Below are 1,153,433 nucleotides of genomic sequence, written 5' to 3' on the forward strand. Positions count from 1 at the left end.
GTGGCTCAGTTGGTTGAGTGCCCGCTTCCCATATACAAGGCCCCAGTTCAATCCTCCCCCAAAAAATTTTTTTTCATAAAATCAATTAACCTCTACTCAGACTGGTAAGGAAAACAAAGGAAGAAATAAATGATCAATTTCAGGATAAATGATGGGTAATTAACACAGAGTTTAGATTACAAGGAAATAAGGGAATAATATAAAAACATTATGCAATAAATTTTTATAACTTACATGGAACAGACAAGTTTTTTGAAGGACACAAAAATGTTCTCTTACAAAGTGTATCTGAATAAAACAATATCTATAACAGAGAAATTTTATAGTTCAAACTTCTCCACAAAGAAGTCTCTATGACCCGACGGCTTCATAGGCAAATTCTACAAAATATGTAAAGGAAAAATAGTATCAGTTTAACATATACACTTTCTGAAAATAGAATTAGGGAAGAATATTGCCCAATTTCTTTTATGAGGTTGCAAATGACCTTGACACCAAAACCAGATAAAGCTATAAAGAAAGAAAACTATAGATAAATATATCCCAAGAAAATAAATATAACTAACTACTGGGTAATAAACTCAGCAATATTTTAAAAAGACAGTACACTATGACTAATTTTGATTTATCATGGAAATGTAAGTCTATTATAACATTTCAAAAATGATCAAATAATTTTACCATATAGCATACTAGAAAAGAAAAAAAAAGATAGATGCAGAAAGAGCTATTTACAGAATTCAACTTCCATTAATGATTTAAAAAAAAAACAACCAAAAATAAAAACCTCTCAGCACAGCACACAAGAATACATGGCAACATCATTAACTTGGTAAAGAACTTAAAAAATAATCAACACCTATTTCTATACTTAATGGCACAAAACCAAATAATTCTTTCTGTACAGTAGAACAAGAAAGAAATAACTCATTTTTCTGCCTCCAAAGAGTATGTTTTGGGTCAGTTGATTTGCTTCTCGTGGGATCAATTTGGTATAAAGGATTGCTATTTTGCTTGGCAATGAGTTCCAAAAGCATCTCTCCCATTTCCTCCTTCCCTAAGCAGGATGGAATTGTGATAGAAGACTAAACAAACAGAGAATATGAAAACATGAGATTTAGGAATATTACCTTAACAGCTTTGACCTAAGCTCTGGTGTGTCACTTCTCATTTCCATAACACTTAAGCACATGTTGAAACTGTTCAGAAGCATTGTAAACCTGATTTAAAAAGGGATTCATTCTCCAAATGCACTTGGATAGAGCATTTAATCCTGGCTCTTAAGTGCTTGGTGATCCTTTTTATTTGATTCCATTTTATCCAGGATATCTGGGTTTATGTCATCCCTGCATCCCTGCCTTGCCAGGTGTCTGGAGCACAGTCATGCACACTTTTGATCGTCGTCTTCTCTTCTGCACATGTTTAGGTCATGTACAAAAACTGAATGCAGCCAGGCCCCATTAGCTTTCGGAAAACTTCCAAGTGAAACTGGGATAGTCAGGCTTTTCAGCTCTTTACTGAGCTGGGAGAAAGTGCGAATGCAATTTATCGTCACATAAGTAAACTGTGGAAATCTAAATAAAGTTAAAAGAAACATATTGCACAAATTAAATGCTATCTACAAAAAACGTTCCCAGTTTCCTCCTATTTTCCCTTTGTAGTCTTGCATATGGTTTCTTTAGACTGATTGTATGGAGAGGAATTATGACTGTCACATCACATGGCTGCATTGCAATAGAAATACCCAGGAAACACAGACACTCCCAGTCTTCATGCCCACAAATAAAAACTTCGCCCATACACTTTCATATACTAGAAATTTGCTAAATGTGTAAATTTTAAGTCCCATCCCTCACAGGTAGAGGAAAAGAAGTAGAAGGGATCCCCTATTATAGAAAGACCCTATCCTTTAGAATCTGGAAAAATTGAAAGGACAAAGGAAGAATGAGCATTTATTGACTATCTACCAGGAGCTCAGCACAATCCCAGGAGCTTTATTGGGCAATATTATTGATTTCACACAGAAATGCTTTCAGATGTTTCTTTTTACCCCTGTGGTTCAAATAAAATATAGATAGATTATGCATGCCTGTTATATAACCAAATTGGCTTCAATAAGAAAACTGATGTACAGGAAGAAAAGGAGAAGGAATATCACAATTATTTAGGGAAGCTTTGCCTTGCCAAGCAGTTTCCTACAGACACAGTGAGGTCAGCATCATCATACTAATGTAGTAGAGGAGAAAACTTTGGCTTCAAGAGGCTATCTTGCCCCTTAAGATGCAAAATGAATACCTGTCTGTGGTGTGGGAGAAGGAGAGTTCTTCAATATTATTGCCTGAGGAGTTTCTTTTCCTTATCGGCTTCATCTGACATTTTTATAGTAATGATGAAGAGAATATTTGTTTATCATTCTTGTTTTTTGGGTCCTCTTTCAAGCGTATAGAAGATCAGGGTTTTGTTTTAATGAGTTGCATTACATAGGCAAATTTCTCGATTTTACTGTAACTGAGTGTCTTTATTTCCACCGAATATAAGAGAGAGAGTTTTAAAATGAGAAGGAAATGAGACGGGGAAGGTTTTAAATAGCATGAGAACTTTAATCAGATCAAAATGAAGTATGTATATCCCTTCTCTTCAAAATATTCTTGTAGAGAAAATATCAAACACATTCACTGTGTTCATTACTTCAGAAATCAGTATTAGCAAAAAAACCTACCTTTTTATTTTAAAAGTTTAAACTGCAAGCCTATCCATGTTCCAAAATACAATAAATAATAAAATGTATGTATATGTTTATGTATTTTTTACTCCCAGAATATCATGTTTTTTTTTTTAAGATTTATTTATTTCTCTCCCCTTCCCCCCATTCCTACCCTGGTTGTCTGTTTTCTGTGTCTATTTGCTGCGTCTTCTTTGTCCACTTCTGTTGTGAGTGGCATGGGAATCTGTTTCTTTTTGTTGCATCATCTTGTTGTGTCAGCTCTCCGTGTGTGTGGCACCATTCCTGGGCAGGCTGCACTTCCTTTTGCACTGGGCGGCTTTCCTTTATGGGGCTCATTCCTTGTGAGTGGGGCTCCCCTGCAAGGGGGACACCCCTGCGTGGCAGGGCACTCCTTGTGTTCATCAGCACTGCACATGGACCAGCTCCACATGGGTCAAGGTGCCCGGGGTTTGAACCGCAGACCTCCCATGTGGTAGACGGACATCCTACCCACTTGGCCACTGGGCCAAGTCCACCGCCATGATGTTTTTAATTCTTATATGAATTTGATTAAAACACCTCAGTGCAACATACTAAGCTTTAAGCAAAGATCCCCCCCAAAATTGGCATTTTTTTATTTTTTTGAAAGTAAAACTTTTGGCAATGTTCTTTGGCAATAGTATCAAATACTTTCTTATTCCATCAAGATTTGTGATATTTAAATATTTAAGAATATATTCAGTTAACTGTTAGAAATACTACAAGGCCATAAGTTCTAAGTTAATTGTATTCTGTGATTACCCAAAGCAGATCAGTTGTTAGTGGAGTTCCACACCTCCCACTCACCACATTTGGGGTCAATGTTCCAGGCCAGCACATCTTGAATTTTAATGTGAATAGGAATCATCTGTGGATATTGCTATAATGCAGATTTCGACTCATTGTAGGAGAGATATATAAGAATATGACCGAATAAAAATCCCAGATAGGGAAGGTTTTGTTTAAGTGGTTTCGCAATTTCTCATTTTAGCGATGTTAGAGGTTTCCAATAATTAAGAAGCTGTAGCTCAGTTTCCCCTGATATGCATTGGGGAAAGGCTAACCCCATCCCCCATAAGCCTACCTGTCCAAGGTTATCCCCCACAGGTTAAATAAAGCAATCACATAGAGACAGAAATAAAGGGAAATGGAAACCTTCCATGCCTACATATCGAAGGGAGATAGAATTCCTACAGAACAAAGAAACATCTGCTCCTGCAGCATTCCAAGAAACCATAACTCCCTAACTCACTATCTTCTAGTTACTATCAGGAAAAAGTTACACCTCCAGGGCTTCCTATTGGCCCCTGCATTTCCCTTGGATCCTCAACCCCCTCCCAACTTTCATTACCCTGCCTGGAAAAGTTCTGTATAAAATCAAGTTTCCTCTTCCAAGGGGGCGCTGAAGTCTGTTCTTCAGACCCCCTACATTGGGAAAGCTTCTCGATAAATCTTTCTTTGTCTATAGTCATTTCAGTCTCTATGTCCCAGTAAGTGTCATATTTTCTCCAACAAGTGGACTCTATTTATTTTGCATTGAAGATATCTTGTAATTTTAAGCTGATTATTTTTACTACTGTTTTCCCTCTGTGAAATAATCTGTAGAGCTACACAAAACACAGGATTTGAGAGGGAACATTTATCATAACTTATCAATTTGAAGGCATAACTATTTTTATGTTTAAATATCTCTGAAATTATGCTGTCTTAAAAATGATGGCATTTAATAATTTAATTGGTATGCATTATTTTTCTTTATTTAGTTTTACATGAATCATAGTGCTTGTTAGAATCCATGGGATCTCAGTTCCCAAGAAGTATAGTTGCTGGTGACTATGTCCTGTATGTCATAGAAAGTTTCCTACTCTGCAGAGATGCAGTAGGGTCTCCCTTAGCTTACTGTGGCAAGTGCTGCCATAGATTCTGCTATAAGCAGTAGTTGAGTAGGACTAAACTCATGCAGGGTATAAAATGGCGAAAGGACAGAGATCTCACCTGGCATTCTGCTCACACTTCTCTTCTGGGGCCATAAGGAACAATCCTGGGAATGTAAAACCAGAGAAATTTTCCTTCTGCTGATCCTGCTTGAGGCCCCAAAGGCAACGTGTGCTCTGTGGAGAAGTGAATCAATGGCCAACATTTCTCTCTGGGAGTGACTGATGGTTATTCCTCTTCTGAACACATATTTGCTAAATGTTTAAGGATGTTATTGGACTCCTATACTAAGGGCCTCTTTGTTAGGATGGGAGGCTGAACGGCTGTAGGTGGAAAAGAACAACAGTAACACATCTTTATTTTCTTCTTCAAAAACAAACTGAAAACAAAGAATATTTTTAAAAAAAATTCCTATGCATAGTACGAGACAAGTATCTAGACATAAGATCAGTAGTTTTAGAAGATATTTATTATTCTTACATCACAGTTGCCATTTTTATCTCTGTTTATTGAGCATATTTCTGTACTACGAGTAATCACCCCAACTTCAACCACCATTCTCCTGACCATCTATGGGGATATTTTAGTCTTTTTGTTTTGTACAAAAATGAAAGCATAAGCCTTGAATGACAAATTATATGTTCCTTGCCTCCCAAGAGCATATAAATAGATGATCTGAAGGCTCTGAATGACTTTGTTTCCTGAGAAGGGCAAACTAGGTGGTTACTTATCTGTAATTTTCAAACTCTTTCAAAGTATCTGTCATTATTGGTCAAAATAATATTTCAGCCCACTCTAAATTAAGAAACACTAAGAGCTTAGTAACCCTGGCACCAAAAAGTGATATTGCAAATTAGAAAGATAAAAAATTTTGGAATGATAAGCTAGAATTTTATATCCCAAAATATAAAGAGCTATGGACTCATATTTTAAAATGACAGCCAGTAATAAGGGAAAGTAATCAGTAATTCACAGTCAAATACAAATGGTACTTGGAAATAGCTGAAGTTAGATTTAAAACAATCTGAGCCAACAATTAGAAGTGGGTGATTCATTTTTCAGATTTTCCCTTACTAAACAGGATTTTATGCAATGCCATATATAGGCTATTTTATTACGTGTTTCTCTTACATTATTATTCATATCACAGTCCCTTAAATTTACATGCAGGACCCCCTCTTGCTGGGGGATGTACTCTCTTACTTTCCTCTGGGTAAAAAGTGATTGCCCACAAACACCAATTGCTAAAATATTAAGGAATCTAGTGGTAATTCAGAAACTCAATTTCCAGTTTTGTTTTAAGTATGGAGTATTGCAAATGATTAATGCTTTTGCATTTTCCTTGCTGAAACTCATAATCAGATTCATTAAGACACTGCTAGTGCTAATTGAGAAACTATCATTCACTTCTTCAAATTTCCCTAATGTAGGCTTCTACTTATCTGTTGATAGGAACACACTGGTATCTGGATTAGCAGCTCATGGCAGTTAATGTGATTTTTTGGCAAATAATGTTTCTTTAAACCTAAAAATTCCTTTTAAAATTTTAAAAAATACAAAATTCTATGTTTCAAGGATAGGACATCAACACGTAGATACATGCCTGTGTGTATGTGTTTATGCATATCTAATTGTTCAACTATTTCCATATTTATTATCAGAGTCTAATTGTGATGAGCCCTAGTCAGAAATAAAAGCCCAATATAAGAAAAAAGTTTTCATATCTTGTTCTTAAAATCAGCATGAAAGTTTTGAGATACATAACTACCACTCATTTATAAAGAATATTTGATAGTGGAAATAGCCTTTTCTCTTAGCTTCAAATCATCAGGATTTCTAGAATGCTAGTGAGTCAAGGTTGGAAAATTTTCTGCTAAATGCTGGCAAAAGATCCTGATCAGTGTTCCTTCCTGTCAAACATGGAACAATACCAAATGAAGTTGCCAGAAAACTGTGATAAATATATCTGTGATGGTTAATTTCATGTGTGAATGTGATCAAGTTATGGTGTCCAGTTTTTGGTCAAGCAAGCAGTATCCTGATTGTAACTGTGAGGTTATTTTGTAGATGGATTTGTATCTACAATCAGTTGACTACATCTACAATCAACATAGTGGATTGATCTCAGCAATTTTGTCAATCTCTTCATCAGAGTAGTTGGAGACAAAACTGTGGGTTTCAGAGGTCAGAAGAATTTCCTCCTCAAATTTAGTGAGCCAGTTTTCCCTGGGGACTTTAAACTCAACTTCAATATTATACTTATAGGAGTTTCCAGTTTGGGGCCTGGCCTATGGAGCTGACTTGCCAGACTTTAGACTTACTATATCAGAGTTTTCAGCTTGTGGACTGCCCAGTGGAACTTCCTGGATACACACACATACATACACAAACACACACACTGTTGGTTCTGTTTCTCTGAAGAATCCTGAAAAATGCAATATCCTTATCTTATGCAGTTAGGTATGTGTCATAGATGGATTGATTTGAAAATTTACTCTCTTAACAAATTAAACATCTGGACTATCTCTGATTGCTTAAAAGTTTGATTTCTTTCTCACATTTAATTATTTGCAAAATATATTTATCACTTTATTTTTCCTATATTTGCTCACTTTCTTTATTCCTGTACCACCTTCACCCCTTTGTCAAGTAGATAAATATCAGGAAGCTAATACGATATGTCCTGAACTTATGTATTATTCAATTCTTACAATTATCTTGACATTTATATCCTAATACATTAGGGAATTTATCTCTTTGTCCTTCAAGAATATTCTAAAATTTGGAAAAACATGAAAAATGACTAATTGTTTAAGTCATTTATGCCATTGACACATTGCTCTTTCCAGATTTTGAAATATTATTCCAGATGCTATGAAAATTCATAAACTTAGGACTGAGTGAGTGATTGAGAACATCTGTGATACATCTGGATAGTGTTTCATTAAGCTAAGGTAGGGGAGGTGGGGCAAGATGGAGTCACAGTAAGTACACCGTTGTCATCTCTCCTGCAAAGACCGGCTGAGTGGTGATGGAATTCTGCCAGAGTAGGCTGTTTTGGGAACCTACAAAGCTGGAAGTGTCTGGATGTCAATCTGGAGAGACCGTGACAAAATTAGTGTTTGTTCAAGGTAAAACTGTGTGTTTCTAATACTGAACTTGGAAGCTATGAGAAGGTAAATCCCTTTCCCCTAGGGCTAAGGGCTGCAGCATTTCCTGAGAACTGCCAGTGGGGTTGCATGGCAGAGTTCCTCAGCCCCGTGTTCCCAAATACGTGAACTCCAAGCCCATGTTCCCTGAACCCCCGCAACCCACATTTCACACATGCACATACGACAAGTCTACATTCTCCTAGGCCTCTGTTCCCCAAACGCATTCTCAGAAATCCTGTACTGCCCCTAGCCCTCCAGTCTTGGACTAACTCCTGGAGTGGGAGAGTTTAGGTGGGAGTTGCAGAGGGGCCCAAGGAGTGCAGGTTCAATTTTCTGGTCCCTCACTTTTATTGAGCTTGGAGGAGCATATCAGCTGACTTGGGGAGAGCCTAGGAAGAGAGGAGAGGTGAACCTGCTAAGAGAGCATGATTTACCTAAACACCCTGGGATAGGAAACTTGATCTGGGAGAAAGTGGAGTCAGAAAATTAACTAACCCCTCTGTAGCACACCTAATGGAGAAGGACAGTAGGATGTGCTTTGCAGGTTTCCAACAGCATATTTAGGGTTCCTGGCAAGGGGTGAGTGCTCTATCTCAAGAAATTAAGAGACATTGTTTTCTGAGTGATTTGGTTCATCAGGGATCCATTTGAATCTCCTATGGGAGCCCTCACACAGCCTTCCTACTGCCCTGGGAGAGAGGGAAGTGAGGAAGGGAGAAAGGAGAAAGGTCAGACTCCTAAGCAGTTTATCAATTGCAAAGAGGATTCTTTGCATGAGGGTTTGTCTGGTCTTTTTTGTTGGTTTGTTTTCTTGTTTTTCCTTCCTCTTTATCCACCCCCCCCCCCCATGGCTCTTTTTTGCTTTCTCTTTTTCTTGCTTGCATTTTTTTGTCCTTTTTCTATTTTTTTCTTCTTTATTCTTTTTTTATATTAGGTGCTGCAGGCAACATTTCTTGTTTGCTGTGCTTCCCCATCCTCAATTTCCTCTTCCCTATGTGTACTTATATTGGCTACCAACACTATCCCCTTTCCTTTACATCTTTCTATCCTCCATCATTTATTGTTTCTCTTACATTCCACCTCTCTTTGTTTGCCCCCAATAGTTCTGACTTTTCATCTCTAATACCTTTATTCTGTTTTCTATCTTTTACTCACTCTTTATATTATTGTCCTTTTTTTTCTCTTTCCTTCTCTCCTGACCACACTGGTCTTTTAATTCATACTATATTCCTTTCCATATTCAGTTTACTATCTTATTATAGATACTACTCTTTTTTACTGTTATAACTCCACACAGCTTACATGAGTTCAACATCAATTCTCCTAGATCTCACCTAGTTCATCTGTTAACATTCACTATCAGTACTATTATTATATTTTTCTTTTCTTACCCCTTTTGCTTTCTCTGGCCCTAATATTTTCCTTAAAGAGAACTTAGCCAACAACAAGGAAATAGAATAAGAAGAACAAAGTGACAAAGAGAAGACTTAAAACACACACAAAACAACAACTAATTAAACCCTGAGACTAAGAAGCTAATCAACTGAATAAACCCAGCAAGATAAAATGCTGACCAGACAGCAACAAAAAACTACAAACCATACCAATAATCAGGAAAACATGACCCAATCCAATGAACATACTAAAAACCAGGAAGAGGAGTGGAACATCAAACAACTAATTAAAGTTCTCAAAACATATATCATGGACCAATTTAATGAAATGAAGGGAGAGATAAAGGATATTAAGAAAACACTTGGAGAGCATACAGAAGAAATTGTAATCATATGGAAAAAGATAATGGATATGATGGGGATGAACAGCACAATCCAAGAAATCAAAAATACACTCTCAGCAGATAACAGTAGATTTGAAGAGGCACAGGAAGACAGTATATCTGAAATCAAACAGATAGTAGAATTGATTGATAAAAAGATAGAAAAAATCAAGCAGGGATTTAGGGACCTGAATGACAATGCAAAACACGAAAACATATGCGTTATAGGCATCCCAGAAGAAGAAGAGAAGGGAAAGGGGACAGAAGGGGTGTTGGAGGAAATAATGGCTGAAAACTTCCCAAAACTATGAAGGAGATGCATGTACATGTCCAGGAAGGACAACATAAATCCCAACAGGCCTACCCCAAGACATATACTTGTCAAATTATCCAATGTTCAAGACAAAGAGAAAATACTAAAAGCAGCAAGAGAAAAGAGAACCATCACATACAAAGGAGGCTTCATAAGATTAAGTGCTGATTTCTCATCTGAAACCATGGAGGCAAGAAGGCAGTGGTATGACATAGTCAAGGTACTAAAAGAAAATAATTTCCAACCAAGAATACTCTATCGAGCAAAGCTAACATTCAAAAATGATGGAGAGTTCAAAATATTCACAGATAAATGGAAACCAAGAGAGTACAACAACAAGAGTCCTGCCCTTCAAGAAATATTAAAAGGAGTTCTGCAGGAGGGAAGAAAAAAACGGGAGAGAAAGAGTTGGAGGAGAGTGTAAGAACAACTAAAATGATAAAAAGAGAAAAATAAATCAAACAACATATGACAAACACAAATCCAAAGAAAATATGGCTAATATAAATAATTCCTTGAAAGTAATAACACTGAATGTCAATGGATTAAACTCACCTGTTAAGAGGCACAGATTGGAAGACTGGATAAGGAAATAGGACCCATCTATACACTCTGTACAAAAAACATATCTTAGACCCAGGGATTCAAGGAGATTGAAAGTGAATGACTGGAAAACATTCTTATAAGCAAACAATAACCAAAAAAGGGCAGGAGTAGCTATATTAATATCAGACAAGATAGATTTAAATGCAAAATTATTCTGAGAGACAAGATGGACACTACATATTAGTGAAAGGGATACTCTTTCAAAAAGAAAGAACAATCATAAACATTTGTGCCCCTAACAAGGGCACCTCAAAATATGTGAGGCAAACATTGGAAAAACTAAGCAAAGGAATGCATGCCTCTACATTATAGTGGAGGATTTTAACACACCACTATCACCATTGGATAGAACATCTCAAAAGAGAATCAATAAAGAAACAAAGACTTTGAACAATATATTAGAGGATCTGGACATCATAGGCATATGCAGAACATTACACCCAAATACAGAGGGATATACATTCTTCTCAAGTGCACATGGATCATTCTCCAAGATAGACCACATGCTAGGCCACATGAAACTCTCAAGGAATTCAGAACGATTGAAATCATACAAAATAATCTCTCTGACCACAGTGGAATGAAGCAGGAAATCTGCAAGGGCCAGCTACCCAGATTTGGCAACAAGCTATGGAAGTTAAACAACACACTCTTAGAAAAACAGTGGTCAAGGAAGAAAACTCAACAGAATTCAATAACCACCTTGAAACTAATGAAAGTGATAACACAACATATAAAAACTTATGGGATGCAGAAAAAGTTGTACTGAGAGGGAAATTCACAGCCATAAATTCATACATCAGAAAAGAAGAAAGAGCTAAAATTGAAGAACTAAATGCACAATTGGAGGAATTAGTAAAAAAACAGCAAACTAACCCCAAAGAAAGAAGAAAGAAAGAAATAACAAAGATCAGAGAAGAACTAAATGAAATAGAAAATAAGAAAGCGCTTGAAAAATAAACAAAACAAAGAGCTGGTTCTTTGAGAAGATCAATAAAATTGACAAATTCTTAGACTAAAAAAGAAAAAAGAGACTATGCAAATACACAAAATAAAAAATGAGAAAGGGGATGCCACCACTAACCCCACTGAAAAAAAAGACTATCATAGGAGGATACTTTGACAAATTATATTCCAACAAGAAAGACAATTTAGAGGAAGTGGACAAATTCCTAGAAACACAAAAGCAGCCTACATTGACAAAAGAAGAAATTGGCGATCTCAACAAACCAATCACAAGTAAAGAGATAGAATCAGTCATTAAAAACCTCCCAAATAAGAAGAGCCCTGGGCCAGATGGCTTCATAGGTGAATTCTACCAAACGTTCCAGAAAGAATTAACACCAATCTTGTTTAAACTATTCCAAAAAAATGGAAATGGAAGGAACATTGCCTAACTCATTTTATGATGCCAACATTACCCTAATACCAAAGTCAAATGAAGACATCACAAGAAAGGAAAATTACAGACCAATCTTTCTAATGAACCTAGATGCAAAAATCCTCAACAAAATACTTGCTAATCATATTCAACAACACATTAAACAAATTTACACCATGGCCAAGTGGGTTTCATTCCTGGTATGCACGGATGGTTCAACATAAGAAAATCAATTAATGTAATACACTACATAAACAGATTGAAGGGAAAAAATCATATGATCATATCTGTAGATGCAGAAAAAGCATTTTACAAAATACAGCATCCTTCCTTGATGAAAACACTGCAAAATACAGGAACAGAAGGAAACTTTCTGAACATGATAAAGGGTATATATGAAAAACCCACACCTAACATCATTTACAATGATGAAATCCTAAAATCTTTCCTTCTAAGATCAGGAACAAGACAAGGATGCCCACTATCACACCTTCTATTTAATATTGCACTAGAAGTACTTCCTCGAGCACTGAGGCAAGACCCAGACATTAAAGGGATCCAAATAGGAAAGGGAGAAGTCAAATTTCTCACTATTTGCAGATGACATGATCCTATACATAGAAAGCCATGAGAAGGCTACAACAAAGCTTCTAGAATTTATAAATGAGTTCAGTAAATTCATGGGTTATAAGATCAATGCACAGAAATCAGTAGCATTTCTGCACACTGACGATGAGCAATCTGAGGAAGAAATTAAGAAACAAATACCATTTACAATAGTAAATTAAAAAATCAAATAACTAGGAATAAATTTAACTAAAGATGTAAAAGACTTATACACAGAAAATGACACAACACAGTTCAAGGAAATCAAAGAAGACCTAAATAAATGGATGAATAATCCCTATTCATGGATAGGCAGACTAAATATTATCAAGATGCCTATCCTACCAAAACTGATCTACAGATTCAACGTAATCCCAGTAAAAATCAACACAGTATTTTTTAATGAACTAGAAAAACTAACTATGCAATTTATTTGGAAAGGAAAGAGGCCCCAAATAGCCAAAGAGATATTGAAAAAGAAAAATGAAATTGGAGGAATCACACTACCTCACTTCAAAACATACTACAAAGCTACAGTAGTGAAAATGGCTTGGTATTTGCACAAAGACAGACACACTAACCAATGGAACTGAATTGAGAGTTCTGAGATAAGACCTCATATATGCAGTCCCCTGATATTCAACAAGGACACCAAGTCCACTCAACTAGGAAAGAATGGCCTCTTCAACAAATGGTGCCAAGAGAATTGGATATCCATATGCAAAAGAATGAAAGAGGATTACCATCTCACACCAAATCAACTCAAGATGGATCAAAGACCTAAATACAAGAGCCAAAGACCATAAAGACCTTGGAAAACAATGTAGGGAAGTATCTACAGGACCTTGTCATAGGAAATGGTTCCATGAACTTCACACCCACGAGCAGCAAAAGAATAAATAAATAGGATTTCCTAAAAATTAAAGCCCTTCACACCTCAAAGGAGTTTGTCAAGAAAGTGAAAAGAGAGCCTACCCAATGGGAGAAAATATTTTGTAACTATATATCTGATAGGAGATTAATATCCTGCCTATACAAAGAACTCCTATATCTCAAAAATAGAAAGACAACCCATTTTAAAAATGGGCCAAAGATCTGAACAGACACTCCTCCAAAGAAGAAATACAAATGGCTAAAAAGCACATGAAAAAATGCTCAAAATTACTAGCTATTATGGAAATGCAAATCAGAACTACAATGAGATACCATCTTACTCCCATAAGACTTGCAGCTGTCAAAAAAACAGAAGACTACAAGTGCTGGAGAGGATGTGGAGGAATGGGGACACTCATCCACTGCTGGTGGGACTGCAGAAGGATCCAGCCATTCTGGAGGACAGTTTGGCAGTTTCTCTAAAAGTTAGCTATAGATGTGCCATATGACCCCGCAATTCCACTGCTGGGTATATACCCAGAAGAACTGAAAATAAGGACACAAACCAATATATGCACACCAATGTTCACAGCAGCATTATTCACTATTGCCAAAAGTTGGAATCAACCCAAATGCCCATCAACAGATGAATGGATAAATAAAATATGGTATATACATACAATGGAATACTACTCAGCTATAAAAAGGAATACAGTACAACCACATATGATAATATGGATGAACCTTGAGGACTTTATGTTGAGTGAAGCAAGCCAGGCATTGGAGGAAAAATACTACATGACCTCTCTTATATGAAATAAGCAAACCAAGCTGTCTCAGAGAGCTAGAGATGGGAAAATAGGCTTAAAGGAATTTGGTGGGGAGAGGAAGGTTGTGAGCTGATGCCTACATGAGTGAAGTCTATGATAAGCCAGAGGTAAGTATTTGTACAGGGAAGGGACAAGATGGGGGCATACAGATAACTTTGGGTGAAACTTTGCAGGCTGAGGGGGTTAGTGTTGGGAGGATGGATCAGATGGCCCAAAGAATTGGGGGGAAGGTTGGGGGGAACAGTTGAATATGGGATACTGTCAGGTGTATGGTTAAAACTATAATGTTGAGAAAACTCTTTAGAAAATAAGGAAGGATTATGTGTTTAAGGTGCTTATCGCAAGGCATTTAGCACAGGAGCAGGCTTGTAAAAAGTGTTTGAGTGATCATTTTGGCATAGTGTGTTGCATCAGTGAGTAGAGATCATATAATGAGTGTGAAGGTGTACCCACATCCTGGGGAGACCTGATGTTCTCAAACAGAGGGAATGGTGTCCCTCAAGAGAATCGGTGACTCCCAATGGGTTAGGGCAGTCTGGTATGTCGATCCCTCAGCATTGCTGCAACTATCTGTAAATCTGGTCCCGCAAGTAGTGAAGACTGAGTGTCATTGTGTGCCCTGAGGGGAGGGGGAGAGAGGTATAGAATAGATGGAAGCAGGGTAACTGGGGGGCAATGGAAATGCTCCACAAGATCATGTAATGATGGATATAGGACATGTTAACTTACACCAAAAATGTGTAAAAGTCTATAAGCTAAAATGTAAACCATGATGTAAAACAAAAGAAAACTGAAAATTTAGAAATTTGTACAGTCTAAAATATAAACCATAAATGTAAACCAAAATGGAACCATGTTTGATAGCTATGTTTCAAAATCTGTAAATCAGCTGAAGCAAATATAACATGAACATGTAAAAAGACTATTGTTGGAGGAGGGGGTTTGATGTTGGATATATGGGAGTCCCCTATATTGTATATGTGAATTTTTGTGAACTAAAACTTTTTTGAAGACAAAATAAAAAATTCGAAAAAAAAAGAAAGGATGTAGACACTGAGGAAGAAATGAAAGAAAGTGCCTTGCCACTGTACATATAGGGCAATACCTATTACAGTGATGAAAAGCAAAACATTAAAAACAAAGCTTAATAATATTTTTCATTTTTTAATACACCAATTTATTTTTACTTTATTTTATTATTTCTAAATTAATAGGTATATTTCTCATCTTTAAATCATCTATATATTTCATTTTCCTATTAATTGAATTTAGCATATATTAGGTTTCATTGCTGAAGAAGTTTTGGACCACAGAGAGGTTCAGCTATGGCAGGGGAGGAACACTGGTGTGGGGTGCACGTGGTTGGGAGGGAGTTCTCCAGGGCATGTATATAGGGGACATAAAAAATGTTCTGATATATGTTGGGTATTTTCGTAGTAGTTACAGTTACAAACAACAACTGAGGAAGTGCTGAGTTCCTACTCAGGGGAGCTCTGTCACATTCACTAATGGAATAGCAATAATCCCCAAGGGCAATGGCAAAGACCAACAAGGAAGGATGGCCCAATAATGAGCCCTTGATACTGATGACTATTTTTGTGAGCCTGTGTGCCTGAAATATGAACTAGGCCTAGAGCTTCGGGGTACCTAAGAGTTCCCTCCTGAGAGCCTCCATGTTGCTCAAATATGGCAACTCTCTAAGCCAAATTAAGCATATAAATGCATTACCTTCCCTGTAGCATGGGACATTACTCCCAGGGATGAGCCTCCCTGGTGCCGAGGGATTACCAATCACTAACTGGTGATGCAACTAGAAAGAGACCTCAAATAAAAGGGTCAACTCAGACCAGCAGAATATCTCAGCCTACATGTAGGATCATGTGTAAAAAACTGCTTTTTGACCTTGAATAAAAGGGAAATTGCAAAGACAAATGAGTTTATATGGCTATCCTGAAGGCTGTGTTATATAGTTCCACAGGGTATACAGTCCTGACAGATGGTTTTGGAGTTCTGTGCCATGTCAGTGGGTCCTACTTTAGAATCTGTGCTTCTGAGCATGATGGAGCTGAACTCAGATGTGACCTTTCTACATATGTCTCTTCTGTCACTTTTACTGAACTTGTGATTGGCACTAGGGATGGTGTATACTCAGGGGACTTGAATCTCTGGACTGCCCATGTGCCAGCTGGGCCCTGAGCCTCAGCAGAGTTGCAACTCCTACTCTCTGGTTCATTGGACTTACCCAGGTCAGCTAACAGGGAGGTGAAGATGGTGAACCACCACACCAGGGAACCAAGAGTGCCTAAAACCGCAAGCAGAAGAATTGCATTCATCATCCATGTGGAACCTAAGCTCCATCTTGATATAGAGGTGGAGTAGACATGACCATCCCAGGGTCCACATAATGGAGGAATAAATATGGATTAAAGTAGACTTACTGATACTCTACCATAAACTATTGTGTCTAGTAATAGAAGAAAATATAGCACTGATGTGAAGAAAGTGGCTATGGTAGTTGCTGGAGGCAGAGAGAGGGAAGAAGAAATGTGATGTGTGGGCATTTTCTGGACTTGGAGTTGTCCTAAATGATATTGCAGGGTCAAATGCTGGACATTATATATCCTGCAAAAACCCATTGAATGTACTGGGGGAGAGTGTGAACTATTGGGTAAACTATTATCTATGTGGTGCAGCAGTGCTCTAAAATGTGTTCGCCAAGTGCGATGAGTGTGCCACAATGATGGGGGAGGTTGTTTGTTGGTGTGGGAGGAGTGGGCTGGGGGGTGGGGGTATACGGGAACCTCTTATTTTTTTTTAATGTAACATTTTTTGTGATGTGTGTATCTTCAAAAAAATACAATTTGCAAAAGTGAGAGGGGTGAGGGGTGGGGGGTGGGGAGTGGGTTATATGGGACTCTCGTGTTTTTTTAATGTAATGTTCTGTGTGATCTATTAACTTTAATTTTTAAAAATGTGTTAAAAAAAAGATAAGACAAAACAACAACAACAACAACAACAACCAGAAGACATTAATAAGTGGCAAAACAGGACAGTTACAGTGTGGTGGTTTGAAAATATATGTACCCCTAGAAAATTATGTTCTTAAAGCTGGTCAGTTCCTGTGGGTATGAACCTACTATGAGTGGAATATTTTGATTAGGTTACTTCAAGGAGTAGCCCAGGATGGGTCTTAATCCTCTTATGGGAGTCCTTTGTAAGTGGGATGAATACAGAGAGAGAAATGGAGAGAAAGCCATAGAGGCTGAGAGAAAAAGCCACAGAACCAAGAAACTGAAAACAATGAAACTTAGAAGAGAAGGGAGAGACTAGCAGATGCTACCATGTGCCTTGCCATATGACAGAGGAGTCCAGAAACTGGTCTTTGTGGAGGAAACATCACCTAAGTACCTTGATTTGAACATTTTTCATGACTACAGAACTGTAAACTTGTAAGCTAATAATTCCCCGCTGTAAAAGTCAACTCATTTCTGGTATATTCATTTCAGCAGCCTACCAAACTAAAACAGATTTTGTTACCAGGGGAGTGGGTGCTGCTATTGCAAATACCAAAAATGTTAAAAAGGTTTTTAAATTGGCTAATGAGTAGAGGCATAACTATAAAGACAGTAAAAAGATCCGTGAAGTCCAGTCGTTCAGGGAGAGTGGGGAGAGGAATAAATAGGTGGAGAGCAAGGCATTTTAAGGCAGTGGAATTATTCTGAATGATACCTTAATGGTGGATTTGTGACATGTAGTTGTCAAAACACATAGGACCATACAACACAAAGTGTTATTATAATGTAAACTATGGGCTTCAGTTAATAATAATAAAGTATCGGCGGAGGACTTGGCCCAGTGGTTAGGGCATCCGTCTATCACATGGGAGGTCCACGGTTCAAACCCCAGGCCTTCTTGAAGTGCGCCCCATAAGGAGAGCCTCCCAGCAGGAAAGAAAGTGCAGCCTGCCTAGGAATGGCACCACACACACGGAGAGCTGACGCAGCAAGATGACGCAACTAAAAGAAACACAGATTCCCGTGCCGCTGAGAACAGAAGCGGACAAAGAAGACGCAGAAAATAGACTCAGAGAACAGACAACTGGGGCAGGGGGGAAGGGGAGAGAAATAAATAAAAAATAAATCTTAAAAAAAAAAAGTATCAAAACTGGTTCAGTAACTGTAATGAATATACCACAGTAATACAAGATGTTAATAATAGGGTAGACTGTGAGTAGGGGAGGGCGGGGGAGAGGGAGTATATAGGATTTTTCTGTATGTACAATTTTTCTTTAAACTTAAAACTGCTCTAAAAATAATGCCCTTTAAAATATGCAAGTATATATTTTTATATTTTCACTTAAAACAGTTTTAAATTTTAAATAGATTATGTACTCGTTTTATTCAGTTTCAGTGTTTTTTTTCTTCTACCAATCTCCAACTGCCACCCCTACACCTTTGTTCTCTCTTTTTTCCCCAGACAGACACACACACACACAGACACACACACACACACACACATACCCCTACATACACACAAATACATACACATATACATACACATAAACTTCTATTTCCTGGAAAAAAATAGGTGTTCTCTTGCGTATGTCTGAGTTTTTTTCAACCATTAACTAAAATCTGAAGCAGTTTTTAGCCACTCACCTCGTTCAGTGACTTTACCCATGTCTTCTGAGATATGTTGTTCTACGAACTTTAACTGGACTCTCACTTAAATTTCAGTATTTTCAATTTCTTACTTATGTTTTGTGAATTCATTAGTACATTGAACCTAGCACAATGCCTAAAATACAATGCAACCACAGTAAATGATATGTTATTATATTTTATCTCCCATTCCATCCTTCTATATCTTATTTTTTTAACTTTTAATTTTGAAATACTTTCAAATTTACATGAAAGTTGCAAAAATATTACAGAGAACTCCAAATACCCTTACCTAGATGCCCAGATTGACTAAATTTTACCATCTGCTACATTTGTTATAGCATTCTTTTTTTCTCGCTCATCTATCTACATGATTTTCTAAACATTTGAGAGTAAGTTGCATACATCATGCTCCCTTACCACTTAATACTTCCTAATGTTTTCTAAGAACAGGGATATTCATTTATGTGACCACCTAGGTATAATTGTCAATATCTAGAAATTTTTAACATTGATATAAAATATACAATGCCTAGTTTCTGTTTATCATTTCATCTTATGCTTTATTCAGCTGTCTTTTTTCCTTTACTTTGTATTCATAAGCTCTTTAAATATCCCACTTTCTATTCCTCCATGTGCACAGATAGACACATACGTGCTCACACTATGAAATTCAGTTTAGCTCAGTAAATTTGCCCACTTTTAAAAATTAATAATTATGCAGAACTATTCAAGTCATCCAAAAGTTTAGAAATCTTATTACTTTCTTATATCAAAACCTAAAACATTACTGTAGTTTTGATTTTATAGATTAATTCCTTTTCCTACACCTTCTTTGTGTATATTTTATATCTTTTGGAGATTTTAGAATAAGATAATTTGCCTTCCTGTCATTATAGCAATCATTCTATTAACTGAAAGATAAAGGATATTTTCTAAGCCCATCCACATTTTGGGGTTCTTTGTTAATTATTCTTGATATGAAACACATCTGTGCTTTCTTAAGTGAGTCAGATCCCAAAAGGCATTGGTTGGGCTGAGCCCTTTTTTATAGTGACTTTACCTTGCACAGAAAATTACTTAATCAGCCTGCAGTCTGTTCTTAATATGTATACCTCCTCCCTCATAGGTGTCCATTCAGTCTTGATTCCAGAATTTTCTGTCTCCATTTACTTTTACTTTATTATCCCTTATTAGGTTTTCATTGTAGGTAGAAGTACCATCATCCTTTATCTCATGAGGAACTGTGGAATCAGCTGCTCTCTCAGGACGTTTGCTTAATCCCTCAACTTTCAATCTGATATCAAAGGTAACCATTAGTTCTGACTAATGTTCACTAATTTTGGTATAGTTCCCACTTCTACAGCTTCTTCTTGTTTATTCTCACTATTCCTTATGCCCACCCTTCCTGATCTATTATGGCAGAGACTAAGACAGCTCAACAATGCACACATCCTTTTCTGCATTTCCCAGCTCCCCTTGCTGCTGGTAGACCACATGATCAGTTCTCATCAATGGCAAGTGAGTGTAAGTGACATGGTACTATGTGAATTGAAGCACAGTACTCTGAGAGAGGCAAGATGGAAGTGCCTAAAAAAGAGGAACATGGAGAAGAGCTGCCCAGAGAGTGACTGACCCATGTCAGAGTGTGTTTGAGTGAAACATGAGTTTTTATTTTGTTAAACCATTGGTATTTGGGAATTGTTAGAGTGGCTATTGTCAATTATCCTGATAAATATATGTCAAATTCATTCTAAAAACTTAATTAATAGAAAAATGGTAAAGAACTTCTATATTTTAAACATTACTTTTATATATTAAGCTGATATAAAATAAAGAATTTCCTATTATAGTCACTTCATCTTTTGCCTTACAACTACTTTCATGAAAAACTTTGTAGCATTTTTTTCTTTTTATTATAATTAGGATTCATGGATTTCAAGACATAATTTGCTTCAAATAACAGTAATTATTATTCACATTTGTAAACTCAAATTGACACAGTTTTGCCAGTGAAATCCCTTTAAGTTGACTCCTTTGAACTTTGAATAACACCACCAAACATTTCTTAAACTAATCTTACTCTCTGGCAACAATGAGGAGTTACTGGCTCATTTTATCATTAACATGTATTTAGTCATTCTCTAAGAAATAGATTCTTGTTTTAAATAAAATTTTATTGAAGTATATCATTATACTTGGACAAACATAAACAATAAGTGTATAGTTAAAGTTAGACTCCTCTTAGTGGAGAAGTATATATGATATTACACTCTAACCTACATGGCAGTTCATCAGTTGTTCCCAGTGAGTACTAGAGTTGAGTAGGGTGACATCAGTATTTTTTTCTTTCAAGTGTTGTCCCAATAACATAAAAGCTATTTTCTCTAGAGCAAAATTAAATTATTTAATTTTATGTCCTTTCAAAAGTATAGTACGCCTCATTTTCTTTTGTGATTCTTATGTATTTCACCAATAGTAATTTTATAATCACTCTATTGAAAAATTAGTTTATCACAACAGCCTGAATAATAAAAGGATAGTTATTTCTCATCTAAGTCCTATATTTCTTAGAAATCTTCTTTTGGAGGACTTCAACCTTCCTATTCTGAAGAAGAAATAATTACTCAAAGATTCTATATATCACTATTATGATCAAGGGAGTTCTTCACAAAAGAATCCAGTGTGTAGAGGGAAATAGACTGAGGCAGAATAAATGAAAGCATTTTTTTCTGGATCTAAAATTCGAACATACAGTCTGATAAATACATATTTATGAATGCAAATACATTAAAAATCTCACAAAGCGATATACATAAATTATATTAAATTATTCAACTAAAGAACTGATTTTATTGGAAAAAAATATGGAATTGGACTCCAGGAAACAATATTTCTTGATGTTTTTAGGACAGAGAAAAAAAATAAGAAGGAAAAATTTTCTGATACATTGAGGGTCTCTAAAGGGGAATTAAAAACAAAATGCAGGAGTAGAAGTGGCTCAAGCAGTTGAGCACCCACTTCCTACATCGGAGGCTCCAAGTTTGGTTCCTAGTACCTCTTAATAAAGAAACAATCACCAAGCAGACCACAACCAAAGAACAACAAACAAAACTAGCAGACTAAAAGCACAAACAACAAACAAACAAGGGAGCCATTTCAGGGTTTCAGGGGGGTGGGAAACATTATATAGGAGGGATATCAGAAACATGATGATGTGATGTAAGACATCCATTGGAAAAGTCTCCCCTCAGAATCAGCTAATAAAGGAAAAATTCTACTTGCTTGGAATTCAAGAGGACAAAAGAGACTCTACAAATACTGAATTGAAGAAAAGGTAAGGTACCATGATAAGGTAAGAGATATTCTTCCCAGACATGCCATTCCAGATACAAGCCCCCCCGCCCCCTGCCTCCCCATCTTCTCAGTTCTGGGCAGTTTGAGAGTTGCACAGGCAGAATGGCTGAGGATGCAGACTATAGAGCCACTCACATTAGTGAGTTAGAGCCCCCTGTATGTCCAGGTACAGGGACCCAAATCCACAGAGAACCAGGGTGGAACACAAGAAGCTGAATAGTGCAGCAAACAGCAGGACTCAAAGGGGGGAATAAAGAGATAGATCACAGCAGAACAGTCAATCCAGTTTCTGTTGGCTAAACAACCCAAACACCAATGGGCTCTTTAGGATTGATTTACCTTTTTGGATTGACCCCAGTTTGGGTCCCGAGGTATGATTCCTTAATGGGGAAGAAACAGAGGCAGAAAGCCACACACAAAAAAGGTGGGGGTGGGAGGAGTGGGGAGTATGGACCTACTTTAAGATAGGATGTGTTCCAGAAATGAAAAGCATAAGGAAAAGTGTACACTGAGTGAGGGATAGAATTTCAACAATTAATAGGAGGTGGAGAGAAATTTCTTCGCAAAGATCAAGATTCTTAGAGAAGGAACAGAATAAAGGAAGCTTTCTCATGGAAGTGAACAATTGCACAAAAAGTGCAATCTTAAAAACTGTACCACACATCCAGGGCAAGAATCAGTTGAAGAAGAGCTGAGAAACTCTGAATAGTTAAGTGCAGGCTACTCTGCAAGTCCAGAATAAGTTAGATTAAGTATCAAAAAAGACCCTCAATACAAAGCTAATCAATAATAAAACCCTAGACAAAACGGATAGACTAACCTTCAGAGTTAAAACATCAAGATAATCAGATGCACAGAAGCCAGAAAAAATTACAAGCCATACTAAGAAAAGGAAAATAGACTCAGTCAAGGGAACAAATTAAAACTACAGAGAAGACACAAAATTTGAAACTAACTAATGAAGTTCAAACACATCTCCTAAATTAATTCAAGGAGATGGAAGAAAATGTGGGTAAAGGATATTAAGAAGAAAATGTGTGAGCATAAAGGATAATTTTAAAGTTTATAAAGGAACATCGAAATTTTTGGGATGAAAGGCACGATAATGGAGATATAAGAATACAGTAGAGGCATACAAAAACAGATTTGAACAAGCAGGAGAAAGAATCAAAAGAATCAACAAATAGGAAGACAGAACAATAGAAAATATGTTAAAAAAAGAAGAAATAGCTAAAATCAAAGAACTAAGTGCACACCTGATGAAACTAGTAAAAGAACAGCAAACTATACCCAAAGCAAGCTGAGAGAAATAAATAACAAAGATTAGACCACAAATAGAATAGAGAATAAAAAAGAATGAAAGCAATTAACAAAGCCAAAATTTGGTTCTTTGAAGAAAAAAAAATCTGAAAAACACTAGATATATTGATAAAGTAAAAAAGAGAGAAGATACAAACAAATACAGAAATGAGAGGCAGGGCATGTCTACTGTCCCCACAGATAAAAAGGATCATAAGAGCATACAACGAAAAACTGTATGCCAACAAATGAGACAACCAAAATGAAATGGACAAATTCCTAAAAACACACAAACAACCTGCACTGACTCTAGAAGTAGAAAATCCCAACAAACCAATACAAGAGACTGAATCAATCATCATAAACCTCCCAAAAAAGAAATGTCCAGAACCAGATAGTTTCACAGGTGAATTCTACCCAAAATTCCAAGAAGTATTATTACTAATCCTGCTCAAAGTCTTCTGAAATATTGAACAGGAAGCAACACAATCTAACTCATTCTATGGGGTCTACATCATCCTAAAGCCAAAGCTACATAAAGATACAAAAAGAAAAGAAAATTGCAGACAAATTTCTATTACAAATATAGATGCACGTATCCTCAACAAAATACTTTCAAATTGAACCCAACAGATTGTTAAAAGAATTATGAACCATGAGCAAGTTTTACAGCTTTTGATTAGTGACTCTGGATCACTGAGGGCCCAACTCTGAGGGCAGTTATTGTTTCACTCTCCCAGACAAAGGAGTTGTCAGTCAGGATTTCAACCCTCCCCGAAAGGAACTGCAGCGGCAGGGATGGAAACTTACAGATGCTGCACTCTTCAGGACTGCGGGAGACTTAGTCAAAGGGCTGCATTTGCTTGGCATGCCAGGAAAACTCAGCTTTGGGGAGAAGTTGGAGAAGTCCTTGACTACATTTCTGATCCCCTCTCAGGGACACTTTGGAGCTAGTCTGTGCATCTTTCATAGGTTCCCATCTCTATTTTAATTGGAAAAGATTGACTTGGGAAAGTCCTTTCCAGTATGTCCTTCTTCTCAGAATTTGCCCTCTTGACAAAAGCAGCTAGAACCAATGAAATTAGTGTAGAGGCAGTAGAGGCAGATAGTCTGGGGTAAAGTCCTGATGGATTGAAAGACCTGGGAGAGAGAGGTCTGTCTCCTAAGAAACAGAGGGGACAACCAAACTCTTATAGACAGAGGAATTCCAAAAAAACTAACAAGCAATAGCACAGGACAAGACAGAGGCACAGAAAGACAGGGTAAGCCCTGAATATTGCATTCACCTCTGGCAGACCTTCTTGGTAGGAGGGCTGAAACACAAGGAAAACTCTGTCTAATCACCAGCTTCTTACAAAATCAAGAAACAGACATAGGAAATAAATCTCAGGGTTAACATTTTAAAATATTGCAACATACAGTTTGCAACAAAAGAGTACAAGACAAAGAAACAGGAAACAATGGCCTATCCACAGGAAGAGGAAATAATTTCAGAAAACACCACAAAAGAAGACAAGGATATGGACATATGAACAAAGCCCTTTGAAAAATAATTTTAAAAAGCTCATGGAGAAACAGGAAAACACCAAGAAAGAACTAAAATCTGGAAAACAATGAATGAGAAATATGAGAGTATTAATAAGAATTTAGAAATTTTCAAATAGAACAATGCAGAATTATTGGGGTTGAAGACCACAATAACTAAAACAAAAACTTCCCAGGAGGATTTCAAGAGCTGATTGGAGCTGGCAGAAGAAAGAACCAGTGACCTGGAAAACAAGACACTTAAAAGAGTCAGGATGAGGAGCAAAAAGAAATAGAATTGTAAAAAGTGAAAGTAACTGAAAACAACTCTGGAACACAATCAGGCACACCAATACATGTGTTATGGGTGTGCCAGAAGGAGAAGAGAGAAAGAAGAAGAAAGAATATCCAAATAAGGTATGAGAGAGAACTTCCTAGATTTAGCAAAAGACATGAACATGCATATCCAAGGATCCTAGTGAACAAACACAAAAAACATAAAGAAAAATACATCTTGATAAATACTGATCTCACTATCAAATGCAAAGGACAAGGGAGAAGTTCTGAAAGCAACAAGAGATAAACAATGTGTTATGTACAAGGAAGTCCCGAATAGATTGAATGCTTATTTCCCATCAGAAACTTTCACAGAGGCAAGAAGACATTGGGCTGAAATATTCAAGTGCTGAAGGAAAACAACTGCTAGCCAAGAATTTTATGTCAGGTGAGATTCTCTTTCCAAAATAAGGGAGCGATTAAGGCATTCTCAGATAAACAAAAGCTGAGGGAGTTCATCACTACTAGATGGGCAACAGGGATGGATCTTGAAGACATCACGTGGAGTGAAATAAGCCAAATACAAAAGGATAGCATATGCTCACACTGATATGAAATAATTAGAACATGCAATCTCATAGAGTTAGAATCTAGAATATAGGTTGCTGGGTTGGGGTTAGGGAATGGAGAGTTAATGTTTAATTAGGTTGGTTTTAAAGTTTTGGAAATGTATGGTAGTAATGCCAGCACAACATTGTACATATAATTAACAGTAATCAATTATATATGAGAGCGTGGTTAAAAGGAGAAAATGTAGGTCACATGTATATTACTAGAATAAAAATTAAAAGGTAAAATATAGGACTGTATAACACAGCTAATGCTATTGTGAACAATGGGGCTATAGTTAAAACACAATTATAAAAACTTTTTTTCATGAATTATAACAAATGTAACATGCTAATGCAAGGTGTAAATTATAGGATGGTATATGGAAAAATATACATCTAACTATAGTTACTTGTGAAATTTTAATATTCTTTTATCAGTTGTAACAAAGGTACCATATTAATGAAAAGTGTTAACAGTAGGCCAAATGGAAACACTATATTTTTATACAATTTTTTTTGTAAACCTACAACTCTTCTAAAAAAATTTAAAAAGACATAATGGTAGATACTGGTAAGTCTAAAGTGAATAAACAAATAATTAAATATTGAATGATTAATGGATTTATGATTGATTAGGGGAAGAGACTTAATACAAAAGCACCACATGAGTTGTAAAGTGCTTATTTTGAAGGTTAATTAAAACAAATAGGATGCAGTATTTTCAAACATGATCATAATGACTACTTTTGCTGGTAGCTCTGTTCATCAGCTTTTATATTAAAATTTTACCTCAAGAAAGTAAAACACCTTTTTAATGAATTATGGGCAAAGGATCAAAGGTCTCAGATTATGACAAAGACTCACGTGGTCATGATCATTTTTATTGCTATCAGAGAAGTTCTAAGTTTACAAAACAGGCATGCATAACATACAGGATTCCCATATATCAGCCCCCACCAACACCTAGCATTGTTGTGGAACTTGTGTTACAAATATTGAACTATCATAATCAAAATATTAATGCTAACTACAGTCCACAGTTTATATTTGGTGTCTTTTTCCATAAGCCACCCTAGTATTAAGACCATGTATTAGTATTGTATATTTGTTATAGTTCATGAGAGAATGTTCTCAAATTTATACTGTTAACTCCAGTTCATCATCCACCATGGGGTTCACTGTGTTATACAGACCCATGCTTTGTACTATCCATCCAAAGTGTACAATCATTGGCTTTCAATTTCATCCCAGAATTGTGCTATCATCCCCTCAATTTTAGGATTTTTCATTATTCAAAAAGGAAAAACCCCATACTTCTTTAATACCTCTATTATTGTACCTTGGCATTGGTACAGTACCTACTTAGCCTTTGTTGAAAAAAAATTACAATATTACAGTTAACTATAGACCATAAGTTACATTGTATTTTTCCCATGTATTACCATATTCTTAACTCCTTGTGACAGTGATGCGCATTTGCTGCAGTTCATAAATTATTGAATTTGTACTATTAACAATTGTCATCCACCACCAAGTTCACTATTTTACACAGCCCCTAGATTATACTCTAGCTTTCTTTCAAATGACATTTCTGTCCCTAGACTACCCCTTTTGGCAACAATCACATTTATAAATGAGCAGTGTTATTAAAAAGTTATACTCACTATATTGTGTCACCATGAATTCTATCAATTTCTATACATGTACGGTCAATCTTATTAAAAATTCTATATACATTAAGCATCAGCTCCCCTTTCTTAACCCTCACTCCATCTCCTAGTAACCTATACTCTAGAGTTTAACTCCATGAATTGACTTATCATATTTAGTTCATATTAGTGACATGATACAATATTTGTTCTTTTGGGTCTGGTTTATTTCACTCAATATGACATCCTCAAGTTTAATCTATGTTATCATATGCATCCTGACTTCATTTCTTCTTGACTCTGAATAGCAGCCCATCATATGTATATAACACTTTTCTTTATCCATTCATTGGTTGATGGACAATTGGGTTGTTTCCATATTTTCACAGGTGTCAATAATGCAGCTATGAACATCAGTGTGCAAAGGTCTGTTTGCACCCCTGCTTTCAGTTCTTATGAATATATTTCTAGTATCAGAATTACCATATCAAATTTAGCTTCTTGAGGGATCACCAACCTGTCTTCCATAATGGCTGGACCATTCTGTGTTCCCACAAACAGTGAAGGAGTGTTCCTACTTCTCCACATCTTCTCAAGTACTTGTAGTTTTCTATTTTTCTTTTTAAAAAATTTTTTGTAATAGAGTTTGGCTATTTGGAGCCCCTTACCCTTCCATATAAATTTGATAATTGACTGTTGCTGTTTTCCCGGGCTTGCTCCTTTCCTCTGGGCCTTGCTGGGCGGGGCTAGCGGGTTTGCTCTCTCAACATACCGTTGCTGCCTACTTCCTGTTCAGCCACTTATGACACCGCTCAACCCCGTTGGAGCAGGGGAGACAGAGGGCGCGTGGAGAGGGTCAGGGTCGGTAAGAGCCGGACCGGAGAGCGTGAACCGCTGTGCCGAGGTTACTGTGGCCGAGGAGGGCCCAGAAGAGGAGCCGAGCAGGTAAGGACACACAAAGACTTTCACACACAGCGACCGCTCTGGAGAGGCAGGCCCGTGGCGCAGGTCTGGTTTATTGAGGAAGTGCTACAGCTTATATGGGCAAGGAGAGGGGGTTGGTGTGGTGTGGCGAATCTTTATAGGCTGCGGCACAGTGGCGATGTTGATAGGCTGTTGGATTCTTGTTACCAGGGGAAGAGGAAGACTTCAGTGTGGCGCACACGGGAAAGGCAGCAGGAGCCACGCCATTTGGCATTATGGGCCATTTTAGGAAGAGCTGTTGCTGTGTGCCTATAATTGACTTTTCCAATTCTGCAAAAAAGGCTGTTGGAATTTTAATTGGGATTACATTGACTCTGAAATGAACTTGGGCAGAATTGATATATTAATGATATTTAGTCTTCTAATCCATGAAAAGGAAATGAGTATCCTTTTATTTAGGTCTTCAGTTCTTTTTAGCAATGTTTTGTAATTTTTTGATACAGGTCTTTTACACCTTTGATTACGTTTATTCCTAAATATTTTATTCTTTTAGTCACTATTGTAGATGAATTTTTCCCTGACTTACATCTTAGATTGCTCATTAGTAGTGTATAGAAACACTACCAATTTTTGCATATTGATCTTGTATCCCAACAGTTTGCTAAACTAATTCATTAGCTCCAGTAGCTATTTCATGTATTTTCCAGGATTTTCTAAGTATGTGATCATATCCTCAGTGTTGTGGTGCCTTTTATTACTTTTACTTGCCTGATTGCTTTAGCTAAAACTTCTAGCACATTATTGAATAATAGTTGTCACAGTGGGCGTCTTTGTCTTGTTCCCAATCTCAGCAGGAAAACTTTCAACATTAAGTATGTTTTTCATATATGCACTTTATCATGTTGAGAAACTTTCCTTATAATCCTATCTTTCATAGTGCTTTTATCAAGCAATGATGATGTATTTTGTCAAATGTTTCTGAGTCAATTGAGATAATCATGTGATTTTTCTTCTTTGATGTTAATTTCATGTATTATACTGATTGATTTGCTTTTGCTGAACCTAACTTGCATATCTGGGATAAAATCCACTTGATTATAGTGTATAATTCTTTTAATGTGCTTTTGGATTTGATTAGCAGGTAACTTTTGAGGACTTTTGCATCTATATATATGTATCTATATTCATTTAAGAAATTGGGTCTGTAATTTTCTTTTTTCATAGCATCTTTATCTGACTTTGTTATTAGGGTGATGTAGCCTCCATAAAATGATTTTGGTAGCATTCTCTCCTGTTCAATTTTTTGAAATATTTGAGCAATATTTAGTATTGACCTTATTTGAATGCTTGGTAAGATTCATCTGTGAAGCCACTTTTTCCTGTGTTTTTTATATTGGAGAGGCTTTTGATGACCGATTCAATCTCTTTATTTGTGGTTGTCTTGTTTAGGTATTCTATTTCTTCTCGGGTCATTGTAGGTTGTACACGTATTTCTAGGAATTTGTCCATTTCATCTAAATTGTCAAGTTTGTTGGCATAAAATTTCTTCACAGTATCCTCTTACAATCTCTGTTATTTCTTTGGGGTCAATAGTAATGTCTCCCTTCTCATTCTGATTTTATTTTTTTTTGTAACTTTGCTCTTTTTTTCTTTGTCACTCTAGCTAAATGTTTGTTAATTTTGTTGATTTTCTCAAAGAAGCAACTCTTGTTGTCATTGCTTTTAAATTCTCTATTGCATTTTTGTGTTCTCAATTTCATTTATTTCTGCTGTAATCTCTGTTTCTTTCCTTCTGCTTGCTTTGGGATTAGTTTGCTATTCTTTCTCTAGTCCCTTTAGATATGCATTTAAGTCTTTGATTTTAGCTTTTTCTTCTTTTTACTGTAAGCATTAAGAGCTATAAAGTTTCTTCTTAGCATTGCCTTCACTGCATCCCATAGATTTGATATGTTGAGCTCTCATCTTCATTCATCTTAAGATATTTACTGATTTATCCTGTTATTCTTCATTGAGCCACTGATTGTTTAAAAATGTGTTGTTTAGGAAACGGACTTTGGCCCAGTGGTTAGGGCGTCCGTCTACCATATGGGAGGTCCGCGGTTCAAACCCCGGGCCTCCTTGACCTGTGTGGAGCTGGCCATGCGCAGTGCTGATGCACGCAAGGAGTGCCGTGCCACGCAAGGGTGTCCCCCGCGTGGGGGGAGCCCTGCGTGCAAGGAGTGCGCCCGTGAGGAAAGCCGCCCAATGTGAAAAGAAAGTGCAGCCTGCCCAGGAATGGCGCCGCCCACACTTCCCGTGCTGCTGACGACAACAGAAGCGGACAAAGAAACAAGATGCAGCAAATAGACACCAAGAACAGACAACCGGGGGGGGGGGGGGGAATTAAAATAAATAAATAAATCTTTAAAAAAAAAATGTGTTGTTTAATCTCCATATACTTGTGAATTTTTTACTTTTCTTCCATTATTGATTTCCAGCTCCATTCCATTATCATCAGAGAAAGAGCATTGTACCATTTCAATCTTTATAGATTTATAGAGACCTGTTTGTGACCCAACATATAGTCTGTCCTGGAGAAACATGCATGAGAACTTAAAAAGAATGTATATACTGCTGTTTCGGGGTGCAATGTCTATATATATCTGCTAGGTCTCGTTTATCATATTATTCAAGTTCTGTTTTCTAATTGATCCTTCTGTAGATATTCTATCCAATCATGTGATGGTGTACCTAATACTCCAAGTATTATTGTAAAGACTTCTATTTCTTCCTTCACTTTTGCCAGTATGCCTCATGTATTTTGGGGTTCCCAGGATAGGTGCATAAATATATATGATTGTTACTTCTTCTTCATGAATTGTCCCTTTTATTACTATATAATGACATTCATCTCCTCTTATAACAGTTTTGCATTTAAAATCTATTCTGTCCTATACTAGGATAGCTACTCCAGCTCTTTTTTGGTTTATGTTCACATGGAATATCTTTTTCCTACCTCTCACTTTCAGTCTCTTTGTTCATTCCATCTAAATTGAGTCTCCTATATACAGCATATAGATTGCTCTTTTAAAAAAAATCCATTCTGCCAATCTGTGTCTTTTGATTGGGGAGTTCAATCTCTTAACATTCAGTGTTATTACTGTAAAAGCATTATTTACTTCATTCAATTTATCCTTTGGCTTTCTGTTCTCATATCTTAGAATTGTCTATCTTCTTACTCTGTTAGTTACCCTTCCCAATAATCTTCATTTCTACGCTATTTTTCCAAGCCTCTCTGTCCTGCTTTTTCCCTTCAGGCTGCAGCACTCCCTTTAGGATTAGTTGCAGGTTTGGAGTCTTATTGACAAACTCTCACAGTTTCTGTTTATATGTGAATACTTTATCTCACCCTCATTTTTGAAGGAACAGTTTCTCCAGATACCTGGCAGTTGTTTTTTTTTTCCTTTCAGTATCTTAAATATGTCATACCACTACCTTTTCACCACCGTGGTTTCTAATGAGAAATTGGCACTTAATCTAATTGGCATTCCTTGTATGTGATCACTTGCTTTTCCCTTTCTGTTTTAAAATTTTCTCATCTCTAGCATTTGATATTTGGGATAGTAGGTATCTCATTGCAGGTCTATTTGGATTTACTTTGTTTGCATTACATTGTCCTCCTTGGACATAGATATTGGTGTCTTTCATAATGGTTGAAAATAGTTTGACCATTATTTCCTCAGATATTCTTTCTGCACTGTTTCCATTCTCTTTTCCTTCTGGAGCACACATAATGTACATGTTCATGTCTTTCATACTGTCATTGAATTCCCTGAAGTCCTGTTCAATTTTTTCTATTCTTTTCTCTGTATATTCTGTTTTTTTCCAGGTCTGATGCTCTGGAATTCACTTCTTTGTTCCTCTGCCATTGCAAATCTGCTGTTATATGCCTCTGTGTTTTTTAATGTATTTTTTAAATTAGAGAGCTTGTAAACTTATAAAACAATCATGCCCATGTGTGGAATTCCCATACAACACGCTTTCACCAACTAATGTATTTTTTATTAAACAAATCCATTTTACTGGTACACATTAATAAAGAATACAATTCATACAACATGTACAATCAGTGGCATTTAGTATAATCACACAGTTGTGTGTCCACCACTTCAATAATTATTAGAGCATTTTTATTATTTCAATAATAATAAACAAAAAGCAGACAAACAGACAAGGAAATTCCTTAACTCTCAATCTCTGTTTCCCCTGTGGTACATAGCTACTATTTCTGGCTATTCTTCCATAATTATTTATTTGTTTATTAAGCAGTTTTATTGCAATATATTCAGATACCTTATGATCTATCCAAAAGGTAAACTATCCATGTGGTGCAGCAGTGCTCCAAAATGTATTCACCAAATGCAATGAATGTGCCATGATAATGAAAGAGGTTGTTGATGTGGGAGGAGTGGGGTGAGGGGGTTGGGGGCTATATGGGGACCTCATATTTTTATTAAAAAAATAAAGACAAAAAATAAAAAATAAAAACTATGTGATGGGAAAATAAAACCAAGAATATAATCAATGGCTTTTAGTATATTCACAGTATTGTATATTCATCATCTCAAAAATTTTGGAAAAATTTCATTACTCCAAATGAAAGACTCCACGTCCCTTAGCATTCCTTAATCAGTTCTACCACTAATCTAATTTGGCATTTATAAACTGATTTATATCTACTTTTAAAATACATTTTTTGTTTTGTAAAAAGATACTTAGATTGCACAAAAAGTTACACACACAAAATAAGAGATTGCCATATGCCCCACTCCTCACACCTCCCACCCTTCCCCACATTAATAACTTCTTTCATTAGTGTGGTACATTCATTGCAATTGATGAACACATTTGGATCATTACCACTAAGCATGGATTATAGTTTACATTGTAGTTTGCACTGTCTCCCCTTCAATTCTGTAGGTTATCGCAGGATATATAATGGCCTGTATTTGTCACTGCAATGTCATTCAGGACAATTCCACTCCTGAAAATGCCCCCATATTACACCTGAGGGCACTGAAGACACCTAGGTCCTATGGTCTTGGCAGATAGCTCTTGAGTTCTGTGTCTTGCCAGTGGGCCCAACTTTGGAGTTTGTGCTCCCAAATGTGACAGGGTTGGATTCAGTTGTGACTTCTGTACATGTGCCTCTTCTGTCCCTTCTTTTTGAACACAGAGTTGGTGCTGGAGTTGGTAGGTGTATGGCCAAAAGACTTGAATCTTTGACTTGTCCATGTGCCAGCTGGGCCCTAGGCCTCAGCAGAGTGCAATATCTACTCTCCAGGTCATTGGACTCATCCAAGACAAATGACAAGGAGATGAGGATGGACAATAACCATACCATTGAACCAAGAGAGTCTACAACTGTAAGCAAGAGAGTCCCATCCATTAGCCATATGGGATTGAGGCTCCTTCTCAATTAGAGGTGGAGTGAGCATCAGAGCATCACCATCCCAGAATTCCCAGGATTGGGGAATAACATATGGACTCATGTGGACTTACTGGTACTCTATTACAGACTTATTGTGATTCTAGAAATCAGAGAAATTACATCATGGATGTGGAGACAGTGGCCACTGGAGGTACTGAAGGCAGGGAGAGGGTAAAAGAGGTGTAGTATGTAGGCTATATTTACTTTTTATATAAATGTAATCATACAATATGTAGTACTCTGTGTCTGGTCTCTTTCACTTAGTATACTATTTTTTGTATGTGTATGATATTAGTATTTTTTAGTATTATGTGACATTTGTTCAGCTTCAAGAAAAATGGTCTTATATATGCAATTCTAGCTATATTCATATTTCACATAATATATTTATATTTCACATAATATATATTTAGTTCATAATGGACAATGATGCAATGTTTGTCCTTTTGTGTCTGACTTGCTTCACTCAGTATAATGTCCTCCAGGTTTATCTATGTTGTCATATGTTTCAGGACTTCATTTCTTCTTACTGCTGTATAATATTCCATCATATGTATACTCAACAATTTGTTTATCCATTCATCAGTTGATGGACACCTGGGTTGATCTCAGCTTTTGGCAATAGTTATATAATGCTGTTATGAATATTGGTGTGCAGATGTTTATTCGTGCCACTGCTCTCAGTTCTTCTGACTATATATTTAGCAATGGTATTGCCAGGTCCCATGACAAGTCTATATTTAACTTCCTTAGGAACTGCTGTTGTGACCCGCGTAGTGTAGTCGCAATCGAACAGGGTCTGTGCAATCCTGAGGAGGGGGAGGGGAAGGGATGGAGAAATGAATGACACAAAAAAGCAGGGATCAAGTGGGCTGTGAGTAGCTGCAGGAGTGCAACAGCTACCAACACGCACCCAGCTTAATTATGCAATTTATTTTATACCCTTAATACAAACAGTGCATATAGCTGTTCTCACAGGAAGCTTTTGTTACTAGGTCATTACAAATAAATACACACGTTATTCTTTGTTTTTATTAGCCTTCTGATAACACAGTTTTCCTAGACTTCATTATCCATAATCAACATAGCTTTGATCAACACATAACTTTGCCCAGGGCTGCCTCCTTCTTTGTCTCCAGTCTATCCAGGTGCATTTTCTTCTTTATCCCCATTCTTTCTGTGATCCTTGGAGCCTGCTTTGCAGGCCTCTGGGAGTCTTGCTTTGCAGGGCTCCCCACAAACTGCCAAACAGTCCTCCATGGTAGCTGTACCATTCTACATTCCCACCAACACTGAATAAGCATTCCTATCTCTCCACATCCTCTCCAACATTTACAGTTTTCTGACTTTTAGTAGCAGCCAGTCTAATAGATGTGTTTTGATTTGCATTTCCCTAATTGCTAGTGATGTTGAACATTTTTTCAGGTTTCTTCACTGTTTATAGTTCTTCTTTGGATAGTTGTCTTTTCAAGCCTTTTGCCCATTTAAAAAATTATATATACATGTATCTGTATGAAATACATAATACAAGATAGCCCACACACACATTTTCCCACAACCATAACTTTTTGGAATTCCAAAGGGTTGCTTCTCTAATTAAAATGTTATTTGGGTGATTTGGGTATATGGAACTGTCCATCCATTCTTTCATTAGTTGTAAACCATAATAAAAACCACAGACCATGGTTAGAAGCAATGCTTCAACATGTGTCCATCAACTCCAACAAACGTACCTTACCAATGAGAGATATCGCTGAAGGGAGAAAGTATGGATAGGGGAGAGGTTAGTGTACACAGAATCCCCCACATCTTTTTTGTTTGCTTGTTTGTTTCAAAGCTGATCTTTTTATTTTCTTCCCTTTTTTTATCTTTTTAAAAAAAGATATATAAATCACACAAAATGTTACATTAAAATATATAAGGGGTTCCCAAATACCTCACTCCCCATACCCCACTCCTCCCACATTGACAAGTTCCATCATTAGTGTGGCACATTCACCTCACCAGATGAGTATATTTTGGAGCATTGCCACACAGCATGGACCATAGTTTATGTTGTGTCTACACTCTCTCTCAGTCCATTGAGTGAGTTATAGCAAGATATATAATGTCCTGCATCTGTCCTTGCAATTCATTGAGGACAACTCTAAGTCCTGAAAATGCCCCAATATCACCCCTCTTTTTCCCTCTCCCTGCCTTCAGCAACTCCCACAGCCCCTGTCTACACATCGATGATACAATTTCTTCCATTGCTTGATTCACAATAATTATATAGTAGAATACCTTTAAGTCCACTGTAATCCATATTTTATTCCTCCATCCTGAGGACCCTGGGATGGCGATGTACTCTCCACCTTTAAATCGAGAGGGGCCTTAGATTCCACATGGCTAATGGATGGAATTCTCCTGCTTGCAGTGGTGGACTCTCTTGATTCCCTGGTGTGGTGGTTGACCACCCTCACCTCCCTGTTAGCTGACCTGAGTAAGTCCAACGAACTGGAGAGTAGGTGTTGCAATTCTGCTGAAGCTTTGGGCGCAGCTGGTACATAGACAGTCCAGAAATTCAAGTCTCCTGAGCATATACCAACCCCAGTGTCAACCACAGGTTTAGTAAAAGTGACAGAAGAGGCATGCATAGAGAGGTCTCATCTGAGTCCAACTCCATCACACTCAGGAACACAAATTCCAAAGTAGGGCTCACTGACAAGGCACTGAACTCCAGAGCCATCTGTCATGCCTGTAGGAACTGGATGTCTCTGTAACCCTCAGGAGCACCACTACCTGGGGTTGTATCTACTTTGTATCTGTTGAGATGTGCATAAGTGTGACCCCTCTAATGACCTCCCAACTCATTTTGAAGTCTCTTAGCCATATAAAATCATTTGTCTTTACCATTTCCCCCTTCTATTCAAGGTCTTTTTCTAGTTGCAACACCAGCTGGTGCTTGGTAGTAATCCCTTGGTGGCAGAGAGTCTCATCCCTGGGAGTCATGTCCCATGCTGGGGGGAAGGTAATGCATTTACATGCTGAATTTGGCTTAGAGAGTAGTCACATTTGAGCAACACAGAGGCTCTCAAGAGGTAACTCTCAGGCACCCTGCAGCTCTAGGCTTATTTGAAATTTCAAGCACACAGGGTCATAAGTATTTTTGCCCATTTTAAAATCGAATTGTTTTTCTTTTTATTGTTGAGTTGTATTATCTCCTTATATATCATGGATATTAAATCCTCATCAGATAGGTGATTGCCAAATATTTTCTCCCATTGAATCAGCTGCCTTTTCACCCTTTTGACAAAGTCCTTTGAGGTGCAAAAGTGTTGAATTTTGAGGAGGTTCCATTTATCTATTTTTTTCTTTTGTTCCTTGTGTTTTGGTTGTAAGGCTTAAGAAACTACTATTTACTACAAGGTCTTGGGGATATTTTTCTACATTTTCTTCTAGGAGTTTAATGGTTGTTGTTTTTTATATTTAGGGCCCTGATCCACTTTCAGTTACTTTTTATATAAGGTATGAGATAGGAGTCTTCTTTCTTTCTTTTGGAAATGGCTATCCAGTTTGCCCAGCACCATTAGATAAATAGACTGTTCTGGCACAGCTTTGTGAGCTTAACAGCCTTGTCAAAAATCACTTGACTGTAGATGTGAGAACCAATTTCTGAGTTCTTTGTTAGCCTCCATTTGTCAATCGTCTGTCCTCATGCAAGCACCATGCCATTTTTACCTCTGTAGCTAGGTACTATGCTTTAAAGTCAGGAAGTGAGAGTCTTCCAACTTCGTTATTCTTTTTAAAGATAGTTTTGGCTCTTCAAGGCCCCTTACACTTCCAAATAAATTTGATTATTGGCTTTATGATTTCTATAGAAAAGGTTGTTGGGATTTTTATTGGGATTGCATTGTATCTGTAAATCAGTTTGGTTAGAGTGACATCTCAAATATATTGCCTTCCAATCCATGAACACTGAATGCTCTTCCATTTACATATGTCTTCTTCAGTTTTCTCTAGCAATGTTTTGTAGTCTTCTGAATAAAAGTCCTTTATGTCCTTGGTTAAATTTATTTCTAAAAAATTGATTGTTTTAGTCACTATTATAAGTGGAATTTTTTTTCTGATTTTCTCAGATTGCACATCAGTAGTGTATAGAAATGCTGTTTATTTTCGCATATTAATCTTGTATCTTACCACTTTGCTGAGCTTTTTATTCTAGTAGCTTTGTTGAGGATTTTGGGGGATTTTCTAGATATAAGATCACATCATCTATGAATAGTGAAAGTTTTACTTCTTCCTTTCCTACCTGGGTGCCTTTTATTTCATTATCTAGCCTAATTGCTCTAGCAAGAATTTCTAGCACAATATTGAATAATAATGGTGACATTGGGCATGCTCCTCATGTTCCTGATCTCAGTGGGAAAAGCTTTCATTCTTTCACCATTGAGTATAATGTTAGCTGTAAGTTTTTCATATATGCACTTGGCCGTATTGAGAAAGCTTTCTTCTATTCCTATCTTTTTGAGTGTTTCTATCAAGAAAGGGTGTTGTATTTTGTCAAATGCCTTTTTTGCATCAATCAAGAGGATTGTGTGATTTTTCTTCTTCAATTTGGATTCCATTTGAAAGTATTTTTTGAAGATTTTTGCGTCTATATTCATTAGATATATTGGTCTGTAATTTTATTTTTTCATAGTATCTTCATCTGGTTTTGGTATTAGGGTGATGTTGGCTTCATAGAATGATTTTGGTAGCATTCTTTCCAGTTTAATTTTTTGGAAGAGCTTTAGCAAGATTGGTATTACATTTTTGAGTGTTGGTACAATTCACATATCAAGCCATCTGGTCCCGGGATTTTATCTTTGGGAGGTTTTTGATGATTGTGTCAATCTCTTCATTTGTGATTGGTTTGCTGAGGTCTTCTCTTTCTTCTGGGGTCAGTGTAACTGGTTTGTGTGTTTCTAGGAATATGTCCATCTCATCTATATTGTCTAGATTTTTTGACATACATGGTATCTTCTTAAGATCTGCCTTATTTCTGTGGGGTCAGTGGTAATGCCCTCCTTTTCATTTCTGATTTATTTATTTACATCTCTCTTTTTCTCTTGGTCAGTCTAGCTAAGGATTTGTTGATTTTGTTGATCTTTTCAAAGAAACAACTTTTGGTTTTGTTGAGTCAATTGCTTTTTGTTCTCAAATTAATTTATTTCTGTTCTGATTTTTACAAATTCTTTCTTCAGTTTGGGATTAGTTTGCTGCTCTTTTTCTATTTCCTCTAGGTGTGCAATTAGGTCTTTAATTTTCACTTTCTTCTTTTTAAATGTAAGCATTGAGGACTGTAAATTTCCCTCTCAGCACTGCCTTTGTGGTGTGCCAGAGAGGTTTTGATACATTGTGTTCTCATTTTCATTAATTTCAAGATAATTGCTGAATTATCTTGCAATTTCTTCTTTGATCCACTGACTATAAATCTGTTGTTTAACTCCATATATTTATGAATTTTAATTTTTTATGTAATTATTTACTTCTAGCTTCATTCCATTATGGATAAAGTGTTTTGTAAAATTTAAATATGTTTAAATTTATTGAGACTTGTCTTGTAACCCAACAACATATGGTCGATCTTCAAGAAGGATCCAGTAGCACATGAAAAGATTGTATATATTGCTTTTTTGAGATCTAGTGTTTATATTAGTCAGTCAAAGGGGTGCTCGTGAAAAGTACCAGAACTCTATTGACTTTTGTAAAGGGTATTTATTTGGGTTAGAATCTTGCAGTTACCAAACTCTAAAGAGTCCACCTCCAGGTACCATAAGAGGTACTTTCTCACCCAAAATCTGTTACCAAGTGTTGATGCAAGATGTCTGGGAGACTTCAGCCTTCCTCCTTCCTCTTAAGTCTTCATGATCCTAGCTTCTTCTGATCTTAGCTGTTGGCTGGCTTAAGGCTACATCTCTTCCCAGGGCTCTCCCCAGGGCTCATTTCTTTCCTGTCTCAGCTGCTCTGTTCTCTGCACAAGGTTAGTTGTAGACTATCAGGCTCATTTTTTTTTTTTTCCCCAGGGCTTTATCTATGGAACACTCTCTCTTCCTGTGTATCTGCTTCTGTATGTCTACTTCTATGTGAGAATCTATTTTATCAGCCCAAGCGGACTGGTACAAGTTGCACTCTAATGACGTGGTCAGATCAAAGTCCTAATCTTAACATAACTTAATCAGACATTGCCAATGAATTTAATACAATCAAAGGGTTATCATACTAGAGGAACAGACCAGTTTATAAATATAATCTATATTTCTTTTTGGAATTCATAAATAATATCAAACTGCCACAATTCTCTCTAGATATGTTAGGTCTAGTTCATTTGTCATATTATTCAAGCTGTCTGTTTCTTTATTTATCCTCTGTCCAGATGTTCTATCCAATACTGAGAGTAATGTATTGAAGTCACCAGCTATTATTGTAGAGACATCTATTTTTCTCTTCAGCTTTGCCAATGTGTGCCTTATGTATCTTGGGGCACTGAGGGTAGGTGCATAAATATTTAGTATAATTATTTCTTCTTGCTGACTTGCCCCTTTAATAATATATAATGACCTTCTTCATCCCTTATAACAGTTTTGCATTTAAAATCTATTTTTGTCCAATATTAGTAGCATTACTCCAGTTCTTTTTCTGGTTACTATTTGTGCAGAATATTTTTTCTCAAACTTTTGCTTTTAACATGGTTGTGTCCTTACATCTGAGGTGAGTCTCTTGTAGACAGCATATAAATAGCTTATATATTTTCATCCATTCAATCAGTCTATGCCTTTTGATTGGAGAGTTCAATCCATTAACATTCAACATTATTATAAAGACATTACTTACTTCATCCATTTTGACCTTTGGCTTTCTATTGTCATATCAGACTATTGTCTATCTTTTTACCCTTTAATTTATCCTTTCTAATAATCTTCATTTCTACACGCTTCTCCAAGTCTCTTGCCCTAGTTTTTCTTCTTTCAGGATGCAGTGCTCCCTTTAGTATCTCTTGTAATTCTGGTATTTTAGTAACACATTTTATCAGTTTTTATTTGTCTGTGAAGACTTTGAACTCCCTTTCATTTTGAAGGACAGCTTTGCCAGATATAGAATTCTTGGATGGCAGTTTTTTCTCATTCAGTACCTTAAATACATCCTACCACTTTCTTCTGTCCTCCATTGTTTTTGATGAAAGGTTGACACTTCATCTTATCAAGGTTCCCTTGTATATGATGTTTTGCTTTTCTCTTGCTGCTTTCAGAATATTCTCTTTATCTCTAATATTTGTCATTTTGAATAGTAGGTGTCTTGGAGTAGGTCTATTCAAATTTATTCTGTTTGGGGTGTGTTGTCCTTCTTCAATATTGATATTTATGTCTTTCATAGGGGTAGGGAAGTTTTCAACCATTATTTCTTCAAATGTTCTTTCTGCCCCTTTTCCGTTTTCTTCTCCTTCTGGGACACTGATAATGCATTTGTTTGGGGGTTTCATGTTGTCATTCAATTCACTGAGACCTTGTTTCATTTTTTCCATTCTTTCCTCTTTCTGTTCTCCTGTCTTTTCCAGTTCAGATATTCTGTCTTCAAAAAATCCTTAATTTTGTCTTCAAGCAACTCAAATCTGCTCTTATGTGCCTCTAATATATTTTAATCCCCTCCATTGTGTCTTACATTCCTATAAGGTCTGTTTCTTTTCTTTGAATGCTTTCAAATTTTTCTTTATGCTCACCCAGTGTCTTCTTAATATCCTTTATTTCTTTAGTCATATTTTCTTTCAGTTTGTTAAAATGATTTAGGAGAGTTGTGTGATTATCATTAATTGTCTTAAATCCTATATCTCTTCAGTATATTTGGTTTATTTGTTTGACTGGGCCATCTCTTTCTATTTCCTAGTACAGCTTGTAATTTTTTGCTGATGTCCAGGCATCAGAATATGTTGGTGAATTTATTCTGATGGCTAATTTCTCTCTCTTGCTTATTGTTATTATTTTTTCACAAATCTTCTTTGATATTTATCTCCATTTATCTTAAGTCTTTGAAGTTGCCCAGGTTAAGTTATCCAAATCATGCCAGGGACTCACTAAAGGGCACAGATTTTGCCCAAGAAGTTAGAGAACAGAGAGACCCAATTGCAGTTTTTGTCCATGCAGTTTGCGTGCCAGCTGCAGATGATGTTCATTGGCACAGCTTTCCATGGAGGTGTATCTCTCTCAGTTTTCCTTTGATTTGGTCTGACTGGAGTTGAGATTCCAAGCAGGCTCTGCTGACTGAATTTACTGAAGAAAAGCCCCCAACTTCACCATTTTTCCTTTTAACGCTGACAGGAAGGAAGATGTCTGCTTCCCTCTCACTCAGCTGGAATGACTTATGGATTTTACCCCAGCTTAATGATTTGGGCACTGGGGAGGGAAGTCCTTCCTGGTGCCAGGAGGTTTAATAACTCACAGCTTTTTGTTTCATGTTCTTTGCCTTTCTGTCCCTCACCCTCCTAGGAATTGTGTAGCACTGTCCTGGTCTGCTGACCCCCAAAGCAGATCCCTCAGGGAACTTTTGGTTCTTTCTCTGTCATTTTTAGGAGAGAGCTGAGACTTGTCTACCTAATCTGATGCCATCTTCCTACAATTCTCCCTTATGAGTTTTTTACCTTTTCCATTGTGTCTTTCATTCTCAAAAGATCTGTTTCTTTTCTTTGCAAGCTTTCAAATTCTTCTTTATGCTTACCCACTGTCTTCTTAATATCCTTTACCTCTTTAGTCATATTTTCTTTCAACTCCTTGAATTGATTTAGGAGATTTGTGTGATCATTTATTGGTTGTTTTAAATCTTGTGTCTCATCAGGATTTTTTTTTTCCATTGGCTGGGCCATATCTTGCTTTATCTTAGTGTAGCTTGTAAATTTTTTGCAGATGTCTAGTCATCTGATTATTTAGGTGAGTTTACTCTGATGGTCATTTTTTCTCTCTTTCCTCATGATTTCGATTCACAGCTCTTCATTGATTTTTTATTCAACTTATTCTAAACGTTTAAAATTGTACTGTTTAAGTTATCAAAACAGGTCCAGGGACCCACTAGTGAGGCACAGATCAGATCCAAGCAGTCCTGGGCATAGGAACATGAGAGGCTCCAAAAAGCTTTTTCCTTCCTTCACTTTCCGGGACTGCCAGCAAATGACACTCTTCAGCCAATCTTTCCAAGGAGGTGGCTTGTCAAACCTCTACTGACTGATATTCCTGGCCAGTTAGTGCTACAATTTGAAGCAGAGTCCTGCTATTTAAACTTTCTTTGAGAAGCCACACTTAGCCTTCCACCATACCCTCCATCTTCTCAGGGAGACAGACATCCTTTCTCCTGTGTTTGCTGCCAACAACCACAGTTTTACTGAGGCTGTTTGCTTTAAAGGTAGTGGATGGGAGCTGTTCCCAGCCATGGGGGCAAGCATCTCATGGTTTTCTTTTTGACCTCATCATCTTTCTGTCACCCACTCCCTCCTGGATGATATATGTAGCAGTCTCCTGGTCTGCAGAGTCCCAAAGCTGCTTCTTTGGACTGTTTCTGTCCTTTTTCTGCATTTTTTAAGAAAGAGTTAAGCCCCAATGACCTACAATGCCATCTTCCTGGAACCATGTTCATGATCTTTTTTTGTGTGTTTTTTTGTTTTTATTTTAAAGCAATATATTGAGAAATTTGAGATTGCTGCCATGGACAAATTAAAACAAAAGAATCTCATAAATAAAGGAATCACATGAACAAGAAAAAAGGATAAGCAATGTGAACCATTTTATGAAAACCCTGTCTGGCAACTGGGCAGGTGAGGGTATGAGAAACAAACAAAAAAAAATAAACAAATCAAAAATTGTATATTTATTGTTAAGTAAAATTATCATATGTATGATGTCTTCTTTTTCAGAAGAATTTACTCTTACCTTTTTTTGGCATCTGACCCAGGAACAGGTAGGCTCTTAAGACCATATTGTTCATTTCTTACTCAAATTCTCCCACCCCTTAATGACTTCCAATAAACTAAAAGTCTTTTGGGGATTTCAGTTCCTTTATTCAGGACCCAGAGGATTATTTTATAAAGAAATCTCATCTCTAAAATCAATGAACAAACATGATCTAACATGTCTTGGACAGAACCAAACTTGGTATTATGAGGTAGAATCACACATTCATACAAAATGGAATTGAGTTAAGATAATTAAAATTAACATAAATATATAGGGAATTACAATAAGCAAGTGTTATTAACTTCAAGATGGTGAGCCACTGCTTCTCACGTACTGTTTTACCCCTAGAGTCATACAGAAGCTCTTTTAAAAAGCATACGGACAAAATTGCTTGCAATTTCATTACAATTTGAGACCAAAGGTCTCAAAATGACTTGCAAGTTAATTAAATAACCCCTGGCAAGACTAGCAAAATATTATGGAGGAAATCCATAAAAGGCCATTTTGCATAAGTCAATTTATTTCCTTTAATAAAATTATTCAAACCATGATTCAAGCTTATATGTGTCTGTTCAAAATAGAAATGATTTATCTTTGTGAAGTAAAGCTGGGTCAAATCACAACCTACCACTCACTGCATCTTCTATGCAAATTCATATTTTATGCTATAACATTCTTGGTTTTTTTTAAACAACCAAGCTTTTCAAAATTAACTTTTTTCTATATATATTAGTTTCATATTGATATTTGTAGAAAACATTGAAAGTGTACATTAAATGATCTAAAAAATCTAAAATGAAAATGAAATAAGTTAATTTTTAATCTTTGACCAATGAATCATGTTGAAGTAATTGCTTTTAATATAAAATTTCCAGAGTAAAACTATTTCCTCTAAATTGTTAGGAGAATTGTTTATCTCCCTAAATGTAATATAAGATAGACATATCCACATTGGAAGAGGACATATTTCAGTAGACACTTTGGCACTTCAAGGTGATATTTGTTTCTCTCTTCTTTCCTCTGACTGCCTGGCCCATTCTCACCCTCAGCTTCCAAAAGTCCACTTGTTCTTCATTTCCTTCTGGCTCAGTTCATCACTTGATTACAATTCTTCTAACATGACCACTACAGCTTCAGAAACTTTGGCCAAGTTCATCACTTGATTTTACACACACACAAAGCTCCCTTCCTTCAGTTGACCTTCTGTGGGCTAATCTTGTCTAGATGCTAAGAATGAATCTCCCCATGCTTACATAGATGTGTCAGGATATGGCTTTTGAATTGCTTTCATGTGTATTATTCCTGTTCATTTGCATGATCTATGAGTTAAGAACCACAAGGAAATATAAATATATATATATAACTATTTCACAGATCAGTAAAACTGAGTTTCTATATAAATGAATTTTCAAGATCACTTGTTTAGGTTAACAAAGGCCAGGTAGCTAAGAATTAAAACACAATTATTCTTCTCTCCTAATTGAGAGCTCTTTTCATGACAAATAATTATGATTGTTTAATAGACAACCATCCAAGAGGCTAAAGAGTTATTTTCAAAAATTAAATTTCTTTTTTTTTATGGTAGCCCATTGATTTTTCCATTAATTCAAACAAATTAATAGCTTCTCATTGAAAACCTACTTTGTTCTACGTGCTGTACTAAAGTGTTCAGAATCCACAAATGCATTAAAAAAGAACTTCCATTTAGGAGCTCAAAATTTGGTAGGGTAAATATATGTATAAAAGGATTACAACATAGTGGAATGAATTTTATGATAAAATAATGTATACAGTGCTTTAATAGCATTAAAAGAGAGGGACTAACTTGAAGAGGGAGGCACTGATAGGTGTAACTTTACAATAGATTTATATTATGTCCTGAAAATAAATAGGAATTCAAGAGGCAGAAAAGAATAAAGACATTTCGGTTATAAAAATAGAACTTTAAAGGCATGGAGAGTTGAAAGTGTTAGTTAGATTCATTTAATAAGTTTGGATTACTTTCCATATTGGTGGATAAAGAAAGGGAAGGGGATAGAATGATTTGGGAACAGTTTTTGAAGCTGTATTTGTCATGTGAGAGGAATTAGAAAGCAGCAATTAGGAAACGTGGTAGGTGACCATTGAACATTTAAAAAAAAAGAGTGGAAATCTGATCCAATTCATATTGGAAAGTCACCTCTGGGGCAGAATGGATGAATGGCAGGAGGTAGACCCGATTGGATGCTGAAAAACCTAGATAGGAGAAAAGTGAGGGAAAAGATATGGAAGAGGATACTTTGTACTGGAGCCTATTTTAAGTTACCTCTGAGCCCCATTCAATGCTCCTTTTCACGAGTCTTGGTTTCTAATTTTGAAAGATTTCTGTACATATGTGTTTTTTGTTTTCAGTGTGATTAGTTTATTTCTCAATATTTTCTATTATTTTTCTATTTAGGTGATTTTTTTCCCTATGCACTTATCTCTGTCTTTTTAAAATGCATGCTGTAATACCACCTTTACTGGTTTTGGTGATGATTTTAAGTAAATATTGTGAATACAGAGAAGTTTATATGTTACTGAGGAAACTCTACACTCTCTTTAGGGATGATTTTATTGATTCAATAAGACAGTTGGTAGGGAAGAATGGTGATAAGTCAGACTGCTTGGTTTGGAAGCTTTTGATGGGCCTCTTATTGATTACACTAGGGGAAGTTAATTAACTTCTTAAAATCACTGTTTTCTTATCTTAAGAAAGTGCCTACCAGTTTCTCCTCTATAGAGTTGGTGAGAATTAAATGAAAGTTACCTAAAAAATCTTAAAACTTTTGAGTATTGTATATCCTTAATAAATTATAACTGCCATCATTGTCATTACCATCATCTTCAGCTCTTGGATAAAAGGGTTTCATTCTAAAGAGAGTTCAGATAACATATATTTATGACAGAAAAAATACACATTTCATTAAATTTCTCATTTATTTGGTAACATAAATTCCAAATCACAAAAGTCTGACCTAATATACCAGTCATTCTGTGTTATATTGCCTTATAACTATACATTAGTTTATATGTCTTAAAGTACCTCTTGTTAGATCAGTCTATAACTACAGTGAGTACTCCTAATTCTAACATTCACCACATAAATATCTATTATTTTTAACAGAAAATTGCATGTGTGTAAATTATTTGAATTTTTATGATATCTAAATTTGGATTATAAGTATTTACATATAAATAGGGCCGTTTCCATATTGTCAGGAGCGAAAGAATAAGTGTACCTTCCTCAGTTGTCATTTTCCTTGACTTTTCTATAATGTCTCCTTCAATATCTTTGCTAGCCTTTTGTATTCTTCATGCTTTCTTAGTCTAACCCATTTCCCACTTCATTTTTTTTACCTATATTCTTTTTCTGTATGTTTTTTCCATTAGAGATTCTAATCACTCATGTGACTTCAATTAAAATCCGTTAATTTTAAGATTTCTACATACCAATTTGCAGCCATGACTTCTGTCTCTCCAAACTATAATTTTAGCAACAATTTTCTACTGAAATGATATGCAGTTACCTCAATGTCGGCATATCTAAAAAGAAATTTACCATATTTACCACACACATTCATTCTTTCATTCTTTTCTTTTCATATTCTGAATTCTCTAGGGCCAAAAGTGCGGGAAACAATGTGGTATCCTATGTAAGAGAAGGGCTTTGGGCTCACATACACCACAACTTTTTCTGGCTCCATCTTTGATAGCTTTGTGACCTCTTCTGGCCTAACTTCTCTAAACCTTAGTATCGACATGGATGAAAAGTAAAATAATTAAGTTGAGATGTTTAACTAAGTACCTGGCACAAAGTAAGAGCTCAATGAATGTTTAGCTGCCATTATTAATGCTGTTTACAGAGGGAGTCTCTGCATTGTAGATGCTCCCAAATATCTTTGTGTATTTATAGAATACTTCCTCCACTCTGACATTAGTACATAACACACATGTTGGCCATGACTTCTTGTTTTTTTTAAATTAATTAATTTATTTTTAATGTTGCATTAGAAAAATATGAGGTCCCCATATACCCCCACCTCCTCACCCCACTCCTCCCATAACCACAACCTCCGCCATCATCATGGGACATTCATTGCACTTGGTGAATACATCTCTGAGCACCACTGCACCACATGGTCAATGGTCCACATTACACTTTACATTCTCCCCCAGTCCACCCAGTGGGCCATGGCAGGACATACAATGTCCAGGAACTGTCCCTGAAATACCACCCAGGACACCTCCAAGTCCTGAAAATGCCCCAACATCACATCTCCTCTTCCCATTCCCACCCTCAACAGCTACCATGTCCACTTTCTCCATTTCAGTGTTACATTTACTTCCACTGTTAATCACATTATTTCCAGAATAGAGTATCAGTAAGTCCACTCTAATCCATACTCTTTTCCTCCATTCTGTGGACCCTGGGATGACTATGTCCATTCCACCCCTCTATCAAGAGGGTGCCTCAACTCCACTTGGACAATACAATGGATGCAATTCTCCTGTTTGCAGTTGTAGGCACTCTTGACTCCCTGGTGTGGTGGTTGACCTTCTTCACCTCCCTGTTAGCTGGCTGGGGTAAGTCCAATAACCTGGAGGGTAGGAGTTGCAAATCTGTTGAGGCTCAGGGCCTGGCTATCACATGGACAGTCCAGAGATTCAGGTCCCCCAAGTATACACTAAACCTCAGCACCAACCACGGGTCTGGTAAAAGTGACAGGAAAGGTTTGTGAACAAAGATCACACCTGAGTCCAACTCCATAACACTCAGGACCACAAACTCCAAACTAGGGCCAACTGACATGGCACTGAAGTCCATCTGCCATGACCATAGAACCTGTGGGTCTCTGTAGCCCTCAGAAGAACCAATACCTGGGGTTGTATCTACTTTAGCTGTCTCTGGGACTCTGCTGAGGTGTGCATAAGGGTGACCCCTCTGATGATCTCCCAGCTTTTTTTTGGAGACTCATAGACATATAAACTCATTTGTCCTTTCCATTTCCCCCTTTTATTCAGGGCCAAAAAGCATTTTTAACCCCTGATATTACATGTAGGTTGAGATATTCTGTTGATCTGAGTTGACCCTTTTATTCAAGGCTGTTCTCCAGCCACATTATCAGCTGGTACTTGGTAGTAATCCCTCGGTGCCAGGGAGGCTTATCCCTGGGAATCATGTCCCATGCTGGGGGGAATTTACATGCTGAGTTTGGCTTCAAGACTGGCCACATTTGAGCAACATGGAGGCTCTCAGGAAGTAACTCTTAGGAACCCTGCAGCTCTAGGCCTAGCTCTTATTTCAGGCCCACAAGCCCACAAGCATAGTCATTAGCATCAAAGGTTCATTGTTGGACCATCCTTCCTTATTGGTCTTAGCCATTGCACTGGGAGGATTGTTGCTGTTCCATTGGGGAATGCGACAGAGTTCCCCCAGCCAGGAACTCAGCACTTCCTCAGCCATCATTCCCAACTGTAACCATTATGAAAATATCCAAGCATTTTTATGCACCCCACACATATGCCCTGGAGAACTCCCTCCCAACCATGCGCTCCCCACCAATAACACCCCACACCAGTATTCCTCCCCAACCACCATTGAACCCCCTGAAAGGGGGGTCCAAAACCTCCCTGAAAATGAAACCCAGTATATTACCAGGTTCCATTAATAGTAAAATGGGATATAATGATGGGTTTAGAGGTTAGATATAGAATACATACTATTTTAGAAAAAATAAATTGGGGTATCAAAAAATTAAATAATTAAAAAGCTTTGGTTTTGGTGTTTTGCCTTCCATCACTGCAATAAGTTTTGTCCTGTATGCACATTGGCAAGGCAACTTTTTCCATCTCTTCCTCAGGATCTACGTCCTTTCTTTTTCTTCTTTTCTTTTTTTCTAATTATTAAACTTGTCTTCACAAAAGTTTTAGACCACACTAATTCATATATACAATATACAGTACTTCCACATATTCAACATCAGACCCTTTGTCCCCTCCCCAGCAATACTCTTTTTACATGTTCCTACTATATTTACTGCAAATGATGTACAGATATTGAGACAACAGCTTTCAAACAAGGTTACACTTGGGTTTGCATTGTGATTTATATTTTAGACTATACAATTTTCTAAATTTTTAGTTATCTTAATGTTTTACATTATGATTTACATTTTAGCCTTTAGGCCTCTATACATTTTTGGGTGTAATTTAACATGTCCTATATCCATCCTTGCATAATCTTGTGGAACACTTCCATTGCCCCACAGTTACACTGACTCCACCTATTCAATATCTCTTTCCTCCTCCCCTCAGGGCCCACAGTGACAATCAATCTTCATTGCTTGAAGGGCCATGTTCAGAGATACTTGCAACAATGTTGAGGGCTTCACATGCTCAACTGCCCTAATGCATTGGGAGTCACCATTTCTCCCGAGAGATACAATTCCCTCTATTTGAGAACATCAGTCCTCCCCAGGATGTGGGTATACCTTCACTCTCATTGTATGGGTTTCCATCCAATGATATAACCCACTACGACAAAATGAGTAACTCACACACTCCCTAGAAGCCTGTCCTGTGTCAGATTCTCCCCTTTAAGGATCTTAAACAGGTAACCTTCCTTATTATATTTTTGAAAAAGTTTTCTCAATAATATACTCTCAACCACATACCTGACAATCGCCTATGTTCATATGTTCCCCCATCCCCACCCCCAATTTCTTGGGACATATTACCCATCCTCCCATCCCTAGCCCCCTCAAGACCACAAAGCCCCATGACCTCTTTTATACTGACTTTGCTTTCTTTGTCTGCCCGCAGCTGTATCATTAAGCATATTATGTATGCATATAGAACCAGGCTCTCTTATGTTCCTGAGCTGAAGATGATAGCACCAGGAAGTACACTTGCAATCTCATTACATCCTGAGTTTGCAGTGTCCTACTGTGATGGTTAATTTTGTATGTCAACATGACAAGGCTTTAGTGTTCAGTTGTTTGGTTAAACACTGGCCTCAGTGTTGTTGTGGAAGTATTTTGTACATGTAATTAGTATCTACAAATAGTATCTCCCTTAAGTAAAGGAGATTACCCAAAATCAAATTGGTTGAATGCTTTAAAAAGCAAAGAACCGAAGGTTCCAGAACATTGCCTCAAGACTACACCATCCATGCCTCCTTTACCTCCCTTACAGACTCAGAATGAAGACTTCAGCATCACTTCTCCTGGAATTTCCAGCCTCAGACCTGCCCTAAAAATTCATACTTGACACCCCCTACTATCAACTTGGTCAATTGCCTTTAATAATAAATTTCTTTACACATGCACACGCGCATGCACACACACACACATATACACTGTTGATTCTGTTTCTTTGAAAAACCCTGACTAATACACCTTATGATGCCCTCTCTTGAATTGCTGACTGCCTTTGCCATGACCATAATCTGAATATGAACCACAGTTTTCCCAGCATCCCATGTCCAGTCTGTTACCCCTTCCTGCTATTCCTATTGGCTTCATGTTTCCAGAATCCTTGCATCTGGACAACTAGCAAATATATCAATATTAATACTTATAAATTCCTTTCCACTTGTATTTTCCCTACCTAGTTCAAGTACTTGTCACCACATGTCTGAATTACAGCCCAGGACAAAACAATGCAAAATCTATATGATATTTTGTGTTATTTTGCATTGTGCCATTTTAAATCCTTTTCCATTTTTTTCTGAATATATTTTTCATTTATTTTCTTTGTGATTAACACGGGGCTAAAATGTGACATCCTAAACTTATAATAATCACATTTGATTTTATACCAAATTAATTTAAATAGCATATACATACACTGTCCCTAGACCCATCCATATCCCCACATTTTTTTGTATTTGTTACAAATTATACCTTTATACATTGTATATCCAAAACCAAAGACTTATCATTATATTTTATATATTTGCTTTTTAGAATCTTCTGCCTTATATGAGTGTGGCTTTGATGCTTGCTTTATCTCTTTATCTCTTTAAACCATATTTTTGCCTTTAGCATGACTTGTAATTTTTGTTGTATGCTGGACTTGATGTATCAGGTAAAAGGTACTGAGGTAAACAGGACTTTAGTGTTAGGTTTTATCTTTCTCTGGCTAGGACTATGCTGTGCTTTCTGTTTGCTATAGCTGTAGGTGTCAGAAGCTAAATTTGCTTCAGTCCTTGCCTTTGCTTTCCTTAGAGATTCCTTCTTAAATGGAGTCTCATCTTGCAGTTCTTTTAATTATCATTATAATTCTGTTTTATTTTACAGGAGCACTTCTGATGTGGTGTTAAGGTGTGGAGTGAATGGAAGAATTCTGCTGCTATGACTAGCTCTCAGTCTTTTAGTGGGCCTATGTCCCTAGGTTGTGATCTTGACAAGTGTTTTCAATTTTGCTCCCTTCTGTCAGACAAGGTTAAAGAGGTTGAAGTTGGGTATTTTCCTTCCCATAGTCAGTTTGTTAGGCTGTGATTAAAAATTTTCCTTTGAGGGAAGCCCTTTGTTAATGAGAATAGAATGCTCTGGATATACTTCAAAATAGTTACTTTTCTTCTCCAATGCCAGAAGCATGGGGGGATTTTTCTCCAATCTTCATCCTGGTAAACTGATGGGGATCCTGAAGGTAAAAATCCCCACCTAAGTTTCTGTAGGGAAACAGAATCAACAGGAGATATCTGTCAATAGTATGTGATTTTATAAGAGTCTCTCACATGAACATGGGGATGCACAAGTCCCGGTTCCATAGGCAGGCTGCAATCAGGGGCTCCAAAGAAAGTCCAATGAAGGTCATTGATGACTATTCATGAGACGTTGGCTGTCCAAAGACGAGCTGGGAAATTCTCTCTGAATTGCAAAATCACATCCCCTTTTTAGGCATTCAAATGATTTTAAAAACATCACTCACTGCTGACAGCAATTTCCTTGGCTGACGTAGAAGTAATCAGCCACCTATGCAGTAAACCCATTGATGACTAAAGCCCATAAATGTCCTTATATTACCATTAGCCCAGTGCTTGCTTGACCAGACCAAAAACTGGGCACAATTACCTGGCCAAGTTGACACATGAATCTAACCATCACAGATTTCAATTTTTTTTCCTTTCAAGTGGAAACAGTAGATTTTTGTCATTTCTCTTTCCCTAACATTGGAAACCATAAGGTTTTCCCCAAAAAGTTTGAAGAAAATGTTATGGCGGTGATAGCAATACACATTTTTTATTTCTTCCAATGCAGCAAAACTGACTTTCTTGCTTTCTGTTTTCTGTTTTTCTAGTTCCTTCCTTAGTTAGATGGGAAGATTCTTTTGACATAGTTTACACATATGATCAAGAAAGAGCAGGGAGAAATAGGAACAAAGCAAGCATGGTGCATCAGCAGAAATAGACAATAAGTGTGCAGCAAACCTGAACCCGATCCATGAAAGCCATTTAGATTTCCTGGTATGATTACCTCCTCTTGCCCTACGTTACCTGCTGTTTCTGCTCTTATGAAGTGGAATCATCACTGGTAAGCAAACACTGGCAGCAAGAGAGTATATCCTAAGATTTGGTCTGAATTCTGACAATATCCTTTTGACACATTCTAGTGTAAAATATTCCTATTAGTACTCCATGTATATTTTGGCTACTTTGTATAGGCAAAGGCAGGAGCCAAGAGGAACTTCCCTGTTGAGGAAACACTGCAGGAAATAGAGAACAGATGAGCACAGCAAGGGATGGACCATTTGTTGATTCCCAAAAGCAGGTTAATTTGCAGAAATTCCTTATCTACTATGGCCTGCCTTGAGGAAAAAATAATTGAAAATGAAAAAAGAAGAAAGTTAAAAGCACAAAATGGGGACAACTATATTAATGTATGTCACAAAATTTGCCCTCTTAAAATAAGGAAAAAAAATGTAATTCCTAGACTCTTAAAATTGGGATAAGCCATAGAACTTTTAAGTGAAAATTTACTTCTCCAAGTTAGTTTAATTTTAGAAGCTACTCTAGCCTTTCCGAAAGTATATTCTGTTAGTTGTTATTTTGTTCCATAGTGAAAAAAGTCTTAGAAATGTTGACTTAAAGGATAATGGACTTTCTATATTGATGTAAAAATATTTAAAAATATGCTGATAGCAAAAATACAAAATTCCAATATATTTCACATTTTTGACCACTAAATTCCTCCAACACACTTAGTTTTAAAAAGAGAATTTTACAGGACTATACAAGGAAAAACATAATCTATCAAAATAATGGATCCTGGACAATTTTAGATCAATTAAGAGTTCGAAGGTGCTATAAATTAGCCCTACTATTTCTTCTATAATATCCCAGAACTGAAACTGCAATAGGATACTAACTGGTTAATATTTTGGACCATACAACTCATTTAGTTGTGTTGGAATTATTCCAACTAAATGATTCTAATTTTTCCATGACTTCTCCCTTCCTATTTTAGTCCACATTTATTCTTTAAATGTTATTTACTTCTAAAAGCATTATTTAAATCACACATTGGTAAATTGTGTCTAAATCATCTATCATGCCATTAAGAAAATATTGTAGTGTTACATTAAAAAATGCCCTCTGAATCACACCCCTCAGTACTCATGCCCTATAAAAATCCTCTCCCCCTAAATCTCTACTGGCAGGCTTTTACCAATAAAATGGAAGAAATGATAGAATTCAGTTCCTGACTTGAACATTAAGAAGATCTAGAAGAATGACATTATCAACATGGTGACATAAGACATTGCCTGAAAGAATTTCCCAAGAGATTCAGTGAACAAAAGAACAAATTTCACTTGCTTTGACTTTGGGAGATAATAGAGACTAAAGAAGGATTCCACAAATGCTGAATTAAAGAAAAAGAAAATTCTTAGGTTGGAAAAATCTGTCCTGGACCCTCTGGTGAACTTCACTCTCCCTCACTTAGTGCTGTATAACTAGGGAGTTGCTGAGAGGCAGCGGCCCAGATCCATCCCACTCTTCACTGGGACACAGAACCAACTCACAGCAGTGATAGAACCCTATCATATCCAGGAATTGGGAACCAAGTCCACAGAGACCCAGTACAGAACACAAGCTGCTTAAGAGTACTGCAAATAAAGGGCCATCAGGGAAAAACAAAACCAGAGGCCATGGTAAAAGAGTAGCAGGTAAGTGCTGTGTTTACTCAATCTAGCTTCTGTTGTCTGGACCACCTAAATACAAAATAGACTTTTTGGGAGTGACATGCCTTTCTGAATTGACCTCATCTGGCTACCCAGATGGTGGTATACACTAACAGAGAAGAAACCAGAGACAGAAAATCTCACAGAGGGAAAAGGGGGGGGGGGCACTTAAACTGAACTGTTGTAAGATAGGAGGTTTGCAGAACTGAAAGAGTAAGGGAAGTGGGACACTGAGTGAGGGAGAGAATTTAACAGCTCATAGGACCTAGGGAGAAAATTCTGTACAAGAAAAAAGAAAAGATCAAGGTTCTTAGAGAAGGAACAGAGGAAAGGAACTTTTATTATACAAAAAGTACATTTTAAAAAAATTGTACCACATATCCAGGGTAATAATCAGATGAAGAATAGCTGAGAAAATATCAGTTAAACATGGGCTATTCCAAAGGTCTAGAAGAAGTTGGACCAAGTGTCAAAGAAGAGCCTTAACACAAAGCCACTCAACAATAAAACTCTAGGCAAGAGGAAGAAGCTGAAATCAAGATAATCAAATGCCTAGATATCAACAAAAAATATTACAAACCATAATAAGAAATAGGAAGATGTGGCTTAGTCAAGTAAACAAATTAAAACTTAAGAGAAGACACAGAATTTGGAACAACTAATGAAAATTTTCAAAAGATCTCCTATGTCAATCCAAGGAGATGAAGGAAAATGTGCATAAAGAAATAAAGGATATTAAGAATAAACATGTGAGCATAAGGAATAATATGAAAGTATATAAAGAAACTAACAGAATTTATGGAGATAAAAGGGAAAACAGGGATTAAAATACACTAGAGGAATACAACAGGATATTTGAACAGGCAGAAGAAAGAATCAGTGAATTAGAAGGCAGGGCAATCAAAATCATACATTCAGAAGACTAGCTAGAGAAAAGAATAGAAAACTTGAGCAGTATTTCAGGAATTTGAGAGACAGCTGAAGCACCTAAACACATGCATCATGGGTGTTCAAGAAAGAGAAGAGAAGGGAAAAGAGGTAGAAAGATTATTTGAGGTGATAATGATTGCAAATTTCGCAACTCCAATGAAAGGCAAAGTCCAAGAAGTGCAATGTACTTTAAATAGAATAAATCTTAATAGATCTACTCTGAGACAATACTAATCAGAATATCAAATGTAAAAAATAGAGAATTCTGAAAGCAGCAATAGAAAAGCAATTCATCATATAGAAGGAATCCTTAATAATTATAAGGGATGATTTCTTATTAGAGTCCATGGAGGTGAGAAGACAGTTGTATGATGTATTTAAGATAGTAAAAGAGGAAAAAATGCCAGCCCAAAAATATTATCCAGCAAAACAGTCCTTCAAAAATGAAGGAGACTTTAAATTATTTAGAGATAAACATAAAGGCAGAGAGCTGATCAACAAAAGACCTGCCCTACAAAGATTACTAAAGTGAGTTCTTCAAGTTGAAAGTAAAATATGGTGACTTGGTATAGTGTAAAAAAATGAAAATTACCAGTAAGGGTATCTAAAACACTAAATACAAAACTCAACAGTACTGTATCCTCAGTATGAAACTGTACTCTTTAATTCTTATAAGAATCAGAATGCAGTTGGACAATGAAAGGCATATTTCCTGATAATAGAACATGCAAAGTATAATGTAGGAAAGTGGGACAGAAATACCATAAAGAGAGGAAACAGTGGGATATAGGAAGAGAACATGTGTATCCTATTGAAAGTAAGTTGGTATCTTTTCAATTTAGTAGGTTGTAGATGTAAGTTATGTAACATAAACCCAAAGGTAGCCACAAATAAAGCATTTAAAAATATACAGAAACAGAAATGAATAAAGGGTAAGAAATGTTACAAAAGATCAACTATACAGAAAGGGATGTTTCAATAAAGACAGACCAAAAAAGAGATATGTCATAAAAAATCAAAGAAAAAATGGCTGAAGTAAGTACTGCCTTTACAGTAATAACAATGTATGTTAATGGTTAAACTACCCAATCAAAAGACACATATTGGCTAAATGGATTTAAAAGCATGATCCAACTATATGTTCTTTACAAGAGAATTACCTTAGAACCACAGACACAAATGGGTTGAAAGTGAAAGGTTGAAGAAAGATATTCCATGCAAAGAGTAACCAAAAATAGATTTGTGGTAGCTAAGTAAATATCAGGTAAAGTAGGCTTTAAATCTAAAGGTGTTATAAGAGACCAGTAGTACATTATATTTTAATAAAAGGAGCAATCCGCCAAGAAGAAATAACAATCATAAATATTTATGCTTTATGCACCTAAACATGGTACCACAAAATACATGAGGCAAACACTGGCAAATCTGAAGGGAGAAATAGATGTTTCTACAATAATATTTGGATATTTCAATACACCACTTTTTTCTACAGAATGAACATCTAGAAAGAAAATCAATATGGGATCAGAGAACTTGAGTAACAGAATAAATGAATCAGACCTTACATTCTCCTCAGATGCACACAGATCATTCTCTACAAAAGACCATATTTTGGGTCACAAAACAAGTCTCAATAAATTTTAAAAGATTGCAATTATATGAAGTATTAATATCTTCTCTGACCCTAAAGGAACTAAGCTGGAAATCAATAACAGGTGTGAAACTGTTATTTCCACAAATACAGGGACATTAAATAACATAATCTTAAATAATTCATTGATTACAGAAGCAATTGCATGGAAATTATTAAATATCTTGAGGCAAATGAAAATGAGAAAACAACAAATCAAAACTTATGAGATGCCATGAAGGTAGTGCTGAAAGGGTAATTTATAGCCCTAAATGCTTATTTTAAAGAGGAAGGAAGAGCTAACTTCAAAGACCTCACTGCACACTGCACACCTGGAGGAACTAGAAAAAGAACAGCAAACTAATAACAATGCAAGCAGAAGGAAGAAATAACAAAGTTTATAGCAGAATTAAGTGAAATTGAGAATAAAAGTACAAGAGAGAAAGTTAACGAAACCAAAAGTTGATTCTTCGAAATGATCAATAAAATTGACAAACCTTTAGCTAGACTGAAAAAGACAAAAGAGATAAGGTCCAAATAAATAAAATCAGAAATGAGAGGGGGACATTACTACTGACCCAATAGAAATAAAAAAGATTTTAAGAAGATACTATGAGAAACTGTATTAGACAAGTTATACCAATTAGGCATCCTTAAAGAAATGGACAAATCCCTAGAAACACAAGAACAACCAACACTGACTCTAGAAAAATATAAGGTGTCAAAGTCCAGTTACAAATAAGGATATTGATTAAGTCATCAAAAGCTTCCCAAAATAGAAAAGCCCAAGAGTGAATGGCTTCACAAATAAATTCTACATATCATTCCAAGAAAAATTAAAACCAATCCTGCTAAAACTCTTCCAAAAATTAAAGAGGTAACATTACCTAACTCATTCTATGAAGCCAACATCACTCTAATACTAAAGCTGGATAAAGATATCACAAAAAAAGAAAATTACAGAAAAATTTCTCTAAAGAATATAGACACAAAAATCCTCGATAAAATACTTGTTAATCAGTCCAAAAGCACATTAAAAAAATTATACACAATGATCAATTGGGTTTTATCTGAGATATGCAAGTGTGGTTCAAGAAAAGAAGGTCAATTAGTGTAATTCAGCACATTAACAAATCAAATAAGAGAATCACATTATCATCTAGATTTTGACAATGTCCACCATCTTTTCTTCATAGAAACTCTCTGAAAGATAAGAATAGAAGGAAATTTTCTCAACATGATAAAGTTGATATAATATGAACATGATATGACAACCCCATTTACTCATTGGTGAAAGTCTGAAATCTTTCCCTCTAAAATTAAGGATAAGACCAGGATGTTCACTGTCTCTACTCTTATTCGGTCAAGGGGGTGCTGATGCAAAGTACCAGCAATCTCTTGGCTTTTATAAAGTGTATTTATTTGGGATAGAAGCTTACAGTCACTAAGCTCTAAAGAATCCAATGCAGGTACAGTTAAGAGGTACTTTCTCACCCAAAATCTGTTGCCACTTGCTGACACAAGATGTCAGGTGGTGCCTGCAAAAAGCCTTCTTCCTTGCTTTTAAGGCTCTATGGTCCCAGGTTCTGATTTCAGCTGTTTGTTTGCCTAAGGCTCTGTTACTATCCCCGAGTTCATTTCTTTCCAGGCTCAGATGCTCTGGTCTCCCCATTAGGTCAGCTGCAGACTATCAGGCTTATCTCTTTTTCCAGGACTTCTGCTGTGTCTAAAGAAATCAAAGAAAATCTAAATAAATAGAAGGACATACTTTGCTTATGGATTACAAGACTAAATATCCTTAATATGTCAATTCTACCTAAAATCATCTAAAGATTCAACGCAACCTCAATAAAAATTCCAACAGCCTTCTTTGAAGAAATGGAAAAGCCAATCATCAAAGATATTTGGAAGATAAGGAGTCCCAAATAACCAAAAACATTTTGATAAAGTAGAAGAAAATTGGAGGACTCACACTTCCTAACTTAAAGCATATTACAAAACTATACTCGTTAAAACAGCATGGTATTGGCACAAGGCTGTTGGAATTTTTATTGATCAATGGACTTAAATCTAGAGTAGAGAAATGGACTCTCACTTCTATGGCCAATTTATTTTTGACAAGGCTGCCAAGTCCACTCAATTGGGAAAGAATAGTCTCTTCAACAAATGGTTTAGGGAGAATTGCAAAAGAATGAAGAGGAACCCTAACTCACACCACATACAAAATTTAATTCAAAATAGATCAAAGATTTAAATACAAGAACTAGGACTAGAGAACTCCTAGAAGAAAATGTGGGATCTTGTGTTAGGCAATAGTGTTTTAGACTTTATACCCAAAGCACAAGCAACAAAAGAAAGAATAGATTAATGGGAACTCCTCAAATGTAAAAAGCTTTTGCACTTAAAAAGACATTGTTAGGAAAATGAAAAGACAACCTACTTAATTGGAGAAAATATTTAGAAACCATATATCCAGTATGTGTGCTTTTATTGTTGAGTTGAAGAAATCCTTCAACTCAACAATGCAGAAATAAACCACCCAATTTAAAAATGGGCAAAATGCTTGAATTGATATTTCTCTAAAGAGGATATACAAATTGCTAAAAAGCAGATAAAAGTATGCTCATTATTATTTGGGAAATGCAAAACAGAACTACAATTATAAGTTATTTCACACCAACTAGAATGGCTGCTATTTAAAAAACAGAAAACTACAAGTGTTGGAAACGATTATAGAAATAATAGTAAACTCATTCACTGCTAGTGGGAATGTAAAATGGTACAGTTGCTACGGAAGAGAGTTTGGCTGTTTCTCAGGAACCTAAGTATCAAATTCAAGTTCCCATATAACCCAGCAATTCTGCTACTGGGCATATACCCAGAAGAATTTAACACAGGGACTTGAACAAATATTTACATGATGATGTTTACAGCAGCATTATTCACATTTGCCAAAGGATGAAAACAACCAAAGTGTCCATCAACAAATGAAAGGGTAATCAAAATGTGGTGTGTAAAATGGAATATTATTTAGCCATAAAAGGGAAGGAAATCTTGATGCCTGTGAAACACGGATGGACCCCCAGGATATTATGTTGAATGAAATAAGTTAGACATAAAAGTACAAAATTCGTATGATCTCATGGATATTATATAAGTATATGAAGCAAATTCAGAGACTTGGAATCTAGAATATAGGTTACCAGGGGATTAACTGAGGTTAGAGCATGGAGAGATGATACTTAATTCATACAGAATTTCTATTTAGGTTGATTGTAAAGGTTTTGGAAATGGATGGTGGTTATGGTAGTACATTATTGTGAGTGTAATTAACAGCCCTAAATTATATAGGTGAGTATGGCTAAAAGAGGAAACTTTAGGTTACATGATTCTAGAATAGAAATTAAAAGACAAAACATTTGAATTTAGAATGCAGTGAACTCTATTATAGAGGATGAACTGTAGTTAAAATATATATAAGAATGTTCTCTCATGAATTATAACACATGGACACTAATACAAAGTGTCAATAAATGGGTGTTCTATGGGAAAATACACCTACTGTAAAATATAAATGATAGTAAATAGTACTATTTTAATAATATTTCCTCAAATGCACAAATGTTCCACACAAATGCAAGGTTTTTGTTGTAGGGTAGTATATGAGAATCCTGTTTTTTATGTATGAGTGGTCTGTACATTCACAATTTCTCTAATAATTTATTTTTATTTTAAAAGAAGCTTTAGATTCCAAAAATATTTCATAAAAAATATAGGGGGATTCCCATATACCCAATCCCTCTCCCTCCCACACTTTTCCCCATAACATCTTTCATTAGTGTGGTACATTTGTTGTAATTGATGAATGTATATTGAAGCATTGCTACTAGCCATGGTCTATAGTTTACATTATAGTTTAAACTTTGCACTGCACAATTTTATAGGTTTTGACAAATGTATAATGGCCTGTATCCATCATTGCAATGTAATGCAGGAAAATTCCAATATCCCCAGAATGCCCCATGTTATATTTTTTCTTCCCTTTCCTTCCCCTCAGAACCTCTGGTGACCACTGCCTTTATATCAATGTTACAAGTTCTTCCATTGCTAGAATAATAAGTCTACCTTCATAATAGTTGCATTCCTCCTTTATGATTGTTCATTCCTCAATCATGAGGATTTGGATATGGTGATGCCCACTGTTTCTGACTGAGAGGGGGCACTTAGATCCCATTAGGCAGATGGATGGAACTGTCTTCCTTGCCATTGTGGATACCCTTTGTTTTTTGGGATGGACATTGTCCATCATCATTATTTTGTTAGTTGTCCTGGGAGATTCCAATAAACTGGAAAGTAGGTGTTGCAACCCTGCTGAGATTCAGGGCTCAACCCGCATATGAACAGACTGAAGTTTTAAGTCTCTGAGACTTATCTTTAATGAGTATAGTGTTCATTATAGGTTCAAATAAAAGGGGTAGAAGAGCATACTTAGGGAAATTATAAATGAGTCTAACTCTGTTACATTGGGGAGCATATATTCCACAGGAAGGCCCACTGACAGGGTGCTAAATTCCTGAGATTGTCTGCCTTGCCTATATTATCTAGATGTCTCTAGAGCCCTCAGGAACCCTGCTGTTTACTGTGGCAGTCAATGAGATCCTGCTGAGACAGGCATAAGTGTAACCTCCAGAATGATCTCCCAACTCACTTTGAAATCTCTTAGCCATAAAAACTCATTTGAATTTAATATTTCCCACTTTTGGTCAAGGTCTTTTTCCAAATGCATCACTAGTTTGTGCTTGGTAATGATCCTTCTGTGCCAGGGAGACTCATCCCTGGGAGTCATGTCCCACACCGGTGGGAAGGTATTAAGTTTTTATGCTGAGTTTGTCTAAGAGAGATGCCACATTTAGCAACAAGGAAACTTTCAAGAGGTAATTCTTAGGCAATATATAATAACTAAGCTAAGTTTCAACTTCATAATAACAAGGTTTATAATTACAAGCATCAATATCATGGGCCTGGTGCCCATGTACTCAGGGATTCTTGCTGCTCTATTAGAGAATGCAGCAGGACTTCCAAGGATGAGAATTCAATATTCTTTCATTTACTGTGTGGGTCTCCACCCACCAAGACAATGCCCCATTACCACTTGAACATATTCACATGCCATAGAGGCATGCCATAGTTGTACCCCTCCCTACACATCACCCCATCATCAGCCCCCACACCAGGGATCCTCCCCTGCTATAGTTGTGACCCTTCTGTGATCCAAAACCTCCCCCAAAACAAAGCAAAAAAATAAACAAACATAATAGGAACATAATAATGATAATAAATAACAAATAAAAAATAATTTTTTCATTGCCTTTCATCACCCTAAGATCTGTTATCTTTTCTGTACAGTGACAATTTCTTCTGTATGTTCCCCCAGTGTCTTATTTTTTCACTTTATTTTCAAAGAAACCTTGCATTACAGGAAAATCATACAGAAAATATAGGGAATTTCCATAAGCCCAACCCCCATTCACTCTCTCACTCTCCTGTATTAATAACATCCTTCATGTGTATGGTACATTTGTTACAATTGATGTACAAATATTGAAGCATTGCTACTAACCATGGTCAATGGTTTACAATATGGTTTACATTTTGCACCATGCACTTTTATAGGTTTTGACAAAATTTAAAATAGCCTGCATCTATCACTGCAAGATCATGCAGAACAATTTCAATGTCCAAAAAATGACCTATGTTTCATCTATTCTGTTCTTCCCTCCCCCTCTCCTCCGAACCTATGGTAACCACTAAATTTTAATTTTGAAGAATAAAGTTCATAGTTACATGCAATATTGAGGGCTTGACATATTTGTCTGTTTTCTTTTATTAGGCACTGCCTACATTCTTGAGATTCTTGCCCCTCTAATTGAGAACATAGCAGTACTGGAACTTAATATTTTCTTGTTTATTGTATGGGTCTCCACCCACAGGTATAACATGCTAAAAAAAGATGAGCACTTTAATATTCCATAGAAGCATGCCCCAGGTGTGCCCTATCCCTCATATACTCCCACCCCAACACCCTGCACGTGTAAGGATGCCCTGCCATATCTGCCAAAAGAATATTCCCACCATTGTAGTTTTAACCACAGGCGTACAAATTCCCAGAGTTCACCTGTTTTTTCCTCAAGCGCTTCCCCTATTTCCATGGATAGTCAACCCAAGCCCTCTACCCTACTCCACCTCACATTCCAGCCCCGTCTAAACCCAGTCACATCTCTGTACCACTATCACCCCCATCCACTGCCCAACCACTGCTTCTACCTTATCATAGGTTTTGCCCATATTCATCATTGGCTGATCACACTCTACTTCCTTTCTGTCTCCTAATACCTATATCCCAGACTCCAGTTCTGGGAGTTTGCTCAATTTGCTTAAGTCATAATATTGAGGTCATGTAATATTTGTCCTTCAGTGACTGACTTACTACTATAAAATTTTTTAAAAGAAGGCCTGGAAGTTCCTGACTTTCCATTTTATAAGTCTGGCTTATTTAACAAGGCACCGTGCTCTATGGCTTTCAATAATAAGCTAATGGAGAGGAGATGCGTGAATAGTCCCTGATGGCTTAAGACAATATTTGGAAAGAGACCATGTGTATGAGAAATCACGTGCCCCAGCTCACAGCACCAATGCTTCAACACATGAGAGAGACCTTCTTAGGCCTCCAACAACTGAATGCAGCCACATAGAACCCATGTTCAAACTCATCAACACCAAATCTTAAGAAGGGCAGACCTGCCTGAACCCCTAACCAACATAAATGTAGACAATTAAGAAAGGTATTGCTTTATGCCACTAGGTTTTCAGATGTTTTTTTACACAGCAATGGATAATCAAAATAGTTGTTGCTGCTCTATAGCCTGTAATAGTTAGGAAAGTAGCATAACATCACAATACAGATGAAAAGAAAGCAATGTAATTAGGTGCCAGTATGAGGAGAAGGAGTTCAGATATTAGGAAACCAGAGTGTGTAATAATATCACAGGATTAAGAAATGACTTCTGGAGGAAACTGGGATTTTACTGGACTTCCAAGTTCGCGGAGAATTGGTGTAAGAAGGGTAGAATGAACAAAGAAGAGAGGATGGCCCATAAATTAAATAAATAGTTTATGTTTTTGTTTATTTAGAGAATATGATAGATGTGTACAAGATACAGACACACACATACAGACATACACATAGGAATCCTGAATATGTTTCTGGATTTATACCAGGAAACATTTACAGTTTTCTAACTTAATTGTCTCAGAGTCTTATGAAATAGGCATTATACTCCCCAACTTATAGAAGAGAAAATTGAGATTCAAAGTGTTTATGTACCTGACTCAAAATGATGAAGAATTTGACTCAGGACTATGTAATTCAATTGACTTTGGTTTCAATATTCAAATCTGCCTCCTTTCAGTCAAAATAACAGAAAAAATAGTTTAATTGATGTTATTCAGCTCACATGAAAAGAGGCAGCAAATTTCTAACTTCCCATCTGAATTTTCCCTGTCACTCTTTGTGAGCTGTGGCCGTCTGTATCATCCAACCATACTGAAATTAGCATACCATGGAGCCTCAAAACTTACTACTATTCAACTCCAACAGAGCAGATCTAGATCCAAACTACATCATCTTGCAAATCAGCACTTCTCAGATCTTAATGTTCATATGAATTTGATACTTTATTTGAATACAAATTAGGATTCAGTAAATCTTGAATGAGGAATGTGATTCTGCATTTCCAACAAGTTCATAGATAATGCTAACCTTGGACCACTCTCTGATTATCAAAGATCTGGATGATTTGGTTCTCCCTGACTTCTCACTGCATCCTCCTTCTGCGTGATTGTCTATCAATAAGTCACCACACTGACAGTATTACAAGAATGCCTGGCCAACAGAAGCCCTGTAAACATGTTACTTCATTTGATATTCAGATATTTTCCCCTGATCTCTACTCTTTATTAAATTTTGTTAGTTTTGTGCTCTAGTTTCCCAAACATTTATGTTTGGAACATTATGTAGTAAACTAACTTGAATCAATGAAAACAGTCCTGTAATTAATTAATCCAACTCTTCCAGAAAACATAATTCATTGTAAAACAGATTTTCCATACCTCTATCTAAGAATTATAAATAATTATGAAAAAATCTGTTCCTGGGATAGGCCACTGGAAAACAGTTTTGTTTTGTTTTCCCCTCAGGGGAGTATTTTGCTAGCTATCAAATGACATTTATTAGAGACATGGAGGAGTGGATTTTGTACCCCAATTTAAATGTGTTCTTGGTCTTGATCTGTATTCCTGTGGGTGTGAATCCATTTTAAATAAGATCTCCTGAAGATTTAGTTAGGTGTGGCCCAACTGAATGAAAATGGGTCTGAATCTAGATTACTGGAGCCCTTGATTAGCAGAGGAAATTCAGATAGAGTGAAAAAGCTATGAAGAGGAGTCAAAAGCTGGAAGTCAATAGAAACAGGAGAAGGAAGGAGAGGACTTGCCAAGTGATTCAAAGCCAGGAATCCCAAGGATTGTAGCAAGCCAGCACTGAAAGCTTACTGACTCCCTGGAAGCTTTCTAGCCTCGAAATCGTGAGCCAAAAAATTTCTGTTGTTTAAGACGGGTTTTGTTTCTATGGTCAAATATAGGTCTAGCCTTGCATCTACTTTAAAAAATGCTAGTCAGGGCAGGTAATGCATATTATTTTTAAAATCATTTTTCCCTCAACCTCTTCTTGAACTTATAGGGTCTTATATTTGAGAGATATAAAGGAATTAGTTGTACAGTATATCTTCCATTAAGTCCTGTATTAGGAGTAAGAGGTTTAAACTCTGATTACATTCAAAATGTATGGTGGACTTCGTTGTACTTGAGTTAGTCTCGTTCTATTTATTGCAAAATTATAGAAATAGTTTCAAGGAGTAATTATAGTGAATCTACTTCCAAAACAATATCTATACCTTTTGCTGGATAAGCCTTGACATGATAATAAAGTGAACTTAGTATAGTCTATTCAAAGAATATGTACTATCTTAATTAGATCATTTTGGTGATGAAAATGGCCTGACATTCAAGAAAAAGAGACTGGCTTGCAATTTTCAGAAAGGTTTACTGTTGGTGAAGCTATCAGTATATAGGATTTTATAGGTATTTACAAAGAGATCATCATATTCAATTTAGTCATGTAAATAGCCTACCTCTGTTCTTTGATACAATTGTGTATACTTAATTGCTTATTTAATACTTGTTTTTCAGCTGCATGCAATTTCACATCTGTTTCAGCTTGTGCCTAGACTAATCGCAAAGTGATTATCAAGTAGCTACGTCCAAACGTTACTCAACATAGCTGATAAAACAAATAACTTTCCTAGTCACTGGTTCCAGAAAAATGTAAAAGTATTTATCAAAAAATTCGAGGAAAAATAATAAAAAACAAATATGATATTAACCATATGCTTAAATATTTGGGAGGATGGGAAGAGAGAGTTGGTTATGAGGAATAGAGAAAATTGGGTCTGGAAGAATTACATGGACCTTTCTTCAGACATTTGTTTTCTTAAAAAAAATAGTTTCCTGCCTGTGGGTAAAGAAAAGCGGAAATCTGATTTTGACATTAACATGCTATCTGGTTGTTTTCATAGAGATTTCTAGGTATTGAAACATATTTTGTGAAAACAATTGGATCACTGTAACAGTCACAACACATTCCTGTTACGAACAGTGACCCTAACATTCACATGAAAAATGGAGACCTCTGGTCAATGTTCTAAATAGAATAGATGAAATAACACTTGAGGTCACCAAGCAGTGCTATTTACAAACTATGATAAGCATTTGAAGCACATAAGAAGATTATAGAGAAAAGATCCATCTGGGCCCACTAAGCTTCTTAGGTTATCTCTTCTTTGGCAGGGGGAGAGGAAGAACTTGGGAGAGGGTGCATCAAAGGTGAAGATAAAAGGCAGGGGCCACGACTGCTGAAGAATCCAAGTGAGTGGAAAGAAATCTGAAACAAGAAGTGTCAGATTTTTAGTTTCTTTTCTCCTGGAAGGACTACATCAGAAACACCTTAGCATTAAATATAACACTGTAATTCAGCTCTTCAGCAGGACATATTGACCCAACCGAAGTTTGAGTTATTTGTCTCACAAATACAGCTGGGCACCCATTAGGCAGTCTCTTTTTCTGTATTTGGTCACCATATTTTCCATTTTTTTCCTACCTTGGGTTACTGTGGAAAGGCCTGACCATGTTTAACACAATTCATAGTAGGTTTTCATGCATTTATTAGAGGAAAGTATTTTAAAATACTGTAAAATAGATGTCATCTAGTTATACTTGGGATTACACTAGAAATTTGGTAAAATTCAGATCTCTTCTAGTATGCAGCAGCAAACTTGGTGTGGGTGATCCTTTTTTCTTTGATATTAATTCATGAACTTACCAAGTTCAACTTGCTCTCATGAAGCTCACATGCATGTATCAAGGGGAATTCCAAAAGCCCTGCCTCTGTGTATCTTACCTTGATTGGGACTGACAATTCTGTAAACTTTTCTGTGAATGCAGATGGATTTTTTCCCCCCAGAATTTTCTGGTGCCTAGAGGGAAAACACAATTTCTTTCTCAGAGAAGGAAGGCAACAAGAAAATCAAAGAATGGTATTTCACTGCAAGTAAGCCCACCTTCTCTCTCCCCCGACCTTTAATGTGGCTTCCTAATGGAGAAACATGATCAAAATAACATCCATTTTTTCTCTAAAAAAAAAAAAGTGATTGTACTTGCTGTAGAAGCACTATTCCAAGGCTCTGGCTATGCTGATTGAACTAGAACTGTCTTGATAATATAATGGACTCAATTATATATGATAATGTTAATTGTTTGATTTTAATTACTTGCAATTAATGGCACATGTCTGATTCTTTCCTGATGCCATATTGAACATTTTAATTTGGACATGAAATGTCTTTCAGGAATAAAAAGGATTCATATTCTCTTCATAATTAAAATTTCTATACTCTCATTATTATATTTTATTATTTAACAAATCCCTTATATATTTTATCATTCAACTACCCCATTATATAAAAATTAGAAAATAAACTATTTTACTTAAATAAAAATATTGGATTTACAATTTAATTAGCATCTATTAAAATGCAAAAACAGGACTAAAATTTTCTAATGGCTATTACAATCCAAATTGTAACCTAAGCATTTAGTTGTAAAAATTCCTTACTGCAGAACTATATCTCAGCAAGAAGATAATAATATTTAGAGAAATACCTATGTTAAAATTGTATTAAATACAAATCAAATAGTCTCCCATTTGTCATTCATCACTCATATTGTTAACTGTAATTCAAGATCAGAATTTAGGATTCTTTTCACTTTTTAAAATGTATATTAGCTCAACAATAATATATTACAATTAGGTACATTGTCTATGACCTTATGACCTTAGAGGGAAGCTTTCTTCTAAAACAGTAGGAAATTGAGAGCCAAATAATTATAATTTTCTATTTCCATATATTCAAATGTACATGTAAACTGTATTAATACATTTAAATATTTTTCTATTACAATGACTTTACATAGTGTGTGTGTATATATGTAGAAATAAAAAGAAAATACATTGGCACAATGAGATACTCCATTCAATAATATTTATCAATTACTTTTTATATAATGGGTTCTTACTCCAGAGTTCAGTAGAATATATATATATATTTTTGTAATTAATCCTGAATCTTTTGGTGGACACACTCTTTTAAAATGTGCATAAATAATTCTTCATCTAAACAAAGATCCTTGTAGGTAGAGACTCTCTTAATAGTCCAATCCTGGTGCTTCCAAATGTATTATCCTCCATCAAATTTCTTAAACAATCTTAATCCAGGCAATCAAGAAGACCACTACTCAAATAATAAAATCCCACTGTTGAGTGCCCAGTATTTGCACTTAGAACACTAATTGTCCTCCTTCACGGACTCTATTCACTGACCATCTTCTCTCATGTCATTTCCTGCTCTTCATTTATGCTTTTACCTGGCCCTTTCATGCTGACTTCACAGTCTTCTTTTTTTTTTTAAAGATTTATTTTTTATTTATTTCTCTCTCCTTCCTCACCCTGGTTGTCTGTTCTCTTTGTCCATTTGCTATGTGTTCTTCTGTGTATGCTTGCATTCTTGTCAGTGGCACCAGGAATCTGTGTCTCTTTTTGTTGCGTCATCCTGCTGCGTCAGCTCTCCATGTATGTGGCACCACTCCTGGGCAGGCTGCCCTTTTTTTGTGGGGCAGCTCTTCTTACGGGGCGCACTCCTTGCCCATGGGGTGTCCCCTGCATAGGGGGCATGGCACTCCTTGCGTGCATCAGCATTGTGTATGGGCTAGTTCATCACATGGGTCAGCAGGCCCTGGGTTTGAACCCTGGACCTTCCATTTTTTTTGGTGGATATTCTATCCATTGGGTCAAATCTGCTTCCCTCACAGTCTTCTGATTCAAATATTGTTTCTAAGTTAATGGTATCATCTGTCAGCACTGGTGGGGTAGCATTCATTACTCAGCTTACACATCATCTTCTTGTGGTAAGAGGTAGAGTAGGTGAAGGGTCTTCATGAGCAGTATCTAGCCCAACAGTAGAGGCTTAGATTAGAATTATCAACCATACCAAAACCTAGTGCTGCCACTTCTGTTGGATTACTGTGCTTCCTGGGAGATTCTTCTGCTGGTCCCCTCTTACCAGAAGATATCTGCTCGGTTGGATATAAATGACAAGCAAAACAGCCTGAGTTTCTTTTGGCCCCCATTAATTTGAACTGCTGACAGTTCTTCCTATAGTGCTCCCTTCTTGATCAGAGGCCAAAACTTCAGGGCTCTAGGAGTGCCTATTCCTGCCTTTTCTCTCTCCCCATCACCGTCTACTAGACACAAGCTTCGTTCCAGCCTCAGCCCACTCCTGTCCAATCAATCACTCAGCATTTCCTTAATCACTTCTAGTAATGAAGAATTCACCTCTTTATGTCCAATTCTTGAATAACAGTATGTTCTCCATCATCACTCACACCTTGCCTCTTTTGATTTCCATGTATTGGTCCTTTGTCTGCCAGACTGAAGAAAATGAATATAGAAGATTCCTCAAAATATAACACTAACAGAAGAACATAACTTCTCAGATATGGCCTTATGTACTTATGATGAAATCTATTTTCTATCAGATACATTATCTCACTAAAATATAAAATTTAATAAGTTATACACACACATTCTTTTAACTAGTGCCTTGCTGATGACTTTATGGTCTGTCTTAGTTAGCTAAAGGTTACTATGCAAAAATACCAGAAATGGCTTGGATTTTGTAAAGAGGATTTATTGATATTTGTAGTAAAAGCTTATAGTTCCAAATCTGCTAGCTGTGAAAATGTCCAAATCAAGGCATCATCAGAGATACTTTCTCACCAACAGCCGGCTGCTAGCAGGTCCTGGAGTCCTGCTACATGGTGAGGCAAGATGATAGGATTGATGATCTTGTTCTACTTTCTCCTGGAGCTCAGCTGTGGGCAATCAGGCATTTCTCCCTGGGCATTGTTCCTTTGAACCTCTTGGGCTACTCTGTCCTTCTGCAGCTGTAGTCAAACCTTCAGTGCTTTCTCTCTCACATGACCAGGTCAAAATGGCAGAACTCCTTTCATTTGTGAGTGTTCACAATATACATCAGACCCAGCAAGATGGTGGAGACCTAACCTGAGTCACACCTCACTGACATAGTTCAATGGAAAGCTTTCTAATCGAGTGATCTATTCAAAGGCCCTTTTGCTGAATTTAATGTGAAGTATCCCATACCCACAATAGTGGATTAGTTCAATAGTAATCTTTTATGGGATTCACAAAATTCAAACTGCCACATGGCCAAACAAAGATTTTCAAATACATGGCAGTATATATAGTATTTTATTTAAGACTGAGTTTTGAGCCAGAATGCTTGGAAATGAATACAAGGTCTGTCACTTACTAGTTGTATGACAATAGGCAAGTAACTTAGCCTTTCTTGTCTTCAATATTCTCATCTGTAAAATGAGGTTACATCATAAGAAGTTCGTTAAGTTAAGGAAATTAATTTATGTAAAGCAATTAGAAGAGTTCCTGACACACAGTGAGTGCCTTAAACATGGTAGGACTGCTTTCTTTTGTTTCATAACGTTATTCCTCTACTGATTTAAATTAATCTAATTATACTTTTCTATATTAGGGAATGTGCTTTACCATTAAATTCAATTTTTAAAAAGTTGCAATTTAATTGATAGCATGTTTAAAGTTAAATAAAACACCTAGGTTTTATTTACTTTACTCAAGTGTCCTTTTATTTGATATGATTCGTTTGTTTTCTTGCTTTTTAGTTCCTTTGTTTAATTTTTGATAGGGCTAAAAATTTATCCTTGTGAAAAAATATCTGGTACAGTATTCACCCACTATATCAGTTAGTGTATTTGTCTCTATTTTTTCATCTGTGAATTTTGCAAGCACACTTTCTCCGTTTTAATATCTCCTTTATAAAAAAAAACTGAATAATTTAAATTTAATATCAGAATGCCAGTGTAGAAGCCATCCAGTCAGGATTGAGTTGATTTATTTAGCAAAGATTTTTGTAACTCATATATATCTACCCATCATTCTAGTCACATCTGTTTGGTGCATAAAGATATCACAAGAGGAATCACTAAATTCCTCCACAACCAAAACTACTTCTTAACTCTCTAGCTATATCCTCTTCATACTCTCAACTATGTCATTGGTAGTCTTCTTGCTGGTTTGTTTGCATCCCTAACTGTCAGTCTATTCTCAACAGAACAGACAGACTGTTTAAAACCCAAGTCTAATCATGTCACTCCTCTGTCTACAAACTTCGAATTGCTCCCATTTTCTTTCAGAGAAGGAGGCATGTTGTTTACTATACCCTATAATGTTTCCACAGTACTAGGATATTCTTGTAACAAGTAAACATAGTGTAAACTTCTACTTTGTTTCTATAAATTGGAAAATCTTTCCTTGACTCATTCTGAGGACATTTTCCAGGTAGTTCTGGCTTTTTCTCCATTTCAGGAGAAAGGAATTAAAAAGTTTAATTATAGAATATAAATATAAGATGGCATTTCTCACTAAGAATCACTTACCAAAGTAATATCTATTAGCTTCCATGCAGAATGAAAACTCACAGAATTGACCTAATTGTCAATATACTAAGGGAAGTATCAAGCAGAGAGAATGTGATGTTCAGTTTTTAGAAAATATATTTTATAAATGATCATGGTGATCCAGAAACTAGAAGCAGAGATCAACAAGAAATTAATTTCAAGCTACCAAAATGGAGTTATATATAAGCATTATAACTAGATCAGTTCTGAGCATTGCTGCCAATCTGCAATTTTGGCTTTAACACATCTATGCTGTGAAAACCAATTGGGTGGTTTTGCAAGTGTGGCCTAAAATATTAGGGCTTTCTCTGTGTATGCTTTTATGATTATCCGAATGAAATATGATAGTGCCATTTTTAGCTTGCCATTATCTCTGATGGATGTCATCGTAACACAATTGCTTGTACAGCATATGTCAGAAATAAGTCACACTTGTCTAAAACAGCTATTTCACTAGGTAAATCTAGCTTTCATGGCTATATCCTGAATATGGATTTCAAAATCCTTTAATAATAGAAAGTGAGGAGCTAAAATAATGTAAGTAAAAAACTGATTATCAAAAACAATTGCTATAAGTAGACATAAAACTCAATGCCATTTAATGCAGACTATAATAAAAATAGTCATCCATACTTATTCCTACATATGAAAAGATAAGAAAATGTATTTTTTATTTTTTTGTTTTGCCACCCCCTACCACCACTGCATGAGTTTTTATATGTCTTCTAGCTCATTTACTGAAAGCACTCATTTACAAATCAGGAGAATCCTGCTATGCCTAGCTGTTACCTATTTTCCAGGGGCAAAATATAGTAGAAATTTTCCAAAATCAAACTAGTTCCTTCTGCATTGCAGTTAGTGATGTTCTTATTTTGAAAACTGACTTGTTTAAAATTTTAAACATTGAGTGCAGAGAGTATTTGGTTTTCAATGATTTTCCAGTATTCTTTTTCTGAAATAACTGGAAGAGAAAAACATGAGAAATTTTTAGTTCCATAGAACCTTAACTCAGTTCTTACTGCATAAGAGAGGATCTGTAATTGTTGTGTAGCTAACTGAAGAAACAGGCAATTGCCTAATATTTTCCAGTCTACTTTGGATATAGCAGTTCTGGTGCTCTTACAAAAAAAGGAATAGTGTCTTAAGACCCTTCTGTAGCTTCCTGTTGTACATAACCTAAGAACACATTCTTCCTTTACCAAGGCTGTGAGATCTTCCTGAACACACTCCTGCCCCCCTGTCTCAACCTCGACTAGGTTATCACAGACTAAGCTCCAGAACTAAGGGACACTTTTCAATTATTCGCCCATCCAAACACTTTCCCAGCTCAGATATTTTGTGTTTTCTTTGCCTAGAACACTCTATCTCTTGGTCTCTCTGTCTTTCTCTTTTCAATGACCAAACACTTCTCAGATCTTAGTGTAATGTCATCTGAGCCTGGCAATCCTGCCCCACATGTCTGCCTTTTATAAGATAGCCTTACCTATTAGTCTCTATTTCAGAGTGCTGCTTATTTCATTCCTGGCACATATCACTTAAAATCTTTTATTGGTGTTCCTTATAAAGTAAATCTTTTATTGGTGTTCCTTATAAAGTAAAAAGTAAGCTCTATGTCTGCTTAACCTATGTCTGAAAAGTCAACATGCACTCTTTAGGCCTGGCACAAAGAAGTTGCCTAATGAATATTTTGTTAAATAAAATAACTGTGGAAGTGGTTATTATCTTTTTGATCTATTTAATTCTGATAATTTTCAAAAATATACAAATTTAGGGAGAATAGTGCAGTGTGCACTTCATCATATTTTAAAACTTTCAAGTTTTTGCCAAATTTGCTTTATTTATTTATTATACTTTGTTTTCCTTTGACAAGATAGTTTAAAGAAAAATTCAAATACCTTTTCATGTCAATATATATTTCTAAAACACAGTTCAGTAATCTAAAAAAAGTACATTTGTTTATATCATCACAATGCCATTATCACAACTAATATAATTAATAGTACTCCTTTGGTAGCATCTAATACCTAGAGCAGAATTAGATATCCTTGACTGTCTCATAAATATATCTATGCAATTGATTTGTTCAAATACATATTAAAAGAAGTTCCAAAGTTTGAATTTTGTGAGTATGTGTGTGTATGTGTTTATCTTAAGTTTCATTTAACTTAAATCAATTATGTCTTCTTTGATGTTGACTTCTTACAGTAAAGGTAATGCATTCTATACCTGTTTTCCATATTATGGTGTCATTTACCTGTTTTCCATTTTATGGTGTCATTTAACTTGTTTTCCTACCCATTATATATTACAAGAATGGATATTATCTCTTTGAGTTGGTTAGATTCATCTTCAAATTTTGAGAAGGCTGTGTCATAGAATATGCTGTGTGTTTCAAATTGCATCACATCAAAAAAAGCACAAGATGTTTAGTTATTCCAACTTGAATGAAGATAAAGTGAAAGGTGGATCCAGGTTTTGGCAGTCTGATTACTCTATTTTGATTTCCCCATCAAACTTTTCACTAATGTTTTGATTTTTGGTGATTATTACCAGAATTGATTGCTTCCTTAGGGTGTCAAAATGGAGATTTTTCTCATCTTTTCCTGCACTTTTTTTTAATACCTGGGATTTTTCTGGTTGAGCTGTTGGTGGTGGCCTTGTTTTACTTGTGCATATTATGATGTCTGGGGCAGGGAGGGGGATGGTTGTTACTGTTACCTAGATATGGAGAAGATACCATCTATTATTTGTTGTTGTTTCATTTCTCTGTCCTAAATGAGCAGTTTGATTTTCAGGAGGAATTTTGAGGAGACTTAAAAAAAGATCCACTGCATTGCTGCAGTGAAACATCCATGTCACCTTCATATTTTCAAGTCTTCTGCCAATATTCTTTTCTATGTGCATTCTCCAACCTACTATTTCTGTTCTCTTTTTTCCCTTTCAAAACATTTCCAGTCCAATTAGCTATTTTCTTTTTCAATATTAAAGTGGAAGGGGGAGCTGATTTTGCATATATAAACTCTCATTAATTACACAGCTGTGTGCCAGTTATACAGAATCTTCTTTGTCAAAAAGTGAAACTTCTCCACATTAGAAAACTGTCACTAAAGCTATTTGAATTTATGAAAGGACTCAAAATAAGTTTTGGCCTCTGTCTGCTCTGCCCCACTCCAACCCCCACCCCCGTTTGTTTTTTTTTCACTTTCACTAGAAATAGCACTGACAGTCTTTGGAAGTATAAGAATACCATCTAAAATTCCTTGCAATTTAGTTGAATTCTCACAAGAAATATTAACCAATATGATTTTTATTCATGGAATTTGACTTATAGTTCAGTTCTGCCTGCATTGTGATTGTTTGTATTGTTCTAGTATCATCCTTTAATCTTGTTAAAATTTGCACAGCCCCTCTGCCCCTGCCCCACAGTGTGTTATTTATCTTCAATGAGAAGACTAGTGACTTTATAGCAGAGAGTCTCACACCCTTCAAATTGTCTTCTCCTGTTGGGAATGAGCACTACCTTCTGTGCTACCCATGCCTAAACCAACCTAAACACCCAATATGTAAAGCCTAAACCTGGACATGTTGAAAACAACTGAAAACAACCTATATTTGCCTCTCCATTCATATTACTAATGGAATAACTAAATGTTATTAAAAGAGGCCTTCATCATGAAAGACATTCACCTGTTTACTTTGGGTTTCAGGATTACATAATACTCAGAACCACATCAAGTGCCTTTCTTCCTACCATCATATATACATTGCTGGGCTATATACTGGGTTTTGCAAGTATAGATAAAGTTTACCAAATTAACCTAAAGGTTATATGAAAAAGTCAATAAAGTTCATAAAAAAATAAAGTGGAGTTTTAGTTTATAGTGTCTGTTTTCAGTGCAGAAAATGTTGAAGATAACTGAAAGCCAAGTGGGCTTCCATCAACAAAGTGTGATTTGATATATATACCAAACCCAAATTCATCAATTTATCTCTCCCTTAGCCTACCATTCATCCTTTCCTGAACTGAAATTCTTATCATCAGACTTTATTATGATCTATCTTCCCCACTGCTGCTTAGCTCCATAAATATTGAGATTTTTCACTTGCAAGTTTAGTCAGGTCATGCTCCTAAGTTGTAATTGGTCAATATTAAAAAAATACTATAGGCATGGTATTATCCAACTGATTAGATTTGATGTTGCTATATTTCAGTGAGGCCATAAATTGTTATAGTTCATATATATATAGACAGTAACTTAACCACATGGAGGAGAAATATTTTTTTATTTCTCTTTATTTTTAAAGAAACTTTAGATTATATAATGTTACACCAAAAATATAGGGGATTCCCATATGCCCCACCCCCACCCCTTATACATTATAGTTTACACTTTGCTCCACACAATTTTATAGGTTTTGACAAAATTTATAATAACCTGTATCTGTCATTGCAATGTCATGCAGGACAATTCCAGAGTCCCAAAAATGCCCCCAAGTACCTATCCTTCCCTCTCCCTCCCCTCAGATCTTTTGGTGGCCACTGCCTTTATATCAATGATACAAATTCTATTCCATCTTAGAATAGTCATAAGTCTACTTTAGTCCATACTAGCTTTCCCTCCTTATGTTTATTCATTCCTAAAAGAAATATTTTAATAAACTTTCAAAATAAACTTTTATTTTCATAAAGTTTTAGATTTACAGAAAAAAGTGGTCAGATAATACAGAGAGTTCCCACATCCTCCACATCAGTGTTTTAACATCTCATATTAGTGTGGTATATTTGTTATAGTTAATGAACTCCTATTGATACATTGTTATTAATTGAAGTCCATAATTTACTCGAATTTCCTTAGCTTTTAACATATGTCATTTTTCTGTTCCAGGATGTCATCCAGGATACCATATTACATTTAATAGTCATGATAACTTTAAAAAATTTTATTGTGTTGACATATATACAACATAAAATTACTTACACATTTTAACCACTTTCAAGTTTGCAGTTCAGTGATATTAATTACATTTATGTTGTTGTATGGTCATCGCTTTGACAGTTTGAATTTCTTTGTGAATTCCAGAAAACATCATGTTCTTAGTACTAATCCATTGTAGACCAGGGACTACTTATAGGACTGAATTCATTTGGGGGCTTTGATGGAGTACTTTAGGGAGGCATGAACCAGGGTGGGTCTTGGTCCTCTTGCTGGACTCCTTTATAAACTAGAGAAATATGCAGACAGAGTCAGAGAAAGAGAGCTGCTGTTTTACCCTGCCATGTGAGAAAAGACTCTACAATTGCCTGCAGCTGTAGAAAGAGAGAAACCTGAGTGGCTGAGAGAGAAACCAGAGGCTGGAATCAGCAGACAACTCAGAGAGGAGATATGAGCCATGTGCCTGGTCCCACTTAGCTGAGCATGGGGAGAAGGTGATCCTGAAGGGGAGGGTAGGATGGAGTGGGAGCAGAGACCAGCCATCTTTTGCCTTGCCATGTGGTATGAGTTCAGGATCACCAGTGGTTGACCTTTGGTGAGACAGCATGTCTGATGAAACCTTGATATGGACATTTTTGTTTTTAAGATTTATTTATTTATTTATTTCTCCTCCCTGCCCCATTGTCTGTTCTCTGTGTCTATTTGCTGCATCTTCTTCTTTGTCCACTTCTTTTGTCAGCGGCACCAAAATTTGTGTTTCTTTTTTTGTGGCAGCCTCTTGTGTCAGGTCTCCGTGTGGGCAGCGCCATTCCTGGGCAGGCTGCACTTTCTTTTGCACTGGGCAGCTCTCCTTACAGGGCACACTCCTTGCGCGTGGGCTCCCCTATGCGGGGGACACCCCTGCGTGGCAGGGCACTCCTTGCATGCATCAGCACTGCACATGGTCCAGTTCCACACAGGTCAAGGAGGTCCGAGTTTTGAACTGCAGACCTCCCATTTTGGTAGACGGATGCCCTAACCACTGGGCCAAGTCCACTTCCCAGATATGGATATTTTAACAGCCTCGGAACCATAAGATGTTACCTTAACAAATTCCCATTATAAAAGCCAACCCATTTCTGCCATTTCACATTGTTAGCCTGTAGCACACTAAAACATTCACCATCATCCATTAACAAAAAATTAATACCCCATACAGAAACTCTGAACCTATTATACAATAACTCCCCATTCTCACTGTAAACTGTCCCTATCCCATCAGACCCGTGGTAATTTATAATCTAATTTCTGTCTCTATGAATTTGCATATTTTAGGTCCTTCATATAAGTGGAATCATATTTGTGCTTTTGTGACTGAATTATTTCATTCAATATGATGTCTTCAAAGTTCATTCATGTGGTAGCATGTGTCAGAACTTCATTCCTTATTACAGCTGAATAAAATTTCTTTGTATACATATACCACATTTTCTTTATCCATTCATCTGGGTGGACACTTGTGTTGCTTCCACCTTTTAGCTATTGTGAACAATGTTGCTATGAACATTTGTGTATAAATTTCTGTTCAAATCCCTGTTTTCAATTTGTGATTATACCTTTAAATCTATTGTAGGTTATATGGTAATTCTGTATGTAACCTTCTGTGGAACTGCCAAACTGTTTTTTACAATGGCTACACCATTTTACATTTCAACGAACAATGTGCAAGTGACCTTTCCTCCACATTCTCACAACCACTTATTTCTTTTCTTTTCTTCTTCTTTTTTAATGATAAAAGTCACCCTAGTGGGTGTAAGAAAGTATCTCATTGTGGTTTTGATTTGTATTTCCCTATTGGCTGGTGATGTTGAACATCTTTTCATGTGTTTCTTGGGCATTGGTAGATCTTCTTTGGAGAAATGTCTATTCAAATACTTTGCTTGCTTTTTAATTTCTATTGTTTTGAGTTGTCGGAGTTCTCTATATATTCTGGATATGAAACCCTTTTTGGATATATGGATTCTAAATATTTACTCCCATTCTGTAGATTGTCTTTTCAACTTTTGATAATGTTTTTTAATATACAAAATATTTTAATTAAGTGAAGTTCAGTTTATTTTTTGTTGTTACTCATGTTTTTAGTGTATAATAGAAGAATTCATTACCTAAGCAAATTCTAAAGGCATTCCCCAAGTTTTCTTTAGATTTTTATGGCTTAAGTCTCTTATTTAAGTCTTTGATCTATTTTGAGTTATTTATATATGGAGTGAGGTAGGGGTCCACTTTCATTCTTCTGCATGTGGATATTCAGTTTTCCAAGCACCATTTGTTAAAGAGAGTAGGTTTTTTAACCCATTGAGTGGGTTTGTAACTGTTGTCAAGATCACCTGGCCATAGATATAAGGTTTATTTCTGAACTTTCTTTGGCTAAATTATGTGTTAAGATTAGGGCTTTGTTTTGATCATGTCAGTAAGGTGTGACTCTGGTTGAGTCCCTGCCCCCTTTTTGGGTCAATGTAAATGGACACCCACTCTTGAAAACACATGGGAAGAGAGAGAGCTCTGCCATTTTTGATCCTGGGGCTCCAGGAAGAGAGATGAGCCATTCACATGAAAGTTTGCTCCTGATCTTGGGAAGATCTGAAAGACAAGCCCTATGCCAGCCTGCAGCTGTAAAAGCAGAAACTCAGTTGGGAAGACTGAACTCTTGCAGAGATGAGCAACCATCTTGCTTCAAAACGTGGCAATTGACTTTGGTGAGAAAGTAACCTTGAGTTGGACTCTGTAGGGCCTTGTAATTGTAAGCTTTTACCCCAAATAAATAGTGGATTTCGGGAACTTTGTATCAGCATCCCTTTTGAAAACTAATACATGTGGGGATGTCTTAATTTCTAGGTTTTAAAAGACTGAGTTGCTGGATATAGAATTGGTGGCTTGTATTTTTTCATTTTAACACTTTAAATAAAGCATCTTTTTATCTTATTGCTTATGGTTTCTGTTGTGAAATTGGAAGTTAATCTTATTGAGGATCTCTTGTATGTGACATTTTGTTTCATTCTTGTGGCTTTCAAAATTCTACCTCATTCTCTCTTTTTCTTCTGGGACTCCCACAATGAGTTTGTTGGTATGCTTGATGGTGTACCAAAGTTCCTCAGGCTCTGTTCACTTTTCTTCCTTTTTTGCCTTTCTGTTTCTCAGACTGAATGATTTTAATTGTCTTATATTCAAGTTCTCTTATTATTTCTTTTTCCATCTCCACTTTATTATTGGACCCCTCTAGGGAATTTTAAATTTTTATTAATGTGGTCTCTAACTCTGTTTGTTTCCTTTTCATAATTTCCATCTCTCTTGATATTCTTTTGTGTTCATCTTTAGTTTTCCTGACTTCTTTTAGCTCTTTGTATTTTTCTTTAGGTTTTTGAACATATTTAAAACCACTTTTCAAAAGTTTTTGTCTTGTATGTTCCATGGTTGGTGCTTCCCCAGGAAGGTCTATTATTTAATCTTCTTTGCCTGGGCCATCATTTCCTGTTTCCTTTAATACTTTGTAATCCTTCATTGAAACCTGACATTTTGATATTTTAGAATGTTGTCATTAGAATTTAGACTCTGAGGTTTCTGTTCTTTAAGCTTGTGTACAGCTATTGTTATGACAGAGATTTCCTTGATTGATAGGACCTAACAAATACAAAAAAAAAAGAAGTAAAAAAAAACCACAAACCCATATTTTTAAGTCTTTAAAGATTGGTCTGTGCATGTGCTCTCCTTCAGAACCTGGCCATAAAACGAGCTTAGAGTAGAGCTGTAGGTCAAAGCATAGGGCCTTCCTGATCATTTCATTGTCTATGTCTTATCTTGGTATATACATGTGGCCCTAGAAATTTCCCCATTTACATGTTCTGAATGTCTCCTTTTCACTCAAAAATAGTTTCCTCCTAGTCTTGGGCACTGCACTGTATATCCTACAGCCAGCATTCCCTTGCCCCAGGTAGCATGACTTGATTCTTCTCCCATAGTGTTCTATGGGAAAGTGCCATGAGTTGCTTTCTGCATCTAGGGCAAGTTCTGGGACAGTGAGTCTCTCAGACCAACACGAAACATGTTGTGCCAGACATATGCTCCCAGCATATGTACAAAAATTACTCTGCTCCCTCCAGAATTGGGCCAGGGATCTGCACTGGGAGCATGGGCTAGCTCTGCAGAACCAGTGAGGGGTGATGGAGGGTCCAGCCTAGAGGACCATGAGATCCTGCTGCCTTCAAATAGTAGCTGTTTTCTTTTTTCATCACTCACCGTGTTACAGCAATCCTCTAACTATTTTCTGCAGCTTTGAGAAAGATGTTTCTGTCAGTTCTTGATGGTTGTTCCAAGTTTCTGTAAGGGGATGAAACCCTGAAACATATTACTCCACCATTTTGATTGGAGTGGGAGCCAGGAAATCTTTTTTTAAAATTAAACACTGGTAAATAGGGGTAAAGAATAAAATATTTATCCTGCAAGTTTTATATACCAACTATCCTTCAAGGTAATAAAATAGTATATGGACAGCTGGTCTTGAAAAAGAATTCCTACTTAAGAATTACCATTTCTCTTAACATAATCAAATAGTGGTGATGGGGACGTAAGTTGGGGATATAAATTAATCACATTTGACCATGTGCTGACAAATTAGCTTAATTTGTATGGTAGGTGTATGTGAGTTTTATTATACTTTTCTGTCATTTTTATGTATATTTGAACATTTCCTTAATGCAAAATTTAAAAATGCCAATGAAACTAGATATAAGATATAAAGGAAAAGAAGGAGTGCAAAAGAGTTTTTGGTAATGCCTGTCTGGATGGTATAAGTGTGGAGCCCCAGTGCGTTCTCTGAGCAGTACAGACAGTATAAATGTACTGGATTATGGAGGGAAAGAGAGAAGTAACATCAAGAGGTATCATCATTGTGTCTGTCACATGGGTATAGCTCTAAGATATTAATGAAAATTAAATGGGTTAAACATAGTGTGGGGCAGATATCTTTAGAGGTTTTGACTTCACAGTCATTGAAGGTTTTGAGAAACAAATGTACTTATTTCAATCTGGGTTTTAGAAATATATTCCTTATGGTAAAGTGAAAAATTTGGAATAATAGATAAAATTTACTGATGGAGAAATTATATAGTAAATTAATATATTATTCCAAGTAGCAGAATATGAGTGAATAATTTAAAGTCAGAGTAAAGATGAGGCAATGAATATGAGAAATTGAATAACAATAAATGACCAGTTGAATGGGAGAAGAAAGGGAATTAGTGAAATGAACATTTATGTGCTTATTGAAACTACTTAAGAAAAAAGTGATAATTATTACTTTATTAAGAAGAGAACTTTCCCCTTGTTGGGTTTATTCAGGGGTTTATATGTCCATCAGTTTGTATATGTATGTATGTATGTATGTACATATGTATGTATGTAATTTATCCTACTCATCCATTGTTATGCTGAAAATAGCCCAAGAATGAGGTCAATACAACACTTGCTCTTGCTCAAAGCTATCTCCAGCAAATTAATTCTTCTCCCAAATCTGAAGAGAAGCAAATCAATTATCCTTGCCGAAGGGTGCCTATCTTAAATGAGTTTAGGGAAAACTAAGGTCAATTTAAAGAGATATCTGAAATAACTTCAAAAATTAAGAACAAGATAGGCACTAATTTACAATATCTTTCATCCTTTTTATGATGTTCTTGATAGAGCACAAAATATATCATCAGTATTTTAGGGTCAAACTGATGTTTCAGTGTCTCTATGAATAAATGTACTTTGTTGCACTGTCTGATTTGTAAGGTGTTTTTGTAAGACAGGTTTAGAACAAAAACTTTATCACTCTCACTGAAAAATTAGCTATCTCCATGTTAGCCTTGAGATTGTTGCCCATTGTACCCTTTATCTTCCTGAACTATTTTCATGGCAGATACTATCTTTCCTAAGTGAGAAACTAATAGAGGGACACTAGACTATGAGGTGGTTATGAACAGAAATACTTTAAATTTTATTTTTGGTAATCTGAGCATCTCCTTATGACTAGTAAATGTCCAAGAAAGGAAAGAAGGAAGCAAACAGTTAAGTTAATTCAACAAAGGAAAAGGTGAATAGAGCAGAAAACATAAAGATGAAAGAAGAGATAAATTAAATAAATATACATAGTAAACTATTGTTTTAGTTTTCTGGCTGCTAAACAAATATCAACAATGGGTTGGCTTAAACAATAGGAATTTATTGGGTCATGGTTTTGAAGCTAGAAGAAATCCAAAATCAAGGAGTCCACAAGGTGACAATTTCTCCTAGCAGACTGTGGCATTCCTGGGCTGGCTGCTGGTGATTCTTGATCCCCATGGAAATGCACATGGCAGCCTCTCAGGGCTTCTACTTTCTCATCCTTGTTCCATTGACTTCCAGCTTCTGGTTGCTTCCTCTGGTAATCTCTCTCTCTGTGGCCTTCAGTATAAGACCTACAGTAATAGGATTAGACACATTTTGAGTCAGGTGGACCACACACTAATTGGAGTAACATCATCAAAAGGTTCTATTTACAATGGATTTATACCCACAGGAATGGATTAAGGTTAAGAACATGTTTTCCTGGGGTACATAGCTCAAAGCCACTACAACTACAGAAGGAGAAAGAAGGAATTTAAACATGTGCCTGAATGGAGGGTATGTAGGATAGAGATACTTTACAATGGACTAGAAAAATTCTAGTCTTAAAAATAAGGATGCCTGGATGTCTGGTTTTAATTACTGGCCAAGTTAAGTACAATGGGTTTTAAGATGTACTGTTTTAAAATCTGAAACCTTTGACTACCAGGAACAGTTTCCTTACTGATGTTTTAATCCTGACATTTTGGCTTGACTAAGTGACAGAAGGAGCATAAAGTTAGCACTAGGAATGTCTACCTAGAACTTCCCTAAAGCCAGGATGTATCTCATAAATTCTGGTAATTTAATCTAGATAAAAAACAGGTCCACGTGAGTAAGCACCCTGAGGAGTTTGTGCACAAGATATCTCTTGGAACGCCAATGCTTGCTTTTGCTCTTTATCTTGCTGCACCATATATTTTGCTTTTAAATAAAAGCTTTTTATGAGTATATCTGCAAAATCTCATGAGTGTCTTCAAATAATGAAACTTGTGAAATGTTTTCAATGAGTATTCTTGGAAAAAGGACATGAGGCAAGATGATAAAAGAGAAACTGGAGGAAGTAGTGAATCGAACAGGGGTGTATGAGAAGACTGCTTTTGTTTAGGTTATTGTAGCATCTGTTTTGAATGGATCATTGGTGCATATCAGGTAAGCTCATACCTGAGTAAGAGCAGTTACTGAAGATACAAGTTAAGTTCTCACTTATGATTTACAGTTTTAATTGATGTCTTCTGTGTGCTATAAGTATAAGTTAACCAAGCCCTGCATATTGGTAAAGTGTTCTGGCTGGCAATTATTCTGAAAGAGGAGCAGCATATGAAGGATATTTTGAAAAACAAACAAAACCAAGAATTGTATAGTCCAGCATCAATAAAGGGGATGTTGAGTTAACTGCATTTCATGAACCCTGATTTAGATTGACAGATTGATTTATTATGGCCCCATATTTCATTCTTTATGTCTTGGGCTGTACATGATTCTATATTTGAGCTTAATTAGACATTGCTCATCATTATTTGTAGTTGAGGAGTCATCTTTTTCACACTTTCAACTAAATCAAAACAAAGCCTATCATTTACAAATGGTCTACTGATAACTTAGAAAGAATTAGGATTCTACTTTTGATCCTCTGATATTATTACCCAACTGGACAAAAAGATGATGAAAAGAAATCAAATAACAATACTTCTAAGGTTAGATGACATGTAGGCAGAAGGAAAAAAAAATTAAAAATATTTCACTCATTCACATTCCAGGAAAGTCACAAGTCTCCTGAGGCCTAGGCTGGGACTAGCACATCATTACATCTACTGCATTCTATTGACCAAATGAGTCACAGGGTCAGCTAAGACTCAAGGAGAGGGGATAGCATACTCTGTTTCTTTTTGTTTTTTTTTTTTCTTGTCCAATATAGTATTTATTTTTTAATGCATAAAGTATAATTCTTTAAAAACAATCCCCAGTCCAGGTTTAGACAACTTTTTTTTTATTTTTTATTTTTTATTGACTTTGTAATAATATTACATTAAAAATATATATGTGAGGTCCCATTCAACCCCACCCCCCTACCCCCCCTTTCCCCCCCCCCCAACAACACTCGTTCCCATCATCATGACACATCCATTGGATTTGGTAAGTACATCTTTGGGCACCTCTGCACCTCATAGACAATGGTCCACATCATGGCCCATACTCTCCTCCATTCCATCCAGTGGGCCCTGTGAGGATTTACAATGTCCGGTGATTACCTCTGATGCACCATCCAGGGCAGCTCCATGTCCTAAAGACGACTCCACCTCTCATCTCTTCCTGCCTTTCCCCATACCCATCGTCCACCATGTCCACTTTTCCCAATCCAGTGCCACCTCTTCAATGTGGACATTGGATTGGTTGTGTCCATTGCACCTCTATGTCAAGAGGAGGCTCAGATTCCACATGGATGCTGGATGCAATCCTCTCATTTTCAGTTGTAATCACTCTAGGCTCCATGGTGTGGTGGTTGTCCTTCTTCAACTCCATCTTAGCTGAGTGTGGTAAGTCCAATAGATCAGATTGTAGGTGCTGGAGTCTGTTGAGGCTCAGGACCTGGCTATCACATTGTCAGTCCAGAGATTCAAATCCCCTAAATATATCTTAAACCCCAACGTTAACTGCACCTCCAGCACATTAGCATGAAAGTCTTATGAAGGGAGATCCCATCTGAGTCCAGATTCATCACACATAAACACCATTTCCAAAGAGGGGCCATCTGCCCTGGTAGTTAACCCCATCGGCCATGACCATAACTCCCATGGGTCTCTTTAGCCCTCAAAGGAACCAATATCTGGGGGTTGTATCTGCTTTATCTGTCTCTCTGACTCTGCTCAGTTGTGCATGAGGGTAATCCTTCTGCCAGCCTCCAGACTCTTTTTTAGAAACTCGTAGCCATATAAACTCATTTCTCCTTTCCATTTCCCCCTTACTTTAGGTCAAACAGCATTTTAAAGTCATGTTATTTTATGTAGACATGGATATTCTGCTGATCTGCATTGAACCTTCCGTATAAGGTCATTTTCCAGTTGCATCATCAGTTGGTAGTTGATAGTGGTCCATACTCTGTTTCTTGATGTGAGAAATCTCAAAGTCACATTGCAAAGGGAATGGCAGCAGGAATGAGTGAAAAATTGTAGACATTTTTGCCGTCTACCACATAAGAGAAAATTCTAATAAAAATACAATGATATGGGAATTATAGTAAATTAATAATTTAAGATCAATTTCAATTTTCTACTCTTTATATAAGGTAAAACTTCTCTTGTTCATTTTTTACTGAAGAGGTAATAAATATTCAACTTGCAAAAATAAGTATCTTCTAAAGGAAATTTGTTAGGATATTGGTTAAAATATTTTAATATGAATGAAATAAATTCTTACAGACATTTAGAATGATTGTATATGTAAATATATGTTTTAATTTGCCTTACATGCATTATTTAGGAGTATAATGATAATTCTCTTTTGAATTTTCTAATATAATCCTATAAAATGTTTAAATACTTAATTATTTCATATTCACTCCAAATTTTCTGCTCCTTTGAGAGGCTAAAGAGTCACAATTTTTGTTCTGGGAAATACCATCCTTGTGTGAATAATTTACCTTCATGTTTGTGTGTGTGGGTATATGTCTGTTTATGCATATTAATTGCAGTTAGCCAAAAAATAACAAAGATGCATAAAAGAGCTTTATAAAGGTTAAGCTAGATGTGTAAGTTAAGAAGTCTATGTGTTCAGACAATTTAAGAATAGACAAAATTGACAGGTTAATAGATATTCACTCATTTGATAATTGGAGAGCCAATGTCAATTCTGGTAGATAATGAACAATCAATAGTAACACTTCTGTATTCTTAAGATAGCTTTGGCAAGCATAGAAGTAGGCAATTCCTCCTGAGGTAGAGAAAGTGACCTAGAGCAGTACCTAGGAGACAAAGATGTCAAAGATCACAAGGAAGTAGATTAAGCAAGGAAAAGACTGAACAACTGGGGATTGGGTATGGTATAAGGCAGATATGGCAGCCCTCTTTGATCACAGTCAGCCTCCCTTCCTGTCTCAACAATAGAAATGCAGTGCAGGACTAACTCCTGGAAATCTTGGGATGGAATCTGCCAGTGTCTGCAAGTAAAACCATAAGTGAAAGGTGAGGTTATATCATGACAGCATATCTAGGGGACATGGTTCATATCTTTTCTCCTTTTGGATGTCTTTAGTAATTATGGACTATATGACTTGTGGACACATACTTATTATTTATTAGTTGTGTGGCCTCCTTGTTTTTTCAGTTTCCCTTTGACTGAAATGAGAATATTACTAGCTCAAATGGTTTTGTGAAAATTTAATGAACTAGCATAGGTTCCTTTCTTTGATTATCTATTACTGAATAATAACCCCAAAATGTAGTGGTTTAAAATATAGCTCATAAATATGAAATTTGGGCAGGGAAATCTCATTTCTCTTTCACTGGGCATCAGTCTCAAAGGCTGGTAGCAAGTACTTTCTGAAACCTCTCTCTTTCACATGTATGACTGTTAATGCAGGATGTCAGTTGAGACATTAGTTAATATTGTACCTAGAATGCCTCTATGTGGCCTTTCTGTTACTTCGATTCCTCACAACATGGCAGCTGGGTTCCAAGGTGAGCATCCTAAGGCAGAGTGAATGAGACAGAGGCTGTACTACCTTTTATGACTTCAGAAATCAGGAAGCATCATTTCCACATTCTATTCATTGAGGCAGTCAAAAAAGGCCTACCCAATTATAAACAGAGAAGGATAGGCTCAGGTTTTGATGAAAATGTAGCAAATTTCTGGAAGGGTATGTGGGAATGGGGATATTGCCATGTCTATTTTTGGAAAATACAATCTGCCACAATTATTTATCCAGGACTGTCCTAGGCAGTATGAAGAATACAAAGAGTTGTAAGTAAATCCGTGAGAGTGAAGAATTCCTGGCAATATCAGGTGCTCAATAAATATTAGTTTTTAGTTTTTTTCTTTATAAATTGATTTATATTTACATTTTATATAAATGGAATCATACAATGTATTACAAAATATATTTAGCTTATAGTAATGCAATCATATAGTATTTGTCCTTTTGTGTCTGGCTTGCTTCACTCAACATAATGACCTCCAAGTTCATGTTGTCATATGCTTTACAACTTCATTTCTTCTTATAGCTGCATAATATTCCATTGTGTGAATACACCACAGTTTATCTATTCATTGGTTGATAGACACCTGGGTTGTTTCCATCTTTTGGCAATCATGAATAATGCCACTATGAACATAGGTGTGCAGATGTTTATTTGTGTTACTGCTATCAGTTCTTCTGGGTATATATCCAGTAGTAGTATTGCAGGATCACATGGCAAATCTATGTTCAACTTCTTTAGGAACTGCCAAACAGTACTCGACAATGTTTGTACCATTCTACATTCCCACCAGTAGAGAATAAACGTTCCTATCTTCTATGTCTTCTCCAACACTTGTAGTTCTCTGTCTTTTAATAGTGGTCATTCTAATAGGTATAAAATGATATCTCATTGTACTTTTGATTTGCATTTCCCTAATCATTAGTGATGTTGAACATTTTTTCATGTGTTTCTTCACAATTCGTATTTTTTCTTTGGGCAATTGTCCTTTCAAGCCTTCTACCTATTTTTAAACTGGGTCATTTGTCTTTTTATTTTTGAGTTGTAACATCTCTTTATGTATCATGGATATTAAACACATATCAGACATGTGATTTCTAAATATTTTCTTCCATTGAGTTGGCTGCACCCTTTTGACAAATTCCTGTGAGGTGCAGAAGTGTTTAATTTTGAGGAGATCTCATTTATCTTTTTTTTCTTTTGTTGTGCTTGCTTTAGGTATAAGATGCAAGAAACCACCACCTACCACAAGGTCTTTAAGATGTTTCCCTACGTTTTCTTCTAGTAGCCTTATGGTCCTAGCTTTTATATTTAGGTCTTCGATCCATTTTTTTGATTATTTTATAGGGAGTGAGATAGGGGTTCTTTTTCATTCTTTTTCATTCTTTTGGTTAGAGATATTCAGTTCTCCCAGCACCGTTTGTTGAAGAGACTGCTTTGTCCCATTAACATGGATTGGTAGGTCTGTCAAAAACCAGTTGGCCTTGGAGTTGAGGGGTAATTTCTTGACTCTCAATTATATTTCCCTCATTGATGTATCTATCTTTATGCCAGTACCATGCTGTTTTGACCACTGTAGCTTTGTAATATACTTCAAGGTTTGGCAGTGAAATTCTTCCTAATGTCACTCTTCCTTTTTGGAATGCTTTGGCTATTTGGGTACACTTTCCCTTCCAAATGAATTTGGTAATTGCCTTTTCTATCTCTGTTATGTAGGCTGTTGGAATTTTGACTGCTCTTGCATCGAATCTATAAATCAATTTGGGTAAGATCATTATCTTCACAATATTTAGTTTTCCAATCCCTTTGTTTAGGTCTTCATTGATTTCTTTTAGTATTGTTTTGTAATTTCTCCATATGGGTCCTGTACTTCTTTGGTTAAATTGATTCCTATGTATTTGAGTTTTTTTGTTGATATTGCAAATGGAATTTTTCTCCTGATTTCTTCCTCAGATTGTTCAATACTGGTATACAAAAACATTCCTGATGTTTACTTTTGAGCTTGTATCCTGTCGCTTTGCTTAACTCATTTATTAGCTCAAGTAGCTTTGGCATGGACATTTAAGAATTTTCTAAATATGAGATCATGTCATCCTCAAATAGTGAGAGTTTTATTTCCTCTTTTCCTATTTGGATGCCTTTAATTTTTTTTCTTGTCTAATTGTTCTAGCTAGACCTTCTAGTACAATGCTGAATAACAATGATGACAGTGGGCATCCTTGTCTGGTTCCAATCTTAGAGGAAACACTTTCAGTTTTTCCCCAAGGAGTACAATGTTGGCTGTGGGTTTTTCATATATGCCTTTTATTATATTGAGGAATTTTCCTCCTATTCCTATCTTTTATAAAGAAATGATGCTGGATTTTGTCAAATGCCTTTTATGTGTTTATTGAGATGATCATGTGGTTTATTTTCTTCAATTTGTTAATGTATTACACTAATTGATTTTCTTTTTTTTTTAATTATTTATTTATTATTATTTTTAAAATTACATTAAAAAAAATATGAGGTCCCATTCAACCCCACCGCCCCCGCCCCCCACTCCCCCCACAGCAACACTCTCTCCCATCATCATGACACATCCATTGCACCTGGTAAGTTCATCTCTGAGCATCACTGCACCCCATAGTCAATGGTCCACATCATAGCCCAGACTCTCTCAAGTTCCATCCAGTGGGCCCTGGGGGGATCTACAATGTCCTGTAATTGTCCGTGAAGCACTATCCAGGACAACTCCACGTCCTGAAAACGCCTCCACATCTCATCTCTTCCTCCCGTTCCCCACACCCAGCAGCCACCATGGCTACCGTTCCCACACCCATTCCACATTTTCTCTGTGGACATTGGATTGGTTGTGTCCATTGCACACCTATGTCAAGTGAGGGCTTAGATTCCACATGGGTACTGGATGCACTCCTCCTGCTTCCAGTTGTAGACACTCTAGTCTCCATGTTGTGGTGGTTGACCTTCAACTCCATGTTAGCTGAGTGGAGTAAGTCCAATAAATCAAAGTGTAGGAGCTGAAGTCTGTTGAGGCTCTGGGCCTGGGTGTCATATTATCAGTCCAGAGATTCAAATCCCCTACATATATCTTAAACCCAGCACCAACTACAATTCCAATAAAGTAGCATGCAAGTCTTGTGAAAAGAGATCCCCTCTGAGTCCAATTCCATCACGCAGAAACACCAGCTCCAAAGAAGGGCCATCTGTCATGGCAGTGAACCCCTTCTGCCATGACCATAGAACCTGTGGGTCTCTTTATCCCTCAAAAGAACCAATACCTGGGGTTGTATCTACCTTATCTGTCTCTTAGACTCTGTTCAGTTGTACATAGGGGTATTCCTTCTGACAACCTCCAGACTCTTTTTTAGAGACTCACAGCCTTATAATCTCATTTCTCCTTTCCATTTCCCCCTTACATTAGGTCAAACAGCTTCCCGAAGTCATGTTATTATACTAATTGATTTTCTTTTATTGAACCAGTCTCACATACCAGGATTAAATCCCACTAGGTTATGGTGTATAAGTCTTTTGATATGCTATTGGATTGGATTTACAAGTATTTTGTTGAAAAAGTTTGCATTTATGTCCTTTAGAGAGATTTGTCTGTAATTTTCTTTTCTTGTAGTGTCTTTATTTGTCATTGGTATTAGGGTAATGTTGACTTTATAAAATGTGTTAGGTAATTTTCCCTCCTCTTCAATTTTTGGAAGAGTTTCAATAGTATTAGTGTTAACTCTTTTCAAAATGCTTGGTAAAATTCACCTGTGAATCCAACTGCTCCTGAACATTCCTTTATTGGGAGATTATTGTTGACAGATTCAATCTCTTAAAATGTGATTGGTTTGTTAAATTCTTTTATTTCTTGTAGCATCAGTGTATGTTTCTTGTGCTTTTCTAGGAATTTGTCCATTTCATCTAGGTTGTCTAGTTTGTTGACATACAGTATTTTTCATAATATCCTCTTGTCATCCTTTTTATTTCTGTGGGGTCAGTTATAACTTCATTTTTTTCATTTTTGATTGTTTTTGTTTGCATTTTCTCTCTTCTTTGTTAATCTAGCTAGGGGTTTGTCAATTTTATTGATCTCAAAGAATCAGTTTTCATTTTGTTGATTTTCTCTGTTGCTGTTTTGTTATCAATTTCTTTTATTTCTGATCAAATCTTCATTACTTCTTTCCTTCTACTTGTTTTGGGATTGGTTTAGTGTTCTTTTTCTAATTTCTCTAGTTGTTCAGTTAAATCACTAGTTTAGCTCTTTCTTCTTTTTTAATATAATCATTTAGGGCTATAGATTTCCCTCTCAAGATGTCCTTTGTTATATACCATACATGTTGATAAGTTGTTTTCTCATTTTCATTTGTCGCAATATATTTACTGATTTCACTTGCAATTTCTTCTTTGACCCATTGATTATTTAGTAGTGTGCTGTTTAGTCTCCACACATTTGCAGATTTACCTATTTCCAGCTTATTATTGATTTCCATTTAATTTCATTATGATCTGAGAAGGTGCTTTGTGTAATTTCAATCTTTTTATATTTATTGAGAGCTGCATTGTGCCCTATCATGTGGTCTATCCTGGAGAAAGATCCATGGGCACTTGAGAAGAATGTATAACCCATTGAATTTGGTGCAACATTCTGTATGTCTGTTAGGTCTAACTCATTTATCATATTGTTCAAGTTCTCTGTTTCCTTCTTGGTCTTCAGTCTAGTTGTTCTAACTAATGATGTGAGTAGTGTGTTGAAGTCTCCAACTATTATTATAGTGATGTCTATTTCTCCCTTCAGTTTTGCCAGAGTTTGTCTCATGTATTTTGGGACACCTTGGTTACGTGCATAGATATCTATGACTGTTGTATCTTCCTGGTAGATTTTATATATTATTAATATATTAAGGCCTTCTGTATTGCTTATAACTCTTTTGCATTTAAAGTCTGTTTTGCCCAATATTAGTGTAGATACCCCTGCTTTAATTTGGTTAATATTGCATGGAGTATCTTTTTCCAACCTTTCGCTTTCAGCTGGTTTGTATCTCTGGGTCTAAGGTGAGTCTCTTGTGAGCAGCATATGGATGGCTTATTTTTCTTATCCATTCTGTCAGCCTACATCTTTTGATTGGAGAGTTTAATGCATTCACAATCACTATTACTGTAAATGTATTATTTATTTTCACCATTTTATTCTTTTGTTTTCATATGTCATATCATATTTTTGTCTGTCTTTTTACTCTTTTGGTTATCCTTTCTGCTATTCTTTCTTCTATACTCTCCTCCAAGCCTCTCTCTCCTTTTTTTTCTTTTTCAGGTTTTAAGGCTTCCTTTAAATATTTCCTGAAGAGGTGGATTCTTTTTTATGAACTCTTTAGTTCATATTTGTTTGTTAATATTTTATACTCATTTTCATATTTGAAGGACAATATTTCTGGATAAAGAATCCTCAGCTGACAGTTTTCCCTTTTAGTATCCCAATTGTATTATACCACTGTCTTCTCACCTCCATGGTTTCTGATGAGAAAACTATTTTAAGTCTCACTAGGCATCCCTTGTATGTGATGGTGTAGCAGTTTGATATGGTTATGAATTCCAAAAATAGATACTGGATTATGTTTGCAATCTAGTCTGTACCTGGGCATGATTAAGTTATGATTAGGGGCTTTGATTGGGCCACCTCATTAAGGCATTGAGTCACCACCCATGGGCACTCACAGATAAAAGACATGGCAAAGGACAAAGTTTGAAGGTTTTTGATGCTGGAGTTTGATGGTGAAGCCTAAAGCTGGAGGCCTGGAAAGTAAGCTCAGAGAGGAAATAGAAGTAAGCCCCAAGAAGAGAGGAACCCTAAGCCCAGAAAAAAGGAAGCCCCGAGAAGAGAGGAACCCTAAACCCAGAGAGAAGCAAGACCCTGGAAGAAAGGTACCCAGGAAGCCTGAACCCTCCCAGACATTGGAAGCCATCTTGCTCCAACAAATGAAAATAGACTTTGGTGAGGGAAGTAACTTATGCTTTATGGCCTGATATCTGTCACCTCCTACCCCAAATAAATAGCCTTTATAAAAGCAACCAATTTCTGGTATTTTGCATAGGCACCCCTTTGGCTGACTAATACAGGTGGTTTGCTTTTCCGTTATTGCGCTCAATATTTTCTCTTTAGCTTTGACATTTGACGTTCTGATTAGTATGTCTATTTGGAGTTATTCTGATTGGGGTATCATGCACTTCTTGGACATGTAATTTCATTTCTTTCATGAGAGTTGGGAAATTTTTCTGCTATTATTTCCTCAAATATTCTTTCTGTTCCTTTTCCCTTCTCTTCTACTTCTGGAGCTCCCATGACATGTGTTGTTGCATTTTGTGTTGTCATTCAACTCCCTGAGCCACTGCTCAGTTTTTTCCATTCTCTTCTCTCTGTTCTTTTTTCTCTTCAATTTCAGCTGCTATGTCTTTGATATTACTTATTCTTTCTTCTATCATTTTGAGTCTGCTCCTGAGTGCCTCTAATGTGTTTCTGATCTCATATATTGTCACTTTCATTCCCATAAACCCTGTTACTTTCTATTATGGATTTCAAATTCTTCTTTGTGCTTACTCATTTATACCGTTAGCCATATTGCCTTTCAACTTACTGATTTGATTTTGGAAATTTGTGTGCATCTCTCTAATTAGGTCTGAAATCCTGTGTCTCCTCTAGAATTTTGATATATACCTTTCCTTGGGCCATGTCTTCCATTTTCTTAGTAGAGACTAATTTTTTGCTGATGTCTAGTCATTTGAATAGGATAGTAGTTCAATTTATTTCTTTTTCATAGGGAATTAGTGGGGGGAGGCTATGTGTTACTGCTGCTCTTTGATTCTTGGTTCCTCCTGGATTGTTAGGATTGTCACTGTTAGTTGCTCAAAACTGGGCTCTGGACCCAGTAATGGGTTGCAGACCCACTTCTGAGGGCCTTGGGGAGGGAGGTTACAAAGGCTGAAAAAAGCCTCCCTTTTTTATTTTTAATTTTCTCATGTGTACTTGCTTGGTCTGCCAGAAGATGGCACTCTTTGGCAGCCCTCTCTGTTCAATGCCTGGTCAGATTGTGTTTGAGTTTTGCTGTTGTGATTCCCCTCCTTGGCCCCTTTCTCTTCTAGGTGGTGTCCAACCTTCACCTGTTGTCTTAAACCCTAGAAGATCTTTTTCCAAGGCCATTTTAGCCTGTCCTCTAGCTATTTTTCTGGGATAGAAGAAAGTCCCAAGTCTTTCTAGTCTTCCATCTTCTCAGAAGTCTCTCGTTGTTATTTTTATTAACAGTTTAACAATATTATTTTTACATAGAAACCCATAGTATTGGTTAATGTTTATAGTCCCTGTCAAAACATGGAATGTAACTAATGACAATAATAATAACAGAAATAACTTAATAATCATGATCTCCTTGAGCGTAAAGTTAAAGACCCATTTTAATAGGCTCAGTAAATGTTCACTGAGCGTGTACTAGACACAGTGAATTTTTCTATTTTGTGAAGTTTAGCTGGATTTTTAAGACCTTAAATTTTTTCCCACATGTGCTTGTAATTAAGTTAAATCTCTCACAAATCCTATATAAATGTTATTTGAAGTTTTTCAAGTGAAAAAGCAGAAAGTAAAGAGGGAACGTAATAGGCTATATAACACTTGAATATATGTTCCAAGAAGAACTCATATTTTTATATGATTTGCCCACCATTCTAACACCAGAACCTGGTACTTTACTCAGAAGATGACAATAGGCAACCCATAAATATTTGTGATTGATAGTACCTCACATCTATTAATAGATTTGGAGATAATGTATTGTAGACTATTTGATTTGTGGTCTTTGTTATGCTAACCGAGTATCAGAATCATCCAGATTGAAAAACAACAACAAAAAACCCAGACTGAGGATGTTTATGTAAGCAGATCTTCAGGTATGCCTAGAAACTAGTATTAGGCAAATATAAAGGGACGCCTGGGAAATGGCCTTTAATGTTTCTGACTTTAAAGTTATGTGTGATTTACCACTAGACTAGACATTTTTTATTTTTTATTTTTAAACAAATCAATTAAAAATTTTTTTGTCTTTATTTGATTTTTTAATGTTACATTCAAAAAATATGAGGCCAAAGTGTACAATCAATGATATTTGCTATAATCACAGTTGAGCATTTATCACTTCAATCACTATTATAACATTTTTTATTTCAATAATAATAACAAATAAAAAACAGACATACAAACAAGAAAATTCCTCACCTCTCTATCACTCTATTCTTCCCCACTGTACATAGCTGCTGTTTCTGGCTATTTTATCCAAAGTGTATAATCAGGACCACAGACAGGTTCAACTAAGGCAGGGGAGGAACACTGGTGTGGGGTGTTATTGATGGGGAGCACATGGTTGGGAGAGAGTTCTCCAGGGCATGTATATAGTGTACATAAAAATGTTCAGATATATGTTGGGTATTTTCATAGTAGTTACAGTTACAAATGACAACTGAGGGAGTGCTGAGTTCCTACCCAGGGGAGCTCTGTCACATCCCCAATGGAATAGCAACAATCCCCCAAGTGCAATGGCAAAGACCAATGAAGGATGGTCCAGTGATGAGCCCTTGATACTGATGACTATGCTAATGAGCCTGTGTGCCTGAAATATGAACTAGGCCTAGAACTGCAGGGTGCCTAACAATTACCTCATGACAGCCTCCATGTTGCTCAAATGTGGCCACTCTCTAAGCCAAACTCAGCATATAATGCATTACTTTGCCCCCAGCATGGGAAATGACTCCCAGGGATGAGCCTCCCTGGCACCAACGGATTACTACCAAGCACCAGTTGGTGATGCAACTAGAAAGAGCCCTTGAATAGAAGGGTCAACTCAGACCAGCAGAATATCTCAGCCTACATGTAGGAACATGTATTAAAAACTGCTTTTTGACCTTGAATAAAAGGGGGAAATGGCAAAGACAAATGAGCTTATATGGCTAAGAGTCTTCAAAAAACAGTCAGGAGGTCATCAGAGGGGTCGTGCTTACACACACCTCAGCAGGACCCCAGAGACAGGCAAAGTAGATACAACCCCACTGGGGTTCTCCTGAGGGCAACAGAGACCCACAGGTTCTATGGTCATGGCAGATGGCTCTGTAGTTCAGTGTCATGTCAGTGGGCCCTACTTTGGAAGTTGTGTTCCTGAGTGTGATGGAGTTGGACTCAGATGTGACCTTTCTACACATGCCTCTACTGTCACTTTTACTGAACCTGTGGTTGGTGCTAGAGTTGGTGTATACTCAGGAGACTTGAATCTTTGGACTGTCCATGTGCCAGCTGAGCCCTGAGCCTCAGTAGAGTTGCAACTCCTACTCTCCGGTTTGTTGGACTTACCCAGGTCAGCTAACAGGGAAGTGGAGATGGTCAACCACCATACCAGGGAACCGAGAGTGCCTACAACTGCAAGTAGGAGAATTGCATCCATCATTCATGTGGACTCTAAGCACCCTCTTGATATAGAGATGGAGCGGACATCACCAACCCAGGGTCCACAGGAAGGAGGAATAAAATATGGATTAGAGTGGATTAACTGATATTCTACTATAGAACTATTGTGACTAGTAATGGAAGAAATTGTAGCATTGACATGGAGAAAGTGGCCATGGTTGTAGCTGAGGGCAGGGAGAGGGAAGAAGAGATGTGATGTAGGGGCATTTTCAGGACTTAGAGTTGTCCTAAGTGATATTGCAGGGACAGATTCTGGACATTATATATCCTGCAATAACCCATTGAATGTACTGGGGGAGAGTTTAAGCTACAATGTAAACTATTATTTAGGTGGTGCAGCTGTGCTCCAAAATGTATTCACCAAATGCAATGAATGTGCCACAATGATGAAAGAGGTTGTTGATGTGGGAGAAGTGGGGTGGAGGGCGTGGGGGGGTATATGGGGACCTGTTATATTTTTTAATGTTACACTTTTTGTGATCTATGTATCATCAAAAAATACAATTAAAAATGATGGGGGTGGGGGGTGGGAAGTGGGATATAAGGGAACCTCTTATGTTTTTTAATGTAATGGTTTGTGTGATCTATAAACTTTAAAAAAAGATAAAAAAGAAAAGAAAAAAATGTATAATCAATGGCTTTTAGTATATTCACAATGTTGTACATTCATCATCTCAAAAATTTAGAAAAATTTCATTATTCCAAAAAGAAAGACTCCACACCCCTTAGCATTCCTTCCTCAGACCTACATAACCACTAATCTCAGTTCATCTTTATAAAATGATTTATATTTGCATTTTATATAAATGGAATCACACTATGTAGTATACTATATCTGGTCTCCTTCACTTAGTATAAAGTTTTTGTTTTTTACCCCCGATATTAACATTGTATAGTATTAACTTACATTTGTTCAGTTGCAAAGAAAAAGTCTTATATATGCAATTCCATCCATATTCATATTTCACATAATATATTTAGTTCATAATAGCGCAATCATATAGTATTTGTCCCTTTGGTCAGGTTTGCTTCACTCAACTTAATGACCTTCAGGGAAAAGGACTTGGCCTAATGGTTAGGGCATCTGTCTACCACATGGGAGGTCTGTGGTTCAAACCCCCGGCCTCCTTGACCCTTGTGGAGCTGGCACATGCGCAGTGCTGATGCGCGCAAGGAGTGCGGCACCACGCAGGGGTGTCCCCCGCGTAGGGGAGCCCCATGCGCAAGGAGTGCACCAGTAAGGAGAGCCGCTCAGCAGGAAAGAAAGTGCAGCCTGCTCAGGAATGGCACCGCCCACACTTCCAGTGCCGATGACGACAACAGAAGCGGACAAAGAAACAAGACGCAGCAAATGAACACAGAACAGACAACCAGGGGAGGGGGGGAATTAAATAAATAAATAAATCTTTAAAAACCAAAACAAAAAACTATAATGTCCTTCAGTTTCGTCCATGTTGTCATATGTTTCACAATTTCATTTCTTCTTACCACTGCATAATATTCCATTGTTTGTATACTCCACAATTTGTTTATCCATTCATCAGTTGATGGATACCTGGGTTGTTTCCAATTTTTGACTGTCATGAAAAATGCTACTATGAACATCAGTGTACAAATGTCTATTCATGTCACTGCTCTCAGTTCTTCTGCATATATAACTAGCAATGGTATTGCCAGGTCCCAAGGCAATTATATATTCAATTCCCTTAGGAAATGCCAAACCATCCTCCTCCGTGGCTGTACTATTCTACATTCCCACCAACACTGACTAAGCATTCCTATATCTCCACATCCTCTCTAACATTCACAGTTGTCCAATTTTTAAATAGCAGTCAGTCTAATAAGTATGAAATGATACTTCGTAGTTTTGATTTGCTTTTCCCTAATTGCTAGTGATGTTAAACATTTTTTCATGAGTTTCTTTGCCATTTGTTTTTCTTCTTTGGACAGTTAGACTTGATTTTTATATTTGTATCTGGCTTGCTGGTAGGCGTAAGTTATAGTTGGAATTTGCTAAGAAGTTTTAAAAAGAAACAAAGACTAAAACAAAAATTTTAAAAATCTGAAAAAAATAAAGGGGATAAATCTTATCTATGGCAGTTATTTTCAGATATCCATACCTTTAATTTAGATTGTGTTGCATTTAACATATTTCTTAGTATTTAAAATACTGTATATTGTTTTGAGGTTCAGGAAAATTTATGTCCCATTCTGATTGTATCTCCCAAATCTGATTCTTTCTGCAGCATCTTCAGGAGATGGGGGTTGGGATATTTGTTTTACTGCTTTTTGCCAATCATTTCTAAATCTAGTCTCATAAACTAGAAAATCTAGTGATGAACCAGTGTTTATCCTTTTATTCATTCTAGGTTACACAGTTCAGTTATAGGAAAAATAAGAAGTTTATTTTAAAAATCTTGCTGTAAGCCTACAAATTAAGACAATCTCTTACTTGGGTGAGAATAAAATATGAATTTCAAATTACTAGAAATCTCCTACTTATTATAAGTTTTATTCCAACTCTCCAATTTGCTTTTCTACAAAGAATAAAAGCATTTTCATTTTGCTCTTTGGATATGTACGTTAAGTCAACTTCTTCTTCCTCATTTAAGTCAACTTCTTTCCTCCATCAGAATCTGCATTTTCCATTTCTCCAGTGCAGGTGAAAACAAGTTGGATTAGATTCTGAGTCCTTCTTTAAATGTATTGGTAGAGCCCAATTCCCAAGAAGATACAGTGAGTGAGACATTTTTACCAGAAAGTGTTCCTTGTATTCCAACAACATTTTGTTCTAGACTAAAATCCAATATAAAGTTATATATTAATAGATCTTTTAACGTTGTTCTTTTCCAAGATTATCTTAGCTATACATAGTCATTTTCATTTCTATATAAATTTTAGAATTTTGTTTATTTTGACAAAAACATATGCTAAGATTCTGATTGTGTTTGCTCATAATGTTTTGCAGTTTTTGATGTAGCAGTTCTAACATTCTTTTATTAAATTCATTGCTAGATATTCTTGGATGCTATCATAAATTCTATCATTTTAAAAATTCACTTTCCTAGTAATTGTTGCTAGAGAATGTCTATAAAAATCATACTGATCCTATACCTAGTGATTTTGCTGAATTCACTTATTTACAACACTTTGTGATTTTTTTCAATCTTCTTTATATACAATAATATCAGTTATAGAAGGAATACGGTTTACTTTCTTCTTTATCAACCCTATAACTTTCATATCTTTCTGTTTATCTTACTGTTCTGGCTAAGACCTTGGTAGAAAGTGGTTGATGACTTATGACAGCAGATATTCTACACAGGTTACCTTCAAATTACATAGAGTAAATATCATAATTAAAACAGAAATATTGAAAGTGTTCCCACAAATGTCAACAATGAAAGTAAATATGTTGAAAGTAAATATTTAGGGTATTATATATCAAGTGATAATATTCTTGGGCAAGAATACTCAAAAATCTTCCAAGAGCAAGCAAAAAATTTCAGGCAACCAGTAGTCAAAATCTAGATGTAGACAATAAAATTTTCCTAGCTCCACAGAGGGAATATTCTGCCACAACTATACTTAATTTACATCACTGCACAAAATATTTAATTTCTTACTCTGAAACATCTGCACTTGGCTTTTTCCATTACTTTGAATACTCTTTCCGAAATAATAAAAAAACATAAAGTAGCTCCCTCCAGAACAAAATAATGGTCTACCCCAAAGCAAAATTTATTTTCCATCCTAGAAAGCAGAAACTACTTGAAGCTTTAAAAAATGATAGTTTTTTTCTAGCTTTAAAAGTTTAACCTTGCAATAAGTGACATCCAATCTACTTAGGTTATGCATTTTCAGTGAAGCTTTCTGTCATATTACTTCAAAATAAATTGATTAAAAAATTTCCTAAAGGATTTGAGACAACATTTCAAGTTATTCTCCACCTTAGTCACATGTTAATAAATTCCATTAGTATTTTAAATTTATCTTGTCTAAGCTGCTAAGAAAAAGAGAAAAAAAAACATTTAAAGATATATTTTCATTTTTCTTGAACATAGAGAGGTCTACATTCTTTAGATGAAGACACATACTCCCCCTTGAGCTTCATTATACTTAATCATCCATAAAAAGAGAACTCTACCAGCCACCACATTTTCCTAATTTCAGAATTGAGTTTTAGAAAACAGGCATGAGAATAGAAGCTTCATTCTTTAATGCCCACACACAAGGAATATTCGGAGATATAGTCCCTTCCATCATAGGAAAACATGGGAAGAAATAAGTTTTAAAATGTTAAATTCTAAGAAAATAAAATTAGATTCAATAAGTAAACATTTATTTTTCTGACATAGAAGTAATAGAGATTTCTAAAATTAATTTATTATTATTTTTTATTTAGGAGGTACCAGGGATTGAACCAAGTAATGTGTATGGGAAACAGGCTCTCAACCACTGAGCTATATACACTCCCTGAGATCATTTAATTCTAATATTTGTTTAAATAAATTTAGAGTCTATAATAATACTCAAACTTGAAATGAGCTATTTCATAAATGCTGTTATAAAACATTTAGCACACAAGTTCATTGTCTAGAACATTGTATGTTTTTGATAGTGCTTTGATTTAAGGAGAATAGTTGGGGAGAATTCCTTAATCACTTCTGGATTAGGAAGAGTACTGGGCAGGTTTGGGTGGCACTGGGCTGGGGATTTGGTGACTATATGGTATCAAAAACTAGGCCAAAAACAATCAGAGTGGAATATTTGTTTATATTAAATATCTATGTATCAAATTTTTATAAACTAATAATGCATATTAGAAATACCTGGACATTTTTGTTTTTGTTTTCATTTTCTTAATATGTTCCTAAGTTCTGTCCTCCAGAAATTCTGATTTTATAGGCAAGGTAATTCCTTTGTATGCACACTTTTAAAAGTTCTACAAAGGTTTACAATGGCTACCCCTGGTTAGACACCACTGATTTAGAAAATTATATATAATTAGTCATAGCAGCAAACGTCAAAATAACAAAAACAACACACAAATCACATTTCACTAAACATTCAAACTGTGACAAGTCTTGTAAGGTTTGTGTTAATCAAGAAAAGGTGTCAAGAATATTCAATGACTATAAATTTTAATCTGATGCTCAGATGGGAAAGCTGTGAGAAAATTATATGGTTTGTGCTTCATAAAACCAGTCCTATTGGAAGCAAGTCTAATTGCCCAGCCACCACTGCCCACTGGCAAATGCTTTCCATTTCTGAGTGTTATAGCCTAGGAAGAGAGAGTTTCAGGATTTTGAGCTGAAATAGCAATAACTAAAAATACCCACAACAGTGGGTCAATAGAAATATTAAAAAATTATTTATTTCATAAATTTTTGTTGCCAATGATCTCTAAAAATGAAGAAGAGCTATTATTGTATGAGCAGAAGGATCTCATCTCTCTTGACCTATGTTGGCCATTAGAACTCAGGGCCACAAAACAGAATCAGTACTTGGGCTTTAAACTTGTAATAATGTCACAGGTAAGTTGGACAAAGCATTGTTCTTTCTCTTGTTGAGCTTGCAAGTGTTTTCAACCTTATTTCAAATGATGGATCTTAGAATTGAAAGATCCTTTTTTGGTAGAATAGTTTATTTTTTACCACTTCCAAGCTTTCCAAAACTGTTCATCACTCATACTACTCAGGCTCAGTGTCTTCATTCACAAAAAAGGATATTTTTGCTTGCATACATTACAGAGATCATGTAACAGCAAATAAATAGCATATGTGAAGGTTATTTCAAACTGCAATTGTATTAACACAAATACACAGTTTTAAGAAAAATATAACATTTTAATATTGTAATGAAATAAAAAAAGGATTCAAAATTTACCTAGTATGTGTGTTCTATACTAAGAGCAATTATCTCTATATCATTAGGCAATTTTACTTTAATCACTTTAATTTACATTACTCCACACAGTCTAATCATTTGTACATATTTTCTCATTTGATACCTGGTGGTTGTTTTTGAATAACAAAGCTGTTACGTTCTCTGTATTTTAGAACTATGGTAAAAGGAAAGACAAAGGTTAAGTGACATTAGGAAAGAAACTTAATTAGAGTGAGAGACAACAACTTGCAAACAATTGCCACCTCACAATTGGATATATGTGTTGAATTTATTCCGTTTTGGGGGAAGGAAAATAAGAAAATCACAATCCCACAGAGCTGGTCTAATCTCAAACTATGATGACAGCCTTTTCTAGACAAAAGAATTCCCATATATTAATGTATTATAAATCCTCTTTTGAGGTTTTTAACTTCAATGTCAGCTTTTTTATTTTTTAATCTGTGTACCAATCAGAATTGTCAGGGAAGGAGATCCACTATGAATGTTAAGGGATTAAGGGATTTATTATAGGAAATACACTTTATACAAATCTGGAAATGTGAAAGTCCTCAGAAATTAAATGGAGTTGGAAAATCAGAGAAACTGTTACACTAACCAGTTTTATTGAAGAAGTGGCTTGGATGCACAACTTTGAGCTTACAGGAGTGGACTGAGAAGCCAAAGACTTTCAGTCCTGAAGTGGAATAATGGAGGGGAACTTGTGGAGAGTTCTATGGAAAGCTGTTACTTCTGTGTGGCTACTGTCCCCATGGGTCCATTGTCAAGCATCTGGGCAAGGGCACATACAGTGTAAGGCAAGGCCAAAGCCTGACTAATAGGTGTATATCTGGTAAAGATATAATTAGCCAGATTTAGTTTCAGTTTATTACTTATGTAAGCAATGTAAGAAAGAATAGCCAAAAGTGCTATGTCCACACACACCAAAAATTATGATACTGAAACAAAAGGGGTCAAATGATAATGATTGCTGCATGAGTTGTGGGATATCCCATTGCTGAGACAGCCAATTTGAAACTTGAGCTATGAGGCTTTATTATTCTGCAGCTCTATTCCAAGGGGGACTGTGCAGAAAGTCCTCTCCCTCATCGGATTCTGAAGATGATGAGACACTATCTCCTGACAGTCTATCAGGGGAAATAGGGATGCCATTAGGAGATAATTTCAGAGCAGCTATTTGCAGGTTTCCCATCCTTTTGTGTTCAGGAAGAATCACAGGCATTCTTTTAAGGATCAAATAAGTTATGGTTCAAGACTTTGTTTGACCTTCTTCATAACTTCATAGACTGTGCTACTCAGTTTGCCTACCATTCCAAACTCTCCTGGATTCACGCCTCTATCTTATGGAGAAGGGTCTTTAGTGAACAAGTGCAAGCACTATTCCCACTGATTCTCTATAAGTGAGTGCACACAGCAAACGTACTTTGTGAAGCTTTCATAAAATAAAAGACGGTATTCCATAAAGCCAGCATCAGGAGTGGAATGATAGAAAGCAGCCAGAAAGAATGTATTTACCCTAAAGTTACAAACTGGAGACATTCTCAACTAGTTTGGAAAATGTTGTTAAAGCCCCCATCAACTGTCCTGGTGAGAAAAAAAGAATAGTGTTGTATTGCTGTTATTTTTCTGAAAGAATAGATTAGGATTTAGAGTCATTGAATATTGTACATAGCACTTGAAAGCTTAAGTACAAATTTTTATTCAAAGTTTACATTATCCATTTAAATTTATTATCATTAATGAGTGAATAAAAGTAAAGGGCATCACTGGTGAGCACTGGTACAACATATAAATACATGTTTGTGGGCAAGTAGATGCCAACATGTAGCTTTAATTTGAACAAGAACCTGTGAGAAGTAACTATGCATATAGTTTACTGTGCAAATCAAAGTCTCAAACTTAACTAGTTTGAATTTTACCAGAGAGCTCAACTTTAAAAGAATTTCAGGCATCAGCAGGTTGACTTTGTAGTTACAACTCTATCACCTCATAACCAGATATGCAACCATTTCTATTTAAGAATGGCTTTATGTACTCCAACAACTATCCTTCCCTATTATGCTTAAATATACTAAGTAAATTCAGACTAGTGAGTGATTTCTAAGACTAGATCCCTTCTTTGGAAGTGGATGGATTTAGAAAAATAAAAGTAAAACCTATGAAACATCAGATAATAATTATAGGCTACAATTGATGACATGATGACCATATTCTGTGCTGGATTCACATGTGCTGGATGCATCCTAGGTTTATCTGCATTTAATCATTGCAACACTTCTAAATTTAGGTATTACAGATGAAGAAATGGAGGCACAGAAAGGTTAATTAACTTGTACAAAGCTGGTAATTTGTGGAAATGGATTTCAAACCCAATTATATCAGTATTCCAGGACCAGTCCTTTTCTTCTATACTATAGTAATTTCAAAGTTCTGAGCCTAGACATACATATATTTGAGAAAATATGCTGAGTTTTTCAATTATCACTGTCTGTATGAGATGATAATATTGATTGGTTATTGAACTGTTACTGCAGTTCACAACCCTAGAAAAGAGTCAACGAAGGTAAAAGTGACCCTGTCTTTGCCCTTAAGGGTTGATAGGGTAAGAGAAGTAAAAAATGAAGCAAAACATGTAACAAAGTATTTGCTTGAAGGACTACAATGTATTAAATCAATAAGTTCCAAGTTTTGTAGGTAAAATTGTAATTTCTAACAATAGTAAGGGTGAATGAGTGAGGCTCATGGTATGAACTCAGATGATAAATATAAAATTGAGAAAGCTCATTCCTGACCCAGTAAGTGCAATCGCCAAAAGCATTGGCAAGTATATCAAAATGTGATGTTTTCTACTGTGGCACCTATCTTAAAAGTCACTGGCATTGATTTTTCTAATATACAAGTCCTCACATAAATATTGGCTTGGTGGGGTTCTCAACCCAATATCCTCTTTACTAAGAATTGTATAGAAAGTATATTAGGCAGTGTCTTAGTCTTCTGGGGTTACAATGACAAGTACCACACAGTTGTTGGCTTAACAAAAGGAATTTATCATCTCATCAGCTTAGGGACTGGTAGTCCAAAATGAAGGTGTCCACAAGGCCAAGCTTTTTCCTGAAATCAGTAGAATTCTGGTTCTGGCTTGCCATAATCCTTAGGCTTCCTTGGTGTATTTGTCAGCATTCCTAGGGAAACAGATGAAGCAGGAGTTTTCTGTAAATATCATGAGATTTTGTGAAAATTGTCTCATGTGACTGTGGGGATATGCAAGTTCAAATTCCATAGAGCAGCTAACAAGCTAGGAACCCTGATGAAGATGTTGATGAATTCCCCAGGAGAAGCTGGTTGTTTGAAGTAGAGAAGCAAATTCTCTCTACTGACTGCTGAAATCATAACTTCTCCTTTTAAAACCTTCAACTGATTGGGTGAGATAGCTCTCATTGAAAGCAATCCCTTTAGTTGATCATGGATGTAATCAGCCATAGATGCAATCAACATATGGATGATTTAAGTCCACAAAATGTGCCACAGTAACAATCAGTTCAGTGCTTGCCTAATAAAACAACAGAACCTATCACCTGGTCAAGTGGATACATGAAACTAACCATCACACTCCACCCTTTGTCAAACTGACACCTATATACATCATCCTAAACCATACTTATTGTCTAAATTAGAACAATAGCAGTAATATTGTCCTGCATACAAGTAGAAACACACTAAATCTCTCAAGAATAGAGTGCAAGTCCTTGGGTAATATTCACATTTAAGTTTGATATCATGTTATCACTACATTCTTCCACTACAAATTCCAGCAAACAACCTTAGCAAACACCTCAGCAAACACCTCAGCAAACACCTCAACTGGCTATGGTTCTTTGCCTGGTGGAGTGACTCAAACCTTCATTCCTGAAGTTTCTGGATCATTGGTATTCCTTCCTGGGTTGAGTTGTTGCAGTTTTACATTGACTTTTATCACAGGGCATGGAAGTACTAAGAGACATGTTAGAGGATCTCCTGGATTCCAGGCAAACTCTTCTTTACCTCCATCGTGTAGGTACAGTCCTTTGTCCCCTTGATAGTATCAAACAACCCAGTCTCTACAGCAATTCTCTTCTTTGCCTCTTGATTCCAGTCGTGAGGAACCCAAGTGGCCAGGTGGAAGTCTTAACTTCCATTTCAATGAAGCTATTGTTGTGTCTCCTGGTGGAACTAAGACCTGGAGAGCTTAAGTTTGCAGGGACAGGAAGCAAAAACTTTTCTAGTAGCTCAGTAGGGGTAATAGTGCATGGTGTTCTTGATTCCTGTATCTGTGAATCCTGGGTATGGGGGAAACAGCACCACAGAATGGACTCTGATTTAGAGCATTCATATTCTTCTGAAGAACACTGCCCCATTTGTGCAAGGTATTGCCATTTATTTGACATCACAACTGAGTCTTCAAAAGGCTATTCAACCATTCTATCAATGTAGTTGCTTCAGAATGATGGGGACCAGTAAATTCCATGAGAATGTGCCCATTCCTGCACATCATTTGCTGTAAAGTGGGTTCGTTGATCAGAAACAATGCTGCATGGCATACCATGATGGTGGATAAAGCATTTTGTAAGCCCACGGATATAGTTTTGGTAGGAGCATTGTATGCAGGGAAGGTAAACTCATAACCAGAGTATATGTTTATCCCAGTTAGATTATATCACTGCCCCTTCCATAATGAAAGTAGTCCACTATAATCAACTTGCCACTAGGTAGCAGGCTGGTCATCTCGGGAAATGGTACCATATCAGAGACTGAGTATTATTCCCTGCTGCTGACATATTGGGCACTTAACAGTGGCTGTAGACAAATTGGCCTTTGTAAATGGAAGTCCATGTTGCTGAGCCCATGCATAACCTCCATCCCACCATCAGGGACACTTTGTTCATGAGGCCATAGGGCAATGATAGGAGGGACTTGGGAAAGAAACTGACTGATATCAAAGGAATATTCATCTTTTCCACTTGATTATTAAAATCTTCCTCAGCTGAAGTCACCATCTGGTGAGCACTCACTTGGGACACAAATAGCATCATGTTTTTTTGCCCACTCAGAAAGGTCTATCCACATACCTCTTCTCCAGTTCTCTTGGTCCTCAGTTTTACAATCAAGTTCATTCTAAGTACCTGATCATCCAGTCAAACTGTGGGTAATAGTGTATGAGTCAGTATAAAAATGCACTGCTGGCCATTTCTCCATCCCAACAAATGAACAGCCAGGTGTACTGCTTGTAGTTCTGCCACTGGGAGGATTTCCTTTCACCACTGTCCTTTGGAGATATCCCAGAAAGTGGCTATAATGCTGCAGCCGTCCATTTTCAGATGGTACCTGCATATTGTGAAAACCATCTGAAAATCCAGGCCTGGGTTTTCTTTTCCTTAGTCAATTGATGGTAAGAAACTTCCCAAGAGGCCATGCTGTGGGTTGGGGGAGAAGACAATGTGGTAGGAGTGGTGACCATGGGCATTTTGGCCACTTCCTCATGTAATTTACTCTTGCCTTCAGGACCCACTCAAGCCCTATTTCATATATACCAACTCCATTTTATGATGGAATGCTGCTGTGTATGCCCAACATTTTTATGGCTTGGCATATCAGACAACACCCAACTCATATGGGCAAGTCCTGTCTCATGGTAACTTGGTGACCCATAGTTAAGCATTCAGTCTCTACCAAGGCTCAGTAAGTAGCAGGCCAAAAGGAGACTAGTTATATACAGAGGATGTCAAGGCTTTCCCCTAATATCCTAAGGGTCTGCCCCATGGTTCTCCTATAGAAGCCTTCCAAAGGCTCCAGGCAGCATCTGTATTTGCTGTTGACACCTCCAGCACCACTGGATATACTGTGTCATGTAGCCCAGTGGCAGAGCAGCCTGCACAGTAGTCTGGTCCTTTCATAGAGCTTCCTTTTATTCTGGTCCTCACTCAAAACTAGCAGGTTTTCTGGTCACTAGATTAATGGGTTGGAGTAGCATGCCCAAATGAGATACATATTGTCTCCAAAATCCACTGAAGAGGAATGCCCCTGTATTTTTTGGTTTTGTCTTCAAACATCTGACAAACAAATGTCTCACAAAGAACTCTAGAGTAGTTGCTACTTCTTGCTTTCTAGGTCCAATCAACGTGAAATCATCAACATAATGAACCAGTGTGATGTCCTGTGGGAGGGAGAGACAATCCAGGTCCCTGCAGACTAGTTTATGACATAGTACTGGAGAGTTGAAATATCCCTGAGGTAGAAGAGTGAAAGTATATTGCTAGCCTTCCCAGATGAAAGAAAACTGTTTCTGGTGTTCCTTACTAATGGCAATTGCAAAAAAAAGGGTAAACTCTAGGGCAAGTTCATGACCAGAATCCATGGCCATCTCAAAGACAGAAGGTTCAGGTCCCTGTTTTTTGTTTGTTTGTTTTCTGATAGGGAAGAGTATTTAAATTTCTTCATAAATGTTTTCCTCCAGCTTTCTGTTGACAATTGCATCATCATCATCATTATTATTATTCCTTATTTTTACCTAGCAGAGGGAAGAATTGCCTCTACTATTTACAATTTGTGTATGGAGGGGATGAGGAGAATGGGAAATAGGCCAGAAAAATGTGAACACAGTAGTAAGATTAAGAATGAATCTTTCCCCAATTCTCACCACTGTATTTGCACACTTGAAGTAAGAATTCAAGCACTCTTTTTGCAGAAAAAGCTTTTTTTCCCATTGAAAGTAAGTAAACTATTATTCACCTTAGCACAGCCCTGGTATTTCTTTGCAGATAAGAGTTTCCCTATGAAGAATTTGTACTGTTCTTTAAAAGCATTCATGAGAACCAAATTAGACTTTGGGATTACAGTTATATGCCACATAAAGAAATTTCTGTATTGGCAGAGGCTAACTTTTGAGTTCCAATCAACAGTTTTCCCTGTCTTTCTGCTAATTATTAGCTGTGTATGTTTTACAATTATTTCATTTGCACCTACTTTACATTTTATATGGAATTGTTCAGAGATTCTATCTTCCCAAATGTCTCTTTCTCTAACCCTGATTTTCCAAAAATATTTTTTTTTCTTTCCTTTAATTGTCTCCTAGGCAGATTTGGTTCATTCTGAGAACAACCTTTGGATGTAGGAAAAATTAAACACCTGCTTCCAGCTGGCTTTGTGAAGCAAAGCATTTAATACAAATTACCTCAGTAACAAGATGTATACCTGAAATAGAAAGTGATGTTTGCCATCTAAATGAAACTGAATGGCTTGTTGTTGTCATGTTTGAGGAAACCCCCTCTGTGGTTCTTATTTTTCTTCCACAGTCTAATAATGGAGTGGGAAATATATAAAATCTTAATAAATAACATCTTTCAGGCATTTAATGACTACAGGGCATTGTGTTGCTTTATTTAATACTTATATCCATGCCATGAAATTACTATGAGTACCACTGCTATTCTCATTTTACAGATGAGAAACTGAGGTTCACATGACTTGATCAGTTTCACAGGTTCCATACTTGTAGATTTCTAGTGACCAGATGTGTGTAGGGGTTCTTAAACTTGGGTTCCAGAACTTCCAAGTGATCCACAGACAGAACAATACTTAAATACATTTGGTTTTGTTTATGATCTTTCATATATATGTTAGCATATACATATTATTATTGTGTATTATTGTATACACTTATAAATATTCACATTAGGCTGAAAAGGTGATCTCAGGCTATACTAGACTACCACAGTACTCCAAGGCACCAAAGTTAAGAATGGTTGATGATTATCTGATTTTCATCAATGTCTCCTTCCTGGGGAATATCATTTCTTAAGCTTGGGAAATTCTTTATCTTCTGTAGCATCGATGTGAATTGCTTAAGTGTAGGGACTATCATCTACTCTATGGGGACTCAAATATTATTTATGACTGACAATATTTAAAGGTCAATGTGATTTTTGTGTCTGATATTAATAGTCACCTAAAGTCATGATTTAATATGTTTAACAATGTACATTCAATTACAAATAGCAATAAATCCACTTAATCTGAAATTCACCAAAGAAAAAATTCTCACAATTTCCATTATTTAGTCTTCCAAGAACAAGAAGATAATATGTTCAATATCTCCCCATTGGTTATCTGTATGTGATAATATATTTTGAAGGCCAGGAATGTTTCTGTAAGTTTCTGCTAAATATTTTATGGTCAGGATGACAGGTTCATGATGTAGCATCTAAATTATTCAAGGATCATTTCAATTCTATTTTGTACATCAAGCCGTTTCTGGTTCTTCTACTTCGAAATTTACTCTTCAAGTTTTGTGACTATTTTGCATTTGTTTGACACATTATCTCTTACTAACCTGTGCTATATTTACTTTATTAAATTTTATCTTCTTTGAAAGCAGCTTATCTTTTTAACTTCTGATCACTAGGGCAGTGTCTGGAATTTTGTAGATATTTAGTCAATTTTTGTTCATGCATGACTAGGATCTCTTTGGAACTAAAAGACAAACCAGTCATGAAAGCTCATTTTATGATGCTGTTAACTAACACCAATTCCAGAGAGAGAGTTCATTCGAATGTAATGTAATCATATGTCATATTTTAAACTAATGGGATACATTAATGGACAAAACATATCTAATCCCTGCTCTCAGAAATCTTACATTCTAAGGAGGGAGTCAGATATAAGCCTAAAACAAAAATATCTTAAGCACAAGCACAAGGGAATTAATTAAACAGTGCCAGAGGAAAGAGAGTAATAGAGAGTAACAGGGCAGGAGAATGATTTCTCTTTTAGATTTCATGATGAGAAAAGGCCTCACTGGCAAGATGACATTTGAGCACAGATCTCATGGAATGGAAAACAATTCATCCTGATATCTGGGAGAGAGTTTCATGCAGACAGAGAAGACTATGCACCGACTCTAAGGTAGAAACATGCCTGGTAAATTTTAGGAGTAACAAGGAGATTGGTGCTAGAGGAAATGAAAGAAAATGTGGTAGGCAAGTGCAATACTGTCAGGAAGTATCCTGAGACCAGATCTTGTAGAGATGTTAAGTATGTGAAGATGGTGAATATTATTTTGAGATGGGTAGGTAGTGTGGAAGGATTCTGAACAGAGGATAAAAAGATAGTTTTGAAAGGAAACTGGCTTTTTTATGAAGCAAGGACATTATCAAGGCCAGGTAGGAAGCAGAAAAGCCAGTTAAGAGGTGATTATCCAGGTTTAGGCAAGAGATCATGGTGGCTTGAATGAGATTTTTGTGAAGGTGGAAAGAAGGTTTTGTATGTGGAATGCGTATTAACTGAAACATTAAGAATGCTAGAAAAGCACCAAGGAGGGAGAAACTAATTCTATTACATGTTAAGTAGCATTTACCTTATCAGATACCCTAAATTTTCCAAATACCCCTCAATTTTCACTTTATTAGATAGCCTTTTAACAAGTTCACTAGACTGCACTGACTGGCTGCTATGGAAATAAATCATATAAAGTAGGATATTTAAAACTACTTATTAAGCTTTTCATTTTAAATAAATATTTATTAAGCTCATCTTAGAAGCAAAAAGGTACTTTGAAGATTTCAGGTGTCTTCTGAGTGAAAATTTACATATGTAATGGATAACTAAATAAGATAGTGTGTGATAAATGAGGCAATAGTGCCAGAGTTTAAATATTTTAGAATCAGTAATTGAAGGTATTTCTTTTTATTTGAGGGTCATATTTACAGTACTTATATAATTTATTGTCCAAGCTGGAGTACTTTTGTAACTGAAGTGTGATACCATTAGCAATCACATGAGACAGCAGGGAAACTGAGTATTGTCCTGGGCAAACCAAGTTGTGTATTCAGCCTATTCTTTGAGAAATTGACATTGGATGTGATCCTTAAGGGTTGGGAAAGACTTGAATTTTAGGAGATCTATAGGTAAAGGGGATAGATAGTATGGAGATTGCATTCCAGGCAGAGGAATCCATACAAGCAAAACATGAAGAAGGAAAGTATAAGGACTATTCAAGTAATAGAATTATTCTGAGGCAAGTTTGTGGGGTACATCAAGAGTAGTGAAATATAAGACAAGATAGATTAAACCAAAATATCCAAGATTTATAATGCCTGGAGAAAATACGAAAGCCACTGAAGTATGTTGACAAAAAACACTCTATATCTCAGGAAGATTAATTGGCATATATTATGGACTAGAGGTATCAGGATTCCAGGCACAAGGACTTTCTAAGTGGGTTATTGAATTATCTCAGGCAGGAAGAAACATTGAGTTGGGGAGGCAGATAAGATTTTTGTATGAAGATGTTGAACAGTGGAAAATGTTATCGAGAAAAAAAAGAAAAAGCACAGGTAACAGAATTGGATTCTTTGCACCTATGGCAATTTGAGGTTATTTATGAATTCCAAAAAGAGAGATTATGTTTGTAAACTGGTCTGTTCCTCTGAGTGGGATCTCCTTTGATTGTATTAGATTCACCTGAGATATATTTGAATAAATTATATTAAAATAAATATTCTCCACTTGGGTAAGAAAGTACCTCTTATGGCATTTTGAGTTGTACTCTTCAGGGCCTTGTAACTGTAAACTTTTACACCAAATAAATACCCTTTATAAAAACCAACAGATTTCTGGTACTTTACATCAGAACCTCTTTGACTGACTAATACAGCACCTATCAGAAACCATGAGCCATGGCATTAGATAAGACTGTCAAAGGAGAGAATACAAGGAGGCGAGAGAAGAGGAAGGAAGACAGAATCTGAATATCTCCACCTAGGATGTAGAACTGAAAAGGTAAATAAGAAAGAAACAGGAGGAGTGATCAGAAGCTTTGCAGGAATTCAGAGTGTTGCAAATTTCAAAGTAGAATTGTGATCAACTGATTTGAATGCTAACCATTCAATGGTCGTTGCTTTAAATTTCAAAGAAGTTATTGGTGATCTCTGATAAACATCCAGTAAAGAATATTTATCAGTGAAGAATATTGAGAAAATATAAAATTTCTTTTGAAGAATGTTGGAATTTATAAAGAAAGTATTGTTCATTACAACATTTGAAAATTTGTTGTCAGGAAAAAAAAATTTCCTCCCAACATAGCTATATGGAGAGAGACACACGGCACTGGCTTTCTTTATAACATCAAGCAAACTCTAGATTAGAGTCCTTATATTTTAGGTCCCTTGCCCTTGGGTATCCACATGTCCTGTCCCCCATACCAAGTTCAGGCTTTTACTCAGAAGACACCTTGTCAGAGACAACTTAACTGACTGCTCCATAAAAATGGCATTCCATCAGTCTCCATTGCTTTACGTTGTTTATTTTTTAAAAACTGGAACTTATTGCTACTTGGCATTGCATGGCATAGCTATTCATTTTGTTGTTTTCTTTCATTTTCTTTCTCCCCTACTGAATAATTACCTATTGAAGGACATATCGTTTTAGTTTTTATTGTCATCTCTCTAGTACCTAAACTAGTTACTGGCTTATAGCTTGATGAATATTTTGATTCCATGAGTGAATGGATTAAGATGACTACTTTTCAATACCTACTATGGTCATATGTACATCAACGGTCTAAAAATCATTTTTATAGTTATGTAATGTGATAGTGATATTTAAAGACATCTTTTTCCTGTTCTTTTAGAAATATGTTTAGTTTTCTTCAAAAGAAGGGGGAATGTATCTATGATCTTGATTTCATTCATTCATTTATCATGGCATAAATTATAACCTGGTTTCCTCCTATAGGAATTATTTTTGTCTGTATGACAAAGAAAAATTCCTATAAATATTTAGTACTTACACTCCAATGTGCTATTTTTAGGAAAACAATAAAATAGATATAGATCTTAAGTATTACATTAAGTGTAATACTGTATTAGTTTTGATATATTATAAACCTTTCAGTGAGTGGGGCATTTGTTTTCCTGGAAGAATGAACATTAGTATTTTAGGTCTGTCATCTTTAACCACTCTCTCAATCAATCATATGTCAGCTTTTTAATTCTGCTTACTGACAAATTTTCTTAAGTAAGGGAAAATGAAGTTCCTATCTTCCAAAAATTAAAATGAATCACAGCTTTATATTTTGACTGAGAAAATATCCACACTCAATTTACTTTATGTATATTTTTTATACATTGCACCTGGGAAAGATCCCTTTTTGCAATGTGTTCAACAGAGAGTAGCAAACTAAAACCCTAGTCCAACATTTCATGAGGAACTGAATCCTGACGACAACCACTTGGCTTTGGAAGTAGATGCTTATTTAATCAAGTCTTAAAATGATTATAGCCCAATTGACAATTTGATTGCAGCCTGTGAAAGACCCTAAAATAGAGGACCCAGTTATAAATAAATGCTCAGATTTACCATCAACAGAAACTGAGATTATAAATGTGCTTTTTCAAAGGTCATTAAATTTTGGAAGAATTTGGTATGCAGAAATAGATGACTAATAAAAGATACCTGCCTTCTCCCTATATAGGAATAAACCTCAACCTGGCCTCTTGGAAGAAACTAGTATTTGCTTTAGTGAGAATAACAAACAGACCGTAACTTTATATATTGGTACATTACTCTGCTTCTCCAAATTTGATCTTTAAAAAGCCAAAATGGATAGACACCTACTGTGGAAAAGACTTAGTGACAGATTAAATGACATCTTTGGCCAGGAATATTTATATCTTTCCCCTAACGCAGTTGTCTTAATCAATGATTTTGACATTTTATCTGTCCTTTCCTTAACTTGTAATCCAGATTGAGGAAGAATAAAGTCAACTTTATAGAATTTTACAAATTCTGAGCATTTCCAGGTCCCTTATTATAGGGGTTAGGGGGCCATTCAATAAAATCTACAATAAAACAAAGAAGTGTATATAGGACTGTTTGTGACTTGGCTAGACACAAGAGAGATAATAGAAGACAAACTTTGGCAGATGGGTAAATTACTGGTTGACCTTAAGGAAAATCAATCCCATCATGCTTGTCCTGGGTCTGAGTCCCTGCTATTGAATAATAACCTAAGATGCTCTGCCAGCAGATAAACAAAAGCAAACAACAACAAAACCAAAAACAAAAAAACATTGAAATTACCTGTGATATAGGTTATCAGAAGATAGAATGAGGTTAGAGAACGGGGAGCTAATGTAAATTTGCACAGAATTTTCAAAAAGGTTTTGATTGTAAATGCCTGGAAATGGCTAGAAGTGACAGTAGCACATTGTTGTGAGTGTAATTAACAACACTGAATTGTGTGTGTGACTGTGGTCGAAAAGGGAAGTTTAGGGTTGTGAAGGACCCTAAGCTTGAAGGAAAGTTAGAAGATGAAACATGGGGCTTATAACATGGTAAACTCTGTTGCGGATGATGTCTGTGATTAATACTACAAACATAAGAATGTTCTTCCATGAACTAGAACAAATGTACTGATGTATTACAAGGTATCATTAATGGGGTAGTTTATGGGAGAATACGGCTAATGCAAATTGTGGACTATAGTTAACAGAAATATCTATATACCTATTTCTAGGAGATATCAGAGATTAAACCAGGATCTCGTACATGGGAAGCAGGCACTCAACCACTGAGCCACATCTACTCCCCAAAAAGAGTTGTTATTTTCATTTGTTTGTTTGTTTGTTTTAGGTGGTTCTGGGAATCAAGTGAAGGACCTTGTTCATGGGAAGCAGGTGCTCAACCACTTTAGCTGCATCTGCTATCCAACAGTAGTATTTTAATATTCTTTCATCAGTTGTAACAAAGTTACCACATTGATGCTATGTGTCAATAACAGAGGTGTGGAGTGTTTCTTGGGAGCAATGAAAATGTTCTAAAATTGTGATGAATGCACAACTCTCTGATTATACTGTAAGCCATTGATTGTAAACTTTGGATAGACTGTGTGGTATGTGAATAAAACAGATGATGATGATAGACAGATAGATAATCCGTGCAGAGATGGGGTCTGTAAGGGTGGTCTGACATGAAAATAGTAGAATAAGAAACTTATTATGTTATACTAGGTGATTTGAAAAGGAGCCAGAGATGATTCTCTGCCAAACTAGTACCTGCTTTGTTCCTCCTTCCACTATTATGAGTGCCTGATCATGAATTTCTCAGCCTTTTTAAGCAATTTCCTATTAAAATGCAAGTGTCCCAATATTCCTCGTTATCAATTAAAAACAAAGTAGAATAACAGGAATGGATCATCAGAGAGTTTTCTGGGGGAGATTATCCCAAGCAGCAGATAAATAAATCTTACCTTTTTAAGTCATGGCCACAAACAAAGAAAGGACTGTCATCAATGTGTAAAGTCACAAAAAGTAATGAGATCTAGCACCTTACAATTCTGCTGTTGCAAGCATCTTTCTAAATTCACATTAAAACCACATTTGAGGGAAACAGATATGGCTCAACCAATTGGGCTCCCATCTACCATATAGGAGGTCCAGAGTTTGATGCCCAGGGCCTCCTGGTGAGGGCAAGCTGGCCCATGCAGATTGCCAGCCCATGCAGGGAATGCTGCCCTGTGCAGGAGTGCCGCCCTGTGTGGGAATGCCACCCAGCACAGGAAAGCCACTCCGTGCAGGAGTGCCGGCTGTCAGGGGTAGCTGGCACAGCAACATGAAGCAACAAGATACACAGAGGAGAGAAAAATAAGAAGACATAGCAGAACAGGGAGCTGAGGTAGCCCAAGAGGCTAATCTCCTCTCTCCCACTCCAGAAGGTCCCAGGATTGGTTCCCGGAGCTGCCTAATGAGAATACAAGCAGACATAGAAGAACACACAGAGAAGGGACACAGAGAGCGGATGACAGGGGAGAAGTGGGAAGGGGGGCAAAAATAAATTTTAAAAAATCTTAAAAAAAAAACCACCCACATTTGAATGCTTAAGGACTATCCTTTCTGGTTGGCTCATTATTCCTGTGAACCCATTCCCTGTCCCAGTGCAGAGCAAGAGAGTTCCTTAAAGGAATGAGAGAAACTGAAAAAATGGCGACATTGATTGTTGTAGCCAGAATCAACTCCTATGGACTTCCATGAGAGTAAAAGTACACATTGCCCCACTTTCATGTTCTCAGTTCTCAGTTCATCATGGGATTAAATAATAATTAAAGCATTGTTAAGTACCACCTCTTATGGCTGGAAAGAGTTTTGTGGCTATAAAATATAAAAATACTAATTTTAGAAAATATTTCACTGATTAAAAGGCAAGCCATCATTTTCCAACCCTTCAAAGTATCTATTATTTATAAAATGAATTAAGATAGTTGTTACAGACTTATGGCTCAATTAAGAAAATGCCACTGTGTAAGACCTGTTACACAAAAGCTATGTCCATAAATGAATTCCTATGGTTTGTTTTTGTTTTGCTGAATTAAACAACACAATACTTTACTCCCCATAAACAATGATCAATTTATACATTTTTTTTTTCAGCCTTGGAAACAAGGTCTGAGTTAGAATTTAGAATTTCTGTCTTTGCCCTGTGGCTTTCTACCCTGTATACAGTACAACTTCCAGGGATTTTGATCCATTCAGGAAGCCATTAACATCTTTATGAAGGGATGTTTCAATACAAAAGAAACATTTATACTTTTAAAAAAATTTTAAATAGAATTTACAAATTTTTATAAACAAAGGCATCTTAAATTACTATGCTGGGTAGTATAGGAGAGACAATATAAAACACAAATTATCACAGCACTGATGGCAATAAATCTGTAGAGGCAAAATGGAGTTAAAGTGACAATCTTGGAAACTAATGTCAAATTTAGTTAATTCTCTGAGGCTTTCTGCTGCCCTCCAGACTAGTATTTTTATAACTGCTTGGGGTGCAGAGGAAAAAAAGTAAAATCTATGACTCTCTCCAAATGAGCAAACTATAGAAGAGCTGTTCATTATTTTGAGGTCCCATAGGGTTATACCTCCCACCCCAAGGACAGCCAAATGTCCAAAACAGAGAAAAAATAAAAAAACAAACATCAAAACACGATATATTAATGTGGAAGAGATTAGGAAGGGATTTTGCTTATCTATAACTTGGTGTTAAGTGGAAGGAAAAATTTACTTCCCCTGAGAACCTGTAACAAGCTGGAACTTGAGTTTCTACTCATGAGATAAAATTATATCAAATGGAGAATTTATTTTAAGTCCGAATTCATTCTGCCCTCCAGATCCAAAAAAAATATTTCAAATGGGGTATTTAATGTAAAATGGCCTCAGACTATGATTTGTCCCTGGTGACTAGCAGAGGCAATATGGGTTTTCCAGAGAAGAATTCAAGTTTAATCCAAGCCTCAAAGCAAATCTACAGATAAAATTCCAAGAAAAATTACCTGTCTATAGTAAAAACAAATAATAATTAGCAAACAAACATAGAGAAGGAAAACACCCATGAGGAATAGTACAACATTTTTGAGAGCTAGCTGAAAAACCGAAGTAGCAGAATACCTTGAGAAATTGAAATAATTAGCCACAGAATATAAGATAACCCCTTTATCATTCTTAAATAGAGAAAAGAGAAGCATAAAAATATACCAAGAAACAAGAGAATCTCAAGTATCAACACACATACATTGAAAAATAATATTGCTTATAGAATGAAATAAATCTCCTTGTTAAACAGCCATGCACATTACCTGTTAGATATATAACCAAGGTGGCAATATTGTGCAATGAGAAAATGATGTTTTCTTCCAATAAATGTTAGTAAGGATAATTGGCTATCCATATGGAAAAAAATATATACCTGTATTCCTTCCAGACATTATAACAAAGAGCAGATTCAGATATTTTGTAGATCTAACTGTGAAAGACAGAACAATAAAACTTCCGGAATATAACATAGAATAAATAAGTTGCATTTATTTTTAAACAAGACACTCAAAATTCTAACTATAATGAAAAAGAGGATAAATTACTACATTAAAGTTAAGTACTTATATTCATCAAAAGACACTATTAAGGAAGTTAAGAGGCAAGCTAGAGCCTGGAAGAAGATATTCACAACATATATATCCAACAAAGTAGTTGTATAAACAGAATATATAATTAATTCCTACAAATCAAGAAAAAACAATAACAAAATCAATATAAGAAATGGGCTAAAAATTTGAAAAGGGATTCCAAAGAAGAGTATATCTAAATGGATAAAAATATATGGAAAGAATTTCAATGTTATTACTTATCAATGAAATGCAAGTTAAATTCATCATGAGATTCAACTGCCTACCCAACAGAATGACTACGATTATAGAGAGTAACCTCATCAATATACAGAGGCTGGGGAACAGTTTACAATCTCACAAACTGTGAATTTGTACAACAGCTTTGGGAAAGTGTTTGGCTGTATATTCTTCTTAAAGCTAAATATTCACGTACATAATGACCCAGAAATTTATCTAACACAATCATGGATACATGTATACCAAAAGAGATGTACAGGAATATTATTTGTGGTAAAAAAAATAAAATAAAACAGGAAAGAACCCAAATCTTCATTTGTAGTAAAATGAATAAATTATGGTTTATTTACTCTACTAAATACAGAAATAAGAAATAACTGGTTACTGCTACAAACAACAACATGGACAAAACTAAAAAATATAATATTGAGCAAACTAAGTCAGGTCCATTGAGTATGATTCCATTCATACCTAGTATAATAATAGGGAAAAATAAAATATTGGAAGTAGTACAACAGATAGCCTTTGGGGGTACTAGTCTGGCTCGATTTTTAACAAAGGTTTTTGTTCTATTTCTTGATCAGGGTAATGATTTCAAGAAATTACTCTGTGCAAATTTTTTGGGGTATAAATTTAGGATTTACATATTTTTGAAATATATGATGCACTTGAGTAAAAATTCTACTCAAAATTATAATAAATGCATACAAATTTCCTCTCATTATACCATTCATAACCATCTGAATGATTCTTCCAGTTCTGCCAGATTTCTTTTTAGCTTTTGCCGCTCTGATAACCAGATGATCAATAGCCCAATGCACAGCTGTTTTGGTAGCCTTGCTTAGAGCAGGGCATGAAAATTGTGATATTTAGAGTCCCTTAAGCCTGAGAATTCTAAGAGTAGGAGGTTGCTTACCTTGATTAGCAGACTCTTTTCATCTCTTCTACCTTGTAGCAAGTTTGATATTATTGATGAATTCCAAAAAGAAATATTGTATTATGTTTGTAAACTGATCTTTTCCTCTGGGCATATTAGATTATATTGGATTCATAAGTTTCCTTGATGGAGTAATCATGTAAATCTCTTGTGCCAGTAGGGTGTTGAGTCCCTATTGTTTGGTGGGTAGGGACTCACAGATTAATGGCATGGCAAAGGACAGAGTTGAGGGCTTTTAATGTTGGAGTTTTGATTTTGGGAGTTCGATGCTGAAGCTGGAACCCCAAGGATAGAGATATACAGCAATTGGCCTGATAATCTACAGCTGACCTTGTGGAGAGAAGCAAAGCCTAGAGAGCCTCATAGTCTATAGCTGACCTTGTGGAGAAAACAGAGTAGCTGAGCTCAGAGGAACCCAGGAAGGCTGAACCCTCGCAGACATCAGCAGTCATTTTGATCCAACATGTGAAAATAGCCTTTGGTGAGGGAAGTAACTTATGCTTTATGGCCTGGTATGTATAAGCTCCTACCCCAAATAAATATCCTTTATAAAAACCAACCAATTTCTGGTATTTTACCTTAGCATGCCTTTAGCTATTACACACCTCATGACCCCTAAATACAACATCTTTACAACAGACTTGTGTACAATCCTTTATCATTTGTAAAATAAATTTCTGCAAGGTTCTTTAGAAACCATGTAAAGAATAGTCATTTAAACTTCATTCTATAAACAAGAAAACAAGTTCAGCATAATCAAATTAATTCTTCAGCTCTTATGTGGTAGAGAACTTGAGAAAATAAAATTTCTCAAGTTTGATCTACATATACCCATATTTTCTTTGTTGAAATGTAACATTCTTAAAAATAAGGTTCATGTATATTTCTTTAGTGTCTCTCTGCAATGTATCCTACAGTTGTCAGCATGCAGCAGATAATCAATAAGTGTGTGTGGAAAGATGGTAACCTACTATGGTTTTGTTAATATTTGAGCACCTAAAAGCACATCAGTCTGAGAAAAGACCTGGATGATTAAACACATCTCAATTCCATGGGATAAGTCATGAGCATTTTGCCTTCTTTGTAAAATAAGCTTTTAACTTATTGAAAAGCCAGACTTGTGAGAAGATAGTTGACATATAATCAGATATTAGAATAAATAGACTAATATTTCATTGTGTTAAATGCTACTGCTTAAAATAATAATATAAATTCTAATCTGGTTTTCAAATTATTTAAAAAACATATAGTTTTTAGTTTCAGTGCTTGCAGAGAGAACCAACCATAGTTAACATAAAGGCTCAAAAGATAACCAGAATCTGTGTTCTCCTTATCTTAATCAGATTCAACATCTTTCAATATGCTGCTGTAAAAGACGAGATCGAAGCACAAGCAGTGCCAGTCAGCATTTAAATTACACTTTTCCAAAGGAAAATTCAAGAGCTCAAAACTCTGAAAAGAAATGACAATATTTGCCTTATTGAATCTTCTTCCCCTTGATTATAAAGAGATTCATAAGTGCCCTGACAGTTGCTGCAGTGAGAGATACTTTATCTAAGGTGAAATATAAAAGGAATAACCCAGACATCCTGATGATGAAATTTCATATGGTGGCTTTCTAAAGGGCATTAAATTAAAAGCTCACTATCATTCTCACAAATATAGTTTATCTTACTCTAAGACTAAGTACAAATAACCTCCCTCAATTCTGAGATAGTAGACACCAGTGGAAAGTATTCCAGATCCTTATCTTAAAGTATCATGATTCAAATTCAAACTTCAGGTATGTCAGGAGTATATCATGTATCTCCATCTAACTATCTTGTGGCTTTTATTTAGAAAAGTTGTAGGTTTACAGAAAAATCATGCAGAAAGTATTGCATTCCAAAATAATCCCTTCACACATACAGTTTTCTCTATTATTAACACTTTGTATTAATGTAATACTTTAGTTAAAACTTATGAAGGAATACTATTATAGTTATACTATTAACTATAGTCCATAAGTCACAATAGGGTCATTGTGTTGTACAGTTCTATATTGTTTTTCTTAATTTTTATTATGGTAACATATATACAATCTAAAATTTCTCCTTTTAACCACATTCAAAATACAACATGGTGATGTTAATTACATATACAATGTAACTAACATACACAATTACATAAACAATGTAGTGTTAGCATCATGGCCACCAATACCAAAACTTTTTTCCATTACCCCAAATACAAACTCTCTACAAATTAACATTAACTCCCCATTACTACACCCACTCCAGGCAGTGGTAACCTGAGTTCTAGTTTCTGACTCTATACATTTGCTTATTCTAATTATTTCACATAAGGGAGTTCATACAATATTTGTCTTCAACATGATGTCTTCAAGGTTCACCCATGTTTTTGAATATATCAGAACTTCATTCCTTTCACAGCTGGATATTAATTTTTTATATACCATATTTTGTTTATCCATTTATTTGTTCATGGATACTTGGGTCACTTCCATCTTTTGGTAATTGTGAATAATGCCCCTATGAACATTGGTGTGCAAATATCTGTTTGAGTCCCTGTTTTCAAATATTTTGGATATATATCTAGAAGAGGTAATTCTATATTTAATTTTCTGAAGACCAACCAAATTGTTTTCCACAGTGGCTGTACCATTCGATATTACCATTAACACTGTATAAAAGTTCCTCTTTATCCACATCCTTGCCAACCCTTGTTATGGTTCATCTTCTGTTTTTGTTTTAATAATAGCCATCCTAGAGGTGTGAAGTGGTTTCTTATTGTAATTTTGAAAAATATTTCTCTAATGGCTATTGAGCATATTTTCATGTACTTATTGGCCATTTATATATCTTCTTTGGAAAAAAATCTTTTCCCACTTATTAAATGGGTTGTTTATCTTTTTGTTGTTGACTGTAGGAGTTCTTTATATTCTGGATAAAATATTTTCTCCCATTCTATAGATTTTCATTTCATTTTCTTGGTAATGGCCCTTAAATGCACCAATGCTTTTAAAAATCAGAATCCTACTTATCTATTTTTTCTTTTGTTCCTTGTGCTTTGGGTGTAAAATCTAAGACTCCATCTTCTAATAGAAAGTCCTGAAGATATTTCCCTAAGTTTTCTTCTAAGAGTTTTATTTTATTAACTTTAATATTTAGGTCATTGATCCATTTTGAATTATTATTCAAATTATAAATTGTATGGTGAATGGTAGGTGTCCAACTTCAATTCTTTTACACATGGATATCTGGTTTTGCCAGCATTTGTTGAAGAGACTATTCTTTCCCCATTGAGTGGACCTATTAAAAAATCAACCAGCTGTAGATGTGTGGATTTATTTTTGGACTCTTAATTCTATTCCATTGTTCTACCTTTATGATAGTACCACACCATTTTAATTAGTGTACCATTATAGTAAGTTTTGAAATTGGGAAGTGTGAGTCTTCTAACTTTATTTTTCTTTTTCAAAATTGTTTTGGCTATCTGAAACCCCTTACAATTCCATTTGAGGGTCAGCTTTTCCATGTCTGCAAAAAAAGGCTGCTTTAATTTTTATTGGGATTACATTCAATCTGTAGACCACTTTAGGTAATAATAACATATAAACAATAATATTTCTTATAAACTATGAACACAGGATGCCTTTCCATTTATTTAGGTCTTTAATTTCTCTCAGCAATGTTTTATAATTTTCAGAAGTTCTCACCTCAGACTATATCTTTATATATTGCATCTTTATATATTATATGCACATAATCAAAGATTTTAATTATTGTTTTACACATTTGCCATTAAGTTACAGAGGGGGAAAAGTTACAAACCAAAAAAATTACAATAATATAGTATTTTATATTTGCCTATGTATTTAGTTTTACTGATGTTCTTTATTTCTTCTTATGTCTTCTAATTAACTGTCTAGTGGCCTTTTATTTTCACCTGAAAGACTCCCCTAGCATTTCTTTTAATCTGCTGATGAACTTCTTCATAATTGTTTTTCTAAAATGTCTTAAGTTCTCATTCACTCTTGAGGGATAATTTTGCCAAACATAGAAGTCTTTGATTGACAGTGTTGTGCTTTAATTACTTTAAAATATGTCATCCTCTGCCTTATGGGCTCTAGGATTTCTGATAAGAAATAGGCTGTTAAGCTTTTTGAGTATCCCAACTATGTGACACATTGCTTCTCTCTTGATCCTTTCAAAATTCTCTATTTGTCTTTGGCTTTTTACAATTTTACTGTAATGTGTCTTGGTGCAGATCTCTTTGAGCTTATCCTGTTTGTAGTTCATTGAGCTTCTTTGATGTGTATATTTGTCTTTAATAAGATGTGGAAAGTTTTCAACCATTATTTCTTCAAATATTTTCACTCTTCCTTTTTTCTTCTGGGATTTCTGTGATAAATTTTTGGCATGTTTAATGGGTCCCACAAGTCCCTCAGGTCTGTTTATTTTTCTTCATTTTCTTTCTGCTCCTCAACATTGGATGATTTCAGTTATCTTTTATTCAAGTTCATGGATCCTTTATTTCTATTGCTCAAATCTGATGTTGAATTCCTCAAGTGAGGTTTTCATTTCAGTTGTATTTTTAAGCTCCAGAATTTCTGTTTCCATCTAATAAATTCTACCTCTTTATTTTGCTCAGACAATGTTTTCCTAATTTTCTTTAGTTTTTGTGTGTGTGTGTGTGTGCAGTTTCCTCTAGCTTTTTGAACATGTTTAAGACAGTTGGTTTAACATCTTTGACTAATAGTTCCAGTGAATGAGCTTCCTCAGGGATGGTTTTTATCAAATTCTCTTTCATCTTGAGAATAGCCCATACTTTCCTCTTTGTGTGTTTTGTAAATTTTTTGTTGAGAACTGGGTATTCAGAGTATTATGTTGTTTTAACCCTGTAAGTCTAATTCTCCACACCTCTGGGATTTCTAGGGCTTTTGTTGTTGTTGCTGTTATTGAGGACTAAGGCTATCCATTTTTTGTTTTTGTTTTTGTTTTTTTTTTATTTTTTTAAATTCATTTTGTAAAAATATTACATTAAAAAAATATGAGGTCCCATTCAACCCCACCACTCCCACTCCACCACTCCCCCACCCAGCAACACTCTCTCCCATCATCATGACATATCCATTGCATTTGGTAAGTACATCTCTGGGCATTGCTGTACCTCATGGTCAATGGTCCACATCATAGCCCATACTCTCCCACGTTCCATCCAGTGGGCCCTAGGAGGATCTACAATGTCCGGTAATTGTCCCTGAAGCACCACCCAGGACAACTCCAAGTCCCAAAAATGCCTCCACATCTCATCTCTTCCTCCCATTCCCTGCACCCAGCAGACACCATGGCCACCCTTCCCACACCAATGCCACATTTTCTCTGTGGACCTTGGATTGGTTGTGTCCATTGCACATCTATGTCAAGAGGAGGCCCAGATTCCACATGGATACTGGATGCAATCCTCCTGCTTTCAGCTGTAGGCACTCTAGGCTCCATGGTGTGGTGGTTGACATTCTTCAACTCCATGTCAGCTGAGTGGGGTAAGTCCAAAAAATCAGAGTGTAGAAGCTGAAGTCTGTTGAGGCTCAGGGCCTGGCTATCATATTGTCAGTCCAGAGATTCAAATCCCCTAGATATATCTTAAACCCCAGCACCAACTACAATTCCAGTAAAGTAGCATGAAAGCCTTGTGAAAAGAGATCCCATCTGTGTCCAGCTCCATCACGCAGAAACACCAAGGGCTATCCATTTGTGACTCTCCCAAACAAACTTTGCTTCCACACAGGAAAAGGAAAGAAACAAGGTATTGTCTCTTTAAGACTTACATGTCACCTTTGCCTGTGTTATTGAAATGATGACTGCCCACCATACATGCCCCCAGTGAGTTAAAGCAATGATCAGCAGTCAGGCTACCCCAATGTTATTGGTCATTCTAGCATCAGCAAACCTCAAAAGGAATGTGGTCTGCAGGCCTCACAGCTGCCTACTATGTGATTAGGGGATGTCGGATGGTAACTACTACAAAGAAGGTGAAATTCACCAGTATTTACTGAAATTTAGCACCCTCTTCATCTAGCTCTTCCCTGGATTTTCCAAGTGTTCCACTAGACTCCACAGTTCCAAAATAATTGATTTATATAGTACCTGCCAGTTCAATAGTTGTTTTTGTGGACAAAATGATTTTTTGAGCTTTTTATTCTACTATCTTTGCCAGCCTCCTGTAAACAGGCAAATATTTAAAACAGTGTTTTATGAGACACTTTACAAAGGATTTCAAAAGGTTTGGGTGTACTTTAATAAGGTAATCAATGTGTTACCAACTCTTCTTTGCTTGAAAATTTTTAGTTAATATTTTATTTTTAAAGAAGCTTTAGATTACATAAATGTTACATAAAAAACATAGGAGATTCCCATATACCCCACTCAATTCCTTCCATACTTTTTCCCATTAACATCTTTCATTAGTGTGGTACATTTGTTACAATTGATGAACACATATTGAAGCATTGCGACTAACCATGGGACCGTAGTTTATGTTATAATTTACATTTTGCCCTGCACAATTGTATAGGTTTTGACAAAATACATAATGGCCTGTATTCATCATTTCTTGCTTGACTTTAATGTTGTAATTATACATTGCTGAAGGGTAAATTGCTCTATCTGTAAGTAACAGCAAGTGCTTAAACTTCAAGAACAGAAATAAATTGGGCATATTTTTTTAAAAATTGATTTTCAATCTGTACAGATTTCACCAAGGTCTAATCACAGCCTCTTGCTTCCAGTTTATGCTGGTGTACTCTTTGGTGGGGTGGTGGTGGAAGTAGAAGGGGTGATTCAGGGAAGGGAAAAGATTATTTGTAATAAACATTGTACCTCTATTTATTAAGACAGCATTTTTATGGTTACAAAAAGTATACAGTACTATTATTGCATGAAAAACATTATTTTTAAATTGTCACCTTAGAATACCTCTAATTCAAATTTATGCATTATTTCTTTTTCATTTATATATGTTTAACATTAAATTCCCTTATGCATATTTTTAAAGTAAACTCTACCCTTTTGAGGTGTACAATTCTATGAATTTTAACAAACATGTAGAGTCATGTAAATTGGATTACTAAATTCATATTTAATTAAATATTACATAGGAATATTAATGTTGGTTTAAATTGATTTAAAAACTCTGGTTAGTAAGGAAAATTAGAAGTGGTAGAAAGGAGATACAGTTTCCTTACAAATATACTATCCAGATCAGGTGGTATTTTCTCTAAGAGGCAGCCTAGGATATACAGTCCTAGGTCTTATACCTAGGTTCCAATTCTACCTCTATTAACTGTGACTTTGAACAGATTCCTAAATCTCTTTGGATTTACTTTCTCCTTCTGTGATAGGGAGATAATAGTATAAATCTCACAAGATTGCTGGGAAGAGAGAATAAATGTAACAATGTACTATTAATGTGTCTGTATTATAGAAAATGCTCAATAAATAGCTATTGTTATTTATTTTATACTATGTGTGTGTTTGTGTATGTACACATTTGCATTTATGTATTTTATAAACATATATATTTATATGATAGGTAGATAAATAGATGGAGCCCCCTCTTTGATATAAGAAGCATAATTTAACATTTCCCTAGCCCCAAGGATACCTTCAGAATTGAGAAATCTTAGAACATTTGCAGTGTCGTGGCACAGGCAATTTTGAGAACTGATTGTTGTAGGTTTGACTTTCATTATAGAATAATTTGTCAAGGCAGTGAGAGAAGAGCTGGAAGGAAAGTTAGACCTTTCTGGTGAACTCCAAATCTCTTAAGACTTATGGTAAGAAAAGGGTATAGACTTTTAGCCAGCAGTCAAAATATATATTTGTTTCTAAATTATTTCTTTTGATGCCCTGGACAACAAAATTCAGTATCTAACAGCAAAACTCAGGCTCTGAATTTTAAAGTGATATATCTAAAACCAAGTGAAACAAGGAATATATAGCTAAATAGCTCTACAGACTGATAAAATCATTATGAAAGTGATTTTCCTATATTTATCAAAAGTTTAATAATTGGTGAATATTTACATAAATTATATGTAAATTTTATATGTATACATTCTTCCATTGCATAGGAGTATTAAGTTTTGCAATAAAATAAGCTGTTAGAGTGTATTTTCAAAGAAAATAGGGAAAAATGTATATTGCCTAATATAAATAAAGATTTTTTTCACCTACAATATATAAATTTGCCTTTAGAATGATAGTAGAAATAGATATTATTTCCTGTTTAGAGATTATTAATCTGAGGCTTGGGTAGGCTTTGACACTTGATGACTATCACCAAATTTGTGGGAATCAGTTGAGTTCGAACCAGGGACTCCAAAGCTAATTTAGGAAATATTTAAAGGAGTTCTACATTTTAGAGAATAAAGAAAGATACACTTTAGTTCAAATGAATTCTCCTTTATAAGTAAGACTCTAACATGATGATCCTTGCTCCGTAGATATCAGGACTGGAGCAGAACTGCCATATTATGGTCAGCCCCACTCTGAGAAAAAACAATGAAAATAAACTCTTCCTGAGTTCCTGCTGAGTACCTTGAAATTGTTAAACAAAGAATAGCTGACATTTTATATTAAACTGGTAAATTAACACAAAATGGCTCAAAGAAAATTGTTGGAGGTAAATATCATATAAAGAATCACTTTGAAATAATGTCAGGGTCTTGTGGATGAGCAGGTGTTTTACACTTTGTTGTGGATTGGAGCTATGTACCCATAAAAATGTCCTTAAACTTAATCCATACCTGTGTGTGTGTGTGAACCCCTGGTAAATAGGGCATTTGATGAGGTTACCTTAGTGAAATTGTGGTCCAACACAATCAGAATGGGTCTTAGTTCTACCACTGGAGTCCTTTATAAGCAGAATGAAATTCAGACAGATAAAGAAAAAGCCACAAGGGGCATCCAGAAGCTGGAAGTCAATGGGACCTGGAAAGGAAAAGAGAAGCCAGAAGCCGGGAGAGTCTGCTATGTGACAAAAAGAAATTTAATTTTACTCCTCCCAGCCTCTAAACCATGAGCCAATAAATTCCTCTTATTTAAGTGAACCCATTGCATGGTATTTGCTTTAGCAATAAGGAAACTAAAACACATCTATTGGTATTTTTTTGCATGAAAGACTTTCATTGTTTTAATTTGAAAAATGTAATGTTGGACAAATTGTTGATTGATGCTAAGTCCCAATAAAAAAGTAACATAAACAGAGACATTTAACAGCTGAGATTGGTTATGAGTGCTAGAAAGTATAAGAAACTGTCTCTATTTGCAAAATTTTCAGATTGATCAGATAAATGCTACTTCTGTCATTTTCCTGAAAAACTTATATTACCAAATCTTGCATTACTTCAGCAGAAGAGATTGTGTTTTTCCTAAATGGCAAAAAGTACCAATAATTAAATTATCACCATTCTGAACAGTTGGGTGTGTATTCTGTTAAGTTTAAAGATGTCTTCTTATTTCCTCACCTGAATCACAGACAAGGTAGAAATTATTCCTATTTTATAGATGAAGAAAGAGAGATTTAGTAACTTTATCAAAATGTGCAATTTGTAGGGAAATCATTTAAAAACAGATCTCAAAATTTGGGGCTCTGGTCTTCTTTTCTTTCTAAACAATTATTTAATAACCTTGTGAGTCTCAAAAAGGTACATCCCTGTTCCAAATGTCTCAAGCACAGATATTCCTCTCCCACATCTCTGCCAGCTTTGTGCCTGGGCTACAATTTGACAGCTATCTACTAACATCATGAACACATTTACCAAATGTGGTAATCTATTATTTATTTGTTGTAGTCAGAATTTACGATACATGCAGGAGAACAGATAAGCATACACATATAAATCCCTGACATTAGAATGCAATATAAGTTTAAATTTTGCTTTTTTGTTTTTGTTGTGATGTTTTCTAAAACTGGAATGCTTGTACATACAGAACAACTCAGTTGTTCATAAGACAATGAATAGATAAGTGATCTGGAGGCAATAAAACATTGTACTAGGAAAAATCATCTGTATTGAAATCACTTGTTGGTTATGTTAACAGTACAGTTTCTTGGTCAATATCCCAAAACTGAATTTTTCAGCATTGTTTTTGCAGCAAGCAACCTTGAAGTCTGAGATAATGTCTTCTTCAGAACAAGAGATGCTCATTGCTGAAGAAACAGTCAATTCCTGAATCTGGGCTGTGATGCTAATTTATTTCATGTGTAGCATTCAACTAGGTCCTTCCCTAGCATCCCCGTGGGACTAAATGGCATGCTAGCTGTGCTATAAATAATAAATTCCTTTGTCTCTGATGTGGGATCTTGTGTCATCTGCCAGAGTCTAGGAAGCTGTATAAGCCAGATAGCCAAATGAATAAGTAGAGTAAAATACCAGGCCTTCTTTTCAAACACTGCATCACTGAAATATTGTAATGACCAAACCTGGTTTCTAAAAGAACAGTTAACTGAAATCCAGAGTGAATCCCATGTATTTTCTATTAGAAGCATGTATGAGACTGTCTGCAGGAGACTCCAATCTCCTAACTATAGCTCATTTTATAGCTCTATAAAGATAGAAAAACTTACCTATAATTAGATATTCTCTGTTATTGATAAGAACCAGGGAAATGCCCAAAGAAACAGAGAAAGAAATAGAAGTTTGAATACAAACTGCAAAGCAAAGGATTTCTTATGGATCATGATTAGTTTTGGGAATTCATCCACTGATTGTTGGAACAAGGAAGAGCTCAGGTAGTCTTATTACCCACAGTGATAAACTAATACCAGATTATTAGGTAGCACAAGAATGTCTGCCATACCTACTAGCATGGTAATCTCAATACGTTTGAGCTTACAGGTAGAATGTAGCTGCCATGCAGGGAATCTTATTAGCAATTATTCTTAATAGTCCATATACCTGTTTTTTGGGGGGGGTTAGAATTAATAGTAGTCCTTCAGGAAAGGTTCAGTGGTAGAGGGGTAATGAATGCCAGTCCAAAATGAGGAACAGGATCCAAGGCAGGAAGATCATGATGGGAAGAGGAGTGAGGAACAAGGAAATTTATGGACAGAAAGAATATAGTCACCCATATCCAGAAGGTACCAGGTTACTTGGTGGATCAAACAGTAGCTTTGCAGTAGGCTAGACTACTCTGTCCCAGATCATGCTGGGTGACTTGATTCTTTGACTTGGTTGAAGATGGGGCTGAAGTTGGAGTCATAATCTGTGTCTGTCTGAAGATGGTAAGAGAGCCAGATTATAAAAACTATGAGTGGCAGGGATTGGAGGGGAGATGACACTAAGTAAAGACTATCAAATCAAAGTAGTAGGTAAAAGGCCCAATAAAATTTTGCTGTCATCTAAATGTTTTCTATTTTCCTGCAAGAATTTCTTACCAGCCTCCGTAATTGAAAAGGTTCAGACATTTCTTTACCACAGTATGCAGAGCAGTTTAGCCATCTAACCAAATGTTTTTTGTTTGGCACCTCAATTTACACCCTGTTACCCTCTACTAAATCTACTAGCAAATTTTTCAGGCAGATGCTGCTTTTTAAAATTTCTTTTTCTTTTTCTGTAAGAAAAAAGGTCTGCTACATAACTCACCTTTAATTACCATTTATACTTAAAAATAAAGTTTATTGTTTAAAAGCCATTACTTCTATAAAAAAGGCAACGGAGGATCTTCTCAGTTAATTTTTTAAAGTTATTTTTCCTTGATGAAAAATGTACCAATAAAAGAAAATTAGAATAACATATTTTACTCACAATGTTATTTAAATATGGATGGCAAACTTTATTTTTGAACTGTTTTCCTAGATATGAACTTCCTAGAATGAAGTGTTCCTGCAGTTTTATTTTTAAATGCCACTTCTTCACATTCAGCTACTCTACTTCACCTAATTAGAGCTCTGATGCAGAGGGAAAATGTGAGAACCACTAGGGAGGGATAAATCATGAAGATTAGAATTAAAGCAAAGACAGGACGATTTTTTCAACTCATTTTCCACAAGCAAACAGGCCTCTTTTCTTGTGGATAGAGCAAAAATCAAATTAGGATATTGCAGATGAAGAACTGTGGGCATGCCACACAAACAGTACAGGAATTTCAATTATCTAAGCACATATCAATCCTGAGATTTCAATGTAAGACTTAAAGGAATTAAAAAATAATAATAAATCTGCCAGAATGATTTTACATGGGCTAAGTCTAAAATCCTTTATCATTGCCAAGTATACCCTTCTCCCCATATTGGAAGGCATGCATTTGTGTATGCTAATGTAATCTTTAAAACCTCTACACTTAGAAAAAGGGATGATCTAGGCTGCTGGAAGAAATTAGACAGTGTCTTAATAGTTAAAGACTATCTTTGTGTCCCTGACTATGTGACATGTAAAGTGGGCAATGGAAAAGAAATTGAGAATACAGCACCTAGTTTCATGTAACTTTTAACTTTAGAAGATAATAATTTTATAGACAGGATATCATTGCCATCTTCATTGCCTTCTTCATCTTCTTCTTTATCATCATCATTATCCTCACCATTACCATCATCATCTTAAGGTAAGATAGTCTACATTCCTTGCTGAATAAACTATACTTACAACAGCGTAGGAAAGAAATTGAGTGTTATAAGTCATGATAGTGGGGGCTACTTAATGTTAGAGCAGCTGGGAAGTGCTTTGAGGTAAATGTCTTAGATAGAAAGAAAGAAAATATTGCAGGACATTACAGATAGGGGAACAGAACATGTAAACTGATAGAAATCAGAATAAATTGGCAGAACATGTTGGATGTAAAGAACACAGGGATAACTGTAATGTTAACCTTGTATTATGACATGAAAGGAAATAAGTTTGGCTAGAAATGAGAACGATGAAAATGAAAGGAGGTGCCTGTAGTGTATGCAGGGTTGCAAGCATGGTAGCAGTGAGGAAGCATGAGCTCTGAATTAATGGGAGACACAAAACAGAATAGAAAAGTCCTGATGTATTAAAGTACACCAAGGAAAAAAATGGCACTAGATATTTCAACAGAGTGGATTCAATATTGGGTATCAGGGACCTTAGATTTGGAGGAAAGGAGGTGATTGCTAAAGGAGCAAAAAGGGAACAACGATGTATCCAAAGGACATAACTGTAGAAATTATCTAATATTCTGTGGCTAGGGAAACTAAAGGGTAGGTGGTGGATTATCAGAAGCTAGGGGAGGCCGTGAAAGATGGGATCTAGTCTGCTGAAGAGAGAGCGTTTTCTAATTCTTTCTGGACCTGCTGAAAATATGTTGCTGTGCTGGTTCTAGGAGTGGTAAAAGCAGCTAAAGCCTGGGACTAACTTCTGGTATTGGGATGAGGTGGCACCAGTCATTGGTCATGATACTAGAAACTGCAAGAAAGCAGGAAGTTAATCTCTTTCCCACTCCTGGTTTAAAGTCTCCCACTAAAGCCTACTATTATCAGTGCCTCAAAAAACTAGGTGGCAAAAAAGGTTGCAAAATTCAGTTTCTCAGCTCGTAGCTCCAGCCTCAGAGAGCAGAGTGTAAAATGTTGGCCTTGGCTGAAAGACTGTAAATAAATATCAGGCATACTTGATTCCTTTCCTTACTTCATTATGATTAGATGTCTGTTGACAAATTGTAGAACACATTGAAAATGAAATGCATTATCTTGAATTGATATTCATGCTACCACTGAGAACTCAGGAAATGGCTATTGCTTCCTGGCCTAGCTGAAGTTTCTAATTTGTATTCAAGGGTTATTTCAAAACAGCAAAACGGCTGTGAAGGAGACAATTAAAAACTCTCCTTAACTTACGGATTTTCACTTGCTTCTCTCCTTTACAGTATTACCTTCCTTGGTTTGGGAGTGTTTCTTTGTCTCCCTGACCTCCTTCCCTGTCCAGCAATATAAATGATTGAAGATGTTCTATGGATTCCCATTTAAAAACCGGCAACAGGATTGATGGCTACATTAGTGGTATGTGCCTGAGAGGAAAGGAACAGCATTGGGCAAATGTAGTTAAGAAGAAATAGGTTATTGCTCTCTCTATATTAGTTTTGCTTGTAGTAGAAAAACAAAGGATTATTATATGAGGATGTTAAACCCTTAGACCTAGGTATAAGGGTCCAGGAAAACATATAGTTTCCTCACTTCCCTCCCGCCCCCCTTTCATATTCTCCTTTTCCCTCCCTCCCTTCTTCCTTCCTTTCCTCCTGTTTCCTTCCTTCCTGTCAGTCTTCCTGCCTTCCTTTATTCAAAGAATAAGAAACAAAAATGACTTTTACGGTATTATTTTGTTAAAAGGCTTAACCAATACAGATGTTATTGGGGAAAAAAAAGATATCCATGCTCATTTCTACAACGTTATATACTATGAGAGGTCATGTCTGAAAAACAGGAGTAAGGTGCGGGGGTAATTAGTGAAAACTGAAGCAGAAAGATTAACAGATATCTCTTATGTTGAATGAGATTTTATTGTAAGACCACAGGTAGTCATTGAACCTTCTCAAACAAAAGAGTGACAGGATGAGATTTGCATTAGAGGACAGCTCTAGTTGGAGGAAGAATGGACCAGGAGGGGCAGAGATGCCAGTGAAAAGACTATTGTAAAAATTCAGGCAAGAATTTCAGTGTAGTGGTCCCCAAAGGGCCTCCAGCAGGAGAGGAAATGTGTAGCCACCATCGTCTAGGATATGTATACCTGTGTGATATGTGTGGGGAGGAAGAATGGCTGGGAAGGTGAAATTTCCTGCAAATATACGGGTGATGAATCAAGAGGCAGGGAACTGATTAGGACAGCAGTGCTTTTGCTTCCCATTTCATGCAGATAAGTGTTCACACATTCTGCATTTTTAACCACCTACCTAAATGATTCTTAGGTACATTAGAGTTTGAGGACCATTACCCTGGACTTTTTCTTTCCATGCTGAAACATTTATTCTTCGTTTGCTAGTACCTGTCATGCCTGCTATGTTACAAAAGTTCAACAGTTTATAGACTTTCCTGCTGTCTAATGTCCTAATTTTGCTGACTCTTAATCATTCGTTTGTGAATGAAGAGGTGTTGTGGGAAACTGGCTTACCTGTTCTTATTTTAAATGTTACACCTGTTCTATTGTAGATGTTGCAGTTGTTAGATGGTGCAGTTGTTTCCTATTATTGTAAATGATGTTGCAGTTCTAATAGCAAACAGCTGCTTGGTAGTTTCCAATAAACAGGTGGAAACTAGGGTTGAGGCTCTCAGTTCAGAAGCTGCGAGTTCCCTGGTCCCATCTTTATTTCCTCTCTTGTGTCTCTCTCGCTGTCCCTTTATTTTGTAAAGTTCCGTGTTGCTTTTCCTTCGTGCCAACCTATCGCTGAGCTGATCACAGCAAAGAGGTAACAATATCAGATTTAGAACAAGGCAGTCTCCAGGGAATATTTGAAATACACTTACCCTTATATCACCTTAACCTACAGATCCCCAGCCATATTTCCTTTCCTGGCTTATTTATATTTTTAATGTATTTTTTGAAGAATTTAGGTTTACAGAAAAATCATGCAGAAAATAAGAATTCTCCTCACACATGCAATTTCCGTATTATTAATATTTTAAATTCATGTGATTACAGAAGAAACAATATTATTAAAACTATACTAATAACTGTAGTCCATATTTTACAGTATAATTCACTATGTCATACACTCCTAGGGTTTGCAAAATTTTTATTCTAGTAGCATGCATACAACCTAAAATTGTCTCTTTTACCCACATTCAGATATATATATTCAAAGGAATTAATTATATTCACAAGGTTGTGCTACCATCACCACCATTACAAACATTTTTCTGTCACCCCAGACAGAAACTATACCAAGTGAGCTTTAACACCCCATTCCCTACCCCCACCCTGGCCCCTAGTAACCTGTATTCTAGTTTCTGACTCTAGCAATTTGCTTGTTCTTACTATTTCATATCTTTGAGTTCATCTAATATTTGTCCTTTTGTGTTTGGTATACTTCAGCCAAGATTAAGTCTTTAAAATGTATTCATATGGTCACTTGTATCAGAACTTCATTCCTTTTTTATGGCTGAATAATATTCCATTGTATGTATGTACCATGTTTTGTTTATCCATTCATCAGTTGATGGACACTTGATTTGCTTCTATCTTTTCCCAATATGAATAATGTCTCTGAATATCTGTGTGCAAATATCTGTTTAAATCCCTGTTTTCAGCATTTCTGGGTATATAAATAGACATTGGATTACTAGAACATATGGTAATTATATACATAAATTTCGGAGGAACCACCAAACTCTCTTCCACAGCAGATGTACCATTTAACATTCCCACTAACAATGAATGAGTATTTGTGTTTCTCCACTGCTCTCCAACACATGCTGTTTGCCATTTTTTAAATAGTAACCATTTTTTTATTGAGTGTGAAATGGTATCTCATTGTGGTTTTGGTTTGTATTTCCCTGCTGGCTAATGATATTCTGCATCTTTTCATGTGGTTTTTGGTCATTTGTATATCTTTGGAGAAATGTCTACTCAAGTCTTTGCTAAATTTTAATTGGGCTGTTTGTCTTTTTGTTGTTGAGTTGTAAGATTTCTTTATATATTGTGAATACTATACCCTTAAGGTATGTGTGGTTCCAAATAAATTCTTCCATTCTGTAAGTTGTCTTTTACATTCCTGATAAAATCATTTGAAGCACAATATTTTAAAAATTTTGATGAGGTCCCATTTAGTATTTTTTTCTTTTGTTGCTCATGCTTTCAGTATAAAGTCTAAGAAATCACTGCCTAACACAATGTCCTAAAGATGCTTTCCTATATTTTTTCTAGGATTTTTTTATAATTCTGATTAGTATATTTAGGGCTTTGATTCATTTTGAGTTAATATTTATATGGTATGAGGTAGGGATCCACCTCATTTTGTTTGCATGTGGACATGCATATGGACATGTTTGGGACACCTTCCCAAACAGCATTTTGTGGAAGAAACTATTCTTTCCCAATTCCATGAACTTGGCATCCTTGTCAAAAATCTGTTGGCTATAAATATAAGGATTGATTTCTGAACTCTCAGCTTGATCCCATTGGTCTGTGTATTTATCCTTGTGTCAGTGCAATACTGTTTTGATTACTGCACTTTAAAATTAGTTTTAAGTTTGGTAAGTATGAATCCTCTAACTTTGTTCTTTCTTTACAAGATAATGTTGACTATTCAGGGCCCCTTGTTTCCATATATATTTTATGATTGTCTTTCCTATTTATGCAAAGAAGGCTTGGGAAAATTTTATTAGGTTGTATTGGATCTGTAAATTTCTTTGCGTAGAATTGACATTTTAAAAATATTTAGCTTTCCAATCCATGAACACAGAATTTCCTTCCCTTTATTTAGTTCTTTTTTGATTTCCTTCAGCATTGATTTGTAGTTTTCTACATACAAGTCCTATATATCCTTGATAAGATACATTCCTAGATATTTGATTCTTTTAGTTCCTAGTGTAAATGGAGTTTTTATTGGTTTCTTCTTCAGATTGTTCATTGTAGTATATAGAAAAGATCAATTTTTGCATGTTGAACTTGTACCCTACCACTTTGTTGAATTTATTAGTTCTAATAATTTTGTTGTAGATTTTTCATTGCTTTCTGTATATAGGATCATGGTATCTGCAAATCATGAAAGTTTTCCTTCTTTCTGATTTGGATGTCTTTTACTTCTTTCTTTTGCCTAATTGCTCTGGCTAGAACTTCCAATACAATGCTGAATAACAGTGTTGACAGTGGACATCCTTGTTCTGTTCCCAATCTTGGAGAGAAAGCTTTCAGTCTTTTACCACTAAGTGTGATGTTAGGAGTGGATTTTTTCATATACACTCTTTATCATGCTGAGTAAGTTTCCTTCTCTCACTAATTTCTTAAATGTTTTTATCAAAATGGGGTCTGGATTTTGTCAAATGCATTTTCTATCTCAAATTGTGATGATCATAGTTTCCTACTTTTATGTAGTACCATCTATTTTCCTTTCAGATTTCAATAATCGCTTCATATATTTTGGGACTCCGCCATTATGCTCATATATATTTTTAATTGTTAAGTCTCTTGTTGAGCTATATATAATTACCTCTTTCTATTGTAACAGTTTTGACATAACTCCTACTTTTTTTCTCATATTAATATAGCTAACTCAGCTCTCTTTCTGTTGCTGTTTGCATGGTATATATGTTTTCTGTCCTGTTATTTTTAACTTATTTATTTGATTTTATGATCACTCTTTTCTAAACAGTTTATTGTTTGTTCATAGTTTTTTAAAAATGCATTGTGCCAACCTCTATTTTTTGACTGTAGAGTTGAAACCATTTATATTTAAAGTAATTTCTGATAATATAAGACTTCCCTCTGTTATTTTGCTATTCTATCTTTGTAAGCCTTATAACTTTTTTTGACCCCCGAATTTTCCATTAATGCCTAATTTCATATTTACTTGATTTTTTGTATTATACCATTTTGAATCCCTTCTGATTTCTTTCTGTTTTAAGATTTATTTTTTATTTATTTCTCTCCCTTCCTCCCCCCACCTCCCCATTGTTTGCTCCTTGTGTCCATTTGCTGCATGTTCTTCTGTGACCGCTTCTATCCTTATCAGTGGCACCGGGAATCTACGTTTCTTTTTGTTACATCATTTTGTTGTATCAGCTCTCCAGGTGTGTGGTGCCATTCTTGGGCAGGCTGTACTTTCTTTTGCGCTGGGCAGCTCTCCTTATGGGATGCACTCCTTGTGTGTGGGGCTCCCCTACGTGGGGGACACCCCTGCATGGCAGGGCACTCCTTGCGCGCATCAGCACTGCGCATGGGTCAGCTCCACACGGGTCAAGGAGGCCTTGGGTTTAAACCGCAGACTTCCCATGTGGTAGGCAGACGCTCTATCCATTGGGCCACATCTGAATATATTTTTCTATATTTTCCTTGTGGCTGCCATAGAGTTAAAATGTAATATTAAGTTTAAAATAGACATATTTGATTTGATATCAACAACTTCAGTAGCATATGCATACACTGTTCCCATAACCCTCTCTCCCCCACCATTTTTGTGCTTGCTACAGATTATATCTTTGTACATTGTAGGTCCAAAATTATAGATTTATCATTAGTGTTTATGCATTTGAATTTTAGAATCTGTAAGAATTAAGAAGTAAAGTTACATACAAAAAAAAAATACAATATTACTGACATTTATAATTACCCATATGGTTACTTTATCAGAGGTCTTTATTTCATTATGCTGCTTTGATAAACTGTTGAGTGTCCTTTCCTTTTACTCTAAAGAACTGCATTTAGCATTGTTTACAGGGCAGGTCTAGTGGTGATTAACTCCTTCAAGTTTTGTTGATCTGGAAATGTCTTAATCTTTCTCACCAGATATAACATGCTGGGCTGCAATTGTTTTCTTTCAGCACTTTAAATATTTCATACCATTGCCTTTTTGCCTCCATGATTTCTGATGAGAAATTTTCACTTAATTTGTTGCTTTTGTCTTGCAACTTTCAAAACTCATCTTTGACATTGGCATTGGACTATTTGATTACTGTGTGTTTAGAAATGGTTCTCTTTGAGTTTATCCTGTTTGGGGTTTTCTTGGCTTTTGAATATGCATATACATGTCCTTCATTAAATTTAGTAAGTATTCTGCAATTATTTCTTTGAATATTTCTTCTTTTCTTTCTTTTGTCTCCTTTTGGGATGCCCATTTCCTTTTGGGATGTATATGGGTATGCTTGATGTTGTACTACAAGTATCTTAGGCTCTGCTCATTCTTTTTTATTCTTTTAATTCCTCAATCTATATCATTTAATTGTCTTGCCTTCAACATCAATGATTCTTTCTTCTGCCAGCTTTAAACTGCTATCAAAACCCTCTAGTGAACTTTTCAGCTATTGTAGTCTTTAGCTCCAGTATTTCTGATTGTTTCCTATTGCAAATCTCAAAGAGTTTCCCATATTGTGCATTAATTGTTTTCCTAGCATCCTTTAGTTATTTCTCCTTGTTTTCATTATTTCCTTGAGCCTACTGAAGATCATTTTTTTCAGTCTTTGTCTGCTAAGTCAAAGTCTTCACACTGCCTGAACACACACCTTCCTCAGCTTATGGAAGCACAGCCCAAGCTCTGCTTTCTGTCTGCACCTGTATTTATTATTTTTGCTGTTGTTATTATTATTGTCATCATTAACTGTGCGTTTTGATGCATGATAGACTGGTTTAGGGTTGTTTATGCCGTTTCCTGCCATGTTGATTCTGATTTCTCTCATCTTCATCAAAGCTTCCTTTCTGTGGCACTCTAAAATTAGTCCATCAGTGGTGGGGTTGGGCATTGCATTAGGCCCTTCCCTTGCTGTAATCCACTGCACTGACCATCAGTATAAAGGCCTGTGGCCTGTCAGTAAGCTAGCTCTGCCTTACCCAGCGTGTGGTTGTGAAGCAGAAGTGGGGCTGGGGTGGCAGGCAGGACTCGGCTACCTGGTGGCACTGGTTTGGGGGTTGGGGACCACTTGAACCTGAGAAGGCCTTGAGATAGATTTAATTCCTATTGGGAAGAGAAAAAGCCACCAGAACACTGTTTTTTTGTCCTGGACCATAGCACTGACAACTCACCAGCATCTGGGAAAAGCTAGAGGAGGGGATGCAAGGGGATGCAGGGCATGGGGGCCTGACTCCATGTGGACCAGAGGTGGGTTGTCCTCTGCAGGACTGGCTCTGGGGAGGAGAGACTCTCTTATTTGTTCCATGCATAGAGCTTAGAATTCTGCCCCAGGTAACTGTAGTAGCTCGATCACAACCTGAAAAACTGTTGAAAGCAACCATTCCTAACTTGATTTGTTTTTTACTGTCTTGCACACAAGAGGAAACCATCCTTGATTTTGTTTGTTTTTTTATTAAATCTTGTGAAAAAACACATACCATTGGCTGCCTGTTTGGGGCTGGGGGCTGCTTGGAGCTGAGCAGGATTTTTGTTGCTGATTTCCAGAACTTTATCTTGTTCCTTTGGGTGAGCCATCATTTCCAGTTTCTTTGTCTTGTAATATTTTCTGGCACATAGGAAAAATGGTTGCCCTGAGAGTTGGCCCCAATAATCTGAAATAACTGAACCAAAGCAGTGATCAGTGATTAGGTCTCATACTCCTAAAGTTTGGAGGACTTGGTCTTTATTTCCACCCTTGCACCAGCAAGCTGCACAGGAGTCTTGAGTTGCAGTCCCCATTACTATCTGCCATGAGGCTGGGGCATGGGGGATAATAGCCACTGCAAGGGGTGAAATTCATGGGTATTTACCACAGTTTAAGAACTTTTTCCTCTAGCTCTTCTTGGATGTTGCATAGTGCTCTACTATACTCTGGAGCTTTAAAGCCATTGATTAAAAATAATAATAAGTTAAACAATTTTAAAAATAAAAATAAATAATCAGTTCAGTTAATTTATTTCAGTACAATAGCTGCTTTGGTGAATGGACTGATTCCTAGATCTTCCTACTGTGCCATCTTCCCATAATCCTCTCCTACTCTTTTAAAAGTTGTATTTTCTTGATTTGCACTTGCCCAGTACTGCAAACTTTAGTTTTCTGGACTGTTGAAGAATAGGGATCTGCCAGTTTTTGCTGGTTGTTTCCAAATTATGTTGGGGAACGGCACCCTAGAGCATCTTACACTACATTCTTGCTTGACTAGACTCCCGACATATTGCATGGCTTATTTCTTGAAGCCTCAAAGTCTGGATCCTAATATCTATATCCCAGTAGCATATGATGATGCATTACGGGACCACAGATACTCTGTCAAGGCAGATCCAGGACCTACAATTGTATTCCTATTGTTACAATCATGTTTTTCATCCAAAGTAATACATCTCAGTTTTGAAAAGGAGTACAGTAATATATTTTATCTCTTCTGTTTTAACTGGCAAGTATAGGAAATTTCTTCCTTGTTTTGGAAAACCCATAGATGAAAACTCAACTCACATAGCCAAGAGAAAATGGCATAGGTGGAATGCTTAAAACAATAATAAATTCTTTAGCAGCTGGCAGGAGTTAGGACAGGGAGCTCACACTTCGAGATTCTTCTGTATTCATGGCTCAATGCAAAAAGCAAAGTAGAAAAGAGTTATGAGAAGAAAGCAGTGTTCAAAGATATCAAAAGTTGTGGCAAGTTGTGGATAAAGCCTGAAAAATGTCTATTTTATTCAGGAAATGGGAAGTCATTATTGACCTGGAATATATGAGTTTCTATGAATGAAACGAATAGCAAAGAAAAGGCAGAGATTCAAGAATGTGATGGGAAATGTGAAAATAGAAACCGTGATTATTTTAGCTATTATGGTGCTTATTTAATAATAATAGATAATAATCAATAGTGTCTGTGTTGCTCCATACCTTCTTTAATCCTCGCCACAATCTTAGGACCAGTGTGCTATTATTATCTCTGTTTTAAAATGAGGGACAGGAGAATTACAGTTAGCTATATTCCTTATGTTCACAAATTAATCATTTAACCCAAGTGTATCAGAGTTTTATTCATCATTCCATAAACATTATAAAACTCTGGATTTACCCAGAGTTTGGCACATACTTGGAAATTTATTTGTGCTTCCTTGTTGTGAGAGATGTTGATTTTAATTATTGCTCTCCCTAAGAAAATAACAGTTAAAAAATGAGGAAGATTTCCTAAGTCTTGTATATAAAAACATATGGGATAATAAAAATACTGCAGCAACTAGAAAAAAAATACATTTCCCCCTCCCAGTCAATCTTTTTTTCTGATACGAGCTTCAATTTGAAAGGAGCTTGTGTATTTATTATCCCATTCATCATGTGCCATCTTCATATTAAAAAGCTGCTCCACACTCATGAGAAAGTCTTTTTTGAAGAGGGTACCACAGAAATCATGTTAACAAGGGATAGAAAGGTTTCTGACAAGGCGGGCATTTATAATTGTTCTATGAAATATTAATTCCCAGACCAGAACACCTCTGAACAAAATCACTTCTTACAAAGGAAAAAAAAAAGTGATTTTTCAGAAGCAGAAGTAAAGTCAGTCCTCAGGCAGAAAGAAAATCATTGAATTTCTCATTAATTTATACTAAGAAATGGGTAAAAGTTTTTGGTATTTCCCCTGTCTTATGTGAAAGTTTTTCAATTTCTCCCAAAGGAATGAGCTTCAGAAAACATCGATGGTTTTGTTCTCTCCAAAATTTAAGTCCGTGGAAAAGTGGAACTGATTTAGCTTTAGGAAAGCCTACTGGCAATCCAGGAGATAAGAATATTATGGTTTTTCAAAACTGCCTATTTTCAGTGACTGAGAGTGTACACACAAATCCTTACAAATATTATCAATTAATGCAAAACAGAGGCAAAATTTTCCAAATAAAAATCAACTAAAGATTACCTAAAGCATCATGAACATGGGAGGTATGTGAGGTGGGGCAGTGCATCCTGAAGACAAAACAAGAAAAGAAAATAACAACAAACAAAAAATTATGATTACCTTGTGGTACTTATGATACTACTTCTGATATAAATTTGAATCTAGGAGAAACTATAAATGGAAGCAGGAGGTCATCAGATTGTTTAATCAAACTATCAGACTACCTCAAATATCCAGAGGAGAGAAAAATTAGGTTTCAAAAAACATCCAAAAATTTTATCTCATACTGAAGTTAATTCTTAAGTTTGGTACATCTAGTAAAGCAGGAGCAATTTTAAAAAATCACCCAAAATGCTTTAAGAACTGTCTTACAATGTCCATGTTCCTTATTGTTTTCAAACCGCCTGAAAAAGAAAGAATTTGATTTTGTTATACTTATAAAACAATAACAAAGAATAACTGAAAAACAGTAATGTCTGCCAAGAAATCCATAAATACATGGCTCTGTTGTCAAATACGTGTTGTGAAGCTTCAGTTTCACATCATTAGACTATATTAATATTGTATAAAGTCTACTTTATATTGGATAAAAGCAGCCTTTAAAAACATTTTGACTTAAAAACCCTACCTCTTATTGAATCTTGATCTAAATTAGATTGCTAGTATTGCTGAATGCTGATGAAACAACTTTGGGTCAATATGAATTATTTTATGAGTGCACCTCATAAAGTCACCAGTGGTGAGATGAATTTCATCTTTGCTTCCTTTGACCAAGTTGATCCTGTGATTCATCAATTTTAAAATTACTTATGTTTAGTACTATTCAGATGTCAGTCTCAAAAAATCATATACCTTAATAATGTCACAATGATTGATCATCCCACATAACACTGAGAATTATCTGGGTAAACGATAAATTGGAGATAGGTTTGAGAGATGATTCTGATTATTTTTACAATGCATGACAGAGGAACATGAAGCAGTCTAGGATATTAAGGTAACACAAGAATCAACTTTTATATGATCAGATCCTATTTCCTTTTTGTTTGCTTTTTTTAAATTTTTGTAATAGGGGAGTTGGGAGATTTGTCTTTTTTTTCTTTCTTTTCCTTTGTCTCCCATATAACACCTTTGAAAGAATCATTAAGATAAGATATTTACAATTATTTTTGAAGGGATGGAATAGAGGAATTCCAACCCATCAGAGAAGCAGAGTTTTTTGGGATCTACAACAGGGAACTGATGTACTATTCCGTACTAGTATGTCACATTAATAATTACAATCATAACCAAATGCATGTGCAGTTTTTGTTCTTACTTTAATATGTGATTGTGAATAAGCCCATACTCACTTGCCCTTTATTTTAAATACTTCCAATAATATATCCATCTCCCATCTTAATGATCATATACATGTAGCACCACAAAAATACACCATTATTTTTTTAATTCAAACTTTATTTCATATCATCATTGCTTTTTATTTACAAACATGAACCTTTTTTTGTTGCTGTTTTTCCAAACTCAGTTAACTTTTAACTACTATATGCAGGGTACTTCCGCAAACTAATTATATTCTAACTCAGTTCCTACAGAATTTAATAGGTCTCCAACCTTGGGCTCAGAGTACTCATGTAACTTTTTAAAGGATTCCCTAAACCAAACTGTGCTCTGAGAATTTGAACTTGGGTACAGCCTTTATCCACCTACCCCATCTATTTCTGTCAATGTCCTGGAAGCTGTTCTTGTTATACTGAACATCATTCAGTACTCACGTATACTCTTTTTTTCTCCCAAACTTATTGGCTTCCTTGGTGAATAGCCTCTTGAAGGACTAATGTAATAGAAGAAACTCTGAACAAACCAGAGAGGAAATACAGTCCTGAAGAGGATAACCCATTAATTCTTTTGACATGGGTGTTGTTAACATTAAAGCTAGATGACTTCTTTCCTTTTATACACATTCACATACACAAACACATTCATACTAGCACTTCTGTGCTCATATGTCTGTCTTCTTTTCTTCCTTCAAAATTGTTTCCTTAAACTACACTTATCAAGACAAACTTTCAAAATCTGACCCCTTATCTGCATATCTCCAACTCTTTTCTTATAGAGAGTATGAGTTCAAGTACACAGAAATCCTAGTTTAAATCCCAACTCTGCCACTAACCAAGCAGTTGGACAAATTATATAGTACACATAACACATAATGTTATCTGTCAGTATATTAATTTTCTCTCCCACTGCCCCTCCCCCAACTCTCTCTCTCTCCCTTTTCTAATCAAGAGATCTGTTAAATGTTTCTCCCAAACAGAAAATTATTCTAGACTTTTATTACATCAGTCTTCTTCTTTTTGGATTCTCCACTCTCTTTTCCACTTGCGTTTATCAAAGTAATCCTTCGGGACTGAGAATAATCCCTGCCTCCTCCATGAAGTCGTACTAGCTCTGTGGGCCTGTAGGACATTTGCTTTTACTTTCCATATTCTTTATACTTAGTATATTTCTCATTTGGCACTAACTGCATACCACTTTCTATTTTAAAATGTTCTCCCTCCCCACTCTCCAGTTATAAACTCCTCAGGTGCACGATTGTGATTTCCAATTTTTAATATCTCCAGCACTGCCTATCACAGGCTTTTCTATACATGGTGACTTTAAAATATGTTTGCTGATGATTATATCCTATATATCTTGTTAGGGTTCTAAGATGCAGCAAGTATAAACAGAATATAGGACTAGGACAAAATAGTGATGAATCAGATTTTATGGCAATAATTTTGATAGATACAAACTATATATTCAGAGGAAAAAAGTAGAAATTAAAATATTTAATCAGTGATATGACTGGCTATTTGAAAATATAGATGATTTTAGTTTCATATATTTATATATATAAACATCTCAATGTATAATTTTTAAATTTTCAATTTTCTGATGGGGGCTGGCTACTGCTTCCAAAATTCTAATAATTTCATCTTTAGAATTGAACACCTTTGACACTTGAAAGTGTCTTCAGTTTATAGCACTTTTCTACTAAAATACAAAAATATTACGAGGGTGACACCAAAGGCAGCAATGAAATCTTAAGGCATGAGTTATGGTCTTTATATAAAGCAACAAGTTGCTATGAGATCTTCTTAGGAATCCAGAGTATATTTAACTGGGACTTGTTACAATCCTCTCTTTTTTTGCAATTAATTTTTTCTCTCTTAGAAGAAAATCCCACTTTGCATCCTATTTCTATGTCAAGAGATCGGGGTTACAATTCTGGCCCATTGTGCTCCTTTATTTCATCTTCTCTTGATGAATTCCCACGATAACTTTGGTAGCAAAAATTGACGTGCAGATAAAATCCTTTCCCCCTTTTCTTCCCCCAGAAGCCAGCAAAGACTTCTGGTCAACTCAGAAAAGAGGAAAGAGTTCTGGTCTCCTCAGCATTGTCTTGCAGTGCTATAAATTTTACAGAAGTACCCCGACCTGGGGAGGCCTGAGGTTTTCCATTGATACCTGCATCTCGTTCATTATTTTCATACAGTGAACTTTCGAATTAGGACACATATCAAGGCTTCTTTGCTTAAGCTGGAGTTGGTAATCTGAGTATGAGGGAGCTCATTGTTTAATCTCCTCCTGCCTGACTCCTGGTCCACCTTTTAATTCAGAGCTGAGGAAAACATGTAAGTTCTGTATATATGACATCCCCTGAACTCCAATACCCATCACTACCCAAAACTTTATTTGTCCTTTTACTTATTCACATTCTTCACATACTCATTTTTCCATTGTCAAGTTCCACATCCTTTTGTTTTCACAGAAAAAGGTATTTAAGAATTCATTTTCAGGGTTTCATTTTGGGGGGGGATGGGTAGTAGAGTGGGGTGGTTGGTCAATTGTAGAGCAGAACAAACATCCCCTTAGTCAAATCGCAAAGGATAAATGAAGTTTTAAAAATATACCACAGAATAGAATTTTTAGTAAATTTTTGTATATCCTAATTTTGAATTTACCTGCATGACTTCAGGCAAGAATAGGGGCAATTGTAAATACACTTGATTATGCGGCAACCAAACAAAGAAACAGACCAAAAAAGAAAATTTTCAATAGAAGTCATGGTGTCTTTTGAGAGGTCATAACTATTTACAAATGAGTTTGTTGTAAGAATAGTCTGAAAGAAGTTATTTAGAGTCTTATCATTTAATGTCATATACCTTTTAATTTGGATTACATTGAGCCACATATTCACAGAGCCCAAATCACGTCTTGAAGTTTTTATTCCAAATGAAATAAAGGACTATTTGTTTTCTATGACTCAGAGGCATTTTTGAAGGGAACAAGTACTTATAAAAAGGACAGTTTGCAGTCCCAGCAGCAAGTTTTCTCAAAGCCCTTACTGTGTTGCATAATCCATCATCATCATCATCATCATCATCATCATCATCTCCACAAAAAACAGAAATAAGCTGCCTTGGAATTTACAGGATGACATTACGTTCATCATCTTATTTATTATTAAAATATGTTTCTAAGATATTCATTTTAGCATGCTTTCTTCAGATGAGGAAGTAAAGTCCTATAGAAAGTAACTTTACAAAGGTCATAAATAAGAAAATTGTAGAACCTGGATTCTATCCACGTGCAGTCCTTGTTTAGCCAGTCTTAGCAAATCAATAAAGATTTGGGAAAACATCCAATGAGAATGAGGTCGAACCAAATCAAATCAACTAAACACACGTATTTTAATAAAATGAACAAGTAAACAAACATGAATCTGTTGTATTCATTAAGTTATTAAGAGTGGCACTGGGTGGTAGAGCACCACCAGACATGAAAGTCCAATAGGAAACGTGGTTGGGTATTCATTAAGAAGACAGGCTTTTATTTCAACAGCACTTTGTTAAAACCTTGATTTGTTTCCCTACCTTTGACATTTGGCATTTATTAGCTGGGAAACTTAGACCAATTGTTTAATCTCCCTGAGATTCAGTACTTCATTACTAAAATGGACATAAGAATACATGCCTCACAAGTTTTCTCAAGTAGTAAGTGAATAATATATAAAGTTCATATTGTGGACCAGAGAAAACAAACTCAAAATATGGTGATTATAAAGATCCACTCTTTCTCCCTTAAAATGTGGAGTGATTCATGGAAGAAGACAGTATCAGACAAGTGGGAAACAAAGAGGTAGAAACGTAACAAAGGACTGAGTTTGGTTGACAGATTTGCCAGCATTGACAGGGGTGTTATAGCATGTTTGGAGCAGCTGAACTGTTTGAAAAGTGAACAAGAAAGAAAGGTGAGATAGGATTAATTGCTCTTTGAGGTCTCCATAGTTTTGCCATGTTCAGGGGTTTGACAAAAGAAGTAGTTATTATTTTCAAATTACTTTTCAACTTCTGGCCCATGTTTCTTTGAGCAGAACACAATTCTGAGCAGGCATCAGGAGCGTCACAGACGCACGTGGGTATGCTATTATTGAAGAGTTATGGAAACACAATGACTGTGTATATTTTTTTCTGCCCATGGGAAAGATCCTTTAGAGAGAGGAAAGCACAAGATGAACTAAATTCCATGTTGGTGCTTTAATTTTATTATCTCATTCATTCTTTGCTTTATTCACTTATGAGATGAATATTATCTCCTATACCAATAACAGTCAAACTGACGCTCAGGGCGTTTAAAGGACTTACTTGAAGTTGTACAGTGAACAAATGAAGGGACTAGAATTGTATCCAATAGATGTGTGTCTCTGTGTCATCTTTGGTAATTAAAAAACCAATTTCCAATCCCCTTTAAATGTGGGATTCTAGAGGGTAGATATATTCAAATAATCTTCTTGGAAAATCACAATAACCATAAAAGAAACACTATCAATCTTTTTATTGTTGAAGAAATTTAATATGAGACATTATACACATCAGATAAATACATAGAAAATCAAAGCCTGTGCTCCTCCTCTCATTCTCAAAAGGCATGAATTTGACTTATTGACACTATGTTCCCTGTACGTACGTCCTATATCCAGCACATTAGAAGTTCAGTAAATTTTAGTAAGTCAATGAGTGAATGAACAAATGATTTAGGATTCATGCAGGTAGAAAGCTCCCATGTCTGTGCATGTGTTTTATACCTTCAGACAATGCTATCATTTGCACTTCAGTCTTCTAAACTCCTAAGCCTGGTGTGTATGCTAAGTTTGGGAACCTATGGGAGTATCTCTTCTTCCTTCGAACAAGAGGCATTAAACTAGAATGGCACTTTGGTGAATCATTCCAATATTTAATAAAACATAATTATTATAAATAAATTGTTACTCAAAAATATTTGGAGACATCAAGGACCTAGGTTAATGAGGAGTATATAATTCATTATGTCTTAGATGTGGAAAGGATTTCCCAGACTATTTTATTCAAAACTGAAGTCAAATGCTGAAGGGTTCCAAAGAAGGATCTATCCATGGCCTAACTCAGAGTCAATGATTAAGTCAGGCAGGAACAAAGAATTGCTGACTCCCAACCTAGCTCCTTTATTAAATCCAGCCCTGGATGCCAGGAAATTCCTTGCACTATGAGTTATCTTCCAGATGTATTCCCTGCCTTGGTCAGTCTCTCTACTTGTTTAAGTACAAGAAAAGAGAAGATCATTGTAGACAAAGACTCTATCATGCTCATCCGGAATCCCCAGATATGTGGAGATGTGGAGATCTGGAGATGGTATCTTGTAAATATTAGGTGATTAACAGATATTATTGAACAGGTAGGAATAAAGGGTTTTCCCTGAAAGAAACAATTACATGTAAATCTTATAAGGGGGAACAATTGTACTTCGGGTTACATTTCCATGGAGAGGGAAGCGGACTTGGCCCAGCAGGTAGGGCTGTCTACCACACGGGAGGTCTACGGTTCAAGCCCCAGGACTCCTTGACCTGTGTGGAGCTTGCCCACGTGCAGTACTGAGGCGCACAAGGAGTGCCGTGCCACGCAGGGGTGTCCCCCGCATAAGGGAGCCCCACGCGCAAGGAGTGCGCTCCATAAGGAGAGCCGCCCAGCACGAAAGAAAGTGCAGCCTGCCCAGGAATGGTGCTGCTCACACAGAGAGCTCACACAACAAGATGACACAACAAAAAGAAACACAGATTCCTGTGCCGTGACAACAAAGAAGTGGACAAAGAAGAAGACATAACAGATAGACACAGAGAACAGACAACCGGGGCGGGGCAAGGGGGGAGGGGAGAGAAATAAATAAATAAATCTTTAAAAAAAAAGTCCATGGAGAAACTGAAGTCTATGTTTGTTTCACTTCATTGAATTGACTGGAAAAAACAAAATAAAATAAAACAAACTACTTCTTCACTACTTGTCTTACTAGTGGCGGGGGTGGGGGGGGGTGACGAGAAACAAAGAAAAAAAATACAGATACCAAAAGTAAAACAGTAACAACTCAGGATTCTAAATTCACTTCAAGTCAATTCTCAGTTACTCAAAACATAAATTATCAACTCCATGTAGCTCCATGGGACCCTCTGTTCCACAGCACATGTGTACTGCAGTATTTGAGTTCCTAGCTGAATTGGAATTGTGGGCCTGGCCAACTATTATGGAATTGTAGATTACTTGAGTAGCAAGAGACCAAGTGTGCTTCAGTATTAGTATTTTTTTAGAAAATATAAAATAGAAACTTTATAAACAATAAGCAAATTAAGCATATTCAAAGAAAAAAACAAAGATCCAAGATTCACATCATGATAATAAAATGTATGAAATAGTCTTCTCTTGATAAAATTTTAGCTTTTTGCATTTGTTTCTTTTTAAGTTACCTCACTATCATTTTCCCTATGCTTTTCTACTTCTTTCCTTCCATCTTTTCTTGTCTATGGTTATACTGACAGATTTCCCCCTCCCACTCTGTGATTATAGAAAATTTACTCCTAGACAACCTATGGTGGTTACCTTTACATTTCTTAATATAACTTTAATTTTACCAACATCTAATACCTATAACCTTCCTCTCCCCTCATTCCCATGTATGCTGTAAGCTGTCCATCTACACCTCTTGGGTAGAGATGGGTGTTTTATTTTCCAGTTTTACTTGCTGATTTTGGTTGCATGAGAATATTGGGAGGGAAGGATATTATACATACATGTCTGTAGTCACATTGGGTTGCTAGTAATTCTTTTTAAAGAAGGTGTACAAGAAATAGATTTCCTGAATTCTTCAATATCCAAAAATATCTTTGGTTTACCCTCAAAATCAAATGTCAGTTTGGCTGGGTATAGGATTCTAGGTTTAAAATCGGTTTTCTGCAGAATTTTCAAAAAATGCAAAATGCTTCACAAATTTGCATGTCATCTTTGCACAAGGGTCATACTAATCTTCTCTGTATCACTCCAATTTTAGTATATGTGCTGCTGAAGAAAGCACAGTGTGCTTCATTTGAAGGAGGCACATCAGATCCTTGGTCAGGATATCACTTCAAACATTGAACTAGGGGCCTCTGGAATGGTCAAAGATCCATACTCAGATGACATTGGTTTAGTTTTCTTATCTATAAATGAAGTTTAATGATTAAAATATTTTCTCTGTCTATTGCAGAGTTTATTTTGAGGATAAATAAGGCAAAATATATGGTATGCATGAATTTCCTTTGTGAACTGTAAAGCACTGTAATAAAAGACAATGAGTTAACGATTATAGCAAAACATAAGGATCAGTGTTTGGGATTCTGGAAACACAATTTTGTCAAGTTCTGGCACTAGTTGCAGTGTAATTAGATGTCATTTAAGTTAATTGGACCTCTGTTTTCTTACCTACTAAATGAACAAATTATTTTGTCAATCTCTTCTAGTTGTAGCATTGTAGCTATGGTTATGTTTTCATACATAAGACCCACTTCTCTTTACAGTGTTATATTCTACTGAGCTGACCAGTATCACCTTAAAACTTCCTTTTAATTAAATCTCCTCCAAACCTTTTATATTACCTTACTGCTTTTTCTCACAGAAACAGGATAATTGTATGATTTTCACTTATGAAGAAAAACCTGTGAACTGGGAAATTCTGCTGATGAAACAGGATTATAGAGACAGTTTTGGGTTTTTTTTTTTAAAGGGCCAGTTATTGATAACTTTTCAACTTTTATCTTATCTGAATAACCCACCTGCAGCACTACTCAGGTATCAGAAATTAAAACCATAAGCATAGGAGCAGTTTCTCATCAGGAATACCAAAAGAAAGGTAAGGTTTACTAACAAAATGAAGCAGGACAACTCTGTTTTATAGGAACTACTTTAATTTTCTGAGTTATTAAAAACCCAGATGTAAAAGGATAAAAATGACAGACTTCTATTACCTTAAATATATCAAGGAATAGTACTCAGATGGTAGGGAGGTTTGTATCTCAAAAAAGATCTGTGATATTAACACTGTCTTATATGGTTTTAAAGCAAGTCTAGCAAATGTGGAATTGCTACTAATGCATGCTTTAGAATTTTAATTCTCATAACTTGACATAAAGCTTATTCATGGTAATCAAGAATTTTCTGGTTCCAAAGAATACCTGCTCCTTTACTTTTTCTAAAAAAAGTTTTTTCTAAAAACTAAGTATCATAGGATAACCAGCAAGATGGCAGCAGAGTAAGGAACACCTAGAATCGGCTCCTGCTACAGGGCAGTTAATAAACACCCAGAGCTCTCTGGAGCTAGCTGAAGCACATGTTTGGGGGCTCCAGGAGCCCAGAAAAGCATCCTGAAACACCTTGAAGGAATGGAAGGAAGAGACTGCCCATCTGCAGAGAAGATTCATAAGTAAAGCACTCCACACCCCGGAGGCCAGTGCCCATATTCCACTGGAGGCACAAGCTATCTTGGGAGCTGTTCCATGGCTAGAATTGAAAACTCCACTTCCCAAAAATGGGGGAGGAAGAGATGGTTAGGCATCAACTTCAGTTACTCATGAGTAAATTCAGTGGGCTAAAGTTTAATACTGAGAACAGCTAACGTCTGAGCCTGTCCATGTCAGAAAGAGGCTGGGAGCTGCCATCTTACCTCTGTGCCTGATATAAGGGAAGCAGGGCAGACCAAAAAATCCTAGTGCTGGTGGGGACCAGCTTCTTTCCATCCAGGTCCGATTGCAGCTCTAGCCTAAGCCCCAGCACCACCTTTGGCAGGGAGAAGGCTGCAGGGACCTGCAACAGCTTCTCCAGGAAATTACCAGCCAACCAATGAAGGCTGGTGATTGTCCTACTCTGGCAGTGCAAGCTACCCCAGAAGCTGTTCTGTGGATGGAATTGGAGGCTCCATTTCCCAAAAACAGGGGACAAGGAGAGGGTTGGCTTCCAATTTCAGCTACTGATTGGTAGACTCAGATGGTTAAGATATAACCCTGGAAATAGCTGGGGTGTGAATCTGTCCAAGTCAGAAAGAGGCTGGTGGCCACCATTTTGACTCCAAACCCAGCGTGAGGGGAAGCCAGGACTGAAAATCACAGTGACGGTAGGAATCAGTTTCTTTCATCCAGTTGGGCCTGCAGCCCAAGCCTAAGCTTCAGCCTCACCTCTGGCAGGGAGGAGGCTGGTGAGCCCTGCACCAGCCTATCCAGGTAACTGTGGGTACATTTGGCTGGCACAAACTGAATAATCAGAAGTCTAGTGGGGCAACTTCAGTTATCTTGGACTCGTACTGCAAAGATTGTTGCCCACTCCTGCAGCTCCATCCTCACCCCAGGCAGAGGAGAGAGGGGCATGAAGCTTCATTAGTCTTTCTGGGGAGCTACTGCCCAACTTGGATTATTCCACACAGCTGTGATTCGGTCCCTATCCCTGGCAAAGGAGAAAGTAGGGAGAAGATTCATCAGTCCCTGGGATAATGAGGGCAACTCGAGTCTCCACAGTTTATAGCACCAATTACATCCTTGGCTCCTACTGCAAAACCAGCAAGGGACAAAGGGCAGGAAGCCCTAAACTAAAGAGAAAAACTGCACCCAGATTAAATACTCTAGTAAGCCAGATGCCAAGACACCAACCGAAAATTACAATCCACACCAAGAAACAGGAAGCCATGGCCCAGTTAAAGGAACAAGATAAGCCTCCAAATGGCATAAAGGAGTCGAGACAACTAATCATAGATATTCAAACAAATCTTAATAAATTCAATGAGATGGCTAAGGAGATAAAGGATATTAAGAAGTTATTGGATGAGCACAGAGAAGAATTTGAATGTACACATAGAAAAATAGCAGATCTCTTGGGAATGAAAGGTACAATAAATGAAATTTTAAAAACATTGGAATCATATAATAGCAGATTTGAGGAAGCAGAAGAAAGGATTGGTGAACTTGAAGAAATGGCCTCTGAAAGTGAACATACAAAAGAACAGATGAAGAAAAGAATGGAAAAAATTGAACAAGGTCTCAGGGAACTAAATGACAGCAAAAGGTGTGCAAACATACATGATATGGGTGTCCCAGGAGGAGAAAAGAAGGGAAAGGGGGCAGAAGGAATATTAGAAGAAATAATGGTAGAAATGGTAGAAATGGTAGAAAATTTCCCAACCCTACTGGACACAGACATCCATGTCCAAGAAGCACAACATAATCCCATCCAAAAAAATCCAAATAGACCTGCTCTGAGACATATACTCATCAGAATGTCAAATGCCAAGACAAAGCAAGAATTCTGAGAACAGCAAGAGAAAAGCAGTGCATAACATACAAGGAATATTCAATAAATGAAGTGCTGATTTTTCACCAGAAACCATGGAGGCAAGAAGACAGTGGTCTGATGTATTTAAGATACTAGAAGAGAAAAACTTCCTTCCAGCCAAGAATTTTATATCCATCAAAACTGTCTTTCAAAAGTGAGGGTGAGATTAGAATATTCACAGATTAAACTGAAAGAATCTCTAACCAAGAGACAAGACTTTCAGGAAATACTAAAGGGTGTGCTAGAGCCTGAAAAGATAAGACAGGAGAGAGAAGCCTGGAAGGGAGTCTAGAAATGAAAATTTTATCAATAAAAGTAACAAACTGTCAAAAAAAGTGGCAAAAATAAAATATGACAGATAAAACAAATAGTCAGGAATTAACTTAACCAACAATGTAGTGCTCTTGTATTCAGAAAACTGCAACCCAATATTAAAAGAAATTCCAAAAGGCCCAAATAATTGCAATAATATTCCATGCTAATGGATTGGAAGACTAAATACCATTAAAATGTCAATTCTAGGGAAGCGGACTTGGCCCAGTGGATAGGGCATCTGTCTACCACATGGGAGGTCCGCGGTTCAACCCTGGGCCTCCTTGACCCATGTGCAGCTGGTCCACGTGCAGTGCTGATGCACACAAGGAGTGCCATGCCACACAGGGGTGTCCCTGCATAGGGGAGTCCCACGTGCAAGGAGTGTGTCCCATAAGGAGAGACGCCCAGCAGAAAACAAAGTTCATCCTGCTCAGGAATGGTGCTGCACACACGGAGAGCTGACAAAGCAAGATGATGCAACAAAAAGAAACACAGATTCCCATGCAGCTGACAACAACAGAAGTGGACAAAGAAGAACACACAGCAAATGGACACAGACAGCAGAAAACAGGGGGGTTGGGGGGGGGGAAGGAGAGAGAAATAAAAAAAAATCTAAAAAAAATGTCAATTCTGCTTAAATTGATATACAGATTTAATGCAACCCTGATAAAAATTCCATCAACATTTTTAAGAAATTGAAAACATGATTATCACATTTATTTGGAAGGCTAAGCAGTCCTAAATAGCCAAAAATATCATAAAAAGGAAAAGCGAATCCTCATCTCTGTACTTTGGATCATATTAGTTAGATATAGTAGTAGGAACAGCAAGGTACTGGCATTAAGACAGGCACATAGACCACTGAAACCAAATTTATGGTTCAGAAACCAACCATCACATGTAAGGTCCAGAGAGTTGAAGGAACTGGATACCATAGCCAAAACAAGGAAAAAGGACCCTTGTCTCACACTGTATCTAAAATTACTCAAAATGGATCAAAAACCTAAAACCATAAAACTTCTAGAAAAAATTTTAGGAAAATATCTTCAATACAGGTGGTAAGTGATGGATTCTTAAAGGAGATAAGAAAATGGCCTTTTGAAGATTCAACTATGGTACCAACTAGAAGGCAACACCTTGCAGTGTTGGGGCAATATTCTCTAGAAGGCTATGTATGCTCTAAATCAGTGTCCACTCTATGATGCTGTTTCTCCCACAGCCAGGATTCACAGGTCCAGGAATCAAGGGGTGGAAATGGGAGTGACACCATTCACTCATCACCTCATGATCCACTAGAAAAAAATTTTGCTTCCATCCCCTGCAACCTTCAGCTCTGCTGGCCTTCTGGTCTTAGTTCCAAAAGTAGGAGTTCTTCCACCAGGGAACACAACAATGATTCCACTGAACTGGATGTTAAGACTGCGACCTGGCTTCTTTGGGCTCCTCATGCCTCTGAGTCAGCAGGCAAAGGAGGGTATTACTGTGCTCACTGGGATGATTGAGTATGACTATCAAGGGGAAATAGGGCTGCAATACTACACATTGGATTTATGGAAGAGTTTGTCTAGAATACAGCAGATGCCCAAGGGTGTGTCTTAGTACTTCCATGCTCTGTGATTAAAGTCAATGCAAACCCTGCAACAAACCAATCCAGGGATGGACTACCAGTGGCCTAGAAATTTCAGAAATGAAAGTTTGTGTCACCCCACCAAGCAAAGAACCATGGCTACCTGAAGGTAAATGGAACATGAAATGCTAATGGAGAAGGTAATGATAAACACTGACTACGACCACATAACCAGTTACAAAAACAAGGACTGAAACTCTTGTGATTATTTCTTCCTTTTTATAAGTATAATTGCATATTTAAATAAAGCTAAATATCTTTGTTTTCTTCCTTATCTTATCCCCCTATCATATGACATAATTTACATTAGTTTCATGCCATAGTTTTTAAGTTATAAGATATCAAATTTAAGAGTGAATATTACCCAAGGACTTGTAGCCTATTCTAGAGAGATTTACTGTTTTTCCAGTTGTATGCAGGACAGTTGAGTATTGTTAGGCAAAAAAAAAAAAAAAAAGTCTGTTATTGCTTTTATTTAGAGTTTAATTATGGTTTAATGTGATGCATATGGCTGCCTAGTTGGCAAGGAGTAGAATGTGATGGCTCGGCTCATGTCAATTGTCTAGGTACTGGTGCTCAGTTGTTTGGGCAAGCAAGCACTGGCCTGATCGTTAACTTTGAGAACATTTTCTGGACTTAAATCATTTGTACTTGATTGCATCTATGGCTGATTACATCTACATTTAACTGAGATTGCCTTCAGCAATGAGAAATGTCTCATCCAATCAGTGGAAGGCCTTAAAAGAAGTGAGGATTTTAGCAGTTAGAAGAGAGAATTTTAATCTCTACTTCAGCCATGCAATTCCTCCTGGGGAATTCATAGGAGACCTTTATTGGAGTACCTGAATTGCAGCCTACCCTATGTAATTTGGACTTCTGTACCCCCATGTCATGTGAGACAATTTTATAAAATCTCATAATGTTTACATATCTCTTCTGCCTGTTCACTTTCCCTAGAGAACCTTGACTAATACAGTGGGAAAGAATAATACATGTTTATATGCCACATTTGAATCGAATTAATTTACATCTCTGTCTCATTGCTACTCCCAAATCTCTTGGTGCAGTTGTAAATTTATCAGTCAGAGTCTGGGTACTAGGAGTCAATAGCAGATACTATATCTCCATATGTTATTTGATTAATGTGGTGATTAACTGGGAATTCCTAGAACTGGCTTTGAGCATTCAACCCCATCTTTAGGTCTAGAATCTTTTGGCTCAAAAGATCTGAAGTTCTGCCAATTGTAAGTAGTACACATCATAATCACTTGAACTCGCAGGTTCAGCAGCCAGAACCAGGATGATGGAATTACTTGTGCAGTCTGTAATTCTAAGTTCATTTAGAAGGCTAAATCCTTTGGTGTTCAAGCTCTAGATACTTCTGGAATTTAGCTTTCTCTATCATTTACCCTTAGAACATATCCTCTAGACCCACAATTTCAGTCAAAATTGAAAGGCATTTTATTTTAGGGAAAATGAAAGAGAAGAATGACCTATACAATAATACACTTACCAAAGTAGAAGAAATGTACATTTTGTTCATTGTGTTTGAAAGATAAAAGAATAGGCTACATCAAACATATGTAGAAAAGCAAGACCTTCAGCTGCACACCCCTGACATACCCTGGTTCAAATCCATAACCTTGTGACTTAGTAACTCATACCAGATTTCATAACCCACAATTTGATTCAGGAATTGAATTTTGAAATCAGGAAGCATTTTTAAATTGTTTGTTTTATAACTATATTTGGCAACATATTTTTTCTTTCTTAGAATTCTCTTAAGTCTAGTATAGTCCATAGTTCATTCCCCAATCCTGAGGATTCTGGGATGGTTATGCCCACTCCACTTCTAATTGAGAGGGGGCTTTGATTGCATAGGGCAGATGGATGGGACTCTCTTGCTTGCAGTTGTAGACTCAGTTCCTTAGGATGGTTGTTGTCTGTCATCCTTGATAGTTGCCCTGGGTGAGTCCAATGTACTGGACAGTAGGTGTTGCAACTCCGTAGAGATTCAGGGTCCAGCTGGTACAAGGACAGCCCAAAGATTTAAGTCTCTTGGACATACACCTATCAACTCTAGTAGTAATTATAGGTTCAAATAGAAGGGTCAGAGAGTCATGTGCAGGGAAACCACAAAATAAATAGTGTTCTTAGATTCAGAGAAATATAATACTTTGGAAAAAAATCTCAGTAATTTTTATATTGCCTATTGAATTCATAATGTTTGGAGTATATGGAGTTAAATAACATCTTACAAAAATTAATTTCAAGATACACAAGATGGCAGCAGAGTAAGGAGCTCCAAGAGTCAGCTCATCCTACAGGGCAGTTAATAATCATGCAGAGTTATCTATAGCACCTGTTTGGGGGCCCTAGGAGACCAGGAGAGCATCCTGCAACATCCTTTAAAGTATGGAAGATGGAGACTGCCCATCTTCAGAGAGGATTCATGAGTAGAGCACCACACACTATGGAGGCCAGTGCCCACAGCACAAGCTGTCTCAGGAGTTATTCTGTGGCTGGAGTTGGAAACTCTATTTCCCAAAAATGGGGTAGGAAGACATGATGTGGAACCGACTTCAGCTACTGATTAGTAAATTTGATGGGCTAAAGTTTAATCCTAAGAACAGCTAAAATTTGAACCTATCCAAGTCAGAGAAAGAGACTGGTAGCTGACATTTTAACTTCACCCCTGGCATGAGGGGAAGTGGGGCAGATTAAAAATCACAGTGGTGACTGGTAGGGACCAGCTTCTTTCCACCAAGATGAAATTGCAGATCTAGCCAGTCCCAACTTCAACAGGAAGGAAGAGAGGGGGTCCTGCACCACCTATCTGGGCAACTCCAAGCCACACTGCAGAGTCCTGTGCCCATCCTACTTTAGTGGTGCAAGCAACCTCAGAGTTATTTCATGGCTGGAGTTAGAAGCTCTACTTCCCATAAACAGGGAATGAAGAGATGGTTTTCCACTGACTCCAGCTACTGATCGAAGGACTTGGTTGGCTGAAGTATAATCCTAGGAACAGTTAGAGTTTGAACCTATCCAAGTTGGAAAGAGGCTAGTAGCCACCATTTTGACTCTGCTGCCAGCAGGAGGGGAAGCTAGGCTGGCTGAAAATCACAGTGAAGTCAAGAACTAGCTTCTTTCCACTAAGATTGTATTGCAGCAGTAGCCTAGGCTCCAGCCCTACCTCCAGCAGATAGGAAGCTGGTGGTCCTGCACCAGGCTCTCCAGGTAAATGCAGGTGCTTTTGGCTGGCAAAGACTGAACAGTCAGACACCTGGAGCTGTATCTTTGCACCCCAACAGAATAGGAGAGGATATGGGTTTCCTCAACCTCTCTGGACAACTGCAGGTGTTTTCAGTCCACATAAACTGGTTTACTGAGACCCTTCAAGTCCATCTCCACCTCTGTCCCCACATAGGGGGCTGGTGTTTCCTCATCCTCTCTGGGCAATGGCAGGTACTTTCAGCCTACGGGGACTGAACTGTTGGATGTGAGTGGTTCCATTCCCACCCCCCAGAGGGCAGAAGAGACAGTACTCCCTCAGCCTCTAAGGACAAATACAAGCACATTTGGCCCACACAGATTAGATTGTTGGGCACACCAGAGGGTCCATTCCTAGCCACAGGAGGGAAGGGGGGGGCACTGCTACATCAGTTTACCTGGGCAACTGTGGTCATTTTGGACCCAAATGGCATAGATGTCTGCTCACAACTGCAACTCCATCCCTGCCCCAGGTAGGGAAGGAAGGGGTATGATGCTTCATCAGTCTCTCCAGGCAACTACAGACAGTCTTGTCATGCACAACTTGGATCATTACACAAGGCTGCAGTCTCTCCCTACCCCTGGCAGAGAAGAAAGCTTGGGAGAAGCTTCACTTCCTGGGGCAATGTGGGAAGATTCAGCCACCATAGCTTACAGTACCTACTACATCTTTGGCCCCTACTGCACACCCAAAAAGGGAGAAAAGACTAAGAAAACCCCTAACTAAAGGAAGAAACTGCACCCAGAATAATTACATCTAATAAATCAGATGCAAAGAAACCAATAAAAAATTACAATCCATACCAAGAAACAGGAAAATATGGCTCAGTTAAAGGCATAAGATAAGCCTGCAGTCTACATAAATGAACTGTGAAAACTAATCATATATGTTCAAGGAAATCTCCTTAATAAATTCAGTGAAATGGCTAAAGAGATTTACGATATTAAGAAGACACTGGTAGAACAAAAAGAAGAATTTGAAGGCATACATAGAAAAACAACACATGTATTCAATAGTTTATGGGAATGAAAGGTGCAATAAATGAAATTAAAAATTCACTGGAGGCATGTAACAGCATATTTGAGGAGGCAGAAGAAAGGATCAGTGAGCTTGAAGACATGGCCTCTGAAAGTAAATATTCAAAAGAACAGATGAAGAAAAGCATGGAAAAAATTGAACATGGTCTCAGGGAGCTAAATAACAGCAAGAGACATACAAACATATGTGTCACGGGTATCCCAGAAAGAGAAGAGAAGGGAAAAGAGGCAGAAGGAATATTTGAAGAAATAATGGTAGAAAATTTCCCATCTCTATCAGAGTACATAGATATTGGAGTCCAAGAAGCGCATTGTACTCCTGTCTGAATAAATCTGAATAGACCAACTCTGAGATACATACTAATCAGAATATCAAATGCCAAAGACAAAGAGAGAATTCTGAGGAGCAAAGGAAAAGCAGAACATCACATATGAGGGGTGCCCAATAAGATTAAGTGCTGATTTCTTATCAGGAACCATAGATAAAAGAAAGCAGTGTTATAATATATTTAAGATACTGCAAGAGAAAAACTGCCAGACAAGAATTTTATATCCGGCAAGATTATCTTTCAAAATTGAGTTCAGAGTATTCATAGATAAAGAGGAACTGAGAGGGTTTATAACAAAAAGACCAGATTTTCAGGAAATACCAAAGGGAGTACTATAGTCCAAAAAGAGAAGATGAGCAAGAGCCTGGGAAGAGAGTCTAGAAGTGATGATTGTATCAGTAACAATAACTAAAAGTGTCAAAAGAGTGGTGAAATGACAGATAAAATCCAAAGGCCAAAATAGATGAAATAAGAACTTCTTTTACAATAATAACACTGAATGTTAATGGATTAAACTCCCCAATCAAAAGACACAGACTGGAAGAATGGATCAGAAAATATGAGCCATCTATATGCTGCCTGCAAGAGACTCACCTTAGACCTAAGGATACCAAAAGATTAAAAGTGAAAGGTTGAAGAAAGATACTCCATGCATACAGTAACAACAACAACAAAAAAACAACAACACAACAACAGGGGTATCTATACTTATATCAGATGAAATAGAGTTTAAAAGCAAAACTGTTACTAGAGACAAGGAAGAACATTACATATTAATAAAAAGGATTATTATCACCAGGAAGAGAGAACAATCATAAATGTATATACACCTAACCTGGATGCCCCAAGATACAAGACGCAAACACTTGCAAAACTGAAGGGAGAAATAGACATCTCTACAGTGCTAGTTGGAGACGTCAATACAATACTCTCAGCATTGGATAGAACATCTGGACAGAGGATCAATAAGGAAACAGAAAGCATGAATAATATGATAAATGTTCTACAGCTAATGGATGGATATATACAGAACATTGCACCCCAAATCAGCAGGGTATACATTCTTTTCAAGTGTTCATGGATCTTTCTCCAAGATAGATGATATGTTGGGTCACACAGCAGATCTCAATAAATTCAACAAGATTAAAATTATACAAAGCACTTTCACTGATCATAATGGAATAAAGTTGTAAATCAACAAGTGACAGAAAAAGGGAAAATTCACATATATATGGAGATTAAACAACACACTCTTAATCAGTGGGTCAAAGAAGAAATTTCAAGAGAAATCAATAACTATCTTGAGACTAATGACAATGAGAAAACAACACATCAGAACCTATGGGATTTCCCTGAGAGGGAAACTTACAGCTCTCAATGAATATATTAAAAAAGAAAAAAGTGCTAGAAATCAATGACCTACATCATAGCTGGGGGGACTAGAAAAAGAACAGCAAATGAATCCCAGAGCAAGTAGAAGGAATTAAATAATAAATATCAGTGTAGAAATAAATGAAATTGAGAACAACAACAAAAAAAACAATAGGATTTTAAAAAACCAAAAGTTGGTTCTTTGAGAAGATTAACAAAATTGTCAAACCTTAGCTAGATTGACTAAGAAAAAAGAGAGAAGATGCAAATGAATGAAATAAAAAATGAAAATGGGAACATTACTGCTAACTCAACAGAAATAAGAAAGATCATAAGAGGAAACTATGAACGTTATGCCAAAAATCTAGATAATGTAGATGAACTGGAAAAATTCCTAGGAATGTACAAACAACTTATACTGAACCTAGAAGAAATAGAAGACTTCAACAAATCAATCACAAGTAAAGAGATTGAAACAGCTCCACAAAATGAAAAATCCAGAGCCAAATGGTTTCACAGGTGAATTCTACTAAGCATTCAAAGAAGATTTAATACCAGTCTTACTCAAGCTCTTCCAAAAATCAAACAGGAAGGAATCCTGCCAAACTCATTCTATGAAACTGATATCACCCTAATACTAAAGCCAGATAAAGATATTACAAAAAAAAAAAAAAAGAAAATTACAGGGCAGTTTCGCTAATGAATATTGATACAAAAATCCTCAATAAAATATTTGCTAATTGAATCCAACAACACATTAAAAGAATTATTCATCATGATCAAGTGGGTTTTATACCAAGATGCAAGTGTGGTTCAACACAAGAATATCAAGCAGCATAATAAACCACATCAATAAATCAATGAAGAAAAATCACATGATCTTATCAATTGATGCACAAAAGCCATTTGAAAAAAATAGCATCCTTTCTTGAGAAGAATTCTACAGAAGAGAGGAATTGAAGAAACTTTCTCAACATGATAAAGGCCATATATGAAAAACCCACAGCTAACATTGTACTCAATATTGAAAGACTGAAAGTGTTCCCATTGAGATCAGGGAAAGTCAAGGAGGCCCAGTGTCACCACTGTTGTTTTCAATATAGTGCTAGAGGTTCTAGCTGGAGCAAACTTTCATAAATTTGCAGATGATATGATCCTGTATCTAGAAAGTCCCAAAAAATCTGCAACAAAACTCCTAGACCTAAAAAATAATTTCAGTAGAGTGTCAGGGTACATAATCAATATGCCAAAATCCATGGTTCTTCCATACAATAGTAATGCACAATCTGAGGAGGAAGTCAGGGAAAGAATTCCATTTATAATAGCAAATAAAAGAATGAAATATTTAGGAATAAACTTACCAAGGATGTAAAGCATTTGTATTCAGAGAACTATAAAGCATTGCTAAAAAAATTTAAAAATACTTAAATAATTGGAAGAACATTCCATGCTCATGGATTGGAAAACTAAACATCATTAAATGACGATTTTACCCAAATTGATATACAGATTCAATGCAATCCCAATAAAAATTCCACCAGCATTTTTTTAAACAAATGGAAAACACAATTATCAAATTTATCTGGAAGGGTAAGAGTCCCTGTATAGCAAGAAACATCTTAAAATGGATAAGTGAAGTTGGGAGACTCTCACTTACAGACTTTAAGTAATATTATAATATCTTGCTACATTGGTAATACAACAGCATGGTATTGGCATAAAGATAGACACATAGACCAAAGAAACTGAATTTATAGTTCAGAAACAGACCCTGACATCTATGGCCAAGTGATTTTTGACAAGCCTGCCAAACCCACCCCCCCCCCCCCACCTCGGGCAGAACAATCTATTCAACAAATGGTGCTGGGGAAACTGGATATCCATACAAAAGAAAGAAAGAAGATCCCTCTCTCACACCTTATACAAAATTTAACTCATATGGATCAAAAACCTAAACATAAAAGCAAGAACCAGAAAGCTCCTAGAAGAAAATGTAAGGAAACATCTTCAAGACCTGGTGGTAGGTGGTAGATCCTTAAACCTAACACTGAAAGCATGAGCAATGAAAGAAAACATGGATAAATGGGAGGTCTCATTCATCAAAACTTAAATACTTCTGTGATTCAAAAGACTACTTCATCAAGAAGGTGAAAAGGCAGCCCACTCAATGGGAGAAAATATTTGAAAACCACACATCTAATAAGACTTTAATTACCATTCTATATAAAGAAAGATCATACAACTCAAAAATAAAAGAGCAAGAACTCCAATTTAAAAATGGGCAAAATATTTAAATAGACATTTCTCCAAAGAAGAAATACAAATGACCAAAAAGCACAGGGAAAAAAATGTTCCTTATCACTAGCTATTAGGGAAATGCAAATTGAAGTGACAATGAAATATCATCTAACACTGTATAGGATGGCCATTATTAAAAAAAAAAAAAAACAATAATTGCTGGAGAGGATGTGAAGAAATAGGAACACTCCTTCACTGTTGATGGGATTATAAAATGATATAGCCTCTGTGGAAGACAATTTGGCAATTCCTCAGGAAGCTAAATACAGAACTGCCAAATGAGCTAGTAATTTCTCTGCTAGGAATATATCTAGAAGAACAAAAAACTATGACACAAACATACATCTGCACACCGATGTTCATAGTGGCATTATTCATAATATTGACAAAAGATGAAACAACCCAAGTGTCTATCATCCAATGAATAAATAAACAAAATTCAGTATATACACACAATGGGATACTATGCTGAAGCAAGAAGAAATGAAATTGGGACCCACATGATAACATGAATGAATCTTGAAGACATTATGCTAAGTCAAGTAAGCCAGACACAAAAGGAAAATATTGCATGGTCTCATTAATTTGAACTAAATATGAAGCATAAACATATGGAGTTAAAACCTAGAGTATAGGTTATTAGGAGATAAGGGGAGGGTTGAAAAGAACTTCTGATACATAATGTACGTAGAATTTTTAATTAACTTGACTGTAAAAAGTGTGAGAATGGGTAGAGTTAATGGTAACACATTATAGTGAATAGCAGCTGGTTTATAAATGGGATTGTGACTGAAAACGGTAGTCTGGCGAAGCAAATGTTGACTGAAAGAAAGCCAGAGAATTATATAGGGACTGAATAACACAGTGAATCCAGAGGTGGATGAGAACTGTGGTTGATGGTACAGATGTAAGAGTGTTCTTCTGTGAGCTAGAGTGGATGTACATCACTATTCAGGGTGGTGGGAATGCAGAGAAACACGGGAAAAGTACAATTGGTGTGATCTATGGACTGTGCTTAATGGCAATACTATAATATTCTTGCATCAATGCCAGAGATGTACTATGTTGCTAATTGGAGGTTTTGGAAAAAATGTGCCAAATGTATGTTATGAACCATGGTTGGTGGTAATAATCTGATGATATTATCTCATAATCTGTAACAAATATTTCACCACTGTGTGGTGTGTTGGTGATGGGGTGTTGTATGAGAATTCTGCACATGTGCAAGATTGTTTTGTAAGTTTACGACCTCTGTTATAAAAGTATGTTTTTAAAAAATAGGGTGGATTGGGGGAAAATATACCAAATTTAAATAGGGACTATAGTTAATAACATTTTGATGATGCTCTTGCATAGTTTATAACAAATGTTTTTCAACAATGCAAGGTGTTGGTGGAGGAGTGATGTATGGGATCCCTGTATGATGTTATGCATGTTTATTTTGTAAGTTCATAACCTTTACTATACACTTTTTGTTTATGCAGGTTCATTTATGAATGATATACTTCAAAAAAAGATATATTTTAAAAATATAATATTTTTGAAAAGTAAAAAAAAAGAAAAAATTCACTTGAGCAAAAAAAAAAAGTGTGCCTGTTCTATTTTGGTAAAGGAATGATAAAACTTTTTCTCTTAATCATAAATCATTTAATCTTTTTGTTTCTGTTACCACGAATTTCCAACAATGCTTTCTTCAAATACCTCCCATCATTGGTGGAAAGGTACTTCTCCAATCACCACCCACTCTGGGTAGAGAAAGAAAGTCTAGGATTCAATTTGTCAATGCCCTAGCAGAATTATATTTCTAGCCCTATTAATAAGGAACAATTTCTTTATTAAACAGCCAATATGTTATATCTCAAAATCCCACAATCTATCTGCAGCTGGCCAGCTGTTAACAATAGTTCTTACATAGTTGTATATCTCATTCACTGACCAATTTTCAAATTGATTGATGAACACTCAATCAGCGCATTCTGAGTTCTGTTATTCAATTGCATTGAAATTAGAAATGAATCCATATGAAGAGACATTGCATGCTTCACAAATCTGAAAGGAGTTCATAATGGCATAATTAGCTGAAAGTTCTTGCCAGTCAATCCTATTCCTTGGATAATCATTTTATCATATAATAAGAATAAGGAGTTTTAAAAAATACTAAAACAGTATCTGACAGTTTGCAGAGGATGGTTAGTTATTAAAGAACTAGATTTATTTCTGTGCTATTGAGGACTTAAAAGCCTGTTAAGCCTAATCTTAGGTAAATTGCAAGTTAGTATTTTTTATACTGTGTGTCTTCTAGAAATTCACTGTAATAGATTAATGCATTCCAGAACTATTTACTGAGTATAGACCGTGTGTTGGGCTTTAGAGGCACAATATTGAACAAGACAGCTGACCTTTTCCCTTGCATCTCATAATCTAACAAAGAAGGCAGACAATGAAAATGGAACATTTTCACAATTATGATGCTTGCTCTGAAAAGCAAATAACAGGATGTTGTGGTAGCATACATAGCTAATTATGCATGTATGAATTCTCACCCCAGATAAGAGGAAGAAAAGATTTAGAGCTATACTTGATATGAGGTTGACAAGCACTAAGGCTGTATGTACAGGGTAGAATAAAATAGAAGGCACTAGCGAATTCTATATTTCGACAATATAGCAGTGCCAAGAGATGATGTTTTGTTTTATTGCATCAAGGATGAAATTGCACACACTTTAAAGTTATAAAATTTTAAGTTATGTTTTGAGGATGGCCTTGCCTACTTAATCCTTAAAGAAGAGGACCTTGTGAATTAATGCAAACTCATCCTTTCTCACTCCCTCATTACACTCTGCTTTACCCATTATTTTAGTGGGGTCCTCCAAGAAGCAGGTGCTGAGATTGATTTGAATGTAGAATTCATTTATTGGTCAGGAAGACCTATTGAAACTAGAGGAGAAAGTATACAGGATTTAGCAGGAAGCGCTTCAGACCCAAATGCATATCAAAGTCTCAAAAAATCAGTAGAGATTAAGAGGAAGTCCTGAGAAGAACATATCTTACTACTCTTACTGTGGTGACTTAGAGCTATGCAACCTAGAAAAACATGTGCTTAAACTTAATTGACCACTGTGGGTGTGAATCCACTATAAATAAGATCTCTTCAAGATGTTCCTTGAGTTAAAGTGTGGTCCAAATGAATCAGATTAGGCTTTAGTCCATATTACTGGAATTCTTTACAAACAGAATGAAGTCAAACAGGAAAAAAAGAAAAGAGGGAGAAGCCATAAACTTAAAATCAATGAAACCCAGAAGAGAAAGGAGAAGCTAGGAGAGACTGCATATATATTGCCTTCTGACAGAAAAGCCATGAACCCAGGACCACAGGAGCCACTCCCAGAATGTCAGTGTTCTGATAGAAGACATCACTTTGATGCCATCTTGATTTTGGACTTCTCCTCTTCTCAAAACCATAAGCCAATAAATTCTCATTGGTCAAGTCAACCAATTGCATTGCATTTGCTTTGGAAGCTAGGAAACTAAAACACCCACTGTGGTCAGTCATTGGCAGTGGGGTGCCTGGGATTCCATGGCCTTGGATTAAAAAGCTTCAATGGATTCTAAAAGTGCCCAAACTGTTGGTTGACAGATAAGTGTGCTCCTTGAATGTGAACTGTATTTTCTGGAAGGGAGATCCTAGCCATGCAACTTGATTACTGTTCCAGTCACTCTAAACTATTTGCAGGCCTCAAACTTAACATGGCCTCTCTCAGCTCTTACCTTCTGCCTGAAATGTCTAACACCTTTTCACTTAAATATCAGTGGCTGAGGAATTTTCCTCAACTCTCCCAAATTTTCATTCCAGATGTCTTTCATATACATTTTCTATTTTGATACTCACAGTAATAAAATAAGGCTGGTAGGTTAAACAGTTGTACATAGCTAGTTAGTAATAGAACAAGAGAAAATTCCAATTTCAAGTCTAATGCCATTGCCATTGTGTGACTTTGAGTCATTGCCAAGAGGTTATTACGTTTGCATATAAATGAAGGTCAAAAATGAGCACATCTATTGGTTTTCTACATTTCCATAGCATTTGTTCCTGGTTGCTTTTGGATCTTTATAACATTGGTTATAATGATGCTGATTATGATAATTATGAAGACTACAAAAGCAAAGATTTGGTGATCATGGGGAAATGTTTGCTTAGACATGAGACTACTTAAGTTTTGGGGCAAAATAATTTTTTATATTTTTCTTTACTAGAGAAATTGTGGACTTACAAGACAATCATGCATTAAATCAGAATTCCCATAAATCACACTCTTATTAACACCTCACATTTGATAGGAACATTTGCTACAATTGATGATAGCACATTTTTGTAATTATACTATTAACAATAATCCATAGTTAACTTTAAGGATTCATTGAATAAGCAGTTTCATGGATTTTTAAATTTTAATTGTTATTGTATATACAACCTAACATTTCCCCCTTTTTTTTTTAAATTAGAGAAGTTGTAAGTTTAAAAAACAATCATGCATACCATAAAGGATTCCCATACATTGCCCTGTTGGAAACTGAGGCATAGTGGTCTTGCAAGGAGAGACATGCTGTTTCCATGGCTACGCTTGCAACTTAAAGAATGCACAATTAAGAGTTTTGAGCAGACAGGATGAAGCTGTTAAAAGCTGAAAGAAAAGATGAGGACAGACACTTTATAGTTAGATAGAACACTTAGACTTTGTACCTTGAGATAAGATTTTTTAAGTTCCTTAGATGACGAATAATGCTAATAGTTAACTGCATGTTGCTGCTTATTCTCATGTAGACTGAGGTATATAAAGAGCCCCTTGTAAACAATAAAGTAGTCTGAGGAGTCTCTACTCACAGACCCCCTGATCCCAGATCTCTCTCTTTCTTTCTCTTTGTTTCATTTTCTTTCTTTCTTTCTCTTTCTTTCATTCCCAGTACCCTTTGGGCCCAAATCTCCAACATGCCCCACTACTAACATTGTCATGGAGCATTTATTACAAATGATGAAAGAACATCATCAAAATATGACTTCTAATTATAGTTCCTAGCTTACAATTGATGTACTTTCTCACAAACTACCCTATTAACACCATGTATTAGTACTGTATATTTGTTATAGTTTATGAGAAAACATTCTCATATTTTTACTGTTAACCACATTCCAACATCCACCACAGGGCTCACTGTGTTATACAGTCCTAGGTCATGTACAATGCATCCAAAGCATCAAAAGTGTATATTCAGTGGCTGTCAGGTTCATTACAGAGTTGTGCTGTCATTATCACAGCCAATTTTAGAACATTTTCACTACTCCAAAAGGAAAAATCCCATACCTCCTTATATCCCCATTCTCAACCCTTAGACTAGATATGATATCATCTTTGCCATTGCTACAAAAATATAATGATATGACTGTTAACTATAATACATAAGTTACATTAGTTACATTTTTCCCATGTATCACCATATTCTTAACACCTCATAAGAGAACATTCTTCTATTTGTACTATTTTCCAGAATCACCATTCACCACCAAAATCACTAAACTATACAGTTTTTAGATTATCCTCTAGCTTCCTTTCAACTAGCATTTACAATCCTAGACTGCCCCTTTCAGCCATAATCACATTTGTAAGCCACAAGTGTTAGTTATACTCACCATACTGTGTTAACATCAACTCTATTCATTTCCACCCATGTATAGTCAATCTTATTAAAATTTCTACATATATTTAGCATCAGTTCCCTTTCTCACCCCACGTTCTATCTCCTAGTAACTTACCTTCATTAGTTTACTCATCATATTTAGTTCATATTAGTGAGACCATGTACAATCTTATTAAAAATTTTACATTCATTAAGCATTAGTTCTCCCTTCTCAACCCACATTCCACTTCCTAGAAACTCGTACTCTATAGTTTAATTCCATAAGTTTAACCATCATATTTAGTTCATATTAGTGAGACCATACAATATTTGTCCTTTTGTATCTGATTTATTTCACTCAACATGGTGTCCCCAAGATTCATCTATGCAGTCATATGTATCGTGGCTTCATTTCTTCTTACAGCTGAATAGAATTCCATAGTAAGTGTATATGCATTTTGTTTACCCATTCATTTGATGGACACTTGGGTTGTTTACATCTTTAGCAATTGTGAATAATGCCCTATGAACATTGGGGTCCAATGTCTGTTCATGTCCCTACTGTCAGTTCTTTTGAATATATTCCTAGTAGCAGAATTTCAGGATTATACAACAGATCTATATTTAGTATCCTGAAGAACCATGGAGCTGTCTTCCACAGACATTGCACCATTCTATATTCCCACCAACAGAGAAGTACTCCTATTTCTCCACATCTTCTCTAGCACTTGATTTTTTCTGTTTTCTTAACAATGGCCATTCTGCAAGGTGTCAAATAACTCAATGACGTATTGATCTGCATTGCCCTAATAACTAGTGATTTTGAGCATCTTATCATGTGGAATTTGACCATTTGTATTTCCTCTTTGGAAACAATGTGTATTCAAGTCCTTTGCTGATTTTCTAATTGGGTGCTTGTCTTTTGTCATTGAGTTTATGATCTGTTTATATAACATGGAAATCAAATGCTTATTGGATATGTGGTTTCCAAATATTTTCTCCCATTGTGTAGTGTAGGCTGTTTGTCATTTCACTTTCACTATAAACCCCTTCGAGGCACAAAAGTTTTAATTTTGATGCAGTTCCGTTTATCTCTTTTTATTTTATTGCTTGTGTTTTTGATGTAAAGTCTAAGAAACCATTGCCTAACAGAAGTTTCTGAATATATCTCCCTATGTTGTTTTCTAGGTGGTTGATAATTTTGGCTCTTATATTTAGGTCTTTGACATTTCTGGTTGATTTTCATATATAGTATGAGGTAGGATTCCAAAATCAGTTGGTCATAAATGTCAGGGTTGATTTCTGAGCTCTCAATATGATTGCACTGGTCTATGTATCTGTCCTTGGGCCACTACCATGCTGGTTTTATTATTATAGATTTGTGATATGTTTTAAGATCATCAGGAAGTGTGAGTATTCCAACTTCACTTTTTTTTTTTTTTTTTATGATGGCTTTGGTTATTCAGGACCTCTTATTCCTCTATAAAAATTTGATGATTGACTTTTCCATTTCTGCAAAGAAAGTTTGGAATTTTGCTTAGGATTGCAGTGAATCTTTAAATAGCTTTGGGTAGGACTGACATCTTAACAATATTTAGTCTTTTAACCCATAAACATGGAAGACCCTGACATTTATTTAGTTTTTTTTTTTTTTTTATTTCATTTAGCAAAAATTTGTAGTTTTTTTGTACAGGTGTATAAGTTCTTTTATTTCTTGGTTAAATTTATACCTAGATATTTGATTGTTTTAGTTGCTATTGTAAATGGATTTTTTCCCTGGATTTCTTTCTCAGATTTTTCATTGCTGGTGTATAGAAACACAACTGATTTTTCAATGTTGATATTGTACCCTGCCATTTTCCTAAATTCTTTTATTAGTTCTAGGAATTTTATTATAGATTTTTCAGAATTTTCTGCATATAGGATCTTGTCATCAGCAAATGTGAAAAGTTTTACTTCATTCTTTCCAATTTGGATGCCTTTTATTTCTTTTTCTTGCCTAATTGCTCTAGCAAGAATTTCCAGTAGAATGTTGAATAACAGTGGTGGCAGTGGGCATCCTTGTCTTGTTCTTGATCTTAGAGGGAAAGTTTTCAGTCTTTCACCATAATGTATAATGTTGGCTGTGGGCTTTTTATAAATGCCTATTATCATGTTGAGGAAATTTCCTTGTATTCTTAGTTTTCTAAATGTTTTTATCAAGAAGCAGTGCTATATTTTATTAAATGCTTTTTCTGCAACAAATGACATGATCATTTAGTTTTTTCTTTCTTTATTGTGTTAATGTGGTAGACTGCATTAATTTATTTTCTTATGTTGAACCACTCTTGCATACAATGGTTAATCCCCTTTATCCAGCACTGGATTATGGTGTATGTTGGATTTGGTTTGCTACTATTTGGATGAAAAAAAATTTGCATCTATATTCATACAAGATTTTGGTAGGGAGTTTTCTTTTCTTGTGATATCTTTATCTGGCTTTGGTTTGAGGGTGATGTTGACCTTGTAGAATGAATTAGAGGATATTCCTTCTTCCTTAATTTTTTAGAAGAGATTGAGCAGAATTGGAGTTAAGTCTTCTTGGAATATTGGTAGAATTCCCTAGTGAAGCTATCTGGTCCTGGGCTTATCTTTTTGGGGAGGTTTTTGAGGACTGATTCACTATCCTTACTAGTAATTGGTTTTTTGAGATCTTCTATTTCTTCTTGAGTCACAGAAGGTAATTTTTGAGTTTCTAATAATTTTTCCATTTCATTGAAGTTATCTAATTATTTGGTGTACAACTGGTCATAGTATACTCTTATATTTCTTTTAATTTCAGGAGGGTTGGTTGTAATGTCACCCTTTTCATATCTGATTTTCACCATTTGTACCCTGCCTCTTTTTTCCTTTGTCAGTCTAGCTATATCTTTGCCAGTTTTGTTGCTCTTTTCAAAGAACCAAATTTTCATTGTTGAGTCTATTGTTTGTTTGTTTTTTTCCTTTATTTCATTTTTCTCCACTCCAATCTTCGTTATTCCAGTCCTTCTGCTCTCTTTGGGTTTAGTTTGCTCTTGTTTTTCTAATTCTTCCAGGTTCTGAAGTTAGGACTCTGATTTGAAGTTTTTCATCTTTTTTAACGTAAGAATTTAGAGCTCTAAGTTTTCCTCTTAGCACTACCTTAATAGACTTGTATCAGATTTGTTATGCTGTATTTTCACTTTCAATTGCCCCAAGGTATATCCTAATTTTGTTTCTGGTTTCCTCCTCTTGCTATATGTTGCTTAAAAGCATGTTAATTCCACATATTGGTGATTTTTCCATTTTTACCTCTTTTATTGATGTTTAGCTTCATTCTATTGTGGTCAGAGAATATAGATTCTATGATTTCAATAGTTTTGAATTTCTTGGAAACATTTTGGACATATTGTCTATCTAACAGAATGTTCCATGTGCATTCAAGAGTTCTTTGTGTTCTGTTGTTGTTGGGAGGAGTGTTTCATAAATTCCTGATATTAGTATAGCTATCCAGCTTTTCTTCATTTATTATTGCATGGTATATATTTTCCCCATCTGCTGTGGCTTGCTCTGTCGGTGGCAGTGGGGTCTGGCTGCGGACGAGGGGTCGGTCCAGCTTGGGACGAGGGGTCGGTCCGGCTTGGGATGAGAGATCGGTCCGGCTTGGGACGAGGGATCGGTCCGGCAGCAGACGAGGGGTCAGTCTCACAGGGGTTGCGCGGTTCGGCTGACGGGGTCGCCCAGAGAAGCAGGCGACCAACTGGGGACAAGGGAGGCCAGGCCCTTGTTGGGGGCTCTCAGGACTGGAGGGCACACGGCAGAAGAACTACCGCGGAGACGAGGTAAACACACAGGTCCAGTTTTATTGAGGAAGTGGCTACAGTCTTATAGGGGCTGGGGAAGGCTGATTGGTCGAAGCTTATGCCATGTTCTGATTGGTTGCCACAAGCAGTTACTGGGGAGAAAGGTCAGTGGGAGGTACTGGAAGGGGGAGGGGTGGTGGTTAGGGATTGGCTGTTGCTGTTGCTGGGGGAAGTGGCAGGGTTTAGGGATTGGGGGCTGCTGTTGCTGGGGTAGAGGGCAGACTTGAGTTTCCCACCTTGCACCTGGCTGTTGCTGCTGTCGGGAGGGGGGGGCGGAAGAGGCAGACTGGAATTTTCCGCCCTGTGCCTGCACAGGGAGAAAGAAGAAGAAGGGTGTTGCCTCATAAGGCATCGTGTGGCGCTATCCGGGAGGAGGGGCGGCCACGGAAGCATGGCTGCCGAGAAGGGGAGACCCGAGGGCACTCTGCGCCCATGCCGAGCTCCCTTCAGGGGTGGCGGTGAGTCCGACCAGCCACCCTATTATGGGGGCAGCGGCTTGGAATTAGGCCTACCGCGGCCACTCCCCCGCCAGGCCAGCAAACCACACTTCAGCCCGAGGGGTGACCGCACCCATCCAATCATTTTCAACAAAATTGTATCTTTAAACTTAAGGATGAGTCTCTTACAGACAGCTTATTAGTTGGGTCAGACTTTTTTTAATCCATTCTGTCAAACTTTGCATTTTGCCTATAGAGTTTAATCAATTTACATTTAAAGTCAGTACTGCAAGAATCCCCTAAGTACAGGCATAGTGATTAATGAAGGAGGATGGGCCATTGACAGGCCCTTGATATTGATGACTGTACTTACGAACCGTCACTTTTGAAATTGAAACTTAGTACAGTATTATAAGGTTCCTAAGAGTACCTCCCGAAAGCCTTCTTATTGCTCAAATGTGGCCTCTCTCTAAGCCTAACACAGCATATAAATGCATTACCTTCCCCCCAGTGTGGGACATGACTCCATGGGATAAGCCTCTCTGGCACTGAGGGATTATTACCAAGTACCAACTAGTAATACAGTTGGAAAAAGACCTTGACCAAAAGGGGAAAGGGGAAAGACAAATGAGTTTATATGTCTAAAAGACTTCAAAGTGACTCAGAAGTCATTCAAGAGGTTACACTTATGCACATCTCAGCAGGATCTCATTGACTGCCAATGTAAATATTGCCTCAAATAGCAGGGTTTGTGAGGGCTCTGGAGACATCCAGACACTATAGGCATGACAGACAGTTCAGGAGTTTGGCACCCTCCCAGTGGGCCCTACTTTGGAATTTATGATCCCCAGTGTGACAGAGTTGGACTCATTTGTGGTTTCTCTACACATGACTCTTCTGCCTCTTCTATTTGAACCTATAGTTAGTACTGGAGTTGATAGGTATATGTCCAAGAGACTTAAATCTTTGGACTTCAGCCAGGTCAACCAACAAGAACATGATGTTGGACAATGATCATCTCAAGGAACAGAAAGAGTCTGCAACTGCAAGCAAAATTGTCCCATCCATCTGCCCCATGGGATCAAGCCCCTTCTCAATTAGAGGTGGAGTAGGCATCACCATCCCAGAGTCCTTAGGATTGGAGAATGAATGATGGATGAGAGCAGATTTACTGTTATTCTACTAAAGACTATTGTGATTCTAGCAATGGAAGAACTTTTATCATTGATGTGGAGGCAATGGCCACTGGAGGTTCTGAGAGAGAGGGAAAAATAGGTGAAATCTGGGGGTATTTTTGGGATTTGGGAATTGTCCTGAATGACATTGCAATGGCAGATACAGGCCATTATATAGCTTGTAATAACTTACAAAAATGTGTGAGAGTGTAAACTACAATGTAAAAGATAATCCACACTTAGTGGCAATGCTCCAAAATGTGTTCATCAGTTGTAACAAATGTACCACACTAATTAATGATGCTGTTAATGTGGGAAAATGTGGGAGGGGTAGGGAGCATGGCATATGGAAATTCCCTTAACTTTTTATGTAACATTTATGTAATCTAAGTATCTTTAAAAAGCAATTTAAAAAGAATATAAAAGAGAATGAGCAGCTGAGCCCAGAGAGAGGCAAGCCCCAGGAAGAGAGAAACCTAGGAAGCCTGAACTCATGCAGATGTTGGCAGCCATCTCACTCCAACACATGGCAGTAGACGGGTTAGGGAAGTAACTCATGCTTTATGGCCTGGTAACTGCAAGCTTCTATCCCAAATAAATACCCTTTATAAAAGCCATTAGATTTCTGGTATTTTTCATCAGTGCCCTTTTGGCTGACTAATACAGAATTTGGTACCAAGCAGTGGGGAAGTGCTTTTGTAATTACCAAAATGCTGGAATGGTTTTATAAATGGGTATGGGGTATTTTTTGTTGGAATTGTGAGATGCTTGATAGAAAAGGCTGAGGTTGCTTTTGCAGAGACTATTGGTAGGAATATGGACACTAAAGAGAGTTTTTATGATATCATAGAAGTAAATGATGAATGGAATGTAGAATTTGAAAGTGGCAAGTTTGGGAATTTAGCTGAAGAACTTGCCAAAATAAAATCAGAGAATGTGGCTTGGCTTCTCCTAGCAGCTTATAGCAAAATGCTAGATGAGAAAGATAAGCTGGGGACTGAACTCTTGGACAAAAATAAAAGAGAAACTGATTCTGGAAATTCCAAGCCTCTGGAAATCAAGCTCCCAGATAATAGTGTCCCGTTTTAGGACTTAACTAAACTTGGAAATTGTAAATCAGGATTGAAAATGCAATTATCTAGGAAAGACTTGTGGAAAATCTTACTGTCTGGTGGCTTTGGACCCCTGCTTCATGCATGATAAACCAACAAGCTTTTTGAGAGTGCTTTATGAAAAAAACCACTGTCAGCTTGGACTAAAAGGGACATGGAAAGGAGAGACTGAAGGAGAAACAGCTTTAAGAGGAAAACCACAGAAGATAAGATCTGGAATTAAGATATGGCCTTGGGCCAAGAGAGGAACCACACCCATATGTATGGAGAAGGTGAGTTTGCCCTGGCAGTTGAAGAAGGTGGATGTTCCCACCCAATGTTCAAGGAGAGTTTTGCCATCCAAGGGTACAGAGAGGGTGGAGCACATTCCTCAGGATTAGGGAGGTGGAGGTCACCCCATAGGACTGAGAAGGATGGACCTGTCCCTAATGGATTAGGGAAGGCCAGGTGATCAATTCATTGCTCTGAGAGGATTGAGCCTATATGCCAAAGGTTAGGGAGGATGTTGCCTTCATCTCACTGTACTGGGGAGGGTTAAGTCTCTAACCCAAAGATTGGGTAAGGTTTGGCAATCATCCCAATGCTCTTTGAGGATGAGGTCTGGAGCTTGGTCACCACCCAGATGCTTGATGAGGGTAGAACCAAGAATATGGCCATTGGGCAAGCCTGTGGAAATGGTGTGCCCCTAAGGAGAAGAAACTATCATCTTAAGAATGACTCTCAGACTCTGAAATCAAATAGAAGATGCCCTGTAGGTTTACTGAACTGTAGGGAACCCATGACTCATGTTTCCTTCCCAATTTCTCTTTATTGTAATAAAAATGTTTATCCTTTGTCAATCTGTGTATAGGAAGCAGATAAATGGTTTTGTTAGTTTCAGAGGTCTACAGCCAGATAGAACTTTGCCTCAAGACAAACTGTATTTCTTTTAACTGATTATGATGACTTTTTACTTAGAATTGTTACTGATTTCATGTTTTTTTAAAATACTGTAATGTCTTTGGAATTCTGAGGGTGGAGTATAGCAGTTTGATATTATTGATGAATTTCAAAAAGAAATATTGGAATAAGTTCATAAACTTGTCTTTTCCTCTGGGCTTATTAGAGTATATTGGATTCAGAGGATTTACTTTTACATAATTAAATAATGATTAAGGCTTTGATTGGGCCACATCAGTAGGACATTGAGAGAAACTGCATCACAGAGAAGGGAGGTTGGAGTCTTGAGCTGGAGCCCTGGGAAGAAAGCACACAGAGGAGCTTGGTCATGAGGAAAGAAAGCAAGCCCTGGGTAGAAAGACAAGCTGTTCACCTGATAGTTTGCAGCTGCAGAAACTAGAGAATGAGAAGCTGAGCCCAGAGAGAGGAAAACCCCAGGAAGAGAAGAACCCAGGAGCCTGAACCCATGCAGATATTGGCAGCCATCTTGCCCCAGCACATGGCAATAGACTTTGGTGAGGGAAGTAATTTATGCATTATGGTCTGGAAACTGTACGCTTCTATCTCCAAATAACTACCCTGTATAAAAGCCAACAGATTTCTGGTATTTTGTATCAGCACCCCTTTGGCTGACTAATACATATATACACACACTCATATATATATATACACACACACACATAAATATGTGTGTGTATTTATGTATGTATGTATAAAATAATACACACACACAAAATAAAGTCACTACTGATAATGCAGGACTTTCTTCTGCCATTTTGCTATTTAGCCTATGTATGTCTTACACCTTTCTTTTTTTTCAATTCTTCCATTAATGCCTTCTTTCATATTTATTTGATTTTCCGTGCTAGACCACATTGAGTGCCTTGTCTTTTCTATCTGGATATATTTTTCAGCCAATTTCCTTGTGGTTACCATGGGGTTAAAAATTAACATAGTAAATATATAACAATCATATTTGGTAGAATACACATATTCTTTTCCTATACACCATTGCCCTTCCACCTTTTTTTGTGTGTGCAGTTTTTTCCACTTATATCTTTGTCCATTATATGTTCAAAAACATGGCTTTATCATTACTTTTAAAGCATCTGAATTTTAACAGCTGTAGGACATAAGAAGTGCATTTATATATCAAATAATACACTACAATAAAACTGGCACTTAATTACCTTTACCGCAGGTCTTTATTTTTTTAATGCAATATTAAACCATTCTCTAGTGTCCTTTCGATTCAATCTGAAGGACTCACATTAGCATTGTTTATAGGGCAGGTCTAGTGGGATAAACATCCTCAGATATTTTTAATATGAAAATGTCTTAGTCCTTCCCCTATTTTTAAAGAAATCTTGCCAGTTATAATATTCTTGGTTGGTAGTAGTTTGCTTTGAGCACGTTATGTATTTAAGCCTACTGCTTTCTTGCCACCATGGTTTTTGATGAGAAATTGGCACTCGATATAATTGGGACTCTATTATACTAACACATTACTTTTCTCTTGCAGCTTTTTGAAATCTCTCTTTTTTTCTTTGCATTCAATACTGTGATCCATATATCATGGATTGTAATTTTCTTTATGTTTATCCCATTTGATGTTTTCTGGGATTCTTGGATATGCATAGTTATTTCTTCTGTCTGATTTCTTTGAATATTCCTTCTGCCCCCTTTACCTTCTTCTTCTGGGACTCCTATAATCCATGTATCAGTATACTTAATTGTGCCCCAAAATATCTTAGGTTCTTTTTGCTTTTCATAATTCTTTTTTCTTTGATTCTTAGTCTCATTCATTTCAAGTGCACTGTCTTCAAATACACTGATTCTTCCACCAGCTCCAATGTGCTCTTGAAATTTGTATTCAACTCCAGTGGTTCTCATTAGTTCCGTTTAAATTTTTCTCTCTTTACTAAAATTCTTAAACTGCTTATTCATTATTTTCCTGATATCTTTCAGTTCTTTCTCTGCATTTTCTTTCATGTCCTTGAGCATTTCTCAGATCATTTAAAGACTTTGTTTGTTATGTCCACATTCTGGTCTTCTTCATTCGTGTTCCTTGGATTTTTATCTTCTTCCTGTGGATTCACCATCATTTCCTGCTTCTTTGTTTGTCTTGTACTTATTGTGCCTGTACATTTTAATATTTTACAATTTTACCTCTGGCATTTATTCCCTTAGATGTCTGTTTATAGATTTTATAACTAGCTGGCAATAAGGCAGATTTTTTATTGATATTAAGCCCTCCTATCTGGAATATATGCCCAAAGAAAATGTAGTATTGCAGGGGTTTCCCTGTCTTGCTGGGTGTACTTGTCCTGGGATTTTGCTTGTTATTTGTTTTGGAGTTTCCCTGCTTATAGGAGTTTGGCTGTCTCCTCTTTTTCCTAGGAGATAGATGTCCCTGTCCCAGGAGCTTGAAGCTGGCATGATTTGCCCCTGATTTTCTTCCTCTCTAGTTTCTTTTCTTTTTCCTCTATAGTTTCTTATACTCTTTTCATTGTCTCATGCTGCTTTTTCCTGGACGGAAAATTCTTGGAGGGCACACAGGAGAGGATTTTCCCAATTCAGTCTTTCCAGTCAAAAACAGAGGCAGGGACCCTCAAAGGGGGTGGAGACCACCTCCAAAGTGCCCTGAGGAGAGACAATGAGGAAGGGTGCTCAGAGCCCCTGACATGGCTCTTTGCCTGTCCAGCAAGTATAGCCCTCAAAAGAAGTTTGATATTTTTGATGAATTCCAAAAAGAAATATTGGATAATGTTTGTAAACTATTATTTTCCTCTGGGCATATTAGAGGGTATTGAATTCAGAGGTTTTACTTTTACTTAATTAAATTATTTAGGCTTTGATTGGGCCGTATCAGTAGGACATTGGGTCCCCACCCCTTGGTGGGCAGGGACTCACAGAGAAACCACACCACAGAGAGGGGAGGTTGGAATCTTGAGCTGGAGTCCCAGGAAGTAAGCACACAAAGAGTGTGGTTGTGAGGAAAGAGAAGCAAGCCCCAGGAAGTGAGGAACCCTGAATACAGAGAGAAACAAGCCTGGGAAAAGAGGAACCCAGGAAGCCTGAACACTGGCAGACATTGCCAGCCAAAAGACTTTGGTGAGGGAAGTAACTCATGCTTTATGGCCTGGTAACTGTAAGCTTCTACCCCAAATAAATGCCCTTTATGAAAACCCACCCATTTCTGGTATTTTGCATCAGGACCTCTTTGGCTGACTAATATACCCTCTAACCAACTATCTCCTGCAGCCCCAAGGAAGCATAGCATCCTTAACTTTCTTTTACCTCAGCCCCTGTCCAGGTGGGCTGAAACAGTGACAGACAGTTTGACAGTCAAATGCCTTTGCCTGGGGCAGGTTGAAACAATGGCTGTCCTTTGAGTCAGTCTCCCAGCTACCAAAGTCACTGATCAAAAGCCTTGATCAGTAATTGGCCTTGCCCATCTCTCATCTTGGGGAAAAGGAGTTTTACATCTCTTTCTAGCACCAGTGAGCTCATCAGGGCCTGGACCCCGTGGTGGCACATCAATGGAGGGGGAGATGGGTATGGTGGCTGCCATGTGGTGAGAGTAACTTACTGTTCTTGACCATAATTTATCAGTCTCTTCCAGGACTACTCCCTGTATGCTATGCAGTGTTCTTTTGGTCTCTGGTGTTTCACAATAGTTGTCTCAGACAGTTCCTGCTTGTTTACTAGTTGTTCTTGTGGAAGAAGTGAGCTCCTGGAGCTCCCTTATAGGAGTTTAGCCATCTTCTTATAACCCCAAAGTATAGCATCTTTAAGTCTTCTCTGCCCCCACCTTTGTCCAGGGTGGGTTGGTACAATGGCCACCCTCAGAACTGGGCTGCCAGTGATCCAAAGTTGCTAATCAAAAGCCATGATCTACAAGTGGTCATGCATACACATGGTCTTGGAGAAGAAGAAGGAATGGGCAATGATAACCAAAATGTGGAGAGAGTGATTTAATAAACTTCATCATAATTTACCAGGCTCTTCCTCTCACTCTTCCTTTGATATAATGTGCAGTATTTTACTGCAGCTTGAAACAACACACATTCACATTTCACAGTTTCTGTGGTTCAGGGCTCTAGACATGGCTGCTCTGTGTCCTTTGTTTCAGGATACCTCACAAGGCTTCAATCACAGTATTGGCCAAGGCTGAAGTCCCACCTGAAGACTTGACTAGTGATAATCTACTTTCAGGTTCTCGTGACTGTTGGCAGAATTGTTATTCAAGGGTTAGATTAAGGACTCCCATTCTAGGCTGACATTTTGCTCTCAGTTCTTTGCCACATAGGCTTCTTCAGTACAGACACTTACTCATCACAACATGTAAACAGGGAGAGGCATAGGGAGATAATAGTAACATGGAGGATATAATCTTTTGCAGTCTAATTACAGAAATGAAATCCCCAATGTTTTTGTGGGTTTTTTTTGTTTGTTTGTTGGAAGTTACTCAAGGGAGGGGGTCCTAGGCCATGAGGCAGGATTCATTGGGAGCCAACTCATACATCTATTAGCTAGACTAAATATATTTATTTATTTAAATAAATAAAAAATACCTCCTAATCTAGTGCTACCAATTTAAATACAGGGCTTGGGGAGTAGGTATAGCTCAGTGGTTGAGCTCTTGCTTCCCATGTATGAGGTCCTCTGTTCAATCCCTGGTGCCTCCAAAAAAATAAAAGTAAATAAAAATTTGTATCTCTCTCTAAGTCAAACTCAGCATATAAACACACTACCTTCCCTGGTATGGAATCTGACTCCTGGGGATGAGCCTCCCTGATACTGAGGAATTATTACCAACCACCTACAAGTGATGAATCTGGAAAAAGACCTTGACCAAAAGGAAGAAATATTAAATACAAATGAGTTTTTATGGCTAAGAGATGTCACAGTGAGTCCAAAGGATATTCCAGAGTTTATGCTTATGCCCATCTCAGCAGGATCTCGTTGACCACCATAGTAAACAGTGCTTCAAATAGTGAGGCTCCTGAAGGGTCTAGAGGTATCTAGAAAGTATAGGCAGGGCAGACAATCTTTGGAATTTGGCACCCTGTCAAGAAACCTTACTTTGGAATATATGCTCCCAGTGTAACAGAGTAGACTCATTTATAATTTCCCTACACATAGCTATTCTCCCCCTTTTATTTGAATGAAAATTAGCACCATACTTGCTAAATATATGTCCCAGAGACTTAAATCTTTGGTCTGTTCATATGCTGACTGAGCCCTGAATCTCAGCAGAGTTGCAATGCCTACTCTCCAGTTCATTGGTCTTACTCAGGACAACTAACAAAAGGACTGTGATGGAAAACACCCATTCTGGGAAGCAGAGAGTGTCTGCAACTGCAAGCAATACAGATCCATCCATCTGCCCATGGGATCGAAGCCCCCTCTCAATCAGAGACATCATGGCATTCACCATTCCAAAATCCTCAAGACTGAGGAATGAACAAACATAAGGGAGGAAAGCAGCTATAGACTAATGTAGACCTGTTATTCTAACAATGGAAGAACTTGTATCATTGATATAAAGGCAGTGACCACCAGAGGTTCTGAAGGGAGGGAGAGGGAAGAATGGGTGCAATATAGGGGCATTTTTGGGACACTGGAATTATCCTCCATGACATTGCAATGATGGGTATAGGCCATTTATACATTTTGTCAGAGCCTATAAAACTTGGTGGGGGCAAAATGTAAACTATAATGTAAACTATAGTCCATGGTTAGTATAGTGCTTCAATATGTGTTCATCAATTGCACCAAATGTACCACACACACAAATGAAAGATGTTGTTAATGTGGGGAAGTGTGGGAGGGGGGAGGGGGGAGGATTTATAGGAATCCCCTATATTTTTTGTGTAACATTTATGTAATCTAAAGCTACTTTAAAAATAAAAAATTATTAAAAGTAAATAAAAATAAAATAAAATGAAGGGCTAGAGGGTTTTTTCTTTATCTTTTCTATATTATATTTTTACATGCCTTTTTCCTACAATGCTACACAATTCTGAAGGACACAGAGGAATTTTGAATATCCTATTTGCTTTATCCCACATTAAACATAGTGGCCTCAGAATAGCAATATTGTTGTTATTATTAACATCATTATGATTTCTGAAAAAATTATTTTTTCACATTCTTGTCTAATTTTCCCCACATTTTAATAGTTGTGCTATGTCTGCATTATCTGAACATATAGCTAATGCAAACTATATTTTCCCTTATTTAATTTTCATGCAATTTCACTTCTACAAATCACTGTCATGCCTAGAACTTTAAAAGGATATATTTCTAAATTTGTGGTGTGTGAAGCTTGTTCCCATGTTTATTTCTTAAGAAGTGATCATGGATGCCATAGCCCCTGAGTTCCTGTATGAAGGTAATTTTTTGCCCTTTATATTTGAGGCTCAGTTTTTCTGGTACAGAAGTCTTGACTCACCTTTCTATTTCATTTCTTCTGGCATAAAGTGTTAATGACAAAATGTCTTATGACAAGCCAATTTTCTTTCCCTTATAAGTTATTTCTTTTATCTAGTTGGGCAGATGATTTTTCTTTTGTTTGAAGTTTGGTAATTCTATAAGAATATCTGGGTTGATATTCTCAGGTATGAGTGTACTTTTTCAAATTCTAATATAATTTTTAAAATTTTCCCCAAGGTTTTCTGGAATAATGATTTTTAGAACTTATTCTGTTACCTGCTTTGTTTTTTTTTTTTTCAGGAATTCTTATAATTAATAGGTTGTTTTTTTACTTCTTTCTACTTTTCAAAAATTCCTTTTTAACTCTTCATTGCTTTTTATGAATTTTAAAATTAAATTTTAAAACCTCCTTCTTTTCATGTTCTGTTTCTTTTAAGATCTTATATATTCACTTGCTCTTGTATTTCTTCTAATTAAACACTCATTTGTGAAATTATTTTTCTTTAATTTTTTCCCCAGCATATATTATCTCCCAAGGTGTAACAATACAATTGTAGCAGAAATTTACTGGACCTTTTCTAAATATAGTTTTTTAAATAATGGATCCTAGATATAATAGATTTTTTGTTCTTGCTTTTTGTTTTTTTATTTTATTAATTTTTATTGTCTTTTTAAAAAAGATACATAGATCACACAAAATGTAAAATCAAAAAATATGAAGCTCTTGTATACCCCACTCTCCAGCACCTCCCACTCCTCCCGAATCAACAACCTCCTTCATCACTGTGGCATATTCACTGAATTTGATGAACATTTTTGGAGCACTGCCACACTGCATGGATTACAGTTTATATTGTAGTTTACACTCTCCCCCAGTCCATTCAGTGGGTTATGTCAGGATATATAATGTCCTACATCTGTCCCTGCAATATAATTCAGAACAACTCCAGGTCCCAAAAATGCCCCCATATCACACCTCTTTTTCTCTCTCCCTGCCTTCAGCAAATCCTATGGCCACTGTCTCCACATCAATGATATAATTTCTTGCATTGCTAGAGTCACAATAATTCTATAGTAGAATACCAGCAAGTCCACTTTAATCCATGTTTTATTTCTCCATCCTGCCGACCCTGGGATGGTGATGTCCACTCCACCACTAAATTGAGAAGGTGCTTAGATCCCACATGGTTAATGGATGGGATTCTCCTCTTTGTAGTTGTAGACTCTCTCAGTTCCCAGGTGTGGTGGTTAATCATCCTCACCTTCCTGTTAGCTGACCTGGGTAAGTCCAATTAATTGGAGTGTAGGTGTTGCAAATCTACTGAGGCTCAGGACCCAGCTGGTACATGGACAGTCCAGAGATTCAAGTCTCCTGAGCATACAACAACCCCAGAGCCAACCACAGGTTGTATCTACTTTGGCTTTCTCTGGGATCCTGCTGAGATGTGCATAAGTGCGACCCCTCTTATGACCACCCGACTCATTTTGAAGTCTCCCACTCATATAAACTCATTTGTCTTTACCGTTTCCCCCTTTCATTCAAGGTCGTCTTCTAGTTGCATCAACAGCTGGTGCTTGGTAGTAATCTCTTGGCTCCAGGGAGGCTCAACCCCAGGAGTCATATTCCACACTGGGGGGAAGGTAATGCATTTATATGCTGAGTTTGGCTTAGAGAGTGGCCACATTTGAGCAACAAGGAGGCCCTCAGGAGGTAACTCTTAGGCACCCTGCAGTTCTAGGCTTAGTTGAAATTTCAAGCACACAGGCTCATAAGCATAGTCATCAGTATCAAGGGCCCATCATTGGACCATCCTTCTTCACTGTTCTTTGCCCTTGTATTTGGGTGATTGTTGCTGTTCCATTGGGGAGTCAACAGAGTTCCCCAAAATGGGAACTCAGCACTCCCTCAGTTGTCGTGTGTAACTCTACCCACTATGACAATACCCAACGAACATCCAAACATATCTATATATTCTATATACATGCCCTGAAAAACTCACTCCTACCCATGCATCCCCCATCAATGACACCCCTCACCAGTGCTCCTCCCCTGCCATAGTTGAACCTCTCTGTGATCCAAAACTTCTTCAAAAATGAAGCCTAATATATTGCCAAATTCAATTAGTAGGAAAATGAAATAGTAATGATAGGTTTAAAGATTAGAAATAGAATACACAATAATTTAGAACAACTAAAATAAATTAAAAAATAATTTGGGGTATTAAAAAATGAAAAATATCATAAAACTTGTTTTTGATGTTTTGCCTTTCATCACTGTAAAAGCTGTTGCCCTGTATGTACAGTGGCAAGGCAGTCTCTTCCATTTCTTCCTCAGTGTCTATATCCCTTCTTTTTCAAAATTTTTATTATGTCTTCAAAAAAGTTTTAGATCACAGTAAAGTCACATATGGAATATGGGGACTCCATAGATCCAACATCACTTTTCCCCCTTCCCCAGTAATCATCTTTTTACATGTGAATGTCACATTTTCTACAACTGATGTACAGATATTGAAACATAGCTACCAACCATGGTTCCATTATGGTTTACAATTTAGACTATATACTTCTATAAATTGTTGATGAAATTTAACATGGCCTATATCCATCTTTGCATGATCTTGTGGAACACTTCCATTGCCTCCTAGTTACCCCCTCTTCCATCTATTCTTTTCCTCTCTCCCCCTCCCATTGAGGCCCACAGTGACAACTAAGCTTCACTGCTTGAAGGACAAGATTCACAGATACTTGCAACAATGCTGAGGGCTTGACACACTAGTTTATCCTCCCCCATTGTGAGCCACCCATGCTCTTGAGAGACACCCTCCCCTCTCTTTGAGACCATCAGGCCTCCCCAGGATGAGGGTACAATAGCTTCCTGATCATTATATGGGTTTCCACCCACTGATGTAACACACTAAATAAGATGAGCACTCACACACTCCCTTGAAGCCTGCCCCCCAAGGTACACCCTGTGCCAGATGTCCCCCGTCAAACACCTTAAACCAGTAACTCTTCCTTATATATTTTCTAAAGTGTTTTTACAACATTATAGTTTTAACTAAATACCTGACAATCTCCTGTGTTCACCCGCTCCCCCCCAACCTTCCCCCCATTTCCATGGACCAACTGACCCATCCCCCTTCAAGCCTGCAAAGCCCTACCCAATAGTATCCCTATGCCCCCATCTTATCCCTTCACTGCACATTTCGTCATACCTGAGAAACTGTATTTCATCTGAGTTTTTTTAAAATTTTGATTTATATCTTTTTTATGTCAGTTTTTATTGTCTCTAAGTCATTTGAAATAGTTGGTTACACTTCTGATCTATTTTGTGGGTGTGTCTTTTAGCATACTATCAATGACTGTATCAATGTTACTTTGCCACTTACTGCCTTTCTGGTTTGTTTTTTTTTTGGGGGGGGGCAATTTTTCCTTCAAAATTTCTACTGCCTATTTTTAAACAAAATCACTTTTGTTTAAGTTAGCTTTTTTAACTTCACGTATTTTCCTATTCTGCTATTATGTTGATGAGTTAGAATATATATACAGCAGTCTGAGATTTCCTGGCTCTGTTCTACTCCTCTATCTTTATGTGGAACTTCTTTCCCTCTTGTTTATTGCTCCTATTTTTCTCCACTATGATTTTGTTCTTTTGTGTGTGTCCTTGGTCTGGAAGGGACATTTGTCTGGTTAGTTTCAAGAGCTCAGGTGACTCAGACTGCTCAAGGATCCACCAGAATTTACCAAGAAACTTTTTCATTAGCTTACTATAGAGTTGCAAAACCCTTCCAAGTTTTAGTTGTTATTCACAAATTGGCCTACTGTGGCTTTTAGTGAATACCTGTTGACTCTTTGGGAGATTTGCTATTCTCTCTCCCATCAGATACTTCTTTGGCATCCACCTATTTCTTCCTGTACAAAGTCTGATATTATGTTTGTCATGTGGCTATTGGTGAATTGTCCTTACTTACTATGAGATATTTTGCCACTTAATTTTGTTGTAAATGTTGTCCATATTTTGCTTGCTTCTTTTCAAATATAAATAGTAGCTCCATTTGTTTCAATGAGTAGATTCAAAGATTAACAAAATGTATGCCACCATAGCCACCAATCCCCCAGAATTTCCAGACTCTTAATTGCAATTTGGTCATCAGTTTCTTATCTAAGATTGGGAAACCAAATAATGCAGCCTTGGTCTCTACTCTTAAATGATTTATAATCCATTGACAGAAGATAAATAAATTATGATGAGCTATGTGATCAAATAGAATTTACTGATTTAACAAGTATTTACCGAGTATCTACTATGGGTCCTAAACTATTATGAATAAGGTAACTAAGCAAAGATAAAACATAGATGCCACCTCTTAAGGATTTTGCATGATAATTTCCTGAAGAAATCAAAATAAAGATACACATTAAGAATTAAAAGAGATAATATCAAACATTGATAAAGATTTTAAAAATAAAATAGCAATTTTAACTGAAAATGACTTGTGTAGAAAAGTCAGAGGCTACTTTAGATTGAGTGGTCAGGGAAATCCTCTCTATGGAGGTAATAGCTGAATTGGACCTGGAAGATAAAAAGGATTTTTATAATGATATTCTATAGAGGAATGAGAAAGTATGATATCTCCAAAGCTGTAGTAAATTCGGTGCCATGAAGAAGCAACAGAGGGCCCTGGGGCTGCACTCCAGTGAGAGAGGGAGGTCAGAGGTAGAATATGAGATAAGGTCAGAGAGGGAGGCAAGGGACAGATCACAAAGAGCCTGATAAGCTATGGTATTGAGATTAAATTTGATAACTTCTGTGATAAGCAATGGGTGTGTTATAAGCAAAGAAATTATCTAATTCTCTCTGACAAGCAATAGGCGTGTTATAAGCAAAGAAATGAATTCATCTAATTCTCTGTGAATTCCACTTGGACAATACAATGGACATGCGAAATGAGGAATCAAGTAGTCCCCTTAGTGTATTTGGCAGGAGTCTAGATGATTAAAAAAAAAAAGGCAACTTACATCAGGGAGGCAACAATGAAAATAGATAAAAATGAATGACTTTAGGATATATTTTTGGAGATTGACCCTACAAGAAATTCTTATTCCTTAGAGTATAATAATAATAATAATAATATAATAATAATAATAATAATGGTCCAGTTCCAAACCCTGAGAGTACTTCAATGTTTATAGGTTTGCAAGAGGAGGAGGAGCCATGAAAAGAGAATAAGAAGCACCCTCTGTTAAAGTAGGAATGAAACTGACAGAGTAGTGACTTAGAAGTCAGGGAAAGTACAATTATTCCCTTGTGTCGAATAATGCAGAGAGTATAAGATAGGTGAAAAAATATATGTAGCTTTTGTGTTTGTAAAATTGAGGTCATTAATGAACTGGATAAATGTAAATTCAGGGAAATGATGGTGACAGAAACCTAGCTGTAATGGATGTAGCAATGGAGATTATATTATTTCAAGAAATTTTATTATAAAGGTGGTCAGAAGGTGGGGATGCCTGGAAGGCAAGGTATGAGGAGGGCTAAAGGATGATTTGTGTGTGTGTGTGTATGTATGTATGCATTTTTAAGAGGATAACTGCAGGTTGCTTAGAATGTATTATTTTAAAAGAGGAGAAATTGTTGATCTATCGAATAAGTAATTTCAGCAACAAAATGGATGAACATGTAAGAACGAATGGGATCTAGAGTAAGAGGATCTTTTGAGAGGCACTTGATAGAAGCAAAAGAGAAAGATTCAGAACTTGGGGTGTTTGGGAAAGTGGGTGAGGAGCTCTTATCTGATTGCATCATTTTTTTACAATAAAATATGAAACAAGGGCATAATTGAAAAGGAGTATGTGTGTGTGCAGATATTCCAGTACTGTTGCACGGCATAAGAACAGACTGTTGAAAGAAAACTGTTTTATGGAAAAGGCCATTTTATAAGTAGAAAAGTGAACATTTCAAGGGCGTGTGGGAAACTGTGTAGAGTTCCATGTGAAATTTGTGTTATGAATTTAAATGGAAGTCAGTCATTAATGTTGCAGGGCATTTTTCCTCCAGAAATATTAGCTTTTCAGGTGTAAGTATGAAAATATAAACACATATAAATAGATGAGGAAATCAAGGGGGACCTCAGAAAAGAGGTGGCATTTGAACTAACATTTAAAGGGCAAGAAAATGTATTCAGGGGAACAAAGAGGAAGGGAAAATATTTGCAAAGCACATGACTGATTTAGGGAATGGCAAGAAATTGTATACGATAGCTTCAAAAGGTATATTAATGGAAGGGATAAGAGGGAGTAAAACAGAAATAGGCAGGAATGGGGAAAGTTAGAGCAGTATCAGATGCTTAACATGTTTATAAACATTATTCTTTAGGTTATAATAACTCAAAGTAGAATTCTAAACAGCTAAATAATGTAACGATGTATAATAATTAAGAGAACCAGCTCCTAATGATTATACTTTATATACCATATTATTTCTTGTTTGTTCCTCATATTTATTCTAATTGATTTTCCTATCATCATACACTCAAGCATAGTATTGCTAATATGTTGGTTATTATCATTAACCATGCCTACTGTTTGATTGATTGACATGAATGAAAAACTGATTTCTAAGTATACACATTTTCCCCACTGAAAATAGACTTCCATCTGTTCACTGATTCTTATAAAAATATTTGAAAAAGGAAGTATATAAATAGACAAATCTTCTAAATTATTTAAAAATTTTTAATTTTATAACTATATCATTCTTTTCTTATCATTCTATTAATATTTTTAATTTTCAATAAACCTCTACTCATTTTCAAGACATTTCAGAAATTGCCATTCTAAGGAAAAAAACAAATATAAGTATTATTAGTATTCCCCTTCTACACTATCTCTGTTCCTTATTTTCCTCAGATCATTTACTGAGAACAACATCTTTTCTTTTTTAATGTTTAATTTCCATAATTTATCTCTTTGACAGTTTATTATATCTAAAATATTCCTATTTTGACTGCTTAAAACTGCAAAGAATGATTGCCTGAAAATTTACCAGTCCAATAATTGTTTTTTCAGATACTATGCATATTTTTTTTCTTATTCAAACGACCTATTATCCAATATTTATGCCACTTTTACCTCATCTTATAATTGTTCCCCCTAATTCTTCCTCTTCAAGATCCAAAACTATCCATATCTCTTCATTTCCATATGCTTTGAAATCCATATTATGGCTTCTTTTCCAAGTAGTCCACCATTTTATTTCAAATGGAAAATTAATAAATGAGCATTGGTCACTGACCATTCACTATCAGCGTTCTACATTTGTGGAATGCCTAGGAAAGCATAACTTGCCATAATGAAAGAAACACTAGTTAACTGATCATACATATATTTTATATTTATATTTATATCTAGCCCCTCTTCAAGTGGGCTATATCTAGCTCACTTTTCCACCTTAGTTTGTCCAATTGCCTTCAATTATTTCTCAGAAATTTGACATATCTAACAACTGTAAGTGAATTGCTTTCTAAATGAAATAGTCAATCACACTCAAAAATAGAAATTCCATAAAGTCCATAGGAAAAATAGAGAATTGACAAAGGGATTGAAAAAAGGAGATCTAAAAGAGACCTGTTAAAAACTGGAGGACAGTTTAAAATGACAAGGATGGTATAGCAGTTTGATATGGTTTATGAGTTCCAAAATTAGATATTGGATTATGTTTGTAAATTGATCTGTACCTGGGCATGATTAATTATTGTTAGGGTTTTGATTGGGCCATATCAGTAGGATGTTGAATCCCTGCCTACCAAGGGGGAAGGGATTCACAGATAAAACTACATGGCAGAGCAGAGGAGTAAGCTGGAGTTCTGAAGTTGGAGTTTTGATGTTGGAGTTTGAGATGGATACAAGGAAGTAAGCACACAGAGGAGCAGAGCAGCTAAGCCCAGAGAAAATCAAGACCCGGGGAGAGAGAAAACACCAGTAGCTGATAGTCTACAGTTGGCCTTGTGGAGAGAGGCAAAGCCTAGAGAGACTCATTGTCTACAGTTGACTTTGTGGGGAAACTAGAGGAGTTGAGCCCGGAGAGAAATAGGGCCCTGGGAAGAGAGGAACCCAAGAAGCCTGAACTCTTGGCAGACACCAGCAGTCATCTTACCCCAACACCCAACATGTGGCAATAGACTTTGGTGAGGGAAGTAACTTATGCATTATGGCCTGGTAACTCTAAGCTTCTACCTCCAAACACACACTTTTTATAAAAGCCAACAGATTTCTGGTATTTTGTATCAGCACCCCTTTGGTGACTAACGCAGATGGTAATATAAAAATTGCTTCAAAAGAGAGTGGTATAATATATCAAAGAATTAAAATAGACTCTAGGAAAATCAAGAAAACCTTTATATATGGTTTTTGGCAAAAAAATAACATAAAAATAAAAAATTATTTTCTAACTGTCAGATCAAATAGTGATTGATATATTATATGCTTCCACATAATTTTGTCAGAAAGATTATGACTCCTGACCCCATACCAAATTAATATTTATCCCAACAATATTCTATGAAATATTGTATAATTATGATTAAAATATTTTTTGTTAAATATGAGATTTAAATAAAATGATTGAATTGTTTCATTTTTCAAGATAAAATCCAATCTTAAGCAAGTTTTCCCTGTTAATGTATATTCATTTAATGTGTCTCTTAGTATAATAATAATTATCCTTATAAAATGAGGGCATCCATCCATTTAGTGATTTCCTATATGAGTTTTCTTCTTAAAAGATAGGAATCTTTTGACAGCCATTTCAATTTGACATTCTTATTTTGATACAGTAAGGGTTGGGCTTGACTGATAACTTACAAAAGATTGTAACAGATAAATTATTCTTAAAAGAAACTAGTAATTATGTAGATTTTGTATTATTCCAGTATAGCATATTTCCATTTAAAGAAATTTAGAAGCATCACAGTATAATCCATCTGAAGCATATTTATAAGGTTATTGGGTATTCAAGGAACCAGGACAATTGAATGCAAGGTCTTCAAACTACAAAGTAACCTACACACACATTTATTTTGGGTGTTACCATGTGTGTAAATTTCTCCAAAATGATCTCTGGCAAAAATACTTTGAGTTAATGTCTTAGACTATAACAAGTCTACATGTCTGAATGCTTTCTTTTTTTATTCCTTTTGTTTTCAGTATCAAACAGGTGCGTGTGCATGCCTCTCTATGTGTCTTCCCCATTTCAACCTCACCTTTCTCTGGAGTCCTCAATTGAGTTTGTTTTTGTTCCTCTTTGTAGGAATTCCCTTGTCTAATCTGATCTCATCCTTTCCACTTTCAAAAAGAGTTGGTCACTCTGAAAAAAATTCTATTGTAAATGCTGAATCTAAACATTCTTTCTCAATCCTTAACAACCCACACTAATTTTATATATTATTATTTAATGGACATTTTTAATAACCATGCATTAACAATTTTATATACTTTTCTAGAAGACAAAGTTTCTACTTTCAAGATCCTTTTCTAGTTAAGGAAGGAAATAATGCATGCAAGATCTAGAGAATCCATTTAAAATAAACATAACTGTACAGCATATAAGTGCTGAGAAGTACAAAGCAAGAAAAGTCTTAGTGGGGTATTTAGTCACAAAGTTTTTCATCTTTATGATGAAATAGCAATATATATGCTTCCTCAAGCTTTGAAACTACATATTTATGTTTTCCCACATAGAAGTCTTGTGCTCTGTTTCAGTTTACTAAGCTGCTGAAAGCATATACCATAAAATGGGTTGGCCTTTAACAATGGGAATTTATTCACTTATGGTTAGAGTCTGGGAAAATATCCAAATCAAGTCATCATCAAGGCGATGCTTTCTTCCTGAAGACTGGCTACCAGTGACCCTTGGATCCTCTATCATATGGCAAGGTGCGTGATGATATTTGCTGGTCTTCCCTCTTCCTTGTCTCATTGCTTTCAGCTTCTGGCTTCTGTGGTTTACTCTCTCTCCATATTCATCCTGTTTGTAATGGACTCCAGTAAGAGGATTATGGCCCACCCTGGGTCATGTGTAAACTGAAGTAAGCTAATCAAAAGGCCTACTTACAATAAGTTTACACCCACAGGAATGGATTAGCTTTGAGAACATGATTTTCTGAGATATATACAGTTCCAAATCACCACAGAAACAGAACAGAACATGCCAAAGACCTGAAGTAGGAAAGAATTTAGCAAGATCACCACATGCTCCAAAAACATTGTAAAACCCCTGGAAACAGAGGTCTCACCTTCTCCTTATAACCCTTCACAAAAGCACATGGCAATAGATATGTGTCTTAGGTCATCCTGTTTCCCAACCTCTGTATTTTCTTTGTCCAAGTAATATAATCCTATGCTTCATTTGCATATTCATCTTATGGTCATTTCCAAAGCTTTTTTCAAAAGAGCAGCTTATGGTTGTGATTTAGAATGCTTGTTCTCTTCCATCCCTTTTACTAGCTTTCAAATCCTTACTCTTTTGGAAAGTTTCCCATAAGTAACTAAAAAAGTAGTAATTGTTTTTCTAATATTCAAATACTTATATTTTATTTGCCTTTACATGGCATATAAAAGTCTACTGTATACTCTCTCAGGCAAATTCCCTTCTCTAGTCAGTACTACCCAACGGCATTGATAATTAGGAATTCCATGCTTTAGAGGGGGAGAAATTCCACTCTCCTTCAGGACATAGTGGATGGACCTGTTGATGTTGGTAAGCAATAGGTACTTAGAGGGATGGAGGTAATTGCCATCTTATTTCACAGTTACATCTCATTCAAAGAGCTAGTGATTTCTTCATTCACTAACCCTTTAAGTCATCTGTTTTTTCCATGTGGTTTCTTCTTCACAGGTAGTCTTTATATCCCTGTTGGAAAAAAAATGTGCTGCCTAAATGCATCCCATATGCCACCTTTATTAAATTTGTCTTTTCTATCATAATGCTTTGTTGTCGTGGGGTGGGGGGGGGGGCGGTGCAGCAAGATGGTGGCTGAGTGAGTGCACCTGATAATCTCTCCTGCAAAGAAGTGGCTGGGCAGCTTTGGAAATTCTTCGGGACCAGGCTGTTTCAGGATTTTGCAGGGCAGGAGGTGTCTGGACATCAATTTGGTGGGAAGCTAACATGGAGTTGAAGAATGTCAACCACCACACCATGGAGCCTAGAGTGCCTAAAACTGAAAGCAGGAGGATTGCTTCCAGTATCCATGAGGAATCTAAACCCCCTCTTGACATAGATGTGGAATGGACACAACCAAGCCAAGGTCCACAGGAAGGAGGAATACAGTAAGGATTAGAGTGGACTTAATGATATCGTATTCATGAACTATTGTGGTTAATAATCGAGAAAATGTGGCATTGGTGTGGAAAAAGTGGCCATGGTGGCTGCTGGGTGCGGGGAATGGGAGGAAGAGATGAGATGTGGAGGCATTTTCGGGACTTGGAGTTGTCCTGGGTGGTGCTCCAGGGACAATTGCTGGACATTGTATGTCCTCCCATGGCCCACTGGATGGAACATGGGAGAGTGTGGGCTATGGTGTGGACCACAGGCCATGGGGTGCAGCGATGCCCAGAGATGTACTCACCAGATGCAAAGGATGTGTCATGATGATGGGGGAGAGTGTTACTGTGGGGGGAGTGGTAGGGTGGGGGTGGTGGGGGTGAATGGGGACCTCATATTTTTTTAATGTAATATTTTTAAAAAAATGAATAAATTGAGTAGAATTTGGAAAAAAAAAAAGATCTGTATATTGGAAATCAGGATTTTAGTGGTGCAGCCCTAAGCAAGCTGCTAAACTTTTCTAAGATTCTTATACAGATAATAATATGTATCCCACCTACTTAATAAAGTTGCTGACAGACCTATAAAAAAAATAATGCTCTGTTGTCAAACACTCTTCTTGATCGATAGCCCAACTAGCTTGGCTTTAACTGCTCTTTCTCACAATCCCCTTTGGAAGTGAGAAAGGTGGAGAGAATAACATATCAAACTTTACTCTTGTTTCAAAAATATGTTTTCTTCAAGAGAGCAGAGAAATACATATTCTAATTTCACTGATGATGAAGATGGTTTAGAAATTCACAAAGACTGTTATATATCTACAAGCAAAAATGGAACAAGAATAGAGGCTGAAATCAGGTCTGAAGAACAGCAGGAAAATCTAGGTAGCTAGAAATACATGAAAATGAACCCAGGTTGCAATGATGATTACACAGCGGGAGGATTTCAGCAGGAGGACAAGCATGCTTAGGAATATTATTACTGACAGATACTAATGGCACTGGGTATACATATTTCATCATGCTAAGAAAGGAGCTGACTTCTAAATAGAGATGAGACAGTTATATAGGAATTAAGAAAGAATTCCATCTATAGCAGGAATGTCTCAGGGAATGCCCTCTGAATAAAAATTATAGATTTTTTTCCAGAGCTCCTCCTGCACCTCATCTTTATGAAGCTGGGCTCTGACCCTACCAAGACTTACTTGATAATCAAGTCCTGTTTCTGTATCATTTATAGCTCCCCTTCATTTTTTCCTCATGTTCTTGTATTTTATTATAAACAGCAAAGAGGAATCAAGTCATACTTCTGATAGTTTGCCTGGAAATTTTTTCAGCAATGTATTAAAGTATTAGTTCATTGTATTTTGAGCTTTCATTGGCAATTATCAATGTCTATATTTCTAGAAAAAGCAATCTCTGCTTTTTCTGTCATGCTACCAAAATTCTTCCAATTCTTCCAGTCTATATCACTGCCTGATTCCAAAGCTATTTTAGGTATGTGTTATGGCACCACCATATTTCCAGGTGCCAGAATCTGTATTAGTTTTCTCTTACTTTGTAACAAATTACCACAAACTTAATGGCTTAAAACAACATCAAGTTATTAGTTACAATTCTATAGATTAGGAAACTGGTACAACATAAATGGTCTTCTGTTAGAGTATCACAAGGCTGAAATAAAATTATTAGCCTGGCTGAATTCTCATCTTGAGACCCTTGGGGAAATTCACTACCAAGATGATTGTTTTTCATAGGCAGATTTCCAGTTCTTTGTTCTTTTAGAACTGAGCTTTTCATTTCCTTGCTGTCTGTCATTAGGGACCACCCTCAGTTCCCAGGAGAAGCCTACTGTCTCAGTTTGCCAGGGCTGCTATGACAAATATAAAACGGGTTTGCTTAAACAACAGAAATTTATTATCTCATGGTTTTGAAGGCTAGAAGTCCAATATGAAGGTCTTGATAGGCTATGTTTTCTCTGGAAGTCTGAGTGCTCTGTTTATATCTTGTCAGCAGTATTTGGGGTTCCTGGCCTGCATATCTGCCTCTGCCACAAGGTGAATTGCCTTATTTCCTGACAGTTTCTGACTTTTGGCTTCTATTTCTGTGTCCAATTTCTTTTTGCTTACAATGACCAGCTATTTGGATTAAGGCCCACCTTGATTCAAGTTGGCCTTATCTAAATAGGATCTTTGAAGATGATCCTATTTACAAATGGGTTCATACCCACAGGATCTGAGGTTAGGATTTGATATGTCTATGTAGGAACATAATTCGATCCCGAGTAACCACATTCCTAGACATGTGGCTCCCTCCATCTTGAAACCAGTAAATACATATTAATTCTTTCTCATGCTTCAAATATCTGACTTTCTATTCTTTCTGACCTCTAAATTCAGAATTACAGGGCTCAGGTAATTAGGTCAGGTCCACCTAAACAATCTCCCTATTTTAAAGTCAAATGATTTGAGACATTCATTACATCTGCAAAATCTTTTCTGACTTATAGGGTAAAATAATTATGGGAGAAAATCCATTATGTTTACAGTCCCCTGTATTATTTAGGGCATATAAAAACAGAAGATAGGGCTTAAATTAGCAGAGGATTTAGCTAAAAATTCTGCCTACCATGCTCACATATCTTAAAATTTGAATGATACAGAGAAGATGAGTAGGGTCCCTGTGCAAGGAAGACATGCACATTCATTAAGTGGCTCATATATTTAATGGTGACTTCTATCAAACACTAAAAGTATTAACACCAATCTTGATCAAAATCTTCCAAAATATAGAAGAGGAGAAAACACCTCCTAACTTTTTCTATAAGCCAATATTATCCTAATATCAAAGTCATAAAATTACACCATATGTAAAGAAAACTTCAGATCAATATAGCTTATGTATATAGATGCAAACATCCTGAAGAACATACAAGCTAACTGAATACAACAGCAGGTTAAAAGGATTGTACACCATGCCTAAGTGGTATATATCCTGGAAATGTAAGGTCCAATTGGAGAAGATCAATATTGCAATAAACCACATTAAAAGATATGTCACTGAACTCCAGAGCCATCTGCCACGACCATAGAACATGTGGGTCTCTGTAGCCCTCAGGAGAACCAGTACCTGGGGTTTTATCTACTTTGGCTGTCTCTGGGACCCTGATGAGGCATGCATAAGCACAACTCCTCCGATGACCTCCAGATTCTTTTTTGGAGACTCATAGCCATATAAACTCATTTGTCCTTTCCATTTCCCCCTTTTATTCAATGTCAACAAGCAGTTTTTAACACCTGTTATTACATGTAGGCTGAAATATTCTGCTGGTCTGAGTTGACCCTTTTATTCAAGATCTTTTCCTATTTACATCATCAGTGGGCTTGGTAGTAATCCCTCGGTGCCAGGGAGGCTCATTCCCAGGAGTCATGTCCTATATTGGGGGAAGGTAATGCATTTACATGCTGAGTTTGGCTTAGAGAGTGGCCACATTTGAGCAACATGGAGGTTCTCAGGAGGTAACTCTTAGGCACCATGCAGTTCTAGGCCTAGTTGAAATTTCAAGCACACAGGCTCATAAGCATAGTCATCAGTATCAAGGGCTCACTGTTGGACCATCCTTCTTTATTAGTCTTTGCCATTGCACTTGGAGGATTGTTGCTCTTCCATTGGAGAAGTGATAGAGATCCCCTGGCTAGGAACTCAGCATTCCCTCAGGTGTTGTTTTTAACTGTAGCTGCTATGAAAATATCCAAACATTTTTATGTACCCTGTATACATGTCCTGGAGAACTCCTTCCAAAAATGTGCCCCCCATCAATAACACCCCACACCAGTTTTCCTACCCTGCCATAGTTGAACCTCTCTGTGGTCCAAAACTTCTTCAAAAATGAAGCCTAATATATTGCCAAATTCCATTAATAGTAAAATGGAATATATGATGTGTTTAAAGACTAGATATAGAATACATACTAATTTAGAAAAATTAAATAAAGTAAAAATAAATTGGGATATCAAAAATCAAAAAATGAAAAAGCTTTGTTTTTGACATTTTGCCTTTCATCACTGCAGTAAGTGTTGCCCTGTATGTACAGTGGCAAGTTTGTGTTCCTGAGTGGAGTTAGACTCACATGTGACCTTTTTACACATGCCTCTTCTGTCACTCTTACTGGACCTATGGATGGTGCTGGGGTTGGTGTATATTCAGGAGACCTGAATCTCTGGACTGTCCATGTGACAGCCAGGCCCTGAGCCTCAGCAGACTTGCAATGCCTACCCTCTGGTTTATTGGACTTACCCTGGCCAGCTAACAGGGAGATGAAGAAGGTCAACCACCACACCAGGGAGCCAAGAGTGCCTACAACTGCAAGCAGGAGAATTGCATCCATCATCCATGTGGAATCAAAGCCCACTCTCATATAGAGGTGGAGTGGACATAACCATCCCAGGGTCCACATGATGGAGGAAAAGAGTATGGATTAGAGTGGGCTTACTGATATTCTACTATGGAACTATTGTGATTAGAAATGAAAGAAATTGTAGCATTGATGTGGAGAAAGTGGCCATGGTAGCTGCTGAAGGTAGGGAGAAGGAAGAAGAGATGTGATGTGGGCTCAATTTCAGGACTTGGAGTTGTCCTGGGTGGTACTGCAGGGACCAATGCTGGACATTGCATGTCTTGCCATGGCCCACCGGGTGGACTGGGGGAGAGTGTAAATTACAATGTAAACCATTATCCATGTGGAGCAGCAGTGCTCCAAAATGTATTCACCAAATGCAATGAATGTGCCATGATGATGAAAGAGGTTGTTGATGCAGGAGGAGTGGGGTGAGGGGGGTAGGGGAGTATATGGGACCTCTTATATTTTTTGAATGTAACATTTATAAAAAAATGAAGAGAGAAAAAACTACAAAATAAAATAAAATCATGTTTTGAAAGAAAAAAAAAAGAACAAAGGAAAAAATGCATCATTTATAACCTTTTGTTAGGGAAAAACAAAACACCCAGAAAACTAGAAATAGAAGGGAACTACCTCAATATGACAAAGGACTTCTATGAAAAATTCTCAGCTGCACTCAGTGGTACATGACAGCAACCTATTCTAAGATCAAGAAAACACAATTGCCCACTTTCACCACTGCTGTTCAATAATGTACTGAAAGATCTAGCCAGAGCATTTAAGCAAGAAAAATAAATAAAAGGCATGGAGATTCAAAAGGAAGTAATAAAAATATATTTATTCACAGATGATATTATCCTATGTATAGAAAATCCCAAAGAATCTACGAAAATCTCTTAGAGCTAATAAACACATTCAGCAGGTTCATGTTTCAAGATCAACAAACAAAAATCATGTGTTTCTATACACTAGCAATGAACAATCTGAAAAGTAAATCAAGAAAGCAATTCCATTTACAATATAACCCCTAAGAACAAAATTTCTCACAATAAATTTTACAAAGGATATGAAAACCTGTATACTGAAAACTACAAAACAAAGCCGAAAGAAACTAAAGAAGCCCTAAATAATGAAAGGCATCTTATGTTCATGAATGCAAGATTTAGTATTGGTAAGTCATATATACTACCCAAAGCAACCTACAGATTCAATACAATCACTATCAAAATTCCAATGCCCTTTTGTTGCGGAAATGGAAAAGCCAGTTTTCAAATTCAACACATTTGCAGAAATGAAGGAAGCATGACTGGGAAAAGGTGGTGGCTGAATTGTGATAACCTTGAATCAAAGTCCTTAGCTGATTATATGGGGTTAACTGGAGCTGGGATGACTCTACAGATTTGTCTCAAATTGGAGAAAGGGAATCAATACTTTTTGCTCCTATACCTCCCAATTATAACCTTGAGCAAGACAGCTCTCTTCAACCAAGGCCAAGTAACAGAGAGGGTCTTAGCTATGAGCTGTTACCAACACTCCTGTAGCTGTGACAATAAGCACTTCAATCTTGAGGGAAGATACTGTGGGAGAAGGGTATTACATGCACTGCACCCACACTTTAGAATCAATTGATTGTTTGATTTTCTCCATATTCTTTCTCCCTTTCTCTTAAATATGCATTTGCTCATTGACTATTGTCTCTGTTGATGTGCTGAGCACAACCTGAAGTTTAGCGTCACATATCTATTATCCAAATTTGGTGTTTTATTAACATGTTTTAAAGATTTCACAGTTTTAAAACTATTATATAATGGAAGAAGTAGTATGGCAGTATGGAATCATGATCAAGAGGCAAGAAAGGAAAATGGAAAAAGCCTGCCCAACTAAGAAAAAAATGGCATAAATTCCACTCACAATTTTATATTCCTTACCATTCATGTAATCATATAATTGAGTGATAGCACTGAAAAAAACATCTTGATATCTGATTGTTTTAAATATTATCTCTGCCTGGGAGAGAGTAAGAATCCTTACTGATTTACATAAGTTAATTTTGGAAAATTAACAACTGTCTGACCAAAGTATGAAAATACTTAGATAAACATGATACATGATAAAAGGCGTATAAGAAATGAAAGGTACAATGCAAAAACATTTTTAAAAATACTTGTTTTTGTTGTTATTTTTAAATTTTGTTATTTTTTTGTTGTTGGCTTTGTTTTGGGGGAGGTTTTGGGATACAGCTCTGGCAGGGGAGGGTCCCTCATCTGGAATGTTGGTGGTGGTTGGATGTGTGTGAGGGGAATACCCATGGGGCTTGCCTCTCTGGAGTGTGAGTGTGTTCATGTGGCCATGGGGTGTTGTTTCAGTGGGTAGAGACTCACAAAATAATCAGCAGAATAGTGAATTTCCATTCTGATGAGACTTGAAACATTCTCTCATAGAATGGTAAGAATCTCTGGATTACATGGGTAGTGCCTAGAAAAGGAGGGTGGACCAATGCACCAGGTCCTTGATATTGGTGCTTGTATTTATGAACCTTGTTCTTGTGAAATTGAACCCTGGTCTGGTAATACATATTACCTAAGAGTTTCTTCCTGGCCTCATTTTTGCTCAAATGTGGCCTCTCTCTAAGACAAACTCAGCAAATAAATTAACTGCATTCCCTTGATGTGGGATATGACTCCCAGTGATGAGCTTCTCTGGCTCAAAGAGAATTGTTAGTGCCAACTAACAATTCACTTGAAGAAAGATCTAGACCAAAGGGGGAAAATACTAACTTCAAATGAGTTTTTATGGCTGAGATTTCAAAGTGAGTTGAGATGTCATTCCAGAGGTTATGCTTATGCATATCTCAAGATCTCACTGTCTGCCACAGTAAACAGTGCCTCAAATTGTGGTGCTCCTGGGGTTGCTAGAGACATCTAGACACTCTAGACAGGGTAGACAGCCCCAGGAAATCAGGGCTCTGTCAGTGGGCCTTACCTTGGAATATATGATAACCCATCTCCCCCAATGTATCATAGTTAGACTCATTTATAATTTTCCCCCACATGGTTCTTCTATCCCATTTATTTGAACCTATAATTACCACTATACCCATTAAATATATGTCCAGAGACTTAAACCTTCCAGCTATTCATATGGCAGGAGGGCCCTGAATCTCAACAAAGTTGCAGACAACATCTACTTTCCAGTTCATTGGACTCACCCAGGACAACTAATAAAAGGATGATGTACAATGCCCAATGCAAAGAGTATCTTTAATGGCACACCGGACAGTTCAATCCATCTGCTCCATGGGATCTAAACCCCTTTCCAGTAAAATGCAGAATTGGCATCATCATCCCCAAATCCTCAAGACAGAGGAACAGACACACACAATGGGGGAATGAAATTATGGACTAAAGTAGATTTATTATTATTCTAGTAATGTTAAAACTTTTAGTATTGATATAAAGACAATGGTCACCAGAGGCTCTGATGGGAGGGTTAGGGAAAAATAGGTGTAAAATGGGGCATTTTTGAGACACTGTTCTGCATGATACTACAATAACAGATATCAGTTATTACAGATTTTGTAATACCTATAAAATTGTGTGGTGCAAAGTGTAAAACAATGTAAACTATAGACCATGGTTAGTAAAAATGCTTCAATATGTATTCATCAATTGTAACAAATGTACCACACTAATGAAAGATGTTGTTGAAGGCAGAAAGTGTGAGAGGGGGAAGGGGTAGGCTATATGGGAATCCCCTAAATTTTTTATGTAATATGCATATAATCTAAAGCTCCTTTTAAATTTTGCAAAAATCTTGACTTCCTTTTAGGCAATCCAAACAGACAAGAGTTTCCAGAGATCCTTCCTGGATAGCTGCATTTTCAATCATGATATCCACTGAAAGCCTGACTAGATCCATGGCTTAAACAATAGGAATTTATTGGTTCACAATTTTGAGGCTAGGAGAAGTCCAAAATTGAGACATCAGTAAATTGATGCTTTCTGCCAGAAGACTGTGCATTCCTTGCTGGTGATCCTTGGTCCTTAGCTTTTCTGTCATATGGCAATGTACATGGTGGGTGTTTTATCCTTTCTTTTCCAGGTTCCATTGACCCAACTTCTTGCTTCCTGTGATTTATTTTCCCTCTATGTGAATTTCATTCTGTTTATAAAGGACTCCTGTAATCCAGATTAAAGCCTGAATTTATTCAGTTGGTCCCACCTTAGCCAAAAATACCATCTTATGAAGGTCCTGTTTACAATGTTTTCAGACCTACAGGTTGGATTAAGACTAAGAAGATGTTTTTCTAGGTTACATAACTCTAAGCCACCATATAGGGGTTAAGTGAAAATATATAGATTGAACATAGAGTATGCAGACCTATACCAATCTTATCTGGGCATAAAGGACCCCTGTCCTGAGCCCTAAAGTTTTATATGGCCCTGTACTAACTTTCTTCTAGCTTTGCCTCTCTCTATAGAACAATAACTCTGAAACACCAATAGGATTATGTGTCCTCCTTTGGCTCAATTCCTTTTAAAGCATACTACAAGGGCCTGAAACCCTAGAATTCCCTTCCCCAAAATCCTTGACTCACTTTCAGGTCCTGCACAAGCATTTTTCCTACATCATCTACATGATGGTGGAAAACACCACTAGTTTGCACTGCATTCAGTCTGAGTGATGAATAAAATATGACTTTGTACAGGGAAGATACATAGATCTTATCCAAGTGAGCAAGTACTGACACAAGGGCATGAAAGTCCCTAACAGTGCAGCACAAAGCTAGGGGTAGGAAGAGAAATGCAGACCAATGACTGAAGGCCAGCTCTCCATTTTCCATCATGTTCTGACAAAGAATTCTGAGACGTTCATGAAGTCTAAATATCAACCTGGCTTTCCACGTCATTATGAAGCTATGCATTTTAGATGGGAGGGTAGAACATGTTTTACAATAATGTTAACACTTCGATTAATAATTTTAAATGCTTAGTCATATATGATCTGTACCTCTTTCTCTATAACTGCCCTATGCCCAACAAATTATGGGCATCCAGAAAACTGATAGCCAGGTCTTTGCTCTCAGGCATGAGACTGAGATTAAAGACTCTTCCCTTGTGACTTTGACAACTCCAGAGTAACACACCAAGGTTATGAAAAATGGACTTCCATAACAATCATCTCACCCAGAGTTCCTTACAGTAAGTTTCTATATTGACAAGCTATTCCCAGACATTCAGACCCTACAATCAGCTGCCAGATATCTTAAGGAGACTTTATGGGGAAAATAAATACCAAAACAAATCAGAGGCAAAAAAAAAGCTACTTAAAGCTATCCATGGAATAGATAATTTTAAAAATAATCTATTACTAATACCCTCATAGATATAAGCAAATGTATGTTTTCATCAGCATAGTAGGCTACAAATTCCTCAACAACTCTCCTCTGAAGAAGTTTAATCTATCTCACAGATATTTGAATCTAGATAAGCTTGTGATTCACTTGTAACCAACAGAATGTGTTAAAATGACAATGTGTGACTTTTGAGGGTAAGTCATAAAAGGTGATGATGCTGTTTCTAACTTATTTTCTTGAATATTTGTGTTGGAAACCTGAGCCACCATGTAAGCTGCCATGCCATGAAGAGATCAAGTCACATTGAGGTGTATGTGTAGGCACTATGGTTTACTATTCTTCAAGACCTCTCCCCCAGATTCCAGACTTGTGAATGAATGGATGAGTTCTCAGATGATAGTGGTGCCTTAGTATTGAATCACTCCTTAAATCAAGTCCTCTGAGATGAAATCCTAGATATTTTACAGCAGAGACAGGCTAACCCAAGGTGCTCTTTCTGAATTCCGAAGCCATAGAATTCATGATAATAAAATTATTGCTTTGCACCATTATGTTTTGCCTGTTATGCAGCAAGAAATAACTGCAATTGAGGTATTGTGATAAATGCTATTTTCCCCATCTCAAACTGGATCACCATGGGAGATGATGTTCCTGCCATGACACCAAGCCCACTTACTCAATAAGGAAGTGATTCTTAAGTTGATGACTTCACCACCTCAACATCTCTGCATGAAAAATGGAAATCTCATGCCTTGCCCCTCTTCCAACTTTAGCTCAAATTCCTATCATTTACACACATTTAAAGATGAAAATTATTTTAGCTAGAACTATAATTGCAAGAGAATTTGGGAAATGTAGGTTTAACAGCATCTTGGAAAGAAATTGAAATAGATGTTATGTACAGAATGTGCTCAATATCATCAGCACTTGCAAGTGACAGAACTAGGAATTAAACCTAGTTCTTGCTTATTTACTCTGTGTGTGTAACTCACCACAACTACTACCACAACGTCATCATCCCAATATCAGGGTTTGAGGAAGAAGCAATATATACAGCAGATATTTGTTTTATTTAAAACAGTCAGAAATGTAACCAGCTACTGAGAAGCATGGAGGTCACAATAAATGATTAGCTAAAAGATTACTGAAAGAATAAAGACAATAAATTTCAATTCTTGAGCTATATGACATAATGACAGGAGAAATGGAAGCTGAGATACTCCATCTTGATAGACCACTAAAGGTGGTTGGCAAAGGATCAGAGTTGAGAGCACCTCTGAGTTCATATGGTTCAACATGATAGGTTTTGGATAGGAAAACTGAGATGTATAGAAGTGATATAATTTGAATCAGTTACATAGCTAGTTAAGAATGGAATTGACCGAAGGAGTGAGTTCTTCTCCATCCAGTCCCCAGACAAACTTTTTTGCTGTGAATCCACAGAGATAGAGAAGGGCATTTTCAAGCTAGTTTAGCAAGGCACAGAACAAGTTGTTTCCATACTGAGAGATCTTTGTAAGATTACTTAAAACAAGAACTAAACAAACTGGGTCATAGATCATAAAGCATTGAAAATTTTTCTAAGTGACTGCAGAGAAAACTTCTATTTAAACTGTATCCATGAAAACTATATGATGGACACAGTAATAACAATTACATGATAATCTATAAGCCACTGAGTTCTTTCCAATTATACTAACAAGATGTTTGTGGTAAGTTTTGCCTTTAACTTCTATTATTTGCCAAACAAAATGCCTTCATTGTTTTGAATTCCCATCAGTATCCAGAAACAAACATAATAAGAAAAGTATTTGGATACATTGCTTGGAATGCTTAACACATATTTTTCCCTCTGGATTGATCATTTGCTATAATATTCAATAAAACTATATTTTAATCCATACAGAACATTAGGTAAAGAAGTTATCACTAAGGTAATTTTTCCATTGTAGCAAACAGGTTAGGATAATTCTGTTCATAAGAACTGATCTGAAAGTCCAAGAAATTAGATACTGTTTCTCTAGTTATTTTTCTGCCACCACAAACTATACATTTGTAAAATGTTAACCACTGTTTTAACCATCTTTCTGAAAAGTTTTAACAACTGACTATAATTGACCCAATTATAACTGGTTTAAAGGACAACAACAAGAAAAATAACAATAGTAAATTATAAAATAACCAGTTGTTTGATCTATCTGGTTCCAAATCTATTTGATAGCTTGAGGTACTCTTTTTACATTGACTTCATGTTTTTGATAGTTCATTTTTGTAAAAAATAAATACAATTTGAGTGAAATAACACTATATAGAGAGCTAAATAATATCACCCCACAACCATAATGCATTAAAGAAATATTCAGCTGACAACTGAAACTTCAAAAGCAGTTGCTTGATTCTGTAGCAAAGTAAAGACATAGGTAAAAGTTGTATATTTAGAGATAATTCCTTATAAATTTTCCAAGATAAGATATGAAAAGTGGATATCCTTTTAACAGCAATAGTAATTTAGACAATCCTTTAATAACTCTGTGCCTTCTCTCTGTTTCAAAAGGTCATGGTGAAAAATATATCCGAATGTAGAGTACCACTTAATGATTCCTGGCACATAATAGGTGCTTAGCTATCATTCCAGTGTAAGTAGCTATTTCCAGAATATCTAGAAAGGAAATCAAATCCAAAAATAATTTATCAGTAGAATGATTTCAGAAGCACAGAGACAAATCTCCACTTGTGTTTAAAATGCACAAGCATACAAAAGTTATTTCAGTTAATTTCTTTTGTATAACCTTCATTGAGGTATCATAATCACAACTCAAATTCAAACATAAATAAGACTCTTCTTTCCTATAATTGTCTTAGCATTTCAAGACACAGTGTAAAAAATAATATCCAGTATACATTTGAAGTTTTCAAATAATTTTCTATTAAATATAAGGGGGAAATTATGGTTTATCTTAGAGAAGTTAGAAAGATGTAGTAAATTTTCTCTCAGTAGACAAAATTTAACTTAGTGATTAATCAGCACCTTACTTGAGGACAAACGAATTTGCTCTTCTTTAGGGAGAAATTATGCTTGTCCTTTTATAAGTATGCTGGAGATCTTCCAGAGGCATATTAATGGTATTCTGCAAAGTCTTAAAAAGAAGGAAAAAAAAGGAAAGGAAAGAAAGTAGGGACTGCATTCAGAAAAAGTGGGGAAAGCATTTACTTTTCTGGCATATCTGAAAAATCAAAACTTTTATCTTCTATTGCATTTTAGGCACAAAGTTTAATATATCAATTTATGGACCTAGAGAGAGAAGTATTCAAAATTGCTTATTAAATCTTCTCTTTATGCATTGGTAAGAAATGGAGTCAGGAAAGTTGGTTGAAGAATTAGTTTTGTGTTGGTGATATTATGTGAAGGGATTATTTTAAAGTGTCTGGAGCAGTCTGTTGTGGTCCAGACTGAGGTGGGGATTTTTGTTTTTTTAATAAAGATTTTTTCCCTTTTTTATTATTTTATTTTTTAATTATCTTTTTTTAAGTTAATAGATCATACAAAATATTACATTAAAAAAAACATAAGAGCTTCCCATATACCCTATTCCCATCCTTCACCACCATCATTTTTTTATTGTATTTTTTTAAAGTACATAGATCACACACATAAAAAATATTATGGGAAACAGACTTAGCCCAGTGGTTAGGGTGTCGGTTTACCACATGGGAGGTCCACAGTTCAAACCCTGGGCTCCTTGACCCGTGTGGAGCTGGCCCATGCACAGTGCTGATGCGTGCAAGGAATGCTGTGCCATGCAGGGGTGTCCCCCACGTAGGGGAGCCCCACGTGCAAGGAGTGCATCCTGTAAGGAGAGCCACCCAGCACAAAAGAAAGTGCAGCCTGCCCAGGAATGGTGCCGCACATATGGAGAGCTGACACAACAAGATGATGCAACAAAAAGAAACACAGATTCCCGTGCCACTGACAACAGAAGCGGACAAAGAAGAAGGCACAACAAATAGACAAAGAGAACAGGCAACTAGGGTGGGGGGTGGAGGGCGGGAGCGGGGGTGGGAAGAAGAGAGAAATAAATGAAGAAATAAATCTTAAAAAAATGAGGTTCCTATGTACCCCACACACACTCCTCCTGCGTCAACAATCTCTTTCATCATTGTGGCACATTCATTGCATTTGGTGAATACATTTTGGAGCACTGCTGCACCACATGGATAATAGTTTACATTGTAGTTTACACTCTCCCCTAGTCCATTCAGTGGGTTATGTCAGGATATATAATGTCCAGCATCTGTCCCAGCAATATCATTAGGATATCTCCAAGTCCTGAAAATGCCCCCACATCATATCGCTTCTTCCCTCTTCCTGCCCTCAGCAACTATGATGACCACTTTCTCCCCTTCAGTGCTACAATTTCTTCCTTTACTAGTCACAATAGTTCTATAGTAGAATATCAGTAAGTCCATTCTAATCCATATTTTATTCCTCCATCCTGTGGACCCTCAGATGGTGATGATGGATATAGGACATGTTAAATTACATCAAAAATTTATAAAAGTCTATAGGCTAAAATGTAAGCCATAATGTAAAACATAAGGTAACTAAAAATTTAGAAAACTGTACAGTCTAAAATATAAACCATAATGTAAATCAAAATGGAACCATGTTTGATAGCAATGTTTCAATATTTGTACGTCAGCTGCAGCAATTATAACATGAACATATAAAAAGATCATTGCTGGGGAACGGGGAAAAGGGTTTGATGTTGGAGATTTTTTATTTATTTATCTCCCCTCCCCCCCTTGTGGCTTGCTTGCTGTCTGCTCTTTTTGTCCATTCACTGCGCTTTCTTCTGTGTCTGCCTGTCTCCCTTTGTTACATCATCTCGCTGCACCAGCTCTCCATAGGTGCAGGCCATCAGCTCTCCATGGGCAAGGGCCAGCTTGCCTACACAAGGAGGCCCTGGGAAGTGAACCCAGGGCCTTCCATATGGTAGACAGGAGCTCAATTTTGAGCCACATCCACTTCCCCAGATTGAGTTTTGACTCACTTCCAGTGAGTTGGTAAGTGTTGCCAAATCTGCCTGAGTCAAGCAGATGTCTTGCAGGGTGGCACAGCCCCCATTCTGTGTACAGAGTACTAGGATTTCTCTGGGAAAATCTGCTTCAGTAATTTTAGGTTCAGAAAACACCACTTGTTAATTAATATCTCTTGGCTGAGATTTTTTTCACTTTGTTTAGTAGTAGGAATAATATTTTTCTTTATATGCGAGCAACCCTGAGAGCCTCTCTATGTTTTCAGTCAAAATAAGTTTTTAATAAATAAATAAAACTAGTGTTAGGGAGCTCTATTTAAAACAAAATTTTTATATCATCTGCATAAGAACATCATTTTGGAAAGACCAATATGATCTATTTTCTCCTAGAAGTAGGAAGAAAACAAATAAAAAAGACTCATGAAAAATAAGTTCATATCACTTGGATCAATACTGTCTCTTCCATAAGACTCCTACAAAATGTATGGATTTCTACACATACCTCATGGTGAATCCCATTTAAATCTTAATCTATAAACATTGATAAATCCTCTTTAAGTGGGTTTTTATAAGCTTATTTTAGAAATTTAGGTTATAACAGAGAACTCTTGTGGAATTAGCTTGAGCCACAGTCAAATTTTTGAATATGATCATTTCTCCAAAGACTGACCCCGTTTGCTGTTCCCACATCGATCAACCTATCTACTTTGAATCATCAAGGTGTGCCAGGTCCTTTGTCAGACTCTGGAAACTTTTATTCCCATTGGAATGGAAGATATACGGGGCTTTATGCTGTTGTCTATTCAGTGATTCAGTTATCATCATCTTTGCTGTGGGTTACTCTTTGTCAACCTGGTTCCATCACCTGGCTCTTTGCCTTGTTCCTCATTACAAAACTCAGTCCCTTGCTAATATCTGTTTTTTTTTTTTTATCTTGTTCCAAGTGTCGTGCTTTGAGCTCCACTTACCATGAAACATGCCCCAAATATTTGCACCAGTACTCCCTAATCATGTTTGAAAGCCTGAGTGGGCTTACTCGTTCTGCCTTGTGTCTCCTCTGTCCATACATGTAGGACCTTCTGATGTCTGAGGAAAGTTACCTTTAGTTGTGCATAAGTTATCATTTGCCTAGCTCCATATAGAAAATATTCAAATAGATGATGTTTTGGTCAACCAAAGGGATGCTGATGCAAAGTACCATACATCTGTTGACTTTTATAAAGTGTATTTATTTGAGGTACAAGATTACAGTCCCAAGGTCATGGAAAGTACAACTCAAGGTACTTTCTCACCAAAGTCAGCTGCCACGTGCTGAAGCAAGATGGCAAGCAATCTCTGCCTGGTCTCTCAAGGCTTCCTATATCAGTCTCTGGCACAGGACTTGTTTCTTTTCAGGCCTTCTTAGCTGCTCAGCTTCTCTGTTCTCTTTAACTGCAAGCTATTGGGCAAATGGCTCCTCTCTCCCTGAAGCCCAGGGTCAAACATGAGAGAACTTTCTCCTCTTCCTGTGTCATCTTGAATGAGTGTCTGTTTATAACAGCCCATCAAGGGGTTGGGGACTCAATCTGTGTCATGGCCTACTGACATGGTTGAATCAAAGCCCTAATCTTAACAGGTAATTTAATCAAGACATGTCAGCTGAATCTAATGCATTCAAAGGACATCACATCCAGAGAAATACAATAATTTACAAACGCAATCTCTCTTTTGGGGATTCATAAATAATCTCAAACTGCTACAGTTGTTTAGTTTTAATATATCAATAATCTTTAACTCTCAACTCCAAAATTCAAAGACAAAGTTAAATCGAAATGAAGCTATAGTCTCATTATTGTGTTTCATAAAGTATGTATTCATACATGTGCACACACCATCTTGCTTGCTTTCTCTTTCTCATCTCCTGCTCCTTCTCCTCAGTGCAATGCAAATTTATAAGATTCAAGATAGCTATATGGGCTAGTCTTTTAACAAAAGCAACTCAGATCATGTCTTGGAAAAAAAAAAAGGATGGGCTCTTGCTTCAGAATAACCTAGGTTTGATTCTCAAATGAATCTTCTAACACACTGCTGGCATATTGTTTAATAATAGTTATATTTCTTACCTATAATATCAGCATAATCATATCTTCCTCTCAGTTGTTTTGTAAAGATCAAATGAAATATTATACATGAAATGCATAGCATAGTATATGATAAAAAGTAGTCACTTGGCCAGTTTTTCATTTCCTCCATTTCCTAAGTCCTTTCTCTTTGATAATTAGATACAGCAGTAAATAATTGCCTGCATATGGAGGTATATGTAGGAAGCTATATGTAGGAGGAAATCATTACTGTATTATTGTATATCATTAACATATTTGCCTCTACATGAAATGCCATATATATTTTGGTGGTACTAGAGACCTATCATTTTCTTTGAGCCAATAAAAATGTGTAAAGCAGGTGGATCTCTGTACTTTATTAATAAACATTACTGTACATCCCAAATGGCAATTTTTTTCAGCCATTAATTTGATGTTATAGTTATCTGAAATAAGCATGATCAGCAATTAATGGTATTTATTATTATATAGAGTTCACTCCCTTTCATTTTTTGGTATTCTACCTATAATATTGATCTAGTTGATATGCAAATGAATATTCTAAATAAAGAAATACATAAGAACAAAGAGAAAATCCATATGATGATTTTTTTAAAAAAGCAAAATTTGGAGCTTCTCAGAGTGTATTCAATAAAATGCCCAAATAAATAGAGGATAAAAATCAGCAATCAGTTTGAGATTGTTGAACATCTTTTGATGCTATGAGGGTTATAATGAACATTGCTGTATTCTTTAGGATAGATCAACTATTTAATGGTTACTAGTTGGAAGAAAACTATAGCCAGGACATGCAACACATACACAGAATTTTTTAAAAATGAGGGATTTCTAATATTCAATACTGAAATATTTATAAAAAGTAAAATTAAACAACAATCTCATTTTGTTCCACTTCATCTAATGCTCCACTTCCTGGAATACATCCTGTTTATATGCACAGTCTTAAAATTTGATAGAAATTAGCAGGCTTTCCAGACAGATATCCAATTCAATAGAGGAGTTTCTTTTTCTACATTATTGAAAAACAATTCTTCATTTTCTATTTGAAAAATTCAATTATTGAAGAACTCATTATTACCACATTAGTCACTGCAACTGTATAGATTAGGGGATTAGAAGAAAAGAGAAATCATGTTTTAAAATGTTTGACTATGATATTTTAATGCAGATACTAGCTATAGAAGCTTTGGCAGGTATAATAGAATCCTTAAGGGTTAGGAAAGAATCCAGCAACAAGAAAGAGTGAGAAACTTTTGCCATAAATGGACCTGAAGAGTTAAGTGTCCTCTTCATCACTGTCCTTAGACAACCCCCATTACGCCATCTCTAAATTCTCTCAGCTATTACATACTGTGCCATCCATTGGCCCTCAGGTCATTGTTCTTCATTTTTGTTAATAGTTTCAGCTTCTGGATCAGTGTTATTCTCTTCAAAACTGGTCTTTATGCTTCCTAAATACATGGATGAGTCTTCTAATATCTAAGTACTCAGTTCTTTGAAATCCTCTTCACTAATTATCCTGTCCTCCACCTTCCCTCATCTCTTCACCCTCATTGTCTTACCCTAGTTCTTGGCACAGCCTCAGCTTTACTGAACATCACTTTTTATTTTTACAAGTCACTGCTACAATGGACACCTACAATACTGTTCTGACCTGTTGGGTTCCTCCACCTATTACTATGGATCAACTCTGTGATCTCTAAAAGCAATCCACTCACATGGTAGCACTAGAACTTATCCCTCTCCCATATTAGAATATATTATTGGAACAGTTCTCCTTTTTTCATCTACAAAATCATTTTTCACTCTGTTTAATTTATTCTCATCACCATTCTCTCACTTCTTCAACCTTAAAAAAATGACAAAACAAAATAAAAACTTTATCTTCTATCACTAGATAGAAGTTGCAATGAAACTCCTCTAAAAACTTGTCTATAGTTATTGTCTCCAATTCCTTTTTTGCTTTCTTTTAAACATAATTCAGTTCTGCATTTGCTCATAAGGTTATGCCAGAACTTCTCTTGTCACCAAAATCCTCCTCATTGTTATAACCACTAGTCAATTCTTTGTTTTCATCATATTTTTCTATCAGCTTCCTCCTTCATACTCATGTGTTTGATTTCCCACTTGACTTCTAGGACAATTCTCTCTTGGTTTTAGTCCTACCCTTCTTGTCATTCCATTCTTTTTTCCTTTGCCTGTATTTTCTCTTTCTGATTTTCTCTTAATGCTAGCATACCCAAGTACTCAGTCCTTTATCATTTTCACCTGTCTATTCAAACTCACTCTCTGTGATCTCATTCTCTTTTATAGTTTCAAATACACTAAATACTTAAAAGTCCATATTTGTGTCTTTTGCCTAGAATTCTCTCCTGAAATTAAGATGCTTATATCCACTGCATCCATTAAATCTCCATTTAATGAGTCCAGAACTTAACTCTTTTATCCCTATCGTTATCTTTCCAGTTGCTAAGTACAAAACTTGGAATCATTTTTAGCTCTGATCCCTCTCTTACTTACTCTCCACATTAATTTTTTATGAAATAATGTGGGGTTCTCTCTTCAAAGTGCATAAAATATAATCTACCAATTCTGCACCACTTCCATTGCTACCACTCTGGTTTAAGACACCGTTTTCTCTTGCCAGGAAATGTCTTTATAAATGATTTCCTGGCTTCCACCTTGACCTTTTAAACTTTATTCTTGACCCAGCACCCTAAGTAATCATTTTGTTTCTGAAATGTTAAGGCAGAATATTTCACTTCTCTGCTCAAAACTTTCCAATGACTCCTGATATCATTTATAGTAAATGTCAAGTCCTCACAATACATCAAAAGACTTTGTAGGATTTGAAATCTCAGAGACTACTCACCTTCTTCAGTATACTTTAGGCATCCTGGCATTCTTGAACATAGCAGGCACTCTTACCTTAAGATATTCACACCCTCTGTTCCCTATGTGTGGAATACTCTTTCCCCATATACCTACCTCTTGCCTCTTTCAAATCTTTCAAATGTGATTTTTTCAGCCTACCTTTACCACCCTACTTAAAACTTGTCCCTCCAGATTCATATTCCTAAGCTTCCTTACCATGCTGACTTTTTCTTTAGTATTTATAAAAGATAATATAATGTCTATTTTTTATTATGCTACATTATTTGGCTATCTCCTCTTCTTAGTAGAAAAAGATTATTCTGTTCTATTTACTGATATTTATGGATATAATGCAAACAATTAAGAGCAGATAGGAGATAGAAGGTTCAGTGAATAAATGGCTTCTGGGATATGTGTGAATAGATAATTTAAAAGAATCCTTCTCTATCTTTTATGACCCAGTGAAAGGGACATTGAGAAGAAGAAAGATTTGCTTTGTGAGTAGGTACAAAGGCAGTAGCTCAAAGGGTTTGAAATAGGGAATGTTTGACAGATGACATATCTATCACAAGTTGAAGACTTGTTATAGGGAGCACTATCTATGTAAACTTTTCCAAAAATCATAGCTTGCTAACCTTGGCAACTCCTAATATACATTCCTTATTTATTCAAAAAAAAGTTTGAGTTGTGTACCATGAATGTGTACTTTACGAATTCCATTGAATGATATTTATGAACAATACCTTTTAGAACTACCATGGATCCTTATAATTAATGCCTCACTGGTAAATACGTATTATAAATATCAATTTGAAGAAAGATGCAGAAGAGGCTTCTTTTTGGGGCTGGGACAATGAGAAGAGAGGAAAAAAACACCTGAGTGGAAATGGGAGTAAGGACAATGAGAGCAACAAAGGCAAACTGTTTTACAGAGTTCCCCTACCCCTACTATCCCCAGAGAATAGGTGAGTACAGTTGAAGAGTGACTAGAACTTGGGGATAATCAATAACTTGGGAAACTATTCTTTTTCTGCACCCAGTTCTATTTGCACACATAATAATAAAACATATCAGCTATCCATTTTGCAGGAGATAATTAGAAAAATTCATTCATTTCTAGTGTAGCCATATCTATCATAAATGTGGTTACAATGGAACTCAGTGCTCAGAGATCAACAAAAGATCAAATTATTTTTCTTTTTTCTTTATAGTAGGATGTTTTATTATTATTTTGGGGGGGAGTAGATTTTTATATAATATCAGTTTATAGTACATACAGAAGATAGTACATAAATATTTTATATTTTGTTATAATTCTAATCTTTTTTATAGCAATTTAGTCATCTATGTATCTTTTTTTAAAGATATATAGATCACAAAAAATGTTACATTAAAAAGTGAGAGGTTCCCATATACACACACACTCCTCACACCACTCCTCCCACATCAGCAACCTCTTTCATCATTGTGGCACATACATTGCATTTGATGAATACATTTTGGAGCACTGTTACACCACATGGATTATAGTTTACATTTCAGTTTCCACTCTTCCTCAGTCCATTCAGTGAGTTATGGCAGGATATATAATGTCCTACATCTGTCCCTGCAATATCATTCAGAACAACTCCAATTCCCAAAAATGCTCCCATATCACCCCTATTCTTCCCTCTCCCTGACCTCAGCAACTCCCGTGACCACTGTCTCCATATCAATGATACCATTTTCCTTGTGTATAGGCACTCTTAAATATACAGTAGTATCCTTGATGCTATTGAAAACAAGCATCATGTCATTGACTTAAGTTATTCTTTCGAAACTACACAAATCCCAACTTCCTTCCATATTAAAGGACATAAAGCTCTCCACTTTCAAGTGATCAGATTAATAGAGAAGACTACATAAGATTGTTTTCTGCCAGGTTGGCAAGTTAGGGAAGAGATTTTCCACTGATTACAGAAACCTCACATGCGGTTAACAAGGACATATTTTAGCAAATCTCATTCTCTATCCTTTAATCAAACCTCACTGATTTATACTTGAAAAGGAACAGTAAATTTACATAGCCTCTGGAAATATAGTACAAAGGATTTCCTGAGCAGTCTATTCATGAGGTTATGAAAATGCTTTGAGCTGTCATCCTATTGAATATAAGATGATAACAACATTCATTTCTTATTTCAAATATTGTGGGAAAATAGACAAAAGGTGGGGAAAAAAGTAGTAGAACATACAAACTCTTGTATCTAAATCCAGGGTTCCCAAAAATGTTGAAATCAAAGTGTTTATATAAATATATCTCTTACTCCCAAGTAGGCAAATAATGCTCCATATTCTATTGCATTATTTCAAATTTATCTTGAAATATATCCTTCTGCCATAGAGTGTATGATTCTTTCAAATATATCCTAATTTATCAGTAGGGAGCTAAACCATAGGACAGAAGGGTCTATATGACACATGAGATGCATAAGTGCTAATTAATCAGCAAATCAAGATAAAACCTCTTAGAAGAAAGAGCAGAGGCTAAGAAACTTAGCCAGAAAATTAAAACAGATACTTTAGTTTTGAAAGTTAACAGGGTTTGCTTGTTTCCTGGGCACAGAATAAGAAGGAAAGATTACATTTGGGGTCCTGGGCACAGTGCGAAGGATCATGAACCAAACATGCCATTTAAGGTTTCTAGATTCCAGAGGCCTTCCCAGTAAAATGAAAGGATTTGCCCCATTCCAAGCCTCACCTATGCTGAGAGAGTCCTAGGAATCCAGAGACACAGTTGGGGACCAGTGATGGAAAGGATTGCATATAAATTGTAAAAACTGTTCCACAGCAATGCAAGGTGTATGGGAATCCTGTATGCTATACGTGATTCTTCTATAAACTCATAGCTTCTTTAATTAAAAAAAATATCTATATAGCAAGCAAATCAACACCAGTGTTTTGCTCTAGTTTACCACTCTAATAATTTTTAAAAAAATTTTAAACACTTAAAATTTTCTTAATTTTTTTTCATTTTTATATTATCTAACTCTATGAATATATCAAAATTTATTTTACTGCTAAAATACTGAAGGACATCAATAAAATTTTGATTGTCAGTATTTATCAATGCAAACTTGGAAAAATCACATTTCTGTATTCTATAGTAATATTCAGCTGCATTATACAAATAGTAGCCAATTCTATGACTATTTCTGCCAGGGAGTAAGATATTGCTCTTAGGTCCAAACCCACCCTTCTATAATCTAAGTTATGATGCTGGGACTGGAAGTCTGCAAACTAGATTTCTTCTTTTCAAGCTGGTTCTATGTTAGGTTTTACCAATAGAGAGAACTAGAGGAATCCTGCAAAGCTGGAGGAGAAAGAAGGAATTTGTTCTTTTCTATTTTCTTCCTGCCTGCTTTTATCCTGTTTCTTCAGACACTTATCAATGCTTTGTAACCATGACAATAACAATTCTTCCTGTAGCAGCAGATAATATATTTTTCAGTTTTTTAAACATTTTCAAGATAGATATAACTTGAACCTTCAAGAGATAATAGCACCAGTGCCAATTCTCGCTCCTCAGAAGTCTAGGTCCATGACCGGCAGGGCATCTCCTTCAAGCTGGGATGTGCCGTCCAAAGCCTAGCAGTGTTCCCTTCTCAGATATCTGAGCTTCAGCTCTGCAGAGAACTTCCTCCAAGGTTCTCAGGCTAATAAATACAACCTCTTTTCCTTGTCAACTCAGTCCTAGGAATGGTAGTACCTTCCTGAAGCTGTTATTCTTGATTTACCTTTTAATATTTGACATCTTCATATCTACTTAACACTCCTTTATATTAATATCTCTCCACTGAAATAAGTCACGTCCTGTCTCCTGACTAGACCCTGACGGAAATACTATATGAAAGGGCAACAATAGAATGAAGATAGAGATAGCTATTGCACTAGAATGTGGAATTAGAAAAGTAAAGCAGCAACTATCTGATCTAAATAAAATAAATAAAACAAAAAATAAAACCTAAGGAAGTTCCAATTTAAAAAATGCTATGGTTGGAAAAAAAAGTTATTTCAGAATAAATGGGAAGGAGAGATTGTGAATGGTGTGTGTCTGTGCACATACATGCCTGTGAGGGAAAGAGAGAGAGAGGGAAAGAAAGAAAGCTATTTTAAACAGAATAGTTTCCCAATTGTTTTAATCCATTTTTATCATTTTGGCTGAATACTATTAAAAATGACAAGATACTCCAATGCTTATAATATAAATAGGTATTGGGCTAAAAAAATAGATAATTGAATGGAGGGAAAACAACATAGTTCATTTTTATTTAATTCTCTTTATCCATATAAAGATCCATGGGAATAGTGATTTAACAGGAACTCCTTCTCTTTTTAATTTACCAGTCCTCTCTTCAGGCTAATATGTTATATGCTATCAAACACATTTATTTTCTCAGTTAATGTACTACTACTTAACATCAACAAACGCCTAAAAAAAAAAGCTGCATGAATTTATATTGCTTTTTAACTAAAAAAAATCCATCATTGTCCTACAGTGAAATCTACCCACATTACTGGCAAAGACATTGCTGTTTTCTTTTGATTTTATCTTATGGTATACCTTCTATTGTTCTACTGTCATCTCTATAATTTTGAATGCCACATTAACTTAATCAGTACAGCTCTACTCAATAGGTTTTAATGACCAAGACAATGTTTTTATTTTCTACAAAGAAATAAATAAAAGCCTATAATGTCAACAAATCAAATTTAATCTTTTTTTCCAAAAGCAGCCACATTTTATGTTTGGCAATTTTTGCTTAAAGATAAATCAGTAACACCCTCATCTTGGATTTTGAAGCTGCATGCATTTTTTTCTGTCTGGCTTTTCCTTACCTTTCATACCATCCTTCTTTCTTGGTCACAAGCTACTAATAGGAGATATGTTAGTTATCAGTGCATTCATTCTTAACTCCAAATCCATTCCTCATTGCCTTCTTTGCTACTTGCAGTACATAAAACTTTGTTCTTAAAAGGTGCCGGGTAAATACTACAGGAGGAAAGAGCTGTTTTCTGTACATTTTTTCATATGTCTGCCAGCAGTGACGGAGTGTGGCAGCTTGAGAATATTTATGAATGCCAAAAAAAGAGAGATAATGTTAGAAAACTGGTCTGTTCCTCTGGGCATGCTATCCTTTGGTTTTATTCGATTCAGCTGAAATGACTTTGATTAAATTATGTTAAGATTAGGGCTTTGAGTCCACCCCATCATTAGGGACACTAAGTTTGTGTCCTTATCCCCTTTGTGGGCTATACAAATGGACACTCAATCAAGGAGACACAAAGAAGTAGATACATGAGAAAAGAGGAACAGAGCTCCATAGACACAGAAAAGGATTTTGCAGCCCTGGGAAGAGAGATGAGTCACTCACTTGATAATTTGCAGCTGAAAAGAACAGAGCAGCTGAGCTCTATGCCAGCCTACAGCTGAGATCAGAAGAAGCTGGGCCCATGGAGCCTTAAGAGGAAAGAGGAAGGTTGAACCCTCACAGACATCGCCCACCATCTTGCTTCAACATGTGGCAACATATTTTGGTAAGGATGTACCTCTTATGGTACCTTAAGTTGGACTCTTTAGGGCCTTGTAACTTTAAGCTTTTACCTCAAATATGCTTTATAAAAGTCAACAGATTTCTGGTACTTTGCATCAGCACCCCTTTGGCCAATACAGAGGGAAAAAAGGGCACTTGCCCCTCTTGAGTTTCAGTAGTAGCCCTGTGGACTGAGTTCCCACTGTGATTCAATGGGGCATTGCAAGAGAATTCCCGTGAGTCTTATAAGTATGCCAGTGGTTGGTTCCCAGTTTTGGCTGGCCATCAAGTTTTGAACCATACAAAGGTGTTTTTCCTGCTTACCCATCAATTGTGGACAAGCTTTCACCAGGAACACTCCATCTAACTTCTCTGCCATCTAGTGATTTGTTGACTTATGTCCTCCAAAAAATATATGAAGGTATTAACTCTTGGTAGCTATGAATATGAGTATTTAGAAATGGAGTCTACACTGATATAATCAAACTAAGATGATATCATCTGAGTCATCCAAGTGGGTTGTCTTCTAATGACTGGTGTCTTTATAAGAGATAGAAGAAGGAAATTTGAACATAGAGACACAAACAGAAGAAAACACAGTGAAGATGGAAGAAGAAATTTTAGCGACACAAGTACAAATCAGGAAAAGCCAAAGATTGCTGGCAAACACCGGAAACTAGGAAGAGGCAAATGAAAGATTCTACCCTAGACCCCACAGAGGGAGCATGACCTTGCTAACACCCTGAGTTGAGACTTCCAGTCTCCAAAGCTGTGAGAAAATACGTTTTTATTGTTTTAAGACACCCAGTTTGCAGTTGATACAGCAGCTCTAAGAAACTAATATTTGCACCCTTTCCAATGAAGTCTGAATGCAGGCCTTAAGATTCATTTCTTCTGTGAGTATGTACCCTCAGCCCTGGAATATTCTGTAGAGTTCTTTTTACCCCTTTATAGAGTATCCCCTCTTATAGCTAGTAATATTTTATATTAAACTTTCCATTTTCAAGTTACTAAGTGGTTTCTGTCTCTTGACTTGATCTTGAATGATAGAGGAAAGGACAAACCTTTTCCATGTTATCTGCATTACTAGTAGAATTTTTGTATGTGGAATATATCAAGCTGGGAAATTTATCTTCATATTTTCTTCTTTTGAAATAACATATTAAAATGACTCATGAAGGGATAGGTGTCAAAGGAAGAACATACAACCATATAGGTACTGTCCAGAGCAATCACACTTTGAATTGAATTCATAGGGGGTTACAATAGGACCATTTCTCTTCATATTTAGTATAAAAGACAAAGTATATACTATCTGTATTTTTAAAGAACCATAAATGATAAAGATGATTTTCCAACTTAGGGAAAATATAACTTTACAAACATTGACCAAATAGAAAATTGCAAAGGTTTTCTAATGGAACATCATGTTTATTTAATCTTTATGGAATTGTGTCACATATTTGACAGTGCCATTAAGCAAATGATCTGTCATATTTTTTCATGGAGTGATAGTTCTTCTCTTGGAAATGGTTCATCAAAGACATATGAATGTTTCCTTTTTTTAAAAAAGAGAAAAATATTTTTCCCACAGGAAGCATATCACTGACTTTTTGGCATGTAAGAGCAGTGCTGCAAGACAACCATGAATAATAAAATTATGTACATTGTCTTTCTTCCTGTTTTTGTTTAAAAATGGTCATGTATCCAGTTTAAAACATTCTCAGTTTTTTTTTTTTTTTGGTGGCTAAAATATGGGAACTGAGAAGTCAGTTGGGTGTTTCTGTTAAAAAGTGCTTATCTGATACTGCGAACGCTCCTACCTCATTACTTTCTTCTTTCTTCGTTGCTGGAGAAAACAAGGACTTGAGAGTAAACACAGCCTAAACATACTTGATGATAAAGACAAAAGTAACCTAGGACATCAATGAACTTGTGGAGTTACTAATTTACCTCTGGATCACTAGTTTATGTGATTTTTGTTAACTCAGAATATTGTTTACATCACTATTCTTTGTTTCTGTTACATGAAGTTAGTTGAATTCGAAATTAATATAGCCATCAAATATCATAACTGAAAAACATTTTAATATCTAGTCCTGTAGATCCTTACTTCCAGTGAGCATTGAACATCAGTGATTTTCAAACCTGTTTGCACATTAAAATGACCTGGGGAGTTAAAAAACAGAAGAAAACAAAACAAACAGCAACAAAAACTAATGTCTGGATCTGAAACACAGGTTTTTAAAACTGTTTTTTGCAGGATCCACTAACACTTTTTTTTTTTAAAGCTCTCTATGGTCTAATGTTCAGTCAGTGTACAGTCCTACTGGTGTTATGTGCTGAATAAAACCTTATGGACTAATTGACAATGTTTGCTTCTGAATATTAGGCTAAAATTCCCAGAAATTAGGGTGCACTAATGCATTATTGTACAGAAGTTTCCTTGCAAACTGCTTTAAAACTTCAGTATTGTCTATACAAATTTAAATTAATAAAAAACAAGTATATTGGTTTGTTGGTAAACAAGTAATCATAGCCTCTTCCATAATCTACTATGTCAATTTTGGAATGTATCAGACAGAATTTTTGTTTCAAAATGAATATAGAATCACGTCACTTGCTGGTTATTACAAGTCCAAATTACTTGGTAGGGAAAAACTGATCAAAGTGCCAGGCTCTGAACTGTTGTTCCCACGTAGTTTCTTGAGTTGAGGTCACATAGTAGTGTAGAATTGATTGTTGGATGAATAATATTGGTATTTTTAACATACAATGAGTTCATACTTTTTGATAAATGCCTGAGTGAATTTAATACAGAATCAGTGATGAAAAGGCACTTTGATCTTAGTTGACTTCCTTTTCCACAGACAGCAATTTCAGCTTCATTTTTTATCCTTCACAATATATACCTGACCAAGCATCTGCATCTCAGCAGCTTTGAGAATTTTCCTGTCATTAGCAATGCAAATGCTTCTCAAAAGTCTTAGGAGGAATGCTTCTGCAAGGAGAGCTAATGTGTGGGAAGCCAGGCAGAGTGATCATCAGATGGCCCTGACATAGTCTATTTATCAGCCAGATGGGGATCAACAAGCTTTAATGATAGATGCAATGTTTCCTAAGATTTTTTAAATCCTCTACTTTTTTACATAGTAGACTATCTACTGTACTGATGTTCAAAGAGAGTGAGAGAAAGTCACAAATCTTTAAAATATAACTAACCATTTCTTGAAAGTGATACCTACCTTAGACTCATCAGCACAACTTTATGAAATTCTGGGAAAAATATGGGGTTATCCAAAGTAAACTAAATTATCAATATGTATGGGAAAATTGTCATCAGTCATGTAATACCAAGTTACATTGACATTACATTGACAAGGTAATTCATGAAATAATAAGCCTCATATTTGAAAGACAGTCTATGGGAACTGATAATTACAGAGGCAAACATTATACTTTTTTTTTTTTGAGCAGAAGCTTTAATGGGTCAAATAGTAATTGTGCTCTGATGGATTTAAAATATACTGCTACATACTTGGGGAGATCAACATGGTTAGTTCAAAGCCATTACAAGAACATCGAAAACCCTAAACCACTGAATCTTTATCAGAGCTGATATTTCAAACTAATTCATATAAGGGTTGAGTAAAAATTTATCTCTCTTATTCCTTTCTCTCCTTCCCTACCCCCTACACATACACACTAAGATGGGGCTCTTTAAAAAAGGTAGTCATGAAATATAGGGAAAGGAATAGAAGGGAAATAGGTCCAAGTAGGCAGGCAAGGAATGAGAGTTTCCAGAGCAGGGGAGTGAGATTGCTGGGTGGAGAGAAATTAAATGAACCAATTTAGAAGCTGCAGTGAAGAGGAGCATGGTTTTGAGACAGTGACATGAGACAGCAGATTGTGGATAGATTTGTGAAGAATGAAAGATGTAGAATGAAAGGATTTGGTATTACAGATGTGGGGTGAGAGTTTGAAGAAGAGGGAGAGAGTGAGCCTGAGAATACTCTTCTAATTTAGGAGTGACATGAAGCAATAGATAAAAACAGTATTTTAGTCTAGGGTTTAAGGGGATGAGGTAAAGTATGAAGGCATTTGGTGGTTGGGGGTATGAGGTGATGAATACCAGGAAGTACATCAAGGAGATGCAGGAAGTGCTAAAAACACTTTTTCTCAAAATGAAATCTTAGAGTGAGGGTGTAGCAGTTCTTCATACCCTTTTGAAAAGTAAAGGCCATCCCTACTGGGATAGGCCATCCATTTGGGCAGATCACATGACATCAGAAATCCAGGGAGGGAGGGAATACCTGACTAATAGGCCAGAGCAATGAACCAACTCTTGTTATACACGAGGAAGTTATGGCAGAGGAATTAATTAACAAATGGCTTTCCTCAGTTAATGGCATTCAATGAGCGAGTAGAGCCAGCACAGTGCTTTGTATTTACATACCTTAGCTATCTAATACACACAATCAAACAGAGCAGATGTTATTATTACCATTTTACCTATTAGGAAACTAAGGGTCTGGCAAGTTACAATAATAGGCCAGGGCATTCGCCTGATGGGTATCAGAACTGGAATGTAAACCAGTTATTTCTGATTCTTAAGCCCAAACTGATCTTCCAGAGAGCACTTTCCATCCAAATTGGCCTACTTTACAACTTGGCCTAAGGCTAACCTTGACTTGAGTCATTAAAAAAAAAATTCTGAAAGAGTTTGTGTTATTACGCTCAAATTCAGAGCAGTGAGTGGCTAGGAGGGCTCTAATAAAGTATATATAAGCTGAATATGGAAAATTAACTACTCTCCTTTGCCCACTAAAACTACAAGAGTGTCTAAAGCCTCATCAACCCAGAACCTCTTAGATATTAAAGTTGTCTTTCAGGTACAAGAAAGAAAGATCTTTCAATAAAATGTGTAATATGCCATTTCTCTTTCTTCAGGCTCACAGACATTATACATGTCACCACCTATAGCCCTGCTGAGAATAATAAGGACAGAAGGGGAGTTTTGTCAGCATAAAACAAACTCTGAACTGAGATGTTCTTTTCAATAGTAAAAAAGCAAACAAACAAACAAAATATAACAACAATAAAGAAACTCTGCCTGTCCTGTCATTCAGTGTGATGGCAATCCAAATCATATAGCAAAGCATTGCCACTTAAAATATATCAAATGTCTGTAAAAGTAAAAAAAAAAAAATACATTGATTTTAGATAAAAATTTTGTTGCACAAATCTTAGCAATTTGTTAAATGAAAGGGACACAAAAGTAATGAGTGGAGTAAGAGCCTAAACATCATGGTTTCACAGGAGAGATGACTGGTGCTGTTTAAAATCAGAGATGTTTGAGAAAACCACATATTTGCATAAAAATAGCAGAAAACAAGTCAAATTTCTAACAAATGCATATTCTTTTATCATTTGAACTCGACTGTGATAAATGACTTTCTTATGGGGCATGAAAGAGCCCACTCCATGCTAGGCTAACAGAGTAGTTCTTTCGCATTTCAGTCCTTAAAACAAGATGCTCACACATGGATCTCTGAGTCCATCTGTTGAAGAGAAAACTGACGTTGAAAATACATGGAGGAAAAGAGCAGATACAGGGTGCAACTGGGACAGTAATGAAGCCTAAGCCCAATTGTCTTCACCCCGGTGGTGGCTTCTCTTAGAGCAGGGTCTCAAACTGATGGTTCTTAAGTCACATTTTATTTGCCATGCAGTGTATTTTCAAAAAAGTCTAAATTTGAATGTCTAATGAAGTGAGAGCATATCCTTTCCAATTTGCCAAGGTTCTCTACAACTCTACTATTTTTTTTTTACTGTGACTCAAAAATTATTTTACTTGCTTGATTCCTAAAAGTATTTGATTTCAGCCTGGTCTTAGATAGAAATGTTTAAAGATTTGAAGAATCAGCTGTCAACAATGTAAAAGTTTGAAAGTATTAGTACCAGTAAGGGCAGAAGAAAGTAGCCAGTATCATACCTATTGGTAGGATTACAGATCTGTGAACCATTTTTCAGAGGACAGTTAGATTGGCAGTATGTATCAGAAAATAATATGTGCATATATTTGATACAGTGTGTCTAATTCTACCTTAAAGAAATACTTTAATTAGAACTCAAAGTTTTAGGTTTAAGGATATTCATTGCAACTTTATCATAAAAAAATCTTGAAATTGACTTAAATATCCATCTCTGAGAGAGATTATGTAAGTATGCTAAAGCTCTATTACAGGAAATTATGCAGGCTTTACAAAAAAGTAGGTAGGCCTATATATTCTTTCATGGGAAATGCTCCAACATCCATAGTTACTTCAAAATTCAGATAAGGCTAAGTGAATAATAGGAACCCATTTATTTAAAATATGCACAGGTGTGCATTTACATGCATTTGAGCATGTATATATAGAACAGTAAGTAGAGACTGGAGCAATATATACCAAACCCTTACATCTTATCTATAACTGGGGAGTGACTTAAGACATTTTCTATATTTTAAACCGGGTACTCAATATAGATAATAATAATAGCAATAATAACTATTAAAGGAATGAAAATATGCATAATTATCAATTCCTATATTAAGATGTTCCTAGAATTCTCTCCTCACATCTCCATCTTACCCCCACCTTCCCAAAAAGTTCTCATTTCTCCCATCTTTCAGATTTTAGTGTATTTTATATCTTGAGGGAAGTCTCTGCTAACTTCCTGACATAAAACACACAGTATTTTCCATCATAACTATCTTCTATAGTAGAATGAATGTTCAATAAGTTCTGAAAAGGTATCTTTACTATTGCTCCATTAATCCTTTGAAAAAACAAGATCCTTGAGTGACTATGTCCCATTCAGCAGGAAGAGCTGCCACACACGCTGGGTGCACATTTGAGTTCCATTAGGGAAGTTTTATATTCTGCCTTCCTAACATCAGGCTCACTTACTTGGTAGCCAAGTCCTGATATGCTCTGGCTGGTAGGAATTAATGATTGCATCAGTGCATTCATGGATCAATACCTCTTACCTCACTTTTATGGAATGGAAGACAAAATCCTCTTGAAAATAAATATGTACAAATGTAGGCGAGAGTGAGAACAGAAAAGAGTAAAGGAATATAACAATTTCATATACTTCACAAGGTTTCGTGAAACAGCAACTGGACCTTATTTTGAATTATTACCAATTATCGAGGCTTACATAATGTGCAATCCATTCAGGTATGTACTGAAGTATGATTAAATATTCATTTATGCATATATTTATTAATACTCATTTTAAAGTGTTTCAGATAGTTTAGGTTGTTGACAGAAGAAAAAATTCTGATAGTCTGGGATTTAAAGTACTTCTCTTTTAGAGAATATATCAGATTCTTAAGGGAGTGAAAGAAAACCCAAAGCTTCTTATGTCAAGTTTTTTAGACAAACCCGCAGTTACATTGCTCTCATTCATGTTCAAGTGACTATATTGCTTTCATTCCTATGTTAGTTTTACTGAGTCATTTTAATATTAGAGTCCATACTATAATGCACTCAGAAAAACTCATACTTTTTATTTACTAAATATATTTTTTATTGCTGTTTATTTGGGAATTCCATTAGTAAATATAGGCAACTTTCCTGGTCACTGGTAACTAACACCAGATTATATCTGATTTACATATGTAATTAATTTTTATCTGCCACTTCTCCGTATACAGCCATTTATCACATTTACTAGGTCACATATCAGCCAAAGCATATCTGAACTTGGATATCAAGTATGTTCACCTGATGTTATGAAGGCAGAAAACCCAACTGACCCTCTCCTGCCTCCCTCATTAGAACATGTGTGTACCTCGCATTTACACCAGCTCTTCTTGCCAAATCTCAAGTCATACAAGCACCGTGTTTTCTCAGCATTAGCATTGGTGTCTTAAAGTTGTTTTTTTGCAGCTTCCCATAATCTGTGTGATTTTATAAAGTCTTATCTATTCCTAATTTCCTTGGGAGGCATGGTAGCAATACCTTAAAATATGACTTAGTATATAGAGCTCTTTCTGATAAAGTTATTGTATTTAATCAAATGACAAAATTAAGATCCAAATTTAAAGCTGGTAAAACAAAAATAAAAGTGAGAGTTCTTTTGGCATAGTATAATAATTTCTTTTTCTTTTTAGATTTATTTCTCTCCCCTTCTCCTCCTCCCTCCTCCCTCCCCCCCCCCCCCCCCCCCCCCCCGCCAATTGTCGGCGGCTCTCTGTATCCATTTGCTGTGTGTTCTTCTGCTACTGTTTCTGTCCTTATCAGTGGCTCCAGGAATCTGTGTTTCTTTTTGTTGCATCGTCTTGCTGTGTCAGCTCTCCGTGTGTGCAGTGCCATTCTTGGGCAGGCTCCACTCTCTTTCACGCTGGGCAGCTCTCCTTACTGGGCGCACTCCTTGTGCATGGGACTCCCCTATGCAGGGGACACCCCTGCGTGGCAGGGCACTCCTTGTGTGCATCAGCACTGTGCATGGGTCAGCTCCACACGGGTCAAGGAGGCCTGGGGTTTGAACCACGAATCTCCCATGTGGTAAGCGGACGCCCTATCCATTGGGCCAAGTCCGTTTCTCTATAATAAATTTTTGAATGTATTAATTATTGTCACCTCAAAAACAAAAAAACAAAAAAGTGTCTAATATCAAAAATGAGGCAAATAGAGAGAGAAAAGGTACAGAAACGTAAAAACTTCACTTCCGTAGTGATGAATGCAAACCACATCTATGTTAGTGATGGCAACACACCAAAGGAATTAAAAGCTGACACAATTCAAAAGTTAACATGGTTCCTTTTCCTTTGAGAAATAAAAAATTCTTATAATACTAGATAAATAAAATAAATCATAATGGTCTATCAATGTTGATTTAAAGTACCACACTATTTAAAGAATTTTCTTTGTAACTTAAAAAAAAAAAGCAATAGATTTCTGAGCTCTCAATTCAATTCTATTGACCTAATCCCTTTCCTTGTGCCAGTACCATGCTGTTTTGGTTATTGTGGCTTTTTAATAAGTTAATATTGGGAAGTGTGAGTCCTCCAACTTCTTCTTCTTCTTTTTTTTTTTTTGTAAGATGGCTTTGACTATTCAGAATTCCCTGCCCTTCCACATAAATTTTATGATTGGCTTTCCCACTTCTGCACAGAAGGTTTTTGGAATTTTGATTGGGATTGGTTTGAATCTATAAATCACTTTGGGTAGGCCTGACATCTTAACAATATTTAGTTTTCCAATCAATAAACAGGGCATGTTCTCCCATTTATTTAGGCCTTCTGTGATTTCCTTTGACAATGTTTTGTAGTTTTCTGACACAAGTCCCTTATATCCTTGGTTAGATTTACTCCTAGATAACTGATTCTTTTAGTTAATATTAAATATGGATTTTTAAAAAATTTCTTCTTTAGATTGTCCATTACTACTGATTTTAGGGTGCTGATCTTATACCCAACCACTTTGCTGAATTCATTTATTTGCTCTAGGAGCATTGTAGATTTTTCAGGATTTTCTTATAGGATCATGTTACCTGCAAACAGGGAATTTTAACTTCTTACTTTCCAATTTGGATGCCTTTTATTTCTTTTTCTTGCCTAATTGCTCTGGTAAGAACTTCCAGTATAACGTTCTCACTGGAATTAGAATAAGCAAATTCATAGAGTCAGAATCTAGAGTATTGGTTATCACAGGTGGGCTAGAGATAGGGAATAGGAAGTTAAGGCTTAAAACCTACAGGTTTTCTAGCTGGAATGATGGAAATGTTTTGGAAATGTATGGCATTGATCATATCACAACATTGTGAACATGATTAACAACACTGAAATATATATCTTGGAATGTGGATACCAGGAGACATGTTAGGGTATATATATATTAATAAGATAAAAATTTTTAATTAAAAATCCATGGAACTGCACTACACAGTGAACCCTATATTAAACCATGGGCTACATTGTTAATAGGACAGTTATAAAAATGTTTCCATTACTTTTTACAAATGTTCTACACCAATACCAGTGTTAATGATAGGGTTATATATGGGAATCCTATATTTCAGGCATGATTATTCTGTAAACACATAACTTCTCTAATAAAGAAAAAACAATACACACACAAATTTAAAGGAAAAAAATCTGAAAATATATCCATTTTTCAGTGTCAGAGTTTACTAAAAGAAAAGGAAATAGGAAAAATATAAAACTTGTTGAATTTATATTCAACTTGTCATGTACTAAATAAATATTACAAAGTTTACTATTCTTTCTTGGGTCATGCAAAAAAAGGGAGATTTTTCTAGATTGAATTATGTCAAGACCTGTATATTATACATGAGTACATAGTTATGAACAGATTTATTTTCTGCGCATAAACTTTTGAGCATAGGACATAATTAAACTTTATATAAATAGAAGAAAATATTGTGTCATAAACAGCCTATCTATTGCCCTTGGAAAGAAAATTGCTGTGGCCTACACTCACTAATCAGGTTTTCCAGGATGTTTATATTCAGTAAGGAAAACGCTCCTTGTATTGACTTTATGGTTAAAAATTGGGATGTGGAGTGCTTAATCATAATGTAAAATCACTTATCAATGAACATACTGCCAAAGGTGAGATTTCCAGTTGAAAAATACATTTCTTTTAGGAAATTGAGATAATATGGAAAGTTACTATTACTCAACTCTTTACAGACCAAAGAACTTTAGTCCAAACATGTATAAAATGATATTGCAAAGAATACATAAAAGAAAATTCATTTTACATATCTGTTATATGTATTACTTTAACAAGAAGGCATTTAAGGTTAAATTCTTTCAGAAAAAAAAACTGGGTTAAAGAAAGATAGGTGGACTTTTATTGTAGGACCTATCAGATCCCTTAATATGCTAATAGTGGTATTATCTCCTTTTTAGAGAAGAACAGTCAACAATGTATCCCCAAAGTATTTGAAAATAGATCCCTTTTTACTTTAGAGTATATAGCATGATATGTGCTTGAAAAACAGATTGTGGTGAAAACTGATCCAAATGAATAAAGGGAGTCCTCTTACACACATTTTGCATTTAATTGCTTTTATTTTTTTTTATTTTTTATTTTTTTAAATTCAAACACAATATTTAATCATCTTAGTTTACAACATCCATGGAAATGGAATTATTCAAAAAGCTATACTAAAGAAATATACATTTGTAAAGTACTACCCTAGAAATCATAGTAATATCAAAGTTCAGTATGTACATCTCTTAAATGGCAGCAGTTTCTCTACAAGAGATCCATCAAAACTACCTTTAAAGAGCAAAAACCCAGGCAGAAACTTTCCTGTAGTTGAGGATGGGCAGAATCAGCAGCTTTGAAAATGGAATCAAACCTTGAGGCTGAAGGTTGCAGTTTGAACTTCAGGTGCCAGAGGGCTCCTTGGGAAAACCTGGGGCTTCAACTGTATTCTTGCCAGTATTTCCTTGATGGAATCATTTTCCTTTCTTAGCTCCTTGAGTTTTCTCTCAGTGGACAGAGCTTTCAGTCCCCTTTCCTGAGCCAGCTTCTCATAGAACATAATCTGGTTGCGAAAGAAGGAATTGGTGCAGTCCGTTTCTTTCTCCATGTCTTCAGCCATCTTCTTATATATGTTTCGCTTCTGGCTCATGAAGTTCATCTTTCCATATATGTCACGAAGTTTCTTCTCTGTTTCTGTGTGGTAAGATCCCTCCTCCACTGCACGTCTCTCAAGTTGGAGCACATGTTTTTGCTGAACCTCAGAAAGTATTTGAAGTTTCATCTGAAGCTTTTCGATCTTCTTTTCCAGGTGTGAATTTTCTGCCTGCAAAGACGCTTGCTGATTCTGCAGACTTTTTATGTGCCCGGTAATCTCTTCAATCCTTCCATCTTCTTCACATACTTTGTTGAATGCTTTCAGTTTTTCTCTTTCCAGCCTTTTAGAGGAAACATTTAAGTTCACAACATGAATAAGTTTGTTCGCATCAATTGCTGCTGGATAGACTAGGTGTTCTCCATTTTCTGATTCTCTCTTTTTTTCTAATTCCATATTGTCATCACCCATGTAAGTTGCTCTTACATGGTCAGGGATAATTGTCATCTTCCACAAGGTTTCAGAGAGAGATTTGATGTGTATGTCTTTTTCCTGCAGAGCCTCTTTCATGTTTCCATTGGAGTCGTCCAGTACTTGTGTCTGTTCCCTCTTTTCTTGCTCCCTTTCCTTCTGTCCCACCATATTCTGGGCCATGATTTGTAGGTTTTCCTGAAGGTGAATGTTTTCCTTCACACCATAGCTCCTTTTCTTTTGAAATAGTTCCCCATTCACCTGAGAAGCTTCTAAGGTCTTTTTCACATCCATCATAAAGGATTGAAGGGATCGTGCTGCCTTTTGGAGTGAATGAGTCTGTTCTTGAAGGTGAGCCATCATCGTTCCATGAGATAAAAGTTGAGGCCTCCTATTTTGCTGTTCATTTTCCAACGGGTCGTCCATATTATCCTCAAGTGAAGAGTTGTGTAGGTGTTGATTGACTGCTGACAAACACAGAGTCAGTAATGTCTTAGGCTCAGCCCCTACTGCAGAAGATTCAATGGCTCCATTGGCTGTTGTCATGAGGGTGGTTTTCTCACAGACTTGATGATGTTTTTTAGTAGCAGCAAGAATACTTTTGACTAGCTCATTATGCCTCCTTTCAGTATGAAGGCACTTCACTATCAGAATAACTGTGACTGTACATACAAGGAAGTCCCCAGGAAACCCAAGGAGCACTGGAAGTTGTCTCAGACTTTTAAACAACATCAGCAGAACGCCACCAAGCTGCTCCAATAGCAGTTGGAAACAGACTTTGGTGGCTATCAGCAGGCCCTGCATGGCTCAGAGGTCAGCACAGCTCTGCCTGTGAGTGCCAGTATCCTCTCAGCCACAACTGACGGTGCGGAATCCTGTGGAGGGTTCCGTCTCAAAAGAAAACAAATGCTTGGCAACGAGGAGCCACTGTCAGTTGGGCAGGGGGAGGGGCAGACCAGCAAGGTTGTCCAAAAGAGGGCTTTCTAACTTTGTCCTTTTTGTGAACATACTGTTAAATTTTAGTGTGCATTGAAGAAAGAGGCGTTGAGTGATGGCAGGCAAAGTCAACCAGCTCATGCCTTCTGGTCTGCCTGCCCCTGACCTTGGCCTATAGCAAACAGAGAGAGGATTCAAAAGTGCCAGGACCTCACCCATCCCCTGCATGGGAGCATGACAGGGGCACACAGCAATAGATTTGCCTTTGTCTATATCCCTGGGTGTGCTTATTCTCCTGCCTAAGCATTTCCATCTGTCTGTGGGAAATATGGTCCTGCCTAGAAAGGTCAAAGAGACCTCACTCACTCTCTGCCTAAACAGACAACATCTGCAGTTTTAGATGTTCCAAATCCTGTGGAAACCAAACTAGAATTTTTAATTGCTTTTAGATAGGAGGTCAATCCTGAAAGGCAACTAATCATTCAGTTAGGAAACTGACATTGTGTAGGATTCTACAAATGGAAAACTTCCTCATTTCAATTTGAGCAAATGGAGTCAAAGGGGGGGGGGGGCAGGTAATGTGACAGCTAAAACTAAAAGGTAAAATTTATATTCCTAGATTCTAAAATGAATAAATCATTCTTTTATATTTCTAATGTATTTGAATAGAAGAATGCCAACAGTAAAGAGGAAGATTAAGTACATATTATTTCAGTTTTAACGTTCCCCATACATAGTCTTCTTTGCTGATAACCCCTACATTGAATAAAGAACAGTATAGAATGACATTTATAGAGTCTTCAGGCAAACAAAAAATTTGTAGGAAAATATTCACATACTTTAAGAGATTAAAAAAAAAATGTGATCCCAACTATGTGTTACTTTAATATTTAATCTATACAAATGTAATAAACTATTTTCCACTAAAGTTTCATTTTATAATTTTTTCTCTGAACTCTGGCTAAAACTCAATAATTGATATATAGAGAAGGGAAAAATATCAGTGATCAGATCCAACAAATATGGGAGTGTTCTAATAATTCTGCACACACATCACCTGGACCAATAAAGCACCTAAATCTAATTTAATAAATGGAACCAAAATATAGGAGGCAGCTGCTCTAGAAGGTATCTATCTTTACTAGTCAGCAAATCATAAATATGTAGTTTTTTAAAAAGGAAGCATTATTAGAGTAATAGGTCATTCAGCATTGCATGTGCAAAAATCACATCCCACATCATTGACTACATTCATCTTTTCTTTGCCAAATCAGCATCCCTAGTAAAGATACTTCTCAAGGGTTTGAATCAGTATGGAATATTAGATAAGTTACTGTATGAAATTATTTATTCCTTATTCTTTATTGATTGATTTGTTTTAGAAATGTGTAAACCTCAAAACAGAAGTGAACTTTAAGACTTTAACTATGGGACTAAAAGCCTGGAGGGATCCATTTAAATAGTTCCCATTTTATTTATTTTTTTAATGTTTCTGTTCCAGTAAAATTTTCTTCCTTTATCAATAGACATACAATTGGGATTATGTTCTTTATCTGAGAGATCAATAGGATAATATAGTAACAACGATAATAAATCAAAAAGTAAAATATTGCCACTCTGAAAAATCAATGCAAAACAAGTCAAGTGGGAACAAAACATGGAGACAGAAAAGAAGAGCAAAACTTCAGAAAATGAGCTATAGGGGAAAAAAAACTAGACATCTTGAAAATCAAAAGCAAGAATCTATAAAGCAGGAGTAGGAGTTTTCAGAAAGAAAAAGGAAATAAGAAAAACAAATAGGTTGAGATGCAAATAAATGCATTTATATGTACATATAAATTAATTCTATATTTTTAAAGCAATAATGGATCTCAATTTTGAAACAATTTTGAAAATAAAATGAAATCTGTGGGAGGCCAAAACAGTAAAGGTATTCCAACTGCCAAATACAAATTTGATAATTAGATTCAAATAATTTAATCTTCTTTGGTGAACATAATGTTTGAATTGGTCACAAATGCTAAAGGAAAAGTGCACTAATTCACTGCCTACATGATTCTAAAATTAATTCCATGTAGCTGGCAATGATGACCCACATGATATTGTTGGAAATAAATCCAATTTAAGAAGCTCTTCCAGAATGTAGAAGAAAACAAGTAAGGTTTAAAAATGAAACACACACACAAAACAAAGGTAGAAGCAGATGTTTTTAAAAAGATTGATAATAGAAATTCAAACTGTAAAAATTCTAACCCTCCTGTTTTCTGCATGGGATATAGAGAACTAGAAGTGTCACTCCCATACTTAAAACAACAAAAAGCCAAGTCAGCTTCAAATTCACCACCTTTTTTGAACCCATCAAGAACGAGGTCACAAAATATATTTTGGTGCAAAATCTAAGGAGAGTCAGTGCCTGCAGGGAGAGAAGAGATGTCAACATGTGCTCACTGGGGGTAGAAAGAACCAGATACCAGCAGTAAGAGTTTAATCAGAACAACTGTCAATTTGGTGAAGGTTAGGTCAGCTGGTAAGACAAACCTCCTGTGACCTCAGAGACAGCAGAGTCCACATTTTTTTGGAAGCTTTTCCTCCACAAACCCCACCAGACATCATAGCAATGATCTGAAAGAGCCCTAAGACCTGTTCATTATGGTGCAGAGCTGTAGGAGGGGAACAGTAATCCCATCAGAGAGGCAAGAAAAACTCCCCATGCCCTTCTCTTCTATCTCCACGAAGAATGATGACCTTAACCTCTGGAGAAGGGGCAATACTTCTGGATTTAGAGCACTGATGAATATTCATTGCAGCTCAGGGGGAGGGAACAGAGGCACAAAACTTACTCATGAATGAGGAACAGGAGTAAATCATGAGCCCACATTTGGGGTCATTTAAGGGTCAAGAGAACCAACAAATCCACACTCCTAAGACACAAGAACATAGAGTATGACAGGAACATGGAGATATGATTAGGATGAACCCTTAATCTGACAACAGAGAACAGGGCCATTACAACACTTACCACCACCTTAGAAAGTTCAAAAACCAAGCAATAGGACACTTCTCCAAAGATGATATACAAATGGCTGAAAAACACATGAAAAATGCCCAAAATCCTTAGCTATTGGGGAAATGCAAATCAAAACAACAATGAGATATCATCTTACTCCCATAAGACTGGCAGCTATCAAAAAATCAGAGGACTACAAGTGCTGGAGAGGATGTAGGGAAATGGGAACACTCATTCACTACTGGTGGGAATGCAGAAGGATGCAGCCATTCTGGAGGACAGTTTGGCAGTTTCTCAAAAAACTAGCTGTGGATTTGCCATACGACCCAGCAATTCCACTGCTGGGTATATACCCAGAAGATCTGAAAACAAGGACACAAACTGATATATGCACACCAATGTTCATAGCAGCACTATTCACTATTGCCAAAAGTTGGAATCAACCCAAATATCCATCAACAGATGAATGGATAAATAAAATGTGGTATATACATACAATGGAATACTACTGAGCTATAAGAGCAAATACAGTACAAACACATGTGCTAACATGGATGAATCTTGAGAACCTTATGTTGAGTGAAGCAACCCCAGGCATTGAAGGACAAATACTACATGACCTCTCTGATATGAAATAAGTAAACCAAGCTGTCTCAGAGAGCTAGAGACTGGATGATAAACTTTAAAGTAGTTGGGGTGTAGAGGAAGGTTATGAGCTGACAGCTACTTGGGTAAAATCTATGATAAGCTGGAGGTAAGTATTTGTACAGAGAAGGGATAAAATAGGGGTATAAGGAAAGCTTTGGGTGGGGCTGCAAGGGCTTTAGGGGTGCTTGGGATGGGAGGATGGGTCAGATTGCTCAAGAAGTTGGGGAGAGGTTGGGGGAAACATTTGATCATGGGAGATTGTCAGGTACGTGGTTAAAATCATGGTGCAGAGAAAACTCTTTAGAGAATGTAATATGGAAGGTTGCCTGTTTGGGATGCTTGGGGGATGGGGATCTGACACAGGGCAAGCTTCTGGAGTGTGTGTGAGTGCTCATTTTGTCATAGGGGATTATATCATTGGGTGGAGACCCATACAATGAGAGTGAAGGCATACCCACATCCTGGGGAGGACTGATGTTCTCAAACAGAGAGAATTATGTCTCTTGAGAATCAGTGGCTTCCAATGGGTTAGGGCAGTCAAGTATGTCAAGCCCTCAACATTGTTGCAACTATCTCTGAATATGGTCCCTCAAGTAATGAAGATTGGTTGTCATGGTGGGCCCTGAGGGGAGGGGGAAAGAGGTGTTGAATACATGGAATCAGGGTAACTGTGGGGCAATGGAAGTGTTCCACAAGATCATGCCATGATGGATAAAGGTCATGTTAAATTACACCAAAAATGTATAAAAGTCTATAGGCTAAAATGTAAACCATAATATAAAACATAAGATAACTAAGAATTTAGAAAATTACATAGTCTAAAATAGAAACCATAATGTAAACCCAAATGGAACCATGTTTGAAAGCTATCGTTTCAATATCTGTGCATTAGCTGCAGCAAATATAATATGAACATGTAAAAAGATCACTGTTGGGGAAGGGACAAAGGGTTTGATGTTGTATATGTGGGAGTACCATATATTGGATATGTGAACTACTGTAACCTAAAACTTATGTCAAGAGAAACAATAATTAGGAAAAAGAAAGAAAGGAGATAGACACTGAGGAAGAAATGGAAGAAATTGCCTTGCCACTGTACATACAGGGCAACACTTTTAGCAGTGAAAAAAGGCAAAATGTCAAAACCAAAGCTTGTCCATTTTTTCATTTTTTTGATATCCAATTTATTTTTCCTTTATTTAATTTTTCTTTCTATATATTCTATATCTAACCTTTAAACCCATCACTGTATTCCATTTTTCTATCAATGGAACCTGACAATGTATTGGGCTTACTTTTTGAAGAAGTTTTGGACTACAGAGAGGTTCAGCTATGGTGGGGGAGGAGCACTTGTGTGGGGTGTCATTAGTGGGGGGCACACGGTGGGAGGGAGTTCTCCAGGGCATGTATACAGAGTACATAGAAAGGTTTGGATATTTTCATAGTGGTTTCAGTTGGAAACAACAGATGAGAGAGTGCTAAGTTCCTGACCAGGGGAGCTCTATCACATTCCCCAATGGAACAACAACAATCCCCCAAGTGCAATGGCAAAGACCAATAAAGATAGATAGTCCAACAAAGAGCCCTTGATACTGATGGCTCTGATTATGAGCCTGTGTGCCTGAAATATGAACTAGGCCTATAGCTGTGGGGTGCCTAAGAATTACCTCTTGAGAGCCTCCATGTTGCTCAAATGTGGCCACTCTCTAAGCCAAACTTAGGATGTAAATGTGTCCCCCCAGCATGGGACATGACTCCCAGGGATGAGCCTCCCTGGCACCAAGGGATTACTACCAAGCACCAGCTGATGATGTAACTACAAAAAGACCATGAACAAAGAGGTCAACTCAGACCGGCAGAATACCTCAGCCTACATGTAATATCAGATGATAAAAACTGCTTTTTGACTTTGGATAAAAAGGGGGAAATGGAAAGGACAAGTGAATTTATATGGCTAAGAGTCTCCAAAAAAGAAACGGGAGGTCATCAGAGGGTGATGCTTATGCACGCATCAGCAGGGTACCAGAGACAGCCAAGGTAGATGGAAACCCAGGTGCTGGTTCTCCTGAGGCCTGCAGTGACCCACAGGTTCTATGGTCAAGGCAGATGGCTCTGGAGTTCAGGGCCATGTCAGTTGGCCCTACTCTAGAGTTTGTGTTCCTGAGTGTGATGGAGTTGGACTCAGCTATAACCTTTCTACACATACCTCTTCTGTTATTTTTACCAGACCTGTGGTTGGCGTTTGTGTTGGTGTATACTCAGGAGACCTGAATCTCTGAACTGTCCATGAGATGGCCAGGTCCTGGGCCTCAGCAGACTTGCAGCTCCTACCCTCTGGTTTCTTGGACTTACCCTGGCCAACTGACAGGGATGTGAAGAGGGTCAACCACCACACCAGGGAGCCAAGAGTGCCCACAGCTGCAAGCAGGAGAATTGCATCCATCATCCACGTGGAATCTAAACCCCTCTTGATGTAGAGGGGGACTGGACATAACCATCCCAGGTCCACAAGATGGAGGAATAGAGTATGAATTAGAGTGGACTTACTGGTGTTCTGCTGGGGTACTATCATGATTAGTAAGGGAAGAAACTATAGTAGTGATGTGGAGAAGGTGGCCACGGTGGCTGCTGATGGTCGAGAGAGGGAAGAAGAGATATGGTGTGGGGGCCTTTTCAGAATTTGGAGTTGTCCTAGGTGGTGCTGCAGGGGTGGATGCTTGACGTTGTGTGTCCTGTCATGGCCCACTGGGTGGACTAGAGGAGAGTGTGGACTACAATGTGGACTACTGTCCATGTGCTGCAGTGGTTTTCCAGAATATATTCACTGGGTGCAGTGTATGTGCCACAATGATGGAATAGTTTGTTGATGTGGGAGAGGTGGTGTGGGTGGGGTGGGGGGGTAACCTCATATTTTTTTAATGTAACCTTTAAAAGAAAATAAAGATGAAAAAAAAAACCAAAAACAAACAAACACCAAGCAATAGCAGACTACTCCTGGAAGAGAGACAGGAGAACAAGGGAATACAGAGAAACCTTTTCTGAAGCATGGGAAAAAGGGAAGAACTAAATTCAGAATCAAGTAAACGTTGCTCTGGTAATCTAGACACAATCTGTATCTACAGGAATTTGAAGCCTGTGTGCATTGAGGGTAACCCAAGTAACAGTAATTGACAAACCCAGTACAGCCCCTAACTAGATTAAAGCAGACCCACACACTAAATACCTAGGAGAAAAAGCATATCCAGATCCAGGCATAGAATATATTTTACCTCAGTTTCCACCATCCTAAACCACATATCTGAGTTTCATAATATATGTATATCATAAAATATATACATATCATATATATGAATTAATAAATTTACTAAGTGTGTTCTTTTTATAAAGAATTTGTTTCGTTTTTTTTAACTTAAGCTCTTGCATTATCAGTGTTTCCAACAGTAAGTATCTTTTATTAAGTCAAACTTATTTTAAAGTAAAATATATAAACTGAGATTTGGACAAATATAAATATACAACTCAATAAATTTGTATAAAGTGAGTACACACAGAAAATCATCAGTAGCATCAAGATTATTACAGAATTCCAGAACTTTCCCTGTATAATCATAAACTGCCTTCTAACCTCATAAAGACTTGACTTTATTTCGTACCACTGGGTATCACATATGGATTTCTATTGGTTACATACCTACAAGTGTAATTACTCTGCTAGGACACAAGGTATGCATATGATCAGATTTAGTATATACTGCTGTAGTTTATAGTTCCACAAGCAATATACAGAATTCAAATTTATTTCTTTTCCTCACCAACACTTGGTACTATCTTCTTTTAAAAATATTTTTAATGATAGTCATTCTAATGGTATCAATTTTCTATCAAGTCTTCCTTGGTTGTGTGTCTTTTTCTTTTTCATCTTATGAGTATTTTCAGGAACTTTATTCAATACATGTACTGCAAATATTTTATCCCACTCTGGGTACTTCCCTTTCCTATTCATGTTGGGTGAGGATAAATAGAAGTTCTTATTATCAGTGGAGTCTAATTTATGAATATTTCCATAATAGTTAAGTCTTTCACTATTTCATTTCTTTAATAATTTCTTAACATTCAAGGCCATGCAAAGTTTCTCTTTTTTAAACAAATGATGGTTTTCCCTTTATATTTAGCCATAATTCATCTAGAATTGATTTTTTGAGTTGCTGTGAGGCGTTAGTCACTTTGTTGCATGTAGATATCCAGTTGACCCAGAACCATTAAATGAAACTTTCTTTCTTACTCCACTTCAAGGAAATATTGCCTTTGTTGTAAATCAATCAATTTTCCCCACTATATTAGTAGTATTAAAGTAGCAAATATAGATTAAATTAAAATTTTGGTATTTGGTAATGTCACTTTGAAAACTTTGTGGCTCATCTTCCAGATTATCTTGGCTATTCTCAGTCCTTTGCATTTCCAAATAAGTTGTAGAATTTATAACTGTCAATGTACATGCAAAATAATATCTTTTAGGATTTAGGGGTAGGGGTTGCATTGAGTTTATATAGTAATTATTAGAAAATTGACATCCTTAAATTTTTAATCTTCTAACCCATTAACATTATATATCCCTTCAATATAGACATTTCCTTTAATTTCCCTCAATAAAATGAGAAAATTTTGAGTAAATATTTGCACGTTTTTAGATTTACTTTTCTGTGTTTGATTGTTTTAATCCTAATATAAATGACTTTAAAATATTTTTGTTTTCTAGTTGAGTTTTCTAATTATTAAAATAAAATCAATCTCATATTCAGCAATCTTAGCAAAATAGTTTTAATATTTTACATGCAGATTTTCTTGTATTTTCTATGTACATAGTCATTTCAACTGTAAATAATGATGGTGCTACCTGTTTCTTTTTAACTCTATATTTTTAGTTCTTCTATTGTTTTCTTGCATTTTGTTTGGATCTCCACTAAAACACTGGCAGAAGAAATCTCATTCTTAGCATTTAGAGAAAGTTTCAATATTTCATTGTTACCTAAGGTATTTGAAACAATATGTGCAAATGATTTGAGACACTTTCAATATTTCAGTAGAGAAGGTATTCTTCTATACAGACTTTGCCAAGAGTTTTAGTTTGCCAAAGGGGTGTGGAAGCAAAGGACCAGAAATCTGTTAGCTTTTATAGTGGGGAATTATTTGGAATAAAGCCTTACAGTTCCAAGGTCATGAAATATCCAGATCAGCAGAGATGCTTTCTCACCAAAGTCAGCTATGGTCGATCCTGGCATTGTTGCCACTTGGTGAAGCAAGATGACTTCTAATCTCTGTGTAGGTCTTTGCCTTCCCCTCAAGAATCTCCCATCTTTTGGAGCTCAACTATAGGCAACCAGGCATTAGGCTTGTCTCTTTCTGGGTCTTACCTCTTTGAGCCTCTTGGGGCTTCTGTTTTTCTGCAGTCCTTTCTTTCACATTGAAGAATCTAGTATGCTGGCTTTCTTTACCTGTGTCTATCTGAATCCCTGTGACTCCCTTTATATCAGACCCAGAAGGGTATAGACTACATGCATCATGCCCCATTGATGTATTCCAGTCAAATGGGTCTCACACCCACAAGAATGGATTAGTTTAAAATATAATATTTTTTTTCTTTTTGGGATTTATAAAATAATTTCAAACTACCACACCAAGAGTTCCTTTTTTCATATATGGGTATTGACTAAAAAGTAACTTTTAAAAAAATATTCCATTTTCACAGAAAATAAATATTTCTTCTGTAGCTGTTAGTTGTAATTATCTACTTATAGCAATTTTGACAATGTTTAAATCTCATATATTCTTAACAATTATTCATATTCTGATAATGAGAAAACACTGTAAGATATTACATAATTATTTTAGAATTTTCTATTTTTCCCTTTAAGTATCTTCATATAGTTGGCTTTTATTCTATTGAAATGCCATTATTTTTCTCTCTTCTTTTTTAAAAATCTAATTTATCTTTTATTAACTGAGCTATTTCACCTTGCATGAGACTTGGATTTTACCAATTATTTTTCTATGGTTATGATGTTATATATGTTTTTCCTCTTTTTTTGGTCCTTTGTTCATATGGTGTTTTACACTGATTGATTTTCAAATGTAAACAAACTACATTTCCTGGAACAAACTCAACTTGGTCATGGTATATTAACCATTATATTTAATGGTGGATGCCCTTTGTTAATATTTTGTTTAAGATTTTCCATCTAGATTTATGAGAAAGATAGTCCTATAATTTTCCTTTCTTGAAATATCCTCTTCCTGTTTTCTTCCTTGATTTATCATTATATAAGAGCAAATGAACAAAGTGTTGCCATCCTAACATACTTTAGGATACTGGAAGAAAAGATCTCTAACAAGTCTCTGTCTATATGTCCATCCCCTCCCCTGATACTCATTCACTGAACTGTACCATCCATAGTGTACAATTGTTTCCCAGGAAATGAATTTAAAAATACAAAGAGATTTACACTAAACACCATTCCTAGTAATCCTTTCTGAAGAGTTAATGCCTTGGCATTCATAGCAACAGGGATAGATTGAGGAGAAAATGCTTGAGTTTGAGAACTTGCATAGAATTTTTCAATTAAGACCAAATAAATAAGTTTATTTTCTTTTTCCTTTGCTTGATGCTGGTTCTGCTAAGAATAGTATAATTGATAGTGGGACTTGGATGTTTCTTTAAGGACATCATACACATTCTTCACTGTCCAAAACTATTTTTCACTTTAGTCTTTGAAGATACCTAGTAAGCCCACCATTAGTCTCTTATTTTTCAAATAAGAAAAATGTAGCTCAGAGACAATAGGAACTTGTTGATGTCATGCAAAATATTATTAGCAGGATCCAGTCCAAACTATATGTTTCCTGATTTAGCCCTCATTTTCTTTTCCAAACTGCTTTTCATTAAGATGAAATCATCATGGTGGGTATTTCTGAGAAGATTTAGCCCACTTTTCCTTAATCCAATAGCATTTTATATGTTTTATAAAAATATTTCAAATACTTATAGGCTTTAAAATATGAGAATTTGTTTATCTCACATCTTGCTCTAATCAGAGAATGAGTTCATCAACTGTGAATGGTTCCTTGAAGACAAGAAAATGTTAAGTAGCAGCAGCCTGTCACTAATAGCCTTGTCCGCAATTATCAGCTGTATCTTACCCCTCTAGCATGTAAACTGAAGAGTGAAGAGGCCAGTTGTCAGTACAAGTGCTAGGGTTGTATGACTCATATCCAAAGCTATTTAATTTAAAGTAATATTGTTTAAATAAATTCATCAATTTACTGTCATTTCTTTTTTTTTTTTATTTTTTTAATTGATTTTGTAAAAATATTACATTAAAAAATATGAGGTCCCATTCGACCCCACCACCCCCACCGCACCCCTTCCCCCCCCCCCAGCAACACTCACTCCCATCATCATGACACATCCATTGCATTTGGTAAGTACATCTCTGGGTTGATCACCTATTTGGTTCCTAGCTCTGTGGTGAGCTAGAACTAGGGTTCTTCTGCATTGTCTCTATTCTGGCTGTATGCCAGGAATTAGCTACTTTTCAAAGCTCATAGGCCAGAGTACCAAAATTTCTTTTACCAGTGGCACTAGAAAGGTGATAAGAGGAGAACTGAAGCAATAACACGAGGAGCACAGAAGATAAAACTGAACCAATGAACTCTCCAGTGCTGAGTCTTTATATTATGCTCATTATTTAGTAGCAGGCCAGGTCTTGATAAGCAGAGTAGAAAACCAGGCTCTTTAGTACCAAAACTAGGTTCTACTTTAATGCACCCTATAAACTCTTAATTGACATGGATGTCTTAGGTGGCAAGCCCCCTACCTACACTTTCAACATGTGGGAATGAAAAGAAGATTTAAAATCTGACATCAAAATGAAGTTGAAAAAATCAGGACAAGATGAAACATTCTATACTCAATAAAAAATTAAATGAAAGCACCATTTGAAAAATTATTTTGGAAAATTCAAAGAGCTGTCCCTGTAGCTTTCACTTGCCTTCATGCTGCTTCAATTTTGTGAAACCACATCCCACTCCCTCCTATATTTACAGACCAGAGGAAAGTTGGACCTAACAAGAGGGTGAATTAGAACAAATGTTAAAGGAAAAATTGCAGCGGGAAAAATAAAAGTAGAGGGAAAACTTCCTAACTCATTCTGCAAGGCCACCATTACTCTAATACCATTGTTGGACAAAGATAAAGCAGATCTACAGACCGATGACTCTCATGAACATAGATGCAAAAATCTTTGACAAAACATTAACTGAGCAAATTTTTAAAATGGTTAAAGGAATTATACATTATAACCAAGTAGAAGTTATTCCAGGTAAGCAAGTCTAGCTCAACATTTGCAAATCAATCAATGTAATCCATCCCATCAACATGTTAAAGAAGAGAAATCATATATTCATATAAATGCATGAAAAAAGTATTTGAAAAAATGTAACACCCATTCATAATAAAAATCTTTCAGCAAACTGGAAATAGAAGATAACTTCCTCAACTTGATTAAGAGCATCTGCAGAAATTTACAGCTAACATTATACTTAGTGTTGAAGAAATAAATGATTTCCCCTGAGATCAGGAGCAAGGCAAAGATGCCCCTCTTACCACTCCTATCAACATTTACCTGAAGTCCTTGCTAATGCAAAAAGACACGAAAAACAAATAAAAGGTATACAGTTTGGGCAAGAAGAAATAAACCTGTGTTTATTCACAGATGGTATGATTGTCTATAGAGAAACCTCAAAAGAATCAACAAAAACAACTGTGATAACAACAAATTCTGGCAAAGATATGGGGAAACTGGATCACTCATACATTACTGGTGGGAATGCAAAGTGGCATAGCCACTCTGGAAAATACTTTTATAGTTTCTTTAAAAAAACAAAAATGAGCAACAACAAAAAACTAAACCATATGTTTCATTTTATTCTTGGGCCCCTATTCCAGAGAAATGTAGTCATATGTCTACACAAAAACCTATAAATAAAAATTTATAGTAGCTTAATTAATAATAGCCTAAAACTGAAAACAGCACAGATTTTCCTTCAATGGGTGAATGGTTAAAAACCTGTAGTACATCCACAACACAGGATACTAAACTCTTAGTGTGTAAAAGACTGTTCAAGGATTGGGTTGACTTTTACAATAGGGATTTATTAAGCCATAATCTTGCAGTCCTGGGGCCATGAAAATGTCCAAATCAAGGCAATTTTTTCTCTCTGAAGACTGGCTTCTGGTGATTGCTAGACTCCTCTGTCACATGGCAAGGTACATGGCCATGTCTGCAGGACTCTCCCTTCTGTTCCCAGCTCCTCTGCCTATATCTTCCTACTTCTTGGCTTTCTCTCTGCTTCTGTGTTCTGTTGAGTTCAACTTCTGCTTCTGGGGCTTTCCAGCTTTTGGGAGTTTCTGCTTTAATCCCACTTATACAGGACTTCAGTAAGAGGATTAAGACCCACCCTTGGACACACCTTACTGAAGCAATCTAATCAAATAGTCCTTAACTAAATCTAATCAAAATGTCCCGTCTACAGTAGGTTCACACATACAGGAATGGCTTAGTTCTAAGGACATGATCTTTTCTGGGGTGCATATAGTCTCAAACTGTCACAGCTACTCAGCAGATAAAAGAAAAAACCACTGAAACATGCATTCTCTGGATTATTCTTCAGAGAATGGTGCTGAGTAAAAAAAAAAAAAATCCCAAAATGTTGTTTACTACATGATCCCATTAAATAACAACCTCAAAATGATAAAATTACAGAAATGGAGAACAGATTGTCAGAAGGATTAAAGATGGTTAGAGGTAAGGGAAGTGGGTATGGCTATGATAGGGCAGCATAAGGAATCCTTATGGTAATGGAACTGTTTTGTATCTTGAATGTATCAAGGCCAATATCCCGGTTGTGATATTGTGATCTCAAGTTGTTACCAAAGGAGAAAACTAGATAAAATGTCACAGGTTCTCTCTGCACTTAGAGTTGGAAACCTTGGTCCTAGATATCCTTTAGGCTCTGGGTAACCTTTTGTTTTATGTATAATTCTATCACATCCATGGCTTTTAGTTGTACTTAATGGGAAGAGTAAAGCTATTCCATCTTCTCAAGAGTGAAAGTCCTCTCAGATAATTTTTCATGACTTTTTAAAATAGTAATATAACTTCAATTAATAGAAAATTTTTAAGAAGAGCACATAGAAATAATTTGCCTGCCTTTCCCAGTCTAATTAATTTTACTTTTTTCATTTTTCCCAATTGCATGGATACTCTTTCTCCCTCTTTTCCATGTAAAGGGAATTTGAAGACATCTTATTGCTTTACTCCAAAACATATCACTGGAATTCCATAACAAGAAGAAGGATATTCTGTTATATAACGCAGTACAATTAGCAAAATCAGGAAAGTTAATATTAATATGTAATACTGTTATCTAGCCCATTTCATATTCAAATGTTTTTAATTGTCCCAATAATATTTTTGAAAAATTATATTTCCTTGGTCTAAAATGTAACATGGGTTCATTCATTGCATATCTCCTTCTATTGTCCAGAAGAGGTTTCTTTTCTAACCTATTTGTGTATTTATTAATATATTTCTATCACACTGGAGTCAAGTTTAATTTTATATTGTGGGTAATAATCTGTTTCCTATACTGCTCAAGCAAATATCATGAATTGGGTCAGGATAAAAACTGGGAATTTATTTGTTCATGCTTTGAAGCTGGGAAAAGTCTATATCCATGTGTCATCAAAGCAATGCTTTCTTCCAAAGGTCATGGTGTTCTGGAGCTGGCTGCTGACAATCCTTTGTCCTTAGCTTTTCACATGGCAAGGTGCATCCTTCTCTTCTGGGTTCCGTTGATATTCAGTTTCTTGCTTCCTGTTGCTTTCTCTTCCTATGACTGAATTTATTCTGCTTATAAGACTCCAGTAATTAGATTAAGACCACCTTGATTGAGATGGGACAGACCTTAACTGACATAACCTCATCATAAGGTCCTGCTTACAATTGGTCCACACCTATAGGAATGGATTAAGTTTAAGAGCATATTTTTCATCCAGTCTAATGATTCTTTTCCCTTGAAAAGGGACAAGATAGATATATGTTTCTTCACATATCTATTAGTTGTGGGGTTTTTGTGTGTGTGTTGTTTGTTTGTTTATACTCGGTGTTTTCATTGATACAAACCAGATCTGAATTATGTCATTTTTCTGCAAAGAGGGTTGATTTTTGCTTTGGCTAACAGTTCATTTAGCTGGATCAAACTCTAAACTCTCCTTAAATTTCTCCTCAATTCCTTCAGGGTTCCAGATTTTGCTTTCTGGTGGGCTCCCTTGTGTCTTTATCTTATATGTTTTGTTTAGGAGTCCGCTAAAGATTTGAGCAAAGTTTAGGTGAAAATTTTGAGGCTACTCCTCTCTGGATCCTTGTTTTCTGCGATTTCTTCCTTTGATTTCTAGCTGTTCTGACAACTCTGCACTCTATTCTCATTCTTCAATCCAGTAAGACCGGACTTTCTGCTTCAATTCTAGCAGCTCCTACTATGAAATGACTTTAATTCATAAATCATGAATGCAAATCTTACCAGTCTAGATCCTTTCTGTCAGTAGTTGAATACCTTCCAACTCCTATCCACTTGTGTCAATCTCCAGTGCATTCAGGTGGTTGTTTGCTTTTTAATAGTTTGTCCAGAGTTAATAATTTTATCTGTGGGAGGGTTATTCCAGTAAATGCTCCTCCACAATTATCAAAGCTGAAATATTCTTAGCCTAGAATATTTGATGCCAAATTAAAGATTAAAGTTTAAGTAGACAATGAATTACCCAAGTTGAGTAAATCAAATCTTTCCAAACTACTTGATTCAGCCATTTTGTTTCAGCTATGTCCTAACTAAGCAAATGCTTCAACAAATGTGTTCCTTGGAGCATCTGCTGGTATTGCTTGTTAAAAGTTCAGAACCCTGCTACTACCTATTATATACTGAATCAAATATCTGAAGTTGGAGCCCAGCCATCTGAATGCTAAAAGTTTCTCAAGCGATTTGCATACTTACTGAATTAAGGAAATGAATGAGATTCAGCAGAATCTCCAAAACCCAGCATGATCACAAAGTTCAGTTAGGTAATTACATGCCTCTGTCTTGGGTTATGAGACTTCTGAAACTGGCAGCTATGAGATTACAAACCAACTCAGCATCCCATGGGTATAGAGTTTCTTTTACCCTGTTATTATATTGACAGAACCTGCTCAAAATCTGGCATGAGCTTTGTCATGATATCTGGAAGTTATATTCAAATACTTCTAGTTAATGTTTAAAAACTGAAACTTCAGTTTGGTCAGATACTGTAGACAACCCCTATACTCCTAAGCAGTTTTGTGGGTTGTAATATTATTTGAGACACAGAAACAGTTCTTCTGTCAATAATTTAAGCAAATATAGTACAATCATGGTAAGAATTTTTGTCAACTATTAAAAACAAAACACAATTTCACATTTTGCTGAAAGCAAAAATGTTGACTGGTATAAAATTGGAAAAGGAATGCTTCAGAAATGATGATTGCCCACCTAATCAAATATATTTGATGCAATTACTATTTAAGTCACAGACTATTAGACATTTTTAGAGACGTATGGAGTGGTTTTCCATTGATGATACAAGTTCATATTAATAGACACTAAATTTTCTAAGGGGTATTCCTCAGAAATACCATGGGCTATTCACCCATGTGTTTGAGTATTCTTAAGAGTGTCCAGATAATAACTCATGACTCTCATTTATAATACAGCAACAGGGAAGCTCACTTGGCCCAATGGATAGGGCTTCCACCTACCACATGGGAGGTCCACGGTTCAAACCCTGGGCCTCCTTGACCCGTGTGGAGATGGCCCATGCGCAGTGCTGGTGTGTGCAAGGAGTGCCCTGCCATGCAGGGGTGTCGCCCGCGTAGGTTAGCCCCAAGCACAAGGAGCGCGCCCCATAAGGAGAAACGCCTAGCGCGAAAGAAAGTGCAGCCTGCCCAGGAATGGCACCGCATACATGGAGAGCTGACACAACAAGATGACGGAACAAAAAAAAGAAGCAATCCTGGTGCCACTGATAAAGACAGAAGCAGTCACAGAAGAACACACAGTGAATGGACACAGAGAGCAGAAACTGGGGGTGGGGGGTGGGGAGAAAAATAAATAAATAAATCTTTTAAAAAAATACAGCAACACCCCAACAGGAGGGAAAAGGGAAAGAAATTTTGAACAGTAATTATAATAAGGGAATGGAGGACATATTAGACCTGCAACAATAGAATTTTGCTTTGCTAATTTGTCATTCCTCAGTTGGGAAGCACAGTCCTAGATCACTGGTTTTGATTTTATTGAAGTTCTTCATTGCCTATAGCATGAATTCTCTCTGTTTCAGTCTCCTTTATTCAGGCCTTAGCCCTGTCGAGTTATGCTAAGGTATGTAATTAGCTTAATTTTCTACTGCTTCCTCACTTTATGTGGTACAATTTTTGGACTGTCCAGAGGAATATATGTTCTTCCCTTATTTCAAAAAGACCTGCCATGAAGTATAATATAATTACTAATCAAGAAACTATTATATATTAAATCAACGAAACAATGCTAAGCATTATGAAGGATACAACAGAAATATGTGACATTTTCAGTTGCAAATAACAGAATAATCAAAAGTGTTAAAAACAGTGAAGCCATACATTTTCTCGTATAAAAAAAAGCCTGTTGGAAGCAGACATGGCTCAACTGATAGAGCATCTGTCTACACATGGAGGGCCCAGGGTTTGATCCCCAGGGCCTCCTGACCCTTGTGGTAAGCTGGCCCACATGCAGTACTGCTGTGCCGTGCTATGCCATGCAGGGGTGTCCCCCGCCCTACACGCAAGGAATGCGCCCCACGAGGAGAGGCGCATCACATGGAAAAAGTGCAGCCCACTCAGGAGTGACGTCTCACACAAGAGCTGATACAGCAAGATGATGCAACAAAAAAAGAGATGCAGTTTCCCAGTGCCACTGCCGGGTAAGAAGAACACACAGCGAATGGACACAGAGCAGACAACAGGGGGGAAGGGGAGAGAGATAAATAAAATAAATCTTTAACCAAAAAAAAAAAAAGAAGAAGCCTGGATGCAGAGAAGTAGAAAGGTTGATTTAGTAATTAATAATTAACTTAAAAGAATGTGTGCTGGCAGGGGACTTAACTAAGTGGTTAGGGCTTCCGCATACCACATGGGAGGTCCAAGTTTCAAATCCCGGGCCTCCTTGACCCGTGTGGAGCTGGCCCATATGCAGTGCTGATGTGCACAAGGAGTGCCATGCCACATAGGGGTGTCCCCCGCATAGGGGAGCCCCAAGTGCAAGGAGTGCACCCTATAAGGAGAGCTGCCCAGCGTGAAAGAAAGTGCAGCCTGCCTAGGAATGGTGCCGCACACACAGAGAGCTGACACAGCAAGGTGATGCAACAAAAAGAAACACATATTCCCACGCCGCTCACAACAACAGAAGCTGACAAAGACGATGCAGCAAACAGACACAGAGAACAGACAACTGGAGTCGGGGTGGGGAAGGGGAGAGAGATAAATAAATCTTTAAAAAAAATAATTGAAAAAAAAAAGAATATGTGCTATTCATTGTTCCATTCTACCACCCTAATTCTTGTTTGCATGCAGGTAGCTACCACAGTTCTAGTTATTACATCCACATACAGCACCAGCAGAAGGCACAAAAATAAGTCTATATTATCTTTACAAATCTCTTTTTGTTGAGGAAGAAAACCTTTTTCAGAAACCTCCTCCTTTACAGAATTTTTTTACCAGTTCCATTGGCTAGAATTTTATCACATGTACATACCCTGATAATAAGAAGAGCTGGACCAGGAATTTTCAGCCTCTTACGAGGGAGAGGGGCTGTATCACAAAGGAAGAATTGTGTCTTGGGGTGAGGAAAGGAAAAGATAGATGGCAAAGCAGAGTCCAGTAATATCAGTCTCAAAATATTTGACTCTTTTTTTAAACACTCAATAATAACTATGTTTTATTTACAAACTATTTTTAAGTAAATATCACAATCCTTAAAATAAACATTTAATTAAACAGTATACCATCTTCATATTATATTTGAGTATACTTGGTGTAATAGTTTGGTATTATTTATGTATTCCACAAATAGATATTGGATTATGTTTGTAAACTGGTTTGTTCCTCTGGGTGTGTTCCCCCTCAGATTGTATTACTTTGATTGTATTAATAAAATCCCCTTGGTGGGTGGGAATCACAGCGAAAACGACAATGCAGAGGAGTTAGGAGTTTTTGATCCTGAAACCTGGAAAGAAAACACATAGAAAAGTAGATATGCAAGGAAAGAGCGAAGGCCCCATTAGACATGGCAGAGGCCCTGGGAAGAGAGACAAGTCGCTTGCCTAATAGTTTACAGCTGGCCTTGTGGAAAGAGCAGTTGAGCCCAGAGAGAAATGAACCCCAGGAAAGAGACGAGACTTATCTCAGCCTGCAGTTAATACTGGAAGAAGCTGGGACCATGCAGCCCTAAGGGGAAGAGAAGCCTGGACCCTTGTAGACATCGATCGGCAGCCATCTAGCTCAAACACGTGGCAACAGACTTCAGTGAGGGAAGTAACTTATACTTTATGGCCTGGTAACTGTAAACTTCTACCCTGTGTTAGTCAGCTAAAGGGGTACTGATGCAAAATACCAGAAATTGGTTGGTTTTTATAAAGGGTATTTATTTGGAGTAGGAACTTACAGATACCAGGCCATAAGCATGAGTTGCTTCCCTCACCGAAGTCTATTTTCATGTGTTGGAGCAAGATGGCTGCTGACGTCTGCAAGGGTCCAGTCTTCCTGGGTTCCTCTCTTCCTGGGTCTTGCTTCTTCCTGGGCTCAGGGTTCCTTTCTTCGTGGAGCTTGCTTCTCTTTCCTCTGTGAGCTTACTTCCCAGGCTCCAGCTTAAGGCTTCAGCTCAAACTCCAACATCTAAACTCCAACATCAAAACCCCTAAACTCTGTCCTTTGCCATGACTTTTATCTGTGAGTCCCCACTCCTTGTTGGGTGCCCTACTGATGTGGCCCAATCAAAGCCCTAAACATAACTTAATCATGCCCAGGTACAGACCAGATTACAAACATAATCCAGTATCTATTTTTGGAATTTATAATCATATCAAACTGTTACATACCCCAAATAAATAGCCTTTATAAAAGCCAACCGACTTCTGGTACTTTGCATTAGCACCCCTCTGGCTGACTAATATACTCAGTATCTCAATAGATAATGATAAGTCATGTAGCACCATTTAAGCTTTCTTATATATATATATAGCAGTACCAGTGTAAGAGGAGCTCAGGATCAAAAAATATTAACTAGGGGATTTAAGTTCAGAGTCTTGATATATATATATAGCACTAGACTAATCGGCTACTAAGAAAGATGAAACTGGCAGAAAAATACAGCTTAAACTGAGGAAGGACTGAAGCGGAAAATCAGCTAAGAAGTTGTTGCATTCAGAAGTCAAAGGATCATGATCTATGCCTTAGAAGACATAGTAAGTAAAGAAACCAGGGTAATGGTAATTGTAATTGGAGGAATTGGTAACTCAAAAATAATTTAGAAGGAAATAAAAAAGCAGTTTGAAAAAAGTGAAAAGTAAAAAAAAAAAGACTCATTCTGCAGTAAAGAAATAATGGTATCAAAGAAAAGGATTTTTCCCAACAATAAATAAATTTGGAAGGTCAAATAATGTCAGGCCACAGTAAAGTTCTTTTGGAGTTATCTATAAACAAAGTATATTTTGGAGAGATTCATGATAAAATTGCATAAGCATGACAAGGCAGAGGACACGTTCAGAAAAATCTTTGTGTTATATTGCTATGTCTCTATTGGTGCTCCTTTAAAGCAGTGAAAATATGGTGATCAGTTTGATTTCTCCAAATGTGGGAATTGAAAAGCAAAAAATAGGTAAAGATCATATTACATGGAGATTTTATAAGAAAGAGTAGGGTGTGGGCATTTACTACTCTGCTCACGCCACTCTCTGCTCCCACCACATTAGCCTTCTTTACTATACCTGAGACCCCAAGCTTGTTGCAGTTCAAGTGCTTTTGCAATTTGCTGTTCTTTCTGACTCAATTCTGTTCTCTATTACTTTATTGCTCTGTGACCTTGGAGAAGTTCCTTAACATCTCTGTGCCTCATTGTCCACAACTGTAAAGGAAGAATTATAGTATCTACCTTGGAGGATATTAACAGCATATTGAATTGATGCCTAAAATATTCTCAGAAAGGCATCTACATATAACATCAGAAACTCTCCAATAGTACACTTAAGGAAATCTGTTTTCATATTGGTTAGTTATTCATCCTTGAATGTAGGTAAGTAAGAAAAATTTACAACATTTCAACTGTGAGAAAGCCTCAAATAGGTCTTTTTTTTTTGTCTCTCTAGCATGACTGGTGACTGATTGTTCTATATCCTTGCCAGCTACTGCCCACACTCACTCAGCCTCGACCAGGTCTCCCCATCATTATCTCAGCCATGACAAACCAGGCAAGAATTGATTCCTCCCATAACAAAACCCACACAGAAGCCCAGAGCCCAAGGCCTAAGTCTGCCTCCATTGTCACTGCTCGTCTGTGCTGTCGGGACTTCTGTCTACCTCTCTCCTTCATTTACCCTGATTATTCAGATTCTGTTTCTGCATATGGCCTGGCTCCAGTTTGTCCAGTTCTTGGAAAATGACCCAGCTCTTTCATGTCTAGGGCAGCCTGGTCTCTAATTGGCTTAAACAGCTGATGCTTAACTTTACATTACAGCTGTTCAGTCCCTGGATGACACCTCCCTTGGCCCACTTCTGGGGTTTCAGGCACTATAGTCTGCTTTGGTGACAGGTTTCTAAGTCTAATATGAGTCTAAATCATAACTATATTTTATTATCACAATTGTGTTCTGCTCTTGGGCGTGTTTGTTGCGGTAGTTTTAATTTTGTGATTCTTGTCTTCATTATATTTCAATGTATGTGTACCAACTGACGTCCTTTTTTAAACTTTAAGTGGAACCCAGTATATACAAGGTAAATGTACTGCTCTGCTTGAGTCTGGGGAGAAAGGTGAGGAGCTTTGTGTTCTTACTTCTCTCTTCTCTATAGGGAATTCTTCTACTATTTGAACTATCAAGGAAAAATGGCAAAGCCTGGCTATCTCACACATTCTTTACATGTGTTAATTTGCTTAATTTACTTATTATAGCAAACATTAATGTTTTTCAAAAGTGACTTCATGCAATTACCTCATTTAATTTTTAAAGCTACAATATTTACCCATTCATTCATCCATTTGTTCCTTCAGCAGCAAATATTTATTGAGGGCTTCACCTGTCAGTCATTGTTCTAGGAGCTGGGGATATAGGATGGAGGCCCACATGAGGCAGGCATGGAGGTTTTTATTGCCTCCTTTGACATATAATTGTGGCTCTCAGGAGTTGCACACAGTCATATAAATAGTGTGTAGCAGAGCTAGAAATACAAAGTGTCCCTTCTGAAGCATATTCTGAAGTATAATCCACTTTGTGCTAGAATTATCATGCACAGAATTTCAAAATTACATAATATTTGCATTATTGTTAGCACTCTTTTCAAGTGTATTAATATTTCAGTTGTACTTACAAGACTGCAAAGAACAATTCTGTAATTTAGAAAAAATTAGTTCAACAATATACTCTTAAACAACAATGGGTAGAAGAAGGAATGATAAGGGAAATTGGAAACTATCTTGAGGTGAATGAAAATGGAAATAAAATAAACCAAAATTTATGGGATACATGAAAGTCAGTGATGGGGTGGAAATTTATCATTCTAAATTCATACATTAAAATAGAAGAAAGATTCAAATCAATATCTAATGCCAGAAATGGAAAATCTAGAAAAAGCAGAAATAAAACCTAAAGTAAGCAGAAGGAAAAATAACAAAATTAGAACAGAGATAAACTGAATGGAGAATTAAAAAAAAAAATAGACGGACTCAAAAAACAGAAGATGGTTTTATGAAAATATTAATAAAATTGAATAACCTTTAGTTTGACTGGCAAAGGAAAAAAAAAGAGAGGGCAGAAATATCTAAAATCAGAAATGAAAGAGTATTCATTACTACCAACACCACAGGATAAAAAAGATCAAAAGAGGATAAAATGAACTGTGTGTCAAATTAGATAACCTAGATGAAGTGGACAAATTCCTAGAAACACATGAACAACCTACAATGACCTTGGAAAAAATAGAAGATCTCAACAGACAACCTACAGAGATTGAATCAGTCATCAAAAACCTCCCAACCTAAAAAGCCCATGGCTCGATGGCTTCACAGGTGAATTCTACCAAAACATTTCAAGAAGAATTAATACTAATCTTGTTCAAACATTGCTAAAAAATTGAACAGGAGGGAACACTACTAACTAATTCTATGGGGCCAATATAACACTAATACCAAAGCTGGATAAAAATACTATGAGAAAAGAAAATACTTGTATCTTTCCTCTATTGAAAAAAAAGAAAAAGTTAGTTTGTTGTTACAAGTCATTCTAAGTGAAGAAGCAGAAGGGGACAATGGATGACAGTTCATTGGATGAGGAAATTAGGAGGCTAATTTCCAGTTAGCAGAAATAGCAGAAAAAGGCACAGATGTAAATTGACCTGTGTAGTGAGGCAGAATTCCAGGAAAAGTAAACTGACTGGGATTCTGAGATGTTTTGTGGGAAGGAAGTTGATATGACATCAGATAGAAATGAGTTGTAAAAAAGACTTAAACTCTACCACTTTGAAGGCAAGTTGTGGACCCAATGTTCTTAAGGACTATTTCCATATTTCATGGCCCAAAGTTCCTAAGGACTATTTCCATATTTCTAAAATGAGGCAATTTGTTTCATCCTCTCAAGGTTGAACTACACCCGCCCCTACCACTGTCTTCCCTCTCTACACCCCTAAACCCTTTTTGACTGAGAGTTTTTATTCTCACAGGTGACAATGCTCTTTTCAGCTGTCTCCTCCATGAATGCAGGATTTTCAGTTTTAGTGAAAAATTAGTTCACTTACTAATAATAGACTAAAATATTGGCCCAGCTGGTCAATATTTACCTTCCACATACTTTTGGTGTCTGTGCATATTCAGACTTCATGTAGTTTCCACAGGAGATTTTAAGATGTGTAGGGAGATCATGGTGTATATTTCATTATGTAACTCTGACCTTATAAAATCATACTTCCTCAAATTCAGGTTTTAGGCTTTATTTTGAATAACTGAAGTACTGATAAAAGGGACAGACATATAATTCAGTACCTCGTCAGTATTGAGAACATATCAAAATTAGACCTAAATTATGAATCTTTTTCTCTCAATCTTTTTTTTTTTTTTTTTTTTTGTGGTACCAGGGCTGGGGATTATCGAACCTGGAACTCAGTTCAACCACTGAGCCACATTGGCAATGCTGAGTTGTTCTTTTTGTTTGTTTTGCTTGTTGTTGTTTTGTTGTTGTTGTTGTTGTTTTTAGGAGGCACCAGGAACTGAAACTGGGACCTTTCATATGGGAAGCAGGCACTCAACCACTTGAGCTACATCCACTTCCCCATCTCTAAAATTTTGGGGGGGGATTTCTGGCAATAGTGCCAAATGTGTGTGTGTGTATATACATACATATATACATTCACATACATACACATAGAAGAGCTCTACAGGCATGTCCTCATAAAAATAATACAAAATAGCAGAATAGATAAGAGATGGGGTAACAGGCAAACAGTAGTGAAATGTGAAATTTTTCAACTAGATATTATTATTCATTAAATAAAATAAATATTACATTTATGCTAAACAAAGGTACAGTTAACAGTTTCCATAATAAAATATGAAAAATAACCTTATCCTGACTGACCAATAACTTCCAATGAAAAGGACAAATATTATAATTGTCTGCAAATTTAAAAGAGATCACTTCTACTTTTTGCTTCTAAAGTCACCTCAGAAAATCACTCCAAAATGAGGTTTTCATAAGAAAGGTACATAAATAGAAGCAATGACAAAAGGTGTCCTTCTTTTAGTGTTCTTTGCCTTGTCTGACCTTCAAGCATCAGGAGAGACTCTGGATTTGTGGCCTGTAGCTTTTTATATTAACTATGCTGAACACATGGCCTTTCCAAAAATACTACAGGAAACAGTTCCCTGAGTATCATTCATCATCTCTTGCCATGATGACATCTGCTTGCAAAGAAAGGTAAAAATTGTTGCTATGATTTGGAGAGTTGATGGAGAATAGAGGAAAATAACTTGGTAGCTAATAAAAGAACATTTAAAGATACTCTTCAGTGATGCTGGTATACTTTGTTTATAAATCATGCACCAGAGTTTGCGTGGGATTCAGAGCTTTAGGAACACAAGCAAAAGTGACATTTTTGACTCCTTTCCTTAGGACTTTGTCATTTATATTTGTGATAATGTTTCCAGTGACAAAGAAAATCTTTTCAAACATATTTATGAAAATTGGTTGGAAATTCCTATTGTGGATAAAATGCATGCCTTGGAAACAGATGAAATAAATACTATGCCTAATATAACTACTATCTTTTAGGTCTTCAACAGTCAAGATAAGAAAATAAAGAATTATCCCCTTTCAATTTAAACTGAAATTTGTCTGGGGATATTTTGCTTTTCTCAGAATTATATTTTATTTTTCCCTATAGGAAGTAAAAGTATTGCTTTCTGAATGATTGCATGTGATGCATTTATCAAAACATTTCCTTAATAACGGTCATTACATACCTTTAAGTTAGGACTTGATGCATTAAACAAGATCAAAAGGTTGCCAATGATCCAATAGCCACTAAGTAACAGAAGTAGAATTTGAATTTTGAAGATCTGGTACCTAAATGTTTACCCTGTCCATAGCATCTCAGGCTGTCACTGAGATGAATCTGAGAAATTCAATTTTGGATTTATAATAGAGAAGGTACAAAGAAGTGATTTCGCCAATGGGACTATATGCAAGATGTGAGAGAATCTTTGCTCTCAAATTGAAAGAGAATCTCAAAATTATATAGCATTCAATATCTGTGCCTAGGTTGTTTTTTTCCTGTTGATGGGCTTGCAGAAAAACAATGAAGTCAGCAGAGATTAAAATTATTGCTCCAGACTCACTTTATCTATGCCATATTCCCCATTCACTTGTACCCCTGAGTGTTTTGTATATATTTAAAAACATTACAATCAACTGCCCATAACTGTTTATTTGCATACAAGGATTTAATGCGATGTTGATACCTTAGTAGAAATGATTAAATTGATGTTGATCTGCTTAGAGTCATTTGTATTTTATCTTCATAATACAAATAAGGTATTTTCCCAGTTCATGGAAAGCCTAGTAGGCAGAGAGCTATGCATGTAGGCATGAATGCTATTATAATAGTAGTTGGTTGTTTCCATTAAAAAGAAAACTTTTCCAAGAGAATAATAGCCCTACTTTGCATCAGGTTCAAGCTATTTGTATAAACTATGGTCATATAGGAAAGGCATATGTTCTGAAGACTGGTAGAGGGAAATATCTTCTGTTTTTAGACTTTTCTCCACCATAAGGAGGGTCAGACTGGTGTCCAAAAATTATATTTTTAAATGGCAATTCATAATATTGTCTACCTAAATTTCAATGAACTACCTAAAAAAGCAAAACACTAGGAATTGTCTCTATTTTCTTCAAAACCCAAGTTTTGATATACCAAGTACTCTGAATCTTATTTTTCTCAGTCAATTTATTCTCCTGGCTATTCTTCTTGACTAACCAATCATACATTCAGTCAAAAATAATGACCAAGTCATCAAAAACTAGGGACATATGAGAAATGGTTATAGTCTAGAGGAGCTTAAGGAGAAAAGACAAGTACATGTAATGTGGTACCTTGGCTGGGTCCTGGGAGAAAAAAAAAAGGACATTAGGTAAAAACTGAGGGAATACAAATAAAGCATGGGATTTAGTTAATAATGATGTAGCAACATTGATTCATCAGTTGTGGCAAATGTACCATACTAATGTTAACTATTAACAATGGGGGATACTGGGTGTTGGGTACACAGGACTTATTTACAATTATCTTTGCAACTTTTCTGTTTAAAAATAAGTGGGTGGAGAAGCGGCTGTGGCTCAATCAGTTGGGCTCTCGTCTACCGTGTGGGAGGCCCTGGGTTTGCGTCCCGGGCCTCCTTGTGAAGGCAGGCTCGCCCTCACTCCACAGAGAACTGCCGGCCCACAAGCACCATGAAGAGTCGACTCAGCAAGGTGATGCAACAAAAAGGGAGACAAGCGAAAACACAGAAGAGTGCACAGAGAATGGACACAGCGCAGATAACAAGCAAGCCCGGGCAGGGGCAGGGAGTGGGCGCAGGGAGGAGAGGGAATAAAAAAAAAAGTGGGTGGCACCATGGCTTCTACTCATTCTGTAAATCCTCCCTTCTGATGCACAGTTTTATTCTGAAAAATTGACATATTTTATAAAGTCAGTTTAGCCTTTTACATGCAGAAAAGAAACATGTTTGGGCAGGCTTTGTTTCAGGTTTCAGCTGCCCTTTTCCAAACCTTACTTGGCATAAAACAATATTCTAAAGAAGGACAGAGCACAACCAGATTCTCCTACCCAAAGTTACCATTTGCAATCCTCATAAGGGAAAAAATAAGAAATATCCATTTGAAATTTCACTTAGTTTGGAATGACTTCATGCTACTTGCAAGTATTACTCAGGACAGGATATAAAGTAGGCAAAGTTTACTTCTGGTGCCTTCTGTTTTTCCCTAGTAAGTCAGATCACTCAGTAATGACTGTCTTCCAAAATCCCCTAATCCTGTTATTTTCTTTTCTGCCTTGTGCTCAAATACCTCCCAATGCATACCTGTCAGCAGCACCTAACACTTTCCTCTCACATTCTTGCCATTGCACCTTCAGTGTCAGGATAACTCATAAACCAGATAGTGGTTCATTATGTATTTTTACCTCATTTTATCTTCTAGGACAAATAAGGGCATGTTTGGATGCATCTCAAGTCTCATACATAGATTTCAATTGTCATAATGTAAAAATCTCTTTTCATATCATGACTTTCAAAAGTGATATTTTATAGCAAACTAAAGTCAATAATTATCAATCTGAGCAAGAGTCTCCTATTATTTTAAATCATCCCCAATTGGGGTATTCAAAATCCAAATACATCAATTGCTTTCATATTTTATAACAAAGTTACATAAATATTGCACATATAAGAATGTTTTAAATGTACTTTTGTCTACCTATATCCTATCATAGGAATTTTTCATCTTTATTCTGCCTAACAATCAGCTTGGGAAGCTTATTAAGAAAGTAGATTCTTTGGGTTAGATTAGGGCAGAGTCCAGGAACCTGCATTTTAATAAGTACCATGAGAAATTCTGAAGCAGATGGTTAATGGACTTGGCTTTTGGAAATATTTTCTTCATATTTGAAGTGTTAGCAACACCTAAGGCAAAGGAAAATTCAAAATACTTCCAGAAGAGTTTGACTTTAGGCCATTATGCAGAAAAAAAAGACGCTTTCTTAAAGCCTTACCATGAACAACTTGAAAAATTGGTAAAATACATCAAAACATTATGTCAGAGATTTAAGTATTGGAAAGGCAGTGCTGTGAAATCTCTGATAATAGAAAATAGGTAAGTCCTACAAAATCCCCAGCTTTCTCGCTGAAAATAAAGTTTTGGATGGTGAACAAAGGAGGGAGGGGCCGAAACAAACACCATCAGAGCCTGAGTTTTCTGGATATCAGGATATGTAAGTTGGGATTTGGGGTAGTTGAGGTGATTGGATGTTGTGGGCAAGAGTTCGAGATACAAAGAAAATATTCATAAAAAAAATAGCAATCTGTATACGCGTCTGTTTTAGAATTTTCTGAGTAAAAGGCTAAATATTTGTAGCATTAACTCCCACAAAGCTAAGTAAAGATTAACAGAAGAATAGCCTGCTGAACAATTTCCAACACACAGGGAATGGGCATGGTCCACTTTAATCCAACTATAGTGGAAAGCGATTAGTTGTCACGTGAGGCATTCAGCGGAGACGCTGGAGAAGTTACAGCCTAGTAGTGGGGCCCTGTTACTCCTGGATTTTAGGCTACTCTTGACATATGCAAAAGAATTGTTTGAACTACCCTAACAAAGTTTAAGCAGGTTTCAAAAGGATCAAACTCATCCACACATAGCTTATGTGCTTGTTAAAATGAAACCTCTTATTCTATCAAGAATGTAAAAAGAAATAGAGACATAGCATTCATGATGATCAGCATCCAATGAAAAATCATTAGAAATGGCAGGAAGCAGGAAAACATGATCTCCAAAACAGAAAGGGGGGAGGGGGGGTGAGGAGCATAGAAACAGATTTAGAGACGACAAAAGATGTAACTATCAGATAAAGATATTTAAGCAACTTTTTAAAAATAAAACTATATCTGAGTATTTAAAAGAATAAAAACATAATGTGAAGAGAAACGGCAGACATTTATTGTTAAAAGAGTCAAACTGACTCATAAATTGTTTTATCATTCATCTGGGTATTTAAAAAATTTTTAATTATCTTTTTCTAAGGTTAATAAATCACACAAAATGTTACATTAAAAAACATAAGATGTTCCCATATACCCCACTCCCCACCTGTGCAACCCCATCATTTTTTTAAATTGTATTTTTTTTAAGGTAACATAGATCACAAAAAATGTTACATTAAAAAAATAAGAGGTTCCCATATACTCCCCAACCCCACCCCTACCCCTCTCCTCCCACATCAACAACCTCTTTCATCATGGTGGCACATTCATTGCATTTGGTGAATACATTTTGGAGCACTGCTGCACCACATGGATAATAGTTTACATTGTAGTTTACACTCTCCCCTAGTCTATTCAGTGAGTTATGGCAGGATATATAATGTCCAGCATCTGTCCCTGCAATGTCATTTAGGACAACTCCAAGTCCTGAAAATGCCCCCACCTCACATCTCTTTTTTTCTCTCCCTGTCCTCAGCAACTACCATGGCCACTTTTTCCTCCTCAATGCTACAATTTCATCCATTACTAGTCACAATAGTTCTGTAGTAGAATATCAGTAAGTACATTCTAATCCATATTTTATTTCTCCATCCTGTGGACCCTGGTATGGTGATGTTCACTCCACCTCTATATGGAGAGGGGGCTTAGAGACCACATGGATGATGGATGCAGTTCTCCTGCTTAGAGTTATAGGCACTCTAGGTTTCCTGGTATGGTGTTTTACCATCTTCACCTCTCTGTTAGCTGACCTGGGTAAGTTCAACAAACCAGAGAGTAGGAGTTGCAACTTTGCTGAGGCACAGGGCCCCACTGGCACATGGACAATACAGAGATTCAAGTCCCCTGGGTATGCACCAACCCTAGGGCCAACCACAGGTTCAGTAAAAGTGACAAAAGAGGCATGTGTAGAAAAGTCACATCTGAGTCCAATTCCATCACAGTCAGGAACACAACTTTCAAAGTAGGGCCCACTGACATGGCACTGAACTCCAGAGCCATCTGCCATGACAATAGAACCTGTGGGTCTCTGTAGCCCTCAGGACAACCCAAGTGGGTTTCATTCCTGGTATGCAAGGATGGTTTAACATAAGAAAATCAATTAATGTAATATATCACATAAGCAGATTGAAGGAAAAAAATCACATAATCATATCTGTAGATGAAGAAAAAGCATTTGACAAAATACAGCACCCTTTCTTAACAAAAACACTGCAAAAGATAGGAATAGAAGGAAACTTTCTGAACATGATAAAGGATATATATATGAAAAACCCACACCTAACATCATTTACAATGGTGAAATCCTAAAATCTTTCCCTCTAAGATCAGGAAAAAGACAAGGATGCCCACTATCACTCCTTCTATTTAACACTGTGTTAGAAGTACTTGCTCGAAAACTGAGGCAATACCCAGATATAAAAGGGATCCAAATAGGAAAGGAAAGAGTCAAAATTTCACTATTTGCAGATGGTATGATCCTACACATAAAAAGCCCTGAGAAGTCTACAACAAAGCTTCTAGAACTTATAAATGATTTCAATAAACTTGCAGGTTATAAGATCAATGCACAAAAATCAGTAGCATTTCTGTACAACAATAATGAGCAATCTGAGAAGGAAATCAAGAAACAAATACTGTTTAAAATAGTAAATAAAAAATCAAATATCTAGCAATAAATTTAACTAAAGATGTAAAAGACTTGTACACAGAAAACTATACAACACTGTTCAAGGAAATCAAAGAAGACCTATATAAATGGAAAAAATATTCCCTGTTCATGAATAGGAAGACTAAATAGTATTAAGATGTCTATCCTACCAAAACTGATTTACAGTGATGGAATCCCAATAAAAATCAACACAGGATTTTTTAATGAACTAGAAAATATGAAATTTATCTGGAAAGGAAAGAGGCCCTGAATAGCCAAAGACTTATTGAAAAAGAAAAACGAAATTGGAGGAATCATATTACTTGACTTCAAAACATACTACAAAGCTATAGTAGTGGAAACGGCATGGTATTGGCACAAGGATAGACACACTGACCGATGGAACCAAATTGAGAGTTCTGATATAGATCCTCATATTTACAGTCATATGATATTCGAAAGGCCACCAAGTCCACTCAACTGGGAGAGAATGGCCTCTTAACAAGTGGTGCCTGGAGAACTGGATATCCACATGCAAAAGAATGAAAGAGCATTACCATTTCACACCTTACACAAAAATCAACTCAAGATGGATCAAAGACCTAAATATATTAGTCAAGATGATAAAGACCTTGAAAAACAATGTAGGGAAGCATCTACAGGACCTTGTAATAGAAAATGGCTTCATGAACTTTACATCCAAAGCATGAGCAGCAAAAGACAAACAGGTAAATGGGACTTCGTCAAAATAAACGCTTTTGCACCACAAAGGAGTTTGTCAAGAAAGTGAAAACACAGTCTACCCAATGGGGGAAAATATTTGGTAACCATATATCTGATAGGAGACTAATATCCTGCATATATAAAGAACTCCTATATCTCAAAAATAAAAAGACAAACAACCCATTTAAAAAATGGGAAAAAGATTTGAACAGATGTTTCTCCAAAGAAGAAATACAAATGGCTAAAAAGCACATGAAAAAATGCTCTAAATCACTAGTTATTAGGGAAACTACTATGACATGCCATCTTACTCCCAGAAGACTGGCAGCTATCAAAAAAACAGAAGACTGCAAGTACTGGAGAGGATGTGGAGGAATGGAAACACTCATCCACTGCTGGTGGGAATGCAGAAGGATCCAGGTATTCTGGAGGACAGTATGGCGGTTTATCAAAAAACTAGTTAGAGCTTTGTCATATGACCCAGCAATTTCATTGCTGGGTAAATACCCAGAAGAACTGAAAACAAGGACACAAACCGATATATGCACACCAATGTTCACAGCAGCATTATTCACTATTGACAAAAGTTGGAATCAACCCAAATGCCCATCAACAGATGAATGGATAAATAAAATGTGGTATATACATACAATGGAATATTACTCATCTATAAGAAGGAATACAGTACAAACACATGGCAAAACATGGATGAAACATATAAATTTTAAAAAACAAAAAATTAACTGGACAAACCCATGACAGTTTAGAACTATAGAAGTAAAGCTTAGTAAAATTGAAGACATGGTAAAAGAATCTATGTAAAATGAAGCAAAAGGAGGATAAAAGACTGAAAAAAGTGAAAAGTGCTTCAGTGAGCTATGGGTAATATCAAACCAGCTCAAACAGGTATAATTACACATCTAGAAAAAGAGGTTGGAATATTTTTTTAAATGTTTGAAAATATAGCAATTTGATGAAAAATGTCAACATAGAGAACTTAATGAAGTCAAAGAAAGATAAATGTACACAGACAGGCAATCACACATAAACACACACATACAACAACACACAAGTCATATCAAATTACTAAAAAAGAAAAAAATGAAATGCTTAAACCCTTAAAATCATACAGAAAAATTAGTCTTTAAGTATAAATTATAAATGAAAATAACTGTTGACTTGTAGAAACTATGCAAACCAAAAATCAATTGAATGACAACCTTTTAAGTACTAAGGTAGTATGGCAGTTTGAGATTATTTGTGAGTTCTAAAATGAGGGATTGTGTTTGTAAACTGGTCTGATCCTGTCGGCGAGATTACCTTTTGATTGTATTAGATTCAGCTGAGATGTCTGATTAAATTATGTTAAGATTAGAGCTTTGATTCAACCATGTCATTAAAGTGTGACTCGGCATTGAGTCCCAGCCCCCTTGGTGGGTTAATAAAACAGACTACTCTCATATTGAAATAGATACACAGAGAAGATACACGGAGGAATAAAGATGGCTCTGTAGACATGCAGAAGCCCTGAGGAGAGAGATTAGCTTGATAGTCTACAGCTGACCTTGTGAAGAAAACAGAGCAGCTGAGACTGGAGAGAAATGAGCCTTGGGGAGAGAGATAAGCCTTATGCCAGCCTACAGCTGAGATTAGAAGAAAATGGGACCATGGAATCTTAAGAGGAAGAAGGAAGTCTGAACACTCATAGACATTGCCTACCATCTTGCTTCAACACACGGCCAATGACTTTTGGTGATAAAGGACCTTTTATGGTATCTTGAGTAGGACTCTCTAGGGCCTTGTGACTGTAAGCTTCTACCCCAAATAAATACCCTTTATAAAAACCAACAGATTTCTGATTCTTTGCATCAGTACCCCTTTGGCTGACTAATACAAGTGGATTAAGGAAAGAATTGCCCACCTCAGTGGTAAATCTTATAAATTGAAATGATTCAAGTGTGTTTTCTGACCACAATAAAATCAAATAAGAACTCAATAATAGGAAAATATTTGGAAAATCTTCACATATTTGGAAATAAAACAACATTTCTAAACATAAATGTCAAAGAAAAACTCATGAGAGAAATAAAAAAGTACTGTGAAATGACAAAATCTAAAATATAATACATTGTAATTTGAGGGATGCAACTAAGACATGATTAGTGAGAAATTTTTATTTTTTAATATTTATATTAGGTCAAATATCAGTGACCTACCCATCAACCTCAAGGAGGTAATAATAAATAAAAGTAAGACATAAAATAATGAATGTCAAGAAACTAGTAATTAATAAAAGCAAGAAATAGAATAAGATAAAAAGAAAAATGAAAATAGGAAATTGGCAAAAATTACCAAAACCAATTAAGCCTAAAATGTGGTTATTTGAATAAGTCAGTAATATTGATAACCTCTCCCTATACTAATAATTTAAAAAATCAGAAAGAAGGAACAGAAAAATGCAAACTATCAAAGTGTACTAATGAAAAAATGTAAATTAAATATATGCCCTTGTATCTATTAAAGATATTGAATTTGTAAGTAGAAAGCTTTCCACAAGGACACCACAAAGGCTTAAGTGGTTTCATCAATAAAATCTATGAAACATTTAAGGAATACTTAATGGCAATCCTGTAAACAGAAAGAAAAGGTATATCCCAATTCATCTTACTTGTCTAGCATTAAACAACAGACTAATATGCCTCATGAATATAGACACAAATATTCTTAACAAAATATTAGCCAAAAAATATAGAAATACTTTCAGGAGCCCTTGAGATCTCTTTGGGGAAATACTGACAGTACAGAAGAGAAAATAAAAGGTATAGCTCATAAAAGTGTGGATAAAAATAGAATATATTCTTTTTTCTTCAGAAATAGTATAGGTTTTTTGTGTTTTTTTTTTTTTTTTACCATTTTTAGTTTTAAAAACCCAGAGCATCTTTTCCAATGATAGGCATTTATATAAACTAGGGTGTCTTAGTGTCTTGAAGAAGTATATGTACTATATTTATATAATTCAAAATTCTATTGAAATATGAGAAGACAGAGTATATAGGTTTTAGTCTGATGACTTAAAATGCAATTCTTCAAAAACAAGTCAAGCTTTTTTATCTTCTTTGAAAAAAATTTTTAAAGATATGATATTTATTACCTTATTTCTGTCATTCTTGTCATTATCATCATTATTTTCAATATTTGGGTCAGGTCCTATGATACACTAAGCAGTGTGGTTTTTCTTCAGGCAGGAGAAAATCATAATCAGACTTGCCCTCCTCAGGTCTCACACAAGGTCAGGTTGTACTCTATAGGGAGGTAGAAGAGGAAACTATTGTCCTAAATATGGTCTGGTCTGTGGAAAAGACAGAGGAGCTTGGCATTCATAGCCCTTTCCTAATTTCTCTAATTATATTCCAAGACCCTTTCCTCTTAAGCATAGAATTTCTTTCATTAAAAACATGAGAAGAAGAGAATAGGTTCTCCCTGGCTTTTATGCCCAATAAAATATTGTTTAAGCATATCTGTTGACAGGACTAATTTGGAAAGCTTTTATTTCTGCACAGGACACAAAAACAATGAAAGTAAGCTATTTATAAAAGTCAGACCTAAAACAATGTGGCTTAAAAATGAATAGAAAGCAAGAGGTAGTTAAAAATATTAAATACAATGCTATATAATTAAACATTTTTTAAAAGATAAATTATCACTAAAGTAGGATATGAAAATGTCAAGTTATCAGAATGCCAGTATCATTAGGTAAAGATCATCACCTAATATCTGAAATTAAAAGACACTCCTAACTACACTGTAGTATTGCTAACTACAGTGTGGGGAAAGTATGTTGATTGGGCAAGTCTTTCCAAGCAAAATAGACTGCTGACCATATATACATTCTTTGGGAGACTTGGAGTTCAAGAATCCATGAACTTCCAGAGGCAAAGTTGGTTGACATCATCTTTAGAACAGTGGTTACTCAACTGAGATTATTTTTCCTTGGTTGAAAGACATGTTTATTGAAGTAAGTTTGTTCCCGACTGATAGACTGACTTTCAGAAGTGAAGGACTGCAATCCTTCACTTTCAAAAGCATGTTTATTGAGATTAGTTGTTGCTGATTGTTTAAACAAATTTCTAAGTAGTTCTGAATACTATTCATTGCCATGGATAAAAAACGGTCTTTTCCCAAGTGTGTGGGAAATTTTTTGATTTGCTTTCCTTGTTTTGTGCTTTTTTTCACTAATTTTATACAATAATTTCTCTTTCCACAGATTAAATATTTCATGTCACTTTTCTGACTGTGCAGAATTATCCTCTGGACATGTATCTCTCATGGAACAGAGATATATCCCTTCAATATAAAACGTTTTGTTGTTGCTAAGGCAAATGAAAATTTAAAAATGATTTATAAAGAAAGATAAATTGGCAACATTTCCATAATAAATTTGAAACATTTTAGGAGGCTAAGGATTACTTTGGCCCTAAATTTTCTGTGTAGTTAGATTTCTGTGTTGGTTTTGCTTTTATTTTCAGAGTAGGTGGGCAGTTTTCCGAGAGAACTGACTTAAGCAATGCTCAAGGAATATTAATCAGGCAATGCTGTGATATATGAATATGAGAATGAGAACTAGTGATATGAAATTTTTAGAGAGTTATTGTAATGGCTTGGATGTTGCAGAGACCAATAGTTATCCTGAATATTATGATTTCCTCTTTCCCTTAATATTAGAACCTATTTGGTACAAATATACCTATCCAGAAAAAAGTCTATATTTCCCAGATGCTCTTGCAACCAATATGCCGGGTATATCAGACATATTGATCAGAGTTCTTAATTGCAAACATTAGAAACATGTGGGCAGAACTTTATATATTGGCTCTTCCTTTTCATGCATGCAACCACTTTCAATTTAATAACACAACTAAATAAAGCACATTAAATGAAATTGAATCCATTTTATTCATTTCTTTTTGAAGTACAACCTAGTTAGCTTGATTAATATTAGAAGATTGAGTGATACCATGACTTCAATTTAGGGAACACTGAGGATTTAGGGAAAAAACTATTTTTAGAGTTAGTTACCCATGTCTTAGTAACTACTATTGAATTTATCATTGATTTTCATTAACTTCTTGACCAAAAAGTAATGGATTTTTTCTCTCTAGAATCTGGAAATTTAGGTCTTTTTTCTCTATATTCTAGAGAACTGTTATGTACTGAAAATAAATAGTTCTATGGAAAAATGATACAGATATAACCTGGGACTGTGTTTTGGGAGCCCATCACCATTAACACCACACATGCACAAGCATCTCCTCATGGATTTGGGAGTTGCAGATTCCACTAGAATGTGTTTAGGGGAAGTAATATGTGGTAGAAGACAGGTTTTCTTTAAAACTAAGAAGTCATTGGAATGGTCAAAGAAAATACTAGGAATCTAGAAGAACAAGTCATCAAATAGGATTTCAAACCTTACATTAGACCAATTAAGTAGTCTATGAAGAACTAAGTATGCATGAAATTTAATGAAAAGAATGAGAATAAGGAGAGAAATAACAGAAAAAAAAAGGTTTCCATTAAATTGACAAATAAGTTATAACAAAGTTAAGCGAAGTAGTATGTAGAAAAACATGCATTTATTTTAGGGACTGAGAGAAGAATAGAGACCAAATTTTTACTAGTGGAGGATGATGTATGATGTACTATAGTCTAATGCTAAAATTCCACTTGGAACTGTATTGTGAAGGAAGAATTCAATGCAGATGATGAAACTGAGAATTAAGAAAGATGCTTCTTCATCTTTAGTTAGAGAATTTAAGGCACAGATAACCTCTACAGTCACCCAAATATCATATAATTAATGAAAACTGTTAGGTGGAAATATATATCTGGACTATTCTATTATGGAACTCTTTATAATAAGAAAATAACTTTTTCCCTAAAGAATTTTGACGAGCTCACATTTTGATAGAGTTTTAAGATTCTGCATGTGACCTTGTGAGAACAGATTGCTGACCTCCAGGGAAGGAATTTATTTTAATCAAAGGCATTAAAGGGTATGGAAAGTTGAATTTCATGACCTATTTGTAACACTCATGGAAATACTTGGGAATAACTAGAGTTCACTCACTGAACCTGCCAGTTTGAGACTTCATCTATTATTGCCACAGCTCCTATTCAAGACTACTTCTCTGATCTCTTCAGTAGACAGTAGAGTTCTGAACTGCAGTCTGATCAAAGTAGTATTTGAAGAAAATGGTAGGTAATGTCTGATCTGTATAACAATTTCAGTCATTTGTGACCATCTCATTTACACCTTTTGGATTTACTAGTCCCTGATGATATCTTTGCATGTAAAATTTTATGACATCTCTGGGAGCGATAATTATGTTCTGAAGAACACAATATCAGAAATGTTTGAATGCAATCATTTGAATAGATATTTAGTTGTTTAATTTCAAGGCATTCTCTGCTTATCTCTAAAATTCTGGCCTCTCATAGATAATAAAGAAGAAGAAAACAGGATAGTATACACATATGAATCAGGTTACTATTTCATTCTTGACATATTTACAAAGCTGAGTGATGCAATATGTAATTTAAGGCACAGATAACCTCTATGTTCACCCATGAAGGTTAGTATGAAGATGAAAACACTTGGAAAAGAAGTGGAGGAACCTCAAGTTCTAGACCCAGTGTAGAAAGAAGAATTCTATAATAAGGTCCCCCCACCAAGTTTTTCACTCCCTGGTATGTACCCAGTGTATAATCTCCTCCCCCACCAAATGAAGTGAGCCTTTTTTAAAGGTCTAGGGGTCAGAAATGGCAGAAGTCAGAGAGATTTGAAGGTGTGGAGATTACAAATTGGTTTTGAAGAAACAAATTGCCATGCCTTGGAAAGCACCACATGCTAGGGAATGTCAGGTGACCTAGGATCTGATAATGGTCCCTCATTGACAGCCAGCAAGAAATTTGTGATCTCTGTGATCTCAATTCTACAGATACAAGGGATGAAAGTACATCATCAACCAGTGAGCTTGGATGAGGACCTGAGGACCTGAGGCTCAGATGAGATTGCAGCTCCAGCCAATACTATGATTTCAGTCTTGGGATACTCTAAGCAGAGAATGCAGCTGGGCTATGCCCACACTCCTGATCAATGGGAACTGTGAGGTAATAAATGGGTGTTGCTTGAAGCCACTAAATGTTTGGTAATATGTTATCCAGCAGTAGAAAACTAATACATCTGGTATAACTACTGAAAAATTGAGTGACATTGATTAAGTTGTTTCCCTCTTATTATGTCTCAGTTGTTTTTTACCTGTACATAAAATAATGTTTAGGACTCCCACCTGAAGTCCTGAAAGAGGATGAAGAACTCTGCAATCTAGTAGGAGTAAACTTGCTTGCCCTTGACATCTCATGATAGCAAATGAACTAACCAGGAATGGCATATATACTGACTCTAATTCCTTACTTAAATGTTAATATATATTAATATATGTTCAGGCCAGGAATGAACAAATACCTCAAATTATTTTACCAATCTATTCTCTTCTTGTAAAGTAATTTTCAGCAGAATTTTGCATTTAAATTCCAGAAGATCTGTCAAATGAGATGAGGAAAGTGGTTACATTTTGATCCATTAACTTTTGATTTTACATCTGGTATGCTATGAAATAGATTTTCTGTGTAGAAAACAAGTTCCACTTTTACTTTTAACTTTGGTCATTGTGCTGACACTTTTTAAAAAGTAATCATGTCCATGTACACATAGTATTTTTCCAGCATGAAACATAATGAATACTATATGTTATGATTTCTTACAAAACTTTTGATGTATAAATCCCACTAAATAACTAAATTGCATTGTTTTAATATCATCTTAGAAAAATATTTATTTCAGAATAAGCCAAAATTTATTCCCACAACCTCAGGATAATGAACTGGGAACTTATTTGGGTCAAGAAATAGCTGTAATAGAAGGAATATGAAATTTGGTAACTTATTTTCCCTCTAATATATTATAAACACTGACCCATTTGAGATACAGCAAATAACAATGTTATTCACTCCTCCAGTGCAGAATTATATGCTAGCCATATCCCACCACCAGGCCCATTCAGGAAATTAATAACTTAATGAGGTAGGATAAAGATATTCTCTAAAAATAATGCCTTACAAAGTGGAATAATGCAAATAACTTGAAACCAGATGTCAGGGATTAATTACCCTCTCCACCATGTATATCTATTTGGTTTTAGATAAAGCAATACTTAATTTACCTTCATTATGCATTAAAAATTCCATCATAAAAATAACAGATCTTATTTTAATGCACATCATGTAAAAAAGCATTAATAGGGATTTCTGGGAAAATGGAGTCAAAGCAGGTAGGCAGAGCCCAACTCTTAGAAAAGAATAGAGAAAGGACAAAAAGCTATATGAAGGAGTTGCTTTGAAGATATTGAGTTACTCACCTCTGTGGCTGGAAACAGCACATATATCCCACCCTCAAGGCAAATAGCCTTGATAAAGCCCCTGACTCACTGCAACCAACTTGAGTGGGAGCGAGTGTTCCCTGGGAGGAAGATGTGTCCGGCAGAAGGTGAAGAGTGTTTTTTTTTTTGGTGAGTTTGACCAGCTGAGCACCCTTTGAATCTCAGAGGGTCCCCCGACAGGAACTGAGATGGCCACAGGCTATCACACCCAGCCAGCCTGGGAGAGAGAGGAGCTAAGGTGGAGGGGGGGGCAGAGACAGGCACCTAACAAACGTTCAGTGCAGTGGTGGTTCAAGAAGTTTCACAAAGGAGACAAGAACCTTGAAGATGAGGAGCATAGTGGCCATCCGTTGGAAGTTGACAATGACCAATTGAGAGCAATCATAGAAGCTGATCCTCTTAACCTACACAGGAGTTGCCAAAGAACTCAATGTTGACCATTCTATGGTCATTCAGCATTTGAAGCAAATTGGAAAGGTGAAAAGCTTGATAAGTGGGTGCCTCATGAGCTGACTGAAAATCAAAAAAAAATCATCATTTTGAACAGCATCTTCTCTTATTCTATGCAATGACAATGAACAATTTCTCAATTGGATTGTGGCACACAATCAAAACTGGATTTTATATGACAACTGGTGAAGACCAGCTCAGTGGTTGGACCAAGAAGAAGCTCCAAAGCACTTCCCAAAGCCAAACTTGCACCAAAACAAGGTCATGGTCACAGTTTGGTGATCTGCTGCTGTTCTGATCCACTACAGCTTTCTGAATCCTGGTGAATCCATTACACCTGAGAATTATGCTCAGCAAATTGATAAGAGGCACTGAAAATTGCTATGCCTGCAGCCAACATAGGTCAGCCAAAAGGACCCAATTCTTCTCCACGACAATGCCCAACTGCATGTCACACAACCAATGCTTCAAAAGTTGACCAGCAAATTGGCTACAAAGTTTCACCTCATTTACCATATTCACCTGACCTCTCTCCAACTGACTACCACTTCTTCAAGCATCTTAACAACTTTTTGCAGTGAAAATGCTTCCACAACCAGCAGGATGCAGAAAATGCTTTCCAAGTATTTATCAAATCCAGAAGCACAGATTTTTATGCTACAGGAATAAACAAAATGTATTGATTATAGTAGTTCCTATTTTGATTAATAAAGATGTGTTTGAGCATAGTTATAATGATTTAAAATTCACAGTTTGAAACTGCATTTCCTTTTGGACCAATCTAATAGAATAAGAGGAACCAAGAGTCAAAAGTGAACCTTACCCCACATGCAAAAAGTAACAGTAGACTAGAAAGAGAAGCTAACCAAGTGTATAAGCCCATCAAGATAAACAGAAGCCTAGACACCATAAAAAACTATAAGCCATATGAAGAAACAGGAAGATATGGCCCAGTCTAACAAACAAACAACAGGAGGTGATACAGAATGTGGAACAACTAATCAAGGATGCTCAAACAAATATCATGAGTCTACTTAATAAAGTGAAGGAAGAAATAAAGGTATTAAGAAGACACTGGGAGGAAGTGGACTGGGCACAGTGGTTAGGGCATCCGTCTACCACATGGGAGGTTCATGGTTCAAACCCTGGGCCTCCTTGACCCATGTGGAGCTGGCCCATGCACAGTGCTAATGCGCACAAGGAGTGCCGTGCCATGCAGGGGTGTCCCCTGCGTAAGGGGGGCTCACATGCAAGGAGTGCACCCCATAAGGAGAGCCACCCAGCACAAAAGAGAGTGCAGCCTGCCTGAGAATGGTGCTGCCCACACGGATTGCTGACACAACAAGATGATACAACAAAATGAGACACAGATTCCCATGCTGCTGACAACAGAAGCGAACAAAGAATTAGATGCAGCAAATAGAGAGAACAGATAACTGGGGTGGGGGAGGGGGAGAAATAAATAAATCTTAAAAAAAAAAAAAAAAAGACACTGGGGAAAACAGACCAAAGAAATTGCAAACATATATAAAAGGATAACAGATATGATGGTTAAGAAAGGACAATGCAAGAAATTAAAAATACACTAAAGCATATAACAGCAGATTTTAACAGACAGAGGAAAGAATTAGTGATGTTGAAGACAGTACATCTAAATTCAAACAGAGAACGGGTAGACAAAAAGGTATAAAAAACCAACAGGGAATTAAGGATTTGAATGGCAAAAGGAATCACACAAATATATGCATTATAGGCAACCCAGAGGGAGAAGAGAAGGGAAAGGGAGCAGAAATAGTGTTGGAAGAAATAATGGTTGAAAAATTTTTGACGGCCGTGGACATACATATCCAGCAAGTGCAACACATCCCAAACAGTATAAATCTTAACAGGCCTACCCCAAGACACTTATCAAATTTTCCAGTGACCAAGAAAAAGAGAGAATACAGGAGGCAGCAAAAGAAGAGATCCATCACATACAAAAGAAGCTCGATAAGCTTAAGTGCTGACTTCTCATCTGAAACCATGGAGGCAAGAAGGCAGTGGTATGACATAGTTATATGATAAAAGAAAAAAATTCCAACCAAGAATACTCTGTCCAGCAAAGCTGGCATTCAAAAAGGAGGGAGAGGAGAACCAGCAAGATGGCAGTGGAGTAAGGAGCTCCTAGAGTCAGCTCCTGCTACAGGGAAGATAGTAAGCACCCAGAGCTATCTGGATCTAGCTGAAGCACCTGTTGGGGGGCTCTAGGAGGCCAGAAGAGCATCCTGCAACATACTTGAAGGAACAAAAGGAGGAGACTGCCCATCTGCAGAGAGGAATCATAAGTAGAATGCTCCATGACACGGAAGCCAATGCTCTCTGCTGGAGGCACAAGACACCTCAGGAGCTGTTCTGCAGCTGGAATTGAAATCTCCACTTCCCAAAAATGGGAGAGGAAGAAATGGTTGGCACCAATTTCAGCTACTGATGAGTATATTCAGTGAACTAAAGTATAATCCTGAGAAGAGCTAAAGTTTGAGCCTGTCCAATTCAGAAAGAGGCTGGGAGCCACCTTCTGCACCTGGCATGAGGGGAAGTGGTGCTGACTAAAAATCACAGTGCTAGTAGGGACTGGCTTCTTTCCATCCTAGCTCTATCCTAGGCCCCAGTGCCACCTCCAGCAGGAAGGAAGCTGCAGGGACCTACATCAACCTTTCCAGGAAATTACCAGCCAAGTCACAGAGGCTGGTGATCATCCTCCTCTGGTTGCATGAGCCACCCGAGGAGCTATTCTGTGGCTGGAATCAGAAGCTCCATTTCCCAAAAACAGGGGAGGAAGAGACAGCTGTCCACTGATTTCAGTTACTGATTGGTAGACCTGGCTAGCTAAGATATAACTCCAGCTGGGGTTTGTATAAGCCCAAGATGGAAGGAGACTGGTGGCCACCATTTTGACTCTATCCCATCCTGAGGGGAAGACCAGCTGACTAAAAATAACAGTGATGGTAGGAACTGGTTTTTAAAGAGAAAAACTGCACCCAGAATAAATGCTCTAGTAAACCAGACACCAAGACACCAACAAAAAATTACAATCCACATCAAGAAACAGGAGGCTATGGCCCAGTTAAAGGAACAAGATAAGCCTCCAGATGACATAAAGGAGTTGAGACAACTGATCATAGATGTTCAAACAAATCTCCTTAATAAATTCAATGAAATGACTAAAGAGATTAAGGATATTAAGAAGACACTGGATAATCACAAAGAAGAATTTGAAAGCATACATAGAAAAATAGGAGATTTTAAGGGAATGAAAGCTGCCATAAATGAAATTTAAAAAAACATTGGCATCATATAATACTGGATTTGAGGAGTCAGTAGAAAGGATTGGTAAGCTTGAAGAAGTGGCCTCTGAAAGTGAACATACAAAAGAACAGATGAAGAAAAGAATGTAAAAAATTGAGCAAAGTCTCAGGGAAGTAAATGACAGCAAAATGTTATGCAAACATGCGTGTCATATGTGTCCCAGAAGGAGAAGAGAAGGGAAATAGGGCAGAAGGAATATTTGAAGAAATAATGGTTGAAAAATTCCCAACCCTATTGAAAGACATAGATATCCATGTACAAGAAATGCAATGTACTTCCATATGAAAAAATCTGAATAGACCAACTCCAAGACACATACTCATCAGAATGTCAAATGCCAAAGACAAAGTGAGAATTCTGAGAATGGCAAGAGAAAAGCAATACACAACAATAAAGGATATCCAATAAGATTAAGTGTTGATTTCTAACCAGAAACCATGGAAGCAGGAAGGCAATGGTCTGATATATTTAAGATACTTGAAGAGAAAAACTTCGAGCCAAAAATATTATATCCAGCAAGACTGTCTTTCAAAAATGAGGGTGAGATTAGAAATTCACAGATAAACAGAAACTGAGAATATTTCTAAGCAAGAGACCAGATATTCAGGAAATACTAAAGGGTGTGCTAGAGCACGAGAAGAAAAGATGGGAGAGAGAGGCCTGAAAGAGAATCTAGAAATGAAGAATATATCAATAAAAGTAAAAGTGTCAAAAGAGTGGTGAAAATAAGACAGATAAAACTCTAAAAGTCAGGCATAAACTTAACCAATGATGTAAAGCACTTGTATTCAGAAAACTGCAACTCAATGTTAAAAGAAATCAAGAAAGACCAAAATAACTGGAAGAACATTCCATGCTCATGGATTGGAAGATTAAATATCATTAAAATGCCAATTCTACTCAAATTGATATACAGATTCAATGCAATCCCGATAAAAATTCCACCAGCATTAAAAATAAACAAACAAACAAAAAAACCCAAAACTTGAAAACATGATCATTAATATTATTTGTAAGGGTAAAGGGTTCTGATAGCCAGAAATATCATAAAAAGGAAAAGTGAACCCTCTTCTCCAGACTTTAAATCATATTACCTAGCTATAGAAGTAAAAACAGCATGGTACTGGCATAAAGACAGACACATAGACCAAGGGAACAAAAGTGATCTTTCAGAAACAGACCTTCACATGTATGGTCAGGCAATTTCTGACTAGACTGTCAAAACCATATAGCTCTAGAAGAACAGTATATGCAAAATGGTGCTGAAAGAACTGGATATCTGTAGCCAAAAGAAGGAGAGAGGACCCTTATGTTACACCTTATCCAAAAATTAACTCAAAGTGGATCAAAAACCTAAAAATAAAACAAAACCATAAAGCTTCTAGAAGAAATTGTAGGAAAATATCTTCAAGACCTGGTGGTAGGTGGTAGATTGTTAAAGGACATAAGAGGACTGAGTGGACTACTGATGTTTAATGTATGTAGAAGTTTTAATTAACTTTACTGTAAAAGTGTGGAAATGTATAGAGTGGATAACACATAGTGAGTAATAGCTAGTTTATAAATGGGGATGTGGCTAAAAATGGTAGTATAGGTATGTAAATACCAATTGACAGAATTCTAGAGAATAATCTAGGAACTGAATAGTACAGTAAACCAAGAGGTGGATGAGAACTGTGGTTGATGGTACAGATGTAAGAGTGTTCTTTGTGAGCTAGAGCAAATGTACATCACTATTGCAGGGTGTTGGGAATGTGGAGAAGCATGGGAAAAATACAACTGGAGTGACCTCTAGACTGTGGTTAGCAGTAATAATAAAATATTCTTGCATCTATGTGAAAGATGTACTGTGTTGATAATGTGGCAGTATGGAAAATGTGAGCCAAATGTACATTATGGACATGGTAACAATCAGAGGATATTTTCTTATCTGTAGCAATAGTTTCACCACAGTGTGGTGTGTTGATGGAGGGGTGTTGTTTGGGAATTCTGTACATGTGCCTGATTGTTTTATAAGCTTACAACTTATATTTATTTAAAAAGTATATTTAAAAAGTAATAGTAGGGTGGGTTGAGAGAAAAACACACCAAATGTATGATAAGGACTATGATTAGTAGTAAGATTTTGACAAAATTCTTTCATAATTTTTAACAAATATCTCATGACAAGGTGTTGGTGAAGGGTTTATATATGGGACCCTTGTATGATGTGATGCACATTTGCTTTGTAAGTTTACAACTTTTACTATACATTTAATTGCTTATGTATGTTCATATATAAATGATATAAAATAATAATACAGAGGTTTGGGAGAAAATATTTTGGTTAATAATATTTTGACAATGCTCTTTAATCTTTAGTTAAAAAGGTTTAACAACAATGTAAGGTGTTGGTGATAGAGTAAGTTATGAGAGTCCTGTATGATGTTATATATGTTTATTTCATAAGTTCACAACTATTATTATACACTTATTGTTTAGGTATGTGTATGTATGAGTGATATACTTCAATAAATTATTTTTTAATGATGAATGTTCAAAATATCCACTGATTAACAGTAATTAAGAGAGTTTATCAACAAGAAACCTGGTCTTCAAGAAATAGTAAGGGGAGTTCTGCAGGTTGAAAGGAAGAAAACAAAAGAGAGAGGTTGAAGGAGAGTATAGAAAAGAAGACTATTGGTAAGAATAACTAAAAAGATAAAAAAGAGAATAAAAACAAAATAAGATATATAAACCTAAAGAAAATATGGCTAATGTAAGTAATTACTTGACATTAATAATACTGGAATGTTAATGCATTAAACTCTCCAATCAAGAGACATAGATTGGAAGAATAGATAAGAAAATAACACCCATTTATATGCTGTGTACAGGAAACTCACCTTAGACCCAGGGGCACAAGGAGGTTGAAAGTGAATGGTTGGAAAACAATTTTATATGCACACAATAACCAAAAGTGGGCAGGAGTAGCTATGCTAATATCAGACAAAATAGACTTTAAATACAAAACTATTGCAAGAGACAGAGAAGGACAGTATATATAAATAAAAGAGGAATTAAGAATAAAGATCAATCATAAGCATTTATGCACCTGAGCAGTGTGCCTCAAAATATATGTGGCAAACATGGGAAAAACTAAATGGAGAAATAGATGCCTCTTCATTTATACTGAGGGACTTTAATACACCATTATCATCATTAGAAATAACATCTCAACAGAGGATCAATAAAGAAACAGAAATATTGGATAATACATTAGAGGATCTAGACCCAAGAGATATATACTGAACATTACACCAAATTCAGCAGAATATACATTCAACTTGAGCACACACAAATCATTCTCCAGGATACACTACATGCTAGGCCAGAGAACAACTCTTCAACAAATTCAGAAAAATTGAAATTATATAAGGTAATTTCTCCAACCAGAATGGAATGAAGCTAGAAATCATTAAGGGACAGAGAACCAGATTATGTATAAAGATATGGAAGTTAAATAATCCACTCAGACAATCAGTAGGTCAAGGAGAAAGCTGCAAAGAAATCAGTAACTACCTTGAAATGACAAAAATGACAACAGAATGTACCAAAATCTATGGGATGCATCAAAAGCAGTGCTGAGAGGGAAATTTATAGCCAAAAATTCCTATATTAAAAAAGAAGAAAGAGCTAAAATCAAGCATCTACACACCTGGTGGAATTAGAAAAAGAAAAACAAATTAATCCCCAAACAACTAGAAAGAAGTAAAGAAGGAAATACCAAAGACTAGACTTAAGTGAAACTGAAAATAAGAAACCACTAGAAAAAATTAACAGAACCAAAAGCTGGTTCTTTGAGAAGATTAATAAAATTGACAAACTCTTAGCTAGACTAACAAAGAAAAAAAGAGAGGAGATGCAAATACATAAAATAAGAAACAAGGAAGAGGATATCACCATTGACCCAACAGAAATAAAACGTATCATAAAAGAATACTTTGAAAAATTGTATGCCAACAAGATGGATAATTTAGAGGAAATGGACAATTTCCTAAAAACACACAAGCAGCCTACATTGACAAAAGATGAAATTCATGAGCTCAACAGACCAATCACAAGTAATGAGATTGAATCAGTCATCAAAAACCTTCCAACTAAGAAGAATCCAGGAACAGATGGTTTCACAGGTGAATTCTTCCAAACATTGCACAAATAACTAACACCAATCCTGCTAAAACTCTTCCAAAAAATAGAAATGTACGGAATACTGCCTAACTCACTCTATGATGACAACATTATTCTCATAACAGTCACGCAAAGATGTCACAAGAAAGTAAAACCGTAGACCAATCTCTCTAATGAATCTATATACTAAAATCCTCAACAAAATACTTATTAATCATATTCAACAATACATCAAACAAATTACACACGATGGGTTTCATCCATGGTATGCAAGGATGGCTCAACATAAGAAAATCAATCAATGTAACATACCACATTAACAGATAAAAAAGGAAAAAATCACATTATCATCCCTATTGATGCAGAAAAACCATTCAACAAAATATAGCACCCTTTCCTGATAAAAATACTTCAAAAGATAAGAATGGAAGGTGACTTCCTTAATATGATAAAGGGTATATATGAAAACCCACAGCTAACACCATATTCAATGGTGAAAAGCTTTCCCTCTAAGATCTGGCACAAGACAAGTATGCCACTGTTACTGTTCTTATGTAACATTGTGTTAGAAGTACTTGTTCAAGCACTTGGCAAGAAAAATATACAAAAGGCATACAAATTGGAAAGGAAGATATAAAAATTTCACTATTTGCAGATAGTAAAAAAATCCATTTACAATAGTTAACTAAAAGAATTGAACACCTAGGAATAAACCCAACTAAAGACGTAAAGGATTTATATGGAGAAAACTACACAACATTGTTAAAGGAAATCAAAGGAGACCTAAATTATTGGAAGAATATTCAATGTTTATGGATAGGATGATTAAACATTAATGTCTATCCTACCCAAATTGATTTACAAATTTAATACAATTCCAAAAAAATTACCACAGCAGGGAAGCAGATGTGACTCAACTGATTGGCTCCCATCTACCATATGGGAGGCCCTGGGTTCACTTCCCAGGGCCTCTTGTGAAGGCAAGCTGGCATGCTCCCAAGGAGAGCTGGCACAGCAAGATTACACAACAAAGAGAAACAAGCAGACACAGAAGAATGCACAATGAATGGACACAGAAAGCAGACAGCAATCAAGCATCGGGGTGGGGGGGGGATAAACAAAATCAACAAAAAATTACCACAGCGTTTTTAACCAAATTGGATAAGCTAACTCTGAAATTTATTTGGAAAAGTAAGTGGTACCAAATAGCCAGAGATATATTGAAAAAGAAAAATGAAATTGGAGGAATCACACTACCTGACTTTAAAACATGTTAAAAAACTGGTCAAAACTGCATGGTATTGGCACTAGGATAGACATACTAACCAATGGAACACAACGGTGAGTTCTGATATAGATCTTCACATATATGTTTAACTGATATTTAATAAGGCCACCAAGTTCACTCAACTGGGAGAGAATGGCCTTTCCAACAAATGGTGCTTGGAGAACTGGATATCCATTTCCAAAAGAATGGGTGAGGATCATCATCTCACACCCTATACAAAAATTATCTCAAAATGGGTTAAAGATCTAAATATAAAAACCAAGACCATAAATCTCCTGGAGGATAATGTAGGGAAACATCTATGAGATCTTGTAGTAGGAAATGGTTTCATAAACTTTACACCCAAAGCATGAACAATGAAAGAAAAAAAAATAGATGGGACCTCCTCAAAATTAAAACTTTTGCACTGCAAAGGAGTTTGTCAATAAAGTAAAAAGGCAACCTACTCAAAGGGATAAAATATTTGGTAACCATCTATCTGATAGGGGCTTAATACTCAGCATATACAAAGAAATCCTATATCTCAAAAATAAAAACACAAACAACCCATTTAAAAAATGGGCAAGTGATTTCAATAGACACTTCTCCAAAGTAGAAATATAAATAGCTAAAAAGCACATGAAAAGATGTTCAACATCACTATTAGGAAAAGGCAAATCAAAACTATGAGATACCATCTTACTTCCATAAGACTGGTAGCTATTAAAAAAAAAACAAAAACAGAGGACCACAAGTATCAGAGAGGATGTGGAGGAAAGGGAACATTTATCCACCGCTGGTGGGAAGGTAGAATGGTGCAGCCTTTTTGGAGGACAGTTTGGCGGTTCCTTAGGAAGTTAAATATAGAACCACCATATGATCCAGCAATCCCATTGCTGGGTATATACCCAGAAGAACTGAAAGCAGGGACGTGAACATTATATGTACACCGATGTTGGTAGTGGCGTTATTCATTATTGCCAAAAGTTGGAAGCAACGCAAATGTCCATCAACAGATGAATGGATCAGCAAATTGTGGCATATACGTACAATAGAATATTACTCAGTTGTAAGAAGAAATGCAGTATTAACACACGGGATAACATGAATGAATCTTGATGACCTTATTTTGAAGGAAGTAAACCAGGCACTGGAGGGCAAATATTACATGACCTCACTGATAAGAATTACACAAATTTAGCAGACTCACAGAGCTAGAGTCCAGAAGATAGGTTTACAGGAGACAGAAAGGGAGTAAAGGGTTGTGATCTAATGCCCATACGGGCAAAATCTATGATAAAGTGGAAGGGTGTAGTTGGGCAGTGAATGGGAATGACAGTGGTGCAGTGATACTATTGGGTTCAGAGGTGCTGGTCTATGAGGGAGAATAAGGTGGGAAGTTTGGGTTGGATATCCATGGAACTGAGGGGTTGAAGGAAGGAGTAGGTAAACTCGGGATTTGCAGGTCTGTGGTTAAATTGCAACATTGGGAATGTTCTTTTGGTTAATATGGCAGAGAGAGATTACTGGTGTGGATGTTGGATGTGGGGGGCATACAGGGCAGGGTGCACCTGGGGTAGCCTTCTATGCTAAGTGTTCATGTTGTCACAATATGTTTAATCAGTGGGTGGAGAGCCAAACAATAAAAAAGAAAATATTAAACTCCCATCCTGGTGAGTTCTGTTATGTTCTGAAATAGAGGGGAGAGTCTTTTGAGAACATAGGCAGTGTGTAATAAAAGAAAACAGATCAATATGTCAAGCTCTCAATATTATTGCAAGTAAATATGAATCTTATTTTTTTAAAAGTGAAACTTAGTGGTTACCATAGGTTCCCAGGGAATGAGGAGGGAAGTGTAGATGAGATGGAACATGGGGCATTTTTAGGGCATTAGAATTGATCTGCATGATCTTGCAATAACAGATACAGGCCATTTTAAATTTCACGAAAATTTATAAAAGTGTATGGAAATGTAAATCATAATGTAAACCAGTGACCATGGTTAGTAGCAATGCTTCAATATTTTTACTTCAATTGTAGCAAAGTACCATCTGCATGTAAAATGTTTTTAATAATGGAGAGGGGAAAAGGAGGAGGGCATTGGGTTTATGGAAAATCCCTATATTCTCCACATGACTTTTCTGTAACCTAAATCTTCTTTGAAGATAAAACAAAACAATAAATAAGACACTTGGGGAATATACAAAAAAAATGTCACTGTATATACAGGACAACAGATCTTACAGTGATGAAAGGCATAATATCTAAACAAATGTTTTTCAATATTTTTTAAAAATTAATTATTTTTTAAAATTTTTGTTTTTAATTTACTTTTAAAACTATCCTTATTTAATTTTCTTATTGTTTTTATTTGTTTCTTTTCTTAACTTCATTTTTGGAGAGGTTTTTGATTACAAAAGGGTCACGACTCTAGTGGGGGAAGATCATTGGTATGGGGGGTTAATGATGGGGATTTGCATGGGAGGTGGTTCATCTGGGGTATGCCTCTAAGCATATGAATGTGTTCAAGTATTCATGGGCATTGTCATGGTGGGTGGAGATCCACACAATAACTGAAAAGATATCCCATCTTTGGGAGTTCTGCTACATCTCTAATGGGACAGCAAGAATCCTCGGAATGCAGGGGCAGAGCCTAGTGAAGGATGGTGCACCACTGAACTAAGCCCTTGACATTGATGAATGTACTTTTGAACTGGTTCTTTTGAAATTGAAATTTAGCCTAGTATTACATGTTGCCTAAGAGTTACCTCCTGAGGGAGTTTTTGTTGCTCAAATGTGCCCTCTTTCTAAGCCAAACTCAATATATAAGCACACTACCCCAGTGTGGGACATGACTCCTGGGGATGAGCCTTCCTGGCATCAAGGGGTTATTATCAAATTCCAGATAAAAATCCACCTGGAAAAACCTGGACCATAAGGGAGAAATGGTAAATGCAAATGAGTTTTTATGGCTAAAGAGATTTCAAAATGAGTTAGGAGTTCATTCCAGAGGTTACGCTTATGCATTTCTCAAAGATTGTCATAGTAAATAGTGCCCCAACTAACAGGGCTCCTAAGGACTCTAGAGACATCCAGATTCTATAGGCAGGGCAGACAGCTCAGGAGTTTGGTGCCCTGCCTGTGGTCCTTACCTTGGAATTTATGCTCCCTAGTGTGACAGAGTTGGACTCAGTTGTGATTTCCCTACACATGGCTTCTCTGCCCCTTCTATTTAAACCTATAGTTAGTATTGTACTTGATAGGTGTATACCCAACACACTTAAATATTTGGTCCATCCATGTGGCAGTTGGACCCCGAATCTCAGCAGAATTGCCACACTTACTCTCCAGTTCATTGGACTCACCCAGAACAACTAACAAGGTGATGATGATGGACAATTCACATCTCAAAGAATAGAGAAAGTCTACAATTGCAAGCAAGATAGTGTCATACGTCTGCCCCATGGATCTAAACCCCCTCTCAATTAGAAAGCAGAGTGGGCATCACCATCCCCAAATCTTCAAGATTGGTTAATGAATAATTGACTAAAGTAGACTTAATGTTATTCTAATATAGACTTATTGTGATTCTAGCAATGGAAGATCGTTTATCATTGATGTGGAGGCAGTGACCACCAGACGTTCTGAGGGAAGAGAAAGGGAAAAATCGGTGCAATATGGGGGGAATTTTTGGGACATTAGATTTGTCCTGTATGATGTTGTATTGATGGATACAGGCCATTGTATAAATTGTCCTAACTCACAAAATTATGCAGGACAGAGTATAAACTAGAATGTAAACTATAATCCATGGTTAGTGGCAATGCTTAAATATGTGTTCATCAATTGTAACAAATGTGCCACACTAATGAAGGATGTTGTTAACATGGGAAAATATGGGGCCGGAAGAGAGCAGGGTGTATGGGAATCCCCACATGTTTAATGTAACATTTATTTAATTTAAAGTTTCTTTAAATAAATAAATTTAAAAAAAGCATAATAAGTGCGTTCATTTATTCATTTACTCATTGCTTTCTCATTATATTGCAGATATTTAATGACAGAATTCTATACGTAGATCATTGTACAACACAATAAACATAAGATACATTCCCTCCCATGTACAAATGTATAGTATAGTTAGGGACAGGGTAGTTGGGGGTGAGATATGGAGAAATGACTATTCATTTTTACTCATTAAATGAACATACACAAAACACAAACATATAATAACCTTTCATCACTAACATAAATTGACCCATCTTCCTTTATTAAAATATCATTTAAAAAGAATAATTTTATTATTACCTGCTATTGGATATAGACTCAACAAGTGAGGATGCTTTAGTAAATACCTGGTGTATTCACCAAATACAATGCAACCAAATGCAATGAATGTGTCATGATGATGGAGGAGAATGTTGCTATGGGGGAGTAGTGGGGTGAGGGAGGTGGGGGGTACATGGGGACCTCGTATTTTTTTAATGTAATATTTTTAAAAATGAATTAAAATAAATAAATAAAAATAACAAATGCTGATAAAATTCCCAAATAAAATCTAATTCTATACAAAAAAAATTAAAAACAGAATTATTTTGTATACAAAAAAAATATGAGAAGTGAAGAAATAAATGGCTTTATAAAGAAAAAAAAAAGTAAATACCTGGCATGAGTCTACAAGATTTGGGATTTCATTCAAACAACTCATTTCACAAAACAACTTAATCCTCTAATGTGTGATGGAAATATGAGGCAGCCAGACAAGAACTAAAAATAAGAATAATCTTAGTTACTAAAACCTGAAAACAACAAACAACAAAACCAACAACAAAATCTCAATTAAAAGTGTATCCTGAATTAATGGACCTTTTGGTCTCCTGAGTCATGACTGCAACCATCTGTAATGATAATTTTTCCCAATGCTACACAGAATTTTGCAATTTATCCTATAATTTCATGTATATCATCTTTAAATCATAAAAGAAAAATCTGTGATTAAGCTCACAGACAGAATTCTCCTAAAATCAAACATAGACTAAGTAATCATTTCAACACTAATATATGCCCAATTGAATATTTTGACATGGATTTCCTGATGAATGCCTGCATGTCCAAAATTGAATTCAGTCTTCTTTCTAAACACTCAAACTTGATTCATTTATTTATGATTTTCCTAGTCAGCCAGTTCTACATTAGGGTGATTTAAATTATTCCTTCGTTGCAGTCCACCTCCAACCAGTTGCCAACCTGGTAATTCAGCATTCACAACATCTCTCCATTTATGCTACTCTTACTCATTTTCACTGACATGATCCTAGTTTGAGCCCCCAATATATTTTGCTGATCTTCAGTGAACTTTGATATAACACTGGAGTTTCAACTGTACGTGAAAGTGAACTTTGGTTGAATGCGGAGTTTTACAATGTTAGTATCTCACTTCTACTGTTCTCCCCACTTTCTTATCTCAGTGCCAGTTGATCATCAGTGACACCAAATTTCTAAGGTTCAAAGCCTGTGAAAATTCTCCAAATCACCCATTAAATTTGCTTTCTTGCTGAAATATCATAACTAAAATGTAACGAAAATAAATTGCTGATGAAACTTACATTATTTGGACTTAATGGAAATCATTTTATTACATCCATCATCACATAAATCTTCTTGCACCTTTTTCTAACTCACTTATTCATCAAAAAGAATGAGCAACATGTAAAAGGTTGCAAAAAATGTTATGCTCCATATGAGATAAAAAGTATAAGAAGAAAATATAATATTGTCATATGAAAAATTTTCATCATCCTAGGTATACACAAATTTGTCTTTCTTCATAAATGCACATTTTCATTATCAAAGAGAAATCTAAGCAGTTTTTAATTGAATTTAAATCTTTGATTCAAATTTCAGACAATATCATAAAATTTGGTAAATGTCTTCTGTCAAACGAGGGATATTTCATAATAAAAGGATGTCAAGAATAAGTTATAGTCCTAAATATGTACACACATAAATACATGAAAGAAAAATATTGAAAGAAATAGAAATGATTTTTTAAAATCTACAATCACGGCTAGTGATTTTAACACTTCTCTCAGTAAATAATAGAACAAGAAGACCAAAAATAAGTAAGAATATAAATAAGTTGAGGAAAACTATCCACCTTTTAGACCTATTTGATCTTTATAAAACACTCCATCTAACAATTGCAAAATACACAAAAAATACATAGGGAATGTTCATGAAGATAAACCATATCCTGCATCATAAAATACATTATCAATATATTTCAAATATTACTGTAGCACAAAATATGTTCCTTGACCACAACATTATTAAAGTGGAAATAGATAAAATTATATATATAATTATAATTAAACCCAAATAGCTGGAAATTAAGAAATGCATGTCTAAATATTCTTTGAGACCAATAAGATAACACAAAGGAAATTGAAAATTATTTTGATGCAGATAACAATGAAAACACAATATATCAAAACAGATTTAATACAGCTAAAGCAGTTCTGAAAGAAAAAAAAATAATTGAATCTTAGAAACGAAGAAACAGTATCAACAATAATAAATTGTAAACAATCTATGTAAAAACAGTGCAAATTAAATTCAAAGAATAGGATTGAAAATGAAAATCACTAAAATTGTAAATCAATGAAATAGAACATGAACAAGGAAGAGAGAGAATAAAGTCCAAAGCTGAATTTTTAAAATTATTAATGCAAAAACCCTAGAAAGATTAGAGTAACTTCAAATGACTAATATCAGAAATGAAATAGGATAGCACTTAGATCATATAAACATTTAAAAGACAATTAGAGAATTTGATAAACTCCTTTATGCAGAATAAATTTGTCAACTTACAGGAAAGTTTCAAATTCCTTCATAAACACCAGTTAATAAAACTGATGCCCTAAGGAGTAGAAAAGAGCCTCATAGCTATTTTTAAAAGTTGAATCAGTAAGTCAAAAATATTTCCATTAAATTCTCTAGGCCCAGATGGCTATAATATTGAATTTTATCAAATACATAAGAAGTAAGTAATTTGAATATTATCCACTTTTTTTCAGAAAATAGAAGAGTGTACTTCTGAAGCTATTTTAGGAAGATCAGCATTTACACAATTTATCTTTACTATCAAAAGTAAAGGAGAATATCTTCAAATATTTTGCAAAAATGTAAACACAAAATTCTTTAACAAAGTATTATCAGATTTACTCTCAATCATGTGGAGTGTATTCACTCAAATAAATAAAATATTATAATAATTTCTCACATAAAAAAATAAAGGAATACAATTGTATATTAATCAAATAAGATAAAAGCAAATAACGGGACAATAATTTACAAGATTGTTTGACAAAATTCAATGTGCACTCATAATGACAAAGAAGGTCTCAGTGTACTATGAATAGAAATAAGTTTTCCAATTTGATAAAGAACACCTGCAAAAAGCTTAAAGTGAAACTCGTATTTAATGGTTTGAAAAAAAGTAAGCAGTCTATTCTGATGCTTACATACATTTTACTTGAAATCCTAGCCATTTAAATAAAGCAAGTAAAAATTTTAAAAGATTGGAAAGAAAAGTAAAAGCGATTTTATTTTTAAATATTAAAATAGTGTATATTAAAAAACAAAGCCAAGTATTACAGAAATTAACATATGCATTTAGCAATTTTGGGGAGTCAATATACAAAATTTTATTTCTCTATATATTAGCAATGAGCAATTGTAAATTGTAATTAATAACTTTGTACAAAAACTTCAAAAATATCAAATACCTAGGAATGTAGTTATTTAAGACATGGAAGACCTCTGCAAAATATTACTAAGACTTAAATAAATGAAGAAAGATGTCATATTCATGGATTGGAAAAAATGAATAATGTTAGGGTTTGGTCCTCTCTGAACTAGTGTATATGCTCTTTACAATTCCAATTTAAATTTGAGAAGACTGTTTATTGAAGAAACTTTTAAGGCCATACTATTATATAATTTACTTGAAAATGTCAAAGATGTAGAATAATGATAACATATTTGAAAATAACAATGAAGTTTAATGACTTTCACTGCTTGTTTTCAAAGCTTACTATAAATTTATAGTCATCGAAATAGTGTAGTATTGGCATAGTGATTGATAAATAGATCAATGAAATAGAACAAAGAGTGCAGAAATAGAGCCATCCGTATAGGCTCTATTGATTTTAAGTATAAAATTGTCACCATAATCTAATGTGAAAAATGATGCTTTTTTAAAACACAGATCTTGGAATAACTGAACATCCAAATAGACTATAAAGAATATACTTCACTACATATATAGAAATTATTTAGAGATTGATTATAGGTCTGTAGAGCAAAGTAAGAACTATAAGTTTGCTAGAAGGAATGCAGGAGAATATCTCTTTGAACTTAAGGTAGTCAAAATTTTCTGAAAGACAATATCAAACCTATTATTGCAAAAGAAAAACCTTCATAGACTTGACTTAAACCAAATTTAAATATATTCTCTTTAGTATTCACTGTTATAAAATGAATAAGAAAACTGCATTTGAAAATTATCTAAAAGATTTATTTACTGAAGAGAAAATAATGTAAAATAATGTTCATAGCAACTTTATTCATACAATCCCCAAATGGGAAACAACTCGAATATCCAACAACTGATGAATGGATGAAAAAATGGTATATTCATACAATGTAATCTTATATATAATAAAAGGAATCGAATCCCTGACACATGCAAAAATATGGATAGATCAAAAAATATATTCAGATAAGAATCCAGACACAAGTTTCCCTACTGTACAATTTCATGTATATTAATTTCAAAAACAAGGAAATCTAATGTTTGACTCTAGGGTAGAGAGTATTTACCGGAAAGGGGCACCAGGGACTTCTTAGGATGATGAAAATGTTCTTTATCCTTTTTTGGGTAGTGATTATGTGGATGCTCAGAATTGTCAAATCTCTTTGAACTGAACACTTAAGATATGTTCATTTTATGATATGTAATGTATAGATCAATTTTTCCAATAAATATATCTGATAGAGGTTAACTTTTATTGTGCATTTCTAGTGGAGTATGCAAATCAGGGCCTCCAGTGGAAAATGATCAAAATATTTAAAGGATGCATTTACTTGCTTATTTATTGCTTTAACTGGCATATGAAATAGTTTATTTAACATCTGATACTCAGATAGCTCAGTGGTCATAAATGCATCATCTAATGCAAAAACCTATTATTTCTCTATACCCTAAGCCACCATATTTTTGTCTGTGGTCCTATCAGTTTTTGTTGGCTGATAGCATGCCCTTACAGAGGAAACAAAAGACTAGAGTTAAATAAACAAATACAGCTCTATTTTATTCTATCACAGATTTACTATATCAAAAGATATAAGGACCACCACATGTACTTATTGATGACTAAAGATAGCATTATTTAGTTTACTACTGTAATAAATCTGCTGCCTTAGAACAGGGTTTCCTGGACTATTATTTAGTCATCTTACCGATGTGATATATACAGGATTTGATATTCAGGTAAGATTGTTGTTTACCATAGGTACGTACTTACTAGTCTCTCTAGGAATATTAAATGTAGTTTAACCTTTTCCTGGAGTTAAAACTACTGCCTTCAAATTTACCCTTTGTAACATAATTGTGTTTTTCTTCAAATTGTTTATTTTTTAAAGCAAATGTACTATTTATTATACTCAATACATTCCTTAAAACTGGTGCACTCTGACCTTCCACTTGAAAAATGCATTGAGTCAAATAATCAGTTTTCAGTTATAAACATAGGTATAAGAGATTCATATGCATTTTTTCTGACAGTATTTTTGAAACAATGAAAAATTTTAAACTGATTAAACAATATTTAAAACACTATTTTTAAGACATGAAATGTCTATTATATTAAAATAAATGTTAGTCTAGGTGAAAAGTCATCTATTTGAATGTCTAATAGCTCATCTATTTACAGAATTGTTTTCAGACTTGGGTCTAATTTTGTTACCCTATAGAATATGCTATGCCTTTCAGTTTCCTAATGCAGAATGATGTAGTGGAAAAGACAGATATTCAAATTTTGTTTGTTTTGCTACTTGTTAGATGGCCATCCATATATAAGCTGACAACATCCATGAACTTCAGCTTTCACAGTGTATATAATGGGGAGAATTAAAACTACCTTGCTAAAGTGTTGTGGAGATTAAATTAGATCCTTCAGGTAAGTTGTTTAGGGCACAGTAGGTGCTCAGTAAAAGTGAACCCTCCTTCTTTTATATCAAGATCCTTCATTGTGTTACATTATTTTCTTTATGCATGGTATTGTAATCATCAACATTCTTAGGAAATGATTTCATTTCTGTTTATATGGCAAAGCATTTAAAGCTGAGGAATTTTGTTCACCCTACCTAAAATAATTGATTTACAAAGTTGATTTCTAGCCTTTGGGTCTGCAAGAAAATTGTCTGTCTCTGATTTCAAAAAAGGGCATTATCACACAGAGAAACTATTTTATCTTTAAATCCAAAGTAAATATTTGCCCTTTAGGACTTTAAGACAGAAAGGATAACATGGAATCAAAGTAAATGGGTATAAAATATAAAACCAACTAAAAGTTATATAGCATTTACTGTGTTCTAGACATTATTATATAAGTGCTACATATATTAACTAATTTAATCTTCCTACCAAATATATGAATTACATATTTCAATTATAAATTTGACATGACATACAAGATAGAAATGTTTCAAGTAATAAAATTTTACTTTATATACTGTATAATTGTTATGATATATAATGGTTCATAAATTTTAATTTTTACTCAACATGTTATATAAGTTTATTAACCAGTCTTCTATTAATAGACATTTAGGTTGTTTCCAATTTTCTGCTGTATCTACGTTTCTAGAAGCATTACCCAGTAAAGTATTTTTTTAATAAAATTCCAGACTTTAGAATTTCAGAGAAAAGTGTATGTTCAATATTATTTTTCTTAGCTATCACAACTGATCTTCTCAAAAGTTGTACTAATTTGCTTTCCATACAAACATATTTAAGAGTTTTTGCCACACCATTAGTAATTTATAGGATTATCAGTTATTGACAAATTGCTGATCCCTTGTCCACCCTACACCTTTAGTCACTATTTGTTCTCCCATTCTTTGATAGTAATATTAATAGAATATTAGTTGGGCAAATGGATGTCCAGATTAAGGGCTACATTTCTGGGGGGCGGCCATATGACCAAGTTCTAGCCAAAGGCACTTTAGCAGATCAATATTGTGGCAATTCTTTGGGTATCTTAAATGATAGCCGAAACTTATGCCCATCTTCGTCCTTCCACCATCCTATTTTCCGAAATGTAGATGCTCCTTGTATACTGAGGAATGGGAGCCTGGTGAGTGGGAAGTAACCAGGGCCCCAGGTGCCCCAATTGTGTAGAAATATCCCACTAGCCCTCAACTGCCTCAGATCTTTACGAAGAGGGAAAGAGAAAATCAAAATTTCAATTTTGTTTAAGTCACTAATGCTTTTATGTTTCTCTCTTACCAAACCAAATCTTTAAAAAATCTCGTTTGTATAAAATTTTGAAACGTGATAATAATATAATTTTGTTCTTTTTTTTTGTATTTCTGCATGTTTGTGATATTCAGAATATTTTCAATGTTTTAGGTCATTTATATCTGTAATGTCAATTGTAGATTCATTTAATTTGCCCATTTTCTGTCATTTGCCTCCCCACTGATTTTTAAGAACCTTTTTAAGAACCTTTGATACTTAAAGGATATTAATGCTTTTGCTTTTCATTTTGAGTATTTTTCCATTTTTATTCTTACCTGTTTATATTTATGGTATAGAAGTTTTTAATTTTAAGAGTGCCACTGCTGTTTTTTCCCTTAAGGTTACTAGCTTTAATGTTTTTATGGCCTTTGAATGGAAGGTTATAGATTAATATAATAAGGTGAGAATGGAAAGTCTGAATGTAGAACTCATTTCTCTTTTATTTTTTCCTTTTTTCTTTCCCCATCAAGCATTTAATTTGAACTGATATGTATATATGTAACATTAAGATATTAGGGCTTTACTGGACAGGCTGAGGACTGTATAACCAGCATAAAAGTCTCTCTTTTATATAAAAAGTTCTGTGGTTCATTCTATACTACACCTTATATTCTGTTTTCATATAGGGGATATTACACTTGTGCAGAATTTATTGCCCACACCCTCAAAATTCTCCCTATATTTGATCTATCAGCATCTATTAAATTGTGAAAAATAAGTGCTCAGGGAAGATGGCAACTTTTTAAAATCCTCTCTAAGTTGTATTCTATTTTTAAATAGAAACAAAAGCTGTGAGTTCTAAAAACATGAATGTCTTATAAGAAACCTTATTAAACAAGTAATGATTAATGTCTGACATCCATGTAGATGGAATTGGGATAGTATACAATACCATTATAAGGACCCAGGAAGTCCTCCTAAAATTCCATATTAGTATGTATAGGTCTACATTAAAACTTTGATCTTAGTTGAAAGCCATATTCCCTGGTTTTCCTCCTACTCCACTGGAAACCCTGAGTAATATTTGTTAACTTCTACATGCTAGATCTATCTCTTAGGTTTTCATCTGATCTTTATCTACACTCTTTCCCAAGTTGTTCTCATCTATTTCCATTAATATGATGAAATACTCATTTTCCCATTTCCACATTGGGATTCTACCCTGGACTCCAGACTCACATGTTGAATTGCGATGTCTCCTCTTCAATTTTTAATAAGTGTTTCAAACAATCTGAATGAAATAATAGATATCTTTTACCCCAGAGGCCTTGCCCTTATTAATAAACAATAGCAACAGTATCACCATTGATCTAATTATTCTGACAAATCCTAGGAGTCATGATTTTCCTCTTTCTGATACAGCCATATAAAATCCACCAATAAATCCACATCCTATCTCTTCTCCCCATCTCTACTGTTAAAGTAGTATTTCAAACCACAATCATCTCTATCTGAATTAATAAAATAGCCTCCAAATCAATCCCCTATTTCTATATTTGTTCCACAATTCAAGTTCCACATTGCAGAGTAATCTTTAAAATGTATCAATTGCAGTGTGTTGATCACCTGATTCAAATGTTTGAAATGCTTCTAGCACACTTAAATATAATTATAATGTAATCCTAGGGCTGTCAAGAACCAAATCATATGGACCTGCCTACCTCACATCTTCCTGATCTCACTATCCTTCAATACTGTTTTTACTTGGATTTACCCACTGGCTTTCTAGTTGCCTTTTGAGCATATCTAAATCATTCCATTCTCACATTCTTTACATTGTTTATTTCTGGTGGAGAGGAAACTACATCACACAGAAGGAAGACCTACCCAAAGAATTCCAGTTAAAGAAATCCTACAGAAACTTTTTAACATAGCCCTATGTTATATATTCTTTATAAAAACTATATTTACTGCATTTCTATTATTTATTCTTTATTTATTCTTTATTTTTTATTTATTTTTATTTTTTAAGATTTATTTTTACTTATTTCTCTCCCCTTCCCTCCCTGCCCCCGTTGTCTGCTCTCTTGTGTCCATTTGCTATGTGTTCCTCTGTGTCTGCTTGCATTCTCGGCAGCACCGGGAATCTGTGTGTCTCTCTTTTTGTCATGTCATCCCCTTGCTGCATCAGCTCTTCGTGTGTATGGTGCCACTCATGGGCGGGTTGCGCTTTTTTCCTGTGGGGTAGCTCTCCTTGCAGGGCGCCCTCCTTGTGTGTGGGACACCTCATGTGGGGGTATCCCTGCGTGGCAGGGCACTCCTTGCACACAGTAGCACTGCATGTGGGTCAGCTCACCACACAGGCCAGGAGGCCCTGGGTTTGAACCCTGGATCTCCTATATGGTAGGTGGACTCTCTATCAGTTGAACCATATCCACTTCCCTATTTTGTATTTATATCTGTTATTCATTTATATATAAACCCTTTGAAAGCAGGAGCTAAGTCTCATCTCAGTCTTTTTTTTAAAGATAGATAGATTTTTAAAAATGTTACATTAAAAATATGAGGTTCCCATATACCCCACCCCCACCCCCACCCCCACTCTTCCCATATCAACAACATCATTCATCATTGTGACACATTCATTTCATTTGGTGAAAACGTTTTGGAGCACTGCTACACTGCGTGGATTATAATTTACATTATAGTTTACACTCTTCCCCAGTACGTTCAGTGGGCTATGGCAGTATACATAATGTCCTGCATCTGTCCCTGCAATACCACTCAGGACAACTCCAAGTCCCAAAAATGCCTCCACCTTACACCTCTTCTTCCCTCTCCCTGCCCTCAGCAACTTTCCATTCTCTATAATTCTAGCACATTGCCTATGCCTTCATAAGTGCTAAAGCTCTTCTTATTGCTTAAATGATTGAAATTAAGTGGATGACTTTCTGGAGGAGAAGCTGATGTTTTCAAGGGGCAATCTTTTATATTTTGATGAAGATATGTGTCTCTCTATGAAGATCTGAGCAGTTTGTATTTAACTGAAAAATATGCCATTGGGACAGGTAATTATCTGAATATGATTATTCAGAGAAATCAATGGATAGAGTTGATAAATTGAGCAAATTTATAAAAACACCTAATTTAATCTCTTAGGAGGCCAGTCAAAAACACTTAGGATTGACAAATTTAGAGAGGTCTAATATGATCCAGAATGAACCCTAGGGAACTTGATACATGCAAGTTTGTATTCTTGCTTCAATGTTAATGTAATACTGAACATACTGTAAAATTAACCTTCTCTCTCAATCCAGACTTCCTGGTCCTGAGCTAAGGTTCCTTGGTATGACTTCAATCTGTAAGGGGCCCATGAATGGATATAACCTCTAGGATTTACTGAAATATTCCAGTTCAGATTCCAGCTTTGCTCTAATATAGCCCTCTAGATTTTCACAAACATAAGCTGAATTGCTCCTCAGGGTGCTCATACTATGTGAGCATCTGTCAAAATAAGTTATGAATAAGATTGTTACTATCAACTCCACAAAGAAATATGCAGTGCAGAAGTTGAGAGTTCCTATTTTTTGAAAAGTGATTTTCAGTATAGAACAGAGATAGTAATTTATTATCACCTGACTGGAAAACATAATATCTTAAAGATTTTCTATGTATTTCTTATTAAAAGAGTAAAGTCAAGATAGATTTATTTTAAATTTCACTTCCTAGCAATTATAGGCTTTCTATACATGATTCAAAAATAGAAACATCTACAAATTGCTTTTTTGGTCTCTCTAGAAAGCCTTTTTAGGAATAAAATATTATTGTATTTTGTAAAGCATTAGACTACATAATAATACCAAAATCTGTTTTTTATAGTTTAAAATAGATTTAGATGGGTAATTTAATCTTCCAAAGCTTTAATTGTAACACTATTAAAGCATTGGTTAAACTTAAAGGACAAATTTTATTTTTATAAATATATTTTAAAGAAAAACACAAATTATAATTATCAATATATTATCTGATCTTTAGTGTGGTTATTAATATCATACCCTAAATTAGGCTGAAATTCTGTAGCAAAATCAGATATACATAGTGGGAGAGAAGTGTTCTGAGTATGAAAATTTCTGAAAACTGGGAATAAATTATTGAGAACACAGAGGTACTAATAATATAATATGCACAATTAGAAATACTGGTTGTAAAGCTCTACTGTTTAAATAAAAACCATGGCATTTCATGATATAAGAGATTATCAACATTTATAGTATGAAAAAGGCAAAAATGGATATAAAGTAAAAATAGTCCATTTATTAGTATCACTATTGTCCAATGAAAGATTAGTAATTATAGTGATGCTATTTTCCGTATTTAAAAAGAACTTTCAAACACAAATTCATTGTCTTCCTCATAACACTATAAAGTAGCCAAGAGGGCCACTATAGATATTCATATAAAACAGTTTTTGGAAGGAGTTTCTGATTCTTTATCTTCCAGAGCTGGTACCAAACATTAAGGTTTAGAACCCAGGTCTCATACTTTCTTGCTTAAAAATCTTTGGACCTTGTCTCATTGTGCCAATGATTCTGTGAAATTTAAATTAGTAAAGACAGTTGCTATGGACTCAATCGTGTCCCTCAAAAAGACATGTTCAAATCCTAACCCTGCTCCTGTGAATATGAACTTATTTCTAAATAGAACCTTGAAGATGGTACTGGTTAAGATGAGGCTAAATTAGAGAAGGGTGGTTCCTAATCTGATTTGACTGCGGTCCTTATCAGCAGATGAAATTTAGACACATTTAGTAAGAGACAATGAGAGAGGGATGGTTAGTGACAGAGTCAGAAATTGATTGCCAGTATGCCACCATCAGAACTCTAAAAACTTGCAATGAAAGATTTGTGGAATTTGTGGAAGGAATATAGTATAACGATTAACAAAATGTGGTAGGGAAGAGTGAATTCTAGTAAACTGTAGTAAATTCCAAAAGCTCAGTGGCTTACTTCTGTGGGTAATTATCCAGTCAGTTGACCTCTGCATCACGGGTGAGCATTGCAGATACCATGGCACATCCATTATTGTTCTTGAAAGAGAAGAAGGACTAGAGAGAACATTGGCAATTTGTAGCTTCCATGCAGATATAACAAATGTTTCTTCTAGTCATATTTCATTGGCTAAAACAAATTACATGGCAATGCCTAACTTCATTGGAGAAGGGACCTACAATATTACCATGATCCCTTAAGGAAAAGAGAACTAGATATCAGTGATGAATGATGGTATATACATATATATAAATGTAAGTTTTAGTACAAAAGAATGGGAGGGGATATTGATGTGTGTGAAGTCCTTCAGAGAGAAAAGAAGATGTAGAATCTCCTCAAACTAAAGATAAAATAGATTTGAGCAATGATTTAAAGTAGCCATGTTTACTGAATAAAACATAAGTGAAAGAAAAATACATAGTTTTTCTTTCTCTCTATTCACAGATAGTTATCTATTCTGGGGAAAAACTTTCAGTGGAAAATCATGGCAAGAACAATACAAATAAGTCAAGGTTAAGATGCATAATTAAGAGGGATACAAAATAGTCACAGCTCTTCATATTTGTTCATAACATTCAACAGTGCTTCCTTTCATTTCTTTATTGTATACAGCTATATTTCCAATTACAGGTTTATTTCACCAGGCATTTTGGGGGGAAACTTCATTTCAGCCAGAGAGTCATATGTAATACATAGAAAAGCTTTACCAGGTGTTGCAATGTTTTTTCCTTTTCTGGATATTATTTATTTGTTCAGTAAATAACAAATACCCCAAATTAGCCTTTAATTAGTTCACCAGTAAATGGAGGAATATTTGAATTAAATGTAGCAGAAGTAAGATGTTCCCACAGAACATAGGTAAAGTTGAATATCTCAATGTTACCAGACTTGTCCTCGGAGTTGCTAATGGGAGACTCAGTTACTAGTGTTATTAATCATTCAAGGTAGGGTCTTTTTGAATAAGGATATCACCATGCTACATTTATAATCTGAGTTTATATCATAACTGTCCAAGAAACTACTATAATATTTATGTGTATACATTTAAGGGAATGTTTACATTCATCAAACTATCTGCTGCACTGAACTCATTATCAATGTGGTAATATTCTCATCTGAGTGAAGAAAGCAAAATGAGTGCCTTGATGCCCATGAACAATATATCTTACTGCCTTTTCAGAATTGTGGAAAATTATTTCCTGTAGCGTGCTCTCATATGTGATTTAACATACTTACTATGGCGGTGAGTCTTTTCCTGAGTGTGGTTTACTACCAAAGATCCATTTCCACACATATTTTATTTCTATTTGTTACAAAATAGGACTTTGTAAAAATCATCTATAGACATCATTTCTGTAGCCCAATCCAGGAAATAAATGGGAAATGATGAAGAAAAGAATGATTGGGAACAGCTTTCCTTTTTAGTGAATTTTAATTAGATTTTTCCTTGGAAAATAAACGGATGGATGAAAAAAGTAGTGGCCCAAAACATCACAATGATTTTAATGTTGTTATTTTTCTTGAGTTCCAGAAAATGTCTTTGAGTAGAGTAAGAATATTTTCTTTAGTGATAGAAAATCTTTCAGAGAAGTAGGTTAAATATAATCAACCATTTCCTCTCTGCTCCCAATACTCCAACGTTAATTAAAATCTTATTTTGGGGCTCACCTTGAATAATTTAACTTTTAAAAAACAAAATTTGTTACATTTACTATTATTTTATAGAGTTGACATACTAGGCAATTGAATTTCACCTATTTTCTCTGGCCAATAAATGGACTTTTGAATGGAATGAATTTCCAAAGGAAGAACTATGTATAGTTCCTCAACTCTAATTTTTGTGTCAAAACAAAACAAACTCATTCAAACTGACAAAACTAACAAGATCACTCCTAAATTGGCATCAAAATCTTCCCAAACCCAGACACTAATCTTAGTTTCTTTCAGTCATTTTATAGCCAGAGAAAAATTTTATAGCTGTAGTCTCAAATATGAGCATTCTCTGAGAACTTTTGCTTGATCTTCACTCTCTGACAATTAGTTCTTTCGTGCTTCCACAAAATTTTTGCCTACAACACACCTCATTTTCTTGATTTTGTCTCCATCTTCCAGATTATTATCTCCTCATAGACAGAGAGAACATTTTAGTCATCTCTGAATCTATAATAACTGACCAATGAAATTTCTACAAGTTTGCAAAATTTTTCTATACTTTCATGCATGTTGTCAGCAGCCAAAATACAGAATTTATTATACATGCCTAGTGTAGCAGTTTGATATAGTTATGAATTCCAAAAATAGATACTGGATTATGTTTGTAAACTGGTTTGTGCCTTGTGTGATTAAATTATGATTAGGGTTTTGATTGGGCCATGTCAGTAGGGTGTTGAGTCCCTGCACCTTGGTGGGTGGGGACTCATGGATAAAAGTCATGGCAAAGGACAGAGTTGGGGATTTTGATGCTGTAGTTTTGAGCTGGATCCCAGGAAGGGAACACACAGAAGAAGGGCACAAAAGAATAGAGATGGCTCCTTAGACATAGCAGAATCCCTGGAGTGAGAGACAGAACCCTTCACCTGATGATCTATATATAGCTGGCTTAGTAGAGAGAGCACAATAGCTGAGCCTGGAGAGAAACAGAGCCCTGGGAAGAGAGGAACTCAAGAAGCCTGAGTCTTGGCAGACATCAGCAGCCATCTTGCCCTGACATGTAACAAGAGACTTTGGTGAGGGAAGTAACTTTATGCTTTATGCTTCTAAACTAAATACCCTTCATAAAAGCCAACAGGTTCTGGTATTTTGCAACAGCATCGCTCTGCCTAACTAAAACACCTGGTGTACAAATTTGCAATTTAATGATAGAATTATCTTACCACTGCTTTTTTCTTTGTTTTTGTTGTTTGTATGTTTTTGTTTTGTTTTTCTTAACAGGAAGTTCATAGCATACTTCTAAGATCTTTCTTGTGAACCTTTCAAAACCAATTAATATGGAGGTTTAAATTGCTTTTTAAAGAAAATAAGAGAATTATGCTAAGTAGCAGAAGTCAAACACAAAGTACTGTATATTGTATGGTTCAAAATAAATAAACTTAGATATGGGTAGATTTCTAGAAATGGACTTGGATTGGTCCTTCTGTATAGTGGGGAAGAGATATAAGGATTGATGGGTGACAGCTGGGGAATAGTTTTTTTCTTTTTGGAATGACGAAAATGCTCTAATATTGATTGTGGTAATGAATATATAACTCTGTGATTATACCAAAAACCACTGAATATAAACTTAGATGAATTGTATGGTATATGAATATATATTGATAAAATTTCTTAAAAATTACCTTTTAAAGAGATGGATTTATTGAATTGAGTTAAGGTATACAACATTGAAAAATGCCATTGAAGAGAATGTGTTCAAATATTTATGATAGATCTCTGAGTAGTGTCTCCACAATTCTCCTATTCGTTATTACTTTCTGTTTCAATCAGTCTGCTGTATCAAAATTAACTTCTTCCTTTGGCCATAGAAAGCACACTATAAAACTTACAGAAATTCAGCTTTACTACAATGAACTCCAATAAATGGATATATTTTTTATTGAATCAGGATGTTATTTTAAATTCTATATAACATAAATTGACCATTCTCCAAAGTTTAAAATCCTGTCTCTACAATCATGATTGAAAACTATGCATATTAACACCACTTAAGGATCTGTGAAAAATGATTTAAGAATGGACTTCCAATGAAATGCTATTTTCAGTGGAACCAAATTTGCTTAATGCCTTTACCCTGTTAACCAAGAAACTTGAATCTGGTTCTGCATTATCCTTATGAACAAAGACTAAGCTTTAGTGCATTCTACTGTGGATACACTGAGTTATTTCATCTGCTATTTGAATCAGTGGTATCTATGGAAACTGTCATTTGCCTAGACTTAGCAAAAGGATAGAGTAATGTTTGATGGCCTAATTTTCTCTTTAAAAAAAAAAAGCAATATCCTACAATTATTTTGGCTATTTGAATGATAAGGATAACCTACTTTTAGTTTAAATGCTTTCTTTTTTTTCAAAGATTTATTTTTTTTTTTCTCCGTCCTCCCTGTTGTCTGCTTTCTGTGTCCATTCGCTGTGTGTTTAGTATTTTACAGTCCCTGTTCCATTTTAGTCAGGAGAGATTGGTTCAAAAAAGATATGCAGTCATTTAGATAAACATCTAATTTCCCCACATGAGATTACTTCAAAAGACATATTTGAAGGGTGGGACTGTTGGTGCAATATTATTGATAGGAATCATTTTACAGAAATTGGAGACAATAGAAGACATCTTAAACAGGTATCTTCCCTGTGCTTTATGATACCATTTTGAAAGGATGATAGAGAACAAAGGTAAACTTCAATTTTTATATCCATAGTTTAGCTTTAAAATACAAAAAAAAAAAAAAACTTCTTGGATATTTATGTATTTTTCACACTACTTAAGTGCAGAACATTCAGATTTTGACCTTTCATCCTTTTTGAACATATGAGTGTGTTTCATTTGCTCTGTGGTGTAATTCTAAGCTATTATTTCTTTAAATCAGCTTAATTCCATAAGTCTCACAGTCAACTTGGTAGTCAATATTAAACAACTATCTGTGTGTAATCTTGTCAAAATAACCAGGTGTACCAGAAGTTCTAGAGAGTTTTGTGCTGAGGTCTACTTAGTGTCTTATAGTACACTCAAAAGAATGTACTTGGTAATGATTAGTCTCTTACCTATAACTGTGAATGAGTGTTTAACATCAGCCTATTTCCTCACACCAATTGGCTAATTCTTCCATGACAGAGTTGTTCAACCCTGTTCTCAATATCTAATCACCAGTTCTTCTTTCAGCTGTTTCCTCAATTTCTTACTCTGACCAACATCAACAGCATTAAGCAAAATATTTCATATGGTCCACAGTGAATCAATTATCAGATAATGGGACAACCTGAGTTTGGGAGAATAAAATAAGAAGGATTATAAAATGAATAGGAAATATATTTTCAAACTAAAATACATAAAAGAATTAAGACGTCTCATGAAAAATATCATAACTAAATAAAAATCATTGTTTTGGTAGATGGATTCCTTACTTAGAATCACTTGGTGGTCCAAGAGAGGCTTCTAGAAGTCCCCTAATAGGCATGTGATATGCTTATGTGCATGTGTGGAGGTATGAGAAAGTGTTTGAGAAAGTGTCCATGTTTTTTGCTGTTTTACAAAGGAGGTAGCATTCTGATAGTATCTGGAAAACAAATTTGAGTAGACAAAGATATTATATAGCAGAATATCTGTCAATCTCATCCAATTGTTTTGTAAACTGCCCATTATACTATGGATTTTCAGGAATGTGAAAGCTTTGCTGCCCATCCATATCCTGCAAAACTGACCTGTCAGTAAATGAAAATATTTATCTAGACTAAAACCTGAGACCCACCTGCCAAGTTTCACTGAACATCAATACTAGAAACTAGTAACATCTTTCGAACTCTTGATTATTGAAACAAGTAATAAAGTATCATTCCTGGTTAATTACTGGATTACCAGTTTTCCTGGGGAATCCCAAATTTCCCAACATTTCAAAGTGTATTCAACAGTCATTCAATTGGGGGGGGAGGGGGAGTGGAATTCTCTGCTCAAATCATGTAGGAAGGTAGTTTTACATAATCACTTTATAAATCCAATAAATAAATAATTACAGTATTTTCTTGCTATTTTATATTACTACATCCATGAAAACTAGAGTCTATATTCCAGATTCCTCAGGAATACTCATTATAAAAACATGCACTAAAGCAAATGCAAACAGATTGTCAGCAATAATTATCTTCTGTCCTTTGGAGCTACATCTGGCTTAAGATTTCCTTTTTTCCTTTCTTGATTGTTTCAGAGGGTGATCAAGTTCCAGCATACCAATAGCACAGTGAATCTATTAGAAACTGCATTTGTCCCTGAAACTTCAGTCACTTGGAAGCTGTGTTCCTCGTTGCCTGCAGCAGCTCAATCCTAATAATCTAGATATGAGGTAAACAACAAATTAGAATAAAATAATATAATTTTAAATTATTAAAATGGTTATGCTGTGTTTTTGCTTACATACATACATATATGTTAGATCATTGGATTTGTTATGATAAACATGTTTTATTTTTTGGTTTTGTGAAAGAGAAGATAACTACCTAGTTCGGGGGTTAGCCCCTTGGTCTATATCTAACCCCTGGCATGTTTTTGTTTTAGTCTCCATCTATATATTTTTTTTTACATTTTTAAAGGATTATGCAAAATGAAAAGAAAGAAAACAAGAAAGCATATCAGAAAATGTGACAGAGACCCATGTAGCCTGAAAATCCTAAAGTATGGTACTTTACAGAAAAAGTTTGCCAAACCCTATTATAGTTCATCAGTTACAATTATGTTCATTTAGAATAGAGTTCCAAATATTTTTGCATGCAAACACAAATACACACTATTGTTGGAATCCCTCCCATAATTATAAACAAATTCAAGGAATTCCAATTATAGGTAAAATTTATTACTGAACAGACAGGTATAGATACTTATATCAAAATCAAACCAGGCTGCTAGCAAATATGTGGATATTTCATCTGGTACTGGAAGGGGAATCTCACACAACATTAAAGACTTGTTGTTTACCTTCCATCATTGATTAGCCCCTAACAAATTAAATCTTTTAAATTGTTCACATTGCTTTTCTTAATGTCATTTCCTCTTTCCTCATCCCCCAAAATAGTCCAATCCTCCCATCCCCCAAAGGAAAGAAGCAATTATATACTGAGTCTTAAGAATGCAACCTCTGTCTTTTCTTTGCTTGTTTAGGGCAAGAAATTAAGTGCCTCCCCTTTAAGTGGCAAAGGCATGCATAAAACAAAACAAAACAAAACAAAACAAAACAAAACGAGCACTTTAATTTAGTGTTAAGATGCCACACTTGAACCCTGGCTGTTACCTTACTGGAATCAACAGTCTGCCTGAGATTCTCTAGCACAGAAATAATAGTATCCAGCACCGTTTCTTATCCTAAGCGTTCTTACTGCTAAATGGGAAAAAAAGTATAATTACAGCCCTATGGTTCATTGCATGTCCAGGGCAGCTCGGTGTTTCTGCAGGATCCCCTCAGCCTGAAGCAAAAATATTTCCCTGGGGTGGGGAAAGAAGGCTCACCCTGGCATAACTCCCAGGGTGTGAAAGGCAAACAGACCTGGTTGGGGGTTGTTCCCGGGGGAAAGGCTGCTGGCCAGGGCGCGCTCTATCTTGGCCAGGCCGTGGCTGTGTGCGACCAAGTCGCCCTTGGCCTAGAAAGCGAAGGTCAGGACTGCGGGCACCGTGTGGATAAAGACCAGGTGCCGGCTCACGCTCAAGCGCAGGCTGGCAGAAAGCCCTCGGGGGAGCACCTGCCGCAGCATCCTCCTGCAAGTCCTGTACAGTCACAGGAGCAGCACGGAAGCTCTCTACCCAGCACTGCCACCTATTCTTGTCAGGATAGCTTCCCTTCCCGGGTGTCATCGTCCCGCTCCTTCCCGGGCCTCACCGCTCCCTCCGCTTTCCCCGCGCATCCTCTGGAGCAATAGGTTTCACTGGTCGTTCCAAGCGCACATCCCTGAGCCCTTCCCACGTTTTCGTACACTACAGCAGGTGCTACAAGACCGCCACCCTGAAAGCCGGCCGCTCCCTGCCCACCCACCGCACCTCTCTGCGCACCCCCTGGATTCTGCCGCTCTCCGTGCCTGTGCGTATGGTCCTTTTCCTTTTTGCTTTCATCTTAATGTTGCACAATTCCTGCTCTCTGCTCCGGGTCCTCACCTGGGTGCAGGTGGCCAGGGCACAGCCGTTCTACCAAAGTGGGCTCTTTCTGTTCTGATGGGCTGTGGTTCCTAACTGGAACTTTCGTGATAATGATAGAAACTGATGAATTGCCACTAGAGGGATCAGAGCGAAGCGGTACCGGAAAACTCGAAGGAGAAAATATCTTCTAAGCGCACTTTTTAAAAATATTTTTTATCCTGTCACACCCCCACCCCCACCCCCACACGCACACACACGTTTAGCAAGAGAGTGGAAGAAGTGAGGTGAAGATGCGGATGGTCCAGCGATTAGGGCCAGAGAAGCTGGTGGAGGGCAGAAGTGAGAAGGTACCTTCCTGAACGTTCCTATCTATATCTCTCAGCACACGAATATTTTGTTTTTATTTGAGGAAAAGACAAAGAGAAATGCTGCATTTCATACAAATCAAACAAGGACTCTCGACAACATATTTCTCACAATCTGCAGCTGTAGGTTCTAGATAATCAGGTTCTCTGTGGGGCCCCTGGGATCTTCGTGGAGAAAAGAGAGCTGCCAAGAGCAGCTTTGGTTGCTTGTGCTTGAACGTCTGTCCACACTGAACCTTAAAATGCAGTGGCTCTATGTACTCATATTCTTCAGGATTAAGAACAAACATTAAATCTGGACCTTCATCCCAGGGCATACTACCCCACCTCCATGTTTTTTTGTTGTTGTTGTTTACATTTTTCCATTTGTTTGACTCCCTGGTTGAGGATAGGTCTGAGAGGATGAATTATTTTCCTTCGTTGAGTTGAAATCCAGCAGTAAAGTGGATAATTTCTAATTACTTTTTCAGGCAAGAGAAAGGAGAAGAGGCTCACAGTGGCAGCCACTGATGTGGAAAACATGAGATGAATTTATCTTATGGTAAAGGGAAAATAAAATTTCCTCAAGGTCCAGTCACTTCAATCTTGTCAAGGCTACCAAGTGTTAGAAGGGTGTGTTCTGGGCATTTAACAGAGTCAAAAATATTTCAACAATGTGAACTGTGTTTATAGGGACTCATTTTAATATTTTGCTTACTTTGTATATATTTGATATTTCCAATAAGAAAGTTAAAAACTTGATGTCGTATGTTTGTGTGAGTGTGTGTAAGTATGTGTGTTTGCAGAATTACAGTTTATTCTTTGGAAGCTTTCCTAAGTGCATGCTCTGAAAGAATAGGAAGATATATTGAGGACAAAATCTAAGATTACATGTGAACTGAAGAATTCTTTCATGAGCTCTTTTCATAATAATGCCTTCCTTATTTATAAGTTAAAATAAATTAAGTGATAGTTTATTCAATTTCATTATCATGTACCTGAAAAACACCATATATGAAACTTTTCAAATGTGCCCTGAGATTCTGTCTTACTAATTTTTAAGTTTATATGCCCACAAACCTAACCCAAATACTATTCTTATTCTAATAATTATAAAATATCCAAGATCCATATTTTTAAAAAGAGAGAAATGAATATGTATATACATTTATTATTCACACTGCATTTTGCTTTTCTTCATTGTAGCAGTTTGATATATTATAGTTTATGAATTCCAAAAATAGGTAGATATTGGATTATGTTTGTAAACTGATCTGTCACTCTAGGCATATTAGATTATATTGGACTCAGAAGTTTCACTTTTTTTTTGATGAAATAATGATTAAGGGGATTGGTGTATGCTCAGGAGACTTGAATCTCTGGACTGTCTATGTGTGATCTGGGCCCTGAGCCTCAGCAGAGTTGCAACACCTACTCTCCCATTCGTTGGACTTACCCAGTCAGCTAACAGGGAGGCGAGAATGGTCAACCACCACACCTGGGAACCGAGAGAGTTATACAGTTGCAAGCAGAATTCCATCCATAAGCCATATGGATTCTAAGCCCCCTCTTAAGTTACAGGTGGAGAGGGTATCACCACCCCAGGATCCTCAGGACAGAGGAATAAAATATGGATTAGAGTGGATTTATTGGTATTCTACTATAGAATTATTGTGACTCTAGTAATGGAAGAAATCATATCATTGATGTGTATACTCAATGACAGTATACTCCAATGATAGTATAATACATACAGCCATGGAAACTGCTGAAGGCAGGGATAGGGAAAAACTGGTGTAATATTGGGGCATTTTTGGGACTTAGAGTTGTTCTCAATGAATTGCAGGGACAGATGCAGGACATTATATATACTGCCATAACCCACTGAATGGGCTGGGAGAAAGTGTAGACTACAGCATAAATTATGCTCCATGCTGTGTGGCAATGCTCCAAAATGTACTCATCGGGTGAGGTGAATGTGCCAACTAATGAAGGAAGCTGTCAAAGTGGGAGGAATGGTATAGGGAGTGGGGTATATGGGAACCTCATATTTTTTAATGTAACATTTTGTGTGATTTACATATCTTTTTTAAAAAAGATAATATAAAAGGGAAAAAATAAAAGGATCGGCTTTGAAACAAACAAACAAAAAGATGTGGGGGATTCCCATGTACAGTAACCCCTCCTCCATCCACACTTTCTCCCTTTAGTGATATCTTTCATTGGTGTGGTACATTTGTTGCAGTTGATGGGCACATGTTGAAGCATTGCTTCTAACCATGGTCTATGGTTTATAATATGGTTTACAACTAAGGAAAGGATGGATGGACAGTTCCATCCATCCAAATGAGTTTTTAAGTAGAGAAGCAACCCTTTGGAATTTCAAAAAGTTGCTGGTTGTGGGGAAATGTGCATGGGGCTATTTTGTATTATATATTTAATACAGATACATGTATATATAATTTAAAAAATGGGCCAAAGACTTGAAAAGACAACTGTCCAAAGAAATATAAATGGTGAAGAGACAAGAAAAAAATGTTCAACATCACTAGCAATTAGGGAAATGCAAGTCAAAACACATCTCTCTATTAGACTGGCTGCTACTAAAAAAGTCAGAAAACTGTAAATGTTGGAGAGGACGTGGAGAGATAGGAACGCTTATTCAGTGGTGGTGGAATTGTACAGCTACTGTGGAGGACTGTTTGGCAGTTCCTGGGAAGTTGAATATAGACTTGCCATGGGACCTGGCAAACCATTGCTAGGTATATAGTCAGAAGAACTGAGGGCAGTGACATGAATAGACATCTGTACACCAATGTTCATAACAGCATTACTCAACAATTGCCAAAAGCTGGGAACAATCCAGGTGTCCATCAATGGATGAATGGATAAACAAATTGGGGAGTATACACATGATGAAATATTATGCAGCAGTAAGAAGAAATGAAGTCATGAAATGTATCACAACATGGATGAACCTGGAGGACATTATATTGAGTGAAGCAAGCCAGACACAAAAGGACAAATATTGTATGAACGCCCTATTATGAAATAAATATATATTACATGAAATATAAATGTATTATGTGAAATATGAATATGGGTAGAATTATATATATAAAACCATTTTTCTTGAAGCTGAACAAGTGTAGATTAATACTATAAAATACTAATATCATGCACACAAAAACACAGTATGCTAAGTGAAGGAAACCAGTCACACAGTACTATATATTGTAGGATTACATTTATATAAAAAGTAAATATAGCTCACATACTATACCTCTTTTTCCCTCTCTCTGCCTTCAGCACCTCTAGTGGCCACTGCCCCCACATCAATGATATAATTTCTTCCATTGCTAGAATCACAATAAGTCTATAGTAGAAAACCAGTGAGTCTCCTTTAGTCCATAGTTCATTCCCCAATCCTGAAGATTCTGGGATGGTGATGTCCACTCCACTTCTAATTGAGAGGTGACTGCAATCCATTAGGACTGATGGATGGGACTCTCTTTCTTGCAGTTGTAGACTCTCTCAGTTAATTGGTGTGGTTATTGTCCATCCTCACATCCTTGTTTATTGTCTTGGATGAGTCCGATGACCTGGAGAGTAGGTGTTGCAACTCTGCTGAGGTCCAGGGCCCAGCTGACACATGGACAGCCCAAAGATTCAAGTCTCTTGGACATACACCTAGCAACTCCAGCACTAACTTTGGGTTCAAGTAGAAAAGACAGAAGAGACACATGTAGAGAAGTCACAACTGAATCCAAGTCTGTTAACACTTGAGAGTACAGACTCCAAAGTAGAGCCCATTGGCAAGACACCAAACTCAAGAGCTATCTGCCATGACCACAGGGACCCGGGTGTCTCCAGAGCCTTCAGGTATAATATGGGGACATTTATAGGAGTGGGATTGTCCTAAATGACATTGCAGTGACAGATACAGGCCTTTATATATCCTGCCATAACCTACAGAACAGAATGGGAGATAGTGTAAACTACAATGTAAACTATAATCCATGCTTAGTGGCAGTGATCCAAATGTCTTCATTAATTGCAATGAATGTACCACACTAATGAAAGGTGTTGTTAATGTGTGGAAGGGTGGGAGGTGTGAGGAGTGGGGCATATGACATTCCCTTATTTTTTGTGTGTAACTTTTTGTGTAATCTATGCCTCTTTTTATAAAAATAAAAAATATATTTTAAAAAAGTAGATATAAATAAGTTTATAAACATCAGTGGGCCACATCAGTAGGACTTTGTATTCCCATCCCCTTGGTGGGTGGGGAATCAGAGAGAAAAGACATGGCAAAGGACAGAGTGGGGTGTTTTAATGCTGGAGCCAGGCAAGTAAGCACCCAGGGGAGCAGAGAGAAGACTTGATTAGACATAGACATAGCAGAGGTCCCTGGAAGAGAGACAGCCACTTGCCTGATAATCTACAGCTGGCCTGTGGAGCTAGCAGAACAGCTGAGCCTAGAGAGAGGCAAGCCCCAGGAAGAGAGGAACCCAGGAAGCCTGAACCTAGGCAGATGTCCACAGCCATCTTTCTCCAAGACATGGCAATAGACTTTGGTGAGGGAGGTTAACTTGGCTTTATGGCCTGGCAACTGTAAGCTTCTACCCCAGATAAATATGCTTTATAAAAACCAACTGATTTCTTTTATTTTGTATCAGCACACCTTTGGCTGACTAATATACTCATCTTTCTAAAGAAGAGAAGAATAAACCAGATGCCTTGGAAAACAGCTTGCACTGGGTTCCAAGTCCTGGTTTAACCATTAGTTATTGTATGTCTTTGGACAAATGCTCCAATCTCACTTAGCTTTGGTTTCTAAGTCTGTTAAATAATAGCACCAAATCATATGATTTATATTTTCCTTCCAGGTATGACGCCTCATAATTCTAGCTTTAAGTACTCATGGTTAACTCTACTAAATACATCTTTTTCAAAAAAAAGATTTGTTTTTTATTTATTTCTGACCCCCCCCGCCCCTCCCCCAGTTGTCTGCTGTCATTCTCTGTGTGTTCTTCTGTGATTGCTTCTATCCTTACCAGTGGCACCGGGAATCTGTGTTTCTTTTTGTTGCGTCATCTTGCTTTGTCAGCTCTCTGTGTGTGCAGCACCATTCTTGGGCAGGCTGCACTTTCTTTCATGCTGGGCAGCTCTCCTTATGGGGCACACTCCTTGCACATGGGGATCCCCTATGCAGGGGACACCCCTGCGTGGCATGGCACTCCTTGCACGCATCAGCACTGTGCATGGGCCAGCTCCACATGGGTCAAGGAGGTCCAAGTTTTGAACCATGGACCTCCCATGTGGTAGGCGGACGCCCTATCCATTGGGCCACGTTTACTTCCCCTAAATACATCATAACAAAGATCAACCCAAAATCATCCTCTATTACATCTCAGTTTCTCATTCTTGTAAATTCCCATCTGTTTTTACAAGAGTGAAATCACCAAGACCATATTCGGTGAATGGGTTTTAGAGTGGAGTTCAAGAAAGAAAAGGGGAATACAGCAGGTTTTATGGATCCAGAAAAGGAGAGGGGGAAAGGCTTTATCATTGTTGCCACAGGGAAATAGTTTGACCAAAAACTTAACTCTATCTCATGGACTGCATACATTTGGTATAGGATCTGATTGGCTCATAGGCCAATATTGATTTGGTGTGATGCCAATGCAATGTATTAAATTTTTTAATTTTGAAGGAAAGAGAGAAACCTTTAACCTTTTATAATGTAATCAGACGCTATATTAATGGATATGTCTGTGATCTCCTTTTTACATTAGTGTTTTTGACTCTTAGATCCCCAGGACAGGGAAATTGGTTTAATCCTGCATAGTAACTGGACTCTCCCTCCCTCGCTCCCTCTCTCTCTTCTACCCTCCTTCTCTCCTCCCTTCCTTCATCTTTTTGCCCTCCTTTCTTTCTTCCATATATTCTAATATCTTCTAGAATATTTTCATTATTAAATATTGTTATCTTACTTTTTATCACACTAAGAAATATATCTCTTCTGAATTAACATTTATAGTTAATTTCTCTCCTTTTACTCTTCTGAAGTTGTACTCACTATCTAAAGCCCTTACTCGTGTAGGTAATGCTGAAATTCAGAGGCCATGCATGGCTTTGGATGGCAGCTCCTCTACAGAAATGTCTGTTAAGAATGATATTTATTGTAGAAAATAAGTCAATTAATGAAAATAGCTATGATTCCCTAAAAAGGCTGTTTTTCCTTCAGTCTGACAAAATAGAGATTTTTCTTAAGTCATTTTCTGAACTGAGGTTGGCAGCAGATTCACATTAAAGACCTAATATTACATGGAAGGTGTGGGAATGCTGCCCCATAATTGAATTAATTATTGAATCATAACATGATATCATTATTATCTGCATAAAGGGAAGAGCTATGGCAAAAGTAGCAGTTGGGGGATGAGAAGACATTTTGAGGGAGGCACTCAGCTGGTGGTTTCTGAAGAACTTAACACCAGAGGTAAATGCTTCTAAAGATTGCTACTGATTCTTGAGTAAATTGCTGTAGGAAAGCGATAAATATGCACAAGTGATTTGAATGGAGTTTGCTGCTCTTTTGATATTGTCCTGTGGAAAGATCCAGTCGCACTACTGATAAGATTATAATATTTTTTATTCTGGATAATATACAGTGTGTAAGAAAACAAATGACAGAATAAATGTTATAATGTCAAAGATTCAGTAATTTGAAACTCTTCAAACAGAGTTTTCTCAAGGGAGAATATGAATTTTCTGAAAAAGAATAGTGAACTGGCGTTATGCAAACTCATAATTCAGACTTGTTATACATGTATTCAATATTTGTATAATTTGATTCTCAGTGTGTACTTGCTGGAGTAGTTGATCCTGAAAATGCAATGGAAATTTCTAGACAATGGAGGTAAGTAAGAGTATGTCTGGAATACAAGACATCTGTATCAGGGCATTTTCAGGGTACTACCATACCCTATGATTAAGTTTGAAGGAAAACCATAGCAGCTCAATTCATGAAAATCTGCTAATGGCCCTGACCCTTCAAGATTGAAGGTTTGAGTCACTCTGCTGGGCAAAGAACCACTATCAGCTCAGGTCCTTGCTGAGGACAAAGGGAATATGGATTGGATAGTGGGTAGAGTGGTTATAAATGTGAGCTACTACTATATGACACGTTGTAGAAATGAGAACTGTATTAGTTCTGAGCATTTCTTCCTGATTTTCTTAAGAATATGTTTGTGACTATATTACCCCAATTTTTTCATCTAGTATGCCCTTAACATAGAGGTATTAATAACAGTTAATTTTATATCACAATATTTAAGCTGCAGGATATCAAAGGAGAAGAGTATCACCTGAAGAGGGCACCCTCTTCTGGGTGGAAAACCGTTAGCATGTTTTTGGTTGTACACAGGATAGTCGCATCATCTTAGGCAAAGGCATGAATTTGATAGTCTTTATTTGGAGATTAAGTAAAGTTTAAGGGGATGTTTATGGGTACCAGGCTGAGAAGGCGTGGGCTCAGATGGTCAGTTTATATGTCAACTGAACTTGGGTAGGCTATAGTACCCAGTTATTCAATCAAACACTAATCTAAATCTTGCTATATTAATATTTTAGAGATGTTTTTAAAACTCATGATCAATTACTTTAAGGGAGATTATCCTAGATAATCTTGATGAGCCTGATTCAATCCATCAAAAGACTTTAATAGCAGGTAAAGCTTCCCTAAAAAAAAAAAAAACCTCCACATCTGGTTCGAAGCTTCGACTGCTATCACGGAGTTCCAGCCTGTTCTTCCTGATGGCCTGCCCTATGGATTTAGGACCTGCCTATCAGCCTCCACAATCCTGTAGCCAATTCCTTGCAGTAATTCTCTTACTATAGTTTCCTACTGATAAAACCCTAACTGATACACCTGTAAAAACAAAACAAAACAAAACAAAACAAAAAACCCTAAATACCTTAAGGACTGAAAAGTTTCAGATTTCTTAACAGAATATAAATATAAATAAATGAAGACAAATAAGAAAAATCTGTTCACTCTTTAGATTATGTGCACAATGACTCACCTCAAGAAAATATGTGGATTGAACATCTGAAAAAACAGGTATTTTGTAATTGGAATAGAAATAAACCAACATTTATGAAGCACAGTGGTGAAACTTTTAATCTTGAATCAAACTTATTTTAATATTTGTTCAGAAATTGTCTTCATTCATAAAATATTTTATTTAATATATAAAATAAAATGTTTCAGGTTATTTGGAAATATTAAAGTGAATAATACTTTACACATAAATAATTAAACTTAAGAGACAGAAAAAATATTGTAAAAACCTGAAGGAAAAGTGTAAAATCAAATGGTCAAGAAAACTTGGTGGGGAGAGACCCAGCAGCAGAGACTCTGCCTCACAATCCAAGCATGGCTTAACCTTTCCTTTGCTCTATAAAAGGAGCTATAGGAAATGAATGATTAGAGAAAAATAAATGCCCTTCAATTAAACTGGAGAAGGACCTAAACTTAAAGTAAATTGTACTTTAACAAGTAATGACAAGAATTAGAAAACAACCTTATCTTTCACTTTGTTCTTTAAAGTTTTATCTATATGTGCCATTACTATAGCTTTTTATAGTTTTTGTTGTCATTACGTTTGTCTCCTTTAATAAGTATACAGATTTTCAAAGATGAAATGTAATATTTCAGATACTGCATTTTTCAAGTGCTTGAAACTCTTTCCTTTTAGTTCTTAACATCTACAAACCTCGTCCTCTAAACTAACAAACTGAGTATTTCACCCAGTGCATTCCTCTCTCTTATACTGCTACTATCTATTCATGTCTGCCTTCTGAGTTGGAAATGTTGGTCTCCTAAAGGTGATGACTGTGTTGTTGAAAATTTACATCATTGGTTCTTAGTACAATAACTCGTTAAATATTTGTAGCACAAATAAACTAAACTTCAGTCCAGATTTATGTTAGAAGAATAAAAGCTATTAAGGATAATTCAGCCATTTTTCTTAGTTACCAATGTTCTTCTTTGTGGCTGCTGCAATTTTTCTCTCTTTGCTGTTTACTTTCTGTCAATTCTTCCTTGGTTCCCAAATATGTCTGAGAGACTGAATTTTTGCCCAGACTTCTGTGCCAGGCCTCTGTAATTGCTTCTTTCTTTCACTTAATGAACAGGCTTAACATTTCTAATTTTATCCTTCATGACTGCAACATAGTATTTTCATGATTTTTCTCTTAATTCTATTTAGGAACTGATCATGCATAAATCACAAGGTCATATGGCTATAAAAATGAATGGCCTTCAAAAGCAGGTTTCTGCCAAATATTCAACAAATATTTATTGTCTACACACTGTGTAGGAGGTTTTGGGATGGATAGAAGTAGCCCATATTCTCAGGAAGTTTACAATAATATTAAAAGTTGGAGCTTCATCTAAAAAGTCCATTTCCCTATTCATTTAAATAGGGAGAAAGTGAAGGGTTTTTAGTGTGAGGGACATGATGAGATTTACAATTTACAAAAAAAGGTTCACTACAACAAAACAATAATCAGGAAGACTCAAAACTGAATGAAAATGGATGCAAAATTTTAAGGCTCCTAAATTAGTTTTGGAAGAAGATGATGGTGTTTTGGCTCAGGGAATTAAGAGTGGAGAGAATTGAAAGGATCTGTAATCTACAGCAACAAAATGGAAATGGCTTGATGATTGATTAAATGTGAGTGTATACACTAAAATTAAGCATGGTAACATTTGAATGTTGAAATTGCAAATATGACATAAAAGCATCATTATTGATATGCCACCTCTGATTGCAGTGATAGGAGATTATGATGGAATATAAAAGTAGTAGACTCTGCAAACAAACACACTTAGGCAAAAATACTAGTTTTGATATGTACAAGTTGTGTGACCTTACCTAAATTATTTAATTATTCTAATTAGCCATTTTTCTCAGCTGAAAAATGGGCATAATAATCATATATATCACATAGGATAATTACGAGGAATACAATGAGATAATGCAGTTAAATATTTTGTATAGTAAATGACAGATGATACTCAAATATTTTATTAATTTTATGATTCTGTTATTTTATTCCAGATACTTAATAGCCACAGTGGGAAAATTGTATGTGTGTATTTGATAAATAAAACATGAAAGATTAAAACAAAAAATGTTTATATACTTAATAGTCATACATAGATATACAAATATTTGTACATAGCTATATAGTTTATGTTTGTTCAAAAGAAATATTAGTGGATAAAATAATTACATATTTTTTCCAAGACCCAAAATAATAATTGGACTATCTCAAATCATAAGATAGTGAAGAAAGAAACTGTGCTGTTAACATCACCCAAGAAATTCTCATGCCACTTCCCAGGTACACGAGTACCTCAGGGCAACATCTTCTTTTTCCACAACATATATTTTTTCCTGTAATACAATTTCTCTTTTGAAAAAGGTTTTTTTTCACTCTGCATTTTAGTTCCATGAGAACTAGAAAATTACGAAGTGTTCATGTATATGCATTATTAATTTCTCACTTTAAATCTAAGGGATGAACGCAATTTCCACCACCATAATCCCCTTCTTAGTTTGTGGTATTCTCACCATTTTTTTCTTCTTTCTGGTCTGTACTGTGAATAAAGTCCTGGAAGCCACTGACAGAAGCTATCCCCAGGCAAAGCAGACTTTCTGACACACTTCATTAAATACAAAGAGTTTCTGGAATTAGAATAAAACCTTTCATACTTGAGTCAAATTATTTTACAAACACTTATTCTTTCAGAACTCCTGAGAGATATGTAGTAGAGAATAACAGACTTGTGGAGTCTTGGAGATGAGCAGGACTTCAGAAAACACCTAGTGGAACATCTTGATTTTAAAGATAAGAGAACTGAGGACAAGTGAGGTGAATTAGCTTGTCCAAATCATCTCTCTTATAATCTTGCCTTAAGGATAATCAAGCAAATACAGCATCCATAGAAACCATTTCTAATTTAACTATAAATTAACTTTATATGTAAGTTGACTCTTCGTTTAGAGGCTAGAGAGTTGGGGCTGAGGTGTAGTAGGGATGAGTTAGTTTATAAAATGGTGGGTCAATGATAGGTGCACTTTAAAGTGGTTCAAATTAAGAATTTATGCAAAAGAAGAAATTGATAATTAAATCCACATTCTTCCTTATAACATTTGATGATGGAGATAATTTTCACAGACATCTCTTTATCAAATCTGATTCCCTCACCTTCATTCTCAAATTGATACTCAAACATCCATCTTTTTCTTGTCTTCTTTTACTCACTCACACTCATAAGTGACCCAACATTTAAAACATTTATTTATTTATTTAATTCCCCCCCTCCCCTGGTTGCCTCTTCTCTGTGTCTGTTTGCTGCTTCTTGTTTCTTTCTCCGCTTCTGTTGTCATCAGCGGCAGGGGAAGTGTGGGCAGCGCCATTCCTGGGCAGGCTGCACTTTCTTTCGTGCTGGGCGGCTCTCCTTACGGGAGGCACTCCCTGCACGTGGGGCTCCCCTACGCTGGGGACACCCCTGCGTGGCAGGGCACTCCTTGCGTGCATCAGCACTGCACATGGGCCAGCTCCACACGGGTCAAGGAGGCCCAGGATTTGAACCGGGGACCTCCCATATGGTAGACGGACGCCCTAACCACTGGGCCAAGTCCGTTTCCCACAAAACACTTATGAAAGAAGAAAAGAGAGGAAGAATGTGGAAAAATATGGTAAACTAGTAAAAAATAGTTGCAGTAAGTGATTATGACATGATGGAAAATTGTGTATTTCTTGAGATAAAGAAAACGTAAGTGTTACTGAAAAGATTTCTTTATCTTGTTTCTGTGCAAAGCACCCTGGAAATTTTCAAAGCTAAGTAACATGTAGATCCTGCCATATAAGCACTCATGTTCTACAATTGAAACTGGTCCCTCTAAAAAGCAGAATGAAATAAGTGCTGAAATTGCAAAATAAATAGGGTGCTATGTTATTGGTCAGATTGGGCAATTGGAGATTAAAATTAGAGATATTTGGAACAATTTGAGAGAGTGATTTGATGTGGGTCTAGGAAGATAATTATGCAAAATAGTGGCATTGGGCTTTGGCTAGCACCCTACCCCACAAAGATGTAAATAAAAAAGAAGGAAATGCCAGAGAAATGTAGCACAATAATGAGAGAATCAAGTGAGGGGATGATTAAAGAACCTTAATTAAAGGAACTTAGTACATAAAAATACGACTAATAGTGTATGAAGTAGTTAGGAGAAACACAATAGTATTTGGCCTCTAAAGTCAAATAAAATTAATTTGTACAGAACATCACAAGAGTTATTGTAAAAGATATTTAATTTGCAGACAACAATAAAATGATATTTTTTCCTTTCAATCCTTGAGGAATCTTTCTATATTTTCTCGGCATGTTTTTTCTCCCCCAGACAAGTATTAATTATACTGGGAAAACTAGTGGAGAATAGAGATTGAGGAACTAGGATTATGATGAAGGGTTAAACTAAAACAATGTATCATGTGTGTGAAGAGCCAAGGGTAATAGCATTAAATAGCTGATGTGCAGAATACCTTCCTCAAGAATTAGAACCAACCACTTGTGATAAAGATAAGAAAATTTAGCCCCACAGAGGTTGAGTGATTTGTCCAAGGTCACAAGGTAAAATAGTTGATTGCAAATCTCTCTCTTCAGCTGTAAAACCCTGATACCTTATAGACCCTCATGCACAGCTGATATCTCTAAACAGTAGGCAAGGGACATCTCTAAATTTAACACGACACAAGCCTAGCTCATTATTTTCCAACCTCAATTTTTTCCTCTTCCTGTTCTTTTAATCTTGATGAGTGATACTATTCCCCTAGTCCCATAAGGAAGAATGCAGTCACTTATGTTAGGATCTATCTTTTCATTTATGCTATCAATTATGCTAGTTTGAAACTTCAAAGGTCAGAGGAAATGACAAAATCCAAGGTTTTTCCTTTAGACACACATATCTATTTCAGATGCTTCAGAATGGATACCTGAATTAAGTGCTTATTCACAAAGCTATGCTTTATAGATACTATGTATTTTTTCACTCATATTGTCTCACACTGTAATTAGAAAAATTTCTCAGTATATAAAATGGGGGAAGGATCTGATCAGAGACTGTAATAATTCACTGGCATACAATTGGCAGAGTTTCTTCAAAAAATTAAAAGAATGTCAAATTCATTTAAAAATATACACAAATCACAGTAAGGTCTTTTCTTGAATATTATTTTTGAAAAAATATAATTCAATATTTTCTACAAATAGTAGATTCAACTAAAAGATATTCAAACTTTTTTTTTTTTTGCATCCTGCATTATCAATGAGCCAACCTTATTTTAGCCCCTACTTTGTGCTGGATAAAACTATGGGATATTGTATAATAAAAAGGGTCTCTTTCCTTCAAGTACTCATGGGACAGGCAGAGAAATATGTAAATGCATAATTACATATCTTAATAATATTGTAATAAATCATAAATAAAAATCATGCAGAAGCACAAAGAAGGAGTAATTAGCAGTTAGAGGACACTCTTAATAGAGAATGTAACATTTGAACTGCTCCATGAAGGAGAGAGAGGAGTTCATTAGGCAGAAAGCCATGTGGAGAGGTAAGCCAGATGTATTATGTACTAAAGAATAGTGGTGAAAAGACATGGCATGTTGAGAAAGATCAGAAGTTCACTGCAGTTGGAGAAGAGAGGATGTATGGAACAATAACAGAGAATAAGAAAGAAATATACATTAATCCCATATTGATTGCTCTTCCAAGGAGTTTGTGTAATAAACTGCCATCAAAACTTTTTATTCAGGGTAATACAACCAATACAAATCTGATTTAAATATATTTTATAATAAAAAGTTGCTATACATGCAAGTATAAACAACAAGCAAGACTAAATAAAAATAGTCAACTCATAATAATCAGTCGCTTTAATATCATTTTTTATAACTCTGATTTTACAGTTGTTTAAATAAAAATTAAAACACAAGTTCAACCAACCATGTGAGCAAGCTTATTTCTTTCTAAAACAATTTTCTTACATTTAAAATTTAGTCTTTCATATCATGACTATCAAAATTGCCTTTTCTTTAATTCTAATATTAATATTTATTTATGTTCTGCTTCAATATGCAACAAATATCCTCCTAATTTCTTGGAAAATAATACTATCCTTACTTCCTTTAAGGAAATAAACTTCTCTGAAATTCAAATATGCCTGTGAAATTCAAGCACTTTTTAAGGATTAAAAATGCATTTTAACAAAAAAAAGCAAATTAGAAAAAGGGACATTAAAAAAAGAATAAAAGCAATAGTAAAGTCCTATACAAGTTAATGGTCTTTCTTACCTAGAGTTTAATAGCAACCTTCCTTTAGACTTGAAATAACAACAGGTAAAACACACACACATACACACACTCTAAGATATTATTGTGATTACAATTATTGGTTTAATTACTAACAGACTTGGATTTGAGCCCAAGCTATGCCACTTCCCAGCTGTGTTATGTTGGTCAAGTAATTTGATATCCCTAGTCCTCAATTTCTATGTTTGCAAAATTGGGCTAATGACAGTGACTGGCATTGTAGTGTATAAATAGCACAATGTATGTAAAGTAAATATCACGGAATCTATCAAATACAACACATGTAATAAAGGTTATATATTATTAATATCTGGGCATGTTGGTGAGGAAAATACCAACATAGAACAGCATGTTCTTTTCACAGAGAACACATATTGCCTGGGGTGGGCAATAGGGAATTTGACTTTAGCTCAGCCATGCCATTAATTAATAACAGGGCTCATTAATGTAGAAAATGGAGGAAGTCATTTCCTGTTTCTGGACCTTACATTGTTTGTTTGTTTGTTTTGTTGTTTTCTACAAAAATAGGCATCTTGTTCTTCCAGTGAATTTTCAAATTATAACGTGGCAGCTCTCGGGACTCTGGGGAAATTTTCAGAGGTTACTGAGTACAATGGGGAATACAGAGAGATTGGTAGATGGAGTTTAACTCCTTCTCTTCTTCCCCTACTTCAAACCGGGACCCATTCTTTGATTTATTTTACATATTTAGCTCCTGAGTAATATTTTGCTGGGAGAAAGAATTTTTTAAAATTGACCTCTTAGTTTCTCTAGACCTAGATAGTTTTTATAACATGTTTGACTATATGAAAATTTAGTCAGCCTAAAAAGTTAAAAACTTTCCTTGCTTGAACACAAATATGCAAAAGAATGTAAAACTAATGGTTTTATCAGTTGGGGTGGTAGAGTACATATTATTGAATATTACTCTGTGACAAATAAGTTCCAAAAACATAATAAGGTAGATATAATTATTCATATTTTATAGATTAAGAAATTGAAAGTCAGAAAATCTCGGTCATAATACTTATAAATACTAAGTTTGGGGATTAAATTCAACCTATTTGACTCTAAATGTCATGCTCTGTCTGGTACACATAATAATTCATCAATGAAAAATTCATTAATAGGGTGTAATTAATTGAATGCACTTTACTGACCATGTGGATCTTCTAATCATTCAAATTTATAAGTAGTTATTAAGTCCCTTCAATATACCAGGTGCTGTTTAAGATAAAAATATAATTGATTCAGTCTCTGCTTTTGAGATGCTCACAATCTAGCAGGAAAAATGAACCCATAACTGGAATCTATTATAAGAGCGAATGGAGATTGAAATTCCAGTGTCCATGAAAGAAAGGAAGAAATGATTAGAAAGGCTATGAATTAAGAAATAAAGCTGAGTTCTCTAGCAAATATAACCGCCCGAATTTCTGCAAATCACTAAACAGGACTAGTTACTCTTAACAAATCCTGAGGCAGGAAGAAAAAGTTGAAGGTAACCCTATGATAAATGAAGAGCAAAAAACGTATTATATTAAATGTCAGGAGGTAGCTGAGGTTCTGAACAGAATCCATCACAGGAAAGCAGTCAAGTAGTAAGGCCTGCACTGAATTGAATGGACTAATTCTGCTTGGTTACATTTGCAGACAACGTATTACTGCACGTCAAAATTTCCCCGAATTATGGAAAGTCCAGGAATGAACAGGTCAACTGCAGAAAAAAACTTTTTTAAAAATTCAGATTGTTTTTTCAAATGTGGTTTCAGCCTAAAAGAAAGCATTACAATAGAAGCAGTCTAAATAAATAAAGGGAAAAAAGAGATCTCTCAACTGTGAAACTGCCATTCTTTATCAAAAAATATGTTAACCTTTAGAACTATAAACTGCCACCTAGTACTGGATGAAAGATGAATGATCTTAACAAAAACCAGCCACTCTCTTCTTCATTAATTTTAGCTCTATCAAAACAATGCTTCAATAGCTGAGTTCCCTGACAAGATTTAAAAGTAGAAATAAACGCCATCAATATCAGATATGTCTGAGGACCACGTGACAAAAATGGGCCAGTGATATTGCTTTAATACACAATATGTTTTATATTCCCAATGCAAACAACACACCTTAATGTAATTAGCCCCATCCTCCACTTTTCAGCTATTTTATTTTTAGTTCTCAATCGATGTGGAAACATAATAGGCTCCTTTCCTTTCAAGTGACAGACTGTTTCCTTCCTGGCAGTAATGATATAGACATAGCTCCTACATACAGAATTCTGACTTAATATTGCTCACTCCAGAAGACTCTTCAATCCCCAGGTCTCAGGAGAATTTGGCTAATTCACATGACTCCAGTCATCAAAAGGATGACAGCTTTCAGGACCAGGAGCCGGAGTTTCTTGGGTATTTGGTCAAGGTCCTCTCACTAAGGAGGTCCTTCGGCAGCCTGTGAAAGATACTACAGTGACTCAAACTCCTGCAAACTTTGCTCCTCGAGGGGTTTGGGTCATTACTTTTCCGATGTGTGCTAAATCTTCTATTCTTTTGCTTCCTTTCCAAGCCATGAATGTACTAGGGCAAAAACCTTTGCAACCCTGTATATTTGGCAACAGAAACATGCCATATATTTGAGAGCCATGTAATAGGAGGAGGAGAATAGGACTGGGAGATGAGGGAAGTGAACACTTATTGCAAACGGTACCACTAGCACAGAGTTTTGGAGCAAACAATTTCCCTTCATTATGATAGAGGAATTAATGCTGCTGGTTCAGAGTTTGGGGAACTAAAGTGAAATCGAAATGCCATCAAATTTAGGTCATGAATAAGAATTAGGAGACTGATACCAGGTGTCATCACAGATGAGCTCTGTCACCCTGTGAAAATACCTTTACCTCTGTAAAATTAATTTGCCTCACCTGTAAAATGAAGATAAAAGGAATTCTAATCGACTTTCTACTTCTAAAATGTTATACTAACACTTCAGTTTTCTGTTCTTGAGTTTATTTTAGGACCAGAGGGTCAATGTATCTAAATTTTTCAATGAAAAACTCTGAATGAACTATATATGCTCAAGAAAAAATACCCATATTAGAATTAATTGGTGTATGCTGACATTTCAGTATAATTATGGTAAAGTAATTTTTAAATCTTTGATGACATAAACCTATGATTTCTATAAGTTCTCAAAATATACATGTAGATTTCTTAAGTCTGACTCCAATTATGGGCTTTCCTAATGAAATTCTTTATAGTTGATGACTTAGATGAAATAGGCCAGGACCCTGGAGACCTGAGGTAAGACTGGCCTGTGGTTGGTGATGGTAGTAGCAAAGTGTGGAGACCATGACACATCCCACTTCTGTGAACATGTCCAACATTTGAATATTCTGCTTAATTGTTTTAAAGTTGTGATGCTAAATTACTCCATGTGTGAGCTTGTTTACAAATTCTAACATTTCATTTACCTTCAGTAAAACTGTTCTCTATACTGCTTGCTGAAACCTAGGTATAATGCTAAATTAGCTATCTTTTTAAAATCCTACAAAATTTCTTTCCCTGAACATTTACTCAAGCCATGTTAATTGACCACTAACAATTATAAGATCTTCTAGTATTTTCAGTTGCCAAATGTATCTTTTGCCTTTTTGTTTGGTTTCTATGACATTTCCCCTATACCTGCACAGGTCCTGAGTTTGCCATATTTTCTCCATGGTGAACATGTCATCAAAAGTAATATTGCAGTTAATAAATTTTCATGTTATTTTCTTTAATGGCTTTCATTGTTTATGTAAAATCCTACCTGATAGTAATAGCATAATGTCACAGAATATCAAGCTTTCATGATTTAAAGGTCAAATATCCTAATCCCTACTGAGAATTTAAATCCTTCCTATAAAATGCCTCTAATTGGTTATCTAGCTTATATTTGGAAAGTTTCACCAGAAATCTCTAAGTTTCAGTGATGGAACATGTTAAACCATGTTCCATTTTGTACCTGTAAAAACTTTCATTTTTATAAAGAAAATATTTGCCTCTTTGTATTAAAAGGTATAGTTATTAAATTGGACTTTTATCTTTGTAAGGTGGGCTTCAATATATTTTAACTTAAATTGTTTGAAGGAAGAGAAATGCTTGGGATGAATCATTTTGCAGAAAAGAAATGCCATTGACACATGATTCAAGAAGGCAGCATACATTTGCTTCTTCTAACCTAATGAGACCGATGCATGCCTCATGTTCCTCCATCACAGACAGATGAGGCTTGGTAAGTATCTTATATATAAATTAGACAATATTTTCCTGGACTTAGATATACAATTACTTATCCAATTTCCAATTTATATTTATTAGTTTTTAGAAAACACTAAGTTTCTAGCACCACAAACAACTTTATTTACTAAAATAAATACTGGTATTTATATTCCCAGGCTTGGGAACTTGCTGCCCAGTAACTATACCAGTATTTCTGATATACAGAAACTATTGCAAAATATAGACACTAACTTGAGCTAGCTTAAGTAAAAAATGCAAATATTATTATAAATACATAAATGTGGTCATCAAGAGGAACAACTTATCAAGTACTCTATAAGATTAATAGCCAATTTTTCATCACAAACAATGGAGGCAAGTGGGATGACATATTAAAGGGTTAAAAGATTTAAATAATAATTTAAAAAGGCCAACCAAGGATTTATATCTAGCAAAACTATCCTTCAGAAATGAATGAGATTAAGAGTTCATTTCAGTAGACCTCATTATAAGAAATGTTGAAGTGAATCCTTCAGGTTAGAAATAAAAGACATTAGACACAAACTAAAAGCTGTACAAAATTAAAGATCCCAGTTGTGGTAATTTCATAGTAAGTATAACAGCCAGTATTATTGTTTCTCTAATTTGTAATTTCACTTTTTATCTCCTATATGATTTTAAAGACAAGTGAATAAAAAAATTATAAATTTCTGATATTGGACTCATAATTAAAAAGATGAAATTTGTAACAACATAAGGGGGTGGGGGTGGAGATATGTAGGAGCAGAGTTTTCCTGTGATAATGAAAATAAGTTAGTACCAACACAAACTAGATTGCTATAAATTTAGGATCCTGATTTTAATTCCCAGGGTAACTCTTACAAAAATATCTAAAAATATATATGCAAAGTAAATGAAGAGGGAATCAAATTCTCACATATCATATCTCTTACAAGGGTCTAGTATCCAAAATATATAAAGACCTCTTAAATCTCAACAACAGAAAGACAACCAAATTGTTTATTTTTGGTAGATGTACTGAGATTTTCCATATACCAATCATGTCATACAATAAGTACAATTTTATTTATCCCTTTCTAATACTTCTTTTATTTTCCTTGCATTAGTCCACTGGCTAAGGCCTACATTAAAATATTTAATAAAGTAATGGGAGTGGACATCATTGCTTGTTCATAAACGTGGGGGAAAATAACATTCATTCTTTCACCAATAATTATTATTCTAGCTATAGATTTTTCATATATGCCATTAATCTGTATGGAACCACATTGAATTTTTTTATCAGGACTAGAAATTGATTTTTGTCAAATGATTATCTTTACATATTGAGAAAACCATATGATTTTTCTTCTCTTTTTGTTAATGTGTTGAATCACAGAAATTGCCAACATCCAACCTTACATATTAGAATAAATCCCCAATTGGTCATGATATATTACAGTGTATATAGTCCTATTTTAAATTACTAATATTTTGTTAAGGATAATTTTTTTCTGTTCTTGAGAGATTCTGGGCTTAAATTATCTTTTCTTAAAATTTCAGATTTTGTTATTAGCATCATGCTATACTCAAAAAGATGAGTTGATGAGTTTTCTCTTTTGGTGTTATCAAAATGGCTAAGTAAAAGCTTAGTGTTTTTTTTTAGTCATTGATGTATTTATATACATAGATAATTTTGTCTTTATAAAATGTCTCTCATAATCTCTGATTCTATGTCTTGAACTCTATTTTGTTGGGTATTAATATAGTCATACCACCTTATCATATGATATTTGCAAGGTACATCTTTTGCTAGCTATCCAATTTCAGCTTATCAGTGGTTTTATATTTAAAGTGCATCTCTTGGGAAGTGGACATGGCTCAACTAATAGAGTGTCCTCTATATGGAGGGTCCAGGGTTCTATACCCAGGGCCTCCTGACCCACGTGGTAAGCTGGCCCACATAACAGTGCTGCTGCATACAAGGAGTGCTGTGCCATGCAAGGGCGCCACCACGTAGGGGTGCCCCACGCACAAGGAGTGTGCCCCATAAGGAGAGCTGCTCCACATGAAAAAAGTGCAGCCTGCCCAGGAGTGGTGCCGCACACACAGAGAGCTGATGCAGCAAGATGATGCAACAGAAGAGAAACTCAGTTTCCTAGTGCTGCTGGATAATGCAAGCAGATGCAGAAGAACACACAGCAAATGGACACAGAGAGCAGACAATGGGGGGGGGGAAGGGGAGAGAAATAAATAAAATAAACCTTTAAAGGATAAAAAAGCAAAAAAATTACAAAGTTCATCTCTTGTACATAGCAGGGTTGGGTTTTATATTTTCTGACTGAGAAGAATTTCCACCTTTAATTTGAATATTATTATGATTTTAAATTTACCATATTCAAACTTTTATTTTCTTCTTTTTTTTTTTAAGGTGCTGGAGGCCATGGATTGAACTTGGGGACCTCATATGTAGGAAGCCAGTGCTCAACCACTAGGCTAGATCTGCTTCCCTGAGTTGGTTTTTTCATTTGTTTTGCTTGTTGTTTGTTTTTGTTTTCTCAGGAGGCACTGGGAACCAAACAAGGGACCTCCCATGTGGAGGCACTCAATCATTTGAGCCACATCTGTTCCCCAATTCTTTTCTTTTCTTTTTCTTTTTTTTAATCCTCCTCTCCCCCACCCTGCTGTTTTGCTGTCTGTGTCCATTTGCTGTGTGATCTTCTGTGTCTGTTTCTTCTTTTTTGTCTTCTCTTCTCATTTTCTCCTCTAGGATTCACTGGGATTCAATCCTGGGGACCTCTGATGTGGAGAGTTTCCATGTCACTTGCACCACCTCCGTTCCTGGCCTCTGTTTTGTCTCGCCTTGACACTCTTTTGTTGCATCATCATCTTGCTGCGTGGATTGCCTGGCTCGCTGCAGGGGTCCACCTTTACCAGGAGGGCCCAGGGAATGAACCTGGGTCCTCTCACATGATAGACGGAAGCCCAATCACTTGAGACACATCCGTTTCCCCCAAGTGTTTTCTATTTTTCCATCAGTTGGTTGTTGTTCTTGTTGCTCTCCAAGTCCTCCATTTCTGAATTTTTGGCTTGATTTTTAAAATATTTTATTTTAATTTTTCTATTAACTTTTTGATCCTATCTTTTTATGTTATTTTAAGAAATTTTTCTAGAGATCACAATATGTATCCTTAACCTATTATGATCTACTTAGAGATAATTTCATACCACATCATTTAAAATGCAAAGGATAATCCATTTATCTTTTTGCCCTTTGTTCAAATGTTACCATAAATTTATTTCTACAAGCATTACAAATGCCATAATACAATATTCAGTTTACTTTTCTTTAAGCAGCTATTTTATTTAAAAGATGAAAAAATAATCTCAAACTTATAAAATAATAATTTCTCATGTTTGTTCTTTTTTGTAGATATGAATTTTTAAGTAGTATAATTTCTATTAACTTAAAGAATTATCTGTAATATTTCTTTTTGTATAGTTGTGCTAGTAACAAATTCTCTCAACTTATATTTTTTTGAAAAGTTTTTTATTGCACTTACCATTTTAAAATGCAGTTTTATTGGATATCAAACTTAAGGTTAATTTTGTTCTTGCAGACTTTTAAATATATTGTTCCATTTTCACCTGGCCTTTGTTTATTTGTTTGATTGTTTTATGTTATGAATCAGCTTCTGTGCATATTCTTTTATCCATTGTTTCTTTTTTCTCTTCCTTTTTTCCAAGATTTTCTCTTTATCTTTGATTTTTATCAGTTTGACTGTGTTGTGCCTAGATGGAGTTTTGTTTTATGACTTAATCCTCTTTAGCATTTGCTGAACTTCATGCATCTCTTTGTGATATTTTTCACCATATTTGAATATTTTAAATTATTACTTTTTTTTCAAAAATAATGCTTGATTTTTGTGAATATTCTTTTGAGTCTTCAGTTATTCCATAGATTACTTCAACTCTGTTAACCTTAAATTTTTCCTCCTTAATCTTCAGATAAGAACAAATTCTGTTGATCTTTCTTCAGGTTTAATAGACATTTTTCCTGCAATGGACAATCTGTTCTTATGTCTATTCAGCAAAATTTTCATTTCCAATATTATACTTTGCTTGCAGAATTTTCACTTGCTATTTTTTGTATTTTCCAATTAACTGCTGAGCTTCCACCGATGTTCTCATTATGTCTGCCTTTCCCTTTACATCCAGTGACATATTTATAACATCTGCTTTATATTCCTTGTCTGCTAATTCCAACACTTGAGTCATCTCATGATAAGTTTCAACTGATCGGTGTTTCTTTGCAGGTCATTTCTGCCTTTTTTTTTTCACGTGCTGAGCAATTTTTCATTGCATGCAACAAATTGTAAACACACAGGTTAGGGAGTTAAGATTAAATCATCTTCCTTTTGTGTTTTGAATTCTTTTCTTGAAGACAATTGATTTATGGTCAGATGCTTCCATACTTTCAAGTACAATTTTATTCTTAGTTAGGATGCATCCATTTCAGTTTTGTCCCTTGGCTTGTGGCATGCTATTTACTTTAGGGCATGGTCTTTACTCTTAAAATGGGTATTTTCTGGGCTTTTACCTCATTCCAGAGGTGCCCAGCACAGCTTCTCTGCTGTAGTTTAAGTGACACTACAGTGTTTCCCAGAAATGACTGTCATCTCATATCACAAATAAGCAGAAGACATTCTGCTGGGATTTCTGAAGTTTATTCCTGCAGCCAACTAACCCTTCACATACCTCCTTCTATTGCTTTACTTTGCTCTTCAATGTCTAACTCTTTCAGCACCACCAAACTCCAATCTCTGCCACCTCAACTCCATGAAACCACTAGGTGTGCTTAGATTAATGCTACTTAAGGCACAGCCTGGAATGAGCTTTCAGGCAGAAAATGAATCAAATATGGAGCTTACCTTTTATTTTCCTTCTCTAAAGAATCTTGAGTTACACGACTGATAATTGTTGCCTCATATATTTTTATCCAATTAATTCTTTCTGAACTATAGTCTTATAAATACCATTAATGTTATATCTATGCTATGTTCATTCCAAAGAATGGGTTCCATCTGTACTTACCAAGAGTTTTAGATAACATTTCCCAAAGATTTATAAAAAAGGAAATCAAATATTTAAAATTGTGAGCAAAATTAACCTGTATCATTAGATCAATATTTGCTAATGCTTAATTTTCATATTTCATGTTTAATCTGAATTTGCTATGGAAGCAAACAGAAAAGAAAACTTTGAAATACAATGACTTAGAAGAAGCCATTAAATAGGACTGAAATGTATTAGGTAGAGTAAATCATTGAATTTATAGTAGATAAGAATTAATAATTTATTGTAAGTGGGAAAAATTTATGCTACATAAGGTTTAATAAATATTAAAATAAAGAGGGAAAATATTTAACATTAAAAAAATAAAATAAAATGTAAATATATAGAAAAGCCAAGTGAGTACATATGTTAAATAAACAAAATCATTAAATTATGCCTAAACTCAGGTAAACCTCTCCTTTTAAAAGTATATTACCAATTTGGATTTAGAAATCATTTAGTTTTAACAATCCATCACTACTGTCCTAAAATTATGATAAAATGCCACCAGCAACCTAGCATCTGTTTAGACCTTCTCCACAGTCAGATGACAGCTAGTAAACATAACAAAATCAAAACTGAGAGGTAAGCAAAATTTGTTTCTAAAGTACATATATCTCTTTGCTCAGTGCTCTCTTTTCTTCCAAATTTTATTCAATTATTCACAAAAATACTGCCAACTAACTTTAGGAGTCTCTGCTTTACATGGTGATGTGAGGTCATAAAAATGGCTATGCATGATGGAGCTGTATAAGATGAAACAATATAAAGAAATATTAGTCAATGGGAAATTACAATTTTCCATATCCTTTAAGTGTTTTGTTCACTTACTGTGCATTATAAATGCTTAGGAAAATGAAAAATATAATTAAACTAATGTTTACTTAGTACAGTATAATTAAAGACACTGGAAATATTGAGGATTAAAATTTTTTATTTCTTTGTTAAAAACTTGTCAGAGAGATAAGAGGGAGAACCAGCAAGATGGTGGTGGAGTAAAGAGCTTCTAGAGTCAGCTCCTTCTACAGGCAATTAGTAAACACCCAGAGCTCTCTGGAACTAGCTGAAGCACCTGTTTGGGGGCTCCAAGGGCCAGAAGAGCATCTTGCAACATCCTTGAAGGAGTAGAAGAAGACTGCCCATCTGCAGAGAAGGTATGTAAGTAGAGCACTCCATGCCCCAGAGGCCGGTGCCCATCCTCCAGCAGAGGCACAAGCCGCTTCAGGAGCTGTTCTGCAGCTGGAATTGAAAACTCCACTTCTCCAAAATGGGGGAGGAAGAGACGGTTGGGCACCAATTTTAGCTATTGTTGAGTAAATTCAGTGAGTTACAGTATAATCCTGAGATCAGATAAAGTTTGAGCCTGTCCGAGTCAGAAAGAAGCTGGGAGCTGCAATCTTAACTCCACACGTGGCAGAAGGGGAAGCGAGGTGGACTGAGGATCCCAGTGCTGGTTGGGATTGGCTTTTTTCCATCCAGATCATATTACAGCTCTAGCCTAGGCCTCAGTGCCACCTCCAGCAGGGAGAAAGCTGCAGGGACCTGCGCCAGCCTCTCCTGGAAGTTACCCACCTACTCTGGGGGTATGAGCTGCCCCAGGGGCAATTCTGTTCCTGGAGTTGGAGGCTCCATTTCCCAGGAATAGGGGAGGAGGAGATGGTTGGCTGCCGATTTCGGCTGCTGATTGGTACACTCGGCTAAGATATAACCCTGGGAACAGCTTGTTTGAGAACCAGCCTAAGTCAGAAAAAGGCCAGTAGCCACCATTCTGACTCCACCCCCAGCCTGAGGGGAAGCCTGGCTAACTGAAACTCTCAGTGTTGGCAGGAACCAGTTTCTTTCACACAAATCAGCCTGCAGCCTTAGCCTAGGCTTCAGCCCCACCTGTGGTGGGGAGGAGTTTGAGGAGCCCTGCACCAGCCTATACAAGTAACTGCAGGTAACTTTGGCTGGAATAGACTGAAAATCAGAAGTCTACCAGGGCAATTGCAGTCATCTTGGATGTGAATCTTTTTGCCCACACCTGCAGCTCCATCCCTGTCCCAGGCAGGGGAGAAAGGGATGTAAAGCTTCATCAGTCTCTCTGGGCAACTACAATCTAGGCCTGCACTTGGATTATTCCACATAGCTGTGATTCTGTCTCTACCCCTGGCAAAGGAGAAAGTTGGAGGAAGCGTCATAGGTCCCTGGCGCAATGAGGGCAGATTGAGCCTTCACAGCTTACAGCATCAACTACGTGCTTGGCTCCTACTACACAACCAGCAAGGGAGAAAGGGCAGGAAGCCCTAAACTAAAGAGAAAAACTGCACCCAGAATACTCTAGTAAGCCAGATGCCAAGACACCAACAAAAAATTACAATCCACACCAAGAAACAGGAAGCTATGGCCCAGTTAGAGGAATAAGATAAGCCTCCAGATGACATAAAGGAGTTGAGACAACTAATCATAGATGTTCACACAAATCTTCTTAATAAATTCAATGAGATGGCTAAACAGATTAAGGATATTAAGAAGACATTAGATAAGCACAAAGAAAAATTTGAAAGCATACATAGAAAAATAGCAGAACTTATGGGAATGAAAGTGCACTCAAGGAAATTAAAAAAAAACATTGGAATCATATAACAGCAGATTTGATGAGGTAGAAGAAAGAATGGGTGATCTTGATGAAGTGGCCTCTGAAAGTGAACATACAAAAGAACAGATGAAGAAAATAATGGAAAAAATTGAACAATGTCTCAAGGAACTAAATGACAGTAAAAGACATGCAAACACACGTGTCATGGGTGTCCCAGAAGAAGAAGAGAAGGGAAAATGGGCAGAAGGAATATTTGAAGAAATAATGGTAGAAAATTTCCCAGCCCTATTGAAGGACATATTTATCCATGTCCAAGAAGCAAAACGTACTCCCAACTGAAAAAATCCAAATAGATGAACTCTAAGAAACATACTCATCAGAATATCAAAGGCCAAAAACAAAGAGAGAATTCTGAGAGCAGCAAAAGAAATGCATAACATGTAAGGGATATCCAATAAGATTAAGTGCTGATTTCTCACCAAAAATCATGGAGGCAAGAAGACAGTGGTCTGATATATTTAAGATACTACAAAAGAAAAACTTCCAGCCAAGAATCTTATATCCAGCAAGACTGTCTTTCAAAAATGAAGGTGAAATTAGAATATTCACAGATAAACAGAAACTGAGAGAATTTCTAAGAAAGAGACCATATTTTCAGGAAATACTAAAGGGTGTGCTAGAGCCTGAAAAAAAAAAAAAAAAAAGAAAGGAGAGAGGGGCCTGGAAAAGAGTCTAGAAATGAAGATTATGTCAATAAAAGTAACTGAAAGTGTCAAAAGAGTGGTGAAAATAAAATATGACAGATAAAACTCGAATAGTAAGGAATAAACTTAACCAATGATGTAGAGCACTTATATTCAGAAAACTGCAACTCAATGTTAAAACAAATAAAAAAGCCCTAAATAACTGGAAGAACATTCCATGCTCATGGACTGGAAGACTAAATATCATTAAGATGTCAATTCTACTCAAATTGATATACAGATTTAAAGCAATCCCAATAAAAATTCCACCTGCATTAAAGAAACAAATTGTAAACAAGATCATTAAATTTATTTGGAAGGGTAAGGTATACTGAATAGCCAGAAACATCATAAAAAGGAAAAGTGTACCCTCATCTCCAGACTTTAAATCATAATACCTACCTATAGTGGTGAAAACAGCATGGTACTAGCCTAAAGACAGGCACAATAGGCCAATGGAACCAAATTTATGGTTCAGAAACAGACCCTCACAAGTATGGTCAAGTGATTTTTGACTAGCCTGTCAAAGTCACACAGCTTGGGCAGAACAATCCATTCAATGAAATGTGCTGAAAGAATTGGACATCCATAACTGAGAGAAGGAAAGATGACCCCTATCTCACACCTTATCCAAAAATTAACTAAAAATGGATAAAAAAACTGAAAATAAAATCAAGAACCATAAAACTTCTAGAAGAAATTATCGGAAAATATCTTCAGGACCTGGTGGTAGATGGTGGATTCTTAAAGGAGATAAGAGAAGGACTGAGTGGACTACTGATGTTTAATGTATGTAGAAGTTTTAATTAACTTTACTGTAAAGGTATGGGAATATAGAGAGTAGATGGTAACACACAGTGAGTAACAGCTAGTTTGTAAATAGGGATATGACTGAAAATGGTAGTCTAGTTATGTAAATGCCACCTGACAGAATGCTAGAGAATAATATAGGAAGTGGATAGCACAGTAAATCAAGAAGTGGATGAGAATTGTGGTTGATGGTACAGATGGAGTATCCTTTGTGAATTAGAACAAATGTATATCACTAATGCGCAGGATGTTGGGAATGTGGGGACACATGAGAATAATACAGCTGGAGTGACCTATGGACTGTGGTTTGTAGTAATAATATAATATTCTTGCATCTATGCAAAAGATGTACTCTGTTGATACTGAGTAGTATGGAAAATATGAGCCAAATGTACACTATGGACATGGTAACAATCAGATGATAGTTATTTTATCTGTAGCAAATGACACACCACATTGTGGTGTGTTGATGGAGGAGTGTTGTTTAGGAATTCTGCACATGTGCATGATTGTTTTATACGTTTACAACTTCTGTCATAAAAAAATAGATTTTAAAAATAATAATAGGGTGGGTTGGAGAAAACACACCAAATATAACATAAAGACTATGATTAGTAGTAAGATTTTGACAAAATTATTTCATAATTTGTAACAAACGTCTCATCTCAATGCAAGGTGTTGGTGGAGGGTTGATGTATGGGACCCATGTATGACGTTATGCATGTTTGCTTTGTAAGTTCACAACTTTTACTATACACTTAATTGTTTATGTATGTTCATATATAAATGATATAAAGATAATAATAGGATTGGTTAGGAGAAAAATATTTTGTTTAGTAGTAATATTTGGCCATGCTCTTTAATCATTAGTTAAAAAGGTTTAAAAACAATGCAAGTTATTTGTGATAGAGTGTGATGTTATATATGTTTGTTTGATGTTATATATGTTTGTAAGTTCACAACTATTTTACACTTATTGTTTATGTATGAGTGCTATAGTTCAATAAATTTTTAAAAATTTCCAGGGAGCAGGTAGAGTTCAGTGGTTGAGCACCTGCTTCACATATGTGAGGTCCCAAATTGAATTTCCAGTAAAAAACAAAGTGAGTAATGAACTTCTTTTTTATGCTTTGGTGAATTGTCTTATTGTTTTCCAAGTTGAGATCAGCTTCCAATATTTTAGCCTTTGTATTTTCAATGTAATGGAATATCTCTGGAGTGTTTTATTGTGAAGCTTTTGCCAGCATCTGTTTCTCTTGGACAGCCTCGCACTTTAGTAACTACCAAGTTCCTCATATGTATACATAAGCTCACCCTTACAAAGATATTCTGGCTGACTATTTGATCTCTCCAATGGCAGGAGTGCCAAAATTCTCATGATAAGTTATATGTTTTATAACTTCATTTATTCTATATTTTAACTTCACCTCTAGCATTAACTCACTTCATTTCTTTGTTGCACTTATTCTTTGTTGACCCAATCCAGCCTTCAAGTAACCATTTTTGTAAAGGTCACATGGATTTATCATTAGGAGACAAAGTGGCAATACAAATTCATGCTATGCTATGTGGGAACTGAATAGCAGATGCTCAGAAACCAACCACTAACAGGCTTTAAAAGAAGTAAAGTGATTATTACATGATTGCAATGTACATCTCTTATTCACACAGGTTTATGGATTGAAGAGTTAGCAATAAAATTAGTAACTTGTGCAATTCCTCACAGTTAACATACCTTGGTAACCAAAATTCAAACATTTGATATTTGGGAGCTATCATTATCTATGTTCTCTAATATGATAACTTATTTTCTCATATTGGAACCATGCAAAATGAAGATAACCTGTAGTAGGTTTTGTGTTTACAAAACAGAAATAAGACTGCCTTCAGAAAGGATGACATAAATATTAACAAAAAAATAATAATAATAATTTTGAAGGGTAATATATACTCTAAAGGAAAAATTAAGAGAGGCACGGCTTCCTATAACATTGAGAAATGATCTGTTTTGAGAAGGGATAAGGAAAGGGTTACCTCATGAAGGGATATTTGAGTTATCTGAAAGATGTATTTTAATTAACCTGCCAATTAGGGTGTGGGGAAAGTAGTCTATGCAAAACAAACACAAAATACTCCAGTAAATGAAATAAGCCCTTTTGATTGAATTGAGTGCGTGTAGGTGTGTGTTTTAGGAAGGCATAAAATATATGAGGTTAAAGAGGCAGGCAAAAGTCAAAACATTGATCAGGTATGCTATTAAGAAAAATGGAAAGCAATAAGAATTTTGAGCTGGGAAATGTAATCTACATTTTAAAAGAAAAATTAGTATTTCTGTTTTTTCCTTAGCAAAGTGGCTTGTTTTCAGTATAAACAGCTATAAATCTGCCCCAAATATGCACAATACATTTTATTTTTAAGAAATTGAATAACAGCTAACGCAGGCTATGATCTTTGAAGATGGGGAGCTCAAGAGATATGCCCTTCATTCAACCAGATTTTCTCTCTGAGTATATTTTTAAAACCTCGATTAAGGGGGAAAGAGTCCAAATTGTGGCACACTTGGGGGACACAGTTTTCCACCACTCAGAGTTTTAGCTGTAAAGACAAATAGAATTTTGGTATGGTGGGTAAGAGGCAGTGGCCTGAAGAATGAGTTTTCATGTACTTGACTGATTTCAAAGCTGTCCATGTGCATGGAGACCCTCCATGAATGATTTCAAAAGCCACAAAGGATTGAAAAGATGCTGGAAATTGACTAAGAAATAGTGAAGAAACATTTGTAAAACTCCATTCTTTCAGTAGATACACTAAAAAACCATACCCTAGGAATAAAAAAACATACTTTAAGAGTAAGGGCAAGGCTGAAATAAACTCCCTTTAATGATGCCAAAAAAGCAAGCCTTGACAAGATCAAAGTGAACTGCCAAGAATTCAGCTATCTTCTAGAACATAATATAGTTTAGAGGAATGTAACATAATCCAGAGCCTTTAAAGCCCAAAATACCTTGTAAAATTTCTGGCAAATAGTAAAATTGAACAATACCTAAGTAATGAAGAAATAAGCAAATATTGCCCCTAGCCAGTGACAATCATAGCTTCAATAAAATTAACTACTAAGGGCTAAATTTGACAAAGGTTGTGGTGATGTGGGCTACGGGTGGGAGGCTCTTTGTCTCTTCAGAGATAACCTTAACCTAAGCTGTCTGTGACTTGTGGGTGTTGGATGGTGAGAGGCTGCAGTCCTGCCCTTGGTAACCATGGCAATGACTCCAGTCCCAGGAGGCAGTTTATCAATGCAAACTCTATAAACTTTAAATATTCAGGGAGAATGCAAACCAAATGTGCTAAAAGTTTACCTAGAATGTGTGAAGTCCATGCTAAAAGCTTACCTAGGATGTGGAAGATATATGCTAATTCAAACCTATTGAGCACTAAAACAAAGAACGATTTAGCCCTTCCTCTGTATAAAAGGAACTCAAAATTCTTGTTCGGGGCTCAGGTTTGAAACAGAAAGCTCTCGAGTCCAGCCGGCCATCAATAAACCATTTTACCTTCTCAAAATCATTCCTGAGTCCTGGCCTTTCTATACGCAAATAATTGAACCTCTCTCAAATTCTACAACAGTGGAAGTCCTTACATTTAGAACTAAAAACATACTGTGGGGATTTAAAGAAGAACTAAGTCAATGGAGATATATGCCATGTTCATGAGTCAGAAAATGTGATATTGTTAAAATGTTGATTCTCCTCAAAGTAATCTGTAGATTTGATGAAATACTAATCAAAATCCAATAGGCATATTTTTGGGTAAATTGTCAACCTGATATTAAATTTCAAATGGATATGCAAAGACTATAAAATAAAATAAACTAACTTTGAAAGAGAAGAAAAAGTGGAAGAATGCGCTCAACCTGATTTCAAGACTCATAAAGTTATAGCAATTAATTAAGGCAGTGTGATATTGGAGTAAAGATAGATTACTACAAGGAACAGAATATACATTGCATAAATCATCTAAATTAAAAAGTTATTCTTTAAAGTAAATTTTTGGCTAGGATTGTGGGAAGATGGCAGAGTAGAAAACCAGTCTTTCCATCAAAACAACTATTGATCTGGCAGGAGCTATATGAATTAACCACCTGAAAACTCCAGGGTCTAGGGGAACATTGTGAAGCAACCAGAGAAGAGCAGGAGGAAGAGGTTGGTAAATTGTGATAAACATCAGTTGCTTTCTTCCTTCCCGTAGCAGCTACCATCCCCCAGTGTCCTGGCCTGCAGCAGTGGGGACTGGATCTCTGGCTCCTGGTTCAGCTTACTCGTACTAGGTTAGGACATAGAGAAGTAATCCTACAAATTCTGGGGATGTGTGATCTGATTCCAGATCTCTACCTTTGATCAGCTACTTCAGATGACTGGAATTCAGCTCTGAGTCAGTCATTGTTCCAATGTCCCTGAGGCAAAGGTGACAGAGGAGTCCTAAAGACAACGAACTTCCTCAGAACTACAGAAAACTTAAACAGCTGAATAAGGAAAATACAAATTCAAAAGCCATAAAGCAGTCCCTGATATTTTTTCTGGGTTGTCACTTAACCCCTCTGCAGCACAGGGTGGAGTCAACTTGCATTCCCATAATGGATCCCTGGTTCCTGTGTGCATATGAGTGCATACATATCAGTGCTATTCTATCTGGTGGGAGTCTATGAGACTGAGCTAGGGAGTATGTCTTGGGCTCATCCTCCCAGAATATGTCCTGGGGGCAGAGGAGCCACTTGAGGACAGCTGGGACAGTGGGAGAAACAATTAAGTTGAAGCAACAATGTAATTCAGAATTAAATTACTGAAGAGACCACCCAGGAGGGGGGAGGAGTTCTATTCCTAAGGGAGTAGAGGGATGTTTACTCAAACTCCTGTGGGTTGTAAATGGAGACTTCTTAGTGCCTTTAGTAAGGCCCTGTAGAAGAAGCAGTTTCCACAAAGGCCCAGATAAGACAGAGAGGGCCCTACACTCCCCATTTGACTTGGCCTTATCTGCGTGATAGGAGGGCTAAGTTCTGAAGGAGACCACCAGCCAGAGCAGAGACAATTCATAGAGAGTGAAAGGTGCTTTTCAACTTGGTTTGTTTAATTAGCTCCTGGCATTCAAGAAAATCTCCATTATATGACTAACTGGATGCAAACTTAAGGGAAGCCCAGGGAATAAACCCCAAAATTAACACTTTGAAATATTAAAATGTACATTGTACCAAAAAATTGCAAGACAGAAAAGAAACAGGAAATGATGGTTCATACGAAGGAAAAAGGACAAAGCAGACCAGACTTTGAACTTCCTGGAGAGACACTTTAAAATAATGATCTTCAATATGCTCAAGGAGAGAAAGGAAAGGATGAAGAAAGAACTAAAGTATATGAGAAAAACAATGAATGGGCAATGTGGGAATTTCTCTAAAGAAATACTGGAGTTGGAGAACATAATAAATAAAATTTTAAATTCCCTAGATAGTTTCAACAGGAGATTGGAGGTGGCAGAAGAAAGAATCATTGACTCAAAAACAAGACAAAGGGAATTATTCTGACTGAGGGGCAGAAAGATAAAAGAACAAAAAAGAGTGAACAGAGCCTAAGAGAACTGTGGGATACCCTCAAGTATACCAAAAATGGGAGCCCCAGAAAGAGAAAGAGAAAGAGGACAAGGACAGAAGGAATATTCAAAGAAAAATTTCAGAAAACATCCCAAATTTAACAAAAAAGCCCATGAATATGCACTTTCAAGAATATGCATAGTTCTTGAAAGAGAACTATGCACAGAGAACTATGCACAGGTACATCATAATCAAGTTGTCTAATGCCAAGGGCAAAGAGAGTTCTCAAGGCTGCAAGAGAGAAGTAACAAGTTATGTACAAGGGAATCACAGTAAAATTAAGAGGAAATTTCTTATTGGAAACTATGGAGGCAAGAAAATAGTGGTATGAAATATTTAAAGTGCTGAAAAGAAACAAGTGTTAACTAAGAATTTTATATCCTGCAAGATCTTTTTTCAAAACTGAGGGAGAAATGGGGGGTGGGGGGACATATGGGAATGCTGTAATTTTTACATGCTTTTTCTACAAGCCTACAACTTCTCTAATAAAAAAAATGTAAAATAAAAAAAGTGGGAGAGATTAAGAGATTTCTAGACAAACAAAAGCTGAGGGAATTTGTCACCACTAGACCTATCCTACAAGCACTCTAAAGGAAGTTCTTAAAACTGAAAGGAAATGACCCTAGATAGTGGATCAAAGCAACATAAAGAAATAGACTCAAGCCTGCAATTCATGTCAGAGAGGTCATACAATATTTGTCCTTAAATGCCTGGCTTGCTTTACTCAACACAAGGTCCTTAAGATTCATCCATATTATCCCATGTGTTAGCACTGTATTCCTTCTTACAGCTGAGTAGTATTCCATTGTATGTATGTGCCACATTTTGTTTATTCATTCATCTGTTGATAGGCATTTGGGTTGATTACAGCTTTGGACAATAGTGAACAATACTGATGTGGGCTATGGGTGGGAGGCTCTTTGTCTCTTCAGAGATAACCTAAATTATCTGTGACTTGTGGGTGTGGGGCTTGGTGACCATGGCAAGGACTCCAGTCCCAGGAAACAGTTTAACAATGCAAGGTCTATAAACTTTAATTATTCAGGGGAAATGCAAACCAAATATGCTAAAAACTTATCTAGAATGCCTGAGGTCCATGCTAAAAGCTTACCTAAGATGTGGAAATACATGCTAATTCAAGCCTATTGAGAACGGAAACAAAAGGACCATTTGGCCTTTCCTCTCTGTATAAAAGGGACTCTAAAATCTTGTTCTGGGCTCGGGATTGAAACAGAAAGCTCCCGAGTCTGGCCGGTTGTCAATAAACCATTTTTCCTTCTCAAAATCATTCCTGAGTCCTGGCCTCTACATACAGAAATAATTGAACCTCTCTCAATTTCTACAACAATACCACTATGAACATTGCTGTGCATATATCAGTTCATGTCCTTGTTTTCAACCCTTCTGGCCATATACCCAGCAGTGAAATTGCTGGGTCATATGGCAAATGTCCTGCCATAACCCACTGAATGGTCTGGGAGAGAGTGTAAACTACAACATAAACTATAATCCATGCTGTGTAGCAATGCTCCAAAATGTACTTATCAAATGCAATGAATTTACCACACTAATGAAAGAAATTGTCAATGTGGGAGGAATAGGGGTATGGGGAGTGGGGTATATAGGAATCTCTTATATTTTTTAATGTAACATTTTATGTGTTCTATGTATCTTTAAAAAAATAATAAAGAAAAAAAAAAGAAATAGACTATTGGTAAAGGAAACCACATGGGTAATTATGAATGCCATTACCACTGTGTTTGTAATTTCACTTCTAACTTCATTCAGGTACTGAAATGCAATGGCATAAAAATTAAAATAAATTGATGTTTCTGGACATAGAGAACACAATGATATAATTTGTAATAAGTACAAAAAAGGTGGGGGATGGAGGGATATATGAACAGTGCGTGTGTGTTATTGAAGATAAGTTGGTTTCAAAGAAAATATTATTGTTATAGATTTAGGATGGTAAATTTAAACTCCATGGTAACTAAAATGAATATATATGAAAAAATACTTTCAGAAAGAAATGAGAAATGTCTCAAAATGGTACAAATACAAAAAGCTGAATAAATATGGAAGGAGGTATTAATGGAAGAATTGAAGGTCAAAAATAGATATCTGACTTGCTAACACAAAATAGTAAAATGGCAAAAGAAAGTCCTGCATTATCAGTAGTTACTTTAAATTAAAATGGATTAAACTCTCCAGGCAAAAGACAGAGATTGGCAGAATGGATTAAAAGACATACCCAACTATATTCTGTTTAAAAAGACTTAACTTAAAATCAAAGACATAAAGACATAGAAAGTGAAAGGTCAGAAAAAATATACCATGCAAGTAATATTTAAAATGGAGTTGGGATAGCTAAACTAATATCAGGCAAATTAGACTTTAAGTCAAAAATTGTTAGAATAGACAGAGAGGGTCACTATATGCCCGTAAGGGGTCAATTCAAAAAGAAGACAAAACAATGATAAAATATTAGCATTTAATAGAACTTCAAAATATCTGAAGCAAGTATTAAAAGATTTGATTTGCCTTCATTGATAGTAGGAATTTTTAATATACCATTTTCAAAAATATATAGAATATCTAGATAGAAGATCAGTCATGAAATAGAAGACTTAAGTAATACACTAAACCAGTCAAACTTAACAGACATATAAAAACACTTCAACCAACAGCAGCAGAATACACATTCTTCTGTAGTGCATATGAATCATTCTCTAGGATAGACCACATGGTAGGTCACAAAACAAGTCTCAAAAACTTTAAAAATATTGAAATCATACAATGTATCTTCTCTGAACACAATGGAATCAATAAGAGGGAGAATTAGAAATTTTACAAACATGTGGAAATTAGATAATGTACTCTTAAAAAACCTTAGACTCAAAGAAGAAATCACAAGGGAAATTAGGAAATCTCTTGAGGTCAATGAAAATGAAAACATGACATATCAAAATTTATGACATGCACCAAAGGCAGTGCTAAGAAGGAAATGGAGAGCTCCTAATGCTTACAGAAAAAGGAAGAAAGATCTGATATCATAGAATGTAATTCAAAATTAGGGGTTCTAAGAAAGACAAACTAAATCCAGAGTTGAAGGAAGGAAATAACAAAGATGTTTACACAATGTAATTGCAACTGTATTTATAATAGCCCCGATTTTGAAACAATCTAAATGTCTTAAACAAGTAAATGAATAAGCGATCGTTGATAAATCCGTACAGTGGAATGCTACTAGTCAATACAAAAACAACTGATACACACAACGTAAGATAAATCTCAAAATAATTATGCCAGAAAAAATTTATTATGCCAGGTAAACAAAGCCGGACAGAAAAGAGTATCTGTTGCATGTTCCTGTTGGTATAGAACTTTAGAAATTCCAACACATTTATAGTGACAGAAAGCCAATCGATGGCCTCCTGGAGCATGGGGATGAAAGAGGGTAGGGGAAAAAGGCAAGGAATACAAAGTGAAAGTAGTCAAATGTTGTGGGTGATAATTATGTCTGTTGTCATAAATGTTATTATGGTTTCAAGGGTTATAAATTTATTAGAACTTATCAAATATTATACTTTAAATATGGGCCGTTTATTATATGTTGATTGTGTTAAAGCTGTTTAAAAATAAGGAAAAGAGAAAGCATATTTTCTATTTCATTTCTGGTTACAGCATAGAGAAAATACTGGAGGGGGAAAGGAATGGAAGAAGGGGAAGAGGTCAGCAAGCCACTGGATTTTTCTAGGTATTGATATATGTTGTGAATTGCAGAGACGTGGAAAGAACTGAGAGAAATTTAGAGATAAAAATGTATAGCCATCAATATAGATTGGTTATAGGATATAGTGAAGCAATATGACAGTGAGGGAGAAGGAGAATTAAGGTATGATTCTTGGGTTTCTGGCTTGCTCAACTGGATAAATGGAGTTTCTTTTATATGCGACAGGGACCAGGACCAGGTTTGTGGGAAGAAACTGTTCAATTCTGAATATGCTAAATTTGAGGTATCCTTAAACCTTCCCAAGTGGATAACTTGATAACTTGAGTGTGAGGTTAGATATATTGGTATGGTTTGAGATACAAATTTGGGAGTTATTAGCCATATGAAACTTAAGAATTTTTAAAAAGACTGAGAAGCAAATATAGAAAATATTAGTTTGAAAGAGAAGAGGCCCAGGAAAGAAATTTACTCCTTTTTTATGAAGATGAACCAACAAAAAAGACCAGCAGAGTTTCTAGAACATTATAATAGCTATTTATCACATTTGGGCTGAATGAAAGAATGAATGATGACTTTTCCCAGATACTTTTGATGTAGTCTATCAACTTTTTCTGAAAGTTGTAAGGACCAGATGTCATCACTCTTCTTTAAAATTAGAAGAATTAGTAACTATTGATGAATAATTTCAGTGTTTCCTTTCAACCAAAGAATTGTCATTAACTAAAATTTCAAATTATAATAGCTGTTAAGTCTTTTAGAAAAATGATATTGAAGACATATCTTATGTTAAAAATAAATATATCCTTGGGGAAATTTATTTTTTAAAAATAGATTGTATTTTTTTATTATCTTTTTTTTTAAAGATACATAGATCACACAAAATGTTACCTTACAAAATATAAGAGGTTCCCATATACCCCACTCCTCACCCCACCCCACTCCTCCCACATCAGCAAACTCTTTCATCAGTGTGGCACATTCATTGAATTTGATGAATACATTTTGGAGCATGGCTTCACTACATGGATTATAGTTTACATTGTAGTTTACACTCTCCCCCAGTCCACTAAGTGGGTTATGGCAGGATATACAATGTCTTGCTTCTGTCCATGCAATTTCATTCAGGACAACTCCAAGTCCCCAAAATGCCCCCATATCACAACTCTTCTTCCCTCTCCCTGCCTCAGCATCTCCCATGGCCACTGCTTCCACATCAATTGTACAATTTCTTCCATTGCTAGTGTCCCAATCCTTTACATCTTTGTTTGAATGAATCTAAAACTTTATATAATTGAAAAGTGGGAGACATGTCTGGGTATGAGAAGGAGGAAAGAAAATTACAAAGTGGAGAAGGAGTTGACAGATTCACATTGTGTTATATTTAATCAAGTGTATCTATTAAATCTTACTCTTTATAGATTATGGTTAAAATGTCACATAGATGCCCTAATAACTGATAACTCCATAACTGAAAGATTTCAAAGACCATAGTTTCAACGACTAGCCATGGTAAGGAATGTACAAATTTTCTGCACCAAACAAAAACTTGCATACCTTCATTATCATGGTGAAAATTTCTCACAAATCACTTTTATTGTTAGGGAGTTCTAACATGGAGACTAATATTTTTTGAGCCTTTACTAAGGATCAGAAAACATTTAATACATGTTTCACACGTATTGTTGCATTTAATATTCCACAAGAACTCTTTTTTTGTTGTTAAGAAAATTGGATACACAGAAAGGCTGAAAAGCCAGCCCAAGACTGCACAGCTAGTTAGTGGCGAAGACTGGATTTGAACCTATACAATCTATCTACAGAGTTTGTGCACTTAGCTACTATCAAATCATTGGTCATGGTTAGACTCTCTGGGAAGATTAACATATGTGTTCTATCTTGTGCCTCTTTAGATATCTGAGCCTGGTTGTCAGTTATAGGCTTGATTTGGTTTTATCCAGATTTGAAAACACCAGTTCTCCAATATTTCTTTGTGCAGCTTGGATTTCAGATTATCATTTTGGTCACACATTAGATATGATGTCCAATTTGTCAGTAGTGCTATTAAATCGAGATGCTTTGAAACTAAACCACTGCTTTATTTTTTGCTATCCTCTGTAAAATATTAAAGAACAAGTAGTTTTAATTAATTAGTGATTTTGCTTTTATTAAAGCAGTGTAGAATCACACATGAGTTTTTATAAGTCCTGTTTCTCAATCTTCCCTCCAAAAGAATTTGTGGGCCATTGAACCTCCTGACTACATTTACATGGACCCAAAAGTCAGAACAACTCAATCATCTGTGAAACTGCTTTGATTTTAATCCTAAAATAAGCCTTAATTTTTATATCATTAAATGCCATCATTTGACATTTACCCAGGATTTGAAATGTCTTTTTGAAATGCACACCAATTTTCCTTTCCAGTTTATATCATGCATTCATTTGAATATTATTCTTTCTTTTTTTATATTTAATTACTAAATTTTTTTATTATCTTTTTTTAAAGATACATAGATTACATAAAATGTTACATTAAAAAATATAAGAGATTCCCCACTCCCCACACCCTTCACTACTCCCATATCAACAACTTCTTATATTAGTGTGGTACATTCATTGCATTTAATGAATATAATTTGGAGCACTGCTACACAGCATGGATTATAGTTTACCTTGTCATTTACACTCTCTCCCAGTCCATTCAGTGGGTTTGGCAGGATATATAATATCCTGTATCTGTCCATGCAATATCATTCAAGACAACTCCAAGTTCCAAAAATGCCCCCATATCATACCTCTTTTTCCCTCTCCCTGCCTTCAGCAATTCCCATAGCCACTGCCTCCATATCAATGATACAATTTCTTTCTTTGCTAGAGTCATAATAATTATATAGTAGAATACCAGTAAGAACACTCTAATCCATATTTTATTCCTCCATCCTGAGGACCCTGAGATGGTGATACCCATTTCATCTCTAAATTGAGAGGGGACTTAGACCCCACATGGGTGATGGATGGGATTCTCCTGCTTGCAGCTGTAGACTCTCTCAGTTCCTTGGTGTGATAGTTGACCATCCTCACCTCTTTGTTAGCTGACCTGAGTAAGTCAAATGAATTGGAGAGTAGGTGTTGCAACTTTGCAGATGCTCAGGACCCAGCTGGCACATGGACCGCCCAGAGATTCAAGTCTCCTGAGCATACATCAACCCCAGTGCCAACCACAGGTTCAGTATAAGAGACAGAAGAGGTATGTGTAGAGAAGTCACATATGAGTCCAGCTTCATCACACTCAGGAGCACAAATTTCAAAGTAAGGCAAACTGGGAAGGCACTGAACTCTAGAACCATCTGCCATGACCATAGGATCTGGGTGTCTCCATAGCCCTCAGGAGCACCACTACCTGGGGTTGTTTCTAGTTTCACTGTCTCTGAGATCCTGCAGAGATGTGTGTAAGCACAACCCCTCTGGTGGCATCCTGACTCACTTTGAAGTCTCTTAGCCATATAAACTCATTTGTTTTTACCATTTCACCTTTTTATTCAAGGTCTTTTTCTAGTTGCATCACCACCTGGTGCTTGGTAGTAATCCCTTGGCACCAGGGAGGCTCATACCTGGAAGTCATGTCCCACACTGGGAGGAAAGGTAATGCATTTACATGCTGAGTTTGGCTTAGAGAGTGAGCCACATAGAAACTCTCAGGAGGCAATTCTTAGGCACCCTGAAGCTCTAGGCCTAGTTGAAATTTCAAGCACACAGGCTCATAAGCATAGTCATAGTAATAAGGGCTCATCATTGGACCATCCTTCTTCACTCATCTTTGCCCTTGCACTTGGAGGATTGTTGCTGTTCCATTGGGGAATGTGACAGAGCTCCCCAGAATGGGAACTTAGCACTCCCTCAGTTGTCATGTGAAGCTCTACCCACTATGTCAATACCCAATGAACATCCAAGTTTATCTTTTTATCCAAATGCATGCCATGAAGAACTCCCTCCCACCCATGCATCCCACATCAATGACACCCCACACCAATGCTCCTCCCCTGCCATAGATGAACCCAAAAATGAAGCCTAATAAGAGAACCAGCAAGATAGCAGCAAAGTAACTCCTAGAGTCAGCTCCTGCTACAGGGCAGTTAGTAAATATCCAGAGCTATCTGAAGGTAGAAGCACCTGTTTGGGGGCTCCAGGAGGCCAGAAGAGCATCCTGCAACATCCTTGAAGGAATGGAAGGAGGAGACCACCCATCTGCAAAGAAGACTCGTAAGTAGAGCACTTCACACCATGGAGGCTGGTCCATTCTCGACTGGAGGCACAAGCCACCTTGGGAGCTGTTCCATGGCTAGAATTGAAAGCTCCACTTCCCAAAAATAGGGGAGAAAGAGACGTTTGGGCACCAATTTCAGCTACTGATGGGTAAATTCAGTGGGCTAAAGTATAATCCTAAGAACAGCCAAAGTTTGAGCCTTTTCAAGTCAGAAAGAGGCCAGGAACTGCCATCTTAATTCCACGCCTCACAAGAGGGGAAGCAGGACAGACTGAAAATCACAGTGCTGGTGGGGACCAGCTTCTTTCCATCCAGATCAGATTGCAGGTCTCACCTAGGCCCCAGCGCTACCTCTAGCAAGGAGGAAGCTACAGGAACTTACCCCACCCTCTCCAGGAAGTTACAGGACAAGCCACAGTGGCCAGTGATTATACTACTCTGGTGGCACAAGTCATGCCAGGAGCTATTCTGTGGATGGAATTGGAAGCTCCATTTCCCAAAAACAGGAGAGGAGGAGATGGTTGGCTGCCAATTTTGGCTACTGATAGGTAGTCTCAGCTGGCTAAGATATAACACAGGGAATAGCTGTGGTGTGAATCAGTCCAAATTGGAAAGAGGCCAGTGACCGCCATTTTGACTCTGCCCCAGCCTGAGGGGAAGTTGGGTTAACCGAAAATCACAGTGATGGTAGGAACCAGTTTCTTTCATCCAGATTGGCCTGCAGACTTAGCCTAGGCTTCAGTTCCACCTCTGCAATGGAGGAGGCTGGTAGGTCCTGCACCAACCTATTCAGGTAACTGCAGGTACATTTGAATGGCACAGACTGAAAGTCGGAAGTCTACTGGGGCAGCTGCAGTCATCTTGGGCCCACACTGCATAGATTGCTGCCCACAACTGCAGCTCCATCCCTGCCCCAGGCAGGGCAGAAAGGGGCATGAAACTTCACTGGTCTCTCTAGGCTACTACAGTCTAGGCCTGCACAACTTGGATTATTCCGCACAGCTGTGATTCTGTCCCTACCCCTGGGAAAGGAGAAAGTTGGAAGAAGCTTCATCAGTCCCTGGTGCAATGAGGGCAGCTTGAGCCTCCACAACTTACAGCACCAACTAAATGCTTGGCTCCTACTACATAACCAGCTAGGGAAAAAGGACAGAAAGCCCTAAACCAAAGAGAAAAACTGCACCCAGAATAAGTACTCTAGTAAGCCAGATGCCAAGAAGCCAACAAAAAATTACAATCCACACCAAGAAACAGGAAGCTATGGCTCAGTTAAAGGGACAAGATGAGCCTCCAGATGACATAAAGGAGTTGAGACAACTAATCATAGATGTTCACACAAATCTCCTTATTAAATTCAATGAGATGGCTAAAGAGATTAAGGATATTAAGAAGACACTGGACAAGCACAAAGAAGAATTTAAAAGCAAACACAGAAAAATAGCAGATCTTATGAGACTGTAATGTGCAATAAATGAATTACAAAACATTGGAATCATTTAGATTCCATCATCATGGATTTGATCATCCAAATCATAGATTTGATGAGGCAGAAGAAAGGATTGGTGAGCTTGAAGAAATGGCCTCTGAAAGTGCACATACAAAAGAACAGATGAAGGAAAGAATGGAAAAAATTGAACAAGATCTCAGGGAACTAAATGACAGCAAAAGGCATACAAACATATGTGTCATGGGTGCCCAAGAAGGAGAAGAGAAGTGAAAGGGGTAGAAGGAATATTTGAAGAAATAATGGTAGAAAATTTCCCAACCCTATTGAAGGACATATTTGTCCATGTCCAAGAAGTCCAACGTACTCCCAACAGAAAAAAAATCCAAATAGACCAACTCTGAGACACAGTAATTAGAATGTCAAATGCCAAAGACAAAGAGAATTCTGAGAGCAGCAGGAGAAAAGCATTGAATAACAAACATATAAGGGATATCCAATAAGATTAAGTGCTGATTTCTAACCAGGAACCATGGAGGCAAGGAGCCAGTGGTTTGATATATTTAGGATACAACAAGAAAAAATTTCCAGCCAAGGATCTTCTATCCAGTAAGACTGTCTTTCAAAAGTGACAGCAAGATTAGAATATTCACAGATAAACAGAAACTGAGAGAATTTCTAAGCAAGAAACCAGATTTTCAGGAAATATTAAAAGGTGTGCTAGAACCTGGTAAGAAAAGACAGTAGAGAGAGGCCTGGAAGAGAGTCTAGAAATGTAGATTATATCAATAAAAGTAACTAAAAGTATCAAAAAAATGGTGAAAATAAAATATGACAGATAAAACTCAATCAGGAATAAACTTAACAAACAATGTAGAGCACTTGTGTTCAGAAACTGCAACTCAATTTTAAAAGAAATTTAAAAAGTCCTAAATAACTGGAAGAACATTCCATGCTCATGGATTGGAAGACTAAATATCATTAAGGTGACAATTCTACTCAAATTGATATACAGATTCAGGGCAATCCCGATAAAAATTCCACCAGCATTAAAAAATATATAGAAAACACCATCGTCAAATTTATTTGGAAGGGTAAGGGATCCTAAATTGCCAGAAACATCATAAAAGAGAAAACTGTACCCTCATCTCCAGACTTTCAATCATGTTACCTAGTTATAGTTATAAGAACAGCATGGTACTGGCCTAAAGACAGACACATAGAACAACAGAACCAAATTTATGGTTCAGAAACAAAGCCCCACATGTATGGTCAAGTGATTTTTGACTAGCCTGTCAAACCCACACAGCTCAGACAGAACAATCCATTTAAGAAATGGTGCTGAAAGATTTGGATATCCAAAGCTGAAGGAAGAAAAGAGGACCCCTATCTTGCACTTTATCCAAAAATTAAAATGGATCAAAAACCTAAAAATAAAGCAAAATCATAAAACTTCTACAAGAAATTGCAGGAAAATATCTTCAGGTAGGTGGTGGATTCCTAAAGGAAATAAGAAGAGGACTGAGATGAACTACTGATGTTTAATGTATGTAGACATTTTAATTAGCTTTACTATAAAAGTGTGGAAATGTATAAAGTGGATGGTAACTCAGTGAGTAACAGCTAGTTAATAAATGGGGATGTGACTGAAAATGAGTCTAGGGATGTAAAGGCCAATTGACAGAATGTTAGAGAATAATCTAGTAACTGTATAGCACAGTAAATCAAGAGGTGGATGAGAACTGTGGTTGATGGTACAGATGTAAAGAGCTTCTTTTGTGAGCTAGAGCAAATGTACATCACTACTGCAGAGTGTTGGGAATGTGGAGAAACATGGGAAAAATACAGTTGGAGTGACCTATGGACTATGGTCAGCAGTAATAACATAATATTCTTGCATCTCTGTGAAAGATGTACTGTGTTGATAATGAGGCATTATGGAAAAAGTCGGCCAAATGTACACTATGGGCATGGTAACAATCAGATGGTATTATCTTATCTGTAGCGTATGTTCCACCACAGTATGGTATGTTGATGGAGGAGTGTTATTTGGGAATTCTGCACATGTGCGTGATTGTTTTATAAGTTTCCAAATTCTATCATAAAAAATATATATTTAAAAAATAATAATAGGGTGGATTGGGGGAAAAACACACCAAATGTAACATAAGGACTATGATATTAGTAAGATTTTGACAATATTCTTTCATAATTTTTAACAAATGTTTCATGACAATGCCAAGAAGGTGTTGGTGGAGGGTTAATGTATGGGACCTGTGTATGATGTTTTGCATATTTTCTTTGTAAGTTCACAGTTTTTACTATACATTTCATTGTTTATGTGTGTTCCTATATAAATGATATAAAGATAATAATAATAGGGTTTGTTGGGGTTAAATACATTGGTTAGTAATAATATTTTGACAATGCTCTTTAATCATTAGTTTAACAACAATACAAATTATTGGTGGTAGGGTGAGTTATGAGAGTCTGTATGATGTTATATATGTTTGTTTTGTAAGTTTACAACTATTATTATACACTTATTGTTTATGTGTGTTTATGTATGAGTGATGTACTTCAATAAATTAATTACAAAAAAATGAAGCTTAATATATTGACAAATTCAATTAATAGGAAAATGAAATAGTAATGATAGGCTTAAAGATTAGAAATAAAATACATAATAATTTAGAGAAACTAAAATAAAGTAAAAACTAAATTGGGGTATTAAAAATATGAAAAATATCATAAAATACTTTTTTTGAAATTTTGCCTTTCATCACAGTAATAGGTGTTGCCCTGTATGTACAATGGCAAGGCAATCTCTTTCACTTCTTCCTCAGTGTCTATGTCCTTTTTTTTTATTATGTCTTCAAAAATGTTTTAGGTCACAGTAAATTCACATATAGAATATAGGAGACTTCCTTATGCCCAACAACACACCCTTTACCCCCTTCCCCAGCAATGATTTTTTTACATGTCGATGTTACATCTGCTACAATTGATGAACAAATATTGAAACACAGCTACCAACCATGGTTCCATTATGGTTTACATTTTAGACTGTACATTTTTATAAATTTTGTTTACATTATGGTTTATATTATGGTTTACATTTTCGACTATGCACTTTTATAAATTTTTGATGAAATTTAACATGGCCTGTATCCATCATTTCACAATCATGCAGGACACTTCCATTGCGCCCCAGTTACCTCCTCTTCCATCTATTCTTTTCCACTGTCCCCCTCCCCTTGGGGCCCACAGTGACAACCAAGCTTCACTGCTTGAAGGTTAAGATTTACAGATACTTGCAACAATGCTGAGGGCTTTACACAATCGTCTTTCCTCTCCCATTGGAAACCTCCCATGCTCTCGAGAGAGATACACTCCCCTCTGTTTGACAACATCGGGCCTCCCCAGGATGGGGGTATAACACCTTCCTGCTCATTGTATGTGTTTTCGCCCACTGATACAACACACTATGACAAGATGAGCACTCATGCACTCCCAGAAGCCTGCCCCAGGTGCTTTCTGTGTCAGATGCCCTGGCCAAACACCACATCTCCATTCATGTAACTGGGATTTATTAAAGAGAATACATACAGTCAAATAAATAGTTTAGCAAGCCCATCAGCTATTCCTGATGTATTTTCCCAAACTCTTCCTGAAAATGTGTTTTTAAATAGGGATAATCTTCTATTTTACATTAAAAAAATAAAGTTTTAATATAAATGTTATTGGGTTAAGGAGTCCTGTGGTCCATTTTATAAGGAAAGCAGAATCTCCTTTAACCATCTGAAATCTTACACTTAATCATATGCATATTGTAATTAACAAAGCACAATCTCTGGTAGAAATTTTCTTTATGGAATTTTGAAATAGATTAGTACATATTATTTCCTAACAACTTTGAATAAATATTTATTTTCCTTTTTATAAAATGAAACTCAAGATTATTGCATCAGATAAGTTATATGGCTCATGGACATTTTCTTACAATTACACTAAAGCTTTTCTTCGTAAAATTATATCACAAGACTTTGAATCAAAGGAACTTAGAGATTAAGGCTTCTCGGTTTCCATTGGGTCTCTGTCACTAAATTTCACCCTCCCCTTCTCTCCTCTCTTCATTGTCCTTATTTAAAAGTAAGTAATTGGTCATGTAATTGTTATCCCTAAGTCTTTTTTAAAACATTGTTCAGGTGCTTTTCTAGTTTAAATAAATATTCTTGTGTCCTATATAGACTTTTCCCATTAGTACACAACCTCACTGATGAACTGTGATGGAGAAAAAATTAAAAGACAAAATGGTGGGAAAAATTAAATGAGGTAGATTTTGCTGCACTGGCAGGGGTTGGATCAAGGGACTGTCTGGGTCATTAAGTTTCTATTTTTAAGCTTTTCTTCCAGGAAATTCTCTGACAGTTAAGTCAAGCAACCAATTTTATCCAAAGGTACATCTCAAAGACACACACACTGAGGTCAGCTTAGTGTCTTTCACAAAGTTAAGCCCTGAATTTATCCTTGGCTTATGAAAATGAAAATACATGGAGTTTTGGGCAAAGGTTAGTGCTGCAAATGATACTTATTCTTCCAGCATTAATCTATTAGCAACCTTGAGGCTTGTACATAAATGGATAAACAAGGAGATGAAGGATGAAAAATAAGGTTGGTAATTTAGGGCTCTTAAGATATTGTTTTTCTCTGTCCTTTATGTTTGATTAGCTGTTTATTTTCTTTTCTTTTTTTTTTAAAGATTTATTTATTTATTTAATTCCCCCCCTCTCCCCCGGTTGTCTGTTCTCTGTGTCTATTTGCTGCATCTTGTTTCTTGTTGCTTTGTCCGCTTCTGTTGTCGTCAGCGGCACGGGAAGTGTGGGCGGCGGGATTCCTGGGCAGGCTGCATTTTCTTTCACGCTGGGTGGCTCTCCTTACGGGGCGCACTCCTTGCGCGTGGGGCTCCCCTACGCGGGGGACACCCCTGCATGGCACGGCACTCCTTGCGCGCATCAGCACTGAGCATGGGCCAGCTCTACATGGGTCAAGGAGGCCCGGGGTTTGAACCGCGGACCTCCCATGTGGTAGACGGACGCCCTAACCACTGGACCAAGTCCGTTTCCCTGTTTCATTTTCTAGTATATAGATGAAGCCAATTGGAGCCATGGTTTTTATTTTTTTTTTTAAGATTTATTTATTTCTCTCCCCTCCTTCCACTGTCTGCTCTCTGTGTCCACTTGCTGTGTGTTCTTCTGTGTCTGCTTGTATTCTCATTAGGGGGCTCCAGGAACCGATCCTACAAACTTCCAGAGTGGGAGAGAGGTGATCATTCTCTTGCACCACCTCGGCTCCCTGGTCTGCTGCGTCTCTTATTATCTCTCCTCTGTGTCTCTTTTTGTTGTATCATCTTGCTGCACCAGCCCTCTGTGCGGGCTGGCACTCCTGCATGGGGCAGCACTCCTGCATAGGCCAGCACTCCACTTGGGCCAGCTCACCACACGGGCCAGGTTGCTTTCCCCAGGAGGCCCTGGTCATCAAACCCTGGACCTCCTCTATGGTATACTGGAGCCTAATTGCTTGAGCCACATCTGCTTCCCTATGTTTTTCTATTATATCCTATATTTCTGCTTCTATTTGCCTGGTTGTTTGAGGGTCCTGTTGCTAAGGGCTATTAAGTTTGATGGGGAGAAAAATAGAAAGCTTTGACAGGATTAGGTTAATAAAGAGAAGTAAAAAATGGGGTCAGGAATAAGTTTGTAAGACTTAGAAAAGGAGATTATTTTCAATATATCTATATATGAATGCTCAAGTAAAAAAAAAGTATGTCCAAATATGTCTCTTAAATAATGCATATCTAGAACACCAACTGTAGATCCTACCCCTCCCCACAAAAGGAATTTACCAAAAATACAAGACTGGTGCAGAGCAAACCTCTTTTTAAAAGGTGATTCCACTCCATCTGTCCCAATGCTTTTTTTCCAGGCTAATAATTTACATCACTACTATTACCAGTTTGAAATGTAATTAACTGAAAATATAATATATATTGTTTTAAAATCAATAAAGGCTACCTCTAATACAGGAAAAAAAGTAAAAAATCTTAAAATAAAATGATATGGTCTTCAATATGTGAAATTTTGGACCCAACTACACTAAATATACAGTGAAATGATGAGAGGATTGCATCAACACACAGGACTACCATGAATGTGGCATCTATAAGTATTGTGTAATTGTAAGAGTATGGAATTCAGGAGTCAAATGCCAAACAACATGGCTTTTGCTAGTGTTCTTTTCTGAAATAGTAAATGATTTGGTGGAAAATTAAAAAAAAACCTAAGAATTAGCATCCTAGTACATTCAAAGAAAATTCCTATATATTAAAAATGTGCAACAATAATTTGTTTTTTAAATTTTACATTAGAATACCAGTATATTCAAACCATGCACCATGTGGGACAGTTCTGTGTTTGGTGTAGGATTGTCCTCAGGATGTCTAGAAGTTCTGGTTCCAACAGAGAGACCTCATCTACATGTGGGTGACTTTTATTTGTAAGAATGAGAAATACACTTCAAGGCAAAGCTTCAAAAGAGGTCCTGTATAAAAAACAGTTAAAAATCAGAGCCTCCAGTGGGCCCTACTTTGGAATTCATGCTCCCCAGAGTGACAGAGTTGGACTCAATTGTGGTTTACCTATACATGGCTCTTCTGTCCTTCATTTTGAACCTATAATTAGTACTAGAGTTGATAGGTGCATGCCCAAGAGACTTAAATCTTTGGACTCTGCATGTGCCAGCTGGGCCCTGAATCTCAACAGACTTGCAACACCTACTCTCCAGTTATTGGTTTCACCCAGGACAACTAACAAGGAGGTGATGATGGACAACTACCATACCAAAACAAGTCTACAATTGCAAGCAAGAGAGTTCTATCCACCAGCCCTAATGGATTGCAGCCACCTCTCAATCAGAAATGGAGTGGACATCACCATCCCAGAATCCTAAGGATTGGGGAATGAACTGTGGACTAAAGGAGACTTACTGGTATTCTACTATAGATTTATTGTGATTCTAGCAATGGAAGAAATTATATCATTGATGTGGAGGAAGAGTCCACTAGAGATTCTGAGGGCAGGGAGAGAGAAAAACAGGTGTAATACAGGGTTCTGAGAGAAGGGAGTGGGAAAAACAGGTGTAATACGGGGCATTTTTGGGACTTGTGAATTGTCCTGAATAACATTGCAATGACAGATACAGGCCATTATAAATCTTGCCATAACCTACAGAATTGGGTGGGAGAGAGTGTAAACTACAAATGTAAGCTTTAATCCACACTTGGTGACAATGCTCCAAAATGTGTTCAGCAATAGCAATGAATGTACCTCACTAGTGAAGGATGTTGTTAATGTGGGAAAATGTGGGAGGTGTGGGGATCAGAGCATGTGAGAATCCCCTATATTTTTTATTTAACATTTGTATAATCTAAGTATCTTTAAAAAATAAAAACAAAAAATAAAAAAAAGAAATCAGAGCTTCATTCTACTGGGAACGGTCCAGAAGTCCCTCTTGCTTTCTCTTTGTGCACTGTTCTCCCTACACTTCGCAATAATGATCTGATAACTGGTGACTGTCCACAAGATGTTTCCTACCAGTCTGAGATGAATTACAGAAATTAAGAATAATCGTTTAGAAATTCTATAACATTGGACAGAGTGAATTTGTTAACTGTTGAATGTATTGATAAACTAAGATTTGAATATTTTGCATTTTTATTTCATTTTTCTTTTAATTCATTTTTATTGTGTTTTTATAAAGGTATTGGTCCATGACAGATTGGGGGAAATAAAAATCTGATCTTTCACCCAAAATAATTTGAGAATCATTGCCCTGTAATTATACTTCAGAAAGAACTCATAGACACTAATGGATGATATTAAAACCACCACCACAAGTCATTTATGTGATTTGAATTGTATTTATGAGAAGGGAGAAGGAGTACAGAGGCAGTATATCTCTTTGAACCTAGCTCCATTCTGGTCAAAAATAGTCTTAGAAAAATTATTGAGACAAAAGACACTACTTCTTTCCACCCTGTGGGGAGCCGCCCGGAGCTACGTGCATTTGCGGTCTCCAGCAACTTGGCGGTTTTCGTAAGTACGCCTACTCCACCCCTGTGCTTCCGCCTTCTTCCCCTTTCCCCAGTTTCCCAGGCAAAAAGTGTCGCGCCTGTGCAACAAGATGTTGAAGCCATGACCAGCATTAAAGGGTGTAACAGCATTTTATTGCCTTATATGGAAGAGCTGCTTCGTCAGCCTATCACCCCCTGCTAATACCCTCCCCTTAGTATATATTCTGATGCTCTACCCTCAATAAACAGAGACTTGATCAGAATCCTGTCTTGTCTCCATTTCTCTCACCTCTTGTCCCCCAATTCCCACTCCCTCTTTCAGGTGCCGGTTCGTTTGACCTGCGGGCCAGGTCACCACTCCTTTTATATTTTCTTAAATTCTAAGAATTATCCTTCTCCCTCCATTGCCTAGCAATTTCCCTGTCCCATCACCACTTTGTCTTATTCAGATCTGCCCTCTCTAGGCAGTTACTGTATTCCATTAGTCTTCAATTGAATCCATATATTAAATTGCTTGCCCCAGTACCTTCAGGACTGATATCCCCTTATTATAAATAATCAAGTAATTAAGTGAAATCAATATAAGTAAACTGTCAATAACAATGTGCTTATATTTCTATGGGCATTTTCCTTTTTAAAAAGAGAAGTCTAAGTATTCTAACAGTATTAAATCTTTTTTGGAGCAACCTAAGGGGGGGATGCCACAGCTTTTTGCCATTATATTTTGAGAAAACACACATAAACCTCTCCATCGTTAAATTCCTATATAGGCATTTGTCTATTATTGCTACATTTTTTGTCTAAACATACTTTTGCTGCTCTTTCTTCAAAAAGAATAGTACAGATAGTATTCATCGATATTCCACAACTGGTGTTCTCCTTTGCTTTTTGAATGTGAGTACGAGAATAAGGAAAAAGTACTTTGGTACATTATAAAGGAAAAGCCAAAGATGGTAGTTACAAATAAACGAGTATTTTTAGAGTGTAACACCCATTCCTATACTATACTGGGACTTTTCTGGGAAGCCAATAACATTTTAAGGTTTATGAACTCTCTGAAGAAGCACTGGAAATAAAATATCAAAACCAACCTACAACTCACCACATTTTGCAGTGTCAGAGGTTTCTTATACCTTTTGAGATTTACACACCACATTTGTTAAATTCAGGCTAATAATCCATTTTCTACCAATAAGAAAAGGTGAAGTTGGCCTTGAGAAGAGAATGCAATTGAAAAAGAGCTCACATCCATTCATATTCTTTAAAAATCAAAAAAAGCTATACAGAATGAAGATGCATTTCATCAATAGCACTACACAAACATCCACTGCCCTCCACAGAGTCTGTGACTATGATAAAAACAATTTTACAAATTGGTACCATTTCATAGTAGTGTTGGTGAGATGGGTATTTATAAATCTGTGTAAGAAAAGATATGGTTTAGAGGCATAGATTTATATGTTTAAAGTATTTTCTTTTAAATAAAATGCAGGAACACCATGAAGAAATCTTATGCATTGGTTTGCATAATAATGAATCTGTATTTAGTGTTCTATTTTAATAAGCTTTATTGAGAATGATGCAAATAAAACTCTAGGGAAAATGCAAGGTATATCTTGAAAATGAGAGATTGAAAAATAAGAAAATAGAGTGGTATAGTGACAGAATCTTTAGGTCTATTCATTTCTTTTGTTAAAGAAGGTGCATTTGCGGCGGCTTGCTCGGTCGGTAGAGGTGGGGTCTGGCTGCGGACGAGGGGTCGGTCCAGCTCTGGACGAGGGGTCGGTCCCGCTTGGGACGAGGGGTCGGTCCCACTTGGGACGAGGGGTCGGTCCGGCAGCAGACGAGGGATCGGTCTCACAAGGGGTTGCGCGGTTCGGCTGACGGGGTCGCCCGGCGAAGCCGGCGACGAAGGGGTCGCCCGGCGAAGCCGGCGACGAAGGGGTCGCCCGGAGAAGCAGGCGACGAAGGGGTCACCCGGAGAAGCAGGCGACGAACTGGGGACAAGGGAGGCCAGGCCCTTGTCGAGGGGTCGCCCGGAGAAGCCGGCGACGAACTGGGGACAAGGGAGGCCAGGCCCTTGTCGGGGGCTCTCAGGACTGGAGGGCGCACGGCAGAAGAACTACCGCGGAGACAAGGTAAACACGCAAGTCCACTTTACTGAGGGAGAGGCAACAGTTTTATAGGGGCTGGGGAAGGCTGATTGGTCAAAGCCACGCCCTGTTCTGATTGGTTGCTGGCGAAAGGTCAGTGGGCGGTACTGGGCGGGGGAGGGATGGTGGTTAGGGATTGGCTGTTGCTGTTGCTGGGGGAAGGGGCAGGGTTTCGGGATTGGTGGCTGCTGTTGCTGGGGTGGAGGGCAGACTTGAGTTTCCCGCCCACGCCTGGCTGTTGCTGCTGTCGGGGGAAGGGAAAAGGGCGGGCTGGATTTTTCCGCCCACACCTGGCTGTTGCTGCTGTCGGGGGAGGGGAAAAGGGCGGGCTGGATTTTTCCGCCCACACCTGGCTGTTGCTGCTGTCGGGGGAGGGGAAAAGGGCAGACTGGAATTTTCTGCCCTGCGCCTGCGCAGGGAGAAGGAAGAAGAAGGGTGCCGCCCCACAAGGCATTGGGTGGTGCCATCTGGGAGGAGGGGCGGCCACGGAAGCATGGCTGCCGAGAAGGGGAGACCCGAGGGCACTCTGCGCCCATGCCGAGCTTCCTTCAGGGGTGGCGGTGGGCCCGACCAACCACCCTATTATGGGGGCAGAGGAATTAGGCCTACCGCGGCCGCTCCCCTGCCAGGCCAGCAAACCACACTTCAGCCCGAGGGGTGACCGCATGCATTCACACTCCTATGAGATCAGAGTCCAATAAGGCTGCCATGATTCATTTTCATCCTATAAAGTGCACCAAAACTTCTGTAAGATCCAAGAGGTGATAGCAAAATTAAATTATTTAAGATTACAGGGGGACTTCCGGCAAGATGGTGGCTGAGTGAGCTTGCCTTGCCGTCTCTCCTGGGAAGAGGCAGCTGGGCACCACTGGAGGTTCTCCGGGACCAGGCTTTTTCAGGATTTTTTCAGGGCAGGAAGTGTCTGGACATCGATTTGGTGGGAAGGTAACGGAAAGGACTGATCTATAAGATATAATTTGGGACTTTTCAGGAGGGGGAGGCAAGATGGCGGCTGAGTGAACTTCCCGGTTACTAGCTCCTGGGGGGAATCGGCTGGGAGGCGTCGGAGACTCTTTGGGACCGGCTGTTTCGGGATTTTTCCTGGTCCGGAGGTGTCTGGACATCGATTTGGAGGGAAGGTAACAGAGAGGATCCATCTGTGAAATATACACGGAGATCCCAGCTACGTGTGGAGGACTCCCTCCTTGGGTAGGCGGAGCCGAGGCAGCTAGCACCGCGACGGGTGGCGGGCGGGAGAGCCGAGCCGCGCTGTGCCGCGGCGGGCGGCGGGCGAAGGAGACAAGCCCAGCCGAGCCTAGCCGTGCCGCGGCGGGCGGCGGGCGGGAGAGCCGAACTCGGCCGAGCCCAGCCGAGCCGCGGCGGGCGGCGGGCGGGGGACCGGAGCCCAGCTGAGCCCAGCCAAGCCTGGCGGCGGGGTTTCTGTTCTTTGTTTTTGTTTTTTTTTTTTTAATTTATTTTTTATTTTTTGTTGTTGTTGTTGTTCTTGTTGTTCTTTTTTTTTTTTCAATCCTCTCTTTCTTGTCCCCAATATTCTTCTTATACTATTTTACCTTAACAATACAATAGGTCCTACAGGAAATACTTCACATTTGCTGGGTTTCCTCACCCTCCACTGCCTCATTTCTCTGTGAATAGATTTAGCCTATCTACACTATCCCCTTTCCCCTACAACTTGATATCCTCCACCATCTGCTATCTCTCCTATATTCCATCTCCCTTTCTTTGATCCACAAAGTGTCTAACTCTTAATTTCTAATACCTCTGTTTAGTTTTCCATCTGGTATTCGTCCCTGAAACTATTACCTTTCTTTTCTCTTTCCCTCTCTCACGAAAACAATAGCCTCTTAGTACGTACCACATTCCTCCCATATTCAGTCGTCTACCTCATTATAGGTACTTTCCTACTACTATAACTCTACACAATTTACATGATCTAACCTCCATCCTCCCAGAACTCATATTGTTGCTTTGTAAACATATATCACCAATACTACTTCACACTTTTTCCTTCCTTACACAATTGACTTTCCCCAGCACTAATACTTTCCTTTAAAGTGAGCTTAACTAGCAATAAGAAATTGGAATAAGAAGAACAAAGTGACAAAGAGAAGATATAACACTTACGCAAAAAGATTACATAGCCTGGGTACATTTTTCAATGAAAAAGTTGCAAATATCCCCTGAAAGATCAGTCCCCTACTAAAAAGTTACCCTTGTATCTGAGATTTCAAAAATAGAATTGATACCTCAGTAACCCTGACTATCAAGTGTGTGTGTGTGTGTGTGTGTGTGTGTGTGTATTTAGTTTTGGATATCTATTTCCCACATATTAAGGGCCTAAGGAGTGTACCAAAGATAACCCAAAATGAAGGAGAAAAAATGTTGAACTAGTGTGCAGTTGAGCAAAAATGACAGCATGCATCTCTTTTCTATACCACGTTTCACAAGAAATTCTAATGCATTCCTTCTCAGGTTTTGAGAAGGTGAGTAAAATAAAAAAAAAATTTTGTTATGCAATACGTTCAAATAACTGGTATGCATCAAAATTAACAACACGTTGTAGGAGCCACCATTGCTCATTAAACAAAAGCATCAATATTTAATCTTAGAAGAATAAAAATGGTTTTCTATTTATCAGTAGATGTAATGGGCCACACCATTATCAACAGACTAAAGGAACACAAGCTATTGAATTGTCAATGCTGATCCTCAAATCAACCTTTCATAAATCCAGTCACATAACATATATTCAACCCATAAAACTGACTCTTGCCTCTTAGAAAATCCTAAGTGTTTAATTTTGTTGGCCTCACATTGCCAGGAGAGTGCCATACTAATCTTGTACTTCGTAGCTTGATGAACCAAACTGTTCTGACAATCCTTAGCATCTGCAGTCACAGGGGATTAAACACAGGCTGTCATCCAAATCTCCTTTAAAGAATAGTTAAATGCTTCTAAAATACCTCACCCAAATTTGTTGGATACCTTTCTGCATCCCAACATGTAAAATGAAACATGTAAGCTGCTCCTCCAGAAGCTTACTTTCCAAAACAGGAAAATACAACTGATCTATTAAACAGCAACATTTCAGGGAACTAGAAAAATCACTTGATATGAATTTCTTATTGGCATTTTTTGATATGCGTCATATTTTTACAGGAAAAATTAAATAAGAAAACTAAAGAGAAGGGATATTAGCTATTTATTTCTGCTTAGAAAAGGAAGATATCAGAGATACAAGAGGTTTCAATTGATGTGTATTTCCCTATTTATAGGATTTGGACCCCTGATAAATCTTAACACTTGTTCTGAAGAAATCACTTACTGTGTGTGCATACAAAATTCAGTGTTATGTTAAAGTATGTTAAAGATACAATTTTTGGTCAATATGAAGTTTCTTCTTTGTGCAACACTGAAATATAGTTATAACGTTGCTCACTTTGAACTTTTTGATGATAAGAGTAGACCACAAATTCAAAAGCCTGGAAGGAACTTGCTACAGGTTCTTGAAGGAACAGATGCTACCATTTGAAGGTCGAAGACTTGTCACCTGTATGCCTTTTATTATTTTGTGTTCCAACTTCTTCTCTCCATAAATCTAATCAAGTCACTTTAAATAAAGAAGAAAAAGTAAACATCATTTCCATCTATTTGCAATAGAAATATTTTCTACTACCAGCAATATTTGTTCTTTGAACCATTATACTGACAAGTATATCTACAAAACATTGAAATATGTTTGTAAATTTGGCTTTATTAATTAAAAAAATATACTTCATGAATGCCTTGAGCTATCTATTTGAAATAAATTGTCTACTGGTTAGTAAATATCATAAATAAGATTTTATGGCACAACTGGGGAGAGCATTTATACCTCCCCTTTAACTTCTTTTTATAACTTTCCTAGTAAATCAACTAAGTGTAACTCGCATGATTATTACTCTCCAAGGGATTAATAAAATAAAAACATGTTGAGCTCACCTTCATAGTACTATATTATTTATTCCTTTAAAATGGAAAGAATGTCCACTAAAATAGAATTTGGGGGGTTGGTGATGATCTAGATCTTTCTTTCTCAATGCACAAAAACAAAACTTCTGACAATCAAGAGCATGTACCATTGTACAACAATAAAAACAGCAAAATCCTGTGAGCCAATTCTTTGATTTTCCCCATTAAACAGACAAGGAAATTAAAAACTATAGAGTTAATTAAGTTATTCAGGGGTACACTAATGATATGATTTGGGGCCAGTGTTTGAAACCTTGCATTCTGATTTCATAGCCCACACTCTTAACCAACAAGCTATAATACCTAGTTAGTTTCAATATGACCTTCAATATTCTGATGTTAGGTTATAAAGCAAAATTTTCCAGGTAACAGAGAAGAATATATAAGCTGATTTCTGGTCTATTCCTGGGTAATTATAAAAAAATCTGTCATCTAATTATCAGTGCAAAAATTATTTTATTACCACATATGCCATAAAGATGGCATGACACTAGCTATTAATTCTCTTACTTCAGTCTTCCACCTATATTTAATTTTCTTTTGTCAATCAGTTTTATTCAACAAAACAAAACATTTTCAGGGACTACATGTTAATAAACATTGAAATAATAAAACATTTGAACATAAATCTAAACCACACACCTTATGGAGATATCATTGTTGTAAATGAATCTTTTTTATATTTATAAACAACCAAAATCATAAGTAATTAACTGGTTTTAAGACAGAAACCAAGTGAAGTTTTAAAAAATTGTTACAGGTGAGGAAGGCCATATGTGGATTGATATTTCAGCACTGCAGGGCAGCATTTTAATTGCTCTTCTTACATACTGTGTTCAGTCTGGGTTTTGGAGGACATCTGGTACATATCTCTGGGACCTGGAACTTTTCTAGGATTTTTATTATTTTTCAGTAGAATCCAGAATATTAATATGAGTGTTCCATTACTTAATACATTTTATAATTGACATTCCATTCTATTGTATCTTTTCTAAATAAAAAGAATCATCATCTAAAATGTTGACATTCAGAGTCATCAGGAGTTAATGTCATTTTGTAAAGTCACAGAGTAATCATTTTATTGATTGTACCCTTCCAGAGATTTCAGACTATGTGTGGCTTTGAAAATACCTTCCTCTAAGTTATAAACAGGGTAGACAGTCTTGCTGCCAATGTCTGTCATTTAAGATATTATTTCATCAGCTTTAAAAGTCAATTTTCCTAAGGACCTCAGAAAAAGCAAAAAGTTATTTTGCTGTAATTCCATTATAGACATGAAGTGAATTACAGGCAGTCATTTTGAATTTCATGTTTTATTTTGGCATTTACGAATTCATTGGCAATCAATTCAGAGGAAACAAAATAATTTCCTATGAAAATGCAAATTTCTATCTTGCTGTAAGATTGTGAGAGGTGAGTCCCATTTAAAATGCATGAAATTTTCTAGCATGTCATTATTACTCTCAAGAACTTCATGGAATTTAATATGGTTTTCTTAAAACTGCACAGAGAGGAATTTATGGATTTGGAGTAAAGAGACATGCTTTTAAGTCACTGATTATTGCAACACAATTTCATTCTACTCAGCAAGATAATGAATCTCTTATCAGAAAATGAGGATAATAATAAAAATAGTTACCTGACAGAGTTGTGCTTTAGATTAAATTGGATACTATATATATGAATGTGCGTCGTGGACACTGAAAAATATCTGTTCAAATGTTAATCACAAAAAAACATTTATTGCATTTATCAACATTCAATATTACATGACCCAAATGCTCCATGAAATCATCCCAAATAGTTCACTAGGTTTTGTACACTGTTACCTGTGGTATAATTTTTCAATGCTTGTCAAAACTTGTGTGACTTGTCCAGGCTTCAAGAAGAGCTTTTGTCCTGAAACTCAAACTCTACTTCCTTGAAATAAGAAAGAACAATGCTTTGGCTATCTACAATGAGGTAGGGAAAATCAAGAAGGAAAAACAAAACGCATGCTGAAGAATATTCAATTTATTTGTGTATCTTGTATATCTTATAAATTATCTTTTCATAATTATTAAAATGGATATTTCATAATTATACATTCCATTGTAATAAATTGTCAGTTACCATTTTGACCTTATATGCTTTTCCCTTGCTCCATTTTTATGGACTTCAAAATCAATGAGGCATTTTAATAACATCTGAATTCCATTTCTTTTGCAATTCCTAAGAATTAAAAGCAAATTTAATTTTATACTGCAAATATAGAACTAGGGAAAATAAGCCAACACCAAAAATAAAACAGATGATGAGTTTAGAGTTTCCTAAGGGCTTTGATCTTTAAATAAATTACAATTCTGATATCCATAGTTATCTCCACTAACCACCATTTCCACAAACTTATGATCCATAGTTGGCTTTGCTCCTGGGGTTATACAGCATAAATAAATCCTACACCTACTACTGACAGTCCCAGGAATAAGCATTGACTACTTTGCTCTCTGCGTGCTACTTTGTCAAGAGTGAGTTGATCTGAAAGTTCTTGATTAAGGTAGTCAAATCAAATGAAAGCAATGGTCAACCCTCAATCACTTACTGTGAAGGTATAAGCAAGTGCAAACCTGACGGAAGAGCACAAGCTCCCCCTGTTTCAGCTTGCCTCATGGAAAGTCTTCCCGGATGAGGGTCAGATGGTCCAACGTAGAGGTGGGGGATGTCTCACTGCCAAAGGAGCCAGAACAAAAGGCTCCTGCCACTCTATGTACCTGGGGTCTGGGGTGGGGTGGAGAAATACAGACTAGAGAAAAGTATTTTCAAGATTTCTAACTTCTATTCCAAATAAGGTGGTTTTGCTGGAGGCCCCTGAGGAAGGCCTAGGCCTTGGAATGCAAATAAACGTAAGAGCACCAGCCACAGCTGTTGAGTCCTTTTCTGCAACTCCCTTCAGAAAGAGTAGTACCCTGGCTGTGCACCAAGCCTGATGTGGGGAGGGCAGCTTTCAGGTAAAGCCTTTACAATTGCTTTTGCAGTTGCCTCTGATCAGTCCTGAAAAACAACAGGATTCTGAATCAGAGCAGGATTCCTCACATTACATCAGCAACTTGAGTGTGTTTCGAAAACTTTCCTCCACACCCAGGTTATAGAAGAACTCATCCATGTTTTCTAGTACTTTCATGTTCCATTTTTTTTACATTAGATCACTCATTCATTTGGAATTGATTCTTCTCTATATAGTGAAGTATGCATCAAATTTTATATCTTTCCAAATATGCACCCAGTTGTACCAGTACGATTTATTTAAAGATCTATCATTGATTAGTGATTTAAGAGATACCTTTACAATATACTAAATTTCTCTTTATTCTTAAATGAATTTCTTGACATTCTATTCTATCCACTGCCCATTCTACTTAGGCATCCAGTAGAATACAATTAAACATAGAGACTTTATAGTATGTTTTAATGCCTGGTAAACTATTTGTGTATATATTTCTTTTTCAATATGAATTTCAGTATAAACATGTCTAACTTCTTTAAAAATCAGTTTTGATATATTTATTTGAATGTATTAAACATGGAAATTTACTTATGGAGAACCAATATATTTATGATGTTGAATGTTTCTAGCCAAAAACCAAGGATGCTTCTCTATTTCTTAAAGTTACTTTGTATCTTTAGGGAATGTTTTAATTTTTTTCTCATAAATTCTTCAAAACTTCTGATACAATTAAAGTATTTTATTGTCATTTTTGCTGTTGTAAATGATGTTTTCTGTTCCATTTTATTCTTTAACTTATCCTCTAACATATCCTCTTACAGCTATAAAGGGTATTAATGTCCCCACATTAATTTTTATATGTTAATCTTTCATCATTTGAGTAAGCTTTACGATAGATGCTCTAAAGTTTTCTAGGTATATTGTTATGTCATCTGAAAATAGAAATAGCTTTAATTGTTATTCCTCTAATCAATTTATCTTGTCTAAATCCAATGGCTAATATACAATACTTTGATCATATTGTATATGGTGAGCTCCTTTGTTTTGTTCTTGGAAATTCTTTTAGTATTTTCCCATTAAGATGATGATTATTTTATGTTAAGGAAATGTTCAAAAGTTCCTGGTATTTTTAAATTTTTTGAGTGTTTTAATCAGGAATGGATGTTTTCCAAGGACTTTTTTTCCATACCTATGAAGATAATCACATGTCTTCTTAGATCTCTGAATATAGTATATTATTATTTTTAATATTGTACACTTTAAATTTGCAAAATACTGTGAGGAAAATTAAGAAGATATAAAGAAATAGAGTGGTATATTATGTTTATGGATTAGATGACTCAATATTTTTAAGACGACAATTCTCCCAAAATTTATCTATAGATTCAAAGTATCCCCAATTAAAATCCCAGTAGTCTATTTTTGTATTATTTGATAGCCTGATTCTAAATTCTACATGAAAATTCAAATGGTATAGAGCACCCACAACAATTTTGAATAATAGCGAAATTTGAGAACTTAAAAATCCAGATTTCAAGACTTACTAGTAATTTGAACAGTGTTGTAAAAAGAATAGAGTCTTTAAGCAAGATCACACACACAGTCAGTTGATTTTTATCAAAGATAGCACAATAGAAAAAGGAAGTTCTCTTCAACCAATAGTCCTGAAGTTATTGGAAATTTATACGGACAAAAAATACCTCATTCCTTTCATCACACCCTACATAAAAACTAATTTGAAAATGGGCATAGTCATAAACTTAAAGTCTAAATCAATAAACCCTCTAAAAGAAAACATGAAAATATCATAAAGTATGAACAGACATATATTTAGAAATATAATATTCAGTAATTAGAAAATGAATAATGAAACATGAATAAAAATCAAAATAATTATGCTGAGGAAAAAAATGAAGCCAGTCACAAAAACTACATGAGCCCACTTATATGACATTTTAGAATGGACAAACCTAGGATATAGTGGCAAAAGCCATTGTTAATTGGGACCAAGATAGGGGGTTGAAGGTTGACTTCAAATAGGCTTAAAGAAATTTTCTAGTATGGCAATCAAAACTCTTGTAACTGTACATTAAAAATAGGTATATTCATTATTTGTAAATTAAATTTCATTGGATTTAACTTATTAAAAAGCAAGAAGATAATAGGTAATATTTTTTTGTTTCTTCATTGTCTACCTTGAAGTCAGTAATGTGGAAAAACAAACAAAAAAACACCAGAGTTAGTGAATTCAAGTGTGCACAACTAAATAAATATCTAGAGCTAGGTCATTCCCTATCTTTGGAAATATGTTTTTTTTTTTTTTAAACATGCCTCGGTCAATGTTTTTATTTTTTTTAAACATGCCTCGGTCAAAACGTGCTTTCACCACCTACTACATCCTTATTTTTGGATCATTTTTTTCCTTAAAATCCTAAATCAGATGAAAAGTGTGTTTTACTTTTTATGTCATATTTTAGCAGCTCACTTTTAAATTGATTTTTAGATACTCATTTTTCAGTCCTTCTGTGTTAAATTCATTTGTAATATTGCCAGTTTGCTGTTTGTACATCTCAAAATCCCCCATGCCTTTATGGAGGATAAAAATAATTAGCATATGCATTACTATTTTACAGTCTCTAAAGTTGAATATTCTAAAAAATAAATTTACTCATTGACTATTTTACTAATATGGAAGTAAAATATGAATAACTTATTTTATTGGAAATAAATATATCTTATACATTTTAATTTTCAAGGAAAGCAGTATTTTGAACCCTAGCACTCTTCTTATATATAATCAAGCATTTCATGATACAGAATATTGTCCCTTTAAATGCATTAGAGCCAGAAATACTGTTTTCAAACAGCATCAAACTGAAACTCTATAATCTGATAAGAGGACTAAGAAATCATTTATGTGTTTTAAATCACTGGAAATTTCTGAATGCTGACTGGTCTCTTTCTGTCATCTGAAGTCCTGCTGTCTTATTCTATGAGTGAATATGAAAAGGGATAGTATGTGATAATTGCAGTTATAGTGGAGAAAGAAAAATCCTCTGAGACTAAATTTTGATGGATTCTATTAAGACTTTATTATCTACATGAAAAAGCTAACGGTCTGATCTTTGAAATACATAATGACACTCAAACAGTTTTTCTTTGAACAACGAATGTATCATTCATTGTAAGATGAAGACTTTGAATTTTTTAGTGTCAATTAAAACATTTTATCAAATGGAATACCAAGATATATTTAGGTGCAAATTAGGAATATACATAGATTTTCTAAAAGAATTTCTTAACCTCTGGGATGGCATTTAGAACCATGAAACATTTATGATTCATAGGTTTCTTTGTAGAAGTGAGAGGAATGACAACATTGACATAGAGATAGAGAAAGAAAAAGATTATTAAACATAGGAAGCAAACAGTACTTAAAATCTCCCCAGTATACTTGGTCATGAGTCATGAAGGGACATTTGATGAACAAAAATATATGCTCAGAGATTTTATAGAATTCCATTTATGTTATTAAAACTTTCTACATTGTGTTTACATTTTGTGCACAAATTTGAAGACATTGTTATCTTCTTAGAGGAAATATTAATGATACATGTGCAGCCTGGCAAAATAAGCATTTTTGTTATAGGTGAGTAGCTTAAAAAACTGTAACAACTACATCTGGAAAACAAACTTAAATGAGATTAGGGTGACATGAAATTTATTTTAGCTGTAATCTCTGATTATGCCCCTGCAGTAAATTATTTTATTCCACAAACATACTCTTAACCAATCTTTCTAGAATGTCTGCAAAACATTTGCATTAAATATATGAGTACTTGAGTGAGGAAGAAAACCCAGTACTTTTCTTGAAATAATTGAGTGACCTTTAACCAATGACTTTTGTAGCATCTTCTATTTCCATATGAATTTTAAAATGTGTCCCTTCGAGCCCTGCAGTATGACAGAGGCACTTTAAATGACAAAGATGATGATGAGTGGGTAAATTCTTCCTATTCTTTCCTCCCTATTCTCAGTGAGAACAGTTCTACTTTTCTCTTTTTAAATAGGGGATGTCAGGGTTTGATAAACCAATTCAACTTCTGATTATAACATAGAAAGCTCCTTTTCTCATCATGGTAGCGATAGAGTCCTCCTGATATAAGCATTTTTTAAAAGGTCAGGTTTATTCAAGTATCATGCATTTATTCATTTTTCAACAGATGATTATTGATATTCTTAATATGTGATGTCTGCTTATATTTTATATGACCACAGGTATAAATCTCACCTAATCTCTTCCTAATCTTAAGAAAGATTTGGCATTTCTTTATCTATTACCCAAGCAACATTTGAGGAGCCCAATTAAAAACCTCTCTTCACAGATTCTGTAACTTTGACATTACTCCTTTCTGTTTAACTATGTTTCCTTCCCTTAGTCTGAAATTCAACAGAAAGAAAAATCAAAGCCACAGTCTTCTGTATGGTCCTGCTCTGCTCTGTCTCTCTGAACTGCTTTCTCTTGAGAAGTAGAGTTCTTTGTTTTCCTTCCTACAGACTCGGCACCCCCACCAGTTCTAAGACAACTTATTTATCATGAGAAATGTGGGTTTTTTAAATTGCTGCCCTTTGAAAGAACACAAATGTGTCAGGTAAGCTCAATCTGGTTCTACTATGATGATATGACTCTGATTTAATAACAAGGATTTGTTTTTTCACCCTCTCTCCACATTACACTGCTGTGTAGGTAAGTATCTTCCCACTGCATCCTCTGGCCCTGAGTCTGTACAAAGACTGCCCAGGATGCAAGTACTTCAGGGACTGAGGATTCCCTTGTTTTTAACCAACCTCTCTTGTTTTAGTTTGCTAGACTACTGAAAGCACATACTATAAAATCTGTTGACTTTAAGCAGTGGGAATTTTTTCATTTACAATTAGAGTCTGGGAAAAATTCCAAATTAAGGCATCATCAAAGAGATGCTTTCCTCCCAATGACAGGCTGTCACGGATCCTTAAATCCTCAGCCACATGGCAAGGCACATGGAGGCAGGTTCTGGTTTCTCCCTTCTCTTCCAGGTTCTGTTGCTTTCAGCTTCTTGCTTCCATGGCTTTCTCTTCAGTAAGAAGATTAAGACTCACCCTAAGCCAAGCCTTCACTGAAGCAACCTATTGAAAAGGTCCTACTTGCAATAGGGGTACACCCACAGGAATAGATTAGCTTTAAGAACATGATTTTCTGGGTACATTTTTTCAGTTTCAAACCACCACCCCTCATCCATGGACTGTAATTACCTGGTTGAGAGGAGAGGTTTCCTTAATGCTGAATGTGGCCTGCTCCTAAATTCCTAGGTTACATGTTCATTGATGAAAAGATGGCTTCTGACATGGTTTCCTGATTTTATGTTATTTTTTTTTTTGTATATTCTCTACTAAAACAAGATTGTAGTTTTTCAGGAAAATGTTTTTTTAAAAAATCTCATGTAGGACCCAGATATATGAATAGGTGGAGGTAAAGCTCCATTTGTCTACTTGGCTCTCCCTATCATCCACAGAGCTCTCCTGAACACAGATTAGAGCTACTGGCTTGGTCTAATCCCTTTATGTTATAGAAAAGGTCACTGACTCTTAGACATATTAGAGATGACCTTTCCAGGGACATATACCTGGGATACCTTCAGTCTTTGATCTCTACAAGAGCAAAACATCTTCGGACTATTCTTTTGTTCAAACAAAATGGAATTATTATTTTTCAGCTTATAACTAACATTCAGTCTCAGTTTTTGTCCCTTATAAACTATACTAGATTTGTGAATTAATTAGCTTTTATAAACATCTGCCTCCTGGCATATCATTTAATTTGCTAATTTTTGATTAACTCAATGTGGATACAGATTGCTCTATTTTAAGGAAATTTTGTTGTTTTAAAGCACATGATTTTTGGAACACTTTTTAAAATACCACATCAAAGATTATAAAAAAAGGAGAGTGCAGACACAAAATGGTGGAATAGGAAATTTTTAAGATTGTTCCTTCCACTAAAGCCTGAGGAATCCATGGGGTACAATCAAACATATTAATATTTATATGAAAGGAATCCCAGAAGGAGCAGAGAGAAATAAAGGGACAGAAAAATATTTGAAGAAATAATGGCCAAAAACTTCCCAAATTCGAGGAAAGATGCAAATATTCAAATCCAAGATGCTCAATACATGCCAGAAAAGATGAATCCAAGGATATTCGCACTAAGACACATCATAATCAAAGTCAGTCACCTACAAACATCATGAGAGATGCGACATATCGTATATAAGCGATCTTTAATGAGATGAAAACCCAATTTCTCAACAGGAATCATGGAGGACAGAGGAGAGTGGTAGGGCATATTTAAAATGATGAAAGAAGAAACAAAACAAAACTGCTAGCCAAGAATATTATCTGGCAAGCTACCTTCAAATATGAGGGGAACATTAAGATATTTCTGGATAAATAAAAATTGAGGGAATTTGTTATATTAGATCTGTCTTACAAAAATGTTAAATGATGTCCATGTTGAAGGGAAAGGATTAGACAGTAACTTGAAGCTGTCTGAAGAAAGAAAGAGGGAAGTGGACATGGCTCAGCTGATAGAGCATCCTTCTACCATATGCAGGATCCAGGGTTTGATCCCCAGGGCCTCCTGACCCATGTGGTGAACTGGCCCAGGTGCAGTGCTGCCAAGCACAAGAAGTGCCATGCCACGCAGGGGCGCCCCTGAGTAGGGGCACAAGGAGTGTGCCCCACAAGGAGAGCTGCTCCACATGAAAAAAAGTGCAGCCAAGTGGCACCGCACATGGAGAGCTGACACAGCAAGATGACACAACGAAAAAGTGATGCAGTTTCCCAGTGCTGCTGGATAATGCAAGCAGACACAGAAGAACACACAGCAAATGGACACAGAGAGCAGACAATGCGGGGAAGGGAAGAGAAATAAATAAAGTCTTAGGAAGGAAGGAAGGAAGGGAGAGAAAGAAAGACCTCCTGTACAGGTAACTATATGGGTAAATATAAATAGCAGTGTTACTGAAATTTTCATTTGTTATGCTTTCATTTCTTTTGATTTCTTTTGATTCAAATGCCTAAAACTTAAGCACAAACCCTTGTTTATGGGCACACAAAATATAAAGATGTAAATTGTGACAAGAACAACATAAAAAGGAGGGATGGAAGGATATAGGAGCAAGCTATTGAAGTTAAATTTGTATCAATATAAATGAAATTTTAATAGACCCCAAATGTTAAATGTAAATCCAATGAGTAACAATAGGGAAAATATCTTAAAATGTTCACACACATGGAAATGAGAAGTCGTTCAAAATGTATTATTATAAAAAATCATCCTAATGAAAAGGAAGGAAATGATGGAAGCAATTTAAGGACAAAAAAGTAAAATAAGCACAAAAAACAATTAGAAAAAGTTCAGAAGTCTTTCTTTTTCAGTAACTACCTTAAATATAGATATTATCAATAAATGTAATAATATTAAATCATAAGAGTAACTTCTCCTACCACAATGGAGTGACGCTAGAATTAAGAAGGAAAGTAGAAAATTTACAAATATGTGGAAATTAAACAGCACATTCTTAATCTACCAATAAAGAAAGAATGAAAAAGAATATTTAAAATGCTTAGAGATGAATGAAAATGAAGGCACTGCATGCCAAAATTTATGGGATGCAGCGAAGATAATGCTCAGAAGGAAATTTATAGCTATGAATGCCTATATATAAAGATGAAAAATCTCAAATTAAAAACCTAACTTCATATCTAAAAGAACTAGAAAAAGAAGAACAAACATAAGTTTAGTCGAAGGAAGTAATTAAGATTTGAATGGAAATAAATGAAATAAAAAATAGGAAAAAAAGTGGAAGAATCAGGAAAACAAAAAGTGGTTCTTTGAGAAAAATCCAATAAAATTGATAAACCTCTATCCTGTCTGACAAATAAAAAAGAAAAGACACAAATAACAAAAATCAGAAATGAAATTAGAGATACTACTGACCGTACAAAAATAAAAATATTAGAAGAGAATACTTTGAAACATTGTATGCCAAGACATTAGATAATCTAGGTGAAATTAAAAAAAAACATTTCTAGAAATACACAAATTACCTAAATTGACTCAGGAAGTAAAAGGAAACCTCAATAAATCTATAACACATACAGAGATTGAATCAAGAATCAAAAACTTTTCACTAAAGTTAAGTTAGGACAAGATGGGTGGCTTTACTTGTGAATTCTACCAATCATTTAAAGAAGAATTAAAACCAATTCTTTTACAGTGCTGATGTATGTGTGTGAATGCAGTTGAAAGGGTGAAATTTTAGATTGTGTTACTAGAAAGAAAGGTAGAGGATAAAACATAGGACTGTATAACATAGAGAACCCTGTGGTGACGATGACTGTGGTGAATAGTACATATATAAGAATTTTCTTGTATGAACTATAACAAATATATTTCACTATTACAATGTGTTAATAATAGGGTGGTATATGGGAAAACTACACCTAATGCAAACTATGTACTATATTTAACAGTAATATGTTCATATTCTTTCATAAATTTAAAAAAAGGTAACACACTAATGAAACGTATCAACAATAAAGGTTATATGAGAATGCTGTAATTTTCACCTGACTTTTATGTAAACCTACACCTTCTCTAATTTAAAAAAGTTATAATAATTCAAAATAAAACATTATGCTAAGTGAAAGAAACTAGACTACTATATGGTATGATTCCATTTGTACAAAAAATAAATATAAATAAATCTATAGAGACAGAATTAGATTAGTGGTTATGTAAGGCTGTGGAAAGACAGAGAGATTGAGAGATGACTGCTAAGGAGTATGGAGTTTTTCTTTTTGGAGTAATGAAAATATTCTAAAATTGATTATGGTGATGAATGCACAACTCTATGATTATACTAAAAGTCATTGGTTGCATATCTTGGATGGATTGTATAGTATGTGAATATATATCAATAAAAGCACTTTAAAAATCCTTCTCAAACTTTTCCAAAGAATTTAAGAAGAGGAAACACTGTCTAAGTCATTCTATGAGGCCAGTATTACCCTGATGCTAAAGCCTGATAAAAATATCACAAGCAAAGGAAATTAGAGAACATCTTCCTTATGAATACAGATGCAAAAAAAAATGTTAAAATACTATCAAACTGGATCCAATAACATATTAAAAATAATATACAATATGAAAAAGTGGAATTCATCTCAGTAACGAAAGGTTTGGTAAATATTTGAAAACCAATCATTAATGGTAATAAACCAGAAAAATAATACCCAGGTAAAAAACCATGTGACTATCTCAATAGATTTAGAAGGCATGTGACACCACTCTTTTTGTTTAAAAAATAAAACACTCAGAAAACTAGGAATAGTACATGGTGAAAAACCCACAGCTAATGTCATGTCAATGAGGGAAGACTTAGTCTTAAGATCAGGAACAAGACAAAGGTGCCCACTTTCACCACTACAATTCAATATAATACTATGAGTCCTATTCAAAACAATTAGGGAAAATAAAAGAAATGAAAATTAATGAAATTGGAAAAGGAGAAATTAAAACTATCTATTTGCTGATGACATGATCTTAAATAAAATATAGAAAATCCAAAGGAATCCATAAGAAAACTAGTAGAGCTAATAGGCAAATTCAGCAAAGTGGCAGGGTGTAAGATCAACATGCAAATAAACCATTGTGTTTCCATATACTAGCAACAAACAATCCAAAGAGGAAATTAAGAAAATAATTCTTCTTACAATAACATCTGAAAGGATAAAATATCCAGAAATAAATTTAATCAATATATAAATTTGAAAACTAAAAAAAAAAACTCTGCAGAAGGAAATTAAAGAAACCTAAATAAGTGACAAGATATCCCATGTTATTGGACGAAAATCTTACTATTGCTAAGATGTTAATACTATACAAAGGAAACTACAAATTGAATGCAATACCTACACAAACCCTTGCAGTCTTTTTTTTTTTCTTTCCAGAAATGGATAAGCTGGTTATCAAATTCATATGAAACTTCAAGGGGCAGTGAATAGCCAAAACAATTTTGAAGAAATACAAAGTTGGAAGACTTCCATTTTCCAATTATAAATTTTACTACAAAACTACAGAAATCAGTACAGTGTGGTACTTGCATAAAGATGATATGTAGACCAATGGAACAAAAATGAAAATCCAGAAGTACGCCCAAACATCTATGGCCAACTGATTTTCTTCAAGGGTGCTAAGTACCCTTGCAATGGGGTAAAAACAGTCTTTTCAACAAATTGTATTGGGAACACTGGATATACACATGCAAAAGAATGAAATCAGGCCTTTATCTAATACCATATATAAAAATTAACCCAAAATTTGTAACATAGGACCTAAATATAAGAGCTAAAACTATAAAATTATTAGACTATAACATAAAGACAAATCATTATGACCTGAGATTTGATAATATATTCTCAGATATGATGCCCAAAGCATGAACAAAAGAAACAAGAAATAAATGCAATTTCACTGTTGTGAATCACAGAATATTATCAAGAAAGTGAAAGACAACTTATAGAACAGTGTAAAATAGTTGCAAACCATATACCAAGTGCAACCATATATCAATGCAACAACAAAAGACAAACAACCCAATTATAAAATGGACAATGGGCTTGAATAGGCATTTTAACAAAGAAGATGCAGGAATGATCAATAAACATGTAAACACATATACACACAACTTAATATTATTCCATCATAAAACATAATGAAGTTCTTCTGAGAAATGTTGCAACATGCAAGAACATGGACATACTCAGTGAAATAACAAGGCACATAAAGAAAAATATTGCACAATGTCACCCAGAATAGCTGTTTAGAAATAGCATATTCATAGAGATAGAAAGTAGATTAGAGGTTACCAGGGGATGAGGGAAAAGGGAAAGTAATATATGTTTGGTGTATATGGAGTTTGTATATAATAAATAAAATAAAATACAAATAAAAACCATGAGATACCAAATCATACTCAAGGTTGTCTATTATTAAACAATGGAAAATAAGTGTTGGAGAAGATGACTAGAAATCAGAACTCTTGTGTGTTTTTTGGTGGGAATGTAAAATGGTGTTGCCACTGTGAAAACAATATGACAGTTCCTCAAAAATTTAAATATAGAATTATCATATCTTCTTGTGGCAGTTTGAAGCTTTGGTAGAAAATAGAAAATCCTGTTCTTAAAGCTAATCCATTTCTGTGTGTGCAAACCTTTTGTAGATGGGAACTTTTTATTAAATGAAGGGAGCTTCCTTTTGATTAGATCACTTTGGTAGGGCATGACTTTTATAATCAGAGGGGGGAAAAAATGCTACAGATACAGAAGAAAGGCCTCAGAGACAGAGAGGAACCCAGAAACTGAGACGCAGCCACTTTAGCCAGAAGGTAAAAGCAATGAGGCCAGAGGAGAAGGGAGAGGGGAGAGGTGAGCCAGTGCCACCATGGTGCCCTGCCATGTGCCCGATCAGACACAGCTACAACTCAGAGAAGAGGACATTTTGATGATGCCTTGATCTGGACTTTCATGGCTTCAGAACTATAAGCTTTTAACCTAGTAAATCCCCATTGTAAAAACCAACCTATTTCTGTTATATTACTTCCAGGAGCGTTTTGTAAACTAAAACACTTCTAAACACTTTTGTAAACTAAAATTATTTCTAGATATATTCCCAAAGAAAGAGATAACAGGGTCACAAACAGATATTTGTACACTAATGTTTTGGCAGCATTATTCACAATAGCTGAAAGGTGAAAACAACCTATCAACAAATGAATGGATAAATAAATTGTGGCACATACACACAACTTAATATTATTCCACCATAAAAAATAATGGAGTTCTGAGACATGTTGCAACGTGCAAGAACCTGGACATACTTAGTGAAATAGCAAGGTTTATAAGGATAAATATTGTACGATGTCACCTAAAAGAGCTGTTCAGAAATAGCAAATTCACAGAGATAGAAAACAGTTTAGAGGTTACCAGGGGATGAGGGAAAGGGGAAGGGTAATATATGTTTGATGGATATGGAGTATGTAAATAACATTAATACTAATAATGTATTCATAAATAGATATAAAACAGTTTTTCATATTGAGAGAGGCAGAGTTTTAGATTAGATTAGGCTGAATCCACTGAGAATGGCTTGAAATAGTTTCAGTAGTTGTAAAAACCTGTTGTTTCACATTTGGTTTAGTTTTCCATTAGATTTTTTCATTTTTAAAAAGTACGTGGTGGATTCCTCTATTTACCTAGATTGCAGATCATAGTATTTTGATATCCTGATTAAACTAATAAAAATGTTTACTTTAGGGAAGTGGATGTGACTCAAGCAATTGGGCTCCCATCTACCATATGGAGGGTCCTGGGTTCAGTTCCTGGGGCCTCCTGGTGAAAGTGAGCAGGCCTGTGTGGTAAGCAGGCCCACATGGGGAGGTGGCACAACAAGATGATGCAACAACAAAAAAGATAAACAGAGGAGAAACAGTGAGAGACAGAGTTGGAGGAGAGTGAAAGATCAACTAAAATGACAAAAAGAGAAAAAAAAAATGAAACAACATATGACAAACACGAATCCAAAGTAAATATGGCTAATATAAGTAATTCCTTAATAGTAATAACACTGAACATCAATGGATTAAACTCACCTGTTAAGAGACACAGATTGGAAATTGGATAAGGGAATATGACCCATCTATATGCTATCTACAAGAAAACACATCTTAGACCCAGGGATTCAAGGAGATTGAAAGTGAATGGCTGGAAAACAATCTTACAGGCAAACAATAACCAAAAAAGGGCAGGTGTAGATATATTAATATCGGACAAAATAGACTTTAAATGCAAAACAATTGTAAGAGACAAAGATGGACACTACATATTAGTGAAAGGGATAATCTTTCAAGAAGAAAGAACAATCATAAACATTTATGCCCCTAACAAAGACACCTCCAAATATGTGAGGCAAAAACTGGAAAACTAAGTGAAAGAATAGTTGCCTCTACAATTATAGTGGGGGACTCCACTATCACCATTGGACAGAACATCTCAAAAGAGAATCAATAAAGAAACAAAGCCTTTGAACAATATATTAGAGGATCTGGACATCATAGACATATACAGAACATTACACCCAAATACAACAGGATATACATTTTTCTCTAGTGCTCATGGATCATTCTCCAAGATAGACCAAATGCTAGGCCACAAAGAAAGTCTCAATGAATTCAGAAAGATGGAAACCATACAAAATAATTTCTCTGACCACAGTGGAGTGAAGCTGGAAATCTGCAAGGGCCAGAGGCCCAGATTTGGCACCAAGATATGGAAGTTAAACAACACACTCTTAGAAAAACAGTGGGTCAAGGAGGAAATCTAACAGAAATCAATAACTATCTTGAAACTAATGAAAATGATAACACAACATATCAAAACTTATGGGATGCAGCAAAAGCTGTACTGAGAGGGAAATTCACCGCCATAAGTTCATACATCAAAAAAGAAGAGCTAAAATTGAAGAACTAACTGAAAATTGGAGGAATTAGTAAAAAAAAAAACTAATCCTAAAGAAAGAAGAAAGAAAGAAATAGCAAAGATCAGAACAGAACTAAATGAAATACAAAATAGAAAAGCACTAAAAAAATAAAGCAAAGAGCTGGTTCTTCAAGAAGATCAATAAAATTGACAAACAGCTAGATTACAAAGAAAAAAAGAGAGAACATGCAAATACACCATAGAAGAAATGAGAAGGTTGATATCACCACTGACCCCACTGAAATAAAGACTATCATAAGAGGATACTTTGAAAAATTGTATTCCAACAAGAAAGAAAATTTAGAGGAAATGGAAAAATTCCTAGAAACACATAAGCAGCCTACATTGACAAAAGAAGAAATCTATGATCTCAACAACCAGTCACAAGTAAAGTGATGGAATCAGTCATTAAAAACCTCCCAACTAAGAAGAGCCCTGGGCCAGATGGTTGCACAGGTGAATTCTACCAAACATTCTGGAAAGAAATTATACCAATTTTGCTTAAACTCTTCCAAAAAATTGAAATAGAAGGAACATTGCCTAATTCATTTTATGATGCCAATGTTACCCTAATACCAAAGCCAAACGAAGACACCACAAGTAAGGAAAATTACAGACCAATCTCTCTAATGAACCTAGATGCAAAAATCCTCAACAAAATACTTGCTAAATATATTCAACAACACTTAAGCAAATTATACACCACGACCAAGTGGATTTCATTCCTGGTATGCAAGGATGGTTCAACATAAGAAAATCAATTAATGTAATACACCTCATAAACAGATTGAAGGAAAATAAAACACATGATCATATCTATAGATGCAGAAAAAGCATTTGACAAAATACAGCACCCTTTCTTGACAAAAACACTGCAAAAGATAGTAATAGAAGGAAACTTTCTGAACATGATAAAGGGTATATATGAAAAAGCCACACCTAACATCATTTACAATGGTGAAATCCTAAAATCTTTCCCTCTAAGATCAGGAAAAAGACAAGGATGCCCACTATCACCCCTTCTATTTAACACTGTGTTAGAATGTTAACACAGAGCTTGCTCGAGCACTGAGGCAATACCCAGATATAAAAGGGATCCAAATAGGAAAGGAAGAAGTCAAATTTCACTATTTGCAGATGGCATGATCCTATACATAGAAAACCCTGAGAAGTCTACAACAAAGCTTCTAGAACTTATAAATGAGGTCAGTAAATTCATAGGGTATAAGATCAATGCACAAAAATCAGTAGCATTTCTATACACTGATGATGAGCAATGTGAGGAGGAAATCAAGACACAAATACCATTTATAATAGTAAATTAAAAAACCAAAAAGCTAGGAATAAATTTAACCAATGTTGTGAAAGACTTGTATGCAGAAAACTACACAACACTGTTCAAGGAAATCAAAGACCTAAATAAATGGAAGAATATTCCCTGTTGATGGATAGGAAGACTAAATATTATTAAGATGTCTATCCTACCAAAACTGATCTACAGATTCAATGCAATCCCAATAAAAATCAACACAGGATTTTTTAATGAACTAGAAAAACTAACTATGAAATTTATTTGGAAAGGAAAGAGGCCTGGAATAGTGAAAAACATATTGAAAAAGAAAAATTAAACTGGAGGAATCCCACTACCAGACTTCAAAACATACTGCAAACCTACAGTAGTGAAATGGCTTGGTATTGGCACAAGGAAAGACACACTGACCAATGGAACTGAATTGAGAGTTCTGACATAGATCCTCATATCTACAGTCATCTGATATTTGACAATGCCACCAAACCCACTAAACTGGGAGAGAATGGCCTCTTCAACAAATGATGTCTGGAGAATCAGATATCCATATGCTAAACAAGGAAAGAGGATTACCATCTCACACCTTATACAAAAATCAACTCAAGATGAATCAAAGACCTAAATCTAAGAGCCAAGACCATAAAGATCTTGGAAAACAATGTAGGGAAGCATCTCCAGGACCTTGTAATAGGAAATGGCTTCACGAACTTCACATCCAAACATGAGCATCAAAAGAACAAATAGATAAGTGGGATTTCCTCAAAATAAAAGTCTTTTGCACCTCAAAGGAATTTGTCAAGAAAGTGAAAAGAGAGGCCACCCAATGGGAGAAAATATTTGGTAACCATATATCTGATAGAAGAGTTACATCCTGCATATATAAGGAACTCCTATATCTTGAAAATAAAAAGACAAACAAACCATTTTAAAAATGGGAAAAGTTTTCAACAGACGCTTCTCCAAAGAAGAAATACAAATGGCTAAAAAGCACATGAAAAAATGTTCTAAATCACTTGCTATTAGGGAAATGCAAATCAAAACTACAATGAAATACCATCTTACTGCCTTAATACTGGCAGCTATCAAAAAAAAAATCAGAAGACTACAAGTGCTGGAGAGGATGTGGAGGAATGGGAACACTCATCCACTGCGGGTGGGAATGCAGAAGGATCCAGCCATTCCAGAGGACAGTTTGGCAGTTTCTCTAAAAGTTAGCTATAGATTTGCCATATGACCCAGCAAGTCCCCTGCTGGTTATATACCCAGAAAATCTGAAAATAAGGACACAAACAGATATATACACACCAATGTTCATAGCAGCATTATACACTTTTGCCAAAAGTTGGAATCAACCCAAATGCCCATCAATGAATGAATGGATAAACTAAATGTGGTATATACATACAATGCAATACTACTCAGCTATAAGAAGGAATGCAGTACAAACACATGTAATAACATGGATGATTCTTGAGAACCTTATGTTGAGTGAAGCAAGCCAAGCATTGAAGGACAAATACTACTTGACCTCTCTGACATGAAAGAAGTAAACAGAGCTGTCTCAGAGAGCTAAAGACTGGAAGATAGGCTTAAAGGAATTTGGGGTGAGAGGAAGATTGCAAGTTGATGCTTACATGGGTGAAGTCTATGACAAGCTGAGGGTAAGTATTTGTACAGGGAAGGGATAAGATGGGGCATAGGGATACCTTTGGGTGGGGCTTTGCAGGCTTGAGGTAGGCTAGGGTTAGGAGGATGGGTCAGATGACCCAAGGAATTGGGGGGAGGGCTGGGGGAACCGTTGAATATGGGAGAATGTCAGGTATATGGTTGAAACTATACTGTTGAGAAAACTCTTTAGAAAATATAATAAGGAAGAATCATGTTTTTAAGGTGCTTAAGTGGGGGGCATTTGGTACAGGGGCAAGTTTCTAGGGAGTATGTGAGTGCTCATGTTTCATCATGTGTTATATCATTGGGTGGAGACCCATACAATGAGTATGAAGGTGTACCCACATCTTGGGGAGACCTGATGTTCCGAAATAAAGGGAATTGTGTCTCTATAGGGAATTGCTGGCTCCCAATTAGTTAGGGCAGTCTAGTATGTCAAGTCCTCAGCATTGTTGCAATATCTGTAAATCTGGTCCCTCAAGTAGTGAAGATTGATTGTCACAGTGTGCCCTGAAGGGAGGGGGAGAGAGGTATAGCATGGATGGAAGCAGGGCAACTGGGGGGCAATGGAAGTGCTCACAAGATCATGCAACGATGGATTTAGGACATGTTAACTTACATATAAATTGTATAAAAGTCTATAAACTAAGATGTAAACCATAATGTAAAACATAAGACAACTAAAAATTTAGAAATTTGTACAGTCTATAATATAAACAATAATGTAAAACAAAATGGAACTATGTTCAATAGCTTTGTTTCAAAATCTATACATCAGCTGCAGCAAATATAACATGAACTTGTAAAAAGATCATTGCTGGGGAAAGGGGAAAAGGGTTTGATGTTGGATATCTGGGAGTCCCCTATATTGTGTATGTGAATTACTGTGATGTAAAACTTTTTTGAAGACAAACTTAAAAATTAGGAGAAAAAAAGAAAAGAAAGGATGTAGACACTGAGGAAGAAATGAAAGTGCCTTGCCACCGTACATACAGGGCAACACCTATTACAGTGACGAAAGGCAAAATATTGGAAACAAAGCTTTATAATATTTTTCATTTTATTAATACACCAATTTATTTTTACTTTATTTTAGTATTTCTAAATTACTATGTATTCTATTTTTAAACTTTAAACCCATCACTATATTACAATTTCCTATTAATTGAATTTGGCAATATATTAGTGTTGGAGAAAATACAGCACTTACTGCAACATGGAGACTGAAATGACTATAGACAAAAAAAGATTTATTGAGAAGCTCTCCCAATGGAGGGGTTCTGAAGTACAGACTTCAGCACCACCCCCGCCAGCATGGTGGGGGTCTGAAGAGAGACTTCAGCCCCCTCCTGGAAGGGGAGGACTTGAATTTATGCAGAACTTCCCTAGGTGGGGAAATGATAGTTGATGTAAGGGGTTTGAGGATCTGAGTGAAGTGCAGGGACCAATAGGATGCCCTAGAGATGAAAACTTTCCCTGATAGTGACTAGAAGATAGTGGATTAGGTAGTTATGGTTCCTTGCAATGCTGTAGAAGCAGATGTTTCTTTGTTCTGTAGGGATTTTATCTCCCTCCAATATGTAGGTAAGGAAGGTTACCATTTCCCTTTACTCCCATCTTTGTGTGATTTCTTTATTTACCCTTTGGGGAGGTGTCATGCCCTTGGGCACATAGCCTTATGGGGGATGGTGTTAGCCTTTCCCCAGTGCATATCAGGGGAAACTGAGCTACAGCTTCTTAATTATTGCAAACCTCTAATAATTAGGATTCATTGTTGAAGAAATTTTGGATCACAGAGAGTTTCAACTATGGCAGGAGAGGAACTCTGGTGTGGGCTGTTATTGATGGAGGGCATATGGGTGGGGCGTAGTTCTCCAGGGCATGTATATAGGGGACATAAATATGTTATGATATATGTTGGGCATTTTTATAGTAGTTACAGTTACAAATGTCAACTTAGGGAGTGCTGAGTTCCCAGCCAGGGGAGCTGTGTCACATTCCCCAATAGAACAATATAATCCACCAAGTGCAATGGCAAAGATCAACAAGGAAGGATGGTCCAATAATGAGCCCTTGATACTGATGACTATGCTTAGGAACATGTAAGCCTGAAATATGAATTAGGCCTAGAGCTGCAGGGTGCCTAAGAGTTACCTCCTGAAAGCCTCCATGTTGCTCAAATGTGGCCACTCTCTAAGCCAAACTCAGTATGTAAATGCATTACCTTCCCCGCAGCATGGGACATGATTCCTAGAGATGAGCCTCCATGGTGCTGAGGGATTACTACCAATCACTAACTGGAGAAGCAACTAGAAAGAGACCTCAAATAAAAGGGCCAACCCAGACCAGCAGAATATCTCAGCCTACATGTTGGATCAAGTGCTAAAAACTACTTTTTGACCTTGAATAAAAGGGGGAAATGGCAAAGACAAATGAGTTTATATGGCTAAGAGTCTTCCAAAAAGATTTGGGAGGTCATCAGAGGGGTTGTGCTTACACACACCTCAGCAGCACCCCAGAAAAAGCCAAAGTAGATACAACCCTAGGTACTGGTTCTCCTGGAGGCTATGGAGATCCTCAGGGTATATGGTCATGGAAGATGAATTTGGAGTTATGTGCCATGTCAGAGGGTCCTACTTTGGAATTTGTGCTCCTAAGGGTAATAGAGATGGACTCAGATGTGACCTTTCTACACACGCCTCTTCTGTCACTTTTACTGGACTTGTGGTTGACAGTAGGGATGGTCCATATTCAGGAGCCTTGAATCTCTGGACTGCCCATGTGTCAGCTGGGCCCTAAGCCTCAGCAGAGTAGTGACTCCTACTCTCTGGTTCATTGGTTTTACTCAGGTTAGCTAACGGGGAGGTGATGATGGTCAACCACCACACCAGGGAATCAAGAGAGCCTACAACAGCAAGTGAGGAATTGCATCCATCATCCATGTGGAATCTAAGTCCTCTCTTGATCTAGAGATGGAGAGGACATCACCATCTCAGGGTCCACAGAATGGAGGAATAAAATAAAATATGGACTAGAGTGGACTTACTGATATTCTACTATAAAACTATTGTGATGAGTAATAGAAGAAATTTTAGCATCGAGGTGGAGAAAGTGGCCACAGTAGTTTGTTGAGGGCAGGGAGACTGAAGAAGAGAAGTGATGTGGGGGCATTTTTGGGATTTTGAGTTGTCCTTAATGATATTGCAGGGTCAGATGCTGGACTTTATATATCCTGCCATAACCCACTGAATGTACTGGGGGAGAGAGCGAACTACAGGGTAAACTATTATCTATGTAGTGCAGCAGTGCCCCAAAATGTGTTCACCGAGTGCGATGAGTGTGCCACAATGATGGGGGAGGTTGTTGGTGTGGGAGGAGTGGGATGGGGGCGGGTGTATATGGGAACCTCTCATATTTTTTAATTAACATTTTTATGTGATTGATGTATATATCTTAAAAAAATACAATTTACAAAAATGATGTGGTGGGGGGTGGGGAGTGGGTTATATGGGAAAATAAATAAATAAATAAATAAATAAATAAATAAATGGACCAAAAATATACAGCCTTCACATAACCCTACCTTGGGATGTCTGATATAACCTTTTCCTTGTAAACATTAAAACACTTATAAATAATTAGTTACAGATTTGAATATTTTAATTTGAGAATATGACTTCTGTAAATCCTCATGCCTCTTATTCCTGGGATATTATATATTTTACTAAACACAATATTGGACAATAAGTGGTTGAAATGATATCACTTACTACAAGAAGAGCAGGACACACATATCCACACTCACACCCCACACATATGACAATATTCATTATTCCATAATTCACTAACAGGCCTTCCACCATGCTTTCTGAGCTTTGGGAAATTCTGAAAGTACTGTAAGCAGCACTTCTGCTTACTGGAAAGAGGAAACATCCAAAAACGGTCCTCTCTTGGTTATTGAAAGGAGACATGAGAGAATGTAAGAAGAGTTATAAGCAAAGAACACTGAAAATAGTCAGTGACTGTTTGTTGTTATTATTATCCTTGGACTGCAATGGAGAATAGCCTATTCATAGAGGTGTTTTTGTGAAATGGTGAAGACCACAGTATAGAATTAGACTTTTCTAGGTTCACGTCTCATTTACCATATTAATTGGTTGTCAAAACTTAAACAAGTTATTTAAACTCTGTGCACCAGCCAACTTAATTCTAAGAGGGATATAATAACATCGAATTCATAGAATTGCTATGAATAGTAAGCGGATTACTGCATGGAAATCACTTGTCCCAGTACCTGCCACATAGTAAGTACTCAGCAAGTACTGCTACTATTTTCCTCATTTAAATCTTTTGGGAAAGTACTACATTCATTTATAAAAAATAGCTTTGATAAAGGTTAAGATGAAGCAGAAACTCCCGCATCTCCTCTACTTCCTACAAAAGAGAGGTAGTAAAATTTCAAGTTTCTAAAGCAAGGCAATCCAAGATGAGGATGTGAAGAGAAAGGTGGAAATAAGGGAGCTAGACTGTGAAGATGTTTAAAGGCATATGTCATGCCCTGAAAACATTTAGTATAAAACTCAGAATTGAGACGCTTCTTACACCAAGAAATTCTTGGTGAGAGGATCTCTCAACAGAAAAGAAACTCAGCAATGAAAGGAACTGAGGTGAGCAGGTAAATCAGCTTGTGGGAGGAACAGGCTAAAATTACAGTAGTTTTCTGCGATAGCTTCAAATAACTAATATTATACAACTAATATTTGTTGCACACTTTCTTTGTACAGATATTATATCATGGGAAAGGATCGTCCTAATCTCAATGGAGGGTTCTCAGGAAAAATCTCAACTGGGACCCTAATTCCCCCTGAGGCTGAACATTTAGTGATTTTCCTTCTCATGGGAACTGTTTTCTAAAATTACACATACAGTTTTTTGCAAAATGGGCCAAAAGCCACAGGATATTTCCCAGTTAGATTGCTGTGATTGCATGAAATAAGTGGGGTCTTAGTAAACATTTAGGGACTTTGCCTTCAGTATGGAGTATAGAGTAGTTGGAACTTTCTGACTAGTTTCTATCTGATGATCTCCAGCATAGTTTTTTCCATGGCAATTATGGACTCTACATAAGATGTATTTTTTTTTTTTTAAGATTTATTTATTTATATATTTCTCTCCCTTCCCACCCCCCCCCCCACCCCGGTTGTCTGTTCTCTATGTCTATTTGCTGTGTCTTCTGTTGTTGTCAGCGGCATGGGAATCTGTGTTTCTTTTTGTTGAGTCATCTTATTGTGTCAGCCCTCCGTGTGTGCAGTGCCATTCCTGGGCAGGATGAACTTTCCTTCCCGCTGGGCAGCTCTCCTTACGGGGCGCACTCCTTGCGCGGGGGCTCTCCTACACAAGGGACACCCCAGCGTGGCATGGCACTCCCGCATGCATCAGCACTGCGCATGGGCCAGCTCCACACAGGTCAAGGAGGCCCGGGATTTGAACTGGGGATCTCCCATGTGTTAGATGGACACCCTAACCACTGGTCCAAGTCCGCCGCCCATAAGATCTATTTTAGAAGACGGAGACATTTTTGTCCGTTGGTATTTTCTAAAATATTTATTCAGAAAGACATTCCTTGGCATATTTCAAGGCTGTGTTGGTAAAAAGAGATTCTAAATAGAGGCAGATATATAAAGAATATGGTCTATAGATGATTTTGGAATTAGAGGGTAAAGACAGCATTGTAGCAATTGTAGGTGTGGAACAGGCTGCTATAATTAGAGTAAATGCATGCATTATACTCTGAAGTAAGGTTCTATTAAATGTGAAAGTGAGCACTGTCATATAATTTAACTTGCCAACACATTGGTTCTGATATGGGTGGGTTTATAAAATATTTCATTTAGAATGTGTAAATGTGAAACTTTTTCTTAAAGTTAGAATATAATCATGTACATCAGGCAAATTAATTCTTTATAGCAATTATTTGATCATTGCATAATAAGTGGAACTCTGTGTGTCAGATTCATGTGCATTAATCAGATTCTTAACCATTTCTACTTCTGATGTCATCTTCCTGGTATTTTCTAAAGAATGTAGTTTTGTTATTTTTTATGTGGTCTTAAAATTTATAACTATTCATAAAACACTGCCTTCAATTATCTTCGAAATTCTATGTTTAGTAAATATACTAAACAAAGTAGTTGAAAATTTCAGCTGGCTTTTCTCTGTAAACCATAGTATTTTTAAAATTAAGAAAATAGTTTTTCTACAACAATTGAGGCAACTGATAATATTTTCATAGATATTATCATATATCCACATGGAATATATTGATATTTTTATAAGCTAATCATTAAATAAATTGCTTCCTGTGATGATTTTTGCAATCGTTTACCCGAGTTAGATGCTGCCAAATCATAGGACTTTGATTTCATGCCATTTAGATACAGAACATAAATTCATCCAAATGAAAATGAGGCCAATCTAAAGATATTCCAAAGTACAATTACCACATTTTAATAGTAAATTTTATACACAATTTGAGAGCTGAGCATTTATTAGTTTTCAGTTTTTACTTTTCTTTTAAAATATGAATGTACTTCAAAATCTTCCATTTTGCCAGATTGTTTTCCAAAAATTGCATTTTCTGAAAGCTTAAAAAAAAAACTTTTTGTTTTTGTGGGGAAGCATTCTAAAAATAAGTCTTTGAGCAAAGATTTCTAATACATTTAAAAATAAATGTGAATAAAATTTAAAATAGTGTCAAAGCATATAAAGAATGCTTATGTTGATTTGCAAAGCAATTATTCAAAGCCTCAATCATTTGATAACCATAATAACAAGGTATTTTACCTGCAATGAAATGTACTTCCAAAAGCAATGAACTTTTAAAAGTTTTCATTTGATTTTATTAATTAAATGAAAGATTTGAACCTTTCTTAGAATTAACTTAAGTGACTTCAAAGTAATCATCTGATAACACTGATTAAAACCAGGGTTGCTCAACTGCAAATTATCTTCTACTAGTATGAGACTTATAACTTCATTTGAAATATGTGCAAAGGATAATAGCATAAAAAGTGAGTAAAGTTAAACTAGAAGACATTCATTTGGTATAAATCAAGTCATGTTTCACAGAATGATGTATATGTAAACTCTCTACAGTTACATGAAATAAATACTCAGTTTGGACAAAACCTACTTAAATAACCCCCAACTTTTGAAGAGTATGTTATTATATCTAAGCACAATTCTTTCTTCTGGTTTTTAAATAGTCAGTATTATGTGACCTCATTGGTAAAAGGTAATTATCAACACTCTCTAAAAGTTACATTTTTATCAGTAATGTTGGTTAAGAGAAATTTGATATTTTTCATTAATGAGAAAAATATGAGATTACATGTTTTTTTTTTATTTTGTTGGTACTAAGCTGATTGATTTAGAATTAAAAACATTACCAAATAAAATGAATGAATAATTTTAACTTTACACCTCACAATAAATTACAGAACCTTATTAGTAAGGCATTCAGACTACCTCTTGTGCTAAGGCAAGGGATGCTATCCTCTATTATTTGCATGTGTTTCACTTATGCCTAAAATAATTTTTCACTGTTTCAAAAGACTGGAAGCCTTGGGACATCTTGCGTATTGCCATCATAGGAATGGTATAACTGCCTTACACCAAGTGACCACCCGGCGCAGGCTTGCCTACATTTTTCACCCCTAAGGGAGACTGGAAAGAGTTCACTATTCCAACCAATCCTGTATAAGTGTGTTGTTTTATCTGTGAGTCCCCTGCTTACTGATCTTAAAGTAAGATATTAATTATAATATGTCTATAAAAGGTCAGAAAAAGAGAAGGTTATCCTTTGTTGACTTCCATTTTTCTCAGTGTTAAAAAGTGGTGACAGCTGTTCATTGCACCTCATATACTGCCAGACAAACACCTGCAAAAACTAGCAGTAAAAACAATGCAGATCTACAAAGTCCATCCAGGCTTATTTTAAAGCTATTATTAATAATCTGGGAAGATGCTAAATTGGATCTAAATTGGATAGGGTGCTTGTCTATGTCAAACCCAGACCTGTATCACCTTAACTATAGAACAAAATGAAGACGGACATTTTGTCTACAAAGGAAAGAAAATCTTTAAATTCTATTTAACAATAGTGAGTTCATGTGATTGGAAGTACATAAATTTCAGGTTGAAGAGAAATTTTTTTTTTCCAAACTAAACTATTAGTGCTCTTCTTGAAGAGCCTCAGTGAGAATCATTATTCCATCAGAAACACTGAAGTATCTCAGGCATTGCCCATATAGTATCCAGAAGTCAAGGGGGAAAAAATAGTTGACCAAGATATTTTCTGAGTTTGCATAAGCCTTCTCAGAGATTTAGTCTCATATCTCAATAAATTTTCCTTCTTCAGCTATAGAGTCTAGCAACATGCATTTTTAATAAAAGCAACATGCAAATCCATAATGATGTACAAACATAGCTTTAGGTTCTGAGCCTTTATTTGGAAATATGGAAAGTAGTTAATGATGTAGCATAAGGCACAAATAGATCACAGGATGAGATCAAGTTAGGAGGTATAGAATTTTAAGTGGCTCAAATTCAGAATTTTTGAAAAGAGCCATAGTGAAAGGGTGTGAGAAAAGAGCATCTGGCATCTGAAGGTAAATCACTATTCAGCATCATGTAATAAACACAATTAAATGAGAAATTTTATTTTTATTTGATTTGACAAGGATGTTTGTGCTGCACTCAGTGGGTACAATGATGTGAGGAGAATATAGAACATTCACTCAGCAGTAAATTTCAGCTCTGCAGATACAGATGTGTCCTGGCCTGTTTGTCACTGTGACTTTCTTTAGCTATTTTAGAGAATAATTTACATTGGTCTGCAGTATGATTAGCTTGTCAAAGACAGCATATTAAAAGAGCTTTCTCTCATGCTCTGACAGAGATGATTTTTAAGTGTTATATAGTTTAAAGACAGTGTTCAGAGGTATAGTCAGATTCAATTACCTGAGGAGAGTGGGATGGTAGGAGAACATTTGTTGGTGATTTAAGAGTAAAGTGAGGTGGCAGACTTGGCCCAGTGGTTAGGGCATCTGTCTACCACACAGGAGTTCAAACCCCGGGCCTCCTTGACCCGTGTGGAGCTGGCCCATGCGCAGTGCTGATGCGCGCAAGGAGTGCCCTGCCATGCAGGGGTGTCCCCCGCATACGGGAGTCCCACGCGCAAGGAGTGCACCCCGTAAGGAGAGACACCCAGCTTGAAAGAAAGTGCAGCCTGCCCAGGAATGGTGCCGCACACACGGAGAGCAACACAACAAGATGATGCAACAAAAAGAAACACAGCTTCCCGTGCTGCTGACAACAACAGAAGCAGACGAAGAAGACGCAGCAAATGGACACAGAGAACAGACAACCGGGGTGGTGGGGGGGGGGGGGGGAGGTGGAGAAACGTAAATAAATAAATAAATCTTAAAAAAAAAAAGAGTAATATGAACACCCAGTGTCCACCCTCTCTACTTGCTTAACGATCTTGCTTTCATAATATGACCATCAATGTCTTTGAACCAGAATGTTAGAAACTGAAATGTCAATATATCATCTGTAAGGATAATGAAATGGCTGTGAATGCAAAGAAAGTGTTTAGGGAGAGCAATTGTTCCTGTTGCTCCCCGCCTACCTATAATTCTGGTTCATCTCATTCATATGTGGTATCTTGGGTGAGAGAAAAAGAAACGTGAGAGAAAGAGGAATTACCTGCAATTACCTGTCATTCTTAGCTTCACAATATTAGAAGCCATAGATGAAAAATTATCCCTCACGCCTTTTGCCCTTCAAGGAGAAATTTTCTGGCTTTTTATTTCTCAAAATGAAACCTCTGAAAATTCCGTTAGCATTGTAAGCAAGGAGACAGATAGATACATAGATAGATGGATAGATAGATAAATGATGCATATGTACATAGATAAGTATAAATATTTAGAGCTTTTGAGTACATACAAATGCTTCAATTTGTGTTCTCGTGCAATTAATAAGCAAATATCCTAAAAAATGCTTTAGACAAAAAACTCAAATGTCTCTATAGAATGTACAAAACTGTGAGGTAAGACAAACCAGTAATATAGATATTTCCTGGCTATTATCTGTGGCTTAGAGCCTATCTAGAAGAAGAGGTTGTTAAATGCTTACTTTTAACTCTAGGCAAAGTTGCTTTGTGTAAGAGTTAAATGGAAGGAATGGTGAATAGGGAAAGAAAGGAGAAAGGAAACAACCAGAATGCTGGACTGTTCTTCAGGGAGCTTCTTGCCATCGGAGTCCCTATGCATGGCCTGAGAAAATAGAGTAGGTGGTAGAAACCAATGCTTCTTTCCCTTTCTTCTTCCTTCACATCATATCTTAGTCCAGCATTATGCCAATTTGGCAGGTTTAATTCATTAACTCTCTTATTACCCAAAATCTCAAGTCTGACATCAATCTTCAGAACAAGAAGCCTATGAAATGACAACAATAGTCACCTAATTTGTCTTAAGTCTTTACAATCTCCTCTCTTCAGTATCCCCCATCACAGTCTAACAGCTGGTAAACATGAAGGACTAAAATGAGGTTAGGAGAATAATCATTATGTGCCCACAGTCTGTCTTTCCTTAAGGCAGTTTAATATTTAAAAACGTATCATCTTTTCCACTGGCAACATTTCACTTAATTTTCAGCTGCCTTAATTCTCCAGTCTGGAATAACTCTGTGTGGGGAGAAATGAGGAGGCCAAAGAAGCTCTTGCCAGAGGATCCAGGGCTTCCTGGGACACAAGAGCAGGATGCCTTCAGCACAGACAAGTCAAATTCCCCATAGGAAGGAATTGCCTTGAAGAGAGGTGACTCATATATGAAGAATTCACTGTTTGTTAGCAAAGAGATAGCTTCTCCTAATAATTTTTTTCTGTAGGTAATATCTGTTAAATTAGGTTCCTTGTCTTACTGATACATGCACGATTGTTTCATATTTATTCTCATCAGCTCATCCATATCCAGAAACTTTGTCCTGAGAAGCACATACTCCAGTACCCTTGGTATGACGATGCTCAGAGTGTGCCAATTAATAACAACACTGGCTTACTGCCTACATCCTCCCACTGTGCATACCTCCTGCTGCATGGGCTCATGTTCAAAACTGCTAGTTGTCATAGCATGTCAGTTGATTGCCAGCTTAGATTTCGGCTATTGTATCCTTTCTTTTTGGGAAACAAAAATGTGCTTAGCGTCCTGAAGAATGTCCACATTACCTTGGATTTAAAATACCTTTCTGCTCTTTAGGAACAACTACTTAAAAGTAAATGTGGTCCACATTTGAGGTGTTACCCTTCTCTGTGTCATAAATTGGGTGCCACAAAAATGCATTTAGCAAAGTTTGTTACAATATTGAATCAGAATATTTAGTTGAGAGTGTCTATAATCACACCAGAAAATAATGGGGAAAGGGAATCCGTGAAAGGATAGGTCATATTGTCAGTAGGTGAAATTTGGTCAAGAGGGGCATTTAGAACATCTTTGAGGGAAGCAGCCAACAAATAGGAAAAGAAATTTTCTAAAGTACAGAATACAATTTCAAAACCTATTAAATATATAGGAATAAATGTAATAACATAATGGTAAATTATCCTAAAATTAAATATCGGCAAGAGAAAATTATAGCAACAATAAAAAGGAGACATTTATTATATTTGAAAATTGAAAAGACAATGATATTAAGATATCAGCTCACAGTTTTCAGTCCCATTAAAAACTCCAACACTTTATTTTTTTGTGGAAATTGACAAGCTATATTCTAAACCTTCCTGTGAAAGAATAAATGATGTAAAGTTGCTAAGACATTCTTAAAGAAGAAAAACAAACTTGGAAGAGTTAAAACTTCCATATATCTAGACATACTATTAAACTACATTAGCTAAGACAGTGTCATATTTGCATAAGGATAGACAAAGAGAATAATGGAAAGAATAGAGTCCAGAAAAAGGTACCACTGAACTCAGACATGGTGGGAGTATTTACACAATAGAAACTGGCAATTAAACAAATCAGATTTCGTTTCTCCCCCCTCTACAGAGACTGTTTATCAATATACCAATGGTGTATGCCAAAGAAAAACAAGTGCAAATGTCTACCAGAAATATGTATTAAAATGTTAATAGCTTTATTTGTAATAAGTTGGAAACAATATAAATTGACTTTTTGTTATATCCATATATCCATACAACAGAAAATTGCAATGTAATAAAAACTAGGATAAAGCTTAGTCATAATGTTGGGCTGATCTACACTTCCAACAGTAAGAATAGTGGTAATGTTTAGGTGGTGTAAAGAATTATTGGGTGTTGGATATGCTCTTTTTCTTGATCTCAGTGATAGTTGCAAAATTGCATAAATATGTTAAAATTCATCCATACGTACATTTAAAGTTAGGCACATTATTGTGCATATCTTATGCCACAGTAAAATTGCTCAAAAATGTGATTTTTATGGCTTAAAATTAAATTTCTGTTTTTTAAAATGTGACAGTCGAGCACAGTAGAACAGATTAAAAAAATCCAGAAACAAATCATGTACATATGGGAATTTGAGATATAATAAAGTGACACATCAAATCACTGGCAAAAAGGTAAAGTTCATAATAAGTAGTGTTGGGAACATTGGAAAGTTTTGTAGAGAAGTAAAATCTATGATTAAATCCATACCTCACATAATATATGCAAAAAGATCAAAGAGATCTGAGTTCTAAATATAAAACTAATACTTTAAACTACTTGAAGAAAACCCTAGGGAATCACTTTGTAACCTGTATTGGGAAACAGCTTCTTAACTGTGGCTCACGATTCAGATGAAATCAAATAAAATTTTGATAAATTTGACATAATAGTATAAACAATAATTTTGTTTGAAAAAATAAATCATAAAGTTAAAAGAAGAGCAAAAAGCTGGGAGGAAAACATTCTCAACGTACTTCACAGATGAAGAATTAACATCTTCAATACATGAAGGAAACTTACAAATTAATGGAGGAAAAAATCTACGTAAACCTCAATAGGTGAAGTAGGAAAATTTATGGACAGTTCTCATGCATGCACAAGATATACGAATGACTCTAAAAGCTACAAAGATATATAAAACATCACTTTTATGAAGATAATTGCTAATTAAAATTACATGGAGCTGGCTCTTAACTCTCAGGCAATGAGTCCGATGCTTGGCAACACACTTTCCTAAAGAAGCTGTTAAAGATGGTGCATGTACTGATAGGAGTGCAAATTCCTATGAAGGGGGTTAGGAAATGCATAACAAGACTACCAGACCTTTATACAGTTTGACTTCTAAAAGACGGTCATGTCTTACATATTAAAATAATTAGATCAACAAAGATTGGGAAATATTAAAATTTGATTTCACGAAAAATAAAAGAATTCAATATTTTACATAAACACAAGAAAAATATAGGTCAAATTAATATTTGAATACAGTACTCTGTACAACCTCAAGTGAATATATTCTAAGAACTGAATGAACTAAAAATAATTGAACTTAACTTAGTATATTAGTTTCTGATAGTGAAATTAGTATAGTAATTCTGAAACTATTTTCTGCACATAATAGGATGAAATAAATAAGTAAGTAGGTTAGCATTCATGGAAATCAGGTGCCTCACTCTAGGAAAAAAAGATAAAAATATAGAATGGAGAAAAAGGCAAATCAGTCTGTGATGTGAGTTTGGAATTTTAGATATCAATATAAATCCACTATTTTTAGAACATATTTTCTAGTTCTTTATACTGAAATAGCTTAGAATCAATGACACCTCAGTGGAAATGAATAAGGTTTTTGCTACCAAATATCACTCCCTATTTAAAGGAGCTAGTATCCTTGAAGAAATGGCTGCTTTTAAATATGGAATATGGTAAGTTCAATTAGAGTCTCAAATATCAAGTTGAGTCAGAAAAGAATGGTTCAACAATTGATATTGACACGTTCAAGGGATACAGAGCAACTTGAAGAGGACTTCACTTGGTCCAGTTTGAGATAATTTGATTAAAACCAAGAATGACAGCATGTTCAAAAACCATATTCCTGATTTCTTAGTCATTCTTACACACAGACAAGAAATACTTTGGAAGTGTGGGAGAAAGGAAAGTACTTCATTACAAAAAATAATGACTTTTAGGAAATTTAAAAGAAATACTATTAAGAAAAAAATCAACATTTCTTGGCAAGGATACTAATTTTTTGAAGGTTATATAATTAGATCCAAAGCAATGGATCTAATTTAGATGGTTATAGCACTACCAATCAAATAGATGATAGATAGATTAATTCTTACCAAATCAATTTCCAACTCTTACACAATGCCCGTAGTGTTTTATAAGAAAGTATACAGATAACATAATAATATTCATATGAAAGAATGAAAGGACAGATATGCCAAAGGTATTTCAAATTGGAAAATAAAGTCAAGGAGAGAAAACTGTTACCAGATATGGACATTATCATAGCTACAGCAATAACTGTATCAATTAAAGTACCAGAAAAAGAATGTACAATTTTTACATACCAGCCACATACCTGGAAAAGATATTTAAATGTAGATATCAGATGAAATATGAGTTTTCACAGTATATAATGAACCGCTTCAAACAAGAAAAGGCACAGGCCAGAGTCCCTGGTTTGCATAGGACTATACCTGAACACTCACAAAAAAATCAGTATTTTGAAAGAAGAATTGTAGTAATTGATCCGCAAAAGATTCAACAGGTATTGCTAAAATCATTGGACTTATGTATTATTACAAGATTAATTTTAACATTTTATTACCAGGATTCCAAAAACAAATTCGATTCTTTAAGGAGTTAATATTTTACCTCAATTTTTCAACAGAGCTTTTGTAATTGTAAAATCTTCAGTTTCTTCTTATTGACATAACCATTACTCTCAGCACAGATAAAGCTGTCAGCCTAATTACTCAATTGTGCATCCCACTCAGATTCATGGAGCATTTAACGCCTCTTATTAAGCCATTTCTTATTTTAAAACTCTTGGACATAAAAATAGAAAATCAAGAATTGAAAGTTTTAAAAAGACATATAAGTGTACCACACAAACAGTAAATTCTAATATAAACTACGGACTATAACTAATAGTATAATTATAATAATTTGTTTCATCAATTGTAACAAAGGTATCACACTCATGCAAAGTGTTATAATAAAAGGGAGAACAATGTGCATGAGGTAGGTACGTGGGAAGTCTGTTCTGTTTGATTTTTCTGTAAACTTATAATTTTTCTAATTAACAAAGATAAAACCCTAAATGAATTAAACCTACCAGAATATTTCTAATCCAAATCATTTGGGAATTTGAAAAATTGTATGCATTTTGAGAATCATCAGCTACAAATTACTTTGCTTAAAAACAGCTAACTTTTGTTTTAATATATCCAATTGGAGTTTTTCCTGTAAATAAAAGGAATAGATATGTCCACCCTCAAAAAAACATTTTCCTCCTACTTAAGTTAGCCTGGGATGTACCCGTGTTTTATCTGGTGCATCAATCCTGTCTGTCTTCCACCTTTGTTAAAAATTATGGTGTATAAAATGAATTTAAAGGTATATCAAGTAGAAGGCTATCACTGTTTTTTTCTATTTTTTCTGTTATCATATAAAGCATCAAAGCCTCCCTGATCCCTCACATTTCTTTTAGTATATGGTACTCTTGAAAGCCAAATCTTCACTTTGCAAATCAACCTCATCTGGTCTTCAAACACTACAATGCCCTAAAGTACACAAATAATTTGTACAATGAAGTAATTTACAGAGCTGGAAATTTACTCCAAACTGATATCCCAAATCCAGATTGAGAGGAGCTCTGAACAGTGGAGATTAGAAGTGTTTCATCACAGTGGAGTGACTCAAATTTATATAACCAGTTCATGTGGCAATTTTAAATCCAAGGGGAAAACTGTTCTAAAATAGCAGCATTATTCATAATAGCTAAAAAGTGAAAACAGTTCAACTGTCTATCAAAGAATGAATGGATGAACAAAATGTGGTATATCCATACAATGGAGTATTATTCAGCAATAAAAATAAATGAGAGAAGCAGCCTTGGCCCAGTGGTTAGGGCGTCCATTTACCACATGGGAGGTCTGCAGTTCAAACCCTGGGCCTCCTTGACCCATGTGGAGCTGGCCCACGTGCAGTGCTGATGGCGCAAGGAGTGCTGTGAAATGCAGGGGTGTCCCCGCATATGAGAGCCCCATGCACAAGGAGTGTGCCCCATAAGGAGAGCCGCCCAGCATGAAAGAAAGTGCAGCCTGCCCAGGAATGGCGCTGCCCACAGGGAGAGCTGACGCAAGATGACGCAACAAAAAGAAACACAGCTCCCATGCCACTGACAACAACAGAAGCAGACAAAGAAGAACACGCAGCAAATAGTCACAGAGAACAGACAACTGGGATGTGGGAGGGGAGGGGAGAGAAATAAAATAAATAAATAAATCTTTTTTTTAAAAAAAAAGAGTCAAATAAATGAATAAATAAATGAGGCACTGCTAATGCTACAACATAGATGAACATTGAGAATGCTATGCTAATTAAAAGGAACCATTCACCAAGCACCACAAATGTATAATTCCATTTGTATGAAAGTCCATAATAGGAAAATCTATAGAAACAGAAAGGGCATCAGTAGTTGCTGAAAATGTTCTAAAACTGATTGTCATAGTGATTGCACAATTCTGTAAATATACTAAACACCATTGAATTATGTACCTAGCATGGGTAAACTGTATGGTTTATGAATTATAACTTAATAAAACTATTTTTTAAAATAAAAATTGAACATTTGGCGAAAAACAGTCATGAACCAAACATTGACTGATGTTGTATAAATCAGAGACAATAAAATAATAGGACAGTTCCAAGTAGCACTGAAAATGCTTTCTGTAGTGGATATTTGGAAATTCTCTTTTCATGCTTGAGAATGCAAACAGTGGACCAATACTTATTTAATATGTGAAATAAAGACCTCTTGGGAAAGGGAGCTACAATATTTGGCAAACATCAGGTTCCTGATTATCGTTAATCAGTTTTATGACAGTCTGTTAGAATTAAAGTTTACAAATATGGAATACATTATCAGAAATCTCTCATAAGCCAATCTTATGTTAAATACCCTGCTTTCTCCCCTCTGAAAAGCATTTTTGCTATTAACACAATTCCTTCCTTGCAATATAGGATTTTTTTTCAATTATCTTTAAAGACTTTACAAGATTGCCAGTTTTTCTCCTACTGTATGGTTCTAATGAAAAATAGACCTCGTTCACTCCATTTTTTTATTAACTTATTGTTGTAACTGATATAGAGAATCAAATTTCCCATTAAACAATATTCAAGTGTAAATTTCATTAGTCTGTCTTATAGTCACAATATTGTGCTACCTTAACTGACATCCATCATTTTTTCTTTTTCATTACTTCAAACAGAAATGACTCTTCCATTAAACTCTTCCCACCCTGCCCCTTCCCACCCCTGGTAACCTGTAAAACACCATCGGTCCCTATGATTTTTCCTTTTTCCAGGTATTTCATATAAGCTAGATCATACAATATTTCTTTTTTTGTGTCTGGCTTATTTCACTCAACATGATGTCTTCAATTTTCATCCATGTTGTCAATGTATCAAAATGCCATTCCTTTTTATGGCTGAATAATATTCTACTGTGTGTATATACCACATTTTGCTTATCCATTCATTCTTTGATGGACACTTTGGTAGCTTCCACTTTTTGGCTACAATGAATAATGATGCTATATGCATTGGTGTATAAATATCTGATCAAGTATCTGCTATCAATTATTTTTAGTATACCAAGAAGTGGGATTTCTGAGTCAGTTATATGGATATTTTATTTGCATTTGCTGAAGAACTACCAAAACTGATTTCCACAGTGGCTGTATCATTCTACAGTGCCACCAGCTATATATAAAATCTCATTTCTCTACAAATTCTCCAACACTTTTTATTACTGCTTCTTTTTAAATTTAGCCACCTTAGTAGTATGAAGTGGTAATTCATTGTGGTTTTGATTTGCATTTTCCTGATGACCAATGATGTTGAGCATCTTTTCATGTTCTTATTAGCCCATTCTTATTCTTTTTAAAGAATTATCCACACAAATCCTTTGCTCATTCTTTAACTGGTTATTTATCTTTTTACTGTTAAGCTGTATTTGTTCTTTCTATATTGTGGCTATTAAACCCATATCAGATATAAGGTTCACATTTATTTTCTCTTATTCTATAGTTGGTCTTTTCACTTTGTTGAAAGTGTCCTTTGATTTAGAGAAGTTATTAATTTTGACAACATTCATTTGCTATATCTTTTCTTTTATTGCTCATGCTTTTGATGTCTTGTCTAAGATAAGATAAGTCTAAGAAATCCAAGGTTGTGAAGGCTACCCTTATGTTTTCATCTAGGAGTTTTGAGGTTTTAACTCTTATGTTTGGATCATTGATTTATTATCGTTAATACTGGAATGTTTGTTTATGGCATGAGCTACATGTCTAGTTTCATTATTTTGTGTATAGATATTCAGTTTCCTACCATTTTTTGAAGAAAACATTCTTTTCCCCATTAATATACTTTTTAGTTTTTACTTTATCAAAAATCAGTTGGGAATAGATATGTGGAATTATTTCTGAACTCTTTTAACCTTAAGAATAACTTAATTCTTACTTTTACTCTGAGAGACTGCTCCTGAGCTTAGTCTTCTAGTGCCTGATAAATAACACATGCTGTACAGTAAACCAGTTAATTAAAGTTGAAGAAATAAGAATTACCAGTCCTTTCTCATCAGCAGCTCCCAACCCCAAACATAGCTTCTAAAATCACACATAAAAAAATTCAGAATCACACTTTTATTCTCTGGGGAAGACATTTGGGGAAGAGATACTAAGGTGGATGCTTAAATGATTCAAGACAGTTCGGTGAATGGGTTAGGCTTCAGGCTACTTGGTTTTCAGTTTCAGAAACCAAGCTCTAGCAAAAATTAAAGTGTGCCATGACTAGAAATAATTGCTAAATAACTCCTCTCATTTAGGAGATGACAAAAGCACATTCAGAGTCATTAAGTCATTTTCCACAGGCCCACAACTGGCTGGAATGCAGGAGATCTGACATGGGATCACTAGCCAGTCCATTGAAAAATACCAACTGTAGTCAATACTAAGATGCCTTGTAGTTTATAAATATCTCATTTTATCTTAGCTTTTCAAGGTTGCTGTTACAAATACCACAAATTGGTCTGGCTTAAACAGCAGGAAATTTTTGACTCGTGGTTTCAGAAGTAAGAAGGCTTGTTTCCTCCTGAGTTCAGCAGTATTCTGGTTGGCTGGCTGGCAATATTGGTGTTTCTTGACTTTCCTGTCACATGGTAAAGTTCTGTTGCCTTCCAGCTTCCAGTTCCTCCTCGTAATTTTCTCTCACTGTATCTGAAATTCTTCTGATTTGTAAATGACTCCAGTAGCCACACCTTAACTAAAATGACATCGTCAAGAGAGCTCATTTATAATTGGTTCACAATCACAGGAATGAAGATAAATATCAAGGACATGTCTAAATTGGGGTACATAATTAAATCCACAAACATTCCTTATGTTTATTCATACTAAAAATAATCTTCTGCAGTAGTTAAGCAACCAAATAAATACGAAGCAGAGCTTAGTAGGTTTACAATACAAGTGTTCTCAGTACAAGTATCTTCTGTTTTCCAGCAAGATTCCCTTCACTAAAGCTGTTCTCAAACACAGGGCCATGGAAATCAGAGATAAGTCAACAAACTTATTTTTACCTACAGTTTTGGTTTGAGGTCTGTTTGAGTTTTTTTTTCATTTAATGTTTTTTGTTTATTTGTGTTATATTTCTCTTATATTTAAGACAAAAAGGGAAATAATTATTTCTCTTCCCTTCTGCAGAGTAAATTGAAAATTAAGAACAACAGAATAAATTTTAACTTCCCTATGAAAAGTTAATCCAAGTTGGCCTAGGACCATGTTTCATAACTTTGTATCACTATTCCTCCCAAGAAGGGCCACCTGGCAATATTTATCCAATATTTAGTAATTTACAACTCTTCTTTACATATACTGGACACTGTGCTTAGTTCTGGATATATGAAATCATGTTTCCATCTGCAAGATATCTACATCCTTAATTTTACATTTGAAGAGCGACATCTTGTTTTTACAAAGTTTCCTTATTCTCCTGGCATTCAAGGAAAGCTCTTTCATAAAATTAGATGGATACAAGATTAAGCAAGGGATGTCAGAGACTAAGTTCCTGTGATACCACATTAAAACCTCAAAATGTCCAGGTTATAATAAATGTTTGTGAAACAAACAAAGAAATAAAGTGAAGGCCTGGGCAAAGAAGAAGATTAAAACATTGAAATCTATCAGTAAGATGGAGAACCAGCAAGATTGTGGTGGAGCAAGGAGCTCCTAGATTCAACTCCTGCTACAGGGCAGTTAGGAAACACCCAGGACTATCTGATGCTAGCTGAAGCACCTGTTTGGGGGCATCAGGAGACCAGAAGAGCATCCTGGAACATCTTTGAAGGAATGGAAGGAGGAGACTGCACATCTGCAGAGAAGATTCATAAGGAGAGAGCTCCACACCACAAAGACTGGTGCCCACCCTCCATTGGAGACACAAGCCACCATAGGAGCTGCTCCATGGTTGGAATTGAAAGCTTCACTTCCCAAAAACAGGGGAGGAAGAGACAGCTGGGCACCAACTTCAGCTACTGATGAGTAAATTCAACAGGCTAAAGCACAATCCTAAGAACAGCTAAAGTTTGAACCTGTCCAAGTCAGAAAGAGGCTGGTAGCCACCACCTTAACTCTGCAGCAGGAATGAGGGGAAGCGGAGCAGACTGAAAATCACAGTGCTGGTGGGGACTGCTTCCTTCCATCCAGGTCAGATTGCAGCTCTAGCCTAGGCCACAGCCCCACCTCCAGCACTCCAGCAGGGAGGAACGTAAGAGGACCAGTGCCAGCCTCTCTGGGAAATTACTGGCCAAGCCACAAGGTCAGTAATTATCCTATTCTCACAGTGGAAGCTGCCCCAGGAGATGCTCTGTGACTGGAATTGGAAGCTCCACTTCACGAAAAAAGGGGAGCTGAAGATGCTTGGCTACGGATTTTGGCTACTGATTAGTAGATTCAGCTCACTAAGGTATAAACCTGGGAAAAGCTAGGGTGTGAATCTGTCCAAGTCAGAAAGAGGCCGGTGGCCACTATTTTGACTCCACCCCCAGCCTGAGTGGAAGCCGGGCTGACTGAAAATCACAGTGATGATAGGAACCAGTTTCTTTCACCCAGATCAGTCTGCAGACCTATACTAGACTTTGTCCCCACCTCTGGCAGGGAGGAGGCTGGCAGGCCTTGCACCAGCTTATCCAGGTAACTGCAGGTACCTTTGACTGGCACAGACTGAATAATTGGAAGTCTGCAGGGGCAACTGTGGTCATCTTGGACCTGCACTGCATAGATTGATGCCCACATTTGCATCTCCATCCCTGCCCCAGGTAGGAGAGAAAGAGGCATGAAGCTTCGTCAGTGTCTCTGGGCAACGACATTCTAGGCCTGCATGACTTGGATTATTCTGCATACCTGTGAGTTTGTCCCTACCCTTGGCAAAGGGGAAAATTGGGAGAAGCTTCATCAGTCCCTGGGGCAATGAGGTAGCTTGAGTCTCCACACCTTCTAGCACCAACTGCATCCTTGACTCCTACTGCACAGTCAGCAAGGGAGAAAGGGCAGGAAGCATTAAATTAAAGAGAAAAACTGCACCCAGAATAAAAACTTTAGTAAGCCAGATGCCAAGACTCCAACCAAAAATTACAATCCACACCAAGACACAGGAGGATATGACCCAGTTAAAGGAACAAGATAAACCTCCAGATGGCATAAAGGAGTTGAGACAACTAATCATATGTGTTCAAACAAATCTCCTTAATAAATTCAATGAGATGGTTAAAGAGATTAAGGATATCAAGGAGATACTCGATGACCACAAAGAAGAATTTGAAAGCATACATAGAAAAATAGCAGATCTTATGGAAATGAAAGGTGCAATAATGAAATTTAAAAAACATTGGTATATAACAGCAGATTTGAGGAGGCAGAAGAAAGGATTGGTGAGCTTGAAGAAATGCCCTTTGAAAGTGAACATACAAAAGAACACATGAAGAAAAGAAAGCAAAAAATTGAACAAGGTTGCAGGGAACTAAATGACAGCAAAATGCATGAAAACTAAGTGTCATGGGTGTCCCAAAAGGAGAAGAAAAGGAAAAAGGGGCAGAAGGAATATTTGAAAAAATAATGGTCAAAAATTTCCCAACCCTATTGAAGGACATAGATATCCATGTCCAAGAGGTGCAATGTACTCTCGTCTGAAAATATCTGTGTAGACCGATTCCAAGATGCATACTAATCAGAATATCAAGTACCAAAAACAAAGAGAGAATTCTGAGAACAGCAAGAGAAAAGCAATGCATCACATATAAGGAATACCCAATAAGATTAAGTGCTGATTTCTCACCAGAAACCATGGAGCAAGAAGACACTGGTCTGATATATTTAAGATACTACAAGAGAAAAACTTCCAACCAAGGATCTTTTATCCAGTGAAATTGTCTTTCAAAAATGAGGGCAAGAATGGAATATTGACAGATAAACAGAGACTGAGAGAATTTCTAAGCAAGAGACTAGATTTTCAGGAAATACTAAAAGGTGTGCTAGAGCATGAAAAGAAAAGACAGGAGAGAGGGGCCTGGAGTAGCGTCTAGAAATGAAGATTATATCAATAAAAGTAACTAAAAGTGTCAAAAGAGAGGTGAAAATAAAATATGACAGATAAAACTCAACTAGTCAAGAATAAACTTAATCAATGATGTAAAGCACTTGTATTCAAAAAACTGCAACTCAATGTTAAAAGAAATTTTAAAAAGTCCTAAATAACTGGAAAAACAGTCCATTATTATGGATTGGAAGGCTAAATATCATTAAGATATCAACTCTACTCAAATTGATATACAGATTCAATGCAATCCTGATAAAAATAACACCAGCATTAAAAAAAAATGAAAATATTATTATCAAATTTATTTGGAAGGGTATGGGGTCCTGAATAGCCAGATCCATCAGAAAAAGGAAAAGCAAACGCTCCTCTCCAGACTTTAAATCATATTACCCAGTTATAGTGGTAAAAACAGCATGGTACTGGCATAATGACTGACATATAGTCCAATGGAACCAAATTCATGGTTTAGAAACAGACTCTCACAGGTATGGTCAAGTGATCTTTCACTAGCCTGTCAGACTCACACAGCTCAGGCAGAAAAGTCCATTCAACAAATGGTGCTGAAAGAACTGGATATCCATAGCTGAACAAAGGAAAGAGGACACCTATCTCATAATTTATCTAAAAATTAACTAAAAATGAATAAAAAACCTAAAAATAAAAGCAAGAACCATAAAAATCCTTGAAGAAATTGTAGGAAAATAGCATCAAGACCTCGTAGTAGGTCATGGATTCTTAAAGGAGATAAGAGGAAGACAGAGTGGACTACTGATGTTTAATGTATGTAGAAGTTTTAATTAGCTTTACTGTAAAAGTGTGGAAATGTATAGAGTGGATGGTAACACACAGTGAGTAATAACTAGTTTATAAATGGAGATGTGACTGAAAATGGTCGTGTACGTATGTAAATGCCAAATGACAGAGTGCTAGAGAATAATCTAGGAACTGAATAGCACAGTAAACCAAGAGGTGGGTGAGAATTGTGGTTGATGGTACAGATGCAAGAGTGTCCTTTGTGTGCTAGAGCAAATGTACATCCCTAGTGCAGGGTAGTAGGAATGTGGGGAAGTATGGGAAAAATACAACTGGAGTGACCTATGGACTGTAACTAGCAGTAGTAGTAGAATATTCTTGCATCTATGTAAAGGATGTATTGTGTTGATAATGGGACAGTATGTAAAATGTGAGCCAAATGTACACTACGGACATGGTAAAAATCAGATGATATTATCCTATCTATAACAAGTGTTCCATCACAATGTAATGTGTTGATGGAAGGGTGTAGTTTGGGAATTCTGTACATGTGCATGACTGTTTTATAAGTTTACAACTTCTGTCATAAAAAAAAATATGTTTAAAAAGTAATAATAGGGTAGGTTGGGGGAAAAACACATCAAATGAAGATAAGGACTGTAATTAGTAGTGAGATTTTGACAATATTCTTTCAAAATTTATAACAAATGTCTCAGTACAATGCAAGGTGTTGGTGGAGGATTGATGTATGAGACCCTGTATAATGTTATGAATTTTTGCCTTTTAATTTCACAACTTTTAATATACACTTAATTGTTTATGTATGTTCATATAAAAAGATATAAAAATAATAATAGTGTGGGTTGGGGGAAAATACTTTGATTAGTAGTAATATTTTGTCAATGCTCTTTAATCACTAGTTAAAAAGGTTTAACAACAATGCAAGTTATTGGTGGTAGGGTGAGTTATGGGAGTCCTGTACGATAGTATATATGTTTGTTTTGTAAGTTCACAACTGTTACTATACACTTATTGTTAATGTATGTGTATGTATGAGTGATATACTTCAATAAATTAATTTTTAAAAAACTATCAAGAAAGAGGATGAGACCTGGGAAATTCCAGATAACAACTTTGCAAAAAGGTCCTAAATATGCTCAAAGAGCCCACAGAAAGCAGAAACAAGGAACTAAAGAAATAAGGAATATAATAGATGAATACAAAGAAAATATCAATCAAGAGATTAAAATTATGTAAAGAAACCAAATTGTGTTGAAGACAGTTACCGAAATTTAAAATTTCCTAGAGGGATTCAACACAGATTGGAGCTGGCAGAAGAAAAATCAGAGATTTCAGAAGAAAAATCAGAGATTTCAGAAGACAATTGAAATTATGCAACCTGAGAAGCAGAAAGAAGTAAGAAAAGTGAACAGAGCCTAAGAAATGAAAGCAATAGTCTATACAAAAACCTGGAGACAAATGTTTCTAGCTTCTTTTCTTTTGTAATACCCCCAAACTCTAAACAATATTTATTTCCATCATTAGGTGAATGGATAATCAAAGTGTGGAATATCTATCCACATGATGGAATACTACTCAGCAATTAAAAGGAATGGATTTCATTATTTACAATGCTAAGAATGACTTTCAAAATACATATGCTGAATGAAAGAAGGCAGATAATAAGAGTCTATACTGTAAGATTCTATTTATATAAAATCCTGGAAATCATAAATTAATTAGAAAACAAATTAGATAGAAAACAGATTTGTGACTGCTTGGGGTTGAGTGGGAGGGGCTATGGAGGGGTAACACAAATAAGGAAACGTTTTTGTAATATGAATATGCTCATTATCCTGATTTTAATGATGTTTCATGTGTTTATACACATGTCAATACTTATCAAACTGTGCATTCTAAGTATGTGCCTTTTATTGGTTGGGAAACATATTCCAATACGACTGTTAAAAAATCAGAAATAATTATTTCACTATCACTACTTCATATCATATGGTACTGGGATTCTATTCTGCAATTAAGATTTTTAAAAATTAAGAATAAATTAAAATAGTAATATATTAATATAGGTAAAGGCAGGAAAATAGCATCAATGATGAGGATAAATCCAGACTGAAGTTACCATGTGTCTTATTTGGGCAATATGTTCCTGTTGTTACTACTATTCAGAGTGGGAAAAAAAGAAGTAATTCATACCTGGTCTAACTTTCTCTTCTTTCAAGAGAGATTAAGCTTATATTTCTCTTAATGTGGGAACTCAAGTCTGACAACATTTGGGCTCTAGCATATTCTGTTTGTTAAAGGAGACATAGGATAGTACAATTAAGGAGTTATCTACATTAATAGTTCTTTCATGAATATATGTAAAAATAATAAAAAAGAAAAAGCCAAAAAGCACAACTTAACTAAGAAGAGTCTATAAATTGTCTTGCCTGGTTGGTCATTTGTCATATGTGAGCTATGATGTTTCCAAGTTATACAATCTTTTGAGTTTGGAATCTGGCCACCACTTAAATAATAAGTGAAATCAAACATTATTTGTTGTTATAGAGGGAAGAAATTAGCCCAGAAAAGGAGTGGAATTCATCTAACCACAGATGATTCTATGTAGTACACTCCATAGTTTAGCCTATTAACGTTGATCTAAATGCATTAAATCAGAGCTCAACAATGCCAGCAATCCAATCAAGCTCAAGATTATATAAAATATATTTTTCATTAATCAAATGATGTTTAAATTTGTTTTATTTTGTTCTTCACTTCCTTTTTTAAGAGCAGATTGCACTCTTGGATGTATTCCAGTAATTAAAAATATTCAATATCAATCAACTGAATTGTTATTCTTTGATAAAAAGACAAAATTGAGTACAATGTAATATTTTAAAACATACTCTGAAATAATGAAATAGAACATGTATTTTATTTTAAAGAATAAATTAATTTAAATGCATTCTTTTCACTAAAACACTATATACCTGGTTAATCACAAAAATACATTCTAAGGTTTATAAATTGTATTTAATTGTTTAGTTTATATTTTAAGCAAGATGGTCCAATAAATTATGTATTGTGCTATGAAAATATATTATTTTATAGTATATTTTTGTATTTCAATATAAACATAGCTTTCTTTTCATTTACTCAATATTGTGTTAAATTGATAGAGTTTAAAATTTTAACACAACTTTGGATTCCTGGGGTAAAATTCACTTGGTAATGGTGTGCTACTTTCTTATATATTGCTAGATTCTATGTGAAATTATATATAAAGGGCTGTTGTGTCTATGTTCGTGGTGAATATTGTTCTGTACTTCTTTTGTGATATCTCTGGTTATGATAGGATTGTATAAGAATTTATGTAGGATTGATACTTTATATGCCACAAATGTATTACAAAATTTACCAGTAAGTCATCTGGACATTGAATTTCCTTTGAGATGGTCATTAATTATGAATTCAATTTCTTTATTTGGTATAGGGTATTTAGGTATTATATTTTTCTAGAGTTTGGTAATCTGGATGTTTCAAGGAATTTGTCCATTCCATCTAAATTTCCAAAATTATTGGCATAGAGTATTGCATAGTATTCCAATTTTAATGACTATACAGTCTCTAATGGTGTCATTCATTTCCTACTCATTTAGCTTGGTGCTTATCAATTTCATTCATCTTTTTTCCAAGAACCATGTTTTAAATTAATTTATTTTCTCTGTTGATTGTTTCCTGTTCTGTTTATTTCCCTGGTATATTTATTATTTCCCTCCTTTTACTTACATTGGGTTTAATTTTCTCCTCTATTTCTTGCTTCTTATGGTAGATGTTTAGATCCTTAATTTTAGACCTTTTTAAAATTTCTCCTGCTGACATAGTTTTGTGTGGTTTGGAAATCACACTGAATCAAAGAGGCAGTGAAATCATAAACCCTACCATGCACATGTTTGGATTAGGTCTTTCAAGTTTAATCTTCCACACATTTTGTGCTTGTTTCTTTGCCCAGTTTACTTGGGTTTCCCATGCAAATTCTGGGGATTTGGAAGAGTTGATGATAATGTTTTGGGTCTCAGGGCTTCTGCAGCACCATTATTTTCAAAATTCCCCATTTCAATGTCCAGCTCTTCTACTGTTCTAAAGTATATCATCTTTTCCTAACTCACTTTCTGTAGTCAGATCTATAGTGCGGGTGTGCATGGGTAGGTGGTATTTACAGACTCCTCCATGAAAGAAAATAGCACGTATAGTTCTTACTGATACAAGAGCATCTTTCAATAGCAAATTTCTCTTATTTTTATGCCTGTCTTTGGCCATTGTCCAGTACTCTCAAATATGTGCTTATAATAATTTTATGTAGTTTCTACAACTGTTTTCTGTGGGATGAATTGCTTAAAGTATTCACAAGCAGTATGAGAAAGAATAGGTGCATTTTTCGGGAGTAATGTTATTCTTATCATATGGTTCTTTCTTTCCTGATTGCAGGCTCCTTCTGTGTTCCCCTGTACTTAATTTTTCCAAAGATCAAGATACATTTAGGGGTTTCTGAAAATGAATGCAAGGAACAGGAAATTTTTAACAAGGTTTGCAAGGAGATCACTCACTAAAATGCCACACTTAATATCCCATTTAAATAATTCAAGAGTGTATCTCTCCTCTTAATGTCTCTCAACTTAGAATCACTGTTTCGTGGAAGAATGGGTTCCCAAATCCTTATGCCACAGAAACACATACTGCATGGGGAAAATATAAAAGCTAATTTAGCTATAAGTTTTCTCTTTGTTAAAACCAGTCTTGTGGTAATTCTTGAAAACAAGTTTCTTCACACCATGGAGAGAACTGTATTTTTTAAAAAAATTATCACACCAGGGAAATAAATACCACAAACACTGTTTAGAGTATTCTGTCAATGATTTTAAACTTGGGAATATTATATAACTATCTATTAACATTCTATTATGCACCATTCTTTTTTGCCTTAGGTGATTTTAAGAACAATATTTAGCCATTCATACTTATCATTTCTCCTATTTGTTCTAGTGGAAAAGCCAAAATATTTAAATATTTTACAATGACAAAAAAATTAGGAAGCCCAATAAATATCTAGGTTCTCAGTTTTTAAGGATTTTTTAGAATCCAGGCCTCAATATTTTTTAGCTATCATTTTTCCTGAGATCTATGTGTCAGTCATGGTATAATACACTTACACTTTTTCCTTACCACATACCATTGTAAAGATAAGATGAGATAAAAAACAAGAAAGGAAGGAAAGGAAAGCAGAGAAATTGGCAGAAAGAAGAATAAAGTTCTTTAGAGAAAAATCTAGAAGGAGTTTTGTTTCAATTATTTATTGCAGCGTAACATACCTCCTTAAAATGAAATGAGTGACAACAACAACTGGTTATATATTTGCTCATGATTTTCAGTTTAGGCAGGATTTTAATAGGGATGGCTCATCTTTGCTCCATGTAGTATTATCGGCTGAGGGCTTCTCAGAAACTGGAAAATCCAGATGGCTTCCTCCTCACACATCTGACACCTCAGCTTGGGTGGCCAGAATGGTTGGGGCACAAGGTCTGTCTGAGCTTCTCTGTCTCTCTTTGCATTCTCCCATCCTACAAGGGTGGATTCTCTTCAGGTTACCTCTCTCCTGCATGCTAGTCATTCTTCATTTTTCAAAAATGGAAACTGCAAGACTTCTTAAGTCACAGGCCGGGAACTCATACAATGTCACTTTTGTCATATACTAAAAGGCAAAGTAAGTCACAGGGAATCCTAGACTTGAAGGGAAGAGTAAAATATTCCATCCCTGCTGGGACAAACCACACACACGTATGGGAAGAATGATTGGTGAATATGTTTGTAAACAATCCACCACAAGGTTTAACTGCCTGTCAATGGAGTGTCATAGAGAAGGATTTCTCAAATTAAACTGGGAAACTATAATTCTAAATATAGAATTACTTTGGTGATTTCATTAATGTTTTAAAGAGCACATGATAATACTTGCTTTAATACCTCAGTTTGGCCAAAAATTATTTTAAAAAAATTTTTTTAGAGAAATTGTAAGTCTACAGAAAAAACATACAGAATTCCCATATACTGTCCCCCCAGTATTAACACTTTGCATTAAGTGAAGCACACTTGCTGACAGAAAAAAAATTATAATTGTATTATGAATGATAATCCATAGTTTACATTAGGATTCACTGCATGTGTTATACAGTCCTGTTTTTTTCCCTTTTTTTATTACTCTAGTAACATCTATACAACCTAAAATTTCTAACTTTTAACCATTTTCAAATATATAATGCAGTGCTGTTAAATACATTCAAAATGTTTTGCTTCCATCACCACTATAAATCACCAAAATTTTTCCATTAACCCAAATTGAAACTCTGAGTAATTTAAGGATTAACTCTGCTTTCTTTATCCCAACCCCAGTCCCTGGTAACCTGTATTCTAGTTTCTAGTTCTGTGAATTTGCTTATTTTAATTATTTTGTAACCCTGAGATCATCCAATTTTGTACTTTTGTGTCTGCCTTATTTCACTCAACACAATGTCTTCAAGTTTCATCCATGTTGTTGCATCTACCAGAACTTCACTCCTTTTTACAGCTGAATAATATTGCATTTTATGTATATACCACATTTTGTTTATCCATTTATTACTGGATGGACACTTGGGCTACTTCTATCTTTTAACCAAAAATTATTAATCAAATATATTTGAGAGCACTTTGGATCATGTGGATCGCATTCAAATGGGACCATAAATGTCTACAGACAAACTACAAAACAGTTTCAATATACTGTGAACTATCATGTCTATATATAGCTGGTTCACAAAACTAAATGATTAATGAATACAATACATAAATGGAATTTATGGGAGGTACGTAGATCATTTTTCTAAGCTTAGAAACTTAGTCTTATATTTCTGGAGCCCAGACAATGTGGAGAGTAGAAGGAAAGACCATCTTAAATCTAATAACACTCATTTTATATGGAAATATGTTATAATTAGACTTGCTAAAATGAATTTGTGTCTGTATCTAAACGATGAGATTTGTAATAGAAAACCTAAGATAATTGGCAGCTTTCTTTTATTTTTTCCCTCTTTTTTTTAAGTTTATTTTGCTTATTTTAACAGAATGAAGTTTGCTACATTATTGAAAGAAAGTGCACACCCACCTAGATTTCATAAAGATTTGAAGAAATATGTTACGATAAATACATTTTCAAGCATCAAATCACAACCTCAATTGGATGCACTTTGATTATCATAAGACAGTTTCCTTTATAATGACACACTCTATCAGGGTTCACAGAATTTATCCAGTATAAGGGACTGTTACAAGGGATGTGTGAGTCCAGATATCAATACCTATTAATGGTCTTCCACCTGGTGATAATGAGATACTCAATGTGGTTTTATTTTATATTTTAAAGGGGATATTTTAAAAATGCTAGTGAACTTTAAAAATTGTTCTAATTGCAGAATTTCTTACATTGCTGGTGGTATTTTTTAAAAGATTGAAAATATGCTTATTCAGAACCTGCTTTTAATGATGTTAAGTTATTACAAAAGTCTGAACATATTGAAAGGTATCTGCTGAAATAAATGGCTATTAATGGTTTTTAATATAATGGGATTTGGCAGCTAAGTACATTAACTCCACTGTATTTAGAATTCTGGTGATATAGAAACTAATATTTCAAGACAAATTTTGTTTAACAGTCTCACATATTACTCCCCATATTTTGGTGATCTGGTTACTGAGGAAATAAAAAATAACGTGCTGAGAGTAATAAGCTACTTCTGCTTGTCTGCAATTGCCCAGAGCTTCTATTTCAACTCCTTTCTCCTTAGGAAGTTGCAATTACTGTGACAATCAATCCATACTTCTCATTATTAAAGGAGAAGCTGACAGGCTCTTTCTTTACTCAATCACCCTGCTATACAAGGAAGTGGTGGGGACATTGAGGGGAGAGGTAGAGAATAACCTCAAATCTGAGGTGAGTAATACTATTTGCAGAGAGGAAGCGCCACAAGAATCTATAACCTTGGGTGAGATTTTATTGGTCTCTTTCAATTTTTCCTTTATTCTGAAATGATCATGAGCACATATCAGATAATTCAGGCAGGCCAGGAGCAATAGCCCATTTCCACAGGGCTCTTAGGATGAGAAGCACATTCATTCAAGGTAATACGTTTTATTCATGCTGCTTGACACAACTTAACCTTGATCAGCTTCTAGAGGACCTCTTAATCTGTAATTTTTTCAAAGAAATTGAGTTTTTTTCCTAAACACTTTCCTACTCAGGAGTCCTAGATTCTCTTTTCACTTATCTATCCAATTAGAGTCCTAATCAAAGTTTCACAATATCTGTTTATTTCCTGCCCTTGAAAACCTAAACATTCTTGTCTGGCCTTCACTGACACCGTGACACCGCTCTTAATCAATCCTTGTGAGTTTTATACACTCCAAGTCAGCCACATAAATGCACTACTTTACTTTGTTTCACAGATACAATGCATTTCTATTTCCACCAAAGTCTTGGCTTTTATTACTCTCCTAGCTTATAATTGCCTGAACCTTTTTATTCATTACCTGTACAAAACTTATCCTTTCACAACCTACTCTTGTTTATCCTCATAATAATTATTTCTTTTCTGAGCTGCAACAATTGAACTCAGTTTAACAAGGGATTATATAATGCTTTATCTAAATTTCTCATGATGTTGTATCTCTTGGTTTTGTCTCTCAAAGTTATAAATTCTTTGCAACTGAAAACTATATCCCTGCAAAACATATTAATGCATTAGATACCCCAGGATGGTTGATAACTCTTTTCTGATTGTCTGGTTTCTGGCAGTCAGTTGACAATAAATGAAGAGTCAATCACTTTCTCTCATTATACATGAGTCAACATCGTCTACGAAAGTAAAAATTGCTTTTTCTCCTGCATGGTGGGAAATTTTTTTGTTTTTGTGTTTTGATACGATAGTGTATAGCATATTTTAATATTTTAGGCAGTCCAAATAATATCATTTATATGTTTATTTGATTTGATTTTGGCTACTATTGTGGCTTTCTAATAACGTCTAGACTGACATGTTTTGATTAATGAAAATTCCTGTTACATTGTTGGCATGCAAATATTTCAATGGCTGGTACGTCATAACTTGATCTTTGTTTGCTGCTTCTACTAAAAAAAAAGTCTGCATTACTTATGGATAACACATTAGAATACAAAGGGCTTCTTCATTCGAATTTTAACGTTCATGATTTAACCCTCCTTACATGTTATTCGTATTTTCTCTCCTTAACAATGTCTAATTACATGATTTACAGTGGTAGGATGGGTAAAATGACCCTTTAAAATGTCTAGAAGGAACACTTCATCCTAGAATATGAATGGTATGAAAATATAGAGATTTTTTAAAAAATATGGTTGCCATTTCTCTGTATATAACAGCCTTTAATATAAGAACACATTCCAATTTGCTTTTGTAAAGCAGAATTATTATCGATTAAAAATGAAAATAGGCAAACTGAAGCACCAGAAGCAAAGCTGCCCTGAACTCTCAATAAGAAATGAAAAGCTCTTAAAAGTGAATGTATGTACAGACATAATGACTGATGGGATTGAACAAAGAGCTCAGAAATCAACCCTCACATTCATGTACAACTGATTTTTGACAATGGAGCAAATACACTCAATTGGTAAAGAATAGTCTCTTCAACAAATCAACTCAAAAATGGATCAAAGAACTACAAATATGAGCCAGAACTGTCAAACTCCTAGAACGCTTAGGGAAGCATCTTCAGGACCTTGTGTTAAACAATGGTTTCTTAGACTTTTTATCCAAAGCACAAACAGCAAAAGAAAAAAAAAAAGATAAATGCAACCTGTATGTTGGGGAATATATTTGGAAATCACATATCTGATAATGGTTTAGTATTCAGAATATATAAAAGATTTCTACCTGGCAACAAGAAGAAGACAATCCAATTTAAAAGTGGGCAAAAGAGACTTGAATAGGTACATCTTCAAAAATATACAAATTGCCAAAAAGCACATGAAAAGATGCTCAACATGATTAGCCATCAGAGAAATGCAAATCAAAACCACAAGGAGATACCTTTTCATACCCATTACAGTAAATATTATTTTTAAAACGAAAATAACAAGTTTTGGTGAAGATGTGGAGAATTAAGAAGACTAATTTATTGCTGGTGGCAATGTAAAATGGTGAAGCCATTTTACGGTGAAAGACAGTTTGGCAGTTCTTGAAAGTTAACTATAGACTTACCATCAATCCTACTACTTGGTATATACCCATAAGAATTTAAAGCACAGACTCAAATAGATATTTGAACACCGATATTCATAATATCATTATTCACAATTGCCAAAAGATGGAAACTGCCCATCAACCTATGATGACAAATGTGGTATATAGATTAAATGGAATATTATTCAGCAGTAAAAATGAAGTTCTGATACATGTGATATGAATGAACCTTGAAGACATCATGTTAAGTGAAATAAGCCAGACAGAAAATGACAAATATTCTATGATCTCAATGATATGAAATAATTAGAATAAGCAAACTCATGGAGTCAGAATCTAGAATATAGGTTACTAGGTAACAGGGTGGGAATAGAGAATAGGGAGTTAAGGCTTAAAATGTACAGAGTTCCTATCTGGGAAAATGGAAATGTTTGATAATGCATGGTGGTGATGGTAAAACATGACATTTTGAACATAATTAAGCAGCACTTAATATATATCTGAATGTGGATAAAGGGGAAATGTTACTTTGTAAGTATGACAATGGACCTGAGCTACACAAATCACGTGTCCATCAGCTGATGCATGGATAAACAAATTTTGGTGTATACACATGATGGAATATTATGCAGCACTTGGAAGAAATGAAGCCATGAAACATATGACAAAACGGATGAAACTGGAGGACATTATGTTGCATGAAGCAAGACAGAAACAAAAGGACAAATACTGTATGATTGCACTTTTATGAACTAAATATATTATGTAAACTCATGGAATTAATAATTAGAATATGTAATTAGAATATAATTAGAAAATAGAATGATGGTAGAGAATAGAAAGCTGATGGTTAATTTGTACAGGACTTGTGAAAAGGTTGTAAATCTTTGGAAATGAATGAAAATGGTGAGAACACATCATGGTGTTCATGACTAGCAGAGCCATTACATAGGTATGACAATGGTTGAAAGGGAAAGCCTAAGGACATGCATATTACTAGGAGGAAAGCTAAAAAATGTAACGTAGGCCTATATAATATAATGAAACCTCATGTAAAATAAGAATATGGGTGACATTGCATATATAAGACAGTTTTTTCAAAATATAAATACAGATAAACTAGAGAGAAGGAAACAAAATAGCAACTACGTATGGCAGGGGAAGCATAGAGAGATTGAGAGGTGATGTTTCGTTTGTTTGCTGTTTATTATTATTGGAATAATGAAAGTGTTCTGGGAATGATTAGGGTGATGAATCCACAAACATGTGATTACACCAAATATCATTGATTGTACTTTTTTAGTGTATTTATGCCTTATTAATATAAATCATTTAAATTGAAAAAATGCTTAAGATTAGAAAAATATGAATGTACAAAATAAATTAGAGAGACGGAAATGAAATAGCTATGTATGGGAAAGCTTAGAGAGGTTGAGAGGTGAATATTAAGGATACAGTTTTTTGTTTGTCTGGGTTTTTTTGTTTATCGTTACTATTAATATTGAATAATGATTGAATTGGTGAATGCACAACTATGTGATTATACCAAATACCATTGATTGTATACTTTGGATAGATTGTATGCTTTGTTAATATATATCAATAAATACTGATAAAGAAAAGAGATTGCCTAATAGGTAGAGTTTTTTGGGGGAATCATGAAAAAGTCTTGGTGATGAATAGTGGTGATAGCAGCACAACTCTATGAGTTAAATAATATCACTGAGGTAAACACTTAAAAGTGCTCTAATAATGATTGACATGATGAACGCACAACTATGTAATTATACCAAATACCATTGATAGTACAATCTATATGAATTCCATGCTTTATTAATATGTACCAATACAATTGATCTGTTTTTAAAAAACGATTTATAAAGGACCTGCCCCAATCAAGATGGCAGCTCCATCTGCCAACAGAAACTTTGAACAATCAGCAAGAAAAGCAGTAACATCTTTCTCAAAGCTGCAGAAAATAGTTAAATTACTGCAGCAACAGGTCCAATACCAAATCAAGGAAAAGGATTCTTAAAACCAGTAGGATCTCCTGGCATCCTGTCTGACCCCTGCCCCACCCATCACCAGCTCAACATGGAGTCAGCCTACACTCCCAGTATGGATTCTGGTAGGGAGCAGAATAACTCTAGTGCACATATCAGGAGAATGTATACCTGGCCCTAATGACCAGGTTGTGGCCTGAAGGTTGGGGTGGCTGTGGCAATTTCTTAACCTAAGACAACAATGATTTTTACCACATCAATTGACTCTTCCTTTCATGAAAGACTTCTCTGTATAGAAGTTATTCGATAGCATTTTACTCACAATAGAACTTCTTTCAAAATTGGAGTCAATAATCTCAAACCTTGCTGCTGTTTTATCTACTAAGTTTACATAATATTCTAAATCATTTGTTGTCATTTCAACAACATTTACTGCATGGTGACCAGGAATAGATTACATCTTAAGAAACCACTTTCTTTGCTCATCCATAAGGAGGAACTCATCATCCATTAAAATTTTATCACAAGATTGCAGGCCACACCTTGAGGCTCCACTTCTAATTCTAAATTCTCTTGTTCTGTCCTCCACATCTGCAGTTACTTCCTTCACTGAAGTCTCGAATTCCTCAAAGTCATCCATGAAGGTGGGCATCAACAACTTCTTCCAAACTCCTCTTAATGTTGATATTTTGGCCTCCCCCCATGAAATACAAATGTTCTTAATGACTTCTAGAATGGTTCATCCTTTCCATAAAGTTTTCAATTGACTACCGAGGTCCATCAGAGGAATCATGATCTAGAGCAGTTCTAGCCTTACAAAATGTGTTTCTAAATAATAAGACTTGAAAGTCAAAATTACTTATTGGTCCATGGTCTGCACAAAGGTTGCCATGTTAACAGGGATGAAGACATGTGAATTCCATTGTACATCTCCATCAGAACTCTTGGGTGACCTGGTACATTACCAATGAACAGTGAAAATTTGCAAGTCATCTTTTTTTTCCAGAATAAGATGATATTAAGTTCGAGGCATCTTAATTTAAAAGGAACATAACCAAACTAGAGCTCTTTCTTACTTAACATTAAAAGCCTGGAAAGCCTTCCTTCAAGCCCTCAATATTTTGTAAACTTTGCCTTGTACAACCCAACTCCAATTCTCTGCGAAACCTTTCCAACCACCCTAAACCACATAATTCTTCTTAAACTTTTAAAAAACATTTTGTCTCAATCTCCAATTTGCCATTAATTATATTAAGAATTTGCATTAAAAAAGCAGGACAATCCTCTAGTGTTTCTCTGTATCTCATGAAGTCTTATATAGTTAATATTATTATCAACTGAAAAAAATAAAACAACTTCTGACAATGCACCTTTCAGCCTATTTTATTCCATAATATTTCCCTCCTATCCTGCACTCTGTTTACAGATTGAAGATGTTCATAGAAATTTTCTCAGCAATAACCACTGTGGTTTCACTGACTTGTCCTTTTGCTGGGCCCAACATGGAAGGGAAGATTAACATCCAGAAAGTTTCATGAAATTATCTCATAACATAAGGGGAAATTTAAAACTTTAAAATAAGCAAAGGAGATTCCCGAATATCCTTTCAATGGAATGTTAACTAATCTGAAGATTATATGATCCTAAAGAATATGCATATTTGCTGTCTTTAGACTATTTTACAACTGTCTAGATATTAAAACTAAATTAGAAAGAACTATTAACAGTGAAAATGAATTCTGTTCAGTGGCACCCTCTTATGGATGAGCCAGTTCTGCATCCATTTAGAAGTTTATTTCAATATCCTGATCTCTACAGGTATCTCTTTTTGTTAATTCTCCCTTGCAGTGGTTGTAACTTCTGCCTGGTTTCACCATTTAATTAATTGGTAAAATGATATCTTTAGCATGTTTTTATTTTAAATTTGTATTTTCTCTTGTTTTCAAAAATATCTTTTAATGAATCTTAGCTACTAACAATTGCTTGTTGTCTACAGAGACTAGTTTCTCAGTTAAAACCAAAGAACAAGCAAACAAACAAAAGCACTGGTTATAACTTCAAACATATTTTTATCCTATTTCTTGTGTTTCCTAGGCTCTTGACAAGTTCTCTCATTCTTATCTGAGTTATAAAGCCAAAGTAATCTAATTCAGTTAATCATTCTATCTTCTTAGTAGCTAAGAAAAGAATTGTGAGAAGAGTTTAAATCAACTAGTTAATTATCTCATGGATCATGACCATGAGAGCTATTCTATGCAAAATATTCTGGTATTTCTGTTTTAGGCTAATGTCTGAATACTCTCCTATGTGGAGTGTTCTAAAAAAAATGCCACTATCTTCCCATTCTTTCTTGTTCATTTCATATGTGACACAAATAACAAATGATAAAGATAAAATTACCCTGATTTCAAAATGCCAGATTCAACTTGTTTTTCTGTCTTATCTTTAACCACCACACACTATACACTGTACATGTCCCTTTTTTTGTTTGTTTGTTTTATGTCATAATACACTTCCTAGAAAGATTCTTCATGCCACTCTTTCTCTTTAATTTCTTCAGGCTACAGTTTCACTCATCATTCCCAGTCCAGTTCAAGTCACAATTCTTCCATTTTACCTCTATTCTGAGTAACTTTTTCTCAGATCTGAACCTGGGGATAATTCTTTGTAATCTTCTCATATTATTAATCACATGCAGAATAATAAATTCTCCCAGCAAATCCTAGGATGGGGTCTTGATTAAAATAAGTGCTTAATATTATTAATTAAATGTAACAATGAGTTTGAACACAATGCAGAGTACTAACAATACTCCATTACATATTTTTTTAACAAAATTGTATAAACTTTATAAAACTTTTACAAAGTTTATTTAAACTTCAAAAAATAAAATAGCAGACAAAAGGGAGCTCAACAAACCGTGGAAGCATGACCATGAAAAATCCTGCCCTGGCACATTTATGCTATCCAATCCCAAAAATAAACTCAACTCTTTCTTCAGTGTTCTGAAAGACAAACAAAGTAGCAAAGAATGGTCAAATGCCATGACCAAGTTCTCCTTGTCAATAAAAAAAAAAAAAAATGAAGAAAAAATGCTTGATAGTATTCACATCTCATAAAACTAAATTTCGTATTATTTTTTTAACCTCTAGCATTAATATAGTACCTTCTTTGTCTTTGCCACAAAAATATGACATTATTGCTGTTAACTATAGTCTGTAAGTTACATTAATTACATGTTCCCATGTATCACCATATTTTTAATACCTTTTAATAGAGGAACATTCTTGTGTTTATATTACAAACCACAGTCTTCATCTATCACAAATTCACTATAATTGATCCTAGATTATCTAGCTAGATTATCATCTAGTTAATCTTTCAATTAACATTAACCCCCCTAGACTACCCTTTTCAGTCACAATCACATTTACAAATCTGCAGTGTAAATTATACTCATTATAATGCATTACCATTAACTCTATCCATTTCTACATATTTACATTATTATTAAACATTCTATGTACATTCAGCATCAGTATCCCCTTTTCAACCTACGTTCTCTCTCCTACTAACCTATACTCTTTAGTTTAACTCCATACCTTTACTCATTAATTGGAGAAATCAAGATTGATTTCATGAAAGATACATTTGTACTTGCCACAGTGTTTCCTTTGTACTCAGTTACTACAATGGTACATACTTCAATTTTATGATATACCATAATATCGACATGGTATTTAAGACTACAGACTTTGTTGTTAGAAAGCCTAAATGTCAATCCCTGTTTTGTCACTCTTAATTATCTGTGTGACTATCAACAGTTATCTTTCCAACTCTGACACTCAGTTCCTTATCCATAAAATTGTGATGATAACATTGTTTCTGAGGCTTTTTCTAAAGTTCAAGTGAGCTAATGCAATTATAGCTTTAGATCAGTACTCAATAGATATGTGTGGCTCCATTAACTCTGTTTTTTTTATACCACCCAAAATATTACTAGGACTTAGTTACTGACAAACAGGAAACTTTCCATTAGTGCTAACATTCAACTTTTCAGTTTTAGCAAGAAACATACTTCAAGAATGTGCTATTCAGAATAAGGTAATAGTTATTAAATAAGAGCTGCATTTGGTAATAGGAGAGCAAGTGGTTTGGTTTTAACAGGATTGTTAAGTTATGAATGTGGAGGTGGCAGCTTGAAGAAACTACTGAAAAATATATTATGAAAAGGCATTTTGGGATAGAGTAGACAAGAATCATTATACACAAAATATAGACTGACTTCTTACATGCATTTCCATAATGTGCAAAAGAACCATGATATATCTATAACCAATCTTATTTGTCCTTTAAAGGGCAATGACACATGGACTTATGGGAAAATGGAGGACTTGAGAGACATAGGACTCACTTCTGTCCCTGAAAATTAGCTTGAGGACAGGCAGAAACAGCCTGGGAAAAATGCTCTAGGGCTCAGGACACCAGGGGAAACATGAACACTACCCAGGGGAGAGGGACAAGGGAAAAGAAGCTTGATGAGAAAACTCTTTGAGCTGCAGCTGCAGGTGCCCATCTCCCTACCATTGGAGCACACAGCTTTAATTTCTCTGGCCTCTGGCTGATGACAATGGACAGACGTGGCCACAGGGGCTCATCTCCCCAATAAAGGGGAGAGAGAGGAACTATTACTAGGTCTGTGGCCCAGATTTGAGCAACTAAACATGGAGAATCCTAAAGAGCTAGAATAGATTGAACTGAGGAGCAAAGAAGAGCAGCAACACACAGCCTCTGCCACTAAATGCATTTTGAAGAGAAAGAAATTGAGCAGAATAAATACATCATCATAATCAGATACCTTAGCTAGACATCAGTAAAAAATTACAAGGCATACTACTAAAAAGGGACATATGACCCAAGCACAGGAATACATCAAAGCTCCAGCTGAGACACAGGATTTGAGACAACTAATCAATGAGGGTCACACAAATCTCCTAACTCAAATCAGCAAGTTGAAACATACTGTGGCTAAAGAGATAAAGGACATCAAGAAGACAGTGAGCAAACACAAAGTAGAATTAAAAAACCTGAGTAGAAAAATAATAGTGCTTATGGGAATGAAAGACACAATAGGTGAGATCAAACACACATTAGAGGCATACAAGAGCAGACTTGAAATGTTGTAGAAGACAGAACAACTGAAGTTGAAGAGAGAGAACAGAGGAGAAAATATTGGGAAAAAATGAGTAGGGTCTCAGGTAATTTAATGATAACATAAATGACAACAACGTATTTGTCATGGGAGTCCTAAAAGGAGAAGAGAAAGGAAAAGGGGTAAAAAGACAATTTAAGGAAATAATTGCTGAAGATTTCCCAACATTCATGAAAGAAATTAATTACATGTCCAAGAAGATCTACGTACTCCAATCTGAATAAATCTGCATAGATATATTCCAAGAAACATATTACTCAGAATGTCAAGTGCCAAAGATAAACAGAAAATTCTGAAAGCAGCAAGGGAGAAGAAAACCATCATACACCAGGGGGATCCTGTAAGGCTTAGTGCAGATCTCTTATCAGAAACTATGGAGGTGAAAAGACAGTGGTAAGATATAATTAGGATACTGAAAGAGAAAAATTGCTAAAATTCTTTATCCAGCAAAATTGCCCTTCAAATATGAAGGTGAGTTTAAAATATTCACAAATAAACAGAAATTAAGAGAATTCATAAAAAAGAATCAGGCTTTGCAGGCAGCACTAAAGGGAGTTCTACAGCCCAAAAGGAAAAGACAAGAGAGAGAGTCTTGGAGGAGAGTATAAAAGGGAAGACTGTCAGAAAGGATAACCAAAAGGGTAAAAAGACAGACAAAAATAAGGTATGATATGTGAACACCAAAGAATAAAATAGTGGAAGTAAATGATATATTTATAGTAGTATATTGAATGTGAATGGATTAAACTCCCTAATCAAAAGTTAAAGACTAGCTCAGAGCCTCTGCTGCCCTGGCCACTGTCAGCTTTCCCAGTGTCCCACTAAGTTGTGGTATATGCTGGGTTGCTGCCACTGCCAGCTGCTGCATGTTCTGAGCCTTGGCTTCCCACTGCTTATCTGCTGGCTGCTTCCCTCTGCCCTCTCTTCCTCCTGAAGCCACTGGTTGTGTTTGTCCTCAGCAGGCCCAGTGCTGGCAAGGGAACCCTGTGTTCCCACAATATCAAGAAATATGGTTTACACACCTTTCTGCAGAAGACCTTTTTCGTGATGAAAGGAAGAACCCAGATTCACAGTATGGTGAACTAACTGGAAAGTACATTAAAGAAGGAAAGATTGTACCAGTTGAGATAACCATCAGTTTGTTAAAGAGGGTAATAGATCAGAGAATGGCTTCCAATGCCCAGAAGAATAAATTCTTCATTATTGGGTTTCCAATCAAGACCATGGATGGGAAGGCAGATATAGCCTTCATTCTGTTTTTTTACTGTAATAATGAGATGTATATTGAATAATGTCTTGAGAAGGGAAAGAGCAGTGGTAGGACTGATGACAACAGAGAAAGCTTGAAAAAGAGACTTCAGACCTTTCTTCAGTCAACAAAACCAATTATTGACTTATATAAGGAAATGGGGAAACTCAAGAAAGCAGATGCTTTTAAATCTGTTGATAAAGTTTTTGATGAAGCTGTAAAGATTTTTGACAAAGAAAGCTAAGTCTAAGAACCTGAAAGCATTCTTTGAAATCATGCTTGAATATTGCTTTGATAGCTGCTATTATAACCCCTATTTAAGGTAATTTAAACCTTTTCTTAATTTCATCTCAACTCTGGAAAGTATGTAGTAAGACAAATTAAAATTTTAAACTTCTTTTTCTTTTTGTCACAGGAGTAGACAGTGAATTCAGGTTCAATTTCATCTTAGTTATGGTGTTCACAAAACAAAGAAGAGTATCAGCTAGCTTTTTGTTTTTCTTCAAAAAGAATACCCCTTTTATAGCCTGTGCCTTCTGTAAACAAAACTTTTTTAGTATGCATGTATATCCCTCTTACTGCAACATGTTAGGATTAGGGATCCTTAATTTCTCTTTTTCTTGCAGGTTTTAAATTTCCAACCTGTAAAGTGAATTTATGGACCAAATTTTAAAAGAACTTTTTGTGTAGTCAGTTCTTGGAAAATGTGTTTAGTAATGAACTCATAAAATGGATTTCCATAAGTGTTTTAGTATTTATCAAATAATTGACTATTTCCTATAGAAAGGTAAAAAAAAAAACATGTGGGCTTTATTTTACTACAATTTGTATGTACAAGTTATACGACAGGGCATTTTCTTTGCTTCCAGGGATTGGGCTGAGAACATGGGGGTTCAGAACCACACAGAATATCAACTTTATTCTGACTTAAATCTGAGAGTAAGGGACAAGAATCACACCTAACAGCTTATGTTTCTTATTCTCTATTATATAATGTTATTAATGATTAAACTGGCCTTAATAGAATCCCTAGCAGTGGAACTTTGAAATGCATGTGCTAGATTTCTGGTAAAATGATTCAGAAGAAGAAATTAAGAAAATAAAGATTTAATATCTATGATATATATAAAGAGATTCTACAACTTAACAATAAAAAGACTAACTACCCAATTTAAAAGTGGGCAAAAGAGTTGAATAGACATTTATCCAAAGAAGAAATACAAAAGGTGAAAAAACACATGAAAAATATTTAACATCACTAGCAATTAGAGAAATGTAAATCAAGTTATCCATTAGAATGACCACTATTTAGAAGGCAGAAAACTACAAGTGTTGGAGAGGATATGAAGACATAGAAATGCTTATCCACTGTTGGTGGGAATGTAGAATGGTTCAGCCACTCTGAAGGACTGTTTGGAAATTCCTAAGAAAGCTGAATATAGATTTTCCATGTGACCCTGCAATACCACTACTGGGTATATAACCAGAAGAACTGAGAGCAATGACATGAATAGACATCTGCACATTGATGTTCATGGTAGCATTATTCACAATTGCCAAAAGCTGAAATAACCCAGGTGCCCATGAACTAATGAATGGATAAAGAAATTGTGGTGTATACATATGATGGAATATTATGCAGCTATAAGAAGAAATGAAGTTGTGAAGCATATGACAACATGGATGAGCCTGGAGGACATTATGTTGAATGAAGCAAGCCAGACACAAAAGGAAAAATATTATATGATTGTGCTCTTATAAGCTAAATATATTGTGTAAACTCTTGGGGTTAATAACTAGAACATAGGTCACCAGAAAATAGAATGAGATTAGAGAATGGAAAGCTGAGGTTTAAATCTGTGCAGAATTGGTAAAAAGATTTTTCATAAATCTTTGAAAATAGAGATGGTGAAAGTACAACATAGTGTTTCTAACTGGCAGTGCTAATATATGGGTATGACAGTGGTTGACAGAGAATGTATACATTCATGTATATTACTAGAAGGAAATCTTAAAAAAGTAAAATGGATCTATATAGCATAATTAAACCTCATGTGAAATATGAATATGGGTAATATATACATAAGACTGTCTTTCTTTGAAACTGAACAAGTATATGCTAATGTTATAAGATGTTACTTTCAGGCAAAAATATAACCAAAGCAAACAATGGACACTACAGTGTAGTAATATATTATTAATCTTGCACTATGGGTAAAAAAAAAAGGAAATATACTAATTGAAAAAAAAAACAGACTACATATTGTTTGACTCCATCTATACAAAATATAAATACAAATGAATTAGACAGAAACAGAATAGCAGCTACGTATGGAAGGGAAAGGATAGAAAGATTGAGAGTGATTATTAAGAGGTACAGGTTTTTTTGTTTATATATCTGTTTTTTGCTTATTATTACTAATGAAAATGCTCTGATAATTATTAAAACAATGAATGTACAATGATGTGACTATACCAAATACCATTAATTGTATACTTCAGATGGATTTTATGTTTTTTGAATATATATCAATAAAATTGATTTTAAAGACAAAGAAAATAGTGAAAATACATTTGCTACAAGGAAATACTTGTGCTATGTAAAGAGTAGACAATAGTTTTTCTTATTTTTTAAAATGAGAACTTTGTATATCAAGAATCTAAATGGGAAAACGGACTTGGCCCAGTGGTTAGGGCGGCCGTCTACCACATGGGAGGTCCGCGGTTCAAACCCGGGCCTCCTTGACCCGTGTGGAGCTGGCCCATGCACAGTGCTGATGCGCGCAAGGAGTGCCCTGCCACGCAGGGGTGTCCCCCGCGTAAGGGAGCCCCACGCGCAAGGAGTGCGCCCCATAAGGAAAGCCGCCCAGCGTGAAAGAAAGTGCAGCCTGCCCAGGAATGGCGCCGCCCACACTTGCCGTGCAGCTGACGACAACAGAAGCGGGCAAAGAAACAAGACACAAATAGACACAGAGAACAGACAACCGGGGGAGAGGGGAATTAAATAAATAATAAATAAATCTTAAAAAAAAAAAAAAGAATCTAAATGTATTATGAATTTTCATATGAAAAAAGTTTATTGGCAAAATGGTGAAGATCACTTATAGGTCTATGAGTTATCTTGAACACCTTCCGAGGTTTACTTTTCCCAAAGAGGTTTGCTTCATTTGTGTTGGTATTATGTTCAAAGCTTAGGATATTTTGTGTATCTTTAGAGTGCCCTAGTATTCTATTAATATCACAAAAATAAAATTAATAGTTTTTCAAATTGTTTTAGTTTATAAGATAAAGACCATGCTAAGCAAAAAGATGTAAGTATACCTGAGATAGGTTAGTGTTATAATTAAATGCAATTTAAACAATGAAATATGTGATTCATATATAAATGTATGCACGACTACTACTAGCCATAAAAATAAGCATTCACTAAAATAATGCCTGATATCTGACAAACACATAATCACAATGTTTGTATATTCTTTCCCTCATTTTACCTTCCCAACTGTCAAGAAATTCATCTTCCCCCCATTGAGTTCTGGTTCAGCCCTTAAAATAGTAATCTGTAGTTAAGGAACAAGGGGAGATATTTCTGATCATCCTTCCATTTTTCACAGGAAGAACTCGTTTGTCCGGTAAACAAGACTAAATGAAATTATCACTTCTGATGGTCTAGCCTCTAGCTAATACTACCGAACTGATTTACTACTTCAGTAATCTATTGCCACTAACAAACTTTCCCTAACTTAGTGACTTAAAACTACATTGATTTATCATGCTCACTGATTCTGTTGGTCATGGTTTGTTTCTGCTCTACCAGGTTGGTGGCTTCAGCTGGGAAGACACGAAGGGCTGGGCCTGAGTTTTGATATCTGGGGTTATTTTGCTTATATCTTTAGAGCCTGGATGAGAATGACTCAAAAGCTGAGTTTAGGTGAGAGTGTTGACTAGAGCACAATATTTAGTCTCTCTATATAGATTGATCTTCTCATATTATTGTTACTTCAGGATAGTTGGAATTGTTACATGGTACCTTAGGGCTGTGAATATGACAGCAAACAAGATAGAAGTTGTTTGACCTTTTATGACATAGCTTCAGAAGACATGTAGCATCACTTCTGCCATACTCTAATACTTAAAGCCATCAAAATATGCTCCTACTCTAAGGGGAGGGGTCATAGACCATACTTGTTAAGGGATACAAGTTAAAAATTTGACCATCATGGTTTAAAACCATGCATGTATTAAATTCTAAGTTCTGCTCCTCTTTCCTCGTGGGGTTTTCTGTGTATGTGTATATATGTGTGCATGCATGTGCAGTAAACCTAATGGAGTTGGCTGGGAAATATCTATTCTCTAGCTCCAATATTTTCCAAGGTCTATACTGGGAATGGATGAGTTCCAAGGTCTAGATTTGGGATGGGGAATGAGAATGATAAGTCCTGAAGAGCCTAATTTATTTTTCAGTTCAGTTCAGATTTTCTAATTAAGCTATACCAATGTTATAAGTTGAACTGAGTCCTCCCAAAAGACATGTTCAAATTATAACTTCTGGTCTTGTGAATGTGACCTTATTTTTAAATAGTCTTTGAAGATGTTATTAGTTAAGATGAAGTCAAACTGTATTATGGTGGCCCCAACCCAAAATGGCTGGTATCCTTTAAAGAAGGGGAGAAAAGGGTAGCAAAGGGGAAACACTATGTGACCACTGAGGCAGAGAACGAAGACCAAGAAATGCTGGCTAATCACTAAAATTAGGAATGGGTGAGGAAAGATTTCTCCCTACAAATGTCAGCTTTCGACTCCAGCACTGTGAAACACTACATTTCTATTATTCTAAGCCATCCAGTTTGTGGTACTTTGTTACAGCATCCCTAGCAAACAGAAACACCCAACAATAGAGGGGATACTGTAATTTAATATGACTTTCTTGGGATTAATTGGCACCCCTCAAATCTCAACAATTTCTCCAGAGCCATCAAGAGTAGCATTTAATCTTCTATTTCACTGATGTATAAAGTAAATGAACTTTGATTATGTAGTAACTGATCATCCAGGAACAGAACTGAGTTTCTGTGCCTCTTTAGAACCTTTCATTTAATATCCTCTCCTGTTTTAGGTAAGAAATTATGCATTTTGTTAATTTTACAGTAATCAAGGATTTCTGGGAGATTCCTGTCTTGTCATCCCTCATATTCCCTATAAGGCAGACAGTATTCACCACTCATGCAATCAACAAACAATTCCTAAAGGCTTCCAGTCAGCCAGACAACCACTTTGTCACAGTGATCTGGCTCTTTGAAACAAAAAGAAACATTATTAATTCAGAATTACTCCTTTACTTTCATACAACCAATAAGTTTAAGATACAGACTAGCCTTCACAAATGTCTAGATATCCATTCTAGAAGCAGAAATAAAATGTCATTGATTAAACAAAGAAAAATAACAACAATTATCTCAGAGTTTACATGTGTTTCCTTACTAAATTGAGGCGTTTGGAACTAAATGTAGCAGCAGTAGAAGATACAAGCAGCCTTTCCCTTATTATAGTGGTTAAGCACATTGCAACATGGAACAGACTCAGGAGTGTGAGCTGGCTCACTGTATGCTTAGCAAAATAGAATAAGGAGGATATTACATATCAGAGAGTCCATACTAATAGATTCTGTCTCTACAACTGCCCAGGTGGAAAGAGAAAAGGAAAACTCTGCCTGCTTGATAGATGTAATAATGCCTTTTGGAAATATCAATAAAGTACCCCTTGGGAAACCTGCAATGTTTGGAATGAGAGTGTGGTTATGAGGGTGTTGGAGAAGATAGAATTAGCTGGTTAAATATGAAACCAGATAAACATTATTTTGTTAAAGTGATTATAGAGCAACTTTCCCCCAACCAAGACTGGTGAATTATTTTGGAAACTAGGTTGAAAACTGGGTTATCCTATAATAAAATATCATCATAAACAATAACGAAAGTGAATGGTGGAAATAATTCTGAACTAGGAGTCAGAATTCTTTTCTTATTACTTCACTACTAAATATGTTACTTTTCTTCCCTGAACTTCAAAGATCTTTCCTATGAAATGAACATGTTGAAATAGAAATGTGGTTCTTAATTTTCTTGGAGATTGAGATCCTTTAGACAGTCTGATAAAAGTCGTCCAGGAGGATACAAACAAATATATGCTCACTGGAGATTAGACATATTTTTAACTTTAAAAAGGCATCAAATACCAACCTACCAGCTGAGTATTAAGTTTGGATTAAAATACATTATTCAGGTTGAAGGTTCTATTTGTTTTAAATAAGCATCAGCTATTAAAGCATGCTTTGGTGGGTAAAACAGAGAGGAAGATAGGATCATCACTACTGCTGCCAGTAAGATAATGTAAGGAGGTTATAAAAATGCAAATGCAACATGAGTGAAAAAAGCACATTATTGAAACAAAATAAATTACATAACATGTTATAGAAACAAAATGATAATGTCTGTAGTTCAGATATTATTGAAAACATGATCAAACTAGATTAAGCCCTATGGAAAAAATACTCCTGATTGAGTATTATGCTGGAAGAAAATTTCCGAGGAATAACAATGTGTAGTAATTTCAAGTAAAATTTTATTGATTTGGAGTGATTTAACAATAGAAACTCTTGGAAAGCAAGACTTGAATAGAGTATGAAGCTTATTCATATTTCACTTTTGCAATTCACTTGTGTGGTTCATTACATGTAAGTATGTAATTTTCCTCTATAAATCTCCAAGAGTTACTTAAAATGAATGAGGTTTTACTAAAAATGTTAAAAATTGTCAGAAAACCTTACTGAAAACAATTAGGTTCCTGCTTCTTTATTAGTAAAGCACCTTGGTAGGTCTAATTGATGTTCCACGTATTTGTCTGTTGACTGTCAGGCCCATGCTTGCCCTTTTGAATTCTCTTCTGTAACTTTAGTCCTTAAATGCTGTAAACCAAATTTTCTAGGTTACCCTGCTACCTGGATCCTTGTCACATTCTGCCAATGGAAAGAATTCAAACCAGATTTAAAAGCAGAAGAAAGGTGGAAGCCGTGTTGCTTTGCTGCTCCTGGGGGATATCTAGGGAAGCAGCAGCAAAAGTTCCTGTTGCTGGTTATAGTTGTGACTCTAGCAGCATTAGTAGCAGTGACTCAGGGATCCAGCAGTGTGGACGACAGAGGTTATAGTAACACAAGTAGCAGCAGCCAGCTAGTTTAGCTGTGGCAGTCGTGGTTTCTGCACAGAAGTAGCTGCTATAGTTCTGAATTGTATCGATGAAGGTACTACGTGTACTTGAAACAAATTTGTATTCTAGAATTATTGGGTACAGTTTTCTTTAAGTATTAATTAGGTCAAGATGGATGATAGTATTATTTGGGTCTGAATATTTTAAATGTTGTCTATTTGTTATATCAGTATCTGAGAGAGGTGTGTTAACAATCTTAATGCTGGTGAATTTTCTATTTCTTGCTTTAATGTTGTCAATTATTTACTTCACATATTTTGAGGCCCTGTTATTTGGAACATACAAACTTATGATTGTTTTGTCTTCCCGATGGACTGACCCTTTTATTATTATGAGTCTCTTCCTTTCTAATAATCTTTCTTAAAGGTCATTTCATCTGATATTAATATATCCATTCTTTCATTCCTATACTTATGGTTTGAGTGTTATGTATGCTTTCATATGTTTACATTAAACTTATCTTTATCGATGTATTAAAGGTACATCTTTTTAGACAGCACATAATTGTCTTAAATTTTTTTCCCAATCCGAGCATCTATCTTTGAATTGAGTATTTAGCTTATTATCATTTAACAGAACTGTTGATATGCTTGGAGTAATTTTACCATTTTATTCTTTGTTTTCTGTGTACCCTGTTTTTGTTCCTCCTTTTAGCTAAACATTGTTGCATTTTTCTTTTCAGTGGTTGCTCTAGGGGTTAAAATAGTCATCCTTAACTTTCACAGTCTTCTTAAATGCCAGATGCAGAGATCTGGGTCTATGTATTGACACACATTCTTTCGTTTTCATATGTATCCTGTCTATATGCATATAAGCTTTATAATGAAATGCTATATGTTTTGCTTTAAACAATCTATTTCATCTGAAAGAAATTAAGAGGAAAACAGTATTTTGTATTAACTCAGAATTATCATTTCTGATCTTCTTCATTCCTTCCTGAAAATCTGAGTTTTAATCTGTCATTACTTTTCTTTAGTTTGGAAGAAAAAATGTACACACCCCAGACATAGGTGCGGGCATGCTATAGGGTGAACAGTGTGTCCCCCTCTCCAGGGGTCTCTGGCTTTATTGGCTATCATTGGGCATTAAGGTTTATGATGATTGAAGTATTCAAAACAAAGCAGGGGAACTTTGTTAGGTAGTTTAATTTTTATGGGCAGCTGTCCAGTGGTGATTGGTTTCTGGCTACTGCTCTCAAGTAAGGCCTGAGTTGTTTGACAGTGATTGGCCTCTGACTACTGTCCTTGAGTCCTGCTGGAATTTGCTCTGTGAAGGGTTTATGAAAATATAGGAGTGATGTGGGAATTTCCTGTATTTCTCCTTTCTGCTGGGTGGACACTGCAAGCTGCATTCTCATAATTCGTTTGGGCATTCAGCAGGAACAAGCTGCCGAAGATGCTTCTACAGCCGATGGCTGAAGTTTTAGCATATCTTGTAGTGAAGTTTTACTACTGACAAATCATATAATATTACATTGTAAAAATATATTTTATCTTCATTCTTGAAGGATATTATATTATAAATTGAATTCCACAGTATTTTTCTCTTTCAGCAGGTTTATATGTTTTTTCATTGTATTCTGGCTTCCATTTTTGCTGACAAAAAGTTATCAGACAGAGAAATAATGGTTGCCTTGTGTGTAATTTTTTTTTTCCTCAGGATATTTTCAAGATTTTCTCTTTATCTTTGGTTTTCAGCAGTTTGATCATGTTGTGCCTTGACATTTTTGCTTGTTTTATGTTATACTGGTTAGGGCTCACTAAGCTTCTTTCCAAGACTCCAATTAACATGACTTGACTGCTCAATATTTTCCCCTCTTGACCTGAGGTCCTAGTTATTAATTCCCAATATTTTCTTCTCTATTATACATACTGGATGATAATTTCTCTTCGAGTTCACTGACTCTTCTGTCATCTCCATAGTGCTTTTAAAAACACTGAGTTGTTTTCAATTTCAGATATAATATTTTATTTTAATATTTCAATTTGATTCTGTTTCATTGTTTTTATTTCATCACAATCATATTTTCCATATATACATTAGCATGATTATAAAAGTTGTCTAAAATCACTATCTGCTAAGTATCTCTGTTGCCTTTTGTTCTCTCTCTAGTAAACTACAGCCCACAGGACAAATCCAGTCCTTCACATGTTTTTGTAAATAACGTTTTATTGGAACACACCCATGCTCATTTATTTGCATATTGACTGTAGCCATTTTACACTATAATGGCAGAGTTTAGTAAATGCAACAGAGGACAGAAGACTTGTGTCCCTCAAAGCCTAAAGTATTTACTGTCTCATCTTTTACAGAAAAGGTTTGCCAACCCCTGTCTTAACTCCTAGAAATTGCTCATTTGTCAGGTAATTTTGTATTGTATTCCAGACATTGTAAATGATATGTTGTGGAATCTCTGGTTTCTATTATGTTTCTCTAAAATACCTGTATGGTTTAGCCTCAAATTACCAAATAATGGAAATTTCTATAAAAGAAAAATCCTTCCATACTAAATGAGGATATCTCACATTTTATTATACTTCCTAGCTTCTCTGTAATATCTACCTTTTCCTCATTTTTGCTCCTGAAGGCCATGTAATATCAGATTGTCTCTCTTATATGCATTGGTTTAACTCAATGTGCTGGCCGCCCCCATTGTCCTTTAGTAGCTTTGCACTTTTCAGCAAGGCTCACTCAGTTTATACAGGACCCACACTTCCCATCACTACCTGTGTAATGGGATAAAAGGAAAGTTTGGTCTTGTGCCTTCAGTTCTTACATGAACCTCAAAGGTCATTTTTCTCCAAATAATTTCACTGAATATCTCTCTCCTTAGAACCCAAATATACACTCAGAGAAGCCTGACTGAGAAGTAATCATAAAAGCATACCCTGTGTTGTAATACAAATATATTGCCCTCTCTAAAAACAGCCCCTAATTCTTGTCTTTAATGTTACTATACTCTACCTTTACAAAGAATCTCTTCCCCCAAATGTGTTCATTCTTTCAGGGAAATAGATAGGAAGGAATCCATTTCAGTGATCATTTCAATATCCTTGGGTATGTTTGTATTTATTTTATGTACAAAGCACCTCCCTGTCTGGAACCTTCCAGGAATATAATTACCCCTACATGTTATAGAAATAATGTACAGATTATTGTGTTCTCTAGCACTCAACTTGGTCTCAGACTGCCTCCCTCTTCTCACAGCATTATCCCAGCTTCCCATATCAATGTATCTGCTAGAGAAAAAAAAAATCAGAGGAACTGGAATACTATTTCTAATTATTCCTCTTTTAGTAATCTTCCATAAGAATTGGTTGAATTAAAGATATATACCTAATACAAAGTCAAAATATAAGCACAGCTTCCTCAAACAGCTGTTAATTTATGCTATATATAAAAAATATTCATTGACTTAATTTTGAAGCAGGGAAAGGTTTCTGTTATGAATGTCATATTAGTATTCACTGAGTAATGTATAGAGAATGGATTTTAAATTGGCTACTGAAAATTTTATAATAGCTATAAAAAATTATCTGTATATGTATCTGTGCTGAAACCCCTTCTGAGAAACCTGTTTCATGAAAGCCGTAAAATCAGGAACCAGAGGTACTGAAATTTTGATACTTCTGTTTTTGCTCCAGATTGCGTGCATTTGGTTCTTTAACTTTTTGTATGCATTCTTTCACTTTTAGGAAGTTCTCTGGATATGGTGTTCCATTATAGGAATCACTAGCCTCATTAGGCTATTTAATTGTACTTTTTAATTTATTTTTAATTTATTGAAGTATATCACTCATACATAAACATACATAAACAAAACATGTATAATATTTGTGATCTTACAAAACAAACATATATAACATCAAAAAACATATATAACATCTCACCCTATCACCAATAACTTGCATTGTTTTTAATCCTTTTTAACTAACGATTAAAGAGCATTGTCAAAATATTACTACTAAATAAAGTATTTTTCCCCTAACCAATCCGATTATTATCTTTATTTCATTTAAATATGAACATACATAAACAATTAAGTGTATAGTAAAAGTTGTGAACTTACAAAGCAAACATGCATAACATCATATAGGGGTCCCATACATCAACCCTCCACCAACACCTTGCATTGTCATGAGACGTTTGTTAAAACCTATGAAAGAACACTGTCAAAATCTTATTACTAATCAAAGTTCTTATCTTACATTTGGTGTGTTTTTCCCCAACCCACCCTATTATTATTTTTTAAATATATTTTTTTATGACAGAGGTTGTAAATTCATAAAATTATCATGCACATGTGCAGAATTCCCAAACAATACCCCTCCATCAACACACCACAATGTGGTATGTCATTTGCTACCGATAAAATAATATCATCTGATTGTTACAGTGTACATTTGGCTCACATTGTCTGTACTGCTTCAGTATCACACAGTACATCTTTCACATAGGTGCAATAATATTATATTATTACTCCAAACCACAGTCCATAGGTCACTCCAGCTGTATTTTTCCCATGTTTCTCCACATTCCCAACACCCTGCATTAGTGATATACATTTGTTCTAGCTAACAAAGGACACTCTTGCATCTGTAACATCAACCACAATTCTCACCCATCTCTTGGTTTACTGTGCTATCCACTTCCTAGATTATTCTCAAGCATTCTGTCAATTGGCATTTACATACCTAAACTGCCATTTTTAGTCACATCCCCATTTATAAATTAGCTGTTACTCACTGTGTGTTACCATCCACTCTATACATTTCCACACTTTTACAGGAAACCTAATTAAAACTTCTACATACATTAAACATCAGTAGTCCACTCAGTCCTTCTCTTATCTTCTTTAAGAATCCACCACCTACCAGCAGGTCTTGAAAATATTTTCCAATAATTTCTTCTAGAAGTTTTATGGTTTTTGCTTTAATTTTAGTTTTTTTAGTCCATTTTGAGTTAGGTTTTGGATTAGGTGTGAGATAGGGGTTCTCCTTCCTTCCCTCAGCTATGAATGTCCAATTCTTTCAGCACCAGTTGTTGAATGGATTGTTCTGCCCAAGCGGTGTAAATTTGACAGGCTAGTCAAAAATCACTTGACCATACCTGCAAGGATCTGTTTCTGAACCATAAATTTGGTTCCATTGGTCTATTGTGCCTGTCTTTAGGCCAGTACCATGTTGTTTTTCCCAACTATAGGTAAGTATTATGATTTAAAGTCTGGAGATGTAGGTTCACTTTTCCTTTTTATGATTTTCTGGCTATTCAGGACTCCTTACCCTTCCAAATAAATTTAATGATCATGTTTTCAATTTTTTCTTTAATGCTGGTGGACTCTTTATTGAGATTGCATTAAATCTGTATATCAGTTTGAGTAGAATTGACATCTTAATGATATTTAGTCTTCCAGTCCATGAGCATGGAATGTTCTTCCAGTTATTTAGGGCTTTTTTGATTTGTTTAACATTGAGTTGCAGTTTTCTGAATACAAGTGCTTTACATCACTGGTTAAGTTTATTTCTGATTATTTGAATTTTATCTGTCATATTTTATTTTCAACACTCTTTCAACACTTTTAGTTTCTTTTATTGATATAATCTTCATTTCTAGACTCTCTTCCAGGCCCCTCTCTCCTGTCTTTCCTTTTCAGGCTCTAACACACCCTTTAGTATTTCCTGAAAATCTGGTCTCTTGGTTAGAAATTTTCTCAGTTTCTGTTTATCTGTGATATTCTAATTTCACCCTCACTTTTGAAAGACAGTCCTGCTGGATATAAGATTGTTGTCTGGAAGTTTTTTTCCTGCAGTATCTTAAATATATCAGACCACTCTCTTCTTGCCTCCATTGTTTCTGGTGAGAAATCAGCACTTAATCTTATTGACTATCCCTTATATGTTATGCATTGCTTTCTCTTGCTGCTCTCAGAATTCTCTTTGTCTTTGACCTTGACATTCTGATGAGTATATGTCTTGGAGTTGGTCTATTTGGATTTTTTCAGATGGGAGTATGTTGTGCTTCTTAGACAGGGATATCTATGTCCTTCAATAGGATTGGGAAATTTTCTACCATTGTTTCTTCAAATATTCCTTCTGCCCCTTTTCCCTTCTCTTTTCCTTCTGGGACACCCATGACACCTATGTTTGCATGCTGTTTGCTGTCATTTAGTTCCCTGAGACCTTGTTCAATTTTTTCCATTCTTTTCTTCATCTCTTCTTTTGTATGTTCACTTTCAGAGGCATTTCTTCAAGCTCACCAATCCTTTCTTCTGCCACATCAAATCTGCTATTATATGATTCCAATGATTTTTAAGTTCATTAATTGCACCTTTCATTCCCATAAGATCTGCTATTTTTCTATGTATGCTTTCAAATTCTTCTTTGTGCTCATCCAATGTCTTCTTAATATCCTTAATCTCTTTAGCCATTTCATTGAATTTATTAAGGAGATTTGTTTGAACATCTATAATTAGTTGCCTCAACTACTTTATGTCATCTGTAGGCTTATCTTTTTCCTTTAACTGGGCCATACCTTCCTGATTCTTGGTGTGGATTGTACTTTTTGGTTGGTGTCTTCACATCTGGCTTACTAGAGTATTTTTTCTGGGAGCAGTTTTTCTCTCTAGTTTAGGGATTCCTATCGTTTCTCCCTTCTGATTATGCAATAGGATTCAAGCAGATAGCTTGTGCTGTAAACTGTGGAGGGATTTCAGTCCACCTCACTTCCTCCATGCCAGGCGCAAAGTTAAGATGGCAGCTCCTGGCCTCTTTCTGACTTGGACAGGCTCAAACCTTAGCTTATCTCAGGATCATACTGTAGCACACTGAATTTCCTCATCATACCTGAAATTGGTACCTAACTGTCTCTTCCTCCCCCATTTTGGGGAAGTGGAGCTTTCAATTCCAGTCACAGAACTGCTCCCGAGGCGGCTTGTGCCTCCAGTGGAGAATGGGCACCCACCTCCATGGTGTGGAGCCTCTACTTACAAGTCTTCTCTGCAGATGGGCAGTCTCCTCCTTCCACTCCCACAAGGGCATTGCAGGATGCTCTTCTGGCCTCCTTAAGTCCCCAAACAGGTGCTTCACAGCTAGCTCCAGAGAGCTCTGGGTGTTTGCTAACTGCCCTTTAGCAGGGGCTGACTCTAGGAGCACCTTACTCCACCGCCATCTTGCTGGTGCTATTTAATTTTAAATCATTTTATTTAAATCAAACTAAAAATTGAGTTCTTCCATCACACTTGCCATATTTAAAGTGCTTATTCATCATCTGTGGCTAGAGCTACCACATTGGATGGAGCAGATATAGGATATTTCTATCATTGTAGAAAATTATGTCAGCAGGTCTGCCCTGGACCACCTCCTCCATAATACTTTAAACTTCAAACCAGACAATTCCCAAATTTCTGAATGAACCTCTCATGGTAGGTTAGCTTCTTTTTTCCCCAAAGTTTCACTGAAATTTCACTTCCTATTATATTTCTCTACTTAAGTTAATCTTTCTTTGACACAATATAGAATTCACATTTGCACGTAACAGCTTTTATAATATTTGAAAATATTTATTCTTTTCTTGAATCTTTTCAAGTGATTCTTAAATAAACAAGTTTTCCAAACCACCCCCCATTTTGGCCAAGCTCAACTACCCATATTTTAATGGTCAAAATTCTTAAATTGCAACTCCATACCATTAATTTAACTGTGATTTCATGTTTGTTGTGACTAAGTAGCAGGAAACAGCATATCATGTTTTTTTTTCTAGACGTTGGACCCATTTGCTGATATTAATGCATATCCTAAAGCAAAACTGAGAAAGGAAGGAGGGATATATAAAAGCATAAATCCTTAGACAATTATACCACATTAATATGCTTCTTTTGGGGATGACGGGGTTTATCAATGAAAAGCAGTAAAAACCTAAAACTCTCTCATCAATCTTTGGTAAAGGATGTCATAGAACAAGTCAAATGGTCTATAGTACATTTTATTTACTTAATTTTGAGTCTCAAGGCTAATAATGCATGTAAATAGAAGAGCTAAAAGAGAAAGTGGCAGGTTTCAACAATCAGAAAACAGGAAAGATTTTAAGGTTTTTGCTTTGGAATTTTATTTGTTTGTTCCATTATCCCTCTCTCAATTATAATGAATTATTTGCTTACATGACATAACATTATTTCTATATTGTGACTATATTGTTGATTGCTGAATTGTCAGCACGAAATCCAAGGTTTGACATATAAAAGTGCTTCAAAATATTGTTTGAACTCATGGATTAAGGGATACTTAATGGAAGAAAAAAATAACACTTATTGTGCTTTCTAATCCTTTCAAAGTACAGTTCCTCTTCTCTACCATATAAGAATGATTTTTAAAATAAACAGAGGAAGGAATAATGAATAAGCAAAAGTCTTAATTAGGTAGCATGGAATGGAAAAATAATTGTAGTAGTGGAAATAAATAAACACTTTTTGTTTTGAAATTAGTTACTGGGAATAGAAGTACTCCTGGTTCAAAATCAGAATGGCTTTAGACAGTGATGTTTTATCTTTCTGTTCTCTTGTTCAACAGAATAATTTAATATAATATCTCCATTGGAGGTATTCATATCACTACTGTGATGGTTACACTAATATGTCAACTTGGCAAGTAATTGTGCCCAGTTTTTGGTCCAGCAATCACTGGACTAATGGTTACATAAGGGCATTTATAGACTTCAGTCATCAGTGAGTTTACTGCATAGATAGCTAATTACATCTGTAGATTGTCATCAGCAGTTAGTAATTTTTTATTTAATCAGTAGAATGCCTTAAAAGGAGAAGATTCTAGCATTCAGGAAGAATTTCCCAGTTTATCTCTGGACAACCAATGTCTCCCAGAAACTCATCAAGGACCATCATTGGATTTTCATTGGAGCCCCTAGTTTGCAGCCTCCCTACAGAACCTGGACTTGTTCATCCCCATGGTCACATAAGAGAATCTTATAAATCTCAATCTCATATATTTCATACTATTTACAGATCTCTCCTATTGATTGTTTCCCAAAAGAATGCTGACTAATACAACTACCAAATCTTTACTTCTCATTATGATTAAGTGATTTTTTAGGCTACTTTAAAAAGCGAACAAAAAAGCAAAAAACTGCACATTTCTATTTAATAATTGTCAAATATTGAGACTATATCAGGTCCATTGTCCTGAACAATGGTGAGTGATGAATGAAAATTTCAAATTCTTAACTAGTCTCAAAAGAATCTACTATTGTCAAAGGACAATTGACTTCTATTTACCAAGGTCAGTTGATCTTAAAATGGCAGAGTCCAATATTGACAGCTGAATTTTGAGTTCCTATAAACCTATTAAAAAATTCAACTCTTTTGACATTATACACACACACACACACACACACACACATTATTTATACATTTTATTCTTGTAATTATGCTGTAGTATTTGCAAAGTGCATGTTTTATTTTACCTTCCAGAACATTGGTTGATCAAGCCAGTTATTTTAGAACTGATCTTAAGATGTTTTAGTAGATGAAAATGAGCACTACTTGTTGTTTATTGTGAAATAAAGTCTTCAAAGGTTGCTTGGCATTGAGCATCACTGAGGTCAATTTCATGATTGCATTAATTTCTTAAGGTATTTGAAATTAAAATAATGGCCCATGTTGTTAAGTTAAATGGTTATTCATTGAGTTAGATTTTCTTCTCCAGGAATTTCTAAAGTATAATGTTTTTTTTCCTGAAAGTTTGTGATGCTAGGAGAAGATATATACCCCAAAAGATACTATCATTTGGTATACAATCTAAAAATCAAATACTCTATAGAACGATACTATATTTTCCAAAGATGACCACTTTAATACATCCCATCCAACAAGCTCTTCTTACAGTATGAAGCTGACACTCCTCCCACACAGTAGTGATGCCTTTGAAACTGAGCTGTCTTTTGTGACCACTTTGATCATAGAATATGGCAGAAGTGGTGAAGGCTATATTATATATCTGCATTCATTTCTACCTTTTGCTCTTGGAACACCCACCATATGTTCCTCGAAGATGCCAAGTGGTCATTTGAAGAGGCCACGCCACAGCATTTCAGTGAGGTCTCAGACAACAGTTACCATTAGCCCTCAGACACGTGAGTGAATGGGTTTGCAGATGATTCCAGACCCCAGAAAATGAGTCCCAGACTTTGAGGTAATTCAGCTGATATTATTATCAAATTTTACCTAGGTTCTTGACTATGCTGCAAAAATGAATTTCAAGAGCATGCCAGGTGAGTTAGGTCAGTAATTTATTCAGATAGGGAGGGAGGAGAAATGGGAGAAAATAAAAGAGCAGGGGTCCCAGGTAGACAGGAAGGGGGTGAAAAAGGATAAAGAGGGCTGATTCCCCATTACAGATTATAAATTCCCCATTATAGATTATAAATGCCCCATTATAGATTATAAATCCCCAGGTTTACTTGTGTGACCACATGGCAGAGGAAAAATGGTAAGGGCGGCGCCAGTGGGCAGGAATGGGTCCAGCGGCAAGAAAGCAGGGCAAGGGTGTGCTCAGGCCTGGCAGTTTGCTTTATAGACTATTAATTATTCCACCCCTTTGCTAAAGTCAGGGGAGGGGTTCCAGCTATTTGCTGTTTTGATTGATTACCCCACACATCAATCCCTTAGTGAGGACCCAATGATAAAGACCCTAGGGAACCTCTTGGGCTTTTCTTTGCATCCAGATGAAGTCTTTGTTCTGGATAGCAGATTCCTGGGCATGGGGGGGTCTTCCAGCAGCCATCTTGGGGATTACTGATGTCCATGTAGACTCACTGCCAGGTTCCATCCATCTACTAATATCCTATCTTACTAGCCTGCATCATTCCCCCCTCAGAGAGTTTTACACCTTTAATCTTAAAAGGGTGCTGAAGGAAGATGATCTTTTTTTCTGTAGCTACTTCCTGCTTGTTAGGGGCTGTAGACTCTAACTGACAAGATATAGAACTCTCTGGCTATTCTATCTTGACTGGAGGAAGACAGAATTGGCATCCTGTATGAAGCTGGATGAAATCCCTAATTGGCTAACAAGATGTTGATCCTGGAAGAAATAAATTTAATTAGAATTTTGAGACTATATGGTTCCACTAAGAGGACACTGGACCACAGGAGTAGAAAAGGTTAGGTGAGTGCAAAGACTGCATTTTTCTAAAATTGATGGCAAGGAATATTCTTTCTTCAGTAGAATGGTAAGGGGTATTGCCCTTTGTAGTTAAGGTACAGGAGATGAAAACAAACAAGGTTTTTTAAAGGGAAGTTTGGTTTGTTCTCCCTCTAGCAATAGGCATTTGGGCTAGAGCTACAGGGAACAGCTGATGTTGACACAGATAGTACTTAGCTTTTTCTCTTGGGGAGGTATTTCAGGCCATCCAATGACTGGCACCTGTATGACCTATCAGGTGTTTCTGGTGAGTTGATGCTTTCTTGGACAACTGGTTTCACTCAGGATTAGTGCTCCAAGTTGGACATATCTTTAATTTTAATAAGGGCTAGGAGGGAGACTTGGGCTAAGCACATTCATTAATTACTTAGAAAATGAAGTTTACCAGGACTTTTAACATATTTAATGTTTTCCTGCCCATGATTTAGAATAGAAAAGAGAACACTATAATCATCAGGCATATATCTAGAACAGGATAAAAGTATAGTACTTAATACTAATTAATGTACTGCTCAATGCATAAGTTTCTCTTTGAGCTGTAGTTAATAGATTTAATTTGTAGGTTTGCAATACCTTATATGATATCTCTCCATGGGAGCAGGCCATAATGCCAATTTGTATTTAAGTTCTACTTACAGTACTCTGGTGATCATGGCTCCATTTGGTATGTTCTTCACACAGTGAGCAAGCCACGGCACTGTTGATCTGAGAGAGAAGCTAAGAAGGTAGTTTCCAGTATTTCACCAGCCTGGTGCGTAACACTCTTTGGCACTATGAACAGTGCCAGTCTAATGGTGATATTCATTTTACGTTTGGCATATTGAGCCACTGTTGGCTGCTGCAGGAGTTTGAAACTGCAATGTAGTTTCCATTGACTTCAGGAGCACAACCAGAGATGTAGTGAATACCTTTATTGTTTTAGGGGTCAGTGACTAACTGGCCAATAACTCATATGGAGAGGCAACCTGCAATGTATTCAAGGCCTGGTTCGAATGCACAATAGTCTGACAATGCTGAAATCTGTCCCTTGATTTTTTTATATACCTGTTAAACATTTCCAATGCAGTGTCACATATCAAATGAACTTAACTTTTCAGTATTTTGCTTTTTACTTCTACACTTTTACCATGAAGATGTTAATTAGCAGGTATTTTACCTTGGAAGTAGAGGAAAAACTTTTCCCATTTTTAAAATGAAAACTGAAGATTTCCAATGGAATCCAGGCAACTTTTCATTACCGCTGCTTGAATATTCACATTGAGGTGACTTTCAGACAGATTTTATTGCTATGAAGTTACTTTTTGCCATTAACATTAATTTAGGTTTCTGGTTAATAATGGCATCTTAGAACTAGTTATTTAAATGCTTTAGTTTAGAAGATGCTTTTACAAACTCTTTATATTTGACCACAACCACAGACTGGCTAATTTATCTTAGATTAAATGCATAAAGATTATTTTATGCATTTAAGAGAGGCCCCTCTACATTTCTTTAACTTAATTTCATTAAATGTGAACTTAGAATTTTCATCATTTGTTAATTTGATATTATTATCTTGATGTATGAAGGTACAAACTGAGCAAATAGGCAGACATGAATAGTTTGACCCAGAAACAAAGCTTAGTGACTTAAAACTTTCATTTTTTCAAAACAAATTTAATTGTAAAATAACATTTGAAAGATTTTCTTGAAGACTTTTTCTTTAATTTGCATTATGACCATGCAGTTTTGCACAAGAATTTTGTTTCTTAACAAATGACTTATAACTAAAATATCCCCAATGTTTTAATACAATTTTCTTTTGCTTCAGAACTTAAATATTTTACTTTGATTTTAGCAGACTTTGGAAGAGCAAGACTAATTCTATGTATATTCACTGAAGCTATTGAAGCCTTAGGGAAACTGGTTTCTCTCATGAATTGCCACTTTTAGGAACCCAGACAGTCAAGGCAGGAGGCTTCCTTCACTTCCCGGTGCTTGGAGATAAAAAGGCTCCAGTGGCTGCTGAACTGGGAGAATGGACATTCAAACCCATGAGTCAAGAATTCCACCAGGTAGCAATTTAGTTCACACTTGGAGCCATGAGAGAAAGCATGGTTACTAATACCAATAGGACAGGAGACAGAGATGTCTCAAGTTTCCTTTCCCCTGAGCTACAGGGGCAGAAGCTGTTTTGAAATGATCATAAGCAAAGGCAAGTGGTGAGGCTAGGCTTGAAGTGACCATAAACAAAGGAAATTTCATTTAGAATTTACACTTACAATAATAAGTTCATGCTAAATCCATGCAGTTATTATCCTTCTGCTGTTTTATAATATAAATGCATCTATAAATGATTTTAACTCTTAGTTACTGTTTCTAGTAAGTTTTTACCTTAAGGAGGTTACCTTTATTAACTAAGCCACAAGAATTTTATTAGTAACAACTTTGTGAAGTTTTTCTGCTTTTCTAGTAACTGAATTACTTTTGCTTGTCATTTATGCATTAAATCCACTAGCAAGACAGTATTGACTCTTAAAGGCTCATTTTCAGGTTACCTTTCACCATTATCCAATTTGTAACAGGTGAACATCAAATCTGATTTTCTAGGCACAAGCAAACTGACAAAGTTAAATACGGATTTTAAAGTTGAACACAAGGTTATGCACAAATTAAAACAGAGAATTTTAAACCTTTAGCATCTCTAGGAACTTTTTTACCTTAATTGATGGCACATGAGGGTTTTTTATCTTGAACACTAATTGCATGACTGAGTTTAAACTGAGAAGTTTGAGGTTTTTTCCTCATTTCTTTAAGAAGACACAATATGAGGATTCTAGGTCTTAGATTTATCTGTTCTTTTTTCTTACATGGTTTAATTGGAATTCAGGGTTCTATGCAGAGGCTGCTCTTGGCTATACTGTGGCCATGTGGATCAGCAGTAGGCAGAATTTCCTGATTCCTAAAAGACTTGTATGGGGAGTTTGCTGGTAGGCTAGAGACTGCATCCACAACTCTAGGAAGAATAAAAACGCACCCTTTAGTTGACCGTTCCAGTGTCCCAGAGTTCTAGCCTGACAATTCTCCACTCCACACAACTTGGAGCTGACACCCTGTCTCAGCATCGTGAGAATATTTATTTTCAGGGTGTAACTGACCCATAAGCATCCTTGTGGGCAAGTCTTGGGGATATCTGATTCTGGATATCGGATCAATGAGCCTAGGCCAACTGGGAGGCCTGAGCAGTGGTCCCAAATCAAAGCACCTGAAATGTTTGTTCCAGGAGATATTTGGCTGCTCTCTGGATGGATGGACCCAAGGAATCGGGGCCATTCAGTTTCCCTCTTCTGGTTCTTGGCACCCCCACTTTCCAGGGTCCAAGACCAACTGACCCAAACAGCATTCCTGAGTTAAATCTTAGGAAATGTTTGGCTGCTCTCTGATTCCTACCACCCCAGGGAATCACAGAGCCCTTGCTGCCAGGCATTCCAGGGCAGTCCTGGACTTGGGAGACAGGCTGATTGAATTTCAACCTGAATCTGCCAAGCCAAATTGTGCTTCTTCCTCCTATCCTTCCAGAATTTTTAAACACAGTCTTTGCTCTTATGAGTTTACTGTCTGATAGTTTCCCAGTTAAACCAGCCATCAAAAGGCCATTAAGTGATTAGAGGTTAATTGTTTTAGCTAACAGGCTTTGGGTTCCTGAAGCAATAGCTTACTTGCTACACAAAAGCACTTTTCATGTTCACAGTTTTTAAAAACAGACCAAAGTATCCTAACACAAACCTGCAAAAAAGAAATTCAGTAAAAAGGTAAAACATGGGCAAAGGTTAGAAATTGCAAGGATATCCTGGCTGCCCTGGGGAAGGGAACTCCCACGGCCTCCATTTTGGCTCTGCCTACCTCCTTCTTACTTCCTTCCCCAGGTAGCTGGGTGTGGTCAGATAAGGAAGCTGCTTGCAAAGACATGGACCTGGTGGGAGGGGTAAGCCCTCAGCTCTTTGGTTCTCCATCACTGCCATGCACCTTCTAGGGGAGAGGGCAGGAGAAGGCAAAAGTCACCAGCACTGAGGGCAGAGCCTCCAGCTGCTAAAAGGGCTTGAAAGAGCAGAGCAGTTAACTCATGTCCTGCGCCCCAGCCCTCCTGACTGGGGTTAGATCTAACAAGGCAGAGCATGTAGCACAGACACAGAGAATTCCCAAGCCCCAACCCCTTCCCTCCCAGGATTACATCCTGTGAGGGATCATAGGCAAACCTGTTTAAAATAGAGAACCAAAGGAAGGCATTAAACAGACTGTAGGCCATAGTTTCACTCACCAATAAACTTCTGGACTGGCTCACCAAATATGTTACCGGATTTTATCTAGGTTCTTGGCTATACTGCAGAAATGACTTTCAAGAGCACGCCAGGTGAGTTAGGTCAGTAATTTATTCAGGTAGGGAGAGAAGAGAAATGGGAGAAAATAACTGAGCAAGGGTCCCAGGTAGACAGGAAGGGGGTGAAAAGGGATAAAGAGGGCTGATTTACAAACTGCAATTCCCCATTATAGATGATAAATCCCCAGGTTTACTTGTGTGGCCACATGGCAGAGGAAAAATGGTGAGGGTGGCGCCAGAGGGCAGGAATGGGTCCAGAGGCAAGATGTGTGGGGTAAGCAATCAAAACAGCAAACAGCTGGAACCCCTCCCTTGATTTTAACAAAGGGGTGGAATACTTAATAGTCTATAAAGCAAACTGCCAGGCCTGAGCCCACACATCAATCCCTTAGTGAGGACCCAATGATAAAGTCCCTAGGGAACCTCTGGGGCTTTTCTTTGCATCCAGACAAAGTCTTTGTTCTGGATAGCAGAATCCTGGGGGTGGGGGTCTTCCAGCAGCCATCTTGGGGGTTACTGATGTCCACGTGGACTCTCTGCCAGGTTCCAGATCCATCTATTAATTCCCTATCTTACTAGCTTGCTTCCAAACTGCATGGAAAAGAGGAGAACTTTCCCTGCTGATCCCTGCCCTAATCACAGATTTCTGAGAAAATAAATTTTACTTTTAAGCCATTAATTTTGGGTGAGGTGTTTTATGCAGCAACAGATAATCAGAACAGATATTTTTATTTGGTTTAAGAACATAAAGGATACAACTTATTTTTCTAGATTTGCTTTATAATATTTAAATATAGACTATAAAAACATCTATCTGGTGAATATATTGTATTTTTGGGAAGTGTACATAAACCATAATTAATATGGAGAAAAGTATATCTCTATGTTTGGAAAATATATTACAACCCAAATGTTAGGGGAAATAAATCCTACTTTATTATAGAGGTGTTCCTCCATTTATCTTAGGTGTTTCAGAATGTTAAATTTAAACTCAAATAGGGATAACTAAAATTCTCTAAGGAGAGGTTTAACATCCAAATTATATCATGTCTCTTTATCCTTATTTTACAAAATCATCAAACTCTGCTGGCTAAAGTGATAATGGCATAGAATGGCACTGACCAGTCATTATAAACTAATTAGAAAATAGAGCCAGATACAGAAGAAAAAAAAAATTGTTTGGTACCTTGAAAAAATAAAGAACATGTATTTTTAGTAGTTTCGTTTATGCACCCAGTGGAGAAATTGAAATTTGCCTTTGGAGTCAATTCTCATTTTGTTTTAAACTCAGTCCCTTTGGTGAACCCTTCAGTTATGCATTCAAATATCTACCATTATTCTTGTGAAATTCATGAATGCACAAATGTCGTACAAATGCAAATATTTCAAACTGAGACATTGTTTTCTATTTAGTAGTGTAAATTTGGTGTAACTGTGACAGCAATATTCCAGATTATTCTCTTATGTTGTCAAAAAATGAATGAAACTTCTGGATACTGTGAAATATAACTATAATTAAGATGTTTCTGTCATGGGGTACTAATTGATACAATCAGGGTATTGGGAAATCTTTTATAATGGAAAGGATATCCCACTAACAGTTATCCTTAGAAGACCTTAAACTTGGGGATGGACATAAAAAGAACTAATTTAACTAGAAGAGGAAACTTTTTATTCTGAGGATTAGGGAAAGTTAAACTAGGACTCAGATACAGTGATAGGGAAGGATGCCCAGTGGCAGAGATGTGTTATCAAATGAAGTAGAAACAGTTCAGAAATGGGCAAGTTGCTGAACCGGCAAAGGATTCTGGATTTAGACTATGGAAGTTTTAGAATGATTACTTCTAATAGCTGTTTTATTCCCATTATATTATCTGTTTTATTTCCTTTATGCCAAATCTTTAATGAAATATATATTATGTATTTTTACATATTTAATTGCAATGGGGAAATTTTTTTTCCCAGAATACCTATGGATTATGTAGAATCATGTCCTTAATGTGGAGACATTACTTTCTGAGTCACCACTAAGTTTGAATGAATAATTTATATTATCCTGGCACCTATTGAGTACACCTAAATTCTGAGTTTTTCTTTCTGTATTCTGAGTAACACAGCGTAATAATAACAACTCAAAATTTTTATGGTTTAAGGAAACCACAATTCCTTTAAGAGGCTGGCTTATAAAGGGAAGAGCTGCCGTTTATAGAAGGGCAGCCAAAGAAAATAACAGCAATGTCAGGCATGCAATAACTGAATGCCATTTCTCTTTACCTTTCCTCATTGTAGTTGGTGAACATGGATTGAAACCAACTAGAGCCCATTCTCACTTCACTACGGAAGCCAAGCAATGCCCTCTGGTTCTGTTATTCACCTACTCAAATAAATTTCTTCCTTTAATAGAGCAGTTAACAGGACTGCTTTACTAAAAAGGGGTTCAATAAATAGGCTTATGGCTGCTTAGAAGTCATCAATGCCTTGTACCTTGTCCACCTAATTGTAGACACATAATAAATGTGTTAATTGACTAAGGAGGTATTTATTAAGCACATACTTTCTGTATAGAATATATAGTATAAGATCCTAAGAATGAAGATGGAGGTCTTTTCCTTCTTTCTAAACCTCAAAATGCCTAGCTCCTCAATGAACTTATGAATCAATTAAAAATAAAATACAAGTAAGTTAAATAACCAGATCCTTATTATGAAGAAGCTAGTGAGTGGCAAATAAAAGTGCCAAATAAGTTGTGTAGACTGGGCTTTCTAAACTCTTTTATGGCAAGGCACATGGAAAACTCTATTTGTATACCAGTTAACACCTACCCATTCCACAGGTAACCATATGTCCCATTTTCAGCATACTGTTTGGGAAGCTCTCATTCTGGACACAAGTGTTAGATGCTTTTATGGAAAAGAGAAATAGTTGAAATATTTAGAATAATTTTATATTATAAAAGTTCAGTGAATGGTGGTGAGAAAATTGGATCTCCATATGCAAAAGAATGAAGGTGAATACTACCTCACGTCATATACAAAAATCAACTCAAATTGGATCAAAGATCTAAATATAAGAACCAGAACTATAAAACTCCTAAAAGACTTATGCAAGTGCCTTCAGGACATCGTGTTGTGCAAAGGTTTCTCAGACTTCATACTCAAAAAAGCACAATCAAAAAAAAAAAAAAAAAGAAGAAGAAGAAGAAAGATATAAAGATAAATGAGATCTCATCATATTAAAAATTTTTGTGCATCCAAGGAGTTCTTGAAAGTAAAACAAGCTATACAAAGGGATAAAATATTTGGAAAATATATCTGATAAGGACATAATATCCAGACTATATAAACAAATCCTTCAATGCAGCAAAAACAAGAAAATTTATCCAATTAAAATATCATCTAAAATTTGAATAAACAATTATCCAAAGAAGATCTACAAATGGAAAAAACAACAACAACAAAAGGAATATACAAGTGTTGGGTGTGGCAAAATATGTTTTTAATGTTTTCCCCATTTTCTACTAGAACCCTTATCATATGAACCACAATTATTTTAAACTCCTGATCTGATAATCCCTAAATCTCTCCATACCTGAGTCTGGTTCTGATGCTTACCTTTCTCTTTGGACTATGTATTTTTAGCTTTAAGTATGACTTACAATTTTTTGTTTAAAGTAGGATGGGATGTATTGGGTAAAAATAAGTGAGGTAAATAGTACTTTAGTATGAGGCATTATGTTTATCTGGGTAGAAGTTAGGTTGTGTTTACTGTTTGCTGTAGCTGTAGGTGTCAGAAGCTAAAATTTATTCTGATATCCTTGTTTTTGTAATTGCTATTGTCATTGGGTTTCCCTACAGACTCCCTAAGGACTCCAACTTAAAAAATAGTCTGAGCCTTGCAGTTCTTTTCAGCTGTAATTCCCTGGGGGGATGGGAAGTTTTCTATAATCCCATGATTAGGACATAGTGGGGGTTTACCCTATGATTTTAATTCTCTGATGAATCTAAGAGTTGTTGATTTCAGTTTAATTTTTTTTCTTGGTGCAAGGACAGAACTTCTAAGCTCTTTGCTGTAGTTTTACATCCAGTGGCTCAGATTGATGGCACCATTTGGGAAGTCAAATAGAAGAACTGATTTGTATGCAAAAAGGATTAGTTTATTTATGATTTGACTTTGTAGAGATAGTAAAACTCAAAGTGGGCAGAATGTGATCATTTGAATTTAGAAATGGTAAAGGGAATGGAAGAGGATATACATTTGGGAATCATCTATATAAATAATAGTCAAAGCCTTAGAATGAATGACTTTTATAATGGAAAAAGTGCAATGAAAAGTTTAGATGGCCAGAAGTTGCATTGGAAGAGGTCACAAAAAAGAAACATACATGTATCAAGAAGCATAGATAGAAGTATCCTGCTGCAAAAAGTCAAGAAAAAGGACAGGGAAGAACAATGAATAAAGGAAAGCTACCTGACCTGTAGGCCATTCAGTAACGGAAAAATTGTGACAAAGATTTACAAAGCATGGCATACTTTCACTAAACAAGTTTACACTGTCACCCAGTGTCTTGTATGATAAATAACAAACACATGGAGGAATTATTAGGTTTGAAGGTTAAGTCAGAATAGTAACACATTTTAAAACATAGAGCACAACTAATGTGATAGTTAATGAACCAAATAACAAAGGGAAAAATCCTTTATTTTATGGTTATGATTCCAAGGCTTGGAAGTTTTGCTATATACTCTGTGGGATGTCTGATAAAACACATGTCCCTTCCTGTTTCTTGAACATCTGCTCCCTGTTTTTACTTCTTTTGGAGAAACTATTTCTAATGTAATAATAATAAAAAAGAAAATACTAGCTGACATATTGAACATTTGTTTTATGTCAGGTATTTTTCAAGCACTATTTAATATATGATCTTTACAACAATCCTAGCAAATATGTGCTATTACCATGCTTTTTCAGATGAGGAAACAAATAGAAAATTTATATTGCTTGTAAATTAGATCACACATTTAGTAAGTGGTAGAAGCATAATTTATAACCCTAGGTAATATTAGCCTACCAATGCTAATCTGCTATGCTGTGGAAGTGGGAATTCACAGTGAAGTCTGAATACAGTATTATTCACATTACTTCATTCCTTAAATGGAAAATCCTTACCAAAGCAATAACAAAATAGCTATTTTAAATTTGAAATAATATTAAAGCACTGATTACAAATGAATGAGGGGAGTATTGGGACAAAAAGAAATTGCATTTTCTAAACAATACAAAACAGCTGGAGGTAACTGAAAAAAGAATTCACGCTGAATAAATGCATGGGAACCAAATATAGAATGAGAAAACTGACGGAAGGATAAAGACATGTAACCCTGCATATGTGTACGTAGAGACAAGATACTTCAGCGGTGGCGTGCCATATCATATGTCTCAGGAAGAATGTGAGGCAGAGCCTCGGACCAGCCACCGGAGCAGGAGAAGAACACTGCCCAGGTCCTGGTCCAGTACAGTCAATCCTTATTATTCTTGAATCCCATATTTGCAAATTTACCTACTCAGCAAAATTACTTTGCAACTTCAAAAATCAATACTCAGGATATTGTCCCAGTTATTTGCAGACGTGCACAGAGTAGCAAAATATTTGAGTCATACATCCCCAGTGGAGGTCAAAGAATGTCATACTCTTCCTCTTGTTTTAGCTCTCTGTAAACAAGTGTCCTTTTAGAGGAATATGTAGTGCCACATTTTTTTCATATTTTTATGCTTTTTAATTGTTGATTTTGGATTTCAAAATGGTCCCCAAGCATAGTGCTGAAGTGTCGTTTAATGTTTCCTACCATAAGAAGATTGTGATATGCCTCACAGAGAAAATACATGTGTTAGATAAACTACATTCAGACCTGAGTTTCAGAGCTTTTGGCCAAGAGTTAATGAATCAAAAATATATATTATGAATTATACTGCTATTAATATTGGTGTACCCATACCTGTTTGAGTCCCTGCTTTCTCAGGTGTCCATCAACAATACTGTATTCTAATTTTACTATTCATTTAAATGGATAAAGAAAATGTGGTATATACATATGATACAAATATTATCTAGCCATAAAAAAGAATGAAGTTCTGATGTATTCAACAACATGGATAAACTTTGAAGATATATTGAATGAAATAAACCAGACACAAACAGATATTATATGATCTCATTTATATGAATATATAGGATATACACATTCATAGAGACAGATAACAGATTACAGGTTACCAGGGGCCAGAGGGCAAGATAAGGACATGTCATTGCTTGATGGATGAAGAGCTTGCTTGAGATGGTGAGAAACTGGGGTAATGGATGTTAGTGATGGTAGTAAAATATTGTGAATATAATTGATACCACTGAATTATACATGTGACTGTGGTTAAAATGGGAAATTGAGTTTTACATGTTACTACAAAAAATTTTATATACACATGAATGCACACATTTATTATATGATGTCTTTATACAGAATCACACATGAAACAAAGTTATGCAGTTATTAGTTGACAAAATGTTGTAACCACAGGCTCACAAGTACCTTACCCTGTATTTCTCCTAGGAGCAATTGTTCAATAGTTGCTAATTTAGAATTTGTGGCAACTTTATAAAATATAACTACCACAAATCATGAGAATTGACTACTCCCATAAATTCCACGTCATTCCTTCCTATCAGGCTTCCATACTAAATCAATTCCAACCTATCAAAATAAAATTGATGATTTCCTTGGTCAGCTTAAAATTTTGACTTATTTCCTTCCACCTGCCTGAAAAACACATTTTAAATACCCAAGTATGGTGCGTCCCTCTATTTGGAATGCCCTTTCCCTCTTTATCCTATAAGATTCCTATTAATTTTTCACAAACCAGCTTAAATGTAATTTATTAAATAAAACCTCATCCCACTCCCCAGGCTACTTTTCACTTCTCCTGTGGTTTACACTGTGTGCATCTCTCATGAGGTTATTGTGCCAATAAATAAAGTAATGCATCTGAAAGAACTATGGGGAAAATGTGTCATATGTACATATAAGCAGAAGCAGATCTGTTGACAACTGATGAGACAGTATTTTTTCCAAGTCAGGGAAGAGAGGAACTGTGGTGGTTGGGTGGTCAGAGGTACTGCACAGAGCAGACCCTAAACAACATGTGAGAAGAAGCACACCTGCCCTGTCTGATATAGAGCCCTCTACACAAACTCTGTCCAATAGATACACAGACTGTGTGCCACATATGGGATTTTAAATGGTTTGATAGTCACATTTAAAAAGTAAAAACAACTATGTGAAATCTAATTAACCCAATATATACAAAACATTATTTCTACATGAAAAAAACATGTAAATGATATACTTTATATTCTTTATTTTATACTAGGACATGGAATCATGTCTGTCTTTTATTCTTACAGAACATCTAAATCCTGACCAGCTACATTTCAAGTGCTCTGCAGTGTGGCTAGTGAACAGTGCAGCTAGAGATGGTACAGGTAATTTCAGATTATAAAGGCATACATACAGTATTCCCTTTGTTTAGCAATTTGCCTAGAGCTCCACTGAATGTCACCTCTCTCCTAAAAATGCCTGTCCTACATATTAAAATATTACAGTGTTGAAAAATTAGCTTGATATTATTCCAAACTGAATTTCTCAGATTCATTGAATAAATCTCCATTGTCCTCTAACAGTATTCCTTCATCGTAGCAAATATAGAGTCGGTTTGTTTTGAAAATCTTCACTTAGGCTTCAGAGCTGTGTAATATGGTAGCCCATAAACACGTGTAGATATTTAAGTTTAAATAAGTTAAAATTATAAATTCAGTTCATTACTCAGACTAGCCCTGTTTCACTGTTCAATAGCCACATGTGTTTGTTTAGTAGTGCCTGTTTTGTACAGTACAGCTATAGAGCATTTACATCACCTCTGAAAGTTCTGTTGGACAGCAGTATTTTAGAGAGTCATGCATAAAATTTGATGGTACAATAAGTTAAGAAATTTGACCTAGATTTACTTATTTCATTTTGGAAAACAATTTACATTTTAAATGTAATTTCAATAGCCTCTCTAAAAAAACAAAATTGGCTTATGTAATATGGCCTTCTCTGTCTTCCCCTTGGAATATTCTGTTAGTGTTGCTGAGGGTTTATGTAATTAATTTGTAAATCATATTGAGAGCTTCCCCCCGCCCCCAAAATAAAAACTGCAATGGAACTGGCAATACTTTTGGCAATACAATTTTTAAAAAGGGCATTTTGTATGAACCCGGGATAAAGTATTATGTGAGAAGTTGTAGTGGGTCATGGTCTTTCACTTAATTTGCTTACTTGTTGCTGTTTCTTAAATGTATTTACTTCAATTTTGTCTTAAAACCTGCTTTTGTTATTTTTTTAAATGATTCTGTAAAATATTTAGACTCTACCAAATCTGTTGGAACCTGTTGTACACTGGTTTGATTACCTTATCTTCTCATGATAGAACTCTGTTGTCTAAAATCATTATTTCCAGTACATAAATATATCAGTGTTAACGTCACTTGAAAATGATGCTGGACTATTGTGAATGGAGAACCCATTCTGACTGCTTGTTATCCTGCAAGATTCGTAAGGATTGCCTTTCTGTAAACGGAAATATCACATGAGAAATGCGTTTTGTTTTCAATAATTTTTGTGGCATCTTCATTTATTCACCTCCTAATAGAAATTCTTTCCAATCATGTTCTCTTTTGACCATTTTCATGTTAAGTGATATCCCTTTCCTTTATGCTCAATTTTTACTTTATGTCCAAATTGACATTGAATAACTGTGAAAAAACAAATTTAAAAAATGGTAGTTATAAATTATTCCAAATGGTATTAACGTAAAAAGGAGTGAAATAATTTTATCTTAAAAAAGAGTATTTAGATAAATTTGCATATATGGTTATCTGCTTTTGTAGTTTTATAATGGGTAGATGTACATCTTCTCTCTCTAACTGCATTGATGCACTTTTCTATGACAATAAAAAAGATGAAATAAAATAATGGAAAACAGAGAAACTATGACCAGAAGAGATGATACTAATCAGAACCAGTAGCAGGCAAAATATCTAGATTTTTTTAAAAATAGTGGATCCAACTGTGTGTTTCAAGAGGACTTATTAATAAATTTCCCTAGAGAAGAGCTGATTGGACTCAACCATGTGTTTCTGGAAAATAAAACATAAAAGACTCTACTAATTATAATGAGATGCAATTAAAGTATAGTTGAATAGTTCTAAATGCATAGCCAACATACTTGGAAGAGACAAGGTGAACATGGGAATAGAAAGGTGGATAATAACATTATCACATCCAGGGATGTGAAACTCTGATCATGTGTGTCAATCAAGAGTCAATGGAGGCCCCGGACTTGGCCCAGTGGTTAGGGTGTCTGCCACATGGGAGGTCCGCAGTTCAAAGCCCGGGCCTCCTTGTCCCGTGTGGAGCTGGCCCATGCGCAGTGCTGATGCGCACAAGGAGTGCCCTGCCAGGCAGGGGTGTCCCCGGCATAGGGGAGCCCCACGCGCAAGGAGTGCACCCCAAAAGGAGAGCCGCCCAGCACGAAAGAAAGTGCAGCCTGCCCAGGAATGGTGCCACTAACACAACAAGATGACACAACAAAAAGAAACACAGATTCCCATGCTGCTGACAACAACAGAAGCGGACAAAGAAGACGCAGCAAACAGACACAGAGAACAGACAACCGGGGTGGGACAGGGAAGAGGAGAGAAATAAATAAATAAATCTTAAAAAAAAAAGAGTCAATAGAATGTTAACTCAGGGAGTACAGTGTTGACTGGCTTGAGACAATGTCTTTTCCTATTAGAAAAATAAATAATACTCTAACCCATGTGTCCATATAAATAAATGTTTTTAAAGCTATAAAAATATATAATATATGTAGGAAAATGAAATTATTAAATTATGCCAATAAACTTTTAAAAATCAATTGCTTTTACACTATGCTAAAATGTAAGAATAATGGGCTTTGTAATCTCTAAATAATGTGTGTGTGCTTTCAGTCTGTTTTAAAGGTGACTGAAACCTTTAAAGGAAGTCATACAAAACTCTGAATTTATTTAATGTTTAGAATAGTGACTCTTAACTTTAATTACATGTTGAAATAACATGTGGAACTTGTAAAAGTACTAATACCTGGACCAATTAAAACCAAAACCTCTGAGACTGAAGCCAAGGCTTCTGTACTTTTAAAAAATGTTTCCAAGCAATTTTACTGTGCTATCCGGGATGAGAGCCACTGGTTTATGGGGTTTTGGCAACAAAGTTTTAAATGATAAATAAAATTGATTTATAAAATACACAATATGTAAGGTTTATTTATGATGGATAATATTAAATGTAGAAAAATTGATTTGATTGAGCATTTTTTAAAAATCACAGTGGGGACTCTTCTCTGCACACAGAAAGCCCCTCAGATGGTAAAATAAATAAATAAATAAAATAAACTAGTCACAACACTAGGAAAAAATTGGAAATCTACTTACCTGAATCTAAGGTGGCTTCTATCAAGATTTAAAGCTTCATAACCAAAATTATGAGGTGGTATTTTCCCAACTAATCTTACATAGCCTATATTACACAGTGTAGCTGCATAAAATTTTAAAATGTGTTGTATATATTATTTGTCACAACACAGCAAATTAAAATGATTGATATTGGGTGTTAGATAATGAGTGGTAGCTATAGAGATGCCTATAGTGAAATCCAGATTTTAAAGCATATGTCTTACAGTGCTGTTATGAACTGAACTATTATCATGTGATTTGTTAATTTAAAGTGCTAATATATTTTGGGTAAGAACCTACCAAACTAGTTTAAGTGTATTGATAGAGAATATTATGGAATATACATCTGCTCTTGAAGGTATGTATAACCAGTGTGTTTGTGTTAATGTGTTGTGCATAATTTGTGCAGAGGGGGTCTTGGTTGTGTGTGGTGGGAAGACATGGGGATGTCAAAGTTCCTTTGAATGCACTTACACACATGGGAAGATTCATGAAATAAGGAATTGGGGACAGTCAGAGGGTTAAAGTCAAGGGGAAAAAAAGTGAAAACAAGTTGGGATGGGAAAAATAATTTAAAATACTAAGAATAGTAATTGTAGCAATAATGCTGTTGAACAATTACTCTATTCCAGTCACTGAATGCTCTATAAAGTGATTTCAGAAATGGGAAGTTCAGATTAGGGCATCTGACAAAGATGAATGCAATCCAAATCAGGATCTGTAGCAAAGTCTATTGGGCAAACAGTTCCAGGAGGTATGAAAAATTTCATGTGTAGTTAATGAAGTAATTTGAGAACAAACCTAAAATCTTCACAGGGAAGCATCTAGACTCTGCAGGGATGCAAGGTGTGTGTGTGTATGCATGCAAGCCTTTTCATGCTTTGGAAGGAGGGGGAAGGACCAAAAAAAGGCAGGGATGGAAATAAAGTTTTACAGTAAAGAAACACACTGTACAAAAGAAAAAAATGAAGGTGCTTCATGATTCTGTATCTTATCTTTTAAATATATGTCACACCAAGTAAGAAAAGACTATGATATGTACACAAAGTACACCTGAAATATGAACAATGTGTACCTGAGAACCTTATATTGGAATAAACATAACTGTGCAGAGCAAGATTCTGAGTATATTTTCCTGTAGCAGGTATTTTACCATCTAGGAGGAGTATATTGGAAGAATTGAAAATTGAGATTATTTTAAGTTTATGAAGTGAGGATTACATTGAAAGAACTGAAAGGTGAAACTATTTTAAATTTATGCAGTGAGTCATTAAACCATAATTAGGTACTTACACCATATAAGTGTTTACCCCATTTAAGGTCTGTGATTTTTGCTCTGTTTTTATTAAAGGTAAAATGCTTTGGAGACTTTGAATACATTTTTATGTTCTGAATGAAAGCAGGAAAATGAATTATTCAAAGCAAATATTTGTGAGAACCTCTGGCACTTGTGGGTGTCCTGGTTTTTTTTCACTAGATAATTTCTACTTTATTCGTTCTGTCTTTATAAAATATTTAACAGATGCATCATCACTATTCTTGGTTGCTCAGTAACGAGTTTAGTAAATTTCCAAGCAGCTGGAATTATATTTCACTATTTGAAAAGAAAATGGTTGTGTCAATGGCATAAATGTCTTAAATCTGTCACTTGTCATGTTTTACCAAATCTGAGGACATTTATATGAAAGGTAAGAATCTTAATTCCTTAACTCTTAGGATGTGACGCTCAAGATATTTACAAGAGTTAAGAATGACACTTTCAGAGTACATCAGGTTATTTTTCTATCCACCAAACCACAGAGAGGTTAAAGTTCCTTGGATTATTTGAAAAAGGTTAATGAATTTAGAAAACAAAAATTGTATACACATGCAAAATGCATTAATAGTAAAAAAATATATTTTAACTAATCAGGATTTATCATTTAAATATTTACTTTTTAAGCACAAATAAACCTTCAAATAAGTTTGTCTATATGTTCTTGACATAATGTGACAGTTCATTTATTACAACATACGAGGTGTTAGTGGTGGGGTTTTGTTTGTTGCTATTGTTACCCATCAGGATTAGTCAGTAGCAGATTTTGCCTATGTTTTGTTTAGAGTTTAGCAGAGATTTCTCAGTTCTAGTACATCATGTGCTTCAGAAGGTACATTCTCTTAATGTAATTCAGAGTAGTTCACTTCCACTGCCCACTCTCCTGCCAACTCTATCAATTTTCCTCCCAGGGTTTTAAAATGAGATACGGAAAATGCCTGTGATGATTTCTTCTCCATTTTGCCAATCCCCTCCATTATATCATCAGATGTTTGTGATTACCATCAAAAGAATCAAAAGATGCTGAAATCACCAGTTGCTAAAAAAAAAGACAGTTTTGCATCCCTAAGAAATGTTCTTTTCCAAATGTGCTCTTTCTATTTAGGTTCTTATATTTGATACATACATAGATCAATAAAAACTCAAGTTAGGAAAAGTTGTAAAATCATACAGTATAAAATCTTATTGTAGAGTATCAGTTAACACTAACAGTATACTTTTTTTTTTTTTTTTTTTTTTAAAGATTTATTTATTTATTTAATTTCCCCCCCTCCCCTGGTTGTCTGTTCTTGGTGTCTATTTGCTGCGTCTTGTTTCTTTGTCTGCTTCTGTTGTCGTCAGCAGCACGGGAAGTGTGGGCGGCGCCATTTCTGGGCAGGCTGCTCTTTCTTTTCACGCTGGGCGGCTTTCCTCACGGGCGCACTCCTTGCGCGTGGGGCTCCCCCACGCGGGGGACACCCTTGCGTGGCACGGCACTCCTTGCGCGCATCAGCACTGCGCCTGGCCAGCTCCACACGGGTCAAGGAGGCCCGGGGTTTGAACCGCAGACCTCCCATATGGTAGACGGACGCCCTAACCACTGGGCCAAAGTCCGTTTCCCAATTAAGCTGATTTGAGGTCTAAACAAGGAAAATCACAAAAGCTTTAATGATACACATCTTTCTGCAGTGCAGTGAAGCTTGAAAGTGAAGAAGGCAACCACTGCGGAAATCTCAAATGTTAGCAAATGATGATTATATAAAGTCATTTTTCACCCAGTGTTGAGAACATCAGTGAGCCATTAGCAACAACAAAATAACAATTGCATTAATTACAGTGTAAGTGATATGAATGTCAATAAAACAAGATTAATTCAATACACCACATTTTATGAAATACTAATTGAAGAAAAATCAAAGCTTGGAGTTAATTAGCTCCTCTTTTTTTATTGTATTTAAGATGGACTCTTTTCACTGACTTGCTTCTTGTATGCAGTTATATTTAACAATGGAATTTCTGACTTCAATTAAAAGATTCTCTTAGTTCACCAGACCACTCTGATAAAGTCCACCTAATTGGTTGGCTTAAACAGTGGGAATTTTTCTGATCATGGTTTTGAGGCTAGTGGTCCAAAATTAGATGTCAGCAAAGCTATCCTTTCTCTACAAAGTCTGTAACATACTAGTGCTGGCCACTCGTGATCCTTTGGGGTCCCTCACTTATATACAGCAATGTCCTCTCCTTTCTCTTCCAGGTTCCCTTGACTTCCAGCCTCCAGCTCCTCCTGGTGACTTTCTCTTACTAGGTCTGGATTTCTTCTGCATTTTAAAGAACTCCAGTAATTCTAATTAAGGCCCACCCTCACTCAGCTGGGTCCACATTGAATAGAAATAACATCTTCCAGAGATTCTATTTACAATGGGTTCACACCCATAGGTGTGCCGATTAAGATTAAGAAATCTTGTAAATGGGTTACACATAATTCAAGCTACCATAAAGTTCATGGTCTTTTTAAATTTATTCCTCAGCTGTCATTTACAAGTAAAATCCAAAGATGTATTTCTCCTCTTATTTGTATCCTTTCTACCTAAATTGAAAAGTCAACGTTGGGTGCCAGGACCATAAGCACAATTTCTTTTATTTTAAAGTGAAACGTAACTATCTGACCAATAGTGAAAGACGACATGACTGAGTCTGAAAACAGCAGATAAATAAGGTCCTTCTTTAGCCTTATCAGAAAAAAACTAATTGGGAACACTTAAGAGCTCTACTTACCTTTGTGGGGGAAGGAAGGAAGATGAAATTTGCAAGGCTTGCCCTTTTACTTTGACTAGGAATCAGAGAATAACTATCCTGTCACAAAGAGGTAATAAGGGGAAGAAAGTTGTTCAGGTACTGATAGCTATTGTACTACCTAGATTACTTCCAAAAAGGCAAATAAAAATGACAAAGTGTTTCTTAAACTTGGTATATAGTCCACAAAAATTTACATGTGGCCATTGATCTAAACACAAGACATCTGCAGTGGTATGCTAAAGTTACATGGCACAACTTGGCCAGTTAATCTTGACTGTTTAATACTCAGGGATTTTCCAACCTGCTTTTTAAACTGTTGAAAGCTTGAAAATGGCCATGGTAGAAGTATTGACATCACACAAATAGGTAAATGTGACAAATCAGATTTTTTTTTCCCCAAATGAGTCCTTTAACAACATACTACTACTACCTGGAGGGCTTTTGTCTTTTGTTTTTTTTCTTCAGTCTTTTGGTTTTTTCCTTGGAGAAGCGAAAGAAAGTAATTTAAAACACTTCTCTTCCTGCATTTTAACTTCTTGTTAGAGGCAGAGAGACTCTGTATATAGTTATTAGTTTTATTTCCCAGAATCACACAGACTAGAGAAACAACGATGATATAAAAAGAAGTCTGTTTATGTTTTTACAACTTTGACTGTGTGTCCAGAAAGTAGATTCAGCCAAAAAAAAAAAAAATCAGAATAATTACTGTAACTGTTAATTCCAGTATGACAGGTCTTCACTTTTCACAAAAACTGTGGAGCATTTGACATGTTTAATCATCACTTCCCTCTGAAAGCTTTTTCCTCTTTGCCTTTGGAAGGTTTCCTTTTTTGCTTCTCTACACCCATGTTGCTGTTTTTTAATTTCCTGTACTGACTCATGCTCTTCTATTAATCCAGTAAATGCTGCTTTGTCCTGTACTTACATTCTTGACCTTGGCATAAATTAAATGATATTCCTAAGATGTATATAACATAGTGGCTTTTATATAAAGGATAGTAAGGAAATATATTCTCCCCTCTGCTCTGCTAGCATTTGGTTATGCCATTTAGTTCTTTGGTTTCAAACAACAACAAAGTAGGAACCCTTAAATTAATTTCTTCACCCCTGCCCTCTTAACCCCAACTCATAAAGTCCAACTGTCTCTTGGCAACTGGCTCATTATTTCTCCTGAAGAACTAAAATCCACCTCCTCAAAACTGAAATCATTATCCCCACTCACTTGAAAGGTTTATTCTTCCAGTGTTCCCTATTTCAATTAATGTTATCATCCTCTTGAAATGAAAACAAAATAGCTTAGAAACATCTTTTGATTCTCTCTCTTCCTCACTGAAACTTCCAATTTAAAATCTGTGATTTTGTAGTCATTCTGTCTCTTAAATGCATCATTTGTCTTTCTCCACTATTGCCCTTTCTAGGTCCTCATATTCTCTCCTGAATGATGTTAACAGTGGCTTCCAACTTGTATTCACTTAATCCAGTACCTCTTTTTTCCAATCCATCTATCATCCTACTAAGGATTATGATCAATAAACCCTGTGAATCCTTCAACCCATCTTCTTAAAAATTTTCTATAGCTCCCCATTGCCAATGGTCAATTCTACTTGCTGGACACATACTTAATACTTGTTACAGTATAAATGGACTATTTTTTTTTAATATCACTATTGTTCCTCTAGTCAGTATGATAATGGGAAATAGTTTGAAAACGAATGTCTTACACAGACATACTGCTAAAAGAAATAAAACAAAATAGAACTACAATGCCTGAAAGATTTAAAATGGAGTTGTGAGGTCATTCTGCAGGTTAGTCTTGGGCAGGCTCAGCCAGATGTCACCAACTGCCAAGTTATGCAACACTTCAAGTAACAATGTTTCTCAAAACTCTGAGGACATCCGCACATTAGTCACAAACAACAAGATAAAGAACTCTGTTAACTATCTAATCTAAAATATAATTAGAGTACCCCAAATATCCACCAACCACAATCAACTTGTGTAGTCATTCTTTTCCTTTAAAAACCCTTGCCTGGAAATGCCAAGATAGATCATGGTTTGGGTGACTATCTGAACCTTTGCTCCCTGAATTGCAATTCTAAGGCCCCAAATAAATGCTTTTATTGCCTAGCAGTTTAATTTTTTTTTCTAGGTTAAAAATGCATATTTTCTAATTCATTTATTTTAGGCTTAACCTTCAATAAAGCTTCCAAAGATTACTAACACTTTACCATTCTCTATCTGCTATTACGTGGAAAAGAGAAAGCACTGTCTCTCTCTTAATGCTGATTTTAAAAGCTATGTACACAGTGAGACTGATTAATATTTTATTTATTCAGCACAAATCTAGTAGAGTATTTTTTTGAGAAAGGATTAAGAGGCCATGTTTGGGCTTCCTCCTCCCTCCTCATCACTATAAAAATTTCTCACCTACAATCAGTGCACAGACGGAATTTCCAATCCAGTGTTAAGTAATTAATTAAAGGAAAAAAGATCTGATCTGCAACACCCTTGAGTTTTAGGAGACAATAAAACAAGAAAAATACATTGTGCTTTCTAGGTAACTGTAAATCCATGCTGACTGATTTACAGTATCTTTTGAAATGCTGAAAACATTCTCTAATGTATGATACTCAGGTGAGGTTGAAACTCTAGTATCTGAGGTCCCCTCATTATCCCCTCTCCTACTGCCCCCACTTCACTGACTCTAATAAAAGGAAAACTTTCATAGAAATTAAATAAGAGAAGTGGATGTGACTTAAGCAATTGGTCTCCTGTCTACCATATGGGAAGTCCAGAGTTCGATTCCTGGAGCCTCCTGGTGAAGGCAAGCTGGCCCAATGGACAGCTGGCCCACATGGTGAGCTGGCCTGCACAGTGAGCTGGCCTGAGCAGAGTGCTGGCCTGCACAGGAGTGCCAGCCCACACAGGAGTGTCCACCCACGTGGCAAGCTGGCCCAAGTGGAGATCTGGTGCAGCAAGATGATGCAACAAAAAGAGAAAAGGAGGAGAGATAATAAAAAATACAGCGACCAGGTTGCTGAGGTGGTGCAAAAGATTGAGCCCCTCTCTCCCAGTCCAGAAAGTCCCAGGACTGGTTCCTGGTGCCTCCTAAAGGAGAAGACAGACAGACACAGAAGAATGCACAGTGAATGGACAGAGAGCAGACAATGACAAAGGAGAGAAATAAATAAGTATTTTCAGAAAATTAAATAATATAACAATCCCTTGAAGGCAAATGAAATATATATATAGAAATCTTCTAAGGATTTTTATCAAACAATCATGCATTTGACTCCCAGTTTTTACTAAGAGTTATTAGCTCATAGATTAACAGGTGGAATTTTTTTCCAATTAACCTCAGAGACCCAATCTTCCCCTCTTACTTGACAGAAGTTATAGCTAAGTCCTTACTAGGAACTGAGCTTCCTATGGGAAAGGTCATTCTTTAATAACCTTTGTATTCTTTCTACTTAGTCCAGCATTTGGGAGTCCAGCTCTCCTCCCTCCCTTCTTTCCTCCCTCCCTTTTTCCCTCCTTTCTTCCTTCTCTCTCTCCCTCCCTTCCTCCTTCCCTCCATCCCTTCCTTCCTTCCTCCCACCCTCCCTCCCTCCCTGCCTTCCTCCCAACATTCCTTACACTTTCCTCGGCATATGTTTGATTTTTTAAAATATATTTTTTATGTATTTTTTAAATTATAGTTTACTTTCTTTTTAAGATTTCTTTTTCTCCCCTCCCCCCCCCAAAGTTGTCTGCTGTCAGTGTCCATTCACTGTGTGTTCTTCTGTGACTGCTTCTATCCTTATCAGCAGCACCAGGAGTTTGTGTTTCTTTTTGTTGCATCATCTTGTTGTGTCAGCTCTCTGTGTGTGCCATTCTTGGGCAGGCTGCACTTTCTTTCATGATGGGTGGCTCTCCTTATGGGGTGCACTCCTTGTGCGTGGGGCTCCCCTATGCGGGGGACACCCCTGAGTGGCAGGGCACTCCTTGTGCACATCAGCACTGCCTATGGGCCAGCTCCACATGGGTCACAGAGGCCCAGAGTTTGAACCGTGAACCTCCCATGTGGTAGGTGGATGCCCTATCCATTGGGCCAAATCGGCTTCCCTGAATTTTTAAAAGATACTTAGATTACATAAAATGTTACATAAAAAATATAAGTGATTCCCATGCCCCATTCCCCACATCTCCCACTTTCCCCCGCATTAACAATTTCTTTCATTAGTGTGGTACATTGATTGCAATTGATGAACACATTTTGGAGCATTGCCACACAGCATAGATTATAGTTTATATTGCAGCTTACACTCTCTCCCACTCCATTCTGAAGGTTATGGCAGGATATAAAATGGTCTGTTTCTGTCTTTGCAGTGTCATTCAGGACAATTCCAAGTCCTGAAAAATGCCCCCTTATTACACCTCTTTTTTCCTCTCCTTGACTGCAGCACCTCCAGTGGCCACTGTCTCTACATCAATGATATAATTTCTTCCATTGCTAAAATCACAATAAGTCTATAGTAGAATACCAGTAAGACCACTCTAGTCCATATTTCATTCCCCAATCCTGAGGATTCTGATATGATGATGCCCACTCCACCTTTAGTTGAGAGGTGGCCTTAATCTCATATGCCTGATGGATGGGACTCTCTTGCTTGCAGTTGTAGACTCTCTCAGTTCATTGGCATGGTAGTCGTCTATCTACACTGCCTTGTTAGTTGTCCTGGGTGAGTTGAATGAATTGTAGAGTAGATGTGGCAACTCTGCTCAGACTCAGGGTCCAGCTGCCACATGGTCAGCCCAGAGATTCAAGTCTCTTGAACATATACCTACTAACTCCAGTGCCAACCATAGGTTCAATAAAAGGGACAGAAAAGGCTTGTGTAGAGAATTCTCCTCTGAGTCCAACTCTGTCACAGGAGCACAAACTCCAAAGTAGGGCCTACTGGCAAGGTACCAAACTCTGGAGCTATCTGCCATGACCATGGGATTTGGGTGTCTCTGGAGTCCTCAGAAGCCCATTATTTGAGGTAGTATGTATCTACTTTGGCTGTCTATGAGATCCTGTTGAGATGTGCATAAGCAGTACCTCTCTGATGACCTCCCAACTCACTTTGAAATCTCTTAGTCATATAAACCTACTTGTCTTTACCATTTCTCCCTTTTCTTAAAGGTCTTTTTCCAGTTGTACCATCAGTTGGTGCTTGGTAGTAATCCCTTGGTGCCAGGGATGCTCATCCCTGGGAGTCATGTCCTTTGATGGGTGGAAGGTAATGCATTTACATGCTGAGTTTGGTTTAGAGAGTGGCTATATTTGAGCAATATGGAGGCTTTCAGGAGGTAACTCTTAGGCACCCTACAACACTAGCCTATGTTGCAATTTCAAGAGCAAAAGGCTCATTAGCATAGTTGTCAATATCAAGGGCCCATCAATGGACCATCCTTCACTAGCCATTGTCCCTGTACTCAGGGGATTGTTGCTGTTCCCTTAGAGAATGTGGCAGAGCTACCCAGGATGGAAATTCCGTACTCTTTCAGTTGTGTGAATCTCTACCCACTGTGGCAATGCCCCATGAACATTTGAACATATTTATATACCTTATATTTATGCCCAGGTGAACTTCTTCCCATGTATGCCCTATCACTGACACCCCACACCAATGATCCTCCCTTGCCATAGTTGTAACCCTTCTATAATCCAAAACTTCTTGAAAAATGAAGCCAAGAATATTGCCAAATTCAATTAATACGAAAATGAGATAGTAATGATAGGTTTAAACATATGAAATAAAATACTAATAATTTAGAAAAACTAATGCTGAGACCAGCTCAGCAATAGTTTGCATGAAGGGAAGGTGATGCGGAACTGAAGAAATAAAAGGACAGAAAGAAAGACATGAGAGAAATTAAAGATGGGACAAGGGGGCTCAACAGCTTCTGGAACTGAAAGTCTCAACCCTAGTTTCCATTAGAAATTACAAAGCAGTAGTTATCTATGTTTATTTTCAAGGCTGCTTGTTATTAAAGCTGTAGCACCTGCAATGCTAGAGAGCAGGCCATAACAAAGTTCAAACATTTCCACATGCAAACAATTTTTGTGCTGACCAGACAGCATTCCGTCTAGTCAAGGCCGGTGTTCCTAAGCCCACACTTATCTGCATTATGGAAATGTTTCAACTTCAAGCCAGGTTCCCACATTCAAATTCAAGCTATTTTCCCACATCTCCCCCTTCTTTGTTTTTGCAAAGCAATGAAGGCAGATTTGGCAATTTCTTGCTGCTTCATATCCTGGAGGGTTTATACCGTGCATCTGAGGACTAAATACACACAAAACAGACAGGAACAGATAATTGATATACCTCCTAGAAGACCTCCTCCCCAACTCTTAATCCATTTCATAGAGTTCAAGGATCTTAATTCATCTGCAATTCCTGTCATAGTTTGTGAGGCAGGGAGCAATTGCAAATGAGCATGTTGAATGCTTGTTACTTGGGCTTGTAATTGAGAAATATCTAAGCTTAATTTTTTTTTATGACCATGCAAATAACGTTTCCCTGATTCCTAAGGAATATCACTGCTGTTATATACATAGGGGATCACACGAAAACTAGATATATTCCAATCACATTGTAGGCATAAGGACATATTTACAGTTTGAAATTCTTTTCCCAAGCTCAAAACAGCATTTTATACCTAATCTGTAACTGCAGTAGCTTATACAAAAACAAACAATAAGACTTCCAATTATCAGACATTTAATTAATAAACTTTCATTTCTCATGGGCTCAAAATTCCCAACCAGCAAGGCTATATAGGCCAGTTAGCAATCAAAAATGACCTCATTTTCCCCAGTTTATATAGTTTGAGGCATAGGCAGTGATAAATTATTATTACTCCCCCCTTTTGGTCTGTAGGGCACTTGGAAGTTTATCTCATAATTTCGATGTCTTCATTTCTCTTACGGTTTGCATCTTCACTGGACCTGGGGCCACAACTCAGTGTTGAATTTAAACTTAGCTCATTGTTGTGAGGATTCATTTTCTAATCAGAAAATAGTAGCTGTCTTGTTATAAGAGTCCCAATGCAGTGTCTGCAGCAGTGAAAGCAGACCTCATTCTTCCCAAGAGCAGGAGGGTACCAATGTCACAGTCATTGAAGTGGGCATGATGGACACTCATGGGTGAAGTCCATGAGCTGTTGGCAAGTAACAGGCAGTTGAAACTGCTGGACTAGGCACCACAGGGTCTGGTACTCAAGATGTTCACCTTTCCGGTGGAGCCACTCTGCTCCTTCTTAGGTCTCAATGGTAGGTCTCTGGATCTTTACGAAGGCATCTGCCTCAGCTGTCCTAAGAGAGATGTTAGAGGAGTGGGCAGGGACATGACAGACAGTTACCTGTCACTGCTGGCAGGCGTCCCAGATGTTCTTCCACAGATCTCTTCCCCAGAGGGTGAGTCACAACAGTCTATTGTTTCTGTCTTGTTTTTAGTTCTTGTAATCCACCCCCAAATAGGGATGGCAGTCTTCAGAGTGACCAGACACTATTGGGTTAAACCTTTCACTTTCAGCAGGGCTTCCTATGCTGCACACAATGGCTTTTTTATATTGTACTTTTGGCACCTTCCCAGAATTATGACTAAAACCCAAGGGGTACTTGTTTAGAATGCTACCTTTGCCACAAACCCCACCCAAAGTCAATATTGGGGCTAGCCACAACCAATTCACAGGCTAAGTCACTGTCCACCTTCTCCCTCTTTTTTTTATTTATTAAAGCAGCCTTCTGGAGGTCCTCCTACCCCATGAAGGACCTTTCCCAGTTAACACATACAATGGTTTTAATATTTGAACTAAGCGAGCAATGAAAGATTTTTAGTTTTCCAACAATACTACAAACTACATTAACATGATAAAACATTGTACTTTATCAATTACAGCAGAGGGTATAGTTTTGTTTTACCCAACCAAATAACATTTAAGAATTTGATAGAGCAGCTGGGACCTTGCAGCCTGTCCCAATTGTTTGCCTATTTTAGGCTCTTAAGATGGTATTGTCTCTGATATTTCTTTTAATTCTGAAAAAGGGATTACTGGTTAACATAATGTCATCAGTAGGGTTTCAGGCACAGATTTCTTCTACACAGCCAGACTCTTTGCCACCCGGCAAGGGCAGATGGTTGGGTTATCCACACAGCCTTGGGGTGGCACTGCAAAAGTCCATTGCTGACTTTTCTACAGGCAGGGGAATGCAGGCTGGCTTGACGCCTAAGGAAATACTAAAGAAAGTCTTAGTAAGTTTTAAAACAAAATGATAGTGACACAGTTGGATATTAAATTTTTTGCAACAAACTAGCAATATTTGGAACTGCTGCATACTATAGTGGTGTTACTTTAATTTATGGTAAGAAGTAGTTTCTGTGACATGTACTGTTTTTAATAATAATTAAAACCATGATTAACCACATTGTACTTTTATCTAATATTATGCTGAAACATTGGTAAATTTCCAGGAATTTTATATACTCTTTAAGTATTCATATGAACTGTTTATTCACACAACTTTAATTTACAGAGGGTTAAAGAATCCTTTTAATTTTATAACACTTTTAAATACTTTTCATTCAACTTATATTAAAGGAACTTAACTATTTTATTACTTTAATTTTTTTTTAGGTAAAAGAACAAATTTTTTGCAATATTTTGAAATAAAAAGATACTTCTCAGGATCTGATTTTGAGAAAGCAGGTTTGAACATTATGTTCCTTTAAAAGTGATGAGACTGGCTTCTTCTTAAAAAAACAAGGAAACAATAAGGTTAAAGTACAAGAAGCTATTTTGATAAAACAGACTTTCTTTGTATACTGATTGTTCAGGAGAAAAACTCTTTGTAAACTTTTACTAAAACAGACTAATAATTGAGAAACTTTAAGAAAAAAATTTAAACTTTGCATCAATATACTATTTGATACTAAAGCTTTTAAATGTTTATAGATAGACCCATCAAATCTTACTTAACATTAGCCATAAAAATTCCATTTCCATGAACCTTCTGCACTTTCAGTATTCATTCAGGCTTTGTCCCACATTTTACTCTTTCTTAATAGTCAATCATTTTATCTTAGGACAAAATTATTTTCTGTTTCTTTAATCATAAAAACACATTCTATACATCCTCCATACATAAGCTATCAAAATGATTTTGGAAACTGTCTCCAAGCAAACTTCTTACAACATACAATTATCATTAACACTAAACAAACTTTTTAAAATAATGATTTAGTTTGGTTATATGCAAAAATAACTTTATTTTAAATACCTAGTAGCATGCAATACTAGAAACAGTCTTTAGAAACAACAAGTTTTCCTGTTATCAAATTACTTTTTGTTATTACCAATTCAGTTTCTATTTAATAATAACTTTTTGGAATTAGCCATTTAAACACTTTAATTCAAACAATGCTTCCATAAACTCCTTGTAATTATTTATAGCCATGTAGATTATAATTATATTATTTTGAGACAAATTTCACCTTCACAGAATACATTCCCTTACTTAATATTACCATAATGCCTTCTAGAACTTGCCATATGCATTCAAGTCCTGTCCTGCATATGTTCATTCTGATTTTATGAAAACCAGCCATCTTATTTTAGGACAAAACACACTTTTTTGATCAACTTATTAAATTTCAGTCAGCACTCCCACAAGCCTTTTTCCTTTTTAAATATTCATTTAAATTTTACATCCTTCATTTTATCCTATGAAGAAATATAAACTATTCATTTCAATTTAGGAAAGAACTATTCTTTATGAAGAAAGTTACAGTAATTTTGTTAATCAAGACTTACAATTTTTACACTGTAGAGTTCTTATTAACATTTAAGCTTATGTATTAATATAAGCACTTATTTAATTTTTGGCCATTTGAATAGAGTTCTTTTAGAAATTTTTATTTGTTAATTTATACCACCATCTGGAGGTATCAAAATATACGCTGACACTGAACAAATAGACAAACACAAAACAATTACAGTACACCAACAGAAACGTAAAGTTTACAATTTGACTCATAATTCTTACTTTTCTGGTATAGCTGTTTTTAAGTTCTCCATAATTTCACATGTTAGATTTTACTGCTTTTAAGATTTGTTTTGGAATCCATGTTGCCTGTAACATGCAAGCTTGTTCATGGAAACACTTTTGTTAGTAATCAGCAACCAGTTAGAATAACTTGAGCAGCATAAATGCAGTTAAGTTCTTATTTAGCAGTTTAGACAGACAGTTAACACACATTTTTTGGATTACTACTCTTGAAGACTACACTGAGACTTGAAGTTCAGGAGTAAGCTATTGATTCAAAACCAAAAATTCCTCTTAACACCTTGATAAAAATTTTATACTAATTTTATTAATTTGACTAAATAGGTCCAATCAGAATCAGTATGGAAACAAAACAGAACACCAATGTTGCCATATTTTCCTCCTTTTCCAGCAGCTTAATTCTATTAGCCCCCACTAGCCCACAACCACATTATCATGGAGGCAGCAGGGGGTTTGTACAGTTGCTGCCAGAATATTTTCTTTATCTTAGTCCACGCTTGAACAGAGAATTTTCCTACAAGCATAATTTCACTAACAAGGGCCTTATTCAGCACTTTTGCCTGTACGGGACATTATATTTGTGAGTTAACCTTTCCTTGCACAAGCAGCTCAACATGATTTCCCTCCATTCTAGCCTGCAAGATGCCCTGTAGTAAAGCTGACAACTTTGGTTGAGCATCTCCAGGTATGGGAAGAGAAGGAAGTATCAGCAGAGGGGAAAGTGACTTTCCAAAGTCAATTAATGAAGAAGCTGAAGGCAAAACTTTAGATTTAGTATCAAAACAGATTTAATAGTCCAAGTGGGTCGAATAGTAAGAGGGAGCAAAATATGTAAATTTTTTAACTCTTTTTTTCTACTCTTTCCTAATCTCCTAATTCTAAACTTCCCATTGCTGGAAGCTATGGGCAATATTTTTCTATAATCTGTAAGTGTTCTAAAATACAAGACTCACTGGCCTCAGCTCCTCTTGCCTTCAGGAGTTATTTTAGGAGACAGACATATTGGTGAACTGTCTCCATTTCCCATCGTAACCCTGCTGAAATACTGAGAGTGTCCTTACTCACTGAGGACTTGGAAGGCCTTCTAAACCACTCGGGGCTCTGCGCCGTGACAACACCTTTAGTATTGCTCAAAGTGATTCTTCTTCCCCTCGAGTCCCTCTTCGGGCACCACTTGTTGAGACCAACTCAGCAATAGCTTTGCAAAAAGGGAAGGTGATGCAGAACTGAAGAAATAAAAGGACAAAAAGGAAGACACAAGGGAGAAATTAAAGATGGGACCAGGGGGCTCAACAGCTTCTGGAACTGAGAGCCTCGACCCTAGTTTCTACATTGTATTTATTAGAAATGACAAAGCAGTAGTTATCTATGTTTATTTTCAAGGCTGCTTGTTATTAAAGCTGTAGCACATGCAATGCTAGGGATCAGGCCATAACAAAGTTCAAATGTCTCCACATGCAAACAATTTTTGTGCTCACCAGACAGTGTTCCATCTAGTCAAGGTCAGTGTTCCTAAGCCCACACTTCTTATCTGCATTATGGAAACGTTTCAACTTCAAGCCAGGTTCCCATATTCAAATTCAACCCATTTTCCCACAAACTAAAACTAAAATAAAGTTTAAAAAATTGGGGTATTAAAAAAATGAAAAATATTTTTAAAATTTTTGATGTTTTGCCTTTCTTCACTGTAATAACTGTTGTCCTGTATGTACAGTGACATTTTCTTCCATTTCTTCCCCAGTGTCTTACTTTTTTTCATTATGTCTTCAAAGAAGTTTTAGATCACAGTAAAGTCACATAAAAAATTTGGGACTCCCATATACCCAACATCCTCTCCTTTTCCCCCTTCCTTATTAATAACCTTTTTACATGTGGATAGTACATTTGTTACAACTGATGTACAAATATTGAAACATAGCTACTGACCGTGGTCAGTAGTTTACGTTATGGTTTAAGTTATAGACCATACACTTTTAAACATTTTTCATGGAATTTAACACTGCCTGTTTCCATCACTGCAAGATCATGCAAACACTCCCATTGTCTCCTAACTTCCCCTTTTCCATCTGTTCTATTCCTCCCTCCCCCTCCCCTCAGGACCCACAGTGACCACCAAGCCTCACTCCTTGAAATACAAGATGCGTAGATACTTGCAACAACACTGAGGTGAGGGCTTGACAAACTAGTCTTTCTTCCCCTATTAGGAACCACCCATGCTCTCGAGAGACACCCTCCTTTCTGTTTGAGAACAAATTGGACCTCCCTGGAATGGGAATCCAACTCCTCCCCACTCATTATATGTGTCTCCCTTAGTAATTTAACACACTATGACAAAATGATCGCTTGTACATTCTCTGGAAGACTGCCCCAGGTGCCCTGTCCCAAATGTCCCCCCCATCCAACACCCTAAACCAGTAACCCTTCTTTGTCATACTGCCAAAAGAATTGTCTCAGCATTGTGGTTTCAACCATGTACCCACCAATCCCCACTGTTCACCTGCTCCCTCTCCCAACCTTCCCTCCAGTTTCATGGACCATCCAACCCATCCTCCCCACCCCAGCCCCCTGTCAAGCTTGCACTACCCATCCTGATAGTATTCCTACAGCCCTGTCATATCCCTTCACTTCACGTCCACCTTATAGATTTCGCCCATGTGGACATTGACTCACAAACTTCTTCTCTTTTTCTATTTCCTGTAAACCTATCTTCCAGACTCTAGTTCTCTGAGTCAGCTTGATTTGCTTAATTCATATCAGAGAGGTCATGATATACTTGTCCTTCAATGCCTGACTTGCTTTGCTCAACATAAGATCCTCAAGATTCATCCATGTTATCTCATGTGTTAGTACTGTATTTCTTCTTGTGGGTGAGTAATGTTCCATTGTATGTACAAATCATATTTTGTTTATTCATTTATCTGTTGGTGGGCATATGGGTTGATTCCAACTTTTGGCAATAGTGAATAATGCTTCAATGAACATTGGTGTGCATGTATCTGCTCGCATCCTTGCTTTCAATTCTACTGGGTATAAACCCAGCAGTGTAATTGCTGGGTCATATCACAGTTCTACAGCTTGTTTTTTGAGGAACCACCAAACTGTCCTCCACATGACTGGACCATTCTACATTCCCACAAGCAATGCATGAGGGTTCCCATTCCTCCAAATCCTCTCCAACATTTGTAGTCCTCTGTTTTTTTAATGGCCACCCGTCAAATGGGTGTAAGATGATATCTCATTGCAGTTTTGATTTGCATTTCCTAATAGCTAGTGATGTTGAGCATCTTTTCATGTGCTATTTGTCCACTTGTATGTCTTCTTTGGAGAAGTGTCTGTTCAAATCACTTGCTCCTTTTTTAAGTGGGCTGTTTGTTTTCTTATTTTTGAGATATAGGATTTCTTTATATATGCTGGATATTAGGCTCCTATCAGATATAGGGTTACTAAATATTTTCTCCCATTGGGTAGACTGTCTTTTCACTTTCTTGATAAACTCATTCAAATGCCAAAGGTTTTAATATTGAGGAGGTCCCATTTATCTATTTTTTCTTTTGCTGCTCATGCTTTGGATGTGAAGGTCATGAAGCCATTTCCTATTACAAGGTCCTATAGATGCTTCCCTACATTATCTTCCAAGGTCTTTATGGTCTTGGCTCTTATATTTAGATCTCTGGTCCATCTTGAAGTTGATTTTTGTATAAGGTGTGAGATCGTGTTCCTCTCTCATTCTTTTGGACATGGATATCCAGTTCTCCAAGCACCATATGTTAAGAGGCCATTCTCTCCCAATCGAGTGGGCTTGGTGGCCTTGTTCAATATCAGTTGACTGTATAGGCAAAGGTCAATATCAGAACTCTCAATTCAGTTCCTTTGGTCAGTATGTCTATCCTTGTGCCAATAACATGTAGATTTGACCACTGTAGCTTTGTAGTATGTTTTAAAGTCAGATAGTGTGATTCCTCCAATATCATTTTTCTTTTTCAGTATGTCTTTGGTTATTCAGGGCCTCTTGCCCTTCCAAGTAAATTTCATACCTAGTGTTTCCTGTTCAATGAAAAATACTGTTTTGATTTTTACTGTGATTGCATTAAATCTATAGAATAGTTTGTGTAGTATAGACATCTTAATGATATTTAGTTTTCCTATCCATGAATAGGGAATATTCTTCTACTTATTTAGTCTTCTTTGATTTCCTTTCACAGTATTGTGTAGTTTTCTGTGTGTAAGTTATTTACATCTTTAGTTAAATTTATTCCTAGGTGTTTGATTTTTTTAGTTACTATTATAAATGGTATTTTTTCCTTAATTTCCTCCTCAGGCTGCCTATTATTGGTGTACAGAAATGCTACTGATTTTTGCACATTAATCTTATAACCTGCAACTTTACTGAACTCATTTATAAGTTATAGAAGCTTTGTTGTAGATTTCTTAGGGCTTTCCTTGTATAGGATCATGTTGTCTTCAAATAGTGAAAATTTGACTTCTCCCTTTCTAGTTTGGATGACTTGTATATCTTTTTCTTGCCTCAGTGCTCAAATAAGTACTTCTAACACAATGTAAAATAGGGGCGGTGATAGTGGGCATCCTTGTCTTGTTCCCAATCTAGCATATGTTTGATTGTCATGAGGACTGGGTTTGTTTAGATAGAGGAGAGAGCAAGAAATAAGAGCTGCCAAAATTGGCTTAGCTTTGAAAGATTGGCATATCAAATTGAACTTTATCTATTTTGCATTTTTCCAATATGCAAGAGACCAGAGATAGAATGTGTGAAAGTGTTGGGTATGCGAATAGGTGCACATGGTATGTATAATATATACATAATTTTAACCCAGTGAAGATTTGCAATGCAAAATTCATTGTTTTCTTCTCTGTGTCTGAAAATATGATTCGTTTATAAATTTTAAGGCAAGCCACAAGACTTTCTTGCATTTCTTTTGTCTTTTTAATGTGTTTATTATATACATATATTTTTTCTCTTTTGTAAAGATGCATGTAAAGCAAGTTATTACAACAGTGCCTTGTGGGAACACAGGTTCAGGACACAAAAGAAACTTTCAGCAACTGATTCTTTTATTGTATAGAATAAGGAGTCCAGAAAAGTCATATCTCCCTTTCACTTATGTAGTACAAAGAGTCCCGAAGAACAGGGGAAGAAGCTCCGTCACTGCTAGTTTCCTGGGGTGGTTGAAAGATGCTCCAGGTTGGGGTCAATAGATGGCAGGTTTGCATCCCTCACTTTGCTCAGGTGCAAAAATAAAGTAAATAAAAGTGCTTTTCTATACACTTTGAGTTTGTTTATTTCTATCTCAGGGGAAAAGTGTCCGGCCACTCAGATTTCTTGTTCTGATAAGCATTTGGGACTGTTCATTCCTGGTTTCCGGGTATAAGTTCTCCCCCATGTTGTGGAACGGCATAAAATAAAACGCACAGTGTGTTTTTCTGACTTCCCCACAGAAGGAGGTGAGGGTAGGTGAGGTCTGGGTAAAGGCTGGGTGATGGCTGCTTAACAGGTGTCTGTGATTTCTGTATCAGTGCATTGTGTTCAGATTTTCTCCCAGATTGGTATAAAAGGGAGCCATTATATGATTGTATCCCTAATCTTCAGTGCAGCTGGGAGGATTTCAGAGAGCTATAGAACAGAACTAATGAAGCAATTTTAATAATGTGGCCAAAATTAGTGGAGAGAAAATTTCAAATCCCACCGACTTGCATAGTTGTGCCTTGAGTTGTGACAAGATGTACCAATCGAAGGTGGCTTGAATCCTGAAAGCCAAGAAAGAATGGAATCAAATAACAAGAATAATCCTTGGCACTTAAGTGCAGTGATAAGTAGTTCTATTAGAGTACATTGATCTACCCTTGTGTAGCATTTTTCAAAAAGTAACCAGTTATAAATCATTTCTACAGAGCTCCTTCTCAACTTCAAATTACAAGACTGGGTAGAGATTTATTGACTTGGGTAGTGAGTGCCACTTCAGAGCATAGGCTTTAAGACTTTATATTAATATGCTAAAAATTTTTCACTTCTGTATTCTCTACACATTGTTTAATTTTCTTTCCCAACTCTAGTCCACTTAGGAGATCAGAAGAATGATACATTTAAGGAAATAAATTGTATCTCAAACTTCTGTATTGTCTTTCACTTCAAGGACATATATCTAATGTCCTGGAGAGAACCGATTAGAGGCAGTCAGCTGGTTTCTTCCTTATTCCTCCACAGATCAGCAAAATTCAGGGAATATGGTGGACTTGTTATTGTTTCTACAGAAGACAGAATAGAAGTGGTAACCATATGATATGGATCTCACCAAACCTGGAATAACACATATGTGAAAAGTGGGGGTTTAAAGACTTAATAAGACCTGAATTAGTTCACCTTGGGAGTCAACTTAATTTTCCAAATGTTATAAACCTCATTAATAAGATTCTAATAATTCTAAAAGCCCAAATATTCAGACAGTCAAAACACAAAATTAGCTAAAAAATTATCTAAAGCTCCAATGAAGCATAAATTATGGTCTTCTGAAAAAGGAACTAGAACTGGAGTTCAAGACTTTGGCATGGCCACTGACTATGCCATGTATTGATTCTATACTGTCATTTTTCTCACCTTCATTTTCCTAATCTTCAAACGAGGATTATATTTTACCAAACAATCTCATGGAGTCATTACATCAAATTGGGTAGTAAAGGTAAAAATGATTTATAAATTAAAAATTGATCTAATTGTTCTATAAATATGAGTTCCTTTTAACAACAATAACAATGCTGTCAGTTATGATTATTATCATAATTAGTAAGCTATCACCTTTTCACTAGCAGGACATAACACTTCTTAATGAAGCTAATGGAGATTTGTAGAATTATAAGGTGAGACTTTTACATAAAGTTCATTCAGAAGGTTTTATACATCTTTGCTCTTATGCAACTCAAGATGAATTATGTGTGTAAGCAAGCACTTGGAAATTATGCATCATTCATATTTCCACATTCTTCAGACATTCATTTTTCAGTATCTATTTTCAATCCTTATTAATTTTTTTCCAATTTAATAACTTTATTTCCTGACTGACTCATTGGTTCAAAGTTTTCTTGATTTTTATTAGCTATGTCTCTCTATATTTTCTGCGAATTATGGTTCATATGAACAAATTTGTTATTAGTATTGTTCAGCATCATTTGGAGCCATAGAAATTGTCATTAATGGCTCTTTTTTTCCCCTTTGCTTGTATCACCCTTTTTCTCATTCTCTTATGATTCTGGAATCCTTTTCTTTTGTAAGGAAACCACTGGGTACTTGTTTTCAATATTCTTCTTTTATGGGAGAATAAATATAGCTTGTTCAATACTCAATATTCATGATTCTCAGCTTATAGCTCCAAGATGAGAAAGAAAAGTCATTCTTTTCTTGACAGTGAATAAAGAAAAAAATGTAATGATGCATCAGATGCCATATGAAAAACCATATTTCTAAGCTAGTGCTTCTCAACTGGGGACTATTTTGTCCCCCATAGAATATTCGACACTTTCTGGAGACATTGTTTTTTTGGCACAACTGAGAGTGTTTTACTGAAATCTTGTTGGTAGAGACCAGGGATGCCATTAAACATCCTGCGAGTCACAGGACAACTCCCCACCACAAGGCATTATCTGGCACAAAACATCAGGCTCAGATACCCTGATCTAGATGAAGTTAGTTGTACTTTAGGTATTTTGTGGTTGGTTCTTGAAATATGTGACCCAATATATGATGGATACATTCATTATTGCATTAAAGAGAATTTCTGATTAAGTGATCATTTAATCTTATCTTTAAGAAATAATTTATTTAAATCAGCTACAATGTAAAAAAATATTCATTCAAAATTGTGAATATTATCCAAGCAATAAATCAATATATATGGCATTCCAGAAGGACCTTTAAATGACAGATTAAAAACAAAAGGTATTGTATTCATTTGCACAGTCTTTTCATTTACCAAATAGTGAATGAATATCAAAAGGTCTGATGATTCTTTAAAAATGAATGGTTAAATTGCACTATACCATTTATATAGAATCCTCACTCTGAAATGAATAGTTTGGGAAGTGAACTTGGCCCAGTGGTTAGGGCATCCGTCTACCACATGGGAGGTCCGTGGTTCAAACCCCGGGCCTCCTTGACCCATGTGGAGCTGGCCCATGCGCAGTGCTGATGCGCCGCAAGGAGTGCCCTGCCACGCAGGGATGTCCCCTGTGTAGGGGAACCCCACGCGCAAGGAGTGTGCCCTGTAAGGAGAGCTGCCTAGCGTGAAAGAAAGTGCAGCCTGCCCAGGAATGGTGCTGCACACACGGAGAGCTGACACAACAAATTGACGCAACAAAAAGAAACACAGATTCCCGTGCCGCTGACAACAGAAGCGGACAAAGAAGAAGACACAGTAAATAGACACAGAGAACAGACAACCAGGGTGGGGCATGGAAGGGGAGAGGAATTAAAAAAAAAAAAAAAAGAAAGAAATGAATAGCTTAGTCCTCATGTATTGTGATTCCTTTTAGGTGAAGGATTGTTATTGTACGCACACCTTACAATAAAACACATCTATTTACTGCCCTACCTAAATCCTTCTCCAGATATCTGTCTTTCTATGCCCTTATTTATTCACTGCTTTCTTTTATTTAGCTAAGATATTGTTTTATTGTAAAATACTCAAAGAATTATCAATAATCAACATCTATTTAATATTAACTAGAAAAATTCAACATGGAATTAGCTATTAAAATCTATTAAAAGTCACTTTAATTGACATTATATTATAATCACAGAGTAATTCTATGAAATAAGAAAAGACTGGTATTATTATTCTGAGTCTTTAGGTGCAAAACTGAAGCTCAGATTAAGCAATTTATATGAGATGACTCAACGTTTGATAACTGTGGTTTTTCTAATATTATATTTTTTTCCAAATTTAACTTCATTCTTAGACTTGTCCTAAGCATTACTTCTGCTTGTCCTGACCATCTTATCACTCCACTTTCCCTACCTATTATATTAAAGTTTCAACTTTCTTCAGTCTTCAAAAATATCCTCCTCTATTTCAACAGAAGAACTTGCTGTCAACCGTATAGGAAAAAAAAAATTGAGGCTATTAAGCATATCCTCAAATTCATGTCTCTTTATTGTCAATAGAAGCAGTCATCCTTCCAACAAACCAATTCTTCTATGTCACAAATTTTATTCTCTTGTGCCAGTTTTTTAACACTGTGCCAATTATTCTCCCTCTCTTCTCATCTTAGTCTCTATCACCGCTTCCTAAGCAGGAGACTTTGAGAGGCAGACTCATGCATACATGATATTTATTAAGGGCATTTTGAAAATGAACATCTATGAAAGAAAGAGCAAGCAAGATGAAAGAGTGAGAAGAGTTACAATGAATTGTAGTGGCAGCAAAGTTTAGCATATCCTTTGAGGGAATGGTCCTTCAAAGTCACAATTGAGACTAGAAGCTGAATTATCCTTTAGGCTTTGACATATTTTATATTGAGATAAAATGAGAAACTCAGATCTTTAAAAAGTGTCCAAATGTTACATCCAAAAAGTATGAAATTAATATTAACTTTCAATAAAGAATATCAGCAGAAAAAAGAATTATGAGTAAGCAGAGAACTTCCAGTTTTTATTTTCAAGAAATTTAACAAGAAAAATATTCAACCAAATTTTAAAAACTCAGAATGGGTTAATTTACAATAAAATAGTGTACCTAAAATATCAGCCCTTAGGACCAAGGAGACCAACTGTTTCTATTTAAACAGCCAAATTGTACAATTGTTATTTCTACCTACATTTGATGGCACAGAAATATAAAAGTCATACAATTAACCACTGAGCACTTTTTTTCCCCTCTAGAATAGAATTCATACAAGAATTATTAGCAAACTTAGCAGAGATGAAAAATAATGTAAAAGAATCTTAGTCCTTTGTTTATGGTAACCACCCAAGTAAAATATTTTCCCTGATTAATTATTCTTGCTTCTTGTAATTTATTAGCAAAGGTGAATTGCAAGAAGCTTTGTATCTACTCATCAACCAGTCATGGAATGCTGACTGCCCCCTGGGAGAAAGTGTAATTTTGGGCAAGAAACCTTCCTTTGACCAAGAGCAAATCCTGAAGAAAGACTCAGTACTGAGCCTTCAGCAGCAAGCACTTCTGGCACCTGGAGATGCATAGGAAGGCCCACTGTATTCTCTGTTTACTGTCTGTATCCTTATCCCAATTCAAGTCACTCACATATTGAAAAGACCAAAAAATTGGGAAGGAACCTCCATTTCCTCTGAGTATTATTCTAGTTTCAATATAATTTCTATCCTTTCTCAAATAACCAATTTTGGATGACCATTTCTGTTTCTCTTTTTTAGCCATTCCCATCCTTTAAAGATGACAGTAATCTTATTTGACATGCTCTCCAGAAATTTCACATATTTCATTGCAATTGCTATTGCTATAGTATAATTAATCTCAAATCTATACATTTAGTGTGGACTCCTGTATAGTCTAGATTAATATAGCTCTAAATATCCTCTCTGTGGACATTGAACAATCCTGTAAACTCAATATATCCAAACATGCAATGGCAACAACTGCCCATTCCCCTAAGCAAAATCCCAAAATTTCCTTCAATGCCATCCTTAATAACTCAGTTTATTGCATAAAAATAAAACATGAGAAAATGTTGAAATGGAATATATAATTTCCACATTCAAGAAATAACCAGGACTTAAGGGCAGGATTGAGGAGATGTTTTGTTCTCATTTGCACTAAATTGTGTTAGAGGATAAGGTTAACTTAATAAACCCATCCTCCCCCCTTCCTCAATTCAGATGTTTAATAATTCAATTATTAATACAATTGCTGGTCATTCCACATGTCCTATCCAAAGCTGTGAAAGGTTCTACTACCTATTCCCACTCAGAGATGAAGGCAGATAGAGGTGCCGTGCCGTCATCTTCTAGATGAACCTGCAGACTTATTGGTCATAACATAAGGGGAAAGAAGACATTAGAGAATCATACATTTTTACTGCCTCAGCACAGAAGTGACAAATACCATTTAATGGCCAGAAATAGTGACATGGACATCCCCAACGGCAAGTAGTCTGAAATGGGGGTGGAAGTACCAGATGTCAGTGTATAACAGTAATGTGCAGTAATATTTAGCATATTTACAAGCACACATAAGAGATGTCTACCTCCTATTTCTTCTGGAACTTTTAGAAAGCAAGATATGGAAATGAAAATGGTAAGATAAATAAAAATGAAGGTAAGTAGTATGGGTCAAAAATAATTGGAATAATTGTTCTTCTTGGCATCTTCCTACATCTAAATCCTGCTCATATCCATGAATCCACAAGAGGAAACATTCTGATTAGTTGCTTCTTTCTGGGGCATCGAAAATGGGACAGACATCACAATGCCTTTGGCTTTTTATTGGTTTTCATAGCCAAGCAATTTGGTAACAATTGAGTCTTGAAAATAATTGATTTTTAAATATTTGTTTTTGTTGTAACTTGCAAGTGTTTGAGTGTAGTATGAAAAAAAATTAGCAACCATAATCAGTCATGAAAATACTGTTCACGAATCTGATGTGTCAAAAGGAAAGCCAATGAATATAAATTATGCTGATTCCTTTCCTTCATGTGACCTTTATTTCAAGCAGAAACTAGAATTTATGTGAGCACATGCCCAGAACAACTTATAAGCAGGACTTAAATTTATTTTCATGGTTTCAACCTAAGCAGCCTAACTCCTAGAAGATTTACCTATCTGCAGTTGTAATTCCTTAAAGGTGAGGAATTTCTAGGTGAACTGGCAGAAGTACAATAAGCCTTAAAATCCAGTATGATATTTTCCTTTTTTTCATGTTTCAGTCTAAAATTATTGTTGCCCTTAGCCAAAAAAATGGCTTATGGTAGCAACTTTATGAATATTCTAATGTTTCCATACAATCTGCAGTAGTGATTTCTCAATACCTGGAAATGTATTTTCCATCCTGTTTTTTCTTTTCTATTTGTTGGGCTTATAGTTCATATGAGGCTATAATAATTTTATGTATTTATTATTATGGTGTTAACTTTTATGATTTACAGTATGAAAATAGAGTGAAGTTTTTGAGCTATGAATCTGCTGCATAACATTATAATAATATAATATAAGCTGACAAAGATGAATTTATGTCAATTATTGACTTTATGATGCAAAGAACATTGCCCAAATAATGAGTGACAATTTTTAATATTTAGATCTCACAAATATGTGCATTTAGTGTTACTTCCTAACTTGATGTTGTTTACCCTTAGCTTTGTGTGCTATAAAAAAAATTACATGTGTATAGGCAGTACTTCTGTGAAATAGTAAATAGTAGCTAAATCCTAAAGAGTGCATACGATGTTTTGATTGTTTAGGTTGCTTTAAGATGCAAGTAATAAGTTATCCAAATGAAATTCATTTTAACAATAAAGAAAATGATTTCTTCATGTAACTATGGATGCATGCAAACTTGAACCATAGAATAAATTGTTACCAAGTTCCTGGTTTAATTCAGCCTCTCTAATCTCTTCATGAGAGTTTGCTTATCTTAACCACGGTTTGCCTGTGAAGATAAGGATATCAGTAGCGAAAAGAGTTAGAGCCTTTTTACTTCACCCAGAGCAAGAGGAAGTCCAGGTAGTTCCTGGAAAATCCCTGCATTTCACTCTAATTGAATAGATTTTAAATATGTATATGGCCTTGGACCTACCACCATGAGAACTATATCAATTGATGACCATCCCTCTGTCAATTATTTTAGCCTGGGAATGAGATTGACTAACTTATTTAAACTCCTCAAGGTCTACCCTGAAAATAGAGCAACCATCAATCCCTTGCAAATCACATGGTAGAGATTGATGAGTACGGTAGTTGGTGACACAAAATCATAGCAGTTTACTCTTAACAAGTAGGAGGAGCGTGTATCTCAACTAACAATGAAAATCTGCACTGAAATGCTGGTTCTTTAATGTAATTTTACTAGGAAATAGAAGTTATTACCTGCTTATTTCCATGATTATTCAATGTGTTTATCTCTTTTAGTTCATAAAGATCCTGAAATAATAGTATTCTTTCCCCCTTATAATTTCCATAAGAGAATACATGCTGAGTTTAATTTAATAATTTAGTCTCTTTTAATAAAGCATGGATTTCTAAGAGACAGAGCCATTAAACAGGCAATAACTGACAACATTATAATAATTTTGTTTCTACATAGCTCAAAAAATAGTTGATATTTGACATCTCACTTGCATTCATCTTTATGTTTCACAACTTTTACCATGGCTTGGAGTGTCAGCAGCAGATTATAGACTATCATATTTCATGTAATCTGGACTTCTGCCTTCTATTCTTAGCAGCATTGCCACTTTAGCAAATATTTTCATGTCTCATTGCTGGTGATTTTTTATATTAATCTGATCAAATTTAACATAAAAGTTAAAATGTCAGATCATTCTGTTGATCTCCAATATTTTGGGTTATATCCTATTGTTTTATTCAGAGATTTGCTATATTTGAATGTTGCATGTGTCAGAAATTAATTTCCTTTTACAGTAGGAGGTGATCAATGACAACAACATGGATGAACCTTGAAGACATCATGTTGAATGAAATGAGCCAGACACAAAATAACAAATATTGTATGATCTCACTGATATGAAATAATTAAAATTAACAAATTCATGCAGTCAGAGGCTAGAATACAAGTTACCAGGGATGGTGAGGGGTAGAGAATAAGGAGTTAATGCTTACTTGGTACAGAATTTCTATTAGAGGTTATGGAAAAGTTTTAGTAATGGATAGTGGTTATGGTAGCACAACATTATGAATGTAATTAATAGCACCAAATTATATATTTAAATGTGATTAGAAGTTGCAGTAGTTTGAGACTGTATATTCCCCAGAAAATCATGTTCTTAAAATCTGGTCCATTTCTGTGTGTCTGAAACTATTGTAGGTGGGACCTTTTGATGAAATTACTTCAGTTAAGGGCCCTTTGTCTTTTGATTGGGTTACCTCAATTAAGGCATGGCCCAGGGTGGGGCTTAATCCTTTTCTTGAAGTCCTTTATAAACTGGATGAATATGGAGAGAGAAAGAGAAAGCCACTAAAGCCAGAAGATGAAAGCAACAAAACACAGAAGAGAAGTAAGAGCCAGCAGACACCACCATGTGCCTTGCCATGTGACGAAGGAGTGCAGGATCCAGCAGACAGTCATCCAGAAGAAAGCATCACCCGACGATGCCTTGATTTGGACATTGTCACAGCTTCAGAACCATAAACTTTGTAAGTTAAAACCCCATTGTGAAAGCCAACCCATTTCTGGTATATTGCTTTCAGCAGCCAAGCATACTCAAATAACAGCGGTGATTTTAGTTTGCATATATGTTATTAGTATGAAAATTTTAAAAGAAACATAAGACCATACAACACAAACAGTGAACTTTAATGTAAGTTATGGACTAGTTTGCAGTATAATTTTAATAATATTGGTTCATTAAATGTAACGTGGATACCACACTAATACAAAGTGCTAATAGTAGGGAAAACTCTGTGTGTGTGTGTTGGGGGGGGAGTTATATGGGAACTCTATATTTTCAGCATGATTTTTCTGTAAATCTACAAGTTCTCTAATAAACAATGGTGAGATTAGCATAATTAAAAACATCTCATAATTAAATATGGTAAGCATTGCCATAAAATACTGGTTCATAAGTGGTAACAGTCATATCTTACAATAATGCCTTTTTAGTTATAAAAATAATATTAATCATAAGTAAGGTGACCAAGTATAAAGGTAAAATAAATTCTGCCACCCAGAGGTAGACAGTACTAGTGTATCGGTTGTATTTTTTTTCTTTCCCTTTATCTCTGTATAAACGAGTATGAACATATATACATACACACACATATCTAGAGAGTGCAATGCCCTTATGAGGAAGAAATGGGGATAGACTAATGATAATCTAGCTTCAAAGACAAAGAAGTCATTTGTCATGAAGCTTTCTAAAGAATTCAGTAGACAATTTTCTGTAAGGTCTATTAATAGCTTGAGACAATTTTTCTGAAGTCTCTTTGCTTTGATTTCTTTACCTAGCCTCAATAGCCAAACTTTACTGAATTCTTTAAAATACAGACCCTAAAACTCTGTACCTCTTCTTTCATTCATTTAAAAATATGTTTTAAGCATTTACTATGTTCTATGCAATAGCCGAGGTTTTGAGGATTAAAATATTGAATAATATGGTCATAGTTCCTGCTCTCCTAAAGATTATGTATAGCAGGGAAGATAGAGAATGAGTAAATCACTGTTTTAGATGCAATGAATGTTACAAAAGAAAAATGCAGGGTACTGTGCAGTTCTGTAAAGTTCTAACCAAACCTAGCCTGGAGCTTAGAGAAGACTTTCTTGAGAACATAAAATTTAGCCTGAGACCAGGAGGATGAGTAGACTTTAGTTAGAGCAACCAGAACTTTTATTATCCAAACAGGATGTTTTGAAAGTAAAGGTAGCATCATTAATAATTATGCCAGGAAGCAATAGGTGTTAATTGCAACTGTCTTGAGTAAATTAGGATAAATGATCATCCTAGCATCAACTAAGTAAAAAGGCATTGGGAGGAGACATGAGGAAGGCACTTATTAGGGGGAATTAGCATGGGAAGAGTCCCTGAGCCTGAAAAGGGTAAGGAAGGGAATGGAAGCAGGAGAATATGCATCGTCTGGAGAGAGAGAGAGGCCAGTGTTAGGGCATAAATCCACTGAGTTAGATTAAGTGGAATATGCTAATGTCATAGAATGCAATCAATGCTGAGGTTTTCCAGCTTTGCCTTAAAGATAGTGGGAATCAATTGAAACATTTTACACAAGGAAATCACATAAGCAATTTTGGTTTTTCAAACATTATCCTGACTACAGCATGAAGTATATACTGGAAGGATGCAAGGTAAAATATTAGAAGTGAAGTTTGGAGATGATTTAATAACATAAGGAGTAATAATAAGTGGTAACAATAAAGAAAAAAATATTCAAGAAAATTACAGACCAATTAATGAGAAAAATTGGTGGTAGTAATAAGGAAAGGACAGAAAACAAATCACAGATTTCTGGTTTAAATACTGGGTAGATCCAAGAGCTACAATGAACAGTATAAGAAGATCTAGCAATATATGTATTTGAAATTATGATCTCAAATTTTAGACATGTGGTACTTGAGATACCTGAGACAACCTAATCAAAATGTTGACAAAACACTTTAATATATGAGTTTAGAAATCAAGAAAAATGCCTGCAATTGAAAAGGAAATGTGGAACATTTGACATTATTATCAATGGTTATTCAAAAATCATCTGGAAAGAGGTCTAACTAACTCTAACATTTAATTAGAGTTCAGGATGATGATTTAGAAATGATATGGACAAGAAACAGTCAAAGGAGTAGAAAAAATCAAGAACAGTGTAGTGCCATGTAAGGCAAGAGAAGACAAGATTTCAGTAAGGATCCCTAACTGAAATTAGTTGCCTGGGTCCTATTGTAGCAGAGAGTATATTGTGAGAGTAATTTGGGGAATGATGAGAATAAAAACCAATTCAGTGGGAATGTGAGAAAAAAGAAGGGATTTGTCAACTAAAGATCCTTTCAGTAAGTTTAGCTAAATGCAGAGGAATGAGGGTGGGTGAACAGGGAGTAGTAGCTGAAGGGGATTATGATATCTAGGAAGTTGTTTTTTCTTTCTTTTTCTTGTTTTAAGAAGGGAAGGTTTTAAGCATGATTAAATGGTAATGAAAAGGAAATAATGAAATAGGGGGTATACTATATAAAGCAGGGTCTCTAAAAAGGCAGAAAGGGCTGTCACCTAGTGGACAATGGAATGAATCAGCCTAAAAGGATAATTCTTTTATTGTCACTGGACAGAGTAGGTACAGATATGGGCTGAGTTAAGTGCTGCAGTTTTGGGGAATTGGAGGTGAAGCAAAGCCAGATGGTTGGGTTCTGTTTTCTCTAGGAAACCATTTTTCACAGTTTTTTGAGAGTGGGATTATTAGCTGATTAGAGAGACACAGTATTATTTATGCTGTTGACTAATCTTCCTCAGATAAATACAATAGCATGGGTATCAACTCTTTGATGGTCCTTGCTTGAGATTTAGAAAATTGCCAATGAGTTGAAATGATAGACCCTGATATTTCAGCTGTACAGAGAGGAATGTGAAAGCTGAAAAGGGCTGATGAACAGGTTAAAATTAGAGAAGTTAATGGACTGGGGCATTCATTTCCCTTCTGCTGTAAATTGTAAAAATAAATAACAAAATAGAAAAATGATGGCTACGAGATTCAAATAGAGTAGGGCAGTCATTCTGGAGAATAGTCTTATGCAAGTCTCAGCCAGATATCACAAACCGCCCAAGTATGCATAACCACAAGCAGCTATGTTTTTCAAAATCCAGACACCAGAAACAAACCCTAAGATAGGAAATTCATTAAACTACCTAACCTCAAGGACATTTGGAGAGCCCTGAATATCCACCAATCACAAATTATGTAATCATTTTCTTTTTCTTTAAAATCTCTTGCCTATAAGTGCCAAGTTGGGACACAATTTGGGGTTATACCTAAAACTGTGCTTCTCAAATTGCAATTGTAAGACCTCAAATAAATACCTTTGTTGTCTTGCAGCTCAGTTTATTTCTCAATTGATAAAATGAACAGATGATAAAAAACATTGGAAACCTGTATAGAAGTCTTGATCAGAGACCACAATCTCTCTTTCCTTAATTACTAATATACAGCAATTTCAGAAAAAGTCAATATCTGCATTTTTTTAATCAATATGAACACTTGAGGTTGGGTTGGAAGAAAAGCATTATTGGGGTGAAGAGGTCAAATTTACAAAATACGAAACTGGATATTGTGAACTTCTTAGATGCTTAAGTTAGTTAAAATAAATACAAAAATTATGGAGAGGAAAAATGTGATGCAAATCTCTCTCTTTTTTTTTCAGTGGAGAAGGCCAATTGTTATTGATGTCAGGAGTGTTTTGGGCTGGAGTTGGCAATGGTGAGCAAGAGTTATATCACTAGGTTACATGAGTTTAGGAATTGGGGCTTTTTAAGAGGCAGAGGAAAAAAGGAAAGGAGAAATTTACCTATTACAACCCAGGTGTTCTGAGGAGCGTGGGGAGATGTGCAGTCTACAATTGAAAAATTATAGGGAAAGAGCAGCACCTCAGGAAGAAAAAACAGACTTTAATTAAACAAGAAAGTAAAAGAAATATTCAATTTGGTATTGGACAATAATGGGACATCATTGATCTGGAGTTCAAGGTATAAAGTGTTTCACAGGAGCACCAGAATGACTCATGGAAGAAAGTGCTGACTGATTTTGGAATGGGATTAAGGGAGAGGATTATGAATTAGAGAAAAATTTAACTTGGAGAATGAACAAGAAAAATGGGGCTGGATCTTCTGGTGGAGAAAGTTCTTAGAATCTTTCTTTTTTCAGTAAACTGGACTGCCCCAGTAAAATACAGATAACTGTTCTTCCCATACATAGAATATCTGTTCTTACAGAGAGAAAACTCTAAGCCACATTCATTCACAGACTCCTCTTGTTAACAAGCAAGGGCTTACTGTCTAATGCACACAGAGACCAATACTATGACATTGGGATTTTCAGAAAAGAGTTTATTGTGAGTTCAACTGGCAAGGAAAGAGGAGGCAAGGCTCATTTCTGACTCTCCAGTCTGAAAATAATGGGAGATTTTTTGGGAATGGGAAGTAATGGTGGGGACAGAAGTGGGGAGGTTTTACTTGGCATAGCTAATTGGTTAATTATAAAGTTCTCTATATTTGGTAGAGTGGATTTTATGTCAGATCTTCCTTTTTCTTTTAAAGATTTATTTCTCTCCCCTCCCCCCCCCACCCCAGTTGTCTGTTCTCTGTGTATATTTGCTGCATCTTCTTCTTTGTCCGCTTCTGTTGTTGTCAGCGGCACGTGAATCTGTGTTTCTTTTTGTTGCATCATCTTGTTGTGGCAGTTCTCCGTGTGTGCGGCACCATTCCTGGGCAGGCTGCACTTTTTTTCATGCTGGGCGACTCTCCTTACATGGCGCACTTCTTGCTTGTGGGGTTCCCCTACACGAGGGACACCCCTACATGGTCCGGCACCCCTTGCACACATCAGCACTGCACATGGGCCAGCTCCACACGAGTCAAGGAAGTCCGGGGTTTGAACTGTGGACCTCTCATGTGGTAGATGGATGCCCTATCAACTGGGCCAAGTCTGCCGCCCCCAGATCTTCCTTTTTGAGGGGCATTTGATTTGCTTCTGATGTCTCCTTGTCCTTGTAATTTTGGTTCCAAGGGAAGTGACCTTTGTTCTTGGTGTCTCAAAAATCATCTAAAGGACTAGAGTCTGTTTTCTGCACATTCTCAGGTTATATGACCTGTGGTTAAACAAGCTATGAAGAAAAGGTTACAGGAACAGAAGACATCCCCACAAATCAGTTTTGGCTTGTGCATGATTTCACTCCTTAAGTTAGAAGATTATCTGTGTGATATATATATAATGTTCTCTGTTATGGAAGTACATGATTCTTTGAAACCACTTGACCTGTGAGCCATACATCAGTTTTCTCAGTCATTGTCCAGTTCTCATTCTACTCTACTTACCTTAGTTCAGATTTTTGGATAAATTTGTGACAGTCAGGAACAAGGGCAAAAATTCACATTGCTATCTTTATTACTTAAGCAAAGGATTTTATCGAATTCCTACTTGCTTAAAACTCACCAGAAATCTAAACAAGTTTCTCAGCTATTAAGTGCAGAATAAATTGTGGTCCTGGAAGGAATATTCATGGAGAGAATATAGATAGCTGCCCTGGGATTTGGAGAAATTTGACCAGATATGTTAAATTATTTTACTCTTGTGTCTTGTCTAAAGAGAGGAAAACAGCCTTGTTAAATTAAAATTGCATTTTGGGATTATTCAAGTTTAGAAAAATACTCACCAAAGTTCTTTGTTCATATTTTATTTTATTTTTAATTATACTTTTTTTTAGAATACCTTTTAAAGGATATTTTAATTAATTTAAAAAATTACTGAAACATTGGGCAAATAAACCAAATATCAATTATTTCACCTTGACCCTAAAAGGGGACATTACTTCTTTCAGGCTAACTTCATGAAATTTTTTGTTTCTGTTGTTCTTACTCACTTTGGCTTGCTCAAATAGCTATTGCGCCATACCTTAAAAGTAGCTGCATTTCAGTCATAGCAGTTAATCTACCATTATTTTCATATCAGAGCAGTAACAAAAAAGGAAAGAATGTCATGCTTATGGAAAATAGAAATTAATTTTCAAAGCCTTTTTTATTCACTCAAGGTTATGAATTTAAAAGACAGTGAAATTGGCAAATTTTGGTAATATACACATTTACAAATACACACAAAAACTAATAAATACTCACTGTGACTACAAGAAACATACTTTGATTTTCAGATTTCATTTCAGTTCACTAGTATGGATTAATGTTCTTAAACAGACTTTAATGTGATTCCTCAGTTGTGCTTTGATTTTCTCATTTTGAGGTGTCTTTTATATTTTACTCACAAACTCAAATTACCACTGAAATAAGACTGAGGGACACTGCTTACTGAGTGTCCTCTAAACACATCTGGTAATATAAGTGTTCATAAACTTTATAAGGCTAAGGTTTAGGTTTCACTTATTTTATGTTGATGTAAGCTAGGGGAAGTTATAGGTTGTCTGATAATCAATTTTCTCATCAGTAAAATGGGGCTAACAATATGAACCTAAAGGGAAAGAATAGAAATGACAGATTGCCTTGAAAGAGAGAAAAAAAAGTCTTAAAAAGGAGTTATAATTTCATTGTGACAATAAATGATACTAGACAGTTTAATGATATTATCAATGTGCTGCGGGGGAAAAGTAGTAATTCAATATAAAACTTAATACTCAGTTAAATATCTTTCAATAATAAAGAAAAAATAAAAACTGAGGATTTTCCATAAACATAAGCTAATGCAATCCAAATGATGTATTTATTAAGAAAGAAAGCCATTCCTAGTGGAAAAGTTGAAATATAAGAAGAGTTGAAGAATAAGGAAAATACTCAATATGTGAATAAATATAAATAAGCATTGAATATATAAGACAAACAAACACTCCTTCTTAACAAACTCTTCCAGAAAATAGCAAACGCATTCCAGCAATGAATAATTCTATAGAAAAGGTAATACTTCATGGCATATTTAGATTTTTCTCAGCAATAGTGTTTTTAAAATAAGATCGATTTTTGAAAAGGAGAAAAGTAGAAAACATGCAGAAAAAGCCTTAGTAAGACCAAGTATGCATCCAGAATATTAATTTTTAACAAACCACTATGCACCTTAATCAATAATTGATATTTCTAAGTAAAAAAAAAAAAAAAGCAAAGTTCCAAGTTAATGGTGAAATACTGAAGGCATTCCTTTGGAAGGTAAAATAAAAGAAAGATTTCTGTCATTAGTGTTTTAACCTTTGTTGTTTAGGACTAGCCAATTCAATAAAAAACAATAAGAAATTAGAAAAAAGAAACATACTTACATCGTTTGTAGATGCACAGATGATATGGTTATGTACACAGAAAATCCAAAGGGACATACAGGTGAATTATGAAAAATGATGAGAAAATTTATAAAGATTTCTTGCTACCAAGTTCATATGTTAACATCTATTTTTTCTACATAACATTAACAATGAATTAGAAAGGGAAAAGCAAAAGAAAAAACAAAACTACTTTATCTTTTTCAACAAAAAAAACAATATATGAAGTATTTAAAAAAAAAAAATGAAAAATATAAAGCCTCTATAAAGAATTGATAATTTATCGACTGATAAGAATTGATAATTTATCTCATAAATAGAGATGTATCATTTTCATGCATTGGAAATCAAGAAATTTAAGATAAAAGACATCCTCAAATTCTTAGACAGCATAAACAAGCAAATTATGGGTATTTTTACATTGGTTCTTGACAAATTAACTGTGAGATGTTTATGAAAATGCAAAGAACCAAGACTAATCAAGATACACTTTGAAAAGAATAAGATTAATTATAAATCGACAGTAAATAAGCAGAGTGGTATTTTCATAGGCAGTAGAGAAGTGTAATATAACAGAGTGCCTAGAAAAGGACCCATGAATATATGAACAACTGATAAATGACAGAAATGGTGCTAGGGATATGTGATAAGAAAACAGAAATTTCTATAAAGTGCTGGATAATTGATTATGCTTATTGGAAGAAATGAAGAAAGAAAGAAACTGAAATTTAAGATGATTGACTGAAAACTTTAAAGTGAACCCTAGACCATCAGCAAAAATGTTGAGTAGGTATCTCTAAGGGTTTATTATATTACAGAAACATTTAAAAAAATCAAAGAAAACTGGTCTGAATCAACTTTACCAGAACTCTGGAAAACAGTCAAAGGTTTACAGCACACAAGCAAACAGTGAATCAAAAAAGAGGCAACTTGACAGTGGTAGGAAATCTTTGTTGCCGATTACTAGTCCTTCCAGGCCATATTCCCAGTATTCTGGAGGGAGCAGCACAGACCTTATTTTCCAAAGAATTGTGTTTTTCTGTTCTGACTTTCCTAGGGACCACCTGAAGGACAAGTACAAGGTGCCTGCTTTGCTTTGTCTCACTTGGAACTCTATTTGAAAGAACTAACTTCCTGAGAGAGACAATAGAAGGTTTCAGAGAGGAGGTAGCACTGGGAAACAGATGGACTGAAGGGTTAGGCCTCCTTGTTGGCTCTTCTTCTTACTTCTTTCCTGGATTGGGTCAGGGAGTTTTGACTCAGTAAGCCTGAGGACTTATTGAGCCAGAGAATAACATGAGCCATGACTCCATCCCTGGGACTACAGAACTAAATGAGCTATCCCCATGAAAATGTGTTTTTAACTGTAGAAACCTAAAAACCAGGAATTGTTTAAGGGTCAAAAGAATATCCCTTCCGCCATTTGGTGGTTCATCATCTTATATGGAACACCTTACTGCAGATAAAATGCAATTTGTTGGTTTTGTTTTTGTTTTCTGTTTGCTGTTGTTATTATAGAGTTGTTTTAATTTGTTGCATATGGTAGGCCTCTGCAAAATTGTAATAGTTGAAATAATCAGAACACAATTTTCTCCACACAGAGAAAAACATACCTATATGTCAGCATACAAAAGAAACAGGTTCAACCTCTGTTGAGACCACTTGAGTGTTTTTGTTCCTTTTTGTTGTTGATTTCCTTATTTCTCACTTTTTAAAATATTTTAGTTTCTTTGTTTCCCTGGACACAATGGAGATATCTGTATAAGAGATGGCTGAAGAATCACCACCATCATAGTGTATGTGGAAAGAACTCTGCTTATGGACAGAATCGTATCCAAGTTCAAATATTGATTTATTACATACATACTACATGATCTTAAGGCACATAATCTCCCAACTATCAGTTTCCTTAAACTAATGTGTAGCAGTTTAATATGGTTATGAATTCCAAAAACAGATATTGGATTATGTTTGTAATATGGTCTGTACCTGGGTGTGGTTATGATTAGGGCTTTGATTGGGTCACACCATTAGGGCATTGAGTCCCCACCCCTTGGTGGGTATGGACTCACAGATAAAAGACATGGCAAAGGACAGAGTTTGAGGGTTTTTGATGTTGGAGTTTGATGATGAAGTTTTAAGCTGGAGCCCCAGGAAGTAAGCAGAGGAAAGAGAAGCAAGTCCCAGGAAGAGAGGAAGCCTGAGCCCAGGAAGAAGCAAGTCCTGGGAAAAGTGGAACCCTGAACCCAGAGAGAAGCAAGACCCTGGAAGAGAGGAACCCAAGAAGCCTGAATTATCACAGATGTTGGCAGCCATCTTGCTCCAACACATGAAAATCGACTTTGGTGAGGGAAGTAACTTATGCTTTATGGCCTGGTATCTGTAAGTTCCTACCCTAAATAAATACCCTTTATAAAAACCAACCAATTTCTGGTATTTTGCATCAGCACCCCTTCAGCTGACTAATACATAATCCTTACTCTTTCTGCTTCACAGCTTTGCATGTACCAAGTATGTAGTCTGAAAGCAAAGTCTATAAATGATAAGTGATGATAAAAATTGTATGTGAATGTTCACATGAATAAATGAGAACTGAAATTGCTTATCAATTGATCATTCATTTGCTGTTCTCTATCACAACCACGGAAGTTATATATCAGATATAATTGGGCTCAATTCATCTTTTTAAATATGTTTTAAAATTTTAAATATGAACTTCTAGAGATTCTGTATGTAGGGAATCATGCCATATAACCATGGATAATTTAACATTTGATTCCTTTCACTTCATTTCACATAATCATATGAGCACATTAATGTAGCCACAACCATTGGCAGCAGGGCCTGTAGAAACATTCTTGCAGTTTTATTATACGCTTCCCAAATTTTATACATACTGAACTACATTATAGCCAAACATTAGTGAGGTATTATATATAATCAAGGTTAAAGGTTTTCTTTACAATACGTCCAATTTTACCACGTCATGTACCTAATCAGAGAAATTAGATTCTTACAGAATCATTGCCTTTCAGACCATTAATGTATTTTCTATTTTAACATTCTTACTGCAACAAGATTCTTCCTTGTTTCACCTAAACAAATAAAGATTGTCTTTTGCACATGTAGCTGTTCTAATCTCAATCACAGTTATGCAAAATATCTCATTTAAGAATGGTCAAGCACACCAATATCCTGATAACAAACATTCCCCAAAATAGCCTTTGACAGAATCCACTCCTCTCTTTCAGGACTACTTATCTTAGTGATCCATCACAGCTACTGGGGAGAGACATTGGTTTAACTCATTTGCTTGTATATCAGGCAAAGACAAATCAGCACCTTTTGGCATCTCTTTCTCTTTCTGACATTTTTTTTTTTTCCCTATCAGCACAAGGGTCATACTACATCACAAAATTTTACAGCCAATATTCAGTTGTTTCTTTAGAATGCCACAGTGTAACACCATTTCTTCTTGTCTGGGTCCGGATGTGGTATTACAAAAATGACACTGACAAGTCAGTGTTTTCTACTGCTTAGTATCACAGGAACACTCATCACAGGTGAAGGTCACAAAGACATAATACCACTATGCAACTATAATTACTATTAGGCAAATAATTCATATTAGTTGGATGTTAAATACTAAGAAAGCATTAAAATTGCTACTTAAAAATTAAAGCCAATAAACCAATTGCTACATGCTCATGAGTTGAATGGTTACTTTCTGGAATTTCAGGTGAGTGTGTTTAGGTTTACTTAATATAGCAGATGGCTGGCGAATATTATGCTTTTTAAATTTTTATAAACTTTCAAGAAACATTGGATAGCTAGAGATTCTCCTAACAAATACAAGTCCCTCTTTCATCTCCTTCTGAATTTGCTAGTTCACTTCCCTCATTATGTATAGATAGTCTCTTTTCTACTTATTTTTATATCATATAGTATAGTGTTTCTCAAAGTGTGGACTGGAGAATCTAAGACCCTTTCATGGGACCCAAAAGCTTAAAAGTAGATTAATAATACCAAAACATTATTTGACCTGTCTCCTTTCTCACAAGTGTATGTTTTCTAGAAGGAACTTGGCTTGTAATATAACTGACTGTATGCAGAAGCAGGTAGGAAAATCTAGCTATCTTCTATTAGACCACACATAAAGAAGGTTTACAAAATTTTAGAACAATGACATTCTTCTTCCTAATCCTTTTTTATTTCAAAAAGTTATTTTTAAAATACAATAATGATTAATCGTATTAACAGGAAATGGGCTTTTACTATTTTAAATGATTAAATATTAAATATTTTAAATATCTCGGTTTTAATTTCTAATATGGTAAATAACAGTAGATATAAATAAAGTAAACCAACATTCTTTGAGTTTCTGAGTAACTGTTAATGGTGTAAAAGACACTGAATTGAAAAAGTCCGAGAAATGTTGTCACAGAGTATACCAGAGTTGTTTTATTTAGTTTTCTCCTTATGATCCCAGAAACTCATGAGAGAAGGAATAGGTAGCCTGGGAGAATAAAATTGTCCCCTCATTCCCAGCCCCAGAATTTAAAGAAGAGTTAGGCCGTGGTATGTGTTTCTGAGATTCACCCTTTGCTTCCATCCCATACATACTGAGATCTAATTTGGACCAAGACAATGACAATCACCCAAGATAGATTTAGGGGGCAGTTAGATTCAAGAGAGTTTTTGTTTTCTTGACTTTACTTTAGAAATATAATCCACATATCCATTCATTCTTTTTACTGTCAATACTACCATGCTATTTCAATATTGTACTAAGGCAATATTATACTATCTAGTCTTTCAGGCTAAAATCTCTTCCCTCTAATCCATATCATTAGAATAATCTTTCCAAAATAGGAATTTGTCAGAGATGTACTCACTCTGATAGATCAGTGGTTTCCCCATTGTCTATAAATTAAAGACTAAACATTCTGGGATCATAGGATCATAGACTTTTCAACCTATAAAAGAACATGAAAATCATCTGCTCCAACTTCTTCATGTTATAAAATGGGAAACTAAGGTCCACAACTTTATTATGGACATCTGAATAATAACATCATCAGAATGAGAATTATAGTTGTCTATATCTGTCACTCTTAGTATTACAAAATATTCTAATTTACAAGTATGTTTCACTACTTCACTATCTCTACTTTAGCTGCACTATTCTTCCCATTGGCCTCAAAACATGCCCAGTAAATTGTCACAACATATCTCTATCAATTTACTTCCTCAGGGGTGAATTTCTCACCTTCTCTGTCTACCTAACTTTCAGGGTTCAAAGTTATACCTTCTGACAACATGGAAGATGGCAGAATAAGTAGTTGGCAGGCTATACTCCCGCTCCAGAAGCTGCAGGAAGACAGTCAATCTTGCCGGCCATAGGGGAAGCCTCCGGCCTGTGGGGGTGATTGGATCCAGCAGCTGGAGGGGGTACTCAACAGGGCACCAGTGACATGGATGGGTACAGGGTATACTGATTCAGGAAAGGGGGTCCTAGTTGGACATCAGAGGCCTGAGAGAGGCCCATTCTTTTATTTCTTTATCTCTCTTTTCATCTGGGTACATGTGGAGAGGCACAGTCATGAGAAGTTGGCGATGAGCACCTAAGCAAACATCGATGGCCAGAGAGGGAGGCCCTTTTTTTTTCTCTTTTCTTTATTTTCTTTCTTCTTAAATTAATTTTCTTTCTTTTCCCCTCTTCTTTTTTCTTTCTTCATTTTTCTCTTTTATCTTTTATTTTCCTTTTTTTTTGTTCATTTTTCTCAACTACACAGCAATTCCAAAGATTCTAAATAAATTCTAAAGCAATTCTAAAGATTTAAAATCTTTAGTTTCACATCATATTCAATGATGAAATGCTAAAGATTTTCTCTCTAAGATCTGAAATGAGAAAAAGCCGCCCACAGTCACCGTTCTTATTTAACATTCTGTTAGAAGTACTTGCTCAAGCACTTAGTCAAAAAAAAAAAAAGCTGTAAAAGACATCCACATTGGAAAGGAAGAAGCAAAAATTTCAGTATTTGCAGATGACAGGATCATATACATATAAAACCCTGAGAAATATACAACAAAAACTTCTAGAGCTGGAAAACAAGTTCAGTAAGGTGACAGGATAGATCAACATGCAAAAATCAATAGCATTTCTGCACACTAATAATGACCAAACTGAGGAGGAAATAAAGAAAAAAATTCCATTTACAAAAGCAACTAAAAGCACCAGATACCTGGGAATAAACTAACTGAAGATGTGAAGGACATGAACTCAGAAAATAGTCAACTAGTATTTGACAAGATTTTAAATGAAATCTGAGGTGACCTAAATAAATTGAAGAATATTCCATGTTCATGGGTTGGAAGACTAAACATCATTAAGATTCTGTCTTACACAAATTGATTTACAGATTTAATGCAATCCCAATTAAAAATTACAACAGCACTTTTTTCCTGAATTGGAAAAACTAATTGTGAAATTTATTTGGAAGTGCAAGGGGTCCTGACTAGTCAGACACATATTGAAAAAGAAAAACAAAATTGGAGGAACCATGCTACCTGACTTTATAGCATATTACAAAGCTATAGTGGTCAACACTTCATGGTATTGCCAGAAAGATAACATGCCAACCAATGGAACCAAACTGAGAGTTCTGATATAAATTCTTGCATATACTGCCAACTGATATTTGACTTGGCCACCAAGCCCACTCAACTGGGACAGAATGGCCTCTTCAACAAATGGTGCTTGGAGAACTGGATATCCATATCCAAAAGAAGGAGAGGATCACCATCTCATGTACTATACCAAAATTAACTCAAGATGGATCAAAGACCTAAATATAAAGAGCCAAGTCCATAAAGCTCCTAGAAGATAATATAGGGAAGCATCTAAGATATCTTGATATAGGAAATGGCTTCATAAACTTTACACCCAAAGTGTGAGCAGTGAAAAATAAAATAAATAAATGGGACCTCCTCAAAATTAAAAACTTATGTTTTGAAGGAGTTTCAGGAAAATGAAAGTCAAGCTACTCAATGGGAAGAAATATTTGAGAATCAATCTGATAAGGGCCTAATATCCAGCATATATGAAGAACTACATCTCAAAAATAACAAGACAAACAACCCATTTTAAAAATGGGCAAGAGATTTCAATAGACACTTATCCAAAGAAAAAATACAAATGGCTAAAAAGCACATGAAAAGATGCTCAACATCACTGACTGTTAGTGAAATGCAAATCAAAACCACAATGAGATATCATCTTATACCTACTAGACTGGCAGCTATTGAAAAAACAGAGGACAACAAGTGTTGGAGAGGATATGGAGGAAAGGGAACATTTATTCACTGCTGGTGGGAATATAGAATGGTGCAGCTATTGTAGAGGACAGTTTAGCAGTTCCTCAGGAAACTAACTATAGAACTGTCATATGACTGAGCAATACCACTTCTGGGTATATACCCAGGAGAACAGAAAGCAAGGTCACAAACATATACGCACATCAAAGTTCATAGCAACATAATTCACTATTGCCAAATGTTGGACAAAAGCCAAGTTGCTTAATTAATGGATAAGCCAATTGTGGTATATACGTACAATGGAATATTACTCAGGTTTAAGAAGAAATGCAGTATTAACACATGGAACAACATGGATAAGTTTTAAAGACCCTAAGTTGAGTGAAGTAAGCCAGTCACTGAAGGACAAATATTACATGACCTCACTGATATGTCTTAAGCAAATTGAGTAAACTCAAAGGGCTAAAGTCTGGAAATACATCATCAGTAGTCAGAAAGGGAGCAGAAGGTGGGAAGACAATGCTTAATATGGATAAAATATATGATGAGGTGGAAGGTGGTGGTTAGGCAGTAGATGAGGTTGATAGTGGTGCAATGAGGTGATTGGGTTCAAGGGTGCAGGAATGTGAGGGGGAGTCAGGATGGGGGTGAGATTGGACTATCCACGGATCTGGGGGGAGGCTCAGGAGAAAGAGCACATGAATTCTGGGTATTTGCATGTGTGTGGCTAAACTACAATGTGAATGTTCTTTTGACATATTTGGCAGGAAAGGATTTCTGGTGCAGGTTGTTGGGGTGTGGGGATATATGGGTCAGGGAGTACATGGGGCATTCTTCTGTGGAATATGTAAGTGTTTACCTTGTCATAGTGTGTTATCTCAGTGGTGGAGACCCATACAATAAATAAGAAAATATTAACCTCCCATCCTGGGAAGTCCTGTTATGGTCTCAATTAGAGGGGCAAGAATTTTTTTCAAGAACATAGGCAGTGCCTAGTAAAAGAAAAGAGCCATATGTCAAGCACTCAGTATTACTGCATGTAACTATGAAATTTATTCTTCAAAAATTGAAACTTAGTGGTTACCACAGGTTTTGGGAAGGGATGAATAGAATGGATATAACATACAGCATTTTCAAGGCATTGGAATTGTTCTGCATGATCTTGCAATGATGGATACAGGCCATTTTAAATTTTGTCAAAATCTATAAAAATGTACAGGAAAATATAAACCATAATGTAAACAATTGACCATGAGTAGCAATGATTCAGTATTTATATATCACTTGTAAAAAATGTAGCATACATCTTACAAATGTAAGATGTTATTAATAGTGGAGACTGAGAAAGTGCGTGAATGAGAGGGGTTTGGTATACAGGAATCCCCTATATTTTCTATGTTAATTTTCTGTAACCTAAAGCTCATGAGTATAAAGTGAAAAAAAAAGACACTGAGAGAATACGCAGGAGGAATCATCACTGTACATAAAATATAACATATCTTACAGTGATGAAAGGCATAATGAAAAAAAAATTTTAATTTACTCTTATGTTTTTATTTTTGTCTTTTTTTATTAGTTTGTTATTTTTTGTTTATTGGTTTGGCTTTGTTTTGGGGGAGGTTTTGTATCACAGAAGGGTCAAAACTGTGGCAGGGAAGGATCACTGATGCAGGGTGTCATGATGGGGGAATGTGTGGGAATGTCTCTAAGGCATATGAATATGTTCGAGTGGTCATGGGGTATTGTCTCTGTGGGTGAAGACCCACACAATAACCAAAAGAGTATTGAGTTCCCATCTTGGGAAGTCCTGCTACCTTCACTAATAGAGCAGCAAGAATCCACTGAGTACAACAGCAGTGCCTAGCGAAGAAGGATAGACCATTACACCAAACTCTTAATATTAATAGCTGTACTTATGAACCTATTCTTATGAAATTGACACTTAGTCAAGTATTTTATATTACCTAAGAGTTACTTCCTGGAATCCTCCTTGTCGCTAAATGTGGTCTCTCACTAAGTCAAATTCAGCATATAAATGCACTATCTTCTCCCCAGCATGGGGCATGACTGCTGGCTATGAGCCTTCCCAGCACTGAGGGATTATTACCAAACAATGGCTAATGATGAATCTGGAAAAAGACCTTGACAAAAAGGAGGAAATATTAAATACAAATGAGGTTTTATGGTGAAGATATTTCAAAGTGAGTTGGGAGATTATTCAAGAGGAATAGTTAAAACATGGGAGCATTTCTAGGACATTGGAATAGTCCTACATGATATTGCAGTGATAGATACAGACCACCATACATTTTGTCAAAACCTATAAAATTGTTTAGGAAAAAGTGTAAATTGTGATATAAAATATGGTCTTTGGTTAGTAAAATACTTCAATATGTGTTCATCAATTGTAAAAACATGTTACTCACTAATGAAAGATGTTGATAATGTGGGGAAATATGGGAGGGGGAGGTGGTGGGCATCTTGGAATTCCCTATATTTTTGATGTAACATTTATATAATCTAAAGCTTCTTTCAAAAAAGAATTTTAAAAAATGGTTTAAAATAGGTGGAACCAAGCGTCAAAGATGAGCCTTATCACAAAGCCTAACAAACAAAAAAACAAAACCCCCTAGGCAAGATAGAGATACTGACCAAGGAGTAAGCCCATCAAGATAAACAGATGTCCAGACATCAATGTGGCAGTTTGATATTATTTATGAATTACAAAAGAAATATTATGTTTGTTAATTGGTCTGTTCCTCTGGGCACAATACCTGTTGATTGATTTAAATTCAAAGGCTTTATGTTTACTTGATTAAATCAAGATTAGGGTTTGATTCAACCACATCATTAGGGTGACTCAGTTTGAGTCCCTATCCCTCCCCAACCCCTTTATAGGTTATATAAATGGTTACTCAATCAAGAAGACAGGAAAGGAGATACACAGAATAAGATACACACATGAAGAGATAGCTCCATAAACACAGAAGATGAGAGGACTTTGATCCTGCAGTCACAGGAAGAGAGATGAGACATTCACCTGATAGTTTACAGCTGACCTTGTGAAGAGAACAGAGCAGCAAAGCCTGGAAAGAAACAAGCCCTTAAGTTTACAGCTGAGATGGGAAGAAGCTGGGGCCACCGACGCTTAAGGGAAAGAGGAAGGCTGAACCTTGGAGAGATCACCCACCACCTTGCTTCAATATTTGGCAATAGACTATAGTGAAAGAAGTAACCTCGAGTTGGACTCTTTAGGGTCTTGTAAGTGTAAGCTTTTACCCCAAATATATACCCTTTATAAAAGCCAACAGATTTCTGGTACTTTGCATCAGCACCCATTTGGCTGACTAATACAATCAGCAAAAAAATTACAAGCTATACTAAGAAACAGGAAGATAACACTAAGTCAAAGGAACAAACTAAAAAGTTGGAGTACATGCAGAATTTGGAACAACTAGTCAAAGATATCTGCATAAATCTCTAAATCAACTCAAGGAGATGAAGAAAGAGATAAAGGATATTAATAAGACATTGAATGAGCATACAGGAAAAAATGTAAACATACATAAAAAATAACAGGACTCATGGAATGAAATGCATAATAGAAGAAATTAAAAATGTCTAGATTCACACAATGGCATATTTGAACTGGCAGAGGAATAAAGTAGTGAACTGAAAGATAGGACATCTCAGATCACAGAGACAAAAGAGTTAATGGGGAAAAAATGCAAAAAAGTCAGCAGGGACTCAGGGAATTGAATGATAGCATGAAACACACAGACATATACACTGTGGATGGATGTTCCAGAGGGAGAAAAGAAGGAAAGAAGGACAGAAGGAGTGTTTGAGAAAATAATGGCCAATAACTTCCCATCTCTTAAGAGGGACACAGACGTACATATCCAGGAAGCACAACATGCATAAAAACAGAACTCCTAGCAGTTCTTCTCCAAGACACATATTAATCATATTGTCAAATGCCAAGGTAAAGAGAGAATCATGAGACAGAAAGAGAAAAGAGATCCAGTGCTTATAAAGGATCCTTGATAAGATTACATGCTGAATTCTCATTTGAAACTATGGAGGTGATAAGGCAGTAGTATAACATAGGTAAGGTGCTGAAAGAAAAAAAAAACTGCCAACCAAGAATTCTGTGTCCAACAAAATTTTCCTTCAAAAAAGAGAGATTAAAATATTCAAAGATCAACAGAAATTGAGAAATTCATTAACAACAGTCTAACCTTTCAAGAAATATTAAAGGGAGTTCTTCAGGATGAAAGGAAAAGACAGGAAAGAGAGGTTTGGAGGAGAGTGTACAGAGAAGAGTATTAGTAAGCGTAATGAAAGGATAAAAAGAGAAACAAATTAAGACGTGGCATATATAAATCTAAGGTAGAAATGGTTGACTTAAATATTGCCTTTAGAGTAATAACACTAAATGTTAATGGATTAAGCTTCCCAATTAAGAGACACAGAATGCATAAAAAAGAAATGACACATCTAGCTGTCTGCAAGAGACTCACCTTGGACCCAAGGACACAAATATCTTGCAAATGAAATGCTGGAAAATGATTTCTCATGGAAACAGCAACCATAAAAGGGCTGGAGTCGCTACCCTAGTATCAGACAAATAGACTTTAAAAGCAAAACTGTTGCAAGAGACAAAGAATGACACTATATATTAATAAAAGGGACAATCTACCAATAAGAAAGAACAAACATAAATATTTATGCACCTAACAAGGGTACCCAAAATACGTGAGACAAACACTAGAAAAAGTGAGGGGACAAATAAATGCCTCTACAATCATAATGGGGAATTTTCATACATCAGTGTCAGCAACAGACAAAACATTTAGACAGATGATCAATAAAGAAAAAGAGATCTTGAATAATACATAATACATTAATGGAACGAGATCTAATGAACACACATAAAACACTGAACCCCAAAACAGCAGTACATACATTCTTCTCAATCATTCTCCAAGATAGACCACAAGTATTAATAAATAGAAAGATGGAAATATTACAAAGCACTTTGACCACAATGAAATGAAGCTGGGAATCAATAAGAGGCAGGGAACTGGAAAATTCACAAATATATGGAAATTAAACAACACACTCTTAAACAATCAGTGGGTCAAGAAAGAAATTTCAAGAGAAATCAATAAACATTTTTCAAATGAAAATGAGAACACAATATATCAAAACTTATGGGATGCAGCAAAAGCAGTGCTGAGAGGGAAATATATAACCCTTATGTGCTTAAATTAAAATGAAGAAAGACTTAAAATCAATGTCCTAAATGCACACCTGGAAGAAGTAGGAAAAGAACATCAAACTAATTCCAAAGCAAGAGAAGGAAAGAAATAAAAGAAAGAAAGATTAGAGCTGAATTAAATGAAATTGAGATTAATTTAAAAAACAATAGTGAGAATTAACTAACCAGAAACTGCTTTTTGAGAAGATTAATAAAATTGACAAACACTTAGCTAGACTAACAAAAAAAAAAAGTGAGAAGATACAAATAAGTAAAATTTTAAAATGAGAGCAGGGACATCGCCACTGATCTCAGAGAAACAGAGTATCATAAGAGGGTACTATGAAAAATTGTATGCCAATTGGTTGGACAATATAATTGGAATGGACAAATTTCTGGTGATACTCAGGCAACCTACATTGACAAAAGGATAAATAGAAGACCTCAAAAGACCAAACACAAGTAATGAGACTGGCTCAGTCATGAAAAGCATCCCAACCAAGAAAACCCCAAAACCAGATGGATTCAAACTGGTGAATTCTACCAATCATTCCAATAATAGTTAATACCAATCCTGCTCTAAGTTTTAAAAAAACTGAGGAAGGAATATTACCTAACTCATTCTTTGATGCCAATATGACCCTAATGTCAAAACCACATAAAGATGGGGCTACAAGAAAATTTTAAACCACTCTCTCTAATGAACTTAGAGGCAAAAATCCTCAACAAAATACTTGCAAATAAAATCTAAGAACACATTAAACAATTTATACACCATGATCAAGTGGATTTTGTCCCATATTTGCAAAGATGGTTTAACACAAGAATATCAGTTAATGTAATATACATTTAAAGACTGAATGAGAAAAATTACTTGATCATCTCCACCAATGCAGAAAAGGCATTTGATAAAATTCTGCATCTTTTCATGATAAAAAAAAATTTGAAAGATAAGAATAGAAGGAAACTTCCTCAATATGATAAACAGTATATATAAAAAACCCACAGCTAATGTTGTACTGAGTGGTGAAAGAATAAAAGCTTTTCCTCTAAGATCCAGAACAAAACAAAGATATGCACTGTCACCACTCTTATTTAACATTGTCAGAAATTCTTGCTATAGCAATTAGGCAAAAAAGAAGGAATAAATGTCATCCAAATTAGAAAGGAACAAGTAAAACTTTCATTATTTGTATATGATATGACCCTATATATAGAAAGTCCTGAAAACTCTGCAAGAAAGATATTACAGCTAATAAACAAGTTCAGTAAATGGTGAGATATAAGATCAACACACCAAAATCAATAGTGTTTCTTTCCACTATGAATGAGCAATCTGATGAGAAAATCAAGAAAAAAATTCCATTTATAACAGGAGCTAAAAAATCAAATATCTAGGAATAAATTTAACAAAGAATGTAAAGAACTTACACACAGAAAACTAGACACCATTTTTTTTTAAAATTCAAAGAAAATGTAAATAAAGGGAAGGACATCCCATGATCATGAACTGGAAGACTAAATATCATTAAGATGTAAATTCTTTTGATGTACAGATTCAGGGCTATCCCCAATAAAAATTCCAATAGCATTTTTTACAGAAATTGAAAAGTCCATCATCAAATTTATTTTGAAGGGTAGGGGGGCCAAATAACCAAGAACATCTTGAAAAAGAAAAACAAATTTGGAGGATTCATACTACCTAACTTTAAAGCATACTACAAAACTACAGTGGTCAAAACTGCATGGTATTGACATAAGGATAGACATATTGACCAATGGCACTTAATTGAGAATTCAGAAATAGACCCACACTTATACAACCAAGTGAAATTTGACAAGGCTACCAAGTCTACTCAACTGGGACATAATGGTCTCTTCAACAAATGGTGCTGAGATAACTAGATATCCATATCCAAAAGAATGAAAGAGGATCCCTATCTCATACCCTATTCAAAGAGTAACTCAAGATGTATCAAAGATCTAAATATAAGAGCCAGGATCATAAAATTAGTAGAATATGATATAGGGAAGCATCTATGAGATCTCGTGGTAAACAATGGTTTCCTAAACTTTACACCTAAAATACAAGCAATGAAAGAAAATATAGATAAATGTGACCCCCTCAAAATTAAAGAAAACTTTTGTCCTTCAAAGAACTTTGTCAAGAAAATGAAAGGGCAGCTTAATCAATGGGAGAAAATTTTTGGAAACCACTTATCCAATAAGGGTCTAAGATCTAGCATATATAAAGAAACTCTACATCTCAACAATAAAAAGACAAAGAGCCCAATTAAAAAATGGGCAAAAGATTTGAACAGACACTTTTCCAAAGAGGAAATACAAATGACTAAAAAGCACATGAAAAGAAGCTCAGCATCACTAACTATTAGGGAAATACAAATCAAAACTATGAGATATCATTTCACAAGTACTACATGGTCTCCTATTAAAAAAAACAGAAAACTACAAGCATTGGAGAGATATAGAAAAATAGGATCATTCATTCACTGCTGGTTGGAACGTAGAATGGTGAAGCCACTGTGGAGGACAGTTTGGTGGTTTCTCAGTATGCTATGTATAGAATTACCATAAATTGTCAAAAGATGGAAGCAAACCAAGTGTCCACCAACAGATTAATGGATAAACAAAATATGGTATATACATATGATAGAATATTATTCAGCTGTAAGAAGGAATGAAGTATTGATGCATGCAAAAACATGGATAAATCTTGAGGAACTTATGTTAAGTGAAATAAGCCAGACATAAAAGGACAAAGTCTTACTAACATGAACTAAATGAGAAGGCTCATGCAGGTAGAGTCTAGAAGATAGGTTACCATGAGATAGAATGGTGAACTGATGCTTAATTTGCACAGAATTTAAATTAGGTTGATTCTAATGTAATGGAAATGGAGGGAGATGATGATGATTGTTGTCATTGTCATCAGTGGCTCTTCGCTGCCTGCAGCAACGCGCTTTTGTCCGGGTCTCTCCCCGCAGCGGGGTGGGGGGTTGGGGTTGAGGGGGGATGCTCACTCCAGGCCTCCAGAGAAAGAGGCTCTTGGGCAAGGGTAAGGCGAGGGTAAGGCAACAGAGGTCTTTAGCACTTAGCACATTCAGCCACACAGCACACAGAGAATGAGACTCTGGAGACTGCTCAATGGGAGAAGCAAGTCCGTTTATTGTAAAGGGGGAGGCTATTTTATACTCTTTTTTGAAGGATCATGTAAAAGGTTGATTGGATGATATTGAATGAAGTGAGATGAACATCAGAGCTCTAGTGCTGGTTGCTGTGCCCTTATTGAGTCTGTGCTCACTCCGTTTCAGTTGCCTTTTCCTGGAAATGGGCTGGTTTCCAGTATATACTGAGTCATTGCCCCAGGCACTCCTTTGTTACTTTCCCACCCTTCGGTTGAGATTTTCATGCTCTTTTGTTCTTTCACACTGTTTGGTTGCCCCAGGCGCCATTTTGATAGCTCTAGGTGCCATCTTCCATTAAGGACTTTCCAGTGGGGGGAATTCCCACAGATGATGATGATGATGGTACGATGATGTGATTGTAATTAACTGTGCTGAATTTGGGTGTGAGGTGGTAGAAAGGGGAAGTTTGGGGTTTCCAGGTTGCTTAAAGGAATGCCAGAGAATAAAACTGGGCACTGTATAACACAGTGAACTCTGGGATGACTCAGGATTGTGGTCAGTAATACAAATATAAGAATTGTTTTTCAGGATTTATGACAAAGTTATGTCACTAATATAGGGTGTTGATAGTGAAGTGATACATGGGGTTTATGGGGGAAAATGCACCTAAAGCAATTATGTTCTTGTTGTCATATATTTACTCAATAGATAAGAGACCCACACAGCAGTTAACAAAACATTAAACTTCCACCTTGGGAAAGTCCTGCTACTTTCTCAAATAAGATGACAAAAATCTCCAGAATATATAAGCCATGCCTAATAAAAGGAAACAAGCAAGTATGCCAAGCCCTTGATCTTAATGCCTCTACTTATGAACTTTATTCCTGTAAGAATGAAACTAAGCCTAACTAGAGCCAATGCCTAAAAGTTACCTACTTAAAACCTCCTTGTTACTCAAATGTGGCCTCTCTCTAAGCCAAACTGCAAATAAACTCACTACCTTCCCCTTGATGTGGGACATGATTTTCTGGGTGTGAGCCTTCCTTGCGCCAAAAGATTATTACTAAGCATTAATCATCAATGCATTTGGAAAAAGACCTTAACCAAAAAGGGACACATTAAATAAAACAAAGTTTTTATGGCTAAGAGGTTTCAAGGTGAGTCAGGAGGTCACCCCAGAGGTTACACATGTACATGTCTCAGGTAGATATTACAAACTTCCACAGTAAACAAAGCCTCAAGCAAAAGTGTTCTCCAGGGCTCAGTGACATCCAGACATCACACACAAGCCACACAGCCTTATGAAATCAACACCTCTTCAGTGGGTTCTATTTGGAAATATATGTAAATCTATTTTCCCAATACAACACAGATACACTCATTTATTTTTTGTCTTTATTTAGTTTTTTAATATTACATTAAAAAAATATGAGGTCCCCATATACCCCCCACCCCCCTCCCCCCACTCCTCCCCCCATAACAACAATCTCCTCCATCATTATGAGGCATTCATTGCATTTGGTGAATACATCTCTGAGCACTGCTGCACCTCATGGTCAGTGGTCCACATCATAGCCCACACTCACCCACATTCCACCTAGTGGGCTATGGGAGGACATACAGTGTCTAGTAACTGTCCCTGCAACACCACCCAGGACGACTCCAAGTCAATTCCCCTAATCATGATTTTTCTATTCCTTTTATTTGAACCTATGATTTTCAGTATACATATTAAATAAAGACTGAAATATTCAGATTTTTCATATGCCAGCTGAGCCCTGAAACCCAGCAGAGATACAGTGAACTTCTACTCTTCAGTTCTTTAGTCCTACCCTAGACAACTAAGAAAACAATAATGGAGAATTCCCATCCCCCAAGCTAGGAGTATCTACAACTGCAAGCAAAACAATTCCTTCCATCTGTCCCATAATATCTAAATCCCCTTTCCTTCTGAAGCAGAGTAAACATCATCCCAAATTCCTCAAGAATGAGGAATGAGCAAAATAAAGTTGGCCATGGATCTAAGAAGATTTATTGGTATTGTAGTTTTTATCTTGTGGTAATAGAGCAACTCATAAGAGTGATACAAAGATAGTGGTTGTCAGGGGTTCAGAGGTGAGGGGGAGGGATGAATAGGTGGATACAGGGTATTTTTAGGGCAATGACACTCATCTGTATGATATGGTAATGAAAGATACATTACATCAAACATTTATCAAAGCCTATAAAGCTATACAGCACAAAGTATAAACCATAATGTAAACTATAGTCTTTGGTTAGTAGCAGGGCTTCAATATTGGTTCACCAATTGCTACAAATCTGCCACACAAATGTATGATGTTAATACTAAGGAAACTGAGTGTGTGTTGGGGCATTTAAATGGGAATTCTCTGTGGTGTCTGTGTAATTTTTACATAAATCTAAAACTTCTCTAAAAAGAAAAAAAACTCACACAATTAAATTTATATTTTTCATTCAAGAATCTTTTGGGGCGAGGACTTGGCCCAGTGGTTAGGGCATCCATCTACTCCATGGGAGGGCCACAGTTCAAACCCCGGGCCTCCTTGACCTATGTGCAGCTGGCCCATGCACAGTGCTGATGGACGCAAGGAGTGCCCTGCCATGCAGCGGTGCCCCCCACATAGGGGAGTCCCATGCGCAAGGAGTGCGCCCCATAAGGAGAGCCGCCTAGCGTGAAAGAAAGTGCAGCCTGTCCAGGAATGGTGCCGCACACACGGAGAACTGACACAAGATGATGCAACAAAAAGAAACACAGATTCCTGTGCCGCTGACAACAGAAGCAGGCAAAGAAGACAGCAACAAATAGACACAGAGAACAGACAACTGGGATAGGGGGGAGGGAGAGAAATAAATAAAAAATAAATAAATAAATAAATAAATAAGCACAGAGAACAGACAACCGGAGTAGGGGGGAGGGGAGAGAAATAAATAAATAAATAAATATAAAAGAATCTTTTGGATCGATTCAACTCACATAGTTTTACTCTTCTTGGTATTGTGATTATAATTTTACTATGTATTTATTGTATTCCTATAATATACTGCCTTGCACTGCACTTTATGTTTCCATTTGTAATTTCCTAAGTCTGCATTTTATAAAATTTGTTCCATGAAGAGCACAAACAATGTGTTTTTAAAAGTCTGTTGCAAGACGGGACAAAATGAGGGCAAGGGGTTACCTTCGGGTGGGGTTTTCTGGGTTTGAGGGGGGCTGGGGATGGGAAGAGGGGTAATATTGTCCAAGAAATAGGTGGGAGGGAGGGGCAACATACGAATATGGGAGAGCGTCAGAAGTTCGTTGAGAACTAAATGTTGAGTAAAACGTATCAAAGTATAAGTAGGAGGGTTACCTGGTTAGGACGCTCAGGGGGTATGGTCTGATGCGTGACGGACTCCGGAGGGAATAGCTGAAGGCTCATTTTGCCAAGGTGGGTTCTACCATTGGGTGGGGTGGACCCATATCCTGGGGAAGACTAATGCCGTTGAATAGAGAGAACTGTATCTCTCGTGAGAAAGGACGGCTCCCAGGGTATTAGATTGGCAGGCGTTGTGGGCCCTAAGGGGAGGGGAAAATGGATGTGGAATGGATGGAACAAAGGTAAATAAGGGGGAAAAAGAGGAGTTATGTGAGAGTACACGAGGATGAATATAAAACAGCTAATATTACACCAAAAACATATAGGGGACGACAGACTAATAATGAAAACCATAAGACAAAACATAGGATAACTAAAAAATTTAGAAAACTGTACAGCCTAAAATATGGACCACATAGTAAGCACAAATGTCACCTTGTTTGAAAACTATAGTGTTGGAATCTGTACATCAGTTTCAGGAAATATGATATGAATAAGTTAAAAGATTATTGCTGTGCAAGGGAAAAGGTTTTATGGTGGATCTGGGGAAATACTGTATATTGTATATATGAATTTCGGTGATCTAAGACTCTTCTGAAGCTGACATTATGTTGGGATTCACTTTACGGGAAGTTTTGGATCACAGAGTAGTTCAACAATGGCAGCGGAGGAATACTGATATGGGATGTTATTGACAGGATATATATGGTTGACAGGGAGTTATACAGGGCATATGCCCAGGGTATATGGTAATGTCTATATATACTCATAGTGGAAACAAAAACAACAGCTGGGGGGGTACTGGGCTCCTGGCCGGGGGGTCACTGTTGTGGGCCCTGGGAGAGCAGCGGCAATCCTCCAGGTGCAACGGCAAGAACCAGGAAGGAAGGAGGGCCCAACAGTGGGCTCGTGATACTAATGGTTACACTTTTGAGCCTATACACCTGCAATAAGAACAAGGCCTAGAGTAGCATTGTGCCTGGGGTTTTCCTCCTGACAGCCTGCATGTTACTCAAATGTGGCCACTCTCACAGCCAAACTCAGCGTGTAGATGCGATGCATTCCCCCCAGCGTGGGACATGACACCCGGAGATGAGCCTCCCTGGCACCGAGGGATCACTACCACATACCAGCTGAAGAAGCAACTAGAAAATGACCTTGAATTAAAGATTCAATGCGGAACAGCAGAATATACCTGTCTACATATAATGACATGACTTCGGGAAGCTGTTTGACCTAATGTAAGGGGGAAATGGAAAGGAGAAATGAGATTATAAGGCTGTGAGTCTCTAAAAAAGAGTCTGGAGGTTGTCAGAAGGAATACCCCTATGTACAACTGAACAGATTCTAAGAGACAGATAAGGTAGATACAACCCCAGGTATTGGTTCTTTTGAGGGATAAAGAGACCCACGGGTTCTATGGTCATGGCAGAAGGGGTTCACTGCCATGACAGATAGCCCTTCTTTGGAGCTGGTGTTTCTGTGTGATGGAATTGGACTCAGAGGGGATCTCTTTTCACAAGACTTGCATGCTACTTTATTGGAATTGTAGTCGGTGCTGGGTTTAAGATATATGTAGGGGATCTGAATCTCTGGACTGATAATATGACACCCAGGCCCAGAGCCTCAACAGACTTCAGCTCCTACACTTTGATTTATTGGACTTACTCCACTCAGCTAACATGGAGTTGAAGAAGGTCAACCACCACAACATGGAGCCTAGAGTGTCTACAACTGGAAGCGGGAGGAGTGCATCCAGTACCCATATGGAATCTAAGCCCTCACTTGACATAGATGTGCAATGGACACAACCAATCCAATGTCCACAGAGAAAATGTGGAATGGGTGTGGGAACGGTAGCCATGGTGGCTGCTGGTTGTGGGGAACGGGAGGAAGAGATGAGATGTGGAGGCGTTTTCGGGACGTGGAGTTGTCCTGGATAGTGCTTCACGGACAATTACGGGACATTATAGATCCCCCCAGGGCCCACTGGATGGAACGTGAGAGAGTCTGGGCTATGATGTGGACCATTGACTATGGGGTGCAGTGATGCTCAGAGATGAACTTACCAGGTGCAATGGATGTGTCATGATGATGGGAGAGAGTGTTGCTGTGGGGGGAGTGGGGGGCGGGGGCGGTGGGGTTGAATGGGACCTCATATTTTTCATAATGTAATTTAAATAAATAAATAAATAAATAATTTTAAAAAAAGTCTGTTGCCTATTATAGAGGCTCTTATTGGCAATATTTGAAAGCAAATAATATATTGATTAGATCTTTTCATTTAAATAAATTGATTTATTGGACTATTAAAAATGTCCACAACTGACTTCTTCAAAGATCCTCAGGGCGTTTTTCAGCACTGTTAATCTTTACTTAATTCCTAAAGTTACTGGATTTAGTCTAGGTTCTTGACTATGCTGCAGAAATGAATTTCAAGAGCATGTTGGGTGAGCTAGGCCAGTAATTTATTCTGGTAGGGAGGGAAGAGAAATGGGAGAAAATAACAGATCATGGGTCCCAGTTAAAGAGGAAGGGACTGAAAAGTGATAAAGAGGGTTGATTTACAGACTTTGATTTCCCATTATACATTATAAATGCCCAGGTTTTACTTGCATGGTCATCATGGCAGAGGAATGGTGAGAGTAGGGTGCAGAGGGTAGGGGCAGGTGGCCAAAGGTGAGAGAGAGTGAATTCAGGTCTTGCACCTGCTTTTGAACTATTAATTATTCCACCCCTTTGTTAATGGCAGGGGAGGAAGTTCAGCTCTTTGCTGTTTTGATTGATTACCCCACCCATCATTCCCCCATGAAGGCCCAGTGATAAAGGTCTTGGGGAATATTCAGGGCTTCTCCTGGCTTCCAGAGGGTAAGTCTTTGTTCTGAATGGCAGAATCTTGGGGAAAGTATCCCAGCAGCCATCTTGGGGGTTATTGATGTCCACATGGACTCTCTGCCAGGTTCCAGATCCATTTAATGATTCCCTATCTTACTAGCCAGCTTCATTCCCCCTAAGAGAGTTTACACCTTTATTCTTAAAGGGGTGCTGAAGGGAGATGATCATTCTTCTGTATTTACTTCCTGCTTATTAGAGGCAGTAGGCCCTGCCTGACAAGGTATAAAACCCTTCTGCTATTCTATCTTGGTTGGAGGAAGATGGATCTGGCTTCATGGGTGAAGCTGGATGAAGTCTCCATATGGCTAACAAGATGTTGATTTCTGGAAGATATAAACTTGTTAGAATCTTGAGAATATATAGTTCCCTTAAGAGGACACTGAACCACAGAAGTAGAAAATGCCAAGTGCCTGCAAAGGCTGCATTTTCCCAAAGTTGATGAGAAAGAGTATTCTTTCTTCAGTTAAATGGGAAGAGGCATTGCCCTTTTTATTTACATTAAAGTTGATGAAAACATCTACAGGACCTTGTAATAGAAAATAGCTTCATGAACTTTGCACCCAAAGCACAAGCAGCAAAAGAACAAATAGGTAAGTGGGACCTTCTCAAAATTGAAGCCTTTTGCACCTTAAAGGAGTTTGTCAAGAAAGTGAAAAGATGGCCTACCCAATGGGAGAAAATATTTGGTAACCATATATCTGATAGGAGACTAATATCCTGCATATATAAAGAACTCCTATATCTTGAAAATAAAAAGACAAACAACATACTTAAAAAATGGGCAAGAGGTTTGAACAGACACTTTTCCAAAGAAGAAATACAAATGGCTAAAAAGTGCATGAAAAGATGCTTGAAGTCACTTGTTATTAGGGTAATGCAAATCAAAACTACAATGAGATATCATCTTACTCTCAGAAGACTGGCTGCTATTGAAAATGCAGAAGACTACAAGTGTTAGAGAAAACAGAAAAGGTTTTTTTAAGGGATATTTGGTTTGCCCTCCCCTTAGAAATAGGCATTTGAGCTAGAGTTAGAGGGAACAGCTGAATTTGACACAGACACTACTTAGCTTTTTCTCTTGAAGTATTTCAGTCTGTCCAATGACTGGCATTCATACATTCCACCAGGTGCTTCTGGTGAGCTGGTACTTTCTTTGGCAGCTGGCTTCATTTGGGATTAATGCACCAAGTTAGGAATTCTTTTAACTTTAATAGCTGTCAGAGTGATCAGATCAGAACTACAGATTAAAGTTCCTTACATTTTGACTATAATTGAGAACGAGGCTTGTTTTCCTGCCAAATTTTTATCAAAATTTGGCTTGCAGGTCCTGGGTGAGGAAAAGTTGTTTATGGACTATCTCAAATGGCCTAAGTTGAAGTGGATTTTAGCCACCTTGTTTGCTGTTTCCCTTCTGGTGGGAAAATACTTAGCCTTGGTGGGATGGCATGTGGGTTTGCCAGTTCTCCCCAGGATATGAGTGGGACAGGTTTTGAAATAAGGGCTAAGAAGGAGACCTGAGCTAAACATATCTTCTTCCTGGTATAGGATGAAGACTGAAAGTTCACCCCCCAAGTTAATTTTGTGGCTTTTTAGATTAAAAGGGCTGTTGGCTCAACAACTGTCAGGCAAGGTGGCCATTCCTTTATCTTATAGAGATGCTCATTAACTACTTAGAAAATGAAGTTTACTAGGACTTTAACATGTGCAATGCTTCCCTCATATGGTCTAGAATAGAAAAGATATCAATATAATCACCAGGCATATATCTAGAGTCAGATATAGATACAGCATTTAATACTAATTAATGTACAACCCAATGCATACGTTTCTCTTTGAGCTGCAGTTAATAGATTTAAGTTCCAGGTTTGCAATTTCTTACTATCTCTCTATGGGAGCAGGCCATAATGCCAACTGTATTTAAGTTTTATTCACAGAACTCTGGTGATCATTGCTCCACTTGGTATGTTCTTCACACAGCCAGCAAGCTGCAGCATCATTGACCCTAGAGAGAAGTTTGGAAAGTAGGCTCCAGTATTCCATCAGCATGGTGCATAGCACCCTTTGGCACTATGAAACAGTGCCAGTTTGGGGGTGATATTCATTGTACATTTGGCTATATTAAGCCATTGTTAGTTGCTGCCAGAATTTAAAACTGAAATATAGTTTCCATTGAATACAGGAGCACAACCAGAGATGTAGTAGATACCTTCATTGTTTTAGGGGTTAGTGACCAAGTTAGTCAATAACTCAAATGGAGAAATAACCTGCAGTGTATTGAAGATCTGGTTTGAATGCAAAAGATAGTTTCACAATGCTGAAGTTTATCTCTTAAGCAAATTTGCAAACTTTCTCTGCTTTTCTAGCAGTTCAATTAATTCTATTTGTGATGTATACATTAAATCCACTCACACGACAGTACTGACATTTAAAGACTCATCTTTAGGTTACCTTTCACCACTATCCATTTGTAACAAGTGAACCACAAACCTGCTTTCCTAGGCACAAGGAAACTGACAAAGTTAAGCACAGATTTCAAAGTTGAATACAAAGTTGAGCACAGATTAATACAGAAGAGAGAATTTTGTTCCTTCAGCATTTCTGGGAACTCTTTGATTTTAATTGAGGGCACATGAGTTTTCTTATTTTCCAGGAGAGGTTTAGTAACTGGTATGGCTCTTGATCTCTATTCACACCTTTTAGAGGTACAACCAAGTTTAAACTGATGGAAATTTGAGTTGTATTTCCTCATTTCTTTAAGGAAACATGACATGAGGTTTCTGGGGCTTCAGATCTGTTTTGTTTTGTTTTGTTTGTTTTTTTCTTACACTGGTTTAACTGAAATTCAGGGTTTCATACAGAGGCTGCTCTTGGCTATACTGTGGCCATGTAGACCAGCAATAGGCAAAATTTCCTGATTCTTGAGAAGACAATTCTATAGGGAGTTTACTGGCAGACTAGAGACCATGCCCATTATTTTAGGAAGAATGAAGAAGCACATTTTAGTCGATCTATCTGGTATCCCAGAGTCCTAGTTTGACTAAAATGTTCATTACTCTACATAATTTGGAGCTGATGCTCTGTCCCAGTGTCCTGAGAATTTCAATGTTCAGAGCCTCCCTGGCCTACAGGTGCCCCTATGCATGACCTAGGTCTTGGAGGATATCTGATGAATTCAGAGATCAGATCAATGTACCCAAGCTGAGTTGGTGGAGACATTCTGAGCATTACCCCAAATCAGAGTGACTAAGATAAGTTTCAGGGGATATTTGGTTGCCCTCTGGATAGTAGGGCCCAAGGAATGAGGGCCATTCAGAGTTTACTGCTCTGGTCTCAGCACCTCTGGCATTTCAGGTTCTGAAACTTGACTGCATGATCACCCAAACAAAAGTTCCTGAGTTAAATCTCAGGAAATGTTTGGCTGGTCTTTGATTTCTGCCACCCTGGGAATCACAAAGCCCATGATGCTGGGCATTCCTGTGGCCATTCTGGACTTGGAAGACAGACCGATAGACTGGGTGCCTTTCAAGCTAAATATTGCTCCTTCCTCAGAGAAGGGACAGAAAGCTTCTTCATATTCTTACAGAGGTCCTTAATGTCCTTCTAGTTTTATGACTTTACTGTCTAAGAGTTTCCCAGTTAGACCAGCCATCAAAAGGCCATTAAGTGATTAGAGACCAATTATTCTACCTAACAGGCCTTGGGGCCATGAGGCAATAGTTTCCTTGCTAGCAAAGGCATTTTTCCTTTTACAGTTTTTAAGACATTCCAAAGTATTCTAACACAAACCTGTAAAGAGAGATTTGGTAGTAAGAAGTAGCAAGGTAAAAACGTGGGTAAAAATTAATTATGCAAGGGTATCCTGGTCTGGGACTCCCCCTAGGGAAGGGAACTCCCATGGCATCCATTTGGCTCTGTTCACCCCTTCCCAGAAAAACAGGCCTGCAAAGGCATGGACCCAGGAAACCCCTGGCTCTCTGGCTCTCCTTCACTGCCATGTACCCCATAGGGGAGAGGGAGGGAGAAAGCAATGGTCAACAGCCCTTAGGATAGAGCTGACAGCTGCTTAAAGGGCTTGAAAGAGTGGCACAGTGAATTCTTGACATGTGACACAGGCCTCCCAACTGGGGCAGATCTAACAAACCTTAGTGTGTGGCACAGATGCAGAGTTCCCATGCCCTGGCCTCTTTTCTCTCAGGATTACATCCTGTGGGGGCTCATAAGCAAACCCATTTAAAGTGCAAAAACCAAAGGAAGGCATTAAACAGTCCATAGTGACAGTCACCAAGAACCTCTTGGCTGGCTCGCCAAGTATGTAACATATTTTGTCTAGGTTCTTAACTATGCTGCAGAAATGAATTTCAAGAGCACATCAGGTGAATTCAGCCAGTAATTTATTCAGGCATTCAGGCAGGGAGGGATGAGAAATGGGAGAAAATAACAGACCATGGGCCCCAGCTACAGAGGAAGTGAAAAGTGATAAAGAGGGCTAATTTATAGACTACAGTTTCCCATTATACATTATAAATGCCCAGGTTTTACTTACATGGTCATCATGGCAGGGGAAAAGTGGTGAGAGTAGGGCACAGAAGGTAGGAACAGGGGTCCAAAAGTGAGAGAAAGAGAATTCTCTCTTGTGCCTGCTTTTTGAATTGTTAATTATTCCACACCTTTGCTAATGGCAGGGGAGGAGGTCCAGCTCTTTGCTGTTTTGATTGATTACCCCACCCATCAATCCCCCATGAAGGCCCAATGTTAAAAGTCTTGGAAATATTCAGGGCTTCTCCTGGAGTCCAGAGGAAGTCTTTGTTCTCAATGGCAGAATCTTGGGGAGGGTCTTTCAGCAACCATCTTGGGGGTTATTGCTGTCCACATGAATTCTCAGCCAGGTTCCAGATCCATCTATTGATTCCCTAGATTACTAGCCAGCTTCACTAAAGTTACCTTTACATGCAAAATCAATTCAATTTCAGTGATAATTGAAACATTAAACCATTCATTTAAGCAAATATGAAAGACTATTGAGTTTACCTTGTCTGATATTTGGAAGGTTGTGCAGTATGAAATTGCATGGAAGATGTGATAGTGAGGCCATATCATGGACACATATACTCATTTTCAAAAGTGAGCACATGAGATCCAAAATAAGAAGATGAGCACTTAGTTCAGGTTCATGTTCATCTAAGAATGAGCTATGGCATGAGAATCTTTATCCCTCTACTTCTTAGCTTCATTCCACATTTAGACATTTAGACATTCCACAGATGAAAGGCAGTGGCCCATAACTGTGTGGCAGAGTGTCTTGGCTGGCCCTTGTCAATGCGGTCACCCCTCGGGCTGAAGTGTGGTTTGCTGGCCTGGCAGGGGAGCGGCCGCGGTAGGCCCAATTCCAAGCCATTGCCCCCATAATAGGGTGGCTGGTCGGACTCACCGCCACCCATGAAGGGAACTCGGCATGGGCGCAGAGTGCCCTTGGGTCTCAGCAGCCATGCTTCCGTGGCCGCCCCTCCTCCCGGATAGCACCACACGATGCCTTTTGAGGCAACACCCTTCTTCTTCTTTCTCCCTGCGCAGGCGCAGGGTGGAAAATTCCAGTCTGCCCTTCCTCCCCCCCCCCCCCCCCCCCCCGACAGCAGCAACAGCCAGGCACAAGGCGGGAAACTCAAGTCTGCCCTCTACCCCAGCAACAGCAGCCACCAATCCCTAAACCCTGCCACTTCCCCCAGCAACAGCAACAGCCAATCCCTAATCACCACCTCTCCCCCGTCCAGTACCTCCCACTGACCTTTCTCTGACCAATCAGAACAGGGCGTGGCTTCAACCAATCAGCCTTCCCCAGCCCCTATAAAACTGTTGCCTCTCCCTCAATAAAGACTTGCGTGTTTACCTTGTCTCCACGGTAGTTCTTCTGCCGTGCACCCTCCAGTCCTGAGAGCCCCTGACAAGGGCCTGGCCTCCCTTGTCCCCAGTTCGTCGCCTGCTTCTCCGGGCGACCCCCTCGTCGCCGGCTTCGCTGGGCAACCCCGTCAGCCGAACCGCGCAACCCCTGTGAGACCGACCCCTCGTCTGCTGCCAGACCGACCCCTCATCCCAAGCTGGACCGACCCCTCGTCCGCAGCCAGACCCCACCTCTACCGACCGAGCAAACCATCGCACTTGTCCCCTTTCACCAATGCTGTACAATGATACAAAAGAATCCAATCAAGGGAAATATTCAACATAGAATATTCTTCACAAACCAAGTCTTATTCCTAACAGTTTTTTTATTGATTACTTGCTCATTTCAATATGTATGCAATTCTTCCTGCTGAGAAAGACAAAAACAAAGAAACAAAGAAGAAAACAGTTGATTCAGCATATAAAAAGAATTACATTTTTTATCTTGCCCAAAAGTTAGGTTTTCTAAACATCTTGTATCAATAAATATTGTTGTTTACCTCATAGAGAATATTTTTACATGATAATACAATTGCCATTTCTCTGCAAAATTGGTGTGTTGAAGAGCAAAGTTTTTCACCTCAGGAACTAGAAAATTCTAAATTTAAATTTTACCTTCCTGGTTTCCAAGATAATTTTAACTTGGGTATTTTTTTTCAATCTCCACAGAGTTCTTCACTATTTTATGTGAAATAATACCAATTCCAAACAGTGTAGGATTGTTTGGGGAAAATATATTAGGTAATGAACATAAAGCACAAGTGAATATTTTTAAAAATATGAATTACCCATCCCTTATCCTCATCTCTCTCCATTGCCCAAATCCCACACTAAATACAGCATTCCTAACATTTTTTTCTACCACATATAGCATATCTGAAAACATCAAAGGACTTCACAGTCAACTTCCATAAGAGAACTGATATTATATAGGGAAACTTACAATCACAGTTCATTAAAACTATCCAGCTTATTTCTATCAACGTCAAGACTGAGTCTTGTGTGGCTCTTGCAATTATATAAGACCAATGGAATCTTTAATACATATTTAATATTTTCAGTTTCCTGTTCAAGTCACTTCTGAAAAAATCAGTAGAGCCAGTCATGAAGGCAATTATTTGTATGGTTCCAGAAATACAAGAAAAGTTCAGAGATCTGGCTTTGACACTAATTCATAATAAATTCTTTCTTTGAATAATGTGAAAAGTTCTGATATATTTTTAATACTGTTTTAGGTCAGTGTCATCCTTTAATGTTGAGGAGATTAATCTATTAATAATAAGGATTTTCCATAATTGTCAAGACCAACTGAGATCTAAATGTGCATTTGGTTTCAGAGTTCATTTTCTGTCATCTGTGCCCTCAATTTAGGTACTTCTGAGACCACTGTAACAAAGATAGTTGTCATTTCTCTCTATGACCATTTTAAATTAAATTGATGGATGCTGCAATTTTCAGGATGTATGTGTTCATTATTATGTGGATTCAGAATATTTTATTGGATCTCCTACTGTTAGTAATGAATAAACTAACCTTAACCAGAGATTTGCCTTCAGTCTAGAGACAGTCTGGTTATTCAGTTTAATTTTATGTCATTTATTCTTCAAAATGGTGTGGTTTAGAGTCCAATAGTTGATAACCTGGTATACTTATCCATTGTTTATTTCCTTCCATTCATTTTCAGGACATCATTTTTCATTACTGTTTACCTAAAACTGTACTTGCATTTCAATCCACCTTAATCCACATGAAGTAGCACTGATATGGCATGCTATTTAAAGTAGTTATTTGCAATCTTGGGTTAAGGAAACTCCTGTCTTAGTTTTATTATTCACACAAACTTGAAAATAAAATATTTATGTTCCAAAGGCACAGATTACAGATGTAACCACAGCCAGATATTTGATGTGCTGAGAGTTAAACAAAGAAAATCTCTTTTCCCAGAAAATTAACTCGATCATATGTCCTGATTCAAGCTAAGCAATGTGATCAGGCTTTACATAAACAGAGTACAATACCTCCGAAGTCAAATAATATCAAGGATTTGGGGTGTAATATTTCAGCCAAATGATACCTGAATTTCTTTCATGGGAACAAAGACATTCATTTGGTATTTAAAGATATAATTAAAGGGCACATTCCTCTTGCGTGAAGGACAGTAAACAAGTGATTCAATAGGTCAACTGATTTGACGCATCTGGCAAACTAGGGAGCACAAAGCCACTGAGTCAAACCAGTAGATGGAAGCATCCCAATCTGGGGAAGGGAGAAGATGTTAATGTAGGTGATGTACAGAGTTATGACTAATTCCCATGAAAGAGCATTCTATTTACTGAATAGTGACTCAATTGCAAGATCAGTCTCATAAGGTATTAGCTGTTTGGCATTATGAAGTAAATAAAGACAGTGTTTAGAAGAGTAAAACAAAATAGTAGAGGTCCAATGGCTATGAACTTTCAGATAGAGTTGGAGGTCATCCTGGAGGTTACGCTTATGCAGACCTCGGCTAGATATCACAAACTGTCAAAGTATGCAAAGCATCCAGCAACAATATTCCTGAAAACCCTAAGACATCTGGATACCAGAAACCACAAGATAAAGGACTCAGTTAATGCTCTAACTTGAAGGACAATTGTAGTATGCAAATATCTACCAATGAGAAACAACTTGTGTAAATTTTATTTCCTTTAAAAACCCTTAACTGGAAATGCCAAGATGGGACATGATTTGGGGTGCTAAACCTAAATCTGTGCTCCCTGAATTGCTATTCTAGGACTCCAAATAAGTGCCTTTTTTGCCTTGCAGCTTAGTTTGTTATTTCTCGGTTGACAATGGACATTCCTATGATCCATCAATTTTACTTTTAGGGATACACCCATTGAAAAATGCCTGTACACATTCACTATCATGTACAAGGACAGCAACATCATAATAGAAAATCTTAAAACTACAAGAATGAGATGATGTGACCAATATAGGAAGCTCCAGGGTACCATCATACACAGACTCTTTGACCAATTAGCAAAACGGGCAGACTCATCTTGCTCAAAACTCTGGAAATGGTTAAAGGGTTGCAGTAACTGGGCAAGTACTGAATCAAGAAAATGTACTTGAAAAGTAGTAATAGATACTTGTTACGCCCTTGATAACTCCTCCTTGACTCCCTCCCTGCTGCAGTGTGATGTTGGCTTTTGACTCCATTGATCCCATCGCAGATCCCTGTCCCTGTTCAAGAGGGAGCAGAGTAAACCCTTTGTATATACTGAGGTGACTGCATGTCAGTGACAATCCATCAGGTGGAAGTCTGAAAAATTGAACTAGCAAATTTGTTGCAGGCTTGCCCTCCCAGAATTTGTCCTGAAGACAGAGAAGTAGCTTGCAGACAGCTAAAGCAGTGAAAGAAATAATTAAAACAAAGCACCCTGAAGCAAAGGACTACTTGCATTAAATCATACAGTAGAATAACCAGGGGAGGGTAAAAGACTATTTCAAAGGGACTAGAGGGAGCATTCAAATTCCTGCAAACTGGGCATTCCTAAGACTACAAACAAATACAAGCCCAGGACAAGAATCAGGCTCCACAAGGCTCAGAGACAGAGTTGGACCCTACATTTCACATTCACCTCAGGCTGATCTTCTTGATTGGAGTGCTAAACTCTGAAAGAGACACCAGTCAAAGCAGAGATAATTTTCAAGGACTATGAAAGGTGCATTTCGCTTTGGCTTGTTTGTTTTTGTTAACTCCTATAACTCAAGAAAAACTGTCACATCACCAGCTGAATATACACTTAAAGAACATGTATCTCAGGGAATAAATCCCAGAGTTAACTTTTAAAATATTAAAATCTACACTGTGTAACAAAAGAAAACAAGATAAACAATGCAACAGGAAATCATGGCCCATCCAAAGGAACAAAAGGAAAATCCAGAAACCATAAATTAAGAGGACTAGACTTTGGACATACCACACAAAAACTAATAAAAATGATCCCCAATATTCTCAAGGGAATAAAGGAAAATAAGGAGAAAACTGAAGGATATGAAGAAAACAGCAAATAAATGCTATGAGAATCTCAAAAAAAAAAAAAGGGATAAAAAGGCTAAAAGGAAACAAAAATAGAGCTACTAGAATGCAATAACTGAAATGAAAAATTCTCTAAAGGTTTTCAACAGCAGATTTGAGTTGTCACAAGTGATATTGAAACAAGGAAATTGAAATGATTCAGGTTGAGGTGTGGAAAAATGGGCAAACTCTGAGTCTTGGAAAGTAATGAGAAACCATCAAGCTTAACAATATATACGCATTATGAGATTGTCAGAAAGAAAAGAATAAGAGAAAGGGTAAAAAGAATTTTAAAAGAAATAAGGGTAAAAAACTCCTCAATGTGCATACAATAAACATGTACATCTACATTGAAGAAGCCCAATGAAATCCAAACAAAATATATTCAAAGAGAAATATGCCCAGACACATGGTAAACAAAATGTCCAGTGCTATGGAAAAGGAGACAGTTCATATTTAAAGTGTTGAAAGAAAACAATTGCCAACCAAAAATTTTATATTCGGTGAGACTTGCTTTCAAAAATAAGGGACAGATTAAGACATTTCCAGATAAACAAAAACTGAAGGAGTTCATCATGACTAGACCTGCCCTATGAGCAATCCAGTGGGATTACTTAAGATTGAAAGGAAAGGATGCTAAACAGGGACTAGAAGGAGCATAAAGAAATAAAGAATCCATTAATGGTAACCACATGGGTAATTATAAATGCCCACACTATTATACTGTATTTTGGTTCATAATTTCACTGTTTATTTCTTACAGGTAACGAAAATACAAAGGCATAAAAATAATAAAACTACGGTTTGGACATACACTGTATACAATATAATTTATAAATGGACAACAGAAAGGTTGGAGACAGAACCATATAGGAACAGAGCATATGCAAACTTTTTTTAAGTTGGTACCCAATCCAACATGATTGTTATAAATTTGGGATGTGAAATTTTAGTCCCAGAGTAAATGTAAAGAAATATAGGAAAAATACATACAGAAAGAAATGAGAAGGCATTCAAAATGGCACATTACAAAAAATCAAAGAAATATGAAAGGCATTATTGGAAGAATTGAGAATCAAAAAAAGCTTTAAGACTTACAAAGACAGAATAGAAAATGACAAGAACATCCTGCATTAACAGTAATTACTTTAAATGTGAATGAATTAAACTCTCCATTCAAAGGGTATAATAGATTTTTTTTAAGTATATGCTGTTTACAATGACACACATTCAAATCAAAGACACATTTAGTTCAAAAGTGAAAGGATGGGGGGAAAATACCATGCAAATATTAACCAAAATAACTGGAGTAGCTAAACTGTTGAGAAATAAAAAGCATAAGCTTGCAAAAATATCTAATGAGCCATTCATGTCCCCACTTCAGTAAATCAGTCTGTAAGAATATGGCCTTGCAGGAAAATATCAAATGAATTACTCCTGCCCCCACTTCTGTAATTTAACAAACCACTCCTTCCCCCCCACTTCCATAAATCAGTCCACAAAAGCATGACCTTACACCTGCCTTCTGCTTCTGTAACCCCACTTCCAAAATTTTGCCTAGCAATGCATTAGCCAATAAGCAAAAGTTATGCTGATCCTACGTAAAATCCTATATAAACCTATGAAAACTGAGAAACAGGACTCGGAATTTGAAGATTAACTCTCCTATGAGCCCTCATGTAATAAATCTGTTCCTCTGCCTTTCCAAGTGCTGTTTGGGTTTCTCTGCTGTTCAGAACTCCTGGCTTTGCTGCAACAACAAATATCAGATATAATAGACTTAAAGTTAGAAACTGTTTTGAGTCTGCATACTGCTAAAGAGGTGAGTACAGAAAGAAGACATACAATTGTAAATACATATTCACTTAAGACCAGAGCCCCAAAATAATAAAAATCTGCAAATATTAAAAGATTTCAAGGAAGAAATAGAGAATTCTACATTAATAATAGAAGACTTCAAGGTACCACTTCAATAGTAGAAAAAGCAGCTAAAACAAATTATCAATAAAGAAAAAGATGTGAATAATACTCTAATCTAACTAGACCTAACATATATATATATATATATATATATATATAACACTACATCTAACAACAATAGAATAAACATTCTTCTCTTTTGCACATCAATCATTTTCCAGGATAGACTATATATTAGGTCATAAAACAAACCAAAGTAAATTAAGAATATTGAAATAGTGCGATGTATCTTCTCCTACCCACAGTGGAATCAAGCTAAAAATCATTAACAGAGGGAGTGACCCGACCAGCAGATCAGTCGAACCAAGACCTGAGGGAGGGAGTGGGAATGAAAGGGGACAAGAGACACAAAGAATGGAGACAAGACAGGATTCTGATCAAGTCTCGTTTATTGAGGGTCAATCAAGGGTATTTATAGCCAGGGATGAAGGAGGTTTCGCACCACAGATCTGATTGGTCCACCTCACGAAGTCTTTTCGCCGATGTTTCAAAACAACCGTCTGAGTGGCAAGGAGGGTGGGGAAACGGAAATTTAACCGAGTTAGTTTCTAAAAATAGTGCTTAGCAACAAGATTGCCAATAGAACACCAGTGCCAGAGGCAGCTTCTCACAAGGGAGAACTAGAAAATTCACAAATATGTGGAAATAAAGCAACATACTCTTAAACAACTAATGAGTCAAAGAAGAAATCACAAGGGAAGTTAGAAAATACCTTCAGGCAAAAAAACACAAAAAAACAAAATGAAAACACAATACACCAAAACATGTGGGGTGCAGCAGAGGTAATGTTAATAAGGAAATTTAGAACTCTAAATACTTAACATTATAAGAAAAGAAAGATCTCAAATAAGAGACATATCCTCACAACTTGAGGATCTAGAAATAGAAGGCAAAATAAACCCAAAGTGAGCAGAAGGAAATAAAAGCAAAAGCAAAAACAAAAACAAAAAATTAGAGTGGAGATAAATTAGAGAACAAAAATAGAGAATATACAAAACCAAAAACTTCATTCTTTAAAAGATCAATAAAATTGGCAAACCTTTAGCTAGACTGACAAATAAAAAAAGAAGACACAAATTACAAAAGAATGGACTTTAATACTAATCCCACCGAAATAAAAAGGATTATAAAAAGATACTGTGAACAATTGTATGCTAAAAAATTAGAAAACCTAAATGAAATGGGCAAATTCCCAGAAGTACACAAAGTAACTGCCTTGACTCAAGAAGGAATAAGAGGTCTCAAAAGACCAATAACTAGTAAAAAGATTGAACTGGTAATCAAAAACCTCTGAAGAAAGGGATGCCCAGGATCATATGGCTTAAGAGGAATATTTTACCATATGTTCCAAGGAAAATTCACACAAATCCTGCTCACTCTTTCAAAAAAAAAAAGAAAAAGAAAAAAGGAACACTTGCTAACTCTATGAGGCCAACATAACCCTAATTCTAAAGCCACAGAAAGTTACCTGAAGAAAAGAAAATTAAAATCAATGTCTGTTATGAATATATATGAAAAAATTCTCAACAAAATAACAGTAAACTGAATCCAACAGCACATTAAAGAATTATGTACAATGATCAAATGGGATTCCCAGGTGTAAGGGTGGTTCTATATAAGAAAATCAATTAATAGAACATACCACATAACAGAATAAAGGAAAAGTAGTACATGATCATCTCTATTGATAGAGAAAGGCATTTGACAAAGCCTAACACAGCTTCTTGATAAAAACACTTAGAAAACTAAGAATTGATGGAAACCTCCTCAACATGACAAAGGATTTATATGGAAACACACTGCTAGCATTATATGCATTGGTGAAATACTAAAAGTTTTCCTTTTAAGATCAGGAAGAAGACAAAGATGCCACGGTCACCACTCTTATTCAACATTGTACTGGAAATTCTAGCCAGAGCAATTAGGCAAACAAAAGGAATAAAAGGAATCCAACTATTTAAGGAAGAAGCAAAAATATTGTCCTATTTGCAGATGATGTGATTCTATCTACAGAAAATCCCTGAAAATCCACAACAAAGTTTTTTAAGCAAATAAACTAATTCAGCAAAATGTCATGAGACAAAATCAATGTGCAAAAATCAAATATGTTTCTATACATACTAATGAGCTATCTGAAGAGGAAATTGGGGGAAAAAATCCATTTACAGTAACAACTAAGAGAATCAAATACCCGGGAATAAATCTAACCAAGCATGTAAGATCTTGTCCTAAAAAAACTCTACAATTTTGCTAAAAGAAATCAAAGAAGACCTAAATAAATAAAAGTATATTCCATTTTCATGGATTGGAGGGCTAAATATTGTGAAGTTCAAAGCAAATTGAAGATTAAACACAATTGCAATAGATTCCAACAGCCTTCTTCTCAGAAATGGAAAGTTCAATCTTCAAATTTATATACAAGGTTAAGGGACACTGAATAGCCAAAACATATAGGAAAAAGAAAACTGAGGTTGGAGAACTCACATTTCCTCATTTTAAAACTTATTACAAAGTCACAGTAATGAAAACTGTATGGTACTGGCACAAGGACAAATAGGCCCATGGAATCTGAGTGTTCAGAAATCAATCCTTACATTTACAGCTGATTTTTGACAAATGTATGAAGTCTGCTTAATTGGAAAAGAATAGTCTCCTTAACAAATGATGCTGGGAAAATTGGATATCCATATGAAAAAACAATGAAGATGTACTACTATCTCACACTATACACAAAAATCAACTCAAAGACTGAAATATTAAAAACAAAACTATAAATCTTCTAGAAGGAAACATGGGGGAGCTTCTTCAGGACATTGTTTTAGGTAAAGATTTCTTAGACTTTATACCCAAAGCACAAGCAACAAAAGGGGGAAAAAAGGACAAATGGGACCTCATTAAAATTAAAATATTTTGCGCATCAAAGCACTATATCGTGGAATTAAAATGACAACCTAGGCAATGAGAAAAATATTTGGAAACCACGTATCCAATATGGTTTTATTATCCAGAATACAAAAAGAAATCCTACAACTGGAAAACAAAAAAGACAAACAACCCAATTAAAAGTTGGGCAAAAGTCTTGAAGAGATACCTCTCCAAAGAAGATAAACAGATGTCTAAAAACCACATGAAAAGATGTTCAATATCATGACTCATTAGAGAAATGCAAGTCAAGTGCACAATGAGGTACCATTTCACACCCACATGAATGACCACTATTAAAAAAAATTGGTAAAGAACAAGCGTTACATAGAGGATGTGGAGAAATAGGAACACTTACTCGTTGTTGTCGAGAATGTAAAATGGTGAAAATTCTGTGTAAGCAGTTTGGTGGTTCTTCAGTAAGTGACATATAGAGTTACCATATGACTCAGAAATCCCACTTCTCAGTATATATCCCAAAGAATTAAAGACAGGAACTCAAACAGATAATAGCACACTGATGCTCCTAATGGCGTTATTCACAATTACAAAAAGATGGAAGCACCCATGTGTCCATCATCTGTTGAGTGGATAAACACAATGTGGCACATAAACACCATAGAATATTATTAGGACTGAAAAAGAATGCAGTTCTGATACATGTGACCGCACTGATCAACCTTGAAGACATCATATTAAGTGAAATAAGCTAGATCAAATATTATATGAGCTCACTAATATAGAATAATTAGGATAAGCAAATTCATAGAGTCAGAAACTAGAATACAGGTTACCAGGGGTCAAAGTCTGGGTAAGATAATAATTAAATTGTACAGAGTTTCTGTTCCAGTTCATAGAAATGTAATGGATGATACATTGCATTTGTTGTATAATGATACCACAACATTGGGAACATAATAGCACTGAATTATATATTTGAACATGGCTTAATGGAGAAATATTAGGATGTATGTATGTTACTTAACAAAAATTAAAAACACAATTTAGGATTGAGCTACACAGGGAACCCAAATATAAAACATCAACTATAGTTAGTCAAAAAATAATACTAGACTTCCATTAATTGTAATAAATGTACCTCATTAATGCAAGGAATTAATAATAGGGGGTGGGGATATAGGGATTCTGTATTTTCTGCATGAAATTCTATAAACCTATCAATTCTCTAATTAAAAAAAAAAGCACTACGATGTCCTTCAACCTTAGAACAGCATTGTCATAAAATGAGATACTCTACCATGGTGAAAACGATCTATGGACACACCCAACAACTTGGAAAAATCTCACATACATAATGTTTATGAAGGAAACAACAAATAATATATGTGCATAAATTTCAAAATAGCTAAAACTGTTCTATGTTGATTAGATTTGAATGTTTAGGTGGGAAAATTGTGAGGAAATACTGATGAGTATTTTCTGGAAGTTAACTATAGAAAACTACAGAAGTCAAATTAGTGTTATGCTTTAATGGTAGGGATGGGGTATAGTGATAAATTGAGAGTAAAATGGGGAGTTTTGAGATGCTGCAGTGTACTATTTTCTGAAATTTTAAATGTGTCCACGTGGTATTCACTTTGTGATATATCATTGAGCTAGTTTTCTTTGAGCTGGACTTTTCTAAATGTGTGATATATGTCACAATATTCCATGTTAAAAGCATTTTCATTTAAAAAAAATTTCTTCAGAGCTTAGAATTGATCTATGACTGGTTTGCATTAGTAGAGGGAATATGAAAATGTAAAAGCAGACTTTGCAGAAGAAAGGGGAAATCACGTAAAATCTTCTTCCCTTTAATTTTATTTAATTGGCTTCCAGTATATTATTTTATTCTATTTTATTTTATTTTATTGTTAACAACTTTATTTTAAATTCACAAAAATAAAAGAACAGAAAAAGGCAGCTCAAAAAATTATGGAAACATTATTCCTAAAAATTATGTTGTCACTTTCATCTCATCTAATTCCAACTGCTAACTCAATTATTCCTCTAGTGTTCAGAAACATATAGACATCAATACAGAGTAGTTAAATGATATAGTCAAGCTCTCCTTATTAATGAAAAAGATAAAGAGAAAAAAATCTTAATCATATTCACATTTCACCAAACCAAACCCCATGTTCTTTTATTAACCTTTATAATTAATATAATACTGACTTTGCTTTTATTAGAAAAACATTACAACATTGTTGTTAAACATAGCCCATAAATTACATTAGCTATATTTTCCCAAGTATCACTACATTCTTAACACCCTGTAGTAGAACGTTCCTGTATTTATAGTATTAATCACAATTCTCATCTTCTTCCAAATTTATTGTTGTACATTTCCAATATTATCTTCCAGGTGTCTTCCAACTAACATTAATCCTCCTAGACTACTTGTTTCAGCCAGAATCACATCCCTAAATCAAAAGTGTTTGTTACATTCATTATATGTTACTATCAAGTCCACCGATTACCACATACTTACATTTGACCTTATTAAGCATTCTACATAGACCCAGCATCTTTTCCCCTTCTCATCTCACATTCCGTCTCCCAAGAACCTACACTTTCCAGACCAACTCCATAAGTGTACTCACTGTATTTAGTTATTATCAGTGAGATCATAAAATACTCCTCTTTTTCTGTCTGGCATATTTCACTCAATGTAATAGCCTCAAGGTTCCTATATGTTGTTATTTGTTTCCCCAATTGATTTCTTCTTAAGCTGAGTGATATTCCTTCATTTGAATATACCACATCTTGTCCATCCATTCATTGTTTGATGGACAATTAGTTGTTTCTATTTTTTAACAATTGTGAAAAATGCTACTCTGAACATCAGTGTGCAAGTATCTGTTCACACTTGTGCCTTCAGTACTTCTGAATATGTTCCTAGTAGCAGGATTGCTGGATCATATGGCAATTCTGTATTTAGTTACTTGCAGAACTGCCAAATAATCTTCCACAGAGGTTTACCGTTTTACAACCCCACCAATAATGAAGGAGTGTTCCTATTTCTCTTCTTCTTCACAAGCACTTGAAGTTTTCTGTTCTTTAAATAATGGTTATTTGATATGGTATGAGATAACTCATTGTAGTTTTGATCTGCATTTCCCTAAAAGCTAGTGAAGCATTGAACATCTTTTCATGTGCCTTTTGACCATTTGTATTTCCACTTTAGAAAATTGTCTGTACAATTCTTTTGTCCATTTTTAAAATGGGGTTGCTTGTTTGTCATTAAGTTGTATGATCTCTTTATATAGCATGGAGATCAATCCCTTACAGAGACAGGGTTTCTGAAGATTTTTTTATCCCATTCAGGAGACTGCCTTTTTACTTCCTTGACAAAATCTTTTAAAGAACACAACTACTTAATTTTGAGGCAGTCCACTTTATTTTTTCTTTTGTTATTTGTGTTTTGGGTGTAAGTTTCAAGAAATCATCACCAAGCACAAGATCTTGAAGTTGTTTCCTTACATTTTCTTCTAAGAATTTTATGGTTCTAGTTTTTATATTTAGGTTCTTCATCCATATTGAGTTAATTTTTATATAAGATGAGCGATAAGGTCCTCTTTCTTTCCTTTAGATATGGATATCTAGTTTTCCTAGCACTGTTTTTTGAATAGGTTATTCTGACCCAGCTGAATGGGTTTGACAGTCTTTTAAGAAAAGCACTTCACCGTGGATGTGAGGGTCCATTTCTGAACTCTCAGTTTTATTCCACTGGTCAATCTGTCTATCTTTATACCAGTACCATGCTGTTTTTTACCACTGTAGCTAGACAATATGCATTAAAGTCTAGAAGTGAAAATCCTCCAACTTTGTTCCTCTTTTTAAAAATATTTTTGACTATTCAGGGACCCTTGCCCTTTCAGAAAAACTTGTTAATTGGCTTTTACAATTCTTCAAAGAAGGATTTTGAATTTTACTGGGATTGCATTAAAACTGTAATTCAGTTTGGATAGAATTGCCATCTTAATGATGTTTAGTCTTCCAACCTATGAACATGGATTATCCTTCCATTTATTTTGATCATGATTGGTTTCTTTTAGCTATGTTGTATAGTTTTCTGAATACAAGTCCTTTATGTCCCTTGTTAAATTCATTCCTAAATATTTGATTCTTTTAGTAACTATTATAAATGAATTTTTTTTTACTTCCTCTTCAGATTTTCATTAGTACTATATAGAAATGCTATTGATTTTTGAGTATTGATCTTGAATCCCACCACAACATTGAAATTGTCTGTAATGTCTCATAGTTTTGTTGTGGGGATTTCGGGATTTTCTAAGTATAGGACCGTATCAGCAAATAACGTTTTACTCCTTTTTTTCCTATTTGGGTGCCTTATTTTTTTTTCTTGACTAAATGCTCTAGCTACAACTTCTACAACAATATTGAATAACAGTGGGAAGAGTTGGGATCCTTGTCTTGTTCCTTATCTTAGTGGGAAAACTCAGTCTTTAACCATTAAGTACAATATTAGCTGTGGGTTTTCATATATGCACTTTATCATATTGAGAAAGTTTCCTTCTATTCCACTTTTCAAGTGACTTTTAATCAAGAAAGAATGTTGAATGTTATAAAATCTCTTTTTTGCATCAATTAAAATGATCATGTGATTTTTTTCTTTCAATTTATTCATGAGGTATATTAGACAGATTGATTTTCTTCTGTTGAACCACACTTGCTTAACTGGTATAAAACCTACTTTATCATGATGTACACAATTTGGGGAAGATGCAGCCTCTGAAGGCACCTGGCCTTTCTCACTTTCATGGTCCATTATGTCACAGCTGGAGCCTTCTTGGGCCTGCTTACCACCATCTTATCCCTTTAGTAGGATCGTGTATCTTAAATTCTAACTAAGTTTATTTCTTTCAGAACAAGATATTAGTCATGTGGGGATTTCACTCAGTTCCAACCATAGTGCCAGACCCATCTTCCCTCAACCTCAATAAAATAGCCAGAGGGTTTTACACTCTGTCAGGCAAGGCCTAATCCCCTTAACCAGCAGGAAGTAGCTATAGAAGAATGACTATCATCCTTTAGCTCCCCCTTAAGACTAAGGGTACAAAATCTCTGGTGGGGGTGGGGACGGAGAACTGAGGCAGATTGGTATAGTGAAATGCGGATCATGACTGTGGCCCAGCAGACAATATGGTTGGCAGACACATGGCTGTGAGACCCTGCCTGGAAACCTCCTAAGGGGAAGGTTGCCAGAAAGATCCGTGAGACCCTAGCTATGAAGTCCCATTTTGAACACTTTCTGGGGTCAAAGAGAAGCCCTGGATAAACCCAGATAGGCATCCTCATTAGGCTCCTGAGAGCTAACAGGCAGGGAACATAAGATAACCAGAGCAGTAAATAGCTGGTACCCTTCCCCAACATTAAGAAGAGGGAGGATTAAAAGTCCAGTGACTCTAGCAATAGAAGAAATTATATCATAGATGTGGAGACAGTGACCATGGGAGCTGCTAAATGCAGGGAGAGAGAAAAGGAGGTGTGATATGGAGTCATTTTGGGAACTTGGAGTTGTCCTGACTCATATAGCAGAGACAGATGCAGGACAATTATATATCCTCCCATAACCCACTGAATGGACTGGGAGAGAGGGTAAACTACAAGGAAATCTATAATCGATGCTGTGTAGCAGTGCTCCAAAACGTATTCACCAAATGCAATGAATGTGTCACACCAATGAAAGAAGTTGTCGATGTGGGGAGTGGAGTATATGGAAACCTCCTATATTTTTTAATGTAACATTTTGTGTGACCTATGTATCTTTTAAAAACATATGATTAAAAAAAATAAATAAAGCCAATGATACTAGAAGGATGGAAAAGTCTTAAAAGGCTTGACCTGGGGCACCCATGTGTGCAACTCACCCTGCAGCACACCTGCAGTCCATGTCTAGGACTGTGCAGTCTTCTTGTTTCTTAATAAACTCTTTACTCCTTTGTCTTAAAAAATAAAATTTTAAAAATTATGATGGATAATTTTTTTATGTGTTTTTGGACTCAGTTACCAAGTATTTTGTTGAAGATTTTTGCATCTATATTCACAAAAGATATTTGTCTGTAATTTTCTTTTTCTTTCTAATACCTTCATTTGGCTTTGGTATTAGGATGGTATTAGCTTCATAGAAAGAGTTTGGTAGTCTTCCATCCAGTTCGGTTTTTTGGAAGCATTTATGCAAGCAGTTATTAAATGATTGCTACAATTCTCCTGTGAAATTATTTGGTCCTGAACTTCTCATTTTGGAGATTTTTTGATGACAGATTCAATTTCTTTACTTGTGATTGTTTTGTTGATATCTTCTATTTCTTTTAGGGTCAGTGTGGTTTGTTCATTTGTTTCCAGAAATTTGTCCATTTAATCAATGTTGTCTAGATTGTTGACATACAGGTGGTCGTGATATTCTCCTATGATTTATTTTCTTCTGCTGGGTCAGTGGTAATGTTACCCTACTCATTTCTGATTTTATTTGCATCATCTCTATTTTTTCTTTGTTAATGTGGTTAAGGGCTTATCGATTTTATTGATCTTCTCAAAGAAAAAACCTTCAGTTCTGTTGATTTTCTCTATTGTTTATTTTTCTCCATTTCATTTATTTCTGCTCTAAACTTTATTATTAATTTTTTCTGCTTGCTTTTGGATTATTTGCTGTTCATTTTCTAATTCCTCAGAATGTGCAAGTAGGTCTTTGATTTTGCCTCATTCTTCTTTTTTTTTAAATATAAGAACTGAGGGCTATAAATTTCCTTCTCAGCACTGCCTTTGCTGTGTTTCATATGTTTTGGTATATTGTGTTCTTGTTTTCATTTGTCTTGAGTTATTTGCTGATTTCTCTTGTAACTCTTTAATCCACTCATTTTTGAAAAGCATATTGTTTAATCTCCATATGGTTGTGGATTTTCCCTTTTCCACTTGTTATTAATTTCCAATTTAATTCCATTATGATCAAAAAAGTGTTTTGTATAATTTCATAGTTTTAAAATTTATTGTGATCTGACTTATGTCTCAACATATAGTCTATCCTGGAGAAATATCGAAGAACATGTGAGAAGAACGTATATTTTACTTTTTTGGGGTGCAATGCTCTATAAATGTCTATTAGATCTAGTTCATATATCATATTCTTCAAGCTCTCAGTTTCCTTATTTATCTTCTTTCCAGATGTTCTATCTAATGTTGAGAGTGGAGTGTTGATGTCTCCAAATATTATTGTAGAGACATGTATTTCTCCCTTTAGTTTTGCCAGTGTGTGTCTCATGTGTTTTTGGACACCTATGTTAGGTGCATAAATATTTATTATTGCTATAACTTCTCAATTAATTGTCTCTTTTATTAATACATAGGAATCCACTTCATTTCTTATAATGATGTGGGCTATGGGTGAGAGGCTCTTTGTCTCTTCAGAGGTAACTTTAACCTAAGCTGTCTGTCCTAACTTGTGGGTGTGGGATAGTGAGAGGCTGCAGCCCTGCCTTTGGTAACCATAGCAACGACTCCAGTCCCAGGAAACAGTTCATCAATGCAAACTCCATAAAACTTTAAATATTCAGGGAAAATGCAAACCAAATGTGCTAAAAGCTTATCTAGAATGTATGAAGTCCATGCTAAAAGCTTACCTAAGATGTGAAAGATATATGCTAATTCAAGCCTATTGAGAACTGAAACAGAAGGACCATTTGGCCTTTCCTCTCTGTATAAAAGGGACTCAAAAATATTGTTCGGGGCTCGGATTTGAAACAGAAAGCTCCCGAGTTCAGCCGGCTGTCAATAAATCATTTTTCCTTCTCACAATCATTCCTGAGTCCTGGCCTTTCTATACGCAAATAATTGAACCTCTCTCAAATTCTACAACAATAACAGTTTTGCAATTAAAATATATTTTATCCAATATTAATATCATTACACAACTTTTTTTTATTGTTATTAGTGTGGAATATCTTTTTCCAACCTTTTACTTTCAGCCCAATCATGTCCTTGCATCTAAAGTGAGTCTATTGTAGATAACAAATAGATTGTTCATGGTTTTTTATCCATTCTATCAGTCTATGTCTTTTAATTATTAAGTGTCCATTGTAAGCAATGCATTGCTTTTCTCTTGCTGCTCTAAAAATCATCTCTTTACCTTTAGTCTTTGATAATCCGAATAGTAGATGTCTTAGAATAGCTCTATTTGAATTTCTTCTGTTTGTGGTATGCTGTCCTTCTCGAATATTGATATTCTTGTCCTTCATAAGGGTTAGAAAATTTTCTTTCAGTATTTCCTCAAATATTCTTTCTACCCCTTTTCCACTTTCTTTTCATTCTGGGACACCTATAACATGTATGTTTGTGCATTGCATGTTGTCATTCAGTTCCCAGAGATCCTGTTCAATTCTGTGCATTCTTTTCTCTGTCTTTTCTCCTTTTCAATTCCAAATGTTCTATCTTCAAATTCACTTTTTCATTCGTCTAACATTTCAAATCTGCTGTTTTATGCCTCTAATATATTTTTAATCTCCTTCATTGTGTCTTGCATTCCCTTAAGTTCTGCTACTTTTTTTTGCAGGCTTTCAAACTGTTCTTTATGCCCACACAGTGTCACCTTAATATCATTTATCTCTTTAGTTATATCTTCCTCCACCTCCTTAAATTGATTAAGGATGTTTGAACATCATTTATTACTTGTCTTAAATCCTGAGTCTCATCTAGATTCTTGGATTGTTCCTTTGAGTGGGCCATATCTTCCTGTTTTTTATTATGAGTTATCTTTTGTGATAATTAGGCATCTGCTTATTTTAATGATTTTGCTCTGTTGATCAATTTTTCTCTCTTGACTAGTGGTTTTATTTTCACAGCACTTCTTTGATTTTTAGTTAAAATTTTTTCTAAAATTTTCATGTTGCTCTGTTTAAGTAGTCAAAACTGTGACGGGGAACTGCTAATGAAGTCTGACCAGCTCTACTATGCTGGGAAAGACCAGTCTGTCTGCCTTCACTTTCCCAGATTGTCAGCAAATAGTGCTCTTTCGCAAACCCTTCCACAGAGGTGATCCTTCAATTTCCACTACCTTCTCTGAGTTAGCAAGTTATGATAGTTACATTCACCAAAAAGAAACCATGGTCAGTCCTCTGCCACACCCTCCCTCTTCCCCAGCAGGAGTCTGTCCTTTTCCCTCTCTCTTGGCTATTCAGCCATAGGTTTTACTCAGGCTATTTGCCTTGGGTTGTCAATGGCCAGTGGTCACAGCTGCAGTAGTATCAACCCTCCATTTTCCCTTTAACCTATCCACCTCTGCATCCCCAGTCCCTCTGGAAAATGCATGTGGCACTTTCCTGACCTGCAAGGGTCCCCAAAGCAGTTTCCTAGGACAACTTCTACACCTTCTCCCCTATTTTGCAAGATAGATGCACCCTGCCTGGGCTACTCTAATACCATCTTTTGGTATCAAGTATTTTAAATAATCACATGTATGTGTGTGTGCTCAGGTTTGTATTTTTTTGTGTTGAATGGCACAAATTGTTGACTCAATATCTAAACAATTTGTAGTGTATTCTAAAACTAGAAATTTACAACTAGGTGCTACTATAACTCAACTGTGTTTCATTAATCCATGTCACCTAATTTCAAATGGTCAGACAACAATCTCACAACACTTTATTGCAGTAATTTTCATATATAAAGAAGCATGTTTCTATGACTCCATATTTTACTTAAGTGGAAATGGAGCTTGATACAATCTGGCTGTATCACTGATATAAGCTGAACTTTGCCAGGGTTCCTTGCCCGCCATGACAGTTGACATTTATAATTTTTAAAAGTTAATATGCTTACCTTTACCTTATTTTTAATTGTTGGAAAAGATGCTGGTTTGACTCAAAAAAAGAAAAAAGAATCCCTTAGGAACTTAATTAATTTAGAGACATACTTTATGTTACTTGGAATAGGGGAAAGGAGGGCAGTGAGTATCACACCATTTTATCTTACTTTGACCTTCCACTGCTTATCAGTCACATCCATAATTATGGCTACTCCCTTTGCTTCTCAATGCATCTAATCTCTAAATACATCCCCCTATCTCAGCATCTCCGATTGACTTTTACTAATCTTATTATTTCTGCTGATATTTACTGTGTGTCATTTTTGCTTCTCCAGCATTATTCACAGATGTTCATCACATTACCAGCCTAAACAAATGATGTTAAGGAACAAAAATGGTTAGGCTTAGATCTTGATTGAAAAAAAGAGCAAGTATCTGCTTGGAGGGCAGAGCTAGGGAGGGCATTTAAGCTGAAATAAGCATTTAAAGACAGTATTGACTGCAAATAACTGGAAACCTGTTTTGTTTTGTTTTGCTTTTTAAAGTACTCTGCTTAAAACTTAAGAGGAATCAACAAATAATAATCTTATCCTGTGATAAAAGCAGAAACCTAATTTTTGGGTTATTGTAACAATTTGGTGGAGAAGATAAGCTATGATTTCTGGATTAAAAGAAAACTAGGGTTAAATTAAAACTCTACCACTTAATAGCAGTATTATCTTAACATGCAGAAATCCCATTTTATTTCTCTGTAAAACAGAAAAAATAGCCCTTGAAACCTTATCCTTAGAATTAAGTAAGATTTTTACTGTAATATACCATGCACTTATATGACATTAATGAATGTTAGCTGTTATTACCACTTATGCCTAATTCCTTTGACACATCCACTTCAATATTATATTATCCCCACCTCCACCACAAGGGAAATCACAGGAGCTTGCATTTTCTTTGTGGTAGCTATAGAAGAGGCATAGGCTTTCTAAGATCTCATATTGCATCCAGAGTCATAAGAGAAGCTGTGGTAGAAGAAGTGATTATGGTTAAAACAAATATTTAAACAAATAAAAATAAATAAAAGCGGTATGTACAACTCCTGCTAAGATAGGCTTGTATTGAAGGGTGGTTTTGCACCCTAACAGATATAGTTATATTTGAATTCAGAAAATACTTACAAGTGGATTCTATATTTTGGATTATTTGCTCTACATCTATTTATAAGGGTAAGTAAGGATTTTGAGAAAATAACATTGATAAATTTAACAAAAAAATCCACACGTAATACTGTTAAAACAACACAAAATGATTTGTTATGAGAAGTAATAGTCCCTCACTACACCTTTCCCAGTTTCCAATCTTATTCCCCTGGTTAAACAACTATTTACATTTTAAATGTTTTTCTGAGGTCTATTTCAGTATTTCTTAATAGCATTATATTCTTATCTTTTCATTTATCATATTTAGAAATGTATCATCTTTTTCCTACAACTATTTACTGTTTAGGTCATCTTCCTTTCATATTTCTTCCCAACTAATCTTATTCCAACTTTTAGGTCCAGTATTGGTTACTTTTGGACCATTTATATTTTTATCTTTTCTTCTGCAACTACCCACTAATTAGGTTCTTAAATTTCTTCTCTCCTGTCCTCTTAAATTCACCTTCCAGACATCTTACGAAAAGACTTGTGGAGAGTCATTTAGTCGCATCATTACATGTTCAAAATATCTCTCATCAGCCCTTATTCATGTGCGAAAGCATGGCTGGCTATAGAATTATAAAATAAAATCATTTGAACTCAGAACTTCAAAAACTCAATTTTACTGTACCTTAGCTCTGATTCCTGTCATTGAAAAATCCAATGCCAATGAATTTCTTGATTTCTTATTCCTCTGTAGGTGTCCTTTTTTTACTTTCCTATTTTGAAGCTCATAGAATGTTATCTTTTTCTTCTCTTTTTCATAGCATATGTCTAACTGTAACTGAGGGCTAAGAATTAACAAGCAATTATGATTACAAAATCATTATATATACATGCCTTAATATTATAAAATAACCAAAGATTAATTTCTGAAATTACTGAAATTGGCTAGACTTATCCTAGATCTGTTATTGTGATGGTCATTCTAAACAGGTCTCACCCTTTTATTATAACTGTAGACTTAGCCTCACCCTTGTGTATGCCTACATTGTGATGATTTTATTCTGCTTTATCCTTATTTCTGGTTATAACAAAACTAGGTTTACTTTTCTGTATGCTTCCTATTGTGATGGTAACTACTCCACCCTCCTTTGTTTGATATCAATATGAAAATTCTTGTAACTGACCTTTACTCTACTCTTTAGAATCTTGTGACCCAATCTGGTTTGGTGCCCATCCCCTATCCTGTTCAGCCCCTTAATGTTTATTAAAGGAGAAACTTGTGCCAGCTCCACCCCACTTACTCAATTGAATCCTAATGTTATAAAATACCAGAATTTCTGCAGAGGGGGATCCAAGGTGGCGGAGTAGGGAATAGCAGACTGTATTTCTCCTCTGGAAACAGCAGTAAGGTAGGCAGGTTTACCTGGCAGAAGGGAAGTCCTGATACTGCTGAGAGAATTGGACAGAGCAGCTGGAAGGAAGGGGACCCAGTCAGCTGGGAAAGAGAGAAGCCCTGGGAAATACGGCAGGCAGGCTTGTGCTCAGCTGGCTTAGAGGGAGATGGAAGCTGAAGAAGTGATTGCAGTGGCAGACCAGTGCTCAGGTGGCTGCAAGAATGAGGAAAGTCACCAGCCACCAGGAGACTAGGGGTTCATCTTGGTGCCCAGCAGGCTACTGAGGTGGCAGGAGCTGTGGGACACCCAGACAGCTCAGGGGAGAGAGGAGCAGGGCAGGAAGGGAGTTAGAGTGGGTAGACCAAATCTCAGCCAGTTCCTGTGAAAAGGAGAGGTAAGAGTCTAGGAGTCATACTGAAGCAGTTCCAGAGAAAGGGAGGAGGGAGATGATTAGGTGGGCTGTCATACCCACCTCTCTGGGAAAGAGAGGATCTGGGCAGTGTGGTGGTAGACAGGTACGTGCCCAACTGCCCAGGTAGGAGGGGAAGTGGAAGAGAGGCGGCCTGAGAACTGTCAGATGCCCAATGCTTCAGGGGAAGGGGAGTAGTGAAAGGCAGCTGGTGAGCTGTCAGGCATATAAATTGCCCAGAAGGAGTCAGACAGTGATCCAGTAGGGTATCATGCACCCAGCTAGCTCACTAGGGGAGGGGTAGCTGTGGGATAAGCAGCTTCGTGACCAGGAACTTAGGCTGAGATTTTTTTAGATTATTTTTTTTCTGTGTCCCTATTTTTAATTTTTTTCTCTACACCTGTGTGCTTTATCTGTGGCGGGCAGGCCATGGAGTGATTTACTGGCAAGCACTGGCAGCCTGAGATGATTGCTAGTTGCCTAAAAGGGAGGCCTGTTTTTTCTTTCTTTTTCCCTTCTTTTTTTTTCTTTTATCTCCTTATTTTCTTTATTTCTTATCTTTATATCAGTTTTCTCTCTTCCTTTTCTTTACCTTCATTCCATCTTCTCTTGTTTGATCTGCATTCTTTTTCTTCCCATCTTTCAGGTTTTATTTTATTCCTGTTTTATGTTTTTTTGTTTTTTTTCTTGGCTTCCACATTTTTATTCTTAATCCTGTTATTTTTTTATGATTGTTTACTCTATTACTTATTTTTTTCCTGGCTATTTTGTGGTTCCTTTTGCATCCTTTTTTTAAAACATAACTTTTTTTTCTCTCTCTCTTTTTCTTTCTTTTCTTTTAGTGTACTTAATATTTTTTCAGGGGGAACATGAACAACTACAAAGACATAGAATACATTGAATCAAGTCAAAGAGGACCCTTAAATATTGCAAAAAAAATGAAATAAAACTCTAGTCTAGAAAGAGAAGCCTATCAAGATAATCAGATGCTAGACACCAACAAAAAATTGCAAGCCATGCTAAGAAACAGAAATACATGACCAAGGCTAATGAACAAACTAAAAAAGAGGAGGAGGTGAAGAATGTGGAACAACTAATCCAGGATGGCCAAACAAATCATGAATCAACTTAATGAAGTGAAGGAAGAGATAAAGTATATCAAGAAGGCACTGGGGAACATACAGAAGAAATTGTAAACATAAATGAAAACATAACAGATCTTATGGTGATGAAAGACACAATGCAAGAAACTAAAATACACTGGAAGCACATAACAGAAGATTTGAACAGACAGAGGGAAGAATTAATGACATTGAAGATAGAACATCTGAAATCACACGGATAGTAGAACAGATAGATTTTAAAAATTGAAAAAATTCAGCAGGGACTCAGAAAATTGAATAACAACATGAAAAGCACAAACATATGCATTATAGCTACCCCAGAAGGAGAAGAGAAGGGAAAGAGGGAAGAAGAAGTGTTTGAGGAAAATAGGGCGCAAAATTTCCCAACTCTTATGAGATATGGATGTACATGTCCAGGAAGCACACAGCACACTCAAAACAGAATGAATCCTGGTGGGTCTACCCTAAGACATATTTATCAGATTGTCATGTGCTTAAGACAAAGAAAGAATTCTGAAAGCAGCAAGAGAATGGAGATCCATCACATGTAAGGGAAGCTCAATAAAATTAAGTGCTGATTTCTCATCTGAAACCAGGGAGGTAAGAAGGCAGTGGTACGACATAGGTAACATGCTGAAAGAAGAAAACTGCCAGCCGAGAATTCTGTATTCAGCAAAACTGGCATTCTAAAATGAGGGTGGTTAATAATCGCATTACCAAATTTCAGTAAGTAAAGGAAAAGTCCTTGAAAGTTATGGAAAGATCTTTTCCAAATTATAATTAAAACAAATTAAACAATTAAAATATATTCCAGAACTAGCAGTCATTATGTTTTTGAGATTATTTGTAGTTTTAGAATTTTAGTAAAGAAAAGAGGTTTTAGCCTCCTTTAAGGAAAGAAAAAGAATATTCCTAGCATAAACTCTAATAGTTTCAATTTTATTTAGCTTGGCTATTATCTTTCTAGGTTTATAGAGTACCAATTAAATAAATTAGCATTTATGCAGTAAATCTTTAAGGTGATAAAAATTGTAAGTTCACATTTAATGAAATTAAGAAAAAGGTAAATTCCACTGGTTACTAAATATAATTTAATAAGCTTATTTAGAGTTAAAGTAACCAGTCAATATGGTTATGATTAATTATAAGAAGTTTGTAAAATTATCTTCTAAACTGAAGCATTCAAATGGCTAATTCCAGGAAGCCATTATTAGTTAGAAACCTAAATTGATACTTAAAAAAAGATAATCCAGTGGGAATCCTAGGTTTTCATAAAATAATGCAGAAAGTACTTTTTCCTGTACTGCTAAGGTAAAATACTGTTAATTAACATCATCATGATAAAGGTGTAGAAATAGTTAAGTAAATTTGGTATGTTATACATTTCATTGGAAGTGTTGAGAAAATATCTAAAGATTAAAAGAGCCTTCAGTATTGTCAAACTCTCTTGTGCATTCAAACCAGGCCCAAATACTCTGCATGGTGCATAGCCATGTTATTGGCTAAGTTGGACACTGACCCCTAAAATAATAAAAGTATCTACTACATCTCTGAACATAACTACAGAGTGGATGGAGAGTATGTTGTAGTTTCAGACTCCTACAACTGGCAATGGCTTGATATGGCCACATGTACAATGGACATTGCCTCCAGACTGGCTTTCTTTCATAGTGTTGAAGGGCATTATGTACCAGGCCAGTGAAACACTGGTGCCTTACCTTGCTAGTTTGTCTCTAGGATCAACTGTGCTGCAGCATGCTGGCTGTATGAAGGACATATCAAGTGGAACACTTATTACCAAAGTGATGTGAGTAAAGTTTAAGCACAGTTGGCATTATGGTCTGCTCCTGTGAATAGATAACATGTATGGTATTGCAAACCTGGATCTTAGATCTATTAACTGCAGCTTAAAGAGGAACTTGTGCATTAACTACTATTAAGTACTGTACCTATTGCCTGATGATTATGAAGATACCTTTCTTTTATATTCTAGATCATAACCAGGGGAATATTGAACATATTAAACATCCTGGTAAATTTAATTCATTTTCTAAGTAGGTAATGAAACTGTCTACAAGATAAAGGAATGGCTTTCTTAAGTACTGCCTTTATTTTGCTGCCATATGATTGTCTTGCTGTTGCCTATACTGTCTTTGTCAGTTTATGTCTAGAGCAGTGCCTCTCTTCATACTTCTCCTAGCTGTCCTAAGCATAACCACTGCTGTGGGAACTGGAAATGGCAGTTTATGCCCAAACCAAGAAGGTCTATCACATTCTCTCCCTAGAATTAACCAAAGCATAGAAGAACCCAAGGAAAAATGCTGTTTCCCATCAACATTTGAAGGATGCAGCCTCTGAAGGCACCAGGCCTTTCTCACTTTCAATGTCTAGTATGCGATGGCTGACTCCTTTTGGGACCTGATTATCACCATCTTCTTTATCTTTTTAGTGGGACCACGTGCCTTCAAAATTCTAATTAAGTTTATTTCTTACAGAATCAATGCCCTTAATAGTCATATGTGGATTTCATCCAGTTCCAACCAGGGTGGCAGATCTGTCTTCTCTCAACCACAATAGAAGAGCCAGAGGGTTTTATACCTTGTCAGATAGGGCCTACTCCCCCTAGCCAGCAGGAATTAGCTACACAAGAATGACCATTGTCCTTAAGCACCTCCTTAAAAGTAAAGGTGTAAACCCTCTGAGGGGGGAGTTGAGGCAGATCAGTATAGGGAAAGGGAAGACTTTGGTCACAGCTGAAGACCCAGCAGATAACAAGGCCAACAGACAACATAGCCAGCAGACCACATGGCCTTGAGACCCTGCCCAGAATTCTCCTAAGGGACCTTATAAGACCCTGCCCATGAGAATCTCATTTGGAATGAGAGGCAAAGTCCTGGATATCCTCAAAAGTCCTCACAAATGGGCCCCTGGGGAATGACAGGTATGGCACCCAATCAGAACAGCAAACAAACTTGAAAAAGCACTGCCCTAGGATCCCAACTGCCCAACTCAACTGCAGTATGCCCATAGTCCATGCCATGTACTCTTTACTCCCTTGCCTATACTATGGTGTGTCCTTAAATTCTTTTATGTGACATAAGCCTGGAACCTAGAAGCGCAGAAACCAGAGCCACCCAGTAACAGATGTATATAAAATTTTATTGCTGTGACTTCAAATCATCTGAATAAATTCTATAACCTTTCTCTCTTTAAATATGTCCTAAATTTGAGGGTGCTAACTCTTCTCGAGGTTGAGCAAATGAAGGTCAGAAGAAAGCCCTTGCACTGTTTTAGTAACATTGGATCAGAAGAAAGCCAACCAAAAGTAACCTCACTTTTGCTGATTTAGATGTTAAAAATTAACTTAGACATGGCATGTTTCCCCTTCTCCCTCTGATGCCAAGGGAAATCTGTATCTCTCCAAATTATGTAAACTTAACCTTTGTCCTGTTCATTTATTCCGCTACCCAAAATTGGTTATGCACTTTACCACTTACCACTTAACACAGAGCTAATGTCTGCCGGCCTGATTTTGCTCTCTTGAACCAGAAGCCAGCTTCCTAAAGAGCAAGTCCTGCTCTAATAAGCTGCTGCTCTCTCCTGAAAATTATTCTTCTGGCAGAGCTGCTGTGCTGTTCTCAGCAGTTCTGCAAATGTGCATTCCACACTACTGCAGTAGAAAAACAAATTCCAAAATGTTTAGCAAAGGATTGAAAAATTAACATACCTTAAAACAGGTCAAAACTGAATTTCTATTGATCGCTATAAGAGAGGCAGTTTCAGTTTACACTGTGATCTGGAAATTTTTCTTTTCTTTTTTGTACCGTGAACTTAGTTTCTGCTATAAGCTATTTTGGGGAATCTATATTTTAAGAGGAAAACATTAGAATTTCATTGTTTTACTTTCATTCATATTAAATTAGTTAAATGTATCCATCGAATTAATGTCTTTTTACTTATGTCTTAAAATACACTTTAGAAAATGTAAAACAGTGGCATTGCTTTATGTTTTGCTTTTTACTTTGAAACTCTAATGTAATTAACATTCATAAAATTGTTTTCTTTACATGGTATATGTGAAGATGGGGGGCAACAGTTTTTACAATACCGTGTGATGAGGGTAGAAAGGAAGTGCTGTCCTTGTCAGTGGAACTTTGGAATTTATGCTCCCCAGTGTAACTGTCAGACCCATTCATAGTTTCCCTATACATGGCTCTTCTGCCCCTTTTACTTGAACTGATACTTTGCACTATATTTTTAAAATATATGTCCCAGAGACTTAAATCTTTGATCCATTCATGTGCCAGTTGAGCCCTGAATCTCGGCAGAGTTGTAACTCCTACTCTCCAGCTCACTGGGCTCGCCCAGAAAACTAACAAGGAGATGAGGATGGACAATGCCCATCCCAAAGAAAAAAGAGCGTCTCCAACTGCAAGCAAGTTAGTTCCATCCATCTGCCCCATGGGATCTAAGCCCCCCTCAGTTAGAAACAGAATGGTATAACCATCCCAAAATCCTCAAGATTGGGTAATGAATAATGGACTAAAGTAGACATTATCATTCTATTATAGACTTATTATTATAGCAATGGAAAAACTTTTATCATTGATATAGAGGCAGTGGTTACTGGAGGTTCTGAAGGGAGGGAGAGGGAAAAATAGGTGTTAACATGGGGGGATTTTTGGGACATTGGAGTTGTCCTGCATGACATTGCAATGATGGATACATAACCTACATAGCTTACAAAATTGTGCAGGACAGAGTACAAATCATAACGTAAATTATAGTCCACAGTTAGTTATAATGCTTCAATATGCGTTCATCAGTTGTAACAAATGTACCACAATAATGAAGAATGTTGTTAATGTAGGAAAGTGTGGGAGGGGAAAGATGTGGGGCATATTGGAATCCCCTATATTTCTTATGTAACATTTATGTAAAGAAATTTTAAACCACATAAACAGCAGGAGCAAAGGCACAAAGCAAAGGAGAGCATGTAATTTTAACTCTAACATGAAAGGGTGGGTTTAATTCTAGGAATATTTCATAACCATAATTATTAGTCCACCTTATACATACATTTATATTCATTTACAATGGTTTCAATGCTCATAGGAAGTAACTAAAAGTTTGAAGACCTCATATGCCAGAAGGCAGTAAACAAACCAAAACAAAACAAAACTGTATATAAGTTTTTCCTAAATTAATCTTTAGCTATTTTAAAAGAAATTTAAAAACAAATTAAATCTCAGAATTCACAGTCTCATTTTGACATCTGGACCTAAGTCAAAGAGTTGTGTTTCCTCAACGGGGATAAATGTAATAGCATTGCTACATGCACAGAATGACAAATTCCATTTGTGAATTTTAGCAAGTACACTCACACACATTTGAAAATATAACCCCTCATCCTTAGCAATATTTTGGGGATAGAAACAAAACAAAACAAAACAAAACATAAAAACACCAAATTGGCATTTTCTTTAAGTCCCAGTTTTGTGAAAAATAAGTTATTACTTTATCTTAAGTTAGGACAGTGACAGCTCCATTTAACTGTCATTGTATTAAAACAGCACTAAAAGGAAAAAAGCTAGGAATCATGGGAAGAACCAAATCAGTGCTGAGCAGATGGAATATAAGAAGAGTGAAAATAGAAAATATATAAAGACACTTAGACTGCAATAGATAGGCAGGCATGTGTAAGTACAATCAGAGAAAGCAAGAATCCTAGCAAAAGGAAAAATATGCTGGGAATGATCAAACTTCTAGGAAAACAGAACCAGCTCTTGGAAAAAATGAGAAAGTAATTAAGATTTCTAATCTCATTTTATGACCACACTACAAGGTCATGCTCCTTAACATGACTTCTTTTGTAGAGAAACTACATAATTTGTAAAAATCTGTAATTATTTTTTTATCTGCATACTTTTCAAAAGAATTTAATTTCCAGTCCTGTAGAACAGTATTCATATATAATCTTCCATATTTTATATTTCCCCAAATGAGATAATGTATATGAAATAACCACTTCACTGTGCTTTCTTAGATGAATAAATGCACTCCTCTTTTCATATATTAATATCATTAGTAATGTGAATATAATTGAACCCCACAAAATGATTTCAGTTGCAACAATACTTTGAGGATAGAAAGAACTAGGAGGGGAAAAATGTGTTTGCAAGAACTTTTGCCTTTTGTGACACAGGTCTGTTGTAGCAGTTTTTCTAAAACAGAGGTTCTTATGGACCCAACAATAAATTTCGGGTTGTTGATGATTCCTGTGAGTTTGAACATAAAATTGCGTTATTATGAATTTAAGCAAAATTCTCAGGAAAATGCCCTTGACTTTTATCAGGTTCTTCAAAGTCTGTGATAAAAATTAATCAAAACATCTACCCTGTAGGGCTTGCCTGCATGCTTGCCTATGTCCCAGAGACCAACCCCAGTTAAGCTTATTTTCTGCTTATATACTAGGTGACAGAGAAGCAAGATCATGGGATGTTGATTCCAGCCTAATGTTCATGGGGCAAATGGTTCCATAAGGCATTTCACCTCCAGAGCTTGCATTTCTGTATTTGTTAAATGAGTGGAAATGGTATATAAGAGATAGGGCTTGAGTGAGTCCAGAATGCACAAGTAAGTACATGAGGAAGTGATCCAAATACCCATGGTCACCACTCCTGCCACCTTATGTTCTTTTTCCCAGCCTACATCTATGACCTTGAGGGGAATGCCTTACAATCAGCTGACTGTGAAAGTGCAAAGTTGGGCCTGGTTTATAGATGGTTCTGCACAATATACAGGTGCCACCTGACAATGGACAGCTACATCACTGAAGTCCTTTTCTGGGAAGTCCCTGATGATAGTGGTGATGGGAAATCCCTCAGCTTACAGAACTTCAAGCAGTGCATCTGGTTTCTCATTTTGCTTAGAAGAAGGAGAAATGGCCAGTGGTGCATTTGTACATTGATCCATGGGCTGTTGTCAACGGTTTAGCTGATCAGGGACATGGAAGGAATACTACTGGAAAATTGGTGACAAAGAGATATGGGAAAGAGACATGAAGATAGACCTTTCTGAGTAGGCAAAAACCATGAAAATGTTTGTCTCACTTGATAGCATTAGAGGATGACTTCAGCAGAGGAAGATTTTAATGATCAAGTGGATAAGATGATCAGCTCTGTGGCTAATGCTCAGCCCTTTCCCCAGCCATTCCTATCATGCCCAATGGGTTCATGAACAAAGTGGTCATGGTAGTAGGGATGGAGGTTATGCATGGCTCAGCACCATGGACTTCCCTTCACCAAGGTCAAGTTGACTACAGCCACTGCTGAGTGCCCAATCTGCCAGCAGCAGAGACCCACACGCAGTCCCCAGTATGGTTCCATTCCCCAAGGTGGTCAGTCACCTACCTGGTGGCAGGTTGATTTCTTTGAAACACTTCCATCATGGAAGGGGCACTAATTTGTTTTAACTAGAATAGACACATATTCCAGATATGGGTTTGCCTGCCCTACATGCAATGCTTCTTCCAAACTACCACCCATGGACTGACCAAATGTCTTGTCCATGCCATAGTAGTCCACACAGCATTGCTTCTGATCAAAGAATCCACTTTCCATCAAATGATGTGTAGGAATCTTCACATGCTCATGGAATTCACTGGTCTTATCATGTTCCCATTCATCCAGAAGTAGCTAGATTGATAGAATTGTGGAATGGCCTGTTGAAGACTCAATAATTGTGCCAACTAGTTGTCAATGCCTTGCAGAGCTAGGGAAATGTTCTCCAGGAGGCTGTGTATGCAATAAATCAGTGTCCATTTTATGGTGCTATTTATTCTATAACCAGGATTCACAAGAGGTGAATCAAGGGATGGAAATAGGAGTGGCACCACTTACTATTACCCCATGTAATACACTAGGAGAATTTTGCTTACTGTCCCTGCAAACTTAAGGTCTTCTGATCTACAGGTCTTAGCTTCAAAAGGAGGAATGCTTCCACCAGGGAACACAACAATGATTCCATTGAACTGGAAGTTAAGACTACCACCTGGCCACTTTGGGCTCCTCATGTCAGAGGCAAAAAAGAGAATTACTGTACTGGCTGAGGTGATTGTTTCTGACTATCAAGGGAAAAGAGGACTACACCTACACAATGGAGGTAAGGAAGAGTTTGCCTGGAATACTAGAGTTTGCCTAGGCGATATCATAAGGCATCTCTTAGTGCTGCCATGCCCTGTGATTAAAGTCAATGGAAAACTGCAACAACCCAATCCAGGCAGGACCAATACTGGCCCAGAATCTTTAGGAAAGAATGTTTGGCTCACCCTACCAGGCAAAGAACCATAGCCAACTGAAGTGCTTGCTAAGGGTAAAGGGAACATGGAATGGATAGTGAAAGAAGGTAGTGATAAATATGAACTTTGACCATGTGATACGTTATAGAAACATGGGCTATCATGGTCATAGATACTTCTTTCTTGTTTTGTTATGACTATGTTTGCATATGTACATAAGATAATTATCTTCGTTTTCTTCCCTGTTCTTTCCTCTTATTGTATGACATAAATTGTATCAGTTTCATGTCATAGTATTTAAAAGTGTTGAGTTTAAGAGTGAATATTACCCAAGGACTTACTCCCTATTCTGGAGGAATTTATTCAATTTCTGATTGGATGCAGGACAGTTGAGTATTGGTAAGTGGGAAAAAAAAAGAAAAATACATATAATTGTTTTTATTTAGCTACTAAGTATAGTTTAAGGTGCTGTGTATGTCTGCCATGTTGACAAAGGGTGGACTGTGATAGTTAGGCTAATGTGTCAAATTGACCAGGTAATGGTGCACAGTTTGGTCAAGCAAGGCCTGAGCTAATTGTAATACAAGGGCATTTCACACTTTGATAATCATCAGTGAGCTGATTGCATAGATAGCTGGTTACATCTACAGTCAACTGAGGAGATTGCCATCAGCAATGAGTGACTTCTCATTCAATCAGTTGAAAGCCTTAAAAGAAGTGATTTCAGCATTCAGAGAAAGAATTCCTTTTTCTACTTCAGACTGCCAACTTCTGGGAAACTCATTAAGGACCTCACTGGAACCCCTTGCTTGCAGCATGCCCTGTGGAATTTGGACTTGTGCAGCTCCATGATGTCATAAGACAATTTCAAAAAATCTCATAATATTTACAGATATCTCCTGTTGTTTCTCTTTCCCTAGAGAAAACTAATACACTGTGGTGTTCTGGTTAGCTGTCAGTGATCCTTTGGCCCTTGGATGTTTTTAAATAAAAAACCAAAACTTTATTCTGTCCCATCCAAAGTCAACATTGTTGAAGAAAGGAAAATTCCAGCACCTCAGAGCTCACACTGAGTTCACTCTGGTCCTCATGCCTGGAGAGTGCTGGGTGAAAGAGGAGGAGCTGACATCTACAGGTCTTGGTTTAGGCTTAGGTGTGGGAGCAGATAGTATGACAGGACATGGAGACATCCTCTCATTCTCTTTTGGGTTCCATTGATTTACAGCTTCTTCTCCCTGGTGGCTTTTAACCTGTGACATTCTCTAGATCTATAATAAGATTAAGGTCCATCCTGATTCATTTGTGCCCATGTTAAATCAAAGTAATGTCTTCAAAAGCTCCAATTTATAGTAGGTTCACACTCATAGGAATAAATAAAGCTTTTCTGGAGCATGTAATTTAAACTACCACTGACAGATTAATAATGTAAACCATAATGTAAAACATAGGATAACTAAAAAATTTAGAAAACTGTATAGCCTAAAGTATAAACCACAATGTAAACACAAATGTTACCTTGTTTGAAAGCTATTGTCTCAATATCTGTACATCAGTTTCAGTAAATATGATATGAATAAGTTAAAAGATTATTGCTGTGGAAGGGAAAAGGTTTTATAATGGATAAGTGGGAGTACTGTATATTGTATAGATGAATTACTGTGATCTAAGGCTCTTGTGAAGAGAAGCTCAATAATTAGGAAAAAAGAAAAGAAAAAGATAGGATGTAGAATTTTTCCAAATCAATATGTATTGTATATCTAACCTTTAAACTCATCGTTATATTCCATTTTACTAGTAAGGGAACCTGACATTATATTGGGCTTCACTTTTCAGGAAGTTTTGGATCACAGAGTGGTTCAACAATGGTGGCGGAGGAATACTGGTACGGGATGTTATTGACAGGCGATATATGGTTGACAGGGAGTTATACAGGACATGTGTCCAGGGTGCATGGAAATGTTTGGATATAATCATAGTGGAAACAATTAAAAACAACAGCTGGGGGGGTACTGGGTTCCTGGCCGGGGGGGGGCTCTGTCGTGGTCCCTAGGCAAGCAGCAGCAGTCCCCCAGGTGCAATGGTAAGGACCAGGAAGGAATGAAGGTCCAATAGTGAGCCCCTGATACTAATGACTATGCTTGTGAGCCTATACACCTGAAATAAGAACAAGGCCTAGAGCAGCACTGTGCCTAAGAGTTCCCTCCTGACAGCCTCCATGTTACTCAAATGTGGCCAGTCTTGAAGCCAAACTCAGCATGTAAATGCAATGCCTTCCCCCCAGCATGGGACATGACACCCGGGGATGAGCCTCCCTGGCACCGAGGGATCATTACCAAGTACCAGCTGATGACGTAACCAGAAAATGACCTTGAATTAAAGGTTCAACGCAGACCAGCAGAATATCCCTGGAGTTAAAAATGCTGTTTGACCTAAAGTAAGGGGGAAATGGAAAGGACAAATGAGTTCATACAGCTATGAGTCTCTAAAAAAGAGTCTGGAGGTTGTCAGAAGGATTGCCCTTATGCATACTTGAGCAGAGTCTCAGAGACAGGTAAAGTAGATACAAACCCAGGAACTGGTCCTTTTGAGGGCTAAAGAGACCCACAGGTTCTATGGTCATGGCAGATGGGGTTCACTGCCATGTCAGTTGACCCTTCTTTGGAGCTGGTGTTTCTGCATGATGGAGTTGGACACAGATGGGATCTCTTTTCACAAGCCTTTCATGCTACTTTACTGGAATTGTAGTTGATGCTGGGGTTTAAGATATATCTAGGGGATTTGAATCTCTGGACTGACAATATGATAGCCAGGCCCTGAGCCTCAACAGACTTCAGCTCCTACACTCTGATTTATTGGACTTACCCCACTCAGCTAACATGGAGTTGAAGAATGTCAACCACCACACCATGGAGCCTAGAGTGCCTACAACTGAAAGCAGGAGGATTGCATCCAGTATTCATGTGGAATCTAAGCCCCCTCTTGACATAGATGTGGAATGGACACAACCAAGCCAAGGTCCACAGGAAGGAGGAATACAGTAAGGATTAGAGTGGACTTAAAGATATTCTATTCATGAACTATTGTGGTTAATAATCGAGAAAATGTGGCATTGGTGTGGAAAAAGTGGCCATGGTGGCTGCTGGGTGTGGGGAATGGGAGGAAGAGATGAGATGTGGAGGCATTTTCAGGACTTGGAGTTGTCCTGGGTGGTGCTGCAGGGACAATTGCCAGACACTGTATGTCCTCCCATGGCCCACTGGATGGAACGTGGGAGAGTGTGGGCTATGGTGTGGACCACAGGCCATGGGGCGCAGCGATGCCCAGAGATGTACTCAGCAGATGCAATGGATGTGTCATGATGATGGGGGAGAGTATTACTGTGGGGGGAGTGGTGGGGTGGGGGCGGTGGGGGTGAATGGGGACCTCATATTTTTTTAATGTAATATTTTTAAAAAAATGAATAAATTGAGTATAATTTGAAAAAAATAAATAAATAAACTACCACAGAACACTTAATTCATTCAACCAGGTCTCCATATGCTTCTAGCATAGAAGATCTAAAAATCAAATGAAGCTGGGAGAAAACTTTAATAGATATGTTGCTGATTGGCATATTGAATTATTTAGTAATGTGTAGTTCTAGGTATCTTAGGTTTTAAGGATAATGCCAATTCATTGTGAACCTTTGAGGGCTCAAAAAATTACCAGCATTTCAAATTTCATTTAAGAAAGGTTTCTTATGCCCAGAGAGTATTTGTTTGGTGGTACTAATCATCTATGCTTAGTGTGCATAATTTAATTAGAAATTTAATATGAGCTTTTGATTTTCTTTTCAAGATGGAAAATGAAGGATACTCTGCACTTGTCCTTCTGGCACCAAATCTCTGGAAATGTTTTTAGAAGTGAGTGAATAAATGCAGAGCTGAGCTTATAAACAGAGAATATTATTTTATAGATAAAATCACTGAGGAATACTTGAAAGAAGGAAGTTACAGTGTTTTAATTTAATATTATTTATCATTTTAAGTCTGCATTCCTAGTCAAAGCTAGAAGACCAAAAATAAAATAGGTATAAAAATTAGAAAGGGAAAAGCAAATCATAAGTATTTTAAAAGTATATCTTGCTATAGATAATCCATAATATTTACTTGATAAATCATTATGTGAAATAGTTAAATTTGGCACTGGAGTTGAAAACCAGAGAAAAACATAAAAGTCAACAATATTTCAAGTAGCAAATACAGACACAAAACAATTAAGCATCTGGAAATTAATTTAATAATAAATGACCAGTGCTCTTCTGGAGAAGGAAAAAATATACCCTTAAATTTACAAAAAAAAGATAATCTTTTTGTAGAGAAAATTACACATATATAAATGTGTATATAAAGATATACACACGCACACATATATATACTGAAGTACACATTAACTAAATGAACAGACCAGATCATTGAAAAAGAAGATGTTATAAAAAACATTGTAAAAAAAAGATAAGTTTTTTCTTATTTAATCAATGGATTCAATGCATTTCCATACCTTCCTATTAATATTCTTAAGGCATTTTTATTCACAGATTTTAAAATGTATATGAGAGAGAAATGAGAGAAGGAGGCAAAGAGTTTTGAATAAAGCGAACTTAGAGGAGGGATATCAGAAGACATTATAAAGCTATTCACAAACAAATCAATGGAACAGATATGTGAATTTATTAAATATGCAGATTTACAATGTGATAAAGATTGCATTTAAAAATCCATAAAGGTAATTGGGAGCCTACCTATTTTTAAAAATAAGTTATATCCTCACCTCATCTTAATAAAAAATTATGTATTTATTAGTAGGATAAGCATAAAAAGTAAAATAAAATTTTCAGGGTAGAAATACAAAATATATTTTAGGGAACTTGGGATGAGAAACCTTTATTGAATACAGCACAGAATTCAAAATACATGAAGAAAAATATTAATAAATTTGAATACATCACAGTAAAACAAATTATATGACAAACATGCATGAAAAATAAAGAAAAAAATCAGGGACAAACCTTAGAGAATACATAGAAAAGAAAACACAAAAGCTATATATATTTAACACATTAGAAATTGGGAAAATATAACTGTTATAAAGATACCAACTTTTGGTTATTATAGAAATTGGAAAAATAAATTATTTGATAAAATCAAGTGTGAGGGAAAGATAGACCTAATGCATTCTTTTGGGGACTATAAAATAGTACAGCAACTTTGTAAGGAAATTGGGAACATGAATTAAAATTTTACATGCATGTACTAATATACAAGCATTTTCAATTCTTGCCCTTCCTCCTACAGAAGCACCTGGACATGTTAATAAGGAAGCATGGATATCAGTATTCATTGAATAATTTAAAATACACATTGAGGAACAATCCAATTAGAGAAATTGATGGAAAAACCACGGGATAAAGATTGCTCTCATCCTAACTTACTTTTTTCCACCTCCTGTCTCAGCTTTACCCAATTTATAGTTATTTTATCTCAATGATACCTAGAGTCCATTGACTCTTTGCTCTCTCTTTTTTTATCAGCCTCCCCTATATTCTACATTCAGTGTAGATGAAGTGAATACTTTACATATTATTAGTGTATTCTTCCAATTCTATTGTCCTTTCATACCTTCTTGGCTGAAACCCAGTGAATACACACACCTGAAGAAAAACCTAGAGCTTGGAAGATGACAGTCATTATAATAAATTCATGATTTCCAATCCTGCATAAATTCTCAACATTCCTCAAATGCCACAAACTTACCCTGATCAGATCACCCTTCCCCTTTCAATAGTAGAGTTTCAGTCTCTGCATATTACCTTCAAACCTTTAAGCCCTTCTCCTAGCCATCTCCTTTCTTCTCTGATTCTATTTCAGCAGAATATTATACCTCCCAGAGGAAAAAAAAAACAACAAACTGCAAATCCCTTACTTTTCCACTAGTCCAAAAACTTCCCTATTCCATACTTATACCTTTCTTCTCTCTGTCAATGATGCTCTGAATCCATCTCTGCTTCAGGGATCCCCATAAGATGTGATGATTCACTAGAACATCTCACAGGACAAAAGCTGTTTTACTAACTTAGAGTTTTTCGTTTCTCGTTTCGTTTTCCTTAACATTAAAAGGATACAGATTTGAATCAGCAAAGGCAAAAGGTGAATAGGGCAAACAGGAAAAAGCAGGCATGAGCTTTCAGTTGTCATTTTGCAGGGGAATAACACAGACAGTGGTTCTCATAGTAACATGTGTGCCAATACAGGCAAAGGGTTGCCAACCACGGAAGGTGACCTGAAGCTGGCTGTCCAGGGGTTCACTGGGGACCAATCACATCGGCATGAATTGCCTGCATAAATGATCTGAGCTATGCAAACCCCAGCCATAAGAGGTCAAACTGATAGAGTGGAGCCCAAAGTCTCAAATACATAAGAACAGGGGTCCAATGTAAATCACATGGTTGACATAAACTATCTGGCTTAGCCCAAGGCCTCAGGCATACAAAGACACTCCTATCAGGCAGGATATTGGAAGGGATCAGAGGAAAGTGAGGGTTTCTGACCCACAAGCTGCTCTTAGTCTTCCAAAGGAATTTATGTTCTGTCTATTAAGCTTAACAAAATAATCTCTTTATCATTCAGTTTTCCAAACTTAACCAGTTGTTTCTTCTTTCTGTTTGCTCATGTATTTTGTTCTTCAACCACCTTATTCCCTTTCCAAATTCCATATGTCTACTTTTCTACTGGTTCACCAACTTCTGCCCTTTTTATCTTCTTGTCATTATTTACTATGCCTTTAGGTTTTTATTGCTCCCCCACACTCCTCTTCTGATATCATTACTTCATACATGCTCTTCACTTTAGGATCACATCTGAAGTCAAGTGACACTGCATTGAGAAGATGAGAAATAAATAACTTGCTTAGATTTGAAATTTTGCTTAGGCAGTCCCTTTCTTAGAAATGCAAGATGTGACTCAACTCTACATTTTTATTGGATTTTGTAAACATAAACAGTATCATTATAAGAATGTTGTGTTAGAATTTAAAACTTTTTCTTAAATGCACAAGTTCTGTATAAGTATATGCTGACTATTCCCCTGTTTAATAAGAACTTTATTATTAAAAGACAATAATTTACATTCAATACTATGGATAAATATAAAAAAAGATAACCTAAGTGAGTCAAATGAAAAACTCCATACTGTCTGCTTCCATTTATATGACATTCTTGCAAAGATAAAACTATAGGGACAGAAAGCAGATCAGTGGTTTTCAGGGGCTGTAAGATTTGGAGATACTGAAAGTGTTCTATACTCTGAGGTGGTGAATTCATGACGGTATATATCAGTCAAAATTCACCAAAAAAAGTGAATTTTCTGCAAATACATTAATTCTTTATTATTTAAAAATTGAGAACCTCAGCAATTCAAAAGGTGGTAGTGCAGTCATTCTTTCAGCAAATGTTTATTGAGTGCCTTCTAAGTACCAAGTATTACCCTAGTGTTGATAACAGCAGTGAAGGATATAGATGAAAATCGGTACTCTTAGAAATTTACATTCTAGTGGATTGATGGAGAGAACATGTGAACATGTGACATTAACCAATCAAATTCATCAAGCTTTCACTGAGGGTCTAAACAGTGTGCAATGTCTCCAGAGATGAGAGGAAAGGAAAAGTGAAGTCATTTTGGTTGTGGAAATTCAGGACATTCATCAAACCAATTATATGCCCAGAAACGACTGGTACTGATTTAATAAACAAACATTTAGTGAGGAGCCACCACTAGCAAAAATGGGATAAATTTTTACTGTCCATTTGACATATTATATTAAAAATATATTGCAAATTTATTTGGCAGTTATTATATTAAAAAGTGTTTATTTTTAAACCAGTAGTTTTTATCTATTGTTATTAACAATGACAATATATCAATTAATTTTTAAAGATCATTTCTTCACTATAAGAGTGAAGTTGACGGAGCCGGGCGGGGCCGGTGCAGGCCGCGGTGGCGAGAGGCGGACGCCGGAGCTGGGCCGGGCCGCTGTAGCGAGCGGAGCCAGGCGGAGCGGGTCAGGCCGCGGCGGGTACGGAGCCGGGCGGGGCCGGTCCAGGCCGCGGTGGCGGGAGGTGGACGCGGGAGCCGGCTGGGCCGCTGTAGCGAGCGGAGCCGGGCGGAGCCAGGCCAGGCCGAGGCGGTGTAAGGAGCCGGGCAGAGCCGGTCCAAGCCTCCGCGGCGGGCGGAGCCGGGCCTGCGGAGGGGTTTCTGTTCTTTTTTTTTTTTTTTTTTCTGGAGCATCGGCAGTACTGGGGAGTTCGTGGGCCCTGGGTGGCCTATTGGGGGTTTGTGGGAAGGGAGGTGCTTGCAGACCCATTTGGGCAGACAGACGGGGGGTTTTAGGGCAAAGTGGGGGGAAGTTGTTGTTTTAGATAGTGTTGCAATTGTGACACGTGTATACCTGTATCTCTCTTCTCCCTATCCGTTCCCCACCGTTTGCCCATCCTCTTTTTCTTTCTTCCTTTCTTCTTGTCTTTCTTTTTTCTTTATTATAATTAGTTTTTTTTTTTTTCGGTTTTCTCTTTCCCTCTTGTCCCTCATCTTCCACTTATTTTTATTTTAATTCAAGTATACAATAGGTGCTACAGGGAACACCTCACATTTGCTGGGTTTTCCGATCCTCCACTGCCTCATTTCTGTGTGAACTGATTTAGGCTACCTACACTATCCCCCTTCCCCTGCATCTTGATATCCACTATCATCTACTGTCTCTCCTATATTCCACCCCCAACCTCCCGTTCTTTGATCCACAAAGTGTCTAACTCTTAATTTCTAATACCTTTGTTCTGTTTTCTGTCTATTATCCACTCTTGAAACTATTACCTCTCCTTTCTTTCTCCCTCTCTCATGAAAACAATAGCTTTGTAGTTCATACCATATTCCTCCCAAATTCAGTCATCTACTTCATAAAAGGTACTCTACCTACAGCTATAACTCTATACAATCTACATGAATCTAACCTCCATCCTTCCAGACCTCATATTCTTGCTTTGTTAACATACATCACCAATACAACTTTACACTTTTCCCTTGCTTACACAATTGCCTTTCCCCAACACTAATACTTTCCTCTAAAGTGAACTTAACCAACAACAAGTAACTAGAATAAGAAGAAAAATCTGACAAAGAGAAGATATAACACCTATGCAAAAATAACAACTAATTAACCTCCAAGAGCAGACAAAGAAGCTAAGGAACTGATTAAATTCGTCAAAATAAAGAGATGACCAGAAAGCAACAAAAATCTACAAACCAAACCAATAATCAGGAAAACATGGCTGAATCCAATCAACAAACCAATAATCACGAAGGGGAGCAAAACTTGGCACAAGCAATGAAAGATCTCAGAACATTTATCACCGACAAATTTGATGCAGTAATGAAAGAGGTTAACAACATGAAGATATCACTTGGAGGGGAAATTGCAGACATATGCAAAAACATAACAGATATGATGGGAATGAACACCACAGTTCAAGAAATCAAAAATACACTTGCAGCAAATATCAGCAGACTAGAAGAGACAGAGCAGAGAATTAGTGATGTGGAAGACAGTACATCAGAAATCAAACAGATAGTAGAAGGGGTCAATAAGAAGATAGAAAAAATCCAATTAGGATTTAGGGACCTGAATGACAATGCAAAATGCTCAAACATACGTATTATAGGCATTCCAGAAGGTGAAGAGAAGGGAAAGGGGTCAGAAGGAGTGTTGCAGGAAATAATGGCTGAAAACTTCCCAAATCTACTGAAAGAGACAGATGTACATATCCAAGAAGCACAGCGCACTCCACAAGTCATAAACCCCAACAGGCCCACCCCAAGACATATACTTGTCAAATTATCCAATGCTCAAGACAAAGAGAAAATCCTAAAAGCAGCAAGAGAAAAGAAAACCATCACATACAAGGGAAGCTCAATTAGATTAAGTGCTGATTTCTCTTCTGAAACCATGGAGGCAAGAAGACAGTGGTATGATATAGTCAAGGTACTAAAGGAAAGAAATTTCCAACCAAGAATACTTTATCCAGCTAAACTAGCATTCAAATATGATAGAGAGTTCAAAATATTCGCAGACAAACAGAAACTGAAAGAGTATACCAACAAGAAACCTCCCCTTCAAGAAATTCTAAAGGGAGTGCTGCAGGAAGAAAGGAAAAAACAGGAAAGGCAAAGTTGGAGGAGAGTATAAGACCAACAACAACAACAAAAAAGACAAAAAAAAAAAATATACAAACAAAATATGACAAACACAAATCCAATCAAAGTATGGCTAACACAAATAATTCCTTGATAGTAATAACACTGAATGTCAATGGATTAAACTCACCTATCAAAAGATTCAGACTGGGACATTGGATAAGGAAATATGACCCATCCATATGCTGTCTACAAGAGACACATCTTAGACCCAGAGACGCATGGAGATTGAAAGTGAAAGGCTGGAAAACAATCATACAAGCTAACAATAACCAAAAAAAGGCAGGAGTAGCTATATTAATATCAGACAAAATAGACTTTAAATGTGAAACAATTGTGAGAAACAAAGAAGGATATTACATTTTAGTCCAAGGGAAAATCTGTCAAGAAGATCGAACAATCATAAATATCTATGCCCCTAACAAGGGTGCCTCTAAATACGTCAGGCAAACGCTGGAAAAACTAAGTGAAAGAATAGATACATCTACAATTATAGTGGGGGATTTTAATACACCACTATCAACTCTGGACAGAACATCTCAAAAGAGAATCACCAAAGAAACAAAACATCTGAATAGTATATTAGAGGAGCTCGATCTAATAGACATATATAGATCGCTACACCCAAACACAGCAGGATATACATTTTTCTCAAGCGCACATGGATCATTCTCCAAGATAGATCATATGCTAGGCCACAAAGAAAGGCTGAACGAATTCAGAAAGATTGAAATCATACAAAACATTATCTCTGACCACAGTGGAGTCAAGCTGGAGATTTGCAAGGGACAGAAGCCCAGATTTCACACCACGATTTGGAAATTAAACAGCACACTCTTAGAAAAACAGTGGGTCAAAGAGGAAATCTCAAAAGAAATCAATGACTACCTTGAAACAAATGATAATGATAACACAACATACCAAAATTTATGGGATGCAGCAAAAGCAGTACTGAGAGGGAAGTTTATAGCCATAAATTCATATATCAAAAAAGAAGAAAGAGCAAAAATTGAAGAACTAACTGCACATTTGAAGGAATTAGAAAAACAACAACAAAGCAACCCAACAGGAAGAAGAAGGAAGGAAATAACAAAGATAAGAGCAGAACTAAATGAAATAGAAAATAAGAAAGCTCTTGAACAGATAAACAAGACCAAGAGCTGGTTTTTTGAGAAGATTAACAAAATTGACAAACCTTTAGCAACACTAACAAAGAAAAAAAGAGAGAAGATGCAAATACACAAAATAAGAAATGAGAAAGGCGATATCACCACTGACCCCACAGAAATAAAGACTATCATAAGAGGATATTTTGAAAAACTATATTCCAACAAAAATGACAATCTAGAGGAAATGGACAAATTCCTAGAAACACATAAACAGCCCATATTGACAAAAGAAGAAATTGATGATCTTAACAAACCAATCACAAGCAGAGAGATAGAATCAGTTATTAAAAATCTCCCAACTAAGAAGAGCCCAGGGCCAGATGGCTTCACAGGTGAATTCTACAAAACATTCCGGAAAGAACTGACACCAATCCTGCTGAAACTATTCCAAAACATCGAAACAGAAAGAACATTACCCAACTCCTTCTACGATGCCAACATTACCCTAGTACCAAAGCCAAACAAAGACATCACAAGAAAGGAAAATTACAGACCAATTTCTCTAATGAACCTAGACGCAAAAATACTTAACAAAATTCTTGCTAATCGTATTCAACAACACATTAAACGTATTATACACCACGACCAAGTGGGATTCATCCCAGGTATGCAAGGATGGTTCAACATAAGAAAATCAATCAACGTAATACACCATATAAACAGATTGAAGGAAAAAAATCACATGATTATATCTATTGATGCAGAAAAAGCATTTGACAAAATACAGCACCCTTTCTTGATAAAAACACTCCAAAAGGTTGGAATACAAGGGAATTTTTTGAACATGATAAAGAGTATATATGAAAAACCTAAAGCCAATATTGTTTACAATGGAGAAATCCTAGACTCCTTCCCTCTAAACTCAGGAACAAGACAAGGATGCCCACTGTCTCCGCTCCTATTTAACATTGTCTTAGAAGTACTTGCTCGAGCACTGAGGCAAGAACCAGAAATAAAAGGCATTCAAATTGGAAAGGAAGAAGTCAAAATTTCATTATTTGCAGATGACATGATCCTATACATAGAAAACCCTGAGAGATCTACAACGAAGATTCTAGAACTCATAAATGAGTTTAGTAAAGTCGCAGGTTATAAGATCAATGCGCAAAAATCAGTAGCATTTCTGTACACCAATAATGAGCAAGATCAGGAGGAAATCAAGAAACAAATACCATTCACAATAGTAAATAAAAAAATCAAATACTTAGGAATAAATTTAACTAAAGAGGTAAAGAACTTATACACCGAGAACTATACAAGATTGTTCAAGGAAATCAAAGAAGACCTAAATAAATGGAAGACTATTCCTTGTTCATGGATAGGAAGACTGAACATTATTAAGATGTCTATCCTACCAAAACTGATCTACACATTCAATGCAATCCCAATAAAAATCAATGCAGCCTTCTTTAAGGAACTAGAAATACTAACTATGAAATTTATTTGGAAAGGAAAGAGACCCCGAATAGCCAAAGACATGCTGAAAAAGAAAAACGAAATTGGAGGAATCACACTACCTGACTTCAAAACATACTATAAAGCCACGGTGGTGAAAACAGCATGGTATTGGCATAAGGAGAGACACATAGACCAATGGAATCGAATTGAAAGCTCTGATATAGAACCTCACATATACAACCACATAATATTCGATAAAGCCACCAAACCCTCTCAACTGGGAGAGAGTGGCCTATTCAACAAATGGTGTCTGGAGAACTGGATAGCCATATGTAGAAGAATGAAAGAGGATTACCATCTCACACCTTATACAAAGATCAACTCAAGATGGATCAAAGACCTAAATATAAGAGCCAAGACCATAAAAACCTTAGAAAGCAGTGTAGGGAAACATCTACAGGACCTTGTAATAGGAAATGGATTTATGAATATCTCACCAAAAGCACGAGCAGCAAAAGAACTAATAGATAAATGGGACTTCCTCAAAATTAAAGCCTTCTGCACCTCAAAGGAGTTTGTCAAGAAAGTAAAAAGGGAGCCCACACAGTGGGAGAAAATATTTGGCAACCATATATCCGATAAGAAACTTATAACTTGCATATATAAAGAACTCCTATATCTTGAAAATAAAAAGATAAACAACCCATTTAAAAAATGGGAAAAAGACTTAAACAGACACTTCTCCGAAGAAGAAATACAAATGGCAAGAAAGCACATGAAAAAATGTTCCAAATCTCTAGCTATCAGGGAAATGCAAATCAAAACTACAATGAGATACCATCTTACACCCATAAGATTGGCAGCTATGAAAAAAACAGAAGAATACAAGTGCTGGAGAGGATGTGAAGGAAGGGGAACACTCATCCACTGCTGGTGGGAATGCAGAAGGATCCAACCATTCTGGAGGACAGTATGGCGGTTTCTCAAAAAACTACCCATAGATTTGCCATATGACCCAGCAATACCACTCCTGGGTATATACCCAGCAGAACTGAAAACAAGAACACAAACCAATATATGTACACCAATGTTCATAGCAGCATTGTTCACTATTGCCAAAAGTTGGAATCAACCCAAATGCCCATCAACAGATGAGTGGATCAATAAAATGTGGTATATACACACAATGGAATACTACTCGGCTGTAAGAACAAACACACTACAAACACATGTGATAACATGGATGAATCTTGAGAACCTTATGTTGAGTGAAGCAACCCAGACATTGAAGGACAAATACTACATGACCTCAATGATATGAAATAAACAAGCTGCCCTAGATAGCAAGAGACTGAACGATAGGCTTACAGGAAATCGGAGGGTGGAGGAAGGATATGAGCCGATGTCTGCAGGGGTCGAATTTAAGACGAGATGGTGGTAAGTATGAACACAAAGAAGAGATAAAAGGGGGGCAAGGGGTTGCCTTTAGTTGGGGCTTTGCGGGTTTGAGGGTGGCTGGGGAGGGACGGATGGGTAACGTTGCCCAAAAGTGGGGGGAGGGAGGGGTAGCATACGAACCAGGAGAGGGTCAGGTGTTGGTGGAGATTAAAATGCCGAGAAAATCATATCAAAATATAATAAAGAGGGTTACCTGTTTAGAATGCTCGGAGGGGAGGGTCTGATGCAGGACGGGCTCCTGGGGAATGTCTAAATGCTCATTCTGCCAGAGTGGGTGACACCATGGGGTAGAAACCCAAGTAGTGAGAGTGGGGGTGGACCCACATCCTGGGGAGGACTAATGCCATCAAATAGAGGGAACTGTATCCCTCGAGAGAAAGGGTGGCTCCCAGGGCATTGAGGCAGTTGAGTAAGTTAGGACCTGAACACTATTCCATCTATCTCTGGAAGTGGCTCCTCAGGAAACAGAGGTTGGCTATCACTGAGGACACCAAGGTGGAAGGGAAAATGGACGTTAAATGTGTGGAACCAAAGTAAATGGTGGGTAAGAGAGGAGTTTCTTGAGAGTACACAAGGATGGATATAAAACATGTATTACACTATAACATATAGGAGATGACAGACTGATAATGTAAACCATAATGTAAAACATAGGATAACTAAAAATGTAAAGAACTGTGTATCCTAAAGTATGCACCACAATGTAAGCACAGATGTCACCTTGTTAGAAAGCTAATGTCTCAGACTCTGTACATCACTTTAAGTAAATATGATATGAATAGGGCGTAAGAGTATCACTGTGGAAGGGAAAAGGTTTTCTGGTGGATGTGTGGGAGTGCTGTATATTATATATATACATTGCTGTGGTCTAGGACTCCTGTGAAGAAAAGCTGAATAATTAGGGGGGGGGGGAAATAGGATGTGGAATTTTTTCAAGTCAACATTCTTTATCTAAGTTCTTTATCTAACTTTATCCAAGTTCTTTATATATCCTTTAAGCTCATCGCTATATGCCATTCCCTAGTAAGGGACCATGAAATTATATTGGGCTTCAAATTTCAGGGAGTTCTGGATCACAGAGTGTTTCAACAATGGCAATGGAGGGATACTGGTATGGGGTACCAATGACAGGTGATATATGGCTGACAGGGAGCTGTACAGAACATATGTCCAGGGTGCATGGTAATGTTTGGATATACTCATAGTGGTAACAATTAAAAACCATAGTAGGGGGGGTACTGGGTTCCTGGCCAGTGGTGCTCTGTCGTGGTCTCTAGGGGAGCAGCGACAGTCTCCCAGGTACAGTGGCAGGGACCGGGAGGGAGTGAGGGTTCAACAGTGAGCCCCTGATGCTAATGACTATGCTTGTGAGCTGATAAACCCAAAATAAGAACAAGGCCTAGAACAACTTTGTGCCTGGGAATTTCCTCCTGTCAGCCTTCATGTTACTCAAATGTGGCCAGTCTCGAAGCCAAACTCAGCATGTAAATGCAATGCCTTCCCCCCTGCGTGGGACATGACACCCGGGGATGAGCCTCCCTGGCAACGAGGGACCACTATCAACTACCAACTGATGATGCAACTGGAAAATGACCTTATACGGAAGGTTCAATGCGGATCAGCAGAATATCCATGTCTACATAAAATACCATGACTTTAAAATGCTGTTTGACCTAAAGTAAGGGGGAAATGGAAAGGAGAAATGAGTTTATATGGCTATGAGTTTCTAAAAAAGAGTCTGGAGGCTGGCAGAAGGTTTGCCCTCATGCACAACTGAGCAGAGTCAGAGAGACAGATAAAGCAGATACAACCCCCAGATATTGGTTCCTTTGAGGGCTAAAGAGACCCACGGGAGTTATGATCATGGCCGATGGGGTTAACTACCAGGGCAGATGGCCCCTCTTTGGAAATGGTGTTTATGTGTGATGAATCTGGACTCAGATGGGATCTCCCTTCATAAGACTTTCATGCCAATGTGCTGGAGGTGCAGTTAATGTTGGGGTTTAAGATATATTTAGGGGATTTGAATCTCTGGACTGACAATGTGATAGCCAGATCCTGAGCCTCAACAGACTCCAGCACCTACAATCTGATTTATTGGACTTACCACACTCAGCTAAGATGGAGTTGAAGAAGGACAACCACCACACCATGGAGCCTAGAGTGATTACAACTGAAAATGGGAGGATTGCATCCAGCATCCAGGTGGAATCTGACCCTCCTCTTGACATAGAGGTGCAATGGACACAACCAATCCAATGTCCACATAGAAGAGGTGGCATTGGAATGGGAAAAGTGGACATAGTGGACGAAGGGTATGGGGAAAGGCAGGAAGAGATGAGAGGTGGAGGCGTCTTTGGGACATGGAGCTGCCCTGGATGGTGCTTCAGAGGCAATCACCGGACATTGTAAATCCTCACAGGGCCCACTGGATGGAATGGAGGAGAGTATGGGCTATGATGTGAACCAATGTATATGAGGTGCAGAGGTGCCCAAAGATGTACTTACCAAATCCAATGGATTTGTCATGATGATGGGAACGAGTGTTGTTGGGGGGGGGAGAGGGGGGGTGGGGGGATGGGGTTGAATGGGACCTCACATATATATTTTTAATGTAATATTATTACAAAGTCAATAAAAAATAAAAAAATTAAAAAAAAAAAAAAAGAGTAAAGTTACTGTTTTAAATCCTATGATCTAGAACCCAAGGTCAAAATGTGAATTGTTTCACAAAGAAAATTAGAATATGCACTGTGAAAGTAGAGGTTAGTTGTTCTCATTTTTATGTGAACAAGATAAAATAAAAATCATAATAGATCCATATATTTCCAGCCTTGGTCTTCATAGCATAAACTGAAATCAAAGAGAGAAAATAAAAACTGAAACATGAGCTATAAATATGGTGAAAAGAACATTATCTTTCTAGAAGGATCCTAAATATTACTCGGTAATTCATATTTTCCATCATGGACATATACTTCATATTGAAAGCTATAGCCTTCCAGTATGCCTCAGTAATTTTCTGCTGAAGCCATCTCTCATGGAAAGATTTTTGTTGTTGAAAGAAAGTCACCAATTTTTTTTATTGATTAAGTAGGTTTGCATTAGAGTCCCTCTCAAGTTTCTCATACTCAAGTGTTCAATTTCTTTTAAACTTCATAAAAATGCCTCTCACACTGCATTCTAAAGGCCTATCCATAGAGCTCACAGGGAGTCAAACATAACCATAAGACCTTTGCTGAACGAAATTGGCATTCCTAATACAGATAAAGCATTTACATATTGAATATTTACTATAGTCAGGGGATGATAGTAATCATTGTATATATTTAAGGATATAATTGATACATATTTCCATTTCAAATTAGCCCCTTTGATTATTTCTATTGAAGTAGTGTATCATTTGGGCATAGATAATGATGTGATAGATATTAAGATATATCAAGATTGATATGGTCTCTATAAATAATATATTTATATATATGGCAATATACTAGGGTCCTACCTCCTAGTCCCTATTTTAGAGACACATTTAATAATAACTTGGAGAATTTAAGCTACAGATTTTCAAGTGCATTGCACAATAGCATAGTGTACTGGAAAAAGTCAAAAGTCCTGCCCTTGTCCTACTATTAGTTCTGCCACTTTTTCATTTGTCTATTAAACCAAGTTACTAAATTCTCAGGCTCTTTATTTTTCTCCAATGCAAACTGGAACAATCGCATTATATGATTTCTAAGGTTACCCTCTTTCTTAATCTGGGTTCCCTTAAAAGTGGAGTTTAAGATGAGGGTTTAGGTGCAGATGGTTTGGGAGTATATAATTCAAGGGAGCAGGAGTGGGGGAGCAGGAAGAGTGAGAAGAGAAGAGCAAAGTGTAATATAAGAATGTCATCCAGGTTGTTGCTTTTGAAACTCCAATGAAAGGCTTACAAATTGCCTTTCAAATAACGATTGTGCAAAGATCAGGCATATCGATTATCAAGACCTGTTAGTTGAAGATTATTCCTGAGGGCAATAAAGCACACACTACTGGGCTGCTTCAGAGCTTGGGCTGGGCTGAGCAACACCCATAGCTTCAGAGAAAGTCGTAAGGCAAATGAACAGAGCTACAATGGGTATAATGGGTAATTTCTATGGAATTTTGTCAGTGGGCACAGAATGGAACTGTTGACAACAGCTATGACTAAAATCAGAGATTTTTCCAAGGGGATGGGATGGTGTCACCATAAGTCTTCTCTCCTCTTTCAAAGGTAAAGGCCATGGCTCTTTAACTTTATTATTATTGTCTGAATTGAATTGAATATTATGGTTATATGAGAAACAAAAAAGAATGATTAAGATATGAGCCATTAAAATGATAGTGATACTCTGTATCTATTATTTTTCTAGAAGGAAGTCCCTCTAGAGACTGGTGCAATATCTAGTAATTTAGTAATTGGTTCATACACCTTGCTAATTTCTGAAAAGAAAGGGATTCTCTTATATGTATTTTAGTCACTGTAGTAGGTTGTAGTCTGTGGAAGGAAAAGTGAGTCACCAAATAATATCAGCTTGTTGAATGATTCTTTAAGAGCATCCAGCTACTAATAGAAAAGTCCTTGCTTAGCAATCAACTTTCTGCTTAATGATAAATCATCCCTAGGTCCAAGATATTGAAAAAGGGAAGTCTCTGTTAGCATCTAGATACAGCTCCACTGCAAAAAATAGATGGATTAACTGATATATTTCACCTTTTTTTTTTTAGTATAGCCATTGTAAATAGATTCAGTGTGAGAGAGAACTCTTAAATGAAGGGGGATAAATGGAGGGCTTAAATATGCAAGCCTCAGAATTGGACCCTGAATATTTCCATTGAAAAGAGAACACCTGCAGAGTTTATTCTGTGGGGAAAAAAAAAATATATATATATATATATATGTACATATACATATACATGTACATGTTTGAGACCAAAACATCACATAAACTTTTAAAAATTAATTTATTGAAGTATATCACTCATGCATAAACATACATAAACAATAAGTGTACAATAATAGTTGTGAACTTATAAAACAACTATATATAACATCATACAGAACTCTCATAACTCACCCTACCACCAATAACTGGCATTGTTGTTAAACCTTTTTAACTAATGATTAAAGAGCTTTGTCAAAATATTACTACTAACCAAAGCATTTTCCCCCAACCAACCCTATTATTACTATCTTTACATCATTTATATATGAACATACATAAACAATTAACTTTATAGTAAAAGTTGTGAACCTACAAAGCAAACAAGCATAACATCATACAGGGGTCCCACACATCAACCCTCCACCAACACCTTACATTGTTGTGAAACATTTGTTAAAGATTATGAAAGAATATTGTCAAAATCTTACTACTAATCAAAGTCCTTATCTTATATTTGGTGTGTTTTTCCCCCAACCCACCTATTATTATTTTTTAAATATATTTTTTATGACAGATGTTGTAAACTTATAAAACAATTATGCACATGTGCAGAATTCTCAAACACCTCTCCATCAACACACTACACTGTGGTGGAACATTTGCTCCAGATAAGATAATATCATCTGATTGTTACCATGTCCATAGTATACATTTGGTTCATATTTTCCATACTGTCCCATTATCAACAGCATAACTTTCAAATATGCTAATCTGAACCTGGAGTGTGTGGAAAGTGTTTATGATTATTAAGGAAACACATTGGGGCTCTCAACAGCGGTCAAGTTTTCTGGCCTCTTATGTGGAACTAGGAAGAAAAAAATAGATGGAATTTCAGCTATTATAGGCTAATGGCTATGAAGGACTTAATATGTTAGTTAAATATTGCATCTGAAGAATTGCTTTCATTATATCAAAACAAAAGAAATACAGAAGGAATATTTAGCAATCTGAAAAAGGTATTGGAAATAAGATAGTTGGGAAAAGCGTGCATGTATCCTAGAAGAGGTTTTCTTATCAATTTGATTCACAACCCAACATTTATAAATGCAGTATATTAGTTTCTGCTATTCTTTTTCTTGTACCCCCATCCATTTTGATAATATACTTTGCCACTGGGGCTAGTTCTTTTATTTCACATAAATAAAATAGTCCATATTTCTGAAAATTTCATGTTCATCCTCAGCAAAGCCATCCTTAGTCTTTATTTCCTATATTTACTTGTGTTCTCTTTAGCCTCAGAATTTTCTAAACTATTATAACAGTGGGGAACTCCAAGGAGAAATAGGGAGATAATAATAAGAATGTGGGAGGGACAAAAAACAAAAAGGAAAAGGAAAAGGAGGCAGAGATGATGGAGTTATGAAATCAATTCATAGCCTGCAGTACATATTGGAGGTTTATTCCATTATGAGCACAGAATGTAATATAAATAATATAATATGCAAATGCATTTTGTAAGAAAAACACCTAGGAAATTCAAAAGAGATAATGCATCTAGAAATATTAGGAATTCATTAGGATTTCATAAAATTTATTCTATATTATTTAAAAAATGAGTGTGCTATTCTATACTAAGACTAAATTGTAATTATCTTTACAAGAAAGTTCAAATTAGATATCATGTAGTATAACATGAATGTAAAATCAGAAAACAACTAAAAGCAAATATTTAATGTATGAGTCATAAGTTACAAACTTGTAAGTCATGCTTTAAGACACACATCAGAATTGAAATGTTTATTTGGTACATTTCAAAATAATGTCATCACTAGTGGATATTCATTGATGTTATTTGATCAAATTTTATTTGGAACTCTTCTATTTGTATCATATCCTGAAGTTAATATGCCACACAAAAACTTGAATCTCATTATTTAGATTTTCTTATATGAGATGCTATTCTTTCTTATCCTAATATCCCTGCATAGAATAACCATTTACTTTTACCAGGGCTTTCCATACTAAAGATATAATTAAAACATCTTATACATAATATATTATTATATATTATATTATAATTTGTATATGAAATACACTGACATTTTTGTAAATAGTGTGAGATATGGGTTAAGGTTTCTTCTTTGCACATGGATGTTCAATTGCAAAACTGCTTCTATTTGCTAGAAAGACTATCATTTCCTCTGTTGAAATGCCTTTGCTGTAAATCAGTTGGCATATATATATGTATGGGGGGGTTATCTCTGTATTCTCTTTCTATACCAGTGATTTATGAGGTTTATTCCTTCTCCAATACCACACTGTCTTTCTTATTTTACAATAAGATGTAAAATCAGCTATAGTTGCTAACATTAAATGATCTTTCAATCTTTATAGCATTGCAATATTTCAATACATTTATGCAAAAAGTATGTATTTTTATTTTTATATTAATTTTTATTCACAGAACATGGTTTCTCCCAGAATACTTACATTCAGAAAAGCCTAAATTTAAAGGGGAATGTTAATTCTGTTAAAAACACAATAAAATAGTTTGCCTTTATGGAAGTGAGAAAATTTCAAATATATATTTGCTAATAATTTTTATAATATTTTTTCTCATGTAAGAAAAGCACTTTAATTTCTTTTCGGGTTTCCTTTATCTTTAATATTCATGCCCGTTATTGTCCCTTCATTTTTTATTCCAAATACACATCTATGGATTCACACCTAGTTTTACTTTTCCATTGCAATCATTATTAAATATCTCATTTTCAAAATTGTGCAAATTCTCTGTAAACCCTTCATTAAGATATCATTTATACATCTGCTAATTCTTACATGTTCCAAGGGATTAGGAATGAGTAATTATCCTGTGAAACAAAAGGAAGATGATTGAAATAAGAAAATGACAAAATTTCTTTTATTAAGTGAAAGTAAAATGAATAAACTGTAATTATGGCATAGTTAAATTTATGTGCGAAGAATGAAATTGACTATTGCTTTCATTGTATAACTAGGAAAAACTATGAAAACCTTGCATTTGTTTTTATCATTTATTAAGCATTGTTCTTTGCTGCAAATATGTTACAAAGAATATATTCATCTTTGTCAGTTGCATTATCTCAGCAATAATGTTTGATTTTTTTTTCTGTTAAAAAGAATTTTTTTCTAATCACTAAATTGAGTACAAAAAATGTTTCCATCACCATGCTTTATAGAAGGCAAATCTTGTAACAACAGCAACAACAAAATGGCTTTTATATTTACTTTCTGAAGAGGAATTCTCACTTACTTGGCTGGTAAATTAAATTTGTAAGCAGAAAGTAGAGCAAAGGAAGAATTTTCCAATATGATACTTGGTTGGTTACTTGTTTTTGTCAGTTTCTTTTTAATTCATTCAACCTACGTAGTTTCTAATCTAAACTTTAAGCCATCAACCAATAGCATACACTAATCAAGGTATAGAATGAAAACGAAGAGCAGTGGGAGTGAGGAGGACAACATTTATCTTCCTTAGGTTGTGAGGTGTGTAGCTAGCGCTTCAGATTTTAGGGATAGTTTATCTTTACAGTAGGTATTCAGTAGTCTTTACATTTTACTTCTCTTTTAATATGTCATTCCATATTAACCATGATGTTTGACTTCAAACTTCTTGGAAGGCTTCTTATTTGAATTTAGGTTTGTGCTTTATACTTTTTATATCCCCATACAATTTCAGAATTCAGTAAGTTATTTTGATTGAGAACTAGCAATGAGTAAACTAAGCTTACATACATTCTTACTCATTCTTGTCTTAAATTCATATATTAAAATTCAGTTCATTCTTAAAATTTGGTTCAAGTTCCATGCTCTATGGAACATTCCTTTATATGATCCTAATCATGTCCTGATTTATAACATACTTCAGAATAGAATGAATCAGCTCTATATCTCTGTCTTTTGTCCACTTTTAGCAGGAAACTCATGAAGAGATTACAAGTCATTTGTGTATATATTTCCTTAAAAAAAAAGAGAAACAGAAAAGGATTTTAAAAATTGTGAACACAAATCATGTATTTCTTATTAATTACAAAACATTACATCATATTTCATCAATAACTTTCATAATTTTGTAATCCAATGGGTTAACAGAGAAATTGAATATTTTTCTAAAATCAGTATATAAAATGCTGCAGTAGTAAGTGTGGCACATTACAATTTTATAAATATCACATTTCTTTTATTTTACACATTTTTGACCCTTTTCACCTTATTAGAAGAGGTACAGTAACTCACTCTTGAATAAGTCCCCATTCCTTCCAATTCCCAAACTAAATTTCTGAAGAAAGCTGGGGTGGTTATTATTATTTTTGAAGGACATTTTATCTGCGCTTAGAACTCTGGTATGACAATTTTTTCCTTTGTACATTAAAGATATCATCCTATTGTGTTCTGATAAGAAAGGGGGTGCTTTTTTAAAAAATTTATTTATTTCTCTCCACTCCCCACCCTACCCCACCCCACCCCAGTTGTCTGTTCTCTGTGTCTATTTGCTGCATCTTCTTTGCCTGCTTCTGTTGTTGTCAGCAGCATGGGAATCTGTGTTTCTTACTGTTGTGTCATCTTGTTGTGTCAGCTCTCCATGTGTGTGGCACCATTCCTGAGCAGGCTGCACTTCTTTCACGCTGGGCGGCTCTCCTTACGGGGCGCACTCCTTGCACGTGGGGCTCCCCTAGGCGGGGAACACCCCTGCGTGACAGGGCACTCATTGTGTGCATCAGCACTGCACATGGGCCAGCTGCACACAGGTCAAGGAGGCCCGGTGTTTAAATCGCAGACCTCTCATGTGGTAGACGGATGACCTAACCACTGGCCCAAGTCCACCTCCAGAAAGGGGGTGCTTTGATGTGTTTTTCTTTATTATATTCTGCTCAAATTTTGTTGAATTCCTTGAATGTGTTGGTTAATAGTTTTCATCAAATTTGGAAATTTTTGTCCATTTTTATTCAAGTATATTTTCTTCTCCTCCCTTTCTTTTTAGGGCTCCAATTATATATATGTTTGAGGACTTGATATTGTCTCACAATTCATTGATGTTCTGATAATTTTTTAGAAGTCTTTTTTCTCTGTGTGATTCACTTGAACTCTTATTTTGTCTTCAAGGTCACTGATCATTTTTTTCTGCAGCATTTAATCTGCTTTTAATGGCCCATGGATTATTTTATATTTCCAATATTGCAATTTTATCACTAAAAGTACCATTTGAATTTATTTCATATTTTCCTTTTCTATCCTAATTATTTTCATGTTTTCTTCTAGATTCTTGAACATCTAGATAATATTTATTTGCAGTTTTTATATTCTTGTATGTTGTCTTGGTGAATGGAGCAATTTATCTTTATACAATGGTTCTCTTTTTCCCTGGTAATATTTCTTGCCCTAATTTCTACTTTGCCTGGATTTAATATAACCATATAATTTTCTTTTGCTTATTGCTTGCACGGTGCATGTTTCCATCTTTTTTCTTTTTACCTACCAATGCTTTATATTTATATTGCGTTTCTTCAGGCAGAATATTGTGTGCTCCTGAAATTTTATCAATCTAATAATCTCTGTTTCTTACTTGGTGAGTTTAGCCATTTGCTTCTAATGCCATTACTAATATGCCCGAATCAAAACCTAACATCTTGCTTGTTGCTTTAATGCTTTCAAATTGCTTTTTACTTTTTTTTTTTTTTTCAGAATAGAAGTTTAATAGTACAGAGTTTGTGATTAGGGCAATAAAAAGATTTTTTCACTAGAGTATTTAGTATATGATTCCGATTGTATGAAATTATAGAACATACCAAACTAATCTTTAATCTCAGAGGAAGAGTAGATGTTGCCTCTGGCTGCTAATTAATTAGAATTAACTGCAAAGGGGCTGGTGTTCTTTCTGAGGAGTTAAAGATATCTTAATTTACATGTTTATTAACAAGATATGTATGTTTATCAGTCACAAAACTGTACATGTAAATGGCTTGTTTTTATTTTATGAAATGTATACTCAAATTGAATTTAAAAGTAAAAAAAAACATTGTAACAAAGCCACCAGCAAGCAACCACCACCACCCAGATTTAATAACTATTTACATTTTGACATCTTTGCTTTAAAGCTTATATTTAAAGCTGTTAGAGACACATTTGAAGCACTTGTACCCATCTACAAAAGGTACAATATAACCTCTGTACAGAAGGTAACTGAGGCTTCTGTTTAAGTATAACCAGAGTAAAAGAATGTTTAGAACAATGTTTCAACTCTTAAACATTTGTTTTGATTCTCATATTAAATTACTCTGAAGATCAGTTTGTACTTAAAATTTTCTACACAGAATAATACACAAAAGTTGGAACATGTAGGGATAATGCAAATAAATAGAACATCAGTAGGGTTGGAATAAATGAAATTTTTGAAATCCAAATAGATATTTCATATCTATGTTGCAGTAGCTTAGATGTTATTGTATTTAGAAGCAAAAACGTAAAACTTGGTTAAGGGGATGAAGAGAACCATCTACTGCCCTTTTTGAAACCTAGACTAGAAATAGCAGAGATTATACTGCAACATTAAAGACAAATAAATATTTATCTCTTTTGGTTATCCACCTCCTCAGAAATATGGCTAGAGGTGGATTTTTTCAAGGTTATAGAAAGAAATCTAAAACATAAGAAAACCCAACAATAGCTCTCAACTCAAATATGGGAAGACAAGCAGCTTATCATCTTGTCATGGTTGTCACATTGTTGCTTTGGACATTTTTTATTAGAGCTGAAGTCTAGACAGCCAATGACTATATTTTCATGGCAAAACCACAACTGTAATGATTATATATTTGGTGTGTCCACTATTTTATCAAACTTAAAACAGAAAGAAGGCAGAGTTTCTATAGAAAATATTTACTAACCAATGTTTTCAAATGAAGGAATGAGCTTGCAATCTCTCTTTACACTTTCCCAGGCTGTACACATTTATTATTTTTCATAAAAAAAGCATTCATATGTGATACAATAAAAATTATATTCACTTGATTTTGTTTTTTTCAGTTTTTTTTTTAATCACTTCAGTGAAAAGAATAATCGATATGGAGAAACTGGCTACTTTGGTAATCCATGTTTTGGAAGTGCTTTGACATTATGAAGACTCTTAGGCAAATATGAATTAAAAATAAAATCAATGATTTTTCTTTGTCATCCCTTTCCCTTACCATTTAGCATATTTTCACATATCATATTGCTCCAACTCTAGTTTCCTCATTCTTTCCTGTAACTGCCTAGAAATATTTAATTTAATTCTGTACCTATTTCTCTCTGCACAAGACATTTCAACAACTTTAAGAGGACTTTCCCTCTTTCTCTGCCAATTAAAATAATCAAATTTTTGGAGTTTTCAAAGCTATGTTCTATTCCCCATCTCTTCTCAACTACAAATTCTCCCTGGTGATTTCATGCTTTTGTGGAAGCAGAAAGGATTAATGATTGTGTATTGAAGGCTAGAACTCAGGAATATCCTGAGAAGGAAGATTTATTACCACCGGCTGGGCCCAGCAGACTCCTGTCCAAAAAGCCAAGCCCTGAATAGGATTTCTGGGTCGCTTTTGTACAAGAGGATGTAGGAACGGGGAGTCAAAAGTGTTTTTCAAAAAAGGACATTTCTTTGTTAGTTTCTTAGAGTTTTAAATGTTTGTTTGAGTACAAGATAAGTTTTGAATTAACATATCCCCGACATTCCAGGTAAGCTTGAATTAACATATTGCCCACATTCCCTCTGGATGTAACTTTGAATACACATTCAGTCTACTTCCTTCCTGAATATTTAAAGCCTATAGGGTCTATATTACTAAATTGGCTTTCTAGAAACTAGGCATACTTGTATACAGAATTAGATAATTTTGAATTCATGCACAGGCTATATTAATGTAAGCTCATGTCTTTAAATGTTACCTCAAAAGCAATGGCTCCAACATCTGAATCTTCCTCTTTGACCTGTCTACTAAATTGCAGAAATAGCTATCCAATTTCCTACTCAAGTACTCTGATTTTATTTCTAAGAGAATTTTCAAAATTATCATGATTCAAACAAAACTCTTCTTCTTACTACAAATATGTCCATTCTTTCAATCTTCACTACTATTTCCTTAGTCTAATAAAATAATTATTTAGCATATTCATCTTAGACTAGATTTATTGATGGTCAAATCAACAAAGTCATTTTGCATTAATTTAAATATAATATAATCTTTACATAGATAATATGAATATTATCAATACTGACAAACAAACCCATCTTCAGACTAAGAATTTACATGAGATAATGACAGTAAATAACTTGATTTGCTGCAAAATTTCTGAGATTTTAAAAGGGAATAAGTTTTATAAAACTCCAAATTTTAGTTTCCTCTCTACTTACTTCAATCAGATGTGTCTAAGTTTGTTTTTATATTGCATGTTGCATATGATTTTCTTTGGAAAAGTAATTTGACTACTTGTCAAACAATAGATATTATATACTGCCTTAAAGGAGTATATGGATTTTAGAATTGACATGAAGGAAGCAGTCCATAGAATTAAGCTTAAGGTTTGGGTAAGAAAGAGAAAGCCCAGTTTCTACTTCCTAGATGTAAACAAAAGGGTGAGTGACTTCCACAGATGTTTTCCCTCCCTTTTAATGAGTGACCCTGATCAGACACACATCTAGGTTGAAATGTTTCCTTACACTTTTGAGGCTGGTCAAAATTGAAACAATCATTGAATTTTTGGAATAAAATAATGCATTCTTAATTATTACAGGTTAAAAAGCTAAATGGAAAATTCTGCTCTGCTATTTAGAGGGAGACTCAAAATACAAACAAATAAATAAATACATAGTCATAAATAGGTTGTTCAGAGCCAGGGCCACTTTACTGGGTAGGAAAGAAAGCAGCAAATTCTACTTATTATTAAAAATAAAAGGAGCATATATTACTCTAAAATGGTAAACCCAAGCCAGATTAGTGAGGAAAGTCTCTTTTTCTTCTGTTAATAAGTTATTAAACTGCATTGCCTCAAAAAATTAATACTTGATATTATGGTTAATTTTATGCATCAACTTGGTTGTGTTAGGGTGTCCATTTTTTTTGTTCTAATACTGGCCTAGATGTTACTGTGCATGTATCATGTTGAGGTGATTATCATCTATCATCAGCTAGTGTCAGGGAGGTTCTTCAACCAAGAAGGAAGTTGAGACACTTCAATTGTTAGAGACCACAAGGCCACTCCTCTGACTTTCCCTCTAAAAACAGAAAGGAGTAGAGATGGGGGAAAGGTGACATACTACCATACCATCAAGGCACCAATAATTACCTTTGCCTCCAAACCTGAACTTTGGCAATTATAGGTTTAGTAGATGGTAAATTGGATTAGAAAGGCTACTGACTTCTCTACGTTCTAAGACTAAGCATGTTTGAAAATGGGAAGGCAAAAGTTTCCAGTTCTTGTATCTCTAGATTGCTATATACACAACCTCTCACCTGAATTCTAACACAGACTTCTCTTTGAAGGAAGGGGTGTCTTATAGTATGGTACTTCCCTGCCCTTTCCACTCAGTTGCCAGTGGTGCTGTCTGTGGAAGGGTGCAAAGAAAGTAGGAGAAGGACAAAGAAATGCACAGAGAAGGATGATGCTCACTGGCTGGTGCTGAACTAGAGACCCTGGTCTGGATTATCATGGAAAGAACATTGGACTTTCATGAAATAGGTCTCGATTTGCACCTCAGTTTGGTGTATACTAGCTATGTACTAGTAAACATTCTTCTCTAAATTTCCGTTTGTCTCTAAATTCTCTATGATTAAGTCTTCAAGTTTTTAAGAGTATGTTTGTATCTACTCTATCATTTTGGTGGTCAAACAAAATAATGTAAATGGAAGTATTTAGTAATGATCTTTACAAACTTAACTATTAATACATAACCCACATTGGATGTTATCTTAATTTTGTAGACTTTTCCCATTTATGGTTTGATTTAATTTTTTTTAATTCAAGGCTTGGACTGAAATGCAATATTCTCCAAATTTTTGGCAAACATCAATGATTAAGAGAAATGGATGGTAACTGGTGAGCCCTTACTCATACCTAACTGAGCTATCTCATGTCTTGAAAAATGCAAGTAGTATAGGGACCACATGGCGCTGAGGGCAGATTAGGTTATTTTACAAAAGTGGCAGAAGTTTGTCAAAAGACAACAGAAATACAATATTTCAATACTTACAGCATTTGCCCAAGTTAAATTAACTTTTACTTGAAGTAAAAAAACTGTCTCTATAAGTTATTAGTGTTTCTGAAACAATTTTTAAATATTTTCAAAAATGTTTTTATAAACAAAACAGGAAATGGGAGCAGTTTTCACAAAGCTGGAAATGTGTTTTGTGAGCAAACTGCAAAAGAAAAGTGCATATGTAGTTACTTACATATTTTGGAAAACTGGAGAGTACACTCCATTATCTGGTATGTTCAGGCAGAGGATTAGAGCCCTTGTAACAGACATTGGTTTCCTATTGATTATTTCATAGGATCTCTTTACGAAACTTCCCACTTACTAATATATTTGTAAATATTACAAAATCTTATTCAGGCACTTTTTCTCCTTTTCTGGAGAACTGGCCTCAGTGAAGAACTGGGATAATTATGAATGTGTTCATTTCCTCTCTTTGAAAAGTATAAACAGGTGCTAAGTTGGAATAAATTATTTCCTGTATTTAATGAGTCCCTGCCCATCTAGAATATTAAAGCAATTGCTGACTCTGTTTCACCTTATAAGAATAGCACATTATATTCAGTAATGCTTGAAAGTTTTCAAAACTGTTTCAGTTTTTAGCCTTCCCTCACTCCCTTCCTCTCTTCTTTTCTATTTTCCTTTTCTAATCTACAAAACAAAACAGGCACATTTTCTTGCCTCCATATTTCAAATGAGGAAGCTGAGGCTCAAGGCATATAATGATTTTTCTCTTATAAGGTCACCTAATTTAGATTGCTGGTCATAATCAAGTATATTCACTCTTCTACTTATTTGCTCATACGATAATTATTAAGTTTTTAAGTGAGTTTGAAACTGTGCTAGGAAGTGGACAGCAAGTGGTGAACCAGAAAGTTACAGTCTTCATCTTCCAACATCTAGCAGGGCCAGATGGGCAATGAATGAGTACCTGAGGCTATGAGTAAAAAAAATGTGAAGAAAATTACCAAGTGTTTAGGAAGTGAATGACTGTGGATCAAAATAGGTTTTTGGAATCATAGGAATTTTCTCAGAGAAAATGGTATTTGGAACCTGAAGAAAACATGCCCAGGAGAGAGGGCATTATGCTATGTAAGATAGCAGAAAAAGATGAGTCAAGACAATGCACAGAACATTCTGGAAAGTAAAAGTTCAGTATAAACAGAACTTACACTAAGAGGGTATCAGGTGCTCTATACTCATTCCCCTCTGTTTGGATGTTCTGTTCTTGGATGTATTGTGGCTTATTCTACTCCATCAGGTCTTGGCTTAAATGTCACCTTCTGTCTGAAGCCTTCTTTAACCACCTAATTTAAAATTAAACTCCTCCTGAACTCCTTATTCCTCTTAAGAGCTTTAATTTCCACTACTGCATTGTACCACCTTCTGACATAATGTATCATTTTGCGTCTCTCCCTCGTAGAGAATGCAAATTCAATGAGGGCAAGGTTTGCTTCCTATAGATCACATGAACCAAAAAGATGGACTGGTACATAGAAAGTTGTAAATAAATATATGTCAAGTAAAAGATAGAGGAGACAAGTACAGAAAAATGAAAATTAGCAAACAGGAAGGGACAGATCTTTTGAGACTTCATATGGTATGAAAATATTTTCTTTCTTTATCTTAAAGCCTGTGGGTAGATTTAAATAAGGGAATAACTTTACCCTTTTTTGTTTTTTAAAGAATACTTTGCCTTTAATGTGGAAAGTGGCATCAAAGCGGGAAGAGTGAATGAGGAGGTGGGTAGCAAGCCTTGAGTGCATTGGTTCAAGATGGCAGTGGCCCGTAAGGCAGAGTCCTTACTGGAAAGGGTACCCTATTACTGAGCTTGAACTTGACTTTGTAGACAAGAGGAAACTCTGTTAAGCTTGGTGTTTGGAAAGATCACTCTGACATCAGCATCTGGCCAGTTGAATAAGGCTTGATATGAATGAATGTGCCAATTGGAGATTCAATTAATGTTCAAGGTAAGCCAACCAATAGATAGCAGTGTCAAAAGCCTGGCTTCAAATTTGATGTTTACTGTCACTAAACTAAGCCAGCAATTTACTATAATGGTATTATATAATAGTAAATAGTTAAATCTTGTCACATACCAAGTTTTATTGATACAAATACACATATATATTCCAGCATATTCCTTATAATAATATTATGAGGTAATACTATTATTTCTAACATATATATGTATATATGTAAGTGTGTATACACACACACACACACATATAAGCTTAGTGATGTGCCATGGATCTTCCAGTGTCCAAGACCAGAAGGCTTTAAATTGGCCATCTCCTCCTACAGGCTCCCATTCCTGCCTGAAACTGACACCTGATTTCTTTTGTTTCTTTCCCTGTAAAGCTCATCTCATTACCCGTATTTGTGAAGTAAAAAGTTTTTCCAAAACTTCTCCAACTGGTGCAACTTCCACACAGCTTCTGTCACCAAGTACAGGGGTACAAATTTCAATCAGCTGCAAAGATTGCAGTAACTTGGTTAATTCAATCCTGACTAACGCCCTGGAGTTAGGACAGACCCTGCAGGTTCAGGGGATCCTCTACCAGCTTGTCCTTCTGGTACTGGCCGCAAGGTCACAGCACTTTTAACCAGCTACAAATTCAGGGGTTCCTACCAACCCTTGGGTACAAAATTTGCAAGAACAGCTCATAGAACTCACTGAAAGAGCTCTATGTAACATCATAGCTTTATTATTGTAAAAGAAAACAAATAAGAAGCCAAAAGAAGAAACTTATGTGGCAAAATCTGTTAGGGTCTGAAACACAAGCTTCACATTATCTCTATGTGAATCAGAAGGTGTCACCCTCCCAGCACAGAAATATATATTAATAACCATGGAAGTTACCCTGGGCTTGGAGTGCTCTGAGTTTTTATGGGGTATCATTATGTAGGCATGATTGGTAAAATCAACAACCACGTGGTTGCCTTCAGTCTGCCACCCTCCTCCAGTTCCAGAGATTAGAGAGGTAGGTTGATCTGAGTGTCTCAAAGCCCCAACTCTCTAATCACCTGGTTGGTCTCTCTGGTGTGGCTTATCGCTCAGGTAAGATGACAGGTGTGGCCAGCCCTACCCAGTCGTCATTAGCATATGAATAATCACTTAAGGTCCAGGACCCACCATGAATAACAAAAGGCACTACTAAGCCAGGAAACTCCAGATTCAGAGGTTACCTCCCCAGGAACTGGGGGCAAAGACCAGCCAGTGTTTCCACTATGCTACTGGGAGACAATCACTTTAGGGTTCCTTTGATCCAACAGTCTGAGTAAAGTACTCATTTCCTAGAAGTTTAGTTCTTGGAGAATTGGGGTACTGATTAAAGACATGGGGTTTGGCAACATTAATACCTTTATTACATGAAGGCAGAGATCAGAAGCTGTAGCCTGTGAGTCATATATAACTATTTCATGACGCAAAAACAGAAGTTCAGAGAAAAAGTAGTTTAAGGCAAAAACTAAAAACAAAAACAAACAAAAAACGAGGTATTTTTAATGTTAGAACCTATGATTTTTCCGTTATGTCATTTTACTTTCATACTATCTTCCTAAGTGTAACGTATTTTAGAAATATTTTACGTTTTCAGTTCTTAAAATAGATTTAGTTCCAAGGAAAATTCATTTATATGAAATACCTTATTCCCATTCATACTGGATTATTGAAGAAAATAAAATGCTTGCTAAAGCTACACTTTTCTGAGAACAGATTTGTGTCCATTTGTGGCAAAAAAAGAGAAATCATCCAAAATAACTCAATCTTTCCATTTTTATGATAATTCAGATAGTAATGAAATAGAGTACTAATACTTGCATAAATTGGCTTCTAGACAGAGGGAAGGTTTTTATTTTCATGTAAATCACATTTGCTTCCATGCTACTTCAGAAAACAGTCTTCTACCTATGACATAATTCTTTAATTTATACACTTTGTTAGATGTCAGGGTGAGACAATTGGAACGCGGAGATCAGCGATTGCAGGCAAGGATTTATTGGGAAGCTCTCCCAATGGAAGGGGTCTGATGAATAAACTTCAGTCCACTCCTGGCAGAGGCAGTCATGAATTTATACAGTATATCTACTGTCGGGAATATACTTAGTGGGAGTGGGTTTGGGCTTAGCTAAAACCCGAGGGCCTCTAGGAATGGCGGTGGGCTAGGAGCAGCAAATTCTAGGGGTGTGGAGGCGTTGGTGGGGTGGGGTGGCTTCTTTGTTTATTCTTGTGAGGAAATGAACTATATCTGGACATGTAGGCCCAGGACAGGGGCTGTTCTATGTTACCAGATGCAGTTTCTTCTGAGTAAATGGTTGCCTTTTCACAATGGGGTAGGTTTAATAATAAATTTGTGGCTTCTGCAGGTTGTGGCTGTTATGGGGGCTAGGGATGGGACCTAGTCCTGACACACTTTAGTGTTTACCTTGAGTGATTCTCACTTTTTATTGTGACACTGGCCACTCACTAAGAAATAAATTAATTTTGGCTTTGTAAAATCATCCTCATTACATATGAAAAATCATCAGATGACAAACATAATTTGGCTTCTGCTCATGTGCTCAAGATAATGGCTTATAAATAGATTCCTCCTTCTCTTTGATTGGCAGTGTGGAAACATAGCAGGAGTCCTAAAAACTTAGGGTAGCCAAGTAAAGTTGAACAATGTTTGCCATGAACAAAGATGCCAGGCATGGAAGGGGACTGAAACAGGCCAATACTTAGTCAGCATGCATCCGGAGAGAATATCTTTTTCCAATTTTGTACATAATCCTTTTATGAACTGGCTGAGGCTGAGTTGCCATATGGCCTTGAGCAATACCCTCAAACCGTTGAGTCTTAATTACCTCTACTATAAAATAAGAATGGCAATATTTAGGTCATAAAGTACATGCACATGTAATTACATTGTGAATTGGATACCCAGGCATGGATGTTTTCATTTGCAATTTTAATATAATTGACCCCTTTTCTAGACCCTTTTTCTAAACACTGCCTCTCTTCCCTTGAACAAATCTTATTCCCAGATAACTATGTTTTAGTAAAATATTATTACCTGATAATTATTATTTGTAAAATAAAATCTTTAAATTGGTTAAAGTTGATTCCATTTCTCTTGTAAGTATTCTTTAAAAGCTAGTGTGAGGAATAATTCATGGATCAATCAGAACAAGAGATTGAATACTTAGGGGTATGTTAAGAAGTTCCTAACATATATCTTTCATTTTGTTATAAGCAAAAGATGTGCTTAGAAAATATTTTCAAAGGGATATGGTAACAAAAATTTTAAAATGCAATGTACATTTTTGTTCTTTCATTTCCCATATAATAATGGAAATAAGTGGACCCTTCTTTTTTCAGTTTGCACAAACTTAGACTAGAGCTCAGTGTATATTCATATTACCCAGAAATAATTCAACCAAATAAAAGTATCAATATCATATGCAAATTTCATTGAAGAGACTGCAGTAAATTTCTCTGAAGGTATTTACCTCACACTTCCATGGCAAACTTCTTAAAATAGGCAAGTTTAACTCTATAATCCTCATGTCCCCAAAAGACAGCCAATAGAATTTCTTTTATTTTGCTAAGCTGCTGAAAGCAGAAACCATAATATGGGTTGGCTTTTAACAATAGGAATTTATTAGCTTATAGCTTTGAATCTGAAAAATATGTACAAATGAAGGTATCATCAAAACGATGCTTTCTTCCCAAAGACCAGCTGCTGGTGATCCTTGGGTCTGCAACCACATGGCAAGGCACATGGGGGCATCTTCTGGCCTCTCCCTTCTCTTCTAGGTTTTGTTGCTGTCAGCGTCTTGTTTCTGTGGCCTTCACTCTTTTTCTGAATTCATCCAGTTTATAAAGCACATCAATCAGGGTATTAAGACCCTTTCTAAATGAGGTCAGTCACACTTTAACTGAAGTAGCTGCATCAAAAGATCCTACTAAAATGGGTTCACAGCCACAGGAGTGGATCAACTTTTTTTTTTTTTAATTTCAAAAATTTGTGTTTGTTTATGACTTTGGTCTTTGAATTAAAGTTTTTAAGCCTGTTCCCCAACCACCCCCAATAAAAATAAAGAAAATATATCTGTTAAAATATCGCATAAAATATTGCATTGAAATGAAAAATAGATCTAAACAAACCATGTATAAAACGTGCTCAATAGCTAACACAGCAAATAAAAATTGATGGTGTTAGGAGAATATCTTACTCTACTACATTTTACCCCTGAATCCAAATTCTCCCAGATTTGGGAATATATAACAAAACTATCTTGTTTTTTAACAAATCAATTTTATTGATACATATTAATAAAGCACAAATCCATTCTAAGTATAGAATCAATGGTATTCAGTATAATCACATATATATGCATTCATCACTTTGATCATTCTTAGAGCACTTTCATTATTCCAATAACCATAAACAAAAAACAAAGAAAACACATCACCTCTCAATCTCTCTGTGCTTCCCGCCATACATAGCTGCTCTTCTTTTTCCTTCTCTCTAGTACATTTATATTTATATTTTGTAAAAAGTCTTATATATGTAATATCACCCATATAAGTGTTTCTGTGAGGTTTTACTATTGTATATAGTTCCCTCTTGCAGATTTTAGCTTTCCTTCTAGTAATATATATGATCTTAGACTCCCTTTGACCATTGTCATACCCATATAACAGCACTGCTAGTTACAAATACCATGATGTGCTTTCACCATTTCTATTCATTTCCAAAGATTTACAAACAACATTTCTGCCAATTCTGCACATATTAACCCTCAGCTTTCTATTCTCTACCCTTCTTCTATTTTCTGGTGACAGTTATTCTAATTATTAACTCCATGAGTTTACACCATATATTTAGTTCATAACATGTAACCATAAAGGATTTTGTCCTTTGGTGTCTGACTTGCTTCATGCAATAAAATGTCCTCCAGTTTCATCCATGTTGTCATATGCTTCACGACTTCATTTATTACCACTGTATAATATTCCATCATTTGTATAAACCACAATATGTTTATCCATTCTTCAGGTGATGGACACCTGGATTGTTTCCAACTTTTAACAATCATGAATAATGTCACTATTAACAGAAGTCTGTCTGTGTCTCTGCCCTTAGTTGTTCTGTGTATGTACTTAGTAATGTCATTGCCAGGTCACATGGAAAGTCTATATTCAATTTCCTTAGGAACTGATAAACAGTCCTCCACAGTGCCTGCAACCATTCTACATTCCCACTAAGAGTGAATAAGTGTTCCTATCTCTCCACATCCTCTCCAATATTTACAGTTTTCTAACTTGTTAATGGCAGCCAGTTTAATAGGTGTGAAATGATATCTCTGTACTTTTGATTGCATTTCCCCAATCGCTATTGATGTTGAACATGTTTTCATGTATTTCTTTCCCATTTGTATTTCTTCTTTGGACAATTGTCTTTTTCAAGTCTTTTGTCCTTTTTTTTTTAATGTCATAGGTTGCCTTTTATTGCAGAGTTGTATGATGTCTTTGTATGTCATGGATAGTAAACCTTTATCAGATATGTGATTGTCAAGTAGTTTCTCCCATTGAGTCAGCTGCCTTTTCACCCATTTGATGAAGTCCTTTGAGGTGTGAAAGAGTTTAATTTTGAGGATGTCCCATTTATCTATCTTGTCTTTTGTTGCTTGTACTTGGGTATAAGGGTTAAGAAACTACTGCCTAGTGCAAGGCCTTGACGATGTTTTCCTACATTTTCTTCTAGGAGTTTTATTTTGTAGCTTTTATATTTAGGTCTTTGATCCATCTTGAGTTAATTTTTGTATAAGGTGTGAGATAGACATCTTCTTTCTTTCTTTTGGATATGGCTAACCAGTTCTTCCAGCACCATTTGTTGAATAGACTATACTGTCCCAGCTTGGAGGGTTGACAGCTTTGTCAAAAATCACCTGGTTATAGATGCGAGAGTCTATTTCTGATTTCTCTATGCAATTCCTTTGGTCAATGTGTCTGTCTTTATGCCAGTACCATGAAGGTTTTTTGTTTGCTTGTTTTATTTTTTTTTAATTTACCACTGTCCTTAAGTAATATACTTTAAAGTCGGGCTGTGAGGAGAGTCCTCCAACTTCATTCTTCTCTTTTAAGACTGTATTGGCTATTTGGGGTCCCTACATTTCCAAGTATATTTGACAATTCATTTTTACATCTCTGAAAAAAAAAAGACAGGATTTTTATTGGGATTGCATTGAATCTGTAAATCAGTTTGATTAGAAATGACATCTCAATGATAGTCTTCCAATCCATTAATATGGACTATCCTTCCATTTATTTAAGTCTTCTTTAGTTTCTTTTAGCAATATTTTGTAGTTTTCTGAATAAAGTTACTTTATATTTTTGGTTATGTTTATTCCTAAATATCTGAACATTTTATTTGCTATTATAGATGGAATTTTTTTCTGATTTCCTCCTCAGATTGCAATCAGTAGTGTATAGAAATGCTATTGATTTTTGTGTATTAATATTATATCACCAACTATTAGTTCTAGTAGCTCTCTTATGGATTTTTCAGGAGACTTTAGATATAGGATCAAATCATCAGTGAATAGTGAACATTTTTCTTGCTCCTTTCCTGTTTGGGTGCCTTTTATTTCTTTACCTAGTCTAATAGCTCTAGTTATTAATAGAGTGTCTAGCACAATATTGAATAATAATGATGACAGGGGGCATCCTTGTGATTTCAGTAGGAAAGCTTTCAGTCTTCACCATTGAGTGCAATGCTAGCTGTAGATTTTTCATATATGTGCTTTACCATATTGAGAAAGCTTCCTATCTTTTGGGGTGATTTTATCAAGAAAGGATGATATATTTTGTAAAATGCCTTTTGTGCATCAATCGAGAAGATTATGTGTTTTTTCTTCTTCAAATTATCCATGTGGTGTATTACATTAATTGATTTTCTTGTGTTGAACCCCCCTTGCATACCTGGGATAAAACCCACTTGATGATGGTGTATAATTCTTTTAATGTGCTTTTGGATTCTCTTTGTAAGTATTTTCTTGAGGATTTTTACAGCTATATTCATTAGAGATATTAGTTCATAATTTTCTTTTTTTGTACTATATTTGTCTGGTTTGGGTATTAGTGTGAATGCTAACTTCATAAAACAAGTTTGGTAGTGTTCTTTCCTGTTCAATATTTTGGAAGAGCTTGAGCAAAATTGATAATAGATCATCTTTGAATGATTGGTAGAATTCACCTGTGAAACCATCATCTCAGGCTTTTCATCTTTGGGAGGTTTTGATGACTTTTTCAATCTCTTCACTTGTGATTGGTTTGTTGAGGTCTTCTGTTTCTTCTAGTGTGAGTGTAGGTGGTACGTGTGTTTCTAGGAATTTGTCCATCTCATCTACATTGTCTAATCTTTTGTCATACAGTATCTTCTTATGATCTCCTTATTTCTGTAGTTTCAGTGATAACATCCCCCTTCTCATTTCTGATTTTATTTGAGTTTTCCCTCTTTTTTCTTTGTCAGTCTAATTAAGGGTATGTTGACTTTGTTGATCTTATGAAGAACCAATATTTGGTTTTGCTGATTCTATTAATTTTTTTCCCTTGATTTCATTTATTTCTACTCTGACCTTTACTATTTCCTTCCTACAGCTGGGTTTGGGATTAGTTTACTTTTTTTTCTAGTTACTCCAGGTGTGCAGTATATCTTCAATTTTAGTTCTATATTCTTTTTTTGATGTAAGCATTGAGGGATATAAATTTCCCTCTCAGCACTGTCTTTGTGGTGTCCCACAGGTTTTGATATGTTGTGTTTCCATTTTGAATCTTCTCAAGATATTTGCCAAATTCTCTTGCAATTTCTTCTTTGATCCATTGATTATTTAAGAGTTTGTTGTTTAATCTCCATATATTTATAAATTTCCCTCTTTCTGTCCATTATTGATTTCCAGCTTCATTCCATTATGATCATGAAAAATATTTTGTATAATTTCAATCTTTTAAATTGTATTGAGACTTGTCTTGTGACCTAATATATGGTCTATCTTGTATAAGGATCCCTGAGCACTTAAAAAAAAAATGTATATCCTATTTTGGGGTGTAGTGCTTTATAAATGTCTGTTAAGTCCAGTTCATTTATCATATTATTCAAGTTCTCTGTTTCTTTATTTATCGTCTCTCCAGATGTTCTAGCCAATACAGAGAGTATTGTAATGAAGTCTCCAACTGTTATTGTAAAGACATATTTTTCTCCCTCTGGTTTTGTCAGTGTCTGTCTCATGTATCTAGGGGCACTCAGGTTAGGTGCATAAATATTTAGTATAATTATTTATTCTTGGTGACTTGCCCCTTTTATTAATATATAATGATGTTTGTCATCTCTTATAATAGTTTTGCATTTGAAATCTATTTTTTCCAGTATTAGTATTGCTATTCTAGCTCTTTTATTGTTACAATTTGCATGTAATCTTTTCCCAACCTTTCACTTTTAACCATATTGTGTCCTTACTTCTGAGGTGGGTCTCTTGTAGACAACACATAGATAGCTCATGTTTTTATAATCCATTCTATCAGTCTATGTCTTTTGATTGGGGAGTTCAAGCCAATGATATTCAATGTTATTACTGAAGTCACTACTAAATTCATCTATTTTGACTTTGGCTCTCTGTTGTCATATAATTCTATTGTCCATCTTTTTACCCTTTATTTTACCCTTCCTAATAATCTTCATTTCTACACTGTTCTCCAAATCTCTCACCCTTGTTTTTTCCTTCAGGCTGCAGTACTCCCTTTAGTATATCTTGTAATTCTGGTCTTTTGTTAGCATATTATATTTGTTTTTGTCTGTCTGTGAAGACTTTGAACTCTCCCTCATTTTTGAAGAACAGTTTTGCCCGTTACAGAATTCTTGGCTGGCAGTTTTTCTCTTTAAGTACCTTTCTCTTACATCATACTACTTTATTCTCACCAACATGGTTTCTGATGAGCAGTTGGCACTTAATCTTATTGAGTTTCCCTGGTATGTGATGCTTTGCTTTTCTCTTGCTGCTTTCAGAATCCTCTGTTTACCTCTGATATTGGTCATTTTGAATAACAACTGTCTCAGGAGTAGGTCTATTCAGATTTATTCTGTTTGGGGTGCATTGTCCTTCTTGGATATTGATATTTATGTCTTTCATACGAGTTGGGAAGTTTTCAGTCATTATTTCCTCAAATATTTTTCTGCCCCTTTTCCATTATCTTCTCCTTCTGGGACACTGATAATGCATATATTTGTGCATTTTGCATTCTTATTCAATTCCCTGAGACTCTGTTACATTTTTTCCATTCTCTTTTCTTTCTGTTCTCCTGTCTTTTACAGTTCAAATGTTTTGTTTCTGAAATCACTAATTCTCTCTTTGAGCAATTCAAATCTGCTTTTATGTGGTTCTAATGTATTTTTAATCTCATCCATCATGTCTTTCATTCCCATAAGGTCTGTTATTTTTCTTTGCAGTCTTCCAAATTGTTCTTCTGCTCACCAGTGTCTTCTTAATGTCATTTATCTCTTTATTCATATTTTCTGTTGAATTATTTAAATTGTTTTAGGAGATCTGTGTGATTATCAGTGATTGATTGTCTTAAATCCTGTATCTCTTCAGAATATTTGGTTTGTTCCTTTGGTTGGGCTATCTCTTCCTGTTTCCTAGTATGGCTTGTAATTTTTTTCTGATGTCTAGGCATCTGGATATGCTGGTGAATTTACTCTGATGGCCAATTTCTCTCTCTTGCCTACTTTTTTTTCACATCACTTCTTTGATTTTTGTCTCAATTTATTCTAAATCTTTAAAATTGCCCAGCTTAGTTATCAAAATAGGACAGGAACTCACTAACTGGGTGCACATTTTTTCTCAGGGGTTAAGATAGAGAACCAAAATCAATTTTTGTCCATGCAGTTTCTTGGCCAGTCAGCAGATGGCACTTGTCAGTGCACCTTTCCACAAAGGTGTTTCAGTCTTGGCTTTCCTGTGTTTTGGTCTGTCCAGAGCCAAGATTCAAAGTGGGCTCAACTGGCTGAATTCACTGAAAAAAACAAAAAACAAAACAAAATCCTGACTCTCCCTTTTGCCTTGAATCAGCTGACACAAAGAAAGATGTACGTTCCCCTCTCAGTTGGCTTCAGTAAGACATGGGTTTTACCTAGCTTAATATTTTGGGGGTGGGGGAGGGGAGACCCTCCTGGCCAATGTGAGGGTTTGGTGACTCATGTTTTTATTTCAGGTCCTCATCTCTCCGTCCCTCACCCTCCTGGGAGTTGTGTAGTACTGTCCTGGACTGCTGACCTCCAAAGCAGGTCCCTTGGACAGTTTTGGGCTCTTCATTATTTTTGTGAGAGAATTAAGCCCTGCCTGCCTAGTCTGAAGCCATCTTCCCACAATTTCTTGGGTTATCTTTAAGACCATGTTTTCCTGGGAGCACACATAGTTTCAAACCACCACAGAATAATTCTCCTTTAGCTTCATCCCATGGAACAATCTCTTCTTTTTCAGTTCCCATCTCCTTTTTCATGAATCCACATTGTTATGAATCTCTATTGTCATGAATCCCCAAATTATAATTGCTTCCTCACCTAATTATCCAAAACTTCTCAGCAAGCTTGCATACCCACACCTATACTGCAGCTCTCCAAGCAAGGACATTCTCTTCTGTCAGGATTTCTTTTTCCTTAATATACCACAGGAAATGATCATGATGTTGATGTTGATGTTGACAATGATTGATGATACAATCTTGACACTTAGATATATGTATTTTCTTCTTTTCTATAGTGGACAAGATTTTATCAAATTTGTATTTTTTTCTCAATCCTATATGTGTATCTGTCAGTTCTCCATAAATGGAGATATCCATCGCATTTTAAATATATTTCTGTTATTAAAACTAAGTTCATTTTTCTGAACCTGGGGAGGCAGGGCGGAGAGAGATATGTGTGCATGTGGTTGGTTGGGTTTGGGGACAAGTTTTGCAATATTATGAGATTCTGGGTGCAAACAGTAATTCTTTTTTGGCTCAGGAAATATGTGGCAAAGACCTTGGGAGAAGGCATTTTTTATCTATGTATGGAATCCAGAATTTCCCTAGCCTCCTGAAGATAGGAGACATGAGAGCATCCAAAGAAAACATATGTATCATAAAGAGAACTGGCTGTGGTGTGATTCTGCAAGGAGTTATACATTTAATGATAAAAAGACAATAATAAATAGTTGCTAACATTGACTGAACTAAAGATGTAAGGTGACAGTGTAGAGGGATCAGCTCCCAGCACCTCAATGAAGACTGTTAATATCTACTTGCAATTAGAAATTAGGGACACAGCCAGAGTAGGAGGAGAGAGACTTAGGCTATATCAACTTCCCTGGTAAAGACTTAGAGCCCCAAACTACTGACATTTACACCTACACCCTCTCACTTACAACTTCCCACATTGCAATGAACTGAAGAGATATGTATTGGTTCTATTTTAGATAAGAAAAGAAACTAAATTCATAAACAGAAGGCTGGAAAACAATGATTGTCCATAAAGTAAATGCAAATAATATGCTTCCTTTTCCTTGGAGCCTTTGTTTCACTGACTGTTGATAATACACTTTATGATTTCAAGATGAGAAATCACTTTAGAAGTAGAAATCATTTTCACTAAGATTGATGACTAAGATTCACTAAGATTGGTTGCTGCCATTATAGCAGCTGGCAGACACTGGATTTATATAAAGAATGAAGGAAGCATTTTCTCCAAAAGATAGGGGATCTAGTGTGGGCATTTTCTTAGGTCTATGTTTATTCCATGGATACTGATGTAAACCATCTTAAAGTTAAAATGTTGTTGTTCAGGTTATCCTTGTAATTTGTCTACCCTTGAACTCTTAGGAAATAAAAGTAAACCTTTCCTTCTGGAATATTTGCCTGACAGAAAATTTATAAAATATGGTGATGGAGAAAATATGTTCCAAAGTTGGCCTAAAACAGGATCTTTTTACTTAATGATTTTTACAACCCCTTCTTGGCAAACGAAATACCTAAAACAAAACAAACAAAAAGTTTAATATGATTCACTAAGATTGAAATTTATTCAGGGGCAACAATCATGCCATCAATCCATCTGACTATAAGTCAAGAGATCAGTAACCTTTAAACAAACATTCTTTTCTTTCTATAATTACTCTAACAATGTTTATCTTGTCAACCTCTCATCCCAGAAAATGTCCCCACCAAGGAAATTTTGAGTTGATTTGCTCCGTAACAACTTTGCGGTAAAAATAATGCTTTCAGCAACTAATTGTCTGACTATTTTTCAATAGAAGATAACTCATGTATCTGATATCACTTATTCAGGTGTGGGCAGGTTGGCTTTCAGCCACATTATGGATGTATATTAATAATAAAGAAGAACTTGGATAGAAGGTAAAGGCTATTTATTAGAACCTCAGGCTTTTTCCAGGGTTCTCCTCTACTTTTCACATCAGGATTTATTTTTCTTTGAAATTCTTATTTTATTTTAACAAGTGTTATATAATAGATTGAATTATATACACAAATCTAGATATATTCTTAACCTTAATCCTCATACCTATAGGTGTGAACCCATTTTAAATAGGATCTAGTGAAGATGTTAATTTTAGTTAAGGTGGTCCAACTGAATGAGGTTGAGACTTAATATGGATTACTAGGGTCTTTCATAAGCAGAAGAAACTCAGACACAATTAGAGAAAATTATAGGACAGAGCCAGAAGCCAGAAATCAGTGGAACCCTGGAGAAGAAAGGGGAGGACACTGCCATGTGACATGAGACAGAGATACAAGCCACAGTACCCCCAAAATTGCAGCAAGCCAGCACTAGAGTGCTACCAACCCCAGGAGGAAGCAAGCCATCTAGTCAATAGCTTGATTTCAACTTCTGGCCTCTGAAACTGTGAGCCAATAAGTCCCATTTGTTTAAGCCAGCCCATTGGGAGGTATTGGTGATAGAACTCAGGAACACTGAGAGGCCAGGTTAGTAATTTCAGACCATCTTTCTGTCTATAAAGAAAATGCTTTGATTATTCCACCAAGAAGGCACTAAAACAATCTTTTCCAGCACTTCCAGAATGTCTTATTTACTATTCTATGAAGTGTCTCTTTGGAGAGCTACTGTCTGACCTAGGGACCCAACCTCTGAGGAACAGTGTTGCTAACACAAACTGGTTGTCTTTTTTTTTTTTTAAGATTTATTTTTTTAATTTATTTCTCTCCCCTCCTCAGTTGTGTGCTCTCTGTGTCCATTTGCTGTGTGTTCTTCTGTGATGGCTTCTATCCTTATCAGCAGCACCGGGAATCTGTGTTTCTTTTTGTTGCATCATCTTGTTGTGTCAGCTCTCCGTGTGTGTGCAGCGCCATTCTTGGGCAGGCTGCACTTCCCTTTGCACTGGGCGGCTCTCTTTTCAGGTCGCACTCCTTGCGCTTGGGGTTCCCCTATGCGGGAGACACCCCTGCGTGGCACGGCACTCCTTGTGTGCATCAGCACTGCACATGGGCCAGCTCCACGTGGGTCAAGGAGACCCGGGGTTTGAACTGTGGACTTCCCATGTGGTAGGCAGATGCCCTATCCATTGGGCCAAGTCTGCTTCCCAAAACTGGTTGTCTTAAGGCAGCACCATGATAAACTTTGAAAGAAATGTTAAATGGCTTATATATCTGTACAATAGGCCTAAAATATCCATAAACTATCTAAAGGTCTAGAAGGAGGAAAATCAGTGAAGAAATAAGGAAAAACAATAAAGGAAGCAGAGAGGAGTACTAAATTAAGCTGATTATATGAAAGCATTGATTTTGTTCCATAGATCATAGGCTCACTGGCCTCAGAATAGAATTCCTTATTTCTATAAAAAGATAATTGTTTAATTCCCACTGTCAAAATGAAACAAAAATATATAGATATTTAAAAATCATACCAGAAGCTTCCTGAGAAAATCCTGGTAATAATTGATTCTGTGATTCTAATTGTTATCCAAGCACACCAATTCTTTACTTCACATTTACTTAGGGAGGCTTTACATAATGGATGAAAAGGGAAAATTTCCTAACATGACTACTATGAATGTATCAAGATCATGTAAATCACAATATTCAAAGATGGGTTATAGTTTCTGAGTTATTTGTGTTCCTTTAAAGAGTTTCTACTATACTTAATATCTAAAACAATATATAGAGTGGGCAATATTATCCTCATTTTACAGATAAGGAAAATATGACCTGGAATAAATAAGAGACCTGCCAAAGATCTCAAGGCTAGCAGATGACAGAGATAAGATTTGAACTCTGGGCAGATGTTTCTAGTTCTCCAGAAGCCCAGAGATGTGCTCCAGGAGAGAAGACAAAGCCAAGAGGCTTTGGGAAAAGTATGTGACAGTTTGAATTTGGTGAATCCCCAAAAAAGATTGTTTTCAATGAACCTATTCCTGTGGGTGTGAGGCCTTTTGGTTTCATTAGATTTGGTTAAGGAACCTTGATTAGCTTACATGGTTAGCTCACTTTTAACTGGACTACTTCAGTGAGGCATGACTCACGTTGGGTCTCTGCTCTTTTACTGGAGACTTATATAAATGGAGACACAGAGAGAAAGAAGATACACAGAAAAGGGATCTCTGCCATTTTTTCAATAAGAGACTATGAGAGAGAGGTTGCAAGAATTACTAGCAGCCTATGCTAAAGGACAAAATCCCCAGAGGCTGGTCCCACAGAGCAGTTCAAAGGCTGAAGAGACAAGTCTTATGCCTGATTGTCCACAGGTGAGCTCCTGGAGATGGTAAGCTTTGAGCAGAATGCAGGGACCTCAGCAGAGATCAGCTGTCATCTTGCCTTGCTAAGTGGCAGGATGCCAGGATCGCCAGTAGCTGACTTTGGTGAGAAAGCATCTCTGATGGTGCCTTGATTTAGACATTTCATGACCTTGGAATTGTAAAATTTTCCCGTAATAAAAATTCCACTATAAAAGCCAACCCATTTCTGGTACTTTGGATCAGCTGTCAAGCTAAGACAAGGTAGGAAGAATGTCCAGTAAAAATCACAGAGAAGTGAAACTGATTACTATGTAAGCTTTATAAGCTTGTGCTCCATAATCTCAGTTGAACCGAATGTAGAATTCATTTCTGCCAAGAGGACAGAATTTAAGACATAAGAACAAAAGATGCACAACCCTTCAGTTACCAGGAGATCTTAGAAAAATAATACAATAACACAGATTGAATGGAAGGAGAGTAGAAATGAGATACAGAAAGATTTCTCAGCTACTTAGGGAGATCAATTTGTTTTAGAGGGTGAATGGACACAGAAGAGTGAAAAAAAACTATCCAGGATTATGAGATGTTTCCAAACTGGAATAAAAGCCAATTGTCACCACCCACTCCTTTTTAACATAATGTACCCTGACGTCTCCTTACAGCTCTACACGTGTGGTAGATTTTATGCACTAGACCTAACTGTCTCAGGTTTGTGATGGATCAATGCATTGCTACAGAGAAGAGATAAAATGGTTAAGAATATAGGAGGTGAAATATTATCTTCTAAATTTTGTAAAGTCAAAATCAGAGGACCTAATTTTGAAATTTTAGTGGCAGGAATCTGTCTTTGACATTTGTGTACATGGTCTGTTTTTTCTTTTTCCTTTTATGGGGATGTGTAGAGAGAAATCAATGTTGTTTTTTTTCTTTTAGTATGAAGTTATGCTGAATAAGGTGATATGGTTTTCTGAATTAATCATATGTCATATTTGACAAGTATCATCTAAATGCTAATCTTTATTAACTCAAATTTTATGTTTTCTATAAGCTACTTGACATTAATTCATTCACATCTTCCTTTATTCACTCAAGAAATATTTATTGGATACACAATATATACAGCAGCAACAAGAATAAGATAGAGTGGTATATGAGACAGTCATGGTACATGCTTTCAAGGCACTCAACCAGAGGGAAAGATACACTTTTCCAAACTAGTCTAGAACAGATTGCTTTCTCTTTGTCTGAACTCTGAAGTTTATTTGAAGCTAGTATTGCAAAATTCAGGACTTAATATATTCTAAGTATTTTGTTGGTATCATTCCCCCCAACTAATTACATAAAAAAACAGATCAATTATCATATACTTCTCCTTTATTTTTAAGGAGAATTTATTTATATACTTTATTTATTTACTTTATTTTTATGTTCCCATGATGCCAAGCATAGTGTTGATCATAGGAAAGACACCTAATGATATTTGTTGATTGACTTATAGATTTGTGGAATACTAATTGTTGAAAATCATTACAGAGATCTCCATGGAAAACTTTAACTCTTTATTTAAAAATTATTTAAAAACAAGCAATATTTGAGAAACTCTTTAAAGGTAGGAAGGGTTTTCTGTATTGCTAAGGAAGAGTGATTTAGAATATGTTAAAGGGTTTGGAGTCATGAAAAAATATAACATATAAACTAATAATAAAGTAATTACTTAGTGCCTACCATGTTCCAGACCATGTTCCATGTGGTAATATATATAATACTTACAACCAGTCTCTAATGTAGTACTGTCATTTTTCAAATTTTACTCATTTTAAATGTGAAGCACAGTTTATGTAACTTGCCCAAAGTCACAAGGCTAGTAAGTGACACTAATATTTTCAGCCATGCACTTCAATTCCAGAGTTCACGTTCTCAAGCTACCTGTAATACCATATCTCAGCTAAAATGAATAAAAAGTTTTTCATGACTTGAGAATGTTACAAATAATAGAATATCAGAATAGAGAAATCAGTTGGGGTCAGAGTCTGAAAAATACATTATAAGATGATGAGGAGTATAAAATGCATTTCTTTTCAAGTAGTATTTAGGTAGGTTTTAAGAAACAGAATCAAAATGTTTAAATTTGTTTTTTTAAGAAAAAAATACTCATGCAAACTATATAGAAAGAACCTAAGAGATGAGATAAGTAGAGATTCTTTAAAAATAGGACTGCAGGCAGATGGATGTAGCTCAAGTGTTGAGGACCTGCTTCCCATATAAGAGGTCCCAGGTTCAATCCCTGGTACCTCCTAAAAATAAAACAAATGGAAAAACCAACTCTCATTGGGGAGCGGATGTAGCTCAGTGGTTTAGTGCCTGCTTCCCATATGTGAAGTCCTGGGCTCAATCCCCAGTACCTCGTAAAAAAAATAGATAGCATATAAGAGTTCAAAAGTATAAACTGCTGAATCAGTACAACATAGATTCATGCTCTTGCTGGGTAGTCTAGTTCTGGTCACTGCAGTTCCCAGTTCTACTTCTTCAAGGCACACTTCCTCATTCCCATTAAGTTAAACTAGGTGTTTTATGTTTTTTTTCTGATTGGAGGACTTCAAGAAACATTGCATGATTTACTTACTAGGTCTCCCATCCCTGTGTCAAGAAGTTAACTTTCAATTTTTTCCATCTCAGAGGTTTAGGTGTTTGCTATTGTTGCACACTCTAGTCTTTCCTGAGAGACACAGTGGCTTCAGCACTTAACAGGTTTACCTTAAATTATTTTATAACTCTGAGCCCCCATCTCCACATATATAAATAATGACATGAAAATAACAATGATATCTAGTTTTTAACCTTTTGTTGCTATTTTGTTTTATTTCGTTTACCTCTTTCTTATTAGAGCTTTATAGATAGCTGTTTTCATCAGATGCTGGTTCATAAGGAGTGAACTAAGCAAGAAGTGGAAACAAGACAAGCAGGATCTTAAGGACAGTTCTGAGACAAACTGAACTTGAGTCAAATTGGGGATACAGAATAATGAGGAGGAGGAAGGAAATAATTCAAGGTTATCCCACGTTTCTAATTCATAGGATGTAAGCTGGATGGTAATATTGTTAATGCAAATAAGACATAGAGGAGGTCAAGTTGAGAAATGATGTGATTCAGTTACCTGCAACAAGCCATATAAATGTATTCAGTGGGCACTTGAGGCTCTGAAGCTCAGGAAACTGATTAAACTCAAAACTATAGTTTTAAAAATAACAATCATGTAAGTAATAATTAAAGACATGGACTAGAGGGGTATGGTCACTTGAGGGAAATAGGTAAAAAGAAAAGAGTAAAAAGGCCAACAACAGAAACCTGAGTGAGGATTGATAGGAGGAGGCAGCCTAAAAAATTGAAATAAATGTATATTGAAGTAGCAGGAAAAATACTGTTCTGGAAACGAAAAAATCGGAGTGTTGAAAGAAAGGAGGGTTCCTCACTATAAAATACTGCAGCAGGGTCAAGTTAGATATTAGACAATGGTTTCTATACCTACTAAAATATCTCAATATGGTTGTTATTTTACTAAGTGAGTTATTGTTTTAATTTATCCATCTCCTATTCAAAGGAAGGTTGATGGGAAATGATTATGAAGTAAAGACAAAGAAATCTGATGTGAATAAAAAGAGGAAGAAAGGAGTTTCATTGTTTTTCTCTTAAATGTTGAATATTTTGCTAAGTCCACAAGAAATACCATATATTTTGCTATTTTGGACATTCCAGATATGGCTCAGTGCCAAATGATTAACTATATTGATTTTTCCTATTGTGTCTTCCATTTCCTCTTTCAGTGTTGCCCCTTTGGAGTCACATACAACTGATATAAATATTGGAAACAAGATTCTAACACTCTCAAAATTTGTAGAAGTTGTTAACTCTCTGAGCATTTCTTAACAATAAAATAATGAAATAATAATATGTGTGATAGAGTTGTTAAAGGTTTAATTGTGGTATGTGTGAAATGCTTGCAAAATCACAGAGCAGAAACTGTAAATATGTGTTTCCTTCTTTCTTTCCTTCTATTAATTCTAGATATGCATCTTCCAAAAGGAATTTTTACCTGGCCATGAAAATAACCTCTTTTTATTTTTTTCCTTCCCCAGAAAGACTTATGACCAGAAAAGGAATCTACATTTCATTAATTATTGAAAAAAGAACTTTTTTAGTAGACTGAATTCTATAATTCTACAATTATCTGTTTCCTATTTTCTTAACAAAATTTCTGATCTGGCCTGATTGAGTTTAAAACAAAAGCTCTCAAACACTGAGCACAGGATCAATGTTTAAAATTCATTTTGCTATAACTGAGTTCTACTACAATACTATCACAGATATATTCCTCAGACATAATATTGAGATAGTTTTTGTGATTGGGTATAGAGAGAAATTCAAACAATTTTTACAGAAACATGGCAGAAGTTCAACATATAATAAAGTAATGTGAAGACAAAGTTTCTTTTCAAGTTGACTTTCTGCTGGGTATCAAGAAAAGAGTTTAATAAATGTAGATGCTTTTGTAAACATTGTGATATATAATTAAGTTAAGTAGGGAATATGTTATAATTGTTGCTTGTTAGTGTTTTTAAACAATCCCTTCAAATTGTTTTTCATAAGCGTGCTCCAAATATAGAAATCGGGAAATCAGTTTTAAGAAGAATAAAAGTCAGACTTGATGATGCAGGAAGGTACAATTTCCATCAAAAATACTATTTTGGTGGTCTGCAAAGAAAGAATTACTTCAAACATTTTATTTTAAGGGAAGAGAAAAAAATGTGGTATTTTTCTCCTGACTTCACAATTAGATCATCCATATTTTTATAAGCATTTTTATTGAATAAAAAGGATATGAGCCATTTCCACGTAATTTTGTTATAACAAACAAATGTATTATGCAAAAATGACCCTCAGTGCAGCTATTGAGGAAAATGATGTTTAAATATGTTGTGTGATCTGGAATGAAATGTAAAGCAATACAAGTTCCTAAGTATTACAGCAGGGAAGTGGACTTGGCCCAGTGGTTAGGGCATCTGTCTACCACATGGGAGGTCTGCGGTTCAAACCCCGGGCCTCTTTGACCTGTGTGGAGCTGGTCCATGCTCAGTGCTGATGCGCGCAAGGAATGCCCTGCCACGCAGGGCAAGGAGTGCACCACGTGCAAGGAGTGCACCCCGTAAGGAGAGCCGCCCAGCATGAAAGAACGTTCAGCCTGCCCAGGAATGGCACTGCACACATGGAGAATTGATGCAGCAAGATGATGCAACAAAAAGAGACACAGATTCCCGTGCTGTTGACAACAATAGAAGAGGACAAAGAAGAACACACAGCAAAATGGACACAGAGAACAGACAACTCGGGGGGAGGGGGGAAGGGGAGAAAAGGAGAGAAATAAATAAAACTAAATATTTTTTAAAAAGTATTACAGCAATCTTCTTGATAATATTTTACTTCAGAAACTCTAATTTTACCTAACATTTAAGAAGTTTTAAAACCAAGGAATAAAGGTATCGACTGTGGTTCAAGCAGTTGAGTGCCTGCTTCCCACATGGGAAGCCCCGAGTTTGGTTCCTGGTATCTCCTTAAAAAACAAACAAACAAACAATAAGCAAAACAAAAGAAAAGACCAACTCAGAGTAGGTGAGTTGAACTCTCGCTTCCTACATACAAGATCCCAGGTTCAATTTTTATAAAAAATAAAAATAAAAAAACAAACAAACAAGGAGTAGAGACATTCTCTCCTGGTAGTGATGGAATAAGTAGTACTGGACATGCCTTCATTTAATAAGTAAATGTAAAACTGAAAAAATATGTATATATACATAGGGCAATCATCAAAGGAGGCACTAAACAACAAGTTACAATCCTTTAGAGAAGAAAGCATATAAAACAAGTCCTACATTCTCCTTGGCTTCATGTCCCAAAGCAATTGTTGAACAGTTGTGCAGAGAGATGGAGCCAAAACAGGGTCTGGGAATCTCAGCTGATGAGACAGAGAGATCAGAGTTCCAGTTGCTGGAACTCAAGTAGGCTAATGGAGAGAAGGGATCTAACAAAAGAGTAGCTCCTGAAATCTGTGTGGGGCTTCCTCATGGATCTTTGGGACAGCTTGGTATTGACTACATGGGTTGAAATATTGTTGGGCCTAAGAGAGATTGGTGGCTACAGAGTGATCTGAATGGAGATGGCAGATATTAGTGATGGGAGAAGTTGGAGTTCTAGTTCAATCACAGAGGAGAGACTTCACTGAGTACCTCAGGCATTCAATAGAGATTCAAGCAATTGTACAGCTCAGTAGAAAAGAATATGCTCTAGAATAAGGACCACATCTTACAACTAAATTGAAATAAACCAGTCCTAACAAAGAATAAAATCAAGTCTCACAAGAACAGGAGGATCTACTAGTAAATTCACTGCCTGTCAGGGAAAAATTCAATATCTTATATAAACATGTTTAAGAAACTAAAGGAAAAGACAGTCATAATCAGTAAGCATGAGGGATTTTGGCAGAAAATTACAAAACTATGAAAATGAAAAAAAAGGAATTTCAGAACTATGTGTGATATCTGAGAATGAAAATTTTACTGGGCTTAAGAGAGGATTTCAGGCTGACATGAACATAAAACAATAAAAAATTATCTAATCTGATGAAGAGAGGAAAGAAAGATTTTTTAAAAAGTGGAAATGGTTTCAGTAATTTAGGGAGCATTGACAAGTGATCTAGCATTGACAAGTGATCTAGCATTGCAAAATTCAATTCTTAAAAATCAAGAAAGATGGCAAGGCAGAAATAAATGTCTGAGGAATAGCAATAAATTTCCCAAATTTGGTGAAAAATACAAGACACTCAATGGAAAACAAGCAAAATAAATACTTATACATACTCAAATAACACATCACCTGGGTGTAATAAGGAGCCTGACTCCATTTTGTTTTTTGATTTCTGGGAGCTTTTAAACCTCACTCTTCCATCTTCCCTTTATGCCCCTTCTCTGGGAAAACTGATAAAAAAAAGCCTGGATGCTCTCTTCACTGTCAAAATGGATCAAAGACCTAAATGTAAGAACCAGAACTATCAAACTCCTAGAAGAAAATGTAAAGAAGCATTTTCATGACCTTCTGTTAGGCAATGGTTTCTTAGACTTTATACCTGAAGTACAAGCAACAAAAGAAAAGTAGATAAATTGAACCTGATCAAAACTGAAACTTTTGCACCTCAAAGAACATTATGAAAGTAAAACGTCAGCCTATACAATGGAAGATAATATTTGGGGACCCCACATATCATAAAAGTTTGTTATACAGAATATATAAAGAAATCCTTGAACTTAACAACAAAAAGACAAAGAATCAATTAAAAATGGGCAAAATACTTGAATAGACATCTTTCCAAAGAAAATATACTAATGGCCATTTCTAAGTATATACCAACAAGGATTGCAAGCAGGAACTTGAAAAGATATTTGCACACCAGTGTTCATAGTGGCATTCCCCACAATTGCCAAAAGATGGAAGCAACCCATGGGTCCATCAACTCATGAGTGAATAAATAAAATGTGGTGTATATATAAAATGGAATATTATCCAGTCATAAAGAATGAACTCCTGATACATGTGACAACATTAATGAATCTAGAACATATTTTGTTGTGTGAAAAAAGCCAGGCACAAAACGACAAATATTGTATGAACTCACTGATTTGAAAAATTAGAATAAGGAACAAAAAGATAAAGAACTCAATTTTAAAATATGAAAAAAAAAAAAACCCACAACTGATAGAAGAACTGAGATCCACATCACGTTTAGAAGCTGCTGTGCCTAGCCATCATGACTGTAAAATGTGAGCTCATTGTGTGACTTCAAGAGCCACTATGTTTGGCCTTCACAAATCTCTTAAGAACCAGCTTTGTTTCAAGCTGGTTCCCTCCATGGGCAAACTGTAACATGGAACCACAATGGAAGATAAATGTGGAAAGCAGATAATCCCTGTCTTACAAAAAATGATGGTGGTTCTCATGTGATAATAGACCATCTAGCACACTTGTCTTCTTTCCTAACTTAATGGCATTATCTCTAAGATTTAACCATTGAAAGCAGTGCTTTCTGCTGGATCTGACTAATGGCCTTTATAAATCAAGGTAGTTCTGCTTTAAAAAACTTAACAAGAATATCATTTAGATTTTGCATATAAATCATAAATTATCTATTGGGATGATCATATGCTTTCTTGATTAATGATTGTTTCTTTTATACCATTTTTATATTGTGTATATTGCCATTGAATGATCCAATATATCATTTGTGCTGTGCACTTAACCAACAGTCAATTATTTCCTATTACACCTGTCTTTCTAATCTTTCCCAACCATGATTTTCAGTTCTCTTTCTTCTGACTATCACTTATATAACAGATTCTAAATGTTTCATTTTAATAATTGTTGATGTATGATTTAATTTCACCTTCTATTGCATATACTTTCAGACTTTTAAATTCTATGGTTAATTATTCCATGTGACAAATTTGTTTGGGGACTGAAACCTAAGAGTTAGAATTCAGATATGAGGTAACTAGATCTTATGTACAATTATTCTATCAACAGCTCTGTTTCCAAGTTCTAGAGCTGATTGGAGAAGAGCATCAGAATGTCCATCATTACACTTTGATTATTGTGCAATTGGTCCCTTTATTTACTTTTTTCATTGGACCTCAGCCCCATGAAGGGTTATTTATTATTATTATCATTAATATTCAATGCAAAGCTTGTAACATAGTAGGTAATCAATATTTCTGGAGTCTTAATTGTTTAATTTTTCTTCTAAATAATGTAACAATTCTTAGAGTCCCATTCTACTTGTGGAAGTGTTTATTTAAAACTCAAAACTGTGGCTATTAAAGGATAAAACCAGCAATTTCAAAGTAACTTTTAATGATAGTTCATAGCTTAAACAACAAACATTTATATTGAATGATCTGTATTGGATCATTGCTGTTTGCCTACAGTGATCTAAATATCAAGGTACTATGAAATTTTAAAAAGTGGCCAATTCTGAAGCCCACATGGGGAAAATCTGTGATAAGGTAGAAGGGTGTAGTTGTGCAGTGGATGAGAATGACAGTGGTGCAGTGAAGTGATTGGGTTCGAAAGTGCTAGTCTGTGAGGTGGAGTAGGGTTGGGGATTGGATGGAACTATCCATGGAACTGGGGGGAGGGTCGGGGAAAAGAGTAGGTGAAGTGGGGATTTGCAGGTCTGTGGTTAAAACTACAATGTTGGGAATGTTCTTTTGGCAAATGTGGCAGGGGAAGGTTACTGGTGTAGGGTTTTGGATGTAGGTATGTCAGACAGGGAGCAACTGGGACAGGCTTCTATGGAATATGTAAGTGTTCAACTTGTCATAGTGTGTAATATCAGTGGGTAGAGACCCACACAATAAGCAAGGAAAGTATCAAACTCCCATCCTGGGGAATCCTGCTATGTTCTCAATTAGAAGGACAAGAATCCCTCAAGAACATAGGCAGTATCTGATAAAAGAAAACAGACTAATATGTCAAACACTTAATGTTATTGCAAGTAAATATAATCTTTTCCTTCAAAAATTGAAACTTAGTGGTTACCATAGGTTCTGAGGAGAAGGTAGGGAAGAATAGAATAGATGGATCCTAGGGCATTTTTAGGGCATTAGAATTGTTCAGCATGATCTTGCAATAATGGATACAGTCCATTTCAAATTTCTTCAAAACCTATAAAAGTGTATGATCCAAAATGTAAACCATAATGTAAAACATTGACCATCGTTAGTAGCAATGCTTCAGTATTTGTACACTTGTAAAATATTATTAAAAAAGGATAGGGGAAAAGGGGAAGTATGTTAGATATATTCAAATCCCCTATATTTTCTATGTGAATTTGCTATATCCTAAAGCTTCTTTGAAGGTAAAATGAAAAAAAAATAAGACAGTGGGGGAATACATGGAAGAAAATGTCACTGTACATACAAAAAAACACAGATTTTAGAGTGATGAAAGACACAATGTCTAAAATTTTTAAAACTTTTTTTACTATTTCAATTTTTTTGTATTTTATTGACTATAAAACTATTATTTCATTCTCTTATTAATTTTATTTAGTTACATTGTTGGCTTCATTTTTGGAGAGGTTTTTGGGTCACAGAAGAGTCATAACAGTGACAGGGGAGGATCACTGGATAGTATGTCAGTAATGGGGTAATGTATGGGAAGGGGTCCACCTGGATCATGCGTATAAGTTATATGAATATGTTCAGGTGTTCATGGGTGTTTTCTCAGTGGGTAGAGATCTACACAAGAACCAAAAACATATTGAATTCCCATCCTGGGGAGTTCTGCTATATTCTCTAACAGGACAGCAAGATTCCCCCAAGTACAAGCGCAGTGCCTAGTAAAGGAAGACAAGCCATTTCACCAGGACTGCAATATTGAAATTGAAACTTAGCCTAGTATTATATACTGCCTAAGAGTTACCTCCTGAAAGCCTCCTTGTTGCTTAAATATTGCCCCTCTCTAAGCCAAACTCAGCATATAAACACACCACCTTCCCCCTGAAGTGGGACATGAATTCTGGGAATGAGCCTTCCTGGCACAAAGGAATTATTACCAAAAGCCAACTAGCAATGTATCTAGAAAAAGACCTTGACCAAAATGGGGAAATGATAAGTACAAAGAGTTCTTATGGCTAAAAGATTTCAAAGTGAATTGGTAGGTCATTCCTCTGGATATAACCTCTGGATGTAACCTCTGGAATACATATATTCAGGTCTCAGCAGGATCTCCTTGATTGCCACAGTAAATATTGCCTCAAATAGTGGGACTCCTGAGGGCTCTAGAGATATCCAGAAGCTATAAGCAGGGAAGACAGCACAGGAATTCAGCACGCTGTCAGGGGGCCTTATTTTGGAATTTATGTTTCTCAGTGAAACAGACTCATTTATAAGTTCTCTCTACACATGACTTTTATACCCCCTTTATTTGAACCTATAATTAGTTCTTTACTTGATAAATATAAATCCCAGAACTTAAATCTTTGTTCCATCCATGTGCCTGTTGAAACCTGAATGTCAGGAGAGTTGCAACACCTACTTTCAAACGTCCTTACGGTTGGGGAATGAATAATGGTCTAAAGTAGACTTATTAGTACTCTACTAGAGAGTTATTCTTATTCTAGATGTGGGAGAACTTGTGTCATTGATGTAAAGGCAGTGGCCACCAGAAGTTCTGAGGAATGGGAGAGGGAAGAACAGGTGTAATATGGGGGCATTTTCATGACATTGGAGTTGTCCTACAAGAAATTGCAGTGATGGATACAGATCATTATACATTTTGTCATAACTCACAAACTTGGGCGGGACAGAGTATAAAATATCATGTAAACTGTGATCCATGGTTAGTAGCAATGCTTCAATGTATGCTTATCAGTGTAAAAATGAGGGTTGTTGTCGATGTGGGAAAGTATGGGAAGGGGAGGGAGTGGGGCATATGGGTACCCCTTATATTTTTTTTGTAACATTTATGTAATCTAAAGTTTCTTTAAAATTAAAAAAAAAATTTTAAAGTGGCCAATCCATACATAGATTTAAAAAATTAGAATGTAAAGAGGATAATAGAAAATGATTATTTGACAATACACAAACATGGTTGTAATATTGCTGCTTATGAAAACATGGTAATAAATTTAATAAAAATGATACACCTACTTTGTAAATATAGTAGGAAGTATTCATCTATAATTTTTCAATTGAACATGTAGACCTTATGTCTTCTATTTAAAAATCTACCAACTACTTTTTTATATTTAATTTAAACATCTGCATAGATAAAACAGCTATTTCTTTATATACAAATAACTATATAGTTTTATTAAAATATAATTTTTCAAAAGGAAAATACAACTGAAAAGTAAATATCTTTATGTTTTCAAAATTTTAAGATATTTTTTCATTGATATCTTAGTTTTTGGCTATTTATATTTAAACCTTCAGCAATTAATCTTCCACTGATGGTGTTGGCTTAAAAATATCAGAAATAAGTGACATTCCTACTTGATGAGGCATAGAAGTATTGAAATTCTATAGCTCTTTCATAAAGAGAACTTTAAAAGTGTAGACTCTGAGATGATTTGAGAAATTATAAATGCAATGAAATTGGAAGTTGGTGTAATACATAAAGTGGTGCTTTCTTCTCCCATTCTCAGCTCTTCATCTTAGAAAATCAAAACTGAAAGGATCAAGGATCACTTATTAGACCAATGTTTTCTCCAACTGACTGATCAAATATATTTCTGGGTTCTGCCCTAGATGACTGAGTTAGGATCTCCTGAGGAAAATGCAAGATGAAGATGTCTTGCATAAACTCTCAGGGACTTATTGTAATAATTTCTTCCAACTACAAGGAAATCAAATTCCTCTAATCCTAGATCCAAAATTCTCTGGTCTTTTCTGAGCAGACAAAGGAAAGTGAGAAATCATCTGAGGGTACCCACCCTCTCCCATTAAATGCACCTTAAACTCTTATTTTCAAATTCTCTAACATAGATTAATTTTTTAAGCCTTTTAGCCTATTCAAACTCATTCAAAACCTTCCACAATCTTTCAGCTAAATGCTAATATTGAGGATATGAAAACCTACTTCAGGCATCGTGAAGCAGCTCTGCAACTATTCCCTCCCAAAAGGAACTGCTAACCTGAAGTTTTCATCTTAACAATGCCCTGGCAACTCATAAATCTGTCTTGGATGGGTTTTCAGAATTGTTTTCCTAATATGTCTGTAGAGATTGTGCAGAGAAAAACAATTTGAAGAAAACAAAAATATGTCTGCACATGAAGTTTTAAAATTAATTCAGACTATTTCTATTCCCCAGTTTAGCATCTGAACCCTAAATATTTTGCATAAAAGATTATTATCAGAAGAGCATGAAAGGCTGTAAGATCTACTCATTTTATAAGGTTCCTATTCTGGGTGCATCATTTATAAATAATGACAATAGTAATAACAGCAGACATTTCTTGAAGCCTTATTGTATGACAGTTTCTATTCAAGGCACTTTACCCACATAAATTTATTTAATCTAAACAGCAATCCTTTATACTAGGCCCTAAAATCCCATGTTATACATAGGGATACTGAGGCACAAAAAGTTGAGACAACTATCCCAAGGTACATGCTATTAAGTGCTTTAATGCCTTTTAAACATAGCACTTTTGTTCCTAGGTCCAAACTCAGAATAACAAATAAATATAAAATAAAATAAAAGTCTTTTTCTAGAAAGACAAGCTATGTAGTATAAAAAAGGAGAAATAAAACCTAAAGTAAACCAAATCACACAGAAAAAAATAGAGATATTCTGGTGCAGCCTTCTGCATTTTAAAGCAATAATGATGACTGCCAAAGTAAATACTGCCTCAAATGGCAGGACTCCTGAGGGTTCTGGAGACATCCTGACACTATAGACAGAGCTGACAGCTCAGGAGTTTGGTGCCCTGCCAGAGGGCCCTACTTTGGAATTTATACTCCCAAGAGTGACAGAGTTGAACTCAGTTGTGGTTTCCCTACACATGCTCTTCTGTCCCTTTTATTTGAACCTATAGTTAGTAATATAATTGATAGATGTATGCCCTAGAGACTTAAATCTTTGGGTTGTTCATGTGCCAGTTGGACCCTGAATCTCAACAGCATTGCAACACCTGCTCTCCAGCTCATTGGACTCACCCAGGTCAACTAACAAGGAAATGATGATGAACAACAACCATCCCAAGGAACAGTGCTTGCAACTGCAAGCAAGATAGTCCCATCCATCTGTCCCATGGGTCTAAGCACCCTCACAATTTGATGCAGACTGGACATCACCATCCCAGAATCCTCAGGATTAGGGAATGAAAGATGGACTAGAGTAGACAGTAGACTTACTTCTATTCTACTATAAACTTATTGTGATTCTAGCAATGGAAGAACTTTTTTCATTGATGTGGAGTCATTTTCAGGAATTGGGAATTGTCCTGAATGGCATTGCAATGACAGATACAGGCCATTATATATCTTGTCATAACTCACAAAATTGTGCAGGAGAGAGTGTAAAGTACAGTGTAAACTATAATCCACACTTAGTGGCAATGCTCCAAAATGTGTTCATCAATTGTAACAAATGTACCACACCAATGAAGAATGTTGTTTATGTAGGAAAATGTAGAAGGAGTAGGAAGCAGGGCAAATGGCAATCCCCTATATTTTTTATGTATCATTTATGTACTCTAAGTCTCTATTAAAAATATTAAAAAGTATATATATAAAATAAAAATAAATAAATCAATGATGATATTTTATGCAAAGTTGTTATGGTAGAGGGCAGCCTAGAGGCATAATCATAGCATGGTTAGAATATACTGTTTATTTTTTTTTAATCTTCATTATCTACTCTGATGTACCTAAGAAATGAAATGCAGTTCATGCACAATTTGAAGTGATTCTATATTCCTGCCAGGACTTCTGCTTTGAAATACACACACACACACACACCCTGACCCATTAAGTTAGAAAACATAAACTACTGAACTGAGGTGGAAAATGAAAAATGTTCTGATTTCATTTTTGCCATGGGGCAGCTTAATGTATACATTCTACTTAGATGTATACATTGTTGCACCAACAATAATGCATCTCTTTTTTGTTTTGTGGCTTTCTTTGGATAAGAGCACAAATACATCTTGAGTCATAACTCATATCCAACTCCAGCATTTTGGGAGGTTATCCATAATAAGTAAGTTGTGAGCTCAGATCACTTCAATATGATTTTGAATAAGTGGGCTATGACTGGAGAGAAATTCTCTAACCTGGATAGGTCATCAAGGCAGCTTGAGAATCTGCAACATACATACAATTGCAGAGTATAAAAGTGCATATCTAATTTTGCAGTCATTTTATCTATATTATGATTTACAGGCTGTTTTTTATTTCCTAAATAGTACTACAAAAAATATTACTCAATATTCCAGTTCCAATAACATCACACAAATCAAATGTCAGCCCTGAATTTTATTTCCAATTTCCTGAGATACAATGTATTTATTGCTGCCAGGGTACAGTTGCCAGGCTGAGATTTAGGCTTGGGCGGTTTATTTATCACACAGTGCTATAAAAGAACAGATGACTATAATATTTATTAATCTTAAAGCATAATTAAAAATATGGATTTCCTGGAAACCCAACTAAATGTAACCTTGGACATTTTGATTAATTATGGAAATTTCTATCTTAATTGAAAAATCCACTACACAGATTTAAAAAAATGAAATGACTAACTCTAGAAAATAAATACAAGGTTGTGATTATTGGTCTTTGCAGGAGTTTGTATGAGGGTTTGTGTGTTTAACAAACCTCAGAAATATGTTTTTAATTCTCTGTAAAAAGTACCAAGCACAGGTTAATATAATTGAGATTCAGTAATTATCAAAATATTTCAGACAGATATAGTTGAAGTCTGATTTAAAATAATCACAAAACTTGAGAATTAAGAAAATTGAATACAATTTTTTAATAAAAATGTTTTAATTACTATACTCTGCACTTTTCAGTGTATACTTAATTCAACTTAATAAGGATTTATTTTGCTATCACCTTGGTGCAAGGTATTCTACAAAGATGAATAAACCAAGTCCCTGTATTTAAGTATTTTCTAATTTATTAGGGGAAGAGAATCACCCATGCTTCTTAAGTCTGACTCCTTATTTGAATCATCTGAAATGCTTTTTAAAAAATAATAATGCCAAGCTCCATCCTCTACAAATTTATATTTAATTTTTCTGCAATGGGCATAGATATTTGTTAATAATGACATGGTATACAGGAACTTCATTTTCTGAATGAGTTTTCTGTAAAACTTCAATTTCTGTAATAAAGAAAAAGAAAACATATCAAAGCACAAAAATTACCAATATACCATGTATTTATTTTTGTTTATGGCTATTTCCCCATTCTCATTTTAATGGAATCTGTTCAAACTTCTCTTATTTAATTTTCATGATTAGGTTAAATATTGACATACATGTTTTCCTGTATTTTCTTTTGAAAATGTATTAATCATTTTATGTGGGTTGAGAATATTTAATGATTTATAACTGTAATGATAATATTCTATTGGCTGTGCTTATGTTTATTCTCCTACACTCATACTAATGACCCAAGTTGAAAGCTCAATGAGTTTATTTTTATATCCTAATTGCTCCTATTATTGGAAAATCCTTTAGATTGAGATTTTTCATCTCAGCACAGCCTTAGGCATGTTGCAAAAGTTTAGATATAATGTCTTCATTAGATGCATCTTCTTTGATATCCTATTTCCATTTCATGAAGAAAGGTCTCACCCGCAACTACAAATCAAAAGTGGAAAAATTAATTGAATTTGCATTACTGAAAAATCTAGTATTTCATAAGCCTTTATTTTTCCTAAAATGTGATTTGAACTGGAAAGAAATTGGAAGCAATTAATCATTTTAAAAAATGCTCTGAATCAATCACTTAGTATAAGTCTTACAATTTTAGAAGTTTGTTGTGAGACAGAGAAAGTGGAGAGATGTCAAAATGATTGAGTCTTCTCCAAATGTGTGGCAAATGTAGACTCAGACTGGAAATGAGAAGATGTCAATTTTACCGGGCAGTTGTGACACTGAATATCTTGGTGTCCCATGATCTCTATTTAATTGGAATAGAAGCCCAGTCAGTGGGCATAATGAAAAATTAAATTTCCTTTCTCTTTTGAAAAAAAACCAAACTTTTATTGAGATATAATTCACCTACATTATAAAAGTCACCAATTAAGACTGCAAAATACAATGGTTCCACGTTTTCCCATAGTCTGAGTTACCATCTCTCGGGGGCCCCCTCCCAGCTGATTGTTGATGCCTGAGGCACTGGGGATGCTGTGCTACCTGGGGATGAGGTTGCTGGGGGCAGTGGTTCTGGGAATGATGAGGCCACACTGACTGGAGAAGGCACTCCTTCTCCATCTCCTGACATTGGCACGGTATGGGTGACCACCACATAGGGCAATGGTAGGTCTTCTTCTTCCGATCCTTTCAGAAAGGGTGGCCCAGGATTATGCTTTGAGTTTGTCTTTTCACGGGACACCTGGTTGGCCCAGACCCTTTGGTGGCACCCTGGGCTTTTGTATTAAGCATCTCTTACTTTGTCCAGGTATGGACCTCTTTAACCAGGACTAGCTTTGGGCTACAGTGTCTTGCCAGACATCAATACATGAGAACTGATCAGGCTGTCCTGGTTTCCCAGTCACCACATCATACACCTTACAGATGATCTGGGGGTCAAAGGTGCCCTCTGGGGGCCAGCTCACACTGAAAGTTGGCCACTCTAGTTCACAAAGGGTTCTGTTTCTTCCTGGTTGGAACCTTATGCCATATATGTCCCTGTGGAATGCTCAGGAGAAGTCTTTCAGCATGCAACTGAGCCGGCTTCCTACTTTGTGTGTTTCCCATGTTCCTGCCCTGTGTCAGCACTGTACAACACACATTCAGTCTTTTGCTTTGTCCATCTCCAGCTGATCCCCTCATGGGGACTTAGAGTGCCTCTTAGTATGGCAGGACAGTATACGCCCTCATCTCAGATGAAGGGTCCTTAACAGAGCTCCTCCACTGCCTTTTACCGTATGAAGTTGCTGCAGAACTGTGGGTTGGGACTCCTCATTTGCCCTATAACCGTTCTTTGCATCTCACACATTCTTACCTCTCAATCACATGCATACAACCATCCTCCTTCCCATTCCTTCTCAGACCTGGAGAATATGGTTTCCTCTCCTCTTGGGAGTACTCAAGTCTTCCTGGGAGGTGATCAAGCTCCCATTCTGACTTCCAGTGGCACACTTTCCCTACACTATGCCCCTGGGGGACTTACCCATCTGACACATGGAGTTCCTCTACTTCATTCCCAAGGTCTCCTCCAGAACTTTCAGTGTCCCTGGTTCCCCAGGAGGGCCACAGTGGAGTCTGCTACCTTTTACTGGACTAAAAGAGCCCAGAACACCCTGGGCAGGGGGTTCACCTGGACCCTCCCAGTCTTTGCAGGGGATCTGAGAGGGGCAACCAAATGTTACTGTCTCTGACTTTCTCAGCAATCCTGGATGAGCCCCCAAGAATGTTGTGGCAATGAGGAGGATTTTATGATTGTGGTATTGAAAGCCAGGACTTGAGACCTTCATGGGAAGGACGTTTATTACAGCTGCCTGGGCCTGGCAGACTTGAATCCAAAATATCAAGCCCTGAGTCAGTCTTTTGCATTTATACAGAGAGCATGGAGGGGAGGGAGGGGTTAAGTAGCATTTGGCATGAAAGGTTAGGTTTTGGTTTCTTGAGGCTTGGGGTTTTTCAGGGAACTAGACAAGCTTAAATACACACTCACAGCCCATGTCACCTCCTTGAAGGGATTTAACTTAATTGATGCCTTGTGAGGAGGTTTCCTATTCTTCAGGGAGAGGTTTAGTAAACAGCCTAGATCTTGATTCCCCACCCACTCCACTTATTAGTCATGACTGAAACAAGAGAGGTCAAGAGTGGCAGGTCAGGAAGTGGTTCCCATGTTAATTAGGAAATTAACAATCTAACCTGCCACATCAAGGGTCAACCAAGGCTCCTCCCGGTTGGTGGTTTGTGGTGTTGTCCAAGGGCTATTCCTGGCCTAGGCCCTTCTGTCCTCCCCTGGGGCAAGGCTTTGGTGGGTCCCTGCTGTGAGGCAGCTTGGGACAACCACATTTCCAGTGGTACACCTCTCCACACTTGAAACAGGTTCCTGCTGCTGTGGAGCCTGAATCTGGGTGGTCCTGAGATGACAGGGTGATTTTAACAGCAGCAGTTAAAAGGTGAGCCTGTTTCTGGGCCCTTTGCCTGCCACTCCTTACCTGTTTTCTCCTCAGCAGTGTCATTAAGATTGTTGAAAACTGCAAAGGCTGTTTCTGAAAGGGAGTTCATGGAAGGTTGGGGACCTAGGGGCAGTTTTTACTATGGATATCCATGGCAGACTGGCTAATGAAGTGAATTCAGAGGAGGATCTGTTCTTCCCTAAAGTCAGACTCTAACAGAGGGTATTTTTTTATTGCCTCTCTCAGCATTCCTTGAAATAAGGCTGTTTTCATCTTGCCTCTGAGGGATTTCCTTAACTTATTATAACTGACTGGTTTGGTAGTACACGTCCTCATCCCTTTGAGGAGACATGTGCAATATGGTCTCTGACCCTCATATCTGCCTGTCCCTTCCCTCTTACACAGGAGGTCTAACTGGAATTCATGGTCTCATATAGAGGCCACTCTTGGCCATCCTCTAATTTGTACTGCAGCCACAGAGTATGTCAGGAAAAGTTTAATCTCTTCCTTTTTAAAATCAGTAAATAGGTTATCCCAGTTCCTGAGAAGCTACCCCAGAGGGGAGACTGCTGGATTGCTGAAGAAGCTGCCATTATCCTAGGGGAGGATAAACATGTTCATCAATCTTAGTGGTATCCCACTCCTAGACCTGACCAAAGGGAAACTGCCTGCTGCCCCATCATCCTGGGGGTCAGGAGCCCTACTTGCTGTCCCAATGTTCTGGGGATCAGGAGCCCTGCCCACTGGGTTTCCCTAGGACCTTAGAGGTCTGGAGAGATATCTGGGTCCTATTTCCAGTTCGAAACTACCAAGCCTCACTTCCTCCCTAGAAATCCTTCTTTCAGTCTACTTTTGCAGAGGTCTTAAGAAGTGTACATGAGGGAAAGCTCATTTTATGGCCACTGCCAGGGACTAAGTTTTGTAGAAGCACATTAAGAAGCTAGAGGCTGATTGTTCTGCTGCTTATGGGCAAACAGCCTTGGGGGCCCCAGAGGTAGACTGAGGAAGGAACAAACCACTAGGCATTGCCTAGGGTGGGAGTCTCAGGTGCCTCTCTAATAAGACTAAAGAAGGCACAGACAGGATCTGATTAAAAGCCTAGACTTACCTGACTTCAGTGGGTGTTGGGAAGCATTACTTGCCTCTATTTCTCCTGCCTGGCTCACCAAATATGTTAGCAGAACACTCTAGGTTCTGGGTTTCTAAATTCTTGGCTTCATCACAAGAAAGAATTCAGAGATGTGCCAGTTTAATGAGGCCAGTAAAAGGGTTTATTGAAAAATGAGAAAAAGAAAAAGTATATACCCAAGACATGGATATGGGCATGCTGCAGGGTGAGACATGTCACAAGGGACCTGGGGTAGGTCATTTACAGAACAAACATTTACAGTTTTGTTTTCAAAGAGCTGCCTCCCCTCAGCAGGTTTCCAGGAGGGGCCTCATGGCTATGTTCTGACAGCTTTATTCTGACCAGCCACTTTTTCTCATTTCTTATACTAATCTGCCTCATCTCTCTATAGATTTACCTAGTCAGGACATTCCATATAAATGGAATCAGGCAACATGTGGCTTTCATGATTAGCTTCTCTCATTTAGCAAATACTTTCAAGATTCATCCATGTTGTATTATGTATTATTCCTTTTTATGCAAAATAATATTCCATTATATGGATACACTGCATTATAATATCCTTTCATCAATTGATAGGCCTTTGATTTATTTTCACTTTTTATTTTTAATGAATATTGCTGATGAACAACCACGTAGAATATTTTGTGTGTATATATACTTCGTTATCTCTTGGGTACATAGCAAGGAGTGGAATTGCTGAGTCATATGGTAACTCTGTGTTTAACATTTTGAGAAACTGTCAGACTATTTTGCAAAATGACTGCACCATTTTACAATCCATTAGTAGTGAATGATGATTCCAATTTTTTTCACATCCTTTACTTGTTATTATCTGTCTTTAATGTTAGAAAATGTTAGAAAAAACAGGACTAAGAGATTGTTCTTGCAAATATTCACTAGAGAACAGTGGCATAAATTGGGAATGAAAATACGTATGTAAATATGGCACATAAAATCAATTGTGAAAAGATGTGTCCATTATTTTTTAAGCTAAGACTAAACCTAGCAGACTTAATGTATCTAAGTTTCCCTACTGACTTTTGCCTAGCCCATGTAATTTTCTTTTTCTTTTCTCAAAGGCCCATTCTCTTAATGAACATAGATTTTGTTTCTTTTCTCATTTTTATTATTTTCCTTTTCCTAGGAGCTATCAATACTTTAATTCCCCTTTCTTGAAAATTTCAACTTAAGTTTGAGAACACTGCATGAGTATATAGGATAAGCAATAATTTTTTTTTTATTTTTAAGTGTCTACATTTTGTAATTCATTCCTACCCACTATGTCCTCTGAATTTCCATTTTATTATGTTTACTTTCTAAAACCATTAAATATTTTTAAAGGAAACCAATGTGAATTATTAAGCTATTAATCTTAACAGAAACACAATCCATATGTATATAAAGGGATTTTTCTTTTTTTTCCATAAAGGAAGCTTTGCACTTGTCCATAGTGAATTTAAAACCAGTACAGTCATCCTCATTCATTGGTCTATCTACCTATCATACTGAAAATATAAATATATAGGCACTACTATATTTTTGATATCTCAAAGAATTGAGAAAATTCCGATTCCTAGAATATTTTAATTTGTTCAATATAGTCACAGTATATATCTATTGAAAGAAAAGTGCATGAGGAGAGAAGATGATGCTTGATGAGGCAATAGGGAGATTTGGAAAGACAATGAGCTTTGGTAACATATATTCCTCCATTCAAATCCCAACTTTACAATTCATTATCCATGTCACTTTGGTAAAGTCATTTATTTTCCTATGTTTCAGTGTCCAATCTATAAAATGGTGATAATAATGTTTACTTTGCACAGTTTCTATTAAGATTATAAGTATTATATAAACTATCTGGCACCTAATAAGTATATAGTAATGTATTGCTGTAGTAAATGTTGCTATCATTATTATTAATAAAATTTATATATCATTCAATGCTTAATGCTTATATCCCTGATATCTTTCCATATATAAAGCTCAGTTTCCTATTTTGCCTATATAAACCATGCATAGCGATACGGTTATGAATTCCAAAAATAGATATTGGATTATGTTTGTAATCTAGTCTGTACCTGGGCATGATTAAATTTATGATTAGGGCTTTGATTGGGCCATGCCATTAGGGTGTTGAGTCCCCATCCCTTGGTGGGTGGGGACTCACAGATAAAAGACATGGCAAACGACAGAGTTGAGGGTTTCTGATGTTGCAGTTTTGATGTTGGAGTTTGATGCTGAAAACTTAAACTGGAGCCCTGGGAAGCAAACTAACAGAGGAAAGAGAAGTCAGCCCCAGGAAGAAAGGAACCTTGAACCCAGAGAGAAGCAAGACCCTGGAACGGTGGAATCCAGGAAGCCTGAGCCCTCACAGCAGTCCATCAGCCATCTTGCTCCAAAGTGAAAACAGACTTTGGTGAGGGAAGTAACTTATGTTTTATGGCCTGGTATCTGTAAGCTCCTACCCTAGATAAGTACCCTTTATTAAAACCAACCAATTTCCAGTATTTTGCATCAGCACCCCTTTGGCTGACTAATACACCATGTACTATTTTACGCCTTCAAAGTGTATACTAATTCTCATTTTAGGTGTATCTCACCAAAATAAATATGTTAATTTATAGTGTCTAGGAGAAGGCACTACACACAGACTACATCCTCCAACAATGAGACTGGGCTTGATTTATTTTCCCAACTTTAGACATGTATTAAAGTGCTGACAATATTAAAGCTGGAAAGGGAAATAGGAGGTAAATAAAAAGATAAGTGGGAATATTTTGATATAATATCTACTTTTTTAAGGCTAAGCAAGCTCATTCATACTGAAAAAGAAAATTTTCTTAACTCATCACTTTGTATTTATGTACCTAAGCATTATGGGAACATGCACATACCGCAAAATTGGCAAGGAAAGGAAATAATACAATAAGTAACAAAAATAATTGTTAGTTTAATTAAAGTAAGCAAACAATAAAAATTAACTTTGCCAGCCTTGCAGAAGAAGTTATAAACATTAAATAGTAGTGGTTCATGTTAATGAATACATTTTATAATGTCAGTATTCACGTAGAGGACTGAGAGTATTAATAAGGAGAGGAAACTTCATACCTGTTCTCATTTCCCATATCAGTGCCTTGATTTTCAAGACAGTATGGAAGGAATGGCCAATCCCCAAAAAATCATTTTTTCTAAGTGTTCGTTTTCTCTACTTAGTTGTTGGAAGGGCAGTTCATATTTTTAAAATAACTTTATTAACACATATAACTATTACTGTAAATCAGTCTTAGGGCAATTTACATTCACCAAGTGATGGGCATTTAGGTTGTTTCCAATTTTTTATATTATCAATAATACTGCTAAAATTGTATGCAAGTTGTTCAGTGAATATATGTTTTCATTGCTCTTGGATAAAGAACCTAAGTATAGAATTGCTGGGTCAAATGTAAATTTACATTTAACTTTTTTGAGAATTGCCAAACTTTTTTCAAAAGCAACAGGACCATTTTACATTCCCACCAGCAATGTTTGAGGATTCTCATTTTTCCACATCCTTGGCAAAATCTGTTATTGTTTGTTTTTCTGATTACAATCATTGTAGTGAATGCAAAATATTATCTTACTGTGGTTATTATTTACATTTTTCTAATGTCTAATGACATTGAGCATCTTTTCCTGTGCTTGTTAGCCATTTGTATATCTGCATTGATGAAAGAGCTATTCAAATATTTTGCCTAGTTTTGGGTGGGTTCTTTGTCTTATTATTGAGATGTATTTATTCTTTGTGCATTCTTCATATAAGTCCTTATTAGAAATGTGTTTTTCAATCTTTTCTGATCAAATACTTGCCTTTTCATTTTCTTAGTGGTGTTTTAGAAATGCAAAATTTTTTAATTTTGATGAGGTCCAATTTACCAATATTTTCTCAAATGGATTGTATTTTTGTAGTCATTTTTAAGAAAATTTTTAATCCAAATTCTCAAATATATTCTCCTATATTTTATTCTAACAGCTGTGTTCTTTGAGTTCTTTTATTTAAGTTTATGAACAATTTTAAGTTATTTTTTGTATATAGTATGAGGTAAAGGCCTAATTTTATCTTTTTGCATACGGATATTATTTTCCTAGGATGATTTATTAAAAAGGTTATTGTATTAGTCAGCTAAAGGGGTGCTGATGCAAAATACCAGAAATCTGTTGGCTTTATAAAGGGTATTTATTTCAGGTAAAAACTTACATTTACAAAGCCCTAAAGAGTCCAACTCAAGGTACCATAAGAGGTGTTTTCTCAACAAAGCTGACAAAGTTCTTTCCTCTGGTATCTACGGAACTTCTCTCTTCCCACATGTATTTTCTTCTGTGTGTCTTCTTGAGTAAGTGTCCATTTATATAGCCCACCAAGGGGGTGGGGTCTAAAACTGAGTTATACCCTACTGATGTCGATTCAAAGCCCTAATCTTAACATAATTTAATCAAAGATATCTCAGTTGAACCTAATACAGTCAAAGGGTATCATACCAAAAAGAACAGAGCAGTTTACAAACATAATCTTTCTTTTTGGAATTCATAATTTCAAACTGCCACAATTATCATTACCCAAATGATAACTGCACCATTCGATTAATTATAAATATAAGAATTTATTTCTGTACTCTCAGTTCTTTTTCATTGATCTGTGTGTCTATTTTTATGTCATTGTGGCATTGTTTTGAAGTTAGATCAGGAGCATTTCTTTTTAAAATATGCCACCCGTGAATAATAAAACACACACACACAAAGAATGAAAATAGAAAATCTGAAGAATATTTGTTTTGTTCTTTCAGGGATATAGAATTTTTAAGGTTTACAAGGAACATAAAACAATCAGACTTGACCAAACTGTCATATTAGAGGATTGTCAAAGAATCTTGAAAGCACTTCCTTTTTCCCTAGTAATATGAATATGAATTAAAATTCTTGCTTTGGACCTGCTAAGATTCTTCTAGGCCAAGTTCTTTGTTTAAATACTTTAATTTATTCAGGTTACATAACACAATCTATTTAAATTAGCCTATAATTTATTTAAAATAATTAAATTTATTTTAATTTGATTGATTTAATTTAATGAATTTAAAGCATCTGTCATGGAATTACAACCAGGATTAATATTAGCCCAGGTAATTTAGGAATGATCAGAAAACTCTATTACAGCAAAAGTATTTTCATAGAAAACATTGCATTATATTTGTGAACCAGTGACCCAATTCAATATGTGAGCTAATGAGACACTTTACAAAATAAGTCTACTATGGTCCACAGTTGCATTCCCCTTATGTGTGTCCATTTCTATGTCTTTAGGATTCTGGGATGGTGATGCCCACTCTGCTTCTGATTTCAGGTGGAATTTATCCCTTGTATGCAAGGGTGGTTCAACATAATAAAATCAATTAATGTGATACATCACAATAACAGAATGAAGGAAAAAACTACATGGTCATCTCAGTTGATGCAAAAAAGGCATTTGACAAAATCAAGCACCCCACCTTAAAAAGAGATAACTTAGGGACAACCAGCAGGATGGCAGTAGAGTAGGGGAGCTCGTAGAGTCAGCTCCTCTGACTGGGAAGATAGTAAACAACCAGAGCTAACTGGACCTAACTGAAGGACCTGTTTGGGGACTCCAGGAGACCAGAATAGCATCCTGCAACATCCCTGAAGGAATGGAAGGAGAAGACTGCACATTTGCAGAGAAGATTCATAAGTAGAGTGCTCCATACCATGGAGGCCAGTGCCCATCCTCCAGCTGCCTTGAGAGCTATTCCATGGCTGGAATGGAAAGCTCCACTTCCCAAAAATGGGGGAGGAAGAGACAGTTACTTCAGTTACTGATGAGTAAATTTGGCAGGCTAAAGTATAATCCTAAGAACAGCTAAAGTTTGAACCTGTCCAAATCAGAATGAGGCTGGTAGCTGCCATCATAACTTTGCTGCTAGCACAAGGGGAAGCAGGGTAGACAAAATCATAGTGCTGGTGGGGACCAGCTTCTTTCCATCCAGGTCAGATTAGTTCTAGCCTAGGCCCCAGCCCTACTTCTGACAGGGAGGAAGCTGGGGGACCTGCACCAGCCTCTCCGGGAAATTGCCAGCCAGGTAGCAGAGGATGGTAATTATTCTACTTTGGCAGCACAAGCTGCTCCAGGAGCTATTCTGTGGCTGGAAGTGGAACCTCCATTTTCAAAAAAACAGGGGAGGAAGAGATGGTTGGCCACCGATTTTGGCTAATGATTAATAAATTCAGCTGGCTAACTTATAACCCTAAGAACAGCTAAAGTATGAAACTGTACAGGTCAAAGAGAGGCTGTTAGCCACCATTTTGACTCTGTCCCCAGCCTGAGGGGAAGCCAGGCTAACTGAAAATCAGGGTGCTTGACCCGTGTGGAGCTGGCCCATGTGCAGTGCTGATATACGCAAGGAGTGCTGTGCCATGCAGGGGTGTCCGCCCCTGTAGGGGAGCCCCATGCGCAAGGAGTTCACCCCATATAAGCAGAGCCACCCAGCATTGCAGAAAGTGCAGCCTGCCTAAGAATGGTGTTGCCCACATGGAGAGCTGACACAACAAGATGATGCAACAAAAAGAAACACAGATTCCCATGCCCCTGACAACAACAGAAGTGGACAAAGAAGATGACACAGCAAATAGACACAGAGAACAGACAACTGGGGTGTGGGGGCAGGGGGGTTGAAATAAATAAATAAATAAATCTTTTTTAAAAAAGAATACATTGGATGAACACAAAGAAGAATTTGAAACACAGAAAAATAGCAGGTCTTATGGGAACAAAAGGCACAATAAATGAAATCAACAAACATTGGAGTCATACAAATAGCAGATTTGAGGAGGCAGAAGAAAGGATTGGTGAACTTCAAAAATGGCCTCTGAAAGTGAACATATAAAAGAACAGATGAAGAAAAGAATGGAAAAAATTGAACAACGTCTCAGGGAACTAAATGACAGCAAAAGATGTGTAAACAACGTGCAAACATAAGAGTCATGGGTGTCCCAGAAGAAGAAGAGAAGGGAAAAGGGGCAGAAGGAATATTTGAAGAAATAATGGTATAAAATTTCCCAACCCTATTGAAGGACATAGATATCCATGTCCTAGAAGCACAACGTACTCCCATCTAAAAAAATGTGAATAGACTAACCCCAAGACACATACTAATCAGAATGTCAAATGCCAAAGACAAAGAGAGAATTGAATTTTTTTCTGAAAAGAAAAGACAGGAGAGAGAGGTCTGGAAGAGAGTCTAGAAATGAAGATTATATAAATAAAAATAACTGAAAGTGTCAAAAGAGTGGTGAAAATAAAATATGACAGATAAAACTCAAATAGCCATGAATAAACTTAATCAATGATGTAAAGCACTTGTATTCAGAAAACTGCAACTCAATGTTAAAGGAAATCAAAAAAGTCCTAAATAACTGGAAGAACATTACATGCTCATAAATTGGACTAAATAGCAATAAGATGTCAATTTTACGCATATTGATATACAGATTCAATGCCATCCTGATAAAAATTCCACCAGCATATTTTAAAAATTGAAAACATGATTATCAAATTTATTTGGAAGGGTAAGGGGTCCTGAATAGCCTGAAACATCTTAAAAAGGAAAAGTGAACTCTCATCTCCAGACTTTAAATCATATTACCTAGCTATAGTGGTAAAAACAACATGGTACTGGCATAAAGACAGACACTTGAACCAATGGAACCAAGCTGACTGTTCAGAAACAGACCCTCACGTATATGGTCAGGTGATTTTTGACTAGCCTATCAAACCCACACAGCTTGGGCAGAACAGTTCATTCAACAAATGGTGCTGAAAGAACTGAATATCCAGATCTGAGAAAAGAAAAGAGGGCCCTTATCTCACACCTTATCCAAAGAGGTGGGGTGGGTGGGGTGGTGGGGTATATGGGGACCTCATTTTTTTTTAATGTAACATTTTAAAAAATGGATCAAAAAACTAAAAATAAAAGCAAGAACCATAAAGCTTCTAGAAGAAATTGTAGGAAAATATCTTCAAGACCTGGTGGTAGGTAGTGGATTCGTAAAGGAGATAAGAGGAGGACTGAAGGTGACTACTGATGTTTAATGTATGTAGAAGTTTTAATTAGCTTTACTGTAAAAGAATGGAAATATATAGAGTGGGTGGTAACACATAGTGAGTAAAAGCTAGTTGATAATTGGGGATATTGCTGAAAATGGTGGTCTAGGTATGTAAATACTGGTTGACAGAGTGCTGGAGAATAATCTAGGAACTGAATAACACAGCAAACCAAGAGGTGGATGAGAATTGTGGTTGATGGTACAGATGTAGAGTATCCATTGTTAGCTAGAGCAAATTTATATCACTGTTGCAGGGTAGTGGAAATGTGGAGAAATGTGGGAAAAATACTACTGGAGGCACCTATGGACTGTGGTTAGCAGTAATAATATAATATTCTTGCATCAGTGACAAAGATGTACTAGTTAATAATGAGCCAGTAAGGAAAATGTGTGCCAGATATACACTATGGACATGTTAACAGTCAGATGATATTATCCAATCTGTAACAAATGTTCTACCACAGTGTGGTGTATTGTTGTTGATGGAGGTGTATTGTATGGAAGTTCTGCACATGTGCACGATAGTTTTATAAGTTTACAATTTTTGCCAAAAAATATATTTTAAAAATTATAATAGGGTGGGTTGAGGGAAAAATACACCAAATGTAAGGTAAGGACTATAATCACTACTAAGATTTTGACAATATTCTTTCATAATTTGTAACAAACATCTCATGACACTGCAAGGTGTTGGTGGAAGGTTGATGTGTGGGACCCCTGAATGATGTTATGCATGTTTGCTTTGTAAGTTCACAAATTTTACTATACACTTATTGTTTATGTATGTTCATATATAAATGATATAAAGATAATAATAATAGGGTTGGCTGGGGAAAATACTTTGGTTAGTAGTAATATTTTGACAATGCTCTTTAATCATTAAAGCGTTTAACAACAATGCAAGGTATTGGTGGTAGGGTGAGGTATGTGACTCCTATATGATGTTAGGCATTTTTGTTTTGTAAGTTCACAACTACTACTATACACTTATTGTTTATGTATGTTTTTTATGAGTGATATACTTCAATACATTTTTTAAAAGATAACTTAGAAATATAAGATGAAGAGGAAACTTCTTCAACATGATAAAGGCATATATGAAAAATTCACAGCTAATATCAAACTTAATGGTGAAAGACTGAAAGTCCTTTCTAAGATCTGGAACAAGACAGAGATGCCTACTGTCACCACTGCTTTTCAACACTGTCCTGGATCTTCTTGCCAGTGCAATTCATAAAGGGAAAGAAGTTAAAAGCTTCCAAATTAGAAAGGAAAGAATAAAACTTTCTCTATTTGCTGATGACATGATCCTATATACAAAAAAAGAAGAAAAAAACTGAAAAATTCACAACAAACTCCCAGAGTTCATAAATGAATTCTGCGCTGTGATAGTGTACAAGACTAAAAAAAACACAAATCTGTAGCATTTATATATACAATGAACAATTGGAAGAAGAAATTGAGAAAAAAAAATCAATTTACAATAGCAAATGAAAGCATCATATATCTAGAAATATATTTAACCAAGGATAGAAAGGACTTACACATGGAGAACTACAAAACACTGCTGTAACTAATAAAATAAATGGAAGGACATTCCGTGTTCATGCACTGGAAAACTAAATATTGTTAAGATGTCAATACTACTCAAAGAGATTTACAGATTCAATACAATCCCAATAAAGTTCCAACAACATTCTTTACAGAAATGGAAAAGCCAATCATCAAATTTATAGGGAAGTGTAAAGTACTCCAAATAGTCAAAGCTATCTTGAGAAAAGAGGAATGAAATTGGAGGATTCATACTTCCCTGTATTAAAACTTATTACAAAGGCACAGTAGGAAAATAGTACGGTTCTGGTACAAAGACAGTCATATTGAAAGATGGAATCAAATTGAGAGCTCAGATATCAAGCCTGACTTTTATGGCCAAATGGTTTTTTATTTGAGAAGTTGTGAGTTAGCAAAACAATCATGAATACCATAGAGAATTCCCATACAACACCCCGCCACCAACACCTTACATTGTTGTGACAGATTTCTTACAAATGATGAAGGAATGCCGTCAATATATTTATGCTATATAGTCCATGGTCTATATTTGGTATATTTTTCTCACAAACGATTTTATTATTAACTTATTATTAACTTATTATTAACCTCATGTTTTACTATTTTATATTTGTTATAGTTCATGAGAGAACATATTGGTAGAGTTAACCACAGTCCATAATTCACCACAGGGTTCACTGTGTTGTACAATTCCCTGCCTTGTACAATCCATCCAGTGTATGCTGGTGACTCTCAGTTTCATCACAGAGTGGTCCTCTCATCAGCTCAATTTATGGTGAAATGATTTTTTACAGGAGGACAAAACCACTCAATTGGTAAAGAATAATATCATCAACAAATTGTGCTGGGAAACTGGATCTCACTTTTCAAAGAAAAGAAGTATGAACCCTTCATCATCCCTATACAAAAAGTAACTTGAAATGGATCAAAGATCAAAATATGAGATCCAGAACTATCAAACGCATATAAAAAATGAAGGGAAACATTTTTTAGTTTTGTTAGGCAATGATTTCTCAGACTTTACACCCAAAGCACAAACAGCAAAAGAAAAAATAGGTAAATGAGATTTCATCAAAATGAAAAATTCTGTGCCTTAAAGGACTGTGTCATAAAACTGAAATGACAACTTGCACACTTTTAAGATTGACTTTGGGAGGTGCACAAGGAGATTTTCCAACATCCATTGAATAAAAGAGCTTAGTAAACTTTTATTCATATAGACACAGTTAAGTCAAAGTAATATATAATATGGGATCATTGTCCTCAAGGTTATGAATTCCTTGTACCAAAGCACTCTAGTGAAATTTTTTTTGTAATGTGCAAATGAAAAGATGTGTCCATGAATAAGACTGGCTACATCTCCACTGGAACCTTGGCTAGGATAAGGATGATGGACAGAGGTAGCATATACTCATATCCAAGAGACCAATTTTACACAAATATTTGATGTTTGCTCTGATAAATGCTGCTTTCTAAAGCATGGACAGACCAGTGATTTCAACTTTAGTAATTTAGGGAAATTTTACCATCACAGCACAGGGACTGGAAGTATAATCTATACACTGAGTTATTATCTCGGCAGGCACACCTAGCAAGGGTATCTTCACACATGTTAGAGAATCCAGGATGAAAGAAGATTCTAACTTGTTAATGAGCTGAAACACATATTTCATTTTAATTTTTCCCTCCAGTCACTTCTAAGTAGAAAAAAATCATCTCTATCATATTCTCTACGCACAGGTGTACACACACATACATAGACACCTAATCCCCTCTGAGCAACTTTTTCCTTTCCAGCTTTCCAAACTTAAAGGAAAATCCAAAGCATTAATTTTGCAATGTGTAGAGAATTCTTGACTGGTAAATCCTATTGGATTAGTTAAAAGTAATTTATAACCTGAAAATTACATCCTACACAGAATGTGTTCCCTCAGGCCTTCTGAAAGTACCTAAGATTCTGTCCCATGGAATTGAATCACCTCAAATTGGTGTTATCAATCTCACAAGCCTCTGAATCATTGCCCTAGGGAGTCACTTGACTGAGTCTAGGTATTCTGGGAAAAAACTGTTAGCTTTACTCATTTTATTATTTCTGAAATACAGTTCTCGTAAATAGGACAAATCATTACTGGCATTTTCCAGGGAACTGAAACCTTCCAGGGTACTGGCATAATAACAATGAAAGTAATAGGCACTTTTTGTCAAAAATCTCCATAAATGACACAAAAATATTTATAAATTGGAGTCAGACTTTTACTGCTTAGAGTGACTACCAGATATCAGAGAGTTTTCAATTATTTTTTTTACCATTAATTTTTACTGATATCTGAATTTATTAAAATTTTTCTAAACTATTAGAAATTTAGAAATTTATCTTGTGACTTTGATCATTCTTAGAATGCAAATTCCCCATTAGTTTTTAACTCTTGTGATTCATTTACTTTGTACTGAGTTTGCAGGAGGAAGATTTTGAGAAGCAGAGAGAACATGAGGCTGCAAGGATACAATTGAAAAGTGTCTCTATTGGAGATGTCACTTTACCAACAGTGTCAAAGGGGTCATCTTTAGTATCATCTTCAAAAACATATGTGGCATCTACCATTTGAATGGAAATATCTAAGTGCTGGGAAGATACCTTCTTTATATCAGCCTTTGAAAAATACATATTTTCATTAGGGAGCACTCTGTTTAAAATATGAGAGTAAATTCATATAACAAATGAATTTCCAAAATAAAATTAGTATTTGCTTCTCTTTAAATGTTTAAAATAACTCTAACAGGGAAATATTCTCTCATAATTGTTGATAAAATCCCTAAAAGCCCCTATAATTTATATATAACTTCTGGGATTAATTCAGTAGAAAAAACAAACAAACAAAATCCCAAAATATAAGCAGGGTTTAGCATTAGAAACTATATCCTAATGCTATTAATCTATGTCTACATTCTGTCAAAATAATCAGCCCAAACTGAAAAGTTTTGGTAATGGATGGTGGTGATGGTAGCACAACATTGTGAATGTAATTAAAAGCACTGAATTATATATTTGAATGTGGTAGAAAGGAGAAATTTGGGGTTATATATATGTTACTGGGATAAAAGTAAAAAAACAAAACAAAACACAGGACTATACAACAGTAAACCATAATGTAAATGGACCATACTCTCATCAATTGTAACAAATGCACTAATATAAGGGGTTAATAATAGGAGGAATATGGGAACTCTATTTTCTGTATGACTTTTTTGTAAAACTTCAATTTCTCTAATAAAAACAAAAATAATCAGTTTATCTTATTTTTCTAAATATCTCTCGTTTTAAAAAATATTAATCACAATTTCGTTTATTGTTTCAAAAATATAAGCCTAAATTATATCATTATAAAACAAGACCATGTACTGGATTAAGCATGTTTCATTTCTAGATCTAACTATATGTCAGGCCATTTAGTATCCTTGATCCTTTCCTTTTTTAAAAATAAGAAAGATGATTTTAAAGTTTCATCCGGGTTTAACTATTTTTTAAAAATTCTGTTATATTCTCTAAGGTTCAAGGTACTGATTTCAATGCCTATTTCTGCTTCTTTTGTTATGTTTAATGGATCAAGAATGAAGGACTCTTGCAACAATAAAGAGAACCATCATGGATCTTTAGGTTTACAAGTCAATGGGACTATATAGAGTAATATAGTCACTGAGATTTGACAAGAATACAAGAGTTTCTTATGAGGTGAATTTTAACATAATACTTAGGTGTTCTAAGATACCAACATCTCATTTCATCTTTTAATATTCTTCTTATTTCAGAGATGTAGCCACTGCTCTGAATTTTTCTAAATACTGCAAGTCTGACTTCTTTGTTGTCTTACCTTGTAATAAAACTAATATTAGAACTTTTAGTTTAATGCTACACTGTACCATGATACTAAAACCACATTCATTAGATGGCTTTTTAAATTTTCAAAGTAGGTACCTGTGCTAAAGTGAAATCCATAGAAGACCAGGGAAATGGGAAGTCATACCAAGAAATCCCTCTAGAGATAGCCCCAACTGAAATTGGGACAAATTTTAAAATCTTTCCCTTTATAAAGGATTGATCAGTTCTGTTGGTATGAACTATTCTTACTAAACAATTATTTAACTGAATCTGTCCAAAGTTTAATCATGTTATCTATTTTTCTTATTAAATTGTGTTTTTGGTCTTTGAGCTATAAATCAAGGTCTGGCAGACTCTACAAAATATATCTGTTTGAAATTTTTAAATATATTGAGGGAATCATTCTAACTCTGAATAAATATTTTTACTTTAATTCCTCAAAAAGTATATAAAACTATATTTTTAAAAACTACTATTTTTACTGGAATAAATATATAAAATGATCTTAATAAAACACATTGTTATTCTCATCTAATTCTTTTTTTTTTTTGAGTACTAATTTTAGTTTAATTCTGAATTATGTGGTTGGTCTAATAGTTGATATATGTTACCTTAGAGGTGAAGTATAACATTTCTAATTTAGAAATAAAATTTCAACTTCCTATGAGTTCCACAATAACCATTTTAATTTGCTTTCCTTCTTTCAGCAGACAGCTCACAGAGCATTTTGACATTGAGGACATATTCCAAGAAATGTTCTGGAAAGCACTCACCTAATAAATACTGTATTCTTTTCTGTGTTCCAGCACTCCATTTCCTACCATCTCGAAACGATATTTTAAAAATTCTACTTAATATCAAGAAAAGCTACAATTTGCAAGAAATTGGAACTGTGCATCACAATAAAAGTCCATGTTGAGCCATTCTTTCCCAATGGGGAATAAGTTTTTCTCTTATAAGCCATTTATGTCCTCAATTGCCAAAACTTCTACAACTCTGGGTATTCAGTTGCCAGCAACTATGAAGTTGCTATTTTGGATTGACTGAAAGGAGGAAGATAAAGTGTTGCCTTCGAGACATTTTTTAAATGTTTATTTTTAAAATATATAAACATATATTTACATATATTTGGCAAGTTAACTAACTGCATATCTTGAGATTGCAACAATTTTGCTTTCACATTTCAGGTCAATTTATGTAATAGTTTCTCTATTCCTTCTAGGTTAATAATACTTTATTATTACTTTTTAAAAGAGAATGTCTTCCTTTACAGAAACCCGAGGATATAATCCCTAATCATGAGACTTTAAAATACACACACAGTGCTGATGTGCGCAAGGAGTGCCGTGCCACGCAGGGGTGTTCCCGCGTACAGGAGCCCCACATACAAGGAGAGCCGCCCCGCATGAAAGAAAGTGTTAGCCTGCCCAGGAGTGGCAGCCACACGCATGGAGAGCTGACACAACAAGATGATGTAACAAAAAAAAAACACAGATTCCTGGTGCCACTGATAAGGATAGAAGCAGTCACAGTGAATGGACACAGAGAACAGACAACTAGGGCAGGGCGGGGAGGGAAGGGGAGAGAAATAAATAAATAAAATAAGTCTTTAAAAAACAATAACCAAAATGTTTCTATGATATAGATTAAGAGATCAGTTACATAACTATATTTTATCAGAGCAGGATATTTTGTCATTGTTTTTAACAAATTTAGATATGGCATAATAAATACTAGGTATATATATATATTAAATGTGTTAATAACACACTAAATATGTTCATTTTGCTATTTTGACCTTGCAGTCATAATGATCTGTTCTGTATAGTTTTTTTAAATGAGGCAACAATTAGTATAGCTTCATTTTTTTCAAATCAAACTCTCCAGCAATAATCTTTATCATTTAACAGCAAACACCTAAAACAGCAGTACCCTGCTTAAAGGAAACCAACATTTTATAATTGGAAATATTTTCTTCCAGTTTTAGGTCATCATTAAAATTCAGTTATACTGAAGCAGTGTTTGAATGAACAATTTGATATTATAAATATTTATCTTCTCACCTACATCTGCTCTCTCCCATTGTTAGAGAGACCAATTCACTCTTTTGACCAAAAGAAACCAAGAGTTTCTTTTGAAACCAATTTCTAGTTCTAATTCCCTTCTTAAAAACAAAAGATAACAGCATTTTTCAGGGCCTGAATATCTGAAGATCCTTCCTTGTGCAAATACATTTTTTTTTGAGAGGGAAAAAAGAGAAAAAAGCAACAAGAACCCTGCCCTTTCCCTTCCCAACTGTATGTCTCCTGGTGGTAGAAATCAAATTCATGTTTGTTTGTTTTTTTAATTTTGGAGTGCTTTTTTTTTTAAAGATTTTATTTTATTTATTTATCCCCCCACACACACACTTTGCGGCTTGCTTGCTGTCTGCTCTCTATGTCCATTCATTGCACATTCTTCTATGTCTGCTTGTCTCCCTTTTGTTGCATCATCTTGCTGTGCAGCAGCTCTCCACGGGCGTGGGCTGTCAGCTCTCCGAAGCCGTGGGCCAGCTGGCCTTCACAAGGAGGCTTCCCAGGGCCTCCCATATGTTAGCTGGGAGCCCAATTCATTGAGCCACATCCCCTTCCCTCAAATTCACTTTTAAGAGTTCGTAATGGACTTTTCTTGAATGCAAGTTTCTCTACAAAGCAGCATGTTTTCAGGAGTGTGCAACACGAAGGGAATGCCATCAAGCTAACTCACGCGATTTGCAAAATACAGTTGTTTTTTAAGGTAAGGCAGACATTTTAATATTTATGTAATTAAAGTCCAAATAAACCTTTCTCCAGGACAAACTGTTACAACTTTCTACCCAAGCACTCTGAAATTTGGGTTCTTGATGTTATCCATGATATTCAAAATTATGCCATATATATGAAAGTGTTGAAATCTCATATATCTGTGCTCTATTAGTCATTCTATTTGCTCTTTTATGGCGAGAACATGTTTCTCAAAATTTCTACTAATTCAGTCTGTAGGTGAGCATTACTAATTTTCTTTCTTATTTTCATTATTTGTATGATAGCCTCCTGGGTTCTTAATATTCTTAGTTGAACTATTCCTTTATTCTCTTCTCTTGTCCTTTCTGTAGTGAGCGGTGAGTGTCCAATCAAGATTATTTTACCCCTTTCCTGAACTTTGGCCTTTTTTATTAAACTGAACTCCTCCTTCACAGAGAAGAGGGTACCTTCTGTAAAGTCTTTGGGGAATTGACTTGATGTTCAAACAATAAAACTTGCCATTTAAGCTTTGGGAAAGCTACTAAAGACCTTTCTGCAATGAGAAGCCCAGAACTTAGGATTGTTGGTATATGACCACAGCAACCAAGACTTGCCAATTATATACCTACTGTTTCTTTCCTAGGTAATAAGTTATTTTGGAACTTCCAAGGGATCTATGGAGTAGGGTAAACCATAAAGTCCATCTATGCTCAGCATTAGGGAATTCAGTTGTAAGTTTTAGAGTTTCAAAGCTGATTTTCTCTCTGGGTCTTTGATTCCATGCAAACAACACTGCCAGCTGAAAAGATGTGACCTCAAAATCATATTGACCTACTTCATTTTTAATGTAATAATTCAGTTTGACATGAGATGATGCCAACTTAATTTTCTACCACTATGATTTTTTTTTTTTGTAAAATTCTTCTACTTCAGGTACAAGATCCTCCAGTTCAGTGGGAAGTGAGACAAACACTTTCTCCGAGCTTCTTGACCAAGCACCAGCACTCAGTACTTTTCTATTCACTGAATCAGCTGGTAAAGCCAACTTGTTATTTTTATGCATTTCCTTAAAAGCTTGGTTCAAGTTCTTCAGATACCTTTATGTCCTAAAACTCTAACAAGCTTATTTACATAATCTGCTGGCATACCAACCTGTCTTAGCCACGCTACCATATTCTCCTCAATTTCACTATCAGCAAAAATGTCTAATACAAGACTTCGTGTCAAATGAGCTTTGTGATATTTCAAAAAAAAGTCTTCGTTTTGTACATATATAAGCACCAAGAGCATTTCTTTAAGCTTTGTTTCAATTTCTTCAGAGGCTGGTTTTTGCTCAGTGGTGTTTCTTTTAGCAACATGTAACAGTAATTGGCAGGCAGTTCAGGGCATTTTGATTCAGGCTGTTTTTAATCCCCACCCCTTTCTGCTTCAAATGTAATTCAAGTTTAAATATGGTAGCATCATTAACAGCTGCTTTATATGCCTTATCTCTTGCAGTAAGAAATCGTGGATCATCTTGAAAAGCTTCTTTGACAAGTTTACTAAATCTATTAGTGTAAGTAATTGCTCAACATATTTCTCAGAGTCAGTAATAATAGTTTCAGCAGCTGCTACTATATCTGCCAAGCCAGCACTAATGAGATGTTCTTCCAAGTCTTTCAACATTAGCTCTATCCCATTAGGAACTTTGTCCATCAACAAAAGCATTAAATGTAATTTTTCAGTTTCATTTTGCTTGATCTTGCCTTGTCACTCTCCTAAGATAGGTTCTTTAAAGGATGTCATTAGGTGTATTAGTCAGCCAAAGGGGTGCTGATGCAAAATACCAGAAGTTGGTTGGTTTTTATAAAGGGTATTTATTTGGGGTAGGAACTTACAGATACCATATCATAAAGGATAAGGTACTTCCCTCACCAAAGTCTATTTCCATGTGTTGGAGCAAGATGGCTGCTGACATCTGCAAGGGCTCAGGCTTCCTGGATTCCTCTCTTCCCAGGTCTTGCTTCTCTCTGGGCTAAGGGTTCCTTTCTTCCCAGGGCTTGCTTCTCTTTCCTCTGTGTGATTACTTTCGGGGGCTCCAGCTTATGTCTTCAGCATCAAACTCCAACATTAAAAACCCCCAATATAAAAAAGCTGCAACTCAGGCCTCTGCTCTATGCCTTTTATCTCTGAGTCTCCACCCACCAAAGGGTAGGGACCCAACACCCTACTGACTTGTCCCAATTAAAGCCCCAATCAGAATTTAATCATGCCCAGGTACAGACCAGTTTACAAACATAATCAAATATCTATTTTTGGAATCCATAACTCATCAAACTGCTACACTAGGGCATTTACAAAACATTCCATAAGTGCTTCAACAGATTTACATTTTCGCCATGTTTCTAAATAACTCAATACTCATTTTTTTCTTCTAATTTAGCATCTGCATATTTCATATAATTCTGTACACCATTTGTTGCAAATACGAGAGTGCCTGTGTTCTATAAAATGTCTCTGTTGAATCCAAGTATGCCTTCTCAAAATTGGCACTATAAATTTGAAGTTTAACCTCCCGATTAGAACAAAGGTTTATAGGATTCTTACAACAATTATAAGCTGAGGACCAAAAGTGTCTCCTAATCTTTCAGCATGTACTAGCTTCATTGCACTATCTTGGAGTCTGTTTTTTTTTTTTCATATTTGATAAGATTGACTCATTTCATGTATCAAGCATGAGTTTTCAAACAATACTGTCTTCCTTATTTGATTCTTTATTGCTGTCCTGTTTACCCATTAAAGTAATCTCTAGTTAACGGAAAGGTTTAGGTAAAATATCACACTGTGTAAAGAATTTTCACCACTGGACAATACTCGCTTTCAGCAAAGCTGTATTATCTTGATGGTTCAGTACTAGTGCCTGTGCTTGCCTAATAAACTCTAGAATATCTTCTTTTAAAGATTGATGAATTTTTGCTGGGCCTTTGTCATCCCAGAGACAGACTACATGCACATCCAGAACAGGTCAAATCGTTGTTTCGTAACAGATTCCTAGCGTAAAAGCCTCATCCATAGAACGCATGAAATTGCATCTGTCTTCAATTGAAGAGAACCTTTATTCTTTAACAGATTACACGTCACCAAGTTCCTTCAACATAAATTCTCGTGAGACAACACGGAGATTTCGTGGGATTCCGAGACTGGCCACAACTGGAGGCCGCATGGGTCCTTGGGCCAGCGCAAGGGGTGCGGTGGGCTCGGGGAAGCGTGCTGGGCGCTGACCTCGTCCCGGGCACCGGAGTTTCCTCCCGGTTTCCCCTGCATGGTGACCAGAGCTTCCCTACAAGGAAGAGCTCTTGCAAACACTCAGGGAGACCAGAAAGGCAAACCGGGAAAGGGTGATGGGAGCAGACTCCAAGTGCAGAGGGAAGCATGGACACCTCCAGCCGTCCCCTTTGGATCAGCCTTAAAGGTTACACCCTCTGTGGTCACTGGCAATGAATTTAGCCCTTGCCGAATTCTTAACTAATATAGGTTTACTATGTTTTTGCTTTGATTTGCAAAGCTTTTTGTTTTTTTTTTTTTCCTGAGGTTAAATTCCATGTTGTGTTAGGGGAAAGCATGCACTCAGGCTATAGAAAACACTTTCCTTAAAATGTATATCTTCTTATTCATTATTAAATCCTTTCCTTCTGATCTTGTAAGCACAGGGTTTGGGAATAGTCCTTTATCCTTTAAAGAGCAAACTTTGGAAAACAAACAAACTCCTCTATGAGCTTCTCTTTGTACTCAGATCTGATACTGAAGGAGAAACAAAGTAGATTACTGTCAGATGAGCCAGAGAATGTGTTTGAAATACAGATTCTTCTTGGTTGATACAGACTACTGTAACATCAAGCCAGATCACTGGCTTGATCACTCGCTCAAGTTTGAGAGTTGAACATCACCTGAATGAGAGCTGTGTTTAAAATAAATTAAATAACAAGAAAAGCCTGCACTTACAAAAACCCTTTGTGATTGAAATGCTCCCTCATGTTGAAGGCTATACAAAGGTCTTATAAAGCATTAGAAAACGCAATATAAGCTTAAGATATTATTCCATAGTAATGAAACAGTAATGCATGATAGGCCTAACGGATATTTTCATTTGCAAGGCATTTTTTCATATATCTTAAAATTTAATCTCATTCAATTTTCTTTGGCTATGAGTCATTTCTACCTATTCACTTAAAGCTACTCTCAAATGATTAGTTTTACCCCATGAATGCAAAAAAGAAGGTTTTATAAGAACAACTAAGCTTATTGCATAATTGCTATGGGTAAATTTTTAGAAAAATTCTCTACATTTTTACATGATGACATTTATGATTATGCCAAACGTGTTTTCAGAATAAAGAGTGTGGTGTGTCTTTATTGGTGATGTCTTCTCCTAAACAAAAATGGATTCCAGTAAAAATTGCTCAGCACTAGTCCCTCACACTCTGCTTTATTATAAATTTGGATTATTTCATCCCCACTCTCTCACCTCTCTTTTTACTGATTTTCTACTTCATTTGCACTCTCTAAAATTTTGGCAGTTTTCCCAAATACAAATTTCATTTTCTGTGTTCCCCTCTTCCCGATACAGCACAGAACCTGCCAACAAAATGTTTCTTGCCAATATCTGAGCTACTATGAAAATGAACTACAAATGATACTAAAGTTTGGGGCATATTGGAGAGCATGCTGATTGCAGAGATTGTGATTCCTGTGAGAGTGTTTTAATTGCTCAGTGTGCTGGTTAACATTTATGTGAGCATGATTATAAAAACTATGGGACAGATAAAGGTATCTGTACATGTATTTCTATTCCTGCCTAGTTCTACAGCACCACAGAGTTTGCAAGTTACCACAACACATAAACAGTCCCCGAGTATGATGATTAATTCATGCGTTAACTAGGCTAGGTTATGGTGTCCAGTTGTTTGGTCAAGCAAGGGCTATTTTTTAGATTTAAATCATTAGTCAATTGATTACATCAACAATCTACAAAGGAAATTGTCTTTAGCAATGAAAGAAGTCTCCTCACCTAGTCATTTGGAGACCTTATAGGGAGAAATGAGGATTTAAACAGTCAGAAAGAAAAATGTCTATCTCTACTCTAGATAGCCTGCTTCTCCTGGGGAATTTAATGTCACCATCGAGTTTTCAACTTCCTATGAAGTTTGGACTTGCCAGTCCCTGCGTTCACATGAGCCACATCCTATAATAAATCTCTTAATGCTTAGATATATATGATATGGTTCTGTTTCTCTGGAGAAACCTGACAAATACATTGAGAATTTCTGTTTATATTTAAGTACTAGACTTCAAAACAAAATGGAGAAATCTATAAAGGGAACATAATTATAAATTCACAGAATATGTAGATTTACCTTAACCTGGGGAGAGAACACTTTTTAAAACATGTAATTTGTTTATAATTATTGTTCTTTCTGTATGAAATATTTTCTACATGAAATCTCCAGTGTGGCATTCTCCATGTCCTTCTAATTGAATATATAACACTGCTGAATAATCAGTATTTGTTAAGTCGTGGCAAACAGTCCTGCACTTCCTTCCACTGTGCTTTGGATTTTATATAATGGGTGATATTCTCTAAAAGAGATATAGACAATCTGGGATATGGTCAACAATGTTAGTAGTAAATGAAATTAAGCCATCATTTTCTGAGCATCTGTTTTGGGGGAATTGGGCATGTTAAACTTAGTGAAGAAAGGGGAGTAAAATGTTGCTATCACACACACACACACACACACACACACACACATATATATATATATATATATATATATATATATATATATACACACTGAAGTACCAGCTAGCTACCTTCAAAATTTTACAGATGTTCTTGTGAGGAAAACTATGATAGAATTATGGGATAGAATGAGGATAAAAATATTGGCCTTATAGTTACCAATAGTTTGACTCCTCATTAGTAAAGAATGTATTAAAGAACATTGCAAAGCCAGAATGAGCTACCTCAAGAAGAACTGAATCGTCTCTTATCATAAATAGTGTAAACAGGAAGTTGATAGGAATTCTATGGAGGGGGTTTAATCATAGGATGACTTTTAAATTGCAAATACTCTACTACTGAATGAATGGTAGGTCCCTTTCTTCCAGTAGCTTCCATGTGTGAGAGGTTAACAAACTAATAAAACATGATACATCAAGTGACAATTTAAGGTTATATTTTGAGGTTCTCATTCAGTGGATCATAGAAATTATAACCATGCCAAAGTGTAAACTTGAAAGGAAGCTATTTTTAATTTTCTTAATCCTAAAATCACTGGGAGGATGGTGTACCCTGTATCACAGTCTACCCTGATGGAAGAGCTGCAGAGAGATTCTCCTTCCCTGGGGACCTCAACAAACCACTGAGAAGGATATGGGTTTGTGATTTAATTGTATTTCTAGAACCATAATTCTACTCTTAAGGTTTTTCTGTCTTTAAGAATTGTGAAACCACCTCAGAGCAAATAGAGAAGACTGATAAACTGAATCTGGCCAAAATTTCAATTACTCTGTATAGCCCATTGATACTATGTTAGGAAACACCTTGACAGAAGGGGCAGAATAATTATTTACTTGAGATTCACAATTAGATTGTAATTCCCATTAAAGCTTAAAGTGTAGTTATTTCTCCTTCACCACTTTGAGATCAGAAGGGACAGAAACAAATTTAAAAGACCAGCTTGGAGTAAATACACATATTTACTACAGAAACATCCTAACAAAATGTCAACAATATGTGATGTGTAAGATATGCCCCAACTATGAGTATTATTCTAAATTTCACAGTAAAGTGAAAAGATAAGCACCTGGAAAGAAACTGGTCTAAGCTACCAACAACCACCTGAGTGCCATCCTGTGTATAGCAAAATGGAAACCAAGAAAGCAAAAAGTCACTATAAAAGAACAGTAATAATATTAATTGTGGCAACAGCAGTGTTAATAATAATAGAACATTGCTAATAATCCCTCAACAATATACACGCTGTCAGACAGCTACCTGCCATATATATATTAACAAAGCAAGTCTGTTTCCTTCCACTGCTCCATCTTCATTGTATCTTGAAACTATCTTAATTTTGTGAAACGTGTTCATGTACATTTTTATTTAGTCAACACAAAAATGTTTAGGGGTGACATTAACTTCTTTCAAGCTTGTTATAGGTGAAGGGATTGATGTTTAGATGCATCAAAAGATTTGTTGAAGAATAAGTATTATATAACAATTTGTCTGAGTTCTGAAAAGATGTTGTCCACCTCCAAATTCCAATCCTGTCTGTACACAGTTCTAAGAAAGTAAAATGAGAGACCATAAATGTTCCACAAAGAATAGCAATGACACAATGGAAATTGTTTATGCTTCTAAATTTGACAAAATTTCTACAAACTTATAGACATAGAATAATTTGTATTTTCAATTTTTTTTTAATAAGAACTGCCAATGAGTTCTTTACATTTTTCCAAAATAGATCAGAAAATAATATGAGAAAAAATGATGGTCTCATCCTTTTACATACCTCATGGAATTCAAATAAAAACACAGGAATACATTCATTTGGTTTTAGAGTATCAGCCTTTCATTAATAAAATAATACATTAAATGAAAATGATTCTTTATCAGACAGTGACTTCTGCTGATAACATTCAGAAAAGCAATTGCATCTGAAAAATTTTAGTCAGAAAGCCCCATAAAAGACCTAAGTTAAAAAATGGCTGTACTATGATGTTGCAAATGTGACATCTGGGTTATGCTGACTGCAAATGATATGCTTAGATTGTGTTGCTTTAGTTTAAAGAGACAAAATTGAATAGATTGCCGGCTGTGCAAAGGGCGAAATTACAGAAAGTTTACATTCCAAAGTCTGAATTTCATTTAAAATATAAACCTACCAAATTTCTAGCAATCAGTGCTATGTACCTTATGTCTACCAATATCTCAGCTGAACAGAGCACATAAAGAGACCATAAATACGCTGTCCTACAGTGCTCACACTCCCTACCCGTAACCTCACTGTCCCTATGTCTTCATTTCTGTCTTTTTTCCAGCTGTTCATTTATTTGATGTATTAAATTGGTTTAGCAGTCTAAAAACTGTCATCTATACTCTCTTCACTTTGATGGTAAATGTTCAGGAATTCCAGGCAAGATGGTGAACGTGAGAAGCCCCCCTAATTTCAACCCTGATGGATTAGAGAACCTAACATCACCCTGTGAGAAACCTCTAGAGGCCCAAAAAGTATTTGAGTAGCAGGGTATGTGGGTAGTAGAGGGCTAATGAAAGTCTAGCGCAGCAGAACCCGCTGGTGGTGACTTTCGTCTTCTCACACTGCTCTGGGTGGATCTTTGCCCACCTTGATTGCTACTGACGTAAAGACTAATAGGCAGTAACACACGTCAAGGTCACATGCAGCCACACAACTGCCAGCTGAGACGGGGAGATGGGCAATGCACCCCTGAGCATTCACTACTCCCTCTAAACCCACCCCCCACACAGACTTCTGTCAAGTCGGATTTCTCTCCCACAGGCACAGACTGATTTCCCATACTTATCTCCTAATCTCTCTCTCTCTCTGCCCTTCTTCCTCTGTTTACTATTATAAATTATGCTATAATTATAGTTAAGAAACAACTGTGCCAATCTATGTTTCTTTTGCCAGAATCTTGATTTTATCTTATATTTGGACATCAGATATTTGACATTTTGAGACAAATTCTGTCCTCCTGAGTCCTGCTCAGTGTTCTGGTGACATAATATCAATTCCTTCTCATACAACAGGAACAGGAACTGACCTCTAGGACATTGCCAGCCTAATGGAAACCACTTATCTGGCATGGGTAATCCATCTTTATGAAAAATCACTGAACTATATCATACCACATGAAATTTCACTTCTAAAATCCTCAATACTATGAGAAGGTTTTTAACATGCCAATGGGTCATCTTACCCTAAACTTAATGATATTTGCTTTGACTAAAGTGTCTTCTGGAAATAAAACAAAACAAAGACAGTGTCTGTTTGAACTTGGATATCTTTGATATATGAAAGAATGGCACATTAGTCAGTTTTCACATTCACAAAAAGCTGTTTATATGCCACGGTCTTTAACACTCTCTGTGTAAGAAGGCAAATAGCAAACATTTTAAGTCCTTTAATGCAATTTAAAACAGGAAACACTCTGCAGTGGGAAAGATATTCTGAGAGGAAGTGTTAGATTTAAAAATGGAGAATTGAAACAAATGCATTTGGGAATGAGTATTATCCTGTTTTTAATCACTTTCATCAATTGTTCTAATCTTGGAATCAGGAGAGCTATTTTACAATGCCTTTTATAGAATTAATAAATTTCATATATATGCTATAAATATATACTTCTTTCTAAACCATATGCATTCTTTGTGATTAAAATAGACAAATGCAGAGAGAAATATACTGATTTCTTTCATTAACATTTTCTTAATCAGTAGACACTAATTTTTTAATTGGACCACTGACCCAAGCCACAGAGGGAGTGGGAGTTTAAACAGGTAAAAGCTTTATTTTTTGGAGCAGGCTCCAATCACTGGAAAAGTAGGAGTAATGACAGATCAATGCCTCTGGAATTAAGTGAAATGCTAGGAGAAGGAGAAAAAGTTATAGAACAGGAAGAGAGCAGTGTTTCGAAGATTGTTCTGAATGATATCACAGGTTAACATACAATTAACTCTGATAAAAGGAATACACTATACCGAAGGACTTGTTTTTAGCCTTCTTCTAGAACACTGTAATTTACCAGAATTAAGTATTTGTGCTACCTGATTAAAGAAGACTCTATAAAATTTCACCACATTTTCAACATGAAAATAAAATTAAAAACAATAAAACATTGTAACCAGATTTTTTTATATCACAAATCCTGTATAGCATAGCATAAATTAAATCTCTACCTTTGGGAAACTTTTACCATACTTGTAAATGATAATGCATGTAATGATGGAAGAAGGTAATGTAAATATTTTATAAATATTAAAACATGCATGTGGTCACACAGCCTTCATTCTAGATTTTGGAAATTAGAGTGCCTCAGTTTTAGGAAAATAAAACATTCTTAATGCTGCTCTTCTATCTCCTCCAGATGTAAGTGTACTGCTTCCAGTAGTATTTTAAGAGAAAGGTTTTGAGGGGGGAGAACTGAACTGGGATGGGGTTGATAAGAAGATTAACTTGCTTGACTCCTCTCAATTAAATTGTGTCTAGCTTTGAGTTAAACACTTCTAGTTACAGAAGTGAAGAGGAAAAGATGCCTTTAAGAGCATACCAATCATCTCCTTCGAACATAAATGTTCAGATTAACTGAGAATTAAATTTATAAATCATAAAAAGAAGATAGTGTAAAAGAATGTTATTAAAATTTTAATCTAATGGGTCATTTAACATTGTTTTAGGAGAGAGTGAAAACAAACAATAAAAAATAACACTTCAGTTTGAAGGAAACAGCAAACCTTCAGCTGTGATTATATTAAAATTGAAAAACTCTATTTAAAAATCATATATTCCTTTAGAATATATATAGAATATATAGAATATATAACCCAGACATATAGGTTCACACCAATGATAGCTTAGCTCATTCCTAGAAAGCAAATTACAGGAATCTACAATCAATATAGAAGAGAAAATACCACCTACTTTTCCATAGCCAGAGACAGTATATTTCCTCCTAACATTAGGAAACAGCAATATAGATTTCTTTTCCTGTTTAATTTTTTATCCCATTTCTTTTGATTTGTTATTTTAAAGACAAAGTATTTTTGTTTACTGGAAAAAAATGCATTTGAAAAATGTTCCATCTTGTCCTCAAATAGAATAAGATGCAATATTCATTGAGATTGTATGTCCTGCCATGTCCCAATGGGTGGACTGGGGGAAGAGTGTAAACTACAATGTAAACCATTATCCATGTGGAGCAGCAGTGCTCCAAAATGTATTCACCAAATGCAATGCATGTCCCACTATGATGAAAGAGGTTGTTGATGTGGGAAGAGTAGGGTAAGGGGAGTGGGGAGTATATGGGGACCTCATATTTTTTTAATGTAACATTTAAAAAATAAACAGAGAAAAAAATGAAAAATTTTTAAAAAATACTGGGAAGAATGAAAAAGAGATCATCGAGTTTAACCTAAGATTTAAGGAAATGAGGAATTAGGAGGAAAAAAACAAAATAATGAATCTAAGACACCAAATTAACAAGATTATAGTTTTAAATGCCTACATTAAGACACTTTTGATCACTTTTCATATCCCACTTAAAAATAAATTGTTTCTTTCCAATTACCTTATACTTTCATTTATTAAGCAGTATCTGATTTTCCATTATGTGCTAGCCTCTATATAAGAAGCTGCTGGTATATGGTAGGTCTTATATATTTGTTCAGTTCATGAATGAATATATAAATGCGATACACCTAATAGCTCAGAAAGATTAAAGTTGTACTACAATTTTTTCCAAGGGCAGAATTTTGACCCTTTCCTCTTTATTATTATTCCCCCAGTTATTTCTTCATACTGTTTTATATATACCCATCTCCCCCCAGCTCTGCTTTGTTTAAGAACAGTTTTATTCACACACAATACAATCCATTCAAAGTATACAATCATTGACTCTCGATATAATCACAGAGTTGTGCTTTCATCATCACAATTTGAGAACATTCTCATTGTTCCAAAAAGAAAAATTCCATACTCCCTAAACTCCGTTATTGACATTTAGCATCGATATGGTACCTTTGTTACAACTGATGAAAGAATATTACAATCTGTTACCTATAGTCCAATTTGCATTAGTTGTTTTTGTTTTCTTGCCCCATATACCACCCTATTATTAATACCTTGTAATAGTGACATACAGTCTTAAATTCGTATTATTCATCACAGTCATCCTCCATAACAGCCTTCACTATGTTATCCCATCCCATGTTTTATCCTCTAGCTTTCCTTCTAGTGACTTATGCAATCCCTTTCAACCATAATCATCCCCATAATTCAGAACTGTCAATTACACTTAAAATAATGTGCAACTATCACCTCTATTCATTTCCAAACATTTACAATGACCTTATTATAAGTGCTATTCAAATTAATCATTTTTGTGATAAGAACTGTGCTATGTATTAAAAAAAAACAATGATTGAGCCACATTTTCTGTTCTCAAAGGAAATGCTTACAATCTACAAATTGGAGGAAGAAAAAATAAATTCAGAAAACTATTACAATTGCTATGAAATAGTATGTTTACCATACATTGTGCACAAGTATGTGAGGTGTTAATTCTACAAAGAGAGAGCAAGAAAGTGTTCAAAGAGAAGGTAATTTTTGAACCTAGGTCTCTAAAATGATTTATTCAGCTATACTTTTTGAATTGAAGAAAATTTCATACAAGTAAGGACACAGGATAAAAGGTCAGAATATAGTGGGGCAAACATTTTGACCTAATAAACATTAACTTTTAAGTATTTAAGTTTTTTAATACAATATTATAGAGTTAAAGGAGCCACTATTCTCTTTCTTTATTCTTCTACTCCAGATGTAGCTATCAATCTGAAGTTGCTATCATTCTCAATTAATTTTTATATGTTTACTGCCAATAAGTGTGCTCATTGAAATATGAGGATATCGTTCTTTATTTTTATCTTGGCTCCCTCTACTTTTTAATTCACATAAAATTCACATTTTTGGCATACAGTTTTATGAATTTTCACACGTGCATAAAACTTTGTATCCAACAACAACAGGATACAGAACAATTCTAATACTCCAAATAATGTCTTATATAAATTATAATATACTGTCCATATAATTTTGTACCTTGCATTTTTATACCAGATCATGTTTAGAAGATTTACTCATTTTAATACATATAGATCTAGTTCATTCACTTTTTTCTTTTTTCTTTTCTTTTTCTTTTATTCATTTTCATTCTACTTTTTTAAAAAAGATTTATTTATTGTTTTTCTTATTTTTCCACCCCCCCCCCCCATGGCTTGCTTGCTGTCTGCTCCCTGTATCCATTTGCTGTGCGTTCTTCTGTGTCTGTCTCCCATTTTTTTTTGTTGCATCACCTTGCTGTGCTAGCTCTCCACAGGCATGGGCCGTCAGCTCTCCATGGGCACGGGCCAGCTTGCCTTCACAAGGAAGCCCTGGAACACGAACCCAGGGTTTCCCATATGGTAGACAGGAGGCCAATCAATTGAGCCACAGCTGCTTCCCCCATTTTCATTCACTTTTAAATACTAAATATTAATAATATTCTATTCAATACCAAAGTTATTTTATAATAGCATAGTTTAGTTTAAAATTTTCCTTTTGATAGCTCTCTGTGATGTTCCTAAAGTCTGTTATAAAATATAATGTTGTAGAGATTAATATTTTACCTATCACCTTGTATAGGTGTGAGCGTTTCTCTTGAGCATATATCCAGGATTAAAAATTCACTGTTGTATACTATCCATACCTTAAATGGTATTTGATATTCCTTAGTTTCTCTGAGGGTGATTGAATGTTAACGTTTATAAAAATCCCTCTTACTTCAAATGCTTCCCAAATTAAGTCACGCTCTTCCAAATATGTGTCAGACTTTAAAGAAAATATGAGATTCACTTCTGCTTATGATACAGAACTCCACAAAAAGAAAGTTATTTCTACCCTAGTAGCAAGCAAAAGCTAACCTATAAAATTGTAACTGTTCTTGATACCATCAGTTGAATTCTTAAAACCTAAATGAATTTCAAATCATTAGAAGAACACTTCCAAGAAGATAAACATAAAATATAACCAAAAAATATATAAAATAACAAAATAACCTATGTATTTCAGAGTAAAACTGCTATAAGGTAAATATTAATATAAAAGTCATTTTAAAAATCTAACAGCTTTAAAAAGCAACTGAAGATGTTGTTAATGTGGGAAAGTGTAGGAGAGGGAGGGGATGGAGCATATGGGAATCCCCTATATTTCCAATGTAACATTTATGGAATCTAATGCTTCTTTAAAAATAAAAATTAAAAAGTTAAAAAGGTAATTGACAGTTGAAAGCAAAATAGAAGCAATGTACCATAAAGTTTTCATAGGTATATGAAAGGATAGAATGGAGGAAATTGTTCTAAAATTTTTTGTGGTGATGAATGCACAACATTATGATTATACTAAAAGCCATTGATTATACATTTTGGATAGATTGTATGGCATATGAATATATTTCAACAAAACTACTTAATAAATAAATAATTGTGCCAAAATAGTCAGAAATAGCAGCTATGTACAGCAGGGGAAACGTGGAGAAATGGAGAGGTAAAGAATCTTCTTGTTTGTTTGTCTGGTTTCTGTTTATTATAATGTTCTTATTGAAATAATGAAAATGTTCTAATAATGATTGAAGTAATGAATGCACACAAACTATATGATTATACCAAACACCATTGATTGTATACTTTGGAGGAATTGTATGCTTTATTAGTAAGTATCAATAAAACTGATTTGTTTACAAAAAATAATTCAGAGCACAATATCTACATAGGCTGAGAACTTTTCAAATAAGCAACTGCTTATTCCTTTTTTTCTTAACAGTTCAGTCCTTAACTTACCTCTTTCCTCTCACATTTATGATAAACAACAGGGAGAAACCAGGCCTTCCATAGTTTCCTGGTTATCTACTCAGTTAAGTATCTAAATTCATTGCTAACAAGTCACACTTTCAATCCAACACAAGGACCTAGGACATAATTCAAACAAGTTCTCTGCTTCTTTACAACAAGAATAGCCAATAACACAATCATCATTTCCTTCTAAGTCCTCATCAGAATCACCTTTAATGTCCATGTTTCTACTACCAATCCCTTCAAGTCATTCTGGGCTTTTACTGTCAAGCTCCACTGGAACTGGATCAGAGACAATTCCTAAGAACATAGCACCTAAAGAAGAGAAGACATAAAGAAGGGATGAGGGTTTGGAGATAGAATAAGGAGGTATAAGAGTAGTTATAGAAGAAGATAGAAATAAGGAAGAGAAAGTATTAAAGAAGTTAATAGACGAGAATTTTCTTCAACTGAAGATAGACATATTCTGAGAATTTTGTATAAAAACCAATTCCTATCTAGCCATGTCATTGTTATAACAGAGACCACCACAGCTACCAGGGAGAACAGACAGCTTCCTCCAAAAACAGTATTACATGAATACTGATGTTAGTGTCCTATCTGCAAAATCATCTGCCAGAATAAAAGGCAACATATTTTTTAACTAACAGGGAAAATAATTACAAACTAAAATTTTATATATAGCTAGAATTTCATTTAACAGAATAGTTGGATAAATGGTTTGAAACTAAGAATAGAGGATATACTTCAGGAAGAAAAATTAAATCCAGAATGAAGGACCATTTAACAACCAAAGTAGTTTCAAAGAAGAGACACTAGGTGTTACTGGGAGTTTTACTCTTGAAATCAGAGGAGATAAATCGGTACATTGTAGAAGTCCAGGGAGTATCTAAGGAGGACAGGACAAATCTGGAAGTATATGCTAACGACTTCCCTGGCCAGGGATATATATTAATGACATCACTGAATACAATATTCCATAAAATTAATAGCCAATAACTATTTCTGGGAGTCCATATCAGTTAACTATTGCTGCATAAAAGATTTACTCTACTCTTTAGTTGCTTAAAACAACCACCATCTATTAGTAGTTCTAGTCACCTAGGCTGGGCTAAGCCGTTTTCAGCCAGGCTCCACTCCTGCATCTGCAGTGAGCTTGTGGGTTGGGGTTACCCGGATGGCCAACATGGCTTCACTTGGGGTTCCTCATCTTTGCTTCCTTTGATCTTACAATCTTCAGCATTTGGGGTCAGTCCGGAAGATCATTTGTATAATCAATGAAAGGTAAAACAGAAAATGACACTATCTGAGGGAGCTAGCCTATCAAGCCTAAATCCATTTTTTTTACCATGTATAATGAACAGATTTAATCAGACCACATAAGACAAGAGCTGAATGAATGGGAGAAGTTTCCAGAAAACAAGAAAGGAGAATGAATGAATGGTAAAGCTCTGATAAACACTTTTGGCATGACTGTGTGACCTTGGATGATTTTAATCTCTCTAAGTCAGTATTCTCATTTTTCAAATAGAGCTGCTTAACTAGTAATTTACTGGGTCCCTTCCAGTTTTATAGCTTTGGCAGCATGATACTGAAGCTGACCTTCATTAAAATGCTAATTATGTTTAAATATCCAACAGTGTGTTTTTATGGACAGTAGGAGAACAATTAGCAAACTCATGATCCAATTATGTTTTCACTTAGTCCCCAACATTTAATATTCATTTTTGTGATTTAAGTATAAGCAATGACAGAATTGCCATATTAAAATATTGTTCTTTTGGTGCAAAATTAAACATTTTTTTAAAAGACAGACTGTTAAAAACAATGAAACAATCACTTCCTTTTTTGGTGTATAAACTGAAGATAGTACATAGGCTCACAAATTCTTCTTTAATAAGACATTGTCCTACACTAAAATAGTAAATTTTAAAGAAAGTTAAGTGAGAAAACTTTGACAAGCAAGCAAATATAAACTGGTTATATGCATTGTTTCATTCCACTGCAGCACATCACAAAGCAGCTATTAATTCTCCCATTTTACTGATGAAGAAAATGAAACCCAGAGAGATTAATAACTTGCCCATGGTTACACAGCTATAAGTTGGCATGGATTTGAAATAACACAACATGACTCCAAAAGTGTGATCTTGCCTATGAATTGTTCAGCAGGTATGTGGTGAGAATTTAAGACATTCCTGAAGGAAACTTGGATAAAATTGCTGAATATCTCATACTATGACACTGTGACTCTTTATGTGCATGTATGACTATGTGTATGAAGTCTGTAAAATAGTCAACCTTATAACCACCTGGGCTGTAAATCATTCCAAAGAGTTAGGCAATCTTAAAAAGACAAGAAGCGGGATCCTTAAGGCTTTGACACCTTCATTAATAAATCTTCCTCTCTCACCAAGACTATTCTTAGAAATAGAACCTTAAGGTTATGAATTATGGTTACAATTTTGCAGATATAATGTGTTAGGCCTATTTTAAAATGCCGTGTAACTGTCATTTTAGAACTGAAACCTCAGGAGTACATTGCCATGGTCTTTGGCAGAAATTTTCCCAAACTGGATACCCTCCAAGCTTTTCCCTCTGCTCCTCTCTTGGTGCCAGGTCACCTCCTTCTCCTCTGTTCTATATTCACATTGTGTTCTTTGCCAGGCTCTGCTGGGTTGTCCCTCTCATGAATCACCCTGACATGAGGGCTTCCCTCACTTTACTCCTCTCTTTAGTTTGTTCAGTTTTGCTGCAATTTTTCAAAGGGAGAGACATTCCTGTCTTCTCGACCCTATTGCTATTCACTGAGCAATTTTTGTATGTGTCCTGGATAAGAAGAACCCATTTGCTAGATAAATTCAATCCAAGTTGAAAGCAAAGTTTTCTCTTCAAGCTGGGGCCTATATACTTAAAAACAGGAGAAAAATAGTTATCCAAATGGAGGCTTGAGCCAGAACTTAAGCCAGTAAGGAGCTCACCCGGTCTATGTTCATGTGAGATGGCTTTGTATTTAGATCAGCTTGTTTTCACACTATTTCCTATGAAATATAAAATTTTAAATTACTGTTTGTTAAAAGAAAGGTACATTTTAATTATTTTTTGTTAAAATGAAATTGCTTAAAACCTCTTGCTGCTACTCTATGAGGACTGAAGTTTTATTATCTGAAATACAGTCTCAACACAAAATGTATAAAACTGAAAGATGGGATTCTGGCAAAGCTTCCCTTTGGCCATTAATATAGTCATCTTCAGCTCCTTCACTTGCAAGAGATATAAATGCTTCATGAAGAATCAACAAAAGTAACAACAATTCTATATGAATGCCTGACAACTTAAAAAATGGATCCTTAAATTGGCATTTGGGGAGATATTTTCTACCTGTTTGCTGAAGAGTATGCTCAGGCACGGAATGAAAATCTCCATGTTTGAGTAGAAAATGCATGGATTTTGGAGTAAGACCAACACACAACAAGATATTTAATCAACAGTAACTACAGTGTTTTTTTTTCAATCTGTAAAATGGGAAGAATTAAGCTTACATTAGAATATTGTTATAGTATCAGTTACAAGATATAAAAATAAGCTATCACTTTTGTTGACACACAGTAAGTAGACAGTCAATAAACAACATTATTCTGAAGGCACCTGGCCTTTCTCACTCTTGTGGTTTAATACATCATAGCAGCCCCCTTTTCAGTCCTATTTACTACCATCTTTATCCTATTATCGTCATATATCTACAAAATTCTAACTAAGTGTATTTCTTCCAGAATCAATGACTTGCAAAACAAGATATTAGCCACTCGGGGATTTCAGTGTAAGACCTGTCTTCTCTCAACCTCAATAGAATAGCCAGAGAGGCTTATGTCCTATCAGACAGGGACTACTGCCCTAACCAGCAGGAAGTAACTACAGAAGAATGACCATTGCCCCTCAGCACCCCTTAAGAATAAGGGCATGGACTCTCTGAGGGGGTAGTTGAGGCAGGAGAGTACAGGAAAACAGAGAAGACGAGCAACCACATGGCTGTCAGACAACATGGCCAGCTGACAATATGGCTGCAAGACTTGCTGAGACTTGAGTTTAACCTTTTTTTTTCCAGGACCTCCCCTTGGCCCCAGATATTCCAAACAGGCCTCACCATTGGCCCTCACCATTGGAGAGGTAATCAATAATAGTTGGCCCATCCCCTTACCATTAGCAAGGGGGAGGAATAATGAACAGTTTAAAGGTAACGAGACAAGGCAGAGTGCCCTCCCTCTTCCTACAGGAGCCCACACCAAATCTTGGTGTACATTTCCATCTTTCTTTCTCAAGTCTCAGCAAACTCTGTTTTTCCCCTGATTTCCCAAATAAATTCTTTTCACTGGCCTAACTAAAAAATAAATAAAAGAAAATAAATAATAAAATAAAAAACAGCATTATTATAAGCTAGAACTTCTCCGAAAAATGGGCCAAAACTAATACCTTTCCCCAAATCCTGTTTGGATCTTTTAGAATAAACACAAATAAAAATGATTAAAAGGACCAAGAAAGGTTTTGCTCTCAATTAATTCTTACTGTGTCTCTATTACTGTGCAAATGTTATATAAATCATGTGCTTCAGTGCTTGCAAAGTTAATTGTTGGGACAAATCCAGTAAAATTATTAATATTAGAGAAAAGGCACTAATTTTGTTTATAAAAGCATTTTGATTTTTTTTTTCTCCTTTAACCCTCAATTCCCGGTTGTATCTAACTTGGAGAATCTGATGACCTAACCAAATTTGAGTCACCATTCAGTTCTTATACCACACAAAGTTTCTGGTCATGTTGCTTCCCAAACATCTCTGGAATTTTACAAGAATTTGGTCATTGCATTTTCACTCACAGAACATTAGGGGAAAATGGTATTTAATATAATGGCATTAAATATCAATAACCCTCAAGAAACCATAGATTTTACTGAGAAATGTGCATTTAAAAGTGCAAATGGGAAAAAGAAGGCAGCACATTTGTTGAAGTATGGTTTGCAGTTCTCCATGGGTGAGCCTTGAAGCCTGAATTAATTTGAAAAGTCAAAAAGAGAGATTTAGGTTATCAACTAACACTGAGGCAATTTATTATTATTATTAATAATTAAGTGTTCAGTTTCATTTAAGTTAAGAAAGAATTCTTAATGTTCATTTCTAGATAGGGAATGCCATCGTGATTTACACTGATTTATATGAAGACTAATAGCCAAAAACCTAGGAAAGCAAATTAACATTTGAAGATCCTGAATTTTGAGTGCCTGGCCACTTTCTATCAATACTTAAGTCCAGCTGCATCAGACCAGTTTCCAGATGTCAGCCCAGATTCCAGGGAATGCTTGTTCTTTCTCGCACTGAATAAGATTTAGTTATGTAAAGTATCCACCAATGAGATTCCTTAAGTATAATTTGAAAATATATATATTTATATGTGTGTATATGAATTAACTTTAACCTGAATTTATTTTGAAAAGCAAGTCCTAAAGCAAGTGAAAAAGAATTTAATAGAGATCTAATTTCAAATCACTCTAAGTGTTGTTTGAAAGTTTCATTTCATTTTTCCTGGCATGCTGTCCAGTTATTTTTTAAATCAGTAAACACTTTTGCTTATTAATATATATATAAAGTTTATCTTCACTGCTGCTTTTTTCCCTATCTGAATCTACACTTTCTTGTCTTCTATTTCTGATTTTATTACTAACAAATGTACTCCTAGTTTCTGTAGCAGTTAATTTATTTGCTAGTACAGTTACTTTGTCACTTATCAAGAATGAAAATAATTATTTCCAGATTCCTGCTGAATTCTCTATGAATCTTGCAATACTTCTTGCCACAACATCATTTGCCAGGTGACTTGTACACAGAATATTTATACTTTACTGATGCTGGTTTGTTTATTTGTTTTTCCCTTGGAGTGGATTCTATTTATATAGGTTTTGCCTTTATATGGATTCTCTGATAAGGAAAAATATTTAACTTGGCTAAGGTATACATAGTATTTACAGAAAAAAATCATGAAAGTCATTGTTTTAAAGGGACTGGTGGAACAAGGCTAGATTTTTAGATAAGTCTTAGAAGAAAATGTCTAATTTATGAAAGAAAACTCTAATTCTGAAACTGAATCTGTCTTGGGAGAAAATAGAAAAAAAGAATAAAAGGAACAAATCTAAGAGTCTAAGTACTTTCTCAAAAGGAGAGGTAATATGAAACATAGTATTCTTATCTAATGTATATTCATATGAGTTATAAATCAGAAAGCAGTACTTTGAAAAAGAACTTTTTACCCCCAGTGAATAATTCATGTTCCTCCAACATACAAAAACATCTTCAATTGAGAAAGGCTATAGGAACCTATAATTCAATACTCTATTAGACTGCAGTGGTTAAGTTACAAAAAAATTCTATTTAAGGATTTCCTAAGCTAAGGAGGTGTGCATGTTTTTTTGTGTGTGTATGTGGGTGTGTTTTAAGAAATGGATAGAAATGGCATTACAGAATTTCAAGGGAATAGTAAGTGATGAAAGCACCAGGGATTTTTCAACAGTTATATCTACTCTCAGAGTTCAAGAGTACTAAAATTCTATCTCACATAACCCAAATATCTCACTGTGCAGCTAATATAAGTTTAGTACAATTACTCAGATTTATTGGATCTTATCTAAAGCATTATGCGGTAGGCCTTTTCAGAATGATAAAGAGTCGTTTTGTAAAGCTACCAAGGAAAAAGAGTAAATACCTTACACACACTTGAGATAAGAATGATTTGCCAGTTATGATAGAGAAGCGTGATGTTAATGATTTGGACCCACCAGGTGGCTTCTAACCTGCAGGGAAGTTTGAAAGCCAGGAGTAATGGGCAGCAGCAGCAAAACTGAAAATTGTGATTCAAAATGGCTGGGAAGTGACCTGAAATTCTGCAGTTCTAACAAGCTTTCAGATGTTGCTGCTGCTGCTGTGTTGAGTTGCAAGGGGTCTCTGTTTAGCAAAAATTACTCACTGCAGCTGGATTAAACCACAGGGACTGCTATGAATCACCAGGTCATCTCCAAATTCCTCAAACTTGTGCTAGAACAGTGGTTGTCAAACTGTGGTCTCCAGCTAAAAGCATCAGCATCACCTGGGAACTTGTAGGAAATGAAAATTCTCCAGACCGCATCTCAGATTTACTAATTCAGAAAGTCTGGGGTTAGACCCAGCAATTTGCTCTTTAACCAATTCTCCAGCTGATTATGCTGCCATGTGCTACCTTTTGAGAATAAATGTTCTAGATGAGTGATTTTCCACCCTGGTTGGACATTAAATTGCCTGGGGAGTCTTTTAAAAGTAATGACCGGGCACCACCCTTGTCCAGTCAAACCAAGATCTCTGGGGCTGTGTGTCCCAGGAAACAAGAGCTCTCCAGATGATTCCAATGTGAAGCCAGAGTGGAAAACCACAGTTTTATGCTATCTATATGCACCTAATTTATCTGGTTTAAGGTTAAGAGGCAGCTTGCAGACTCCTAACGAATGTGCTCCGTATAAACCTCTCCTGCCTTCAAGCATGCTTTTCACATCTACCTAGAATAGCTTTCCCATTTCTTTCTATCAAACACTTTTTTCCTTTCCTCAAAATTTTCTTGATTTATATTTCATGATGTCTTGTGAACTAACCTTATAAAAGAAAGATCATTTCCTCAAATCTTTGTGCACAATCTGCACTGAGATAGCACACCTTCGTTATCTTGAAAATGTTTGTCAGTTGTTTTAATGAAGGGATGTGTTATTTCCCATTCATATTCACAATTTATTTGGAGCAAATATCATGTATTTTCTTCCATTTCCTGCTTCTGTACTTTCAGTCCATACCCAAGGACACTTAGAATGCTATAGTAACTGCTTTTTAAATTTAAAAGAGAATGCACACTTTTAGTAGTCAGTAGCAACGTCTTTATATTTATTCAGAGAAAGAGAACAAAAAATCATTGATCCCCTTGGAGGATTTTTTTCACCTTGAAGAGATTAAATGATTAATACCATGCTGCTGATTAGCCTTATAAAAAATGTTATCATTCCCTTAATATTTGAGTAAGCAATAATCATGCCAATACACTAAATTAATTCAGAAATAGACAAAAATTTCTAAGAACTTTTTATGCCAAATTAAAACCAAATAACAGGATGATGATGATGATGATAAATAAATTATTTAAACATTATTCACATTTCTCACCAGTAGGTTTGTTTTTAGTCAGTGCAAGTAACTGACTCTCGGCAGTAACTCTCAAAAAAAAAATTTTTGTTGTTTAATATAGTTTACTTTATAATTAACACTTAAGGAACAGATATATTTTTGGTAGAAGATCTGTAGCTTGATGTGGGCAAAATTACTGAATATTTTTTTCCTTCAGTTCAAAGTAGTCTCTGCTGGTCTGATGTCATCTTAGCGTCTGATTAGATCTTAAAGAGTAAAGGAATTAGAAAATTAAATGTGTTCTTTCTTTGACTATGTTCCTTTGATGTATGACTATAAAGCAATGAGACTGAATGTATAAACTAGAAAATTATATTGTACATATACTTTGTACATTATAAACATGTACATTTTAAAATACATTTTTAATTTTAGAACATTTTCACAGTTCAAGAAAACTTGCAAAGATAGTACAGAAAGTTCCTATATACCTCATACCTAGATTATTGAATTATTAACATTTTATATTAGTATGGCACATCTGTTACAATTAATGAACCAATACTGGTATATTATTGGCTATGTCCATACTTTTTCCTTAAAATTTTCCTGAACTTTTCCCTAATGTCCTTTTTCTGTTCCATGTTTTCCCATCCAAGATACCACATTACATTTACTTGTCATCACCAAAGTTTTAGATCACATTAATTCACATATACAATATAGGGGACTCCCATATATCCAACATCAAATCCTTTTCCCCTTCCCCAGCAATGATCTTTTTACATGTTCATGTTATATTTGCTGCAGCCGATATACAGATATTGAAACATAGCTTTCAAACATGGTTCCATTTTGGTTTACATTATGGTTTATATTTTAGACTGTACAATTTTCTAAATTTTTAGTTACCTTATGTTTTACGTTATGGTTTATATTTTAGCCTATAGGTTTTTATACATTTTTGGTGTAATTTAACATGTCCTTTATCCATCATTGCATGATCTTGTGGAAAACTTCCATTGCCCCCCAGTTACCTTGATTCCATCTATTCTATTCCTCTCTACCCCTCCCCTCAGGGCCCACAGTGACAATCAATCTTTACTGCTTGAAGGACCAGATTCACAGACATTTGCAACAATGCTGAGGGCTTGACATACTAGACTGCCCTAACTCACTGGGAGCCACCAATTCTCTCGAGAGACACAATTGCCTCTGTTCGAGAACATCAGGCCTCCCGAGGATGTGGGTACACCTTCACACTCATTGTATGGGTCCCCACCCAATGATATAACACACTATGACAAAATGAGCACTCACATACTCCCTAGAAGCCTGCCTCTGTGCCAGATGCCCCCCTTTAAGCACCTTAAACAGGTAATCCTTCCTTATGTTATTTTCTAAAGAGTTTTCTCAAGATTATAGTTTCAACCACATACCTGACAATCTCCCATGTTCAACTGTTCCCCCCAGCCCTTCCCCCCCAATTCCTTGGGTCATCTGACCCATCTTCCCAACCCTAGCCCCTCTCAAGCCCACAAAGCCCCACCCAAAGGCCATGTCTCTTTAGGCTCCTCTTGGCTTTAACAGTTTCTCAGACTTGTTTTTGATGACCTTGACAGTTTTAAGGAGTACTGGTCAGATATTTTGTAGAATGTTCCTCAGTCTGGATTTGTTTGATGTTTTTCTCATGATTGGACTGGGGTTTGGGGTTTTCAGGAAGAAAACCACAGAGGTAAAGTGCCATTCTCATTGCATCATATCAAAAGAATATAATATCAACCTGATGAATCACTACTGATATCGACCTTGATCACCTAGCTGAGGTAGTTTGTCAGGTATCTCCACTGTAAAGGTACTCCTTTAAAAAAAAAAAAAACACTTCCTTTCTATATTGCATTCTTTGGAAGGAAGTGACTATGTACAATCCACACTTAAGGGGTAGGGAGTTATGCTCCATTTCATTAAGGGTAGAGTATCTACATAAATTATTTGGAATTTTTCTGGATAGGAAATTTATTTATTCCCCCCATTTATTTTATAGATTCAGCCATTTATTTATACTAGTATATATTCATAGACCTTTATTTTATACTTTATACTATTTTTTTTTTCCTCAAATCATTCCAGTTTTGACCATTGTTTTCAATTGTTCCTGCATCCTTTTGACATGCCAAAATCGTTTTATTTGTTGAGTACATTCTTACCTTCTGACACTACTAAGATACTCTAGGCTCATTTCCTATATTTCCTGCCCATCCCAGAATCAGTTATTTTCCTAAGGAGCCCTGATTACTTTAATGGAAAATGGTGACATTTCAGAAACAGCTAGAAAATTTTCTCAATGTCTCAGCTCAGAAGTAATAGGACAATCAATATTTGTAGATAACACCTATCACATATTAGGTTGTTTTCTAAGCATGTTAAGCCTCACAACATTCTAAGAGGTAGAAGTAGATATTGTAATTATCCTCATTTTACAGAAAATAAAATTATAAGTGATAATTAACTACCTTGTACAAGTCAATCATCAGGAAATCAGCAAAAGAGGAATTTGAACCGCAATTTTTATTCCAAATTTGTCCAATTCATCTTCTCCAACATTCCAGCTCTATGCTCAAGACTCTCCATAGAATACCAACAGATTTCACCATCTTACATTCTAATTACCTCTCACAAATTGCCCAGTCTTGCCAGAGTTCTCTAGTCCCATTCCTCTGTACCATTATACAGCTCTGCCTGAAATGTTTTCTCCTGTCTCTATTTTTCTAAGCTCTTTTGTATTTCACATTCCTCTATGAAGAAGTCTCTGATTAATCACATAAAAGCTCTTGTGAAATTTTATAGATTTTTCACCTGTATCATTTGATTGATGGCATATGCTCTTGTACCAATTAAGACATATGCTCCTGAATAGAACTCTTAGGTGTTAAAATTTTCTAAAATCACAGCAAATAGGATAGTGCTTGTAGTGGATATGCACCACATTTTAAAAGCACATGTTGATGTTTGTGATGACAGTAATGACAATGCCTATAAGGACATATGAATAAAGTTCAAATATCTAGAGCCTTCACACATGCCTTTAATGCATGAGTAGGCAATAGATGAGGAAATAGTGTATCTTGTGGTGATAGTCTATATGAATCAGAACATAGGAAAATTAGAAAATATTTTCTTGATATTAGTGCTAATCAAATCAAATTAGAAGTTCTTGACTCAATAAATAATATAGAAGGAGTATGAAATATTTAGAAAGAAGTCAAAGATAAGGCAATCTTAATATGTAACTGTCAAAACTGATTGAAAGGTATATTTGAGATCTGACATTGCAACTGAATATAAATTATACCTCAAATGAATCAATCAACAATCAAGTACTAATTGAGCTAAGAACAAATAGATGGAAATAATTCCATAAAAAAACCTAAGGTTGTTGGAATAAAGAAAGAATAACTGCAAAGGTGTTAAATTTTTAATATGCACATATTTTGACATATACTGCATTATAAATTATAAAAATTATGTTGACTGAAGCAATTCTTTTTTATGACTTAGGGAGACTTAAGATGAACTTTATGGAAGAGAGTAATTCTGTTTGTCAGCAGAAATAAAACTGTTGCAAGACATAAATATGGTAAAATGGATTGTTACACATGCTAGAGATGACAGGAAGAAGAGAGAGTGGGGTTCCTAAAGGGAGGCAATCATGAAGTACTTAGAACACTAAGGAAGACTTGAAAAAGAAAGTATAGATGGGTACAAATGAGTAAAGTGAAAATGGATAAAGAGTTTCTTGGCAAGGATTTGTCTTGAGCATAGATTTTAGTTAACAAATACGGCATACTCAGGGAGCAATAAATGGACCACTATCAATGAGGTTGAAGATTTGTTAAAGGAAATAATTGAACAAAAGCTTTCAGAGTTAAAATAGAGTCAAATGGTACCAGAACTTAAATATGAAAACATAGTTCATTCATCTGAAGTGTAATGACAAGTCATTGAAGATATTTAATATGGATGAGTGTTATAAAGCAAGCCTTTGGATGGGGTCTATTAATTTATTCTACAAATAAGAAACACTACTCTTAGATACTACTCTCTTTATTCAGGAAACTTAAACAATGATAGAGACTTAGGCTTTGACTTAATGATATCTACTATAGAAAGTTATTTATAGTCCTCAGCCAGAGATAGATGGTCATTATATTAGTCTGCCCTCTTGATTTGTTACTCTTTATACCACTTTTTCTTTATTAGAGAAACCATGGTTTTACAGAACAATCATACATAAAATGCAGTATTCCCATATATTACCCTGTTATTAACAATTTGGATTGGTGTGGGATCATTTATTACAAGTGATAATAGAACATTTTTATAATTATACTATTAACTATAGTCCATGGTTTAACTTAGGTTCACTGTTTGTGTAGTGCAGGGTGATGGATTTCTTAAAAATTTTACTCTGTTACCATTTGTATAATCTAGTATTTTCCCCCTTTTAATCACATTCAGATAAATAATGCAGTACTGTTAAGTGCATTCATAATGTTGGGTTACTACCACCACGTGAACATTTCTATCATTACAAATAGGCACATTTTAGACCTTAACTTCCCATTCCTTATCTCCACCCCAGGCCCTGGTAAACTATATTTTAGATTCTGACTCTACAAGTTTGCTTGTTCTACTTATCTCCAGTCAGTACAATCACACAATATTTTTCCTTTTGTGTCTGGCTTATTTCACTCAACATGATGTCTTCAAGTTTAATCCATGTTGTGGCATGTATCAGAACTTCAGTCCTTTTTATGGCTGAATAATATTCCATTGTGAGTATATACCACATTTTATTTATCTATTCATGGTCGATGTACATATGGATTGCTTCATCTTTTGGGAATTGTGAATAATGTTGCTATGAACATTGGTGTAGAAATATTTGCTTCCTGCTTTCAAATATTTTGAGTATAATGCCTTTAAGTGGGACTGCCAGTTTATATGGCATTTTGATATTTAGCTTTCTGAGAAACCGCTGTGTCTTGCACAGCAGCTGCACCATTTACATTGCCAAAAGTAATAAATTAGGGTTCTTATTTCTCCTTCTCCAACACTTACTTTCCATTTTTTTATAGTAGCCCTTCTAATGGATGTGAAAGGCTGTCTCATTATGGTTTTTATTTGCATTTTCCTAATGATTAATGATGTTATGCATCTTTACATGTGCTTTCTGACCATTTGTATAACTTCTTTAGAGAGACATCTATTCAAATCTTTTGCCCATTTTTTTAAAAAAAATTTATTTACTTTATTTATTTTTTAAATTTATCTCTTCCCTCCCCAGATGGTTCTCTCATCTGTCTGCTCATTGTTTGCTCGCCTTCTCCATGAGGCTTCGGGATCCAAACCTGGGACCTCCCATGTGGTTGGCAGTCACCTAACTGGTTGAGCCACATCTGCTTCCTTTTTGCCTATTTTTAAATTGGGTTGTTTGTATTTTTCTTATTAAGTTGAAGGATTTCTTTATATATTCTAGACATGAAACCTTTATCAGATATGTGATTTCTAAATATTTTCTCCCATTCTGTAGGTTGTCATTTTACTTTCATGATAAAATCCTTGGAGGTCAAAAGCCTTTAATTTTGATAAGGTACATCATGTATTTTTTTCTTTTGTCGCCTGTGCTTTAGGTGTAAAGTCTATGAATCCATTACCTAACACAAGGTCCTGAAGGTGCTTTCTTACATTTTCACCTAGGATTTTTTTTTTAATTATTTATTTATTTATTTTTTAAATTACATTAAAAAAAAATATGAGGTCCCATTCAACCCCACCGCCCCCGCCCCCCACTCCTCCCACAGCAACACTCTCTCCCATCATCATGACACATCCATTGCACCTGGTAAGTTCATCTCTGAGCATCACTGCGCCCCATAGTCAATGGTCCACATCATAGCCCAGACTCTCTCACGTTCCATCCAGTGGGTCCTGGGGGGGTCTACAGTGTCCCGTAATTGTCCGTGAAGCACTATCCAGGACAACTCCACGTCCTGAAAACGCCTCCACATCTCATCTCTTCCTCCCGTTCCCCACACCCAGCAGCCCCCATGGCTACCGTTCCCACACCCATTCCACATTTTCTCTGTGGACATTGGATTGGTTGTGTCCATTGCACACCTATGTCAAGTGAGGGCTTAGATTCCACATGGGTACTGGATGCACTCCTCCTGCCTAGGATTTTGATATTTCTGGCTTATAGCTCTCTGATCCATTTTGAGTTCATTTTTTGTATAAGGTAAGATGTAGGGGTCCTCCTTCTTTTTTAAAGATTTTTTTTTTTGCAAATGGAACTCCAGTTTCCCAGCACCATCATTACTAATTGAGTGGTCTTCCCCATCTTGCTGATGTGAGGATTGATTTCTGACCTTTCAATTCAATTCCATAAGTCTGTATATTTGTCCTTGTGCCAGTACCATGCTGGTTTGATTATTGTGACTTTGTAATAAGTTTAAAGTTTGGGAAGTATGATTCTTCATTCTTCTATTTCAAGATGGCTTTAGCTTGTGGGGCCCCTTACCCTTACATATAAATCTGATGATTGGAAATTCCTTTCTGCCCAGAATGTTGGTGAAATTTTATTTTTTTAGGAACCAGGGATTGAACCCAAGACCTTATACATGGGAAGCAGGTACTCAGCCACTGAGCTACATCTGCTCCCCAAGGTTGTTGAGATTTTGATGGGGATTGTGTTGAATCTATAAATTACATTGGAGAGAGTTTTCATCTTAATGATATTTAGTCTTTCAACCCTTGAACACGTAATGTCCTTCCACTCTTTAGGTCTCTTTCATTTCTTTTAGTAATATTTTGTGATTTTCTGTGCACACGTTCTTTACATCCTTGGTTAGATTTATTTCTATATATCTGATTATTTTAATTACTTTTGTGAATGTAATTTTTTTCTTGGTTTCTTCTTCCAATTGCTCCTCGCTTGTATAAAGAAACACTACTCATTTTTGGATATTGATCTTGCCACTTTACTGAATTCATTTATTAGCTCTAGGAAATTTGTTGTGGAATTTTTAGGATTATGTAGGATCATGACACCTGCAAATAGGGAAACTTTTACTTCTTCCTTTCCAATAGGGATGACATTTATTTCTTTTTCTTGCCTAAATGTTTTGGCAAAATTATCCAGTACAATGTTGAATAACAGTGGTAATCATGGGCATCCTTGCCTTCTTCCTGATCTTAGAGGAAAAAATTTCAGCCTTATATCATTAAGTAGGATATAAGCTGCAGGGTTTTCATATATGTCCTATATCATTTTGAGGAAGTTTCCTTCTATTCCTAATGTTCTGAGTGTTTTTTAATCAAGAAGGGGTGCTGGATTTTGTCAAATACATTTTATGCATCAATTGCAATGATCATGCTGTTTTGTTTTAAACCTCATTATGTCAATGTGCTGCATTATGTTAAACCAACCTTGCATACCAGTAATAAATACTACTTGATCATTTTGGACAATTCTTTTAATATGCTATCGATTTGTTTTTCTAGATTTTGTTGAAGATTTTTTTATCTATATTAATAAGAGATATTTGTCGTTAGTTTTCCTTTCTTGTGTTATCTTTATCCAGCTTTGATATGAGGGTGATGCCTCAAGAATGAATTAGAAAGTGGTTCCTTTTTCTTAAATTTTTTGAAAGAGTTTGAGTAAAATTGGTGTTTACTGTTCCTAGAAAGTTTGGTAGAATTCCTCTGTAAAGCCTTCTGATTCTGGAATGGAATTAACAGTTCTGACTCAAGAACATAGGCAGTGCCTAATAAAAGAAAACAGAGCAGTATGTCAAGCACTCAATATTAATTCATGTAACTGTGGAACTTACTCTTTAAAGCTTGAAACTATAGGCTACACTAAGCAGAGGGAAAGATAAGAACAGGCAAAACATAGGGCTTTTGGGGACACTGGAATTGCTCTGCATGATATTGCAAAGACAGATACAGGCCACTATACATTTTGCCAAAACCTATAAAAGTATATGGTGCAAAATGTAAACCATGAAGTAAACCATTGACCATTATAAGTAGGAATGCTTCAATATTTATTCATCAATTGTAACAAATGTACTATATTTATATAAGATGTTATGAATAGGGGAAAATGTGAGGAGAGGAGATGAGTTTACGGGAATCCCCTATATTTTCTATGTGACTTTTATGTAACCTAAGCCTTCTTTGAAAATAAAGTGAAAAAAAAAAAGACACTGTGGAAGCATACAGAAGAAATAGTCAACATATATAAAAGATAAGAAATCTCACAGTGACAAAAAGGCACAATGCAAAAAAAAAATGTTTTAAATTATTTTTTTGCTTTGTTTTTTGGGTAAGTTTTGGAATGCAGAAGGTTTGCCTCTGTGGCAGGCAAGGATCGCTGGTGCAGGGTGTTGCTGTTGAGGGGATGTGTGAGGAGGGGTGCACCTTGGACATATCTCTATGGAATATGGATGTATTCATGTGGTCATGGGGTATTGTCTTGGTGAGTGGAGCTCACACAATAACTGACAGATTGTTGAAGCCCAATTCTGGGGAGTCCTACTACTTTCCCTAACAGAGTGGCAAGTACCTCAAGAGCACAAGGACAGTGCCTAGTGAAGGAGGACAGGCCAATACACCAGGCCGTGGTAATGATGCTTGTACTTATGAACACTGATCTTGTGAAATTGAAACTCAGTCTCCTAATACATATTGCCCAACAGGTAAACCTTCTGAAAATCTTCTCGTTGCTCAAATGTGGCCTCTCTCAAAGCCAAACAGCATATAAACCATCACCTTCCCCCTAGCATGGCACATGACTCCCAGAGATGAACCTCCCCTGGCATGGAGGGATTATTACCAAATGCCAACTAGCAATGCATTTGGAAAAAGACCTTAACCAAAAGGGGAAAATATTAAATACAAATGAGTTTTTATGGCTAAGAGATTTCAAAGTGAGTCAGGCGGTCATTCCAGAGGTTACACTTATGCACGTCTCAGGAAGTTCTCGCTGACTGCTGTAGTAAACAGTGTCTCAAGCAGGGGGTCTCCTGAGGGCTTTAGTCATCTAGACATTATAGACAGGGCAGACAGCCCCAAGAAACCATCACCCTGTCAGTGGACCTTTCCTTGGAATATATGATAACCTATCTCTCCAATGTATCAGAGTTAGACTCATTTATAATTTTCCATACATGGTTCTTCTGCCCCATTTATTTGAACCTATAATTTGTATTATAGCAGTTAAATATTTGTCCCAGAGGCTTAAGTCTTCTGGCTGTTCATATGTCATTTAAGCCCTGCATCTCAGCAGAGTTGCAGCCAACACCTACTCTCCAGTTCATCAAACTCACCCAGGACAACTTACAAAAGATGATGATAGACAGGAGTCATCCCCAAAAAACAGAGAGTATTTACAACTAAAAGCAAGGCAGTTCCATCCATCTGCCCCATAGGATCTAAAACCCCTCTCAATCAGAAGCAGAGTGGGCATCACCATTCCAAAATCCTCAAGATTGAGGAATGAACAAACATAAGGGAGGGAATGCAACCATTGCTCAAACTAATCATTTTATTATTCTAGTAACAGAGTAACTTGTAACACTGATATAAAGATAGTGGTCACCAGAAGTTCAGAAGGGAGGGAGAGGGAAGAATAGATGTAACATGGGGCATTTTGGGGACACTGGAATTGGTTTGTATGGTACTGCAATGATGGATACAAACCATTACACATTTTGTCAAAACATATAAAATTGTTCAGTGCAAAGTAAAACCATAATGTAAACTATATGCCATGGTTAATAGCAATGTTTCAATATATAGTCATCAATTGTAACAAATATACCACACTAATGAAAGATGTTGTTAATGGGAGAAAGTGTGGGAGGGTAGAGGGGAAGGTATATGGGAATCCCCTATATTTTTTTTGTCTTTATTTTTTAATGTTACATTAAAAAAATATGAGGTCCCCATATACCCCCCACCCCCCTCACCCCACTCCTCCCCTCATAACAACCTCCTCCATCATCATGAGACATTCATTGCACTTGGTGAATACATCTCTGAGCACCACTGCACACCATAGCCCACACTCTCCCACAGTCCACCCAGTGGGCCATGGGAGGACATACAATGTCCGATAACTGTCCCTGCAGCACCACCCAGGACAAATCCAAGCCCTGAACATGCCCCCACATCTCATCTCTTCCTCCCACTCCCTACTCCCAGCAGCCACCATGGCCACTTTCTCCACACCAATGCCACATTTTCTTCGATTACTAATCACAATAGTTCATGAATAGAATAACAGTAAGTCCACTCTAATCCATACTTGTTCCTCCATCTTGTGGACCTTGAAATGGTTGTGTCCACTCCACATCTATATCAAGAGGGGGCTTAGATTCCACATGGATGCTGGATGCAATTCTCCTGCTTTCAGTTGTAGGCACTCTTGGCTCCCTGGTATGGTGGTTGACCTTCACCTCCATGTTAGCTGAGTGGGGTAAATCCAATAACCCAGAGCATAGGAGCTGAAGTCTATTGAGGCTCAGGGCCTGGCTACCACATGGTCAGTCCAGAAATTCAGGTCCCCTGGGTATACATTAAACCCCAGCACCAACTACAGTTCTGGTAAAAGTAACAGGCGAGGCTTGTGAACAAAGATCACATCTGAGTCCAGCTCCATCACACAGAAACACAAACTCCAAAGTAGGGCCAACTGACATGGCACTGAATTCCATCTGCCATGACCATAGAACCTGTGGGTCTCTGCAGCCCTCAGAAGAACCAATACCTGGGGTTGCATTTACTTTTATCTGTAAAGTAGGTTATTGTTTTAATTTGCCAAATACTGCCAATGCAATATACCAGACTTGTGTTGGCTTTTATAATGAGAATTTTATTAGGGGGAAATTTTACAGTTTCTGAGGCTGTGAAATGTCCAAATCAAGGCACCATCAGAGATGTGTTCTCACCAAAGTCAGCTACTGGTGATCCTAGGGTTCTGCAACATGGTAAACAAGATGGAAGCCAATATCTGCTGAGGTCCCAGCCTTCCCCTCAAGTCTCACCATCCCCCAGAGCTTGGCTGTGGGCAATCAGACATATGGCTTGTCTCTTTCTGGGTCTCCTCACTCAGCCTCGGTTGCTCTACTTTCTCTCTGAACCCAGATGTGGGTGATCAGGCATATGGCTGTCTCTCCAGCCTTGAGCTGCTCATGGACCGAGGCTTTTGGGGGCTTCAGCTTTAGCTGCTAGCCATCTTTGAGTCTTCTCTCTCATATGGAAGAATCAAAATACAGATCCCTTTTTCATGTGTCTCTTCCTCTATGCCTCCTTTTATATAAGGCTCTAGTAAGAGAGCAGAGACCAACCCTGAATCATGCCTCACTGAAGTAGTCCAATCAAAATTGACCTAATCAAGAGATCTAATCAAGTCCCCTTGGTAGAATCTAATGCAATCAAAGGTTCTCACATCCACAGGAATGGATTAGTTCAAAGACAAAATCTTTTTCGGAGATTTGCCAAATTCAGACTGTCACAGCTATGTTCACAAAGCTAGAACCCCTTTTGTTAAGCTCTGATTTACTTCTCCATCCCTCAGAAGAACCAATACCTGGGGTTGTATCTACTTTATCTGTCTCTGGGACTCTGCTCAGGTGTGCATAAGGGCAACCCCTCTGATACCCTCCTGGCTTTTTTTGGAGACTCATACCATATAAACTCATTTGTCCTTTCCATTTCCCCCTTTTATTCAGGTCAAAAAGCATTTTTAACTCCTGGTATTATATGTAGACTGAGATATCCTGCTCGTCTGAGTTGACCCTTTTATTCAAGGTCATTTTCTAGTTACATCATCAGCTGGTACTTGGTAGTAATCCCTTGGTGCCAGGGAGGCTCATCCCCAGGAGTCATGTCCCACACTGGGGGGAAGGCAACACATTTACATGCTGAGTTTGGCTTTGAGACTGGCCACATTTGAGCAACATGGAGGCTCTCAGGAGGTAACTCTTAGGCACCCTACAGCTTTAGGTCTTGTTCTTATTTCAGGTGCACAGGCTTACAAGCATAGTAATTAGTATCAAGGGCTCATTGTTGGACCTTCCTTCTTTTTTGGTCTTTGCCATTGTACTTGGGGGATTGTTGCTGTTCCTTTAGGGACTGTGGTAGAGCTCCCCTGGCTAGAAACTCAGCACTCCCTCAGTTGTTTTTTATAATTGTAACCACTATGAAAATATCCAAACATCTTTATGTACCCTGGATATATGCCCTGGAGAACTCCCTGCCAACTATGTGTCCCCTGTCAATAACATCCCACACCAGTATTCCTCCCCTGCCATTGTTGAACCTCTCTGTGATCCAAAACTTCTTCAAAAATGAAGCCCCCTATATTTTTGATGTAACATTTATGTAACCTAAAGATTCTTTAAAATTAAGAAAAAGAGAGAATTTGTCCATTTCATCTAAGTTACCTAATTCATTGGCATACAGATGTACATAATGCCCTCTTATAGTCCTTTTCATTTCAGTTGGGTATATACTTATGTCCCCTTTATCTTTTTTATTTTTGTTATTTACATCCTCTCTTTTATTTTAATTTTTTGCCTAACTAAAGATTTGTCATTTTTATGAATATTTTCAAAGAACTTTCAGTTTGGTAGATTTTCTCTATTGTTTTTCTATCCTTTATTTCATTTATTTCTATTCTAATCATTGTTATTTTCTTTCTTCTGCTCATTTTTGGATTAGCTTGTACTTCTTTTCCTAATGCTTTAAGGTTTGAGGTTAGTAATCTGATTTGGAGTCTTTTTTTCTTTTTAATGTAAGTATTTAGAATTATTAATTTCCCTCTTAGCAATGCCTTTTCTTTTTTCTTTAAGTTCTATTATCTTGTATTTTCATTCTTACTCACCTAAAGATATTTCCTAATTTTGTTTTTGATTTCCTCTTTAACCCATTGGTTGTTTAAGAGTATATTTTTAATTTCCACATGTTGGTGAATTATCTATTTCTCCATCTGTTATTGATTTATAGCTTCATTCCATTGTGGTAAGAAAATATACATCGTATGATTTCATTATTTTTGAGTTTATTGAGACTTGCTTTGTTACCTAATATATGGTCTATACTGGAGAATGATCAATGTGCACCCAAGAAGAATTTTTGTTCCTTTATTGTTGTGTGAAGTGTTCTATATTTGTCAGTTAAGTCTAGTTGGTTTAGAGTATCGTTGAAGTCTTGTATTCCCTTATTGATCTTCTTACTAGATGTTCTATTCATTATTGAAAGAGGTGCATTAAAGCCCCCTACTGTTAATGTAGAACTGTCAATTTCTCCCTTCAAATCTGTCAGAATTTGCTTCATATATATTTTGGAGCTCTGCTGTTAGATGCATAGATATTTATAATTGTTAAGCTTTTGCTTATCTGGGAGTGTCTTAATCTCTCTTTCATTTTGGAAGGAAAGTATTGCTGAATATAAAATTCTTGACTGGCAGTCGTTTTTCTTCAGCTCCTTACATATTTCAACCCACTGGTTTCTTGACTTCGTGTCTTCTGATGAGAAATTGCCATTCAGTCTAATTGGGACTTCCTTGTACATAACACAATACTTTTCTCTTGTGGTTTTCAGAACTTGTTCCTTGTATTTTGCTCTTGATAGTGTGATTAATATATGGCAGGGTATAGTTTTCTTCATGTTTATCCTGTTTGCTGTTCTCTCAGCTTCTTGGATTTGCATATTCACTTTATTTTCTAAATTCTCTGCCATTATTTGCATGTTCATATTATTTTCTAAGTTCTTTGTCATCATTTCTTTAAATATCCCTTCTGCCCCTTTCTTTCTTCCCCTTTTTGGACTCACATAATATATATAGTGATAAACTTGATTTTGTCCCAGAAGTGTCTTAAGCTATTTTTGCTTTTTACAATTCTTTTTCTTTCTGTTCCTCTGCCTAACTCATTTCAAGTATTTTGCCTTCTAATTTACTGATTATTTCTTCTGCCAACTCCAAACCACTCTTGATACGTTCCTGACAATTTTACATTTCAATTACTGGGATCTTCATACCTGGTAATTCTTTTTGGTTCCTTTTCAAAATTTCTCTCTCTTTAATAAGATTCTCATAATGCTCATTCATTGTTTTCTTGATATCCCTTAGTCCTTTTTCTATTGTTTTCCTTCATCTCCTTGAAAATTATAAGGTTTGTTTTTTTTTTTTCCTTTAAAGGCTTTGTTTGATAAGTCCACATTCTGGTCTTCTTCATTGTGTTTTCTAATGTTTTATACTCTTCCTTTGAATAGGCCATCATTTCCTGTTTCTTTGTCTTGTACACTGTTGTACACTGTATGTTTTAATGTTTTAAAATGTTAACTCTGGGATTTATCCCCTAAGATGTCTGTTTCTTGATTTTGTAACTAGCTAATGACATGACAGAGATTTTCCTGAGCTTCTGCCCTCCTATTAGGTAGGTCTGCCCAAGGCAAATGAAGGGTAAAGGGTTTTCCCTGTCTGTTTGTTAGTTGTTTCAGAGTCCCCCTGTTTTCAGGAGTTTGGTTATACCCTCTATCTCAGGAGACAGACCTGACTCTCCCAGGTGTTTGAACACAGAAAGCCTTTCCTCCAGATTGCTTACCTTTAAAGTTTCTTACAGTTATTTCCTTATCTGAAGGTGCTTTTTCCCAGAGTTCAAATTCTGGGAGAAGGAGCACACTGGGGAGAACTGTTAATGAAGCTGGGGGCACCGATAGGTTCCAGAGCACCCTCAGGAGGGGACCAGAAGTGATGGGCCAAAAACAATGGCCACCATTGTGGGGGTGTTGTGGGGGGTGTGGTGGGGAGGTGGGTGGCAAGTTGAAATAAGAGCTGCCCCCCGGGGCCAGGCCCCCAGTGATCAGAATTTACTAATCAAAAGATTTGCTCAGTGATCAGTCATGTCCATCTCTGGTCTTGGGAAAGAGGATTTTTATGTCCCTTTCTGTCACGAGTGAGCTTTTGAGGGGCTGGACCTTATCTATGGTGGCTGGCTGGAGAGTTGGGGATGGGCACTAGTAGCCACACTACAGATAGTAATTTACTGTTCTTTACTGTAATTTATCAGCTTCTTCCTCCCACTCTTCACTGTGTGCTGTACAGTGTTCTTCTGGCTTCTGGTGTTTCAAAATAGTTGTATCAGATAATTCCTGTCAGTTTAATAGTTGTTCTGGTGGAAGGACTGAGTCACGGAGCTCCCTTCTCCACTATCTTCCCACAGTCTTCTGTTAACTCTTTTTTCTAAATTTCTTTTTAATACCTTATCAGGTAGAGTCTCTTTCAGAAAAAAGAAACCATGTTTTTTCCACATTCTATTTCCCAGATCTCTTTTTCACCAATCTTTCAATCTTGCTAATTGCAAGTTTTAAAGATCCAGGAAAACTGCTAGCCACTGCCCTTGAATTGTTGACAATAAAGGAAGATATAGCTTGAGAGGCAGTGAACACTATGAGATGACATTGCTTTCTTCCTGTACACTAACCACCAGTCACACTACTCTGTTGTTTCCAGGTTGTTTATGAGGGAAAAAAGAAATAGCAGTGAAATACACATTTGTAAGAAAGGGTCTGATTATTACAGTGTATGCAAGGTAAAGGCACATATAAGGATTTATATTATTTGCATATGGCAGAATAAGGCAAAGTTCTAATGTAAATTTTAAGAATCAGTTTGGAGGCAATGTGGCAATGGTGAAGCATAGCTTTTTTCTTTTTTTAGTCTTTCTAAACAGGAGTGGAATTATGACCAAATCAGATGCCAGTCATAGTTAAAAAAATCAGATCCTTGTATTATGTAGCTAGATAAATCCTTATGTGAAAGTTGATATATTTCATGGTACATAAGAAAATATTTTAAGGGTTTGTGCTTTATAACTAATTATAAGGAATAATATAAGGGATACAAAGAAAAAAATACTATTCCTAAAGAGATTACAGTGAACTGAATGTAATGGGTAACTGGATTGAAAATTTTAGTTTCCTTCTGATCCGAAGACTTTCTCATTCTAAAGCAGGAAATACATGTAATATAAAGTTCTTATATTAAAAGTTGTATGTTACTTTCTAAAAGGGACTCATTCTACCTGGTTTAACATAATTTAATTTTTTATCTGATCAGTCTAATAATGATATAAATTAGCACTTTATTTATTTAAGAGCTGCTTTGGACCATGTGTCTCCAATTTTTAAAAGTCCTCTGAATGATAGATAGTATTATCTTCATTGCACAATGGAGAAACTAGATTCAGGGAGATTGAGCCTTTTGTCTAAGATCAGAGAGTAAATAAAGCATGGTGCTGGAATGTGAGTCTAAATTTTTGAAATCTAATCTGTGTTCCTTCCATGTAGTTCTGTCCTCTCCATCTCCAAAGCATCTGGAATCATGCTTTCTATATAGGAGAGGGCCAATGAACATTTATCTACCTGGCATGACCTTAGTGAGGCAACCAAGATCTGTGGCTCTAATCATGGTTCTGTAACCAAATAAATGTAAGCATTTTCATAACACCAGTAAGTGCTTCAATTTCTACAGCTATAAAATGAAGGTTTAAAAGTTATAAGAATTAACAGATAACATGTAATGTAAACTACTCTACTTGCAATGTGAAACCACTTTATATTCACTCATAACACTGCCACCTTATGGACCATCCCCAACATGGCATTTAATCTACCAGGCACATTGTTCATCTTTCTAAACTTCTGGGTACAAATTTTCATTTTCTCTTTTTATGCCTGTTTATAGAATGAGAGTTGCAGGGAATTTTCTTTAACAATGATAAGATAAAATACAGGATTAGTATCTAATCTGTTACTTAGGAGGCCACACCCAACACATTTTTGTTCACTAATCTATACTTTTGGTAAGTCCCCAAGGCAGCAGCCTATCGGTGAGTTTCAAACCATTCCCTATTGCTAATTTTTCACTGGTTAATGATTCCTAGTTCAGCAACACAGTAGCTTTTTAGACTTATGAAAAATATTAAATTGTCTGGGCAATTTTATGTGATAATGGAAGTACACTTTTCTCTGTTCTTGAGTCTATTAAAAGCTGACATCTGGGAGTACCCAGGACCCTGAAATCATAGTTTACAGGGCTGGTCTGGGTGGCCATTTCCTCTGACAAGAATGAAAGACAGGAGTTAGGAGGGCAAAGTGACCTACAGAACATCTGAATTTCTGAATTGCTTATCAAAGTGTTCAAAATAGTAATGTTGTGGGTCTTTTAAGAAAGACAAAATATACTGAGGGAGAAAACTGGCCAATTCTTTAGCAAAAACCAAGAAAAGTATTAGCTTATTGATGTGATATTACTTCTTGACTTTCGAGTTCTGTCCATGAAAAAAATAGAGAGGATTAAATAATTATTGAAAATTCTCTTCTTTTATATGGTGTACCACCTTTTCCCAAGCCTAACCATTTACATGTTTAAATGTGCTAGGAATTATGCAGTTAAAAGAATTTTTTCCCTAATACTATTAATATTTGAGGCTTGAAACACGTTTTGTGATTATTGTACATGGGCTGGCAATCCCAGTGTTTATGTTTAAATAGCATATATTTTTAAAACTTCAGACATAATATTAGGAACACAGATAATGATTTTACATTCTCTGTATTGACAGGTCCACTTTTTTGTAGCCCCTACCTTCATCTCTTGTGTTTTTCTTAAGATTGTGTTTATTAATTGAACATTTCAGGAGATTTGTCCAGGAGCTGTGCTTATTTGATTGTCCAGAAAGCATGTTTTCTTTGGTTACTGATTCAATATCCTTATGAAAGAAACTACTATTTTTTTTTTTTTAAACTTGAGCTTCAAGTCACTGTGATATTTTAGGCTTTGTGTATCCAATGGTTAGATTACATTATTTCCATACCATTGCCTTTATTCACTGTTGTGAAAGAAACTTGCTGCCTAAATAATTAAAATGAATACTAAACAACCTATAAGCTGCACTAATTATGATCGATTTAGGCTTCTCTGGTCTTTATCATCTTAGACAGGGGTCAAAAAATCAAATGTGATTAAAGTTGTGTCATATAAGTGAATGAAATGGACTCTGTTGATGCAATAGGTGGTGGTGGGAGCTGGTGAACTGAAGAGTGTACACATGACAGAGAGAATTAAAATTTAAATAAACCACTCTACCAACCACATAAAATGCATCCGTGGGTAAGCTGAGGGATGCAAAAGTCCTGTAGTGACCTTTCCATAGAGAATAAAGATCTCTCTATGGAAGGATATGTTGACATGACAACAAATAGTTATGGCCAGCACTGACCATGGCTTCAATTAGAGTTCTAGGCAGTGGGGAAGGAATGAGATTCAGCTATAATTAAATATGGCATGGGGAATTCATTGGAGCAATATATACCTAGGATTTAGTTGGGATTGATTTGCTGAGTCTCTGTTGTAAGAAGTAACATCAATACAAGTTAGATCCTTTCTTTTTCCATATAGAGAAGATATAGAACAGTGCTGTTAGTAGCTGTGATACTAGGAAGTTTGGGTCAAAAAATACAACCCATGAATGGATAAATTAAACAAGGTATATACATACAGTGGAATATTATTCATCCATAAAAAAGGATTGAAGTCCTGATACATGTGACAACATGGATGAACCTAGAAGACATCATGTTGAGTGAAATAAGCCAGACACAAAAAGGACAATGTTGTATGATCTCATTGATTTGAAACAACTTGAATAAGCAAACTCACAGAGTCAGAATCTAGAATATAGGTTACCAGGGGATAGGATGCGGATAGGGAAAGGGAGATTAAGGCTTAAAAAGTACAGCATTCCTATCTGGAATAACAGAATGTTTTGGTAATGGATGGTGTGATGGTAGCACAACATTGTAAATGCAATTAGCAGCACTAAAATACATATCTGAATGAGACTAAAAGGTGAAAATGTTTGAATATATATATATGATAACAAAATAAAAATAAAATAATAAATTCATGAAACTACACTATGCAACAGTGAACACTAAGCTAAACTATGAACTATCATTAATAATACAATTATAAAAATGTGTTATCATCAATTGTAGCAAATGTTGCATACCAATGCAAGTTGTAGGTGATGGGGTGGTATATGCAAACCCTGTGTTTTATGTATGATTTTTCTATAAATCTACTTCTCTTTTTTTTTAAAAAAAAGCTCTTCTGCCCTTGCAGGCTATGACAACATGAGATGTTACTAGAGCTTTCTTCCCTCGATCTGCATATCTGTAAAATAGGGATAGTAATAGTATTTACCTCTCTGGTTGCTTTGAGGATTCAATGACAATATATTTAAAAGGGCTAGCATATAGCTAATACTATATAAGCATTTGTTTCTAAAAATCAATTGTCAGACAATATATGTAGTTCATTCAACTCAATTATTAGTTTCAACCTTTTTTTGACATATTATAAGAAATATTAGAAATTCCATTTTCTAGATCTCAGTAAAGTGGGGGAAAAGCACATCTTTTATTGCACATAAAGTCACAGATTAGTATAGACATTAAGAAACTTAGAGTATCTCATGCCAAGCCCTGATTTTATCAGTGAAGGATCTTAAGCCCAGTTAAGACAAATAACTTGTTTCTAGTCATTATGTTTGTAAATAAGAAATAAATTATAAAAATATATATCTTCTCCTAACATCAGTACTGATGATTTTCCTAATGCTTTCCTTGCTGTGTATATCAAATTAAACATGTTCAGGTGGCGTACTTTGCCCAGTGGTTAGGGCGTCAGTCTACCACATGGGAGGTCCGCGGTTCAAACCCCGGGCCTCCTTGACCCTTGTGGAGCTGGCCCATGCACAGTGCTGATGCGCACAAGGAGTGCCCTGCCACGCTGGGGTGTCCCCCACATAGGGGAGCCCCATGCACAAGGAGTGCGCCCTGTAAGGAGAGCCACCCAGTGTGAAAGAAAGTGCAGCCTGCCGAGGAATGGTGCCGCACCCATGGAGAGCTGAAATAACAAGATGACGCAACAAAAAGAAACACAGATTCCCGTGTCGCTGACAACAACAGAAGCGGACAAAGAAGACTCAGCAAATAGACACAGAGAACAGACAACGGGGGGTGGGGGGAGAGAAATAATTAAATAAATAAATCTTTTTAAAAAAATATTAAGCATGTTCATTTTCTCCCCAACATTGGTGATTAGTGAACTAGAAATTGCCCCTATAATTTTGATAGAAGTAGCCCATATACATGTGAAATATAGGAGAAAGATTTTGTCATTTGTTTGCTGTCAAGGCAGCAATTGTCTTCAGTTAACATATAAAACATTTTACCTGTTGTGGCAGCAGGTACCATTCGATGTGATCATTCAAACGCAAGGGCTGTCTCTCAAAGTAGAGGGTAAATGTTCTTTACAATACAGACACCAGAAGATTGTTTCCTGAGCTTTATGTGCAGTGGCAAACACTGTCAGCCTGTAGCTGGAAACCATGTATGATAGCAAATATTCAGAATCCATCCTTTAATAAAGCACAGTGTACCTTGCAGGAGAAGTAGGAATACAGATATAAAGTGAAGTAATACTTTAAGACAGTGACAGTGGTTCTCAGCCCTCACTGCACATCAAAGCATCTGGAAGATTTAAAAACCACTGATGATCAAGATCCACACCAGAGATTATGATGAACATAGTCTGAGGGTATGTCCAAAGCAAAGACATTTTTTAAACCATTCTGATTGACTATAATCTGAAGCCAAGAGTTGAGAACTATTAAGGCAAAAGGAGAATATGCAAATTAGTATATATAAAAAAAGAAAAGTCTAGTACATTAAAGGTTCTTAGCCCTTGGCGTCACATTTTCTCTCTGAGCCTCTATAGGAATGACCCTTTCCTCATTCCCATCCTTTTATTTAATTTCTTTCTACTTCATAGTTGAAGATCCTTATATGTATCATTATTGAACTAAAAGCTGGGATAACAACAATGAGCTTTAGGAAAAAAAAACTTAGCTTTTTTAATCTCTATTTACTCCGCTTTGTGCTTAACAACAACAAAAAAATAGGGGAAATTGTGAGAGGGAAGGGGGTGGAATATATGGGAATCCCCTATATTTATATGTAACTTTGCTGTAATCTAAAACTTCTTTAAAAATAAAGTTTATACGGGAAGCGGACTTGGCCCAATGGACCGGACGTCCGTCTACCACATGGGAGGTCTGTGGTTCAAACCCCTGGCCTCCTTGACCTGTGAGGAGCTGGCCCATGCGCAGTGCTGATGTGTGCAAGTGGTATCCTGCCACGCAGGGGTGTCCCCCATGTAGGGAAGCCCCCCACACAAGGAGTGCACCCTGTAAGGAGAGCCGCCCACATGATAGGAAGTGCAGCCTGCCCAGGGGTGGCACTGCACACACGGAGAGCTGACACAAGATGATGTAACAAAAAGAAACACAGATTCCTGTGCTGCTGACAACAACAGAAGTGGACAAAAAGAAGAATACACAGCAAAATGGACACAGAGAACAGAGAACAGACAACTTGGGGGGCAGGGGGGAAGAGAAGAGAAATAGATAAAATAAATCTTTAAAAATAAAATAAAATAAAGTTTATAAAATGAAAAACAGGAATAAAAAGAGCTAATGGAGAAAGCAAAATATATGGGAAATACAAAATGTAAAGTGAAATATGCAAGAGTTGAGTTATTCCTGGGGGAATTGTCCAATATCTCCTGAGAGACTGAAAGAAAACTTCATTCTGCAATATATATATATCTGTATACTTCTTATTCATGTATACTTCTTATTCAATGGGCTCAGAATATCGGAATGTGTCTTCATCATTAGAAATATTTAAGAGTATTGCTTCTGCCTAAAATATAGAAAACATCCCAGCAACAAGAATAAACCAGATAAACTACAAAATCCTTTTAAAAAAGACATCATACAGAAAGCTGATGTCTTGGGACAAACAAAATGCTTGAAATACAAGGGTAAACAGGCCTCCTTTGAAAAAGAGACAGAGCATGAGCACTGGCTCACCTAAAGATGAGAGTGAAATGAAAATACGCTGGGCATAAAATAGTGATAAACAGATTTCATCTAAAGTTTTAACAAATTGCTAAAGAGAAAATATGCTCTAAATAGAATATAGAACCACCGTGAACTACAGGCATAGTGGTAGTTCAAACATATTCACAGGCTTTTCTCCCCAGACATCCATCTGGCACTCATGTGAAATATTTGGGGCACATGGTAGACTGAAGAGTACCTTCTTTATTTCTACTGCAGAAAATACCTGGTCCTATACCTGGAGCTTTCTCCCTTATGGAACAAAATATTTAAGTCGTTAGAGGTGGGCAGTATAATGTATTGCCCCTGTAGCAGTTTGATATGGTTATGAATTCCAAAAGCAGGTACTGGATTATGTTTGTAATCTGATCTGTACCTGGGCATGATTGAGTTATGATTAGGGCATTTAGTCCCCACCCACCAAGGGGTGGCAAAGAACAGAGTTGAGGGTGCCTGATGTTGGAGTTTTGATGTTGGAGTTTGATGCTGAAGTCTTAACCTGGAGCCCTAAGGAAAGAGACAGAGCTATTCGCCTAATAGTCTACAGTTGACCTTGTGGAGAAAAGCAAAGCCTAGAGAGCCTCATAGTCTACAGCTAACCTTGTGGAGGAAACAGAGGAGCTGAGCCCAGAGGAACCCAGAAAGCCTGAACCCTCACAGATGTCAGCAGCCATCTTGCTCCAACATGTGGAAATAGGCTTTGGTGAGGGAAGTAAATTATGCTTTATGGCCTGGTAACTGTAAGGTTCTACCCTGAATAAATATCCTTTATAATGCCCAGCAGATTTCTGGTATTTTGCACCAGTACCCCTTTTGCTGACTAATATAGCCACCAAAGGAAACACCAAGACCCATGTTAAGTGGGAAAGGGTAAAAGGTGGAGGGTTGATTTATGGGACCCCTGTATGATGTTGTGCAGGTTTGCTTTGTAAGTTCACAACTTTTACTCTATACTTAATTGCTTATGTTTATTCATATATAAATGATATAAAGATAATAATAATCAGATTGGTTAGGGGAAATATTTTGTTCAGTAGTAATATTTTGACAATGTTCTTTAATTAGTTAAAAAGGTTTAAAAACAATGCAAAGTTATTGGTGGTAAGGTGAGATTTATGTATGTTTGTATGATGTTATATGTTTGTTTTTTAAGTTTACAATTATTATACATTTATTGTTTATGTATGTTTATGTATGAGTGATATATTTCAATTTTAAAAAGTTAAAAATTTTAAAAATTAAATAAAAAATAAAACCCCTCAACTTCTGGGTCCTTGATCTTAAACTAATATCATTAGAGTTCTCCAACTTCTTGGAGTTAGGCAGAAACTGACTACCACACAAGACCCACCAAAGACACAATGTGAAGTTCATAAACCTCAGAAGAGAGGGACAGAATCACATGCACACACATACAAACACACACAGAATAAAGGCCCAAACATAACAGTTAAGCACACATGAGCACCATGACGTTGGAATATGGTAACAGAGATGTACATATGTACTCAAACACAAGCTGAGCAGGCAGTGAATAAGAAACAACAAAATTGTATCATAGGAAAGTGGCAGGAGCATGGAGAGAGAACTACATATGTCAGACAGGGGCACAGAAAGGATAAAACTCTGAGGGTTGATTAAAACCACTGAGAGAATCCTCTGGTCCTACAGTTCACATCTTAATCAAAAGGCAAAGTAGAGGTATTTGAAGCTTGGGGTGCACTACAGGCAGCCATAGAAGCCATCATCATCATCATCATCATCATCACCATTATCAAACGTAGCTCTACACTCAGAGTGATGGAATCCCCAACTGTAATGAACTATAACCTTGTCCAGATATAATACTCTTTACTTTAGTCTCTCTTATTTTATATATGATATATGACATTCAATCATAAATTACAAATTTTTCAAGAGACAAATCTGTCAACAAAACCAGGTTCAAATAAATAAGATGTCAATAATCAGACAAGCTATGTAAAAGAATTATGATGGATATTTAAATGACTAGTGGAAAAAAAGTGGATACTATGTACGAACAGCTATGGACTCTCAGAAGAATAATAAGAGAATCAAAAGTATACACTAGAAAAACAAAACATAACATGGTAACAGAGATAAAGAATGTCTGATCAGATTTGAAAAACTATGGAAAGAGTTCGTAAATTAGAATATCAAAATCACTTAAACTGAAACACAAATAAAAATGAGTGGGAAAAATTTAAAAGAGGTTAAGCATCCAAAAATTATGGGACATATCAACATATCTGTTTAAGTTTCTTAGAGTCCTAAAGCAAATACCTTGAATGGGTGAGCTTAAACAATGGGAATTTACTTGCTCAGGGTTTGAGGCTGGAAAAATTCCAACTCAAGGTGACATCAAAGTGATGCTTTCTTTCTGAAGACGGCAGTGTTCTTGGTTATCTGCTGATGATCTTTGGTCCTAAACTTGACACATGGCAGTGTATTCTGGTCTCTCCCTTCTCTCTAGGATCCCTTGATGTTCAGCTTCCGGTTGCCTCTTCTAACCTTGCTCTTTCTGTGTGAATTCCATTCTGCTTATAAAGGACCCCAGTAATAGAATTAAGACCTATCCTGATTGGGCTGAGTCATACCTTAACTGAAGTAACATCTTCAAAAGATCCTACTTCTAATGGGTTTGCACCCACAGAAATGCATTAATTTTAATTTTCTGAGGTACATACAATTCCAAACTGCTATACTCCACCCTTTGGAACTCCAAAAAACATTCTTTCTACATGCAAAATACATTCATTCCATCACAGTATTACAAAAGTCTTGAATCATTTTGGAAACAATGCTAAGTACATTGACTCACCAAAACTAATTATGGGAGTGGTCTGTCCTGTGACAGAATGCCCCTCTGTCTATTAACCTTTAAAACTAAGAAGAAAACTTAATTAATTAAAAACTGAGAGAACAAGACATCTGCTTCCAATATAAAATGGAGGGATAGGCATAGTATAAACATCCATATTCCTATAGGGAAAAATTTGAAGGAAAACAGGAGTCATGGGTTCCAAAAGATTCTGAAACCCAGCAGGGCATACTCTATTAGACTGCAAATTCTGTGAATCATGTATGGAATGATGCTTTGTTCTCCAGACCTGATGAAATGGAAGCTCCACCTCTACTAAGAGCTTGTGTAGGGACCATTCTTTCCCTCAACACAGGTAAAGGCTCCACCCTCTCCAAGCATCAGGATGGCAGTCAGGTTTTCTTCAAACTGGGGCATGGGCTTCATGCTCTCAGAGCACTGGGGTGGAAGCCAGACTCTGCAATCCTCAGGACACAGGCCCACCCTCTCTGAGCTTTGGGGTGGAAACACTCCCCTGAACAAAGGGGAGGAAGACCAGTCCTCTCCAAGTAGTGGGTCAGACTTGTCCTGTCCGCACACATGGATAGACCCACTCTCTTGACCTGAGAAGATGTTTGGTTCATTATTTGGTTTCAGTGGTTCTACCCAAGGCATTTTTCCTTCAGTTTGTCCCTTCTCTGTCCCTTTAGTCCAGGCCAGTAGTGGTTCTGCTCATACAAATCTCACAAAAACCTTGTGATTTTTACATGTAATTCACAGAGGTACAATTCATCAGACAGTAGGACTTTCCAGAGATCCTTCTTAGATAACTGTAGTCCATATCCTGACTTCCACAGAAATTGCTGACAATTCATCAGACAGTAGGACTTTCCAGAGGTCCTTCTTAGATAACTGTAGTCCATATCCTGACTTCCACAGAAATTGCTGACTGGTTCCACATTCAGTTAAACACTAACATGGAGCCCTACTCCAGATACTCTCAGAATTTTTCAAACCACCAATTTATGCAATCCTTTGGCCAAGAAGTTCAGTTGTCAGCTTATCTCTTTCCTCTCAATTTTTTTTATTGGCTGCAAAGAGAAACCAGACTGTACCTTCTACACTTAGCTTAGAAATCTCTTCAGCTATTTATTCAAGTTCATCAATTTCAAGTTCTGCTTTCCATTTGACATCAGAACTCAGTTTTGTCAAGCTCTCTGCCACTTTAAAACAAAGGTACCCTTCCTTCATAAATTCTTCCATCTCTACCCATTACCAAATTCCAAAGTTCTTTCCATGTTATTGGTATTTACAATAGCAGCATCCTACTCCTATTACAATAATCTGTTTTGGTGTCCTAGGATGGTCAAGAAAACACAATGAAATGTTCAAGGTTAAACAATGGCACAGTTTGAGGCAGGGGAAAAGTCCAAATCAAGGTGTTATCAGAGTGACACATTCTTCCTTAACACTGTGCCATTCTGGAGCTGTCCATGGCAAGTTTCATTCCTTAACTTGTCACATGGCAGGGCACATGGTGGCATCCCCTAGTCTCTTCCTTCTCTTCTGTTATTGATGTTTAGCTTATTAGCTGCTTCCTCTGGCTTTCTCTCTCTCTGAAATTCATTCTCCTTATAAAGGATTCCAGTAACAGGATTAAGACCTATCCTAATTGTACCAGGCACACCTTAACTGAAGTAACTCATGTTAAGGTCCTATTAACAATGGGTTCACAACAACAGGAATGGATTATATTTAAGAGCATGCATATCTTGGGTACATACAGCTTCAAACCACCATTCCATCTAATATACGATAGAGAGTTGGACATGTAATAATAAGGTTGATATTGAAATCCCCAAACAAGAAGAAAGATAAGAGAGGATAAGATGAAATTTTTAAAGAGATAATGCCTGTAAATTTAAAGTTTTTTATGACAGAAGTGATTGTTTTATAAGTTTACAACTTCTGTCATAAAAAATACATTTAAGAAATAATAATAGGTAGGGTCGGGGAAAACACACCAAATGTAAGACAATGACTATGATTAGTAGTAAGATTTTGACAATATTTTCTCATAATTTGTAACAAATGTCTCACAACAATGCAAGGTGTTGGTGGAGGGTTGATGTATGGGACCCCTGTACGATGTTATGCATGTTTGCTTTGTAAGTTCACAACTTTTACTACACACTTAATTGTTTATGTATGTTCATATATAAATGATATAAAGATAATAATAATAGGGTTGGTTGGGGAAAATACTTTGGTTAGTAGTAATATTTTGACAATGCTCTTTAATCATTAGTTGAAAAGGTTTAACAATGCAAGTTATGGGTGGTAGGGTGAGTGATGAGAGTCCTACAGGATGTTATATATGTTTGTTTTGTAAGCTCACAACTATTATTATACACTTATTGTTTATGTATGTTTATGTATGAGTGATATATTCAATAAATTAATTTTAAGAAAAGAAAAGAGATAATGCCTGAATATTTAAGACATCCATATAGAGATGCCAGAGTTCAGAGGAAACACATACACATATACACACCTAGACATATCATGGTCAAACTCTTGAAAATTAAAGATAAACATAAAATTTTGAAGGCTTCCCAGTGGGTGTGGGGGTATCACATACAGGGGAAGAGAGAAATAACAGCAGACTTTCCACCAAAATCTAGGCAAACCAGAAGAAAATAGGGCTAAATAATTAAATAATAAAAATAAACACACAATCAAAAGCAAAATTCTACCAAGAATTCTATACACAGCTAAAAGAGCTTTCGAAAATGTAATTCAGAAAATAAAGTTTCTTTTGACAAAAACTGAGATAATTCATTACCAGTAGACTTTCAAATTGAAAAATGATAAATGAAGTTCCTCAGGCAGAAGTAAATTGAGAAGGAAACATAGATTTACACAATGTAATCGAGATCTCTGGGAATGGTTAAAATGAGAGTATGTATAAAAGAAAATATCTAAAATATATTTGACTGAATAAAGAAAAAAATACATGCACTTATATATTAACTTATGTATTAACTTCCAGAGGGAAACATAAGGAAAAAATCATTCAAACAGGAAATAGATGATATTAGGAGACATGACACATAAAGCTGTGTAATAGGCACACAATCTTGTGTTTATCTCCCAAATCCAAGCCCAACTAGTGCTAAAAAAAAACCTATACTGTGTCTAAAGCTTAGTCCCTGGTGCGTGTACCTGTTTTCTCCTTATTTTTGATAAATTTAAAGATGTCCATTACCTTTGCTACAAACAAACTTCACAAATTAATGAAATTGGGATAATTATTTCTTTACTCGCATTGTTGGATATATATATAATGTCATAGCATTGTCCTTCTGCTATTGACAGTGCACACAATTTTTTAAAAAATACTCAACTTTCATCAAAGAATTTCATATTTAGGAATGCATCCATTATTGGTTGGCACAATATTTTTCACTGTGACACTATTTTAAAAATTAAGACATGGAGATAAATGTTATCACAATTGGGATACCAACAATTCATAGTGTGTGTGTGTGTGTATATGTATGTATGTATATGTATATGTGTGTATATATATATATTTGTGGCCCAAGTCATTTTATTTTTTTTTATTTTATTTTTTAATGTTACATTAAAAAAATATGAAGTCCCCATATAGCCCCCGCCGCCCTCACTCCACTCCTCCCACATCAACAACCTCTTTCATCATCATGGCACATTCATTGCATTTGGTGAATACATTTTGGAGTACTGCTGTACCACATGGATAGTTGTTTACATTGTGGTTTGCACTATCACCCAGTCCACTAATGGGCCATGGCAGGACTTACAATGTCCAGCAACTGATCCTTCAGTACCACTCAGGACAACTCCAAGTCCTGAAAATGCCCCCACATCACATCTCTTCTTCCCTTTCCCTACCCTCAGCAGCTACAATGGCCACTTTCTCCTCATTAATGCTACATTTTTTTCCATTACTAATCACAGTAGTTCCAGAATAGAATATCAGTAAGTCCATTCCAATTCATAGTATATTATGTAGCTAATAAATTTCCTTGGGAAAGTGCTTCATCACAAATTGTTTTTAAAAATCTAAAGTAAAAATATTTGCAAGGCAGATTAGGAAGCTTCAGGTCTCAGTTGTTCCACCAAAACAGCTATTACACAAGCAGGAACTGTCTGAAACAACTATTTTTCGAAACTCCAGAGGCCAGAAGAACACTGTCAGGTACACAGGGAAAAGTAGAAGGAAGAGGATGATAAATTAGGGAAAAGAACAGTAAATTGTCTCTCCCTGTAGCAACCTGCACCTATAACCCAGTCTTGCACAGGTCATCATACAGTCAGCCTTAGCCAGCTGGCTAGTTACAGAAAGAGACATAAGAGCCTCTTCCCCAAGACTAGGTGTGGATACAGCCAATCACTGATCACAGTGCTTGATTAGCAAATTTGAATCACTTGTGAAATAGTTTTAAAAGAAGCCATAGTTTCAACCTGTCCTGGACAAAGGCAGTGGCATCCATGGTTTTAACCCACCAAGACAAAAACTGTGGCAGCCATTGTTTCAATCTACTATGGACAGGAGCAGCACCAATGAAGAATTAAGGACAGGGTAGGGAAGAGGGAGATGGAGAAAAAAAATGATTGAAACTGTAGAGGCAGAATACCTGGGGTAACGTCCTAGCTTCAAACATCTGGGAGAGGGAGGTCTGTCTCCTGGCCAAAAAGAGGAGACAACCAAACACCTCTAATCAGGGAAAATCTAAAACAACTAACAAGCAAAAAGCCAGGGCAAGACACATATCCAGAAGATAGGGAAAACCCTGCACACTGCATTCACCTTGTGCATACCTCCCTGAGAGGAGAGCTGAAGCTCAAGAAAACCTCTATTACAGCACCAGCTGGTTACAAAATCAAGAAACAGATATTTCAGGGAATAAATCCAAGATTAATATTGTAGAATATTAAAATGTACAGTATGCAATAAAAGTGTACAAGGCGAAGAAAGACACAGGAAATGGCCCATTCAAAGGAAGAGGATAAAAAGCCAGAAAACACAACAAAGATCAGAATGTAGACATACTAAACAAAGACTTTTAAAAACAAAACCTTAAAGTTGCTCAAGGTAATGAAGGAAAATACAGAGAAAGAATTAAAGGATATCAGGAAAACAATGAATGAGTAATACAAGAATCTTAGTAAAGAGATAGAAGTTTTAAAAAGGAACCAAAAAAGAACTACTGGAATTGAAAATCACAATGCATGAAATGAAAAATTCCCAGGAGAGTTTCAAAAACAGATTGGAGGTGGCAGAAGAAAGATTCAGGGAACTCAAAGACAAGACACTCTAAATGAGACGGCTAAGGAGCACAAAAACAAAAGAATTATTAAAAGCTTAAAAACCAGACCCCTCTGTGGACACAATCAAACATACCAACATACATATTAAATATTATAGGAATCATCAAAGAGAAGATTGAAAGAGGCAGAAGGAATATTCATATAAATAATGACAGAAAAATTCCAAACTTAGTAAAAGATGTGAATATACACATCCAAGAAGCATAGAGAACACCAAAAAAGATAATTAAAAAAAAAATACACCCTGCATTCATATATTGAATGCACTATAAACTGCAAGGCAAGGAGAGAGTCTTGAAAGTAGCAAGAGAAAAGCAACTGTTATGTACAAATAACAATTAGATTGGCTGCTGATTTCTCGTTAGAAACCATGAAGGCAAGAAGGCATTGGGGTGAAATATTTAAAGTGCTGAAAGAAAAAACTGATAGAGAAGAATTTTCTATTGGGTGAGACCTTCAAAAATGAAGGAGAGATTAAGATATTCCCAGAAAAGCAAAAGCTGACGGGATTCATCATCATCAGACATGCCCTATAAGCAATGCTTAAGGGAGTTCTTCAAACTGAAAGAAAAGGCCATTAGATGTGATTCAAAGAAGTATAAAGGCCTGGGGTAAAGGTAATCATTTGGATAATTATAAGTGTCAGTACTATTATAGTGTTTTCCTTGGTTGAACTCCACTTCTTCCTTCCTACAGGTGTTAAAATGCAAATGCATAAAAACTAATAATAAATCTTTTCTTTTAGACATACGATGTACAAAGATATAAGTGGTAACAAGTACAAAAATGGTGGGGGGACAGAGGGATATAAGAAGAGTATATGTACATGTTATTGAAGCTAATTTGGTATCAAAGCAAATTTGAGTGTTATCTACTTAGGAGGTTAAATTTTAACCCCATGAACTATAAGGAAAATAGAGGACGAATATATCCAAATATAAATGAGAAAGCACTCAATATGGTACAACACACAAAAAAAATCAAATAAATATAAATATAACATTAACAGAAGAACTAGGGGACAAGTAAGTATAGAGCCTACAAGGCTAAATATCAATATGACAGAAGAAAGTCCTCTATTATCAGTAGCGAATTTAAGTGTAATATTTTAACTCTCCAGTCAAAGAAAAGATTGGCAGAATGGATAAAAAGCATGATCCAAAGAAATGCTGTCTGCAAGAGACTCCTTTTAAATCAAAGATACAAGTAGGTTAAAAGTGAAAGTTTAAAATATATATATACCATGCAAGTAATTAAACAAAAGAGATCTAGGGTGGCTATACTGATATCAGATAAAATACACTAAATCAAAAACAGCTATGAGGGACAAAGATGGTCATTATATTCTGAGAAAAGTGACAATTCAACTAGAAAATTATAAATTTATACGCCCTTAAGAGTAAGCCCAAAAATATATGAAGCAAATACACAGATTTGAAGGGAGAAAATTATGGTTTTACATTAACAGTAAGAAACTTTAATACAAGACCCTCAATAATGGATAGAACCTTTAGTCAGAAAATCAATAAGGAAATACAAGACATGAATGATACGCCAAACCATCTAGATCTAACAGACACTTACAGAACATTTCACTCAACAAAAACAGAATACATATTATTTTTCAGTGCATATGGATTATTTTCCAGGATAGCACATATGTTAGGACACAAAACAAGTCTCAATAAATTCAAAAGTATTTAAATTATATAAATATATTCTCTGAGTGCAATGAAATGAAGCTAGAAATCAATAACAGATGGAGAAATGGGAAATTCACAAATTTTTGGAAATTAAACAATATGCTCTTAAGCAACCAATAGGATGAAGAGGAAATCAGAAGGTAAATTAGGAAATAACTTGTGGTGAATAAAATGAAAATACAACATATTAAAGCTTATGAGATGCAGTGAAGGCAGTGCTAAGAGTGAAATGTACAGCTCTAAATGCCTACATTAAAAAGAAGGAAAACTTCAAATCAGAGTCCTAACCTCAGAACTGGAAGAACTAGAAAAAGAAGAGCAAACTTCACCCAAAGTGAGCAGAAGGAAGTAAGAAAGATCAGAGCAGATATAAATGGTATAGGGGAAAACAACAACAACAACAATAGCAGGAACCAAGAATACCAAAAGTTGGTTCTTTGAAAAGATCAATAAAATTGACAAACCTTTAGCTAGACTGAAAAGTAAAAATGAGATAGGACACAAATAAATAAAATCAGAAATGTGAAGGAGGTTATTGCTACCAACTCCACTGAAATGAACAGGACTGTAAGAGGATACTATGAACAACCATACTAACAAATTATTTAACCTAGATGAATTGGACAAATTCTTGAAACACACAAACTACTTACATTGACTCAAGAGGAAATAGCACATCTCAGCAAACCAAATACTAGTAAAAATCTATAATAGAAAAAACCTCCCAACAAAGAAAACACCAGGACCAAATGTCTTCACAGGGAAATTATACCAAACATTCTAAAAATATCTATCTCCAATTCTTCCCAATTCTTCCAACGAATTGAAGAGGAGGGAATACTCCCTTATTCATTCTACCAGGCCAACATCACCCTAATATTAAAGTCAGATAAAGATAGCACAAAAAATGAAAACTGCAGTCAAACATGTCTTATGAAGATAGATGCAAAAATCCTCAACAAAATAGTAGTAAACCGAATTCAACAACATATTCAAAGATTTATATTCCATGTTCAAGTGGGCTTTATTCCTGGTTTGAAATGTTGGTTTGCTAAAATATAAACCATAATGTAAACCGAAAAACAAAATGGTTGATTGAATATAAGAATATCAAATAGTGTAATACATCACATAAATACTATGAAGGAAATAAATACATGACCATCTTAATTGATACAGAAAAGGCATTTGACAAAACCAAGCATCTCTTCTTGATAAAACCACATACAACATAAGGAATGGAAGAAACTTGCTCAACATGTGAAAAGGTATATATACAAAATCAACACTTAACATCCTACTTAAAGACTGAAAACATTCTCTCTAAGATTAGGAACAAGGATGCCCATGGTCACCACTGTTATTAGCATTGTCCTGCAAGTCAGGCAAGAGAAAGAAATAAAAGGAATCTGTGATGGTTAGACTAATGTGTTAACTCAGCCAGGTAACTGTGCCCTGTCGTTTGGTCAAGCAAGCAAGGACGTTTATGGACTTAAGTGAGGTTACTGCATAGATAGCTGATTACATCTACATCAACCAGGGAGATTGCTGTCAGCAATGAGTGATGCTTTATCCAATCAGTTGAATGCCTTAAAAGGGGAAGTAATTTCAGCATTCAAGAATTTCTCAGCTTCCTTTTGGACAGTCATCATCTCCCTGAAATTCATCAAGGATCTTCACTGGACTTTCATCAGAGCCCATGGTTTGCAGCCTCCCTGTGGAACCTGGACTTGTCCATCCCCAAAGTCACATGAAAGACTGTTATAAATCATAAGCTACTTACAGATATCTCTTGTTGATTCTGTTTCCCAAAAGAACCTTGAGTAATGAAGCATCTAAATTAGGAAGGAAGAAGTAAAATCTTCCCTATTTGCAGATCATATGGTTCTATATACAGAAAATCCTGAAAAATCCACAGCAAAGCTCCTCTAAGTGAGTAAATGTATTCAGCAAAATGGCAAGGTACAAGATCAACACCCAAAAATCAGTAGTGTTTTTTACACAAGCAATGAACAATTGAAGAAGTCATCAAGAAAAAATTCAATTCACAATAACAACTAGAAATAAATCTATTCAAGGACATAAAGGACTTATACATAGAAAACTACAAAACTTTACTAAAAGTAATTAAAGAAGACCTAAATAAATGAAAGCACTTTGTGATCATGGATTGGAAGGCAAAAATATTAAAATGTCAAGCTTACTCAAAGTTATTTATAGATTCAATGCAATCCCAATCAAAATTCCCAAAACTTTCATTGCAGAAAGGGAAAAGGCAACCATCAAATTTAAATGGAAGGGTAAGGGGCCACAAATAGCTAAAGCCATCTTGATTTTTTAAATAATTTTATTGTATTCTTTAAAAGATACATAGATCTCAAATAATGTTACATTAAAAAATATAAGAGGTTCCCATATAACCCACACCATACCCCCTCCCCCACTCCTCCCACATTGAAAATCTCTTTTATCATTGTGCACATTCATTCATTGCATTTGATGAATACACTTTGGAGCACTGCTGCACTGCATGGATTATAGTTTACCTGGTAGTTTACACTCTCCCCCAGTCCATTCAGTAGGTTATGGCAGGATACATAATGTCCAGCATCTGTCCCTGCTATATCATTTAGGACAAGATCCAGTCCTGAAAATGCCCCTACCTTACATCTCTTCTTCCTTCTCCCTATCCTCAGCAATACTGTGGCCACTGTCTCCACATCAGTGATATAATTTCTTCCACTGCTGGAGTCACAGTAGTTCTATTGTAGAATACCAGTAAGTCTACTCTAATAATATTTTATTCCTACATCCTGTGGGCCCTGGGATGGTGTTGTCCACTCCATGTCTAAACTGAGATGAGACTTAGACCCCACATGACTGATGGATGTGATTCTCCTGCTTGTAGTTGTAGGTACTCTTGGTTACTTGGTGTGGTGGTTGACCAACTTCACCTCCCTGTTAGCAGACCTGGGTAAGTCCAATGAAATGGGGAATAGGTATTACAATGCTGCTGAGGCTCAGGACCCAGCCCACACATGGCCAGTCCAGAGATTCAAGTCTTCTGAGTATACAGTAACCCCAGCAGTAACCACAAGTTCAGTAAAAGTGACAGAAGAGGCATGTGTAGAAAGATCACATCTGAATACAACTTCATCACACTCAGGAGTACAAATTCCAAAGTAGGGTCCACTGACAAGGCACTGAACTCCAGAGTCATCTGCCATGACCATTGAACTTGTGTGTCTCTGTGGCCCTCAGGAGCATCAGTACCTGAGGTTGTATCTACTTTGGTTGTCTCTGGGAGCCTGTTAAGATGTGCATAAGTGCGAATCCTCTGATGACCTCCTGACTCATTTTGAAGTCTCTTAGCCATATAAACTCATTTATCTTTACAATTTCCCCCTTTCATTCAAAGTCTTTTTATAGTTGCATCACCAGCTGGTGATTGGTAGTAATCCCTCAGTGCCAGGGAGGATCATCCCCAGGAGCCATGTCCCATGCTGGGGGGAAGGTAATGTGGGGCTTTGCAGGCTTGCACAGGGCTAGGGTTTGGAGGATAGGTCAGATGGTCCAAGGAATTGGGGGGAGGGTTAGAGGGAGCAGGTCAACATGGGAGATTGTCAGGTATGTGGTTGAAATTATAATGTTGAGAAAACTCTTCAGAAAATATCTTAAGGAAGGGTTACTTGTTTAAAGTGCCTAATGGGGGGCATCTGGCACAGGGGCAGGCTTCTAGGGAGTGTGTGAGTGTTCATCATGTCATAGTGTGTTATATCATTGGGTGGAGACCCATACAATGAGTGGGAAGGTGTACCCACATCCTGGGGAGGCCTGAAGTTCCCAGAGGGAAGGGTGTACCTCAAGAGCATTGGTGGCTCCCAATGGGGAAGGGCAGTCTAGTGTATCAAGCCTTCAGCATTGTTGCAAGTATCTGTGATTCTGGTCCTTTAAGCAGTGAAGCTTGGTTGTCACTGTGAGCCCTGAGGGGAGGGGTGGGAATAAAATAGATGAAAGTGGAGGTAACTGGGGGGCAATGGAAGTGTTCTACAAGATTTTGCAATGATGGATATAGGACATGTTAAATTTCACCAAAAATTTATAGAAGTGTATAGTCTAAAATGTAAACTATAATGTAACTAAAAATTTAGAAATGTGTACAGTCTAAAATATAAACTGTAATGTAAACCAAACTGGAACCATGGTTAGTAGCTATGCTTCAATATCTGTACATCAGCTGTAGCAAATATAACATGAGCATATAAAAAGATCATTGCTGGGGAAGGGGGAAGAGGGTTTGATGTTGGATATTTGGGAGTTCCCTATATTGTATATGTGACTTTACTGTGACCTAAAACTTTTTTGAAGACAAAATTAAATTTTTTTAAAAAAGGATGTAGACACTGAGGAAGGAATGAAAGAGAAAGCCTTGCCATGGTACATACAGGACAACGCCTGCTACAGTGACAAAGGACAAAATGTCAAAAACAAAGTTTTATGATATTTTTCATTGTTTAATATTCCAGTTTATTTTTTACTTTATTTTAGTTTTTCTAAATTAGTATGTATTCTATTTCTAATCTTTAATCCTATCATTGCTATTTCATTTTCCTACTAATTGAATTTGGCAATATATTAGGCTTCATTTTTTAAGAAATTTTGGATCACAGAAGGGTTCAACCAAAGCAAGGAAGGAACACTTGTGTGGGGTGTTATTGATGGGGGACACATGTTTGGGAGGGAGTTCTCCAGAGCATGCATACAGGGTATATAAAAATGTCTGGCTATTCTTTGGGTATTGTCATAGTAGGTAGAGTTACAAATGATAACTGAGGGAGTGCTGAGTTCCCATCCTGGGGAGCTCTGTCACATTTCCCAATGGAACAGTAATAATCCTCCAAGTGCAAGGGCAAAGAACAGTGAAGAAGGATGGTCCAATGATGAGCCCTTGATACTGAAGACTATGCTTATGAGTCTGTGTGTCTGAAATTTCAACTAGGCCTAGAGCTGCAGGGTGCCTAACCACCTGAGATCCTCCATGTTGCTCAAATATGGCCATTCTTTACGCTAAACTCAGCATGTAAATGCATTACCTAACCCCCCACCCCCCACCCCCAGTGTGGGGCATGACTCTCAGTGATGGGTCATCTTGAAATAGAAGAATGGAGTCGGAGGATTCACATTTCCTGATTTGAAAACTATTACAAAGTCTGAAGAATAAAACAGCATGGTACTGGAAGAAGGAAAGGCACATATAGGCAAATGGAATTGATTTGAGAGCTCACATATCAATCCTCATATTTATAGCCAATTGATATTTGACAAAGGAGCAAAGACCACTCAATAGGGAGAGATAGAGTCTTTAACAAATAGGACTGGTAAAACTGAATCTCCATTTGAAAAACCAGGAGGACCACTACCTCACCCCTTACACAAAAATCAACTCAAAACGGATCAAAGACCTAAATAAAGCAGCTAGAAATATCAAACTTCTAGAAAAAACTTAGGGAAGCATCTTCAGAACTTTGTGTTAAGTCAGTGATTTCTTAGAGTTTACACACACAGCACAAGCAACAAAAGTAAAAAGTAAATAAATGGGACCTCATCAAAATTTAATAATTTTATGTAAAGGACTTTATCACAAAAGTTAAAATGTGACTTACTCAGTGGGAGAGGGTATTTGGAAACCACATATCCAATTACGGCTTAATGTCCAGAATATATAGAGAAATCCTATAACAACAATAAAAAGACAACCCAATTTAAAAAGGGCAAAAGACTTTAATAAACATTTCTCCAAAGAGGATATACAAATGGTCAGAAAACATATGAAAAGATGCTCAACATCACTAGCCATCAGGAATATGCAAATCAAAACCATGAGATACTCTTTGACACCCATTAGAATGATTGCTATATTTTTAAAAGTGTGTTGGAAAAGATGAATAGTGATATTCATTGCCGTTGCAATGGAAAATAGTGAAGCTACTGTAGAAGAAAGTTTGGCATTTCCTCAGAAAGCTAAGTATAGAACTACCATATGAACCAGCACTCTCACTGCTTGGTATATGCCCAAAAGAATTGATAACAGGGACTCAAAGATATTTGCCTACCAATATTCATAGTGTATTATTCATAGCTGGCAAAATATGGAAGCCACCCAAGTGTCCATTAACAAAGGAACAAATAAAAAATTATGGAATATTTATACAATGGAATATTATTCTTCGGCAAAAAGTAATGAATTCCTGATACATGCAACAACATGGATGGGCATTGACAACATTATGGTGAACAAAATAAACTAGACACAAAAGGACACACATTGTATGATCTCACTGATTTGAAACAATTAGAATAAGCAAATTCATGGAGTCAGAATCTAGGCCAGAATATGGGGAAGAGATAGGGAACGATAAGTTAAGACTTAAAATGTACAGATTTCTATTTGGAACTATGGCAATGTTTTAGTAACAGATGGTGGTAATGGTGACACCACATTGTGAACAGGATTAACAGCACCAAAAATATATCTCTGAATATGATTAAAAGGGGTAATACTAGATTGCATATATGATAACAGAATAAACTATGGAACTATGCTGTGCAAACAGTGAACCCTAAGTTAAAACATGGATTATAGTTAAAAGTACATTTATAAAAAATGTATTACACCAAAGCAATGTGTTAAATATGATAGTATATGGTAATCCTGTATTTTATGCATGATTGTTCTGTAAATGTAAAACTTCTGTAAAAACTTTTTAGGAAAACCATGTGACATTGTAAATGTAATTAACAGCACTAAATTATATATTTGAATGTGGCTAAAAGGGAAAAATTTATTTGTAGATATGTTACTTGAATATAAATTTGTAAAAAACAAATAAATTGGGAAACGGACTTTGGCCCAGTGGTTAGGGCATCCGTCTACCATATGGGAGGTCCGCGGTTCAAACCCCGGGCCTCCTTGACCCGTGTGGAGCTGGCCACGTGCAGTGCTGATGCGCACAAGGAGTGCCGTGCCACGCAAGGGTGTCCCCCGCATGGGGGAGCCCCATGCGCAAGGAGTGCGCCCGTGAGGAAAGCCGCCCAGCGTGAAAAGAAAGAGCAGCCTGCCCAGGAGTGGCGCCGCCCACACTTCCCGTGCTGCTGACAACAGAAGCGGACAAAGAAACAAGACGCAGCAAATAGACACCAAGAACAGACAACCAGGGGAGGGGGGGGATTAAATAAATAAATAAATCTTTAAAAAAAAAAAACACACAAATCAATTTTACTGATACATATTAATAAAGCATACAATTTATCCAAAGTGTACAATTAATGGTATTTGGTATAATCGCATAGTTGTACATTCATCACTTCATTCATTATTAAAGCATTTTCATTATTTCAATAATAATAATAAATGAAAAACAGACAAACATGAAAATTCCCCACCTCTCAGTGTCTCTGTTTCCTCTGTTGCACATAGCTGCTATTACTGGCTATTGTTGCACAGTTATTTCTTGTTATTTTTGCACAGTTATTGCACAGCTAAAGTGGATACAATGCCAGGTATTGGTTCTTCTGAGGGCTACAGAGACCCACAGGTTCTACAGTCATGGAAGATGGAGTTCAGTGCCATGTCAGTTGACCCTACTTTGGAGTTTGTGTTCCTAAGTGTGATGGAGTTGGACTCAGATGTGATCTTTGTTCACAAGCCTCTCCTGTTACTTTACCAGACCTGTGGCTGGCACTGGGGTTTAGTGTATATTCAGGGGACCTGAATCTCTGGATTGTCCATGTGATAGCCAGGTCCTGAGCCTCAACATACTTGCAAGTCCTATCCTCTGGTTTATTGGACTTACCCCAGCCAGCTAACAGGGAGGTGAAGAAGGTCAACCACCACACCAGGGAGCCAAGAGTGCCTACAACTGAAAGCAGGAGAATTGCATCCACCATCCATGTGGAATCTAAGTCCCCTCTTGATATAGAGATGGAGTAGACATCACCAACCCAGGGTCCACAGGATGGAGGAATAGAGAATGGATTAGACTGGACTTACTGATATTCTATTCATGAACTATTGTGATTAATAATCAAAGAAAATGTAGCATTGACATGGAGAAAGTGGCCATGGTAGCTGCTGAAAGTAGGGAGTTGGAAGAAGAGATGTGATGGGGGGGGGGCATTTTCAGGACTTGGATTGTATTGGGTGGTACTGCAGGGACAGTTACTGGACATTGTATGTCCTTCCATGGCCCACTGGGTGGACTGGGGGAGAGTGTAAACTATAATGTGGACCATTGACCATGTGGTGCAGCAGTGCTCAGAGATGTATTCACCAAGTGCAATGAATGTCCCATGATGATGGAGGAGGTTGTTGTTTTGGGAGGAGTGGGGTGACGGGGGTGGGGAGGTATATGGGGACTGCATATTTTTTTAATGTAACATTAAAAAAATAAAGACAAAAAAGTCCTTTATTGTAAAATGGTAGAATAAATAGAAAAATAGATTGAAAGAAATTACAAATTTTAAAGGAGAGTGAAAGGCCAGTTTAGATTTAATATAATCAACTATAAAAAATAGCATAGCAACAAACCTTTGTAAACATAAATAATAATTCAAATATCATGAAAGTTAAACAATAATTCTAATTTTTATATTATAGCTCTAACTATTGGACATAATAACCTTACAGAGTAAAATAAATTATTGGTTTAGTTATTTAATTTCCATTTAGGCCATAATTATTTCTAGATAACCAAATTCCTATTTGGGAATTTTTTGCATCTTATGGAGTAAATTATAGCAGATAACAATTTGCCAATTCATACTTTTATGAGGCAGAAAAACTCAAAATCTTGTTCAACAGTAATCATGCTAAATCATTATTGATCCAGATAGATATTTTAAATTAAAAAGTATGAATGAGAAAGGGTTAAAGAAAAATGAAGTATTTTAAAATATATCTCTTTTCCAGTCCTCCTCAATTAAAAGCAAGTGTTTATTTTGCATGAAAAAAGATTACAGAATACTAATTACAGGAACAATTTGCCAGTTGCATTGAGTATTTTTCATATACTATAATGTTGTTATTTTACTTTTATTTGGTCTACTCCAAGTCTTTTTTGGTAACTAGTTGCATGGAATACCTTTTCCAACCTTTCACTTGGTTGTGCGCTTACATCTAAGGTGGGTCTCTTGTAGACAACATATAAATGGCTCATATTTTTTAATCCATTCTATCAGTCTATGGCTTTTGATTGGGAAGTTCAATCATTAACATTCAGTGTTATTACTGTAAAGGCATAACTTACTTTATCCATTTAATCTTTCAGCTCTCTGTTGTCATTTTGTTCTATTGTCTGTCTTCTTTAGTTTATCCTTCCTAATAATCTTCATTTCTAAGTTCTTCTCCAATTCTTTTGCCCTTGCTTTTTCCTTTCAGGCTGCAGCAATCCCTTTAGTATCTCTTGCAAAACTGGTATTTTGGTAACATATTCCATCAGTTTTTGTTTGTCTGTGAAGACTTTGAACTCACCCTCAGTTTTGCTGGATATGTAATTCTTGGCTGGCAATTTTTCTCTTTCAGTACCTTAAATGCATCACACCACTTTCTTCTCCTACTTGGTTTCTGATGAGAGGTCTGAACTTAATCTTATTGAGTTTCTCTTGTATGTGTTGTTTTGATTTCCTCTTTCTGCATTCAGAATTCTCACTTTATCTCTGATATTTGTCATTCTGAATAGTAGGTGCTTCAGGATAGGTCTATTCAGAGTTATTCTGCTTTGGATGTGCTGTCCTTCTTGGATATTGACATTTATTTCCTTCATAAGGGTTGGGAAGATTTTGGTCATTATTTCCTCAAATATTCTTTCTGCTTCATTTCCATTCTTTTCTCCTTTTGGGCCACCAATAATGTGAATGTCTGTGCATTTCATGTTTTCATTCAGTTCCTCTGAGAATCTGTTCCATTTTTCTCATTCTTTTCTCTTTCTGTTCTCTCTTTTCCAATTTAAAAGTTCTGTCTTTGAAATCACTAATTCTGCCTTCAAGCAATTCAAATCTGCTTAGATGTACCTCTAAAGTATTTTTAATCTCATCCATCATGTCTTTCATTTACATAAGGTCTGTTACTTTTCTTTATAGGCCTTCATATTGTTCTTTATTTTCACCCAGTATCTTCTTAATATCCTTTACTTACTTAGTCATATTTTCTTTAAATTCTTTGAAATGATTTAGGAGAGTTGTGTGATTATCACTGATTAATTGCCTTAAATCCTGTATCTCTTCAGGCTATTTGGTTTGTTCTTTTGGCTAGACCATCTCTTCCTATTTTCTAGTATGGCTTGTAAAACTTGCTGATGCCTAGGCATCTGAATATGTTGGTAAATTTATTCTTATGGCTAATCTCTTCCTTGATATTTGATTCAACTTATTCTCAGTTTTTAAAATTTCCCAGCCTAAATTTCCAAAATTGGGCCAGGGACTCATAGTGGGGTGCAGATTTTCTCCCAGGGGTTGGATACAGAACATGAACAATTTTTGTCCATGTAATTTCCAGGCCAGCCGGCAGGTGGTGCTAGTTAGTGCACCATTCCATGGAAGTGTTTTAGTCTTGGCTTTTCTGTGTTCTGTATTCAATCTCCAATCTGAAGATTCAAATCAAATTCACTGAAGGAAAGGACCCTGACTTCCTTTCCCTTTTTCCTTGAAACAGCTGACAGGGAGGAAGATGTCTGTTCCCATCTCAGTCAGCTGGAGTGAGCCAGGGTTTTACTCCAGCTTAATATCTTGGGTTTGTGGGAGAGAACCCATTCACAGCCACCATGGGGCTTGGTAACTCACATTTGTCATTTCAACTTCTTTTTCTCCCCGTCTCTCACCATCCTGGGAGTGATATAGCACTCTCCTGGTCTGCTGACCCCCAAAACAGGTCTTTCAGACAGCTTTTGTCTCTTTCTCCTCTGTTTTTATGAGAGCATTCAACTTTGCCTGTTAGCTGTCACCATCTTCTCACAATCCTCACAATTTTTTAAAAATTCATGGAATGAAGTTTTTAAAAAATTTATATACATACACACACATAAATAGTAATGAAATACAACTGATGGTTTTCCTTAATAATTAGCATATGTAAAATTATTTCTTATTACCTTTCAGAATTACCAAAATTTTATAGAAGAATGTAAATTATATTTGTAATAATCAGATAAAATATTCTAAATGCCATGTAAAAAGCCTTCATTCTATTTTAAACAGGATCAGTTTTGGCTAACCACAGAAATTTGCCACTTTAATCATGGGATTTCTGTCTGCATTCAGCTTTTGGAGGACCTTTGTGAGGCTTATTTATGGGCTTTCTTATTTATCTTCCAAACACCCCATTTATGTCTACAATATAAGACCTGGAACTAAGTTGAATTACCACAATTCTTTAATTCTGCCTCCAAAACTTCATCCTTTTGTTATACCTAAGGGAATTAACAAATATGGATCACCACTGCACGCCAGGAGCTTTGCATAATTAATTTGTTAAGGTTTCATATACACCTATCAGACTGAAATAACTTCATTGTAAAGATTAACAACAGAACATGAAAGAATAGATCAAAAGGAATTTTTATTTCAGTAAGTGGTGCTGGGTCCAATTGATATACTGTTATGAAAGAAATGGTTTTTTTGTTCTTATTTTATGCCAAATTTAGGTGATTCTTTGATCTAAATATGATTATGATAGATGAAAAATAAAGTTTCTAGAAGAAGACATAAGAAAATGTTGTCACTAGATAGCAATGAAGGGAAAAGATTTCTTATACAGGACACAAAATGCACAAACCAAAATGGAAAATATAAATTATGAAATTCCATTCTTCCAAAAACATCAGTAAAATAGGGAACAGAAAAGACATATTGAGAGAAGATATTTCCAATACGCAATTCAACAAACGACTCATACTCAGAATATATAAAGAACACAAATAATAAGGGTTTCCCCACCCCCAAAAAAATTGGTAAAAAATACCTGAATAGAAACTTTTAAAATAAGGATATATATAAATTCCAATAAACTTATAAAAAGATTCTCAACTTCATTAGTTATCAGGGAAATATAATTGAAAATATGATGTCATGGGGACTTCCATGGGATAACAAGGACTGAAATTTCCTTTCTGTCTGAAACAAATCATAAATGGAAAGAAAAAAAAATGAACTGTTTTCTAGGCATTGTTTTTTAAAAATTTATTTTTATTGTTTTTTTAAGATAATAGTCCACACAAAATGTTTTTTTAAAATAAATAAATCACACAAAATGTTATGTTAAAAAACATAAGAGGTTCCCATTTACTCCACTTCCCACCCTACCCCCTGCTCCTTCCACATCAACATCCCCTTTAATCAGTAAGGCACATTCACTGCATTTGGTGAATGCACCACATGGGCCATTGTTTACACTGTAGTTCACACTCTCCCCCAGTCCATCCAGTGGGTTATAGACAATGTCCTGCATCTGTCTCTGCAATATCATTCAGGACAACTCCAAGTCCTGAAAATGCCCCCTATCACACCTCTTCCTCCCTCTCTCTGCCCTCAGCAACTCTTACAGCCACCATCTTCACATAAATGATATAATTTTCTCCTTTGCTAGAGTCACAAGTTCTATAGCAGAATACCAGCAAGTCCACTCCAATCCATATTACAATCCTCCATCTTGTGGACCCTGGGATGGCAATATCAACTCCACCTCTAAATCAAGAAGGGACTAGATCCCACAGGGCTCATGGATGCAATTCTCCTGCTTGCAATTGTAAACATTCTAAGTTCCCTGGTGTGGTGGTTGACCATTCTCACTTCCTTGTCAGCTGACCTGGGTACATCCAATGAACCAAAGAGTAGGTGTTACAAATCTTCTGAGGCTCAGGGTCCAGCTGGCACATGACAGTCCAGAGATTCAAGTCTCTGACCATACACCAACCCCAGTGCCAATCACAGGTTCAGTAAAAGTGACAGAAGAGACATGTGTAGAGAGGTCACATCCATCCAACTCCATCACAATCAGGAGCACAAATTCCAGGGTAGGACCCATCGGCAAGGCAATGAGCTCCAGAGACATCTGTCATGACCATAGAATCTGTGTGTCTCCATAGCCCTCAGGGGCACCAGTACCTGGGATTGTATTTACTTTGGCTGTCTCTAGGATCCTCCTGAGATGTACATAAGTGCAACCCTTCTGATGACCTCCCAACTCATTTTGAAGTCTCTTAGTCATATAAACTCATTTGCCTTTACCATTTCCCCTTTTTATTCAAGGCCTTTTTCTAGTTGCATCACCAGCTGGTGATGGTAGTAATCTCTCAGTGCCAGGGAGGGTCATCCCTGGGAGTTTTGTCCCCATGCTGGGGGAAAGTTAATGCATTTACTTGTTGAGTTTGGCTTAGGGAGTGGCCACATTTGAGCAATATGGAGAATTTCAGGGGGTAACTCTTAGGCACCCTGCAGCTCTAGGCGTAGTTGAAATTTCAAGCACACAGGCTCATAAGTATAGTCATCAGTATCAAGGGCCCCTTTGAGTGATGGGAAACAAATTAGGTGAGCACTACAATTATGAAAGTGCCCTGAGCTTACCATGTTGAGAGAATATCCAGGCCATGGCACATGGCCCAAGCAGAGCCCAATAGACTCCTTGAATCGAATACATGGAACTGAGCATCTGGGAGATCAAGGCAACTATAGTTCTCAGGGCAGAGTACCAGAGAAAGAGAGAAAGAGAAAGAGAATGCCAAATATCTGCAGAAGTATTCATCCAGAAGTATTTATATTATACTAATTAGTGTACGCATATGAGGTAACTACCTGAGATTAGAGAAAGATCATTGTAGAATATTAAAGAAAACAGAGCCTGGCATTAAAATAGTACCAACAATAGTGCCTACTCCCACTAGCCAAACCAGACAACCTCAAAATTCACCAGGCATTTGGTAGAATATACAGAAGGGTCATGCCTCAGGAGTGGAAACAATTGGCCCTAGACTGAGCACTTTTTCTGTTCCCATTCTGTATTAGCCAAACAGGTGCTGATGCAAAGTACTAGAAATCTATTGGCTTTTATAAGGGGTATTTATTTAAGGTAAAAACTTACAGTTACAAGGCCCTAAAGAGTCCAGCTCAAGGAAACATCCTCATCAAACTCTGTTGTCATGTGTTGAAGCAAGATAGTAATGAGATCTCATCAATGATTCAGTCTTCCTCTTCCTCCTAAGGTTCTGTGGTCCCAGCTTCTTCCAGTCTCAGCTGTAGGTTGGCATAAGGCTCATCTCTCTTCCCGGGGCTTGTTTCTTTCTGGCCTCAGCTGTTCTGTTCTTTTCACAAGGCCAGCTGTAAATTAACAGGCAAATAGCACATATCTTTTTTCCAGGGCCACTGCCATGTCTATGGAGCTGTCTCTCTTCCTCTGTATTCTTCCATGTATCTATTTCTGTGTGTCTCCTTGTTTGAGTGTCCATTTACATAGCCCACAAAGGGGATAGGAACTCAAACTGAATTTGCCCTAATAATGTGGTTGAATCAAAGCCTTGTCTTAACGTAATTTAATCAAACCCATCTTAGCTGAATCTAATACAATCAAAGGGTATTATGCCCAGGGGAACAGACCAGTCTACAAACATAATCAAACATTTTTTTAAATTCATAAATATCATACTGCTACATCATCTAACAATAAAATGCCCAAAAGTATCAAATTGTTTCTGAGTAATGTAATTGCAATCCAGAACAAAGCTCAAGAATATTTAGAAGCATACAAAAATATGTAGTACCAAGATAAAATTCATATATTTCTTATCACGTGGGATATTATCAAGCATGCTAAGAAACAGGAAAACATGGCCCATAATGAGGAGAAAAATCAATTAATCAAAATGTACTCAGAATTGGCATATGTATTAGATTAGCAGACAAGTAAATTAAAAGTTATTGTAACTGTTTTTCATACATTCAAAAAGTTAAGTAGAAATATGGAGGATATAAAATATCTACATCAAACTCCTAGAGATGAAAATTATAATGTCTGAGATTAAAAAAAATTTGAGTAGATGTGTTTAATGGCAAGTTAAACATTGTAGAAGAAAAGATTAGCTAATTTGAAGACATAGTAACTATACAAAAAACCAGAAAACATAAGAATTTAAAATAATGAATCAGTGAGTTTTGGGTACAATCTACATGTAATTGGAATCCCCAAAGTAAAAGAGAGAAGAGAAAGAGCAAATATATGAAGATAGAAATTTTCATCAAATTTCCAAATTTGATGAAAACTATATGCCCACAGTTCTAAGGAACTCAATGAAACTCAAACTCCCAAAATATGGAAAAATCTACACCAACACATGCCAGAATCCAATTGCTCAAAATAGTGAAGAAAAATAGACATTTTATGTATAGAAGCACAGATAGGATTCCAGGAAATTCCTCAATGAAAACAATGAGCCAATACCATTAAAGCACTGAAAGAAAATAGAAACTGAAGCACAGGCTTTTATATTTAAAAAATATCTTTCAAAAGCAGCAGTAAAAAAAAAAATTTACATTCAAAAGCAGGTACAATTCATAACCAGGAGACCTTAACAATAAGAAATGTAAAAGTCCTTCAAACTTAAAGAAAATGATAGCAGATGAAAATATTGATCTATATAAGGGAGTGAAAAGCATGAGAAATGGTAATTACACAGGGAAATATATACAATTTCTAATTTAAATTTCCTTCAAAAATAATCAACTGTTAAACCAAAATGATATCAAAAATGATATTACTGTATATATGTTTGTAACATATATAAAATAAAATGTATGCCAACAGTACAATGGTCAGGAGAAAAATGTAAGTATACTGTTGTACAGACCTTGCATTGTATGTAAAGTTGTAGGCTATCCTACAAAGGTAAACTCCAAGGAGTTAACGGTATATACTATAACCCTAAAGCAAGACTAAATTAACAAAACAAAAAGTTGTAGCTCCTAAGTCAAGAAAGGAATTAAAATAAAACATGATAACATTGTTTTATAATGTACTTTTTGTCATTTTGGAAAGTGATATTTTCTAAAATTCTCAAAATCAAATCATGGAGTTATGTTCTTAAAAAATGCAATAGCTCTGTGGCAGTTTTAAACTTTTGTGGATCCCAGAAAATCATGTCCTTTGGGTTAATCCATTTGTGCATGTAACCTTATTGTAGGTAGGTCCTTGTGATTAAATTACTTCAGTTAAGGGCCTCTGGTTAGGCTATGTGATCCAGGGCGGATCTTAATCCTCTCACTGAATAAAAAAGCCACAGATACAGAAAAACGCTGCAGAGACAGAGAGAAACCCAGAAACTGTGAGAGAAGGCCCTGGGAGCCAGAATCTAAAATCAATTGAACACAGAAGCTGAGAGGAAGTCACTTTAGCCAGATGCTGAAATCAGTGAGACCCAGAGGAAGTTGGAGAGATGAATGGATGCCTTCATGTGCCTGATTGTCCATTGCTACAGCTCAGGGAGACTGCATCTTTTTGGTAATGCCTTGATTTGGACACTTTCATGGCCTCAGAATTGTAAATTTTTAAATGAATAAATCCCCATTATAAAAGCTACTCCTTTTCTAGTATATTGCTTAACAGTCTTTAGTAAACGAAAACAGGCTCTATAGCTATTAGACTGTGATAAATGAATTGTGTTTTCTATAAATTAGCACCATTTAGAATTGATGGTGATAATTTGTACTTGTAAGAGTGTGGTTGAAGATACTGATAGATAATATACTATTAAAGTAGTTTGATTTGCTTCATGGAAAATGCAAACCAATCTCCATTCACCTGACAGCTAGTTTGAATAATAATGAATCAAGAGTTTGCATTTATATTAATGAGTATTAGTGGCTCAAATAAGTTATGGGAAAACTTTAGCTTACAAAGAAAAGAACAAAGAATGATGCAGTGAGATGGTCTGCTTGTCCTCAGTTCAACTATCTCTACCAAAGAAAGTGTATACTTTTAGTGTGCCTATCACCTTAAAGGGCAATAAGTTCACCATAACCCAATTTTACTCTCTACAGAGTTTAGACCCTCCTGTGTACCCTAGCAGGTGACAGCTGAATTTTTACAGTACTCTAGCCCTAAGTTATATTGATAGATATAACATTGCTAAAAGTTTAATAGTTGCTGAAAAAGTTGGTTATATTTAGATATTTGAGTAACAAGACTGGAATTTCGCAGAGCCATTTTTTAAAGGGACAGCTCATATATACACCTTGCATACACAATGTAATACTGTTTCATTTGCAGAATGTAGGCAGTTTCAGAGCTGAGTTCAACAATTGGTCAAATCCAATTACTTTAAGTCTCAGCAATCCCAGCAAAAGACTTAAAGGAACTAAAGGAATATTTCCCTTTAGTTTAATTAAAAAAAAAAAGTTTAATTAAAAAAAAAAAATCTCTTCTTCTTTTCCATGCCTAAATTCTCCTGGAAAATGGGAACTATATATCCTTTTAGTACACATGAACTTTATTTCCCTGATTTCACCATTACAAGATCTAAAGCAGACAGAATAGTGAAATACACACTTTATTAGGTGAATAATGGTTTTGTTAAAATTTATTTGTCCTTTAAAGATCCAATCTAAACAGATGGCAAAAATAAATGATCAGTGATGTATTTTATGTTCATTGTAAGTGGCCTGGAAGTCAACTCCTTTTTGAGTGGTGAATTTTAAAATATTCTTAAGTAAACCCTAATTCTTTTCTTTATGTTATTCTCCATCTAATTGTAGAATATTAAGTGTTGCCTCTGTCCTTATATGAAATATGCTGCCATTCTTACCATTGAATGTATTATAGTACCACAATTATTTTTGAGGTTACTAGAATTGGTGTTTATATATGGAGTTTATATATCCCCTGAATTGATTTCAAAAGTATCATGAAGTCCCTAAAATGTCCATAAACTGTATATATTGTTGCCTGCACATTTTCTGTAAAAAGGATTGTGGTGGTTTGGAACTGTAAGTACCCCAGAAAATCATATTCTTAAACTTCATTTATTTCTGAGTAAGATCCTATTGTAAGTAGGACCTTTTCATGAGGTTACTTCAGGTCAGGTATGCCCCAGGTTGGTTCTTAATTCTCTTATTGGAGTCCTTTTTAAACATAATGAATAGAGAAAAAGAAAGAGAAAGCTGGGGGAAAAAGAAGCTGAAAGTAATGAAACCTAGATGAGAAGTGAGAGACTAGCAGATGGCTTCATGTGCCTTGCCATGTGGCAGAACATGCAAGAATCACAGACAGCTGGTCCTCCAGAAGAAAGCATCACCTGATGATGCATTGACTTGGACCTTCTTACAGCCTCAGAACTGTAAGCAAATAAAATCCCATCATTTAAACCTAGTCTATTTTATAGCATTTGCTTTAGGCAGCCTAGCAAACTAAAACAGATTTTGGTACCAGGAGAGCAGGGTGCTGCTATTGCAAATTCCAAAAATGTGGAAAGAACTTTGGAATTGGAAATGGGTAGAAGATGGAAGAATTATGAGGTGCTTCATGGAAAAGGCCTAGATTACCTTGAGGAGGCTGTTAGTAGAAATACAGACACTAACTATACTTCCAATGAGGCCTTGGGTAGAAATGAAGAATATGTCATTGCAAATTGGAAGAAAGGGGACCTTTGCTTTAAAGTGGTAGAGAACTTGACAAAATTGAGTTCTGAAGTCCAATGGAAGGCTGAATTTGAAAGTGAGAATTTTGGATAGTTAGCTGAGGATATTTCCAAGCTAAATGTGGAAGGTAAAGTCTGGTTTCTCCTCACAATTTATAGTAAAATGTGAGAAGAAAGGATTAAGATGAGGACTGGACTCCTGGAAAGAAAGAAATTAGAAATTGGATGGTTTGGAAAATTCTGAGCTTCTGGAAAGCAAGTTCCCAGAGAATAGTGTTCCATGTGAGGACTTAATGAAACATAGAAGCTGTCAGCCATTTCAGTGCAAGTCAGGACTGGACATGCAGTTATCCAGAAAGGATTTGTGAAAAGTCCTTTTGTCTGATGGTTTGGACACCTGTGTACTACATGTGAAACAAAAAAGTTTTTTTTGCAAGATCTGTATGAATGGAACCACTACTAGCCTGGACTAAAAGGAACAGAACAGGGACTGACTGAAGGAAAACTGCCTCCAAAGGAAGAACCATGTTAGCTAAGCTCTGGACCAAAGAAGTCTTCTTGGGCCAAGAGAAAAAGCTCACCCGTGTGTGTGGAAAAGTAGGTCCCAGCACTTGGAGGTGGTTGGCCTTCCACCCCTTGTTTAAAAAAGTATTACTACCTCAGTTTTATATACCTGGGGGATTGCAAAGAGTCTGCATGCCTCCTCAGTGTTTAATGAGAGTGGAGTCCAGAGTCAGGCCACGATCCTGATGCTTTGTAAAAGTGGATCCTTCAACCCAATATTTGAGGACAATGGCACCCCAGTATTTGAAGACAGCAGTACTGCTGCATAAGCCTTTACGAAGAGTAGGCTGCCACTCCATCAGGTCTGGAGAACAACACATTTTTCTATAGATGACTGTCAGACTTTGAAATCTAATGGAGTATGCTCTGCAAGGTTTTAGAATTGTTTGGGACCCATGATCCCCATTTTCCTTCTAATTTCTTCCTTCTGGAATGGAAATATTTATCCTAAGCCTGTCCCTCTTTTGGTTATTGGAAACAAATAACTTGTTCTCTAGGTTCCACAGGTCCACAGACAGAGGACAATTGTGTCCCAGGACAGACCACTCTGACAACAAATTTTGATGAGACATGGTATTTAGCATTGTTTCTAAAATAATTTAAGGTTTGGGGGATGTTGAAATGACAGTACTTTGCATATGGAAAGAACATTTCATTTGGGGGTCCAGAGGGTAGAGTGTGGTGGTTTAGAACTGTATGTACCCCCAGAAAATCCTGTTCTTAAAAGCTAATCCATTCCTGTGGGTATAAACTCATTGTAAGTAGAACATTTTGATGAGGTTACTTCAGTTAAGGCATGGCTCAAGGTGGGTCTTAATTGTCGTACTGGCATACTTTATAAATAGAATGAATATATGCATATATATATAAATAGAGAGAGAGAGCGAGAGAGAAAGAGAGTGAGAGAGCGAACACTATGGAAGCAAGAAGCTGAAAGCAACAAAACCTGGAAGAGAAGGGAAAGACCAGCAGACACTGCCATGAGCCTTGCCATGTAGAAGAGGACCCAAGGATCTTCAGAAAGAAAGCATTGTTTTGGTGATGCCTTGATTTGAACATTCTCACAGCCTCAAACCATAAGTGAATGAATTCCTATTGTTTAACCCAAGACATTTCATGGTATTTGCTTTAAGCAGACTAGCAAACTAAAACAAGGATCCAGAAATTCCACACGTTTTTTTCAAAATATCCCATAATCCTGTAAAAGTTACAGGGATAAACCCATTCCTAGGCAAGTGACAGTGAACTCAGGTGTGGTGTTCTAAATTATATGCCTTCCTTGACTTCTTCTATCCCTTTTAAAGGACCCTATGCTACTGGTTCCTACTGCCCCTACTCCCCTTCAAAAAGCAAAGAAACCCTGTTTTGTAATTTAGTTGCAGGGTCCAAGTTCTCAAGGTTATCCTCCTAGAATAAACATGTTTACCCATATAATTCAACAGGTATTTGTTGAAAAAAATGCAGTGCACCAATCCTATACTAAGCCCTGTTGGCATTCATGGCAAGGTCAAAGCAGGACTGCACATTTTAGTGAGATGAGTTGGCAAACATCTTTGTGATAGAATTTTCAATATACCTAAAAGACTGCTGCACCCTAACATAATCTGCAGGCTCACCTAAATTCCACAAGAAAGATTACTTGAAAATAAATGACATTCTTATAAAGCAACAAAAATTCCAGAAGAGAAAACAAGTTAGCTTGGTAATAATTTTGTTTTTATTAATTTCACCTAATGAGGTTTCTTTCCTCATACAGAAAACTAAGATCAGCCAACTTTGGGTAAATTGAGTGAGCTGTTATTCATATGAAGCCTGTGGCATGAAGAAGAATGGCAAATTTAAGCTGAATATAAATTAGGTGTAGAAGAAAGCAGTTCTCAACAACCATCAGGCTAGAGGACATTTCTAGGCATAAAGCAGAGGGGGATGTGGCCAGAATGGGAAGAAAGTGAATTCTTTTGACTTCCTTCATAATTTTTCTAAGACCTAATTGAGTACATGGAGAAATACTTATCCTCAAAATAAGAGTTTCATATTGTAGAAATCACTGAGCAGGATTTTTCAAACTGAGTACCATGCACTTCTTGGAAGTCCTTCTGAAAATAAAGAATGCCAAAGAGGCAAGGCACAAAATTGAAGCAAGGATATGGGGTTCCTGTGGCTTATTTAGAAAGAAGAGTAGTTCTGCCTTTAACTATTTAACATGTTGTCCCTTAGCTTCCTTCAAATAATTGATAATATCCAATAGACGAGATAAAGATGAAAATAGATAGATGATAGATAATATATATAGATGATTATTATTATTAAGATAGATGTAGATGATAGACAGACATAGATAGATGGATATTGATAGATGGGTGGATGGATGAATGGATGGATGAAAGACTGATGGATAGAAAGATGTATGGACAAGTACAAGGAATATATCTGACTACTGGGTAAAGAGTACACAAAATGACCTTCTGATTTCTGTGCACTGAGTCATTATTGCTTGACCCCATATTTTCTCAGGTAGGGACAAAGAATCTTTATTTTGAGCAAGAAAGCATTAAGAGTGATTTCTGAGTATGCTGGGTATAATCAAAACAGAGAGTTTTGTTTCTACCCTTAACCAACTTGTTTCTAGTAAACTTCCTTCTTTATTTACACTGGAAAATCCAACAACATCACTCTAATTTTTTTTCAAACTCAACAGCCTTCTTCAATAAGGACCATTTAAAAAATAAGAGTTATTACATAAGTGACAGCCCCATGCGAGTTTCCTTCATGTTAGAAATTAAAGAGAAAGTATTACAAAGAACCAGAGTAAATGCACAGGATGAGGTCAAAGTGAAGCTTAGGGGGCCAAAGTTTTTAACCAATAAATCTTGTCATTTCTCATAGTGTGTCACCTAGGTATCCATTTAGATATAGATATCAATGTTGAGAATAAAGTTAATTTTCAAGTTTTAAACAGTTCCTTTTTTCTTCTCTAAAACTGTATTTACCCTTATTCAGAAGGCAAGGGTAAATTATATATACCCTTGAAATTGTTAAAGACTCTCTGCTGACTTCAGTGTGGATGATTTTTCTAGATTTTGTCATTGTTTGTCTTACTTGCTAGGAAAATTCTTGGAATGAGAAATTAAAAATAGATATTCAGAGACCAGTGTGGCTATTTGATTCATCATCTTGTCACCAGAGGAAAATTCAAATAATTTAATCCCCCACCCTCCTGTCTCTGTATTTTCTCTGCTGTCACAGGAGGGCATTGAGGATGCATATTAATGAGGCTAGGCTAGGCAGCCACCCAAGGCATTTTTTCAATCTGGAAAAAGTGTCTCAACAATATTTATAAATGTCTTTTAGAGGTCAATTGCATAATCAATTGTCAACTCTTAGGGAGTTTAGAAGACAAAAAAGAGGGGCAAGGTGAGATTTAGAAGGTGGTGCTGAAAACTATGGCAAACAATATTTTATTTTTTGGTCTAAAATGCTATGATATGATGTAAGCTTTGTATACCTGCTATATTTATAAGGAAATGTCCTTGAGCCACATAAAACTTTGTTGCAAATATCTTGAATATTAATAACAGAGAATAACTTAATTTAAAATATTTATTCAGAACTGGTAAATTACAAATTTATATCATTCCATCAAAGACTTCATATGTTTAATAGAAACATATTTAAAAATAAGTGAGGTAGAAGGGAGCTGATAAGTTAGATTTCCTAGGATCAAGTAAGAATCTGCTCCCATTCCCAAAAAGATATTGCAGAGTAACTAGACCCAGAAAGTTTACATTAGAACTTACTATTTTGATTTAAAAGATAATATAATTTATACAAAAATTCAAAATGTCTAGAAAAATATAAGAACATAATATGATTAATAAATGTATCTGATAAATTATTATTTATTTATTTATTTTTTAAAGATTTATTTATTCATTTAATTCCCCCCCTCCCCCGGTTGTCTGCTCTCTGTGTCCATCCGCTGCGTCTTGTTTGTCTGCTTCTGTTGTCAGCGGCTAGGGAAGTGTGGGCGGCGCCATTCCTGGGCAGGCTGCTCTCTCCTTCACGCTGGGCAGCTCTCCCTGCAGGGTGCACTCCCCGCGCGTGGGGCTCCCCTATGCGGGGGACACCCCTGCGTGGCATGGCACTTCTTGTGCGCATCAGCACTGCGCATGGGCCAGCTCCACATGGGTCAAGGAGGCCCAGGGCTTGAACCACAGACCTCCCATGTGGTAGACGGACGCCCCAACCACTGGGCCAAGTCCGTTTCCCATAAATTACTATTTAATCTACTGAGATTTGTCCTCTTTAATAACATTACCATTACTTGAGTGAAAATACAGAAGAGATAATTATCAAATTTATATGTAGCCTCAACTTGAAGAGTGAGCTGTGATAACTTTTTAAAACTTCAAAATTATGTCAATTATTTATAATGCTGGGTAAAAATTAGCATGATGATATTTAAATTATAACAAAAAGGCCTGCATTATATAATTACATACATATATATATATATATACATACACACACATAATGTTTTAAGTTATATCACAGAGGATTGGCATGACCTGCATTTCCATAAGCTCATGGGAAAAAACATAGAATTTTGTGTGTATTTTGGGAAGAGGTGCTAAAAATCTAGGTTGAGCTGTTAGTATGCTGTAAAAAGGCATAGCCTTTGGGTCAGTGGGCAATATTTTGTCCCAGTCATCCACAAATGGGGAATTTAGTTAGATTCTGAGCATCTCATTTTAAAAAAGAACTTGTCATTCTAGAGTTAGCTATTACTAAAATGGTGAGATGTCTGGAATCCATGTCATATAAAGGGGAATTAATGATGTAGTAGGACTTCATCTTGAATGAAAGAAAATCACAGGTAGATGTAGTGCATTAGATAAAAAAACCTCTCTTTATCTAATGCACTTTGATATAGATAAGGGCTGCACTCATTTGGCAGCATTCAGCAAAGTAAAGAAGATGGGATCACTTTGGGGTTTAAATAATAATTATGTCCTGTAAGATATTTTGTCTTTATATTTTATATCACTTCATTTCTGCTTTCCAAATAATATCATGAAAAATAAAAACTAAACCAACTTACAGAATCAATACCATATTGGAAAACTACCAAAAAAAGTACACAAAAGAATAGATTTATAGGAAAAACTGACTCAATAAATGTAGAATTCTTTTATGGTTTAAAGAAAATAAAAACCTATTTTCATCTATGTGTGATACAATCATTTGCAAATAATTATATTTAATTTGCTTATTTTAAAAAATTAAAAGAAAATGGCAAACAACATTTGCTTTGCAACTGAAGGCTTCTTTTTTATTATTTTGACTTAATAGCAAGTAAAACATTTATGTGGATGAAACATATGAAACAGAGAATATAAATTCCTGCACCATAATTCTACTTTTTGTTTGTAAATATAGCAGCTTCCAGTTAATTTGTATATATATAAACATACTAATAGTTGTTGGTAAAAGACCTATACTATGGCAAATTTATAAGGCATAGAATAAAAATTTGGTTGTTGTTACTAGATATAATCCGTCTGACCATTCATAGTGAATTTTCTATTCCTCACATGTTAAGTCACAACTACTTGAATTTGTGTAAGATAAAGTATACTGATTTTTTTAAGAAGCCAAAATCTCCCAGCAATACAAACAAGGTAAGTATAAGAAATTCAATCCAGAATGAAGGAGGTTATCATTTATGTGGCTGATTAAGAGAAAATGACCTTAAGCAATCAATGATAAATTATAGTATTTGTTCACTTACATCACTGGTTGGTATTTTAGTTTCTTAGGCAACTTAAGCAAGTACCATGAAATGGTTTGTATTAAGCAAAAAGAATTTATTTGCTCACAGTTTTGAAGCTAGGAAAATGTCCAAATTAAGGCATAATCAAAGTGACGCTTTCTTCTCAAAAATTGTTGTACTCTAGAGTCAGTTACTGGTGATCCTTGGTCCCTAGTTTGTCGTGGCAGGACAGATGGTAGCATCTTTTTTTTTTTTTTTAATTATCTTTTTTAAAGTTAATAGATCACACAAAATGTTACACTAAAAAACAAAAGAGGTTCCCATATACCACACTCTCTACCCCCCACCCCCATCATTTCTTAATTGTATTTTTTTGAAGATACATAGATGACAAAAAATTTTATATTAAAAAATATAAGAGGTTCCCATATACCCCACAGCCCTCACTGCCACCCCACTCCTTCCATATCAACAACCTCTTTCATCATTGTGGCACATTCATTGCATTTGGTGAATACATTTTGGAGCACTGCTGAACCACATGAATGATAGTTTACATTGTAGGTTACACTCTCCCCCAGTCCATTCAGTGGGTTATGGTAGGATATATAATGTCCAGCAATATCATTTAGGACAACTCCAAGTCCTAAAAATACCCCCGCATCACATCTCTTTTTCCCTCTCCCTGCCCTCAGCAACTACTGTGGCCACTTTCTCCACATCAAGGCTACAATTTCTTCCATTACTAGTCACAGTAGTTCTATAGTAGAATATCAGTAAGTCCAAACTAATCCATATTTTATTCCTCCATCTCTTATTCTCTCTCTTCTCTTTCAGGTTTCATTGAATTCAGCTTCTTATTTCCTATGAGATTCTCTTTCTCATGTCTGCATTCATCCCATTTATAAAGGACTCCAGTAATAGAATCAAGACCCATCATCATTGACCTGACCACACACACCTTAACTGAAGTGACCTCATCAAAGAGTCCTATCTAAAATGAGTTAACATCCATAGAAATGGAAATGTTTTTCTGGAGCACATATGGCTTCATACCACACTCCAGCTTCTGTACCCCTAAAAGATATGTTCTTTCTATATGCAAAATATATTCATTTCATCATAATATACCAAAAGCCTAAAGTCCTCTCAGAAACAATGCTTAGTACAAAACTTCATCAAAATTAATGGATGTGGTCTGTCCTGGGTAATAGTTCCCCTCCATCTGTGGACCTGTGAGACCTAAGAACAATTCAATTTATCTGCTTCCAATATACAAGGAGGGAAAGGCATAGGATAAACACTTCCATTCCTATAGGGAGAAATCTGAAGGAAAACAGGGGTCAGGTCCAAAACAATTATGGAAACCCTGCAGGGCATACTCCTTAGATTCCAAGGTCTGAGAGTCATATATGGAATAATACTTTGTCCTCTGGTCCTGATGAAACAGCATCCCCACCCCTTCTAAGTACTTGGCCAGCAGCCATGCTTTCCTCAAACACAGGGGTAAAGCCCCCACCTTCAAGCATGGGGATGGTGGCCATACTCTCCACAAATGCCAGGGCACAGGTTCCACCCTCTCAGTGCATTGGGGTGGTGGCCAGACTCTCTGCAATCCCTGGAGCACAAGCTCTACCATCTCTTGGCACTAGGATGGCAGCACTCTTCCTGAACAATGGGCTTAAAAGCCCACTCTCACCAAGAGCCAAGGCAGACTCACGATTTCCACACATAAGAGTGGGTCCGCTCACTTGGCCCAAGAAGATGTCTTTGGTCCAGACACCAGCTTCCATGGTTCTGCTCTTGAAGTGATCTTTTTCCCTTCAATTTGTCCCTTTTCTGTTCCTTTTAGTCCAAGCTGACATTTCCCAAGATTTGCAAATCTGAATTTGAGGAATGGACATTTAATATCTGCTCTTTTGAGGAAGGAAGCATTATGGTGAAGGGAAAAACATGCAAATGTTATTGCCAGTCAGATAGTGTCCCCTGCCCTTGTGCGTAGCTTAAACAATAGTGAAAATTATAGGAAGCCTTCCCAGAATTTCCAGCAATAAAAATATTAAGGGCAACAAGTATTTATGAGCACGTAATTTATACTTTGCACTGGATTAATTGCCTTCTCTGATTGTTGACAGATTTAAATCTATTATTTTGCTTTTTGTTTTGTATTTGCCCCATCTGTTTTTTGTTCTTTTTCTCTCCTTAATGTGATTGAGTTTATGATTCCATTCTATTAAGCTTTTTACTGTTTGGCTTAACAGCTATAACTACTTGTTTTCTTACTTTAATGGTTGTTAGGGGTTTTTTTGTCTTTATTGTTTTAATATTACATTCAAAAAATATGAGGTCCCCATTTACCCCCCACCCCCCTCGCCCCACTCCTCCCCCCATAACAACAATCTCCTCCATCATCATGAGGCAGTCATTGCATTTGGTGAATACATCTCTGAGCACCGTTGCACCTCATGGTCAATGGTCCACATCATAGCCCACACTCTCCCACATTCCACCCAGTGGGCCATGGGAGGACATACAATGTCTAGAAACTGTCCCTGCAGCACCACCCAGGACAACTCCAAGTCCTGAAAATGCCCCCACATCTCATCTCTTCCTCCCACTCCATACCCCCAGCAGCCACCATGGCCACTTTCTCCACACCAATGCCACATTTTCTTCTATTACTAATCACAATAGTTCATGAATAGAATATCAGTAAGTCCACTCTAATCCATACTCTATTCCTCCATCCTGTCGACCTTGGAATGGTTGTGTCCACTCCACATCTATATCAGGAGGGTGCTTAGATTCCCCATGGATGCTGGATGCAATCCTCCTGCTTTCAGTTCATTTTTTTATATATATCTTTAATTTATCACAGTCTGCCTTAAAGTCATAATATATCACTTTTCATAGATATTTAATAATAAGAACAGAATCTTATCTATTTACCCATGGAGTTTCCTTTCCTGGTGTTCTTTCTTTTTGGAGATCCACGTTTTCATCTAGACTCATTTTTCTTCTACCTTCAAGATTTTCTATAAAGGTTTTTATAGTGTAGGTCTAGTAGTATAAGCTCTCCAAGTTTGTGTGTCTGAAAAATCTTTATGTCACCTTTTTTATGATGCATTTGTGTTGACTTAATTGTAAACATACAGTACTTTTTTCTCCTTATCAAGCCCAGATTTAATTTTTATTTGATAGAGGTTAAAGGCACTGGTGGGATCATATTTAGAAAATCACAATCAAATTGGTACAAAGTAATGAGGATTAAAAAAAGATATTAAAAGGGGATAAATCCTTAACTTCAGTAACATGTTTCATAACCTTCATGGTCTGATACTTTACCTTCTCCAATCCCACTGTCCTAAGCCACCAAAAACTACCTGTGAACCCCAGGGCTTCTTCTCCAGACAAGACTCTTTGTAAAGTATTCAATAAACTTCCTTAAAAGTACCTTCTATTGCCCTCCTTGTTCAGCTCTTTCTATAATTTTTTAAAATTTTTTCATTTTAGTAACATATATATATAACCTAAATTTTCCCCTTTTAAATGCATTCAAATACATATAATCTAAAATACAGATAAGGTTTGCAACGTTGTGCTACCATCACCACCACCCACTACCGAAATGTCTCATCATTCAAAGTAGAGACTCTGTACAGATTAGTCTTTAACTCCCTAATCGTCATCCCTACTCTAACCCCTGGGGAACCTGTATTGTAGATTCTGACTCTACGAGTTTATTCATTCTGATAATTTCATATCAGTGAGATCATACAATATTTGTCCTATTGTGTCTGACTTATTTCACTAAACATGATATTTTGAGATTCATCTATGTTGTGGCATGTATCCAAGATTCATTTGTTTTTAGGGATGAATAATATTCCATTGTGTGAATATACCACATTTTTTTGTTTATCCATTAATCTGCTGTGGGCACGTGTTGCTTCCATCTTTTGGCAACTGTGAATAATGCTGATATGAACGTTGGTGTACAAATATCTCTTGGGGTTCCTACTTTCAAATATTTTGGGTATATACCTAGAATTGGGACTGCCTGATAAAATAGTAATCTACACTTATCTTTCTGGGGAACTGCCATACTTTCTTTCACAGGGTTGTACCATTTTACTTTGCCACCAGGGATGAATGGGTGGTACTATTTCCCATATTCTACCTAACACTTGCTATTTTTATTTTTTTATTAGTAACAATTCTAGTGACTTTAAAATGGGATCACATTGTGGTTTTGATTTGCAAGTTCCTAATGGCTAATGATGCTGAACATAATTTTATGTGTTTTTTAGCCATTTCTTTATCTTCTTTGGAGAAATTGTGGGCCCAAATCTTTTACCTATTTTTCATTATAAATTGGGTTGTCTTTTGGTTGTTGAGTTGAAAAGATTTCTTTATATATTCTGGATATTAAACCCTTATTAGATCATTGAGATGTTTTATATCATTGTGCAGAGTATCATTCTATGCTCATGAATAAAGTCCTTTAATGTGCAAAGATTTAAACGTTGACTCATTTATCTTATTTTTTTTCTTTTGTTGCTTGTGCTTAGGGTATAAAACTTAAGAAACCATTGTCTAAAACACAAGGCCATGAAGATACTTCCCTATGTTTTCTTCTAGGAATTTTTTAGCTTTGACATTTATATTTAGGTCTTTGATTAATGTTGAGTTCACTTTTGTATATGGCATGAGGTAGAGGTGCAGCTTCATGGTTTTGCAAATAGAGATCCAGTTTTCCCAGCACAATCTGTTGAAGAGAATATTTTTTCCCAATAGAACGTTTTTTGCTACCTTACCAAAATTCAGTTGGCCATAAAAGTGTGGGTTGATTTCTGAGCTCTCAGTTTGATTCCATTTGTTTCTATGTCTCTTCTTGTGCCAGGACCATTATGTTTTGACTACTGTGACTTTGTAATAAGTTTTAAGATCAGGAAGTATGACTCTTCCAACTTCATTCATCTTTTTCAAAATGGCTTCGGTTATTCAGACCCCTTACCTTTCCATATCATTTTATGATTTTCATTTCTGAAAAAAAAATGCTCTTGGAATTTTGATAGAGACTGCATTGAATCTTTTTTTTTTTAAGATTTATTTATTTATTTCTCTCCCCTTCTTCCCCCTACCCCCCATTGTCTGTTTTGTGTCTATTTGCTGCGTCTTCTGTGTCCGCTTCTGTTGTTGTCAGCGGCACAGTAATCTGTGTTTCTTTTTGTTGCATCATCTTGTTGTGTCAGCTCTCCGTGTGTGCGGTGCCATTCCTGGGCAGGCTGCACTTTCTTTCGCGCTGGGTGGCTCTCCTTATGGGGCGCACTCCTTGCGCATGGGGCTCCCTTATGCAGGGGACACCCCTGTGTGGCACAGCACTCCTTGCACACATCAGCACTGCCCATGGGCCAGCTGCACACAGTCAAGGAGGCCTGGGGTTTGAACCGCGGATCTCCCATGTGGTAGACGGACTCCCTAACCACTGGGCCAAGTCCGCCGTCTGAAGAGGATTTAAAAATGGCAAATAAGCAAATGGAAATATATTCAGCAAATATTATCCATTAAGAAAATGTTCATTAAAGCAAAAATGAGATGTCACTTCACACCAATCAAAATGGTAAAAGTTAAAAATAATGAAAGCATAAAATTGCTGACAATGATGTTGAGAAATGATCACTAGCATATTTCTGGTGAAAATATGAAGAGCTACATCTACTATGGAAAAGTTTGTTAATGATTACCCTTTTGGACATTTATGAAAGAGTTATGGAAATTTATGTTTATCCCAAATCCTGTACATGAATTTTCGTACCAGCTTTATTCAAAATCATCAAAAACTGATGATACATCCAAATAATGGAATACCATTTTATAATAAAAAGGAGCAAAGTATTTATATACCTAACAATTTAAATTGCTATAGAGTTATGCTGAGTAAAAAAAATTCAATCCCAAACTGTCACTTAATATATAATTCTCTTCTAAGTGTCAATTACTGATATGGAAGATAGACTAGTAGTTGCCAGGGTTTAAGGATAAGTGGATGGGAATGGGAAGAAGTATATGTGGTCATAATAAAGCAACATGAAGAATCCTTCTGGTGATGGGACTTCTCTCTAGCTTGATTCTGGTGATGAATGTGATAAAACTGCGTGTGAACAAAACACATATGTACACACACACATACACAAGTAATGGTAAAACTGGAGAAAGCTAAAAAACAATGAACTTGTATCAATATCAATGTCCTGGTTGTTATTTTGTACTATAGTTTTACAAGATGTTATCACTGAGGAAATTGTGTAATGAAGGCAGGAGATCAATTATTTTTTAAAAGTACATGTAAGAATGTGGGAAGATGGCAGTATAGAAAGCTCAGAGAATCAGTCCTTCCGACAGAACAATGATGAAATAGGCAGGAACTGTCTGAATCAACTATTTGAAAACTGGCATCAAGTGGAAAAATGTGCAGCATTCAGGAAAGGCAGGAGGAAGAAGTTGAATTGCTCTTTCTGTGCAGTAGTTACAGTAGCCCATCCCTCACTCTGGTGGCAAATAGGAGTGGGGTCTGGCCCCTGGATCAGTGCACTGGTGCCAGAGTGGGGCAAAGACACTGACTCCCCAATTCTGTGAGAGGGATATATTTGGCCCAACCACTTATCGCAGCTTTGATTGACAATTTTAGATCCCTGGAAGCCTAGCCCCAGGGAAGCCATTGTACCAGCCTACCCGGAAAAAAAATACGGTGAAGACTTAAAGATAATGTACTCCCTCAGAGCTGCAGAGGACAGTTAAAGGGATGTATTTGCTGGGAAGGTGCTGAGTCAAGAAAGCACAGCTTTGGGAAGCTGTGGAGGATGACTTTCCTGGCCTCATCCACTCCCCAGGAAAGTTTGGAACTGGCAGGTGCTCCTTTCTGGGTTCCTGGCCTTGTTCTGCCTGGGAAAGGCAACTTAAGAGACTCTCCTCTAATGAGTCCTCTTTCCCAGAATTTGTCCCCCAGGCAAATGGAGTCTGAGATAACAAAAGGAGTATAAGAAACAATTTAGGAATGGGCCAAGACTTACCTGCCTTAAGTCATATAGCAGAACACCCAGAAAATAATGAAGTCTGTTTCCTGGGAAATAGAGGGGCATTCAAACTCCTGAAAGTAGGGAAACTCCTAGGGCTACTAGCAAACACAAACCTAAGATAAATCACAGGCCCAAAAAAGACATAGAGGACCCTCTACTTTGCATTTGCCTGGGATTGACATTCCTGATAGAAGGGCTAAATTCTGAAGGAGAGGATCAACCAATAAAAAGCCATTTTGCAAAAGACAGTGAAAGCTATTTTTTTGCTTAGGTTTGCTTGTTGTTGTTTAGCTCCTGACACTCAAGAAAATATCATTTCACTAGCTGGACACAAACTTAAGAAACAGACATCTCAGGGAATAAATTCCAGTTAGCATTTTAAAATATTAAAATGTTTAACTTTTAATATATCTTTTAAGATTTATTAATCTTTTAAGATTAAAAGATAAACAAAGGAATAGGAAATGATGGTCCAGCCAAAAGAAGAAGAAAAAAAGCCTCACCATGATAAAGGGTCAGGATCAAGACAAGGATGCCTGCTATTACTGCTGCTGCTCAACATTGTACTGGAAGTTTTAGCCACAGCAATGAGGCAAGAACAAGAAATAAAAGTCATCCAAATTGGAAAGGAAGAAGTAAAATTTTCCCTATTTGCAGATGACATGATCCTATATACAGAAAATTTTGAAAAATCTGCAACAAAGCTCCTAGAGCTAATAAATTCAACAAAATGGCAGGGTACAAGATCACCACCCCAAAAGTAAGGTTTCTATATACTAATAATGAACAATTAGAAGATGAAATCAAGAAGAAAATTCCATTTATAACAATAACTAAAAGAATCAAATATCTAGGAACAAATCTAAACAAGGATATAAAGGATTTGTACATTTAAAAAACAAACACACTATGAAACATTGCTAAAGAAATAAAAGAAGACCCAAATAGCTGGAAGAACTTTCCATATTCATACACTGTAAGACAAAATATGGTAAAGATGACAATTCTACCTAAAGCTATTTAAAGATTGACCCAGAGGTTAGGGCACCCGTCTACCACATGGGAGGTCTGCGGTTCAAACCCCGGGCCTCCTTGACCCGTGTGCAGCTGGCCCATGCGCAGTGCTGATGCGCGCAAGGAGTGCCGTGCCATGCAGGGGTGTTCCCCCGCGTAGGGGAGCCCCATGCACAAGGAGTGTGCCCGGTAAGGAGAGCTGTGCCCAGTGCAAAAGAAAGTGCAGCCTGCCTGGGAATGGCATCGCACACACGGAGAGCTGACACAACAAGATGACACAACAAAAAGAAACACAGGTTCCCGTGCCGATGACAACAACAGAAGCAGACAAAGACAACACAGCAAATAGACACAGAGAACAGACAACCGGTGTGTGTGTGGGAGGGGGGAGTTAAGGGGAGAGAAATAAATAAATAAATAAATCTTTTAAAAAAAAATCCTCTTCAGTGAAATGTCTGTTCTTATTTTTTGCCCATTTTCTAATTAGAATGTATGTTTTTTCAACTATTAAATTTTTTGTTACAATAAAAATCTTTATTTGGGTTTGGTCAGTACAGGTAAGTTATACTGGAGTCACAGAGAAATCTGCATTTACAGGATACAATAATTCATAAATATTGAATAACTATGCATACTAATTTTTTAAACATTTAGTCACTTACAGAGAAAATGCACTTGTATGGTGGGAAAAAAACTGTACCTAGCATGAAACTACTATAGAATTCCATCAAAAAGTCCAATGTTTGAGTGATAAAACTACCATATTGTGCAAACCTGGCAGTCATAAACCCACATCTACTATAACAAACCTGCATGTTGCATAAGTTAATGACAGTATGAGTAAGATTGCCCTTATACAACATAGGTTCTAAATATACACAGGTTTATATGGACATTATTGTGTTATACTTCAAGGAAAGAGCTCCATTTATGAATTCACACTAACTCAGATATAAAAATAACTTGACCCTACACAAAATGTTATTTTAGCAACATTCAAAGTAACTAACTGTTAAAATTTCCAAAGGAGAGGGGGCAGAGGTATTGAAGAAAAAAAATACACACTCACAAAGTGGCAAATTGTGGCAAAAAGTATGCATTAATTTTCTGGAGTGTATCCTCTCCCAAATTAAATGACATTGTATGAAAGTTTGCTGGAGAAATAATACAAAACTGAATACTGTACATTTACATTTGAGTGCTAGCCATTCTGAACATGGTGGGAACCCATAGTTCAGTTGCCTTTCCCACTCACTGCTTTCTCCTCTTGAGGGTCATGATTGGAGTCTGAGTCATTTGAGTGGTGTGTAAGAAAGTTTTCACTGCTCGTGGGAAATTCTATACTTTCAAACCCCACACTGTATTGGTTTATATAACTACTGCCTCCTCTGCCAGTTGTCTTTTTTATTTTTTATTTTTTTAATTGAAGTATATCATTCATACATGAACACACATAAACAATAAGTGTATAGTAAAGACTGTGAACTTACAAAATAAACATGCATAACATCACACAGGGGTCTCATACATCACCCCTCCACCAACTCTTGGCATTGGTGTGAAACATTTGTTACAGAGTTATTGGAGACCTTATTACCACTTCCTAGAGAAGAAGGAAAGTCATCCTCAGTTGTGGTGCCCTCCCTATGAAATCCAGGCCCAGTCATCCTCTAATGGGAGGAGCTGCCATTACTGGTGCATTAGCCAGAGGGCTCTAATGGTCCTACAGATTCAGAAGATATGGTCCTGCAGGTACTTGGGGCTGACGCTTGTGACTGCTGCTGTATTGAGTCTACTGCTGGCACATCTCCTTCAGTTGTTGCTGAAGAGCTAGAATGGTACTCTGCCTTCTCTCTACTTCTTCATCAGGTTGAATGATGAAATCATTGAGTTCATTCTGATCACTTTTAAGCTCCTCACTATTTTTTTTTCTATAAAACCAACTCTGCTTTAAGTTGTGCAATATGTCTTTGAGACAGCTGCCTTCCAAGCTCTTGATTCTCCTGGATAACAATTGGACACTTCATTATCATTTTGCCTATTTGACTCATTTGAATTTTGACCCAGACATTCAAACAAGCATGAAGTCCACAGTCTAATAGGCAAAACTGATATACAGTGTCTCTAAGTCATTATGCTCAAGGTTAAGAGCGATGCATATTCCAGTTTTACATTTTACTGGAATTTTACACTTTCAATTCATGATTTAAAATCCCTAGGTTGTCATTCCTCCAAACTGAAGACACAGTATGCCACAGACTTAACACTTCTGTTTATCCCTCTGTTTTCTTCAAATAAACACTTCTCAAGTGTTTACATGTTCTATAGGGGGGATTTTTGGAGGTGGCCACTTCTTTGGAATAGTCCAACAAAAGCAGGCCTCTGAAGCAAGGGGAAGGTTAAGAGAAAAAGCTGAAACACAAGGTTCATCTGGTAAGTTTTACATTAATCATTACAAGCTGGACAGTGTAAGAATGTGGCTTATTTTTTGCTCAAAGTCTGAGTCTTGGTATAGAAATGAGTACTTAGCTGTCCCACCACAGCTTTCTCAAAGTAGGATGGTAAGGGAAGTCTTGACTGGGGAGTATGATTTGTTTACCCATCATGCATAAACTTCCAGGCCCTCACTTCATTTTGGGCTTGTTCCAGTCTGTCTTTAGTCTGTTCCAGTTGACCTTTCATTTTTAGGAAAATCAAGTTGATTGCTGGGTCTGCCATTGCTAATCTCAGTTGGGCTACATTAGGCTTCTAGACTTGCTTCAGGTACTGAGTTTGAGTGGTACATTCTTGCATATCTTGTTCTTTGGTTGCTAGCCTTATTACAAGTATGTTTTTCCTGCACACAGACTCTTGCTGCTGTTGCTTTAATTTTTCTTCAGAGTGCCTTAAGTCAGTTATATTATTAGAGTGAAGATCTGCGTACTTGTGTTGCTGGAGGCTGGGTTTCTAGGTTCTTCACTACATCATAGAAAGGAATTCAAAGACATGCCAGGTTAATTAAGCAAGGGATTATTGAGAAATAAAAGAAAGGGAAAATATACTCTAAAGATCTGAGTACGGATACACTCCAGGGCAAGAGATGCACTCTGAAGCTGGGCTGGGGCCTTTTCAAGCTGACCTTTCCTCCTCTTCCTTCTCATATTAAAGCAGAATCTTAGCTATTTGCTGTCCTGACTGGTTGCTTTTACGCCTTCCTATTAGTTTATACTATAGACCACAGAGGTTACACTTGTTAGCTGGTAGGGAGCCGGTAGGGAAAGAAAGGGAAGACTTTCTTTCTGAAATTATCTGGACCTTTTTGAGCCTGGGAGTTTCAAATGGAACCTTGTGACCAGGTTCTTGGTGGGATTTTTTTTTTCAAGGAGGTACAGGGGGATGAACCCAGGACCTTGTACATGGGAAGCAGGCACTCAGCCTGAGCAACATCTGCTTCCCAATGAGAGTTGGTTTTACTGTTCGTTTGTTTTTAGGAGGTACCAGGGATCAAATCCAGGACCACATACGTTGGAAGCAGGCAGTCAACCACTTGAGCCTCTGTTCCCTTGGCAGGCTTTTTAGTTGTGCTGATTATGGCTTTGCTCTCAATCAGGCTGCCTTCCCTCAGGGGATTTCTGGGTGGGGTCTCGTGGCCATGTATTTTGCTGGGTCTCAGCTGTGAAGGTTAGGGCTTTGTTCTGACAGGCTGCCAAAGTTTGCACATATGCTTCATATAGCATATACCATGAAGAGAGTATGTAAAGGAATATTCATAGAAATAATGAGAGATTTTCCCAAACTGAGCATAAGATATGAATATGTACATGCAAGAAGCTGAGAGAACATCAAATGAAATAAAAATGAAGAAAAATACACTCAGTCTTATATTGATCACAGTATTGAATGCAAAGGACAAGGAAAGAGTTCTGAACACTGTAAGAGAAATGAATGTGTTACACACAAGAGAGTCCTAATTTCTTATCAGAAACCATAGAGGCAAGAAGACAATGCATTGAAATACTTCAAGTGCTAAGAGGAAATAAAAGCCAACCAAGAATTTTATATCTGGTGAGACTTTATTTAAAAAATTATGAAGAAATTAAGACCTTCCCAGATAGACAAAGCTGAGGGAGTTCATCATCATTAGACCTGCCCTACAAGCAATGCTAATAGGAGTCTTCAGACTGAAAGGAAACTAGACAGTGATTTAAAGCAGCATAAAGAAAAAAAGACCTGGGTAATTATAAATGCCAGTATTACTATATTGCATTGTTTGTTACATAATGGCATTTCTTATTTCCTACAGATACTAAAATGCATTAAAAGTAATGATAAATCTATTGTTTTAGACTTAAAATATGTAGTGATATAATGGTAACAAGAACCAAAAAGGTGGGAGAATGGAGGGTTATGGGAAAATTTTGTTTATACTGATGAAGATGGTATGAAATCACTTATGACCATCATATATTAAGGATGTTAAATTTTAACCCCAATTTGTGCTCCTGAGTGTGATAGAGTTGGACTCAGTTGTGACTTCTGTACACATGCCTCTTTTGTTCCTTCTGTTTGAACTGACAGTTGATGCCGGAGTTGGTAGGTATTCAAGTCAAGAGAATCTTTGGGCTGCCCATGTGCCAGCTGGGCTCTGAGCCTCAGTGAGGTACATCACCTACTCTCCAGTTCATTGGATTCACCCAGGATGACTAACAAGGAGGTGAGAATGGACAACCACCACACCAAGCAACCAATAGAGTTTATAACTGCAAGAGTATCCTATCCATCAACTGTATGGAATCAAAGACCCCTCTCAATCAGAGGTGGAGTGTGCATCACCATCCCAGAATCCTTAGGACTGGAGAATAAAATATGGACTAGAGTGGACTTACTGCTATTCTACTATAGACTTACTGTGATTCTAGCAATGGAAGAAATTATATCACTGATGTGGAGACAGTGGCCACTGGAGTGCTGAAGGCAGGGAGAGGGAAAAAGAGGTATAATATGGGGGCATTTTGGGGACTTGGAATTGTCCTGAATGACACTGCAATGACAGATACTGGCCATTATATATCCTGCCATAACCTACAGAATTGAATTCAAGTTGTCCATACTACAATGTAAACTATGATCCATGCTTAGTGGCAATGCTCCAAAATGTGTTCATCAATTGCAATGAATGTCCACACTAATGAAAGAAGTTGTTAATGTGGGGAAAAGTGGAAAGTATGGGGAGTAAGGCATATGGGAATCCCCTATAATTTTTATGTAGTATTTTATGTAATTTAAGTATCTTTAAAAAAAAATAAAAAAACATATTAAAAAAAAATTAACCCCATGGTATCCAAAAGGAAAATATTTGAAAAAATATATCCAGATAGACAAGACAAGGCATTCAACTTGGTACAACAATAACAACAAAAATCAAATAAATATAAAAGTAGAAATAAGTAGTACATATGTAAGTAGGGACCAAAAAGGTATAAGACTGATCCAAAATAGCAAAGTAGGAAATGGCAGGCTGTACTCCTCCAGCAACTGTGGGAAGGTAGGCAGTGCGACCTGGTGTAAGGGAAGCCATAGGACCATGGGGGTGATCAGAGAAGGTGACTAGAGAGGGAAAATAGGGAAATCATGAGTGAGAGATAAGGTAGGCAAGCTGGCACCCAGTTGTCTCCAAAGTAGAAAGAAGCCAGGAAAGTGATCTAGCTGGCAGACTGGCACTCAGCCAGCCCTGAGAATGAAAAGAGCCACTGGGTAACAAGATGTGCATTCCAATTCCTAGCAGGCTGTCATGGGGAGAGAAGTCATGGGATAATCAGGTGGGGGCCAGCACCCAGCCAGCTCAGGGGGAGGAAGAAATAGGGCAAGGGATGATCAAGCAAGGGACTGCACCCAGCTGGCCCAGGGGAAAGGACAGACGTTGTGCAAATGGGCTTGCTGCCAGCACTATCAAGGGATACTATAGGGTAACCAAGAGTGTTGGCTGGAACCCAGCTGACTCAGAGGAAGAGGGAAAAGGATAGGTGAACCAGCAGAGAGCTGGAAGGGAAGAGGAGAGCTCCCCACTTGCTCCTAAATGACTCCAGGGAGAAGGGAGAGGAGATTGATCAGGCAGACTGACACACACATAACTGCCCCTGGGAGAGAGGAAATGGGGAATTGATTGGGTAGACTGACAGATGCCCAATCATGCTGGAGGAGAGGGAAGATGGAAGAGTGAGAAGACAGGCTGATAGGTGCCTAACTGGCCCAGGGGAGGGGGGATTGGGAGAGTAAGCTGATGAGCTGCCAGGTACCCAATAAGCTCTCAGGGGGAGGGGAATTGTGCATCAAGAAGGCTTACAAAAGGGAACATGGAGATGCATTCTCTTTTGTTTACCTATACATCTTGGTATCATACCTGCAGAGAGGTGGACCACAGAAGTGATTGGTAAGCACAGGAAGCTTGCGACAGTTACTGGTAGTGCTGGTTGCCTGAAAGGGAGGCCTGAGGCTTTTTTATTTTTTATTTTTTAGGCGGTATCAGGGATTGAACCCAGGATTTTGTACATGGGAAGCAGGCACTCAAGCACTGAGCTACATCTGCTCCACAATGAGAGTTGCTTTTTTTTTTTTCATTTGTTTGTTTGTCTTGTCTTTAGGAGTTACTGGTGATCGAACCCAGGAACTCTTACCTGGGAAGCAGGTACTTAGTCACTTGAGCTACATCCACTCCCATGTGATGTTTTGTTTGTTTGCATTTTCATTTTCTTCTTTTCCTCTCATTTTCTTTTTTCTCCTTCTTTTATTATTTCCCATCTTTTTTCTGCCCTTTTTACTGCCTTCTCCTGCTGAGTCTTCATTTCTTTCTTCTCATTTTTCTGGAATTTTATTTTATTTTATTTTTCCTCTTTTTCCCCCTCCCTTTTTAGTTTTATTCCTTTTCATTTTTGATGAGTTTTTCACTCTTATTACTTGTTTTTCTGTATTGCTTATTGTTGGTTTTCCCTCCATTTTGTTGTTCTTTTTTTCTTTTCTTCTTTCTTTCCTTCTTCATGGGCCTAATATTTTTTCATTTGAACATTGGCAACTACAAAGATATAGAATAAGTGAAACCAAGTGACAAAGGGTACCTGTAGCACAAAACAAAAGAAGAATAAAGTCCTAGACTAGAAAAAGAAACTAATCAACAGAATAAGCCCATCAAGATAAACAGATGCCTAAACATCAGCAAAAATTACAAACCATACTAAGAAACAGGAAGTCATGGCCCAGTCTAATGAACAAACCAGAAAGCAGAAGACACAGAATATGGAACAATTAATCAAGAATGTCCAAACAAACATCCTTAATCAACTCCATGAAATGAAGGAAGAGATAAAGGATATTAAGAAGACACTGGAGGAATATATAGAAGAAATTGTAAACATACCTAAAAAATAACAGATCTTATGGTGATGTAAGTCATAATGCAAGAAATTAAAAATTAACTAGAAGCACCTAACAGGCAGATTTGAACAAAGTTAGTGACAGAGAGGACAGGGCATCAAAAATCACACTGATAGTTGAAAAGAAAGACAAAAAAAAATAGATAGAAAAAAATTCATTTGGGAAATTGAATGACAATACAAAATGCACAAACATATGCATTATAAGCATCTCTGAGGGAGAAAAGAAAGGAAAGGGGACAGAAGGAGTGTTTGATGAAATAATGCATAAAAATTTCCCAACTCTTATGAGGAACATAGATGTAGATGGCCAGGAAGCTGATGTACTCCAAACAGAATAAATCCTAGCAGGCCTACCCCAAGACACATAGTTTTCAGACTGTAAAATGCTCCAGACAAAAAGAGAATCCTAAAAGCAGAAAGAGAAAAGAGATCCATCACACATAAGGGAAGCTATATAAAATTAAGTGAAGATTTCGCATCTGAAACCATGGAGGCAAGAAGGCAATCATATGACATAGTTAAGGTGCTAAAAGAAAAAAAAATAAAAACAACTGTGAACCAACAATTCTGTATCCAGCAAAGTTGGCATTAAAAAATGAGAGGTAGTTTGAAATATTCACACACACATATAGACACACACACACAAAAAAAAAACCCAGAAATTGAGACAGTTTGTCAATAAGAGCCCTGCCCTTCAAGAAATACTAAAGGGATTTCTAAAGGTTGAAAGGGAAAAACAGGAGAAAGGGTTGGAGGGAGAGTGTAAAAAGGAAGATTATCAGTAAGAGTAACTGAAAGGATAAAAATGATATATGAGATATATAATCCTAAAAAAAAAATTGACAAAGTTCTGCCTTTACAGTAATAAACACTGAAAGTTAATGGAGTAAACTCTCCAATCAAAAGACACAGATAGACAAAATGAATAAGGAATTATAACCTATCAATTTGCTGTTCATGAGTGGCAGACATGGCCCAGTGGTTTGGGCATCCGTCTACCACATGAGAGGTCCGCAGTTCAAACCCTGGGCCTCCTTGACCCATGTGCAGCTGGCCCATGCGCAGTGCTGATGTGTGCAAGGAGGAGTGCTCTGCCACGCAGGGGTGTTCCCTGCATAGGGGAGCCCCACGTGCAAGGAGTGTGTCCCATAAGGAGAGCCGCCCAGTGCAAAAGAAAGTGTAGCCTGCCCGAAAGAAAGTGCAGCCTGCCCAGGAATGGTGCCGCACACATGGAGAGCTGACACAGCAAGACGATGCAACAAAAAGAAACACAGATTTCCATGCCACTGACAACAACAGAAGCAAACAAAGAAGACACAGCAAATAGACAGAGAGAATAGATAACCCAGGTCGGGGGGGGGGGGGGGGGGGAGATAAATAAATAAATAAATAAATCGATTTTTTTTAAATTATGCTGTTCACAAGAAACTCACCTTAGACCCAGAAACACAAATACATTGCATGTGAAAGGTTAGGAAACAATTATATACACAAACAATAACCAGAAAAGGACAGGAGTAGCTAACCATTTCTTGGATAAAATAGACTTTAAATGCAAATCTATTGTAAGAGACAAGGAAGGACACTATATTTTAATAAAAGGGGTAATCTACCAAGAAGAAAGGTCATAAAGATTTATACACCTAACCAGGTGCCCCAAAACCCATGAGACTAAGATTGGCAAAGATAAGGGGAAAAATAGATGATTCTACAATCATAGTGAGGGACTTCAGTACATCATTATCACCATTAGACAGAATATCTCAACAGAGGATAATCAAAGAAACAGAGACCTTGAATAGCATGTTAGAGTTTAGACTTAATAGACGTATACAGAATTTTACACCCAAAACACAAAACAGCAAGATATACATTCTTCTTGAGTGTGCAAGATCATTGTCTAGGACAGAGTATATGAAAGGGCACAGAACAAGTCTCAATAAATTTAGAAAGACTAAAATTATGCAAAGTAATTTCTCTGATGACAATGGAATGAAGCTGGAAATTAATAATTGCCAGAGAAACACAATAGGCACAAATATATAGTGTGTTAAACAACACATTCTTAAAAAAACAGTGGGTCCAAGAGAAAATTTGAAGAGAAATCAGTAACTACCTTGAAGAGAATGAAAATGAGAATACAACACATCAATATCTATGGTATGCAGCTAAAGCAGTGCTGTGAGGGAAATTTATAGCCATAAATGCCTGCATTAAGAAAGAAGAAAGAGCTAAAATCAAAGACCTAACTGCACACCTGGAGGAACTAGAAAAAGAACAACAAACCAATTCAAAAGCAAACAGAAAGAATGAAATAACAAAGATTAGAACAGAATAAAATAAAATTAAGAATAAAAAACATTAGAAAAAATTAACAAAACCAAAACCTGGTTTTTTGACAAGATTAATAAAATTGACAAACCATTAGCAGGACTAACAAAGTAAAGAAGAGAGAAGATACAAATTTGATCAGAAATGAGGAGGGGATACCACAAATGACTGCACAGAAATAAAGAGTATCATAAGAGGATACTTTGAAAAATTGTATGTCAACAAGATGCACAATGTAGATGAGCTGGACAATTTTCTAGAAACATTCAACATTGACAAAAGAAGAAATAGAAAAACTCAACAGACCAATCAAAAGTAGTGAGATTAAATTAGACATCAAAAGCATCCCAACCAAGAATTGCCCAGAACCAGATGGTTTCATAGATGAATCCTATCAAGGTTTGGAAAGAACTAATACCAATTTTCCTCAGACTTTTCCAAAAATTTGAAGGGCGGGAAACGTTACCTAACTCATTGCAAACATCACACTAATACCAAAGCCATACAAAAATGCTACAAGGAAACCATAACAAACTCTCTAATGAACTTAGATACAATAATCCTCAATAAAATATTTGGATATGATTATTTCCAACAACACATCAAATGAATTATACACCACAATCAAGTGGGTTTAATCAGGTATACAAGGATGGTTCAACATAAGAAAATCAATCAATGATATACATGACATAAACATATTGAAGGACAAAAAAGATCAATAATAATCTTTATTAATGCAGAAAGGTGTTCAATAAGATACAGCATCCTTTCTTGATAAACATTTTGAAAGACAGGAATAGAAGGAAACTTCCTCAATGTGATAAATGGTATATATGGAAAACCCACAGGTAACATCAATGGTGAAAGGCTAACAGCTTTCCTTCTAAGATCTGGAACAACATAAGGATGCCCACTTACCACTGTTATTTAAAATTGTATTAGAAGTGCTTTCTTGAGCACTTTGGGAAGAAAATGGAATGTAAATTGGAAAGGAAGAAGGAAAATTTTCACTATTTGCAGATGACATGATTGGTATGTAAAAAGTCCTAAAAAGTCTAAAATAAAGCTTCTAGAGCTAATAAATTAGCTCAGTAAAATGGTGGGATATAATATCAACATGCATAAATCAGTAGCATTACTGCACACTAATAATAAGGAGCCTAAGGAGGAAAACAAGAAAAATTCCATTTACAATAGCAACTAAAAGAATCAAGTATCTAGGAATAAACTTTACTAAAGTTGCAAAGGACTTTTACACAGAAAACTACACATTGCTAAAAGAAACAAAAGAAGACCCAAATAGATGGAATAACATTCCATGTTCATGGATTGGAAGATTAAATATCAGTAAAATGTCAATTTTACCCAAATTGATTTACAAATTCAATGAAATCCCAATAAAAGTACCAACAGCACTTTTTACAGAAATTGAAAAGCTAATTATCAAATTCATTTGAAAGGGTAAGGGGTCCCAAATAGCCAAAAATATATTGAAAAAGAAAAAGAAAATTGGAAGAATCACACTCTCTGATGTTAAAGTAAACTACAAAGTTACAGTGGTCAAAAATGCCTGGTACTGGGGAGCTCTGGCACATTCCCCAATGGAACAATAACAAGCCCCCAATGCAAGGGCAAAGACCAACAAGGAAAGATGTTCCAATAATGAGCCCTTGATTCTTATGACTATGCTTATGAGCCTGTGTGCCTGAAATATGAACTAGGCCTAGACTGCAGGGTGCCTTAGAGTTACCTCCCGAGACCCTCCATGTTGCTTCAATGTGGCCACTCTCTAAGCCAAACTAAGCAAGCGAATGCGTTACCTTCCCCCCAGCATGGGATATGACTCCTGGGGATGAGCCTCCCTGGCACTGAGGGATTACTACCAATCACTAACTGGTGATGCAACTAGAAAGAGACCTCGAATAAAATGGTCAACTCAGACCAGAAGAATCTCTCAGCCTACATGTTGGATCAAGTGTTAAAAACTGCTTTTTGACCTTGAATAAAAGGGTGAAATGGCAAAGGCAAATTAGTTTATATGGCTAAGAGTCTTCCAAAAAGAGTTGGGAGGTCATCAGAGGGGTCACACTTATGCACACCTCAGCAGGACCCCAGAAAAAGCCAAAGTAGATACAACCCTAGGTGCTGGTTATCCTGAAGGTTACAGAGATCCACAGGGTATATAGTCATGGCAGATGGATTTGGAGCTCTGTGCCATGTCAGAGGGCCCTACATTGGAGTTTGTGCTCCTGAGTGTGATGGAGCTAGATTCAGATGTGACTTCTACACATGCCTCTTCTCTCACTTTTATTCAACCTGTGGTTGGTGCTAGGGATGGTGCATACTCAGGGGACTAGAATCTCTGAGCTGCCCATGTGCCAGCTGAGTCCTGAGCCACAGTAGAGTGGTGGCTCCTGCTCTCTGGTTCGTTGTTCTTACCCAGGTCAGCTAACAGGGAGGTGAAGATGGTCAACCACCACACCAGGGAATCAAGAGTGCCTACAACTGTAAGCAGAGGAATTGCATCCATCATCCATGTGGAATCTAAGTGCCCTCTTGATCTAGAGGTGGAGAGGACATCATCATCCCAGGGTCCACAGTGGAGGAATAAAATATGGAATAGAGTGGACTTACTGATATTCTACTACAAAACTATTGTGATGAGTAATAGAAGAAATTTTAGCATCGAGGTAGAGAAAGTGGCCACAGTACTTGCTGAGGGCAGGGAGATGGTGAAAGAGATATAATGTGGGGGCATTTTTGGGATTTTGACTTGTCCTTAATGATATTGCAGGGTCAGATGCTGGAGTTTATATATCCTGCCATAACCCACTGAATGTACTGGGGGAGAGTGTGAACTACAGGGTAAACTATTATTTGTGTAGTGCAGCAGTCCCCCAAAATGTGTGCACTGAGTGTGATGAGTGTGTTGCAATGATGAGGGAGGTTGTTGGTGTGGGAGGAGTGGGGTGGGAAGGTAGGGGGTATACAGGAACCTCTTATATTTTTTCACATAACATTTTTTTGTGTGATATATATCTTCAAAAAATACAAATTACAAAAATGTTGTGGTGGGGGTGGGGAGTGGGATATATGGAAACCCTTTATGTTTTTTGTTTTCTATTTTTTTTATTTATCATTCCTTGTGATCTATTAACTTTAATTAAAAAAAAGAAAACACTGAGTGAGCATAAATAATAATTTGAAAGCTTTTCGAAGAAAAGTAACAGATCTTACAGGAATGAAAGATATGGATGAGATTAAACTATATTAGAGGCATATAACAGCAGATTTGAAATGACCAAGAAACAAATGAGTGAAATGGAGGACAGAGCATATGAACTTGAAAATACAGGAGAAAAGACAGAGAAAAGAATGGAAATGGGGCAGAAAGGATATTTTAGAAAATAATGGCCCAAAATTTCCCAACCCTTATGAAAACATAACTATCAATATCCAAAAAGGACAATGGTTTCCTAACAGAATAAATCCAAATAGATTTAGTCCAAGACATCTGTAGCAGTTTAATATTATTGATTAATTCCAAAAAGAAATATCGGATTATGCTTGTAATCTGATCTGTACCTGGGAATGACTGAGTTATGATTAGGGTTTGGGGTGAGGCCTCACAGTTAAAAAGCATGGCAAAGAACAAAGTTGAGAGCTTTTAATGTTTGGGATTTGATTTTGGAGTTTGATGCTGAAGATTTACCCTGGAGCTCTGGAAAGTCAGCATGCAGAGGAAAGAGAAGCCAATCTCAGGAAGGAAGAAACCTTGAAGCCAGAGTAAAGCAAGCCCCAGGAACATAGGAACCCAGGAAGCCTGAACCCTCACAGATGTTGGCAACCATCTTGCTCCAAATAGACTTTGGTGAGGGAATTAATTTATGCTTTATGGCCTGGTATCTGTGAAGCTCCAACCCCAAATAAATACCCTTTATAAAAACCAACCAATTTCTGGTATTTTGCATCAGCACCCCTTTGGCTGACTAATACAGAATTTGGTACCTAGGAGTGGGGAAGTGCTTTTGCAATTACTGAAATGCTGCAATGGTTTTATAAATGGGTAAGGGTTATTTTTTGGAGGAATTGTGAGATGCTTGGAAGAAAAGACCTACAGTGCTTTGAAGAGACTGTTGATAGCATTATGGATGCTAAAGAGACTTTTTATGATGCCTTAGAAGTAAATGATGAACTATTATGGGAAACTGGGGGAAAGGCAATCCATGTTTTAAAGTTGCAGAGAACTTAGCAAGATTAATTCCTGGTGTTTTATGGAAGGCAGAATTAGAAAATGGTAAGGCTAGGCATTTAGCTGAAGAAATTTCCAGAGTAAACTTGGAGAATGCAGCTTGACGTCTCCTTGCAGCTTATAGCAAAATGCTAAATGAGCGAGATAAGCTGAGAACTGAATTGTTGGGTACAAAGTAAACAGAAACTGATTCCGGAAATTCCAAACCCCTGAAAATTAGGCTCCCAGATGAAAGTGCCCCATTGGAGAACTTAACTAAACTTGGAACTTGTAAATAGGATGGAAGATACAGTAATGTCAGAAAGTCTTACTGTCTGATGGCTTGGACGCCTGCTTCCTGCCTGCTAAACCAACAAGGTTTTTGAGAGAGCTGTATGAACAAAACCATTGTCAGCCTGGAATAAAAAGGACATGGAAAAGAGAGATTGAAGGAGAAACAGCTTTAAAAGAAAAACCATGGAAGTTGAGATCTAGAATTAGGACATCACCTTGGGCCAACAGAGGACCCCACACACACACATGTATAGAGAGGGTGAGTTTGCCCCAGCAGTTGAGGAGGGTGAATGTTCCTGTCTGATATTCTGGGAGAGTTTTGCTGTCCCAGGATACAGAGAGGGTGGAGCACATTCCCCAAGGATTAGGGCATTTAAGGTCAACACCCCACAGGTCTGAGAGGGGTAGACCTGTCCCCCAAAGGTTAAGGAAGACCAGATGGTCAACTAGTTTCTCTGAGAAGGTTGAGCCTGTATGCCAAAGCTTAGGGGGAATGTTGTCTTCACATCACTGTACTAGGGGGATTAAGACACTAACCCAAAGATTGGATGAGGTATGGCAATCACTCCAACACTCTTGGAGGGAGAGGTCTGGAGCCTGGTCAACACCCAAGTGCTTGATGAGGGTGGAACCAAGAAAATGGCCATTGGGCAAGACTGTGGAAAGGGTGAGTCCCATATGGCCCCAAGGAGAAGAAAACATCATCTTAAGAATGGAACAACAACAATCCCCCAAGTGCAATGGCAAAGACCAATAAAGATGGATGGTACAACAATGAGCCCTTGATACTGATGGCTCTGATTATGAGCCTGTGTGCCTAAAATATGAACTAGGCCTATAGCTGTGGGGTGCCTAAGTGTTACCTCCTGAGAGCCTCCATGTTGCTCAAATGTGGCCACTCTCTAAGCCAAATTCAGCATATAGATACATTGCCTTCCTACCAGCATGGGACAAGACTCCCAGGGATGGCCCTCCCTGGCACTTGGTACTACCAAGCACCAGCTGATGATATAACTACAAAAAAACCATGAACAAAGAGGCCAGCTCAGACTGGAAGAATATCTCAGCCTACATATAATATCAGGTGTTAAAAACTGCATTTTAAATTTGGATAAAAAGGGGAAAATGGAAAGGACAAGTGAATTTATATGGCTAAGAGTTTCCAAAAAAGAGTCAGGAGGTCATCAGGGGATGATGCTTATGCATGCCTTAGCAGGGTACCAGAGACAGCCAAGGTGGATGGAAATGCAGGTGCTAGTTCTCCTGAGGGCTGCAGTGACCCACAGGTTCTATGGTCAGGGCGGATGGCTCTGGAGTACAGGGCCATGTCAGTTGGCCCTACTTTGGAGTTTGTGTTCCTGAAAGTGATGGAGTTGGACTCAGATATAACCTTTCTACACATGCCTCTTCTGTCACTTTTACCGGACCTATGGTTGGCATTTGGGTTGGTGTATGCTCAGGAAACCTGGATCTCTGAACTGTCCATGTGATGACCAGGCCCTGGGCCTCAGCAGACTTGCAGCTCCTGCCCTCTGGTTTCTTGGACTTACCCTCACCAGCTGACAGGGAGGTGAAGAGGGTCAACCACCACACCAGGGAGCCAAGAATGCCTACAGCTTCAAGCAGGTGAATTGCATCCATCATCCATGTGGAATCTACACCCCCTCTTGATGTAGAGGGGGACCAGACATGGCCATCCCAGGTCCACAAGATGGAGGAATAGAGTATGGATTAGAGTGGACTTAACTGATGTTCTTCTGGGGAACTATTACGACTGGTAAGGGAAGAAACTGTAGTAGTGATGTGGAGAGGGTGACCATGGTGGCTGCTGATGCTTGGGAGAGGGAAGAAGAGATATGGTGTGGGGGCATTTTCAGGATTTGGAGTTGTCCTAGGTGGTGCTGCAGGGACAGATGTTGGACATTGTGTGTCCTGTCATGGCCCACTGGGTGGACTGGGGGAGAGTGTGGACTACAATTTGGACCACTGTCCATGTGCTGCAGCAGTTATCCAAAATGTATTCACCAGGTGCAGTGGATGTGCCACAATGATGGAAGAGTTTGTTGATGGGGCAGGGGTGGCATGGGTGGGGTGGGGGTATATGGGAACCTCATATTTTTTTAATGTAACATTTTAAAAAATAACAAAAATTAAAAAAAAAAAGAATGACTCAGACAGAAATTGAATGGAGGATGCCCTGCAGGTTTACTGAACTGTAGAGGACCCGTGACTCATTTTTCCCTCCAAGTTCTCCTTATTGTAATGAAAATGTTTCTCCTATGTCTGTCCATTTGTGTATTGGAAACAGATCAATTGTTTTGTAAGTTTCAGAGGTCTATAGCAGACAGGATTTTGCCCCAAGACAAACTGTATTTCTTTAAATTTATTGTGATATAATTTAGTACTTGCATTGTAACTGATTTAAGTTGTTTTTTTTTTAATACTGTAATGTCTTTCTGGAATTCAGAGGGTGCAGTGTAGCAGTTTAATATTATTGATGAATTCCAAAAAGAAATATCAGATTATGCTTGTAATCTGATCTGTACCTGGCATGATTGTGTTATGATTAGGGCATTGAGTCCCTGCCCCTTGGTGGGTGGGGACTCACAGATAAAAGGCATGGCAGAGATGAGGGCTTTTAATGTTGGGGTTTGATTTTGGAGTTTGATGCTGAAGACGTAAACCAGAGCCCTTGAAAGTCAGCATGCAGAGGAAAATGAAACCAGCCCCAGGAAGGAAGGAATCTTGAAGCCAGAGTAAAGCTAGCTGTAGGAATATAGGAACCCAGGAAGCCTGAACCCTCGCAGATGTTGGCAGCCATCTTACTCCAAATGGCCTTTGGTGAGGGAAGTAACTTATGCTTTACAGCCTGGTATCTGTAAGCTCCTACCCCCCAAAAAAATACCCTTTATAAAAACCAACCAATTTCTGGTATTTTGCATCAGCACACCTTTGACTGACTAATATAACATCTGTTATTCAGGATGTCAAATGCCACAGGTTGAGAAAGGTCTAAAATCAGCAAGTGGAAAGCAATTCATTATGTACAAGAGACACTCAAAAAGATTAAGTACAGATTTCATTGCATCAGCTTTGGGATGGTCTGCTCATTCAAGCCTCTGACTTCTATCAGCCTCTTGGGGTTTATCTTTCTGCAGCTGCTGGTGATCCTGGAGTCCTTTCTCATACAGCAAGGTAAAATGACAACTCTTCCTCTCATCTCTCCTCCACTTATACAGGATTCCAGAAAAGGATTAAGACCTATCCTGAGTACTGCAAACTAATCAAAGACCCTTAACAAAGCAATCTAATTTAAAAAATGATATAATCAAAATGTCCCTTAACTGAATCTAAAGAAAAGTCCCACATACAACAGGTTTACAGGTCCAGGAATGGCTTAGCTAAAGAACAGGATTTTCTGGATTCCACAAAAGACAAACCAGGACATTCTACCTGCTGGACCCCCAAATTATATATCTTTCCATATGCAAAATGCATTCATTCCATCACAATATATCAAAAAGACTTAAACCGTTTCAGTAACGATAAGTACAAAATATCCTCAAATATCAGTTATGAGGGTTAGCAGTTTGATACTGTTATGAATTCCAAAAATAGATATTGGGTTATGTTTGTAATCTGGTCTGTACCTGAGCATGATTAAGTTATGACTAGGGCTTTGATTGGGTCACTTCATTAGAGCATTGAGTCCCCACCCATTGGTGGGTGGCAACTCACAGATAAAAGGCAGGGGTTTTGATGTTGGAGTTTTGATGTTGGAGCTTGACACTGAAGCCTTAAGCTGGAGCCCCAGGAAGTAAGCACACAGAGGAAAGAGAAGCAAACCCAAGAATAAAAGGAACCCTGAACCCAGGAGAAAGCAAGACCTGGGAAGACAGGAACCTTGAACCCAGAGAGAAGCAAGACCCTGGAAGAGAGGAACCCAGGAAGCCAGAACCCTCACAGATGTCAGCAGCCGTCTTGCTCCAACACATGAAAATAGACTTTGGTGAGGGAAATAACTTATGCTTTGTGGCCTGTTATCAGTAAGCTCCTACCTTAAATAAATACCCTTTATGAAAATCAACCAATTTCTGGTATTTTGCATCAGCACCCCTTTGGCTGACTAATACATGGGGGGAGGGGCAAGATGGTTGCAGAGTAAAGTGCTCTAGGAGTCTCAGCTCATCCTACAGGGCAGTTAGTGATCACCCACATCTAACTAAAGTAATTGTTTGCATCCCACAACTTCCTTGAAAGAATGGAAGGAGGAGACTGCCTATCTGCAATGAGGATTCAAGAGCACTCCATGCCATGGAGCCCAGAACCCATCCTTCATTGGTGGTGCAAACTACCTCAGGAGCTATTCTGTGGCAGGAGCTGGGAGCTCCATTTCCCAAAAATGAGGAAGAGAAAGTTGGGTACCAACTTCAGCTACTGATTAGTAAATTGGGCTGGCTAAAGTATAATCCCAAAAGGGAAAGAGACCAGGAGCCACCATTTTAAATCCACCCCTGGCATAAGGGGAAACAGGGCTGATTGAAAATCACAAAGATGTTAAGGACTGTCTTCTTCCCACCCAGTTTGAACTGCAGGCCTATCCTAGGCTGCAGACCTGACTATGGCAATGAGGAAGCTGGAGGGACCTACACCAGCTTCTCTGGGCAACTGCAGGTGCTTTGAACCCACACAGACTGGATACTTGTATATCTGTAGTGCCATCCCTACCCACCCTCCAAGTAAGATAGGAGGGGAACTGTGTTTCCTTAATCTTTCTGGGCAATTGCAGGTGCTTTCAGCCCATACGGACAAGTTTGTTGAGGGCCTGGGGCTCCACTCATCCCCTGCCCCCATAGGATAGGAGGGGGCTGGTATTCCCTCAGCACCTATGGGCATCTAAAGATGCTTCTAGCCCACAAAGAATGAATAGTTAGACTATGGCCATCCCCAGTCCCAAATAGGATAGGAGGGGAGCTTTATTTCCTCAGCCTCTCTGGGCAATGGCAGTCACTTTTGGCCTGCAGAGACTGGACTGTTGTGTGCCAGTAACTCTACCCACCAATCTCCCAATAGGATAGGAGAGCACTGGTTTTTCTTCAGGTTCTCTGGACAACTACAGGTGTTATGAGCTACACAGACTGGACTTTTGGGTGCCTGTGGCACCACTCCCACCCTGCCCCACCAATAGGATAGGATGGGAGCTGTGTTTCCTCAGCCTTTCTGTACAAGTGCAGAAGCTTTCAGTCCACACAGACTACTTTGTTTGGGGCCTGTGGTTCCATCCCCACCTCTCAAAGGACAGAAGGGACAGTACTCCCTCAACCTTTCAGGGCAACTGCAGGTACTTTCAGCCCACATGGATTAGATTCTTGGGTACTCCAGAGAGTCCATCCCCACCCCTGGCAGAGGATGAAGGGGGCTGGTGTTACACCAGTCTACCTAGTCAACTGCAGTCAGTTTGACCCACATGGCTTCATTTGCTGCCTATACATACAGCTCTATCCTCATCCAGGACAGGGGAGGAAGGGACATAAAGCTTCATCAGTCTCTCTGGGCAACTGCAGAAGGTCTTAGCCTGCACAGCTTGGATTACTATACACAGCTGCAGCTGTATGCCTACCCCTAGCAAAGGAGAAAGGTGGGAGAAGCTTCATTGGTCCCTGGTGCAATGCAGGCAGTTTCAGCCTCCATAGCTTACAGTGCCAACTACATCCTTAGTTCCTAACTACACAACTAGAAAGGGAGAAAGGGCAAATAATCCCTAAACTAAAGGGAAAAACTGCACCCAGAATAAATACAGCTAGTAAGCCATACCCAAGACACCAACAAAAAATTACAATCCATACTAAGAAAAAGGAAGCTATGGTCCAGTCAAAGGAACAAGTTAAGCCTCCAGATGACATAAAGGACTTGAGACAACTAATCATAGATGTTCAAACAAATCTCCTTAATAAAATCAATGAGATGAACAAAGAGATTAAGGATATTAAGAAGACACTGGGTGAGCATGAAGAATTTGAAAGCATACATAGAAAAACAGCAGATCTTATGGGAATGACAGGCACAATAAATGAAACTAAAAATACACTGTAGGGGAAGCAGCTGTGGCTCAAACATTTGGGCTCCCATCTACCATATGCAAGGCCCTGGGTTCATGTCACGGGGCTCACCTGCATGCTGTGGAGAGCAGCTGGCCCACAAGCAGTGCGTAGTATCGCCAGCCTACAAGTGCTGCAGAGAGCACACTCAGCAAGGTGATTCAACAAAAAGGGAGACAAGCAAAAAAATGCAGTAAATGGACACAGAGAGCAGACAGCAAAACAAGCCACAAAGGAGGGTGAGAATAAATAAAAATAAATACAGACAGAAGAACGCAGAGCAAATGGACACAGAGGAGACAGTAAGCAAAAAAGCCACAAAGCAGGGGGAGGGGGTTAAAAAAATAAATTAAAAATATATTTAAAAAAATACACTGGAGGCATATAATGGCAGGTTTGGGGAGGAAGAATAAAGGATTAATGAGCTTGAAGACATGGCCTTCAAAAGCAAGCATACAAAAGGACTGATAAAGAAAATATTGGAAAAAAATCAAACAAGGTCTCAAGGAACTAAATGATGTCAAGTGACATGCAAACATATGTGTCATATGTGTCCCAGAAGGAGAAGAGAAGGGGAAAAGGGCAGAAGGAATATTTGAAGAAATAATAGTAGAAAATTCCCCAACCCTATAAAAAGATATAGATATCTGTGTCCAAGAAACACAACATACTCCCATTCAAATGAACCTGAATAGACCAACTCTGAGACACATACTTGTCAGAATGTCAAATTCCAAAGAAAGAGAGAATTCAGAGAGCAGCAAAAGAAAAATGATGCATCACATACAAGGGATATGCAATAAAATTAAGTGCTGATTTCTCATCAGTAATCATGGAGGCAAGAAAGCAGTGGTATGGTATATTGAAGATTCTGTAAGAGAAATGCTTCCAGCCAAGAAACTTATATCCAGCAAGATTTTTTTTCAAAACTGAGGGCAAGTTTAGAAACTAAGAGTCTATAATCAAGAGGCCAGCTTTGTAAGAAATAGTAAAGGGAATGCTACAGCCTGCAAACAAATGACAGGAGGTAGAGGCTTGGAAGAGCATCTAGTAATGAAGATCAGTAAAAGTAACTAAAAGTGTAAGAAGAGTGGTGAAAATAAAATATGACAGATAAAACCCAAATGTCAAAATGTGTGAAATAAGAACTGTCTTTAAAGTAATAACATTGAATGTTGTTAAGGATTAAACTTCTCAATAAAAGACACAGCTGGCAAATGGATAAGAAAATATGAGCCACCTATATTCTATCTATAAGAGACTCACCTTAGACCCACAGATACCAATAAATTGAAAGTGAAAGGCTGGAAAAAGATATTTCATGCATGTAGTAACCAAAAAAAAAAAAAAAAGGCTGGAGTAGCTATACTTATATCAGATGAAATAGACTTTAAAAGCAAACCAGTTATTAGAGACAAGGAAGTACATTGTACATTAAAAGGGGCAATTCACCAGGAAGAAATAACAATCATAAATGTATATACATATAACCAGGATGCCCCAAATTACATTTGCAAACCATGGCAAAACTGATAGGAGAAATAGATGTCTCACAATAATAGTTGGAGACTTCTTACTGTCAGCATTAAAAAAAGGTCTGGGCAAAGGATCAATGAAGAAACAGCTTGAATAACATAATAAATGGACTAAACCTAACAGACACAGAACACTGCAACCCCAACAGCAGGATATACATTCTTTTCAAGTGCTCATGGATCCATCTCCAGGATAGATCATATGTTGGGTTACAACAAATTCAACAAGATCAAAATTACACAAAGCACTGTCTCTGATCATAATAGAATAAAGTTGGAAATCAACAATTGGAAGAAAAGGGAAAATTGACAAATATATGGAGATAAAATAATGCAGACTTATATAATGAGTGAGTCAAAGAAAAAATTTCAAGAGAAATCAATAAATCTCTTGGGACAAATGGAAACAAGAACACAACATAACAGAACTTATGGAATGCAGCAAAAGCAGTGCTGTGATGGAATTTTATAGCACTCAATGCTTTCATTAAAAAAAGAACAAAGGGCTAAACTGAATGACCTGAACTACACAGCTGCAGGAACTAGTAAAAGAAAAAAAAACTATTGCCAAAGCAAGCAGGAGGAATTAAATAAACTAGACAATGAAGAGGAAATGGAAAAATTCCTAGGAATATACAAACAACCCAAACTGATCCTTGAAGAAATGGAAGACCTCAACAAACAAACAACAGTAAAGAGATTTTCTTATCCAGGCATGCAAGGTTAGTTCAACACAAGAAAAGCAATCAGTGCAATACACCACAGTAACAAGTCAAAGAAAAATCACATTATCCTATCGATTGACACAGAAAGAGCATTTGATAAAATAAAACATTTTTCTTGATAAAAGTACATACTACAGAATTGTTGGAAACATTCTCAGTATATTACAGGCCATATATGTAAAACCCAGAGCTAACACTGTACTCAGTGGTAAAAGACTGAAAGCTTTCCTGTTGAGATGGACAACAAGAAAAAGATGCCCACCATCACTGCTGTTGTTCAATACAGTGCTGGAGGTTCTTGCTAGAGTAATCAGCCAAGAAAAAGAAATAAAAGACATACAAATCAGAAAGGAAGAAGTAAAACTTTCATTATTTGCAGATGATATGATCCTATACCTAGAGTGTCCTGAAAAATCTACAACAAAGCTGCTAAAGCTAATAACTGACTTCAGCAGAATGGCAGGGTACAAGAATAACAGGCAAAAATCAGTAGTATTTCTATACACTAGTAATGTGCAATCTGATTAGGAAGCCAGGAAAAAATTCCCTTTACAATAGTGACTAAAATAATAAAATATTTAGGAATAAACTTAACCAAGGACATAAAGCACTTGTATTCAGAAAACTGCAATGCATTTCTAAAAAAAAAATTTAAAAGACCTAAATAAGTAGAAGAACGTTCCGTGCTCATAGATGGGATGACAAAATATCAGTAAGATGTCAGTTACACACATATTGATATACAGATTCAATACAATTCTGATAAAAAATTCCATCACCATTTTTTAAAGAAATGGAAAACACAATAATGAAATTTATTTGGAAGGGTAAGAGGCCCCAAATAACAAGAAACATCTTAAAAAGGAAGAAAGAAGTTGGAGGGCTTAAATCATATTACCTAGTTACAATGGTAATGGCATAAAGATAAACACAGAGACTAATCGAACTAAACCAATGGTTCAGAACAGATCCTCACATTTATGGGTAAGTGATTTTTGAAAGGCTGTTAACTTCCCCCCGCCGCCCATGGTGGGGCAGAACAGTCTATTCAACAAATGGTGCTGGGAGAACTGGATATCATATTCAAAAGAAAGAAACATGACCTTTAACTCACTCCTTATTCAAGAATTAACTCAAAGTGGATCAAAGCCCTAAATATAAGAACTAGAACCATAAAACTCCTAGAAGAAAATGTAGGGAAATGTCTTCAAGACCTGGTGGTAGGTCATGGATTCTTAAACTTGCCATTGGAAGCACGAGCAATGAAAGGAAACATGGATAAATGGGACCTCCTCAATCTTAAATACTTTTGTGATTCAAAGGACTTTGTCTAGAAAGTGAAAAGGCAATCCATGCAATGAAAGAAAATATTTGCAAACCACATATCTGATAAGAGTTTGATTTCCATTAACATGAAGAGATCATACAACTCAACAGTAAAAGAGCAAGCAATCCAATTTAAAAATAGGCAAGACTTAAACACACATTTCTCCAAAGAGGAAATACAAATGGCCAAAAAGCACATGAAAAAATGTATAATATCTCTAGCTATTAGGGAAATGCAAATCACAACAACAAAGAGATATCACCTCACACCACATAGAATGGCCATAATTTTAAAGAATAGAAAACATGGGAGCAGATGTGGCTCAAGCGGTTGAACACCCATCTCCCACATGGGAGCTTCTGGGTTCAGTTCGTGGTGCCTCCTAAAAAACAGAAAAACAAACATCAAAACGAATGAAAAAAAATCAAGTCAGGGATGCAGATGTGGCTCGGTGGTTGAGCACCAGGTTCACACATATGAGGCCCTAGGTTCAATTCCTAGCCCCCAGTAGCTTAAATAATAATAATAATAATAATAATAATAATAAGTGCTAGAGAGGATGTGGAGAAATAGGAACATTCCTTCACTGTTGATGGGAATGTAAAATGGTGCAGCCTCTGTAGAATACATCTTGGCAGTTCCTCAGGAAGCTAAATATAGAACTTCCATATGATCCAGCAATGCCTCTACTAGGAATGTATCCAGAAGAACCGAAAACTTTGACATGAGTAGACATTTGCACACCAGTGTTCACAGCAACATTATCCACAATTGCCAAAGGATGGAAACAACTCAAGTGTCCATCAGTTGAACAATGGATAAGCAAAATGTGGTGTGTATATACACACACATACAAAGACACATGATGAAATACTATACTACTGTAAGAAGAATTAAATGAGACATATATGATAACATGGATAAACCCTGACAATATTATGCTAAGTGAAATAAGCCAGACACAAAAGGACAATTATTGCATAGTCTCACTGATATGAACCAAATATGAAGAAAAAAAAACCAGGAAGTTAAAATTCAGAGAATAGCTTATTTGCAGATAGGAGGGCTGAGAAGGGGTATTGCTGCTTAATGTATGTAGAAGTTTTAATTATCTTGGCTGTAAAAGTATGGAAATGAATAGAGTTGATGATAACACATTATGGTGAGTAGAAAAAATGCAGCTGGATTATAAATGGGTAGTTTAGAAAAGGGTAGTTTAGAGATGTAAATGTCAATTGAAAGAAAGCTAGAGAATAATCTAGGAACTGAATAACATAGTGGACCCAGAGGTGTATAAGAATTGTGGTTAGTAGTACAAATACAGGAATGTTCTTCTATGAACTGAACAATGTATATCACTATTGCCGAGGGGTGGGAATGTGGAGAAGCATGGGAAAAATACTATTAGTGTAACCTATGGACTATAGTTAACAGCAATACTATAATATTCTTGCATCAATGCCAAAGATGTATTGTGTTAATAATAAGGAGATATGGAAAAAATATACCAAGTGTAGGCTATAGACCATAGTTATTGGTAATAGTCTGATGATATTATCATAATCTGTAAGAAATGTTCCACAACAATGTAGTATGTTGGTCGAGGGGTGTTATATGGGAATTTCACACATGTACGTGATTGCTTTGTAAGTTCACAACTTCTCTATTGAAAATATATTAAAAAACAGCAACAGCAGCAACAAAACACACACAAACACACATACATACATTAGTTCTAGGTATGCAGTTTGTCTTGGAGAAAAATTTCCTTCTGTTTGTAGACTTGTGAAACTTCCAATATACAGAGGAAAAACAGTCACAGAGTAAATACTTTGATTGTCATAGGGAAGAAAAACAGGGATCACAGGTCCCAAACAATTCTGAAAACCTACAGGATATACTCCATTACATCTCCAAGTCTGAGTCATCTATAGGATGGTTTATTCTCTTTGGGCCCTCATGGAGACCCACCCTCCCAAAGGATTGCCAGGCTGCCATCTTCTCAGTTCCATTGTCATCAAGCATCTGGATGGTACCTGAGGTCTAGGCCTTATACTCCAAGAACACTGGGGTCCAAGAACACACTCTTCCCAATCTCTAAGACAGAAGCCCAACTATCTCTGAATGATAGGGTGGTGACAACTCTCCCCAGGCCCCTGCAAATGTTTCCACACTCTCTAAAGCCTGGGGTAGTAACACACACTCTCCCTGAACAACAAGGGAGAGGACCCACCATCTTCAAATTGTGGGACAAACTCACCCTTTCCATACACTTAGGTGGGGTCCCTCTCTTGATGCAAGTAGATGTCTTAAACCCAGATCTTAGCTTCCATGGTTTTATCCATGAAGTTGTTTTTCCCTTCAATCTCTCCCTTCTTTATGCCTTTAATACAAGAATGACAATGGTTTTATTCATATATTAATAGATCTTGCAAAAAGGTTGTTGGTTTTGCATCCAGTTCACAGGGTCTTAACCATCAGATAATAGGACTTTCCACAAATTCTTTTGGACAGCTACATTTCCAATCCTGACTTGTAAGGAAATGGCTGCCTGGTTCCAAGATCAGTTAAGTCCTCACATGGGGCCCTATTCTCTGGGAACTGTTTTCCAGAAGCTTGGAATTTCTCAAATCATCAACTTCTGGTTTCTTGTGCACAGGAGTTCAGTTCTCACATTATCCTTTTCCTTTCACATTTTACTATAAGTGGTAAGGAGAAGCCAAGCCATGTTTTCCACGTTTAGTTTGGAAATCTCCCCAGCTAAATGTCCAAGCTTGTCACTTTCAAATCCAGCCTTCCATCTAACATCAGCAATCAATTTTGCCATGTTCCCTGCCACTTTAAAACAATGATTGGCTTCCTTTCAGTTTTCAATGAGAGATCCATTATTTCTGTGTAAGTCCTCATCAGTAGTAACTTTAGGGTTCATATTTGTACCAACAGTCTCTTCAAAGCAATCTAGGGTTTATATCAAGAATCTCACAATTCCTCCAAAATCAGTCCCTTACCCATTTGTAAAACTGTTTCAACATTTTTGATATTTGCACAGCAGCAACATACTACCAGCACCAATTTCTGTCTTAGTTTGCCATAGGCTGCCAATCCAAAATACCAGAAATTAGCTTTTATAATGGGAAGTTTTAGGGTAGAAATTTACAGTTTCAAGCCCAAGAAAATGTCCAAATCAAGGCATCATCAGAGATGCTGCTTCAACAAAGTTTGGCTGCTGACTATCCTGGACTGCTGCCTCATGGCAAGGCAAAGTGACAGCTGGTCTCTGCCTTCTCCTACCAGCCACTTTCTCCCTGAGCTCAGCTGTGGGCAATCAGGCACACAGCTCATCTGTCCCCTCTCCTCTGAGGTTCATTACGTCAGCTTTGATATGCTCTACTGATTCCAGCCCCTGGTGTCTTTTCTTTTTTTTGTCTTTATTTATTTTTTTAATGTTACATTAAAAAAATATGAGGTCCTCATATACCCCCCACCCCCTTCACCCCACTCCTCCCCACATAACAACAACCTCCTCCATCATCATGAGACAGTCATTGCATTTGGTGAATACATCTCCGAGCACTGCTGCACCTCATGGTCAATGGTCCACATCATAGCCCACACTCTCCCACATTCCACCCAGTGGGCCATGGGAGGACATACCATGTCCAGTAACTGCCCTTGCAGCACCACCCAGGACAACTCCAACCCCTGAAAATGCCCCCACATCACATTTCTTCCTCCCACTCCCTACCCCCAGCAGCCACCATGACCACTTTCTCCACACCAATGCCACATTTTCTTCTATTACTAATCACAATAGTTCATGAATAGAATATCAGTAAGTCCACTCTAATCCATACTCTATTCCTCCAGCCTGTGGGCCTTAGAATGGTTGTGTCCACGCCACATCTATATCAAGAGGGGGCTTAGATTCCACATGGATGTCGGGGTTTCTCTTTCTGTGGCTGCAGGTGATCCTGGAGTCCTTTTTTATATGGCAATGTAAAATGATAATGTACTAGACCTAACAGATAAAGAACATTGTGCCCCAAAAAAGTAGGATATACATTCTTCTTGAGTGCTCATGGATCATTCTCCAGGGAGGATAGACCACAAATCTCAGTTAATTTATAAATATTGAAATTATTAAAGCACTTTTTCAGACCACAAAGGAATGAAGCTGGGAAATTAATAATGGGCAGAGAACTGGAAAATTCACAAATATATGGATGTTAACAAAACACTTTTAAACAATCAGTGGATCAAAGAAGAAATTGCAAGAGAAATAAGTGAATATCTTGAGGTGAATCATAATGAGAATACAACATATCAAAAATTATGGAATGCAGTGAAGGCAGTTCTGAGAAGGAAATCTGTAGCCCTAAATGCCTACATTAAAAAGGAAGAGAGAGCTAGAATCAAAGACCTAGCTGCACACTTGGAGAAACTAGCAAAAGGACAGCAAACTAATCAAAAGCAAGCAGAAGGAAAGAAATAACAAAGGTTAGAGCAGAAATAAATGAAATTGAGAAAGAAAAAGAAAAAAAACAGTAGAGAGAATCAACAAAACCAAAAGTTGGTTCAATCAATAAAATCAACAACTTATAGCTAGATAAACAAAGAAAAAAGAGAATAATCAAGTAAATAAAATCAGAAATGACAGAGGGGACATCAATACTAACACCAGAGGAATAAAAAGGATCATAAGAGGATACTATGAACAACTATGCCAACAAATTAGACAACTCAGATGAAATGAAATGAACAAATTCCTAGAGATATATGCACAAACTACAATGACCAAAGAAGAAATAGAAGACCTCAACATACAAAGAAAAAGTAATGAGCTTGAATTAGTCATCAAAAACCTCCCAACAATGTAGAATGGTATAGTCACTGTGAAGGATGTGACCTGGCAATGCCATTACTAGATATATATCCAGAAGAACTGAGAGCAGTAACACAAACAGACATCTGCCCACCAATGTTCATAGTGGCATCATTCATGACTGCCAAAAGTTGGAAACAATCTATGTGTTAATCAATTGATGAATAAATAAACAAATTGTGGTATATATGCTCGATGGAATATTATGCAGTGATAAGAAGAAATGAAGTCATGAAGCATATGACAACATGGATGAAACTGGAGGACAATATGTTGAGTGAAGCAAGAAAAATACTAAAGGACAAATACTGTATGACTGTGCTATTATGAGCTAAATATATCATGTAAACTCATGGAGTTAATAATTAGAATATAGGTCACCACAAAATAGAAGAAAAGTAGAGAATGGAAAGCCGAGGTTTATTTATGCAGAATTGTATAAATAAAGCTGAGGCTTATTTATTTACACAGAATTGTGTAAATGGTTGTTTATAAATCTTTGGAAATGAATTGAAATAATGAGAGAACATTGTGGTGTTTTTGATTAGCATGGTTGTTATATGTGCATGATAGTGATTGAAAGGGAAAGTCTAAGGACATGTATATTACTGGAAGGGAAATTTTAAAAATGTAACATGGGACAGTAAAATATAGTGAAATTTCATGTAAAATATGAATATGGGTGATATTGAATATATAATACTGTTTTTAGAAGAAATAAATGTAAATTAACTAGAGAGAGGGAAACCAAAGAGCAGCTATGTATGGCAGGGGGTCATAGAGAGATTGAGTTGTGATGAGTTTTATTGGTTTTTGTTAATTGTTATATATTATCACTATTACTGGGATAATGAAAATGCTCTATGAATAATGAAAATGATTGAAGTAAAAAATGCAAGCTATGTGATTGTTCCAAATGCCAATGATTGTACACTTAGGATGGATTTATACTTTATTATATATATACCAATAAAATAGATTTGTTGATTAAAAAACCCTGCTAACAAAAAAAAGTCCAGGGTTAGATGGCTTCATGGGTGAATTATATCAAGAATTTCAAAAAAAACTAATACCAATCCTGCTGAAACTCTCCAAAAATTGAAGTGGAGGGAATATTACCTAACTCATTCTATGATACAAACACCATCCTAATATCAAAGCCAAGAAAGATGCTACAAGAAAAGAAAACTACAGACCAATCTCTCTAAGTATTAGATGTAAAATTCCTCAGCAAAACACTTGCAAATCGAGTCCACAGCACATCAAATAGGTTTACTCTAGATATACAAGAAAATCATATCATATCAAAATCAACAAAAGAAAACCAATTAACAAATTGAAGGAGAAAAATTACATGATTATCTGTATTGACACACACACATAAATGCATTTGACAAAATCCAATATCCTTTCTTGATAAAAACACCTCAAAAGAAAGGAATAGTAGAAAATTTTCTCAATGTGATAAAGGGCATATATGAAAAACCTACAGACAATATCATATTCAAGGTTGAAAGATTGAAACCTTTCCCTCAAGGATCCAGAACAAGACAAGGATGCCTACTTTTTGACCACTCTTATTTAACATTGTGTTATACATTCTTACTAGCGCATTTAGGAAAGAAAAAGAAATAAAGGCATCCAAATTGGAAAGGAGCAAATAAAACTTTCACTATTTGCAGATGATATGGTCCTATATATAGAAAGCCCTGAAAAATCTACAACAAAGCTACTAGAGTTAATAAATGAGTTCAGCAAAGTGGTGGGATATAAGATCAATATGCAAAAATCAGTAGTGTTTCTATACACTGGTAATGAGCAAACCGAGGAGGAAATTATGAAAAACTTCCATTTACAATAGCAACAAAAAGAAATACCTAGCAATAAACTTAACTAAGTACGTAAAGGACTTTTACACAGAAATCTACACATTGCTAAAGGAAATCAAAGAAGACTTAAATAAATGGAAGGACATTCCATGTTCATGGATTGGAAGACCAGATATTGTTAAAATGCCATTTCTACCCAAATTAATTTATAGTCAATGCAACCCCTTTTTTGTAGAAATGGAAAACTGCCTTTTTTGTAGAAATGGAAAAGCCAAATATCAAATTTGTCTGGAAGGGTAAGGGGCCCTGAATAGCCAAATACACCTTGAGAGGAGCAGATGTAGCTCAGTGGTTGAGTGCCTGCTTGCCATGTATGAGATCCCAGCTTTGATCCTTGGTATCTCCTACAAACGACAAACAAATGAGAAAACTAACTGTACTGCTTCCCATGTACAAAGTCCTGAGTTCAATCCTCACTACCTCCTAAAAAAAAAATCTTGAAAAGAACCAAATTGGATGGCTCACACTTCATATTACTTAGCTACAGTGGTCAAAGTTGCATGGTATTAAAACAAAGATAGAAATATTGATCAATGGAACCAAACTAACAGTTCAGAAATAGACCCACGCATCTATGACCAACTGATATTCAATAAGGCTGCCAAATCCACTCACCTGGGACAGAATGGTCTCTTCAAAAATGATGCTGGGAAAACTGGATATCCAGAACTACAAGAATGAAAGAAGAGCCCTATCTCATACTCTATAAAATTAACTCAATATGGATCAAAGATATAAATATAAGAGCCATGACCATAAAACTTCAAGAAGAAAATGCAGGGAAATATCTTCAAGATCTTGTGGCAGGCAATGGTTTCATAAACTTTACACCTAATATGTGAACAATGAAAGAAAAACTTGATAAATGGGACCTCCTGAAAATTAAAACGTTTTGTGCCTCAAAGGAGTTTGTCAAGAAAGTTAAAAGGTAGGGTGCCTTTTTCTCTCAATGTGAAAAAATATTTGGAAACCACATATCCAATAAGGTCCTAACATCTATCATATATAAAGAAATCCTGAAACTCAAGAATATAAAAACAAACAGCTCAATTAAAAATGGGCAAAAGACTTGAACAGACATTTTTCCAAAGAAGAAATACAAATGACTAAAAAAGCACATTAAAATATGTTCACCATCACTAGCTATTATGGAAATGCAAATCAAAACTACAATTAGATATCACTTTACATTTACTATACCAGTTCCTATTAAAAAAAAAAAAAAAGAAAAGCATGTGTTGGAGAGGATGTACAGAAATAAGAACAGTCATTTACTTTTGGTGGTGATGCAGAATGGTGCAGCCACTGTGGAAGACATTTCGATGGTTCCTCAGGAAGCTAACTACAGAACTGCCATATGATCCAGCAATCCTGGTACTAGAAATATACCTAGAAGAACTATAAGCAGGGACATGGACAGATACATGCACACCAATTTTCATAGCAGACATATTCAAACAGTTGCCAAAAGATGGAAGCAGCCCAAGTGTCCATCAACAGATGAAAGGATAAACAAAATGTGGTCTATAAGTACAATGGAATATTATTCACCTGGAAGAAGGAATGAAGTATGGACACATGAAACAACATATATGAACCCTGAGGACCATATGTTGAATGAAATAAGCCAGACACAAAATAACAAATACTTTATTATCTCATTGATATGAACTATGTATAATAAGAAAATTCAGAGTGGTAGAATCTAGAAGATAGGTTACCAGGAGATAGAATGGGGGTAGAGAATGGGGAGCCGATATCTAAACTGTGCAGAATTTATAATTAGCTGGTTGTAATGGTTTAGAACCATGAGATGATGGTAGTGCAACAGTGTGAATATAACAACCCTGACGTATATATGTAAACATGTTTGAAAGGGGAATTTGGGGGTCATATATGTTACTAGAAGGAAAGCTAGAGGATAAAACATGAGATTGTGTAACAAAGTGAACCTAGTGGTAGCTAAGGATTGTTGTTAATAATGCAAATACAAGAATGTTCTTTCAGGATCTATAGCAAAAGTAGATCACTAGTAAAAGTTGTTAATAATAGGGTGATATATGAAGGAAAATACACCCAAAGCAAAATATGGACTATGGTTAACAGTAATATTTTTACATTCTCGCAGCAATTGTAACAAAGGTACTAAATCAATGTTAAGTGTCAACAGTAGGCAGAGGTTAAGAGAATGTTGTTATGTAAATTATGCTGTCAATTAACATAACTCTGGTAAAAGGGTAAAGATGGGACATTGTCAGATGTCCTCAATGATAGGGCCTTTTAAACATCTTGAACATTTTATAGCTACAGATTACTATGGGATATGAAGATGTCTTTGTTGCCATAGATATGTTTTCTGGATAAATAGACACCCTCAGAGTAGCTAACAAAATATTAAACTTTCCTCCTGGGGAAGTTTTGCTACTTTCTCAAATAAAATAGCCTAAAGCTCAGGAATATATAAGCCTTTAGATGAACCCTCCTGGCACCAGGGAATTATCACCAAAAATGAATCAGTGTTGCATTTGGAGAAAGACCTTGATCAAAAGGGGAAATATTAATAAATTAGAGGTTTTATGCCTAACAGATTTCAAAGTGAGTCAAGAAGTCATTTGGAGGTTATGCCTATGCAGGTCTCAGACAGACTTCACACACTGCCACAGTAAACTAAGCCTCAAACAAAAATGCTCTGGGGGGCCATAGGGACATCTGGACACCACAGGCAAGCCACATGGCCTCGTGAAATTAACACCCCCTCGGGAATATCTGATAAGCTATTTCTCCATTATAACATAGTTATATTCATTTATAACAACCCTAATCATGATTCTTCTACTTCTTTTATTTGAACCTATAATTTTAAATATATTTCTCAGAGACATAAAGCTTGGGATTGGGCCTATGCCAGTTGAGCCCTGAAACCCAGCAGATACGTGGCCAATTCCTACTCTCCAGTTCCCCTGGCTTGTCCTGAACAACTAACAAAACGATGATGATGGACCAGCCCCTAACAAAAGCAAGGAGTATCTTCAGCTGCAAGCAAAACAATTCCATTTCTCAGTGCCATAATAACTACCTCCCTTCTCATTCTGAAGCAGTCTGAGTGGACATTATTCCAAACCCCCCAAGACTGAGGAATAAATAAAAATAAGGGAGACGTGTAATTGCTGACTAATGCAGATTTATGCTGGTATAGTTATTATCTAGTGTTAACTGAGTAACTTGTAACACTGATATAAAAATAAATTTTTAAATAAAAAATGGACAGGAACTTCAAGATTCTTAATGATTATTTTATAGGGGATAGGATGGGCTTGAAACATGATTCCTTTTTTATAATAAAGACTGTATCAAATAGCAGATGTGGCTTCCTTCGTTCACTTTCTGTAGTAATTGACAGAACAGGATTCGGATTTAATTTACCACATCCCCTTTCCTGTTACCTTACTATCTGGGGAACCTATTTCTTCAGTAAAAAAAGTATTCTAGATATCTTGTGAAAAGGCATCTCAGATATTGATATACTGGATCCCGAACAAGCAGCAAAAGGGAAATAAGCAGTCAGATCATCTCCTCACTTCCATGACAGCACAAACAAGAATATAGGTGCCAGGGTTGTCAGTTAACTAAAGTTGCTGTCTTTTTCTGGAGAGAGGCAGCTATTCTCATCATCTGACCTCAGGTGCAATAGGACCAGATAGATACATAATTTACAGGACCTAGTGTAAAATAAAAATCCTGAACCCTTTGCCTAAAAATCGTTAAGGATTTCATAACCATGGGAGCGGGGCATTAAACCAAGCATGGGGCCTTCTTGGCATGGGTCCCTCTGTGACTGCTTGCCTGGGTCAAACATGTTCCAACATCTTATTTGATAGGAAATGGTCCTTTAAGGACTCATATGGTAAGAACTAACATTTATTTTCCTGAGATCCTGTGGTTTGAAGAAATCTCTGAAGTGAGCACTAAAGATCTGGATTGGGTATGAGTCAGCTATGATTACCTCATTACTGCCAGTAAGAATGCTCCTCTCAAATGAATGGGAAATAAAAAGCCTTTTGTCACAATAGTTCAAGACAAACAGCTGAAATTGCTATTTGATGTGAGGAAGATAGCTAAAAGACTGCATAGGATATTTTTTGTTCTAAGAAAACTTTACAAGTACCTTAGATTTTTGAGAACATACAGTGCATTATGGTGTCGCAAGCAACTCCAGAGTTAACATCATATTTTATGATACAGTACTTTAGCTCCCATACTTGATCAATTTTAATTGATAGCATTTCTTATTTTCAAATCCTTCAGCTACTCAAACATAAAAATAGGACCAGAATTTTGAAAGCATTGAAAGGGACTGATTTTTGTTAGGATCATTCAGTCACTTAACAGCAAGCAACAAATGGCAGTCAGAAGATATACACACTAGCATATTTTGGGTGAGGCAATGTTAATTTCACAGTTGAAAGATTCCTATTTACCTCTCTCTACCCATTTAGCTGGCACCTATTTCACTTGTTTCAGTCAAGCTAGAGAATCCTCTATGTTTGCTTTTTGGAACTCCTTACAATATTTTACACTTGTTTCTACAGTTTTTCTCTGTTCTCTGTGGAATTTTCACCTTGATAATTATCTGAAAATGCCCTCAGTACTTGTTAGATGCTGGGTATTTCTTGATGTCTGTGAATGCTGGTTGGAGGAATGGTTTTAGTATTCTAGACTTTTTTTGTATGATTGAAACTGACAGAGTTGGAAAGTGGATTCAAACTCTACACCTTACTTTTTACTTATCTCTGAACTACTGAGTGATATCTAGGACATCATCTCCCAACTTGCCTTTCATGCTCTTTTCTGCCCAGAAATATCTTCTTTCTTTTTATTTATTTATTTCAGAGAAACTTTAGATTACATAAATGTTACATAAAAAATATAGGGGATTCCCATAGACCCACTTCTTCCCCCTCCCACACTTTCCTATATTAACAACATCCTTCATTAGTGTGGTGCATTTTTTACAACTGATGAATACATATTGAAGTACTGTCACTAACCGTGGATTAAATTTTACATTATAGTTTACACTTTGTCCTGCATAGTTTTGTAAGTTATGAAAAAATATACAATAGCTCTTATCCATTCCTGCAATGTTATGCAGGACAATTTCAATGGCCTGAAAATGCCCCCATATTACACCTATTTTTCCTTCTCCCTCCCCTCAGAACCCATGGTGGACATTGCCTCCTCATCAATGATAAAGGTTCTTCCATTGTTATTAATAGAATATCAGTAAGACTTTAGTAGAATAATAGTAAGTCTATTTAGTCCATTGTTCATTCCTTAATCTGAGGATTTAGGGATGGTGATGCCCATTCTGCCTCTAACTGAGAGGGAGCTTAGGTCCCATGAGGTAGATGAATGGAACTAACTTGCTTTCAGCTGCAGACTCTCTCTGTTCCTTGGGATTGGTATTGTCCATCATCATCACCTTGTTAGTTGTCCTGGGTGAGTTCAATGAACTGGAGAGTAGGTACTGCAACTCTGCTGAGATTCAGGGTCCAAATGGCACATGGACAGACCAAAGATTTAAGTCTCTCGGACATAACCTATCAAGTATAGTACTATATATAGACTCAAATAGAAGGGGCAGGAGAGTCATGTGTAAGGAAACCACAAATGAGTCCAACTCTGTCACACTGGGGTGCATAAATTCCAAGGTAAGACACCCCAGCAGGGCTATTTGCCTGCCCATAGTTTCTGTATATCTCTAGAGCCTTCAGGAGCCCTGCTATCTGAGGCACTATTTACTGTGGTGGTCAGTGAGATCCTGCTGAGATGTACACAAGCATAACCTCTGAAACAACCTCCTCACTCACTTTGAAATCTCTTAGCCATAAGAACTCATTTCTATTTGCCATTTCCCACTTATGGTCAAAGTCTTTTTCCAGGTGCTCTGCTAGTTGGTACTTGGTAATAATTCCTCAGTGCCAGGGAGGCTCATCCCCAGGAGTCCTTTCCCAAGCCACAGAGGAAGGTAGTGTGTTTATATTTTGAGTTTGGCTAAGAGAGCGGGCACATTTGAGCAACAAGGAGGTAACTCTTAGACAACATATAATACTGGGCTAAGTTTCAATTTCAAAATAAAAAGTTTGTTAAGTACAATCATCAGTATAAATGGCCTGGCACAATGGTACATCCTCCTTCACCAGGGACTGCCCCTGTACTTGGGGGTTTGTTGCTGTCCCATTAGAAAATGTAGCAGAAGTCCTCAGGATGTGAATTTGATATCCTTTGGGTTATTGTGTGGATCTCCACCCACCGTGACAATGCCCCATGAACACTTGAACACATTCATATGTCTCAGAGGAATGTCGCAGATGAACTACCTCCCATGCATGCCCCCATCACCAACACCCTGTATCATTGTTCCTCCCCTACCACAACTGTGTCCCTTATGTGATCTAAAGCCTCTCCAAAGAGCAATGCTTCAATATTTGTACATCTTATTTATTTTTAAGAAGCTGACTTTAAAAGATGCTTTTTTGCTCTATAGCCTGCCTCAGGACTCAACTAGTTTTTTTGTGACAGACTTCCAGAAATGTGAACTGTTACCATTTTCTAATACCCAGGTTTATCTTCCTATTTTATAATGTTTTAAACATTTATTCCTCCCTCAAACTGACATTATACATGAACTTTCATTAGATATTTTAAAATTAAAATTTTCATTTGATGAGAATTATTCACATGAAGTTGTAAGGAGGAATACAGAGAGTTAGCAACTTATACTAGTCACTTATTATGAATGTTCATGTATGAATGATAAACTTCAATTAAAAAGTTAAAAAGATAATACAGAGAGATCCCTTGTATCCTTTGCTCAGTTTCCTCCATGGTAAAAATCTCGAGATACTATAATATATTATTACAATCAGGATTGGCAATGATACTATCCACTATTTTTGTTCAGATATCTCCAGTTTTACATGTACTCATTTATGTTTGTGTATGTGTGCATTTAGTCCTATAAAATTAGACAACATGTGTTGGTTTGCATAACCATTACTGCAGTTAAGAAACAGAGCAGTTTCTTCACCACACTTCTCTCATGATGCTCCCTGCCAATGACCGAGTACAGCAGAAGTACTAGTGAAGGCCCATTCCTGTAGTACATGGGGCTCTTCTAATGGGCATCTTTGACCCAAGGACCCACAATTGGCCAAGCTGAAACTTCATTTAAACCGTTCTCCTTCCTTCTTATTCTCTTTACATGTGTCAGATGCCATCGCAGGCTTAAGGATACTCTTACCTACTTCAATTTCCTCATCTTTAACAATAAATATATTGCACGTCTAAGCCCATCTTGGTATCTATTTCTCGGGGACCTCAAACTAACACATCTTTAAAGTCAATTCCAATTTGAAGCTGCTTTGACTTCATGTAGAAAAGTATCATGTGTCTTTCTCAAGTTCTCTTCTCACTTGCCCCCACAAGTCGCTTAAATTTCTTTTCCTCCTAATCTTATCCCTTTTCCTTTTTTCATTTAAAGTGACAGGAAACTGATTTTTAGTCAGAGATTCGATAAATAGGGTAGGAAAAAGGCAGTGGTATTTGCATATCTGGGGAAATTGGCAGAACATTTTTCAGATTCAATAAAGAAAAGCCATTTCATGAACTTTTCACCGTCCTAAAAATTCAAAACACTGCAAATGAAAGTGCATGATTTTTTATGCTATCTCAGCCTACTTTGAAATACTCAAAAGAATAATTGTCTTTGACAGTTTAGCTTACAAATAAACTTCTCTCCAATCCAGCCACTTTATTCACAAGGTTAATCATGTATTCTATACTGTGGAATCATTCATCTAACTATTAATATATTAGACTCTAATATATTTGAGCCAAAAAATAAACAGAGCCATTAATTTAGTAAGTGCCTTTATCTCTCTAAGGTCACATTCTTTCATCTCTAAAACCATGAGTTTGATTAAGTATCTCTGAATACTTTTTCCCAAATTCCGTGACTGCGTCATTCTGTAATATATACATTGCAGCATTTCTGAAAGAATTAATGTTAGTGAGTTAATTTTACTTGAAAGGATGAAAGGTTGATACTACTGCCAAATGCTATTTTCTATAAATAAAGCCACAGGGAAGCCTGCTTTGCCTGGAAATGCCTGTGGTCAGTGCCATTATAGACAACACCTCTGACCAGCACTAGTGAATGCTTCATCATGTGCACGGAGAAATAAAAAGGTAGTTCTACTGTTCATGGCCAGCACATCATTTTATTTACTAATCATTTATTTTGCCCTTCTAAATAGTGTTTTTTTCCCTAGGATGACAGCAAAACACCAGGTCTTGACATTGCAATTATCTAGATTAAAATGCTGGCTAATTCATTCACTGAAAGTGTAACCCTTCTGAACCTGATTTTCCTCCTTTTAAAAATAAAAATGCTTTGAAAGATTGCAGTTAGAATTAGAAACTATAATGGTGGAACTCAGTAAAGTGCCAAGCAAATAAAAGATGTCAAGTTAATGACCTCTGTTAACTCTGAAAGATTTGCAGGAAAGTTTTCATGGAACAAGCCAAGCTAATGAGTAGTCAAGTATCTAGTGACAGTGTTAAAATAATACCCAATAAATACTCATTTATTAGATGAATAAGTACAGTGAAGGGTTAAAAATATTGTCATCAAGTACAAGCGATGCAATGGCTGGGGCGGGGGTGGGGGGGTGTGGGGGGGTAGAGCAGGGCGGAGAGTCAGGAAGGACCTTGACAAAAAGGAGGAAAATGTAGGCAAGTGAGTTTATATGGCTAAAAGACTTCAAAGTGAGTAGGGAGGTCATTCCAGAAGTGACACTTAATGCACATCTCAGGAGGATCTCATTAATAGCCAAAGTAGAAGTAGATACTATCCCCAAATAGCAGGGCTTCTGAGGGCTCTGGAGACATTCAGACACTATAGTCAGGGCAGATAGCTCAGGAGTTTTGTCCCTTGCCAGTGAACCCTACTTTGGAATTTATGTCCCCCAGTTTGACAGAGTTGGACTCATTTGTGGTTTCCCCACATGTGGCCCTTTTGTCCTTCTATTTGAATAGTACTAAAGATGATAGGTATACATCCAAGAGACTTAAATCTTTGGGCTATCCATGTGCCAGCTGGGCCCTGAATCTCAACATAGTTGCAACACCTACTCTCCAGTCCATTGGACTCACCCAGGACAACTAACATGGAGGAGGTGATAGATAACCAATATATCAAGGAACCAAAAATGTCTACAACTGCAAGCAAGAGAGTCCCATCCTTCAAACATATGGAATCAAAGCCCCTCTCTCAATTAGAGGTAGAGTGAGCATCACCATCCCAGAATCCTCAGGATTGGGAAATGAGCTATGGACTAAAGTAGACATCCTAGTATTCTACTACACACTTACTGTGATTCTAGCAATGAAAGAAATATCATTGATGTGTAGGCAGTGGCCACTGGAGGTTCTGAGAGTAGGGAGAAGAAGGGGCAGATACAATGCCAGGGCATTTTCAGGACTGGGGAATTATCCTGAATGACATTACAATAACAGATGCAGGCCATTATGTATCTTGCCATAACCTACAGAATTGAGTGGAAGAGAGTGTAAACTACAATGTAAACTATAATTCATGCTTAGTGGCAATGCTCCAAAATGTGTTTATCAGTTGCAATGAATATACCACACTAATGAAAGATGTTGCTAATGTGGGAGAAAGTGGGAGTTGTGGGGAGCAGGGCTTATGGGAATCCCCTATATAATTTTGTAACATTTATGTAAGTATTTTTTAATAAAAAAATGAAAAGAAAACAAGCAAAAAAAAAAGCAGCTAAAAAAGCATTGTGAGAATATCTGGGTGCATATTTTATTTAGGAAGCTAAGACTAGCATTTATATTAAATTATTGATAAATATGCAAACAGTTCTATTTTGATTTAATACAGTAGATAAAATTATTTAGTTATTTGTATATCTGAACATTTATTGTAACCAAAGTTTTTAACTTTTAAGGAGTGTTAAAATATAAAAATATTTAAAATCTGTATGTATATTTATATATATACATAAATATATAATTATATATAATTGAAATATATATATATACATATAATAGGTTTCACTTTTATTTAGATATAACCTTGAGTTATAACTCCTCTTTATATACTTTTTTAAAGCCCTGAAAATATTCAAGAAAATCACAATGAGGCATTAGAATATAGATCAAACAGAATACAGTGTAAAAGTGAGACTATAACAGTGAAGCCCAGAGGAGAATAATGAAGAGAAAAATAATATAGATTGGGAAAGAAACAAATTAATCAAATGTAAGTAGTGTCAACATGAAAAACTCATCAATTATTAATCAATATGGGAGGGCAGAGCATGGGGCATATATATGCATTACAACTGGGAACCCTGAAATGCAGTACATTAGAAAAATAGTCTTAAACATTTCCAAAGTGAAATATTTTGAAATGCTATGGGAAATGGAAATTTTAAGAATGGAAAAGAAATGATTCTGGGATTTTTAAAAATCTGAATAAATAAATATGACACCCTACTATAATGGAATATTCAAATATCTGAGAATTGTAAGAGCTGGATAATGTTTTTAACTCAATTCAATTTTGCTGTGATCTTGAATAAATTGCTTAATTTCTGTATCTATCTCCTTTGTGGTCAAATCCTCTACAGATCACATACACTTTATGTGTTTGCTTGTCTCTTTGTAAAGAAAAAAGCATAGGACAAAACATTAATTGTGAGTTTTTTCCTTTGTTCCGTTTTCACACAAAAGCTATTGATATTGTGACCTTCACTAAAGTTTGCTAGGATTTGACTCTCTGTTGCAACAAGCATTTTATTGTAGCTACAGAAGTCAAAAAAGGACTAGTTTTTGCATATTGCCAGGAACTAGATCTCATCTGAACCTAAGGAAATAAGGTTTAACCATGGAGAAGACATTGGGTAGGTTTTTCTTTTCCAAATATGTGTTCATTGTCTCAAAAGCTTGCTGAAGATGTTACCATTTTTCCTATTCCTGTCACTTCAGTGGTGTCTCCAGCAGTATTTATACAAGAGAAAATCATCTCTGCCTCCCAAATCCACTCAATTACCAATGTGTGTAAAGCCAATTAGAAAGAAGACTGAAAATCAAATGGTGTTTGGGTTTCCTAGGTTGCTCAAGCAAATGCCATGAAATGAGTTGGCTTAAATAATGGGAATTTATTTGGTCACAATTTTAAGGCTAAAAAGAAGTCCAAATTATCATCAAAGAGATGCTTACTTCCTGAAGACTAGGCTTGCAGGGCAGGATTCTGGCAATCCTGTCTTTTCTATCACATGGCGAGTCACATGACAGAATCTCCTTGTCTCTCCCTTCTCTTCCTTTTTCCATTTATGTCCAGATTCTTGTTTCCTGAGGCTCTCTCTCACTGTCTGAATTTCACTCTGGTAATAATAAAGGACTCCAGTGGCAGGATTAAGACCCATCCTGATTAAGGTGGGCTACAACTTCTTAACTGAAGTAACCTCATCTAGAGGTCCTACTTATAATGGGTTCACACCCACAAGAATGGATTAAATTTAAGAACATGCTCTTCTGGGGTACATACAGCTTCAAGCCACCACAAATGCGTACGTGAACAAGAGCTGGGAGACTGGGGAAACTAGACTAACTTAAAAATTCTGATTCTTAAACCTCAAGAATGTTATAGAAACCACATAACATTTTTCTCTCTCTCACACACACATACATACATGCACACACACACACACACACACACACACACAACTAACAGATTACAATTGATGAACTGCTCTAGTCACTAGAGAGGAAAAAGCGAACTCAAGAAGCCAATCATACTGTCATCTCCCAGATCTGATACTCCTGGAGAAACATAAAAGTATCTGTCTAGAATTGAATTAACATAGAAAGTCTCTCTAAATAATAATATAGTAACAAAAACATCATTTATAGCTGTACCTTGGCATATTTAAGTTAATTAATGTAACAAATACAGAAGACCCACAATGAGCCAAGAGCTTGTGTTGTGAGCAATGAGATGAACAAGACAGAGCTCCTGCCCTTTCTCTAAACAAAAGACAAAATTTAATATTGACCAGTGCAATTTTGACAAGTGTTTTTATGCTTTTGGTACAAAGGCTGCTGTAAGTTCAAAAGCCTTCTTCTTTATCCTGATTATATGTCTAAACTACCTTTTCCAGCCTGTTTTCACTGTAGTGGCACCATGCAAATAAATTCTTATCAAGGGAAAATTGGTGTAAGTGAAGTATGGCACATCCAGACTTGTTTTCTAAAAAACATCCAACAGGTACCTACATATCCTGGGAACTTCTCAGTCAACTCTCCACAAACCCAAAAACAATTTTCACCTTTCCCTGTCATGTGATGAAATGTCATTTGTCAAGCAATTATAGAGGATACTTAAAGAATTGTTCCCTGAAAAACACTTTGAAAACATATGTTCAGCCTTGTTGCTGTGAGAAATGGAAAAAAAAAGATACAGATGAACCTAGAGAAAACCACCTTTAACCATGTTTATGTCCATTTTAATCAACTTAAGGAAATTTCAGCCTTCAAATAATGACTAAAAAATGGTCCTAGTGCTTATGTTAGGGTGAGTACATCTTAACTCTTCATAAGGAAACATGTTAGCATAAACAATGGGAATCCCACAGGCAAAGTGGACGAAACTGAACAAGTGACCAAATGTTTTAGACAAAAGGCAGAGGCGAGTGAGACCAGAGAGGCTAGAGGCAGGGATAAGAGTTTAGTGAGGTCTCTATATTGTGCCTACTTCTGTACAGTGTTCTTCACATTTATTCATCACAACCACACTAGAAATCTAAGTATTATTTTCCCAAATTGCAAAGGAAGAAACAGGCTTAATATGTTTACATGATTTGCTCACTGTTGATAGAATCAATATTTGAATCCAGCTCTGACTCTAGTTACCTCATTGCTCACTGTCAATTTTAAACCAGAGAATTTTATTCTCATTGTCACTGTTATTTTCAGAGCAATACATTTTTCCCCAAATAAAAGTATTTTTATCTAGAAGAAAAATGTATTAAACAGTTATTCTCCTATTTGGTTGTCTGAAGGAAGTTGGGGAATTGCCTATTTAGGGTTAGGAAAATGTATATATATACCATAAGTATATAATGTAACTTAATGAAGGAAGTCCAGGATAGACTATATATTCAGAGATACTAAGAAGTGAATTTATATGGTTAAGAGTCTTCAAAAAAGAGTCAGGAGGTCATCAGAGGGCTTGTACATATGCACACCTCAACAGGATCTCAATGACAGCCAAATTAGATACAACCTCAGGTACTAGTGTTTCTGAGAGCTATGGAGACACACAGGTTCTAAGGTCATGGCAGATGGCTCTGGAGTTCAGTGCCTTGTCACCAGGCCCTACTTTGGAATTTGTGTTCCTCACTATGATAGAGTTGGACTCAGATGTTACCTTTCTAAACATGCCTCTTCTGTCACTTTTACTGAACCTGTGGAGTGGGCATTACCATCCCAGGGTCCACAGCATGGAGGAATAAAATATGGATTAGAGTGGACTTACTGGTATTCTACCATAGAACTATTATGACGAGTAATGGAAGAAATTGTAGCATTGATGTGGAGAAAGTGTCCATGATAGTCGCTGAGGGCAGGGAGAGGGAAGAAGAGATGTGATGTGGGGGCATTTTCAGGACTTGGAGTTGTCCTAAATGATATTGCAGGGACAGATGCTGGACATTATATATCTTGCCATAACCCACTGAATGTACTGGTGGAGAGTGAAAACTACAATGTAAACTATTATCCATGTGGTGCAGCAGCGCTCCAAAATGTATTCACCAAATGCAATGAATATGTCACAATGATGAAAGAGGTTGTTGATGTGGGAGAGGGAGGGTGGTGGGGGGGCGGGGTATTATGGGAACCTCTTATTTTTTTAATGTCACATTTCGTGTAATCTATGTATATTTTTAAAAATACAATTAAAAATAAATAAAAGAAAGTGAGGGTCAATACTGAGAGAACCTTTGCTTCTTGGAGTGGGATGGGATAAAGAATTTTAAATAGAATCAATGGGTTTACATAAAGTTAAAGCATATTCATTTGGAAACACTAGATAAACTCTTCAAGGAATCTATGCTTTTCCATGGAATTGAAAAGGTAACTTCCTCTCTCTTTTGATCTAATATATTAAGTGAAGTTAACTATCACTTGGGCAATGAAATGAATTTCTGAAATGAGCACAGCTAAATAGTGTGAAAGTGACATATTAGCAGCCCTGCTCAGGTCAAAGGTACTACTTCTTGCCTGATTCGTTCATCTTCTGGACTACACTGCTATTTCCTGCTTGACATTTTGTTGTTTGATTGTCAACAGAGGCAGATGCATGGGCATAGCCCTCTTTACACACACACATATGCACACACATGCATGTTTGTTTTAATTCTTAAATATATAAAAAATTTTGGTATATTTGGGTTTGTGATTTCTTTTTTACTTAAAATGTTTTGGAGAGTTCTCCATGTTACCATGTTATATATATAATTCTACATGAATTCTAATTGCTTGTAATATTCCTTATCCTCAATTTATATACATATTTCCAATAGTGAACATTTCCCCCTATTTTGCCATTATCAGGAAGGCTGCATGCCACCATTTTCTGCATATCTGTAAATATTTCTTTAGATATATTTCTCTGAATAGAATTGCTCAAAGTAAAAATGTAATTAAATACTGATAAATCCTGCTTAATAACGCATGAAAAATGAGTACCATTTGGAACATCCGCCAAAAATAGCCATATGTGGTTTTTCCCCAAAACCTGCAAATCTGACAGATTGTAATTATTAATGATTTTGAACATATGTAAGCTTATTTATTAGGCATTTAGAATTCCTCTTCTGTAAATGGCCTACTCATATCATTGGTTAAGTTTACTAAATTAGTAAATAAAACCTTTATCTTTGTCTATTAATGTCTCCAGTTCTGGAGCAAATTTTCTACATAAGCTTCTCTCTTTCCTGAAAACATATCATGAAAACCTCTACCAGAAACTAAATAATATATTTGGTGTAGAAAAATTAATTTTAAAATGATAATTATATGTAGGGGCAATTTGCTCCTAGTTTGAGAACAAATTTCAACCAGTATATGTAACATAAATTATAAAATCATTTTTATTTAATTACCCTCCTTTAACACATTAGTAAAGCAAGGTTCTATTTCACAAATTTACATATATATAGATTAGAACTATCACCAGAAGATATTGTTAATTTATTTTGTCATGTTATAAATAATAAAACTTTGATATTCAAGCAAATTTGTGAAATCCATATATAATCTTGATCAATATTGACAACTGGTAAAAGCACAACGTTCTAACAAAAAAAACAAATTCTTTCCATTAAAACATAAGTGGCAGTGTAAACCATGGATTTCTAAATTGTACTTCTAGCTGCAGTAGGTACAATTTAATGTCCTTTATAGGCAAATATAACAAGTAAGGTGTTGGTAAATGCTTAATAGCCAGCTCTGGGGTGAAGGGGATCCTGATTTATAGAATTTGCCAATTTTAGTGATGTAAATACTCACACTATGGCCAATTTGAAGCTGTCATGTGATGTCACTGAATGCAAAGTTGGGATGGATGTGTAATAGCACACCATTGTAAAGTATTTCCACCATAAAGATACAATACTTACAAGCAACCTTGAAAGCATATATAATAGTAAAATGTAGATTAATAATTGGAAAAGATTTTAAATATTTTTACATTTTTAATATAAATTACTCAATTATAATTTCATATAATTTATTTTTATAATAATTATATTTAACAACATGCACCAAATTCTTGAAAATTTAATTATTGGGTGTCTGAGTTGGTACAAGTCCATTGGAAAGTGCATTATTGTTGAGAAGACAAATTAATTCTATGTGGCAGTTTGAGATTATTTTATGAATCCTAAAAAGAGAAACATGTTTGTAAACTAATCTCTTCCTCTATTAAATTCCTTCTATTAAATTCAGCTGAAGGGCTTTGATTAGATTACCTGTTAAGTTTAGGGCTTTTGATTTGACTAGGTCAGTAATGCATGACTCAAGTTATGTCCCTGCCATCTTGCTAGGTCGGATATAAACAGACTAACACATGGAGACACAGAAGAAGAGAGAACTCTGTCATTTTTATCCTGCCATGTGATAGAAAAGAAAAGGCTCAAACAGCTGAGGCCCCAGGGAGAGATGAACCATTTTGCCTGAGAGTTTACAGGTGAATTCAGGAAGAGAACAGAATGGCAGAGAATGCTATAGAAGGCATGAAAAGAAACAAGCCCTTTGCCAGGACAGAGTGGAAGACCTAGGAGGCAAGCCCTAAGCCAGCTTGCAGCTGAAATCTGGAAGAAAGCAGAGCAGCTAAGCTTGAGAAAGGACACCCAGAGAGGAAGAAGGAACTTGCAGAGATCAGAGGCCATCTTGCTTTACTTCATGGCAACATACTATGATCAATGGTAGCTGACTTTGGTGAGAAAGCATCTCTGCTGATACCTTGATTTGTAACTATAAGCTTTTACCCCCAAATAAGTCCCCTTTATAAAATTCCACAATTTTCTGGTATTTTGTATCAGTATCCCTTTGGCAGACTAATACAGTCTGGATTCATATGATTATTACTTCTTGTTAGAGGTTTGCAATGATTACCAGGTCATAAGGCTTGGCTCCATTCTGATTGACTGAGCAAGCAGCCTATATGCAGAAGACAGTGTATCTCCCCTGAAGAATGAGCCATAGCACCATGGGAATGGAGCCGATAAGGACCCTCATCTCTTCTGGGTTGTCAAACCCTCCTGTATTCCAAGAAAACCCTACCTCCTAGCCTACCACCCCCAAGCCATACACAAGAAGAATTCATTTTTAGAGCCTTTTATTGACCCAAGGCTGTACTCTGGGCCCTAACCCCTCCCCAAGAACTATTTCCTGCCTATTGATGTACTGCATAAATTCACATCTGCACCTTCTACAAGTGGACTGAAGTCAATTTTTCAGACCCCTTCCACTGGGAGAGCTTCTCAATAAATTCTCTGCCTGTGATCATATTAGTCTCCATGTTCCAGTGAGCACTGTTTTTCTCCAACACTTACGACATCTAAAAAGAGCAACTATGATGTAATCACACTTAAAAAGATTATTAGTCGTGCATATGTGTTTGAAAATCAGTATGGCAAGGAAAAATAAAGAACAGAAAGGCTGCTTTCAAGTTCTAGTCATATTATGGGAAATTAGATAAATAACTTAAAAACATGAACATGTTGTATTATCTGTCAAGTGGAAAAACATTTGCCCTTCCTACTAACATGAGTGCTTTTAAAATCATGAGATAATGACCCTGAAAGCATTTTGAAAAATAAATATTTTAGTAATTGGTAAAATATGTTTTATAAAGCATTTTTAAAATACAAGTGTGGTATCCATGTGTAAGAATTTTGTCTTGATAGTATTGGAAGACAGAGGAATTAGTTACAGCAAGATGGGAATATCTTTATGTGGTTAATTCAACCGGACCTAAGAGCACTCTATAAGATCTTGAAGCTCTAAAAGTTTCTGATTTGGTCATAAGTGTTCTGCTTTATTTTTCTCTTCATATAATACCTGGAGGACAGTACTACTCAGTCAATATCTGCTTTTGTAAATAAGGATTTACTGTAACACAGCCACACTCATTCACATACATATTGTCTCTTGCTTCTTTTGTGTTTCAACAGCAAAATTGAGTAGTTGAGACAGACAGTATGGCTCAGAAATCCTAACATATTTACATATTTACTTTTTGACCGTTACAGAAGAGATTTACTGACCCCTGATCTAGAGGAATGACCCAAATCCTGATGCCCAGTAATGGGGCTGGTGGTGACTGCAGGTGGTAAGTGCAGAGTGAATGATAAAAATATTAATATCATGCTGAGGGTATTAATAAGAATATAATTTAAAAACCACATCTCCTGAGGTGTCCTGGGCTCACCCTGAATTATCTCTAGGACTGCCTGAAGCAAGAAGCAAAGGGCTAGCAAGTTCTAACCTCCAGATCCAAACAAAACAGCATAATTTTGTGTTTTATATTAGGGTTCTCCTTAAAGTTTCTTTGAAAAATCCAGTTTACTGCTAGAGATGTGTGTGTGTATATATATAAATATACATATATATTAAATATATACACACACACACACACACACACGCAAAAATAGTAATAACAAATCAATATAATTCAAACAAGATTCCAAAAATTTCTGGCCTGGGAAACAACTTGCACCATATCAAGATTTTCAAGCAGACCTGCAACCAGGAAGATGAAAATACCAGAAACAGAAGAGTTTTTCAAAGCTGAGCAATGAAAAGAAATCATATGAATAAACAGGACAAACCAAGCACAAACATAAACATGGTTACTACTGACAAAGGAAGTGTCATAAGCAGAGCAGTTCTGGCTTTGGGTTTACCTCATAGTTTCTGTGTAGAGATGAATCAATTTTGGCACAGCCTGGTCTGGTTAAAGAGGACATAGTTATGCTAGAAAGTATATGGGGAAAAGGAAGAAGCAGACACAAGAGGACAAAGTGTGACTTAGACAATAAAGAACAATTTTTTTCTCATTTAAGTAATCTGACTTTTTCTTATTCTTCTCAGAATTGATAGACTACTATACCACATCACACTAAACATTCTTAGTTTTATTAGGAAAATGGCTAATAATAACATTAATAACCATAACTCTAATATATCATTGGGATTTTCCCTGTGTAGACTTTTCCTGGCATTAACTTATTCTCCACAATGACTTTACAGGTCATACAGCAGCATTTTCAAACCCAGGTAGTGGTGATTGCACATACTTATGATCTTAGCTGTGATTATAAACTGTTTACTCTCAAAAAACAGAATGAAACTTGTTTGATTAAATTGACAGGACACCTTTATAAAATCCTACCTTGAAGAATACAACATATCTACATTGACTCTGGCCTGGGCGTTTCCTCATCTGGAAGGCAATGGACCTAGAAAGCAACACTGTTACTATCCCTGGAGCATGGTCCATAGGTGCAGGCCAATATATGCCAAAAAGATAATGGCAGGTTTCAGTAAAGGAAGGGAACCAAAACAAAATGTATTGTGCAACACTTTATATCTCGTCTCTGTCCTAAGAAATCATATTTCTTGTTTACTTCTTGTTAGTGCAATGAAAGATTAAGAAACTCATTTCTCAGGGTCCCAAATGAAAAAGGAAAAACTGCAATTGAATGCCATCATGCTCACTCTTTTTACTGTGAGAGACAGTTGGGTCATCTCACCCCTCAGTGAGCCATGGCTCCTGACCACAGAGTTGGAGCTCTCTTTATCTGCTCTTCCTACAGTAGGAAAGAGCCTGGAAAAAGAAACACAGAATAGGAACCCTAGCAAAGGGGTGCCTGATAAAGCCCTGCAAGTAATATATAGTCATTACCTAAATCAAAATAAGAGGAACTTGTTTAAAAATAAAAACAAACAGCAAATGACTGACATATGTCCTGGGAACTTCAAAATCCTCAATTAGTGTCAAATATAAAGAACCATGTAAAAAATAAGGACTAAGGAGAAAAGAACTTTCCCAATTTTAAAACAAAAGAAAGCTATAACATATACCAATTGATATTTTAAACTCTGTCTGGTGTCTGAGTTTCCCAACTGCTATAGCCAATACCATGTAATAGTTTGGCTTAAACAACAGGTATTTACCAACTCATAGTTTCAGAGGCTCAAAGGTTTGTTTCCTCCCAGGGTCATTAGCAGTCGAGCTGGCTAGAACTCCTTCGAGGTTCCTTGGTTTTCCATCACATGGGGAGGAGTCCTCTCTTTCTCATCCAGGTTCCATCGATTTCCTCTTTCCTGCTACTGGCTCCTCCCTTTGGCGTTCTATTTATAAGGACTTCAAAACAGCCTTAAGACCCATCCTGACTGCCCTCACCTTAACTAAAAGCAACATCTTCAAAAGGTATTTTTTACAATGGATTCACACCCACAAGTATGGCATGCACCTTAACATGTATTTTTCTGGGTACTTAATTCAACCTACTTAAGTTCACACCTGGCTTTAATTTTTTTTAGAGCCTGATGCAGCCTTAAAGTCAGAAGGTAGTTAGACATTGCACACACCCAGCCTGAAAGTTTCTTTCTCTAAGTTCATAGTTAAGACTTTCTGCCCAGACAGCACTGGCTCTCAATAGCCCCAGAGTTGGATGCAGGACTGTGGTGCACATGCCCACTTCCTGCTGCTGCCTCTATTGCCTGTGCCACCCCCCAACCCCGCCCAAAGGAATTACTTTACAGGGAATTTTCATAATTGTCTGGGGCACAATATTTTTGCGAAAATACACCTGAATGGATACATTTCTAGGTGACATTAACATTTCTTTTTCAGAATTAATTAAGACTTTACAATGACCTGCAGATTGGCATTTATTTTATAGAGAAAGAACTCTTTTCACCTTAATGAGCTCTGGTTATACTACATATTAATCAAGTTGTCAAGTATTTTCTTCTTTGATGCCTCAGAAAAAAAATGTGTTCCCAATGTTACTTCCTGAATTCATTAAAATGTACCTATTTGTGTTTTAATTTATTATAATTAGTCACTCAGTTATTCAATAGATATTATTTAAAGGGCTTGCTAGATAAGCACAGTTTGCACCAAGACTATTTGGTTTAGAATAAGGACAGTGCTGCATAAGACAAGAAGCCTCCATTATTGGTATCTAATTCTAGTTAACAAAAAAGTACATAAATAATGTGAATAATATGTCAAATTAGATAGTTAAAACTGCTAGGAAGAAAACCAAGCAGAGTAATGTAATAGTGATTGGAGTCTGGGGAAATTGAGGCAACCCAATCCCATCACATTGAGGAGGTAACATTTGAACTAACACCTGAACCACTGGTAGAGGCCAGATGTAAGAAATCTGAGGAGAGCCTTCTGGACAGAGGGAAGAGCTAGTACAGCCAGGAGCCTTGAGCAAGTGCATCTAAACACAGAAAGATGTTCAAAGTCATTGAAGCCTACTGAGTGAGGGGAGACCCACAAGATTTCTTTCCATTCTTGCTTTATGATTCAGCATTTGAAGGAAAAAAAAATGAAATTTTCCATCCCCCCATGGGCATCCTTCTCTTATAAAGGTAAATAACTAATAACAGCACAATGGCCTTTGTAAATTGGGTATATCCTCTTTCAAGTTTGTGTCTCGTTACTCATTTCTTAGCTTGCATATCCTTTATTATCTTCTTTCCCTAAGTGGATCCCAAAGGAGGTGGTATACCTTACAGCTATCTGAATCCTAACCCTAAAGCCACCATTATTTCTGGCAGGTGGGGTCCTCATAGAGAAGGTCAAAATGTCTGTCACTCCCCATCCTCCACTGTAGCCAGGACCTAGTCATTCTAGACATTGAGACCTGAGAGAAAATCCTTTGGGAGATTTGAGGAAAACATTTTCATCCTTGAGGAAAGGAGAGGAGCAGGGAGAAAGTGCCCATTTCCTGTGCCTTTAGACATTACTATGTGAATATAAGCTCTCCTGAGTTTTGTTAGCCGTCTTATAAACAAGTCTAAGGATAAAAGCCAGCAGACTGAGGATGCCAGAGTGGAGAGATGGATGGGGCCCAGAGCCTTGATTGACTGAGTCACTATATCAATTCTAGAATTTCCTTGCTTTTAATGTCAAGTGAGAAAATAATGTGCTTATCATTTAGGCCGGGATTTTGCTATTTGCTAATTGTTGGCAAAAGCATCCCGACAAATATATCTATTTCCTGCACCTGGTACAGATTAGATGCTTAACATTTTCACAGCTTGATGTACTCCTCATGCAATGTTTCTGTTAGCCAGTTAAAGAAATCAAATCTCAGGACTCTGAAGAAGCATTATCCATGTTACATGACAATGTGCATTATCTGAATTCCACAAGCCCAGGTATACAAGTAAACAAGATTAAAATAGAATAAAATGTGCTTTAGGCAAGAAAACAAAATTGGATATAAAAATTAAAGCTGTTCTAGAGCACAGTTTTATGACAACAGCTTTGCATTTGGCACTTAACATTTCATAGCCTCATATCCAACAGTTCCTCTGTCCCCTTGATTGTGGTTGCTACTCAGATTTTCTCTAAATTATATTTTTCCCATCATGACATCTCTTACTTGTAGGGTCAACACTATTAAATGTAAGGAAATTCAGCCCCATAATAAATATGAAATCAGAAACACTGACCAAGAATATGCTAAGGAATATTCATTACAAAAATGAGTCTTCGGACAATCTCAATTTTATTACTACAATTCGAGTCACCTATATTAGTTCATCATGAGGATTTCAGAAATATTTTTTTCAGGCTATGATCATAGCATAAATTGCATCAAATAAATTTTACCAAGTAAGCACTCAAGAGTGCTGAAGCATTGCTTTCCAATTCTAGCCTAGCCAGCAATTTAGCTCTCAGCAGAAGACATGGTGTTTCTTGAATGACTGATTAATTTTCTTCTCAAATGATTACAGGCTTTTAGATGCAATGCTGGCAGGAGAACTGGCTGATTGTCTAGGGCTTGAAACAGTTTTATGATTCATGAAATTGATTAGGCGCATAACAGTTGTCAACAATGGTTGACCAAGCTGAAGACTCCATTGGCAGCCACAGCTGGAGATCCTGGAAGCCATCTTCCAGATGTCATGGCAGAAAACCCTGTTTTGAATAGTTCTGTATGAAGTGATGACTGAAATTGCAGATAACCTAGGTTCCTGTCACTTTGGCTTTGTTTTTTCTCATCTTATTGCTACCAAATTCAGAGGTATCATCAATCAGGCCTGAGGCTTACACTCACCTACACTTTACTTTAAATTTTATTCTATTTCAAAGTTTTTCAATGTAGTCATTCTCAATTTTAGTTGAATTGGTGTTTTTTTGAAATGCAGATTCCTGAATCCAAACAGTATGATGTACAATATTTAACAAACATTCCTCCCCTAGATGATTTGTACCTTTCTCTGAGAAGCATACTTGAATGATGAAGGAGGTAGACCATAAAGAAAAATCAGTATGATTGGAAAAGGACAGCAGTTGGCCAACTTAGGGATATACTATATAGTTATCCTTGCCTTTAAAGATATATCAAATTTTAACAAATACAATGGCATAAAGTTGCCAGTTTTGGCAAATAAAATTACAGGATACCCAGTTAAATTTGAATTTCACAAAACAACAAATTATTTTAGCAGAAGTATTTCCCATGTAATTTGGGGGACACGGATTTTTTTTTTTAAATTATTGTTTGATGTTCAGATTTGACTGGGAATTCTGTATTTTGTCTGAACCCTATGAACATTAGAAGTGTTAGATTATTGGATGCCCTAGCCATGTTTTACAATGAATTTCAAGCATCATTTAAACTTTAAGAGCAAAGTTATGCAAAGCTGTTGCTAAGATTGCTTGAAGTTATAAGAGTTATGCTCTAATAATTGTCTCAGTCAGAAATTGAATCCCAATGATGCAAAATTTGCAGAGGTGAATTTGCTAAACCACTGTTGCTAAATCAAGTTATATGAATTTAGATACTTAGAATACATTTATCAAATATTGACAGACAGTTTTGACCCAAAAGATGAGTGGTCAAATTTAATGTCCCTGTGCTGAGTTCCTTACTAAATCCTACTTCCATCTCTCCATCCTGCAACTTCATTGGTGAAAGATTTCAGCTTTTCCCCCTCTGGGCTCACCATCTCCTCTGAGCTGATCCATGGACCCAGCTTCTTGGGGCTTGGTGGCTATGTGATTGGGCAGTCCTCACTCTTACATAGCAGGATCAAACATGGTGGTTTCCTTGTCCTGTGTCTGTCTGAGTGAGTCTCTCTGTGTATCAGACCCAGCAAGGAGATGGAGACTCAACCTGAGTCACACCTCACTGACTTAGTGCAATCAAAAGCCTTAGATCGATTTTATCAAGTAACCTAACCAAAGGCCCCTCAGCAGAATTTAATGCGTTCAAAGGGTATCACACCCACAGGAATAGATTAGTTTACAAACATAATATTTCTCTTTGAGATTCGTAAAATAATTTCAAACTGCCACAGAGGGGAAGGGGAAACCTGTCAATACAGAATTCTACACACAGTGAAAATATCTTTCAAAAATGAAGGAAAAATAAAGACCTGTTCAGTCCAACTAAAAGTGAAAGAATTCAAAAAGTACCAAGTGCTTATTTTGGAAAAGAAAAATGGTGTGAAATTAGTTATCTAAACTTCCACATTGAGAAATTATAAAAACATTAAATTAAATCCAAGTAAAAATGAGGATGAGACAAAAATAATAAAATTGAAGGCAGAAAAACCATAGCAAAAATGAATAAATCCAAACACTGGTTCTTTGAAAAGATGAACAAAATTGGTAAAATTCTAGCCAGTCTAAACAATGGAAAAAGAGAAGACACAAAGTACTAATGTGTAGAAGGGACATCACAGTAATAATAGTTGCCAAAAGATCCAATGCTAGATGCTAATATTAGCATGGGCAAGTTTGAGGAAAAATAGAATATTACATTGTATTAAAGTTATCTCCCCTGAGGTTTTAATTAATGACAAATGGAAAAAATATTAACTTTACTTTGGAGAAACCTGCAAGTACAACAACAAAGTAACCAAGATAACATAATACCTCCTTGTCATTCCTATTCTTTGAAAGCCTGACTTTTATTATATCTAAATGTTCTATCACAGGGATATAGCAAACGTTCCTTTGTTCACCATGGTCCTAATTAACTTAAAGACTTTTGTTTTCTGTTTTCTTTTTTTCGTCTTTATTTTCTTTTAAATGTTACATTAAAAAAATATGAGGTCCCCATATATGCCCCCACCCCACCCACATCAACAAACTCTTCCATCATTGTGGCACATCCACTACACCCAGCGAATACATTCTGGAGCACCACTGCAGCACATGGACAATGGTCGACACTGTAGTCCGCACTCTCCCCCAGTCCACCCAGTGGGCCACAACAAGACACACAACGTCCAGCATCCATCCCTGCAGCACCACGTAGGACAACTCTAAATCCTGAAAATGCCCCCAACACCATATCTCTTCCTCCCTCTCCCGACCATCAGCAGCCACTGTGGCCACCCTCTCCACATCACTACTAGCTTCTTCCCTTACTAATCACAATAGTTCCCCAGCAGAACACCAGTAAGTCCACTCTAATCCATACTCTATTCCTCCATCTCATGGACCTGGGATGTTATGTCCACTCCCCCTCTACATCAAGAGGGGGTTTAGATTCCACATGGATGATGGATGCAATTCTCCTTCTTGCAGCTGTAGGCACTCTTGGCTCCCTAGTGTGGTGGTTGACCCTCTTCACCTCCCTGTTAGCTGGCCAGGGTAAGTCCAACAAACCAGGGGGTAGGAGCTGCAAGTCTGCTGAGGCACACTTAGAGTTTTAACTACTAGGCTTAGTGATTATGGTGGTAGTAGAGGCAAAGTAATGGAGTCTTTGCTTATATTTTAAGTCCAGAGTGGTGGAAAGAACATTTCTTTTATCATCATATATTATAGATGTTAATGTTAACTCTTCACATTATAAGTACAAATGCTTGATCAAGTCATTAAATACCTCTGAACTTAAACATATTCATACATTAAATAGGATGAATAGTATGTAACACATAAAATCATGGGGAAAGTATGTTGGCAGGAAAAAAGTGCTAAAAATAATGTTTTGAAACTATGACAATTTTTTCATTCTTCCTGGAATCCTCTGCTTGCCAGGCCATGGCTCAGAAGAGCCCTGCAGGCAGCAGCTTTAACTTCCCCTACAGAGACCTGACCTCTGAGGTGACCAGGCGGAGATTCACTATGACCGAGAGAGAAGAGATACTTACCAAGGAATGCGGCCAAGCCAGAGAGGTGGTCTCAGATTCTGACTGCAATTCGGTCCAAGCCCTTCTTCCTAACGCGGACTACCCCATGGTACCCCCAGTCCCACCTCCTTCTCCAGCTGAGGATTCCACAAGCAATTAAACATGAAAAATATCAGCCCTTTTGAAGTGAAGCCTTACGTAAAACTCCAGAAAACAGTCTCAGTGAAGTGCTCAGGAGTTTTCTTCGAAGACTGTCATGGAAGATCTTTGTTCTTTCTTTCCTATTTTTCTTCTATAGAACCACTGTTGAGCCCTGTTCATCATTACTAATGTACTTAGAGTAATTTTTGTGTTTTTTTCCCCCATCTATGTGTATATTTGATCTTTAATTTATGCTATGCTGTAGAACACTTACCTAAAACACTTACCAAGGGCAGTTGTTAATAAATTAAAAACATACATATTTGACAAAAAAATAGGAAAGCAAAATCATTGAGAAGAGGAAGAAACAACTACAGCTGTACTTGTCAAGTTCTTTGCTTTTATAACAGAAATAACCATAGACGAATTTTGGCAAAAGCATAAATTACTGACAGGATATTAAGAAGCTCCTAGAATTAAGTGAAATCTGGAAAACTTGGTTCAGATAATGGATGGATACCAAGGAAGCTAAATCATAGCCCAGATCCCTTTAAAAGTCTCCACTATCCTTAATCTCAATTTTAACTACCATCTCTGATAGCCATACATAGATTCTAGACCACTGGACCCTCAACTTTGCCTAGCTGCCACAAATAACTCCGACTTACCTCAAATGTCTCTACCATTCCGACGAGCTCTAAATTCTCAGGTGGTAGCGCCTAATTGGCTCTTGCTGTGTTACGGGCCATCTCCCTAGTAACCAAGGAGTTGGAGCAGAAACTTCCTTCCTGCTGGTGGTTTTTGTTGAGGAAAATGAAGCACAGCTTCCCGCCCCTTAGAAAAGGAAGAATGTTTGGGCACTGGACTGTCAGAAACAGCAAATATCCACCACAATAACTAAGTCTTTTGTAAATAACCATTTATCTTCAGTTATTATTTTCTGTTTCATCTTATTCAGATTTAGGAACATGATATGTGGAAACTAATAAAAAGGAAACATTTTAAATTTAATAAATAAATAGAATTTAAGCCATTTTTTGTTAGTTAATTTTGATGTTCAACCTCTTTCCATTACTAGATGCTGAAAATGCAAGTACTGGGTAAGGGATTAATGCATAAGGCAAGCTTAGTGAGGACTGGTCTTCAGCATACTTGAATTCAGGTGGTAAACAGCGTATAACTTTGCTTTGCCCATGAATGTTATGGCCTGCTGATTGAGACAGCTGACTTCCATTCAGCTGACTTTGATTAAGCACAAGCCTTTTCCTTTAGGACAGGGGTTCTTAACAAGGGGTTCATGAGCTTGAATTGAAATTCAAAATAGAAATTTATTCTTGTGGGGACATGTTAGTGTGGGTGTAATATATTTATTAAATAATACACAGGATAGTGTAGAGTTAGTAAAGGACCCGTGATTTTCATCTGACAGGCAAAGGGGACTGTGAAACAAAAGTTTAAGAAAAAAGGTTAAACACTAGGAGCTTAAAATGATGTTTGAAAGTGACAGGTGTGAAAGTAATGATACACTCATAAGAAAGTTTCAAACAAATGTCAGAGAAAGAAAATGCCAAAATTTATTCCCTCATTTAAAAAAATTTAATTAGCAATTATTTACTGAGCACATATTATGTGCTAGGAAATGCACTAAAAATATGCATTAATTAAACAACATGTTCTGCCTCTCTGGATCTACCACTTAATGGGGAAGACAGACATTAAAAACTAGTCATATAAGGACACATATTAAGTTTGAAGAAAGAAAAGCAGGGAGCCATGAGAAGGTATGCTCTGAATAGTTTCCTTTCTGAGAGTGACAGTTGAGCTATGATTCAAGGATAGCAAGGCAAAAAAAAAACATAGATTTCCAAGCAGAGGGATCAGTTTCCTAAGAGACAGAAGGGAAAGCACACACAAACACACTCATCCACACAAAGATAGAACTAAAACCTGGACTTAGGATATTGGCAAATAAAGGGGAGAGTGGTGCCATAGGGATTAGATAAGACAGCTAGACAAACACAGTTTAGCTCTGTTTGAGAGGTATGAAGAGTACGTAAAGAAATGTTCTATTTAATTATTAAGAAGCCCTTTCCCTGCACAGCACTTGTAGTGCAAACGATTTTAAAAAGTGATCCTAAAATGGGTAGTACAAAAGCCATTCTCACAGGATTGAATAACTAGGTAAAGTTCCTACATTCAGGCAAAGCATCCTATGCACAATATATGTTGATATTTATTCATGTATTTCCTATTACACTTCCTTCCTTTCTTCCCTCCCATTTTATCTTTCTCTCTTGCTCACTTTCTTGTGTTCTTTCTTCCTTCATTTAAATTATCCAAATAGTTTTCTCCATCTCTCATAAATATAAAATTCCTCCATTATAGATTCCCAACAAAATGATACCAGACTATGGAAAAGTATACGAAGAAGTGCCGCAAGATAAAATAGGAGTGGGAGTAAGAGGGACCGTCAGTTTCCTAAGATGTCAGAAGGGTCAAGGGATCCAGGAACAAGGTGAAGTTCTGCTTCACTATTTTTAGAAAATTCCAACGTTCAACCCCCTTTCCATGGCTCTGCATCCTAAGAAGAAGTATAGTAAAAAAAACAAAAAACAAAAAAATACTGTGTGTATCCTTAAGAGCCCCATGAGCCTGCCCTGAAATCCTTCATCCCTCTCCTGAGAGCACCCCTCAATAAAGCACTTGAACAAGATTCCCAATCTCAGGTGTTCCTTCTAGGGTACATGACTAAAGACTATTCCTTTTGATGAAATTCTCTTTGCAGTAACCTTCAAGCCTAAAGTCTGTGTGCATACAGACTTAGGAAAGATCATGTTTCTTTAAGAGAGATCGTATTCTATAGACTTGTCTTTCCGAAAGACTTAAAAGAATGAAGTTAATTGATTTTTTTATTTCTTTTTTTAACTTTTATTTCCAACCTTCATGCATCAATGAGCCTCCCCAAATCAGGGCAAATAAAGTCATTATACACAGGCAAGAGGAAATTATTCGTCTCATGCTCTGTTAGAGCCCTCTCATTTACGTTCAGATTCAAGAGCTAATTGATCTTCAAAACTGTTGAATATATTCCAGAAGTGGGCTCCAGAGATAGAACCGATTGTTTCTTTTGCCCCTTTACATAACCTGAGTTTGTTGTACTTTCTTAGCACACTTTAGAGTACATATTTATAATGTTTTGAGGGGGAGGGGGGAAACAGGAAAATACCTCAGAAATTACCAAAGTCCCTTTTAAAATTTATTTTTATCAAAATGTAATATATACATAGAAAAGCAAGCATATCAAATAAAAACTGACAGATCAAAGCACTTTCTCAAACCTAAAACACTTGGGTAACCTCAACCCAGATAAAGAAACAGAATAACGTCAGCACCTAGAAGCTCTCCTTATTCTCGCTTCCATTTACTGCCCCTCTCCAAGGTTTACTAGTGTTTTACTTTTAATAGCATGTAGCATTTTTGTCAATGGCATACTTACTATTTTTAAAAATTAAAAGAAAGACCCTTGGGATTTAATTTACATCCATGATTTTTGCTAATATTTCAAAATAAACAGACCTTATCTAGGGAGTCATTCATTTTCTTGATAGTTTGAAACCTCTACCGATTAATTTTATGCTCATAAAACTGGGGCACGTTATACCTCATGTAAGTGATGTCAGTGAAGAGACACTGGGTTTAGGTCTCTGAAAAACACTTGGGGCCTTCTTTAAGCAAAACTCTAATCCAATAATAACAAGAAAATCAAGAAGGAGGAAACCTCAGAGAAATCAAACAGAAACTACTACCAGCATCTATTTTTATTACATTTCACATTTATTAATTATCTGGTACTACTCAAACAACTCAAAATGGAAAACGTGTTTATTCACAGCATAGCAATTATTTTAATTACTGATTATTAATAGGAGTTTTGTATAATTTTGCTCCTTGTAATTTCTACTCACTGGTTTCTGTTCTGCATTCTGGAATCATCCTGAACATACACACACTATTTTCTGTATAAGTACACTTCACAGTGTCAATATAGCTCAGGTTCACCTTTAATCTTCTCTTCCAACAGAGGATTCTCAGTTTATTCAATTATTCAAAAGAAAAACATATACTGATGTGCACTGAAGAAGGACTTTAGATAAAAGATCTAGGCACATTTCCAAAAGAGTAAAAAGAATCTCATGTATATGTGGTTACGTATACATGATGGGATGGCCAGCAGATTTCTATGTCATAAGTAATGTGATAGATACCTGGGAATCAAGTTTTATTATTTACATATATATGTAAATTATATTTTCATATATATTATATATCTCACAAATGCACATACAATTTAAAGTAGTAGTTCCCATCTAACAGCAGCCCTATGACATGGAATACCAATATGGTTTAAACACCATATTCAAGTATTAAATCCTCAGAGAATTTAAATATCATTTAATTCACCTTGGTTGAAAATACTTACTGTCATTTGAAGTCTGATGATATCAACCAGAACATTTACATCTCTCTAAAGAAAACAAAGTTCTTGGATCAACTTTCCAGCTTTCATTACAGTATAATTCAGGTTCCACGATGGACCTTATATGATTTTACTTTCCCCATAACTTTGCTCTCCAAAATGTCTTTGGAAGTTTTATGGTGAAATAATAGCTTGGATTCATTGCGATCGCATAATGTGCCAAGCACTGTTCTAAATGCTTAATGTATCAACTCATTTAATGCTCTTAACAACTCCATGATTAGGTTGTTGTAGAATTTGAGAGAGGTTCAATTATTTGTGTATAGAGAGGCCAGGACTCAGGAATGATTTTGAGAAGGAAAATGGTTTATTGACGGCCGGCCGGATTCGGGAGCTTTCTGTTTTAAACCCAAGCCCCCAACAAGAATTTTGAGTTCCTTTTATACAGAGAGGAAAGGCCAAATGGTCCTTTTGTTTCAGTCCTCAATAGGCTTGAATTAGCATATATCTTCCACATCCTAGGTAAGCTTTTAGCATGGACTTCATACATTCTAGATAAGCTTTTAGCACATTTGGTTTGCATTTTCCCTGAGTATTTAAAGTTTATAGACTTTGCATTGTTAAACTGTTTCCTGGGACTGGAGTCGTTGCCGTGGTTACCAAGGGCAGGACTGCAGCCTCTTACTGTTCCACACCCACAAGTCAGGACAGACAGCTTAGGTTAAGGTTATCTCTGAAGAGACAAAGCCTCCCACCCATAGTCCACATCATTTCTCCCCTTATGGCAAAGTTTAATTTGCTAAGCTTTGGCATAATTTTTGTTGGAGCTATGAGGTGGATGGCTGTTTGTTGTTTTGATTGATTATTTTACTTATTAATTTTCAGTGTAGCGTTCAGGAGCCTGTTCCTAGAAGTTTATAAGTTTTCACTCTGGACAGTAGAGTCCTGGGGCAGGGGCCCCCCTGCAGTTATCCTGGGGCCACCGGCGCCCATGTAGATTTTCAGTCAGGCTCCAGATCCATCTATTAATTTTGTTTTACCCTTAAAGAGTTTACACTCTTAATTTTAAAGTGGTGCTGAAGGGAGATGATCTCTTTTCTGTAACTGCTTCCTGCTGGCCATGGGCTGTAGTCATTGTTTAACAAGGTGTAAAACTCTATTTTATTTTAACTGGAGGGAGATGGATCTGGCCTTCTGTACGAAGTTGGATGAAGTTTTCATATGGTTAATAAGATGTTCACTCTGAAAGAAACAAACTTAATTAAAAATTTGGGATACCCGTTTTTAAAAGAGGACATTGGATTACAGAGGTAGACAAGGTTAGGTGCTTATAAAGATGGCACTCCTTTTTAAAAGCTGGTGGGAACAGTATATATATATATTTTTTTCTAAATTATTTTTTTTAGAGAGAAATCGCAATAGATATTTAGCTTTGTTTGAAGACACATTTCAAGCTGTTTAATGATTGGCACTCATGTGCCCTGTTAGATGCTCCTGATGAACTGGCACCCTTTGGGCAATTGGTTTCATTCAGGATTAGTACACCAGGTTGGAAATTTTCTTAGTTTTTAGCTATAGGAGTAATCAGAACTACAGAATAAAGGTTTTTTTATATATTGGTTTTAATTGTACAATGTTAATTTTGACTTGTTCAAAAGGTGACTCATTATTAGCAAGCAAGCTTCGTTTTTGCTACACAGTAGAGTACAGTAGAATACAGTAAGTTGACTGAGCCTGGCTGAGACTGTCTCCTTATTCTATAGACATGTTTATTAACTGTTTAGAAAATGAATTTACTAGGAATTTAACATGTCTAATATACATTTGCACTTGATCCAAAATAGAAAAGATAACATTATAATTATTAGGCACATATTTAGTACAGGATAAAAGTACAGCACTTAAATATTAATTAATGTATTACTTTATGTAAAGGATTCAGAGTTGCAATTACTAGTTTTAATTTCAGGATTGTAATACTTTACATGTTATCTCTCCATGGGAGCAGGCCATAATGCCAATTTTGTTCAAGTTTTACTTACAGTATCCTGGTATCATGGCTCCACTTAGCATGTCCTTCACAGTGAGCAAGTCACAGCATCATTGATTCTAGAGGGAGTTTCCAGTATTTTACCAGCCTGGTGCATAGTGCTCTCTGGCACTGTGGAACAGTGCCAGTCTGGAGGCGATACCCATTGTACGCTTGGCTGTACCCACTCATCATTGGCTTTTGCAGGAGCTTGAAACTGCAATATAGTTTCCATTGACTTCAGGAGCAGAACCAGAGGCTGATATAGCAAATATTTCTAATTGAGGGGTCAGTGACCAGCCTAGCCAATAAATCACATGGAGAGGCAACTTGTAATGTATTCAAGGCCTGGTTTGAATGCACAAAAGAGTTTGACAATGTTAAAGTTTATTCCTTGTTTTTATATATATATTTTTAAACAATTTAATACAACACATCATATATCAAATGACTGTTTACCTATATAATTTTACCATGAAGATAATAGTAGGTATTTTACTTTAGTAATAGAGGGAAAAAATTATTTTTCATTGTTAAAATGAAAACAGAAGATTCTCAATAGAATCAAGGTAACTTTTTATTACCATTTACTTAAATATGCACTTTGTGGTGGTCTTCAGACAGGTTTTATTACTACGAAGTTATTTTTTTGCAACCAATACCAATTCAAGTTTTTAGTTAACAATGACTTCTAGAACTAGAACTATTTAAATGTTTCAGTTTAGAAGATGTTTTACAAACTTTTTATAATTGACTACAACCACATTGACTAGTTACCTTACATTTAAATAAACTTATTAAATTATAATTACTAACCAAAGAAATTTACTTTATTTATTTAAGAGAGCATATCTACAATTTTTCATCTTTATCTTAATTTCATTAACATGAACTTACAATTTTTATTATTCCAAAGATTTTGTACATGTTAATTTATCTAATGGGTATTTTATAAACTAAGGGAGATTACACCCAAGCTAAATAAAATTGAAACCATTATAGTTTATGCAAGGAATGTTCTTTTATTTTCTTTACAGGAAGCTAAAAACTTTTCTTTGTTTAAGTTATGAAAACGAATAATTTTTTAAAAGCACATTGACTACCAGGTTTCAAAACACATTATACAATTACTTAATTTATTTAATCATAATCTCAGAAAGATTTCTCCATAGTTTTAATGGACTTTTCCTTACTTACTGAAATTTGTTAACAGACCCACTAACTACCCTTATTTTATGGCTGACAAAAGGTTTAAACTGGGAAATTACAGGGCAAACTGATTCTTATTTCCCTGGCCTAGTGAATAGGTTTTCATCTGCCACACCTAGTCTTGCCTTCAAAGCTCTTGCAAAGAAGAGTCCTTTCCCAATAGTTTCTATAATCAGATTTCTGTATGACTTTTTCATCCTGCTTAGTCTAATTTGGGCTCTAAGAATATTTATTCACATATATAACTGCATATTTAATTTTTAACAATTTGAATAGAGCTCTTTTAGGAATTTTCACTTGTTAATTTGATATTATCCTGACATATGAAGATATACACTGAGCAAATGGGCAGATACAAATAGATTCAGACACAGAAACACACATCATTGATATTACTTATAATTTACATTATTTTATATACTGTTTAGCTTAATTTGGGGTCCAGAAATATATATTACTTATATAACTGCATATTCAACCTCAAAAATTTGAGCAAATAGGCAGACATGAATAGTTTGACACAAAAACATAACTTTAGGTACTTAAAACTTCCATTTTTTTACAAAATAGGTATGACTGCAAAACATTTCAAAGACTCCTGAAACTTTTCTTAATTTGCACTATCGACTGTGCAGTTTTACACTATGGCCATGCAGTTTTACACAAGAATTTTGTTTCTTAACTAATGGCTTGTAACCAAAATGTTCCCAATGTTTTAACACAACTCTCTTTTGTTTCAGAACTTTATATTTTACCTTGAATTTAGCGGAATTTTGATAAGCAATAAGATTAATTCTATGTATACTTACTGAGGCTATTGGAAGCCTCAGGGAGACAAACTGGTTTCTCTCATGAATTGCCACTCTTAGGAACACTGACATTTAAGGCAGGAGACTCCCCCCCCCCTACTTTTTTTCCCCAGTCCTTGGAGATAATAAAACTTCAGTGGTCATTTAAACCCAAGGGCTAAGAATTCCACCAGGCAGCAATTTAGTTTACACTTGGATTCATGAGAGAAAGCAGGGTTACTAATACCAGTAAGACAGGAGCTGTTATGAAATAACTATAGGCAAAGGCAAGGGGTGAGGCTAGGCTTGAAGTAACCATAAATGAAGGTAAGGTTAGTTTAGAATTTACATTTACAATAATAGTTTCAGGCTAAATTCACCCAGTTATAATTTCAGTTATTATCTTTCTGCTGTTTTATAATATAAATGCATTTATAAATGATCTTAACTCTTAGTTACAGTTTTATTAATTTTTTTAACCTTAAGGTGAATTGCATACCTTTATTAATTAAACTACAAGAATTTTATTAGTAACAATTCTTTGAAGTCCTGCCTTTACTTAGTAATGGAACAAATTCTCATCTGGAAGTTATGCATTTAATTCACCAGCAAGAGAGTACTGGCATATAAAGATTCATTTTAAACTACGTTTTACCTTTTTGCCATGAATTTTTAGGCGCCAGCAACTGACAAGCCAAACATAGATTTCAAAGTGACATTTCATTCTTTTTTTTTCTTTTTCTTTGGTAGTTTCACAACTCTGAAGTTCCCAGCCAGACCACTGAAAACGCTATCAAGTGATTAGAGGTCTATTGCTTCAAGTGATACCCTCCTTTCTTCAGACAACTTTACAGTTCTAAAACATTTCAAAGTATGTCTTTAGTTTTACAGAAAGAGATTCCGAAAAGTAAAGAATCTGGGCAGAATGCAAATGTATTTCTGCCTCTTGACACCCCAGGGAGGGAATTTTACTGCATTTTTTTTATTCTGCTTTTCATCCCCTTCACTTTCCCCCTTCCAGGCAGCCGGGTGCACAACAATCAAAAAGGAATGCAGCTTATGAATAGAAGGTGTGGACTCACTGGAAAGGGGCAAGCCGCTCCCACCTTTCCAGCTTTCTGCCAAAATTGGCAGACAGAACCTATTCAAATTCGGCACCCCTCTGGGGACCCAGCCACCCTGACTGGGGCAGCCCCAACAGACCCAGGTGCGTGGCACAGACAAGACAGTCTTCGAGCCCTGGCAAAGGTGTGGACTCAGACGAAACAGCAGAGCAAGCGCAAACATCTAGACTCCGCAAACATCCAGACTCCTCAGTTTTGTCCCATAATCAATTCACCCCCTTGGCAATGGCAAGGGTTTCCAGCTCAGTTAAATTTCACTACTTTACATAGCCACACAACTCCAACACCAGCATTGAGCTAACACAGACAGAAGTACAAAGGTCACTAATCTGACCCACAAGTTTTATATATATATTTTTCAGCATGGCTGCCCCCACAGCCATCACAAACCTTAGAAAGAACACTTAACATTAACATCTGGTATAAAGACAATTCCTTCACAATTCAGCACCATAACAAAGGATTCCAGCTAGACCTTTTTCACTGTTTAATTTTACACCCAGACCAAGCTTCATTAGCAAAGCTGATCCATTTTCCTGTAGCCAAGATTTTTTTAAAAATCCAGACCAATTTCCAGGATGTTAGGACTTGAACCTATAAACAACCCTTCCTATTAAAATCAAGCCTTCTTTCCTTCAGTGGATATAAGACCAGTACTAGATTCTAACATGTAGTTAGACAAACCCAAAACACCAGACTTTTTCCCGGTTTTTCTCCTTTTTCCAGACCTAGAGAGAATGGCTTCCCCTCAGTTTTCTGGGGCTACTAGAGGTCTCTCGGGAGGTGATCAGCCTCCCCCTCCTAGCAATTAAAGCTAGGGCTTTCCAGACTGTGCTCACCCAGGGAGTCTTACCTTCTTCCATGTTCAGAGTTCTTTTTTGTTCCCAGAATCTTTCTCTTCAGACCTTCCATTGCCCTCAATTTTTGTCGGGAAGATTCTGGTGGAGCCCACATCTTTTCTGGATTAAATTTAATCCAGGGTCACCCAGATTTGGGGTTCACTTGAGTCCTCCCAGCTTTTCAGGGATTAGGAAGGGGCAGCAAAATGCTACCATCTCTGGCGTTCATTTGCAATCCAGGGAGAGCCCCCCAAAAATGTTGTAGAATTTGAGAGAGGTTCAATTATTTGCGTATAGAGAGACCAGGACTCAGGAATGATTTTGAGAAGGAAAAATGGTTTATTGACGGTCGGCCAGACTCGGGAGCTTTCTGTTTCAATCCCGAGCCCCGAACAAGATTTTTGAGTCCCTTTTATACAGAGAGGAAAGGCCAAATGGTCCTTTTGTTTCAGTCCTCAATAGGCTTGAATTAGCATATATCTTCCACATCCTAGGTAAGCTTTTAGCTTGGACTTCATACATTCTAGATAAGCTTTTAGCACATTTGGTTTGCATTTTCCCTGAGTATTTAAAGTTTATAGACTTTGCATTGTTAAACTGTTTCCTGGGACTGGAGTCATTGCCATGGTTACCAAGGGCAAGACTGCAACCTCTTACTGTTCCACACCCACAAGTCAGGACAGACAGCTTAGGTTAAGGTTATCTCTGAAGAGACAAAGCCTCCCACCCATAGCCCACATCAAGGTAATATTGTTATCCCCATTTTAAATATAATGGAGATACAGAGGTACCCAGAGGTTATTTAAGGCACAAAGAAGTTACACATCCTTCTCATGATAAGTTGGCAAATAAGAGTGGATTTTAAGTACACACAGGTTACATGTCTTGCCCATGATAATACAATTAAGTAGCATGCCATAATTTGAAACATATTTGAAAATTATTCTTTTTCTGACACTAATACAACTATATTCATATTTTCTACCATCCTTTTTATTTTTTTCTTTGGATAAATAGATTTGACATAGTTGTGAATATTTCATATATTGTATTTTCTACTCATTTTTGCATATTTTTCTCATTAAATTAAACTTTTTATTTTGAAATCATTGTATTCATTAACAATTAAAAAAAAATACAGAGCCCATATCCTTCATACAATTTCCCCCAGTGAAAACATGTTGCAAAACTATTCTACACCATCATAACCAGAATATTAACATTGATAGAGTCAAGATACAGAACATTCCCATAAGCACAATGATCCCTTATTTTGCCACTTTATACCACACTTACTTCCCTCCCTCTGCCTCCATACTGGTCTATAACCACTAATATGTCCTGCATTTCTTCAGTGTTGTCATTTCAAGAATATTATATAACTGGAATGATACAATATGTAGCCTATTGTGATTGGCTTTTGGCATTCAGTATAATTTTCTATAAATTCATGCAGATTGCTGCATGATTCAATAATTCATTTCTTTTTTTAAAATTGGTGAATAGTTCTCAAAGGTGAGAATGCACCATAGTTCATTTAACCATTTATCTATTTATGTAAGTTATTTCCAGTGTTTGGCTATTATGAATGGTTGCTATAAACATTTGTATACTGGCTTGAGGGACAATATAAGCTTTCATTTCTCTATGATAAAAACCCAAAAATGTAATTGTTACATTGTAGGGTATGTTTAGTTTTTTGAAGAAATTGCCAAACTGCTTTCCAGAATGGTTGTACTATTTTACATTCTCATTAGCAGAGTATGAATGATCCAGTTTCTCCTCAACCTCACCAGAACTTTGTATTATTACTATTATTTTTTATTTTAGCATTCTGATAGGTATGTAGTGCTATCTCATTGTAGTTTTAATTTTATATTCCTAATGACTAACGATATAGATCACCTTCCTATGTGCTTATTTGCCATCTATACCATCTCTTCAGTTAAAACAAAAGGTCTCTTTAGTCTTTTGTCCATTTTCCTTTTAGATTGGCTGTTTATTTTGAATTTTGAGAGTTCTTTATGTATTCTAGAAACTAGTTTTTTCTTTGCTATGTGGTTTTTAAATGTTTTCTATCGGTCTGTATCTTGTTTTTCATGCTTTTAGGAGGGTCTCTTACAGAGTAAAAGTTTTAATTTTGCTGTATCCCAATTTATCAATTTGTGCATTTATGGATCATGTTTTTAGTATCAAGTCTACGAACTCTTTGCTTATCCCTTGATACAGGGATAAATGTAACATTATGTTACATTTAAGGCTGTGATCCATTTTGACTTAATTTTTGTGTAAGATGTAAGGTTAATTCCAGGTTCTTTTTTTTTTGTCCATGTCCAGTTATTTCAGCATCATTTGTGGAAAAGGCCATCCTTCTTCCATTAAACTGCCTTTGCACCTTTGTCAAAAATCAGTTGAAATTCAAAATGGTTCAACAATCTAAATGTAAGGGTTTAAACTATACAATTATTAAAAGAAAACATAGGAGTAAACTTTCATGGCCATGGACTTAGCAATGGATTCTTAGATATATCATCTAAAGCAAAAGCAACAAAAGAAAATAAATAAATTGGAATTCATCAGAATTAGAAACTTTTGGGCTCAAAAACATTATCAAGAAAGTGAAAAGATAGCCCACAGAATGGGGAAAAAAATAACTGCTAATTATAAATCTGTTAAGGAATTTGAATCTACAAAAAAAAAACCTCATGTAACTCAATAATATAAGACACATAATGCAATTAAAAATGGGCCAAAGGGTCTGAAGAGACAGTTCACCAAAGAATATATGCAAATGTTCAATAAGCACATAAGATGTTAGACATCATTTAAGCATCAGGAAAATGAAAATCATATGCACATGACGTAAGACTTCATACCCACTTGGGTGGCTAAAATAAAAAAGTTAGGTAATAATAAGTGTTAACAAGGATGTGGAGAAATCAGAACCCTCACACACTGCTGGTAGAATACAAAATGACTTAGCTCCATTAGAAAACACTCTGGAAGTTCCTCAAATTATTAAACATAGAGTTACCATAAGACCCAGCAATTCCACTCCTAGTTATATACCCAAGATAAATGAAAATATGTGTCCACCCCAAAACTTGTATGCAAATATTTATAGAAGTTTGAGTATTATGTTATGAGAGTCTAGATATTATTTAAACCTTCTCTGTTGGTTGTTTATAGGTCTCATGGCTTCCCACTAAGCCTTCACTGACTCTACAGTGGTTGGCAGGGCTAAGACATTTTTGTTACGTGTCCAATGACCAGAGTGGGATGGCTTCATTTTCACTGTGTGGTGGTTAAATCCTGACACTACTTTAGGCCTCCTCTACCACCACCCCAGAAGTGAGTGGGAAGGGCAAATTAATATTGCCGGGTGGGGATAGAAGTCCAGGTTCTTCACTAAGACCACTGTGGCGCTGTGGGTGGTGGACCTCATTAACACCCACTGGGGAAGGAAGTCCCAGGTCCCCACTTGGTGTCCTCTGACACCATCATGGGGACAAGGGAGGTAGTGAGGGGAAACATCTTATTAACCCCTGGCAATTTTGGAAACCTAGGCTACTTACTTGACTTTTGCTCACCGTGGATGGGGCAGTTTCTTCGGTGATGTTTGTCTAAGAGTTTTCTGTCTTCCTAGGCTGCCCCTTTTTCATCTTTTACCTAAAGGGAACAGACTTTTATGGCAGCTATTTTTTTTCACCTGTGCCCATTAGCGTGTCCAGGACATTGGCTTCTCCATCTCCAACACTGGGATATAGAAGGTAAAAGTAAAACCCAGGGAACTCACTACCATGTTTTCCCTTGGTTCTCAAGGTCCTAATCAGTCTGCCTTATTCTTGCCATTTTTCATTTTATATAAAATGTCCAGGATTTTTAGTTGCATTTATCAGAAGGACTAGGCAAACATGTATCTACTTCATCTTGCTGGAAATGAAAGTCTTGCTTTCTACTACTTTACAGTATGTCTTTAAAATTTTCCCATTTCCTATATTTCAACACTCCTATATTATGTCCTCCCATTCAGCAAAGATCCATTTTAAATGCATCTCTCAGGCAATGTAAAGTACTATTTGAAGAATAGAAGAATCTGTGCTTAAATGTCAGATCTATCGTTTACTGTCAAGTCCTGAGACACATTAACTAGTCTTGCTGGACTTTAGTAAAATGTAGAGAATAATACCTATCTCAAAATATTTCTTAATATTTTAAGGATCTCAGTTATGTGAGAAGACAATTAATTATGTTATGCAGAAAAATATGAAGTGCAGTATCAAGTTTATCATCTCTATAAGATGGCTCATATGTAATGTAATGTAAACTATCTCATATATAATAAATGTTGATTATATAGAAACTTAGAAACAGGTCATAAGAAAAAGAAGGAAATAAAAATTATACAATACGTATTTTGTCCCTACTCTACATAAAACATGGTTAACTTTTTCATCTTTATCTTTGTCTTTAGGAATACATTGTTTTCTGTCTGGAAATAAATATGTACATTAATGCACTTATGTAATTAAATTAAATTAATTATAGTAAAATAAGCTCATATAGTGAACCTTATATTTTGTGACCTGCATTACCCACTTAACAGGAGATCTTAAACTACTTTCATGGTAAATGCTACAGCTATGTTAAACTCTTTTTCTTTAGAAAGACCTGACACAGCATGACTGGTATCATCTGGAATGAACTCACCACCTGTTTGCCCTGCAAACACCACCTGTTTGCCCTGCCTCCTAGCTCCTGCATCAAATCTGTCTGGGGGAATTCACTGCAGATTTATAAGTCCTGGTCTTGCCAAATTTCAAACCCTGCCATTGCTTCCTACTGTAGCAGCTGACTAACAAATTTTCTTCCCAAAATGCTGAATATGACTCTTGACATCTGCTCTACTACAGTGTTCCTGCCAGAATGCTAAATTGAAGGGCAAAGTTGTTTTCCCTTTTTATTTTCATTGTAGTCCTGTAACCCTTAAACATGGAACAAGAAAAAGAATATGTTATTACTCTCTGCCCAGAAAAATATTCCATTAATTCACTGCCACTAATTCTGACAGAATTTTTTATGTATTTTTCTGCTTTTAAAATCTATGGGGAAGAAAAGGGGGATTAGTTACCTTAGAAAGACAATCATTTTAGGCTTTTTGCGTATGTCATTTATATAAAAAATGATATTCTAATTGTGATAACTCAGGTATTTTTATGAAATCAGATTCCAAAGTATTTTCTACTTGACACCACTTTTAACTTGAGTCCAAGGCTGTGAAGATGGAATTCAAATCCTAGCTCTTCTATCACTACATATACACAACACACTAATGGACACATGCTTACATGGACACATTATCCTGGGGTGATGCATTTCGCCCATCTCCATCTTTAAGAAAAGGAAATAACAATAATTCCAAATTAACAAAATATTTAAAGTCACAAGTTAGAATAAATTTAGCAAGTTTTTTTTTTTTAATGTGTGAAGCTTACACAAGTGGAAGTTCCACTTGTATATTAAACTAGTTCTGATCACTCTATACAGTTAAATGAAGTAAACTTCAGGTGATTTACAGCATTATACAATTCATATTTACCTCCATTTTGAAGTAGTCTTGCCCTCAGAAATAATGAAGTTCTAACTTTTAAAATTATATGGTTATAAATGTTTCTTTAAATAATCTCACCCAAAATGTCAATAGTGCTGAAGAAACCCTGGGCTAGTAGTAATGGGGTTCTCCCAGGTGATGCAGTGCTAGATCATCATCCCAAAACTGATAGAGGCAGGAAAAGAAGGGCAAAAATTCCCACTCTCCTTTGCTACTCAGATATAGTCTGAGTAAAACAATGGAGACTCTACCCATTGTGACAGAACTCTATTCTCTGTACCAACCTAGCTGTTCTTTACCATATTCAATGGAGGAGGACACAAAACCTTCCCACTATTTTGCCCTCTTGATTTGATTTAGTCAATTCTCATTTCACATGTTTGGTTATTGTTTGTAAAGAAAATGGATAGGCTAGTATAACTTTATAGAGTTAAGGATGGGGATGAGAACAGTTCTTGTATTGATTGAAGTGTACTGACCAAAGTTATATTCAATTACTATTTTTGATGGTCCTCCTCCAGCTTCTTTTATTTCCCAATGATTTTATAAAGCTGCCTAAAATATTCTTTTTCACTACACATGGCCACATTTTTTGTATTGTCAAATAAACACAATTATTTTTTAATGGTGTTATTAGTGATACATAGTAAAGGCCTTCCTTCCTCCATTTCTGTCAAGTCTATCATGGAATTCTGTTCTATTTGCAATTATCTTGCTGATGAAGGATTATTCCAGGCTGTCAATCTTTGGATAGTGAAGTTTGTTTGAAGTCGTATTGATCTGGTTGCTTAACTCATTTGTCATTTTCCTCAATTATGAAAAGTAAATTGACTGACTTCTAGACCAAAGCTATTAATCTAAGGGAATCTTCCAAAGCAGTATAATTAATGAAAGATTTGAGGGACAGAAATATCTAAAATGAAAAGTTATAGGAGTTTTTTGACATCTGTTCAGCAGACTGAGCCTCTAAGTTATTTAAACTTTCAGAACACGTTGGGATGTTCTGCCAGACTCTCCTCCCTTATGATTGGCTACAGAATGAATCTAGTACATGTTTGATTTCTCTTTCTCGCTGTTAAAAAATTGCCTCCACTTTATATTTTTCAGTTTGAGAATTCAACATTCAACACTAAAAAAGAGAGCATGCAATTAGCAATACTGTCCACATAGGCAAACAGTGCCTATGCCAGAAGCTTGATGAAGATCATTAGAACTGGAAATGCTTCTATTCTTTTACCAAAAAAGGGCAAAAAATAACATAGCAGCTATTAAACCTTATTAGAAAATGTTCAGTTTTTTAAAAATATCAGGGGAAACGGATTTGGCCCAGTGGTTACAGCGTCCATCTACCACATGGGAGGTACACGGTTCAAACCCCGGGCCTCCTTGACCCATGTGGAGCTGGCCCATGTGCAGTGCTGATGCGCGCAGGGAGTGCCGTGCCACGCAGGGGTGTCCCCCGCGTAGGGGAGCCCCACACACAAGGAGTGCGCCCCGTAAGGAGAGCCGCCCAGCGTGAAAGAAAGTGCAGCCTGTCCAGGAATGGCGCCGCCCACACTTCCCGTGCCGCTGACGACAACAGAAGCGGACAAAGAAACAAGACGCAGCAAATAGACACAGAGAACAGACAACCAGGGGAGGGGAGGAATTAAATAAGTAAATAGATCTTTAAAAAAATAAATAAATAAATAAAAATAAATAAAAATATCAGTAATTTAAAATTTTTGAAAATATTACAACTTAGTTTTATCATGATCTCATCTCCAGAATTTATGAAGAAACCTCCTTTCAGTTATATGTCATATATCAACTTAAAGCTAATTTTTTTTCCACTGTAAAGAAGTGACGTTAGGACTTTACACTAACCCTCTATCAAGAAGTCTTCCTAGTCCTTTGCTTTTAGTCTCTAGTTTGCTTGACATTATGTAATTTTAAAGGAAACATCACTTCTTAACCTAAATAATTTCTTAACAGCACTCAATGTGGTTAGCCACTTATTCTTTTGAAAGTCTTTTCTTTAGTTTCCATGAACTGACTCACATGATTTCCTACTTTTTTTTTTTCATTTGCAGGTTCATCCTCCTTTTCTTAGTCTTTATATAGTTGGTCAAGGTGAAGCTGTAGGACCTTTTCTCTCTCCCAAAGTAGTCTTATCTACATACATAACTTCAAACTCTTTCTCTACACAACTGACTCCCAAATATGTATCTCTATGTCTAGCTTAGTCAATCCATTTGACTTCCAGACCTAGAATATTTTCTCCTGTATATCTCAATGATACCTCAAAATCCGTATATTCACAACAGGACCCTTAATTACTTTTTCAGAATCTCACTATTTTCACTCTATTGCTATCTTGAGCATTCATCTAACTCTATGGGCCTTATAAATAGAATAATAAAGTGATTTCACTCTCCCCTATCTCTTAATTGTATCTTGAATCTGTAAACTTCTCCCTGTCTTCATAGTCCAAGCTACAGTCATTTTTCACCTGAACAACTGAAATAGTCATAGAAAGAGAAGAAGTGAGTTGCAGGCCTAGCATTACCTTTTTCTTTCCAAAGGTTTACAAGACAATTTTTGATGTACTGCTTCCTCTTACCACTATATCCTCCTTCAATGCCATCCTTTCCTAACTACTGCTCCACCTCATAGCTTTGAATCCCTTATAGATTTTATATAACTTCTCTAATGATGCTTTGACACATGCTGTTCTGTTGGCCTGAAATGCTCTTTCTTCCCTCACTTCACTCAGTTATCTTCTACTCTTCCAAAAGATCTCATTTAATGTGACAGAGGGCTGGAACTTCCCCTCACCTCCACAGCTAGGTTAAAATCCACTATTAACATTTCTCACAGAATCAACTACTTCTGCTTCCAGCTTTATCAACTAATCAATTGTGTAATTAGATCTGTCTCTCTAACTTATTTGTTCCTTGTGGGCAAGGGCTATGTTTAGCACTTACTTGGCATGCAATCTGTGCTAAAGAAATATTTGCCGAATGAATGAAGTCCTGAGCCAGTATTAGCATTTAATCTTTTTTGGTACACTTTTATTTCACAAAATTTTGGTGTTAAGGCAAATTAAACATATTTGGAATAATCAAAACAATTATGGAGAACTATAAATTATACCTTTTTCTATAAAAGTTGAAAACCATGAAAATAATTGTCCATAACATCATCTATCATATTTAACTATTGTTGACATTTTTAAAAATTTTTTATATATTCTTTATTAGTGGCTACTTTACATAATAGGCTAAATTTTATATATAGTTAACAAAAGAAAATTCATACTTCTGAAAGAAAATAAGGAAGTTAAATATATATACTTCTCACTTGTGCTATGTTGTATTTGTGCAATATTTCAAGAAACCTGGCAATCCCTTTTAGATCTAATGAATAATTTTTTTTCTTTATTTATATCTTAGCTGTTAAAAAATAAACAAACTAATAAAATAATAATTCAGTTCAATACAAAATAGAGTTATTTATACAATTTTTAAATTAAAGCAATGGATAACTGTGAATTTGAATACTTGATTCAGAGATTACATATATATATATCTAATAGGTGATACTAGAAAAGAGAGTAGATAGTAGGAAATTAAAATCATTTTTCATATGAATAGTGTTGCAACATTTTTCTACTTCCCATTTGTTAATACCCACTCTATGAAGACATATATACAAGTTTTGTTAATCGTAACATTCAGTACACTCACCTGTCCCTCCCTTTATTTATTTATTTTCAATATAAGAAGTATGGTGATTTGTATGTTTAGTTACAACTAATTTCTTAACCAATTGCTATCTAGAGTTGATATGATGTAGGAAAAAGACAGCTGCTCTCTTTATTAATCTGAATCAATGTTTTTCCAAATCATTGTTTGCAGAAGGGAGATAGATGGGTCAAAAGGATTCTGAGCTCACTAATTCCTGGGAAAATGATTCCTCTAAAGGTGGAGACAGAGCCAATCATAAGAGCAAATGTTTTGAAAATTCCTGCTATTAAATAGCCTGCCAAACTTTGTTTAGTCCAGTGTTTTCCAAATTTATATGTTCATATGACCCCATTTTGTATACCATAACACACATTATATAACATGATGTTGCACAACATAAAACATTTTATATAACACATAACACTAGTTAGGAAATGCTAACTTGGTCTTGGAACTGAAAGCTCTTTGGTCTTGAAACAGGTACATAACTTCCTCATACCTTGATAAGCCTGGTTGTTTCAACTAGTCTAACCTATATCTCTGGGGCTGAGTGTAAGCAGTTTCACAGCATGTCCATCTGTTTCAGACTCATGACGTACAAATTTCCATTAATCTAACTTGGAAGCATTTTCCTTACAGAACATGAACAGACTGGAAATTCATGGTGAATGAATTCAGGGTCATTCTGCTCCACAGAACAGTTTTCTTTCCAGGGACAGAGAAGGGGTCATACTTTCTTGTCCCCTGGTCTGCTCTTTCTCAACTCCTGCAATGAGATGTCTGGAGACCACAAAGATTCATATCATTAGGACTGTTACTTGTAGTTACAAATAGTACCAAGCATGACTTGATTCCCCGAAACCCACTCCTGAATTCACTGTTCGGGGTGAGCACTGAGTGAAAAACCACCAGAAAAAAAAAACATAAAAAAACCTATCCTTGTATGTTTTACAGACCAGATAATAATTCCTCAGCTTTACTAGGTATTTTATGCTTAGGTTTTAATGAACTTTGAACATTGAAAACTGTAACATGATATTTTTATTTAAAATAAATTTGATTTTTTCTTCATTTTAAGTATCCATTATTAAGTTTAGTTACACAGACATTGAAATACAGGATTGTAAATCAATGCTATCCATTTATTCTAATGCATTTTATTTTCTAGAACTATAATCACATATTTTGTTTCTCAGAAAAAAAGATAGCCTCAACCTTCTGAATTTCATGGCAGCTAATAATGAATTTTCCTTTCAGAGTATGACCGGCCCACAGTATATAGTGTCATCACTATCATAGAACTTTTTGCCTTTCCATAGCCTCTAGACCTTGGTTTTCCCTTGTTAGGGATTTTATATGGAATTTTGTTTTAATTATGCATACACTAAACTGGCTAAGAGTTGCCAACGACCTCTTGATAAACTATTGGCAGCAACTTTGCTAAAATGACAACAGAAGGGTGGGTGGTAGCTTCCTTCATGTAGGAGATAATGTCACAAAAAATGGTGAAAATATTCAATATTTTCTAAATAATTAAGAAAGCCAGAATCTAAAAGTTTGTGTGTACTAGATCTCAGATTTCCTTGTTAGAATATGAGCTACTCAAAGTCTACATTATATCCCCACCTGCTTTCATAAGGTCTGACATAATCTAGGTTTTCAAAATATACATCTTAATTAAATGAATGAATTGATGGAGGTACATTAAGTGGAAAGATTCATCAACTTTTGAAATTTTATGAAATACTTACAAGAGTTCATTGAGCAGAAAGAAACAGCCAGAACTCAAGAATAAAAATTATGAATGGATATCACAATCCAAGTCATAATACAGTAAAGCTCAGAATTGGTATATATGTAGATGCTTTCGCTTCTATCATGCCTACTCCATTAATGTCAGCCAAGAAAAATTCCAAACTCCTTCCTATTGACATATGTAATTTATGTCATCACACATATTATTTCTTAACTATATTAGTTTTGTGGTCTTGACCTTTAGCCACATTCTCTCATTTTATCACACTCTCATGATTTTATTTAAAAATTTCCAAAATTTGCAAATATGCTATATCCCCAAGCAACATCTTTCCCCTCCCCCATTCTCTGACACCCTCAAATCTATTGTCTGTCTCTACAAATTTGCTATTTATAGATATTTCATATAAGTATAATCATATATTTGTCCTTATGTACCTTGCTTATTTCACTCAGCATAAAGTTTTCAAGACTCACCTATGTTGCAGCATGTCTCATTGCTTTATCACTTCTTAAGAATGAATAATCCATTTCATGTATATAGCACATTTTGTTTACCATTCAACTGTTGATGAACATTTGGGCTGTTTGCACCTTTTGGTCATTGCGAATAATGCTGCTGTGAACATTGGTATATACGTATCTGTTTGAGTACCTGATTTCAATTTCTTTGGATATACACATAGAAGTGGAATTGCCATATCATATGGAAATTTTATATTTACCCTTTGAGGAACTGCTTTCCACAGTGGCTGAACCATTTTAAATTTCCACCAGCATTGCAAGAGGGTTCCAATTTCTCCACCTCTTCTACAATACTTCTTATTTTCTTTTTAAAAAAGTAACAGCCATCTTTATGGGTATGACATAGTAGTTCATTGTGGTTGATTTGTATTTTCTAATGCCTAATGATTTTGAGCATCTTTTTATGTTCCTTTTGGCTATTTATAGATCCTCTTTGGAAAAATGTCTATTCAAGTTCTTTGACCATTTTTTAACTGGGTTGTTTGTCCTTTTGCTATTGAGGTATAGGAGTTTTTTATATGTACTGGATATTGAATTCTGATCATATATACAATTTGAAGCTATTTTCTCACATTCTGTAGGTTGTGTTTTCACTGTCTTGTTAATGTACTTTGATAAACAAAAGTTTTAATTTTAATAAAATCTATTTTTTTTCTTTTGTTGCTCATGCTTTTAGTGTCATATCTATTTTCTTAGTTTGCCACAGGGCTGCTGATGCAAAGTACCAGAAATGGGTTGGCTTTTATAACAGGAAATGTATTAAGATAAAAGATTACAGTGCTGAGACCATGAAATGTCCAAATCAAGGCACCGTCAGAGATGCTGTCTCACTAAAATCAACTACTATTGATCCTAGCGACCTGCCACGGTGATCAGGCAAGACGGTTGGGCTGCTGGACTCGCTCTGCTTTCTCCTTGAACTCAGCTGTGGCTGCTCATTCATCTCTCCCTGAGCCTCTACTCCTTGAACCTCTTGACTTCTCTCCTTGAGCTCAGCTGTGGACAAACTTGAAGTCTTTTCTCTCATATAACTCGATCAGATAGGGCAGCTTCCTTTCTCTCCATCTCTCTCTCTGTGTATCTCTGTTTATATCAGACCCAGGAAGAAGACAGAGTCAAGCTGGCTGATGCCTCACTGACATAGTCCAATCAAAAGGCCCCACATCTACAGGAATGGATTAGTTCAAAAACATCATCTTTTTCTTTTTAGGGTTCATAAAAGAACTTCAAACTATTACATCTAAGAATCCATTATGGAATTCAACACCATGAAGATTTATCATTATTTTATATATGAGTATTGCTAAAAATGAGTTTAAAAATGAAATATCATGATTTTTAAGTTTCTTGCTCTATAACACTTCAAACAATCTTTAGAACAGATATTCTCTCAGTATGTGAATATTATATTTAATTTAATTACCAATCTAGAATCAGATTTGAAAATTGTGGACAAAAGTCAGATATGAAACTATTTGGGAAACAAAGAAATATTCAAGTTTCCGATACTATCATCAACAATCAGCCATTCATTGTACCAAAAAATATTATTACTAAGTAGTCATTTTTCCTATAAAACATTGTTTAAAGCACCCCAAATGGACCTAATATAAACCAAAAGAAGCAGCACAAGTCAAAACATAGGAACACATAAGTTAAAGTTGAAAGAAAGTATCTTCTAACATTCCCCTGTAGTGTAAGAGCTGACTTGTGGGAATTGGTGCATTCCCCTGGGAGCAGGTATGTGTAAGTAGGGTATTCCACCCTCAGAAAGTCAAGTATTCACACTTGTCAGTCAGGCACTAATGTGCCCTAAATGAATGCAATATAATAATTGTAACAAATTGTACTATTTTATTGAGACGGCAAACCAAGCAATAATAAGGGGTAATAATTTAATCGTAATATAAGGTCCAAACATCATAAAAACATAAACCAAACTACACCCAAATCTAGGAAAACAGAATTAAAATAAAGTTCAAAAAAAGTATGCAAAGGGCAAATAAAATCTTGAGATAAAGAGCAGTTGCAGAGATAAGATTGAAAAAATGAAATCAGAAGAACTTGTGCTGGGTCAAAAATAAACAACAACAACAAAAACCCTGAAACATAAATACACACGTTTTGGAATTTTGGAATTGAGTTAAGATAAAGTTAAATAGGCTGCTAGACTAGAATAAGAATGAGATTTGGAACTACAATTTAAAGTGGTATGACAAATGGAAGTGACTTTTTACTGTTCTTTTTCCCTTAGGGAGTTGATAAATGGAATAAAAAAATTTTTATTGAGTCAAAATTTGCCTGAATGATGTTTTTCCATCCAAAGCATCACATTAACTGAAAAATATTACTGAAAGAGGATTAATAAATAAATGAATAAAAGAATATACATACACCCCAGAAAATCATGTTTAAGTTTTTGTACTTAAGGTAAATCTAATTAGAATGAAAACATTGATTCATTAAACCTTCAAATTTGTGAAGAGATTAAATTATTAAATTGACATTCTGTCATTTTTCTCAAAGTAAACTTTCTCAGCAGCATATTTGTTTAGTCTCATTCCAACAGGACTATGTCCTGAAATAATATTAATTTGTCCTCAAATAATAATTGATTCATTCATTTACATATTCAGTGATTATTTAAGAAGTGTCTATCATAAACTAGATTCTGTAGTTAATACTGTGAGCAAAATAAAAGTGATCTCTCTCATCTCTGGACTGACAATGTGATAGCCAGGTCCTGAGCCTCAACAGACTCAAACACCTACAATCTGATTTATTGGACTTACCACACTCAGCTAAGATGGAGTTGAAGAAGGACAACCACCACACCATGGAGCCTAGAGTGATTACAACTGAAAGTGGGAGGATTGCATCCAGCATCCATGTGGAATCTGAGCCTCCTCTTGACATAGAGGTGCAATGGACACAACCAATCCAATGTCCACATAGAAGAGGTGGCATTGGATTGGGAAAAGTGGACATGGTGGCTGATGGGTATGGGGAAAGGCAGGAAGAGATGAGAGGTGGAGGCGTCTTTGGGACATGGAGCTGCCCTGGATGGTGCTTCAGAGGCAATCACCGGACATTGTAAATCCTCACAGGGCCCACTGGATGGAATGGAGGAGAGTATGGGCCATGATGTGGACCATTGACTATGAGGTGCAGAGGTGCCCAAAGATGTACTTACCAAATCCAATGGATGTGTCATGATGATGGGAACGAGTGTTGCTGGGGGGGGGAGAGGTGGGGTGGGGAGGTGGGGTTGAATGGGACCTCACATATATATTTTTAATGTAATATTATTACAAAGTCAATAAAAATAAAAAATAAAAAAAAAGTGATCTCTCTCCTTGTGAATATTACATTCTAATAGGAGAAAAGAACAAAACATAATCATATAAAAATATATTATGTTAAACATTCATACATTCTATGGAAGAAACTGCAGGATGCCCAGATCATATATCACAAGGGAGCTTAGGGAAGCCTTTCTTTAGGAAGGGCTACTTAAGCTGGGAGAGGAAGGATTCGTAGGAAAATACAAGGTGGCAAGGCAATGAGTGGCAGTAAAACTTAAGGGGAATTTTTTTTTTCAGGCAGAGAAAACAAATAGCAGAAGAAATACTGATTGATAGTGACTCAGCATATTATTCCTTCCAGGACAGCTTTATTTTATTTTTTTAAATTATAGAAGTTGTAGGTTTACAGAAAAATCATACAAGAATTACAGCAGTTGCATATAACCCCTATTGCTGACACTTTGCATTAGTGTGGTAACATTGTTACAGTTGTCAAAGAATATTAAAATCGTGCTAACTGCACTCCACAGTTTACATTAGGTGCATTTTTCCCATACACCACCCCATTATTAACACCTGTCATTAGTGTGGTATATTTGACATAATTCATGAAAGAACATTTTTATACTTGTACCATTAATTATAGTTCACCATTTACAATATGGTTCACTGTCTTGTATAGTCCTGTTTCATCTCTTAATTTTTTTCTAGTAATGTATATGTGACATAAATTTCCTCTTTTAACCACATACACATATATAATTCAGTGCTGTTAATTATCCTCACAATTTTGTGCTGCCTGTTAGATCCCAGTGCAGTGAGGTCAGAGACAGGCCAAGATTCAGGCAGGAGTTTATTAGGTCCCCAGCATGGCAGGGTATGAAGGGAGAATTCAGCCCCCCTGACTGAACTGGGGAGCACCTTTTCAACTGGTGGAGATGGACGGGGTTGGAGAAGGCCATGAAGATATGGGGTGGAAATGTTCCATGGTTGCTGTTCTCAGGGTAGGGAGTGGCTTTCTACGGACGCCTTATCGTTGGGGAAGAGAATGATCTTGGTTCAGCGGGGGTGTGAAAAAGCAGGGGCTGGAATGGAGCATTCTTGGTTTGGACACACAGCTTGAGCTCAGAGTCATTAAGGTACAACCTAACATTCCTAACTTTTGGTTGATAAGAAAAAACAACAAGGGAGGATTGGGGAGTGGAGTGGTGATATCATCTGACTGCTTCCTGCTGTCAAGGGTCTGTATTAGGTTTTGTTGTTGTTTTCTTTGGACTTTTGAGTTAGTGGCTGGTATTGAATTTCATGCATTAGGAGCAGGTTGTCCACATGACCTGGGTGATGTTCTGGACTGTTGTTTTGATGAACTGTGTTATAGCTTGGAAAATATTAAAAGGAGAGATATTAAAAGGAGAGATATTAGTGGGGTGAGGATGGGAATTAACCATGAGATCCAGGGTAGGTTGTGAGACCATTGTCTCCAGAAGTTTGAGGAGAAAGACAATATGAGTGGAGTTAAGAAGGATAAGAGAGTGGTGGTAACATATATTCAACATTGAACACAAATGGTTGACAGTGAAATTACACAATTTGTTTGGTTTAAAAGTATATAAACAATTTTTCATTAGTAGATAACAAAGTACCAGGTAGGGGGGTTTGATGAGGAGGTTTATAATACAGTATATTTTTCTATTTATTTATAAATTCTCTTTGAGTTTTATTCAGTGACATTAAAAATCAGTTTAGGCATAAGAAGAATTTACTTAGACACACAGAGAGTCTTAACGAGAATAGGAGGAGACTTTAGAAATTAACCGTGATTTCATAACAATGTTTGTGAATGATTTTTATTTTTCATGGATTTAAGATTAACAACCAGTAGGACTGTACAGGCCTATGGTGAAAATTATTTTATTTTTCCCCAGTTTTTATAGTTTGAGGCATAGGCAACAATAAATTATTATTACTTTTCATTTTGGGCTGTAGGGTGACTGGCATTTTAACTTATAATTTCAGTGCCTACATTGGTTTTGCTGTTAGCACTTTAACTGGAGTGCTAAATTTAAATTTAGTTTATTGTTGTAAAGATTCTTTATTGCCTCTTAGCTGTTTCATTGAAAGGTCACACATTTCTTTAATAAAAAGGCCTGATTCATATCCTGATTCATAGTTCAAGACTGCATGAGGTGACTGGTAAACAGAATTTTTTGGAAACTGTTAATTTGGGCTGGCATTCTATATAGGGCACTTACTTTTTTAGGTAGCAAATAGTAGCTGGCTCGTTACAAGAGTTCCATTGCAATGTTTGTAGTATTGAAAGCATACCTTGCCCCTTCCAAGAGTGGGAGGAGACTGATGTACAGTCATTGGAGGAAAAACAATTAATATTTGTGGGTGATATCCATGAGCTGTTGGTGAGCAGCAGGCAGCTAGAAGTGCTACTACAGGGTTCAGTAGCCATGATGTCTGTTTACCCTGTGTAGCCACTCTGCTACTTCCTGGGTTTTGATGGCATGGTTCTAGATCTTCGAAGAGCATCTGCTTTAACAGTTCTGAGAAGGATGTTAAAGGAGTGGGCAGGGATATCATGGACAGTTACCAGTTGCGGCTGGCAGGCATTTCAGATGTCTTTCCATAGATTTATTCTTCACAGAGAGTGGTTTACAGTAGTTCATTGTTTCTGTCTTGTTTCTATTATATGCAATCTACCCCTGGATAGGGATGGCAGTATTCAGAGTGACCAGACACTAATAGTCTAAGCCTTTTATTTGCAACAGGACATAGTATGCTGCACACACTGCTGTTTTTTAAATTAAGAGGCTATATTGTAGTTTGGTCCCTTTTACAATTATGATTACAACCCAAGGAGTACTTGTTTAGAATGTTGCCTCTGCCACAAACTCTATTTAAAGCTAATGTTGGTGCTGACTAAGTCTAATCTACAGGGTAAGTTAGAGGCTACCCCTTTACTGCTAGAGCCTGTTTTATTGTTTTAACAGCAACCTGCTGGTGGTGTTTTCTTATTTTCATGCACACCATTTTCTGATTAACACATACAGTGATTTTAACATCTGAGTTAAATGAGAGATGAAGGGTTTTCAGTACCCCCAACAACTTCAGAAAAATTATTAATTGTTTTGTAATTTGTGATGGGGGAAAACATACTTTAACAGCACTTAAGAGTTTGGCAGAGTAGCAAGGACATTGCAGTTTGTTTCAATTGTTTGCCTATTTCAGGCTTTTAAGATAAGATGCCATTGCTTCTGGTGTTTCTTCTGTAAAAAGAATTACTTATTAGCATACTATTAATATAACAAAATAGGGTTATAACTACAGGTTTTATCCCACACAGCCAGATTTTTTTTGTCACTAGGCCAGAATACCTGATTGGGTTATGCACACACTTTGGGGAAGCACTGCAAAATCCGCTGTCAGCTTTTTCACATGAAGGTGAATGCAGGCTGGATGGACTTGCCTAAGGAGATACTAGAGAAAGCTTCAGCAAGTTTTGAAACAAAGTTATAGTAACATAACTGGATATTAATTTTTTGCAATAAACCAATAATATTTAGGGTTTCTGCAAACAGCAGTGGTGTTATTTTAATTTACAATACCTTACTGTTATATATCACCCCACAGCAGCCTTCAGTGTAAATCAGATGAGTATGAGTTAAAGCATCCACCTTTTGATTTCCAGGCAGAGAGCTTGTTTCTGTGATACATACTATTTATTTTCCAAGGTGAAAGAATAAGTCTTTTGTAATAGTTTGAAATAAAAAGGTGCTGTTCAGGAATTAATTTTGAGAAAGGAAAATGTTAGAAGTTGCCAGTCTTGAATATTATGTTCTTTTAAAAATGATAAGACTTGTTTTTTTTTAAACAGCCAAGGAAATGATAAGGTTAAAGTACAAGAAGCTATTTTGATAAAACAGACTTTCTTTTCTTTTTTTTTCTTTTGTACACCAACTAAAACAGACTGATGATTTAAGAAAGCTTGAGAAAAAGCAAAATTTTAACTTTGCATCAGTGTACTATTTGGTAAACCCATCAAATCTTACTCAACTTTAACTGCAAAAATTCTTTTTCTGTGCACCTTCTGCACTTTCTGTATTCATTCAGGATTTGTCCCACATTTTATTTTTTCCATTTTATCTGAGGACAAAATTACTTTTTTTTCCCTTAATAATAAAACACATTCTACATCACTTCCATACTTAAGTTACCAACATGACTTTGTAAGCTGTTTCAAAGCAAACCTCTTACAACGTACAATTACCATCAAAATTTAACAAACTTGTCAGATTAATGATTTAATTTGGTTATAACTCTTATTATTTCAAATTAGTATCCATATTTATTTAAATGCTTATTTAATTTTGGCCATTTGAATAGAGCTTTTTAAATAATTTTCATTTGTCAATTTAATATTAACATCTGAAGATATCAAAATATACATGAAACAAGCAAACAAACACAAAAATAGTTAAGGCACACTAAGAGAAACAGAAAGCTCATCAATTTGACTCATAATTCTTACTTTTTTGGTATGGCTGTTTTTAAGCTTTCCATTATTTCATATCTATGATTTTACTGCTTTTAAGATTTTTTTTCTGGAATCAGTTTTGCCTGTAATATGCAAGCTTGTTTTGGAAACACTTTATTAGTAATCAGCAACCAGTTAGGAACACTTGAGCAGTATAAATACAGTTAAGCACTAATTCAACAGTTTAGATAGATATTTTATGCATGTATTTTGATTACTCTTTAGGAGTACAGTTGGACAGACTTAAAGTTCAGGAGTAAGCTAAAAGCTTACTTAAGAGGCAAGTAATTGTAGGTTTGATACTTTGCAGGATATCAAGAGAGACAGGATAGTAGGGTTTGAATGGGATGTGGATAGGATTTTTTAGTTGAACTATGACTGTTTTGTGATGGGCAGCAAAGATAGGAATTTCAGTGACTCAGATTTTTTAATTGATAGAATTTGGCATGAAATGGAGAGCAGAAGAAGGAGTGAGTGGATGAACAGATGGCTTTTAGTGGATATGGTAAAAGAGGGGTTGTGAGGGGTTGTGAAACTATTCCATTGAGATTGAGTTAAGGATTTGGGGAATTGGGGTAGGGCAGAGTAAGTGGTTTCCATATTAATAAGAAATGAAATTGGCTTACTGCCACCATTAGAGTTACCTGAGGTTCTGCTTTGGAGATGGGCGTGGGGACCTGGATACTTCCTGGCACCTTCGATCATCTGTTGCCAGTTCCAGATCTGGAAGGTTGAAGCCAGGGATTGCATCCAGCTAGGTAACTGATTCTCTTTTGCCTTGCAAGGCCTGGGGACAATCAGACTTGCAGTGGATTCCCTGCTTGCACAATGGGCATGGCTCTGGAGGAGGTTGTGGATTTGGTTCAGAGGGTGCTGGTGAGGTGTATGGTAGTGGTGGGGTATGATTAGAAAGGCTGAAATCAGAGGAGGGGATTTTCTGTATGGAAGGGAAACCCAGCTGCAGAGAAGGTGGATTTGGTAAATAGTACAGGATTGGGAGAGGGAGGGATGGTTATGGAGAAATAAGAAAGCCTGGATGTAGGGAAACTCAGACAACTTGCCATTGTGTTGGATAAAGTTTTTGAGGCCCTGGAGAACTTGAATGTTAAAGCGCCATGTCCTGGCCGTTGGTTTTTGTTGTTTAATTTATATTGAGGCCACATAGTGGTAGAGTGAAAAATGAGCTGCTTTGGTTTGATTTTTCCCCCAGGGTAGAGAGTTTTAAGGTTGCAGAGGGCAACCCCCAAAGGGGTTTCTTTTGGAGGAAGTGATTGGGAGTTTCCCAAGGTTGGTGAGGTATGGGTAAGTTCAGAGATCTTCAGATATGGGAGTGTGGAAGGAAAGAATTAAGTGTCCTCAAATCTTTCATTTCCAGATGAGTTAGGGACCAGAGGGCCAGTGACTGAACCTGGAACCAGGTGTCCCTGAAACTCAGAAGGCCAGGTAAAGGTCAGTAATGACCAGGATCAAACTTGGGACTGGACATCCCCAGAGCCAAGAAGATCAGGTGATGAGGAGAGTTGCCCAATGTCAGAAAGCATCACTGACCTAGGAGTGCTAGGAATTCTGGGCAGAGGCAAAACAGATAGGAACCTCCGGAGAGGTTCTGAGACTCACCCAAAGATGAATCTCTGTCTGCTGTTTGATGGAAAACCTGCAATGGCAAGATGGAGGATCACTACAGATTTGCTGTCTCAACGAGACCTCCTGGGTTTCAGCACAAAATGTTGGATTCTGATTCAATGAGGCTCAGTGACAGACAAAGATTCAGGCAGGAGTTTATTAGGTTGCCAACATGGTAGGGGTTTGAAGTGAAACTTCAGTCCACCCACATGATGGGGTTCTGAAGAGAGACTTCAGCCAGCCTGCATGGCAGGGGTATGAAGAAAGACTTCAGCCCCCATGACTGAGCTGGGGAGTACTTTTGAACTGGCACAGTTGGGCAGGGTTTGAGGGGGGTTGAAAATATCGGGTGGAAAATTCCATGCTTGCTCTTCTTAGGGTAGGGAGTGACTTTTTGAGGACTGCCTTATTGTTGGGGGAGAGAATATTCTGTGGTTCAGCAGGGGTGTGAACAGAGCAGGGGCCAGAATGGAGGTTTCTGCATTTGGACACATAGCTTGAGCTCAGGGTCAGTAAGTTAAAATCTAACACTACCATCACCACCACCTATTTCCAAAACATTACAATCAACCTAAATACTAATAGAAATTCTGTACAAAGTAAGCATTATCTCCCCAATTCCTACCACCAATCCAGTCCCTGGTAACCTACATTCAGATTTTAACTCTGTATATTTGTTTTTCTAATTATTTATTATCAGTGAAATCATACAATATTTGTTCTTTTGTGTCTGGAGTCTTTCACTCAGCATAATGTCTTCATGGTGCATCCAAGTTGTTGCATGTATGAGGATATCATTATTTTCAGCAACTGAGTAATATTCCATGGTATGCATAGACCACATTTTGTTTATCTATTCATCAGTTATCGGGCACTTAGGTTGCTTCCATCTTCTGTCAATTGTGAATAACGCCATTGTGAATGTCAGTATGGAAATATCTGCTTGACTCCCTGATTTCAATTCTTTTGGGTATATAACTAGTAGAGAGATTTCCAGGTCATATAGTAATTCTGTACTTATATTTATGAAGAAAGGTGAAACTGCCTTCCACAGTGGCTGTACTTTTTTACATTCCCACCAGCATTAAATGAGGGTTCCTATTTCTCCACACCTTTCCAACACTTGTAATTGTTTTTATTTGATTTAAATTTCCATAATACTAGTTATATTGAGCATCTTTTCATGTGCTTTTTAGTCATTTGTATATTCTCTTTGGAAAAATGTCTCTTGTCCCTTGCATATTATTAATTGGGTTGTTTGTATTTTTATTGTTGTGTAGTAGGATTTCTTTATTATTCTTATATTAAACCCTTATCAGATATTTGGCTTCCAAATATTTTCTCCTATTGAGTAGTTTGTCTTTTCACTGTCCTGATAAAGTCCAAATGTTTTCAATTTTGATGAGGTCACTTTTAACTTTTTTTTTTTTAATTCCATAGGGCAGGTTGCAAAAAGCTGAGAAATCTGGTGAAGATTTTCAGTGAATTCTCCGGGAGAAGTTGGCTGGCTGAAATAAGGATGGAAATTCTCTCTTCTAACTGCTGAAATTATCACTTCTCTTTTTAAGGCCTTCAGCTGCTAGGATAAGAAATTTCTCATTGCTGAAGGCAAGTTCCTCAGTTGATTGTAGAAGTAATTAGCCCATAGATGCAACCAACTTACTAATGACTTAAGTCCACAAAATATCCTCACAGTAACAATTCAACCAGTGCTTGCTTGACAATAACTGGGCACCATTACCTGGCCAAGTTAACACATAAGCCTAACCATCACAGTCTGTAAAACATTTTGGGCAGAGCTGACTTCTTATTGATAATTAGTCTCCCAATATATGAACATGGAATTTCCTTCCATTTATGTAGGTCTTTGATTTCTTTTAGAAATGATTTGTAGTATTTTTGTGTGTACAAGTCCTTGACATCATCCTTGGTAAATTTTTTTCCAAAATACTTGATTCTTTTAGTTGCTATTATAAAGGATTTTTTTCTTGACTTTCTTCTCACATTGCTCATTAGGATTTTATAGAAACACCACTGATTTTTGCCATGTCACTTTGCTGAATTTGTTTATTAGTTCTAGTATCTTTTTTGTAGATTTTTCAGGACTTTCTATATATAGGATTATGACATCTGCAAATAATGAAACTGTACTTCCTCCTTTTCAGTGTTGATGTCTTTTATTCTTTTCCTTGCTTAACCTCTCTGGCTAGAACTTCAGGCAAATGTTGGATAACATTGGTGACTGTGGGCATCCTTGTCTTGTTCCAGATTCTAGAAGGAAAGATTTCCACCTCTCACCATAGAGTATCTTGTTAGCTGTGGGTTTTTCATATATGCCCTTTATCATATTGAAGAAGTTTCCTTCTATTCCTATTTTTGAAGGGTTTTTATGAAGAAAGCATACTGGATTTTGTCAAATGCTTTTTCTGTGTCAATTGAAATAATCATGTGTGTTTTTTCTCATCATTTTTAAAATATGGTGTATTACATTAATTGCTTTTTTATATTCAACCATCCTCACATACCTTTGATAAAACCCACTTGATCATGGCATATAATTCTTTTTTTTTTTTTTAGGAGGTACTGGGGATTGAATCCGGGACCTCATACCTGTGAAGCAGGTATGCTCAAGCACTGAGCTACACCCCCTCTGCTGTATAATTCTTTTGATATGCTATTGTACTCAATTTGCAAGTATTTTGTTGAGGATTTTTGCAACCCTATTCATAAAAGAAATTGATCTGTAATTTTCTTTTCTTGTAGTATAATTATCTGGCTCAGTATTAGGATAATGTTGGCCTCATAGAATCAGTTATGTACTGTTCTCTCCTCCTCAATATATTGGAAGTGTTTGAGCAGGATTAGTATTAATTCTTCTTGGAATAATTGTTAGAATTAACCTGTGAAGCCATCTGGTCCTTGACTTTTCTTTATTGGGAGGTTTTTTAGGACTGACTCAATTTCTTGATTTGTAACTTATTTGTTGAGATCTTCTATTTTTTCTTTACACTCAGTGAAGGTAGTTTGTGTTTTTCTAGTAATTTGTCCATTGCATTTAGAATGTCTAATTTGTTGGCAAAATGTTGCTTGTAATATCTTTTTATGATCCATTTTATTTCTGTGGAGCTGAAATTTTTTATTTTACTTATTTATGTCCTCTTTCTTTTTGTTTATATTAGTCTAGCTAAGTGTTTGTCAATTTTATTGATCATTTTGAAGAACCAACTTTTGTTTCTTTAATGCTCTCTATTGCTTTTTTATCTCGATTTCATTAATTTCTGCTCTAATCTTTGTTATTTCTTTCCTTCTGCTTGCTTTTAGGTTAGTTTGTTTTTCTCTTTCTAGTTCCTCCAGGTATGCCTTTAAATCTTTGATTTTAGCTTTTTTCTTTTTCACTGTAAGCATTTAGGGCTATAAATTTCCCTTTCAGCTGTGCCTTAATGGCACCCCATGAGCTTTTATATGTTGTGTACTCGTTTTCGTTTATCTCAACATATTAATGTATTTCCCTTGCCTTTTCTCCTTTGGACCACTGATTGCTAAAGAGTATGTTATTTAACTTTCATGTATTTTTGGATTTTCCAGTTCTCAGTTATTGATATCCAGCTTCATTTCATTATTGTCAGAAAATATGTTTTGTATAATTTCAGTCTTTTTGAATTTATTGAGACTTTCTTGTGACACAATAGGTAGTCTCTCCTGGAGAATGATCCATGTGTACTTGAGAAGAATGTATATCCTGCCATTTTGGAGCACAGTGTTTGTTCTCAATATCTTTTAGGTTAGTTTGTTTATCATATTATTCAAGTTCTCTGTTTCTTTACTAATCTTCTGCCTAAATGTTATATCTGTTGATAAGAGTGGTGTATTGAAATCTCTATTACTATAGATGTGTCTATTTCTCCCTTCAGTTTTGCCAGTGTTTGCGTCATATATTTTGGGGCAACCTGGATATGTGCATAAATATTTATGATTATTTCTTCTTCATGGATTGCTCCCTCCTTTAAAAAATATATAGTGTATAACAGTGTCTGACTTCAAGTCTTTTACCTGATATATGTGTAGCTATAACAGCTCATTTTTGGTTATGATTTCCATGGAATATCTTTTTCCATCCTTCCACATTCAACCTATTTGTATCTTTGGGTCTAAGGCAAGGGTCATATAAATAATATATACTTGAATCATGTTTTTTTAACCTTTCTGCCAACCTATCTTTTTTGGTTGGGGGATTTAATCAATTAATATTCAAGTTACTATTGTAAAGGCAGTACTTACTTTAGCCATATCTACTTTGTTTTTTATGTCGTATCATTTTTGTCTCTCCTTTAGTGCAAATTCCATTTCTGTATAGTTAATTTTTGTGATGTTTCTTACTGAGCTCTTTCTCATTTCGGTTTCTGTGTGTTTTCATTCCCACCATTGTAGTTTTAACCACAGACCACAAATCCCCAGAATTCACCTCTTCCTTCTTCCAGCCCTCCTCCCAGTTCATGGATAGTCCAATCCAACCCCTCACCTACATCCCATCATATTCCATCACCATTGAACTCAATTACATCACTGCAACACTATCAGCCCCATCCACTGCCAATCACTCCCTTCCACCATATTTTCCCATATTGAGCATTGGTGAACCACACTCTACTCTCTTTCTGTCTCCTGATAGTGAAATCTTGTAATATGTGTCCTTTAGTGATTGGCTTACTTTACTCAATATAAGGTCTTCAAGATTCATCCATGTCCCATGTGTTAATATTGCATTCTTTATTATATTGTATATATACCACAATTTGCTTATCCATTCATCTGTTAATGAACACTTGGATTGATTCCAACTTTTGCCGGTAGTGAATAATGCCACTATGAACATTGGTGTGCATATATTTGTTCATGTCCCTGCTTTCAGTTCTTCCAGGTATATACATAGCAGTGGGATTGCTGGATAATATGGAAATTCTATAGCTACCTTCCTGAGGAAGAACCAGACTCTTCCACAGTGGCTGCACCATTCTGCATTCCCACCAGCAGTGGATGAGTATTCCCTTTCCTCCACATCCCTCCAAATCTTGTAGTTGCCCACTTTTTAATAGTTGCCCGTCTAATAGGTGTAACATGATAACTCATTGTACTTTTGATTTGCATTTCCCTAATCCCCTAATCGCTGGTGATGTTGAGCATCTTGCCATGTGCTTCTTAGCCATTCATATTTCTTCTTCAGAGAAGAATCTATTCAAATCTCTTGTCCATTTTTAAAATAGGTTTGTTTGTCTTTTTATTTTTAAGATGTAGGATTTCTTTATATATGCTGGATTTAGGCCCTTATCAGGTAAATTATTACCAAATATTTTCTCCCATTGAGTAATCTATCTTTTCACTTCCTTGACAACTACTTTGAAGTGAAAAAGTTTTTTATTTTGAGGAGGTCCCATAAGAATGCTTTATCATTTGTTGCTTGCACTTTGGTTATAAAGTTCATGAAACTATTTCCTACTATAAGATCTCACAGATGCTTCCCTATATTATCATCTAGGAGCTTTATGGTCTTGGCTCTTATATTTTGGTCTTTGATCTACCTTGAGTTAATTTTTGTATAGGGCTTGAGATGGTGATCCTCTCTCATTCTTTTGGCTATGGATATCCTGTTCTCCTAGTACTATTTGTTGAAGAGGTCATTCCATCCCAGTTGAGTGGGCTTGGTGGACTTGTCAAATATCAGTTGACCGTATATGCAAGGATCTCTATCAAAACCCCCAATTAGGTTCCATTGGACAGTATGTCTATCTTTGTGCCAATACCATGCAATCTTGACCACTGTGGCTGTGTAGCATGCTTTAAAATCAGGTAGCATGATTCTTCCAGTTTCATTTTTCTTTTTCAATATGTTTTTGACTATTCAGGACCCCTTAACTTTCCAAATAAATTTCATAATTTGCTTTTCCAATTCATTAAAAAAATGCTGTTGCAATTTTTTATTGGGATTGCATTAAATCTATAAATCAATCTGAATAGGAAAGACATCTCAATGATGTTTAGTCTTCTGGTCCATGAATATGGAATATCCTTTCATTTATTTAGGTCTTCTTTAATTTCCTTTAACAGCATTGTCTAGCTTTCTGGGTACAAGACATTTGCATCTTTAGTTAAGATTGTTCCTAGGTATTTGATTGTTTTAGTTGCTATTGTAAAGGGAATGTTTTTCTTGATTTTATCTTCAGATTGCTCATTATTGGTATACAGAAATACTACTGATTTTTGAGTGTTGATTTTATATTCTGTCATTATACTGAATTCATTTATCAGCTCTAGAAGCTCTGTTATAGATTTTTCAGGGCTTTCTATGTATAGGATCATGTCATCTGCAAATAGTGGAATTTTTACTTCTTTCTTTCTAATTTGGATACATTATAAATCTTTTTCTTGCCTTTGTGCATGAACAAGTATTCTAACACAATGTTAAATAAAAGTGGTGATAGTGGGTATCCTTGTCTTGTTCCCAATCTTAGAGGGAAAGCTTTTAGCATTTCACCATTGAATATGATGTTAACTGTGGGTTTTTCATATACCTTTATCATGTCGAGGAACTTTCCTTCTACTCCTGTCTTTTGAAGTGTCTTCATCAAAAAAGGATGCTATATTTTGTCAAATGTTTTTTTCTGCATCTTTAGAGAAAATATGTGATTTGTACTTTCCATCTGTTAGTGTGATGTATTACATTGATTGATTTTCTTATGTCAAACCATCCTTGCATACCAGTGATGAAACCCACTTAATCATGTTGTGTAATTCATTTAATGTGTTGTTGAACATGATTCGCAACTATTTTGTTGAGGATTAACATCCAGTTTCATTAGAGATTGGTCTGTAGTTTTCTTTTCTTGCTGCATCTCTATGTGGCTTTGGTATTAGGATGATGGCATTATAGAATTTGTTAGGCAAATTTCCCTCCAATTCTATTATTTGGAAGAATTTAAGCAGAATTGGTATTATTTCTTTCAGGAATGATTTGTAGAATTCACCTGTGAATCTATCTGGTTGTTTGGTTGGAAGATTTTGGATGATAAATTTAATTAAAGTAATTTAATTAATTTAATTTAAGTTATCTATCTTGTTGGCATATGATTTTTCAAAGTATCCGCTATGATAACCTTTACTTCAGTGTGATTTGTGGTGATATCCCCTTCCTCATTTATTTTATGTATTTTCATCTTCCCTCTTATTTTCTTCATTAGTCCAGATAAAGGTTTTTCAATTTTATTAATCTTCTCAAAGAATCAGCTTTCGGTTTTCTTAATTTTTTATTCTTGATTTTTTTTTTAATTCTCAATTTCATTTAACTCTGCTCTAATCTGTTATTATATTTCCTTCTTTCTACTTGCTTTGGGATTAATTTGTTGTTCTTTTCCTAGTTCCTCCTGTGTGCAGTTAGCAGTTTGGATTTATCTCTTTCTTTGTTTCTTAATATAGGCATTTATGGCAATAAATTTCCCTCTCAGCACTGCTTTTGCTGCATCCCATAGGTTTTAATATGTTGTGTTCTCATGCTCATTTATTTCAAGGTAGTTACTGATTTACTTTGCAATTTCATCCTTGACTCAATGATTGTCTAAGAATGTGTTAACTTCCATATCTTTGTGACTATTCTGTTTTTCTGCCCTTTATAGATTCCAGCTTCATACCATTGTGGTCAGAGAAATTACTTTGTATAATTTCAATCTTTCTGAATTCATTGAGGGTTATTCTGTGAACTAGCATGTGATCTATTCTGGAAATTAATCCATGAGCACTCAAGAAGAATGTATACCACAATATATTTGGATTTAATGTTCTGTATATGTCTATTGGGTCTAGATCTTCTAACATATTATTCAAGGTCTCTATTTCTTTATTTACCCTGTTGAGATGTTCTAATAGTAATAGTGTTGTATTAAAGTCCCCCACTATAATTGTAGAGGCATCTATTTCCCTATTTAGATTTTCCAATGTTTGCCTCATGTATTTTAGGGCACCTGGCTAGGGGCATAAATGTTTATGATTTTCTCACTTCTGACAGATTACACCTTTTTGACAGATTACACCTTTTTTTTTTTTTTTACAAATATACAGTGTCCTTCTTTGTCTCTTATAATAGCTTTGCATTTGAAGTCTATTTTGTCTGATATTAGTATAGGTACTCCTGCCTTTTTAAAAAATATTGTTTGCATGTAAAATCACTTTCCAACCATTCCTTGCAACCTCTTATGCCCCTGGATCTAAGGTAAGTTTCTTGTAGACAGCATAAAGATGGGTCATATTTCCTTATCCATTCTCCCAATCTGTGTCTCTTGATTGGAGAGTTTAAGCCATTAACATTCAATGTTATTAACATCAAGGCATTACTTTCATTATCATATTTCCTTTTGGTTTATATATGTCATATTTTGTGTGTGTGTTTTTTTAACTTCTCTTTTTAGCTTTTCAGTTATTCTCAGTAAAAATCTTTCTTTCTATGTTTTCTTCCAGCCTTCTCTCTCCTGCTTTTTCTTTTTTTTTTTTTTTTCTTTCAACCTGCAGAACTCCCTTAGTATTTCTTGAAGGGCAGTTTTCTTGTTGACAAACTCTCTTAACTTCAGTTTATCTGTGAACATTTTGAATGCAAGCTTTGCTGGTCCAGGTGTCTTGGCCAACAGTTTTTGTTTTTTTTTTTTCTCTTAACACCTTAGCTATGTCTTAACACTACCTTCTTGCATCTATGTTTTCAGATGAGAAATCGGCACTTAATCTTATCAAGTTTCCCTTGTATACAATGGATCTCTTCTCTCATACTCCTTTCAGTATTCTCTTTTTGTCTTAAGAGCTTGACAATTTGATAAGTATATGTCTCAAGGTAATATAGGATTTATACTGTTTTTGGTATGCTGTGCTTCATGGGCATATATGTTCATGTCCCTCAAAAGAGTTGGGAAATTTCAATCCATTTTTTCTTCCAACACTCCTGCTGCTCCCTTTCCCTTCTCTTGCCCCTCTGGGATGCCTATAATTTCTATGATTGTGCATTTCATGTTGTCATTCAATTCCCTAAGACCCTGCTAAATTTTTTCTATCTCTTCTACTATCTGTCCAATTTCAGATGAATTATCTTTGATGTCACTAATTCTTTCTTCTGACTGTTCAAATATGTTGTTATGCGCTTCCTGTGTATATTTTATTTCTTTCATTGTGCTTTCATGATCATCAGATCTGTTATCTTTTTGTGTATACTTATGATTTCTTCAGTATGTTCCCCTGTGTTTTCTTAATATCCTTTACCTCTTCCTTCACTTTATTAGGTTGATTCATGTTATTTGCTTAGGTATTCTTGATTACTTGTTCCATGTTCTGCATCCCCTCCTGATTTTTATCTTGTTCATTATCTAGGGCATGTCTTCCTTTTTCTTAGGTGGCGTATAATTTTTTGTCAGTGTATAGTCATCTGTTTATCTTCATGGGCTTATTCATATGGTTAGCTTCTCTTTCTACTCCAGGGTTTATTTTGTTTTGCTTTGTTTTGCATTAAGGTTCCTTTTTGACACTTGGTTCTAGAAAAGGAACTATAAAAGATCCAGGAAAATAAATAATAAGTAAAAAATCTTTAAAAGTACAAAGGAATAATAATAAAAAGTTGCCATAAAAAAGAAACAATAAATAGAATAAAATAAAAGACCAGAAATACAAGAAGAAGAAAAATGAAGACCAAACAAGAGGCAGTGGAATGAAAGAAAAGCAACAGAAAGGGGAAAATGAAAAAAAAATAAAGAAAGAAACTAAGGAGAAAAAAAAAGGAAAACCAAAAAGGAAACAAGAAAGAGGAAAAATAACAAACAAAAAACAACTCAGGAAAAACTGGCTTCCTTCTTAGGCCCCCAGGAACCCAGGATGCTGGTTCTCATCAATCACCTGTAGCCTTCCCTTTACATGTATGGTGCCTGGTTTTAGTGAATAAAATAAAGAATAAAAAAGTTAAAAAAAGAAAATAAAATAGATAAAAAACTTAAAACTAAAGAATTTCAGTCTATAAATTCCCTGTCATAAGGTGCCAGCTGGGTGCCTGACAACCCCGTGGATCACTCTCTGAATCCCTTCTCTTACAAGGTACAAGGATTTGAACCAGGGACAGAGTGTATGCAACGCAGGCTTTCCTACACTGAGCTATACCCACTCTGCAGGTTAGGAAGCTTCTGAGAGCTTATCTTGGTCTCCCTGCCCCCTTTTCCCTCAGGCAAGTTGGGCTTCTAACAGTTTACAAGCTATCACTCATGGCTTCCTTCTGTCCTGTGCTGGTTAGGTGCCTTTCTCCACCTACCCCTCACTGGCCTATTTTCCTCCCCTCCAAAAGCATTTGGGTTTGACAGCCTGAGTGATCAGATCCCCACTTCCCTCTCTTTGGGGTCTCTTCAGTGCTGGCTGGGTCTTTTTTGAGATTCAAAGCAGCTCTGCTGACCAAACTCACTGAAGAGAAAATACTCTCCACCCTATGCCAGACACCTCTTCTTCCCAAGGAGGAGAATGTTCTTTCCCCACTCAGTTTGCTACAAAGAACCAGGGCTTTTACCAAGGCTATCTACCTTGAGGATGGGTAAATGTGTAGTCCAAGGCCACAGACAGGAGTAACACATAGTTTTCATTTGGTCTCTTTGCCTCTCTGTTCCTCTCCCTCCTCAATGATGCACAGCACTCTCCTGGTCTGCAGATCCCCAGAGCATCTCCCTCAGATAATATTTTGCCCTTACTCCATTGTTTTTGTGAGAGAATTGAGCCCTACTTACCTATTCTGTGTATTTTAAAAACACTTTCTTTAAGCATATTCTGGGTTTTGTATTACTCAACCTATGTCTATAACCTACTAATTTGCAAAGATATCAACTTAGCCTCATCAATATACATGTTCTTTGCTACAATATCCATTTGTTTTCTCTCTTTATATTGTTTTTGTCCCACATTACCTCTTAATATTTTGCATGTCTGTTATGAGGAAATATGCCTTTTTCTTGTTCAATTGTATCATCATAAGAATTATAGAATTGAGTTGTATACTGAGGATATAGATCTCCTGGGTTTTACACTTACCCATTTGTATTAGTCAGCCAAAGGGGTGCTGATGCAAAACACCAGAAATCTGCTGGGCATTATAAAGGGTATTTATTTGGGGTAGGAGCTTACAGTTACCAGGCCATAAAGCATAAGTTACTTCCCTCATCAAAGTCTATTTCCACATGTTGGAGCAAGATGGCTACTGATGTCTCTGAGGGTTCAGGCTTTCTGGATTCCTCTGGGCTTCAGCAACTCTGTTTTCTCCACAAGGTCAGCTGTAGACTGTGAGACTCTCTAGGCTTTGCCTTTCTCCACAAGATCAGCTGTAGACTATCAGGCAAATGGCTCTGTCTCTTTCCCCAGGCCTCCAGCTTAAGACTTCAGTATCAAACTCCAACATCAAAATTCCTACTTCAGAAACCTTCAGCTCTATTCTTTACCATGCCTTTTATCTGTGAATCCCCACCCACCAAGGGGCAGGGACTCAATGCCCTAATGACATGGCCCAGTTAAAGCCCAATCAGGCCCAGGTACAGACCAGATAACAAACATAATCCAATATCTATTTTTGGAATTCTTAAACATATCCAACTGCTATACCTTTTAATTGCCCTTATTGAAGATCTGCATTTCTTCACACTACTCCAGACTACTCTCGCCTGTCTTTCCCTTTCGAACTGTGGCAAGGTCTTTAGTAATGCTTCTTTTAGGGCAGGTCTGTTGTGGATAAATGTTTCAGTTTCTGTTTGTCTATGAATATTTTAAGCTCTACCTCACTTTTGAAGGACAGTTTTCCTGGGTAAAGAATTTTTGGCTGGCAGTTTTTCTCTTTCAGTATCTTAAATATATCATACCACTGCCTTCTCACTTCCATCATTTCTGATGAGAAATAGGCACTTATTCCTACTGAAGATTATTTGTATGTTTTGAATCACTTTGCCCTTGCCTTCAGAATTCTTTATTTTTGGCATATAACATTCTGATTAGTATGGCCCGTAAGGATTTATTCTGATTGGAGTATGTTGCACTTCTTGGGCATGTATATTTCTATTTTTCATAAGAGTTGGAAAATTTGGGGTCACTGTTTCCTCAAATATTCTTTCTGCCCCTTTTCCCTACTCATCTAAAACTTATATACATGTATGTTTGTTCACTTCATGATGTCACTCAAATCCCTGAGACAATGCTCAATTTTACTATTGTTTTCTCTATCTGTATGATTGATTACCCTGTTCTAACACACAGATTCTCTCTTCTTCCTGTTCAAATGTACTTTTACTTCGCAATAATGTATTTTTAATCTCCATTATTGTGTCTTTCATCCTATAATTATGGTTATGCTTCTTTTTTTTTTAAGTTTCTAGTTCTGGTTTTACTATAGGTGATTAATTGTGAAAATGGTACTTGATAATATACTCCAAATGTACTCCAAATTCTGAAATATGATGATACAGCAATTACCAAGAAACTGAACAAGTGCAAAGACTATGTATTTTTATTACTTGAAATAGGTTATAAAGGATAGCTAATAAATTCAGAGACAACAGTTTATTATCATTGCATTTCATAGAAATCAATCCTCATAAGCAAAATAGTTCTTCAAATATGAATGAATTTGTTAAGATATCCAGTCATTTCATTATAAATAAATTTTTATATTTATTTAGAGGAGATTAAGAACTAGATATGCTCTATATAGATTTATTTAATTAATATTTTTCTTTTAATCAGATCAAACAGATACTCCTAGCTTATATTTTGCCCTATTATTTCTTTTGTTTCTTTATTTTTTAGTGAATCAATTTTACTGATACTTTTAATAAAACATGAATCCATCCAATGTGAACGATCAATGGTATTCAGTATAATCACATAGTAGTGCATTCATCACTTCAATCATTTTTAGAGCATTTTTAATTATTCCACTAAAAATAGTAAATTTTTAAAAAAGACTCTCATCATCTCTCAATCTCTCTGTGCTTAGCAGTTACTATTCTGTTTTCATCTCTCTAGTTTATTTTTAATTTATATTTCATAAAAACAGTCAGATATGCATATCATCCATATTCATATTTTACATGAGGTTTCACTATGTTATACAGCTCCATATTACATTTTTAACTTTTATTCTAGTAATATGTGTGACCTTAGACTTCCCCTTCCAACAATTGTCACACCCTTGTAATAGCTCTGCTAATTACAAACACTATGATGTGCTTTCACCATTTGAATTCATTTCCAAAGATTTACAAACAACCTTTTTACCAATTCTGCACAGATTAACTCTCAGCTTTCCATTCTTTACCCTTATTCTATTTTCTGATTACCTATATTCTAATTATTAGCAACATGAGTTTGCACAATATAGTTAGTTCATAATAACACAATCATAACGTATTTGTCCTTTGGCGTCTGACTTTCATCACTCACCATAATGTCCTCCAGGTTTATCTATGTTGTCATATGCTTCACTACTTCATTTCTTCTTACCGCTGCCTAATATTCCATCATTTATATACAAAAAAATTGTTTCTCCAGCCATTGGTTGATGGACACCTGGGTTGTTTCCAAACTTGGCAATTGTGAGTAATGCTGCTATGACATGAATGTGCAGATATGTGTCACTGCTCTCAGTTCTTCTGGGTACATACCTAGTAAAGGTATTACTAGGTCACATGGCAAATCTTTATTCAACTTCCTTAGGATCTGCCAAATAATCCTGCATTGTGGCTGTACCATTCTCCAATCCTACCAACAGTGAGTAGGCATTCATATCTCTCTACATTCTCTCCAATACTTGTAAAACTCATAGTTTTCTGGGGTGTTTTTTTTTTGTTTTTTTTTTAAAGATTTGTTTATTTATTTATTTATTTCTCTCCCCTTCCCCCCCCCCCCCCGCCCCAGTTGTCTGTTCTCTGTGTCTATTTGTTGCACTTTCTTCTGTGTCCACTTCTGTTGTTGTCAGCGGCACAGGAAACTGTGTTTCTTTTTGTTGCATCATCTTGTTGTGTCAGCTCTCCAAGCGTGTGGCACCATTCTTGGGCAGGCTGCACTTTCTTTCATGCTGGGCAGCTCTCCTTATGGGGCGCACTACTTGCGTGTGGGGCTCCCCTACACAGGGGACATGCCCCTACACAGGGGACTGCACATGAGCCAGCTCCAAATGGGTCAAGGAGGCCTGGGGTTTGAACCATGGGCCTCCCATGTGGTAGATGGATGCCCTAACCACTGGGCCAAGTCCACTTCCCTAGTTTTCTGTTTTTAGTAGTGTCCATTTTAATAGGTGTGAAAGAATATCTCATTGTAGTTTTGATTTGCACTTCCCTAAACTCTAGTGATGTTGAACATTTTTTCATGTGTTTCTTTGCCATTTGTATTTCTTCTTTGGACATTTGTCAATTGTCCTTTTTTAATCAGGTTGAGTGTCTTTTTTATTGAGTTGTATGATCTCTTTATGTATCATGGATATTAAACCCTTATCGGATATGTGATTTCCAAATATATTCTCCAATTGAGTCAGCTGCTTTTTCACCCTTTTGAAAAAGTCCTTTGAAGTGCAAGTGTTTAATTTTGAGGAGGTCCAGCTTATCTATTTTTTCTTTTGTTGCTTGTGCTTTGGGTGTAAGGTTTAAGAAACAATCACCTACCACAAGATCTTGAAGAAGTTTTCCTAAATTTTCACTAGGAGTTTTATTTAAGTCCTTGATCAATTTTGAGTTAATTTTTGTATAAAGTGTGAGATAGGAATCCCTTTCTTTCTTTTGTATATGAATATCCAGGTCTCTCAACATCATTTGTTGAATACACTGTTCTGGCCCATCTGGGACAGCCTTGTCAAAAACAATTTGACTGCAGAAGTGAGGGTCTATTTCTGAGCAGTGTGTTTGGTTTCAATGGTCAATCTATTTGTGCTAGTACCAAGCTGCTTTTACCACTATATGTAAGTAATATATTTTGAAGTCAGGAAGTGAGAGTCTTCCAACTTTGGGTTTGTTTTTTTTTTTAAAGATTTATTTATTTATTTATTTCTCTCCCCTTTCCCCCACCCACCCACCGTGGTTGTCTGTCCTCTGTGTCTATTTGCTGTATCTTCTTCTTTGTCCTCTTCTGTTGTTGTCAGCAGCATGGGAATCTGTGTTTCTTTTTGTTGCATCGTCTTGTTGTGTCAGCTCTCTGTGTGTGTGGTGCCATTCTTGGGCAGGCTGCACTTTCTTTCATGCTGGGCATCTCTCCTTACAGGGCACACTGCTTTTGCGTGGGGCTCCCCTATGCAGGGGACACCCCTGCATGGCACGGCACTCCTTGCATGCATCAGCACTGAGCATGGGCCAGCTCCATATGGGTCAAGGAGACCCAGGGTTTGAACCGCGGACCTCCCATGTGGTAGATGGATGCCCTAATCACTGGGCCAAGTCTGCTTCCCTGTTTTTCTTTTTTAAAGACTTTTTTTTTTTTGGCTATTCAGGGCCCTTTTTCCTTCTAAAAATATTAGATAATTGGCTTTTCCTTTTTTGTAAAAATGCTGTTGGGATTTTTGGTTGTGTTGAATCTGTAAATAAGTTTGAGTAGAATTGATATTTTAATAATATTTAGTCTTCCAGTTCATGAACACAGAATATCATTCCATATATTTAAGTCTTCTTCAGTTTCAGTTAGCAATGTTTTGTAGTTTTCTGAATACAGGTCCTTTATGTCCTTGGTTAAGTTTATTCCTAAATATTTGATTGTTTTAGTTGCTATTACAAATGGAATTTTTTCTGATTTCCTTCTCAAATTGCACATAAGTAGTGTACAGCAACGCTATTGATTTTTGCCTATTAATCTTATATCCCACCACTTTGCTGCACTCATCTATTAGTTCTAGTAGCTTTGTTGTGGATTTTTCTTGATACTCTAGATATAGAATCATATCAACAAATAGTGAAAGTTTTACTTCTTCTTTTCCTATTTGGATGCCTTTAATTTATTTATCTACCTTAATTGCTCTAGCTAGAACTTCTACCACAATATTGAGTAACAGTGGTGACAGTGGGCATCCGTGTCTTGGTCCTGAATTCAGCAAAAGCTTTCAGTCTTCCACTATTGAGTACAACACCAGCTGTAAGTTTTTCTTATATGCACTATACCATATTAAGAAAGCTTCCTTCTATTTTGTCAGTAGGCTTTTCTGACCAATTGAGATAAACATGTGATTTTTCTTCTTCAATTTACCAATGTGGTGGATTACACTAATTGATTTTTTAGATTGAACCATCCTTGTATATTTGGGATAAAACCCACTTGATTGTGGTGTATACTTATTTTAGTGTACTTTTGGATTCTGTTTGCAAGTATTTTTTTGAAGATTTTTACACCTATATTCATTAGGGATATTGGTCTGTAATTTTCCTTTTTCATGGTATATTTATCTGATTTTGGTATTAGGGTGATGTTGGCTTCACAGAATTAATTTGGTAGTGTTCTTTCCTGTTCAATTTTATGAAAGAGCTTGAGCAAGATTGGTATTAGATCATCTTAGATTATTGGTAGAATTCAGCTGTGAAGCCATCTGGTCCTGGGCTTTTCATCATTTTGAGGTTTTTGATGACTGCTTTGATCTCTCCAGTTGTAACTGTTTTTTTTGAGGTCTTCTATATCTTCTAGGGTCAGTATGGTTGGTTCCTGTGTTTCTAGAAATTTGTCCATTTCACCTACATTGTCCAATTTTTGGTATACAATTGTTCATAGTATCCTTATGTTCTCTCTTATTTCTGCAGGGTCAGTGGTAATGTATCCCCTCTCATTTCTGATATTATTTATTTGCATCTTCTCTCTTTTTTCTTTGTTAGTCTAGCTAACAGTTTGTCAATTTTGTTGAGCTTCTCAAAGGACAAACTGATTTTTATTGGTTCTCTATATTGTTTTATGTTCTTAATTTCATTTATTCTCTTATCTTTATAATTCTTTCCTTCAGTTGCTTTGGGATTAGTTTGCTGTTCTTTTTCTAGTTCCTGCAGATGTGGAGTTAGATCTTCAATTTTATCTCTTCTTTCTTTTCTAATGTAAGCATCAAGGATTATAAATTTTCCTCTCAGCACTACCTTTGTGGTGTCTCATAGGTTTTTGCTTTTGTTTATTTGTTTGTTTATTTGAGGTATCAGCACTGGAGACTGAACCTGGGACCTCATATGTGGGAAGCCAGCACCCAAAAACTGAGTCACATCAGCTCCCCTGAGTTGTTTTTTCTCATTTGTTTGCTTGTTGTTTGTTTTTATTAAGAGGCACTGGGTACCAAACCAAGGACTTCCCATGTAGAAAGCAGGCATTCAACCTATTGAACCTCATCAGCTCCCGTAGGTTGGTTTTTTCATTTGTTTGCTTGTTATTTGCCTTTTTTTTTTTTGAGGGGGGAGAGAACCTGGCACTGAAAATGGGAACAACCATATGAGAAGCAGGCACTCAACTGCTTGAGCCACATCTGCTCCCACCAAAGGTTTTGATATATTGTGCTTCATTTTCATTCATCTCAAGATATGTGTTGAATTCTCTTGCAATTTCTTCTTTGACCCAATGATTATTTAAGAGTGTGTTGTTTAATCTCCATATATTTATGAATTTTCTGTTATTGATTTCCACTTTCATTCCATTATGATCAAAGAAAATGTTTTGTATAATTTCAGTCATTCTAAATTTATTGTGACTAGTCTTATACCCCAACATATGGCCTATCTTGGAAAAGGATCCATGAGCTCTTGAAGAGAATGTATATTCTGTTGTTTGAGGGTTCAATGCTCTATAGATATCTGTTAGGCATAGTTCATTTGTTGTATTATTTAAGCTTCTATTTATTCTCTGTCCAGATGTACTATCCAATACTGAGAGTGGTGTATTGAAGTCTCCAACTATTATTGTAGAAACATCTATTTCTCCCTTCAGCTTCGCTAGTGTGTGCCTCATATATCTTGGGGCACACATCTGAGAGGCACAAATATTTAGTATAGTTATTTCTTCTTGATGAACTAACTCATTTATTAGTATATAGTGACTTTCTTCATCCCTTATAGCAGTTTTGCATTTGAAATCTATTTCATCTGATATTAGTATTGTTATCTATTCTCCTTTTTTATTTTTTTTTGCACAGAATATCTCTTTTCAACCTTTCACTTTTAACCTGGCTGTGTCCTTACTTCTGAGGTGAGTCTCTTATAGACAACAAATAGATGGCTTATATATTTTTATCCAATCTATCAGTCTGTGTCTTTTGATTGGGGAGTTTAAGACACTAACATTCAATGTTAATACTATAAAGGCATTACTTCATCCATTTCATCTTTTGGCTTTCTGTTGTCAAATCATACTATTGTCTGTCTTCGTACCTTTTAATTTACACTTCTTACTAATCTTCATTTCTACACTCTTCTCCAAATCTCTTGCCCTTGTTTTTCATTTCAGGCTGCAGCACTCCCTTTAGTATCTCTTGTAATTCAGTCTTTGATAATATAATCTGTCAAGTTTTTGTTGTTTTTTTTTTTTGTCTGTGAAGACTTTGAACTCACCTTTATTTTTGATGGATGGTTTTGCCACATACAGAATTCTTGCTGGTCATTTTTCTCTTTCAATACCTTAATTACATCATACCACTTTCTTCTCTTCTCCATGGTTTCTGATGAGATGTCAGCATTTAATCTTATTGAGGTTCCCTTATTTGTGATGCTTTGCTTTTCTCTTTCTGCTTTCAGAATCCACTCTCTATCTCTCATATTTGTCTTTCTGGATAGTAGGTGTTTGGGGATAGATCTATTAAGATTTATTCTGTTTGGAGTGTGTTGTCCTTCTTGGATATTGACATTTATATATTTCATGAGGGTTGGGAAATTTTCAGTCTTTATTTCCTCAAACATTCTTTTTGCCCCTTTTCCATTCTCTTCTCCTTCTGGGCCACCAAGAATGTTTGTGTGTTTTGCATTGGCATTCAATTTCCTGTTACCCTGTTCCCTTTTTTTCCATTCTCTTCTCTTTCTGCTTTCCTGTCCTTTCCAGTTCAGATGTTCTGTCTTTGAAATTACTAATTCCGTCTGAGCAATTCACATCTGTTCATATGTACCTCTAATGTATTTTTAATCTCATTCATCATGTCTTTCATTCTTATAAGTTCTGTTATTTTTTTTGCAGTCCTTCAAATTTTTCTTTGTTCTTACCTATTGTTTTCTTAATATCCTTTACCTCTCTAGTTATATTTTCTTTAAATTCTTTGAATTGATTTAGGAGAGTTGTGTGATTATGATTGATTAATTGCCTTAAATCTTGTATCTCTTTAGGATATTTGGTTTGTTCCTTTGGCTGGGCCATCTCTTCCTGTTTCCTAGTAAGGCTTGTAATTTTTTGCTGATGTCTAGGCATCTGAATATGTTGTCTTTTTTTTTTTTTCCACAGCTTTTCTTTGATATTTTGTTCAACTAATTCTAAGTCTTTAAGATTGCCTAACTTCAGTTATCAAAATCAGACCAGGGATTCACTAATGGGGTGCATGTTTTCTCCCAGGAGATAAGGTAAAGAAAGCCAGTAAGGTGATTTTCCCCATGCAATTTCCAGCCTGAGCAGCAGATGGCATTGCTCAGTGAATCTTTCCATGGAGTTGTTGTTTTCAATCTCTGCTTTCCTGTGTTTTGGTTTGACCAGAGTCAAGATTTAAAGTGGGTTCTGCAGGCTGAATTCACCGAAGAGAAGTCCCCTACCTCCCGTCCCTTTTCCCTTGAAACATTTTACAGAGAGGAAGACATCTCTTACCCTCTTCGTTGCCTCAGTTAGCAAGAGGTTTTATTCCATCTTAATATCTTGGTGATTGGGGTTGAGAGCCCTTCCTGGCTGCATTGGAATTTTGGTAACTCACATTTGTTGTTTCAAGTTCTTCATTTCTCTGTCCCTCACCCTCCTGCTGGCGCCCAAAGCAGGTCCCTCCTACAACTTTCAGCCCTTTCTCCATTGCTTTTTGTGAGAGAGTTGATCTTATAATTCTTTTTATACTTTCAAATTCTTCTTTATACTCACACTTTGTCTTTCTTAATATTCTTTAGCTCTAAATCTATATTTTCCTTCTCCTAGAATTAATTTAGGAGTTTTGTTTGCACATCTCTGATTAGTTGTTCCAAATTTTATGTCTCCTCTGAAATTTTAATTTGTTCCCTTGACTGTACCATATCTTCCTGTTTCTTAATATGGCTTGCAATTTTTTGTTGATATCTGGGCATCTGATTATCTTAATGAATTAACTCTGAAGGTCTTTCTAGGGTTTTAGTGTTGATTGCCTGTGTTAAGGCTCTTCTTTGATGCTTGTTCCAATTTAATTTAATTTTGTAACTTTAGAATAGCCTGTGTTTAATTGTTCAGATTTTCTCTGCTCTTCTTCATCTGATTCTTACCCTGAACATGCAGTACAATTTTTAAGATTACGTTTTTTTGTAATTGTTTGTCCTCCAGGAGAAAGCTTCCTTTTCTCTCTTCCTTTCTCTAGAATCTTGATCTGTTCTGTTTGTTTTTATGCAGAATTTTCTCCCTAGCTCCTATGATTTGTTTAAAACCCTTGATTTGTTTAAATTCCCTCCTTTCACTTAGTGCTCCCTTTTCCTTACACTTTTCAGTTCTGGAAACCATCGTGTCTTACAATAGTTCAATCTACCCCCTCTATTTCTTTTCCTTTCAGGGTCTTCTGCCTCCAGTTTCTTCCCTTTTAGGGTATCCCACCCTGGTGATCCAGATGAAGTCAATCCAGAAAGATGGGTCAATCCTGAAAAGTCCATTACATTTAGGAGGTCTAATCAACAGAATCTCTCTCTCTCTCTCTCTCTCTCTCTCAGAAACTTCCTATCAATTCTTAGTGATTATTTTTATTTTCTTTGATTCATCATTTGTGGAGTCATTCTCCAGTCTCTACTGTCCTCCAGAGTTCTAAGCAAAATGGAATTTGTTCTTTTATCAGCTGACTCTGAGGGGAGATTTTTCCAGAGGATCCAAGAACAGTTTTATACAGCATCACACCCCCTTTTATCATTATTAGCCATTATTATTAAACAGGTTTTTATAGGTATATTCTTGTTATCAAGGTGAAATGAAAATATTTAAAGTTTGGAATGTTCCTGCATATTGCCCTCCCCAGATGTGAGGACTTTTTTTAAGGTGGCATTTTTATTTTATTTTATTTATTCCGCCCCCCCACCCCCCGCACTTCGTGGCTTGCTTGCTGTCTGCTCTCTATGTGTCCACCGGCTGCATGTTCCACTGTGTCTGCTTGTCTTCCTTTTGTTGCACCATCCGCTGCACCAGCCCTCCGCAGGCATGGGCCGTCAGCTCTCTGCAGGCACAGGCCGTCAGCTCTCTGCAGGCACAGGTTGTCAGCTCTCCATGGGCGCAGGCCAGCTTACCTTCACAAGGAGTCCCCAGGATGAGAAAAATTTTAACCTATTTATATTCCTGCAAATAATAATATGAGAAAAATTTAACAAGAAAAAAGTGTTTTGTCACATGTACATATTATTTCAAAATAATTGTAGCTATGCATGAGGTTATAGTAAATAATAGAGAAATGATCCCAAGTACCCTTTACACAGTTTCCCAGTGCTAACATCTTGAAAAACTATAACCCAAGATTAAAACCAATATATTGACATTGACAATGTCAAGATTCTAAACAGTTCCAATACCACAGAATCTCTCATGTTACCCTTTTATAGCCATGAACTCACACAGACACTCATCTCTACAACTGGTAGCCACTAATCTATCCTCTACTTCTATAATTTCATCATTTCAATAAAGTTATTTAAATAAAAATGTACAATCTCAAACTTTTGGGATTGGTTTCTGTGGTGGTTTGAAACTGTGTACACCCCAAAAAAGTATGTGGAGCAGTTTGAAGCTGGTTGCATCCCAGAAAATCTTGTCTTAAAGCTAATCCATTCCTGTGGGTATAAAACCTATTGTAGATGGGAACTTTTGATTAGATTCATATAAAGGATCTTCCTTTGGATTAGGTCTTAATCCTCTTATTGGAGTCCTTTACAGAAAAAGGAGAAAAGAGTCACGGACGTAGAAAAAAGTGGCAGAGACAGAAAGAAACCTCCAGAATTTGAAATCAATGAATGTGGGAGAGAGAAAAGCCACAGATGGAGCAGCTCAAAGCTGAAGCAATGAGGGCTGGAGGAGAAGGGAGAGACTGTCATATGACTGATCACCCTCAGCTGAGCTCAAGCAGAGACCAGCAGAGGTGTCATTGTACCTTGCCAGGTGGCAGTGGTTCAGGATCACCAGCAACTGACCTGCAGGGAGAGAGCCTCATGTGATGCCTTGATTTGGAAAGTTTTCCCATGTGTGGAAAACAGGTTAATGTGTGAAAATAAGTCTTGATTTCTCTGGGATAAATAGCAAAGAGTACAATTGCTGAGACATACAGTAGTTGCAAATTGAATTTTACAAGAAACTTCCACAGTTTTTAGAGTGCACACACCATTTTACTTTCCCATCAGCAGTGTATGAATGATCCAGTTTCTCTGCTTCCTCACCAGCATTTGGTGTTGTCATTATTTTTTAAAATATATTTTTATTAGATAATTGTAAACTCACAAAACAATCAGGTACATATGTGGAATTCCCATACAACACCCTCCACCAATACACCACATCATTGTAGAACATTTGTTACAGATATGAGACAATGTCATCAGACCATTACCACTAGCTATGGTCTATTTGTGTACATTTGGTATATTTTTTCCAACCCCTCCCCATTAACACAATACATCTTTGGCATTCATGCAAAAATGAATGCTGTTAACTATAGACCGTAGGTCACATAGGTTACATTAATTGCATTTTTCCATGCTTTTCCACATTCCTACCACCTTGCAATTGTGATCTACAATTGCCAAAGGATGGTAACAACCCAAGTATCCATCAGTTGATGAATGGATAAACAAAACGTGGTATAGACATGTGATGGAATACTATGCTGCTGTAAGAAGAAATGAAATTGGGACACTTATGATAACATGATTGAACCTTGAAGACATTATGCCAAGTGAAATAAGCCAGACACAAAAGGACAAATACTGCATGGTCTCACTAATATGAACTAGATTTGAAGACTAAATGCATGGAGTTAAAAACTAGAATATAGGTTATTAGGAAATAGGAAGATGATTGAGAGTGGTACTAATGTTTAATGTATAATATATAGAAGTTTTAATTAACTTGACTGTGAAAGTGTGGAAATGGATAGAGTTGATGGTAACATAGTGAGTAGATCAAATCTCATTATTTTTTAATTTAGTCATTCTGAAAGGTATATTGTGATATCTCACTGTGGTTTAAATTTGCAATTCCCTGATGGGTAATAACATTGAATACCTGTTGTATTTTTTGCTATTTATCTATTCTCTTTGGTAAAATGTCTATTTATGTCTTTTGCCTGTTTTCTGATTGCATTATTCTCTATTCTAGATACCAGTCCTTGGATTGCAAATAATTTTTCCTTATCTGTAGCTTGTCATTTCAGGTTTTTAACAGGTACTATGGAGAGCAAAAAGTTTAAAATTTTGATGAGATCCATTTAACAATTTTTAATTTTATGGATCATGTCCCCCTCCCCTTTGGTCAAGTCTATGAACTCTGTGCCTATGATCTATCATCTCTACACTACTATTGACTATATCCATTGCAGGTTTTTAAATATATATATTTTTTGGCTGTTTTACTTTTCAGTTCTGTAATTTCCATTTGGTTCTTTTTTTGCTATGTCTGTTTCTATTTTTGTATTGTTTTCATTTTTCAAGAGAATTCATCATTGCTTACTGAAGCATTTTTATGATAGATGCTTATAAACCCTTTTCAGATGAATTCTAACATCTGAATCATCTTTTTGTTGGTGTCTGATTTTTTAAAAATCATTTCTGTTGTGATTTTCCTGATTCTTGATATGAGAAGTGCTCTTTTATTGTGAAAGTAATAAGGTTTATGTGTATTTTTAGCTCCCCCCTAAGCCCAATTGACAACTAGTCAGGAAAAGTGGCAAAAGCAGGTGCTGCCCCTTTGCTTCCTTAAGAGGATGTAAATTTGGCTCCCTTCTGGGACGCACTGCCATAAGGGCAGTGGGAAATGGCTGACATTTTCTCAACGAATATCCCCTGTTGACACCTGGGGAGATGAAAGAGAAATAGACCAACTAACCCCTCCTCTCATCACTTCATTCTGCCCATTTGATGATGGGGCAATGATGTGGCATTTTGGCTTTGCACTGTCACCCAAATACCCATACCCTAGAGGAAGAAGGAGGATTAGGAGGGCTGACTAGCCCTGCTCCTCACAGGTTTGTTCAGTCTCGTTACTATGAGGTAAGTGTGGCTTGCAGCTCCCCACTCGGTTCAATGACACCAAGAGGGATGGATGATTGGAGGGCTGACAAGCCCTGACTTACACTGCCTTGTTCAGAGGCACAGCTCTACATTGGTCCTGGCTGCTGCAAGTCAGGGGTGATGGGATAAAGCCCAGTGGTTTCTAGCCTATCCTCCTACTACCTCATTCAGTCTTGCTGATGGGTGATTATGGAGGCTTAGCTTGCCACTGGGCTCCATTGGCACTACTGGAGTATCATCTGGTTCTGCCAGGCATAGAATGGAAAACTCAGCCTGACCAACACTATCCTGGGAAATAGAAAGTTGCTTGGCTCCACCAGGCAGGGAAAAGGATATCAACTGCCCTACAGTTTACTCCTGCTGACACTATCTATAGTTTCCTAAAGCTGTCATAACAAAATACCTCAAACTGAGTCTATTAGTAAGCCAAGGGGTGCTGATGCAAAATACCAAAATTTGGTTGATTTTTATAAAGGGAATTTATTTCAGGTAGTTGCTTACAGAAAACAGGCCATAAATCAAAATTTACTTTCCTCACCAAAGTCTATTTTCACGTGGTAGAGCAAGATGGCTGCTGACGGCTGTGAGGATTCAGGCTTCCTGGGTTCCTCTGGGCTCAGCTCCTCTGTTTTCTCCACAAGGTCAGCTGTAGACTATAAGGCTCTCTAGGCTTTACCTCACTCCAGAAGGTCAGCTGTAGACTATCAGGCAAATGACTGTCTCTCTCTCTCTGGGGCTCCAACTTCATCATCAAACTCCAACATCAAAACTTCAACATTAAAAGCCCCCAACTCTGTCCTTTGCCATGCCTTTTATCTTTGAGTCCCCACCCTCCAGGGGATGGATACTCAACGCCCTACTACACAAGTAAACCTCTGAATCCAATATAATCTCAATGGCCAGAGGAAAAGACCAGTTTACAAACATAATTCAATATTTCTTTTTGGAATTCATCAATAGTATCAAACTGCTACACGGAATGACTCAAAATAAGAGAAATTTATTTTCACACATTTCTAGAGGCTAGATGTCTGAAATCAAGGCCATGTTGCCACCGAAACCTATAGGGGAGAATCCTCCCTTGTCTCTTCCTAGCTTCTGGTGGTTTGCTGAAAATCCTTGGCATTCCTTACCTTATCACTATGGCTCTTTAATCTTTGCCCCCATCGTCACTCAGCCTTCTTCTCGTGTGTCTGTCTTTTGTGTGTCCAAATTTCCTTCTTCTTATAAGGACACAAGTCATATTGGGTTGGTTCCAACCCTGATTCCATTTGACTTCATCTTAATTTATCACATCTTCAGAGATCCTATTTCCACATAAGGTCACATTCATGGGACTGGAGATTAATGCTTGAAATATTGGAGGACACAGTACACCGTGAGGAAAATCAGATCATCACAGGCTACTTCTTCCCGGCAGGAGATGGAAGATCAGCTTCCTGCTTACCCTGTCAACCTCACAGAGCATCTATCTGCTCCTGGGGATGAGGTGAAGATCAGTCCCTCCTCAGCTGGCTGAAACACTGTGATACATGGGAGGATGAGAGTTTTTCAACTCGTGTTGGCTGGAACAAAGTGGGTAAAGCCAAAAATATATTGTTTTTAGATCATCCTTTTTCTGTTTCTTTGACTAGGGTTAACAGGTTTTTCTTGGAGAATTTTTGTCTGTGCCTGTTGGCATTCCAGGCTACAGTACCCTGTCCACAATGTAACAGAGGCAATAAGGAAATCTAGGGATCTCACCACCATGTGATTCAAGTCTCAGGCTCTCTTGACTGTCTAACTTCTTTTCACTTTTCAGAATCTTTCTATGCTTGCTGTCATGTTATAGCCCAGCACTTTTTAGTTGTAACAGGAGACGTGGGAGAAACTGGGCTATCCATCTTGATGGAACTGGAAGCTACTATCAATCATTTAATTTTTATCATGAAACTCTTAAAATCAGAAGAAGCTTTATAGTATGAACCTAGAATCAAAACTTGGCAAATCTGAGTAAAAGTCTGAACCAAGATATAAGACAATAGGGAGTATTAAGCACTGAACAAACTAAAGAATGCCTAGCACGTTGAGTAAAGTGCGATTTGGCCTGAGAACCATAAGTTTAAATTCCAAAGCAATGTGAAGTTATTTGACGTGGTTTCTGTTTGTTTTCTGTGGTTTTCATTTCCCTGTCCTTCCATTATACCTATCTCAAAGATGAAATTCCTTGTTAAGGATTAAGATGAAAAAAATAATTTCATCTTCAGAAAGGGTGAATTTTTTATGACAATATTGGAGACCAAATTTATTAGTCAGGTAATGGGGCGCTGAGGAAAAGTACCAGAATCTGTGGCTTTTATAAAAGGTATTTATTGGGGGTAAAAGCTTACAGTTACAAGGTCCTAAAGAGTACAACTCAAGGTTATTTCCTCACCCAAAGTCATTTGCCACATGTTGAAGCAAGATGGCTGCCGATATCTTTGAGGGTTCAGCCTTCCTCTTTCCTCTTAAGGTTATATGGACCCAGCTTCTTTCATTCTCAGCTGTAGGCTGGCATAGGGCTCAGCTGCTCTGTTCTCTTCAGCTGCAAACTATCAGGCAGACAGCTCATCTCTTTCTGGGGCCCCAGCATCAAAGTTCTCTCCTCTTCCGTGCCTATGGATCTCTCTCTAGACCTCTGTATATCTTCTCCTGTGTTCTCCTTGAGTGAGTGTCCATTTGTATAGCCCACCAAGGGTGCGGACTCAACCCTGATCATGCCCTAATGACATGGTCAAATGAAAGCCCAAATCCTAACATAATCAAGTAAACATAAAATCTTTGACTTTGAATCAATCAAGGGGTATCATGCCCAGAGAAACAGACCAGTTTACAAATATAATCAATATCTCTTTTTAGAGTTCATAAATAATATCAAACTTCCAGACAAAGACACAGTCAGAATCAGGATAATAGAATATAGAATACTTTTTAAATATTTAATATTATGTTTCTCTATTTCCAGAGTAACATATAAGTCTGTCATAGCATCTTAGTTAGGAAAACACATTTCAATCTTCAAATGAACTGGAATTTTAGACTTCCTTCCCAAATTTGTGTTAACTTTGTCATTTTCCTATAAGCAAAAAAAAGTTTAAAAAGTAAACTTTTATATTAAAACTTTGCAGTTATTTTATTATGTAAATTAAATGCTAATGTTTGCCTTCTGAGTTGAGTGAATTTATTAATTCAAGTTTTATTCTAAAATTGTAGTTTTTTTTGTTTGTTTGTTTTTTGTTCTTTTTTTTTATTTTATTCATTTTGTAAAAATATTACATTCAAAAAATATGAGGTCCCATTCAACCCCACCATCCCCACCCCACCACTCCCCCCACAGCAACACTCACTCCCATCATCATGACACATCCATTGCATTTGGTAAGTACATCTCTGGGCATCTCTGCACCTCATGGTCAATGGTCCACATCATAGCCCATACTCTCCCACGTTCCATCCTCTTTCTGGGGAAATATTATCCTGGCCTAAAAATTTCTTCTCAATCCTTTCTAAACCTAATTAGTGTGGAAAGTAGTCATAGCTCTCACAAGTATGAACCCGATTAAGTTAAACTGGCCTAATTACTAATTTCAATTAAAATTCTTTCTGGCATGTATCTAATGCTGAGCAGGTCAGATCTAATATCCTTGTAGTCATGAGTTTGTAAGCATTAAAAATTGCCATAGCTATAGGAGATTAAGGAGATTAGTGACTGTGTTGGATATACTCTATTGATTCCTGCAGATCTTAAGTTCACCATATTTCATCTTGGTGTCTACTTAGAATGCTGACAAGTACGAACTGCATCAATAGGCTCCTTTACCGCCTGATTTCCTGTTGGGATCAGCCAAGGAGAGGCACTGGCAGAAGGTCAGAGGCCAGAAGACAATCAGGCTATTAATTTCTCCAAATTCATACCTGCCACAACACAGGCTGGTAAGTGTTATTTTCCTTTGACAAAATCCAGAACTCCTGTGAGATGGCAGATGACTGCCTTCCTGCTCTCTCTTTCTCTTGCTCTTTGGTTTGCTCAAGGACTCCTTCACCTAGCTCTTTCAGACATGGAGGTGCTAAGTCCCTCTCTTGCTAGCTCAAGCGTGCTTATTTATCCCATTTCTATTTTTCTTAAACCTACCCAAATCTTTATTAATACTCAGTTATTCCACTTGAATGAGCCATTTGTTTCCTGAAAGGTCCTGACCAATGCAAATATATTTCCAAAATACCTTCTAAATCAGAGTTTTTCTAAATCTCACAAAATGAAGGCAGTTCAAATTTTAACTACTAATAAACACTGTAGACTAAAGAGGATTCTGTTACATTGCAATCAAGGTAAATTCCAGGTAAAATCATGAAGTAAGTAGGGTTGGATGAGCCTGTCACCTGGGAAGTCAGAATGAGCTTTGAAGTCAGAGACATCTGTTTGAATTATGTCTTTAGCTTGTATTAGCAAAATAATGTGCAAATGGCTAAATAAAAAATGGAAAATTAATATAACATAGCTGAGCCTCAGTATCTAGTTTCTAAAATGACAGTAACAGTACTTACACTGTGATAGGTTGTTGTATTGCTTGTACTCTTCTATGAGTGTAAGGGTTATCCAGGTATCTGATCATTTTAGCTCCTAAAATAAGAAAAAATCTCTTCGATTTTTCATTCAACAATCAGTTACTGCATATCTATTTATGGTGTGAAATGCACTGCACGGTGTATTGGGGATCCGAATATAAGTACTACAAGGTTGTTCCCCTTAACTGCATAATACAAAAATATTAACAAAGAATAACTTAATGCTATTGGTTATTAGGTTCAGCTGCAAGTAAAAGAAATAGATTTCAATGGCTTAAATAAACAAAAAGTAAGGATACTTTTTTTTTTTTACTATTCTAGAGGTAAATAGAAGTAAATGACTGACAGAGATCTATGTTCTTTTTCTACTTCAAAATACTTAGCATGTTTCCTTCATGCTATTAACCTTACAGTTATAAAATGGCTCATGTACATTCTGACTTGAGCCAATTATCCACAAAGGAAAAAAAAGACAGTAGGGGGAAAACAGGGAGGAGTGGCACTTGAATCAGAAAAACTTTTTATGTAATTGTCAAGTTATCTCTCCTTTGGCAAGAACTGGATGACATGCCCCTATGGTTGTAAGGACAACTGAAGCTAATTATTATTTAACTGGGCATCTTTCTATCAAAGATAAAACCTGGGGAATTTCTTAAAAAGAGGACTGTGGAAAGGATATAAGATAAGCAATTTACAATGGATGCCATACTTATAAAAAATAAGATTATAAGAGGAAAATACACAGTATATTTGCTACTGCAAAGCCCCCAGAAACAGAATGTCTCCCAAATATCCCTTAAGGAGGTCATTGTTTTTTGTGTACTGCTTAAAATTATTAACTAATTTGGAATTATATGACTGTTTATATTATCATTCTATTTAGAGATGATTGTAGATTACCCTATTCAATTCTTAGAATTGGGAAAAGTTGCTTCAATGATTTAAATATAACTGCTCCTTTCTAAAATTTTTTAACTTTTGGTTTATTTGTTTAAGTGCAAATGTTAGTGGCAAAATCTCCACCATTTAATAAGGGCATATTTATGAAACTATGGAGAATTTTTGCACATGCATTAGAACCTTTTCATCTCCACCTGTCTGATAAATGTAAACTATGAAAACACATTTGTTTATCTGATCTGTCTGATATCATGCTTTTAGCTGCCATTGCCTACAGCCCACATTCCCTGGATGTAACTACTCAAGCATTTACTTCATTAATGACAGAACAGATTCTCAGAGCAGTTGAAATCCACTTGGTGGGTAGGTGTGCATTGAGGTGGATGAAAAAATTAGCTGTAGATTCTGTTTTTTTATTATTTATTTCTCTCCCCTTTTGCCCCCCCCCCCCAGTTGTCTGCTCTCTGTGTCAACTCGCTGTGTGTTCTTCTGTGACCGTTTCTATCAGCAGCACCAGAAATCATGTTTCTTTTTGTTGCATCATCTTGTTGTGTCAGATCTCCGTGTGCATGGAGCCATTCTTGGGCAGGCTACACTTTCTTTCGAGCAGGGCAACTCTTCTTATGGGGCATGCACCCCCGGGCTTCCCTACGTGGGGGACACCCCCACATGGCAGGGCACTCCTTGCATGCATCAGCACTGCGCATGGGCCAGCTTCACACGGGTCAAGGAGACCTGGGGTTTGAACCGTGAATGTGAACCTCCCATATGGTAGGTGGATGCCCTATTGGGCCAAGTCCACTTCCTTGTAGATCCTGTTTTGAAGAAATGAAAGAGAAGTCAGGCATGAATCATTCAAGAAATCTCAAGATTCTATACCTTTGACTCTGTTGTAAACATGCCTTAGGTATCTGCCAGGAAACACTGTCATTTTATGTAACACTATAAAACAAATTATTCACCTCAAAAGTAATTCTGGGGAAGCAGATTTGGCCCAATGGATAGAGCATCCACCTACCACGTGGGAGGTCCACAGTTCAAACCCCGGGCCTTCTTGACCCAGGTGGAGCTGACCCATGCGCAGTGCTGATGCACGCAAGGAGTTCTGTGCCATGCAGGGCTGTTTCCCCATAGGGGAGCCCCCGTGTAGGGGAGCCCCACATGCAACGACTGCACCCCATAAGGAGAGCGCAAAAGAAAGTGCAGGCTGCCCAAGAATGGCGCCGCACACATGGAGAGATGACACAACAAGATGATGCAACAAAAAGAAACACAGATTCCTGGTGCCTCTGATTAGGATAGAAGTGGTCACAGAAGAACACAACGAATGGACACAGAGAGCAGACAACTGGGGGGGGGGGGGGAGGAGAAATAAATAAATAAATCTTTTTTAAAAAAAAGTAATTCTGTACCACTGTGTACCTACCAACAAGGCAAGCAGTGAAAAACCCCTCTAGAGGCTGGGGCTTTGCAACTAGAAGGGATTGTTTTCACTATCTCGTAGCAAATCTGACCTCCTACAACAATGGTTTCCATCTATGCTAGCAGTAAAACAAAGGTAGCCATGCACACATGGTGAAATTTGAGAGAGAACTTTTCAAAGGCTAACATACATACAGTTAACTCCAATATATGTTATATTTTCTCATTAATTTGAATACACACGCATAAATATAAGTAGTTTTTGTGTTGTGGTGTAAAAAGTATTTTGTAAAGTATTACATAGACTCCCTTTGTGTTTATGCACAAATAAATTATTCAGAGCTCTTCATAACCAGTCCCTCTCTAAGAATGCATTCAGAACTTACACTACTTAAGTCATGAGTCATCCTCCACAATCAAAGGGTTGGTATGATTTAATGTTTTTCCACTTGATAATTGCACTCATATAGGACTAGTGATATTCTGCATTAATGGAAATCTACTTACAAAATTTTGACCTAATAAAGATTTTTTTCCTCATAGCTTGGAATCCAAAGCTATGCTAACCAGGGCTAGGTCAGAAGCTCTATAGCAAGGGTTCTTAACCTTTTTAGTTCCACAGACCCCTTTGCCAGTCAGGTGAAAACCAGGGATGCCTGCACAGAATGTAGTGGTAGATAGTTTTATAACACTCAACTAGCTTTGGGTCTAGCAACTACTGTAATTTCAAAGTGTGAATGAGCATAAGCAATTTTTTGAGATATGCAACAATGTAATGTAATATGCCATGAATACTACTGTAATTTATTGCATACATTCGTAAGTGAAGGAAATGCTAGATTTCAGTTAAAGGTCAGAGAAAATAAAGATAATAGGTTGATTTTTTTTCAATGCAAGCTCACGGACCCCCTGAAATCTTTCCACAGACCCCCTTGGAGGTCCACAGACCCTTGGTTAAGAACCCCTGCTCTACAACATGCTAAATATCCCAGCCTTCTCTGTCTCTCTACTCCATCATTCTTAGCATATAGCTCTTCTTCCCATGATAGTCCCATGGGAACTAGATGACTGCTCCGCCCCTAGCTCCTGTCTGCTTTGCAAGAGTAAGTAGGACATATCAAAAAGGCCCTAATGGTCCCTTTATCAGGAAAGAAATCCCAGCACTTGAAACATGGTTTTGTTTTGTTTCACATAGTCACAAACTCTGAACAAAATTGATTTTGTTCATAAGCAAGATAGAATGAATATTTTGAATTCAACCAACTGAATCTGCCCCAGTGATTTTCTATTTCCGTTATGTTAATAGTTTTCTACATTCCTTTCCCAAACTGCATACACAATTTTGATCAATTTTTTTGACTCACAATACCCAAAATTTAGTAATACATTTCTAAGAAGGACATGTTTTTGCATTTAAAAATGTGATTGCTGAATAAATATAATCTCTTCAGAGGTCCATTTTTAAGACAGTGGAAATTTTTCAGTGAAAGGTTTGCCAACTGATCGGCTTAGTCTTTCTTCCAAAATGAGTAATGCAATCACATACTATATAAAAGTATAATATAAAATATGATGCAACTGAAAACACCCTCATGCACTTATTTTTTATCACTGCCCACATAGAGAATTATTTTTCTTGGACTAGAGAAATCATCTTCCTTATGTTATGTTTTGTTTTGTTTTGTTTTATTTTGTTTTTAATATTGGATCAAATGTATTTTATTTTACATTCCATACAACTGTGGGAAAACCCCAATTTTAATCTCTCTACAGTTCAATTACAGAAGTGATGTCTGCATTGCATTAGCAATAAGAATAATGGCTTTATTTCTGACTTAATTACTTGCTGAATTATACTGGAAGGCCCTTCCAAAAGCAGAGAGCTGTAAGAGGCAAATTTCCCATCTTGTTAAAGTTTGCATATGAAAATAGTCCTCTCTGAGCCAGAAGACTTGAGACTGATTTCAACATGAGTTCATGCCCATCATTAACATCTCCTTTCCCAGAAGGGATATGGCTAAGGCAATGTGGGATTAGTCAGTGGGGAGGGGGGGGGGAGGGGAGGGGGAAGGGGGAGTATATGGGATCCTCATATTTTTTAATGTAACATTTTGTATGATCTATGTATCTTTAATAAATAAATAAATAAAAGATGGAAACATACAGCAATCTCTATATCCAAAAAAATGAGTTATTGATTTATTTTAAGCAAAACAAAGCAGGCAAGAGAGTTGTGCCATCCCCTGGAAAAGTATCTTCCCAAAGTTGATTTTGGTTGCAACCATACAGAAGAACAGAGAAAAAAATGGAGGTGTGGGAAGAATGGGCAAAGCCAAAGCCAAAGAGGACAGTGGACAAGAGTTGTTATTTTATGGTTCAAAACTAGCTAGGGAATTTCATGGCAAGGGCAGGGAGTCTGATCATTCTATTTAACATGAATTGACAATTGCTATAAAACAATGACTCTTTGATGCACCCATTTTCCCTTTCTCTTAATAGAAGTGTATGCTACACTATTCCTTCTTTTCAATTGTATATTGGATGCATATAAGTTATTTTTTAAAATGTGTAGAGGACTACATATAATTGGGTATCTGTACTTTAAAAAGACTTTTGGAGCTTGCCATTCTTGAGTGGGAGTAACTGAGTTCTCTTTATAGGGAATAGGCTGTGTGTGGATATTGTTTAGCTTCAAAACATGCAGTCAGGAAAAAAATATTCCACATATGCACAGCCAGATTCAGAGCCCATGCAGTAGTTGAGATGATGTGGGCTATGGGTGGGAGACTCTTTGTCTCTTCAGAGATAACCTAAACTATCTGTGACTTGTGGGTGTGGGATGCTAAAGGCTGCAGTCCTGCCCTTGGTGACCAGGAAACAGTTTAATAATGCAAGGTCTATAAACTTTAAGTATTCAGGGGTAATGCAAACCAAATATGCTAAAAGCTTATTGAATGCCTGAGGTCCATGCTAAAAGCTTACCTAAGATGTGGAAATATATGCTAATTCAAGCCTATTGAGAACTGAAATAAAAGGACCATTTGGCCTTTCCTCTCTGTATAAAAGGGACTCAAAAATCTTGTTGGGGCTCGGGATTGAAACAGAAAGTTCCCGAGTCTGGCCGGCCATCAATAAACCATTTTTCCTTCTCAAAATCATTCCTGAGTCCTGGCCTCTCTATACTCAAATAATTGAACTTCTCTCGAATTCTACAACATTTTTGGCAACCACAAAGGGATAACAAACGAAGGCCAGAGACGGTAGCATTTTGCTGCCCCTTCCAAATCCCCGAGGAAGCCGGGAAGACTCGGGTGAACCCCAAATCTGGGTGCCCCTGGATTAAATTTAATCCAGAAAAGATGTGGGCTCCACCAGAATCTTCCCGACAAAAATCGAGGGCAATGGAAGGTCTGAAGAGAAAGATTCTGGGAACGAAAAAGAACTCCGAACATGGAAGAAGGTAAGACTCCCTGGGTGAGCACAGTCTGAAAAGCCCTAGCTTTAATTGCTAGGAAGGGGAGGCTGATCACCTCCCGAGAGAACCCTAGTAGCCCCAGAAAGTTGGGGGGAAGCCATTCTCTCTAGGCTTGGGAAAAGGAGAAAAACCAGGGAAAAGCCCTGGTGTTTTGGGTTTGTCTAACTGCATGTTAGAATCTGGTACTGGTCTTATATCCACTAAAGGAGTGGAGTCTTGATTTTAATAGGAAGGGCTGTTTATAGGTTCAAGTCCTAATGTCCTGGAGAAAAACCGGGAAAAAGCCCTGGTGTTTTGGGTTTGTCTAACTGCATGTTAGAATCTGGTACTAGTCTTATAGCCACTAAAGGAGTGGAGGCTTGATTTTAATAAAAGGGCTTTATATAGGTTCAAGTCCTAACATCCTGGAAATTGGTCTAGATTTAAAAAACAAAACAAAACAAAACTTGGTTACAGGGAAATGGATCGGCTTTTCTGGTGGAGCTTGGTCTGGGTGTAAAGTTTAAACAGTGGAAAAAGTCTAGCTGAAATCTTTTGTTATGGTGCTAAATTGTGAATGAATTCGCTTTATACCAAATGTTAAGTGTTCTGAGGTTTGTGATGGCTGTGGGGGCAGCCATGGTGAAAATATATCTATAAACTTGTGGGTCAGATTAGTGACCTTTGTGCTTCTGTCTGTGTCAGCTCAATGCTAATGTTGGAGTTGTGTCCTTATGTAAAGTAGAATTACAGCTGAGCTGGAGCCCCCCCTTGCCATTGGCAAGGGGGTGAAATGATTATGGGGAAAACTGAGGAGTCTGGATGTTTGCGGAGTCTAGATGTTGTGCATGTTCTGCTGTCTTGTCTCTGGTCTGGCCCTTTGCTGGGGCTTGGAGGCCATCTGTGTCCGTGCCACGCACCCAAGTTTGTTGGGGATGTCCCAGTCAGGGTGGCTGGGTCCCTGGGAGAGTTGCCGAATTTGAGGAGGTTCTGTCTGCCCATTTTGGCTGAAAGCTAGAAAGGGGGAAGCGGCTTGCCCCTTTCCAGTGAGTCCGCACCTTCTATTCATAAGCCACATTCCTGTTTGATTGTTGGGCACCCGACTGCCTGGAAGGGGGGGGGAAGTGAAGGGGGTGAAAAGCAGAATCAGAATAAATGCAGTAAAGTTCTCTCCATAAGGTGTCAAAGCCAAAATATGTTTGCATTCTGCCCAGGTTCTTAGAAGGTATTGTAGTAACTTTAAGTAACAGAATGTGTTCTGTGAAGGTATAATTTGTCTTAAAGGTATAAATAATTATAAAAGTTTTACAAAGCATTGTTTAAATTAAGGTATTTAAATGGCTAATTGCAGAAAGTCATTATTAAACAAAAACTGAATTGATAATAATAATAATAAAAGGTAATTTTATAACAAATTTATTTGGCAGCCAGCCTCCCCTGCCAACCTGCTTCCAAAGAAACTGTTTCTGGTATTACATGCTACTAAGTATTTAAAGTGAAGAAAAGTTCATTATTTTAACAAGCTTGTTTAGTATTAATGGCAATTAAATGTTGTAAGAAGTTTGCCTGGTAACTTAGTATGTGGGATATATGGAATGTGTTTTTATTGTTAAGGAAACAGAAGATGATTTTGTCCTAAGATAAAATGATTGATTATTGGAAAGAGTAGAGTGTCGAACAAAACCTGAATGAATACTGAAAGTGTAGAAGGTTTGTGGAAGGAAAATTTTATGATTAAAATTGAGTAAGATCAGTATACAAAGAAAATCTGTTTTATCAAAATAGCTTCTTGTGCTTTAACCTCATCATTTCCTCAGTGTTTGAAAAAGAAGGGGTCTTCTTTTTTAAAGAACATTATATGCTAGAGATCAAATCCTGAAAAGTAGCTTTTTATTTCAAACTAACTGCAAGAGATTTATTCTTTTACCTTAAAAGAAAAACTAAAGTAATAGTTAAGTTCATTTACTATGTTATAAGTCGAATAAAAGGTGTTTAAAGGTGTTACAAAATTAACAGTTTTTTAAAAAAATTAATAAAAACTGTAACTAAGTTAAAATCATTTATAAATGCATTTATATTATAAAACAGTGGAAAGATAATAACTGAAATTATAGCTGGGTGTATTTAGCCTGAAATTAAGTGTAAACTCTAAACTTAACCTTTCCTTAGTTTATGGTTACTTCAAGCCTAACCTCACCCCTTGCCTTTGCCTGTGGTTATTTCATAATAACTTCTGCCCCTACAGGCCAGAGAAGAGCTGGGACATCACTGTCTCCTGTCCTGGTATTAGTAACCCTTTCTCTCATGAATTCAAGTGTAAACTAAAAAATTGCTGCCTGACGGAATAAGGTTAAATGACCACTGGACTTTCATTATCTCCAAAATCAAAAGGGGGGTGGAGGGGGAGAAGTCTCCTGCCTTGACGGTCAGTGTTCCTAAGAGTGCCAATTCATGAGAGAAACCAGTCTGTCTCCCTGAGGCTTCAAATAGCCTCAGTAAATATATATAAAATTAATCTTGTTGCTTATCCAAAATTCTGCTAAATTCAAAGTAAAATATAAAGTTCTGAAACAAAAAATAGTGCTAAAGCATTGAGAACATTTTGGTTACAATCCATTAAGAAAGAAAATTCTTGTGTAAAACTGCATACTCATAGTATAAAACTGCACAGTCATAGTGCAAATTAAGAAGAGTTTCAGGAGTCTTTGAAATGTTTTGCAGTCACACTTGTTTTGTAAGAATTAGAAGTTTAAAGTAACTAAAGTTATGTTGTTGTGTCAAACTATTCATGTCTGCCTATTTGCTCAAATTGTTGAGCTTAAATATGCAGTTATAAGTAATATATATTTCAGGACCCCAAATTAAGCTAAACAGTATATAAAATAATGAAAATTATAAATAATGTCAATGAGTTTTGTTTCTGTGTCTAACTCTTTGTGTCTGCCCATTTGCTCAGTGTACTTCTTCATACATCAGGATAATATCAAATTAACAAATGAAAATTCTTAAAAAAGCTCTATTCAAATTGTTAATTAAATATGCAGTTATATATGTAAATAAATATTCTTAAAGCCCAAATTAAACTAAGCAGGATGAAAAAGTCATAGAAATCTGATTATAGAAACAATTGGGAAAGGGCCTCCTCTTTGCAAGAGCTTTTAAGGCAAGACTAGGTGTGGCAGATTAAACCTATCTACTAGGCTAGGGAATTAAGAATCAGTTTGCCCTGTAATTTCCCAGTTTAAACCTTTTGTCAGCCATAAAATGTAAAAAAACAAAGATTAGGTTAATTTTCACATAAGAAAAAAAAAATGTTGATGTAACCTGGTGGCCTGCTGCCTCAGTCTCCCACTTCCAGGTTGGACAGCAGTGGAGGAGACCAGTTTAGGCCAGTCCTATGGGCAGTGGAAGGATGCCCAAGAAGGAACTAAGTCAGTGCCATTTCAGCACTAAATTCTATTCCTTATTTGACAAAGGGGAGCAGGTAAAAACTAAAATGGTTGGAATGTGATAGAGGAAGCAGCTAAATCACAAACTTTTGCATGGGAAAGTTAGATCTCAGATAAACTGTAACTTCTGAAGTATCTAATCTATGGAAAAACAGAGGAAGAGCTTGCATGCTAGGCTTAGGGTATAAATTGTGTCATTTTTCTTTGTTCAGAGCACCAGCCATTTCTGGCTCTGCGCCCCTTCTTGCAAGATTGAGAATAAATTCTTTTCTTCTCCAAATAAGGCTGGTGAGCCTTATTTTCTTCCAGAAGATTTCTTTCCAACAAAATAAAGGTAATTAGTGGCTCTATTAACAAATTTCAGTAAGTAAAGGAAAGTCCATAAAAACTATGGAGAGATCTTTCCTGGGTTATGATTTAAAAAATTAAGTAATTGTGTAATGTGTTTTAAAACCAGTAATCAGTATGCTTTTAAATTATTAATTTTCATAACTTAAACAAAGAAAAGAAGTTTTTAGCTTCCTGTAAGGGAAAAAGAGAACATTCCTTGCATAAACTATAATGGTTTCAACTTTATTTAACTTGAGTGTAATCTCCCATAGTTAATTTATAAACTAAATTAACATTATGTACGAAATCTTTAGAGTAATGAAAATTGTAAATTCACATTGGTGAAATTAGGCTAAAGGAAAAAGATTGTAGATATGCTCTCTTAAATAAATAGAGTAAATTTCTTTGGTAATTGTAATTTAATAAGTTTATTTAAACATGAGGTGTCTAGTCAATGTGGTTATAGTCAATTATAAGGAGTTTGTAAAACATCTGCCAAACTGAAAATGTTTAAATAGTTCTAGTTCTAGAAGTCATTGTTAACTAAAACTTAGATTAGTATTTGTAGCAGAAATAATTTAATGATAATAAAACCTGTCTGAAGGCCACCGCAAAGTACATATTTAAGTAAATGGTAATAAAAAGTTATCTTGATTCTATTGGAAATCTTCTGTTTTCATTTTAACAATGAAAAGTAATATTTTTCCTCTATTACTAAAGTATAGTACCTACTGTTATCTTCATAGTAAAATTGTGTAAGTAAACAGTCATTTGATATATGTGTTGCATTAAGTTGTTTAAAATATATATAAAAACAAGGAATAAACTTTAACATTGTCAAACTCTTGTGCATTCAAACCAGGCCTTGAATACATTACAGGTGGCCTCTCCATGTGAGTTATCGGCTAGGCTGGTCACTGGCCCTTCAATTAAAAATATTTGCTATATCAGCCTCTGGTTCTGCTCCTGAAGTCGATGGAAACTACGTTGCATTTTCAAGCTCCTGCAGCAGCCAATAATGACTCAGTACAGCCAAGTGTACAATGGATATAGCCTCCAGACTGGCACTGTTCCATAGTGCCAGAGAGCACTATGCACCAGGCTAGTAGAATACTGGAAAATCTCTCTAAGATCAAGGATGCTGTGACTTGCTCACTGCATTGAAGAACATGCTAAGTGGAGCCATGATACCAGGATACTGTAAGTGAAACTTAAACACAATTGGCATGATACCAGGATACTGTAAGTGAAACTTAAACACAATTGGCATTATGGCCTGCTCTCATGGAGAGATAATATGTAAAGTATTACAAACCTGAAACTCAAAACTAATAATTGCAACTCTGAATCCTTATGCATTAAGTAATACATTAGTTAATATTAAGTGCTGTACTTTTATCCTGTACTAAATATATGCCTAATAATTATAACATTATCTTTTCTATTTTGGATCAAGTGCAGAAGTATATTAGACATGTTAAATGCCTGGTAAAATCATTTTCTAAACAGTTAATAAACATGTCTATAGAATAAGGTGGCAGTCTCAGCCAGTCTCAGTCAACTTCTATATTCTACTGTACTCTGCTGTGTAGCAAAAGTGAGGCTTGCTTGCTGATGATGAGTCACCTATTGAACAAGTCAAAATTGCTAGAAATTGTACAATGAAAACCAAGGTGTAAAAAAACCTTTATTCTGTAGTTCTGATCACTTTCACAGGTGAAAACAAAGAGAATTTCCAACTTAGTATTCTAATCCTGAGTGAAGCCAGTTGCCCAAGGAGTGCCAGTTCACCAGTAGCATCTGACAGAGTGACTGAGTGCCAGTCATTGAACAGCTTGGAATGTGTCTTCAGACAAAGCTAAGTGTCTGTTGCAATTTCTCTCTGAAGATGAATAACTTAAAAAAGAATATATATGCTGTTCCCACCAGCTTTTAAGGAGTTCCATCTTTAGAGGCACCTAACTTGTCTACCTCTGTAATCCAATGTTCCCTTTTAAAAATGGGTATTCCAAATTTTTAATTAAGTTTGTTTCTTTCAGAGTGAACATCTTATTAACCATATGAAAACTTCGTCCAACTTTGTACAGAATGCCAGATCCATCTTCCTCCAGTTAAAATAAATTAAGAGTTTTACACCTTATTAGGCAATGACTACAGCCCATGGCCAGCAGGAAGCAGTTACAGAAAAGAGATAGTCTCCCTTCAGCACCCCTTTTAAATTAAAGGTGTAAACTCTTCAAGGGTAAAATAAATTAATAGATGGATCTGGAACGTGACTGGAAATCCACGTGAGCGCCGGTGGCCGCAGGATGATTGCAGGAGGCTCCTTCCCCAGGATTCTGCTGTCCAGAATGAAAACTTCCAAACTTTTAAAAACAGTCCTGGATGCTACACTAAAGATTGATAAATAATCAATCAAAACAACAAACAGCCATCCACCTCATAGCTCCAACAATAATTATGCCAAAGCTTAGCAAGTTAAACTTTGGCAAAGGGGGGAAATGATGTGGGCTATGGGTGGGAGACTCTTTGTCTCTTCGGAGATAACCTAAACTATCTGTGACTTGTGGGAGTGGGATGATAAAAGGCTGCAGTCCTGCCTTTGGTGAGCAGGAAACAGTTTAACAATGCAAGGTCTATAAACTTTAAGTATTCAGGGGAAATACAAACCAAATATGCTAAAAGCTTATTGAATGCCTGAGGTCCATTCTAAAAGCTTACCTAAGATGTGGAAATACATGCTAATTCAAGCCTATTGAGAACTGAAACAAAAGGACCATTTGGCCTTTCCTCTCTGTATAAAAGGGACTCAAAAATCTTGTTCGGGGCTCGGGATTGAAACAGAAAGTTCCCGAGTCTGGCCGGCCATCAATAAACCATTTTTCCTTCTCAAAATCATTCCTGAGTCCTGGCCTCTCTATACTCAAATAATTGAACTTCTCTCGAATTCTACAACAGAGATACAGGCAGAGATGGCATGGATGGAATGAATGGCTGAGCAGTAGTAGGACACATAGATCAACTGCAGCAAGAGAGGGTCCACCCTGAGTAGGAGCATTTTTGAGACTTGGTGGATCAGAGCATCTGCTTCTTAGGGACTGAAAAAAATGAGCTTGAAAGTCTGTGTGATTAGAACAAAAGAATCCTTCTAGGGGACACCAAAGTGACTTGGAAAGAGAAGGTAACCTTTGAAGACTTGGTGGTAAAAATAAAAAAAGAAAGCTAGAAGTTATAATTAAAGAACTAACAAAAATAAAAGAAAACCAAAAATTGAAAGCCGTCTCTTAAAGAAGTAGCACTTCACTATAGTACAGAAGAGGACTTAAACAAAGAAACCTTATATGCTCCCCAAATCCAAGGTTCTTGACTACATAGAATCACATTATTGTTAGTCTAAGAAAATGTAAGATATTTCAAAATGAACAGAAAAATAGCAACATCCCTACAAAGCAACTGTAAGAAGTAAGCACAAAATAAAAATAAAAGCATTTCACATTCAGAAAAAAATTATAATACCATAATGTGGACTAAATATCCTTAAACAAACATTTGCAGATATGAATAAAAAACTGTGAGTAGGAAATTTTCAAAACAAAAGAAATGCACAAAAATCAGGAAGATATGACCCAAGTATTGACAAATCTCAGGAAAGAAATTGCAGAAGATGACAAAATCTTTACAGAAATAGAATGAAAAAGAAAACACTCAGTGGAGAATTGATTAGACTGAAATAATATGGGTGAAATAGAATCTATCAAGAGATGGAATAGTAAATAAGTAAATAAATAATGAAAAGGGTCAGAAATAATGTAATAAAAATAGAAGATAGCAAAAGAATATTCAATATTCTTATAATTGGTATCCTTGAAGAATTAAAAGAAAATAACACAGAAATGATATTTGAAATTAACAAAAAAACTCTTTGTGATAGCCAACCATGTAACTTGGAAAACTGACTCAGAATGATATCATAGTAGAAGTATTAGGCTTTAAAGATCCAAAAATAAACATCTCCTAGGCCTCCAAGCAAAAAGATCAATCGTGTACATAGTAAACAAAAAGCAATTTGTGTCATAGTTCTCAACAGGAAACTTAAAAATTCAAAAGTCAGTGGACTAACATTTCCAAGAAACTTAAAGGGAAAATAATGTGAGTCAAGGTCTTATAGCCTGGGGTGGGGGGCTGGGGAGTGGAGTAGATGGGAACCTCTTATGATTTTTTTGTTTTTTTATTTTTTTTTAATGTAATGGTCTTTGTGATCTATTATCTTTAATAAAAATAAGTGTTTAAAAAAAGATTTTATAGCCAACCAACCTGTCCTTAAATTATCATGACTATAGAAAAAGTGTGCAAAAATCTTAGCTCTGAAAGAGTAATATACTCACAAGCTCCTCCTGAGAAATGTAAATGACAAGTTTCATCTAATTAAAAGAAGACTGGAGAAACTTCATAAATGACAAAATACTCCTAAAAACTCAAATATCTTCATGTTTCTCCTTGTTTAAAGTCTTTAAAGATTTTTCAATATGCCTAGTAAGAAATCCTAACTCCATAACAAGGCTTGAAAACTTTTTGTATGTTATTTATTCTATGTTTTCCCTCCTTCATGTTGTATTTATAAACTCACTACTCTTTATATATCAAATTAAATATTTCTTCCTCTTTGATATCTTCACTGGCATCACCAGCCTATATAGGGTGAGCCTGTTAAGTATCCTTTAGCTTTCCTTCTAGTAACATACATGACTCTAAACTCCTCTTTTCAACCACAATCACACTGTGAAAATTAAGGCTTTGATTTGACCACATCAGTAAGGTATGATTCAGGTTGAGTCCTTACCCCCTTGGGGGCTGATATAAATGGACGCTCACTCAAGAAGACACACAAGAAGAGAGAGAGCACTGTCATTTTTTATCCTAGGCCCCAGGGAGAGATGAGCCATTCACCTGATAGTTGCATCTAATCTTGGAAAGAGAGAAGAGAATGATATAGGACGCCCTGAGAAACAAGCCCTATGCTAGCCTACAGATGAGATTGGAAAGTAGCTGGGCCCATGGAGACTCAAGAAGAGGAAGCCCAAGAGAGAGAGACCAGGCAGTGGCCATCTTGCTTAGATACATGGCAACTGACTTTGGTGAGAAAGCAACCTTGAGTTGGACTCTTTAGGGCCTTGAAACAGTAAGCTTTTATCCCAATTAAATACCCTTTATAAAAGCCAACAGATTTCTGATACCTTGCATCAGCATCCTTTTGGCAGAATAATACAGAAGGCAAGAGGTTAGGCATAGAGACCAGTTGAGAGACTCAATAGGCAAAAATGATAAAGAGCTTCATTAGATTGGTGGCAATAAATATGGAATGATTTGGAAAACAAGTTGAAATCAACTGATCGTAAGTTGAAGAATGATAATAAATTACAAATGGAGAATGAATGAAAGGGAGGCGTCAAGGACAATTCCTCTTGAAAATACCTTGTATTTTCTGTAAACCTACAACTTCCCTAAAAAAATAAAATTTTTAAAAAGTCCTTGTGGGATAAGAGGCAGAAAAACTTTCCAAATACCAGAACAGTCTGTGACACATTCTTCTGAGCAATGACTTAGTCCTTCTGAACTTGTCCCTGAATATGTTAGAAAAATTTTTTAAATCATAATATCCATACCTAAGTGACAGGGTGGTTATGAAAAATTATTAAGAGTATATATATTTTTGTGGAAGGGCACTGAAAATAAATATATATCACTGTTAAATATTTATGCAAAATTGATATTTTTTATGAACCTATCTCTGAACTAGGAGAACTGAATGGTTAGGAAGGAAAGAGATAAGCAGTTGGTCTACAATCTGTTTCTCTCCCATTTCCAGAAGGACACTCTGAGGAAAGAAATAAAGCAAATTATTTCTATCTAATTTCCTATCTAATTTCCTTTTAAAAATTATAAAAACAAACTTTCTGAAAATGGTATTTGCTAGCAGAAGAGTTCTTATTTATATAATGCTTTGGGCAGGATGTCTCTTGTCAAGGACTGCTTATAATAATCAAACCATGAATTTATAAATTGATGACATATGACTCTTTGCAAAATGCCATATAAGTCATGTAACTATCTGAGTATGAAATGGAGATGTTTCATAATCTAGACCAGAAATGGACTAACATTTTCTTTAAAGAGTCATGTAGCAAATATGTTCAACTTTGCAAAGCATAATGTCACTCTCATAACTATTAACTCATGTTATAGTGTAAGAGCAACCATAGGTAATATATAAATGAATTCATGTGACTGTGTTCCAGTTAAACTTTATTTACAAAAATAGGCAGTGGGCTGGATTTCCCATCCCTTATCTAGATGCTTCCTTTTGTGTAAACTGATGTGAATGGGCAAGATCACCCAGGTAACTCATCTATTATGCTGGGCAAAAGAAAATAAATGTGGGAAGAAAGTACCTGGGAGTTCATGTTGGGAACCTTGTACCAATCTCTGCATTGCTTGTTCTTTTTACATTATCTGAATCATTTCAATTATTAGTAAAAAATAATGTTAAATAAAAGCTTGGTTCTACTTTGATAAATATAATTTTACAATGTAATCCATTGTGGTAAAACAGCTTTTATGTATAGTCGAAAAAGGGGAAAGCTGATTGACAGACCCAATTTGTGAGTTAAGCATACTAAAGAGAAGAATTAATCTCTATAGTTTCATCATTCTCTTTCTCTTGTACTAGAGCAAGGCTTTCAATTTTTACCTAATTTAAAATGTAGAATTTGGCTCAGCTGCCTTAATTTAGTATATACTTTATCCAACCACAGAGTTGAATCACTGTATCCCAAATGTAATATTTACCTTAAAATCTCTCTGACTCAAAGACTCTGATAATATTTCAGTATCATCTAAAATCTAAAAGATTGTTAATCTTTTAACAATGGCCCTTTTGCCATTCTTTGTCATGTGTATGCTTAATTCTTCTAAATGTTAAATTCAAGCATATCAGAATTTTAAACAATTCTATGGTAGATATTAATAGCTAGTATGTATATGGCTTCATTGTACAGCTTATGAAACTACTGTCCAAATAACTTTCATTTGAATAGATATATAATTTAATAAGCTACAGGTAAAGAAAATGTTTCTTTTTGTAAAATACAGCATGTTTAATTCATTTACATTTTCAAGAACAAACAACTTCTGGTTTTGATAAAGTTCAGGAACAGGCAGTATTTACGAGAACATTCCACAAGGCCACATAGCATCTCTTTAAAAGTATGAACTTATATGCATGGCATTTCTGGTTGAACCTACAAAATGCACTCAAAAGTTAGATATAGGTTTCGGGATTTTTGCTGGTCCGGAGGTGTCTGGACATCGATTTGGAGGGAAGGTAACAGAGAGGATTCGTCTGTGAAATATACACGGAGATCCCAGCTACCTGTAGAGGATTCCCTTCTTGGGTAGGCGGAGACGAGGCATCTAGCCCCGCTCGGTGGGGCTGAGCCAGGCCGGGCCGCGGTAGCGTTTGGAGCCGGGCGGGGCCGGTGCAGGCCCCGGCTGTGGGCCGCGGTAGCGTTTGGAGCCGGGCGGGGCCGGTGCAGGCCCCGGCTGCGGGCCGCGGTAGCGCTTGGAGCCGGGCGGGGCCGCTGCAGGCCCCGGCTGCGGGCCGCGGTAGCGCTTGGAGCCGGGCGGGGCCGCTGCAGGCCCCGGCTGCGGGCCGAGGTAGCGCTTGGAGCCGGGCGGGGCCGCTGCAGGCCCCGGCTGCGGGCCGAGGTAGCGCTTGGAGCCGGGCGGGGCCGGTGCAGGCCCCGGCTGCGGGCCGCGGTAGCGTTTGGAGCCAGGCGGGCCCGGGTCAGGCCGCGGCGGGTACGGAGCCGGGCAGGGCCGGTCCAGGCCGCGGTGGCGGGAGGTGGATGCCGGAGCCGGCTGGGCCGCTGTAGCGAGCGGAGCTGGGCGGAGCCAGGCGAGGCCAAGGCGGCGTGAGGAGCCGGGCAAAGCCGGTCCAAGCCTCCGCGGCGGGCGGAGCCGGGCCTGCGGAGGGGTTTCTGTTTTTTTTTGTTTTTTTTTTTTTTTGTTTGTTTGTTTTTGTTTTTTTTTTTTTTTTTTTAATTTTACTTAATTTTTTTTTTTTTTTTTTTTTTTTGAGCATCTGCAGTACTGGGGAGTTCGTGGGCCCTGGGCGGCCTATTGGGGGTTTGTGGGAAGGGAGGTGCTTGCAGACCCATTTGGGCAGACAGACGGGGGGGTTTTAGGGCAAAGCGGGGGGAAGTTGTTGTTTTAGATAGTGTTGCAATTGTGACACGTGTGTACCTGTATCTCTCTTCTCCCTATCCGTTCCCCACCGTTTGCCCATCCTCTTTTTCTTTCTTCCTTTCTTCTTGCCTTTCTTTTTTCTTTATTATAATTAGTTTGTTTTTTTTTTTTTTCTTTTTTCGGTTTTCTCTTTCCCTCTTGTCCCTCATCTTCCACTTATTTTTACTTTAATTCAAGTATACAATAGGTGCTACAGGGAACACCTCACATTTGCTGGGTTTTCCCATCCTCCACTGCCTCATTTCTGTGTGAACTGATTTAGGCTACCTACACTATCCCCCTTCCCCTGCATCTTGATATCCATTATCATCTACTGTCTCTCCTATATTCCACCCCCCACCTCCCGTTCTTTGATCCACAAAGTGTCTAACTCTTAATTTCTAATACCTTTGTTCTGTTTTCTGTCTATTATCCACTCTTGAAACTATTACCTTTCTTTTCTTTTTCCCTCTCTCATGAAAACAATAGCTGTGTAGTTCATACCATATTCCTCCCAAATTCAGTCATCAACTTCATAAAAGGTACTCTACCTACAGCTATAACTCTATACAATCTACATGAATCTAACCTCCATCCTTCCAGATCTCATATTCCTGCTTTATTAACATACATCACCAATACAACTTTACACTTTTCCCTTGCTTACACAATTGCCTTTCCCCAACACTAATACTTTCCTCTAAAGTGAACTTAACCAACAACAAGTAACTAGAATAAGAAGAAAAAAGTGACAAAGAGAAGATATAACACCTGTGCAAAAATAACAACTAATTAACCTCCAAGAGCAGACAAAGAAGCTAAGGAACTGATTAAATTCGTCAAAATAAAGAGATGACCAGGAAGCAACAAAAATCTACGAACCAAACCAATAATCAGGAAAACATGGCTGAATCCAATCAACAAACCAATAATCACGAAGGGGAGCAAAACTTGGCACAAGCAATGAAAGATCTCAGAACATTTATCACCGACAAATTTGATGCAGTAATGAAAGAGGTTAACAACATGAAGACATCACTTGGAGGGGAAATTGCAGACATATGCAAAAACATAACAGATATGATGGGAATGAACACCACAGTTCAAGAAATCAAAAATACACTTGCAGCAAATATCAGCAGACTAGAAGAGACAGAGCAGAGAATTAGTGATGTGGAAGACAGTACATCAGAAATCAAACAGATAGTAGAAGGGGTCAATAAGAAGATAGAAAAAATCCAATTAGGATTTAGGGACCTGAATGACAATGCAAAACGCTCAAACATACGTATTATAGGCATTCCAGAAGGTGAAGAGAAGGGAAAGGGGTCAGAAAGAGTGTTGCAGGAAATAATGTCTGAAAACTTCCCAAATCTACTGAAAGAGACAGATGTACATATCCAAGAAGCACAGCGCACTCCACAAGTCATAAACCCCAACAGGCCCACCCCAAGACATATACTTGTCAAATTATCCAATGCTCAAGACAAAGAGAAAATCCTAAAAGCAGCAAGAGAAAAGAAAACCATCACATACAAGGGAAGCTCAATTACATTAAGTGCTGATTTCTCTTCTGAAACCATGGAGGCAAGAAGACAGTGGTATGATATAGTCAAGGTACTAAAGGAAAAAAATTTCCAACCAAGAATACTCTATCCAGCTAAACTAGCATTCAAACATGATGGAGAGTTCAAAATATTCGCAGACAAACAGAAACTGAAAGAGTATACCAACAAGAAACCTCCCCTTCAAGAAATTCTAAAGGGAGTTCTGCAGGAAGAAAGGAAAAAACAGGAAAGGCAAAGTTGGAGGAGAGTATAAGACCAACAACAACAACAAAAAAGACAAAAAAAAAATATACAAACAAAATATGACAAACACAAATCCAATCAAAATATGGCTAACACAAATAATTCCTTGATAGTAATAACACTGAATGTCAATGGATTAAACTCACCTATCAAAAGATTCAGACTGGGACACTGGATAAGGAAATATGACCCATCCATATGCTGTCTACAAGAGACACATCTTAGACCCAGAGACGCATGGAGATTGAAAGTGAAAGGCTGGAAAACAATCATACAAGCTAACAATAACCAAAAAAAGGCAGGAGTAGCTATATTAATATCAGACAAAATAGACTTGAAATGTGAAACAATTGTGAGAGACAAAGAAGGATACTACATTTTAGTCAAAGGGAAAATCTGTCAAGAAGATCGAACAATCATAAATATCTATGCCCCTAACAAGGGTGCCTCTAAATACGTCAGGCAAACGCTGGAAAAACTAAGTGAAAGAATAGATACATCTACAATTATAGTGGGGGATTTTAATACACCACTATCAACTCTGGACAGAACATCTCAAAAGAGAATCACCAAAGAAACAAAACATCTGAATAGTATATTAGAGGAGCTCGATCTAATAGACATATATAGATCGCTACACCCAAACACAGCAGGATATACATTTTTCTCAAGCGCACATGGATCATTCTCTAAGATAGATCATATGCTAGGCCACAAAGAAAGGCTGAACGAATTCAGAAAGATTGAAATCATACAAAACATTATCTCTGACCACAGTGGAGTCAAGCTGGAGATTTGCAAGGGAAAGAAGCCCAGATTTCACACCACGATTTGGAAATTAAACAACACACTCTTAGAAAAACAGTGGGTCAAAGAGGAAATCTCAAAAGAAATCAATGACTACCTTGAAACAAATGATAATGATAACACAACATACCAAAATTTATGGGATGCAGCAAAAGCAGTACTGAGAGGGAAGTTTATAGCCATAAATTCATATATCAAAAAAGAAGAAAGAGCAAAAATTGAAGAACTAACTGCACATTTGAAGGAATTAGAAAAACAACAACAAAGTAACCCAACAGGAAGAAGAAGGAAGGAAATAACAAAGATAAGAGCAGAACTAAATGAAATAGAAAATAAGAAAGCACTTGAACAGATAAACAAGACCAAGAGCTGGTTTTTTGAGAAGATTAACAAAATTGACAAACCTTTAGCAACACTAACAAAGAAAAAAAGAGAGAAGATGCAAATACACAAAATAAGAAATGAGAAAGGCGATATCACCACTGACCCCACAGAAATAAAGACTATCATAAGAGGATATTTTGAAAAACTATATTCCAACAAAAATGACAATCTAGAGGAAATGGACAAATTCCTAGAAACACATAAACAGCCCATATTGACAAAAGAAGAAATTGATGATCTTAACAAACCAATCACAAGCAGAGAGATAGAATCAGTTATTAAAAATCTCCCAACTAAGAAGAGCCCAGGGCCAGATGGCTTCACAGGTGAATTCTATAAAACATTCCGGAAAGAACTGACACCAATCCTGCTGAAACTATTCCAAACCATCGAAACAGAAACAACATTACCCAACTCCTTCTATGATGCCAACATTACCCTAGTACCAAAGCCAAACAAAGACATCACAAGAAAGGAAAATTACAGACCAATTTCTCTAATGAACCTAGACGCAAAAATACTTAACAAAATACTTGCTAATCGTATTCAACAACACATTAAACGAATTATACACCACGACCAAGTGGGATTCATCCCAGGTATGCAAGGATGGTTCAACATAAGAAAATCAATCAACGTAATACACCATATAAACAGATTGAAGGAAAAAAATCACATGATTATATCTATTGATGCAGAAAAAGCATTTGACAAAATACAGCACTCTTTCTTGATAAAAACACTCCAAATGATTGGAATACAAGGAAATTTTTTGAACATGATAAAGAGTATATATGAAAAACCTAAAGCCAATATTGTTTACAATGGAGAAATCCTAGACTCCTTCCCTCTAAACTCAGGAACAAGACAAGGATGCCCACTGTCGCCGCTCCTGTTTAACATTGTCTTAGAAGTACTTGCTCGAGCACTGAGGCAAGAACCAGAAATAAAAGGCATTCAAATTGGAAAGGAAGAAGTCAAAATTTCATTATTTGCAGATGACATGATCCTATACATAGAAAACCCTGAGAGATCTACAACGAAGATTCTAGAACTCATAAATGAGTTTAGTAAAGTCGCAGGTTATAAGATCAATGCGCAAAAATCAGTAGCATTTCTGTACACCAATAATGAGCAAGATCAGGAGGAAATCAAGAAACAAATACCATTCACAATAGTAAATAAAAAAATCAAATACTTAGGAATAAATTTAACTAAAGAGGTAAAGAACTTATACACTGAGAACTATACAAGATTGTTCAAGGAAATCAAAGAAGACCTAAATAAATGGAAGACTATTCCTTGTTCGTGGATAGGAAGACTGAACATTATTAAGATGTCTATCCTACCAAAATTGATCTACACATTCAATGCAATCCCAATAAAAATCAATGCAGCCTTCTTTAAGGAACTAGAAAAACTAACTATGAAATTTATTTGGAAAGGAAAGAGACCCCGAATAGCCAAAGACATACTGAAAAAGAAAAACGAAATTGGAGGAATCACACTACCTGACTTCAAAACATACTATAAAGCTACGGTGGTGAAAACAGCATGGTATTGGCATAAGGAGAGACATATAGACCAATGGAATCGAATTGAAAGCTCTGATATAGAACCTCACATATACAACCACATAATATTCGATAAAGCCACCAAACCCTCTCAACTGGGAGAGAGTGGCCTATTCAACAAATGGTGTCTGGAGAACTGGATAGCCATATGTAGAAGAATGAAAGAGGATTACCATCTCACACCTTATACAAAGATCAACTCAAGATGGATCAAAGACCTAAATATAAAAGCCAAGACCATAAAAACCTTAGAAAGCAGTGTAGGGAAACATCTACAGGACCTTGTAATAGGTAATGGATTTATGAATATCTCACCAAAAGCACGAGCAGCAAAAGAACTAATAGATAAATGGGACTTCCTCAAAATTAAAGCCTTCTGCACCTCAAAGGAGTTTGTCAAGAAAGTAAAAAGGGAGCCCACACAGTGGGAGAAAATATTTGGCAATCATATATCTGATAAGAAACTTATAACTTGCATATATAAAGAACTCCTACATCTTGAAAATAAAAAGATAAACAATCCATTTAAAAAATGGGAAAAAGACTTAAACAGACACTTCTCCGAAGAAGAAATACAAATGGCAAGAAAGCACATGAAAAAATGTTCCAAATCTCTAGCTATCAGGGAAATGCAAATCAAAACCACAATGAGATACCATCTTACACCCATAAGATTGGCAGCTATGAAAAAAACAGAAGAATACAAGTGCTGGAGAGGATGTGAAGGAAGGGGAACACTCATCCACTGCTGGTGGGAATGCAGAAGGATCCAACCATTCTGGAGAACAGTATGGCGGTTTCTCAAAAAACTAGCCATAGATTTGCCATATGACCCAGCAATACCACTGCTGGGAATATACCCAGCAGAACTGAAAACAAGAACACAAACCAATATATGTACACCAATGTTCATAGCAGCATTGTTCACTATTGCCAAAAGTTGGAATCAACCCAAATGCCCATCAACAGACGAGTGGATCAATAAAATGTGGTATATACACACAATGGAATACTACTCAGCTGTAAGAACAAACACACTACAAACACATGTGATAACATGGATGAATCTTGAGAACCTTATGTTGAGTGAAGCAACCTAGACATTGAAGGACAAATACTACATGACCTCAATGATATGAAATAAACAAGCTGCCCTAGATAGCAAGAGACTGAACGATAGGCTTGCAGGAAATCGGAGGGTGGAGGAAGGATATGAGCCGATGTCTGCAGGGGTGGAATTTAAGACGAGATGGTGGTAAGTATGAACACAAAGAAGAGATAAAAGGGGGGCAAGGGGTTGCCTTTGCTTGGGGCTTTGCGGGTTTGAGGGTGGCTGGGGAGGGACGGGTGGGTAACGTTGCCCAAAAGTGGGGGGAGGGAGGGGTAGCATACGAACCAGGAGAGGGTCAGGTGTTGGTGGAGAGTAAAATGCTGAGAAAATCATATCAAAATATAATAAAGAGGGTTACCTGTTTAGAATGCTCGGAGGGGAGGGTCTGATGCAGGACGGGCTCCTGGGGAATGTCTAAATGCTCATTCTGCCAGAGTGGGTGACACCATGGGGTAGAAACCCAAGTAGTGAGAGTGGGGGTGGACCCACATCCTGGGGAGGACTAATGCCATCCAATAGAGGGAACTGTATCCCTCGAGAGAAAGGGTGGCTCCCAGGGCATTGGGGCAGTTGAGCAAGTTAGGCCCTGAACACTATTCCATCTATCTCTGGAAGTGGCTCCTCAGGAAACGGAGGTTGGCTATCACTGAGGGCACCAAGGTGGAAGGGAAAATGGACGTTAAATGTGTGGAACCAAGGTAAATGGGGGGTAAGAGAGGAGTTTCTTGAGAGTACACAAGGATGGATATAAAACATGTAATATTACACCATAACATATAGGAGATGACAGACTGATAATGTAAACCATAATGTAAAACATAGGATAACTAAAAATGTAAAGAACTGTGTATCCTAAAGTATGCACCATAATGTAAACACAGATGTCACCTTGTTAGAAAGCTAATGTCTCAGACTCTGTACATCACTTTAAGTAAATATGATATGAATAGGGCGTAAGAGTATCACTGTGGAAGGGAAAAGGTTTTCTGGTGGATGTGTGGGAGTGCTGTATATTATATATATACATTGCTGTGGTCTAGGACTCCTGTGAAGAAAAGCTGAATAATTAGGGGGGGGGGGGGGAAAAAAAAAAAAAAAAAATAGGATGTGGAATTTTTTCAAGTCAACATTCTTTATCTAAGTTCTTTATCTAACTTTATCCAAGTTCTTTATCCTTTAAACTCATCGCTATATGCCATTCCCTAGTAAGGGACCATGACATTATATTGGGCTTCAAATTTCGGGGAGTTCTGGATCACAGAGTGTTTCAACAATGGCAATGGAGGGATACTGGTATGGGATACCAATGACAGATGATATATGACTGACAGGGAGCTGTACAGAACATATGTCCAGGGTGCATGGTAATGTTTGGATATACTCATAGTGGCAACAATTAAAAACCACAGTAGGGGGGGTACTGGGTTCCTGGCCAGTGGTGCTCTGTCGTGGTCCCTAGGGGAGCAGCGACAGTCTCCCAGATACAGTGGTGGGGACCGGGAGGGAGTGAGGGTTCAACAGTGAGCCCCTGATACTAATGACTATGCTTGTGAGCTGATAAACCCAAAATAATAACAAGGCCTAGAGCAACTTTGTGCCTGGGAATTTCCTTCTGTCAGCCTTCATGTTACTCAAATGTGGCCAGTCTCGAAGCCAAACTCAGCATGTAAATGCAATGCCTTCCCCCCAGCGTGGGACATGACACCCGGGGATGAGCCTCCCTGGCAACGAGGGACCACTATCAACTACCAACTGATGATGCAACTGGAAAATGACCTTATACGGAAGGTTCAATGCGGATCAGCAGAATATCCATGTCTACATAAAATACCATGACTTTAAAATGCTGTTTGACCTAAAGTAAGGGGGAAATGGAAAGGAGAAATGAGTTTATATGGCTACGAGTTTCTAAAAAAGAGTCTGGAGGCTGGCAGAAGGTTTGCCCTCATGCACAACTGAGCAGAGTCAGAGAGACAGATAAAGCAGATACAACCCCCAGATATTGGTTCCTTTGAGGGCTAAAGAGACCCATGGGAGTTATGGTCATGGCCGATGGGGTTAACTACCAGGGCAGATGGCCCCTCTTTGGAAATGGTGTTTATGTGTGATGAATCTGGACTCAGATGGGATCTCCCTTCATAAGACTTTCATGCTAATGTGCTGGAGGTGCAGTTAATGTTGGGGTTTAAGATATATTTAGGGGATTTGAATCTCTGGACTGACAATGTGATAGCCAGATCCTGAGCCTCAACAGACTCCAGCACCTACAATCTGATTTATTGGACTTACCACACTCAGCTAAGATGGAGGTGAAGAAGGACAACCACCACACCATGGAGCCTAGAGTGATTACAACTGAAAATGGGAGGATTGCATCCAGCATCCAGGTGGAATCTGAGCCTCCTCTTGACATAAAGGTGCAATGGACACAACCAATCCAGTGTCCACATAGAAGAGGTGGCATTGGATTGGGAAAAGTGGACATAATGGACAAAGGGTATGGGGAAAGGCAGGAAGAGATGAGAGGTGGAGGCGTCTTCGGGACATGGAGCTGCCCTGGATGGTGCTTCAGAGGTAATCACCAGACATTGTAAATCCTCACAGGGCCTACATGATGGAATAGAGGAGAGTATGGGCCCTGATGTGAACCAATGTATATGAGGTGCAGAGGTGCCCAAAGATGTACTTACCAAATCCAATGGATGTGTCATGATGATGGGAACGAGTGTTGTTGGGAGGGGGAGAGGGGGGTTGGGGGGGTGGGGTTGAATGGGACCTCACATATATATTTTTAATGTAATATTATTACAAAGTCAATAAAAAATAAAAAAATTAAAAAAAAAAAAAAAAAAAAAAAAGTTAGATATAGTCATATGCCCACAGATAAATTATATACTCTGGAGACAAAATAGTGCCTTTATGCATCCGGAACACAATCTCTTAACAGAACACTCATCTATTACATTATAATTTATGTAAGAAATTATTGTCTTTCTCCAGTCTAATCAAAACATAGAGGTGAGAATGACTCTAAAGTTCTATGGTCTGACCATCCAGCTTGATATTCTCTAGTTATATATTCAGAACGTTTTTTCACACAATAACCATAGTTTCCCATTTCAATAACTCCTGGGGGGATAAAAAGCTTTAAAAATTCAAGGGAGATAGATATGTTGCATCTAAAGTCTTGGGGGCATATCCCAGCATTTCATGCTATAAAGCAGTATAAGCTAAGGGCTTATTATGACTCAATCACATATTTAATGTTATGTATTGAGTTAATATGGAAAGTAAATCGCTGCTAAAAATGCAGTGCAACTGTAATAAAGATTTTATTTATATTCTTAGCTAAAACAACACTTTATATTAGAATAAAAACATATTTGTTAAATGTTCTGTGCCAAAACACAGGTTAAAGTTTCCTCATTTCTCAAGAGAAACTCAAAAGAAGTTATTTTTATTGAACATTGTCATTTTGTCTCTTTCCGATACCTCAAGTTTATTCTGAAATTTTTGGAAAAATCCTCATGACCTGTATGAAGGTAATTCACGTAATGATCACCATCTGTTTATAGCTTTGAAAATATGAAAAAGTTCTATGTGAAACCAAAGAAGTTTACTGTAGAGTAAAAATCTTTCAAAATATTACCAGCAAGGGGGTGAAAATATTCAGTCATTTACACTCTAATTCAATTACATCTAATTCAATTACTAATTCAATTACATCACTGAAATCTTTAGTTACGTAACTGGAATCTATGGCTAGTCCTCTTATTATGGGATAAATTAACTGGATTATGTTTATAAGGCCTTGACATTTTTTATCTTTTCAAGACTACACATCCGCCATTACCTTGTAAGAAAATTATTTGTCAAAATATTTCTCCCATTTCTCAAAACGGATGCTTTAAGTGAAAACTGCCAAGTGTCTAAATTATTAGGAAACAGGAGTTGAATTATGGTTAGAGTTGGACAGGATGGGCAGGAAGGAATAGAAAAGCAGTCATGAGCAACCCTTTCACTTCTGATCGACTGAACACTTTCCTGAGAGTAAGAAATTGTCAAAGATTTGTGATTTGTTTAGAATATTTTCTTAAACATTTCAGGTACCTGAACGGGAATGAATTAGTTGGTCTTTTTCTGGAAGCCTGGTGCAGGTGCAGCACAGCAAAACAATTCTTTCTTGCAAAAATAAATGTTCCTTCTTGCTCAGGAAAATATCAACCTTATACACAGCTCTAGGCAGAGAACTGTTGTGAATACCTTCTCTTTTCTAGGGTAGCCAGAACTTGTTCCCTGGTTGTAGCCTGAGTTTGTTATAGCTTCAACTGTGTGTAAGATGGATACATTAGAAAAGATTAAGTCACCAAATAAAATGACTTTGCACATGGCAGCACTTAAATAATTACCTCATAAACTTCAAAATATTAACTCTCCTTTACTTTTGAAATTGCCTTTTATATTAAATCATAATTTTTAAATAACTTATGAATTTGTCCTCCCCATATTTCAAGATGGGCCCTTAATACTGTCCCCAGTTAGATTCAGCTTGGTCGTTTATTTAATAGGTTCCTTTTAGTGTATTTATAGCCTCCAGTAGTAAGAGATATGTAGATGCTTCATTGTGACATTTATCTATGACAATGAAAGCAAGTCACAAATTCAGCTGTGCATACAAGCATTTTTCATGTAAGCTGGTACAAAAGTAATCTTACAACCTGTTCTGCAAACTCAATGCAAACCCAATAATCCATCCTTTTAGCCTGGGATAATGATCTTGCAAGGAAGATCTAGTAATGGTAGACGCAGAAGGGCTCTAGTGTCAGTATTCAGTTAGGGAACAGAATCTTCTATGAGCAGCTGAACAGAGAACCAGTAGAAATCTAAACCTAGGGAAACCATTCCAAAGTCTACAGACTACTGGGACCACTAGACTCTCATACCTTTTTTATGCAAGGGTGTGACATCGTGTATAATATTTGTAGCCAACAAAACTATTTCTCCATCCATTCTACTATTTAACAAGCCCTCTGTTTGGGTTGGAAAGAAATGTAATTGAAAATTTGGATTAAGTGCTTCCACTGAATCGTTGAACTCTGTTTGGCATCTAATCCTCTACCCTCATATTTTGTATGCTCAATTAGGAAACATTGAGGGGAATCTGACCACTGCTAGGGTATAAATTAAAAATAACACATTGTCCAAAATACTTAAAAAATAAATTAAAGGCAAGATAACAAGAACTTAGAATATAAATATATTCACACTACCATGCAAACTAATGTTTACAGTCAAGAATCTTGGCTCAAATCCCAAAATATTGGAAAAATGACTTTAGTAAAGAAAGGTCAAGGGACATTCATTAATAGTTGCATTTTTTATTTCATTTATACAAAGATGATTTATTCTCTTGATTCTCAGAATTCCTGCAATCCTAGTTCATAAAAAAAGAATAAGGTGATTTTACATGGTTATTATGAACAAGCCAAGCAGAGGAAAAGATAAGACACTATCCTTAGCCTGTGTAAATGAACTTAAAATCTTAGAATGTTTATGGCTTTAAAGTTTTGTTTTGTTTTTAATGGAAACCAAAACTGTGGCTCTTGTTTTTAATGGAAGCCACAGCTATGGCTTCTCTATCATCACTGTTGAGCGATAGAGATGGAGTAAAAATATGTTAAACTCCTATGGTAAAAGCATTTAATATCATTCCTGTCTATTTGGTCATATGCCATGAGGGAAAATCGCCAAGTTAAAATGTGATGCAAAGCCTAGACCAGATCTAGATTTTATTAGTGGCCTTTTATTCTATGGTTATGTTTTGGTGCCTATTTATGGAAATGGATGTTGGCAAAGAAACCTTAACTTCTGTACATACTGGAAAAAAACAGCTTTTCTTTTTCCTTTTAGAAGGAGGAATGTCTGACATGGTGGCAGCAGCATCTGAGCAATATAAAATTAACAGGAAAGATTTCATGATGAATAACTTAGAAGAAACTGTAGTGTCAATTTAGTTACCTTAAGAATATTCATTCAACATTCTTTTTTTTTTGTCAATTTTTTTGTCTTTATTTACTTTTTTAATGTTACATTCAAAAAATATGAGGTCCCCATTCACTCCCACCCCCCTCACCCCACTCCTCCGCCCATAACAACCACCTCCTCCATCATCATGAGACATTCATTGCATTTGGTGAATACATCTCTGAGCACCGCTGCACCTCATGGTCAATGATCCACACCATAGCCCACACTACTGACATCTAACAGTGCAAAGCCTCACTTTAAAATTGCTTGACTCCAGGTGATTATCAGTCAGTATTTCCCAGAATCTCAAAGGTGCCTCAGACTAAAGGGATGGCAAAGGGGATGGGATTCTGTCTCTCTCTTGTATTCCTGCTTAATGTAAAAATGTACATTTTCATTTTTATCTGTTTTACATAAAGGGAGTCTCCATAAAATTCATTCATTTATCAACCAAATATTTTTTGAGTCAATACTCTAGTGACTGATAACTGTCTTAGCCCTTGATTTTGTTTAAAAACCACCAACTATACCAGAGTATCCCTGGAGGATTTCTCTGTTATATATAATTTTAAAAGTTCTTTCACCATTTATTCATTCATTCCTTCATTTGTTTAACATTTATTGAGCTCCTACTATGAGGGAGATTTTCTGTTACTTTCTGTGCAAGCTGGAATACTAATGAATTGATTTTTCCCTTAACAAAGACTTTAAATTGTTTCTTTCTATCCTCCAATCAGCACTTTGAGTGCTGAGAATCAAAATATTTCACTATATTCTCTACACATATGCATGCATTTTGTATTTTATTGTGAAGTAGTTTCAGACAAAATCAAAACAGTACAGAGAATTTCCATATACCCTTTGTGCACTCTAATGCTAACATATTACATACCATACTAAAATGATCAGAACCAGGAAATTACTAGGGATACAATATTGTTAATTAAACTACAGTTCTTATTCAAATTTCACATAATGTCCTTTGTTTAAGACACCAGTTCATGATTCTGTATTACATTTATTTCTCACATTTTCTTTGTCCCCTTCAAGCTGAGACAGTTGCTTTGTGTTTCTTTGCCTTCATTATCTTGACACATTTGAAGATGAACACATCAGTTACTTTGTAGATTGTTCCAATTTCAATTTGAGTTTCCAAAATGTTTTCTCATGATTATTTTGAGGTAATAAATTTGTACAACAATAATACTGAAGTGATGTGCCTTACTCTGTGGATTAGGTCAGTGGTACATCTTATTTCTGCTGAGGTTAACCTTGCTCACGTGGTTAAGATGATTTTTCCATTGTATAGTTACTATAATTTTTCTCCTTCATAAGGAATAAATATGTTGGAGGAGACACTTCAATACTATTCAAATGTCCTGTTTCTCCTCAAACTTTCACCTATTAATTTTAGCATCCATTGGCGAATCTTGTCTGTAACAGTAATTACTATGGTGTGTCCTTGACGGGATTTTCCATTTCCCTCTTTCTTCTACATTTATTCATGGAAAATCTCCTGTAAAGAAGAGCTGACCATTCTCCCTCATTCATTTACTCAATTATTTATTTTAACCCTGTTGACTGACAGATATTAAGTTTTTCTATGCCCTGTTGATGTGGGCTATGGGTGGGAGGCTCTTTGTCTCTTCAGAGATAACCTAAGCTCTCTGACTTGTGGGTGTGACCGGTAAGAGGCTGCAGTCCTACCCTTGGTAACAATGGCAAGGACTCCAGTCCCAGGCAACAATTTAACAATGCAAGGGCTATAAACTTTAAGTACTTAGGGGAAATGCAAACAAAATATGCTAAAAGCTTATCTAGAATGTGTGAAGTCCATGCTAAAAGCTTACCTAAAATGTGAAAGATATACATGCTAATTGAAGCCTATTGAGAACTGAAACAAAGGGACCATTTGGCCTTTCCTCTCTGTGTAAAAGGGATTCAAAAATCTTGTTGGGGGCTGGGGATTGAAACAGAAAGCTCCCGAGTCCGGCTGGCCTTCAATTAACCATTTTTCCTTCTCAAAATCATTCCTGAGTCCTGGCCTCTCTATACGCAAGTAATTGAACCTCTTTCAAATTCTACAACACTATAACCCAACACAATCAGTACTTTGTTGTCCAACTTTTTAACATTTGGCCATTAGAAACTTTTTCAGGTGGATCCTTTCGGCATGTTCCTATCCTTTTTTGGGTACTTCTTACTCTCTGCTTTTACAATATATTGCAGTTTATCTTGTATTTTTCCTGCTCTGCCACTAGAATCAACTACTTCTCCAAGGAGCCTTGATTCCTTTTATTGGTGAATACCATTTACAAATTGAATAAGATCTGGGTGCTTGGTATGCTCATTGCTATCATAATACCATTGCTTCTAAGCCCTCCAGTGGACAGAGCTAGGAAATATATTTATGAATACTAACACGTGCTTATTCACATATCTTTATTTCTGAATTTATCTGTATATATATCAAATATTTTAAAAACCATGAGTTACGAATATATCTCATTCTAATTCAACACCAGGGAATCATTTAGCCTTCCCTTTTCCTTATTTGCAATTTTCTTCCTCTGACAGTAGGAATCTCAGCTATCATCTATATTATGTTTACTGATTTGCTCAACCATAGGGCACAGTTACTTTTAACAGTTTTGCATTCTTTTTGAGAAGCAAAAATACCCTGTTATTTAATGTTAAGCATTCTCCTTCAATTGTTGTACCTGACTATATCATTATAAAAGAAATTCTCAATTTCCTTATACAGATGTAATTATTGCACATGAAACAAGGTTAAGTGCTAAGAGCTATAGGTTTAATTTTTCCCATTATGAGTTCCATTCATCTGTGTGCAGCATTTAATACCTCACAGTATTCTGCCACTTCTAATTATAAGACACTTGAATAACATAATTTAGATCAGGTTGATGGGTCATAGATTACTCTGAAAGGTGGATAGAGGCCAAGAGTTAAATCTCTGCAGCAGAAAATGAACTGGTGAGGGCTGTATACTACAATTTTAGGTCTAGAAATAAAATTCAATTTTATTATTTTATCTCATTTTATTTTTTGCTTTATTTTAGCTTTTATTTCATATAATTTTTATTTTATTTCTTTTACATATTCTTTCATTGTATTTAATTTTAGTTAAAAACAGTATAGAAGCTTAAGTCTTTCTTCCCTCATCCAAAGTGAAAGTGAATAGTGAGACATCTTTCAGTTAATGCTAGGGTTCATTTGTAAAGGAAAAGGTAAGGAAAAAAAGATAAATGATTCATGAAAGAGTCAATAATTGAAATAAATTTACTATGAAAAATGCAGACATGTTGAATTATTTCTGACCCAAAGAAAAAGTTTAGTACTATTATACAGATATATAAGTATTTAAGTCACCTCACTGCTTTCTTTTCACTTTTGTTGTATTTTAGGCATTAGATGTGACCTTGTTATTTCTAAGAGACACTTATCAGAAAGTTCTTATGGTCTATTATATAGACTGCTTGATACAAGACAAGGAAAATTTATTTTGTGAATGTGCTTTATTTAGCATAGCTATGCTCACTTCTTTCTTATTCAATAAAAATACCTATGTTTTCATAGGTAATTTGGGAATTCTGAGCCCAGAATATATATGCAAGGGTAAATGAGATGTAAAGTTATTACAAAAATAACTATTACTTTCATAGGGCTTTAACAACTATTTCCCATTTTTCCTAGTGACATGGACACTCTTTGAGTGGCTTGTCCTTCCCTGAATAGGTAAACTGAGTACCATTTTATCTTCAAAAATCACATTGCTCTAAAATGGCTCCCAACTTTTGTAGTGTGCCAAATGAGATAATTCCAGGAATGCAACAAATCTGAGTGACCTCCTAAAAGGCTGAAACTATGAGGAAGAAACTCATCTCTCAGCCTAGAGTTTAGCCCTAGGCTTATGGACTTGACCAGAGATCTGTGGGATATGAAGAACTCGGCTTATTAAAGTCTCAGGAGTTGTGGATATGTATTACCACAAGGAGGTCTGGTCATTTCTACAAACAAGCAAGTGTCTGAACCAGTACCCAAGGACTTTCTACTTCAAATGAACTTCAGATCATGGAACTGTGAAAGTAAAATAAAGAAAGATTTACTGATTTGCTTGCTATCACACATCAAATAATTAGAAATGATGATTATGGCATCTGTGTCTTTGGTAAGTCTGACACATTCTACTTTACAAATTTTAGTTTGAGGTAAAATTGATTGAGATTGATATTTCCCTCCTTTGATATTATAGTTATGCTTTTTTTTTTTTCTTCATTTTATTTGTCTGTAAGAGATGACTTAGTAAGAGAAAGGTTCTCATTGGATATGAAGCCTGACTTTGCCGCCTGCTGATTTTAAGATCTTGGACAAGTTACTTACCTTCTTTAAGAATCATTTGCCTCATCTACATATGGATATCTAAGAGGTTTTAAATGAGAAGATATATGAAAAGGCACACTGTAAATACTAATGATGATGTTAATGGGAAGGGAAAGGAAGAAAATGTACTACATGAGAAATTGATATTGGGGATATATAAAGTATAGAGGATTTTTTTGTTTGCTTTTGCTTTTGTATCTCTAGATTTGCCTGCTTTAAAATGAATCCCAGGTAAAACTGGAATGCTGATTTTTCTAGTTTTGGATTTGGAAATCAGGATCTAAATTGGGGGGTTCAATAAAAGTCATGTGTGGCACCAAAATCAGAAATAGGAGTAAAAACAAAAATACCAATTAGAAAACATAATAGCACTTCCTCAGATAATTCACAAAATGACTTGGTCAAGGCAAAATCATTCATAAATGACTAATTTCTAAAAAGTTAACAGGATTGTTTTGTCCATTAATTGTAGGCCAATTGTTTTTAAATGTCCTTGCACATAATAAAGTGAACTTAAAGAGCAGTTAAATTGCCAAAGACATCTGTTAATTGAGAAATTAAGAAGTTAATTATAGCCTGTGGCGCATTTAAAAGTCTGTTTTTTTTCTCTTCAATTGGAGCAACAGGATTTTGATCTGTTCCATAATTTAAATATTCTAAATATCTTGCCAAATTCTCAGAAGAAAAAAAGGTACAATTAAAAAAAGGTAAAATATATTACATATTATCACAAAGGCTCCAAAATAGTTGGTAAAGGAATTTTTATTGAATAAGGAATAAATAACTAAGTGTGGTAGGTAGACTTCTAAGGTGGCTCCCAATGATTCAGTCCCTGGCTTCTGTGTTTAAATGTTGCTACCTGAGTTCTATAACTTCAGAGACCCATCGCCCCAATTGCTATCAATGAACTGAATTCCATGACAGCCTCTCCTACCTTCAGCACTGGCCTGCAGGGAAGAAACATCACTGAACATGACAATTTCTCCAGGTTTCTAAGGGCTGCCCTAGAGGGAGGTTATAGCACCCCTGTGGTTCTTATAAAGGTATTAAACTTCTTATCCTAAAATACGTATTTAAAATAAAATATACATCATAATTTATAATTAAAGTTCTTGGGTAATGTGTCCAAGCTTAGAGCTCTGAAATCCTTTCTATACTGCATATCTAGATGCAGAAGGGGGCATGGTGGAAAATGGAATAGTACATACTAATGAGTCATGTATTTCAGTGGGATTTGATAGAGTTGAACCCATACTGAACTGAATGGATTTGTAATAAAAAATCTTTATTATGATTCAATGGAGGATTATGTACACAATGTTTAATTTTGTGAGCATTTAATGGAATCACTGAAATTAGCTATACTTACCTAGACAAGAGTAAACATTTTACTTATGTGTTATGATAGCTATGACTTCATTAAATCAATCATTCCAATTAATTTTGTCATTCCATACAATTATTATTTACTTTGATAACATGAATTTTTATTCTGTTAGCTTGTCTGACTTGAGAAATTGTCTTGGGTTATGAGTCTAAAATGCCAGTCAGGTACTCAGAATCTATTATTGCTAATTCATGTGTTGTTAATAGTATGTGTACATTTTTTTTTTAATTAAAATCTCAACATACTGATCAGAAAACTTCATACATCCAGAAGCTGTTCTTTATTTATGGGATGCCTAATGAAGTTTTTAAAATAATGAACATGTGCCCCATCAAAGCCTGTTTGTAATGAAATTAAAGCAATTAAGTAATTGAGAAAGCATGTCTAAACTAGACTATGGTGAGATAAATAATTAATAATATGTATATGTTAATATGAATACATTAAAAACATGAATATGTAGCTAATTTTTGTCAATCTCACTGCCTTAACTTATTTGGCAACATGTACTTTTCACAATTCTAATATACAAAGAGAAAATTTGATTTGCAATCCTCATATTTATATCATTTCATGTATTCTCTTTTTCAGTTAGCAAGAAAGCAAAATAATATATAAACAGAAATAAGTTATTGGCATAAATGCCCAGAACTAACATTTCAATTTCTTTCTTCTGGCTGATTACTACCTGTGTGATAATCCATGCTTCTGGTTGTTAGATGGAAATGGTAACAGGCAGCTTTTAATTGTTTGCCTTGTAGTGAAGGCAAGAGGAGTTGGAGGATTATCACCAAATTGAAGATAGTTATATTATTTACAGAGAAGTATAGTAAGAATCCATATAGTATAGAAGTGGTTTATTGATCTCTTTCACTTTTTTACGCTATCTTGAAATGACTTTTGAATCCACATCACAGAGTCTAACAAATTCTATAAGCAGTCTATTTCTCCAAAGCTCTTACCTGGACCCACTGAAGTATATGATATTTTTATTTTAATAACTCAAAAAAGCTGTATAAAACATAAAGTTTTTATACCCAAGAGTAACTGAGAGACTTTCTGAAAAGTGATATGCTATGATAATGAAATATGAGATAAGAGCATTTTTATGTAAGATCCCCAATAAACAAAATTTACTTGGAATTTCTAAAAATAGAAACAAGGGCGGTTCATTTTTATAGGAATTTTCTATAAATTCTATAAATTTTCTATAAATTCTAATGAAAAAATATCTGAACTGGTTGAGTTCTGGGGAGTGATACGAATCCTTGAAGATAAGTATGAGAGATCATTTCTTCAGCCTCTTGTAGCTGTACTATCTGTTGCCCCCGTAGAATCCTCAGGACCTGTCCTCTGGTGGGTCCTCAGCCAATACTGGCATAGGCAGGAGCCAGCAACAGCATCTGTCCTAGTTTGGATGAGGTTTCATACTAACTTAGTCACTAGGATCTGGTAACTGCTGACTGATATATATATATTTTTTCACTTGAGTTTTGCTTACATGCTTCATAATGGAAAAATTATTTCAGAAAATGGTAAGAAGAGCTGTGTCTTTATTATGACCATAAAAAGATATTACTCCCACAATATCCTATACTGGCCAGATCCCATCCCAAATATTGTATTAAGGTCATCATGCCTTGATGGACATTCTGAAACTGAATTTTATTTCTACTTACTGGAAAGGGTTTATAAGCCTGAAATGTTCTGCCTCCTTCTCATGGCTATTGAAAATCTCTTCTATTTATTAGCGGCCCACAACCAACTTTACCTTCTGTGAGGCCCTTACTATCAGACCCAGTTTTACACTATATGCTCCTATTTCTTAACTGCTAAAGCACATTTGGTCTCAACCTCTAATAGCACACTTATTAAACTGAGATATTTTTATATCTATATATCACCTCAAGTGAGACTTAAAGGCAGCACTAGTTTCTATTATTTCTTTGTATCTCTTTTACAGGCTTTCACATACCATGTATTTAATATAGACAATAAATTAGCAAACACATCCCTCCATACAATTAAATTCATAGTATTTCATTCCTGGTTCTATTTACTAGTCCTCTATGTAGGAATGTATATGGAAATTATCTAAGGCAAGTCTACTTAAATCCTGGATCTAACTTATTTTGCTACTGGTACCAAAATGGAAAAAGAAGATGAGGCTATGAGGTGGGATGAAAATCATTTGAAGGTGTTGACAACATAGCTCTTGGTCGCAGACTTAAAATGGACCAGAAGTCCAGGTTTAAAATCAATTGCACAGCAAGACATAATCAGTTTTGTATACATTTCATTTTGTCTCTAGTATTATGACTCTATCTATATATGATATATCCATATGGTATATGAACATATCTAATATATTCATACTATTTATAGTATATTTATATAAATATATATATCTCACCATTTCTAGCAGGAACAGAACAAAAGGCAATGACTATTTATAATTTCACCATGAATCTTACAAAACCATTTTCTTAGTGAGCAGGTTACCATGAGTGTTTCTTAATCTGTAAAGTACATAAACATTTCTTGAAAGTTTGTTAAAAATTTAATTCTAAGGTCCTTTCTACAGAGATTCTAATTTGACAGTTTGTGACTGGGGCCCGGGACTCTGCATTCACCCCTAAGGACATTATTCCTGGGGGTGATAGCTAGTCCAAAGTTTGATTGCTGCTTGTGATGGTTAAGCTATTGTGTCCACTTGACCAAGTAATGGCGTCCAGTTGTCTCATCAAGCAAGCACTGAGATAATTGTACTCAAGGGCATTTCATGGGCTTTAATCATCAGTGAGTTGATTGCATAGATGACTGATTATATTTCCAATCAAATATGGAGATTGCCATCAGCAATGAGTGACTTCTCATCCAATCAGTCAAAGGCCTTTAAAGGGGAAGTGATTTCAGTATTCAGAGAAACAATTCCCATCTCTACTTCAGACAGCCAGTGTCTCCTGTAACTCAGCAAGGACCTGCATCGGAGCCCCTGGTTTGCAGCCTGACCTATGGATTTGGGACTTGTGATCCCTACAGTCACGTGAGAGAGTTTTATAAAATCTCATACTATTTACAGATATCTCCTGACTATTCTGTTTCCCTAGAGCAGCAGTTCTTAGACAGGGTTCCACAGATCTCCCAGGGGTCTGTGGAAAGATTTCAGGGGATCTGTAAGCTTGAAGTAAAAATTTTAAAAAAAACCTTATTCTTGTGGGGACATGGTGCAGGTATGATATCTTTATTAAATAATATGCATATAGTGTAGAGTTAGTATAATTTTTATTTTGATGTTGCATGTTTTGAGTATAGTTGATAACTGCCTGCAAAAAGGTTGATAAGGATGGCAGAAGTGGTTTTATGGTGCTATGGGAAAACTCAAATTGCTAAATGTTTGCTGAAAATGACTTCTCGAACACATGTTGAATCTTGTTGCATTACCACCCTGAGATCATAGATTTGTTTTTTGATAAAAGGGGGCCCCCATTTGGCTGCCAGTTGACTGCCTGGGACTGTTTTTCCAGTTGTGACTCTGATCAGCCACCAAAGGGACTTCCCAGCCTTGTAAGAGATCAGATGATGTGTTTTCCCCCAATCTGGTGAGTGTTTGTATATACTTTCCTTCTTTCCTATATTTCTAATTATTTTTTACTGGAATTAGCCAATTATTACAATCATTTGATATAACCTGAAATGTATTTAATTGAAAAAAAGCTGCTTTTAATACAGTATTCAGAGTTTCTGACTTTTCCTTAGCAGAACACAGAGTTCCAGCAAAAACTAAAATCTGAACCTTGCAAGATGTCTGCTGTTAAAGTAAGGGCATTGTTTGGAAAGGACTGGAACCCTGAGGATTGGAATGGAGATGTATGGGTTGAAGATGATATCTGTGGGAACATTGAAACCCTAAATTCGGCTAAGATTTTGCCAGATAAACCTCCAGCTTGCCCCAGGGAATCTGGACCTCCTTCCTGCCCTGAGGTGGGTATCACCCAATCTCAAGCTTGCACTGCCCAACTCCAGCCTGCCCCCAAAAAGTACAGACCTCCTCCCTGCCCTGGGGTGGTTACTACTCAAACTCAAGCCTGTCCCAAGGAGTCTCCACATCCTCCCTGCCAGGAAGAAAATATCACCCAACCTCTACCCTGCCCTGAGAAGGGTACTACCCAACCTCAAGTATGCAATACCCAATCTCCAGTCTACCCCAAGGATTCTCAACCACCACCTTAACCTGAGGAAACCATCACTCAAATTCCACTTTTCCCTGAGGAGTCTGCCTTCCAACCCCTGCCTAAAGAGATTAACCCTGTCTCATCAGAAGAAAATGCAAAGGAATGCCGAGAGGTTGGTAGCTTACAAGACATTTCTAATTCTTCTGCTTACTCATCCCCACCACCTCTCTTCCCTTCCAGACCTATAACTAGACTACAGTCACAACAAGCCCAAAAAGGTGAAGCAAAAAGTGTGACCCATGAGGAAATATGCTATACTCTAAAAGAACTACATAAGTTGTCCAATTTATATAGACAGAAATCGGGAGAACATGTGTGGGAATGATTATTAAGGGTATGAGATAATGTTGGAAGGAATATCAAGTTGAATCAGGCTGAATGTATTGATATGGGACCACTAAGCAGAGATTCTGGATTCAATGCTATAGCTCGAGGGGTTAGGAAGGGCTCTAACAGTTTGTTCAGGTGGCTAGCTGAAACATGGACCAAAAGATGGTCTAGAAAGTCTGAGGATGAGATGCCCAAATTACTCTGGTGTACTGTAGATGAGGGTATCAAAGGCTTAGAGATACTGGAATGCTAGAATGGATTCTCAACTTAATACCTGCCCACCCACCCCGTGACTGTCCAGAGGACACACCTTGAACCGGGACTGTGAGGAATAAATTTGTAAGATGAATGCCATCTTCCCTGATGAGCTCTGTGATTGCTCTTTTCTGAGGCCAGATATTACATTGGGAATTGCTGTCATGGAACTAGAATTCTTAAACACTATGGGGATGATCAGATCTTGTGGTGGCAGAAGCCAAGTAGCAGTACTTACTCACCAAAGATCTAGGTGGGGAAAAAAGGCAGCTGCCATGTTTGATTCTGCCATATGAGAGAGAGGACTGCAGGAAAATAGAAGCTCCCAAGAGACTCAAATTGCTGAGGCCCAGAAACAGACAAGCCCTATGCCTGGTTGCTCACAGCTGAGCTCCAAGAGATGGTATGTTCTGGAGGGAAGGCAGAGACCTCTGCAGAGATCACCAGCCATCTTTTCACTACATGGCAATAGCACCAGGATCAACAGCAGCTGACTTGGGTGAGAAAGCATCTCTGGGATACCTTGAGTTGGACATTTCATTGCCTCAGAACTGCAAGCTTTTATCCCAAATAAATCCCCATTAAAAAAGAAAAAAAACAACAACAACAAAGACAAGGCAGGGGTGGCTAGCACAATTAAAGGCAGACTCAAAGGAACAAACAAAATGTCTGAGTTGCATAGACCTACAGTGTTGGCTAATAGATGATGGGGTACTTGGAAGTAAAATAAATAGACATTCTACAAAGTTCCTACTTTATCTGCATAAGCAGAAGAGTTTTAGTACTAGTGAACAAAACCCAAACTTGAATTACTGAAACAGAGAGTCACAACCCTTAGTCAATACCCAGACTTGAGATAATTTATAGACCCAGAGCCCTTTGAATGAGGGGATGGCCAGGTCCCCTTGGGGAACGATCCTGTTACATTGCTAAAAATTTATTCTGTTAATCTTCCTCCCAGTTTTCCCCAAAGAGACCTATAGCCCTTTACCAGGGTAACTGTGCTTTGGGGAAAGGAAATGATCAGACATTTTGTGGATTATTAGACACTGGCTCATTAATTCCAGGAGACTGTGGTCCAGCAGTCAGAATGGGGTTTATGAGGTCAGATGATCAATGGAGTTTTAACTCAGGTCCATCTCACAGTGGGTCTAGTGGGTCCCCAGACCCATTCTGTGGTTATTTCTCCAGTTCTAGCATACATAATTGGAATATACATACTCAGTAACTGTCAGAATCTCCATATCAGGTTCCTGATTTGTGGAGGGAAGACTATTATGGCAGGAAAGGCATGTGAAAGCCACTAGAACTGCTCCTACTTAGCAAAATAGTAAAGCAAAAACAATACTGGATTCCTGGGGGGATTGCAGAGATCACTGCCACCATTAAGGATTTGAAGGATGCAATGGTGGTGATTCCTACCACATCCCCATTCAACTCTCCTATTTGGTCTGTGCAGAAAAAAAGATGGATCTTGGAGGATGATAGTAAATTATCATAAACTTAACCAGGTGGTGACTCCAATTGCACTGCTGTTTCAAATGTGGTATCATTGCTTGAGAAACTCAACACATTCTCTGGTACTAGTACGCAGCTCTTAATCTGGAATATATTTTTTTCTCAATTGTCATTAGTAAGGACCACCAGAAACAATTTGCTTTTGGCTGGCAAGGCCAGCAATATAACTTCATTGTCCTGCCTGAGGGGTATATCTACTCTCCATCCCTATGTCATAATATTGTCTACAATGAACTTGATCATCTCTCCGTCCCACAAGACATCACACTGGTACTTTATATTGATGATATAAACATGATTGGACCTACTGAACAACAACTATAAATTACTCTAGACTTTTTTTTGATAAGCATTTGTGTGAGAGAAGATGGAAGAAAAATCCAACAAAAATACAGGGTCCTTCCACCTCAGTGAAATTTCTAGGTGTCCATGGGTGTGGGACATGCTGAGATATGCTTTCAAAAGTGAAGGATAAGCTGTTGCATCTGACCCCTCCTATGACCAAAAGAGGCACAATGCTTAATTGGAGTCTTCAGATTTTGGAGACAACACATTCCTCATTTGGGTGTGCTACTCTGGCCCATTTACTGAGTGACCAGAAAAGCTACTAGTTTTGAGTGAGGACCAGAGCAAGATGAGGCTACATTGTGAGAGGTCCAGGTTGTAGTGCAAGTCTCACTGCCACTAGGTCCATATGATCCAGTATATCCAATGGTGCTGGAAGTGTCAGTGGCAAATAGAGATGCTGTCTGGAGCCTTTGGCAGGCCCCTATAGGAGAATCTCAATGCAGATCTTTAGGATTTTTGAAGAAAACCCTGAAATCCTCTATAGATAACTACTTTCCTTTTGAGAAACACTTTTTACCTTATATTGGGCCTTTTTAGAGAACTGAGTGCTTAACCATGGACCACCAAGGTACCATGAGAACTGAGTTGCTTATCATGAACTGGATATTGTCTAACCCAACAAACCATAAAGTTGGGCATGTACAGCACCACTCATCATAAACCAGAAGTAGTATACACATGAGGCAGAGCTCAAACAGGTCCTGAAGGCACAAGTAAGTTCCATCAGGGAGTGGCCCGAATGCACATGGTCACCACTCCTGCAACACTACCTTCTCTTTCCCAACCCATAGCTATGGCCTCTTGGGAAGTTCCTTACAATCAGTTGACTGAGGAAGGAAAAACTTGGGCCTGGTTTACAGATGGTTCTGCATGATATGCAGGTACCACCCAAAAATGGACAGCTGCAGCACTGCAGCTGCTTTCTGGGATGTCCCTGAAGGACAGGGGTAAGAACAAATCTTCTCAAAGGGCAGAACTTCAAGAAGTGCATCTGGTTATTCATTTTTCTTAGAAGGAGATCTAGCTGAAAGTGCATTTGTACATTGATTCATGGGTTGTGGCCAATGGTTTGGCTGGATGGTCCAGGACTTGGAATGAATGCGATTGGAAAATTGGTGGCAAAGAGGTCTGGGAAGAGGTATGTTGATAGACATTTCTGAGTGAGGGGAAAAAAAGAAAATATTTGTGTCCCACATGAATGCTCACTAGAGGGTAATTTCAGCAAAGGAAGATTTTAATAATCAAGTAGATAATATTTTGCCCAATGGGCTCATGAACACAGTGGCCATAGTGGTAGGAATGGAGGTTATTCATGGGCTCAGCAAAATGGACTTCCCCTTGCCAAGGCCAACTTGGTTACAGCCAAGTCCATAACCAATTCAGTTACAGCTGTATATGCCAAGATCCACACTCAGCCCCTATATGACACAATACCCCAAGGTGATCTGCCTGTTACCTGGTGGCATGCTGATTACATTTGACCACTTCCATCATGGAAGGAATGTGGGGAGCTTTGCAAAGCAGCGTCTCCAGAAGCTGGCAAAGCAGGCTCCAAAGTTCACAGGAAGAATGTAGATAAAGGAGGTGCCCCAGGGCAAAGTTATGTGCTGAACAAAATATACTAAGTATGGATAAGAATTCCAGGAAAACTGTGTTATCAAAGGGCTAATGAAAAGAAGAGTAACTATTGTATTTGTAGTGACCTAGAAACAAAATCTTCCCATGAGAACAGCTGAATGTGCTGATGTCACTTAAGGTATCAAATAAAGTGCATAATTAAGCTGGGTACCTGAGGTAACTGCAAGCTCCTGCAACTCCTCAAGGTCCACCTGGCCTGTGCTATTTTGAGTCTTTCATTTTTTCAACCTCTCACCGCCCCCCTCCTCGGAACTGTGCAGAACCTGTTTGATTGTGACTGAACTGCAGGGGTCGCAGCAAAGGAGCAGTGATTTGATCTAATTGGAATATATATATACCCTGGATATGGATTTGCCTTCCCTTATGCAATGTGTCTTCCAAAACTGCAACCTGTGGACTTATCAAATGTCTTTTTCACCACCATGGCATTTCACACAGTCTTGTTTCTGATCAAGGACCCCACTTCACAGCAAATGATATGCTGGAATTGGCACATGCTCATGGAATTTACTGGTCTTACTATGTTCCCCATCATCCTGAAGTAACTGGATTGATAGAATGGTGGAATGGCCTTTTGAAGACTCAATAACAGTGCCAACTAGGTGGCAATACCTTGCAGGACTGGGTCACTGTTCTCTAGGAGGCAGTGTATGCTCTAAATCAGCATCCATTCTATTTGAATGTGCTATTTCTACCAAAATCAGGATCCACAATTCCAGGAACCAAGGGGTAGAAGTAGGCATGGCACCACTCACTATTACCCCTAATGATCCACTAGGAAAATTTTTGCTTCCTGTCCCTGCAACCTTAAGCTCTGCTGGTCTACAAGTCTTGGTTCCAAAATGTCCAATAGTAGACACAACAATGATTCCATTGAGCTAGAAAATAAGACTGCCAACTGGTCACTCTTGGTTCCTCATGTCTCTGAATCAACAGGCAAAAAAGGGAATTACTGTACTGGCTGGGGTGATTGATCCTGGTTATCAAGAGGAAATAGGACTGCAACTATGCAATGGAAGGAAAGAAGAGTTTGCCTGGAATACAGGGCATCTCTTAGTACTACTATGCCCTGTGTTTAAATTCAATGGAAAATTGCAACAACCCAATTCAAGCATAAGTAACAATGACACAGAATCTTTAGGAATGAAAGTTTATTTTATTTTATTTTTTTAAAGATTTATTTATTTTGTATTTATTTCTTTCCTCCCCCCCCCACCCCCAGTTGTCTGCTCTCTGCTCTCTGTGTCAATTCGTTGTGCGCTCTTCCCTGTCTGCCTCTATTCTTGTCAGTGGCATGGGAATCTGTGTCTCTTTCTGTTGCAGCATCTTGCTGCATCAGCTCTCCGAGTGTGCAGCACCGCTCCTGGGTAGGCTGGACCTTCCTTCACGCTGGGCAGCTCTCCCTACGGGGTGCACTCCCTGCACGTGGGGCTCCCCTATGCAGGGGACACCCCTGCATGGCACGGCACTCCCTGCATGCATCAGCACTGTATGTGGGCCAGCTCCACACAGGTAAAGGAGGTCCTGGGTTTGAACTGTGGACCTCCCATGTGGTAGGCGGATGCCCTATCCATTGAGCCAAGTCTGCTTCCCAGGAATGAAAGTTTAGGTCACCCCACCAAGCAAAGAACCATGGCCAGCTGAGGTGCTTGCTGAAGGTAACGGGAATATGGAATGGTAGTGGAAGAACACAGTGATAAATACAAACTTCAACCAGGTGACCAGTTACAGATGCAAGAGAGTAATGCTCATGAATATTTCTTCCTTGTTTTGTTATGATTATGTTTATATATGTACATAAAATGAATATCTTTGTTTTCTTCCCTAAACTTTTTTCAATTTCTTTGTCTTTATATTTTTTAATGTTACATTCAGAAAATATGAGGTCCCATTTACCTCCCCCACCCCCCTCACCTCACTCCTCCCATAACAACAACTTCCTCCATCATCTTGGGACATTCATTGCACTTGGTGAATACATCTCTGAGCACTGCTGCACCACATGGTCAATAGTCCACATTATAGTTTACACTCTCCCCCAGTCCACCCAGTGGACCATGGCAGGACATACAATGTCCAGTAACTGTCCCTGCAGTACCACCCAGAACAATTCCAAGTCCTGAAAATGCTCCCACATCACATCTCTTCTTCCCACTCCCTACCCTCAGCAGCTACCATGGCCATTTTCTCCACATCAATGCTACGTTTACTTCCATTACTAATCACAATAGTTCCAGAATAGAATATCAGTAAGTCCACTCTAATCCACACTCTATTCTCCATTCTGTATACTCCGGGATGGTTATGTCCACTCCACCTCTGTATTGAGAGGGTGCTTATATTGCACTTAATGATGGATTCAATTTTCCTGTTTGAAGTTGTAGGCACTCTTGGCTTCCTGGTGTGGTGGTTGACCTTCTTCACCTCCCTGTTAGCTGGCTGGGGTAAGTCCAATAAACCAGAGGATAGGAGTTGCAAGTCTGTTGAGGTTTAGGACCTGGCTATCACATGAACAGTCCAGAGATTCAGTCCCTTGAGTATACAATAAACCCCAGCACCAACCACAGGTCTACTAAAAGTAACAGTAGAGGCTTGTGAGCAAAGATCACATCTGAGTCCAACTTCATCACACTCAGGAACACAAACTCCAAAGTAGGGCCAACTGACATGGCACTGAACTCCATCTTCCATGACCATAGAACCTGTGGGTCTCTGTAGCCCTCAGAAAAACCAATACCTGGGGTTGTATCTACTTTAGCTGTCTCTGGGACTCTGCTGAGGTGTGCATAAGGGTGACCCCTCTGATGACTTCCTGGCTCTTTTTTGGAGACCCATAGCCACATAAACTCATTTGTCCTTTCCATTTCCCCCTTTTATTCAAGGTCAAAAAGCATTTTTAACTCCTGATATTACATGTAGGCTGAGATATTCTGCTGGTCTGAGTTGACCCTTTTATTCAAGGTCATTCTCCAGCCACATCATCAGCTGGTACTTGGTAGTAATCCCTCGGTGCCAGGGAGGCTCATCCCCAGGAGTCATGTTCCACGCTGGGGCGGGGGAGGCAATACATTTACATGCTGAGTTTGGCTTTGGGACTGGCCACATTTGAGCAACATGGAGGCTCTCAGAAGGTAACTCATAGGTACCCTGCAGCTCTAGGCCTAGTTCTTATTTCAGGCACACAGGCTCACAAGCATAGTCATTAGCATCAAGGGCTTATTGTTGAACCATCCTTCCTTATTGGTCTTAGCCATTGCACTTGGGGGATTGTTGCTGTTCCATTAGGGAATGAGACAGAGCTGCCCCGGCCAGGAACTCAGCACTCCCCCAGCCATTGTTCCTAACTGTAACCATTATGAAAATATCCAAACATTTTTATGCACCCCACACATATGCCCTGGAGATCTCCCTCCCAACCATGCACCCCCCCCCCACCACCAATAACATCCCACACTAGTATTCTTCCCCTGCCACCATTGAACCCTTCTGTGGTCCCCGAAAATGAAGCTCGATATATTGCCAGGTTCCATTAATAGTAAAATGGAATATAGTGATGGGTTTAGAGGTTAGATATAGAATACATACTAATTTAGAAAAATTAAAGTAAAAATAAATTGGGGTATCAAAAAATTAAAAAATGAAAAAGCTTTGTTTTTTGATATTTTGCCTTCCATCATTGCAATAAGTGTTGCCCTATGTGCACATTGGCGAGGCAACTTCTTCCATCTCTTCCTCAGTGTCTACATCCTTTCTTTTTCTTTTTTTTTCTAATTGTTAAGCTTGTCTTCACAAAAGTTTTAGACCACAGTAATTCATATATACAACATACAGTACTCCCACATATTCAACATCAGACACTTTGTCCCTTCCCCAGCAATAATCTTTTTACATGATCATACTATATTTACTGCAACTGATGTACAGATATTGAGACAATAGCTTTCAAACAAGGTTACACTTGGGTTTATATTGTGATTTATATTTTAGACTATATAATTTTCTAAATTTTTAGTTATCTTATGTTTTACATTATAATTTACATTTTAGCCTATAGGCCCCTATACATTTTTGGTGTAATTTAACATGTCCTATATCCATCCTTGCAAAATCTTGTGGAACACTTCCATTGCCCCACAGTTACACTGATTCCACCTATTCAATATATCTTTTCCCCTCCCCTCAGGGCCCACAGTGACAATCAATCTTCATTGTTGAAGAGCCACGTTCAGAGATACTTGCAACAATGTTGAAGGCTTGACATGCTCTACTGACCTAATGCACTGGGAGTCACCGTTTCTCTCAAGAGATACAATTCCCTCTATTTGAAAACATGAATATCTTTGTTTTCTTCCCTAAACTTTTACCTTATCATATGACATAAATTGTCTTAGTTTCATTTCATAGTATTCAAGTATGTCAAGTATAAGAGTGAATATTACCCAAGGACTTGAACCCTATTCTGGAGAGAATTAATGCATTTCCAGTTGTAAACAGGACTGTTGAATATCGTTAGGCAGAAATATATATATATATATATATGTTATTGATTTTATTTAGAGACTAGGTATGGTTTAAAGTGATGTGTATGGCTGCCAGATTGACAAAAGTTAGACTGTGATGCTTAGAGTAAATTGTCAACTCACCCAGGTAATAGCGCCCACTTGTCTGGTCAAGCAAGCGCTTGGCTAATTGTAATACAAGAGCATTTCATGACTTTAATCATCAGTGGATTGATTGTATAGATGGCTGATTACATCTGCAATCAATTTAGGAGATTGCCATCAGCAATGAATGACTTCTCATCCAATCAGTTGAAAGCCTTTAAAAGGGAAGTGATTACAGTATTCAGAGAGACAATTGTCATTCTACTTTAGACAGCCAGGGTCTCCTGATAACTCATAAGGGACCTTCATCAGAGCCCCTGGTTTGCAGCCTGACCTACGGAATTTGGACTTGTGCATTCCCACAGTCGCATGAGAGAATTTTATAAAATCTCATACTATTTACAGATATCTCCTGTCAGTTCTGTTTCCCTACAGAATCCTGACTAATACACACCTCAGATAACTCCCTTAAATAATATCACCTCATATATGCACCACTACCTAACGTTGTCCCAGAACTACACATATCATATTTCTGAGATCAGGGATTAACTTTTCTATAGTCATCTGTAATCCCTGTTATCATCCATATGCTCTAACTTCAACAGACCAACAACACAGCTTGATTGTTTTTGTCAATATTTACTTATTGGAAGTAGCGTCCTATGAACAGTTGAGAACCATGGATCTTGAAGAAGTCTAGGGAAAATGAGATGGTGTATTTGAGTCACATAGGTTGCAATTATTTCTGAGGCTCAGATGTCTATCATGGTGTTAATATGGAAAGAAAATGAAACTAAAACAGAAAATGAGATTTCTAGTCATTACTGTGTCACTTTTGTAAAAATCAGTGATGTAGATTTTCCTATATAAAGAAGGTAAGAATATTCCTGCCTGTTTTCTTGTTTTGTTTTTTTTTTGTAACTCAGATGAGAGAATGTGTGTAGATCATTTTGTAAATAGTAGATTTACAAAAGATAGTGGAGGCAAAAAGTATTTTTCTATCCATAACTCTTCCTTTTGGGTGGAGATAGGTCCTCTGATTAACAACTGCAAGAACAAAATCTAAAATTTGTTTAAAAATTTAAGACAGCAGCAGGTGCTAATAATATTCCAGACTATAGCACTGACCAACCATTGAGTAGTTTACATCTAAAGACAGTTTCCTACTATACTCCTTTTTAGTAAGAGTAAGTTTAACTTTAGCAAAATACTCTTGAAATTTTTCCTTTTGGGAATTTGCAGATATCAATAATTTATCCATCTATTTCAAAGACATATTGATGAAAACATAAATTTCTTCAATCTGAGAGCAGTATCACAAGACATTAAAATAGAGGCAAACTAAAAATGCACAGATATTCTTTTCTTTATCCTAAACCATTTCCTTTAAGAGATTTTGTTTTAATTTTTGAGCAACTTTACACAATCTTGGCAACATTTTCCAAGACCTTTTAGTGACTGTCATAGTTCAGGGCACAGATATTGTGCTCACTGGGGATTGAATCATGCCCCCTAGAAAGGAGATGTTCAAGTCCTAAACCTGGTCCTATATGTGAACTCATTTATAAATACAACCTTTGAAGATGCTATTATTTGTTAAGGTGTTGCCAAACTGAAGGAGGCTGGGTCTTGATCCATATGACTGTAGTACTTATGACCAAAGGAAATTGAACAAAGAAAGAGAGACCAGAAGTCAGTAGAAGGCAAAAGTAGAAGTCATGGTGATAAAGAATTGCCATCACTAGAAATCTACAGGCTTTGGAGAAAGCATGACCTTCCTGAGACCTTGAATTTGGATTTCTAGCCTCTAAAACCCAAGCAAAATATTTATGTTGTTTAATTCAAACAGAGTTTGTATTTGTCATAGCAGCCCAGGTAAACCAAAATGGCTTGAGGAAAAGTTTGCATACATGGCTTCCTTCCTGAATATGGAAAGCCAGTATATGGAAATTCTATTATGGTAAGGAGTACTCCTATTTCAATATAAATAAATATGAGAACTAAATTAAACTTCTATGTCTAATGTCATAAGCCATAAGCAATATAGACTTTACAGTCAAAATAATTCTATTGAAACACTCCTCCCAAAATGTTTCATTCAGAGCTACATTTATTACAAGCTTTTAGTAATTAAGCACATAAAACTGCACTACTTAATATCTTTCTCTATGACCTTTGTTATAAATTTGAGGAATTGTGAGTTAACAAAATAATATGCACACCATACAGAATTACCATACATTGCCCTATCACCGACATCTTACATTCTTGTGATACATTTGTTACAAATGATGAAAGAACACTGTCAAAATATTGTTGCAATCTATAATCCATAACTTATATTTGCTGTATTTTTCCCACAAATCATCCTGTCTATATTTTTAATATTGCTAAGTGTAATAATTCTAGAAGACTGACTGTCCTTTAATTAAACCTCTTTGTTTTTAATACACCAAAAGAAAATAGGATATATATCACAAACTCTTTAAGGATTTTATTGAACTCTAATAGTGCATAAAACATTTTTCAGCATTGATGTAAAATATAAAGCATAAACAATGTAGACATTTATGGCCAAAAATAATTTTATTGCCAAACAGAGAACTGCATTTCATTCAGCACTCATTCATTCATGACTCTGTGATTCCTTATACATTGCATTAATGATACCTTTTTTCCTTATTCTGATGTTTAAGTACTTCTGGAGACCACGATATCAGGCATTGATGGGAATTCAAGCTTTCAAGTCCATTCTGTCAGCCTGGTCACTGAGTTCTATCTCACAGTTGCTGAGGAATAAATTAGACTCCTCTGAGGGGTGGACATGGAATATTTGTAGGAATTAATGACAGTCAGATGTGCTGAGGTGGACATTTGAAGAGGCATACTTTAGTGGTAAAGTACTCTTATTAATTCTGAAAAGGCTTAATCCTCTGTCATAGTAAATGCCAGATCATTTTGTGGCATCCACCAAGGAACTTGAGCAGTTTCCATTAATCACAGTGAAGTATTTCTACAAAGGGGAGGAGTCTCAGGGAGATTCAATAGGTCAATAATGCCAGCTTCCTGGCACCAGACTAGCAGAAACATTTCACATTTTGAAAATTTCCTAGAGAAGTGACTTTTAGAACTGGCCTCCCGGACAAATTTTTAGGAATATTAATTTTTTTTTCTCAGACCTCTACTATATGACCCAAGGTACCATATTTGGAGGACTGCATTCCAAAGCAAATAAAAACTTTTGAAAAAATATACCAAAAAGTGTTCAGAATAAAGACTTTTCAAAGAAAGTGTGTTTGTGATTCTAGCCACAAAAGTAATGTCATAGATTACATAGGATGATAAATTGAGTAATGCCACTCTTTCTGTTTACATAGGAGGAAACTAACATCCACAGAGCTTTAAATATCTATTCAAAAATAAAAATATGACTATTGATTGAAATCTTTTGACATTATTTGGTTTCTTTTTCTTCCATAAAAATAACCAGAAATTAAGTAGGAATTAATGTGGTTGAAATCCAACATTCTAAATTCAAGTGAAATTTATTTTGAATTCCACTTTTACTACAATTTTTATGTTTGCTCAAATGATGATGCTTATCCTAGAAAGACCAAGCCTGGGACTTACAGTCAGAAAATCCTGGATTCAAACCTGAGATTCAATTTCCTCATATGGTAAATGGAAATAATAATACCTATTTTATGGCATGGTTTTGAGGCCTAAGTGAAATAATGATAGGTAATAAACATTATTTTCCTATTTTTTTGCTAATATCCATATTATCAGTATAGACTTCCTTCAATGTATTCCATTTTATAATAGATTTTTATACATTAGGAAAATATAAATGGCCAATATGTGCCTCAGAATTGCAGAAAAATTAGGTAACTGAGATTCAAATGTTTTTCAGAAATTGAGATATGAGGTAGTTGGGGAGATGACTGAGCTAAGTATGCCAAATATGTCTATAAGAACCACATAACTTTGTTATTCGTGTAACATTTCTATTGGGTATTCTTGGCACTAGTGGTACACACACAAAAAAATTATAAATAAATGAAAGCGTTCGCATTGAGACATTGAGAAAAAATTTCTCTGAATAAAATCAAGTTCATCAGATTAGACATCATAAAGGTAAAGGAGGAAAACTATTTATATACAAGTGTACATATACCAGAAAAAGAAGAAACGGGTTTTAGAAAGTACAAGAAAGACAAAAGTACTGAAAGAAAGGATTTAAACACGTTGTTGAAGTATTCAACAGAAGAGAAAAGCCTTTGCAGCTGTGAAGCTAGGACTACACCCTGGGACATCCTCTACTCCTACACACCTTTACCTCTCAATCTCTACACTTCTGTACCTCTTCAAGTAGAGGAAAACTCATCTCATTTTTTAAAAATCAAAGCAACATTATGGGGGAAAAATAGAATAACAATGGTATTAATAACATACCTACAAAAAGTATAAACATATGAGAAACAACATGAATGCAAATTTGAAGAGAATTATTAATATCACAAAATGAGCTAAGAAAATTGAGAGATAATAGCATAAATCTGAAATTTGAAAGTTCAGAAATGAGATGTCTAAACAAAAGTGCATAAAAATGACTATTGTAACCTAGGCAAAAAAAGATAAATGGAAGAACTAAAATGGAACACACAAAAAAATCGATACTCAAAAGATTAGAGAATGAAAATGAGAAAAAAAAATTATTTCAGCAGAAATGAAGGGGAATATGTAAAGGAGCCACATAAAGTTATATATGCTAAAAGAATATTTAACATTTACATATAATAGTAATCCTGATGAAGGAAATCAAAGCAAAGGAACAAAAATAATGCTAAAATTTATAACCTAAGAAAACTTTCCTGAAATAAAAGATGTCTTAAGTAACATGTTGAAAACATATTTGAGGTACCTTGAAAAGTTGTCATAGAGCATCAATACAAAGACTTACTGTAGTAAAACTATTATATAAAGTATAAAAAAAGAAGATAAGATATCTTTTGGGCAACTCAGGAAAGAAGACCAAGTCACAAAAGAAAATCAAATTGACTTGAGTATTGTCAATAGCAACATTTCATGCCAAAGGATCATGTACTAATGTATTCAAGATACTAATATATATGCATGCTAAGGATTTCATACACAGGCAAACATAACTTCATGAATAAAGACCACAGGCAAATAGTTATGAATATATAGGAACCTACATAATGTTGGTCCAATAATTTCATCCTAAGGCATATGCCAGAGAATATTGACTGTCTTCTTCAATATTTAACAATGTACTGGAAATTTTAATGAATGAAGTTAAGCACAATGAAGAAATCTCATAAGACTTGGAAAAGTACAAGCAAAACTATATTTATTTTCAGGCTCTCAAATTAAATACCTGGAAAACACAAAGAAATAAATTTTTAAAATTACTTCAAGCAATAAGAGAATTGGGTTAAATAGCAGTATTTCAATATAGAAATATAGAAACCAATAGCATCCATACCATAATCACTTAGGGGAAAAAATGAAGGAATAGACTCCATTAAAACAAGAAGGAAAAATAATACTGAAACAGGAAATGAAGCCTAAGGCATAGTTTTAAACTGTCAAATGATTAAAAGCATCCCGCACCCCACCAAACACAGACCCTTAGGAAAAGGTAGGAGACTTATTGGTTCAAAACATTTAAAGAAATTTCTGTCTAGTCATTACCTAACAACTAAACTAACTGAACAGACTTCTCTGGCTGCCCACAAGAATACAGACTAAACAGAATTAGTCTAGGAAAGTATGACACAAACAAGCAACAGCAGCAGCATCAAAAACAACAAACAATAAATGTCCTGTAAGTAATAAAATATGTGAGATATATGAAGAAATAAGAAATTATGACCCATATATAGGAAAAAGCAGTCAAGGGAGGTTGTTCCTGAGAAAACCAAAGTGTTGGACTTACTAGGCAAAGACTTTATATTAGCTGTTATAAATATATGTTTAAAGATCTAAAGAATAAATAGAAAGTAAGAGAATGGTATTTTATTAAATAGAAAATATCCAGTCTGAATCATAACAATTATATATACATATATGTAATGAAGGAAACAAAATACATGAAGTAAAATCTGACAGAATTGAAGACTTGATAGTGTTAACATGACAATACTCACAAAATTGATCTACAGATTCAGTACAAACCATATCAAAATCCAGTTACCATTTTTTAAAAATGGACAAGCTGATCCTAAAATTCATATGGAAATGAAAGAGAAAGAGAATAGCCAAAACAACTTGAAAAAGAAAAACAAAGCTAAATGATTTACATTTTCTAATTTTAAAACTGACTACAATACTATGGTAATAAAGACAGTATGATAACTGGCATAAGGACAGAATTGAATGGAGTAGAATTGAGAGTTCAGGAACAAACTCTTACATTTATGGTCAACTGATTTTCGACAAGGATATCAAGACAATTAACTTTCAACAAAACGGTGCTGGAGCCAGTGGATAGCCATATGCAAAATAAAGAAATTGGACCCCTGTCTCACACCATATAAATTATTAACTCAGATGTATCATAGACCTAAATATTAGAGATAAAACTATAAAACACATACAAGAGAAACACAGGAGCAAATCTTCATGACATTGGATAAGGCAATGGCTTCTTAGTTATAACACCAAAAGCACCAGTGGCAAAGGATGAAAAAAAAATGTTTTGCATCAAAATTTAAAATTCTGTGCTCCAAACTACACTGTCAAAAATGTGTAAGGGAGCCAGTGTAGCTTAGTGATTAAGCACTGGCTTCCCACATATGAGGCCCTGTGTTAAATTTCTGGCCCCAGTACCTCAAAAAAAAGTGTAAAAACAACCCAGAGAATCTGAGAAAATTGTAGCATATAATATATCTGATAAGGGACTTGTGTCCAGAATATATCAACATTCTTATAGTTCAATAATAAAAAGATTAAAAAAAATTCAATTAAATATTGAACAGGAGATATGAATAGAATTTATCCCAAAGAAGATATATATATAAAAAAAAAAAGAAGATATATAAATGGCCAATAAACCCATGAAAATATGGATGTTATTAATTGATAAGTAATTGCAAATCAAAAGCACAGTAGGATACAAGTTCACACCTACTAAGATGGCTAAAATAAAAAGAACACAATTAAAGGAGGTGGGGGGATAGTGAAATGATACAGTCACATTGGAAAACATTTTCACAGTTACCATATGACTCAGTAACTCTACTGCTAGTTATATATAAAGAGAAAAGAAAATATATATGTACATAAATATTTATGCCAGCATTATTCATAATAGCCAAAAAGTGAGAACAACACAAACGTCCATTAACTAATAAATGGATTAACAAAATATGCTATATCCATACAATGGAATATTATTTAACAATAAAAAGAATGAAGTACTGATACGTGCTCCAATGTGAATGAACCTTAAACATTATGTAAAGTAAAAGAAATCACACATAAAAGGTCAGATACTGTGTGATTTCTTTTCTAGGACATGCCTAGAATAGCAGACTCCATATAGATAGAAAGTAGATCAGGGATTGCCATAGGCTAAGGTAAGAGAGATATGGTGCAAGGATTTTTGTGGCTGATGAAAAATTTTAAAATTAAATAGTGGTTGTTTTGTTTCCTAGGCTAATTAAAGCAATACCATGAAAGGTTTGGCTTAAAGAATGGGAATTTATTGGCTTATAGTTGAGGCTTGGAAAATGTCCAAATCAAGGCATCATCAAGGTGATGCTTCCTTCCAGAAGATCAGATGCTGGAGATCCTTGGCTCCTCTGCCACATGACAAGGCACGTGGTGGCATCTGCTGGTTTCTCCCTTCTTTTCCAAGTATCATTGCTTTCATCTATTTGCTTTCCCTGGCTTTCTCTTTTTTCCTCTCTCTCTGCATTCATTCTTTTTATAAAGGAGTCCAGTAGTAGGATTAAGTCCCATCTTGAATATCGTGGGTTAAACCTTAACTGAAATAGCTTCATCAAAAGATTCTACTTAAAATGGGTTTACACCTGCAGGAATGGATTAGATTTAAGAACATTTTTCTGGGGTACATATGGTTTCAAACCACTACACTACAACCTCTGGATTCCAAAGAGACATGTTCTTTCCATAATGCAATTACATTTACTCCATCACAATATGCCAAAAACCTTAAGTCATTTCAGTAAAAATACTAAGTACATAATCTCATCAAAATAGCTACACGTCTGGTCTGTCCCGGGGCATAATCTTCTACCTGTGGACCTGTGAAACCTAGATAACTAGTTATCTGCCTCCAATTTACAATGGAGGGACAGGCATAGGATAAATATTCCCATTCCCAAAGGGAGAATTTGGAAGGAAAACAGGGGTCATGGGCCCGAACAATTCCAAAACCCTGCAGGGTATGCTCCATTAGATTTCAAGGTCTTGAGAGTCATCTATGGAAAGATACTTTGTCCTCTGGGACTGATGGAGTAGCTACTCTACCCTGCCCAAGGGCACATGAAGGAGCCATGCTCTCCCTGAACACTGAGGGGAAGGCTCTACCCTCTGAGAACAATGGGATGGCAGCCAGACTCTCCACAATCCCCAGAGAATAGGCTCCACCCTCTGAAAACACTGGAGTGGTAGCACTCTTCCTGAACAACAGGGTGGAACACCTTGCACACTCCAAGCTCCAGGGTAGACTAACCTTTTCACACAATTGGGTGGGCCTGCTCTCTTGCCCAAGAAGATGTCTTTGGTCTGTCTTCCATGGTTCTACCTTTGAAGTCATTTTCCCTTCAGTCTTCTCTTTATTATCCCTTTTTGTCCAGGCTGGCAGTAGTTCTATTCATTCAGATCCCACAAAAATCTTGTCAGTTTTTCATCTGGTACTACAGGGGTCCAAACCATCAGACAGTAGGACTTTTCACAGATCCTTCCTAGATAACAGTACCTCCAATCCTGACTTAAAATGAAATGGCAACTGGATTCATCCTCAGTTAACCTCCCACATGGAGCAGTATTCTCTGAGGACTCACTTTCCAGAGGCTCAGAATTTTCCAAAGCATTGATTTCTAGTTTCTATTTGCCCAGGAGTTCAGTTCTCATTTCATTTTTTCTTCTTACATTTTACTATTAGGAGAATCCAGAATGCATATTCCACAGTAAATTTGGAAATCTCTTCCAATAAATAATCCAAACTCATCACTTTCAAATTCTGCCTTCCACGTGACATCAAGATTCAATTTTGCCAAGTTCTCTGCCACTTTCAAACAATAATCACCTTTCCTCCACTTTCCAATAACATATTCATAATTTTCTTCTAAGTCCTCATCAGGAATAAGTTTAGCATCCATATTTCTACCAACAATCTCTTCAAAGCAACCTACACTTTTTCTATCAAACACTTCATAATTCTTTCAGCCTTTATGCATTACCCAACAACAAAGCCATTTCCACATTTTTCATATTTGAAATAGCAGCACCTATTTGAAATAGCAGTACCAGCACTCTCCTGGTATTAAAATCTATCAGCTTCCTAAGCAACTTAAAGCAATGCCATGAAATGGGTTTGGCTTAAACAGTGGGAATTTATTTGCTTACAGTTGAGGCCAGGAAAGTATCCTGAAGGCCAGATGCCAGAGATCCTTGGTTCCTCTGTCACATGACAAGGCACATAGCAGTGTCTGCTGGTCTCTTCCTTCTTTTCCAGGTTTTGTTGCTTTCAGCTTCTTCTGTGATTTTCTATTTTCTCTTTCTGTATTCATTCCATTTATCAAGGACTCCAGTAATTGGATTAATTCCCATCCTGAATGAGGTGTGTCACACCTTATCTGAAGTAGGTAGCCTCATTAAAAGTCCTCCTTCCAATGGGTTTATACCCAGAGGAATGATAAGATATAAGAACATGTTTTTCTGGGGTACATACAACTTCAAACCATCACATGGTGATGCTGCATAACTCTATAAATATATATAAAGCCATGAATTATTTATTTTAAAAGGGTGAATTTTATGGAATGTGAATTATATCTCAATAAAGCTGTTGTAAAAAAAAATTGCATGCCAAAATCACCATAAGCAAAGTTAAAGATAAATGACATACGAGAGAAGCGGTTGTGGCTCAATTGATAAGAGTGTCTGCCTACCATATTGAGAGTCCAGGGTTCAATATCCAGGGCCTCCTGACCCATGAGGTGGGCTGGCCCATGCTCAGTGCTGCTGCACGCAAGGAGGGCCATGCCATACAGGGGTGTCCTCTGCATAGGGGTGCCCCACACACAAGGAGTGTGCTCCGCAAGGAGAGCTACCCCATGTGAAAAAGCACAACCTGCCCAGGAGAGGCACCACACACACAGAGACCTGACACAGCAAGGTGATGCAACAACAACAAAAAAGTGACACAGTTTCCCGGTACCGCATGATAAGAATACAAGCAGACACAGAAGAACGTACAGTGAATGGACTCAGAAAGCACACAATGGGGGGGATGGGGAAAGAAATAAATAAAATAAATCTTTGGGGGAAAAATGACATACAGGAAAATTTATTCAGCTTTTATCCCAAAAAAAGAATTAATATCCCTAATATATAAACAGCTTCTTAAAATAGAGAAGAAAAATTCAATAACCCAATAGAATAACTGAATAAGAAAATCAATATTCCAATAAAGTTATGAATAGGCAAATACATAATAGTTTTCTCCTTTATGGCATTCCTTGCTTGGCTTTAAGTTCTTTAATTCAATAACTGTCTTCCATCCCTGCCAAGTATATCTTTTTTACATATTTTTTAAAAAGATACTTAGTTTAACATAAAATATTACATAAAAAAATATATAAGGGATTCCCATATGCCCCTCTTCCCCACCTCCCACTTTTCCCCACATAAACTTCTTTCATTAGTGTGGTACACTCATTGCAATTGATGAAGCACTGCCACTAAGCATGTATTATAGTTTGCATTGTAGTTTACATTCTCTCCCACTCAATTCTGTAGGTTATGGCAGGATATATAATGGTCTGTATCTGTCATTGCCATGTTATTCAAGATAATTCCAAGTCCCTAAATGTCCCCACATCACACCTCTTTTTCCCTCTCTCTGTCTTCAGCACCTCCAGTGACTCTCTCCAAACCAATGATATAAGTTCTTTCATTGCTAGAATCACAGTAAGTCTATAGAGGGATACCGGTAAGTCTACTTTAGTCCATAGTTCATCCCCCAATCCTGAAGATTCTGGGATGGTGAAGCCTACTTCACCTATAATTGAGAGGGGGATTCAATCCCATATGGCTGATGGTTGGGACTCTCACTTGCAGTTTTAGATGCTCTCAGTTCCTTGGTATGGTGGTTGTCCATTCTTACCTCCCTGGTAGTTGTCCTGGGTGAGTCCCATGAACTAGAGACTAGATGTTGCAACTCCACTGAGGTTCAGGGCCCAGGTTCTGCCAAGTATATCTTTTTACATTTCTAATATTCTTTTACATAATCCAGTTGGAATTAATAGTAATTGTCCTAAATGTGCTCTGTTCTAGTATATGTCATTCATGGTTGTGTCTAACACCTCGCTATAGAATGGGTGGCTCTTTATCACAATGTTCTCACCTTATGCTTTAACTCAAATTCCCACATAGAAAAGTCCCAGTCCACATTGTATTACATATATTTATATCCAAGGATATACAGTGGATTCTGTTGCCAATCTCTTAATATTTTCCCATAATGAACTGTTGATCATCATTAATTGGAGTGAATAAGAAAATTTGTGCTGGTTTCCTCCCCTCAACCCGACCTCTGAATTTCCAACAATAACTGGAGAGTTCCTATTTAATCACTTCAGGACAAGTATTATTTGGATTATGCCTATCTACTACAGAGCAAAGAAAAACAAATATTTTTAAAAATCAAGCAAAAATTCAAAGAAGCACTCTGATCTGATCATGTATAAGTACAAACAAGACAAAAGTAATAAGAAAACAAGATTATTAAAAAGTGGTATGCTTTTTCATCCATGTTCCCAAGCCAATTTACTCTCAATTTTGATTGGTCAGCTTATTCTTGTCTACTGTCTTCTCCTCTGTCATTGCAATTCCCCTTTGGTCTTGAGAACTGAGATTAGGATTTGAAAAAATTCCTTTCATTAATTTGTAGTTCCATTACATCTCTTTCTAGAATTATAGAGAGGATAAAACTGTGAATAAAATTTTAGAAGGGAATGAAGCCCTGTATAACTTTAAGGTATTATTAGTGTTACATTTGTTCAGAATGATTAGTAATAGATCAGTCAGGTCACAGGGTCTCAGTTTGTCTCTTGCTTTTGGTGACTCAGTGTTTCAAAGAGAGATGTATGCAAAAAATGCTCTTTGATTAAGACTTTATAATATAAATGTAATGAAGAAAATGGATGTGTGGAAGCTTGAGATTATTTATGAATCCCAAAAGAGAGATTATATTTGTAAACTAATGTATTCCTCTGGGTGTGATACCCTTTGAATGCATTAGATTCAACTGACATGTCTTGATTAAATTATCTGTTATGATTAGGGCTTTGATTCAACAACATCAGTAAGGCATAACTCAGATTGAGTCCCTGCCCCCATGCTGGGCTGATATAAACAGACACTCTAGCAAGAAAACATATGGAAGATGAGAGAAATTGATCATTTCAGTCCTGCCATGTGACAGAAAGGAGGAGGCTCAAACAGCTAAGGCCCTGGAGAGGTGAGCCATTCACCTCATAGTTTGTAGCTGAAGAGAAGAGAGGAGCTGAGCAGCTGAGAAGGTCGGAGAGACCAGGTAGAGATTGCCCTCCATCTTGCTTCAACACGTAGCAAGTGACTGGTGAGAAAGCAGCCTTGAATTGGACTCTTTAGGGCCTTATCACCATAAGCTTTTACTCCAAATAAATACCCTTTATAAAAGTAACAGATTTCTGGAACTTTGCATCAGCACACCTTTGACTGACTAATACAGGACACTTTATAACTGCATCATAACAAAGTCATCTACACAGATCTCAGTCCTCATCTACATAATCAATAAATGCTGACTTCACTAGAGCAGGACATGATTATACTGAAGGAAAAGAAATCCCGCAGTAACTGAATTTCAATAATATACTTCCCTGAACTTTTTCTAGGAAAATGGAAAATATAAAGTCTAATAAAAATGAACTGGTATTTTAATTGTCTTGCTTTTGTGTTCACTCTTGCAAAGAAAATCTTTTTTCAATCTTGTTGAAAAAAATAGTGGTCAAATGCCATAGCTGAATGAATCATTAAGGATTAGAAACAGATTTTGGCTGTACGGTGAGAAACCGTTTCCATATAAGTAGGAATACTACTATAGCTGACTTTTATGCATGTTTCCTCTTCAATATTATTCTAAATACTGAGAGGATTGCTATGTTGGGATGGAGGTTGGAAAGCAGGAATGTTTTATATGAATACTAAAATAATCTAGATGTCATGATTCAGCTAGATTTCAATAATGGTAATCAATATTTTCATTCCCAATATATTTGCACTTTGGAAAGATTTTTAATAGAGATTTTTTTTTTTTTTTGCTGGATACACATTCATAAGGGAACACTTTGAGAAAAGAATTAGGAATTACTTCTGCTAATACAAATTTGGCTTATACAAATCAATGAAAGTGTTTTCCCAGAAAATTAAGATTAAGAACTTGAAAAAAATTACCTTTCTTCTGAATTTTGTGAACTTTAAGACAATACAATTGATATAAAAACAATAATTTCTGTTCCCTTGGCATTCTAATGACAACAGTCTAAATTCACACATGTAACTGGAGAAACCTTATTAAACAAGCCCAAGCCAATTATCAACATTCATTTTGAAAGATTTTTTTCTGATGTCTGTATCCTCCTACAAATACTTCTAGTCAAGTATATGAATTTCTGGCAGAGGATGTTGTTTGGAGAGATGAGGATTGGGAAGAATGCAGTATTTTTATTATATAACTTCTGAAACAGGGATCTTTGGGATTTTTATAGTTGCTGTAATTTAGAAACTATTGAAAAATAACATATATAATAAAATATTAGAATGATTGAAAAGTTCACTTTCTATAGCTATTAGATAACAGGATACTTTTTCTTATCCTGGTTTGGAGTTGTGGGAAGATGACAAGTTTTCCTCACAAAATAAGTGAACCTGCTTAGAATTGGAATAAAATAGCTCCTTGTTGAAGCAACTGTCCACATGAATTTTAATCATCAAATTCTGGGGTAATTCATGTTTCAGTTCACTTAAGAGTAAGCATACTCACAATATCGTTAGCTATACGGGAAATGCAAATCAAAACCACAGTGAGATATCACTCCACACGTACCAGAATGGCCATTTAAAAAACAAAACAAAACAGAAAACTACAAGTATTGGTGAGGATGTAGAGAAATTGGAACACTTAATCCTGCTAGAGGGAATGTAAAATGGTGCGTTCACTGTGGAAGACTGTTTGGCAGTTCCTCAAGAAGCTAAGTGTAGCATTGCCATATGATCTGGCAATCCACTACTAGGTATATACCCAGAGGAACTGAAAGCAGGGACGTGAATAGACATTTGTGACCAAAGTTCATAGCAGCAATATTCACAATTGCCAAAAGATAGAAACAATCCAAGTGTTGAAGTGATCCAAATGATGAGTGAATGGACAAAATGTGTTCTATACATATAATATAATGGAATATTATTCAGCTGTAAGAAGGAATGAAATCATGATGCATGCAACATGGATGAATTTAGAGGACATTATGTTGGATGAAATTAGCCAGACATAAAAGGAAGACTATTGTATGATTTCACTTATTGAACTAAATATTAGCAAACTCATAGAGTTAAAATCTGGAAATATAAGTTACCAGGAGATACTATGCAGATAGAGAAGGAGAGCTGATACTCAATTTGTGCAGAATTTATAATTAGGTTGATTGTAAATGTTTGGAAATAGATAGAGGTGATAGTAGCATATTATTGTGAGTGTAACTAACAGTACTGATACATGTGTGTTATTGTGATTGAAAGGGGAAGTTTAGAAAGAAAGCTAGTGGATAAAATATGGGACTGAAAAACACAGAGAACCTGGTTGTGGATGATAATTCTGGTTAATAGCACAAATATAAGAACGTTCTTTCATGAACTTGAACAAATGCCCTCACTCTCACAAGATTTTAATATTAGGGTGGTATATGGGAAAAATACACCAAATGCAAACTATAGTCTAGGGTTAAAATAATATCTTAATAGTCGTTCATCAATTGCAACAAAGGTAACACTTCAATGTTAAAAGTTAATAATAGGGGTTATAAGGGATATGGATTTTTTTTCTCTCTGGAGTAAAGAATATGGCCTAAAATTGACTGTGGTGAAGACTGCACAAAAACGTGATTATACTGAGAGCCATTGGATTGTACACTTTGAATGGATTGTCTGGTGTGTGAATAGATCTCAATAAAACTGCTTTAAAAAAGTAAGCATATTAAGATAAAATAACTTCTGGGGTGTTTATTTGTTCATTTTATGCTCAGGTAAAACATGTATTCATGAAAATTCGGTTAAGGCTGCTATTTCTATCTTATGATATCAGTGTACTTCAGTTGACTTCTGACCTGCCTTGACCTTGATTATTTTAAAATCTTTTATAAGAGCATCATATAAGATAAGTATCTGATTAGAAAAATCAAGAAGATAGACGTTTGGCAAATTGTCATAAACTGATTTTCTCTCGAGGCTATCAGTCTCTTTAGACTTGTGAGAGTTCGATGTAAGTACTGTAGCTGTAAGATTTAGGGGTATTTTCCCTTCCCTAAATCTTAGCTAGTCTCTGAAAAATATACTTTGAAATATTCACAAGCTTTGAAATATATAGTGTCAATCTCCTTTCAGAGATATCTGCTAATATAACCTTCTATCATTCCTAGCAGTGCTGTCATTTTAGGAATTTTAACAGCTTACTTATAAAAGTGGAAGAAAACTTAGGAAAATGCTAAGAAATCAGGATTGTTTATTCAGTTAAACATGTGCACAGATTTCCTGTTCTTTAGTACCAGGAGTCAGCAAACTTTCTATAAAGGGAGAAAGGTAAATATTTTAGATTTTGTGGGCCAAAAACTCTCCATGCAACAGCTCAACTCTATCATTGTAGCAGAAAATCAGCCCTTTAAAGAAGCATGAAATTTGTGTGTTGCAGCCACTGCAACCTGCAGCAGAGATGCCCCAACCAAGTCTAGCCTGGATTATCCAAACCCCAAGTTACAAGCAGATATCAGAGGAACAGTAAGTCCTTGCTAGTTTAAACTTCTGAGTTTTGTGGTGAATTTTGTACAATATAGTGTAGAACACTAAAGAATTAAATATTTTGTTTTAAGGTATTTTACAACTCACATGTTGGGAAACAGCAGGTACATAGGGAAGTGACTTAATAACCTTTATAAACTATCTTTGAAAAAGTTCAAAAGGTTCCATCACATGCTTGTTAGTGATCTTTAAGAAGTCCTTGGATAACCTTACCACTCAGTTTTCTCTACTATAAAATGTGATTAAGATTATTTCTTATATGCATATGAGTATCATGTGAGATTGTACAAGAGAAGTTGCTTCATATATTTTAAAGGCTGTGGTAACGGTCATTATTAATATTCCCAACAAAGGGTCATAAAATGGATCTAGAATCACAATTTTAGGATCTATAAGAAGTCACTTTTTTCTTGCCCTGTCTCCAAGGAACAGTGCCCACATTAAGGTGCATTGTCTCAAAGGTAGTTGATATATCTGAGTGGTGCAGATGAGTTAAAAGTTAATATCATGAAAATGATTGAAGGAATACTGCCCCTAATTCCCTGGATAAGGATCACTATGGCAGTGATATTTGTACTTATTTATGTAGTGATAGCCTTACAGAGATTCTATAATGGCATCACATGCCTACTTGTGTGATATTCCAGAATTGGGGGAGATAAATGAGACCTAGTACAGTAATTGGTTTTCCCCACAGAGAGTTATAGGAAAGTTCAGAGTGCTTTTCACAAGACCATTTTGTCATCCAGACAAATTAGTTTAGAACAGTTTACAAAGATGGTTGTCCATGACCCTCTCTGCTCACCTTAGCCACTTTGAGTGCTTACCTTTTAGGTTATTGAAAACTTGATCTATATCTTGTGTTGTGCTAAAGAATCTTAGTCCAAAAATATTCTAATAGGAGAGGATTTTTCTAATCTCACAAAACCACATTGTACTTTCATCTTTAGATTTATTGTGGACAAGTTATCTGAATCATAGGTTGAGACTTTGGGTGTGCATCTCCTCTATGGCTATACTTACTAAAATGGACATGGCTGAAGGAGACATCTACAGATACAGGTGAACCCTATAACAAGGATAAATACAAAAGTTCCTTAATGAGTATTCAGAATCTGAATTTAGAAAATTTCATGTGAAATCTACTTTATACAATGATTTTAAAAGGGTACTCCCTCCTTCAAAAGGAAGAGATTAATCCCTCTTAGAGTGTGGACACACTATGGAGAAGGAAAAACAGTAATTTTACAATGGGAAACATGGCAAACAAAACAAAACACCTTAACCGAATTATCAAAGATAACATCACCAGTGATAAATCATGATACTCTCAGGTACCCACTGATGAGAAGGTATTCTTTTCCAAAATTACCTAACTCATCATGAGAAAAATATTGAAAATACATAAACTGAGTGATATCCTGCAAAATACCCAACCAGTACTCTTCAAAACTGTCAAGGTCATGAAAAACAAGGAAGATTAAGAAATTGGCATAGGTCAGAGGAAACTAAGGAGATACAGTGAATAAATATGATATGGTATCTTGGACTGGATCCTAGAACAGAAGAAACAGGACACAAGAGAAAAATTGATGAAATCCAAATAAAGACTGTAGTTTAGTTAATATTATTGTGTGGATGTTATAGTCTTAGTTTTGACAGTTGTACCATGGGTATGTAAGATATTAACATTATGGGAAGCTAGGGCACATGGGAATTCTCTCTACTATCTTCAAAACTTTTCTGTGAATCTGAAGTATTCCAAAATTAAAAAAAAAATAGGTGCAGAATCAAAAAGTTTCTTCAGGATCATGAAAATACCTTCACTTTCCCTTTGTTCTCCAGGTTTTCCCCAAAAAAATCAAGTTAAGTAGTGGACAGAGCATATGACTAGTGAACAAAATCAGGGGTTCAATCTTACTTACTCTGGCCAAAAATAACACACTTGTGCTCTGGCTTTCACTTGTATAAAAACATGTCCTTTTCATAGGGAAAGGAAATGAAACATCTGAGTCAGTCAAAGGAAATGAAACATCTGAGTCAGTCAACAATCACCAGTATTTCTGAAAATATAAGTTAAAATGTAAGCACCACTAACAGTAGGTTATGAAAATAAATCTTTACATGGAAAATATAGCATCCATTTATAATATGAGACAGAACATATTTGTAGAAAACTTAAAATATAACTTCCAAAAAAGGGCAGGAGAAAACAAAACACTAGAAACATACATACACAGCAGATAACAGGACAGACCATAAAATAATATCCTAACTGGAAAAAAAAAATAGTTTCCCTCTTGTTCATAATATGTAATGTAACATTATCACAACTGAGAATTATGGGAAAATCACAAAGATGGATTGTTTTTTTAATCATCCAGAATTCCCACAAGAAAATTAAATGTAATTAAATTGCAAAATCAAAAAATCCTTGGGCAACATTTACAATAAAATTATTGATAATTTTTAATGTATTCTCCTGAAAGCTTAAGAGCAAGTGGGTGAGAACAAGCCACCAAAAGGCACAAGACTATATGATATCAGAATCCGTTCAGGTGGAAGAAGAGGAAAGAAACAGGGAGGATGACTAATGGATCTGAGTACAGGAGAATGCCAAAGTAATGTAGAGACATTCACCAGATAGTGTAATGGGCCAATCTGAGAATAGCACTTGAAACAGGAAAGGGATTTGCCTATTCTAGCAGTGGGTGAATATAAGGAATCCTCAGTTAGCTGGTGCAGTCTAGCTCAAATGAACTCTTGAAACTGATAATTAAGGAGAAACCACTGGAAATTAAATTAAAACTGAAGTATTTTTCTTTATATGTAATAGGTGCATATTATGTCTTTATATATCATATAAATTTTATGTCTCTGCCCCTCTAACCGGCCTAAAAGTAATGTCCAACTGAATAGCAGTGAGCATTTTTCTGCCCAGATTTTTGTCTTGAAATATAACTTCCCACAAAAACAAACAAACAAACAAACAAAAAAAGAACAACAACACCAAAAACCCCACTAGGGATTCTTGAACAAATGCCTGAGCCCAAATCTAAATCAGGAAATATACAGGAGCCTAGAACATCTTGTCATAGTACATAGTAAAGATGCCATCAAAGATGACTAGGGTATGATTTTACTGATATGAAATAATTAAAATAAGCAAATAATTCTTAGAGTCAGAAATTAGAAGAAAGGTTACCAGGGACTGGAATGGAGATAGATAATGGGAAATTAATTCTTAATGGGTACAGAATTTCTATTTGGGGTGATGAAAAAGTTGTGATAATGATGGTGGTGATAGCAGCACAATATTGTGAACATAATTAACAGCTCTCAATTATATTTTTGAATTTGGTTAAAAGGGGAAAATTTTAGGTTATATGTATGTTACTAGAACAAATTTTTAAAAAATAAAATCTAGGACAGTACAACACAAACAGGGTAGCCTAATGTAAGCCATGGACTATAGTTAATAGTTCAATTATAATAATATTTCAACACTTGTATAAATATACACATTAATGCAAAGTATTCATAATAGGGGAATTCTATGTATTTTGCATGATTTTTCTGTAAGTTTACACCTTTTCTAACTAAAAAACAAAAACAACAACAAAATAATGCATAGGTACCAATTATATTTGAACCTCCAGGGAAGGGAGGAGGGGATCCAAAAGAAGTTCTAGTATTTGTTATTTTAACTTATCAGTTGCACAAGAGTTGGGAGTCTCTGTCCTATAGCAAGTACTGAACTACTTGCAGTTTGTGGAACTAGCCTTGCCATACCTGGCCTCTGGGCTTTTGAATCTGTTCTTCCCTCTGAGTACTTTTAGAATACTTTTCCTTTCCTTTTTACTAGGCAAATTCTACATGTCCTGTGACAACTTAACAAATAAAAATGTTATAGGACAATAGAAATGATTTTGATTAGTATGTTTTTGGTCCAATACAACTCCAAATTTGAGAGGGGTCAAATAATAAATGAGAGCCACAGTGTTAACACACATAGATAAGAACAGAGATAGACCGTATTTCCAGTTCTTGCTTCAGTGCTTTCCACCCTATCCCACATTTCTTGCCATCACTGCCTTACATTGATGGGAAAAGAGAGCCTTTTATAGCTAATATGTGAAAATGTTTCCAAATCCAGGAAAGTACACTGGGCAGCCAAATTCTGAGGCCAGTCACCCACCATGCTCACACGTATCCTGGAAAACCCAAAGGGGCAATTTAATATCGCAGAGCACAGCAGAAGCTCAGCTTCATAGACTAATAGAAAATGAGCAGCTATTTTAATCTACATAATCTCTGAAGCAGGACTGCACTACTTGTCTAAAATGGCAACTTTGCTGAGAAAGCTATTTCCACAGGTCAGTAGGGAAAAGTAAACTTTTAAGTAGGCATCAGGGAAGGCATTAGCAGCAGTTTAGCAGCAGAAAAACTTTCATTCTTTTTATTATTATCTTGTACTAATATTTTGGTAAAAGAATAATCCTCATACCCCAAGCTGGTTATTTGAGTGAGTCTTTATATTTTCCATACTAATATACAGCTACTCCATTTGCATCTGTCTTTTCTAAAGATACCTGTTGTGTAGATTGTTATCAACTTTCCTATATCTCTCTGTTTAACTACCAAGATAGACCATGATGAGATTTACACTTGAGAGTCCACTCCAAGTCAGGGGACTGTGACGCTTCTCCCATCAGTACATAAATGCATGGGGAGTCTGAACTTTGCATTATACTTCTTATATCCCCACGACACTTTATACTATTCTTGGAACTTAGAAGGTACCTCACAAATTTGTACTGTTCAATTTTAGTAAATTTTCAGAACAATGTAGGAGAGAACTCAGGAAAAACTAAGACTAGAACAATAACCCTTACCTCTTCAGCCAATTCCACGGGGTTCTGATAAGTTTCTGAGGACACATTCATAGTAAGAATTAAATGACATTATGGTTGCCACTAGAGAGCACAGGAGGGGCCAGCTCCCGCCTGCGTTCAAGGAACGCTTGTACTTAGAATGACTCAATTGGACAATGTTAAATAGCCTTGACAGATCCTGATTCTCAGTACTACCTACTTGAGTGCTTTATTTCTAAATAAAACTTATCTTTACCACTTCAAATGGATTTGCTTCTATTCATCACATTTTGGTTTCAACTTTGATTCCTCTCTTTCCTCCCAAACTAAACCTCATTAAATATCTTTTATTGGTCTATATGATGCCTTTCACATTCATTTAACATTACCCCTAATGCTATACTGGTCCATAATTTCAGTAACATACCCTTAGGATTTTGTAATAGTCTTCTAAATTACCCATGCCTCCGATCTACAATCAACTCCCCAGGAGTTTCCAAACCATTCCATATAGAGTTGTCATATTGTCTTAAAAGGTTAGAATGTTGGGTTACAACCTTACTTGTAGTAGCATCTTACAAGTATCCTTTATGAATATGGAATCTGAATTTCTTATAATTTATGGCCCTCTATTATTTACCCCCAATTTACCTTTCCAACTTTATCTTCTACTGCTCCATTTTTCAAAGGCTTTCCTTCATCTAAACTGATTTTCTCATTGGTACCAAGCACACCACACTTATTCTTATCTTTGCTCATGCCCTTTTTTCCTATCTCTACTTATCAAAGACTCTTTCTTCTTTCCAGGTTTTGTTTATAGGTCTCCTGAAAACTGACTCATGACATTCATGTGGGAAATTTTAAGGAATATGTGTATTTTTAAATGAAGATCAATTAAGGTAAGTTAATATTTTTCATTTCAAGTTAGATCATGTTTACTTCCAGATTCAATAGGAACCATGTTGCATTGTTCATTGACTCTATAGACTAGAGTCTAATATCTTGCTTAAAAGTAGATATTCAGAAGTTTCTTTTTTTTTTGACAGAATTGACATAAGTCTCTGTCTTGCTAAGGAAGATAATAACTAATTTGTACAATGACCCAGAAACTTTGTATGCGTGTTGTCATTAGGAAGAGCCAAGAAAGATGCCCTTAATATATTATTCCTCAGCTTTCTAAGGTGAGAAAAATAATTCCACATCCCTAAAAATGATAGTGTGAAGCAAAAAGAGTAGGAGGAATAATTTATTTAATTCAACTGCTTGACCAATCCATTGCCTTGGGAATCAATTTTTATAGATGACCTTCATGAAACAAGATTCCTGAACAGTCTTCAATACCCAGTTGGATTATAGTAATGTATAAACCCAATTTGTAGATGTCCTGAAAGGAAGAAAGAGCATTCCTTTGTAGCCATTTGAATTACTTCATCAATTGGCTTTCACGATAAAGTAATAATAATCTTTTCCAGGTATATAAATAAATATTTATTATGCCTTTTTTCCTTGCCTCACTTTTCAGAATAGAGAATCTCGAATTGGGGGAGCGCAGACTTTTGCCTTCTTAGAAGTTTTATGGAGGCCCCTGAAGCTTACTTTGGATAAATAAATATTTTCTTAGTCATTGGTATATCTACAAAGATATCAGATATTCCTTCCAGTACTCTGTGTTCATGAAGAATTGAGGTTTCTCAATGGGAATCTCTCACTTTAAGAAGAAAGAAATTAGAAAGATTCAAACTTGGTCTAAAAATAGTGGACCAGTGTCCATTATTGCAGGGTTAGTGATGATTACAGTCATTTCTCTGTAACACATTCAAAGGTGATATATATTTTTAGGTTATATTTTTAAGAAAAACACAAGATGGGTAAAGAACAAATTTCTCCTTCTTAGAATAACTATTATCAGGAAATTAGAACATGAAATAGATCAGGTCTAGCATCTAATTCAGTAACTGCCTTTAATGGATTGTTTCCTTATCCCTTTATTCCCAAGAGAGTAGGTTGATCATTTGTGGATCAAGGATACCTTTGGGAATCCGCTAGAAACCAGGGGTCTTCTATCCAGGAAATGGTAAGAGTATTAGTTTGCCAGCATGGCTGTGGCAAATACCACACAATGCATGGCTTAAACAATGGAAATTTATTATCTCACAGTTTTGGAGCCTGAAATCCAACATGAAGGTATTGGCTAGGCTTGCTTTCTCCTGGAGGCTGTAGTGTTCCAGGAATCCTTTGGCAATCTTACCTAACATGGCAACTTTTCTCTCTCCTTGTGTCTGCTCCTCTGATATTTGCTGACTTGTGGTTTCTGCTGACTTCAAGCTTCTACTGACTTCAGGCTTCTACTTCTGTTCCAATTTCCTTTGCTTATACATGGAGTTAAGACCCACCCTGATTCTGTTCTCCACACCTTAGCTAACAATAGCATCTTCAAAGCTGCTATTCATGTCCACAGAAACCTGGATTAAGACTTGAACACATCTCCTATGGGGGACATAATCACTTCCTGACAATATGCTTTTTTATATATACAATTTACCTGTAATTTCGGGAGGTTACTGGAATTAACTCAAAGGTACAGTCTCCTCTGATCTTTTTTTATTAATAATTCTGTCATTCCATGATTGTTGGCAACATTTCCAGTCTATCCATGATGGCAGGAGTCCTTTTGCTAACAAAATAATTAGAATATAGAACCATTCAATATTTCTCTAAAAAGAGCAATTAAACCCCCAAAAATTATAATCTGTATAATTTTAATCTGTATTATCTACTACTCTCCCCCACTATATTCAGTGATTTACCAACTATTACAGTTTCAATGGTAACCAGAAATAATGGAACAAAACAAGTAAGAGACTTTACAGACATTGCAAAATCAGAAAAACAAAATGCATTATAATACAGGATAAGAATATTAAGGTCATGTTTTCCTGCAAAGTAATGAGATTTGATGTATACTCATTTAGGTAATTCAGCAACAACAAACACACACTAACCCACCAGGCAGTATGAAAGCAAGTGTTACAGTTGAAGGTCAGGGAAAAATAGATCATATTACCAGAGTTAAGTATCTATTTCTTTTGAATAAATACTAGATGTTCCTGATGTTTTGGAAGATAAAATAAATAACAGGAAGATAGAATCATCACTAATGCTGACAATAAAGGATTGTAAAAAGGATATAAAAATGCAAATGCAAACTATCCAGTGGAAGATGGCTTATTATTATAGAGACAAATCCTAGTGCCAGTGAGTCATATTTTATACAAAATGCATTATAAAATGGTAACAAACTAGATCTGTAATTTTTATTAGAAATAGGATTAAAGGCAGCAAACATGAGCAAAGGAAGACATACTAATGAGTTTTTTAAATTTTGATTAAAATGGGAAATGAGTAAAAATGCAATACAAGAAGCTCTGTAAAAGTGACAGAAGAGGCATGTGTAGAAAGGTCATATCTGAGTCCAACTTTATCACACTTAGAGCACAAATTCCAAAATAGGGTCCACTGACAAGGCACTGAACTCCAGAGCCATCTTCCATGACCATAGAACATGTGTGTCTCCATAGCCTTCAGAAGCACCAGTACCTGGGTTGGCGCTGGGGTTGGTGTATACTCAGGAGACTTGAATCTCTGGCCTGGACATGTGCCAGTGGGCCCTGAGCCTCAGCAGAGTTGTAACTTCTACTCACCAGTTCATTGGACTTACCCAGGTCTGCTAACAGGGAGGTGAAGATGGTCCACCACCGCACCAGGGAACTGAGAGTACCTACAACTGCAAGTAGGAGAATCACATCCATCAGCCATGTGGGATCTGTGATCCCTCTCAATTTAGAGGTGGAATGGACATCAACATTGCAGGGTCCACAGGATGGAGGAATAAAATATGGATTAGAGTGGACTTACTGGTATTCTACCATAGAACTATTGTGACTCTAGCAATGGAAGAAATTGTATCATTGATGTGGAGACAGTGGCCATAGTAGCTGCTGAGGGCAGGGAGCGGGAAGAAGAAATGTGATGTGGGGACATTTTCTGGACTTGGAGTTGTCCTAAATGATATTGCAGGGACAGATGCTGAACATTATATATCCTGCCATAACCCACTGAATGGACTGGGGGAGAATATAAAATACAATGTAAACTATAATCCATACAGTGCAACGGTGCTCCGAAATGTATACAACAAAAGCAATGAATGTGCCACAATGATGAAAGAGGTTGATGATATGGGAGGAGTGGGGGGGTTGGGGTGTGGGGTATAAGGGAACCAGTTTTATTTTTAATGTAACATTTTTTATGATGTATATTTCTTTTTAAAAATACAATTAAATTTTTTTTAAATAAAATAAAGGGTAATACCATACAGAGGCAGGAAAATGTCATACATCAAAGATACCAATAGACACAAATAGGGAGCTTATAGCTTCAATTACAAATAATTTCGCTTTTTGTCAGACACATAAACTTGGGAATAAAGAAAACTTAGAAATAAAAAAAAAAAAAAAAAGAAAGGCAATGACTGAAAATGTTGTCAATCCCTCAGCATTCGTTATAAATATTTTCTTGGTGAAACACCCAGTGAAGAGAGAATGAACGTATCCTTTACTGGATGAGTAAAGATTGGGAAATTTAATTAAAAGTGCTAAAGTTCTGGATATCTGATAGAAGCACCTTTAAATATGTCTTTAAAATGTAAAAACATCCACTATTAAAAATTCAACATGACTGAATAAATAAAAGGAAGGAAGGAGAGTTTGCTTAAAATGTACCTTGTCTTCAAGATTGTGCCAGGGGTATTCTGCCTAATTTGTTCACCGCTTTCCCCATGCCGAGCATAAGGCTGGGCTTTAGTGCGTGCTTAGTAATCCAGTAAATGAATGCATAACCAAAAGGAACTACAAATATGAGGACTTTTGTCCATGTTCAAGGGGCTTGTAGTCTGAAAACACAGCACTTCACACACTGCTAAATTCATTTGCAGTTACTCATTCCCATCACTGACATCTTCCAATGCTACAGGCTTATTTTTGTGAATCACAACTATCTGTGGTTCAGTTTTGGTTATTCAGTTTTAAGTTGATTATATTTTGTATTCAAATCTTTCATTGTGTGTAAATGCATACATATTACATAATTATTGGTGAAAAATATTCATGATTAAACGGTCTTGCTTCATGGATGCTCTTTTTATCACGTGGTATTGGGCGGATATCTACTCTTGCTTCTGGAACCCACATTCCAGGAAGAACCAGCACCAAACTCAGGAAAACAGTTATCTGTAATATTTTGATCAATTACTAGTTTTCTGAAAACTGTTTCAACATTCAGTGATGTATAAATTTACACTGACAGAGATGCTTTGTTAGAACTCTGCCCCAAAATAGAACTACTTAAGTGATTCTGATACCCTCCTCCTATACTGAAAAATCACTGGAAATTTACACTGACAGAGATGCTTTGTTAGAACTCTGCCCCAAAATAGAACTACTTAAGTGATTCTGATACCCTCCTCCTATACTGAAAAATCACTGGTTTACATAAAGTCTAAGTCCCCTTCCATGAAATCTGGATTAAGAAGGCAGATTTTTCTGAAACTGAGTTTAACATGTTTTACTTAAAAAGAAGATTATAACGGCTCCCCAAATTGAGGACTTCCTAGATCAATAAAATGCCAAATAGGAAAAAAAAAAGTAATCTTTATATTATATTCAAAACACCTGCAAGAGCATTTAAGTATCCTTTGCCAGAATAAGCCTAGTCTCACAGTTTATTAGGCACAGATTTAGAGACAACTGGATGATGCAATTATTTCTAATGTAATTCTGAGGATCAGGTCAAGGAAGGGAACAGGCACTAAAACTCTACCTCTTCATATCAATACATAGCACATTAACTGTGCTGTCAACTCTCAGCCACAATACCCCTTGGGTTCTTGATCATTTTCTTTTCTTGATTATTTGCTTATGCTGACATATCTTCTGGAACAAGGCAAACTGAAAGGGGACAGTAAAAAAAACAAAAAAAGCAAAGTGGAAACACATTGAATTCAACAAAATTTTTACTTATGCCCCTAAGTGTTAATGTTTAACATTTATATGTTCTAAATACTATTCTATACTTTCAGGAAAAAAGGAAAAGGAAATGCTTATATAACTTATTTCTCAGCTCAAACCAGTTTGAAGGTTCAAAAGTGTCACAATAACAATGATAAAATGAAATTCACAGGTTTCAGTGCCCAGTTAGGGGAACTTTAGCAAGACTGACATTGGATGGATCTGATTTGAGAGGTCTCCAGAATCTGTCTCCCAGGTGATCACAGGCCTCCTGGTTACCCCTGGCATCTACCATTTTTCATTTCTGGCTCCTGATGTCAACTATGGAAAACTGATCAATGACCTAGATTGTTCTCACAATTCATTTTCCTTCTGCAATTCAAGATATGGCCTGCTATTCCTCCCATTCGGCATCTTCATTTACTCCTTTGAGGCAGGTAAAATACCATTCACCTCTACTTATATAAGCAGCTTATTCCCTAGACCACTCGGATCTTATAAATATTGTAGAAATGTGGCTCTTTTTGGTTTTTGCTGGAGACTCCTCCCCTGATGACTCAGGAATAAATGAGGGAGTGTTGGATGGGTAATTAATCTGAGGGGTATACAATATCCTATGATGAACACATGTCCTCCCACCACCATATGGGAAATATTTAGTTGTATATATGGCAATAGAATATTTTTTTATAATCCATGAAACTGCAATACAAGTGAACCCTAAGTTAAACAAGTTAAACCATGTACTATAGTTAATAGTACAATTATAAAAATACGCTTTTGTTAATTGTAACACATGTTCCACACCATTAGTAAGAGTAAATAATAAGGAGGTATATGTATTTTATGCATGATTTTTCTGTAAACCCACAACTTCCCTAATGTAAAAACACATACACACATATTCTTCTCTTGGCTAACAGCCTATAGTTCTGGGCCACATTTAGGAGTTTGCACGCCAGAAACTACAGAAGAAATTTCTTCACAGAATTCTCATACCCTCAAAAATAAAATGACTGAGGTTCTACCATTTGAAAGCTTTTCATACATTCCTGGACATATCCATATTTACAGTGTGTGAAGAACTGATGACTTACTTGAATTACTTCAATATATTTGTTTCAATATATTTACCCCTTTATATATGCAGGCAACATGGAAATAACATATAAATGAGTACAACATCTAGCACTCTTCTAGATCCTTAGGAAATACAATTCACATAGTCACAATATAATCCAAACCGCATTAATAAACTAAACTAGGAATAGAGTAAAAATGGAGTTTTGATCCCACTCCAACTACTGATCTTCCACACATAAACAACAAAATAAAATCATATACACTTACTATAAAGCAATGCAATAGGCCCAATTTCTATGAAAAGAAACCTTTTAATTTCTGAGAAAAATTAATTTGGATAGAATTCAGATACCTGCAAACTTTGGGATAACCAATCCATCAATTTACCAAAATTCCCATGCTTGTGTAAAATGAGGTGATTATCGGGCCAGACGCTGTTATGGAAGGGCCAGAAAATATCCTTTATTGCCAGACAACAAGGAATTAGAAAACACTGATATCATTCAGAAATGTATGATGGGTAACATCTAGTTGTGTTATTTTTGTAGCAGAACAGAAACTTGGATCTATTATTGGAGATCATAAATATAAAGAAATCACAAAATTCTGTAAGTAACATGTTTACAAAAAGGAAAACAAAACACATTTGTAAGCATATGATCAGATTTCTCTCTACCTTTAAATGTCCGTGATTATAATAAGAACTTGTTTTCATCTATAGGATAAAGAAAATAAAATTTCTAGAATCAAAATATTTCATAATAATTATAGCTTGGAAGATCTCCCTTCTCTTCCTTCCTTCAATATCTCTTCCCTTCCTCCCTCCTTTTTCTTTCTTTCAATCTGTCTTTTAATCTTCCTTGGTGCCTCCCATTTACCCTCCCTCCACACCTTCCTTCTTTTCTTCTTTTCCATTTTGCCTGTCCTGTTCCAGAAAGAACACATTAAAGATTATGCAAAAGAGAACAAAATTGCATAACTGAAAACGAACCCATAAAAGAAAGAAAAAAGAGATTTGGATTTGCGGCTCTGGGTAAGAAAGACTAAGCCACTCTTTCATTTCTACTGGATGCAGTTATAAAACTTAGAAAGTTTGGAGCAGCTATGTGAACACTCTGGAAAGTAACTAGTGACAAGTGAGTTGTGGGAGAGGAGTAGAAATCTAAAACCTCTGTCCAGATGTGAGTTTATGATTTAGTTTTATTTTTTCTACTCTAGTATATGGATGTCTCAACTCAACACATCCTAAACTTAGAAAGTGGGCATCAGTGTCTACAGAAAGAGCTCAAATAGCAGCACTTCAGTTGTGACTTGAGGGAAAGAGGTCTCACACTCTTAGTGGCAGGAATCTCCCATTTGATCTTCTTTTCATCATTCTCCAGTGCCTAAGTTCTCAAGTAATCTTTGGGCAGTGACATCAGAGGCAGCAGCAGCTGGAGGATATACAGGAGACTAAAACATTGTTGGTGGAGGACTGTCCTCTCAGCTCTTAGCAACTATTGCCCCACAAGGGTGGGATATAATCACTTTGCTTTATCTCTTTCCTCCCACCACCTGACAATGAGAATTGAACTAAAGGATGCATCATTGCCCACATTCCAGACTGGCCACCAGTAGCTCACACACAAGACAGCTATGAATAGCACGGCAGGGGCTATGGAAACAGAACTTATATTAAAACCGCAACCCACAAAAAGTTGGTTATAACTTGTAGCCCATACCCAGTCAGACTGATTGCCTGCCATCACAAAAATGTCAAAATTCTCCACAGCCTTTAAAAAAAGACTCAGACCTCTTTTCCGTGTTCGCTTCCAAGATGACAAAAAGAAAAGAAAGAACAACAGTCGTGCCAAAAAGGGCCGCGGCCACGTGCAGCCTATTCCCTGCACGAGCTGCGCCCGCTGCGCGCCCAAGGATAAGGCCATTAAGAAGTTCGTCATTCGAAATATAGCAGAGGCCGCAGCCGTCAGGGATATTTCCGAAGCAAGTGTCTTTGATGCCTACGTGCTTTCTAAGCTGTGTGTGCAACTACATTACTGCGTGAGTTGTGCCATTCACAGCAAAGTGGTCAGAAACCGGTATCGTCAAGCCCGGAAGGACCGAACACTCCCACCCCGATTTAGACCAGCGGGTGCTGCTCCACAACCTCCGCCTACGCGTATGTAAGGAGCTGAGTCCTTAAAGATGGAAGAAATACTACTTGCTGGGAGAAAAAACACAATAAAATGGAAAATTTAACTTTATAAAAAAAATAAAGAAGACACAGAGCCTTCTAGGACAATATGCATAATGTCTATGATACAATCTAATATGATTCAGCATATGAAAAACCAGAAAAATCTCAAGTCGTGTTGAGAAGCAATAGATGCCAAGGCGTAGATAACATAGACACTGGCATCACCTGGAATGATAAGGTGAAAAATACTTAAAAGCAGCTATTATTAAATATTTCAAAAATAAATGTGAACATTCTTTAAAAGAATGAAAAGATAGTCTCAACAAAGAAAAATGAAGGCATAAAGAACAAAATGGAAATTTTAGAACTGATAATTACAATAATCAAAATTTTAAAACTGCCTGTATGGGCTCGAAAGCATAATGCAAATGAAAGAGTTAGTGAATTTGAAAAGAGGTCAATAAAAATTATATCATCTTAACAAAAGAGAAGAAAGATTTAGAAAAAATGAATAGTGTTCTATTGACCTATTGGACAATACCAAAAGGTATAACATTTGAATCTTCAGAGTCCATGAGGGAAGATATAAAATAGTGTTGTAGAGAGCAGTCACACAGGTCAATCTGCAAATAGTGGGAAATGTATTTTCTTTTCTTTTTTTAATTTTTTATTGTTGTTAGCTCCTGCCATTCAAGGAAAGCTCTGTCATACTACTAGCTGGATACAAGCTTAAGGAGCAGATGCCTCAGAGTCTAAATTCCAGAGATAACCCATTAAAATAAAAAAATGCCCAGATTTCAACAAAAGATAAGAAAACATATAAAGGAAAAGGAAGTGATGGCCCAGTCGAAGGAAAAGAGTAAGGCATTACAAAAAAGGAGTATAGACCTGGGACATTTCAGATAGACTTTTTTTTTTTTTAATGGTCCTAAATATGCTCAAATAGCTAAGGAAAACATGGACAAAGAACTAAAGGAAATCAAGGGAAATGATAGATGAACACAAAGAGAATATTAATCAAGAATGAAAATTATGAAAAGGAACTAAATAGAGCTGGAGAAGACAGTAACAGAAATGTAAAATCCCCTAGAGGGGTTTAACAGCAGATTGGACCTGGCAGAGGAAAGAATTTGTGAAGTTGAAGATAAGGCAATTGAAATAATCCAGTCTTAGGAACAGAAGTAAGAAAGAATGTAGAAAAGTTAATGGTGCTTGAGGAACCTTTCAGACACCATCAAGAGTACCAATACACACATTGTGGGAGTCCCAAAAGTAGAAGAAAGAAAGGAGCAGAGAGAATTTTTTCACAATAAAAAGTGAAAAAAATGCTGAAAAAATATTTGAAGAAATAATGGCTGATAACTTCCCAAATTTAATGAGACATAAACTCACATATTGAAGAAGCTCAGGAACTCCCATACAAAGTCCATTGTATGTCTAAAACTGCAACAAATAAACAGGAACTATTTTTAATTACCATTTATGATAGTTCCAAAAATGAAATATGTAGGCATAAATCCAATAAAATATGTGCACATATATATGCTGAAAATTATAAAACACTGATGAAAAAATTAAAGATGACCTAAATAATAGGACATCTATGTGAATCTGTGTTCATGAATTGGAAAACTCCACACAGTTAAAAATGTCAATTCTCTGCAAATCTATAGACTTAATGTAAACTGAAAAATAATAGATATAGACCCAGTAAGCTCAGACATGAAACTAAAAGGCATACTATCATGACCTAAAAATTTTCTAGAGGAAAAACTTTATTTATATTTAGAATAATAAAATTTCAGGAATATGTACTATAATTTTGAGCAGGAAGAACTAAAAGGGGACTACATCATTTGAAGCCATGATTTTAAAAAAAAATTTGTAAATTGTACATGGAGATGCTAATGATAAAAAATCTGAAATCATGAAGTATAATATTGGTGGCCCCACAAAACACAGGCAAATGTTTTACAGTTGGGTTGATAGAACTTATTCACCAAAATAAGAAAAAATGAAAAGGTATCCATCATTGTTTATACACATAAATATGAAAGTTATAACATCAAGCTTATAGAATATAAGAAAATATCTGATTTTGGCTTATCGAAAAACTATTAAAACAGGACAAGAAAGACATACACAATAAATTACAACAAGTGTACCACACTAATGCAAGATGTTAATAATAGGATGGTATATGGGACTTCTGTATTTTCTGCATTATTTTTCTGTAAACCTACAACTTCTCTAATAAAAAAATTAAAGTCAAACAGTATAAGGTAAAAGATTGATAGGCTAAAGAATATCTGACTAGTATTTTACTTCAGGTGTACACATAAACATAAGTAAACATATTGATACCAGACTTGGAGAATATATTTAACAATGTTTAATACTGTTAAGGAATTAATACACAGATCATATAGAGAATCCCCACCCATAAAAATCCAAAATAAGGAATTCAATCTTTCATAAAATGCATAAAGGGCCTTTTTTTTTTTTTACTATAGTAGACAATAGGGGTCGTTGATTACAGCAGTCTTGTTGCTAGTAAAACAAGAAAATCTGAACAACAGCAACAAAAATTTGTTTGAAAGGACTGAAGCAACTACAAAGGCATCAAACACTTGAGAGACAACAACACATACAAGGTTACCAGGGAACAGGGTAGGGATAGGGAATGGGAAGTTAAGGCTTAAAATGTACAGAGTTCCTATTTGGAATGATAGAAATGTTTTGGAAATATATGGTGGTGGTGATAACATTGTGAATGTAATTAACAGCTCTGAAATATGTATCTGAATGTGATTAAAAGGGAAAATCGATTTTATATATATACGGTAATAGAATAATTTTTTTAAAAATCCATGAAACTATACTATATTACATAGTAAACCCTAAGTTAAACCATGGAATAGAGTTAATAGTACAATTATAAAAATGTGCTTTCATCAATTGTACTGTTCCACACCAATGCATGGTATTAATAATAATAGGGTGGTATATGGGAATTATGTATTTTATGCATGATTGTTCTGTAAACACAAAACTTCTTTAATAAAGAAAATAAAAACATACAAGGGAGGCCAATAGAAGTGAGTTCTATACTTGGCTCTGCTTTTGTACTCAAGATATTTGACAATCCTGAATCAGCAGTTGAGAAGATGAGATGCAGAATAGATGTTTCAGCAGACAAAAGTTATAGTTCCTGGCCTGAAAGAACTCTGGTAAAGTCCCCAGACTTTCAGTTGAGATCTCCAAACAGCTACATTATAGAAACCAAAATAGACAAGCTCCCACAGAGGTTTCAGCCAACTCTCAAGACAATCCATTCCATGGTTGGGTTCAAGTAATGTACTCCTACCCCAACTGCCTGCCAGAAGCCAAAATAAATGCTTTCTGGAGAACTATAATATTATGGAAAGCCTCAAATTACCCTAACAATTTGTCATAAGTAATGTCCAGCATTCAAAAAAGAAATGACCAGAAATATATTTCAAAAGTACAATTGATTAAGAGTCAAGAGGAAAATAGACAATAGCAATATAAACACAGAATATCCAGATATTGAGACAATCAAACAAGGATTTAAATGTAACTATGATTAATATGTTCAAGAAAAGAGATGACAAAATAGAGAATTACATCACAGAACTGGAAATTTTGACAGCAGATTAGTTACAGCTAGAGAGACAGGTATTGAACTGGAATGTAGATCAGAAGAAAATGTCCAGACTAAAATACGATGAAATGTCTAATTATACGTAATTCTAGATTCCGAAGGAGAGGAGGAAAGGGAAGGAAGCAATATTTAGAGAAATAATGGCCAATAATTTTCCAAAATTGAAAGACATTAGCTCACAGAGTCAAGAAGACCTAAGAAGGTAAATGGAAATAAAGTAAAATTGAACTGTTCTAAGGCCTGCTTATGTAACAAGACAAAAGCACTATTTTATACTAGAGAGCTCTTTTTCAAAATTTGGGAAGGAAATAAGCCAGACACAAAAGGATGAATATTGTTTGATTTCACTGATAAGAAATAATTAGAATAAGAAAACATAGAATCAGGATCTAGGATATAGATTAACAGGGGATGGATAGGGATAGGGAATAGGAAGTTAAGGCTTAAAGTGTACTATTTGGGATGATGGAAATGTTTAGGAAATGGATGGTGGTGATGGTAGCACAACATTGTGAATGGAATGAACATCATTGAAATATGTAAATCTGAATGTGGTTGAAAGGGGAATGTTAGATTGTATATAAGGTACTAGAATAAAAATTTTAAAAAGAAATAATTCCAAGGAACCACACAACACAAAGAGTGAAACTTAAGGTAAATCATGGACTATAGCTGATAATACAATTATAAAAATATACTTTCATAATTGTTTCAAATGTACACATAAATGCAAGGTGTTAATAATAAGGTGGCATATGGGAATTCTGTATTTTATGCATGGCCATTCTGTAAAACCACAACTTCTCTAACCAAAAAAAAAAAAAAAAAAAGGGGATGGAATATGAATAGGAAAGTCCACAGGAGGGAAACCTGAATATCTAACAAGTTTGTAAATAAATATTTGTGGCAAACATCCTCCAAGATCACCCCCTATTCCCTGCCTTCTGGTACTCATACCCTGGTGTATTCCCCTCCCAGAGCACACCAGGGTTGGTCTATGTGTCCAATAGCATATGGCAGAAGTGGTGTTATGTTATTTCCAGGATCAAATTATTAAAAACTGAGGCTCCTATCTCCAGTGTTTTCAATATTTTGGGGAAGCATGACAGTCCTTTTAACATAACTTCAACTCCTAGAATTGTTCTAAATGACAGAGTGTATAAATGACAGAGGTATCTCACATTTGGCCCCTCCAGATCCATTAACCTTTTCCTGCCCTGTAATGCCAACTTCTAAAGACATCATCAGTAGGCTCTATTGCCTTCTACTCTTGGCTGGGCTCAGCCAATGGCGAGCTTCTGTAGGAGACTGGAGAGAGGGGAGAAGAGAGAAAACAGGGCATTTAATTCCTTAGCTTCCTAAGGGTCAAATTGAGTTGGCGACACACCTTGAATAAAGGCTACTGGTCCTTTTATGCTGGCCTCAGTTTACACACCCTTCCTTCCCTTTGATTATCCCTTCTGTCCTAGAGTTGGTGCACTACCCTTACCATTCTGGTTTCTCTACACCCTGCTCACACCTGAGTAAACAGCATCTTCATCTCAGATTATTTCAGTTATCCTAATTTAAAGGCTCTCTGCTTCCTGATAGTACCCTACCTCTTTTCTTGTGCCTGTAGTAAACAAAGTGGAGGAGTATGGAAAGAACAGTAAGCTAGTTAAAATGAGTAATGCTTTATACCACGACCTTAGCTAGCAGCTCCTATCCCATTTTCTCTGCCTTTGGTTCTCTCCCTCTTCTTCCTATCGTCAGTTTTCTCCGGTCCACAGTACATGGTCTCTCTTTGGGTCTGCCCCCCTCTTGTTCTGGCATAGTTCCCTTTTGGAGCTGAGGGTCCTGTAACAGGGTCACTCACTTGGGGAGGGACTGGAGTGCTGATCCCTCGAAGCAGATTTCCCAGGTGGCCATCAGTGAGTTACCTACTCTAGAGCAGGAGTTCTTAACAAGGGGTTCATGAACTTGAACTGAAATTCAAAAAAACATTCTTCTGAGGATGTGTTGGTGTGGGTGTGACATATTTATTAAATAATATAAAGTATGGTGTGGACTTGGTAAGGGGTCCATGGTTTTCACCTGACTGGCAAAGGGGTCAAGAACCCCTGCTCTAGGGAATATCCTGCCCCAAGTAATGCTGCTCACCTGATGGGATCCTCACACTGCCTACCTAATCATGACTGTACCTGTGTGGTCACATGTGTCTCTACAATATCTGACCTCCCCTTTGCCAGTCTTTTTATTATTATTTCCCACCACTCATGTCACTTAATCACTATAGGGAAGCAGACTTGGCTCAATGGATAGGGCATCTGTCTACCACATGGGAGGTCTGCGGTTCAAACCCCAGGCCTCCTTGACCCATGTGGAACTGGCCCATGTGCAGTGCTGATGCACACAAGGAGTCCCCTGCCACAGAGGGGTGTCCCTCTCATGGGGGAGCCCTGTGCAAGGAGTCTGCCCTGTAAGGAGAGCTGCCCAGCATGAAAGAAAGTGCAGCCTGCCAGGCGTGGTACCACACACACCACACATGAAGAGATGACACAAGATGATGCAACAAAAAGAAACACAGATTTCCAGTGCTGCTGATAGAAGTGGTCACAGAAGAACACACAAACACACAGCGAATGGACGCAGAGAGCAGACAACTGGGGCAGGGGGGAGAGAAATAAATAAAAAATAAATCTTTAAAAAAAAATCACTATAGCCTTCCAATTTGATGAGTCAGGTATACTTAGTTCTTTACTCTCCCATGACCTTTGCATTTTTGTTCTGTCTGTCTGAATGCTTCACTCCAAATCACACTTCTCATGCTGCCTTGATACGTGGTTCTGTTACCTGATTCAGTACTCATCTCTGACGGCAGTCTTTGGATGGAAGAAATTTCCCCTCTCTTTACACTTAGATAGTAGCATTATTTAAGCCTTAAGATGTTTCAGCAAATGAAACTGAGCTCCTTGATTTGTTCAGTCATATCCTATATGAAATAGCCTATTTCATGGTTACTTGACTTTGAGGCTTATTGTTATCAACTTCATATTTTCAATAAGCACTTGTTTGAAATTAAAAATAATCCCTTTCATTTGTTCTGTGTCACCAAGATCCATGTCCACTCAGAATATATTTCCTACGGCCGAAATGAACATTTTAAGACTTTTCTTCTTAGGAGTCTGTGATAAACAGGGCATATATCCTGTTACGCTATTACTTGGTTTTGAATTCCAAAGAATATAGCTTCTCTTCCTGTAAATATTTTCTAAAACTTAGCTCTGGAACTAGAAAAAAAAAATGTAGCTGGATGAAATATATTACTCTTGGTGAATACACTCAAATAATAATTAACCTGGACAGGAGATATATAGCCACATCCAGAGAATATAATTCTTTCTATATATCAGAGGAAATATAAATCCTTCATTATTTAGAGTTGCCTCTCTATTTTCTTAGCAGCCTGATAACATTAATTTTAAATGCCAATGGGAATTACTAGCAGTGCTCCTAGGTACAGAATAGGTCCAAATTTAGTCTTAGCAGCTGTAGGCAATCATCAAGCTGAATTACCTGGAGGAATGTGGGAAGAGAAGGACAGATGCTGGTCAATTACCATTACACAATTGTAGCAGGGCACCAGCTATAGACAGGATAGTAAAGTTTTTATTATGCTGAAAGAGTACTGCATTTGGGGAATTTCAAGCAAGTTCTGCTTCCAGAGAGGAAACTAAAATTTCCCATTGGGGAAGATTCTTCTTAAGTTGTGAGAAGACCTTTATGAGAAGGCCCTTATTGTAATGCAAATAAGTACCTACCCATTATTTCGGGGGAAACTTCACCTACAATGGAAAAATTCAAATACAGATGCTCAGGAGGAGCTTAATAATATGAATCAAAGAGCTTTGACAGAATTGTAATGCGTACAGCTATAGATTTAATTTTCCAAATCTAGATTGTAACTTCCCTTTGTCTGAAAATTATTTCTTGTTCATGATTCTTGAATTCTTGTCCAAACATTTTGTATTAGTCCATCAAAGGAATGCCAATGCGAAGTACCAGAAATCTGTTGACTTTTATAAAGAGTATTTATTTGGGGTAAAGGCTTACTCTTACAAGGTTCTAAAAAAGTGCAACTCAAGGCAAATCAAGGCTGCTCACCAAAGTCAGTAGTGACGTGTTGAAGCAAGATGGTCGCTCATCTGAACAAGGGTTCAGCCTTGCCCTCTGGACTTCCTCTCTCTCAGCTGTAGGTTGGCATAGGGCTTGTCTCTCAGGACTTTCTCTCTCTCCTGGCACAAGGCCCCTTCTTTCTGAGCATTCTATATCAGTCTCAGTTGTTCTTGTCTCCAAAGTCAGCTGCAAACTATCAAGCAAATGGCTCATCTTTCATTGGAGCCACAGAATAAAAAATGATAGAGCTCTCTCCCTTCCTGTATATCTATTTCAAGTGAGTTTCCATTTTATATGAGACACACCAAGTGGGTGGGGATGCAACCTGAGTTACCCACTACTGACATGGTCAAATCAAAGAAAGCCCTCAAAGCAATCTTAACACATAATCTAATCAAGGGTCCCTCAACTGAATCCAGTATAATCAAAAGGTATCTCACCCAGAGGAATAGATTAGAGATAAACATAACCTTTCTCTTTGGTGGATTCATAAAATAATCTCAAACTGTCACACATTTGTTCATCAGAGATCAGGAACAGAGATACAGGAGGAAAAAAGTAAAAAGGAATTTACTTGACCTGACACTAAAGTGTCTAATTGCCATATTGTCATTGAAAGCTGAACAACCTAGATTTGTGAAATATGCCTCCATGGTTGTAATTTGCTTTAATTTTTAGCATTCGGTTTAGTAGAGAGTGAATCTTATTTTATGCAACAGAACATTAATACTGACTGTCACATCAATGTTGTAACACAATGAAAATGGACTGAAATTGAAAGTAAAGAAGTTTTTATTTGACTTGACTTTAAATGTTCAATGCAATTTATTTGCTCATTTAATTATAGCTTCCAAGACATTTAATGCTCAATAACCAGGTCAAGGCACATAATAGATTTAAAGGTGGAGGATATTTAAAGTCTTTAAAATTTTTCAGTCCAAGAGCTGCTGGATTATAGAAGATTATTTTTTAGCCAGGGAACTGGCAAGGCAGGTCTTGGGAGGCAGGCCTAGAACTATATCAGCTGAGGATCTAAAGCCCCAGGCCAGTGAGAGACACAGGTCTGACTGCATGGTGTCAGAGATGTGAGCAGCAAATTTCTCAGTATCACAGCATTACAGCCTGGGGTCAGAACAAAAATCAATCTGCCTTGACCTGACTCTCACTCAGGTAGAATTTTCACTGTTTTTTTTTTAAATAAGAAATACCAGTCTGGACTGGCACTAAGCCAATCCATTATCATTTTTTTGCACAATTGTCTAGTTACCACATAAAACAAAAAATGTTTTTTACATTCTTGTATTAGGATTTTCTAGGGAAACAGACTGATAGGAGATATAGGTAAATAGTATGAGATTTTATAAAATTCTTTCATGTGACCATGGGGATGCACAAGTCCAGAGATTCTGCTGGTAACCTGCAAACCAGGAACTCTGACCCAGGAGATGTCTGATGTAGAGCTGGAAATTCTCTCTCTGAATGAGGAAATCACTTTCCTTTTTAAAGCCTTCAACTGATTGGCTAAGATGTCACTCAGTGCTGACAGCAATCTCCTTAGTTGATTGCACATGTAATCAGCTATCTGTGCAATCAACTCACTGATGATTAAAGCCCATGGAATATTCTCATATTACAATTAGCTTAGTGCTTGCTTGACCAAACAACCAGGCACCATTAGCTGGACAAGTTGACACATTAGCCTAATCATCACAATTTTATTTGATATCAACATGTTTATAATATTTCCACGTTTTTCTCAACTTTTTTACATACTATTTTGTGCTCGAAACATGTTTACAAGGTTTGGGATTCAGGATCATTAGTATCACTTCAATACACAACACTGGCCACATGTACTTAGTCTAAAAGTGAAGACTTAAACTTTGCTTTTCCAAACAACTAATTACTTAGCACATATGAAATCGTGATTCTCTCTCAAAAATTTCAGCCCTAGAGGGATGATGAAAATGTTGGTATTTTGATTTGGTTGGTGGTTACATGAATGCTTACATTTGTCAAATTCATCAAACTATCAAATTAAAAGAGGTGCATTTTATTGTATATAAATTATTCTTTAATAAAATAGAAAATGCATTTTAAAAAATAAAAAGCTAGGACAACAACAAAACAAAATCTTTTGGCCACTGTTGTGTTTCTTTGGCTTTTTTCACTCACCTATTTTACAAAAATAATCAGAATAAAGCCATTTTTCACTGCTCTCCAAAAACGTTTCAGCCTGTTGATAAACAACTAATTTATAAGTACCAATTTCCATATTTGTTATCTATTGCAATTTTGTCTGTAAAATGCAAAATAAATAGCCTTCAGAACAAATATTGTTTAATTAATTTGGAAATATGCAGTCTTCATTTTTATGTTATTTGGTTACCTATGAAAGGAATCATAATTGTATATGATTATGCTATTTCTAATAGTCAGTGGCTTCTTGAGGAAAAAAAATGGCAAGTCTGCATCAATACCTCAGTGTCTTTCTGATTTCACATCTGGTAAATAATGCAATTATTTGGAAAAAATAGGCATCAAGGCATGCATTTACCAGTGTCCAAAGTATCTTTCAATCAAAATATCTGAATGTTTTAACAAAACTGATATAGTTTCCACTTTCCAGGGTTGTTCTTCCTCTGCAAACTGAATACAAAATATTCTTTTACTCTGACATTATTTTTCATTTCTTTTCTGTCTCATCTCCCATTTGTGGCTGAGAAAAAGTATGGTACAAAAAAACCCTGAGTAGGATTTATGCATTTTGCTAATTTATAAGGCATTGCTCTAGATGAATCATGCCTAAAATTTTCTTAGTTATTGCTTTTTGTTTTGCCATCATGTAAGTAAAGGCATGATATATTGTTTTTAATTTCAGAGATTACTGCTATATGTCCTTTGATTATTTTAAAGAGAGACAGGATATCCCCTGTATTTTTAAATGAGATACAGAAACTTTAAATGTTTGGAATTGCTTTAGTAAAAATATTTATATTGGTAATAAACAACAAAGCAAAGCTACCATTGTTTTTTGTTTTTTGTTTGCAAATATATTAGAAAACTTTAACTTGGCGATTTGTTCTGGAGTCAGTATGGTACAATAGAATTTCAGGTGTAGCTGTGAAAACTGGGGATTTGAGGCTCCTGCATTTACAATACCTAACAAAACCATATGAATTTGAAAGCATAGCATAAAGTGTTAAATAGGATGTTAAGGGTTTAAAAGAGTGATGAAGAAATTGTGGGGACTTTATCAATTGGAAAACACTTGATGAAGATCAAGAGAATAAAAGACATAGGAAGAATAATCATAGCAAAGAATCAAATGTTTTGGTGTGGACACAAATGATAAAACTAAAAGCAATGAGTGTAAGTTATAGGAAAACAGATGGCAGTTCAAACAGAGGAAGCTATTTTTAAAAGAACTGACCAAAAATGGAAATGGTTGCTTCAAATTTCTTAAATTTTCATTAATTTCCCAGTACTAGAGGGGTTCAAGCAAAGTTCAACTAATTAGGATGTTATAAAGAAGATGCTAAGACTGAAATCTATGTAAAAGAAGGTTAATAATGGCATTCAAATAAGCATTCAGGTCAGTATTGCCCATGCCCATTTGTTCAAGTACCCTGAGACTTTCAGTGCTCTTTAGCTTCACTCTGTAGTTCCTCTTAACTTGCTTCCCCTAAACCACTAAATCAATAGTCATGTCAGCTCACCTCACTTCACTACATCAGGCATCCTGGTACCACATCAAAAATTAGATTTTTTACCTTCCATCCCCCATTAAAACTTTCTTATATTGTATTCTAATACCTTGGGCATATATTTATTTTGTTTTTGCTATGCTTTTATTTTTTGCTCTTAATTATGGGAAATTCCAGTCATAAAATATAGAGAGTAGTATACTGATCAGCATATACTCATTACCAGTGTTCCTCTATGGGACAACCTCCAAAATATACTTTGTTTTGCTTTGTTTTTTACTTAGAAACTATTCTTACAGCTTCATGTGAACAATTTAATTAAAATAAAGGAGCACAACCACACTTGCATATATAAAAACTGTGGTTAATGACTGACATTCCCCAAATAATTGCTCTGCATATAGTATTTTTAATGTTCAGCTCATCAATAGTGATTATTATGTACAAATATATTACTTTATTTTTAAAGGGATTTATTTCTTAACATAGCTTTTAATTATCTTAATCTGTAATATTATAAAACCAATTTGCTGAAGAATGATATTTCAACTTTTCATAATAGTTATTTTCAGTACTTCCTTAAACTTTGAAAAGTCCCAGTTTAAACATTGTTGGACTTCCAGCTCACCATCATAATTTTCCCATCATCCCACATACCTAACCAATTACCAGCACCATCATTTTTACCTCTTGTATTCCTCTCAAATGCTTCCTTTTCCATCTTCATAACCACCATCCAGATTCAGGCTGCCAAAATCTCCAAGTGGCTGCACTTTTTACTTGCTTCTAACCAATTCATTCAACTTCCCTCTAAACCTTCTTTACTCTATTCTTAACACAAAAGACACAGTATTATTTTAAAACACAAATTCAAGAATGTCCAATCTCTGCTTAAGACCATATAATTTCTTCCCAATATTTTTCATGTTAAATGACAAACTCCTTAAGCTTTGAAAGTCTGGACTCTAACCTAATGCTACCACCTCATTTAAGACACACCCTCTGCTTTCTCCATTCTTGCTATATTGACCTTCTTTCACTCTTTCTAATGTAAAATGCCCCTTCTGCCACAGAATCTTTGCCCATACTGCTCCTTTTTCCAGGTGATTCCTTCCTTCTGCTCTACCCTCAGTAACTGTGGTGTTTTGAAGCTGTACTTACCCTCAGAAAAGTGTGTTCTTAAATTTAACCCATTCTTGTGGATATAAAAACATTATAAATAGGACTTTTTGAAGGGTACCTCAGTTAAGACCTCAATCATGATGGGTCTTAATCCAATTAATGGAGGCCCTTATTAGAGAATGAAATTCAGACAGAGAGGAAAAAAAGCCATGGAAGCAAGAAGGTAAAATCAGTGAAACCCAGAAGAGAAAGGAGATGCCACCATGTACCTTGCCATGTGTCAGAGGAGCCAATGAGTGCTGGCAGCCAATCTTCAGGAAGAAAGCATCACATTGGTGACACCTTGATTTGGATATTTTCCCAGCCTCAAAACCATGAGTGAATAAATTCCTATTGTTTGAGCCAACCATTTCATGGTATTTGCTTTGAGAAGCCTAGGAAACAAAAGCAGTAACTCATACTCATCTTTAAGCATTCAGATCAAGCATCACTCCCTCAGGAAAATCTTTTTGACCAGGTACGATTTCCCTATTTTTTTTTTCTATAATTTCCCTTTTAAACATTCCCATAGCACTCTGTTATTCTTTCATATCACTTTCTGATTTTCACTTTTGCAATTATTTGACTAATGTCTGCCTCCTAGACTATAAGTGCCATAAGAGGGCACCATGTCTATTTTTGCTCACTGTTGTAATACTATGTGCTAGCACAGTGTGTAATAGTTATTCGAGTAGCAAACTTTTCTTGGGTTGAGTTAGTACTGTGTGGATTTTGTAAGAGATTTTGACCTATTCATCTATGAACTAGACAAGGTTTTGTGTTTAGAATGAAATCTTTCAACACTTTGGGGATTAAAATTTTGTTGGCAATGCAAGACTGCTGTAAAGGGGTGAGTTAATGAACATAAGGAGATTAAAGAGTATTTTATTAGAAGTGAAGGTAAAGGAAGAGAAACATGAAAAAATGGGGTAGAAGATGCATCAGAACTTAGTGATTATTGAATGTGGGAGGCAAACAAGGTGTTTGAAATTCTTTAGCAGAAAAATGATAAATAACTAATGTAATGGGGAGGTACAATTTCTCTTTGATGAGCTTTAAGCACCTACTGGCTTTTCATTTACCCTTCGCATCCTCTGTGGTGCTGAAAAAAGCCAGAAAACCAGGGAAGTTGAACACATGTTATTTTGCTCAAGGTTACATCCAGTAACAAACATTCCCTCAGTGCAGGGTAGAATAGTTCGATTTCCTTGCTTAGTGATTTTAATGAAAATAGGTTATCTCAAAAGATACTGCACTACTCTACTAAAAGTTAAGAACAAAGCAGGCAGCATGTTACAATATCTATACTACCCTGAAATGATTAATTAAAACAAGCACAGAATGTGTCATCTTGTATTGTCTACTTATTTCTCTGAATAAATGCACAATGCTAAATCTCTGGGGAAAAAATGAAGATTTTATAAGACAAGCCAGGGGTCATTCTTTAATATTTGTACACACAGGTCAGCATGCACCCTGCTGTCCACGGGCTTGCTTTTTACCACCCAAACCCTTTCTGAACTTCTTCCTCACATAAAAGTCATAAGAGGAGGAAAGGGTGTACTAGGCTCTTCTGGAGAGCAGCAGCCATGTTTTATCTATCTTTTTAGGTATTAGCAAGTTGTCAAAAAATGGAAGAACCCATTGTACAAAATGAAGCTCCAAAACAATCCCAAAGCACTAAAATAATAGGCCCAAATGCATAGAATTAAATATGTTCTCATATAGCCACCAAAAAATCAGTTTTAATACAGAATGGATGAAATCTTGATTGTCAAAATTCAGGTGAAAAAAAAAATTATCCTAGAGGTTTTAGTTGACCACAAGTACAAAATATGCCTACTATGTCATGTGAGTACTTTAATGTATAAAGTTGCATTCTTAGAAATGGGATTTACTTAGAGATGTGGGCCAGTCAGAAAGGATTAGTGGGTTTCAATGAGAATCTAGACTTTCTAATATCAGCAGTCAGAGAAAGGACATTCTGGATGGAGAGGGAGAACTCTGAAACCCTGATGAAATGAAGATTATCTGTGGAAATTTTAAAGGCAAGAGATAATACACAGGGAATATCTGGGATGTATCTTTAAACATTTAAAAAGATTCTGTAGGGAAAAGGAATGGACATATTTTCTTACTCTGGGGAGAAGTAGGCCCAGAGAATGGACAAATCAATTAAGTAGACTTCAGATAACATAAATAATGAAAGTTTCTACTGTGGTATTGTAAGTTCTTTACACTGAAAAAACTTAAGCAGGATTTGGTTGAACATCTCACAGAGCTCTTCCTAAATGATTCCTACATGGCATGGGGTGTTAAACTAGATGACCTCTAGGATTTATTGTAACTGTTAGAATCTAGGAAGTATATTTTCCCTCTGAGTTGACTGGAAATTTATATAATACTTCATGTAATTTCCCCCTTCTTATATTTTTCTTCTTTTTAAAGAAAACTTCAGCTGGAAAAAGATTAATCTCTTCATCTCCTCCCACATTCTTTCAAATGTTTCCATTTTTTTTTAAACCATGAAGCTAGAGGAAGGCAAGGGCTTTTTGCTATAATATTCTACTTTAAGACAAGCAAGAAATGCCCTCATCTCTCCTTTGCTAACCAGTTCCTCTGATCCCTAAAATTTTTTCCTCCACAGGATAGTTCTTTGCTGTAGCTACTGGTTACATTCAATAAACACTATAAAAGTGTGGAATTGTTGGGATTATTTGATGGTGGAGGATGCCAAAGATAAGCTGTTACTTAACAGGCTCTACTTCAGACATGCTTGCTTGATGCCAGTGTCAGACTTCACTGAGACTTCAGTGAGACAGAAGAAACAAATGAGTGATGGTGAGTAAAGAAGCTGGGAGCCTGTGAAGAAGATTTCTTAGATCTGTGGTAAGTATGAAGAAAGCTTTACAGGTTGAACCCTTGAGTTTAAAAAGGAGAGACAGAGAATACTTTAATTTTGACTCAACATTTACCCTGACTCCCTGACTTCTTTCTGAACATGCTACAACATCTACCACCAAAAAAACAGATTTTTTTTTTTTTGCGTGAAGGGAAAATCAACAGGAGAAAGAAAGCAGAAAATAACAGAGGTTAGGCTGAACACTTCCAAAAAATATATGACATAAACAATTTTAGGTTTTAAAAAATTTTCTTCAAATAGCTTTTCTGTTTTCTAATTTAAGGAAAGAAATAAAAATACAAAGATAGCTACCATATAGGGAGTGAATTCTCTTTATTAGGGATTATATTAAGGCTTCTCTAAAATATATGATCTCATTTAATCCTTATAAAAACTCTGTGGGGGGAAATAATATAGTTTCCAGTTTGCAGATTAGGAAATAGAATCTTGAAGTACTTCAAATGACTTGTTCAGGCACAAACAGTAGATAACTACAGCAGTAGGGATTGAACTCAAAATTTCCTGTCTATATTATCTAATATGCTAATTGCTACCAGGCTATCTTTCTTTAGAGAGGAGCTTGCCCACAGAATGTAAAGTGGTGCAGCCACTATGGAAAAATAATACAGCAGTTCCTCAAAAATTTAAATATAAAATTACCTTGTGACCCAGCAACTCTACTCCAAGATATTTAGAAAAAAATTGAAAATAGGGACTCAAAAAATACTTGTTGATGTTGATGTGGGAGGAGCGGGGGATGGGAGGTGGAGTATGTGAGAACCTCTTACATATATATATATATATATTTTTTTTTAAGATTTATTATTTATTTATTTCTCTCCCCTTCTCAACCCCCACCCCCCCTCCCCCAGTCATCTGCTGTCTGTGTCCATTCGCTGCGTGTTCTTCTGTGACTGCTTCTCTCCTTATCAGTGGCACCGGGAATCTGTGTTTCTTTTTGTTGCATCATCTTGTTGTATCAGCTCTCCATGTGTGCAGGGGCACACTCCTTGCCCGTGGGGCTACCCTATGCGGGGGACACCCCTGCATGGCACAGCACTCCTTGTACACATCAGCACTGCGCATGGGCCAGCTCCACATGGATCAAGGAGGCCCAGGGTTTGAACCGCAGACCTGACATATGGCAGGCAGATGCCCTATCCCTTGGGCCAAGTCCTTTTCCCCTATATTTTTTAATGTAACATTTTTTGTGATCTATGTACCTTAAAAAAAAGACAATTTAATTAAAAAAAAAATACTTGTGCAACAATGTTTATGGCAGTATTATTCACAAGAACCAAAGGTGGAAACAACACAAGTGTCCATCAACGAATGAATGGATAAACAAAATGTGGTACACAACACAATGGATTAGTATTTGGCTGTAGGAAGGAATGAAGTTCTGAGACATGGTACAACATGAATTAACTTGAAAACAATAGACTGAGTGAAATAAGCAAGGCATAAAAGGATAAATTCTGTGTTGATTAACTTATATGAAAATTATCAAACTAGCAGATTGCTAGAGACAGAAAGTAGATTAGAGGTTATCGAGTGATATTGGGAGGATGTGAGGATGATTTGTTGCTTGGTATTTTTTAAATTTTATGAGGAAAAAGGGTGGGTGTCTGTGGGCATTTAAAAAGAGAACTAATGCACAATGGAATTAGTGTAAGGTATAAATCATTCAAATGTTGAAAAGGAATGCCATGTTATTTTTCTACAAAATAAACATTCTCATCAAACTTTCTGTAGTCTATGTCTTACCTCTGTAACTCCATAATATTTTAAGTACAAAATATATTCCTCTTGAAATCATTCACTGTGGTGCAAAGAATCTACTCCGTTAGTCAGGAGATCAGTTTCCAATGATGCTCTGGCATGAAGATGATGAGTGACCTTTGGCAGATTGCTTTACCTCTCTGTTATTGATTCCTTGTAAAATGACAGAAATGAGTAAGATCTGGGTTTTTTTAAATTTTTGTGTTGCTCTTCGTTTGTTTTCCTTTCACCCTAGCTGAATCACCTGTGAGGCTTTTACAAAGTACAATGCTGGGTCCAATTCCAAATCAATAACATCAGAAGCTCTGGGGGTGGGCTCTAGTCATTTGTATGTTATTAAAGCTCTGCAGGTTTTGCTGTTGAGCAGACATGGTTGAGAAATATTAGATAACATAAATAGAAAAATGATGGATGAGGTCCTTTTTAGTAATAACAATTTATCATTTTATGAATAGCCCAACTACACCTTGTACAATCTCACCTATCAAGAAAAATTTGAGTAGTTATAATGAATCTAGCAGTATGCCAGTCAGGGGAGCTAGAAAGATGAAAGTGTCCTATGTGATGGTTAGGCTAATGTGTCAACTTAGCAAGGTAATTGTGCCCAGTTGTTTGGTCAAGCAAGCACTGAGCTATTGTAATACAAGGACATTTATGGACTTTAGTCATCAGTGAGTATACTGTATAGATAACTGACTACCTCTACAGTCAACCAAGGAGATTACCATCAGCAATGAGTGATATTTTATCCAATCAGTTGAATGACTTAAAAAGGGGAAGTGATTTCAGCATTCTGAGAGAATTTTCCAGCTCATCTTTGGATAGTTAATGTGTCCTGAGAACTCATGAAGGACCTTCATTGGAGCCCCTGGTTTGCCACCTGCCTGCAGAATTTGACTTGTGCTTCCTGACAGTGGCATGAGACAAAACCTCCCAGTGGGCCGAACATCAAGCAGGGCAACTGATTGTTGAATTTGCTTGGAAGAAGAAATATCCAGAGGTGCATGTTTACACTGATTCATGGGCTGTTGCTAATAGTTTTGGCTAGATGGTCAAGGACTTGGAAGGAACATGATTGGAACATTGGTGGCAAAGAGGGATGGGAAAGAGCTATTGGGATAGACCTGTCTGAATGAACAAAAAACATGAAAATATTTTGTGTCCCATGCAAATGCTCACCAGAGGGTGACTTCAGCAAAGGAAGATTTTAATAATCTGGTAGATAAGATGAACTGCTCTGTGGCTAATGCTCAGTCTCTTTTCCTGTCATTGCCCAATGGGCTCATAAAAAGTAGCCATGGAAGTAGAGATGGAGGTTTTGCATGGACTCAGCAACACGGGCTTCCTCTCACCAAGGCTGCCTTGTCTTCAGCCATGCTGAGTGCCCAATCTGCCAGCAACAGAGACCCACACTCAGCCCCTGATATAGCACCATTCTCTGAGGTGATCAGCCTGCTACCTGGTGGCAGGTTGATTATACTGGACCACTTCCATCATAGAAGGGGCAGTGGTTTGTTTTAACTGGAAGAGACACATACTCCAGATATGGGTTTGCCTTCCCTGCATGCAATTCTTCTTCCAAAACTATCATTCATGAACTTATTGAATGTTTTATCCACCACCATGGCATTCCACACAGCATTGCTTCTGATCAAGGAACACACTTCACAGCAAATGATATGTGAGAATGGGTACATGCCCATGGAATTCACTGATCTGTGTTCCCTACCATCCTGAAGCAGTTGGATTGATAGAATGGTGGAATGGCCTTTTGAAGACTGAATTACAGTGCCAACTAAGTGGCAATACCTTGCAGGGCTTGGGCAATGATCTCCAGGTGGCCCAGGTGTATGCTCTAAATCAGCATCTCCTCTATGGTGCTGTTACTCCTATAGCCAGGATTCACAAGTCCAGGAATCAAAGGGTGACAATGAAAGTGGCAACACTCACTATTACCCCTAGTGATCCCCTAGGAATTTTTTTTTCCTGTCCCTGCCACCTTAAGCTCTGCTGGTCTACAAGTCTTAGGTTCAAAAGAAGGAGTGCTGCCATCAGAAAACACAACAATGATTCCGTTAAACTGGAAGTTAATACTGTCACCTGGCCACTTTGGACTCTTCTTACCTCTGATTAGCATGCAAAGAATGGAATTCTATACTTGCTGGGGAGATTCATCCTATCAAGGGGAAATAGGACTGCATCTACATAATGGGGGTAAAGAAGAGTTTGCCTGGAATACAGGAGATCCTCTAGGGTGTCTCATAGTATTGCCATGTTCTATGATTAAAGTCAATGGAAAACTGCAACAAGCCAATGTAGGCAGGACTAACAATGGCCCAGAATCTTCAGGAATGAAAGGTCGTGTCATCCCACCAGGCAAAGAACCATAGCCAGCTGAGGTGATGGCTGAGGGTAATGGGAACATGGAATGGATAATGGAAGAAGGCAGTGATAAATATGAATTTTGACCATGTGACCAGTTACAGAAATGAGGACTTTAATGGTCATGAATATTTCTTCCTTGTTTGTTATGAGTATGAGTGTATATGTACATAAAATATCATTGTTTTCTTCCTTAACCTTTTCCTTTATCATATGACAAGTTGTATTAATTTCATGTCATAATATTTAAAGATTTCAAGTTTAAGAGTGAATATTACCCAAGGACTTGTACCCCACTCTGTAGGGAATGAATGTGTTTCTGGTTGTATGCAGGATAGTTGAATATTCTTAGGTGGAAATATATATACGCATGTTTGTTATTGTTTTTATTTAGAGACTAAAGTATGGTTTAAAATGATGTGTGTGGTTGCCAAATTGACAAGGGGTGGACTGTGATGGTTAGGCTAATGTATCAACTCAGCCAGGTAACTGTGCCCAGCTGTTTGGTCAAGCAAGCTCTGGGCTAATTATAATACAAGGACATTTACAGATTTTAGCCATCAGTCATTTTACTGCACAGATGGCTGATTACAACTACAATCAACCAGGGAAATTGCTGTCAGTAATGAGTGACATTTTATCCAATCAGTTGAATTCCTTAAAAGGGGAAGTGATTTCAGCATTCAGAGACTTTTCCAGCCTGTCTTTGGACAGCCAACATCTCCTGGGAACTCATCAAGGATCTTTTTGGACCTTCACTGGAGCCCCTGGTTTTGCAGCCTGCCTATAGAATCTGGACTTGTGCATATTCATGGACATATGAAAAAATGTTATAAAATCTCATACTATTTACAGATATCTCCTTTTGATTCTGTTTCCCTAGAGAGCCCTGACTAATATACCCTGCTATCCAGGATATTTTCAGTCCAGGAGAAACTTATAAATTAAGTTTCCACTAGAATTAAGTGAACCTTATAAATGTGGATTTTTCACTATCCTGTACCAGGAGACATTCTGAAAACCATTATACCTAGATATCCATATTATATAATTGCTCTACTGCCTAAAGGCAGGAAACAGCAGATTCTTTAGTCTTATCTTTGCATATCAATTTTTTAACTAAATTGATTATAATTATTTTCTTTTCTGCTGCATTTTGATCAATGATGCATTTACACCCTTTATCCAACATAAAGTGAAAAGTTTAACCCAAAACTCTGCTTTGATTTGAAAGGCATTTAGAAGTCATCCTGGGTTATATATGAGGCCATCAATGCACAGAATGGTAAAGTGATTATTTTCCATGGTTCTTTATTGACAAAGCTTAATTGTGCTGATTCTGAGTTCAGTCATTGTACCATTAGAGTCACTTTGTCACTCATCAGGGCTCTGAGGCAGGTAGCATTTCTTTAGCTTAACTATCAGAAGATGGGGACTAGTAACTTTTGTTAGTTTGTTAGCAACCATGATATATTCAACATTGTCTGAAAAGCCACTTTTCAGACATTCATTTCTCACTTTAATTATTCACTCCCAGAATTTCAAAGAGAAGGACATTTTAAATTAGGGAGGAAATATTACAGATAAATGTGTTTCCTCAAGAGTTTTCTTTTTAAAATATTTTATCTTACTAAATTGATAATAAAAATTATACCCTTTTAATGCAGATAATTATGGAAAAATGACATTCTTAATCATAACCACCAAATATAGGTTACAGATTTATACTGCCTCTTGAGATTTCTAGGCAATCTCTTATTGCAAGAGGCTAGCACATAGAAAAACAATGACTTAATTTTTTTGTTTTCATTTTACATTTACCTTTTCCTTCAAATCATAGCGAAAGATGATTTCATAGTTTAGTACTATTAGGCCCATGATTTTTTCTATTTACTTAATTCATATCACCAATGTTCATTAATCTGAGACATGAGAAAAAACTAGCAAATAGAATGAAAAGGAGACATTAGAAAGTAGGAAGAAAATAGTTCAGTATGTTGAAGATTTAGAATGGACCATTTGATTTAACAGTGTGAAGTTATTGATGACCTTGATGAAAGTATGCTCAGTCGAGTGCTGGAGTAAAAGTCCAATCAGATTGGGAACAAAAAGAGGAATTAGAGACCCTGAATACCAACATTATTTTACTATAATGGGGAACAGCTAATTGGAGCAGTAACTGGAGGAAGAAATGTTGTCGCTGAAGGTTTCTGTTTAAACTGAGAAAGCAGTGGAGACAGGGAAAAATAATAATGTAGAAGATTGAAAGAGATTTGCTGGAATGAAAACCTCAATTGCATGTAAGAAATAGTGGGATTTAGATAAGAGCAAGTTTTTTCATCTCCGTAACATGAAAAAAAAAAAAAAAAGAGTAAGTGCAGATTATGGTTTTAGGTGGATGTGGTGGTAGGAATCTGTAGAAATTCCCTTCTGATTCATTTTTTTTCCTGTAAAGTAGGAAGGAAGGTTGCTCTTGAGAGAAAGAATGTGGAAGTATTGAAAGTTCTAGGAAGAGGGAGAAAGTATAGAGGACTAAAAAAGAATGTAACATGATTGCTACATCCCTTAAGAGTACACTTGAAATGTCATGGCCATAAGTTTAAATTGAGACCAATAGGCATCATTTTATGTTCTCCAGCAACCGTCAACTGTGAGGTACAGGAGCAGAGATAGTGGAAAATTGAACTAAATCATGGTTATGATTTTTCCCAAAATTATACAAAATGCAAGAGATGAGCAAGGGAGTTGAGACTATAAGCAAAGGAATAACTGTAATAACTTAACTCAAGTTTCACATTGGGGTAATTTGACATGTGAAAAATCAAGGTAACAATCATAAAGATGTGGCCAGATCAAAGAAAAAGCAGCAGTCCTGTGGAATTTTTAGAAAGGGAAAAGGGAAAACTAAGAGAGTAGGATGCATGAAATTGAACTATGAAGATGTTGGAGTTAATGATCTTGACAATTTCTAAAGTTATGGGATTGAGTGGCTGATGTACAAGGAAGAGCAAGATGATTGAGGGACAGGATCTCAAAGACTAGTAAGGCTGAGTAAGGAAGGCTCATCCACATATTCAGTGAAATCAAGAATTAACATAGGAGTAGTATCAAAGAATATAACAGTGAGTGAGAAACCAAAGCCTTGAAGAAATACAGGAAATGACTTGAGTCTGTACATCATGGTAAAAATAAGCAGCAGTGAGTGTTATAGCAAGAAAGAATATATGGAAGCAGCAAAGGAAAACAAGAAGGCTATCTACTCTACTTCCATGACCAGTAATATATAAAGTGAGAAAGAAAAACAATATAACTATACCTGGGAGGAATGCAGGGAATGAATTATCCTCAGGGGAAATCCAGGTTTGTGTGACCAAGAACATTCCCTTTATAGTTTAATAATAATGGAAATATTGTTGGTAGTAGTTGTTACCAGAATATATGTTTTAGGAATTGGGCAGAGGTAGTGTTGTAGAATTTGAGAGAGGTTCAATTATTTGAGTATAGAGAGGCCAGGACTCAGGAATGATTTTAAGAAAGAAAAATGGTTTATTGACGGCCTGCCGGACTCGGGAGCTTTCTGTTTCAATCCCAAGCCCGGAACAAGATTTTTGAGTCCCTTTTATACAGAGAGGAAAGGCCAAATGGTCCTTTTGTTTCAGTTCTCAATAGACTTGAATTAGCATATATTTCCACATCTTAGGTAAGCTTTTAGCGTGGACCTCAGGCATTCGGTAAGCTTTTAGTATATTTTGTTTGCATTTCCCCTTAATACTTAAAGTTTATAGACCTTGCATTGTTAAACTGTTTCCTAGTCACCAAGGGCAGGACTGCAGCCTTTTATCATCCCACACCCACAAGTCACAGATAGTTTAGGTTATCTTTGAAGAGACAAAGAGCCTCCCACCCATAGCCCACATCAGTAGGAGATATAGACAGAACAGAACCTGTGTGAAGTCTTCCAGGAAATGGAGTACAGAGCTCTCCATTGTGACTGACGTGAACGTTAATATGAGAATGGACCTGGTGGAATGGAGGCTGATAGAGGACAATGCTATGAGACTGGGTGGGCTTGTAGGTATCTTTCATGACTCCTAGTGAAAATGAATAGGGTCTCTGGGAGGCAGGGCCTTTTGCCAGGACAGGGCCTTAAGTGTTGACCCATGCAGGGGAAGAAGAGTCCTCATGGGCCTCCCAATTAACCTGGAGCAGCTTAGTTAGCAACCCCTTTTGGCCCTTGTCATTTTACTGATCACATAAATTTGACCATGTCCTTCCCCTTTTTAAAATGTTTAATTTTTTCCTTATACAAACACCAACATCAGCTCTTACATACTCCTTTACCATCATCTTCCTCCCTACATTGAACCATCCTAACACATTTGTTTTCACATGAACAACTACTTTCTTTTACCTTCCTACATACTTTGCTAACCCCAAAACTTCTTTCAGCACTATTTCTTCATTTGGAAGCCCAGTCTCTCTTCTCTGCTTCCAAACACACTTCTCTGTAACATGTTCCCTACCTTTCCCAAGAAGTAAGTCATGTTCTCTGTACTCTTTAAGCATTATGCACATAATTCAATTATAATTTTATTGTGATATCAATCTCATTGTGATTATTTGATTATATGTCTAACTCCTTCATTAGACTCTGAATTCACAGGAAGAGTTCTCATTTTATGCTTATTTGGATCCTCAACATATATTACAGCATCTAGCACAAAGCAGTTACACAAGAATTGTTTATACAGATTAGTTAATTGTTAAAGATAAATTTAAAATAACTCATCAAATGAATTCCACCAATGAAAAAATTAATTTCACCAGTTGGAAATTCATTGGTTTCAAGTTGTTTGTTGTAAAATGGAATATCCTTTTGTTGGTTTAAGGCTATTAAACATTCATTATTGAAAAATCATGTGAAGGACTCTAGACTAGCAGGGATAAGTAAATGTGTTCTACTCCTAACTACACTATTTACTGCTAGAAAGATGATGTTGGCAAATCACATAACTTTTGTGAATTTTAATTGATGTGACAAATGAGGTTATTGTGAGAATGAAACAAAATAATCCCCATAAAAGCCCTTCAGTAACTGTGAAGTGCCATTCCTATGGAAACACCAGAAGATTTATTTTCATATATAGCTATGAAAAGGTCTCCTGAGGGTCATAAGTTAGAGAAGAAAGAGGATCAGGGTGATGTAATGTATTGAAAGAATAGGAATTTTTCTTTGAAAGAGGCTCTTCAAGGGGAACTCAGACCTAAATCAGGTGTGATCTAGGGCAACTCAACTCTCAGTTGGTTAGCCAGACACAAGTCAGTGCGAGTGGCCTTTGAGAACAGAGGCAGAAGACAACAGAAGAGAGATGTAGTAAAGAATGAGAATTTCATTTATTTAGCAATTTTGCCTGTGGTTCCCATGGGTAGATATGGTTATCTTAATATTAATTTTTTCTAATATATTTCAAGAAAAACAATTTTGGATGAGAATTTCATGTAAAAAGAATTCTTTCAGAATCTTTCAGCACATGAAAAGGAATGTTAATTTATTATCTTTGTTTCAGATATTATTAAATATACATTTATCCTTTTTTAACATTCTTTAAATGTTAAAACTGATATATGTAGAAATCAGTTTGTTTTGAAAAGTTCAGATATTAAAAATATGCCTGCTAAGGACAATCATAGCATAAAATCTAATTATTCACAAAGGCAGAAAGTGGAAGTTCTCTATATGACCTAGATTTATTTTCAGTATATAAATAGGTGCTATTTAGAGAACTACATATAGGCTTTGAATATGACTTTTATGACTTCTTTAATGGAAATTAATTGATTTATATACATGACCTTTCCTGGATTTTTCTTGCAATATTCTGTTAGGACTGTCAGAAATTTATTTAATTATTCTGTGAATCCAATTGAGAATTTTTCCTTTAGGGTGAAAAGTAAATCCAAACTATTGTATCATTATGAGGTTTTTTTTTAAAGTTTAATAATCTCAAGAGCAAATAAGTATCTAATAGATTTTAGTTTATATATAATTTGAGATAATTTAATATTCTTGTTGTGCTTTCTGTTGACTTAGGTTGCTTTTAATAGTTTATACATCATTCCAACTGTGTGTTCTGTGTGTGTTCGTGTGCATGTATATACATACAGAGAAAGAGAGAGAATCTACTAGACAATATTAAATAGAATTCTGCTGCACTATTGTTGGTCCACTCATTTTTACCATGTGACTTTGTCATCAAACATTTCTTGAAGGTCTGATTCTTAGGAATTAGTGATGTGGGCTATGGGTGGAAGGCTCTTTGTCTCTTCAGAGATAACTTAAGTTGTTTGACTTGTGGGTGTGAAACGGTAAGAGGCTGCAGTCCTGCTCTTAGGGACCAGCAGGCTCCAGTCCCAGGAAATGTTTAACAAAGCAAGGGCTATAAACTTTAAGTATTTAGGGGAAATGCAAAAACCAAGGCTTATCTAAAATGTCTGGAGTCCTTGCTAAAAGCTTACCTAAGATGTGGAAGAGATATATGCTAATTGAAGCCTATTGAGAACTGAAACAAAGGGACGATTTGGCCTTTCCTCTCTGTATAAAAGACGTTTGAAAATCTTGTTCCGGGCTCGGGATTCAAACAGAAAGCTCCCGAGTCCGGCCGGCCGTCAATAAACCATTTTTCCTTCTCAAAATCATTCCTGAGTCCTGGCCTCTCTATTCTCAAATAATTGAACTTCTCTTAAATTCCACAACATTAATGGCAACCACGAAGGGATAAAAATGAAGGCCAGAGACGGTAGCATTTTGCTGCCCCTTCCAAATCCCTGAGGAAGCCGGGAGGACTCGGGTGAACCCCAAATCTGGGCGCCCCTGGATTAAATTTAATCCAGAAAAGATGTGGGCTCCACCAGAATCTTCCCGACAAAATCAAGGGGCAATGGAAGGTCTGAAGAGAAGGATTCTGGGAACGAAAAAGAGCTCCGAAAAGGGAAGAAGGTAAGACTCCCCGGGTGAGCAGAGTCTGGAAGGCCCTAGCTTTAATTGCTAGGAAGGGGAGGCTGATCACCTCCCGAGAGAACCCTAGTAGCCCCAGAAGGCTGGGGGGAAGCCGTTCTCTCTAGGCTTGGGAAAAGGAGGAAAACCGGGGAAAAGCCCTGGTGTTTTGGGTTTGTCTAACTGCATGTTAGAATCTGGTACTGGTCTTATATCCACTAAAGGAGTGGAGTCTTGATTTTAATAGGAAGGGTATTTATAGGTTCGAGTCCTAATATCCTGGAAATTGGTCTAGATTAAGGAAAACAAAACTTGGTTACAGGAAAATGGATTGGCTTTTCTGGTGGAGCTTGGTCTGGGTGTAAAGTTTAAACAGTGGAAAAGTCTAGCTGAAATCTTTTGTTATGGTGCTAATTTGTGAATGAATTTGCTTTATACCAAATGTTAAGTGTTCTGAGGTTTGTGATGGCTGTGGGGGCAGCCGTGGTGAAAATAAATATATAAACTTGTGAGTCAGATTAGTGACCTTTGTGCTTCTGTCTGTGTCAGCTCAATGTTAGTGTTGGAGTTGTGTCCTTACATGAAGTAGAATTACAGCTGAGCTGGAGCCCTCCCTTGCCATTGGCAAGGGGGTGAAATGATTCTGGGGCAAAAGCTGAGGAGTCTAGATGTTTGTGCATGTTCTGGTGTCTTGTCTCTGGTCTGGCCCTTTGCCGGGGCTTGGAGGCCATCTGTGTCCGCGCCAAGCACCCAAGTCTGTTGGGAATGTCCCAGTCAGGGCGGCTGGGTTCCTGGGAGAGTTGCCAAATTTGAGTAGGTTCTGTCTGCCCATTTTGGCTGAAAGCTGGAAAGGGGGGAGCGGCTTGCCCCTTTCCAGTGAGTCCACCCTTCTATTCATAAGCCGCATTCCTGTTTGTTGTGCACCCGACTGCCTGGAAGGGGGGGAAGTGAAGGAGGTGAAAAGCAGAATCAGAATAAATGCAGTAAAGTTCCCTCCTTAGGGTGTCAAAGCCAAAATACGTTTGCATTCTGCTCAGGTTCTTAGAAGGTATTGTAGTAACCTTAAGTAAGAGAATGTGTTCTGTGAAGGTAAACTTTGTATTAAGGGTATAAATAATTATAAAAGTTTTACAAAGCATTGTTTAAGGTATTTAAGTGGCTAATTGCAGAAAGTCATTATTTAACAAAACTGAATTGATAATAATAATAAAAGGCAATTTTATAACAAACTTATTCGGCAGCCAATCTCCCCTGCCAACTTGCTTCCAAAAAAACTGTTTCTGGTATTACATGCTACTAAGTATTTAAAGTGAAGAAAAGTTCATTATTTTAACAAACTTGTTTAGTATTAATGGCAATTATATGTTGCAAGACGTTTGCCTGGTAATTTAGTATGTGGGATATATGGAATGTGTTTTTATTGTTAAGGAAACAGAAGATGATTTTGTCCTAAGATAAAATGATTGATTATTGGAAAGAGTAGAGTGTGGGACAGAACCTGAATGAATACTGAAAGTGTAGAAGGTTTGTGGAAGGGAAATTTTTATGATTAAATTGAGTAAGATCAATATACAAAGAAAATATTTTATCAATAGCTTCTTGTGCTTTAACCTCATCATATCCTCAATGTTTGAAGAAGAGTCTTACCTCTTTTAAAAGAACATTTTATGTTCTAGAAATCAAATCCTGAAAAGTAGCCTTTTATTTCAAACTAACTGCAAGAGATTTATTCTTTCACTTTAAAGGAAAAATTAAAGTAATGGTTAAGTTCATTTAATATGTTATAAGCTGAATGAAAGGTATTTAAAGGTGTTATAAAATTAATAGGTTTTAAAAAAATTAATAAAAACTGTAACTAAGAGTTAAAATCATTTATAAATGCATTTATATTGTAAAACAGTGGAAAGACAATAACTGAGATTATAGCTGGGTGAATTTAGCCTGAAACTATTATTTAAGTGTAAATTCTACACTAACCTTTCCTTTGTTTATGGTTGCTTCAGGCCTAACCTCGCCCTTTGCCTTTGCCTATGGTTATTTCATAATTGAGAAGAGCTGGGACATCACTGTCTCCTCTTCTGGTATTAGTAACCCTTTCTCTCATGAATTCAAGTGTAAACTAAATAAATTGCTGCCTGATAGAATAAGGTTAAATGACCACTGGAGTTTTATTATCTCCAAAACCAAAAGGGGGGTGGAGGGGGAGAAGTCTCCTGCCTTGACGGTCAGTGTTCCTAAGAGTGGCAATTCATGAGAGAAAGCAGTCTGTCTCCCTGAGGCTTCAAATAGCCTCAGTAAATATATATAAAATTAATCTTGTTACTTATCCAAAATTCTGCTAATTTCAAAGTAAAATATAAAGTTCTAAAACAAAATGGTGCTAAGGCATTGAGAACATTTTGGTTATTACAATCCATTAAGTAAGAAAGAAAATTCTTGTGGTAAACTGCATGGTCATAGTGCAAATTAAGAAGAGTTTCAAAAGTCTTTGAAAAGTTTAAAGTAACTAAAGTCATGTTGTTGTGTCAAACTATTCATGTCTGCCTATTTGCTCAAATTGTTAAAAATTAAATATGCAGTTATATTTATAAATATTCTTAAAGCCCAAATTGAACTAAGCAGGATGAAAAAGTCATAGAAATCTGATTATGGAAACAATTGGGAAAGGGCCTCCTCTTTGCAAGAGCTTTTAAGGCAAGACTAGGTGTGGCAGATTAAACCTATCTACTAGGCTAGGGAATTAAGAATCAGTTTGCCTGGTAATTTCCCAGTTTAAACCTTTGTCAGCCATAAATTGGAAAAAAAAACAAAACAAAACAAAGATTAGGTTAATTTTCACAGAAGAAAAATGTTGATGTAACCCGGCGGCCTGCTGCCTCAGTCTCCCACTCCCGGGTTGGACAGCAGTGGAGGAGACCAGTTTAGGCCAGTCCTATGGGCAGTGGAAGGATGCCCAAGAAGGAGCTAACTAAGTCGGTGCCATTTCAGCACTAAATTCTATTCCTTATTTGACAAAGGGGGGAGCAGGTAAAAACTAAAATGGTTGGAATGTGATAGAGGAAGCAGTTAAATCAAACTTTTGCGTGGGAAAGTTAAATCTCAGATAAGCTGTAACTTCTGAAGTATCCAATCTATGGAAAAACAGGAAGAGCTTGCATGCTAGGCTTAGGGGTATAAATTGTGTCATTTTTCTTTGTTCGGGGCACCAGCCATATCTGGCTCTGCGCCCCTTCTTGCAAGATTGAGAATAAAGTATTTTCTTCTCCACAATCTGGTGAGCCTTATTTTCTTCCAGAAGATTTCTTTCCAACAAGATAAGGTAATTAGTGGCTCTATTAACAAATTTCAGTAAGAAAAGGAAAGTCCATAAAAACTATAGAGAGATCTTTCCTGGGTTATGATTTTAAAAAAATTAAGTAATTGTGTAATGTGTTTTAAAACCTGGTAGTCAGTATGCATGTGTTTTAAAACCTGGTAGTCCGTATGCTTTTAATTTAATAATTTTGATAACTTAAAGAAAAGAAGTTTTCAGCTTCCTGTAAGGGAAAAAGAGAACATTCCTTGCATAAACTATTATGGTTTCAATTTTATTTAATTTGAATGTAATCTCCCATAGTTAATTTATAAACTAAATTAACATATGTACAAAATCTTTACAGTAATGAAAATTGTAAGTTCACATTGGTGAAATTAGGCTAAAGGGAAAAGATTGTAGATATGCTCTCTTAAATAAAGAGTAAATTTCTTTCATTGGTAATTGTAATTTAGTAAGTTTATTTAAACATGAGGTGTCTAGTCAATGCGGTTATAGTCAATTATAAAGAGTTTGTAAAACATCTTCCAAACTGAAAATGTTTAAATAGTTCTAGTTGTAGAAGTCATTGTTAACTAAAGAAACTTAGATTGGTATTGGTAGCAGAAATAACTTCATGATAATAAACCTGTCTGAAGGCCACTGCAAAATACACATTTAAGTAAATGGTAATAAAAAGTTGTCTTGATTCTATTGGAAATATTCTGTTTTCATTCTAACAATGAAAAGTATTTTTCCTCTATTACTAAAGTAAAATACCTACTGTTATCTTCATAGTAAAATTGTGTAAGTAAATAGTCATTTGATATATGTATTGCGTTAAGTTGTTTAAAATATATATAAAACAAGGAATAAACTTTAACATTGTCAAACTCTTGTGCATTCGAACCAGGCCTTGTATACATTACAGGTGGCCTCTCCATGTGAGTTATTGGCTAGGCTGGTCACTGACCCCTCAATTAAAAATATGTGCTATATCAGTCTCTGGTTCTGCTCCTGAAGTTGATGGAAACTATATTGCAGTTTCAAGCTCCTGCAGCCAATAATGACTCGGTACAGCCAAGTGTACAATGGATATCGCTTCCAGACTGGCACTGTTCCATGGTGCCAGAGAGTGCTATGCACCAGGCTAGTAGAATACTGGAAAATCTCTCTAAGATGAAGGATGCTGCAACTTGCTCACTGCGTTGAAGAACATGCTAAGTGGAGCCATGATACCAGGAGACTGTAAGTAAAACTTAAACACAATTGGCATTATGGCCTGCTCTCATGGAGAGATAACATGTAAAGTATTACAAACCTGAAACTCAAAACTAATAATGGCAACTCTGAATCCTTATGCATTAAGTAATACATTAGTTAATATTAAGTGCTGTACTTTTATCCTGTACTAAATATATGCCTAATAATTGTAATGTTATCTTTTCTATTTTGGATCAAGTGCAGAAGTATATTAGACATGTTAAATTCCTGGTAAAATCATTTTCTAAACAGTTAATAACATGTCTATAGAATAAGGTGGCAGTCTCAGCCAGTCTCAAGTTAGCAAAAGTGAGGCTTGCTTGCTGATGGTGAGTCACCTATTGAACAAGTCAAAATTGCTAGAAATTGTACAATGAAAACCAAGGTGTAAAAATCTTTATTCTGTAGTTCTGATCACTCCCACAGGTGAAAACTAAGAGTATTTCCAAATTAGTGTTCTAATCCTGAGTGAAGCCAGTTGCCCAAGGAGTGCCAGTTCACCAGGAGCATCTGACAGAGCGAATGAGTGTCAATCATTGAACAGCTTGGAATGTGTCTTCAGACAAAGCTAAGTGTCTGTTGCAATTTCTCTCTAAAGATGGATAACTTAAAAAAGAATATATATGCTGTTCCCACCAGCTTTTAAGGAATGCCATCTTTATAGGTACCTAACCTTGTCTACCTCTGTAATCCAATGTGTCCTCTTTTAAAAACAGGTATTCCAAAATTTTAATTAAGTTTGTTTCTTTCAGAGTGAACATCTTATTAACCATATGAAAACTTCATCCAACTTCGTACAGAATGCCAGATCCATCTTCCTCCAGTTAGAATAAATTAAAGAGTTTTTACACCTTATTAGGCAATGACTACAGCCCATGGCCAGCAGGAAGCAGTTACAGAAAAGAGATCGTCTCCCTTCAGCACCCCTTTTAAATTAAAGGTGTAAACTCTTTAAGAGTAAAATAAAAGTAATAGATGGATCTGGAACCTGACTGGAAATCCACGTGAGTGCCAGTGGCAGCAGAATAACTGCGGGAGGCCCCTGCCTAAGATTCTGCTGTCCAGAATGAAAAGTTCTAAACTTCTAAAAACGGTCCTTGATGCTGTACTAAAGACTGATAAATAATCAGTCAAGACAACAAACAGTCATCCACCTCATAGCTACAACAATAATTATGCCAAAGCTTAGCAAGTAAACTTTGACAAAGGGGGGGAATGATGTGGGCTATGGGTGGAAGGCTCTTTGTCTCTTCAGAGATAACTAAGTTGTTTGACTTGTGGGTGTGAAACGGTAAGAGGCTGCAGTCCTGCTCTTAGGGACCAGCAGGCTCCAGTCCCAGGAAATGTTTAACAAAGCAAGGGCTATAAACTTTAAGTATTTAGGGGAAATGCAAAAACCAAGGCTTATCTAAAATGTCTGGAGTCCTTGCTAAAAGCTTACCTAAGATGTGGAAGAGATATATGCTAATTGAAGCCTATTGAGAACTGAAACAAAGGGACGATTTGGCCTTTCCTCTCTGTATAAAAGACGTTTGAAAATCTTGTTCCGGGCTCGGGATTCAAACAGAAAGCTCCCGAGTCCGGCCGGCCGTCAATAAACCATTTTTCCTTCTCAAAATCATTCCTGAGTCCTGGCCTCTCTATTCTCAAATAATTGAACTTCTCTTAAATTTCACAACATTAGTACTTTCACCAAAGTCTGAATTAATCCATATTAGAACAATTAAGGAAAAACATGCTTGAAAATGCCAGAGGGATGTGTGTGAGGAAAATAAAAACAATACTTTCTGAGAAATAAATTCTGGTGCTTTGCAAGTCTGCCTCTCCTATATTTGAGAATAGAACGCATTAGGAGATATTTGTTTAATTTTAAAGAAAATTTTTGTTTTTAATTGTTTTTATTCCCTATCAGCAAACTATCAGTTCAGATCATCTACTGACCACCTTTTCATGTTTGGAAATATACCCTTTATATTTGATTCAGAAGCAGAGAATGGATAGACAATCTACCAAAGATTGGTAATTTGGTACGCTCTTTGGGGCTGTAGCTGGACTTATTTAGGGACTTATCCTAAGCAATTCTGTAAACAAAAACACAAAACAAATTTCAGTAACAAATTTTCCTAAGTAGCATTATAACAATCTTAGACCATTATGGCAATCTAACAATTCTAACTATCTTAATTTTAAAAGTCAGAGTTTTCCTTTGATCCATTGTCATAATGTTAGATTGTTACCATATTTTGTATAAAAATATTTTTGTCTTTCCTGAATTGCAAAGATATTTGTAAAACTTATTAGACTCATCTTGAGAAATTTCATCATTTTCCCTAAGTGCTTAAATAGTTTACTGCTTAGACACTTTAAATCTTGATCCTTTTATCCCTTGATAAATAAATATAGCCACATTTCCCTCCATCTCAGACTATGTTTATTGTGATTCCTTAAAAAATAAAAGTAAAAATCCTTCTTCTAGAACTTCCACTTTCAAGAAGATGTAGTAGATGTACTCTCATTAAATACAACCACAAAAAACCACAAAAATTCTGAAAGGTGGAGAAAAAAATGTCAATTGACTAGGGACCTCAGGATTCAAAGAAAAACACAGTAGTGAAATCTCTGGGTTTTCCTTTTGGCCTTATGTATCCCAGACTTGTTGCTAAAAAAAATGTCAACCCAGAAATACCAACAGTCACAGCCAAATAAAGCCCAAACAAAACCCCACTTTTTCTAACCAAAAAACCAGGAAGGGGCAGTCTAGTAAGCCTGGGAACTTTTAGCTAACAACTACTCTACTCCAGCCAAACACCATAGGAAAAAAATGTGCTTCCCACACAAGATGGTAATAATAGGGTGGTATATAGGGAAAAATATACCTAATGCAAATAATGGATGATAAATAGAACTATTTTAATAATCTTCTATCAGTTATAACAAAAATAACTACTGTTAAAAAATAGTACCCTTTTTTATTTTTTAAGTGCTATCATTAATAGTAACAAATGTTCCAGGCCAGTGCAAGGTGTTTGTGGTAGGGTGGTATACAGGAATTCTGTATTTTATGCATGATTGTTTTCTAAACTCACAACTTCTCTAATTGAAAAAAAAAAAAAAAGTCCTTCCCTTCCCCACCACTAAACTTCAAGCAATGCCACACTGTAAGTAAATATCTCAACCCCTCTGTTGCAGTGGTGTTATGGAAGGCTGAGTAGAAGCTGAGACTTCCATCCCCACTGGCAGTAATGAGAAACTTGGCCCAATGCTTTCAAGGTTTTTCCTTATCTTTAGTTTTCAAAAGCATGCTTATGAGTTGTGTTAACATAGGTACTATCATATTTGGGGCTTGCTTGTTCAGCTTCCTGATACTGTAGGTATATGTCTTTTGTGCATTTGGGGACATTAACATTCATTATTTCTTCAGGTATTTTTTTCAGCCCCATTCTCTTTCTCTCCTTCTCGGACTCCAATGACACCAATATGAGATAATTTTTAGAATTCCACAGGTCCCTGAGGTTATGTTCTTATTTTTCCCCCAGTCTATATTCTCATTGTTGTTCATATTATGTAATTTCTATTGTTTTATCCTTCAGTTCACAAGTCTTTTCTCTCTACACTCCATTCTGCTATTAAGCCCATCCATTGCTTTTTTTTTTCAATTATTTTATTTTCCTGCTCTAAAATTTCTATTTAGTTCTTCCTTGTAGCTTCTATTCTTTTCTGGAACTTTCTATTTCTTATCTGAGACTCCCTTTTGACAGCATGTTTATCATTGCTATTGAAGCATTTTTATGATGGCTGTTTTAAACTTGTCAGATAATTGTAACTTTTTTTTTTTAAATCTCAGTGTTAACATCCATTGTTTGCCTTTCTTTATTCATTTTTAAATATTCCTGTTTCTTGTTAGATGAATGGTTTTTTATTATGCTATGAGACTCTGGATCTTATTTAAATATTGTCTTTTAGCTGACTTCCCCTGAGGCTGCTCTATTATTTGGGGGAAGGGGAGCAGCAAGGGATAAAACAATTCAAATGGCACTACCTGTCTCATCAGAAACTACGAAGGCCAGAAGAAAGTAGCACAATATTTTTCAAGTGCTGAAAGAAAACTGTCTACTCAGAGTCCTATATAAGGTGAAAATATCTTCTAGGAATGATGGGGAGAAGTAAAGATATTCTCTGTTAAAGGAAACTAATATTGAAGTCTCCTGGGTATATACCAACCACAGGTTAAGTAAAAGTGACAGAAGAGGCACATGTAGAAAGTTCACATCTGAGTCCAACTCCCACCACACTCAGGAACACAAATTCCAAAGTAGGGCCCACTGAACTCCAGAGCCAACTGCCATGATCAGCAGAGCCCTGAGCCTCAGCAAAGTTGCAGCACCTACTCTCTGGTTTGTTGGACTTGCACAGGTCAGCTAATAGGGAGGTGAAGATGGTCAACCACCACACCAGGGAACCAAGAATGCCTATAACCCCAAGCAGGAGAGTCGCATCCATCAACCATGTGGGATCTAAGCCCCCTCTTTATATAGAGGTGGAGTGGATATCACCATCCCAGGGCCCACAGGTTGGAGGAATAAATTATGGATTAGAGTGAATTTACTGATATTCTACTATAGAGCTATTGAGACTAGTAATGGAAGAAACTGGAGCATTGATCTGGAGAAATTGGCCACAGTAGTTGCTGAGGGCAAGGAGAGGGAAGAAGAGATGTAATGTGGGGGCATTTTCGGGACTTGGAGTTGTCCTAAATGATATTGCAGGGACAGATGCTGGACATTATATATGCTGCCATAACCCACTGAATGAACTGGGGGAGAGTGTAAACTACAATGTAAACTATAATCCATGTGGTGCAGAAGAGTTCCAAAATGTGTTCACCAAATGCAATGAATGTGCCACAGTGATGAAAGAGGTTGTTGATGTGGGAAGAGTGGGGGTGTGGGGTGTGGGTATGTGGGAACCTCTTATATTTTTTAATGTAGCATTTTTTGTGACCTATGTATCTTTAAAAAAAAAAAGGACAATTTAATAAAAATTGAAAATATTTTAAGAACTAAGGAAGTTTGTTCCCAACAGACCTACCCTAAAAGAATGGCTAAAGGAAATTCTCAAAATAGAACAAATAAAAAAACATCAAGAAGAAAGAACAGGGTGAACAAAAATATGGGTAAACACAATAGAAGGCTCCAACTATCAAAAGGATAGTAAGGGAATACTTTGAATGAATCTACATTACATAAATTTAACAGCTTGGATGAAATGGACTGATTCCTTTTATGTGAACATCTAATGTAGTTGAACTCCTTTTTCTGAAATAAACATTAAAAATACAATAGTTGGGAAAGGTATCACAGATCTGAAAGAAAATGCCATAACCTATGTACATTTGTGGCCCCTGGTGTTGGTGGGATCAAAATTACCCCTGTGATAAAATCTAAAAGTGAAGCAACCAGCTTCATTCTGCTACTACCCAACTGAGCTACTGTCCTGTGCATTACTTTTAATGTGAAATTTTATTTTCAGCAGGGACTTCCTTACAGGTAATTGGCATACAGGAATGAGTAAGGACATTGTGTACAGCTGTGCATACATCTAGGCATCCCTGAGAACTGTAAACTGGAAATCTGCACAAGTTGAGACAGAGGCAGAGAGAGAAAGAGGAAGGAGCAAGAGGGAGAGAGAGTCAGAGAACCCTCAGCTGGAGGACGGAAATAAGAGGAACTAGGAAGAAAGACATCAAAATTAGTTTAAATGTGAGCCAAGAAAAGTAAGAAATAAGAGGTTATATCTTTGTAACGTTAATTATCAACAGTTTGGTCCAAGATTACCTCACTGTTAAGTAAAAAAAGGAGATATACTTTAGAAAGGTCCTGAATGCCTAACAGAAGGAACATTTTGTTTTTTGTGTGTTTTTTTTTCCTCCCAGGGGTAGGGAGAGCTCCATGAGGGTCAGAAGGTAATTCCTAGTTTTTTCACCTTGCATTTTGAAACAGTAACAGGTCTTGTCTTTTTTTTTTTTTGTCTTTTTTTTTAATATTACATTAAAAAAATATGGGGTCCCCATATCCCCCCCACCCCCCAACAGGTCTTTTCAATAACTTAATTATGAGTCCGTTAACTTTCCTAACAGCTGTGTTATACCTCACTATGTGAGAAGAGATGTGTTAGTGGTTCAATGACTTAACAATCCGTCATTTCTCACGGTCCACTAAACTTGAGCACATTCATGAAGCATAAAGAGGTAGATTCCTTAACTTACACTGACATAAAGTTTGTGAGATTTGAGAAAAGGATAATTTCTGGATGCCTTCAGATTCCCTTCCTGACTTACATTTAATATCTGGTAAAACAAAGAAAAATGAGATCTATTTTTAAAGTAGATTTCATATTTGCTATTGTGCAAATAAGGGAAATGAAAAGTCATATATATATACTTATATTCATATTACAGACATATATACACAAACATATCACTTGAAGTGTTAGGAATGGAAAAACAAAGTTTTAGCTAAGAGGCAGTTGCTGGCCCCAAACTGTCTGCTCAAATCCTAGCTTTGCCATTTGCTGGTTGAATGACCCTGAGCATTTTATATAAGCTCTGTGTATTTCAGTTTCCTTTAATATAAAATTAAGTTAATAATCATAGTTATCTCTTAGAGTTGTTGTGAGGATTAAAATTATTAAATAAATACTTAGAACCATATCTAGCAAACAATCTTTGTTAGGCAAGTCAACCTTCAGGTAATTTAACCATTGATTTGTGTCCACTGGATAGGAGAAAGAATGCTTACTTGCAGCATCCTCAGTGATAGTTTGCTGTTTCTCTGTCGTGGATGCATGGAAGCAAGAAAGAGAACTAAATCTCCCTTTTCTAGAAGAAATTAGCAGGAAATTCCTTCTGATTCTCTCTGCTCCAGAAGATCATACAGTTACCCACTCCCCCATACTTTTTATAAACCCGGGTTATTCACAAATCTCTTAACTTTGCTACAATATCTTTAAATAAAATGAGGGAAAAAAATCTTATTGTGTCAGTACTTCTTCACTATTTCCTTCTTCCACAACTGAACTTTGTTGGTTAATACAAAAATAGCTGAGAATAAAAGACTTTCTCAAAATGACACCCCTTTGTATTTGTAAGGGCATTTCTCCACCCAAAGCAACAGCCATAAAAGTAACTTTAAATCTGGTCTCAATGAACACATCATAGGATCTCAAGCTAAGGAAAGTTGAAAGACTGCTAGTTTCTCAGTTAACCATGGAGAGATCTAAATTAAGCTGTTCATTAGTTTGAACAAGAAAAAATACAAAAAGCATTAATCACATACATTTTTTTCCTGCAAAATTTGCAACTGAGTTTTGGAACCTCCTAATGGATCTCCTTATGTTGCTCTCATATTTCACTGAGTTTGTGGTCAGCGCATTACTTCTTCACAGAGCTTGTAACATTAATGTCAATGCAGGAAAAAGGATTGAAATATTTTTGCAAAGCTTCATGTTGCATGAAATGTTGATTAGCAAAACAAAAAACAAAAAAACAGAATCTTGAGACTGAATTATTCATTTTGATTATAAGAGAAAATGGCCTGGCTTTTTTTTTAAGTCAAATTAAAACCACCATGATTTTTGCATCCACTACATGGGACAGGACTACTGAAAATGAGTTGACCTGAGAATACCAATTTTGTCCCCTTGGCTGCCTTTGCACATTGGGGCCAGTCTACTGCATGGCCAGAGTTTCTGGCTCCTTCTGCCATTTCATACATAGATAAAACACTATCCCATCCCACCACCACCACAAGAGGGAATTTGGCATCAAGAGCCTTTAGAAGGAGCCAAATGTTTGACTAGTAGAAATAAAAAGCAAGCAAGATCTGGGTAAATAAAACCATCTCTTCTTTCCTCTCTCCCATGGTTGCTCAAAGTCCCATTGCAATTCTCCAGGGAAGACGCTGTGCCAGGCAACATGCCTGCTTAGGTCTTGTTCTGCTCTGTGCAACCTACCTTCAAGTGGTAGCCAGGATGGCTGCACATTCTTCTTGCTCCACCTCTCCCATTGCTTCACTTCCCTTTTCCTCACTGATGCCACTCAGGGTTTCACCTTCCAAATTGCTGCATCATCACTTTTATCTGTGCTTAGGCTCTCTTTGCTAGGGAAACTGGGCAATGACAGTCATATTTTTCTGGTGTTTGAAAACAGGGTTTCCTATTTTATCGTTGCAGTCCTTTATCTTCCAGACTAGACTTGTCACTTTGGGGGATTAGGACCCCTGGGCTAGACATTATTCTGACTGAACTATTGTAATGAGCAACATGAACTAATAACTTGGTAGAGCCTGTGGAAAAAAAGGATAATTGGGTATCTATGTTCACTTTATCAGAAGACAAAGATGATTCAGAGGAGAGTCATGCATCTACTTATAAATACTTTTAGGAAGGAAGAAATAGGTGATTTCTTTTACAAGGCTCAGGCCTTTTACTTTTCCAAGAAACACAGGAAGAAGACAGCCCCAGAGGTCAGAGAAGGATGGTTGTTGAGGTGAACATGATCTTTCATAGTACATGAAATGAGCTCAGCAGAGCCACAAGAAAAATCTTGAGGTTCTTGAGGACAGTAAAAGCTCTTTTACAAAAGTTAATAAACTCAATTTAGTGACTCAATGGCAAGACACAGGATGCAAAAATACCTGCAGGAGTTGGTTTGCTTGGCTGCTGTTTCTGTTTATTTCTGGTTTGTGTCTTGGGAAAGGAATGTAATGGCATCTGAAACCCGCGCCCCCTCCTCCAACTCCGCTTCTCAAAGGAAACAGGAGATGCCGTGCCTGTTCCTTCACCCATCACCCCATCATCCCCACGAAAAGGACCTTTATTTCGGCAGCCAAAAAAACAGCATTTAAAGTCTCTCAAATATGTAACTAAATGTGAAATAATTAAAAATACCTTGGCCGTCAGCACTCTTCTCTAACTGAACACAAATTGTTAAGAACCTGAGAAAATGGCAAGAGGAAAGCCCTCATCGATTTTTGGGTCCACTTTGTTCCCTATTGATCTAAAGGGCAGTGACTCTGCTGAATGAGAAACGAGTTCCATCTTCCTTCACCTTCTCAGCATGGTTTGATGCCGGCTCAGCTACTGCTTGTGGCAGAATCAGTGGCACCAGCTGCTACTGTGAGCAATCAGTGTCCCCAGCAGCTGATCTGCATAGAGGTGCAGGGAATCGGTTGACACAGGATGCAGCAATCAACTAAATGTTCTTTTCCAATTCTGCGTGGGCTGTTACACTGAAGATTATCTCATGATTATGGGAACAACAGTCACCAAAGGTTATAGTTGGTTTACGCTATTACATCAAAATGAAAAGTATTTACAATCACCCTCAATGATAAATAACATCTTCATTCTAGTCAATCCCTGTGCAACATTTAATACCCATTCCTTTGATTTTTTTTCCCCCTCCTTTGCCATCAGAGATAGATTCTTCTCCCATAGGCTTCTCCTCTATCTGCAAGCATTTTATCCCATCAATGCTAGCTTTCTCTGCAGTTCCATCCTTAACCATGCTTAAATAACATAAATAAAGTGCCTGGCACAGAGTCTTGTACTATGTGATCATAAATAAGTCTCCACCTTCTCTCCTGGCTCTCCCCTTTCAGCAATTGGTGGGCCTAGTTGTCAGCAGTGCTTCAACTGCCTTCTCCATTAAGAGCCTAAAAAATCTGTCTCCAGTTCCAAAATCTCTATCAAGGCCCTGGCCCATGGGAACAAATGTCATCTAGTCACTTTCTCAAAATATTCAATAGTCACATCAAAGTCAACCTCTACCAAAAAAAAAATTTATCCCCTTTCCCTTAAAACCTTTTTCTCTCCTGTTCTCACTCCAACTATAAAATCTATCGTAATTTCTCTGCCAGGTAAAGCTAAAAAGATTAATGTCCTCTTAAATTGTCTCTTTCCTCTTCCACCTTTACCCAATGCTGCTAGTCTGTGTCAAACTCCACAATTTCTTACCAGAACAATGGCTTCAAATACTTATTCTTGCTCCCAGTCTCCTTGGGATTCAACCCCTTGCATCAGAATTTGACTTTTATCATTATTTCCATCTGAAAGGGTCACTCATCTGCTCAGAAGTCATCTAAAGCTCCTCATTCCCAGTCACACCAGTTCTCTAGTTACTGTTCCTGGAACATTCATGCCATAGTGCTATTGAAGTCGGTGTCTAGGTTCTTGGCTTTGTTGCAAGAAAAAATTCAAGGATGAGCTACAAATCAACCAGGCAAGTAGAGAATTTATTAGGGGTAAAGCAAGAACAAGAAAGTACACCATTCAGAGCTGAAGGCAGGCATTTTCAAGGGAGAAAAATGTGAAGTTCTGCCCTGGGGTCCCTCTTTGACATGGCTACATGACTCCAGGATCTGTGCTGATTGGCATATTTAAAACAAAGCAGGGAAACTCTCTTGAGTGATTTGATTCTCTTAGGGGGTTAGGGGTTGTTGTCCAGTGGTGACTGGCTTCTGGCTGCTACCCACAAGCTCTGCAGCGCATGTGGGCTGGTGGTGATTGGTCTTTGGTCACTGTCCATGAAGCATGAGGTATCCTGAAAGCAGGTGGGGGGTGGGAGTGGTGCCCCCGTTCCCTTTTTCCTGCCATGAAATGATGTTGTTGACTGTCTTCTGATAATACAGCCAGTGGGTGTGTGCTATGTGCTGTAAGCTGCAGGGTGTTTGTGCTGTATATTGCCCCTTCCTAACTTGCCTGTGTGACTCAGCAGGCTAAAGTTAGTAAAGAGACATTTGTCTCACTTTCTTTTATTAGGTTTTTTTGTCCCCTTCCTCCTTACATCCCTATTCTATCCTGCCTCAACAGCACCCTTGTTGATGTGATTTCTTCTGCCTGAAATACCTCTCCAAATTGATAAAATCTGAATTATCATTCATATCCTAACTCAAATTTCTTTTTTTTTTTCCACTTAAACTTTCCAAAACTTCCTTGCTCAGGCATGATTTACCACTCATTTTTCTATATGCCTCTAGTATTTAATTAAACCTTTTATGGACTTGAAATGGTTTCTTCATTGACTGCCTATGATTTCTTCAAATGAATGCATTTAAACTTTCATTGTCTAATTCCCTCATCATCAGGGTACTTATAACATTAAATACTTAAGCAAAGTCACTATTAAAATGACAGAGATGGAGAGAGATGAGAATAGAACCCAGCAAGTCTGATCTTTCATATTCCTTTAAGCATAAAACCATTCCAGAAAAAGATTAAAAGTCTATTATAGCTAAGTTATCATTCTTACTACAACCCACATTTATATAATTGGGATGTTCTGCAAATGATTTGAATTGAAGTCATTAGTTATCATATTTTTTATAAATTTGAAGATGAATTGAGGTGGCCAAAATTTCACAGTGAATCTATATTTAAAACAAAGGAAAATGAATTTTAAATAACTCAATCTCCCAGTAAATCCATTTGTGTTAAGTTTGGAGATGAACTATGACCTAGAAGATTGGAATCAACATATGACATCAATTGAGAGGAAGGAGAAAGAATAGCCCTCTTTTATCATAATTTGTCATATTTATTTTAAATAAACGCCTTAATGTGTTCTAAAATAGGAGCTATAAAAAGCACAAAGCTATTATTTGATTCTAATTCTTCCCATGCTATAGACAAAAAGGACTGTTGGGAGAGCATTTGATTTGACCTTTTGCATGCTTATATGCTCAAATAATCTGGTTATTTGTATGCATGAGGAAGCAGCTGAAGTGTTACTAGGACAATGGGAATGGCGAAAACAATTGGCAATGTCTGAGTGGTACTTGTATCTCCATAGCAATGCAGATTCTGTTCCCTGACAAAGTTTACTTTCGCTCCAGTATGAACACAACACTTTCTATAATATAATAATTAGATCACAAAATTATTGCCCTTGCTAGATGCCCACCCGTTCTCTACTACCAAGGCCAAGACCTATAGAAAGCCATCCATAGGTGACCCTAATCATATGCCATTTACCCTCTTTCCCAGAAGGTTACTGTATTAGTCAGCGAAAGGCGTGCTGATGCAAAATACCAGAAATTGGTTGGTTTTTATAAAGGGTATTTATTTGGGGTAGGAACTTACAGATACCAGGCCATAAAGCATAAAATTACTTTCCTCACCAAAGTCTATTTTCACTTGTTGGAGCAAGATGGCTGTTGATGTCTGAAAGGGTTCAAGCTTCCTGCTTTCCTCTCTTAGCGGATCTTGCTTCTCTCTGGGCGCAGGGTTTCTCTCTTCCCAGGTCTTTCTTCTTCCTGCATTCAGGGTTCCTCTCCTCCTGGGGCTGGCTTCTCTTTCCTCTGCATGCTTACTTCCCAGGGCTCCAGCTTAAGGCTTTAGCATCAAAATCCAGCATTGACAATCCTAACTCTGTCCTTTGCCATGTCTTTTTCTGTGAGTCCCCACCTATTGGTATGTACCAATGTCCCATTGGTACAAGATCTAATGTAATCTAATATAATCCAATATAATCTAATATGCCAAAGAAAAGACCAGTTTGCAAACATAATCCAATATTTCTTTTTGGAATTCATCAATAATATCAAACTGCTATAGTCTCCAAGTGCCTTCCCAAATAATGAGAGGAGAATACAAGTTAATAAGTGCATTTTGGTTTTCAGGATTGAACAAAAGTATAAACATAACTCATTTTAGATGGAGATGATGGATTTTATCTACAGATGTTTTTATTACTATAAGGAGAAATAATATAATAGTTATACTATATTATTAGAGATTCATGAGATTATAGACTGTTAGAGCTGTATGGCACTCCAGGGATGTGGACTGTCAACTCCTAATTTTATGATTGATTCAATGAGTGGATAGGAAAGTGTCAAAAACTTGATAGGTGGAGACTAAGATGAAAATCTCTTGACCAAAAGGAGTGCTGTTGTTGTTGTTGTTGTTGTTTTTATTTTTTATGCTAACTTTTTCACCTTAGTTTCTCAGGAACACACATCCCCTATAATATCTTGATAACTGCTTTGGTGAACTCTTCAAAAATGCCTTGGAAGAGAGCATATATCAGAAGCACCCTTGCCATGTCCAAGGAAATGAAACTATGTGTATGTACCTATATGTATAGGTATTAATATATATTTATATAAGCATTTATATACATATATGATCATTGTAATATATTAATGACATAGGGATAGACAACTCAGTGAAAGAGAATACAGATTCCAAAAATAGAACTCAATATATGTGATTATTTAATAAATGACACAGATAATATTTTAAATCAGGGGAAAAGATGGATTGTAGTATAACTGGTCATATACCTATGGAAGAAACTATGTGTTGGACACTTACCTATTAGGATTGCTTTTAGCTTAAGTTACAAAAACTTGGTGAAACAGTAGCTTAAACATGTGGAAGTTTATTCTTCACATAATAAGTCTAGTGGAGAGTAACTCAGACAAAGGGCAGCTGCTCAAGGACACAATACCCTTTCCATTTTTCTGCTCCACCATAATAGTGTGTGGTCTTCATTCTCACCACTTCATTCCCCTGAAGGAATAATATCCACATCACAGGCAGAAAGAAAGGGTAAAGAGGGTAGAGGAACAGGGCTTCATTCTAGCAGAACTTTTGGTTTTACTCAGGAAAGGATTCTTATGGAGCCTCCCTCAGGGAATTCTGCTTATAGCCCCATCAGGGTCATATGACCCCAGAGCTGCAAAGGGGCCTGGAGTGAATATTAGCTTCTAATCTTGATAGAGAAATACAAGCGGATGGGTGCGAATAGGGAGGGAATGTGGGTATAAAGTGGGCTCTTTAACAAAGCAAAAGAATAAGAAAAGCTGCACTAACAACAATACATCAGCAGATATGATCTGCTGCTAAATGTACAATCACCTAAAATTATATTTGTTTGTACAAATACATATGAGTACATTTAAATTAAGCAGCATCATCACCACTTTGATACAGAATTATGGTTGTGACCATGCCATGAATGTTGAATGTGGTTCTAGTCAAACCTCAGAAGCATTTTAAAAATAGAAAAATATTATAGAAAAGCACCTCAAATCATCAGTGAATGCAGGAGCTTCAATTTGAGGATTCTGGCAAAACAAGGATTAAGATAGAGTAGGATTCACTCTTTCTCTTCATCATACTGCACTCTCACTCTCTCCTCATGTTCATGAGTTGACTTTACAACTCACTTGAGGGAAAGTTGGTTGTCAATGTATGGAAATGGAGAGTTGATGGTAATACATTATAATGAGTATAACCAATGCTGCTGATCTATAAATGTGATTGTGGCTGAGAGGGGTAGTCCAGGGTGGTTAAAGTCAATTGAAAGAAAGTTAGAGGGAAGTGGACATGGCTCAACTGATAGAGCACCCATCTACCATTCAGGAGGTCCAGGGTTCAAACCCAGGGCCTCCTGGCCCATGTGGTAAGCTGGCCCATGGGCAAGGAGTGCCTTGCCATGCAGGGATGTCCCCCACATAGGGGAGTCCCACGTGCAAGGAGTGCACCCTGCATTGAGCTGCCCCACGTGAAAAAAGTTCAGCCTGCCCAGGGGTGGCACTAAACACACAGAGAAATGATGCAGCAAGATGATGCAACAGAAAGAGACACAGATTCCTGGTGCTGCCGAGAATGCAAGCAGACACAGAAGAACACACAATGAATGGACATAGAGAGCAGACAATGGTGGGGGGTGGGGGTGGAGGAGGGGGGTAAAGGGAGAGAAATAAATAATAAAAAAAGAATGAAAGGAAGAAAGCTAGAGGATAATCTAGGGACTGTATTACAGTGATTTTGGTGGTGGATGAGGGCTGTGAATAATAGTACAAATACAAGAATGTTCCTCTATCATAAGGTATTAAGAATATGGTGATACATAGCAAAAATATAACTGATTTAAATTATAGACTATAACAGTAATAATATAATATTTTACAGCAGAAATATGCATATAAAAATATGAAATTATCAATGCTAAGGGTCAACCATGGGGGAAAGTATAAAGGGGTATGGGATTTTTCCCTATGGAGTAATGAAAATGTTCTAAAATCAACTGAGGTGATGACAGCACAACTCTGTGATGAATCTGAGAATCACTGAATATACACTTTGGATGGAGACTGTATAACACTGTGAACCCCGTGGTAGAAGATGGACTATGGTTAACAATACAAATATGGGAATGTTCTCTCAGGAACTTTAACACATATACAGTATTAATACATGGTGTTAATTATAGGATGGTTTTTGGGAAAAATATACCAAGTATAAACTATGGACTATACGACAATGTTCTTCGATCATTTATAAAAAATTTGTGACAACAATATAAGGTGCTGGTGGTAGAGCAATGTATGGGAATCCTAGTGGTATGCTTGTTTTATAAACTCACAAGTTCTCTAATTAGATTTTTTTAAAAAAAATCTGTGGACTGAAACTTCTCAACTTCCTACTCCTAATCCCATAAACCCAAGCTATCTGCTTCCACAGTTTGCACCTTCCCTTCTCCTATTTATAGTTAAGCACTGCCCCCTACTTGGGAATTCCACATATATTCCCCTCTCCAAAAAATTCCTTTGAATTTATTGCACCTTCCTTATTCTCTCACATATTCAATGTCTTCCAATATGAGCCTTTTCTCTTTTCTCTTCTCTCCCCCCCCCCCACCCCAAGTACTCCCCACTTCTCCATATATGATTATTCTAGAGTCCTCTTTCTGGGGTCCTAATCAAATATGGAGTGACCCTGTGGGACAGATGAAGAGAAAGGACACAAAATTAAATATCTTGCCCATGGTAACTTTTGTTTTTTCACTAAGGTTGTCCCTTAATTAAATTTAAGAATGCAAAGGACTAACAGATGACTCTGAATTATGAGGTTCTCTTATAGTTTCAAAAGTCTATGGATGGGATAGGGGGGATGATAGGTAGGTTTGGGTATTTCTTTAGATTGTAATTAAGCATATGCTTTCTCTTTAATGGCATATTCAAATGATTCCTTTGTTGGGGGGGAAAAAAGTAGTGGTTGATTAGAAACACTGTAATATTATTTATGAAAGGAAAGAAAATATCCAGCAAGCTAAGAAATAGGTCAAATGTGTATTGTGTCTTTGTGGCTTGAGTAAAATAGCTCTAGCTCACAATGACCAATTTAAAATGTCACTTTGTTACTTTCTTGGGGCTCTGCTTTGGGCTTCTGCTTGGCACTATTTCAATACTTCACACTGGTTGGCCCACGGGGCAGAATACTGAGCTGAATTCCTTTTTAAGAGTGTCATTTTTAAACTGACTATGAAAAACAGAAACAATTAAATGCCAGCTTATTCACACATATAATACCTTAACACAGAAACAAAATTGTCAATGTTTTGAAAACTTCTAACACAGAAATCTAGGTGAGAATGTCATGTTTTATACCACAAGTTGTAAAATCCATGATGCAGTTGGAAATTGTTTTTTATGTGAAATAATTAAAAACACAGCAGCAACCATTCTATGTATCTTCATAGCATGTGATTTCATAGTATAACCTTGAAACCTATGAGAAAAATAAACAAATTTGGAATATATCGGCATTTTTGTTTTGTTAAAGGAAAGTGATTCCCTTGGCTTCATGTGCTATTCATAAGAGCATTTCCCTTGATGGACAGATTCTTCAAATGCTTTTTCCTTCTTATAAAGCTCAGAAATTCACCATGAAAGTTAACTCCTGACACTGGAGGATCTGCAGATATTAAAACAAATTCACAGTCTTGTTTTATTGCCAAAACAAACTTTTATTAAAGTGCCCTCTCTTTTTCAGGTTAATGGTTGTCAAACACTATTTCCTTTGAGCATAGTGGACATTTTGCTCATATTGCATTTTGACTCTAGTTAAAGTGATCAAAAGATATAAAAGAATCACACAGGATAGAAGTCACAAAGAATTAGCTCAATATTTCAAGAACCACACAGCATAATGGATATATGGAGTAATAACTGCCATTAAAGGCACTTAATAATCATCATTTTCTATCTTTCATGGCTTATTTGCTTTAAACTTTGGATTCAGTGTAAGCCTCATTAATCATTTTTGTTGGAGACATTTTCATCTTTTAAAAATAACTAATAATCATTCATTTTAATGGTTATCGATAATTGTTATCACTTATTTTAGCTAATAACTGATGAATAATATGGCTATTTATATCATGATATTAAACGTCCTTCTGGAAATGTTGGTCTCACTAAAATTTCTTAGCACCTCAAATACATACATAACAATCATACAATAAGAGTCACACAGCAATTGAGTCAATGAGTATCTCATTTACCCTTTACACCAAAGAGAAGCAATGTTGCAGACTCTTCTCTGGCTGCTAACAGAGTATCTTCAAATAAGGATCAAGAAAGCAATATCCAACAACTCGAGAATATTCTTCATGTTGCAGATACCCTTACAGATTCTATCCAAAACAAAACTCTACCCTGCATTACAGACAACTCTTTTATATGCAATTGGATATAATCACCCAGAAAGTATCCAGGCACCTCACACTTTTTAATGTGAACTTATTTTCGTTCCCTTTCAAATAACCTCTCTTCGTGTATCTTTCAACTTGGTTAATAAAATCTCACCATCACAATTGTCTTTGTTAGAAACTAGGGAAACTACAATTTATAACATTTCATGCTCACTCTCATCATTGTACCAATAACAGAGTCTTAAATATTTCACCTCCAAAAGGAACTTTGTCTCTCTCCCTCCATTAGTTTCCAAAGTCATAGCATTAATTCAGCCCACACCAAGTTTCAGTAGAATCGCTGTATTATTCAACTTAAAGGTGTAGTTATTCACATATTAATGTCTCTGAAATGTATGCATGTAATGTAGTTTTTCCTGCTGTCATCCAGAAAACTGGAATAAAAACAATAGTGCTTTTTATAAGCAATAATTATTGTAAATGAATAAACATAATCACCCAAACACAGAAAATCTCTTGACTCCTATGTCATCTCACTCCAGACAATTCCCACTGCTGGGAAAATAATCTTTCCAAAACATGGATCTCCATGTGCAGGCCCATTCTTTAAAAGCCTACAATGACTTCACATTGTCCACAGAAAACAAGATCAAGCTATTCACCATGACTTTTCACAACCTGTTCACAATCTACAGTCCCAATCTTATTCACTTTCCTTCCCCTGCCTCCTTAAGTTTTAGCCACATTATCTTTGCTCATTTTTCCAGAACATGCTATGTTCTTTGATATCCCTTCATATTAAATAATCTTTACACATATAGCTAGTGAACTTCTTCCAAGAGCCAGTAAGTATCACCTTAGTTCCATTTAACAAAAGTGTATTAAGTCTCTGCCTACAAAAATGTTCTCAAGTAGGGAAAATGTTTTTTGTTTTTTGTTGTTTTTTTTTTTTAATGCAGAAATTGTAAAGATAATATGCTAAATTCTACAATATAGGTATATACAAAGAACAATCGAGAAAACCTAGCACAGTCAAAAATGTGAAATAAAAGCTGAATATTAAAGAACAAAATGAGATTAAACAAGACAAAAAGAAGGGAAGGGAGCTCTTGGCAAGAGGGACAACATAAGCAAATATACAGAAATAGTGTAGAAATCACTGGATTTAAGTATTCTTAAAGAAGAGATAAAGTTCAGCTGTAAAACCTTTCTTTCCCTGATGCCTTTTTAAGAACAAATCTCAATTTCAAATCTCAACCTTTGTCAAATATTTGCTAGTCTATTAAAGTTTTTCCACTTCTTGGGTCACCGTTTGCAATTTATATTTGATAAGACATCATCCATTTCCTTTAAGTTTCAAATTTGCTCCTTTTTTGTTTCGTCTAATGAATTGTATTATTATTTTAATCCTGTACCTGTGATGATGTATTCTTTCTCATTACTATTTTTCTGGTTTTGCTTCCTCTTTTTCCTTTAATTAGGTTTGGGAAAAAATTCATCTATTTTGTTAGTCTTTTTTTTTTTTAAGATTATTTATTTATTTATTTCTCCCTCTCCCCAGCTGTCTGCTCTCTGTGTGTCCATTTGCTATGTGTTCTTCTGTGTTTGCTTGTATTATCATTAGGCAGCTGCAGGAACTGATCCTGGGACCTTCTGGAGTGGGAGAGAGGCAATCATTCTCTTGTGCCAACTCAGCTCCCTATTCTGGTGTGTCTCTTATTGTCTCTCCCCTGTGTCTCTTTTCTGTTGCATCATCTTGCTGTGCCAGCTCTTCCACATGGGCCAGCACTCCTGCATGGGGCAGTACTCTACGTGGGCCAGCACTAAGCACAGGCCACACTCCTTGTGGGCCATCTCACCACATGGGTCAGCTTGCCTTCACCAGAAGGCCCTGGGCATTGAACCCTGGACCTCCTATGTGGTAGACAAGAGCTCAATTGCTTGAACCACTTCCACTTCCCTTCTTAGTCTTTTAAAAGAACCAGTTTTTTGATCCATTTATTCTTTCTACCTCTGTTTTGTGTTACACTGGTATTTATTCTAATCTGATTAATTTTGCATGTTTTGTTATTCCTTATCTGATTTTTCAAGTTATTTGCTTGCCTTCTTTTTGCTTTAAAGGTGAAGGTCTTAAACTCTTGTCATTTTTTCCTAATATTGCTTTCAGAATGGTCCTTAAAATCTGGTTTTATGTCCTCTCCTTTTCCCTGACTACTACATAGTGACTATTCTTTATAACTTTCTCTTGGATATAACTCTTACCTAGGAATGTTTCTCAATATTCCAATATTTTGGGTATTCATAGTACTCTTCATATTATTTTTGTCTATAAACTTATGACCAATACAAGGCAACTTGTATTTATTAAGAACTACTTTACATCAATTGTGTAAGTGACATATTTTTACAAATGTTGCAAACATAAGATAAACTTTACATTCTCTATTTGAGGGATAAAATGCAATCTATATATCTAGTATACCCTATTTATTGATTATATTTCATTGTTCTATATATTTCTGTTAGCTATCTACATGAAAGTTTTTATGATTATATTTTTATTAAGGTCTCCATTCATCTTTAATAATATTTATATTAGTAATTAGCTCCCAGGTTATTTAGAGCAGACTTATAGAAGTTAAAATTTTTATTGCCTCTTATCAGTATTCGTTATCTTGTTTTGTGCCCTTCAATTTAAATTCTACCTTTCCGATTATTTATATCACCACCCCTGCTTTCTTTTGGTTTACACTGACTAGTACTCTTTTAACCATCTGGTTAGCTTCACATTTAAAGCTAAATGCCACTTTAAGTGTACATGTGATTGTGTGTGCATGTACATACACACACATATGTGTTTGAATAGCACAGATCAGGGATTTTCTTTTTAACCCAATATGACTTTTTTAATATTGAGTAAAATGATACATATATATTTTATTTCTTCCTTCCTTTACCAACTATTTCCTGCATTGAGACTTAATATTTTCTCAACCACAATGCAGAATGTCCCCATTTCCCCCATGTTTCCTCCCTTTAGTAATAAATGCTTAGAATATTTTATTCTCCTTTTACTCTTTCTTTGTCCCACTCCCGGTTAAGACCTTTGGAACACCTTTACTTCTTTCCTCTCCATGCCAATTCTTCAAATTCCTAGTTTTTTTCTGGGATAATTTAGTACTTACTAAAAATTTCCCCTTCTATTTAATCAGTCCTTATTGTACCTGCTACAAAGAAATGTCCCTAAGATTCTCAAAAGCACTATGAAGCATGGCTTATACCTTTAATGGCCCTTCTGTTTACCAGTGAGGCACAGCCTTAAATGTTTTTGAGGTCCTAACAAAGGATCTTACAGTCACACCTTGGACTTGATCTTTGCCCTGAACCCATTTCTTTCATTGAGAGCATTTTGCTGTCTAGGAAACCTCTTCTGGGCCCTCTTTCGTTTGTTCTAAATTCTGCTAAAAATTAAACATTTCATTTTCCAGTCCATTTTTCCTAGTCATATTTTATAATGTCCTATTCCCATGAACAATGTTAACATTCTGTAAACGTCTTAGCAGGAACATGAAATTATTAGATAGTTTTTTCTATTTCCCATTTTATTTGCAGGTAAGAGTCACACTGTTTAGCCTGTGCATAAATTTTATCCAGCCAAAATAACAGTTTTCATATTGTCCTTCAAATCTTCACCAGCCTTCTCCTCAAGGCTCTTCTAGGTTTCTCTAATAATCATCTTGATAGCCTTCTAGCTTTTCCCTGCACTCAGTCTTCAAGACGATGTCATGTATTATACTTTAGTTGGGTTTTGTTTTGATTTGTTTTGGTTATGGCAGGTTTCCACTCTTCTAATAGCATCCCAAATTCTGTTCCACTTATCTATTGCCACAAAAAAAGTTACCCCAAATACAGTGGCTTAAATTTTTAAAAAATCAGTTTTTGACTCACAAATATGCAATTTGGGCAGAGAAGAGTGTTGGGAGTTGTCTCCACTCCACAAGATGCAGTTGGGATGGCTTCAAATGGATGAGGCCTGAATACCCAAGGACTTCATGGGAATCTCTCTTCATGTGGTGTCTCTCCACGTGGTCTCTCCAGTATGGCAGCTTCATATAGGATGCTCAACTCTTGAACAAGAGACCAAGCAAAAAGCTGCAAGTTCTTTGACATCACCTAGGAAGTCATGTAACATCAATTCTGCTGTTCTTTATTGGTTACACAGGGCATTCTAATTCAGTGAGGGAGGACACTTCAGTAGTGCATAAATACCAGTAGGCATGGACAAATAGGGATGTTTCAGCATAAAAATGACTGCCACAATCAGCTTTTATACCTTCTACACCTACCTAAAAATATTTATTTTAGCATTTATTATATAGCTATGGAAACATTCACTATTTTATTCACTCCTTTAGGCCAAAAACCTTTCAAGAAACCATGCCTTTTATTTAGCTGTTAATTGTCCAGGTTACATTTATTATTCAAGTGTAATTATATATAGCACCATTTTCAAAAGTGCCTTATTTTGATGATGAGTTATTTGATCAGCCTTCTCCTTATTGTTATATCTCAAACAACTCAGAACTGTACTAGGAACATATTCGGTAAGTGATAGATGTCTCCTGAAAATTTTTTTATCAACTATTACTTCTAAAATAGAGAATGATACTGTAATAAATAATGTGCTACAATTGCCACATTAAAGAAAATAAATTAGTTTTTATATGAAGGATTGCCTTGATATCCTATTCTTGAAGTTACTATTTGCTCAAACTTGGAGGACAATTCAGTCTGCATATCTGTTGAAAAGGGTCATCAATTTTAAGAAAGTCATCATTTCACTTACAGCACTCCAAAAATGCATTGAATTTGAAGTTATCCAAAATGAATGCACACAAATATTTTTCTATTTTCTAAACGACTTCTGTAAATGATTTCTTTTATTTTCCTACCAAGCTTTGTTAGATCTTTCTTGCTTTTTTTGCCTTTAGAGAACACTGGCTCAAGTGAAGAATCCATAATTTCTAATGACACACATTTTCAATTCTCTTTGAATACACCCATAAAAAGGACACTTTTAAAAATAACTACTTCACATATTAAACAGAAATGTCCTTATCTATTTTTCATAATATTAACATTTTCTCACATATTCCTTGAAAAAAAAAAAAAGGTAAACTTCAGAGAGCAAGAGAGTTAGAGAAAAGGTAAGTGCTGAGATCCAATCTTATCTATATCTCTAGTAACAGAAGTTCCCAGTTTCTAATTCACTTCTAAAGATATACTTCCCAATCCCAGCAATAATTCTTGGCATGGTATCTTGTGGATAATCATCCATCGAGTGAGTTTTGTTAACAATTGACTAATTTCATCTGTCATTATCCTGCCAAGTCTCCAAATGACTTTTGTATATCAATTCTCCATATCCTTGCTGTCTTACAATTGCCCATCAATATTAGCAATGATGTTTCTAATAACTTTTGATATTTTTGACAGTGCTATTAAGCACAGAGAGAAATCCAAATACCTAGGGTTTATAAGACAAACAATGAAATAAAATTTACTTAATTTCCTAATAGGTAAAGTAACTGGTTTAAAAACAGTTCATTAAATTAGAATCCACTCTCTTGCCTAAAATCATACCTTTACAACCGTAGTCTCCCAATGTTTCATACCATATCATTTCTGCCATAACTCAATGTTACTTCTTATGATATCACTTTATTCATCATGTTTCTGGACAGAAAATAGTGATTTTCCCAAGACCACTTTTAAGTAATTATTTCCTAATTATAGAAGTAATACATGAGAATAACAATGAACATGTATCATTAATTCAAGCATAAGATTAAAAGAATCAGTGTTCCATATCTAGTCAGGAGTTAGAAGTTCATGAAATATCATTGCTTCTGCTTTAACAACCAAAAAACACCAGACAATATTTTTTAATGATAATAATCATTAAAGCCACCAAATGGAGTAGATGCAAAGAGGTTTTAAGAAGCTATATTGAAGAAAGGAATAAATGCTTCCTCAATGAACAGAGAACAGTGGCAATTTTATTCCTGGAGCAATTTCCCACTCTGGGTACCAGTACATGGAGGAGGCTAAGATATTTACTGAAACAAGGATAAATTAACTGAACTTTTAAAAAACAGCCTAGTCCCAGAACAAAACAAAGAAAAGAATAAAAAACAAAAACTGTGTAGTCTGGCAAGATGAATTGGAATTAGTAGCAACCCCAAACACAAATCTAATTCTCCTTACTCAATAATCCTCCCCCATAGGACTTTTGCTGAGAAAGCAATATACAGAAAACTGGGGAGTGGACTGTAAAACAGAGAAATATTTCATGTTCTTCTAATCTTAGAATATAAAGCATTACTGGAGGGTGAAACCTGATCCAATCTTAAAGACTTTTAATATGCAGTGAATCAAACTAAGTAAGCCTTCAACTCAAGTCCCACATAGTTTTCTAGAGAAAGTACTATTCATTTCAGTCTCAACTGGTACTTTTTACAGTGCTTGGCATAACTTTTTAAAATATAGGATTAATGTAAAGAAGTAGAAAGATATAACCCATAGTCAAGGGAATAAATTAGTAAGTAGAATCCAACTGAAAAATGACCCAGATAGAGCAGATAAAGACTTTAAAATATCTACTGTTAATATGTTAAATGTCTTAGAGTAAAAGATGAACAAGTTAAGAAGGGAGTTAGAGAATTTAAGCAGATAAATGGAAACTATAAAAAGAACCAAATATAATTTATAGAAGAAAATAAATATAATATTTGAAATTAGGAATACATTGAATTTGCGTTACAGTAGGTAAGCCACAGCAGAAGAAAGGATCAGTAAGTCAGACACCTGTTAGAAAATACCAATAATCTAACATGTGTATAATTGGAATCCCAGAGGGAAAAAAGAAAGAATATTGTTGAAAGAGATAATGGACAAAATTTTGCAAAATTCATAAATGATATCAACCTACACAGTCAAGGACCTCTCAAGAAAACCCAAATAGAAAAAATACAGAAGTGCAACTTAGTTAAACTGCTGAAAATAAAAGAAAATTAGAAAATTTTAAAGGGATCCAGTAAAGCAAGACATTTTATACTGATGGGAAAAATGTAAATAATGTTTATTTTTCATCAGGAAATATTGAAATAAAAAGATGATAGATCGGCCTCTCCAAAGAATTGAAAGAAAAACCTGCAGTTTAGAATTCTATATCCAATAAAACCTTCCTGCAAAAATGACTGTGAGTCAAAGTCACTTTCAAAGGACAAACAAAGTATGGCTAAATTCTCTATTCCCTGAAATTAAATTAGCCATCTCTCCTTCCATCATCATCCCTTTCTTAGCTTACCAGGCTGCTGTGACAAACACCACCCAATGGGTTGACTTAAACAACAGGAATTTATTGACTCACAGCTTTGAGGAAAGGAGAAGTCTAAAACTGAGGCTTCAGTAAGGTGATGCTCTTACCCAAAATTGTAACATTCTGTTGTTGGCTGTCAGCAATTTTGGGGTTCCTTGGCTTGCATCCCTGTCTCATGTCACATGGTGATGTCCTCTCTTTCTCGTCCACGTTCTGATAACTCCCAACTTCTGACTCCTCTTCATGGCTTTCTCTCCTTGTATGTCTGAATTTCTTCTGCTTATAAAGGACTCCAGTATTCCAGATTAAGGCTGATGCCTTGTTCAGGTGGGCCACATTATAACTAAAAATATTTGCAAGAGGTCTTGGTTAAATGAATTCATACCCGTAGGGATATGGATAAAAGTTAAACACATGCCTAAATTGGGGTACATAATTCACACTGTCACTCCAACTAAAACCGATTCTTCATGGAAGTGGTGCACTAAGAATATTTCCCGTGTTACCAGAACTTCTATTTTCCTTCTCATAGAACCTTTCTGACTGACTCCTCTAAGTCTGGCCTCTACTATGAAAATGACAATTATGGTAAATTAATTAAAATTCAGTTTAATTTTGCCTGAAAAATTTCACTTTAAAAGCCTTGCAATATCTCCAATTGACAGAAGGAATTTTATGGTCATTTCAGGCATTAGGTCAAGGCATTAAAAGGGAGAGAGTTGGGAAACCATAGAGAAAAGTATGACAGTTAATTTTATGTGTCACCTTGGCTAGGCTATGGTATACAGTTTTTAGTCAAACATTGATCTAGACATTGCTGTAAAGGTATTTTGTAGATTTGATTAGAATCTATACTAGTTGACTTCAAGTAACAGAGATAACCCTCAATCTTATGGGGGGGGGGGCACCCATACTTAACACCTTTAAAGGTATTAGAGCAAACAACCAAAGTTTCCTAAAGAAAAAAATCTGCCTCAATTCTACAATATCAACTGTTGTTTGAGTTTCCAGCCTGCTGGCCTCCCCTCTGGATTTCAGACTTCCTAATCCCCACAATGGCATTTGCCAATTCCTTAAAATATATTTCTTAATAGACACATGCATACATATATATCCAATTGATTCTGTTTATCTGGAAACTCTAACTTATACAAATGATAAATATCAAATCATTATCCAAGCTTTATAAACATATAGTAGGGTAGAATTTTCATCCTTTGTTTCTCTTAAGTCTCTCTCCTGTGTCAGATAATTTACTATAACAATTAACAAGTTATTTTCAGGATTCTTGCATATAAACACAGATTTATATATTTTTGCTAAGATTGATGTCAACCTTGGGACAATGCCAACCTCAACCTCTATTTCTGACATTTGATTGATTGCCTAGTTCAGGGGTTCCTAAACTTTTTGTTCCATGGACCCCTTTTCTAGTCAGGTAAAAACCAGGGACCCCTTACTAAGTCCACACTATACAGTGTATTATTTAATAAATATATCACACCACACCAGCAAATCCCCACAAGAATAATGTTTTTTGAATTTCAATTCAAGCTCATGGACCCCCTCTTAAGAACCCCTGCTCTAGTTGGTATCTTGCATTGATATATACAGCTTGATAAAATTGGAGACTCCAGGAAGAAATGAGGTAGTACATAAAAAACTGTGGAAGAAAAGAAAATGGATAAAAGCCAAAAATGATAAAGATAAATCAGAAATTAATGACTAATTTCGAAAATGGATAAAAGGGATAAGGAGTAGTTAGTTTCTTAAATTACTATTTGTATTTCATTTTTAATTCCTGAGATTGACTTCATTTTACTTTTTTTGTTTTTGTGTATATGAAGCTTTACCATGGTGCTAAATTCAGAACTGTATACAGACATTCTCTTAGACATTTAAGAAACTAACTTTATTACAAATAAATGTTATACCCACACAAAATGGAATCTAACCTAAATATCTCTGAATAAAACATTATTTTGACTATATTCTGATAGGTCAAAGGCAAAATTAACTGTATACAAATATTCTACTCTAGTTAGTTCATTTATTTTCACAGGTTACCAATTGTAGACCCAGGCTGTTAAGACTGAGCAAATAAGAAAATATATTTTTTCCAATGGGAGTCAGATTTCTCACTATAGGAAAAAGGAGTTTAAAAAAAATGGAGGAAAGCTTGTTTGATCCTTGAAACGTTGGGTTGGAATTGGAGGAATCAATATGTACGTAAGATTTTTAGCATATATAAAGGTAGATAGAAATTGGTTTAGACATTGTTATAGATGTCTGCGTGTACCACTGAGAAAGCTTAGAATCAATGACACTGTAGTATCAATGAAAATCCCTCCTGCCCAGATTTTGATTTCTGGACACTATTCTCTAATACAAATAAATAGGCTCTGGAGAAATGACTGATTCCAGGGATTGAGCAGAATAAGTATGTTGCCAGAAAGTAAGCAAGTGCTCAAATCAAATGGTGACCACATGTACAAAGGAGGTGGAAGTGAATTAGAAGGGGCTCCCAATGATCACTTGTGAAAATAAATGAATAATAATAGGAATGGATTATAAACCATAAACTAAAATAAATATCAGAGTCCCTACTGATATAGACATCACTGAATAGATAAATAAATGGGTAGGAAAGGGACAGTTCTTCCTTATAGTAAAATTCCAATTAATAAATGTGGAAGAAATGATTAAAATAAAAAGTCACTATTTGCAAACATCGCAGTAAAATAGTTGCAGGCAAGAACTACCAATGGATGCCAAAATTAATGACCAAAATCACAATAGGAAAAAGAATATTGTGTAATCTCCAAGTAACTTCCCACAAGATAATTACAATTTTAAAAGGGAACAAGAGTGACATTACAATGAAGAAACTCATTAGACATCACCTTAAACAAGTTATAAAGTTAGCATCACCATTAACATCACATTATCAGTATCATATACATCCTGATATGATGCACTGAGGACACATCACTTTTGTGGTATTCTTGCAAAGAATGCATAATCTTAATTTAAACACCAAGAGACATAAAACTAATCCAAACTGGGAGAAATTCTACAAAATAATTGGCCATTTCTCTTTCAAATATCTTTCAAATACTTTTTTCTGGAATTCCCACAAAAGAAGATTATATGCCGCTAAGAATGTTTGTCTCTTTATTAAAACGTTAGAATATTTTTTCATGATTTAGCCACATAATATATAGTCTATCTAGATATAGATAGATGTATAAATAAATGTAGATATTCATAGGTATAAAGACAAACACACATATATGAATATATATTCATATATTATATTCATTCCACCATCTTGGCTCCAAAACAATAACATCTGTTTTTAAATCTCATGATCATCCACAAATAATAGACTTGCGAACATTGGCAATCTTTACAATAAAGTCCATGGCAACTATTCTTAAAGAAAAATCACAAAACATTTTTGAGCAATGATACATGTGTTGGAATGGATGCATGGACTCCTAAAGTGACAACTTTAAAGTGTAGCAGCACCTATAATTTCTACTATGTTTATAAAATTGGAAAATTGGCCTCATTCAAGACTTGGTGATAGACACTTTGAGGACACAAGGGTGCATTTGAAAGTTGTAATTCAACAGCGCCAGATGAAAAGTGCTCAAATGACTTTTCAAATAGGACTCACTCTGCTATAATTGCTACAATTATGACATAAATCAGTGCAACTAAAAACAATTTACATTAGTTGGCTGCATTTGAAAAGGACAGAAGAGTTACAGATAATGTAGTAAATCTGAATGCTCCTATAAAAATCTACATTATGATTTCCTCTCCCAATAAAATGGGAGTAACCTATTTTTCATTTCAATTATTGCACAAAAATATTCTAGGATATTAGCCACCAGTTCTTAATGGCCTTTTCATTTCATGGCATGACATTGCTTAATTTTAGAATAATAATCATGTTTATGTCACTTTCTGCCATTAATTTCCCCCTCTTCTCCTCATCAATCTTGACAATTTTTATGCAAAAATCTACATACAAGCTAAAAGAATATTTAATGTCTTAGTTGTATTAAACATCAATTTTGTATTACTTCCTAGATAGCATAAACAGATTTAATAATTAACTGAATTAATTTTATTAATCTAACATAACTACACATTAGGAACATATAGCCATTATTTTTTCTTTCTATTGTGCATTGATTTTGCACAATAAAATTTAAAATACTTATATTATTCCACACACAACAAGAAAGTTTGAGATTTTTTTTCAAAATGCATTACTCAGCATGAGTTACAGTTTAAGAAAACAGTTTAGGGTGTTCTTTTGCAAAGATATGTTTGGTGGGTTTTTTTTTTAAGATTTATTTTACTCCTTCTCCTCCACCCCTGTTGTTTTTACACTCGCTATCTACACTGTGTCCATTCACTGCATGTTCTCTGTGTCTGCTTGTCTTCTCTCTAGAAAGCACAAGGAACCGATCCTAGGACCTTCTGGAATGGGAGAGAGGGACGCAACCTCTTGTGTCACCTCAGTTCCCTGGTCTGCTGTGTCTCTTATTGTCTCTCCTCTGTGTCTCTTTTTGTTGCATCACCTTGCTGTGCCAGCTCTCTGCATGGACAGCACTCCCACACAGACCAGCTCTCCACTTGGGCCAGCTTGCCATGTGGGCCAGCATGCCTTCACCAGGAGGCCCTGTTAATCCAACACTGAAACTTCCATATGGTAGACGGAAGTCCATCACTTGAGCCACATCCGCTTCCTAAAAAGATATGTCTTGAAACACAATGAGAAACTGTCAAATTCAATATGGTTTGAAATAATATTAAATTTAAAATGCATTATATCTTCTGTCATTTAATATTTGACTTTAAATATCAGTTCCTAGGATCAGTTCCAGGGGACTATTTTCTGTTCTACTTACAACTGGTAACAATTGAGTCATTTAGCTAATGAAAATAATAGCACATATTTGAAAAGTACTTAACTGTTTACAAAGAATGTATTATTACATTATTTCATAGATAAGAAAGCTAATTGTAAGAAAGGTAAATGCTTTATCCAAAATTATGCAAGTATAAAATGAAAGAGCTGTTGCTAAACCTGTCTCTTGATTTCAGTGTTTTCTGTGGTTTTTTTGTTTGTTTGTTGTGTTTGTTTTTTGCCACCATAGCAGTTAGTTGCTTTTACAAGGCAATCCTCTAACTCTTCCAACTTATCCTGGATAAGGAAGCAAAGCATACAAAGGACAGAGGCTCTGTGCCTAAAGAAAAATAAAAAAGCATTCTATAGTTATGGAGACAAGTTATAAGTGGAATACTCCAAGTGTACGTACACTTAAGTATTGTGATAAATTGGAGACCAACCAATGGCTCAAGCATTTCCTACCTTGACTTGTTTGAGAGCTGATAATCCTGAATCTACATAAGCCTGCCTAATCTAGGATGTAATTGGATATGGAAGTATTGCTCAATAGCTATATACTCTGAGCTCAGAAGCTGAGAATGGTAACCATCTAACCATCACCTTTCAAAAGTATGCAAGTAAGGCAATCTATCCCATAATCACCCCATTATTATGATTTTAGGGACTCCAAATGTTACAAACCCTTGATATACTAAAAGATGCTAAAAATTTTATTGTTGGATGTCGTCTTTAACTTAAGGCTGATAATAGCAAAGTTATTAAAATAATAATACTTAATGCTAGGGAAGATGAGGAGAAGGTATTTGCATACACAACTAATAGGAAATTTAACAAAATTTCTTGATAGAAATTTGGCAAAATCAAACGTACAACTCTTTTGAGTAAAGCAATTTGCAGAATTTTAGGTCCTAAATTCTGATACTTATTTTCAGAAATGCCAATGAAAGAGGTGTGCCCAAAAATGTTCATGAGAGAACTTTTTATTAAAGTATAAATTGGAGGGGAGTAGATGTGACTGAAATGGTTGTGTAATTGCTTCTCATGTATGAGCTCCCCAGTTCAATCTCTAGTACTTCCTTGGGGAAAAAGAAATGTAAAGGAATTTCCAATAATAGCGAAATGATTAGATACATTTAGGTGTTTGGTGACTAGCTATTCAGACTATAAACAAGCTTTTGAGCTATTATGGGCCAATTTAAATGTATCACTTCAGAAGTTTGTGCACTCATTCCAACAAACCTGCCATTGATCAAAAATGTGCTATGACATTTTTTTAAAAAGGTTGATGGATTACTTATATGTATTACTAAATTTTGAAATTCTTGGAGGTTTTTTATTTTTTTGTTATTGAGTACTAATTTAATTCTTCTGTGGTCAAAAAACCCCCAAATACTATGTGATTTCAATCATTTGAAATTTATTAATATTTACTTTATAAATCAGAATTAAGTCTAATTTAGTATACTCCATTGAAAAGATATATTATTTCTGCAGTTGAATGTGGTGTCCTCTATACATATTTCTTCAGCAATTGATTAATCTTGTTGTTCAAATAGTCTATCTCCTTAATGAGTTTTTCATTTGATTGTTTTTTCAATCTTCTGCAATTGTGAATTTGTCTACCTACCATTTTTAATTATTTTTACTTTTACCTTATATATTTTGAAATTACGGTATTAGGTGCAAACAAATTCAGGATTGTTAAATATTCTTGTACAGTTTACCCATCTAACATTTTGATATGTTTCACTTTATGTCTTGTAATGTTTCTTGCCCAAATTCTACTCTGTTTGATCATAATATAGCTAGCTTTTTTAGTGATTGCATGGTATATATATTTTTCTAAGATTTTACTTTCAATCTATGTCTTTATGGTAAAAAGTGTGCTCTTTGAAGACTTGGTCTTTTTCTTTTATAATCAATTTGAAATATTCTGTCTTTTAAATGGAGCTTGGCCTATTTGCATTTAATTTAATTAGTTATATACAATGATTGGGTTTAATTTACCTTCATGCTATATTGGTTCATCTCTTCTTTTCCCCTTTATTTCTCATTTTTGCCTTTTATTGTTTCAAGCAATTATTCTATTATTTCATTTTATTTTCTCTATTAGTTTTTGTTTTATCTTTCATTATTCTTCTTTGAGTGGTTTCCCTAAAAATTTTTAAATGCTTTCTAAATCTAGAAGAGTCTAAATTAATACTTTCATCATGATACAATGAAGGAACATTTAACTATTTAATTCTATTTATCTCATTCTGCCTTTTTGCTAATATTGTCATCTGTTTTACCTCAATGTATGTTATAAGCCCCATCAGAAATGGTTATTATTGTAGTTTTAAATTGTCAACAGACTTTTATGTTTATTGATAATTTTATTTATTTATTTATTTTTGGTGCTATTCATTCCTTCTTACTCTTTCATGAAGTTATATGTGATCCTTTTCCTTCAGACAGATGAAATCCCTTTAGAATTTCCCATATTTCTGATTATTGGTGATAAAGTCCCTCAGTTATTGCTTATCCAAGAATGCTTTATATAAGCTTTGCTATGTATAGATTTCTGGATTGGCAGGGCTTTTTTTCAGCACATTCCATTATCTCCTGTCTTCAGAGTTTCTGTTCCAAAGTCTGCTATTCTTTTTTATTATTCTTCCCCTAATTGCCATATGTTCTTTTTCTTTGATCACATTTAAGATATTCTTTTTATCTTTCATTTGATTTGAAAAACTCTTGTCTATCATTACTTCAAATATTGCTTCTCTTCCGTTCTCTCTCCTCTCCTCCCAAGTCTACACTTAAACATATAATAGATATTTCTACAGTAATCTAAATAAAACTCTCAATATTTTCCCCTTGAGTATTGAGACGATTTTTCACACCCCCAATTTCGAGTTACCTATATTTGTTCCTGCTGTGTCCAAACTATTTTTAACCCCCTCCACAGAGTTCCTCATTTAAAATATTTTTTTGCAGCTAGAATGCTTATTATTTATTTATAATACAAACCAATTCTCTGTTGAACTACCCTATTTTTATACTTTTTGATCATCTTTTTCTGATTTCTTTTTAAACCCTTCTCTTGCTAACTCCAATATCTGGATCATCTTTGATCTGGTTCTTTCCAGCTCTTTGTCTCTGGATTGTTGGTCACCTTGTCCCAATTCTTCACATGTCTATAGACATAGTGGTTGAAGCAATGTTAAGGCTCTGAATTATGTTGTCTCCAAAAGATGATGGAGTTTTGTTCTAGCAGACATTCAAATTACTGGCAGATCATCCTGATCCTCACAAGTCTTGAATGTTAGCTCTGAGAGGGTAGATTCATTTGTTTATCCTTTAGTCTGTTTTCCCTTTAGCTCCGAATCCTAAAGTGTGATTCTTACTCCTAGCATATGGCATTTGTAAGGACTCAGCTGATAGGCCTTGGTATTCACCAAGCTCTCTCAGCCTTTGCTGAGCCAGAACTCCATCCTCTCCCAACATTAGGAAGCCTCTGAAATCTCTATTCATCTGTCTACTTTCAGCAGCTTTTCTCTATCACACATTTTACAGTCTGGCACTGTGCATGCACAGCACAAAAACTTTCCAAGGAACTGAGAAGAATTTCTGCACAGAACTTTAGTGTTTTTTTCTCAGCAACTCCCTCCCCTCACTAACTGTCCTCCCAAATCTAAGTTGCTTTAACTGCCCTGAACTCTGATTCCCATTTTCTCTTTCCAGCCAGACTTCTACTTTTTGTCTTAGCTCTGTTTCCCTGGAGAAAGCCAGGGTGAATGTGGAGCTCACTTCATGTGCTTCCCTGCTCGTTGTCATGTTAATATAGGTCACAGTCTAATGTCTAGAAGCAATTGCTTTATATATTAAGTCCAGGTATTATATTTGTTTACTGCAATAATTTAAGCTAGCAGCATCTTTCATGATTAAAAAGAGAAGACCATAATAACTTTCTGAGGAAGATATTTTTATCCTTACTTGAAAATGACAAACTAAGTTCAGAGTGATTCTTTTTTTCTTAAAGATTTATTTTATTATTTATTCTGCCCCCACACCCCCACACCCCCCGTTGTCTGCTTTCTGTGTCCATTCGCTGTGTGTTCTTCTGTGTCCATGTGCATTCTCAGCAGCACTGGGAATCTGTGTCGCTTTTTGTTGTGTCAGTTCTCCGTGTGTGCAGTGCCATTCCTGGGCGGGCTGCACTTTTTCACGCAGGGCGGCTCAATGACAGATGCACTCCTTGCCATGGGTTGATAAATCTATGACAGAATTTGAATTTTATCCTTGAAAGTCCTCTACTTTCTTCACTATCAGCAATGCCTTATTTCTATCAGGCTACTTTCCTCAAAGTCGGGGACATTTGTCCAGCTACATGCATTTGCTGTACACAAATTTTACCCAACCTTCTAAGCTTATCATCATTCATAATTTTTCTATGACACAATCTTACAATTCCAATTGATTCACATAAATTGCTCCTTTCTATGAATCCCTAATATAGTTTGGACAATACTAGTGTGTCTTAATGATACCTAATTTTACCATGATTATTTTCTTTCCTACAGTACCCTGAAAGTCTTTTAAAATTAATAGCCAACAATTGATAGTTCTCTAGTATATATATACTATAGTAGAATAAACATTGTAGCAGTAAAATAAATATTATTTACTGATTGATTGGTTTGTTCATTCATTACAGGCAATGAGGAGTCCAGATGCATACTATTTTCAAAATAGTCAAACAGCACGAGCTGCATGTACATTTCCAGTTATCTTGTATTTCAGCCAGCAAAGGAAGGGATTATCTGTCTTGGCACATACTGAAAGCAGCTTTTATTTAGGACTACACACTTTCTCCTGGGCAAGGATGCAAGACCTGGAAGAGGCTAAGCAGTATGAAAACTGGTTTCCTAAGAGTGAGGCAACAGCAAAAGGGTAGAGGTTTGGCTTGGCTTTTGGCACTAGAAAATGTGACCTAATATATGAGGTCTGCCCTGAAAGACAGCCAAGTATCAAGGACACCAGTAATGGGAGACCTGAAGAGAAGAAAACAGCTAGCTGAAGTGCAAAGATCAAGACTGTAAGGGGAGATGGAAATAATACCAGGCAACGCAGAAATCAAGGGGCAGGCGGAGGAGTGTCATAAAATCTTTAAGTAATAAAGAGAGTAGGTAGAATGCTAAGAAGGGTTTTGCTGAATCCTAGTCAACTTTTAGTAAGCTTTCTTAAATATAAGAACTTAAATTTAATCATTTTGGTATAATGGAAGATGTAAAGGAAGCCTAAAATTTTGTTATTGGGCACAAACATTTATGATTATTATGCCTTCCTGTAAAAATTCACTGTCATCGTTTGAAGTGTCTATCCTTATTTTTGGTAAGTTATCTATATCTTACTTGAAATCTTTTCCATCTGACATTATCTGATAGGCAGGCTTCTTATGTTTACAATTTTCATGGTATATCTTTTTCTATTTGCTTTCAGTATATCTTGATCATTATATTTAAAGTGCATCTCTAAAAGAGGGGGGATGTTGGGTATATGGGAATCCCCTATATTTTCTGTGACTTTTCTGTAACCTAAATCTTCTTTGAAGATAAAATGAAAAAAAAAAAGACCCTGGAGGAATAGACGGAAGAAATTGTCACTGTATGTACAAGACAACAAATCTTACAGTGGCGAAAGACACAATGTCTAAAACATTTTTTAAATATCTTTATTTAAATTTTTTTTGTATTTTGTTATGTTAAAAACTATTATTATTTCATTTTCCTATTAATTTTATTCAATTATTTTGTTGGCTTCATTTTTTGAGAGGTTTTAAATCACAGAAGGATCACAACAATGGGAAGGGAGAATCACTGGTGTGGAGTGTCAGTGACAGGGCACAGTGTGGAGAAGAGTGCACCTGGGGCATGCCTCTAAGGCATATGAATATGTTCAAGTATTCATGGGCCATTGTCTCAGTGGGTGGAGACCAGTAACCTAAAGAATATTGAATTCCCATACTGGAGAGTCCTGCTACATTCTCTAATAGAAAGGCAAGAATCCCCCAAGTATAAGGGCAGTGCCTAGTGAAGGAAGACAGACCATTACACCAGGCCCTTGATATTAATGATTGTACTTATGAACCTTTTCTTGTGAAATTGAAACTCAGCCTAATATTATATATTATCTAAGAGTTGCCTCCTGAAAGCCTCCTTGTTGCTCAAATATGGCCTCTCTCTAAGTCAAACTCAACATATAAATGTACTACCTTCCCCCCACCACAGGCATGGGACACGACTCTTAGAGATGTGCCACCCGGGCACTGATGGATTATTACCAAGCACTAACTAGCAATGCATCTGGAAAAAGACCTTGACCAAAGGGGGAAATATTAAATGCAAATGAGTTTTATGGCTAAGAGATTTCAAAGTGAGTCAGGAGGTCATTCTGGAGGTTATGCTTATACACATCTCAATAGGATCTCATTGACTGCCACACTAAACAGTGCCTCGAACAGTGGGACTCCTGAGACCTCTAGAGATATCTAAACACTATAAGCAGGGGAGATAAGCTCAGGAATTTGGCACCCAGTCAGTGGGCCTTACTTCGGAATTTATGCTCCCCAATATAACAGAGTTAGATTCATTTATAGTTTCCCTACACACAGCTCTTCTGCCCCTTTTATTTGAACCTATAATTACTAATATACTTGTTAAGTATATGTCCCAGAAACTTAAATCTTTGATCCATTCATGTGCCTGTTGAACCATGAATTGCAACACCTACTCTCCAGTTCATTGGACTTACCCAGGATAACAAACAATGAGATGATGATGGTCAACACCCATCCCAAGGAACAGAGAGTGTCTGCAACTGCAAGACAGTTCCATCCATCTGCCCCTTGGAATCTAAGCCCCCTCTCAATTAGAAACAGAGTAGGCATCACCATCCCAAATGTCCTCAAACTACAGTCCACAGTTAGTAGCAATACTTCAATATGGGTTCATCAATTATAACAAACGTACCACACTAATGAAAGGTGTTGTTAATGTGGGAAAGTGTGGGAAGGGGGGGGCACATGGGAATCCCCTATATTTTTATGTAACATTTATGTACTCTGAGGCTTCTTTAAAAAATAAAAATAAATTTTAAAAAGAAAGTAAAAAAATTAAGTGCATCTCTTTTATGTGGCACATATTGACTTAATGTTTTGTTATCCATTCTGAACACTTTTGCATTATATTGAAATATTGAATTCATTACCATATGAGATGTTTATTGATATGGTCGAATTTGAGTCTAGCATTTTGTGTTCTGTTTTGTATTGTCTACTTCGCCTTCTGATTTTGCTTTCTCACTCAATGTCTACCTGTCTGCTTTTTCTAATTGTTTGAACATTTTATATGGTTTGTCCCTAGAATCTATATATTCTTGAAGTTAATAATGCACTACTTCACATAAAATACATCACTCTTTTAAACTTATGGTCCATATTCCCCCATCCTTTATATTTTCCTTGTTATGTATAATACATCTACATATATTATAAATTCTGTGAGTCAATGTTATAATTGTAGTTTTAAACAGTGTATACTTTATGAAAAATTAAGAGAAAAGAGAAAAGGATTGGTTGTTTGCATTAGTTGTTTACATTATTTTAATTTTGATGTTCATTACCCTTTTCTGAGAATCCCACTCTCTTTGGACCTCTATGATTTCTGATGAAAAAATAAGCCATTGTCAGATTGTTGTTCAACTGTATGTATTATGCTATTTTATCTTGCTGTTTTAAAGATTTTTCTTAATGGAACAGGTTCTCAGGGAATTGAATGACAAGGCAAAACACACAAACGTATGTGTTATTGCTGTCCCAGAAGGAGAAGAGAATGAAAAAGGGTGAGAAAGAACATTTGAGGAAATAACAACCAAAAAGATCCCAACTCTTATGAAAGATGTACCATACCAACAAGACACACCCTGAGACTCCTAATATTCAGAGTGAAAAATATCAGAGATAAAAAGAAGGCTCTGAGAGCAGCAAGACATAAGGACACAACCAGATTAAATGTCAAAGTTTGGAAAAAGGTATTCCATGCAAATAGTATCAAAAAAAAAAAAGCTGAAGTAATGATACTAATATTGGACAAAATAGATTTTAAATGTAAAATGTTATAAGGGATGAAGAAGGTTATTATATATTAGTGAAAGGGCAATTCACCAAGAAGAAATAACTATAATAAATATTAATGCACCTAACTTGAGTCTCCCAATATACATGAGACACACACTGGCAAAACTGAAGAGAGAAATAGGTGTCTCTGCAATTATAGTTGGAGAATTCAACAAAATACTTGCAAACTTAATCCAAAACCACTATAAAAGAATTAGACACTACAATGAAGTGGGTTTTATCCCAGGTATGTAAGGGTGATTCAACACCTTTGAAGAAGAGAAATCACATGACCATCTCAATTGACACAGAAAAGGCATTTGACAAAATACAGCATTTCTTGATAAAAAATTTCCAAAAAAACAGGAATAAAAGGAAGTTTTCTCAATATGGTAAAGTACATATATGAAAAACCTACAGCTAGTGTAGACTCTCACATATATTCAAATGATTTTTGACAAGGTCATCAAGCCCTCCCAGTTGTGTCAGTGATATAGCCTGTGCATTAAAATCAAAATTATTTCCAAGAGTACCTAGTCTCCAAGATGGCCAAATAAGTAATAAAAGCCCTACAGTCTTTGAATGTTCAGAAAGAATGTGAGACTAAATGTGTATTCAGGGCTGCCTCCAGACAATGTGGAGCTATGCTAATCCAAACTGGCTTGGATGTAGAGAATATGTAACTCACCTAGAGGAAATAACCTATCTGATACTAAGATCTGAAGAACCTAACCAAAGGTCTGTTTACCATCACTGTTAGTCTTCCTAATCCTATATCCTCTGTATAAAAGGGTCTAGAAAAGGCTGTTCGGGGCTCGGTTTTTATTAGGACAAGAGTCCGCCGAGCCCGGCCGGTCGAAATAAACCAACTTCCTTCTCAGTATTCTCTCGTGTCCTGGCCTTCGAAACCGCGCCTATCCGAATTTCTCCACTACATCAGAACTATTCAAAAAATGGTACTGGGAGGGCTGGACACCCACATCCAAAAGAAAGAAAGAAAGAAGATCCCTACGGATATGAGCGTAGTTGAAAAGGAAATTCTAAGGTCATGTATTTGGGATCTCTGCTCCTTAAGTCTCCTTCCCTTCTTGGATTGCACCCCATAAACTTCTGGCTGTTCAAGAACTTAACTTTGTTCTTTGATACCTCAAGCTTGTAAGTCTGTGCCTTTCTGACATATGAATCAGGATGTACTCTCAGGCAAAATGCCAAACTCACAAACTTTATCATGCCAGTTCTTCTTTCAATAGAGTCCCCTACAGCTTCTGCTTGCTTTTTGTCACTCCAGTGCCTAATTGTTGGGGCTTATAAATCTTATCTCTAAGGTTAGACCACCTGATCAATCTTTTCTGGCATTGCTAGAAATGGATACTTTATAATTTTTAAATCTAGAGAAATTTCCCTATAAAATATCAAGGTCATGAAATAAGTTTCATCTCTTTTCTTTCAGAAATTTTGTTAGCAAAGATGTTAAAATTTCCTTTTTGAATTCCTCAGTTTGTCCTTTCAATATTCACAACTGTTTTGTCATCACTGGTTCAGTCTTTTCAGCATACAGGAAGTTAAAATCATAAAATTGTGTTGCTAACACAAAAGAAAGTCACATATTTTAAATTTCCAATCTGTGACAGGCATTGTGCTCAGCCTTATGTTTTTCCTTTTAGCATATGTTTTGCACCAAACTTGAAACATGTGGCACTCCAATTCACTTTCAGCCTGAATCTAATTAATAATAATAATGGTGATAACAGCTACTCCTGGGTCTGGTATTTCACCTTCCAAATTATTGGAACTCCCATCCCTCCCAATATAATCATAGGGTGATTCATAAATTCTCTTTTCTTACGTTAAAATATTTCTCCCTGATGCTTCCAGTGTCCTTCGCTGTCACCTCCTAGTGACTTTAGATGCTACTCTTCTGTTGTTTCCTTCAATTATAGGAAATAATCTTGGAGTGACTTTGAAGTTCACTGCATTGACATTACTCCTTCTGTCTTAACGTTTATACAAGCATGTGATGCTTTCTCTTTGAAAGCATTAATTCTCCCAAATGGTGCTAAAATTATATTAAATCTCCAAATACCAGGATCTTGTTCTTAGTTTTTTATAGCACCTCAAGTATTATTAGCATCATACTTGACTGATTCTTTGAAGTACCTATCTTAAGAAATTTTGGAGAAATTCCTACAGGTCTGACATTAAAATTACCTTTTAACCACAACCTGACTTACCTGAGGAAAATTAAATACAGAATGATTAATTTAAGCATCATCTACTTCATTAATTTCTGAATTGTAGGGCATTTCTTGAGCTTCTAAGGAGCATCTTTCACTCCTCTTGAGTGAGTGTCAAAATTTAATCTTTTGGAAGCTGACTGCTAATTGCAAATTTTTTTTCATCATTTTTCCAGTGGGGCCATCAGGCCCTAAAGCAAACACAAGCTCTGGAGGCCAAAATGTGCATTTATTGCCAGGATTCTTGCAATTGACACTTAGATCAGGGCTCACTATAAATCTTTCCTATAGATTTAAATTTAAATCAGTTGTTCTAACAAATGATGATGATGGCATCAAAACTTTAAGGAAATATTGGTCTACCAGGGGTACCAAAAGATGAAGTTATATAGCCAGGAACCCCTGAATTACCTACCACTCCACAACTGATCCAGTAGCAATTCTACCACTGCTGTTGTTCCATATAGACACCACAACTGGCACCATTGATGCTGAGCAATAGATGCTACCTCTATATCTCATGCTGCCTCCGAAAAAGCTGAATGGTTCTGAGGGCAGTCCAGCCCACATTTATTTCAAGGCATCTGCTTTTTCACACCCATTTCTGAGTCAAAGCCTCACGTGGCTGTGTTTGATGGACAACACCTATGTCACATAAAATCCCTAGCTGCTAAGAAACAGGGAAAGTGTTTTTGGCTTCTGTTGCAGTTTGATATTATTCATGAATTCCAAAAAGAAATATGGATTATGCTTGTAAATTGGTCTGTTCCTCTGGCATGATAACCGTTTGATTGTATTAGATTCAACTGAGATATCTGATTAAATTATGTTAAGATTAGGGCTTTGATCCAACCACATCATTAGGGTATGACTCAGCATCCATTCCCAGCCCCTTGGGATGATAAAACAGGTATTTACATGGAAGAGACACACAGAAGCAGATATGCAGGAAGCAAGAGTGCTCCACAGACACAGCTCCAGGAAGGCATATGACCTGATAGTCTACAGCTGACCTTGTGGAGAGAGCAGAGCAGCTGAGCCTGGAAAGAAATGAGCCCTGGGGAGAGTGACAAGTCTTATGCTAGCCTACACCTGAGATCAGAAGAAGCTGGAACCACGGAGCCTTAAGAGGAAGGAGGAAGGCTGAACCCTTGCAGACGTCACCCGACATCTTATGTCAACACATGGCAGAAGACTTTGGGTGAGAAAGTACTACCTATGGTACCTTGAGTTGGACTCTTTAGGGCCTGGTAACTGTAGGCTTTTATGCCAAATAAATACCCTTTTATAAAAGCCAGCAGAGTTCTAGTACTTTGTATCAGCACCCCTTTGGCTGACTAATACAGCTTCCAAGCACAGAAATGTGAACTTGGGTAATTCCCCAAATAAAGGACAACTATTCAAAGGTACTGACCAGCCAAAAGCATGGCACATTTCTCCTTGACAGTCATCAACATATTACTAGAAATAGGAGCCATGAATTTAGATGTAATCACTCAGAAAATGGGGATAATATGGCTATTTATCTTTCTTATTCAATGTGATTTTTTTCTTCTGTTGTTCCCAAAAGATGACTTATATATTGTACTATTTGTCAATCCAAAACAGAGTATATGGAAATATGTGGAGAAGACAGATCTAAAGAGAGATGTTTTGATGGGGTTGTGATTCATGCAGAAACCAATGCAAACATATTTCAAAAAGAATAGTTTGGAGCCCTCTATATTCCTAAGAACATCCTTGTAAAATATAATAACTCATAAAAGGAGGTAGAGTAGGACCTCATTCCTGAAAACACTGAGAGCTGGAATAGTAAATTTGGTGATTATGTTCCATAGTTCAGGAGCAGTTCCTCTTTATTTGATTGCTATTCCCTTGTTCAGGAGTTTCATATTTTTTTACAAAAAAGGAACTGAGTTTTTATTTAAAAAAAAACAAAACACACACAAAAGTAAATCTAAACAACACTACTAACTTACAGGAGGGAGGAAAACCAGCAGCTATAAATTTAGCTTATCGTCATGTCCCTGGTTACAACAGTGATGCCTCTATCATGCCTGATTAGAGCTAAGGGAATAGTTTTATATTTTGCAGAGTTTATTGTTTTAAAAACTCAAGGCAAAGGTTCAGTAAGACGTTGGCACACTGACTATTGACATAAAAAATATAAAATATGCAGTGTTGCCAAATAAAGACGAGGCAGAGGGATTCCAACCTCCCCTAGAGTCCTGTAGACACATTTGTTCTTTAAGGAAAAAATAACATTCATATATGATATGAGATAAAATTAAAATACCTTAGAGGGAAGTGGCTGTGGCTCAATTGATTGTGCTCCCATCTACCATATGGAAGGCCCTGGGTTCGCATCCCAGGGCCTCCTTGTAAAGGCAAGCTGGCCTTTGCCGCAGAGAGCTGATGGCCTGCCCCCACATAGAGCTGGCACAGCAAGATGATGCAACAAAGGGAGACAAGTAGACACAGAAAAACATGCAGCAAGTGGACACAGAGAGCAGGCAGCAAGCAAACCTCAAGGTGGAGGAGTGTAAATAAATAAATAAATAATACATCTTAAAAAAAAAAAAACCTTAGAAATTTTTATGGTTTCCTTTTCAATCTTTCCTAGAAACCTCTATAAAGAAAACATTTAAGAGGAAAAGAAAGCAGATAATTCCTGATAAGCAGGGTTTATTTGCTTAATATTAGTGTTGTTTTGCTTGTTTGTTGGAAGGGGACAGGTTATTTCAAAGACTCTTGGGTTTCTTTATTGCAGGAATTTTCTTTAAATAAACTGGTAAAATAGTATCTCCTAATGGACTTGGTGTATTACTTTTCTTAGGCATCTTTGCATTGAAATACTCTGATCCTTAATCACTTCCCATTGGATTTCTTATATAAATTCTTACATATAGGATGTTTATGGTAGACTCAGATTCAAAAATAGGAAGTGGAAAATCAGAATTAGTTAAAATGGGAAGCAGAAAAGCAAGAGAGGAAATGAATGGGGTCTTACATTCTTATTTATACCTATTTATCTTTCTTGGGAACAGAGAATGGGGTCCCTGATTCCTTGACCTCTTCACAACCAATGTGATAATGAATTCTTTCCAACCCTGTCCACAGATCATTAAATATCATACAACTTGCCTAGCCTACTTGATTTTCACTCTCCAAATTGTCTGTTTCAGGTTCACATTTTCTCTTCTGTGGACAATTATGCCTCCCAATCCTGGCCTGCAAATGACCTTCTCTCATTTTTCATTAGGGAAATAGAAGCACCACCACTAGTAACCACACATCTAGCAACCCATGTGCATCTCTTTCCATCTGTAACTTCCCAACCTCTCTACTATAGGATTGAGTCCAGTGTTTTTCCTTCTATCAAAACAAACAGCTACTCTCTAATTGGAAGTCCACTCCTTTCTCAGGGAATTTCTTCTTCAATTTTCTTCCTTAAATCCTGCAACACCAATTCTTCTGTCTCTAGTAGATCATCCTTAAGAACAGAATATTTGCTTATTAATTCCCACCCTTTAAAAAATAGCAAAGACATCTTCTGCCCATATCCCATTCAGCTACTATCTCAATTTTTTCAAAACTAAATAAATTCTAGAATTTTCTTCTCATAGCAGCTTTAACACCAACTCTGATGATTTTCATACTACCAATTTTGCCACCTTGCCACCTCTGTCTCCACTTGATACATTAATGTTGGGGTGTGTTCAACTCGTCCAGGGCCTCTTTTCTTTATCCATATTATCCCAAAGAAGTCCATCAGATTCTATTTGAAATATCATCTACATGGCAATTATTTCCAAATTATTCTCTTCAGATGGACCTTTCTCCTACAGGTCATAATCTTTATTGAACTTCCTGCTTGGCATATTCTTGAATGTCTAATAGGTGTTGCTAACTTTATATGGCCAACAGAACTCTCATCGTCTCCATCACCAACAATCTGTCTTTCCCTGCTCAATTAATACTATCACCTTACATACGGTAACCCCAGCCAAAGATTTTATTCTTTTTCCTTCACTTCAGTTGTACCATAGGCTGCTAGGTAATTGGACTAAACTGCATAAAAGCTTTGTAGACAATACCAACCAAGTTAGAAGTAGGCTTTAGGTTTAGAATAAAATCGGGCTGACCAATATCCCTGGTCTCTTTTCCAGGACCAATCCTCCAGTAAAATCCCTCTCAATGATGAAATGTTTTAAGTCAATAAATGACAATCACAAGGAATATCACACTAAGTGGAGAAAGAGGCTCCAGCTCATTATAGGCTTGCAAATTATAATATTGATACTTCAGTATATCATTGATACTTCACCTAAAGCCTCATCTGGGTATATGAAGTTAAGATGGTCCTGCCTGTGCTACTTTGGGCCGTAGAAGGAAGGGATGGGGCCTGATAGCAACCCATAGAGTAGAGGAGTAGAGAAAGGCCCTCACACGCAATTACAAATCCTCAAATATATCTTTTAACCACCACTACCACCCCCCACATACACAAACACATTTGCTTTTGTCCTAATCACATTTTTTGAGGTACCGGGGGCCAGGGATTGAATCTGGGGCCTCATATGTGGGAAGCCAGTACTCAACCACTGAGCCACATAGACTCCCCTCAGTTAGTTTTGCTATTTGTTTGGCTTGTTGTTTGTTGTTGTTATTATTTTAGGAAGCACCGGGAACTAAACCCAGAACCTCCCATGTGGCAAGCAGGCACTCAACCACTTGAGCCACATGTGCTCCCCCTAGTCAGTTTTTAAAGGGCATTCACTTTGTTTCCAAGTTTCATGTTGAGGGAGGCATGTTACTGATTCCACAATGTTATAGGAAACTAGAAATCACATTTTGTTGGTTTTGATTTTTCTATGTTCTAAATCATAGGTTTTTTCATTCTCATTTTCAAATTTAAAATTACAGTGCTATCAGCTTTGATTTATGAATTACAATGTACAAATAAACTCTAATTTATATATATATATATATATATATATATATATATATCTGATTAAGGAGGTAGAAAATATATTGGAAGTCAGAAAGTCATGTTTCTGCTTCTGTGTAGAACCAACTTTCAAGAACATAATTATATTCCCATGTCTCTATTTTCTCATTCCTGATAAAACTTTTATAGGGCTAATGTGAAAATAAAAGGAAAGGACATAAGTAGAATTCCCTAACATAAAGATTTGTATTAGGATTGCCATAGGAAAAGGCAACATTTGTTTCCTTCCTGCCATGACTCCAAGAAACCTAGGAATGTTTTAACTTTTTATCTTTTTGGTGTCCTATTTCTATTTTAATAATGGTATTTTGTAAAAGATATATATTATATATACACACATTTGATATACATATATATGATGTCTGACATAAGCCACTCTGAAATATTTTTAAATGAATATAGGTTCTAATAAACTGATACAATAATACATTTATGACTAGGGTTTTTGTGGCTAATTCTGTACCTAACTTCCCTACTGCTACTTTCCATTTGTTTCTCATTCATCCTCCTAAATAGGTTTATTTAGCCTAGATACTATTGACTTTTGGGCAGGATAATTCTTGTTTGTTGGGGATTTTCCTATGAATTGCAGGACATTTAGCTGCCTCCTTGTCTTCTATCCATTAGATACCAATAGCACTCAGTTATAACAACCAAAAATGTTTCCAGCCCTTGCCAAATGCCCCTGGGGGAGAAGAGGGACAAAATCACCCCCTGTTGAAAACCACTGCTCTTACAGAATTAAGAATGGCAAGAATCCTTAGGGGAGGCATGTCTTGAGAGTTAAGAAGTAAATTATCATTCTGTAAACCCACCATTTCTCTAACTATTTTTAAAAGAAATAAAATACCTCATAGTTCCCATTATATGTGTGAGAGTAGGTCAAATTTGGGGACATATTTCTAGAGCATAATGAAGAAGAAGGTGAAAATCAGGCAGAATTTTCAAGTCACTCTCTGTATATGTTTTCTGTTCACCATCTTATTGAAAATACCTCAAAAAATTTTACAGAATATTTATTATGAACTTAGCAAATTTTTAAAACCTACATATAAGGTAATAGTTTAAAAATAGCTACATTTATTTCTTGAATATGTCCCTATGGTTTAAACACTGTATTTGATGTTTTTCATACATAATCTGCTATTCCAATTCAATAAAGCACAGCAGGTGGAAGCACGGACTCTGCAGAAAACAAACTTAGATTTTCCCCATCTCTGCCTCTTCTTAGTTGTGAAACATTGTGCGCATTATTTAACTTATTTAAGCTACTGTTTCCTTGTTTGTACATATGCCCAATAATAAATTCTGCCTTGTAGAACTGTTGAAAGATTTGGGTGTGACAGTACATGAGCAAAGCCATTCACTTAGGCTTCAGATATTCCCAAATGTGGAATAGAAAACTTGAGTCTTTCATCATAATGAAATAGGGCAATTTATAGGTCTTTTAATGTCTTTTAAATGAAATGATTATAATGATTTTTTTTCCTTCTCACTGTTTCTAATTTCTTTTGGAATACATTGCCATTTGTCAAGTTTTTCAGTCTCAGGAGTTTAATGCTGTTTGACAAATTCTGTCAGACTAAAAGAAACAATGTCCTTGGCCTATTTATAGTAATCCTTAATGAGTTATTTTGAGGCCCAGTGTCATTTGTAAAAACAAGTCTGAACACTACAGAGCAGATGTATTTTTAATGCACTTGATGAATAATAATGGCTGAATATAAATTGACTCAATAAGATAAAGAAGAGAAAGTAGACATTTCAAAGTTCCCTTACATGTGGTATTTATTTTATCTTTGTCATTACCATGCTAGTATATTTAAAAAGGCATAATGTTAAGCACAGTGTTTGATTTCAAGAATAAAATATAATCACTTGAACTGCTCTCTTTTTGTCAATTTTGGTATCATATTGACATAGAAATAAGCTATGATCCATGGCCTAGCAATTGCCCCACAACTTACTGATTCCTTTATTTTCTATGGGACTAGAAAGGTTGGAAAGTGACTACAGTGTCATAAAGTCATCTCTTCATAAAGATGCTTCTTGAATAGCAAACTTTAATAGAGAATCTAACTGCTGTACCTGGAAGGGATCTAAATCCCAGATTATTAAAAAACATATATATTGGTCGTAACATATATAGCTCAAAATTCCCCATTTTAACCATTGCCAAGTGTACAACTCAGTGGTATTAACTACATTTACAATATTGTGCTACTATTACTGACATCCATTACCCAAACTTTTTCATCACTTCAAAGACAAACTCTGTACCTCTTAAGTGTTCCTTTCACCCCTGACCAAGGTAACCTATAATCTACTGTCTTTAGGAATTTGTTTATTCTACATATTTCATGTAAGGGACATCATTTTATACACACACATATATATATATATATATATATGTATACTATAGTTTCAAAATGCATTTAAAATCCCATTCTTGTTTCTAAATCTGTCATTTAGACTCACACTTTTTTTTAACAAAAAGAATTTTATTAAAAGGAATCTCAGGAGATTTTCATTTCAATAATACCCTCCCAAAGCTCTTAGGGAGAATGAATATTTGAGACAGCTGTTCTAAGACTGCTCCTGTCTGTGTGTGTATGACTTTTTTTTTTTTTTAAGAAAACTATCGTATTTATTTCTCCATCATCTGTTTCTGATATACATACATATGTGGACAAATCTTTACATACCTAGAATAATAGCAAACCTTGTATTTTGTGCCCTCTTTTTGTTGCCTGCCATATTATATTTTCTTTTTTTATTATTATTTTTTATTTTATTTTTACCATTTTTAAAAGATGCATGGATCACACAAAATATTATGTTAAAAAATATGAGGTTCCCATATACCCCACTCCCCACACTCCCCACTTCTCCCACATTGAAACATCTTTCATTAGTGTGGTACATTCATTGCATTTGATGAGTACATTTTGGGGTATTGCTATACAGCTTGGATTACAGTTTATGTTGTAGTTTATACTCTCTCCCAGTCCATTCAGTGGGTTATGGTAGGATATTGCATCTGTCCCTGCACTATCATTGAGAACAACTCCAAGGCCTGAAAATACCCCAATATCACACCTCTTTTCTCCTCTCCCTGCCTTCAGTAACTTCCATGACCAGTGTCTCCACATCAAAGATACAATTTCTTCCATTGATAGATTCACAATATTTCTATAGTAGAATACCAGTAAGTCCACTCTAATCCATATTTTATTCCTCCATCCTGAGGACCATGGGATGGTGATATCCACTTCACCTCTAAATTGAGAGGGAGCTTAGTTCCCATATGGCTAATGGATGGGATTCTCCTGCTTGGAGCTGTAGACTCTCTCGATTCCCTAATGCGGTGGTTGACTATCCTCACCTCCCTGTTAGCTGACCTGGGTGAGTCTAATGAACTGGAGAATAGGTGTTGCAACTCTGCTGAGTCTCAGGGCCCAGCTGGCACATAGACAGTTCAGAGATTCAAGTCTCCTGAGCATACACCAATCCCAGCACCAACCATAGGTTCAGTAAAAGTGACAGAAAAGGTATGTGTAGAGAGGTCACATCTGAGTCCCACTCCATCACACTCAGAAGCACAAATTCCAAAAAAGGGACCACTGGCAAGCCACTGAACTCCAGAGCCATCTGTCATGACTGAAGGGTCTGGGTGTCTCCATAGCCTACAGGAGCACCACTACCTGGGGTTTTATCTACTTTGACTATTTCTGAGGTTCTACTGAGATGTACATAAGCACAACATCTCTGATGACCTCCTGACTCATTTTGAACTCATTTGTCTTTACCATTTCCCCCTTTTATTCAAGGTCTTTTTCTAGCTGCATTACCAGGTGGTCCTTGGTAGTATGGTAGTAATCCCTTGGCACCAGGGAGGCTCATCTCTGGTAGTCATGTCTCATGCTGGGGGAAAAGTAATTCATTTACCTACTGAGTTTGGCTTAAAGAGTGGCCACACTTCAGCAACATGGATGCTCTCAGGAGGTAACTCTTAGGTACCCTGCAACTCTAGGCCTAGTTGAAATTTCAAGCACACAGCCTCATAAGCATAGTCATCAATATCAAGGGCCCGTCATTGGACCTTCCTTCTTCACTGGTCTTTGGCCTTGTACTTGGGGGATTGTTGCTGCTCCATTGGGGAACATGACAGAGTTTCCCATAATGGGGCTCAACACTCAGTTGTGTGAAATTCTACTCCCTATGTCAATACCCAGCAAACATCTGAACATATCTATATACCCAAGATGCATGCCCTGGAGAACTCCCTCCCGCCCATGCATCTCCCATCAGTGGCACCCCACATCAGTGCTCCTCCCCTGCCATAGTTGAAAACCTCTGTGATCCAAAACTTCAAAAATGAAGTCTAATATATTGCCAAATTAAATTAATAGTTAAATCAAATAGTAATGACAGGTTTAAAGATTAGAAATAGAATAATAATTTAGAAAAAGTAAAATAAAGTAAAAAATAATCTGGGGTATTAAAAAAATGAAAAACATCATAAGAAAAATTTTTTTTGACATTTAGCCTTTCATCATGTAACAGGTGTTGCCCAGTATGAACTGTGGCAAGGCAATCTCTTCCATTTCTTTTTCAGTGTCTACATCCTTTTATTATTATTATTATGTCTTCAAAAAAGTTTTAGGTCACAATAAAGTCACATATAGAATATAGGGAACTCCCAACATCAAACCCTTTACCCCTTTCCCAGCAATGATCTTTTTATATATGGGTATTACATTTGCTGCAACTTATGTACAGATATTGAAACATAGCTAGTATGGAACCATGGTTCCATTATGGTTTACATTATGGTTTACATCTTAAACTGTACACTCATTGTATGGGTCTCACTCACACTTTTAAATCTCAAAAATTGAAGGATCTATAAACATTTTATATTTTAAAGAACAACTCATGACAAGTTCTAAATAACTATCAATGTGCATTTAAATTAAGATAATATATAGTTCCTACAGAATCCCTATAGAAACAATGTGTCTATGTAACAAATGTTTAAAAAATTCAGTCGCCACATCAGGAATCATAGATAATTTTTAAACACTAAATCAGGTGTTATCAGAGAAGTTATCTAGTTTCCAGATCCAAAGGAAAAGTTTGACCCTTTTTTAGGAAAATAATAAAGTTTTGAAAAATTATTCCAATTACAGATTACTAAAGGGCTGAACCTGATATAGGTACTAAATGTTTTTAATGAGCAACTTTTATTAAAATTGTATTTTCATGCTGATTATTGAATGTATGTATTTTTATTTTTTATTTTTAAATTTTTGTACATATGCATTTTTGAAGTGTCGTGAAGCATTTTCCTCAAATGTATTTAACTTAAGAACATTCATTGAGTGCTCTTAAGTTTGGATGTGATGTTCTAGGAAAAGCACTGGATTTGGAGTCCAAAAGCTTTCCCTTGTGTTTACATTCTGTTAACTAATTCCCTTAGCTTGGATAAACCACTCAATCTCTTCAATCATCTATTTACTCATCAATAAAATGAGGATAACACATACTTGACAGGCTTTTTAAAAGATAAAATATGAAAACATAGTATAAAGTATACTGTAAATAAAAGCACCATGTAAGTGGAGATTATGTTTAGCACCATGCCACCAAACATGAGAAGTACAAATATGGCTAAGATATAGTCCTTGGCCACTATCTTAGTTTGCCACAGAGCTGCCAATGCAAAGTGCCAGAAATGAGTTTTATAATGGGGGTTTTATTTAGGGTAAAATCTTACAGTTCAAAGGCCTTGGATTGTCCAAATCAAGGCATTAGCAGAGATGCTTTCTTGCCAACGTAAACTACTGGTAATCCTGGTCTCCTGCCATGTGGTAAGATGGTGGCCTATCTCTGCTGAGGTCCCTGCCTTCTCCTTCTGAACTACTATCTCTGGAACCTCAGCTGTGGGCAGCCAGACTTAGAGTTTGTCTCTTTCCAGGCATCCTCTTTCAGTCTTGGCTGCTTTGCTTTCTTCCTGATTTCAGCTGTAAGCTCCCATGATGGTTTGTCTCTTCAGCCTTGAGCTGTGCCATGGACTGAGCCTCTTGGGTGCTTCGTGCTTAAGTTTTGGCTGCTAGCGATGCTAGCGATCTGACAGTCCTCTCTCACATGGTAAAGTCAAAAATGGTGGCTTCTTTTCTCTGTGTCAGTTTATATAAAGTTCCAGTAACAGAGCAGAGACCCAACCTGAGTCATGCATCACTGACATACTCCAATCAAAAGGGCCCCAGACTCTTAGGAATGGATTAGTTCAAGAATATAACCATTTTCTTTTGGGGATTCATCAAAGAACTTCAAACTGTCATAGCCACTGATGAGTTTATAAGTCTCACTAGGCAAATGTAAAAGTAGAGGTATGAGCAAGAAGTGCTATGGAAGGATACTCATACAAATGTGACAGTCTACCTGGGCAATAATGAAAGGGTACTGTGTGAAGAAATTGGGTTAATCTTAGCACTGCCCTTTCTCTTTCCCACATAGGCTTATTCTCCCTGGTTCCTTGCTCATCTGTTCTACAGCTGCTTACATAGAAACAATGAAAATGAAAATCCAGGAGTTACTAGAAAAGCAAGGAAGGAAAAGAAGCCCAATTTCTTGAAACACTTAGAGAAAACATCTGGTAAGAAGGAGGACCTCTACAAGCCCACAGAATTCATTCATACTAGTTAATTTGGGTTGTTTTCTGGAGGTGAGTTTGGTGGGGAGGGAAAGCCCATGAAGGTGAAGAAATACTTAAAAGCCAGTTTGCCATGAGGAAATAAATATTATGGGATAGAATCATCCACGGGATATTATTTTTCCAAGGAATCTTGGGGTCACTCGAAATCAAAAAACAATTCATCTCCTACAGGAATTATTAGAGCCTTTAATATGACATTTTCCCTCATGAAGCTCCAAGAAGCAAATATATCTGCAGACTCAGGAAACTCATTTGGCCCCAGAAAATGGTCTATAATTTAAAATTTTGTGAGACTAAAGTTCTGTGGAAAACTGTGTTGGAAATGATTTAACAGACTCTAATGGCATCTGGAAAGAGGAGGCATGGGGAATGTGTGATAGAATAATATAAGTGGTATGGAGTGGTAAATAAATGACTGAGCCTAGAGTGTCTTATAATTGCTCAAATAAGTCTGTGAGACTCTTTCCCTCAGGTTTTTTTGTGAGATATTCAGAAACACCACCACCCCATTGATGGTGCTCTCTCACTGTCAAATCTCTCAAATGGCTGATTTAATCTCCAAGAGAACATTTATGGTACTTGTCAGTCCCTGATTCTTGGTGGCATATTGCTACACAGATGATGTTTATTGGGTTCCATTATCCATCCAGGTCACTGTCTTGAATAAACCCCATTAAGATGACTCCTGGGCCACTAGATCACTCACAAGCCTGGTTTCCTTCCTGTCTACCAGAAACAATTACCTCTGAGGTACCATTAGAAGGAATCCAGTTATCCTCTCAAACTCAGCTCTCTAGTCTTATCTGTATAGTTCTCAATGATGTGTCAGAAATCAGTCCACTATGGCCACTAAAATAACAGGAGACATATCAGTCTCTCCAAGCCTGATGGTGGTGGGTGATGTGTGTGTGTGTGTGTGTGTGTGTGTGTGTGTGTGTGTGTGAGAGAGAGAGAGAGAGAGAGATACACAGAATCCTGATAGTTCTTTCCACTGAAATCCTTTCTCACATATTCGATTATCTCCTGATTACTTCAACCACAACTGTTTCTGATGGCTTTGAATTGCACAGAAAGTTAGGAAGGTTTGTAAGAATTTTGTATGAGCAAAAGCACAGCCAGTCTGTACTGAATGGGACAGAAATGGCATGAAATAATGGAAAAATGACTTTAAGAGCAGAACTATGGAAGCAGAGGTCTGGACAGAAGAGATTTCCTCAGTTTAAAAGAAAGAGACTTCCATGTTGGCCTTTGGATAGGTAGAACTTCTGCCCCTACCTACGGATAGGGTGGGTCTTCCACCTTGGCCTTTAGAAAGAGTGGGCTCACTCCAGAGCCTGAAGGGGAAAGGCCTTCCACTATGGTGTTCATGGAGAGTTTGTCTACTGCCCTTGCGCACATAGAGGGTGAGGCACCCCATTTTTCCGGAAGAGCATGGTCATTGTCCCAGTACTTTGAAATAGTGGGTCTACCATTCCAGCAGGCTCAGAGGACAAAGTATAGAACCATAAATGACTCTCAGATCTTGGAATCTAATGGAGTTTGCCCTGATGAGTTTTAGACTTGGTTGAGACCTCTTATATCTGGTTTCTTTTCAATTTTTCCCTTCTAAAATGGGAAAGCCAATCACCATTGCATTTGGGAAGCAGACAACTTTTTTTCTAAGTTTCACAGGTAGACTGATGATGGAGCAGGAGGAAAAGTCAATTGACAAAGGCAGAGATGCAAGCCAGGGAAGCTCAAGGATTGTGGCAAGGCAGCACAGAACACTGTAGACTCCAAGAGAAAGCATTACCCACTGAAACATTGATTTTAGATTGCTAGACTCTAAAACTGTGAGACAGTCTATTTCTGTTGTTTAAGCCAACTGCTTGTGTAGTGTTTCTCATCACAGCCCTGGCACATAAAGATGGTTTTTAACATCTGTCACATCATAAAGCAAGAGAGAATTCTTTCATTCATACATACATTCATTCATATAATTTAACTTATTGAACATTGACTAGGGATTAGTATCCAGAGAAGAGGAGGAGGAGTTAGCCTTGGTAAGAAGATGGATACTCTCTTCCACATAACAAAAGGGAAGGAGTTTAAGGTGGCTTTAGATGCAGATAGTTTTTAACTTTGGTGGCAGTTTAGGCTTAGGTTTTATTCCTATCGCAAAGCTCTTCCCTTCTAACTGTATACAAAATAGGAGGTTTAAAATATTATGGTATTGTAGCAGTTTGATATGGTTATGAATTCCAAAAATAGATATTGGAGTATGTTTCTAATCTGGTCTGTACCTGGGCATGACTAAGTTATGATTAGGGCTTTGATTGGGCCACATCAGTAGGGCATTGAGTCCCCACCCCTTGATGGTGGGGCAAAGAACATGGCAAAGAACAGAGTTGAGGGGTTTTGGTGTTGGAGCTTGATTTTAAAGCCTTAAGCTGGAGCCCTGGGAAGTAAACTCACAGAGGAAACAGAAGCAAGCCCCAGGAAGAGAGAAACCCCTGAGCCCAGGAATAAGCAAGCCCTGGGATGAAAGGAACCCTGAACCCAGAGAGAAGCAAGACTGTGGAAGAAAGGAACCCAGGAAGCCTGAACCCTCACAGAGGATGGCAGCCATCTTGCTCCAACATGTGAAAATAGACTTTGGTGAGTGAAGTAACTTATGTTTTATAGCCTGGTATCTCTAAGCTCCTACCCCAAATAAGTACCCTTTGTAAAAGCTAACCAATTTCTGGTATTTTGCATCAGCACCTCTTTGGCTGACTAATACAGGTATCCACATAACAAAATCATGGCAGGGAAGTTTCAGGAAATACACAAAGATACCATAAAAATTTTTAGTGAAATGGTAGATACTCTTACTTGTATGGGATCAAATATATTATAGATATATAAGTACAATTATTAGCTAAGTGTTTTTACTACCATAGTATAATAATAAATTATATTAGAAAAACATGAAGTAAATTAAGGGCTACAGTTTCCTACATTTGCTGAAAAACCAAAATTCCAAATGCAGTCAATTTATTATCCTCAACAAAGAGCTTTTAGATAGTGAACTGCTTATTTTAAGATATGCTCCAAGTTTTATTAAGTCCTCTGAATAACAGTTAAGAGAAAACATTTGTAATGCCAATCTTTGTGTTGTAGATTGTGACATTAGATCTGAGGAGATCCATTAATTAATCATTACCATCTAGAATGTATAACTCTCTACCCCTTGCTATCTATTATTTTTGTTTGGCTAAAAATGGAAAGAATAAAATGCACTGCATTTTGTGTGCTGCGAAAGGGCATACTTAATATTCTGTGCACATCAAGTGGTTGTACAGATGTATGAGACACGCCAGTAAGGAAAAAAATTACCTCATGGCTCTGGCATGTGAATAACAAAGAGAAAATTGTTTCAGCCACCAAAGGGAAAAAAAATCATAGAATTAGAATTTAAAACAGTAGGAGGCCATTGAAACTATTCTCTTGTCATAAGAGGTCTGAGACGTTAGATTTTAAGGAAACCATCACTTAGAACTACTGATATCATAGAGACATCTCAAATTCTAATTTCAGCATATAGCTATGATTTAGCACTTGAAGGTCTGCTGTGATTCTTTCCTTTGATAAGCTATAGGACCTATTTTCCATGTCACAGGCAAGAATACAGTTAAGAATGTAGACTATGTGTAGGAATCCCTGGGTTTACATTGTGGCTCACAGAACATATAACTATAAGACCTTATGTGGCAGTTTGATATTATTTATGAATTCCAAAAAGATACATCGATTATGTTTGTAAACTGGTCTTTTCCTCTGGACATGATACCTTGCGTCGATTTAAATTCAAAGGCTTTACATTTACTTGATTAAATCAAGAGTAGGGCTTTGATTCAACCTCGTCATTAGGTAGTGCATTGTTGAGTCCTCACCCCCTTGGGGGGCTATATAAATGGATGCTCAATCAAGAACAGAAAAGCAGATAGGCGAGAAAAGAGAGAGAGATCCATAAACAGAGAAGAGGATCCAGAGGCTGTGGAAAGGAAATAAGTCATTCACCTGATAATTTACAGCTGACCTTGTGAAGAGAACAGAACAGTTGAATCCAGAAAGAAATAAGCGCCAGGAAGATAGACAAGCCCTATGCCAGCCTACAGCTGAGATCAGAAGAAGCTGGACACACAGAAGCTTAAGAGGGAAGAGGCAGGCTGAATGCTTACAGAGGTCGCCTGCCATCTTGCTTCGAAATGTGGCAACAGAGTTTGGTAAGGAAGTAACCTTGAGTTGGACTCTTTAGGGTCTTATAACTATAAGCTTTTACCCCAAATAAATACACTTTAGGAAAACCAGCAGATTTCTGGTACTTTGTATCAGCACCCCTTTGACTGACAAATACACCTTGGGTTTAACCTTTCTATACCTTGTTCCCTCATTTGTCACATGGAAATAATAATGTATTTACTCAATAGTTTCATAGGATTAAATAAGAACAGGGCCTGACATATAGCAAAAGCTTTTTTATAAGTTTAACCATCATTAATAGTCATGGTTTATCATAAATCTTCTTGTGACGACTTTTAAATATTTCTTATGTTTATATCTTTATGGTAAATCCTTTCTCAGATCCTGAAGTCCAATATTTCTTCTTTATCCCTTTCAAGCTCAATGCATATAGTAGGTAGTCAGCAAAACTTCTCAAACAAAAGCATTGCTGTTTAGAAACCTTGCTATATCTTGGCCAGAAGTTTGAAAAAATACATTTTTGTGCAAAGAAGTGTGTTCTCTATAATATAGACTATAAAATGCTATAAAGAATATGGTATAGATCAGTAATGAGATAAACACTCTTTTCAAATGGCAAAAAGTTAAAGTAGGAAGGTCACAGAGCAAAGGAAAATGAATATGAGGATTTTACATAGACTTATACTATTAAAATGAAGTACAACTTTTTCTTTAACTTTGTATTTAGCCCCAGGTTCAGGGAAAAGGAACTTGAAGCAGAAAGTAGGCACTTAACTCTGATTAACTTTTAATATAGAGGATAATCCAATATTTTCTACTGGAAGGAAAAATCAATGAAAATTGATAAATTGTTTTTAAAGAACTTTTGAAGAAAATTGCCCCAAATCTCTGAAAAGCATAATGATAGTAGACAAATGCACCTCTTAAATATTTTTAGCTTAAAAGATTAAGATTCAATTAGATAGAAGGGCTTTAGGATTACCTGAAATATTGTTTCCATAGAAAACATGTTCCTTTCACTTACGTATATAACCCCAGGGTCATCCTTGGAATCTTCTTGTTTTCATACACGTCACATCCAGTCCATCAGGAATTCCTGTTGGATCTACTTTAAAAATACATTCAGTTTTGCAATATTTCCCCAGGATATGCCACTGACATCTCTGCCTGGATAATTGCAAGAGTCTACTAACTAGTTTCCATGTTCTTTTTCCCTTTGTTTCTCTATCATCTTTTCCACAAGGCCATTAGAGTGGTCCTTTTTAAATAGAAAAATGATCATGACTCTCCTCTTCTCAGAATTCTCTTGAAGTTCCCTATCCTACTAAAACAGAAAGACTTCTTAAAGTGGTGTATAAGACCCTACATGGCTGGCTCCTCAACATCTCTCTGCCCATCTCCTACATGCCCCCGCCCTCATGCTGCTCCAGATGCTCTGACCTTCTGGTTGATCCTCAAACACCAGCCTGTTCTGCCTCAGGGCCTTGTGCTGCTGTTATCGGTGCCTGCAATGGTCTTTCCCCATAGGGCATGTCTAGCTACCTCCAGTCTTTCAGGTCTCTGCTCAAATAAGATCTGTGAGGCTTCCATTACCATTATAGCCACTTCTTAACCCTAGTCTTCTTTCTTTTTCTCCATAGTACTTATTCTTTCTGACATATTTCTCTCTCTCTCTCAGACATACAATGTAGTGAGTATATTTTACATGAAGCAGATCATTATCCATCTTGTGCACTGTTAGGTACTCATGATCAAAACAGTTCCTGAAACAAAGTCGATGTGCTATAAATATTTTTTAATGGATTGAATGTAGTAATTGTGTGATTGTGTGTTTATTTATGATAGCCCAGGAGGGAGAGATGATTGATGATATGGGAAGGGGGTTGTCAAAGCCCTCTCACCCACCACCAGGCCTCTCCCACCCTCTGATAACCTCTGAGGAGGGGGACAGGCTCTGCTATGGGGCTGTGTCTGGAGGAAGGGACCAGTGTTACTAGAGCCAAGTGAGAAGGCAAGGAAGATATAGAAGATATCAAAAATTGGGTTGCCAGATAAAATGTAGGATGATATTTACATTGGAATTTCAGATAAACAAGGAATAATTTAATACAAGGTAGCCCCAAATATTGCAGTGGGCATGCTTATATTAAAATATTATTAATCACTTGTCATGAACAAATGCAAATATATGTTATTGGGTTTTTGTTTTTTTTTATTTTGTTTTTTTCTCTCTTTAATTTTTTCACTAATCCTCTCTAATAGGGACCTCTACTAGGGACCAGATCATACATGACTTGGGCCATTGCAAAGATGTAGGCTTTTTTATCAAGGCAAAATGTGAAGCCATAAGAAAAGTTCAAGCAAAGGAATGGCATGGCTTCACTTAAGAGATTCTGGCCCAAGAGACTTAGCAGTGAGATAGTAGAAAAAATATTATTATTAATATTAGGTGTTTACTGTGCCTTAAATTTTGCTCTAAATTAATATATTAAATATAGTAATTTTCACTCAATCTCTAGATAACCTATATGGTCCAAAGCTTATGATCAAGTCAGAGAGTTATTGGTTGCCATTTATAAAAATTATGAGTATAAAATAAACTGTAGGAATTTAGTTTCACAACTCTAACCTTGAATCTATAGGTACTAATATATTCTGAAATTGAAGATACTGAAACAGTCATAAATTTGCAGTTAAAATGTAGATCTTTGTATATTTTCTTAATTAGATCTAAAAAATCAATCACTGAGATGATTGAACAAGTGGTTTTACTAATAATGGTTTTACTAATAATTTTCCTCTCAAATTTGATCTTGACATAAGCATTTTGGCTTTAGCTCATTCAAGCTCACATATCACAAGGAATTACAGGAAAGACAAAATATAAAGTGATAAATTATGAATCAAATAAATTCTGCAATCTTAGGAAAAAATAATGTATTTAGGTAAACATACATAGATACAGCTAGATGATGGATGGGGGAAAATACAAAGGAAGCAGAACTTTTGGGCTTCTATTTATTGCCTTATTCCCTTAGCTTTAAGTTCAAAATACAATTCATTTTGCTAACCTTCATTAAACACATTAAAAACATTAAAATGTCAGATGTATATTGCGCATTGATTGTCTAAACAAGAGACTAAACTTTAAGCTGGCCTTCAAAAATAGCAGATTAAGGTTGGGGAAGAATGAACAAGAATCAAAGTTAGAACAGTAAACATTTGCTTCTAAGGCACTAATATGCAAAGAGGGTTCAAGTACCCTCCACCTTCCCCTATATACATGCCACTTAGATTTCCACAGCATAATTTTTCTATATCATTATTATCTCTGATTTTTAAAGATTTCTTGGATTAAAAAATTAATCATAAAGATAAGGCAAAATGAAAGATATATCAGTTCACCATCCTGCTTTCTTTATAGTAAAGAATTTCATGTCAGGAACTCTTTCCTTGCAATCCATCATGATAACTTAAGCTGTGAAAACTCTGTAGCTTTCATTTTGTGAGCTCTTTAAGAGAGCCTTGGTTCCTTCTTTAAGCTAGGGGTTTTCGACTATTTTGCATTCAGAAGAAACCACTGAATACTAGAATTTGGGAAAGGGAATAAAATACTCAATATTAACAATCAGTAATTTCAATATAACTAAAACCACCTTAGGACAATATCTCACAGTGTCAATACTTATCTCTTGGTTATGTTTCAGCACTGAGGAGCTATTTGGAAAAAAAAATACTGTGATCATCTTTCTCTATGATATGTTCTGGGGGCAAAGTTTTCCCATGTTCCAATAAAAATGTAACTTTTCCTTTAGAACAGCTTGAGTCCATGCTTTAATCTCCTTAAGCTAAATCCTCTCTACAACAAATTATATAATGTCACCAAAATTATGTAAGAATAGAATTTACTTAGAGCCAAAAAAAAATGATTTTTAAGTAATGTTCATTGATATTGTTATTGTGGATTTCTATTTTCAATGGTATTAGACTAGACTGGCAATACAGTTCAAGAAAATGGAAGTCAACTTTGAAAAATATTTAGAGATGCATCTATGTGGGTCTAGAAAGTACTTCTGAATAAAATATTTTTTTAATCTTAAATACAATGCTGAGCAGATAAGCAAGTAAAAAATTCAGTAGTCAAAATTAATTAATTGCTATAGAATCCAGAGAATTAAATAAAACTAAAGCTTTTTTTGAAAAAGTTACTTAGATTACATAAAAAATATAGGGGATTCCCATATGTCCTGCTCCCTACCCCTCCCACATTTTCCCACATTAACAACATCCTTTATTAGTGTGGTACATTTGTTACAATTGGAGCATTGTCACTAAGCATGGATTATAGTTTACACTGTAGTTTACACTCTGTCCCACATAATTTTGTAAGTTGTAATATGACAAGATATTTAATGGCCTGTATCTGTCATTGCAGTATCATTCATGACAATTCCCAAATCCCAAAAATGCCCGCTTATTACACCTATTTTTCCTTTTCTCTCCCCTTAGAACCTCCAGTGACCACTGCCTCCACATCAATGATAAAAGTTCTTCCATTGCTAGAATCACAATAAATCTATAGTAGAATAACAGTAAGTCTACTCTAGTCCACCGTTCATTCCCCAATCCTAAGGATTCTGGGATGGTGATCCCCACTCCTCCTCTTATTGAGAGGGGGCTTTCCTCCCATACAGTTGATGGATGGGACTCTCTTGCTTGCAGTTACAGACTCTCTCTGTTCCTTAGGATGGTCATTGTCCGTCATCTTCTCCTTGTTTTTTTTTTTTGTTTTTTTTTTTTTTATGCTTTCGGAAATGAACCGTTTTTATTTAATAAAAAATTTGAATGCATTACAAGCATATGTGGGGCTTGTCAGTTTCTTTTTTTTTTTTAATTATTTATTTATTTTTTTAAAGTTACATTAAAAAAATATGAGGTCCCATTCAACCCCCCCGCCGATCATCTCCTTGTTAGTTGTCCTCAGTGAGTCCAATGAACTGGAGTATAGGTGGTGCAACTCTGTTGAGATTCAGGTCCCAGCTGGCACATGGATGGCCTTAGGGAGACTTTCAACATAGCTATCGGTATCTTAACTAGTAATAAGTTTTTTAAAAATCAACAATGATATTGAGGAATTAAACAATTAAACAACAAAAATTAGAAAAACTTTGACAAATGGACATGAAATATACTCTGTATATGCACACATACTATATATATATCCATTATATATATATATATATATAAACATCATACCTAAATATAAGAGAATATACATTTATGGCACATACATACTTAATAAAGGTACCACATCTTAACATGTAATAGTGGGAATTTAAGCTATGTATCCAGGTAGAGAAAAAAAAAGGAAAAGATTTAGGTAGAATGCGTGTCATAAAGTTGAATATGAGGGCAAATACTTGATTACTTCTAAGTCTATATCACTAGGCTTAACTATTCTCAGCTTCAACTGCAAACATGCATCTAGATAGCTGCATGTTCAGAAAATTTACTTAAATATCTTATGTACCAAATGAATCCGCCTATGCCCTATTTCAGAGGTCTATAGAAGAACCTCTATAGACCACATAACAGAGGCTCCCTTGTCCTCTGGCTTCTTGATGGGGAGTCTTTGGAAGGAGATCAGAGAGTAGGAAGAAAGAGGTTAGAGTATTTATTGGCCCATACCCCACCTCTCGCCCAGCTTAGTTCTAGCAGTGGCTCTAACTTCAGGTCTAGGGGCTGTAACGCCCGCCACTGGCAGTGTCTGGCAGCCTCCTGAAACCTTGCTGGTTCTCTTTACCCTGGACACATCTTTGCAGATAGCTTTTGATTAAATTCTTTCTAGGTAAACCCTTTTTGTGTGCCATCTGTTTCCTGCTGGGAGCCTGACTGATTCATCACCCATCAATTCCAAACTTAAATCTTAAACAAATGCAGAAGTAGTCATGTATCTCTAATAAACAGAAACTGGCAGCCTATCTTCCAAAATACAAACATAATATGTGTTGAAAGGCAGGAGATTTTCTTCACAGAGGAGCATAAATAATTCAGAAAATATCATCCATCCCTGAATAAGCAAGTGCACAGCTGCGTACTGTGATTTATATCCTCTTGATTTTTTTCATTTACACTTCAATAGGATAGTGTTTCCTATCGCCTCTTTGTGAGGTCTGTTTAACTAAAAGATAAAGTAGAAAAATAACCTAATGTTTACAGAATTCTCATTTCATCTCTAAAAGATGTGTACTTTTAATAGCAAAGCTATATTCTGTGTTTGTTTGGTTTTTTCTTTTAGGTAACTCCCTCATTTTTTTATTCTTGCTCCTCATTTCTTTTTCTCAGTGGGAAATCCCTGGTGTCACTTCTTTTCAATAAATAATTTATTTCTAGTGCTTTCAGGACCCTTATCTGTGGATGAAATCCATGCCTCCCATTAGTCAACTTGATTTAAACTTCTGCTCTGTTTCCTTTGCTTCGTCCCTCATTCTTTCTCTGATCTTTCTCTTCCCAATCCCTCCTCTCCTTTCGAGTATTCATGGGGCAGGAATTTAGTCTCATCCTAAAGTTATGTATTAAGGGCTAATTTTCCCAGCTGAATTCTTAGATGCCCTTCAGTGTGATATTCCTAAAGCTTAAACAAAGGCTTGCTCCCTAGCTAGACAGTAGTTTTACAAATAGAAACATAATGTGTTAATTGTGTGAAATCTTCAAAACCCCAGAGTGATTTGTTTCATTTCCTTCCATAGGTGAGAATAATCAAAACTTTTTCAAGATGTAGGCAGGTTGATTCTATTAATAACTTGCCAATATCAAAATTGGATTGGCCCAATGTACTGACCTCTGATCCCAGAAAGAAAGGAGAAACACTAGAGGCATTTAGGGGTGTCATCAATCTTCCTTTTGAGCAGACAGTTTTTATATGTTATTGGCCAGTATTCATAATGTGAATATACCAGAAGGTCACTTTGAAACACACACATCTGAGAACGTGACATCAGAGTATTCCACCAAAACTCACAATTCTCCTGTCAATTAAAATTCCTGGAGGGCAGAATGGATAACTTTTATTGCCCCGGGATTTAATAGTAAATGCAACATATGCACAAAGCTAATTCTAGTTGTTAAGAATGTCAAGCTGCTATGTTTAGTCCCTGAGATCCATGGAAGAAATATACTCCAGAGAAGACCATATTGCATCCAGGATTATTCGTGATAAAAGGCTTTGTTAGTAGTCTTAGCCTGAACCGTTGACTCTGTTAAAAATGATTTTTCTAAGGGATTTTTTATACTGTTATTTTAAAGACAGTATTAACAGTCAGTGAAAAAGAGACCCTTCTCTATAGAAAGTCATATTTGTTGCATTTATCTAATACTCTCATTTCGTTTCTGTTTTCTGAGAATAATTTGTAATTTTCTCAGCTAATCGAACCCAACTGTTCTATGTCTTCCTGATTTCTGACACAGTCTTGGAGGAAATAACCAACACTATGAATCTCATAGTAGTCTAAGGTTTTGAACCCCACTAGTGAAATCAATTAGAAGCAAAACCTCCATACTCTCACCCTGGAAAACCCTCCTACCCCTGGCAGTCTCAAGGTGGTTCATGCAATCTCCTGGTGGCTACTAAAACCTTTTACTGAGGCTGTGGAGGATGCGCCACCCTGGACCCTTTGCTTTGCTGCTCTGTGGGGCTTCAGCATGATGTGAACTGGCATTGGGATAGTTTGGATCTATGTAATGACTTCCCTAATGCAGTCATTTGATTTCTTCCAGGTCTTCATTCAGCCCATATGCCAATTTTCTTCCCTTTCCACCTACTCCATTCCAGCTAAGGTGTCTTGACAGTATAATGAATTTTGTTACAAGTTTAAACAAAATTTGCCTCTCAGTTTCTTGAAGTGCTGTGGTACAATTGTTGTACTCTCTTCTGATTCCCAAGCAAATAGAAACTACAGTGCGGCGGCTTGCTCGGTCGGTAGAGGTGGGGTCTGGCTGCGGACGAGGGGTCGGTCCAGCTCAGGACGAGGGGTCGGTCCCGCTTGGGACGAGGGATCGGTCCCGCTTGGGACGAGGGGTCGGTCCGGCAGCAGACGAGGGGTCGGTCTCACAGGGGCACAGGGGTTGCGCGGTTCGGCTGACGGGGTCGCCCGGCAAAGCCGGCGACGAAGGGGTCGCCCGGAGAAGCAGGCGATGAACTGGGGACAAGGGAGGCCAGGCCCTTGTCGGGGGCTCTCAGGACTGGAGGGCACACGGCAGAAGAACTACCGCGGAGACAAGGTAAACACACAAGTCCACTTTGTTGAGGGACAGGCAACAGTTTTATAGGGGCTGGGGAAGGCTGATTGGTTGAAGCCACGCCCTGTTCTGATTGGTTGCCGGCGAAAGGTCAGTGGGCGGTACTGGACGGGGGAGGGGTGGTGGTTAGGGATTGGCTGTCGCTGTTGCTGGGGGAAGGGGCAGGGTTTAGGGATTGGTGGCTGCTGTTGCTGGGGTGGAGGGCAGACTTGAGTTTCCCGCCCACGCCTGGCTGTTGCTGCTCTCGGGGGAAGGGAAAAGGGCTGACTGGATTTTTCCGCCCACGCCTGGCTGTTGCTGCTGTCGGGGGAGGGGAAAAGGGCAGACTGGAATTTTCCGCCCTGCACCTGCGCAGGGAGAAAGAAGAAGTAGGGTGCCGCCCCACAGGCATCGTGTGGCGCCATCCGGGAGGAGGGGCGGCCGCGGAAGCATGGCTGCCGAGAAGGGGAGACCTGAGGGCACTCTGCGCCCATGCCGAGCTCCCTTCAGGGGTGGCGGTGAGTCCGACCAGCCACCCTATTATGGGGGCATGGGAATTAGGCCTACCGCGGCTGCTCCCCCGCCAGGCCAGCAAACCACACTTCAGCCCGAGGGGTGACCGCACTACAGGTAAATCCACATGAGTTGGGTCAAAGATGAAAGCACAGTGGCCCTTTCTAAATTCACTTTTCCTACTCACAATCATTCTGGGGAGTCATTCTAGGAAGAACTCTTCCCTACTCCAAATTGAGTTCTTTACCTATAGAAAGGACAACCCACAAAATCTGGAAGTTGCACTCTACTCTCTTTCTTCACTTCAAAATATCAGTCTTAATGTTCCTTATCAGGTGGAACATGTACCATCCTATCATTATAAAAGGAATCCAATTATGATAACAGTAAAATTAATTACATATCAGGTTGTTAAATTGCCCCAGATACTTAATTATGCACTTTATTTTCTAGTTAATCCTCACAGCTATACTACAAAGTTAGGTGGCTTTTAAAAATATATAATCCCCATCTTATGAATGCAAAATTCAAGATTCAGAGATTTCTTCTAAATCTGAGGTTAGAATACAGGTCTGTCAGGGAGAAAATTCTCTGTACAGTTCATTGCATTCTACTGTCTGTCTCTGAATTCAAAATAATAACAGAACACCTCTCCAACATGCCAAAATTTCAAGGTTTTACACAATTATCTCTCCATTTAAAATCCTTGCCAAAATTATATATGCATCTAAATCTTGACCCAGTAATTCCACCTCTAAGAACTTATCCAAAAGATATACAGGCAAAACTACAAAAAGACATATGCACAAAATTCACTCAGTTCCATTTGTGAATTTGGATAACGAAAGATTGAAAAAATTGTCAATAAGGAAATACTTAAATAAGTGTATATTTACACAATGAAGTATTAGACCATTGCAAATTTGAATGACTAGCTCTATATTCTGATATGTATCAGGTTATATTTTTAAATGAAAAAAGTGAGGAGCAAGATGCAAATGAAATTTATATTATATTACCTTTTACCTAAGGAAAGTGAGGGGAGGGAGATTATCTATATGTACCTTGTTTCATATATTTGACTTGGAACCAGGTCAGTGTTGCAATAAAGTAATTAAAAATGAAACTAAAATGAAAAAAAAAAAAAAACACCCGGAAAAATCAAAAGCAAAGCTAAGAAGTAAAGCTAAACTATGTATAGAGTTGAAGGTCTTAAACCCTTGGAGAGGAAGTACCTCATGTGATTTGTAAAAGTGGTAATTTTACTATACATTCATGTTGGGATATATCCTAAGGCAGAAATAACTGCAAGGAAAAATACCATTTGTAGTCATTGAATTTTTATGGTAACATTGATAGTAGTATTCTAGAACCTTTCTTTATACATGGAAAATTATAAAGTAAAAGAGAATGATTTAGTTAGTATCATGGGGACCCAAGATTCTTGGTGTTAGAAAAGAGATCTATATGTTAAATCAGAGGAGCTGGGTAAAAACCTTGTGATACTAAATTTTAGTTGAACCTCTTTGGCTATTTCAACATCAAAAATTAGTTAGCCTAACATGGCCACTAAGTAAAGATCAAGTGACATTTTCATTATTTTACTTCTTAACCAGGCTAAATTAAATCTTCATCCATATAAGGATATTATAGAAAGGGAAAAGGATTTGCCATGGATATATCACTTTCAAGCTTTCGGAATAATTAAAGAAATGCTGTTATCTCCTAAGAAAGTCTTGGCACTGTTTTGCATAATAAATACAGTTCCTAAAATTTGTGTGAATTGAATGAATTTAGTCCATACATATGTTGAAGGGTAAGACTTCAGAATGATAAATGTAATTAACAAGAAAATGCCAACAAGGCATAGATATCCTATAATCTCTATCCATTTGTTATTACCCATAAAATACTCCTCAAATTTCACTATATCCAATTTCCATGTAACAAAGTGATTATAATTAAGAGTGCAGCATTTCCTCCATTTGTCTGTTAAATAAAGTCTCATAGGCCTCATTGAAGGAAGCATAACTTCGGAATTGCTTTACTGGAAAAATATCAGGCTGAGCAGATTTTTATATCAAAAGTGTCCAGAAAGTACACCACACCATGCACAAAAGAGAAATAAAGTAGAAATGTAAAAGATAATGATGCTTTCTAAAATTTTTAACTTCAATAACTATTAACTGTTCCTATTATCTAACATGTTCCTTTCTTTCATAAATATAAGAGCTATTTCCAAAAGATGTCTGGACTCAGCAAAACTCGTGCACTGAAGGACATTTGAATTAACAGGCAATATCTGTAAAACTGTTTGGGAAATTTGCAAGAAAAAATTCCATGGTTGAAATTCAGCTCTAGGATAATGATTGTATTGGAGATTCATAACTAATACTTTAAAATGTATAGGATCTTCTCTGGTAACTCATCTTAGGTTTCAAATGCTTTTTGTTTCTGAGTGTTACTCCTGGCCTGTTCCCATATTCAGTGACTGCCACGGCTGCTATACCTTTGTTGTTGTATGCCAAAAACAAAAGACAACCAAAGAAGGGAAAGATTGGTGGGCAAAATATTTGGAAAAATATATGGCTTAAAATTGTGGTAGCCTCTGAAATGGCCCACAGTAGTCCCTGCCTGCTTGCATTCACATGCTTGTGAAACCCCTCTCACATTGTACCTAGGTTGGTCTGTGCAATCAGTAGAATATGGCAGAAGTAACCGTACGCCTCTTCTGAGATGAGTTTATAATGACATGATGACTTCTGCCTTGATCGCTCTCTAACTCTCTCTTGGGTCATTCATTCTGGGGGAAATCAGCTATCCTGCCATGAAAAGTCCCATGAAGAGGCCCATGTTGTAAGGAATTGGGGCCTTTTGCCAACAAGCATATAAATGACCTTAAATGCAGATCCTCCAAGACAAGTCAAGCCTGCAGATAATTGCAAACCTGGCCAATCACTTGACTAGAACCTCATGAGAGTCCTTGAGCCAAAACCACCCAGCAACCACTCCTATATTTCTGATCTCCAGAAAATGAGATAATAAATATTTGTTGTCTTAAACTACTACATTACAGGGTAATCTATTATATAGTGTAGCAGTTTGATATTACTGATGAATTTCAAAAAGAAATATTGGCTTATGTTTGTAAATTGGTCTTTTCCTCTGGCATTTGAGATTCTATTGAATTCAGAGTTTTACTTGATTCCTTAGTCAAGTAAACCTCTTGTGTCAGTAGGGCATTGTGTATGCACCCCTTGGTGGGTGGGGACTCACAGATAAAAGGCATGACAAAGGACAGAGTTTAAGGCTTTTAATGTTGGAGTTTTGATATTGGAGTTTGATGCTGAAGCTGGAGCCCCAGGGAGAGAGACAGAACCATTTGCCTGATAATCTACAGCTGACCTTGTGGTAAAAACAGAGGAGCTGAGCCCAGAGGAACCCAAGAAGCCTGAACCCTTGCAGATGTCAGCAGCCATCTTGCTCCAACATGTGAAAATAGACTTTGGTGAGGGAAATAACTTATGCTTTATGACATCGTATCTGTAAGCTCCTACCCCAAATGAATACCCTTTGTAAAAACCAACCAATTTTCTGACATTTTGCATCAGCACCCCTTTGGCTGACTAAAACATATAGCAATATATTACTAATAATAATGATCATGGGCCTAATTTTGATTAAAAGCTCTAATGAATGAGTTGAGAGTAGAAGGTGTTTAATTGACTATGGGGTGCAGTGATGCTCAGAGATGAACTTACCAGGTGCAATGGATGTGTCATGATGATGGGAGAGAGTGTTGCTGTGGGGGGAGTGGGGGGCAGGGGTGGTGGGGTTGAATGGGACCTCATATTTTTCATAATGTAATTAAAAATAAATAAATAAATAATTAAAAAAAAAAAAACTAATATCTGAAAAGCTATGATCAGTGTCCACGGTAGTGAGCTACGTAAGAGAACATGGACAAGCACCAGTGTTTGCAACCTTAAGTTCAAGCTGGCCAAGTGGATTTGTTGAGAAGTGAATTCTGATATTATGAGGATACATGTATGTTTGACATTCACAGGGGGTGAGGAATCCAGCAGGGAGAGCTACACAGAATAACACTTTTGAAATAGCGTGATATGTCTCCTGTCTAGAAATCCAACCTCATCTCATACCAGTCTGTCCCAGCTCATCAATCTGTAGCCACATTGGCTTTTTAAATGCTTTTAGGAAAGGTCAAATTCATTCCTATCTTAAGACCTTCGAAACACTCTTCAATCAACTGGTAATATAGCACTCCTTTCCTGACCACAATTTGTGTGTGAATCCACACTCATGCTATTCCTTTCCTAAAACTTGTCACAATCTACAGTCATTTATATGTTTGTTTACTTTCTCTACAACTATTTTCCTTTTTAAAATTAAAATCCTTTGTTATCTCCTATGTCCATTGAGCACAGCACATCTTCTGGATGGAAGATGGAGTTTTCTTATTATCCAGAACAGTTTATTCTTCACAACTGGAGATATGATTGCTAATGTCAGAGCTGGGGTCTTTGCTCTCTGCCTGCGTTGTATGCATTGATAGGAGCAGATAAGTCTAGCAGATGGATGTGTTTTCCAAATGAGTTGAAGTTCCTATGTTGACTATTATAGCTGAGAGCTGTTTTCTCTAAAATAAGGCAGTGGGTCTCAAATATTAGTATATATCATAAACAGCTAGTGGGATTGTTAAAACACAGCTGGCTAAGCCTCATCCCAAAGTTCTGATTCAGCTGATCCGGTGAAGGACCCAAGAATTTGTTTTCTAAAAATTCCCCAGGTGATCCTGATGCTTATGCTGCTGGTGCAAAGACCATACTTGGAGAACAACTGTTGTAATGAGTTTTTACAGTACCTATTAAAATTTACAGATGTCCTTTAAATGGAAGCAGTAAAGTTTATATAGCACAACTAAAACTTTATCCTCACTGAACTTGAAAAATTTAATGGATTTCTGAAAGAGAAAGAGATGGATAGAAAAAAAATTAAAACTTTAAGCCAGGAATAAATACTCACATACAAGAAAATAATTACAGAAATATCAGGAACACCCTCAAACATGGGACCATAGAATGCAGTGAATCCTGTAGTGGATGACAGACTGTGGTTAACACTACAAATATGAGAATGTACTCTAATGAACTGTGACCAATATACACTACTAAGACATGGATTAATAATAGGGTGGTTTGTGGGGAAACTATACCAAATGGAAACTATGGAGTATAGTTAGCCGTAATATTTTGACGATGTGTTTCATCACTTCTAACAAATGTTCCATCACAATGCGCAGTATTGGTAGTGCAGTGAATAGGATTCTTACGGTATACATGATTATTTTGTAAACTCACAACTTCTATAATAATGAAAAATTAGATAAGCAATTCTAAATATCTGCCTTAGTTTTACTAGACTGTTTTCGCAAATACCACACAATGGATTAGCAACAGGAATTTATAGACTCATGGTTTCAGAGACTGGAAGGCTTGCTTACCCCTAAGATCAGTAGCCTTCTGGCTGGTCAGCAATCACTGGGTTCCTCAGCTTTCCCATTATGCAGAGACATCCTTTCCTTTCTCTTCTGGTTCCTACTGACTTCTGGCCTCCAGCTCCCCTCAGGGTCTCTTTCTCTATAAGGCCTCCCATAATAGGATTAAGATCCATCCTGATAGAGTTGGCCACACCTTAACTAAAAATGCCAAAAGGTTAACAAAAGTTCCTATTTAACAATATTTATACCCACAGAATTTGGATTAAGGTTAAGAATATGATTTTTCCTGGGATGCATAATTCTATCTACCACAATAACCTATGCTGTGGTCCAAAGATGAAGTCCCTGGGCAATTAGAGAATATATTTAACCAAATAAAAATAAAAATACCACATATAAAAAATTGTGGAAAGCAGATAAGGAGGACTTAGAGAAAATTTATAGCATGAAATGCTTATGCTGAGGAAGAAAATGGACTCAAACATTTAATCTAATGTCCCACCTTAATAAGCTAGGAAAGGAGAGCAAATTAAACCCAAAGCAAGCAGAAATAATAGTAACGGTGGACGGAGTGGAGGTGGTTGTGGTGGTAGTGGTGGTGATGATGATGATAACTGTTAAAGGGGAAGTCAATAAAACAGAAATAAACTAAGAAAATCAATTAAACCAAGAGCTGGTTCTTTGAAAAGATGAAGAAAATTGATAAACCTCTAGCCAAAGTGATCAAGGAAATAAAGACACAAAATATCAATATCAGAAAGAAAAAATGGGATTATTATTACAAACTACACAGATAATAAAAGAACAAGAAGGCAAGAAATATTATCAACAACATTATGCCCATAGATTCAATAACTTAGATGAAATGTACCAGTTCTTGAAAAATGCAATCTGCCAAAATATAATCAAGAAGATATAGGTAACCTGAGTTGTCTTATATCTATGAAATAATCTGAATTGGTATAAAGAACTATCAACAGGAAAATTCCAGGCCCAGATCATTTCAATGGAGAGTTCTACTAGACAATTAAGGAGAAATGACACCAATATTAGATAATATCTTCTAGAAAAGAGAATAGGTGGGAATGCTGTCTACTCATTTATGAGGGTAGGATTAACCAAATACCATGGCCAGAAAAAGACATTACTAGAAAATAAAACTACAGAACAGTATCTCACATGAATATATATGCAAAAAACTTCAACAAATATAAAATTTATACCAGCAACGTATAAAGGTTAAAATATTAATATAATGATCAAACAGGGTTTATCCTAGGAACTCAACTGGTTCAAAATTTGTAAATCAAATAACATAACTAACCAGTTAACAGAAGAAAATCACAAGTAGCAGTAAAGCATTTGACAAAAGTCAATATACTTTCATGAGAAACTCTCCAAAAACTAGGAATAGAAGGCTTCCTTAACTTAATAAAGGAAATATAAAAATATCTACAGATATAATATTTGATGCTATAACACTGAATGCTTTCCCCACAAGATTAGGAACAAAGCAACAATGTCCATTCTCATTCCTATTATTCATTATCACACTGGAAGTATTGACCAGTGCAGTAAAGCAAGTAAAAGAAATAAAAAGGATGCAAATTATGGAGGAAGAAATAAAACTGTCTCCTTCTACATAAGATCTGCATGCCTAGGTAGAAAATCCCATGGATAATTAATTAATTTTAAAACTGCAATTACTAAAATTGTATGCGTTTGTCAAATTCCCAGACTTCCGTGGTACTGAGGAATTACTACCAAGCACCAACTAGAAGTGCAACTGGAAAAAGGTCTTGACCTAAAGAGGTAAAGGGTAAAGACAAGTGAATTTACATGGCTAAGAGACTTCTAAGTGAGTTGGGAGGTCATTCCAGAGGTTATAATTATGCATGTCTCACCAAGATCTCATTGCTGCCACAAAATATTACCTCAAATAGTGGGGTTCTTGAGGGCTCTGAAGACATCCAGACACTATAGGCAGAGCTGACAGCTCAGGAATTTGGTGCCCTGCCAGTGGGCCCTACTTTGGAATTCATGCTCCCTAGTGTGACAGAGTTGGACTCAGTTGTGGTTTCCCTACACGTGGCTCTTCTGTCCCTTGTATTTAAACCTATGCACAGTGCTGATGCACACAAGGAGTGCCCTGCCATGCAGGGGTGTCCTCTGCTAGGGGAGCCCCATGCACAAGGAGTACACCTGGTAAGGAGAGCCACCCAGCGCAAAAGAAAGTGCGGCCTGCCCAAGAATGGTACTGCACACATGGAGAGCTGACACAGCAAGATGATACAACAAAAAGAAACAGATTCTCAGTGCCACTGATAAGGATAGAAGCAGTCACAGAAGAACATACAATGAATGGACACAGAGAGCAGACAACTAGGGGGTGGGGGGAAAGGGAAGAGAAATTTTTTTTAAAAAACTTAAACCTATAGTTAGTACTAGAGTTGATAGGTTTATGTCCAAGAGATTTAACTCTTTGAGTTTTCTATGTGCCAGCCAGGCCCTGAATCTCAACAGAGTTGCAGCACCTACTCTCCAGCTCATTGGACTCACCCAGGACAACTAACAAGGAGATGATGATAGACAATGACCATCCCAAGGAACAGAGAGAACCTACAACTGCAAGTAGCATAGTCCCGTCCATTTCCCCAATGGGATCTAAGCCCCCTCTCAATTAGAAACAGAGTGGGTATCACCATCCCAGAATCCTCAGGACTAGAATAGACTTATTGTTATTCTATTATAGACTTATTGTTATTCTAGTAATGGAAGAACTTTTATCATTGATGTGAAGGCAGTGGACACTGGAGGTTAAGAGGAGAAGAATAGGGGAAAAATAAATGTAATATGGGGGTATTTTCAGGACATTGGACATTGTCCTGAATGACATTGGAATGACAGATACAAGCCATTATATATCTTGTCAAAAGTTACAAAATTGTGTGGGAGAAAGTTTAAACTACAGTGTAAACTATAATCCACATTTAGTGGCAATATTCCAATATGTGTTCAATTGTAACAAATGTACCACACTAATAAAGGATGTTGTTAATGTGGGAAAGTGTGGGAGGGAAAAGGAGTGGGGCATATGGGAATCCCCTGTATTTTTTATGTATCATTTATGTAGTCTAAATATCTTTTAAAAATTTTTTTAAATTCTAAAAAGATCCCAGGATTCAAGATGAGTATACAAAAATCAATTATATTTCTGTACACTAACAAGGAACAACTAGAAACTAAAATTTTAAAAGCCCAGTACTACTTTTTTTTAATTTTTAATTTTTCTTTTTAAAGAAACTTTAGATTACATCAATGTTACATAAAAAAATATAGCAGATTCCCATATGCCCACCCCCTCCCAATCCCACCACCTCCTACACCAACAACATCCCTCTTTAGTGAGGCAAATTTGCCACAATTGATGAGCACATATTGAAGTATCGCTACCAATGATACCAAATGGAAACTCTTATATTTATTAATGTAACATTTTTGCGATCTATGTATCTTTAAATACATAAATACAAACATATATACATACATCCATAAATAACCATAAGAGGTACCCATATACCCCACTCTCCCTCACTCCCCTCCTCCCACATCAACATCCCCTTTCATCAGTAAAGCACATTCATTGCATTTGATGAATACACCTGGAGCACTGCCACACCACATGGACAATGATTTACATTGTAGTTCACACTCTCCCCCAGTCTGTCCAGTGGGTTATGACAGGATACACAATGTCCTGCATCTGTCCCTGCAATATCATTCAGGACAACTCCAAGTCTCAAAAATGCTCCATCACATCTCTTCCTCCCTCTGCCCACCCTGTGGCCACCGTCTCCACATCAATGCTACAATTTCTTCCATTGCTAGAGTCACACTAGTTCCATAGTAGAATACCAGCAAGTCCAGTTGAATCCATATTATATTCCTCCATTCTGTGGACCCTGGGATGGTGATGTCTACTCCATGTCTTAGATCCCATATGACTTACGGATGGGATTCTCCTGCTTGCAGCTGTAGACACTCCCGGTTCCCTGGTGTTGTGGCTGGCCATTCTCACCTCCCCATCAGCTGACCTGGGTACATCCAAAGACCAGGAGAGTAGGTATTGCAACTCTGCTGAGGCTCAGGGTCCAGCTGGCACATGCACAGTCCAGAAATTCAAGTCTCTTGAGCATACACAAACCCCAGCACCAATCAAGTTTCAGAAAAAGTGACAGAAGTGGCATGTGTACAGAGGTCACATCTGAGTCCAGCTCCACAGGTTACTTTTAAGATGTTGTAATGGAAAGAACAAGAGGCCTGCCCTGGAGACATCATTGCACCTATGTGTGCCCTTGGTCACTCTCATTATGCCTAGTTTTCATATCTGCAATATAGAACTCATAATATAAGTCAAACAAGAACATTATAAAATTGAAATAAGTCTGTCGGAGTCACGGGCCTGAAGTGTATCGAGAATGAAAGACAAAGAGAGATTGGGATCAGAACCTGATCCCAATCTCTCTTTGTCTTTCATGATCCCAATCTCTCTTTGTCTTTCATTCCCGACACCCTTTGGGCCCGCGACTCCAACAAATGGCGCCCAACGTGGGGCTTTTTTATATACCCCAGTGTACGTGCCTACAAGCAGGACCACTGTAGCCTACGTGCCACTACGCTCAAATACTAGCCTACATGCCATTAAGGAGCAACACGTATTAACTGTCAGCATTACCTAAAGTCTAAGGAATTTTAGAAAAAAATCTTATCTCAAGGTACAAAGTCTAAGTGTTCTATACATTACAAAAGGTATGTGCTCATCTTTTCTTTCAGCCTTTAACAGCTCAATCCATTTGCCGGAAACTCCCAAATCACCACATTCCTTAGGTTGCAAGCGTACTCATGGAGACAGCACCAGCATGGAGACAGTACATCTCTCCTTGATAGGCCACTGTGCCTCAGTTTCCAACATCAGTCGATACATTTTAAGTATTTTGTAAGGATTTTGGAATAAAATGAAGACTTCAGATTCTAGTATGATCATATAGAAAATTTGAAATTGGCTCTCCTATAATCCAATGAGTCTATCTGAGACTCTGCAATAAGAAAGTAATTTCTTTTAAAATGTACCAGTATGTTGAATGACTATGAGGGACTTCATATCTATTTCAGTGGAGAAAATGGACTACTGCAAGGAAAAAACTAAAACTTGGCCAACAAAAAGGATATTATAATATTTAAATGAGTTGAATGAAATTATTATTTTGAATGGAATGATTATAGAACAAGGAGAAAAGCATATATTCACTCTCTAGCAATTCTGGATAAAATGACTCCTGCTATTCTATATTAGTTTTGATACTTTTTGTAGATATCAATGTATAAAGAGTTAAAACTCAGAAAAATATAAAGCTACATGTTACAAAAATTCCACAGAGAACTCAACTTTTCAGTTCTACATTGTGTTTTCACCTGCTAAGTTTCCTTTTTCAATTTAGTGTATTTGTATATGTGTTTGTGGGTATTTGTGTGTGCATGTATGTATTTTAATGCACCTTCAATCATGGCACTGCTGCTGGAAAAATAAACAGCTGAAGATTATGCAAACTGTGAAACTGGAATAGGTAGACCTTCAGTCTACCTATTGTTGGAAAAAAAACAGACTTGATGTATTTATACTATAGAGTCAAACATAAATGAAAATTAACTATTTTATAAGGATGTAATACATAATTTGGAGGAAAAAGAAAGAAATGTAGTTTTTAAAGTGGTTACCAATGACTAAGAAAGAAGGGACATGCAAGCAGGGTGGATGGCTGAAAAAGTCAGGATAAGGCAGAAATTTAGCCAGACAATACAGCTTGTGAAAAGAAATTATTACATAAAATTAGCAAATAGAAAAAAATTCATTAATCTTTTAATAACTGTCTAACAAAGTCTCTGGATCATAATGTAGTATTTAAAGGAAGTCTAAATATTGCACCCACTAAAAAGCATAAAAATAGGTTGGCAAATAATTGGAGATGAATCAAGAAGACAAATCCCTTCTGACGGTAACCTTATGGTAAGTGCTTTTCAGTTAGTAAATCTAAGTTACAAGATTTCCTCCTCAATAGTTAAACTACCATGTGTTATTACCTTAGCTTTAATATAAATTCACAATTTCCTTCTCCTTTTTGTATCTTGTCTACATAAAAAAGTGACCTCAAAACAAAATTAATGCTTTGTTTCTCATTTCTTATAGTTAAGTCTGTTTCTTGATTTCAAGACTGTTCTCATTTGTCTAATCCTAAGTTAGTTTTAAATTAATCACTGCAATAAAATGAATTCTAATTAAAAAGCAATGACTCTTCATAAATTTCTCCAAGACTAATTTTTCATTAAAATCCCTGGGCCAGATTTTACTCTGTATAATACCATAAAATTGTTTGATTAGTGACATTGAAATGAAATTAAATTACTTCAGTGTCTCCCTCCAAAAAAATTGTGCAATAAACTTACTTAAGAATATCAAATATCATAACTTCAATGTATCTAAAATCTAAGTAAAAGTTCAGCTTATTTTAACCCACAGGTATTAAAATATTGCTCCATGCCCTGCTCTAATATCCCAACCAAATCCCTCAAGTCTTTATTCTTTTACAAATGCTGTTAGAGAAGAGGGGGGCACTCACTGGGACACAGAGACTGATTGCAAGCATAAATTTTATTGGGAAGCTCTCCCAAATGGAGGGGGTCTGAATAATAGACTTCAGCCTCCCCACCAGCATGGCAGGGGTCTGAAGAGAGACTTAGGCCCACTTCTGGAAAGGGAGGAGTTGAATATTTATACAGTATATTCCTAGGCAGGGAGATGATAGTGGGAGAGGGGGTCGAGAAACCAACCAAGGTGCAGGGGCCAATAGGAAGCCATAGAGGTGAAAATTTTCCCTTGTATGACTAGAATTATAGTGGATTAGGGAGTTATGTTTTCTTGGAATGCTGGAGGAACAGGTGTTGCTTTTATCTGCAGGAAGTGAAGGTCTCTAATTCCCTTTACTCCCGTTTCCACGTGGTTTCTTTGTCCAACATTTGGGGAAGTGCTGTGCTTTCAGACATGTAGGCTTAGGGGATGGGGAGAATGGGGCTTTTCATTCCTCAATGCATATCAGAGGAAACTGAATCAAAGCTTGTGAATTATTGCAAACCTAGTGAGAGGGAACCTCTGGCAAATGGTATATGGTATATGTGTTTGCATTGTCATAGACAAGGTATGGGACATAAGTAAATCCCTAAAGGATTTTATAATCTGTTTAGAAGATAAAGACCTGAATGTGAAAATTTTGACAAGAGCAGAATTAATATTAAAGAAATAGGGAAAAAAAGTCCTTAATTGCCAAATAAGTGGTACAGAAAATGAACACATCTGAGTTTAGAGGGGGGAGAGGTTCATCTGAACTGGATAGCTCCAGGACCATGTGAGCTATACCAGAGAGGGTGCTATATGCTGGAAATACAAAAAGAATAAGGATATTCCTGACCTCCAGAAGCTTGTAGTCTAGTTCATGGAATGGTAAAATGTAATCATAAAAGAATGCAACCCAGCAGTTGAAGAGGGTGGATGTTCCCACCCGATATTCTGAGAGGGTTTTGCCACCCCAGGGTACAGAGAGGGTAGAGCACATTCCCCAAGGATTACGGCAGTTAAAGTCAGTACCCCACAGGTCTGAGAGGGGTGAACCTGTCCCCCATGGATTAGGGAAAGCCAGGTGTTCAATTCATTGCTCTGAGAAGGTTGAGCCTGTTTGCTGAAGTTTAGGGGGAATGTTGTCTTCACATCACTGTACTAGGGTGGTTAAGACTGTAACCCAAAGATTGGGTAAGATGTGGCAATCACCCCAACACTCTTGGAGGGTGAGGTCTGGAGCTTGGTTGACACCCAGATGCTTGATGAGGGTGAAACCAAGAAAATGGCTGTTGGGCAAGCATGAGGCAAGGGTGGGTTCCCATAAGGCACCAAAGAGAAGAAACGCTCATTTTAAGAATGACTCTCAGACTGAAATTGAATGGACGATGCCCTGCAGGTTTACTAAACAGTAGAGGACCCATGACTCATGTTTCCCTCCCAATTTCTCCTTATTGTAGTGAAAATGTTTATCCTTTGTCTGTCCATTTGTGTATTGGAAACAGATAAATTATTTTGTTAGTTTCAGGAGTCTATAGCAGAAAGGACTTTGCCCCAATACAAACTATTTCTTTAAATTGATTGTGATATAATTTCATACTTGCATTGTTGCTGATTTAAGTTTTTTTTCGAAAATTGCAATGTCTTTTTGGAATTCAGAGAGTGGAGTGTAGCAGTTTGTAATTATGCATTCCAAAAATAGATATTGTATTATGCTTGTAATCTGGTCTGCATCTGGGCATGATTAAGTTATGATTAGAGTTTTGATTGGGCCACATCATTAGGGCTTTGAGTCCCAACCCCTTGGTGGATGGGGACTCACAGATAAAAGACATGAAAGGACAGAGTTGAGGGTTCTTAACGTTGGAGTTTTGAAGTTGGAGTTTGATGCTGAAGTCATAAGCTGGAGTCCCAGGAAGTAAGCTCACAGAGGAAACAGAGGGGAGCCCTGGAAAGAGAGGAAACCTGAACCCAGAGAGAAGCAAGACCCTGGAAGGGAGGAACCTAGGAAGCCTGAACCCTCACAGACGTCAGCAGCTGCCTTGCTCCAACACGTGAAAATAGACTTTGGTGAGGGAAGTAACTTATGTTTATGGACTGGTATCTGTAAGCTCCTACCCCAAATGGATACCCTTTATAAAAACCAACCAGTTTCTGGGATTTTCATCAGTACCCCTTTGGCTGACTAATACAGTGACTAATATTGTGAACCTCCAACTAGATATGGGAGACAGAAACAAGAAGTACTGGGTAAGAGTAGGTTTCTCAGGCAATGCCTGTGTTTTATTTCCTAAACATGAGGTTTTATCTCTGACTAGATACCAGAAACCCTTACAGGAAGGTCTTGCCACCCAACTAGTGTAACATACTAATTGAGGCTCTTTTCATACACCAGAAGTTAGAATGCCACTGTACACAATACTGCATGTATTTCAGTTGTAGAAATATGGACTGTAGTTTGAACTCCCTAAATCTATTAGAAGAGAAAGCAAGCTAGTAACTAGGTGGTTTGTTTTAGTAAAGGCATGAGGGAGGGAAGTTTGGAAAAGTTGATTTGTTTGGGAGGAAAATATATGCACTGGATAATAGAGTCATAGGAAGTTCATATGCTTTGAATTATGTTTAAATCTCTATTTGTCTAATGAGGAGTTGCTAAAAGGGATTTTCTTATGTTCACTGGTTGAGTACATGTTTATTAATTTGTTTTATTTATTTTTATTATTTATTATTAAGGGATGCCAAACAAACCAATGAGCCAGAATCACTATATTCATAGGCACAGAAGCTTACTTCCATAGAAACCCACAGAATTCCTTCTCAAGTACACAGCAAAGGTCAACGTTGGCCTGACTAGCTGCATCCCCACATCAAAATAATCATGGCAACAGAGACTGTGTGTTGTGTTCAACATGGGACCAATAGTCAGAGAACTCATTATGCTAGATAAAAGACTATCCACTTGGGTCCACGTCCCTATCATTTCTTTGTTCTGGTAAATATCTCTGATTCAGAAAGAGTGGCTGTTAACTTTTACTTTCAACATCATAGGAGAGATGGTAGCCATCAGGACCCGACATATTACCTTGGAAGCCATATGTGCAAAATGATTCCAAGACCTTCAAATAGAGAAGGCAAACTAGAAGAATTACTGAGGTAACTCAATCTACCTACTGGAATGGAACATACCTGTAAACTTCAATTTCTCTCTCCAACCATTTATCTACTGTTACAGTGATAGTCTGTACCAAAAAGAGCCTAATTTCTACACAGTTACTTTTTAAAGCCACGAACATTAGTTTTTCAGTATTCAGGGAATACTGGATTCAATTCCCCTGTAGGCTTTGTTAAAACAAATTTAAAACCCTAAAATTATATCTTTTTCAGTCCCTGTGCCATTGAGCCTTGTAGCTATACCACATATCCTGTTCAGTGGGATCCTCTTATGGAAGAATTATCTGGCTCATAAGCCTTTGAAAGGAATTTTGCTGTAAGGAGTCCCACTGCAATAAATCAGTTGTCCTGAAAAATCCTGCCTTTATGAATTTCACTATTCCTGAAATACTCTTCTCATAAATCACACTGATCATGATGCACTTTGACTGCAGAACTGAAATATACTACTAAGCTCCAGGCATAATAATCCTCCAACAAATCAAACCAAAGTTTTAATATCTGGAACCCATACTTTCTATATTATGCCATAATCACAGGTAAATTTTTAGGTTGAATTTCCCTCAAAATCCTCCCTAATGCCTCAATATTCAGCATCCTAGATTCATAACTTGAGGTTTTGATCACTGTTAAAATGCAAAATCCCTAAAAGAAAACAGCACTTTATTCTAATAGTTCTTTTATATATACTTATATTTTGTAGGAACAGAAAGAAATTTTTGAAAATCATGAGGAGAAAGTGTGAAGGCATCTGATGCAGGTTGAGAAAACTATTTATACCATAGTTGTCACTCCCTAAATGAATTTTGAGATGGATCTTGAAAATCTCAAGAAAATCATTTTCATCATAATCATTGACATTTACAAAACACTAAGTACTGAGACCTCACTATTTGTAAGGCACTGTAGATGAACTATAACCTAATGGGGGTATATCCATGTATTAAAAAAATGCCTGAGAACAAGTGAGTTTTACTTTTCTTTGTCTTAAATGTTTACAAAATGTTCCAGAAAAATATGCCACAGAGATAGAGAAAAAGAGATAGAAATACGAGAAATAGGGAGAGTTGCATTAGTTCATTAAGGTAAAACAATAAAAGGCTCATATTCTAGAGCAGCTCATTGGAACAGTGTCTACATCACTTCAAAACGACCAAATATTTTTGTTTTTAAAAATCAATCACGATGTCTCTTTGTAGCAAGTATGGTGGGCTATAGGTATAAAGAATTCTTCTGCTTGGAGAACATGTATAATGCTGTATAAAATATTAAAGCAACCTACCTTTTTTCAATGCATGGCTGAGTTCATTTTAAAATAAGAAATATCCTCAGGGGCAAGAAACAGGAAAAAAAAAATTAAATCCATGCAGAGCATCAAAGTAAGCATTCACCCTGGGCTTGGGTTTCAGAGGCCCCTAAATATAGAAGGCAAGAAATAAAGCCTAGAAACCAAGCAAGCTAGAAGTTCAAGGTGAGCACCCCCACAAGAAAAGGAGCTCTTAAAGGAATGGCAACAGTCTCACAGAGTATAAACGAGGAAAAAACTAGCCCACATGAGAAGAGGATAAATATAACTTATCTGACTGTCTAGATCTTCACTCTAAGTGGACTGGAAAAAAGTTCTGCCTATCAGTTCCAATTCTGGGAAAGATGAAATAAGTACACTCTACCCTGTCTCTCCTCTGAATGCAGCAACAAAACCTGGACAGAACGCATGGCCGCTGAAGAGAAAATGATAGCACAGATTGGAGAGGAAGACCAGAATTCAAAGTACCACCAAACCACCACTAAATTTTCCCTTTTTCCCCCAAGATATCACCCAGCCTGTATCCCAGAGTAACACCAGAGAGTTACAAGGAGAAGTCCTCAAGTTCTGTCCTGTGGAATAGGGAGGCAGTTTCTTAACATTAAGGGAAAATGAAGGAAATTCCCTCATTTTGCTCTTTTTCTCTCTGTTCTCTCATGCCTCAGCCCTGAGGTGTGAAAACTAAAGCTATACTGGCAATAGCAGGGGCCCAAAGGAGCCTAAAATTTGAGAGAAGGCAACCTTTCCTTCCAGCCAGAGGAGTGGTGGTACCAAGCAAATGGGGCAACCCCCTTGCTTTTGTTCTTTTTCTGTCCTCCCCAGACACAAGCATGGTCACTGGAAATGTATGGAAGACTGGAATAAGTAAAGCCCAAGGTGGTACCAGAGAACTGAAAATTATAAGGAAAGTTGTGGAGAGAAAATATCTGAAGAAAGTGACCCCATAAAGTAGTCTATGACAACCTGGACTCATGCAAGAGCTACACATACATGGATCTGATCCTAAAGAACATATCACAAAATTTGATGTAAATGTTCTGTATTCTGATTGTTGCAGTGATACATGTATCTACATGTGTTAAAACTCATAGAACTGTACAACCTTCCACTTTTATGGTATGCCAATTTTTAAAATAACAAGAAACCGCTGAACCTGGGACCTCACATGTGGTCGGTGGGCACCCAAAGCTTGAGCCATGTCCACTTCCCTTCCTTAGCTATTGATGAATTGAGAAATGCTACCAATTGTCTTAGTTTTTCAGAAATGCTGTGACAAACACCATAGAATGTATTTGTTTAAACATCAGGTAATTATTACCTCATAATTCTGAAAGCTAGAAATCCAATATTAAGGTGTTGGCAAGACCATGCTTTCTCTCACAATCAGTACAGTTCTGGTAACAGCAGTCCTCCATCACATGGAGACATCTCTCTCTGCTCTCTGGCTTCTGACTTTAGACTTTTACTGACTTTTGACTTCTCCTGAGTGACTGTATCCTAATTTTCTCTATAAGGCCTCCAGTCAGATGGATTAAGGCCCATCCTGATTCAATGGACTACATCGTAACTAATCATAACATCTCCAAAAGTTCCTGTGGGCTTCACACCCACAGTAACACAGATTAAGATATGAACATGCCTCTTGTACAGGACTTGATTCAATCCACAATACCAATACTACTCAGTTGTTTGAGGAGTCAATGCCAAGTTTGAAGTGACTGAAAAATTAACCTCTATGAATAGAATGACTGGAATAACTTCACAGGAGAATATTTTCAAAGAAGTTGAGAAAATACTAATTCAGTATAACCTGCAGTGAAATCTGCTAAGATATGTTACAAATCATGATGGTAAAAATATGTGTGGAGATGAAAAATGCTTAGTTGGAAAAATGCACAAGTTTATAAATGTATGTAATGCTTTGTATTATTCATCAGCAGGACTTTTGCAGAAAAATTTAAATTTGTCATATTTTTTATTATTATTATCTTTTTTAAAAGATACATAAATCACAGGAAATGTTACATTAAAAAATATAAGACATCCCCATATACTCTACTCCCCGCACACCCCATTCCTCTGACATTAACAGATTCTTTCGTTAGTGTGGTACATTCATTGCATTTGATGAATACACTTTAGAGCACTACTACACAGCATGGATTATGGTTTACATTGTATTTTATACTCTCTCTCAGTCCATTCAGTGGGTTATGGCAGGATGCATAATGTCCTGCATCTTTCCCTACAATATCATTCAGGACTACTCCAAATTCCAAAATTGCACCCATATCACACCTCATTTTCCCTCTCACTGTCTTCAGCAACTCCCATGACCACTGTCTCCACATTAATGATATAATTTCTTTCATTATATAGAGTCACAATAATTCTATAGTAGAATATCAGTAAGTCCACTCTAATCCATATTTTATTCCTCCATCCTGAGGACCCTGGGATGGCGATGCCCACCCCACCTCTAAATTGAGAGGGAGCTTAGATCCCACATGGCTGATGGATGGGATTCTCCTGCTTGCAGTTATAGACTCTCAGTTTCTTAGTGTGGTGGTTAACCATCCTCATCTACTTGTTAGTTGACCTGGGTAAGTCCAATGAACTGGAAAACACATGTTGCAATTTTGTTGAGGCTCAGGGTCCAGTTGGCACATGGACAGCCCAGAGATTCAAGTCTCCTGGGCATATACCTGCCCCAGCACCAACCACAGGTTCAGTAAAAGTGACTGAAGAGTAATGTGTAGAGAAGTCATATCTGAGTCCAATTCCATCACACTCATAAGCACAAATTCCAAAGTAGGGCCCACTGGCAAGGCACTGAACTCCAGAATAATCTGCCATGATCATAGGACCTGAGTGTCTCTGTAGCCTTCAGGAGCACCACTACCTAGGGTTGTATCTACTTTGGCTGTCTCTGAATTCCTGCTGAGACATGCATAAGGGCGACACCTCTGATGACCTCCCGACTCATTTTGAAGTCTCTTAATCATATGAACACGTTTGTCTTTTCTATTTCCCCCTGTTATTCAAGACCTTTTTCTACTTGCATCGCCAGTTAGTGATTGGTAGTAATCCCTTGGCACTAGGGAAGCTCATTCCCGGGAGTTAAGTCCCATGCTTCAGGGAAGGAAATGCATTTACCTGCTGAGTTTGGCTTAGAGAGTGGCCACATTTGAGCTTTCAAGAGGTAACTCTTAAGTACCCTGCAGCTCTAGGCCAAGTTGAAATTTCAAGCACACACACTCATAAGCAAAGTCATCAGTTAAGGGTCCATCATTAGACCTTCCTTCTTCATGGTCTTTGCCCTTTCACTTGGGGGATTGTTGCTGTCCTTTGGGGAATGTGACAGAGTCCCCAGAATGAGAATTCAGCACTGGCTCAGTTCTCATGTGAAACTACCAACTACATCAATACCCAACAAACATTCAAACATATCTGTATATCCTATATGCATGCCCTGGAGAACTCCCTCCAGCCCATGCCTCCCTCATCAATGACACCCCACACCAATGCCCCTCCCCTGCCATAGTTGAATCCCACTGTGATTCAAAAATGAAGCCTAATATTTTGCCAAATTCAATTAATAGGAAAATGAAAGATAGGTTGAAAGATTAGGAATAAAATACATAATAATTTAGAAAAAAAACAAAATAAAGTAAAAAATAAATTGGGGTATTTAAAAAATGAAAAATGTCATAACAAATTGTTTTGAAGTTTTGCCATTCATCACTGTAATAGGTGTTGCCCTATATGTACAGTGGCAAGACAATCTCTTCCATTTCTTCCTCAGTGTCTTACACCTTTTTTTAAATTGTGTCTTCAAAAGAGTTTTAGGTCACAATAAAGTCACATATAGAATACAGGGGACTACCACAAACCCAACATCCTCCCTCTTTTTACATTTGCTACAATTGATGTACAAATATTAAAACATGGCTGCCAACCATGGTTACATTATGGTTTACATTATGGTTTACATTTTAGACTATACAATTTTATAAATTTTTGTGATTTTTAACACTGCCTGTATCCATCATTGCATGATCACACAAAACACTTCCATTGCAACCCAGTTACCCCCTCTTCCATCTATTCTATTTCTCTCTGCCCCACCCCTCAGGGTCCAGGGTGAAAACCAAGCTCCACTGCTTGAAGGACAAGATTCATAGATACTTGCAAAAATACTGAGGGCTTGACACACTAGTCTGTCCTCCCCCATTGGGAGCCACCCATGCTCTCAAGAGACACCATCCCCTCTGTTTGTGAACATTGGACTTCCCCAGATGGGGATACAACACCTTCCTGTTCATTGTATGGGTACCCACCCACTGATATAACACACTATGACAAGATGAGCACTCACACACTCCCTAGAAGCCTGCTCCAGGAGCACCCTGTGCCATATGCCCCCTATCAAACACCTTAAACATGTAACCGTCCTTTATTGTATTTTCTAAAGCGTTTTCTCAACATTATAGTTTCAACCACTTACCTGACAATCTTCCATGTACACCTGCTTCCTCTCCAACCCTCCCCCCAATTCCATGGGCCATCTGACCCATCCTCCCAAACCTAGTACTTCTCAAGTCTGCAAAGCTCAACCCAATAGGATCCTTATACCCCAGTCTTATCCCTTTACTGACAACTACTTAGCTCCACTTAATCCTAGATTTCCCCCATATGGGCATTGACTCACAACCTTCCTCTTCCCGCTATTTCCTGTAATCCTATCTTCCAGTCTCTAGCTCTCTTAGCAAGCTTGATTTGCTTAATACATATGAGAGAGGTCATGTAGTATTTGTCCTTCAATGCCTGGCTTGCCTCACTTCACATAAGGTACTCAAGATTCATCCATATTATCCCATATGTTAGTACTGTATTCCTTCTTACAGCTGAGTAGTATTCCATTGTATGTATATACCACATGTTGTTTATCCATTCATCTGATGATGGGCATTTGGTTGATTCCAACTTATGGCATTAGTGAATAATGCAGCAATTAACATTGGTGGGCATATATCAGTTCATGTCCTTGTTTTCAGTTCTTCTTGGTATACACCCAGAAGTGAAATTGCTGGGTAATATGGCAAATCTATAACTACTTTTTTGAGGAATGCCAAACTGTCCTTCACAATAGCTGAATCATTCTACATTCCCACCAGCAGTGGATGAGGGTTCCCAATCCTCCACATCCTCTGCAACACCTGTAGTCCTGTTTTTTTAATAGCCACCAGTCTAATGGGTATAAAATGGTATCTCAATGTAGTTTTGATTTGAATTTCCCAAATAGCTAATGATATTGAGCATCTTTTCATGTGCTTTTTAATAATTTGTATTTCTTCTTTGGAGAAGTGTCTGTTCAAATCTCTTGCCCATTTTTTAAACGGGTTGTCTTTTTATTTTCAAGACACAGGATTTCTTTATCTATGCTGGATATTAGGCTCATATCAAATATACAGTTACCAAATATTTTCTCCCATTGGGTAGGCTGTCTTTTCACTATGTTGGTAAACTTTTCAGGTGCAAACAGTTGTAATTTGAGGAGGTTCCATTCATTTATTTTTCTTTCACTCCTCATGTTTTGGGTATGAAGTGCGTGAAGCCATTTCCTATTACAAGATCCTGTTGATGCTTCCCTACATTTTCTTCCGAGGTAGTTATGGTCCTGGTTCTAATATTTAAATCTTTGATCCATTTTGAGTTAATTTTTGTATAAGGTGTGAGATGATATTGCTCTCTCATTCTTTTGCATATGGATATCCAGTTCTCCAAGCACCATTTATTGAAGAGGCCATTCTCTCCCAGTTGAGTGGCCTTATTGAGTATCAAATGATTGTATATACGAGGATCTATATCAGAACTCTGAATTTGGTTCCACAGGTCAGTATATCTAGACTTGTGCCAATACTATGCTATTTTGAGCACTATACCTTTGTAGCATGTTTTAAAGTCAGGTAGTATGATTCATCCAATTTCATTTATGTTTTTCAACACGTCTTTGGCTATATGGGGCCTCTTTCACTTCCAAAATTAGTTTTTCCACTTCGTCAAAAAATGGCATGTTGAATTTTATTGGGATTGCATTAAATCTGTAGGTCAGTTTGAGTAGGATAGACATCTTAATGATATTTAGTCCTCTTATCCATAAACAGGGAATGTTCTTCCCTTTACTTAAGTCTTCTTTGATTTCTTTTAACCAGTGTTGTGTAGTTTCTGTGTATAAGTCTTTTACATCTTTATTTAAATGTATTTCTAAGTATTTTATTTTTTATTCACTATTGTAAATGGTATTTCTTTCTTGATTTCCTCCTCAGATTGCTCATTATTAGTATACAGAAATGCTACTGATTTTTGTGCATTGATTTTATAACCTGTGACTTTACTGAACTCATTTTAATTCTAGAAGATTTGTTGTAGATTTCTCAGGGCTTTCTATGTATAGGATCATGTCATCTGCAAATAGTGAAATTTGGTTGCCTTTTATATCTGTTTCTTGCCTCAGTACTTGAGCAAGTACTTCTAAAACAATGTTAAATAGGAGGGGTGATAATGGGCATCCTTGTCTTGTTCCTGATCTTAAAGGGAAAGATTTTAGGATTTCACCATTGTAAATGGTGTTAGCTGTGGGGTTTCCATACATACCGTTTATCATATTAAGAAAGTTTCCATCTATTCTTATCTTTTGCACTGCTTTTATCAGGAAAGGGTGCTGTATTTTGTCAAATGATTTTTCTGAATCTAAAGATATGAATGGTAGTTTTTCTCCTTTGATCTGTTTATATGGTGTATTACATTGATTGGTTGTCTTATGTTGAACCATCCTTGCATAACAGGGATGTAAGCCACTTGGTCATGGTGTATAATTCATTGGTGTGTTGTTGAATGTGATTAGCAAGAATTTTGTTGAAGATATTAGCTTCTAGTTTCATTAGAGAATTGGTCTGTAATTTTCCTTTCTTGTGGTGTCTTTGTTTGGCTTTGTTAATAGGATATGGTTGGCATCACAGAATGAGTTAGGCAATATTATTTCTATTTCAATTTTTGTAAGAGTTTAAGCAAGGTTGGTATTAGTTCTTTCTGGACAGTTTGGTAGATGTCACCTGTGAAGAAACTTGGCCCAGGCTCTTCTTAGTTGGGAGGTTTTAATGACTGATTCTATCTCTTTACTTATGATTGGTTTTTGAAATCATCAAGTTTTTCTTTTGTCATTGTAAGCTACTTATGTGTTTCTAGGAATTTTTCCATTTCCTCTAAATTGTCCTTCTCATTGGCATATAGTTTTTCAAAGTATCCTCTTATGATACACTTTATTTCTGTGGAGTCAGTGGTGATATCCCTTTCTCATTTCTTATTTTGTGTATTTGCATCTTCTCTCTTTTTTCCTTTGGTGGTCTAGCTAAGGGTTTCTCAATTTTATTGATCTTCTCAAAGATCCAGCTCCTTGTTTTATTTTTCTAGTGCTTTCTTATTTTCTATTTCATTTAGTTCTGCTCTGATCTGTGTTATTTCTTTCTTTCTTCTTCCTTTGGGGTTAGTTTGTTGGTTTTCTTACTAATTCCTCCAAGTGTGCAATTAGGTCTTTAATTTTAGCTCTTTCTTCTTTTATGATAAATGAATGTATGACTATAAATTTCCCCCTCAGTGCAGCTTCAGCTGCACCCATAATTTCTCATGTTGTGTTGTTATTTTCATTAGTTTCAAAGTAGTTACTGGTTTCTTTTGAGATTTCCTCCTTCACCCACTGTTTGTCCAAGAATGTATTGCTTAACTTCCATATCTTTGTTCCTAATCTGGTTCTCTGGCCCTTGAAGATTTCCAGCTTTATTCCATTGTGGTCAGAGTAATTATTTTGTATGATTTCAATCTTTCTGAATTCATTGAGACTTTCTGTGTGGTCTAGCATGTGGTCTATCTTGGAGAAAGATCCATGTGCACTTGAAAATAATGTATATCCTGCTGTAGTTGGGTGTAGTGTTCTGTATATGTCTATTACGTCCAGATCATCTAATATATAGTTCAAAGTCTTTGTTTCTTTATCGATTCTCTTTTGAGATGTTCTAATGGTGATAATGATGTATTAATGTCCTCCACTATAATTGTACAGGCATCTATTCCTCCATTTAGTTTTTCCAGTGTTTGCCTCATGTATTTTGTGGTTCCCTGCTTAGTTGAATAAATGTTTATGATTGTTCTTTCTTCTTGAAAGATCTTCCCTTTTACTAATATAGAGTATCCATCTTTGTCTCTCACCATAGTTTTGCATCTAAAGGTTATTTTGTCCAATATTAGTATAGCTACTCCTGCCCTTTTTTGGTTATTGTTTGCTTGTAAGATTGTTTTCTAGACATTCACTTTCACCTGGGTCTAAGGTGAGTTCTTGTAGACAGCACATAGTTGGGTCATATTTCCTTATCCATTCTGCCAATCTGTGTTTCTTGACTGGTGAGTTTAATCCATTAACATTCAGTGTTTTTACTCTCAAGGAATTACTTACATGGGTCATATTTTCTTTGGGTTTATGTATGTCATATGTCATTTTTACTTCTCCTTTCATCTTTTTAGTTATTCTTATACTTTCCTCCAACTCTTTCTCCCCTGTTTTTTTCTTTCAACCTGCAGAACTCTCTTTAGTATTTTTTGAAGAGCAGGTTTCTTATTGTCATGCTCTGTTAGTTTCTCCTTATCTGTGAATATTTTGAACTCTCCATCATTTTTGAATGCCAGCTTTGCTGGATAGAGTATTCTTGGCTGGAATTTTTTTTTCTTTTAGTACTTTGTCTATGTCATATCACTGCTTTCTTGCCTCCATGGTTTTGGATGAGAAATCAGCACTTAATTTTATCGAGCTTCTCTGTATGTGATGGTTCTCTTTTCTCTTGCTGCCTTCAGTATTTCCTCTTTGTCTTGAACATTGGATAATTTGACAAGTATATGTCTTGGGGTAGGCCTATTGGGATTTATGCTGTTTGGGGTGTGTTGTGCTTCCTGGACATGTACATCCATCTTGCTCAGTAGATTTGGGGAGTTTTCAGCCATTATTTCCTCCAACACCCCTTCTGTCCCCTTTCCCTACTCTTCTCCTTCTGGAATGTCTATAATGCATATGTTTGTGTATTTTGTGTTGTTATTCAAATCCCTAAGTTTCTGCTGCATTTTTTCTATCTTTTTATCTATCAGTTCTACCATCTGTTAGATTTCAGATGTACTATCTTCCACATCACTAATTCTTTCCTCTGCCTGTTCAAATCTGCTGTTATTTGCTGAGAGTGTATATTTGATTTCTTGGATTGTGCCATTCAATCTGATCATATCCATTATCTTTTTGTAGATGTTTACAATTTCTTCAGTAGGCTCTCCAAGTATTTTCTTAATATCCTTAATCTCTTCCTTCACTTCATTAAGTTGGTCCATGATATTTTCTTGGACAGCTTTGATTAACTGTGCAATATTCTCCTCCTCTTCCTGGTTTTTACTTTGTTCATTGGAGTGGGTCATGTCTTCCTGATTATAGGTATGGTTTGTAATATTTTCTTGCTATCTGGCCATCTTTTTATCCTGATGGTTTTGTTCAGTTGATTAGCTTCTCCTTCTAGTCTCAGGTTTTATTTAGTTGCTGTTGTTGTGTGAGTTAAGTGTTCTCTTAGACACTTTGTTCTTATTATTCTATTTCCTTTTTGTTGTCTAAGTTCCCCTGAAGGAAAAAGATTAGGACCAGGGAAAGCAAAAGAGGTAAGAAAAGAAAATATATAATAGTAATATTGATAGTAAAAGTTAGCAGAAGACCCATATAAGACCTAGGACAATAATTATTAAACTTATGTAAGCAATTTAGAGTTATAGGAATAAAAAGGTGGCATACCTACAATGAAATAAGAAATTGAATATGGAGAAGAATATGGTATGAATTAAAAAGGCTAGTGTGATGGGGAGAGAGGGAAAGGGAAAAGAAAGGACAAAAAGAGAAAGAGTTAATAAAAGATAGATAACAGGGAAGCATTTGACTCTACTGAGAGTGTCTGCTTACGACATGGGAGGTCCCGGGTTCAAACCCTGGCCCAAACTCAGTGCTGATGCATGCAAGGAGTGCTGTGCCATGCAAGGGTGTCCCCCACATGCAAGGAGTATGCCCCCACAAGGAAAGCTGCCCTGCATAATAAAAGCACAGCCTGCCCAGGAGTGGCACTGCACATACGGAGAACTGATGCAGCAAGATGACACAACAGAAAGAGACACAGATTCTTGGTGCTGCTGACAAGAATGCAAGAAGACACAGAACACACAGTAAATGGACAGAGAGCAGACAATGGGGGGGACGGAGGGGAAGGGGAGAGAAATAAAATAAAAATAAAAGATAGATAACAGAATAGAAATGTTAGAAATAAAAAGCCAGAAAAATTGGGGCTAAACAAAGAGAGATGGAATATAAAAGCAACAACAGAAGGCTGAAAATAGAAAGAAGTAGGAAGGAAAAGAGATAGCATTGGTAGCCAAAAGTACACACAGAAAAGAAGAAGTCAAGGAAGAGGAAACACAGCAAACAAGAAACAAGCTGGCAGCACCTAATTTTTTTTTAAAAAGCAGGGGAATAAGGAGAAAGGAAAGGAAAGACAAGAAGAAAAAAACAAACAGACAAACCCACAAGGAAGAAGTCGACCAGGGGCGGGGGACTTGGCCCAGTGGTTAGGGCATCCATCTACCACATGGGAGGTCCGAGGTTCAAACCCCGGGCCTCCCTGACCCGTGTGAAGCTGGCCCATGCACAGTGCTGATGTGTGCAAGGAGTGCCGTGCCACGCAGGGCTGTCCCCACGTAGGGGAGCCCAACGTTCAAGTAGTGCACCCTGTAAGGAGAACTGCCCAGCACAAAAGACATTGCAGCCTGCCCAGGAATGGTGCTGCACACACAGAGAGCTGACACAACAAGATGACACAACAAAAAGAAACACAGATTCCCGTGCCGCTGACAACAACAGAAGTGGACAAAGAAGATACAGCAAACAGACACAGAGAACAGACAACCGGGGGGGGGGGGGTAGGGGAGAGAAATAAATAAATATATCTTTAAAAAAAAGAAACAGACTCCCTCTGAAGCCCCTCTGGAGCTTGTTAAGCTGCTGGTTAAGCTGCTGAAGCTTTCTCACTGCAGATTTTGAAGTGGGTTTTAGTGAGTAAACTAAGTTAAATTATGTAACAAAAGAAACATTTTTTAAGGAAAAATAAGAGACCCAAGGGAAGCCAATACAAGGATAATGTCTATGTTTTCCCTGCTCTAAAGTATCAGCTAAATGTTTAAAATCCCGGCGGGTCACTACTCTATAAGAGGAGTCAGTAATTGAACTAGAGACTTTGTATATTCAAGCTAAACTTTCTTTCCCTCAGGCAGGATTGACTCTTTTCAATTAGATAAACTGCTGATTAGGAATCTGTTCTTCCCCACCCCACCCCCTTTTTTTCCCTAACTCCTTTCTCTCCCAGGGCAGCAGAAACAATAGCCTGTGTGAGAGTTCCCTTTGAAATTCAAACTGGACCCTGGTGACTTAAGTCACCACAGAAAAAAATGACTCAGAGAGAGAGCACCCACACCTTACTGGGGACATTAAATATACTCTTGAAAGCTTTTTAATCACTTCCTACTGACCCCTCCCTTAGATGAGTTGTGCAGGACTAGTTAATTGCCTGACTCCACTTCTCCCAGATCATTTTCCCTATCACAGGGAAGTTAGATAAATCAGGCTTCCTCAGCAGGTTTGCTTCTCCCCTCTTCCTGGTTTCTTCTCAAGCCAGCTGGTATGCTCCTCAAAGGTGAAAAAAGAAAGGCCCAGACAATTGAACCCACACTCGGTGGACCCCTCTTCAACATTCACCAGGACCCTCCCACTCTTGGTGTTAATTTCCTCCAGCTGGGTGACCTCTGAGAGTCAGCGATCACTGAAGCTTCCTGCCCTGAGGAAGGGGCTTAGCAATCCCACAGTTCCCACTTGAACCACCAGAAACTTATGGTTTTACACTCTTTTTGTTGCACTCTCTCCAGATTGATGCCCTGAAGCCTCCTGTTCTGTGGGTTCCCAAAACAGCTCACTCAGGCAGATTTGCCCCCACTCAGCTATTTTTTGTAGGAAAGATGATGTGGATGCACTTATCCCAATGCCATGTTGCCCCTCCTGTGACGTGTTATTAAACCTGTAGTGCTAATAGTGAACTTTATTAAATTTTGTGGACCTTGTCATAAGTTGCATGAATTTGTATTATAAATAGAAGCTGAATATACTAACTTGCCCTACTATACAACAATTTTTTTTAATTTTTTTAAAAAGATTTATTTATTTATTTCTCTCCCCTTACCCCGCCCCCCCCCAGTTGTCTGCTCTCTGTGTCCATTCGCTGTGTGTTCTTCTGTGACTGTTTCTATGGGGAATCTGTGTTTCTTTTTGTTGTCAGCTCTCCAGTGTGCGGCACCGTTCCTGGGCAGGCTGCACTTTCTTTCATGCTGGCTCTCCTTACAGGGTGCACTCCTTGCCCATGGGGTTCCCCTACGTGGGGGCACTCCTGCGTGGCACGACACTCCTTGTGCGCATCGCACTGTGTGTGGGCCAGCTCCACATGGGTCAAGGAGGCCCGGGGTTTGAACCACGGACCTCCCATGTGGTAGGCGGATGCCCTATCTATTGACCCAAGTCTGCTTCCTATACAACAATTTGATGATTTAGGAGTGGGAACGTTAAATACAATTTTTGAGTTCTAGGCCAAGAATTAAATTTTTCTGAACAAAAGCTATTCTCAATCACTATTATTGAACACTGAATGACTTTGAAAATTAGACTTTGCTTCATCTGTCTTCAATATTTTAATGATTGGTGTTAGGAGGACTCTGTTTCAGCTTCTAGTTTCAAGATTGCACAATCCTGCTGCAATTGAAAATCAGGAAGCTGCACCTTCAATCATTTATTCATTGAATATTTATAACAGAAATGCCAGGGAGAGACTTTTCTGTGATACTTACTGGTTAGCCAGAGATAAAAGCAGTGAGAAAACACTGAAAACAAATTTTATAAAATGTTCAATTTTGCAAGGGAATATTATTATTCTAGGTACCTAATTTACACTGCCAAAAAAATAAGTGATAAATGATTAGGTAGGAACGCTTACATTTCTTATGTGAATATAATCACATCAATCTATTTTATAGTGATATTTCATTTTTTAAAGAACTTGCTAACAAAAGTCTTAGACTAGATAAAATAAACACATACTACAGAAAATATTGGGAATTTTTTTCATTTTGCTTTGCTTCTTCATTGGCATTTATCCAAGCTCTCATTTTTTTTTCCATTGTGTAGAAAATGTACATATCAGACATTGTACTTAGAAGCTGAGACTCTAAAACCAAAGCAAAGAATTAATATAACTGAATAATTCTGGTAAGAATAAAAAGAAACAAATATGGTAATCAGAAAGAAGTTAAAAACCCACAATATTTTTTCCTGTAAAAGTCAAGTAAGTAAGATGAAATAGAACAGCATGTCTTAAGTTGGGGTCTCCCAGGAGCAGAACCTGTGACAAGAGTTTGAGGGCAACATCTTTATTTTTGATGGGATCTTAGTAAGCACAGTAAAGGAGAGGAAATTGAAACTAGGAAGGGGAGGGAGCCAGTGAAGAGTGTGCTAATGAACAGGTTACTGTTGTTGGCAGCTGGGACTCAATCCCCTGGGAACGTCTAGGAGATATAGAAGTAACCCCAGAATTGTCCCACCCAAGGAAGCTATCTTCCAATTCCCATCAAAATTGAGGAAGGCTGCTTCCAGGGGCATAATTCCTAGCATTTCAAACCATGCATGAGAAAAACCCTTCAGCAAAAAATCATAGGTGCTTACCGTAAGGATCCAGGAGCTTCTCCTACAAGGTGTGCCAAGGGGATACAGGTAGGGCATCTGTTACAGTCTGTGCATGTATGTGTGTGCTTTCATTGCTATTTTCTTTTTGACAATGATGACTTTACCTATAGCAAAAGTCTTAACTAACAAGTTATTTTTGTGTACTTAACTAATTAAAAGATTTATTGGATCATAAACAAATCAAATGGCTATTGGGAAAAAAGGGAGCACTAAATGGCTTATTTTGACTTAATTCTCTATGTTAATTCTAAGTTTTCTAAGAATCTTGATATTCATTTATTTAAATTTCCAGTGTAAAATGTGCTGTCCCCAAATATCAGTCTTCCCCCTCCATTAGTATCCTGCCATTTAATATCAAGAAATTTCTGTGAGGACAATGAATATGGTTAATAGTACACATATACGACTGATTCTTCCACTAATCAGAACAAATGTATGTTAATATTGCATGATGTTAATAATAGGGTCGCATTTGAGCTAAAATGCACCTAAAGCAAACTACGGACTGTTTGAATAGTAATATCTGAATATTTTTACATCAATTGTAAAAATAAAGATAGAGAATTATCCTAAGTGACAGAAACTATACAAAAAGTACTGCTTATTGTTCAACTCCATTTATATAAATTGTAAATATAAATAAATTTAAAGAGATGGAATTAGGTTGCAGATATGGAGGGCAGGGGAAGGATAGAAGGATTGAGAAATGACTGCTAAAGTGTGGGGGGCTCTCCTTTTTAGAGTAATTAAAGTGCCATACTATTAAGGTGATAAATGTACAACACTGTGACTATACCAAAAGCCATTGAATGTACAATTTTGATGGATTGTATGGTATGTGAATATACCTCAATAAAATTGTTTTAAAGAAAAAGAAATGTCTGTGGGGAAAAAAAAACAGATTTGTGAATTTAGATAGCTTATTTAGCACAAAATAAATCAAAATTCAGGTAAAATTACATCTTTTTTTCTTTTGCTTTTATCTCCTGCTGCACTGTCTCAGTGTTACACTTCCTCTGTACTTTTAAATACTATTTTATTTAACAACAATTTAAAAAAAACTCTGCTGCCTTAATTTTAAAAAAATCTGATAACATTTTAATCTTCCTTTGCTAAAATGTTCATCAGCACACATCTAAAACCATTCCACTTAAATCAAGAGTGTAACAGCCAATTTTTTCATTAGATTATTTCAATTGCAACATTTTTCCCCTAGATTTTTTCCTTTGGTAAATAAGAAATCAATAGTATTCTCATCTTTGAATTTGAAAAATGCCATGAGCTTCCATTTGGTTTTTTAAATATTTCCATCCATGACAGGAGGCCTTGATGGTGGAAGTAAATAAATAATGAACTCCTTTTCAAGTTGTCATCTTCCCAAAGATTATTTTTTCAATGAAATTTAGCAATCTGAGAAGTATGTCCCTTGTAGTTTTCCTTTTTAGAAGGAACACACCAATATAATTCAGCAAGGAATGAAGTAATAAAAAGAGCAAGTAATTCTATTGCTAATGCAGCCAGAGATAGGACTTTTGTAATTGACTGCAGGGAAATTAAAACTGCCCTCATCAATCTGAGTTTTATCAAGTGCATGAAAAAATACATTTTATTCGATTTTAAAATAGCTATATAACTATACATAGTAAAGATGATTTCTCTGCTCCAAGGAACAATTTCATTTACAAGGCACTGATCAAACGTTTTCAAGGTTGGTTAATAAGGAATCATGCCTAATACAATAATAATCTTGGTAGTGAAACATTATCACACATTTGGCAGCACAGCTAAACGGATAATTTGGCAACCCTTTCACTGAAAAACAGGTGCTTTCATAAAAGTGGGTACCTAGAGAGATTTTTATGCATATTCTAATTCTATTTTATATGCAAATGAATATATCACTAAGTTTTAAGTGTTTAAGTGGGCAATATTGTAAGTCAACAAAATCTGGCAATGGTAGAAAAGAAAAGTGGAAGTACAATGGTGTTCTTAGAGGTAGAAACCCTTTTAGGCATACGCCACTGTTTCCCTACCTAATATCTAATCTTCCCCTTCATTCTTACTCATGCTAGCGATTTCCAACTAAAATTGACATTTTTCAGCCTCCCTTGCAGGTATGGTGGCCATGTGATAATTTCTGGTCGACGAGACATAAGCCATATTGTGCTAGGGGTTTCTGGTAATGCTTTGCAATGCTGAAATAAACAATTCTCCTGCTCTTTCTTGTTCCTTGATTCTTTATACCAAGAATGTGGTCTGCAACTATAGCAGCCATCATGAAACCATGAGTATGATAATTGCACACAGGTGAGGATGGATAACCACACACCAAGAAGAATGAGAAATGGGTAATTTCACAGGGCTGCTACCTTAGACCTGGATTACTTGCCTCTCTAATTCTTTACAAAAAATTAATTTCTTTTTGAACATGCCCTTGTAGTACAATCTCTGTTATAGCCTGACAAAGACTATCCCTAACTGATCCTTACTGTAACTACCAAAAATTAGAGCAAACTCCTTGAATGTGGACAACTGTAGATTTTGGAATTCATCATGGTCTGTAAGTCATAGTTGTGGAAGAAAACTATTTTCATGAGAGAAACATGAGCTTCTGAAATGTTATTCCCCACTGATTTTTGTATATGGAGGAAGAGAATAGCATAGAATCCATTAGTCAATGAATAAAAGAGGATGTTCATGTAAAGTGATAATGTCTCCCAACAGAGACTTTATCCCTAAGGTGTATCTACTACCGAGTCAAAGAAAGGACGAAACACCCTGATAAAGCAGCTTAACTGGTCATAATTGATATCTCTTCCATCCTTTATCGTAAGATGCTGCTTCAGTTACTTTTTTTCCATACACATTTGACAACCATCTGGATCTCAGAAGTTCGGAGTCTAATGGAAATGCTTCTCAAAAGTCCTGGGAATATTGGTCATAGGTAATGATAGCAAAAGTGCAAGTAGCTAGATGTTCTAAATCAATAAATCTGTTATGATCACTGTTTCTTAGTCAAATTGAAATAAGCAGCTCTAACTGTATTTGCAACAATTTCTAAGTATTATTTAAAACTGCCCTTTTTATTTTTACCAGTCTACAAAATTGATGTCTACAAACTATTTTACAATTACAATTTATAAACAAAATACTAATCATTAACAGGTCGGTACACCTCTTTGGAACTTTTAGACCAACTTTACCCAAATTCTGAGACCTAAATACATATAATCAATCAAATGATCAAATTATTAGTTGACTTGAAATAACAAATATAAACAAAATAATGAACGTCTAAGGAAATATATGTCATTCAATCTGTGGAATCTTAGCTTTGATTATTCAAAAAGAAGAAACTACAGTTTAAACAAAAGCTTCAGCCAATTCCACAGGGAGCTCTGGAATTAGGCTCTTTGAAGGTTTCTTAGGTTAAAGAGTAGTACTTTATTCCTACCTCTACTAGCAACTGGATGTGGGCTGCTCCCATATAGGGGGACTATCCTTGAGTAAATTAATTCCCTTCAATCAGAGCAGTTCAAAGAGAGGGAAGGAGCAGTAATTCATCAGTAGTAAAAATCCCAGTAGCTGGAGAAATGAGTGCCTTGATCTGAAAGGGGATCTGGGCAGAGCACCACAGAATTCATTAAAGTAACCAAATGGGCCCTGGGAGAGAATCTGTTCTATCCACCTTTGCATAGCCTCCTTTCCTGCTGAGAAAGCTGTGGGTGACTAAGAAAAAAGGGTAATTTAACATCTCTAAGAAAGATTGTCTTGTCCACCTGATTACTGAGAACCTTTGAGAAGCACTTATACAGGACATGGATCTCAAAACACTCTATGCCCATACTATATATCCCTCACCCAAATATCCTTTTTGTCAATTTCCCAATATTATTCTCTCACATCCTTGACCATTTGAGCAACCAATTAGCCCATGAATCATTGTATCTCCAGTCCTCTTCCTGTTTAAAGTAGATGGCCCATTTAAATGTAAAGTGCTACTCATTTAAATGACTTCTTTCACTACTTTCAGACTGAGTCTGCTGGCAGATGGTGCAAATGTGCCTAAAGACTACTCTTTATTTTGTTCCATAGATATGAATTGAGGGTGGAGTTGGAAAGCAGTAGAAAACAATACCTGAGAGTGTGTCACCTCCTTTTACTTCTCTACCTTCTCTCAGACCCAATCCCATATACTTCATTTCCATTTTTCTCTGAAATACTGTTGTGCTTGTTGAATTGTATGGTCCTATCAGTCAGATAACATCTGGTACTTAGCAAATGAGGACCTGCCTTTTAACCAGTTGGGCAGGATAAGAAAGAAAAGAGGTTGTGATTTACTTCAAACTTGACGCAGATAATGGTAATGATAATTCCTGAAGGATATGAGGGGGAAAGGAGAGTCTGATTACATGAGATGGCAAACATAGGAAAGAGGCTACTTTGAATGCTGTTCTTATGAATTTTTGGCAGAAGACCAGTTCTCTCTGAGAAGTCCATGGCTCATGAAAGACATGTAGGAAACAGATAGGAAGGGAGGAGCAGCTATGTAAGGGATCACAGTCAACTCTCCCATGTTTAACCCCAGTGCTGGGTGTCCTATACACTACATCACACCATCTCATCTAATGCACACAACAAATCAGTTTACATATAGTTGCCCAGCAGTCACCTATAAATAATGGCAGTGATAATGAGACACAGACCTATTAACTCTGGAAGCTCACAGTGCTCCTTCCAGGTGGCTATCCCATCCAATTTTCCTGACTTCATAGCTTTGCCTGGGAATGAACTGCACTTCAGTCATAAAAGGCATTCTGTAAGAATCTTATCATGCTCTCATGTTATCATGCAATTATGTAAGCAATCCTGGAGAGTCTTGATTCTATGAGAGGCCTAGAGAGCTCATTAAAGGACACATATCCTGAGTTGGAGAAAATTAACTTTTATCCCTTGTTTCCTATCACTGTGGGAATTGTCAAGCCTTTTCATGAAAAACATCAGGGTGCAAGCCAGAAAATATGTTCACTGAGATTAGTAATATATCCAGAGGTACTTCCTCACCTTCACAGCCTTCAAATATATCAATGCATGTCAAAAATATAGTTCTGATTAAGTTTGAGAGCAACATAGAGCAAATCTTCCATGCTGTGAAAACATTTGTGTATTGAAAATATTTTCTTTCAATTTATCTGTGAACACTGTTCTATTTTCAATGCTATAACTTCAACCCGTAAGATAAGGCACTGCCATTTGAAACTTTGAATTAAGTTTCTGCAAAACCAAAAAAGAAGTCATAAAAAAAACAACTCAGATTGATAGAGTTTTACTGGAAGAGTAATTAATCCCCTTTTTAGTTAATATTTGGATCTATATATAGCAAATAGTAAGTATAATTTAAATGGTTTATTTTATCATTGTGTAGGAACATGTATAAATTAGAAGTTATCAATCAAGACATCTTCAGAAATCTGTAACACAGGAATAAGAACATGATTTTGAAGAAGTATCAATGTCTAGTGGGTAAGAAGCACTCAGCTTTTATTTACATGGCCAACATGATGGCTCTGGAAGAGATATGTTCTCTTCTGTGGTATCAACCAGCACTTCTTCCAGGAATACACTTTCTTGCACTTTCACAAAGTCTGATGTGAGTTCCATGCTATATTGGAAATACAGATCTTCCAATAATGTACTTTCTTCCTTCTCAAAGGTAAACATTTTAACTTCAAATCTCTTTACATGGGAAGGAAACTTTTTGAAACTTAATGAAAATGGAATACTATATTGTTGACTGTGATGCATGACTAGTCCACAGGAATATTTAAAAAGTCACCCCACCCTAGGATGACAGAGTGAAATTCTACTACCTCAACCCATAACAAGGAATATTCATATTTGTGGGTATAGCAGCCTTTTAAAAGACCAGACCCACCTTCTGTATATGTGAAGTTTCCAATTGGAGTGATTTGGAGAACAAGGAACAATGGAATCAAATATCTTCCCTTTGGAGACAATTTACATTAGAAATTTCAAACTGGTGGAGTAAGTCCAGCTCAAATCGATATTTATCATGGACATAGTGGTATTTTATGTTGATTTGAATTTGAATGCCTTTAAGCTGGGCAGGCCCTTGCCACTTTGACACAATACTTACGATTCCATATATCTTACACCCTGATCCAAACATTGGTATTACCTTTTATTAAGTTTTGCAATAATAGCTCACTCAATGAAGAAGGTATTTTATTCAACACTTCTCTTCTGATTTTAATTTTCCAAGTTCATCTTTTTTTCTGTTGTTTATTTCAAGATTTTATTTATCTATTTCAAAATGACTTTTTATTGCTATTGTCCTGGTCTCAGGCCCTTTATGACATTTTTGCAGTGATGTGTCACTAGATACCCATTAAATTCTTAGCAATATTCCTGTTTAATCTCAGAAAATCTGGTGCCATTTTAGGAAAATTACAATATCTCATGCCACTTAAGACAGGTCAATGTATGAATGTCAGGGAGTAATGTGACTGGGGACAGAAGCTCCCATTTATTCAGTCTATCGTCTATGTGGAACTCATCCATACATCTGTGACATTGGATAGTTTCTTAGTTTGCTAAAGGTTGCCAATGCAAAATTACCAGAATTGTGTTGGCTTTTATAATGGGGATTTATTAGGAGTAAAAGCTTAAGGTTCTAAGGCCATGTAATGTCCAAATCAAGGCACCATCAAAGATGCTTTTTCACCAAAGGTCATCTGCTAGCAGATCCTGGAGCCCTGCCTCATGGCAAAGCAAGATGTCAGGTCTGCCAAGCTCTCTCTGCTTTCTCCTTGAGGTCATCTGTGGGCCATCAGGCATCTCTCCCTGAGCCTCTCTCCTTGAGCTTCTCAGGGCTTCTCTGTCTTCTGCAGCTGTAAGCAAAACTGGAGTCCTCTCTTTCACATGACAGAGTAAAGATCGTCATGGCTCTCTTTTTTTCTGTGAGTTTTCAATTTATATAACACCCGGCAAGAGGGCAAAGCCCAACCTGGGTCATGCCTCACTGGCATAGTCTAATCAAAAGCCCTAAAGTTACCTAATTGAAAGTAATCTAATCAAAAGTCCCTTAACCAAATCTAATCAAAAAGCCCCATCTATACTGTATTTGGAGGCACAGTTCTGGGTAAGCTTAAGAACATAATTTTCTGGGGTCCAAAAAAGACAGATCAGGACAGATAGCTCTCCTTATTAGAGAGGATGTAGCTTACTTAAGGGCCTTTTGTTCACAAAATTATTATGTCCCCGAATGCTCTGAGTTATGCTGTTTTTTTAATTTGTTAGTAGCATGTTAAATGATACTCCTTTTCTATTAATTTGTTTTTTAAAAATCCAGCCAATAAGTAACCTTTCCTTTGACATATTTGCTGAACCGATAATGATGGTATCATACTTGAGAAACTTTTTCTGATTTGAAAAGTACTTTCATATCTGAATTGTCATAACTTTTCACCTCTGATTCTTTTTGATAATTCAAATGCATAAAATAATCATATGATTAGGAACTCCTGTCTAAGGTTTATGCCAGCTTTTCAGAGCCTAACAAGAATAATACATAGACTTTACATTTGCAAACTCTTGAAACTTGAGAATAACACATTTCAAACCAGAGAGACTATTATCAAATTATAAGCACTACAATTTTAGTGTAATAAAGAAAAGAAAGTATGATACTGATATATAGTAACAAAAGGGATAAAGAAGGTGGGATTTATATTTGGCATAATTAAGGAGAAATGTGAATTTGACAGCCTTGCTTTTTTACTGTAACCCTACCAGGTTCTCGAATTATATTTGTGACTGCTATACTTAATTCTGGCCCAATATCCTGCTTCCACTAATATACACTCCCTAGCCTGTATCATACTATCAATTTCTAATAGCTACCTTTAATATTTAAATCCCCAGTTTCTCATTTGGTTTTTAATGCTCAGTGATTTGTATAATGATATGACACAAGATTACAATATTAGAGATATTTTAAATATTCATTTTATCAACACTTTTACAGAGCTACCCCAATGTGCCAAGCATTGTACTCTACCTCATGTCTAGAGTTATAGACCTGACACCTTTAAGGAACTTCCAATTAAGAATAGGAGTTTGCACTCCAGAAACAACTAATTAGAACATAGTTTATGTAATTAAATATATATATACATACATTATATATATATGTGTGTGTGTGTCCATGAGAGAGAGAGAGGGTATATATTGTGTGTTTGAATTTCCTTGTCAAAATTTCTGGTAGACTTTACTAGGTGAAGGAAACAAATACTATCCCTTGTACTAGGTAGTAACCTATCAAGCTATCATCAGACAATTAGTCAGTTTACTAGATGTTCTGTAAACTAAAACCTAAGTAAGTAAGAAAACTTGATAAGTAAGAAAAAAAGGAATTTGAAGGTATGGAAAGATGAAAATTTCTCTGACAGAATGAGAAAGCGCACCAACAATAGCTCTAAATTAACAAAGAAAGTTAATCAACCCCAGTCACGGGATTGTCAGAAGAGCACCACTTATTGCTTTTCTTTGTGAAATAAAGCAAAAATGTAGCAATCTAGAGAAATACAATTCACTTGAATAATCTATTAACACTGATTTAAAGTAAATAATTGTCCTTAAAGACAATTTCAAACAGATTATGAATTTGAAAAAAATCCATGCCAGTTATTTTTCCAAATTTTGTTGAAAATAGTTAGGCTATTGAGGAGAAAATTCCTATCTATACAAGGAAAATTTATTGACAGCCCTGCAAAAATTTAGCAGGTCATGTGTTCTTTTGTTTTTGTTTTGTTTCTTTTCTAGATATCTCAACTTTGGTACTCTTCCTTGGGTTGTACATACAGAAATCATTTGTCTTGACCAAAATCATGCCAGAGACCATTCTTCATAACTCAAGGTGGTCATATTAATGGCATTATCCTATGGGCACCAGACCTCCCCTGCAGAAATTGATTAAAGTCCAGACAAACAGGAACGTTTTGTTTCCTAGCTGCTAAAACAAATGACTTGGGAAGCGGACTTGGCCCAGTGGATAGGGCATCCGTCTACCACATGGGAGGTCCACGGTTCAAACCCCAGGCTTCCTTGACCTGTGTGGAGCTGGCCCATGTGCAGTGCTGATGAGCACAAGGAGTGCCCTGCCATGCAGGGGTGTCACCCACGTAGGGGAGCCCCACATGCAAGGAGTGCGCCCTGTAAGGAGAGCCGCCCAGCACAGAAAAAGTGCAGCCTGCCAGGAATGGCACCTCACACATGGAGAGCTGACGCAGCAAGATGACGCTAACAAAAAGAAACACAGATTCCCATGCTGCTGACAACAACAGAAGCAGACAAAAAGAAGAACACGCAGGAAATAGACACAGAGAACAGAAAACTGGGGCAGAGGAGGGGGAAGGGGAGAGAAATAAATAAAATAAATCTTTAAGAAAAATTAAAAATTAAAAAATTAAAACAAATGACTTAACAACAGGAAATTATGGGCTTAAGGTTTCAGAGGCTAGAGGTTTGCTTCCACCCAGGCTCAATGTGTCTTAGCTGGCAATCTTTAGGGTTCCTTACCTCTTCTGTTACATAGCCATGCATGTGGCAGCATTTTCTCCTTTCCTCCCTGGTTCTGTGGACTTCCAGCTTCTGGCTGCTCCTGGAGGTTACTCTCTCTGTGACCTTCTCTATAAGGCATCCAGTAATGGGACTAAGACCCACCCTAATTCCGTTGGGCCATATCTTAATTGAAGTAATCTCATCAAAAGGTCTTTATTTGCAATGGGTTCACATCCACAAGAATGGATTAAGATTAAAAACATATTTTACTGGGATACATAAACACAAGCCACTACAAGGAGATAAGACGCATGTAATTTACAGCCCTTCTTCTATTCTTGGAAAGAAACCAGAGAAAGAAAAAGCAAAACAAAACCTGATTTCACTAACACAGTAGTAGATTTTTAATCTATTATTTTTTCATAAAGAAAATTCCTGTGATTTATTTTATAAACATTTTAAATGCATGGTACATTAGTCAAAGGGGTGCTGATGCAAAGTACCAGAAATCTGTCAGCTTTTATAAAGGGTATTTATTTGGAGGGAACAGAGGTTGTGCTACAGAGTAATCACCTCTTTCCCACTCCAGAAGGTCCCAGGATGGCTTCCCTGAGCTGTCTAATGAGAATACAAGCAGACAGGGAAGAATACACTGCAAATGGACACAGAGAACAGACAATGCGGGAGAATGGGATGGGGGAGAAATAAATAAAATGAATCTTTAAAACAAAAATAAATAAATAAATAAATAAATAAAGGGTATTTATTTGGAGTAAAATCTTATAATTGCAAGGTGCTAACGAGTCCAACTCAAGTTACCATAAGAGGTATTGTCTCACCAAAGTCTACTGCCACATGTTGAAACAAGATGGTTGCCAAACTCTGTGAGGTTTCATCCTTCCTCTTCATCTTAAAGCTGAATAGACCCAGCTTCTTCCAATCTCAGCTGTAGGCTGGAGGGTTCGTTTCTTTCCAGGCTTTCTCAGCTGCTCAGGACTCCGGTCTCATCAGCTGCAAATTATCAGGCAAATGGCTCAGCTCCCCTGCAACTTCAGCTGTTTCAGCCTTCTCCTATGTGTCACATGACAGGACAGAAATGACCGAGTTCTCTCCTTTTCTGTGTCAATGGAGCTCTCTTTCTTCCTGTGTCTTCTTCTGTGTATCTTCTTGAGTGAGTGTCCATTTATACAGCCCCTCAAGGGGGGGGAGACTCAACCCTGAATGATATCCTGCTGACATAGTTGAATCAGAGCTCTAATCAAGTAAACAAAACCTTTGAATTTAATGCAATCAAAGGGTATCATGTCCAGAGAAACAGACCGGTTTACAAACATAACAACTTTTTGAGAATTCATAAATAATATCAAACTGCTACACATGGCATGGTGATTTGAAATTATATGTATCCCAGAAAATCATGTTCTTAAAACTAATCCATTCCTATTGGTGTAAACCTATTGTAAGTAGGGCCTTTTGATGAGGTTACTTCAGTTACAGCATGAACCAGCGTTGGGCTTAATCTGCTTACTGTAGTCCTTTGTAAACAGGATTAATACAGAGAAAACCATGGAGTCAAGCAGCTGAAAGCAATTAAACCTGGAAAAGCAGGGAGAGACTAACAGACACCACCATGTGCCTTGGCACAGAACAGAGGAATCCAGGATCTCGAGCAGTCAGTCTTCAGGAAGTCAGGAAGAAAGTGTCACCTGATGATGCCTTGATTTGGACATATTTCTCAGCCTCGAAACTGTAAGATTATAAGTTTTAAAATTCCCATTGTTAAAGCCAAGGCATGGAGAAGATTAACAAAATAAAACACATGGATTTGAAACAATTAGCCAAAAATAAGTGAAACATCTTATCCCTAAGGTATGTATCCAAAGATCAGAGGTGTTGCTGAAACAACCAGCCCAAACAGAATAGCCCTGAGATTATTTAAAAGAAGTTATTTTATTAATCTCTTTTTAGCTTAATGAATTTCAGTCCCATTACTTTCTAGTCCATGAATTTCCATAGTGTTTTGCATAGAACATTAGTTTTTTGAGTGATTTTTAAATGCATTGTACAAATAAAAATAGTTTTAGGGGAAAATACATGTGAGAAACTTTGGGTTAAACATTGTTAAGTGAGCGACATTACTGTGGGACCTCCTGAAGTCTCTAAAGTACTATGTGTATTTTGTCCTCCTCTGAGAAAGGAATATCATTATCAATGTATTTCAAACATATTTGACTACAGGACACTTTTCTCGGGATAATTGCTCCTAAATGTATGCATGGGTACAACTACTTATAATTAATGATCAGAAACTACTTTCTATATTCCTACACTTCAAGTGTTATAAGTCATATCATTCTTAAAAGACTATTACTTTTTAAATAAAAGTCTTGAAATTAAACAGGATGTTACAAATCACCTATAAATTAAATTTAATGCAGTACCAAAATGTAGAAAGAACATCTCTACCAGTCTTGAAGAAGGTATTTCATTCTTCCCATACTCTTTCTTCCTCAAAAACAAAAATAGAGGATCTACACCAGCCACAGAACTGAGAACCACTGAATATGCTTCATGTATACCTCCTTTTGTGCTATTTTTATCCACTTCATCTCATGATACACAATTACAACACACAACTTGGATGGCAGCAGGTGGGGGAAGGGAAAAGAATAACAGTGTGTTCTGGAAGCTTATAGTCCTTACAAGAAAGGTATCTTGGGTTCAGGCAGAATAAGGAGTCCTGTATGCTGTACATGGCAGTTTTTCCTAAGCTACCCATGAGGGGGTAGAGTGTAGAGAATATAACAGTAGAATCAAGTGTCCTAATGTGAGGGTATAACTCAGATTACATGGTTGTGATGTTTTAAAGCTGTATGTGCCCCAGAAACATATGTTCTTAAAGTTAATCTATTCCTGTGGGTATGAACCCATTTTAAGTGGGATCTTTTGGTGGTTAGGATCTTAATTTAAGATGTGAGTCACTTCATAAGAGATCTTAATCCTCTTACTGGAGTCCTTTATAAGAGAATGAAATTCAGACAGAGAGAAAGCCATGGAGCAAGAAGGTAGAAGCAATGAAAAACAGAAGAGAAGGGAGAGGCCAGGAGATACCTCTATGTGACTTGATATCTGACAGAGAAATTCAGGATTGCGGGCAGTCAGTCTTTGGGGACAAAGTGTCACCTGATTATGCCTTGATTCAGGCATTTTTCTCAGCCTTGATGCTATAAGCTTGAACGATAAATCCCCATAGCTAAAGCCAAACCATTTTATGGTTTCTGCTTTTGAGCAGCTTTAGCAAGCTAGAACAATGGTGGTTACCTGGAAGCGAACCAAGAAACCAAACAAGCATGGTGCATTTTCCTGTAATATCAATCTTATTTCATCTGAGTTGAAAACCTTTTTCACATTAAGACAATCATGAATTTGTTATGGTACAAAATGAGACATTCACACTTAAAATATTAAACATGTGATGGAAAAATATGTATTCAACTTACTCTCCATCATAAACAACTCTAAAACTAGATAAAATATATAAAGCAACTGTTTTCAGGCATTGACTAGCAAGCAGAACAAGAAAATTATCCTTTAGAGAAAGGAAACATGTGAGGTAAACTCTATTATCACATTGTCTTTCTGCTTGGTTGCACTATCCAAAATATGGCATAGAGAAGGGGAATCTAAATAGAGAGCAGAAGTCTCACTGGGTGGACAAAACAAATAATGGAGATTAAGAATTACTGAGGCAAGCTGGAATTTGTAAAGAAAAATACCAGTGAAGACAGAACGGCACAGAGAAGAAGCTCCAGAGATCTGCATCAGGAAGTCATTGAATTTTTAGCCAATATAAATCTACATTTGTAAAGGCAATGCTGGCAAAAATAATCTACAGAGATCATAAACTGAGCAGAGTTTCTGGAGGTTACACAGTTCAGAGAGATGGTAGGGTTCCAACTAGCCAAGGAATTGAGTTTCCCCAAATGATATAGCAGTAGTAAGTCTAATCTAGATCCACCCAAAATACCCTAAAAAATACATATCAACAGTATAAATTTGATCCAGTATATCATCAAAACCTACAAGACATGAAAGAAGCAAGCAAATATTTCCATGGTAGGGGGGCATGGGGACAGTAATTAAAACATAATCAGAGGCACTACTAATGTTGAAATTAACAAACAAGAACTTTCAAAGAAAGTGAAGTAAAGATATTTTCAAATAACTAAACCTGAGTCAATGGGTTTCTAGCATACCTATACCTCAGGAAATGTATTATGAAATTCTTCAGGCCTAAGAAAGTGATAAGAGAGGGAAACTTAGATTTCACTAAAGAACAAAGTGCCAAGAATTGAAAAATATACAGTATATTTGAAATACATTTTTCTTCCAAAAATACAATTTTTAAAGCAGGTATAGTCAAATTACAGACCATGGACTAAATCTGGCCCACAGACTACTTCTTTTATATATTGTCTAGGGATGCTTTCCTGCTGCAAGAGCAGAATTGGATAGTTGTGAGAGAGATCATATGACCTGCAAAGCCTAAAATATTTACTAACTGCCCCATTACAGAATATGTTTATCAACCCCTACTCAAAACAAAAATAATAACAATGTGTTTGGTGTTAAAACATATGTGAAAAAATTAAAAAATAATAAAATAAAATAAATAAAAATTTAAAACATGTGAAGTTAAATTTATGACAATAGCAAAAAAGTTTTCAGGAAATAAATGGTCACATGCTATTCTAAATTTCTCACACCTGAAGTGTGATAATATTAATTCAACCTGAACTTTGGTAAGTAAAAAATGTGTATTGGTATCCCTAGAGCAGCCATAAAATAAGAATAAAGACAACAAGGAAATGTATTTAAATATTATATGTAGGAAAAAAATAGGGAAAACTGAAAATCTTCTCAATAATCTAGAATAAGGAAGGAAAAGAGAAAAAGGAGGAACAGTAAATATGACAAACAGAAAACAACTAAAAAAATCATAAACTTAAAACCAATAATACAAATAATTTCATTAAATTTAAATGGCTTTAACATTCAAATTAAAGGGAAGAGATTATGAGATTGGATAAAAATTGAGTCTAAACCAAAGACTGTTTCTTTTAAGATACACTTTAGTCATAGAGACATAAAATGTAAAAAATAAAATGAAGAAAAGAATATATCATATAAATATACATAAGAAGACTGTTTAATCAGACATATTCTATATATATATATATACTACAGATGTTTAAAAAATAATGAGAGTATCATTTAAAATATTTATACCATGGTGATGCACAACTCTGCTTCCAATTGAGAAGGGGCTTAGATTCCATGGGGCAGATGGATGGAACTGTCTTGCTTGCAATTGAAGACACTCTCTGCTTCTTGGGTTGGGCATTGATCATCTCATTCACTTGTTAGTTGTCCTGAGTGAGTCTAGTGAACTGGAGAGTTGGTATTAGCATATTTAACAGGCATAGTGCTATTCATGAATTCAAATAAATGGGATAGAAGAATCATGTGTAAGGAAATTATAAATGAGTCTAAAATGATACATTGGGGGATATGAGTTATCATATATTCCAAGGTAAGGACACTGATGGGGCACAGATTTCCTGGGGTTTCCTGCTCTGCTTACAGTGTCTGGATGTCTCTGGTGCCCCCAGGAGCACCATTATTAGAGAAATTGTTTACTATGGCAGACAGTGAGATCCTCCTGAGATGTGCATAAGCTCTGGAATGAACTCTTGACTGACTTTCTTTGAAATCTCTTAGCCATAGAAACTAATTAGCATTTAATATTTCCCCCTTCTGGTCTAGGGCTTTTTCCAAATGCGTCATTAGTTGGCACTTAGTAGTAATACCTCAGTGCCAGGGAGGCTCATCCCTGGCAGTCATATTCCAAGATGTGGAGAAGGCATATATGTTGAGTTTGGCTTAGAGAGAGGCCACATTTGAGCAATAAGGAGGCTTTCAGGAGGTAACTCTTAGGCAATACATATTACCAGTCCAAGTTTCTACTTCACAAGAACAAGGTTCATAAGTACAAACATCAATACCAAGGGCCTGGTGCATTGGTCTACCCTCCTTTGCTAGGCAGTGCCCATGTTCTCCACAGATTCTCATCACTCTGTGAGAATGTAGCAGGACTCATCAGTGTGGGAATTCAACCTTCTATGGGTTATTATGTGGGTCTCCACTAACCAAGAAAACACCCCAATACCACATGAACACAGTCACACTCCAGAGAGGCATGCCCCAGGTACACATACACACACATATTCCCCCCACCACAGACACTCCAGACCAGTGACTCTCCCCTACCACAGCTATAACTCTTCTGTAATCCTCAAGATAGAGGAACAAACAAACATAAGGGAATGCAATTATGGACTAAAGTAGTCTTATTATTTTTGTAGTAATAAAATAACTTGTAATATTGATATAAAGACAGTGGTCACCAGAGGTTCTGAGGGGAGGGAGAGGGAACAAAAGATATAACATGGGGCATTCTTGAGGCATTGGAATCACTTTGCATGATATTATAATTACAGACACAAGCCATTATACATTTTGTCAAAACCTATCAAATTGTGTGGTGCAAAGTGTAAAACATAATGTAAACTACAGAACATGGTTAGTAGCAATGTTTCAATATGTGTTCATCAATTGTAACAAATGTAGTACACTAATGAAAGATGTTAAAGGGGGAACGTGGGGGAAGGGAGGAGGGTGAGGTTTATGGGAATTCCCTATATTTTCAATGTAACATTTATGCAATCTAAAGCACCTTTAAAAATAAAAGATAAAAACTATTTTTTAAAAATCTCTATGCCAAATTTAACCAATTATCAGAAATGAGCATTCATTGACTCAAATTAAGTTTATAAAAGAAGAAATAGAAATTGCCAGTAGTCATATATTAGTTAAAGAAATTGAATCTGTAAGTAAAAATCTTCCCATAAACACTTTTAAAGCCCAGGAACTCCCCTGGTGAATTCTATCAACCATTTAGAAGAGAAATAATATCAATCCTAAACAAATACTTGCAGAAAGTTGAGAAAAAAAGTATTTCCCAACTCATTTTATGAAGCCAGAATAATCCTGATAGCAAAACCTGAAATGAACTTTACAAGAAAATAAAATGAATACCAATATTCCCTATAACCTTAACAAAATATTAGAAGTACACTCCAGCAATATATAATGACAAAATAGGATTTATCCTAAGGATATAGAGTTGGTTTAACATTTGAAAATTACTTTTTATACTTACTTCATTGCTTTACTTTCCCTCATTTTTCTATCTTCTATTTTCTGATATTTTTTTTTCATTCCATCTCTTTTTATTTGGCTTCCAATTTTTATTTTTCTTTCTCTTTCCTTTTTTATTTTTTCTTTTCCTCTCTTTTCATATTTCAGGCCTTTTAATTCATTCTACTTTTCCCCTAATTTTTTCTTGTCTCTTTTTTCTATTCCACCTTTTTTATTCTTATTCCTTTGTATATTTTACTCATATTACTTATTTTCATAGTTCTTGTATGATTCCTCTTATACCTTTATTATCATTAATACTATTATCCTTTTTTATTCTTATCTTTCTCCTTTTCTCTGGTACTAATTTTTTTTTTCAAAGGAACACAGACAACTGCAAGGATATAGACTAAGCCAAGTTTCAAAAAGGAACCTTACCACACACACAAAAATAATAATAATAAAACCTTACAGTAGAAAGAGATGCTAGCCAACTGAAAAAGCCCGTCAAGATAAACAGATGCCTAGACACCAACAAAAAATTACAAGCAGTATTAAGAAACAGGAAGACATGGTCCAGTCTAATGAATAAACTAAAAAGCAGGAGCAAATGCAGAACATGGAACAACTGAACAGAGAGGTCCAAACAAAAATCATGACTCAACTTTATGAAGTGAGAAATAGATAAAGGATATTAAGAAGACATTGAGAGAACATTCTGAAGAAATTGTAAACATATATTAAAAGATAGCATATCTGATGGCAATGATTGGCACAAAGCAAGAAACCAAAAATACACTGGAAGTACATAACAGCAGATTTGAAAAGGCAGAGGAAAGAATTAGTGATACAGAAGACAGTACAGGTAAAATCAGACATATAGGTAAAAAGACAGGAAAAAATCCAGCAGAGACATAGGGATTTGAAAGACAACAGTAAACATGCAAGCACACACATTATAGGCATCCCAGAAGGAGAAGAGAAGGAAAAGGGGCAGAAGGAGTGTTGAAGGAAACGTGGCTGAAAATTTCCCAACTCTTTTCAGGGAAATTGATGTACATGTCCAGGAAGTGCAGCACATGCCAAAGAGTATAAAGCCTAACAGGTCTACCCCAAGACATATAGTTATCAAATTGTCCAATGCTCAAGAAGGCAAATACTGAAAGCACCAAGAGTAAAGGGATCCATGGCATGCAAAGAAATCTTGATAAAATTAAGTGCTGATTTCATATCTGAAACCATGGAGGCAAAAAGGCAGTGGTATGACATAGTTAAGGTGCAAAAAGAAAAAACTTCCAGTCAAGAATTCTGTGTCCAGCAAAGCTGGCCTTCAAAATTGAGGGAACATTCTAATTATTCACAGATAAAAAGATATTAAGAAAATTTGTCAGCAAGAAACCTGCCCTTCAAGAAATACTAAAGGGAGTTCTGCATGTTTAAGGGGAAAAATCAGGAGAAAGAGGGTTGGAGGAAACTGTAGGAAAAAAAGATTATTGGTAAAACACACTAAAAAGATTTTAAAATGAGAAATAAAAATAAGATATGACATATGTGGCAGTTTGAGATTATATTTGAATTCCAAAAAAGAGAGATTATGTTTGTAAGCAGCTCTGTTCCTCTGAGTGTGATATACTTTGGTTGTATTATATTCATCTGAGATGTCTTTGATTACATTGTGTTAAGGTTAGGGCTTTAATTTGACCACAGAAGTAGGGTATAACTCAAGTTAAGTCCCCACCCCTTTGATGGGTGTAGCAGTTTGATATGGTTATGAATTCCAAAAATAGATATTAGATTATGTTTTTAATCTGGACTGTACTTGGGCATGATTAAGTTATGATTTTGGCTTTGATTGGGCCATGTCGCTAGAGTGTTGGGTCCCCAGCCCTTGGTGGGTGGGAACTCACAGATAAAAGGCATGGCAAAGGACAGAGTTGAGGGTACTTAATGTTGGAGTTTTGATGTTGGAGTTTGATGCTGAAGTCATAAGCTGGAGCCCCATGAAATAAGCTCACAGAGGTAAGAAAAGAAAGCCCCAGGAAGAGAGGAACCCTGAACCCAGGAAAAAGCAAGCCCTGGGAAGAGAAGAACCCTGAACCCAGAGAGAAGCAAGACCCTGGAAGGGAGGAACCCAGGAGATCTGAAACTTCACAGATGTCAGCAGCCATCTTGCTCCAACACATGAAAATAGACTTTGATGAGGGAAGTAACTTATGCTTCATGGCCTGGTATCTGTAGGCTTCTACCCCAAATAAATACCCTTTATAAAAACCAACCAGTTTCTGGTATTTTGTTTCAGTACCCCTTTGACTGACTAATACAGAATTTGGTACTGAGGAGTGTGGAAGTGCTTTCACAATTACTGAAATGCTGGAATGGTTTTATAAATGGTTAAGGGGTATTTTTTGGAAATAATTGTGAAATGCTTGCTGGAAAAGGCCTAGATTGCTTTGAAGAGACTGTTGATAGAATATGGATGCAAAGGGGGCTTTTTATTATGCCTTAGAAGTTAATGATGAAACTATTATTGGAAACTGGAGGAAGGGCAATCTGTGTTTTAAAGTTGCAGAGAATTTAGCAAGATTATCTCCTGGTGTTGTCTGGAAGGCAGAATTTGAAAATGGCAAGCCAGGGTGTTTAGCTGAAGAACTTTCCAAAGTAAACCCAGAGAATGCAGCTTGGCTTCTGCTTGCAGCTTATAGCAAAATGCTAGATAAGAGAGATAAGCTAAGGACTGAAGTCTTAGGCAAAAAGAAAACAGAAACTGATTCTGGAAATTCCAAGTCTTTGAAAATCAAGCTCCCAGATGAAAGTGCCCCACTTGAGGACTTCACTAAATGTGGAACTTGTAAATCAGGATTGAAGATGCAGTTATGTTGGAAAGACTTGTGGAAAGTCTTAACTGTCTGGTGGCTTGGACCCCTGCTTCCTGCATGCTAAACCAACAGAGTTTTTGAGAGAGCTGTATGAACAAAACCACTGTCAGCCTGGAATAAAAGGGATATGGAAAGGAGAAATTGAAGGAGAAACAACTTCAAGAGGAAAACCATGGAAGCTGAGATCCAGAATTAGGACACCACCTTGGGTCAAGAGAGGGACTCTATGTTGCTGGGGGGGGGGGGAGAGGTGGGGTGGGGGTGGTGGGGTGAATGGGACCTCATATATATATATATTTTTAATGTAATATTATTACAAAGTCAATAAAAAAATATAAAAAATAAAAAGAGAGGGACTCTATCCATGTGTACAGAAAGGATGAGTTTGCACCAGCAGTTGAAGAGGGTGGATGTTCCCACTTGATGTCCTGGGAGAGTTTTGCAGCCCCAGGGTACAAAGAGGGTAAGGCACATTCCCCAAGGATTATGGCTGTTAAGGTAAGCACCCCACAGGTCTGAGAGGGGTGGACCTGTCCTCCATGGATTAGGGAAGGCCAGGTGGTCAACTCATTGCTCTGAGAGGGTTGAGCCTGTTTTCCAATGGTTAGGGAAGGCCAGGTGGTCAACTCGTTGCTCTGAGTGGGTTGAGTATATTTGCCAAAGTTTAGGGGATTGTTGTCTTCATGTCACTGTACTAGTGGGCTTGAAACTCCAAGCCAAAGATTGGGTAAAGTGTGGCACTTACCCCAATGTGCTTGGAGGATGAAGTCTGGAGCTTGATTGACACCCAGATGTTTGATGATGGTGGAACCAAGAAAATGGCTGTCAGGCAGACATGTGGAAAGGGTGGGTTCCCATAAGGCACCAAGGAGTGGAAACCATCATCTAAAAATGACTCTCAGACTGAAATCTAATGGAGGATGCCCTGCAAGTTTACTGAACAGTAGTTCAGTAACACATGTTTCCCTCCCAATTTCTCCTTATTGTAATGAAAATGCTTATCCTATGTCTGTCCTTTTGTGTATTGGAAACAGATAAATTGTTTTGTAAGTTTCAGAGGTCTATTGCAGACAGGACTTTGCCCCAATACAAACTATTTCTTTATATTGATTGTGATATAATTTAGTACTTACATTGTTGCTGATTTAAGGTTTTTTTTAATATTGCAATATCTTTTTGGAATTCAGAGGGTGGAGTGTAGCAGTTTGATATGATTATGAATTCCAAAAATAGATATTGGATTATGTTTGAAATCTGTTCTGTACTTGGGCATGATTAAGTTATGATTAGTGCTTTGATTGGGCCACGCCATTAGGGCATTGAGTCCCCACCCCTTGGTGGTGGGGCAAAGGACATGGCAAAGAACAGAGTTGAGGGCTTTTGATGTTGGAGTTTGATGCTGAAGACTTAAGCTGAAGCCCCAAGAAGTAAACTCACAGAGGAAACAGAAGCAAGCCCCAGGAAGAGAAAAACACTAAGCACAGGAAAAAGCAAGCCCTGGGAAGAGAGGAACCCTGAAACCCAGAGAGAAGCAAGACCCTAGAAGGGAGGAACCCAGGAAGACTGAACCTTTGCAGACATCGGCAGACATCTTGCTCCAACACATGAAAATAGACTTTGGTAAGGGAAGTAACTTATTCTTTATGGCCTGGTATGTGTAAGCTCCTACCACAAATAAATAGCCTTTATAAAAACCAGCCAGTTTCTGGTATTTTGCATCAGCACCCCTTTGGCTGACTAATACAGTGGGCTACATAAATGGATACTTGCTCAAGAAGACACAGTAATAACACATGGAAGAAGATAGAACTTGGTCATTTCAATCCTGCTATGTGACAAAAAGGAGAAGAATCAAACAGCTAAAGCCCCTGGAAGAAAGATAATACCTCTCCTAGCCTGTAGCACAGATTGGCAACCCTCTTGCTTCAACACATGGCAATTGACTTTGGTGAGAAAGGAACCTTTAGAAGGACACTTCAGAGCCTTGTAAGTATAAGCTTTTGCCCCAAATAAATACCCTTTATAAAAGCCAACTGATTTCTGGAACTTTGCATCAGTACCTCTTTTGCTGACTAATACAACATATATAAACCTAAAGAAAATATGGCTAATGTAAGTAATGCCTTGACAGTAATAACATTGAATGTTAATGGATTAAACTCTCCAATCGGGAGACACAGATTGGCAGAATGAATAAGGAAATATGACCTATCTATATGCTATCTACAAGAAACTCACCTTAGAACCAAAGATGCAAGGAGGTTGAAGGTAAATGGCTGGAAAACAATTTTATATACAAACAATAACCAAAAAAGGGGCAGGAGAAGCTATACTAATATTGTACAAAATAGACAATAAAAACAAAACTACTGTAAGAGACAAAGAAGATACTATATATTAATAAAAGGGGTAATCTATCAAAAAGAAAGAACAATCATAAATATTTATGCACCTAATCAGGGTGCCTCAAAATACATGATGTAATCATTGGAAAATTAAGTGGAGAAATAGATGTTTCTACAATTATAGCAGGGGACTTTATACACCATAATCAACATTAGACTGAATATCTCAACAGAGAATCAATAAAGAAACAGAGACCATAAATAATATGTTAGAGGATCTAGACCTAATAGATATATAAAGAACAGTATGCCCAAATACAGCAGTATATACATTCTTCTCAAGCACAAATGGATCATTCTCCAGGATAGACCACATGCTAGGTCATTGAAAAACTCTCAATGAATTCAGAAAGATTGAAATTATGCAAAGTGATTTCTCTGACCACAATAGAATGAAACCTAATCATTCTATGATGCCAACATCACTCTAATACCAAAGACACACAAAGATATCACAAGAAAGGAAAACTATAGACCAATCTCTCTAGTGAACATAGATGCTCAAATCCTCAAAACAAAATACTTGCTAGTCATATTCAACAACAAATCAAATGAATTATACATCATGACCAAGTAGGTTGCATCCCTGGTATACATTGATGTTTCAATTTAAGAAAAGTCAAAAGATGTAATATGCCACATTAACAGATCAAAAGAAAAAAATCACGTGATCATCTTTATAGATGCAGAAAAAGCATTTGACAAAATGCGGCACCCTTTCCTAATAAAAACAATTCAAAATATAGGAATAGAAGAACACTTCCTCAACATGGTAAAATGTATATATGAAAAAACAACAGTTAACATCATATTCAATGGTGAAATGTTAAAAGCTTTCCCTCTAAGATCTGGAACAAGACAAGGATGCTCACTGTCACTGCTCTTATTTAACAATGTGTTAGAAATACTTGCTCAAGCACTTAGGCAAGAACAAGATATAAAATGCATCAAAATTAGAAAGGAAGAAGTAAAAATTTCCCTATTTGCAGATGACATGATCCTAAACATAGAAAGCCCTGAGAAGTCTACAACAAAACTTCTAGAGCTGATAAATGAGTTCAGTAAGGTGCAGGATATAAGATCAAAGTGCAAAAGTCAGTAGAATTTCTGTACACAAGTAAAGAGCAATATGAGGATGAAATCAAGAAAAAAAATTCTATTTATAATAGCAAATAAAAGAATCAAATACTAAGAATAAATTTAAATAAGATATAAAAGACTTGTACACAGAAAAATACATACCATTGTTAAAGGAAATCAAAGTAGACCTAAATAAATGGAAGAATTTTCCCTGTTCATGTATAGGAAGACTAAACATCATTAAAATGCCTATACAACCCAAACTGATATATAGATTTAATGCAATCCCAATAAAAATTACAAAAGCAATTTTTACTGAATTAGAAAAGCTAACTATGAAATTTATTTGGAAGTGCAAGGGGCCCTGATTAGCCAAAGACCTACTGAAAAAGAAAAATGAAATTGGAGAAATCTCACACTACCTGACTTTAAAACATAATACAAAGCTGGAGCAGGCAAAACTGCATGGTATTGGCACAAGGATAGACATATTGACAAATGGAATAGAACTGAGAGTTCTGATACAGATTCTGTCATATACGGTCAACTGATATGGGACAAGGCCACCAAGCCCACTCAAATGGGATGGAATGGCCTCAACAAATCCTGCTTGGAGAACAGGATACCCATATCCAAAAGTATGAGAGAGGATTACCAGCTCATGTTCTATACAAAAATTAACTCAAGATGGATCAAAGATCTAAATATAAGACCCAAGACCATAAAACTCCTGGAAGATAATGTAGGAAAACATCTATGAGATCTTGTAGTAGGAAATGGTTTCATAAACTTTACACCCAAAGTACAAGCAACTAAAGAAAAGATAGATAAATGAGACTTCCTCACTTTGCACTTCAAAGGAGTTTATCAAGAAAGGGTAAAGGCAGTCTACTCAATGGAAGAAAATATTTGGTTATCATCTAGCTGATAGGGGCCTAATGTCCAGCATATATAAGAAATCCTACATCTTGAAAAGAAAAAGAAAACCAACCCATTTAAAAAATGGGCAAGTGATTTCAATAGACAATTCTCCAAAGAAGAAATACAAGTGACTAAAAAGCACATGAAAAGATGCTTCAACATCACTAGCTATTAGGGAAATGCAAATCAAAACTACCATGAGATATCATCTTAAACCAATTACAATGGTGACTATTAAAAAAAAACAAAGGACTGCAAGTGTTTCAGAGGTTATAGAAGAAAGGGAAAACTTACCCACTTCCAATGGAAATGCAGAATGGTGCAGCCATTGTGGAGGACATTTTGGCAGTCCTCAGAAAGCCAACTACAGAACTGCCATATGATCCAACAATAACATTGCTGGGTATATACCCAGAAAAATTGAAAGCAGGGACTGAACAGATATATGCACACAAAAGTTGATAGAGGCAGTATTCATTACTGGCAAAAGTTGGAAGCAATCCAAATGCCCATCAACAAATGAATGGATAAATAAATGGTGTTATATACATACACTGAAATATTACTCAGCTGTAAAAAGGAATGCAGTATTAACACACAGGATACATGGATGAATCGAATCTTGAAGACCTTATGTTGAGTGAAACAAGTCAGGCACTGAGGGACAAATATTACATGACCTCACTGATATGACTTAAGTAAATTGAGCAAACTCACAGAGATGGAGTCTGGAAGATAAGTTTACAGGAGACAAAAGGGGAGTTGAGGGTGGTGAACTGATGCCCATATGGGCTAAAGCTATAAGAAGGTGGTAGAGTGTAATTGTGCAGTGGATGAGCATGTGAGTGGTGCAGTCCTGTGATTGGGTTCAGCAGTGCTGGTCTGTGAGGGGGATGTAGTATGGGGACATTGGGTTGGACTATCCATGGAACTGGGGGGAAAGTTAGGGTAAAGAGCAGGGAACTCTGGGGATTTGCAGGTGTGTGGTTAAAACTATAATGTTGGGAATGTTCTTTTGGCAAATACAGCAGGGAAGGGTTACTGGTGTAGGATGTCAGATATGTTGGGGGGGGTTGTATATGGAAGAGGGTGCACTTGGGGCAGGTTCTATGGAATATGTAAGTGTTCATCTTGTCATAGTGTGTTATACCAGTGGGTGGAGACCCACACAATAAACAAGAAAATATTAAGCACCCTTTCTGGAGAGTCCTGCTATATTCTCAATTAGAGAGACAAGAATCCCTTGAGAACATAGGCAGTGCCTAATGAAAGAAAAAAGTCCAATTTGTCAAGCCCTCAATATTATTGCAGGTAAATATATACTAATCTGCCAAAGAGGTGCTGCTGCAAAGCACCAGAAATCTGTTGGTTTTTATAAAGGGTATTTATTTGGGGAAGAAGCATACAGTCATGAGACCAAAAAGTGTAAGTTAACTGCCTTCACCGAAGTCTGTTGCCACATGTTGGAGCAAGATGGCTGCCAGTCTCTGTGAGTGCTCAGCCTTCCTCTCCCTCCTAAGACTCTGTGGTCCCAGCTTCTTCCAATCTCAGCTGTAGGCTGGAAGGCTTGTCTCTCTACCCTGAGCTTGATTATTCCCAGGCTCAGCTGCAGCTATAGGGTATCATGCTCATCTATTTTCCTGGGGCCTCTGCTATGTTTAATGAGCTGTCTCAATTACTCTGTATTCCTCTCCTGTGTATCTACTTCTGTATTTTCCTTCTCCATATATTTACTTCCTAGGGCTCCAGCATCAAAATTCTCTCCTCTGCTGTGTAGTTTTCTCTGTGAGTTCCCACCCACCAGGAGGTCAGGAACTCAACATCATACTGAAATGGATGAATCAAAGCCAAATCAAATTATGATTAAATCATGATTTAATCAAGTAAAAGTGAAACTTCTGAATTTAATACAATCTAATATGCCCAGAGGAACAGAGCAGGTTACAAACTAATCTAGTATCTACTTTTTGCATTCATAAACAATACCAAACTGCCACAAGATACGAATCTTATTCTTCAGTATTGAAATGGTTATCACAGGTTCCAAGGGAAGGGGGAGGGAAGAATAGAGTAGATGGAACATGGCACATTTTTAGAGCATTAGAATTGCTCTGCATGATCTTGCAATAATGAATACAGGCCATTTTAAATTTCATCAAAATTTATAGGGAGGGGGCAAGATGGCGGCTGAGTGAACATCCCTGTTAGAGTCTTCTGCAGGGAATCGGCTGGGCGGCGTTGGAGACTCTTTGGGACCGGATTGTTTCGGGATTTTTGCTGGTCCGGAGGTGTCTGGACATCGATTTGGAGGGAAGGTAACAGAGAGGATTCGTCTGTGAAATATACACGGAGATCCCAGCTACCTGTAGAGGATTCCCTTCTTGGGTAGGCGGAGACGAGGCATCTAGCCCCGCTCGGTGGGGCTGAGCCAGGCCGGGCCGGGCCGCGGTAGCGTTTGGAGCCGGGCGGGGCCGGTGCAGGCCCCGGCTGCGGGCCGCGGTAGCGCTTGGAGCCGGGCGGGGCCGGTGCAGGCCCCGGCTGCGGGCCGCGGTAGCGCTTGGAGCCGGGCGGGGCCGGTGCAGGCCCCGGCTGCGGGCCGCGGTAGCGCTTGGAGCCGGGCGGGGCCGGTGCAGGCCCCGGCTGCGGGCCGCGGTAGCGTTTGGAGCCGGGCGGGCCCGGGTCAGGCCGCGGCGGGTACGGAGCCGGGCAGGGCCGGTCCAGGCCGCGGTGGCGGGAGGTGGATGCCGGAGCCGGCTGGGCCGCTGTAGCGAGCGGAGCTGGGCGGAGCCAGGCCAGGCCAAGGCGGCGTGAGGAGCCGGGCAGAGCCGGTCCAAGCCTCCGCGGCGGGCGGAGCCGGGCCTGCGGAGGGGTTTCTGTTTTTTTGTTTTTTTGTTTTTTTGTTTTTTTTTTTTTGAGCATCTGCAGTACTGGGGAGTTCGTGGGCCCTGGGCGGCCTATTGGGGGTTTGTGGGAAGGGAGGTGCTTGCAGACCCATTTGGGCAGACAGACGGGGGGGTTTTAGGGCAAAGCGGGGGGAAGTTGTTGTTTTAGATAGTGTTGCAATTGTGACACGTGTGTACCTGTATCTCTCTTCTCCCTATCCGTTCCCCACCGTTTGCCCATCCTCTTTTTCTTTCTTCCTTTCTTCTTGCCTTTCCTTTTTTCTTTATTATAATTAGTTTGTTTTTTTTTTTTTTTTTTTTTTGGTTTTCTCTTTCCCTCTTGTCCCTCATCTTCCACTTATTTTTACTTTAATTCAAGTATACAATAGGTGCTACAGGGAACACCTCACATTTGCTGGGTTTTCCCATCCTCCACTGCCTCATTTCTGTGTGAACTGATTTAGGCTACCTACACTATCCCCCTTCCCCTGCATCTTGATATCCACTATCATCTACTGTCTCTCCTATATTCCACCCCCCACCTACCGTTCTTTGATCCACAAAGTGTCTAACTCTTAATTTCTAATACCTTTGTTCTGTTTTCTGTCTATTATCCACTCTTGAAACTATTACCTTTCTTTTCTTTTTCCCTCTCTCATGAAAACAATAGCTGTGTAGTTCATACCATATTCCTCCCAAATTCAGTCATCAACTTCATAAAAGGTACTCTACCTACAGCTATAACCCTATACAATCTACATGAATCTAACCTCCATCCTTCCAGATCTCATATTCCTGCTTTATTAACATACATCACCAATACAACTTTACACTTTTCCCTTGCTTACACAATTGCCTTTCCCCAACACTAATACTTTCCTCTAAAGTGAACTTAACCAACAACAAGTAACTAGAATAAGAAGAAAAAAGTGACAAAGAGAAGATATAACACCTGTGCAAAAATAACAACTAATTAACCTCCAAGAGCAGACAAAGAAGCTAAGGAACTGATTAAATTCGTCAAAATAAAGAGATGACCAGAAAGCAACAAAAATCTACGAACCAAACCAATAATCAGGAAAACATGGCTGAATCCAATCAACAAACCAATAATCACGAAGGGGAGCAAAACTTGGCACAAGCAATGAAAGATCTCAGAACATTTATCACCGACAAATTTGATGCAGTAATGAAAGAGGTTAACAACATGAAGACATCACTTGGAGGGGAAATTGCAGACATACGCAAAAACATAACAGATATGATGGGAATGAACACCACAGTTCAAGAAATCAAAAATACACTTGCAGCAAATATCAGCAGACTAGAAGAGACAGAGCAGAGAATTAGTGATGTGGAAGACAGTACATCAGAAATCAAACAGATAGTAGAAGGGGTCAATAAGAAGATAGAAAAAATCCAATTAGGATTTAGGGACCTGAATGACAATGCAAAACGCTCAAACATACGTATTATAGGCATTCCAGAAGGTGAAGAGAAGGGAAAGGGGTCAGAAAGAGTGTTGCAGGAAATAATGGCTGAAAACTTCCCAAATCTACTGAAAGAGACAGATGTACATATCCAAGAAGCACAGCGCACTCCACAAGTCATAAACCCCAACAGGCCCACCCCAAGACATATACTTGTCAAATTATCCAATGCTCAAGACAAAGAGAAAATCCTAAAAGCAGCAAGAGAAAAGAAAACCATCACATACAAGGGAAGCTCAATTAGATTAAGTGCTGATTTCTCTTCTGAAACCATGGAGGCAAGAAGACAGTGGTATGATATAGTCAAGGTACTAAAGGAAAAAAATTTCCAACCAAGAATACTCTATCCAGCTAAACTAGCATTCAAACATGATGGAGAGTTCAAAATATTCGCAGACAAACAGAAACTGAAAGAGTATACCAACAAGAAACCTCCCCTTCAAGAAATTCTAAAGGAAGTTCTGCAGGAAGAAAGGAAAAAACAGGAAAGGCAAAGTTGGAGGAGAGTATAAGACCAACAACAACAACAAAAAAGACAAAAAAAAATATACAAACAAAATATGACAAACACAAATCCAATCAAAATATGGCTAACACAAATAATTCCTTGATAGTAATAACACTGAATGTCAATGGATTAAACTCACCTATCAAAAGATTCAGACTGGGACACTGGATAAGGAAATATGACCCATCCATATGCTGTCTACAAGAGACACATCTTAGACCCAGAGACGCATGGAGATTGAAAGTGAAAGGCTGGAAAACAATCATACAAGCTAACAATAACCAAAAAAAGGCAGGAGTAGCTATATTAATATCAGACAAAATAGACTTTAAATGTGAAACAATTGTGAGAGACAAAGAAGGATACTACATTTTAGTCAAAGGGAAAATCTGTCAAGAAGATCGAACAATCATAAATATCTATGCCCCTAACAAGGGTGCCTCTAAATACGTCAGGCAAACGCTGGAAAAACTAAGTGAAAGAATAGATACATCTACAATTATAGTGGGGGATTTTAATACACCACTATCAATTCTGGACAGAACATCTCAAAAGAGAATCACCAAAGAAACAAAACATCTGAATAGTATATTAGAGGAGCTCGATCTAATAGACATATATAGATCGCTACACCCAAACACAGCAGGATATACATTTTTCTCAAGCGCACATGGATCATTCTCTAAGATAGATCATATGCTAGGCCACAAAGAAAGGCTGAACGAATTCAGAAAGATTGAAATCATACAAAACATTATCTCTGACCACAGTGGAGTCAAGCTGGAGATTTGCAAGGGAAAGAAGCCCAGATTTCACACCACGATTTGGAAATTAAACAACACACTCTTAGAAAAACAGTGGGTCAAAGAGGAAATCTCAAAAGAAATCAATGACTACCTTGAAACAAATGATAATGATAACACAACATACCAAAATTTATGGGATGCAGCAAAAGCAGTACTGAGAGGGAAGATTATAGCCATAAATTCATATATCAAAAAAGAAGAAAGAGCAAAAATTGAAGAACTAACTGCACATTTGAAGGAATTAGAAAAACAACAACAAAGTAACCCAACAGGAAGAAGAAGGAAGGAAATAACAAAGATAAGAGCAGAACTAAATGAAATAGAAAATAAGAAAGCACTTGAACAGATAAACAAGACCAAGAGCTGGTTTTTTGAGAAGATTAACAAAATTGACAAACCTTTAGCAACACTAACAAAGAAAAAAAGAAAGAAGATGCAAATACACAAAATAAGAAATGAGAAAGGCGATATCACCACTGACCCCACAGAAATAAAGACTATCATAAGAGGATATTTTGAAAAACTATATTCCAACAAAAATGACAATCTAGAGGAAATGGACAAATTCCTAGAAACACATAAACAGCCCATATTGACAAAAGAAGAAATTGATGATCTTAACAAACCAATCACAAGCAGAGAGATAGAATCAGTTATTAAAAATCTCCCAACTAAGAAGAGCCCAGGGCCAGATGGCTTCACAGGTGAATTCTATAAAACATTCCGTAAAGAACTGACACCAATCCTGCTGAAACTATTCCAAACCATCGAAACAGAAAGAACATTACCCAACTCCTTCTATGATGCCAACATTACCCTAGTACCAAAGCCAAACAAAGACATCACAAGAAAGGAAAATTACAGACCAATTTCTCTAATGAACCTAGACGCAAAAATACTTAACAAAATACTTGCTAATCGTATTCAACAACACATTAAACGAATTATACACCACGACCAAGTGGGATTCATTCCAGGTATGCAAGGATGGTTCAACATAAGAAAATCAATCAACGTAATACACCATATAAACAGATTGAAGGAAAAAAATCACATGATTATATCTATTGATGCAGAAAAAGCATTTGACAAAATACAGCACCCTTTCTTGATAAAAACACTCCAAATGATTGGAATACAAGGAAATTTTTTGAACATGATAAAGAGTATATATGAAAAACCTAAAGCCAATATTGTTTACAATGGAGAAATCCTAGACTCCTTCCCTCTAAACTCAGGAACAAGACAAGGATGCCCACTGTCGCCGCTCCTATTTAACATTGTCTTAGAAGTACTTGCTCGAGCACTGAGGCAAGAACCAGAAATAAAAGGCATTCATATTGGAAAGGAAGAAGTCAAAATTTCATTATTTGCAGATGACATGATCCTATACATAGAAAACCCTGAGAGATCTACAACGAAGATTCTAGAACTCATAAATGAGTTTAGTAAAGTCGCAGGTTATAAGATCAATGCGCAAAAATCAGTAGCATTTCTGTACACCAATAATGAGCAAGATCAGGAGGAAATCAAGAAACAAATACCATTCACAATAGTAAATAAAAAAATCAAATACTTAGGAATAAATTTAACTAAAGAGGTAAAGAACTTATACACTGAGAACTATACAAGATTGTTCAAGGAAATCAAAGAAGACCTAAATAAATGGAAGACTATTCCTTGTTCATGGATAGGAAGACTGAACATTATTAAGATGTCTATCCTACCAAAATTGATCTACACATTCAATGCAATCCCAATAAAAATCAATGCAGCCTTCTTTAAGGAACTAGAAAAACTAACTATGAAATTTATTTGGAAAGGAAAGAGACCCCGAATAGCCAAAGACATACTGAAAAAGAAAAACGAAATTGGAGGAATCACACTACCTGACTTCAAAACATACTATAAAGCTACGGTGGTGAAAACAGCATGGTATTGGCATAAGGAGAGACATATAGACCAATGGAATCGAATTGAAAGCTCTGATATAGAACCTCACATATACAACCACATAATATTCGATAAAGCCACCAAACCCTCTCAACTGGGAGAGAGTGGCCTATTCAACAAATGGTGTCTGGAGAACTGGATAGCCATATGTAGAAGAATGAAAGAGGATTACCATCTCACACCTTATACAAAGATCAACTCAAGATGGATCAAAGACCTAAATATAAAAGCCAAGACCATAAAAACCTTAGAAAGCAGTGTAGGGAAACATCTACAGGACCTTGTAATAGGTAATGGATTTATGAATATCTCACCAAAAGCACGAGCAGCAAAAGAACTAATAGATAAATGGGACTTCCTCAAAATTAAAGCCTTCTGCACCTCAAAGGAGTTTGTCAAGAAAGTAAAAAGGGAGCCCACACAGTGGGAGAAAATATTTGGCAATCATATATCTGATAAGAAACTTATAACTTGCATATATAAAGAACTCCTACATCTTGAAAATAAAAAGATAAACAATCCATTTAAAAAATTGGAAAAAGACTTAAACAGACACTTCTCCGAAGAAGAAATACAAATGGCAAGAAAGCACATGAAAAAATGTTCCAAATCTCTAGCTATCAGGGAAATGCAAATCAAAACCACAATGAGATACCATCTTACACCCATAAGATTGGCAGCTATGAAAAAAACAGAAGAATACAAGTGCTGGAGAGGATGTGAAGGAAGGGGAACACTCATCCACTGCTGGTGGGAATGCAGAAGGATCCAACCATTCTGGAGAACAGTATGGCGGTTTCTCAAAAAACTAGCCATAGATTTGCCATATGACCCAGCAATACCACTGCTGGGAATATACCCAGCAGAACTGAAAACAAGAACACAAACCAATATATGTACACCAATGTTCATAGCAGCATTGTTCACTATTGCCAAAAGTTGGAATCAACCCAAATGCCCATCAACAGACGAGTGGATCAATAAAATGTGGTATATACACACAATGGAATACTACTCGGCTGTAAGAACAAACACACTACAAACACATGTGATAACATGGATGAATCTTGAGAACCTTATGTTGAGTGAAGCAACCCAGACATTGAAGGACAAATACTACATGACCTCAATGATATGAAATAAACAAGCTGCCCTAGATAGCAAGAGACTGAACGATAGGCTTGCAGGAAATCGGAGGGTGGAGGAAGAATATGAGCCGATGTCTGCAGGGGTGGAATTTAAGACGAGATGGTGGTAAGTATGAACACAAAGAAGAGATAAAAGGGGGGCAAGGGGTTGCCTTTGCTTGGGGCTTTGCGGGTTTGAGGGTGGCTGGGGAGGGACGGGTGGGTAACGTTGCCCAAAAGTGGGGGGAGGGAGGGGTAGCATACGAACCAGGAGAGGGTCAGGTGTTGGTGGAGAGTAAAATGCCGAGAAAATCATATCAAAATATAATAAAGAGGGTTACCTGTTTAGAATGCTCGGAGGGGAGGGTCTGATGCAGGACGGGCTCCTGGGGAATGTCTAAATGCTCATTCTGCCAGAGTGGGTGACACCATGGGGTAGAAACCCAAGTAGTGAGAGTGGGGGTGGACCCACATCCTGGGGAGGACTAATGCCATCCAATAGAGGGAACTGTATCCCTCGAGAGAAAGGGTGGCTCCCAGGGCATTGGGGCAGTTGAGCAAGTTAGGCCCTGAACACTATTCCATCTATCTCTGGAAGTGGCTCCTCAGGAAACGGAGGTTGGCTATCACTGAGGGCACCAAGGTGGAAGGGAAAATGGACGTTAAATGTGTGGAACCAAAGTAAATGGGGGGTAAGAGAGGAGTTTCTTGAGAGTACACAAGGATGGATATAAAACATGTAATATTACACCATAACATATAGGAGATGACAGACTGATAATGTAAACCATAATGTAAAACATAGGATAACTAAAAATGTAAAGAACTGTGTATCCTAAAGTATGCACCATAATGTAAACACAGATGTCACCTTGTTAGAAAGCTAATGTCTCAGACTCTGTACATCACTTTAAGTAAATATGATATGAATAGGGCGTAAGAGTATCACTGTGGAAGGGAAAAGGTTTTCTGGTGGATGTGTGGGAGTGCTGTATATTATATATATACATTGCTGTGGTCTAGGACTCCTGTGAAGAAAAGCTGAATAATTAGGGGGGGGGGGGGAAAAAAAAAAAGGAAAAAAATAGGATGTGGAATTTTTTCAAGTCAACATTCTTTATCTAAGTTCTTTATCTAACTTTATCCAAGTTCTTTATCTATCCTTTAAACTCATCGCTATATGCCATTCCCTAGTAAGGGACCATGACATTATATTGGGCTTCAAATTTCGGGGAGTTCTGGATCACAGAGTGTTTCAACAATGGCAATGGAGGGATACTGGTATGGGATACCAATGACAGATGATATATGACTGACAGGGAGCTGTACAGAACATATGTCCAGGGTGCATGGTAATGTTTGGATATACTCATAGTGGCAACAATTAAAAACCACAGTAGGGGGGGTACTGGGTTCCTGGCCAGTGGTGCTCTGTCGTGGTCCCTAGGGGAGCAGCGACAGTCTCCCAGGTACAGTGGTGGGGACCGGGAGGGAGTGAGGGTTCAACAGTGAGCCCCTGATACTAATGACTATGCTTGTGAGCTGATAAACCCAAAATAATAACAAGGCCTAGAGCAACTTTGTGCCTGGGAATTTCCTTCTGTCAGCCTTCATGTTACTCAAATGTGGCCAGTCTCGAAGCCAAACTCAGCATGTAAATGCAATGCCTTCCCCCCAGCGTGGGACATGACACCCGGGGATGAGCCTCCCTGGCAACGAGGGACCACTATCAACTACCAACTGATGATGCAACTGGAAAATGACCTTATACGGAAGGTTCAATGCGGATCAGCAGAATATCCATGTCTACATAAAATACCATGACTTTAAAATGCTGTTTGACCTAAAGTAAGGGGGAAATGGAAAGGAGAAATGAGTTTATATGGCTACGAGTTTCTAAAAAAGAGTCTGGAGGCTGGCAGAAGGTTTGCCCTCATGCACAACTGAGCAGAGTCAGAGAGACAGATAAAGCAGATACAACCCCCAGATATTGGTTCCTTTGAGGGCTAAAGAGACCCATGGGAGTTATGGTCATGGCCGATGGGGTTAACTACCAGGGCAGATGGCCCCTCTTTGGAAATGGTGTTTATGTGTGATGAATCTGGACTCAGATGGGATCTCCCTTCATAAGACTTTCATGCTAATGTGCTGGAGGTGCAGTTAATGTTGGGGTTTAAGATATATTTAGGGGATTTGAATCTCTGGACTGACAATGTGATAGCCAGATCCTGAGCCTCAACAGACTCCAGCACCTACAATCTGATTTATTGGACTTACCACACTCAGCTAAGATGGAGGTGAAGAAGGACAACCACCACACCATGGAGCCTAGAGTGATTACAACTGAAAATGGGAGGATTGCATCCAGCATCCAGGTGGAATCTGAGCCTCCTCTTGACATAAAGGTGCAATGGACACAACCAATCCAGTGTCCACATAGAAGAGGTGGCATTGGATTGGGAAAAGTGGACATAATGGACAAAGGGTATGGGGAAAGGCAGGAAGAGATGAGAGGTGGAGGCATCTTCGGGACATGGAGCTGCCCTGGATGGTGCTTCAGAGGTAATCACCGGACATTGTAAATCCTCACAGGGCCTACATGATGGAATAGAGGAGAGTATGGGCCATGATGTGAACCAATGTATATGAGGTGCAGAGGTGCCCAAAGATGTACTTACCAAATCCAATGGATGTGTCATGATGATGGGAACGAGTGTTGTTGGGGGGGGGGGGAGAGGGGGGTGGGGGGGTGGGGTTGAATGGGACCTCACATATATATTTTTAATGTAATATTATTACAAAGTCAATAAAAAATAAAAAAATTAAAAAAAAAAAGTGGAAAAAAAAAAAATTTATAAATGTCTGTGGTCCAAATGTAAACCATAATATAAACTACTGACAATAGTAGTAACGATGCTTTAATATTTCTACATAATTGTCACAAATGTACCATCAGCATGTAAAATGTTATTAATAGGGGATGGGGCATTGGGTATATGGGAATCCCCTATAATCTTCAAGTGACTTTTCTGTAACTTAAGCTTCTTTGAAGATAAAATGAAATAACTAAGACACTGGGGGGATATATAGAAGAAAATGCCACTTTACACACAATACAGCAGATCTTACAGTGATGATAAGCAAAATGTCTAAAAAATTTATTATTTTTTTAGTTTTATTTTTTAAACTATTTTTATTTCATGTTCTTATTAATTTAATTTCGTTATTTTGTTGGCTTTATTTCTGGAGAGGTTTTGGATCACAAAAGAGTCATAACAGGGGCAGGAGAGGATCACTGGTGCAGGGTGTCAGTGATAGGGGAATACATGGGGAGGGAATCACCCGGAGCATATGAATATGTTCAACTGTTCTTGGGACATTGGCTCAGTGGGTGGAGTTACACAAATAACTGAAAGAACATTGAATTCCCATCCTGGGGAATTTTGCTACATTCTCTAATGGAACAGCAAGAATCCCGAGTACAGGAGCAGTGCCTACTGAAGGAAGGCAGACCATTTTGCCAGGCCCTTGATAGTGATGATTGTACTTAATGAACATTTTCTTTTGAAATTGATACTTAGCCTAGCATTATATATTGCCTAAGAGTTACCTCCTAAAAGCCCCCTTGTTGCTCAAATGTGGCCTCTCTCTAAGGCAAACTCAACATATAAATGCACCACCTTTCCTCAGCATGGGACCTGACTCCCAGGGATAAGCCACCCTGGCACCAAAGGATTATTACCAAGCACCAATTAGCAATGCATCTGGAAAAAGACCTTGACCAAAAGGCGAAATGGTAAATAAAATGTGTTTTTATGGTTAAGAGATTTCAAAGCGAGCTGAGAAGTCATTCCAGAGATTACGCTGATACACATTCAGTAGGCTCTCATTGACTGCCACAGTAAACAGTGCCTCAAGTAGTAGGGCTCCTGAGGGCTCTAGAGACATTCAGACTCTATAAGCAGGGCAGACAGCTCAGAAATTAAGCACCTTGTCAGTGGGTCTTACTTTGGAATTTATGTTCCCCAGTGTAATAGAGTTAAACTCATTTATAGTTTCCCTACACACAGCTCTCCTGCTTCTTTTATTTGAACCTATAATTAGCACTGTATTTGATAAATACATGTCCCAGAGACTTAAATCTTTTTTCTGTACATGTGCCAGTTGAGCCCTGAATCTCAGCAGAGTTGCAACACCTACTCTCTAATACTCTTCAGTTCATTGGACTCACCCAGGACAACTAACAAGGAGATGATGATGAACAATTCCCCTCCCAAGGAACAGAGAGTATCTGCAACTGTAAGCAAGATAGTTCCATCCATCTGCCTCATCTAAGGGATCTAAGTCCCTTCTCAAGTAGAAGCAGAGTGGGCATCACCTTTCCCAAGTCCTCAAGGTTGGGGAATGAACAATGGATTAAAGTAGACATTATTTTTCTACTATAGACTTATTATTCTAACAATAGAAGAACTTTTATCATTTTGGGACATTGGAATTGTCCTGCATGACATTGAAATGATGGATACAGGCCATTATATATTTTGTCATAACCTATCAAATTGTGTGGGACCAATGTAAACTATAGTCCACAATTAGTACAATGCTGGAATATGTGTTCATTAATTGTTACAAATGTACCACACTAATGAAAGATGTTGTTAATGTGGGAAAGTGTGGTTGGGGGAGGGAGTGGGGCATATGGGAATCCCCTGTATTTTTTATGTAACATTTATGTAATCTAAAACTCCTTTAAAAATTAAAAAAAATTTTTTTAAAGATATAAAGCTGCTATAATTAATAGTGCAGCAACAAAAGGATTCAATAAATCCTTGGTGAAAGTATTTCTCTTTTCCATACATCAATAACTCAGAATACAAAATCCAGAAATAGACCTGCATATCTTTAGACAATGTATTGACCAAATTGTCAATGCAATTCAATAAAAGAAGGATATTATTTTCAACAAAAGGTACAGGAACAATTGGACTTCCACATACAAAGTAAACCTCAATCTGTATCTTACATTATATAAAAAATTACCCTGAGTGAATCATAAACCTAAGTGTAAACTTCAAAATTTGAAAACTATTTCTAGAAGAAGGTGTAGGAAAAAATTAGTCACCTTTTAATAGAAAAAAAAGGTATTATATAAAGCACAAAAAATAAAAACCATAAAAGAAAAAATATTAAAAGCTGGCCTTCATCAAAATTTAAAACATCTACTTCTAAGAAAGATACTACTAAGAAATGAAAAGACAATCCACAGACTACAAGAAAATATGTGCAAAATCTATATTGTATATAGGACTAATAAAAATTATATAAGCAATTTTCAGCACTTAATTATAAGAAGTCAAACAACTCAATTAAAATATGGGTAGAATCTTTAAACAGATACTTCACCAAAGAAGACTTACAAGCAGCAAATAAACACATGAAAAGATTTTTAATATCAGCATTAGTAGTCAGTAGGTAAATGCAAATTAAAACCACATAGATATACTTCTATGAACTTATTACACTGATAAAAAATTTCTAATAAACAGATATGCCATGTGCTTACAAGGATGCAGAACAACTGAAGCATTCATGTGTTGCTAATGAAAATGCAAAATGGTTCAGCCACTTTGAAAAATAGTTTAGCGGTTTCTTATAAAATTAAACATACTTACCATACAACTCAGAAATTCCCCTTATCAGTATTTAACCAGGAGAAATAAAGACATGATCCTGTACATGAATGTTTGTAGCAGATTTATTCATAATCCCTAAAAGCTAGAAACAACCAAAATGCCTGTCAGTTGGTGAATAGATAAACAAAATATGATGCACCCACATAAGGAAGAGTTATTTGGCAATATAAAGAAACATCATAAAACGTATGAATCTCAAAAGCATTAGGCTAAGTAAAAAATGTCAGACTTAAAAGACAACGTATTATGTGGTTCCACTTATATAACATTCTGAAAAACAGTAAAGCTATAGAGACAAATCAGATTAGTAGTTGCCAAGGACTGAACAAAAAAAATTTTGAGGTGATGGAAATGTTTATATTTTTTTTGTGGTGGAGCATAAGTTTATCAAAATTCATGAGACTGTGCACCTAAAAAGGGTGAATTTGATAGTATGTAAAGTATACCTCAATAAACAAAGACCTAAAGATCTGCCTCCTGAGCCAAAGTTGAGGTATTAAATAAAAATCTTCATAAAGTGGGATTCTCCTAGCTAAAATGGACATATCTGTATGACCTTAAAAGTAAGATAACTTAATAGACAATGTAGACAAGGTAAAGAAGGGAAATGAAACAACAAAGGTAGAGTTAAAATCAATATTGGATATGACAGAGAACATAAACAATACTGCAGAAAATAAAACCTGCCATTTGTAAATCAAAATTGAGAAATTCTTACAGTGTAAAGAAGGACAGCTGTAAAAAATATAACAAGGGAAAGGATGATGTTGAAGACTGAAAGCAGAGAATCAAACTTAGGATTATAATGTTCCTGTGAAAGAACATAAAAATAGCCAAAAACATTAATAAAGAAAACTGTACAGAGGTGAAATAGCATATGTATATGTAAACCAAAGAGTTCACTGTGCTCAGAAAAATTCAATGTGCAGAGAACAGACACCTAAACATAGACTGTGGAGAAAATATGTTTGCAAGGTTAAAGGTGGGAAATTCTGCAAACTTTAACTTAATTAAAAAAAAAAAACAAACTTCAATTTTTAATCTTAAATTACAGATGATTATAGAACATAATTGACTCATGTTATTTAAATGATATGGAAAAATGTATAAAATAATTTCCTAAATTCTGGTAATTGTGGTAATCTTACCCTCACTTCTGTTGTCTTATACAGAAGTGCTTTTGTGGAAAATAAGAAAGCTATTTATTTACTTTTGATATCAATCATAATCATTATTAGCAAGATCTATAAAAGCTAATATTGTGTGTATATATCATAAAAGATGACAAAAGATATGATTTTTGGAAAGCAATTTCATCCAAAGAGAAATAGCTGAGAGGTGGGAAATCCTGCAAATATTTACTTTTTGGCTGTAGAATATATCAATACACTTCATTTATTTGGGTTTCAAATATGTGGTCCAAACTGGCAAAAGATACATAAGCTTATTTATAATCCAACATCCTTACTCATTTATTTTTATTGTATTCTTTTCTCCAGAGAAGTAATATGCCTTTGTGTTAAATTTAAGAATACAGATTTGAGGGGAGTGGACCTTGTGTTTTTGAGCACTTCTACTTATCATCTTCATATACTAAAGAAATAATTCAGATTCATTCTGTGGTTAGTGGTAAGGGGGAAAGAGCTTTGCATAGCCCTCCAGTTGTTTCTCTGATAGTTGGGAATACCTAATGTGGCTATAACTTCTGTGTGGGAATCAGAGCCATCGGTGACTTTCTTTGTTTGCTATTTCTGACTCACAAAACTTTTTGAGTTTTGTACTGTACAATACAATATTCTCTTTGACATTAAAAGCTTTGGTCTGTCAGTCAGTATTCAGACCACAATATATTGGCTCCCCTCTGAGTAAAGCACAGTCAGAAAAACAAAAAAGGAATCAAAGGATCAGTTCTTGGATTTCAAAGAAGATCCTAATCAAAACACTGACAGGCCCGTGATCCTTCATCAACAAGATAATGGCAAGGCAAAAATAAAGAAGGGATGGAAATAAAGAAAGACTTCCTTCCATCTTCTACCACCAGAGAAAGAAAAAGAACAGTTGTATTTAACAAAAAGAGATGTGATAATGGTTACAAAGGAAGGAAAGCAATTTGAAACAACATCTTGCAAGTTAATTAGAAATCCTGATAAAATATTGGGGGGAACAAAAGGTTAGAAATTAAGCTATCCAAATTTATTATCTGAAACATCCTCTTAGTTAATTCCAGGAAGCGGGTGATCTTGCCTTACTCCAATCCAACCTATACTAAGCATGTTTCTTTCTTTCCTAACAGTAGCCAAGTGTACAGTGAATATTAAAAGATGTTTTGGAAGCAAAAATATTAGATTTACTGTAGAATAGAAGAGCCTGGAGCTTAAGGCAAGTCTAGCATCTCAGATCTTGCTAGTAGGTTTCCTATCTGCTCATGTTTAGTAAAGGGTTAGCCAAATAGCAAGGATGGAAAGAACTCTAATCCTGCTCCCCCTGACACTCTGCTTTGGGCTAGACTTGGAAGAAAAGCACTCCCTGAAGCATCAGCGGGTGAAGCAGCCCATGGAACACACAACTCCACCTGCAGGGAACAGCAGACACCCTTGCCCCAGCCCACTCTAAATAAGTCCATTGTAAGTGAACATATGAAGTGGGAAATTGAGGATTGAGTCATTATTTTACCTCACATTCAGTTATTCCTCTGGACCAGCTCCAACCTAAATTTACCTGTGAAATATTCATGAAAAGAGCCATGTTTTACTGTCAGTTGAGAAAGAGACTGATTTATTAAGAATAAGACATGAGATGTGGGGAGCAGGGCATGTGGGACTCCCCTATATTTTTTACGTAACATTTATGTAATCTATTTAAAATATATATATATTTTTAAATAGTAGCCATTCTAGTGTGTGTGAAATAGTATCTCACTGTGGTTTTGATTAGCATTTCCCTGCTGGCTAATGATGTTGACCATCTTTTCATATACTTTTTGGTCATTTGTATATTTTCTATGGAGAAATGTTTATTAAAGTCTTTCCCATTTAAAAAAGAATAAGACATGCTAGAGAAATATTTGGAACTATACTGACACAATGAAATATAGTATCATTGATTCTAACTGTGGGAAATGACTTTGAATTGGGGAAAAGGCTGAATTACATAAAGATTTAAAGAAAAATCATGTTTATTATGCTAAAGTTTATACAGTAGCTGGAACTAGATAGTAATAGGAACAACAATTTCCTCTGGCTTCATGGGCTTTAAAGTCTTTCAATAACCCTGTGACAGAAGACTGACTATAATCTGTTTTATAGTGGCAAAACTAAGTCTCAATGACTTGCCCCAGCATACTCATACAATGAATATTTTTTGGTTTCTCGTACCTATATTATTAAGAGTGGTCAAACAGAAGTCCTAAAGAAGTCTCCTCTTGAAGAGAGTAATTAGTACTCAAAATAATAGCTGTAAATAATGTGTCCAAAAGATATGAAAATAAGTTTATTTTCAAGAATCTAAACTCTTTTTAGTCATGTTTCATTATTAGTTTTCTCTATGAAAACCATGTTTATAGGCTATGAAAAAGAAAACTTCAGCTTGTCTCTGTCTGAGCTTTTTCAGAATACAAGCTGGTAGAGTCAATGAGAGTTTTTCTAAACTTTAGATTGAGAAGGTTACATATTCTTTTCACTGTGCTCTGTTTTAAGTGCTGCCGTACTGGAAGGGTAAAGGAGATTGAAGAATAATCTTGTACTTTATTTTATTCTTCTGACAAGAGTTCAACAACACAGCAGATGTTAAAGTAACATTTAAAATTCTGGAAATCAACTTAATGGTAAGCTGTAAAATGTACCACAGCCTAATCTTGGCAAGAGTTACCTCCCCAGAGAGCAGTGAATTCTCATAGGGTGGGGGAGGAACTTGAAAAAGGAGACAGCAAACTTGAAATAAGGGATGGGACTTTCCAAAATGAAGTGTTTGGATCAAAAAAATAGGTATTTTTTAACTATGACTCTGGAAAGGAATTAATAGTCTATTACTGGAGAAAAATAAGACCAGAAAACGCAATATTGAATGCGAGCTCATTTATTTAAAGTGTATAATATATATAGACAAAATATGAGTAAACACAGAAATAGCACAAAGAGTAAAAATATCTAGAAATAAATACCATAAGATATCAATAGTGTTTATTTTTGGGTAAATTGATTTTGTTTTTCTTCTTTTTATTCACAATTTCTGAGGTTTATGAAATTATATATATAACTTTTTCAATTTTATAAGTTATTTAAACTAATTCTGCACTGTCTGATGAACCATCACATACACCTAAAGATACACACAGTATGTATAGCTTTAGTAACACATTTTACATTGTACTGTCTTCTTCAGTAAACTCTGAGCTCCTTGAGTTTCTCAATTCCAACTTCTAAAAAAAGAATGGGATGTAATTAACATATGTGTATACTATCACACTTCATTATTATAATTCTGTAATCACCATCCCCATTTTACAAATGAGAATAATTGAAGCTTAGAGATATTAAGTAACCCAGTTAATGTTCTTCAGTTAAAAAGCGATAGAGCTAAGATTCACATGCACATCTGTCTGACTCCAAACTAATATTCATCACAGCAGCCACTCTGCTTAACTTATAAATGGTGTTAAATTTTGATGTCCATTAAATAGAAGAAAGGCAGGAAAATAGAAAGGAAAAGAGAGGGGCAAGCCATGCAGTCCTGGGCAATGTTTAAAGTTAAAATACATATCAATAGAAGAGAAAATAAGATCTACAATATGCAATTATTTTAACCATGTATACGAAATATTAATATAATGAGCAAGAGTATTCACCATCACTGATATGTGCAGCTGGAAGCTTCATTGCCAGCAATTAAGAAAGTCATAAACAACATTCCTATCCTGGGAGGAAATGTGACACCAAGTCCTTTCCAACTTGAATGTCTTATATTTTATTAGGATGAGCCTCCTGAAATTTTTTTCAGGAGGTACCTGTGATTGAACCCATGACCTCGTACATGGGAAGCGGGCACTCAATCCACTGAGTTACACCCACTCCCCTCCTTATTTTTTGTTGAAGGTCCCAGGGACAGAAACTTGTTTATTTTCATGACATCCTCTTTCATTTGGCAGTAATGCATCCCAGTGGTATATGAATAAAACAGTATTCAGAGGACATTCAGCAGCAGTGAAAGAACTAATGAATCACAAGAGCAAAGCCCTGTATTGCAATGTATTAAGAAAAATCATGGCTGAAAATACAGTCCCACAGGTTTTTTGGGTGTTTTAAATAATTAAAATTATGCCATTAGTAATATCTCTGGGGCATTTTACTTGACTTTTGTGATGTCTTTAATTTTAAAAGATATACCCATAGGTAAATGCTGGCTATATTAAGAAAGTAGGATGTACTCAAATTATTTAAAAGTGTAAATGAAGCAGTTGATTTCTTCTCTGGGGTTCAGTTAAAAGAAATTTGATAAAAACCAGTTACTAAGTAACTTAGGAATATGGCTATGAACTTGAGATTGCTAACAAATATGGGAATTTAGAGCTACCTATGGACTAAGTACACAGTGCTCATTTTGCCTTGCCTTTTGGGTAAGTCCTGAGGCATCAAGGTTGGGAAAAAATCTTTGAATTTTTCATTCTTTGAATTTTCTCAGACACAAAGCTAAAGAAAACTATTCCATTCAAACAATGGAACTTGGTCTTTTTGCCTAGTTCATGAGTCACACAGATACTAACACTAGAAGTACTTCACATAGTATTTAATAAATAGAAATGTCATTGCATGGGGAGTATTAGTAAGTTCTGGCCTTCCAGAGCAAAACAAATATCTTGGATTCTCATAGTATGAATCTGTGAAAATAATATGTGTTTTCACCTGTTTTATATTTTACTTAAACTCTCATTTCTTATCTGGAACTTCAAAGCCTTTAATCCCAAGAAATAGCACAAAATAAATTCATCATTCAGAATTTGACAAATATCAAAGAATTCTGCCAGAATGATTCAAAGAGAGGTGAGTTTTTTCCCAAGAACTCTTGGGGGACACTATGAAGAAGAAAAGAAGAGTAACTAAATTGATATCCTAAGGAGTCCGCTGGCTCAGGGGATACAGAGTTGAAAAAAAAAATAGTTCCTCTCACAAGGAAATTGCCATCTATGGGGGAAACAGATGCATAAATAAATAATTATAAAATTATTGTATAACTGTACTAGGTTAAATGTGCACAAGGGAATGGCCCCTAACTCAGATGTGGGCAACAGAAGGACTTGACCTGAGAACAAGAAAACTACTGGTCTTAACCAGCCAAAGGGCCAGGGTGGAGTAGATTAGAGTAGAAAAGGACATGCCAGGCAGAGGGGTGTAATATGAACAAAAGCAAAACCTTTAGACAGTATTGCGAGGAGCTAAGAGTAGCTATGAATTGTTAGACTGTAAATTATAAAGCAGAGATTTTTTAATAGAACAGATTTTAGATTGGCGTGAGGAAATTTTAACAGTTTCAAAGAGCATCTGAAAGATCAGCCTGTTAGCACTGACACAACCATGTCTTCACCCTAAGGGTCTAAATATGCAACTTCTCCTCACTAAGGAAGTTCAGTACAAACTTTACATTCAGTGCAACTTCTCATATTATCACCAAACTCAGTACAAACCAAAGCCCTGCATCACTGTCTCTGTGTGGATGCCCAGAAAACCTGTGCAGTCATCTCCTACGTCTTAATAGGCTGTCAGTAAGTTTTGTGACAAGGCAGAAACTTGGGCTTTCGCTCTTCAAGAATATTTATAGAAAGAACAGTTTGTTCTTATTTAATTAGTATCAATTTTCTTAAAACTGACTATTGTCCTCAAGCCTTAGTAATTTTTAATTGCTTGAGATTTTTAAAAAATGCTTTATTTGGTAAGTCTTATCAAAGGAGCACTTTTTCTAGTACCTTTTTTTTAATTGATGTTTTTGCTATTTGTTTATGTTGCCTTTAAATTGTGTTTCATCTGAGCAATTTTCTTATCATCAGGACACTGCTGAGTGATATCTAATTCATAATAGGGACAAAAGGGTGCTATTACTAAAATCTGAAGTTTCTCTCCCAATAGGTCCACATATCATGTTGCACTCAACTCCAAGTTCTTTTTAAAGGTAATGATTATATCACTAGCATTGTTTCACCCCACCAGATACCTGACACCATCATTCAGGCAGAGAAGATACCAAAGATACCACCATCTATACAAGGGACACCAATGGATCTAAATCATATAAAATGGGCTATTTCTGTAGTCATACTGATGTGGGCTATGGGTGGGAGGCTCTTTTTCTCTTCGGAGATAAGCTTAACCTAAGCTGTCTGTCCTGACTTGTGGGTGTGGGATGGTGAGAGCCTACAGCCCTGCCCTTGGTAACCATGGCAATGACTCCAGTCCCAGGAAACAATTTATCAATGCAAACTCTATAAACTTTAAATATTCAGGGAAAATGCAAACCAAATGGGCTAAAAGCTTATCTAGAATGTATGAAGTCCATGCTAAAAGCTTACCTAGGATGTGGAAGATATATGCTAATTCAAGCCCACTGAGAACTGAAACAAAAGGACCATTTGGCCTTTCCTCTCTGTATAAAAGGAACTTGAAAATCTTGCTCAGGGCTCAGGTTTGAAAAAAAAGCTCCCACGTCCGGGCCTGCCATCAATAAACCATTTTCCTTCTCAAAATCATTCCTGAGTCCTGGCCTTTCTATACGCAAATAATTGAACCTCTCTCAAATTCTACAACATTTTTGGGGGCTTGTCCGGGATTGCAAATGAAGGCCAGAGACAGTAGCATTTTGCTGCCCCTTCCAAGTTCCTGAGGAAGCCGGGAGGAATTGGGTGAACCCCAAATCTGGGTGCCCCTGGATTAAATTTAATCCAGAAAAGATGTGGGCTCCACCAGAATTTTCCTGACAAAAATTGAGGGCAATGGAAGGTCTGAAGAGAAAGATTCTGGGAACAAAAAAGAACTCTGAACATGGAAGAAGGTAAGACTCCCCAGGTGAGCACAGTCTGGAGAACCCTAGCTTCAATTGCTAGGAGGGGGAGGCTGATCACCTCCCAAGAGAACCCTAGTAGCCCCAGAAAATTGGGGGGAAAGCTGTTCTCTCTAGGTCTGGAAAAAGGAGAAAAAACAGGAAAAAGCCTGGTGTTTTAGGTTTGTCCAACTGCATGTTAGAATCTGGTACTGGTCTTATATCCACTGAAGGAGTGGAGGCTTGATTATAATAGGAAGGGCTCTTTATAGGTTCGAGTCTTAATGTCCTGGAAATTGGTCCGGATTTTTAAAAATTTGGTTACAAGAAAATGGATCAACTTTTCTAGTGAAGCTTGGTCTAGGTGTAAAGTTAAACAGTGAAAAAGGTCTAGCTGGAATCTTTTGTTGTGGTGTTGAATTGCAAATGAATTGTCTTTATACAAGATACTAATGTTAAGTGTTCTCTCTAAGGTTTGTGATGGCTATGGGGACAGCCATGCTGGAAAATATATATATAGAGAGAGAGAACTTCTGGGTCAGATTAGTGACCTTTGTGCTTCTGTCTGTGTCAGCTCAATGCTAGTGTTGCAGTTGTGTGGTTGTGTTAGGTAGAATTTAGCTGAGCTGGAACCCTCCCTTGCCATTGGCAAGGGGGTGAATTCGTTATGGGGCAAAACCATGGATCTGGATATTTGCGCATGCTCTGCTGCCTCATCTCTGGTCCACCCCTTTGCCGGGGCTTGGAAGCTGTCTGTGTCCGCACACACCCGGGTTTGTTGGGGCTGCCCCAGTCAGGGTGGCTGGGTCCCTGGGAGGGGTGCCGATTTGAGTAGGTTCTGTCTGCCCATTTTGGCAGAAAGCTGGAAAGGGGGGAGCGGCTTGCCCTTTTCCAGTGAGTCCACACCTTCTATTCATCAGCCGTGTTCCTATTTGATTGTTGTGCATCTGACTGCCTGGAAGGGGGAAGGTAAAGGGGATGAAAAGCAGAATCAAAATAAGTGCAGTAAAGTTCCCTCCCTAGGGCATCAAAGCCCAGAATACATTTGCATTCTGTCCCGGTTCTTTACTTTTCCTAATCTCTCTCTCTGTAAGACTGTAGAAATATTTTGAAATGTTTTAAAACTGAAGAAAGGAGGCTATCACTTGAAACAATAGACCTCTAATCACTTGATAACCTTTTCAATGGTAATGGTCTGGCTGAGAACTATAGGGTTGTGAGACTAGAGAGGAGATAGAAAAAGAAAGGAATGAAATGCCACTTTTGAAATCTATGTTTGGCTTTTGTCAGTTGCTGGTGCCTAAGAATTCATGGTAAAAAGGTAAAAACATAGTTTAAAATGAATCTTTAAATGCCAATACTCTCTTGCTGTTGAATTAAATGCATAACTTGCAGATAAGAATTTGTTCCATTACTAAGAAAAGGCAGAACATCACAGAATTTTTACTAATAAAATTCTCGTAGCTTAATTAATAGAGGTATCCAATTCACCTTAAGGTTAAAAAAATTAATAAAAACTGTAACTAAGAGTTAAAATCATATGTAACTGCATTCATATTATAAAACAGTGGAAAGATAATAACTGAAATAACTGAGTAAATTTAGCCTGAAACTATTATTGTAAGTGTAAATTCTAAACTAAACTTTCCTTCGTTTATGGTTACTTCAAGCCTAACCTCACTCCTTACCTTTGCCTATGGTTATTTCATAATAGCTTCTGCCCCTACAGTCCAGAGAAGAGCTGGGACACCCCTGTCTGCAGTCCTGGTATTAGTAACCCTGCTTTCTCTCATGAATCCAAGTATAAACTAAATTGCTACCTGGTGGAATTCTTAGACCTTAGGGTTAAATGACCACTGGAGTTTTATTATCTCGAAGGACTGGGGGGAATAAAGGAAGTCTCCTGCTTTAACTGTCAGTGTTCCTAAGAGTGGCAATTCATGAGAGAAATCAGTCTGTCTCCCTGAGGTTTCAAGAATTAATCTTGTTGCTTATCCAAAATTATGCTAAATTCAGGGTAAAATATAAAGTTCTGAAACAAAAAAGAATTGTGTTAAAACATTAGAAACATTTTGTTTACAATCCATTAGTTAAGAAATGAAATTCTTGTGTAAAACTGCATGATCATAGTGTAAAACTGCACAGTCATAGTGCAAATTAAGAACAGTTTCAGGAGTCTGAAATGTTTTGCAGTCACACTTATTTTGTAAATAAATAGAAGTTTTAAGTAACTAAAGTTATGTTTTTGTGTCAAACTATCCATGTCTGCCTATTTGCCCAAATTGTTGAGGTTAAATATGCAGTTATATAAGTAATATATATTTCTGGAAGCCAAATTAAGCTAAACAGTATACAAAATAATGCAAATTATAAGTAACATCAATGAGTTGTGTTTCTGTGTCTAACTCTATTTGTGTCTACCGTTTGCTCAGTGTATGTCTTCATATATCAGGATGATAGTATCAAATTAACAAGTAAGAATTTTTAAAAGAGCTCTATTCAAATTGTTAAAAATTAAATATGCAGTTATATGTGAATAAATATTCCTGGAATCCAAATTAAACTAAGCAAGATGGAAAGGTCATATAGAAATCTGATTATAGGAGCTATTGGGAAAGGCCCTCCTCTTTGCAAGAGCTTTGAGAGCAGGATTAGGTGTGGCAGATTAAACCTATCTACTAGGCTAAGGAATTAAGAATCAGTTTGCCCTGTAATTTCCCAGTTTAAATATTTTGTCAACCATAAAATGTAAAAAACAAAGATTAGTTTAGTTTTCACATAAAAGAAGAAAATATTGATTAATGTAACCTGGCAGCCTATTGCCTCAGTCTCCCACTCCCAAGTTAAACAGCAACAAAGGAAACCAGTGTAAGCCAGTCCTATAGGCAATGAAAAAGATGCCCAAGAAAGAGCTAAGCCAATACCAATTCAGCACAAAATTCCATTCCTTATTTGACAAAGGGGAGCAGGTAAAAACTAAAATGGTTGGAATGTGATGGAGAAAGCGGTTAAATCACAAACTTTTGCACAGGAAAGTTAGAGCTTCTTGGATAGGCTGTAACTTCCGAAGTATCCAATCTATGGAAAAACAGAGGAAGAGCTTGCGTGATAGGCTTAGGGGTATAAATTGTGTCATTTTTCTTTGTTTGGGGTGCCAGCCATGTTTTCTAGTTGTGTACCCCTTCTTGCAAGATTGAGAATAAATTCTTTTCTTCTCCACAATCAGGTGAGCCTTATTTTCTTCCAGAAGAAGATTTCTTTCCAATAAGAATAAAGGTAATTAATTAGTGGCACTGTTGACAAATTTCAGTAAGTAAAAAAAAGTCCATAAAAGCTATGGAGAGATCTTTCCTGGATTATGATTAAACAAATTAAGTAATTGTGTAATGTGTTTTGAAACCTGGTAGTCAGTATGCCTTTAAAAATTGCTCATTTTCATAACTTAAACAAAAAAAGTTTTAGCTTCCTGTAAAGATAAAAAGAGAACATTCCTTGCATAAACTATAATGGTTTCCATTTTATTTAGCTTGAGTGTAATCTCCCATAGTTTATAAATTACCCATTAACTAAATTAACATTATATGTACAAAATCTTTAGAGTAATAAAAATTTAAGTTCACATTAATAAAATTAAGCTAAAGAAAAAAGATTGTAAATATGCTCTCTTAAATAAAATAAATTTCTTTGGTTAGTAATTATAATTTAATAATTGTATTTAAATATAAAGTAACTAGTCAGTGTGGTTGTAGTCAATTATAAAAAGTTTGTAAAACATCTTCCAAACTGAAAACATTTAAATAGTTCTAGTTCTAGAAGTCATTGTTAACTAAAAACTTAAATTGGTATTGGTTGCAAAAAAAAATAACTTCGTGGTAATAAAACCTGTCTGAAAGCCACCGCAAGTTGCATATTTAAGTAAATGGTAATAAAAAGTTATCTTGATTCTATTGGGAATCTTCTGTTTTCATTTTAACAATGAAAAATAGTTTTTTCCTCTCTATTACTAAAGTAAAATACCTACTATTATCTTAATGGTAAAATTGTATAAGTAAACAGTCAATTGGTATATGATGTGTTGCATTAAATTGTTTAAAATATATATGAAAACAAGGAATAAACTTTAACATTGTCAAACTCTTTTGTGCATTCAAACCAGGCCTTGAATACATTACAGGTTGCCTCTCCACATGAGTTATTGACTAGGCTGGTCCCTGACCCCTCAATTAGAAATATTTGCTATATCAGCCTCTGGTTTTGCTCCTGAAGTCAATGGAAACTACATTGCAGTTTCAAGCTCCTGCAGCAGCCAAGATGACTCGGTATGGCCAAGTGTACAATAGATATCACCTCCAGACTGGCACTGTTCCATAGTGCCAGAGAGCACTATGCACCAGGCTTGTAGAATACTGGAAACTCTCTCTAGAGTCAATGATATTGTGACTTGCTCACTGTGAAGAACATGCTAAGTGGAGCCATGATACCAGGATACTGTAAGTAAAACTTAAACACAATTGACATTACGGTCTGCTCCCATGGAGAGATAACATGTAAAGTATTACAATCCTGAAATTTAAAACTACTAATTGCAACTCAGAATCCTCATACATTAATTAATATTAAAGTACTGTGCTTTTATCCTGTACTAAATATATGCCTAATAATTATAACATTATCTTTTCTATTCTGGATCAGGTACAAAAGCATATTAGACATGTTAAATTCCTGGTAACTTTATTTTCTAAATAATTAATAAACATGTCTATAAAATAAGGCAATGGTCTTAGCCAGGCTCAGCAAACTTACTATTCTAGTGTATTCTACTGTGTAGCAAAAATGAAGCTTACTTGCTAATAATGGGTCACCTATTAAATAGTCAAAATTACCAGAAATTGTACAATTAAAACTGAAATGTAAAAAAAAAAAAAAAAAACACTTTATTCTGTAGTTCTGATCCACTCTCACAGCTTAAAAACTAAGAAAATTTCCATCTCAGTGCACTAATCCTGAATGAAACCAACTGTCCAAAAGGTGCCAGTGCACATGGAGCATCTAACAGAACATGAGTGCCAATTATTAAACAGCCTGAAATGCATCTTCGAAACAAAGCTAAGTATCTATTGCAATTCCAATGTCCTCTTTTAAAAGTGGGTATTCCAAATTTTTAATTAAGTTTGTTTCTTTCAGAGTAAACATCTTATTAACCATGTGAAAACTTCATCCAGCTTCATACAAAATGCCAGATCTATCTTCCTCCAGTTAAAATAACATGAGAGTTTTACACCTTGTTAAGCAATGACTGCAGCCCATGGCCAGCAGGAAGCAGTTACAGAAAAGAGATCATCTCCCTTCAGCACCCCTTTAAGATTAAAGGTGTAAACTCTTTAAGGGTAAAACAAAATTAATAGATAGATCGAGCCTGACTGGAAATCCATGTGAGCGCCAGTGGCCCCAAGATGACTGCAGCGGGGCCTCCGCCCCAGGATTCTGCTGTCCAGAATGAAAACTTCTAAACTTCTAAAAACAAAATCCTAGATGCTACACTAAAAATTGATAAGTAAAATAATCAATCAAAACAACAAACAGCCATCCACCTCATAGCTCCAACAATAATTATGCCAAAGCTTAGCAAGATAAGCTCTGGCATAAGGGAGGAAATGATGTGGACTATGGATGGGAGGCTCTTTGTCTCTTCGGAGATAACCTTAGCCTAAGCTGTCTGTCCTGACTTGTGGGATGGTGAGAGGCTGCAGCCCTGCCCTTGGTAACCATGGCAATGACTCCAGTCCCAGGAAACAGTTTATCAATGCAAACTCTATAAACTTTAAATATTCAGGGAAAATGCAAACCAAATGTGCTAAAAGCTTATCTAGAATGTATGAAGTCCATGCTAAAAACTTACCTAGGATGTGGAAGATATAAGCTAATTCAAGCCTATTGACAGCTGAAACAAAAGGACCATTTGGCCATTCCTCTCTGTATAAAAGGAATTTGAAAATCTTGTTCGGGGCTCGGGCTCAAAACAAAAAGCTCCCGAGTCTGACCAGCTGTCAATAAACCATTTTTCCTTCTCAAAATCATTCCTGAGTCCTGGCCTTTCTATACACAAATAATTGAACCTCTCTCAAATTCTACAACAATACTAATATAGCCTGTGCATAAATGCAAACTTATTTTATATCCAGAAGTATAAGTTCTATAGGCTTTGGATATTCAGGAAGGAGGCAAGCCAAATGTGTCAAACTTACCTGGAATGTGGGGGATTCATGCTAAAAGCTTACCTGGAATGTAGGGGATATGTGTTAACTCAGGCTTACCTGGAATGTGGGGGATATATGCTAAATCAAGCTCTGGAGGAAATAACCTATCTAATAATCAGATTAAAAAACTTGAAGAAACGAACAAAAAGTCCTTTTGTATACAAGCACCATTTGACTCCCCACTCTTATATCCTCTGTATAAAAGGGACCCAAATATTCTATTCAGGGCTCAGTTTTTATTAGGACAAGAGTCTGCCAAGTCTGGCTGGTCAAAATAAATTATCTTCCTTCTCAGAATTCTCGTGTCCTGGCCTTTGACACTGCATATACCTGACTTCTCTCTGCTACTAAATTTCTGGGGGTTCGTCCAGGATTACGCTGAGAAGGTCAGAGGTGGCAATGGTTGTTTGCCCCTCCCAGATGTCTCTGAGGAGGCCAGGAGGGCCTGGGCAAAACCCAGCCCTGGGCACACCTGGACTCCCCTTTTAGTCCAGAAGGAGTTTGTAGACTTCACCAGAACCCTCCCAGAGGAACTGGGGGCACTAGAAGCTTTAAGAGACCCTGAAAATGAAGCAAGGAGTTCTGCATTCAAGACAGGTAAGACCTCTGGGGGACATAGTGCAGGAAAAGCCTAATTCTAAAATTAGGAGGGGAGCCTGATCAGCTCTCAAAGGAGGAGGCCCCAGTACTCCTGAAAATATAGGAGGAAGTCACCTTCACTCTAGGTCCAAGAAAAGGAAAAGGGGGTGGTTGTGTGCATGTGATTGTGGAGACTGAGTGAGATGCAGAAAATCACTTCTGTGGGGTGAGTGCAGAATCCTGATCCATGGTTCCAAGGTGACTTCATATGGTCAAGGGCAGTCTGGGGTGCCTCCCTGTAAAGGGGCCCTCTTCCAAGTCAGGGATTTGTACCAACCCGCTATGGCTAAGAGGCCCTGAAAGCTCCCATGAGGAACATGGCTGAAGATGGACAAAGCATAAGGCTTGAGTGAATGTTGTGCAGCATTGGCACAGGGTGGAAACATGGGAAACAAGCAAAGGAGGACCCTGTTAGGTTGTATGCTGAAAAACTTCCCCTGTGTGTTCCATGGAGAAATATATGGCATAAAGTTCCAGCCAGGAAAGTTTAGAATGCTTTGTGAATTAGAATGGCCAACTTTTGGTGTGGGCTGGCCCTAGGAGGGCACTTTAGATCCCCAGATCATCCGTAAAGTCCACAATGTAGTAACTGGAAGACCAGGGCACCCATGCCAGTTCCCTTACTTGATGTCTGGCAAAATGCTGTGAGTCAAAGTCCACCCTGGTTAAGGAAGTGCATGACTAAGGAAGCCAGGATTTGCCTAATGCAAAAGCCGAGGAGTGCTTTCCCAGGGACCAGACCAAACAAGCACCATGCAAAGAGCCCAGAGAAAGTGCACCCCAATCTAGTGCCAGCCCACCCATTGTAGAAGGGCCAAACAAAAATAACCTCCCACCACCTTATGCAATTGCTCTTACCATGGCAATGCTGAGAAATGAGAATGAGCAAGTTTCCCTATGCAGTGCTCCCTTGTCATCTGCATGGGGACGTGCGACACCCACACCAGCCCCGCAGTTGCCTTTATCACCATCTACACCAGAGAGGGCACCTACACTATCCCCACAGCTTTCTTTGGAACCTTCCACACTGAAAAATGCAGACCATCTGCTTTTACAGCCAGTTGCCCCTGACAACACAGCACCAATCATCATTCAGGAAGGAGTCACTGAAAAACAGCAGCTCAGACCACGGGAAGCCCTGGGGGCAGAGGGAACAGAGAGAAAGGTGGCCTTCCAGTTACCTCATCATGAAACCTGGGCCCCAATTTATTAGGTTGCATATGGTCAGATTCAGGGGGGAAACTGGACATTTATCTACCAGTCCTTTACCACAATGGGCCTCTTTAACTGGAAAAGCCATACCCCAGCATTCTTGGAAAAGCCTCAAGCCATGACCAACCTTTTCCAGTCCATCATACAAACCCACAAACCCACCTGGGCTGATTGTAAACAACTTACAATGACTTTATTAAACTTTGAAGAAAGAATAAGTGTCACACAGGGGGTTCCAACCTAGCTTAGAGAGCACCCACCTGAGGGAACTCTGGACAGTGACCAATATGCCCGCTCGCAGTTCCCAGATGAAGATCCCCAATGGAATCCAAATAACGCAACCAGGCTCAACCAACTAGAAACGTTCCATAGGGCCTTAGTTGAAGGATTCAGGGCAGGAAGCCAGAAAGCAGTAAACATGGCAAGAAACACCCAAATCCTAGAGTCTGACTCAGTTCTATGAGAGACTGTGCAAAGTCTACCCTTTAACCCAGATGCTCCCAAAAGCCAAACAATGGTCAATGCAGTGTCTATTGCCCAATCACAGGCTGACATCTGAAGAAAGCTAAAGCAGTTGAATGACTTCACTGGTATGAATATCTCTCAGCTCATGGAAATAGCCACTAAGGTTCATGTCAACTGTGATGTAGAAATAAGGAGGGAAGAAAATTGGAAGATGAAAAAGAAAGCAGATCTTCTGGCAGCAGCAATAGTTGAAAAATCCAATCCTGTGTCAAGGAGAGTAAACTGGGAAACCCCCACCCCAAGGAGGGGAAAAGCCCACCCCTAGGGTGAAATCAGTGGCATACTGCAAGGAAAATAGGCACTGGAAGCGAGAGTGTCCCAGCCGACCACTCAACCCCATCGCTGCAGCCAAAACATTAGCCAGGAAAGCTAGCGGGGTGTCACAAACCAAACCCTGTGTTTGTTAAAATTCAGGAAAAAAATGAAGAGGGCTCTGATAGAAATTATTAGAACAGACTTGGCTCCTATTCTCTCAGCCCTGCAGAGCCTATGGTCAGAATCCAAATTGGGAGCCACACCATACATATGATGGTCAACACTGGGGCTCAACATTCTGTAATAACCAAGCCAGTTGGGCCTCTATCAAAAAGACAAGCCACTATCATAGGGGCAACTGGCAAAAGTACCCAACAGCCCTTCTTCCAATCCAGGACCTTTAACATTGGCAGTAAGGAGGTCATTCAAGAAATCCTTTATCTCCCAGAGAGCACAGTCCCCCTCCTGGGTCAAGACCTGCTGTCTAAACTGCAGGCACAAATTACCTTTAATGCCATGGGGCAAGCCACACTGACACTGGGACCACAGGACCCCCCAAAAATAGCGCTAACCCTCCCTCTGCAGGAAGAATGGAGACTGTTTTGCCTCAGTAAAACTGGCCAATCCACAGCCACACAGCTCTGCTTTTAAGATGTGCCCAAAGTATAGGCAGAGGGCAACCCAACAGGGATGGCACATAACATTCCTCCAATTATTACTGAAATAGAGCCCACAGTCAGTCAAGTAAGCATAAAGCAATATCCAGTTCCATGCAAAGTGCAAGAAAAAGTCCAGCTACATATTCAGAGATTACTGAATGAGGGCATATTAAAGTTGTGCCAGTCTCTGTGGAAAACCCCACTCTTCCCAGTTTAAAAAGCTGGGGATTACCATCCAGTCCAGGACTTATGAGCAGTTAATTCAGCAGTAATAACCCTCCATTCTGCAGTTTATAATCCATATACTCTTCTCAATTTAATACCCTCATCAGCAATCTACTTTTCATGCTTAGATCTTAAGGATGTCTTCTTTTCCATTTGGGTAGACCCAGAGCCAACCGATTTTCACCTTTACATGGGACAATCTGAACTCAGGCTAGCAGTGGCTAACATGGATGCAATTGCATCAGGGATTTAAAAATGCACCCACTATTTTTGGACAAGCCCTGGCCAGTGATCTCAAATCCTTTAAACCAGAAAGCCTTAACTGTTTCCTCCTCCAAATATGTAGATGACATCATCCTCAGAAGTCACACCTACCAAGATGATGGAACCCATGCCGTTTTAAAGCATCTACAGCAAAAATGCTATTGGGTGTCTAAGAAAAAAACCCAAATCTGCCTACCTTAGGTCAAATATCTTGGTTATAAAATAGTGTAGAGGCACTGTGAATTGGGACTAGAAAGAAAGAAAGCAATCTGTAGTCTCCCTGAGCCCAACCCCTTCTGGAAGCTGCGAGACTTCCTCAGAGCAGCTGGATTCTGCCACAATTGGATCCCCAATTTTGGGGTCCTCACACACCCTTTATATGAAGCCACAGTGGGGGAAGATCATGATCCCCTGCTCTGGGAAAGCCCACAGAAAAATACTTTCACTGCTCTCAAACAAGCTCTAATACAAGCATTGAGCCTCGGGCTTCCAGATCTCAGTAAACCATTCTACCTCTATGTTCATAACTGCCAAAGTATCGCAGTAGGAGTACTCACTCGATACCTCAGTTCCTGGCAAAAGCCTGTAGCTTATCTCTCCAAAGAACTGGACACTGTAGCCCAGGGATGGTCCTAAAGCCTGCAAGCTGTAGCAGCTGCAGCAATGCTAACACTAGAAGCCATAAAATTAACTCTTGGGCAGCCTATAATTGTCTTGGTTCTGCATGCAGCAATCACAATCTTAGAAGCCAAAGGAACACAGTTGCTTACTAGCAGCTGCCTGGTTAAATATCAAACCCTCTTATGTGAAAATTCATCCATCCAACTGGAACTTGTAAAAATCCTAAATCTTGCCACCTTGCTACCCATGGAGCCAGGGGTTCCAGCCCATAACTGCCTGGAAACATTGCAGGAAGTATATTCCAGCTGAACAGACCTCCAAGATCAGCCACTGGCAAATCCTGACATGGAGTTCTTCACGGATGGGAGCAACTTTATGCAGGGCAGCAATTGGTGAGCAGGATATGTTGTAGTAACATCCAAGACCACAGGAGAGGCCCAGTGCAGATAACCCATCAGCACAAAAAGCCAAATTCATTGCCCTCACCCAAGCCAGCTGGGGCCAGAGTTAACATCTACACAGACTCCATATATGCCTTCCTTACCCTGCATGCACGTGGAGCCTTACACAAGCAAAAAGGACTCATTAACTCAGGAGAAAAGAGCATTAAATATGGCACACAGATTCTGGAACTACTAGAAGCAGTTTGGGAGCCTATCAAAGTTGCTGTGATGCACTGTAAGGAACACCAGACAAGCCACAGCCTCATCACCCAGGGAAATCAGAGGGCAGACACTGAAGCAAAAAGAGTAACACAGAAAGGATCCCTATCTGAAAACCTGGCTGTTGCTCTCATTCCTCAACCTCTTAATTATCAGAAACTCCAGTATACACTGCCTGCTATTGTCCCGCAGCCTCTGAATCACCGGGAGTTGCAATATACTCAAACTGAGAGAGAGTGGATATTCTCTGAGAGTGGGACACAAGGAGCAATTAGATGGTAGACATTGCCCAATCATAGAATAGTTGTGTCACTAATATTAGCCAAAACTGTAGTTCAAGACTACCACAAGAACACACACTTGGGAAAAACCTATCTTAAGGAAGTGTTGGTAAGATTCTTCTACATCCCAAGTCTAGCCACTATCACCCATGCTGTATGCCAGTGGTGTGTGAAATAACCCTAAAAATAACCCTAGCAGGGGCCCGCAAGAGCCCCAGGAGTCCAAAGAATTGGCAGTATGCCCCTCAAAGATCTTGTAGTTGATTTCGCTGAAGTGCAACAATCCAGAAGCTAAAAATATCTCCCAGTCCTCTTCTGCACCTTTTCTGGCTGAGTGGAAGCTTTTCCCACTCGAACAGAAAAAGCTGAAGAAGTAGCCAAAGTTCTCCTCAGGGAAATCATCCCTTGATATAGGCTACCCCTCTCAATTGACTCTGACAATGAACCTGCCTTCATCTCCAAAATCACTCAAAAGATTGCCAAAGTACTGTACAGCCAATGGAAACTGCATGCCACTTATGTCCTCAAAGCTCAGGTAAAGTAGAGTGAATGAACTATACTGTAAAATTTATAGTGCCAAGATTTGCCAAGAAACTGGGCTAACATGGGTGCAAGTACTTCCGAGTGCTCTCCTCCAAGTTTGGGCCAGCCCAAGCTGAAAGATAAACCTAACCCCTTATGAAATCCTCTTTGGGAGACCCCCCCCCCCTTAATCTGAAATATAGAAGGGGATCTCAGAGAAAGAGGAAACTTAGCAATAGCTCACCAAATGATCAGCTTAGGAAAAACCCTGTAAAACCTGCATCACTGGCTCCAAGAAAGGGTTCCCATTAGCTGAAGCAGCTCCATACACCTGTACTAGCTGGGAGTTGCAGTCTGGGTCAAAGACTGGAAATCAGCCCCACCAACTCCTTGATGGCAAGGACCCTATCTTGTCATTTTATCCACCCCCAGTGCAGTTAAAATAGCTGAAATCAACCATGGATACACTATAGCTGGGTCAAGCAAGTTGCCCCAGAGCCCTGGACCTGTATTACAGATACCCACAACTCAACCAGACTCATCTTGCAAAAGAACAAAACACCAAGCCCTGCTCTAGTCACACCCTGGAAGTTGACTGGTCCACGCATGGCTGAAGATTTAGGATGGAACACCAAGCCCTGCTCCAGTCATAACCCAGAAGCTGGTCAATGCACAGCTGAAGAATAAGAATCTGGTTTAATCCCAGTTACAATGCCCCTTCAGTTATTTTCCATACTCCTAGCCCTGACCCTCCCCTGGTCCCAGGTCGGCACCACAGAGCATAAGCCATGTATCCAAAAGATGCAAATGGGGGCCCATGTCAATACCACATTAATATATCATAGCCATTACACCTACAAGGGCCATATAACCATCTGCCAGTTTCAAGGAATCTCCTATAGTACCTGTAACGTATCTGGCCAAATAACCTACTTTGACCACAAACCCCCAAAAGTCTCCCATATATGGGAAATAAGAGTGCTTAATCAAAATGGGGAGCTACTTAACTCTACCCCAGTCACTAGCCAGAACCAATGTGTGTCCCTCCTATTTGACTTTAAGATGTGAAATGATGGAAAACTTAAAAACAGTTATACCAAAAAAGTAAGAAAGTAAGAATTATGAGTTAATTGTGAACTGTATGCTTCTATTGGTGTGTTGTACGTTGTTTTGTGTTTGTTTGCTCAATGTCGGTGTATATTTTGATACCTTCAAATGGTAACATAAGTTAATAAATAAAAATTTTTAAAAGACCTTTATTCAAATGCTCAAAAATTAAATAATCACTTATATTAGTGCATAATTTTAAATATTACGATCTCTACAATGATAAAAAAGTGTAGGTCTTGATTAACAAAAGTACTGTAAGTCTTTTCATAAAGAATAATTCTTACCTAGATTTATTTTTCCTCACAGGATAAAATGAAGGATGTAAAACTTAAATGAATATTAAAGAAGGTTAAAAGTTTGTGGGAATGCTGACTGAAATTTAATAAGTTTTTTCAAAAAGGTGTGTTTTGTCCTAAAATAGGATGACTAATTTTCATAAACTCACAGGACTTAACTGCATGTGGCAAGTCATAGAAGGTATTGTGGTAACTTTAAGTACGTGAATGTGTTCTGTGTAGGGTAAATTTTGTCTCAAAATAATATAATTATAGTCTATATAGTTATAAATAATTATAAGAAGTTTAAAGAAGCATTGTTTAAATTAAGGTATAAAATGGCTAATTCCAAAAAGTCATTATTAGACAAAACCTGAATTGATAATAATAATAAAGGGTAATTTTACAACAGGAGAAGTTGGCAGCCAGCCTCCCTTACCAACTTGTTTCTAAAAGACAGTTTCTGGAATTGCATGCTACTAAGTATTTAAAGTGAAGAAAAGTTCATTATTTTAACAAGTTTGTTTAATGTTGATGGAATTATTTGTTATAAGAAGTTTGCCTGGAGACAATTTCCAAAATCATTTTGGTAACTTTTGTATGTAGGATGTATAGAATGTGTTTTTATTATTAAGGAAACAGAACATAATTTTGTCCTAAGATAAAATGATCAGTTATTAAGAAAGACTAAAATGTGGGACAAAACCTAAATGATACTAAGAGTACAAAAGGTTCATGGAAAAGGAAATTTTGTGCTTAAAGTTAAATAAAATTTGATGGGTCTATCTATAAAGTTTTAAAAGGTTTAGTATCAAGTAGCGTACTAATGCAAAGTTAAAATTTTGTTCTTTCTCAAAGTCTCTCAAGTAATTAGTCTGTTTTAGTAAAAGTTTATGAAAAGTTTTTATCCTAAATAATCAGTATATAAAGAAAGTCTTTTATCAAAATACCTTCTTGTGCTTTAATCTCCTCATTTCCTCAGTGTTCAAAGAAGAAAAGGTCTTATCTCTTTTAAAGGAACATCACGGTCAAACCACTTTCTCAAAATAAAATCCTGAAAAGTAGCTTTTTATTTCAAACTTGTTACAAGAGATTTGTTCTTTTACCTTGAAAGAAAAATTAAAGTAATAAAATAGTTGAGTTCATTTAATATGTTTAAGTTAAATGAAAGGTGTTTAAAAGTGTTATAAGATTAAAGGGATTTTTTAACCTTCTGTTAATTAAAGTTGTATGAATAAAAGGTTCATATGAATACTTAAGAGTGTATAAATTTACCAATATTTCAGCATAATATTAAACAAAAGTACAATATGGTTAATTATGGTTTTAATTATTATAAAAAATTGTGTGTTGCAGAAACAACCTTTTATCATCAATTAAAGTAACAACACTGTAGCATGCAGGAATCCTAAATACTGCTAGATTGTTGCAAGAAATTAATATCTAACTGTGTCACTACCACTTTGTTTTAAAACTTGCTAAAACTTTCTTTAGTATCCTCTTAAACAAGACAAGCCAGCATGCATTCCCCTATCATGGAAAACCCAACAATGGACTTTTACAGTGCTTCCCCAAGGCTGTGACCATGGCCCAACCATCTGTCGTGGCCTGGTGGCAAAAAATGTGTGGCTGAAACTCTACTGATGACATTACTTTAACCAGTAATCCTTTTCCAAAAATTAAAAGAAACATCAGAAATAATAGTATTTATCTTAAAAGCCTAAAATAGGCAAACAATCAAAACAGGCTGCAAAGTCTCTGCTGCTCTATCAATTCTTAAATGTTATTTGGTTGGATAAAACAAAACTATACCCTCTGTTGTAATTTAAAAAGTACAATGTTTTCTCATGTTAATAGAGTTTGTAATATTGTTAAAATGCTAAAAATCTTTCATTCCTCATTTAGCTCAAATATTAAAACCATTGTATGTATTAATTGAGAAAAGTCCTTCATGGAAGTAGGAAAACCTCCAGCAGGCTGCTTTAAATAATAATAAAAGGGAGGTAAATTGTGGACATTAACTTAGCCTGTGAATTGGATGTGGCAAGGACCAATATGGGCTTTGGGTGGGGTTTGTGGCAAAGGCAAAATTCTAAACAAGTACCCCTTGGTTTTTAATCACAATTCTGAAAAGAGGCCAAAAGTACAATATAAAAAAGCAATTGTGTGCAGCAAGGGAGGTCCTGCTAAAAGTGCAGGATTTAACCCAATAGTGTCTGGTTACTCTGAAGACTGCCTATCCTATCCAGGGGTGGACTGCAAAAACTAAAAGCAAATCGGAAATGGTGCACTGTTGTAAATCACCCTCAGATGTATGGAAGAACATCCGGGATACCTGCTAGTAGTAACAGGTGACTGTCTGGCATGTCCCTGCCCACTCCTCTAACATCCCTTTTAGGACTGTTGATGCAGATGCCTTTGTGAAGATCCAGGGCCTGGGCATTACTCAGATCACGGGCATCCCATGTAACCCACGAGGACCAGCCCTTGTGGAACGGGCCAATGGTACCCTTAAACCTGCTTAAATAAACAGCAGGGGGAGAAGAGCCCTGGGACTTAACCACGCCTCATCGCCATCTTGTGGCTGCATTATTTACTTCAAATGTCCTTAATTGTGCCACAGACGGCACCACAGCAGCAGAAAGACATTTTCGAGGTTCGGGTAAGTGTGGTCCGGCTCCACTGGTATATTGGAAAGATCTGGCCACAGGCCAGTGGAAGGGGCCAGATCCTGTACTAATGTGGGGTAGAGGTTATTGCTGTGTTTTTCCAGAAAAGGCAAGCCAGCCGCTGTGGGTGCCCGAGCGAGCCGAACGTCATGCCTGGACGCCTGCAATGGAGTCACCCTGTGCCAATGATGATGAACTCCCATCCCAGACTGACAGTCCTTCTCCTACTCCTACTGCCGAGCCTGGGACACTCGTATGACTATTGGACCTATTTCCCTGCTCCTCCTCTGCTACACCCTTAACGTGGAGTGACCCTTCTGTCCCAGTGCACGTGAACGACACCACCATGACGGGCGGCTTTGCTGATAGTCACATTTCTGCACAAGTAGTTAATTTGTTCAACTTTTCAGGCTTTACCCCAGCTGCACCTATATGCTTTTCTCCTCATGGCCATCAGGGCTGTCTACATACACAACAGGAAAATCAAACCTCTTTCGGAGGTGGCAAGGTGGGCACTGTTTCCGATCCGTGGGACTTAAGCAAATATATTCAAATAATCCGTAAATGGGGTTTCTCTGCTGACACACCTGTTGCTGCCAATTTATGCCCCCCAGTGCCATTATGAATCAATACTAGAAACATAGAATTTCATGGATTTCCCCCATGCCAACAATGCGCTTATGTTCCTGCTCATGCACATAAAATTACTGGGCTCCATAAAGTAGTATATACTTGGGCACAACGCGTTGATCATACACACCTACATATCCATCTTAAATCCACTGGAGGTTCTGTCAGCAATGTTTGGAAGGAGTACTCCAACGGGACCTTTGGTTATTGGCAGCTGCCACACATCACATTACCTTTACAAATCCTGGAACCACGAACTTGCGGCTTGTGTCTCCTTATGGACTTCAGGCCTGTGTGCCCTCTCCTCCTGCTATTGTAGCAGGAACTGTTAACATTTCAAAGACAGAAGAGTATTATTATGTATATTGTTTGCATTGTAATTTAACTGTGTTACCACTGCTAATTGGGTTGATGATCTCTTGATAGTTCAACAGCCTACTTTTGTTATGCTTCCCGTGCATTTAGATACCCCCTGATATAGTGACCCGGGGAAAGAATGTTGCAAATTATCCAACAACAATTAGCCCCCTGGTGCCCTCGAACCCTAGGTTTAATTGTAGCTGGCATTATCACACTCATAACAGTCATTGCATCCTCTATTACTGCCAGACTTGCACTTTCTCAAAGTATTCAAACTGCACATTTTGTTAATTCTTTAGCACAAAATACTTCCCTAGCTCTGTGGGACCAAGAATACATTGATCATAAATTAGAACAAAAATTAAATGCTTTGGAGGAAACTGTTATCTCTTTGGGTAATCAACTAGATGCTTTACAATATCGAATGCACCTACAGTGCCATCCTCAGTACACTTTTGTTTGTATTACTTCCGTATTGTTCAATAATATGAAATGGAATTGGACTGCCATCCATCTCCATTTGCAAGGAATTTGGAATCATGAAAATATTAATTTAGATTTACAGAGCTTACATGATGAAATCCTGGCCCTCCAATTAGCTCATCTTGCTACATTAAATCCTGAAGCTATCGCTAACAGTCTGCTAACCAGTTTATGAAATGTTGCCCCTTGGGATCTCCTCCATTACAATATATGGTATTTGTTGACTTTGGCCTGTCTTTTGCTGCTTCTCTGGTGCTTACTACCCATAATCCATGCACATTTGCAACAGTAGATAAACTACATACATACAGAAAACACCCAGTTACGTCTGACTCAAAAGACCTTAAGGCACAATAAGATGAGAACAGCTCCCTTGAAAAAGAATTGCCTACACAAGTTTCTTGTCCTTGCTGGCTGGTAGTCAATGACAGGCAAGAGTCCCAGAGGGGGCCAACTTACGACAGGCACAGTCATAGCTGGCAGCCTTTTTCTATAATAAAAAAGGGGAAGATATGGGGAGCCCTGCAAAGCAGGCCCCAAAGTTCAAAGTAAGAATGTAGACAAAGTTCACCTGGAGAACCTGGAGGTAAAATAGGAGGTGCCCACTGGCAAGGTCATGTGCTGAGCTGAATATGCTGAGTGTGGATAAGAAAGAAATTTGTTATCTGTAGGCTTATAAATAGAAGAATAACTTTTGTATTTGTAGTAACCTAGAAACAACCCCCCCCCCCCGCCCCCCGAATGTGCTGTTTCCCCTTATGGTATGAAATAAAATGCATGATTAAGCCAAGTGCCTGAGGTAGTTGCAAGCTCCTCATGGTCCACCTGGCCCCGGCTATTTTGTGTCTTTCATTTCTCAACCTCACACTCTTCTCACCTCAGGAACCTGTTCAACTGTGTAAGTCACAGCACTACTGGGAATAATTGCCTTCCTCATAGGAGGATGCACCATACTACCTTGCCTCCTCCCTTTCATCATAAACAGAATGCACACTCTAATTAATGGTATAGTAAAAATGCAGACAGCTACCCATCTCATGGCTCTATATACATAACAAGTTAATCCAGAGAGACTCTGACAATAGTGATGCTGAAGCTTAATAACCTTAAGCATGCATCAAAGGGGGGGGATAATATAGCCTGTGCATAACTTCAAACTTATTTTATATCCAAATATGCCTAGAAAGCCAGTTGAGAGGTATAAGCTCTATAGGCTTTGGATATTCAGGGAGCATGCAAACCAAATGTGTCAAACTTACCTGGAATGTGGGAGGGTCATGCTAAAAGCTTACCTGGAATGTAGGGGATATGTGTTAACTCAAGCTTACCTGAAATGTGGGGGATATGTGTTAAATCAAGCTTACCTGGAGGAAATAACCCATCTAATGCTCAGATAAAACACTTGAAGAAACTAACAAAAAGTCCTTTTGCATACAAGCACCGTTTGAATCCCCAGTCTTATATCCTTTGTATGAAAGGGACTCAAAAATTCTGTTCAGGTCTCAGTTTTTATCAGGACAAGAGTCCGCTGAGTCTGGCCAGTTTAAATAAATCATCTTCCTTCTCAGAATTCTCATGTCCTGGCCTTCAGTACTGCACACACCCAACTTCTCTCTGCTACTACATTTTCCACTGATGCCCCAACCTCTCAATGCTCTACCTGGTGCTGGGAGTTATGAACATGAACTGCTACACCCATTTTAGGAAGACGGTCCAACTAAAAACTCACCTAGGAAAGGGAACTGGGTTTGTCATTGGGGGTCAGTGGGGAGGCTGAAGATTATTAAATTTTTAATGCTTCATTTTTCAGAAGTCTAGTAATAAGTAGTGCTCACATAGTTTTCCACTACCCAAAAATCTTCTTTAGGGAGCCATGTAGACTCATTAAGACTTTTTTCTTGTGTCCCGGGCATTGTTCTAGGGGATTTACATATACTGCTGCATTCAGTCCTCACAACAGCGTTATGGTATATTTGTTATTGGTTACATTTTGCAGAGAAAAAAAAAAACCCCGAAGAGGTTTAGTAATTTGCCAAAATATCTTTAACAAGAAAGTGGCAGGAATGGGGGGGGGGGGGTGAAGAGTGGGGTATATGGGAACCTCTTATATTTTTTAATTTAACATTTTGTGTGATCTATGTAACTTTTTTAAAAAGAAAATAAAAATATTTGCTAAAATTATTTAAAAAAATAAATAAATCTGTGGTTTTCCCCTTAAAAAAGAAAAAACCAAGTAAGTGGCAAAGGAAGACTGAGGGAGTTCAGATGACTGCCCAGTTAAGTCAGAGCAAAAAATAAAACTCAAGCTTCCTGATGGCACTCTAAGGCCACCACATCAAGCAACAACAGTGGGCTCCAGTAAATAGCCAATCCCTTGATAGATTTAAAAACTTAAATCCTCAAAGAATGTTCTTGGCACTGACTGATGCTGACATTTTCAATGCAGGAGATGCACTATCTTTCTTCTTTGGAGACTGAGTGCTCTGATGTATGAAAATAATCAACCACAGAGTATGTCTGGTGAACCTGAGTGATTTTGTCCAGAACTGCATTACCCCAGGCCCCCTCTATGATAAATATCCAAACCCACCTTAATAAAAATTATTTCATTTTTTAGGATTTTCCTTTCCCAAATATTTTTAATCACCTCAGAAATATTGACATGTACAACCTGTGAACACTTACGTCCCAGCAGCTTTGGCTTTAGCTTATGGTAACTTCTACCCAGCATGTTCCTGTATGTGTTTTCCACATAAAATCAGATTCACTTCCTCTCTACCCGGATTTGCTGTTGCTTTGCTGGGTGCTGGCCACTGACTATACTGCTTGTTCATCTTCTCAGGGCCCAGCCATTTCTATAGCAATAATCTTTGGCTATTCATTTCTGCTTCCACCTCTCTGCTTTCCCCTCCTACTTTCTAACCCTTCCCCCTCCTCTTCTGTCTCATCTCTCTCTCTCTCTCTCTCCCTCTCCCCCTCTCTCTCTCCCTCTCTCTCTCTCTGTCATTTTCTCTCTCTCTCTTTCCAGTTATAGGGATTTTCACAGCAGTGCTTATTGAGTCCTTAGTGAAGAATTGATTCTTTAATTTTTACCATTCCCTTTTTCTTACCCCTTGGGCAAAGGGAGATAGTGCACAAAGTTCATACAGGTATTAGGATGTTCGAGAAAAGGTTTACCTGTTTCTATAGCTGAGTGTGCCTATTGCCAGGCATTGTCATGTTGACTTTTATGATAATTCTTTTCCTCCCTTGCCCCATTATTCATCCTTGAGTCATGGCTGAATTGAGGGCCTATTTAAGAATCATTTAAGGGCAAATAAAAAAAAAAATAACAAGCAAACAAACATGTAAAAAAGGAAGCAAACACACAAATACATATATATATATATATTTATAGATACACACAGAAAGGCTTTAAACAAACAACTAGACAAAAGAGAGATTCAACTGGCAATGTCTGACAATGTCTGGTCAGAAACCAACTTGATCTAGAACTCAAAAGACATCTCCAGAACCTACCACTTTGTTCTCCTTCAGCAGATTTGTCTCCATCCTAGGGTTCCACCCTATACCCCCCCACAACAATTCCAGGCTCTCCTCAATATGGTTGCAGCAGTTCTAAGCAATTTCTTCTCTCAGTATCAGAAGCATTTCATTCCTGTCATTTCAAATAAAAGTCCTAGGATTTACTTAGATTGGACACGTTTAAATCACAGTCATAACCTATCAGTCTGATCATAATGAGGATTATGTTGATTGAGAATCAGGTTTTGGGGGGGGGGGGGAGATGTTCCCCAAAAGAAACTTGACATTTTGCAACTAATACTTTTAAATTTGTTAAAAGCCTGTGTATCTGACTTACATAGAAATGAGGAAAGAAATGAGGTTCAGAAACTGATTGATACATATTTTCTCTGGAAATCAGTGTCTCGTTGATCCAATACTGCAAAGGAGATAGAATATTGTGCCTATAGTATTTTAAAAATTACTTATGGTGGGAAGTGGATGTGGCTTAACTGATTGGGCTTCCATCTACCATATGGGAGGCCCTGGGTTAAATTCCCAGGTCCTCCTTGTGAAGGTAAGCTGGCCCACACCTGCAGAGAGCTGATGGCCTGTGTCTGCAGAGAGCTGGCACAGCAAGATGATGCAACAAAAGGGAGACAAGCAGACACAGAAGAACATGCAGTGAATGGACACAGAGAGCAGACAGCAAGCAAGTGGCAAGGATGGAGGGGATAAATAAATAAAATAAATCTTAGGGGAAAAATTCTTAACAAGAAAATGACGTGCTCAGTCCTTTACTCTCACTCCTGATACCACAATATACCTCACCCCAAAGAAATAGATTGGTATGAACAAATTTTAAGGTTCTTTTCCTTTCAATTTTCATTGTTTGTCAAAATTCTGGATCAAATCTGAGGAATTTCAACTCTTTATAGAAATTGCACATGATACCTGCTCAAATTTTAACTCTACTCATCAGCTTTAATTTATAAAGGGAACTCACCTAAGATTAAATTAGTTTGAGTTGTACACTGAAATGACCAAGTGTCTCCAGATAATATGTGTCTATGTATCCAGTGGCAAAGATACAACATTTTTCTTTGCCATTTTCAAGTTATTAAAATACATATCACACAACACCTTTAACTCTAATTATATAAATCGCAAGTCCACCCAGCACTCTAGGTCTTACCAATTACAAAGAAGACATAATGGTTATAGCAGTTTGATATTGTTTAAGAATTCCAAAAAATAGATATTGGATTATGTTTACAAATTGATCTGTTCCTCTGGGTACATTAGATCGTATTGGATTCAGAGCTTTCATTCTTACTTGAGTAAATTATGAGTAAGGCTTTGATTGGGCCACATCAGTAGGACATTGAATCCCCATCCACCAAGGGGACAGGGACTCACAGAGAAAATGACACTGCAGAAGAGAAAGTTGGAGTTTTTTTTTTTTTGCTGATGCCTGGGTAGTAACCACACAAGAGAAGAATACAGGGAATAGAGATGACTCCACTGGCATGGCAGAGGCCCCAAGAAGAGAGCTTGATAGTATACAGCTGACCTAGTGAAAAGACCAGTGCAGCTGAGCCTGGAGAGAAACAGCCCCAGGAGAGAGACAAGACTTATACCAGCCTACAGCTGAGAAAGGACGGAGCTGGTATGGGACTGTGGAACCTCAGGAGGAAGAGGAAAGCTGAACCTTTGCAGAGACTGGCAGCCATCTTGTCCTAACATGTGGCAGCAGACTCTGATGAGGGAAATAACTTATGCTTTATGGCCTTATGACTGTAAGCTTGTACCCCAAATAAAATACCATTTATAAAACCCAACAGATTTCTTGTAATTTGCATCAACATTTCTTTTGCTGACTAATACAATGGCATCATGGAAAGAGTATAGGTTTTGGCATCTCACAGAACTGAGTCTTTATGAATTCTAACACTTCATTTTACATGCTGAGGTGGGAAAGATTTACAACTTCTTTCAATCTCAGTTTCCTCAAATCCAAAATGGTGATGATTGGCATACTTTATTCATTTTGAAAATTAAATGATGTAATTAATAAAGTGATCTTGTCAAAATGTGCAAAAAGAGGATGGCAGAGTGAGATGCTTCAGGGCTCTGTTCCCCCACAGAAACTTTGACCAACCAGAAAGAACCAGCCAAAACATCCTTCCTAAAGCCCCAGAAACAGTTAAGGAATGCAGTAACAGAGTGAGTGCTGCATCAAAAAAAAAGGGCCGCTTAAAAGCAGTAGGATTTCAGGAGCACTGGCTATCCCCTCCCCTAAACTCACCAGTACAGTTTGGAAGCTGGCCATGCACTCTCTGTGTGGTGCTGCTAATAGAGTAAGAAGAGTAATCCTCATGCATGTACTGGAAGCTTATATATCTGGCCCAATCTATGTAGTGGTGACCAGAAGGGCTCACTGTCCCAGAATTCGACCTGCTTGTAGAAGACAGTTCACAGAACTCTTCTACAGAACACTGTGGAAAAGCAATCAAGACATGCCACCTGGGGTAAGGGATTTCTGACTGTAGCATATATTGTGCCATGACCAGGGTCACAGGGAAAAGGGGTCATTTACACCCATGTAAATGTAGGAATTCTTAGGGCCACACAGGTATTCCCAGGACAAAATGCTTGCACAGAAAGGATCAGGGAGGCCACTATGCTTTGTCCTGGAGCTATTCTCTAAACTCATTGTACGGGTAAGCTCTGAAGGAGAGCACTTGCACAGATCAATCTGCAGACTAGGAAATGTGTTTATTTTCCCTTCTTCTTCTTCTTTTATTTTTTATTTTTTTATTAGATCCTGACATTCAAGGAAAGCTTTTCATAAAACTAATTGGATAGAAACTTAAAGAACAGAAAGCTCAAAGCTTAAATTCCAGCAATAACACTTAAAAATAATAAAATGTCCAGTTTTCAACAAAAGGTTACAAAACATACAAAGAAACAGGAAGCAATGATCCAGGCAGAAGAGAGTACAGCATTAAAAATATCGATGAGGAGTACCATACCTGAGACATATCAGGCAAAGACATTTTAAAGAGTCCTAAATATGTTCAAAGAGCTAAAGGAAAACATGGACAAAGAACTAAAGGAAATAAGGAAACAAGAGATGACCAAAGAGAATATCAATACAGAGATGGAAATTATGAAATGGAACCGAACAGACCTAAAGTCCAGAGTAACAGAAATTTAAAATTCCCTAGGATTCAACAGCAGATTGGAGGTGGCAAAAGAAAAATCAGAGAACTGGATGATAAAATGATTGAAATCATCTAGTCTGAGGAGCAGAAAGAAGAATGAAAAAAATGAACAGAGCCTGAGAAACCTGTTGGACACCATCAAACATACCGATATATGCATTGTGGGAGTGCCAGCAGGAGAAGAAAGAGAGAAAGGGGCAGAAGGAATATTCAGAGGAATCTTTCCAAGTTAGCAAAATATGTGAATATGCACTTTCAAGAAGTCCAGAGAACACCAAACAAGATAAATCTGAAAAATATACCCCATTAGGGAAGCAGATGTGGCTCAAGCAACTGAGCTCCTGCCTACCACATGGGAAGTCCCTGGTTCAGTTCCCAGTGCCTCCTAAAGAAGACAGTGAGCTGGTGCAATGGGCAGGTGCAGCAAGCTGATGCAACAAGAGACACAAGGAAAAAAAAAAACACAAGAGACACAACAAAGCAGGAAGCAGGGGTTCCCAGTTCCTCCTAAAGAAGATAGCAAGCTGATGCTGAAGCAAGTTGATACAATGGGCAGGCACAGTGAGCTGATCCAACAAGATAATGCAACAAGAAATGTGGGAAGGGAAAACATAATGAGAAACACAACAAAGCAGGAAGTGCAGGTGACTCAAGTGATTAGGCACCTCCCTCCCACATCAGAGGGCTTAAAGTGAAAAAATGGGGGAAAATGTGTCATGTAAGTAGTAACCAAAAGAGAACTGGATAAGCTATAACATCAGATAAAATAGACTTAAAGTCAAACACTATTAGTAAGACAGGTTATTAAGGAAAATGAGAAGACAAGCCACAGCATGGCTGGCAGACAACATAGCCAGCTGACAACATGGCTGCAAAACCTTGCTGGGACATTGAGTGTAACCTTGAGGTTCCATTTTCTCTTTCCTGGACCTCCCCTTGGCCCTAGATATTCCAAACTGTCCTCAACATTGGTCCTACCATTGGTGGGGTAGCAAATAATAGTTGTGGCCCCTCCCATTAGGATTAATAACGGGAAGGGTAATCAATCTTTTAGTAAAGGTGACTGTACAAGCCGGATTGCTCTCTCTGCATGGAGGAGCTCACACCAAATCACAGTGTGTATTTCCTCTTTCTCTCCCATTTCTCAGCCAGCTCTGTTTGTTCCCCCATTTCCCAATAAATTCTTTTTTGCTAGTCACATTAAACTGGTATGTCCTTAAATTCATTTATGCAACATAGACAAGAACCTAGAGGAATCTAACACTTCCCCATCTTCATTAAGAGGGACGAAGATTGTCATTAAATACCGATAAAAGGGTTCATTCAACCAGAAGATATAACAGTTATACACACACACACCCCTAACTGCAGAGCACCAAAATATATGAAGAAATATTGAAAAATTTGAAAGGAGAAAAAGAGTTCTACATTAATTGAATGACAACACAAAGTACACAAACGTATGTGTTATGGGCATCCCAGAAGGAGAAGAGTAGGGAAAGGGGACATAAAGGGTGTTGGAGGAAATAATGGCTGAAAGCTTTCCAAACCTACTGAGGGAGATGCATGTACATGTCCAGGAAGTGCAGTGCACTCCAAACAGTATAAATCCCAATAGGCCTACTCCAAGGCATACACTTGTCAAATTATCCAATGCTCAAGGCAAAGAGAAAATACTGAAGGCAGCAACAGAAGAAAGAACCATTACATACAAGGGAAGCTCAATAAGATTAAGTGCTCAGGAAGCGGACTTGTCCCAGTGGTTAGGGCATCCATCTACCACATGGGAGGTCCACAGTTCAAATCTCGGGCCTCCTTGACCCATGTGGAACTGGCCCACGTGCAGTGCTGATGCATGCAAGGAGTGCCCTGCCATGTAAGAGTGTCCCCGCATAGGGGAGCCCCACACACAAGGAGTGTGCCCCATAAGGAGAGCCACCCAGCACGAAAGAAAGTTCAGCCTGCCCAGGAATCGCACCGCACACATGGAGAGATGACACAACAAGATGACACAACAAAAAGAAACACAGATTCCCATGCCACTGAAAACAACAGAAGCAGACAAAGAAGAACATGCAGCAAATATACACAGAGAACAGACAACTGGAGTGGGAGGGAAGGGGAGAGAAATAAATAAATATATAAATCATTTTTAAAAAAATGATTAAGTGCTGATTTCTCATCTGAAACCATGGAGGAAAGAAGGCAGTAGTATGTCATAGTCAAGGTACTAAAATAAAAAATTTCCAGCCAAGAAATCTCTATCCAGCAAAGCTGGCATTCAAACATGATGGAGACTTCAAAATATTCACAGATACACAGAAGCTAAGAGAGTGTGCCAATAAGAAACCTGCTCTTCAAGAAATACTAAAGGGAGTTCTGCAGGTTGAAAGAAAAAACCAGGAGAGACAGAGTTGGAGAAGAATGTAAGAACAACTAAAAAGACAAAAAGAGAAATAGAAACAGCATATGGCATATACAAATCCAAAGAAAATATGGCCAATGTAAGTAATTCCTTGAGAGTAATAATACTGAATGTTAATGGATTAATGGATTAAACTCACTAGTCAAGAGACACAGATTTGCAAAGCAGATAAGAAAATATGACCCATCTATATTCTGTCTATAAGAAACCCACCTTAGACCCAGTGATTCAAGGAGGCTGGAAGTGAAAGACTGGAAAACAATATTACAAGCAAACAATAACTGAAAAAGAGCAAAAGTTGCTATACTAATATCAAACAAAATAGATGTTAAATGTGAAAATATTGTGAGAGACAAAGATTGACACTACATATTAGTAAAAGGCATAATCTTTCAAGAAGAAAGAACAATCATAAACACTTATGGACCTAACCAGAGCACCTCAAAATACATGAGGCAAACACTGGAAAAGCAAACTGGAGGAATAGATGCCTCTACAATTAAAGTGGGGAACTTTAATACACCTTTATCACCATTACATGGATCATGACTGAGAATCAATAAAGAAATAAAGACTTTGAATAATATATTAGAAGACCTGGACCTAATAGACCTATACAGAACACTACACCCAAATACAGCAGGATATACATTCTACTCTACACCATATGGTTCATGCTGTAAGATAGACCACATGCTAGACCACAGAGAAAGATTCAATGAATTCAGAAAGATTGAAATCATAAAAATAATTTCCCTTATCATAATGGAAAGAAGCTGGAAATCTTAAAGGACCAGGAAACCAGATTAGGCACAAAGATATGGAAGTTAAACAATACACTCTTAGACAGACAGTGGGTCAAGGAGGAAATCTCAAAAGAAATAATTAACTACCTTGAAACTAATGGTAGTGACAACACAGCATATCAAAACTTATGACATACAACAAAAGCTGTACTGAGAGGGAAATTCACAGCCATAAATACATACATCAAAAAAGTAGAAAGAGCTAAAATCAAAGGGTTAACTGCACACTTGGAGGAATTAGTAAAAAATAACCACAAACTAAACACAAAGGAAGAATAAAGAGAAAGAAAGAAAGAAAAGAAAGAGAGAAAGAGAGAGAGAAAGAGAGAGAAAGAAAGAGAGAGAGAAGGAAAGAAAGAAAGAGAGAAAGAGAAAGAAAGAGAGTGAAAGAAAGAGAGAAAGAAAGAAAGAAAGAAAGAAAGAAAGAAAGAAAGAAAGAAAGAAAGAAAGTAAGAAAGAAAGAAAGAAAGAAAGAAAGAAAGAAAGAAAGAGAAAGATCAGAGCAGAACTAAATGAAATAGAAAACAAGAAAGCACTAGAAAAAATAAACAAAACAAAGAGCTGGTTCTTTGAGAAGATCAATAAGATTGACAAACCCTTAGATAGACCATTAAAGACAAAAAGAGAGAAGATGCAAATACACAAAACAAGAAATGAGAAAGGTGATATCACCAACTGACCCCTCAGAAATAAAGAGTATCATAAGAGAACACTTTGAAAAACTATATGCCAACAAGAAGGACAATTTAGAGAAAATGGACAAATTCCTAGAAATACATAAGCAACCTACAGTGATGAAAGAAGAAATTGATAATCTCAACAAACCAAGCACAAGTAAAGAGATAGAATCAGTCATTAAAAACCTCCCAACTAAGAAAAGCCCAGGGCCAGATGGCTTCATGGGTGAATTCTACCAAATATTCTAGAAAGAACTAACATCAGTCTTGCTTACACTCTTCCAAAAATTGAAAAAGAAGGATCATTGCCTCACTCATTCTACGGTGCTATCACATTACCCTATTAACTAAAGCCAAACAAAGACACCAAAAGAAAGGAAAATTACAGACCAATCTCTCTATTGAAACTACATGCTAAAACCCTCAAAAACTCCTTGCTAATCATATTCAACAGCACATCAAATTAATTATATACTATGACCAATTGGGTTTCATACCATATAGGCAAAGATGGCTCAACATAAGAAAACCAACTGATGTAATACACCACATAAAGAAATTGAAAGAAAAAATCACACAACCATATCAATAGAAGCAGAAAAAGCATTTGACAAAATACAGCACTATTCCCTGATAAAAACACAGCAAGAAATAGGAATAGAAGGAAAGTCTAAACATGATGAAGGGTATATATGAAAATCCCACAGCCAACATCATATAAAAAGGTGAAATCCTAAAATTTTTCCTTAAAATATCAGGAACAGGACAAAAATAACCACTATCACCCCTCCTATTTAACATTGTGTTAGAAGTACTTGCTCAAGCACTGAGGCAAGAAACAGATATAAAAGGCATCCAAATCGGAAAGGAAAAAGTCAAGATTTCACTATTTGCAGATGATATGATCCTATACATAGAAAGCACTGAGAAATCTACAACAAAGTTTTCAGAATTTATACTTGAGTTCAATAAAGTTGCAGATTATAAGATCAATGCACAAAAATCAGTAGCATTTCTGTAAAACAGTAATGAGCAATCTGAGGAGGAAATCAAGAAAAAATGCTATTTACAAAGTAAATTTAAAAATCAAATACCTAGGAATAAATTTAACTGAAGATGTAAAAGACTTATACACAGAAAACTACACAACACTGTTAAAGGAATAATATTCCCTGTTCAAGGATAAGAAGATTAAATATCATTAAGATGTCTATCCTTCCCAAACTCATCTACAGATTTAATGCAACCCAATAAAAATCAACAAGTTATTTTTTACCAAACTTGGAAAAACTAACTATGAAATTTATTTGGAAGGGAAAGAGGCCCCAAATAACCAAGGACATGTTGAAAAAGAAAAATGAAATTGGAGGAATCATACTACCTGACTTTAAAACATACTATAAAGCTATAATAGTCAAAGCGGCCTGGTGTTGGCACAAGGATAGACATACTGTCCAATGGAACTAAATTGAGAGTTCTGATATAGATCCTCATATATACAGTCATCTCATCTTTGACAAGACCACCAAACTCACTCAACTGGGAGAGAATGGCCTCTTCAATAAATGGTGCTTGGAGAACTGGCTATCCGTATGCAAATGAATGAGAGAGGAATACCATCTCACACTTTATACAAAACTCAACTCAAGATTGGTCAAAGATCTAAATGTAAGAGCCAAGACCATAAAGACCTTGGAAGACAAAGTAAGGAAGCATCTACAGGACTTTGTAATAGAAAATGGCATCATGAACTTCACTCCCAAATTGCAAGCAGCAAAAGAAAAAAATAGATAAATGGGGTCTCTTCAAAATTAAAACCTTTTAAACCTCTGAGGATTTTATCAAGAAAGTGAAAAGACAACCTACCCAATGGGAGAAAATATTTGCTACCATATATCTGATAGGAGTCTAATATCCAGCATGCATTAAGAGATACTATGTCTCAAAAATAAAAATACAAATGACCCATTTGAAAATAGGCAAGAGATTTGAATAGATGCTTCACCAAAGAAGAAATACAAAAGGCTAAAAGGCACATGAGGCGGAGGACTTGGCCCAGTGGTTAGGGCGTTGTTCTACCACATGGGAGGTCGGCGATTCAAACCCCGGACCTCCTTGACCCGTGTGCAGCTGGCCCATGCACAGTGCTGATGTGCGCAAGGAGTGCCGTGCCATGCAAGAGTGTCCCTGCATAGGGGAGCCCCACACGTAAGGAGTGCACCCCATAAGGAGAGCTGCCCAGCGCGAAAGAAAGTGCAGCCTGCCCAGGAATGATGCTGCACACACGGAGAGCTGACACAACAAGATGACACAACAACAACAAAAAAGGAAAACACAGATTCCTGTACCGCTGACAACAAAAGAAGTGGACAAAGAAGATGACGCAGCAAATAGACACAGAGAAGAGACAACTGGGGTGGGGGTGGGGAGGACAGGGAGAGAAATAAATAAATAAAAATTTAAAAATTTAGAAAAAGGCACATGAAAAGATGCTCAACAGCACTAGCTATTATGGAAATCCAAATCAAAACTACAATGAGATATCTTCTTATACTCATTAGGCTGGGGGCTATTCAAAAAACAGAGAACTACAAGTATTGGAGAGGATGTTGCAGAATGGGAACCTTCATCCTCTGCTGGTGGGAATGTAGAAGGATACAGCCATTGTTGAGGACAGTTTGGTGGTTCCTCAAAAAACTAGTTATAGATTTTCCAAATGACCCAACAAATTCCACTACTGGGTATATACCAAGAAGAACAGAAAACAAGGGCACAAACTAATATATATGCACACCAATGTTCATAGAGGCATTATTCACTATTGCCAAGAGTAAAAATAAACCCAAATGCCCATCAACAGATGAATGGATAAACAAAATGTGGTATATACAGACAATGGAATACTACTCAGCTGTAAGAAGGAATACAGTACTAACACACAGGATAACATGGATGACTCTTGAGGACATTATGTTGCATGAAGCAAGCCAGGCATTGAAGGACAAATACTCCATGACCTCTCTGATATGAATTAAGCAAATTAAACTGTCTCAGAGAGCTAGAGACTGGAAGATAGGCTTATAGGAAATAGTGGGGGAGAGGAAGGTTGTGAGCCATTGCCCACATGGGTGTAACCCATGTTAACAGTGGAGGTTAGTAGTTTTGCAGTGAAGGAATAAGACAGGCATGTAGGGATACTATTGAGTGGGCTTTGCAGGCTTGTGGGGGGCTAGAGTTGGGAGGATGGTTCAGATTGTCCATGGAATTGGGGGGAGGTTTGGAGGGGGCATGTGAACACAGGAGATTTTCAGGTACATGGCTGAAACTATAATGTTGAGAAAACTCTTTGGAAAATATAATAAGGAAGAGTTACTTGTTTAAGGTGTTCAGTGGGGAGCATCTGGCACAGGGTGCAACTGGGGCAGGTTTCTAGGGAGTAGGTGCATGTTCATCTTGTTATAGTGTGTTAAATCAGTGGGTGGAGATCCATACAATGAGTGGGAAGATGTTGAACCCCCATCCTAGAGAGGCCTGATGTTCTCAAACAGATGGGAGGGTATCTATTGAGAGCATGGATGGCTCCCAATGGGAGAGTACAGATGAGTGTGTCAAGCTCTCAGCACTGTTGCAAGTATCTGTCAATCTTGTCCTTAAAGCAATGAAGCTTGGATGTCACTATGGGCCCTAAGGGGAGGGGGACAGAGGAATAGAATAGATGGAAGAGGGGGTAACTTGGGGACAATGGAATTGGTCTGCATGATTGTGCAATGAGGGATACAGGCCATGTTAAATTTTACCAAAAATTTATAAAAGTATACAGTCTAAAATGTAAACCATAATGTAAACCCTAATATCACCAAGGTTAGTAGCTATGTTTAAATATCTGTACATTAGTTGCAACAAATGTAACAACCACATGTAAAATGATCTTTGCTGGGGAAGGGGGCATGGGGGAAGGATGTTGGGTCTATGGGAGTTGCCTATATTCTATATGTGACTTTATTGTGACATAAAACTTTTTTGAAGACATAATAAAAAAAATGATATAAGACCCTGAGGAAGAAATGGAAGTGATTGCCTGGCCACTGTACCATACAGGACCACACCAACTACAATGATGAAAGGCAAAACATCAAAATAAAATTTTTGTGATATTTTTCATTTTTTTAATACCCTAATTTATTTTTTACTTTATTTTAGCTTTCCTAAATTATTATGCATTTTATTTCTAATCTTTATACCTATCATTACTATTTCATTTTCCTATTAATTGAATTTGGCAATATACTAGGCTTCATTTTTGAAGAAGTTTTGGATCACAGAGGGATTCAATCATTGCAGGGGAGGAGCATTGGTGTGGGTTGTCATTTATGGGGAATGCATGAGTGGGAGGCAGTTCACTAGGGCATGCATATAGGGTATATAGATATGTTCAGATGTTCACTGGGCATTAATATAGTGGGTAGAGTTTCACATGACAACTGAGGGAGTGCTGAGTTCCCATCCTGGGGGGCTCTGCTGCATCCCCCAGTGAAACACCAACAAGCCCCCAAATGCAAGGGTGAAGACCAGTGAAGAAGGATGGTCCAATGATAGGCCCTTTATACTGATGACTATGCTTATGAGCCTGTGTGCTAGAAATTTCAACTTGGCCTAGAGTTGCAGGGTCCTTAAGAGTTACCTACTGAAAGCCTCCAAGTTGCTCAAATGTAACCACTTTCTAAGCCAAACACAGCATATAAATGCATTACCTTCCCCCCAGCATGGGACATGATGCCCAGGGATGAGCATCCCTGGCACCAAGATATTTCTATCAAACACCAGATGGTGATACAACTAGAAAAAGACCTTGAAATAAAAGGGGGAAATGATGATGACAAATGAGTTTATATGGCTAAGAGACTTCAAAATGAGTCAGGAGGTCATCAGAGGGGTCACACTTATGCACATCTCAACAGGATCTCAGACAACCAAAGTAGATACAACTCCAGGTACTGGTGCTCCTGAGGCTACAGAGATACCCAGGTTCTACAGTAATGACAGATAGCTCTGGAGTTCAGTGCCTTGCCAGTGGGCCCTATTTTGTATTCGTGCTCCTGAGTGTGATGGAATGGGACTCAGATATAACTTCTCTACACATGCCTCTTCTGTCACTTTTACTGAACCTGTGGTTGGGGTTCAGGTTGGTGTATGCCCAGAAGTCTTGAATTTCTTGGCTGTCCAATTACCAGTTGGGCCCTGCACCTCAGCAGAGTTGCACACCTACAGTCCAGTTCATTAGACTTACCCAGGTCAGCTAACAGGGAGGTGAGAATGGTCAACCACCACACTAGGGAACCAAGAGAGTCTATTATTGCAAGTAAGAGAATCCCATCCATCAGCCACATGGGATCTAAGACCCCTTTCGATTCAGAGGGAAAATAGACATAGTCATCCCAGGGCCTTCAGGATGGAGGAATAAAATATGGACTAGAGTGGACTTACTGGTATTTTACTATAGAATTATTGTGACTCTAGCAATGAAAGAAATTATATCATTGATGTGGAGACAGTGGCCATGGGAGTTGCTGAGGGCAGGTAGAGGAAGAAGAGGGGTGATATGGTGGCATTTTCAGGACTTGGAGTTGTCCTGAATAATATTGCAAGGACAGATGCAGGACATTATATATCCTGCCATAACCCACTGAAAGGAATGGATATGTAAACTATAATCCATGCTGTGTAACATGCTCCAAAATGTATTCATCAAATGCAATGAATGTATCACACTAATGAAAGAAATTGTTGATGTGGGAGGAGTGGGGGGAGTCAGGCGTGGGATATATAGGAACCTCCTATTGTTTAATGTAACATTTTGTGTGATCTATATACCTTTAAAAATAATAAAATTGTGAAAAGAGAAAAAAAGGCAAAAAAACAGAAGAAAAACGATGACATAAAGGACAAACATGTCCTTTGTCACCACTCATTTCAGTGTAGTGCTGAAAACATACACAGGTCAGTGGGACAAGGAAAGGAATTTGAAAGAAGCAAAATTATCATTATTTCAGATCATTTGAATATCTATGGAAACTCCCTTCTCCCAAATCTAAAAATAATTAGAATTAAAAGTAACTTTGATGAAATTTTATTATATACTTGTTGTTTATGTATATTCATGTATGAATGACATACTTCAATAAAATTTTATTATAAAAAATAAAAATTTTTAAAAGGACAACTCAATTAAAAAATGGGCAAAAGACTTGAGTAGCTATTTCTCCAAAGAGGATATAAAATGACTAAAAAGCATAAAGAATGCTATACATCATTAGTTACTACAGAATTGCAAATCAAAACCATGATGAGATACCATTTCATACCCACTAAAATCTTTGATTTCATTAAGATACATCAAACATGGTTAAGTCTTAAATTGGTAAGAATTTATTTATTTATTTATTTATTTATTTATTTATTTATTTATTTATTCTCTCCCTACTTCCCTGCCCCAGTTGGTTTTGTGCTCTCTGCTTTCTGTGTCTATTCACTGTGTGTTCTTCTGAGTCTGCTTGTCTTCTTTTTAGGTGGCACTGGGAACCGGTCCTGGGACCTTTTGGAGTGGGAAAGAGGCACTCAAACTCTTGCACCACCTCAGCATCCTTATTTGCTGCATCTCTTATTGTCTCTCCTCTGTGCCTCTTTTTGTTGTGTCTTCTTGCTGCACCAGCTCTCTGCATGGGCCAGCACTGCTACGCAGGCCAGCATGCCATGTGGGCCACTTGCCTTTACCAGGAGGCCCCAGGAATCGAACCCTGGACCTCCTATATGGCAGATGGGAGCCCAATCACTTAAACCACATCCACTTCCTCATAAGAATGAATCTTAAATGCATGTTGCTAAGTGAAAGATGCTAGTCTGAAAAGGTTTCATATTGTGTGATTACAATTATATGACGGTCTGCACAGAAGAAGTCCAAAAATTTTTGTAGATAGTTCACCCTTAAGAAGGTAGAGAATAACTCCCCACTACTTAATTGAGAATGTACATAGTGACTTTCTTCCAAAGAGAACAGTATTGAAAGGTGGGGGAAAGAGTAACTTCAATGTGAATAAACCTGACAAATACTACTTCAAGCCAGGTGCTGAAGGTCAACATCAACAGTGATAACTCATGTTGATAGTATGCCCCTTTGACATGATTTAATGACCATAACATTGCATCTCTGTGGTCTTTCTCCCCAAAATATATAACCCCATTCTAGTAATAAGAAAACATCAGACAAGTTCCAATGTAGGGATATCTATAAAATACCTGACTGGTATTCCTCAAAACTATTAAGATCGTTTAAAAAAGAAAAACAAGGAAAATCTGAGAAACAGCCAATAGGAACCCAAGAAGATACAACAACTAAACATAATATGGTGGTGTGGATGGAATCATGAAATAGGAAAAGGACATTAGGCAAAAACTAAGGAAATATTAATAAAATATGGACTTTGGTTAATGTGTAAATATTGGTTCAGTTGTAACAAATGTACCATACAAACATAAGATGTTAATAATAGGGGGGAAATGGGAACTTTCTCTAGTATCTTCACAATTTTCCTGTAAATCTAAAACTATTCTAAAATAAAAAGTTCAGCTAGACTAGATGTACATCACTTTGCCAGGTAGTGAAATGTGGAGAAGCATGAGAAAAATACAATTGGTGTGACCTATGGACTGTGGCTAACGGCAAACTGAAATATTCTCGCATCAATGCCAAAGACATACTGTGATGATAATGGGGGAGTATGGAAAAAGTGTGCCAAATGTACACTATGGACCATGGTTGGTGGAAATAGTCTGATGATATTATCTTATAATCTGTAACAAATATTCCACCATGGTGTGGTGTGTTGGTGAAAAAGTGTTATATGGGTATTCTACACATGTGCCATGTGCATTATTGTTTTGTAAGTTCACAACTATAATAAAAATATATTTAATTTTTTAAAAATATGTCTTGGATCCATTATCATGCAGGGTTCTAAAATTTGTAATTATAAAGCGGACTTTTAAAAATACAAGTAATATTGCTGGAGAAAGAATTTTGGAATCACTCTACAGAACAAAAATGATATGAAAATTGATTCACATGTGTTCATTAGAGTTAAATAATCCTTTTTTTCAAGAGTGTGTCATTTTAAACAAATGAATAATAAAATTGCAGAATTTTTTAAAAAAAAGTTCCAGTAGAAAATACATTTAAATAAAATACCTACAATTTTGAAACGGGAATGCTAAGCAATTTCTCTGAAGATACCTTTCTTCTATACCAGTCTGTTTCTTCGTTCATCCTTTCTCTTTCTTCTCTCCAATTTAATTTCTGGAATTATTGTATTTTAGAAGCCATGGAATTAAGATGGGACTTCCTGAGGCTTACAGAGAAGGATCCATGAAGGAATTCCCATGACAAGTTCACACAAAAAAGAGGCAAGGTATCCATTAGTGAAGATCAATTCCCAGCAAAGCTCTGCCAGTTACTGTGCTAAGTACTTGATATACATTATCTTATGATATTTGTCCTCATAGCAGCCATATCAATGTAGGTACTCTTATCTTGACTTGCAGCTGAGGCTTAGTTGATCATAATCACACAGCCAGCAGGAATCAGAGCTAAGCTCCACATTCTAGAGCTTGTGGTCATAAACACTGCACATACTGCCTCCCAAAACCAGGGTAAGAGGATCAAACTGCCTTTTGTGGTCTCTTACTCTAGATTTTCTATACCTTCCTCTCTCTAAGGGTCCAACAACATCAGATGCCCACAAAGCTATCTAGTCATACCAGTGACTAGTCAATGCTACAAATTCCAAAATACTCATCTTTTCTCCAGAATGAAAAATGAGAGGAAGGAAGGGTAGAGAGGAAAAGGTAAATAAAAAGGGAAAAAGTAAAAGAGTTAATATTTGTTGAGCAGCTTCTATACCCTAAGATACTTAGTAGGTAGTTTATCCATTTTAATTGTCTTCACAATATCCTCACGAGAACGTAATTTCCATTTTTAGACTCATTTACTCAGTGCATCCATCTCAACCACCATGAGGGGGAAAGTTCCATTACATACTGCTTCATCAGTGATCCCCACCCCTGCATGCATTCTGTGCTTGCTGGCCTCCTAATTCATCGGCCCCAATCTCTTCCTGATTCCTGTACTACTCCACTGGTCAAATTTTGGGTCTTCCAATGTGTCTGAGAAGTTTTATTTAAATCTTTTGGTTTTTTCCTAGATTTTAAGCTTAAGTACTGTTCTCCCTGCTCTTCACCTAACTTCGTCTCTATTTTAGGTCATCACCCAAGTTTATTTCCACAGGGAGGTCTTTCCCAACATCCTAAACTAAATAAGACCTCCCTATTATTCCTCTTCATAGCTGTGTGTTTTCTTTGCTGTGGTTAATATGCTCAGTGTCATTATGAGTACAAAGATAGCCTTACGTATTTAATTTATTTCTCCCCATCTGGACTGTAGATCCATGAAAAAAGAGACAATGTCTATTTTGTTCACGTTTCTGTCACTGTGCCTAGCACATAGTATGACCCAATAAATATTTATTTAATATAAAGTTTTATTTTTTTATTTTTTTTTTTTTTAAGATTTATTTATTTATTTAATTCCCCCCCCTCCCCTGGTTGTCTGTTCTCTGTGTCTATTTGCTGCGTCTTGTTTCTTTGTCCGCTTCTGTTGTCGTCAGCGGCACGGGAAGTGTGGGCGGCGCCATTCCTGGGCAGGCTGCTCTTTCTTTTCACGCTGGGCGGCTTTCCTCATGGGCGCACTCCTTGCGCGTGGAGCTCCCCCACGCGGGGGACACCCTTGCGTGGCACGGCACTCCTTGCGCGCATCAGCACTGCACGTGGGCCAGCTCCACACGGGTCAAGGAGGCCCGGGGTTTGAACTGCGGACCTCCCATATGGTAGACGGACGCCCTAACCACTGGGCCAAAGTCCGTTTCCCTATATAAAGTTTTAAAAGTAATAAATGGATGTGTGAATGAAGGTAATCTCTCTCCTTTCTGAGTTCTATCTTTACTTTGTCCAAGGTATATATCATCATGTGCCTAGTATTAGTTACTTATGCACATTCATTATTTTCTTCCCTAGACCATATGCTCTAAAGAGAAATATTTTGTAAGGTTTCTGTCTATGTACACTCTACTCTTGCACACACACACCAAGAAAAAAGTCTTTCATGGTTTTAAATGGTTCCTTTCTCAGAATATTTACATTTTAAAAGCGCTTTCCTGAAGAGCTATGTCTGAAACCCAAAGAAAGGCTCTTAATGTTGGCATTAGAAACATTAATGATAAGCTAATGGAGTTTCAGAGAGTTCTCTCATCACTGTATTCAAATTCCACTCCTTGAAAAGGCTCCTCCTACTGAACTAAACACCAACTTGGCTCTGTTTACAATTTTAAAAAAAAGAAAATTAAAACTATAAGTCATTTTAAAGGGCTTTATAGTTTCTTACCAACCTCCTCTTCACTTGATAATGTTAAGATGCCTGTAAATCCACCGTTTATTCCCAGAGGTCAGGAAAGTGATCATTATCCCACAGCTTCCTAGTGGCTTCCTGGCACAGTCATAGTCCTTCCCCTGCTCCATCTTGATGGTGATATTTTCATCTGATGTCTTTCCAGCCACATTCAGAAGCATTTCCTCAGTCAAATAAGCATTTATATGATCATTTAAAATGAATTTTTAAAAAATGAGGGATTTAAAATATAAGAGCGCATTTATCTTACATTCCTCGGTAATCAGAGAATGAGCTCATTCACTCTGAATAGCACATTCGGATAGACTGAATGTTAAGTACAGCTTCCTGTCACCAAAAGATTAATGTGCCCAATTATCAGTAATACTTTGCCCTCCATAGAACGTAAACTGAATGGTATCCGAGGAGAGCTCCTTAGTTCCAGGACTGGTGGTTTTGTGACCTAAACTCAGAATCTAATTCTGCTCAGCAAATGCTAAGTGTCCTGCTCTCTCCTTATTGCTCTGGGAAGGCAGTAGTGTGTTAAAACAGGGAGCTTACGGTAATCAATTCACAAGTATGTATTGAGCAACTCAATTGGCAAACTATCACTGTGTTAGAGGAGGTAGGTTAGGCTTTTACCTCCCTCTAACTATCTTCCAAATCCCAAGCAGGGGTGGATCAGGCTCTCTACAGTTGCTTTGCCAATACGGTTGTGCGAGGGTACTGAAAATAGAAGGGCGGTGCAAAGTGTAAGAATTAAAACAGAGGCATGGGAACTAAGTGGAGGTAAAAGGTGACCTTTGTCTTTCATGAGATAAGTTGTTAACATGTTCACCCAGCAACAGGAAATGGCTTCAAGATCAAAATTAGAGGGAAAGACTCTTTAGCACCTAAAATATATTCCACAAAAAGGACCCCACATGTTACCACTGTAATTTGGATTTCTGTAGTATGGTGTCTTGGAGCTATGTACCCCAGAAAAGCATGTTCTTACTCTTAGCCCATTCCTCTGGGTATGACCCCATTGTAAATAGGACAGTTGATGAGGTTACTCCTGTTAAGATGTGGCCCAGCTGAATCAGGATGGGTCTTGATAACAATTCCTGGAGTCCTTAAAAGCAGAGCTAAGTTCAGACACAGAGAGAAAGCAACAGGAAGAAGGCGGCATCAATAGAACTTGGAGAGGTTGGAAAGGCCTCCAGGTGTATCACCTTGTGACAGAAAAGCCAAGGAACAAGAATGGATGGCAGCTTTCCCCAAATACCACAATCCTCTGGCAGAGAGCATTGCCTTGCTGATGTCTTGATTTTGGCCTTTTCCTAGCTTCAATAAATTCCTCTTGTTTAAGCTAACCCATTGCATAGTTTTTATTTCAGAAGGCTAGGAACTAAAACAGTTAGTAAATGTCTCTTCAGGTCTACATTATTAGCCTGGAAGCACCAAAGGAGGCTATACATCAAAGTGAAAATGCAAAGCAGGGTAAGATTCAATTCACCTTATGAAATGTAAATTCTATTCCCTTTGTGGAATCATCATAGTGCATGCTTATAAATATCTGTAAATATGAATGTGAAAATTTAACAACAAATAATGACCTCCAAAATGTGGGTGTTTATAGGGAATTTTGTGTAAAACATTTTTCATTTTTTAATAACCAGTGTACAAATATTTTTGCTTTTTGAAGGGAGTGTCAAAATGTAGGTGGGGGCTCCATCTCTTACCAAAAAAAAGTCTTTCCCAGCCCTCTGACAACTAGGACAAGGGTATGAGACCTACCATCAGCCAACAGATGTACCCACCTGAGATTCTGAAACTTGAGAGAGTGAAGCAAAAAGTTCAGAGAGAATTATGACCTCAAAAAAATACTAGTAAACATAACATATAATGGAAAAAGGATTGTATACCATGACCAAGTGGTCCAACTGTCTCACATTTAGGAGTGCAAAGGTGGTTCAACATAAAAAAATCAGTGTAGGGAAGCAGACTTGGCCCAGTGGTTAGGGCATCCATCTACCACATGGGAGGTCCACGGTTCAAACCCTGGGCCTCCTTGACCCGCGTGGAGCTGGCCCATGCGCAATGCTGACGCGCGCAAGGAGTGCCGTGCCACACAGGGTGTACCCACCATTGGGGAGCCCTATGCACAAGGAGTGTACCCCATAAGGAGAGCCACCCAGTGCGAAAGAAAGTACAGCCTGCCCAGGAATGGTGCCGCACACAGGGAGAGCTGAAACAAGACAACACAACAAAAGAAACACAGATTCCCATGCCGCTGACAACAGAAGCAGACAAAGAGCATGCAGCAAATAGACACAGAGAACAGATAACTGGGGTGGGGGAGGGGAGAGAAATGAAATAAATAAATAAATCTTTAAAGAAAAATCAGTGTAATAAGCCGTAACAATAGAATAAAGGACAAAAATGATATCATCAGTAGCTGCAGGAAAAGCATTTCATAAAATCCAACATTATTTCATGATAAAAAATGCTCAACAAACTAAGAATAGAATGGAAATTCTACAATTTAATAAAGGGCATCTACAAAGTCCCACAGAAAACATTATACTCAGTGGTGAAAGAATTGATCCTTTTCCCCTTAAGATCAGGAAAAAACACAATAATGTTTGTTCTCACCACTTCTTTTCAATATTATGTCTGAGGTTCTATCCAGGGCATTTAAACAAGAAAAAGAAGTAAAAGGCATTCTGATTGGAATGGAAGAAGAAAAACTATCTCCATTTTCAAATGGCATAATCTTGTATATAGAAAATCCTAAGGAATTCACTACAAAACCAACTGAGTTCATAAACAGTTTCTCAGGTACAAGATCAATACATGAAAATCAATAATATTTCTATACACTAGCAATGAACAATTCAAAAATAAAACAAGAAAATAATTCCATTTTGAATAGCACTGAAAAGAATAAAATACTTAGGAATAAATTTAACCAAAATGAAGAACATAGACTGAAAACAAAAAAAAAAAATATCATTGAAAGAAATTAAATGAATCAGAATAACTGTGGTAAAGCAGAGAGTTAGAAAATAGAGATCATCTAAGGATGACAATGCCAGTGGCAATAGGAACTGATGTCCTTGGTACTAGTATCTGGTGAAAATAGATCCAGGAGCATCAGCAGCAAACTGCTTTTAGAGATAGGAGTTTGTACTGTGGCTCTAACTTTGCTCCACTTTCTGAATCTATTTCTCCAGCCTTTCCTTAACTTCAGAGAGCTTTCTCTTTTCCTCAATAAATTCCTTCTTGTCAGAGTTAGTTTCTATTTTCTTTGTAATTAAGAACTTTGACTGGTAGAGATATTAATACTTAGGCTTTCTCTTCTTCCTATTGATTTTTTTTCTATCACATTTTACTAAAATAGGAAAAGTCCTTATATTTCCTACAATTCATTTCCAGTATTTGCTAAGTACCCATTGCCTTCCCAGTGCTTAACTCATTTTCACAATAACCTTTTCACCATTTTTATAATGGCATATATTATTAACCCTATTTTTACATGTGAGAAAACTGAAGTTAAAACAAGGTTACATGATTGCCTGAGAAAGGTAGACTTAGGGATAGAAATCCAGATATATTTAAGCTAGTTCCTGGGTACTTTCTATGGCACTAAGCTGCTTCCTCTGTTATTTGTCCTCAAAACACAGAAAGCCTGTTACCTTGCCTTTCCTTAGGCAATATGACATAGATGTGAAATAGGCCTCATAATAAATAACATAAAAGTTCAACCACAGGGGAATAATTACATGAATCAGTATAACCAGTCAATGAAATATGAAGCAGTCACTAATACATAGGTTTTCAAAAGTATTTAATGTCATGACAAAAGTAATATATTAGTTGAAAAATCTAGGCCAAACATTGTGTCAGAAACAAATACAATTTTATGTTCATACATAAATACATGAATATGTTTTAGTGTATATCTGTCTTATATAAATACATGAATATGTTTTAGTGTATATCTGTCTTATATGAGTGTATGTATCAAATACATAAATATTGTGTAAAGTGACAAGATTAACAGCAGAAAGAAAAAGAAGGAAAAGAGTAAATGTACAAAGAGGATAAATGCAGTGGCAGGGTGGTGGTGGTGATGTGGATAGAAGATAATAAGGAAAATAAGTGAAGGCTGGGCCTATGACAATCCCTGTTAAACTTTACTCACCAAAAGCTCGTTGCATTCACATGTACCTGAGGAAAAAAATGCACCCTTACTTTCTAGGTCAATGATTCCTATCACCTCTGAATCTTTCTTGACTATCAGCTTGCCCAAACTTAGGACTCCCTCCATATCTTTCCAAGGACTGACCTCTGCTGGCCATTTCAGGTATTGTAGCTCTTCCAACCATGGTACCGTCCTAATATTGAGAAAGCTGTCAACCGGTTTCTCTCCATGGTTACAAGTGATTTGACATGACTCTACAGGCTTCTGGGAGCTAACACGCCTATGAACTCACTGCCAATAATCTTTAACTCCTTGATAACATTTCAACCACTATCAAAATCCAACTTCGCTGGATGTGCTCTCCTAAGAGCTTCCTCAACACCCAGGCCATAGCAACAGAAATGCCTCTCTGAGTTCAAATGTCTTTGAGCTCAGATAGTTTTCCAAGACTAGGTTGCCTTCGCTAATTTGATAATCATGAGTCTCCACACTTATGATTAAATTAATGAATATCAATTATGAGAGAAGAAAGGCTGGGCTCTTGAACATCGGTCATTTTACTGTATCTTTCAGTGTAAGCAGCTCTCTCCCAATACCTGAAAGAAGGCTCAAGAAATCTCCAGCTGTAGATGAAACCAGAGCCTTCATCTGATCAGTTCCTATGGACAAGCACTATACTACTAAGCAATTTCATGAGTCATAAAACTGTGGTAACCGCTAATGATCAGCTAGCTCTCCAGTCAGCAGTGCAACCAGCCCACTACAATCACTTGATAAGAACATTTGTCAGTCAGTCAAGCAGTATTTTCATGCTAAGTATTAATTGCTGGCTAGGACTGAATTAGAAAGCAAAGCTTTAAAAATGAAGATTGCCCAACTGGTATAATTTATTTGATGCAATTTATGTTATGACCACAGCCTGATAAACAATTTCAGATGCATTCTTTTTGGTGACAGAGCTTTCAGATTAGGTTTGGAATTTTCTAAGGGCAATCCTAAAAGAAAGAACCACACATGATTTTGAGTGTTTCTGAACCTATCTGTGGTGAATCTCTCTGAATTTGAATTATAATATAGGTCATTAAATTACATAAATATAATATGCTGACCCCAGGAATGAGAAAGAACAGGAGGAAGTAGAAAAGAATTTAGCAGTTACCACAATACAGGGAGTACAAGAGTTATAAGCAAGAGACTATGGAGCTTTGCCTTGCCAATGTAGGGCCATGGTTGGAAGTATTGCTCTCCATCAGAGCTTTTACTTTAGTTTTAAAATAAAAATAAATTTGAATCTTTTTATCATGCCTACAGCATATCTGCTTTAAATTTAACTCTTGTTTATTTCAGGCATTGGACCTGCAGAGTCTTGCTGATTGTATGGTCATATAATCTAACAATCTTTGTTTACCTGTTATGCAATTTCTTTGTCATTGAAAGGAGTCTAAAAATATGAATGCTCATTTCACAAAAACATGCAATGAATATAAACATAATTATGATCAAGCAGAATTATTTAAGAACCTGAACTTGGTCTTGACATTGCGAGAAATATACTAGAACTAGGTATCAGAAAGCTTTGGGAGGGCTGGCGGCTGGGCCACAGTGATCCCTGGGATCTTGTTGTGTGGGATGTTCCCGAACCCTGAGCAGGCTGTTTCAGGGGCTTGCAGGGCAGGAGGTGTCTGGATGTCGATTTGGTGAGACAGTGACAGAAGAGATTCTTGCAAGAGGTGGAAATTTCGGTTTCTGACACAGAGGACAGAAGTTGTAGGCAGAACCCCTCCCCCTAGGGCTGGCAGCCCGTCCACGATGGTCCCTAAAATCTAAGTTGTGCTGTGGTGCTCCCAAACCATGAGCAGGCTGTTTCAGGGGCTTGCAGGGCAGGAGGTGTCTGGGTGTCGATTTGATGAGACAGTGACAGAAGAGATTCTCGTGAGAGGTGGAATTTTGGGTTTCTGACATGAAGGTCAGAGGTTGCAGGCAGGACCCCTCCCCTTAGGGCTGGCGCCCAGCTGTAGGGATCCCTGAAGGCTGTGTTGTGCTGTGGTGCTCCCAGGCCCCCTGTTAACCGGATGCATGTTTTCCAGGTCTGTGTCCCCTAAACCCTGGTGGCCCATGCTCCAGAGACTCACACACCTTGAGTCTGTAATATCACAGACTTCCCATCCCTGAATCCACTGCATCCTGAGGTCCATCTGAGGTCCTTGATTACCCTAGCCCTTGGCATTTGTGGGTTTTTTTTCTCTCTCTCTCCTTGAACATGGAGGAGTGTACCAGCTGTCTTGAGGAGAGTCTAGGAAGAAAGGAGAAGTGAATCTGCTGAGAAAGCCCAATTTACCTAAGCATCCTGGGATAGGAAACTTGGTCTGGGAGAAGGTGGAGTCAGAAAATCATTTAGACCTCTCCTAGCACACTTAAGGGGGAGGGACTGTAGGAGGTGCTATCCAAGCTTCCAATAACATATTTGGGGTTTCTGGTGAGGTGTAGGTGCTCTCATGCTGGAAATAAAGAGTCATAGTCTTCTGTGTTGAGTTGATTCAACAAGGACCTACTTGAATCTCCTATTGGAACTGTCAGGAAGCTTTCCTGCTGCCCTGGGAGAGAGAGAAGTGAGGAAAGGAGAAAGGGGAAGGTCAGATACCTAAGTGTATTATTTAACTGCAAAGAGGATTCCTAGCTTGAAACATTGGTTCTTTTTTTATTTATCTTTTTGGCGTGGTTGCTAATACTGCATTGTCTCCTGGTCTTTTCTACCATTGTATACCCCAAGGTCCTTTTTCATTTATTTAGTTTTTTTCTCTTTTTCTTTTTCTTGCTTGTTTCCCCTCCTTTTCCTTTGCCCCTCCATTTTCTCTTCTCTTTTTTTTCTTTTCTCTCTTTTTCTTCTCTCTTTTTTTCTTCTTTTTTAAATTTTATTTTCTTTATATAATAGGTGCTACAGGGAGCACTTCACACTTGCTGTGTTTCCCCATCATCCATTTCCTCTTTTCTGTGTGTATTGATTTTGGCCACCTACACTACCCACTTTCTTTTTTTTCTTTTTAATTGATTTTGTAAAAATATTACATTAAAAAAACAATATGAGGTTCCATTCAACCCCACCACCCCCACTGAACCACTCTCCCCTCAGCAACACCCACTCCCATCATCATGATACATCCATTGCATTTGGTAAGTACATCTCTGGGCATCCTCTGCATCTCATGGTCAATGGTCCACATCATGGCCCATACTCTCCCACATTCCATCCAGTGGGCCCTGTGAGGATTTACAATGTCCAGTGATTGCCGCTGCAGCACCATCCAGGGCAACTCTAAGTCCCAAAGGCGCCTCCACATCTCATCTCTTCCTGCTATTCTCCATACCCATATCAGCCACCATGTCCACTTTTCCCACTCCACTCCAATGCCACCTTTTCTCTGTGGACCTTGGATTGGTTATATCCGTGGCATCTCTATGTCAAGAGGAGGCTCAGATTCCACATGGATACTGGATGCAATCCTCCTGCTTTCAGTTGTAGGCACTCTAGGCTCCATGGTGTGGTGGTTGTCATTCTTCAACTCCATCTTAGCTGAGTGAGGTGAGTCCAATAAATCAGATTGTAGGAGCTGAAGTCTGTTGAGGCTCAGGGCCTGGCTATCATATTGTCAGTCCAGAGATTCAAATCCCCTAAATATATCTTAAACCACAACACCAATTACAATTCCAGTAAAGTAGCATGAAAGTCTAATGAAAAGAGATTCCATCTGAATCCAGTTTCATCACGCAGAAACACCAGCTCCAAAGAAGGGCCATCTGACATGGCAGTGAACCCCATCTGCCATGACCATATAGCCCGTGGGTCTCTTTAGCCCTCAAAGGAACCAATACCTGGGGTTGTATCTACTTCATCTGTCTCTTAGATTCTGCTCAGTTGTGCATAAGGGCAATCCTTCTGACAGCCTCCAGACTCTTTTTTAGAGACTCATAGCCATATAAACTCATTTCTCCTTTCCATTTCCCCCTTACATTAGGTCAAACAGCATTTTAAAGTCATGTTATTATATGTAGACAGGGATATTCTGCTAGATCTGCATTGAACCTTCAATTCAAGGTCATTTTCCAGTTGCATCATCAGTTGGTACTTGATAGTGATCCCTCGGTGCCAGGGAGGCTCATCCCCGGGTGTCATGTCCCACGCTGGGGGGAAGGCATTGCATTTACATGTTGAGTTTGGCTTCGAGGCTGGCCACATTTGAGTAACATAAAGGCTGTCAAGAGGAAATTCCCAGGCACAGTGCTGCTCTAGGCCTTGTTCTTATTTCAGGCATATAGGCTCACAAGCATAGTCATTAGTATCATGCTCTCACTGTTGGACCCTCATTCCTTCCTGGTCCTTACCGTTGCACCTGGGGGACTGCCGCTGCTGCTCTAGTGACCACGACAGAGCACCTCCGGCCAGGAACCCAGTACCCCCCCCCAGCTGTAGTTTTTAATTGTTGCCACTATGAGTATATCCAAACATTACCATGCACCCTGGACATATGCCCTGTATAGCTCCCTGTCAGCCATATATCACCTGTCAATAGTATCCTATACCAGTATTCTTCCGCTGCCATTGTTGAACCACTCTGTGATCCAAAACTTCCTGAAAATTGAAGCCCAATATAATGTCAGGTTCCCTTACTAGTAAAATGGCATATAGTGATGGGTTTAAAGGTTAGATATTGAATACGTGTTGACTTGGAAAAATTCTACATCCTATCTTTTTCTTTTTTTTTTCCCCCCTAATTATTGAACTTCTCTTCACAAGAGCCATAGACCACAGTAATTCATATATACAATATGCAGTACTCTCACACATCCACCGTAAAACCTTTTCCCTTCCACAGCGATATTCTTATACCTTATTCATATCATATTTACTTACAGTGATGTAGAGACTCTGTGACTATAGCTTTCAAACAAGATGACATCTGTGCTTACATTGTGGTCCATACTTTAGGATATACAGTTTTCTAAATTTTTAGTTGTCCTATTTTTTACATTATGGTTTACATTATTAGTCTGTCATCCCCTATATGTTTATGGTGTAATAGTACATGTTTTATATCCATCCTTGTGTACTCTCGTGAAAGTCCTCTCTTATCCCACATTTACTTTGGTTCCACACATTTAACATCCATTTTTCCATCCCCTTGGTGCCCACAGTGACATCCAACCTCCATTTCCTGAGGAGCCACGTCCAGAGATACTTGCAACAGTGTTCAGGGCCTAACTTGCTCAGCTGCCCCAATGCCCTGGGAGCCACCCTTTCTCTCGAGAGATACAGTTCCCTCTATTTGATGGCATTAGTCCTCCCCAGGATGTGGGTTCACCCCCACTCTCACTACTTGGGTCTCTATCCAATGGTACCACCCACTCTGGCAAAATGAGCATTCAGACATTCCCCAGGAGCCCATCCCGCATCAGACCATCCCCTCCAAGCATCCTAAACAGGTAACCCTCTTAATTATATTTTGATACTATTATCTCAGCATTTTACTCTCAACCAACACCTGACACTCTCCTATGTTCGTATGCTACCCCTCCCTCCCCCCACTTTCTGGGCAAGATTACCCATCCACCCGTCCCCATCCCCCCTCAAACCCTCAAAGCCCCCCCAAAGGCAACCCCTTGCCCCCATTTTATCTCTCCTTTGTGCTCATACTTACTGCCAGCTCATCATAAATTCCACCCCTGCAGACATCGGTACACGTCCTGCCTCCACCCCCCGATTTCCTGTAAGCCTATCGTTCAGTCTCTAGCTCTCTGAGGCAGCTTTCTTATTTCATATCATTGAGATCATGTAGTGTTTGTCCTTCAATGCCTGGGTTGCTTCACTCAACATAAGGTTCTCAAGATTCATCCATGTTATCATGTGTTTTTGTAGTGTATTTGTTCTTACAGCCGAGTAGTATTCCATTTACACTACCCACTTTCCCCTACATCTTCCTATCCTCCATCTGCTGTTTCTCTTATGTTCTACCACCCTTTCTTTGGTCCCCATCTGACTTTTTATTTATAATACCTTTGTTCTGTTTTCTGTCTTTAACCACTCTTGATATTATTGTCTTTCTTTTCTCTTTCCCTCTTTCATGAAAACACTGGCCTTTTAAGTCATACTATATTCCTCCCCATATTCAGTTGACTGTCTCATTATAGGTCCTCTACTTACTGCTATAACTCTACACGATTTACATGAGTCTAATATCCATTCTACTAGATCTCACATTATTGCTCTGTTAACATTTATTACCAATACTACTTTGTACATTTTCTTTTCTTACACATTTTGCTTTCCCTAGCCCTAATATCTAACTTCAAAGTGAACTTAGCCAGCAACAAGGAAATAGAGTAAGAAGAACAAAGTGACAAAGAGAAGACATAACACTTATGCATGAACAATAATTAACCCCCAAGACTAGACAAAGAAGCTAAGGAACTGATTAAACCCATCAAGATAAAATGATGACCAGACAGCAACAAAAAACTACAAACCAAACCACTAATCAGGAAAACATGGCTGAATCCGATGAAAAAACTAAAAACCAGGAAGAGGAGCAGAACATTGGACAAGTAATTAAAGATCTCAAAACATATATTAGAGACCAACTTAATGAAGTAAAGGAAGAGATTAACAATATGAAGAAAACCTTGAAGAGGAAATTGCAGACATATGCAAAAAGATAACAGATATGATGGGGATGAACACCACAGTTCAAGAAATCAAAAATACACTCTCAGCAAATAGCAGCAGATTAGAAGAGGCAGAGGAGAGAGTTAGTGACGTGGAAGACAGTACATCTGAAATCAAACAGATAGTAGAACTGTTCAATAAAAAGATAGAAAAAATCCAGCTAGGACGTAGGGGCCTGAATAACAATGCTAAACACACAAACATACATATTATAGGCATCCCAGAAGGAGAAGGGAAGGCAAAGGGGACAGAAGGAGTGTTGGAGGGAATAATGGTTGAAAACTTCCCAAATCTACTGAGAGAGATGGATGTACATGTCCAAGAAGCACAATACACCCCAAACACCATAAATCCCAACAGGCCTACCCCAAGACATATACTTGTCAAATTATCCAATGCTCAAGACAAAGAGAAAATTCTAAAAGCAGCAAGAGAAAAAAAAAAAACATCACATACAAGGGAGGCTGCTTAAGATTAAGTGCTGATTTCTCATCTGAAACCATGGAGGCAATAGGGCACTGGTATGATATAGTCAAGGTACTAAAAGAAAAATTTTCCAACCAATAATACTCTGCCCAGCTAAGCTAGGATTCAAAAATGATGAAGAGTTCAAAATATTCACAGATAAACAGAAATTAAAAGAGTATGTCAACAAGAACCCTGCCCTTCAAGAAATACTAAAGGGAGTTCTGCAGGAGGAGAGAAAAAAACAGGAAAGGCAGAGTTGGAGGAGAGTGTAAGAGCAATAAAAAAGACAAAAAGAGAAGGAAAAAACAAACAAAATATGACAAACACAAGTCCAAACAAAATATGGCTAATATAAATAATTCCTTGAAAGTAATAACACTGAATGTCAATGGATTAAACTCATGTGTCAAAAGATTCAAACTGGAAGATTGGATAAGGAAATATGACCCATTTATACTGTCTACAAGAAATACATCTTAGACCCAGGGATTCATGGAGGTTGAAAGTGAATGGCTGGAAAACAATCTTACAAGCAAACAAAAACAAAAAAAAAAAAAAAAGGCAGGAGTAGCTCTATTAATATCAGACAAAATAGACTTTAAATGCAAAACAATTGTGAGAGACAAAGATGGATATTACATATTAGTAAAAGGGATAATCTTTCAAGAAGAACGAACAATCATAAATATTTATGCTCCTGACAAGTGCACCTCCAAATACATGAGGCAAACACTGGAAAAACTAAGTGAAAGAATAGCTGCATCTATAATTATACTGGGAGACTTTAATACACCACAATCAACTTTGGACAGAACATCTCAAAAGAAAATCAATAAAGAAACCAAAACTTTGAACAGTATATGAGAGGAGCTGGACCTAAATAACATATAGAGATCATTACAACTGAATACAGCAGGATATACATTTTTCTCAAGTGCACATGGATCATTCTCCAAGATAGACCATATGCTAGGCCACAAAGAAAGGCTCAATGAATTCAGAAAGACAAAATCATACAAAATAATTTCTCTGACCACAGTGGAGTGAAGCTGGAAATCTGCAAGGGCCAGAGGTCCAGATTTCACACCAAGATATGGAAACTAAACAGCACACGGTTAGAAAAACAGTGGGCCAAAGTGGAAATCTCAAAAGAAATAAATAACTACCTTTAAACTAATTAAAATGATAACACAACATACCAAAATTTATGGTATGCAGCAAAAGCAGTACTGAGAGGAAAATTTACAGCCATAAATTCATACATAAAAAAGAAGAAAGAGCAAACATTGAAGAACTACCTGCACATTTGGAGGAATTAATAAAAAAAACAACAAAGTAACCCCACAGGAAAAAGAAAGAAAGAACAAAGATAAGAGCAGACCTAATGAAACAGGAAATAAGAAGGCACTTGAAAAGATAAAACCAAGAGCTGGTTCTTTGAGAAGATCAATAAAATTGACAAACCCTTAGCTAGACTAACAAAGAAAAAAAGAGAGAATATGAAAATACACAAAATAAGAAATGAGAAAGGAGATATCACCACTGACCCCACAGAAATAAAGACTATCATAAGAGGATACTTTGAAAAACTATATGCCAACAAAAATGACAATTCAGAGGAAATGGAAGAATTCCTAGAAACACATAAGCAGCCTATATTGATGAAAGAAGAAATTGATGATCTCAACAAACCAATCACAAGTAAAGAGATAGAATCAGTCATTAAAAATCTTCCAACTAAGAAGAGCCCAGAGCCAGATGGCTTCACAGGTGAATTCTACAAAACATTCCAGAAAGAACTAATGCCAATCTTGCTGAAACTCTTCAAAAAAATGGAAACAAAGGGACCATTACCTAACTCATTCTATGATGCCAACATTACCCTAGTACCAAAGCCAAATTTAGATACCACAAGAAAGGAAAATTACAGACCCATTTCTCTAATGAACCTAGAAGCAAAAATCCTCAACAAAATACTTGCTAACCATATTCAACAACACATTAAACAAATTATACAACGTGACCAAGTGGGATTCATTCCAGGTATGCAAGGATGGTTCAACATAAGAAAATCAATCAATGTAATACACCATATAAACAGATTGAAGGGGAAAAATCACATGATAATATCTACAGATGTAGGAAAAGCATTTGACAAAATAGAGGACCTTTTCTTGAGAAAAACACTGCAAAAGATTGGAATACAAGGAAATTTTCCAAACATGATAAAGAGTATATATGAAAAACCCACAGCCAACATTGTTGACAATGGTGAATCCTAAAACCTTTCCCTCTAAGAACAGGAACAAGATGAGGATGCCCACTATCACCTTTTCTATTTTACATTGTCTTAGAAGTACTTGCCCGAGCACTGAGGCAAGAACCAGATATAAAAGGCATTCAGATTGGAAAGGAAGAAGTCAAAATTTCATTATTTGCAGATGACATGATCCTATACATAGAAAACCATGAGAGGTCTACAACAAAGCTTCTAGAACTCATAAATGAGTTTAGTAAAGTCACAGGTTATAGGATCAATGCACAAAAATCAGTAGCATTTCTATACACCAATAATGAGCAAGCACAGGAGGAAATCAATAAACAAATACCATTCATAATTGTCAATAAAAAAATCAAATACCTAGGAATAAATTTAACTAAAGATTTAAAAAACTTATACATAGAGAACTACATAACACTGTTCAAGGAAATCAAAGAAGACCTAAATAAATGGAAGAATATTCCCTGTTCATGGATAGGAAGACTAAATATTATTAAGATATTTATCCTACCAAAACTGATCTACATATTCAATGCAATCCCAATAAAAATCAACACAGCATTCTATAAGGAACTAGAAAAACTAGCTAGGAATTTTTTTGGAAAGGAAAGAAGCCCTGAATAGCCAAAGACATATTGAAAAAGAAAAATGAAATTGGAGGAATCACACTACCTGACTTCAAAACATACTACAAAGCTACAGTAGTAAAAACAGCATGGTATTGGCACAAGGAGAGACACACAGACCAATGGAACCGAATGGAGAGTTCTGATATAGATCCTCATATATATAGTCATATAATATTTGATAAAGCCACCAAACCCTCTCAACTGGGAGAGAATGGCCTATTCAACAAATGATGTCTGGAGAACTGACTCTCCATATGTAAAAGAATGAAAGAGGATTAACATCTCACACCTTACACAAAATCAACTCAAGATGGATCAAAGACCTAAATATAAGACCCAAGACCATAAAGACTTTGGAAAGCAGTGTAGGGAAGCATCTACAGGACCTTGTAATAGGAAATGACATCATGAACTTCACACCAAAAGCAGGAGCAGCAAAAGAACAAACAGATAAATAGGAATTCCTCAAAATTAAAGCCTTCTGCACCTCAAAGGAGTTCATCAAGAAAGTGAAAAGAGAGCCTATACAATGGGAGAAAATATTTGGTAACCATATATCTGATAGGAGATGTATATCCTTATATAAGAACTCCTATATCTTGAAAATAAAAAGACAAACAACCCACTTAAAATGTGGGAAAAAGATTTAAACAGACACCTCTCCAAAGAAGAAATACAAATGGCTAAAAAGCACATGAAAAAAAAAGTGCTCCAAATCTCTAGCTATCCGGGAAATGCAAATCAAAACAATGAGATACCATCTTACTCCCATAAGATTGGCAGCTATGAAAAAAACAGACTACAAATGCTGGAGAGGATGTGGAGGAATGGGAACACTCATCCACTGCTGGTGGGATTGCAGAAGGATCCAGCCATTCTGGAGGACAGTTTGGCAGTTTCTCAAAAAACTAGCTATAGATTTGCCATATGACTGAGCAATTCCACTGCTGGGTATATACCCAGTAGAACTGAAAACCAGGACACAAACAGATATATGCACACCAATGTTCATAGCAGCATTGTTCACTATTGCCAAAAGTTGGAATCAACTCAAATGCCTATCAACAGATGAATGGATAAATAAAATGTGGTATATACATACAATGGAATACTACTCAGCTTTAAGAACGAATACACTACAAACACACATGATAACATGGATGAATCTTGAGAACTTTATGTTGAG

At 36.5% G+C, this 1,153,433-nt stretch overlaps 1 protein-coding gene, 2 non-coding genes and 3 pseudogenes across 3 annotated transcripts; 3 read left to right on the forward strand and 3 right to left on the reverse strand.

The window, feature by feature from the left end:
* Positions 1-154,040: 154,040 nt before the first annotated feature.
* On the reverse strand, positions 154,041-154,147 carry LOC111762816 (U6 spliceosomal RNA). The gene has a single exon (XR_002795836.1). It is a non-coding gene; the product is annotated as a U6 spliceosomal RNA (small nuclear RNA).
* Positions 154,148-201,252: 47,105 nt separating this feature from the next.
* On the forward strand, positions 201,253-201,357 carry LOC111762817 (U6 spliceosomal RNA). The gene has a single exon (XR_002795837.1). It is a non-coding gene; the product is annotated as a U6 spliceosomal RNA (small nuclear RNA).
* A 228,755-nt stretch (positions 201,358-430,112) lies between these two features.
* LOC101415933 (UMP-CMP kinase pseudogene) lies at positions 430,113-430,770 on the forward strand (annotated as a pseudogene).
* Positions 430,771-641,692: 210,922 nt separating this feature from the next.
* LOC101415493 (cullin-5-like) lies at positions 641,693-644,964 on the reverse strand (annotated as a pseudogene).
* An 85,670-nt stretch (positions 644,965-730,634) lies between these two features.
* On the reverse strand, positions 730,635-733,221 carry LOC101415061 (pre-mRNA-splicing regulator WTAP-like; annotated as a pseudogene).
* Positions 733,222-925,316: 192,095 nt separating this feature from the next.
* On the forward strand, positions 925,317-925,730 carry LOC101434279 (small ribosomal subunit protein eS26-like). Its single transcript, XM_012531128.1, has one exon. It carries the CDS (start codon positions 925,317-925,319, stop codon positions 925,728-925,730), a length of 414 nt encoding a protein of 137 aa, XP_012386582.1.
* The last annotated feature ends 227,703 nt before the right edge of the window (positions 925,731-1,153,433 follow it).

The sequence above is a fragment of the Dasypus novemcinctus genome, chromosome 11, assembly GCF_030445035.2.
Source record: "Dasypus novemcinctus isolate mDasNov1 chromosome 11, mDasNov1.1.hap2, whole genome shotgun sequence".
Taxonomy (NCBI): Eukaryota; Metazoa; Chordata; class Mammalia; order Cingulata; family Dasypodidae; genus Dasypus; species Dasypus novemcinctus.

Bases quoted from the DNA above. Each gene is read 5' to 3' on its own strand.
- LOC101434279 (XM_012531128.1), top strand. From the start codon at position 925,317: ATGTCAAAATTCTCCACAGCCTTTAAAAAAAGACTCAGACCTCTTTTC.